We start from the raw sequence: 1,142,162 nt of genomic DNA on the forward strand, positions 1-1,142,162 counted from the left end.
ATACCCTTGAGGAGTTGTACTCAGTTTCAACCTCTTAGTTAGGCAGAGGGTCTTGCTGGGAAAGGAAAAAGGAATTTTGGATCTTGGGGATGGAGGGGTGGGTTCAGACCCTGGTAGGGTCTCTAGAGAGGATATTTATGTAGCCTTGGGTCAGCAAGATGAGGAAAGTTAGGGTGTTAGGAGGTTAGAGAAAAGAGAATCGGAAAGGTCCAATGACAGACTTCAGTGCTTTTGAATTTTTTCCCCAACATGTTACTTTCTCATCCCTCCCCAACACTGGCTTGATTTTCTCCATAGTTACTACGTCTATGTTGAAACTTTGAGACTCCAGGCATCCATGCCATCCTCACTTTACTCCTATTTACCTCTTTAACTGTTAAAGTGTAATATCCTGAAAGGTAAAATGTGACTCAGACAAATATAAACTGCTTGCATGTTAAAGATTTTAGTTAACTTATTAATTAGTGAAAGAACAAGTAAGAGGCTATAACCAGGTCAAATGAGATTGAGACTTACAGGGATTTATATTCTCTACTGGATAAGATTCTTGTGCGTTACTGTGAACAGGACTCATTGGCATTGCTAGAGACAGGAAACGTTTGCCTGACTATCCATTTTCTACAAGTTTACTTCTATCTCTACAGAAGTGTATACTAGTCCAATCAAAGACAGTCAGAGGTGCACACACCCTTATAGGATCTGGTACTCCTTTATGGTCAGGGGAAAACACCCCAGCATTTTATTGGAAGGATACTAATAATCTCTTTTGCCCATTTCCAAATCTTTAACAATTTTCCTAGCATATCTGTTTTGCAATGTGTAAGTGGGTCCATGAAAGTCTCCTTGAGTTTGCACCCAACTTTATGGGTCAAACCCCTGCAGGTCTGGTCCACGCTGTCTTTCCTGGGCTGAGCTAAAGTCATCCTATTAGCCGACCTCCTTCCAAGGCCACTTGAGCCCCCCTTGAACCCCATCCAAATCCCTGGGGACCCACTATTACTTGGTGCCTGAGGAAAAACACAGACTCTCTGCCAACATTCCAGCATTTTCTGCGTCAGCATTTGCCACTTTGTCTTGTTTAATCTACTTGCAAAAACACTGAACGTGGTCCCAGCCTGAGCACCCACAGCTGTCCCTCAGGCTCTGCATCCATTGCCTCGGTTCCTAGTTGGGAAAACCAGTATCTGCTCCTTTAGTAAAATACTTTCTCACTCTTTCTGTGGCATAGGCAGATAACTGCTCACAATGGGGCAGAAAAAGGATTTAGCAAAATAAACATATTTAACAATATTTGAAAATTTATGCAGTTTAAGTGCCTATTATATGTTAGGCTTTATTACAAGAGCTTAGATAGATTTTTTTTTAAAGGATCAACCTTCCCCCAACTAATGGGGTAAATCCAGGAAAGCAGGTAATTGGCACACTAATGATCTGAGACGTGCCACGACTATATATGGCCTTCTGATGTGCCCATCTCGTAAAGGCTTGTCACTTTGCCCAGAGTCCCCATAGCCGTAAGCTCTTCAAGAGAACAGTCTGTGGGTTACCCCAAGTACCTATTTTTTGCACAGGAATGACTTGTTGGGACAAGCAATTGCCACATGGGCAGGGTCTTCCCAGTCTCAGCTTGGATATTTTTGTTCATAGTTGTATCAGTTAACATGCTTTTGGGAAAACCTGGGTTTTTTGTTTGTTTGTTTTTGATTTTAGATAAATTTGGCTGTGCCAGGCCTTAGTTGTGGCGTGTGGGATCTTTAGTTGCAACATGTGGGATCTAGTTCCCTGAGCAGGGATTGAACCCAGGCCCCCTGCATTAGGAGCGCAGAGTCTTAACCACTGGGCTGCCAGGGAAATCCTGGGAAAACTTGGGTTTCATCAGGAAAGAGTAAAGGGTCCTGGGTAGATAATATGGGTTAATTGTGTCCTCCCAGAAAAGACATGTTGAAGTCCTACCCGCCCCCCTCCCCCTTCCCTCTACCTCAGAATGTGACCTTATTTAGAAATAGGGTCCTTGCAGATGGAATTAGTTAAGACGAGGACATACTGGCGTTAGGTGGGCCCTAATCCAGTATGACTGGTGTCTTCATAAGAGGAGGAGAGCGCCATGTGAGGGCAGAGACACACAGGGAGATGCCACGTGATGACTAAGAGCCACTGGGGTGATGATGTCTGCTGCGAGCCAGCGAATGCAGAGGATGGCCAGCAAATCTCGAGAAGATGGGAGAGGTGAGGAAAGACCCTCCCCTACATGTTTCAGAGGGGGTGTGGCCCTATTGACACCTTGATTGGGGCTTTGTTCTGTTTTGTTTTGGCTGTGCTGCACAGCTTGCAGGATCTTAGTTCCCCGACCAGGGATCGAACCTGGGCCCTCCTCAGTGGAAGCACGGAGTCCTAACCACTGGACCGCCAGGGAAGTCCCCCTGTTGTTTTAAGCCACCTGTTTTGTGTTAATTTGCTATGGCAACTCTAGGAAACTAAACGGTAGGCAACCAATAACTTCCCATATTCAGCAAGTAATGAAATGTGCTCTAAAGTGGGGACAGAATTGAAATTAAAATGTCCATCTGAGGGAGCTGTAGAGCCTTTGCTTCCTCGTTCCTATTTTGACCTCTAACCTGGATGATGGACAAATGATAGCTGTTTTCAAGGGGTGACTCTCTTAATCACCTTTCAAAGTGATTTTGCTTATTTTCAGTTTCTGTTCTATTGAAATGTGGATTCAGACCACGAATGCCTTTATCGCACTGAAGGCTTTTGACCTGAGGGTTTGGTTAAAAGTGCAGGATGCTGAGGGTGACAAACGCTGACTGACCCGCTAACCCACTGCGACTGTCCTAGTCAGGGCTGGGCACTGGGACAGTGTGATTGATGACAGCTTTAATGAAGAGGGCTCACCCACGCTGCCTGCAGCTTTTGACAATGGGGTATTCCCAGGGGACAGGAATAGCTTTTTTGGTATTTTTTCAGGGGACAGGAAGCCACCAATCTGCTATTCTCTGGAAATCACTATCTGAACTGACAGCATAGACATTTCCTCAATCTGTCCAGTACTTCCCGCCAAGCCTCTGAGGTATTCGATTTCCTTAGCCATTCACTTCTTCTTGAAACTCTGGTGGCTCTCAGTGTGGTTCCCCAGTCAGCAACAGCAGCATCACTTGAGAACTTGTTAGAACTGCATATTTTCAGGCCTGGACCCAGACCTGCTGGATCAGAAACTGCAGCGGGTGGGGAGGTACCCAGCAAGATGAGGTTGAACAAGCCATTGAGGTGATTCTGATGCTGTCTGAGAACCAGAGCTTGAATCTACTGGCATCTGCTCAGTGCCTTGTCTTAAGGCACTTACCTGCCTTTCTAGCTGCTTCTTTACTGTGTCCCGTCCTGGCTCATTCTTCCTTTATCCCCCTGCTAGTGTGTGTGTGCGTATGCATTCATGCACATGTTCAGCAGACATCCAGGGAAGGGTCTCCTATGGTCAGTTGGCAGATGGATCTAGACAAGCCTGAAGCTCTGTTGGGATGTTGTTAAGCCCCTTCAGGTTGTAAGGAGCGAAGACCCTTTCAGGTTTTTTTCAGGTGGCAGCACTTATTGTAAAGACCATGATCATAAGCATCTCCTACTACAGTCAGGGGGGAAAAAGCTATATAAAGCTATTTCTATGAGAGAGTGACAGAGACAGAATGAATGAGTGAAGTGAAGCAATGGGAAGTAGGAGAGACAGGAAGTCACCTCAGCATCTAGGCTCCCTGGAGTCATGGCACGTTCTTCACGACAAGCAGGAGCCCCCAGCCGCTCCAGCTGCCCAGCACGGGGTGTCCTTTGCTGCTGGCTCTATGGGAACTCCACTCCCGATAACGGGGCTTTGCTACATCTCTGCTGCTTCTGTGACTCTCTCTCCTTCTCTTCAATGCCACTGCCTACCCCTAGGCGTGATTGCCATGAGGGATCTGCAAATTGGCTTTTCTTGTTTTCTTTCAGTTCTGGCTGCGCATACCACGTTCCTGTCTGTCTCACACTAAAAGAGCCCACAGAGAGGGACTACCGGGTCTCCAGGGTCACGGTGTCAGTAGAGAGACCCCCAGCTTTGGGTGGAGGCTTGCTGTGGCCGGTCTCGAGGTATAGCTCTTGCTGGAGTGCCTGTCCCTGGCTGGTCAGCTGTGGCCAGGACACATGGAGGTGCAGGCAAGAAAGTGCTCGGTGTTGGGGGGTTCGCAAGGGGGTTGTAGGTGTGATAAGGTGCTCAGGTGACGTCAGACCCCTCGCTGGGTTAGAAGAGAGGTCTCGGAGGAAGATAGATCTAGAAGGCATGACCGAGTAAGTGGGTGGTAGTTAAGAGTCTCCTGTGTGGTAACATTGCCCAAGGAAGGTGCTGTAGAAGGGAGCCTAAGATCCACTGGGGAGGGGATGGTGGAGGGCCATTAACATACGGGAGCCAGCATTTGTTGAGCGCCTACTATTTGCCAGGCCCTATGCTTTGATGCTTTACATAAATTACCATATTTATTCTTTAAAATAATCTGTGACCTGCGTATCAACATCATTATTCCCCAATTTACAGATGAGAAGGCTGACCAAGGCTCACAAAGATTACGATCACCAGACTTGTAACTGACAGAGCTGAGACTTCAAAGCAGTTTTGTCCAACTCCAACATGGTAGCTCTTGCTACCGTATAGAACCATATTGGCTTCGAAAGGAATGGTCTGAAACATGGTAGGTATCAGGGAGAAGGAATTAAGAGAGAAGAGGTCTGAAAGATGACTTTTGGACAGTTAGGAATTTATCAATGAAGTTTCTGATTGCAATGGATCAAGAAGACAAAGGAGACAGTGAAAGTCAGCTGTGAAGGGTGAGAAGCATGGAAAGGCTTGTGCTGTGCTGTTTCCTGCTTTACTGTGCGAAGGGTCCAGTTGGAAGAGAAACCACACCAGTAATTTGAACGGGGAAAATTTAGCATAGAGATGACTAAATTGCTAAGAGAGAATTAACTGTAAAGAGAACTCTAAAGACACAGGAATCACAGCTATAGGGAGAAAGCACTACCTCTAGAGCAGAGGCAAATTATCCAAGGAAGACATACAGGTTAAGAACTCATTGGGGAGGGTATGATCGAGGCCACTGGATGGGGTAGCATTTTGCTGGGGTGCTTGGATCCCCCTGGCAAAGCAGTTAGGGTGCTGGTGAAATACCCTGGGAGGCCACTGCTGGAGTGACAGTGAAACTTCTCAGACTGTGTATGTCACTGGGTCTCCCGCTGGCCCCACTGGCTTTTACACTGTAGCAACAAGAAAAAAGACACTGAAACTAGGGGGGAAAAAGTCCCTTTCACCTGCAGTGTCCTTCCCGTCCCTGCTACTGATAAAACTTACCATTGGGACAGGAGGCAAAGGAGACATGTTTACAGGGTTCCAGCTCCTGTGTCACAGGGCAGGGCAAAGTAAGGTGGATTTGGAGCCCTGAGAGGCAATAAATCGATAGCTGGCACAAATGGGATATACTGCAATGGAAGAACCAGTGAAGTCACATATTTATCGAATGAAAGTTCATTCATATTAGAGCTCCAGTGGTGACACTCTATGGCGAGCTCTCAAACCATCTCTAGTCCTGTCCCTTCACTCAAGTTCCCCTCCAGTCTGGAAGCTGCCACCACTTTCTCTGATGAAAGTTCACACCCATATGTTTGGAATTCAGGTACCAGAATTTAGCTAATTCCACTAGTATCATCTGTATGTGTAAGACCCTTCTCTTATTTTTTTCTTTATTTCCAAACCTCACTCCCATTCCCACTTTACTCCATCTTCCTGTAATATGTTTGGTGTATGTCCTTGAATATGTCCATATGTACATAATTCTGAAAAATACAGGCATATACTTATATATACATATATATATATATATATACACACATATACACACACACACACACACACATACACACATCCCTACATATATACATACATACAGTATTGGGCTATGGGTCTCATTCTCTTTTCATTTTTCTCTCCTCCACAGCATGACCTACCCATGCAGCTATACATACCTCTTGTTCATTACTAACTGCTGCATAGCCCCCAACAGATTGCACCCAGCACAGATTGTCTGCCCTTCCCTTTGATGTTACTAGGTTGTCGCCAACAGCCTGCTCCCACAAACTGCTGGGATGAGCATCCTTATCTACCTCCTCTTACGGACCTGGGTAAACTTCTGAGTTGCACCCAGGCATGGGATTGCTGGGTCATGGGGTGTACACATAGGAATTTTACTGAGTTCTGCTGAGCTGCTCTCCGGAAGATAGCATAGTCTATGCTCCCATCTGCATTGCATGCTAATTTCCATCTCCCTACACCGTTCTCAGCAATTGCTGTCATCTGACTTTCTAATTTTTCCTGTGTTGTGGGTGTAAAGGGGAATCTCGTTTTACATAATTTGCATTTCTCTAACCGTGAATCCTTTGTCAGTGTCTTGCCTCATCCTGTACCTGCTGCCTCCACACGTGTTCTGGGCTCATCACCTGACAGGCGGATTACTATACTATCTCTCCCCCATCTCATCCATCCTGTACACAGCCACACGTTAAACTCCCTAAAGTATAGGTTCTTAAAAAAATTTTTAATGATTTTTATTTTGGTTAAAGGTGTGTATCAGTTTGTATTAGTACAATGATGCAGCACAGCAGAGCCTTCCAAAACTCAGGGGTGTAACACGATGGGTACTTATTAGTGGCAAGCGTTTATATGTCTGCTGAGGTTCAGCCAGTCTGGACTGGGCTGGGGGCTCTGCTTTCTGCTGGGGCAGGTTTGTTTCTACTGCAGGTCTGTGGGGAAGCTCTGTTCCACGGGTCCTTCCTCCCCCTCCGCCTCTTCCTGGTGGGCTTTGCCAGGGTGTGCTCTTCTCACAATGATGCAGAAAGATGTGAGGCCTCACGAGGCCTAGAGCTGGAACTGATACACTGTCGTCATTGGCCAAGCGCAAAGTCAAGGGACAAGGAGAGATACTGTACCTACTCTGAGCCTATGGAAAGGTGTAAATGTAGAGAGGGGGGAGAACTGGAGTCAACCCAATCCACTGCACAGAGAGTCAAGTCTAGACTCTACTGCCTGGATTTCAAAGTCTTCCACTGTCTGGTCTCACTCCAACCATCCAACCCAAGCCTCTCCCTTTGGGCTATTCATCTGGGACACATGAGTTCATGGACCTTGGGAATCTTATAGAAACCAAACAAGACTGGGCAATTCCAGGCAGCAAACTATATTCCAACTGCAGGCCAAACTTAGCCTGCCCCCTGCTTCTTTCCCACCACACACAAAAAAGGGGGGAATTTTATGGGCCCACTTGCTATTGGTAGGTTTTACAAAATAAACAGATGTTAAACAATTTTTCCTCTAGGAAATAAACTAAGCCAGAGATCTTCTTTATGATTTTTTTTTTTTTTTTAGTTCTTTGGGGAAAAAGAAATCTCAAGGAATTATTTTCTCAATAAACAGTAGCAACAGTTTATTTTTGTTGGATTGACTTAAATCCTCCCCCACTTTCTTTTTTTGGGTTGAGAAATTGACTACAGAAATGAGAAAGAGATCATTTTTTATTCTTTTTGTGTGTGTGGTTTCTCTGGCTGGAAAAGAAAAGCTCTGCATTCTTTCTGTATTCGGTGCACTTCAAAGTTATAAAAATTTAGATAAAGTACATCAAGGTTATGGTTGTTCTAGATTTCAGTCTATTTATAACTTCCTCATATTTCACATTTGTTTGACCTCAGGTTAAAGGAATGCTTTTGAAAAGAATAACGATTTGATCCTAGCAATGGATGTAGCAAAAATACTGGGGTCAATAAGTTAAATTAAAAGGCTTAAAATAAAAAAAGAAGAAGAAAAAGAAGAAGCAAAAACTAGATTTCGCAAACTTTAAGCTTAGGATTGCATGACAATAGGAGAATTTCCTAGCTGTGTTCCTATAAAAATTTTACAGTGTGAAAAATATTTTTCAAAGTTTACCAGAGTAAAACAATTTGAATTAGAAAAAAGTAATTTTCTAATACTCTGAACTCATTTTCACAGCTTACATAGGGTCTCTCTCTGGATTTGTCTTTGGTATTTTTATATATGTATTTTGTTTGATTTTTTTTTCCACAAAAGTATGAGTATCTCCATGTGGGTTGGAGAGTTACCATATTAACTAAACTATATGTTTCAGTGATTTACTGAGAGGAAAAACACAAGTTTTAAAACAATCTATATGTGATGTTATTTTTAAGATATATGTGTATGTGTGTGTGTGTCTATCTATGTAAGTTAATTTTCCATTTCTGGAGAGAGAAAAAGAGAGATACACACATACACGCACACACACAGAGAGAAAAATGCATAAGAACATGTCTATAAGGAAGCCATCAGAATATTAACAATTACCTTTGGGTGTTAACTTCCCTATGTCCCTATTGATTTATTTCCATAAGAAATAAGAACCTATTTCCATAGGTTTCAATTTGTCTATAATGAACATACACTGAATACTAAATGGGATTTTAAAAAGAGAGACAGAGAGACATTTAGCAGTTGGGCATTTTCAACTTCTGGAATCCTAAAACTCCTCTAATTTTGAGAAAACTAATGACAAAACCTTCAGAAGGGGCCTTGTTTGAAGGCTGGAAATCCTATGGCTAGCTGTATTGTTTCATTAAGCAGAAGATTAGAATGAAGAATATTACAGATGGGATCGGATGAGTTTGGATACCAACGATTACGTTCTTCACCAGGCAGGTCCTCATGGATCCCTAGACTAGTATGCAAAGTGCAGAAGTATAGGTGCCTCCCCCTCCAATAAAAAAGTATAGGTGCCCAGAGTTCCCTCGGGGTCTGGGCTAGTGTATCGGTTTCAGGTGCAGCTTACATAGGAGAATAGTCATAAGATCAAGGGTCAGGCAGATCTTGCTAAGTGAGATATTAACTTATGCTTAGAAAATTTTTCTTATGCAACAACACTTTAAAAAAATAACCACATTCATTGAGATGTTATGGATAAGATTAAATACTAACAATATGCATAGGTTTAGAATTTGGCAGATGACATTTTACTTCTTATAAATCAAAAGGAATGACAGAGCTAATTTAAGTTAGTCTCTATTTGGGTTTCCAATTGTAGTTTGCTAAAATTTAGATATCTAAGAACATTTCACTGCAGAAATGATGATAGTTTATGAACAAGCCAATCCCAAAACTGGTTTTGAGAATCTCCAGTGTGTTAGCTACTGTACCTGTTGCAGGGAATACAGAGACAAATGAAGAGTTCAGCTTGTCACACCTACAAGTTCAAGACGTGCTTTGTCCTTTTGTTTTAAATAATTCTCAGAACAACAAATAAAAACGAGGAAGAGTGATTAGTGAATGTCAGCCACAAGAATATGCTCTTTGGTTACATGGACCATTTTGACCTGGATCAAGGCCATTTATGCCATCGTGAGCTGGGGTGCAAAGGTTTAGTAAGTGGGGATTAGGAAACTGTTCAGAGCAGTTACATCACATAAAGTCCCAAATGCCCAGTTTATCAGGATGAATCCAAGTTTGGTTCCTGTTGCCAAAAGAAAAGAAAAAATAAAAAGCAACGCACATGTTACTTACAAGCAAACCTTAAAGCATACCATCTATTATCAGCAATAAACAGATTTGATTCTTTTGTAAACGAGACTGTCAGGGCCCAGGGGATTTGTCAGCGTCTGGATAATCCTCAAATCACCTGCCTGCCCTATCAGGGATATTAGGAGATTGTCAGTAATAAGGCTGGTTAGCAATCTTCTTGTCTGGTGCATTAAAGATTATTCCACCAAAGCCAGAGGGTCTTAACCAACCAGCTTTCATTGTATGTTTCAACGTTAGACATTTTATCAAGTCTCCTGTCCATAGAGGCTGTGAAAACTCTGTCAGCTGTGCAAGTCCCTGGGCCCTCACTCCGGGAAACAGGCTGGGACTTTGGGAGTTTTTAATCCAATATGGGATATGAAACAGACACAGAGCTCAGTGGCCACAAAGATGCTAAAATGCATATGGTATCCCACTGTCCACATACAAACACGGTGCAGGGAGCTCTGCATCAGGTTGAGTTAGGGACCCAGGTCTAGCTGGGTGAGACTGTGGTTTCTCTTTTCTTCTTTTTGCTTTATTGTTCATATGATTTAAATTTAGTGTTTTGAATAAATAATACATATACATGATTCAAAAGTTTTAAAATTGCAAAAGGGATACAGTGAAAACCTTTCCCTTCCCTTTCTCCATTTGCCTTGTTCCTGCCTTCTCCAACAGGTAACCCCTGTCATTAGCAGCATTATTTTATCCTTTCAGAGTTTTAAAATAATTGACTATAAGAAAATATGAAACTTTTTTTTTTTTTTTTTTTTTTTTGCGGTACGCGGGGCCTCTCACTGTTGTGGCCTCTCCCGTTGCAGAGCACAGGCTCCGGACGCGCAGGCTCAGCAGCCATGGCTCATGGGCCCAGCCGCTCCGCGGCACGTGAGATCTTCCTGGACCGGGGCACGAACCCGTGTCCCCTGCATCGGCAGGCGGACTCTCAACCACTGCGCCACCAGGGAAGCCCTATGAAACATATTTTTATTTTACTCTTCTTTTTACACAAAAGATAGAATATAATACAATTGTTCTGTGCCTTGTCTTTTTTCACTAGCAATGTCTTCTATTATACATAACAAAATAGTTTCTATATTAGTACATTATATTAGTAAAAAGAATAAGGAAATAAAATATTAAGGAAATAATTTATTTCCTTATTCTTTATATGGTTGCATACTTTTCTGTTGTTTCATGTACCATACTCTAAAAAATCGGTTCCCTGGTGATGAACATTTAGATTTTTTTCCCCAATATTTTGTGATAACAAACCATGATATAGGGAATAACCTTGCACATTAGTTCTTTCACGTTATTACTATATACTTTTTTTTTTAACATCTTTACTGTTTACTTTTCATAGGGCTACCTGGTAGTGGGCAACACATGGGCCTCTCTCCCTGGCTCCATACGTTAATAACCAAAATTCCTAATAGATTCTTTTTTTTTTTAATTGAAGTATAGTTGGTTTACAATGTTGTGTTAGTTTCAGGTATACAGCAAAGTGATTCAGTTTTATATATATATATATATGTGTGTGTGTGTGTGTGTGTATATATATATATATTCTTTTTCAGATTCTTTTCCCTTATTGGTTATTGCAGAATATTGAGTATAGTTCCCTGTGCTATACAGTAGGTCCTTTTTGGTTATCTATTTTATATATAGTAGTGTGTATATGTTAATTCCAAACTCCTAATTTATCTCCCCACCATTCCCCTTTGGTAACCATACATTTGTTTTCTATGTCTGTGGGTCTGTTTCTGTTTTGTAAACAAGTTCATTTGTATCATTTTTTTAGATTCCACATATAAGCGATATCATGATATTTGGCTTTCTCTGTCTGGCTTACTTCACTTGGTATGATAATCTCTAGGTCCATCCATGCTGTGGCAAATGGCATTATTTCATTCTTTTTATGGCTGAGTAATATTCCATTGTACGTATGTACCACATCTTCTTTATCCATTCCTCCGTCGACGGACATTTAGGTTGCTTCCATGTCTTGGCTGTTGTGAATAGTGCTGCAACAAACATAGGAGTGCATATATCTTTTCGAATTATAGTTTTCTCCGGATATCCCACTCCAGCAGTGGGATTGCTGGACCTAAAAGACTCTTATAGTAGGCAAATATCTCTTTTATTTCCTCAATGCGTAATTTGTGAAGAGACAGGCAAGGGATCATTTTGAAGCCTGGCTGTAACTCCTGTGCCACCTGCATTCTCACTCTTATCTTCATGTGACTCCTTCATTTCCTCCCATCACTCAAAACTAACAACCTGGGACTGCTTGCTTTTTTTTTTTTTTCTTAATCTCATCATTTTCAGCTGCATTTGAATTGCTATCATTTGTTTTTTCTCAGAGGTAGGGCAAAGTGGTGCTGAAGGATTTCTTACATCTTCTTAGCATGTCAACTTCCCAGCCATTCACTCAACAAATATTTATCTAGCATCTACTGTGTCTCAGGCATCATTTTAGGCATTGAAAATACAGTAGCAAACAAAGTAAACTCAGTTCCCACCCTCATGGGGCTTACATTCTAATGGAAAGCAGCACACCATAAATAAATGAATGGCAGACAATAAGCAAATAAGTGTATAATGTGACTTCAGGCAGTGATAAGTGCTTGGTGTCTCTTTAATCAGTTCAGGGGTGGAGAGTCCTTTTCAAATGACATACAGAGAAAGGATTCCAATTCTGGCTTGAAAAATTACTTAAGCTGCTCTCTTTAGAAACTTTCAGTCAAGGAGGTTCTGGCCAGAGCAAAAGTTTGTTGATTCTGTCTGACACTAACAGAGACATTTGTGGTCATTTGAACCAACAGTGTCACTTTGGACTTGGAATTGGCGTTAAAAGCACTCTTTAAGAGCCAGTTTGTCTGTGGAGGTGTGCTTGGGAAGGTTTTCTTTTTACTAGGTGTGTTACCGAAAGTGGGGTCTGGCTGCTCGCCACTCAAAAGCCAATAAAGAGGCAATGTTGGTGGAAAGGAAAGTTTGCTTTATTTCAGAGGCCGGCAACGGGGGCGAGGGGAGGTGTGGACACCTGTCCAAAGGCCAACTCCCCTTCACTGACAGCCAGTGGGCAAGAGCTTTTATAGATGGAGGGAGGAGGCTACATGTAGAAACAGCACAGTCAGCTCTGACGGTCTTCTTGAAATTGGTCATGTGGTGGTCTGACTGGCGTCATCTTGATTGTTTTAAGTACAGTTAGTCTTCCTTTCCGGGGGTCAGTTTTTTCCCATTTCCTTGAGGCCAGTTCTCGGAATTGTGGCAGCTTATGTCATGGCTACAGTCTGGTCGTCATGTAGTTAACTTCTTCCACCTGGTGAGGGTTTTGGTATCTATAAAACAGGTCCTTGACTATGCTAATGACTAAACTATTATTATTCAGTTTTGTTGAACTGTTTTCCTTTGTTTCTGCGTTTCCTCACTTCTCTGATTAAACTTATTTGGCTAAAGTTTTTCCATAGACAAAGGTAGGTGGAGGACGTGAGGGGGAAGGACCACAGGGTCCTGCTCCGTTTCAAGTATATTCATTTCTTGTTGCTGCTGTATTAAATGACCACAACCTTGGTGGCTTAAAACAACACAGCTTTATTATCTTAGGGTTCTGGAGGTCACAAGTCCAAAATAGCTCTCATGGGGTTAAAATCAAGGTGGCGGCAAGGCTGTGTCCCTCCTGGAGGCCGGAGGGGAGAAGCCGTTTCCTCGCCGTCTCCAGCTTCTAGAGGCTGCTTACATTCCTTGCCTTGTGGCCTCTCATCACTCTGACCTTGAGTCCATGTCACATCTTGTTCTGACTCTGATCCTCTTGCTTCCCTGTCCCAAGGACCCTGTGATTACATTGGGCCCACCTACATAATCCAGGATAATCTCCCCATCTCAAGATCCTTATTTCATCAAAACTGCAAAATAACATATTCACAGGTTCTGGAAATTAGCATGCAGACATCTTCTGGGCTATTATTCAGCCCACCATGTAGGCAATTAAGAAACAGCAACTGAAGATAACTTTTAACATATCAAGTAAATTAAAATAACAGGGAAAGTTATGTAAAGCAGCAGCCCCCAACCTTTTTGGCACCAAGGACTGGTTTCGTGGAAGACAATTTTTCCACGGTTGGGGGGATGGTTTGGGGATGATTCAAGCGCATTACATTTATTGTGCACTTTATTTCTATCATTATTATGTTGTACTATATAATGAAATAATTATACAACTCACCAGAATGCTGACAGGAGGCGGAGCTCAGGTGGTAATGCAAGTGATGGGGAGCGGCTATAAATACAGATGAAGCTTCGTTTGCTGGCCCGCTGCTCACCTCCTGCTGTGCAGCCCAGTTCCTAACAGGCCACAGACCGCTGCAGGTCTGTGGCCCAGGGGTTGCAGACTCCCTGATGTAAAGGATAATCTTGGCAGAGGATGCCTCAAGATTCAACACTTTGAGTTGGACAAATTAATTCTAAACATCTGCCCTGTGCCAGGATATGTTCCAGGGGCTTGGGATACACCAATGAACAAAACAGGCAAAAATCCCTGTTCTCATAGGGCTTACATTCAACAAAGACATTACAAATAAGCCTATTATCTAGTAATTTAGAAATGGATAAGTACTTTGTAAAAAAGAAAGTGGATCAGGGGAAGGGTCGGGAGAGTCCCGAGAGAGTGTGTGGGAAGCAGGGGGAAACCTGCCTATGCCACTAGGGGGCACTGCAGCACAGTTTTGGAGGCTGAGATTAGAAAAGGATCTTATACAATCAGCATTTGAGAGCCAGAAGGAATTTTAGAGGTCAGCTAGTCTAACTTTCTCAGTTTATAAAGAGAAAGCTAAGGCTCAGAAGGTCCACAATGTGGTCTCTAGTTATTTTGCATTTGGCCTAAATTTGAGAGACAGTCTCCTGTCTCTCCAAGAAAGCCAGACATAGTCATCACCTTATCAAAGGCAGCGCCTGCCAGGAGGTAAGGCTGGGAGGGTTTTGTATCAGAGCAGCAGGAGGGATGGATGATTTCAGAGTGTAGTTCCATCTATGCCACTGTTGAAAAATTATTCCACAGAACCTCTAATATTCCTCTTTCTAAGCGCAACATTCTGAAGTCTTGAATCAGTGACACTGGCCCTCCAGCCTTTGAGACGCAACTTTGGCGAAAATAACCTACATCAGCCAGACACCAAAAGGAAGGGGAAAATGAATTATGATAAAGAGGCTTTGGTGTTTGTAACAAAAGAATAATGCAGCTTCATTTTCCTAACTTATGGCTTTAAATGGTTATTTAAGCTTGAAATGGTTATAGTAAACCATGGCTTGATCAGATATTTTTATCCACTATCTCCTTGGGTGTGACTGTTTCCCAAAACTGTAGTTGTAGTTGAGCCAGTACAAAACCTCAATATTTCGACGATTAACGGTGAGAGTTATTCGAGTTTCATGACATAACACCACGTGGTAACAATGTAACGTGTTTCCACTCAGGAGACGTGTATATTGTAGGGCGACATTGGTTGAGACTTGGGCATTCCTGTGGTTTACAATCTGGAGCAGTGTTCTCTCTGCTTTCTCTGCTTTTCTCCTAACACTTTCAGGCTCACTTTCCACGTCCTGGGAGCTATCCCGTCTCTGCAGAGCCTGCTGGTTTCCCTGACCCTCTCACATAGAGGGAATTGCAGCATCCTTTCTATTTCCGTATCCCTTTTCTCCATATCACCAGCAGACCTCAGAACCCACCCATTTTTCCCACTTACACCTGTCTACCTCTTTCATGGATAGCTTCTTTTCAAAATGTCCTTTTTAAAAAATTAAAAACAGAACTACATATGATCCAGCAATTCCACTCCTGTTTGCATTTTCTTATGCAAAGAAAATGAAAACCCTAATTAGAAAAGATATATGCAACCCAATGTTCATAGCAGCATTATTCACAATAGCTAAGATATGGACGCAACCTCAGCGTCCATCAACAGGTGAATGGATAAAGATGTGGTATATACATACAATGGAATATTACTCAGCTATAAAAAAAAGAATAAAAAATTGCCTTTTGCAACAACATGGATGGACCTGGAGGGTATTATGCTTAGTGAAGTAAGACAGAGAAAGACAAGTAAATACTGGATGTTTTCGTTTATATGTGGAATCTAAAAAATAAAACATGAATGAATATAAGAAAACGGAAACAGACTCATGGATACAGAGAACAAACTAGTGGTTACCAACGGGGAGAGGGAAGGGGGGAGGGGCAAGATAAAGAAAGGGGATTATGAGGTATAAACTACTAGGTATAAAATAAATAACATACAAGGATGTAATGTATGGCACAGGGAATATAACCAATATTTTATAATAACTTTAAATGGAGTGTAATATATAAAAATATTGAATTACTATGTTATACACCTGAAACTAACATAATATTATAAATCAGCTATACTTCCGTTTGAAGATAAATAAAGATAAAAATAAATAAAATCTTTTTTCTTATTTGGTAAAATATCAACATCATAAAATTCACCATTTTAACCATATTAAGTGTGCAGCTCAGTGGCATTAAGTACATTCACACTATTGTGCAACCATCACCACCATCCATTCCCAGAACTGTTTTCATCTTTCAAAACTGAACTCTGTACCCATTAGACACTAACTCTCTATTTCCCCTCCCTCCAGCCCCTGGCAACCCCCATTCTCCTTTATGTCTCTATGAATTTGACTAGGAAACTCATATAAGTGAAATTGTACAGCATCTGTCCTTTTGTGACTTGCTTATTTCACTTAGCATGATGTCCTCAAGGTCCATCCATGTTGTAGCACGTGACTGAATTTCATTCAGATTAGCTTCTTGAGGTCAGGAATCATGTCGATAAATGTTTGAGTTGAAAAAAATGGGTGGATATCAACGTAATGAGATCTGTAGATAATCTCAAAAGAGAGGAAGTTAACACTGACTGCCCCATGTCAGCAGGGTGAGCACACGTGACCTGCTGCTTCACCTCCACCTTCCAGAGCTCGTGCAAATGTCTCTTGTGAATGACCCCAACCCGGTACCACACAGGCAAGGAAATTATGGGAGAAGTGGTCCTAGCCGAGCTGGGCCGACACTGCGAAAGCCACCACAATGTTATTAGAGTGTATTCCAGACAGGAGAGAGCTTCCATGTTGGCCAGATACAGATAAGAACCAAACTCTCTCTTTACAATTTTACATTTCTGTTAACTGGAAGAATTTTCCACAGATGGTCTCTGGCTCCATGCCTTTCAAACTTTGTTTCTCTTCTACTACTCACACTTCTGGTGCCAGGTGCCCCAGGGGCACATCCTCTGACCTTTGCATCTTTATGCTGGTGAGTCAGCACAGCGGATAGCAGAATTTCTGAAAGCCATTCCTAAACTAGGACTGCTGGTAATAACCAAACATGGAAATGATTGCAAATCACATAAACGTATTCTATTAAATCTAAACCAAATATATCCCAGCTCATCTTCTCCTTGGCCGGACTCCCAAAATACCTGCAGCCACTCCAACGGCACCCAACACAAAGGAAGTCCAAGAGAGGAACAGTTGAAGTAGACGAAGAAAGTGTCTTAACCAATGGTAGTTAAAATATTTTACTTTGGTACAGTTTACAAAAAAAAAAATGCCCTTGTGAACACATTGGTGGGGACTTGGAGGGGACCAGTGCAACTCAGTGGCCCTGAGGCTTAACTGGCTTTGGGTAAATTTGCATCTTGCTCTTTCTATGCAATGTATTATTTGAATTGATTTTTAATTTTTTTTAATAAATGTATTTATTTATTTTTATGCGGTACGCGGGCCTCTCACTGTTGTGGCGTCTCCTGTTGCAGAGCACAGGCTCCAGACGCGCAGGTTCAGTGGCCATGGCTCACGGGCCGAGCCGCTCCGCGGCATGTGGGATCTTCCCGGACCAGGGCACGAACCCGTGTCCCCTGCATCAGCAGGCGGACTCTCAACCACTGCGCCACCAGGGAAGCCCATAAATTTATTTTATTTATTTTACTTTTGGCTGCGTTGGGTTGTTGCTGCGTGCAGGCTTTCTCTAGTTGTGGCGAGCAGGGGCTACTCTTCATTGCGCTGCGCAGGCTTCTCATTGTGGTGGCTTCTCTTGTTGTGGAGCACGGGCTCTAGGCACGCAGGCTTCATTAGTTGTGGCACACGGGCTCAGTAGTTGTGGCTCACAGGCTGTAGAGCGCAGGCTCAGTAGTTGTGGTGCATGGGCTTAGTTGCTCCGTGGCATGTGGGATCTTCCTGGACCAGGGCTTGAACCTGTGTCCTCTGCATTGGCAGGCGGATTCTTTTTTTTTTTTTTTTAAACATCCTTATTGGAGTATAATTGCTTTACAATGGTGTGTTAGTTTCTGCTTTATAACAAAGTGAATCAGTTATACATATACATATATCCCCATATCTCTTCCCTCTTGTGTCTTCCTCCCTCCCACCCTCCCTTTCCCACCCCTCTAGGTGGTCACAAAGCACCGAGCTGATCTCCCTGTGCTATGCGGCTGCTTCTCACTAGCTGTTGGTTTTACATTTGGTAGTGTATATATGTCCATGCCACATTCTCACTTTGTCCCAGCTTACCCTTCCCCCTCCCCATGTCTTCAAGTCCATTCTCTACGTCTGTGTCTTTATTCCTGTCCTGCCCCTAGGTTCTTCATGACCTTTTTTTCTTTTTTTTAGATTCCATATATATGTGTTAGCATATGGTATTTGTTTTTCTCTTTCTGACTTACTTCACTCTGTATGACAGACTCCAGGTCCATCCACCTCACTACAAATAACTCAACTTCATTTCTTTTTATGGCTGAGTAAAATTCCATTGTATATATGTGCCACATCTTTATCCATTCATCTGTCGATGGACACTTAGGTTGCTTCCATGTCCTGGAAGGCGGATTCTTAGCCACTGTGCCACTGCGGAAGCCCAAAAAATAAAAATAAATAAATAAAAGTAAACCTTTAAAAAAACCCCACAAAACCACAGCAGTCCTGGTGAGAATGGGCACAGCTACAATTTCTTCAAGCAGAATCTGAAAGATATTGGATCATTTAGCAAATAAGTCATTGGAGGTTGTATTTTACCTAAAAAGCCATAAGGACCAGGGCATTTTTAGTAAGGATAACAACTCATATGTCAGTTCTCAGAATTATAATGAGGCTAGAGGAACATTTTCATCTTATATTTATTAAGTACCTACAGGTTACAAGTCATTGAGCCAGGTGCTGTGGGCACACAGCAATGACAAGATATACCGGGTCCCTGCTCTCAAAGAGCTCACATTCTATTCCTGTAGATGGCGTTTCTAGACCAGAGCACTAGCAGCCCTTCTATGAGTGGGATTGCCCAAAGGTCCCTAGCTCTGCACCCTAAATGACAATAATGCACTCTGAAAGCCACCTGATTATGGGCAGTAGTTCCTTCCCACCTTGAGAACCACGAGGGGAAAGGCAACAATAAGAAAGTAAATTCCCAAATTGATAAACGTTGTGATGAGGGCTGTGACGGAAATGATCAGGTTGCTGTGCCAGTGAAATAGACCAGGGGGATGCTCTAGTTTGGGTTGTCAGCTCAGGCTCTTTGAGCAGGTGGTAGATGGGGTAAATGTCCAGGAGGATGCGACAGTATAGCCATAAGCGTTCTGGGGATAGGAAACAGCATGTGCAAAGGCCCTGAAGTGGGAGGGGGCTTATCGCACTAAAAAGACAACAAAAACCAAAAAAACCCACAGAAAGAAGATGGGTAGGGCTGAAATAAGGTTGAAGGGACAGGCAGGGGCCAGATAGAGTAAGGACTTCAGGGTCATGGTGAAGAACTGGGGTTTTATTCTAAATGCTTCTGTCAAAAGTTCATAAATAACAGAAGTAAACCCAATGAATCCCCAAAGTAGTAATTGGTAAAAGTTTATTGTGCCCACATCAAAAAGACATTCTGCAAACTGGGAGCACTCAAACAAAAACGTGGAATGAGGCTCAGGGATATATTGTTATAAAGCAGCTTATTTAGTGAGAAAGTAGTGACTGTTTATTCTTCACAGTGATTGGTTACAATACTAGAGTTTTCTTCAATATAGGGAATTTGTCAGTGGTTACCTTGGGAAATAGTTCAAGTTTTTGCTTATGATTTCCAGAGGCATAAACAAGAAATGACCTAGGTCAAGTTGTCTTGCAAAATAAGCTAAATTAGGCTTTGCTTGTATGATGAAACAGATTTTGTCTGCTCAGGGAATTTTCAAGGTTGTTCTTCATTTGTTTTTCATTTTTTTTGTTTGTTTTTGTTTTTCATTTTAACACTTCTCATTGGAAGTCACCAAAGATTTTTAAGAAAGGAATTGGTGTGATGATAATAATAATGAGAAGTAATTAACATTACTGAGCGTGTGTTCTGGGCCAGAAGAGGTTTTAAGCTCTCAGTATATTAACGCAACATATCCTTATAATAACCCTATGAGTACTATTTATATTCCCATCTTACAGGAGGAAACTTCAGCAGAGAGAGCTTAAGTCATTTGTCCAAAGTCACACAGCTGGTAAGCTGTTTTAATACCTTAGCATTCTCCTGACTGTGAAGCCCGAGTTTTGACAGACTGGCAGGAAGGAGTTGGAGCGAAGCGCTGTGTTCGCTGCCCCGTGTCTTCAACAAGCATTTCTCTGGCCCCAGAAAGCTGCCAGCAGCATCTATTCTGACCCTATTACAGTCATATATGTCCCATAATGGATTGACTGTTAACCGAGGCACGCACACGGTGAGACTCACAATCTTTGTTAGGTATAGTATTTAAACAAAAACAACAAAGAAATCCCTAGAAAATCTGGCCACGTCTGGCTGGGAAAATGCAAGGTCTCTCAAAACCCGCCCTAAAAACCCAGAAGCACGGGAAGGGTTGGATTCAGCCACCCCAAAATCCACCCATTCGGACTCTGCTTTGCCTCGCGTTACAGCCTGGAAGTTCTGACAGCCGGAGGGGGCAAGTGCGCTAGAGCAGGGGGGCGTGGCTTGCGGGGACGGGGCGGGGCGTGGAGACACGGGCTCTGGGCAGGACGTGCGCGGGACGCGGCGGCGTGGGGGCGTGGCGACAGGGGCGGGACGAAGCGGAGACGGACATGGCGGGGGCGGGACCCGCGCGCAGACAAAATGGCGCTGCGTCTGCTGAGGAGGGCGGCGCGCGGAGCGGCGGCAGCGGCGCTGCCGAGGCTGTGAGTGCAGGTCCCCAGTCCCCCGCTACCCGGTCAGGCTCACCGTGGGTCGGTACCCGGCTCAGCGCCGCGCAGGCGCGGCCTCCTCGCCCACTGGCGGGAAGTCCCGCCAGCCGGGAGCATCGTTTGCCTCACGCGCGCGCGGGCTCGACCTCTGCCAAGGTCGCCGACCCCCCGCTAGGGTCGCCCCACACTGTCAGTGCCTCCCTGTGGGAGGGCCCTTACTTGGGCCGGGAAAATGGGTACAAGCGTTGGATCTCTGAGACCCAGAAAACAAAACTAGCGTCCCCACACGTGGAAACCGTGAACGTATGCGTGTTTTATAAAAGGGGGCCTGGAGTCAGCCTCTCAGAGGATGCTGAGAGGCGGCTCGCCTCCACTGTTGTTGGGCACAGCGGTTCCCAAACTGTCCGGTCTCAGGATCCCTTTACAGGCTGAGAAATTATTGAGGACCCCGAAGGGCTTTTGCTTGTATCTGTTGATTTTAACGGTATGAGGAATTAAAAATTTTAAATATTCATTTAAAAATAACAAATCCATTCAAATTTAACGCAAATTGCATCTTTAATGAAAATAACTATTAAAAAAAAGTGGCATGGTTTTATATGTTTGAAAATCTCTTCAGTTTAATTAAGGACCATTGGAGTCTCATATCAGCTGCCTTGGAGGAAGTTTACCAAGAAATTTCAGGCTCATGCACAGTCTATTTGGAAAAGGGAAGACCTGGCAGATCCTCTCAAAGGGTCTCAGGGCACCCCGCCCCCGCCTCCAGGTGTCCTCAGATCACACTTTGAGAACCGCTGGTTGAGACTTGCTTGTTTGCCAACTACATGCACATACGGTATCTCATTCTGTTCGCCGATCACCATGTGAAGAAGCTGAATGAGTCATTCATAAAGATGAGGAAACTGAGGCTCGGAGAGGCTATGTGACTCTCAAAGCAGAGAATGGCAGAGTTGGGTTCAGAAACCAAGTCAGTGGCTCCTGGTCTGGAACTTTTTTATATCTGCTTGCTCCGTGCTTCCTGACTCACCGGTGTCCCATACCAGGACCCACCTGGTTTTATGCATCCCACCTTCCCATTTCCTACATCTGGGCCTGGTAATGTCTCTGGACACCGGAGCTCACCCCTGGAGCCAGAGGAGCCCCTGAAGGGGTGTATCCAGACCCTTCCAGAAAGTCCTTTCCTGGCCTGTGAAGGGGCCAGCTTCTGTGGCCTGTTCAATGGGTCAAATGACCACACCCAGTCACCTACTTCTAAGGCTCTTGGGGCTCAGCTCGCAATGCTCATCATCTCCCTTAGCACATTGGCTCATTCTCAGCACACCTACACACCCCACCAAGGCCATGGCAGCAGGCTTTCATGCAGGGCCCTTCCCAGAGCCTACACCCCAAGTTAAATCCTTTGGGTCCTGGCACCTTCAGAACACATGGGGATGGGAAAAGTAAATGTGCCCAAGGTCAACTTAGAAAAGTTTGCCTAGACATGCCTTAATTTCTGTCCCAGTTGTGTTGCACTTCAGCTTCAGGCCAGTGGACTGGCTTCTGTTGGCTTTTTTCTTCTGTTTTTAGAGTATCAGCAACATTGCTTGTTAGGCAGGTGCTGAAACCTCTTCCCGACCCTCCAACATTTGCCTCTCTTGCTGTCCCTGATACTTCCCCGCCTATCCTGTCTCCAGCCTTGCAGCTCTCCATTGTGACTTCTCAGTTTATATAAATACCCTGTCCTCAAGTTGGGGGAACATAACTGCCTACAGGTAGGTGTGCTATTGCTAGGGATGTCTTTTAAATCCTCAAAGAAATATGTGTGAATAGTAACCCATGCATATATACACATCTAGAAATATTTCTGATGTAACCATCTGTATCTATATATATTAAGCTAAACATGAGTTCATACTGTCTCCAATTCTAATCCATTATCACATGAATCGTTCTAGCCTCTTCACCTTGCTTGTTTGTAAATTTTCACTCCCCCAGTGAGAAACCTGGCTCCCACCATGCGCCATACAGTTACTCAGTTATTCAGTTTCAGCATACACATGTAGCAGTATCTGACTTGTTAGACCATACTCCATGGGAAAAAAGCTTTATCAACTAGAGTGCAGTGCTTAGTGTAGTTCCTTTCCCTTTAGTCTTGTAGGTCCCACTCATTTCCACAGTTACTTAGGTTAGCACCTTTTTCTTCCATCCGCCTCAGTGAAGTTGTTTCATATATTCATCATACAGTAAGATTCTCTTTTCCCTTTTCTTGTCTAGTTGCACTATCTAGTGGTTTTAGTAGCATGTTAAATAGGAGTGATGAGAGGGGGCATTCTTGCCTTGTTCCCAATCTTAGGGAAAGCATCCAGTTTCCACTGTTAAGTCTGATGTTAGTTGTAGGTGTTTTGTAGAACATTTTTATTCCCTATTTACTGAGGTTTTTTGTTTGTTTGTTTGTTTTTAACATGAATCAATGTTGAATTTTGTCAGGTTCTTTTTCTGTAATCAATTGATATGATCATATGATTTTTCTTCTTTAGACTGTTGATGTGGCGGATACATTAATTGATTTCTGAATATTGGACCAGCCTCGTATACCTGGCATAAATCCCACTTAGTCATGGCATATAATTCTTTTTATACATTGTTGGATTTGATTTGCAAATATTTTTTGAGGGTTTTACATCTGTATTCATGAGCGACATTGGTCTGCACTTTTCCTTTCTTGTAATGTGTTTATTTGGTATTGGTTTCTATATGTCTCATGTCTTTTTTGTTCCTCTGTTCCTTTTCTACTGCTTTCTTTTGCATTAAGTGAATATTTTCTTATGTAATACTTTTTAGTTCTTTAATGATTTTTTCCACTATTTTTTTTAGTGGTTGCTCTAAGGCTTACCATGTGCATCTTTTAAAAAAAATTGTGGTAAAATATGTATAACATAAACTTTGCCATCTTAACCATTTTGACTGTACAGTTTAGTGGTATTATCATATTCACTATCCCCCTGATTTTTTCGTCGCTCCAAACAGAAACTCTGTACCCATTAAGCAATAACTCCTCCTTCCTAGCACCTGGTATTCTCTACTCTACTTTTGGTGTCTCTGAATTTGCCTATTTTAGGTATTTCATAGAAGTGGAATCATGCAATGTTTGTCCTTTTGTTTCTGGCTTATTTCACTTAGCATAATGTTTTCAAGAGTTTTCCATGGTGTAGCATGTATTAGAACTCCATTCCTTCCTATGGCTGGGTGTTTCATTGTATGTATAACCTGTTACCATATACATCTTAACTTATCAGAATCTACTTTTGATATATACTAAATTCCAGAAGATGGAGAAATGTTATATCTATATAGTTCTATTCCCTTTTCTTCCTTTTTATATTATTGTTATACATATTATATTTATATATGTTACAAATCCAGTGATACTTTGTCGTAGTTATCATTTTTTTAACATTTTTATTGGAGTATAATTGCTTTACATTTTTGTGTTAGTTTCTGCTGTATAACAGAAACAGCTAAAGTGAATCAGCTACATGTATATATATATACCCATATCCCCTCTCTCGTGTCTCCCTCCCAGCCTCCCCCCACCCTTCTAGGTGGTCACAAAGCACCGAGCTGGTCTCCCTGTGCTATGTGGCTGCTTCCCACTAGCTGTCTGTTTTACATTTGGTAGTGTATATATGTTAGTGCTACTCTCTCACTTCAGAACCTTTTTTTTTTTAGATTCCATAGATGTGTTAGCATCTGGTATTTGTTTTTCTCTTTCTGACTTACTTCACTCTGTATGACAGACTCTAGGTCCATCCCCCTCACTACAAGTAACTCAATTTCGTTCCTTTTTATGGCTGAGTAATATTCCGTTGTATATATGTGCCACATCTTCTTTATCCATTTATCTGTCGACAGACACTTAGGTTGCATCCATGTCCTGGCTACTGTAAATAGTGCTGCAATGAACATTGTGGTACATGACTCTTTTTTTTTTTACATCTTTATTGGAGTATAATTGCTTTACAGTGGTGTGTTAATTTCTGCTTTATAGCAAAGTGAATCAGTTATACATATACGTATGTTCCCATATCTCTTGTGTCTCCCTCCCTCCCACCCTCCCTATCCCACCCCTCTAGGTAGTCGCAAAGCACCAAGTTGATCTCCCTGTGCTATGTGGCTGCTTCCCACTAGCTATCTGTTTTACATTTGGTAGTGTATATATGTCCATGACACTCTCTCACTTTGTCACAGCTTAACCTTCCCCCTCCCCATATTCTCAAGTCCATTTTCTAGTAGGTCTGTGTCTTTATTCCTGTCGTACCCCTAGGTTCTTCATGACATTTTTTTCCCTTAGATTCCATATATATGTGTTAGCATACAGTATTTGTCTTTCTCTTTCTGAGTTACTTCACTCTGTATGACAGAATCTAGGTCCATCCACCTCACTACAAATAACTCAATTTTGTTTCTTTATATGGCTAAGTAATATTCCATTGTATATATGTGCCACATCTTCCTTTATCCATTCATCCGATGATGGACACTTAGGTTGTTTCCATCTCCTGGCTATTGTAAATAGAGCTGCAGTGAACATTTTTGGTACACGACTCTTTTTGAATTATGGTTTTCTCAGGGTATATGCCTAGTAGTGGAATTGCTGGGTCATATGGTAGTTCTATTTTTAGTTTTTTAAGGAACCTCCATACTGTTCTCCGTAGTGGCTGTATCAGTTTACATTCCCACCAACAGTGCAAGAGGGTTCCCTTTTCTCTACACCCTCTCCGGCATTTATTGTCAGTAGATTTTTTGATGATGGCCATTCTGACTGGTGTGAGGTGATACCTCATTGTAGTTTTGATTTGCATTTCTCTAATGATTAGTGATGTTGAGCATTCTTTCATGGGTTTGTTGGCAATCTGTATATCTTTGGAGAAATGTCCATTTAGGTCTTCTGCCCATTTTTGGATTGGGTTGTTTGTTTTTTTGTTATTAAGCTGCATGAGCTGCTTGTAAATTTTGGAGATTAATCCTTTGTCAGTTGCTTCATTTGCAAATATTTTCTCGCATTCTGAGGGCTGTCTTTTTGTCTTTTTTACGGTTTCCTTTGCTGTACAAAAGCTTTTAAGTTTCATTAGATCCCATTTGTTTATTTTTGTTTTTATTTCCCTTTCTCTAGGAGGTGGGTCAAGAAGGATCTTGCTGTGATTTATGTCACAGAGTGTTCTGCCTATGTTTTCCTCTAAGAGTTTTATAGTGTCTTACATTTAGGTCTTTAATCCATTTTGAGTTTATTTTTGTGTATGGTGTTAGGGAGTGTTCTAATTTCATTCTTTTACATGTAGCTGTCCAGTTTTCCCAGCACCACTTATTGAAGAGGCTTTTCTCCATTGTATACTCTTGCCTCCTTTATCAAAGATAGGTGACTGTATGTGCATGGGTTTATCTCTGGGCTTTCTGTCCTGTTCCATTGATCTATATTTCTGTTTTTGTGCCAGTACCATACTGTCTTGATTACTGAAGCTTTGTAGTATAGCCTAAAGTCAGGGAGCCTGATTCCTCCAGCTCTGTTTTTCTTTCTCAAGATTGCTTTGGCTTGTAGTTATCACTTATATAATTTTATGTCTTTTAAAGAAACTAGGAGAAGGAGATGCAAATACACACACACACACACACAAACACACACTTACTTTATAGTATTTGTAATAGCAACCATCTTATTTACTGTTCCTGGTTCTTTTCAAATGTTCCTGTGGATTTGAGTTGCCATCTGGTGCCGTTTCTTTAACCCAGTACATCTTTGCTCCTACCCACCTCCTTTGTGCTGTTATTGGCAAATATATTACGTTTCTAAATGTTATAGGCCTAACAATACAATTATATAATTTTTTTATATAGTTGCTTTTAAAATTAGACAAGAGGAGAAAGGCACAGAAGTATGCATTTAAACAGTGTTTTATAATTACACAGTTACCTTTACCATTGCTCTTTGTGTATGAATTTGAATTATTGTTTGGGATTAATTTCAGCCTGAAGAACTTCCATTAGTATTTCTTATAAGGTGCGTCTGCCATCAACTGCCTTACACATGTGCATAGACTTTTAGATTCCCAGGAATATGTTAGAGCTTTTCAAACTCTATGGCTATCTCATTCTCCAGCTTTTCTGTTTAAGCTTCTTTTTCGCCTGTTGTTTACCCCAACTGTTATCTACTATCTCAGGTAGCTGTGATGTTAAATAATTGCTTCTGCTGGTTTTTGAAAAATGACTTCGGGGAAAATGCTGTTACCACTGTTCAACTCTGAGTCAGGTCAGTGGGGTCTTCCAGGGAACCACCAGACAGGTCAAGTAGTGACAGTCTTCTGGGAGTGGAGCTTTGAAAGAGCTCCAGTCCTGCCCTGCCCCCTCCAGTGTCTGCCAGGCTGCTGGTTTTCACTGTAGTTTTAGCTGTTGGTTTTCAAGGCTACCACCAAACTGGGGAAAGGGGTGTTGACCCAAAACAAATAGACTGCCAGATAGTTCTCTAGCAGAAATGGGTTTATTTGGGATCAGCAGAGAATTGCAATTCAGGGTCAGCAACCATGGCAATACATGTTCAACTTCCTGCATGACAAGGGAAGGAGAATGCTTTTATAGAGAAGGAAAGAAAGTTGGGAGGACCGTAGTAAGCAAAGAGTCCATGGCTTTTCATTTATTGAGTCCTTGGCAGGAAAGAAGAGCAGTCTTCTTCTTCCTCTTGGGCTCTGCAGTGGTGCCAGGTCATGAGAGTTCCCCCTTCTAGTTTCCCAACTCTATGTAATCAAGGTTTTTGTTTAATTAATTTTTCATATTTCCACCTTTTGATCAAGATTTTTCTCTGAAAGCATTGCTGATCAAGTCAGGTTTTCTCGTTTCAGCAGCTTTTTGTGCTGCAGTGTCTGGAAGGACCTTTCCTACGTATAGTGTTTCATGTTGTAGGGAAAGTGCACAGATTGGGAACCTATTAAGGTCACATTCCAGTAACAAGGAGGGGCCGGAGGGGGAACTCTCAGGCACTTTTTATCTGAAGTCTATGTGTTAACAAGGTCATAGACATTGGAGATCATCTGAAGTGTTACGTCATCAAAGGTTTGGCAACAAACTTTCAAAAGGCCTGGTACAGATTTCTTGGGAAAGCTGTCTGATCAGTTAGCATCTGCTTCAATTCTGGGAAATCTTTACTTTCAGGTCACCAGGTGACATTCGGTTCCAGTCAGAATTAGGTGCTTTCTTGAGGTGTGTCACATGAATACAGGAGTCTGTTTCTTGGGGTTTGGTGGCACAAGGGTTGGTTAACAGTATTTGATAGGGGTCTTTCCAGTGAGATTGAAGAGAGTTCTTCTGGAGGTGTCTTTTCCAATAGATGAAATTTCCAGGTTGCAATGTGTGATGCTTAAGGTCTTCATTTCCTGAGGGCACACTGTGAAAAGATTGCTCTACCAAAACATGGTTACTTTTTTTTTTTTTTTGTGGTACGCGGGCCTCTCACTGCTGTGGCCTCTCCTGTTGCGGAGCGCAGGCTCCAGACGCACAGCCTCAGGGGCCATGGCTCACGGGCCCAGCCGCTCCGCGACATGTGGGATCTTCCCGGACCGGGGCACGAACCCTTGTCCCCTGCATCGGCAGGCGGACTCTCAACCACTGCGCCACCAGGGAATCCCAAACATGGTTACTTTTAATAGCACCAATTAGCCTTTGCAGTATTGAATTGTCTCTCGTTTTACCAGTTGTGCGTCAAAAGAAGCAGGAGCCAAGTGTATTGGGCATCCTGTGACTATTTCAAAGGGTGAGAGTTTATGAGTTCCAAAAGGGATGGATCTGAGTTTTAGAAGAACCAATGGCAATGCTTTTGGCCAAAGTATTTGGAGGGTCTCTACAAATTTTGCCAATTGAGTCTTAATAATGCTGTTAGTCTGTTTAACTAAACTAGAGGATTGAGGGTCGCAAGTACAGTGAAAGTGTTATAAAACCAGACAAGCAGCACATACTTGTGTAAGTACCTGGCCAGTAAAAATGGATTCCTTAATCACTATGAAGTTTGAGAGGAGTTCCCTGTCTGCAAGGGAAAGCTTCAGTGTGTAAACATATAGGTCATGACTAAAACATAGGTCATGACATATTCCACTAGATGGAATAAATAGTATAAAATTCATTTGCCAGACTTCAGATGGTTCATTAAACAGCTTAAAACGTCTGGGAGCAATACTAACAGCGTCCCTGGATTGTACTTTGGACAATGGGACAAGTGAGGTAGGCACTTTTTGTGGCCTTCTTAATGTTTCCCCACCAATATTGATTCATGAAGGCTGTCGTTTTGTCAGTAGACCAATGGTTTAATGAATGTATGGTGGTGAAGAGTGGGAATTTTAGTGTCTCTGGTAGGACTGGGTTGTTGTTTGGTCCAAACCTGAGCTTTCTCTTTTTATCAAAACAACAATTATGGAATTTCCAATTTTGTTTTTCCTTTTCTGAGGCCAATTGTTGGGCTTCTCTAGCCAGTTTTTCTAAATTATCATCTGGTGAAATATCCCTTTGGATCATGACAGAAGTTTGGATGCTGGTGGTCCTTTTAAAGGCAGCATTCCTTGCAGAATTATCAGCAAAGTGATTTACCCTAGCTTCCAGAGAATCAAGCTTAGAATGTCCCAGAACCTTAATAATAGCTAAAGCATGTGGTAAGAGTATTGTATTCAATAATTCTTGAACATAGGGGCCATTTAAATTTTTACTTCCAATGGAAATAAGCCACGTTGCTTCCACAACATTCCAAAATCACGAGTTACTCCAAAAAGCGTATCTACTATCAATTTAAATATTGGCAGTTTTATCCTTGGCTAAATCACAAGCACGTGTAAGAGAGTATAAGTCAGCCTGTTGGGCCAAAGTAGCCATAAAGATGCTACCTCAACGACATCAAAAGGAGTAGTAATGGCATACCCAGCACAATATTTGCCATCATCACCTTTAAGAAAAAGAACCATCAGTGAACCATGAGAAGTCAGTGTTACCCAATGAAATTTCCTGTAGATCATTGCGAGGAGTCAGGAGGTGGTCCGTCAGAGTTAAGCAGGGGTGAGGAACTCTTTCCGTGGTGGAGGGGAGAAGAGTAGTTGAGTTAAGGTTATTACAGTGTAAAAGAGTTATGTGAGGGGCAGGTAATGAGAGGACTTCAGAGGAGGTGAGATGTCTGACTGAGAAATGTTGAGTATGGTGGGAATTCAGGAGAGCTTCTACTGCATGAGGTACAAAAACGGTTAAAGGGGATCCCATAACAATTTTCTTGGTGGTCTTAAGCAAGAGGGCAGTGGCTGTAATGGCTCTAAGGCAAGGGGAGTATCCCTGTGCCACAGGGTCCAGTTGCTGGCTATTATACTTTGTGTCAGTGGTGGTCCCCATGTTTCTGGGTGAGTGCACCAAGGGTGTTCCCTTCCTTTTCATATACAAACAAAGAAAAGGGGAATCTATAATGGATGTGCCCAAGGGCAGGTGGGTTCATCATACTCTCCTTTAAGGCCTTGAAGTCTGTGTCATTTAGTTCATACCATAAAAATGGGTCAGGGTTGTTATTGTTTAGTAAAACATATAGAGGTTTGGCCATAAGAGAGAAATTTGGAATCCCAATTTCGGCAGTAACTAACTAGCCTGAGAAACCCTCGCAGTTGGCACTTAGTTTTGGGTTTGGGGAAACTTAAGATACCATAAAGTCTATCTGGATCTAGGTTTAACCCTTGTTCTGATATCAGATGCTCTAAACATCGAAACTGGGTTTGGGCAAACTGCAGTTTGACAGTAGTCATCAAAGTGACCTACCAGGTGAATTAAATGACCCTTTGACATCTTGTATTTGTTCCATTTCTGACGGTACTAGAGCAGTTTCTGGAAACACTGATTGTTTGTCCCCATTGAATCAGCTACCACTTCCCTTATGGGCAAAATCTCCAACTGATGTTGGCAAAATTCACAGTGTACCTCCCATCAGAATTCAAATAGACCCCTCAAAATCTCTTCCAGAAAGGTTGGTTAGAGGTCCAGAGTTGCCTAAAGCACTTAAATTTTTAACAGTCTCTTTTTCAGTGTCTTAGCTTTTTACAATAACAGCAGAAAACAGGAGGGTTTTCATTTTCTCTGGGAGCCTTCATTTGCTAGAGCTGAAGATTAAGAATTTTGGTGGTCTTCCTTGGAGGTTACCCATCTAGAGTAGGAAAGATCTGTTTTGCCAGATTAACTAAGTCTGGAATGGACACAGTTTCCCATTCTAACCTGGTCCTTTTTACTTAAAGGGAAAGGTCCCAGTTCAGCCCATTAATAAACATGGAGTTAAAAGCTACCTGGGTGGAATCAACCTCTGAAGGAAGACCAGAATTTTCTTTAAAAACAATCTGAAGTTGATTTTAATAATCATGAACAGGTTCTCAGATTTTTGTGTGCAAGCCTGAATTTTGTTCCAATGAACAGGCTTTGGAAAAGCCCTAGGGATTGCTTGATGAAGTCATCTCGTGATTGCCTGAGCCTGATTGTATAAGAAGTTAGTGGGCTGGTCTCCCAGTTGTAATTCTAGAGACCTTTCAGGACTTTTCCAGTTAGTGGTTTTCATCCAAAGCTGAGCCTGGCCTTTATCAACAAGCATATGAACCAGCCAATATAAGTCAGGAAAAAACAGGTTGATAAGTTTGAATGACTATATTAAATTCTTCAGCAAACCTGTGAGGCTCTTCGGTTACTTTAGGAGAATCTTTGACGATGGCTCGCAGTTCACCTTTAGCCCAGGGAGAATAAGAAATTAAGGATTTATTCTCTGGACCCTCAGAAGACTTAATTTTAAAAGGATAGGTTCTGACAAGTTCAGAGGAAAAGGGAGTGGGGAGAGTTTCAGAGAAAAGGGGAAGTTTGGCAAGAGAATTAGTATGGGAGGATTGAGGGTATAGAGGAGGCGTAGGTGGTGTAGAAGAGAAGGAGGAAGATGGCATCGGAGGTGGAGTCTGAGACAAAGAAGCCCAGGAAGAAGAGCCTGAGACTTCAGCAGCCATTTTATCTTTCTTTAACCTTTGCCTCAATTAGTCTTAAAACCTTATTTTACAGAGAAGCAATTTTAGATTCCTGATATCATTGGAAAGCCTCAAAATACCAATCAAAATAAGCATTCCACTCAGTTCTGGAAAACTTTGAACTATTGTAGTCCAGTTTGGTTTTAAGGAAATTAAGTTTGAAGATTTCAAAACTTCCTCATAATGGCTACTGATATTCTAAATTGCCTTTGATCAGGTTGGTAATGTTTTTTCCATAAATGTTTTTGCCTGGAGTTTTCATTGTGGAAAGAATTTTAAACTACAAATTCAATTTCTTTAATAGATAAAAGGCTACTCAGGTTATCTAATTCTTCTTGAGTGAGCATTGGTAGTTTGTGTCTTTCAAAGAGTTTGTCCAGGGCTTCCCTGGTGACGCAGTGGTTGAGAGTCCGCCTGCCGATGCAGGGAACATGGGTTCGTGCCCCGGTCCGGGAAGATCGCACATGCCGCGGAGCAGCTAGGCCTGTGAACCATGGCTGCTGAGCCTGCGCGTCTGGAGCCTGTGCTCGGCAACAGGAGAGGCCACAACAGTGAGAGGCCCGCGTACCTCAAAAAAACCCCCAAAAAACAAAAAAAGAGTTTGTCCATTTCATCTAAGTGGTCAAATTCATGGGCATAGAGTTGATTGTCCCTTATCCTTTTTCTTAGAGCTTTATAGAGGTATAATTTACACACCATAAAATTCATCCTTTGTGTTAATTAAATAATCATTAGTAAATTTGTAGAGTTGTGCAACCCATCACCACGATCCAGTTTTATATCACCCCCAAATTTCTGCCATCCCCCAAATTCTCTCGAGCCCATTTGCAATTAACCCTCACTCCCACCTCCTGCCCTATCATCCTTTTAATGTTCATATTGTCAGTAGTGACTTGCTCTCTTTCCTTGGTATTTGTAATTCTTTTGTCTCTCCTTTTTACTTGGTCAGTCTGGCTAGAGTTTTATCAGTTTATTGATCTTCTTGAACTATCTTTTGGCTTTATAGATTTTTCCTATTTTTTCTGTTTTCTATTTCATTGATTTCTGTTCTTATCTTTATTATTTCCTATCTTCAGCTTACTTTGGGTTTAATTTGACCTTTTAATGCCATCCAAATGGAGGATGGAAATGGGAGAAGAAGGGTGCAGAGGGGAGAAATTGTAGGGCAGAGAAGAATGAAAGCAGTGAGAGAGAAAGGGAAGAAATCTTTATAGAAAGAATGCTAAAGAGGAGTCGGGTTAAAAAGAACTGAGAAATTTTAGAATGATCATTTTGAAAAGAACTCAGAATAAGAATATGTGTACTTTGTCACTTGAATTGGTATTAAAAGGTCAGTGTGAAGTGTTAGGTATTTTAAAATGTTTGTTGACATCTTTAGAAATAGACTTGAGTTGCGCAAATGCATGGTGAGAAGCTAAATGGGATGCTGTAAACAAAAATGATGTTTTTGGTTATGAGGCAGAAAGTAACTTTAAGTAGTCTGGGGAGGTAGGGGGACCAACTGTCTCAACTTGCCCAGGACTGTCCTGGTTTTAGCACTGAAGGTCCCACATTCCTGGAAGCCCCTCTGTTCCAGGCAAGCCAGGATGGTTGTTTGCCCTAGAGATAGAGAAATGAAGGGCTGAAGAATGGAGTAAAGATGATCTAAGATGGTAGACCAGAAATTCAGGAATTGGAGCTAGAGCCTTCTAGAATGGCTTCCTAAAAGAATGGGATGGGAGAGGGTATTCAGAATGCTTTCACGGAGAAAGAAAGGCCTCTGCTAGGAGCAGGGCTGAAGAGAAGAGAAAGACAGAGGAGACTCTGAGGAAATAGGAAATACCATAAAGCGGTATAGACCAGGAGTAGCCTGGAGGCAGGGGACATGCCTGTGAGCTGGACGGAGGAGTTGGTGGGAAATGAGGTAAAACTAGAGCTAAAACTAGTGGGCAGTAGCCAAGCTGGTGAGCAAGAACTATAAGTGGTAGCTAGGCCTGAACTGGAAGATGCAAATGCATGTGGGTGGTGCCTCCTGGAGAAGATGTAGCTGTGGGGAAATTCGCAGCAAGGGGCTGTGTGCCAGCAAGGCTGTGCCAAGCCTGTGGAACAGCATAAGGTTCGCTTGTGGATCCATACCAGCTGTGGAGGGCTTCTACTCTCATTGTGCCATTGCTCTGTTAGAGAGTTTCGCTATGCACTAGAACCATCTGTGTGGTCACAGGCTGGGAGGAAGGACATTGGGTAGCCCCAGGGAGAGACCGAGGGTGGGGAGGAAAGGCTGGGACCCAAAGATGAACTGAAAAACCTTTACCTCCTGCTCCCCGGGGCCCATGGATCCAGAAGGGAGTTGAGGACAGTTTCATCACATGTGCTTTTCTCTGTTCTACTCTGAATGACTGTAGCCACCGAAGTCTCTGTCCTCTCAGGGAACTCTCCTGAGTGCCCCTGCTCTGCAGAATGTTTGAGTGGCATAAGCACTTCATTCTTCTAGAAATACTCAATAGTGGTGCGTTGAGGATGGAGTATTCTCTGAAATTACATTTGAGGTTAAAAGGTGACACATATGCTTGGTTGTAGTTAAGGCTGGTGGAGGACATCATATGTGGTCAATGAGGTAGCATCCAGAGTGGCTGACACCACTCAGCATTGGCACTTCCCTGAAGCGGTTATTTTCTCCAGTGATGGCTTTGCAACAGCCAAGTTTTGATTGATGTAATTTCTGAAAACAGCCTTTGGTCACAGTTTTCTTAACTAAATGTTACAGTGGCCGCTCTGTAGGAGCTGCCATTTTATGCATGACTCCCTGTGGGGGAGTCTGCAGGTGCATGTGGCTAAGATTTTAGGAAGACAGGGAGAAGAAAGCTGGGCTCCTTGGGGAGTGGTTATTGGTGGGTTTGATGAATATTCGTAAGATTGGAAGAGTTGTTAATTGTAAAAAACAATATGCTTTCTTGCCTCTGAGTGCAACTGGGTTGTGTTCTGTTGTTACATGTTTCTTATTTATTCCCCTATGCATTGCTCATGATCTTGACAGGTTAAGTTTAGAACTTTATTAATCAATAAAGAAAATTTCAAGGAAATACTATTTGTGTTTTCCTATAGGTCACTTGGGTATGAATTTAAAGCAATTATAATTCATAAAGGTTTAATTTATTTCATGTTGTTACTTGAATATACTTTTCAGTTAAATAACTCATTTGAATGATGTAGACAATCAGTGGGCCCCAGAATTGAGATTCCTTCCTTCCTTCTTCTTTCCTTCCTTCCTTCTTCTTTCCTTCCTTCCTTCTTTCCCTCCTTTGTCTCATTTTCTCCTTCCTTCCTCCCTCCCTTCCTTCCTTTTCCAACTATAAGCCAGACCTAAGATGGCTTTTTATTTAGTTGCTTTGATTTTATGTTTTGGTTAAATTTTAGGATGTTAACCTAATCTCTGAGCATTGATGTTCTGATGTTCACTATTGTTCCTCAGCTATCACATATATATTTGTTTGTATATAACCACAGTTGTTTATTGGGTTTATTTCCAAGTTATTTTTTTTTTCCCTTGGGAAATGCAGAGATAACTGTCCCTGTATCCAGATCTCTGTGGCTACCCTTACTTAAGTCCTTGGAGGTAATTTTCTGTATGTGAACTTGCTGGGTCAAAGAGTACGGACATTTTAAGCCTTTTGATACTTGTTGTCAAATTGCCCTCCAGAAATGGTGATAGATACCTGGATGGCAGTATACCTTTTAGAGGCTTACTTATTTTCCTTGGCGTCGGCAGGCCCATGCACAGTAAAATAAGCACAGACTGTCTTATCTTGCTGGTCACACAGCTGGCGGTGCCAGGCCTAGAAAGAACCCCATCTCCTGGCTGTCAGCCACTAGCAGCTTTTCACTCTGTGGCCTCAGCTGTCATACGGACCCAGCCTACAGGTGTTTTCTGTAAACAGCCATGTAATTTTACTTATATAAGTTCTCTTCAAAACTATGCCACATGTAATATCTTCCTCCTAGGCTATGAGATTGACAAAAGTGCCTGATCATAATAAAGGAATCAAAGCCAATTTCCATGAGAAAGTAAGGATTCCATTTTAATAGTATGCTTGGTGTGGGCAAGTCTGTCTGAACTGTTTCCTCATGCTGTATTCTTTCTTTTTTTCAATATTTATTTATTTGGTTGCGTGGGGTCTTAGTTGTGGCAGATGGGCTCCTTATTTGTGGTTCTCGGGCTTCTTAATTGTGGCATGTGAACTCTTAGTTGTGGCGTGCATGTGGGATCTAGTTCCCTGACCAGGGATCAAACCTAGGCCCCTTGCATTGGGAGCGTGGAGTCTTATCCACTGCGCCACCAGGGAAGTCCCCCATGCTGTATTCTGACTGAGAAGGCAGAGTGACCAAAGTGCTATGTAAGTATTTGCAGGACACTTTTCAAATAGTAATACTCAGAACCCCAGAATACTGAAAAAATTTAAAGACAGCACTTTGTACTTTATTGTCCTCCTTGCCACCCCCAGTAAAATTAGGGTTACAATTTAGTGGTAGACTGTGTTTGCCTTTGAGCTGAAAGTTCTACACTGCTAAAAAATTGTATATTGGGACTTCCCTGATGGTGCATGGTTAAGAATCTGCCTGGCAGTGCAGGGGACAGAGATTCAAGCCCTGGTCTGGGAAGATCCCACGTGCCGCGGAGCACCTAAGCCCATGTGCCACAACTACTGAAGCCCGCGCACCTAGAGCCCATGCTCCGCAGCAAGAGAAGCCACCGCAGTGAGAAGCCTGTGCACTGCAACGAAGAGTATCCCCCGCTCGACGCAACTAGAGAAAGCCTGCGCACAGCAACCAAGACCCAACGCAGCCAAAGATAAATGAATAAAATAAATAAATTTTTTTAATTGTATATTTAAAAAATATGAACCTTTTTAAAATTTATATGGTCATTTAAAAACATCGTTGCATGCATATGTATACGTTGTACCACTTTACAAGTAGTGTAGGCTTATTTTAAAGCACTTACACTTGACTTGTCTTCTTACTTAATCTCACAGTATTCTTTGTGAGAAGGATGCTATACCCACTTTACTTTTTGGCTAAATACCAAGATTCAGCGGGGGGAAAGGAATCCGTGCCACATTAAAAGGATCATACACCATGATCAAGTGGGGTTTATCCCAAGAACGCAAGGATTCTTCAATATACGCAAACCAATGTGATACACCATATTAACAAATTGAAGGAGAAAAACCATATGATCATCTCAATATATGCAGAAAAAGATTTCAGCAAAATTCAACACCCATTTATTATAAAAACCGTACAGAAAGTAGGCACAGAGGGAACTTACCTCAACATAATAAAGGCCATATATGACAAACCCACAGCCAACATCATTCTCAATGGTGCAAAACTGGAACCATTTCCACTAAGATCAGGAGCAAGACAAGGTTGCCCACTCTCACCACTGTTATTCAACATAGTTTTGGAAGTTTTAGCCACAGCAGTCAGAGAAGAAAAAGACATAAAAGGAATCCAAATTGGAAAAGAAGTAAAGCTGTCACTGTTTGCAGATGACATGATACTCTACATAGAGAAACCTAAAGATGCCACCAGAAAACTACTAGAGCTAATCAATGAATTTGGTAAAGTAGCAGGATACAGAATTAATGCACAGAAATCTCTTGCATTCCTATACACTAATGATGAAAAATCTGAAAGAGAAATTAAGGAAACACTCCCATTTACCATTGCAACAAAAAGAATAAAATACCTAGGAATAAACCTACCTAGGGAGACAAAAGATCTGTCTGTATGCAGAAAACTATAAGACACTAATGAAAGAAATTAAAGATGATACAAAGAGATGGAGAGATATACCATGTTCTTGGACTGGAAGAATCAACATTGTGAAAATGACTCTACTACCCAAAGCAATCTACAGATTCAGTGCAATCCCTATCAAACTACCAATGGCATTTTTCACAGAACTAGAACAAAAAATTTCACAATTTGTATGGAAACACAAAAGACCCCAAATAGCCAAAGCAATCTTGAGAAAGAAAAACGGAGTTGGAGGAATCAGGCTCCAGACTTCAGACTATACTAACAAAGCTACAGTCATCAAGACAGTATGGTACTGGCAGAAAAACAGAAATATAGATCAATGGAACAGGATATAAAGCCCAGAGATAAACCCACGCATATATGGTCACCTTATTTTTGATAAAGGAGGCAAGAATATACAATGGAGAAAAGACAGCCTTTTCAATAAGTGGTGCTGGGAAAACTGGACAGCTACATGTAAAAGAATGAAATTAGAACACTCCCTAACACCATACACAAAAATAAACTCAAAATGGATTAAAGACCTAAATGTAAGACACTGTAAAACTCTTAGAGGAGGGACATCCCTGGTGGCACAGTGGTTAAGAATCCGCCTGCCAATGCAGGGGATGCGGGTTCGAGCCCTGGTCCGGGAAGATCCCACATGCCACGGAGCAGCTAAGCCCGTGCGCCACAATTGCTGAGCCTATGCTCTAGAGCCCATGAGCCACAACTACTGAGCCCGTGTGCCACAACTACTGAAGCCTGTGTGCCTGGAGCCCATGCTCCGCAACAAGTGAAGCCACCACAGTGAGGAGCCTGCTCACCACAACGAAGAGTAGCCCCCACTCGCCGCAACTAGAGGAAGCCCATGTGCAGCAAAAAAGACCCAACACAGCCAAATAAATAAATAAATAAAATTTTAAAAAACACCCTTAGAGGAAAACATAGGCAGAACACTCTGTGACACATCACAGCAGATCCTTTTTGACCCACCTCCTAGAGAAATGTAAATAAAAACAAAAATAAACAAATGGGACCTAATGAAACTTAAAATCTTTTGCACAGCAAAGGAAACCATAAACAAGACCAAAAGACAACCCTCAGAATGCGAGAAAATATTTGCAAATGAAGCAGCTGACAAAGGATTAATCTCCAAAATTTACAAGCAGCTCATGCAGCTCAATATCAAAAAAACAAACAACCCAATCCAAAAATGGGCAGAAGACCTAAATGGAAATTTCTCCAAAGAAGATATACAGATTGCCAACAAACCCATGAAAGAATGCTCAACATCACTAACCATCAGAGAAATGCAAATCAAAACTACAATGAGGTATCACCTCACACCAGTCAGAACAGCCATCATCAAAAAAGTCTACTGACAGTAAATGCCAGAGAGGGTGTGGAGAAAGGGCAACCCTCTTGCACTGTTGGTGGGAATGTAAACTGATACAGCCACTATGGAGATCAGTATGGAGGTTCCTTAAAAAACTAAAAATAGAACTACCATATGACCCAGCAATCCCACTACTGGGCATATACCCTGAGAAAACCATAATTCAAAAAGAGTCATGTACCACAGTGTTCATTGCAGCACTATTTACAGTAGCCAGGACATGGAAGCTACCTAAGTGTCCATCAACAGATGAATGGATAAAGAAGATGTGGCACATATATACAATGGAATATTACTTAGCCATAAAAAGAAACTAAATTGAGAGGCTTCCCTGGTGGCGCAGTGGTTGAGAGTCCGCCTGCCGATGCAGAGGACGCGGGTTAGTGCCCCGGTCCGGGAAGATCCCACATGCCGCGGAGCGGCTGGGCCCGTGAGCCATGGCCGCTGAGCCTGCGCTTCCAGAGCCTGTGCTCCGCAATGGGAGAGGCCTGCGTACCACAAAAAAAAAAAAAGAAAAAAAGAAAAAAGAAACGAAATTGAGTTATTTGTAGCGAGGTGGTTGGACCTAGAGTCTGTCATACAGAGGGAAGTAAGTCAGAAAGCGAAAAACAAATACCATATTCTAACACATATATATGGAATCTAAAAAAAAAAAAAAGTGGTTCTGAAGAACCTAGGGGCAGGACAGGAATAAAGACACAGACGTAGAGAATGGACTTGAGGACATGAGGAGGGGGAAGGGTAAGCTGGGATGAAGTGATAGGGTGGCATGGACATATATACACTACCAAATGTAAAATAGATAGCTAATGGGAAGCAGCCGCATAGCACAGGGAGATCAGCTCCGTGCTTTGTGACCACCCAGAGGGGTGGGATAAGGAAGGTGGAAGGGAGACGCAAGAGGGAGGGATTATGGGGATATATGTATACATATAGCTGATTCACTTTGTTATAAAGCAGAAACTAACACACCACTGTAAAGCAGTAATACTCCAATAAAGATGTTTAAAAAAAAAAAAAAAATCCGTGCCAGATACTGTTTTCATACAGAAACACTGGAGGGCGCTCTAGCAATGGAAGATGTAAATTATCTCCTTAGAGGCATGCATCTTAGTAAAAGGAGAATTGGTTTTCCTGTTTGTTTTAACACAAATGAAAGACAGGTGTGAGGGCATATTTCTATACTGACCTATAAATGTTCGCTTGGACAGTTTATGAGACATTTAAGAAGTAGCTCTGTGCTCTGGGCCTCATTATTACCCTTCCCTCCTCTAGCCCTTTCCAGGTATACCGGCCTCGTACTCACTGTTGTGTTCTCAGCCTGCAGCACTCTGTCCCTTTACGTCTGTGCTCAAATGTCACCCATCGGAGAGGTCTTTCCTGACCACCCTGTACAACAAAGCACACACACCCTTAACACACTACCCTCGCTCCACCTCACTTTGCCTAATGTTTTTTTCCATTGCACTCATTTCCACCTGCCGTATTGTATGTTTATCTATTTATTGGTTGTCTGCACCCCATCCCCAGCCCCCATATTCATGAGAACACAGACTTGGTTTCTTTATCCCATTTCTGTATACCTTGGCCATGAAGCAGTGCCTGGCAAGCAATAAGTGTCCAATATAGATTTGCTGAATGAAAGATACTGTATCTGGAGATTAGTGCCTTTTTTATTATCATAAAGTATACATAAATTTACCATTTTAACCACTTTTAAGTATACAGTTCAGTGGCATTAAGTACATTTACCTTTTTTCACAACTGTCACCACCATCCATCTCCAGAACCTTTTCCTCATCCCAGACTGAAACCCTGTACCCATTACACAGTAATTCCCCATTCCCCTACCTCCAGTCCCCAGTAACCACTATTCTCCTTTCTGTCTTTATGAATGGCTATTCTGTATTTTCATAGAAGTGGAATCAGGCAATATTTGTCTTTTGTCTGGCTTATTTCACTTAGCATAATGTCCTCAAGTTTCACCCATATTGTAGGAAATCAGAATTTCCTTCCTTTTTTAAGGCTGGATAATATTATATGTGTATACCACATTTTGTTTACTCATCAATCAGTGGATCTTTGGGTTGTTGCCACCCTTTGGCTATTGTAGTGCATGTTTTATATAGAGCACAGAAACATGATGTTAAGGTTTTGAGTCTAAGGTGGATTTCTTTGAAACAATGATAACATCTTTAAATTATACTAGTGAGTCACAGTTCACCCTTGGGTGATTTCTGCCTTCATGAAATACTTTTAGTTCAGATTAAAGTAGAAACTTATTCAAGCTCCTAAAAATCAGAGTTGGTTTAATGTCCCTTATTGGTGCTATTCAGGTTTTATTCTACAAATGTCAAAAAAGAAAAAACAGTTCCCAAGATCAAATTACTAACTCTCTTCTCTGAGCAGGAAGATCCTGGATAGATACTCTGGGGTTCCAGTCCAGTGCTGACGCTGCAGTTAGCCCTTGACCTTGTTCAAGGCCCTTGTCTAAACTGAGCCTTTTTCTCACAATTAAAACAAGGAGGGTGGACTAGATGCCTCCTGCCCACTGACATTCCATAATCTAGGAAGGAATTATTGACCTAAAGCAAGAGGACTTTGGAGAATTCAGAAATATAAAATATATGGCTTTTTGAGCTTTGGGTTATTTTGGTCCATTTCAGCTCAATTTGACTTCAGAGATTGAAGATAATAAAAGCTTTGCTTCCCCCAAATTTATGGACACAGCCTGCATCCAATTGATTTATACTCCTCCCTCCTGCCATCTTGGGAGGTTTTTGTTCATGTGGTATTCATCCTCATCCTTTAGATCCTCAGGTCAGGAAGTGTCTTCACCGTTTCTCTCTCTGTCTCTGCAGTAGGGACCTCTACCAGGTGCTCTGTTCAGGCCCTCAGTCAAGTGGCTGCTGACTGCTGCAGTACAGAGGGGCTGTGATTCTGGAGTAATTGGGGTATAGTGGGAATACAGAACCTAGAAGAACTCAGGAGTAAGAAGAGGTGCATGTCCTAAGTTAGTGTTATCTGCAAGAATGACTCGTAAAAGTAGAGGCGTGATTTTTGCTTGTATGCTATCCGCTTCCAGTTTCCTCCTGCCCTCCTGGAACCCTCAGGCTGCCCCACAAACGCCCCAGTGCTTGAAGCACAGTGTTCTTAGGTCCCATGGTCAGCCGTTCACCTAGTGATGCCCAGAGACTGAGAAAACCAGGATGTGCAAATGTCATGTGTGTAGCCCCACCCAAATGTTGTATGTTTGAACGAATGTCTTCTGCAAATGCCTCACCTGTAAAGGATTTGGCCCGTAAAGAGAATTTCTCCTCTACCAGGGAAGCGAATGTGGACATCAGAGAGGCTTGTGGTGCCCCTCCCACTCCCCATCCTCTAGTCGAAGGTCCAGGCTGTGAGTTTGGGTTGTCAGTCTCTCCCTGTGCTACACAGTCCGGGATTTACCAGGGGTCTGGTGACATGCCTGAGACTGGGGAGAAGCCTTGCCCTTAGGAACCCCTGATCTCACACTCACACTCATGCACCCCCTTCTTACTTAGCTTCCTAAAGCTGGCCTCCAATCCTGTTACCCACCCCCATACGCAGCATAAATTCCCTGATATCTTCCAACTGTCTGCTGCGTGAAGTCTGGACCCCTTAGTGTGGCAGCACAGGCCACCTCATCCATCACCCACTTTTCCAGTGTTTCTCCCAGCACTACTCACCTTGTGGCATTTAGCCAGAATGCTCATCCTTCTTCACACCCCTCCATCCCTCTCTCCTCTCTGATTTGCTCACACCCTTCCTCACGCCTCTCACCTCAGGGCCTGTTACAAATGCCACTTCCTCCTAGAAGTCATCCTTCCCCAGACCTCTCAGACAACAGCCATCTGCCCCTTCCCTCTGAAGCCCAACCCCTTCTGATGGCTCTTTCCACCTTTTCCCTTCATTAAGTTTATCTAGGATCAAACTCCTAGTCGTATTTGATGCTCTCATCTCCCTTTCCTACCCATAGCACATCTGTTGCCAGGTCTGTTGATTCTCTCCTTCAGTTGTCAACTCTTCCCCACCCTATTAGTTTCCTATTGCTGCCGTAACAGATTACTACAAACCTAGTGGCTTAAAATAACACAGATTTATTATTTCACACTTCTGGAAGTCAGAAGTCTGAAATGGGTCTCAGTGGGCTGAAACCAAGGTGTCAGCAGAGCTGCATTCCTTTCTGGAGGCATGAGGGGAGAATCCGTTTCCTTTTCCGGCTTCTAAAAGTTGCCATATTCTTTGCCTCATGGCCCCTTCCTCCATCTTCAGAGCCAGCAACAATGGGTCAAATTCTTCTCATGCTGCCCTCTCTCTGGTTTTCTCACTTCTGCCTCCCTCTCTCACTTACAAGGATGCTTGTGTTCATATTGAGCCTACCTGGATGATCCAGGCTAATCTTAATCTCAAGGTCAGCTGATTGGCAACCTTAATTCCACCTTGCCATGTAACCTACCATATTCCCAAGTTCCCGGGGATAGGCCATGGATGTCTTTGGGGGCATTATTCTGCTTACCACACCCACTCTCCTAGCTTCAGGTTTGAGCTCTCAGAGTAGCTGTCTGATTAGCTGCCTGCCTCACCTCCCATGTTACATGCCACCTGCATAGATATTAGGATGTATATTCTGTTATCAAGACTTGTTGGGTCTGCCTCCAAAAATATTTCATGGTTCTGTCCCTTTCTCTTTGTCTCCAGTGCCACCATCCTAGTGGTCATCTCTCATCTGGACCACTGTGAGGGGGTTTTTTACATCCACTTACACCCCTCCAACCCATTTTTAAAAATTGAGGTAAAACTTACATAATATAAAGTTAACCATTGTAAAGTGTACAATTTAGTACATTTACAATGTTGTACAGCTATAATCTCTGTTTAGTTTTCATCACCCCGAGGAAAACCCTATACCTGTTAGTAGTCACTCCCTGTTCCCACTCCTCCCAGCCCCTGGCAACCACTAGTCTGTTTTCTACGTATTCTGGATATTTCATATAAATGGAGTTATGCAGTATATGGCCTTTTGTGACTGGCTTCTTTCACCTAGCACAATGTTTTCAAGATTCATCCATGTTGTAACATGTACCTGTATTCCGTTCCCCTTTATGACTGGATAGTATTCCATTGTAGGTATGTACTTTATTCTATTTATCCGTTCATCAGTAGATGGACATTTGGGTTGTTTTTACCTTTTGACAACTGTGAGTGGTGCTGTTGTGAACATTCATGCAGGAGTATTTGAGTACTTGTTTTCAATTCTTTTGGGGATGGAGTATACCTAAGAATATAATTGCTGGGTCATATGGTAAATCTATGTTTAACTTTTTGAGCAACCACCAAACTTTTCCACAGTGCCTGCACCAATTCCACTGGCAGTGCACAAGGGTTCCAATTTCTTTGCATCCTTGTCAACACTTGTTATTTTCCATTGTTTTTATTGTCACCATCCTAGTGGGTGTGAAGTGGTGTCTCATAGTTTCCTCCAAACTATTTTCTTTTGAAAACTGTACAATTTTCCCAATTTTTTAAAAAAATTTTGTTTATTTATTTAATTTTATTTTTTGGCTCTGTCGGGTCTTAGTTGAGGCACATGGGATCTTCGTTGCGGCGCATGGGCTTCTCTCTAGTTGTGGCATGCGGGTTTTCTCTCTAGTCGTGGTGCGCGGGTTCCAGAGCACGTGGGCTCTGTAGTTCGCAGCTCGCAGGCTCTCTAGTTGAGGCACGCGGGCTCCGTAGTTGTGGTGTGTGGGCTTAGTTACCCCATGGCATGTGGGATCTTAGTTGCCTGACCAGGGATCGAACCTGCATTCCCTGTATTGGAAGGCGAATTCTTAACCACTGTATCACCAGGGAAGTCCCCAAACTATTTTTAAATACACTAATTGGTTCATCTCACTTCGCTGCTTAGCATCCTTAAAGCTCCCTCCCGTGGCCCTCCGGGGCGTGTCTGGTCTCACCCCTTCTATGTCTTGCATCTCACTTCCACCCTTCTCACACACTCTACTCACCCCAGCATCATAGGCCTTCTCTTGCTTCCTTAAACAAGGAGGGCAAAGACGATGGGCTTTGAGGATCAGTGGGGTTCAGACACTTTCCCAAGATCACACAGAGCTGAGCCAGGGCCCTGGCCCTGCCACTTACTAGCCAGCTCCTTCCAGGTCCCTCATCTGTAAAAGGGGCTCGTGATACCACAGAGTGGTTAGAATTAAATGAAATGAGTGCTGGCTCATAACACTGATAAACAGTGGATGTAAAAAAAAAAAAGAAAGAAGATAGATACATAAAGCCCCTCTTCGTCCACCTCAGCTCCACCGTCTAAGACATATCCTCCCACCCCCATTTCCTCCCTCAGGGCATCTTGTTCCTCATCATACAGTTTAGTCACGAGATGTGAATGGGTGCATTTCCCTCTTATGTTTGGTCTCTTCCACAAGATGGGAATCTCCACGTCCACCCCTTTGAGCCTGTGCCCAGCACAGTGTCTGACACATAGTAGGTACTTATTAAAAAATACCTGGCTGAGAAAAATCATCATATGGTCACAGTAAACAGAATTTGTGACTAATTATCCACTTGACATGAGAGGGTGGAAAGGCAAACTTTTTTGCTGTGAGTGTGGGTGTATGTATGTTTTCCTCAATTATAGATTTGTCTAAACATTCCTGCTAATTTAAGATGTCAAATCTGAAGTTTCTTTTTTGGCTTGAGTTTTTGAACACAGTCCAGGGCTGTTTTCAGATTCCTCAATATTCTTTTTGGGAAAGAGTTTTCAAAAGCATAAAGTGGGTGTCTTCTGTACATGCTTGTCTACATTATTCATTTACCAGCATGAGTGTGGGGAGGGGAAGATGAGATTTTAATGGCAGTACGTGGCTGTACCCCAACATGGAGGTGTCACTGGTCAGTCCAAGTCTATGTGGTCAAAAGCACCTCCCCAGCCAGTGTTTCTGCCCCAGGTACATTCTGTTTATTTTAGAATTTCTCACCTGTGGAACACACTTCTTTTCCTCAACTCAGCATCTGGAAGGTGTATTAAATAAAGTCATGGTCTTTCAGCTCAATGGAGGAAGCTTAGCAGGATCCGAAACAATATTTCTTTCATTCAGAAATCTTTTCTGCTTTTGCTTCTTCCCTACCCCTCATCATTCCACTACCTCTACCCCAGACACTCTGGGGTTTCATACTAGAGTGAGGTGTCGTAGAGAACATGGACCCCCTTTTCGCCAACATTGGAATTACTGAGCTGCTATTGGAGAAGTCTCATGTCTTCTCCATCAGGAATTAAGGAACCCACAGGTTGATTTGGGGCAGAATCCCCCATTCGGGAACTCTTCTGCTCATCTGAGGCCCATCAAGCTGTACACTCCTGGAGGAAAAGTTACCACCTTTCCTAATTCCTGTCTCTGTGCAGGGCCTGGGTGGACTACTAACTAGCAAGTTTCTGAAAGCAGCTGGATGGCTCCACACATTCTGTTGTGTGTGAGAACCGCTAAGCATTAGCAACTAGCCAGTGACCAGCAGTGATGAGCAGTTTTTAGGCTCTGCAAATGTTTTATGTGCTAAGTGAGGACCCCAGGTATCAGCTGAAGAAACAACTTTTAAAAATGGAAATAGGACTGTTGACACAGGTACCTTTTACTAATTAGTGTACTGTTTTTGAGGAATTAGTAAAAATGTTAGTATTTTCAGGATTGTTGTTAATGAGGGAGGAGAAGCTTGTCTTTTTATCTTCACAACCATATGGTTTACTGCTTGATGTGGTTTTCTCTAGCTCTTGATGTTTTTAAATTTGATTTTTATTTTAGTGAGGACAAAAGCACTTTCTTGCAGGACTCACTGATTTTGTTATACAGGTAAATGGGGAAAGTATTTTCCTTCATAGAACAGTTTTTTTCAACAGGAAGTTCTAGAACATACCAATGGTCTTCTTTTTAAGTAAAAGTCCCTATAACACATCTATTTTTATTATTCAGTCATTCATTTATACATTCTCCTGAAAAGAATGAGAATTATGCCCCTACTAAGTCCTAGGCCGCAGCTAAGAAGGGGGAATGGGAGAAAATTTCCGGAAGGTCTTTTCCGTGGCAGGCACCTGGAGGTCCTTTATTTGGAGCATTTCATGTGAGATGTGGACTGTGGGGCTTCCCTGGTGGTGCAGTGGTTGAGAGTCCGCCTGCCGATGCAGGGGACACGGGTTCGTGCCCCGGTCTGGGAAGATCCCACATGCCGCGGAGCGACTGGGCCCGTGAGCCATGGCCGCTGAGCCTGCGCATCCGGAGCCTGTGCTCCGCAACGGGAGAGGGCACAACAGTGAGAGGCCCGCGTACCGCAAAAAAAAAAAAAAAAAAAAAAAAAGATGTGGACTGTGTTCTAAGAAGTGTAGAGTTTACGTGGGAATACAGAGGGGTGAGTGACTTTCATAGGGCGTGGGGTCTATTCACAGGGAAATGGACCTCTGAGCAGATCTGAAAAGATGACAGGAGAAGGGCATTCCTGGCCGAGGGAACTGCATGTGCAGAGCAGAGCAGGGGACTTAGGAGTGGGTCACTGTGGAGTGTGGGGTGCCTTGTGGCAGAGGGGCTGGACATGAAGCTGAGCAGGTCAGTTAGGGTCAGGCTGTGAAGGGCTTCTAAGGTCCTACCAGGATTTCAGGTGTACATTGTGTTGGTAACCGGGAGGCAGTGGAGATGTTTAATCTCTGTCAGCCTCCATCAAGTTAGTTCTGTACTCTGGTCTAAGTGGTAGTCCCATGTCATTTCAACCTCTTGCCTCTCTCTTTTCTTTTAATTACATTCAAAATGTGCTGGGAAACCTAATTGGAAGAGAGAAAAAGTGATGAAACTCCGCAGCCTATGGGGCAGGCCAGTCCATCCTTTCCTTCCAATGCATTTACTATATTTAAGTACTTCTGGTTGTTTGGAGACTTCAGGTGACTTCATTTCTCTGAGTATTATACACTTAGTTTCCAACATCTGTAGTTAATTTCTTAAGAGACCTTAATGAGAAACTTCAAACAGTTTAAATGTCAGTTACCAAAAAAGTGAGGTTTTCAAGTTCCAGTTATCTTCCTATATTGATTGTTAGAACAAAATCCCAGGTGGATGTAATTTAAGACAGATGCCATTCCAGAGCTTCAGTTACAAAGAACTTATATATTTTCAGGACTAACAAACCGGCCCTGTTGTCACTACACTTGCAGGGCTGTCTACAGTTCTGGCTTACCTGGCATGGGCTCGGTTCACTGCTTTCACTCTGGCTCTGTGTTTAGCCTGGTGCTTTTGAATCTAGAAAGATCCAAAAGCTACTATGTATATAAAAATATGTTGAGAATATCGTAGATGTTGTAATAATTACAGTTTTTAATCCTACACTTTTGAGAGGAAAAAAATAGTCATGATGTACTTTATCATAGATTTATTCTTTTTTTAACATTTTTAAGTACTTGGTTCAACTTTATGCATTATTATTACTATTATTTTTAAATAAATTTATTTATTTATTTTTGGCTGTGTTGAGTCTTCGTTTCTGTGCGAGGGCTTTCTCCAGTTGCGGCGAGCGGGGGCCACTCTTCATCACGGTGTGCAGGCCTCTCACTGTCGCGGCCTCTCCCATTGCGAAGCACAGGCTCCAGACGCACAGGCTCAGTAGTTGTGGCACACGGGCTTAGTTGCTCCGCGGCATGTGGGATCGTCCCAGACCAGGGCTCGAACCCATGTCCCCTGCATTGGCAGGCAGACTCCCAACCACTGCGCCACCAGGGAAGCCCCCATAGATTTATTCTTAATGAAAGGGTTCATCTTAAATTTCTGACTGAGAAATCCCGATCTGTTTGCTTCTTGCCACTCCCACTTTTTTCCCCTGTGTTCCTTCGCCTCTATTTTTGATTAGGATAAAATGCATGAAGAAAGAGTTGAATATGGTGATGAGTATTATTTTAACAGAAAGTAAAATGGAAAGCATGCAGAATAAATTAACCTTCTATTTTCTCTGCAGGTCACTTAGTGGGTGTTAGTTACATCCTTAGTTGTGCTACAGAGTAAATAATTTTTGGCAGCTGGTTTGGTTTTCACCACTTCTAAGCCTATGACAAATGATCTTAGAAGAATTTTGGTCTTAAAAAGGAAGGCTTTTTGTGTGTGAATTTTAAGTTCAGCTGTTTTTTGAAGGCTTTTTTATATAAGCCATTTGGTGGAATTTTGTTTTATTTGAAATTTTTAAGAAGTTTTAAAAGTAGTTAGAGCCTGCCATACTGAACTGTTTTCACATTTAGACATTTAAAAGTTAATTTGCCTTTTCTATTTTTAAAAGATACTGAGAAACATCCCCTGACCCCACCACTAGGTATTCATTATTTATTGGTCAACTGCTTTTGAAAACGGAGTAATTATTTTTAATTGTATGGTTTTTAGTTTTTTTGATTCCTCTAGGAGAAATAATGTAAATATTCTTAGATCTACCATCTATCCATTTATCTGTTTAGTCTGTTGTAAGTCACTTTCAAAGGTAAGAAATAGTCATACAAAGTTAGATATATCTGAACATGTGAATTTCATGTATTTTCTGTTTTAAAGGTTTCTTTCAAAAGCAGCTCATCAGTGCTGTATTTGGCATGTTGTGTGTTGTTAAAACTTCATATGAATGCAGAGGTACTGAATCGTGCAGTTTACAGAACCCATCAGGACTTTTTCACTTGTATGCTAACATGATCACTTTTCTAAGTATAGTAATCTTTGTGTTGTGAGATACTGTATCATATATGATGTATACTGAACCGATGTCTGGCTTATCTGATTGAAATGTGAAATTTAACATTTTCCAGTAGTTACTTCTTAACATGCAAATTGACTGATACCCACTCAATGTATATCTAAGTCAAAATATAAAGGATCAGTTGCTTTATCAGCTTTACAGGTGTAAGGTAGGATACGAATTCGTATTCCCTGTCTCCCCAGAGGGACTTGATGACTTACTCCTGCTTTCTGTAAGTAACATAGTAGAGCCTCTTTGGCTTAGTCAGCAGCCTTGGGAGTTAAAGAAATCATTTGAAACATCGAGTGGAAAAGTTGGAAAAGTCAGGAGGCCAGGAGTGAGAGACATATCCTCATCTTTTCCCTGGTGGCCCCTCACCTGTGAGTTCACACCAGGATGGTAATAAAATTGTAGGAGCGCATTTTATGTGAAACCATTAGCAGCCTGAGAATTTGGGGCTAGCTACCTCTCATACTTTAAGACACTGGAAGGTGCCATTCATAAGCATGGAGGGTCTGCAGGAAGGCAGAACAGGCTTGTAAACCTTAGCTTTAGGCTCTGCATGGTAATCAGTCTGTAATACAGTTTAAAGTCTTGGGTTATCAGAATCACAAATGTGCCTTTAAGTGTCGCGGGCAAATCCCATGAAACATCTAACTGTAAAAGGCCAAGACAATGGCCAGTTATTTCCTACTTGTTACTGTGATACTGTATTTTCTTATTCTGCCTTTGTGAATGAGGGTGGGGAGGAAGCGGGCCCTGCTACAAGTGGAACAAGTGAAACCGAATACTTTTGTTAGTTTGAAAATAAATGTTGGCTCTGATGACGGTTGTGTCACAGCTAATATGGGGGTTTTACCTTGAAACAGCTACTCCTGCACGGTTCCTGCACCTTTGTGTGACTGACTCTGAATTCCCAGGCTGGGGCAGGTTTTTGACAGGCAGAGCCCTTGGCTCTGGGAGAATGGGGAAGCATTTCCAGCTTCCATTGACTCGTAAGGTGGAGAGTTGCAACATGGAGACAGGATTCAGGTTCTTGGCTGCCTGTGGGACTGACAAATGGCCCTCACAGCGGGCCAGCCCAGCTTCAGAATCTCTGCTGATTATCCTCAGAGTAGTTCTTTAACTGAAACGATGAAGAAAAGCAGATTAGGTGAGAATTCAACAATCTGTAGATCAAGAAAGGTCTACAGAATCCACCTGGGCGTAATGTGTGTGACCAAGGGTGCTCCAGGCTTTGCCTCTTAACCAGTACAAATGTGACTGTTTAAATCTCAGTGTTCCAAGTCCCTGCGCCTACCCTCCTCCAAGAGTAAGATATGTTACCTGAATTGCCCCCAGTCTGGTCAGAGCTGTCCCTGACGCTCAGTGATGCCTTCCTGCTCTCAGGTCTTGTTGCGGTGAGAGCCTCAGGTCCTTCTGCAGCCCTCTTGCTGTCCCTTTCTCTGATTTCCATGGGTGACCCAGAGGGACTATCACAGTGGAAATGGTAGGCTTTCAGTAATATTTCCATCCTTCATATCAAGGTCCAGTTCTTTCCAGAGGACACAGATGGGATTGGGCTGCAGCAAGGTGGCTCCACGCCAAGAGATCAGTATTACCCTGAGAAACCACTGCTCCCGCTGGGCCCCAAGTTCCTGCTGCCTAGAGTTCCTGTTTTAAGCCCGGTTTCTTTTGAAGACTTCTTCCTTTCCCAAGGAGATTTTATGCTGATCCTCTTTTGAGGATCTCAGAATGTTCTGGTATGTGCCTTTCTGCTTGGAGCTGGTGTTTATTCATTTGAAGGCAACCTCTGCTAATGTACCTGTTACAAGTCAGCAGGTGGTCTTCTCCAGTGATGTGGCAGAAAGGCTCTGCTCACCCGCACTGGCCCTGAGAGTTGCCTGGAGTTATTTGGATGTGGCTTCTCTACTTAGGTAGCCTTGCTTGCTGCCCCTGTGGTCCACATCACTGTGAGGTGGGGCCCAAGCTGGAAGTGGGTTATTCCCATCAAGCAGAAACATGCTTGGATGCTGGCTACACATTGCCATCCTCTCCTGCAGAAGCAGCTTGGAGCATTCCTTGTTTAACTATCCTGTGGGCTATTTAAGCAACGCTTTTCCGAGAGGGAAAATGGGGGATATTGTCCTGATAAATCATGCAGTGCCTCTTTCAAAGCCATCTGCTGCTTTTATGCCTCCTCCCTTTTCTATACTCTTGGAGCCACTTGTAGTACAAGCATTAGTGTATTTGTGAGGATGGTCTTCCTGGGGTTGGGAGAGGCTTTAGGAAGGCTCATGGTTAGTACAGTCTCTGAAAAGAATTCCTAGGAATAATTCATGCATCAGGTTGGTAGGAGCCCAGAAAGTTCAGAGAAATTCTAAAGTGGAAGGGTTGTAGGCAGGGCCTTCTGCAAGTGTTGACCAAAGAGTTTCGAAAAAGATAATGTTTTATGGAATCTTACCTTGAACAAAGACATATTATTTTTGGCCTCCCTTTTTTCTTCTCTTCTCTTTTCTTTCACCTTCCTCTACGACCGACCATCCCAGCTGAGCTCTCTTGTCCCCAGTGGACTGTAGTCTTTATCTTGACCCCATCTCTGCCTTCTTCTGGATCCAGTTCTTATTCTTGGGGAGGACTACACTCTACTGAGCTCTTTCTATATGCAAGGATTATGCTTTTATACATTAATATTATCATGAGGAAAGTATGATATTTAGCTAAATATCTTTTAGCTGTTTTACAGATGAAGAAAGTGAGATTCAGGGAAGTTAGGCAAGTTACCCAAATTTACAGACCTACTAAAGGATGGAGCAGGAGCCAGACTCCTGTTTCTGAAGCCTGTTTGCTGAACCACTGCATTTCAGCCAGCTAGTCTGGACACCTTTGGAAAGAAGAATTCTTTTACTGTTACCGAAACAGATGCTAATATATTAATAAAATGCCCATAAATTGGGGATTTGTTAAATAAATTACGATATAGTCATACCATAGTAATGATGTAGCTATTAAAAAGAATAAGATAGGGCTTCCCTGGTGGCGCACTGGTTAAGAATCCGCCTGCCAATGCAGGGGACACGGGTTCGAGCCCTGGTCCAGGAAGATCCCACATGCTGCAGAGCAACTAAGCCCACTGTGCACCACAACTACTGAGCTTGCACTCTAGAGCCTGCGAGCCACAACTAGTGAAGCCTGAGTGCCGCAATTACTGAAGCAAGTATGCCTAGAGCCTGTGCTCCGCAGCGAGAAGCGACTGTAATGAGAAGCCCGCTCACCTCAACGAAGAGTAGCCGCCGCTCACTGCAACTAGAGAAAGCCCATGCACAGCAACAAAGACCCAACGCAGCCAAAAATAAATAAATAAAATCAATAAATTAAAAAAAAAGAATAAGATAGTTTCCATGAATGGTGGAGTAGCTTGATTGCTCTGATCCCCTCTGTAGATAACATTTATAATATTCACAAAGTATTTTTTTAAAACTAACTCATTTTAAGGCACTAGAGAGCAAGCAAAATCAGGCAGAAACTGGAACAGAATCTATCCTTGAAAGACAAACTACAGTGGGTAAAGTTTGCAAGTTTGTGGCTTTTTACCTACAGGCACTCCCAAATCCACCTAACTTAAGTGGCAAGAAGCCACAGCCTTACTATATTGAGGTGTTAGAAGGCAGAGATGGAGACTGGCAGAGCAGCCAGAAAATTAGGAGGGAAATCCCAGAGGGGAGGGAGCTACAAAGGGGGTAAACCCCACAATCTCTATACAAAATGGCACAAATCCTTGGCTAGCCACTAAACTGTATGTGTGGAGGGAAGATCCCAAGGGGACTGGTGAAAAAGCAGAAGCTGGAAGATGAAAGAACTGAGCAGAGATCTTAGCTACTGCCCATTGTAGGGGAGACAGAGTTTGATGTTTGTGTTCAGCAAAGTTAACTGTCTGCTAGAATAAAAAAATCACTCTTCAGAGAAATATACAGAATCCAGAGTCTCTACAACATATTAATCATATTGCCCAATGCCCTTTCAAAAATCACTATATAACATATATCAAATCATTCTGTTGTACACCTTAAACTAATATGTCAGTTATATCCATAAAACTGGGAACAGTCACTACATAGATGAAGAAACAGGGGGAGCAGTTAATTGAAGCCAAAGTCAAGATCACCCACATGTTGCAATTATCAGACAAGGACTATCTATATCATAAGTGTGTTCAAGAACTTAATGGAAAATATAGGCACAATGAATGAACAGATTAGAGAAAGAGATTGGGGGCTTAGAGTATGAAAAGGGAGACTAAAGTTTTGTTTGGAATGTTTTTTTAATGTGTATGTATCACTTTTATTTTTTAAAAATAAGTTTTACAATGTCTTGAAATAGTTGGAAAAAAATAGAGATACTTGGTATGAGGTGGGAAAATAATATCTGTCTCTACCTTATAAGGAGTTTGACAGAAATGAAGAAAATATAGACTGGGAGTCAGGATTCTGGATTTCTTTCTTGCTCTGTCAACAGGACACTGTCATTTCACTAAGGCTGTGATGGGGTTCTCAGATAGTGTTCTCAGGCCTTTGACATTGTTTTCCATTTCTGGCATCTTCTTCTTCATCCCTAGACTTCCCCTCTCAGGGGACAACTCCAGAGAAGCACTTCTTGCTCAAAAATTCTTTCTTTAACACTGCCATCCCCACACACAATCTGGCTTAATGCTTTCTCAGATGTGAGTGGCTGATATTAGGGCCCCAGGGCTCCCTTCTGCTCCTGGGTTCTGCATCTCAGGTGGTAATGGTACCATCACTTGTGCTGTCACCCAAGCCAGAAGCCTGTGACTTCTCCTTGACTCACCTTTTTAACAACCCCAGATACATGTAGTTACCAGGCTCTGCCAGTTGACCTAAACACTTCTCAAATTTGTCTCTTCTCTCTGTCATTATTTCCATGATCTACCCTGCCTCCCCAAGGGCTGAATGGACACTTTCCCATTGTTTACAGGATGAAGTCCATGTTCCTTAACACAAGGCTTTCCTAGTTCAGCCCCTACCTCATGTCCAGCCTTATCTCCCACACTTTAGGTTCCAGCCATACTGTTTCCAGTTCCTTACCATACTTTCACTCCTGGCCTTCTCCTGTTATTCCTTATTCTTGTTTTCCCTTCTTGTCTTCACACAGAAAATTATTCTCACCTCAGAAATACCTTGTCTAGGGACTTCCCTGGTGGACCAGTGGTTGAAGACTCTATGCTTCCACTGCATGGGGGCACAGGTTCGATCCCTGGTCGGGGAACTAAGATCCCACATGCTGTGGCACAGTCAAAAAAATAAAATAAGTAAAACCAGTTTTGTGGGGGAAAAAAAAAAGAAATATCTTGTCTAGAAGCCTTACTTATTCCCTACCAAGCTGGACCAAGTGGTCCTCTCTACTCCCATAACTCCTGTTAATGCTTCTGTCCTACTCTTGGAGAGGTCATGCAGGTTGGCAGGATAATGACAGGGTTTGGTGTTGGACAGATTTGGTTTCAATTCTTGTCCTTCAATCTCTTGGCTATCTGAGCTCAGGCAAGTTATTTAATATCCCCCAGCCTCAGTTTCCTCATCTGTATGGTGGCAGTACTATTATTTATTTTTCTGAAACAGAAGGAATAAAGATAATATAAGTAAAGAGCTTAGCATGGTACCTGTTATAGCTGTTATTCTTCCAGTACTTTGGACTTGTATTGAATATACCTGATGTCTCCCTCTTATTAGACTGTATTCCTTGAGACAGCAGTGTTGTTGAATTGAACTCTTGACAATAAATTAGAACTTTAAGAGTATAGGTTTGCTAAGTTAAAGGAGTGATTAACTCTGTGGAATTTCATGTAATGTGAAATTTGGAGCTTTATGCATATTTTCAGCAGAAACTCCTCAAATTGTATCTTTGAAGAAGCAATTTAACCTCCCCAAGCAAAACACTAACCCCAGCTTTGACAAATGCTTTACTATAGGTGTAGCTTAACCATTCTCCATTGCTCACCCTTGCTGCAGGTCATTAAATGTATGGCTAAATAGGACTATTAAATTTTACCAAGGTCTTAAAGTCCTGTTAAGAAAATACTGATTGGGCTTCCCTGGTGGCGCAGTGGTTGGGAGTCCGCCTGCGGATGCAGGGGACGCGGGTTCGTGCCCCGGTCCGGGAGGATCCCGCATGCCGCGGAGCGACTGGGCCCGTGAGCCATGGCTGCTGGGCCTGCGCGTCCGGAGCCTGTGCTCCGTGGCAAGAAAATACTGATTGAGTGATCTAAAGAAAAGATTACCTGTTAGCTTATGACGCTTGAAAACAGAGACAGTATCTGCTGGGACTGGCTGAGCTTCAGCTGATGGCAGTGTCAGCAAATGTCTGGGCCAGAAAGGGCCGCAAACACGCTCTGAACATGGTGTGTCAACCAGGTCTGCCTGGCTAGTGTGAGCTGTCCCCATGGGCCTGGACACCCTGTGGTCTGCACCTACTCCTGAGCCCATTCCTCTCACTAGAGTTGTTTGGGCGTTGCTGCCTTCCCACACTCTTGAGAAGGATGTCTGATTCTAAGGGGCAAAGTTTAAAAGAGGACATTTATGGTTAACTTTGTTGTGTACAGTGTGCCTTAGATCTTATTTTCTTGGCTAGTGTACAGATAAAATGATAGTTCTGCTGGCGAATAGGAAAAAATGAATGATTCTGGATTCTCTCCATGTCCTGACTCACTCCATTATGGTCACAGTGGCAGTATGGAGCATTAAGCCTCTAAATATGCAGAAATTACTATGCTTTAATCATACATTGTTTCATGAATATTGGTAACCATAACAATAAATACTTGACCAAATCCAGTTCTAGAACATGTTTTTAGAATCATTCTTAAAGGAGTGACCCAATGGTATAGCAGTTGTTTAAATGCATTTATATATAGCAAATGAAAGCAAAAAAGGAAAAAAACAAACCATAAAACCTATCCTTTTAGCCTACACAAGGTGACTGTATTTTTAGAACCACAAATTGGTATACACAGTTTGAACACGTGATTTGAGTGTATTTATAGAAGTGGCTAATTGAACAAAATATTTAAAAATGAAATTATCTGGGAAAATTCCAGGCATGTGATTGATGTATACTTAGTTGAAAATTTATATTTTCTATGTACTGTAGTATTTAATTAAACAGAATGATGTGATTTTAAGCTAGCTTTTGATAATATAAAAGTAAAATTTGAATTTGTTCATTTATTTTTGGTGTTCTTTTAATCATGAAAATAATGCTTAAAGCACCTATCAACTTAAAACAACTATTTTATTTTTTCAAGCAAGGCAATTTAATAGACTGGACAGTTGCATACCAAACTATTTAATACTTTGCTCATCTCATATGGCTTTTAAAAATCACTTAGCTTGGAGCCATATATATTTCACTATGGTTTGTGTATGTGAATTGACATAAAATGTCATCTTTAATGTTTCACTAGCTTCACCGTGTTAGGCTGAAGGTATTTTTGGTTGTATCAAATACCCTTTTATGTTTTAATTTAAATCCATATTTACTTGCTTTAAATAGCTTGAATTATTGCTAAGGCTAGTGGAAAATATTTTAAGCATAAAAATGTGTTTTTTCCCCACAGTGTTCTTTTGAGTTGTTGATAGATGTGAAAAACATTTAGCAGGTTTCCTCCCTTTCCACCCTTTATTAAGCTGTACTTCTGAAGAAATATTCCTAGCAGACATGCTGCAATATTCAGAAACACTGCTGTATTACAGATGCAACATCATCTAAAAGGAAAAATTGAGTGTGGGTTTGAAGTTGACAAGTGATGAAAGTGGCCCTGAAGTTGTCAATTAGGAAGCGAAGGCCTGGAACCGATACCTTAATGGGCAGTGCCCCCTGCTATTTTGTCTTCAGGGCTGTACGATTGTTACTGCTCTGGAAATAGGTATGCACGTACCCAGACATATATATACATAAATACACACATGTATGTATATGAATATATGGTGGGCAGTGCAGACCCAATCCTGCTGGGGAGTCTTTTCTCAGATCACCAGTGTAAGCCTACAATCATACATTGTTTGCAGTTGATACAACCCCAATTGACACACTATGCTTTTTGCTGATTTTAAAATATGGGTAATTAGTCATTTATAACTTACAGGTTAAAATGAGCTGTTAATGGATAAAGTTAGGAACCCAGATGAACCAAAGCTATTTAGATTGTGGTGTTGACACTATATGCATCTTTCTATTACTTATTATACAACCCCCCCAAATCACTTTATGTATTTAAAAAGTCCCGTAACAGAAGAAGGAAAGAGTGCACAGAAATAAAAGGTCCAAGATAAACTCAATGGAGTGAGATGTTACTGAGATTGGTGCATTTCCCTTTTTGAAACATTAAGTCAAATTAAACTGTTTAAAATTAAATCTTGAAATAATGCTCCCCAATCTTTTGAATGGAATTTTAAAATAAAATGTTACAGAATGCAGGGGACTTCCCTGGTGGCGCAGTGGTTGAGAGTCCACCTGCCAATGCAGGGGACACGGGTTCGAGCCCTGGTCCGGGAAGATCCCACGTGCCACGGAGCAACTAAGCCCGTGTGCCACTGAGCCTGTGCTCTGGAGCCCGCGAGCCACAACTCCTGAGCCTGTGCTCCACAACTGGTGAGGCCCGCACGCTTAGAGCCCGTGCTCTGCAGCAGGGGAGGCCACTGCGATGAGGAGCCCGTGCGCCGCAACGGGGAGTGGCCCCTGCTCGCTGCAACTAGAGGAAGCCCACACACAGCAACGAAGACCCAATGCAGCCAAAAAAACATGAATAAAATAAATAAATTTATTAAAAAAAAAATGTTACAGAATGCAAAAGATACATACCTATGATGATGAAAACCCATATGACACATCTCATGGAGGACCCCTCCTCGCAGAGGAATGCCTGTAAGTGTCCCAGGTTCTCAGACACAGTGCGAGGTGGTTCTGAGAGATTGTTGGGAAAAATCCTCAGGTTTGGTTGGAAAGCCCACACTCGAGCGTTGATGGGAGCCTCACGCTCTAACCCTTTAGCACCACAGCTTTGGCTAATGTGTACCTCTTGTGAATGTGGTTCTGGTCACTGGGAATATCCAGTCACTGTCAGCTGAAGCCAGACATGGGAGAGGGCTGGCATTGGTCATAGGGCAGGAGGCGGGGCAGGGGGTTGGAGGGGGTTGCTTGAATCCACCACTAGGGTGAAAACCAGAGTATTGGCTCCTTTCTAATCTACTGAACTCAAGTGCTCACTGGGCCTTCATGAGGACTTTGCCCCTGGGCTCATGGGGTTCCTCTCAGGTACTGATTTGACCCTGGAGTCCCCAGGGTCATTCCTCCACCCAGAATTTTTGAACTTTTCTCTGGAGAGAAAATGTGGTACGTCTGTACCAAAGGGCTAGAAGGCTTGGGATACTGTGCTTCTCTCTGCTCCTAGTGGGTGGTAATGACTGGTTCCCACTACCAGCCACAGTTTGTGCATTGCTCTGGTGACAAAAGCCCAACCATTGATTAAGTGGTATCTAAGTATTCTGAATAACGAGGTTTTTTTCTTTTAAAGTTTACAGATTTTCAGGCTTTTCATCAGCATGATTTACAGTCTCTGTCTTTGTTACCTAGTATCTATAATTATCTGCATCCTCAGGTTTTCTGCTAACACCCAACATCTTCAACAAGGTAGAAAAGGAGGTGGGAACTGCTTGAAGAGGTGGGAGCCTGAACTAAGGGACACATGCATTTCTGACACATTTGCAGGAAATTGTCTCATTTTTATCTTTTTATTCACAGTCATGTTAAAAGTTAGCCATGCAGTATAAGAAGCTGAGGGAATGCACCTCAGCAACCACCACTTTGTAAGCCTTTGCTCCTCAGTTTGGGTCGTTCAGGGCAGTGGTGTTTTAGACTGGGGGTCCCAACCCATAGTGAGCTGTAAATATATTTATTGGGTCAGGACGAGCATTTGAAAAAATGAACTATAATAAAATAGAAACTGTTGTAGTCAAAGTATGTTACAGGTGAAGTTTTGTTTTATAAAACTTTTGTTTCTTTTAATATGTGGTGGATGTGTGTGTTTATGGGCTTTCCACATAAAACGTTTTTTCCTGTGGGTTGCAGTAAAAAATTTTTGTTGAAAAATGCTGCCTTAGTGGAATTTCTGATCCAGGGAGATGGCTTTGTTTAAGGGAGTATGGGGCATTCATAGTCTGCGAGCCGTGTCCTGGAATCTTTGTTCCCGCAGCTGTGGAGTTCCCTAGTTGAAACTCATCATTCTTGTCCCATAAGCACACTGTTGCAGAGTGGTTGGGTGTAGTTAAACCAGCACTCTAGAACACTGTGGGGTTAAATGGGCTTTTATGAGCTCTCCTGAGTGCCTGACCATCCTTTGTAACATCTTTTCCATCGGGAAGAATTCATTTGCAGTTCCAAAGAAGCAACTTCTTGGTGAGTTTTATTTTAAGGATTTGATGAGTCTTTTTGAGCATAGCCCTGTCATAAATTAGGCTCTGCTTTTATATACTTTCTGCTTTATTTAATAGTAAAATCTGTTTGTACCTTAAGTGTTCTATCGTGCTTCCTTACTCCTTTCTCACTTCTGATGAAGAGTGAGGTGTTACAGGAACTCAAGGGGCGCCTGGGGTGCATAGCATTGCTGACAGTCAGCCGAGGAGGGAGGCTGGCAAGTTTCAAAGTCAGAACGTCTGTGTGTCTGCACCCGCTAACGAGTCTTGGTAGAAGGGCATCTTCTAACACTTGAAGGGTTTACCATCCACTTCATCAGTTACCTTTTACTATTGAAGCCAAAGTGGCCTTATAGTGTCTTAGTATAAGGTGGTCTTTACATAGATGTGCTCACATGGCATCCGCCCACTCTTCTTTCCGTAGCGTTTATTGAGCACCCTCTCCATGAGAGGCACTCTGCTAGGCCCTGGGCTCTGGTGGTGAGCAAGGCGGGCACCAGCCTGCTTTTGGGCCATCTCACACTCTGGCGTTTTGTCCACTGGGCTTGTTGGGACCATGCTCTGCAATAGATTTAAGTTTCCAAAGTTCAGCTAGGCCTGAGGACCACTCTGGCCTCACCTAAGTGGAGCCAGGTGTCCAGCATGTGAAAGGCTTGTAAGAGAGAGGGGATTTCCTTTTTGGGAAATGCTATGGATTCTTTTTTTTTTTTTTTTTTTTCGGTACGCGGGCCTCTCACTGTTGTGGCCTCTCCCGTTGCGGAGCACAGGCTCCGGACGCACAGGCTCAGCGGCCATGGCTCATGGGCCCAGCCACTCCGCGGCATGTGGGATCCTCCCGGACCGGGGCACAAACCCGTGTCGCCTGCATCGGCAGGCAGACTCTCAACTACTGCACCACCAGGGAAGCCCACTATGGATTCTTTAAAGACAAAAATCTTAGATTTTAGGGCCCCAGCTCAACAAAACAATAGTTGGGACACAGGCTTGTCTATAGACAACAGTCAGAGAGGACATTGTGCATCACATCGAGATTTATTGTTCTGGTCTCTGAAAAACCTTCTTAGGGAAGCACCCTACCCCCCCACCCCTTCTATAGCCTCCCAATTCCATAGTATCTAAACCCTTGTGAAATGTATCCATGCCACACTGCCACCCCCACAAGCACAACTCCATACTAGGAAGAACTCATTTCACTGCCCATTTTTTCTGAGGTTTATTTAAAAAAAAAAAAAGTGTGAAGGGAATGTATGCTGATTCTCTTGGGACTAATTAAACATTCAGGGAAAGAAAGCAGAGAAGATTTAGGATAGTTAAGATGTAAAAAATGTAATTTTGGGGAAAACAGCCTTCAATTTTTCCACTCGAGTGTTTTTCCGAAGGGCAAAGAGCAAGAAGCATCTTACGTCCTCTCAAAGCTGAGACACATTTCAACATGGAGATATTAGAAGCAAATTTGGTGCCCAAGACAGGTGCCAGATTTTAATTACAGTTGGCATTTCTGAGCATGCTTTTGGCAGAGGTGGCCATCTTGTTGGAAAAGCCATAGATTTTGACACTAGCAGTATGGGTGCCCAGTTGAAAACGGTTGAAAATAATTTCCCTCCTATTTTCATCATGTTGATTGTAAGCGAAAACTTCAGTGGTTAATATTTAAACAAGATACTCTCTGTTCAGAGAAAACAGTTATTCATTGGAATTGTCTTGGTGATTTGGTGTGTTAGCTCTGGGGTGATAATTTCTATCTTAGAGTCTTTGAAAAAACCCAGTTAAAACAATAAAATAGGATGTTTCATTAGAAGAAATGAAGTTGGCATACACCAGGTTTTCCATTAAGTTCCAGGTCACAGACAAATAAAGAAAGTATGTTAGGGAGAAAAAATCCTTTTTAAAAATAATTAGGGAGCTGCCTGTTTTGTTCACCAGATGGAAAATCCGCAGTTGTGGGTGGTCCGTGTTGGAGAGGGCATCTCACAATTGGCAGGACCGTGCCTTTAACTTTTCAAGTCCTAGGACAAAAATCTGAACGCCATTGACTGTTCAGAAGACTCCAAATATGTATTAGCCCTCTAGGTTCTGCTTCCTGAATTTTACCAGTTTTCTAAAAGAGTGTGTAGGTAAAATGATTATGGAGTGCCAAAATAAGTAGTCCATTGTTCTTTGAATTCTGAAACAGTATTCTGTCAGTCCTTGTTTTCTGTGACTTCTCTCACTGTCAGTACCTTACGATGATAATCTGATTAGTGGAACTGCCTGTGTTACTATTTAGAAGCGCCTTTTTATTACATTAATGTATTCCAGAGCAGATAGGACGGCCAAGTGTGCCTAAGGCTTAAGAAATCAGCCTTGGGAAAAAAAATCAAAAAAAAAAGAAATCAGCCTTGGGTAGTTATTTATTGAGGAAGGATATTGTACTGTCATCGATGTGTAGAGTCTTTTATAAACTTGCTTTGATATTCTGATAAAAGTAATTCAGTAAGAAGATATGCTTTTCTTACGGCTTTCTTGGACTGATAGTAGAAAGTTAGCCATCTAGCTTCACTAATAGTTTTCTAAAAACTAGTCATTTTAAAAAAGTTATTTATTATTTAATTTTGGCTGCATTGGGTCCTTGTTGCTGCACGCAGGCTTTCTCTAGTTGCTGTGAGTGGGGGCTACTCTTTGTTGTGGTGAGTGGGCTTCTCATTGCAGTGGCTACTCTTGTTGTGGAGCGCGGGCTTCAGTAGTTGTGGCTTGTGGGCTTCAGTAGTTGTGGCTCACGGGCTTCAGTAGTTGTGACGCATAGGCTTAGTTGCTCCGTGTCATGTGGGATCTTCCCGGACCAGGGCTCGAACCCGTGTCTCCTGCATTGGCAGGCGGATTCTTAACCACAGCACCACCAGGGAAGTCCCAAAACTAGTCATTTTTTTACATGCATCAAAGCATAATTTTTTTCCAGCCCAATCTTATGTGTTATATGGCTTTACGTCTGCAAATCAGACTTTGAAATGGATATTTTACGTTTGAACATAAGGATGTATATATGTTTATAGTAATATTTCATTCATAAATGTAACCCCTCTCAAATTAAAAAAAACTGTTAATGATTACAGGAGAGTTAAATTAATAAAATCATTTTGGATGCCTAAATGCGCATAAACTTTCAAATCAAGTGAAAGAAAAGCCCTGGAACGTAAATCATTTTTCTCGGACAGCAAATGTTTGCCTTTGGATGTACTATGATACTCTGCCTATGTGTAGTAAAAACGGCAATGATTTATTAGCTCCATATCCCCCCAGCACAGATGCTGCACAGTCTGTCCCTTTTCTGGGCACTAAACAGTAGGTTTTAAAAAACAAAATTTCACTGAAGTTTTCTGCTTGCTTTCTGTGTTCTACTATTAATAGCAACCCTTTGTTGTTCATGCCAGCTCACTTCTAGCATAAGACAATGATGTGCGGGAACTGGTTTTAGCCAAAATACTTCTAATTGGCACCCATTTTTCATATGATAGTCCAGGTATAGTTCCATGAAGAATATAAACACCTTAAAAATTGTGTCAAAAAAAAAACTGTGTCAAAAAGCCAAACAAACGTAACAATTAGTCAGACTTCAGTGAGATGTACCTTTACAATGTCACGGTTTCTTTGGCAAATCTTAATTTATTTGCTGTTAAAGGACATGAAGGGTGGGGAAAATTTGAAACAGTGATGAAGGACTTATGTGTTAAATGTTCTATGAGTCTTCATGAAAAAAAATTTGTGAAGAGGGGAATAGAAAACACTGTTAGGAACATCAGGTGTTCCTGCACTTTTACCACTTCTGTCTGCCTAGGAGACAGAAACTTCATCACTAAATGCTCATTCAGGGGTGAGATTGAATCTTGATTTGGCCAAAGGTAAATGTGCTCTTCTGAGGAGTAAGGTAAGCAGGGAGGTCTCTGTGTTAGGTGTGTTACCGTGGTCATTGCACCACTCAAGGCCATGGCTCTGAAGTCACATTTCCATGTTTTGTGGCTGAAATCTTTGGAGTTATCCTTGACTCCATCCAAGCCCTTTGATTCTTCATATCTTTGCCATGGCTCCCGCCATCCCCTCCTCGCTTCCGTCCTGGCCCCTTGTTGTCTCCCTCTTGCTGGTCCCTTCTCCATCCCCTCCATCTTCCAGAAGGAGCTTTCTAAATACAAAGCTCATTGCTCTACTCTCTAAAAGTTCCAATAGCTCCCAACACTGAAGACCTTACATGGCCATACTGTGTCCTTTACACCCTGACCCAAAATCACCTTTCCAGAATTATCTCCTTCCCACCCTTGTACCTGATTCCATAGTTGCATTAAAATTCTTACTGTAAAAAAAAAAAAAAAAAAAATTCTTACTGTAATGAGACACCCCGCTCTTTTCCATCTTCTTGACATTGCTCATGCTGTTCCTTCTGCCTGCAGGGTCCCTCTCCCCATTTTCCCCCTGGTGAAATTTTGCAGATCAGATATCACCTTGCTCTTATGAAGTCTTACCAATCACCCACACCTACCTTGGCTAACAGACACCCTTCCTCTGCATCCCTATGGCTTTGCTCATGTGTAATTGTTGTTCTTTGCACCCTATCCTGTCCCCCATATCAAATTAAACCTCCTGGAGGGTAGAGAGAGTCCTGTATCTGCTTTCAAACAGACACCTGTCTTGGTGCTGAGTGCATGGCAAGAACTGAATCAATATTTTTTTGAATGAAATGGAATTCTGGGTTGTGACTTTCAATCAATTAAGATTCTTGGTTAAAAACTTATGGTTACCAAGGGGGAAAGGGAGGGGAGGAATAAATTGGGAGATTGGGATTGACATATACACACTACTATATATAAAATAATTAACTAATAAGGACCTACTGTATAGCACAGGGAACTCTACTCAATACGCTGTAATGACCTATATGGGAAAGGAATCTAAAAAAGAGTGGATATATATATATGTATAACTGATTCACTTTGCTGTACAACAGAAACTAACACAACATTGTAAATCAGCTATACACCAATAAAGACTAATTAAAAAAGAAAGATTCTTGGTTAATCAACAGATTGAATCTGGCTCTTTTAGGCAACAAAAATTCTTAAGGAACAAATAATGAAATACAAATACTCTTTTAGGCAAAAGGGGGATTTATTGGAAGGGTATGGGGACACACAAAATCGGTGGGAAGGCAGCTTAGGCATCTTGGCATCAGCGTCACTCTTCCATCTTGTCCTAGCTCAGCCACCAGAATGGATGTGTTACCAGCACAAAATGCAAACTCCAGGAAGGGAGTGTCTGCTTGGTCTGTGTCCACTATTTGGCTCTGACAGAGCTGGGCGCCTTGATGATAATTCCAGCAGACTGTAAGCTATAGGCAGGATGAGGCAAATTCTCAAGAGGTGGAGTGGATCTTGGGGCAGTCAGTAACCAATAAGCGTCTGCGTGGGACTGACTTCCATTTCTAGCATTTGAGCACCACACTGGCCTTGCTGGTGTGACTTGCTAGGGATTCTGAGCAAGCCTTTCTTCCCCAAAGAGGGAAGTTCTATTAAAATGCATATACCCCTGGGAAGGGATGATAACGCAGCCCCTGCTAGCCAGCATCAATCTGCCGAAAGTGGAAACTGTGGGTGCAGGGTGGAGGAAACAGCGTGGGTGAGGTGAGAAAAGGCAGTGTGGGGGTACCCCACAGTACCCCTCACACTGCTCAGTGGGGTCACGTCCTCTGTCATCCCCACACTCGAGGGTGAAGCTTCTCAGATGCCTCTGTGTGGGGACAGTCGGTTCTTGGTTGGGCCCTGGAGGCTAAGATGCCCCTGAAGCGTGTTTCTCCTTGTAAATCAGTCAACTGAAACAGTGGATACCGCTCTTCGTTAGGAAGTGGGAAGGACTGTGCCGGCCACCTTGGGTGGCTGATAGAAAGGTGGGAGGAGTTGCAGTCTGGAGCTGGAGGGGAGACACAACCTAAAAGATGACCAGCAAGTGGCGACAAAATAATATTTCCAGGATGAGTAGGCTTTGAACACACATGGTAGAAGGGGGATAACACTGGGGAGGTGGAATTATGTCAGCACAATCACGAAGGCAGGAAGGTGTGCCTTGTGCTGGGAAAAGATAAGCCAGTTGAAGGCAGAGGTGTGTTTAGGGAGTGGTGGGAAGTGAGATCAGAAAGTCACGTTTGGGTCAAGTTTGGAGAGCCTGGACCTCTAGGCTAAGGATTTTAGATGTTGCTTTGTAGGCAACTAGGAACACCTGTAGATGTTTCAGAATGCAAGTATCGTGATAGATGTGCTGTTTTAAAAGAGCAGGATTAAGTGACGGGACACTGAGGAGTCTGTCATAAGGCTGATAATCTAGGGACAAAAATGGATGAAAGAAATAAAATCATCTATGGGAGGGAGCACTTAGGAAGCTTGGAATCTGGACTTAAAGTTACTCACTGGTAACTCCTGGGCAAGTGTCTGTGCCTCAGATTACTCACCTGAAGGTAATGGTGTTCATTCGTCAATATTTAATGATCAAATGAAATAATGTTTCATTTTAAAATACCTCCTCAGTTACCTACATCTATTTGAAAATTTTAAAACACCACACGTGAACCTGCTAGGATTATTTTCTCCTTTTCTTGGCTTTCCATTTGTTTTCCAGGTATTTTATCCCACAGTGGTCCAATGTCCGAGTGGATCAACAGGATAGCTTTGGTTTACTTGTTCCTTCTCCTGCTCAAAATTAGATTGAGTCAAGTGATAATATGCTAGACACAATGGGCTAGGTGCCAATTTCATTCAGACGCATCCAGTAATTAGTATACAAGTCAGGATACAGATTTGGGTGTTGTGACCAAAAAGGCCCGAAAATACGATGCCTTTATCAAAGATAGTTTCGTCTCTCACTTAAACTGTGGGTAGGTGGTAGAGGGCTCATATGGTGGCTCATTGAGAACCCAGGTTCCTTTTATCCTGTGGCTCTTGAATCTTCAGCACACGGCATACATCTTACCTAAGAAGGCTACTCAGACCTGGCCCATCACATGGGAAATAGGAGGATACACTCCTTCCTTTTAGGGGATTCCATAGTTCTGCTCACTCTGACCACACCTCATCAACCAGAACATCCTCCCGGGAATACACCCAGACATTGGAGAGACTGGGAAATGTCCTCGTTAGCTGGGCATCAATAGGTGGTCCATTCTAGGGAACAGACAGTGTCGGTAGCAGCATTTGAACCCCAGACGTGAGGGGTAGTTGAAGGGTGGGGCGAGGCTGGAGAGTGAGCCGTGGAGCTTGGACGTACACACTGGCGTGTCCCCACACATGCAGGACTGAGCCAGGGACGCGAAGAGGAGGGGCTGGCTGGGCCATGTCCCCTTACCCCAAACCCTGTATGTGGCGATGTGGGTCTGTCCAACCTGAATCTTCTGGCCCAGAGTCTTCTCTTTCCCATTTACAATATGTTGCTTCCATGTCACCATAGTCTTGCTAACTATCAAAGTCCCCAAAGCAGTCACAGAGCAGTGGGTACACGTGGACAGAGCACAGAGCCTCTAGCCTCAAAGCCAGTGGTGAGCCACACTGAGACAAGGCACAGTTTTTAAATTAAGTATACTTTTTTTTTGGCCGCACTGCGAAGCTTGCAGGATCTTAGTTCCCCGACCAGGGATTGCACCCGTGCCCCCTGTCGTGGAAGCTCAGAGTCCTAACCACTGGACCACCAGGGAAGTCCCGTAAATTAAGTAAATAGTATTTTAATAAAGGTAAAATGTCTAAGGTCCTCACTGCTAGTGCCCAATAGGCAAAACTGAAATGCAGGAAGCTGGTCTTATTAATAATGAGAAATAACAGTGCTGATTTTAATCCTACTGGGTGAAACCCAATGGTTAATATCTCAAACCTCACCCTGCCACACGTGTTCCAGACCTGTACTCGGTGCTTTACCTACTTTTATGCCTCAGAACAGTCCTATAACCTTGGTTCTGTTATCAGCCCCACTTTACAGATTAGAAAACATGTTTACAGAGGTCTAGAAACTTGCCCAAGGTTACTGAGATAACAGGTACAGAAGCTCAATCCGTATGCCTGGGTCTGCCCGGTTTCAGAACCTTAATGTGTTCTTAAGCATTCAGCTGTGCTCAGCTGGCCCGTTTAGCATGGGCAGGGGCAGTGTGGACAGTGCTTTGAGCCCTTTCGGTATGTAACTCCCATGGCGATGCACACCACCATCATCCCTTGGCGATCCCCTCCCTCCTTTCTGTCAATCACTGACTATGCACTGAGTCCCACTCCTAGGTTGGCTCTGAGCTTCATGAATACATCATCTCATTTAAGTCTGATTCCAGCCCTTCAGGATAGGTGTTGTCATCCCCGTTTCATACTGGATGAGCACGAGCCCAGAGAGTTAAGTGTCTTGCTAGGATCACACACGGATGCTTGGCGGAACCAGATACTGGCCCAGACCCACTCCAAAGCCCATTCTTTCTGTGTAATGTCTGATCTGTCTCGAGTCTGATCTGTCTCGAGAACCCTCTTCCTTGCCAGGCCTAAGTAGATCTTAAGTGTTCTTACCACGCACACAAAAATAGTAATTATGTGAAGTGATGGATGTGTTAGCTAACCTTACTGTGGTAATCATTCTGCAGTATTTGTGTATATCAAACCATTACATTGTACACCTTAAACGTACACAGTATTATACGACAATTATATCTCAGGAAAGCTGGAAGGGGAAAAGAACCCATGGGAGTATGGCGAGTGCTGCAGTGTTGCATCTTGTTACTGTCAGGATAGTATGTGCTCTTCTGGGTGTGTGACTCACAGAATGAAGCCATGACAGCGGCTTGTTGTGACTGGGACAGGAGAGTCGGCTCTGGGCATCCCCCCTTCTCCTGGGCCTCCAGGAACATGTGTAGGTCCTGCAGGATGAGGCCTCTGGTGGCACAGGGGGTGAGGAGCACTGCAAGGAAGCATGCTTGAGCGAGTAACCAGTGCGTTTGTCCAGTAGGATCAATATCAGCACTGTTGCTTCTCATTATCGTTCATAAGAAAAGCTTCCTAATTCCAGGTTTGCCCTTTGGGCCGTGGCATAACTGGGTGGCGTCCTCTCTCATCCCAGTAAATGACACACAGGGGGTGGGGGAGGTGTCTGTCCTCCATAGAACTTTAAATCAAAATAAGTATGTGAAGCGTGGAAGTTGTCGGCCTTGCTTCTGTGGTCAGTTTGTGGCACAGCCCTCCCTGTTTGTACGTCAGGTAGCAGGGATGGTCTCACATGATGAAGGTGATAACACTTCCGTTCTGCTGGACTAGACTCTTCACAGAGCTCGTCCACACACGATCTCATCGCATTTCCAGCAACTCCTCTGAGGCGGACAGGCAGATAGCACATCCCCATTTTATCGATGGACAAACTCATGCTCTGATACCACATGGCTCGCCCAAGGTCACACAGCTGGAGAGCACTTACTACCCAGCAGCCCTCACCCTGCATATCTGAGAGCCGATCCTGTTAGTCCCTAAGCAGCCTCTTTAACCAATGAAAGCTTTAAGTGTCCATGTTTTCGTTCAGAGGGAAAAGGTGCACCTGTGAAGGCAGCACAGCCTAGAGCCAGACCACCACCCTTGATCCAGTGCTGCCACATGCTGGTGGTGATCTGGCAACACTTCCCTCTAGTCCAGTTTCCTCATCTGTGACATGGGGAGGATTTCAGAGAGTTTTTGTGAGGATTTGGTGAGATAAGATTGAAAGAGCTTAATACCACGTGTGGGCTGTGAGCACAGTGTGTGCGACGTAACCTTGAGCTGGAAAGTGATAGTTGGCATAGGGACTTTTTAGCTGTAACAGACTACCTCTCTTTCTCTGCCTCTCAGTACCTGCGGAGGAATATTGATGTCCAGTCGTACAGCTGTTTCCCCCCAGAAAGATTGATATGCTGACACCAGAGAGTGCGCCTGTGCAGACAACAGGGCTCCCTTTTTATTTGGTCTGGTCCTTCAGGTGTGGTCACAACAATTCCTTATGTGGAAACAGCCCCTTTAAGCTTCCCCACGTGGCTTGGAAGTAGCCCTGGGGGAACACCTGTGACAACACAGTTTGCTTTTGGTAGACCCCCTTCAGCCTTCGGGATCATCCCTCTTATTGTTTGTTTTCTTCTTGTTTATTGGTTTACATTAGGGCAGAAAAGCTACAGTTATTGGGCAGGAGGGTTGGGAGTGCTGGAATGAGCCAAAGTGGAGCAGGGAAACAGGTAGGGAGCCACAGACAGGACGGAGTGTTTCTACGTGTAGGTAGACTAGGGTGCAGTTCTAGGCAGACCACTAGATGGCACTCACACATTAGTGTTAGGACTGGTCCATGCCATTTTCCACTTTGGGCGTTTATAAAATCTCTCTAGGGACTAGCCGAAGCTTTGTATGTGCCATCTCCATCCATGCCTCCCTCTAGCCTCTCTTGATCTTCTGCAGATAGGTAGATAAGTCTCTCCGTCTGTCTAAAAACCTGCCAAAAATACCTTAAAAGGCTCCCACCTTTTTAGCTGCAGTGCTGTACTTCTACTGTTTTCCTAAGCACATGTTTACGTGGCAGTAAATCCATTTTTGGAGTACTTAACAGAGGGAAACTTGTTTCTCTTCAGTCATTCTGAGGGTGTGTTCAATAAAAGGAATGGAAATTGAGGGGAAAAGAGTTATTTGGAAGGAGTTATTTCAATTTCTCAAGGAGAAATTGAGGGGAAAGAAAAGATAATAGGTGAAAGAAATGTTTAAAACATTTCCATTAAAAATTATGGGTTAGTAACTTGTACTGAAATAAAAAATCACTTAAGATTAGCAAGTTATTTTATGAAATTATTTTCTCTTCTTGGAGAATTTTCCCATAAGCTGAGATTCAAATGCAAAATATCTGGGGATAGGAGGGAGAAGGGATAAGCAGGAAATCAGTTGATATTGTTATCTTTATAAAGGTGCATGTTGTATAAAAGCTAAACCCCATCTTAAAATTGTATAATCTGCTCTGATATTTAAAGAAATAAGAAAATTAATTTCTGTCTGTCAATTATTATGGATTCTGCTACTGCCTGGTTCAGTTCTGTCTCAGCTGCGTGGACATCTTGGGGAGCATTCAGAGCGTCCATGCAGACATGATTCATCTGTGCACTTCTTAGCTGAGATAACAGTGCTCTGAGCCCCACTGTTAAGGTTAACCTGTACACCGCAGAAGGACAACAGATGGAAATTCTGGTTTGCAGCCACTGCAGAAAAATAAAAACATGTTCCAAAGGGAAAAGGATCTTGTATTTCTGCGTTTGAACCTTTGATCTGCATTCACATCTGAAGGGAAGGCTAGACCTTTTGGTGGAGACACATGGCTTTGCATCTGTGAAAACACAGCTGTATATAGCCAAACAAAACTAGTGGAAAATACAATGGTTTTGCTGTGTCAGGCTAGCTGCTAATGCTCAAAATCTATACAAATATTGTCTTTTGATAGCTCTTTCAAAAATCTTTCTTGACTTTCTATATAATTGTTCAGGAATGTTTTATTCCTTTCAGTCCAGATTTTGAGCTTTTTAGGATTAAGGCACGTGGGTCTCTTTTCCTTATATTTGCTTGTAAAGGGCAGTAAAATAATGGCTTGTAGTTAAATTGTAGTAACATTATCTAAATTTTGACTTAATTGCGAGAGGGGAGCAGAGATAGAAAAAAAATTAAACCCTTAAAAAAAGGTAAAGTTCTAACTGGTTCCTTGATCCAGAAAATCTTTTTTTTTTTAAGATAATATTGCACGGGCTTTGTGCCGCAAGTTACAGCTGAAAGGCCTCTTAAGCGCTCTTGAAACTCAGCTGCTTTGTTTTGAGCAATTAAGATCTGTTATTGAGTGCTTTAAGCAGCTCTGCTTTCCTTCATCTTTAAATAGTCGTCTTCAGCTAGTTTCTTTATCAGCGTTTCCCAGTAACTAAGCCAAGTCTGTTTCATCAGGAGGCACTTGCCTTGAACCTCCATGTTTCCTCTCAGTCCCAGACGGGGAGCCCAAGTCTGTGCGCCCGCCTCATCCTGCCCCATACGGTTGGTTTCCTACTATTGAATTGGCAATCTTTTTCCGTCCCTCCCCTTTCCGTTTAAGCTCTGGCCCCTGTCGGCCCTCCCTACTCCCTACCACAGGAATGGGGTGCAGAGAGGTGGTGGACAAAAGATGAGGATTGATGTGCGAGCAGCAGGCCGCCTGGGTGCCCCTGCTCTACAGAGGTGTTCCTTACATTTTTCTGAAGGGGACCGAGCGAGGGCCTGGCTATTGTGCTGTCACCCTCCCTACCCTCTCTGACACCAACAGCTTCATCAGCAAGCGACTCAGGAGATGAAAGGTGGTTTTCTTTAAGAGAGAGAATTTTTGTCAAAAACAATAACAACCTCTAGTGTTAATCACGCTGGTGGGAAGAGCCAGAGCTAGCTAACGCGTCCTTCCACGCAAGCACCGAGAAAGTTTCCCCTTTGAAGTGCTGGTTCCCGCCTCACCCTTCCAGGAGGGAAGAGGGGGAAAGAAAACAAGTGTGAAGATCTGAAGCCACTGAGGAATGCTGAATTGATGTCTTTCCTCAGCATCCCTGCCCCTCTCGCGGTCCTCCCCTCCTTTCAACTCCCTGCCCTTTGAAACTGCGGGGTTAGGGTGGCCGGCCCCCCAGCCAGGCCCTCTTGTAGCTCATGCCTTCTCTCCGACGGGCATTGGGGCACTGGCTGTGTAGGGAAAGAGGGAGAGGGAAGTCGGTGGAAGCGGGGAGAGCCCCGGGCAGATTCTCCATGGGGTTGTGGCGGAAGCTTTTACCGTTGGGAGGAAAGAAAAACAAACCAGAACCCCCGAACAAACAAAAAAGCCCTCCCCCAGCCCCAGACCCTCCATCACAGCTGCATTTTGTTCCCGGGACTGTTGGTGTCACTAGAGCCTCTTTTTTTGCAACTCGAGAAGCTATTGTAGAAGACTTGTCAAGCCTATTAATTTTTCAGGCAGAACAGATCAAGCCTGCCTTTGATGCTGCTGTTTCCTAATTTAGTATTCAAAGGTAAAGAATCCTACCTTCTCTTCGCTCTTTACATAATTAAAAGAGGTTTTTTTCCCCCAGTGGCAAAGAACTAGTCATGTATAGTATTTTTTGAAGTAAAAGGTCTAACTTTTTATATGACATCTGTTCTTATACTCTTCCCTAAATATAACCAATATTTACTTTTTTCTGGTACTTAGTTGCATACCATACGCCCTGCATCTTAATTTTCGACAGATGGGGTTATAAAGAGTGTTTTCCCCCTCCAACTCATTCCTCTAAGTTTAAATTTATGTATTTCTGTTCTAACAAACTGAGAGTGCAATTAAAAATAAAACTCTAGAAAGAAATAAAATAAAAAAAATAAAACTCTAGAATCGTCAGATTGCCCTAACTTGTCTGTTACTCCCATTTTTATTTTACACTTGAGTATCCTTAAGTGGACTTTCACATGTTTCCATCTGCTGTGTTTAATAGCAAATTGTGACCCTCAAAACCACTTCAGGGCCTTTTGTGTTCTTATCTGTGCATTTCAATACCTTCTGGGGAAGTGCCTTCGGTTTCCCTACATATGCAAAAACCCCAGCCGAATTTTTTGACACCCCCTCTCTGTTTGTTGGTGGAGTCTTGTTTTCCATTGTTTGGTTGTTGACGTTGGCAAAAGTCATTTATTTAACGGTGCCAGGGATATTATGCCTTATTCTTTATTGGAACAAAATCCGAAAATATCCCAGAGTGTTTAAAAAATTAATGCATGACATTGGAACTGTTATAGCATAGTTTCATTTTCCCATCATAAGGTAGATAATATTTTAAAGGTACTAGGTAGTAGTAGTCGTCACCAGAAGCCAATTAAAATTGCTAAAGATTCTATCAGAAACCTGTCTGGTGGCATAAATAATTGATATCTGGAAATAAAGCGGCCGCTCTATGCGTAGGGCCCTGCTGTACACCACTGGGTAGCGACTGCAGTCCCAGTACTTCATGAACGAGAGGATGATTTCTGGGCATTATGTCGCCTGGGTTTTAAAAACTTGATAATAAGGCCACACACAAGCAGATTTTTTTTTTTTAAATCTCCTTTGCCTATGGAGAGAGAGGAATAGTGACATTATTTTCAGGTGTTTGAGCTTCTTAGAGAAAAGGAACAAATACAGAGACTCCTCAGGAGCCAGGTGTGAATGGAATAAATTGAGGCACTGTCCTGACCCATCCAGCTTTTTGTAAATGATGTGATTAAAAGGGACATCTGAAAACAAATTTATGAAGTTGTTATGGCAACTGAAACACTTGGATTGAAATATGTGTGTCTGAAACATGAGAGAAGCCGGAGAAATAAGCACGGCATTGTATTTGGGAAGGGCGATTGAACAGTGGCGGCCAAATATTATTCCTCCGTCGGTCATCATTCAGGGTTACTGCCTCAATTTCCACTTTTCAAAATGTGTGGTGATTGATGCTTTCCCAGACTGTGTCACTCGAAGTCGCCACGCCTTGTACACAGCAGCCTCTGTGCATTGGTTCTTTGACCTGTTGAGAGCACACTGTCATACGTACAAGTGTTCAGCACGAAGATGCATTTAGAGTTACCTCATCGTTTGCCCAGAGTTTACACGTTTGTATTCTCGTATTAATGTCCTTGTTTGTGATTATTCTCTACCGTCTTTTCATTCACTGTCTCCCCCCACCCAAGCCCACCAACAAACAGCAGCACTCAGAAGAGTCAAAATACTTAAATATTGCTGAGGATTCTCTGCTCTCTTCTAAAAGCTGTATATCCCTTCTCCATAATTTAATACTATTATAATTTTTCATGCTTTTTTATTTTTCTCTCCCATACTGGCAAGAGTATGCAATAATTGTTCTTTTAAATCACAGGCAAGGGTATTTAAAATCAACACCTACATATTTTGTATTACAATGTGGTGGAAAATCAGTACTTTAAGCCACATCCAGAATCCTTTAAATTTTTTCTGTCATTAGATTCCAGATATATACAGTGTCTAAAAATTGTTTTTAAAATTACTACAAATTATTTGCTATATATTTGGGGCTGTTTTGCTTTGAATGAAAAAATAGTTAAATGTCAATTATAATAATTTTAGTAGACTATCCCATAAGAAATATGCTATTTTAATTGAAAGTTTGACACTGAAAAATGAATTTACACCAAAAAATTCAAATGAAAATTTCTTCTTAACAAATATTTATTTTTGAATATAGATTACTGCTTATTTGGTCTCCTTGATTTTAAGCATAATACTTTTCATTTTGAATAGTCTTAATTCCTAAAATTAAGCTAAGTGAAGAAAAAGAGGAAAAAATAAAATAATTTTTTGAAAATTTTATTTTCCTTAAGTCATGAATTGGAGCTTTTCACTCTTACTGAAATTGCTCAACAGTTTTTTAGTTGGACATGAAGGTATACAAAAACTGACCTTACAGATATAATGGAGTGTTTTCCTAATTCTTTAAAGACTGAGATCAAAACATTTTTCTATTCTATTGCAAAATTAACTGCTGTTAATCTGAAAGACTAATTATTCATTTAAAATATTTAGTTAAGCCTGTGTTTTTAATCCCTTTTTGCATATGCACAAGGAAGTGATTGTGTTTTGATGTAACTTCCTTATTTGGAAAATCCATAGATCGAAGATGATGTCAAAATAAAAAAGAATGTTTCAAGAGTATTAAACATAAAAATTTGGGGTCCTTGCACAGATTTTACAGTAATAAATTTCCTTTTTCCTTTCCTTAGTCTTTTCATCTTAAGGATTTTTTTTTAAAGTATGATTTTGATACTTCCAAAGTGGATACTATTTTATTTCAGGTGGGTCGTTTAATAGTTTGTTGATGTTTTCAAGGTCTCTAAACAAAGTCTGATGTGTTAACAGTCTTATTAACGATGTTAAAATAGAATTAACAGCTTGTGGATGCCTCCAGAGCACAATAGCCTGTCAACCTCGCCTGCCCCCTTATAAACTGTACCCCTGCTGTCTTCCCTTTGTTTCATGCCCAATCAGCAAACTAAACTTTTGTGGAGAGAGAAGGCAGTTCAAGTGTTTCTGCTGCCGCTGATGGGAGGAGCTAATGTGGAATTTACGGGGAGACCAGTCAGTGCTGGAGGGAAGAATGACCCCAAACGGGGAAGAAGAACTTTGTTGACCTGCTTGGCTCCCTGACCTTTCCTTGTTATTTTGTCACTTTAAAGAGGTTTACTGTGGTTGTCGCGTACTTTATGATGCTTTTACCAAAGACACAGGAGTTTGGGAAGTTTGGGATTATTTAAGATACATCTCAGCACAGATTTAATTGTGTTGTGTGATTTTTAATTATTTGACTAGATGTTAGCACTCAAAATCATTCTTAAAAGTCTGATGCAGCTACTAACAGTTTTTCTTAAAACAAAGGGGAATAGAATTTCGTCAATTATCTTGAGCCAAAGTAGATTCTAAATCTCTTCTAGTGTCTCTTCCCCATAGCTACTTTTGACCAGAGAGAATCATTAGCCACTGATGATAGGCCATTCGTCCTGTTTTGTTGAAATTATTCTTTGAAAAATAGATTTATATTTTCTAAGTGTTTAAAACATTGTTTTTGTCAGGCAATGGTCATAATGAGTAGAAAATATATTTTTTTAGGAGAAGGCTTATTTTTTCATTCGTATTGCTAATTTGACAGATTGTCCCATTTAAAAGTACAGATTTATGGGATTACCTGACAAATGGGTCATACCATTTTACCTTTTGCCACCATCTGACTTAATAACGTATAAAGTACAGCACATTTATAAAGTATTTCCCAATCTCACTGCACGTTACACTAGTTTTGGTAAGGGATAATGAGACATTATTGAGAATTAAGTATTTTTTAGGTCACACAAGCACTTATTTATTGCTGTTGTTCTTTCTTGTAATGTGTTTTTTTGGTTTACATTACTTTTAAAGAGGCCACTGTTCAGTGGCTCAAAATACAGTGCTGAGATCCGAGACGATCACTGTTGGTACAAAGAAAAAACATCTCAGGTTGGATGCAAGGCACAGCATTTTCTTTCAACCAAGGTTAAATAAAATTACTCAGATACATCCAGATATGGGGAATGAGATACATTTAAATGACTTATGGTTTCAAAAAACGATTATTTTGTCAAAGAGCATGCTAGAAGAAAACCAGGCAGCACAAGCTTACCACTTCTCTTAGCTCACATTGCACTACTCAGGTGAACCCCAAGGGGAATATTTTCTTATACTTTATAAGCCCTAGAAATGGCGTCCTTTGATTGAACTGGAGCAAGCAAATTGTATGTCTGTATGAAACTGGAGCAAACAGGGCTTTGTTTGATACTAGCCACATGAGTGGGTATAAAATATCAATAATAACATTTTCTGGTTGGCATCTTTGAATGCGCGCTGCCTCATTAAGGTCATTGTACCTGGCCAAGGAAGAATGTCACTGTGGTAGTTCTTCCACGACTGGAACTGCTTGTCGTTTCTACCTGAAGCAGCCACTGCTGCCCACCCCCCATCCCACGGCCTAGTGTGTCCTCATACTCCGCTGCTGGGTAGCAGAACAGGCTCACAGCCAAGCGTAACTGAGCTCTTTTTGGGTATGCCCGCTGAGTGAGTACTCCAGGCCCTGGAGTTGGGGATACGCCTAGGGATGTGAGCACCACACGGTCATGGGGACCAGACCTCAGTACTGTGGCCACCTGATAGAAGTGTCCACTGCGTGTCCGCATGACTTGGGGATGCTGAGAAAGCCAAAGGGATTAACAACAAACAAAGCTCAACAACTTTGTGCAGAAGCCAGCTGGCATCTCACAGGGACAACCTGAGCTGCTCCAGTGTCACGAAAGCTGGGTTTAGATGGATCCCATTCGCTACTGCTATTCCAGGAGCGTGGCCAGCCTTGGTCCCCATAGGGGAAGGGGAAGAGTACACTGGGTCCGTTGCTGGGATCCATTTCTTTTGTTTCAGGTGGTGCAGGGAGGGATGAGACTGCAAATTTACTGAAATTTTAGTAATCAGAATTTTTCTCCTTAAAGACTTTGTAAATAGCATTTATCCTCCAAAAAATTCTCTCCTTCTCTGTGATTTTATAAACTTGAAGGAAAAGGAGAAAACATCTGTGGTCCCAGCATTTGCCTTCATCAGTTACCTAAATGGATTTTAACTCTTGACCACTGACGTTTAGCGAGATAAATCCTGATTCAGCTCTGGGAGCAGTCCCCTCGGACAAAAGTTTTCATGTGCTTTTTAGAATTCTGAATTCGCCACAGTAACTTTTAGGAAAGTAAAGGATACAAATAAAGTTTATGACAATTTGACTGTTTGCTTCTGCATTTTAAAACGTGTCAATTGTAGGAAATTTTTTCTCTGACTCTTTGTAATACCCTGAAGTGGGTACTTTAAAGCCAGTTGTAAAATGCTGCTTTAGAAACAATTCATATAAATGTGCTTCTTTATTTAATCATAAGGGAGATTTAGAGAAAGGATGTTTCATTTTTCAGTATTTTTTGTTCCATAAGGATATGGAATTATTATGATTAGTAATGATACCTTACATTTGCACAGCACTTTAGAATTTTTAATGTACTTTTACAAACATGATTACGTATAATCCTTGAAAGAGTTCTACAGGAAGATATTATTATCCTGGTTTTATAGATGAGGAAACAGTAAATGCACATACTTGTAACATACCACATAGTCCCAGCTTTATATTTCCAGAGGATTCTGTGTTTTAGGAAATATATTGGTATGTAAAATGACTAAAAACCATAAACCTAGGACTGAAGAATTTATTTTACTTCCACATAATAGCTGTAAAAGATGATAAAAAGCAGGAATAAAATCATGTGATAATGTGCAATCCCCCTTTTAATGCACAACTATGTGAATTTTTGTTGTATGATTGCTTTGTTTTCATGTGTTTCACATGTGACATATCATAGTACTCTATGTTATAGCATAATAATGAAATAGAAAAATAGGAAAATTATCCCCATATATTTAAAGATAGAAGTTATAATCACAATATCATAGCAGAAGAGTATTTTCCGATTAAAGTATAGTTTGATTTGTAGTTGACAATATGATTTTTTTCTTATGAGATCTCAAAACAGGCAAAATATATTTACTCTTAATAATAATATTTTCCCCCTGCTTGTTAAAGACTAAGTAGCCAGAGTATTCGTTTTGGGACAATTTACTGCTGCGGTTCAGAAACAGAACTATATTATTGGGGACAGGAAAATCTGATTAGTGTTTCTAAGAATTATTATAGCACAGCAAGACAGGGAAGCAGTCCAAAGTGCTTAAGGTTAAAAGCAATTTATAAAAACTAGGAAAAGACTTTGTTTAAAAAATAAATAAATACATGTTTATTAAGAATAAGTAAAATTGTCTAAGTGATATTCTTGATTACTTTTCATTATAATACTTTCATGTTATTTTCATTAAAAATATTTTCGTTGAGGGGAGCAGAGAAGGAAAAATTAAAATGAGAAACGAGACCCCAAAATTTGCTATTCTACAAGATCCAAAATCTTATCAGTATAGTTTTCAGTGAAAAAAAATTATTAAAGTAAACTTTCATATGATAACCCTAAGAAAATTCTCTACATATGGTCCCAAAGGTTTAAAAAAAGTAAAACTGGGAAAATAATCATTTTATGAAAAAAAAATCTATTTAGAATTTCACTAGGGCTGCTCTTAGAATCAAATCAATCTTCATTTCTTTAATTGTGATAATCAAGCATGTAATTTGCATTCTAGAAGTTTAAAGGAGGAAAAAACTATTGGTATTATATGTCTGGGGTTTTCTTTAAACAACTCTAACATCAAAATGGCCAAACTGTTGGACTGATTCATGTTAAATAAAACAGATGGGATTCCCAGATCGTGCACCGTTCAGCCGTTTGATGGAATTCGCGCCGCCCTGACCAGCGAGCCCAGATGGCGCTTAAATCTGTCACTCTTTAACGACCCTACTGTTTTTTAAAAATATTTTTATATTTGAGCCCATTTGGTTAATCTGAGAGATTAATCATTTCCAGGATATGTCTGGGGAGGGATTTACTGTGGGCTTCATTTGGAGAAGCTGAGGATGAGAAGAAAGAAGAGACCTCCCAATTCAGGGCTACCTACTCCAGGGAACTCCGGGCAGGAGGCCTGAGGGACCTTGGACTCTGGAACATTTTCTAGGCAGCAGGCTGAGAAGGCCACATAGAGAATAGTAGCAATGGGGATTAACGGAAGAGGGGATGGAGATGTAGGAAGGTATGGGGGAGTGGAGATAAATAGATTGTCACCCAGAGAACTCTTGCATTGGCAAGCCGAGACCCCCCAGGGGCCGAGTGCTGACTGTGACCACACTAGGGTGGCTGTGAGCAGTCGACCCTCACTGAATCGGAGGGTCTCTGGTAGTGCGACTTGGAGCAGACCCCAGAGGTCGGGTCCAACATGATGAGCTGCCCTGAGATGGTTCTAGAAAGAACCTGTTCTGCACCAGAACTTTCACAAATCTCACAGGGTTTTTCTTCTTTCTTAATTATTATTTTGAATCAGTTAGTCTACTGAAATGCTTCAGTGATTTGGGACATGAGATGCTGGCAGGCTCCTCCCTCCAAAATCTTTAACCTTGGATATATTGCAGAGTGGCTTGGAATTGCTTTCTATTCCTGCTGGGACAGGAAACAGAAAAATGAATGGCTTTTCATTATGCAGACTCAGGTGGTTTTTTTTTGTTTTTGCATTTGAATCAGATGTAGCAGGTGTCAAAATACGGTGCAAAATTCACACCATTAATGTGAAAATTTCCATTGCCACCAGAAGCCACCAGACCCACCTATATTAACAAAATTTAAAATGACCTGCCGACTTGAAGGATGTTCTTGATGATCTTCAGGCTGCTCCGTGGTGGTTTTCCTGTTTGTCACACGATGCTGCCTATACTTGGGGGTCTCGTGGAGGGCCAGTGCGTCTCACCCTTGAGTGTAGCAGAGCGCATGGGGGTGGTGTCCCAATGTCCTGTGCCCCAGCTGAGTGTCTGCACACTGAAGACATGTCAGAATTCTGCTTGGAGGGTTTCCAACCTAAATTAAATGACCTTCATGTAGACCTCAAAACAAACAGAGAAGGAAGTTGTGTTGGGAGGTTTTGTTTTGGAAGCTTTAGGATTCAGGATTTGTCAGAAGTCATTGCTCTGCCAGGATATACTAGAGCTGACACTTGTAACTAACGCCCCCCCTCATGTAATCATCCCATGGCTGTGAAGCTAGGTAAGTTCTGAACAGAATGGAAGGAGGAACATGGAGCGCATAATCCATTGTTTTCATCTTAAATCTACTGTAATCTTGCCACTGTCACTGTTTCTTCCACCCTGTCTGGGTGGCCCTGTCTCCCTCCCTCCCTCCCTCCCTCCCTCTCTCTCTCTCTCTCTCTCTCTCTCTCTCTCTCTCTCTCTCTCTCACACACACACACACACACACACACACACACACAGAGAGAGCCAGATTATGGAATGGATTGCAGTATAGTCCTGCTTAAAGGATACTGCTTTTTATAGACGGTAAACTGCCTCTGGAAGCCTGGAGAGGCCGCCCTGTATCTTATTTTGTAACAGGTTTAGGATTCAATAGTGATCAGTAAGACACAATTTTGTGTGTATGTGTGTTGTGTGTCAGCCTCAATTTCCTAGGTAGTCTTTGGATGTTTACAGAATAAAATTGAACATTTTGGTGGAAGCAGTTAACACCCACATTAAAAATTATTTTTGTGGGGCTTCCCTGGTGGCGCACTGGTTGAGAGTCCGCCTGCCGATGCAGGGGACATGGGTTCATGCCCCGGTCCGGGAAGATCCCACATGCCGTGGAGCAGCTGGGCCCGTGAGCCATGGCCGCTGAGCCTGCGCGTCTGGAGCCTGTGCTCTGCGTCTGGAGCCTGTGCTCTGCAACGGGAGAGGCCACAGCAGTGAGAGGCCCGCATACCGCAAAAAAAAAAAAAAAAAAATTATTTTTGTGAAGTTATATAATGTATTTGGTATTATCTAAAAAGCTAATTTTTTACCTTTTTGACTAGAGTAGATATTCCTAATAGTCACACATTTTCTTGTAAATTTTACCAATCAACTCATTCCACGTTCACCTGTTTCCTCTAAAGACTAAAGTCTCCCTAATACTCCAATTGGCAAATGGTCTGTTTCAGAACAAAAGGGCATGTATATAATGTGTGTGTATATATAATTTGAAGAATTCTGTGGCCATCTGAGAAATAAAGCTGTTGCCCATTATTTTTCAATAATGCTTGCCAAATAAGTATGAAAAAATGAGGAGCAAAAATAAACTTTCACTGTTAATGAACTGTTGGCCATTTGGAGTAGACAGATGTGTTTGGTAGGTAGAAGGAGGAGGAAACCTATCGCTCTCCATTGCCTGTGACTGAACTTCCTCAAGGTGTGGATGTGAGGCTGGCACAGCAACCCCAGCCGGGCTTCCTTCCAGAGGGGTGGGCTGAGGGTGGCCTGGCCAGGTTCAAGGTACCGGAGCCAATCCGTGAAATAGGGTTAAGGGATAAAACCAAACTCAAAGGCCACGGTACAGCCAAATCAAGGTGTTAATCTAGGTGAAGAACTGGAGGGACAGGAGCTGGGTTCAAAGCACCAGGGAGCTGGACAATGCTGGTTCAGGGCAGAAGGCAGGAGGTAGAGCCCCCAGAGGTGCCCTCAGCTAGCAGGCAGAACCCCTGGTGCTTTCATAGGGCCTCAGCTTTGAAGAGGGAGTGACACATTACGGGCCCCAGATACTGTGAAGAGCATGGAAGTTGTCCTTCCTTCCTTCCTTCCAGAGCCTTCTCTAGCCATTTGCAAAAAATCCACAGGCTCTTTTTACAGTATCCTTTAAGAATGGGGGTGTGGGGGAGTCATAAGCCTTAAAAAAGTTGGGTATCCCCAGCAACCCCAGTTTGCCAAATAGGAAATGTAAAGTTGGGTGATGTTTTAAAATTATAGTTTTGTTTTCTTTGCTTCTGAAAGATTTCCTAGTTCACTGAGAACCAGCCTTCAACTGCATGGATTTTATGAAGTTTCTTTTTCATTTCACATAGAAGTCCCTATTTTTAGCTTTTAAAAGCTGTTACAGCTGAGATATAAACAGTATTCCTCACCCCACACAGTACACATTTTAGGATTAGAGTCAGAGTTCCTGGAACTGCAAGACAGGTTTGGTCTTAGTCAATCTGTTAGGTTTCCTTATAGGCATGTTTTCTCATTCTATTATTTGATTTTAGTGAAAGATCTGTTAGAAATTACCCTGGGTATTAATGATACTTTAAAAGTCCTCACTATCCAAAGCATTGTATGTGGAGTTTCCCATGGCAGTTTATTACTTCCTGAACTATAACTTGTTCACAGTTTCTAGACACATGCTCTAAAAACAGGCGTCCCTCAGCCCCACCCTTAATGAAGGATGGGAGACTTAATGAAGGACTTTGGACTACCAAGACCAAGGAGTTAGGTCTGAGCTGGGAGGAGCCTCTAAAAATTTTCAAACTAGGGACAGGTATGATTGCATTTTAGGAAGATTAATCCATGGCAGTGGGCAAGGTAAATTCAAGGGCTTGGTGGAGGCAAGGGAAAGACTGGAAGCAGAAAACCTAAGTTAGGAAATTATTGTGGAAGTCCTATCAGTAGGTGACAGGGACCCAATCTGGTAGGTGGAAGCCATGTATGACAGACTCCTCTTCTGCCTGGACTCATTTCCGGAATCATGCCACCCACCCACCACAAGCACACACTCCCCACCTCACATCCTCTCCTTCACCTTCGGTTCTCAGCTCATGCCCTTTGGGAGACTCCCACACAGGCCTGCAGCCTCCAGGCCAAGGATCCTGTCATACTGTATTCTTCCAGTGTCTAGTAGAATAGCTGGCACATAATAAGTGCTCAACAAATACTACTAAACAAATAAATCAAGCCTGAGCAACTTAGTATGCAAACTTCTAGTAATTTATATTGTGACCTTGTCGTGGTTAATGCACATTCCTGCACTTCCTGGTGTTAATTTGATGGCAGGAGAGCTTAATGGTTAAGAGCATAGGCCCTGGAGGTTAGTATCCTGTCACCATATTTGTTGTTCTGTGACCCCAAGGAAGTTATTTGGTTTTTCTGAGTCTCAGTTCTCTCCTTTGAAATATGAGGATACCATTATCGTGGTCAAATGAGACTGTGTATCTTAACTTCTAAGATCATTGTCTGGCATATGATTAGAACTCAAGTCATATAACTATTAATCATAATTTATTATAATTAGTATTGGGAGTAATCATAATGAAAGCAATTTAGTACATTTAGATTTGGGGGACTTCCCTGGTGGTCCAGTGGTTAAGACTCCGCACTCCTACTGCAGGGGGCGCAGGTTTGATCCCTGGTTGGGGAACTAAGGTCCCACATGCCACACAGCGCAGCAAAAGAAAATACATTTGAGATTCAAAATTTACTGATCAGAACAGATACATTGGGGTTTAAGATGATAAGCATTATTGTTTTATTCAATCCTTCACATTCTGTGGGGCTCCTCATCTTTTTAAACGATATTTGTATACAAAAATGAAACTTCTGGGCAACATTAAAGTTTGCCCGGAAGTGTATTCTAAAGAATCATATGAATAAATGAAAACTTTATAATGAGCTAGTGCAAAACTCAAAGATGTTCATGTGTGGGCCGGTGTTACCCAGCACAGACCACAGGGGTTCCTGAGTAGCCTAGGTGAATTCCTGCTCTCCTTTTGACCTAGTATTGGGAAATGATATGGACTTTTTGTAATTAAAAAAGAAAAAATATGAAAAAAAGAAAAAAATATGCTTAGAAAAAAAATGCAAGCTGTGCTGAATGGTCTGTTTCAGAACAAAAGGGCATGTATGTAGTCCAGAAGTATAAATGTCCAGAAGTATAAATCGTATAAATGTATAGTCCAGAAGTATAAATGTCCAGAAGTATAAATCGTAATCAGTTACTACTGTTTTTATTTTTTAATTTTAACTCCAAGTTCCACTGTGCCAGCTGCAGTTGTGAGCACAGGGATGATGAGATGCTGCTTGTTGGAGTTGTCACCTCTGAGCAGGTACTGCAGGCCTCCTGGGTGATGCTTGAGCGTTGAATCTGTCTCATGTCTTTTAGAAGATGAGATAGCTCTTTAATATAGAGCTGTATTATTATTAGCTGTTAGCTATTCTTATTAATATGAATATTATTGTTAGTAATAACTATGTTATTACTAGCCCCTGTTAAAGCCCTTCTCAAGAAAAAGCAAATACACCATTAGTGACTACTTTGGATCTTTTGCTTTGGGAGTTTTTTTAGTCTTAATCAGAAAATGCCATAACAATAAGTTTTTGAATATATAAATTATGACTTAGGATATGGCAGTGGTTCCACAGTCTCACTGGAAAATTTCATATAACATTTCTAAAATTGCAAACTGTAACATCAATGTGTTCTTTTTTCTAAACTCAGCAACGCGTTTTGCTTACAAGACCAGGGTTAACAAACAAAATAGGTCACTTTAACTTTTCTCCTGTCACAGCATGGGCTATTTTCAGACCCTCTCTCTATTTCAGGACCATCTTACATATCACTGCAGGGAGAAGCACCACCGTACCACTCTGAACAGGGAATTCCCTGGTGGTGCACTGGTCAGGACTTGGTGCTGTCACTGCCAGGGGCCCGGGTTCGATGTGGCTGGGGAACTAAGATCCCGCAAGCTGCATGGTGCGGCCAAACAAGAAAACAACCCACACACAAAAAAACCTTTGCACACCTCAAAGACCAAGTCAGATGGACATCTCTGTAATCTGCCCCTTCCTCTCTGCTCCAAGTGCTGGTACTTAAGCTCTCATGAGACCTATACCACATTCTCCTCCTTTACCTGGGAATTTTCATTTGCTACACGAGTGTAAATATCTCAACATCCACAACTTCATTGAAGACTTATGGAGTTGAGAGAGTCTCCTCTGTGTTACCTAGCATGTTTTAGGGCTATAATAAATATTAAACAGCAGCAATAACTCTTTACCTCAGTTTTCTCCACTGTTGTTTTGTTTAACATTCTGTGTAACAAAATTTTGTGCCCTTAACTCATAAAGTCACCATTAAACAAATGTTGGCAGGTGATGGGTCCAGTAGGATTTTCAGCAGTCATTCATTCGTCCAACAAATATGTACTGAGGAACTACCATGTTCAGGTACTTGAGATCCAACAGTGGACAGAACAAAGGTCCACCCTCCCAGAACTTGTGTTTTAGCAGCCTGACAACAAACAACAGAAATAGTAAATAGGTAGATCATGGAGAATTTTAGAAGATGGTGAAAGAAAAGTTGCAGCAGAGCAAAGGAAATGGGTAGGGGTGGGGTTGGGAGTCAGGTTGCCATTTAAAATAGGTTGGTAAGAATTCCCTGGCAGTCCAATGGTTAGGACTCCGTGCTTTCACTGTGGAAGGGCTAGGGTTCAATCCCTGGTTGGGGAACTAAGATCCTGCAAGCCACGAGGCATGGGCATAATAATAATAATAATAATAATAATAATAAAAAATAGGGGATAAGGATAAGCCCTATTGAGAAGGTGAAATGCTAGCAAAGGTTTGAAGGAGTGAGGGACTTATGTATCATATATATGCATATATCTGGGAGGAGAGTGCTCTAGGCAAAGGAAACAGCCCTGTGTGTCCAAGGATAGCAAGGTTGCCTGGAGGCTGGTGGAGTGAGAGGGGTAAAAAGCAGTAGGAGATGAGATGAGAGAGGTAATGGGGGCCAGATCATTGTAAGGATTTTCACCTTTACTCACGGTGAGGAGGAAACCAACACAGGTTGTTGAGCAAAGGAGAGACATGGTAGGACTCATATTTTAAACTGATGCCTCTGGAACCTGTGTTGAGAATAGACTGTAGGGGACAAGGGTAGAAGCAGGGAGACCAGTCAGAAGATGGTTGCCTTGAGCCAGATGAGAGCTGATGATGGCTCAAACCAGAGTGGGAAGTGGTGAGTTGTAGTTTGGATATACTCTGAAACAGAACCAGTAAGATTTCCTAGTGGATTGAATGTTTCTCAGTTGGAAATGAAAGAGGAGACAAGGATGACTGTCAGATTTTTGGCTTGAGTGATTGGAAGGAAAGAGTTGCCCTCAAGTGAGATGGGAGAAGCTATAGATGGAGCATGGTTTTCTTGGGTTTGGGGGCAGGGAGGGGGGGAGAGATCAGGAGTTCAGCTTTGGACATGTTGAATCTGAGATTATGTATTAGAAATCCAGGTGGAGATGCCAAGTCAGCAGTTGAATATAGGAGTCTAGCATTTGGAATGAGGCCTGGACTGGAGATCTACATGTGCAAGTTGCTAGCATAGAGGTGGTATTTAAAGCAGTAAGACTGGGTGGGGTCACTTCGGGAGTGAGCACAAGGCTGCAGACCTGGTGAGACACTCACTAAGGGGCAGGATGGGGGGGAGGTGAGAGGGAGTATCCAGCAAAGGAGATGGAGAAATAACAAGCAGTGAGATAGGATGATAACCAAGGAGTGTGTGTCCTGGAAATCAAATGAAAACAATATATCAAGATGGGGTGAGGGACTTCCCTGGTGGTCCAGTGGCTAAGACTCCCCACTCCCAATGCAGGGGACCCGTTTTCGATCCCTGGTCAGGGAACTAGATCCCAAGTGCTGCAACTAAGAGTTTGCATGCCACAACTAAAGATCCCATGTGCCGCAACTAAGACCTGGCAGAGCCAAATAAATTAAAAATAAATAAATAAAGTATTAAAAAAAAGATGGGGTGAGGGTGGTGATTGTGCCAGATGTTGCTGGTGAGTCAAGTAATTTGGGAACTGAAAATTGGCCTCTGAATTTAGCAGCGTTGGTGGGGAGGTCATTGGTGGCCTCAATAAGAGCAAATTTGGAGGAAGTATGGGTTTTTCCTAGTTTTCTTCCTCTTCAGGGGAGGACAAAGTTTAAATAAAAGTGTATTTGGAGCACTCATCAATCTTTATGGTTGACCCTGAAGCTTCTACTGGAACATGCGTTAAAGGGACCCAAACGCAGTGATCTCTACTTTTAAAAATATATGTATAATAGCTTTATTGAAATATAACTTAGATATCATACAGTTTACCCACTTAAAGTGCACAGTTCAGTGGTTTTTACTCTCTTCACAGAGTTGTACAACCATCACCACAGTCAATTTTAAAATATTTTCATCAGCCCAAAAAGAAACCTCATACCTATTTGTAGACATTGCCTCTGCAACCTCTCAGTCCTAGGCATCCACAAATTTACTTTCTGTTTCTATAGATTTGCCTCTTCTGGATTTCATATAAGTGGAGTCATGTTATATGGTCTTTTGTGAGTGGCTTCTTTCTCTTAGCATAATGTTTTCAATGTTCATCTGTGTTCTAGCATGTATCAATATCAGTACTTTTTTAAAAAATTAATTAATTAATTTTTGGCTGCGTTGGGTCCTTGTTGCTGCATGCGGGCTTTCTCTAGTTTCAGCAAGCAGGGGCTACTCTTCGTTGTGGTGTGCGGGCTTCTCACTGCGGTGGCTTCTCTCGTTGCAGAGCATGGGCTCTAGGCACACGGGCTTCAGTAGTTGTGGCTCACGGGCTCTAGAGCGCAGGCTCAGTAGTTGTGGTGCGTGGGCTTAGTTGCTCCGAGGCATGTGGGATCTTCCCGGACCAGGGCTCGAACCCATGTCCCCTGCATTGGCAGGCAGATTCTTAACCACTGCACCACCAGGGAAGCCCCAGTACTTCTCTTTATGGCTGAAAAATATTCTGTTGTATGGATAGGCCACTTTGTAAATACCATTGGTCAGTTAATGGACATTCAGGTTGTTTCTGCTTTTTAGCCATTGTGAGTAATACTGCTGAATGTTTGAATACAAGTTTTTGTGTGGATATGTGTTTCTGGGGTATATTCTTAGGAGTGGAATTAGATTTCTACTTTCTTGCTAATATTAATAATTAGGTTATATCAGTACTGCCAACATTTCAGGGCAAGAGGTCAAGAAATGAGACAGGGTTAAAAAGGAGGATCTAGAATGCATGCTGTTCTCTTTCTTTTCCTGGTCCCTAAGTTCCTAGAGCTGTTCCAGCCATAGTTACTTTGAGTTACTACAGTGCTCAATGAATGGATATTTTTCTTTGTTCTGTTTTGGAACATAATACTGTATTAAGCCTCATCAAAAGGGGCAGAGAGTGAGGGAGAGAATCTACCTGCATTGGCTTATTGAAAAAATAAGGTTATTTCAGAATCCAGGTCATTGTTTACTTTTAGCTGCATAAAAATCTTCGAGTAGATCTTCTTACAGCATCACCAAAATAAAGATGCCAGGAAAGGCAGCCAAATACATTGACTTTGAGGAGAGGAAAAAAGACTTGTAATTGCCTATCAGTCCTTGGATTTACTTCAGGGGAGCGCCAATTAAAAATCTCAAACGTGGCTTTTTCAGTGGAATTATATTAATATGAAAGAGTTTTATCAAATATGATTGCATGTATGTGCGTGTGCACATGCATGTGTATGTGTGTGTGTGTGGTTTTAAACATTTCCGTAATGAGTTCCCAAGTGCTTTTTTGGCAGTGGTTATTAAAGCTTGTGTGTTTGCGATTTATTTGGCAAAATGCCTTTAGTGAAGAAAGGATATAGTGTTCTCTTGGTTCTTTGCCCAAAGTAATTTTGGAGAAGTCTGTGACTGTGTTCAGTTCATGTCATTCACTGGAGACAAGTCATTGTAATTACATTTGATCACAATCAGTTTACAGTTGTTTTATCATGTTTTCATGCTGAATATCTACTTGGACATCATAGCAAAACTTAATGGCTACTGTTTTATTTGTACATAAAATGTTTTATAGCCTTTTTTTGCAGTACTCATCAGGTTTCAATCATCACTGCTGCATAATGAGAGGAAAGTGATGGATAAAAAACTATCAGAAATCCTTAACTACATAAAATTTTATTTCCGGTCACCTTGTCATAAAAGATATTGAATGTATTTTGTGGCTTTCCCCCTGACATGTTAACCATAGCAGAAGGGTTGCAATATTTGGAGGAAGCCATAGGAAATGTGGAACTTAATTCACCTAAGATGGTGTACATTTGTGTTTGTTTTCCATTGGAAATTGTTCTACCAGTATTAGGAATGGCTCCTAGGTAATAGGGTAAAAGGCAGCATATTGTTATCCTTGGCATTTAAAAGCAGATTATCTTCTTCACTGTAAGGCTAAACATTTTGTCACTGTTGTTTTGCTGTAACATCTGCATTGTGTGGCAGAGTTACGTTACAGGATGTTATTTACAGCCACCAAATGCTGGAGGCTCTCATCAGACAGACCATGATTTGCTAATTGTGGAAGCCTTGCTTCACCAGTGAATTTGGGTGAATTCACTGGTTATCTCCAAAGTGTCAATTCTCACCATTCCTTATTTTCCCCAAAAGGCTGGTCCCTAGGCCTTCTGAAAACCGCTGTTGTTCTATATGTTTGAGTCTTCGTGGTTTAAGAAGCTCCAGTTACAAAAGTGTAATTAATGGGAAACTTTGACATCCAGCTGAGAAAATTAGTTTGCATCAAAAAAGGCAAGATAGAGGATTAAAGAAATTTTAGTCCTAATCTAATTAACACCAATTAAAAGATGCAGATAAATTTGCACCAACAAATTGTTAATTATGTACCAATTTGCCTTTTCTACAACCAAACCAAAATTAGGAAAGTATTATTATCCTTTTTGTTGTAGGAGACTCCCAGAGCAGCTTTGTTAGAATCATCTGTTGTATAATTAACGAAAAGGTAGGCAGTAAGAGTTAGTGTGAAATATTTCACTCTCTTGATATTTTTATGTAGGTTAACTCTTTAAAAATGGAAAGTACAGGATAATTCTCCCAGCATTACCACACATCTAATGAGGACCTACTAAGTGATGATCCTTGTTCCATGCAGTGAAAAACCAAGCATGTATGTATGCAGTGATTGGTTTTTCTCATTCATAATATTTAAACTGCTTATATTGCTGATGCACTGCTCCTTTAGAAAAAAAAGGGCTTTGTGACCTAAATTGTAGAGCTAATTAAACTCTGCCTTGGATACATGTTATAAAGGGGGAACTGCACTTGTTTTAGGCCTGAAGAAATGCTCTTTAATGTCCCCAAACTCCTCTCTAACAATGTGGTCTTTTGGGGTATTCAGCTTACATCTTCCTCACTAGGTGTTTCTGTGTACCAGAGTGTTATTCAGATGTCCACTGTGCTGGGACTTTCTTTTTACCTTTTGAATCACTCTTAGAGCTCCTCAGATGGAGATATGAGTAATTATGTTGGGGGATAGTGAAGCACAGACCTGTTATATCTACAAAGGACACATCTGTCCAAGTGTCATGTAATGAGTAACCACAATCCACTTTATATGAACCGTAATTCTACTGTTTACAACGTGAGAAGAAGAGGGAGAAGGAAATGTCTATTAGAAATGGGAAGAAATGTTTTTAACTATGGATTCCTCTAGCCATTAATTATATACAAAATTCAGCAGCTGCCCTCAGATTTCCAGGAGCCTGTTGTTAAACTTCATTCAAAGAAAATATTTGGCCCACTAAGTCCTGGTGTGAGAAACAGCATTCTAAAGAGCAGTGTATATTACTCTCTAGCACGCATACTTAGAATTTAAATAACACATCTAAATGACCATGTTTTATTCTTGGGGCAATATTTAATATAAAAATTTAGGATGCCCAGTTTGCATTTTTCAATATTTGTTCTGGAAACTTTTGTATTCAAGACTTTGGCTGAAAGCAAACTGGTATAGAGTAGCTTTCACTGGCTGGTGTTTTTATGGGTAATGGCAGCTTGAAGTTGGTCTACTAATGGGAGAATTTCAATATGGCAATGCCTGTAGCAACAAATGGGAGGCATTCTTTAAGAGCATTGTCTTCCTCTGCACATGTACAAGAGAATATCTGATACCAACTTTGACTTCTAGGGCACGCATTGTATTGATACTTATCTGCACTCATGCCTGCAGGTCTGAGGATGCAGTGCACCCTTGCATGAAAACATATTCCCATTTCATAGATTCCATGTGAAATATTTTGTGAATAAAGTTAGAAGCTGCATAACCTAGCCTCATGAAGTGGTCATTAGTAGGGATGGTATATCAGTTGCCTGACAGATACTCCTGTCCTATTAAAATAAAAGAATGATACCTAAGTTGACCTAGTCTTATAAAAGGCAGTTTTGCATGAGGCCTTCAAAAATAATTGACAGGAGCTGGCGAGTAACAGACGAAATCTCTTACCCCGAAATCCCAAACCTAGAGTTTGTCACGATTAGTAGAAAAACTCGTTTGTTTTATACCTAAGTAAGGTCTTGAGTTACCCAATGTGCTTCCATCACTGAATGATGATGATTCCATCAGGGTAGAATAGGAATTTGGAGTGTATTCTCTGGTGCTACTACTGTGTACCTGTGGAATACCTGTGCTCCATATCTAGCCTTCTCTCTGAGCAGCAGCACAGGCGTGGGAGGCTGCCGAGCTCGAGGGTCTAGACTACTTGTATTTCTCTCACTAGCCTGAAACTTTAGTCATATTGGTATCAGGCTAGAACCAAATAAACAGCTTAGTTGTGAAAATGTATCACATTTTTCATGATGTCTTACGGTGGCCAATCCTACATGCTCTTTCTTATCCCATTAAAGGAAGATAAAAATTACACATTTTTCTATAAATTTTAATTTTTCCCTTGTGACTATTTTGGACCAGAGCCATAACATGAAGGGATTATGAGAGGAGTCATTTGTCTGTGAACAAAGTCTTTAAGAAGGTTGTAGTATTGCAGTTTACTGAGTCTAAAGTGGCATGAAAACTAAATGCAATGAGTGATTTGGGATTGGATCATGGACCAGAAAAAAATGGACATATATTACATTATTGGGACAATTTATGAGATTTAAATAAGGTCTGTAGAATAGATAACAGCACTGTACCGGTGTTGTATTTCTTGATTTTGAACATTGTAGTGCAGTTGTGTAGGAGAGTGTCTTTGGTTTGGGGGAGTATTTAGGGGTAAGAGGGCACAATGAATACAACTCACGAATGATTCAGAAGAAAAACTAAACATATGCATAATATATGAACATCAGTCAATCAACCAGTAGAGAGGGGCAGTCATGATAAAGCAGTTGTGGCAAAATGTTAACAATTGGTGAATCTGGGTAAGGGGTATTCAGGAATTTTTCGTGCTATCCTTGCAGCTTTTCTGTTAGTTTGATATTATTTTAAAATATTTAAAAATTAAAGTAGAAATGTTGGATTCTTCCCCCCAAATTAATAAAACTTCTTGTGCATGATTCTGGAAAGAAGTCAGAAGTTCTACTTATGACAAGGATCCTCAGACAAAGGCTGCCACTGTATCACATGCAGAGGGTCAGTCGTACTGACTCAGCCAGTCAAAACCGATTATTAGGATGAACGTTCACCAGGGCAGCAGACTGGTTTTGTTCAACAGTTTAATGTATTTCCTGAAAGTCTATCAGCCTGATGGAATAGCAAACTAAATGATCCCCTCTGCGTCTATAAATAAGAAGATAAAATGTTCCCAAGTCCATTTATTTCTCACACACACCTCCCCTGTAAGATTGAGCCATGGGTTTAAGTGAACACCAGATCTGCAGTTCACTGTATTGTATGTTCCCTTTCAGGCAGGACTTCACAAAGACCCTCTTTTATAAAGAAAACAACCAGCCAATAAAACAGTATTAGAGTACATTATATATGTGACCAGTCATTTATAAAATCTGATGTAAGCCTTCAGGCAAATTGGAGTTCTTAGCAAAATACTTTGGTTTTTAATATTTCTATGACCCTCTAAGGGGGACTTTGCAATTACTCTTAAATTTTCAAAGTGGTACATGGAGTTTTAGCTGCGTGACTTCCATTAAAGCCGATAGGAGTCTTGTTGCTAAAACATCAGACAACTCATGAAAATGTGCTCCTTCTTGTGAAATTGTTAGAAGTAATGGGTGTGGAAGTGTAGCCTGGTATTTCTGGCACATTTACAGGCTTTCTGCACTTGTTTCAAATTTTATACTTTTTTAAAGACTCAACAGTTCTATAGGAATTGGGGGGGGGGAAGCCTATTATGTGTATTCCAAAAGTGAAGGGTAGGAAAATATAGTAGAACTGATAAAGTTCTAAAATAATACTTCAAGAAAATCCTAATGTTTAAAAATATTTATCATCTTTACTTCAAAATTCATATATGAGCTCCCAGATTTTTAAAGCATGCCTTAAAGTAATAGTTGGTTTGATGACCAACTTTCAGTAGAGTAATCACATACAAGTTGTTGGGTTTTCAATCACCTCTTCTGTTGAAACCTACAGAACTTAAGCATCATCTCAGCAAAAACTTCAGTCCTTCAGATGGGGGTGGCAGTCTTCACAGAGGAGTAGCTTTAAAGTTTGCTGAGTCCCCTTTCTGTCAGGAACCCTCCACATAATGCTGGCTCAGTGACCTGACACAGACTCAGCTTGTGGCCTTGCTGGTGATCTGGCCAAGCACTTTCCAGGTGCACCCCAGTCCCTCTTAAGGCAGAAACAGACCTGAAGTTCTGTTTCCTCAGCTCCTGGGGGGGACACTGGAGACCAGGAAGTGGCTTCAGAACTAGATATATTTGTTTTAAGCCATTCATAGAAAGAGAGAGAGAGAGAGAGAAAGAGAGAGAGAGAGAGAGAGAGAGGGAGGGAGGGAGGGAGGGAGAGAGGGAGAGAGAGAGAGGGAGAGGGAGAGGGAGAGAGGGAGAGAGGGAGGGAGGGAGGGTGGAAGGGTAAGAGAGGAAATGGGGAACTCAGTGATTACTTCTTGAGTTAATTATTGTTGGCTCAGTTTCAGTGGTGCTATGTTTTGCTGTAGATTCTTTTTACTAAGCAATATTGAATTATTTTTATTCATTATTGGATCTCAGGAAGATCCTATAGGTATAATTTTCTCCTGAAATCTCTACTAATGTATGGAGAGTAGATTTTAGGATAGGTTTTAAAAATGGACAACTTGACATAGGACCAATTTTTCAGCATAGCATTGAATGAATAGCGTCGGTTAAGGGTGAGGTATGCCACCAATTTGAAGTGTCCCAGCTGGGGTCAGAATCAGGGACTGTCTAAATAAGGGAATTACAGAAAGGCAGAGGAGAAAATCAAGGTACAAATGAGAGGAAATAAGCCATTGTTCTTTTAAAAAGCGTAGTAACCTCGATAATGAGAGGCTGTGAAATAGTTCTTTTTATAACAGTAACTTCTTAACTTCACAGCCCTAAGAGCTCCTAGGGTCACTTTCGGAGAGCCCCAGGGCTACACCTGCCTTGCGTAGATTAGGGCCTGCTGCAGCTGTCTTCATTTGCAAGACTAAGGTGTAGCCCGGCGAGGCTGTGGGTCTCAGCAGGGAGTGCTTCTTCTCGATCTCAATAGGCTGGCATTTCGGATTAAGATGGCCATTGCAAGCCAGGCTTAGCAATTGCAAGATGAGGCAGTAACTATTTCCTGGGTTTTATGTATCTGACCTTAAGAGGTATGAAGCGGGGAACCCTCATGTGTGGCTGCCTTGAATTAGCCACGCCGTTTCCAATCAGCCCTGCTGTAGGGCAGCTGCCTAACCATCTAGCATATCCAGGGGCCAAGCTTGCCTTTGGCACACAAACATGTTTGTAAAGAGCCTGTGAACGTATAGGATGATCTATTGATTAGGACAAAAAGGAATGTCTATGGAACCTATACCCATCAGTGTCAGTCTGTGGGTTGGATATGCTTTCTCAGAAATGTGCATTTGTTTCACAGAAAATACAATTAGGATAATTCTTGTGTGTTCTCTACAGGAAGGAAGTAGTATACTGCTTGTGAATGGTAGGCTAAATGAGGGAATCATTAAAAGGGTTTTTAATAGACTTTTGAACCAAAAGACATAGGGACTATAGTTATGTTGCCTTAATTGAGAAATATTTTGCAGTATGAGGAGACTTAATCAAATTTTATTACACACCTGGTCAGGGACTAGCTGAATGTTTCTTTAAGCAATTTGATAAAATACACATGGAAGACTTGTTAGTTATGTGAGAATAGGTATGAAGTGCTTATCATCTCTCCTGTGGGTGCCTGAGTATCAAATACTTGGTTTACTGTGTTGGGTTGACTGCTTCTGTTCTAATTTCTAATGAACTTTACCACCAGACTACTTGATCATGCCTAAACCCAGGAACAATGCAAATGGAATTGCCCCCTGATGGGGAGGAATGGGCCCAGATGGCCCTTAAAAGGTGATAATTAGGAAATATAGCATATCTGAGTAGCTAGAAAGAGAGAAACTTGTTAAAGACAGTCAATCTGTTTGAAGCAATAGTCTTTCCCTTAATTATATGCATTTTCATTTAGAGTTGCTTTAAAGTAAAATTCTCCCAGGAAAATTCTTTATTAGTAGCTGAAACCTAGAAACCACACATTTTTTTGCTACTCTGTTTCAGATTATTTAAGACATTCTTTCCTTCATGCATTTTTTTGTTTTCTAGATCTGTGTAACAGACTTGCTGTGTTGTTTTAGGGGGCCGTTTTAGGTTATTTTAGCTCTTATGCTAAAACAGTGGGGGAGTGATTAAAAGTGAGAAAAATATTGGTATATATTTGTAAACTGAGCTTTTAAAATTCAAATAGTTGCAGGATATTACAGTCTGTGATTTCATATACTTTGTAATAAGATTGCCTTGAATGTGTTGCCTTCTTGGCAGCATATCTCCAGATTCTTCTTGAATATGTCATTACAATAATTTTACATATGACAGGTTGGACTTTTAAAGCATTATCTTTTTATGCGAATTAGCATATTTGCATTTGCTAATGATATCATTCCTGAAGCTTTTCTTTATTCAAAAAAATTTTTAAGTGTACAAGCTTGGCATTACTAGAAGAATGACAAGTGAACTGAGAATGAGGAAGTGGTGACATAAAGAGAGAAGAAATATGCTCAATATATCTCTTCCAGCTTCTATATGGAATGGAGTATGGTGAAAATAGCTGTTCCTGGGAATTAAAGCACAGAGCAAAGGCTATAATGGCCAGAGGCAACTTTTTCATTATTTGTAAATTCAGGAAGTAAAATTACATTGAAGTGCTAAATCACATCATTCCAAATATCTTGGCAGTCATATTTTGGCAGATGAGTTGCTTTCCTGAAATGACTCAATACCATCATTCATCCTGACAAAAGCCAGTGGTACAGATGTACCTTTGGGACTGTGGCCAAGGTAAGACCTGCATTTTCCAGGTCTGCCCACTAAGGTTTTGAAGGACTCTCCATAAAATAAGCCTCACACCCCAAGCATTGCCCCTCCCATCCTTAGCAAGTACACTCTGGCTAAAATGTAGGGGGTCTTAGGATCTAGTCCTTGGGCCTTAATACAGATTCACAAAGTGTCTTCTTCTACTCAACATCCTCTTATCAAGTCTTTGAATTTTTAAGCCTAGGTATTGAAAAGTGGTCATAGTTCATTCTCAATTTCAGGATTCAGAAGCACATATACCAAGACAGAATGAAGAAGCATCGTGCTTTCCTTCAGCAAGCTTCAGGGGGAAACAGAATCAAGCATGAGCCATGAGTGCATTATTTGCAGGACGTTTTGAATTGTATCCTTGCAATCATTGACAGGTTGTCCCAAAAGAATAATCAGGCTCAAACTTCTCTTGTTATCACTGAAAAACAAAAATTATCTAGCAGAGGCGTCCTTTAGGGAAGAAAAAGTCAAGAGGAAAACTGCAGATAAAAATCATTTCTATTTTTAATTCCATAATTCACACAGCAAGGAAGGAGTATAGTTTACATCCCATTGCCCAACTGTATCTATAAGTGAGAGTATGCTTTTTGAAGATCGTACTCAATTATTTCAACTTCAGTAACTGCAAAAAAGATCTAGCACTGTTTATGAACAGTTACATTTATTTACTGTTACTTTCTAGATGTGATGTGACTTGAAACTTTTATAGTTGTTGAAAATTTTATCCATCACAGAACAAGTTCAGAGAAAAGCAGCTTCAACTTATCAGATGTTTTTCAAAGAGGCTTAAATTTGACCAAAACCTACCTAGCCTTTTCATAAGATATCTAAAACATGATTTGCTATAATAATATTTGGAATTTTGTTTAACAGCAAATTTAAAGAACCAAGTTGAAATAGCCCAGGAGATGGATGGCACTTAACTCTGCATTCTTTTTTGAAGGTTTTATTAATTAGCTCTCTAACTCAAATAGATTACATCCTCTGAGCAGTAAATTGCATTCCATTTGCAAAGCTCTGCGGATGAAATTTGCATGTGGCCTAAATGCTGTCCACATTGTTGTGTTAAGTAGAATTTATCTCTCTGGACCTTCCCCTCACCCCCAGTGGAAAGTGTTAACCACTTTTCTTGCTGGAAGGGAAGTTCACATGTAGTTTGGTCATTCGGCACCGTCCTCTTTTTTACTGTTAAATGCACTAAAGCCAGTCATGCCTGGCAGTACCAAGCAAGCTCTTCCCTGTGTTCTGGTCTGCTAAGCATTTGGAGTTCTTTGCTGTTTATTTACATGGAATGTTTTCAGCTTCTGTCTTTGCTTTAAGAGCTGATTAAAAGGAATCTTAAAAAAACAAAAAGGTAGTTTTTATTGTAGGTTTTTCCTTTCTGGAATCTTCCCTTGTCTCCAGCCCCCTCCCTCCCATCACCACCTTCCCCCCCCACACACACACACACACGCCGCCACCTCCCACGGCATGTACTTTTTTAAAAAATAATTTTGACGGTATTTTAGGAAGCACATTAATACCACACAGCTTGGAGAAGAGAGAACTAGGTGACTCCCCCGTCACGAATTGATCAAATATCATCAGTGTTCCAGTTCTGTTTGTCATTATGATCTGAGAATGTTCCTGAGCAGCTGCCCTTCAGAGGATGTTGATGCTTAGACAGACCGTCCTGTCATTTACCTGACTTGCAAGCACAACTCTTTTGAAGGAATTAATGTCAAACTTACATATGAGAATTTACCATTTAATAGGGTGGATTCCTTTTCAATACATACTTTTCAGTTCAACGGGGAGGGGGATCCAATCTATTTTAAAAAACCATTAATTACATACTTCTGACATTTTCCTTTTGAATTTCCACAGGGGGAAAAGTTATTTGAATAACAAACAAATAAACAAAAACCCCTCCTCACAAATAGCTGTCAACCTCCTACTTCAACAAAAGCTTTCTGTCATACTGAGACGTACAGTGTCCTATTTGGTTAGAGGTAGCAGGGCGGTATAGACACTACAGAAAGGCTTGGGTTAATAGCACTTTCTGGATTTAGTCTCTCTCTTGATTAACCCTTGGATTACTGCTTTGAGTTTCTAACCCACTATCACTGCCCCATGCAGAATTTCCAACGTGGTTGCCTCTTCTGTAGATGCCCCTCCTTAGATGCCCTGTTGGTAGATAGGATGAAAATTTGTAAGCACTACGGTTTTCAAATGAACTGAAAGCAAAAAGCTGAAGCATTACTCCTTGCTTCCTTGACCTGAGAGTCATTTTCTTAGTGAATAACTAAGTTGATCTAGACTTGTAAATAAGCTGTAGGAACTAATTTTTAGACACATGTCTTTAGATCTTTAGTTCAAACCAACCCTTATATAGAAACTCTGATTTATTTTTTTTGGAGGAGATAGTCGGGGATCAGAGACCCTCCCCCTTGCCTGTCAGTTGGTGTTCCTTAAGGAGCTTTCAGAGCCCCAAGTTTAAAACACATTTCATGTAATGAAATAGGACCAAAATGATGGTTTCTTGTGACTATGTATTAGATTGACCCATAAGAAATTGCCACTGTTTGACCACTTCTGATGTCTAAAAATAGCATTAGAATACCAAAAAAATTTTAGTGCAATAACACCTCCTGATTAGAAAATGGAGAAATAAGAAAGCTTGAAGAGGACTTCCCTGGTGGCACAGTGGTTAAGAATCCACCTGCCAGTGCAGGGGACACGGGTTCAAGCCGTGGTCTGGGAAGATCCCACATGCTGCGGAGCAAATAAGCCTATGCGCCACAACTACTGAGCCTGCACTCTAGAGCCAGTGAGCCACAACTACTGAGCCCGCATGCCACGAGCCCATGCTCTGCAACAAGAGAAGACACCGCAATGAGAAGCATGTGCACTGCAATGAAGAGTAGCCCCCCCTTGCCGCAACTAGAGAAAGCCCGCATGCAGCAACGAAGACCCAACACAGCCAAAAATAAATAAATAAACAAATAAATAAATAAAAAGAAAGCTCGAAGAATTAGACTATAAGCTCATCAAATAGTGACTCCTTCCCTGCCTCCCTGCCTCCCTGCCTCCCTTCCTTCCACAATCACCTGTTGAGTCCCTTCTACATACTGCTGGCTAGGGATAAAAGGTATAGTTACTGCCCTCAGATCACTTAAAAGACAAATAAATACCAGCTGTTCCACATGATGGTGAAAACAGAGCCCATGGGGTGGTGGGAACACAGAACAGGAGTTTCTAGAATCCTCAAAACCTGAAACTCATTGCACAGAGAGCTCCAAATCCCTATGTTTTTAGAATGTTATTTCTATGGACTGTATCACAGTAATAATAATTCAGAAAGTAGAAACTCAGTGTCCATTCTTCATAGCCAGGAGGTATCCAAGTAAGCAATGGATCCAGTTACTTATTTTCTTCCTTCATTCTTTCATGTTAACAAAGTGCTTAGAATCCATACTGTGTTCTTAATACAAGCAGAGGTGGCATATATAACAGCCCTGTTCCCTTAGTCACATTACTCCCAATCCTAACCTCCCATAGCATTTTTTAAACATCTTTATTGGAGTATAATTGCTTTACAATGGTCCATAGTATTTTATTTTATTTATTTATTTATTTTTGCGGTACGTGGGCCTCTCACTGTTGTGGCCTCTCCCGTTGCGGAGCACAGGCTCCGGACGCGCAGGCTCAGCGGCCATGGCTCACGGGCCCAGATGTGGGATCTTCCCGGACCGGAGCACGAACCCATGTCCCCTGTATCGGCAGGCGGACTCTCAACCACTGCGCCACCAGGGAAGCCCCCATAGCATTTTAAAATAAGTTTTGGGAATGCCCTGGCAGTACAATGGTTAGGACTCCGCGTTTTCACTGACGAGGGCCGGGGTTCAATTCCTGGTTGGGGAACAAAGATCCCGCAAGCCGTGAGGTTATGGCCAAAAAAGAAAAAAAGTACTATTTATAATACTATAAAATTCACCCTCTTAAAATGTATGATTGAAAATTTTTTAGTCTATTCACGAAGTTATGCAATGATCACTACTACCTACCTAATCCCAGAATATTTTCCTCTCCCCAAAAAGAAACCCACATCTATTAGCAGTCACGTTCCCCTCTTTCCTTCCCTTGGAAACCCCTGATCTGCTTTCCCAATCTTTAGATTTGCCTATTCTGGACATTTCATATAATTGTAATTGTATAGCTGTGCCCTTTTGTGTCTGGCTTCTTTCACTGTAGCGTCATGTTTTTCAGGTTTATCCCTGTTGTAGCATGGATCAACATTTCATTCCTTTTTATGATGTCCCATTGTAGGAATATACTACATTGTATTTATCCATTCATCTGTCATGGACATGTGGGTTATTTCCACTTTTTGGCTATTACGAATAATGCTGCTATGAACATCAGTGTGGACTGAACATCGTGGACATACATTTCCATTTCTCGGGTATACGTAGGAGTAGAATTGCTGAGTCATATGGTAACTCTGTGTTTAACATGTTGAAGAACTGGAATGCATAGCATTTTGTGACTGTGCTATGAAACTCATTATGAAGCAACTTATAGTCAGTTATCATTAGGCCTATCTCCTCCACTAGGTTTTAAGTTTCTTGAGACAAGGGTTGTTCTTGTTCATCTTTGAATGCCACCCTCCCAGTCCAGCACCCATCAAGGGACATAGTAGGTTCTTAGAAAGTTCTTGAGAATGAAACTGACCAGTGAAATTCCCAACACCCCTGAGACATATACACACTCTCTCTCTTCCCTGTAACAAATGACAGCTTGTCAGGAATATAAGGAGCTCCGTATTGTCCATCAAGCTTTCCAGCTGGTTGCTGACCCTTCTTATCTGCTGCGGGGCCTCACCAGGCTCTTGGGATTTCTCCAGGCTTCCTCAGCCCCACAGCAGTAGTTAGGACCTACTCCAGTTTATGCAGATACTTTGAGAGAGATTATTTTAAGCAACACTGAAACCCAAGCAGAGGCAGGACTGGAAACCTTGACATTCAGGGGCACGCCCCTGTTTGACATGGTTCACACATCTAGTTTAGGGGGATTTGGACAAGGAGGCCGTCAAATGCCTACCCAGGCTTTGACTTGGGAGCTTGTGCAGGGGGTTTAAGAAAGCTTATTTTAAGACTTTCTCAGAAGGCCAGAGTAGCATCTTTATGATTTATCCTGCTACCTTTCACTCAGAGCCTGCTCTTTCTAATAACATCTATTTCAGGTTGGATTTAAGAGACAGAGCCAGCCTCTGCTGAATGGGCCACCTTTGATGTTACACTGCCTACCGAGGAGGGGAGGGACAGATGGAACAAAAGTTGTAATTGCCCAAATTTACAATAGCTTCCCAACAGCAGCCAGCACAAAAGAAATGTTAATGCAATAAACTGTAAATGGAAGGAAGCTGAGCAAGATTTATGGTTGGCGCAAACCTGCACCAAATCTCTGGAACCTCCTTCCTTCATCTGTGAGGCATTTCAATAGAGTAGAATTGAGCTCTTTGGAAAGTCAGTGACCACTCTGTACCCTCCCTCCCTTATATGTCTCCCATCCCCCAAACAAACAGATTCCTGCAAAAACCTGGGAAACCTGATCAAACAGTTGGGGGGAAATATCAGTCATTGAAGGCTCAAACCTGAAATCGTGGCCATGCCAAGAGCCCATGTCAGCAGGAAGCATGTGCATTCCAGCTGCAAATGAAGCGTGTGTTTCTCTTCTCCTCTGAGTTGGGGATCTCTGCAGATACAGCAGATGGCCGGAGCGTTCCCGTGTCTCAGCCACGAAGTGAGAGGGCAGTATGTCATTCGCCAGTCAGGCACGTACCCATCCGTCAGGGCTACTGCTATAAATGGCTGTTTTTCACATTTGGGTTCCTGCAGCTCTCATTTCCATTTAGGCTCACACATACCTTTACCTATGTTGTAACGTGCGGAGTGTGCATTGTCTCCTTGTCCAGATTGCTGGCCCGTTTGGTTTTTTAATTAGCTGAGGAGCACAGTCTAAATGGAAAATTGCTTTCTGAGATCCCTGTGCTCCGGTTCCATGCTGTGAGGGGCTCCCTGTAATTAAACACATTTTAAGAGTTGTTCTCTTGTGTATGTTCTATGGCCTTTCCCACTAGCTGGAGAGGTCTGTTTCAGGCCTGAGACTTAAATATTAACACTAGGTATAATTAAAAGGAAACTTGTATATCAATTGATTAAGTATGGAGGATTTTTTCCCTCTTTGATAGTTGGGGAAAGAACTCCTCGGTGGGAAAGTAATTTTTATGCCTTTTAGGGCTAGGAAAATGGTTATGCACTGAGAGGAAATTGGACAGACGTCAGGAGATCAGGATCACAGATGTCAGCAAATTCTCGAAGCCCTCCGTCTCAGGTTCCTGGTCCCCACAGTGAGAACAGAGTGGCTTGGGTATGCTACAGCCCTCTCACAGATCTAGAATTCATTCCAGAATTCTGCCTTTCAAAATAACGTGTCCATAATTAAAAGTTCCTGCTACTGTTTCAAATGCTACACAAGCAGCTCATTAGAGCTCAGACAGAGAGGGACACATTGGGGACATGTCATGTGAAGGATCAGTTCATCGGTAATTAACAAAGGATGAAGGAAACCTTTATGAAGTTTTTGCTTAAAGGCTCAAAATATACATTTAGAGTAATGGTCCCCAGGTCTGCATAGCCATTAGAGAAAGTCTGACATGCGATGTAGAATGGCAAGCTCTCCTCTGGAAATCTTTTCTGAAAAAGAATTTGCAATTTTTTCTAAGAAACATGTAGACAAAGTTGTGGGGCATATAGAAGTTTGGCCTCAAAATCACGAATATTGGGACTTCCCTGGTGGTGCAGTGGTTAAGAATCCGCCTGCCAATGCAGGGGACGTGGGTTCAAGCCCTGGTCTGGAAAGATCCCACATCCCACATGCTGCAGAGCAACTAAGCCCGTGCGCCACAACTACTGAGCCCGCGCTCTAGAGCCCACGAGCCACAACTACTGAAGCCTGCGTGCCTAGAGCCCGTGCTCCGCAGCAAGAGAAGCCACCGCAATGAGAAGCCCACACACCGCAACGAAGAGTAGCCCCTGCTCGCCGCAACTAGAGAAAGCCTGCGCGCAGCAATGAAGACCCAACGCAGGCAAAAATAAATAAATAAAAAATTTTAAAAATCACGTAATATTGATCATTCATTAGGAATCACTGGAATTAAAATCCACTACTCAGGTCCTAATCTGCATAAAAGACACATGGCACATGGTAAAAATCAATTTGATCACTTCCTAGGAGGGCCAGACTTGGGAAAGAAGGAAAAAGAAAAGAATGAAAACAAAGATCAGAAAAGAAGAAAATATCTGTAGACAAAGAGCTATACATACTCAACCCTCTATTTTTTTCCACAAACGTGCATGCCTATATATCATGACCTACATCTTCCTCTGACCCTGTCTTCTCTATGCTTTGCAGCAGAGCTCATATTTTTCCATATATTTCTGCGACCAGTACTTTTCCAAAGCATGGGCCATGTACTTTAGTGCCTGAACCCATTTGGCCAAGCTCTTTGAGCTACTTTCTTATTTTTGAGTCTTAGCTGTAGTTTAGGGTGTGTGACAATAGAAAGCACCTGGGATTTGGATGTGGCTTTGGTGAATCCCTGAGTTAGAGTTGCAGCACTCGGATTTCCTTATCTGTCAAATGGGTACAATCAGAGTCCTGGAAGGCTGGTTGAAAGAAGTGTGTGGGCAGTGGGGTGGTTTGCAACTACCTTCCCATTTCATTTCACCTGCAGGTGTCACAAGCTTGTGATGTACTAAGGAGAGTAACATCAGCCCTCTTGTGTGCTGATATTGCCTTTGCTTTAACCCACAGGCTTTTAAATCTCAGGGTTAGCAGGGCACTGGGTGAGCAGGTGTATTAGGAAAAATGTTTTGGTTTAATGTATAATAGAAAAGAGATTAATTAAGGATGTTAATGTAATCTAGCACTAAATCCCACAAAGCCTCACAGGACACACAAACAGCAATCCATACAATATGTATATATTCACATGCTTCTGAACATCTTGAAGACAATTTGCCTGGCTGTATTTTTTATATTGTTGGTATTAGATGGGCTTGGGATTGTCATGCCCTAATGGAGTTTCTAGTAGAGGGATTAGTGTCATTTCTGGGCCCCCACCAGAATCCATTCAGGCTATAAGTAGTCATACAAAGTTGTAGGTTAAATGATTTGGGAATAAAATGTCATTTGACGTGACAGAAATGAACCCTCGGTGGCCCACACTTCCTCTGGGACTCGCTCTCACTTATGGTTCTCATGTTAAGTAATTTTATTAACTGAGGCAAGGAGGGGCATGAGGTGACAAGGGAAATATTTTTTGCTAACATTTTAATCTTAATCACAAAATTTATTGTGTGTGGTTTTATACGCATTTGTAGCTATGAAGCCCTGGAAGACAATGAAAGTAAAAATTAGAATGCGTTGTTTTTCTTCCCAGGTGTCATTTAAAGCATTGTATGAATTGTCAAAAAGATTAATTGTTGCTTGCAGCTAAACAGATGATAAATTTTAAAATTATATTATTACTGTGTGTCAGCATAAAAGCTCTGTGTCCCAAGTGTGTCACCTTTTTCTGTTGCTGTTGACAAGGTTCACATTTTATAGCACACCACCAGAAGGTGTTGACATATATTCAGATCACTGATTAAATGTTTTTAAAACGTGCCACTCACAAACTAACCCTGATGTTCTATGAAAGAGTCATTTTAAGGAGTAAGATTTTTTTCTTCATCGACACAGAGGAGATTTTAAACATTGCCATTAAAAAAAAAAAAACGCTAATGTGATTACATTTTCCTATTTTAAATTTTGGCACAGAAGAGAAAATGTATTTTCCTCACTTCTCTTCTCCACAGGAAAGGCAAGAACACGGTGTAAAAATATTGCGAGGAAGGTGCTAAATAGCTACTTGTAAACACCCCTTGTTGGGCACGGGACCCATGATGTAGGAAAGTGAGGACAGTCCTGCGGTCGGTCGGTCGTATTGGTGTTGTAAAGTCTGGAGTTGTGACTCCTTTGCTGTTCAATGCTGTGACAGCCCTTGTGCTACAAAGTATCACAACAGACAACTTTTACCCAGTAGCTGAGGGTGCAGAGGGCTCTATATTCTTTTTCACACTGTGATGCTTGAAGACATGGCCGGTCATGGCTTTTTGCATTTTATGGATGGCCTTTAGACCAAGGCTTCAGTGAATCCAAATGTATATTTGCCACAGTGATAAAGGTAATGCCTCAAGAATCAACATTTTAATGCTTTTCTTTTTGGTGTTAAGGTATTTGTGGGACCCTGTCCATCTATTCTCTTGTCTCTGAGCACAGCACGAATGAACTTTAAAACAAGTGATTTACTGTTCATTATGGGAAAGTTGGATTCCCCCCACCCCCTGCCCCGATTGTCAAGATTCCTTTGTTGGTGTAAGTTTTGGAGTGTGAATTTTCCCTTCTGGGTACAGAGGAAGTTGACATTGCTTCAGTGATGTTGCAGAGGATGATGTAAGACTGCCATAAGCCCATGTCGATTGTCACTTCACCCCAGCATGGCACAAGCTTAGAGGTGTTTCGGTGACAGCCTTGGGTGTCCTTGGGGGGGGGGACCAAATCTCCAAATGATCTCTGACCAAAAGTAGTTAGAGGTCATGAGTAGCTTATGGCAGCAATAAGGATAGCAACCTTTTATGGAACACTTAATGCATGTCGGGAATCCTCACCACTTCACATATATTGTCTCATCTAATTCCCAAAACATAAGAGCAGCTATGTGTGTTTATCCCCATTTTATCAAAGGAGTGAAGCAGGACTCAGTCTCACCCCCAGTAAGTGGCAGCCAACATTTGAACCCAGGTATGTTAGATTTTAGAGCCACTTTCACATTCATTCAACAACTACTTATTGATTTTCCATTCTATGTTAGGCACTGTCTTCATCACATCTGTCTTTTTAATCTGCTTTTTAACTTAATTATTTGGGGCTTTTAAAAAAATAGACTCACCATTGGAAAACAAAGCCTCATGCAGAATTCCCTGGGAGTTCAGAAGAAAACAATATTCTGAGAGCCTTGAGGTTTCCTGCCTTAAAGAAGGGGAGAGGGGGAAAAGATTAAAATGCTCCCTAGAAAATACCCACTTGTGGCTCCATCTCATGTACTTTGGGCATCTGGAGCTGCCTCTAGGGCTTCTGAATGTATATATAAACACTTTGCTCCGGTTACACAGGATGCTGGTAACGTTGATTGGCTTCACGGAGGTGAACTGGGGAAAGAGGGAAGGGTGGGTGAGAGGAAGATTTTCACTATGAACTCTTTGGTACCCTCCTGGAACCATGTGAATATAATACCTTTTCAAAAGAAAAGGACACTTTCTCTTAAAAGGCCACCTCAGGTAATCTAGTTGAAATGAAAATTTCACTGGATTCAGACTATCATGCAAACACCAGTAGTTCTAAACTCTGTTATTTCGTGGGTTGCCGTACCACCCAGTTTGTGTTTCCATTTCATCCTTTATTTCCTGGGCCACCCTCTCCATAGTGCATCCTCTGTTTAATTGACCATAGCCTCTTAGTATGAAGTCAGGTGATTTTTTTTTCCTTCCTACCTCTCAACTCTTGTTTTTAATGTATGGATCTCTTTGGATTGCATTTGTTTCATATATATGTTCTTTCTCCACATAGGAGATATATTCAGAAAGATCTCTGCCTCTGTGTGTGTGTTTGTATTTTTTCCCTTTTAGATAAAGCATTTGTTCTTTTCCTTGAAAACCCATCTTCAGGGTTTAGGGTAGAATGGAGAATTTGGCCTTAGTCTTCTTCCATCCACTAGTTGGGAACTTTCCTGCTTTTATAGGCATAAAAATCTTGTGCATATATCATAATGTATAGCATGCATAAAGATATGTAGAATGCTTATACATTCTGTAACTTCTGTATTTACAACACAAAACCAAAGCTTGTGTATGTAGAAATGCTCCTGTGTTTACACTGGTCAATGACATCTAGAGAAAGCAGTTGCTGTAAAGGAGAAAAGCATCTGTGGATGTTATTTATGTCAGTACCCACGCCTTCATTAAGCAAGTTAGTCTTCTTTATGCTGTTAATGGCATTCAGATCTTTCCTCTCCTTCTCTGTGAGTGTGCCATCCATTCCCTCCAAGCCTTCAGATGTCATTTTCCTTTATCTCAGGGGTCCCCAACCTCCGGGCTGCAGACCAGTACTGGTCCGCAGCCTGTTAGAAACCGGGCCGCACAGCAGGAGGTGAGCGGCGGCCAAGCGAGCAAAGCTTCATCTGCCGCTCCCCATCGCCCCCCATCACTCGCATCACCACCTGAACCATCCCCCACCCCCCACCCCCGAGTCTGTGAAAAAATTGTCTTCCATGAAACCGGTCCCTGGTGCCAAAAAGGTTGGGGACCACTGCTTTATCTGATACATTTCAGGGAAGAATAGGGAAAGATTTATTCATATTACTGTGATGGTTTCATTTTCTTTTTGGAAGTCCAATGACTCAGTTATAGAAATGTCCTCGGAACATTTAAAGTCCAGTTCTGAATTTTAAAATAGCTCAATTGGCATAGGTTGACTTCCTATAAATCTAAATCATGATTGTAAACTAATTTGGATATAAGTAGGACTTAAATAGTCATCATATCCATTTACTAATTTGTTTGTCTAATGCAGTGCATTTCTTTCTTTGATATTTTATGTGTTCACATTATGACACATGAACAGGGAAACCAACCAACATGTTGAGTACCCCCTGTGCCCTGGGTGTTCAGCAATGTGCAGACAATCCCAGAAGGGAGAGGTCCACACCCCAGGTTTGGGGACTGTATGACAGTCAGCACTCAATAAATATCTGTTATTTAGATTACTGAAATGAATGTAAAAGGAAGTAGCAGACTACAGTAGACTATTTCATTTTCCTAGATTATTAAGTGCTCAGTTGTCAACAGACAGACTTTTTTCATCTGCACAGATTATCCTGTGTAGGGGTCCTAGGTTTAGTCTTTTATCTCCTTTAGCATTTTATACACAGCCAAACTCAAAGAACTCAGAAGTGACTGTCAGTTATCTAGGGCATTTAGAAACCTCAGCACACACTGCACCCAGCACGCACTGCAAGGATGCATCTGTTTACAACATTTACCATGTTTACAACATTATATGTAAGAAAAATACAGTGAAGCCATTAAACATAGAATTCCATATGATCCAGCAACTCCTCTTCTGGGTGTATACCCTAATATACCCAAAAGAATTGGAAGTGGGGACTGGAACAGATATTTACACACCCAGGTTCATAGCGGCATTATTCACAATAGTCAAAAGGTGGAAGCAACCCACATGTCCATTGATGGATGAATGGATAAAGAAAATATAGTATATCCATACAATGGAATATTATTTAGCCTAAAAAAGGAAGGAAGTACTGACACATGCTACAACATGGATGAACCTTAAAACATTATGCTAAGGGAAATAGGCCAGATGGAAAGGACAAATGCTATCTGATTCTATTTACTTACATGAGGTACCAAAAGTAGTGAAACTCATAGAAACAGTACACAGAATAACGGCTACCAGGGGCTGGAGGAAGTGGAGAACGGGAAGTTAGTGTTTAACAGGTACAGAGTTTCAGTTTGGGATGATGATAAAAGTTCTGAAGATGAATGGTGGTGACATTTACACAACAGTGAGAATGTACTTAATGCCACAGAACCATTTCTACAAATAGAAATGGTTAAAATAGTAAATTTTATGTTATATGTACTTTACCACAATTAAAAGAACAAAAACACAATGAAGCCAAAGCCACTGGGAAAGATACAATGTGCTCCTGAGCCAAATACACACAGAAGAGCAAAATATAAAACCATTTCGAAACTTTGTCTACCACCCTCCAGGTCTCTTGCCTGGTCTGCATCCTGAGAGGTTCCTCACTGAATGGCTCCAGTTATTATGAGGCTCTTGTGGGTGAGACACGGGGGCTGCATATGGCAGAGATGGCTTTTGGTTTCTTAGTAGTTTTGGATTACTGTGTCCTGTATTTCTGAGATAAAAGCTTATCAATAGAGTATCATTGTGTGGAAGGTGATATAGAGTAATTGCACCTTTCTTGGGTATTTGGCATGAAAACAGTTGGAAAACGGATAGTCATGTACAGTCAAGTTCAAATCTCTTGTGCTGTTATGTTAGATAACATGTCATTAAATTGGTCACAGATTTATTTTCCAGCACTGGAGCAGATCTCCATTCCTTCAGCAAAGTGCCAGAAGGGGAAGGTGGCTACATTTAGAGGCAGATTCTTGGGAAAATGCATATTTTGAAATTTGATTTTAAACACAGACATCACAGTTAGCCCCCAAGACAGGATGAGAGGCTCAGAGGATCTGGGAGACTTTCATAGGCTGATTTACATCTTTGTTCTTAGTGAGTTAAGTGGCTGGTGGAGCCAGGCATATATTATACTAGTTAAAGTATTTCTCTTTCAACTGTTTTTTTCTATATGATCTATAATAAAACAGATTTAAAAGTTTGAAACACTAGTTGCTAAAGAAAGTTCTCTTTGTAATGGCAGTTAATCTTGTTGCTGCTAAAATGGCAGTTGACCTTGTATTAGGGAGTTAATAAAGCCTGGTGATTTGTGTAGTTGCCCAGATTGTGTTTTTCCCAGATTAGCTCCTCAAATCTCATCATTTCCCTTACGTTCAAAAATCATTTCAGAATTATTTCATTAGAATTGGACACACACAAATCACTAATGCATGTGTCTCCTGCCACTAAACACGTTCTGTCGGACTCCACAGCCTCTGTGCTCCTTGCCACGTGCCACTTAGCATCCACCCTGGACCTAAGGTTACTGCTGGAGACCTGATGGGTGCTTTGGGCAATGGCCCTACTTTACTGTGTAGAAATTCTCAGCCACCCATCAACATGTTCATTCCCCATTCATGTACTTCATTCATTCTCTTGGGCATTTATTTATTGATTCTATCACAAAAATTTCTGAATGGGTGAAACACTGTCTTATTAAATACAGAGTAAAGGGTAGCGCTTAGCACGTTGGCCTCCCTTGGACCAGGTTCTGAAATCTTAACTTTGTTAATTACCAGCTGTTTGATCTTGGGTAAATTACTTAATTTCTCTGTGCCCAATCTTCCTTATTTATAACATGGGGATAATAGTTTCAATGAATTACATGAAATGTGCATTGCACAGTGCCTGGCACCCAGTAAGAACCCAATAAATACTACCTGTTGTTATGAGTTGAATTATGTCCCTCCTCAAAATGCATGTATTGAGGTCCCAATACTCAGAATGTGACCTTATTTGAAAGTATGGTTGTTGTAGATGAAATTAGTTAAGATGATGTTATCTTAACTAATCTTAATTTAAGATTAGGGGGACACTGATCCAATATGCTGGTGTCCTTAAATAAAGGGGAAATTTGGACACAAAAATAGATGTGCATAGAGGGAAGACAATGTGAAGAGAGATGGGAAGAAGATGGCCATCTGTAATCCAAGGAGAGAGGCCTAGAACAAGTCCTTCCCTCCTTGGATTTCAGACTTCTGAACCAACACTGCCTTGATTTCAGACTTCCAGCCTCTGGAACTGTGTAAGCCACTTAGCTTGTAGAACTTCGTTATGGCAGCTGTAGCTAATGAATACAGCTGATGTTGTCATCCTCTGCCCACCATGTTTCTCATTGATCTGAGAACCAGCCTCTAGTTTCTGGCCCATGGGAAATACATTTGCCCCTTTTCAGCTTGTATTTTTTCCTTTTCTTTCTTTCTCTTGAAAGAGCATGCAAAAAAAATTCCTAGCAAGAACAAGTGTTTAAGAAAATTTCCCTGCCCTTCATTCCTGTGTCTGTTTCTAAAAAGCTGTAGTTGAAAAGTTTCTTTTCTCTCTTACCACATTTCTCACCTTCTCGCCTTGATTTTTCTTTCTTTGAAAGATCACAATCCCTTATAAATTGCTAACTCCTGGAGATTGCCCCGATCCCAAACTCTTGATGAGAGGTAAGAGTTTATTTGTAGGCTTTTATGTGTGTGTTCTTTCAATAAAAAGGAAATGCAGATGAGCAGCTCTATGAAATGAAGCAAGATGAAAGATCTAGTGGAGGAGAGAGCCCTCTTTTTTGTTGTTGTTGTTTTTGTTTTGTTTTTTTTTGGAGAGAGCCCTCTTACTGCATTTTTGTAGCTGACTTCACTCTTAACCTATCTCTAAATTCGTGGCTTGGGTTTTTCTTTGTTTGTTTGTTTTTAAGAAACTTGAGATCGGACAGTGTTCTCCTTTCCCTCCAGAGGCCCAGAGCAATGTGGCGGGTTGCATTCTGGACTGGGCAGCACTAACATTTGTTCTTCCCGGGGACCGTCTGCTGCTTTTCTCTGCCCCAGTGGAGCTAGGGCAGTAATAAACCTCTTATTATTTACACTGCACAGCATTTTTGTCAGTGGTCTTTGTCATTGAGACTTACGAAGTCAACATAGGACATGAGGGAATTTGTGAATTTTTACCCAGGCAGGAGAAAGAGGTGAAGGAGGGAGTTATCTTTCCAGAGATGTTGCTTTTCTAAACTCCAGTTTTCCCAGTCCCTTTCTTTGCCCTTTGCCTACACTCTTCTTTCACGTGCTGTACAGTGACCTGTGAACTCGCCACCTTCAGCCCTGTCTCCTCACCACCCTTTTGATCTGCCTCTTCTCATCTGTACTGTCACATAGCTCCCAACCAGTTTTCCTGCTACCACAGAATATATAAAATCTGTCTCCTTGATTGTTCACTTTCTCCATGGTTCATCTCTTAATTTCCCTGTCATTTAAATATCCTTTTTTTAAAAAAGAATAATCAGGGATTGCTCAAGGACTTCCCTGGTGGTCCAGTGGTTAGGATTTCACGCCCCAGGGCGAGGGTTCAATCCCTAGTCGGGGAACTAAGATCCTGCAAGCTGTGCAGCCAAAAAAAAAAAAAGAGTAATCATTGGTCTCCAAAAGTGCACCCCTTGACTCAAGCAGCTCACCTCTCTCCATCTCCTACCCCTCCACTTGGAAAGGAACCTTCTTCCTGCCTCCTTAAGTTTCTCAAATGAGAAGGAGTCATCCTTCCTCTCCTGCGTCGGCTGGCCCCTCCTCATTTCTTCCATCTCCTTGGAGAATCTTGGTACACCAATTCAGTCCCTCTTTCTCCTCATCTTTTCCTCCTTGTCCCTTTGTGCAGTCCTTCCCCACAGCTTGCAAAGATATTCTGCACACATCTTTATCAAAAATGAAGTACAGGGCTTCCCTGGTGTCGCAGTGGTTGAGAGTCCGCCTGCCGATGCAGGGGACACGGTTCATGCCCCGGTCCGGGAAGATCCCACATGCCGCGGAGCGGCTGGGCCCGTGAGCCATGGCCGCTGAGCCTGCGCGTCCGGAGCCTGTGCTCCGCAACGGGAGAGTCCGCAACAGTGAGAGGCCCGCGTACCGCAATAAATAAATAAATAAATAAATAAAATAAAAATGAAGTACAGTCATTTTTGGTTCCAGCAACCCCAAGGAGGCCAAAAATCCGTGGATGCTCAAGTCCCTTATATAAAATGGTATAGTATTTGCATATAACCTATGCACATCCTCCCTATATTATACTTTAAATCATCTCTAGATTACTTATAATACCCAATACAATGTAAATGCTATGTAAATAGTTGTCAGCTTGTGGCAGATTCAGGTTTTGATTTTTGGAACTTTCTGGAATTTTTTTTCCAAATATTTTTGTTCTGAAGTTGGTTGAATCCTTGGATGCAGAATCCACAGGTAGGAGAGCTGAGTATAAAACATAAACTCTCCTTTGTGTCCACATCTTCAAGCTGTTGATGTGTCTCCCAACTTCTCTTGATGCCTAACTTCTTGAAGAGGTCTGTGTCCGCCTTCCTCAGTTCCCACTAAGTCACACTGAATTCTCAGCTTGTTAGGAGCATATTCATCCCTCTGGCTCTGAAACTGTCCCCTTAGGTCTCAAATGCCTTCAGAATGGCCAATTCCAAGGCCCCGGTTTTTTTTTTTTCTGGCCGCCCTGCACAGCATGTGGGATCCTAGTTCCCCGACCAGGGATCGAACCCGCGTCCCCTGCATTGGAAGTGCTGAGTCTCAACCACTGGGCCACCAGTGAAGTCCCTCCAAGGCCCTGTTTTTTAATTCGCATACTAATTGACTCTCTCCGGCTCTTGGTGCTGTAACATGCTCCACTTCCCAGAACTCTCTCCTCTCCCTCCCTGCATCAAGGATACTCACCTCTCTGGAATTTCTTCTGACTGAACATTCCGTCTTGGTTTTCCAAAAGGGTTTTTACATCCTTCTTTGAGCACTAAAGTCACGATCCTGCCCAGGGTGTCCTCTCTCTAAGTTATTCCCCTCGATGATGACATCCTTTTCATTTATGATGGTCTTAGAATCTTCCTTCAACTTGGGATGTTTGCACAGCTACTCAAATTTTGTATATACTAAACTGACTTCATTAGGTTTCTCGAAAACATTTTCCTGATTTTGGGGTCTAAATAATGGCTTGTTTTTAGCACTTACAATGTTGTGTTGTGATTTATCTCTTTGCATGTCTGTCAATCCAACTAAAATTTGAATGCCATGAAGACAGGACTTGTGTTGCTTTTAAACAAAATCTGTGCTTGATTGTTGCTGGTATATGGGAATGCTGCTTGATTTTTATTTTACTGTAAATTTAAATTTTTATGAAATAATACAAGATTTAGAGTTTTTCTGTACTCAGAGTTTTCTTGAGTGCTCTGCTTGGTTGTTTGTTTTAGTCTTTATCTTTCATGTTAATGACTTTCATCAAATGTCTGGTGATCTGTGGCTATCAGTCCATATTTAAGAATGAGGAACTTAGAAATCGCTGGAGAGTTCATTATGCATGCTAATTGATGGACCTCACTGCAGGGTTATCAGATAGGGATCTTACACCTTCACCAGGGGATTGCCAGATATCAGTGTCTGTAGGCCCTCTGTTTCTTAGAGAGGAATCCTCCAGCTTCCGGTCTCCGGTCTCCGGGGATGAAACCTGGCTGCCAGCATTTTGGAAGCCAAAGGGACAAGGCCTGGGGAATCCTCACCATTCCATGTGCTGACTTTCGCTTAGTCCCAATTTTCAGCTCCTTGATTAAGTCCTCCCCATTGCTGTGTTTTGCATCCACAAGTTGGAAGCTGTTCTGGTTCATTTTCTCCAGAGAGAGTTACTTCCTTTGACTATTGGAATGAGGATGTTAGTAGGGGGAGGGTCTTATTGCTCTTTATATACTATAAACAATCCTTTGTTCAGACCCACAACCTTGCCTTCAGAGGTACCAGGAACCTCAGTTCCTAAGCTTTTGCAGAGTTCTATTGTGGAAAGAAGCTTCATTCTTTTTGACCTGCCACACTTCTTTGGCCCCAGTGCTGTGCGCAGTTAGCAGTTAGCTTTTCCACCTGTTGATTCACTTTCCATTTTCCAAATTTGTTGACATCTCTCTTCCATTACATCTGTTTCTGTGGCTTCATACTCCTCCCCACTTTAATGTGGGTTTTTAAAAGGAAGTGGAGATAAACACATGTTCATCTGCCATGTTTCTGCTTTTGAGTATTTTCATCTAGTATCCAGCTGACTTTATGAACTTTTATTAGTTTTTTAAAAAAACAATGAATGATTATTGACCTTTTTCCCTAATTTTGTTTTATTATGGTAAAATATAAAATTTACCATTTTAACCATTTTTTAAAAGTAAGTTTATTTAATATTTATTTTTGACTGCATTGGGTCTTCGTTACTGTGCATGGGCTTTCTCTAGTTGCAGTGAGCGGGGGCTACTTTTTGTTGCCGTGCGTGGGCTTCTCATTGTGGTGGCTTCTCTTGTTGCGGAGCACGGGCTCTAGGTGCACGGGCTTCAGTAGTTGTGGCTCGCGGGCTCAGTAGTTGTGGCCCGTGGGCTCTACTGGCACAGGCTCAGTAGTTGTGGCACACGGGCTTAGTTGCTCCGTGGCATGTGGGGTCTTCCCGGACCAGGGCTTGAACCCGTGTCCCCTGCATTGGCAGGCAGATTCTTAACCACTGCACCATCAGGGAGGTCCCCATTTTAACCATTTTTAAGTGTACAATTTAGTGGTATTAAATACATTCATAATTTTGTGAATTATGACCATCACCACCATCCATCCCCATAGCTCTTTTCAGCTTGTAAAAGTGAAACTCTGTACCCATTAAACAACTCCCCATTCCCCCTTCTGTGGCTCCTAGCCGCCACCAGTCCACTTTTTATCTCTACCATTTTGACTACTCTAAATATGCCATATAAGTGAAATCATAGTGTATTTGTCTTGTTGTGACTGGTTTATTTCATTTAGCATAATGTCCTCAAGTTTCATCCATGTTGTAGCATATGTAAGAATTTCTGTCCTTTTAAAATCTGAATAATATTCCATTGTATGTATATACCACGTTTTGCTTATCCATTCATCCATAATATACATGAGGGTTGCTTCCACATTTTAGCTATTGTGAATAATGCTGTTATAAACAAAGGAGTATAAATATCTCTTCAAGACTCTGCTTTCAATGCTTTTTGGTGTATACCCAGAAATGGAATTGCTCCATCATATGGTAATTCTATTTTTAATTTTTGAGGAATCACCATACTGTTTTCTATAGTGGCTTTACATTTTTACTAGCAGTGAACAAGGGTTCTAATTTCTCCACATCCTCGCCAACATTTGTTATTTTCTGTTTTTTTGATAGTAGCCATTCTAATGGGTATGAGGTGGTATCCCATTGTATTGTATCAATAGTTGGATTTGCATTTCCCTAATGGTCAGTGATGTTGACCATCTTTTCATGTGCTACTGGCCATGTGTATATCTTCTTTGAAGAAATGTCTATTTAAGTCCTTTGACCATTTTTGAATCATGTTGTTTGTTTTTTGTTATTGAGTTTTTGGAGTTCTCTGTATATTTTGGATGTTAATCCCTTATCAGACATATGATTTGCAAATATTTTCTCCAATTCTGTAGGTTATCTTTTTGCTCTGTTGATATAGTCTTTTGATGCACAAAAATTATTAGATTATTGAATTTTGTCAAATGCTTTTCCTACATTTTTTGAGATGTTCAAAAGACTTTTCTCTAACTGTTAATGTAATGAACTATACTAATATATTTTCTAATGTTAAATCATCCTTGCATTACTGATATAAAACAATTTTTTTCCATTTTCTGGATTTTGTTTGTTAAAATTCAGGAATTTTGCATTTATGTTATAAGTGAGACAGGCCTATAATTTTCTTTTCTTGTTTTTGCCTTCTTTGGTTTTTATACTCTCTTCAAAATAAATTGGGAATAATTATTTGAGGAACTTTCCCTCATATTCTGTTCTCTAGGGCAATTTGTATAGTTATGAATTATCTGTTTCTTAAAGGCTTTTCAAAACTTATTAGAAATTATCTGTACTGTGTGTGTGTGTGTGTGTGTGTGTGTGTGTGTATCTTGACTACTGATTCAATATGTTTAGTAGCATATGATCTCTTCAGATTTCTTAGTTCTTATTAAATCACTTTTGGTTACTTATATTTATTTAGAAAATTATTCACATTATCTGTTTCCAAATTTCTTGCCACAATGTTGTTCCTAGCATTCTCTTCTTATTTTTAATCTCTTCTGCATCTATAGTTTTAGTTTCTTTTTATTCCTAATATTTTCTTGATTTTGCCAGAGGTTGCCTATTTTATTTATCTTTTCAAAGAATCTTTTTTGATTTTGATGACCTTCCTTGTACTTTGTTAACTAGTTCATTAATTTTCACTCTTATTTTTATTATTCTTTTTACTTTCCTAGGATTGTCTTTTGCTCTTTAAAAAAATTTTTTTCCTGAGTAGAAAAACGAATTCATTAATATTTTACTCTTTCTTTTCTAGTATATACATTTAAGCTTATAAATTGCCCCCTAAGAAATACCTTAGTTCTTAGTGTGTCTCATGGATTTAGATATGTAATGTTTCATTTTCACATATTTTAAATATTTTCTCTTAATTATATATTTTTTGATCCATGAATTATTTAAAAATATGTGTCTAAGTTTTCAGAAGTATTGACTTCTGACTTTACTGCACTGTGGTCGGAGAATTCCATTTGTACAAAATTGACTAGTATTTCCTGAGACTTCCTTTATGGCCTTGTAAGTGGTCATGTTTTGTATATGTTCCATGTGTATTTTCTAATAATTCAATGAGGAATTCTTTGTAAGTCCATTAGCTAGTGATTATTAACATGATGTTCAAATCTTGTATATTCTTAATAAATTTTCGTCTTTTAGACCTATCAATTTCTGCCTCTGGTTGTGAATTTGTCAATTACTTCTGTAATTCTGGTAATTTTTGCATTTATTTCAGATGTCTACAGTTTGAGGAATATTATTTCTTTTTGATAAAATGTTCTTTTCATCATTAGATAATGATATTCTTTATTCCTAGGTGGGGTTTTGGGGGGTTTTTTTGCCTTAATTTCTATCTTGTTTAATATTAACATCCTTAATCCACATTGATTTGGAAGTTATATGTTCAATTTTTTTCCTTTGGTGATTATTTTATAATTTTAATATGCATATTTGATTTAACAAAGCCTGAAGTTAACTGATAATATCTCTATTCTCCTTCTGAACAAAGTGTTCTAGAATATTTTAGCTCTGATACCCACCTTAAATCTTTCATGTTCTCTGTCTAGTATGTTATCAGAGTCTAGTACTTTATTTGTTGTTGATTTTTTTTTTAGTACTTTGTTTAAATGAGACATTATTATTGCTTCTGGATTCAGTTTCTTTTATTATGAAATATACCTTTGGTCGCTTCTCTCAGTAAAGATAACTTCTTTCAGCCTTTGTTTGTCTGGAAAATGTATGTATTTTGGCCCTATCTTGAATGACAACTTAGTTGAATTAAAGGCTGAAGGTTATTTTCCTTCAGTACTTTGAAAATATTGTTCCATTATTTTAGGGTTTATTTTGCTGCCTAGGAACATTATATTGTGCAGCAAAATTGTTCTCTCTTCATGAGTAGTCAGTCTTTTCTTTTTTCTTATTTAGCTTGTGACTCTGTTTCTTTCATCTGAGAACTTAAATATTCCTTTCAGTTCTGAAAACTTCTCAGTTGTGAATCCTCATTCTTTCCATTCTCTCTTAGACATTTATTGTAATGTCTCATTCTGCCCATCTTGTTTCCTAACTTCATGACTTCCATCACCTACCTCTCTGTGCCATGTGGTGGCACAGAAACCACTCTGTGTAGTTTCTTTTCATTCATCTTATAGTTCACTGATTCTTTTTTCAGCCATGTCTAATCTACTGTTTTACTTATTAATTTTGTGACTATATATTTTCCTTTTAAAAATGCAATTTGAGGGCTTCCCTGGTGGCGCAGTGGTTGAGAGTCCGCCTGCCGATGCAGGGGACACGGGTTCGTGACCCGGTCCGGGAAGATCCCACATGCCGTGGAGCAGCTGGGCCCGTGAGCCATGGCCGCTGAGCCTGCGCGTCTGGAGCCTGTGCTCCACAACGGGAGAGGCCACAACAGTGAGAGGCCTGCGTACCGCAAAAAAAAAATAAAATAAAAATGCAATTTGATTCTTTCAAATTAATTTTTATTTCCAATACTGTCCTAACCTTTCCACGGTTACTATTCCTTCCTGTGTCACTTTAATAACTTCAAACTTATATATTTCATATTCCTTCTGAAGTTTTCACTTATTTCTAGTTCCCAGGTACCTATTCACCCTTACGTTGTGCTTAATGACCCTCCCACCTGGTGGTTTGTTTCCTGACATGGTTGGGATGGTATTGTGAGCTCATCTTCAGCAGGGGTTGTTTTTGCCTCTGGGAGTCCATGTGCCCTGGACTGTGGATACATTCTTGCAGCACTGCTTTGCATTTTTCTTCTGCAAACCAAGACTCAGTTGTTTTAGAGTTTTGAACTCAAGTTTTTAATTTTAACTTCTCTATCTGTGACTTCAAACCCATCTAGGTGGTATAAACTTGACACCTGCACTTGCTCTTAACACAGGCTTATGGTTTTGATGATTCATACAAAAGGTTTATTTATTTTCACAGAGCCCAAACCAGACCTCAGGCTGCCTTGCTGTTTCTTGTGGGCATAATTCTTCTAGTTCCCTATTCGTGGATTAGATAGCTTTTAAAGGGGCCCAGTTTTGTTCAGTTCCTTCACCTTGCACAAGCCCAAGTTGGTGTCTTCTGTCCCACGTGGGTATTGACACTCCGGCCCCTAGTCTTTGTTCCAGGGCTGATACCCCTCTGTAGACACAGCATCAGCTTCAGGAACTCTGGCCCTGGAGTTCTTGCTTTGTCTCAGTACTTGAAGATTTCCTTTTCCTTTTTTTTTCAAGCTCAGCTATATGTTAAACCTTTCTTTTTTTAACTTTTGCTTTAGATTTTCCAATATTTCTGTGTGTTTTTAAGTAGGAGTGGGGTCTGCATCCACTCAGCTTACCATAAACCTATTCATCTCTGTACTCCCCAGCTCAGAGGAATAACTGGTCTGTACCAGGTGCTAGATGACTGACTGACTGACTGACTGACTGACTGAATGAATGAATGAATTTATTTTTTATGTCCAGAAGCAGATGGAAGCAACATTCTCTCTCTCCAGGGGCACCGGAGCAAGCAGAGTTTATTTTTCTATGAGGTCATAAGTGAGGAGAGTTCCAAGCAAACAAAATGAAGAGAGAATAGGACTTTTTACCTGCTTTTTCTTTAAGTCTTGGAACAATGGAAACGTTTAACTGCTTCATACTGCTTGATATCCGAAGGTGGACTGAAAGTGAACGAACAGTGAGTTCCCATACCATTCGCTGGTGGCTCCACACAGCATCCTTACCAAGAGGAAAGATTAAAGAATCACAGGGAGCAGGACATTAGGCCTGTTTATTTCCCTTTCTCTCCCCTGTTTTTAAGAAAAGCGTGCCTTTGATGAGATATAGCCACAGGCTCTTGTTTCACATTTTACGTCAACCACGTTTGTTGGAAGCTGGTTATTGATGCTGTGCCCTGTTTTAATTCACACTTCTTTGCTAATCAATTATAGCATTTATCCATTCATCAGGCATTCTGACAGGGTCAATAACTGCTTTTTGGGTTTCGTGAGGGGTTGCATGTTATCAAGCAAGGAATAATGCTCAAGAGCTCACTTAAAAACAGTGTGACTTTCCCAGGCTGGTGGACTTCTGGAGCAATAAGCATCTCATGCAGATTTCATATGGTGGTTTTTTAATGTATTTGGTTGATGGGATTTTCTCACTGAACACTTCATTAGCAGGGCTCAACATTAGTGAAGTGTGGACAGGTGTGCCTCTGTTTAAGAAAAACAGAAACATCAAAAAGTAATTATTCCCATTCCTTACAAATGACTGTATTTACCTAAAAGTGGCATTAAATCATGAGCTTCTTTCATTCATATTAAGTGTTTACAAACAATATCTTCTTGGTAGTGGGGTTTGAGAGCAAAGAAACTTAATGCCAAAATATTTGGAGCTGCTACTAGGTGAAAACCAATCCAAAATTTAGAGCAAATATCTCTATAATTATAGTGTGAGTCAAGAGGAAAATATTTTATAAACAAAAGCTGAGTTAATATACCAATTTCCTAAAGCCCATCTTTTACCTAGAGTGTTTTAAACCTCTATGTACACATACATGAGTACATACACATTCTCAGTACCCCTCAGCCTTTATAATTTGTTTCAACATATTCAGATGTTGTAAAGCATCATAGAAGTTAAAACTTTTCATTTTAGCAAGGGTGAGAAACAGAGGTGGCAATGTTTAATTGGAGAGTTACAGTTTGGGCAATTGAGTTTACCGTACATAATGATGGTAACAGGTTTCAGTGATGTTTTTTATGACAGATGTACCAACATTTAATTGTTTTTCATCACGGGTGGAGAGAAATGACACTTCTGTAGATTTTTCAATTCTCCTACGTGTCACTTAGCTGTCCCACCATTGTCTGAGTTCCTTTCTCTCATCCCTTTTGCTGCAACGAGTTGTGTCATTCCCTCATGATCAGCACTTTTGTTGTCTTTGTTTTTTGCTGTACCTCAGAAGTCCATCTTTTCTTTCATCTCCGTCCCATTCATGCATGAGGGAACAGTTGTGCCCTGTTGTGGGGATGTTCCGCTGGGTTTCATGCAGTAGGGTTTCTTTTTATTCTCTTCTAAGTAGTACAATGGGGCTGAATGTCTGTTGCAAAATGCACACACTAATATGCCAGGTTATTTGGTTTCCAAGAAGTCAATAAAAATACTACATTTAGGCTCAGCCCTTGGCTGGCTTTTTCCCTGTTCGCCTCCTTTCAAGTCTTTGGTTATAAATCTGTTTGTTTGTTTCTGATCGTAAAATATAATCTTCCATATTAAAGTGAAGCGTGGAGTCAGCAAACACTCAGAAAAATGTTGCTGGCGGTGGACTATTTTCACACTAGCAGATTTGGCAGCCTGCACCCTCCCTTGGTAAGAGCCTCAAAACAGCCGCCAGAGCTAATTAATGGCAGCTACAACTCGGAGGAGATGAAAAAAGAGTGGATCCCAAGTTGGTCTTGGCAGAACTTTCCAGTGTAAGAAACTAGCACATCTCTGCATCTAGAGGTGTGCAGCTCTAACTCTTTTCATCCAGATCACCTCGCTTGATTCTTGTTTTGGTGGGGGGAGATGAGTGTGAGCGTAACTGTACCTAGTTATAAACACAGACCCAAAGGCCCTGTCAGCAGTAAAAGGCTAAAGACATAAAAAGCTAGAGGTGTCTTAAGACACTTTGTTCTCATATTCAGGAACAATCTTCAAAATCCTTCTTAATGAGGTCATAAAAGAAAAAAATAGAACAAGTGTTCCTTGTGTATCTCACTAGGGCCTGCCATTAGGGTCACTTGCCACCAGTATCCTGTTTGAAAAGGGATTGGAGTAGTTCAGTCAAGCATTGCATTAAGAGAGAGACTTTGATTAATTCCTTCTCTTTTCTTTTGTGCCACAGATAATTTCAGTAAATTTGTGATACTTTCTGCTTAGCCATTGCTGAGGCTTAAAGTTCTTGACGCATCATGCTGAGTATTAGCATTTATCGGGCCTACTTGGCTATGGTGAAGAGAAGTGAATGCTGCAGACTGCTCTCTAATCTTTGATGAGCAGGGTCGGTCTTGAAGCATGACCGGTATCTGAGATCTTGGCTCAGGGAAGAGCCTGCTCTCAGGTTGGTGGCAGAAAGAAATCTTGATGTAAGAGAAGGAAAGAACTAACAGTAAGTATGATGGTGATTTACCATGGTGAACTTTTTTAAAGGTACTGGATCTGCCTCTTTCTCAGAAAATCACAGCTTGGGGAAGTTTCAGGCATGGCTCTCAAAGGAAACAAAAGCAAGAAAGGGACAAGTGAGGGCCACCAGTATGTGCTTTCACTGAGGCTGCTGTGGGAGAGTTGAAGATTAGCCCTGGGCTGGTCAGGTCAGGTAGGAAACTGGATTCTCTTGTCATTTGCTTTCTTTTATTTACCAACTTTGTTGAGAGGCCATCAGGGATACGAGGGAACGTTTGAGTCCTGTGCTGTAGAAACCCAGTGGCTGTTGCCATCTAGAAACAGGTTAGGATGCATTTAAAGCACTTAGTTAAAAACTTAATCACATAGTTATTGTATTTTATAAGCTAATTTTGGAAAGGTATACAATTTACTTTATTGCAAATGCAAAGTCTGTTAGGCATCCATGCATTTAGGTGCCACTGAAAAGTTAGATTTGGGTTCTGATGGACTGGAACGGCTCCCAGGGGAACATTGTTGTGATTGTGTAAATCCCCTCTCCTTTGTGGTTTACTCACTAGATACGTTGGGTTGGTTCTTAGGGCTGCTGCTTTCTGTCCTTAGCAGGACAGAATTCAGCCGCTGCACATGCGTGTGAAGGCAGTAGGTTAACAGTCCTTAAGTGACTTAAGAAGATAGTTTTGGGTATGGGTACATAGAATTGCTTCTTTTCCAGTTGAAGCACTGGGTTTTTTGTTCTTTGTTTTTTCATTTGATAGAGGGGTAGTTGGGTTTATTTTAATGAATTTATATGTGAGACATGTTTATGTAAACAAGCTAAGGCAAGATTTCAGAACTAATTTTAGAGTATGTTTCATGATAATTACTGCTTTCCTGCTAACGGTTTAATAGCCAATCATAAGAGTTTTAAAAATTATTTTGAAATGAATAAGATGTTAGACTTCTCGTTGATTCTTTTTCGGTACTGTTCCAGATTAAGAACCCAAAGACATACCTGTTCATTCATCAAATATTATTTATTAAACTACTACTGTATGCCAGGCTCATAGTGTTGTATCACCATTATTATAATTGTCAATGTAATTGTTTTTTTATTTATATTTACAGTGATTATTATAAATATTGGAAACCCCTAAGTATCCTAGTTTTGATAATCAGCTTTAACTCTTTGTGAGGGTGAAGCCTGTCTATGAATAGATCACTCAGGCCTGACCTGAGTAGTTCTTGGAATGCTAACTGGAGTTGCGTGATTGATAGATTTTTCAAGATTTGAAACTAGAGAGAGCCAGGGAGGCAGAATGGTGTCATGGAAAGGACACAAGCTGTCACTTACTTTTCCTTGCCTGAAAGGCAAGAGCTCAGGGCTCGGTGTGTGAATTAAGTTCTCTGAATGTGGTAAAGCAGCCAGCACCTGGCTTGTCCCACGTGGAATCCTCTGGGAATCCCACTCCCTTATTCCTAAGAAACAGGTATCCCCAGGGCCTCAGCATTTACATTCTCATTCCCATCATGCACACTCAGGGGCCGGGAAATTATCTGATTGTTACCTCTCTGTGCCACCAAAAAGAGAGCAAGGATGTATACTTAGAACCTCATTCTTGTGAAAAATACCTCAAAGATTTTTTAGATCCAGGGAATACCTGCCTCATTTGTTTATTTGAAGCTTAATTGCAGATATTTTAAATATTTCCCTACAGTGGAAATCTTCCAAATGTTACTTTTTTCACAAAATCAACATGGTAATTGCTGAGAAGAAAGAGGCCACAGCCTTAATCTCCTCAACAAAATCAAGCCTGCTGCCACGTTTCTTCCTGGGCTGAAGGTTCTTTTTCAGATAAACGTCTCAGCAGGGAGGCAGGGTGGAAGGTCTCTAATAAAATCGGAGGATTGTGGTCGTCTGGGCACCTTGTCTTCTGATACCAAGTGAAAAAAGGATGAACGGAAGCACATTTCAGCCTCTGCCAAACCACCCTCAGGTCAGATCTAGGATCCAGCAAGTAGCAAGAGTAGGCCACCTAGCAAATGAACCATTTCCTTTGAAACAGGCAAGTAACAAATCTGGGCTTTAAAAATCCCTAGTTTTCTCTCCCACGGCCGACTATACAAACTGCTAGCTGAAGAAAATTGTCCTTTTACCTTATAATAGATCTCACAGAAAATGATACCTTTTGGTCTTTATTTACAGATAATGTTAGAAGTAATCTTACAGATTCCATTATACCGCTTTTACTGTGTTTGGTGAAACCAAAACTTTTACTGTGTTTCCTGAAAACCCATTCAGTATAATTTGGGTCTTTTTAATACTTGATTAAAACAGCAGTTTTTTGAAATGTCCAAGACAGCTGTTGCTTCTGCTTTGTATTGCTGAAAACTTTCTGCATAATTATGTTCTGGAAGTTCTACGGGGCCTTGCTGTTTTAGAGCTTGAGAAAGCATAATGTCAAGGACCATCCAATTGTCCTCTTCCTGTAGATTAGGATGAAGGTCTGCATTAAAAGTTCTCTCTCATCATAAGCTCAAAACAGGTAGCGCTGAAAAGAATGCTTCTGCCTGATGTCTCTTGTCTTTCCAGCGTGTGAGCCCTAAGTGGGAGAGGGTGTGCCTGTGTGGTGCAGTGTGCCTTATACACTGTCGGTGACTAGCAAATGTACTCAGCCGTTTCTGTGGAGATAGTATATATGGGATCTTAGCCGAAAGGGCCTCTACTTACCAGTCAGTTCCTAAACCTGTCTTCTACAACCTTTTAGATTGGACTCCTTTATCAGTCATCTGCTTGAGTATCAATTAGGCATAAGGAAAGGACACGGGAAGTGGTGGTTGGTGGTGCTTGCCATCTGTGTCTCTGAGGCATAGTTTCAGCTGGTAAGGTGTGTACTTTTGGACACCTAGGTCTTTTGGGGGCTGAATATCTTCAGAGTTTGATGGGCTTTGGAAATGTACATAAATGGGAAGAGGGGAAGGAGGGACCAGAAGGTACTTCATCACTCCTTCCCTTCTCCAGTGGGGACCAGAGGCAGTACAGGTGGCCATTGGCCCATTGGCGAGGTATTGAAGAGATTGAAAGATTGAAAGATTCTCTTTCTTTTTCTTTCTCTGTCGATTAGCAAAATGAGATTTTCTTGTGTGGATAAAGTTTAGGAAGAGAGAAAGAGGAGCACCACATCCTGGGCCACTTTCAACCTGTACTTAAGTGTTTCAACGGTGTGACTGTCCCGACTCCCCATCCCCAGTCAGTGCTGTGTTACTATTGTTAGTGCCGTTACGAGACCGACCACTGGCTGGAGGGTAACAGGTGCTTTAGGGCCCCATCTTGCCAAGGACTTGTCACTGTAGCTTTGGATCTCAAGGTGCACCTGCAGATGCTCAGGAAACCAGCCTCTCAGTTGGGCGGCTGAGGCCTTACATTCCCGTGTTAACGGACTTCATTCGACATCTGAGTTTGCCTTTTAAAATTTGACTAGCAGATGTGGTAGAAATGATCACCACCACAGCCTACAAGTGCAGGGACGGCATGGCAGGCCCAGTGGCAGGCAGGAGGCACAGAAAATGGACCTTAGTGGGGGCAGCCCCAGCACTGGCCAAGTCTGGGCAGAAAGCATTTGGCTGCCTCGCTGACCTCTTTGCTAGTGAGAACTGGGACTGCCACCTCAAGTACTTGCCCTTCGTCTTTCCTCAGGACAGGCCAAGCTAGGCCCAAGAGGAGGGGCAAGGTGGGTCCATCTCCAGGTGGAGACACAGTGAGACTCAGGCCCAGGGCCATCTCTGAGCAGTGGTGTACAGGGGGCCTGGCCGGACAAGGGCCCCAGAGGCCTTGGAGAGGGCAGCAAAGCAACCCAAGATGATTCCGCGGGACGCCTGGTGCGGACACCACAGTGGCGAGGACCATGGAAACCGTGGCTGGGAGGGAAGCGCCCCAGCCCCAGTCTGTGAGAGGAGGCCTCAGGAGCCCTAGACAGAGCTTCATTAGTAGGGCTTCAGGGAGGGGCACTGAGGGTTTTATACTCTGTACTTTGTCAATATAGGCAGGTTGCACTCTATAAAGAAATGTAAACATGGGCGGAAAAGTTATAAGGATTGGTATGGTCAAAATAGGGCTAGCAAACCTTGCTTCTAAGCTGAAGGTGACTTTAATTTCTTTACTTAAATAAAAAGCCTAACAGCAGAATAAATGACTCTCTAGCTTGTTTTTTTTTGTGTTTTTTTTTAGCTTGCTTTTAAAAAAGAAAGAATGCCTCAAAGCATCAAACCACTGATGATTCCACTATAAGAACAGAAATATTGCAATTTGCAATGTTGTGGGTGATGGAGAAGGCCATGTACTGGTTTCAGAAGTGGGAGAAGGTGCAGGTTGCGGGGTGGGGGAAGGTTAGCAGGAGAGTTCTAATGGACACATTTAATGTATAGAGTGTGGAAAAACATGGACAGTGGCCATACTGCATGATGGCGAGGGGGAAACCTAGGAGTGTTCTGATATTCAGAAGGCCTGTGCTGTCACTTCCGACTACTTTGTTTTCTAGCTAAGAAGGAAACGGAATAACATACTTCACAACAAAATGGTTTCACATTGCTTTAGCATTTCAGGAATCTGTATTCAATTCTTTAGTAAAACTGTCACTTCTGCATTGGAGGCTAAGGGGTTGACACATTTTCAAACACCGGAAGTATAGGTATACTTACTTGCATGAATAGTATCAGAAGCTTTGGACTTTTGCAGTATATTCTGCGGAGGCTTTGCTTTTGTTGGTAGTATATATTCGTTTTCTTTTTTCTTTCTTTTTCCTGTTTTCTGGATGCGGTATATTGTGTAAAGACGCCTACATCTTTCAGACCAAATTGTTTTCAGGATTTGGGCATTATATAGCAGCGTCTCAAAGAGGTCTTTTCTTTCTTCACTTTTCAGAGAGAAATCGGTTTCCTGTGTATTTTAATCTATGTCCACAGGAGGATTATGATAATGAATCACTGTTTTGTAATTTTGCTATTTTAAGTAAGTTTTAAATAAAACCTGTACCCCCTTTCTTGATCTCTGAGAACATAGCCATTAAATAAGTGCTATAAATATCTTGAGAGCTTAAAAATAGAGCTAAAATATAAAAACACAGTGTGTAGTAAAAGAGGCATCCTTTACCTGCACCCCACCTTCAGTTTCTACAGGACAACTTTATACTTCACTCAAAGATATTTAAAAATATTAATACATCGACTTCCTTGGCAATTTCCTGACTGTATCACTGTTTTCATTTTCATGGTTAACGCAGTATACTGGTTGGTAAGTAAGCAGTGTGATTCTACTTGCTCTTCTAATTTCTAAAATTCTTTACAAATAATTATCACTACTACATGATTAAGGAACAGATATTTATATAAAGCTAGTTTAAGATTTTTGGCCTTTGCATTCTTTTTTTACTCATTTATATGTTTAATTAGCATGCATTATGTACAAGGTATAGTGCCAGGGTCAGCAAAAAGAGTGCTTCCTACAATCACGACTCCCTAAAATCATGATTCTTAAAGTCCGTTCTCTGTCTGTTTCCCCCTCGCAAATATTACCTCCTGTTCTTCCTTCTCATTGTGACCAGTTATTTAGATTAATTTTTTAAGATCTTGGAGTCCCAGTGATGTACTGTGCAGTAGGGATGGTTAAAGAAGAGGAGATCTTGAAGAAATTTTAATCACTGGGGAGTTGGCGCTAACAGGCAAATCAACAGCCTTATCTGTGTAGACAAGGAGGGCTGCTCAAGCTGAGTTGAAGGACCCTGTTGTAATTTGAACCCTTGAAACCCTTTCCACTTTTTTGTCAAAATTACTGCCTTCACTTCCTCCCTCTCCTCATTTGTCTATTTCCCTTGCGTTTTATCTTGTGCACTCCCGGTGTACAGCACGGTGGTGGTGAACTGCTTCCTGGAAGGCATGATTAGTCATCAGGAGCACGTGTTCCTTATAGCTGGAGATAAACGGGCACTCAGCCTGTCAACCACAAGTTGGACTAATTTGGAAAATATGGTTCCTCTCCTCAAAAGAAACGGCTCATGCTCCTTTGGACACTTGTATAAAACAGCTATGTGCACTTCCCTGTTTGTTCTGAACAGCTGGAATCAGAGTGTCCGGCTTGATGCTAGAACTGGAATTTAACTCACAATGGCAAGGAAGCTTTACCTAGAATGTCTGTCACTGTGAAAGGCAGGGAAGAGCTGTACCAGTTCCGGATCCCTTTGAGTTTTGGGTTTGCTTCCCACTTTTCTTTCCCATGATCGTTTACTGTGTGGAGTGTAATCCCAAATCTCTCACCAGTTGTCTCATCATCTTAAAGGGAAGAAGAAAATTATAATGGATGTTTTGAATGTGCCTGGCCTTTATTTTGTTCATACCCAAACTGAATGAGGCAAAGAGGTTGAAATGTTTTCTTGTTCCATCTGAGTAAGCATGAAAACCTGCAATCCTTAATCTTTTAAAAGAAAATAATAACCTCCTCTGTTTGTGGGATTTCTGATTCATTTCTTCCACCCTGCTCTCTATTTTTTTAGTCAAATACTTTCTGGACTTTTGTGAGCCAGTATCTTCCTTCCTCACCCTTTTCCCCTCTCCTCCCCTACCCCTACCCTGTGGTCGCACAAAGAACAGGGAGCCCACAGAAGACTAAGTTTCTGGGTTTTGTATTTAAAAGGAGGGTGAAATGCTGGATATACTTAGGAACACAAAACTGATCTGTTAAAACTTCGCCAAAAAAGAAATTTATTGGTGTCAGGATAAGGGGAATAAGAGAAACTGAGATATTTTTTTTTAAATGCCACAAATAGAGGAGAATATACAGTTGCTTTTCGTGATTTACACCAAACTGACTTTTCTTTAGTTCAGCACAAACTAGTAGGTGTGGCAGCGACTTCAAACCTCCCAAGTTAACAAGTGATATAAAAAAATGAGAATCACATGGGAAGGGAGCCAGGAGCCCTGGAAGCTTTCTACTTGTTGATGTCTCTGAATAATAATCAGGACCAGTACACTGGCCTGTAATTCAAAGATGGGTACTTCTCTGTGACTTGGGCCCTGTGCCTGTGAAACTCTGGGTCTCCAGGGTAAATGAAGTTGTCTGTGGCTCAAGCCTTAGAGAAATATTCTAAACCAGGGTCCCAGGGCCAAATTCTGCCTGCCACCTATTTTTGTGCAGCTCTCGAACTAAGAATGGTTTTTCCAGATGAATGAATTGAGAATAGGGAACATTACCTTTGAACTCCAATTAAGCAAGATGCTATCCCCAAAAGGAGTGCTATTCTTCTCGTGAGTAGAACTGTATTACAAAAAAATTGTACGCAATTTAATTTTGAATTTTGTCATTACCAAGTATGTGGAAATTTGTGTTCCCTCTTGTTACACAAGTCCCTGTATAATATCCTTGACTTTGTCTCTCAGCTCACAAGTCTGAAATAATTTACTATCTGGCCCTTTCAGGTAAAGTTTGCTGAATCCTGTTCTAAACTGTCACATAAAGAAAATTTCGAAGAGAAAAAAAGGCATCTTTACTGTCATTATTTGCCTAAACCTCTATTTCAATTTTCTTTTTTAAGCATGAAGCCAGTATGGATGGAGTTCATATTCTTTGGCTTGTGCAGTGCCCTGAAAAAACTGGTTGGTATCAGTTGTGAAATGTGGCATAATAGTATCAGCAGCTGCCTGTTTGAAAATTTAAGGTCATAGAATAAAATAAACCTGTGTTGCCCGATGTAAAATAGATGGCAATAATAGTACTTATTTTGTAGGATTTTGGGAAGGATTAAGTGAAATAATGCAAGTAAAGGACTCAATAGATGTTAAAAAGCAAAAAAAAGAACAAAGACTACCATTGAGAACTTAAGTTTGTTTGCCTTAGTGTGTATGAGTCCTGGTGCCTTTCATTTTAACATTTTGTATCTGTGGACAGACATACTGTCCCTTGTATACTGGAAGTCCCTAAATAATGCTCTCATAAGCTTCAGATAATGCAAAATATAATCTGGTTTTATCTCCTTTCAACATGATTCTGATTTTAAAGGAACACCCTATCTACTTAAGAAGAATTATTACTTAAGTCCTATATATTTCAAAGATGATTTTAAAAGCATAAATAAATGTTACTGAAGAGTAAAAAAGGGAGTTTTTCATATAAATTTATTTTTTAAATTTATTTATTTTTGGCTGCGTTGGGTCTTCGTTGCGGCGCTCAGGCTTTCTCTAGTTGCGGCGAGCAGGGGCTACTCTTCGTTGCGGTGCGCGGGCTTCTCATTTCAGTGGCTTCTCTTGTTGCGGAGCACAGGCTCTAGGCGCGTGGGCTTCAGTAGTTGTGGCACACGGGCTCAGTAGTTGTGGCTCGCAGGCTCTAGAGTGCAGGCTCAGTAGTTGTGGCGCATGGGCTTAGTTGCTCCGCGGCATGTGGGATCTTCCCGGACCAGGGATAGAACCCGTGTCCCCTGCATTGGCAGGTGGATTCTTAACCACTGCACCACCAGGGAAGTCTGGCAGTTTCTTTTAGGTCAGAAAATTTTAGGATATTGAGTGTCACTGTTTTGGTCACCATCTGTGACAGAATACAGCATTGGAAAAAGGACATTGTCTTGGTATTTCAAATAGCTGGTGTTTATACCTGGAAATCCCCCATATGCAGGAGGGCAACAGATAAGAATTAGAGGTAGGCATGGCATTTGCAAAGAAAGAAAATCACTGGTGATACTTGAGGAGATGGTCTCAAATCTTTCTCATTATACTGCATCCACAATGCACTTTTTGCCTCTGGAGTTTGTCCTCCTCCTTCCAAGGCCCCATCTGTTGTCACCACCTCTGAGAAGCCTTCTCAGAATCGCCCCTCCCACTGTTTTCCAACTAGAGTTAGAGTTTGCCCTCTTGCCTTAGAGACCCCAGTCTCCCCAGCTAGACCTCGACTTCCCCCAAGGCTGATTCTCTCCTCCCCATTTGGATATCCCTGCCTGGCTTACATGTCCAATATCTATTTGTTGAATCAGTGAAATACTGAATAAAAATTTGTCTAACGTTAAAATAAAATGAATGGCAAAACCCTTTTGATTCTTCTCTTCAGACGTAGATTAATGTACACAGATAATCATGAAACACTCTTGTAGAGCTGATGACAAATTCACAGATAGGTGGAAATGTGTAGGTCACTTATCCAGCTATTAAGTTGTGAAGACTTAGGGGGCATCAGAGAGGAGACACAAATCTGACTTCTTTATTTTCTGTGGTGCCAACCCTTAGCATGGAAGCGGGCTCCCCAGCCCCCTTGGTAGGTGTGTTTCCCGGGTGTGACAGAGTGCCTCCCACCATCTGTCTATGTGGGTGTGTGAATCCTAGGCGACCCTCTGTTCCAGACCCACCTGGCTAGCTCACAGAGGTCAGGGAAGAGGAAGAGGTGTGTCCTATCCTTAATAGTAGGAGCTATTATTGATTGGACTTCCTGTGTGCAAGGCACTTTATCAGGTGTGTCACGTGCATCATTTCATTAGACTTCTCACAACAATCCTATTATTACATCCAACTCAGAATCTGAATCTGAGACTGAGAGGTTAAGTGACACGCTTAAGGTGTCACCAGATCCAGGTCTGCTCTGAGTTCAAGAAGAGCTGAACTCTTCAGAGTTAGGAATTGTGTCCTGGTCACCACATGCCCTTGTTCCTCCCATAACTTGGAGCGGAGTCGTCACATATACATGGACGTGGCTAGGCTGCAAGCTGAAGGAGATGAGTGAGCAAACTGCAAAACAAGTAAGACTTCCACCTTTTAGAAGAGGCTAGTTCCTGTGTACCTCAATTCCTTCTAACCTTTTTAGGTGTCTTATGTGGAATCACATGCAAGTTAAAGCCATGAGTACCACGTGCTGGAAGTTCCAGGCAATGAGAAATGAGCTTCATGGTAATTGAGAATGAAGTTAAGGAAGAAAATTTTATTGTTAATCAAGGGCTTAATTGCCTCTGGGACATTTTAAATAAATGCCATGCCATACTTAAGCAGCAATGTTCTGTAAGTGAAATGCAAAAATTCTTTAATTAAACCATCGCGGGTATTCCCTGATTGAAATATCTGCCTTTATCTTCATAGTTAATCCTTCCTGATTCATGTAACAACTCAATCAGGGATTGAGTAAATTAAGGGCTCCTTGAAAGAACAAATCAATTGTATAAAATTGAAATTATTTCTGGAGCAGTCTTCCTTGTACTTATTTGTATTGATCACAGCCTATTTTTGGTGCATTTTCTATTTAGTGGGCTTGTAGAGTAAGCTATTTTTCAGCTTGCAGGGGACAGATTATGCCTGTGGTATGGTGTAGGGCAGATGGTTTTTAGAAGAATTTGTCTGAGAAAAGGAACAAATGTAAGGATTTCTTGGCCATTGAGAAACCCAGTGATGATGACTTGGATGGTCCCTACAATTAACCAGGAAGGAAGATGGTAAACAAGGTGGTCCACACCCATGAGTGTGGCCCCACTCCAGGCCTTGCTGGATGCTAATCAACTTGTATTAGTGTCCACAGCCAAAGGGCCGAGTTTTTTTTTATTTGTTATTGAAGTATAGTTGACTTACAGTGTAGTGTTAGTTTCTGTTGTACTGCAAACTGATTCAGTTGTGTGTGTGTGTGTATTCTTTTTCAGATTCTTTTCCATTTTAGTTTATTATAAGATACTGAATATAGTTCCATGTGCTATACAATAAATCCTTGTTGTTTATTTTATGTATAGTGATGTATATCTATTAATCCCATACTCCTCATTTATCCCTCCCCTCCTGCCTTCCCCTTTGGTAATCATAAATTTGTTTTCTGTGTCCGTGAGTCAGTTTCTGTTTTGTCAATAAGTTCATTTGTATCATTTTTTTTTTAGATTCCACATATAAGTGATATCATATGATATTTGTCTCTGACTTACTTTACTTAGCATGGTAATCTCTAGGTCCATCGATGTTGCTGCAAATGGCATTATGTCGTTCTTTTTTATGGCTAATATTCCATTGTATATACGTACCACATCTTCTTTATCCGTTCATCTGTTGATGGACATTTAGGTTGCTTCCATGTCTTGGCTATTCTAAATAGTGCGGCAATGAAAATTGGGGTGCGTGTATCTTTTTGAATTAGAGTTTTCTCCAGATATATACCCAGGAGTGAGATTGTTGGATCATATGGTAACTCTATTTTTAGTTTTTTAAGGAATCTCCATGCTGTTTTCCATAGTGGTTGCACCAATTTACATTCCCACCAACAGTGTAGGAGGGTTCCCTTTCTCCATACCCTCTCCAGCATTTATTATCTGTAGACTTTTTGATGATGGCCATTCTGACCTGTGTGAGGTGATACCTCATTGTAGTTTTGATTTGCATTTCTCTAATAATTAGGGATGTTGAGCATCTTTTCATGTGCCTGTTGGCCATCTATATTTCTTCTTTGGAGAAATGTCTATTTAGGTCTTCTGTCCACTTTTCAGTTGGGTTGCTTGGTTTTTTTGATACTGAGCTGTATGAGCTGTTGTATATTTTGGAAATTAAGCAAAGGGCCAAGTTCTTATTGCCAACTAAACAGACCCAGAGATTCAGACCCATAGACCCAGATTCAGAAACAGACTAAGGAGATTTGCTGGCTCTCTTGTTGTACGCAGAAAGAACAAAAAAATGAAAAGGTATCCAAAAGTTTTGACTTACAGGATTGTTCACTTTGAGTGGCAGGAGCGCCTGACATGGAGCTCAGTACGTTTTTTTAAATACAGGAATTGTTTGCTTTGGTAAGCTAACATTGTGATTTCATTTAATTCTTAAAAAGAGAAAAATTACCATTTAAAGTTACCAAAATTTTGAAACATACCATCACTTCTATTTTTTTTTAAGACACCAATTGTACTTGAACATTTGTTACTTTTTTTTTTTTTTAAATTTATTTTTGGCTGTGTTGGGTCTTTGTTTCTGTGTGAGGGCTTTCTCTAGTTGTGGCAAGCGGGGGCCACTCTTCATCGCGGTGCACGGGCTTCTCACTGTCGCGGCCTCTCGTTGCAGAGCACAGTCTCCAGACGCGCAGACTCAGTAGTTGTGGCTCACGGGCCTAGTTGCTCCGCGGCATGTGGGATCTTCCCAGACCAGGGCTCGAACCCCTGTCCCCTGCATTAGCAGGCAGATTCTCAACCACTGCGCCACCAGGGAAGCCCCTTCTATTTTTAAAATTGTGTTTAGATTGAGTAATCAGCAAATAATTTAAATAAGTCATCAAATAATGGTATTCTGTAGAATGGGTTCATACTGAAATTTTTATCTTCTATTTTCAGGGTTCTTGTTGTAAAACAACTGAGCCCTTTAAAAGCGGTTTCGTTTTCAAATAAACACACATAACAGACGCACCTTGTGAACTAAGTACTTGAAAGAAGGAAATGAGGGGAGGAAAGAAAAATATTTGAAGTCGTATTTTCATAAAGGCCCTGTGGTGTTTGACGTGTGTTGGCCAATTCAGGCCAGGCTCAAAATGACAGTTCAGGTTTTGCCTACTGTCTTGGGACTCCACTTAGGGCCAAAGTGTCCCCTGAAAAGCCTCTCTTCCTCAGAATCCTTGCTTTGGGCACATATCAGAAAGCCTGTGTGGTGCCTGCCAGCTGCAGAAGGGCCCCCGTGATGGGTTAGAGGCGAAATCACACTCAACTCTTTGGCAGCATCTGGAAACCTAGCATTGTGATGTCACTGTGAGAATAGAAATCCCTTCAGAATTCTGCATGATGATTCAGAGCAATTAATTCTGTTCTACTTTTCATGCCCTTCGAAGAACTCTATTTATATAAACTTGGTCAGGGACAAGCATATCTGCACATAGTCTGTGAAGAAAGGAAAACGAGCCATGTACTCCAGAGCAAAACTAGCTGCCTTGCTCCCCAGCCTATTTCCAAATGATTCAAATTTATGTAAAGAAACGCTGGTGAGCCCAGGAAAGTAAACTGCTATCTTAGCATTCTCTCCCATCAACGTTTTTTGGATTCTTTATGTGATATAAATATATTCATGAAATCACTTTCTCTGACTCTAGTACATCTGCCTTTGGGAGCTCAGTGGTAAATACACAACTGGCATGGATCCTGAGAAGTTCAGGGTTCTCACGACAAGCTGGCTCTGGCTCTTTGCGGACCGAGGACGCCTGTGAGCATGTTCCCTTAAGCCCCTACTCACTCCTTCATTGAGTTCAAAGGGTCTCAAGTCATCTCAAGAAAATCGCCATCTGAGCATCATGTTGCAGGGCTGGTGTTTGCAATTTTTGTGACTACGTGGGTTCTGTTTGATCCTTTCCCCTCTGCATCTGTCTTGTACATTCCACGTTCTGCGCTTGCCTTAGTCATATGCTTCGGGAGAAGGTATCATGAATGACTTGATGCCCATATTATAACTTAACGAGCTGCAAAGTCGTCAGGTATAGATTCTACATCTCTCAAACTGAGATTTTGGATTCAGAGACAGGTCACATGTAGACAACTTCCCAGAGGCTCTGGCTGCTTGAGACACAGACTGTAATCAGAGTAATTAGCACTGAATTTTCAAGTCCTGTTCTCCAGCTTGACCTGGCAGCATTTAGCCAGCATGCACACAGCTGGATCAATGGCAAGAATTGAAGGGGCCGGTTGTAGGGCTGCTCCTGGCAGTTTGTGGTGGGCACCATCCACAGGGAATTCCAGGGGAGCATCAGGGACAGAGGAGCAGTGAGGAGACTTGGGGCGTGGGAGGAAAGAAATATGATATTGATAAGCACCTGTCTGGGAACTGTTACAGGAGACAGATCGCAGTACAGACTTTTGCCTGCAATTCATTATCATTGATCTGTTTTTCTCCTTCTTACTTAGTGCAGTTTGGGGTATTCCTAAAATGTCCCTTGTTAAAAGTTTACACTTCCTGGGCTTCCCTGGTGGCGCAGTGGTTGAGAGTCCGCCTGCCGATGGAGGGGACACGGGTTCGTGCCCTGGTCTGGGAGGATCCCACGTGCCGCGGAGCGGCTGGGCCCGTGAGCCATGGCCACTGAGCCTGCGCGTCCGGAGCCTGTGCTCCGCAACGGGAGAGGCCACAGCAGTGAGAGGCCCGCGTACCGCAAAAAAAAAAAAAAAAAAAAAAAAGTTTACACTTCCTTTCCCTAAGAATAAGTACCTGCCTATCTAAATCCAAAGGCTAGTGAAATAAAAACTGTAGGACATGAACAGATACTTTGGTGGATCCAAAATAGAGGGTTTTTTTCAGCTTGGTGCCTGGCCTTCAGGTAGGGCAGCACAGTCGTGGCAAAGAAGCACCGGTACTGATTATGAAGTAAATTATCTGGGCACTTTGGTGGTGGTGGTGGAGAGACAGGGAATCAAGCTCAAGTAATCCCAGGGCGCTTCTGTCACCCACTTGCTCTTCTTAGTCCCACGGAGTGTGACGCCTCACAAGGGCAGCTAGAAGGTAAGGGTGATAAGAATACTGCAGTGGGGGGATGTCAGACCCCACTCCCCACCCATTGAGGGTAATGATTTTGAACGGGTGCTTGAAGACTGGACACTGAATAATAATAAATAGGTTTAAGTTTATAGGAAGTACTTAAACACAAAACTGCTTGAGCATATATAGTATCCCTAACACTATGATCAATATAATGGAAGAAGCACGGTAAGCAGATTTTTTTTTTTTTTTTTTTGCGGTACGCAGGCCTCTCACTGTTGTGGCCTCTCCCGTTGCGGAGCACAGGCTCTGGACGCGCAGGCTCAGCGGCCATGGCTCACGGGCCAGTCGCTCTGCGGCATCTGGGATCTTCCTGGACCGGGGCTCGAACCCCTGTCCCCTGCATCGGCAGGCGGACTCCCAACCACTGCGCCACCAGGGAAGCCCAAGGTTAAACTTTGAGGGAGTACTTTCGCATTTTTCAGCTGTAGGCTTTTGCACTCAAATTACTAGAATATTTGTGTGGAAAATGAGGTCAATTCTGTGTTTAAGTGAACTGTTGTTGGCTATCTCACCTGACAGTCATTTTGTGATTTGAATGTTAAATCTTATGACCCTCACATGCTCACACATAATACTTTCCAGGCCACAATTAACATTTGCCACTAAGCAGTATTTTAGAAAGTATTTGTAGAGGCTGCTGCAAAGTGCTGTATTCTAGTGATATGGAGTATTTTCTCTAGTCATCTGCTTCTAGAATGCACCTTATCCTGGCAGTAAACTGGTGTCTTTCATAAAAAGTTCCTTAATATCCAATAGCTCACTCTGGCACACGCTTAGCATTTTTCCCTGAAATCCTTTCGTAAATCAACAGGAAGCCTTCTTTCCCATTTTTATTATAAAAGGGGAATTGATGATAAAACTTAAACACTCATTGTTATTTTAACATCTAGTCTGTTGAGGAGTTGTGTTTTTACTTAAAAATATTTTAGCCAAGAATCAAAACCAGAGAATTATGCATTTTCCCAGCCTCCTGTCAATGATGGCTCTTTGTTAAAAGCACACAACAGAATATACTGTGCTAAACTCTTGTTGGCTTAAAAAGCCATATATGAAGCCTTAAAAGCCAAAGCATTTAATTTTTAAAAATGATTTAAGTAAATCACTTAAAAAAAATCTGTGCCAAACTTTTAAAAAGTACTTTTCACATCTTGCCTTTATAAGTAACTGTAGCATTAAACATACCATAAATTTATTTTCTTAATAAGTTTGGATTTTCACACAGCCTCTATTTTTTATAATATAGGTTGTACAAGGCTGTTTCATTTCAGGTTGAAGAGACCCAGCCAACATTTTGACACTCTTTTTTCTTAAGTGCGGAAGTTGGATTGGGACAGGGACTGTTGAATTTGGAAAACATCAATTGTTTTCTTTTTCTCCTTCCTTTTTTTCTACGTTTATTTCACTTTGTAGTTGCGAGTCATGGGTTTTTTCACTTCAGGCTTTTGCTCTCCCTGGTCTTTTGCTTAACAATTCGCACTAGGAGAGGCTAGTGGGCTTTTTTTTGGTTGTTTGAGGTCTTCTGGGGTTTTTTTTTTTTTTTTTTGCATATTCTTTCCTTTCCTCCAGATATTATTACTGACCACATTTAAAACACTACAGTGTTTAGGATCCCTGCAGGGCCATTTTAAGTATTTGGACCCATAAAGGGCCCCAAGCAATAACTACCTGAATTGCTTTTAATTACCCAATATAGCTGCATCATTTTACTTCAGATTCTTTTTGATTGATGCTGCAAGGCAATTGTAACCACGGATGATGGGATTAAGTGCCTCTTGAAGTGACTTTAGCTTCTTGTGGGAACAAAGGGAAAGAGAACACTTAGTCCCTTTTTGCCTGAGCTGCCTTTTTCTTAGCTTGCATATAAAGAAATACAATTAACAAACATTATCCCCAGAGGTAAATTGAAATGTACATGCAGACCAGAACCTCTCTTGACTGCCATTAGACATATATGATCTGAGGTATTCTGACCATTCATTAGTGCTAATTGTTTGAGAAACAAGCCCAGAACAAATGATTAAAATCTAGGCACCATAACTGGGATTATTAGCATGTGTGATAAAATGTGCGCTCTGCAGCTGTACCAATAAAATGCTCTGGAAGGTGGCTCTGATTAGACAAATGCTTGGTTTGGCTCTGTGGTGAGCTCTTGGTGTTTGCTCAAGACCTGGTGATGTTTATAACAAACAACTTATATCTTTCTTTCTTAATTAGTGGGAATTACTATGTAAATGTTGGTATTTTGTAATTTAATATCCTATGGTTTTTTCCCGCCTTTGGGCTGTTATTGCAGTCTACTGATCTTGCTGGGAATGAGATAAACTGAGTTCTTAGGTTTTGCTCCTTTGCTCTGTTTTCTTTAAAATGCTGGATGCCATGGAGAACTACTACAAAGTTTGCTCTGTTATTTGGTTTTTGAACCAAAATAGATGCTCTTGTATTCAGCACTTGTACTATAGTCACAGAGACCTGGCAAGGGTAACTTAGTCAAACATAAACTAACTGGGAGCTGGTTGGCCAATATGGACAGTCAGCATTCTGCTAAGCCCTCCAGCCTAACCTTAGCTAAGAGAGCAGAACCAGGAGGAAGACAGAAGTGACTGCCAGGGTAAGGACCAATTTAGAGTGATGGATGGCCGTTGAATTCCCCCTGGAAGTGCATCTAGGAGTTCGGGGTTAGCAAAGAAATGTGAGCTCAGCTAAATGTGAAGTCAGTGAGAGATTTGGGAGGCGCAAATGGGAATGGAAAGAAAGGACCTGTGAGACGGAAGCATGGAACCAGGGTGCCAGGGAAATGTGCCAGGCAGGCAGAAGCTGAAATCCAACGTCAGACTATCTACGGATGGATGTTTCAGGCCTCCTAACTTGTAGCTCAGAGTTCCTCTGTCCCCTGTTTGCATTTCTGAAACCAGCGTCAGAGGAAGGACCATTTGGAGATTGTCCATATGGTACCATGATAACCTACAGCAACTTTTCAGTCTCAAGTGGTCTGTCCTTTTCACCCAACAGACTTCTGAGCCACCTATTTCTTAGCATATCAGTTGCACATACCAAAGGAAGACAAATATCGGTGTTACTCCAGATAGAAATAAGATTAAATTAGCTTTTAAAATTAGTTAATACATTACAAAGACACATGCAAAAAATTGTCTGGTTATCGTGTTCTCTGGATAACCTATTCCATCTCTCTTTCCATTATCATAGAAAACCCTGAATCAAGTCAAAAATAAACCATAACGTAGATTGTCATGGACATACAGCTTGTGGAAAGGATTCCTCTCTTAATTTTTCATTTTATTCCCTGTGTATTTACAATAAAAGTGTTACTCTCTGAGTCTGACCAGTTCATTCCACAGAAAACTAAGTAACAATACATATTCAGTAAGAGTGGTTCTTTTAGAACTAAATATAAAGGAAAAAGAGGCTGTTTTGCACTTTGGCTGGTGCATTGCTAAGTGTGGCATTGAATAAGAAAAAAATCTTAAGCTCCCCTAAAATTAGAAGTTCTAGGAAGTCTTGCCTTAAATATTTAAAGGAGTTAGTGCCTGTAGCACATTAAACATACTTTAAAAAAAAACTGTGTTAGAGAAAGCCTTCATGATCACATCCATATGTTTAGTTTTAATTTTCATCACACTTAGCTCTGAATAATTAAGAAGGAAAAAAACAATCTTAATCTTATTGTTGGTCCCACACAGTCAAAGCCACATACACGTGATTCGTGATCACAGCTTGTATTCACAGCTTTCGTGTGTGTGGTATGGGTCTGGCAATTAGACTGTGTTTTTTCTAAAACTTATTCAGCACTAGAGAGAGATCAGTATTAAAATTTCCCCAAATCTACATATCAGGGTAATCAAAGGACTATAGCTAACAAAATATCAAAATTCTAAGCTGTGTAACATTTTGGCCTCATTTCATTGCGATTGACACTTGAAAGGAATTTTTGAGAGAATCTAGGGAGAAAAAGATTCCGTTAACCTAGATGATTTTCATGACAGCTACCAAAAAAATAAAATAAATAAGATGTGGAGAGAACTGTTTTCTCAAAATTGCAGATCCATTTTTCTGGAGGAAAAAAACATTCTCCCATGATTACTTTCATATCAAAGAACCCGGTCATGGGGGAGATGCATAATTTGACACATTTAGCAGCCTTTGAGCTTTTGAAGGATTCTGTAAAAGAATCCATGGTTACATCTGTCAGGTTGACAGTCTTCTTTCGTGACCTTTAAAAAAAAGTTGAGAAATTGATCTTTGTAGTTCACATTTGCTCAATTACCTCTAAAGTTCTGCCCAAGCCAGGAATTGGCCATCTCAGCTTTAAATTTATTATTTTTTGAGCTAAGATAACCGAGTACTAATGGAATCTCTAAATGGAGAACTTTTGTGAATGGTCTTTTTTTGTGTGAAATTTTCTGGTGGGCCTATGGTGATAATATTTCCTATATTCTCCATTGGCTGTTTTAATACATTAACTACTAAATATTGTCTTTTATGCAACTCATTTTAGAATCAGATCTTCTTAGGCAGGAATGCCAGCAGTGAACAATCCAAACATAAGGCTCTGCTCTGGGTGCTCAGTTATGGCCAGGAGTGGAACAAGTAAGCTGTTGGTTCCTTGCACTCAGAATTTCACCATCCAAAACCCCAAATCGTCTCTACAGAGGCTAAGTCGACTGGCATGTCCTTTAGGTTTTAATTACAATTTACCAAAAGCTCCCACGTTCTGCACTTGACAGGTGCGTCCTCTCATCATTCCCAACACTGGGAAATGCATCTATCAAATTGCTATGGGGACTTCCCTGGTGGCACAGTGATTAAGACACTGCTTGCCAGTGCCGGGGACACAGGTTTGATCCCTGGTCTGGGAAGATCCCACATGCCGCAGAGCAGCTAAGTCCGTGCGCAACTACTGAGCCTGCACTCTAGAGCCCGTGAGCCAGAACTACTGAGCCCACGCGCCTAGAGCCCGTGCTCTGCAACAAGAGAGGCCACCACAATGAGAAGCCAGCATATCGCAACAAGGGGTGGCCCCTGCTTGCACAACTAAAGAAAGCCTGCACCCAGCGGCAAAGACCCAACACAGCCAAAAATAAAATAAAGAAATATAAAATAAAGAATCCGCCTGGCAACGCAGGGGACATAGGTTTGAGCCCTGGTGCGGGAAAATCCCACATGCTGTGGAGCAACTAAGCCCGTGCGCCACAACTCGTGAGCATGCACTGTAGAGCCCGCGAGTCACAACTGCTGAGCTCGTGTGCCACAACTACAGAAGCCAGCACGCCTAGAGAGCCTGTGCTCTGCAACAAGAGAAGCCACCGCAATGGGAAGCCCGCGCACTGCAACAAAGAGTAGCCCCCGCTCGCCGCAACTAGAGAAAGCCCATGCCCAGCAACGAAGAACCAACGCAGCCAAAAATTAATTAATTAATTAAAAAAAAATCACTATGGGTAGAGGGTCCTGAGCATCATTCCTGCAGTTCTCAGTGACATTAACTCAGTTAACTATTGATAAACAACATCCTTAGACTTCTTTGTGTTTCCAGGAGCCCCAGGTTGAAGCAGCCCAGAAACAGAAGAGATGCTAATCACATTGTGTTCTTAAATGTGTTCAGTGAAGGAGTGCAGGTTTCCCTCTTGACCTCAGTGTCACTCCGGGGGTGGGGCGGGGGGAATAAAATCCCTCCAGTTTTCCATTCAGATAAAACCTCTGCTCCTCCTCTTCTCACCAAAAGTAGAGCAAGGAAGTGGGATTATGGTGAATGCCCACTAGCAGGCACATGCTCTATTGTCATCCCCTCTTCAACCGGAATCAAGGAGCTTTGCAGCAAAACAAAGCTCCTCTCCTCTCATCCCATCCCCCACTCTCCCTCTTGGCCCTCACCTCCGCCTTCCTTCCCTCCCGCCCACTTTCTTATCCGCCTACTTTCCTTCAGGACCCATCCTTTCTCCTCCCTCCCTTTCTTTCCTCATTCTCTTCCTCTCCCTCACCTCCTCTCAAACACCCTCACCCCTGCCCTTGTCTTCCTCCTTATCGTCTGCTGGGCTGGCTTGCATCAAACTCCTCTTCATTTGCCTTTCTGAAAAATGGCAGCGTTGCCCTTAGAAGTGCTACCGAGCACCCAAGTGCCACGGGGCAGAGTGGTGCTGTGGCCACATTAATTTATGAGGACTAATCCATTCGAGATATAAACGTGGATCTCTGTTTTCATGGAAAACTTGCTCTCTTCTTCGGGACCCATTAATGGTCACCCAGTTGTACAGGGTTTTCCCTGTTCTTGGGGCTTACCCCACCCATGCACCTATCTGGAGAACTACAGTTCTGTGGCCAAAGAAGTGGATTCAGTGACCAGCGAGGGTCTGCTGGACACATGGCTTCTTGTCCATGTTTGCTCAACCCTTGGCCTAAGGGCCAGCTCGTGGTGGACTCGGTATTTATTGAATGCATGATCCGTACTGAATTTCATCAGTACATTTGTGTTTATGAAACAATAGCATGGATATAACAAGGGAAAGAGATTTGTTAACTTTAAATTTTTTTTCACTGTGGTAAAATATACATAACATACAATCTACTATTTTAACTATTTAAAGCTTATTGTTCAATGGCATTAAGTACATTCTCACTGTTGTGCAATCATCACCACCATCCATTTCCAGAACTTTTTCATCTTCCCGAACTGAAACTCTGTACCCACTAAACGGTAATTCCCCTCCCCCTTCCCCCTCACCATTCTATAATACTTCCTGTCTCTACGAATTGACTACTCTACGTACCTCACAGAAGTGGAATCGTACAGTATTAGTCCTTGTGTGTCTGGCTTATTTCACTTCGGATAATGAGTAATTTTTGATATGGATGTTTGTTTGATTTCTCATTCTGTATGAAAAAAAGAGTTCCATTACTGGGTCACTTGTTTTTGCCCTTTGGTATTCTGATGGCCTGAGGAGGAAGAGATCTGCACTGAAACAGCATTACACAAATTTTACCAAAGTGAGCAAAAATAAGGGTTCTGCTTTTTTCTTTATTTCTGATAAATCTGTCCCTTATTTGACACTCACCTCTTTTCCTGGGGTTTCCATGGCAAGTGTAGGCCAGGAGGGAAGTCCCTCACCAGCATCCCTCCTTCTCGATGGCACCACGATGGCCGAAAGGCCGGCCCACAGCCCATGGGTCTTCCCCATCCTGTGCCCTCCTGACTCCTTCCTTTGAAGTGAATCCACAGCGGACCACAAACTGCTATCCTGTGTGTGTCTGCTTTGGACACAAAAGAGTATCTCTTCCTTTCATTACAAAATGGAGCACTTGATTAAGGTGTGATATAATTTCTTTGTGAGAGAGTTTGCCCTGAAAATGTCTTGGCTTTTCTGAAGCGGGCTGCATGCTTGTTTGTGTTTGCACCACATGCTAATCTCACGAATGGCCCTGTTCTGCCAGTGAGAGGACAAATAGCTGTTCTTTTGCTCTTGTGCCCATGGAAAGCTCCCCACTTCTCCTTGCCCTGTTGCCATAGTAACTGAAACACAGTTCTTCAAAATAGGGAAGGAATCTCTCTGGGCAGTTGGGAACTTAGCAAACTGAGAACATACGTAGGCCTCAATTATTACAGATGCTGGTGTAAATACCTAGTTATCAATAGTCGTAAGCGTGGCTGGAATTTGTAGGTGAATTTTACTGTCACTTGGGGGGTGTATAGGAAAGGATCGATGAATGGGTTCTTTATTCTAGTCCCACAGATTCTTCTATGAGCATCAGAATTGTCATACAAGGTCAGACCATGGGCCTTACAACAGAGAACTCAATTTTTCCCAATATTTCTGTTCCCAGCATAGAGAGTAGGCAGTGACAGAGTGCAGTTACACTCCTCCAACTCCCTCAGAGGATTGAAGATACAGCCCCAACTAGAGGAGTCCTTTAAGAATCAAGATTTGTGCATAATCTTCTGTGAGAAATTTTTATTTTCAACCTTTATCAGCTCTTAGAGTCAAAATTGCTTTAAAAGAACTTTTAAGGGGCCATATCGCTCATTGGTGGGGCTGTGGGATGAGAGCTGCACCGTGTGGGACGACTTGCCGGCGGCGCCCGACGGAGCAGAAGGGGAGAGAGCACGGAGCCGGAGAGGGTTGTCAGTGCAGCCGTCCTTACCTTTGTTCAGACGCACCTCCCAGAGGCTGACCTCAGCGGCTTGGATGAGATCATCTTCTATGTGCTCGGGGTCCTTGAGGACCTGGGCCCCTCAGGCCCATTGGAGGAGAATTTCGACATGGAGACCTTCACTGAGATGATGGAGGCCTGTGTGCCTGGCTTCGCCCACATCCCAAGGGGTACAATAGGGGAAATGATGCAGAAGCTCTCAGGGCAGTTGAGTGGTGCCAGGAACAAAGAGAACCTGCAACCACAGAACTCTGAGGTCCAAGGTCAGGTATCTATCTCCCCAGAGCCTCTGCAGCAGTTCAAAGAAGAGACTATGTCTTCTCCGACTGCTGCTAGGGACACCCAAGATGAGGCATCCGGCGCTGAGGAGGAGCTGCTGCCAGGGGTGGACGTACTTCTGGAGGTGTTCCTTACCTATTCGGTGGAGCAGGCCCAGTGGGTGTTGGCCAGAGCTCGAGGGGACTCGGAAGAAGCTGTGCAGATGCTGGTAGAGGGGAAGGAGGAGAGGCCTCCAGCCTGGGATGGCCCCAACCAGGACCTGCCCAGGCGCCTCAGAGGCCCCCAAAAGGATGAGCTGAAGTCCTTCATCCTGCAGAAGTACATGATGGTGGATAGCGCAGAGGATCAGAAGATTCACCGGCCTATGGCTCCTAAGGAGGCTCCCAAGAAGCTGATCCAGTACATCAACAACCAGGTATTGAGCACCAAAGTGGAGCGATTCAAAGATGTGCGAGACCCTGAGGCTGGGGAAATGAAGGCCACACACGTCAACCTCAAGCCAGCCAGAAAGTGCCGCTTCCACTGAGGCACTCGCCACACTCTGCCTGAGCCGTCTAGACTCAGATCCCAGAGGGACACAGGAGCCCTACATCCGCACACAGGGCCCGCCCTAACTCCTGTCCCCCATCTTTCCCTACTTCCTTGCTCCACAGTGCTAACCTCTTCTTGGAGCTGCCATGGGCACAGTAGAGGTAGCCCCAGGAAAAACAAACAAACAAAAGGGCCATATCATTTCTGTGTGGCGTCCTAAATAGCAATTTATTGATGTATTATTTCAGAATGATTTGTTTTCTTATTATTTATGTTTATAAACAATTGGGAATTTAGCAAAATTTATTAGAATTTGTGGAGGCAGTTTCTAAAGGGCAAGGGTGCATAAAAGATGATTTTTTTTTTTTTTTTTTGGTTCAAAAACACCCCTTTAGTGGTAACTGGACTTGAATGCAGCAGAAAATATTTTAAAATAATGTTTGAGTGGAAATGTAAAGTGATACAGACATTATAGAAAGAAGTATCGTTTTCCCTCAAAAAACCATATGATTAGCAGTTCCACTTCTGGGATGTACCCAAAAGAATTGAAAGCAGGGTTTTGAAGAGATATTTTTTCATAGCAGCATCATTCACAATAGTCAAAAGGTGGAAATAATCCGTATCCATCAGTGGATGAATGGGTAAACAAAATGTGGTACGTACATGTAATGGAGTATTATTCAACCTTTAAAAAGGAAGGAGAATCTCACATATGCTACAAGATGGATGAACCTTGTGGACATTATGCTACGTGAAATAAGCCAGTCACAAAAGGACAAATACCGTAAGATCTCACTTACATGAGGCACCCAGGGCATTCAAATTCATAGGGACAGAAAATACAATAGAATAGTGGTTTCCAGGGGCTGGGCGGAGAGGGAATGGGCAGGTTGATGAAAAGTTCTGCAGATGGATGGTGGTGATGGTTACACAACAGTGGGGATGTATTTAATGCCACTGAATCGTATGCTTAACAATGGTTAAAATGGTAAATTTTATGTTACGTGTATTTTACCACAGTAAAAAAAAATATTTGATCAGCAGAGGTGTAAAATGATAGAATACAGATCAGCTCAAGGTGGGAAATACTGATCTTGAAGGTTTAACACGATCCATAGATTGTTTCATCATTGCTCAAATAAGGCCGTTATAAACCTTCACCCAGCGTTTCGGATCTCCAGCCCCTTTCCATGGCCACCTTCACTCACTATATCATGCCTCTTTTCCTGGAATGTCCAAAACCCTGGTGTAAAGAGTACAAAGGGCTGTGCATAAGCACATGGCCAGCTAGGCACCTTCATGCCCCGCTGGTGGCAAAATAAGTTAGTACAACCCTTTGTGAAGACAGTCTGGGGAAGTCTGTGAAGAGCGTAACCATGATCACGCCCACTCTCCCTTTTAGCCCTCTGAGGACACAGGCTAATGGACACATGTGGCCCTCTCTCCTTAAACGCTTGCCAGCCCACCGCCCATCCAGCCCTGAGTCCATCCTTTCCTTCATTCCTCTCTCGGGTCCAGTCCCTGTATGTGCTGGGCAGCGTGGTGCTGAGAGCTACACATACACCCGTGTTGGGTCAGGATGGGGAGATGCAGTGCGGAGGTGTGTGGAGAGCACGCATCTAGGCACTGATATGTGTTAACTATCTAGTAAGTGATGTATAGGCATTGTCTTCATCAAGGTTCTCCAGAGAAACAGAACCAATAAGGTATGTCTGCGTGTGTGTGTGTGTGCGTGTGTGTGAGATATATATAAGAGATGTAGTATAAGGACAATAAGACCCACATGATATGGAGGCCGACAAGTCCCGAGAGCTGCACTCAGGAAGCTGGGGACCCAGGAGAGACATTGGTGTAAGTTCCAGTCCAAAGGCTGGCAAGCTTGAGAACCAGGAAAAACCAATGTTTCAGTTCAAGTCTCAAGGCAGGAAAATCTGGAAGGCTATCAGGCAGGAGGAGTTCCTTTTTTACTCAGGGGAGTATTGGCCTACTTGGTATCTTCCACTGATTGGATGAGGCCCACCCACATTAGGGAAGGCAGTCTCCTTTACTCAGTCTGCTGATTCATATGTTAATCTCATCCAGATATATCTTCACAGACACACCTAGAATAATGTTTTCCCAAATATCTGGGCACCTTGTGGCCTGGTTAAGTTGGCACGTAAAATTAATCATCATGGTATTATGTACTAAAATGATTTAGAATTAATTGTGCTGCCTAAATCATTATTGTAGTTAACAATTGCTTTTCAAATCAGTTTTGAATTTAAGAGTGACATTATGAAAAGTCCTGAATCAAATTCTTTTTTTTTTTTTTTTTGCGGTACGTGGGCCTCTCACTGTTGTGGTCTCTCCTGTTGCGGAGCACAGGCTCCGGATGCGCAGGCTCAGTGGCCCTGGCTCACAGGCCCAGTGGCCCTGGCTCACAGGCCCAGCCGCTCCGCGGCATGTGGGATCTTCCCGGACCGGGGCATGAACCCGTGTCCCCCGCATCGGCAGGCGGACTCTCAACCACTGCGCCACCAGGGAAGCCCCTGAATCAAGTTCTTTTCTGCACTTGGTTAAGTCTGGACTGCCATTTAGATAATTCAAAAAAAGTATTAGGCCCAGTACATTTTTGTTCATGGAGTGATAGCATGAATGTGACAAGTGGAACAACTTGGAAGTTCCTTGGCCTTCCCTGTTTCCATTTGAGCCCTCCAGCATATGGTGCTGGCTGAGGGTCATCCATGGGTGAGGCAAGAGCATCTCAGAGCCAAGTATCAGCGTCAAGGCTAAGATGTGGAGTCCTCAGTTAGGGTCCCTGGACTTTGTACAGCATATACCACCTGGCCTTGGCTTCAGAGAGCTCTGCTGCTTGTGAGGAGAGATCAGCTGAGGCCTCCACCCTCAGTCCCACCTGCCTTCCCAAGCCCTGGATTTGGATGTTTGCCTGGGCTCTGGCAAGCTGCTTTTCTATCTGCATTGGCTGTAACTTGGGTGGAACCCTGCACTGGGGCCCTCTGGAGCCTCAGCTGCCTGGGCCAGAGGAGAGGAGTAGAATCTGGACAGGTAGCTTGAGGGCAGGGGAACCAGCCCAGCTGAGCATCTGCCCCCACAGGGCATGGACAGCATTGAATCACCGGGGGTGTGTGGCAAACTCAGACTTGTATGTTGGCTACTTGGGGTTTATGGCTGAGGAGCAGAAGTTTTTAAGCAGTGGGAGTGCTCCCAGGTGCTGTAGCAGCCAGTGTGATACTGACCACCACAAGAGCCAGGCCAGGCAGCAGGATCCTGATAAGCAAACCCAGGCATCCTCCCACGGGGGGATCCACAGGGGCCTGGGAGGGAGCTGGAGCGTGCTGCATTGGCCATGCAGGTGCCCAGCCCTCGCCCCTGCGAACCTGACCTCAGGCTTAGGAGAGCAGGTCTAACTCCAGCCCCTGCTGGTGCCTGTTGGCTGCCTCACCAGAGGTGGTGCAGGTCCTCAGTGCCTGGTGCTGTGAGGCCCTGGGAAAGGGTACCGCTTACTTAAGATGGGAGGAGAGGGGCTTCCCTGGTGGCGCAGTTGTTGGGAGTCCGCCTGCCGATGCAGGGGACACGGGTTCGTGCCCCGCTCTGGGAAGATCCCACATGCCGCGGAGCGGCTGGTCCCGTGAGCCATGGCCGCTGAGCCTGCGCGTCTGGAGCCTGTGCTCCGCAACGGGAGAGGCCACAACAGTGAGAGGCCCGTGTACCAAACCAAAAAAAAAAAAGATGGGAGGAGAGGGAGACCAGGAGGAGAATCCACTTCAGCCCCCTGAGAACAGGGCTAAGTCCCCTCTCACTGAATATGACAGAAGTTCTCCTAATGCCAAGTTCCTGTAGCCCTTGCTTCCTAGGGAGGCGGCTGTGTGACCCCACATGGTGGTTCCCAGGACACGGGAAGCACTTGGTCTTCAGTGGCCGATCCATAGCCCAAGCCCCCTGTGCTCCCCACTCCATGTGGTCACGTTCTACCCATCTCTGCACGGACTCTGGCCCCTCAGTGCCTCAGCCACCTGACAAGGGCTGAGTGGTCACCGCCTGAGAATTGCAGGGACTTCGTTTATCTTTGTGCTTTTCCCAAGGATCTGACCCCCTAGTGATCACTTGTTACCTAGTGAAAACTAGAATCAGATCTGGGGTTGAAAGCAGCATCTAGCCAACACGCCCTGGTTCCTGACCTGTGTGTGCTGACATAAAATCCTCCCTTCCCCAACTTACCAATGTATATATTTTTTAAATTTTATTTATTTTTGGCTGCATTGGATCTTTGTTGCTGTGCACGGGCTTTCTCTAGTTGCAGCGAGCGGGGGCTACTCTTCGTCGCGGTGCGCGGGCTTCTCACTGCGGTGGCTTCTCTTGTTGTGGAGCACGGGCTCTAGGCGTGTGGGCTTCAATAGTTGTGGCACGTGGGCTCAGTAGTTGTGGCTCGCGGGCTCTAGAGCTCAGGCTCAGTAGTTGTCGCGCACGGGCTTAGTTGCTCCACGGCATGTGGAGTCTTCCCGGACCAGGGATCGAACCCGTGTCCCCTGCATTGGCAGGTGGATTCTTAACCACTGTGCCACCATGGAAGTCCCTCACCAATGTATTTTGAAAAGCCTGTCAGATTTTCTAACAAGAACTAAATATGAGTTAACGTTAAAACCCAATTGCTGGGCTTCCCTGGTGGCGTAGTGGTTGAGAGTCCACCTGCCGATGCAGGGGACACGGGTTCGTGCCCCAGTCCGGGAAGATCCCACATGCCGCGGAGCGGCTGGGCCTGTGAGCCAGGGCCGCTGAGCCTGCGCGTCCGGAGCCTGTGCTCCGCAACGGGAGAGACCACAGCAGTGAGAGGCCCGCATACCGCAAAAAAACAAACGACAACAACAAAAAACCCAATTGCTATTTTTAAAACTCCAATTACTATATAAACACATTTCACCTAAACAAAAGTAGATTTGTTAAGTAAGCCAACCATGAGTTGGGTCAGCATTTGTAAAAGTGTCTGATATACAGGGCTTTTCCTGGAATATGAATTCATTAGAACTTCAAAAGCAAAACAGCATGAGGTTGGACACTTTACTGGAGCACTGGAGAGTTCTCAGCCAACGAGAGGCTAGATGGATTGATATTTGTTAAATTGGGATTCTGTTTGTACTGCCTTCAATTTAGTCCTGTCTCAGGATTTGGTGGTTCCCCTTCAAATCTAGTTTGTTGACTGTTTTAATCATAAAAGATTTTGTCAAATGCTTTTTTCTACATCTACTGAGATGATCATGTGGTTTTTGTGAAAGCTGTAAATTTAAGTTACACTGGCTCCACCTAAGGGGAAATGTGACTTTTTGGAAAATACATAAATGGGTAAGATTCAGCAGTGTAATACCCGAATCTGAGGCACCAGTACTGGCTTCAGCAAAACTCCTCTGATGCAACTATTTTGTTACTTCAGGGCTCACTGGTCATGAGAAACTAAGTTGGGGAAGGGTAGAGCATTTTCTAGCCCTGGAGCTATTGGGTTGGCCAAAAAGTTTGTTTGGGTTTCTCCGTAACATCTTACGAAAAACCTGAACTAACTTTTTGGCTAACCCAATATATCCCTCACTGCAGAAGACAAATAGAAAGTTCCTAAAGAGTGGGAGCCAGGCAGAATATTCCCCAGTTTCATCACTCATGCTTTCCCCCCACAAGCTTCTCTCAGCATCTGACGAGCTTAGTCCCTGCTACTGGCAGGGACTTCCTTTATTTCACATGCCCTGTCCTTGCTCACTCTGCCTCCTGGGAGCTTGAGGTTTGGACCCTCAAGCTGTTGGAAATTAGCAGACTTCCTTCTATTCACTATGGACTTGATCTAAGAATCTAGTTTGAACTACAGGCTCAGCAAGGACTTCTTGGTGATCACCCTCTCCCCGGCCCCCCACTTCCAAACCCTAACATGATGGCTACTGATTCAGTGGGTGGGCATGTACAGCATCATGGTTTCCAAGCAAGGAAAACTGCCATTCCTCTCAAAGTTATCGTTCCCAGTCACTTCATTAGTGGGAAGTTGCATAATTGGTACCCAGCTCCCCTGCCTAAATATGGTAGGATTACGTGCTGGCAACTTTTAAAGTCCAGCAATCCCAGATCCTTTCTAGGACCAGTAAGACACTTTGGTGGTACTTTGAAACCATGGTGCCGAGGTTCTCATCCTTGGCTGCACCTTGGAGTCTCCCTTGAAGCTTTAAAGAAACACTGTTGCCTGCGACTCACCACAAGGCTCTGATTTAATTGGGCTGGAGTGTGGCCTGAGGTTTTTTTCTTTTTCTAAGTTCTCCAGGTGATTGTAATGTGCAGCCAAAGTAGAGACCTCTGTACTAGCTATCAGCTAAGTAAAGAAACCACTAGCTTGGATGAGAAGTCACATATCAAATGGCAGATCCTCAAATGGACATTAGCTTAATTATTGCTGCTATTTCAAATATTGTTAGCAGTTTGTCATTTTTTTATCAGAAAGACTTTTCCTCAAACATGGATTTTTCCCCCAAGTTTGCTGCATTTTTAGTTACGACTTTATTATTACTTTCGTAGCATCTACTTGTATATAATAGTAACATATGACTCACTTAAGAGAAGTTTTCGTTGGAGCAAAATTTCCTGCGTTAGGGCAATGGCTACACATTGGGATCATCTAGTACAGTGGTCCTTCAACTTGGCTATACATCTGAATCACCTAGGGGGCTTTTAAGTTCCAGAGCTTCAGCCTTGCTCCAGGCCAATGACTTCAGGATTTCTGTGACTGAGCTTTAGCGTCAGCATATTTGAAAGCTCCCCAGGTGATTCCACTATGCCCCGGAGTTTGAGTCAGCCTAGAACAGCATTCTCAAACTCATGAGATAAGCGTCCCCTGGAGATTTGTTAATATGCAGCTTCTGATTCAGTGGGAGCCTTAGACTCTGCATTTCTAACAACTTCCCACATGGTGATGGTAGTTGCTCCCATGAGACATGGGAGGGTCTCACATGAGAACAGATAAGAGACCAGCATAGCTGGTCTCTAGCAACACCTCACTTAAGTGGCAAGAACCTAGAGAGCTAAAAAAAAGAAAAAAAATTATATACTGAGCCTGGGCCCTATTACCAGTGAATTTAATTTGATTGCACTGGGTGGGGTCCAGAATTGACAAGTTTTTAAAGCTCCCCAGGTGGTGGTGATATTGATCCCAGGTGGAGAACCCCAGCAGTATTAGGGACTAGCTCTGTCTCTTGTGGTATAAATGGTTAATAAATGGTATCAGGTGGAGGAGGAAAGGGAGAAGACCCAAACAAGGCCAGTAGGGACCCCCCTCCAGCCAGAAGAACCCCTAGACCTGCCAAGGGATGTCTTATCTAGAAAAATTCCCTCTGTAGAGAGAACTCACCATAAGGCTACCAGATTTTTTTCAACTCATCTTATGCCCCTGTTTTGCATATTGTTTGAATATATTTACATGTTGACTGTCAAGAGGCCCTAACTCCAAATATGTAAGATAAAATAAAATAAGTTAGATCTTGCACCTACTGCAATTGTATTCATACGCAGTAGTCAGTGCTGAACACAACTCAAGTAGGGAACAGATTTTGAAACAGCCGGAGATGGGGGAAGGAGAGGACACGCCAGCAGTACGGGAGGAGGGAGGTTTGGGGAAGCCACGACGGGCTCCTGCCATCTGCCCAGTGACAGCCCCCTCTGGGACCTCAGAGTCTGCAACAGGACCTGAAGCCCAAACCCCCTCTACACCTTTCTCCTCCTTATTATTCCAAACAGTCTTGCTGCCTTTGATCTTTCTCCCTGAAGCTTCATTCTGTACAGACCTTTAGCCTTCCTGAGCTGCTTGCAGGCCATCCTCTGGGTGTTCCTCCCTGGACCTTCTGGACTTGACCTGTATCTTTTGGGCCGCCTCCCTGCAGTGCTCAGCACAGTGCCGGTCAGGGCAATCTCGTGCGGTTGGTTGTGCCCTGATCAGGGTGCCTACAGAAGCCACGCGTGGGGCTGAGCTTCAGCTCTCCTCTACGCATCAAAGTTGCCGCCTCAGGAGCAGGCGGCACCTCTTTGCCCTTCCACCTGCTGGCAGGCTCGAGGGGACACCTTTTTCTAATTTGCACAAAGGGACCTTCCAGGTGTGCTAGTGGAGACCCTGCGCAGGTCACCCAGTGCATGCTTCCTCAGTACTCACTGAATGTATGGACAAGAGAACAAAGTGGAGGCAATGAGGATAAATAAGAGGTTTCCACAGTCATCTCGGTAAAGGTGAACGAGGCCCCAAACTAGGACGTCATCTGTATTTACAGGAAGGAGGAGATAAACAAAGGAGAAGCAACAGGCCATGGGTTGGGTTAAAGCTTCCAGGATGGCAAAGGAGAGAGGGAATAAAAATGACCTCCTACCTGTAATCACCACTAAAACTTGACTCTTGCCCAAGAAGTATAAGGATAGTGTGGTTGCAGATCAGTCTTACATACCCACTTCTGGACAGCTGGCGTTGGTTGGGTAACGAGGTAACAGGAATTCTGTGCTCTTGTCTGCAAGACCCTGTGGTAAGCAACGTGGGGGAGACGTAAGACTTCCCCTCCCTCGGTTGCTTGTGATCTAGTTGAGGGCACTTGGGTCCAACAAGATTCCTGATGCTGGTCTACACGGACCAGCATCACATGTGGGTGACAGGTGTCAGATGATCGTAGTAGCTATGGACGTACATACTGCTTTACTGCCTGTGGTGAGCTCTCCCCTGTATGAGACAGCTATTATGTTGCTTCTCACCTAAGAGGAAGTTGACATTTCTTGCTTGCTTCTCACCCCATCTTCTGACTGCCAGTCACAATATTGGCATGAACCACATAAAATTAGCATTTTTGTAGGCCAAAATGGTTAGATATCAGCAATTTCATATAGGTGGTTCTTATTCTCTCCACCATATTATGCTGCCACTTGAGACCTGTCAAGTGATTTTATTGGTTTGTTTTAAGCCTATTATAAAAGGATTTTTTAAAAAAGAGTGATGCTTCTTCTGGTAAATGTGCAAAATAGGAAAAAACTGTGCAGAAGCAGAAAAATCTTTTATTTGTTTATTTATTTTTGGCTGCGTTGGGTCTTTGTTGCTGTGCACGGGCTTCTCAATGCGGTAGCTTCTCTTGTTGCAGAGCACAGGCTCTAGGCACATGGGCTTTAGTAGTTGTGGCTTGTGGGCTCTAGAGCGCAGTCTCAGTAGTTGTGGCGCATGGGCTTAGTTGCTCCGCAGCATGTGGGATCTTCCCAGACCAGGGCTCGAGCCTGTGTCCCCTGCGTTGGCAGGCAGATTCTTAACCACTGCTGCACCAGGGAAGTCCCTGGAAGCAGAAAAGTCTTAATCCCAAATTCTAAAATTCAGAGGCATCCCTAATCACATTTTGATGTATTTCCTTCCAGATATTTTTCTTTGTATTTTTTATAAAGTTGAGATGTTATTGCATATGTAATGTTATATCCTCTGTTTAAAAATAACAATCTTCACATTAAATATTTTTATAAACACAATTTTTAATGATGGCATAATATTCCATTGAATGTAGGTACTGTAATTTATCCTACTGTTGGACCTAAAGGTTGTTTTCAGTTCTTAATATTATATATATGTAGTTTTATTCCTGTTCATTTTCTTAAGATAGATTCCTGTCTTAATCCATTTGGGCTGCTGCTGTAACAGAATAGCATAGACTGGGTGGCTTATAAACAACAGAAATTTATTTCTCACAGTTCTGGAGGCTGGGGAGTCCAAGATCAATGCTCTGGAAGATTCAGTGTCTGATAATAATGTACTTCTTGGTTCATAAATGTCAGCCTTTTCACAGTCCTCCCATGACAGAAGGGGCTAGGGAGCTCTCTAGTATCTCTTTTTTTTATTTTTTTTGCGGTACGCGGGCCTCTCACTGTTGCGGCCTCTCCCGTTGCGGAGCGCAGGCTCAGCGGCCATGGCTCACGGGCCCAGCCACTCCGCAGCATGTGGGATCTTCCCGGACTGGGACACGAACCCGCGTCCCCTGCATTGGCAGGAGGACTCCCAACCACTGCTCCACCAGGGAAGCCCTCTGGTGTCTCTTTTATAAGGGCATTATTCTCCTAGGTTCTGCCCTCGTGACTTAGTCACCTCCCAGATGCCCCACCTCCAAATACCATCATACTGGGGATTATGTTTCAACATACGAATTTTGGGGAGGACACATTTAATCTATAGCAATTCCCAAAAGGAATGGGGTCAAATTACTTGAAATTACTGGGTCAAAAAGCAGGAAACTTTTTTAAGTGTCTTGATTTGTAGCATCCATTGGCTTTCCAGAAGGCATGTGCCCCTCGATTAACTTTAGCCATGATGGCAGAGCCAGTCCTTTGCTGGTTCTGGTTTGGTTACCAGTGATAAATGCTGTTTTTAAAGATGAGAAAGTCTAAAGATGAATGGTCAAAAAAGACTCCGCAGTTAGGTGGACATTGAACTAAGCTAGAAAGATCTGTAAGTTTCAAATAAACCTTAAAGCTAGAAAGATCTGTAAGTTTCAAATAAACCTAGGGGAAATACTTTTCGAGCAGAAGCAAAGGTACAATGGAAACAATACAGCATATGTGGACAGTCATAATCTAATTTTCCGAGGGTAGATAGTTGCAACGTGGGAATAAATTGAGAAAAGGGCTCTCAGCTGAGACTACATTACCTACATTCAATGTAGGTAGATATCTACCTATCCTGTAGATAATGGGGAGCTGTTGACAATTTTTGAGCAGGGGATTATAAGAGGAAAATAATGTTTCAATGATTATAGGAGACTTTATCTGGGAAGCCAGAAACATCTTTACGAGTGGCAGAAGATTTTTTAAATGATCATCTGTTTTAGAAAATTACACATCATATATAAACATCCTAGGAATGATTTGCTCTAGTGCTTAGCATGTGACAGTGGTATGACCTGTCAGCCATGTCTGAGTGTCTCAGGCTTTGAGATTCAGGTGGTGTGGCTTGGAGATCACAGTGGCTGGATCCAAATTGGCAGTCAGAAGCTATTTCGCATGGAGGAAATCTCAGTTTTCATGAAATGAAGGTGTCTTTGGCTTTTACATGTGCAGTTACAGCAAATCCTCATGAGGAGTGATTTTGCCTTAAGCATTTCTTGGTAAATAAAAATTTCATCTCTTTTAATTGCATTTTTACGATTTTAAAGGAAATGCATATGTTGCAAATTCTGGTTTCCAGTACGAATAAGTAAAATGTGGTTGTTGCTATTACATCATTATATTTTCTCTTTTTTAAGATAAATCAGATATTTTTAATCAGTATAAAACGATGACAGATACTTTGGGAATTCTTCAATTATCTGTCCATACTATATTTAATATCAATATTAGATAAATGTCTTGTAATATATGTACACTTTTAAAACCCATCTATATGTCACCATATGTCACATAGCACAATGCTTATGTTATGGAAAAATAAGACTTCGACTCACGTTTTAGATTTAATTAAGGTTAGCTTCAAGAAAGAATGAGGGGGCCCTTAACAAAATTGATAGGCCACCAAAAAGACGCTGATTTTTTCTTGAGATACATTGTCACAAGACACACTAATCATGGCAAAATGTTAACAACTGTGTAAAATATTTGATGGCATTAACGTAGGATAACTACTAAATGTCAAGAGCTTTCATGAAGAATACAGCTGGCATATTTTTGAAAGGATGGTGCTGTTTACCCCGGGGGAGTAGAACAGTAGGGTGTTATCCAGTTTGCTGGGGCTTTCACCTTTCTTTAACTGGGATTTTCATGACCTACAGCTCCATCTGTTATGGACAGGGCTGGTTTCATGGATGTGTGACCTGCACAGTCACGGATGGCCCTATGCTTAGAAGGGTCTGGTGCTTTGTGTGATGTTTTTCTGTTGCCATCTTGAAATTCCCAATAAATTTTGAACAAGGGCTCTGCACTTTTATTTTGCACAGGTGATTCAAATTATGTAACTGGTGTTGATTGTGAAAGCTGATTTCACCTTCCTTTGCCATGTGTTATGGGCTAAAACATGGTTTTCACGGGACCAAACTATGGACCAGGTTAGAGGAGAGGGCTGCGGTGGGCCAAGGGAGCTTCTGGCCAACTCCTCTTATTTCCACAGGAGGCTAAACTTAGTACAATAGGAGAAGCGGGGAGAGAGCAGAGTTTACGAGCAGGCAGGGCTACTGACAGCTAGAGTTTCTCCATTAAGAACAGCAGCAGTGGCTGCCATTTCCGCTACACCCACCTACCACATCAAGCTGATAACCCCCAGGCTCCGGCTGAGCGCTTCATGTGCATTATTTCCTTTAACTTAATTTTCTCAGCAACCTGCAACATGAGTATTATTTTTACAGATGAAGAATCTGAAGTTTCCAGCAATCAAGTTGCCCATAATTACAGAGCTAATAATGGTCTTTGCTGACTTAAGAAGTAGCCAGCCATCCTTGTCTGTTGTTAAAATTGAACTTGAATCACTTATTTGTCTACTTAAAAAGATTCATTGTCAGGGAGAGAGCCATAGACTTTGTTTACATAGATTGTTCATTTTCTACTTTTTACTTTCATGTAATTGTAGATAGTATTGTTCTTTAGGACCTTTTAGATGTAAATTTCTTTACTTTTTTCTCCATGGATGCTATCTGGACAGCATACTAATGCTGGAAGTGTTTTTCCAAGAAGAGATAGCTACACCTTCCTTCTTTTCTCAGAAGATTGTGTCAGTAAACAGTATTATATATTTTTTAAACCTCAGCCAAAATGACATTCTGTTGCTTGATTATTTCTGTTATTATTGTTTTCCTAGTTGTTATGTGTGATTATGTTCTGCCAGAAGTTAAAAAAATTATCCATGTTTTCTATTTTAATTTTGTATTAAAATAAGGTTTTTCAAAAATTTGTAAGTGAATTCTATTCTTGACTAATTCTAATTATGTCTTCTGCAGGAAAGCATCTCTGGCAGCTGATGTGTCCAGGCTTGGGTACAGTTCCTCACCCAATCACAAATACATTCCGCGAAGGGCCGTGCTCTATGTTCCTGGAAATGATGAAAAGAAAATTAAGAAGATTCCCTCTCTGAATGTGGATTGTGCAGTACTCGACTGTGAGGATGGTGTGGCTGTGAACAAAAAGGTAATGGCATGATTTTTCCTTATGATGGAAAAAAGAAATGAATTGAAATTTGGTACTCTCCTGGTAGCACTGCTCACTATTTGGAAAGAGTCTACTGTACTCACCTTTTTCTGATTATCGATGTGTTCTTGACCAGCCCTTGTGTGGGTTCTGAATGTGTATGTTCTTTTCTCCAAGAGACAGGAAGAATCCAGCCAAGATATATTTAAAATCATGGCCTTCAGTATATGTGACTATGTGTGTGTATAAAGAGATACACACTTAAAAAAAGAGAGCGAGAGATAGACACTCAATCCATTTTGGCTGTGATATTTGCTGGTTTGAGTAAATGACTTAATCCTAGAATTGTGGTGTAAATTTTTCAGACCAGTAAGATGGAATTAGGAATTTATCTCTTTTTTTTACTGCCAGATATATTGTGTAGTGGCCTTATCTCTTCTGGGACAAGTGCCAATAAAAGAAAAGATAGATGTCAATGGATGAGTCACCATTTTCCCTCCTTAATTAAAGAGAAACTACACGCAGAACCTTAAGGTTACAGCTTTTGGCTGATTTTCTCATGGCCTGATCAGAGAAATGAGTTGTAGAAAATACCCAATTTGTAAATAGGTACAAAAGGTTCTTACTGGCTGGTAGCATAGTGGGTGCTTTTTGTTTCATTTTGATTTGCCTAACTTCTTTTTCTAGGTTTTTATAATGAACAAAGATTTGTTCAGTAATTGGGTGAAATACATAAATTATTTTAACAATAACTGAAGTTTGCATGGAACTTTTAAAATTAAACACATGCTTTCCCTCAGCCTTCATGTATCCAGTCCCTAGACAATGAGGTTGGCCTGGGAATGGATTGTGGGGCTGGTGGCACAGAAGGAGCTGGCCATCTGGATTTATATCTATTTGGATAGTTTCTTTTCCTAGGTGACCTGAAATAGCGTGGTTGTCCTATACAACTTTCTTGATTAATTGCTTTCCTTAGAGATTCTAGCAAACAAATATTTGCCTTATTTTTTTAAGTTAATTTACAGCATCTTTCTAATGGTCAAAGCAAGGCTTTACAAGTGTTTGGGAAAGGATTAGAATAAACATGTGGAATTTAAAGCGTCTACTCAATATCTTTGGCATGCACCAAGGAAAATGCAATTAATCTTCTTTCTTGCAGAGATTAAGGTAAATAGGGCTTTTCTTGAAGGACATAATATGATTCCAGTATGCTCCCTTCCAAAACTCATGTAGTGCACTCTAAGATTAGATACTAAGTTGTAATTCTAGTTCTGTGTGACCCAGGGCAATTCACTTTACTTCTTTGCCTCAATTTTTTATCTGTACTGTGGGATGACAAAATCTTCTTTTGTCAGGGATAGGGATTATTACAAGGAATAAGCTTGATAAAATGCCTGGGAGTAGCTTGATTTCCTATAGGAAATAGATTAGATAAGTCCTGTGGTAATCATGATTAGAGGGGAATTTACTTTAGCTTGTAGCACAGTGAGCCATTAGGTGCCCTGATAAACTTCTAACTGTATTTCTTCACAAACCTTGAGGCTATCTTCCTATTCCCACCTGAGGATGTTTCCTGCTACCCAGATGAGTTCGAAGTATGGTTCATTCCTACCTCATATTTCCTGTTTATCTGTGTTCTGAAGCCCATCCTTATACCCGGAGCCACTACTGAGGAGGAACCTAAGGAGGAGCAGGGGAGAGAAAAGTTTATGATGGGCAAGTTGTGCCCGCCATCTTGGCATCTATGTCCAGACAGTCAAAGCGCTGCAGTTCTCTCTCTCTTTTTTTAAATTAATTTCTTTATTTATTTTTATTTATTTATTTATTTGGCTGCGTCAGGTCGTAGTTGTGGCACACGAGATCTTTCATTGCAATGCGTGGGCTCCTCTCTAGTTATGGTGCGCGAGCTCTGTAGTTTGTGGCACGCGAGCTCAATAGTTGTGGCACGTGGGCTTAGTTGCCCCATGGCATGTGGGATCTTAGTTCCCCGACCAGGGGTCGAACCGGCGTCCCCTGCATTGCAAGATGGATTCTTAACCACTGCGTTAATTGCCAGACACACTGTTTTATATATGCTGAACTTGGAGTCAACCAAATTTCCCTTTCTTGTCCACAGAGAGTTCTGGCAAGCCAGGCTAGTACTTATAAAACACTTTTTTCCCTAATTTTTTCTCATATATTTCATTTCATAGCCCTAGCCTGTCAATGTCTTTTTGGATTTTGATTTCATCATCCAACATTTATACCATCTGAGAATTTGACCAGCACACTAGAAAAATTTAACAAGTTTCTGATAGAAGTGTTGAAGAGGTTGGAGCCAAGTGCTTTGCAAGCATGCCACTAGAAACTTCTGTTCGAGTTCATTTAACAAACATTTATATAATGGTGACTAAATGCCAGGCACTGTTCTAAGGGCTTTAATTTGTATAACAACCAAGTAAGTAGTACTCCTACAGATAAGGAAACAAGCATGGAGAGGTCAAGTTCATGAAGCAGTTCTGTGAATATGGTTATTCAGTCACCTAGCTCTCCTAAAATCCAGTCTTTTCATAAGAATAGTATAAGAGATTTTATTTAATTCCATTTCAAAATGAAGACACCTTCCTGATTTACATGGCCTAGCAATACCTTCTCTCTCCACATACTCCACCTTGCCAGAAAAATGAGGTTAGTTAGATGAGACTTGATCTTGAAGAACCCTAGTCAGTACTACCTAGTTGTTACCACCTTTGCTTTGAAGTGCTAGAGAGACGAAAATGGTAATAGCTACCATCTACCGAGAGTTTTCTGTGTAAGAGGTGCTATAATAAATGCTTTAACTATTTCATTTACTCCTTATAGCAAAGTTTTGTCCAGGGTCCAGGGTCATTAAATGGCAGATTTGAACCTCCTAGAATTTTTGCCAGGAATCAGCCTCAAGTTTACCTGCTGGCATATTCCATACATAACTCACCTTTTCCTCCTTTCTCAGAAAGTTAGTGCCTTGGCTTCTCTTTATCTTTTGGCACCTTTATATACTCCGTAGTTTCTCAAAGATTACGGACAGGAGTGCCGGATTCACATTTGCAGATTCTTTCAGTGTCTTGGGATTTTAATGCATTTAAACCTAGGGACTTCAATTCATTTGAAATGTCCAGATAAGTCTGAAACTTCTCACATAGCTCATATTATTTTTCCTTTCTTGAAATCACCTCTTAATCATATTTTTGTTTGAATATTATTCCTCTTGATGGAGGAGATAGAATAGAGACCATTTTCAGTGAGTTTATTTCTTACCTTGTTAAAACTGTCATTTCAAATGATCTAGTTATGGTTTTGCTAAACTGAACTATTATTGCCTAATTCAACTTTCTTGGCATTATTAAAACTTAGTCACTTCATTTTAGATATTTCATTTCTTTTTTAGTAATTGACTAATTCCATATTTCATTTGACTGACTCTGTGGAGTATGGGCTTGTAATGAAAACAAGAGGAGCTTCCACAGAGCAGTTTATAAGTGTATAACACCTTCCAGCAGGCTCTAATCCTGTTTTGTTAATCCAATTTGTGTTTAAGCAGCTCCTTCATGTCAAGGATGGCGCTACCAGCTCACCTTTCCAAACATGGATGATGAAAAAACCATCTCCATTACCCTCCTATCATCTCCTTTTCATTGTTAAATGCATGAGGAGATACAGGGCTGTCTAAGCCACTGCTTGCTGGGACACAGTGAAAATAAGCCAAGTAATGCACAGATTTCTGGTGAAATCTCCATGACATGGGATGAGGCCAAGAAGGTAGGAGTAAAATAGATAGAGGCAGGGTTCCAGAGCTGCTATTTTAGTTGAGTATTTAAATTTATTTAATATTTAAGTTTAAATATGTAAATTTTAAAATACTCAATATTTAACTAAATATTGAGTACCTACTCAACCAGGCACCATGGCAAGCAGGAGGAGAACAAAGATGGCTGCATGGTCCCCAACAGAGGAGCCAAAGGGTAGTGGAGAGACAGGCAAAAAAAATAAATTGTGATCTAACAGGATAGGTCTATAAGAATGCATACTTTTTATTATCATTTGGTTCTACGGTTTTTTTTGTTTTTTTTTTTTTGCTGTACGCGGGCCTCTCACTGTTGTGGCCTCTCCCGTTGCGGAGCACAGGCTCCGGACGCGCAAGGTCAGTGGCCATGGCTCACGGGCCAAGCCGCTCTGCGGCATGTGGGATCTTCCCGGACCGGGGCACGAACCCATGTCCCCTGCATCGGCAGGCGGACTCCCAACCACTGCGCCACCAGGGAAGCCCTCTAAGTGTATATGAGGTTTTTAATTTATTCTTTTGTTGCTGACCTCAAGCTTGGTTGCATGATGGTTAGGGAATGTGATCTGAATGATGCTGATTTTGGGAAACTTATTGAGTTCTGCTTTATGGCCTATTACATGAGCCATTTTTGTAAATGTTTCATGTATACTTAATAAGAATGTATATTGTCTGTTTACTAGATGCAGAGTTCTATGTATTTTCCGTTAGACCAAGTCTGTTAATTATATTGTTCCAATATCTAAATCTTTAATGATTTTCATCTGCTTGATATATTAATAATTAAGAGCCTAGTTGAAAGTTACCCTCCAATGGAGAATTTGCCAGTTTCTCCCTGTAGTTCTGTCAATTTTTGCTGCTGATAGTTTGAGCCTATGTTATTATACAAATTTAAAATTATTATATCCTCCTCGTATATTGAATTATTTATTATTATGCACTGACCCTCTTCATCCCCTGTAATGCTTTTTTCTTTATTTTTTAATTATTTTTAACAACACTGCTTTGTTTTGATTATATTTCAGTCTTTTTTTAAATAAATTTATTTATTTTTAGCTGCATTGGGTCTTCGTTGCTGCGCGCGGGCTTTCTCTAGTTGTGGAGAGCGAGGGCTACTCCTCGTTGCAGTGTGTGGGCTTCTCATTGTAGTGGCTTCTCTTGTTGTGGAGCACAGACTCTAGGCATGCGGGCTTCAGTAGTTGTGACACATGGGCTCCGTAGTTGTGGCACAGGGGCTTAGTTGCTCCATGGCATGTGGGATCTTCCTGGACCAGAGCTCGAACCCGTGTCCCCTGCATTGGCGGGCGGATTCTTTACCACTGCGCCACCAGGGAAGCCCGCTTTTTTCTTTAAAGTTTATGTGATCTGATAAGAACACACCAGGTTTCTTTCTTTTTTTTTGGCTGCGTTGGGTCTTTGTTGCTGCGCATGGGCTTTCTCTAGTTGCGGCGAGCGGGGGCTACTCTTGGTTGCGGTGTGTGGGCTTCTCATTGTGGTGGCTTCTCTTGTTGCAGAGCGCGGGCTCTAGACACGTGGCCTTCAGTAGTTGTGGCACGTGGGGTCAGTCATTGTGTCTCACAGGCTCTAGAGCGCAGGCTTAGTAGTTGTGGCACATGGGCTTAGTTGCTCCGCAGCATGTGGGATCTTCCCGTACCAGTGATCGAACCCGTGTCCCCAGCATTGGCAGGCAGATTTATTAATCACTGCTCCACCAGGGAAGTCCCCACCAGCTTTCTTTTGATCAGTATTTGCCCAGTATATTGTTTTCAGCCTTTTGTTTCAACTTTTCCATATCTTTATGACTTAAGTATGTCTCCTGTTGTTTTAAAAGTTTTACATTCATGTAGACAATCTGTGTCTTTTAACTGGAACATTAAGCCACTTCTAATATAGTTACTAATAAATTTAGATTTAAATATGCCATTATATTTGACCCGTTTTTCTCACCTGTTCTATGTTTCTCTTCTTTTTTGGGGGGACCACACCACGCAGCTTATGTGATCTTAGTTGCACGACCAGGGATTGAACCCAGGCCCATGGCAGTGAAAGTGCAGAGTCCTAACCACTGGACTGCCAGGGAATTCCCTCTTTTTCTAACTTTTCTTGCCTTTTAAAGATTATTTGACTTTTTTGATTTATTTCCTTAGTCCATTTTTTCCTCTCTTAGTTTAGAAGTTATGGCTATGTTTCTAATTTTTATCGGTTACTCCTGAAATTTTACCAAATGTACTTAACAGAGCCTAAAATTAACCTGTATCTTCTTCCTGGACAAAACAAGAATTTTAGAAAGCTTTAAATTCAATCATCTTCCTCACCAATTTATATTATTTTTAACGAACATTTCAGTTATCTCTTTTTAATCCCATGAATTTTACATTGTTACTATATCATTATTTTATATGTACAGTTGTTAATTTAGATTAAGCTACATATTTTACCACTTTCTCTGATCATTATTCCTTCTTGTATCTCAGACCTTCTTTCTGGGGTTATCTTTCTTTCTCCTGATGTTCACCCTTCAGAATTTCTCTATAGCGAAGGTTTGTTGATAGTAAACTCTCATAGTTTTTGTTTATTTGAAATGTCTTCATTGTTTGCCTGGGTAGACAAATTTAGATCAACAGATATTTGCTCTCAGAACTTTGAAGATATTATTCCATTGCCTTCTGGTTACTATTAGTGCTATTGAGAACTCCATTGTCAAATTTAAAAACTAGGTTATTTGTCTTTTCTTCTTTGGCTGTGCTGAAGATCTTTTGCCTTTCGTGTACTGAAGTTTTGCTAAAATATTGAGTAGTTATTGATGTATGTCTCCTTACCTCCTTTTCCCCCTTCTTTCCTTTTGCTTGGTGTAAGTGGTTTTTTTGTGTATTTGTGTACTCATGTCTTTTATCAGTTCTATAAAATTTCTACTATTAGCACTTCAGATATCACTTCTAGTCCATCATTTCTGTTCTTTCCTTCAGAGATGCCAAGTAGACATATTAGGAAATGTTTGTTTTATCCTCCTTGTCTCTTACTATCTTTTCATGTTTTCTATCTCCTTTTCTCTCTCTGCCACATTCTGGGTGAGTTCTTCATATCTAATCAACATTTTTCTAATTGTCCCATCAGTTTTGTCCAGTTTATTTAACCTATCCTCTGAGTTTTCAATTTTAATGATTGTATTTTTCATATCTAGAACTTCCATTTGATTCTTTTTCATATCTGTTTGGTACATTGTGAATCTGATAATTTCAGTATTTTTGCATCTAAATTGCTTTTTGTTGTTCAGTGACTCATACTCATGGTATGAACCCATATTGATTGGAATTATTTCTTGGGAATCCCAAGGGCCTAGAGTAGGAAGATTTTCCTCTAAAGAGAGTTTGTATTTGCTTCTGTTGGGAGTCAGGGATATTATTAATCTGGAGTCTTTGTTTATTCTCCTCAACTTTGCAGTGATCTCAGGCTAGTATCCTGATAACAGTTCTGATATAGGTATTTGGTTCCTAGCTTTCTTATTTTTCTGACTCCTCATAAATCAGAATTCATTTTTTGTTGTTGTTGTTTTACATTGGTCCTTATGTTCTTATGAGCCCAGCAATGCATTTAAAAGTACTTTTGTTGAAATGTATCCATTTTATAGCTGTCGGCCCTTCAGAGAATGTAGTCTGCCATATTGCCAAAAGTAAAGTACCCATCCTTTAAAATTTTTAAATTATAAACTTAAAAAAATTAGTGTAAAATTTATTTTTACATATAAAGAGTCAAATCGTTGTGAAATAAAGCAGCCCCTAATCATTATTCCATTCCCTTCTCCAGAGATAATCCCTTTTATCTCTTCTAGCTTATTCTTGTGGCATTTATTCCCATATCTCTAAATAATACACTTTTTGAATTATTTTCTCAACTTCAGGCATGATACTGACTCCCTGCTATGGGAGTTATCTTTCCCTCCTGCTACCACCCTATCCCCATCACATGTGAACCTTTCCCATCCTTCACTTGTCCCAATACAATTATATGTAACTTTGATGAGATTGGTATTCAGTGTAAAAAGTATTAGAGTTGAGTCACATAGTAATAAACTGATCACCTTTCCTTTTTTTTTTTTTTTTTGGCCGTGCAGTGCGGCATGTGGGGTCTTAGTTGCCCAACCAGGGATCAAACCTGTGCCCCCTGCTTTGGAAGCTCAGAGTGTTAACCACTGGACCGCCAGGGAAGTCCCCACCTTTCCTTTTCTGCCAACCTGTTGTTTTCCCTGGAGTTCATAATTATCTGTTTTTTCCCCTGGCTTATTTTTCTATTCAGTTGTCGCTAATTCAACACCCACATCTTCACTAATTGTCTAAATCTCCTCTTAATGTGTTTAGAAGCATCTGATATTTTATTAGTTTCATCTTCTTGGAGAAATCTCTCCTTGACTCTTCTGATCCCCTCAAGTCTGAACTACTTGTCCTTCAGGCCTGCAGCACAATTGGAATCCTGAACTCTCCCTTCCCACCACCCTGGGAATTCCCTTTGCCTCTCTGTTGGGTTGGATATCCTGTTTTCTGGATTCTGTGACTCTTTATATCTGTGTATATTTCCCTGTTTGGGTGAGGACACCCTCTAATAGTTCCTGAGAGAAGGTTCCCCTCTGAAGGACAGAAGCAACTTATACATAGTCTGATTTTTTCCTAATTTGATTTGTAAAGAGCAGGAGTATATTCGGAATTTAAGATCGTGAGTGTCTTACATTGATTCTTCCGGAAGCCAAAGGAAGAACTCTGAGTTGTGATTCGAGGAAGGCTTTTCTAAGGGAACTTAACCTAGCAAAATCTGGGATGTCACTCACGGGCAACTTGACTTGAGACCAGCAACCTGGTTCAGTGGAAAGGGTAGAGTGCTTGACAACAGATGGCTCATTTAAATTTCCCAATTTTAACACTCTCTACCCAGGGAACTTGAGTCCTGTAATCTTATGAGCCTCTGTTTCTTTATCTGTCCCATGAGATTGATGATAATGAAACCTACACTACCCACCACCAGGCCAGCTGTGAGGCTCAAATAGAAAAGCATTTTGTAAACTTGCAAGTGCTATAGAAATAATTGCTTTAAAAAAAGAAAAAAAGCAGGTGTCATTTAAAAAAAAATAAAGCTTAGAAAATTTAGGAGAATGGTTATTTAGCATGTTCCTTGAGATGTCTCTTTCAAGTAGAGGAACATAACTTGATGGTCAAGAGCATAGACTGTGGAGCCAGACTGTCGGATTCTGGTGTCTGGATTCTGGCATCATCTTGTCCTAACCCCGTGACCTTGGACAAATTACCCCACCTCTCTGTGCCTCAGTTTCGTCTTCTGTAAAATAAAGGTAATAATGGTAACAATAATATCTACCACAACAGAATTATATTAAATGGGTATTTATAAAGTGATTAGAGCAGTGCCTGGCACATAACAAGTGTTGTATGAATATTTCATAAATACCTAAATAGCAATTGTCTTAGCTGTACCCCTGGCCAAGAGTCTGATGCATCAGTTCAAGTCACTGATGATTGCTTAGAATGCCAGGGTTTACTGGTATTGATTCGTACTTTAGATTCCTGACTCTCAGGGTAATATTCTGGCACAGATAGGTTTTTGCTCTAAATGTCATGGAGTTTGCAAGTTTTGCTATTTTTTTAACCTTCTCCCTCAACTTTGGTAGACAAAGAAAAGACTCTAGAGACAGCAAAATACCACTTTTTCTTTCAAGCTCCCTCAAAGGTTTCTTAACACTAGGGGGCTAGAAACAGCTGTCTTAGAAAGATCTTACTTATTTTTTTCCTCAGGAAAACAAAGAGAAAATAATCTTTCTTAAGCAGCTAAGCAATAGGTTTTTACTTTGTATTTCCGTGCTGGGTACTTGACAGAAAGGGAGTAAGAAAAGGATGGAGGAAGGTGGCCAACACTGTGAAGGCATTCCCCTGCAACAGCTCAGAGCAAAGAAGCACTGGGCTGGGGTCTGGGTCCTGAGCAACCCCATGTACAATGCTGTTCTCATTTATGGTGTACAGAGGGAGAAGGATGGCCCGGGGCTGGGGCTGTGGTGTCTGAGGAGAGGTGCCCTCAGCAGTTGAGGGGAGCCCCTGGTCAGTGGGGGGTTGGAGCAGCAGCTACCTTCCCTACAACCTGCTCTGCATGCAGAGGACCTAGGGCTGCCAGGACCTAGGCCATCTTGTTGAAGCTGCCCTCTATCATGAAAAGCAAGGCAAAGCTATTTGCCTTCTAAGCAGCAGTCGGTGCTTCAGAAACCCCACAGGATCACCCCCACTGGGCCATGTTCTTTGATTGCTCCAGCTCCCTCCACCCATCCTGGATACCAGGACATACGTAAGGACCAAAGGGTTGTGGTTGTGGAGAGACAGTTGGAAGCAACACCGCAGAGATGAGGGGAGTACGGCTTTGTACCCCACAATAAGCCCCTTTCTAAGTACTCTTCACAAACAGTAATTCATACCAGGAACTCCTACAGTTACCTGTCAGACTCTGCAGAACCCGGGAGTCATCCATTTGCAAGTGTGAGTTGCTCTTTAAGAAACACGGAATATCAGTCAAGGTTGTTGGCTTATCATTAATCTTCAGTTAATGTAAATAGATTTCCTGACACTCATCATTTTAAACCAGTTAACTTTTTTTTTTTAAACCAGTTAACTCTTGAGTTCCTCTGTAATGCCTTTTGTTTTGTTTTGTTTCTTTTTTTAGAGGTCACCAATTATCTTTTTTTTTTTTTAATTAATTTATTTATTTTTGGCTGTGTTGGGTCTTCGTTTCCGTGCGAGGGCTTTCTCTAGTTGTGGCAAGCGGGGTCCACCCTTCATCATGGTGCGCGGGCCTCTCACTATTGCGGCCTCTCTTGCTGCGGAGCACAGGCTCCAGACACGCAGGTTCAGCAGTTGTGGCTCACGGGCCCAGTTGCTCCGCGGCATGTGGGATCCTCCCAGACCAGGGCTCGAACCCATGTCCCCTGCATCGGCAGGCAGATTCTCAACCACTGCGCCACCAGGGAAGCCCCTGTAATGCCTTTAATTGCCACACAGATGTAAACCTTTTTTCTACCCTGAGCTTACGTATTCTCTCTAATTTGTGCTCTCTCATTTGGCTTCCTTTTGTGCACATGTGTGCGCACACACACACACACAAGTATGTAGATGCTAAACCACCACTTACACTTACGATATACACACACAAATCCACTTGGTTAAATTTTTTTTATCTTTTTTTTAAATTAATTAATTTATTTATTGGCTGCATTGGATCTTCATTGCTGCGCGTGGGCTTTCTCTAGTTGTGGTGCACGGGCTTCTCTTGTTGCCCAGTGTGGGCTCTAGGAGCGCAGGCTTCAGTAGTTGCAGCACGCTGGCCCAGTAGTTGTGGCGCACGGGCTTAGTTGTTCCATGGCATGTGGGATCTTCCCGGAGCAGGGCTCGAACCCGTGTCCCTTGCACTGGCAGGCGGATTCTTAACCACTGCACCACCAGGGAAGTTCCCACTTGGTTAACTTTTAAATACTCCTGTGCTGTCACTTTAGTTGAAATAAATTAGTAGAGTAGCGAGGAGGTGTATTCTCCCAACAGGCAGAAAGCTAACTGATGTGCAGTGAATGATTAAATGTATACAGGGCGTGGGAAGCTAACTCCTCTTCAGTAGGGGAGTGAAATTAGGATGGGAAGGCTCCTCTCCCAGGGACCTTGCTTTTATTAAAAAAGACTTGAGAGCTTGGGAGTTTCCTTCACTAGGAACTGGGGTGTCTTTGAGTCTTGTGGGAACAGTATGGAGAGCTGAACTGTGCTTAGGAACTCTGTAAATTCTTTTTGATCCTTAAAGCTTCTGATATAAAAACCTATCCAAGTTTTCATACAAGCAGTAAAATGTTTTCAGTCTTTTATTAATCTCTTCATACCCTTAAATAGTCTTTCCCTTTTGTGGAGTAATTGGTAAAAATCAACAACAAAAAACCCACCTCTTTCCCCCTCGTTTTATTCTTCATACGGGCATCTTCTTAGTGCAAGGATTCAAATATCTCTATTAACTGCCAGCAATTTCCATTTAATAAGCTCAGCAAAATATCTTTACAAAGAGGTGCAGGCTTCAAGTTGCCAGTAATATCTTTTCCAGCAATTTCTAGGAATCTAATTAAGACTGAGTATAATCTATAACATGATATACCTGACTATGGAAAGGCCAGGCCTAGGCAATGAAACAGATGGTTGAGGTCCAGCTCAAAATTAAGGGTGAAAGAAAGGAAATCAGCTTAAATGAACGGAAACTTTATAAAAGTGGAAACTGTAGCCATTTCCTCTGAAATAAACTAAGAAATAGCTTGGAGACTATAGTGAAAACCAGTAAACTTGCTTATTCCAACTTTGGTTACCAATTAAAATCTGTTCTTTTTAAACAGGGGACCAGTGGTGATTTTCACAAAATAAGCCCAAGAGGTTTCAGTTTGCTAAATCTCTGTGACTAAAGAACCAAGTACACATAGCCACTGCCAAAATAAAGGGGCTGCAGCGTGAAATCTTGCAGTGCAACATGCTTGATATCAAAGAATGGTGTTTTTTTCAAGTTTTCTTATTTAAGTGGCCACAGTTCATATCAAAGTATTAAATACACCATGTTTTCAATAATAAATTAGTGGATATATATATATATATTTTTTAAACACCTTTATTGGAGTATAATTGCTTTACAATGTTGTGTTAGTTTCTGCTGTATAATAAAGTGAATGCCCCTAGTGGGTATATTTTAAGGCAGAATTTAAAATTCTGATTTAGAGAGACAATTAGGAAATAATATCCCCACACATCTATGGATAATTAATCTTCAACAAAGGAGATAAGCATATACAATGGCGAAAAGATAGTCTCTTCAGCAAGTGGTATTGGAAAAGTTGGACAACCACATGTAAATCAATGAAGTTAGAACATACCCTCACACCATACACAAAAATAAGCTAAAAATGGCTTAAAGACTTAAATGTAAGACATGACACCATAAAACTCTTGGAAGAGAATATAGGCAAAACATTCTCTGACGTAAATTGTACCAATGTTTTCTTAGGTCAGTATCCCAAGGCAATAGAAATAAAATAAAAAATAAACAAATGGGGCTTCCCTGGTGGCGCGGTGGTTAAGAGTCCGCCTGCCGATGCAGGGGACGCGGGTTCGTGCCTTGGTCCGGGAAGATCCCACATGCCACGGAGCGGCTGGGCCCGTGAGCCATGGCCGCTGAGCCTGCGCGTCCGGAGCCTGTGCTCCGCAACGGGAGAGGCCACAACAGTGAGAGACCCACGTACCGCAAAAAAATAAATAAATAAAAATAAATTTTAAAATGGGACCTAATCAAACTTACAAGGTTCTGTACAGCCAAAGAAACCATAAACAAAACAGAAAGACAACCTATGGACCTGGAGAAAATATTTGCAAGTGATGCGACCAACAAGGGCTTAATTTCCGAAATACACAAGCAGCTCATACAACTCAATAACAAAAAAAAACAAACAACCCGATCAAAAAGTGGGCAGAAGATCTAAACAGACATTTCTTCAAAGAAGACATACAGATGGCCAATGGGCATATGGAAAGGTGCTCATCATCACTAATTATTAGAGAAATGCAAATCAAAACTACAGTGAGGTACCACCTCACACCTGTCAGAATGTCCATCATTAAAAAGTCTACAAATAATAAATGTTGGAGAGGGTGTGGAGAAAAGGAAACCCTCTTACACTGTTGATAGGAATGTAAATTTGTGCAGCCAATATGGAAAAGAGTATAGAGGTTCCTCAAAAAACTAAAAATAGAGTTGCCATATGATCCAGCAATTCCACTCCTGGGCATATACCCAGACAAAACTCTTAATTCAAAAAGATACATGCGCCACTATGTTCATAGCAGCACTACTTAACAATAGCCAAGACATGGAAACACCAGAATGTCCATTGACAGATGAATGGATAAAGAATTGTGGTATATATATACAATGGAATATTACTCAGCCATAAAAAAGAGTGAAATAATGCCATTTGCAGCAACATGGATGGACCTAGAGATTATCATACTAAGCAAAGTAAGTCAGAAAGAGAGACAAATACTATATATCACTTATATGTAGAATCTAAAATACAACACAAATGAATATATCTGCCAAACAGAAACAGACTCACAGACATAGAGAGCAGACTTGTGGTTGCCAAGGGGGAGGGAGGGGGAGGGTGGGAAGAATTGAGAGCTTGGGATTAGCAGATCCAAACTGGTATATATAGGATGGATAAACAACAAGGTCCTACTGTATAGCACAGGGAGCTATATTCAATATCCTGTGATAAACCAGAATGGAAAAGAATATGAAAACGAATATATATATGTATAACCGAGTCACTTTGCTGTGCAGCAGAAATTAACACAACATTGTAAATCAACTATATACTTCAATAAAAAAATTTTTTAAAGAAATAATGTTCTACTTTTGCCATATATTTTCAAGTACATCAGAGCTTCTCAGGGTGGTGATAGTTTAATTCACATTCAATACTTGCTCTGTAGGTTAGGAAAGATGGTGTTTTAAAGGGAAAAGAAAATGAAACTGTGGATTAGTCAGGGGCAAGTGCCAAGTCATGAATTAACCCAAGACATAGCCTGCCTTCTACTAAAGGTATGGTGTCTGTTTCAGAAATGTTTTTGCAATTTTTTCCCGTTTGATGCAACTGCACTAGCCATTCACTGATCAAAAATTAACCTCCAGGGCTTCCCTGGTGGCTCAGTGGTTGAGAGTCCACCTGCCGATGCAGGGGACACGGGTTCGTGCCCCGGTCCGGGAAGATCCCACATGCTGTGGAGCGGCTGGGCCCGTGAGCCATGGCCACTGAGCCTACGCTCCACAACGGGAAAGGCCACAACAGTGAGGGGCCCGCGTACTGCAAAAAAAAAAATTAACCTCCAAAAGTTAACACTTGTGCTCTGAATTCCCAGCCAGATCTAGTCTAAGCAGCAGCATATTCTTGGGCAAAGTATTGATTAGCTCCAGATAATAAGACCAAAAAGACCTTCCTAGACACCGGTCAGAAGAGCAAAAACCAAGAGAAAGATGAGCCAAGGGGCTGGCCTCAGATAAACATGAGCTTCTGAAAGACTCAAGTTTTTCCAATACAGCATAGGAGAGTAAACCTAGGGTTGAGCACCAATAGGCTGTTCCACTAAGCCTTTTATCCACACCATCTAATCCCCCTTCCCTACTAGAAGGGGAAGGCTGATGGTCTGGCCCAACTGGTGCAGGTCTTCACAGCACAGGGGATTTCAAGAGCTTCTCTCCCCTAGAGCTGTGGATGGATAGATGCATGGGAGAGGGCAGAGTAGACAGGGCCTATAAATGAAAAAACTATTCCAAGTAGTCTGTGAGAGCAAAGTGAGTTTGAAATGGGTATGAAGTGCCCAAGTTTGCAGTCATAAGAAGGTTAGGGAGAACCAGATCAAGAACTCCCAGTGGTTAGGGCAGTCATGGCTCTTTGGACTAAAAGCCATGACTGGGGTTTTCCCGTATTTCCCCAGGAGACATACTGCATATATACATCTTCAACTTTGAGGGTCAGATGGGGGACAGGCATTATCACACCTCCTCCTGAGTGGTCTGGATGACAACAGCCTCCTTGAATTTTGGCCCATTCCTGGGCGGAAGGCAGTTTCCCACAATCATTCTTTCCAGCTCTGCCCTTCCAAAGAGGACCAGGCCTCTTGGAGCTGACCGTGGTGCTGAAGATGGTCCAAGACCAATACTGGAGAACATTTAGTGAGTACATAGTACTTTCTGTGTATCAGCACTATTTCTAACTGCTTTGCCTGGAGTAACTTATTTCATGCTCTCAGAAACTCTATGAAAGAGGTACTATTATTATCCCCATTGGCTTACAAGGAAAATGGAATACAGAGAGGTTAACAAACTTGCCCAAGGGCACACAGCTAACAAGTAGGGAAGCCAGGCAGTTCATACCCTATGATGCACTTTTGGCCACTACACTTGCTAATGAGACTTATTAACAGAGCCATACAGAACCTGCCAGATTTTCACTTGTCTATGTATTGCCTGAGCAGAATTGAGCCACAGTCCCCTACCTCGAGTTGCCAGGGTAGGTAGCTGTGGGTTGGTACCTTGGAGAGTCAGACACAGCAGTAAGGATGGCTTGGGTGCTCACCTACCCTGTTATAACAGTCATCACACCTTAATGTAATGACTTGTCCTGTGTCTGCTTCCCTGCTAGACTGTCAGCGTTGTGAAGAGGGTGCCATTTTATACCCTGCAGCTTACCATAGTGCCTGGTATATAGTAGGTGCTCAGCAAACATTTGATGAATAAGTGAGTTACATGTGGTCAGTATAATGATAAACTATTATTCGCCCATGTATTATTTCAACATTAGTAGAAGCATTGTGTTGTGGAAATTATAGTCCCTTTGTATTTTGTATTTGTTATGCCCTGTTTGGAAGCTATATGAAGCTTGGAGTGTATCTTAATTTCTTATAGTGCATCTATACAGACAAAATGAAACAAAGAACTAAGGTCATGATTTGGGCAATTCGAATGCCTAAACACATGCATGATTAAATTTTTATTGCATGTGAGATTGGGGATCTTGCACTATATTTTAGATTTGGTATCTTGTAGTATCTTAGGAAGGGAGCTCCACTGACATGAAAATAACTCTGAACATCTCTTTTAAAGGGTGTACAAGTATTCTGTGGTAACAGAGCTTGTAGTGGCAATTATAGCATTTTCCAATCAAATTTCCCATTTCAGAGTCTGTGTGTTGTTTGATTTTAGTCAAGCCATGTTTTTGCTGTGTTGTATTAACATGTAGAAGACTTCCATATCTGCCATGTTAACTCCAGCCTGTGTGTTTCTAAACAACACTCCACAGCTGAGCCCTTGGAGGACCAGCCTATTTTGACAGCTCCCCTTAGTCTGTGTATCACCAAGCTCATTCTCTGCCAATATGTTTCACATGATTCTGGGGACATGTGTAGCACGCCTGTGCAACTTGCAAACACCCATACATTATTACAATAATAATTGGGTTTTGATGCAACTGGAACTCAGTACTACCAAGCTGCCAGCATTTCCTTTTGGCTACCAGTACTAGGCAGGAAAATTATAGTCTAACTGTCTTCCTGTTTATTGATAAACAAAGTGGCCAGCCCAGCAATGGAGCCTGATTAGCAGTTTGCACCCTTTGTGAAAGGATAAACAGAACCCTACTGTTTTCTGTGTTTGACTGCCATTTGCATCTTTAAAGAGGTTAGGCTGCCCTGAGATTCATGTTCAACTTCCCAGTGCCTGGATAGTCTTTGATATGTTACATATCAGCCTCCTTGTTTTCCTCTCCTTCATCTTGAAACAATATTTGCCCGCGCGTCTCTTTTCCCACCTGGCCTACCATAAGCTTCCCGATAGTCACCTGTCTGAAGAAGGAGGGGGTGGGTAGGGGCGGGAGAAGAAATATGTCTCTGTTTCACTGCACTTGAATTTTACATTCCCAGAAGGCCCTTTAATGCCAGCTCTATTCCATTTGTGAAGAGAGGATGATACAGGATGAACAGCCAAAGACAAAAGGGAATCTGCTTACTATTCTATCTGGCCCACAGGATCATTTTGGGGCCCCCTCCCTTTCCCTTATCTTCACCCATCCTCCAGAAAATGCCTTCCCCCCTTGTTAAGTGAAATACAATATTAGCCTTCTACCTCGAGTTTGGTGTGGTGCTCTATTCTGAATTTATTCTAACCTAATTAGGTTCTTAAACTAAATGGTAAGAGACCAAGTAGTTGACTCCCCCCTATAATTATTTTCAAATGAAAGAAATGAAGATCATTTTAACTTGAATTTGCATGATGGAGAAGGAGGCATTAATACATGTAAACATCGATTAATCTGTTTAAATAAACTTTCCCCATAATCCTTACCGTATGTAAACAACATTTGTTCTGCCTTAGAGATATTGCATGATTGGACCCACGAGACTCTGGTTATCTGGCTGAACAGTTTCCTTTTATAACTTCAAAAGCAATGTTACATATTTATTGGAGGTTGTAGGGTGTTAAGTGTAGTTAGACATAAATTGTACCTCAGCTATTTCGTTAATGCCAGTAGGGATTAAATTAGATTTTATAGTTGTTGTAGAAGTCTATTTGGTAGCTAACAAGTGGGATTTTTAAATCCTGGAAAACATAATCCTATTATAAAACAGGCAGCTGAATTAACATTACCCAGGAAGGTCCTCTTCATGGATTAGCATTTTTTGACAATAACAAAGAAAATCATCAAATGCTATGGGGATATTACATGCTTTTCTCAAAAGTCAGAACAGCGAATTGGGAAAAGGGAACAAGATAAATGACCAAACATGCTATTACTTAGACTGTTTCTTTTTAAGAAGAGCAGTGGAGGCTGGGAAGTAAAGCTGAGTGTGGCCTTGTCTATAATACTGGCACGCGCCCTGGAATTGGAAATGTGGCCTTGCTGATTTCCATGTCGGTGCCCCAGCTTCAGCTGTAGATAATTATTTGCATCAGTAATTCCCTACTCCTGGTTTCCTTATATGGTCACCAAAGGGCAAAAAAGTCACTAGAAACCAAAGTCCATGAATTAAAACACAAATTGGTGGTGGAAGAAATATCTTGCTACTTTGTGAAATCAATAACATTTTTTCAGTTATCGTTAGACCCTGGAATCTGACAGTTTTAGACCTGGGAAGGACCTTGACATTTATTTTATTTTTATAGTCCTATTACAAGTTTTACTTTAAACACCACAAAAAGATGGATCCCTCTCTCTCTCTCTCTCTCTCTCTCTCTCTCTCTCACACACACACACACACACACACACACACACCAGTGTATGGCTGGCTTTTTTATTTTTAAAGAAGAAACTTCCTTAAGGCTTAGCCATTGGTTTTGGCTTGCTGGTGAGGGTTATTATTAGAGTTGGCAGGTCTTGCCAATTTTCATTTGCACGGGTATCAGCTTAGCAGATAATCACATGGGTATCAATCAATGGCATATCATTGTGTTAGATAATTGCACGGGCATCAATCACGTGTGTATCTGAAGCAAGTCATGTGGGCATCAATTCCATCTATATGGAGGAAGGTAATTGCATTAGAAGCAGGGAAGGGCGTGTCTTCATGGCAGATAATCACATGGGTATCAATCACTTTAGGTATCGAGGTAGATAATCTGTGCATATCCATCTCATGTACTAATGGGGATAATTACATGGATGTCAACACGCTGGTTTTCTGGTAGAGGTTTACACGCGAAGCAGTCGTGTCATATGTTTGTTTATGCTGGAAAAGAGACCTGGTGTCCCTGGGCACACACCAGGGCAGGTGGCTTGGCAGGGTGAAGAAGCAGCGCCACCCACAAGGCCTTCTCCAGTAGAGCACTGGAAACTCCATGATTAAAGAGCCTTTTGAGGCCAGAGTGGAAATACTCCTGGGAAGAATGTGAACAGGTGTAGATGACATTTGTAGTTTACCACTGAACATCTATTTTTCCTTCTTCAGAGGTCAGCTACTGATTTCTATTCCAGCCCAGGTCATCTAGGTGTGGTTTCAGGCCCCAGGGAGTCTGGGGTTCAAGATTAACCAGTCAGTGACACTACGCTGGCCATGGTGATTGACTCAGGCCAGGACACGTGACATTAGCCAATCCAGTCAGGGTGAATCTCGAAACTTCCATGGGAGAAAGGGGCTGAGGTTCTTTCTCTCTGGACCTTGCTTGAGCAGAGATGGGAACGGTGCTGCTGCAGCCATCCTACCTGGGAAGCTCAGAGTGCCCAGAGTTTACGACATGGAGCAGAAAATCAAGTCCTGAGAAGTCAGGGCTGAGAGGCAGGGAGGAAGCCGGCCCTGAGGGTGTTCCTTGAGCCTAATTCCAGCGGGCTCTGAGCAAAATCTCTGACCCGAAAGCACTCACCTGAGCCATTAAAATCCCCTTTGGCAGAAGCCAGTAGTGGAGGCAGTTCTCTGCCCCTTGCTTCAGAGAGTCTTAACTGATAGAATAAGTTTATCAGCTCCTATCCTGAGAAAAAGGTTTCATCAGACCAGGCCCTGTAGAAGGAGCGGCTAGCTCTGAGGAAGGAAGTGAGGGCAGAGGGTAGGCTGGGCTTGGTTAAAGACTAATCACCATCGCCCTCAGCCTAGGCCTGGAGCTGCACTTGGCCCTGCTGGAGTGCCCTGGTCTCCTGGCCTCTAGGCATCTGAGCTCATGCTGTGAGGAAGGTTGATTAAAGACCTTTAAATGTGACCTGTGTGTTTTCCCTTTTCACCCTGCCTTTTCTTATTATTTTGTTATTTATCAAATACTCACAATGTGTGAGTTATACATCATTGTCCAAGTGAAGTTTCTACCACCAGAATAAATGAAAAAATATAGAAATATCCTCATGGCAAGAACCGTACTGTTCTCAAGCCTTCTTTATTGACAGTGCAGTAGGCAGTGGGATTTTTTTTTATCAGACTGAATGCTCCATCCTGATGGTTATTGATTGATTTGGAAAGAGCCAAAAGTTTTGGAAAAGAAAGTAATAGAAAGAAATAATTCTCCTTGAAGTAAAAGTTACTGCTATCCTGAATAGAATGTTTCTTAGAAAAGCTAAATGGAATTTATATGCTTTGTTTCCCAAATTCTGGTGTCAAGCAACTTATGCCTTTTCTCCTTCAGTTTGTGTTCCTACTGGTACTATCACTTTGTGTACATGCTGAGATTGAAATCAGAAGCTAATGGGCCTATTCATAAACACCTAGTAAGAGAACATCAATCACTGAAATTTACTTACAATCTTAAAACCACATTTTAACTTAATGATTCCAAATTTTTCCTCCCTTCCTTCCTGCTTTCCTTTCTTTTTCTCTATCTTTCTTTCTTTCCTCCTCTGCCTCCTCCCCTTCTCCTTCTCCCCAAACATTAGAGATAGCAAAATGTACTACCTGTGGTTTGAAATTCACCTTTTTGGGGGGCAGACTGTAGGGGAAGTTCAAATAAACAGTAGATGGCTAATGAGAATGGGGGGGAAGTGTAAGGCTTGGCTCATTCACAGACTAATCATCTCTTAGGTAAGTCCTTTTTGCCAGTGATGTACATATGTTCTCACCTGCTGCAGGTAGATACTCGTGAAATGAATGCATGCATGAATGAGTGACTGAACAAATGATTGGTCTCTGGCTGGGAGGTGTGTCATGGACTTAAGGTCTAGTGTTAGCATTGTGCAGTTTATTCTCCACTCCAGTCTTCACCTGTGCTCTTCCTTCTGCCCAGCATCCTCTGAGTCTCACTGGGAGCATTGTTCCTCAGAGGCCTTCCAGGACCACTGAGACTCAGTGATTTCCCCGACTCTGTGTTCTACCTGTGCTATATGTACTTCCTCTTCTGTAACATTCATCGCCCCTGTAATACCTGTACAGTGCTTATCTTTTGCTATAGACTGGAAGCCCCATGAGGGCAGGAATTAAGTCTGGATCCCTAGCGGCCAGCACTGTGCCCACACGTGCTACTTTGTTGCTCTCAGTGGAGGTGGGAGTGGTACAATTGTGGTGGACTTCCCTTCTCTGACATTGAGCATCAGGAAGTGGGTTCGGGGAACCCATCCTGACTCAAGGACTAAGTCTGACTAGGCCAGTGAAGGGTAGTTAATTCCCCTTGCCAGTGACTGCTGCTCTTCGCCAATGAGATATGTGGAATGGCTTGCTGAAGGTTTCTAGTAAAGTTTTCCTTCCTCTTAAAAGAGAATCAGTCTTTCTTTCTTGCTAATGATGACAAAGGAGCATTTCACAGCAGTTACTACTAAGGACAGTCTGCCTTAGAACAAAGACAACATTGTGGGCGGCAAAGGGGGTACAGAAGAAACAGGCGTCCTTGACATTGTTGAGCTGTTGGCTTTGCCAACCCAGAAGCTCCCCCACCTTTGACTGTTGTCACATAACTGTCCTTAGTGTTTACTTGAGCCAATCTGAATTGGGTTTTCTATGCTCTGCAGCCTAATGTACCCTAACTGAAATGGAACCATTGTGGAAAGGCTATGGGCTTTGGCATCCGATACATTGGGTTTGATTCTTTTTTTTTTTTTAACAACTTTATTGGAGTATAATTGCTTTACAATGTTGTGTTAGTTTCTGCTGTATAACAAAGTGAATCAGCTATACGTATACATGTATCCCCATATCCCTTCCCTCTTGCATTTCCCGCCCACCCTCCCTATCCCACCCCGGGTTTGATTCTTATTGGTGTGAACTTCAGACTGACTACTTTAATAAATGTGGTGGAGAAAGTAATACTTCTAACGTGGAGTTAATGTGTGGATTAAATGAAATTATGTATGTAAAACATCTACCAGAGTGCCTAAGACAGGTTAAGTACTCAACAAGTGTTATTTATTTTCCATTTAGGAGATGTTTCATGTGTTGATCTTGGGGGTCCAATGGGTTGAACTAACAGTGAAATAAATAATCTCCCAGGTCCTTTGCACATGAACTGTCAAGTAGTTTACAATCTAGCACGGGAGTCAGACATTCATAGTCATAATTATAGTGGGTTCTAGAGCAGCCCTAATTGGATAACATGTCCTACTGAAGGAAGGTAAAAGTACTGGTCAGACCACACACAAAAGCTGGAGTTCAGCTCTTGAAGCCATAGTCTAGAGGACAAGGAACAGTCAAAGACACAGAGGACGTTATTAATTCTGAAAAAGAGAAGACTTGAAACCAGGAAAGACTTCAAAGAGAAGAGGGAATGGAATTGTTCTTCACTGCTTCAGGGGGCAGAACGAGGACAGACCCCATCAGCGAATGACTTGAATACAGATTTTCATTCAGTGGGAGAAAGAACCATGGAAGAATGAACAATGAGTAAATGGGGGAAAGCGAGTGCCCATCAACAAAGCAGAGGCCTGCCTGAGCACCCGTTCATCAGGACCCCCAGGCAGGAGCTGGGCCACCTGGCCCCCAAGGGCTCTTGCAAAGATCTGGATTTGACGTTGAACTGTTTGATGAGACTCTTGTTTGAGCTCTAGCAGGTGGATTCAGGTTTTGCTGTTCCTGTGGTTTTTCTGATTCCTCCTCTGCTGGCCCCATGACCACCACCTCCAGCTCATCCTTCACACTCACCTCTCACCTCCAATGTTTATTTCCCATGCTCCACTGACAGCCAGAGGGATCCTGCACACACAGACAGGGTAATGAGATTTGGGCTCTGCAGTGCAGTTTTTAGGGAACTTAAAGGCCTACCTGCTCTATAGTCTTTCTGTCTCGCATGCCACAATATCTGAAATTTGCCCATTTTCCTCATCTTTCACCTAAGGCATTGCCTCCACAATGTACTTGGTAAGATCTCAATACGTATAGTGCTTGCTAAGTTGTTAATACATTATCTAGGAGGGATATTAATACCATATACCTTTTTAGAATTTTGGTAAAGTATGCATAACGTAAAATTTACCATTTTAATCATTTTTAAGTGCACATTCAGTGGCATTAAGTACATTCACAATGTTGTGCAGCTGTCACCACCATCCATCTCCAGAACTTTTTTTATCATCCCAAACTGAAACGCTGTGCCTATTAAACAATAATTCCCTATTCTCCTTTCCCCCAAGCCCTTGCTATCCACAGTTCTACTTTGTGTTTCTGAATTCGTCTATTCTAGGCACCTCATATGAGTGTATTCATACAGTATTTGTCCTTTGGTGACTGGCTTATTTCACTTAGCGTGATGTCTTCAAGGTTTGTCTATGTTTAGCATGTATCAGAATTTACTTCCTTTTTAAGGCTGGAATAATATCCCATTGTATGTATATACCACATTCTGTTTATCCACTCATCCGTCATTGGACATGGGTTGTTCCAGCTTTTGGCTATTGTGAATAATGCTGCTATGAACATGGGTGTACAAATATCTGTTCAAGTCCCTGCTTTCACTTCTTTTGGATATATACCCAGAAGTGGAAATCCTGGATCATATGGTAACTCTATGTTTAATTTTGGGGAGAACTGCCAGACTGTTAATACTATATGCTTAAAAAACAAACAAAAACCATATATTAACCAAGGAGAAAAGAACAAGTTTATTTTGATGAGAGAATTAGAAAGTGGTAAGTGTCTAGATCCTATTGAGCTCTGGAAGTCATAGATAAAAGCAATAAAAAAGCAAAAGAAGCACTCATACTGAGAGGGAGAGAGTACAGAGGTACTGTGAGACCAGTGTTGATCCTGCAACCTCAGGATACTAGAGTGGGAAGGAAGGAGGGGTGAGGCAGAGAGGGCTGGGAGGGAGACCCTGTTGAGTGCCTGCAGGGACTATTTCTAGGAGCTTTTACAACCATTAACTTATTTAATCATCAAAACAACCCAGCAGGTACCCTTATTTTTATGGACAATTCTTGTCAGCTACTTCAAATCTTTAATTTTTATTACTTTTAACAGCCATAAAGAGTATTTTTAAAAGGGAAGAAATCATTTTGATCCACCAGTCTCACACAAAATTCCATCCAATACTTCCCTGTTCTTTTTCAGGCTTTGCCCATTTGAAACCATAATTTTTACATGATTGAATAGTTATAATTTTATATTCTGCCTTTTTATTGCTACAAAAGTCTTTGTATTTATTATTTTAATAGATGTATATATGCATCAAGTGGTTACATTTCAATTAAGTTAACCATTCCCCTGCTACTGAAGACTTAGATTGTCTCCAGTTTTTCACTGTAGTTTATAATATAGTTATTATATAATTTTATTGTATAATTATTATATAACTTAAAATTTTATAATTTTAGCAATAAAGCATTTCATCTATACAACTTTATCCTTTTTAGACTTTTTTTTTTAAGACATTTCTTTATAATATCTTTCTAGGACTAGGATTACCAGATCAATGGGTAGAAACATTTTTTTTTTTGTGGTACGCGGGCCTCTCACTGTTGGGGCCTCTCCCGCTGCGGAGCACAGGCTCCGGACGCGCAGGCCCAGCGGCCATGGCTCACGGGCCCAGCCGCTCCGCGGCATGTGGGATCCTCCCGGACCGGGGCACAAACCCGCATCCCCTGCATCGGCAGGCGGACTCCCAACCACAGCACCACCAGGGAAGCCCAGAAACATTTTTATGGCTTTTGTTATATATTGTCAAATTATTTTATAGGGAGATGTATAAAAAATTACTTTTCAAAGATTAATAATGCATTTTAAAAAGCAGTATTGGAGTGTACCAATGTCTCCACATTAAGTATTACTTTTAACTTTGTTTTACTATTTTTAGTACCTGTAAAATTATGCTTTATTGTAGCTTTTTTTAAAATTACTTGCATGGTTTTCATGTGTTTAGTAAGTGTATTTCCACATGTATTTTGTTTCTTTTCTTTTCTTTTTTTATTTTTTGGCCATGCCTAGCAGCTTGTGGGATCTTGGTTCCCCAACCAGGGATTGAACTTGGATCACGGCAGTGAAAGCGAGGAGTCTTAACCACTGGACCGCCAGGAAATTTCCTGTATTTTGTTTCTTTACACCCTTTGCCCAGTTATCTATTGGGTGACTTTAGCAGTTTTGCATTAAAATGAAGACATTAGGTGCCAGAAGCAAAGATGGATTCAGTTCTCACCTGTGTTCCTTCTTAATCTTGAGCAAGTTATATTTAATTGCATTAAGCCTCAGATTTTTCATTTTTAAAAACAGAAACAATAATAGTACCTACCTCAGTGGATTATTGCAAAGATTAAATGAGGTAATGTATATGAATCAGTTTAGTACAGTGTTTGGCACATAGAACATGCTCAATTAATATTAAACATCTTTCTTCTTATTACTTCAAGTCATCCCCCTACCTAATTTCCTTCTCTTCTTTATCATCTTCTATTTCTTTTTTTTTTTTCCCATTACCTCTCACCCTTGGGTGATTGAGCTGCTGGGAGTCAGAGGTAAGGTGGTGGAGTTGTGCAGGGCCAGCCCTGCCATCGTGTTCACACACGGGTGTGATCTGATCTGGCTAAACAGCGTTTTCACTCCAAATGTCTGTGTCTGCATTCTTATGTTAAGTGGGTGGATGGTAAACAGTGGAAATGCAGAGCTGGAAGGATGTACAGAGACCCCATTTTCGCTGCCCTGTTCTTCTAATGAATGCTTCCCATTAGAGCTGGCATTCGCCCAGGATTGTTGAGGTAGAGTTACCCTACTTGCAAGGATGTTCGAGGGAAAAAGGAGCCTCCTCACCCCCAGCCAGTTCCGGCTCCACTGTTGCAGCTGCAAACTACATCTGGCTGTTTCTCCTCAGAGAGAGCAAGGAGGGGCAGAAGGTCCAGTCCATGTCTCTTTAGCACCTAGTACTCGACAGGCACTTTATATAAGCTGTCTTACTGAGACTTGAAAGAAGTTTGACAACTTGCCCCAAGACCACCAAGTGATTCCAAGGCCTATACTATCCACTACATAACTCATCTGCATGTTAGTCATTATTCATGTATTTGAAGATATATTGCAGTGTATATTTTTATAGTAGAAAGAAATTCCTTTTCTTGCATCCTTATTTCTCATTCTTTCTTTTTGTCTCCTTTGTTTTTGTTTTTAATTTTCTATATTTTCACCTTAAGACCAGACTTTTTTTTTTTTTTTTTTTTTGCAGTACGCGGGCCTCTCACTGTTGTGGCCTCTCCCGTTGCGGAGCACAGGCTCCGGACGCGCAGGCTCAGCGGCCATGGCTCACGGGCCAAGCCGCTCCGCGGCATGTGGGATCTTCCCGGACTGGGGCACGAACCCATGTCCCCTGCATTGGCAGGCGGACTCTGAACCACTGCGCCCCAGTGGGAAGTCTGGGAAGCCCCAGACCCATTATTTTCATAAAGATTCTGACTCTTAGTAGCTATAGGATTCCACTCTGATTTAGGTGCTTCTCCTCTGGGCTCCCAAGAATTAGGCTCATGCCCCAGCATGAGTATGACTAAGCCACAAAGGTCTGATTTGATGCAAAATACAGTTGGGTAGCATTAAAGTATCTATAAGAACTAGAACCCAGCACACCCATGTTCATAGCAGCGTGATTCGTAATAGCCAAACTTTAGCAATAACCCAAGTGTCCATGACAGGTAAATAAACAAAATGTGGTATAGCCTTACAATGGAATAGTATTCAGCCTTTAAAAAGGAAGGAAATTCTGACACTTGCTCAGCATGTATGAATTTTAAAGATATTACACTAAGTGAAATGGGCCAGTCACAAAGGACAAATGACTGTATGATTCTACTTATGTGAGGCACCTAGAGTAGTCAAAGTCATAGAGACAGGAAGTGGAATGGTGGTTTCCAGGGGCTAGGGGGAGGATGAAATAGAGAATTATTATTTAATGGGTACAGAGTTTCAGTTTGGGAAGATGAGAAAAGTTCTGGAGATGGATGGTGGTGATGGTTGCACAGCCATGAGAACTTACTTAATACCAGTAAAATATTAAAAAGGGTTAAAATGATAAATTTTATGTTAGGTATATTTTACCACAATAAAATATTTTTTTAAAGAAAAAAAAATTGGGGCTTCCCTGGTGGCGCAGTGGTTGGGGGTCCGCCTGCCGATGCAGGGGACATGGGTTCGTGCCCCGGTCTGGGAGGATCCCACGTGCCATGGAGCGGTTGGGCCCGTGAGCCGTGGCCGCTGGGCCTGTGCGTCCGGAGCCTGTGCTCCGCGACGGGAGAGGCCACAGCAGTGAGAGGCCCGCGTACCGCAAAAAAAAAAGAAAAAAAAATTGGGACTCAACCAAGAATATGAAGAACATGAAAAGAGGTTAGTTGAAAAAAGTTACAGCAACTTGGGGGAGAAGGTTACAACTCAAAGGAGAGGAAAGAATTAGGTTAGATTGTAATTTAGATTTAAGAAAACCAACTCTATCTAAAGGATAGGAACTGGAAATTCCCCATTGTCGTAGCAACCATAAGAGGGCTCAGGATCCTCTTGGCAAAGAAAGAATCACCTGGGCTTATGTGTGCCTGGAGGTCATCTTTGGTCTATAGGAAACATCAGTCCCCACAGACATTATCAGTAATTTAAGATTTACAAGCACTGTTGAAGTATTTGGGAAGGTTTTGCTTGTTAGGTCAAGCATTTGAAGCACTTAAAAAGAAAATAAAATTATTAAATTCATAAATACAGGTTTTAAAGTTTAAGGGAATTTAATAAAGCTGTAAATGGCATCAGTTGAGACTTGAACTTATTTAAATCTCTTCAACTTGAATTAATCCATTTTCTTTATAAACAGAATAATAAGACTGTAGGCCGAACACAAAGGCCTAAGGAAGATAGATGTTTTAAACTGGTAATTTTTAAAACCAAAGTAACCTACATGGTCTTTTCTGTGCACAAAAGCTGCCCTCAGACATTTAAAAAATTTATGACTGCTGCAATTCTAGAACTCTACTCCACAGCATAGTTGCTGATTTATCTGTGAGTTTTTTCTACTAGTACACAAACTCCTTGAGGCCACAACCATGTTTGTGTCCTAAACACTTCGTACGGCTCCAGGCACGAAAAAGGCACTCAACAGATGGTTGAAGGAGGTGGCTTATGGGGAAAAGATATGCTTGAATTTATCCAGGTGCTATGCTTGTTAATTTTGTACACACATAACTCTCAGGTACCTGCAACAACTTCTGTTTTGATATCTATGCAGATGTTTGCTGGATGTAGCCACCCACTTAATTTAATGGATTGCCATAAATACATTATATAACAAAGATAATTGAGCAAAGAAATTATGAGGACCATTGTTATTTTTATTTTCCCCCTAAGGACCCTATGCAATAGTGTCTACACAATGGGTACCCAATCCGCATTTGCCCACGTGCTCTCCCGAGAAAGAAAAATGTTACTTCTGTGAGACTCCCTTCCTTGAATGGCCAGTGTCACACAGAAGACTGTACTCTGCCATGCTGAGCTTGTGATCACATCTTTGGAGTCCAGAGGCACCGCATTTGGATAAAAGCATCAAGGATTCAAGCTTGGTAACAAAAGAGAGGGCTCCCAAAGCATCTTGTGAAAGTTGAGAGGAGTCCTTTCTCTGAGTCAGGAGCTGTGTCATCATGCGTGGTTTCCTCTTCTGGCACCTTTCCCCTCGTGGTGGGACAGATCATGAAGTGAAGAAAGGGGCGGCTATAGTCCCTTGGCTGACACACTGTTAGTGATTAGTTGTTTTCAGCAATTATGCCCTTCCATCCAGGGTGTGATGGCTGGCACCTCTGGTAATGAGATGATTTCCAGGGCTTGCATGTTTAAGGCTCTGCCGGCTTCCTCTTGGCCTTCGCTTGCTGTGCTCCTTGGCAGCTTCAGAGTTTACTGACGTTATTAACCAACGTGACATGTTCCTCTTGGCCGACACGGAAATTCAGGGAAGACACGCCAGTCTGCCATGAGACAGGGCCCTTGGAGCTTCAGGAGAGAAACATGGAGCTGGGTGTAGCCCCACAGCAGACTTGCCCCCAGGGAGTAAGAGACACAGGCTCGTCATCCGGACTCTCAGGAATAACCCTCACCCAAATTTGCTGGCAATTGGAAATTTCCACTGTGTGCTGGAGTAACATGGGAGCTTTTCTCTTAGATAGGTGTAGCATAGTTGGTGAAGGTAGGCATACCAGCTAGAAAAATGATTCACTTGGTAACTCATCAAGTAATTATTGAGAAACCACTATCTGGCAAGAGATTGCTAGTGCTGGAGGTGAGCAAAGAAAATGCAGTCCCTCCGCTCACAGAGCTTATGTGCTGGAGAGAGGGACAGACATCAGTCTGGTGGCCACCGCAGCTAATGTGTAGTTGTGATAAATGTGATAGATGATGGGAAGACAAAGTACAACTGCTATGAGGGTATAAAACAGGACTCCAGCCTGGAGAGAAGGAGTCCTCATGGAAATGACATTTGAACTAGGATCCAAAGGCGATAACTAGACTAAGGGTGGGATACAGGGGGAAATGGAGTGGAAAGCCTTGTGGGCAAGAGGAGAGGCACATGCAAAGGCCCAGGAGCAGCAAGAAGCCTGTGAAAAGGTCGTGTGGCTGGAGTGCCCAGAGCCCAGGAGTCATGCAGGATGAGGCCAGACAGGTGGCATGAGCTGGGTGATGCAGGGCCAGGTGCCACAGCCAGGACTACACATGTATTCTAAGGACAGTGGAAGGCCACTGAGGGTTTTAAGCAGCAGAGATGGGTGTCTTACAGAATATTATTCTGAATGCAGTGGAATGGACTGGAGCCAGGCCAGGGTGGATGGGGAGGCCATCCGCAAGCCATCACAATGGTCAGTGGGAAGAAATGAGGTGATGAGGGATACAGAGGACATTGGAGACAGGATTCTCCTCCCTCCCCTCCCTTCTCCTCCCCCTCCCTCCCTCCTTCTTTCCTTCCTTCCTTCCTTCCCTCCCTCCTTCCCTCCTTCCCCTCCAAACCTATCTGCTCTCTCTGCTCCAAAAGGCAGAAATGCGTTCTTTTTCTTAGAAGATCTTTACAGTTTTCTAAGTAAAATTCCATCCTCCTGTCTCTGTGGGGGAAATTCCTCAAAGAAACAGTGGCCTACAATTCTATGCCAGATGACAGAATTTAGGAAAGCCATGTTCAGTTCTGAAGAAGCAAAGGGCTTTCTCACAAACGCAGTAGACCTCCTTTGCCACTCCAAAAGCCCTCCTTCCAGGCCCATTAGAACCCCCAAAGTGATCTGATTTCCATCAATCCCAAAGCCAGCCAAGCAAGGTCACATTTACAGGACTCCCTCCCGGCACCAGTCCAGAAAACAATAAAAACAGATGCAAGCCCTGCTGTGGTACAGAAGCCCACTTTGGAAACCAGGGGGTCAAGTGCCCATTATCCAGGTAAGCAGGCTCTCCGTGGGAGACCAGAAGTGCACGTCGACATGCCAAGTGGAGAGGAGCTGGAAATCACAGGCGCCACCTGGGAAAGGAGGCCTCAGCCAGGCAGTACTAATAAAACCGGACAATGCCACAGAGCTGGCGTGGCTAAGCCAGGAGCGAGGGAAGGATAGACTGGGGGAGGAAGGGCCTCCCTTCCTCCAAAATCAATATCCCTGTTAACTTGGGCAGAAGAAAATCTGACAGCTCTGGAAACCTGCCCATCTGATGAGAAGGAGGAAGCTGAGAAGCGGCTGGAGCCCGAGAAAGCCCAGAGATGCAGGCGCGATCAGCTGCCCGTTGGGGACCTGGTGGCAAGTCCACTCTGCACTGCTTTTACCGAAGCCCAAGAAGACAGGTGCTGCTGCCAGTCCCCACACGACTTCCCCAGCTGCCTCATAACGTGCCTGCCCCTCCGGTGATCCCAGCTGGATCTGTGTTATAAAAGATCCAAGAAACAAACAGGGCAGTCAGCTTCTGAACCCAAGTTCCCTGAGGTCTGGCCATTGTCGGGCCATTCCATTTTCTATCTGGGCTATAACTGAGAGGCAACTGGCATAACCGAAATCTACAGAGAAACCGAAGTCTGGCCAAGAAAATTCTAGTGACCAACCACCCTTTTATTGATAAAGTGATACTATCTGACTGGCCCATGATACTTACTTAAGGCCACTTGTGTGAGGAGGAGAGTATGAATCCACAATCCTTCATCCACATTTCCAAAATCCAAAGAGCTCTGAATGCCAAAAATTTTATTGTAAGTTTTCAGCTGACCCACTTGACAGCAAAACCTGCCCTAAACTGACATAGGGTGATTTGTCGACTCCATCCCCTAAGGGGATGTGACTAGTCCTACATTTTGCTCCAGGTTTCCGGCTGGGGTGATGTAAGATAAACTTCCTGAGTAACCTTTTGACTTTCCAAAAACTTCTTCATTCTAAAATTCTTCATTCATACCTTTGAGAAAGTCTGTTGTGTTTCCATTTCCTTGAAAACTAACACAAGAATGGACACCTATTAGTTGCCAGATAAATGTTATCTGTTGAATAAAATGCTTATCACAAATCTTAAAAAAAAAAAATACCTTTGTCTCCCAGGTTTTCTAGTGAGGGATTGTAAACTTGTATTGTTATGGGTTTGAGGACTTGTGGTCTAGTAGATAATCAGGAAATCCAAGAGCAGACTAAATAGAGCCCTTTGCACTATAAATATTTAATAGCCATATAGATGTTTGGGGTTGATGGAATTGCAGAAATTCACTCTTACATAGTCTGAGTCCAAATTTCAATGGAGACAGCATGTGGTGAAAAAAGCATTGGTTTGGGAGTCAGAAGGTGCCTGGGCCATTATTAATGACCCTTGTGGCCTTGGGCAAGACTTTTCTCCTCCCTGGATCTCATCCATAAAATGAAAGACTTGGACAAGATGATCCCTAAGAACTCTTTGTGTTTTTATATTCCATAATTCCATGAACTACCCGCAGGAGGGATAAGGAGCTGGGTAGCAAGAAGCTCAGATAAGGCCTCAAAGAGGGAAAAGCAAGAACACGGTTGCATGTTCCGATCCATTACTAGGGATGGAAATAACACAGCCAGTCAACTGGGGTTGGGCAAATCATGCCACCATTTATGGGACTGTTCACAGACTCTTGGTGCTGGGTGATCAATACACCCAGGACACTGGATGATAACAGGCCTGGCAATGAGTGAGGCTGGGGAGGATCCCTGTCATGCCGAGGCTGTGACATTGCATTCTGCTGAAATCAATTTGGCTCCGTTTCATGCATACCTAGCAGATTTACCAGATTGTGAAAATGAATGTTTTCTATGCGCGTGGCTGATTTTTGCATGCATCTGTTCACTCATCTAAACCTTAGTTACATGCTGCTTGGAGAATGAAAGGCTATAATTTCTTCTTTTTGAAGCAGGAGTGGTAGAGGCACCATGATTTCTGCTTTATGGATCTGCGCCAGAATGGTGCACCACTTTTCTTCTTATCGTCTCAGAAAAAAATGAAGTGATGTGTCTGTATTTTCTACTGGATTTGCAAATGATCCTGACTTTAATTGGAGTCCAGTGCCTGAGAAGATGGTCTTCAGAATGTAAATATCCAGTGGAATGCAAACATGAGTATTTATATCATTTTCATGTGACATTAATAAGCCCTTGATGGCTTGTCATGTTTCCATTTTAGATGACAGTGCTTCCTTCAGATGTCAGTGGTCAGGCTCAAGGACAGTGATACTAGTATTTATTTAGTGCTTTGCATTTCTGGGATGCTTTTATCACCCTTAATTAGTAAACCACAAATAATTTCTGCTCCATAGCTTAGTGCTATAGTCTTCAGTGTTCATGAGGACAGTATGCTCTAATGACTAATAAGTAGGATGGATTTTGGAATCAGTCAGACTCAGATTTGGACTCTGACTTACTGGGTGTCTGTCCCTCATCAAGCCTCCACGTCCTCCTCTGTAAAATGGAGACAGCGGCAGGCTTATCACAGAGTGGGTTTGAAGATTAAATCAGAATGTGCATGTCAACTGCATAACCTAGTGCCTGGCCCACAGTAAGTGCTCGATGTATCTTACCTGACACTAGATGACGGCCACTTTGCTGTCCCCAAGTCCTCCAGTGCCTGGGAATCATATTATAGCACAATACTTCCTAAAACGGAAAAATCCATAGGCCATAGTAGGGACCAAAGTCCCACCACCTTTCCTACTCCCTCCCCCCTTCCTTTTCAAACTGCTAGAACCTGTCTATTCTTCTTACTTTATTTTGCAGAGAAATTTGGTTTTTGTTGTCTCACTCCTGGTCTGTCTCAGCCTTGCCCTGAGGGCTCTTTCCACTAGCAAATAGCCCAACCAGTTTTTGTTTATTTGTTTTTAAACAAACAGGAGTAGTTCTTTTTACCCTTAGCCTTTCTATACTAATTTTATTAAAGGCAATTATTAAAATAAAAATTTTTTGTAAGACAGTTTTCTCCCTGAAGAATTCTGACACCAGCTCTTAAGTTACCCTTTCCTCCCTCCTCACCATGTAGATATTATGGGTTACTGCAAGTTCTGGTTCAAGGGCTGGCAAACCCATTGGAAAAGTAAGGAACTTACCCAGGTCTTAGAGTCAGAAACAGAGACTGAACTCAGAGCGTGGGAATTGAGCCTCCTAGACGTTCCTTTTTCCCAAAAGCAAGGTTTCTTCTTTCAAACATTGCAATAAAAAGTTGGGAAAGAGTGAGCCAGGGTGGGGCTCCTGAAGCCCAGGTTTCTCTAGTGGCCCCTGGGCAGCATACCCGGCCTGGGTCATCTTACTCTGCCTCTTGGGGTGGCACTTCAGACCCAACTGCTCACCAGGACACTTAGGATCACCCCATGGAACGGTCAGGAGCAGCATTCCCAAGAATAAAGGTTAGAAGTTACAATCCCAAAAGGGACCTGAAACCCTGCAAGCAGCAAGGTACAATTTGTGCGCGTGGATGGGTGTGTAGAGGCATGTGTGTGTGTTGCGTCTCTGGGGGGGTGATGTGTTTGTGTGTGTAGATGGTGTGTATGGATGGGTGTGTGTGTGGGGGGGTGTATGGCGTGGATGAGGGAATGGGTGAACCTTACGAAGTTCAGAGCAGGCCTATAAGCAGAGTAGCCTGGCAGCATTTACTATAGGTACGATTATCCATTCTTACTTCAGTAGTTTCTAAACTATAGCCAACCAGCATAACATAATAATGATGTTTATAATGATTAGCTCAGTATTTACCAAGTGCCTAAATGTTCAAAGCATTGTGCTAGTTAGTCTTGGCAGGGGACAAAGAAATATAAAATAGCAATTTTATTTTTCTCATTGTCCGATTTAAGCTCTGGCTATAACTTAGATGTTTGACACAAACAACACTCACCAAGCCCCACCAAGTTCCAATTAGATCTTGTAATTTGTCCTGGTTTGAAATGATTTTTCACCAAATGAAAACATTAACATCAAAAATGCCAAATTTGGGACAGATACCTGTTTTTCAGGATGTAACCCCAAAATAGTATTTTAATGTGCTGTGTAAGGTGTTTTTGCTTGAAAATAGCTCCCAATGTCTGTGTCCTTCCTTTTGTTGGTCACAACCACAGTGGAAGAGATCTGAAAAGTGGGGCAAGAGCCGAGTAAAAACAGGCCGCAAAGAAGATGAATATGCCAATGCTTTTCTGGTGCCTTCTGGCTGGGATTTCATGGGAAGTGATGGGAGTCTCTTAATGTATGCAACAGGTTGGATTTGCTTTTCTTTCTACCCATCGACAATGGGATAATGCTTAAGCAGAGATGTGAGTGACACTGGAAATATAAGGGCCATGTAATTCTGTAGGCATTTGTTTATTCTTTCTCAGCCAAGTCAGCTCTTAGCCAAATTCTCTTGCTCAAGAACCTGGATTTATACCTGGTATTTCCTTCCCAGGGATGATTTTCATTGAGAATGTAATGTGTTTCCTAAAAAGAATTCGATTGTATATTGGTTGTACTTAAATGTAGAACAGCTGTCTTCTGTTTAGATTTCCACACATAAATCTTTATCTTTAGTGCATGTGTGTGTTTGTGTGTGTGTGAGAGAGAGAGAGAGAGAGAATATGAATGAGAGATGGAAATGTAGGTACTGACCTAAGCTAGAAAGACCTGGGTTTCCAGTTCTTGCCCTACCTCTTGTTAGATGTGGGTATTTGTGTGGTAGAGATCAGCCAGCTGTTCACCAAAACCTGCTTCTGCTTCCTCCTGGCACACAGATGATATTTTTGAGCCTCCTTTGCAGTTACATATTGCCATGTGATTAAACTTTGACCCACAGAATGTGCATGGAAGTGATGTGTACTTCCATCCCTCACCCACAGAAACTTTTCTCTATCCTCCATGTTCTTTCTCCTTGTTGACTGTTAATAGCCAGAGAAAGACTTTGGACGTTGTGGGTTAAGATGAGAGCCACTGACAGGCTGGGTCCCTGAAGACACAGCCTCGCAACTCCACCCCACCACAGACTAGTTTTGACATGAATAAGAAAGGAACTACCAGTGTGTTAAGCCCCTGTGACTGTGGGTGTCTGTTATAGCAGCTCACACCGCTAAAACATGAGGTCTACCCTCTTCAGTTTCTATAGCTGAAAGGTAGAATTTGCTTTTTGAAAAGCTCCACTTAATCCCCTTGAGATCAAAATGTGATGTGTGTAAAAATACTTTCTTTATTCTGTGTTCTTCCCCATGCATTTTTACTCAGTTGCAGTAACGGTTTAAATATAATTTTATATTTAGCTCTTTTTCACTTAACACACCACAAGCATTTTTCCACATCGCCACAGTCTTCCTAATTATAAATGTTAATGACTGCTTAATATTCCATCGAGCTGATGTCCCATAATTGTCTAAAACGAGTGTGAGATGCTGCTGTTATACCCTGCTTTGAGAAAATCCAACTTATCAAAACCGTTAAATCAGGGGGGTAGCTACTAAAGTGAAAGAAATTTTTACTCATCAAAAGAATTCTCTGCAAGGGACTTTAAAATACCGAGTTCCCCTTGTGTTTCTTTAAGTATAATTTAAATTACAAAAATGTAATACACCCTCAGCCACCTACTATGCAAAGCAAGATACTTGTATTTAATATATACAAATTTTGACATGTGCATTCAGTAGCTGCTGGTTGCAGAGAATCCCAGCTTCCCTAAAGCAGACCTGATCCAGGTGACCTTTCCTGAGTGTTGGACCTCCTCCACTTGCCATGGTCTAACCAGGCTCTGAAGACCATGGTGGGGGTGGGGTGAGAGGTTGCATTCATGGGCGCTCACACTTATATTGCATCCATTGTTTTTGCACATGCCCACATTTTAAAAATCGTGTCTTAACTGCAAAAACAATATAACAGCAATAATAGAATAAGAGAAATGGAAAAAATCACTCAGAATTTTTTCACAGTGACAGTAGATGTGCTGCTTCAATATACTTTGTTTACCTTGCCCATATGCACACATAATATGCCTAGCTGTTTTCATCTGTGTTCAGTTTGTTTCCTCCTTCCATCATGTAACCCTATACATTGTCACATTTTTTCATAGTCTCAATATTAGTACAAAACTCCTGTACTAGCTCAACTCTCACCATTGGAGTAGTCACTATAACAACTTGCAGAAACTTTTAACACAGCATTCGCCATCTTGATCAAAATTGCAACATGGGTTTTTATGTGTGTACTGGCAAAAATTTAGGTTTTGTATGGATTCAGATCAGAGGATCAGAGCATGTTCAACTGTATCCCGGCTGAGATCACACTGCATGTCATTTAAACGGGTGTGTTATCACTAATGTCCAATCCATCTCATGTTATTGTCTTCCAAGAGAGGTCCCTTAGCATGTAGTTACATTGTTTATGTACATTACCATACATGTTTAATATGGCATAGAAGGAAAACATAAGTTGTATCCACTACTATACAGTCTCATGTACTGTAACAAATACACCCATGAGTGCTCATTCATTGTTAAATAATTATAATCAGTGTTTTAAATCTTTTACATTATGTACAAAATACTTGGTGGGTTGTTATATGGGCAGTTAAACTGGGTGGGGTTTTTTTTGGCCGCCCCACACGGCATGTGGGATCTTAGTGCCCGGACCAGGGGTCGAACTCTCGCCCCCTGCAGTGGAAGCTCGGAGTCTTAACCACTGGACCACCAGGGAAGTCCCGGCAATTAAACTGTTAAAAATGTTTTCTGAAGGTTTTTGGGTGGGCTGAGAACATCATACTTTTGGTTCCATTCATAATGATGGAATATAAGCTCTTGCCATCCAAAAACTTGCTACCTGGACATTTTCAAGGGATGGGTTAGATTTTGGGTGTTGAAGGGTATCTATGTTTATCCGTATCCCTTACTAGGCTCTGAGCATCTTAAAGACAGGAACTATAATGTATTCATCTTTGGGTGCCCAGCATCTAACACTGTACCTGGCACTTAATTGGTTTAATTCACATTTTTCTGTAAATAAATGAATGAACAGATACCATTTATCCAAAATTGCTCCTGTTTTTGGATGAGCATATCAATAATTTTCATTTTCTTTGGAAAATCAGGGTTGTTGTGCTCCCTAAAGGGCATAGCCAAGGAATTTTTGTGTGTGTTACAAGACAGCACCAAGGCACTGCATGTGTGTAGATCCTTCTTCTCCCCCTGCTCTCCTAGGTATGGCCTAGCCCAGTGGCATTGACCTCAGGCTCACAACAACCTGGTTCCCCTCATAGAAAGCACACTGCCAGACTTCCCTGGTAGTGCAGTGGTTAGGAATCCGCCTGCCAATGCAAGGGACACGGGTTCAAGCCCTGGTCCGGGAAGATCCCACATGCCGCGGAGCAACTAAGCCCTTGTGCCACAACTACTGAGCCTGCGCTCTAGAGCCTGTGTGCCACAACTGCTGAGCCTGCGCTCTAGAGCCCACGAGCCACAACTGCTGAGCCCACATGCCACAACTACTGAAGCCCGTGTGCCTAGAGCCCGTGCTCCACAACAAGAGAAGCCACTGCAATGAGAAGCCTGCACACCGCAACGAAGAGTAGACCCCGCTCGCCACAACTAGAGAAAGCCCGTGCACAGCAACAAAGACCCAATGCAGCCAAAAATAAATGAAATAAAATAATTTAAAAAACAAAAAATAGAAAAGAAAGCACACTGCCTTTGTATTCTACTATGGATGGGTTGTGAAGGAGTGAAAAATAAATCCCTAGTGAGCTTACAGTCTTCTTAGACAGAAAAAATGGCACATCCATTTCCTGGAAATATTCCTTTTGAGACCTGCAGGCTGGAGATCAAGGAGGAAGCCAGAGCATAAGTGGGGAAAGTGTCTGTGTTAGACCTCAGTGATTCAAACCTCCCATATATACACCATTGCCTAGTTCCCTCCTGCATTGATTCTGATTTGGGCCATGTGGCTTGCCTTGGTCAGGGGAACATATTGGGGCTTGCCCTTCTGGAACTCTGCCACCTCACGATGGATCCCTGGCTCCCTGCTTGAGACGTATGGCCCTAATGATAGCCTGCACTAATACTAATAATCAGACAGGTGAGTGGGGCCGTCTTAGATCATCCAGCCCCAGTCAAGCCACCAGATAACTGGATGCACATAAACAAACCCCAGTGGGACCAGCAGAAGAACCACCTGGTGGGCCAGGGCAAATTCTGACCCACAGAATCTTGAGCAAATAAAATGGTTGTGGTTGTAAGCCACTAGGTTTTGAGGTGGTTTATTACACAAATATGGTACCCACACCATCAAGTCCAAATGAGTAGGTAAGACTGTAAACAGGAGAGCAAAACAGCAGGACTGGCGGCTGGCAGACTTAAAACTAGGACAGGATCAGAGTCAAGAAAATGATTCAGAAGTAAGGCTGAGACTAACTCATGAAAGTTGAATGTCTTAGTCTGTGTTGGTGCCTCTTAAAAGAGCCAGTCTCAACAAGATCAAGTGCAGCATGCTGACAAATCAGACCAATGGGCCTTAGTAAGTGGTGATCATGGATTTGTGCTGATCTGTCCACATGCTGTAGCCCAGTTTCCATTCAGACAAGGTACATGTCTGCAGTGAGCAGAGGAGTAAGGTATGGTCCATGTGCTCAGAGAGAGGTCACAGCTCTGACCTGATTAATATGGTGCCCTACCCACTACATAATTGTGCCTCAGAGTGCTGAGGGGTCAGGGAAACATAGCTGATTTATGGGTTTCCTTTTTGTTGCCATAAAGCTCTTAGAGAAAATCAGACCTTCCTGCCCCTCCCCAAGTCTTGCTCCCTAGAATGAACTACTTTCAACTTTTTTCACTTTCTTGCTGTTTCTAAATAGCATGTTTATACTATTCTTGATTTTTCAATTTTATATATTATCTGGTGACCTCTTTTTATGTAAGATAAGGATTGAGCTCTCTCACTCCTCTCCCTTATCCGCATTTTTCCACTATAAATATAAAATGTTTTAGGATCATATCAATATTCAATGTTTACTTAATGTGTCTAAGTAGGTATTTTCACAACTGAGTCACATGGCTTACTGTGATTATATTTGCTTTCTTGTTTTTCCTGAAATTAATAATTGCTTTGGTTTTATTTATTTAATCTTTAAAATTTATTAACTAAAGTCCATAGATTTTTTTTTCAGAGTATTTTTTTAAATTTATTTTTGGCTGTGTTGGGTCTTCATTGCTGCGTGTGGGCTTTCTCTAGTTGTGGCGAGCAGGGGCTACTTTTCGTTGTGGGCATGGGCTTCTCGTTGCATTGGCTTCTCTTTGCAGAGCATGGGCTCTAGGCACATGGGCTTCAGTAGTTGTGGCACATTGGCTCAGTAGTTGTGGCTCGCAGGCTCTAGAGCGCAGGCTCAGTAGTTGTGGCGTGGGCTTAGTTGCTCCGTGGCATGTGGGATCTTCCCAGAGCGGGGCTCGAACCCGTGTCCCCTGCATTGGCAGATGGATTCTTAACCACTGCGCCACCAGTGAAGCCCCTAAAGTCCATAGTTTACATTAGGATTCACTCTTTGTGTTGTACAGTTTATGGGTTTTGACAACTGCATAATATCATTTACCTACAATTACAGTATCATGCAGAATAGTTTTATTACCCCAAAAATCCCTTCTGGTCTGTTCATCCTGCTCCCAGTGAACCCCTGGGAGCCACTGATCGTTTTACTGTCTCCATAGTTTCGCGTTCTCCAGAATGTCATATAGTTGGAATCAGACTGGCTCCTTTCACTTAGCAACGTGCATTTAAGTTTACTTCAGGTCTTTTTGTGGTTTGATAGCTTTTCTTTTTATTGCTGAATAGTATTCCATTGTATGAGTGTACCACAGTTTGTTTATCCTTTCACCTATTGAATTTGCTTTATTTTCTACATCTCTCTCACTAAATCAGTCCCAAACTCTCCAACAGAGTTGCTGTCTACCACCCCAGTCTTGTGCTGGTTACTCACTAAATTGTTATCTGGGAGCTTCCCTTCCTATCTGGGAAGTCCTTTGATTTAATTCCTGAGTTGGATATTCTGTTTACAGGATCTCATGTCTTTTTCTTTCTTGGTTTGTTCCCTCATTTTAATGGAGTATATCCATTATTAAATGCCTCAGAAAGGATACATGGGAGATAATTTTTTTAAAAGATTTGGCATGTCTGCAGGTCTTTATTCTATCCTCATAGATCAGACTTTTCTAGACCTAAATCCTAAGAGGAAAACTAGTTGACTTGCTGGTGACTTAGTATAAGCATGTTATTAAGAGATTCCTAAATGGTTAACATTCTATTATTTCTTATATCTTTGGTCTAGTTTTTCTTTTCTACTATTTTGAAGCCTTCAGACTAATAACCCCCCCACTTAATCTTTTTTTGTAAAATAGTTTGAATTGGACACACTTTATTAATTGAGCATTCGAAATGTTAACCTCTGTGCAGAGGTATATATTACAGTATGAGAATGGCTATGTTTACTTATTAATATTTCTTTCTCCACTTTTGGATTGATACAAGCACAGAATAATTAGAGTCTTTTTCTGGCAAATAAAACAGTTAATAGTTGGAAAGGTATGTTTTAGTGAAGATTGTTTATAAACACACCTCTTGCTGCCAAGATCTTAAAGTCTAATTAATTAGCATCATCCCAGCTTCGCCTTTCCTCTTCTGTCACTTGCTTTCATCTTCATTTATACATACACACTCACACAAGCACACACTTCTTATTCTCTTGCTTTCACTTTTCCTCTTTATCTCTGTCTGCACAAGTTTGCACACAGAATTGGCTTCCCTTCTAGCTGTTTTGTCCCTGAACTCCATCAAAAAATATTTTCTGCATCTCTGATTTCATCAAGATATGCCTGACTGGACTTCCCTGGTGGCTCAGTGGTTAAGAATCCGCCTGCCAATGCAGGGGACACGGGTTCGAGCACTGCTCTGGGAAGATCCCACATGCCGCAGAGCAACTAAGCCTGTGCGCCACAACTACTGAGCCTGAGCTCTGGCGCCCACATGCCACAACTACTGAAGCCCGCGTGCCTAGAGCCTGTGCTCCACAACAGGAGAAGCCACTGCAATGAGAAGCCCACACACCACAACGAAGAGTAGCCCCTGCTCACCACAACTAGAGAAAGCCCGTGCACAGCAACGAAGACCCAATGCAGCCAAAAAATAAATAAAATAAATAAATAAATTTATAGGAAAAAAGAAAAAGATATGCCTGACTGAGAATGTCAAAACCACTGAGCAGAAGTGTTTAATCCAAAGTTGGCTCTGCCGGTGATGATCAGCTGAGGAAATGACCTCAGATTTTTTCTTAATATTTGTTAGAGTGTAAGTTTCCACTGTATGAAATAGATTCACATCCAACTTCTCATTCGCTGCTCTTCATTGTGCAGGCCTCCCACTGGTTTCCAATAGAGCTCTCTGCACCCGAGTAAGACACGGGGAGGGGAAAGGTACCTGGCCATATGTGGGAACACTGCCTCCAGCAAAGGTTTTCCATAGTAGATAGCCATTTCATGATTTAATGGGCAGTCAGATTCTGGCCACATTTATGTAACTTCATAAACTAAGGTTTGAGAGTTAAGCTGGTCACCAGCAACAAGCCCCAAAGTAGTCTAGGCAGCCAAGTGTGGAGCTAGGATCAGAAGATTGCAGCTCCTGTCCCTGCTTAGCAGCCTGATGGCTATATGACATCAGGAAAGTCTGTTAACCTCTCTGAGCCTTGGCGCCATCATCTGTAGAATGGTGATAATACCATCTACCTCCCAAGGTTGCTGCAAGGATAAAAATAAAATAAGTGTATGTGAAAGCACTTTATAAATGATAAAGTGCCGTGTAAATGTTACTTATCATTATCTGACCTCAGAGATCAAAAGGATGCATTCTTGGGCTTCCCTGGTGGCGCAGTGGTTAAGAGTCCGCCTGCCGATGCAGGGGACACAGATTTGTGCCCCGGTCCGGGAAGATCCCACATGCCGCGGAGCGGCTAGGCCCGTGAGCCATGGCTGCTGAGCCTGCGCGTCTGGAGCCTGTGCTCCGCAACGGGAGAGGCCACAACAGTGAGAGGCCCGCGTACAGCAAAAAAAAAAAAAGGATGCATTCTTATTCCAAGTTTTTTTTTCTCTTTTGATTTAGTCCTCTTAGATGAAAGATATTTTGTGTTTAAAGTGTTTTATAAATATAAAAATTATGACAGGAAAGATGTAGAGTATAATTAGCAGGGAAGAAAACTTATGGTTCTCTGGGATGAGAACACCCATGACTTATTGACCCAGTACAATATGTTCATAATCTCACATGTTAAGAGCACATCATGGTCAAAGGGCATACTGAGTGACTATTTGAGAACGATGGTGATGGAGAGCATGTACCAGGAACCGGTCAGTGGGCAGACAACCATTTGTGTATTGGCTGTAGTTGGAAGAACTGCTTCAGAGACACTAGTAGAACACTAGTAGAACTAGTAGAATGGAAACCATAAAATAGATGGATCTTCCTCCCCTCCATTTCGGCTTGTTTGCCAGTCCCCTGTCTGCACACCATCTGTACAAGGCTCAGGACCTGCAGCCCTCTTCCAATGGGTATCTGATGAGGAATACAGTAGAGCTATAGATCACTAGAGTATCATGCCTCAAGTGATGGATTGTGGCTTGGACCCTTCCAAAAGTGAGAAAGAAGGCTGAATCTTCATGGACTGAAGACAGCTATTATTTTTTCACAGTTTGGAAGAAAGCTACTGTGATGATCTGCTTTATGTGTCAACTTGGCTAAGCTATAGTACCCAGTTATTTAATCAAACACTAATCTAGATGTTGCTAGGAATATGTTTTGTAGATATGGTTAACATCTACAATCATAAATTAGATAAATTACATAAGTTAGACTTTACATAAATTAGATTACCCTGTATAATATAGGTGAGCTTTACATAAATTACATTACCTTTACAGAAATTAGATTACCCTGGGTAATATAGGTGGGCCTCATCCAATCAGTTGCAGACCTTAGAAGCAACAATTAAGGTTTCCTGGAAAAGAAGTTCTGCCTTAGGACTACCACATCAACTTCTGCCCAAGTTTCCAGCCCCTCAGCTTGCCTTATGGATTTGCACTTGTCATCTTTTGAGCTATTGCTTTAAAATAAATCTATCTGTCTATTGGTCTATCTATCTATCTTCTTTTGGTTCTGTGTCTCTGGAGAGCCCTGACTGATACAGCTTCTCTCTATCCAGAGTTTGCCGGGGTTTTTTGTCTCTATTATAAACCCAGCTCTCAGCGGTCCAGGGTACAAAGTGTTTTCTTTACACTAGGAAAATCAACTGCATTACTAAAACAACAAACCATGTAAATTAATCCTAAACTATAAGCCAACTCTGATCTTAAAACCTACTAATCTTTGGTATAACTGAAGTGCATTTTTAAAATCCTTATTGATCTTACCTTATCAAAAGTTGTAAGTTCAAAATATCTGCATTTGAATCCCATATCTGCCTTAGTTCTTACAACTTTATAGTCTCTAACTATTCACCTAGTTGGTCTCCCCACTTGAACACATACCCATCAGTAAGGAACCTCAGTATGCCAATGAGGTGGCAGTTGTCTCTGGGTGCTAAGACAGTGGGACTGAAGTTGTAAGCTTTATATTACAGTGAAGTAGTCTTTCCTTTGACACTAAACTTGAAAGGTGATAATCTCATATTTTAAGGTTTCAGGATCACTCAGGAGTGAAAAATTCTTCCCTGTTTAAATAGTTATTTTTATTTTCAGGACCAGTCCTGGAATCCTTTACATACATTCCAGTCATTTGAACTCTGAGAATCACAGACGTTAGGAACCTCACCTCTCGCCATTCCCAGGCATACTAGTCAGGGTCTGGGTTCTGTGAGTCATTTATCACAGGCTTCGGTTTGAAGCCATTCCCAATGGGGTTACGTGTAAGCCTTTTCAACTGTCCATGACTGTGTTCCGTATACACATATCGATTGCCCTTTCTAATTCCCAGACCTGGTGCCCTGCCCTTTCTCTCTGGCTTGGGTGAAGCCACATGGAGGCACCATGCTGGCCCTTGAGGGGTGGGGAAAGAACCTGGCCCTGCTGAGCAGACGCCTCTTGATGGTAATCCTCCAGCGAGCCAAGGGCTTCCAAAGAGACTGTGAGTGTGGCCTTGTTGATGAGGAATGTAGTCACAGTCATACAAAAAAGTACCCAGTCTCTGCCTCACGACCCTATGCATGGCCCATCATCCCTGCCGCAGAAAGAAACTGGATAGGACCTCACCATAGGAGCCTGTCAGCCCTTGTCACTACTTAGCCCAGGGGCTACTCAGAATGACTGGAGGCACTCACGTCCACCCCCCACCAACTGCACGGCCCTCTCTCAGCCCTTGCCACCTGGGGAGCGCCATACCAGGCCAGGGCAATCAAGCTTGGCTTCTGCATGGTTGTGCAAAGCTCGCCATCAGCCAAGCTCCTGAAATATTTATATTTATACAGGCAGGGCTCAGATTCATTTTTAACCAACAGAAGCCATAGAAGGTTAGGTCTGGGTGTGGTTTGAGAGGGTCCGTTCATCCCATGTAAGCAAACCTATCAACGATAGCTCACCTGGCTGAGAGAGCAGGGATCTCATTTACCAAAAGAGTCAAAAAGTTGGCCATTGTCACAATCTAAGCATTGGAAGAAACACACATCAGAAAATCACATCGTTTTCCCCTCCCTTTTATTCAGAGATTTGATTTCATTTATGCACAGGGAAAAGTCAAAATGCCCCTGCTGATGGGCACTCTTCTGAGTGCCAGCACTCAGGGCCAGCACATTGCAAGGTGAGAAAGCACAATACATGTATTTATTTTCTTTTCTTTTCTTTTTCTTTTCTTTTTTCGGTACGCGGGCCTCTCACTGTTGTGGCCTCTCCCGTGTGGAGCACAGGCTCCGGACGCGCAGGCTCAGCGGCCATGGCTCACAGGCCCAGCCGCTCCGCGGCATGTGGGATCTTCCCAGACCGGGGCACGAACCCGTGTCCCCTGCATCGGCAGGCGGACTCTCAACCACTGCACCACCAGGGAAGCCCACATGTATATATTTTCAAAGATAGCATGACGTGACACCATAGAGCTTTTGTGGCTACCTAGTCTCTTTTGAAGAACTGTTAGAAAAACTAGATGATTGGCAAGAAAATCTATAGAAGGGAAGGAGGCAGGAAGATCCACATTTTCAGCAAAGATGGATGGGTGCACTCGAGCCTCAATTAGCCCTTGTTCCCAAATATTTCAGCACACCTTAGACATGGGTTTTCTGAGAGAAAACAACTATCAAAGCCAGAGGGTTAGGTGAATGTTCCCATGGTTGTGACAGCTGTCCCCAAAGAAGCAGTTGAATTTATCTCAAAACTGAAGGTTTCACTAGCTTGTGCCTCTCATCAAATTGGTTTTGCTTGCAAATTATTTTTAAGTACTCTAAAATGGTATCATTTCCTAGTTGCAAATTATTTGGGTGTATTTTGAAACTAATTAAAAGGGAAATGTCCTATTTTGTAAAGAGCAGCATTTCTACATTTTAAACATCAGATGTTCTCTGTGGGGAGCAGGGTTTTATCTTTGTCAGTGTTGGCTGTTGCTAAGTGCATCCCAGATTGAAAATCTAAATGAAATAACTGCAAGGAAAGGCATGGGGGAAGTTTATGTTGGAAAAGCAGGAGAGAGACACATATACATATATAATACATAGACAATTTATCTGTGAATTTAAAAAGCCTTTTCATGGCATATATTTTTCTATCTTGCTACTTATTTCACTGTAAGCACTGCAAACATGGTGGGCTGCAGAGGTGCCAGGCTCCATCATGGTGTCCAAAAATTGGCTTTGTACATATGCTAAATTAGAGATTGGATGGCAGAAGCAGTTCACGGATCCTGAATTGGCAGGGATTCCTCATGAAAGAAGACAGGGCTGAAAGCCTGCGGGACTCACTCTCCAGCCAGCAGTAATGCAACATGCTCTATCCAAGCAGCCAAAACCCATTTTAAAATAAATTCTGAACCTTCATCAGTCATTAGGTCCAGCTGAGGTAACATAACCACCTCCCCAAAAGTCTAATCCCCTTTCTTGTTTCATGAGGAAGGGATTATATTCAATCTTGCATGGGACAGAGCTTTGAAATTTTTCACCAAAGGATCCAGGTCATTTCAGTTGCCCCCTGCAGTGAACAGGCCACCCCAGTGTCGAAGGAGGAAGGCAAGAATCCTACAGACAAAAATCTTTCCATTTTTGTCTTCCTTGTAAATAAGCAAACTGCCATGACGGTTCTGATGCAAGAATTAACACAGCGAAGAAATGTATTAGACAGCCGGAGCAGATAAGTCTATGCCAAAAGGATCCACCATCTGGGTCTTTTTTGCTCACTGTGTCAACCAGAAAATGCCTCTCTCATTTACAAGTAGCTAGTTGACTGTTTTACTGTTCCCCAGAGATACACTTGATTTTTATGGACAATGATGAGTTTTAATAAAAACAACAACAAAAAAAACCACAGCTTGGGTTGTTGACCTTGGAATGCTGCTTCATCTTAGAGTTGAGCGCTAGAGAGGAATTGAGGAGACTTATTTTCTAGGCCAATAGGTACTTTTGACTCAAATGATGACATCTGACAAGTTAAGAAATACTTCTAAGTGGGGACATTAACTCCAGGTACTTTACCTTTCTCCTAAGGGTATAGTGAAGAATCAAGAGTTGAACTAGGTGACCTTTGTCCCAAACAACACCCTAACGTGAAACCTGGATCAAAGCCTCGAGGCCTTTCAGATACTGTCAATCTTTCACTCACCTGAGTATGCAAGCTCTGCCCACAACACACACTCAGTAAATATTGTTGAATATATTCATTGGGTTGTAACTTAATCGGTTCAAGCTGATATAACGAATATCGTAGACTGGGTTATTTAAACAACAAACATTTATTTTGTCACAGTCTGGAAGCTGGGGAGTCCAAGATCAAGGTGCAGGACTATTTGGTTCCTGATGAGAGCCCTCTTCCTGGTTCATAGGTGGCTGCCTTCTTGCTGTGCCTACACATGGGGGAAAGCGCCTCTCTTGTGTCTCTTCTTATGAGGGCACTAATCTCATTCAAGAGCTCTACCCTAATGACCTAATTACCCCCCAAACCCCCATCCTTCAAATACCATCACATTTGGGGGTTAGGGCTTCAATATATGAATTTTAGGGAAACAAACATTCAGTCCATAGAAGGTTGATTCTCTCATTGGGTGGCACCAGTGCGGTCAACATCTTGAGTAATCCGTGGAGGAGAGAGCTTTGTGTCACATTCTGTATTGTGTGTGACAGAGTGAAAAAGTGCCTAAATAGGCATCAGGAGACTTCAGTTATAGTCTTGGCTCTACCCCCATCACATTGATGACTTTCAGTGATTTATTGATCTCCCTGGGACTTGCCTCTCCTTGTTTCTAAAATGACTAGATAGTTGCTGAACTTTCTTCAGCCCTAAAATTGTATGTTTTTCTGATTCCAAATCTTAGCCAATCATTTAAAATGCATTCTTTGAATGATATCTACTAGGCCTAAATTTAAAAGTCGGCGTTCTTGGTGGAAAGAATTAAACCAAGCACACATCCTAAAGACAGTGATTCAGAAATACTGTCTTCCTCTTCCCCTTAACAGGTGCTCTTTCAGTGGAGGTGAAGAGCAAAAAGGACAAGAACAGGCACTGATGCACAGAATGAATGGAAAGGCTGAATATGGCTCCAGACAGCACTATGATCTTTAATGTAGAATTTAAGAGGGAAGGAAGGAAAAGGGAGAACTCATCTTCATTAACACACTATTTTGTAGTAGCTCTTTTGAAGAACCTTTTATTCCACTGTTCATGGACTATGCTGCCCGTAGTGGATTGATTGGTGGCTTTTCAAAAGATGTGTCCACATCTTAATTCCCAGAACCTATAAATGCAACCTTATGTGGAAAAGGGTCCTTCTAGATGTAGTTAGGATGTCAAGATGAGGTCATCCTAGATCACCCAGGTGGGCCTTAAGTCCAAGGACAAGTATTCTTAAAAGAGACACAGAGAAGAGATTAGAGCGATGCAGCCACAGGGGATGCCGACAGCCCACAGAAGCTGGGACAAGCAAGGAAGGATTCTCTAGGGAGGGAGCACAGCCCTGTTGACCACTTGATTTCAAATTTTTCTGGTCTTCAGAGCTGTGAGAGAATAAATCTCCATTGTTTTAAGCAGCCAAGTTTGTGATAATTGCTTGTGGCAGCCTTAAGAAACTAATACACTTCAGAGGACATTTCAAAGGATGGACATCATTAATTGGGAACTCCAATATCTCTTTTTCTAGTAACATCATGGTCAGTCTTGCTAATAATAAAAATCAAAGAATGCTGACTTAAAACATATTAATAATATTATTAAATCTGAATATTGGATCTCTTTTGAAATAAACATTTTTTGCTCATGTAATGGCTGTCCAGAAATATCATCTTCTGAAAGAACCACCGTTTTTTAAAAATTTTTGGTAGAAGGAATCACCCCATTATCAGAGAAAAGGGCTTCATTCCTCCATCCCCGGCTTTGTTTTGGGATGTTCATTTCTGTACCAGATCCACCCTCTTCATTAGCCTTTCTGTTTTAGGGTATTTCAGCTTCACAGAGTAATAGTATCAATAAAATTCTGCTGTTTTTTAATACATTTATCAAACAGTCGACTAGCTGGTCTTTTGGCCCGAATTTGTTGGCCTGTTCTCAGAGTTCTGTCTCAGTACATCTTTTAAAAACTGTTTTCCAATATAGTTTTCATTTCAAATTTAGAATATGATGTTAATCAACTTGCTAGCTAACAATTGAGGGTGAACAGCTTACAGTGTTTGTGACAATATTGGATTTATTTATTTCCAAGCAAGTGATTTTTTTTTTTTTTTTTTTTTTTGCGATAACGTGGGCCTCTCACTGCTGTGGCCTCTCCCGTTGCGGAGCACAGGCTCCAGCGCGCAGGCCCAGCGGCCATGGCCCACGGGCCCAGCCGCTCCGCGGCACGTGGGATCCTCCCGGACCGGGGCACGAACCCGTGCCCCTTGCCTCGGCAGGCGGACTCCCAGCCACTGTGCCACCAGGGAAGCCCCCAGATAAGTGATTTTTAAATAACAGCACATTGTATGCTTGTTTGTTTTTTATAATCCAGTTTTGCAACTTAGCTTTGATGGTTGACTTCCAGTAGGAAAACTATGAAAGCACTTAACCTTTTACTGGTCTTAGATCTTCCTGACATTTCTCTATTCCCATGGTGCCAACCACTAGTTCATACCACTGGTTTCTCCTTCCATACCTTAAGATGATCTCTTGAAAGAACCCACCTTAGACCCCACTGTTACCTTACTTCTACTTCTTTTTTAATTATTCAGTTCAATAAACATTTATTAAGTAGGTACAACATGCTCGCCAGGTAGAAGAAACCAACATGTAGACAGGTCATTTCAGTAGATGGTGGCAAAAACTGACAGGGGTAACTGTACAGAGATGGATGTGAGCCGGTATGTTCAGACTTACATATCAAAACTGAGAAATACCCTGGAAAGGAAGTTTATTGTCAGACAGACTTCTCTAGTCCTAAAGTTATTTTCCAGGGGAGCTCAAGAACCCATCCCCTAAGTGGACTGGGCAAGCCAGCCATTTACCACTGGTCACAATCAGAATTAGGAGTGTGGGTTTCACAATAACTTCGGGTTTTTCTAGCTAGAGAGTGGGAGCAGAATGTCAATAATGGCTCCATTTGACCACCAATGGAGGCCAACGGCCAGCTGCAAGTGGGGTATGTCATTAAATCTGTTAAAGCCAAAAAAAAGAGAGAGAGAGAGAGAGAAGAAAAGAAAAAAGGAAGGAAGGATGGGAGGGAGGAAGGATGGGAAATTTAAAAATGAAAGAATGCATTATATAACCATTATATGTTAATGGAAAAGTTTATATATTTAATTAAATAATTTATATTTCTTTATTATACCAGTTCTTATCATTTAAAGGGATAGGATGATTAAGTAAACCCTAAATGTTATGTTATATCAGAATCTTTGAGCTACTGCCATAACTGCATAATGGCCAATCCAAATCCAGGGTTCAGTATTAGAAAGCCAGCACAACTCTTTCACTAAACTGTGTCCCTAACCCAGCTCTTATCAGAAATAAAGGAGATGTTTTAAATCTCCCCCTGCTGACTCTTTTACCTTATTGTTCTGTTGGTTCAGAACCTTGATGGTCAAGAGGTATTATTCATTGAGGCGCTAAACAAACACATCTAAAATCCAACTTATCATCTACACACACACCCCAAAATTTCACCTGTGGTTCCTCCTGGGTCTCCTCCCTCCATTGTTAGAAGACACCCCCAGTTCCTAATACACACACAAAGAAGTGAGAAATGGAATTATCCTGGACCAGCAAAAGGACTGCTGATCAGTGCCCAGGGCTCAGAGGCTAGAAAGCGGGACTTGGTAGCAGAGCCTGTCTTTATATTGTCTTCCCAGACAGTCTTCCTGCCCCTACTGCATACTCCACTCTCACCATCATCCCTATCCTCCATGTGCAGTTGACCTCCTTTTTTGTTAGTGTACAGGCTCAGCTACTACAGCAGAAAGACCCAAAGCTAGAGTGGCTCAAACTGAATGAAGTTTATTTCTCTCTCACCTAACAGTTCAGAGGCAGGTGGGTAGTCCAGGCAGGTAAGCAGCCCTCCTCCTTGAGGTCATCCAGAGACCCATGTTGCTTCTACCTGTTAGTCTGATGCCCTAATTTGCGTGGCTGAGACTCTCTTCATACCATGTTTGAGTTTCAGCCTGTGAGATGGGAGAAGAGAGAGTGGAGGGCAAGTGGCTTTCTTCTAAGAGGTTCAACGTTTCACACACCACTTCAGTTCTGTTCACATCCTAGCTGCCATGGCCACTGGGCCTGCGCATCAGAGCCTGTGCTCCACAACGGGAGAGGCCACAACAGTGAGAGGCCTGAGTACCGCCAAAAAAAAAAAAAAAGAAAAGAAAAGAATACTCGAATATTAGATATTTTGCATTTTTGTACCATTAAAATATTAGGCCAGCAGTACATTATTATTTCTATCCAAAAGGAAGTAATAAGGGTACATACTTCTGCTATTGGAAGGAGGGGGTTCTCTTGGACAATTGACCAGAGTAGGGCTATACAGAGAATGGTGAATGTTGAAGCCAGAAAGAAACTCAGAAACCAATTTTTCAGGCCCCAAACACATCGAATTTTTATCTCAGGAATGCTACCATTTGTGGCATATTTTCCATAGCAGTTAAATGTGAGTTGCCAAGAAAATAATTCTGAATATGCATGTTGTTTGGCTTTGGAAGAAGTCAAAGCCTGACTTTTATGAAATATGGTAATCTTCCATGTTACTGTGTTATTAAACATTAAACGTTCTTAACACCCTTTTGAAAAACTGAAAAATTGTTATTAAGCATGGCTGGATTTAAGAAGACAACAATGGAAGCCATGTTGTTAAGCACATTGAGTGGATGAAGAGTTAGTCTAACATCGTAATCAACCAAAACTTCTTACCAGTCTTCTTATGAGTCAGCTGTGTGGCTAGCCACCTTAATCACAGCCACCTCCATTCAAAAGGTGACATATGCATACAGCCTGAAAAAAGATAGAAACCTTCGTGTTCTTTACTACCTTCTTAGTCAAACAGCACCAAATAGTGCTTATTGCCAAACCATATTTGATGTGGCTTGAGAAATAAGCTAACACACAGTCCAAATTTGAATCTTTAAAATCATTATCACTCCTAGACCACAACAGCAACAGATGGACAAAGGAAGAAATGGAATGTGGTCACATTTTGTACCAACAGCATAGACCTTTTCAGGTGGCAGTGAGTCATTTGCCATCTGCAACCTGTGGCCTTCCATTCCTGCCAAGGCACCAATTCAAGATTCCAGGTTTGGGTTTCTATGTTGAAACGAAAACATTCAGCAGGTTGCTATCTGTGCCTTTTTATCAAGCAGTGGTGAGCACACTAGACTTACCTGCCCTCCTGAAGAATCCAGCAAACAGAAGGCCATGGTCCCTGTAGGAAAGTAGACTTTGGATATTTAAGATCTGATTTCATATAAAATGAAAGGTGTAAGATTTAATAGGCAGGCTATCCCACTATCTGTGAGTATATCGACTTCTTTGGGGACTTTCCTCAGTGTCAGGAGACCAGCCCCCTGTGTTTTCCTTTGGTTTGGGCACTAGGGACATGAGAGCCACAAGCTACCATCCCTGTCCTCGTGTGGTTACAGTCCTGGTGTGTGGACGCTGAGTTCTTGAAAACAGGTCAAGCTAGTATGAGCTCAGAACCAACCCCAAGTGGGTGGGCACCAGGAAATGGGAGTTTAAATTCGTACACCCCAGGACTTCCCTGATCATCCAGTGGCCAAGGCTCCACGCTCCCAAATGCAGGGGGCCCATGTTCAATCCCTGGTCGGGGAACTAGATCTCACATGCATGCCGCAACTAAGAGTCCACATGCTACAACTAAAAGATCCCACATGCCGAAATGAAGATCCCACGTGCTGCGACTAAGACCCCGTGCAGCCTAAGTAAATAAATATTAAAAATAATAATAAATAAATTTGTACATCCCTTTTTTAAAAATTAGTTTTAGTATACATGTTTAAATGAGTATGTATTTTTTTTAATCTAACATTGTTAACCACTTATGTTACACCATTTTCTTTTCTTTTCTTTTTTTTTTTTTTTTTTGCGGTACGCGGGCCTCTCTCCGTTGTGGCCTCTCCCGTTGTGGAGCACAGGCTCCGGACACACAGGCTCAGCAGCCATGGCTCACAGGCCCAGCCGCTCCGTGGCATGTGGGATCTTCCCGGACCGGGGCACGAACCTGTGTCCCCTGCATCGGCAGGTGGACTCTCAACCACTGCGCCACCAGGGAAGCCCTGTTGGGTTTTTTTTTTAATTTAATTTTTAATTTATTTTTGGCTGCGTTGGGTCTTCATTGCTGCATGCAGACTTTTCTCTAGTTGCGGCGAGCAGGGGCTACTCTTCGTTGCGGTGCACGGGCTTCTGATTGCAGTGGCTTCTCTTTGTTGCAGAGCATGGGCTTAGGCGCGTGGGCTTCAGTAATTGTGGCACGTGGGCTCCGTAGTTGTGGCTCACGGGTTCTAGAGCACAGGTTCTGTAGTTGTGGCGCACGGGCTTAGTTGCTCCGCGGCATGTGGGATCCTCCTGGACCAGGGATTGAACCCGTGTCCCCTGCATTGGCAGGTGTATTCTTATCTACTGCGCCACCAGGGAGGTCCCTCATAGCCATTCTTTTGGCGCCTAAATGAGCATGTAATTTGACTTTGCATTTGTACTTCTAGGATTTAGCCTAAGGGAATATTCAGACAAGTGCTCTAAGATGAATGTTCTCAGATATTCATTACAGCTTTGTGTATATAATCTTTTAGGTATCAGGGCGAATGTCATATCCTCAAAGAAGCTGTTTTGCTACCCTATCTCAAGCACCTCTCCCCCATCACTCTCCCATTATTAAATTCTGTTCTCTTACTAGATTGTTTCATAGTCTGCATTTGTTTATTGGTTTACTTGTTTATTAGTTGTTTTCTGACTGGAATGTAAGTTCTGTGTAGGCAGGGAGCTGTTATCTCCATTACTTAAAATAGTACCTGGCACGTGAAGAGTATTTAGTAAATATCTGTTGAATAAAATGAATGAATTAATAGCAAAAGAATTGGAAAAATTTAAATCTTAATCATTAGGGGATTGATTAAATAAATTATGGCATATCCATGCAATAGAATATTCTGCAGTCATTACAAATGATTATATAGATTATCCCCTACATAAAGGTATTTCCTACCTGTTGTGTGAAAAAGACATGGCATATTGCATGTGTATATGATCCCCATATCGGCCAGGGCTCCTGGTAGCCAACCACAGAATCTGCTGAGTTTAAGCAGAAAACAAATAGTTTATTATAGGCTATTGGGTAAATCAGAGACTCTGTAAGATATGCAAAGAGGGGCTCTGCAGACAGAGCACAAGATTGGGAGCCTTACACATGAGTTCTTCCTCATCTCGACTGCTGTCTGGCTGTGGGATCTCTGGATAGGTTCTCTGGGTAAGTCTTATAACCCTCACGTTCTTCAGGCAAACATGGATAATAATACCTGGCCCTGTGTACACCGCAGGACTGCTGTGATGGCAAATGAGAGACAAGCCCTTTGAACTGTGTATGCACATACATCATCGTTTTCAGGTGATTTTGAATGTCTGAGCACATAGACTTCATTCTAAAACCATATTGCTTGGCATTGGGACGCATTGGTCCTCTCTATTAACTAACTGTACGTCGCTGCACGTTAAATTGCCCCGTGACAGTGGTCTGGACAAAAAGGCTGGTAATTCCAGCAGTTGTGTTTGCTAAGCTTGTCCTAAAATCATCTTCTGTGTGACTTCAGCCACTCTCCCTGTGGGGCAACCTTTGCCTCTGCTTTGAGCCTGTCCTTTTCTCGAGGGTCACTAAGCTTGCCATCTGCAGGGAACTTGCTTTTCTCATCCCTGGGACCTACACTGTGCTGGCCACCAAGCTTGGCTTCTTCCCTGAGAGTCTTCCTCAGTCACCTTCATTATTTATGAGGGCTGACACCTAGAGCATCAGCATTCAAAGTCAATGTCAACTGACTAGGTATAAATCAAAGGCCAGATTCAGTGAGTTTTTTAATTTCCTTATTTGTTTTTTGCATATTCTCTTTATATAAGAAAAAAATCTTTGGTTCTCTCTTCCTGCCTGTCATTAGAGGAAAATGGCATTGTGATGTGACTGGGGATTTTAACAGGTACTGATGTCATGAAGAAGAACTTCATGTTCCTGAAACCAGGTGTTTGTTGCAAGATGGGGTGATTTTCCATTTCTTCTGTGTCCAGAAGCCTTTCCTGACAGAACTTCTAGCCCATGAGACTTTTCATCTTCACCTTGCATGAAGAGCAAAGAGCGACTTGGTTCTGACGCCTGGGTTAGAGGAGCCACTGAGCATCCACACAGTCCATTATGCTAAATCACACCTGGTGTCCGCGCAGAGAAGGCGCTGGTAAGCATCCTCGCCACTGGGACGAAAACCTCTGACCCTGACTCTAGAACACGGCAGTGTTGCAGGAAGCCTTCCGAGAGCCTGGCTCACCGGCACAGCAAATTAACCTGCTTGTTCTCAAGTTAAATGCTTTATGAAAATTTACTGGGCGCAAAAAGAGGGAGGAAAACCCAAGTGGTTCCGCAGTGAACCTGCCTGGCACCAGTGAAAGAATGAAGCCGAGGAGAAAGTCAACATGAAGAGCTGGCAAGAGGAAAAGGTGTCAAATGCAATGAAAACCAAGTGTGGTGCCAGCCATTGCATTGTTTTATTAGTATTTTCTCGAGGAAAACATTTAATTATAGAAGATCTGGTGCCCGTGAGCTAGTAAAGGTGACGCTGGGCTCTGCCACGGTACCCATTTTCAGAGGAATTATGGTGTAAGATGTGGAAGTCGGCAGAGAGAAACGTCCACGTGGCCTGGTCCTTGAGAAGCACTCTTTGCTGTAACCAAAGCTTAGTTGTCAAAGGGCAGAATCCGCCTTTTTTAAAATAGAATGTTCTGATGGCTATCATCATCCTCCATTCTTCCATTTTACATGATATATTTTTCTTTCCCTTTCCTCGTTGATTTTCTTTGGCCGCGCCACGTGGCTTTCGGGATCTTAGTTCCCTGATCAGGGATCAAACCCGGGCCCCATCAGTGAAAGCACCGAGTCCTAACCATTGGACCTCCAGGGAATTCCCCTCCTCGTTGATTTTTAGAATAAAATAATATGTATAAGGAATAAGGTGGAAAAGTTCTACCCTTTAAAATACTTATACATTTGCCACCTAAAAGAAACAAAGTCTTTTTTAATTCACTTTCTTTGGGAAATAGCTAGGAAGCAAGACAAACAATAATGACAAACCATGAAAAGTAAATGATCAGCTACTATAAAATGAGGTTTTGAGTGTATATTTGAGCAACAGAAATCAAAATACACGAAGGTAGAACCAACAGGTAATATTGTGTGGGGAATTTCAAAATTCCTTTTAGCTGTAAAGCCTCACCTACCTTAAAAGCAGTTTGTAAGAATAATGATCCAGTTTAATGTGCTGCAAGAAATACTTCTTTACATTGTTTCTGCCATCACAGGGCTTATTCAGTTACCTGATTTCTTCATTCATGGTTGCCAGGAAGACTGATTAATACTAAGGAATGGAAAGAATCCTGTTTGGGATGCTCTTCTGTCGCAGGGTAAAGCTTCCTGCCCAGAACAGAAGTCAAGGCCTTGAGCCTGCAGCTAGCTCAAATTCCTGTTAACTTGGTTCGTTTAATTGCAAGGTTGTTTGGGCCTTATCATTAGACATTTATACTTCTGTCTGTAAGCTTTTATAACCTCCTACTTAAGGAGACAAGATTCTTTGTGTCAGCACCTTAGCGAAGTGTTGTTGAAGCACTTGGCGCACAGACAGGAATTTCCCGGCGGCAACAAACGTGGGTGCAGCCGGGCTCCTTCATAACCTACCTTAGCGCAGCCTCAGAGAGAAAAAGCCAACTTGCCTCCAAAATTTGGTGATGGGAAGGGAAACAAATGTTTTCCACCAAAGAAGTGAAGCAGCTTTGGCTTCAAAGAAAAAACTGGTTCTTTATGTTTACATTAAGACCATTTGGATCCATTTCTAGCAATGTGTCTCACTGTTAGCTTGAGAGGGAAAGGAAGTCATCAGCCAAAATACGTTGCAGGCATCACAGTAAAACTTCTCAGGTCAGGATACAGGTGACACGGCTGTTACCTGATACGTATCTGGAACCACGGCAAGGCTGCCTCATTAAATTATGAACCGATCACTCTTGATTTGTTGTTAAAGAAGAATGAAAGGCCCGCGGCCCCGCCCTGTGTGGGTACCCCGTGCCACCTGTGGCACATGGCAAGGTTCTCACCCTACAATGAAGAAGGGCAGGTGCAGAGTCCTTTGATGACACAGTTCCCTTTCGCTTGTTTACTTTTATTCTCCCACGCAGACTGAAACCCGGCAGGAGGGCTTTTAAACCAAAACAGTTCATTACCTCCTCTAGCCCAGAGAAGTCGCCAAACACAAATAGAGCAGGTTGAGAGGGAGAGGGCAGATTTGCTTGCGGCTGTGCTTTGCGCCAGGTGGGAAGGGAGCCGTCTTCTCCGCTGTCGGAGGGCCAGGACGGAGGGAGACCAATTAGAAGGCGCGAGTAGGGGGGTGGGCTATCCTTCCCACTCCACGTGTTCTTTCCATTTTCGCTTTCAAGGGCTTTCAAGGTATGGTACTGTGAACCCCCAGATCCGAGACCCGCGTACAACACCCATTCCAAAGACAAAAAGATTAGCTTTCACAGCAGCGAGAAGCCCGCGCACCGCAACGAAGACTAGCTCCCACTCACCGCAACTAGAGAGCCGGCGTGCAGCAACGAAGACCCAACGCAGCCAAAAAATTAAATAAATAAATAAATTTGTTGGGGGAAAAAAAAAAAGCTTTGAGACTAGAGGCCCTCTCTGGATAAAAGCGCTCTCGGGGGTTGGGGAAGTTGCCCACGGGCAGGGCTGACTCAAACAGGGACCTTCTCCACTTAGTGCTCTAAGGGCTGCGGGGTGGACCTTCCCACAGTCCGGGCCGGGCACCAGGAAGCTTCCGATGTGGAAGCTGCTTCCTCAAGTGAACTGTGATTCTTGTCCCACTTCCCCCATCACCCTTTCCTCCCCCAGCGGAACAGGGCCTCCTAAAACATGGGCTCTCCCCTGCCCGCTTGGGAATCTCCTTTCTGTCCGTCTCCTGGCACCAGCACCTTCCCTCCCTAACCTCATAGATACTGACCATCTGCCTTTTGATTCACTCATTATTCCTACCTGTGCCCTTTGCCTTTACCAGCCCTCTGCTGGGTGTTCCTCCCTCCTCTGCACCTCTTGAGATCCTCAACTTCCTGCCTCCCAGCTCAGCCTGCCATGCTCCCTCCTGCCTCTAAGTCCCCTCAAGTCTGTCCCACTGACTTGAACTGTTACTTCAATTCTCATCCTATGGGCGTTGCGTCGCCCCAGCTAGATGATACATTCCTCTGTTGGTTTATATGTCAATATAAAGGATTTATATATCGTTCCCTCTCCTCCACACCTGTCCCTAACACCGGGCATGGTGGATAACATTTGATTGAGCCCTCCCCTACTTGTTAAAAAATTTTAATTGCACCAAACCAGGCACATCAGGCAGAATATGAGAATAGTATTCAGATAATTTTCTTTTCATAATCACAAACACTCTTTTTTTAAAAAGGACAAATCCTATCAGTTATCTAAATGTTTTCAAGTATCTGGACATTTGGTCTTAAGTACATAAAACACCTCATGAGTGATGACATTGTTCAGTTTTCCTCTGGATCCTTCCCATCATGGAGCCATGGCTCCTGCCCACTCCCTACCCCCCAGGAGAGAGCAGTCATAGCACCCCTTCCTCACTCAGATCATCCCACTTGGAACAGATCTCGTGTGCCCTAGTAGAACACAGAAATAACATTGCTCCTCTGAGGCTGAGAACAAGCAATGAGTGAGAACAAAGAAAATAATGAGTGGAGAGAGCCATGAACTTGCAGACTCCGGAGCTCCAGTCAAATCTGAGCGTGGTGGTCATTACTGGCTTTGGGAAGGGCGATGCAAGCCTTTAGTAAGTAAATACTTTGTCTTTGCGAAGAGCCGTGTGCAAAGTGTACCTCAGAGCCTCACTGTTAAATCATAAAGTTAACAAGAAATGTAAAAAACACGGGCAGCTATGCCCATGCAGGACATCTTCTCAGGAGTAGCTCCACAGTTCCCTATAGGTTTGGGTTTGAGGTCCCTCAGAGGCTCATGGGGTAGCCTGGCAAGGTCCTCAGAAAAAAAAACACAACAACACAAGACCTTTCATATATAGTTGAGGAAAATCCATTAGGAGCAGATGGGGAAAGGGCAAAGTGAAAGAGGAGCATGGCGGGGAGGTGGTGGATAAGGCCTTGGCAACAGGAAAGCTAAACACCAGCCAGTCACCAGTCAGGGGTGAGGGCAGAGCTGAGTGAAGAGGCTGATGGAAGTAAGCCCTTTCTTTCCACTTGAGTTTCCTCTTCCCAGGGAATTTTCATTGTATTTTGTTGAGAGATGAAGACTGAAACCACAAAATAAAAATATCACAAACCTCCCTATTGTATACAAATGAGTAGACCAGAAATATATCAAGAGCCTAAATGTTGTTAGAATTAAAACTATAAAACTAGTAGAAGACGACATGTGTAAGTCTTCATAATGTTGGATTAGGCAATGATCTCAAAATGATAACAAAAGCACAAGCTACCAAAGAAAAAATAGATAAATTGGACTTCAGCAAAATTATAAATTTTGTGCATCATAGGACACTATCAAGAAAGTGAAATAAGGGCTTCCCTGGTGGTGCAGTGGTTGAGAGTCCGCCTGCCGATGCAGGGGACACAGGTTCATGCCCCGATACGGGAAGATGCCACATGCCGCGGAGCGGCTGGGCCCATGAGCCATGGCCGCTGAACCTGCGCGTCCGGAGCCTGTGCTCCGCAACGGGGAAGGCCACAACAGTGAGAGGCCCGCGTACGGCAAAAAAAAAAAAAAAAAAAAAGAGGAAGTGAAGTGAATGACGTCATTTCCGCGTGACTCTTACTTTTGCCTTTATAATTTCCGGTGCTGCTCTGAGCTATGCCTAAAGTAGTTTCCCGGTCCGTAGTCTGCTCCGATACCCGGGATCGCGAGGAGTATGACGACGGCGAGAAGCCCCTTCACGTCTACTACTGTTTATGCGGCCAGATGGTCCTGGTGCTGGACTGTCAGTTGGAGAAATTGCCCGTGAGGCGCCGGGATCGGTCCCGTGTGATTGATGCTGCCAAACATGCCCACAAGTTTTGTAACACAGAAGACGAGGAGACTATGTATATTCGGAGGCCTGAAGGCATTGAACGACATTACAGGAAGAAATGTGCAAAGTGCGGGCTGCCACTCTTCTACCAGTCCCAACCGAAGAATGCTCCTGTGACCTTCATTGTGGATGGAGCAGTAGTCAAGTTTGGCCAGGGTTTTGGGAAGACGAACATATATACTCAGAAACAAGAGCCTCCTAAGAAAGTGATGATGACGAAACGGACTAAAGACATGGGCAAGTTCAGCTCTGTCACTGTGTCTACTATTGATGAAGAGGAAGAGGAGATTGAGGCTAGAGAAGTTGCTGACTCGTATGCGCAGAATGCCAAGGTGATTGAGAAGCAGCTGGAGCGCAAAGGCATGAGTAAGAGGCGGCTGCAGGAGCTGGCTGAACCGGAAGCCAAGAAAGCGAAAATGAAGGGAACCTTGATTGACAACCAGTTCAAATAATCAGGACCTTTCCGTGAACCCAGACTGGAGGCAAGCATTTAGATAAGGAGGAAAAAGAGTGTTTTCTTGACTACATGGACTGGTTCCTACCTTTATGCCCCAGCAGAAGGCTTTACGTGACTTCCTAGTGATTCTCCTACATTCAGTGAGGTATTTTTTGCGGTGCGCGGGCCTCTCGCTGTTGTGGCCTCTCCCGCTGCGGGGCACAGGCTCCGGACGCGCAGGCTCAGCGGACATGGCTCACGGGCCCAGCCGCTCTGTGGCATGTGGGATCCTCCCAGAGCGGGGCACGAACCCGTGTCCCCTGCATCGGCAGGCGGACTCCCAACCACTGCGCCACCAGGGAAGCCCTCAGTGAGGTCTTTGAGTTCATCTGACCTGCTTTCTAGAGATGGATTTTTCTCAATCTTTCTGTGTATAGGTCTTCTGTACTATTTTTTGTCCATTTGATATAAACTTCTTCATCTGTGTAGAAGCTCTGTGAATAGATCAGTGCTTCAGTGTGTCTAGTTTCTAAAGGAGCTATTCTTATTCCTTCTTCAAAGTTAATAAAATGTTTAAAGATTTTTGAAATCTTGGCACAGGGATATCAGCTCGGTGCTTTGTGACCGCCTGGAGGGGTGGGATAGGGAGGGTGGGAGGGAGGGAGACGCAAGAGGGAAGAGATATGGGAACATATGTATATGTATAACTGATTCACTTTGTTATAAAGCAGAAACTAACACACCATTGTAAAGCAATTATACTCCAATGACGATGTTAAAAAAAAAAAAAGAAATGACACCGAGATAAAAGTTATCTGTTGACTGTCTTTTATTTCACATTTGCTATTTGTGGAGGAGTGTCATATACATAAATATTTAATGTCACACTGCTTCAGTGACATTAGTATGTAGTGTTTGTACCCATGTTTTTATCTGTTCACCTGTATTGCAAGGTGTTGGGACAGGAGGAGTGTTTTAGCCTCTTCGTATTATTTACATGGCTTGGGTGCTTAGTAGGCACCCAAGGCATGTATGTGAGGTGCTGCTGGGAAACAGTAGGGCATTTTTCTTTGCTTTTTTTCCCCCGATTTCTGAATTTGGAAGGAAAAGTAGGTTAGAGTGGGGTTAGATGTGAGCTAGCAAGAACTGGGAGAAGGAGGGGTGGGGGGGTCCTGGGAAAGCCTGGGGTGGGGCTGTGTGACCAGCTTCCCAGTTACTCTCCTGCATCCAATGGGGGCTTTGCAACTGAGTCTTCCTCTCCACCTCATTTCCTGGTCCTCATGTTGAGAGATAATTAGGCATCGTGTGGATAAGCAACCATAACCTCCTCACAATTCCTTGACCACGACTCCAAACAATGACCTTTACCTTCACCCCCCTTTAGCCACAAACTCCTTGGATATCATCTACACCACCTGTGAGAGCCAATACTCTGCTCTGACCACAGCCGCCTACCATTGCTGCTCTTTCATACTTACTTCCACTAAACCTGTTTTGTTTTGTTTTTAGATTTGAAGAGAGATTATTATTTTTTTCATTGAGGTATAGCTGATTTACAATATTGTGTTAGTTTCAGGTGTACGACAAAGTGATTTGGTTATACATACATATGTATATATCTATATTTTTTCTATTCTTTTCCATTATAATTTCTTATAAGGTATTGAATATAGTTCCCTGTGCTATGCAGTAGGACCTTGTTGTTTATCTGTTTTATATATAGTAGTGTGCATCTGTTAACCCCATACTCCCAATTTATGCACCCACCCGCCCCCCTTTGGTACCCATAAGTTTGTTTTCTGTGTTTCTGAGTCTGCTTCTGTTTGTAAACAAGTTCATTTGTACTATTTTTTAGATTCCACATATAAGTGATATAACATTTGTCTTTCTCTGCCTGGCTTCACTTAGTATGATAATCTCTAGGTCCATCCATGTTGCTGCAAATGGCATTATTTCATGCTTTTTTATGGATGAGTAATATTCCATTGTATATATGTACCACATCTTTGTTATCCATTCATGTGTCCATGGACATTTCGGTTGCTTCCATGTCTTGGCTATTGTTAACAGCGCTACAGTGAACATTGGGGTGCATGTATCTTTTCAAATCATGATTTTCTCTAGATATATGCCCAGGAGTGGGATTGCTGGATCATATGGTAACTCTATTTTTAGTTTTTAAAGGAACCTCCATACTGTTTTCCACAGTGGCTGTAACTAATTTACATTCCTACACCCTCTCCAGCATTTATTATTTGTAGACTTTCTGATGATAGCCATTCTGATGGGTGTGGGGTGATACATCATTGTAATTTTGGTTTGCATTCCTGTAATAATTTTTGAGCATATTTTCATGTGCTTTTTGGCCATCTGTATGTCTTTTTTAAAGAAATGTCTATGTAGATCTTCTGCCCATTTTTTTGATTGGGTTTGGATTTTTATTATTGAGTTGTATGAGCTGTTTATATATTTTGGAAATAAAGCCCTTGTTGGTCACATCATTTGCACATAAAAAAAAAAAAAGAAAGTGAAATGATAGGGAATTCCCCAGTGGTTCAGTGGTTAAGACTCTGTGCTTTCATTGTCGAGGATGCAGGTTCAATCCCTGGTTGGGGAACTAAGATGCCACGAGCTGCATGGTGTGGCCAAAAAAAAAAAAAGTGAAATGACAACCTACAGAAGGGGAGAAAATATTTGTGAATCATATATATCTGATACGGATTAAATATCTAGAATATATAAAGAACACTCATAACCCAACAACCAAAAGACAAACAACCCATTTTTTTTTAAATTTAGGACTAGAATAGACATTTCTCCAAAGAAGGTACAGATGGTCCCTGACTTACAATGGTTCAGCTTTATGATGGTGCGAAAGCAGTACGCATTCAGTAGAAACCATACTTTGAGTACTGAATTTTGGTCTTTTCTTGGTCTAGTGATATGTGGTCCGATCCTGTCTCGTGATGCTGGGCAGCAGCAGTGAACCACAGCTCCCATCAGCAATGTGATCACGAGGGTCAACAATCGATGCACTGGCAATCAGTCTCTACCCAGACAACCATTCAGTTTTTCACATTTAGGACAGTAGTCAATAAATTACGTGAGATATTCATGTTTAGATGACTTTGCGCAATTGTAAGCTAATATGTGTTCAGAGCACATTTAAGGTAGGCTAGGCTGAGCTATAATGTTCAGTAGGTTAGGTGTATAAATGCATTTTCAGCTTATTATATTTTCAGCTTACAGTGTGTTTATCGGGACATGACTCCATCATAAGTCAAGGAAGATCTGTATACTGATGGCCAGTAAGCACATAAAAAGATGCTCAGCATCATTAATCATTAGAGAAATGCAAATCAAAACCACAACGAGATACCATATCACATCTACTGGGATGGCTATTATCAAAAACAAATAAAATGAAAAATAACAAGTGTTGGCAAGAGTGTGGAAAAATTTGGAACTCTGATAACAGTGTTGGTGGGAAATGTAAAATGTGGTACAACCACTTTGGAAAACAGTTTGGCAGTTCTTCAAAAAGCTAAACATAGAATTACTAAATGGCCCAGCAATTCTACTCCTAGGTATATACCCAAAAGAACTGAAAACAGAGACTCAAAGAGCTACTTGTACTTGTATGCCAGTGTATCCACCCATACACATCCTGAGCCTTCTTAGTCCTTTGAATGAAAGCTGATTTGGCATTTTAATAAACCTGTGTTTTAAAGGATCTTTCATAATCAGCATATCAGAAACTTTGCTGTACCAAAATCTACAGTTTCAGAGTAAACAGAATGCCTAGAGTGTAATAACTTACGGGATGAAATCAATAAATGAACATTTTCCTCAATTTTATTGTGATAAAATATAAAGTTTACCATCTTAGCCATTTTTAAGTGTACCATTAAGTGGTTATTAAATATATTCACATTGTTGTCCTTTTGTAACTGGCTTATTTCACTTAGCATAATGTCTTCACTTAGCACAGCAGGTTTATCCATGTTGTAGCATGTGTCAGAATTTCCTTCCTTTTTAAACCTGAACAATATTCCATTGCACATATTTAACACATTTTGCTTATCCATTCTTCTGTCAGTGGACACTTGGTTTACTTCCACATTTTAGCTATTGTGAATAATGCTGCTATAAAAATGGGTGTACAAATAATTTCTTCGAGACCTGCTTTCAGCGCTTTTGGGTATATACCCAGAAGTGGAATTGCTGCAGCATATGTTAATTCTATTTTTAATTTTTTTAATAAATTTATTTTACTTATTTATTTATTTTGGCTGCGTTGGGTCTTCGTTGCTGCTCAGGCTTTCTCTAGTTGCGGCGAGCAGGGCTACTCTTCGTTGTGGTACGCGGGCTTCTCATTGAGGTGCCTTCCCTTGTTATGGAGCACGGGCTCTAGGCACGTGGACTTCAGTAGTTGTGGCACGCGGGCTCTAGAGCGCAGGCTCAGTAGTTGTGGCTCGCGGGCTCTAGAGCGCAGGCTCAGTAGTTGTAGCGCACGGGCTTAGTTGCTCCGCGGCATGTGGGATCTTCCCTGACCAGGTCTCGAACCCATGTCCCCTGCACAGGCAGGCAGATTCTTAACCACTGCGCCACCAGAGAAGTCCTATTTTTAATTTTTTGAGGAACTGCCATGCTATTTTCTATAGCGGCTGCACCATTTTACATTCCCACCAACAGTGCACAAGGGTTCCAATTTCTCCACATCCTCTCCAACCCTTGTTTTTTTCTGTTTTTCTGACAGTAGCCATCCTAATGGGTGTTAAGTGGTGTCTCGTAGTTTTGACTTGCATTTCCCTAATGATTAATGATACTGAACATCTTTTCATGTGCTCATTGTCCATTTTTATATCTTCTTAGGAGAAATGTCTGTTCAAGTCCTCTGCCCATTTTTGAATTGTGGTGTTTGTTTTTTTGGTGCTGAGTTTTAGAAGTTCTATATATGTTCTGAATATATATTCCTTTATCAGACATATGATTTGCAAATATTTTCTCCCATTCTGTGGATTGCCTTTTCACTCTGTTGAAAGTATCTTTTGATGCACAACATTTTAAATTTTTCATGAAGTTCAATTTATTTTTTCTTTTGTTACCAGTGCTTTTGGTGTTATTGATGAATGAAATTTTAACCAGTTAACTCATGGTATGTTCAATATTGCTGTAGATTTTCTTTTTTCAAAAACAGGCAAACCAAGGGGCTTCCCTGGTGGTCCAGTGGTTAAAACTCTGTGCTTCCATTGCAGGGGGGCGTGGGTTCAATCCCTGGTCTGAGAACTAAGATCCCGCATGCCACACATGGTGCAGCCAAAAAAAAAAAAAAAAAAAAAAAGGTTAAAAAAAAAACAGGCAAACCAAGATTTTTGGGGGTTAGAAAACTCAACACTACCATCTTACCTAAAGAAACACTACCAGGTTGTAATAATCAGTGAGAATTTGGCTTTTTTTCTAATGCAGTAACTACAGCAGTCTCTGTGATTATAATACATTTTATACATTTGTAAGAAAAATACAGTAATTTTCTAATGATGACTTTGTCACAAACACTTCTGTTTTTTAATATTAGTGTATAAAAAGAACTTATATGAAAAGGGAGATCCTTAAATGGAACAATACATCAGAACTTTTTATTTTAAACCAAACAATCTCAAAATTTTCAAAAAAATAATTTTATATAGATGACAATATCAGGGCCTTTTGCCCATTCCAATCCATGCTTATGACATCATTTTATGAGTCAGATGAAATCAAAGTGAGGTGAGATGGACAAATTCAGAAAAGACAGAATTCACTAGTGTTTTTGAGTATTGGCATGGCAATTTGCCTTTTGTAGGATGGAAATAGTCATTGCTCATTTTTAAAAATCACAGAGGTTATGCATCTCCCCAGAGCCTAGAAAATATTCCGTACTTCTTAACTCCCAAGTCTTGTTTCGGCCGCACAGCTTTCTCACTGCTCCTGTTGCATTCAGGGTCGTCTTGGCGACTTCATCTGAAAACATTATATGTTATTAACATACAGGGTTTCGGGGTGGAGGTGGAAGAAGAGGAAGGTGTTAATTCAGATGTTATGAAACTGTAATAATGCTATTATTTAAGACACTTATTTGGGTATGTTTATACTTTGTAGTTTTATAAATAAGCCCAAGGGGCTCCTCCTGGTTGTCACAATCCTCCTTGAATCTCGTATCCTGTCTGTCTCTTCCTATCCGACAGTAGAATTGATGTCGCTCTAATCCCTGGAAGTTTGGAACTAATGAACTGACTGCTGAGCTGCTGCCACGGAGCTTGGTCCCAAACTATACTGTACTTCACACTCGATTTATTCTCCAGATGGCGAGACTGTGCCGCCCCGCCGCGAGGGACCACCTCTTCCACTGGAGTGTAAAAGTGGACGGATGTTGTTTTCTTTGCAGATTTGATCATTCTGAGCTAGAAACTTGCAAGGCTGATTAGTTATTAGCTTTAATGGGTGCCAATTGAACCAACGGCACGCATATTTTCTCCTTTAATTTCAGAGTCTGCAGGTCTCGGTGATGGTTGATTTATCCGCTTTCTTACGTCAGCAGAGCATGTCTCTTCCCCAGGTGATAAGAATCCGGTCTCTGAAATCATAGCACGCCTTGGTTCCTGGCCCAGAGTCACATAATACGGTGGCTTATGTATAAGGACAAGTTTATTAGCCACCGGTCCACTGCACTGAGCAGCCCATGGCACGAAGTATCAGTTGAATGTGGGAACTTTGGTAATACCACCTTTTAGGACCAGGGCCTGTGAAGAGTCTGACCTGTGCCAACTTTCTTTGTGGCCTTTGCAGAGCCCACCTCTGGAATCAAACATGCTACAAACACACAAAGGTAATTAGTCTCTGCAAAAGTCTCATGTAACTGTTGAGGAAGGCCTTGCACTCATTACTCCCTCTTTTCAGGTTGTCAGATTTTAGGAGGACAGGTTCGCCCTACACTGAGAAATGCTTACCAGGCTGCCCTGCAGTGCCAGCACATTCAGAGTGCAGTTCCTTCTCAACTCCATTTTGAACAACCTGTTTTGCTTCCAGAATGTAAGACCACCCCACCCCCCAAAAACAGTTGTTTTTGAGTGGCCTCTTTTTGCCTTCATTTCCTTTTCCTTCTTTCTCCAGGGAGCATTTACCTCCCAATAATCTCAGCAGATCACCTGGATAGCCCTTCTGAGAAGGTGGTGTCTGCCAGGCCGAGTCTTACTAATCCCCCTAATGAGATGGCACTTGGAAGGATGGTCAGGGCCAAACAAGAGCCAAAGAAAAAGAGAATGAAAGTGTGAAGGGAGCGAGGTGATGGAGATGAGAGAGATGTAAGAGACACGGTAGCAAGACGTAAGGCCTGTGATAGAGAGAGAACAGCATGAACAGAATTTCTTTCTTTTCACAACTGGTGGACTGTGGCTTTCTCTAGCTGAAGACCCAGAACTAAATTTAATTGTTCTTAGAAACTGCCTTCCTCTCACCCAACAGATGGCATGGGTGTGTTTGCTAGCATAGTAACATATTTCACCATTAAAATACCAAAAAGAAAAAAAAATCAACATGCTTGTTGGTTGGTGTAAATTCAGTGAAGTTGTTGGATATTTTGGGATACACAGCAGAGGGATGCACACTTCACTTATGTAAATTGTCACAAGCAACAGCCCGTTAATAAGGGTGTTGTATGGCAATATAACTCCAAAGCCATCATCTTTTTTTGGAAAGGTACAGAATGATGAAGTGGAAAGAGCTTGGTTTTAATTCTGAGCCAGAAAGAGGAAAAAAAGTCTAATAAAATGCTGAGTATTCACTGCTCATTATTACAGCATGAAAAGTACTAATCAGATTATGCCTAAAATTGGAATGGGGTACTTCATTTGCAGCCAATTTCACAAGGGCTGAATTTTACTAAGTAAACCGGAATGTGCTGAAACCATGGCAATCTGACTTTAGATAAAAATCACAAACAGGTTTAGAACATGAGCTTTGAACAAACAGTCCCCTTCGAATCCAAGTGACACAACTAAACAGCTTAGAGGTCAGATTTTGTTTGACACCAACATGAACAATTTAGGAAGCTGATGTTGCCAGGGATCCTGCGTCCTTGAGCGCACATGCAGATTAAACTAGAGGATGGAGGTGATGATTCAAATAACTCAAGTTTTTGGGGGTTTTTTTAATAAATTTATTTACTTATTTAATTATTCTTGGCTGTGTTGGGTCTTCGTTGCTGTGCGCGGGCTTTCTCTAGTTCCGGCGAGCAGGGCCTACTCTTTGTTGCAGTGCGCAGGCTTCTCATTGCGGTGACTTCTCTTGCTGTGGAGCTTGGGCTCTAGGCACGCGGGCTCAGTAGTTGTGGTTCGCAGACTTAGTTGCTCCACGGCATGTGGGATCTTCCCGGACCAGGGCTCGACCCCGTGTCCGCTGCATTGACAGGAGGATTCTTAACCACTGCGCCACCAGGAAAGTCCCTCAAATAACTCAAGTTTTAAAATGCACTTCAGCCCAAATGATCTAGTTAGTTCCCTTCCATTTCCCGTACACTTTGTCCCAGCAGACCCTTTACAAGCCCGACCTGCCCTTGAAAGGAAACCTGGAAGTTGAAACTTTTCTGAGCTGAAGCCATCCCGGGTTTGTAGCTGTGCCAGGCTGCATGGAGCATAGCACATCTTGGGTTCTTTGAGGCTATGGATCTAGATACACACAGGAAGCATTTCTCTCGACAGCTGTTGATGGCCTTGGAACCATACTACTGAGTTGATGAGTTGACTTCTGACCTTCACCTTCAGGATCTTCCTATCCTGTGGCTGCAGCGAGAGGGCATGACAGAGCAAGTGGATGCATTTTATTGCTGTGGGACAGCCCACAGCAAGGTGTGGAACCAAGCCACTGTTGGCTGCATCCTTCCTCACTTTAGCTGGCATGAGCTCTCTCTTGCTTTTGTCTAAGCTTGGCATAATTATTGGCAGTCAGAGCTCAGTAAATCAGGACTCCACAGAGCTGTCTCAGACTGCTCCTATGTACTCTGCGTCCATCCGACTTGACAACTCTAAGCTGGTTTCCTCACACTGCTTAACTCAGACCACATTTGGAGGCCTTCCCTGCTTCTACCCGGTCATAGACCTACATCCGCCTGGTTTAAATCTACTGTCTTGGCTTGTCTCCTTGATTGGACTTCAACTCAATATTGGCTCAAATAATTATTTTTTCTCTCTGCTTTGGTTTATTATTTTCCTAGATAACAACTGCTATCCAAATGGCCATATATTGTTAAGACCTTTTTTTTCAAACTACATTCATCAACAGTGAGAAGCTTTAAAGTTTTATTAGTATCATAAAAACCCTTCCCAAATGAAACTACTTTTGATAAGTGTTCATTCTGACCATGAGAATTTGTTGAGGGCTGTTGGCAAGTTGGAGGAATTTGGTTTTGAAACTGAAATTGGCAGGAAGTAATGACCTCAAGGGCTTTCTTTCCCTTGATTCCTGCCCCCACGCCCCAAGTGCACTCCCCTCTCCCCAACCCCTGTCCCCGCTTCATCACCCCAACGCAAAGCCAATAAATAACATGTTTGGTTTTATATAGTTTTTCTGGGGACAATTCAAATACTGAATCAGACTTTCAACCTTTCAGCTTTTCTTAACTGTGGAGCAAAGCCTGCCAAATCAAAGAAAAAAATGTATTTGTCCACCACTTCATGAAGGGATTTCTTGGTGATATTATTGCCTTCCATCTGAATAAGCTAGAGCTTTTTTGTAGTGTGAAGTGTCATTTTCCTGTGAGTGCCTTCTTAATTAAATGTTAAGATTCAACTCAGTTGCAAAAAAATTTTTAAGTGAATAAAAAAAGCATGACGCATGTGGAAAGAGAAAAACAAATCCTTATTTTTTTCCCTAATGTGAATATGCTGGCAGTCAAGACTACCATTAATCTATAAATTATCTAGTTTCTTGTATTTATTCAATGAGAAAATGCAGGTAGAGCACTTAGCACCATGCCTGGTGCTTAGTAAATGCTCAATAAATGTTACCTATTAGTTATTTTACCTTTCCAATGGGAAAGTAATGCTAATGCGCAAAATGAGAACACTATTTATTTATTTATAAATTTATTAATTTATTTTTGGCTGCGTTAGGTCTTCGTGGCTGCACACAGGCTTTCTCTAGTTGTGGCGAGCGGGGGCTACTCTTCGTTGCAGTGCACAGGCTTCTCTTGTTGCAGAGCACAGGCTCTAGGCGCACAGGCTTCAGTAGTTGTGGCTCACAGGCTCTAGAGTGCAGGCTCAGTAGTTGTGGCACACGGGCTTAGTGGCTCCGCGGCATGTGGGATCTTCCCGGACCAGGGATCAAACCCATGTCCCCTGCAGTGGCAGGTGGATTCTTAACCAGTGTGTTACCAGGGAAGTCCTGAGACCACTATTTAGAGTTTCACCAACGTGCATTACAATGGCTTTCATCTCTGCTATAGTCATCTCGAGTGAAGTCTGGAAATCAGTCACTTGCCCATCGGACTGGACAATTCATTTCAAATACCAGTTATTTGGTGGACATAGTAGACATCGTAATGGTGCTCAGACTCTCCATCCACATAAGAGTTTCACAGACAGTTTGATTGTGTTTCTTCTCAATGATAAATAAACTTAGGAGTTACATTTTATCTACACTCATAGGATGAAGCTCGATTGAGAATAGTAAAAACTCTTGAAGACTTTGATCTGGGCCCAACTGAAAAGTGTGTAAGAATCAACTCAGTGTCCAGTGGTCTGGCCGAAGAAGACCTGCAGGCCCTCCTGCGGTCCCGGGTCCTTCCTTCCAGCCTGATGCTCCCGAAGGTAGAAGATCCTGAAGAAATCCAGTGGGTGAGTAGCTCATGCTTTGCTTTAATTAAAGACTCAGGAGAGGCTAACAAGGAGTAGCAGAAAGGAAGGATTTGGGTGCTGCAGGTTTTGAAAATGCATACACAGAGCCGAGAGAAAGGGAACTGAGAAAAAGGAGCAGGTCCCAAAGACCATTTCCTGCACACAAGGAGAACCTGGCTTTGCCTAAGTGTTCACTGGAACAGCTCTGCACTTGAAATGATGCTTCTGCTGCCTTAACAGATCTGTGGTTTAGACAGAACAGCCTCCTCCAGAGCAGCCCCTGGAAACCAGCTTACCTGAGACTGCACCCGGCCAGGCCCTAACCCTCCACCTGGAAGAGCAGTGATTTGCATACCTCTTAGGCAGATTCATTTGAAGTCATCAGAGACAGTGAAAGCACATTAGCTGCAAAGGAAAAAATGAACCTAGAGGAGGAGAGGAAAAGGTCACTCCTTGGGGCAACTATAGGAAAAGACAGGAAGCTTTTAACTAGTGGTTTTAATTAGCACAGATATTATTTCCTGAACAGTTTTCTAGTTCATCCTTTTTAAATTGCTGACAGGTGTGTTTGTTTCATGACAGACTTTTCAGCCAATAAACCCTTGGCATGTCAAATTACTTAAGAAAACTTTGAAATGGGCCTAATTATACTATGATTGTTTTAATTGTTAAAGTGGGGTGGAGGTTGGAGGGTGAGGCTAGATTTTATTTAGGGGCTGCAGTGATTCTGCAGATCTCTGCCAAATACAGTACGGTTCCACTGTGCCACTCCTGAGAGGAGGGCCCGTGGCACCCAGGTGCTGGAAGCATGGTAAGGGCGTGTGGACAGTGGTGATTTTGATGCCACATCTAGGGTGATCCCTAAGTCTATGGCTACAACTGTAGCAATACGCCGAATTCTACTTGTGGCACCCAAATACATTGCTCACCTTTTCCGTGTATGTAGCTATGTTGGCTCTGTGCTTTCCAGTGCCATGGCTGCCTGCCACATGTGGCTAGGGAGCACTTGAAATGTGGCCAGTCCAAATTGAGATGCGCTGTAAGATACACGGGACTTTGAAGACTTCATAGCACCCTCCCCCGAAAAAAGAATGTAAATTATCTCAATAATTTTTATGTTGGTTACATGTTGAAATGATAATATTTCAGATATATTGGGTTGAATAAACCTCTTATTAAAATTAAATTCACCATCTGTTTCATCTTACTCTTTTAATGTAGCTACTAGAAAGTTTAGAATTACACATGTAGCTACCATTATTTTTCTGTCCATCAGCTCTGCATTGGTGTCTTCCTGAAGACCTTCATTCAAGGTCCCATATTTACTTTCAAAACCGGAGCTCTTCTCAGCAAGGTCACCCCTCAGGAGCTGGGAGATCCTAGTGATAGCAGGTTAATGTTCTCAAGAGTTCCTACCCCATTCGAATGTGTCTTAAGTTGATTGAAATGGAATCTGAAGTCACTGTTCCCTTTTGGTTTCATAGTTAGTGCCTATTTATCACCGTTATTACCCCTCATTTGAGAGGGGAGTGCTCACCCCGGCCTTCAGCTAAGGCCTCTGTTCGCTGTTTTAAATCCTTGGATGTGAGGAACATACCGAAATCTAAATAGGATTTCTAGTTAACAGAAGTCTTTTGGGCTGTTTATTTTTTCCTCTCCGTTTGTATTTATGTGAAGCATAAAACCCAGAGCCTGATGCACAACTGAAAGATGGGCTTCCTTGTTTTCTTTTGTGTGAGAATCTCTTGCTGGCCTTTTGTCGCTAGTGTGGGTTCTTGTTTGACTGGCACGGCTTATTGGACTATAACAAGCGTGACTCGGCCTCCTTTGTCGTGGGACAATTCTCCCACAAATCCCGAACAGGGTGCATTCTTCCAACACACTATTGGGTGTGCACTGGAATTGAAAGAATTGCTGAGCCCTGCTACTTCATCTCCTCCCCAATCTCTTTGTGATTTTCCCCCTTCTTTTCCTCCCCCCACGCCCCCAGTCCCCTCCACCTCCCTGAAATGAACACTTTACCAGGCCGGAAACATTTAATCGTCTCCTTTTGAAAAAATTAATTGAAACTTCTCCACTAGTTACCTTTTGTGTTAGTACTTAATGCAATTTTTTAAGAAAGAAGGGGAGGAGGAGGAGGAGGATGGGCTAGAATGTTTAATTTTTAAATATGCCCCTATTGCCTTAAAAACAAAAGGCGTTAGAGATTTTTCACACTAGGAACAGGGATATTCCCTGTTGTAAAGGATATTGTAAAGGATTTACCTAGTTTTCAGCTCTACAGTTTTTGGGGTTATAACCATTATCACAAAGAATGGGGCAAGTAACATTGCAAGTTTTCCTTTTTTTAACAAGAAAAACAAAATTCCTCCAGTGCACAGGTAACACCAAAATCACTAATATTTTACCACCCGTTTTCTAGCTTAAATGTGCCATAAGTTAGGTTTTATTTTCATTTTCGTGGAATACTATACATTTTGTCCCCTGAAACTGTAGCCTTCTCTTCCTTCTTGCTATTTTGGTTGAGTTATTCCTTCCCTTGTAAAGTTGCTAAGGAGGCGATGATCATGGTGTCAAGGAAGGGAGGGGCAGCGGGAGCAACTGGGAATAATTCTTCATTACTGAAAGCTGTGATTTATTTTAGCCTAATTGTAAAGTTACTGCAAATCGCTCAAAAGCTTTTTAAAGATCCCAGTGATTAGATTTTTTTTGGTTGGGGAGGGAGGTGCTGCACGGGCAGTGGGGGGGGCAGCTAAAAGGGGAAATAACACCTCTAATCCTGCTTCTGGTAAATAGGCTGCCAGCCTTTAAAATGAGTTTCCTTTCTATTAGTCAGAATATTATGCTAAGCCTTAAGCATTAGTTTTTTTATGTTGCCATAGCAGCCCTATTCCTGCAGGGTGGTGACCTGCGATGATTACAGTACAAAGCTTATAGGGTCTTGAAACCCCCTTTGAAGATGAAAAGTCTTTGATGGTTTATATTTATGCAAATCTCTTAGATATGATTTACCCAACTGAGACTGAATGGAGAGATGATTAAAATTCCCTTTTCCTTTGATATCCATTAATGGCTGAATATTCCTTAAATTTAAAATGGATATATATGTTTTTATCTTTATTTACAAAAATAGTTTTTTCGTACCTGTGTGTTTTTTTTAATCTCCCCACATCTTATTAGATCTAGATAGACATAATAGATTTACAATTTAGAGTGTGGTGGGTTTTTTTTTTTTCTCCTTTGAAAGGGGTGGGGGGGAGATCTGTGCAAGAGCTTTTGTATGTTTCCAGATGATAGATTTTGGAATTTGGGCTACCCCACTGGCAGCACAGAGCTAGCTGTGAACTGGTCTCATGGAAAAAATTGGCGAGCTTTGGTCTTCAAAGAATTAAACTTCCTTTTTAAGGTCTTCCTAGGTAAGCTAAAAAATTATGAAGAAAAACCTCCGAACAAAGGATAGTGTTGCTATAATGAATAATATGGATTCCACGTAGAAGGCTTCTGAACAGTTACACCGATGTCTGTGCAGGGTCCGAAACAAAACCAGAATGGCAGGTAGAGCAAGCCTTCATTGTTTTAGGGGCCTGCCACATGCACTGAACGAAGGGAAGGCGAGAGGCCTTAAGTAAAAACCTTTTCAAGGAAAGCATTTAAACTTGAGAATCTCTCCTTCCACCTCTTAACTCCTAGGCCTCAAATTGCGCCTTCAGAAAAAAAAACAATTTTTAATGCTTGAGGTTTTACTATTTAGTTTGCTGGGAACTTTGTTACCTTTTCTCTTTGGTCTTTCCTCTGTTTTTTCCGTTTTTTTTTTTTTTTTTTTTTATTCTTTGTGTGGATGAAAGAGGCTGGGATATTACTTCCTCAGGTCAAAGACTTAAATACTACTTCTATTCTACAGTTCAATGATTGTACATTTTTTTTCCCCCACTAGTCACCTATGACACTTTTTATTCTAGTTTTCAGACAAATTTTCATTCTACTTACAAGGCCGAAAACTTGAACAACCTATGAATTTAATCCCTTTTGTGGAAACTGCAATGGGTTTGCTCAATTTTAAGGTAAGGAAACCATAATGTGGCTAGTAAGTTAGTATTTTATTTATTACCTAAAGAGAACTTTTGTTTTCAATTTTAACATCTACTTAAAATATTTTTCTAGAAAGATTTATAAGCAAAGTAAACCTTGAGCACCATTTATTATCTGTAATAACCAAAACCAGGCTGTGAGCATCTTAGAAAACAAAGAAATAGACGCAGTAGCAAGGAAAAACTTCCTCGTCCTAAATATTTAAATGAAATATTTATATATTCCTGGCATTAATTTTAATTAAATAATCACTATATAAATTTTTGCTGTGAATTATTACATTTATCAAATAAACGTACATGAACATTTGTCACCCTTACGAATTAACTTTCAATTATTCTTTTGTAACAATTGCCTTTTATTGGGAAATTATCAGGCCTCTTTGTAGCAACATAATCTATAATGTCTAATACATAAGATTACTATTTTTGAGTTAGTATACACACTAATTTGTACTATATTATTTCAGTTTGCCACATTAGAACATAAAATATTTCCTAATATACATTCAGGAAGATTAGCTGAGCCAAGCATTGTCACCATTGTATGGCTGCATTAAACTATTTGCCTTAACGAATTCATAGCTAGCTTGTTTCTTCCTCTTTATCAGTGGCCATTTAAATTGTTTTCCAAAATATGCCTCATGTTCCACCTGACCTGTGAACATCATCACTGTAGTACCCCATGACCAAGGGCAGGAGAGAAGAAATACCTAAAAACAAAAACAGATAGTTGAACTGTACTGGAGAGATAATATGTGAGCAAAGGCTCCGAGAGGAAACTTTGAGAGACCTACTGGCCTATGCAGGAGGGGCAGAGTGCAAATGTTTGGGGAGCTGCTTCAGGCCTCGTGATCAGCATGTTTACACCACTAAGCACAAATCCTTCCAGCCTGCCCTAGAATTCTGAGAATATAGTCAACGCATATTTCTTAGATGCAACTAGATTCATACAGTGATTTCATTTTAAGCGCTGATTTGCCATTTTATTCATAATACACTTAGAAGCACTCACAGCCCCTGAAATTAATCAACAGTGTCCTCACCGGTTCCTCATGTCCTCCCCACCCACATATGTTAGCATGCTTTCTCTCCACCTTTGCAGCATCACAGTCCTGTCTAAGATGACTGTTATTCATCTTTAATTTCACAGAGAAATGTCCAAGTTGCTTATTCATACATCTTGGATGACTTATTGCATTTTTATTTTCCCCTCTGGAGTTGTAGATTTTTGTATTGTTTGTCTTTAATCCTGAGACCATTTACTAAGAAATCTTGATCCCAATGCAAATAATCCAATTAGTTTGATTTTTAAATTCTTTCCTTTTCTCCTGTGGTTTTATGTTTATTGTTGGAGGGTCTCTTAAAGCAAAAACAAATTTTGGAAGAACAGAAATAACTTACAGTCCAATCAAAATGAGTTAACTTGAAAGTTTCTCTAAAGATTGGATGAACTAAAACTTGAACATTATAAATGTATTAATATATGCTACTAACTATATTAATATAATCCATTAAGCAAAGCAAATATATGCAACATACTTACTTTGGACAATATTAAATACCTTTTGAAAGGGGTGAATTGGGGCTGCATTTTCAGGACTGCTTTCAGCTAGACTGTGTTAAGAGGTGGACCTTTCTGTTACTGAAATATACCATGCTGCTTCTCTCTAATGGGTGCATTTCTGTGAGCTCTGGTTCTGTTCTGCTCTTTTACAGGCAGTGTGTGAAGAAGCACTAAAGAACGGGCCTCAAGTGGGTCTTTTTCTAGATGCAGTCGTTTTTGGAGGAGAAGACTTTCGCGCCAGCATAGGTGTCAAAGACATGTTTCTCTTCTCATTCTCTCTGTGCATATGTGTATATATTTTTTCTTTGCCCCTTCAAGAATGGGCATTTACATGACAATATATATTTGCCGACCATGACAATGGTTTTTCAGCTGAATGGGCAATACTTCCTGATAATTTAGGGCACCTCATAGCTGTCCTTCTTCCAGAACACTACATCATCACTTCCGTTCATTTATAAAATAACTAATAAAAAGCCTGTCGTAGCCTCAGACATGTTCAGGCATATATGACGTCTACTGTGTTCATAATAACTACATTATGTGAACAGCCTCTCTGTTGCTTAAATGTGTTGTTTTCCCATCAGCCAGATGGCTATCTAGGCTTCTAACACAAATTTAAGGCAGTTTCACATTGCTTTGATGAATCATTTTCTACATTAAATGAAGTATGTAAAAATTTTAAATAGATCTTAAATTCCCCCTAAAATATATTTCAGAACCCCTTTATTATGAAATATTTATTGAGATAGTATGCTTGTTTTCACCGATCTTCCCCATCCCTTGGGCACTATGTCTTTGGTCTGGGTGCATGTATAACTAACTAGAGGCTGTGAGTGCATCTAGAAAAGAGGCCAAGGCCACAAAGTGTTTTCAGAGCACCACTCCCAGGGACCTGAATGCAAGAGCTTTCCCTGAGCAGTGATATGGTCCAAATATAAACAGTGACAGTTACCCCACTCCTGGGGGAAAAAGAGGAACCAGTCTTTCCAGGAGACTTTTGTGTATCCAGCAGCTCAGTGGACACTTTCTGCCTCCCTCAAAATCAGCGTCCTTGCGTTCCCCCAAGTTCCCCTTCCACACCCTGAAGCTGCAGTATTTGGCTCAGAACCTGTTATGACATGGCATTACAACCACAGCACACGAATTCTGTGCTCAGTGACGGAAGTTAACTATTTCCACACACAGCTGTTTGGCTACCTTTTATGGTGCTATCTTTGGACTGACACTTTCTGAGCAATGGCAAGAAGGAAAAAATACACCAGGAGTCCTTTGTGACCTATCAAGTCATTTGTGTCTAGCTCCTGAGATAGGGAAGGGGGGCTTTTCTTAATGCACGTGCAAGTAACTACACGAAAAGATGCCTTGCAAGATAAAGAGACACATGTGAGATTTAACTCTGCCTCCACATAGCCCTCTCTTCATTTATATTTGAATCATCATTTCGCTAGGGAGAAATCCCCACGAAAACAGAGATGTCTTTACAAACGGCGTTTTTATAATAGATATCTAGGTCCAGTTTCCAAAGTTAACGTCTCCTTTCTCGGTCAACGTTCTGTTTTCAGGTGCAACAAGTAGTAAGGAAACCCAAGATATTCTCTACGCCCGACAAAAGATTATTGTTGTAGCAAAGGCCTTTGGTCTGCAGGCCATAGACCTGGTGTACATCGACTTCCAGGATGGAGAGGGGCTTCTCAAGCAGTCGAGAGAAGGAGCTGCAATGGGATTTACTGGTATGATTCTTGATAATATCTTAGAAAGCAGTATCTGGATTAAGCAAACATTCCAGAAAAACAGAAATTTAACCAGGAACTGGTGTTTCTAATGTAGCCAGGTGTCTCATATACTTATTCCATTATTTGAAACATGAAAAAGTTATCCAGGACCAGAACCTGCCAAACAAATTATCATGTTTGTCTTTGGCTCCACAAGTCAAAAAATAAAGCACTCGTTTTAGTTTCTTCTAATATTACTTACCAGTTTTTTCTGTCCTCTTAAGTATTTTGTTGCAGTTTTTGCTGACACGAGGGGAGGGATGAGGCCATTTTAGAAGTGTTTTTGAGGGAACTGCCATAGAATTTGAGTTGATGGGGAGAAAAAAATTTCCTCAGATATTCAAAATATTAATTTATTTCTGAAAAAAATTTAGTGGTATCTTCTTTGTTGTTTTTTTTTAAACTCATAACTAGCTTTTTATTCTTCTGGCACTTCAAGCCCCTCCTTACTCTCTCATCCCCCAGTAAGTGTCTGTGCACCTGGGGACACCTATGGGCATTGACTGGCACTAAGATCAGCGGGTCCTCGAAATCCTGTCCTGGAGAACAGGCAGATATCTGTTGATTGGTGTGCCCAGTCACTCAGATACCCAGGAGCCCAGGGAGCAACCGAAAATTGTATTTTTGCAACAGAAATCTATTTTTTGAAAAACCACAATACGATTCTGTACACAAACACATGTCAGCAGTTGCACACACACACACACACACACACACACACACACACGCGTACACAACCATGGGTAAAAAACACCATAAGCTCTTTTATTCTTATTTGTTCTCCTGCTGCAAGTTCTAAGGATATCCTGATCAGAGATGCACCCAAAAAATAAGGAAAAGAGACAAGCATCCATGCTATTCCTTTTGTAAATATTTTTGCAATGTGTTCATTTAGAGGTTAATGAAAGAAACATTTCATAAAGTGACCTTCAGTGTAAAAGATACCTTCGTGGATGTTAATTTAACCCAAAGTAAAATTGAAAAACCATTTTAGTGTTATAGTAGAATTAAATAATGCTCTGACCTTTGTGTTTGTGTCTTTAACATAAAGAGTTAAAATGTGATTCCCCCAATTTGTTAAATAAATAAATAAATGTCTATTATAGAGAAATATTTCTCAATCATCTGAACTATTAATAAATGAATCCTCCCTACATTTAATAGTGACTGAGAAAGAAAGAGTCCCTCCACTGAATCCCTGGCGTTGTCCTTGTCTCTGTGCCTGTGACACCTGCCTCCTTCCAATGACCTGTTAGGATGTGGCCCAAATGGAAAAGTTGGAGAAAAACTCCATGAAATCTATCTAACAGACCCCGATGTTGTTGGTCTAAAATATGTGGCTTTGGCTGCCAAGCAGCCAGATGTTGCTCTGAAATGGGCACTAATACAATAAAAAATAGAAAACACTAAATTGATGGGGGCCTCTCTCACCATCACTCAGGATAACCTGGGTGTCCTCTGCTTCCTCTGGGGTAAATGTTTGCTCCAGAACTTATAAGGGAGTTTGAGAGTTTCTCCAAGAGACGGGACTGAATTAAATTGGTCCCTAATTCAATCGTAGAAGACAAGTTATTGCAAATCAGATTTAAATTTCTAGACTGTGCCCAACTCAGCATGAGGAGCTTACGGACTTGGCACTATTGTTTCTCAACAACAGGGAGTATTAAATCAGAAACAAAATGGAAGTGGGAGGGAGAGGGGAGAGGATGAGGAGGCACGGAGGGTACAGTGCCCGTTATATATTCAAGTGAACTAGTCAGTAAAGGAGGAAGCTAAACTTCAGAGCCATTTTGCAATTTTTAGAAAGGTCTTTATTGTCCCAATTATATTTCTATACACCAAGAAAAGGTAATTAGTCTGATAATAAGATAGATTATTTGTAGTATTTTTAAACAATAAATGCTTTAATGAGTATTTTAGACCACTCACGATCTGCTTGTCCTAATTATTTGTCATTTAATTGCCATACTTGGGGCTTTGCGCAAGAAGGGAGAAAAGGAAGGAAAGAAGGAAGGAAAGAAAGGGGAAGGAAGGAAGGAGGGGAAGAAAGAAGGAGAGCTACACACCCTATCTGAAGCAAGTGGTTGAAAGTTTTAAAATTCAATAAAGTATTATGTTATCCATAACACTGATAAGGATCTGTGCTAATAAGGATTTTCTCGACTTTTAAAAATTAGATATTTTTTAATGAGTTGTAGGTTTTTTGAAACTTAGCCATGTAACAAACAGCTGGTTACAGTTTCTTTTCTGTATTCATTGTTTCATGAGGCCACAATCCATGTAAATTGATTTTAAATCAATGCATTGGCTGTATAAATGACTATTAACTTTAGGAATTATTTTTATAAAAAGAAACCAAAAATAAATCTTAGAATAAAGCTTTAACAGCCTACTTAGTCATCACAGTTATTCTAGTACTACATGCTGAGAAGAAAGATTATAAATATGAAGCACTATAGGTTTTCTTCTTTTTTGCAGTCTTTTGTAGAAGACAAAAATGACACCATCATACAGTTACCTAAAAGATTTGACAGGTATTGATTTAAAGCACGATATATCAAGTGGTACTGTAAAAAGGATTTCATGGTCATAAATTTTAATGTCTTCCAATTTTGCACCCTCTCAGTAACTTGTCAATAACAGCTCTTCTGTATAAAATATTTGCTTTGCTCCCACATGGCATTAAAGTCTGATGTTCAGTTGTTGGGATATATAAGATTTGACGAAAGATAACTTCACATATGGAGGTTCATAAATTTCTAAAACCTAACACATATCTTAAAATTAGCCTCAGTACCAAAATATGGCTACTTAAAAGCCATCATTAGTTTCACAGCATTGTAAATAGTTTATGTTTGCTTCTCAATTTATAGTGTCTGTACCAAGAAGTTCCCATGAAATCTGGCTTTTTACACATTAGTGTAAATTATGTACATAAATTATAAAATTCAGGACTAACGATTAGTACAAAATGACTACCAGAACTGACATCCTTTATTAATAATATTGTAACAACTGTTAGATTGCTTAAATATAATTTCAATATCTACTATTGAAAAAAGTCTCATTTGTCATCATTGATGTTATTTGTTCCCAGAAATTATTCCTCAAATAATTTAAAGCATCTTTATTTATATAAGATTTTAATGTTTTATTAGTATGCTGACAGATAATGAAATAGCAACATGAGGATGTTTTAATTATGCTACTGTAAAGAAAAGATATTGTTATATTTATTTACTTAAACTCTTTTTCATGAAATAGTAAAAAAATTTTTTTAGAAACATTGTTCTTTTTTCTATTTGACAGAATATAATGACAGTAACAGGAATGCACCTTTAATAAAACATCAAGGATATAATTTGTACTGGCTATATGTTAAAGCAGCTATTTCAAAAGCAAAGCAAATTGATATGCCAACAAATATACTTAGCAGAGTAAATTATCATTAAGTGTACTTTCATTTTTAAAGAACCAAATATGTCTGTAATTTTATCATATAATAAAATATAATCTCATCATTATTATAACATTAAAGTATGTTGCATTTTATCAATGACCTGATTAGATTCCACTCTTCCCTGATTGTTAAATTGTTTTTTTAATGACTACATGATTTCATAGAATCCTGTGACTCTTATCTTTGTATAATGTTTTAATTTAAGATTCCTTTTTAAAGCTTTTTTAAAACCGTTACTACAGAAATAAGATTTCTTCTGGGGTGTCTAAGCGTCTGTATAAAGGAGAAATATCCAATCTTCATTCCATAAGCAAAAAGGGAAAATCTGAGGGGGGTTTTTTTGGTTAGGGAAACTTTATGTAATTTTTTATTTAAACATTTTTAAATGGAGTAATCTAGAGATCACAGTGTTCAAATCTGCCTTCTGTTTTACTATACTGAATAAAATTTTTTCATTGAAATCCAATTTTCTATTAGTGGTTAGAAGGGATACACTAAGTTCATCTGCAAGAAAGAAAATTGAATGTATTATTGTAAGACACTATTGATATTAATATAGTTGTAATGTCTGCTTCTGTAAGCTTTATGAAAACCAACAGATCACTTTTAAAAGAAATCATGGAAGATGGGGTAATGGTACAGAATAAGCAAAAGACAACTTGCAGAATTGGAAAGAATTAACATGTAATTTTTTTCTACTTTAACTCAAAATAATCACTTTAATTTGCAGACATTATCCTTTTAAAGTTCCAGCCAAGCAGTTATTCAACGAGCTGCCTGGTCAATCCACCTGTAACTAAAAATGAGAGATTATCTGCTCTGAGATGGCATTTCTATAGGATCGGAAACACAATTACTCCCATTGTTGTATTTGTTCTTATGGGGTATTCTGGAAAAGCCTGCCTGATTGTGTTATTTTCTTTTTAAAAAGTTCTAAAAATAATTAGTTATTTTACATACAGACTGTAAGGCATTCAGGAGACTGGCGTGGTTGAGACATTTTGTTTGAACATGTGTTTGTTGTTTTGTGTTTCCGGTGTTATTAATCTTTCTGTAGGTAAGCAGGTGATACACCCTAACCAAATTGCAGTGGTCCAGGAGCAGTTTTCTCCTTCCCCTGAAAAACTTAAGTGGGCTGAAGAACTGATTGCTGCCTTTAAAGAACATCAACAGTTAGGAAAGGTAAATGTTTTGTTAATGCCTTGAAACATTGGTGAATCTGGCGTTTAAGATACTGTGGGGAAGAATGAAAAAATAGATACTGTTTGAGTGGTTTTTAAAAACTTGTATTTTGAGGAGGAGGATATGTGTGGGCTTAGGGGGGACAACATTTATCACTGAGAAATTCACTTAAGGTAAATTTGCCCTTCCACGTTCCTAAATATTTCACTCACTGGATCTCAAGTTTCTCATTTTATTCTTTTCATAAACTATATTGGCAGCCTTTGAGAAAACAGAAGTCTGTTTAGTTTTACTCTACAGACCCGATGCAGCATTCATATGAAAATAATTTTAGATCAGAATGAGAGCAAGTTGTAATGAAATAAACACAGTTTGATCAAATGGCTCTTTTGGAGAGAAGAAATAAATTTCAAGTTATTTTAATTTGGGGAGAAAAAAGTACAAAAATCTCCGGTTTAGTCATTTAAGAGTGGGAGGTTGTATATGTGTTAGTACCAATTTCTGGACCTGAGATTTGGATAGAATAGAAAGCAAATTAACACTGGAGTATGGTTGTTCCTAATTTAGTGCATCATTGAGCCTCGCGTTTCCTGCTCTGTGGGTTTCTGCTATGTAAATATTGCAGTGGTGATGCACAATCTGTCTCCACTTTGTGCCAGTAACACTTAAATTAGGTGTCGCCTGAAGGAAGATTTTATGCTAGTTGCAGCATTGTCAGTTAATTATCTTAAAGGTTATTTGCAATAATACCGTTTGCCTCTTTTTAAGAGGATGGGGGGAAAGTTGCATTTATAAATCCATCCTGGAGGTTATATCTAAACCTGGCCTTGTTACTTACATAAGGAGTGAAGTTTTGATGCCTGTAATGCAAAAGTACTTAGGGGAGAAAGAATGTTGAAACATTATGAAGGTTCTAAATGTTAAACAGTACCCCCTACAAAAAAAAAAGAACAAAATTGGTTTTCAGTGGTGAACCGGTGACATCAGTGTGAGAAGTGTGGCTTACACTTTTCACTGGCAGTAAAAGCACCTAAAAATCCCAGGACTTTCGAAAGTAGGTAACAATATTAAGTGGGTCACTCCCTCCCTCTCATTACCTGCCTTCAGCTCCAACCATGCTCGCATGCTCACCCTCACACACATTCAGGCTCATCTTTGCACAAACTTGCACTTAAAATCAAAAGACGGAATGTATGACACTGGAGACATCCCATTTGGACTATACCAGTTTCAGGATAAACAGCAACCTTTCGTTTCAAATCAGTAGTGACCATCAAAAAAAACATATTGCAGTGCATAAAAAGATTTTTTCAGTTGACATTATGTTTTATGTCCATTTCTATATCTTGATCCCAAAATCCAGATCCTCCATCAATAAATATAGGTATTTATCTAGAGAGAAGAGCCATATACTTTTACATTTAGACATGCAAATAACTCCATCCACTCCCCTCTCCTGCATGCTTGCCTGTGCAGACACTCACTAAATGTTCTGTACCTCCGTGTGTGCCTTATGCCAGCTAAGGATATGTACCTGATAATACTTCCTACTGAAGTAAACTGAGGCAGGATGGGGACCATCAAAACGGCAGACCAAGTAGAGTTCCAGTCTGGGCTAAAACTGCCTTCTTGAACTATCTACACTGGGTTTCACATTGGATAAAATCAAAGGGCGCCACTGGCATTATAAGCAGCTAGAGGTATGGAAGAAGTTACCTAAGTTTCAGTAGCCAGCAAAGAAAATTCAAACTAGAAACACACTCTTTTACCAGCATTTAAGTTCTTGAATGAGGGAAAAACAGCACTTTTCCATTATATCTTGAAAGTGCTATTCCCAGGGAAAATTGCCCTAAAGTGTCCTTGCCTTTTGATGATGGCAACTTAGATGTTAAATTCTGAACTTTTTTTTTTTTTTTAAATAAGAAATGCCCTCTTGTTGGGACATATGCTTTCACAACAGTGTGGTAGAATAGCTTTTCTTAACACAGAACCATAGAAATTAGAGCAGAAGGGAGACTAACTATTAGGTCATTTCTTCCCTGCCCCATTCGTGTAGGTTTGTTTCCTACAGCAAATTCTCCTGGTGCTTTGTCCAGCAAGGTTTAAATGATTCAAGTAATGGGGCTTCCAGTGGGGACATATGGTTATTTTATCCAGTCCGCATGTTTCTTTCACCTTGCCTATAAATTGGCTGGTCACAAAAATTGGGTCTGCAGGTAGGTGACTCTGGGTCTTGAGGGGTCTTGGGGTTTAAATAATGTAGGTTCTGTTTTTAAAGATTTAGTATAAATAGGTCGCTCAGTTGTATAAAATATTGCTTCCAACAAACATCTAATCTGTTTTATTTCAAATGTGACTCACTGATGAAAACATAAACCCTCGGATACTTTGTCCAGAGCACAGGTGACTCTCTCGACAATGGGAAACTGATGGTTTGTGTCCTAGTGAGATACTTATAAATTTCTAAAAGACCTTTTTTCGCCCTCTGATGAAAATTTCATTCAAGTAATGCTTTCAAGCAGAAATGACCCAAGAAGGCAAAATTATGTATCATTGTTTTTCTCTACTTCCTGCTCCCATCTTAAATTATATTCTGCCCTAAGATGAAAGGTATAGCTGAAGTTCACAGTTAGTGCTGGGTCATTAGTATTTTCTATAGTGATAATAATATTATTATTCAAAAATTAAAGTTCTACCTTTTTTTTCCTGTCCCCTCCAAATAACAAACTTCATGAGAATACTTAGATCACAAGTAGATAAATTATTGGGGTTTAGTCTTTAGTATCACGGGAATTTTTTTTGTTCTATATTAATTAAAAGTTCTAAGGAAATAAAGTTTGATGCCCTTAGTCTAATGTTGGCTAAAAAATACTTTACATTAAAAAATAATAAAAAATAACTATCTGCTCATATAATCAGTCTCTGTTTGGCAGGTAATGATACTTGTGACTGCTTTGTTTCAGGAAACTAAAGATATTTATTTTCAGGCTAAAAAATTTTGTCTGGCATGACAGTCCCCATCATAAGAATTAGGGCTATAGATTGATATTAGGGACTCATTAAAATCTGTTGGAAAAAGTTTAAACATTCCACATGCTCTGTGCTCCTATTTTAATTCCCATAAGCTAAAATATTTCTACTTTAGCTGACACCAGTTGTGAGGTATATATCCACACTATTAATCACACTTGATTTTTTCTTTCATCCTTCCAGAAAAATATAATTTGAGATACAACCTGTATGTCATTAACTATTTTAGTCTCAAATTATTTGGTGAAATATTTTAGCCAGGATAAATCACTCCCATGTGATTTGTTTTAAATTTGTAAAGTATTTTCTTAAAAGTTAATTTCATTTTTGATGTCATTTTTTCGTAATAACAATGATTCCAATATTTGAAAATTCTCCATTCAGAACTGAATTTAGCATTGTTCATTTTAAAATATGATTTTAACACTTGTTATCAACTAAGAACTGTATCTAGTATGAAATTGGATAATTGAAATCATCCCAAGCAAATAATTAGTTAATATTAGATGATATCAATAGAAACTGTAATTTGTATATAAGTAAATACATATACATATTTATACTATATATATATTCATATATGTATGCTACTGAGTATTTTTTCACATCTATATTATAAACTCAGTGCTAAATTCATCACTTCTTAGGCAAAAATGACAGCTAAAGGAAATAGTCGGTTGCTTTTTTAAAATGATTGACAATCCAAGGAAATCCTACATTAAGAATTTACCATTTCTTTTCAAATGGTGGCTCAAACAGAAAAATATGAAAAAATAGCAAAAGGTATTAAGAATAGCAACATGTATTACATGAGATCGATCTTTAAAGGTACTTTGCTAAAATATTCATATTTCTGCAGTGTCTGACTACCAATATGAAGCTTTGCTTCATTTTCAGTATTCTAAGCACTCTATTCATAGTAAATCTGTAAATGCTTTATTTGGTTTTGGAAGGATTTTGTTTAAATTTTTCAATATTTTTTGTTCATTATAGATTCGCAAGCTGGGTAAAAACCAAGGAAGGGAAAGTGTCCACCTTTAAAATGTAGGTTCCACTAGTAATTATAAGGTCAAAAGTAAGGTCACTAGCTGACATAACAACTATAAACAACACACATAACTGATACATCCTAACTTCACTCAAGAGAGAGCAATAATGCAGATTAACATGTTTACATTAATAACCAAATCCTCTATAGGAATATAAATTGGGAACTTATATCTTAATAAAGAAAGAAAAAAGAAAGAGGTTTTTTCCCTCATGTAAGTCTTTTCGTCTAGAAAATTACAAAGAATAATTCCCCCTCCCCAATATTGAAAGCAAATTATTTTCATAGGTATCTGACTACGGCTCAGACACCTTTCGTTTGTGTTTCCAAATGCAGGGCTTTACAAAAGAAATACTGTTTGGTCCAGATGGCCTTCTAGAAGGCTCCCTGAGAGAACTCAGAAGTCTCTCTAGCCAAAAATATTGTTTCCGCTTATTCAAGTGCCAGAAATCCCACTGCCACTCTTTCACGCAGATCAAATAAACCATCCAAAGATTTGGTTGTTGTCTTTGTCAAAGGAAGGGGTTGATTCCACTAATAGACAACAGTGTGCCCTCCCACACTCATGCATCCCACTGCCCACAGCCTTGCCCCCTTTATTTGTAAGCAGAAATGCTAAAATCAGAACTGAGTGATTGCCAGTGAAAATGAAAGAGGAAGGGACATCACTCTATTTTTAAGATGCTTAGTTATTGCATTTCTCCATTTATTTCCTTGTTCATTGAAAATCTTTAGAACTATATCGCATAATTTTGACTTTAAAAAGTCAAGTTCTTAGAAAATTTGAGAGTCTGCCAATGGTGACTTTAAGGTTGATTTGATTAACAACAAATTGCAGATTTCTAAACGTTTAAAGCAAGGCAGTACAGTTTTACTGCTGATCATATCCTATTTCACATAGGCTTAGTGGCAAGTGGCTGATTTAGTGTTAGGATAAGAGATTTTGTATGTAGGTTAAGTCTGATAATTTTTAAAGTTGTTTGTTTCATCCTTAATTTATAACACATTCTGAAGAATATTTTAATCAAAATACTTCTGGTTTATATGGTTCAGAATTTTTTTCTTGCTCAATTAAAATTTTAAAAAATGTAATTCTGTTAGATGAAATCTCAGAAATATTCTAGTTAAATCCCTTCAGTTTACAACTTATAAAATACACTGAGACCCAACTTGGGTTTGGAAGTTACCCAAGGTCACTCACAGCCAAGGTGGTTATAGAGACCTGACCAGAATTTGGGGCTCACTTTGTAAATAAAGATAAGAACATAGCTTAAATCTGGTTTCAATTCGGTCACAATGAATCTGCACACTAATGACCAAAACTAGATAGAGCTTTAAAAGTATTGTCACAAACAAAATGTGAATTTCATTAGTTCAGATTAGAATCTTTTTCTTAGTCATGCACTTTTTTTTTTTTTGCATGAGCAGAAACTGATGAGGAAGGAAAGAACAGAGAGTATCCCTGTACCTTCCCAAACTTCCTAGCTATTATTCCCCACATCGCTCCCTCCTTCTCAATTCTGAACCCTGCGCTTGTCCACTGCCCTGCCCCAGAAAGACTTCTTGGCTCTGATCACTGCAAACCTCATTCTGTTTTATTAGTCATTCAGTCTCCTAAGGTATGTTGGAAACTCTCAGAGCAAGACCGGGAGCCTTTGGCAAAGAGGCCATATCTGGCCCCAAGCTCAGTTTCATCTCACTCAAAGGACAAGTTCCCAAAGTCCTGCTTTCAGTTACACCTGTGGTTGCAAAAACACACCATGCCTTTCAGTGCCTTTAATAGCAAGAGCCAAATAAGGGCCATGAAAGGACAGTTTTACTCCTTGGACATCTTTCTCTCTTTTCCTCTTACGGTATTTATCCCTCTTAGGATGTGTGGGTCTGCATGTGTGTTTCTGTATATGTCCTTCCTGTTCCTTCCCCGTTCCTCTTTCCATGGATTCTTTTTTGTTTCCTCTTTTTCTTTATATCTCTCTTCCTTTCTCACCACATCACCTCCACACCCTGCCACTACCCCATGCCTTCTCTCCTTCAGCTGATTATAATAGAGAAGTTCAGAACATTCTTTTAATATTTTGTGGTACTTATTAAAGAATTTTGTAATTCTTTTTACATTAAAAGCAGCCAAATGGAGCTTTTACTTTACTAAGAAATATAAATCAAGAGTTTCTAGAATTCTCTTTTTTTTTCATTTTAGGTTAGTGGACCTCAATGAAAAAAAAAGTGGGGGAATTTTCCACCACTACCCCAGAGAGTAAAGAATTCTTTCTATCACAGATCTCCCTGCAGCATCTTGGATGGAAATAGGTACACAATATACATTTAGTAAATACTGTTTAGCTAACTGGTTTCTAAATTTCTGACAGTGCTAAAAAGAAATTATTCATTTTACTTTTTAACAATATATATGGTACTGACCTTTTTTCCCTTCTAGAAAAGTTGAAAGAAAATTTTTCACCAATTATTTCATCAGTTATTGTTCATCAGTTGTATTTTAGTAAATGTTTAAAGTTTAAAGTGCCTTCTAGTTAATGTTAGTTCATTTAGATATATTTTCCAAAGAATAATGCTACAGCATTTAAAATAGAAGTTTAATATTATTGGTCTTAGCTGCAAGCTGCTATAAAAAGGCCCTCATTTTCTACTTTTCTTATAGGCAATATCAGCTTAAATTTGACATAAAATATTCTGAATTAAATGCAAGTATTTACACATTTATCTCAGGATTAAAAATAAAATATTTTCCAAGATTTCTAGTTTCAGAAAAAATCTGAGAGGTGATAGTTGCAGAACTCTATGTAATTAGTAAAAGTCAATAAATTATACACTTAACAATGGGTGAAGTTTATGGTATGCAAATTATACCTCAATAAAGCTATTAAAAAACAGAAAATTAAGCACAACGTCAAATGTGCTAGCATATGTGGAAACCCCTTTAGATTGCAATATGCTTATAAATCCAATTGTTTCACCTCGGTAGGTAGCTTTCCATGTGGCATACTTGGCCTGATTTTTCCAGATTTCCTTCTCAAAAGATATTTAAAATAAAGACTTGTCTATTCCTGTCTCATCATTTTGCCTGAATATTTTAAAAGATAAATCCTGTTGCCTGCATTTAGTGGGTTCTGAGAAGAATTTTAAAAACAGAAGGCACCTTTGGTCTCCCTATCCGTTTGTGAAGTAAGGATGCTCTGGTCCACTGAGACCCTCCATCTGGGCAAGTAGACAACTCAGGACTGGTCACATATTAAGATAATTGACCTAAACATTCACCTCAGCTCTCCTCCCTACTGTTCAGCCACCTCCATCTTCCCTGCCAAATTCATCTTCCAAATCTTCTATTTATTCTTCTTTACTCCTCCAGCTTCGTAAAACTATTGGTAAAGTCCCAAATTAATCTTACCAGTGTCCAACACATGAGTGTTTCTATTTCCTGTGTAGGGCTAAAGCTAAATAATTTCGTGCTTCCTTTTTAAAAAGCAAGATGTTAATGATGTCCCTTCATTTTACATCCACTCAGGTCCCACGTTCCAAAGAATTTCCTCTTTTTATAAACGTGTCAGGCCATTTGTCTTCACTAGTAGTCTTCCTTTTCCTTCTCACCGTCTGCTGAAAACTGTCCTGTTTCACCACTGCCTCCGGCATAGCTGTGCTCCCAACTGCTGGTCACCTGCATCTGATTCGTATCTCCTCCGGCTGATAAGTTTTTAAATTCTTTTAAATGGATTTAAGAGAATTAAATACAGAGGGGCCGCTTGGACAGGTGATTCCCCACATCCTCTCAGGCAGCACTGACCTGGCAGCTGGAACTGCACTGGGGGGCATACAGGACCCTCCATCCCATTCTCCATGGAGGGTTCTGTGCTCTTTTTTCAAGCCAGAGAGCCACAGGGGAAAGACAGGGGGAGGGATAAGGAGGGAGCTTCTCCAGACTTTTCCACCTTTCAGAACTTGGAAAATAAATCCAACAGGCTGCCCAGGATGCAGGATACCCAGCACCCGACACCCCCTCAGAGGCTGTGCTCTGAGGCAGGGGCTGAAGGGATCCTGTTGAAGCAGTTCAGTAGGCCTGAACTGTCACTATATTCCCCAGTCAGGCACAAAACAAACCCCCTTCAAATATTTCAGCTGTTACATTCTTATGAATCATTTAAAGGGTCTCCCCATCTAAGGCCATGGAATATCACCTGTGAGAATTTCAGTGCTAGTAGTAAGGACAGATTAGCCAAATGTGAATTGCCCATGTTGAAAGACTTCAGTTGAGCTTTTAGAAATTTCAAGTAGAGATATATTAAGATCTGTAAATTCTCTGGTCATAGAGTGAATGATTATTGAATTTTAATTCAAAATATTAAAATACCTATCAAATTATCACTACAATTTAAAGTGTTAAAAAAAGAAAAACATGTTCTCTATTCCCTAAGTCCTCAATAGTATTCTTTTACTCTCGATGGCAGTTTTAAAAGATGATTTATCCATAAAACAAAGGGTTACTGATATTCAGAAGCACATACAAAGATCAAACGTCACCTCCTTTAATCCTTCTTAAAAATGCTTTGGGTTTTTTGAGGACTTAAAATGTCATTCACATTTTTATTAGTGAATTTTTTCTCACTGAAAATATCCTTTGGTATTTCTGCCATCATAATAATTATAGTAAAAGCTTCCAAGTGGAAACTCAGGATGGAAGCACGTTGCATTTCAGTTATTCCCAAGTCAGTTATTAAAATTGCATTTTCACATACTTGCTTATCTGGGCCTTACCTATATGTCATTAATTTTTTCAGCCTCATTCTAAGTAATAATATCTCTGGGGGCTTCCCTGGTGGCACAGTGGTTGAGAGTCCGCCTGCCGATGCAGGGGACGCGGGTTCGTGCCCCGGTCCGGGAAGATCCCACATGCCACGGAGCGGCTGGGCCCGTGAGCCATGGCCGCTGAGCCTGCGCGTCCGTCCGGAGCCTGTGCTCCGCAACGGGAGAGGCCACAACAGTGAGAGGCCTGCGTACCGCAAAAAAAAAAACCTCTGAAATAACAGTTTAGATATGCTAGTTATTTTTTATAAATCACATCAAAATAAATTTTTAAATATAGTATATGTAAAATAATGTATATTAAAATTTTTTGATATTAATTTTTTCTATAATCATCTTATGTACCATGGTTACCAGACATGCTTTGAGGTATACTGATTAGTGGGAAGAGTTTGAGATTTGGGGTGAAAAACCGAAGATTCTAGTCCTATCCTACTCATAAGTTGCTTTAAAAAGATGAACTAATAACTGAACTACAATTTTTCTATCTGTAAATCAGATTGTTGGATCCCCAGACTACTCTAGAACAGAGAAAAAATTACCCAGAATAAAGGAAAGGAAACAAGTGGTTCAATTTCCTCCCCTCAGGGTCCAGGGCCCCCTTGGGTCCCCCAGGGCAGGGAGCAAGAACAGAGGGAGCCCTGTGGGTCCCAGTCTGGCTGCATCAAGCAGGGACTGAGTCCTGTGTGCTTTGTCGTGAGGAAAGTCTGTTGTCCCTCTTCCAGATTGCTCTCATTGAGGCTAGATTAGTCTCCCTTTCCTCAGGCCCTAGAGAAACCCCTTCATCAACAGACAGATCCAGTAACTCGTACTGTGATCCTTCATTTTGCTTATCTGTTGAGTCACTGATGACCAGAAGTACAGGGGGCTCTTGTCGAACACAGAAGGCCAACCCCACTTGCACATATGGATACACTGCTCTTTTTCCCCTGCCCCTCTCTTGACCTTCATTTGGCATCTCTAACCTTCTAAAGCTGACTTTAAAAGTACCCGTTCCCTTGGGAATTCCCTGGTGGTCCAGTGGTTAGGACTCCACACTTTCACTCCTGAGGGCCCAGGTTCAGTGTCTGGTTGGGGAACGAAGATCACGCATGCTATGCGGCACAGCTAAATAAATAAATAAAGTACTGTTCCCCAAAGCCCCTCCGAGGCCAAACCACCCCGTTTTGATGGCTCTTTCTCTCTGCAGCTTCTAATTCCTTAAGCCCCACTTACAGATAGACTCGCTTGCACTTTAACCGTTAAGTCATTTGCATGAGTTAACCTGACCCCAGCCCAACATCACATTTGTTTAGGTCAGTCCCTGTGTCCTACTGGAGGCTCAGCAAGTGTTGGCCAACTGACCAGGGAGTATTACCAGACCAGGGAAAGATCAAGTGGCACAGAAAGACACTTTCAGATAAAGGAGAGCAGAAAGGTAAGAGTGATTCTATCTTCCCAAGTCATTGTCCCCTCAGTCACCCAGCTCAGGCCCCACAAAAGACACAAGCTTCAGAACCATGTTTTGGGTGCTGGATTCTGGGGATTCAAAGATATATGAGCCCCTGTCCTCAAGGGCTTCCCAAAACAGTGAGAAAGACAGCGACGTAAACAGATAATTACAGTAGAATGTGACAAGTGTTGTTACAGGAGGATGTATAAGGGAAGGAAGGAGAGAAATGAGCCCAACCAGGGAAGTCTAAAACTGATTCACGGACATGACATCTTCTGACGTCTTGAAGCATAAGGAGCAGTTTGCTGGACAGACAGGGAAAGGACTATCAGAGCAGAGAGCAGAGCCTGTGGGAGAGGTGTAGAGGGGGGTGTGTGTGTGTGTGTGTAGACTGGCAGGAGACTAAGCTGAGAGCAGAGACAGGGCCTGGTCTCACCGTGGGGAGCCCTGGGCCCCCAGCTAAGGAGACTGCACTTGATTTTGTAAGTCCAAAGGGAACCAGAGCAAGGTTTAAGCAAATGGATGATCTTATCTGATATTTTAGAAAAATAACATCACGGTCCCAATTAGGAAGGTATCCCAGCACTCTCTCAGCAAGACCTCTACTAGCCAGCTTGGGAGCCAGGCAGACTCCACACTGAGCTTTGGGTGCCTGGTTACCAAACTTAAATCCTTACCCCTTAACCAAATTGTGAGGGGACCAAGGCCATACTAGGGCCTGTCCAAGGACTCCAAGTGTGATTGATAGGTTGAAAAACAGGAAAGAAAGAATGAAACAGTGCCCATCTGTGTCTCTGTGAGAGCATCATATTCCCCATTTTGAGGGGTATCAAGGAGCAGTTAACTTTGGGAGTAAGGAAGAGCTATGTGATGGGAAGTCAGGGCTGGGCCTGAGAGATTTTAGCAAGAAGAGGGTATAACCAAGGTCCTAAAGACAAATTCCATAGTGACCAACATTGACTAAAAGTTTTAGGAATTCACTGGGAACTGTAATGAGGTAAATAATTTATTGGGCATAAGACTTAGCATCATAGAGGAAGAAATAAAGTGTCACTCTGAAAAAGAAGGCATATAGCAGCTGTGCTAAAATGTTATCATTAATTCTGACACAGCAACATCAGCATGGGAATGTGCCAAAGAGAACTCCCTGAATGCCCAAAGAAGTTATTTGAAAATACAATGAGTAGGGAAAGAATTAGATCAATTTATGGATGCTAGAAAAGTACTCTTTTAGTACTCTACAGAAAAAAATTCTCAAGTGCTAAGTGCCAGAAATGTGAAATATATGAATATTTCCCATAAATGTTATTACTCTTGTCATCACCACCATCATGATCACCAGTCCTTTTGCCATCAAATTGTAAGTCAGATTCTCCCCCATTGAAGAACTTCAAGGTCTGATAAAGTTCATGTTATTTCAGTGCCTATCTTACCACCAGGCAATGACCCAGATGTTAGAAAAAGTACAGCCCAATAAGTAATTGTTTTCCTTCCTATACAGACAACACCTATGCAAAGGTGATACTGCTCTTCATTTCCAGGAGGCTGAAGCCATAGACATGTGTATAGTAAGATGTGCCAAAGTGGCTGACTAGTGATTTATTACAACAAATAACTCAATAGGTAATTGCTGAATAAAAGCCCGTTGTGCACAGAGGTGGAGCCCCATGACAGCTCTAGCGGGAAACGCATGACATGCACTAGGTATACAATATCATGTCTAAGTCAACAGTGTGAAATGGCAAACATGGTCCTGATTGGTAAGAAGGGCAGCCTTTTCAGGCCTCTGATCTCCCTATTCATAACACTGGCTTTTTCTCTAATTCTTGTTGTGTTTTATGGCACCTGCTTCCATGCTCTTCCTGCAAATTTTAGGTCCTTGAGAGCAGGGATGGAGTGTTGTACCCATTTAAAAGCCAGCCTAACCATTTCTACCCAGGAGAGCTAAAACACAGAGCTTCTCAAACTTCAATGTGCATTAGAATCATCAGAGGGTTCCTGGCCAACGCTCGGACCTTCTGCATGAAACCTGATAGGATGGAGCCCAAGAATCTGCATTTTAACAAGCCACCTCCCGATTAGATGATTCTGATTCAGGCGGCCAGGCAACCCACTCGGAGAACAATCCACAAGCCCAGGGCGTAAGCCTGGAGCACACGCTTTGGATCAAATAGAGCTAGGTTTTATACCAGTTGTATACTTAGTGAGCTACAGGGCAGACTCATACAAGTTTCTTCATGCCTCGGTTTCCTCAGTTATAATATGGGGATGGATATATACTCATAGAAACAAATGAATACATGCTCATTGCCAGGGGATGGAGATGGGGGAATGGAGAGTAGTTGTCTATAATGGTACTGAGTTTCACTTTTGCAAGATGAACAAGTTCTGGAGATCTGTTGTGCAATAGTGTGAATCTACTTAACACTACAGACTCATACACTTAAAAATGGTTAAGATGGTGAATTTGTGTTATGTGTTTTTACTACAATTGAAAAGAAAAAAAAAATTTGTTAATGGGGATGGGTCATAGTATCTACCTCACAGTGTTTTTACGAGCATTACCTGAAATAAAACATGTCAAGGACCAGGCACAGTCCTGGGGCTAGCAACTGCTCAAGAAATTATAGCTATTATTATTGTTGTAGTCATGGTTGTTAAGGCTTTCAACCATGAATGAGTTACTACTTAGAGGCATTTTAAACCAAATTATATTCTGAATCTTCAAGCTGATGGAAGTTCCTTCTTCTTTTCAAAATGGTACACCAGTTTCTCAGAAACGCACTGAGCTGTGAAACCGAAACTTATCTATGATCACACATTAAGGAATGTTTCAAACCCTCCCCACAAATCCAGGTAGCTTTTGACAAGCTGCATTCTTCCAAATCCTGACCAACAGACTGTTCACATTTCACATGTAGATCCATATGTTAAAAAACCAACCATATTCTAGGTCATTGTGAAAGCAGGAGGATATTCGTATTAGGAAGTCTTGATTCTTAACACTAAAATCCTCAATTTGCAGAGATGAAGGAAACAAAGAACAAAAATGTTAACTTTTGTTTTCCAGCTTAAGCTTAACAAAGGAAGTCAAGCAAAATCTGCCACATAAAAGAAAGAAATGATTTCCCTGTCTTGAAAAACTACATGAAATATTTTGCATCTTTGACGTGCATGTGGAATCCAAAGCGGAGTCAGGGAACATGGCATAGACCCAAAGCCAAGTCATCTTGATTCTCCGTGCATCATTTTGATTTCATGTGCATCTAGGCTAATTTCATCTCTGTTATTATTAGCCTATTATTTAAGCTTTAGCAGGACACACGTGCTGTTTTACAGGGCCAGAATCCACGTGGTGGATGGATAACCAGGAGGCCTTTGGTCTTCATCATATACTCCAATAAGAAAACTAGACTCTCGCCTTGTAAAACAGCACGAGTCCCATGCCCTGATTTCACATGTCATGCGAACCCACAGAATATCCTTAGAACTTCTAACCAAATTCATAAAATTCATCATGGTCACAGAGACAACTAAAATTAGCTCTAGGTTGAATGAAATTAGGCACAGACCAATCTGGGAGTATAAATAGTAAAACGGGCAGATTGGAAAATGACCTAATGGTATAGGATTTTAGGCAACACAGGTGTTCATATGAATCCGATTTCTCATTCTCGGGCTGAGAAGGCTAAGCACTGGTGAGAATTCTAATCCTAATGACTTTTAAATCTCTCTTGATTAAAAAACAAATTTCAAAGTCACTGCTAAGGATTCCCTGCCAATTTTTTTTAACCTCCATTCTGTGTATAACTCTATGTTATTATAAGAGATGAGGGTTTCCAGCGAGCCCAGGAGACCATCCCAGAAGTCCTGAATAATGACAACATTGACTGTTGAGAGGTGGTACTTGTAAAATCCAGAAATGGATGGCAGTATATACAAATGGACCATCACCAAGCATTATAATTGCTCCAACCCACCTTCAGGTCTCAAAAGACCACCTGCTCCCCACTCACACCAGCATCCTTACCAACAGGTAGAAAGAAGGGGAATTAAGAAGAGCTGTAATTGAAAACAGCAAAAAGAAATGATTAAAAGAACATGAATAACCAGACATTAATTTCAGATTCATACTGCTTCTGTCCATTTAATTCTTTTTCTGAGGCACTAAAGAAACTACCTTATCATCATAATGTGGGAGTCTCTAATGAAGGCTTGAGGTTCTGAGACCCAAGTACTAGCCCCAGCTCTATCTTTTCCTAGTCAAGTGACCTTGGAGAATCACTTAACTACTCTGGGCATCAGAGTCCTCATCTAGAACAGCACTGAGATCACATGACACATTCAATGAGTATTTGCAGAAGTTTTTAAAAAGTGAATCTGTAAAATGGGTATAAATCAGGAGATCGCAGGTTCTTTCCAGGCTAACCATTCAACAGACCTATGATTTTTTGTTACAGACTCATGTCCCCTGTCATTGTAATCCTTTTCTGCAAAAGTGTGTACCAACAGAAGAATCTCTTTTTACTCAGTATAATCCTACCTTACATTTTCTCATCACATGATAGTGTTACCCCTCAATTACGTTACAACAAGAAGGAAGCATTCTTCCTTTAACCTGATCATACAATTATTTATTCAAACAATAATCAGTTGCCAGAGCATATTACTGTTTTCACAGTTCTATGCAGTATTTCAAAAAGTATATAAGGAAGTATTTACATTTTCCTTCCACCCTTGTTTTCTGCTTGATTTCAAGAGTTAAATGAGCAGTTTCCAATACCTTGTGCCTGATGTTTTTCCTCTCCATTAAAATGCTGAAGTGGTTTTTTTTTTTTTTTTCCTTTTTAGGAGGAAAAAAGAAATCTTTCCCCTGTAATTTACTTTGGCTTTCTCAAAAGTTGGGTAGGAAAGTCAGTATAATTCAGGTGGAATCTAAAATGTTCTTGTTGTACAAGTGTGTGCAGAAAGGAAGCCTGTAATTTCCGAGCATTCTTTCAGGAAGTTTGTATTCTCTGTCTTCCAGGGAGCCTTTACTTTCCGAGGGAGTGTGATCGACATGCCATTACTGAAGCAGGCCCAGAACATTGTTAGGCTTGCCATCTCCATCAAGGAAAAATGATCTGCTAAATGAAGCTCTCATCAGGTGGGCTGAACATATACAGTGGGTTCCTTAAAGACAAGCCATAATACTCAAGGCAACTTGTTAGTATGCCAAATGGGAGCCTTTCTTCATTTACAGTTCATGTTAATCACATTTTTTTTTTTTTTTTTTGGTTATCTCACTGGCCAGTTATTCCTCTAAAAATGAACTTTCTTCTTTTTGATTCCAATTTTATGATTTTATTGTTCACGAATGTGTTACAAGTACAGACTTATGATTTCGCAGGGAGATAAAATAGTGGAGAGAGATGGGCTGTTCCAGGAGAAGTTTGGTCTTTAATGAAACAGATCTTTCCCAAATACGTATACTCCCTTCACCCTGCTCATGTTAGATGTTTCCCACGTTGTGCATTGTTCACTCGACACCAGAAATAGTTTTAAGAAAGGCCAACCTTTTAAAAAATAATAACTCAATGAAGCGTTGGTGTTTATTTCACTAGTAATCTGATAAAACAACAGAGATGGCATAGAAAAGTTGATTAAGTACCATACTGGTTTATATAGATATCTTCTAAAAATAAATCTTCAAAACTGATTACTTTAACCTCCACCACCCCACCACCCCCAAAAATGAAATATCCCTATCCTTGAACTGCTAGGTGATCACTGTGAAAGCCCTCATCCTGGGTGAATGCTTTGGGTCAACAGTTACCAGCAATTAAAAAATAAATGTGCAGAAGCACAAGACCATCCATTCTCTCCCTTTATTTCCCTGTTTAACTGTTTGCCATTGAGGCCATTTCCCCCCTGTAAATGTATGGCTGGGACAGGGCCCCCTCAGCAATAAACTTGTAGCCTCTAAGAAGACACAATGCCACAGAGCTGGTGCATATGGTCCCCTGTGAGATTTGCATCACATTAGAGATGCTGCTACAGGTCATATGGGTGGTGTGGTTAACGGGCTTAGTAAAGCTGTTTTGAAGAGGTTAACCCAGCTTGTAGTAAGGGTAAATAAACATAACAACCAGCCATTCTTCCCTATTCAGCATGTGCTCTTATATTGAAGGCTAAAGGGTATTGAAGCTGCGAAGGATCAACTTGTGTTTGCCAGAGGACGCCAATGAAATTTGAAACACCAACAATCAGAGATTTTGTTTCTGCTCCTCATTAAATCATGAGCTTTTGTGTGGAGACTCTGGACGACTGTTCTTTAAGAAATTAACAGAATGGGAAGTTCTAAACTCTACACCAACCTTTTCATGACCTACACAGCAGCAAAGCTGCTACCCTTAGACAAACACCGCGGGGAAGGCTGTTCTGTTTATTTAAATTCGTAAATAGAAAACAGTTGTTTTTTATTTTCATTTTTTACCTCCTACGCCCTTTTAGTTTATTTCCTATGTGGCCCCTACCATGTGCCCCACCCAGGGGTCTACTTTCCCCTACCCCTTCCAGTTCCTCCAGGAAGCCCAAGAGGGGAGGAGGGCTGAAGGTTATATACAAGGAAAGGCATCATGGAACCAAAGCAAAGTGGGAGAGGCCCACGTATGGTCATACAACATCCACCTCCAGTGCAGGGCAGTTCCGACAGGCATGCAGAGGAACCTGATCCAGGCTGGGCAGTTCTGGGAAACACATGCTCTGAGACACTAACATTCTCAAACACGGGGCCCGACAAGGCGGCTCTTAACTGAGATGGGATGTGCTGCGCTGGAGCCCTGCCTCCCCAGGGCATCGCACCCCCCAACCCCTCGAGAGCATGGGTCGTAGCTGGAAAGAAAGGTGGGAGCCTGTCTCGTCCTCACTCGGAGGAGCTGGAAGGAGGAAGACAGTGTCTCAGCCAACTTGGGAGATGACTGGCCTCCAGCCAAACTGGGCTTCAGGGCTGCGGACAGTGACAGTGGGCAGCAGTTACAGGAGAAGCCATCCCTGCAACCCACGGCGCAGCTGTGCCCGCCTAGGGTGGTAGTCGGTGTGCACAGGGTAGACCAGGACCATAGGTGCCCACGCAGCTGGACCCCACTGCTCAGCACACAAACACAGGAGGACCGCTCAGAAGGCAGAGGGAAGCCTCCTCTCATTTTGACACCCTCAGGGTGTTGGAAGCATAGGCAGGACCTGTCTTAAACAAAAGACGATAATAAAAGCCTTTCTTCATACTTCCCTACAGGCAGCCTCCACTTCAACTCCACTGTCCTGCCCATCCTCATGTGTTGGTCCAGATAACCCCACCTCAGGCTTTGACAGGAAGAAAGGGCGACGCTCTAGTCTCCACCCCTGTTACACAGGCAACCCCCAAACCCTATAGATGGACCTCCTCGAGCCTGGGGCTCACTGAGAGCCAAACCCTCCAATCTAAGGGACCCCAGATGCCAGGGTGAAGGCATGCAGACCTCGGGAAGAGCAATCCTCTCAGCAAGGTCTCCAGGGGGCCCTGAGGGCCTGGACCTGACTAGGTGTTCCCCACCCCCATCACCAACGGGCCCACAGGTTCCTAGATTTCCAACCATGTTGGACTGGTCACCACGCCCTTTATCTCAAACCACACTTTGTTCCAACAAAAGCACCTTGTTGTTTAAGTCTCCCTGAGTGTCAGATTTATCATCTTCCTCATAACCCCAGGGTCCCAATTATGATAGGATCATGACACTGGGACACACTAGAGCCAAAAATCTGGACCAAGGTCCCACTCTCTGAGCACAGACCCTACAAGAGGGACCCAGAAGAGGGTTTAGTCAGAGTCAGAGATCCATCATGCTTCATTCCTTGAGGAACAAAGGCAAGGAGATGTTGGGAGACAAGAGGTATCCCCACTGTTTTCCCACCCACATCTCTCTGGTGCCTCGGGTGGGTGAAGGTAATACAGGGAGGGTGGGAGGGAGGGCTGGGTGAGCTCACCCCACTCGCTATGTGACAGTGCCCAACCTGGGGAATTCCTCCCAGCTAGGAATGGACTGACTGCAAGAAGAGAACCTTGCAGTAATCTGATTAATTAAAAACCGTACCTGTTTATATTTTGTGTAGCTCATCACAAGCTGCTTCACCATATTACCCCCCTGTTATTAATTCTTGGGGGCTAAATTATGGGTAACACTATTAAAACATTATCAGAACTGATGAGAAACAATTACTTAGAAAATGAGCCAGGACAAGATTGAGTTGAGAACATCAGTGGTGATCACTGCAGATTAGTTTAATAAATCATCAGGTGTAAGGCAAGACTGACTGTATGTATGCAAAGCCCCGTCACGGGAAAATGAAATTGAGATTTTTTTGGCATAATTTTTTCATTAATCTCAATAGGACCCGAGTGGTGTAGATTGTTTTATTCCCTAATACCTTGCCTGAGGGGGGGTTCCCAGTAATGTCTTCATTGTTTTACTGAGGTCTTAATGACAATCTGTGACAACCTCATTTTAATGTATAGAGGATTATATCAGTACCATCATGTTTTATTGAAATGGCGAGAGGAACTCCAGCAGAGTCCGGAGTCAGGCACTGTCCCTGAGCGCAAGTTGGGAAGTTCCCCAGCATCTGGGTGCGGTTCCCTTCAGATTTACAAGTATTGAACCGCTAACTGCCCTGACATCCTCTCCTCCAGGGACTGACTGGGAAAAGTGTCTTCAACAACGAAGACTTGCCGCCTCCAATTTGAATTTGAAAGTAACTCATTGCCTGGCATATTTTGCTGCGTAAATGGAATAGACCGTGTAGGGTTTTTTTTTTTCTTTTTTTTTCTCTTCTAAAATATTATGATGAACATTCCAGCCCCTAATAGTTCTTCGGCAGTTCGGGAAACTGACCTTCAGTAGGGACGATGAATTTTCTAATGATGTCTTAAGAGGAGAAGAGTTAATACGTGCTTTTTCATTTGAAGGGCATTCTGCTTCTATGGTTTCTGGTTAGCTTGGAAAGCTAAATGACTTCCGTTCTGATTTTGATTTTTACCTCTAGTATAATACTTGGGAGGCAGTTGATGGTACAAAACAGGTTCTGAGATTAACAGCAGGATCTTGTGCATATTGATGCTGCGGAGGGTCACCGAACCGGTTTGTAACCGCAAAGCTTGTGCCCCAGGCTGGGGGACACTGTCCTCCCAGCCCTGAGACCCTCCCCCCCACCCCGGCAGGTTTTCACATTGCAACTTAGGGGGAAAGTAATCAGCCGACCTCAACACTTAAATGTTAAAACCTTGGTCTTTCTTTCCGCGCTTTATTTTAAATCGGGGTGGGATAGGGGGTTAAGAGAGCAAACAAATGGAGAATAAATTACTTTCAAATACCTTAGTACCAGAAAGCTTGCGCGGTGGGACCGGGCAGCTTTTTAGTGTTCTGTGACGGGTGGTGGTGGTGAGTTTGTTTAAATTCCAGCGATTATTTGGCAACGTATTTCCTTATGGATCTATAAGAATTGCCAACGACGAAAAGAAAGTGATTTGTAGGAAGGAACCGAAATCATCTTTAGCGCCTTTAGATGGTTTGCTGCCGATCGAGCCCAGTTTCAGCTAAACGGGCTGAAGCCTACAGATTTTTTTTACTTTTTAAAATGTTTTACAAAATCTTTTGGGATTCGTTTGTCGCTCACGCCTGCCCTTTTTTAATTTCTGTGTTCTTCGGCTGTAAGCGACCCGCTCGGTTTTACTGTTTGCTTCTTGCGACGGGGAGGGCCGGCGATCTCGGGGACCGCGCGCCCCGTCGGAAGGACGTGCGCCCGCCGGGCCGGGACACGCCGAGTCCGCCGGTGTCGGGGACGCCCCGACGCGGAGACCGGCGGAGCCCGGCCAGTGCGCCCCGTGGCCCCGGTCGTGCGCGGCGGCCGCTCCCGGAGCTGCGACCGGGCGGGCGAGCGGGCGGGGCCGGGGCGCGCAGTGGGCCTGGGCCGGGGCCGGGGCGCGCAGTGGGCCGGGACCGCGGGCCGCCCGGAGCCTGCGAGCTTGTCGCGCAGCCCCGCTGTAATGGTGGCAGATCAAAGGCTGCCCCGTGTCCCCGCGGAGCCCGGGACAATCCCGCGCCTTTGTGCGCTGTTGCTAGGAGCCCGAGAAACTAAGAGAAAGTGTCAGGAGCATGTTAATCAGACTCGTTACAGTGTAACAATAACGTCTCTCTCGGGTCTCCCAGGCCCCGCGCACCCCGCGCACAGGCCCGACACCTGCGCGGGGCCCTCGCGCCCGCCCTGGGGACCGGCCGGCCCCTGTGTCTTCCTCCGAAGTCGGCGCCGCGGCCAGGCGCCGGGACGAGGCCCTGGGGGACCTGCCAGCTCCAGGCGCATCTCGCGGGTCCTGGTTTCCCTGACCGGAGCCCGGCGCCCTTAGCCTGTCCTGCTCGGAGCCGATCCCTGGCCGGGGGACCAGCGGAGGATCTGGGTCCCCTTGCTTTTCAGTCATTGAGTGGAATTGCCCTCGTTATTCAAGCACGGTTTTAGAATCAAGAGAAAAAGGAACATTCCATTTCAGATAGCTTTTTGGTGGAGTTTCTTCAAAAGATTCTAACTTTGCCTATTTTCCTATCAAATCCACAGAGGATATTTTAAGTGATAATCCCGAGTTTACAGAAGACAAACCCAAACTTTGCTAAAAGTAAAGATTTCTCGGAACTTTTTAGAGAATCACTTCATTCATTCGTTTATTCATTCAACAAACATCTGTTGAGCCTGACTGGATGCCAGACAGCTAGTCGGAAAGCCGTAGGACTGGTTCCGGATGCACTTTTCTTTTAAAATTAAAATGCCCTTGTGTGAAGTGAAAGGAGGAGCAAAGGCGTAAAATAATGTCAAATGTCAAAACAAAAAGAAGTGCCATTGGCTACTACAGGGACAGTAACAGGAGAGGAGCGAATTAAGAATTTAAAGCGTTTGAAAAACTCGCCATATGCTTTGAAAACCAGCCACTTTTTTCAACTATTTTATCTCCTCCCCAATTCTTTTGGTCCCTATGAGTTCCTTCAGGCTGCAGTCCTGAAACCAGAGTCCTGCCTGAGGTCTGAGGAACGAAGTCAGCCCTTCTGCATGTTTGTAAACAGCCTGTCAGATTTGCTAAAGGATCAAACACACTGGGTCCTGGCCCCATTCTGCCCTCAGCCAGACACAGGGAATTGGAAAGCTGTGCTCAGTCTTAGGGCAGAATTTGGCCAATTCGAGGTAGTTTTCTCCAGCGTGAGCTCTCATTCAGGAATCAGGATGGGCATTCCGGAAGGGCAGAGGGGCCACACTTCTTGGTGGAATATAACTGCCAAAGCTGAGTCAAAGACAAAGCTTCCTGTCACCAGGAAGAATAGAAAGCAACCCACTCTCAAATCACCTGTGCCTACCTAGTGACCGAGGGGGAATCCTGCAACAATGTCATACTTCTCAGTCAGTCAAAATCAGTTTCTCTCTCACACTGTGTGCAGCATGTAGACGTATAGAAAACTGGAGATGGTCCCAGAGATTAGTCTAAGCCCTAGAAGGAACTTTCCAGATTCCCTTCATTACATAAATAAGAGAGTTGATATACTGAAAACTCCATCTTATGAAAACAAAGGAGACCAAACACTGACTATATCGTGATGTTAAAATACCTAGCTAAAGGGGAGAAATTCAGGGAAAAGAAACTGTTTTGCGGGGGCGGTCAGGGGGAGGGAGGATTGTTTGTTTTTTGTCTACATAATGCCACATAGCTGGTTTTGCTGGGTTTTGTTTTGTTTTTAAACAATGAATCAAATTACCTTAGTTATTCAGACACAGTAAAGGAATCAAGAGAGAAACGAGCATTCCATTTCAGATAGCTTTGTGGTGGAGAGTTCCTTCAGAAGGCTATCCACTCTAGGCATCTGGCTTAATTTTTTTTTTTTTTTTAATGGGCTCTTGAGTTCCATGGAAGGAAGAACATAAAACCAACATGAACTTCTGGCTTAGAATCTCTGGGAAAACTGTGTTAATAACCCAAACTCCCAGACGAGAAGAAGAGCACATCTGTTTCCTCCATGGGATTTCCAGGGACTGGAATTCATGCAGCAGCTTCCAGGGGAGCTCTGTGATACCTTTCCCAGTGTGGTGTGAGGGAGCTCCGGCCACCAGGAGCCTCACTGGCATTTCCACACCAGCCCAGCGACACGTCGCCTCCCCCACGGGGCCCTGGCCACTGGGCAGGTGGACGGTGCCTGGCTGCAGGGCCTGACACTCCTGTGCAAAGGCCCTACACAAGCTGTAATCCCTCCCTCTCCATCATACCCAATAAACTCCTAACCATTTTTCAAGACACAACCTGAAGACCACTTCTGTGAAGTCTTCCCAACTACCCAGAGACAGCTTGCTGGCCCTCTCCCAGTCCTTCCATTGCATTGGATCAGATTTCTATTGTAGTACTGTGTGTGTGTGTGTGTGTGTGTGTCCCACAGCAGTGTGGAGGCCCTGAACAGTGGACATTGCCATGTACCCCAGATCCCTCTCCTGCTCACCTCTCACTCCCCACCCCATCCCACCCCACCCACCCACCCCCCCGCAAGAACTCGCTAAAGGTGTGTTCAGTACAATTAGGCCCTGAGACATCTGTTCCTCCATCAGACGTCTTGCCTCCCGGATTTGTGCAAATATTGGCCCTTTTAGTGCACTTGCTCAAGGTCACACAGCTGGCAAAACCAAGACTTCAACTAAAGTCTGGAAATGAAACCACTAAACCACACAGTTGCACACCCGAGAACTCCCCAGATTTATAGCTTCACATTAAGTTCCCGATGAAGGAAGCTTTAGATTAGTTTTTTGAAGCAACAAGAAAATAGCTGAAGCCTCTTTTTCAACAGCTGCCTGCCTCAGAGACACTGCCTGACCCTGGCACGGGTATGTGAACTCATCACAATTCAAACAGCCAATCATCCAGTGTAACCAGGAAGCTGGGCAACCAGGCAAGTCCCTCCTTGAGGTAGGCCTTCATGCCCCCCCTCTCTGCCCCTCCCAGACTACACAAACAGTCCCTCGCACATTTTGCAGGATGGCGCGCTGCGGGGGGAGTGGCTGAGTGGCCATGGAGAATGTCGTAGGTGGCATAAGGAAAGGCGTTCCAGTGGAGGGATAAAGGAGCAGGACACAGGCTCAAGGACAGAGCCGGGTTCACTCCCCACGCCTCCTCTTGTACCCTCCCTACTCCTGCGGCCCTCCCCTCATGGCCCCCATCATTCTGTGCATCACCTCTCATTCCATATAGTCCCTCCTCCGGCTACTGTCCTGCTTCCATTTCCCATTTCCTTTTTCTTACAATTTTACCTTCCTTCCTCTCATCGCAATTCCCAAAGCAAAAAAAAAAAAAAAAGAACAAATGTAGGAAAGAAAACAAAAGTGGGTAAAAATGTACATTTTTAATGATTTCTAATGTTTTTTCCGTGTTTTGGAAGTAAATCTAGTGTCTTAAGCTGTGAGCTGCTGGCAGGATGCTGTGTAGTCCTTCATTTACTGTGAACTTGGCACAGGAAGTTTACTGGCCCATTTTACTGCAGAGCGCCTGAGTGCAGAGGACAGCTAATGCTGTACTTTGGGAATCAACGGAGAAATGTCAGTGAGGCTGCTAATTATTCAGTAAATTAAATATTGCTGCCACAGCTGCTATTTCTAATGTCCTACATTTGATCATGCTGTCTTAATGCAGAGCCAACATTCAGATTCTATTTAAGCGATAAAGAAGATGAGGACCTGGCAAACTGGTTATTGGTTCTTTATGTTTTAGAAGTCATTTGAGTGTGCAGCCTGAAACTCACGTGGGAACCCAGAATGGTGCTTACACATGACAAAGTTTATGGATATAAAATTTCATTTCTATCCTTTTCTTAACTTTATTTCGGGGGAGGACGTTACCAGAAAGGTAACAATAAATGATTATTTATAAAAACAGGTATTTTCAAATTATGATAAACATTCCATTTAAGATTACTGAGGATGTGACCCCCCCCCAAATCATTTATTTCAACTTTGCTTCATAAAGACCTTTTTAAAAAACAATCAGTCTTTGTATCACCTAAGGAATTTTAAACTGTGACATATATTTATGAGAATATTTAAGGTGACTATTTTCAAAATAAGTAGCAAATGAATGGGTCGTGAATTTGCGTGCACTGCCTCTGAAAATGAGCACATTTGAAAACAGTTTGTTCAAAAGGCGCCATTGGCCTTTTCCCTTCCTTCTCAAAGAGCATATGTGTTGCATTAGTACTCAGAAAAGAGCGTGTTTTCATAGCCTCCAGTGCTGCGTTTATAAAAATCATGATGATTTTAGGACTGCACCTTCATTTTTTGAATTTTCAAAACTTGTCCCTTTTTGCTCTTTTATTTTCTTTCAACAAAACAAAGACTGGAGAACCCCTTTAAGAAATTTTATACATTCCCACAGAGTCCCAGTTTGTTGACCTTCAGGCCACAGAGTAAAACCTTTCTTTTAAGTCAAGCATTCCCCATTGGGAAGCACTCCAGCTTTTTCTTTTTATGAGGAATTTTAACTGCTGGACTTAATTTAATTATTGTATTTTGTACATACTCCCAGGAGCCCCAGGGCATGAGCTTTACTTTTTTCAAAACTTTCAAATGAATATCTTTAGAAATGCACATTTCTGATGGTAACCTTACTTCTTCCACTTGTATTTCTAATCTAAATACCAAACTTGGATCATTCTGTTTCCTGACTTATTCCTGGAGAGGCTTCAACCTCACATCTCTTTGCCACAGATACTGTTCTTGAGTAGACTTTGAGTCCAGAATGTGGGAGCCCGGGTTTCATAACAAGAAAATAAAAACCATCTCCAGTTGAACTACATTTTAAAACTTGATGGTTCTGGGGACATAGTCTTCAATAAGAAGGGTTCCTAGGTTGAAATCAGTAGCATGCTGGTCCCATGGCTGCAGCCTGCCACCATCTGTCCCTATAGTTTCTATGAGATATTCCCACAACATCAGCTGCGCCTCCCGGATCCCAGCAGAGACTCATGTGCGAACACACACACACACACACACACACACACAGGGAGTTGTCATCCCAAGCTAATGGCAAAGATTCAATATCTTTATTTCTCACCTCTCTTTATCCATAAACATTTTCATTCAAGCCTTCTGATTTCCACCTGGAAATCAAAAACTTCGACCACATCTTGACTCTCAAAGGTGAAAAATAATTTTGGGGGTATTGACTTAAAACTCATATAGGAATATTGAAATGTGGAACAAACATAAACTTTCCAAATTCATAAGCTCTGCCCAAAATATTTCATGAGGGTTGGGCCACTTATGAAGTAAGTTTCATTGTAGGACTTCTGAGACCTCTGAATTTAGGAAGATGTTTTTAACTAGAATTATCTGCTAGTTGAATCTGATTTTCTTATTTATTTTGATTTAAAATTATAGATACCACAGCATTTTGGTACCAAAGAAGGACTTCTGAGATCATCTAGGCCAATGATCTAGACCCTGGCTGCATATTAGAAGTACCTGGCGAACATTTAGTAAATACTCTAGTCTCACCCACCATTTTGCAGATTAAAAAGAGAAACAACCAAACAAAACTCTGAAAGATGCAACATGGCTTTTACATTAGAACTGTCTAAGGTACAACACTGTAACATGATTTGGGAACTCCTGGCCATGCTAAACTTTAAAGCAAACTTAATTAAGTTTCCATAATTATGTTTTGGGCCACATGAATTGTAAGATAGTTGACTGATTCTTCCCACATGATACACTTTCTAATTTTATACACATTCACATCCCTGACTGATCATAGAATAGGTTGGAATAATCACGGCCTTGAAACGTCTCACATTTAATTTTTAAAATAAGGTATACTTGTGTAGATGGCTGCCCTTCCTGAAAATTCATTTAAGTTTGCCCTCTGCAGTGGCAGTGTCATGCTTCTTGACTAATATTCTGCAATTTATTTTTCTTACATATATTTAAAATATATAGGCAAAAAGCAGTATTTCTCCTAGTGTCATCTGATGATCACAAAACATATGAACCATAGAGCTTTACATTGTACCATTTTTATAAAAACAGAAGCAAAGAAACATCAAATAACAACTCATCCGAGTGAGAACCACAGCCCCATGAAGGCAGAAGTGAGCTTAGCTATCACTTCTGATGGCCTCAGGAGAGCAAAGGGGGGCCGCGCTGAGAGCAAGGGCTCCTTCTGGTAAGAAGCCTCAGCTGGGGGCTCCGCGGGCCTTTGAGACAGCTTGGTAATCGCTTACCCTCACCCCCTCCCCCCAAAACAGCACCTCCCTCACCTTTCCCACTCCTCCTCAGCTGCCTCCTTCTCCCCCTTCCCCATCCGGGATGGCGGATGGCGGGATGGTGTGCTTGCAGATCACGAAGGGAAAAGGAGAGCTCCAGTCACTTTGACTGGAGGGCCAAGGACCTCCCGGGAGAGATCCAGGAAGCTTTGATCTCAATTATTTGCCTTGGGCTGAAAGACCTCTGTTTGGCCGATCCTCTAGGATCCTAATAAGGCCAGGACCTGGGATCACAGATGCAAACCTTTTTTCTTTTTCTTTTTTTTAACGAAAGGAATGCTGAGATGCAATGATTAAAGCTGTAGAGTTACTAGGAGATGGTACGTTAGTATAGGTCATACCTGCATAAGAATACGTTCATTAATTCACTCCTCCAGCAGATACTAATTGAGCTTCTGTTGTGTGCCTGCGGTGAGTGACGTCACTGTGGTAGTGATGGGCTGTGAGGGTAACCTGAGGGTGGCCCTAAGGCCCCTGTGTCCAGTAGCTCCGTCAGAAGGGAAAGCAGGTGGGTGGCTAAAGCCTTTCTTATTCTGGTTCTCCCGCCCCACCCCCGCCCTGCATCCTGTTCTAATTACTCTTTCTTATCCTTTACAACAGACATGAAAATTAACCAAGATCATAGCTCCAGGCCTGAGACCAAAAAAAAAAAACCGAATAAAGTATCTTAGAGGTAGTTTCCCATAAAAAGAAAAAGTTTATAAAAAGATTAAAAAATTTTAATGGCAAGAACTGCTGAAAAGTTTGCCCCTGCTTAGTTATTTCACTTTCTGCTCCTTTACTCTTTTCTGTACATTCCCAATTGGCTACAGTGAACCCATATCACTGTGATAGCCAAGAAATAAGATGCACGATAAAATAAATAAATGTAACGATGGGATTTTGGATTATCCGTATTTTCTAAAATGGACACTTATAATCAGAAAAATGTGTGTTACCATTTAATTTTGTTGTTGTTTTAAGTAAGGATGACTAGAAGTGAGGAAAATAAGTCTAGGCAAAAATCAGAATTTGGATGAGAGCGAAAGTTCATTATTACAAGAGTAGTCAGAAATTGGACCAGAGAAAATTTAAAGCAATAAGCTTTTTGACTATCAAACTAAATCATTTTTTGAGTGATAACCTCCAAGGCCCAGCACTCACAAGGCTGATGGCAGTGAGGCTAGGTAGTCCTCCTGGAAAATATTTGGCAATGAGTGTCCACAGACTTATTGTCACTTGTGCCTTTTACATCTGGATCTGGGAAATTCTGTGATCCTAAATACAGAAAAAGCCTCATTCACAAACACAACTCACAGTTGCGTCGTTTAAATTACAGAGGCATGGAAACCATGATGGAATATTAGGCAGCCACTTAAAGCTTGTGTTTCTGAAGAAAATAAGAAAAAGCTTTGTTCAAAAACAGATACCGGACTTCCCTGGTGGCGCAGTGGTTAAGGATCCGCCTGCCAATGCAGGGGACACGGGTTCAATCCCTGGTCTGGGAAGAACCCACCTGCCACGGAGCAACTAAGCCCGTGCGCCACAACTACTGAGCCTGCACTCTAGAGACCGCAAGCCACAACTGCTGAGCCCATGTGCCACAACTACTGAAGCCCACGCACCTAGAGCCCTTGCTCTGAAGCAAGAGAAGCCACCACAATGAGAAGCCTGTGCACCCCAACGAAGAGTAGCCCCCGCTCGCCACAACTAGAGAAAGCCCGCGCGCAGCAACAAAGACCCAATGCAGCCAAACAAGAAATAAGTAAAAAAAAAATTAATTTTTTAAAAATCAAAGAGAAAAAAAATTCAGAAAAAATCCCCCAGATACCAAGCTGTACATGTAGAGTCTAGAGCTGGACTGTCTGGCCTTTACTGCTTACTTTTGAGTAATCTTGGGCAAGGAACTAGCCTTTCTGTGCCTCAGTTTTATTATCTGTGAAATGGAGGTAATAGTGGCACCTATCTCATAGAATTGTTATGAGACTTAATTGAGTTAACACATATAAAGTTGAGTACCTGACACATCAGGGCCCTCAACAAATGTTAGCTGCTATTACTATTATAATGTGATTACAACCATGTTAAAAAGAAATCACAGGGCTTCCCTGGTGGCTCGGTGGTTGAGAGTCCGCCTGCTGATGCAGGGGACGCGGGTTCGTGCCCCGGTCTGGGAAGATCCCACATGCCGCGGCTGGGCCTGTGAGCCATGGCCGCTGAGCCTGCCCGTCTGGAGCCTGTGCACGGGAGAGGCTACAGCAGTAAGAGGCCCGCGTACCGCAAAAAAAAAAAAAAAAAGAAATCACAACAGAAGAAAATACACCAAAATGTTAGCAATTACTGTGTTTGGATGTCGAGACTACTGGTGATTTTCATTTTGTCTTCTTTGTACAGTTTTGTGTTTCCAAATTTTTCATTAAATATATATCAAAAATTAAAAAACTAATTTAGAGCTAATTATAAACAAAATCTATGTTTGAAACACTGCTTTTGATCGTTCTTCAGTTAAACCTAATAGGCCCTGAGTAGAGAGGCCCCGGCAGGAAGTTTTCATATGATCTGAAACCTCCTGCTGCCAGGACTCAGGCACCGGCTTCCAAGGACTCCTTCTGGCTTGGGCACCATGGTCACTTCTTGTCACAGGAAGGACAAGCTTGGCTGTGTCGGGTCGTGGGCTGCGCCCAGGATTGGCATGAAAGTAATCTGATTTCCAGTCCCCCCTCTGCCACTTACTACCTGTGTGTTCTGGGGAAAAGCCTGCTCCTTCTCCATAAGGAGAGATCTTGATGCAGTTAGCAGCCTCAGAGAATTAGAAAAGTGGTTGAGGGAATTTTTGAGATACTGCCTCGGTTGGAGGGAAGAGAGATCCTGAACTCTGTGATTCTCCACTCCAGCTGTCCAGCCTCGGAATTCCCTCTCCCAGAGTGGAGGGCCCATCTGCTCTGTTTACACACCTGGACCTGGTGCGAAGGGCGGTTAGGGTGGCTCCCTGACCATTTGTGGAATCACCCCTGCTTCCAAGCAGCATGCTACAGGCAAGCCTTCAAAGAAGTACCAGAAGCCAAGTGCACTCTCTGTCATCACTTAATAGTGCTTGAAGCTTTTCATATAACAAAAGGGGATGAAACAGCCCTACCTCACGTTGTGGGAACCCAGTAATTCTTCCACTGGCTCTACGCCAAAAGGGTTTTCTCTTACCTTTAAATATTAGATCTGACTAATGTGGGCCACCAATGCTCCTGGTAAATAAAATAGGAATAAAATAACTGTTTGCAGCTCGACTTCATCACACACTATGGAAAGGAGGGAATTGATAAGTTACGATGACAAATAATCTAGTATTATTTTTGGCAAAAATAGACAAATGTGTCCAATTTAAAGAATGTCAGCATCATTTTTCTCTATCCTTGTGAGGTTGGAATCAAACCACAGAGACAGAAATTTTATCTACTTTCTTCATTCCTAGCACTGAGCATGGTACTTGTTCTTAATAAATTTTTGTTGAATGAATCAGTTAATGAATTGATGAACAAATGAGACAGGGTCTCTTCTCTATTGTGTTAGATAGTGGGGATATAGAAATAAATACCTCAGAGTCCCACTCCTAGAAGCTCACTCTAGTAGTGGAGCCAGACACACAAATAGAAAATGACTCAAATACAACGTGATTGATTCCTAAAATCATACCACTAATGTTTCATATAGTCATGTTTCAGTGTAGTCATGTTTCAGCTCCTCCTATGTGTCAGGTACTTATACACAGTAAAATGTAATCCCTTCCTTCAAAGTTCACAGTCTAATCTGGAAAACAAACATGAAGCACAAGGCACAATACCACCAGGAAAGCAAAACAGAAATAGGAACTTGATAGAGAGGCAGCACGGTATGATTTAATCATGTGGACTCTGGCATCAGACTGCTTGAGTTCACAAAGCTGTGTGACTTTGGACAGGTTGCTTAGCCTCTCTGGCCTTTAACTGTCCCATTTGTAAAATGAGGTTAATACTGGGACCTATCGTATAGGGTTGTTGTGAGGAGTAAATGAGTTAATATCTGTAAAACTCAGGATAGTGCCAAGCTTGTACTAAATACCAAATACAAATAAATCTTTCCTATGTTCTCTGAATTTTAAACTCTCATTAAGAACTCTGTTTGGCTTTCTCTTTGTGCATGCCTGATGATTCTCCCCAGAAAGGACTTGTGACCAAACAACTCCAAAACTGTGGACTCGGGTTAATCAGGGAAGGAAAGGTAAGATTCCTGTCTGTTTGTGGAAAATAATAACCATTTAGCCAAAAGAAAAAAATTCTCAAAGCCAAGAGACACCTAGATGAGGACTGCAAATTCATTCTAAATAACCACTACTCCCTTATCCCTGGTCCAGGGCAGACATGGCTAATCAACCTCAGAATCCTTTCCAACTGAGTCTAGAATCAGGCTCAGAATTGTTTCCAAACAGGGCCCCAGGCAGTGCCAGTCTCTGTGTCTCCATGTCTCTGGCCTAAACCTTACCTTAGGGTCAGCTTCAGGGTCATTTTTCTCACTGGACACACTGGGCAGCTTTCCTGTCACCCTGCTGCCAGAGGCACGGTTGTGACAGCCCTTCTCCCAGGGCTGAAGGCCAGCTCCCACCGTGGCCTGCCAGCCCTCACTCCTGAGAGATCACCAGTCGAGCTGGTTCTACTCTGCCCTCCTTTGTGGGTCCGTGACCACTGGCTAACTCTGTGACCTCAGCTAAGCAAGTAACTTAATCCCTCTCTGAGCCACCGATTCCTTCTTGGTATATAGAACCTCCCTCAAGATTCTCGTGAGGATTGAATGTGATCGTGTATGTGAGCGGCCCCAGCTGGAGTGGGCTCTCGGTGAAGGGTAGGTGCCGTCTTCCCACCAGCCAGGCACAGCACCTTTGTGACTTCACCCCCAGGGTCCTGCATAACATGAAACAGGGTTGGGGTGCTCCTGAATAACGCACCGGGGCCCCCACTCAACACAACTGCCAATGAACTCAAGGTCATATGGGCTCAGACAGCCGGGAATAGGTGAAGGCCAGCGGGGTAGGAGGGGTGAGGAATGGGGAGTGAGGGGTGCCTGAGGTGTGCACAGGGACTCTGTCACAGACCTTCTTAGGAAACGATGGGAGGGGGCACTGGAGGGTTTATATTACTCCCATAAGCCGAGAGGGGGCCTTGCACACAGCCCAGGGTGAGACCACAGGGACAGTCCCTCCTGTCTGCCTTCTCCACCTCCTAACTCAGGGCTAAGACCCCCTATTTCTGGAGCCGCTCTCATTACCTCCTCCCAGCTGGACCTCGGTATGGACGACTCACTTATGAGTTCCTGTCTCCTCTTCAACTGAGAGGGTTGTTCCCTGAGAAGCCTTGGCTGTCTCCCTCTGCCTTGTCTTACCGAGTATGTGTGTGATATCCCTCGCCATCACCCAGAGGAACAGGTCCTGCTCCCATCCCACCCCCGACCCCGAAAAAGCAGCTTGCACCCTTTGGACCCAACCCATGTTCAAGTCCAGCAAGTGAGTCCAGGGCTGGCGTCTCTTGGTCATTCACGGGACAGCCTGTGACCCTCCTCTCCTCCCTGTACCCACCGCTCTTCCTGGGCCCAGCCTGAGAGGCAACTCCTCCAGGGCCCTTCTCTTAAAGGCTCTGTCAACATTTTCAATTCAGGCTTCTCCTTCGAGAGTTTACAAGTCAACTGGCAAACAGAGTGAGCCCAGGTGGAAAGGTGCCTTACAAGGGAGCACATCCAGGCAGAGAGCCCAATGCAGCCACTCGGCACTGAAATCTTGGCTAATTTAATATCTACAGTAAACATGGATTTGTGTGGAATGCAGCCGCTTCTTTTAATTGCTCCAAATAAATATCCTGGGTAATTTTAAGAGAGAGTCTGCAGCAGCAGCGCGAGCCTTATATTACCAGGAAGTGCTTCGGGGTATTGTGTGCTGAGAAAGGCGTTACATAAATTGAAACTCCTTTTGCTCAGAGCCGAGTCCTGAAAGTTCATGCCGTGAGAAACATTTCTCACCATGCACAAACTGAATTGTATATAAAATTAAATTTTCTGATTAAAATCTTCATTGTCGGACCTCCTGCTGGCTGCCACCATTTTGCCGAAATAAGATACTATTTGCGGTAATGGCAACAGGGGAAACCTGTTGGTTGTAAACTGGCTTCACTCTTACAGTTTAAAAATCTAGAGAGCTTTATTGTGAAAACATTGCATTTTCCATACAGATATTACAGAGCCAGGCTTCACCACTGATTCATCAGCCAGGGTGCAAGCGGGTTTACAAGTCCGACCCTGACAGCCCTAAATCTCCTGCACACCCAGCCCAGCCCTGGGAGGTGGAAGGCGCCAGCAGGAGGATGAGACGGGCATATATAACTGTCTGCTGTTTTCTAATTTAAAAAATATTTTTCTTCACAAGCGCATTATTATTTGAGTGAGGAAAGAATATAGAGGAAAAGATGGGGCCTAGGAAGAGTTCAAATTTAAGACACCACCCTCCCCCAACCCCTGGCCCTGGAAACTGACAGGATTACTGCCTTTTAAGGATTTACCCATCCCACCCCCCCAGCCCCCAGCCCCTCTCTCTCCACTGCCACCTCCAAGCCCCAGTTCTGAGAATCCCTCATAGAGATCAACTACAGCTCTACACAGCATCACCAACAGAGACGTCCAGGCTAATAATTTTGTTTGACAAATACAGAATCTGGAACCAAAAAATGAAGGTGGTTTTTTCCTAAGAAGGTGTGCGCTCGAAATCAGAACCCCGAGGGCTGATTTTCATCTTTCGCTTCCCTAGCTTTCAGTTCATAAGTGAACTCTCTCCAGAAGTCCGCATCGGCCAGGCACACATAAATATTTTTTACTGCCTTCCATCTGTTAGAATAGATTGTCCCTCTCTTTCATTTTGTAAATCATTCTGTTGCTTGGGTAATCCAAAACAGCTTTGACTTAAAAAGGAGGAAAGGGTGGGGTGCGGGAGGATTTAGCAAAACGATTGATCCAATTCGGTGTAGCTCGTATTTTGACAAAATAAAGCCAAAACAAACTGATTTCTTAAGGAATGACCTAGTCTGAATACGATGAGTCTCACCAAATCTTTTTCTAGAAAAGAGCATGCAGGTTACTGGTACAACCAGTGCTAGAGTAGCATAAACTAAGCCACCTTCTCTGAGGAAGCAAATGCAAGGGAAGTGGGTTGAGGTGAATGGGAGCTCTAAGAGCCCAAGTTCAAAGGCACAGCTCACCTGGAAGGCACTGAGGTAAAACGGGTGGGATCTCACACACACCCCACGTAGGGCTCAGAGTGTCCTTTTGCAGCTTCTTTGCCCTAAAAGCCAACCCTAGGTATTCATATGCATTCATCTAAGCTGTCCCACCTGTGGGGAAAATAGCTGGGGGTAGAAGCAGGAAGTGCCCAGTAGGGTTCCTGACCCAATCCCCTGCCACCACGCATTACCTTTCTATAGATAAGAGCTTGGGGAAACTACTATTATTATGCCTACTTCTGTTTCAGTTGCATAATGATTTAATAAATTAAAATAATTTGCAAATCTATGAATTAGCTATTTTTGAAAATTATTCCATTGGCTTTCTTTTTTCCCTCTAAACCTCCCTTGTGTTTTCTAGTCTTTCATAGTTTCCATGACTCTAATTAGCACCAACCTGAATTTCTTACATGGTCATAGAGTGGGAAAAAAATATAATCTGTTTCCCTTCTTCTCTTCTTAACTAACCATCCATATATGCCCTCTGTTTGAAAACCAATAATAAAGTGAGTTATAATATTTCATCCACTCATTCAATAATGTCTTGAATTAATGGGGTGCTAAGAGCCAAACTATTATGCCTCTCTCACTCAAGAGTTCTGTCAGCCTGAGGAATACATTAGAAGTCCCAGCTTTACTGTCTTTTAAACAAGGATTTAAAGATCCCAAGAGAGAGACTTCCCTGGTGGTCCAGTGATTAAGACTTGCGCTTCCACTGCAGCGGGCTTGGGTTTGATCCCTGGTCGGGGAACTAAGATCCTGCATGCCGTGCGGTGCAGCCAAGAAATTCTAAAAAATGAAGGAAGGAAGGGAGGGAGGGAGGAAGGAAGGAAGGGAGCAAGGAAGGAAGGAAGGAAGTCTACAAAAAGAACTTACATGTGATGGTGCCCCCTTCTCCCAACTTCACTTCCTTCTTTTGCCTTACTTCCTGCCTCTTTGCAAGTAACCAAGAATCCCTAGTCCTTTCCTTGTTCCCTATAGGGCTCTGCTCCCCAAAGGATCCCTTTCCACGGCTCCATTATCTCCTCTAGTCTTGAGCAAAGATGGAATGCTTGACCTCCCCATACCTCTGCCCAAACTTTGCCTACATTTTTGTTCCAGGCTTCCATTGATTTCTTTGAATAGTCATCAGTTGTTTCTATAAGCAAAAGTCATCAACAATATTCTACCGACTTTCCAGTTTGAGCAAGAAGACATAATGCCTGTCCCTGTATAGAGCATCAAAAGTCAAGAACAGGGCTTCCCTGGTGGCGCAGTGGTTGAGAGTGTGCCTGCCAATGCAGGGGACGGGGGTTCATGTCCCGGTCCGGGAAGATCCCACATGCCGCGGAGCGGCTGGGCCCATGAGCCATGGCCGCTGAGCCTGCGCGTCCGGAGCCTGTGCTCCGCAACGGGAGAGACCACAACAGTGAGAGGCCCGCGTACCGCAAAAAATATATAATAATAATAAATTTTTAAAAAGGCAAGAACAGGACAGATGCATCCAAAAATGATTCAAGATTTAATAGAGCCAACCAGACCCTGCTCATGTGCCCTGGCAAGCACAGCTATCGAGTGGGCAAGCCCTGACAATGGGGCAAGAGGGCACAGCAGGGGTAAGGAGGAACCCCAAGGACCAGTGGTACTGCCACCATCCCACCGCCGAAACCAAGGCCCTCGTGCCCAGGCATATACTGGAGGGCTAGACAGTGAGGCCCTGCCCCCCTTTAGGGGTATTGGTGGAGATTCCTAAAAGGGATGGAAATCTCAGTCTCCATCTCAACAGATGGGTCCTCAGATAGGCATCTGCAATTCTGATGGCTAGCCATCACCCAGTTTTCTTCCCCATTGGTTCTCCAAAGGGAAAAGCCAAGCCCCCTCCCTCCATGAACCTACTCTTCCATCACAGATTAGAAAGGCTCCAGGTTGATCAGGCCAATAGCCCTGGCAATCACTCTCTTCCTCAGCCAGAATGGTGAGTTGAAAACCTGTCATTCACCAGCAAGAAGAGGATCCATGTCAGGCTCATCTCCCTTCTTCTCTCTCCCTTCCCTTACCTACCCATCCCTCCATCTTTCTCATGGTATGGAGTGTCTTGTTTCTATCTTACTTCTACTTCTTGTCCCCTTCTTGAGTTCTAGCCCTTTCTTTTAGGTTGGCAGACACCAGAGGGCAACATAATCTCACCTACTAGTCAGTTCTTTCATTTCACCAGTAGAGGGAAGAGTTTGAGAGAACCTACAAGAACTAGGAGGTGTGTGGAAAATGATTTTGAAATATGGAATTAGCTAGCGCGATAGAACTGCTCTCTTAAAGGCATCTCGTGCCAAGGCATTCTGTTCCCGTTGGTAAATAATCTGTTATAAAACGGTTGCAATGCATATTAACTCACCAGAGCATGACACTGGCAAAATTTCCCTCCAGGCTATATTTTGCAAAGAGACAACTTTTCATGTGATGTGAGACCTGAGATTAAACTAACAGAAGTCCTACATTATTCAAGGTAACGCTGACACTCCATCCCTCCCTCACTGCTTAGTCTTTTGAGATCTGGTTTTTATTTTGTTTCTGAAATAATTGGTAAGGCATTTAGCCCTGAATGGCTTGTTTTGAGTACCTGTCATCATAGGACTCTAGGCGCTTTGAGGGTGCTTGGAGCTTAGTTGGGCAAGTGAAGCTGAGTCAATCAGAAGAATTGATTACGAACCAAGCAGCAGAGCTCTCGGGGCAATAAGTGCCCAAGTAGCGCCTGCTAAACTTGCAAGAGCCTGCTTCACCAGGGCCTGCCCATTCCACCATGCATACTGAGGGAGTTAGAGCAGGTTCCTTTTGAAAATGGTTTGGAAGGAAGGATTCAGAAGTTAAACTTGTGCCACTGAACTGACCATTTACCAAATAATTACCCTGACCAAGTTAGCACTAATACCTTTAAAAAGTAGACAACATGGAACTAAGCAATCTGCTCAACCATTGCAATTTGCTCAATTGTTTGGATCTAATTACCTGGCCTGTGTATTTTCTGCTTGGTGTCCCCAGCCTTTGAACCATTTCCAAAGCCAGAGCTTTATAGAAAGGATCTTTGAGAACCCCTTTAGATAGAGTCTGTGATTCTATCCTTCTTTAGATGGATTTTTTTATCCGAGTTGCTGAATTTATCCATATAACTTTGCCTCCATTTCTTCATCAACATCCTTTCTTTGATTAATTACCTAAAGCAAGGGTTCTTATCCTGAGGTCCAGAAGTAGACTTGAGCACTTCCATGAATCCCTTGAAACTGTGAGTAAAATTCTATGTGTATGTACATAATGGTCCTTCAGGTGAGGGGTGAGGGCCCATAAATGTCATCAGATTCTCAAAGGGCTCCATGACCTCCATCTTGCAACGATGCAATCATGATGTTCACCAGACCAGAATTTCCCCAGTCAATGTGCACGAATTTGTTCCAGGTGTGTGCCTGAGCCTCTGATTGCCTCAGCCCTTGAGCGACCGGACAGGGCCAGGCATGGCTGGAGCTTCCAAGCTGCCCAGGCACTATAAAAATATTATTTTCTCTGTGTGCCACAGTGGATAAAATGTTGGATGCACTACAGTAAATTTTCACTTTTATCCCATCCACCATCTTTGTACTGTGCATCTCTTGCTTCATCTCCATGGCCTTAATTTTCCAGAGGGAAGCTTGGCACTGATTTGGCCACCTGTGGTATAATCTGCACTTCATATCTTTTACCAGGAAAGAAAGTGGTGTGGTCGTCTCCTCTTCCTGAGAATGCTCCCTGGCACACACAGCTTGGAATTTGCTTTGCCGGCCACGTGGTGGTAAGTGAGACCAGCTCATTTCCCCATTTCCTGGGCTATTCCTTTTGCTAATCCCACGCATCTGACCCTTTCCTGTAGTAGCTCGTATACCAGTTCCCTAAATGGCTCCCAGCTTCATTACCAGTATTCCTCAAAAGCGCTCTCATGCAAAGATTCTTTCCAACCAAGAAAGACATTAAAATCTTACACAGAACCCATATATAGCCAAATTCAAACTCAAACGTAACCAACAGGGCAGGCAAATTCCCATGACTCCTGGCTGACACAGAGCATCCCAAACTAGCGTGACTGTCCAAGCCTTCCCCTGCCTAGTCCAAAACACACAAAAGTCCTCATGTTCCAGACCGGACTAGCCATCCACGGTCAGTCCAGTCTCATTACCTAACGCTCAGATCACATTGTTTTACTATCACTAATTTCATAATTTCGGTAAACTAAGAAGTATGCCATTCACTTAGAATTAGTTTAGGATTCTGACTTTCATATGAATGACTTCAACAAAGTCTTGCAACTGTCTGCTGTACTTCACCTGACAATTTCAACATTTTGATCACCTAATTCTTAAATATTCTTCCAGCCCACCTCACATTCCTACTAGAGAATGAAACTATCACCTTCTTTTTACCAGTTAGCCAAGTTGACAGCCCAAAATGTCAACAACGGTTTCTAACATCTTCAAAACTTTCTTCCTCCCTTCTTACCTGAACTACCTGATCTAGCTAGACACATCCCTCACCTATAACTTTCTTGTCAATACATAATTTCAAAAATACCTTACTTCTGAGAGTAAAGAAATTGCTGCTAATCCATAAGGAACTGTAAGTGCATGTTTCTTAAATATGTAAGTGTAAATGTTACTGACGGGGAGGTTACGTAGGATAAAGTAAGGAATGTGAGATGGAGGGTTCAGGGAGGGATGGGAAGAGTCCACACACTGTCACCATCACAGAGCCCCAGGTGTGCAGATTTCACTTTGCTACCCAAGGAAAGTCTCAAGCCCACAAAGAAGTCTTTTCTTAAAACCTACCACGTCTAATTCTAAAATAAATTAATTATTCTTAGAATATTTCCAACTATAGTTAGAAGGCTTCTCCCACCCGGTGCTCCTGGCCAGACTGTCACAGAGCGTTGTTCAAGAATGTTTATACCAAGATGAGCTACTTCCTTCTTAATCAAACTGACAACCAGACTGAATTCAGGATCCCTTTACCTGAAGGCTATAATCCCTGGTAAATCCTTTAAGAAAGTAGTTGTATCGCTTTTCTATGTATGTTATTTTAGAAACAGAGGGAAATACTTGAATAAATACCTGAAAATCACCAGCAGTCATTCAAAAACCTATTTTTTTAGACAATATCAGGAGTTACAAAAAACTCTGTGATGGATCCTGAAATAAAAGATATAGAAAATATCGCTTTTTCAAGAATAAAATAACGTGTAGCTGTACAAAATGCAAAAAAATTTAATCTTGTTTTTAACATATTTGCTGAGTTTAAGAAAATGAAATGCTCTGCTCCCATCTGCAGCCATTATAACAGTAGATTTACTAGTTATTATTCACTAACCTTAAGTGTGCACTAACTTTCGAAGGGAGAGATGAATACACTTGGGGGTAAAACATACAGTATTTTTTGTTTACTCATGAGTTTAAAGTATAACATTTTAACATCTTTTCATTTTATTTTTGATCAATCTAAGAGCTGAAGCTGCTTTCACATATACTTCTGTTGTTCGACCACCTCTAAGTAAATAAGTGCTTTCTACTTGATACTAACTTAATATGGTTTTTCAATGCAAGCCTTTTAAAGCTTCAAGAGCATCAATTTGCAAATCCCCCAACAGTCCCGGGAAGGAGAAGCTGTAGGGAAACATGTAACCCAACGGCTCTCACCTAAGATCCAGCATAACGAAGGGACCCCAGCTGGTGGCCTTTCATTTTCTGATATATTTCTCTCTTAAAACATAAACGCACAATAGGAAAATTAAGTAGAGAAACAATTCCATATATAGAATAGCACGGTGGGTTCTGGACTTTGACGCCTTTCAAACCCCAGTTATTTTGTGCTGTAGCCAAGTTGAGTGAGCTGGGTGTCACCTCCGCTTTGAAGCCTTCCCTGAGCCACCCCCCAACTGCCCCTGCCTGCCCCCACCCCGACCGTGGACGATCTGCATTGTAGCACTGGCACATTTAAACTGTCCATATCCATTGGCTTCTACGCCACACAACAGACTCCTAGAGAGTGGGGGCAGTGAGTGCCTCCATCACCTGTGTCCCCATCAACTGCCACAGCCACATGACAGAGAATATGCTCATAAATGTGGAGAGGACAAATACTTACATTCTCCAAAATCCTCGTTGTATTTTCTAAATCCCACTTGGCACGTTTAGACTGAAGCTACTTGCCATCTAGAACAAGGATGAATCAAGCCTTTTAGATTTTCTAGTAAAGCTTCAGGTGGTGAGAAACGCAGGTACTAAGACTCAAAGTGGAGGGAAGCTGGGAAGTACAGACAGGTATGAGGGGTGCATTCAGGACAGGACAGAAAGAAGGTGAACGGGAGATTCCGAGACTGGGGCTGCTGCCTCATCCCCCCAGTGTCTGCGCCTGTGCTTCTACGAACTGACCTCCGGTGGCTTGGCCTTCTGCCTTTCTATGGTGCTCAAATACTGGCCCCCACCAAAACCCAAGAGTAAACCTTACACTCCCCCAAGAGGGATAAGGGAACAAAAAGAAACATCAAAACTCAATTTCCATCTTCATCTTTAGACAACACCCTAGTAATATAGTAAGTGCTGATTACGTGTCAGGTACTATGCTAAACGTTTTATAAATCATGTCCTTTTTTTGGCATGCGGCTTGCAGGATCTTCGTTCCCCCACCAGGGATCGAACCCAGGCTCAAGGCAGTGAAAGCGCCGGGACCTATCCACTGGACCACCAGGGAATTCCCAATCATGTCATTTTACTTATTTATTTATTTATTTATCTATTTATTTATTTTTTGGGGGGGTCTTCGTTGCTGCGCGTGGGCTTTCTCTAGTTGCAGCAAGCCAGGGCTACTCTTCAGTGCGGTGCGCGGGCTTCTTATTGCGGTGGCTTCTCTTGTTGCGGAGCATGGGCTCTAGGTGCGCGGGCTTCAGTAGTTGTGGCTCGTGGGCTCTAGAGTGCAGGCTCAGTAGTTGTGGTACACGGGCTTAGTTGCTCTGTGGTGTGTGGGATCTTCCCGGACCAGGGCTCGAACCCCTGTCCCCTGCATCGGCAGGCGGATTCTTAACCACTGCGCCACCAGGGAAGCCCAATCATGTCATTTTAATTCACACAACAATCTAACAAGTTAGTTCTTCTTGTTAACGCTTATCCCCATTTTATAGAAGAAAAAGCTGAGGCTTGAGGTTGCTAAGTAATTTGTCCAAGGTCCCAAAGCAGGAGAGATGCAGGTTCAGGATATGAAACTGTAGTGATTCACAGCCCGTGTCCATGAGAATTCTTTCCTGAACCTCAATCCTGGATGACACCATCTCGATTCTCTCCCTCACAGATGTTAAAGTTAATATTTAGGGGAAAGGAGAAAATGTTTGCTATAATCTGACCGCTGCTCACCTCTGAAAAAGAAGTGACAAAAGGCCAGATGTCAGCTCCAGGCCCCAATGTGTGTTAAAACGGTAAGAAAATCCCCACGTGACTGGATCACAATAGCCCATTCTAGAAAATTCTGAAACCTGAGGTTCAAAGCAGACTATTTCTGTTTTTAAACAACAGCTCCATTGGCCTGCTAGCTTCAAACCCTAGCATCTAATTTGTGATCCTGCGAAAGCCTGTTAGGAGGATTTCCATATAAAAGCATCCAGCACAATCAACTTCTGGCCTTTCCCACACACAGATCCGCAGGACCAGGCTGCCTCTCCAGCATGCCAGGGGCACTAGGTGTTTAATTTGGAATCTGATAGCTGCCTAAATTTTGAGGTATCCCGTAGGTGCCGCACACAAAGAATCCTCAATGGCCACTGGCAGAAATTCTTAGAAAAACAATCCTCCTGGTTGTCGGAATCACAACTACCACTTTCACTCCCCGCCTCCCTGTCATGGAAGAGGCTGTTGTGACTTGAATTACAGGGGCCCATGTGGACTACCTGCCGTCCAAATGCGCATGTGACAATGGACACTCCTTTGCTGGCCGGCGGTGTTATTTCAGACACTGTTGGACAGATGGGCTCCGTTCCGAGCGGGGGAAGAGCCACACCTCGGAGATGACATGTTTTATAGGGCTGTCTCCTCGCCGCACACAGAGTATCCTCATCATTTTGCCAGGGTTGGGGCAGATATCCGAACATCAGAAGGACAGCTTCTCCCCAGCATCCTGTCTCCAGCCTCAGGGCCTGCATGCAGTTTCGGGGATCCTGGTTGTCGGCTGGCCCCCCGCCCGCTCCTGTGGCTGCCATGTGTGGGGCATGTGCCTGGGCCTCGGCAGCTGTTGGAGCACAGTAAATCCATTCATACTGACATATCCCAATGACTAACATGGGCTTAGTGAGGAAACAGAAGCGTTTGACAAGCAGAAACAACTGAATTACTTTTAGAGGGGTGAGGAAATGACACCCCCAAAGGGCTTGATCTTGCCATTTGGCTTGGATGGGGGGACTCACCATGGGAGGCCACCCGGATGTCACCCCAGCCACCTACCATCATTAATTCTGAGCAGAAGAGGAGCCCGGCCAGTGTTTCGGCAACAGGAATGAGAGGTCTAAAGGGATGGTTATTGGAGACCACGCTGGACATGAAGAAAATAAATCACTCAAACCCAAAGACTTAAAGTGAGAGGCAGTCTCGCTTTGTAGTTTGGAATGTGGGCTTTGGAATCAGACAGAACTGGGGTTCAAATCCTGGTTCTGCCACTTATCTCATGATGAGCCGTGAAACCGCTAAGGCTCTGTTTCCTCGCTTGTAAAATGGGGTATGATAATGGCATTCCTAGCTAATGGAGCTCTTTCAGGAATGAGTGAGACCATCGGATAAAGCATTCAGTACGGTATGTGTGTGTATAAAGCCTGATGTACAATAAGCACTTAATTAACCGTAGGTAGTAATCATAATAGTACATTTCAATGAGAGGACAATGAACTTTGTGTTTGTCCACACATGCAGACAGGTAACAGGATTCACCTGCGCTAACTGATGTAGCTCCTGAAGCAGCATGGAATCCAAAGGAAGCTCGACGCTTACTGCTTCAACACACACTTCCTCATCAGGACCCCACACCGCCACCTTCTGCAGAACCTGGATCATGAGGTGAGTTGGAGAACCATCTAGGGCGCCACCAGGCTTGGTGTTCTGAATCAGACCTCAGCAAACGCTCTCCTGCCTAATGTGGATCATTGTTAAGAACATGTCCCCACGTCACTGCCATAAACTATAGGGCAGCGATATGCATGGATCTTCACCCATGGCTTTGGGGATGTCTCAGCCCACGGAACCTACTGGACTGGATGTTATTAACAGGCACCATACAAATAGAGTACTCCAGGCTCCCTCCATGCTACATCAAGTGCACAGGATTTTACTCCCCTGCAACAGCAGTTACCATAATCTCCACTCGTGGAGTGCGCCTACTGATGATATTCCTTTTGGACATCGTAAGTCCACCAGTCAGAACCCACCAGAGCCCCCATCTCGAGCCAGCAGAACAGGGGAGTATGTCTTGTTCACCCCAGCTGTCTACCCCAGGAAGCCGGCCAGGGAGGTCACGGACAGGGCACTTTATAACCAACTCTGATGCAATGAAAACGGGAATTACCCATGATTAACATCTAGAAATAGGCTGGAGAGAATATGACAGGAAGAGAAACATAAATCTGATTATGCAAAAGGATGAAAGTGGAAAGCTCTGGAAGGATTCCGCTTGCTTCCAGGAGGGCCTTCTCCCATGACCTCCTCCTGCGGCCACGCCAGGGCGGGCTGTGTCCACAGCTTCCCCCAGCTCCCTAACCGCCAGCTCTAGCTGACTCTGCTCATCCTTTCCTGGTCCTGCCTCGGGCCTGTGGTCGGGGCATCAGAGTTGCTTTGGTTCCTCCTTCAAAGTTCATCACTGAAGAGGCATCTTGCTTTCCCTGCCATATTTTAGTTGAAGCTCATATATTTTCTTAATGACAAAAGGATGAAAACTGATGTGGTTCAATGGTCCTCTCTCTCCCGTCGTGACCCAGCAGACACCCAGTGCTTGCTCCCTTGTGGGCCTCCTTGTCTCCTCCTCCTTCTCCACCACTGACACTCCTTATTTGCTCTGGCAGCTGTGTACCTGGGGAGCACTCGAGTCTTGCGCCGAACCAGCACAGAATCTAGTGAACTGAACCTAGCGGCTCCAGGTTTCATTTTAGCCTTCCCCCTTCCATAGTTCTAACCCCCTTGACTGTTTACAGCCACTAATCAACGCCAACTGTTTGAAGATGCAGGACAGAAGAAATTCTGAAGGCTGCCGCTTCCTTATACCTCCCTGAGAGCCGTCTTTGAGGATTTAAGGCAAGAGAATTATTGAAATACATTTCATTGATTTATTATTAATTGTCCCTTGGGTAAGCACAGAAAGTACCAAGCAGAGGAAGGCTGCATGACTTGTGGTCACTGAAACACTTTCAAGTGTCTGCCCAGATCCTGAATTTCTGCCATGAACAGGGGAACCAAAATGAGGAAACACAAGTTATAGAGATTAGACTCCAGGTGAAGAGGAAGGGGGTGTAGGAAGGAGGTGTGGGGTACAGCTTGCTGAGTAGTGGGAGCAGAGACCAGGCAACTGAGGCAGCTGGCAGAGGAGGGAGGTGGAGGCTTGCTTTGGGAGCGAAGCCAAAGTCTACTGTCAGGGTGTGGGATCCAGAAAAATCCCACCGGTTAACATGAATAAATGCCCACCAGCAGAAAGACAAATACTGCTTCTGGTCCAAGAAACAGAGGCCTGAATGGCCAAGGAAAGTAGATTCTTATCTTCGGGCAAGGGCCCAGCGACACACCAGCTCAGAAACATGTCCCAAAGGAAGGGAGCATCGTTACTGCCAGCTGAGCATCTCCGAACCCCCATCCATGGAGGAAACAAGACGTGGGATGAGAAATAGGTGCACGTGTGCACAAACGCACACACAAGAAAATAAAAGTGTTAGCCTGCTGCCTGATCACACCCAAATAAGGCAGACGTGCCCCAACCAGATGTACCAGGCCTCTTCCAGAGAACTCATTTGTTGTGGGCTGATTTCTACTTCCTGGTGCAATTTACTTGGGAAAAGGGGCCTTTCATTGTTGATATTCTGTGAACTGGCCGGAACCAGATAGACAATAATGACTTTACAAATCTGATTTTGCAGAATCTGAAAAACACCCCTTGACTGTCGGTCCTCAGTACTTCCTTTCTGCTCACCCAGAGTCTTCTATCTTTTATTGATTAGCACAGGCATCGCATGAGCCCCTTCTTAGGGCAAGGGACTAAATCCAACAAGAGGTACCATGTTGTTTTCATTCCGCAAGGATTTCACAGGTAAGTTCCACACTGTGCTGGGGGGTGAGGGGGGATTGTTTTTCTCAAAGGCAGAAAACAGTCCACGTGCTTGTGGTTTTCTACTAGCTCAACCTTTACTCACACTTTGCCTGATCTATAACTCAAACTCAGTAAACAGGCCTTTTAGGGAACTTGTAAAACCTAGGATACTTTCAGACAATTGGATGAATGTGGAATAAATCAACTATGAGGGAATAAAAACTATTTGGTTGTTATGTGAGATATATGTGTCTTCAAGTAGTATCACTGATCCTCAATCTCCTCTGAATACTAATTAAAAAAAAGACCCAGGGCTTCCCTGGTGGCGCAGTGGTTGAGAGTCCGCCTGCCGATGCAGGGGACACAGGTTCGTGCCCCGGTCCGGGAAGATCCCACATGTCGCGGAGCAGCTGGGCCCGTGAGCCATGGCCGCTGAGCCTGCACGTCCGGAGCCTGTGCTCCGCAATGGGAGAGGCCACAACAGTGAGAGGCCCGCGTACCGCAAATAAATAAATAAATAAATAAAGGGATCAAGATGGTAGATTTCATGTTATATGTTTTTTAATCACAATAAAATAAATGCAGATATTTAAACAATTATCAAGATGACCACAGCAAGTGTGGAAAAAGTGGAAACAAGAGTGGGACAGTTTTCTCATTTGTTTTCATGGACAGTTTTGACAGCTATAAACTTCTACCAACAAAACTCAGGAGTACTTTCACAAGAAAGGAGTTCTGAAGGGTGATGTCACCAGCAAAGTCCCCATCAATCATGACAAGTGGTTTTGCTGATAGATGGCTACTGCCTGGCTCTCCCCAAACCACTGCCCTCCAGCATGGCTTCACTGTAGTTCCCAGTCAGAAATATCGGGGTTGGAGGGAGGAGAGGAAGGAGAGAAGGGGGCTGGCATTTACAGAAGACTGGTGCCAGCTGCTTTACAGAAGCTACTGCATTTAATACAAGTCAGTGAAGTGCCTATTTACTATAGCCTTTTCATCAAGAGAAACTGAGGCTCAGAGAGAGCAAATACCTTGTCCAGGGTCATGTAATAAAGACCTGATTTGTCTGTTTCCAGAGCCCAGGCTTTTTCCACAACCATTTTGCCCTTGATCTCTACAACTACAAAACCAAGAGCCAACCATCTAGAACCCTGAAGCAAAGTGTTTTTTTTTTTTTTTCTGTGCCCCATTTGAGAGCTTAATTATAATATAACTAGAATCGGGCTGGAAAAGTGACCTCATGTGTACTCCCTAGATCTGAGATCCACCTGCTGCGCAGGGGTACTGCGGAAATGGGTCACTGGTGTGCCACGACCCTGGGCATGTCCTCAGCCGTCGTCAGGTCAGTCAGGATGCAGCCTGGGACACAGGAGTGCACTTCAGATGGTGAGCAGCTTTGTCATTTACCCGCTTGTGTCATAAAACATCACTTCCTGTGAATGCCGTAAGTGACAAAACGTGGGAAGCATTCTGCCTTGGATTTAGAAGCAAACTGCCTGGATTAAAATCCCAATTCCACCGCTTCATAGCCGCACAAGCTTACCTGTGTGTGCCTCAGGCTCCCATCTGTAAACTGGGAATGGAAATAGCACTTTCCTCATGGTGTAGTGAGAATCAAATAAGATAAAATATACAGAGCTGTCAGCGTACCATCTAGAAGTAATCACTCAGCAACAATTCGCTGAGCCGATGGGTACAGCCACACGCGCTCTGTGTGCCCCAACTCCAGGGCACCATTCACTCAGGCCGTAGTGTGAATAGCACCCCCTGGAGTTGTGCAACTTTGCATCCCTGACCGTTAGCTTTGCATTTTAATGACCGTCTTCCACAGTCAAGCTCCAGCTTACCCTGCTTCATTATCTGCCACTAGCTCCCCAACCCCCATCCCATGGACCATCTTACCCTCAAACACAACGGTCCCATTTACAACCCCTTGGATTTTCATCTGTGCTCCTTCTTCCTGGAATGTTCCCCTGCTCTCCCCTGTTTCCATTCTTATTCAACCTTTAAGACCCAGACTAAAAGAAGTCCCCTCCTCTCTGAAGCATCCTCTGATGCCCAGGCAGGGTTGCCCCACCGTCAGTATTCCCAGAGCACTTTGAAAATACTCTAGTAGAAAGATCAGCATGTTTTCATGTGGTTCACACAGTTCATCCGCATACAGGTCTCCCTTGCTGAGCTGTGAGCTCCCAGCGCTCAGATGGAATCTTCCTCTTCTTGGCATGGACTTGAGCAACCCGCCCTGCTCCTGTCCTGCAGTCACATCTACATCACACGTTCAGAAGACAAGGCTGAGAGGGACTCCGTATTGTCAAGGCAAGTGTGGGGTGTAGCACGCAGACCAACTTCGGAATCCAGGAAATACCCTTGACCATGTCCAAGTGAGGCTCATGTCCCCTGAGGATGGCACTAAACGCAACAGAGGTAACGGGGCCTCCGAAGGAAGGACTTGTGGCCTTAAAGTACCCGGTCCCCTGGTACAGGAGGTGCCAGGCTGCCAGCAGTTACTTAGGATAGGCTTCGCTTGATATATGAGAGTGAAAACCAGGAAATGCGGCCCAGTTTCTCTTTTGAAATCCCTCCCTTGGTTAGATTTGAATCTCATGTCTGTATGCTTTGTTTCAAACTAAATATCAAAAGTCTCTCGCTTCTGTTATCTCCCTGACAGTTCTTCAATATACTGTATTAAAAACTCTCCGGGGACCAAAAAAATGCACTTTCAAGTGGTGTTTAGAAACTTGCCACCCCTTGGCTTCATTTCTGAATCTCTTGGATGCTTCATAAACAAAGGAGAAAAGTGCTGCTTCTGTGATAAATACGTACACAGGATTCCTCTGTCTTACAGAGAAAACAGTACAGACCCAGCTGTTTCCCAATAGTCATAGGACTCATACCTAATGCCGACAGACTACCAAGCGTATCTGCACAAACTCTATCACACACAGCACATGGAATCTCCAGGTGTGGCCGTGAAAGAAAACAGCATGTTCTCCTTGTCAAAATGCCCTCTCCTTGCCAGCCCCCTGCACCAAACTGAACAACCACAGGACCTGAATTTAACAGGTGATGTTTCCCTTTGTTCTTCTGGATGTTATGTATACTCAGGAGTAGCTCTCTCTGGGTTGTTCAAACACTTCATTTATTTATTTAGTATTTACTGAGTATCTACTGTGTACCCCACATAGTCATGGATTAAAGAGATTCTTGCTTAGCTTCTGTATTAGGATTTCTCAACCTTGGTACTGTTGCCATTTTGAGCCAGATAATTCTTTGTCATGAGGCTGTTCCATGCCTGGTAGGATGTTTAGCAGCATCCCTGGCCTCTACACACAAGATACCGGCAGCACCTCCACCCCTAGTCGTGACAACCAAAAATATCTCCAGAAGTCAGTGAAAAGATTTAGGGGAGGAGAGAGGGACGAAAAGGTAGAGCACAGAGGATTTCTGGAGCAGTGAAACTATCCTGAATGATACCATAATGGTGGATACGTGTCATTATACAATTGTCAAAATCCATAGAATGTACAACACCAAGAGTGAGCCCTAAAGTAAGTCTCCTGCCCTGGGGACTTGGGGTGATAATGATGTGCCAGTGTTGGTTCGTTAGTTATAACAAATACGCCAGCCAGTCCCGTGTAGGCTGTTGACAGTGGGGGCGGGCAGAGGGTAATAGGAGAACCCTCAGTACTTTCCCCTCAACTGTGCTGTGAGCCTAAAACTTCTCTGAAAAATAAAGTCTATTAAATTTTTTCTATTTTAGGTGAAAAAATGTTTTCAAGCATTGCCAATTGTCCCTGGAGGACAAATTATTTTTCATCCTGTTATAGACATTATCCTGCTCACAACAATACATTTTTTTAAATTGTGGTAAAATATACACATTATAAATTTTACCATTTTAACCATTTTTAAGAGTCTGTTTCAGTGGCATTAAGTACATTCACAGTCTTCTGTGCCATCACCACCATCCATTTCCAGAACCTTTTCATCATCCCAAACTGAAACTCTGTGCCCATTAAACACTAACTCCCCATCCCACTCTCCCCCCAGCCCTGATAACCTCTCTTCTACTTCCTGTCCCTATGAATTTGACTACCCTAGGTACTTCATTTCAGTGGAATCCACAATATTTGTCCTTTTGTGTCTGGCTTATTTCACCGAGCATAATGTCTTCAAGGTTTATCCATGTTGTAACATATGTCAGAATTTCCTTCCTTTTTAAGGCTGAATAATAGCCCATTGTATGGATACATCTCATTTTGTTTATCCAGTTTTCTGTTGATGGACACTTAGGTTGCTTCCATATCTTGGCAATTGTAAATAATGCTACTATGAATATTGCGGTGTATATATCTTTTCAAATTAGTGTTTTAGGGGTTTATTTGATATATACCCAGGAGTGGAATTGCTGGGTTGCTGGGTCATGTGACAGTCCTATTTTTAGTTTTTTGAGAAACCTCCATACTGTTTTCCACAGTGTCTGTACCAATTTACATTCCCACCAACAGTGTACGAGGGTTCCCATTTCTCCACATCCTCACCAACATTCGTTATTTGTGTTGTTTTTGATGATAGCTGTTCTGACATGTGTGAGGTGATACCTCATTGTGGTTTCTTTTTTTTTTTTTTGCGGTACGCGGGCCTCTCACTGTTGTGGCCTCTCCTGTTGCGGAGCACAGGCTCTGGATGCGCAGGCTCAGCGGCCATGGCTCACGGGCCCAGCCGCTCCGCGGCATGTGGGATCTTCCCGGACCGGGATACGAACCCGTGTCCCCTGCATCGGCAGGTGGACTCTCAACCACTGCGCCACCAGGGAAGCCCCCTCATTGTGGTTTTGATTTGCATTTCCATGATGATTAGTGATGTTGAGCATCTTTTCGTGTGCCTGTTGGCCATCTACCTTTCCTCTTTGGATAAATGTCTATTCAGTTCTTCTGCCCATTTTTAAATTGGGTTGTTTGATTTTTCAATGTTGAGTTGTATGAGCTGTTTACATATGTTGGATATTAATCTCTTATTGGTCATATCATTTGCAAATATTTTCTCCCATTCAGTAGGTTGTCTTTTCATTTTGTCAGTGGTTTCCTTTGTTGTGCAAAACCTTTTAAATTTAATTAGGTCCCATTTATTTACTTTTGCTTTTATTTCCTTTACTTTAGGAGATGGATCCAAAAAAATATCACTGCGATTTATGTCAGAGAGTGTTCTGCCTATATTTTACTCTAGGGGTTTTATAGTAGCTGGTCTTACGTTTAGGTCTTTAATCCATTTTGAGTTTATTTTTGTAAATTATGTTAGAGAATGTTCTAATTTCATTCTTTTACATGTAGCTGTCCAGTTTTCCCAGCACCACTTACTGAAGAGACTGCCTTTTCTCCATTGTATATTCTTGCCTCCTTTGTCATAGATTAATTGACCATAAGTGTGTGGGTTTATTTCTGGGCTTTCTATCCTGTTCCATTGATCTATGTGTCTGTTTTTGTGCCAGTACCAAACTGTTTCAATTACTGTAGTTTTGTAGTATAGTCTGAAGTCAGGGAGTGTGATTCCCCTCTCTCTGTTCTTCTTTCTCAAGATTGCTTTGGCTAATCAGGGTCTTCTGTGTTTCCACACAAATTTAAAAATTTTTTGTTCTAGTTCTGGGAAAAATGCCATTGGTATTTTGATAGGGATTGCACTGAATCTATAGATTGCCTTAGGTAGTGTGGTCATTTTAACAATATTGATTCTCCAATCCAAGAACATGGTATCTCTTTTCTTCTAAGTTGTCCATTGTATTGGTATATAGTTGTTCGTAATAGTCTCTTGGTAGTAGTCTCTTCAATAAGTGGTGCTGGGAAAGCTGGACAGCTATATGTAAAATAACAAAACCTGAACATTCTCACCCTACCTGGCTTGAAAGTAAGAAATGAGGCAAGAACGTCCATGTGGAGCCACCAGTACAGCTGCACGTGGTGGCGGTCCAGTCAGTGCTGGCCCTCCTCAGACCTGAAGCAGTCACAGTCACAGATGTTTCCAGTCTGGGCAATATCCTCTGGCACATGAAGTAGCTAGGGCCAACCCTGCAGGGTTGCTGCCCAAGGTCTAGTCCCCTCCCCTTCTTCCTCTCTTACCAAACCCTGATTGGGTTTGGATGGTCACCTGCCTAGTAAAATATTCACTTCCCACATGCCCTGGCGGCTGGGTTTGGCCATGTGACCCAATTCTAGTCAAGGAAATGAAAGAGAAAATGTCCAGGTGAGGCTTCTTTTCTTAAATGGTTTTTTATTTTAGTTTTGGGATATGAAGACCTGTTTACATGATTTGAAAGTCAAGAGTATGAAATAAGGTACATTCACAGTGGTCTCACCTTCATCTTTGTCTCCCATACCTGTTCCTTCCTCCCCCTTTAGATGTAGATGTGTTTGTTTGTTTCCCTTGCAAATATAAGCAAATGTCTGTATATTTCTTTCCTTATTTTTTACATAATAGGATATATATCAATATATCTATATCTATGTTGTTCCCCTTGTTCTTTTTTTTAATTTCATATTCTTGAATCTTGGAGATCACTCCATAGCTGTATGTGTAGTGCTTCCTCATTTCTTTTTTACTGCATAGTGTTTGACTGTGTGGCTATATTATGAATTATCCAAGCAGTGACTTGTTGGTGGACGTTTGGGTTTTTTCCAGTTTTTTTAATCATCAGTAATGCCACAGTGAATAATCTTATGCATGAGTCATTTTCTATTTATGCCTGATCCCATTTGGGGTAGATTCCTAGACATGGGATTGTTGGGTTGAAGGGTAATAACATATATAATTGTGCTCTATCTTGCCAACTTCTCTGCCATGGGAGTTGTACCATTTTGACTTTGCAGACCTTTTTGTTTGCCCTTTGCTCTTTACCCATCTCCATTTCCAGTCCTCCACTGCCTACCACTGCCCTTCCTGTATGGGAGAAACATAAACCCTTCACCTGTGTAGCCCTGGTTATTCAGGTTCCTATAACTCACAGCCAAAGACAATCATAATCATTTGGATACTGAGTAAATCTAATTAAAATTATGTTATATTAATTGAAAAGCTTGTAACTGATTAGTAAGTTGGTATGTACTACAGGCTCCACTGTCCAACATGGTAGTATTACTGGAAACATAACTCTACATGAGATTAAGCTTATCTAGCAAACAGTTAACCCAGTGTCACCACATAAGATGTGACCTGCCTCGGCTTTTTCTGTTATGGAAAAACCCACCCCCTGTGGCTTTCTGCCTTCTCCTCAGGATGTCTGTACTGTGGGAGGGGTAGCCTTTAGATGTAGCCTTATACACAGTGCAAGTGTCTCTTTCAGGAATAGAATTTATACCCCCCCCAAAAAAATGTATGGACAAAATCAGAAAACACAATCACCAGAAGGATGATCAACGTGCTATGAAGAAGAGACGATTTCATCGACAATGCAGAAAATAGCCCAGCCCCAAAGATGAAGAGCACGAAAGAGGCAAGCTCAGAGGAAATTTCTGAGTAGACAGCCCACAGGCTTTGAGAAAGGGCCTTTCCACCTCTACTTCAGTTTTGAAGGGAAGAGCAAGGGCTGAGATGCAGAACGCAAGGAGGACGTTTGCAAGTTCCTGAAGCTTTGGGGGTTTTCACACGGTGTGGATGCCCATATTGTGTGATCGGATAAAGTGGGATCATCTGTCAGCCTGTCTGTTCACATAGCTATGCTATTCATAGAAAATGTACCTTTTCCCCCAAATAAATACCATATGCCTCTTCTCTTACCTAATTGGGTGTGTGTATCCTAGGGACCTGTGGCATGTAAGGGGAGGGGATCATGCCAGGTGACTCAAGTGGCCATTTTGGGCTCTCTTGTAGAACATGCTTCAGGATGAGAAGAGCAACAGGGAACCATATTTGTTAATAAATTTGAAATGAGGTTTGACTCCTGCCATCTGCAGCATCATGAGGAAGGAAGAGAAAGAAGATAGCACCATCTTTGGGGCTCCAAAGACACCATCGGTCACTCTTCATGACCCCCTCCATCCCACTGGCTCCTGGAGCCTGAGTTACATGGTCCCCCACTGTAACCCCTACCTCACAAGCACCACTAACACCCTTGCTCCCCTCTCCCTCACCAAGCCTGTGTCCACCCCTCCATGTCTACACCCAAACATTGCTGGGGAGAAAGACTCCCCATGTGGTTCCCAGGGCCTGGGAGGAGGGGACATCAGGAGTTACCAGTTCATGGTTGCAGAGTTTCAATTTGGAACAATGAACAAGTTCTGGAGAAGGATGGTGGTGACGGCTGCACAACAATTTGAATGGACTTAATGCCACCGAACTGTGCACTTGAAAATGGTTAAACCAGTAAGTTTTGTGTCATGTACATTTTACCACAATAAAGAGTTAAAAACACACTCAATGTTGTTGCCTGGTGTCACTTCAATTTCAAGTACACAAATAGAAAGAGGACATCTGACACGGGCCATCAATCCTAATATACTGGGTTGGCCAAAAAGTTTCTTTGGGTTTTAACTAAAAGTAAAAGACACACTTTTCATTTTCACCAAGAACTTTATTGAACAACATATTCATTATTTTGTTCCACTACCTTCTGCAACTTCACAATTCCATCTTCCCAAAACTTTTTATCTTTTTGAGCAAAGAACTGTTCCAGGTGCCTTTTACAGTCTTCCAGGGAATTGAAATTTTTTCCATTAAGAGAATTTTGTAAAGACCGAAATAAATGGAAATCCAGAGGTGCAATGTCTGGTGAGTACGGTGGATGGATCAGAACTTCCCAGCCGAGCTGTAACAGTTTTTGCCTGGTCATCAAAGAAACATGCGGTCTTGGGTTATCCTGATGGAAGATCATGCGTTTTCTGTTGACTAATTCTGTACACTTTTCATCCAGTGCTGCTTTTAGTTGGTCTAATTGGGAGCAGTACTTGTTTGGAATTAATCGTTTGGTTTTCTGGAATGAGTTCATAATAGAGGCCTCCCTTCCAATCCCACCGTATACACAACATCACCTTCTTTGGATGAAGACCGGCCTTTGGTGTGGTTGATGGTGGTTCGTTTCGCTTGCCCCACGATCTCTTCCATTCCACATTGTTGTACAGTATCCACTTTCCATCGCCCGTTACAATTTGTTTTAAAAACGGAACGTTTTCGTTCTGTTTCAGTAGAGAATCACATGTGGAAATATGGTCAAGAAGGTTTTTTTCGCTTAATTTATGTGGAACCCAAACATCAAAGCGATTCACATAACCAAGATGGTGCAAATGATTTTCAACGCTTGATTTGGATATGTTGAGTATGTTGGCTATCTCCCGCGTGGTATAACGTTGATTTTTCTCAATTAATGTCTCGATTTGATAGCTATCAACTTCAACTGGTCTACCCGACCATGGAGCATCGTCCAGCGAGAAATCTCCAGCATGAAACTTTGTAAACCACTTTTGACACCTTCAATCAGTCACAGCACCTTCTCCGCACACTGCACAAATCTTTTTTTGCATTTCAGTTGCGTTTTTACCTTTCTTGAAATAATAAAGCATAATATGTTGAAAATGTTGCTTTTTTTCTTCCACCTTCAATATTAAAATGGCTACACAAAAATTCACCAATTTTGATAAGTTCTTTTTTTAAATGCACACTGATATGACAGCTGTCACAATACAATCTAATACAGTTGTTTCAAAAGAAATTAAGGACAACTAAGCACTATTAGAGTCATCTTACGGAAAAAAACCAAATGAACCTTTTGGCCAACCCAATACTTCCCTGGCTTTTTCACTTGCCCACTCTCCAAATGACTGTTTCACACTTGCTTCTGTCTCCTCCTACACTCTTATGCCTTTCCTCACCCTCAAGCTTCAATGAGAAAATGCAAGCCATCTGATAGAAACCTCTTATCTTCCCATCAGCACCCCTACCACTAGCCACATTCTGCACCTTCTCTCCTGTTATTGGGGACGAAATGTCCTGCTCTTATCAAAAACTCCTCTCTGGGGTGAAAGGACTAGGGAATTATTGCTTAATGGTTAGAGTTTGGGTTTGGGGTGACGAAAACGTTTGGAAATAGTACAATCTAGTTGTACAATGTTGTGAATATAATTAATACCACTGAAGTGTACACTTAAAATAGCTAAAATGACAAATATCATAACTATTTTACCACAGTAAAATTTTTTTCATTTTACTTGGGCTCGGATCCCACTCAAGGACTTTCTTCCTGCAAGATTCTCTCTTGCTCCCAAGCTGTCAGCCTTTTTCAGCCTTTCTCTATCTCCCCCTAACCAACGCCCCCCCCCTCCCCCCCGCAGACCACTGGTACCAGCACACAAACATGTCCAGCCATCTCTTATCTTGAGAAAATGCCTGTGACCCTGGTCCCTCACCTGCTACTGCCTATACTCTGCTCCCTTCACAGCCATCCCCTTGAAAGTTTCTAGGTCTCTCTCTCCTCACCTCACCCACCCAATCAGCCATCCATCCTTCCCTATCCACAGGGACTGTCCATAGAGAAGACACAGATGAGCTCTATGTCATCCAAACGACCACTCAGCCTTCTTGATACACTCCTGACTTCCATGGCACTGTCCTTTCCTACCTCACAGAGAGTTCCATCTGGATCTTTCTCTGGTTCCTCCTCTGCCTGCTAAAATGTCTCCAGGACTCTGTTCTGGCCGTCCTTCTCTTGTCCACTCATACAGTACCCCTAGGTGATCTCATTCAGTCATGTGGTTTAAATACCTATTTATGCCAACATGCCCCAAATTCCCATACCCACATCTCCAACCCCTCCCTGGGTCTCCAGATTTTTACACCCTCCTGCCTAGCAGGCACCTCCACATGAATGACTTTCTGTCCCAAACCTTCTGTCCCAAGGCCCAGCTAAGGCCTTTCAAATGGCACCATTACCCACCCTGTCACTGGACTCAAATCATTAGTCATTTCCTTGATCCTTCTCTCCCTCACCTCTCACTGTTGATTTAGCAAGTGCTGTCAACTGTTCATCTGAAACATACCCCGAATCTGTCCACTTTTCTCCATCTCCATTCCCCCATCACCTGGACCACTGCGATAGCTTGATCCCAGGATCTTCGGCTTCCTTCTTGCCTCCCCCTCTTCCCCCCAAAATAAATTACATCATTCCATGCTCCAGCTTAAACCCCTCCAACGGCTTTCACTGAACCTCCAATAACATCTAAACTCCTTACATGATCTGAGTCCAGGCTGCATCTCACCAGCCTCACGAACCATATTCCATCTCATTCACTGTGTTCTAGCTACTCTAGCCATCCTTCTGGTCCTCTAACTCAGTGGTTCTCAACCAGGGGTGATTTTGCCTCAGGGGACACTTGGCAATGTCTGGAGACATTTTGATTGCCACATTTTAGAGAGAAGGAGGTTACTACTGGCATCTAACGTGTACAGGCTGGGGGGTACCGGGATGCTCCTAAACGTCCCACAAGACACAGGAAAGCCCCCAAAGAATTATCTGGCCCAAAATGTCAATAGTGCTGCTATGGATTGAATATTTGTGTGCCCCCAAATTCATACATTGAAGCCCTAATCCCCAGTGTGATGATATTTGGGGGTAGGGCCTTTGAGATTTAATTAGGTTTAAATGAGGTCATGAAGGTGGGGCCCCATGATGAAATTAGTTCCCATAAAGAAGAGGAGGAGACTCTCTCTGCCATGTGAAGACACAGGGAGAAGGCTGCAGTCTACAATCAAGAAGAGGCCTTCCACAGATACCAAATCTGCCAGCACCTCGATCTTGGACTTCTCAGCCTTCAAATTGTGAGAAGTAACTATTTGTTGTTTAAGCCACCATAAATATTTGTTATTTTGCTATACTAGCCCAAGCTGACTAAGACAAGTGCTGAGGTTGAGAAATCCTGCAAGTTGTCAAAGAAAGTAGGCACTAATCTCCTTCTTGCCTCAGGGCGTTTGCACAAGCTATTCCCTTCACCCGGAATGCCCTTCCTCTGCTCTCTGCATGCTCACTCCTTGGCATTCATAGCCCACCTCAGATCTTATTTTCCCAGAGATCTTTCTGATCCCCCATCCTGAAGTAGTACCTCTACTCCTGTCACTCTCTATCAGAGCCCATTTTAATTTTCTAAATGTACTACTTGATAGTTTTCTTATTTTATCTGTTTGTTTATCATCTGTTTCCCCCACTAAAATTAAGTTTCTTAAGAGGAAGAATCTTCTCTGACTTGCTCACCAGGGCCTGATAGGCCTTCTTGCATAGTTGGTACTCGGTGAATACTTGGAGAACAAACCATTTTCCAGTTGATTAAGCTTGTTTCCAAAAATATGTGTGAGTATCAAGTATGTACACTGTATAAGCAATAGGTGCTACTGGACATTTAAAACTGATGAGCACAGTCATCCCACTCAAGCAGCTTACAGTGGTATAAGAAGGAGAAAAATGTGCTTTTACACACCTCAGGCAGAATAGGACACACGCTACAGGGAGATGGTACGGCATCATGTGTGAAGTGCACGCATTGCCTTGTGAGATAACGCGTGCACGACGCCTAACAGTATAATGGCTGAAAGGCGGCATCATATAAGAGTCAGGAAGGACTGGAGCCCAGACTAGAGAGGTGTGAATCCCAGCTCAGCTGTTTCCAGCCATGTCACTTTCAACTCACTTCTTAATCTCTCTGTGCTTCAGTTTCCTCATCTGTTACATGCAGATAATGAAAGCGTCTGCTTCATAGCCTTGCTGTGGATTTAAATGAGTTATATTAAGTAAAGCACATGGCCACAGAGGTCACTAGGTCTGGCTACTAGTATTCAAAGAAAGGAGTGATCATACACGACTAGAGACAGGGATGATGGAAGGGCTGACTTTTGAGATAATGTGAATTTCAATGGAAAAGATGATGAGAGCCTTCTCAGTGGAAAGATCATATTGTACATCAAAGGAGATGCACCATGGCTGGAGTGTTGCTTAGGAATAAGGTCGGGCAAACATCCATTTTTTTCTGTTCACCCATCTGTGTAAAGAAGGATGCCTTTTTGAAGGAGAGCAATGGATGGAACCATGCTCATCCACTGACCCTATTATATCAGAAACTGTGAGAGATCTGGTCACCAAATCACCATATCACTTTCTATTTTTTTATTTCTGTCCCTTATGCTTTGGTTAAAAAAAAAAATGGACTTGAACTCATTTTGGCTCTATACTTACTACTGTGTGAGCTTAACCTTCTGAGTCAATTTACTCACCCCCGAAATGAGAATAACAAAGCCTCCCCACTCTACTTTAGAGAAGTAGTAAGTGAATCAAATCAATTAAAACATGTGCAAGGCTTAAAGAGTGTTAGGTAGATATAACACTGATGTAAAATATTTTTATTACTATGATCCTTTTTCTAAAAACACCACCCAAGGTTTTACTCAGAAATAGTATATGCAATGCATTTTAATGTAGAAGAAAAGAATTATAGAACTTTAAAAAATCTCTTTGTACCTACATGTTTCAGGAAAGAAAAGAGAAGGTAGGACGAAGGCAGCTAAGAGGGCTGCATTTCCAGACCCCAGCAAAGGCGGACACACAAAAGTTCCTGCAGCAGATCAGGGAGGACCAGACACTGCTTCTATCCATATTACACTCCACCTTGGTGGGATCTGAGTTTACCCTTTGAAAAGGCAAAGCCAGACACAGGATCCATCCCCAAAGGGAAATGCCAACAAAATAGCCCCTCCTTACTTCTTGAAAGGAAAAAATGATTTCCTTTTTTTTTGTTTTGTTTTGTTTTTTGCGGTACGCGGGCCTCTCACCGTTGTGGCCTCTCCTGTTGCGGAGCACAGGCTCCGGACGCGCAGGCTCAGTGGCCATGGCTCACGGGCCCAGCCGCTCCGCGGCATGTGGGATCTTCCCGGACCAGGGCACGAACCCGTGCCCCCTGCATCGGCAGGCGTACTCTCAACCACTGCGCCACCAGGGAAGCCCCAAAATGACTTCCTTTTACTGTTTAGTCTAATAAGCAGGAATCTGGGCACCTCTGGCTCTGTCCTATGCATTGTGATGTTGGGGAAAACGTAAACTACCAAAATCCTAAAATAATCCCAGAGAGGCAAACTTGGGGTGAGGTGTGACTAAGAATTTCTTTAACTTGTAGACATTTCAAGACACATCGATCCATATTTTCTTAAGCCTCCCCATAGCTGTCTTTTCTTTCTCCTGAATCATAGGACTAAACAGTAAGACACTCTCCTCGAAGAATAACTACCCGGAGAGCAGAGAAACCGAGCAGCCACGATGGGAAGAACTCCTTCCTGGCCAGTGGGTGCTCCCTGCGTTTGCCTCCTCCCGGAACTCCCGTGGGAGCAAAACGGAGGCCGAAGGCAGGTTTCCTGGCTGAGCTAAGGCAGCTCCTTCCAGATCCCTGCGGCTGAACACCCCTTAAGCTCACTGAGTTTGATTCGGGGCAGGTGCGTCAGGAGAGTCCTTAAGCATTGGCAGCAGGCAGCGGAGAGCAAAGGTCAGAGCCAGGCTTCCGGTGGGATCAGGGGCCCACAGCCAGTGGGCTGAGCTGTGGAACCGCGCGGAAGGAGAGCAAAGCTTCCGTTATCTAATCAAGAACCAGATAAGAGCCAGGAGAAAAAGGCAGAAGGTACCACTCTCGAAGCTCCGGGAGGTTGAGGGAAACAGAAGATGGGAGCGGGCTCCCCGAAAAGATGGGGAAGCTAGAGAAAGAGTTGCAAAACAAAACAAAACAATGAGACAGAGTCGGGAGGGGACAAAAGAGGGAAACTGGGACGGAATTGGGTCAGGCCTGAGAGCCCTGGGGGAGGGAACCGGCTCTGGGCTGGGCGCTGCCCCCAGAAACTTTAACTCCAAGGCGTCGTCTGTCTCCTCCTCCCCCAGGGCTGTGGAAGAGGAGGGCAGGGGGAAGCCAGGCAAAAGAGGAAGGAGCTTGTCGTTTTAAGGGGCTACCTACCTCCTGGGCCGGGTCCCCAATTTTCTGGGTTTTGTTCCTGGTTGAAAAGGAGAAGTTAAACGTCACCCATGAGCGTCTGCATTTCTGTGGGATTCAAATACTCCTTAATTAGGTGTTGTCTCTTTACAGGAAAAGACGCCTTTTATTTCATCGTACTTTGCCATTTTAATTTTCTCCCTTCCGCGTTTAATGACTAGGTAGGGAGATGTTAAACAGCTGCTGTAAAATCTTACAAACCCCGCTCCCTGGGAGCGCGGGGAAGGAACTTCCTGGTGCTCCCTCCTGTCCCAGAGGGGGGCCGCCGCGAGGGGACCCCCCAGGTCCCAGCTTGGGGGCGGGGGCGGAGGGAGGGTGGGTGTGCCCTCTCCCTGCGCGGCCCTGCTGCCCCTCCCCCGCTCTACCTCACCCCCACCCCCTCCTCGACCACACACCGCCGTCTCCTTTGGTTGCCCTTGGGGGTGGGCTGCAGGTGGTGGAGGTTTGAGTGGGGAGCTGAGAAACACACATCCGTCTCCTCCAAGGGGCCTGCTTGCCCCCCTCCTTGGTCACCCCCGTTCTAAGCGGGGCTGAGACTACTTCCCCAGAACTAGAGAACTTGCCTTGGGAAACTCTGGCAAATCAGGAGGGAAAACAACCGCGACAGAAAAGCAGAAGCGGCCAGGAAGATGTTTGGCCTTGGTCTGCTGGATACTGGCTTGCTTCTTGTGCTCTAGGTGTGAGGAAAACGACAGAAAGGAAAAGGAGCCATAGTTTTTCTACAGCTAAAAATGTACGGGGCGGGGGGCCCACACTCGCTATCTGGTTCTGGGCTGACCCTTCAGCAAAGGGTCAGTGTTTGTCTGCAAACTGCAGAAGCTTCCCAAGGGATCTGGAGCACAAATTTGCAGGGCAGCACAGGGCAGCGGTTTCCGTCTACTGAGCTGCGTATGATGCTTATACGCTCATTTTGCTGGCAAAAGAGCCTGTCATAAAATGTAATACTGACTATAAAACAAATCAGCGCTTTGAAACGACTGGCTTCAGATGTTTTCATAAATCCCTAATGGCTCAGGCACTGCCTGCTATTGATAATATTAATGTGTTAATAGTTCCTCTGAAGCAGCAGCACTGGGTAGGGCCGGACACACACACACACACATGTGCAAATACAGATGGGAATACCACGGAACTGGAAAACAATGCTTTGGCTCTCCCTTGAAATCCACCTGCACTTCGTTGGCCTCAGAGAGCCAGATCCAAGTGAGAAATCGGATATTCTAAATTTTTGGCTGAAGCTCCCCCTTTAAAGTGTTTTACATCGGTTCACAAAAAAATATATAGGTACATGGGTACATATAAAAGCATGTGTGGGCACCCGCGCTCCTAGCAGCAGTATTCACAGTAACTGAAAGGTGGAAACACACCAAAGGTCCACTGACAGATAACCAAAATGTTATATATAGCCATGCACTGGAATATTATTCAGCCATAAAAAGGAATGGTGTTCTAATGCATGCTACAACATGGTTGAACCCTGAGGACATTATGCTCAGTGAAATAAGCCAGACACAGACAGACACTGTATGATTACTTATATGAGGTACCTAGAGTAGTCAAATTCATAGAGACAGAGTAAAATAGAGGTTAGCCGTGGCTGGAGGCGGGATGGGGAGTTAGTGTTTAATGGGTACAGGGTCTGTTCGGGAAGATGAAAAAGTTCTGGAAATGGATGGTGGTGACAGCCGCACAAAAATGTGAATGTACTTAATGCCACAAAACTGTATACTTAAAAGTGGTTCAGGGACTTCCCTGGCGGTCCAGTGGTTGAGACTCGTCTCTTCCACTGCAAGGGGCATGGATTCGATTCCTGATCGGGGAACTAAGATCCCGCAGCACGGCCACAAAAAATTACCAGAATTTTTTATGGTCTTTTTTTTTTTTTTTTGGCTGCGTGGCTTGTGTGATCTTAGTTCCCCCACCAGGGATCGAACCCATACCACCCGCAGTGGAAATGTGGAGTCTTAACCCCTGGCACGCCAGGGAAGTCCTCAGAATTTTTTAAATAGAGAAAAGCATGTGAATAATGGACATCAGAGTTCTCTACGACTCCCTCCCCCAACCTCCTACTCATGTCCCCTGCACAGGGCCCAGGGCAGCCTCCCCAGGGCCTCAGAGGGAGGTTGCCCCTGGCTCCCCCAGGACACGAGCTGGGCTTCCTTTGCTCTTAAAGAAATGGGAAGTTTTGTGTCTACAATTCTCCAGACAGGCATGCAGCCCAGGGAAACCTTCCCATTAAAGGAATGTAAGAACCAAGAAGGAGATTTTTCATGATATCATTTCTCTGCTCCTTCCTACCAGGCATTATTCAGATCGGAGGAATCTAAACCAACACTCCAATCTCCTTGCCAGTGGCCAAGGACACAGTGCTTTCAAGGCACTTTTCTGCCTCCGGACCACCCCAGCCCTCTGATTTATGGGATGACCAGAAAGGTCTAGAAAGTCGAAGTTAGGGGGAGAAGGTGGGGAGGGCTGGCACTGGCCGGACTGCAGCGTCTGCCTGCGCTTGCCTCTCTTGTCTTCTGGCGTTGCTCCCTCCTGAGAGGCACTTGCCTGGAATCGCTTCATGATTTTGCCCCTCATGGATACAAGCAGGGAACCACCCAGATACAAGCAGGGAACCACCGGTGTGGTTGGGTCCGAAAGCAGAAAGGAGTGCCCGTGCCCACCTAGAAGTTTCTCTCAGTAACACAGCAGACGCTCGACCTAGGTCACCGGTTTTCTAACGCTTGCACTTTGGGGTCAGTTTATTTAAGGAAAGCCAGAGTGGTCAAACCTTTGCCCTCGCCCCTAAAAGGAGACAAACGTTGGCATAATTCCTCCCATTCCAAGTCTCCCCTGGCTCTCCCTTAAATTTCCCTTATATGTCATTATCCCAGACCATCACACAGGCTTTGGTCAGCTTTGTGTCTACAGTCTGTCATGCCCGGCCTGCTTCTCCCTGCAGGTCCGGAAGAGGAAACCTGCAGCTGGTGAGGGAGAAGCCTGTTCAGAACCCTCCACGGAGACAGGACAGAAATGTGAGCAGATGCCTGTTCGTTTTCAGGCTGATGGGCCCAGTGGCAAGGACCCCAGACAAGTAAGGGGAGTGGGCTAGAAGGGTCCCACACCTCCTGCCGGGGAAGCCCCACTGGAAGGAGGTGGGGAGCAGAGCACAGGGCTCCCACTGTGGAGGGAGGGCCTTGGGCAGGGCAGGGTGCCGGGGACATGCGGCCCAGCAAAGGCAGAAGCAGAATAGAGTCTGAGATGGCAGCCAGCTAATGGGTTCAAAGCTGTTAGGACTCAGAGCAGGGAGATGCCGAACCTGCTTATCTGTAAGAAAATTTTGCAGCCAACATCTAGATTTTCTAAATCAGCCGTTTCACGAAACTCCCTGCCAGTTCATAAAATGCTTGCCTGACTTGCCTGTTTTCTCCCTATGATGCTATTTTATTAAACGTTGTTGAAGCTGTGGGAGGGGGCGGGTCGCCGCGAGGTTGAGGGGGAGAAGTGGAGAGAGAAGTCAGGGGTGAATTCCATTTTACTGTTATTTTAAAGGGAGTCTTCCTCAGTTCTGCTTCCTTCAAGGCTGCCCTAAATTTGGCTAGGTCCAGGATGGGTAGGCCTCCCCGATCATTTGCAAGGTTGGATTTAAATATGCTGTAACTGTGTGTGTATGTACAGTCTTGGCCGATCAAACATACATGTGACACGCATAGGTATTCATTATGTCAAAGCAGAAGCATGTACAACAGACTCTAAGGCGTGCCGGTGTTTACAGTGTTTGGAGAGAGATTTGAGGAAATTGTGTTTCGCTTTGTGCAGACATACTTGCTTTTGCTGGTAATTCTTCTGGAAGCCTGACCATTTTAACTACTTTAGCATGTATCACTTTGGGGGTGGGGAGAAGTATGCAAAGTTGCAAAGTGCTTTTATATTTTTAAAGGTGCTTCTCCCAGATGGTTGCCCTGCCAGTAGATGGTCCTTCTCTGGATCCACTTCCTGTTTTTCAGGCTGACCCAAGTTCTCAGACAATCCAGGGTAGGTCAGCAGCAGCTGGGGGGTCTCAGTGGGGTCTCTGAAACTCAAGGCAATGTCATGGGTACAGGCTCACCCAACAGGAGGCCGCAGGAGAGCCCACCTCAGGGTCCCAGGCAAACAAAGCTGCCACTTCCAGGAGCACAACTACAGCCAGGCCCTGGGCCACGCCTCAACCCTCCCTCCCCACTCCCACCCCGGGACAGATCCTGTCACCATGCTGCCACCCACTGATGCGTCAAGCTCTCTCTGGGCCCATTAGAGTACGAACACTCCAAACACTGAATCAAGAAGGTAACCTTCACACATTCATAGCCTCCAAGTATCATCCTGAATCAAACAGGCCTGGCCACAAAAACCAGTGGAGAAATTCAAGACCCTCTCCTCAAAGGTTCACAGATACGAGGTCCACCTAGGAGACTAGCCTCAAGGACCCTCTGGGATCACTGTTTCTTCTGGAAGCCCACTCCTGGGGTGGGGGGGAGAGGGGGTCCCATGGGCCTGTTTCTAAGCTCACAGCTGTGCACACTCGCCGGCTCCTGAGAACCGGAGCCGGATCATCAGTGACCCCTCGCCTCCTCCGCCCCCCATTTCCTGCGCTGGGATCTCGCGCAGAAGTTGAGCGTTTCCTGTGCCGCAGGGACTTCTCCCACTGGGAGCGGAAATCCCTGCGCTGGGGCAAGGACTTGCCGTCCACGTTTCCAGCCCCGGGAGCCGAGACTCCTACGACCCACCGGGTTCTTGGCCGGCGCTGCGGCGTGTAGGGAAAGATGATTACACTCGAAAGGAATCACGACTCCTCGCGGGGCCATTACTCGCGTCGCTCCGCACGCGCAGGTTCTGGCCTGGCTTTCAGCAACTCCCCCAGGTCGCTAACCACTCGCTCGTAATTTGTGGGCCGCGATGGAGCTGCGCCCGCGGCTGCAGTCCCCAAATGAAAGCACTTTTGCAGCCCGGACACCCATCGAGCTGCCTCCGCGCACGCCAGGCCGCACCTCCTGTTCGCGCTCCCCTCTCTCCGCCCAGCTCCTGGCAGCTGAAATGGATGTGATTTCACGCACATCCTGCGTACGCACACACGCGCTTCCCCTCCGACGCCGCCGGCACACGCGCACGAGCCTGGACGTTTTCTTTTTGTGCGCGCTTTGCGAGACATGCTTTCCTGCTCCGGGTTCGCTCTTTTTGCTCCTTCACTTCCTCTTCCTTCGCCACTTTCCTCCTGAGTCCCCTGGCCTGGTTCATTCCCCTTCAGCGCCGCTGCCCTCGTGGTGCCCCTCGCCCTCTCTGCCCGGAGGAGAGGGGGCCGCGGAGACGCGCCCTGCGCGCCGAGCGAGGGCCGTGCTGCGCGCGCGGCTGGGAGCGCAGGGCTGGCCTCTGGCCTGCGCCCTGTTTGTTTTCCCTTCGCTCCCTGAATGCTAGATTAAGACGTAAAGATTACCGGGGCCGAATAATGCCGGGAGTCAACACTCGAGCAAACAAAAGTGCTTGCACAACTCCGCCAACCCCGCTGGGACCCGGGCCGCGGGCTTGGGGGAGAGAACGCGCTCCTCGCTGCTAATTACAAATAAATGATGATGTGCTCACTAAGTAATTGATTTAATGAAGTTCCTATGAAACTATTAAACCCGGGTGGAGGTCAGGCTGGAGGCGCCCCAGAGCGCCCATTGTGGGCTGTTTAACTCCACCAGGCTCCTCGGAAAGACATCGGGGCTAATAGGTGAAGTCACAGCTGCTCGCGCTGACTTCTTGGAGCGCCCGGCCGGCCGCGGGCACCCTCGCGCCCTCCTCCTGTCGCGCCCTCTTGCCCCGCCGCCCGCGCCCCGCGCCGGCCAGCTTACCCACGCCACTCCCAGCCCCGCCGCCAGCTCCCGAGGGCCTCTCCAAAGGGATCCCGGGTCTCGTTAAGAGCGGGAAGTTGAGCACTGAACTTGTGCGCCCCGCCAGCAGTCGGCGGCGTCCACCGCCGCCCACCCCCCTCCTCACCCCACCCCCGCCACTTCGTGCAGGAACTTCAGCCAGTGTGCCACGCAGGGTGCTCGCGCGCTCTTGGCAAGGTGCCTGGAGCCCGGGCGTGTGCCCAGTGCACGGGCTGGGGCGGGGGCGCGCGGGGGGGGGTGAGTTGTACGTGAGTGTGTCTGTGTGTGTGTGCGCGCGCGCGCTGGACAGTGTGTTCCGGGCCAAAACGCCATGTTTTTGCATCCCTTACCCTGACCTGGGGCCTGATCGTGCAAAGAAATAGTAGAGGCAGGGAGAAGGGGACCGAAGAAAGAGAGGCAAGAAAGATCACCCAGGTCAGCGGCTGAGCATGTGAGCCCCAGTCTTAGGTTTTGCAGACCTGCTGCGGGAGGGGGCGGGGGTCGTTCTGGCACAGCCCTCTCTTCTCCCCACCGCCCACTTCGGCCAGCGTCCAGACCCCGCCAGGCGGTTCCCCACCCTAGAGCGACACCTCCAGCTCCCAATGGGGCGGAGGGTGGAGGCATCAGGCCCGAGTCTCTAGGCAGACAGATTCGAGCTACCCACCCCCAACCCCTGTCTTAACAGAGCCCCGCCCGGCCGGAACTGCTTCTGCAGGATGGCTCTCGGTGGGAAATGTGACCTCTCCTTATCCAGGAGGCCCAGGGAGCCTTGAGGGGACACATCCCCAGAAGGAGAATCAGACATTCAAATGAATCTAGAGTTAAGGGTGCTAAACCCCTGTAGGGGCAGCAAGGGTCCAGATCAATCTGTCTCTCTCTCTCTCTCTCTCTCTCTTTCTCTCCCTCTGTCTCTCTCTCTCTCTCTCTCACACACACACACACACACACACAGAGGAAACAGCATATGACTGCGTTTCTCCCCACCTCCAAGGGACCTTGTGATAAGAGAAGGCCCATGTCCATCTGGAACTCCACACCAGGAGACAGGGGCTCCCATGGGGGATTCTGGCTGCAGAAATCAATCAGCCAGCGTATTCTGCACCCTTCTATCCAGCCAAGTCTTGTCTCTCCTCATCAAGAATTGATAGTTAGCAGAGAGTTTCTTAAAGCATGCATTGCATTTATGCCACAGTTAGTTGGCAGTAAGCTTCATTCCTTTTTTTTTTTTTTTTAATGTTAGGAATTTCCAGCTGCTGAAACCAACTTCCATTTGATTTTGAATCAAATGCTTGGAATTGGGGAGAAGGGGATCTTTTGGCGTGGTTGTTGGCACCCTTAAACAGAGCTCCACCCCTGTCTGGGTCTTCAGTCTCAGTGAAGGTCTCAACTTCCCACTCTTCGCCGGGAAACTGACAAAAATCTCTGAGTCTTGCCTGAGGTCTCAGTTTCACCGTCTGTAAAATTGGATCGGAGGTTCTTGGCTGAGGCCATTTGGGCTTTATTTGTGATCTGTGAAGGGACATGAGGGGGTTGGAGGAAGCCAGGAAAGAAGCCGGTTTGCGCCAAGCCTTTGTCTTTCTTTGTAGAAGCTACTCCCTTTGTAAAATAACGCCCCGCCAGACTACCTAATAGATTTTTGCAGGGCTGGGGTTTAAATCATCCCCACGCAGGAGCAGACGAGACAGAGTGGGTGTTCCAGCCCAGCGAGTCCCGCGTGGCCCTTGTTTGCTAAACAATACTATCCAAAATGTGCCAAAAGCAGTGCACGCCGGCGGGCTCTCCTCCCCGGCCCAGGGCAGATGTTCCCATTTTGTTCCCGCCTCCCCTCCCCTCACCCCAGCCCCTGGTATTTCTTTAACGCCTGCTGCTGCCTGCATCCCTGCTGCCCTTAATGTAGGATGGGCCCTTCTCTTCAGCCTCCAAATGAGAAGTGACATTTGCACTCGGCTCAGCCAACGCGTGAGCAGAGAGCGGGGACACAGGCCCATTGACCGAGCGCGGCCGAGGGGCCGGCGGGCTCGGCGGCATCCGAAGCTGCCTTAATTAATACCATCTTAACTAGTCCAGCAGCCACCGAAGACAAAGTTGAAGAAAGACTTTAAGGCTGAGTGCCCCTCGACAAGCTCTTTTTCCCCGTGTCATTCAATATTTAATGCACCCGCTACTACTGGTGTTCCTTTCTCAGCAAGGACATTATTTTTTCACGGTGCCCATAGCCAGGGAAAGCCCTTTAGGCAAAGAAAATCAAAATGTTTGTTGTTTTGGATGACTTATAACTCTTGTTTAACACAAGCACTTTCAGGCAAGTATAACAGGCGCAGCCCCCAAAGCAAACAACACAGTTCTTGTGACAGAGTCGGACACAAAAAGCACATTGTCTTGCGGACTACCTCTTTTCTCTGGTGCTAGATGGGGGCCTGTCTCCGAGTGAACACCACGATGCCATTTCACTTTTGAACTATTGTTTTTGAGTTATGCCATGTGGTCAAAAGGAGCGAGAAGGGAGTTGTTTCCAGGCTCATAAGACAAACGAGTTGCCTTTTCATGGAAATCCCCCCGCGATCCTTGAAAACGGAGTTTAAATGTCACCTCCGCCTTTCTAATGGGCACAGGGCTGGAGGCGACCCTTCAAAGCGCCTGGGTGATAAACGACCCTTATTAAATATGGCCGGGGCTGCTGGGAACGTCCCGCGGCCGGCCAGCGCACGGAAGAGCGCCTCTCACTGGAGAGACCGGAGTCTCCCCTGCCTCCGAGAGAAGCCGGGCGGCCGAGGCCCCGGCCCAGGCTCGCGGGTCGGCGTGCGGGTGGGGAGCCCCGGTGAGGGGCGGGGGTCCAGTTGTAAGACAACTTCTTATCTGCCGTCCCCAACACGCCCGTGCTCCCCCATCCCCGGAGACTCGGCGTGAAAGCTTGGTGCGTTTCCCCCTGACTTCTTTTTGTCCGTTGCCTAGTGGCGTCTGCAAGTCTGAGCTGCAAAGTTACTGATTTGCAGGCTGCATGTTAAGGCAGCCCATGTAAGTAATTTCTCCGGGCACCCCAGCAAAGGAGAACAAATCGCTGACAAAGGCGAGCGCGTTCGATTCAGCGGCGTCGTTAAGGCAACCCCGAAGTATTCCTCCTATAATCAGTTCCACTTCAAAGGGTTTCTCATTCAGCGGTGACTGCTTCGCACTTTTATTAAGTCCGGGCTTTTTCACTCGGAGGAATCATCTGTTTGGTTATTTTTCATCGTGTTTATTTTTCACCATTCACACAGTACTTGTATTAAATAAACAAAGAACAATCGCTCTGCAAATAAAAGTACTTAGGTGGGGAGAGAAGGAAGAGGAACTGGGGCTGGGGCGCTCCTGCCCCTCTCCCCCCTCTTCTGACATCACTGACCCCCATCCCCACTCGCCTTTCTCTCCTCCTCTCGTCATTCTTTCTCCTTTCTCTCAAGCTGGGAGGTTCTGAGGGGGAATCTTAACAAAAAGTGGATGGAAGGACATACACATGTATTTCACGTAATACATATACTATTACATCTATGTAATGTGATATGTAATATATATTTCTGATCAGGTGAAAATCGACTGAGCTAACTTGGCGTGAAAGGAAAGGTCACTGCAACTGTATCTTAATAGAGTGTCTCGAATCACTGCGGACCCTCTGCCAGAGACTCCCCTGGCCCTGCCCATTGCCATAGCAATGCCTACGCTCCGTGTGGATGTACCATAAAAGCAGTACTTTGAATTTCAAAGAACATGCCTTTGAACTTCTCCGTGCCTGATTAGGCACTCGCGGTGTGTGTGAATGTGTGCTCCTGAGTGTTTGTGCGTGGGCGTAGGAGTGGGGATGACAGAGTATGAGTTGCTGTGAGTTTTTGTTCACGGGAGGGCAAGTGTGCTGGCAACCCCATGGCCGTCTCACCGTGGGCCTCCTTCTCCAACCCTACAGCCCTGGAAGGGTGGGTTTCCTGGACATGAGTCTATTTTGGTAGACTACGGGTGGGTGTTTGGGCCAGCGGGCAGTGTGATGTGACAGGCTGAAAGTATTACGATGTGTCTGGATTGTTTTGTTTCCCGTGTTCAGCTTTCCTTTCCTCTGACTTAAAGTGGTCACTTGAGAAATCAGATTGTCTCCGCAGCCCCCTCCCCACTTGTACTTCCTAGCCAAACTGGAATAACAAATACTTCAGGTGAACATCTCTTGTCCCCTTTCACAGAGGAAGAGATAGGCAGATACACTGATAGATAGATAATAGACAGACAGACAGATACAGAGAGATACACAGATAGAGAGACAGAACCACTGTGGTTTCCAAAAGCTTCCACAAAATACAAGATATAAATGGCAAAATTGCAATGTCACAGATAATTGGGCCTTAGCTTTCAAGGAGTTTGGGCCTCCTCTTTTCCTGTCTCCAGGGCTATCCCTCTTGTGTGGCCATCTCCAACTCCTTAAAAGAATATAATTCCCACCCTCAAGTTCTTTCTCAATACTTTAGATTTTAGGAGCATTAGTTTTACCAAAGAACATCCTGAATGGGGGAAAATATACATAAACTACAAATAATCATGTGTTTGAAGATCCTCCTAGCCTGGAAAACAAAGGTAGATGATTTAAACAGTGTTTGCAAGGACCCCAAGGGCCACGTTTTGCCTAGGAAGATGAAGTCTTTGATGATAGCCAACTTAGTGTCAATAAGTGGCTTTCTTTGAGACATATTCAGATGGGAACGTCTTGCTTGCCAATTGCCATAGAAATCTTAACACACCATGAAGATTGTCCAAGCGCCAAGCCTTCCGTTCTGGACTAAATTACTTTGAAGTGGCGCAGGACGAGCAGTGGTCAATTTTAACTCTATAGACTCTGGACAGAGAACGCTGGGAGTGGGAGATTGTGCGTTTTAAAGCAGAAAATAAGAAGGGGAAACTTGTTTTATACACGCTATACAAGGTTCTGCTCATTGTCAGATATCTTTTATCTTTTATATTTCCCATGAATGATTCATGTCTTGGTGGCTTTGTGTCACCCTTCTTTTCACGAGAATCTTCATTAGAGAGCTGCAAGTCTTCCCATTGATTGGGGCCTTCATTTACGAGTGTTTTTCTCCTTCGTGTGCTGGTTACTGTCACCTGGCTTCAAACAACCCTTTGCAACCTGTTTCACCTTTACTACATTTAACAAACCTGACTTTAAAAAACCGCTGTAACCCTTTGGAGAGCTGTTTATTGACATCACTACCAGTTGTTTTTAACTACTTGCGTTTTATCAGCTTTGTATCAGCCAACCTAAAAACAAGCAAGTGTTCAGCCTTGTTTATGTGGATAGCCAATCGCATTACTTTAAGCCACTTGGGCATTTTGTTGCCATGAAGCTCATTTCTCCTTAACACCTGCCCCAAAATGCTAAGTTACTTATCTCCACTCAACTTCCAAATAAACCACAGTAAAATTGGGTTCTGATCCTATCACCTGATACACGAGGTGTTTGATGCCCACTACGCAACTTCACTCAGGATGTGTTTAACTCCATACCCATCTTAGCTCTGGATTCTGCTTTCATCTTCTTTGTGTCTGGAAACGTCTCACTGTCCCTTTCTCTATCTTTTCCTCGTTCTTTTTTACCCTTTTTCTTTAGAGGCTGGGCAGCAAAGAAATACTAAAATTTGTTTTTCAGCTCTCCACTGATTAGGATCACTAAGGACATTACTAATCTTAACAAATGAATGCAGTAACCCCTAAGATTTATGCTACCATTCTGTGCAACCTGCAGGGCTTAGTCTTCATAAATATACTGTACTTTCTAGATTAGACTGTAAATTAGACCAAGCTGTTAAAGTATTTCATTGCTTGGGGAGGGTGAAGAAATAAAGAGATCAAGGGAAGAGAACCTTCTGATTACTACATGAGCAACCTGTTCTGTCTGGAAGAGAATGGCATTATGTGCCATCACGTAAAACATAAGCAATACATATGAAGAATACCTTTATTAAATTTTTTACTTCATAATTATTCTTGCTTTCTATTGGAGGTACACATTTTATGTTTTTATTTTAGGTGTATCAGGAACCAATAAATCTGTGGCAGAGAGTTAACCAATGCATGGCAAAATACATAAAATACATATTCCTTTGTTTCATAATAAATAAACCTGTAGCATAATAAAGAATAGTGCAAACTACCATTGAAAAAGTTGTATAAATAAAACAAATTATAAATCAGGAATATTTTGTTCGAATAAGTTTACGATACATAAATTATCCCCCCGAAGTTCATACCTCATCTTATTTTGTCTATTTGAAAGAGCTTTGAAAGTGAATATGAAAATCAAATAAACTTTAAAAATGTAGAATTATTTTATATTCAAGTTTTATGGTCTTTTTCTTTATAAAGGAGGGTCTGCATGTTTCATATTCACCGTAACAATCTGAAGACAACATTGAAAGGCTTTCAAAGTGACAGCACCATGCACTGTACTAGTAATAGAATATATCTATAAACTATATATAATCTCATCAACACAATGCAAAAGAGACATGCAGGAAGAGTCCTGGTTTTCACATTACGTTGTTCATTCAAGTAAGCTTAAAAATATATTTTCCCACTTTCTTTCTTTTTTTTAAAATAAATCGTAGATCATAAATGACAATCTTTCACCAAAATGTATAATATAATTCTTTGGTGTGCTTTGAACTCTTCCAGGAAAAAAAAAGGATGATGTCTGAAAATAAATTAATTCAACTGTACAAATAGTGTTCACATACACGTTATTGACAACAAGAGTACATCAACCACTCACAGCACACAAAACAAATTTCTACAAACCCTGGGAAGGGGGTGTCTTCAGGGTCTCTGAGGATAAATTAGTGCTCTTTAGTATATCTGTATCATGTTTATGATGGACTACGTTTTGCACACGAGATTTGTTGTACCAACCGAAAATAAACGAAGAGTTACTGTCCTAGGTCCTTGACCTTTTTTGTCCTAGCTTGACAGCTCTGGCAAAGGTCACACATTCATCAGTGTTTGGTGGTAACTATAAACGTTTTAAAATTTTTAATATGTATAGCAACTCCCTCTCCTCTTTTAATGTAGGTCATACATTGTCATTTGCAAGTGGGAGAGTTCCGAGTGCTCAGGTGGAAGAAAATGCATTAAAATGCAACTTCCAGCACTGAAAAGTAAAGATGTTTTAAAAGGTCGATACAACAGTATAAAAGAGGGATTGCCCCGTTTGTAAAACAACAGCCTTCCCCCCAAAATAGGCATGTTGCCAACATCACACCTCCTTACACTTGCCTGTTAATTTTGGCATCCCAAAGAACTTATGATCTAAAACATAATCTCTTTATTACACAAGAAGTTTGGACAGAGTAAAGAAGCAGGCTCTGAGATTCCAGATGAAAAAAAAAAAGAGGAAAAAGAAAGCACTTGAATTTCTTCTATTTTATAAAATATCACAGTTTCACAGTTGTCTACCGCAGCAGCTTTTTCTTCTCTCCACTGTTGCTGGAACAATCACGGTGGCACAATATATGGAGATGTACTAGGTTGCTGCATCTTTTTTTTAAAAAAAAACATACAAGCAGGGTACTGAAGAAGTAATCCTGTATAAAAATATTGTGTTAGGTGAGATCAGTAATAAAAGAGTGGAAATTAAAAATTACAAGTATTAGAACTTAAAGGGTTTTTACAAATATTTTTGGACACAGGTACAGTCCAAGATCTGTTGGCAATGCAGCACGTGTGTGGTTTACAATCAAGAGGCCTTTGCAGAATTAGGGCCCAAGCAGGAGGCAGAGAGGCTCCAGAGAAGCCCATGATGGTGTCAAAGGCGTTCGTGAGGCACTCCAGGAAATGCAAAGGGCCTTGGTGCTGTGTTGAGTTCTGACTTAATGCTCTTTCTCTCACCCTTGTAAAAACTATATATATGGCATTGGCAGTGTGTGTCTCGATTCACTAATCTCTCCATTCATTTTCCATGTGGTACAACCTGCTCTCAGTCCTGTGCCCCTGCAACACACAAGTCCAGCTTGGTTGGGTTTTTTTGTTTGTTTGTTTTCTAAGGGGAAAAAAAACCCAAATATCTTAATTAAATTAATTAAATGTACAAACACCATAGGGTTTCATACTGAATAAATAGGGCTAATTAGACCCGGTGGCAAGTCTGAGTCACGAGTTTGTCTCAGCCTCGGCATTGTCTCAGGTTAGGATACGGTCCAAGGGCTCCCACTCATTGTTGTACTTATTATTATTATTACTAATAAAATCTAATGTATGGTCCGCACGCCTTCAGAGTTCCGGTACATCTCCTCGTCGTCAGACTCAGAAGTGGTTCCACTGCTGGAAGGGGTGTGGAGGTGACTGGGGACCCCACTGGGCTGGCAAACGTACCACTCATTGAGGTTGGTCACCTGAGGGGACAGAGTGCTCGAGCGACTCCTGGTTGGGTCCAGCACAGGGGACAAGGGGGCACCCACTGGAGTCCCCACCGATGAGTAGCCCAGGGGTCCTGGAGAGGGTGGTGGGGACTTGCAGTGAATCTTCATGTGCTTCCTCAGCGAGCTCGGGTGGGTGTAGGATTTGTCACAGCCTCGGATCTTGCAGTAGTAGGGCTTGTCGCTGGTGTGGACGTGGGAATGTTTCTTTCGGTCACTGCTGTTGGCAAACTTCCTGTCACAGCCATCAAATTCACATTTGAAAGGCTTTTCTCCTGTAATAAAACATAGGAAAGGTTAACAAGTGCTTTTCAGAGACCTCTCACCTGAGAGAGAAATCTTAGAGCAGACATGAGGATGCATCTTCCCATCCTCCTGAAGACCAACTCCCAGTCTAACTCCTAATTCCCATGTTCCAGGATGCAACAGGGAAGGGATGCCGCGGGGATGGGCCTGGTGTCCCCTGGCCTGGAGGCTCTCCTTGGACCTGGGCTTGCGAGAGGCTGGATGTCAACCCCGAAGTACCATAGGGGTCGAGGTGAGAATGGCTAGAGCATGGTCCAGGCTCTAACACTGAAATCCAGCTAGGACCCAGATTCCCGCATCCTTGTTCCCCTCAGGGTCTATACACACAAAAATTCAAGCCCATCCCCTGTCAAGATAAATGCTGATAAAATACTTCCAAAGCCACAGCTTGGGTGAAGACCGTAAGAAAAAGAGAAAAAAGACAAACACATATTCTCAATTAAAAGTAAACTGGGGGTGATGCAGTAAAATTATAATAATGGCATTTTGTTTCAGAGTGTTCCCCAGGATTTCCCTGATGGGAAAGGAAAGGAAATACACCAAAATCCTGTTCTCTCCAGAAATAAAGACGTCTGTGAAAAACATGATCCCACCACTAGATTTTTTTATAAGCCTAGCTGGGCAGAGAATAGGCTGTTGCCCTCTTCGTTCTACCAGCTTTCCTCACAACTTGCTGGGCAGTTGAGACCCTAGAGGAACAGAACCTTAACAAACGTTAATAAAGACTACAAGCCTTAGCCAGAACCTGGCATCCCCTGATGGCATAAGCAGACTTCTTATTCTAACACTGTTTAACAACCAAAAAAGATCGACTGTTTACCAGAGTCTCTGGGCCCATCGCCCCTTTAAGCTGCCCTACCCACCCCAGGAGCACAGGGCCTTTCAACACAAGGCCCAAGGTCCAGGTGGTGGAAATGCTCAGTAAGACGAGCAGATATGCAGCCACACTACACTTTGGTATTAAAAAGCAGAAACAGGAAGACAGCAGGTAACTATGAATTTTCCCCCTCCCCTTAGTATCCATGAACTTGATGTATTTGAGTCCATAACTGAACATGTTATCTCATACATATTGTGGTATAATAAATATATTCCTTATATTTAAATGATTTAAAAAATAGAGTTGAATTTCTCTACATTTCAGCAGCTACTCTGGTGACACACAAGATATGGTCTTTTCCTTGGTTTCTGACAATTTATTTTTTAAAAAGCCAAACAACTATTAAGACAGCTTAGTGTACATAAATTTCTGTGGTGGACTTTCCTGTACAAATATTTCAGTGTAATTTTCTCTTTTTTAATTTCATCAATGCTAATTGCTTCAATGCCAGAGTACGTTAGCACATCTGAAAAGTATTCAGATGCCTGGAATATAACATATACTACCTGGAAATACTGCTTTAAAGCAAAATTAAATATTATCATTTAATATTTATAATATATTTATATTATTTAATATACCTCCTGCCTTGGGCCATGAAGAGAGGGAAAAACACAACATAATGCAATGATAATCGTAACCTTTAAAAATTCTCTGTAGAGGGGCTGCAACAAAAACAGTTAACCGAGTTTTATCAAAACACTGGTTATTTGTCCCGATTTCTACATTCCACTTTAAGTTGGCTAATACTAATTTAATATAGCATTCTTCCAAAAATAATTATAATCAGCTTTTCTTCATCATGGAGGTTTAAGTAATTTTATTCACCCTATGCAAATGTGCAATGTTGCTTTTTAGAATTCTTATGTTTCTGCACAAGCCAAGTATCTTGGATTGTGCAGAATAAACGGCTTGGACATTGCTGGCTCCACCACTGCACATGTTGAAAGAGAAGCATTAAGAATCAGACCCAGGGGCTTCCTGGGTGGCACAGTGGTTGAGAGTCCACCTGCCGATGCAGGGGACACGGGTTCGTGCCCCGGTCCGGGAAGATCCCACATGCCGCGGAGCAGCTGGGCCCGTGAGCCATGGCCGCTGAGCCTGCACGTCCGGAGCCTGTGCTCGGCAACAGGAGAGGCCACAACAGTGAGAGGCCCGCGTACCGGGGCGGGGCGGGGTGGGGGGGAGAATCAGACCCAGAAAAGGCAGATACGGAGTGGAAAGAAAGGTAGAAAAGCAGGGATAAAGGAGAGATGGAAGAAAGTAGAAAAAAGAGAAAGGGTGATAGAATTGCCTATTTTTATTCAGGGGGGCCTACGTACGGGGAGGGGGGCAGTTAGCAAATTCTCCCTGCCTAGAAAGGGTGAGAGACCCTAATGTTTACATTTCAGATTCTGACAGAGGGGTCACGTCAGAATTTAACTACTTACAGAGTTTTAGAGAGTGAGGGAAGCTACGTGTGAGAACTCGAGTCCAGCCCAGAGGAAGGTTATAAATGGAATTGGGGACACGTGGGTCAGGAAATGGGCCTTCAGGAGTGGCCGGGGATTATTCCCTTTGATCAAGCCGTTCCGGGATCCCGGGTAACCCCCAAAAAGGGAGAGCCTTGTGATGGGGCAGGGAGCCCGGCCTGGCCTTTCTCTGGACACAGTGCTCAGTGGCTTAGCGGCCCAGGGACGGCCCAAAACACCCGGCGCGGCTCTGAGCATCAACGCGAGGGCGCTCCCATCCCTGCCCGAGGGACCCGGCGAGGCCCACGCAGCCGCCGCGAGCCAGGCGAGAATGCAACCTTGCGCACAAGGAACCCGAAAACAAAACGGCCCCGGGTTCCCTCGGCGCCCGGGTCTCCGCCCCCGGCAGCACGCGCGCACGCCCCCTTGGGGCCCGCCCTCGAGGGGGGCGGGAGGCTGCCTGTCCCCGGGGGCCGGAGAGCCGACACCCGGTCAGCTGCCGCGCAGTCAATTTCCAGTTCCTTGCCTGACCCGGGCGGAAACGGCCCTCACCTCCGGGCAGGCCCCTGCCCGCCAAGGGATGATCTACTCCCCTCCGAGGCCTGGAAAGGCGGGAAGGGCCCGAGGTCGCGGGCTCCGCTTTTAGGGGTTCCCTTTGGGGGCGGCTTCACTTCGCTCGCCCCGCGCGTCCCGCTCACAGACCCAGGCCCCTGTCCCGTCGGCAAGTGCTGGGCACGGGGGCCAGCAGCTGGCTTAGCGGGCCAGGGAGTTTTTACGAGAGCCTTGCGGGACGCTTCCTTTTGGCAAAATCATTAAGTCGGACTGATCCCGATTAGAGAAGAAAGGGGCTGGCAAACGGAACTCGGGGGAAAACGCGCTCCCAGCCGGTCAGCGAGCCAGTCCGCAGGAGGCCTGTCAGGTACCGGCGACAGAAGCAAGGCCCGGGGCTCCAGCCTCGGGCCCCTGGACCCGGCTTCTCACGCAGATGCCCCTCACCCCTCCTCCAGTGGCCTCGGCCCCGGCCGCTGGCCAGGCGTTGCGGCCCAAGCCCGGCGCTGCCTCCTCGTCGTCGCCGCGCCGATAAATCAGCCAAGTAATTACTGAATGTAAACTCTACTTGTGTCCTCCGAGGGATAATATTGTCTGTCCCTATAAATCCCGACTGCACTCGCGCTCATCAGCGCTTCTGCCCAGCGCGCTCGTCTGTTCCAAGGGCCACACGGCCCACTGGCGACATCCCACGCCCCAGGCCGCGGCCGTGGCACCCCCTACGGCAGGGCTCGGGGTGGGGACGGGGGGGGGTTCCCCCAGTGCTGGGGGCTCCTTCCAAGTCCCACGGGGGGGGGTAGGCCCCAACGACCGCTGGAGACTCTGCAGCTCGCCCTGTCCTCCTCCAAGGAGAACCTTCCTTTAAATGGACAGAACCCAATTTCTCCAGCACCCTCTAGGGCATGTGTGATAAACTGTGTGACGGCGCGTGTGCGTATAGGTGTAGATGAAGGTGTGTAAATGAGTGTGATTGTGTCATCAGGGCACAAGGACGTTCCAGAAATGAGGGAGGGGTGTATGAGGGCATATGGGTGTGTGAAGTTGTTCGTGTGATGTGTGTGTGCACATGAACGTGTACTGTGGGGTGTGTAACGGTGGGCGAGTGTGTGTGCGTAGGGGGAAGGTCCCCGGAAGCCCGAGGGCGCATTACCTTCGCATTTTGCACCCCTCCCCGGAGGGACAGGGTCCCCTCTCCCCTCCAGGAGGGGCCACACCGAGCTGGGCCTCGCGGCCCCAATACCGCAGCAAATCCCACGCGCCCCTCGCACGCCCGCTCTTTGGAGCACGGCGACCGCGCGGGACCTGACATCCGATGGGGAGGGAAGAGCCGCCGGGGCGGCTCCGGCCCTCCTTCCCCATCGCCCTCCCCAAGTTCCCGGGGCCGGGCGGAAGGGGGCTGCCGACCGTCCTGGGCGCCTTCCTGCTCCGGCGGTGGCTGCTTCTGCTCCGGGGTGGCGGCGGCGGCGGCTGGAGCGCGTTGCCGGTCCCGGCGGAGGGGCTGCGGGAGCGCTGGAGACTCCACCGTGTGGGAACCCAGCGCGGGGCCTGTGTGTGCTATCGAATTACTTATTCATAGAAAAAAAGGGGGGAGAGAAAAAAAAGAAGTCACATGTCCGGGTTATACGTATGCGAAGAGAAGCAGCAGAAGGAGGGAAAAATTAAGGCGAGCAGGAGGAGGAGGAAGAGAAGCAGCGGCAGAAGCGGCGGCGGCGCGGGAGGCGGCGGCGGCGGCGCGGCCGGGGACAGACACCCACCTGTATGAGTGCGCTTGTGGATCTTGAGGTTCTCGGAGCGCGCGAAGACCTTGCCGCAGCCCGGGAAGGGGCAGGGAAAGGGCTTCTCGCCGGTGTGCACGCGGATGTGGTTGATGAGCTTGTATTTGGCCTTGAAGGGCTTGCCCTCGCGCGGACAGTCCTCCCAGAAGCAGACGTGGCTGCTTTGCTCGGGGCCGCCCACGTGCTCCACCGTGACGTGGTTCACCAGCTCGTGCATGGTGCCGAAAGTTTTGGAGCAGGGCTTGGCGCCGCCGGCCGGGGGCGGGGGCGGCGGCGGCCCGGCCAGCTCCTCGGGGTCGATCCACTTGCAGATGAGCTCCTGCTTGATTGGCTGCCGCATGTAGCGCAGGAAGGCCCCGGCCGCCCCTGGGAGGTGGGGGTGGTGCTGGTGCGGGTGCGGCGCGGGCGCGGGCGGCGGTGGCGGCGCCGGGGGCGGCGCGTGGTGTTGCAGGTGGGGCCCGGGTCCGGCCGCCGCGGCAGCAGCCGCCGCCGCCAGGTTCAGGTTTAAGTTCACGGCTCCGTAGCCATGCAGGGCGGCGGCTGCAGCGGCCGCCACCGCACCGTAGTGCGCATCCCCCGAGCGCGGCGCGAAGGGCGGCTCCCCGCGGCCGTACAGTTCAGCCGCCGCGGCTGCCGCCGCTGCCGCCAGCCCCAGGCGCATCTGGCCGTTGAGCGGGTGCGGGTGGCCGCCGGGGCCTCCCGGCGTGTCGTGCAGCGAGGGAAAGAGCGCCGGGCCCCCGCCGCCGCTGCCGTCCGGGCCAGCGTAGGTGCCGCTGGCCGAGATGAACATGCCGGCCGAGTGGGGAGGCGGGGCCGAGTGCTGGGGGGAGCCGGTGCCGGACCGCTGCTCCCCTCCGAGCGGGGCCCCGTGCATGGCCGCCGCGGGGGCCGTGGCGGAAAGGTCCCTCCGGAGGACGAAGTCCCTGCTGTGGCCTTTGCCGCTGCTGCCGCCGCCGCCACTGTTGGTGGTGGTGTAGCCCGAGAGGCCAAGAGGAGGGGGAGGGGGTGAAAGGGAGGGAGGAAGAGGAGGGGCTGGGGGCGGGGGCGCGGGCGCGGAGGACTGCACGCTACCGCTGCCCCCGCCGCCAGGGTAGGTGCCGGCGCCCGGGTGCGAGACCGAGGCTGCAGCGCGGGAGGCGGCCGCTGGGGCCTCGGGCTGTGCCGGGAGCGCCTGGGAGGGAGGGCTGAGGCCGAACGCGCTCGCCTGGGCCATGTGCTCGGGTCCGAGCGGAGTGATGGCCACGCCGGGGTCAGCGCCCAGGTCCCGAGGGCGGAGGTGCGCGGCTGCGGCGCGGAGTTGGGAGTGGGCGGCCGCGCTGGCCAGCGCCGGGAAGCCTGTCATATTCTGAAGTGGCCTGGCCTGAGCTGTTGCCAAATCCGCTAATCTCAGCGCTGGCGGGTTCCTCTTGCTCAAAGGGGTCTCCATCAGAACTACACAGACTCACAGGCCCTCACTGGGGGGACTTTTTTCCCTCTGCCCGCCTTCAAAAACATGTATATGTTAGGCGCTCTTTAACTTCTTTGTCCTAGCCTCCGAACTCTGCTTATTCCCGTTCCCACTCTGTCCTCCAGCGACTGGCAGAGCAAACACCACATTTGAGCTGCGCAGTGGGACCGAGATTTTGGAAATAGCAAGGGTGGGATTGGAGGGAGCCGCGTGATTGGCAGCAGCCGCGGCTGACCGATTGGCTCCCTTTCAGGCTCAGCGGGCATCCGCCCCTCTGCTCCTGGCCGCCTTCGCTTTCGCTTCGCGCCCCTTCCTCTCCCCGAGCCCTGCGTCCCCGCCTCCCCAGGGATTCCCAAGTTGCACTTGCAGAAAGTTTGCTCCGGGCCTGCGCGCGCAGCGTCCCGCGTTCCCATGACGCGCCTTGCGGGGAACGTGCGCCGGCACGCGGCCGAAGGGCGCCTGGAGGCTCTGAGCTGGGGACCCCCCGGGGAGCAAAAGGCGGGGGGAGCCCCCAAATTCAAAAGCCTTCGCTCACTGCATGCAGCATCCCTTCCTTTGGAAGAGCTCCGGGCTGCTGACTGGGGGAGGAGGGTGAACAGATGTATGACCGTCATCCTACTCGTAGAGGTGATACTAGAAACTTCTTATTTGGGAAGGACACTCAATCTACCGAGCGCTCACAGAGGGCGCACAGACAGTAGATGGAATAAGGAAGGATATTAAAATCCTATTGGTTGCAAAACACCAGGTGAAGTCAAAAAAAATCTTTCCCCAAAGGAACCGTTTTACCTCGACTTTTTAGCTCATGGGAGCCTTTTCAACATGGTTCAAAGGAGTTGGCTCGAAGTGTAATCTCACTGCTCATCGGTTCTAGATCTGCCACTTCCAATTAGATCTACCGGGGGGCAAAAAACATCGGGCAGCGATTCTAACTTTTGCTTCTCGGAGATAACAGTGGCAGGGCAGGCCAAACAGCATCTCTCCAGAGGGAAGCGGCTAAATAAACGATATCCTTTAAGCAGAAGTTCTCCTTCCGGTCCAGAACGCACTCCACATGGGTGCCTCAGTTTCTTTGAAAGGACCACAAGTTAGAATTGATCCAATAAAATAATCATTTTATTGGATCAGTATCTTTGCGGTTTATATGCTGATAGAATGACCTTTTATCCTGTTATTTTCTAATAAGCTCATCTAGCAGGAGAGATGTTTTACTTGAAAACCATAAAAACTGACTCTAAAAAAAAAGTGAGCCCCATCCCTTTCAAGCGAGTTGCTATCAAATCTTTTTAAAAAGTGAAATAGGTCCTTGCATCACTTTGGGGGGGGGGGGCGGAGAAATGTGACATCCCTCACACTTTAGGGTCCTTACTGCCCCAGAGTGTCACTTCAGTTTTAACAAGAAAACACCTTAAAATTTTGCCATGTTCCATGATGCTCAAAAATTAAGCTCAGGGTTTTTAATTTTTATTTTCCTGCCCTAAATAAAATTATTTGAAAAAAAAGAGGATAATGACTAAAAAGTGTTTTTTTTTTTCTTTTGGGATACAGTCAAACATGTTACCAGCTTAATTCGTTTACTGTCCAAGTTTTTTTTTTTTTTATTTTTAAAGACTACATAAAGCCATCATCTGCGAGATCGTCCTGAGAAGTGGTAAGAATTATTTTCAAAAGAGCTGATTCGGTAGCCCATTTATATTGGTGCTAACAATGTTTAACAGGGAATTTCCCTGTGAGCCTTGGGAATGTCATTTCTCTTATAAAACTGACAAGCAAACAAAGAAAATAGTACAATCAAATTTCAAATGGGCATTTTCTTTAAGTTTCATGAAGCTCAAATACGGGGAAATAAGAGAGGCATGAGTGCAAATACAACGAAAAGTTTTTAATAAACAGCAGTGACAAAATCCACATCTGTATTTGGAGAGGAAGAGTCCTTCCACAATTTTCAAAGACTTAAAGGGTCTCCAGCCACCTAGGCAAGGTGGAGGGAGGACAGTGTCATTTCTATGAATGCTTTATGGAGAAAGAATCATATGTGGAATTGTCACCACTATCTTCATTTCCTCTCAGAACATTTCAAATATTTCCTTTATTTGAATTTTTTAGCAATACTCGTCAATACTTCCATAATGGCAGCTTTGCGTTCAATCCTGCAGGTTATAAGTTCAAAACAAAACAAAACAGAAAGAATGAATAAAGAAAGAAGAAAATAAACCCAACTTAGCCTTTAATATAGACTGTTGAGCATTTTTATTGTGCAATAAAATGGGTACCTCCACCTCCTTCAAAATAGCTTTTCCTCAAAATTATAACTGCTTTGTTTTATTGAATTGCTGAAATTTAATGGTTTAATGGGTGAAGGCATGAAGGAAAGGCTGTAAAAATGTGAATAATGGTGCAGCAGAGCCGTGCGGAATCTGGAACCCGCCTCCTTGTACAACTCTTGTTAAACACAGCGTGATATGTATCTGTCATCTATTTAATATGTCTTAATTCAAGTATAGCTTCCTGATCAATTTCTTTTTATGGAAGCTTTAAAACAGAAAGACTTTTTAAGGAAATGTTAGAGATTTGAGTAGCGATTAGAAAGAGATATTTACAAAGTGTGTTTAATGAATATTTGCAAATTTATGACCAAACTCAGACCCTAAAAAGATAATTGACTCAGGTAATCGACTTGAGATGCTAATTCTTCAAAGAAAGAACTGGGAGCAAAATTTCAATCAACACCAATAAGGCGCCAATAAACCGCCTGCCAATTAAACCTGAGAATAGGCCTAGCTAGATGGTCATCAGGAAGGCTCGCAGTGGATTTCCGGGATTGCCTTTCTTTATAAAAGAGCTTTTTATTTTGTAGACGCGCTTTTTGTTATTGTGATGACCCGCCTGACCCCAGGTGCGCTGGTTCTTTTTCAAGCCATTTGGGAGCCAAATTAAAACCCCTTAACATCCCGAGTTTCTAAGGACCCAATAACTGTGTCACACTTCCTAAGTAAATACCAACAGTTTCTAGGACGTTGAAGAAAATAATAAACAGCAATGTGGGTTTTTTTTTTTTTTTTTTAAGCAGGGGGCTGTAGAAGTCGTTATGCCAGTTCTGTGGATTTAGCCCCGTATTTCCGCGGTGGTGCTGGTCGTCAGGGTGGATCCTCAAAACCCATGCCCTTGTCTGCACTTCTGCAGCGGACGTGCTTATGTGGGGCAGCAACGTGACGATCCGTGGAAACGCCCTTTGTGGGGTCGACAGGTGCTCCTGGGGGAACATCGATTTCCAGCCTTCTCTGCTGCACCCCGAACCCCAACCGGCTCCCGGCCCCAAACAAAGGCGGGAAGAGGGTGGAGAGGGACAGTAAACGCCGAGCCGGCCCGAACCCGGCGGCCACGCCGCGCTCCGCTGCCAGGAGGCGGCAGAGCCCGGTCTCTGGGGATGCCCGGGCGGGCGCTCACGGCTTCCCGCTGCGCCAAGGGGGGTCTGTGGCTCCCCGGTGCCCTCCGTTCGTCCCTGAACATAGCCAAGTTTCCTTGCGATGGGTGTGGGCAATTAATAAACTCTAAGGGAAGTGAATTGGACATTTCCTGGCTTTTGAGCCTTTGTTTGATTGTTTCGGCAGGCGAGGGGAGGGGGTACGCTGGGGACAGTGAGGTGGACAAAAAGGAGCTGGGGGACCCACCGAGTTGCCTTTTATTGCCTTTGCAATTGCTTTACGGCTCGCCCGTCCCGCGTGGTTTCCGCAAGGGCGGCCTCCTTGCAGAGGGTGCCCGGCGGGTTTGGAGAGCCTTGTGCCATCTGGGCTGCTCCAGAGGCAGGTTCAAGGGCGGAGAGGGTGCCCCGAGTCATTTGAGGGCTCAGAGGACTTTTGTAGCCCAGCCCGAGGGCTCCAGTGGGTGCTCAACTGGGAGGAGGAGGGTTATCAGCTGACAATGAAAGAGGGAGTGAGGAGTCCTCTCTAAAGCCGGGGCTAGGTGAGCAAAGGGGCCCACAAAAACTGCATTTTAGTTGAACTTTGACATGGCCGGAAGTGATCAGGACTTTGGGTTCAAGGGCTTTTTCCCAAGTCAAGCTCGCCAGGTGGCGACTAGGCAATGAGGTACCCGGCCACCTGCCCGGCTTGCACTCGGCAGGGACCAGATCCCCACCATCTAGCCCTCACCACTGGTGACCTGACCTCGTGGGACCTGCGACCCAGCCCTGGGGCCTTGGGTGCCGGGAAGCACCGCTCAATTCTCAGCTGTCTGAGAGCTTCTCGGAGGGTTGCCTCTGTTTCCCGCCCTTCTGAGCCCGAGCTGAATCCTCAGACTCCACGGCTATGTGTGAGGCTAAGAGTAACCAAAAATGTGCTTCTTGATAAAGTTTTTGATCCCTGTCCCATGAACATGGACTTAATGAGGATTAAAAACAAAGCCAAACATAAAACCCCAGAAGCTTGGGTTATGTGACCATAATTGAAACGTTGGGGTTTGTTTGTTCGTTTGTTTTGGACACTCAAGAATTGGACTCATCCCATTTCCACCTGACCTTAGTGCTTAAAAGCCCTTGAAAAATTACGGCTCTCTTCACTTCCCCACTATGAAAATATAAGTTGAGTAAAATTGACCTGTCATTAAATATTATCATTTGGTTATCAATCATTTTTACCCTCAGGGATGGGGGTTGTTGGAGAATGGCCTCTGACGCACGTTCGACAATTAAGATTGGTAATTTCTTGGGAAATGTCTAACTGTTGTCTTTTTTAAAATGCTTAGAAGGTCCACACAGGAAGCAGAAACCCCCTTACGTGTTCACAGTTCGTATAAACGCCCAATATTTCTTTATGTTGGCTCCAAGATGTGCTTCTCCTCCCCTTCATGCTTTATCCTTTAGAATGTTTTTGGATGGGGGATAAAGGAGGAGGAGAGGTTGTGCTTTTATTTTTAATCTCAAATTTTGTGGGTAGTTTCTCCCCATTCTATACCCCTTCCAATATCTATACTTCAATATTTGAAGAAGCTGTTGAGATAAATCAAATAGTGACACGTTGACGGATTTACTTGTGTAAGCAATATGGTTGACATATGGCATTGTTATTTATGAATGACAGCATAAATTGTATTACAAAGTCTATTGCAATAATACTGCAGTTTATTGGAAAGCTGCTCGCCTGTCACCGGTATTCAGCCTCCCTGGATGTAGTTTTCCTGGGAGCCCAAAGGGTAACGGCCCTCAAAATAATTAAACACATTGAAGTAAGCTAATGCCTTCTGTTTTGGGGGTTGTTTTTGTTTTTGCTTTGTTTTACAGCAGTAGAAACTCTCCCATCAGGAAAGGAGACAAAGTAAGAACAATTAGTCCTCTTACTTTTGCAAAAGCACAACCAACCACTGTCACCTAGAAATGTTGGCTTCTATTTTTTTCTGAGTCCCTAATGACAAATACACAAACATTTGCATCCCTAACACTAAACTGCTGGTGAGGATTTATTTTATATAGACACTTTTTATAGGCCCAGTTACAGAACAGTAAATTTTAACTGTAGAAAGAAGTTCTTTTAGCAGACTAGAGAGGGCCTTATCCTATGATTCTCCCCACCTCCACTAAATCTCCCCCTTCTTAAAAATGGTATTTAAAAGTTACAACATTGGCTGAGATTTTCACGATTTCCCTTTCTTTTACATTACAGATTTCCCCTTCTTTTACATTACACTTCTTTAAACCTCGGACAAAGATCTTTTGTTCTAGGTGAGTTTTACGGGGGAGGGGGGTCCCCCACCACACATGTGGTCCTTCATGGGTCAGGGGTCGCCCAGCCCAGGAGTGGCTGAGAGGCTGAATCAAAGGTGACCTGCAACTTAATATCCTGTTGATGATCTTGTTGAATTTATGAGTCTGTGATACAGAGGATAGTGCTGAAATCCTGTGAAATTCTTTTTTTTTTTTTTGTCCAGTGTATATAGACAGCTGATTCCACATTTTTTTCCCTCCCATCTCTTCCCCCATCTCCATCCCTTTCCTTAAGACGAAAATTAAAAGTTTGAGTGGTATGGTCACCGAGTGTTTCTGCTTTCCAATTCAAAGATCGCTTTTGTTTGCTTGTTTGTTTTTGGTTTCTCCTGGCCAACGAGATACACCTGTGTGTGTGTGAGTATGTTGTGTGTGCATTTGCATTGTTTTTATGTATATGTACACAAAATTCTCATCATAGTCAACCCTTTACAGAAGCCCACAAACCGCAACAAGGTGTTCAGTGAATGAGTATTTGATGGGATTTTCTGTTTTTTTGAAGACAACCCGAATTATCTATTACACTGTCATTCTCTCCACTTGCCGGGAAAGGGACGCCAGCCCTGGCACCCAGGGGCCCGCCATACAGGGCCATCCACATGCAGCAAAGCCTGGAGTCTCGCTGGCCTAGCCCGGCGCAGGCTCCGTGAGATCTCCAAAGAACAATTTTGGAAAACTTACAAAGAGGGTACATGTTTGCCCGATGGGGACAGTTGTGGGTCCCGAGGGTCTGACCCCGACACGGCGGGCCGTTCTAGAAACCTGTTGAAAAACTGAATTCACTCACAGGGCGCGGAACTCAGCTTCGCCGCTTTTTTTCCTTCGGCCAAGGAGCGCAAATGTACTTTTGAGGCAATGACTCTGAAAGCCTTTGCAGGTTTTTTTTTTTCTCTCTCTCTCTCTCTCTTGCTTTCTTTCTCTCTCTCCCCTTTCCTTCCTTTAAAAAAAAACAGAACAAAACAAAACTGTGTCTTGAGGCAAAGGGGTTTTGCAGTTTGTAGAGAAATAAAGCGCTTCTAAGAGGGGACGGCGACGTGACTTTGAACTTGGCTCAGCTCCTCCGTGTCGTGCAGAGGGAGGAGAACTGGAGCCCGGAAAGAATAGCCAGGAGGGCCCAGCCCGCAGGGTCTCCGGCGGGAATTAGCTTTCCACCCCACCACCCGGCCGCGCGGCCCCCGGACCCAGGGCCAGCGAGCGCCCAGCGGCGCCGGCCCGAAATGGGCGCTGCAAAGAGGAATGGAAGCGAAAGGAGAGAATGGGGCGGAGAGGAGAGGGGCAGAGGCGCGCAGCGGGGGCGAGAAAGTGCGGAGGCAGGAGGACTTGAAGAAGTCTGATGGCTTGGGAGAAGGAAGGGAAGTGAGGTTTGGAGATGTGCAGGATCGCTATTCTCACGACCAGTCTCTAAGAGAATATTTTCTTTTGGAAACACTTTTGGAGTAAGCTTTTCCAATTCCCCCGCCGTACATATTGATGAATAAAATAAGCAAGTGTGAAAGGCTGTGCACCGGGCAATTTTATAGATTCACTGTAGCAGGGCAGCCTTCCTGCCTGGAGTCCGTCTCCGTCTCTGTCTCTCAGGTCCCTCTCCGCTTAGGAGGGCAGTTTGGCATTTGCCTCCCCCTCCCCCCGACATAGAGAGAGGTGTGTGGAGAAGAGGAACATTTCCTCCCTTCAGAGAAGTCGAGAATCCCCAGCTTTCAGGCAAACTCCCTGGCTTTCAGACAAAATGCCCCGGCCTCCTTCCTTCTCTCCCACCCCCCTCCAGGCAGGGAAGGGGGACAGCGGGAGGGCATAGGGCCCCTTATGCGAGGGGCTGCGGCCGGTCCGACCTTCAGAGAGAGACCCGCTCCGGCCGGGAGAGGCTGCCTGTGCCGGCGCGGGAGAGCCCAGTTCAGCCAGCGATCGCCGGCTAGAGTTGTCTTCCCGCGTTTTTGTTGATTGCATTTCAACATGAAATTTTGAAATGCGTGTGGATTATTTTCTCTTACTTGAATTTTATTTCAACTCCCAGAGATTTGTTTAAAGGAAAAAATAAATAAAAAAGCAGTTCCCCACTCTAGCTAGGCGAAGGCGCTGGCCTCAGGCCTTCCATTTACACCTCCGCAGCCTCCGGGCCCGCCGGTCCCTCTCCGGTTACCTCCGGGGCGCCAGCTTTCAGCGGCAGGACAGGAAATGTCCGCAGCGGCCAACCGGGGGCCTGGGGGATGACCGGAGCCCCGGGGCCGCGAGGCAGTCCCCGCGCAGCACGGGGAGCAGCCTCGGGCCCGCCACCGCCTCGAGGGGGTGGTCCCCGCTCCTGGAGAAGGCTTGATACATGTCTTCTAGAAGGTTTAAGCCCTACCGGTCTGGAGATTTCTTCTGTGGAGGCTCTGAGCCTGACCCTCGGCCAAACTGCAGCCTGAGCCTTGCCTGGCTGCGCGCCTAGGGCGTCCCCACACCTCCCACCCTACCGTGGCAGAGGCCCGGGCTTCTGGGCATCCACCCCGAGGGTGACACCATCTTTAAACCACTTCCAAACAACCACCTCCCTCGCGGGGGCCGCTGCCCAGTGTTTACAGCCGTAATCACAGGAGGACGCGAGCGGCGGGGGGAGCGGAGCGCGCTGAGCTCCGGCTGGGGGCCGCGGCCGGGGAGAGGGCGGCGTCTGGGTGAGTGTCCGGAGGGTGGGAGGAAGGGGCACGCCTGGCTTTCTCTAGGCCTTCCATCCCGCACCTGTGTTTTCAACACCACAGAACAAGTTGACAAAGTGTGTGTTGGGGGGATGGGCGCGGACAAGGAGCGTGCCAACCGGGCAGGAGACCGGCCCCCGGGCCGCTCCCCGCGGCGCCCTCCAGGGGCGGTGGAAGGGGGAGGCCCGGGTCTGCAGCGTCCCGGCACGCAGAACCTCCCGCCCCGCGGCCTGGTTGCTAGCCAGGTTCTCGGGCAACCAGGGGTGCCCGCTTTAGGTGCCCGCCAGGAGCGGTTCGGGTCCCCGGGGAATCGGTGGCCTCTACAGAAGGGCGCGAGAGCAGGGTGGCGTCCCTTTCGGGCCCAGCCAAGGGCGCTGTGACCCCGCTGCCCAGCCCCGCGCGATGCGGGCCGCCCGGCTCCCGGGAGCGCCGCGGCCGGCCGGACGAGGAGCCGCAGCGCCAGGAGCGCGGGCGAAGAGCGGTAGGCTGGCAGACCCGGCGGGCTGCCACCAACAGCAGCAGTCGGGGAGGCGGGGAGCTGGAGGGGCGCTGGGGAGGAGGGGCGGACCGGTCGCGGGGCGGGGGCGCCGGATTGACGGGGCCTCAGCGGCCAATGGCGGCGCCGGGAGGGCGGGCGGGGCGGGAGCCGCCGTTAAAGGGGCGGTGTGAGCGCGAGGCCCGGCCTGAAGCCCGAGAGAAGGAGGGAGACCTGGGTGGGAGGCGCGGGGCCGAGGGGGGAGGGGAGAGGAAAAGGAGGGGACAAAAAATAAAAAATAAAAGGCTGCGGCTTTGGCGCCCACTGAAATAAACAGAGGCAGAGGCGGAGGCGGTGGCGAACGGAGTCCACCGCAGCCGAAAGCGGGAAACCTACTTCGGCCTCTTCGCGTTTGCTCGGGCTGCGCACTCCGCTGGGTTCTCGCGGGTGCGGCCGCCCGCTCCGGATCCAGTGTCCCGGGCCGACCGGCGAGAGGGAGGGAGCGAGCGAGCTAGAAAACACTTTTTTATTGTTGTTATTGTTTTCCAGCCCAGCCTCCCCTCCTCCCGCCCCCCCCCGCTTGCCTTCTCCCCTCCCACAGCCCCCTCCCCCTCCTCCCCCGCCTCCTCCTCCTCCCGCACAACTTAAAGAAAGAGGGAGCGGCGCGGCAGCTTCCTTCATCTGGGGGAATTCGTAGCCGCTGCCAGTTTACTACACGAGGCGCAGCCAATGCCAAGCACGGAGGACGAGGAGGGCTAAATACCGCGGCCGCGAAGCCGAACAATACCGCCGCGCGCAGGGCGGCGCGGCTAGGGCCGCGGGGGAGGGAGCAGCCGACAGAGCGCGCCGCGGAGAGGGCGCCCGGCCTCCGTCCGCCGCCCCAGCTCCCCCGCCGCGGTCAGGTGGAGCCGCGGGCGCGCCGGGCCGGGGCGCCGAGCGCGGAGGTCGCCTCGGACCTCGCCTCGCCAGCGTGCTTAGTCCGTGCACGGCCGCCGCGGTCCGGCACCTTGGCCCCGCGGCTGCTGTGATTTCATTCTGCAGGCGCGGCTTGGCGCTGCCGGGCCCCGGGGCCGCCGGGCGTGCGAGCGAGTGCGTGCGCGCGCGAGTGCGCGCAGGGGTGGGGGCCGCTGCGCTCGCCCCCCGTCGACCCCCCTCTCCGCTCAGTTCCCCACACCTCCTCCCGCTCCCTCCTCCCGCCCGCCTCCCCTGCCCTGCCCGCCCCCGCCGCAGCTCCTTTAATACACTTTGGTTCTCCGCCTGGCTTTGGACTCTTCTCCACCACCTCCTCCTCCTCCTCCCGCGCCTCCTCCGCCGCCGCCTCCTCCTCTTCCTCTCCGCGCTTTCGCTCCGCGCCTGGCCGCCCGAGGCAGATCCAGGCGGCGGCGGAGGCGGCGGGCGCAGGAGCGCGGCTCCCGGGCCTGAAGCCGCCACCACCTCCGCCGCCTGCGCTCGGAGCCGGGCGGCCGCTGAACGTACCGCGCGCGGGGCGGGAGTTGGAGCCGAGGAGGCGCGGGGCTCGCCGGGGTCGGCGGGGAGGGCAGACGCACTGGCCATGCTCCTGGACGCGGGGCCGCAGTTCCCGGCCATCGGGGTGGGCAGCTTCGCGCGCCACCATCACCACTCGGCCGCCGCGGCGGCGGCGGCGGCCGCGGAGATGCAGGACCGCGAACTGAGCCTGGCGGCGGCGCAGAACGGCTTCGTGGACTCGGCGGCCGCGCACATGGGCGCCTTCAAGCTCAACCCGGGCGCGCACGAGTTGTCCCCCGGCCAGAGCTCGGCGTTCACGTCGCAGGGCCCCGGCGCCTACCCCGGCTCCGCCGCGGCCGCCGCGGCCGCCGCCGCGCTCGGGCCCCATGCCGCGCATGTCGGCTCCTACTCTGGGCCGCCCTTCAACTCCACCCGGGACTTCCTGTTTCGCAGCCGCGGCTTCGGCGACTCGGCGCCGGGCGGCGGGCAGCATGGGCTGTTCGGGCCGGGAGCTGGTGGCCTGCACCACGCACACTCGGACGCACAGGGCCACCTCCTCTTTCCTGGCCTCCCGGAGCAGCACGGGCCGCACGGCTCGCAGAATGTGCTCAACGGGCAGATGCGCCTCGGGCTGCCCGGCGAGGTGTTCGGGCGCTCGGATCAGTACCGCCAGGTGGCCAGCCCGCGGACCGACCCCTACTCGGCGGCGCAGCTCCACAACCAATACGGCCCCATGAATATGAACATGGGTATGAACATGGCAGCGGCCGCCGCCCACCATCATCACCACCACCACCACCCTGGTGCCTTTTTCCGCTACATGCGGCAGCAGTGCATCAAGCAGGAGCTCATCTGCAAGTGGATCGACCCGGAGCAGATGAGCAACCCCAAGAAGAGCTGCAACAAAACTTTCAGCACCATGCACGAGCTGGTGACCCACGTCTCCGTGGAGCACGTCGGCGGCCCGGAGCAGAGCAACCACGTCTGCTTCTGGGAAGAGTGTCCGCGCGAGGGCAAGCCCTTCAAGGCCAAATACAAACTGGTCAACCACATCCGCGTACACACCGGCGAGAAGCCCTTCCCCTGCCCCTTCCCGGGCTGCGGCAAGGTCTTCGCGCGCTCCGAGAACCTCAAGATCCACAAAAGGACCCACACAGGTAACCGCGGGTCGGGACAGGGACGGGGCGTAGAGGGGAAGAGAAGCCGTGGTTGGTTGGCTGGGAGAAACGCGCCGACCGCCAGCCCCTGCCCTGGGATGGGAGATGTTTTTGTGTGTGCGAGAGAGCCAGCAGCTTGCTTTTGTTGGAGCATGAAAGAATATTATTGGGTTGGGTTTTTCCATGTGCGGAAATTGAGTTTTAAATGATCACGGTAACGTCAAAGGTATGCTTTGGGTGATGGCAGTTGCTTGGTCTGCTCAGCCCCGGTTAATAATTTCCGTACTAAATAGAACGCACAAAATAAAACTGCTCTCCAACTTGGTGCCCGGGAATCGAGCCTAGAGAGGATTCTGCCAGCTTGTCTGAATGTGCTTTTCTGCTCCGGATGTGTGCCTTTGAGTGGCTTGTGTGTTTTCCCACTTCTTTTACTCGGGGTCCAAACGTCCTTACCCGGACTGTTTCCCATTAAAAATGAGTCTGGTGTGAGCCGAAGCTGTAAAGCGTTTCTCGTTTTTAAAGCCCGTCTCGAGGTGGGTCGCGGGGCTTTACGGTGGGTTCGCAGCAGTTTGTGAAATTCTCTAATGGGCACCAGAGGGTTTGCGATTCCAAACTTGGACCGACAACCGGGTCAGCAAGAGCCCGGGGCAGCGAGGCCCCGCGGGGCAATCGCGTGAGAAGAGAGAGCCGAGAAAGAACGCGCCTCTCGCCTCATAGATTATTCATCTATGACCAGGTCCCAGCCGAAATCGTGCCAGACGATTTCCTAAAAGAAAGCCAAATGTTTTAGCAACTTCCCCCGTCAATATTTACTCCGAAGTGGGGATGCGCCAGCGGCCTATTGTTCTCTTCCGGGAAGGGAGGGAGCCGAGGTGCGAGACAAGCTTTTAACAAGGTTTAAAATTTGAGAAATCTATTTGCATGAAATGCTCGCTTTCGAGTCCTGCGTCTGAGCGGATGTCTTTAAAAAACAATTTAGGTGCTAATGGAATTTAACGTTAAATGGTCCCCTTTCCAAGTGGAACAATGTTTGAGTTCTCACACCTCTAAATGACTCCAAGCATTTGGAATTCTGGCAACAGGATGCAGGGACCGCCAGAAAATTAAACAGGGAGATTCTGAAAGCCTTTGCTGATCCCCCCACACCCACTGCCCAGCCTGTGCCTCTCTGCAATCGCCAGGTGCTGCCTTACCTCTGATATTTATCTCTTTCCCAACTTCTCTTTGAAAAGACTGGAAGTGAGCCTAGGATTATCAATTTGCAGAATTTTGGACGAAAAATACTGGCTAAGTCACTATCCACAGCACAGTCCCCAAACAACACGCAACAACTCCAAACGTAATTGCCTACTGGCCCCAGAGAGAAACCGACCGCAGCCCAGCAGCCTGTGTGATTCTGATAATGCCCCAAATATTTTGTCATAATAACAGCTTCTCCAGGGTGAGACCAACTCGTTAGAAGCTGCGAATCCAAGAAGCACTATAGAAAGGCAGGCAGGAGTGGGGTGCTACCCCACATTCGTCATAAATTTGAGGAAATGCGGGTCAGCCTGGAAGAAAAGTAAAATACGAAATTAATGAGCACGACTGTCAGGTGGCAAGGCAGTTAATTTCGTCTTGGTTCTGCCACAGAAGGGATCCGCCTTGTTTAAGGAAGCCAGGCCCTTATCGCCCCTCTTTCCTCCTCCCGGAGGCCTGGCCCCCTCCGGGGTGGGTGCGGGTCCCGGGGGGCTCTGGGCGTCGGCAGCAAGCGCCCATGTTCGTGTCCACAGGGGAGAAGCCTTTCCAGTGTGAGTTCGAGGGCTGCGACCGGCGCTTCGCCAACAGCAGCGACAGGAAGAAGCACATGCACGTCCACACCTCCGATAAGCCCTATCTGTGCAAGATGTGCGACAAGTCCTACACGCACCCCAGCTCGCTGCGGAAACACATGAAGGTACCACCGGGGAGGCCGGGAGGAGGGCGAGGTGGCCGGCCCGGGAAGGCGAGGGTTCCCTGGGGCCTCGAGGGGGCATTTCTGGGGGTGCTCCTCCCGGGGGCCCGGCCCCACAGCAGCTGCACTCACACCCAGTCCCCTTTGGTCTCCCCTCCCGGCTTTTGTCTTGAAGGTCCATGAGTCCTCCCCGCAGGGCTCTGAGTCCTCCCCTGCCGCCAGCTCCGGCTACGAGTCGTCCACGCCCCCGGGGCTGGTGTCCCCCAGCGCCGAGCCCCAGAGCAGCTCCAACCTCTCCCCGGCGGCGGCGGCGGCGGCGGCAGCGGCGGCGGCGGCGGCGGCGGCGGCGGTGTCCGCGGTGCATCGGGGCGGAGGCTCGGGCGGCGGCGGCGCGGGCGGAGGCTCCGGTGGAGGCGGCGGCGGCGGCGGGGGAGGCGGCGGGGCGGGCGGGGGCGGCGGCGGCGGCGGCTCTGGCGGGGGCAGCGGGACGGCCGGAGGCCACAGCGGCCTCTCCTCCAACTTCAATGAATGGTACGTGTGAGAGGCCGGGGCCTCTCTCTCTCTCCCGGTCCCCACCCTGGCGCGGCAGCCCTCCGGTGGCGATCGCCCAGGGCACCCTGTGACCGTGTTGTTAAAATTACGAATCTGATTTTTATGATGATGGAAACGATTTTACCAGCAGAAGGATTTTTTAAAGTTTTTTTTTTTTTTTTCTAAATCTAATCTAGGCATGAAAAGCAAAAAGATCCCTTCCGGAGTCTCTGAAGCTAAAAATATAAAATAAGAAATAAAAAAACCCATAAAAAAATTGAACCAAACCCTCCATGCCTTCCCCCATGCGCGCTTTCCTTCCCGCCCCTTTCCCAGGCTTCTGACAAACTGTACATAGCGGACTCCTCCTTCCTTCTCCGACGTGGTTTTAATGGCTTCTTGGTGTATAGAAGTTTGTCCATTTGTAATTCTCTGGATTGCGTTCCTCCTGCCTTTCTTCCCTTCCCTTCCCCAAGTGATGGGCTTTTTCTTTTCTCTTTTTAGTTTCCCCGGTTTCTTTTTAAGTAATGTGGAAGAAAATGGTTTATTTTGTATTGTGGTATTGAATATTGTGTTCCTTTTTATGAGGCAACTTGATTGTAAACTTCATGCAACTATAGACTGGAAAAAACAAGCCGTGCCAAAGTCTCCCTTCTGTTTCTTCAACATGCTGATCCACAGCACTCACACATCACCACCACCAACGCTTGTGAATGTATTTTTCTGTTAGCTGGGTTTACATGTGATGTTTTAGTGCGTTTGCAAGTTCAATTTGTTAGTTCCTGTATGAAAGATTTTGGTGGGGGGGGGAATAAACGTCGTGCCGTTAGTTTTTTCCGTAATAACACCCTTCCTTCTGTAAATACCCGTTACCATATTTATCCATTTGTAATTAAATTATGGTATTAACTTGCTACAGAGGAAACAATATTTATAAAGAATGTTTCTTAACTATAAATATGTACAATTGTGGGCATAAACTGTTTCAGATTTTTTATTTGAAGGTTTTAAGTGGTTTGATCATTTCTTGTGATATGTTTTGAGAGTAATGCATACAGAAATATAATAAAATGTGTTGAAACTGCATGAACATACTATTTTTTTCTAGCAAACTTATTCAAGGAAATGGGGGGGAGGCAGCTGAGGGCTGACATGGGTCTGGATCAGCTGCCTGATTGAATGGGAGGCACCACCTCGCATTCTGGGGAGGAAGGTGTATGCTAGAAACTGGGCCAAACTACCCCTTTGGCAGAAAGTCTCAAAATTATTTTCTCTGTCCTTTGTGTGGTAGCTGAGAGTGAATTAAATTTTTGGAAATCCCCTGTAAGGAATGGCGGCAGGAACCTTCAGGGTTTCTAATGGCTCCATTATCTGAGGGAATGCCTTTCTTTCAGCTATTTGGACTGGATTTAAGAGCACTAAACATTTCCTTATTCTTTGTTTTCCCTCTTCCCTGCCCCCTTTCCTTTCCCTCCCTCTGAAAAGCTGAGGTACAGTTATTTTTAATTGCATGTTTAAAACTGAGCTGAGTACTTTGTTTTTGAACTTGGCTCAATGATTATAGTTTAAGGGCCCCTTTCTACTAAAAGTTTTTTTCTTGAAATTTTAAACAGAGAGCTTGCTCAAGAAATCCTGCTTATCTGCCCAGCCGCTGCTCACCCATAAGCACGATGTTCAAGGGAGGAAGGTGACAAATAGACTACATTTTGATTTAGGAAAGCAACAAACCATCGGCCCCAAATGAAAAGAGAACCTCTTCAAGAATTCTGTGAAATCAAATAGAATAAGCTACAAAGATGAAAATGGCCAGGTGGAAGTGAGTGAGGCAAAGGACGGACCACCAGCTTTCTCCAAGGTTTGCAGCCTCACTCGCCTACCCTGCAAGAGTTTAACAGAGTTTTCAAACAAGATGATCTAAGGAAGAAGGGAAAAATAATTTTAATAATCAAAGGGTAGGAATGAGGGTATTTGTTTTTAAAGCCCTGAGCCATCAAGACATTTCTAGAACTTCCTGAGTACCAGTGTTGCTCAGAGAGGCCCTGGCAGTCCCGGAGTCACCCCCCAGCGGTGAAAAGGTTTGGACGTCAGTGGCGACACCCCCATAGGACTGCCTAGCGGCGCTCAGGGCTCTCCTGGCGGAGGCTGATGGCGCGGCTGGCTGCAGCGGCCGGCGCTTCTCTCCTTCCCCTCTGGTCCTGGACTGAGCCGCAGGGACCAGCAGGGTAGGCTGGAGGGCTGCTTGGGGAGAAGGGCAACCCTGACCTTCCGGAGGCCACGCTACCCATTCAATGGGGAGGGAAAGACTGTAGCTTGGGGGCTGTGTGTGTGTCCCAGAGGGTGACAGTCGCCTCAGGGCCAGCCCTCCCCAACGGTCCAGCGAAATGCCTAAGTGCCAGCTCCTGAAGCAATCAATCCCTTATTAAAATCAAATTTATAACCCCTAATAATATTAAGGAAAATTATTCAAATAAGTGGCATATGTTACTTGATCCTTGGGAGATTTCATTGAACACATTATAAGCTGTGAGGAAAACGTGTACAGTTTTCCAACGTCCCCCGCCCCCTGGGGAGAGGGCGCAGGAATCTGATTAAATGTTTGTCATAACCTGTGCAAGAATGAGATGGTCTATTCTAAATGTTTTAAACTTTTTTTTTTTTTTTTGGTGGAAATTATTGGCTTTGAGACAACCTCCCGAGCCCAAGGAGAAGATCAGAAAGGGAGGGGGGGTGATTTTAGTATCAACTGAAGGCCTGGGGGCTTTTCTTCTCATTTGGGGGAAGAAGGAAGGCTGCAAGAAGAGGACACTGTCACAGCCTTGCGTCGGCGGGATCGCTTTCCAGATCTGAACGTCGGAGAGCTGCCGGGGGCCTTTTAGGTCCGGGGGCGCTGATCCTGGTTGTGAGCAGGAAATAAAACTGGGAAGGGGCCTGGCGTGAGGAGGACGACAGCCCGGGAGCGGCCTCTTAAGTCCACCCTAGGGTGTGAGGGGGCGGGTGGGAGCAGCTTTGCAGCGAAATCTCTCTCCGTTCTGCAGCCCTTGCGTCCCGCCGCTTTGTCCAAACAAGTCACAGACCTGACGGTGTGGCCCGGTCTCCCCCTTTCACTTCGGCCCTACGCGTTCCCGGAGACAGGATGGGGGAGAGGGAGATGGCGAAGATGTGAGAGCATCAGAGATGTCAGGACGCCTCAACTTAGACGCGCGCGCGGGGGGCAGGCGGCCCAAGGTCCCGCGCGGCCTCGAGGTACCTGGGCCTGGGAGTGGGCGGTGCAGGCGTCTCCCCTCCCCCGCCTATAGGGACCCGAATCTAACCTGCCCCTGCCTTGCCTCCAGAACCACCAAACTGAGGCCAGTTTCCGCCTCCCTCAGGGGATCCAGAGCTGCGCTGTGGTTCGCTGCCCGCAGGGAGGCCGACTGCCGGGCCGGGGCACTGTTCCTGCAGGTCAACGCTGTCAACTTGAACTTCAGAACTCGCAAGCTCGCTCCTTTTCCGCTCCGCTCTATCCACCACCGAGTAACTCCCTGAACGCGAGAATCGCTTTATCTGGAGGCAGCTGGAGCCCCCTCGGGAGGCCCATCATTATTATTATTATTAATTATCGTGATCCTCACTGCATTATTAATGACCACAATGATAACTGGCATCGGTATCAGTATCTCCCGGTTCAGTGATGTCCCCTGAAGCCCCGGGCGGGCGGGGGAGAAGGTCACTCTGGGAGCAGAGGCTCGGTTCTGCTCTGGGCGCGAGCAAGGGAGGCTGCTAGGGCAGAGGCCCGTCGGGACGCGCAGAAAGGAAACAGGTCACAGGCCCAGCACTCCCCGTCCCACGCTGTCCAGCCCCTTTCCTTTCTGCTGGCACCTTCTCTCTTCCTCCTCCTCCCCACCCCCTGGTCCCTTTGTCTCTTTTTCAGACGGATGTTTTCAGTCTCGAGTGGTGTATTTTCCGCACAAAACTCTGAGATCAAGGGCAGATCATAGGCTGGACCGGAGGTTCGGGTTTCCCTGTGCTCCCCACTGATCTTTTGCAACCTGGGGTTGGCTAGGAAGGCCTGGGCTTTCCAGGTGACCGGTTACCCACCCAGGTCGGCAGGAGTGGGGTGGGCAGGGGATTCTGGTAGGTCCCTGGTGAGCGCACCGGTGGCATGGCGGGACTCGAGGGGACCCACCGAGTACTCACTAGGGACTCGGGTCCTACCTTCCCCCACATCATGTCACCGAAATAACCCAGAGGGAGCGCTAGGCCTGCGACCAAGAGCTAAGAAATAAAAGCCTCAATAACATCCCACCAAGACTGGGCTGAACCACTGGATGCGTTTTCACTTAAACGGACACGGAAAGCGACCCTCGGGATCCAAAGTAGGCGTTCAATAAAGAAAGACTTGTGGGTTGATTGATTACAGTCTGATATCGCTCTTGTTCCACAGAAACTTGCAGCGCCTCGGTCCACTGCTACCCCCAGTAGAATGCAATGAATGGGTTCTATTTTTAACTGGCAGCTCAGAACAGGGCCTGAGAAATGTCGCCCTCTTCTCTACCCCCAACCCCACCGCGGGCCTCCAACAGATTGCTGCTAGGTTTTTATTTTAGGGAAGAATCTAGATCCTTCCAGACCGAATCGGGTGATCTAGCATAAACCCTCAGGCCCGACCAGCTGGGCGCCTGAGAACGAAAAGGCAGCGCTGGCAATCTGAACGGGGTGTTACCAATGAGAGCTCCTGTAAACCATAACCAGGGCAGCCCGAGGATTCGAGTTCACGGTCAAGGCTGTGGGGCGACTGGGGCCGCAGCGTCCACGCCCCGCCCCGCCCCTGCGCGGCCACAACCCAGATCTCGGGCGGGGTACGTGGGGCTCGGGTCCTCCCACTCCCGCCCCACCCCCACCCCCGCCCCCGGGCCCTGTCGGGGAAAGGTCCGTGCTGGGGCTCCCTCTTCGCCCTCCCAAGTTTCCCTTTTGTTCCCAGGGGCCGACGAGCTTTTGAAGAGGTGACACTTCGCTTCGTCTGCAGCCCTGCGTCCCGCCCTCGCCCCGCATCTGGCATCTCTCCTGTCCCTTATTCAGGATGAGGTTCAGCGCAGCCGCCAGGCGGGAGCTGGGGGCGCCTCTTCCCTCGCGTGCGTGCACACACACAGACCGAGTCACACACACATGCACTCACACATGCTCACCTCCTCCGGCATCCCCCAGCCACGGGCTCTCGTGGGTGGGGTGGCCCTGAGCCGCACAGATTTGGGGCAGGTGGCCACCAGCGTGAAACGAAGTTGGGTGGGAGCTACCCACAGTCGGGGGTCCCTCAGGCCCACTTCCCTGGGAACGTGATGGGCCAGACCATCCGGCCTGCCCGCGCACCTTCTGACCCCCGGGTGTGGGTGGGTGGAGGTCGCGCCGCATCTCTCAGTTAAACCAGGAGGAGCTGACTGTCCCCCGACACGCACACACCGCACCTCTCCAACCCCTGCCTCAGCCTCTTCCTTGCCTAACCTCCGAAGCCAGTTTTATTTTCTGTCCCTGAGGCCAAGCCGGTGGTCCTGCGGAACGGAACGGAGCGCAGCGCCCCTAGAGAAGGTGGGGGTTAGAAATAATAATAATAATTTCAAAGATAGCAGTTGTAGTTAAGGCTCTGACACTGGGTGGCTTCTCAGACGTCTGCGGAAGCCTGGGGAGGCTCCAGACCACGTTGGGCTGGGAAGGGCATGGGGTTCTCTTTGGGGGGGCATGAAGGTGGCTCTTATATGTTGCCTCCCCCTAACAAAATCTGGGGTCTGGAACCAGGCCGAGCCAGCAAGGGCCTGGCCAGAAGCCGCGCTGGGACTCTTGCTGCAGACGCGGCTCATCCTTTTTCTTTTCTTACTCCTGGCCCACTGGGCCCACGGTGGTTGGTGCGGCCGCGTGCGGTTTCTCGAAACTCTTTGGAGTCAGTTGGGTCTGTTTGCCCATTCCCCCCACCCCTCCACCGCCCCGGGCCTGTTCCCCCTCCCTCTCCCCGCTGGCAGATGAATGGTGGCTTTAATGAGCATGGGCGCGGGCGTTGGCCGGGCGGTTCTGAAGATGCTCTGACCTGTAGGGAGGGCGCGAAAGGTCGGGCGCACGCGGGGCTCGGCTTGGGCTCCTCCCAGGCCCACGCTGCTTCGATATTGATCCTGGGAGAAAGATAAACAGAAAAGCTGGACATAAGGTCATGAATACTAATGAGCCGGGGTAGGAGTTTTAATTGCTATGGACTTCCTTTTTTCCAGTTAATCTTTATTGCAGACTTCGGAGCCAGTATTTTCGAGCTTCGTTTTGTTTCCTTCTCTCTCCGCCCTCCTCCTTATATTTTCATTTGAAATGCCCAGGCGAAAGAGACCCGTGTCAGCTTGACTTTCTCCCTGTCGCAGGGCCGGTGTGCACGCTAGAGCTCACAGCTCACGTTCCCAGTGCGACGCTTCTCTGCTCACTAATTCTGGAAATGTAGGGGAGACTATAAAATAGTTTCAATGTGGTTTTGGTGAGTCTGCTTCTTGACTTCCTCACCCTCATTGTTTTAAAGACTTCGTCTGTCCTTGGCCTTTAAACTTCCTCTTGACAATTGCATCTTTTCTCCAGGCACTGAGCTCCTTTTTACTCCAAACGGGTGCATTCCATCCCAAAGTTTCCCGTTTCTCAAGTCTCCAGAATTTGACGCTGGCTTTCCCAACCACAGTGCCTAAGTGTTTCAATTTGCAGTGAATTCCTAGGCAAGTGAATTGACCAGATTACATAAAAGTGATATTTTCTTTGCTACCTATAAGCAACAGTGAAATCTGAGACAGGAACCTAAGGTAATTTCCAGAAAGATTTCTGCCTCCATTCTTGATATGTATTTGATAACTTAGTAATACTATTTTTCTGAAAATAAAGCCATTCTTGAATTGAGTTTACCCTTGAAGCTGTATAAATTGACTGGAAATCCCATGAAGCAGCTTCGGCTGCGTGATCAGGAGAGGAGAAAAAGTGCAACCCATTTCTGTAACAGACTATGTAAAAATGTGTTGAAACCCAAGGCAAAAAGAAAAAAAATCAGCTCTACTAGAATAATTTCCAGTATTGTTCTGATTCTTAAAGTTTTGGACAAAATAAACCCATATTTCACATCATTGCCAGTAGGTCCCAGCATTGAAGTCTCCTGAGGATTCTGTTTCACTTACACTTTTCAGTCCAAACTTTTTTTTCTTCACACAATGATTTATTATGTAGGTAATTTTAGGGGATACAGTTTACAGCTTGAATTATTAGACTGAACACCTCTGGCTGACACCATGACGCCTTTTTTTTCTGCCTGCAGCTGTGAGTCACAACCCCATTTTCATACCCAACCGCTGCACATTCCTTCACAATGTATATTTCCTTCTTGCAGAGATCAAACATGCTTTGGTCAAAGTGTTTATTTTAAAATACAGGAAAATTAAAACTAAACACAGCACTACTGAAAAATCCCCAAATGTATCATATTTTCCTCCTCCTGTGCCCACACACACACACACACAAAAGTAACAAATTGCACCACGTTCTGGAATAAAATTTCAAATTGAAGGAGAACACGTAGGTACACACAGACACAATTTTCATTTTACTATTGAAACACATAAGGAAACCTTCCACTTCTCTTGATATTTGGACTCCTGTTTGGATGTCTTTAGTTTTTCACTGTAAAAATGTCACATGCAAAAACAATGAGGACAACATATTCTTAAGAAGATGCTGACAGACATCTATTTTATTCACCAACCTATGCACTCCTCACTTCTCTTTCAGTTTTCCATCTTGTTATTTTTCTTTTAATTGTATCTCCCAGAATATATCTTCAGGGGGAGAAGAATATTTTGAAGTATTTGCCAAAAGGAAGCCAAAAAAAAAAAAAAAAAAGCTCAGAAACAGGTTAACATTTCCCCAGCACCTCAGTAGGTCTTTGGTATGTGCATGTGTTTCCTTTCTCCCTTCAAATTAAGGTGAAACATTACAAGGTAGAATCACTCTTTGTCAGCACCTAAATTGTGTAAAGTCGATTTCAACTTCGGATCTGGGAGGACAAGTTGTCCTTCTGCAGCCCACTATCTACTGCTTTTTTTTTTTTTTTTTTTGAGCTTCTCTCAATAACCATCTGAAAGGGATCTAGACCTCAGCCACCTCTGCTCCTAGGCAGTTTACTCAGCTTCTCAAGCCTCACAGTTCTTTAGCGGGGCAGAGACTGTTAGGCTGTTTTTAATCAAGTTTGGAAGCTGAATCTTTTCCCTCTGACGACTGTGCCCAGGGGTGGATCCGGCTGAATGTCTGGCGCTGCAGGCAGCGGGCTCGGCCACCCGTTTTTCAGACACAACACCAGAGAATGGCATTGAAATAATTCCGTGTGGCAGAAATGTTTTAAAAATATTAACCTCTCTTACTTCCCATACTTCTGAGCTAAAGGGCAAGAGAAACTAAAAGGAAATCTGAAATGATATTCATTTACCTACCTAAGGCAGACCGAGAAACTGAAAAGAGAAGATCCTTTGAAACTTATACTTTACAGAATCTTTCAAATTAGATGCTGCTTAGGATGAATGGCAGTAAAGATTTTTTAAAAAGATTTGACTGGTTAAAACTTTTCTAGATATGAGTGACAATAAATTAATAGTCTAAAGGTCTCTTTCGAGGGAGATTTTGGGGGGGGCATATAAAAAATAATCTACATATGGTCTTCCTATTCTTCAAGGGAAGGCAAATTATAGTACATACTATTTGGATTTTTTTTTTACTTAGATAAAGAAATAAAATATTTAGCATTCATATATTACTGAAAATTCTTTGCAAGAGTGGAAAATCAAGGATTTTCAAGACCAACAATAAAACAAGGAATCAAATTACAGTCTTCCTCTAAAATACATTTCTTCCTCTGCTGGGTTTTCAAGTGATCTCTTTGGTGATTCTTTGTTTGTTTGAACAATCTCTTCAAATTAAAATCATTGAATATTTCCCCTAGATAGCTTAACTTCTGTCACACAAACATTTCTAAAAGTTATAAATGAAAAATTAAAGACTTTTTAGAAAGACTTAGTAACAATATATCATATCATGGCCAAACCAATTTATTGTGAACTTCTTTCATCTTTGGTAGATTATTTGATACATCAAAAAATCTCACCTTGAATGTGTCAACTCTTCTGTCAATCTTATGAGAAACTAATTTCATAACATGCAATTTGGGGTTTATGACTTTATTTCCATTTTTTAAATTCAAGGGAATTAATTCAAAAATTGATTTGGTCTAGAGAGGAGACATTATCAGTGAAAAGTCGTAAAGTATAAATCAAACACATCTCAGCTACCTCCCAGCACATGCATACACACACCCTTCTTGAGGAAAAAATTATCTTAACTGTGGAGAGCAGTCATATCAGTTATTTGAATTCAAATGCCTTCTAGAAAAGTCTAATATAGCTATTTCACAATATGGCAAAACTGTCATCTAAAGTTCCAGCGTGACATTTTTCTAAATCTTCACCTGATAATTAACTAATTCAGAAATGTAAAACAATTGACTTCATTGGGCAGAATATTGCTTCATCTACTTGTTAACATAGACATCTCTCAAAGCGTGCTATTGTAATCTATGTAAGTTCTCTTTTATGGACAATTGAGTTCAATTGTAGACAGTATACTATTCTCTCGTGCCCCCAACATTTTTGCCCTTGAAAGTGAATGTTGGGCACTCTGAGGTTGGAAACTAAATCGATTGCCTTTTGTGGGAGCAAAAGACGTCTCCCTCTGACAGATGCTACTTTGGGTGTATTTTCCTCTAAGCGGATGTCAGAGCTAAATTAGCTTCATCATTTGCGGCTCTGTTTCCGAAGATTTGTGGTCCAAGTGTCAGCCCTCCCTGAAACATACCATAGTTAGTTTCTGTCTCACAGTGGCAAAGCTGCCTGTTTCTTTGCTTCAAGTTTCGTTCTGTGTTTAAAACACAATAAAATAAGTTAAAAATCATTTTAAAGAGAGCACTTTCGAGAAGCACCTCCTTTCTTACTGCCAGACAGCGTTGCTCCCCAACCTCTTGGCTGAAACCCTTGCTTTCGATTTGTTTGTTTCACGCATTTCCCTAAAGAACCCAGCTCTTTGCGCTATTTAATTCTGCTTTTAAAATGCATCGCTTCTGCCCTGAATCCTTCTCTGAAACAAATTACTATCGAAAGTGTATCAGATTCGTTCCAAATATGGGATCTGAATCAATATTCCCACGCTGGAAATATTTTTTAAATTGTTTTTGTCATAGGAGTCCATGCTTTTGCAAGATATTTTCAATTGAAGTAGGGGTGCCTGCATTTCTCATGATAAACAAACAAAAAGTGGCAATTACCGTCTGTTTAGACCTTCCTTTATTATTATTTTTAGCCCGTGTATCATTACCTAACTGGTATGTGTTCTTCCATCCAGCTCTTGGTGATCTAGTTGAATTCTAGATATTGTGCCAAGAAGTGTATTTGAAGCAGATAAGTGCATATAATACAAATGCGTTTTGTTAGACCTGATGGATGCTATTTTTCTTTTAATAGGTTTGTAGCAAACTAACACAATAACACAATGTATTCCTTTTCAAGGTACATTGTTGAAACAGGTCTATTAAGAGCGCGTTGAGCTATTTCTCGCTTCTATTGAACAGTCTGTTGCTCAAACACAACAGCCAACAAACGCCAGCTGCCTCAACAAAAGTAGAAACCTAACCCTTTTATGTAATGTTTTAACAGAAAGCGTAGCTGTTTAATTAAAAACATTGATGATTCAGTGAAACAATGGAAACTCAAGTTCAAGTGGTGCTCTATTGATTTAAGATGATTTTTACTAGCAGTGGGTATAATTTTTTTTTTTTTTCCCAGCTCTCTCTTGGGTAAAGGGGTTCCTTCTTGGGGCATTATTTGGGTGAATAAGAAAAGACAGAGATGGCTATTGCCTTAGAAACCTGATTAAAGCACGTTGCTTTCAGAGTAAGGTGTTTAATTTATAAGTGCACCCCATATTTTTTGTCAGTTTATTCGCGGTGGGGAAGCTTTGAAAGTAGCTCCTCTCAGCACGTTAAAAAGTGAAGTCTGCGTCCTGGTATTTAAATGTCTTTGTTATTGTGTCAAGCAAGTTGTTGAAAACCGCATGCCCGGAATACTAAGGTTGGGCAGCTAGATGAGGCAAGTTGTGTATATGTGTGTGTGCGTGTGTGTGTGTGTGTGTGTGTGTGTGCGCGCGCGCGCGCCCCTGGCCGCAGGGTTGTGTGCGAGGACAATTATTTTCATCAGCTGCTTGCGCGCCCGACTGCTCCTCTTTGCAGAACCGACGGCCTCCGGCCTTTCAACTCTGGAAGCAAAGCAGGAGGAATTCCTGCATTGAGACTCCCTCCTTGGGAGCGTCGAACTCTCTCAGCCCTGGGGAGCGGGGCTCGATCAAGGGTACTCGGGTCGCCCCCAGGGAGGGGAGCACTCGAGGGCCGCGAGGTTCCGGGTACCGGCCCCCGGCGACCTCCGCGAGGATGGCTCTGCAGCGGCGGCGGCCTCGGGGCCCAGGTGGGCGGAGGCAGGTGCGTCCCTTCGCCCCCGCAGCCCCGCAGCCGGCGCAGTCCCGGCCGCACTCGGTGGCCGTGTTTCGCACTCCTTGCTCCCGGCTGGGCCCTCAGTCCCCGCTACCCAATTCCCGCCCCGCTCCCCCCCTCCCCCCCCCCACGAGAGTGCGCGGGACTTGAGAGAACGCAGCTCGCGTTCACCTTCCCCTCGCACCACAGCGGCCACTAAGGCCAGAGGTCAGCCGAGCCGGCCGACGGGAGCCCCCAGGGCCTCCGCGTGGACCCTTTCTTCGTAGGGCGCCGTTTCCCGCCCGCCAAGGGAGAAGGGTCTGGGGGCCCGAGGCTGTGGCCTCCCGGATCCTCCACAGCTGTCGGACAAGTCCCCGGGGTAGGGCCGGCGACAGAACACCTCGGGCACCGTTTGACTCCCCCAGCCGCCCACCAGGCCCGCCCGGCAGTCTCAGAGACGCTGCCTCCAGGCTGCGAAGGGCCACGACGGGCTTGGGGCCCATTTCTGCCTGTTCCCGGCGTCCTGCGCGTCCGAGGTCAAAGGGCGCTGGCCCTCCTTCCGGGGTCCGACCTCCCCGGGGCGCTCCGACCCAACGTGGGCCCCTAACACAGTGGACGGTGGCGAGGAGGCCTCGGGGCCCCACGTGGCTGCACGGGCCGCCCGTCAGGCCCACCGTCTGGGCCGAAATCCGGGGAGCACGTGGCCGGACAGGGAACCGAGAGGGAAGCCTCCACATCATGGGCGCCGCAGGCCTAGAGTGAATTATTTAAGGTGCTCCTGGTGTTTAAAGAGGTTTTTCAGTTTTTAAAGAATGTTGTAAAAAAATAGCAGCCCTTGTTAACTCCCTCATTATATGCTTCTTTTTCCCCCTCAGCTGAACAAGCCATATTTCCTGAAACGGAGGAGCTATGTAAGTGTTTAAACATGTGTCAAGTGTCTAATAAGTAATACAAATTCATAAAGAAGAGGAGGAAATTTAACTGATACTTGAAGTACTTGGTGTAGCTCCCTTTCACTGTTGGGTTATTTTTGGCCGCGGAGTTGTAGAAAGGAAACTGCTCTGAGATTATTGGGCACCTCCTGGAGCCCTTTCCCTTTCTTAGCTTACTCACTTTGAGTCTGCACTTAGCCCTGTCTAGAAATGCCTTTGTCCAGCCCACGAAAGAAGTTCAGCTGGTCTACAGAGTGTGTATAATGCAGGGTTAATACTCAACTCAGTATTTGGGAGTCACCTTTCTGTCGTTTCTTCTCAGCCTCCTCATATTCAAAGTTTCTGCTGCTGCTGTGACATTGGTATGACATCTCCCACCCTCTTTGTTGGAAAGAGGGTTAGTACTGCTTCTGGCAAAAAAGACAGTAGGAGAGATGAGGTCTGGGCTTTAACTTGCGATCTGGGCTAGTAAATCATTTAAGTTTTTGTATTCATTGTCTTACCTAGAAAAGCTGGGAAAAGATGTTGCCCTAACACGATCTGAGAACCTCTGAGGAAGGTGAGTCCAAAGACTATTTGATAGTAAAATGACATATATTGTTTTGAAATTGGATTACCCTCTATTTATTTATTTTTTTGGATTACACTTTAGAGTTACCCCCCCACCCCCATACTTTAGTTCCTTGGGTGACATTTTTCATCTTGGTTGTCGTTCTGTGAAAGATTTCTGTGAACATTCTATTTCTAGCTGTGAGCAAGTGTAAACTGGAACTTCCCTGGTGGTCCAGTGGTTAAGACTCCCTGCTTCCACTGCAGGGGGCACGGGTTCCATCCCTGGTGGGGGAACTAAGACAATGCATGCTGTGCGGCACAACCAAAAAAAAAAAAAAAAAATGTGTAAACTATAGGAAAAAGTAGGAATTTTCAGTTATTAAAATACTCAAATGTTTTCATAAAGTCAGAAGTATCTTAATTTTAAAATATCATATCATAGGGAGTGTGATTAACAAAAATCAACTGCATTGCAGATTTGAGGAATAGGTTACAAATTTACCTTCCCAAATAGTAGTCCCCCGACATTCTCAATTTGAGGCTGCATGCCTCTCTCTCATACCTTGACTGTATTGTTAAAATAACCCTGCTCCTTGCGCTGTATGCATCTGGTAAAATTCCATCCAAATTTTTCTAAGGTGCTCAAGAGATATTGTAGGTATTTTCAGTAACAAGTCTGGTAAGCTGCCAGATTTAGTACTTAATAGTATTTTATGTTTTTAATCCATTCTCCAAAGATTTACCTTCTTCTGTGGGTTTTTTCATGCCTTTTGGTTGCTAGTTTTGCTGGGTGTTGTCCGTCTTGTCAGGCATCCCTTCTGTGTGCATTGTAGCTGCTGCTTTTGGATACATCTGGTGATGAATGTACTGGTAATATGGAGATGCCAAAGCTCTGCAATTGTTGATTATCTGTGATATACTCTGTAAGAGAGTTCCAAAATGGTCTACAATGTATTCTGTCAGTGGTTTTAATAGAAAAAGGTATTTTCATTTTTATTTATAGCCCTCTGCTTCCTTAGAACCTAGATTTGAACCCACAGTGGTCTGAACTAGGGATAATGCCTAATCTCAGGAACTATGGTACGTTCACAATTAATGTCTCCTCTAGGCACCAAGACTTTGTTTCAAGATCAAGCTACCTAATCTTCTCTTTGCTTAAGGTAATAAGTTTACTCCCAGGAGGCTTCGCAGTCTTTCATGTAAATAGATTTCAGGTGGTTGTTTTCCTGTGTTTTCAAAATTGCTCAGATATGTTTGAACCCCAGTGATGGAAACAGCTTAGCTTGTATATTTAGAAATAGTTGGGACTATTGCCCTTCACAATAAATTCACTCAGAGTCAGATCTATGTACACACTATAAATTACTGTATTGGCAGACGAAATCTTTGCTGAGCTTAATGAATACATTTTTGATGTTTAAACAATTTTTAATAAGAATGCTAACCATCTGTTGAAAGCCAAACAATAAATTGTGCACAGAATAGTCAGTGCATAGGTAATTTACTCATTTGCTGTTTGTACTTAAACATTAGCCAATTGTCAACAGATTGATATCTTTGTTGACAAGCCTTTGTTGCTAAACTCAGATAGGGCATTTTGATCTTTTTTTTTTTAATGTGCCACTCCCCATTCTATAAGAGAGCATGGTGCTTCTTTTTTTTTAATATATATTTTTAAATTAATTAATTTATTTATTTTTGGCTGCGTTGGGTCTTGGTTGCTGTCCACGGGCTTTCCCTAGTTGCGGTGAGCGGGGCTACTCTTCGTTGTGGTGTGCGGGCTTCTCACTGTGGTGGCGTCTCTTGTTGCAGAGCACGGGCTCTAGGCGCGCGGGCTTCAGTAGTTGTGGCTCGTGGGCTTCAGTAGTTGTGGCTCGTGGGTTTTAGAGTGCAGGCTCAGTAGTTGTGGCACGTGGGCTTAGTTGCTCCGCGGCATGTGGGATCTTCCCGGACCAGGGCTCAAACCTGTGTCCCCTGCATTGGCAGGTGGATTCTTAACCACTGTACCACCAGGGAAGTCCCATGGTGCTTCTTTATAGGAAGAGACGTATAGCATTTTTTACAGCATCAGGTAGCTTGTTCTATAATGGGGAAGTTAAGGCAATTATATAAAATGACTAAATAATATGAGGTAAGTAATACTAAAGTATGCGATTGACTAAATAATATAAAGTATAGCATGTACCTTAGAAGAAATGCCAATAAATTGTTTTAGGGTGTTCAAAGATGAACGAGGTAACATCAGAAACTGTAAAAGATTATATACAAGGAAACAACATTTAAGCTAGTAGCATACTTCTCAACATTAACAAGAGATATCTGAAGATAAAGGAATAATATTTTGAAAGGGCTGAGAGAAAATAACTATAACTCAGAATGGCATACCCAGCTAAGCTATTATTTAAAAGTGAGGACTAAATAAAAACATTTTCAGACAAAAAAGTGTGAGAATTTACCACTCATCTTTGATAATCATAATAAAAGTTATAGGAGGTACAGGAGGAAGAAGTCTGTTAAACCTAGAAGAGTAGACAGCAAGAAGAAACGGTACATAGAGAAGAGGATCATCAATATGTGGGAATATTGAAACAAGTATTGTATACATAAAATAATGATGGGGCTTCCCTGGTGGCGCAGTGGTTGGGAGTCCGCCTGCCGATGCAGGGGACACAGGTTTGTGCCCTGGTCCGGGAGGATCCCACATGCCGCAGAGCAGCTGGGCCCGTCAGCCATGGCTGCTGAGCCTGCGCGTCCGGAGCCTGTGCTCCGCAACGGGAGAGGCCACAACAGTGAGAGGCCCGCGTACCGCAAAAAAAACCCAAAAAACAAGAAAACAAAAAAATAATGATGATAATGACTAATTTAGGGCGTTTAAAAATATCATGGGAACACAACTGAGAGAATATCGTATAGAAAATAAATATGAGTAGTTCATGATAAAAACTCTCAGTAAACGTAGAAGTCATCTTTCTCAACTAGATAAAAAACATGTACAAAAAAACCACAGCTAACACAATACTCAAAGGAAAAGACTGAATATTTTCCCTGTGAGACTGGAAACAAGATAAGGATGCCAGCTCTTACCAGTTCTGTTCAGTATTGTACTGGAGGCTAATGTAGTCTTTATCTGATTCATTGCTTTAAGAAGAAATAGAAGACCTAAATGAACATACAACCATTAAACAAATGTAGTTATTTATTTAAAAAATTTCCATAGTAAAACACACCAGGCTGATAATGCTTTTAAACCTTTAAGGCTCATAATGATTTTTAACCTTCAAGGAACAGATAACTCCTATTTTATACCCACAGTTTAATAAAATTTTAAAAAAGAAGGCAAGTTTCCCAACTCATTTGATGAGGGTGGTAAAATTTAACAGGGATAGTAAGAGAAAGAAAAATTGTGATCTAGTTTCACTCTATGTTTATAATGCAGAAATCCTAGATGAAACATGAGCAGATCAGATGTGTCATGTATAAAACCACAGTCTTAGTTAAGGAGGATTTATCTCAGGAATTCAAGGATGGTCTTACAAGTAAAAAATTTAATAATATAATCTGGGGCTTCCCTGGTGGTGCAGTGGTTAGGGATCCGCCTGCCAATGCAGGGGACATGGGTTCGACCCCTGGTCCAGGAAGATCCCACATGCCATGGAACAACTAAGCCTGTGCACCACAACTGCTGAACCTGAGCTCTAGAGCCCGCGAGCCACAACTACTGAGCCCATATGCCTAGAGCCCATGCTCCACAAGAGAAGCCACTACAATGAGAAGCCCATGCACCGAAGTAAGAGTAGATTCTGCTCGCCACAATTAGAGAAAGCCTGCGCACAGCAACAAAGACCCAACGCAGCCAAAAAAAATAAATAAATAAATAAATGAAAGCTTTGGGGTATTATTATAAAAAATGATATAATCTACCACATTTACAAATTAGAGGAAGAAAATGATATGATCATCTCAAAAGATTCAGAAAAAAGTTTGTTTTTTTTTTTTTTTTTTTGTGGTACGTGGGCCTCTAACTGTTGTGGCCTTTCCTGTTGCGGAGCACAGGCTCCGGACACGCAGGCTCAGCGGCCATGGCTCACAGGCCCAGCCGCTCCGCGGCATGTGGGACCTTCCCGGACCGGAGCATGAACCCGTGTCCCCTGCATCGGCAGGTGGACTCTCAACCACTGCGCCACCAGGGAAGCCCAGAAAAAAGTTTTGATAAAATTTAAAACATACTTATAAGTTTATCCAAGTAGGAATAATAAAGGAATTCTATTAACATGATAAAGAGTATACCGTAAAACTCAGAGTAAGCATTAGAAGCGTTCCCCTTTAAGTCAGGAACAAGACAAAGATGGTAATCTCACAACTTCTGTTCTACATTTTACTGAATGTTCTATCCAGGGCAATAAAGAAAGAAAAGGAATGAAAAACATGAAGACGAAAAAAGAAAATTAAAGTTGTTATTATTCGCCATGACTGCCTGTATAGAAAATCTAATACAACCAAAACATTAAAATTAATGAGAATTCAGAAAAATTATAGGTTATAGGGTAAATATAAAAAAGACTGACAGCATTCCCATATGCCAACAACAAATTGAAAATGCAATTTAAAAAATACCATATGAAATGACCAAAAACCTAAGGGGCCTTGGAATATATCTAACAAAAGATGTTGAGGATCTTTATGGAGAAAATTATAAAAGTATATGTATTACATAGATATAACATGCTCATGAATGGGAGACTCAATTTTGTAAAGATGTAATTTCTTCCTGTGTCAGTTCATGCATTCAGTGCAGTTCTATTATAAATCCTAATAGTTGTATATGTGTATGTGTGTGTGTAATTTGATAGGTGAATGTTAAAACTCAAATGCAAGAGTAAAATGTCAAGAATTGCCAAGATAATTTTGAAAAATAGTGAGAGATTTATCCAGCCAAATATCAAGATTCAGTATAAAGTTTTAGTAATCATAGTAGTGTGACATTGGCACAAGATTATAAGCATAGACCAGTGGAACGGAAGACAGTCATGTGTCTGTGATAATTTGTTATATAACAGAAGTGATTATATATCAGTGGGATGGAATATTCAATAAACAGTGCTGAAACAACTGGCCAATCTCATATAAAAATATAAATCTTTATCTCACCTATACGCAAACCACATTTCAGTATTAAAGCCTGTATTTGAAAAGCAAAACTTAAAAATATTCTCCTGTATTTTTTTCCAAAAATTTTTATGATCTTAAGAGGGACTTTTTATACTAGACACAAAGAAAAATCAGCATAAAATAATTACTGTTTGTTTGTCATCTAAGAAATCCTTCTTAAACATATTTGGCATATTTGGCCAAGTGTCTGAAAAAAAAAAATACCCCAATGCAGCAGCTAATAAGACAGAAATTAATTTCTCTTTGATGTAATAGTTCAGAGTACGTAGATAGGCTTTGCTCCATGAAACCCTCACAGAGACCCAGACTAGTTGGGGAGCTTTGTCATCCTCAACATATAGCTTGCAAGGTTGCTCTGGATTTTTAAAATAAATAAATAAATAAATAAATTTATGGCTGCGTTGGGTCTTCGCCGCTGCGTGCGGGCTTTCTCTAGTTGGGGCAAGTGGGGGCTACTCTTCGTTGTGGTGCACGGGCTTCTCATCGCGGTGCCTTCTCTTGTTGCGGAGCATGGGCTCTAGGCGCACGGGCTTCAGTAGTTGTGGCTCGCGGGCTCCAGAGCGCAGGCTCAGTAGTTGTGGTGCACGGGCTTAGTTGCTCCGCAGCATGTGGGATCTTCCAGAACCAGGGTTTGAACCCGTGTCCCCTGCATTGGCAGGCGGATTCTGAAGTTGCTCTGGATTTTAACTTTAACATGACAGTGTGAAGGAAGGTGAAGAGACAGTGATCAAACACACGTCCATTATTTTAAGGCTTATACCCAGAAGCAGCACACATTACTTACACGTACATTCCAGTGTTGGCAACTTAATCACCAAGCTGCAAGGGAGGCTGGGAAATATAGCTTAGCTGAGTAGACATATCTAGGTCCCACCATTATTGTGGGAGAGAGAGAATGGAATCTGGTAGACAGCTAGCAATCTCTGCAATAGCTACATTAAAATTAGCAATTTCTCAGGGACTTCCCTGGTGGTGCAGGAAAAGAATAGGAAAGAACAGGAAAAGAATAGGAAACTAGAATGGTTAATGATGTTTATGCTTGGTAGTAATCAGGGAAATGCAAATTAAAACAACAAGGAGATACTAATATTTCATGTTCATCAGATTGGTAAATTAATATATTTGATAGCAAGTTATTGGAGAACATATGGGGAAATTGGACCTCTTACTCATTGTTGATGGGAATATGAATTGGAATAACCTCTGAAGTTTTCAAAGACATTTGGAAATACTTAAAATAGCAGCAGCTGCTGGTTGCTAGTTGCTTACCACAATGCCATTATCTGTTTTTCCCTTCTTCTTAGAAATAGAAACCCTAATTTTTAGTTGGGTCCATGGACTGCATTTCTCATCCTCTCTTGCAGGTAGGTGTGGCCATGTGACTAAGTTCTAGCTAAATTCTGGTACAAAAATGTCTGCTCTAAAGAAATTTTTACATATCTATGCAAGGAGACATATTCAAGGATTTCAGTGCATCACTATTTATATCAATAATAGCAAATACAGGAAATAATCTGTCACTCAACAGGAAAATGAGGATATAAATTGTGGTTTATTCATACAGTGGGCCACTATATAGCATTTAAAATGAATGAACTGCATCTATATGATCTACATGGATCTCAGACATATATATGAAAAAAGTAGGTTTCAGAATGATACATGCAGTGTATTTTTTATATAAATTTCTAAAACATAAAACAGTAGTGAACATGTAAAAGCAAAAAACAAGCATGAGAAGAATACACACTAACTTTAAGATAGTGGTTATCAAACTTATGGTTACCGGGGGGATTGGGATTGACATATATACACTATTATATATAAAATATGTAACTAATAAGGACCTACTGTATAGCACAGGGGACTCTTCTCAATATTCTGAAATGACCTATATGGGGAAAGAATTTTAAAAAGAGTGGATATATGTATATGTATAACTGATTCTCTTTGCGGTACAGCAGAAACTAGCACATCTTAAATCAACTATACTCCAAAAAAAAAAAAAAAAGATAGTGGTTATCTCTGTGGAGGTAAAGAGGGCACAGGTAAGGTAAGACTTCAGTTGTGGAGACTTCCCTGGTGGTCCAGTGGTTAAGACTCTGTGCTTCCAATGCAGGGGGCATGGGTTCGATCCCTGGTCGGGGATCCTGCATGCGATGTGACCAAAAAATCTGTAACATTCTTTCCTTTTTTAAAAAAAGTTGATATGAATCAAATATGGCAAAATAGTAATATCTTTAGGTATCATTTAATTTTCTGATATTTTCTATATGTTTGAAATAACTTACAATTAAAAGATTTTAAAATATTAGAGAAATACAATAATTGTAAACTGTTATGATCTTGAAATGTATTTCATAGGAAGATTGAAAAATCACAAACATAGAAAACAAACTTATGGTTACCAATGGGGAAAGGGAGGGGGGAGGAATAAATTAGGAATTTGGGATTAACAGATACACGACTATATATAAAATAGATAAACAAGGACATACCGTATAGCACAGGGGACTATATTCAATATTTTGTAATAACCTATAAGGTTATAAATAATATATATAATCTCTGAATCACTTTGCTATACAGCTGAAACTAACGCAGCATTGTAAATCAACTATACTTCAATTAAAAAAAGAGTGCTTAACAGCTAACTTAGAGTGAAAAAGTAGAAGAGTGCAAGATAAAATTGATGAGACAAAAGATGAAAGAATGATCACTAATTGAAATAGAATTCAGAAGGAGCTGTGGGTTTTGGAGGAGAAGATGAAGCATTCAGCTTAGGGCTATTAAAATTCATGTTTTAGTTCTTTGGGAATATCCTAGTGGAGATATCAAGAAGGCAACTGGAAGTACACATCTGCTAAGGAGGCAGGTCACAGACTTCAAAGTCACTTTATGGCCATTGACATCACAGGAGTGGATGAGATGCTTGCTGCAGCTTGTTGTGTTAGGGATCATGCCCTCCTTTTCTGGTCTCAGTGCCTGGTGGCCAACATTCAGTAGACTCTAAGTAGTAAAAATAGGCCCAAATGCAAAGGCTAACATAGGCTCACTCCCAAGAACAACAAAAAGTTTTTTTTTTTTAATTTATACATAGGTATATAACTTTATCATCAAAACAATTTTTAAAATCCCACAACTATATAAACATTCTTTGGAAAACTTAAACTTGAAAGCAACATAGTATAAAAAGTAAACACAATATTTTCCTGTCTCCAACAATGTTTAAATTGTAAACAAACTTTAAAGTTTTTTTTTTTTTTTTTTTGCGGTATGCGGGCCTCTCATTGCTGTGGCCTCTCCCGCTGCGGAGCGCAGGCCCCGGATGCGCAGGCCCCGGACGCGCAGGCTCAGTGGCCATGGCTCATGGGCCCAGCCGCTCCGTGGCGTATGGGATCCTCCTGGACCGGGGCTCGAACCCGTGTCCCCTGCATTGGCAGGCGGACTCTCAACCACTGCACCACCAGGGAAGCCTGCAGCTTCCATTTTTTAAGATGCTTACATTTCCATCCTAATAAGTAGTAACTCAGTTACATGTTGTTGCCTCATTGTGACCCAGAAATGGTTCTTAATTCATTTTCATTAAGAGAAAGGATGTCTTAAACAACAAGGTCCTAATGTATAGCACAGGGAACTATATTCAATATCCTGTGATAAACGTAATGGAAAATAATGTAAAGAAAAGAATGTAAAATAATTTAGAAAATAAAAAGAAGTCTCAAAAATTAAAAAGAAGAGAAAAAATGTCTTGCTATAAATACAGGGATAGATTTCTCAAAAATAAAATTCAAAAGAATACACTTGGGATAAAAAACGTACTCATGTGATACTTCGTAATTCTCTCAGCAAATGTATGGATTTTTAAATTCTTTTATTTTAACGAATTTAAGTAAAGCAGTAAAGCATTGCTAAAAATTGTGTTAGATTACTTGAAATTTTCTTTTGCCATCTTCTGTGTATTTCTCACACTGGAATTTTCTTCCGTTTGAAGTATCTATGCAGAAATAAGAAAGGTAAACAAGTCAACCACTACACTTGGCCCTTGAGATTAGGAGACAGTCTTATTGGATTATTGATATACTAAAACAGGCCACGCTGAAATCTTTTGAATATGGAAACATATATGAGGAAAACTTTAAACATTAAGTAAAAATAAATTCAAATAATAAAGACTTAAGCAGGACAATAAATACCATAAGCAATGTAAAAAGGCAAAAGATCAAGTGGGAAAAATATTTGTAATTCATATTACAAAGAAGTAAGATCCATAAAATATAAAGAGTTTTTAGGAAAAAAATCTAAAAACAAAGTAACAACCCAGGAGAAAAATGTAGAAAATATTTTATTATTTTCATTAAAAAAAATTTTATCGAAGTATAGTTGATTTACAATGTTGTTTTAATTTCTGCTGTACAGCAAAGTGACTCAGTTACACATATATATTCATTTTTATATTCTTTTCCATTATGGTTCATCCCAGGACATTGGATGTAGTTCCCTGTGCTATACAGTAGGACCTTGTCCATCCATTCTATATGTAATAGTTTGTAACTACTAACCCCAAACTCCCAGTCCATCCCTCCTTTCCGCCCCTTGGCAACCACAGGTCTGTTCTCTATGTCTGTGAGTCTGTTTCTGCTTCGTTGATAGGTAGAAAATATTTTAACAGATAGTTTCAGCAAAAGAAATTTTTTAAATCAGCCTCACTGGAGAATTAAAACTCTACTGAGATAAATCATTTCTCACCTATTATATGGGCAAAAATTTGATATAATATTTTGTTGGAGAGATAGTGGAAAAATAGGCACATTGCTGGTAGAAGTACAAAAATGTATGAACTTTATGGAGAGGATTTGGTAATATATAGAAAATTTACATTGTATCTACCTTTTGTATTAGTTTCTGATTGCTACTGTAACAGAATACAATATCTTGTGTAACAAAATATCACAAACTTAGTGGCTTAAAATAACCCAGATGTATTATTTTACAATTCTGGAGGTCATAAATGTAAAATGGGTCTGTAGGGCTACGTTCTTCCTGGAGACTCTAGGGGAGTATTTGTTTCCCTGTCCTTTTCTAGTCTCTGGAGGCCATCTACATTTCTGGGTTCATGGTCCCTTCCTCCATCTTCAAAGGCAGTAGTGTAGCAGCTTCTCTCCTCTCTGACCTGGCTCCCTCTTATGAGGACCCCTGTGATTACATCCACTCACCCATAATTTGGGGTGAAAGTAAGGAGGTCCTTAACTTAGTCATATTTATAGAGTTCCTTTTGAATGTAAGGTAGTAGTTTCCTGGGGTTAGGATGTCCACATCTTTGGGGGGCCCCTGTTCTGTCTACCACACCCTTTGACCTAGCATTTCCACTTCTAGGAATCTATCCTACAGATAACATCTGCGTGTATTAGGATATCATTGCTCATAATAAATAGCCAAAGATTGGAAACAATGCAAGTGTCTGGTAATAGGGGACTGGTTTAATAAACAGTGGGGTATCTACAAAATACAATACAGTGAAGCTGTAAAAGAGAATGAGGAAGATCTCATTGTATTGGTATGTATAGAGACCTCTAGGATATATTGAAAAGCAAAAAAAGAAAGGAACTGAAAAGTTTATATATTATTCTACCTTTTTTATAAGGGAGAAAATACGTTTTGCTTATGTCATAAATAAATGCTGGATTGAAGCATAGAAAATGAGTATGAGGGGGACTGGAGAAGTAGCTGAGACATCTCAGTGAATTTTTTTGTTTTTTGAATCAGGAGAATATGTAGTAAAAATAAGAACTCATGAACTAGACAGCTTTATTTTCTAGACAAATGTTTATAAGGCTTAACTTTAAGGAGGCTGTGAGCCACTGGCCTGTCACCAAAGTGCCTGAAGTTTCTAATTTGAGTCCTTGACCTCAACTAAGGGGTTATGTTCAGTGGTTCCTAGTTAAAATGTAAATGTGTAACCTGCTAATGCAGATAATTATCCATTTATAATTCAATATACTTGAGAATCTAAAGTTTTGTTCATTAGTTTCATGGAATACTCAGGAAAGTTCTGTTGGAAGCTGGGGGGTTGGGCAATGTCACAGTCATGGGCCACAATATGTTCTAGGAGTGGGTCCTTGGGCAAATAAGGAGCTACATGAAAGCACTTGACTGCTTGGGGCTTGGTAATAGGGTGAAAGATCTCAAATGCAAGCTTTATCTAAGAGATACTTTTACCTATGCGTTAGTTTTTGGTTTAGCCCTGTCTGGAAAACCATGCTTTTATCTTTTGTTTTCCCCTAATCTTTAAAAATTTTTTTTATTTTATTGAAGTGTAGTTGATTTACAATGTTGTGTTAATTTCTGTTGTACAGCAAAGTGATTCAGTTATACATATATATATATATTCTTTTTCATATTCCTTTCCATTGTGGTTTATTACAGGGTATTGAATATAGATCCCTATGCTATACAGTAGGACCTTGTTTATCCATTCTATATATGATAGTTTACATCTGCTAATCCCAAACTCCCAATACATCCCTCCTCCACCCTCCCTCCCCCTTGGCAACCACAAGTCTGTTTTCTATGTCGGTGAGTCTGTTTCGTAGATAAGTTCATTTGTGTTGTATCTTAGATTCCACATATAAGTGATATCATATGGTATTTGTCTTTCTCTTTCTGATTTACTTCATTTAGTATGATAATCTCTGGGTCCATCCATGTTGATGCAAATGGCATTATTTCATTCTTTTTTATGGCTGAGTAGTATTCCATTGTTTATATGTACCAAATCTTTTTTTTAATATCTTTATTGGAGTATAATTGCTTTACAATGGTGTGTTAGTTTCTGCTTTATAACAAAGTGAATCAGGTATACATATACATATATCTCCATATCTCCTCCCTCTTGTGTCTCCCTCCCACCCTCCCTGTCCCACCCCTCTAGGTGGTCACAAAGCACTGAGCTGACCTCCCTGTGCCATGCGGCTGCTTCCCACTAGCTATCTATTTTACATTTGGTAGTATATATAAGTCCATGCCACTCTCTCACTTCGTCCCAGCTTACCCTTTCCCCTTCCCGTGTCCTCAAGTCCATTCTCTATGTCTGCGTCTTTATTCCTGTCTTGCCCCTAGGCTCTTCATAACCTTTTTTTTTTTTTAAAATTCCATATATATGTGTTAACATACCGTATTTTCTCTCTTTCTGACTTATCTCACTCTGTATGACAGACTCTAGGTCCATCCACCTCACTACAAATAACTCAATTTCGTTTCTTTTTATGGCTGAGTAATATTCCATTGTATATATGTGCCACATCTTCTTTCTCCATTCATCTGTTGATTGACACTTAGGTTGCTTCCATGTCCTGGCTATTGTAAATAGAGCTGCAATGAACATTGTGGTACGTGTGTACCACATCTTCTTTATCCATTCATCTGTCGATGATTGTTTCCTTGTCTTGGCTACTGTGAATAGTGCTGCTATGAACATAGGGGTGTGTGTATCTTTTTCCTTTTTTTTTTTTGCAGTACGCGGGCCTCTCACTGTTGTGGCCTCTCCCGTTGCGGAGCACAGGCTCCGGACGCACAGGCTCAGCGGCCATGGTTCACGGGCCCAGCCGCTCTGCGGCATGTGGTATCTTCCTGGACCGGGGCACGAACCCGTGTCCCCTGCATTGGCAGGCGGACTCTCAACCACTGCGCCACCAGGGAAGCCCTGTGTATCTTTTTGAATTATAGTTTTGTCTGGATATATGCCCAGGAGTGGGATTACTGAATCATATGGTAATTCTATTTTTAGTTTTCTGGGGAACCTTTATACTGTTTTCCATAGTGGCTGCACTAATTTACATTCCCACCAACAGTGTAGGACGATTCCCTTTTCTCCACACCCTCTCCAGCATTTGTTATTTGTAGACTGTTTAGTGATGGCCATTCTGACCGGTGTGAGGTGGTACCTCATTGTAGTTTTGATTTGCATTTCTCTGATAATTAGCAACACTGAGCATCTTTGTATGTGCCTATTGGCCATCTGTATGTCTTCTTTGGAGAAGTACCTATTTAAGTCTTCTGCCCATTTTTTGATTGGGTTGTTTGTTTTCCCCCAATCTTTTATATTGAAAAATTTCAAACATATTTGGCTGTACTGTGTAACATCATGAAATTTCACTCCTAAAGTGTCAGCATGAACCTGCTAAGAATGAGGATATTCTCCAGTATAAATATATTACCGTTATTACAACTTAGGTACCATCTGATATTCAGTTAATATTCAGATTTCTCTAATTGTTTCAACAAATGTCTTTTATAGCTTTAAAAAAAGGTATAGTGAAAGATCCCGCATTGTTATGTCTCTTTAGTTATTATTTTTTGAATCTAGAGTAGTCCCTCACTTTTAATTTTCTTTTTATTACATTAAGTTTTTAAACAGTCCAGGCTACTTTTCTTATAGTATGTCCCACATTCTGTGTTTATCTGCTTGTTTCCTCATGGTGTCACTTAACCTGTTCTATCGCTTTTCTTTTCTATAAACTTGATGTAAGTCTAGAGGCTTGATTAGATTTAGGTTAAATATATAATGTCTGCTTGTCCCATTATTAGTGATGCGACATTTGGTCACTTGGTTAAGGTGGTGATTGCCAGTTCTCTCTATCATTTTCTCCGTTGTTGTTACAAGTAATCTGTGGAGTGATGCTTCAGCACTGTGCAAATATTCCTTCACCCATTGAGTAAGCATACATTTAACTGCCTTATCTGGCTTGCCCTGATGTGGAGTTGATTCATATTCATAGGCTCAGGACCAGAAGACACCTCCGTCTAGATCAGTGGTTCTCAACTGATCTAGAGTTGATTTTGCCCTCAGGGGATGTTTGTCAGTGTCTGGAGATATTTTTGGTTGTCATAATTGGAAGGGGTACGTGCTACTGGCATCAAGTGGGTAGAGGCCAAGGATGCTGCTGTGCACCCTTCAATACACAGGAAAGCCCCCACAAAGAATTTCTGGTCCAGAATGTGAATAATTTCACTGTTAAGAAACTTTGATTTAGATGTATAATTAAGCTTCTCTCTCATACACAGTTCATTGACCTTTTTGGAGAAGCTAATAAAGTTTTAGAGCCTATCTTCAGCAATGGTAGAAACCAAGCAGATGTTAGATTCCATCAGATTTTTCCCGTGTTTCAAACCAGGCAGATTTTTCTACCCACCTGTTCTGTCTTTCCATTTCTGTTTAGGTGTCTTCTCTAGAAGGATTTAAATTGTTTTCCTCTACTCTCAAGAAATTAATAAAATAAGGATGAAAAAACCCCTAGAATTAATACATTGAAGCATTTTTGTCTGCTTTTATGTTTCCTAGAAGATTTTGGAATGTCATCGTAAAAGCCCCAGGGCCAGGGAAGAGAAAATGGAGAAAGAGAAATATCAAGTTAAGAATTCACTGTTACAGAAATGGCCCAGAGAGAGTAGCCAGAGTTCAAGAAGGGGCAGGGGAGTGCAGAGGGCATTTCCACTCTCACACCTGTAAGTTATTAATGACCTTTGAAGTGATTGTTGATGGAAGCACTTGTACATTTGAGCTGCTTCATGTGTATACTTAGTGTATTCAGAGAACTGCCTGGCTTCTGGAGCCCTGAAATATCTTCAAGGTACATCAGAGATCAAACGGCAAAATCCATGACTTGGGAATATCATGTAGCCATGTGACATGTGGAAGGATCCAGAGTATGAGAACTGATGCCTAAATAACTACACTGTATATTTTTAACTCAGAGATTTAATATTGCTTTTATAACTTTTAAAATAGCAATCTCAGAAAATAATGTTCCACAGTTTCAAGATAAGGTAATAAGAGGTAAAGTTTTTACACATTTATTTTAGGTTCCTATTCTTAAAAGATTAGAACATAATTACCTTATTTTCATACAAATTGTCATTTGGTAGTTTATACAGCATTTGGTTTAGGTTTTGAATTCCTGGGCCAAGGACATTGCCCTTCCCTGTTGAGAACTGAATCAACAGTTTTGTTTGTATTTAACAAATACGGAATTACTTCAAGTTCAACTTTCCTCTCCTGTACCGTGGAGCTAGTACATGAATGCTTTCAGCAACTGTAGTTACATTTTTGGAGGAAGCAGCAAAATACATAGGTCTTTGCTTTTATTTTTTTCCTATCAGTATTTCTTAAAATTATTTTTCATGTTTATTCATTAACATATCTTTCTAAGTGAAATAACATAGCAGCTGTTGGCATGACACGGTATTAAGAAACAATTATAAAGAATTCAATGGAGGACTTCCCTGGTGGTGCAGTGGTTAAGAATCCGCCTGCCAATGCAGGGGACATGGGTTTGATCCCTGGTCCGGGAAGATCCCACATGCCGCGGAACAGCTTATCCCATGCGCCACAACTACTGAGCCTACGCTCTAGAGCCCTTGAGCCACAACTACCGAAGCCCATGCACCTAGAGCCTGTGCTCTGCAACAAGAGAAGCCACCACAATGAGAAGCCCGTGCACCACAACAAAGGGAACCCCCCCCCACCGCAACTAGAGAAAGCCTGTGTGCAACAACGAAGACCCAATGCAGCCAAAAATAAATATATTTATTTATTTTAAAACAAATTCAGTGGAAAATTATAAAACATGATTTATTTCCAAAGTATAATTTTTACTCCTTATTAGTAAGCAAACTGTTTTAGGTAGATAGCTTGATTAGAAATTAGGAATTGTAACTTAAGTATTTAATTCTATCAATCATTATTTACATTTTTCCTGTACTTGCTCAATTTCTACAAAATGTGAAAACTTGAAGAAAAAGATGTGACAATATATATCATTATTCTTTTACTTATAAATGAGAAGAGGGTATAAGAAAGGGGGGTAGGAAGATGGTGAGAGTAATTAAAAAAATATTTTTTGGGGATGAGCCCTTTACTTTTTTTTAACATCTTTATTGGAGTATAATTGCTTTACAGTGGTGTGTTAGTTTCTGCTTTATAACAAAGTGAATCAGTTATACATATACATATGTTCCCACATCTCTTCCCTCTTGCGTCTCCCTCCCTCCCACCCTCCCTATCCCACCCCTCCAGGCGGTCACAAAGCACAGAGCTGATCTCCCTGTGCTATGCAGCTGCTTCCTACTAGCTATCTACCTTACGTTTGGTAGTGTATATATGTCCATGCCTCTCTCGTGCTTTGTCACAGCTTACCCTTCCCCCCCCCATATCCTCAAGTCCATTCTCTAGTAGGTCTATGTCTTTATTCCCATCTTACCCCTAGGTTCTTCATGACATTGTTTTTCTTAAATTCCATATATATATGTGTTAGCATACGGTATTTGTCTTTCTCTTTCTGACTTACTTCATTCTGTATGACAGACTCTAGGTCTATCCACCTCATTACAAATAGCTCAGTTTCGTTTCTTTTTATGGCTGAGTAATATTCCATTGTATATATGTGCCACATCTTCTTTATCCATTCATCCGATGATGGACACTTAGATTGTTTCCATCTCCGGGCTATTGTAAATAGTGCTGCAATGAACATTTTGGTACATGACTCTTTTTGAATTATGGTTTTCTCAGGGTATATGCCCAGTAGTGGAATTGCTGGGTCATATGGTAGTTCTATTTGTAGTTTTTTAAGGAACCTCCATACTGTTCTCCATAGTGGCTGAACCAATTCACATTCCCACCAGCAGTGCAAGAGTGTTCCCTTTTCTCCACACCCTCTCCAGCATTTATTGTTTCTAGATTTTTTGATGATGGCCATTCTGACTGGTGTGAGATGATATCTCATCGTAGTTTTGATTTGCATTTCTCTAATGATTAATGATGTTGAGCATTCTTTCATGTGTTTGTTGGCAGTCTGTATATTTTCTTTGGAGAAATGTCTATTTAGGTCTTCTGCCCATTTTTGGATTGGGTTATTTGTTTTCTTGGGATTGAGCTGCATGAGCTGCTTATAAATTTTGGAGATTAATCCTTTGTCAGTTGCTTCATTTGCAAATATTTTCTCTCATTCTGAGGGTTGTCTTTTGGTCTTGTTTATGGTTTCCTTTGCTGTGCAAAAGCTTTGAAGTTTCATTAGGTCCCATTTGTTTAATTTTGTTTTTATTTCCGTTTGTCTAGGTGGTGGGTCAAAAAGGATCTTGCTGTGATTTATGTCATAGAGTGTTCTGCCTGTGTTTTCCTCTAAGAGTTTGATAGTTTCTGGCCTTACATTTAGGTCTTTAATCCATTTTGAGCTTATTTTTGTGTATGGTGTTACGGAGTGATCTAATCTCATACTTTTATATGTACCTGTCCAGTTTTCCCAGCACCACTTATTGAAGAGGCTGTCCTTTCTCCACTGTACATTGCTGCCTCCTTTATCAAAGATAAGGTGACCATATGTGCGTGGGTTTATCTTTGGGCTTTCTATCCTGTTCCATTGATCTATCTTTCTGTTTTTGTGCCAGTACCATACTGTCTTGATTACTATCGCTTTGTAGTATAGTCTGAAGTCAGGGAGCCTGATTCCTCCAGCTCCGTTTTTCGTTCTCAAGATTGCTTTGGCTATTCGGGGTCTTTTGTGTTTCCATACAAATTGTGAAAATTTTTGTTCTAGTTCTGTGAAAAATGCCAGTGGTAGTTTGATAGGGATTGCATTGAATCTGTAGATTCCTTTGGGTAGTAGAGTCATTTTCACAATGATGATTCTTCCAATCCAAGAACATGGTATATCTCTCCATCTATTTGTATCATCTTTAATTTCTTTCATCAGTGTCTTATAATTTTCTGCATACAGGTCTTTTGTCTCTTTAGGTAGGTTTATTCCTAGATATTTTATTCTTTTTGTTGCAATGGTAAATGGGAGTGTTTTCTTGATTTCATGTTCAGATTTTTCATCATTAGTGTATAGAAATGCAAGCAATTTCTGTGCATTAATTTTTTATCCTGCTACTTTACCAAATTCATTGATTAGCTCTAGTAGTTTTCTGGTAGCATCTTTAGGATTCTCTATGTATAATATCATGTCATCTGCAAACAGTGAGAGCTTTACTTCTTCTTTTCCAATTTGGATTCCTTTTATTTCCTTTTCTTCTCTGATTGCTGTGGCTAAAACTTTCAAAACTGTGTTGAATAAGAGTGGTGAGAGTGGGCAACCTTGTCTTGTTCCTGATCTTAGTGGAAATGGTTTCAGTTTTTCACCATTGAGAATGATGTTGGCTGTGGGTTTGTCATATATGGCCTTTATTATGTTGAGGAAAGTTCCCTCTATGCCTACTTTCTGGAGGGTTTTTAGTCATAAATGGGTGTTAAATTTTGTCAAAAGCTTTCTCTCCATCTATTGAGATGACCATATGGTTTTTCTCCTTCAGTTTGTTAATGCGGTGTATCACATTGATTGATTTGCGTATATTGAAGAATCCTTGCATTCCTCGTATAAACCCCACTTGATCATGGTGTATGATCCGTTTAATGTGCTGTTGGATTCTGTTTGCCAGTATTTTGTTGAGGATTTTTGCATCTATGTTCATCAGTGATATTGACCTGTAGTTTTCTTTCTTTGTGACATCCTTGTCTGGTTTTGGTATCAGGGTGATGGTGGCCTCATAGAATGAGTTTGGGAGTGTTCCTCCCTATGCTATATTTTGGAAGAGTTTGAGAAGGATTGGTGTTAGCTCTTCTCTAAATGTTTGATAGAATTCACCTGTGAAGCCATCTGGTCCTGGGCTTTTGTTTGTGGGAAGAGTTTTAATCAGAGTTTCAATTTCAGTGCTTGTGACTGGTCTGTTCATATTTTCTATTTCTTCCTGATTCAGTCTTGGCAAGTTGTGCATTTCTAAGAATTTGTCCATTTCTTCCAGGTTGTCCATTTTATTGGCATATAGTTGCTTGTAGTAATCTCTCATGATCTTTTGTATTTCTGCAGTGTCAGTTGTTACTTCTCCTTTTTCATTTCTAATTCTATTGATTTGAGTCTTCTCTCTGTTTTTCTTGATGAGTCTGGCTAATGGTTTATCAATTTTGCTTATCTTCTCAAAGAACCAGCTTTTAGTTTTATTGATCTTTGCTATCGTTTCCTTCATTTCTTTTTCATTTATTTCTGATCTGATCTTTATGATTTCTTTCCTACTGTTAACTTTGGGGTTTTTTTGTTCTTCTTTCTCTAACTGCTTTAGGTGCAAGATTAGGTTGTTTATTCGAGATGTTTCCTGTTTCTTAAGGTAGGATTTTATTGCTATAAACTTTCCTCTTAGAACTGCTTTTGCTGCATCCCATAGGTTTTGGGTCGTCATGTCTCCATTGTCATTTGTTTCTAGTTTTTTTTTAAATTTCCTCTTTGATTTCTTCAGTGATCACTTCGTTATTAAGTAGTGTATTGTTTATCCTCCATGTGTTTGTATTTCTTACAGATCTTTTCCTGTAATTGATATCTAGTCTCATAGCGTTGTGGTCAGAAAAGATACTTGATACAATTTCAATTTTCTTAAATTTACCAAGGCTTGATTTGTGACCCAAGATATGATCTATCCTGGAGAATGTTCCATGAGCAGTTGAGAAAAATGTGTATTCTGTTGTTTTTGGATGGAATGTCCTATAAATATCAATTAAGTCCATCTTGTTTAATGTATCATTTAAAACTTGTGTTTCCTTATTTATTTTCATTTTGGATGATCTGTCCATTGGTGAAAGAGGGGTGTTAAAGTCCCCTACTACGCACGTGTTACTGTCGATTTCCCCTTTTATGGCTGTTAGTATTTGCCTTATGTATTGAGGTGCTCCTACGTTGGGTGCATAAATATTTACAATTGTTATATCTTCTTCTTGGATTGATCCCTTGATCATTATGTAGTGTCCTTCTTTGTTTCTTCTAATAGTCTTTATTTTAAAGTCTATTTTGTCTGATATGAGAATTGCTAGTCCAGCTTTCTTTTGGTTTCCATTTGCATGGAATATCTTTTTCCATCCCCTTACTTTCAGTCTGTATATGTCTCTAGGTCTGAAGTGGGTCTCTTGTAGACAGCATATATAGGGGTCTTGTTTTTGTATCCATTGAGCCAGTCTGTGTCTTTTGGTGGGAGCATTTAGTCCATTTACATTTAAGGTAATTATTGATACGTATGTTCCTATTCCCATTTTCTTAATTGTTTTGGGTTTGTTATTGTAGGTCTTTTCCTTCTCTTGTGTTTCTTGCCTAGAGAAGATCCTTTAGCATTTGTTTTAAAGCTGGTTTGGTGGTGCTAAACTCTCTCAGCTTTTGCTTGTCTGTAAAGGTTTTAATTTCTCCATCAAATCTGAATGAGATCCTTGCTGGGTAGAGTAATCTTGGTTGTAGGTTTTTCTTCTTCATCACTTTAAATATGTCCTGCCAGTTCCTTCTGGCTTGCAGAGTTTCTGCTGCAAGATCAGCTGTTAACCTTATGGGGATTTCCTTGTGTGTTATTTGTTGTTTTTCCCTTGCTGCTTTTAATATGTTTTCTTTGTGTTTAATTTTTGACAGTTTGATTAATATGTGTCTTGGCGTATTTCTCCTTGGATTTATCCTGTATGGGATTCTCTGCGCTTCCTGGACTTGATTAACTATTTCCTTTCCCATATTAGGGAAATTTTCAACTATAATCTCTTCAAATATTTTCTCAGTCCCTTTCTTTTTCTCTTTTTCTTCTGGAACCCCTATAATTCGAATGTTGGTGCATTTAATGTTGTCCCAGAGGTCTCTGAGACTGTCCTCAGTTCTTCTCATTCTTTTTTCTTTATTCTGCTCTGCAGTAGCTATTTCCACTATTTTATCTTCCAGGTCACTTATCCGTTCTTCTGCCTCAGTTATTCTGCTATTGATCCCTTCTAGAGTATTTTTAATTTCATTTATTGTGTTGTTCATAGTTGCTTGTTTCATCTTTAGTTCTTCTAGGTCCTTGTTAAATGTTTCTTGCATTTTCTCTATTCTATTTCCAAGATTTTTGATCATCTGTACTATCATTATTCTGAATTCATTTTCAGGTAGACTGCCTATTTCCTCTTCATTTGTTAGGTCTGGTGGGTTTTTATCTTTCTCCTTCATCTGCTGTGTGTTTTTCTGTCTTCTCGTTTTGCTTATCTTACTGTGTTTGGCGTCTCCTTTTTGCAGGCTGCAGGTTCGTAGTTCCCGTTGTTTTTGGTGTCTGTCCCCAGTGGCTAAAGTTGGTTCAGTGGGTTGTGTAGGCTTCCTGGTGGAGGGGATAGTGCCTGTGTTCTGGTGGATGAGGCTGGATCTTGTCTTTCTGGTGGGCAGGTCCACATCTGGTGGTGTGTTTTGGGGTGTCTGTGGACTTATTATGATTTTAGGCAGCCTCTCTGCTAATGGGTGAGGTTGTGTTCCTGTCTTGCTAGTTGTTTGGCATAGGGTGTCTAGCACTGTAGCTTGCTGGTCATTGAGTGAAGCTGGGTGCTGGTGTTGAGATGGAGATCTCTGGGAGATTCTCGCCATTTGATATTACATGGAGCTGGTAGGTCTCTTGTGGACCAGTGTCCTGAAGTTGGCTCTCCCACCTCAGAGGCACAGCAGTGACTTCTGGCTGCAGTACCAGGAGCTTTTCATCCACATGGCTCAGAATAAAAGGGAGAAAAAGTAGAAAGAAAGAGTATAAAATAAAATAAAATAAAGTAAGGGAAAATAAAATAAATTTATTAAAATAAAAAATAATTATGAAGAAAAAAATTTTTTTAAAGTAAAAAAAAAAAACCAACAACGGACGGATAGAACCCTAGGACAAATGGTGAAAGCAAAGCTATACAGACAAAATCTCACACAGAAGCATACACATACACACTCACAAAAAGAAGAAAAGGGGAAAAAATAATAAATCTTGCTCTCAAAGTCCACCTCCTCAATTTGGGATGATTCGTTGTCTATTCATGTATTCCACAGATGCAGGTACATCAAGTTGATTGTGGAGATTTAATCCGCTGCTCCTGAGGCTGCTGGGAGGGATTTCCCTTTCTCTTCTTTGTTCGCACAGCTGCCGGGTTTCACCTTTGGATTTGGCCCCGCCTCTGCCTGTAGGTCGCCAGAGTGCGTCTGTTCTTCGCTCAGACAGGAGAGGGTTAAAGGAGCCTCTGATTCGGGGGCTCTGGCTCACTCAGGCCAGGGCGGAGGGAGGGGCACGGAGTGCGGGGCGAGCCTGTGGCGGCAGAGGACGGCGTGACGTTGCACCAGCCTGAGGCGCGCCGTGCGTTCTCCCGGGGAAGTTGTCCCTGGATCCCGCGACCCTGGCAGTGGCGGGCTGCACAGGCTCCTCGGAAGGAAGGTGTGGATAGTGACCTGTGTTTGCACACAGGCTTCTTGGCAGCGGCAGCAGCAGCCTTAGCGTCTCCTGCCCGTCTCTGGGATGCGCGGTTTTAGCCACGGCTTGCGCCCGTCTCTGGCGCTCCTTTAAGCAGCGCTCTTAATCCCCTCTCCTCGCGCACCAGGAAACAAAGAGGGAAGAAAAAGTTTCTTGCCTCTTCGGCAGGTCCAGACTCTTTCCCCGGACTTCCTCCCGGCTAGACGTGGTGCACTAGCCCCTTCAGGCTGTGTTCTTGCCGCCAACACCAGTCCTCTCCCTGCGCTTGACCGAAGCCCGATCCTCACCTCCCAGCCCCGCCCGCCCCGGTGGGTGAGCAGACAAGCCTCTCCGGCTGGTGAGTGCTGGTCGGCACCGATCCCTTGTGCGGGAATCTCTGCGCTTTGCCTTCCGCACCCCTGTGGCTGTGCTCTACTCCGCGGCTCCGAAGCTTTCCCCCTCCGCCACCCGCAATCTCTGCCCGCGAAGGGGCTTCCTAGTGTGTGGAAACCTTTCCTCCTTCACGGCTTCCTCCCACTGGTGCAGGTACCGTCCCTATTCTTTTGTCTCTGTTTATTCTTTTTTCTTTTGCCCTACCCAGGTACGTGGGGGGTTTCTTGCCTTTTGGGAGGTCTGAGGTCTTCTGCCAGCGTTCCGTAGGTGTTCTGTAGATGTATTTCTGATGTATCTGCGGGGAGGAAGGGGATCTCCGCGTCTTACTCTTCCGCCATCTTCCCCCCTCTCACTTTTTCCTTCTTTATCTTATTTTTGAACTTGAGGAAAAAAAAAACTTACAAAGGTAGGAAAAGGCTGATTATTCTGAAGCTGTAACGGGGGTGGAGTCTGCGCACAGCCTGACCTTTAGCACGGCGGTTAGAAGTCCTGCTCCGCCAACAGGCAGCTCCACCAACCTCCAAGGGCATTGCTCCGAGGGGCCCCATCTTGCATTCTGCACAGCCATATTGTCCAGTAAAGCTTACTAAAGACAGGGTTTCAATGAGTTCTATATAATAGCATAGCCAGCAAGGTACACATATGCAAACCCTCAGTGGAGTTAGTGGAATTAAAATCAGGGAGAGTAGGACATAGAAGGTGTTTGCTCTTCTGTTTCCCTTTCTATCAGCCCATTGCCTCACCTCAGAGAGAAGAGTTGCTGATATGATTAGTCATACTCAACTGACCTAGTCACATAGAGAACGGGATCACTGTGCTTTTAAAAGATGATGCACAAAGCCTATATGAGGAAGATTTTGAATCAGTCCTGAAAAATCACAAAAGTAGGATTAAACAAAAATAGAAACATTCCTTATTCTTGGATAGGACCATTCAACATCATAAATAAGTCAGACCTCCTCAGGTTAATATATAAATTTAATGTAATTCCCCAAAAAGATATCAGCAAAACTTTTCCTGGCACTGGATCCTAAACTTCAAATGGAAAAATAAATAAGCAGGAATACCTATGGAAGTCTTCAAAAGGAAGATCAATGAGAGGGGGCTGGCCTTACCACATATTAAAAAAATATTATAGACCCTATAATTAAAACATTGTGTTGTTGATGCCTGACTAGATAGACAAACCAATGGAAATAGTTCCAAGTACACATGGAAATTTAGCATATGACAAAGGTAGCATCTTAAATCATTGAGGGAAAGGTTTAAATTAAAGTAGAAAATGGTGTTAACATTACTGGAGAGCCATTTGGAAAAAGTATGTATTTGGATTTATGTTGCCCTTAATTAACATTAAAATGTACTCCAAATAGATGAGTTATTTCGATGTACAAAAATGAAAATACAAGTTTAAGAAAAAAACATATGTCCATCTCTTTATAACCTGGACATGAGAAAAGCCTTTATATTATAATTTAAATTCCAGAAGGTCGATACATTTAAGTACTCAGAGTGAGGGCAGCTTGTGCCTAGAAATGGACAACTGGGATCACTCCACATGTGTGGGAATGTTAGTTTTCTAATGACAGAAATTAAACACACAGGCTGGTGCCGAGTTGCCCAGGCTTGTGCTGACAAGCCGTGCGGCCCACCTTTCCCAGACAAGATTGAGAAATGTTCTGCATCTTCCCATCTTCCTCTAATAAGAAACATCCTGCTTTAGAGCCAAACAAGGTGTGAGAGGAACTGACAGCTAGTTTTCAGCCCAAAATTTTCATGGGAAGTAAGTGTTCACCGCCTTGAGTGATGGTGTCACTCATCAAGATTGTTCCAGCACCAGTGACTAAATTTATAGTAGAGAAATCATGAGCTAGATCTAAAGCAAAAGAGCTCAGGGTTGAGCTTAAGTGGTGTGCCAATCTCATAAGGTGTGTAAAGGTGAGATAACCTTTGAATATACACCATCTGTTTCTTACTTCTTTTTAAAACCCTGTTACCATGAAAATTTAGTTGCTAAGACTAGCACCCATGAAAGGTCCACGGATGGAGATAGGAATCTCCCTTTCTAGTACAATGTGATAAGAGTTTCAGATTTCTTTTTTTTTTTTTTTTCTTTTTTTCTGGCTGCACCTTGGCATGTGAGATCTTAGTTCCCCAACCAGGGATTGAACCCTTGCCATCTGCAATGGAAGTGCAGGGTCTTAACCAGTGAACCGCTAGGGAAGTCCTGAGTTTCAGATTTCTTGTTGTCTGGCCTGCTGAGATGTTTGCCATCTAAAAAGTCACTTAGTGGTTAAGTCCAATTACCTAGGGAACCAACTGATACCTAGAAACTGATACCAAGTGAAGCTGGGTGGTCCCCAAAGGAAAGTGAATACAAACTCAACAGTTGGTTTAATTGTATATTTTAGCCATGTCATAATCAGATTGTAGCCAGTATTGGACATATGCCTAGCAGTGACTAAGGATCCAAGGGGCAACATCAAGATAGGTGCCTTTTAGGCAGTGGTGTGTTGATAAATGTTTAACAGCAGATTCTCTGGGAGAGCGGGAGTGAGTGGGGCCATGATTTGTAGTGTTTTCTGGTTTCCATTGTGTAAATATTTCCACAGGCTGATTTCAAACTACTAGGAATTTAACAACTGTCTGGCAAGATTCCTGACAATTTAACAATTGATACTCCTAAGCTGGTTCTATCTGGCTCCAGCAAACTGTTGCTTACAGATACCATAGTTAAGACGTAATCAACAATTCAGAATCTTAAAGCAGCAAAGGTGAAGGAAAATATCTAGGAAAATTAAGAAATCTTGCATACAGATTGAAGTGTAACAGTGTATAGCACCAGCTCCTTGACTTTCCATGTCTTGGGCTGTCTCCTTCACACAATCATTACTTTGTTGATAGTCTTGAGTGAAGGCTGTTTTCTGCTTCTGGAGGATTCCTAAGAATTCTCAGGATGAGGTCTCTGGCAGGAACAGTCTTCCTGATTCAAGAGAGATTTATTTCTCCTTCATTAACAAACAAGGGTACAAGGATCAAAGCCACAGACTTTAACTGTTGTGTTAGTTGTTAATAGTGCCTGTAAGGTCCTTTCCACTGCTGTCAAGGGCAGTCTTTTTCTGATGTCTCTTTCAGAGGATGAAGCTTCTGAGTTTTAAAGAGTGAATAGGGTTGTTCTGAAGGACATTTTGGAAAAGCTACTCACATCTGTTGATACAATTGTATATTGATTCCACTCACATTAGATACCTAGAATAGTCAAATTCATAGAGACAGAGTAGAATGGTGGTTGCCAGGGGCTGGTGGGGGAGGGGAAAATGGGGAATTAGTTTTTGTTATTAATTAAAAAAAATTTTATCTATTTTTGGCTGCGTTGGGTCTTTGTTGCTGCGCATGGGCTTTCTCTAGTTGCGGCGAGCGGGGGCTACTCTTCGTTGCGGTGCGTGGGCTTCTCATTGTGATGGCTTCTCTTGTTGCAGAGCATGGGCTCTAGGCACGTGGGCTTCAGTAGTTGTGGCACACGGGCTCAGTAGTTGTGTCTCATGGGCTCTAGAGCACAGGTTCAGTAGTTGTGGCATATGGGCTTAGTTACTGCGCGGCATGTGGGATCTTCCCTGACCAAGGCTCGAACCTGTGTCCCCTGCATTGGCAGGCGGATTCTTAACCACTGCGCCACCAGGGAAGCCCTCTATTCTCTTTTCTATCTTTACAGTTTGGCCAGGATTTTGTTGCAGGCAGGTAGGATACGCTCTAGAAATATCCTTGACTATGCTTTAAAGTGTTTCCACCCCCATTGTAGGATTAAGATGGTTGCCAGACTATCTGGGCTATGGTAATAAGACTGGAGAGCTTACCTGCTGTGTTAATCAGCACTTCAGGAATGGAAGAGGGTGGGATCCTCTCTGGAAATATGACATACAATTAACTTAGAAGGGTATATCAATGATTACCTTGGGAGAGAACATGTTCTGGACAGTAAGGACATCGACAAATCTCCAGGGACTTTTTTAAGTCATAAAGTGTACTATGATTGTCCTTGATTGATAATGGTATTGAAACCTAGAAACAAAATAATTTGTTGACAATTATTGAACCAGTTTCAGTGCTTAGCAATTGGGTTATCTCAGTAATCTTTATTCATGAGATGGGAGCAATGAAGCAGAGCTGAGGAGGTCATTGGTAAGTGTGCATAACTTAACATAGCAAACCTGAAGTGACTATCTTTAGAAGGGCCTGTTGCAGGGTTGGCCTTGGCTGGATTTTTGGAGTGTTCCCCCTATTCCCCACTGATAAGGGTGGCCCACTATACTCAGACTGTGCAAACAATGTACAATGTTCAATAATTTATGTGGAATGCCTGCTTTCTTTCTGGGAATCTGGAGTTTTGGTATGTGCTAGGCAGAGAGTACCTCCATGACTAGCCCTCCCAATAAAAACATTGATCACTGAGTCTTTAGTAGTCTTCCCTGGGCAGAAACATTGCACATATGCATCTTCATTGCTGGGGGAAGAGTATGCTCTGTGTGACCCCTCATGGGAAAGTGTTATGGGCTTCTCCCAAATTCATATGTTGAAGCCCTAATCCCTCAGTGTGATTGTATTTGGAAACAGGACCTTTATGGAAGTAATTAAAGGTTAGATGAAGTCATAAGGGTGGGACCCTGAACTGATAGGATTAGTGATCTTATAAGAAGAGACACCAGAGAGCTCTCTGTCTTCTTCCTTGCGCATACATTCATGGAGGAAAGGCCATGTGAAAACACAATGAGAAGGCAGCTGTCTACAAGCCAGGAAGAGACCTCTCTCCCCAAACTGAATCGGCCAACACCTTCATCTTGGACTTCTAGCCTCCAGAACTGTGAGGAAAAAAAGCTCTGTTGTTTAAGCTACCAGTCTATGGTATTTTGTTGTGACAGCCCTAGGAAATGAATACAGCCTCCCTCAAGAAGGGCAACCTGTCTCTCAAATTCATAGACCAGCATTCCCATACATTATTTCATCCTTTATTATTTATTATGTGGTCTTCAATAATATGAGATTGTTTCACATGTCTTAAAGCCTTTATAAAAATGGTATCAAACTGTATGTATTCTTCTGCAGCTTGTTTTCCTTTTATTTATTTTTTGTTTTGTTTTTTCCTTCATCTTATATCTGTGAGATTTATTCATGTGGATATTTTTCTCTAGTTCTAGAATGATGCACAATACCTTCTAAAATGCAAATACAGTATCACTTCCTGGATTAAGATGCTTCAGGTTTCTTACCTCAAAGAACATCGATAAAAAACACAGTTATGTATAAAATAGATAATAAGGACCTACTGTGTAGCACAGGGAACTCTACTCAATACTCTGTAATGGCCTATATGGGAAAAGGATCTAAAAAAAAAAAGAAGGACTTCCCTGATGGCGCAGTGGTTGAGAGTCCACCTGTCGATGCAGGGGACACAGGTTTGTGCCCTGGTCCGGGAAGACCCCACATGCCGCGGAGCGGCTGGGCCCGTGAGCCATGGCCACTGAGCCTGCGCGTCCGGAGCCTGTGCTCTGCAACGGGAGAGGCCACAAGAGTGAGAGGCCCGCGTACTGCAAAAAAAAAAAAAAAAGAGTGAATATATGTATATGTATAACTGATTCACTTTGCTGTATACCGGAAACTAACACAACATTATCAATCAGCTGTACCCCAATAAAAATTTAAAAACAAACAAACAAACAAAAAACCCCCCAAACACAAGCAGCTTATGAGGATGAGTAAAGGACCTGGTGGGCAAAGGGAGATGCCTTTGAGTGTATCTGGGGAATCCCTGCATTGTTAAATCTTTTGATCTCTCAAGAGAAGTAGAAAATTTGGAATTTTATGTGAAAGCTGCCATATTTTGAATATAGTTAACTAACTTAATTGTTTTTTTTTGTTTTTTAACTAACTCAATTTAACACACACACACACCCAGGGCTAAAACCAAACTTAGCCTTGTGCCATATGTGGCCCATTGTTGTGCCACAGTGTGATTTCTGGCCTCGAAGATGAAAACCCCCAACTCTGCAGTAATAATATTTACTCTCTTCAGGTCTGGCCCTTTCCTATTCCTTCAGTTTTGTCTGTAAATGCTTCCTTTGCTGAAGTCATACCATTTGTGATACAAAAGCATGCTGATGGACCCACAGCTCACTATCATACACATGCTATTCACTCTGCTTGTAAGTTTTTTACCTAGAATATCCACTTATCTACCTTTCTTTTTTTTTTTCTTAATACTTCAAAGTATGTATTTTTAGGAACAAGGACATTCTCTTACATTACCCCAGTACAAGGACCAAAAGCAGGAAATTTAGCATAGAAAAACCCAATTGTCTAATCCAGTCACATGTAAATTTAGTTAATTGTCCCCAGTAATGCCCTTTATACATATTTTCTTAAAAAATTTTTTATTGGAGTATAGTTGATTTACAATGTTATGTTAGTTTCAGGGGTACAGCAAAGTGAATCAGTTATACATATACCTACTCTATTTTTTTAGACTCTTTTTCCATATAGGCCATTACAGAATATTGAGTAGAGTTCCCTGTGTTATACAGCAGGTTCTTATTAGTTTTCTATTTTATATATAGTAGTGTGTATGTGTCAGTCCCAATCTTCCAATTTATTCCTCCCCATCTTATCCCCTGGTAACCATAAGTTTGTTTTCTACATCCGTGATTCTACTTCTGTTTTGTAAATAAGTTCATTTGTACCTTCTTTTTTTAGATTCCATATATGTGATATCATACTTATCTTTCTTTGTCTGACTTAACTTCACTCAGTATGACAGTCTCTAGGTCCGTCCATGTTGCTGCAAATGGCATTATTTTGTTCTTTTTGAACAAATATCTTTTGGCTGAGTAATACTCCATTGTATATATGTATCACATCTTCTTTATCCATTTCTCTGTTGATGGACATTTAGATTGCTTCCTTGTCCTGGCTATTATAAATAATGCTGCAATGAACATTGGGGTGCATGTATCTTTTTGAATTATGGTTTTCTGTGGGTATATGCCTAGGAGTGGGATTGCTGGGTCATATGGTAGTTCTATTTTTAGTTTTTTTAAGGAACCTCCATACTGTTCTCCATAGTGGCTGTTTCAATTTACATTCCCACCAACAGTGCAGGAGGGTTCCCTTCTCTCCACACCCTCTCCACCCTCTTTATTGTTTGTAGACTTTTTGATAATGGTCATTCTGACTGGTGTGAGGTGATACCTCATTGCATTTTTTTTTTTAATATATAAACTTATTTATTTTATTTATTTTATTTTCAGCTGCATTGGGTCTTCGTTGCTGCATGCGGGCTTTCTCTAGCTGTGGTGAGTGGGGGCTACCCTTCATTGAGATGAGTGGGCTTCTCATTGTGGTGCCTTCTCTTGTGGAGCATGGGCTCTAGGCACTCAGGCTTCAGTAGTTATGGCATGCATGCTCAGTAGTTGTGGCTTGTGGGCTGTAGAGCGCAGGCTCAGTAGTTGTGGTGCACTGACTTAGTTGCTTCGTGGCATGTGGGATCTTCCTGGACCAGGGATCGAACCCGTGTCCCCTGCATTGGCAGGTGGATTCTTAACCACTGCACCACCAGGGAAGCCCTCACTGTAGTTTTGATTTGCATTTCTCTAATAATTAGTGATGTCGAGCATCTTTTCATGTGCTTTTTGGCCATCTGTATGTCTTCTTTGGAGAAGTGTCTGTTTAGGTCTTCTGCCCAATTTTTGATTGGGTTGTTTGTTTTTTTGATATTGAGCTGCATGAGCTGTTTGTATATTTTGGAGATTAATCCCTTGTCAGTTGCTTCGTTTGCAGATATTTTCTCCCTATTTATCTACCTTTCAATTATCCTTTTTTTATGGTGATAAATTTTTTATTTTTGAATAATTTTAGATTTATAGGAAAGTGGTAAAGACAAAATACAGAGTTCCCATACACTCCTCACATAATTTCCCCTAATGTTAATGTCTTATGTTACCATGGTACGTTTGTTAAAACTAAGGAAACAACATTGGTACATTATTATTAACTAAACTCTAGACTCTATTTGAATTTCAGTAGTTTTTACAGTTTTTAGTTTTTGTATCCAGTCCAGGATATTGCACTGCATCATATGTCCTTAGCCATCTCTGGTCTGTGATAGTTTCTGTCTTTCCTTGTTTTTCATGACCTTGACAGTTTTGAGGAGTATTTAAAAATTTATTTATTTATTTATCTATTTATAAATTTCAGCTTTATTGAGGTATAATTGACATACAAAGTTGAAAGATGTTTAAAGTCTACATTGTGGTGATTTGATATATGTATACATTATGAAAGGATTTCCACCCATCTAGGTAATTAACACATCCATCACCTCATATATATAACTTTTTTTTATGGTGAGAACAATTAAGTTCTACTCTCTTAGCAAATTTCAGTTATATAATATGGTGTTATCAGTTATAGCCACCATGTTTTACATTAGATCCTCAGAACTTATTCATCTTATTGCTGAAAGTTTGCACTCTGTTACCAATCTCTCCCTATTTCCTCCCCTGCCCCAGCCCCTGGAAAGCACTTTCCTACTCTGTGTCTATGAGTTTGACATTTTTTCTTATTTTTTAGATTCTGCATATAAGTGACATTATGTGGTATTTGTCCTTCTCCCTGTGGGTTATTTCACTTTATATACCATATCTTTATTCAGTCATTTGTTGATGGACACTTAGGTTGTTTCTATGTTTTGGCTGTTGTGAATAATGCTTCAACATGGGTGTACAGATATCTCTTCAATTTTCTGTTTTCATTTCCTTTGAATATATACCCCAAAGTGGGGTTGCTGGATCACATAGTAGCTCTATTTTTAGTTTTTTAAGGAACCTCCATACTGTTTTCCATAGTGGCTGCACCAATTTACATTCCCACCAACACTGTAGGAGGGTCCCCTTTTCTCGACACCCTCTTCAGCATTTATTATTTGTAAACTTTTTGACAATAGCCATTCTTACTGGTATGATGTGATAACTCATCATAGTTTTATTTGCATTTATTTCTCTGATAAGTATCAATGACGAGCATCTTTTCATGTGCCTATTGGCCATCTGTATGTCTTCTCTGGAGAAATGTCTATTTAGGTCTTCTGTTTATATTTTGCTTGTTTTTGTTGTTGTTGTTGTTATTGAGTACAATCTGTAACTTTAAGTGGAGAGGGCAAAGGCATAGAGTTGTGTTCTATTAGTTAGGGTACACATTCGGCTACTGTTAACAAAGGCAAAACAAAACACAACACAGTAACTTAAATAAGATACAGTGTTTTTCTCTTTTGCATAAAAATCTGAGCAAAACCTTCCAGGGCTGATATAGCAGCTCCATAGTGTCACCTTCGAGCTCCTTGGATATTGTTTTGTCTTCCTCAACGCCTGACTTCCTTCTTATCATCTAAGATGACAACTTTGCTCCCAACATTATGCCCACATTCTGGCAAGCTGGGAAGAGGAGAAGGGAAAGTAGAAGGCATGCCCCTTCCCTTTAGGGGCACAACCCAGAAGTTACCCATGTCACTTTTACTTACATCCCATTGGCCAAAACTTAGTAACCTAGCCACTCTTGCTGTGATGGAAGTTGGCAAATGTAGTTATTCCCTGAGGGCCATGTACCCAGCTAATTGTGAGAGTTCTTTTACTAAAGAAGCAAGAGGAAGGTGGGTATTAGGGGACAACTAGCAGTCTCTGCCACAGTCCACGCCTTCATCACTTAAAGAGTTCTGCACGACTACTCTTCTCACTAGTGTAACAGTCAGGATTCAGCCAAGGAAGCACACCTCCATAAGACTCTACTTTTACGGGGGGAATACAATAGCATTTTGGCTCTCCAGGAATTAGCATCAGTTCAGAGCTAGAGTCCAGTAATCCCTGAAAATTTTGGTTATTTTCCCTTCCCGCAGTACATACTCACATTCATCAGTGGCTACAGGCTACTGGCAGAGAAAGAGTGATTACAAGAGTCTGCTTGAAGCATTGGTAGACAAGTGGGACAAGCTGGATAAGGGGGATAGCAGAGAAGCTAAGCATGTCTGGCTGCCAGATAGGAATGTGAGGAAGGCTCTCAGAAAGGGGTCATGAGAAGCAATTGCTTCTGGACAGCTACCACCTCTGGGGGTCTGCAGCCAAGTGTCTGGTGGTGGGCCTGGGGTTGCTGGTGGTCAGCAGGGCTAGCAGTTGGGAAAAACAAGCTGGATGCAGAGTGGAGGCTGAGGACATGCGGTCTTCCAGGAAACTGTGTTCCTTACCTTTCAGTAATAATCTGGGAGTATTGGCTGCCACTTCACTCCTGCTTTCTTTTTTTTAAATTAAATTTATTTATTTATTATTTTTGGCTGCGTTGGGTCTTCGTCACTGTGCGCGGGCTCTCTCCAGTTGAGGTGAGCGAGGCCCACTCCTTGCTGCGGCGCACGGGCCTCCCACTGCAGTGGCTCCCCCCGTTGTGGAGCACGGGCTCCAGGCGTTCGGGCTTAGCCGCTCTGTGGCACGTGGGATCTTCTTGGACCAGGGCTCGAACCCGCACCCTGCATGGCAGGAGGACTAACCACTGCGCCACCAGGGAAGCCCCCACTCCTGCTTTCTAAATATCTTACAAGGTCCTCTTTTGGTTAACTCTAACCAGGAACCATATAGGGCAGAGGATTTGGGGAAACATAATTTCCACTCTGGTTTACCTAGTCTGTTAGTGCTCCAAACTCAGGGAGAGCCAAATATATGTATGTAGCGCAAAGTTCAGGGTCTCTAGGTGGAGTGCAGTCTTGCTACTTATTGCTCATGTGGCTGCTTATGATTCCCTGATTTACACCCCAGCTTCCCTCGGCTCCATGCACACCATGCAACAGTAGGGCAGTATCTTGTAACAGGATACGGGGGATCACAGGGGAGATTGGCATCTGACTTCTCAAGAGCAACTCTGGAAGCTAGAAGATGATGTAAAATGTTTTCAGAATTCTGAGAGGAGATTTATTATTTCTAGCAAAGGCAGAGTAACTGGTTCCAGACTGGTTCTAGATGGAGAAGCTGGTTCCCTCCCACTATAGATAAATAGAAAATTGGACAAAATATATGAAACAACTATTTTCAGACATCGGTAACAGGAAGTGGGTTTTGGAGATGATAAACATCCCAAAATGTGTGGCGTAGCTTGGAGAAGGTAGAACTGTTCAGCTCAAAACTGGCAATTATATTCCCTTGAAAACACGGTATTAGAATTACAGGCTATATCAAAGAAAGCAAAAACAATATTGTCCCAGGCTTTGAAAGCAGCCATTTTACTAAAGAGGTACCGTGGCATAACAGGGGTCATCAGCTTTCAGATTCTGGTTTGCTGTATTGGGGTGGTCACCATTAAGTTATCACCACATATATCAGGTTTCATTTTGTCAGTACCTCACTTGTGAATTGATTAGGATACAGTTCTGGCTGCTATAGTAAAGACAGAAATAACAATGATTTAAACAAGATAAAAATTTATTTCTCTGTCACATAACAGTCCATGCATTAAGCAATAGAAGACTGATAAGATGATTCCACAGAGTAGGGGACCTTGGCTCCTCCTATCTTATTGCTCTGCTATTTTCAACATGGGGCTTCTATCTCACGAGTTAAGATGGTTGCTCCAGCACGCACCAGTATGTCTTCTTTCAGGAAGGAGGGAAGAGGAAATGGAAGGCATGCCTCTACTCTTTAAGGGCACAATTCTTACATTCCATAAAGCACACCTTAGTCACATGTCCACACCTTGTTGTTAGGGAGGGTGGATAGTGCAGCCTTTAGCTGGGTGGCCATGTGCTCAGCTAAAGCTCAGGAGCTCTTTTACTAAAGAAAGGAGTGGAGAATAGATATTATGGAACAAGTAGTTTCTGCCACAACTGCCGTACAAGAAAATAACTTCTATAAGACAAAACAGATAGGATCTAAGGAGAATCACTCCAAAGGGTAAAAATGGGAGGAAGGAAAAGAAAAAAAGAGAAAAGCAGGTTTCCTGGGTAGGAAATGAGCCCATCCTTAGATACCTAAGTGAGAAATCCTGTGAAACTGATATAAATTTTTATATTGTGTGTCATGCAAGTGCCTGCTTACATTTTAAAATTCCATTGCGTCACCTCTCAGCTATCCTTAAACAGTTTGTATCTCTTTTGGCATTTGCCATGTTGTAAGACATTCTGTGTCATTCCTAGCTTTGTTAACTGTCTCAAGGTGACTCTGTATGAGAAGCAAAATAGTTAAGAGAGCGCCCCTGATGCTATCGTATATATAGGTGAGAGGACCTGATGTCTGAGATTTGCTTCAGAATACTCCAGCAAAAAATAAGCAGGGGGAATAGATGAAACGAGATTGACAAAATGTTGATTTGTTGAAGATGTGTGATGGGTGCCTGGGTGATCATAAGACTATTTTCTCTCTTTTGTGTCTGTTAAAAACTGTCCATAATAAAACAAAAGTCCAGTCCCTGAAGACAGCCAGACCTGGGTTCAAACCCTAGTTTCACTACTTACTAGCTGAGTGGCTTTTCCTCTCTATAAATTCAGTTTCTTAAAATGGGAAATGTATAGGCCAATAGGGTTCTTACAAAGATTAAAAGAGACAAAATTTGAGGCATCTAACAAGGGCTAGCCCTTAGTAGTTGTGTTAATAAACGTGCCGACTTGCAAGCAACAGAAACTGACTTTGGTTATGGCTAATTCCTCTGACACGCAGATGTTAGTATATGCAGAAGAGGTAGGGCTTGAGCTGGGATCTCTGATTTCTAGACCTAGAGCGTTTTCTATGTTACCACATTTGTCCAAAACCTTACCTTGGTTTGGCGCTTTGCAACTTACGCCTTCAAACTTACAGGATCTTAGTTTGGGTACCTGCCTGGAACTTAGGTCACTCGAGACTGTAGGGTGGCCCTGGGCTGAGGGGTGGTCAAGGGGCGGAGTTACCTCACTGACGTTCGCTGGCCGCACTGCGTGTAAGTTGCTAAGTGGAAGCTGGCGCAATACGGGGTTTACCCCAAGCAGGCGCGGATCAACCGCCGCCAGAACACACGTGTGTCCTCCCTGTCTCGCTCATTGCCGGGATAGTGTCGGGCCGGCAGCCCCAAGCTGGCTCCTGGCTGGCCGCTCGGCCAGCCTCCCCCGCGGCCCAGCACGCGCTTGCCCAGCATCCAGGCTCCCGGCTCCCGCGGTTGGGCGAGTCCCGCTCCCGGTCCCTCCTTTCCCCGCAGTAGGGGGCGGGGCCACGGATCCCAGGCTCGTGATTGGCCGAATTGTAGGCGCTCCCTTTCTCCGACTCCTTCCGCGGGGTGAGAGGTCAGCGGAGCTCCGGTCTGCAGGGGCAACAATGGCGGGTCTCTGTGTCGGGGAGGCAGCGCTGGTCACAGCAGGACGGCGTGGACGGCGGTGGCCGCAGCCACTGTTGCGGAGCGCGGCGCTATGGACCCTGAAGGTGAGGAGCGCCGGGACTCCCCGTGGGCCTGGGTCTCACTGGGCTCCCAGCCCCGCACCGCCAGGCGGTGGCTAGTGCTGCGTAGAGCGCTCCGTAGGTGTCCGGGCGACACTCGGCGCCGGGTTCCGCGTCGGACCGCGCCCCTAACTCCCTCTCCCTCCGGAGTTCGCCCTGGAGCGGGGCAGAGCCGGCGTCCTTCGCCCCAGCTGTTACTCGGAGTATCATGGAGGGCCGAGCGGCCCAAGGAGCCTGTAGGCGTGAGTTTTCTGCTTTCTCGGGAGCGGCTGACAGCCACCTGGCTGTAATGTACGTGCATTTCCCGTGCTCCCGCTCTTCGGCCATGAGGTTTTGGCTTGTCTTGAGCTTTCCAGGTGTATTTTTAAGGGTCCTTATCGTTTCCATTTTCTTTTGCCTCCTTCCTGCTTTGAAGGGACACTAAATTGCTGTTCAAGTAGAGTTAGGGTTTTGAGTTTGTCTCACCTTTTAAAGTATCATAAGATGTCAGGATTGCTACTACCTTTGCTTGAGTTGAGAGCCTATTTTAATTGTATTATATCATTATATACTGTATATGCATCTTGTGAGTATTTCTCTTCTCTGTAGTGGTTAGCCTGATGTTTGTGCTCTTCTAAACACATCTCTGCACTGTATGTTCTAGGGTTTTCATGGTGGTAGCCTTGACTTATACGTTGGAGTGTTTGTGTGTGGCTCTTAACACTTTTTGTCTTCAACATGGAGTCTCTTGTAAGTTCTAAACGAAGACTACCTAACTTACTTTATTAACAGTTTAAGTCACTTGAACAAATTATTTAAAATAAAGGTTTCTCTGAAAACCACCTGTTATCTTCCTTTTAAAAAAACAGGCACGTAACTTGATTTATTGTCATTTAACTTTTAGAATTGGAAGACACGTTAGAGATGATTTGGTGCATCCTACTCTTTTAAAGAGGAGGGAGCTTAGTCCCAGGTGAGAAATGTTCAGCTACAGCTGAACATGGAAGTGAAAGTAAGTCTGCAGGTGCATTAGCTTAGTGTCAGATTTAGAATGCCCACTCTCAAAAAACCCAAAGTTTGTGTGGGCACACAATTTATTGTTTCTTAATCTTCAGTGTTCTTTCATCTTTTAATCTTTTTTGGCCACATCACTTGCAATTGCAAAACTCTGAATGCATTTATTGATGTGTAGGAGGCAGCATGGTGTGGTGGGAAGGCATGGGCTTTGGAGTCACACAGATGAAGTTTGGTATATTAAATAAGTCATCTCTTTGGGCCTCCGCTTCTTCCTTTCAGCTGTTTTTTTTTTTTTTTCAGCAAGTCTTTCTCTACTTCCTGTGTTCCATCTCTATGAAATGAATATAATTTCTCTTTTAGAAATTTTAGTCTGTTAAGGAGACAGACAAGTGTGAAATGCTATTAGGGGAGAGGTCCTAGTGCTGTATAGAAGAAAATAAAATGGAGGGATTTGACCAAGTCTAGATTTTGAGCTTTGTGTCCTAGATACTGTTCTGGTGCTCTACTTGAATTAATTTATCCAATCCTCACAACAGCCATATAATCCCCATTTACAGATGGAGAAATTGAGGCACAGTTTTATGTGACTTGCTCAAACCATGCCTAAGGTAAGGGAGTTTTCCTTTGGAAGTGAAAGTTGAAACAAGTTTTGAAGGACAAAGTGACTTTTTTCTAGGCAAAGAGAGAAGAAAGAGGTGAACGTTATATGTGAGAGAGCAGCACGTACAAAAGTCCTGGGCCAGAGGGCATGACAAGGTAGGAGAACTGAGAAAAGGCTACTGAGGCTCTGGTATTGAGATTAGATGGTGCTGGGGAGGTAGGTAGGAGTCAGACCATGCTGGGCCTTGCTGTAGGCCGTGCTTGGTTTTATGGGAAACCATTCATGTTGGAGCTGGGAGGAATTATTACACTGACATATTTTAGTGTGGAGAGGTTGAGAGAGAAGGAAGTTGTTACTCTGTTTACTGCTGTACACTTATTGTACAACATATAAACTGATTTTTCTTACCCAGTTTCTTCCTTTTAATGTGTTGGCAGAGCCTGCATCTTGTCTACTTCTGTTTTCTTTCTTTTTAAAAAAATATTTATTTATTTATTTGGCTGCACCGAGTCTTAGTTTTTCTCTTTTGTTACTGTTTTACAAAAGATGCAGTGATAGTTTACATCTCATTGGTTGCTATTAATCTGGCACTTTGTGAAAGTTATAGTGTGTAAGAACAGTTCTATGGCAGTGGGATGGTTAGGTTTCCTAGAAGCAGAGCCTGAAGAGAGATTTTGTGCAGGTGGTAGTAGTTGAGAAGAATGAAGAAAACAAGCTAGAGCAGGGGAAAAAAATCTAAGCAAGGAAGGGGATCCAGATGGAAACTAGATTCAGTTTCATCCCACAGGGGAGCCCTGGAGCAGTGGTTCTCAAAGCAGGGGACTCCAGCCAGCGGCGACAGCGGCAACAGCAGCATTACCTGGGTACTTGCTAGGAATGCACATCTTCTAGCTCTACCCTAGATCTGCCAAGTTTGAAAATCTGGCGTTAGAGCCCAGCCATCTGTTTTAACAAGCCCTTCTCCAGGTGATACTGATGCACAGTTAAGTTTGAGAAGCACTGTTCTAGTTCAGCCCTGTGCAATAAACATAAAATGTGAGCTGCAAATGTAATTTAATGTTTTCTAGCACTCACATTGAAAATTGTTTTAAAAGGTTAAATATTAATGTACTTTATTTAACCCAGTATATTTAAAATATTTCAATATGTTAATGTAAAAAATTAACAAGGTTTTTTTTGTTGTTTGTTTGTTTTTGGTATTAAGTCTTCAAATCTGGTGTGTATTATACACTTGGAGCACATTGGAATTTGGACTGGCATATTTCAAGTGCTCAGAAGCTGCCTGTGGCTAGTGGCTGCCATATTGGACAGCCAGCCCTAAAGCACAGATTGCAATACTAAATTGGACCCACCTTGAGATGAGGGGCGGGGGCAGCCTTTTGAACCCTGTGTGAGTCAGTCATTGGCTGTGGGCTGGGAGGGATGTAGCTCCCAGGCTTGATGGAGAACTCCTGTCTAGTTGAGGCAAATGGGGCAAACTAGGGAGCAGGTGTGAGCCATGAGTAGGATACATGTACAGAGTACACCCAGAGTACACCAACTGGGGGCCTTCACCACCTGGTGAACAGGTTCTGGATGTACACCAACATCTGCTACAGGTGGGGTGGGAGGAATGGCCTGGTTGGGGAGCTGTAGTGGAATGAGGAAGTTTTAAAGTTGATGTATATAGTTCTCTGGTGTTCCAGCTTTTACTATGGAGGCAGAGCTGGAGAATCTTGAGTTTTATTCCCCCAGTTTTATTGAGAAGTAATTGACATGAATCTTGAGATTTGATCATCTCTCTCAAATGTTACGTATTCAGCTTAGCTTGTAACAGAAGGTCTTGGCAGACAGTTGAAGATTGGGATGGCAAGTGAGGTCCTGAAGGCTAAATAGTCAGTGTCTGTGAAGGAAAAGCTGTGCTTAAGTGAAAAAGCCTGACTTCCGGCAGTGTTTTTAAAGGGTTTTTTTTCTGGTCACTGTGGTTCTGTTAAAATGCTGGAAGAAATATTTGGCTGGTGCGTCCCAGCTCTGTGTCGTGAAATGTGAAAGAGCGGACCTTCGCCTGGAAGTTTTGAAGATGAAGCACTATCAAATATTTACTTTTACTTGGTAAGAGCATGTTATGACTCCATTAATCCACAATTTTGAGGATGGTTTCTTTGAAGCATTGGTTGGCCAATAAGTTTGTTCGGGGTTTTCCATAACATCTTATAGTAAAACCCGAATGAACTTTTTGGCCAACCCCAATAGCATGCATCCTGATAATGAATTAACCTGTCAACAGAATTGTTTTAGTATTATACACCTGAATGCCGCTGTGGTTATGTTAAGAGGAATACTTTTGGTTTGGCAGGATTAGTGTTTAAGTTCTTCTTTAAACATGAGTCTAGTGGATTTACCAGTTTGGGCTGCCACCTGAGGCCACATCTAGAAAGTAGGTGGTCTCCTAGTTAGAAAAGGGCAGTCCTTGTTGGCAATGGCCGGAAGGCATGTGAACAGTTTGTGTACAAGCTGTACCCCTTTTTTTGGTTAACAGTTATTGTATGCTTACTTCAACATATGCAAAACTGTGCTAGGCATTTTACACATTCTCATTTAATCCTCATGGCAGCCTTATGTCCTAGATAAGTAGTTTTTATGCCCAGTTTATATGTGAGGAAAATTATGTTTAAGAAATGTCAGAGCCAGCATTTGAACCGGGGTCTGAATCTGAGTCTAGATCACAGCTCTTATATTATTACTTTTATGGGAACTCCGAAATGGCCTGGTTTTATTTATTCATTTATTTGTTTGTTTGTTTTTTTATGGCTGCGTTGGGTCTTCATTGCTCCCTGCGGGCTTTCTGTAGTTGCGGCGGGTCTTCATTGCTGCCCGTAGGCTTTCTCTAGTTGCGGTGAGCGGGGGCTACTCTTCGTTGCAGTGTGTGGGCTTCACATTGGCTCTAGGCGCGTGGGCTTCAGTAGTTGTGGCTCGCGGGCTCTAGAGCACAGGCTCAGTAGTTGTGGTGCACGGGCTTAGTTGCTTCACGGCATGTGGGATCCTCCTGGACCAGGGCTCGAACCCGTGTCCCCTGCATTGGCAGGCGGATTCTTAACTGCTGTGCCACCAGGGAATCCCTGGCCTGGTATAATTTTAAGAAAGAAAGCTACAGCTGCATAATTGGATTTAGTTTTTGTGTAATAGCTTCCATTTTCTTGGTGCTTTACCATTTATAAAGGCTTGATTTTTTTTTTTTTCAACAGCCCTGTAGGAAAGCAAAGGAGGTGTCATCTAGTACATTTTATAGATGGAAGCTGGAGTCCAGAGAAATTATTTGCTCAATGTTTCATACCTATGAAGCAGTGGAGCTAAGAGTTGATCCAGGTCTTGTGGCTCTGAAGGTCGTGCTACTTCCCACGTGCCACATTGTTAGCTGGTATTTCTTTTCTAAGTGTGGAAAATATTGGAAATCTTTATTCTTGCAGAAGAGAACCAATGCAGTACATTATTGGGAAGTCATTTTGCATACACTGACCTTTCTCCTTTTGGCTGTCATAGGCTAAATAGTCTTTATAAATAGAGTTGATTAAAGTTTCTCCTTTGAACACACTTGTTCTAGGAAGTATCTTAAAAGAATTTTGGACTGAGCTTGTAGCCATTTTTTTATATGCTTAAGAAAAATAACATTAAAAATGCTATGTAGAGGTCCAAATTAGCAGAGTTCTACTAACTTGTCCCTTGTATTAAAAAAAAAAATTATGTTGTAGCTCTACAAAATTATCTGATTTTTGACTTGTGTTCTTTATAACTTTGAACTTCCATGAAGGTCTGCCAGGAGTAAACAGAAACACAAGAGAGCCGTTGTGGGGCTGACTGCAAACCAGTTTGGACTTGCTGTGGGAATGGCCCAAACTCTTGTTTTTCCTCAGTAGTTTGTTCTGATTGCTTGTACCGTTTCTACTTCTAGTTTCTTGGCTCACTAGGGGCATCTATGTTTTTTTAATTTTGGGGCCACATTATCACAAATTCACATGTGTACAGCTGTATGCTTTCTTTTTTTGGTAATGGTGGTAAAATATAATCTGTTAGATCTTCAGAACCAACTATTTAAAAATAGTAATAAAAAGATTTTAAAAACCCCAATTTGATCAGTTAGGTAGTGCTAGTTCTTCTCCTACATTTTGGTCAGGTGTAATTTGTAAGAGTTGATTTAGTTTTAAGAACTGTGTGGTATAGACATTTTTGAGTTTTGTGTTATTGGTAGTTTCCTGAAAGTAAATGTGTGTTACATTGAGTCAGCTGACCCAAACATTTCTCAGAGCTTGAATTGTTCTAGGTTAGAAACTGTTCTGTTGGGACCAAGTTTAGCTTAGTCCATTTTTCATGAGACCATCTGATGAGATAGAGTCCTGAGGTTTTTATTCCCAAAGGTATTCTAGAAACTTAATTCATATTTATTCAGATCTCTGAAATTAGCTCTCTTTCCACCGAATAGCTCAGCGTTTGTTGCTCTCGGAGCAGTTCAGCAGTGAGATCCGTGTCACCATCCTCTTGGCCCACATGTTCAGTTTGGATTAACTGCATATTCTTCATAATTGTCCGATGCTTGCACATGTTAGAATCCCTGTACTAAGCTCTTGATTTTTGAATATTAGGGGTGTAGGTTAGTAGGGACCTTAGAGAAAACTCATCTGAGCTTTCATTTCTCAGTAGAGGGTAGAGGAGTTAAAGTGGTTTGCTCAAGTCCTAGAAATAGTGTCAGCTGAGCTAGGGTTAGAACTCAGGTTCCTTGGTTTCTTCTCCCAGAGTTCTTTCCCAGGCGGTATTCTGGGACGTGTTCCCTTCCCCAGACATAAACATCGCTGTTTATTCTCTCTCTCCAAAGCTAATTAGAATACCTAAAATGTCTACCCCAGATTGTGTTTTGTCTCTGGAAGACTCACATTTGGTTTTTGCCATCAGGAATCAGTTACGCCCTTTATTTGTTAGTGACTAAAGACACATGTATGATTTTGCCTTTTGTAAAAGGATATGTTGACGTGTTCCTACAACAGAACATTGTGTGCCTTATGATACTAGGAAAAATTTGTAAAACTGTAAACTGTTTTGTTTCATTTTATAAAATTGATAGGAAGCTGGCATGCTATTTACTTTCTTGTGTAAATAGCCTAGCGCTACCTTGCAGCGGAATAAATGTGAGAAATTCCCAGGTAGGTTTTGCTTTTCTTTATATTTAGAGTTTGCTTTCTGCATTGGCTGAGGCTGTAAACACAAGATACGATTTTTAGGGGAGGGAGTATTATCTTTATCCTATTAAGTTTGATATAAGAGTAAAGTTCACAGATTATAGCTATTCTGCTGAGGGCAGTGGAAGACTGAATTTTTATTTGAACACATAGGAGTGGTGAGACCCCCTTGGTAGATTGTTTTTTACCCCAAATCATATCTTTGCACAGATGTTATTGTTAATGTGGGAAGTGCCACTATTTGTATTATCTCAAGATAAAAAACTTCAGAATGCTTTTAATAGATCTGTGCTTAAATCTTGTTACTCTTGCAGCCTAGCCCTTGTGACTTGAAAATTTAAAATTCTTGAGACTCAGTTTTCTCATTTTAAAAATTGGGACTAATACTCTTGAACTCACAGGGATGCTTGCATGACTATGAGAGTGAGTTTTGTTGCTGTGAAAGAGACACAGTAATAAAGTCAATTTTCTTCCCATTCTCAGTTCATTGTTCATCATCAGTTCTTTTTACTTGGTAATGTAGGTTTTGTTTTGTAAAGTGTATCTTTCTTATCTACTACATTCACTTTTGCATAAAGATTACATTTTGTAATTTGGGGCTATATATTTCTAAAAAAATAACTATACATCTTTTTCATTTTAAAATGTAATAAAAATTTTTTGCTTCGTATTTGAGTTATGATATTAGAAAATTCTCCGACGTAGTACCTGTTGCCTTTTGCCCCTGTCCACCCCCCCCCTTTTTTTTGGCTGCGCTGGATCTTGGTTGCTGCTCGCGGGGTCTTTAGTTGCAGCGAGCAGGGGCTACTCTTCCTTGAGATGTGTGGGCTTCTCATTGCGGTGGCTTCTCTTTGTGCGGAGCATGGGCTCTAGGCGTGCGGTTTCAGTAGTCGCAGCACATGGGCTCAGTAGTTGCGGCTCACGGGCTCTAGAGCACAGGCTCAGTAGTTGTGGCGCACGGGCTTAGTTGCCCCTCAGCACTTGGGATCTTCCTGGACCAGGGATCGAACCTGTGTCCCCTGCATTGACAGGTAGATTCTTAACCACTGGACCACCAAGGAAGTCCCCCACCACCTTTTTTTTTCTTGGTCTACCTTCATCAGTGACTACTGGCTAAATTATTTTCTTAAACTTTGGCTATAACCTTTATTACTGATTATTCTTAATGTTTTAAAGGCTTAAGATATACTTTTTTTTTTTTTTTTTTTTTTTTTTTGCGGTACGCGGGCCTCTCACTGTTGTGGCCTCTCCCGTTGTGGAGCACAGGCTCTGGACGCACAGGCTCCGGACACACAGGGTCAGCGGCAATGGCTCACGGGCCCAGCCGCTCCACGGCATGTGGGATCTTCCCGGACTGGGGCACGAACCCATGTCTCCTGCGTTGGCAGGCGGACTCTCAACCACTGCGCCACCAGGGAAGCCCCCAAGACATACTTTTTCCACAAACATTTATGGTAATGAATTAGAAGTGAACTTGATTATTAGTAATACCTTTTCATTTTTATTTGCCAAACCACGTTTATACCGGAATAAGTAAAATAAGAAATCATGTTTAAGACATTAGCAAATAAAAAATAATATTTTGTTATTTTTCTGGCCGCTGTTAAAATTGAAGCTCTTTGAATGCCAAGTCACTTGTTTTATGTTGTATAAAGTTCTGCATGGTATGTGACATTCTGATCCTGCCATATCAGTCTGCATGATCAGAAAGACCTTTCTTCTAATTTTACTTGACCCATTGGCTCTTATTCTACTTTTCTGGAGATTGTTTTGATGCCTTTGGTTTCCTCATGTGTGCCAAGGGGATGTGTCTAGTTATGATTTACCTTCTATAGTTATGGTATGTTGCTTAGAACTACATATATTGATTGATGAAACACTGTAGCTAGAAGCATACTGGAAGAATTACCCTGAAAAATATTTACTTGAAAATAAACTTGAAAATGAATGAACTTGAAAAATAAAGTTCATTCAAGTATCTGTAGTTTATTTCACTTTCTTTTTTTTCTTTTGATAGCATGTTCCACATTATTCAAGACAGCATTTAGTGGTGTCTCGTAGTCTCTGTTCAGCGGCATATGATTCTAATGAAAAAGTAAGTATTTAAAAAATACTTTTAACGGTTAAGTTATAATGGTTTTACTTTGTTGTCTCCACGTTATGTTCACTGGGCAGATTAAATTTTATTGATGCTGTGTAATTATTTATTGCTCTACATCATAGGTTTTATAAGTGCTCAATCTTTGTTCCTTTTTTCATTGTGGGCCACAACCTGAGTCTTTAAATTTTGTATTTTTACCTATACCACAAATCGAATAAATTTACAATGTGTTTCCCTTGTTTTCAGCAGGATCACTAATACAACATTCTTTCTTAGACTAGGCAGTTGAGAGATTTTGATTAAACTATTGGGTTTTTTTTTTCATTTACTTAATATTTGTAAGATTCATTTTGAATGATGGCAATTATGGGTATTGTAAATTTTGGGACAGGGAAATTCCAGTTAAAATCTTGATACATGATAATGTTTGAGGCTTGTAAGAGGAGAGATAAAGGAACTAGAAGTGGTGATTGGAGGTAAAACATGATTTGGTGACAATAAAGGCATCAAAGAAGGCAGAAGAAGAGTTTTGGTTAAGATGAGATGGTTCAAGTTAAATGTCATTAAAGTAGAACTAATATGAATGATCATCTGAGAATGAAATAGTCTTCTAACTTGTCGGTTGACATATGCAAAACTACTCAAAAGAATCTGGAGGCTCGGGGAAAAAAAGGGTGTATATCACTGCAGTTCAAAAGAAATATATTGTGGACACAATTGTAGGGCATATGTAATTTTATGTTTTCTAATAGCCACATTAAAAAGAAACAGGTGAGGGCTTCTCTGGTGGCGCAGTGGTTGAGAGTGTGCCTGCCGATGCAGGGGACACGGGTTCGTGCCCCGGTCTGGGAAGATCCCACATGCTGCGGAGCAGCTGGGCCCGTGAGCCATGGCCGCTGAGCCTGCACATCCGGAGCCTGTGCTCCGCAACGGGAGAGGCCGCAACAGTGAGAGGCCCGTGTACCGCAAAAAAAAAAAAAACAAAAAAACAAAACAGGTGAAATTAACTTTAATGTATTTTATTTTATTTTATTATTTTTTATGTTTTGGCCATGCCACAAGGCATGAGGGATCTTAGTTCCCCTACCAGGGATCGAACCTGTGCCCCCTGCATTGGAAGCACGGAGTCTTAACCACTGGATCCCAGGGAAGTCCTGGCATTGATAATACAGTGTTTAAAACTTGCACCATTATACTCTGGTTATGTCATATCATGGTGTGTTTTGACACAAATACCGAGGTGTGAACTCTGGCTTTACTGCTAGTTAACTTTGCCGGTGACTTAGGCAAGTGATTATGCTTCATCAGACCTCAATTTTCTCATTTTAAAATTGGGATTTTATCAAAACTGACCTCATAGGACTCTTACGCGGATTAAATGAGGTAGTACGCAGAAGGGATTTTCCACAGTACCTGGCATATAGGTAATGTCAGCTGCTTAATATTATCCTTAACTGTTTTGTTCATTCAGTTTTGTACATTTGGAAACGGAAGCTTAAAACCCACAATAGTAAGTGTAAGCTGGGTGTAAACGCAAGACTGTCTTTCTCCTGAGCTGGTGGGTTTACCCACTGTGCTGTACTCCTTCTCGGAAGTGCTTGGTGAGTGACTCGGGATCTAGAGTTCTGCCGCCATTCCTCCAAATACCCAGTGGAACAGGCCAGCTCAGCCTTTCTCTTGGTCCCTGAATGGAGAGAAGTGTCCTTGCTGGTTTTAGATGCCAGCTATGATCTAAACATAGGGAAGGGAAAAAAGGAAGGAGGGGTAGAGAGAGAACGGATTAAAAGAAAATAACTTAAAAAAATTCTCATGAAACTTCCAGTGTGTTTTTTACCCCATGACAGCAATAGCAAAGGTATAAAACAGTTGCTACACACCCCAGTGTTCATAGCAGCATTATTTACAGTTGTCAAGACATGGAAATAACCTAAGTGTCCATCACCAGATGAATGGATAAAGAAGATGTGGTATATGTACACAATGGAATACTACTCAGCCATAAAAAGGAATGAAAATTGACCATTTGCAGCAACATGGATGGACTTGGAGGGCATTTTGCTGAGTGAAATGTCAGACAGAGAAAGACAAATACTATATGATATCACTTATATGTGGAATCTAAAAGATACAACAAACTAGTGAATGTAACGTAAAAGAAGCAGACTCACAGATACAGAGAACAAAGTAGTGGTACCTGTGCTGGGGGCAACATAGGGGTGCAGCAGTGGGAGGTACAGACCATTGGGTACCTCAGTACCCAGTAGTTTACCTCAGTACCCAACAGGCTTAAGGATGTATTGTACAACACAGGGAATATAGCCAATATTTTGTAACAACTGTAAATGGAAAGTAACCTTTAAAAATTGTGTAAAAATAAAAAATTAAAAAAGCAAACAGTTTCTGCAAAAGTTCTTTATCTCCCATGGTACCTGAAAGCCCCCTGGCTTCAAGGATTCAGGCTCCTGGCTTAAAGTTGTTGTTTTTGATTTTCCTCTTAGAGTATCTCCGGAGTGTCTTGTATACGGCTCTCCAGATACAGGATAAAGTCCCAGGTCTTTAAATGATATGAATGAGATGAAATGAAATGAAAGAAGGTCCTTTCTTAATCCAGCCTTTTTACCCCAGCTTTATTTGCCACAGTGCCCACATACTTGTTTTGTGCTTGAGCTGTCGTAAAAATTACTTGTAGTTTTTCAGTGCTACCGTCTGCTTTCAATGTCACTGCCTTAACGCATGCTGTTCACTCTCTCCCTTCGCTGCACTTAACACAGCTGTGTTGTAGCGCTTAACACATTTTGTTGTGATTGTGCCATATTGTAGTTATCCAATGCACTTGATCGAATGCACTTGATGTTCACCTGTAATTGTTGATGTAGAGGGAGAGATTGGTTTAGGGAATTCCCTGGCGGTCCAGTGGTTAAAACTCTGTGCTCTTATTGCCAGCGGCCCAGGTTCAGTCCCTGGTCTGGGAACTAAGATCTCACAAGCCACATGGTGCGGCTCTCCCCCGCAAAAAGTTGGTTTAAATTTACTTGTATGGGGACTTCCCTGGTGGTCCAGTGGTTAAGACTCCACGCTTCCACTGCAGGAGGTGCGGGTTTGATCCCTGGTTCTGGGAACTAAGATCCCGCATGAAACATGGCGCAGCCAAAAAAATAAAAAAAAAAAAGGCTAATTAAAAAAATTATTTGTATATACATTCTTTTATATGCATAGCCTACCTGGAAGAATATTCAGGAAACTAGTAGTAGTTGCCTTTGGGGCAAGGGCCTAGGTGTCCCTACAGTGTGTCCCCTTGTGTACCTTCTAAATTCTGAACCATATTCATCTGTTATTTAGTTAAAAGAAAATTTTAGGTATGGAAGATTAATTGATATTAGCTTTATTGAGCTTGTGTACTAATTGGTAATCCATTAATAGTCCTATATTAGTCAGGGTTCTTCAGAGAAACAGAACCAGTAGGAGACATAGGGAGATTTTTTTTACTGGCTCACATAATTATGGAGGCTGAGAAGTCCCACCACAATCTGCTGTGGCAAGCTGGAGACCCAGGAAAGCTGGTACTGAAATTCTAGTCCAGGTTCAAAGGTCTGGGAACCAGGGGGGCTGATGGTATATGTCCCAGTCCAAGGCTAGGAGAAGACCAGTGTTCCAGCTCAATCCGGCAGGCAGAACTAATCGTCCCTTCCTCCACTTTTTAGTCTGTCAGGCCCTCAGTAGAGTGGATGATGCCCACCCACACTGGGGAGGGCTGTCTGCTTTACTGAGTCCACTGATTCAATGTTAGTTTCATCTAGAAACACGCCCACAGACACCGCAGAAAAAACGTTTAATCTGAACACCCTGTGGACGAATCAAGTTGCACATAAAACTAACTATCACAAGCCCTGAACAGAGATGAATAGAAATGTGTGAGGTGCAGTGATCATTTTGGTACAGATTTATCCCTGTTGGAATCACACTCCTGGGTTTGTAATCTGGTTTGTGGCCCAAAGGAGTGAATAACAATACTCTAGCTAACACCTACTGAGTATATATTATGTGCTAGGCACTACTCTAAACACTTTAAGGGTGTTAATATTCCCGCAGCCTCTTGTGGCAGGTGCTATTCTTACTCTCATTTTACATACCAGGAAATGAGGGTTCAGGAGTAGGACTTGTCCACAGAAGAACATGTGGTAGTGTTGGGATTCCAACCTGGACAGTTTGGCTCCAGACTGGCTCTTAACCATTATTCTGCTTCTTGGATAGGGATTAGGGTGGAATTTGTACTCCGTGTAATATTATGATGTCAATAATTTGTTATATTTGCTGCACCAGTTGCTTAATGTGTAACTTCCAGTGTTTGTGCTGCTTTTATCAGATGTAGTCTGTTTAATACTTAATAAAAATTCACATTTTAAAATGCAGTTCAAGGAAGTATGAACATTTTTTTTCTTAGAATATGCTTATTGTTTAACAGGAATTTACCATGAGCAGATGAGAATAGAAAGGCAGATGATTTTATAGCCTCACGCCTGAGGTGAGATTAGGATATTTTAAGGGCCCATCTGCTCAGGGCTCTGAATGACTTAGGATTCTATCAAATTAGGAATTTACCAGTTTTAAGGTCGAGGCTTGTCTCAGTTTGGTGGAATAAGCCATGTATGATATAAAGGTTAAATCAAGACTTTAAAGGCCTATTCCAGTTCTGAGATTCTGTGATTACCTGTTGGGTTAAAATATAGCTTTAAGTTATATGAGTACTTTTTTTTTTTTGCGGTACGCGGGCCTCTCACTGTTGTGGCCTCTCCCGTTGCAGAGCACAGGCTCCGGTCGCGCAGGCTCAGCGGCCATGGCTCACAGGGCCCAGTGGCTCTGCGGCATGTGGGATCTTCCCAGACCGGGGCACGAACCCGTGTCCCCTGCATCGGCAGGCGGACTCTCAACCACTGCGCCACCAGGGAAGCCCAATATATGAGTACTATTAAGATTATATATAACTTTTCTTTTAGAAATATAACTAAAACTTAAAAAAATAGTTCCATTTAACGTGTAACAATTCACTAACCTAGCAGTCGTTGTGTACTAAAATGTGTTGCATCCAAATTACTTATAATTGTTTGTGTGCATTTCTTTAAAAGGATTAGCCTGTACACTTTTAGAGTAGGGAGAGAACCTTGTTAAATAGTTTCCCATTAGAATGTTATCAATTTATATATGTGGAAGTCAAGAGATTTCAATTTACAGAGATTGATTTACTTAGAGTCAAATAGATCATTAATGGCAAAGCTGGGCTTAGAAATTAGGTCTCTAGCCCCACACAGAATGGAACTTCTTTTTCTATTATATGGCCTCAGCTGTTTAAAAATTTGGTGGTTATTCAAACTTAACATTGTACTCAAATAGCATAACCTGCTTTGTCTGGGAATCTTTGGAAATAAGCATAAATAGTATCTGTTCTCATTTATCAAAAGTATCATTTAATGCTGTGGCCCAATCCCAAAGAGATAGAATATAAATTATATCAGACTTCCCTTTGATAAACATAATACTTAGAATTTCCCTGAATTTAGAAAATAAACAAGTAAATTCTCAAGCAATTTCTTCTAAAGTTTCTTAGTATTCTGAAATATCATTTGAAGATTATCTTTTGGCAAGAGAATTTAGTCCCCTTATGAATTATCTAACCTAGTCAATTGATGCTTTAAGAGGATAATTGTAACGCCAGATACTACCAGGTGAGTTTAGTAGCAGCCTGGTTGTAAATGAGCATATGTATAGTATTTAATACTACTGTAGGAAGTAATGTTTATTAGGATCATGCCCAATGGTAATTGTGGAAAAGCTTGGTGTTTTCTGGTCCCAAAGCAAGAGTAACAATTTCTTACGTGTTTTTTCTCTTTTTAGACTTTTGATAAAATTCTTGTTGCTAATAGAGGAGAAATTGCATGTAGGGTGAGTGGAATTTTAATCTTATTTTCCATTTTACTCTGTGAATTTTATTATTATTAAATCCCTTTAAATATGAATTACTATTAATAGATAACATTAATGTACTTTACTATAGGTTATTAAAACTTGCAAGAAGATGGGCATTAAGACGGTTGCCATCCACAGTGATGTTGATGCTAGTTCTGTAAGTATATTTGCTTTGTTTGAATCGGGACCTTATTTTGGATCAAATAGAAAAAAAGTGAAAGATGTAGGTTTTTTTTGTTGGCCTGAAAAGGTACACAATTAAAAAAAATACCTGTTTTATTACTCTTGTATTAAGCAAAATGGGAGCATCATAATGTCTCCAGTATGTGTCTTAACTCTTATTTTCAAGGCTTTAAAAGCCTAGAATAGAATAAAAATTTGGTAAACTGATTCTGGTCACCAAGTACATTTAAGCAAAGCATGAGATAGTTAGATTCAAAGATTAATGAAATGTGTTTTTTTTTTAAAATTTATTTTCTTTTATTTATTTTTGGCTGATTTGTGTCTTTGTTACTGAGTGCGGGCTTTCTCTAGTTGGAGCGAGCGGGGGCTACTCTGTTGCGGTGCGCGGGCTTCTCATTGCGGTGGCTTCTCTTGTTGAGGAGCATGGGCTCTAAGTGTGCAGGCTTCATTAGTTGTGGCTCGTGGGCTCTAGAGCGCAGGCTGAGTAGTTGTGGCGCACGGGCTTAGTTGCTCCGTGGCATGTGGGATCTTCCCTGACCAGGGCTCGAACCCGGTCCCCTGCATCGGCAGGTGGATTCTTAACCACTGTGCCACCAAGGAAGCCCTAATGAAATGTTTATACAGTGCTGCCTTATGGGAGCACATTTCTGCACAGGATAACTCCACTGTCACTCGGGATGCTGCAATTGTTTAACCTTCCTAAATGCTTTACCATGTGCAGCTGAAAGTTTGATAAATCAAAGATAGGCTAATGCTAATTGGACATGAACAAAAGAAGGTATAGCATATATAATTTTATTGGGGATTTTTATCAAAACAGGCATTTTTAGCAGTAATAAACTATGAATGAGTAGAAAAAAATCCCATGGGAAAAGTGTATGAATTATTGGAACTGTATGACATGAAATGTAAGTAGTTGTACTTTGATATAAGTTACTGTTTTTCATTCTTTCACACAACTTCTGATAACAGGACCTATTGGTAATGTCAGCTTTTATCGTATAGTAATTTAATGCAAAGAATTTTCAGTCTTTGTGATTTTAAAATTTTATCTAGAAGTATGTTGTTCCTGTTGTCTTATTGTGACTCTCTTCCTTTTTTAAAAAGCAAAATGGAAATGATTGCAAGCTACTCTAATTTCCCCAGAATAAAGGTTAAGTATATTATCTAGTTTATTTGGCTGGTACATTTAAAATATTTATCCTTTACTTTAAAAGTAATTAAGCAGTTAAAAGAACTTGTTTTGCGTATATACTGTTTGATTTTTTTTGAATATTGGTTTCTGGCTTCTTTACTAATAATCTGTTTTAACTGTGATAGTTTCAGTAGTTTATATTCCTCACAAAATATTCATGAAATAATGAGAAAACTGTTGCTTTAATGTCATTCTTGATTGGTAAACTAAGGCATTTACCAATAGTAAAGCTACTTCAGAAAAAAGTTTGTGTTACTGTCAAGCCAGTAGTAGATTTAAAATTCACTCTTCTCATCTTGTGTTTATTTTTCAGTGTATTAGCTCAGGCTGTGTTTTCATTCATGGGTAAATTGAGAGAAAAATGTTTGAATTGTGGACAATCACTGTTTTTATTTCAAGCCTAACAACAAACTTTCACTTGTAATTTTTTTTTCATATCACAGTATATAGTTAATTCTCTATGCTGTGTTCTCATAGAGGTGACTGTCGGCATATAGCCAAGATTATTTATATTTCAGCTTTTTCCTATTTGTTTATATTTCAATGTGGTATTACAGAATAATCTACTTCTGTAAGCTGTTGCTCCAAAGAGCATGACTAACTTTTCTCACTGTTACATTTCTAGCTTTGTGGACAGTCACTTTCCAGACTTTGGCAAAACTGGTTTCAAAAGAGTTGGTTTGAGTTTTAAGTCTTTGTCATTTATCCTTCCTGAAGCAGAGGTGGTAGTTTTTATATTTTAAATATTTTTAGCCACTTTTTTTTTTTTTTTAACCAGAGATTATGATATATAGTTTAAAATAAGATTTGCCAGGCCCCACGGTGGGAAGCAAGCAGTGCATGCTCGGTCAAAACTTCCTCTTCATATGACCTCCTGTAAGTCGGTTTCTAGAAAGATACTATAAGTAAAAGCAGGATAATAATGATGGTTAGAATGTTCAAAGTTTGATTTAAGCCTTAGAAATAGGGCCAGATTTGCTATTTGGTTTCTGCTTCAGCCTCAAGAAAGACAAAAAGGTGAATTCCTCTAACAGCATATTTTGCTTCTTTAACATGTGATCACAAAGGTTACCATCATATCTAATGAACTGTATAATATCGGTATTATGAACAAGGCATGCTATTCAGATGTATTATAAATGTTTCAATATTGATTTTCAAGAGGTGAGCATTTTCACTGTTACTTGGAGTAAAAAAATCTTACATGCTTCATGTGTTAATTTCATAAATTGAAATGTAAATACTATTATAGTAGGAAAATACTGCAACAGTTGATTGTGAAAACTATTAATTTTATGTTAAAAACAACTAATTTTTAAGCAGTTAATCAGGGGAAGAAGACTAACAGTTATTACAACTATTAAGTGGTAAGTCACACAAAGAAGGAAAGCCAAGTAACTTGCAAACAGTGAATGTTGAATGGGAAAAAGTTGGCTTTTAAAGACCATTATGCAGTTTTCTTCCATGGGTCCCTTCCATTAAAATGGTGCATTCCCCCTCTTTTAAAATTAATTTTGGGGGGGTGAATCGTTGAATCCACGTGCAGGTTTTGTCCCACAACAACCTCTCATGTTACTAACATTTTTGCATTCACCAGTGAAAATTGCCTGACACTGTGATTACTTTGGTTGCTTTTGTCATCTTTGCTGTCTTTTGAGGAATCTGTTGGGTCTAACTGCTCCTTTTTGAATCTGCCTGGTTTTTTTTTTAAAGCACAGTTAATTTTATTTTTGGCTGCGCCATGTGGCTTGCGGGATCTTAGTTCCCGGACCAGGGATTGAGCCCGTGCCCTTGGCAGTGAAAGTGCGGAGTACTAACCCCTGGACTGCCAGGAAATTCCCTGCCTGATTTTTGTTTTGTCTTTTTTCTTAAGTATTTGAGTCCTTTCCTGTCTTATTTATAGCATACTTTTTTTTTTATAGCATACTTATTTTAAAAGTTCTATCATTTTGTTATTTTACTTCAAGATCTTATGTATCTATTTATATTTCTGACTCTTCCTCACAATGGATTGTTTCCTCACATGTGTAGATTTTGTCTTGTGACCTCATATTTGGTATCTTTATCGTTGAACTCCACATGGTTTGGGTTGTCCGGGGTATCACTGACTAATTTTTATATTAATTTCTTGGCGCGAAGGTTGCTGAATTCTGAGGATGGGGCAAAACCAGATGAAACCACACACACACACACACACACACACACACACACACACACACACACACACACACACACACACACACACACACACACACACACACACACACACACACTCCCTCCCTCCCTCCCTCCCTCCCTCCCTCCCTCCCTCCCTCCCTCCCTCTGTTAAATAGGCCCATGGTTTCTAATTTCCTGAGGAGACTTTTTCCTTTACTTTGAAGCACAGCTGATAATAAGTATGTCTTCTCCCTACTTAGTAGATTATTGAAACCCCACCCCCCTTCACTGAGGATGTAGTCTTTGTTGTGCCATGTGGGATCTAGCTCCCCAACCAGGGGTCGAACCCGGGCCCCCTGCACTGGAGCGTGGAGTCTTAGCCACTGGAGCACCAGGGAAGTCCTGAGGATGTAACCTTTGAGCAACATGGCCTTATGTAGGAGTTTTCCTTCACATCTTCAGCTCACAATTGGTTCCTTTCTCTGAGAGTTAAAACTCAGTTCTCTAGGTTATTCAGATCCCCACTTATACTCTCCAAGATTAGTGGTATCGACTCTAGTGGATACTGTCTGGCTTTTAGCTGCTGCTTCGTTTTTTTTTTTCTCTTTTTTTTTTCCTCTTCTTCATTTTTGATCCCTAGGGATTGCTTGTGGTTCTTGTAAGCCAAACTGTTCATTTAAAGAAGTTTGTTATATTTAATCTGGGATTTTTAGGTGCTTCTAGGGAGGGTTTGCAGTTATCAGTCTAGTTCGCTTATTGTTGGATTGTCTTAAAATAGGATGATATCCTATTCTCTGTTGAGGAAGTTTTCTTGCTTTCTTTGAGAAGACTGACCCAGAGCAGTCTCAGAGTCAGGCTTTACCCAGGAAAACAGTTCATACGTATTGATGAGATTAGTGCAACTGCATCCAGAGGATGAGGCCAGAGTCAACAAGCAATGTAAAGTACTCCAGTGGGAAATGGTCAGGGCCAGAGAGAGCAAAATAGGGGTTAAGCCTCTTATCAAGTCATGAATTGTCTTTTATGTATCATTCTTCAGGCCCTTATTATTCTTTGAAAAGATTTGTGGAGAATGGTTTATGAGGGGAAAATGGTCCTAGTGGAAAACTGTATCCTGCTGGGATTGTGATAGGCATTGTGTTTTATCTGTAGATCAGTTTGAGAAATATCTTTATCTCAACTTTTTTTTTTTTTTTTTTTTTGGCGGTACGCGGGCCTCTCACTGTTGTGGCCTCTCCCATTGCAGAGCACAGGATCCGGACGCGCAGGCTCAGCGGCCATGGCTCACGAGCCCAGCCGCTCCGCGGCATGTGGGATCCTCCCAGACTGGGGCACGAACCCGTGTCCTCCGCATCAGCAGGTGGACTCTCAACCACTGCGCCACCAGGGAAGCCCTATCTCAACATTTTTAAGTCCTCCTATACATGAGCATGGATATTCCATTTGATGATGTTCCACTTATCTACGTTGCTTTAATTTCTTTCAACAATGTTTTGTAGTTTTCAGAGTATAAGTTTTGCACTTACTTTGCTGTATTTATTCCTAAGTATTTTAATATTATTTCTGAGGCTGTTAGAATTGCAATTTCATCCTCATTTTTTTTTTTTTGGCCTCACCATGCAGCTTGCAGGATCTTCATTCCCTAACCAGGGATTGAACCCGTGCCCCCTGCAGTGGAAGAGTGGCGTCCTAACCACTGGACTGCCAGGGAATTCCCTAGAATTGCAATTTTTTAATTTCAGTTTTTATTGTTGATTGCAGATGTACAGGAATACAATTGATTTTTTTTTTTTTTTGCGGTACATGGGCCTCTCACTACTGTGGCCTCTCCCATGGCGGAGCACAGGCTCTGGATGCGCAGGTTCAGCAGCCATGGCCCATGGGCCCAGCCGCTCCGCGGCATGCGGGATCCTCCCAGACCGGGGCGCGAACCCGCGTCCCCTACATCGGCAGGCGGACCCTCAGCCACTGCGCCACCAGGGAAGCCCCAGTTGATTTTTTAATAGTGATTTTGTGTCCTGCAACCTTGCTGAACTTGTTTATTAGTTCTAATAGTTTTTAAAAATATAATAGATTCCTTGGGATTCTCTCTAGAAGATCATGTCATGTGTAAAGAGAGATAGGTTTACTTCTTTCTTTTCTAACTGGATGCTTTTTATTTCATAGTCTTGCCTGATTTCCCTTGCTTTAATTTCCAGAATGATACTGAAAAGGAGTGGTGAGAGCAGACATCCTGTTTTGTTCCTCATCTTCGGGGGAAAACATTCAGTATTCCACACCTAAGTTTGATTTAGGCTCTGAGATTTTCATGAATTCCCATTATTAGGTTGAGGAAGTGCCCTGCTATTCCTAGTTTGTTGAGAGTTTTTGTCATGACTGGGTGTTGGATTTTTACAAATGCTTTTGCTGTGTCTACTGAGATGATAATGTGGTTTTTATCCTTTATTCCATTGATATGGTATATTAATTAATTTTTGGATGTTAAACTAGCCTTGCATTCCTGGGATAAATCACACTTGGTCATGATGTATAGTCCTTTGTGTATATTGCTGGATTCAGTTTGCTGGTGTTTTGTAGAGAATTTTTCATCCATGTTTATAAGAGATATTGGTCTATAGATTTCTTTTCATTTGATGTTTTTGTTTTTGGTATCAGAGTGATACTGGCCTCATAGTATAAGATGGGAAGTGTTCTCTCATCTTCTGTTGTTTTGGAAGAGTTTGTGAAGAATTGGTATTAATTATTCCTGAAATGTTTGGTGGAATTCACCAGTGAAGCCATCTGGGTCTGAGCTTTTCTCTGTGGGTAGTTGTTTGATTACTAATTCAGTCTCTTGTAGATTTATTGAGATTTTCTATTTCTTCCTGAGTTAGTGTCTATAGTTTGTCTTTCTAGGAATTTGTCCATTTCATCTTAAGTTATTGTTTATTATGTGATTGTTTATAGTATTTTTTAATCATTTTTATTTCTGTAAGGCTGGCAGTAATGTCTCTTTCATTCCTGGTTTTAGTTATTTGAGTTTTTTCATGTTTTCTTTGTCATTTTAGCTAACGGTTTTCAGTTTCATTGATCTTTTCAAAGAACTGACTTTTGGTCATTGATTTCTCTCTTTTTAAATTCTCTATGTCATTTCTATTTACACTAGTTTTTGTTTCCTTCATTCTGCTCGCTTTGGGTTTAGTTTGCTCTTTTAAAAAATAGTTTCTTAAAGTAGAAAAACTAGGTTGTTTTGAGGTCTTTTTAATATAGGTGTTTAACCGTTCATTTTTCTCTATTGTTTTAGCTGCATCCCATGTTTTGACATATTGTATCTTCATTTTCATTTCCGAAAGTAATTTCTAGTTGCCCTTTTGATTTCTTTGACCCACTTGTTATTTAGGAGTTTGTTGTTTAATTCCACATATTTATGAGTTTCCCAAGTTTATTTCTATTACTGATTTCTAATTTCCTTCTTTTTTGGTCAGAGAATGTGTTTTCTACTGTTTCTATCCTTTAAAATTTTTTGATGTTTGTTTTATGGACTAGCATATGATCTGTCCTGGAGAATGTTCCATGTGAACTTAAGAATGTGTATTCTGCTGCTGCTGGGTGGAGTGTTCTATAGATGTCTTTTAGGACTGGTTGGTTCATAGGGATATTTAAGTCATCTGTTTCCTGGCTGATCTTCTGGTTGTTCTATTCATTATTGAAAGTGGGGTTTAACCTGGTTTTAAAAGCCTTTAAAAAATGTTAGGTAGTTATTTTGTTTTGCTTAGTTTACAAAACTGGTGACAAATAATTGTGTATAGGCCTGCAACTCTGTGCATGAAAGCACCTGAATAAGGTAGGAAATAATTGACTAAAGGACTCTTGAGTGTCCAGGCCTAGAGAGTCTTGCAAGGATTCTTTGAAATTTTCAGGAAGCAAGAAATTTTTTTAAGAAATTTTGACACTATTTAAATTGCTCTAGACTTAGAGAAAGAAAAATAGATTTCCATTGCTTTTTATGAAACCAGCATAGTAATTCAGAAATCAAAATCTGGGCAAAGATAGTAAGCAAAAAATAAAATTACAATGACTGTAATTATATATTGATAGAAGAATCCTAAGTAATAGAAAATAGAGTAAAATTTATTTAAGTAATGTGCTGCAGTCATGCAGAGTGTATTCATGACATTTCAGTATGGTTTAATATTAGACACTATTAATTTAATTAAATATACTAATAAGTTAGTGGAGGAAAACTATATGATCATCTTGATGGAAGCCTAGATGTCATGTAAAAGAAATTCACTGTCTTCTTGTAAAATCCTTAGTAAAACAGGATTAAATAAATACTGCCCTCCCAGAATGAAGAGGTCATACCTCATAGGAAGCATTCTCATGGAAGTCAGGATGAAGACCCATACATTTACTGTCACCACTAGTATTTAATAGCATCCTAGAAGTGCTCGGCAATGCAGTTAGGCAAGAGTTATAAAATGGTGGACAGGAAAGGCAGAAATAATAAAATTGTATCGAGTTTTTAGTTATACCGGCAACTGAACAACTCTTTAGAAACAGTAAGAAGAGTCTCTGTGGTAGTTAAAAAATAAATACAAAGAAATCTGTAGCTTTCCTAAGTATCAACAAGGTAGAAAATACAACTTAAAAAAATTTAACCTCCTGGAAGTAGTGGCAAAGATAAAACACTTTATGATATGAATTTAAAATGAATTCGTACGACTTATATGAGAACAACTTATTTTTATATAAGGAAACAATATTGTAAATGCTAGTTATTTCTAGATCTATGTTTTTGTAGTAAATCCTAATAAATGTAATAATGTAACAGTGGTGGTGGTGGGGATTGACAAAGGAGTAAATATGCAAGAATGGCCTAGACAATTTTGAGGAAAATTGAAGAGGGAACTGTACTAACAGATGTTAAAAAAATATTGGGGACTTCCCTGGTGACCCAGTGGTTAAGACTCCACGCTTTTACTGCACGGAGCATGGGTTCGATCCCTGGTCACGGAACTAAGATCGTGCGTGCCACACAGGGCCAAAAAAAAAAAAAATTGTAATACCTTATAAAGTGAAAATTATTAGGACCACTACATAAAATTTTGGAGCAAGATGAGACACATTTATGAAATAAATTGATTAGATTTTAGGTAGAGGGCTGATGTGGGAGATTTTATTTAAGAGGACCTTATTAATACTATATTGACTTAGAAGGCAGGACAGGTGGATTGTAGGGTTTTATGCCACTAATGTACTGTGATTTTAGGTAGTCCCAGAGAAGTTAAGAAATGATAAGGAATGAGAAATGTTTGATGGTTTTGGTGACTGGGACTTTTTATATGGGTAGGTAGGTCTTCATTAGTTTGGTGAATAGTGGGAACAAATAATTATGAGAATTTAGAGATTGTTGTGTTTGTACTTCTCAAAATGCTTGTTAGATAACTTTATTTACTTTTATGATCACTTACTTTATGTATGTATGTGTGTTTTCAAGTAAAAGGACTAGTAAACCTTTCCATAAGAAGTAGCAAAATATTGTTATATTTGTTTTAAACCTCTGAAGTTAGGGTTTTGATTTTTTTCTTTTTAAATGAGATTAAATGATTCTGTACTTCAACCTTTGACTATATTTCCTACCTGGACTCCTAAATTGAACTTATCAATATTTCGTTGCTTTGTCTGTGTATAGTAACATTGTATTGAAATGAGAAATACTTGGTATATATTGCATTAACACCAAAACCTAAAATCAGGGAAGTAGTCATTGTGACTCACATCTTGGCCAGGCAGCCTGCTGTTTGAAGTATGATTCCTGGTGAGTATTGTAGTCTTACCCTTAGGATTCAGTAATGAGGTTGAGTGGGGTTTCCTCTGAGCACTCTGGGATGATTGACAGTAAGGTGGGGGGAATCATCACTTAGCATGCCTACCCTTGATATGATTTCCCTGCTGTCTGGGGAGGTACTGAGGACAAATAGGACTTCGTGACGTCTGTGTAATTAGTGTATGTTGGTTCCAGCTGAACAAACTGGAGGGTAATGATCAGGTAAATGGAGATGGAATACATTAATGTAGGCGAAGGTATAAAAGACCTTAGGGAAAACCTTATAAAAATTTTATGGGGTTGTTAGAATGTCTTTATTTTATATCTTTTCATATATGTATATATTTTAATAAATTTATCTGTTTATATTTTTGTTAGAATATCTTCACTTTTATCCTAGGTGTATATAGAGTTGAAAGAAATTTAAGTGTCAAAACCATTTACCTTTTCTCATTTACATGATTTATATTTTTCAACCTTTGTTTTAATTTGAAAAGGAGTTAAAGTTCTTAATTTTTAAAAAATTATTTCACAAAATCTGTTAATGGACTTATTTTCAGCTAATGTAATTATTAATCCTCAAATAGGAATAAATGACCAGAGTGAAGTTTGTAAAACTTTTTGGGGGTGGTAACTGAAAAATCAGGTGACCTTTTGTTATATGTGTGTGTAGTTGAGATGGTATATTTAACTAACATTTTCTTATTTTTAGTATATGTGCTGCCGAAGCGAGCATAACTAACATTTTCTTAAATTTCTTTTGCTAGTACAGAATATTGTAAGGTGGTGGCCATCATAGTCCATGTTTCCCAGTTAGTCTTAATTAGATCAGAAGCCTTCCCAGTCTTTTAGATTGCAATAGAAAATCTATAAGATTCTTAATTCATTCTTGCAAAAAATACTTATAGTTGTCATTGTTCAAGATGAAGTTTTCTTATCAGCAACATAAAATTCCATGGCAAAGCCTCTGATAGTGACTGTAATACTGCATTTAATGGGAAGGAAGGAATTGGTTTCATTAATGTGATTATGGACCTTGGAGTTCTGGTAATTAGATAATTGAAGGGTTTTTAAATGGCATATTTGCTTTAAAACTTGCTACTGCTCATTTTTCTCATAAAACTTAGCTTTCGGTAACCTTTTTGGATTAAGAATGCAATGTATCTACCTATGCTTATTTAAAACACTAGACTTTTCAGTGAAGAACAAATTAATCAGGAGAAGAAAGCATTTAACATGTTTAGACATTACTTTTTCCACGCTTTTTCTTTTATTGACTTTGGATAAACATGTTTTGCCGAGGCATTATAATACTATATCAGTTTAAAATGTTTTGATTATCTTCAGCTTGGCTAAATTACTTTCTCTACATTTTTGGGGAAAATGGAATAAGATAGGATTCCTGGTAGGAATTTGTTCACATTAATATGGCTCATCAGGGACATTATATTTAATTGGAGATCCTGCAAAATAGTAGCAGGAGGCTGAAGAGAATTATTTAGCATTAGCAATGGCTCGTCTGGGAGTTGTGCACTAATCAAGGAGCTTGAGTGTTAGCAGTGGGGATGATGGGAATTATGACGATTATGACATGTAAGCATGTCTGTGTGCAAAGTGGACAGGCAATGAGTTAATCAAGAAGTATATTAAATGGCTCCCATGCTGATTCATTATTGTCTACCATAGTGCCTGTCAGGTTGTGTATTTAAAAAATACAATTATTGCTGAATTCAATGTGTATAAATTCAGCCACCATTTTTTTGCTTTTCTCTAAAATAACCTCAAATTACCTAATACTACATATAAAAATAGAAAAATGTATCAACCTTGCTGACTATGCGATTTGTGTATTAAAATACAGTATCTCATTTTAACACTTTAGAGTGAACCTTTAATTTCAGATTCATTTAAACATTTGTTTGCTTTGCCTTTTCATAATATTTGTTGTAAAAAGACTCTTTGGCTTGTTTTCTACTGCATAAAGTGTTTAGGTTCAAAAACAAATTTTATATATCTTTATTTTTCAAAATGAAAAAATAATTTCATTCTGTCCGGAAGACATTAATATTTAACACATGAAGCTAATCATTAGACACAAGACAAATCAAAGCATTAATCTTTTCTACCATCACAATGCTCCAAAATCAGGGGGTGGGCATGGTAGTGGTAGGAATCTTTTTTGCTCTAGTGGGTGGCCTCTTTGTGCCAGGTAGACCCATTCTGTGCCCAGCATGGTTAGAGAAACTACTGGTTAGAAATGCTAGGAATGTACTTATTTTGGGAAATGGAACTAATAAACTGAATTCCTTTTAGAAAATAAATTGAAATGCAGTATAAATCTATGAGCAAACTGGATTATATCTATAGGCAAATTTATAGAGTTACTGTATAGATGAACACATACAGTTCCTTTTTCTTTTTTATTATTATTGTAAGCACTGCCAAATGTAATAAAACTTTCTACCAAACTGTGACCTTCATGTATTAACTTAATTAAAGCAATATTATGCGTACTACTTGAAGTGTTAACCTGTGGGTGGTGGTTATTGAAATCCATTATCTGTGGAGTCGGTATTAGTGGTCAGCTGTATTAGAAATAAAACTTGCAACGAAGACTCTCCCTTGGGTGCTGTGAGCTCAGCAGGTTAAATCGTCAAAACCTGTCAAAGCTTCTTAAAAGACTGATAGTTTAAGCTCTGTGGAGTTAAAGATAAACGAATCATTCCAGTAAGGAAGGACTGTGACTATTTAGCAGCAAGGCAAAAATTACATTTGGGCAGGGGAAAAAAAAAGGATTTATATCAGTATATTTATGTATGAGTTATTTTATTCGTATATATGTTTGTATACTTCCTGTTTAATAAAAACACTCCAATTTTTAATCTGTAGAAAGTGACTTGTGAAAATTTCCATTTGTAAAATGAAAAGGGTGTCCCTAAGTCCTTAATTTTTGTTAGTAAGACCTTTATCCTTTTACTGATACTAAAAGTTTAAAAACAAAACACAGTGAAATATTGTGTTTACCTTTTGTTTTTGTGTTTTTGAAAGTTCCTGGTGACCTTAAACAGCATGGTTTGAAAAAGAACATTTGTTTCCATGTAGTTAGTACCCGATGGTATGAAAAAATACCTAATCATGGATTTAGTTTTCTCTAAACATCTACTGAAGCAGGTTTAGAAGTTCTGTAGTCTTACTGAAAAAGCATACGTTAAAAAAAAAGGTTTGAAAATACAGCTTACCTTTATAAATATAGTATTTTTGATATTGCCGTGTTTATAAGACTTTGACTTGACTCGTTTCTGTTAGTGTCACTCATTTAAGACCTCTTAGTGGATGGAAAGATGATCATTTTAAGAAGTACTAATAGCTGTCACTTATTGCATATCTACAGTATACTAGAGAATCAGTGATTATGTAAGGGAAGTATTACTGTCATCGTTTCGAGAAAATTGGGGCTTCAAGATATAAAATAGGTTGTCAGAGATCATTTAGCTAGGTAAGCAGTGGAGCTGAGGTTCTAATTATGTGTGGTTCCCAAATTGTACTCTTTCCATTGTAGCATATTGCTTCCCATGCTAAGTATATGAAAAAGTCCCTTTCCTCCCCCAAAGAAAGTCAGGTTTATTACCTTGAAGGCCACTGTTTATTAGTGCCTGTTGTGGGCCAGATGCTATGCTAGTCGTTGAAATTAGAATAGTGACCAGGAGAAACATGATTTTTGCTCTCATGGCACTTAGAGTCTAGTGGTAGAGACAGATATAAAATAAGAAAACATGCAAACAGATAATTACAAATTGTGGTAAGTGTTATGAAGGAAACAGACTAGTTGCTGAGAGAGAATAATGGTGGTCAGGGAAGTTCTTTGAAGGAGGTAAAATGTAAGATGAGACCTGAGAGATGAGAGTCAGCTATTAGCTAGGCAGTCAGCTAGACAAATGGTGCAGTGTGTGCAAAGGTTCTGAGCCAATCCAATAGACTGGTTCCTAACCTGTGTATCAGCACTCCTCAGCTTGTGTAGGTATTCATTTGCCAACTATCTCTAGCAACAGCCAGTGCATTGACCCTACTTGGGACAGCTTCTTTTGGTACTTGCTGCTCCTCTTTTCTCGGTTGTCACAATGCAACTGCCAATTTGGAGTAGCAAAAGGAGGAGTCCAGGAGGCACCTTCAGGAGGATATAAGGTTGTCTGAATGGCAGTAGTAGATTTATATCTGATATATCAGTTTATTTGAGCCAAAGCCTATCCTAAGGAAGAGAGGCTCCAATTCAGATAAATTCTATTATTGCCACCTTCAGTCATGCATCCATTCAATATGTTTATTGCAAAGCACTGTCTAGATACTGGGAGTGAGGTGTGGTCTGTCAGTGGAAGCTTGTAGGCGTGGGACAAAGGGCAGGAACCATGTCTTTCTATGTGGGAGACAGCACAGGTAAAACTGATACAGATAGTATTTTTAAATGTCTTATTTTGTAAACAACTGTTTAGTGCCTTCCAAGTCTTCCTGTGAATTAATCATATATTAGTTTAGTTTCCAGATCTATAATGTATTCCCTAAATGGTTGCTGGATATTTTAGTAAAAGGGAATTTATAATTATAGCAAAGTAACTTCAGCGAGCTATTTCAATTAAGTATTACAGATCCCTAGGCTACACTGATGAAACTCAACAGGGATGGTCTTTGTAGGGGAGAACAGTTTCAAAACTACACAAATCTATTTGTGAAGGGTTTCATGTAATTTTTCCTCTTGATAAGAAATGCTTTCACATATACTTTTTTCTAAATACTTTTTTTTAAAGAGCAGTTTTAGGTTCATAGCAAAATTGAGAGGAAAGTATAGAGATTTCCAATACACCCCCTGTCTCCACACATGCATGGCCTCTCCATTATCAACATCTACCATCAGAGTGGTGCATATATTGCAAGTGAATGAGCTTACATTGACATATCATAATTACCCAAAGTCCGTAGTTTACATTAGGGTTCACTGTTGGTGTTGTACATTCTGTAGGTTTAGGCAAATGTATAATGACATGTATCCATCATTACAGTATGATACAGAGTATTTTCACTGCTCTAAAAATCCTCTGTGCTCTGCCTGTTCATCCCTTGCCATCCCCCCAAACCCTGACAACCACCGGCCTTTTTACTGTCTCCATAGTTTTGCCTTTTCCAGAATGTCATATAATTGGAATCGTACAGTATGTAGCTTTTTCAGATTGGCTTCTTTCACTTAGTAGTATGAAGTTAAGGTTTCTCTATGTCTTTTCATAGCTTGATAGCTCATTTCTTTTTAGTGCTGAATAATAATTCTGTTGTTTAGATTACTACAATTTATTCATTCATTCACCTACCGAAGGACATCTTGTTTGCTTTTGGCAATTATGAATAAAGCTGTTATAAACATCTGTGTGTAGGTTTCTGTGTGGACATGGGAGTGTGATTGCCAGATCATATGGTAAGATCATGTTTAATTTTGTAACAAATCACCAAACTGTCTTCTGAAGTAGCTGTACCATTTTGCATTCCCAGCGGCAGTGAATGAGAGTTCCTGTTGTTCCACATCCTCATCAGCATTCGATGTTGTCAGTGTTCTGGATTTTGGTCATTCTAATAGGTGTGTGGTGTATCCTGTTTTAATTAGTGTTTTCCTGATATGGGATGTGGAGCATCTTTCCAAGTGCTTATTTGCCATCTGTGTATCTTCTTTGGTGAGGTGTCTGTTAAGGTCTTGGGCTCATTTTTTAATTGAGTTGTTTGTTTTCCTATTGGTGAGTTTAAGAGTTCTTTGTATATTTTGGATAATAGTCCTTTAACAGATGTGTCTTTTGCATATATTTTCTTTCATTCTGTGGCTTGTCTTCTAATTCTCTTGACATTGTCTTTGCAGAGAAGTTTTAAATTTTAATAAAGTCTAGCTTATTCTTTCTTTCATGGACTGTGCCTTTGGTGTTGTTTATCCAAAAAGTTATTGCCATACCCAAGGTCATCTAGGATTTCTCCTTTCTTATCTTCTAGGAGTTTTATAGTTTTATGTTTCACGTTTAGGTCTGTGGACCATTTTGAGCTAATATTTGTAAAGGGTGTAAGGTCTGTGTCTAGATTATAATTTTTTTTTGCATGTGGATGTTCAGTTATGCCAGCACCATTTGTTGAAAAGGCTATCTTTGCTCCATTGTATTGCTTTTTCTCTTTTGTCAAAGATCAGTTGTCTCTGTTTATGGGGGTATATTTATGGGTCCTCAATTCTATTCCATTGATCTATTTGTTCTTTTGCTGATTATCACACTGTCTTGCTTACTGTAGCTTTACAGTAAGTTATTTTTTTTTTAATTTTTAAATTTTTTTTCATTTTTGCGGTACGCGGTCCTCTCACTGTTGTGGCCTCTCCCATTGTGGAGCACAGGCTCTGGATGCGCAGGCTCAGCAGCCATGGCTCACGGGCCCAGCCGCTCCGCGGCATGTGGGATCTTCCCGGACCAGGGCACGAACCCGTGTCCCCTGCATCAGCAGGCGGACCCTCAACCACTGCGCCACCAGGGAAGCCCTACAGTAAGTTTTGATGTTGAGTGTTAATATTCCAACTTTGTTCTTCAGTATTGTGTTGGCTGTTGTGGTCTTTAGCCTCTCATATAAACTTTAGAATAGGTTTGTTGATATTCACAAAATAACTTGGTGGGGTTTTGACTGCACTGAATTTATAGATCAAATTGGGAAGAACTGACATCTTGACAATATTGAGTCTATCCATGGAGATAGAATCTCTCTCCATTTATTTAGTTTTTCTTTGATTTCATCAGAGTGTTGTAATATTCCTCATATAGATCTTGTACATATTTTATTAGACCTATCCCTAAGTATTTCATTTTTTGGGTGCTAATGTAAATGGTATTGTGCTTCAAATTTCAAATTGCACTTGTTCATTGTTGGTATATAGGAAAACAAATTCACTTTTCTATATTAATCTTGTATCCTGCATTCTTGCTATTAGATGATCATGTCATCTGTGAACAAAGATAGTTTTATATGTTCCTTCCCAATCTGTATACTTATTTTCTTGTCTTATTGCATTGGCTGAGACTTCCAGTATGATGCTGAAAAGCAGTGGTAAGGGAACATCCTTGCCTTGTTCCTGATCTTAATGGGAATGTTTAGAGTTTCTCATCAGTAAATATGATGTTAGCTATAGGTTTTTCGTAGTCTATCAACGTGAGAAAGTCCCCTTTATTTCTAGTTTACTGAGAGTTCTTTATTATGAACAGGTGTTGGATTTTGTCAAATGCTTTTCCTGCTTTTATTGATATGATCATGTGATTTTTCTTTTTTTAGCTTGTTGATATGATGGTTTACATTAATTGATTTTCGAATGTTCAACCAGTCTTGCATGTCTAGGATAAATCCCACTTGGTTGTGGTGTATAATTTTTTTTAATACATTGTTGGATTCAATTTGCTAGTATGTTGTTGAGGATTTTTGCATCTATGTTCATGTTGTTTTGTTTGCATATAGATGTTGAGTTGTTCCAACCATTTGTTGAAAGGACTAAAGGACTATCATTTCCCTATTGTATTGCTTTTGTACCTGTGTGGAAAATCAAATAGTGACTTGTATGATTCTATTTCTGGACTCTATTTTCTAGTCCCCTGATCTGTATCTGTCTGTCCATTTGGTAATACTACATTGTCTTGATTACTATAGTTTTATCATCAGTGTTAAAATTGGATTCCTCCAGCTTTACTCTTTTTTATCCAGAATTGTTTTAGCTAGTCTAGTTTCTATGCTTTCCCAAATAAATTTTAGAATTTTGTCTATATTTACTAAAAATCCTTCTGGAATTTTGATTGTAATTGTATCAGTTTGGGGAGAATTGACTTCTTTACTATGATGAGGCTTTCTATCCATGAACATGGGAGGTCTCTTATTTAGGTCTCCTCTGATTTCTTTCATCAGCATTTGTAATTTTCAGCCTGCAGATCTTGTACATATTTTGTTAGATTGTATACCTAAGTGTTTCATTTTTTTGTGAGGTTCTTAAAATGTTTTTTTTTTTAAATTTAGGTTTCCAGTGTACATTGCTAATAGTAGATGTGTGATTAATGTTTACATGTTGATCTTGTATCTTGTGATTTTGCTAAACTCACTAGTTCTAGGAGGTTTTTGGTAGATCCCTTTGGATTTTTTATGAAGACGATTATGCTGTGTGTGAACAGTAACAGTTTTATTTCTTCTTTTATGATCTGTATGCTTCATTTCTTTTTCTTTCCCGATTGCACTGGCTGGCAACTCTACATTATGATTTGGTATAAGAGTGGTGATAGTGCATATTTTCCAATCTAGTGGAAAAGCATTCAGTCGGTCAGTATTAAGTTTGGTGTTAGTTGTAGATTTTTGTAGATGCTCTTTATCAGGGTGAGGAAGATCCTGTCTACTTCTGGTTTTCCAAGAGTTTTTTTTTTTTTTCCCATCATGAATGCTTTTTCTGAATCAATTGACATGATTATGTGTATTTTTTATTTTGATTGTAATATGATACTTTACATTGAGTGGCTGTTTTTTAAATATTGAACCAATCTTGTGTTTTGGGCATAAACCCTGCTTGATTGTGGTGTATTATTCTTAGAAAAAGAATAAAAAACTGATAATCAGAACCAGCTACTTCAGATTACTTTAAACCCATTAAAATCACCCTCGAACTATCCTTAGGGAAATCTTTTTCTGATTGTACCAAACAATTATTTCCAACTTGACAGCCAGTGATCCTCAAGTCTTACCTTTAGATTAGATTTCTTAATATTTTATTACTAGTTTTTTCATCACTGGTATGAGGGATCTTGGTCTGCAGTTTTCTGTTTGTGTATTCTCTTTGGTATCAGGATAATGCTGCCTTTATAAAATGAACTGGGAAATGTTCCTTCTCATTTTTTTTTCTGGATGAGCGTGTATAGAATTGGTTTCATTTCTTTAAATATTTGGTAGAATTTTCCAGTGAAATCAGCTGAGCCTGGAGATTTCTTATTCAGAAGATTTTAAACTATGAATTCGATTTCTTCAATAGTTACAGGATTATTCAGGTATCTATTTCATGTTGAGTGTGTTTTCTTAGTGTGTTGTTTTCAAGGAATTGGTTTATTTCACCTGAGTTGTCCAGTTTATATGCATGGAGTTGTTCTTGGGATTTCTTTATTATCCTTTTGATGTCTGTGTAGTTTGTAGTGATAATCCGTCTTTCATTTCTGATATTGATAATGACTTTTACCTTCTCTTTTCTTTTTGTTAGTCTTGCTTGAGGTTTATCAATTTTACTGATACTTTTGAAGAACTAGCTTTATGTTTGATTTTTTCCTATTGTGTTTCTCCTTTCAATTTCATTGATACCTGTTCTTTATTATTTTCTTCAGCTTTTTTTCCCCTCTTTTTCTGATTTGTTAAGGTGGGAGCTTAGATGACTGATTTGAGGTATATTTTAGTATATAACATTTAATGCTGTAATTTCCTCTGTAAGCACTGCTTTAGGTACATCTAATAATTTTTGATATATTTTCACTTTTGTTCAAAATATTTTCTAGTTTTCCTGTTTTATTCATGAGTTATTTACAGTTGTTTAATTTCCAAGTGTTTGGAGATTTTTCTGTTATTAGTTACTGATTTCCAGTTTAATTCCTTTATAGCCAGAGAACACATTTGTTTGTTTTGTTTCTTTTCAGTGCGTTAAGGTTTGTTTCATGATGTAGGTATGGTTTATCTTGGTGACTGTTTCATGTGTACTTGAAAAGATTGTTTCATCTTCTGTTGTTGGATGCAGTAGTGTATAAATGTCAGTTGGATACAGATGATTGATAGTATTGTCCAGTTTCTCTCTATTCTTGCTAATTTTCTACTACTAGTTATTGAGAGAAGCGTGTTGGAATCTCCAACAACAATTGGGTGTTTGTTTCTCCAGCACTGTTTTTAGGTACCTACATATTAAGAATTATTATATCTTTTTGTCAGATTCACCCTCGTTATCATGTAATAGTCTTCTTTATCGCTTGTAACTTTCTTTGCTCTGAAATCCGCTTTGTCTGATACTAATACCAGCATTCCAGCCTTCTTTCGTTGAATGGTGCATGTTATTTTTTCCCCACTATCTTGCTTTTAAACTACCTATATCGTTATATTTAAAGTGAATTTCTTGCAGGCAGCATATAGTTTGGTCATATTAAAGAAACCATTTGACTGTATCTTTTTTTTTTTTTTGAGGTACGCGGGCCTCTCACTGTTGTGGCCTCTCCTGTTGCGGAGCACAGGCTCCGGACGCACAGGCTCAGCGGCCATGGCTCACGGGCCCAGCTGCTACATGGCATGTGGGATCCTCCCGGACCAGGGCACGAACCCGTGTCCCCTGCATCGTCAGGCGGACTCTCAACCACGGCACTACTAGGGAAGCCCCTGACTGTATCTTTTAATTTGTGTATTTAGACCCTTATGATTAATTATTGATATGTTTGGGTCTCAGGCTGCCATTTTATTATTTCCTGTTTTTCCATCTAGTTTTTGTTCCTTTTACCCATTTTGTGTCATCTTTTTGGGTTATTTGAACCTTTTTTAGCATTCCTTTTTAGTTCATCTGTTGTGTTTCTGACTATATCTTGTTTAGTTTTTTTTTTAATGGTTACTCTGTGGATTACAATATACATTCTTTTTTTCCTATTTATTTATTTGGCTGCTTTGGGTCTTCATTGCTGTGCATGGGATTTCTCTAGTTATGGCAAGTGGGGGCTGCTCTTTGTTGTGGTGCGTGGGCTTCTCATTGCGGTGGCTTCTTGTTGCAGAGCACGGGCTCTAGGCATGTGGGCTTCAGTAGTTGCAGCATGTGGGCTCAGTAGTTGTGGCTCGCAGGCTCTAGAGCGCAGGCTCAGTAGTTGTGGCACACGGGCTTAGTTGCTCCATGGCATGTGGGATCTTCCCGGGCCAGGGATCGAACCCGGGTCCCCTGCATTGGCAGGCGGATTCTTAACCACTGCGCCACCAGGGAAGCCCTTGGCAGATGGATTCTTAACCACTGCACCAGCAGGGTTTTCATAATCTATTTAGAATCCATATTTTCCCACCTCAATTGGAATGTAGAAATCTTTCTACCATATAGGTGTCTTTATTCTTTCCCTTTAATGTTATGGTTTTCTTACGTATTTTATCTACATACATTGAAAACTGCGTCAGACATTGTTAAGATTTTTACTTTCAATAGTAAAACATATTTTAAAGAACTAAGAGGGGGAAAATTGTTTATTATATTCACCCAGATATTTACCATTTCTGTTGCTAATCCTTCACTCCTGCTGTTCCAAGTTTCTAATGTCATTTCCTTTCTGTTTGAAGAACTTCCTTTAGCACTTCTTGTAGAGCTGATTTGCTGGCAGTTAATTCTCTTAGCTTTCCTTCGTCTGAGAATGTCTTTATTTCACCTTCATTCTGATATTGTTTTGCATATAGAATTTTAGGTTGACACTTCCTTCTTTCTAGCAGTTTAAGAATATTGAATACTTTTTTCTGGTCTCTCTAGCTTCTGAGTTCCCCTATAGTTAATGTGTTGTTTTTCTTTGCTTTCAGAATTTTTTCGTTGTCTTTAGTTTTCAGTGGTTTGATTATATTTGTTTGGTCATCAATTTCTGTTGTTATCCTGCTTGGGATTCTTTGAGGTTCCTGAATCTATAGGTTTATGTCTTTAACAAAGTTAGGGAATTTTCAGCCATTATTTCTTAAAGATATTTTCTCAGCACCATGGTAGTTTTTTCTTCTTTTTCTCTGGTAACATGTATATTAGACCTTTTGTGGTTGTTCCATAGTTCCTTGAAGCTTTGTTAATTTTTTCCAATCTCTGTTCTCTCTGACTCAGATTGGATAATTTCTTTTAATTTACCTTCAAGTCTGTTGATTCTTTACTCTGCTATTGAGCCCATCCATTAAGTTTTTTTAAAAAAAATTGGTTATATATTTCAGTTCTAAATTTTTTCATGGATTTCTTTTTAGAAATTCTGTTTTCTGATACTTTATAGTGTTTCATTTCTTCTAAGTGTTCACAGTTGCTTGCTGGGATATTTTTATAATAGCTTCCTTAAACTCTTTGTCAGATAATTGTGACTGTTTTGTCATCTTGGCCTTGGTGTCTGTTGATTTTTTCCTATAAGAGTTAAGATTTACCTGGTTCTTGGTGTGCAAAGTAATTTTGGATTATATTTTGAATATTACGAGACTGTGAATGTTGCTGAAATCCTTTGGAGAATGTTGATAGTTTTGTTTTAGCAGCAGTTGACATGGTTGGCTTCAGAGTGCATGTTCTTATCCTTTTTCTGTGTGCTGTGGGGTTTTGTAATGCTATTCATACTGTCTCACATGTATATAACCCACTGGTCAGTCTGAGATATGTGGTCTCTTTGTTCAGTTTTTAAATTCTTCGGTCTGCTTACTAGGATCATATCTATACATGCCCAACCTAAGAATGAGCCCAGGAGTTCATAAACAACTTTATTGAGTCACTTTTCCATGCTAGCTTCTCCTATTATCTCTTCTTATTCCTTTGGCTTTCCCGTTTCTTTCCTCTTGTCTAAAAGGCTGGGAACCTTGCACTGCTGCACATACTGTGTCCATGGCCAGGTATGGAGAATACGGAGGGACCTAAAGAAAACTGTTTGTTTACTCACAATGCTGCTGACACCAAATGTGTAGGAATTTTTCTCATACTAACAACCAGTTTTCCAACTCTTTGGACACCAGCTGGATGTCCTACAATTTAATTCAATTCTTACACTAACTACCTGCGGTTAGCTCAGATTCCATGAGTTAAAGGGTCAGATCCACAGACTGCCCTCATTTCAGATGCTGGTCTCAAGTGCTAGATTGTCATCTGTACTTTTCACCAACCAGTTATAAATCGGGTTTCTGTAACCCCCTCCTCAGTTTATAATGACCCACAGAACTCAGGCAAACACTTAATATTTACAGGTTTACTATAAATGATATTATAAAAGGTACAAATGAACAGCTAATTGAAGAGGTATATAGGGCAAGGTCTGGAAGGGTCCTGAGCACAGGAACTTCTGTCCCATGGAGTTGGGGTGTGCCACCTTTCTGGCATGTGAAAGTGCTCAGCAACCCAGAGCTCTCCAAACCCTGTTGGGTAGAGCTTTCATGGAGTCTCCATTATGTAGGCATGATTGGTTAAGTCTTTGATCATCAGTGATTAACTCAACCTCTATCCCCTCCCCTCTCCCCTGAGTTCAGGGGATAGAACTGAAAGTTCCAACCCTCTAATGGAGTCTTGGTTGTTCTGGTGACCAGCCCCCATCCTGCCGCTATCTAGGGGCTTCCAGCCACCAGTCATCTCATTAGCATACAAAAAGACACTCTTAGCACTCCGGAGATTCCAGAGGTCTTAGAAGCTCTTGTCAGGAACTGGGGTCAAAGACCAAATATTAGAACAAAAGATGCTCCTAGCACCCCTATCATCAGGAAATGACAAGCGTTTTAGGAGCTTGTGTCAGGAACTGGTGGCAGAGACCAAATGCATATGTGTTCTTACGTGACAAAGAAAGCAAGCAGGGGAAATTTACCCATCCTCTTGGGACCACAGTTTCATTGATTAGAGAAGATTGTTTCTTCTATGACTGTTTTGGCTCCTGTAGGCCCCCATTTTTTTTTTTTTTTTTTTTGGCGGTACGTGGGCCTCTCACCGCTGCGGCCTCTCCCGTTGCGGAGCACAGGCTCCGGTTGCGCAGGTCCAGTGGCCATGGCTCACGGGCCCAGCTGCTCCATGGCACGCGGGATCCTCCCGGACCGGGGCACGAACCCACGTCCCTTGCATCGGCAGGTGGACTCTCAATGACTGCGCCACCAGGAAAGCCCTAGGCCCCCATTTTTACCATCGCTACTGCAGCCATGGAATTACTTGGGAGCTGGGACACAAAAGAATGGAGCTAAAAAAACCAAAAAAACCCTGAGAGATTTCTGTAGTGTTCTAAGTCTTAGGAGCTCCCTTTTCTGCTTCTGGAGTCAGAAATACAGGGCTTCCCTGTCAGCACCCCATTGCCTAGTGGGTATCAGTTTGTTGATCAGGCAGAGGGATCATGGAGGAGATGAAAATGCCAAACTCACCACTGGTTCATGGTAACTTGGACTCTGTTCTTCCTCCATCTGCGTGCCGCTACGTACTTTTCCGAGTTCACAAATAGTTCATTAATGTATTCTGTTCAGATTTCATAGCTGCATTCAGTGGGACAAACAGAATGGAATATGCTTACTCCATTTTACCTGAAATTAGAATGACCAGTGGTGTTTTTTAAAAATTAAAGTGTGAGAAGGATTTTGATATATCTGAATGGGTTTTTGAATCCTATATATTATGTTGTATATCCTATATTATGGGAAAAGTTTGGTTATGTAACATCAGAGGAAAAGAAAGGTTTTCATTTTCAACAGCACTCCTTGTTAAGCATCGTGTGAGTCTTGGGAGAGAAGAGAGATGTTTGCAGCTAGTTGCTTGGAGTGGCCCAACTGCAGCAATGTATGTTAAGCTGCTGTTTATGATGGAATGTAGCATTCCTCACATGATCCATTATCTTCTTTTCATGGGAGGTAAACATTGAGAACTACTGACTTCCTGGTTAAAGCCCAAACTCTACTGTGTCATTCAAGATTCCCTTCAAGCTGGTTTTCCTTATAGTTGATCATTCTCTTCCGCCATCTTCTCCTGTTAGCGCCTCCTTATCCACCTTGGTTTCAGGCCATTTCACTGATTTCTAAATAGGCTGGGGCCTTTTACATTCTATGATTTCTCTGTTGGTAGTTCCCTTCTCACTTTTTTCCATTGATTAGAAATCCAGTTTTATACTTTTATAACTGATTCTTCATGGGTTACTTTCTGCATTAGCAGTTTATACGTACTCTTGTTTATTTTCATTGCAGTTGGTATAGAAGTCTGTCTTTTTCACAAGACTGAACTCCTAGAGGGGAGGGGACTGTAATTTATCATCTCTTTATACCCTGCTGTAGCAGAGCACCTGTGATTAATGTTGGAATGAGTCAGGGAAGTGTTCAGGGTTTACTTAATGGTAAAGGGATATGGTGGGTGGAACATAGAATAGCTGAATTAGAAAAGAGATTGGAAAGCGGGGACCAGTACTGTATAAATGGAATTAGGAGCTAATGTTGTGGGGAAAATGTTTTATTACTTTGAGTTTTGGCAGTAATACTCAGAAACTCATTTTCCTGGTCTTTTAATTATATACAGTTTTTCTTTTGGTGGGACAGCTTTTCCCGTAGTTCTTTCTGTCCAGAGAGCCAGCTGCCACAAGGTTTTTCTACCTTGTGTTCTCCAAATGTTCCTTTTAATTTGAATACATTTATTTACTCTTTCATACAAGAGGGGCATGCTGACAGCTGCACCAAGTGTTCTTTCCTAAGCCAGCCAGACATTTGGATTTGGAGAAAAGTTATATTTTGAAATAAAAGCCAAGTAACTTGCAGCCTTATTAAATCATTAATTTTTTTTCCTTGCCCATTGCTTCTGCCAGGTTGGGTACCTTTTCACCTGTGTTTACAGCATCCTGTCACATATCTTTTCCAAAAGTAAAGACCTAATTCATCCTAAAATCTCTGTGAGATGAAATGAGCCTTTCTACAAGCTAGCGTCTATACCCTAGTACTGTTACTGAAAACGTAAGTCTGTGTGCCCGAGGCACAGTGAGGCCAAACAATACCAAAACATCGGAGTTTGGAACAGAGAAATGTATGTTGCAGGGTCGTGCAAGGAGATGGGTGGCTCGTGCCTTAAAAACCCCAAACTCCCCGAAAGTTTTCAGCAAAGCCCTTTTATAGGAAAGGTGAGGGACGGGTGTGGTTAGTTGTTGCAGACTTCTTGGTGTCGGATCCTTTTTTCTTGAGGTCAGGCCATGGTCAGGTAACGACGTTCCTGTAAATCTCCACCAAACAAATGTTACTCTCTGTTCTGACAAGAAATGGGCAAGGTCCCAAGGCACAACTTTCACCCTCCGAGGTCCAGGTCCTGGCTAAGAGGAGGGGATCCCTGCAGGGGCCCGTTACCCTGCCCCAGAGCGTTCATCCAGCACCCAGGCTGGGTCCTCCCGCCAGTGCCCAGGCCTGGCTGAAGAGGCAGATCTCAGCTGGCGGCTCCCTCAGGGCCTGGTCCCCAGAGCCTGCCCAGCTGTCATCACCGAGGGAGCCAGGCGCCCAGGACCCAACTGGCCCTCAGGCTCCTCAGGCGGCCCAAACGGTGGGGGCCAGGTCCTGCAGACTGTGTCCCATGCAGGTGGCTGCTGCCATTAGGTCGCAGAGGTCAGGTGAACTGGAGGGCCCCAGGGAGGAGGCCGGGATCCGTCTCTTACCTCACTCTCCACCTGACGATCACTGCTCTGCCGACTCTTGGCTGAATAGCCCACTAATGGCAGCTCATCGGTTCCGACTAATGGCTGAGCAGGACCTCTAACCGCTCCTCTATCCATAACCGTTGCCTGGTAATGGGTTGCTAAGGGCGCCCAGCAACGTCCACCCTTGATAAGTGCGCAGCAAGGGCTGTGCACTGCCCCACTCTGTTACAGTACTTCTATGCAGCTGGTAAGCTCACTGAAGTTACATGCTTGGACTTCTATCTGATGATGTTCACCTGTGGCCTAACAGAGTGTGCCAGGCTCCCTGTAAGGGGCAGAACCTCAGGAGATGGGTCATGCTTCAACTTAGCAGGTAACTTCATCTCCCTTGACACATTTATGTGCTTCCCCCCCTGCTTTTTTTTTTTTTTGCGGTACGCGGGCCTCTCACTGTTGTGGCCTCTCCCGTTGCGGAGCACAGGCTTGGGACGCGCAGGCCCAGCGGCCATGGCTCACGGGCCTAGCCGCTCCGCGGCATGTGGAATCTTCCCGGACCCGGGCACGAACCCATGTCCCCTGCATCGGCAGGCGGACTCCCAACCACTGCGCCACCAGGGAAGCCCCTCCCCCCTTTTTGATTCTTATTCTCCACCTTACATGGTGTTTCAATTCCAAGGAAGGTAGAAGATGAGAGACCCATCTTTGCTTCATTCCTGATACCTTTGCTCTGTTTATCTGAGTTTGTTTCTCATAGTCTGTAGACTGAGTCCCCAGAGGAGCACTTCTCAGCTTTTGTTCTGTTCCTGGTAGCTGGGCCCAGTCATGGATTTGCAGGTGAATTCAATAAATAGCAAAATCACTTTGGATCTGTAACTATCAAGGTTAATTATTAGGCTTGGAATAAGGAGAAATCAAAATTGTTTTTGGAGCTCCTTCAAAGTACTCATCCAGTCGTCTGGTAAAGAAGAGTGTTCTTTTTTGGGAGTTGGTGAGAAGGAAGAGTATTTATTTTTAGAGAGAAAATAAAAACATTTCCCAGATTTTTTGATGGCTTCATGAGAATGACTGTGCTAGTAAAAACTTTTTTAAGGTCCTTAACTGCTTTTGGTGATTGCTGCTTCATGTAAAGGAGCTAACTGTAGAGTACCAGGAATTTTCAGAAAGAAGAGCATTGGGATGGTTGATTTTGCTGTTTTAATATTCATCTGAAGCTCTTTGGTGAGAAACCAACCAAAATCATACACCGTAAATCAAGAGTTTTCATGTCCTTTGTGAACCCAGCAGCAATATTGGATAATTTGGGAAATGGAATCTGAGGTTAGAAAGCCAGAGTTTCGAGTTCCTAGGAATGCCCAGATATCTGGTAGAATGGATGCTAGGAAAAAGATACCCAACATTAAGATGCATGAATAGAGGAATGGTAACGTGTGTTACCCGTAGCCAGGTTGCATTTGTGGCTGTAGTAGTTTAGGAACTGTATGATCATGTTCACGTACCTATTTTTATTCCAAATTAGATTCTCTGTAAGGATTTGTTGATATTTTTTCATGACAGTCTTAAAAATACTTTCAACTGTTTCATTTTGGAAAACTATATTGATCGTAATTTTTAAATTAAAATATACATGCTGTATTTTCTGTGGTAAAAAATTACAAAATTTTAAAGTTCCTGACTTCTAATTCAGGCTGGTGGGATGAGTCAGACTTCATCTTCCTGTTCCAAATTCCCAGGGAAGAGAAATGGTTAAAAAGAAAAATCCAAAAGAAAAATAAAAAACCAGAATTTTGGTGTAAAACAGAGTGGGGAGTATAGTGCGGGAAATGATGAGGAATTTCTAAAAGATAGCAGATGGGATCATTCAATAGAAAACCTCAGTCTGTAACATAGACAGGAGAGGATGTCTGTAAAAGAAGGGAGCAGTTCCAGAAGAGAAAGATCCAGAGCAGGAAGGGGGACCTGGGGCAATTGACAGGATGTCTGGTTAGGAAACATCATTATGAGCATCCAGCTGGGTGATTCCTCCATGCTAAGTGTCCATCAGCAGGGAAGTGGTTGGCAAACCAGTAGGGCCATATCTTGGAATTCTTTAGTAATTAAAAAATAATGAGGTATATCTCTACATATTGACAGAACATCTCTAAGACATATTAAAGATCTAAAAAGAACTTGTAGAATGACATATATGAAAATACTATTAATGTTTAAAAAAAACCCACACTAAAAATATTTTATATTTTTATAGTTACATACATCATACAAAAGCACAGACCAGGGGTTCTCAACTGTGACACTATTGGCGGTTTTTTTTTTGTTTTTTTGTGTTTTTTTTGCGGTACGCGGGCCTCTCACTGTTGTGGCCTCTCCCATTGTGGAACACAGGCTCGGGACGCGCAGGCTCAGCGGCCATGGCTCACGGGCCCAGCTGCTCCGTGGCATGCAGGATCCTCCCGGACCGGGGCACGAACCCGTGTCCCCTGCATCGGCAGGCGGACTCTCAACCACTGCACCACCAGGGAAGCCCACTATTGGCGTTTTGGATTAAGTAATTCTTTTTTATAGGTGGGTCTCTTGCTCATTGTAGAATGTTTCGAAGTATTTCTGTCCTCTACCCATTAGACCCCAGTAGCATCCCTCCATCCCAAAGTTGTGACAAGCAAAACTGTCTCTCCATACATTGCCAACTGGGTGCTGCAGAACAAAGTTGCTCCCTATTGAGAGCCCCTGGTATAGACAAAGGTCTAAGAATGCGTACTCACTTGAGAAGTGATCACTGGAGAGAGAAAATGTAATGGGGATAGAGGGATGGTCAGTAGAGTTGTTAGCTTTATTTTGAACAGTAACAATGTTTTGGTATTATGTGTAATTAAAAAAAAAGGAAGAAACCAAAAGATACCTTTGCTTCTTTATAAGATCTCTCCTGTGTCAAATTTAAAAATGGTCAGTGGTCAAAAGAAGAAATACAAATAGCTCACAAACATGAAAATATGCCCAAAGGCACTAATTATTAGAGAAATACAAATTAAAAAACTAGTAAGGAATCATTTTTCATTAGATATAAAATTAGACATGTTCAGTGATGGTATGATGTGGGGAAATTCATCTCTGCTAGACGTGTTAATAGACATAAGCTTTTAAGCATGTAGTTTATATAGCCTTTATACATCCAGGTATTTTTCTCACAGAAATATATACATGCATACAGATTGACATGTTCAGGGAATCTTATTGCAGCTTGTAACATCTGCAAATTAGAAGCAGTATCAATTATTGGAGTAAAGGTTAAATATGTTATGGTTTACCCAGGTTACCAGGAATGTTATGTAGCAGTTAAGCAAGTTTCAAGAATAATATGTAGTGTGATACAGTTTATGGGAAGAAAATCTTAAGCACGATACAAAACCATACACTGTTTTATTTATTTTTATTTATTTATTTTATTATTTATCTATTTTGTTTTTTAATTATTATTATTTTTTTTTGCGGTATGCGAGCCTCTCACTGTTGTGGCCTCTCCCATTGGGGAGCATAGGCTCCGGATGCGCAGGCTCAGCAGCCATGCCTCACGGGCCTAGCCGCTCTGCGGCATGTGGGATCTTCCTGGACCGGGGCACGAACCTGTGTCCCCTGCATCGGCAGGCAGACTCTCAACCATTGCGCCACCAGGGAAGCCCTGTTTTATTATTTTTTAGATAAATTTATTTATTTGGCTGCATTGGGTCTTCTTTGCTGTGCGAGGGCTTTCTCTAGTTGCGGCGAGCGGGGGCTACTCTTCCTTGTGGTGTGTTGGCTTCTCATTGCGGTGGCTTCTCTTGTTGCAGAGCATGGGCTCTAGGCACACAGGCTTCAGTAATCGTGGCACGTGGGCTCAGCAGTTGTGGCTTGCGGGCTCTAGAGCACAGGCTCAGTAGTTGTGGCTCATGAGCTAAGTTGCTCCGCGGCATGTGGGATCTTCCCGGACCAGGGCTCCAACCTGTGTCCCCTGCATTGGCAGGCAGATTCTTAACCACTGTGCCACCAGGGAAGTCCCTAAAACCGTACACTTTTATGTCTACTAGGCATATGAAAATATTTAGGTAAGTCTGAAAGGATGCATACAAAACTGTTGATAATTTCTTTTAGGGTAGGAGGTGGGACTGGGAGGCCTTTAAGGGGGTGAGAAGTAGTGGTTATCTGTATTGCTTAAACTTAAATTTTCTATCAAACTAGTTATATTCTTACATTACTTGGGTAATTAAAATAAAATAAAAAACAACATCTAGATGACTCACTTTTATGTGTAGCATTATCAATTAGTGGCACATAATGAGCAGTGGTAGTGCTGGCCAGGCTCTAGTAGTTTTCAGTATCTCATGACATTGGTGGCTATTTGTATTTAAATTATTAGAACTGACATTTAACTATTCATATGGTTTGGAAACACTGTTTTAAAAAAATACACTTATTACAGTGGAAATATTTCTTAATCCTATTCTAGAATCTCACTGTGCCATTGTTTCAGAAATCTGTATTCAGAAATACGTAACTATATTTAAGCCTTCATGACTAGAGCCTTGAGTGAATATGTGATAACTTTTCTTTAGTAAGTGGAAAATGATTACAAGCTAGAGCTGTGCCCATACTCTCATTATTAGTATTCATTTTGTGTTCTTTTTTTCTTCCCTTGTTACAATTTTTCTTAAGTGCTTAAGTGGTACCATATATATATATACACACACACACACACACACACACACAACTATAACTATATAGCTAATTTCTGAAACTGTTTCATAACAACTGCTTGTCAGTGATAGTCTGGAAATTGTGATGAATCTATATAGTTTTTTTAAAATTGTAAAATTACATAACATGGAATTTACCACTTTATTAATTTTTAATTGTACAGTTCAGTGGCATTAAGTACATTTACAGTGTTGTGCAGCCATCACCACCATCCATCTCCAGAACTTTTTCCATTGGATCTCTGTAAATTTTATAGGATCTCTTTCTAGGTTGTCTTTTGTTTTCATGGCCATGCGTTTGCCTGCTGACAGTGGTTTTGTTTTCATCCTCGGGACTTCTAGTCAGGTTTGTGAGCCTAGGCATACACACTCACGTCTGTTAGGTATTTCTCTGAGGGTATCTCTCTGAAAAGTTATATCAGTCTGCAATCAGAAAGTTTTATTGAATACCTTGTGTGTGTACTGTGCTTTACCAACAGTTGTAGAGAAAATAAAGTAAAATATTCTTGCATTCCCCATTTCCTAGCATTATGATTAAACCACGTGAAAGACTAGTCTGCGGTTTTTCTTTCTTTTCTTGCTTCGAATTTGCTGTTCAACCCAGGGAATTCTGGCTTCTATTTCTGTTATTCTACTAAGTTGGTCCCCAGAGTTGCCAGAGATCTGGTTCATTAGATCCAGTAGCTAAATCCCCACCTTCTGTGGTCTATAGCAAAGTGCTTTCTGTGCTTTCTGTCTATAGCACACAGCACTGGTGACTGTCTCTTCTGTTTTGATGCTTATTACTTCCTTACCATTTTCTAGTCCCTTTCGGGCCTCTATGCATTTGATACACTGTGTGTACTGCTAGAGTGCCCTTCTCAGTTGGCTTCTATCTTAGGAATCTTCTTTGTCAGGTGAATCCTAACTTTCTCTTTATTGGTTAGAGTCATTAATCAAACATTAATAGCATATAACACTGTGCTGTGTGCCAGGAGTGTCTCATATAGACCTCACAGCACAGTGGATTTAAAATTTTTATATGAAACTTCCTGATTTTTATTTAACAGTTTTATTGAGTTATAGTTTGCATATTGAGTTATAGTGTATTTTTAGAGTTGTGTGATGTTCACCACTGTTCACTTTTAGAACATAGCCATTACCCAGAAGGATGTCTTTTGTCCTTCTGCAGTCACTCTTGTTCCCACCTTCACCTAGGTAGCCACTGATCTGCTTTCTGTCTATAGTTTTGCATTTTCTAAAAATTCAAATACATGGAATTATATAATATTTGGTCTTTTATGTCTGGCTTCTTTCACTTAGAATAATGTTTTTGAGATTGATTTATGTTGTTGCATGTATCAGTTTGTTGCCTTTTTTGGCTGTGTAATATTCTGTTGTATGAATAGAACACATTTTGTTTGTCCGTTTACCAGCTGCTGGGTGTTTGGGTTTCCAGTTTTTGATTACTATGAATAAGGCTGTTATGAACAATTGTGTATATGTCTTTGTATGGACATATATTATCATTTCTCTTGGGTATATACTTAGGATTGGAATTGCCTCGTCATTTGATAACTACTGAACTTTTTTAGTACTAACAGGCTGTTTCCCAAAGCAGTTGTACCATTTTACATTCCCACTAGCAGCGTATGAGGGTTCAGATTTCTCCTCCTTCTCACCAATGCTTGTCAGATATATCTGTCTTTTTGATTACAGACATCCTAGCAGATGGAAAGTGGTATCACATTGTGATTAACAGTGTCTTTGAAGAACAAAAGTTTTAAATTTTAATTAACTCTAATTTATCAAATTTTTTCTTTTATGGATCAGTCTTCAGGAGACTGACATCTATGGATTATATCTCTTGAGCTTCCTTGACCTCTGCCTTGGGTTGGCTATTTGAAGACGTGAGCAGCAGGTCAGGCTGTTTATCCCAGCTCCACTTCCGTGCCTTGCTGCAGTTCTCGCGGTGGCCACAACCTTCTAGGGTGGTAGTAACTGTTGGGTCACCCGTGCTCCCCAGCTCTCTGTGTTCTTCCCACTCTGAGCCCCTTCAGGACCACAGTGGCCATGGCTTTGCACTGTTGTTAGTCCCTGGAAACCTTGCCATCCTCTGTTGGTGCTTTAATTCTGCTCATCTCTTTGTTATTTTCAGTCAAACATGTTTGAATGTGCCACTTTATCCCTGGTGAATTCTGACTGACATACTAATTTGGACTGAAAAGCATTTCTAAGGTAGGGGTTGGAAAACCATGGCCCATGGGCTAAATCTGGCCCAGTGCATGTTTCTGTAAATAAAGCTTTATTGAAACACAGCCGTGGCCATTTGGTCTTGTCTATGGCTGTTTTTGTGCTACAAAGGCAGAGTTGAGTGGTTTTGATAGAGACTGTGTTCTACAAAACTGAAAATATTTACAGTGTGGCCCTTTAAAGAGAAAGTTTTCTGATCCTAGTTCTAATGCATATAAGGTAGCTCTCAGAATCTCCAGAAGGGCCAAAAGATATGGATAACCCAGGGAGGCAAAATGAGTCTGTTACAGACAAACCCCACTTCCACTACTGACCATTGTGGCAATTGTGATGTTCTGGGATCGACCCAGAAGTTCTTCTAGAGCTGTCCTAGAAGAACTGACACCTTTAGTTCCATGTTTGTCAATGAGATGTTATCTGCCTTCAGGGGTCCTGCCTCACATTGCTCTCACTTCTTTGAGTATGCCTGACTGGTGGAACTGAGGTCACATATATGTGCCCTGAGTGCCAAGAAGTCTGGGAAATGTTCTTTTTTGCTTTCTGCCCTTGATAGTGGAGGGAAGCAAGATAGAAAGGAGTGTTGGAATATGATTTAGTGAGTTCACCTGCAGCATTTGCCATGACAAATACCAACCAGTATCAGTTATTTTTCTTTTTAACTTTCCAAATTATGACATTTATTCTTATTTTCTTCTCCTCACCACCCACAAACCAAACAAATAAACAACAACAAAAAACCCTAAAAGAGTTATGTGTCAGGGAAGTACCCCATGTCATAGAAGATGGCAAGGGTTAAATCTGTCACAACTCCATCGATGCCAAGAGGACAGCAGGACTTCACTGATCAAAGGAAGACAGTTTACTGCTCTCAACAAAGCTAATAGTAGGAGCATCAGCACAGTAGCGTCTTGAGTCCCACAAGGGGGATGTGATTGGTCTATTTAGCCCCAACAAATACAGTGTGTGTGTCACAGTTAAGGAACACAGGGCTGTCAAGAACTGTGAAGGGTCTGAAACTTGTAAGCTAACAAGTTAGCCTCTCACTGTTTCATGGGTGCTGGTAGAAGATATAAGACTGCTGGGTCAGCGATGAAGGACAGTTTATTACTCACAGCCGTAGCAAGATCAGAGTATCAGCATTAAAAAAAAATTTTATTGGAACATAGTTGATTTACAGTGTTGTGTTAGGTTCAGGTGTACAGCAAAGTGAATCAGTTATATGTATACATATATCCACTCTTTTTTTTAGATTCTTTTCCCATATAGGCCATTACAGAGTATTGAGTAGAGTTCCCTGTGATATACAGTAGGTTCTTAATTAGTTATCTGTTCTATATATAGTAGTGTGTATATGTCAATCCCAATCTTCCAATTTATCTATCCCCCCAGAGTATCAGTAATTTTACCTTGATTTCCCAAGTCCCAGTTCCCATAGGTGACATGGAGAGGGTCAGGTGATACCTGCACATGCAGTGGTTTGCATCATGGGACAAGAACCCTGAGCTTTAGGGTTCTTCTTACATAATGAATCTTTTCTAACGGGCTCTTAGCACCCCTGCCTCTTGCTCCAGAGTGAGACACTACCCTGCTCTTCTAGGGCTGTTGGCTATACGGACACTTTTGCAAATAGAGTTTGAAAAAAAGGCAGTTTGTGCCTTGCTCACATGATGTGAGCACAAAATTTTTGCTAGCTAGGGCCAAGGATTCAGCACCTTTTTTAGCAAAGTAGCAAACAAACTAGTGCCCCTCCCTCAGGAAGCAAGTATATAATAGTCACACTATGGTTGCTTTTCTGTCTTAGTTGCCAACGTGACTAGTTACAGAAACAAACTCAGGATCAAGGGATGGTTTAGACTTTGCTGTTTGGAGCACTCAGCAAGGATGTTCGGGGTGCTCGGGCCCTGTGGTGAACTCTCTGCCCAAAGTGTAAAACTACCAATTATTTCCCTCTCTGATTCTCATAAACTCTCAGATTGACATGCCGTGTTCTAGTGCAGTTACTACTTGCATTTCACTAATCTGCTTCGTCTCATTAATAAGAATTGAGTCAGTTTTTGTGATAGTGATTATATTAGCATGTTATTACAAGTAATAGATATTGATGTTACGCAATACAGTGGTTCAAATAGGGTGACTTTCAAATGTTCTCTTACATAACATCTGGCCATTTTAGGTTAGGGAGGCCAGTCTATTTCAAAGGACATCCAGGGACTCTGGATGTTTGTTGCTCTGCCATCGCCTAGGGTAGCGGTCCCTAACCTTTTTGGCACCAGGGACCGGTTTCATGGAAGATAGTTTTTCCATGGACTGGGGTGGGGTGGGGGGATGGTTTTTGGATGATTCAAGCGCATTACATTTATTGTGCACTTTATTATTATTACATTGTACTATATAATGAAATAATTATACAACTCACCAGAATGCTGGCAGGAAGTGGAGCTCAGGTGGTAATGCAAGTGATGGAGAGCGGCTGTAAATACAGATGAAGCTTCGCTAGCTCGCCGCTGCTCACCTCCTGCTGTGCGGCCTGAGGGTTGGGACCCTCGCCCTAGGACATGGGTGGTCCAACTTTTCCTCTAAAGGCCCAATAGTAAATTAAGTTTTGTGGACTGTACTATTCAACTCTACCATTGTAGCACAAAAGAAGCCATGGGCAATAAGTAAATGAATAAGTATGGCTGTGTTCCAATAAAATTTCATGTACAAAAACAGACACTGGGCTGGATTTGGCCTTCACTATAGTTTGCTGTCCCCTGCCCTAGGGATTACCTTAGTTTGCATAGTTAAATTTGGTTGCTGCAATATTTATGTTCCAGGTAGGGAAAGAACACGGTCAAAATTTAGAGAAATATGCTTGTGTTTAAGTTGTAGATGATTTGGAAGTTGTACATTTCACTTTCTGATCCCAATAACATGAACTTATAACACAAGAGTGTCTGATAAATTTGATCCTACCCCTGCTGCTTTCTCTGCAGTTGTGGCTCGAGAATTTCTGTAGAGAAGAGCTTCAGGCGGCACAGGGCATGGGGAGTGGGGGCTTTGGGAGCTTGTCTTGGAGTACATAAGAGGCTTGCTTGCTTTCCTTCCGTCTCTTTTTTTCTATCTTTCCTGTCTTTGCCTCCCTCCCTCCCTTCCCCTTTCCTTCTTTTCTTTCTCTTCCCCCCGCTCCTTTTTAAATACTAGTTTGTATTTATTGTGTGTGTGTTGGGGAGAGATGGGCTCTATCCCTCCCCCCCATCTGTTGCCTCCCAGTACCTCTTAGCTCTGCCACTGCTCGCTTGTCAGAAATACTGGAGATGATTTCATCTCTCGGGTGTTTTTAGCTCCTTAGTTTCCGTAGATTCCTTCCCAAAGGCATTTGTTCAAGTTTTTGTTAAGCTAAAACCACACTCCAAACCCCTTCTCAGCTATCACTCTGCCTCTCCTAAACTCTACAACCCATCGTACCAACACCCTTGCCCCTGACCTTCCAAACGTACCTCAGTTTCTTCCCAGCTGTAGCCCACAATCCATTTCACTGTGGTCTCAGCTCATCAACATTGCTTTTGCTAAGGTTTTCCTCTCATACTTGGCATCTCATTCCCCCTCCTCCATCCCTTCTGATTCTCCCTGGATGATTCTACCAGGGTCAGTGGTAGGAGAATATGGTTCTAGTCATGCTGCTCTGCCTTCTTTTGTTACTTGCCATATCCTCAGAAGCTCATTCCTGCCAAACAAAGACTAAAAAAACTTGGTTTTGGTTACAGGATTGATTCAGGGTCAGTTCCCTTTTGTGATGTGAAAACAAGATTGTAGAAAATGGGTTGGGAGTTTTACATCCGGCAAAAACCTTCTCTCTTTTTCCCTGTAATTTTTAATTTTTGGTTTTACCACTTGAAAAATTATGTAAATTATAACAGCAGAAAAAATAGTAAAGTTACTAATCCCTCCATCTAAAAATAATCGTGAATAAATTTATCATGATGCTACACATGTAGTTATACAAAATGGAATCAAAGCAAATGTAATATTTACTGACTTAAAAAAAATTATTTATTTTCTAAGGATCAAAATGCCTTTCTAGAAAGGATGTGCCAGAATACTAGTCTGTTGGCATTTGTATAAGTCTCTTTAGACTTCAGACACTTTGCATTAAATAGAAGAATTCTTTTTTTCTTTAGAAATAGGGTTTTGTCTTGTTTGAAAAACATTTTTTTTCCCAGTTCTTCAAATTAAGATTGATGCAGCTGGCATTCCTTTCTTTCACTTTTCAGTCTTTAAGGGTACTTTTTGTTTGTTGGTGATGTTCGGGAATTTGGTTAGATTTGGTAGATGCTAAAGTCTGACCAGATTGTGTGAGGTATTGCTATTCTCAGGCAAGGAGGGTGTCTAGTATGTATTATGTCCTATAGGTAGTCAACCCACTGTTTTGTTTGCATTGAAGGATGTCACAAAGAAAACTCAAGTATCCATGGACATGTTAAATAGTGCCCATGTGACTGCAGATCTTATTGACTGATAGGTTTCAAAAAAAAAATCTCCTAGCATGAAAAAACATCTTTAAAGCTGCTTGTCTTCCCTATTTTTCTCAGTTTCTATTTGTTTAGAAGGTATTTAAAAACTTTCCCTCTCAGATCTGGCCTAGTGTACTTTTTAACTAAGGTGCAACCTATTTGATAAGGTTAGGAACCAAGCAGAGTTATCTTTTTATCATATCTTAGGCATCTAATGGACTAATATGAAATTTTCCATTAACTCAAAAGTTTTAAAATTGAGGCACAATTTTTAACCTATTTATGTTTAAGCATTTAAATTCATTAAACAGAAAGTCAATAAGGAAGGTGATTTTTTTTCAGTCCTGTAAATTGAAAAGCACATCCTTTGTTCTGCTAGATCATTATTTGGAAAATAAAAGGCTGATACAAGTAATTTTCCTCTATTTAAAGAATAAAAAATTTTCCAAATATAAAACTAAATGCTTGAGGAGGAAACTAATAATCTTTAAAACCCCTATTGGAAACTTTTCTATTGGAAAAGTTTGTGAAGACTAACTCCTTTACTTAGTATTGCTACTTAAAATCTTCTGTTTTTCTGTTTGAAACTTGTAGTCAGCAATACTGTGGTTAATTGATTAATTCAGGTTAAGCTTTCCATGATTGTTATATTTTCCTTTTACTATTGAAATATATAGAAAAGGAATCAATATTTTTCAAGATACTGAAATTTTTGAGACAGATACATCTAGTCAGTGTAGGTGAAGATAAGTCATTCTTGGGGCTTCCCTGGTGGCGCAGTGGTTGAGAATCTGCCTGCCAATGCAGGGGTTCGAGCCCTGGTCTGGGAAGATCCCACATGCCATGGAGCAACTAGCCCCGTGAGCCACAACTACTGAGGCTGCGCGTCTGGAGCTTGTGCTCCGCAACAAGAGAGGCCGCAACAGTGAGAGGCCTGCGCACCGTGATGAAGAGTGGTCCCCGCTTGCCGCAACTAGAGAAGGCCCTCGCACAGAAATGACGACCCAGCAGCCAAAAATAAATAAATAAATATTTTAAAAAAGATAAGTCATTCTTCAGAAGAGCCTCTGCACTGCTTGAATGCAGTTTGTTTTGTATTATTAAAGAAATAATAATCACCTTAGTCATTTAGAACAACAATAACAACAAAATTGAAATTGAGTTTCAGAAGTTTTTTTAAACTATCCTTTCGTGGTTGACTCAGAAGTATCTCCTTGGGAACTAAGGCAGCAGAGGGTTCTAGTTCTTTTCTTTCAAATGGCTTTGCCAAGCATTTTTGCTGGTACTGACCCTGTCTTAGACTGTGGGCTTGAGATGTTAATATAGGCCTCTACCCTAAAGTAAGGTTTGTTTCTGAGAAATAGAAGAAAAGAAACCAACCAACCCCTTTAGAAACAGCATGTTTTGCCTTTCTTTGTAAAGTCCCTAAGCAGTTTTTTTTTTTTTTTTTTTTTTTTTTTGCGGTACGTGGGCCTCTCACTGCTGTGGCCTCTCCCGTTGTGGAGCACAGGCTCCGGACGCGCAGGCTCAGCGGCCATGGCTCACGGGCCTAGCCGCTCCGCGGCATATGGGATCTTCCCGGACCGGGATACGAACCCGTGTCCCCTGCATCGGCAGGCGGACTCTCAACCACTGCGCCACCAGGGAAGCCCCCCTAAGCAGTTTTGACCTGCTTTTGATGTATTTATTTGAATGGTTATTCAAACAGTATTAATGATCTGCTAAAATGTTAGGCTCTGAGCTAGATTCTCAGTATGTTTACAAAGAGTTTGTGATAACATAGGAAAAATGCCTATTATGATGATAGTTAAAAAACAAAAGGATGCAAAATTATATATGCAGTTTGGTTACAAAAGTATATTTAGAGAAAAGACTGGAAGTAAATAAGTCAAAATATTATTAGGATTCCCCTCCTTTTTAACTTTTTTTTTTTTTGGTGGTACGCGGGCCTCTCACTGTTGTGGCCTCTCACTGTTGTGGCCTCTCCCGTTGCGGAGCACAGGCTCCAGATGCGCAGGCCCAGCGGCCATGGCTCATGGGCCCAGCCGCTCTGCGGCATGTGGGATCTTCCCGGACCGGGGCACGAACCCGTGTCCCCTGCATCGGCAGGCGGACTCTCAACCACTGCGCCACCAGGGAAGCCCCTTTTTTAACTTTTTGATGCCTATTTATTATAGAAAATTTGGAGACAGGGATGCATGTGTACATATTTTAATCCCCCTCCCCACCACGTACAACTCTCAGTTGCCATATGTATTGCTAAGATTGGAGATTTAATTTAGTGTAGCTTTTTACCTCAAAGACAGTGGCTTAACAATGAAAATTATTAAACTGTCATCCAAGTGTATCTATGAATTTAAAAGCTTGTAGCAATAAAACTGTGCTGGGAGAGATTTTTCACGAAAAGGAATTTAAGACACAACTTCTGCCTTGCAGGATCTTATGATCTGGAAAAGGAGAGTGTATAAATTGTAACAGACATAATCTGTAAAGGAGTCAAAATGACATTACTGGGCAGGATGCGATTAAATGCCAAAATTTGCACCTTGTACTACTGGAGTTCAGATTAAAGGAGATTCATCTGAAGACCCAGTGGTAGAAGTGGAACTTTAAATGCATCTTTAATAATAGGTAGTACCTGGCAGGAAATAAAATATACAGAGTAAGTGTAGATTTAACTTTAAATACTTTATCCCCACCTGACTAATGCACTTTTTTTTTTTCTTTTTTTTTTTTTTTTGCGCTACGCGGACCTCTCACTGTTGTGGCCTCTCCCGCTGCGGAGCACAGGCTCCGGACGCGCAGGCTCAGCGGCCATGGCTCACGGGCCCAGCCGCTCTGCGGCATGTGGGATCTTCCCGGACCGGGGCACGAACCCGTGTCCCCTGTGCCACCAGGGAAGCCCCTGACTAATGCATTTTTTTCAAAAGATTGTTCAGTATTCAATTTCTTTCTTATAGAAAAAACCCACAACTACAATTACAAAAACAAAATTGCTGTTGTAAAAAATTGCTGAATTGGGCAGAGGGCAGTAGAAGAGGGGGCATTCTGGTCTGAGGGGAGAAGAGCAACTTGAAGTTGGGAATAAGCAAGATATAAAGGAGAGCCTTGCTTTGAACATGGGAATATTTAGGATCCTTTTGCGAGCGTGGCTGCCTTTCCTTGGGTGTTATTAAAGAAATTAAACTGCATAGATTTCAGTCTTTTATATTAAGATATTGATCTATTAATCCCTTGGGTAGCAGGTATCTTTAACCTTTCAATACACAATATAATTTTTTACTTAGTTTGAAAATATTTATTGAATAGATAAAGAGAACTCTGAGCTTTCTAAAAGATGACTTGATTTTTTTTTTTGATAGACCTCATTTAAAACAAAATGCTTCTTTAAAAACTACTTTACATCTGAAGAATATAACTTAGCAATACTCAAGAATATTTTCCACCTTAGACTTTTTGGAGGAGGTTCATACATGTCCAGGTATATGAATGTGTTCCAGTTTTTAATGTCTGCCTTGTAAAATAAATTTAAACGGAGTTTAAATTTATTTAAACTTACACTGGAAAACTTAGGAAAAGCCGTTTCAAAAATACATGAATCCCTTTCATCATTTTAAAAGAATAGATTTCTTTTAGAAGTAAGCAATTTATTTTGTATTGAATGCCTAGGCTTTCTTAAGCAAAAATAGATTTGAAACAGTGTGTAGTAAGTAGTCTTAAAAATGGAGCATATATTCCTGAATTTGGAGTAGGTTTAGAACTGAATGCACATATCAGTTCTTTTATGAATAAAGGTTAAAATGGGTGAGGATCAAATGTGAGAGTATTTAAACGATTCTCAAGATTTTCTGGCTCATGTGTAGTGATACTGAACTCTTTAGTCCTGGGCTTTAATTTGTGCCTGGTGCTGACCTGATGCTGTGCAGGGACACTCACTGCATCCCTTCATTCAGTTTCTCTAATTATCCCCACTTCCTGGGGAGCTTGCTTAGAACTGGGCATGAATGCTTGTTATGAAAATATTGGGCTACCCTGGCTACATGTAACAGAGTAGTTTCTGATATAAGGTTTACGTATAGATGAACTGAATAGGAGGCTAAAGTTGTTTGCTGTGATTTTACTTAATCAAATTTGTATGAATATTATGGAAATTATCTGGTTAGTGGATTAGGCTTGTAATTAATGAAATCAAGGTTAATATAGCTCCTGAGCTTATTACATTGTAATTTCTTAATGCATATTCAGAGAGAGATCTGACTACATAAATGATACGGGAAACACTCAGATTTGCAATTTGTGTATACTTGCAGATGAAGATAGTTCTTTTTGCTGGGAGGATCTGTTAATGCAGAGATTTGTCTCTTCAGGTTCACGTGAAAATGGCGGATGAGGCGGTCTGTGTTGGCCCAGCTCCCACCAGTAAAAGCTACCTCAACATGGATGCCATCATGGAAGCCATTAAGAAAACCGGGGCCCAAGCTGTGAGTCTGAATGAATCTGTCTACTGCAGCTGTTTCATATGTAGTGAGCAGAACACTAGAGTTTGTATTTAAAAAAAAAAATAAGAAAGAATGATTGAAAATGCTGTTGCAGTTCATGTCACATGAGTTAAATGTGGCCGAATTCGCTACTGGAAATCAGAGGCTTTGTAGCATCTGACAGTGTTGGTTACTGATCCTGCAGGTGGCTGCTGGATTCAGCTTTCACACCAGGGAGCAGTTTCAGTTCATTTCCAGATTTGCTAGGGGGAAAAAAAAAAAAAGAAATCCCAATTAATTTTGAGAATTAACCCTTTCAGTGTTATAAGAGTATTAAAAAATATGTATTACAAACAGGATCCAAAAGACCCTGTTTTAATCATTTAAAAATTATGTATGCCTTGTTATACTTCCAGAAATAAAAATGATGCAATTGGTAATTATTTTAGTTTGATAGTGTCAATGGAATATACATAATTTACATGGAGAAATCAGTAATTCTCCCCACCCCCAATTCTGTTTGGAGTAGAATCCAATGAAAAAACTGGGTTCTGACATCAGGAATAGTGTTCTGTTATAGTTGTTGTTGTTGTTATTGTTGTCGTTGTGTGTGTGTGTGTATGTGTATGTTTTTATCAGAGAACTAATTACATGTAATGTTAAAAAAAACTACGTAGAGTTATCTCTAAAATTGGATGGAAGCAGCCAACACCAGCAGTTAGCCTGGAGTGCTTCAGTTAGTGTTCACATTTCTTTTGAAAGAAATGTTTTAGTAAGATGCATGTTTAAATAAAAAACTGAATTCATGAACGCATATTATAGATGTTACAGTTTACTAGCAGAGTTAATGAAGGTAAAACTCTTTTAACTATAGATTATCAGAATACAATCTTTAGTTGAATGTTTATATGAAATGAAACTGTTGGAGTGAAACTCTTTTCCTGTGATGTAGTAGTGTAAATTATTCTGTACCATGTTCATAAAGCTTAGTCTAGCATTTAAAAAAATCTTAAATGTGTAGATACTTCTAGATTAGATTATGATACTGACTCATTTAGAAATTTGACTTATAGCAGAATTATTTTCCTAGAAATATATTCAATACTGACTGATAATAGGGTGGCTAAATTTATGTTTGGTCAAAAGTTACTTGGTTAGAACAGGATGGTAGAATTTAAATTGTTGCAACGTGGCTTGTGAGAGAGGAGAGCGTGAAGTGGTTGTGACTGGCTGAGTGGGATGAGGAGGGAAAGAAGAGTAGATATTAGAAGAAAAATAAATTCAGAGAATGATGAAAAGGTAAAACCAAACTTCGATTTTAGTTAGGTTTGACAAAAACTGTTCATTGGGTAGTGGCTGAATATATTAATATTGTCAGGAATAAAATATGTTCATTGGCTTAGTAGCCAGGATTTGGGAAAGTAGCAGTTCCTGGTTCTGTAAAGAAAGGGGAAATAAGAGTTTTTCATCCATCTTGTGAAAGGTTTCCTTTAACATAATTCTTTGACCCACTAGCTGTTAGAAAATTCTCCAGACTTGTGGCCAAAGTTAGTCTCAGAAAAAGTGGGGAAAGTTTGGGTTGGGTTGAATTGCATAGCCAAGTGCAGGTGGACAGGCAGGTGTGATGGGAGACGGCCCCGACTGTGGTTAAGACAGGTAGTGTGCTACAAGTGAGTATAAAGTAGGCGATTTCTTGGCGTTTGGGTCCGAACTCGGGAGAACTGAGTTAGAGCAGATCAGTATGTTAGAGTCAGTAACTTTACTCCAGGGCCCTTGAACAATAAACATGTTAATGCTCTTTCTGTTGTGCTTACTGTAAAGGTTTTGCAAATTGGTAAAACTGAAAGTGCTTTTTGTTTTCATTTCTAAGGTACATCCAGGTTATGGATTTCTTTCAGAAAATAAAGAATTTGCCAAATGTTTGGTAAGTTTGTAAGGAACAAGAAACTGTTAACTTATATTTCAGAAAGCAGCGTAACGGTGTTGCTTTTGTAAATATGGGTAGTGATGAGTTATAGACTTTTCATTGACCCAACGATTCTTTGAAAATAGTTTGGGAAAAGTGAAGACTTTTATTCTGTAACCTAAGTCTTGATTTGAAGCGTGAAAATGGAAAAGTTGTAAAATCACCATTACACCTAATGAATGATACCTAGTTTATAACATGTGTGGACTTTGACTTTTAAAATTAAACATTTCAGACTTTTAGGTAAATACATCAGGGAGTCCAGTGATTCATTAATTATTTACCATGAGCATAGAATGTGAAGCCAGAAGTAAGATTCTGTTTTTTCCCTTTTATTGCATATTATGGCATTTAATATCAAATCTTACTACTGCCTCTATTTTGGGAAATTTTTTTCTTTTTTTTATGACAGGAGTATCCTCCTGATATCACCATCCTGACTAGGTGCATGACCCTATATTTGCTATTAAACTGATTTTCCAGGTGTATTTATAACTACATTCAAGATGGCACTGAAACCTTAGTTTTCAGGTACTAAAATATGATATTGATAATGTTTTGAAAAGCTCATTAGATCAATTATCTCAGGTATTAAGTTAACTTAATATTTTAATATATTATACTTTGTTTCTGTCATATGCTTATATTTTGTTCTTCTATGTATTCAGAATTATTTATGAATGCAATTACCATTTTCAAGATGAAATTTTCACTTAAAATTCATAAATTTAATTTGGACAATTCTTAAGATCATAGAATTCTAGCCCAGAATGATCTGTTTTAACCAATTTACTTTATAGATTAAAAACTAAGGCCTGTAGATTAAACTGAGGCCTAAAGAAGTTGTGACGTAAAGTCACGCAGGTGGATAATAGTAACACATGTCTGGAGAGGTGTATTAGGTGTAAGTATCCAAAGGTCCAGGTTTACCAGGTTTTGTGCAGTATATCCACATTTTCCTGTTTATACCCCTTTTTATTATCGTCTAGTTTGAAATTTTGGCTGAGGTTCTGTCATTATGTAAGAAAATGATTTGAATATAATACATTTTAAATGTATTTGTACAATATAATATATTTAAGTTTGTATAGGTGAGGAGTCTCTAAACTGTGGTCCATGGGCCACATGCAGCTGCTGCCTGTTTTTGTGAATTAAGTTTTATTGGCACACAGCCCTGCTTGTTCACTTACCTCTTGTCTGTGGCTGCTTTTGCTCTAGAACAGCAGAGTTGCGTAGCTATAGCAGAGACCGAGGGTCTCCAGGGTTCCAACTCATGTTCCCTGCATTGGCAGGTGGGTTCTTAACCACTGTGCCACCAGGGAAGTCTGGAAAAGAAATTTTTAAACTTTAATACTGTGGAGTTCCTTTTACTGTAACTTATGTATGCTGTAACTTATGTTTGAAATGTAATCAAATGTGGAGGTTCCCTGCCCCTCATTAATTTCTGGTTCTGTTTTTTGTTTCTTTTTCTTTAAATTGCTGTTCAAAGATCAGCATAATATTTACTTTGTTTATAGAAAAACTATTTGTGCCTTATCATCTGGTATATTGTTTTTAGTTAACAGCTTTGAATAAGATGATTTCTTGAATTTTTTTTCTGAGTTTGTGCTATTTATTTGCTTTAGAAAGTACCATAAGCCAATTGTTAAAAGCATTCTAAACTTTGTATGTTTTCTTTACAAGACTAATTATTCTTTTTTTTTTGCGGTACACGGGCCTCTCCCGCTGTGGAGCACAGGCTCCGGACGCGCAGGCTCAGCGGCCATGGCCCACGGGCCCAGCCACTCCACGGCATGTGGGATCTTCCCCGACCAGGGCACGAACCCATGTTCCCTGAATCGGCAGGCGGACTCTCAACCACTGCACCACCAGGGAAGCCCAAGACGAATTATTCTTTATGCTTAATTTACACGAAATGGGATCAGATTATATAGAATCCCTACTGTACATGATTTAAACAAAATCATGTCTTTGCTTAAACAATTAATGGAAAATTCAAAGCTACAAATAATCCTTATAAAGAATAGTAATTTTCAGTAGTTTTAATATGCAGAGCACACATTTTATTTCCAAAATGTTTTTTATTCTGTATTTCCCCTCTGGGCTCCTTGTATTCTGAGCAGTAAAGGAACAGTAGTGGAAGGCTGTGAGGACTGTTAGAGTTAAGAAAAGGAATTCTTTTGGAGTTTACGAAAGGGGGTTGAAAAGTTAAACTATCTGCCCCTGGAAAAAGTGGTTTAAAGATTAAATGAGATTTAAAGAGATTTCATAGTGTTTTTAGTTATCTTTCTGGTTTTTATGTGTATGTTTTTTCATGTTATCATATCATATTTTAATGCAGCACAGCATTATAAGTTACAGTAGTTATCTTTATGAGAAATTTATGTTAGATTCAATAATTTGTGTTTCATGTATGGGTCTTATCCATGTATTTAGAAGATATGTGTATATATGCATACAGATAGTGTGTTCTATCCAGAATGCTCAGCATTGAGGGTGGAGAAGGGAACTGTGGGAAGCAGTTGAGGTTTGATGATTATATTTTTTTATCATCTTTTGTTGGAGACTTTTTAGCAAGGTAAGGAATGTAACTACTTCAAAAACAATAATGAGATTTTTTTTATCCATTGGATTAACCATACTTTTAAAAAATAGCTGTAACATCCAGGGTAGACAAGTGTACAGGAAGTGTCTTGTTCTTGGGAGTATAAATTATTTCAGCCCCCTTTTATCTTTTTTTTTTGTTCCAGAAATTTGCTGGTATTACCAACATTTAAAACGTATATATTCTTTGACTCAACATTTCCACTCTTAAGAATTTCACCTACAAAGATGTACTTTAAAAATGTTCATTGTAAGGTTCATAATAGCGAAATTGGGAAATAGCTCAAGTTTTTTCATCTTTAAAATGAAGAGAATGACACCTACCCTGTAGGGTTGTTGTGAAAGTTAGAAACAACATGTATAAAGAACTTAGCACAGAATCTGGCATTGATAAGATAAGGCAAATCACCTTATCATTACAGGTGTTAGTTAATAATTATTACTTCAGTAGATGGGGAGAGCTACTGAAGAGTTGTTTTTTTTATTCTTTTTTTGAGAATGAGATAGTTAAAATTAGCATTTTGGGGAAATTAATCTGATAGTTTTAATGTGTATTTTGTGCGTGTAGATTTTTTTTCTTGTTGAGATTAATAATCTGATATATTATTCCTATACACACACGCATGATAATGTAGTTTAAAAATACTTTGACATATATGATTTCATTTAATTCATGCAACCATTTAACAAAAAGAAAACTGAGACTCAGGTGCAGTGACTTGCCAACAGTCACACTATATTGGTAAGTAATAGAATCAGGACTTGACCTAGGCTGGCTGACCATAAGTACAGAGCACTTAAAAAAAAAAACTGTACCCTGGTTTGCTTAGTTGGAAAGAGTGAGAAACCAAACAGTGAAAACCAGATAACTGTAGGGAACTTAGCCAAAGCCCATAGAAATCTGTTCCCGCACTTTATAATAACAGAGGCAGCACATGATCAGGTTGTGTAGATAGAAATTTGAAGAAAGCCTTTTGCTAGGTCATCGGTCTTCTGTCGTGAGGTTGTAATCCATGGTGTGTTAGAGTTGTGAAATGTGCTTTAAGTACTTGGCAACTGATACTAAAATTATGAAGTTATCAAGTTTTCTAATGATGTTATTTAACAATATTTTTGTTCTTAAAATAGTTTAGAGTGAATTTAAAACGATCAATATGATACCCTATTCACTCATATTTGAAAAAAACTTTTTCTTGAGTAGGAAAAAAAAAGAGAGCCGTAGACCTTGCAAGCCCAAATTTGTTTATAACTCCTATTTTATCTATATAGGTTGTGATCTGGGTAGCTCCTGGAAGTATGTTTTGTGTGTGACATACGTCGTGGCTTAAGAAAGGTTAATACTACACTGTATTTTTTAGACATCTAGTTTTAACTACATAGATATTCTTACCATTAACATTATTAGAATTTCCATTTTGGACACAGGTCTTTGATTTTATTATGTTAAAGTGAAAAAAATTTGAGAATGTAAAATCTTCAGAAACTTAAGTCACATGTATACATTGAAAAATAAGGTTTCTTCCATCTGTGAACCTCTGACCCCAGCCCCCAGTTTAAATTCCTAGAGACTGCCACTGCTACCAAATTTGTATTCTTCTGGAGCGCACGCATGCGTGTGTGTTTGCCTGCTAGAATTTGCTGTAGATTTGTTATACAGGGTACTCTTATTTGCTGAAGTAGGATTTTGTTTGTTCATAAGAAAAGAAGTGGCACAGAACTTTTCTTCCCTTCTCCAGGCTCTTAAAAATAGATGTGGAACACCTACCTGCAGATATACTTGCAACATTCTTATTTAATCTTTATGACAATCTGTGGTGTATTATGATTTATAGAAGAGAGAACAATCTCAGAATGAATGACTTGCCCAATGTCACATAGCTAGAAAGTGAGAGTATAGTTTCTTACAAAAGTCTTTGACTGTAAATCCCATGCTCAGTAAATGTTCCAAACTACTTCTAAGATGAATTGGAACTAGACTGGATTGTTAGTGTTTTGTTTTTAATTGATAGCTTTGGCTGGCACCTTTTTTTTTTTTTTTTTTTAAACTATTGGTGGAAGTTGTTCTCTTTCTGCTCCCTTTTTCCCCCTCATTGGTGTACCATTGTTAAGGTCTAAAAACAGAGTATTTCTTTTGTTTTTTTTGGTCTTGTGATCTTGGATGCCGGTGAAAGTAACTGTCTTCACTTGGTTTTGCTGACTTTATAGGTAAAGTATAATACTTGAGTGAGCTGGTAGAGCTACAGAAGAGTCACTGATGCCTTTTTCCTCTCTGGGATACTTATGTTGAATTAATAATGTCTCCCTGAATTTAGAGGAGAGATTTGGTGACTCTTATCCTTTTGACAGCAATTTTGTAATATGTTTTAAATTGTGACTTTAAATATGTCATGTTCAAAAGGCTTAATGAATACCTATGAAACAAGCTTCATAAAACCCTTATCATAACAGAATGTCCTTTGAGATGTTTGAGAACATGTTGGATTAGAGTTCAGCTTCTAGACTGTTTGTTGAAGAATTTGAAGATGATGCTGAGTAGAAATGTTCTAAAGTGGATACCTGAAAAAGAAAAATCTTCTATTTTTAGTGAGTCTTTAAGGATGTAGATAAGGCAAATACATTTAGAGTTGTGGGGTTTGGCGGGTGATTTCAATAGGAAGGTTAAGAATCTGGGATTTGATGAGGCTGGGATTTTCTGCCCTTTGCTTGAGGTTAAAATAGTTTGAATTTTATACTCGAGCTTTACTTCTCCCTCTTCTTTCCCTCCCCTGCAGTATTAGCACAGTCTGGAGTCAGAGTTAAAATTCTTGCTCCGCCACTTCATATCCCTGTGATCTTGGACAAGTTGCTTAATGTTTGACTCTGAAGACTCTCAAGTGTCTTATGCTTACTGTTGGCAGGATTTGTTTTTCTCCATCTGACTCTTATATTGAAAACATGTCTCCTGTAGCCCTCATGTAGTTGGGTCATGCTTTTTTTTTTTTTTTTTAATATATCTTGGATTATAATTGCTTTACAGTGGTGTGTTAGTTTCTGCTTTATATCAAAGTGAATCAGCTATACATATACATATATCCCCATATCTCCTCCCTCTTGCGTCTCCCTCCCACCCTCCCTATCCTACCCCTCTAGGTGGCATAAAGCACCGAGCTGATCTCCCTGTGCTATGCCACTGCTTCCCACTAGCTATCGATTTTACATTTGGTAGTGTATATGTGTCCATGCCACTCACTTCGTCCCAGCTTACCCTTCCCCCTCCCCGTTGTCCTCAAGTCCGTTCTCTATGTCTGTGTCTTTATTCCTGTCCTGCTCCTGTGTTCTTCAGAACCTTTTTTTTGTTTTTCTAGATTCCATACATATGTGTTAGCATATGGTACTTGTTTTTCTTTTTCTGACTTCACTCTGTATGACAGACTCTAGGTCCATCCACCTCACTGCAGATAACTCAATTTTGTTTCTTTTTATGGCTGAGTAATATTCCATTGTGTATATGTGCCACATCTTCTTTATCCATTCATCTGTTGATGGACACTTAACGTTGCTTCCATGTCCTGGCTATTGTAAATAGAGCTGCAGTGAACATTGTGGTACATGACTCTTTTTGAATTATGGTTTTCTCAGGGTATATGCCCAGTAGTGAGATTGCTGGGTCATATAGTAGTTCTATTTGTAGTTTTTTAAGGAACCTCCATACTGTTCTCCATAGTGGCTGTATGAATTTACATTCCCACCAACAGTGCAAGAGGGTTCCCTTTTCTCCACACCCTCTCCAGCATTTACTGTTAGTAGATTTTTTGATGATGGCCATTCTGACTGGTGTGAGGTGATACCTCATTGTAGTTTTGATTTGCATTTCTCTAATGGTTAGTGATGTTGAGCATCCTTTCATGTGTTTGTTGGCAATCTGTATATCTTCTTTGGAGAAATGTCTATTTAGGTCTTCTGCCCATTTTTGGAGGGCCATGCTTTTCTAATCATTCTGATAATCTGTATTGTTTAATTGTGGTGTTTGGTCTTTTAAGCTTTTGGGTTGCCTTAATTTATTTTCTTTAATAACAGCTTTTTCTGAGATACAATTTACATCATAACATTCACCCTTTTATAATGTAAAAATCTGATTTTTTTGTTTATTCACCAAGTTATGTAACTATCACCACTGTGCAATTTCAGTAGAATCTATTACCATTTAATAAATTACTGATGTGGGCTTCCCTGGTGGCGCATTGGTTGAGAGTCCACCTGCCGATGCAGGGGACACAGGTTCGTGCCCTGGTCTGGAAGATCCTACATGCCATGGAGTGGCTGGGCCTGTGAGCCGTGGCCGCTGAGCCTGCGCGTCCGGAGCCTGTGCTCCGCAATGGGAGAGGCCACACAGTGAGAGGCCTGCGTACCGCAAAAAAAAAAAAAAAAATAATAAATTACTGACGTGACTGGACTTATGTCTACCCTTTTTTTATTTGTTTTCAGGTTGTCTCCTCTTTTTTTCCTTCTGCTTTCCTTTCCTATCTTCTTTGGATTATTTTAATTGTTGGAATTCCATTTAAATTTATCTACTGGATCTATCTTTTACATTTTTTAGTGGTTTTCCTAAGGGTTACAATATACATCCTTAACTTTGTATGGTCTACTTGAACTTAGTATTTTACCATTTTATGTGCAATGTAGAAATTTTGCAGTCATGTAGCCCACTTTCCCTCTCTCTCCATCTCCATCCTCTATGTTGCGTTGTCATATGTATTTCATCTGCGTATATTATAAATTCCATGGAAAAAGTCATAAATTCTCCTTTAAACATGTTTGAAATGAGTTAAGATATTTCCTTCATTAATGACCCAAATATCATTCAGTTGAAATTAATATTGATTTTTATTTTGGTCCATTTTTAGGTTATGTAGAAGAATTTTTTTTAAAGTTTATTTTTATGTTTAAATGTGGTAAATCATACATAACATAAAATTTACCCTTTTATCCATTTTCAAGTGTACAGTTTAGTGGCATTAAGTACGTTTATTGATACATTGTATAACTGTCACTAGTATTCATCTCCAGAATTCTTTCATCATCCAGAACTGAAACTCTGTGCCCATTAAATAGTAACATTATGTTTCCCCTGGTAATGTCTGTTATACTTTGTCTCTGAATTTAACTACTCTGGGTAACTCATAAGTGGATTGATACAATATTTGTCCTTTTGTGACTGGCTTATTTCACTTAGCACAATGTCCTCAAACTCCATCCATGTTGTAGCATATGTCAGAATTTCCTTCCTTTTTAAGGCTGAATAATAGTCTGCTGTATGGATATACCACATCTTGTTTATCTGTTGATTGTCACCCAATTTGTACACGAGTAGAAGGTGGAAATTATACTTTGAAATTCTTCTGTATCACTCAGCAGCCTTTCAGTATGTGCTAGTTAACTCTTCATTAGATGAGAGAAGTTGCTTAATTAAAATTTGGAATTCTGGAAATAAATGTAGGAGGGGCACTTTGAGTAGCCTCTCTGTGTTTTAATGTTGTAATGCTATTTTTAACTTATAGTAACTTTGTAATCTCTTAAAATTTATTTTTACCCATTTATTTATTTTTATCCATTTATGCTTCGAATTTAGTAGGAAAGATTTTTGTTGTTATTCTAATAAAGGTAATAGATTGAGGATTTTGTTGGATTAAATGAAGTGATATTAATTATCACGGTTACATATATTTAATGATTCCTACTGCCCCAGATACATTCTAAAATTATGCTTTTAAATGCACGCTATCTAAAATGGGCAAAGAGGCAGAAATAATGAGATCATTTCTGGGGCTTTGTTTTTGGACTGGACCTTATTTAAAGATATTGTTACAAAGATTCTGAGGTACCATATTGAATACAACGTGTGATATGCTAATTTGCATTAGCAGCGAGTATTCCTTTCTTGTATGTGTGTACTTCCCACGTACTTAGGGCGTATTTGCTGATGTGTGCATTTTCTTAGCTTTTTATTCAGTCTTTCACATGGTAGTTTGTTGTGGAATACAGTTGTTGAGAGAAATAACATATCATTAGATAGAAATTATGGTACATTTCTTAACCGTTATACTTTATTTGTAAGGAAATGTTTTGATGATAAATGATAGATGCTGCTGTTGATTAGAACGCCACAATTTATATAAAATATATTGAGTGTATAGACAGAATGAGTTATATATTTATATGTTATATATAAAATGTCAGTATATTTCACTAGGGTATCACGTATTAGCTCAGTGTTTGATATTATTAATTGTACAATGGCATGGTATTTAGAAGGCTAACTTGGTTACAATATTGCTGAAATACAAATTTTTTTTTTTGAAATACAAATTTAATATCAGTTTTACAATAATTGAATCTGAGTGATGAATAACTGGGAATTTATTATACCATCTGTCTACTTTTGCTTATGTTTGAAGCTTTTCATGAAAAGAAATCCATGAAAGGAAATACGTTAAGCTCAGAAGAAATAGTTTTTTTTTTTTTAATCTTATATTGTTCCGAGAGGCTGGAATATCATACAGTATATAATGGGTTCAGTGTTAACTCGAGTGTCTTGGAGAACATATTAAACACGGGAGACATTAAATCTCTTCTTCACATCCATCCAGTATAAGGGGATTTCAGCCTTTGTCTTTGGAATGTTCCTTTGTTACCAAAATGTCTGCTTTTAGTCTTCTTCATTAATTATACTTGATATTTTCATGAGCAGAAGAAATAGAACAATGTTTTGTCTTTATCTTTTAAGATTAATAGAGTAGACACCAAATTAAAGTCAAAGTATGGTATCTAAAAACATTAAGTTTTTCCAGCTCGTTTTGGTTTATCTCATGTTGGCGCAAGCATAGCCATCACAAAGAGTCATGAGAAGAATCCTTCTCATGTGTATAAACTGGTTATTAGACTAGAGGGTAGATACATAAGAAACTCCCTCCTGTGTAATACTGGATACAAAAAAGAAAAATCCACTTGTTAAAAGGGCTTAATCTAGAGCAATAAAAAGTAACTTTTAGGGGCTTCCCTGGTGGCGCAGTGGTTGAGAGTCTGCCTGCCGATGCAGGGGACGCGGGTTTGTGCCCCGGTCCGGGAAGATCCCACATGCCGCGGAGCGGCTGGGCCCGTGAGCCATGGCTGCTGAACCTGCACGTCCGGAGCCTGTGCTGTGCAACGGGAGAGGCCACAACAGTGAGAGGCCCGCGTACTGCAAAAAAAAACCAAAAAAAACCACATAACTTTTATTATTCTAGGTATCACATTAAAGTATTTATGCTTTATGTCTTACGATGATAGGCTACTTCTGCGAAGACTATTACATAGAACTGCATTTTTCAAAGAGCTCTTACCATGCTCTATTCTTATGATGTGTGTTTGGATTAAAGTAGACAAAGAAAATTATCTCCAAGACAGATTAACTGCCCAAAGAAATAATCACATTTTGATTCATTGCGTTTTGTTTACAATAGAAGAAAAATTTGAGAAGTCCTTACTTTGTCATGTTACTTCATTAGACCGTTAATTCCCTGCCCTCACGGAATATCCGTTAACACTTGGCAGTTTGGAAAAAGGATGTAGTACGGTAGGATGAGCCACTTCAACTGATGGCATATATGATTTCTAATTGCAAGGAACCAAACAGGTGAACTCAAGTGAGTTTACCTAGCAAGCTTAAGAATCTATGTGGATTATTTTTGGATGGATTACAAAAATAGAAGAGAGACCGTTTCATTTACATAGGAGGTTTACCTCATACTTTCTGGCATGAGTGCCAAGGTACTGATCACTGTTCTAGATACTACATATATTCAGGGTGAACACGACAAAAATCTGAGTTTTTTTTTTTTTTTTAAATCTGAGTTTTCATGGGGTTATTTTCTAGTACAGGGAGGCATATAATAAATGAATCAGACTCAGATCATGATGAGTGCTATAAAGAAAACACAAGTGGATGATGCAATAGAGTATTGGCATGTGGGGATCCCTGAGACTCTTTTACAGACTCTGCCAAGTAAAAACTGTTTTCAAAATAGTTTCCCCCTCATTCTCTCACGATTGTGCAGTAGAGTTTTTCAGCGGCTACATGATGTATGTTATCACAACAGATTGAATGCAGAACCAGATAGGAGAATCCAGCTGTGTTCTATTAAGCCGGATGGTAGAGATTTGCAAAAAATATAAAACATTTCCACTCATACTCATTTATTTGTTAATTCTAATTGTTAAATTTAAATGGGTTTATTCTTTTAAAAATAATAAATACTTAAACATTTTCTTCATTTTAATATGGTAAATATTGATAGATATAACACACATAAGCAAAAGCTTTCTGAGATCATCAGTTTTTTTAAAACTGTAAAGAGATTCTGGTCCCAAAAAGTTTGAGAAACACTGTGCCAGAAGGTGAACAGGTGGCCTCTTTGGATAAAGTGGTGCCAAAAAAACCTCTCTGAGAAGGTGACCTGTAAACTGGGACTTCATGGGAGAAGAGCATTCTAGGAAGAAAGAGCAAGACTTGTCTGACTGCCCTTCCCAACCCACTACCACATCCTTTTCTGGCTTTATAATTAGTTAGATGTCAGTCAAGGACCTTTACTTAACTCATTTCTCAATTCCTGTTATTTACCATTTTACCAATCGTTAATAATTCTTCAGTTTTTGTTGTTTTGTTTTTTCAATTAACCACTTTATTTTATTTTTGGCTGCATTGGGTCTTCATTGCTGCATGCAGGCTTTCTCTAGTTGCGGTGAACGGGGGCTACTCTTTGTTGCGGTGCACGGTCTTCTCATTGCGGTGGCTTCTCTTGTTGCGGAGCATGGGCTCTAGGCGCACAGGCTTCAATAGTTGCAGCACATGGGCCCTAGAGCACGCGGGCTTCAGTAGTTGTGGTGCATGGGCGCAGTAGTTGTGGCACATGGGCTGTAGAGTACGCAGTCTTCAGTAGTTGTGTGTGCGGGCTCAGTAGTTGCGGCTCATGGGCTCTAGAGCACAGGCTCAGTAGTTGTGGCGCATGGGCTTAGTTGCTGTGCGGTATGTGGGATCTTCCCGGACCAGGGATTGAACCCGTGTCCCCTGAATGGGCAGGCGGATTCTTAACCACTGTGCCACCAGGGAAGTCCCAGTTCTTCAGTTTTAATGGAATCGCTTACATACATTTCCAAACAAATGAGACAGACTTTTAGAAATAGGTTTAACGTCTTTGCTGTTCACACCAAGCTAATTTGAAATATATTTTTATTGCTTAAAAAAATTAACAAGTATTTGTTAGGATCTATTATTTCCTGTTAATTCCTTTTGCATGAAAGAAAATCATATATTGGATTTCTGTATATGACTTTTAGTATAATGTGGCTGTGTCTTGATTGATTGATTGTGCTGTGTGGCATGCGAGATCTTGGTTCCCCAACCAGGGATCAAACCCACATCTCCTGCAGTGGAGGCGTGGAGTTTTAACCACTGGATCGCCAGGGAAGTCTGATGTCTTCCTTATATATATAATGGTAAATTTGTTTTGCCGCCTTTATGCTTTGGAGTTTTAATTTGTGCCTGTACTTATTAGTATAGTGTATAAAGACTCTGTGATTTTTATCATCATTCCTGCTGTTATTATTCTTTATCACACCATTTAAAAGCAAAAGGAATTTAAAAAGTGAATAGTAGAGAAAGACAAACAGGAAATGTGAGTTTAGATAAGAGTACAAGCAGCAAGGTTGATTGTGACCATGATATAAATTGATTAGATTTCTACCTTCAGCAAATTAACTTTTTTGAGTATTTACTGTGTGCCAGGCACTGTTCCAAGCACTGTACATGTACTAACTCATTTGCTTTTCATAATAGCCCTACAAGTGGATAGTACTGTCTTTATAGGTAAAAGAAGCAAAAGGAAGTTGGGTTTAAGCAAGTTGCTCACACAGCTCTTAGTGCCTGGGCAAGGATTTGAACCCAAGCATCGGCTGTACTCCTATTTTCTGGCTGTACTACCTCTGAAGAAGAGATTGTACAACTCGTTGTAGAGCAAAACAAAATAAAACCTTAAGAAGTTTTCACCTTTTTGTTTTTTTTCTCACCCATCATTATTTTTTCCTGGCAGACTATAACTATATAATTTTATAATTATAATTTGTTAGACCTCTTGATACAGGGACTGTATAAAGAGTTGTCTGCAAAAGTTAAGCTTTTCCCCTTAAAAGCTGGAAGTGAGGAAAAGAAGCAGTTGAAATAAGAAGAAAAGCACATAGGAAAAAAAAAAAAGAGAACAGTGGAAAGCAGCGGTGGTAGTTTGCAGTGGAGTCTGAGGTGTGGCTGTCCTGGGTGAGTCAGCATGTGGCAGCTGCTTCAGCCACCAGGGACACGTGTTGGAGGCCTCCCTTTTCTGAGGCCTTGACCAGTACAGTTCTAGTGAGTGGCGTGTATGGGCCTTAGTAGCAATAACAGAAGTTGGTAGAGGTTAAAAACAGCAGTGGGGATGAGGAACTACAGATACTAAAAGATATCGAATAAGGAATAAGAAGTGATAGAAGATAAAATAATCCTTCTGAGGTGTCAAAAAGTAACCAGTAATGCCGAAGTATATCTCCTGTAGAAGGTAGACACATACTTATATCCTCTGAGGGAATCACCTGGACAAGTGTACCTTTTCTTCAAGGAGAAAGAAAGTCAAAGCTCCTGGATTCCTGATGGATAGGCAAGTATATTTCTGAATAAGAGAGAAGACTTTGTTAAATGGGTTTCTGATAGGAGAGGAATGAGGTCTTGGGTTCCTAGTGAACTAATGAATCTCTTGTTGAGGGGATTGTCAAATAGTATAAAAAGTGGTTTCACATGTGCTCCCCCCACCTGTGTATATTCTGCAGTATCATTATCTCTAAATTTTAGATGAAGAAACTGAATCAGAAATAAAATGATTTTCCTAATCACATACTAGTAGGTTGTCAGTTCTTTTGAGTAAAGCCTGTTGTGTCTTCAAGCCCTGAGGGATCTAAAAAGCTGGAGTTTAACTGCACAGCATTATATAGAAAACTTAAATTTAGCCAGAAACCACAAAGAGAAAATAACCAGATTTTTAACATTGTTGTACAGTATTTGTTGTTATTAATTTTTTAGGGCATTTAAGAATCGGCTATGCTTTTTAGGTCATCAAAGAAAGATTAAATTATATTCAAACATGTTAATACTACGAGTGCTGACTTGTATTATAGTATTCTTTGGAAAAATATTTCTCACACAATAACTTAATAGTGAATTAACTCATGATACCTTTATTCATTCATTCTTTTGCCACATTTACTTTGAAATTTTGATTAAAAATTTATTTTAACTGTGAAAATTATATTTTAAAAGTTAATAATAGCTACTAGATGTCTGTTCACATTTTATTTCAGAATTTTCCATTTTAAATTGCAGATTAGATTATGATAAATAATAGTCTTTGCCTCTCTATATATGAGCCCCTGCTCATATAAACCAAGTATTTTGCTTATTTTGAGATCTAAATCATTAGTTTATGGTTTATAAATTTTTTCTTGACAAGCTTTATATAATTTTAGTCTTGCCAAGTCTTTGGTGAGTTTTAGATCACTAAGTCTAGAATTTGTTGACTGCATTAATGAATAAAGCAATAGATTAATACCTTGTTGATTTTCTTTTAAACCACCAGATATCTTATTTTCTTCACTCTTAAGAAACTGTTTGAAATAGTGATTCACAAATCTTAACCGCAGTGGACCACATTTACGATAATGTTTTGCACAACATTTTTAGTCGATGAAGTGTAAAAATTTCATGTTTGTCTTAGCTTTTTGGTCTCTGAGGTATTAAAAGTGGTGACAGGGCTGCTCTGTTACTGTTTTGCAGCTAGCTCTTTTAATTGATGTTGAATTGTGGCTTTCCATGCACACTGGGTTCAGTAAAAAGGTTGCAGTCATCTAGTAAGCATTTTTCCTTTAATGTGCTCATTAGTGGTGGCAAGTCCAGGTTTCAGCACATGTCAGTAATTTACATTTCATTGCTGAGTGGCTGCCCTTGTTCAAGAGTTGTTTCTAAGCCTGATGAATATATATTGGGAATAAACAGAGTAGAAGAATGGAAAGCCAAATACCCTGCCAGGCCTTTCAGTTGGTTCTGAAGCTTCCAGTGGATCTCTGATTAGCAATGCATGAAGCAGGATGGAAATGCAAAGATTAGGTCTACAAAAGTTGTCACAGGTAGGCCACTCCCTTAAATCCCCTTTTTGTGACCACCTTTCCATTTCATCTTCCTCAAATTCTTCTTTCATGACAGACTTTCTGTTAAAGTGCAAATACTCCGTTAGACCTAGGAAGTGAACAATAGAGGATCAACCTGGTTCCTTTACCCCTTCTGACTGCTAAGCCAAGTCTGATTGTTATGTAAAGAGTAGACGCAAGCAAAGCCTTGCTAGGCCTTTACAGCTCCTAGGGACCCTGTTATTATGACTGGGATCTCTGTGGTGATTCCTTCTGGGATTCATTTTCCCTCTTTGCCTGATTGGTAGCAGCTTGTTCTGGCTTTTGAAAGCTCGCTTAGATCATTCAGGGGTAATCTGTGGAGGCTGTGGTCAGTGTTGCTGGACATTGGGCCGGGACTCTATTTATTATAGTGTCTTTGAAATCGGGATGTTTGGGAAAATCCAGAAGTTTTCTTCTTGTAGAAAAACCTATTGTATTATAATGAAGCATTTTTAGATCTCAGGATTTTATTCTAAGTTACTTTATGCATAGAAACAGTAGCATTAGGAAACACTAGCCTAGCTATCTTTAGAAGGTTAATAATGTTGTAATTGTTTATACATTTTAAGTTTATTTACATATATATATGGAAATTTGGGTTTATTGCAGGAAAGTAGATATTAATGTTGTCAGTTGGGTGTTAGTATGGTCATCAGTCTGTCTACTTATTTATTTTTGTGGTGTTTTTCAAAACATTGAATCTAAGAAGTTTTGTTCAGAACTCAGTAGAAGCAAAATTGAGTGAACTTATGACTAGCAATACAGTATTGAAAGACATTGAAAAATATCAGTACTCAAATCAGATTGTTATTATGTTATGGTAAGTTCAGTTGGATATGATTTACCCCTTGGATCTTTTTTTTTTTTTTTTTTCTTCAGTACGCAGCCCTCTCACTGTTGTGGCCTCTCCCTTTGCGGAGCACAGACTCCGGACGCACAGGCTCAGCGGCCATGGCTCACGGGCCCAGCCGCTCCGTGGCATGTGGGATCTTCCCGGACCGGGGCACGAACCCGTGTCCCCTGCATCGGCAGGCGTACTCTCAACCACTGTGCCACCAGGGAAGCCCAGCCCTTGGATCGTTTAAACATGAATGTATGTTAAGCACAGTTTATTAAATCTTTATACTAGTTTTTTGTGTTTTTTTTAAGCTAGATTTTAATAGAGGAGCAACATGGAGCAATGTGGTTTTTGGAAAATTTTTTATGTTTATGAAGATAAAGCTGGGAATCTTGAGGATATTAGCTTAGTAATGTTCTGATCAGTATTTGTAGCCTTTGCAAAAATGTAACAATAAATTTACCTTCTAGATGTCTACTTGAAACTATTCCTTTTGGATGTTTGCCAGATAAAAAAGCCCCATGGGATTAAGTTCTGGAAAATCACTTGCAAATTTGTGGGGGGATATCAGTGACTTTAAATATTTAACTGTCCAAACTGTCATCTACAGGCGTTCTGTCTCTGCACTGGGTAAAAAAATTAGAACTTTGTCAGCCAGTTAGAATTAAAGGTGACATCTGCTTTTAATTGGTGTTTTATTTTCTTCCAAGTCAGTAAAAATTCAGTAAGACATGAATTATCAAATTTTGCAATGCTAAGCAACTTGTCAAGTGACAGTAAGCACTACCTTGAGCTTACAGATGGGAAGTGTTAAAATGTTGATTAATCGTCTTGAGTTCTGATTCTGGTTTTAGAAGGCAAAAGCCTCTATAACCATTGCCAGCTTTCTTGTGTCAGATAGTATTCACTTGTTAATTTCGTAGGCGTTTTTCAATTACTGGCAAATTGCCTCTTGTATAATTAGCATTTAACTAGTTTTAGTGATGCTTGGGCTAGTAGACTTGGGGTCGGATAAGGCATTATAGAATTCTTCTGTTTCTCAAGTCTGTTATTTATTTAGTAAACTTCTTTGTTAAATTCTTTATAGTAAAACAATTGAAAAAAATCTAAAAATGAGCTTTAAGATGGTATTCTCTTATATACTCTTGACAAAGGTAGCCTTGCATGGACCCCTCTGTTGAAAAAGAAAATTGATTATTTCTGTTTTTACCATTTCTCAAACATTTTAAGATACAAAACTTAAGGGTAGAGAAATCAGTTCCTTCAAGAAGAGCATGTAAAAATAACTCAAGACTTAAAATATTCTCAGACCTGAAAGAGACCAAAGAAAATATTCCCATCATACTGACTACATTTAAATTTTCTAGTTACTGAAAATTTCAGCATGGTACTAAGTAGTCTCTTTATAGAAAGCGTCTTTAAAAATTCAACTACGAAGACGATTTTTTTTTTTTTTTTGCCTAATAGTTAATATGAAAGTGGATTTTTTCCTTTTCCTATTTGAATAGATCTGTATATTGGAGGTAGAATTCTGTTTTGAAAGTGGTTAGGACTTGTAGCAACATTTCTGAGATTAGTTCCTTAATATTACTAGACTTCAGTTTAATTCAGGTTTCTTTTTATTGTCCACTTAAGAATACCTGATAAATGTTTTATGTAGTAATGTATTTTTGCTACCAGAAAATCATTGCATTGTTTAATTTGATTCAGAAAAATCTGTCCTGTTCAGTTACTTGGATGTCATATAGATTTTATTTCAACTTAAAAACTAGAAAAGATGCTTGGGTAAATTAACAGTTGATAAGTAGTGTTTTAAGCCCGAGGGCCAAGTTCAACAGTTCTTATACATTTTTAGAAAAGAGATGAAAAATAGAAAATTTGGATCTTCTTGGTAAACTATACAAAACACTTTTATAGTCATTTCGATGCCTGATAACTTCAGGGTTCATTGCCCTTGTACATTTTTCAAATTATTTGCTTCTCAGTACATAAGGCTTTAATTTACCTCCTACCGACAAACCCCAAATGGGTTTTTTAAGAATTTTGAAAGTGGATTGCTATAGTTGGGTTACAGCACTGGCTTTGATTGCTGACACAGGATTTCTTAAGACTCCCCAAATTTAGAAGGATGGATGGGAGGTTCAGGCAGTGTCTTCTGGGCAAATGCTAAGGTGTTTTTCTTTTCAGATACAGAATTACTGTTTTCTATGATATCTTTCTTTCTTTGAAACCTGTTTTAATGCCTGTTTCTTTTAAAAAAATAATTTAGACACAACGTTTAACCATATTTTTTTCACTGTTAAATTTTGGTTTGTATGATCTTTTTTATCTTGAATTTTAATAATTTAATAATTTTAATAGTAAAGATAAATATTTGTACCTTGAAGTATCCTAAAGCAATTATTGCTTCTGTAAATAACTGATATTATTAGTAAATGCGATTTATATACTGATGAATAATATTACCTCAGGTGTGCATTCTCTAGAGGTGCTCAAAGTGACTTCTGTGTCATCCTTTCGTGCTTGTGCTCTTGTTAAGGAATGAGGGAAATAGTTGATACGTGTATTTTATTGGAAAGAAGACTAAAGCCTATGGCTAGTATTTGAATTGGGGTAATAATTTACTTTTTTGCCCCTAAATACTCTCACGATCTTTTAGGAAACTGAGATCATGGTAGGCCTGACTTGTTAATCATTTCTGTGTTTTCAGCTCAGTTTGGTCACTAATACTTGACTTGTTCCTTACATTCTTGCTTCTCTTCGCCTCATTGCTTGTAGTTGCTGTTTAAATTACCAAGCTTTCTTTATCACGTGAGCCTGTCACTCTGTTGACAACTGATTGGATTGGGGATTAGTGTCTGACCCAGAGGCGGTCATCTGTAGAAGGGCCATGGCCCAGGATGTGCGGGTGCGGATGGGGGTGTGTGTGGCGGGGTTGTGGGTGGTGCTCAGGTGCGGGGAGGGTGTGACATTTGCACTGAAGTAACTGAAGGATGAGAAGGAGCAGCGGCCAGCACGTGAGGATCTGAGATAAACCCTCCCCAGGCTGAGGGAATGAGCAGGTGTAAATGTTCTGAGGCAGGAGGATTAGCTTGTCGATAGAGAGAAGGAAGCTGGCGTGGCAGGAGAATGATGAATGAGGAGGTGTGTGGTACAGGATGCGGTTGGAAAGATAGGCTCAGGGCACACCAGCAAGGGCCATTGTAAGAATCTGGGATTTTAATTTCAGCAGCCTTGGGGAACCACTGGGGGGAATTTTAAGCATGTAGTGACGTAATGTGATGTATTTCTATATTAACTATAACAAGAATGCACATCAGACTGAAGAATTATGTAATTAAAAGCTGTTATAACAGGAGTAGAAAAATGCAAGCTACATGTAATAAGAAACAATGCCTTAGAAGAAGTTAAAAGTCTCATGCTGGCCTTCCTATAGAAGTCTTCACCCCTTAGTTTTGTCCTGCGGTTGTTAGGACGCAAAGCTATCTTCTGATTTGTACTTTGCAAATCATCTGCTTTTCAGTAAACCCTGCCCTTACTTAGAGATTAATCTGATACCAAGAATCATTCCTCTTCTCACAGTGGTTTATTTCCCTAAGTCTCGATTATTCAGTCTTGAAAAACACTCTAGTAAGACTGTACATGGTAATATTTCACCCTTCAAGTCTTGAGAACAGTTAGGGGAAAGGTGTGGATACAAAGGGAACAATATATGGTATCACAGTTTAAGGTGGCCACTCGAAATTCTGTCTCCTTTGATATCTTTCTGCCAAGTGTTAATTACTGGTAAGCTTCTTTATCTTTTTGTCTGGCTAGCAGGTGATGGTTATACCAAGCAAATAGGCTTCAGTGAATGCTTGTATCTGGTAGGCATGCACGTGTGCACACGTATACTCACGTTCCAGTGGACAGTTTGCCTCTCTAACATTCTTTCCACCACTGGTGATTTGTTTAAGCCAGTTATAATCATGTTATCTCTTCTGACAATTATTATTCAAGGATGACTCAGTGAAGGCTTAAGCCAGTTTGGACCGCTGAAACAGAATGTGAGGCTTTTCTTGGGATTCCTGGGAGAGAAACTTTCTCATTCATTAGAGAGACTTTGGTGCTCAAGCTCCACATCGGCCCCCCACGCCCACCCTTTTGTGAGTGAGAGGGGTTGGTGCTGCTGGCAGCCATTTTGTGACTGTGAGGACAGCTAGCCAAGGGCAGAGCTGACTTGCAGAGTGGGACAGGTCTGAGAGAATGGCAGAGAAACCCAAAACTGGGAGATGTATCAGTGCTTTCAGAAGAATTTCTGTGGGTGTTGGAGGAAGTGTGTGCTGGGGGCGGAGAGAGTTGGGATGTTTAGTGGGTTGACAGTCTTTTGTTCTTTATCAGACATTTATTGAAAATGTCTAGACACTGAGAAACTTAGTTAAAAAAATAAAGTAGGGCACAAAACTTGCTTTTCCAAGAAACTTATTTATGGGTATTAGATTTTGATTCCTTCTGTGATTGTCCCTTGTATTGGTCTTGGGGACTGAAAGAACACTCAGTTGTTACTATTAAGTTAAAATTTTTAGAACCAGAGCTTAAAGCCTTAACTCTTATGTTAGTAAGGAAAACAATGTCAAGGCTATGAGTTGCTTTAACGATGTTGCTGGGCAGCTAGAACTTTGTGCATATTACACATGGGTGTTTTGAGGAATCCAAGAGTGAAAAGATAGGGAGGCTTGAGGAAACTATTGGAAACAGAGACTAGCCAGCTGTCAGGTCTTTTTGCTCTGTGTTTCTGCTTCATTCTTTGAAATCTTTCGGCAAGCCTGTCCACTTGCATCCTCTGCTTCTCTGCTTTAGTGGTCCCATGGAACATGCTGACTCCATAGCCCCTGAGCTTATGCGTTTTAGGTCTGGCCTCCTGAAAAGAGGAAAGCCTCTTTTTTCTCTTGGTCCCCATTCCTGGGAAAGGGACTGCGATAGATCGAGTTTGGGTTAGCTGCTTTTTGCTACAGTCATCTGTGTTCAGGAAGCCAGATCACATCCTGCAAAAGGGCTGCAGGGACTTCCCTGGGGTCCAGTGGTTAATTCCACTAGAGGGGGCGCGGGTTCGATCCCTGGTCCGGGAACTAAGATCCCACATGCCGTGCGGTGCGGCCAAAACAAACAAGCAAACAAACAAAACCCCCAAAGGGTTGCAGTTGAGGGGACTTTTACTGTGGTTGGGAAAAGTGCAGCTCAGAGAGTTGCGGGCTGGCTAACTTTTCCACAAAATGTCTATTATACCACATAATTGTAGGGCAGTGTGGTCATCGCTGCAATCAAAGTATGTCTCGTGTAGGTGCTGCATGAAGGTAATGGTTAATTCTGGTAGCTTAGGGGTTGGGTATAGCTGGAGAGACAGTTGTCTAATTTCTAATAGGAGAGGTGTGGGTGTGTATGAAAGGATTAGTGAAGAAGAGTGTTTTGTATTTGTCTAGCTATTGGTTTCCTCCCTAGGAATTTACTCCTGTCATAAAAACTCTGTGCCCCTATAAAGCTGAGTTTCATAATTGTGGCATCATTGGAGTTATAAAGTACACAGAGAGAAGAAAATCACGGGCTTTTTGAGCCAAGAGGAAACTTAGAACTTATCTAATTTGATTGTTTGGCATATATCTCTTGATGTGGCAGATACCAGTGAATACAAAGATGAAGCAGATTCACTACCCTGAAGAAGTTTATAGAGAGGAGATACAACAGGGAGGAGACCTAGGGAGGAGTTTAACTCATGAGAGTCAGAGATGGCCTTGTGGGGAGGTCAGAGAATGAAGTGCTTACTTTTGATGGGGGAGGAGTGTCTAGAAAAGTCTCATGAAGAAGGTGGCATTTGAAGTGGATCTTGAAAATAGGAGTGTGTTTACATAGAGAAGGTGATGGGGGAGAAGAATGGAGATTAAAAAAAGGGGGAAGACCTTCTCAGGAAGGGGATTAATTTTCTTGGCTCTACCTTCAAAATTAATTTAGAATCTGATCACTTCTCACTACTGTCAGTGCTACCATTTATTCCAGCTGCCAGCATCTCTCATCTGCATCATCAAATTAGTTTCCTACTTGATCTCCAAGCTTCCATGTTTATGTCCCTCCAGAGTATTCTCAGAACCCAGTCAGAGTGATCCGTGGACAAGTAATATCCAAATATTTGATATGTCAAATATCAGCTTCTCTGCTAAAAACCAAGCAACAAAGTACATTTAATAGCTTCTTATTTCATTCAGAGTAAGAACCAGTCCTTTAAGTCCCCATCCCCCTTTCTGATCTAAGTATTTTGCTCTCTTGCTTTACTGTATTGTACCTCTTCCTTGAGGTAAGGTATGCTTACAACCTCAGGGCCTTTTCACCTGCTAGTTTCTTTGCCTAGAACATAGAATCTCCAGATGTGCCTTCTTTAGGCCATTCAAAGTCATTTTCTCAAAGATGCCTACCCTGACTATCCTAACTAAAATGGCTAGTTATTATTCTCCTATCACCTCACACTCTCAATTCCCATTTTCTAATTTATTTTTCTCTATTTACTTCAGCCTGATACATACTTTATTTTGTCTGTCTTTCTCTCCCACTGGAATGTAACCTACACAACCACAGGAGTTCCCCTCCCCCCTTGTGATCATTACTGTTTCCTCAGTGCTTCGAACAATATCTGGCTCGTATATATTTGCTTAATAAGCAAATAAATGGGTAAGAGGTGGATTGCCTAGCTCTATTTTTGGGCCATTCATGGGATAGATTTGATACCCTAAATTCAAGGTAGGCAGATGTTTATAAATACAGAAATCACTTCTGTTATCTTTGCAAGATGGCTATTCAGCTGTTGCTCATGCGTATGATCACTAGAAATTTAAACCGTTTTATCATATAGCCCAGTGTTTGGCAAACTCTTTCTGTAAAAGGCCAGGTAATAAATATTTTAGACTTTGCAGGCCATACCATCAGAACTATTCAACTCAGTTATTAACTATATAACTCTGCAGTTGTAGCATGAAAACAGCCCACAAGTATAGGTAAGTGAACATAATGGGTATGGCTGTATTTCAATAAAACTTTATTTATGAACACTAAAACTAGAATTTTATGTGATTTTTAACATGTCATGAAATATGTTTTTTTTCAACTATTTACAAATGTTCCTTTTTATTGTACTTGGACGGAGATAGACTACTCTATAGTCAAAGTATGGTGTTTGAAACAGCTACACATCTGTATGAATATATTTAGTTTAATACACATTTCACTATCTTGTTCATAAGCACACATGTGGTTAGAGCCACTAGAAAGAGACTCTGTGACATTGTGAATAAAATAGCATATGGTACAGTTATTTCTGCTAATACATGGGGGCAGGGTGTAGTAACACGGAAAATAAAAGATAGATAGGGATGACATACAAGTAATCTGAGAATGTGTCATATAGTTTAAATGTATAGGGGCTACTGATTATATTTACTTGATCTTAACCTAAAGGCCAAGAAGTGATTAGTAATTATATTCAATAACATTAGATTTACATTCCCTTTAGTGCATATCAGTTGAGAATATGGGCAGTTAATTCAGAAATGCTGTGGAGGATTTGCTTTCCGAATTAAAAAATTTTTGTGGATAAGTGAGAATCATACTGATAAAATATTTGTAAAATATAGTAACATATGTAAACATTAGTGTTGGATTAGATTTATAAACTTTCTGGATTTCCCCCCAAATTTGAATTATGCTGTAGAAGAGGCAAGAGATTCACTTCCCCAACCCCCAATATAGTGGTGCAGGATTTGGCAACCTAGCAGAAGGAAAATTGAAACACACAGAGATTTAAAAATACCCCGTTCTGTGGGTATATAATAAATTAATACCTGTTGATTGTTAATGTTTAAATTTATGGATTAGGTATTATCTTCTGTGATGAAAACTTAGACAAAGAGGGTAAACATGTAAGAATGAATAAGAATTATGTCTTTTCATGTTGAGAGTAACATGGGAAGAAGGAATTCTTGCAAATACAAGTCAAATCTGTGAAATAAATGGTATTTTTAGACAGAGGTTTTTAGACAGGTACAGGGATTGTTGCTATTTTTAGTGTGTTCATTTTCATGAAGCTGACCACAAGGTGGGGATAATATATTGTATGTAGTCTCTGGATGACCTGTGACATCATCCCGAGTTGTTGAAAATAGAGTTAAATTATTTTAAATAACTTTTTCTATTTTATTTAGAAATTTGTCAGTGAATGAGTTTAAAACAATTATTTTGCATATATCTTGACCATTTAGTAGTACCAACAAGGATTATAATTTTTTGTTTTCCAGTACTGTACGGTTTTAATTTTAAACCCATAAAATTATGCCTTTTTCAGCCTAAGATCATTTCTATGCTGTCCTCTTATCCAAAAAACCCTGAAATCAGTTTCCATTGTTGTTAATTTGAAAATTCTTTACTAGACTGGACAACCATATGGGAAAAGGACTGAATCTCTTTAGGGCTTTATTATAGGTAACCTAAAGAAGATAGAAGACTTACTTCAAATTACTTTTATTTCTTGGTAGGTCTTAACTAGAGTCTAGCCTCCTCTTAGGATAGTTGGAAATGGCCTATGGCGGATAAATATTACAGCATCAGAGCGCTGTTTTCTGACTGGTATGGTGGGTGGGCCTTAGTGTTCTGTGAAAATGCCTTGGCACGTCATCCCAGATCATGGAGTTCATCTTTGATGGCTCGTTTATGTGTTCTGCTGACTTCCAGTGTTCTCTTTATGCGATTTCTAGTGTGGATATTGAAGCCAAAAAATTCAAAAAGACTTTTGAAGTTTGTTATTAAATAGCATTATTAAATCAGAGTTGAAGTCTTTGGTCAAGTAGAGTAACTGCTGTGTCAAAACTGAGCTTTTGAAACTGAAAAGCATTCTAAACCACAGAGCATGAACAGTAGTACTCCAAAAACCCTTTTTGATTCGGAAGTGAAGTGTTTCAGGTAGTAATAACATGAGTAAAATATTTAAAATCTCTCAGAAGTACTTCACAGCTCATGACTTTAGTGATTATACAGGTAAATGTGATATCATAACTTTTTAAGGTTTCGAGTGCAGCAGGGTAGTTTATCCCAAGAAATTGTATTTGGATGTTGTCTGTTTTTTACTGAAGACATTTCCAGATCCATGTGAGAGTGTCTCCCATGGAAGTCTCCTCCGGTTGTCCTGCTAACAGGTCACTTATGTGCAAAGTGGAACTTATCCTTGTAACAGAACCTGCTTTTCGGTTTCCTGTTTGAATTGTTTTCTGGCCTGCAAATCTTATGGTCAACTTTGACCATTCCCCTCCCTTGCACTTCCTAATTCAGTCATTCTCCCTAAATCCATTGCCAGGTGTACTATTAATTAGTATTACTGCAGCTTTTCTCACTGCTTTTCTCTCTACTGAATTCCCACTGCTGTCATATTACTTCCTCACTCATGTCTTTCTCCTGGACCACTGATCACTTCCTCTCAATCTTTCCTCCTTGGAGCCTGGTCAATACTGGAGCCAGACTGATCTTCCTGAAGTACTTCAGAATCCTTCAGTGGCTTACTGTTGTCTGTAGAGCCTGTATTCCTCAAGCTGGCATGCACAATAGTTTCATTTCTGCCTGCCTTCCAGCACTATCTGTGCTTGACCCGCTGTAATTTCTGTTACCAGAGGCTGGCTGGCTGGCTGCTGTGATTGTGCGGGCATTTAAAATTTTGTCTGGGCGACATCTTTTCTCCTTTGAGAGCTGTGGCTTGCTTGCTTGCCTCAGCTTTAGCCATGTGATGGAAGGATGAGCAAGTCTACATGCAAGCAGGGTTTTAGGGTGAGAGGAAGGAGCCGGTTGAGAGGAGGAGATGAAGGGTGTGGGGGAGAAGTAGGTTTAGCCTCTTCAGGAAGGGTTGCCTTCTCAGGAACAAGGCTCCTGGAATGCATTAAACACCTGCACACGGGAAGGTGGGCAGGGAGTCCTCACCAGTCAGTTACAGCCAGCTGTGCCTTCTGAAGCCCTTCACAGCTAGACAGCAGCTCATTAGGGTCCCCTCTGTCCCAGGTGCTTTGCATATATTAATTCATTTAATCCTCACAGATACAGAAACTGAGGCACAGAGTAGTTAAGAAACTTGTCCAAGGCCACCCAGGTAGTTTATGGTAGAATTGGAGTTTAGGCAGCCTCCTGCTCTTAACCATTACACTCTGCTGCTTCTAATTCCTGCCTTTTTATAATACAAGAATATAATTTAAAACCCTGCTTGACAGTTGTTTTATACGATTCAAGAGCCATGGGAGGTGAGGAGTTTATAGGTGGTGTCAGTCATAACTTGAAAACTTCAAAAGGCTACGTAAGGTGGTGATAGCGTACATTTCAAGGGAGTCGCACAGGCTGGTAAAACATTTTAAGAAGATAATTTTGCTGCAATTAATGTTTATGCTTATTGGTAGTTGATATAAAATAATGCTTCATCTATTATATATGATGTCCATTTTCGCCCTCATCAGTTACAAGGCTTGAATTGAAGGGAGAAGATTGCATTCTCAAGTCTTATTTATCTAGCAGGTTAGAAAGGCCCTGGTTGGACTTTCTGAGAAAGACGTATCAGATGATTTGAGCATGTTAAAATTGTAGCAAAATTTAATGTGAACAGAAGGGAAAAATTCCCTGATGCAAAGGGGAGGGAATCTCTGTCTGGAAAGACTCCCCTTGTCTTTTATTGTTTATACAGTTATGATTGAAATATTGCCACTTCATATGTAGAGGTATCATTGCAATAAACTTACGTTGATTTGGCTGACAGTTTCCATCCATGTATGCTTTATTCTAATTACCATTAGTTTCCCAGAGTATACTACTGTACTTCTCTGTCACAGCACCCATGCTTCCTTGTGATTTTAATTGCTTGTTGTGTCCTGTCTTCCCAGTTGGTTTGTCAACTAAAAGAGGGCAGTGGTACATCTTCGTCTTGTGCATCATTGTTTCCCTAGACTTAACACAGTGCCTGACACAGAGTGGGTGCTTAGCATGTATTTGTAGAGTGAATGCATGGCTTTACCTGTATACTGAAGAAGTATGCAGTTGAGGTCTGGTTGTTGTAAGGCTTAAGAGAAGGCGGGGGAGACCCTTTAGGATGAACACGGGTTGCGTGTAGCTTCATCAAGATTCTCTGAAGATCATAGAACCTTTTACAGACCAGTGGGAGGACTGTTTTCCTGAATATTTAAATGCTTGTTTTTCCTTGCTGCCTTTTCAAATCCTAGTTTCTTTTTTCCTTCAAATGCTACCCTTTTTGTGACGCCTTCTTTGATTCCTCTGTTGGACTCTGTTCACAGTGCCTGATTTTTTATTTTTAACCTCTTTTAGTGCATTTAGTACTCTCTACCATTTATTGTTTTTATTGTTTGGTATGTGTTGTTTGTTCTACTAGACTGTAAACTCTTTGCATTCAGAAACCAGGTCTGTCCAAACAAGCATGCTTTGGAGAGTGAAAAGAGGCACTAGTCAGATGGGTGCTGAGGTAATAGGTGTGTCCTGGGACTGTGTCAGACAGACTTATGTATGACACTTCCCAGTGGTCAGCACATGGCCACCTGAACCTGGGACATGAGAAGGCAGCAGAGCTGCAGGTAAAACCACTGGTTTGGGTCTTATCTTATTTCTATCACTTTACCTGTTTAGGTGTGGTGGGCATTTGATTTCATCTCTCAGATCCTAATTTTACTGACATGTTAAGTAGAAATGACTATTTATGTCCTGCTGGTTTCGTAGCCCCATTTTTTTTTTCGAGGAAAAATGATTAAAAAACACTAATTGGAAAAGATAATACACCCCAGTGTTCATAGCAGCATTATTTACGGTAGCCAAGAAATGGAAGCAACCTAAGTGTCCATCAACAGATGAATGGATATGGAAGATGTGGTGTAGATACTCAATAGAATACCACTCAGCCATTAAAAAAAAAGAATGCAGTTTTGTCATTTGCAGCAACATGGATGGACCTGGAGGATATGATGCTTAGTGAAGTAAGTCAGAGAAAGACAAATACTGTATATTATCCCTTCTATGTGGAATCTAAAAAACTAGTGAATATAACAAAAAAGAAAGAGACTCACAGATATAGAGAACAAACTAGTGATTACCAGTGGGGAGAGGAAACGGGAGAGGGGCAAAATAGGGGTACAGACTACTATGTATAAAATAAGTAAGCTAGCTGAAAGGATATATTTTACAGCATAGGAAATATAGCCAATATTTTATAATAACTATAAATGGAGTATAATCTGTAAAAATTTTGAATCACTGTGTTGTACACCTGAAAGTAATACAATGTAAATCAACTGTACCTCAATTAAAAAAATTTAAAAAAACTTTAAACTGTGGAATGTTAGTTAAGATATTTTACTGTGTAATTCTAGAATAAATTGAAGACTTTCTAACTTTGTAAACCAACTAGAACCCAATGACTGAAATGTTTATCTATGTATAAAATGGTTTTTAGGGTAAAGTGAGCCTTACTACAGTGCCTTTTAGATGGTGCTAAATAAGTAAGTAAAGTACATATTGTTGTTCTTGTTAATATTAATGCATTCCTTGTTCTTATATTCCCTTCAAACTTTAAAAAAAATGTTTCCTACCTAGAGATAAATTAATCTCTACTTGGGTCATTCCACTACATCTTATTGTCACTTTCATTTCATTGCATCCTTGTTAATAACCAAAATAAAGGGTGAAAGTAGCAGGTTGGCCTGTTGGACTGAGTAGTGTGAGGAATTAGCTGCTCGAGGCAATTAACTGGAAATCATGATCTCTGCTTTTTTAGCATTCCATTCGTTATTTGAAATAAGCTTTATAACGTAGGCTGTACTAGAGCACAGCAATTAAATGTGCTAACAAAAAAGAATATCCCAACTGTAGGTAGAGCATGCTTTATTCAAACCACATGACTCTGATTTCCATCCAGCAGTGGTATCGAGAACTTGATGTGTTCCAGAAAGCAGTAAATTAAGCACAGAGTGTGGAAGGACTTCTACTTGTAGCAAGTTTTAAAAAAATTCATACTATCAAAGGAAATAGAAAGAGTACATAATTCAGATAATATCCTAGACCAATTTTAAACATTTAAAAATTAAAGTTAGTATCCAGTGTTTGGACTAAACACAAGATCTCTAGCCTTTCACCAGTTTACCAGCTTACTACTAGCAGTAAATATTAATGGACTCTGAGGAATGAACAGGAAGGTGAGTCAGGAGGCATCTACATTAACATTCCCTCATGCTAATTGAAGCATTATTAAATTGTTTTTAAGACTTAAACTGTAAAATTGCTCATCTAATTCCATAGTTGTTATAAGGTATATTCCAAAATTGAACTGGAAAAATTAGTTTTCAATCCGAAAGTACCAATTAATTTTAGTATTCATGAAACAATAAAAATAATTGGATCAAGGAGAAATGAAAACAACTCATTTTTAATATCCAAATTGTTGAGATATAAAATTAAAAGTATTTTATGGGAAGTACAAAAGAAGGAAATTACAACTTCATAACTAAATAATTCCTATGACCAGTTTATATAAGGAGAAGCTTAGCAATACACAACCATATTTAAATATGAAGTTTCTTACCTTATCCTCTTAAAAAATACATCTAGAAGAAATACTTTAACATTTGTGCCTACATCTTTTAAAAAAAATTTTGTTTTACAGTAACATTTATTAGAATTACTGGAACACAAACTCATTCCCACAGGTAGCCCCGTTCAATATGCATTAAACCTTATATAATTATTGTATTTGAAATAAAAATTCCTTGTGGGTTTTAGATAATTGGGACCTCGAATCATGAATGTCATACTTTGTTCAATCCAATTGAAATTATTAAAAGAGTTCAAGGTTTTACATAAATAATTTTATATAAACAAATTAAAATTTTATATATTCAAGTTTTATTTATTTTTTAAAAAACATTTCAAGATAAAATCCTGTTTCAAACATCAAGAAGATCAATCTATATGAAAATGCAACAAGAAGTTCACAGCTGTACTTGCATCTTTAATTAAAGCGTTATTACTATTGTATTACAAAGCAAAAATAAGCTTAACTTCCTGAAAATGCCAGGTAGCTGAGTGATAAACTTAAGTTTCATCCAAGAAAATTTAGTGTCATTGACTTGATCATCAATATTTTGCTAATATATTTTTTAAAAATGTTCTAATATTAAAACTAGAATTTCTTTAAAGGAGGAAGGCTAAAATTTATCCAAAAGGCTGACTTTTTAGTTAACTCTAATTTTCTCAGTGTTATTGCTAAAGAAGTTATTGAATTCATTTTCTCTGGGTATCTTCTGTATTGCTTTTCTTTGATTCTTGCCAGTGCAACCAGTCTAAGATTTTACATGATAAAGGAAATCTGTGGAACTAATTCTAGAAACCTCTTTCTGTTTTCTCACAGAACACCTCCAGGCACAGAAAAGACAGAATACTTCATTTGCATTCTTAAACATTAGGAACTTAGAATCTGAGTCTTTCAGCTGGAAATGTTATTGCATCTACATTTCCCGAAGAAAAAAAAAGGTTAACAGCCCACTCAGGTTTCTGTTAACTCGTGTCTTTTTAGTGTCCTGATCTGCGCAAAGAGTGTAGAATGTGGAAGCTGAACGCCCAGCCTCTTACTTCTTAGCAGTCAAGGAGACGCGGGAAATAGGTATCAGTGCTGATTACAGGGAAATAAAAAGAAATCAGATATGCACACAAAAATGGCAAACACTAACAAACTTCAATCTTAGTCTTTTAAAAGGGAAAGAACATTTACAAAATTAACATAGACTACAGTAACTAGAAGTTTTAAAAGTAAACTATTTTCCACATGAGCTTGAAAAGCTTACCCCAAAAGTACAAAGATATTTAGAGATTTATAGTTTGTTTATTTAAATGGTTTCTGTGAAATTAATAAGTACCAAAAACCTCTTCTTTACCCTAAGTACCTTTGTTAGAAACCCAGAACATTTAATAAAAAAAATTTAACAACTTTTTGGACTTAATAATAGCTGAAAAATAGAAATGAAAATCATTCTGCTGTCAAATATTAGAAATGGAAGGTGTCGTATTGCTGTATTGTTCACTTCCTATGCATGAAAAACAAGGTTTTATATTTAATGATATTCCTTAACTAGAAAACCTGACTTCTGCCAATTGTTAGAGTGTGGAAACTGTTTCTCTAACTAAATATTGTGCGTGGCTATCATCTGGAAGTAATAATATTACTTGAGTGCATTGTGCCAAGTGGACACTTAATACAGAATATACATTAGACTGAATGAAATCCAGATACTAGTAATACTGACAGAGAAAGACACAGATTCCTTTGGTTAAACTAACTCACAACATGTACAGTGTACCATAAGTTAAATGCAGTTTGTAAGTATGTCATTAGATTTCAATCGATCTTGCAATTAGCATCCCAAACAAATTGAAAAGCTGTGCTGGTTTATAAATTTATGTTTAGAATTTTAAAGAGTCTTTGTCTCCCTTCCACTGCCCTTCCTCCACAACAGTCAAGTTCCTTAAGGTTCTGTTCCCAGTGAGTCGCATAAATTGGGTTCTTAATTTGCAAGGAGCAGACTAGCACTTAAAGAAAATGACGCCTATATATGTAGGGGGTTGGAGGCTGGTGGCACCTTCTGCTAGGGTTGTTCTATACCTCCCTTTATGGATGCCCCACAGTCAGTGTTGAGGAAAATGAATTAGGATTCATATTCTGGTCTTCTCTAATCATTCCCACTGCACAGCCTGGGGCTTCCAGTAAGTGCTCATCCGTACCTTGTACCCAGTCTTGGGGTAAAGACCCAGCCGACTGGTATTTACTGATGACCATGGAAACTACACTAGGAATGTTTCTCCCATCTGTGTGTTCAAATGTTGTCCTTATCTTTTATTTCTAATCATTATTTTGAAAAGTACACTGAGTTCAGGTTAAAAGCTAACAACCAAAACAGTTCAACCCTGATGAAGCCAAGAGGAGGAGCCTTCCCTCTTTTACACAGTAACTTGTTAGAGCCCAAGTGCCAACTTGGCTGAAATTCCTTCTTGGGACTGAACTGAGGTTTTTGTTTTTAAGTTAAAAAAAAAAAAAAAAGAAAAGAAAGAAAAAAGGGCTGAGTAATATTGTATCAGATAGCAGAAGTGGTCTCATTGGAAGCAAAAACTATTTACATTAAATAAGAAATCAGTTTGCAGGTTGCACCTGTCACATTTACAGTATAGTGTAATATACTGTGACCAAAAGCGTAATGAAATACAGCTTCAGGCACTCAGTCCACAGTGAGCGCAGTGTGCCACAGGTGAGTTAAGGGGAGGTAGTGAAAGGGAGAGGAGGAAAGCAGGAGGAAGATGAGTTCTCCCTGAGGGGATCTGGTTTCATCACGGATTGGACAGCAATCCAGTCCTCCTCCACTGCCACAGGTGGCCTGATGGACCAGCTTCTGTTGCTCAGAGAATTCAGTCCAAGCTCATCTGTGATTTCAGCAGTGCTCATGGCAACAGGAAGATCTTTTTTCTTTGCAAACAGACACTAGTCAGACGGAATCCCAGATCAACCCTTCTGTCACCATCCTCATGAGCTCTTCTTGGAGCTCATACAAAGAGCAAAATCTGAGTGTTTTGGAAGTAGTGATGCTGCAGAGGTTGGATGCTGTCCGGTTAAGCCAGCAAAGATGATGTTTTGTACTTCATAGTTTTCACATTTAACCTATAGTGGCAGTGGTTGTTACCACTTCATCACGCTTCACTTTGTGCAAAATAACCATCTACTGAAGCATCCCAGCCAAACATGAGAATGCACTTTCTTTTTTTTTCTCGCTCTCTTTTTTTTTTTTTTTTAAAGAAAGCCAAAAAGGTCCCCTGAAGAGGTTAGCAAACCGGCCTGAGAAACGCCTCGCTGGCTGTGGCTGCTGCTGCTGTGGCTGCTCCTGGTCTAGGTGTTGGGTTTACTCCTATAAGCTGGCGGCTACTCTGAGAATGTTTTCAGAGTTTTTATTGTAGAATAAAAGACAGATACAGAAAAAACTATGCAGAACCAGTGTGGGCTTGCGTAAGGAGAGGAATCTTGTAGCCATTTACGTAGGTTCAGTCATGAGACATTTGCCCTGAATCCCAGAAGGCCTGTCCATGTGACCCATTTGAGTCCTAACCTCTGGTCTCTCCCCAGATGTATCCACTACTTTGACTTATATAGTAATCATTTTCATGAATTTTAAAATAATTTTATGGTCCAAACTTGCATCCCTAGACACTGTGATTTGTCTTGCCCATTTATTTTCACCTCTGATAGGTCTTCTAAATATCTCTCAATCCATAGGTTTTCCTCACATACATTTCTCTTCCCTGCAGTTTATCTGTTGACGAACCTTGGGCTGTTTGACCTGTAGAGTGTCTCTCAGTCTTGACTTAGCTGATTGCATAATCATGGTGCAGTTCTGCATTTCCCTCCATTCTTGGCATTTCCTACAGATTGGCAAACTGGCTTCAGAGATGGGGATCAGACTTAGGTTTCAATTCCTTTGACCAAGACTGTAGGAGGCACATGTCTTATTACTGCTTTTTAAGATCTAAGCAGCCTTTGAAGCTTACTGTCTATAGCTATTGCTTCATTAGATTGCAAAATGGTGATATTTTAATTCTAACATCTTTTTCATTAATTAATTGGAATATATTTATAAAGAGACTCTTCCTCTCATTTGTTGTTTGGTTTCCTAAGGGTGTAATTCATATAGAAAGAGCAAGATGAGTGTATAATTCTTTACCTTTATTTACTAGTTTTTGAGGTAATAAATTGGTTAACCAGTTCTTTTTTTTTTTTTTTTTTTTTGCGGTACGCGGGCCTCTCACTGTTGTTGCCTTTCCCGTTGCGGAGCAACAGGCTCCAGACGCGCAGGCTCAGCAGCCATGGCTCATGGGCGCAGCCGCTCCGCAGCATGTGGGATCCTCCCGGACCGGGGCACGAACTCGTGTCCCCTGCATCGGCAGGCGGACTCTCAACCACTGCGCCACCAGGGAAGCCCCCAGTTCTTTTTAAAAGTATCATTATGAAGTCATAGATTTAAACGTATTTTGTAGGTTTAAATCTGTTGGAGTTACTAGTGAATCTCAAGTTGTCCCTCTTTGGCCAGGGGGACCTAAGTTGGCTCATGGTCGTTTGGACTTGACCCTCATAATCTTTTATAGCTTCCTTGCTCTCTGATGTGACAAGATATTCTAGGCTCATGTTTTACATTTCTTGCTTCAGGCCTTTAATCAGCCACCTTTCTAAGATGCATTGGTTTCTTTGTTTGTTTGTTTGTTTTATTTATTTCATTTATTTATTTCTGGCTGCGTTGGATCTTTGTTCCTGCACGTGGGCTTTCTCTAGTTGTGGCGAGCGGGGGCTACTCTTCATTGCGGTGCGCAGGCTTCTCATTGCAGTGGCTTCTCTTGTTGCCGAGCACGGGCTCTAGGCACGCGGGCTTCAGTAGTTGTGGCACGCAGGCTCAGTAGTTGTGGCTCATGGGCTCTAGAGCTCAGGCTCAGTAGTTGTGGCGCACGGGCTTAGTTGCTCCGCAGCATGTGGGATCTTCCCGGACCAGGGCTCGAACCCATGTCCCTTGCATTGGCAGGCGGATTCTTAACCACTGCGCCACCAGGGAAGCCCCAGTCTGGTGAGAATTTAAACTTTTCTTTTGTACAAGTCACATATTCTTGTTTTTTTCCTTTAGTAGTATTGCTGGAATGTATCATGGTACTGTTCATTCTGGGTTGAATTTTTCAGGTATGCTGTAGTATGTTTAATATGTATTTTCAGTTTTAAGAAAGTTTTCTTGAGTTACGGTTTTTAGTATTTTTTCGTTGTTTTAGTCTCCGTGCCCCCCCCCGCCCCCCCGCCAGCCCCGGGCCAAAGACTACTCTTATCCATATGTTGGATGTTCTTTATCTTTAGTATTTGCTATTTTCTCTTGCATTTTAGAAAAAATTTCTTTTTTTTACATTTAAATTTTTAAAAAGTTTCTTCCTTTGACTTTCTGTCTCTTGTAAGTCATTATTTGTTTTCTTTATTCACTCTTATTTTCCCTCTAGTTTAGTCTTCACTTCCAAAATTATTTTCTTTTGCATTTCTAATTCTATCCTTAGGTCTATCACCTCATTTCAGAGCATTTCTAATTCTGATACCTTATTTCATGTTTTCTTATTTTAAAATGTCTTTCAGCTTGTTTTGAAATAATAGGTGACAGTTTGATCTGCTGTGTTAGCATGTCTTTCTCGTGCTTTTTTCCCTCCATGGATGTTTTTCTAGTTCTTATTTTTTTCTTATAAAAACAGTGTATAGGATTTTACCTTGACACTTTTATTTTGCTTAGTTTTATGTGTGAAATTAGTTTTCCTCTATGTTGCTTTTTAAAGAGCTATATATTTTTTAAAATCAGTGATACATGTCTGAGAAGTTCAAATACTTGAACAGAGGTAGCAGGAAAAGGTTTATTCGTGGTCTTGAAAAGATGAATTAACCTTGTAATTTCTTTTATTCTTTTTGATACTCATATTGTTATCAACACATTCAGTGGGTAGTACTAATATGTGCTTTTGAGATAACTATATTAATTTTTGAAAGCTTTCTCACTGACTCAGTTTTTTATCTCATGTGCTAACTTCTCTGCACCAGTCCTGAAACTGGCCTTTTCTACTAGAAATTCTTTTTTCTTTTATCATGGAAAAAAATTAAAGTCCAGAGTCTAGGTCCTTCAGGCAGTTCAGCAGTTTTTCCATGGCTGTGGCTCATGTCTGTCTGACCTTGGTTTTACAGTTATCCAAGTAGTAATTCCTTATGAACCTAAAATATATACGTTAAAAAAAAAAAAACTGGATTCATAGCTTAGCAGTTTACTAACTGTCATGGTATTTCTAAGAATGAATTATGTATCATACATTTTAATTTTTACAGATGATTATTTCTGCATTTGCAACATAAAGCCTGTTGTAAATTAAATCTCTGTTTCCCTAGCACATTGCTCAAACCCAACTCTTTTCCCCATTCTTTTATCAAAATATGACCAGAACCATAAAATCACAGAATTTAGAAAATGAAAACAGTATTTTTTTTTTCTTCAGTCTTAGAGCAGTGATTTCAGCTTTTTGTAATTTCTCTCTTAGGTATCACTACGAAAGTGTTCCCAGTGATGATGAAAAAATTCCTACTTTTTTCATGACCATTATACATTTACTTGTATTTAGGTATTATATTTATCATTCATGGTAAATTTACAAGTTCCTTGAAAAGCATAGTTTGAGAAGTAAATTTTTTTGCTATGGCATGCCGAAGAGACTTACTGGTGATTAGGGAAAATGGGTAGCAAAAGATAATAATTTTTTAATTAATAGTATTATTACTATTATACTAGTATATTACTATTATATTACTTTATATTTTATTGTATTTTATTTTTATTTTATTTATTTATTTTTATTATATTACTTTATATATAATTACTAGTATATTACTATTATATTACTAGTATATTATATTATATTACTAATATATTACTATTATATATATATACTATTATATATTAATAGTATTATTACTATTATACTAGTATATTACTATTATACTAATATAATAATAGTATTATTACTATTATAGTAGTATATATAATACTATTATAATACTATTATTAACAGGGTTAATAATAGTAGAGTATTGAAAGGTTATTAGTGCATAAATTTTGGCCTTAAGTTCTAAGTCACACAAATCACTCTGGACAAAAACTCAGGACTTTTGAAACATGCTTCATCACTTTGCAATTACCATACTGTCTTATCCTTGCTTTTTTGGTCAAAGAATTACGGGAGTCAGAGCTATGATACTGCTTCCTTAATTTGCCTTAATTACATTTAAAGGCTAACCCAGGGAGTACTACCAAAACATAAAAAGATAAAGATAGAAAGGAAGTTAGTTTATTGAAACATCTGTTTGAGTAGTTACTCAGTGTACTACTGGCTATTTTTCTTTGTGTTGGATGGGAGAAAGAATAGTCACTAAATACTTGATGTGAGCTTTCTTTCTTGGTAATTTCACATTTTGGGGTGAGTAATTTTCCTCAAATTAGAATGCATGAAAAAAGTCTGGTTAATCAGTGGTTCCTGGTCGTTGGGCTCTTGTTAATCAGAAGTTTTACTGTGTAATCATAATGTATTTTGGATGTTCTCATTTATGTATTTCTTCAACTCTTTGTGTAGGTATTCTGATTCCTTGATTACATCTGCCTGGCATAGTGGTATTTAAAACAGCATTTATGATAAAAATTCCTCCATCTTAGCAAGTAAAATGAGAATATGGAAAGACAATTGGTAGTTGAAACATGATTGTTTCCTCTTAGTGTTTATTGGGTTGTAGGTTTGGGATAAAGAGAAGTGGGTATGATCATTGCTCTGGTCCAAAATGACTAGTTTATCCAGCTAGAGACACAGAGTATGTGGAGGTGTAGTCTTACTACCACTTTCCCCTCTTACAGAGCAGTTCCATTTTTTTATGTGCTTTACATTTTGGGGGTTTCACATAAATTTTTTTGGGGGGGCTTCCCTGGTGGCGCGGTGGTTGGGGGTCTGCCTGCCGGTGCAGGGGACACGGGTTCGTGCCCCGGTCCGGGAGGATCCCACATGCAACGGAGTGGCTGGGCCCGTGAGCCATGGCCGCTGAGCCTGTGCGTCCGGAGCCTGTGCTCCGCAATGGGAGAGGCCACAACAGTGAGAGGCCCGCGTATGGCCAAAAAAAAAATTTTTTTTTTTTTTTTTTTTAAAGAAAATGAGGTTCTGTTAAAACTACATACAAACATTTGATGGAGAGGTACTTAATGAGCATCTGTTATGGATGAAGAGGTTTCTTATCTAGCATTCTGTTATTGTAACGCAGGTAAGTGTTGGTATTTTGGCTCCTGTAATGTATTTTGGGGTCCTATGGACCTAGCTGTCTTATTATTCTAGTGTTCTCTTTTTATCAGGACTTCTGGGTAGGGGACAAGAACTAACAGTTGTGGCACTCAGCTTGGTGTTTTATATTATTATTTATTCAGTCCTTCAGTCAAATTGCATGGTGGTTATTACCCCCTTGTCACACAAAGAAAAGAGGCTTTAAACTCAAAATCTAAAAATTCCCCTTCTGTCTTGCTTTTGGGCAGGAGGGAAAGTATACATCCTGAGTTTAAAGGCATTGGCTTTTCTGTACATTTTATCTGAATGATTTCATCTACAATTTTTAATTCCATCCTTTATTTGATGCCTTTAAAAATCCGTATCTCAGCCTGGACCTATCTTCTAACCTCTGGACCTCTCTGTCTCCTGAACATGGGCACTTGACTATCCCACAGGCATCTCACCTCAGCACGTGTAAAGTTGAAACTGTCATATCATCTCCCAGATATTTATCTCTTCATATATTCCTTTTGTTGTGTCCCTGCTCTACTTCCTCCTCCTGTTCTGGGTGGGTTTAATCCTCTTTGCTCACAATGGCTGAGAGCAGTCCAAACACCACACTGCAGTAGGTACTCTGGATGATATTCTCATAAGGAGAATGAAGCTCCTTTCTAAAGCCGAGAGTCTTTTCAGGCAGCAGTGCCAGTAGATAGAATATGAGATGTAAATTATATGATTTATTCGTTATACTGACCCTGACCAAAGGTCATGGGAGAATCAGCAGTTAGGTAACTTACTATGATGATGCCCTGCATACAATCTGATTTTTCCTTTTTCATAGTTAACTTCCGTTCTTTACCTAATGACTTCATTCTTTACCTCAGCAAACCCCCTTTTCACTTCTCTGGACCATGCCCTACATTGGCACTAACTCCATCGGTATTTTTTTCTGTCCCTAATTAGTATTCATTAGCATTTTGTTTACTTTAATATCATATACACAGAGAGGTGGACCCATTGCTGGGGAACTAATCGTGATTTATATAGAGTAGTTTTGATTGAAATCATAACTCTGCCTGGTAAATTCCTACTGTATTCTTTACTCATTTCTTATAGTCACAAGGATGTAAACATTGCATACTTTATTTTGTCTGTTTCTCTGAGGTACTGGTGATCTGTTTCATGTTCCCTTGAATTAGTTGATATTCTGTGTTTTCATCCATGTTATCCCCTACACTTAGCTCAAAGCCTGGCACAAAGTTGGCCTGTTAAACTAGGCACTGTGCTGCAGGGTATTGAGAATACAAAGATTTATAAGGCATTTTAAAGGTGAACTTACTGTTTAGTTTGGGTGGCAGAATACTAGATATAACTACAACACCATTCAAGTTGCTTTTTCAAAGAATACTGTTGATATCAAGTAGGAGTTCTTCATTACTTTTAGTTATTTTTCTTTGACCTGACTTTCATATACCTTTGTGCACATATACTATATGCAACACAGTATTATATATTGTAATATATTGGCTCAAATGCTTGCTTTTAAGTTGTTCTTGGTCTGTGAGTAACTAATAAATATACATACGGGTTTTTCTTTTTATAAAATTGTGACTCCATATCAAGCACTGAAATGTTTTTGTTATAAATTTATACTGGCATTTCTTCACAGGCAGCAGAAGATGTCATTTTCATTGGACCTGATACACATGCTATTCAAGCCATGGGTGACAAGATTGAAAGCAAATTATTAGCTAAGAACGCAAAGGTTAACACAATCCCTGGCTTTGATGGAGTGGTCAAGGTGAGAAACTGTTTTACTCTAATCTTTATAGTACATGTCCTGAAGTCAAACATTTTGTCAAAAGTGCAAGATAAAATGCAAGTTTTGCTTTTTAAAGTATTCATGTATAGATTAAACAAATCAATGTTGTTTACACTTGGATTATTTTGAATAGCGTAAATTAAAAAGAGCAAGAAGCCCCGAAGCATTGTATTTAATGATCAGTGTTGACTTTTACTTTCATAGGAGAAAACTTGGTGATATAAAAATGTGCTGTTAGATGTGTGGATTTCATTTGTTGGTGGTATATATTTAATGTTTGAAACATTATGATGTTCTCTCGTATCTTTACGGTGAGCTTCTGTCCATATGCATAAAATGTGAATTGTAAACTTGTTTGGTATAGCTGTGTGTCACCGTAGATCCCAAGCACAACTCCTCAACCAGCAAGCCGCTTTTGCAGCTGAAGTCTTCTAAGGAAGACATGCAGACGTTGGAGTATGTGTCTCCCCTTCCTCTCTGTGCTCCTCCCCACTGCCGAGGAAAAATGATTCATTTTTTTTCTCATGAGAAAAGAGTCCCTTTGTAGACTTGAATTAGCCTGCAGGAACTCTTCATCTCGGTGTTTCTTATTGTACCTTCTGGGCTGGGCAGTTCTTCATTGTGCTGGATTATTTCATGAATTACAGGACAGTTAGCAAGCATGGCCCCTGGTTAGTAAATATCCTCAGCTTCTTGCCCATATTTACCTATATTTACTCAATATGTATTCATCCATTTTTTCCCCTTCTCTCATCTTACAAAGAATAGATGTTCCCTATCCTCTGTAAAGCCAATTCTTCCTCTTATGCTCCAGATGTACCCTTTATAGACTTCATGGGCTACAGTCTTCAGTCATTGTCTTTCCTCTTTTCTGTGTCTTAAAATTCTTCTTGTCTTTTAACACCTTTCCATTATTATTGCTATTAAAAATGCTCAGTCAAAAACGTACTCATCCCTTAGCTAAGTGGGAAGCACCTGATGATAAAAGAAACCCGTGGTCCCTCACACCATGGTGCTTCCAGTTTAGTGGAAAGAAATATGTGTTCCTCCTCTTCAGAGAGCACAGTAGCCTCTTGTCACTCCACAGCTGGAAGAATTGTCCTCACTTGCTTTCATTTCCACACTTTCCCCCTCATCTTTAGTCTACATCTGCCTTCTTTCCTCATTCCCACCGAAATTTCTCTTGAAAAGGCTACCAGCAACCTCTCCCTCTCATGAAATCCAGTGTGTAATTTTTTTTTAACATCTTCATTGGAATATAATTGCTTTACAGTGGTGTGTTAGTTTCTGCTTTATAACAAAGTGAATCAGTTATACATATACATATGTTCCCATATCTCTTCCCTCTCAGTGTGTAATTTTTAATCCTGGTCTTCTCAGTCTCTTCAAAGCATTTCAGTCTCTTGGTTACTCTTTCCTTCTCGAAATACTCGCTTCTGGCGCATTACTCCATTCCAGTTTTGTTTTTGTATTTTTGGCTTGTTTAAATGCTTCTTCTTAGTTTTCATGCTGATTATTCTTCCTACCTTTGTCCCTTAAATGTTGGTTTTATTATGGGTTTTCTCTTACTGGACAAACTCATTCTAAGCAATATAACTTATTTTTATGGCTTCACATCTCACACCTGTATATCTGTTCTAGATATTGCCTTAGAACTGCATATCCAGTTGCTTCTTAAACAGGTCTGCCTGATGCCTTTGAGGCACCATAAAAGTAACAAGTTGAAGCTGATCTCATCGTTTTCTCTCTAGCCAGGGATTGGCATTCTGTGTGGCTCCAGGCACTCCTGTTTTTGTAAATAAAATTTTATTGGAACACAGCCATGCTCTTTCCTTTATATGTTGTCCATGGCTGCTTTTCCATGATAATGGCTGAGTTGAGTAATTGTGTCAGAGACCCACAAAGTCTAGAATATTTACTACCTGGCCTATTCAGAAAAAGTTTGCTGACTCCTGCTGTAAACTTCTCATTTTTTCCTTTCCTGCCTGAGAAGATGCTGGCATTTACACCATTTCACAAGCTAGAAACTTGGAGTTCCTAATAAATACCGCTACAGAGAATTCACTTAAATATCTTTCTGATCTATTACTTTTATTTTTTTCCTCACACTAATTCCAAGTTCCAACTAACATCATATAGTCTGGATTACTTCATCAGCCTTCTAATTGCTCTCCCTGTAGCCAGTCTTTTTTATTTTTATTTTTTAAATATTTATTTATTTGGCTGCGCCGAGTCCTAGTCAGGGCATGGGGGATCTTTAGTGCGACATGCGAACTCTTAGTTGCGGCATGTGGGATCTAGTTCCCTGACCAGGGATCGAACCTGGGCCCCTTGCACTGGGAGCGCAGAGTCCTAGCCTCTGGACCACCAGGGAAGTCCCCTTGTAGCCAGTCTTGGTCTTGGTCCCGTCCAGTTAAATTTCAACACTAAAGCTTGAGTGATGTTTCAGAAATCCAGATTTGATCACATGCCTGTGTTTAAAAACTCTTGAATGACTACTCATTTAAATCCTTTGAATAGCTGGCCTTTGTTTCTCTCTTCAAACTGATACTATGCCAGCTTACCCTTGGCACTGGATGTACCAACCATGTATGACATCTTTTAGATTTTTGAAACTTCTGTTCATAATTCTGACACATATGTGTTGATTCTACTTCGGTCTTCACTCCTGTCTTCTACACATAGTTTAGGTCTTGGCTTAAACATACATTTCTCACAGAGGCATTCCTTGACTGTATGTATTAGATTAGGCCCTCTACTGAATTTTCCCTTAATACCCTGTACTTCATTTACCACATTTAAAATTATTTGTTTACTCATCTATTCAGTAAATATTTAACAAGTGCACACTGTTTGTCTAACATTGTTTGAAGTGCTATGGATATAGTAGGGATCAAAGGAGACCAAAACAAAAAAAATATTCCTGCCCTCATTGAGCTTTTGCTATAGAAAAAGGAGACAAATAATAAATAATAAAATAAGAAACATAAGACAGGGAACGGGGAGAGGGGATGTTGGAGGGTAGGATACCTGTTGTTTGAATACCTCTTTTAAGTTCTTTTGGGTATATACTCAGGAGTAGAATTGCTGGGTCATATGATAAGTCTATGCTTAACTTTTTGAGGAACTTCCAGGCATCCAAGCCTTTGTGTAATCCACTCCTCTTCAGTTTGGGTACACCCTGTGATTCGCTTCTCTAACTAAGAGACTATGGCAAAGGGTGATGGCACGTCACTCCCTTAATTAAGTTACATTATATGGCAAAGGTGATGGAATATCACTGCGTTCACTTACGTTAATAGGGCAGAGTAATTGAGTGTCACTCCTGTGATTATGTTTTATTATAAAAGACTCCATTTTAGGAGACTAGAGAGCAGATTCTAGGTGCTGGCTTGATGAAGGGAACAGCCATATTGAGGAAACCCACATGGCAGTGAACTGCAGACAGCTTCTGAGGATCTAAGTAAAGATGATCTCTATTCAAGAGCCAGCAAAACGGTGGGGCCCTCAGTCATACAGCCTCAAGGAAATAAATTCTGCCAGTCACCTGAATGAACTTGGATTTGTCCCCAGTTGAGCCTCCAAATGCAAATGCAGTCTGGCCCACACCTTGATTGCAGCCTTGAAAGGCCCTGAGCAGAGTATTTGTCCCCAGTTGAGCCTCCAAATGCAAATGCAGTCTGGCCCGCACCTTGATTGCAGCCTTGAAAGGCCCTGAGCAGAGTATGGCAAGTTTTTTCTTTATTAGGCTGTCAACTATTGGGTTTTAGTCCTTCTTTACATTCTCGTTTTAGAGAGTTTGGGTAGTGGTTTTATGAACCTTGGTCTATTCAGCCCTAATACTTCTGCCGGTATAATTGTATTTTTTTTTTTTTTCCTGAGCAAGAAATCTGGCCTTCTTGAGATCGTCAGTTTGGGCTTGATTTAGTCACAAGGGTAGTGATGAGTCAGAGTCCAGATTAATTCTGTCTTGATGATTAGTAGCAGAGTCCTCAGGAGTTCAAGGACAAGGTCATTAGGAGAGCATTTGATCTGGAAATTCTATTTGCGTTGTAGATTCTTTCTTATGAAGTCAGTGTGTATAGTGTCTCATAGGAGGAAGGAATGTTCCTTGAATAAAGGTTCAAAGGTGACAGTTGGGGGCTGGGACATGGGAAATGTGAGGAATATTAGAGATAACCATTATCTGAGTAATTCGTTGACGCTAAGAGAGAGCTTCTGTAATGATTGAGGGATTTAAGTTTGATAGTGTACCACCAGTATCAATAAGTAATAATTAGTGAAATTTCTCCTTTTGAGTTGATGACTGAAATGGGTACTTGATTCGCTTTTGGAACATAGCCTGTTATATTTTTTTCCCTCATTTTCTTGGCTAATACAGAACAACTGTTTACTCATTGTTACTTCTGGTTGTAAAATCTGCAGATGTCTTTATCAAAAGACTGATATTAATTTCTGGAGCGGGAGCATCTAATTTTATCTGTAAGGCCATTAGTTTATTCTGCACCTAGTAATGCAGAACACTAGGTGTTTGAGAGTTTGCTTCCCTGTTTTTCCCTAAGGTGCGCCTCTCAGATGAATCATTCATACCAAAAGCTTATGAAAGAGTCTGTTATAATTCTAAACTATCCGTGGTGAAATTATGCCATCTAGAAAGATAAGAACATGAATTTGAGTTACAGATTTAATACATTTGAGGAGTAGTCTGACTTACAGCACAGGCAGCCTGAGACAAACCTGTTTACGAAAGTCTTGCAGTGGCTTACCAAATAATGGTTGGCCATCTCTAACTGCAGACCTGACAGTGTGCAGTGCCTTGGTGGTTTAGGATTTGGAGGGGAGATCTCTTCCAGGCCCAGACTCCCATGGACAAAAAAAATGAGTCAAGACAGGGGAAAGTTTTCAAGGTTTTGATATGGGTTTCAAGGCAAATTTTGTCCTATTTGGATACCCTTGAAACCTTCTGAAGTCACTGGCTCCTGGACACATGAACATGAACTTATAGGTCCTATGCTTGTCTTCTTCCATGTGAACTTTGTCTTATGGACTCAGAACAAAAAATGTTGAGGGGGCTTCCCTGGTGGCGCAGTGGTTGAGAGTCCACCTGCCGATGCAGGGGACGTGGGCTCATGCCCTGGTCCGAGAAGATCCCACATACCGCGGAGCGGCTAGGCCCATGAGCCATAGCCGCTGAGCCTGCGCATCCGGAGCCTGTGCTCTGCAACCGGAGAGGCCACAGCAGTGAGAGGCCCGCGTACTGCCAAAAAAAAACAAAAACAAAAAAACAAAAAACAAAAAAAAATGTTGAGGATTTTTTGAAGCTCTCCCCAATGTGAGATTTTTCTCACCATTGTGGTTGGGGAGACCCCTGAGCGCGGGGGGCTCAGTGGGCATCAGAGGAGCACTGCAGTTTTTGAAGCTAGGATCTTGAACTGTGGCTTTTAGTAGGTCTTGAACTGATTCCAGTGGAACCTCCAAGATTGCTTCAAGGTGATGGTATCCTTTACTGTAGTAGGTAGTAAACTTGGTTTTGCTTGATCAACAGGTTTTTTTGGTTGTCTTTTCAGGGAGGCTGCATTTGACAATCTGCATTTGAATTTCCAACCTCGGTTAATTTGGAAAATAGGGAAAAGTAGAAAGTTGAAGAAAATAAATCCACTCTCTTGTCAGTGTTGTCTCCTTGTATGCCTTAGGTGATTTTTTAAGATCCTGTTACACTCTCAAATGATGATAGACTCTCATTACCGTGTTAACTTAAGTATGGTATACAGTTCCTAACACCTCTTGTCTGAATTAATTTGTTAAACCACAACTGAACCTGCAGGATATAGTTTTCAGATAAGCATTTAAAAATGATTGTAAGGAATGCCCCTTTGTTTTTCAGACAAATGTTAATACTAGTTTTATTTCTAGTTTGCTTTTAATTATTTCTGATATAAGAGACTGTACATTTTTTTTTCTGTTAAATTTGGTTACTTTAGAATCCTTGTGTAGTAATTCCACATTCATTTGGAACTTCACTACTTTTCACATTTTGTAGTTTAGATTTGTTAGGTAAAAGATTGCTTTTGGTGGTATCTATGCAGATAGAGGTTTGCTGATGCAGATAAAAGTGTAAATTTTTGGAATACCTTGTCGTTTTAGCAACTGCATTAAGCAATACTTTTGCATTGGAAGACTCATATGTGCTAATTATAGATAATTCCATCTTTTAAAAATCCATACTTTTTTTTTTCTCCCATTGATCTGTGGTATTTTTCAAGCAATTCTTTTTCTTGGCAACTATAGTCTACTTTTTTTCCTCCAAGTACTTGAGTAAATTAATGTGGTTTCAGTTATATTTCTCCTTAAAACATTTGTTCCTTTTCCATTTGATTATTTTGAATGTTATTTGGACGTTATATGGAGATGGTTTCCCACATTCTTTTAAAACATTGTGTGTAGTACTTAAGGAGTCTTCTGGAACGGTTTCCTTTTGTCTTGTTCTTGAGTCACTCTTTTCATTAGAGAGAAACTAATGTTGTTTTAAAGTGTCATTTAAAGTAGTCAAGTATTCAAGTAGTCATCTGGTATGAGTATTTGCCTTTCATTTTCTTCAGTATCTTATTAACTTGATCTCAGGAACTTGAGAGCAGAATGAATGAAAAGTGTTCATCTGAAGCTGTTGGAAGACAGGGTTGGAATCCCAGCCCACTTGTTTAGCGAAAAATAACAAGCCGCAGACGCTGATTTCAAAGAGCTTCAAGTCCCCTTAGGGAGACCTACAGATAGACAGGCAATTTAATACATTTTAATAATGTGAAGCTCAGAGTATGTTGGGCCCATGTAGGAGGGGCACCTAACCTAGTTTAAGGGCGTCGTGGCAGAACTTCCAATGGAAGGATATTTAAGTGATAACCTGAAGTCTGAGTAGTAGTGAGTTAGCTAAAAAGTGAGGGGAATTGATGGAGATGCAGCATTATGGTCAGTGAAAATATCTTGTGAAAGCTTGGAGCTGGGAGACCATGAGAACTTTAGCAAACTGCAGGTATGCAAGTGTGAGGGGTTGTAGTTAGACAGGGCTGGAGAGAGAATTAGGATCCAGATATGTATGACTTTGAATGCTATGCACCTGGACGTGGAGGTTATTTTTGTGCCTTTGGGAGCTTCTGAATGGTTTCATGCAGAAGAGTTATTTAACATGATAAAAATTGTGGAATTAGAAAACTTATTTTGATTGTGATGTGGAAAATGGATTGGAGCAGTGCAAAACTTGAGGTTGGTAGACAAATTAGAATGCTCTTCCTTTAACCCAGACAAGAAATGTTAGGGGGCCTAAAATAAGGTATTAGGATGGAGCAAAGTAGATGGTATAGGGAGACACTGGAAGTTGAATCTGTAAGATTTTGTGATGTTAGATGTCAGGTGTGAAGCAGAGGGAGGAATCAACAAAGATTAAATTGCTGCATTTGGTTCTAATACCTACCAGTTTACCAGGAAATTTATTAGACTTCTCTGAGTTTCTCGTGTTCTGTTTATAAACTATAAATTACGCAGTGTAGGTTTATAAATTTTATAAATTATACAGTGTGGGTTTAAAGTAGTAATTGTTTTTATCACCTAATTAGCCAGATTTTAAACACTGCACTTTTGCTTTAGCAGAAAGAGCCAAATAATAACAACAAAAAACTAGTGTGAAGGGAATCATTTAAAAAACCAAAAAATCGGAAAGCTGTGTCCTAGTAATTAAAAAGTACAATATTAGACATCAGTATCCTTTTCCCCTGCTAAGCTGAGAATAACTTTCCTGATGATGCTTCAAAGGCTTTATATTTTTGAAAAAGGGTTCAGTTATGTTTATTATGCTGTTTTACAATAAGAGAAACGTGTACTAAATTTTAGATTTGAAAATATCAATAAATTAAAAGAGTCTTCTGTTTGACCTGGAATTATCTGGAAAATAGAATCAGCTGGAACCTATCTCCTGAACCCAGGATTGTTGAAAGTTTTGCTTTACTTTGTATATGAATGCAGAATAGTTTGAGGATGCTTTTTGTGTACAGATAGAGCTTTTACCCATAGTGTCTTTTTTTTTGTTTTGATGTGGGCCATTTTTAAAGCCTTTATTGAATTTGTTACAGTATTGCTTCTGTTTTATGTTTTGGTTTTTTGGCCACTGAGGCATGCATGTGGGATCTTAGCTTCCAACCAGGGATTGAGCCTGCACCCCCTGCACTGGAAGGCAAAGTCTTAACCACTGGACCGCCAGGGAAGCCCCATGCCCATTGTGTCTTGAAGCAATGATTTTTTTGTTTTCTTCAGAAACAGTCACTGATTTGTTCAGAACCAGCTGAGGAAAGTAAACTAAGTAGCTTCCCATACTGATGAGTAGCAGGACTCTCATCCAGTGAGTACAGAATTCAGGGTTGGTAAGTAGGCTGTATGTAGCAAGTGAGAAGGGAGAGGTGTGGCCTGAATTGTGGGTGGTGGAGCCAGTATTGGACACTACTGTCACTGTAGAAATAAATTGGGTGTTTAACATCAGGGAGGACTACTTGAATTTGCCCGTCTTTGTTATAGATTTTACTTCCCTTCCCTGCTCAAGAAGAACCCTGCTTACCAGCTGTAAAGAGTACTCGGATCATCTGATCCAGTGAAGGGCACTGGAGGTACAGGTGCACATTTTTGCAGTATTGCAGTGCCAGTATTAGTTCTGTATCATACAGGTTCAGAGAATGAGTGATGACCACAGGATAGGACAACCAAGGGCAGGCAGGAAAGGAACAAACTTGATAGTTGGGGGTGCGGGCTGCCCATTTTATCACATATTGCCAACCTTAACTGAGTGCTTACTATTTGCCAGACTCTGTTTTAGTGTGTTTCAGCTGTTACTAATTTCATCTTCTTAATTACCCTATGAGATATTATGTCCATCTTACAGATGAGGAAACCTAATTCCATAGAGGCATACTGGTAGGTAATGCGTTCACTGTCACTGAGCCAGCATTGGAGCCCATGCCTTTGGGCTCCAGTATCTATGCTCTTAGCTGCTGGACTTTGCTGTCTCACAGGTGGGTGCTATAGACCATTAACAGATAAATTGGGCCTGCAGAAAAAGCATCCAAGTTTTTTAGCTCCTTTTTACATTGTTGTGATCTACTTATTTGGTTATAGCAGCATCACCTATCTCTCCCATCATACTCTCTATAAAACAGAATTTTTTACTGTTTTATTCTTCAGTTGGATGATAGAGCTCACTTAATGTAAGCTGTGCTGAAATAGAGGAGTAGAAGAAATGGTTACTGGTTCTGTTGGCTTCTTTCCTCTTTCTCCATTTCTTGAACTGCTGCTGTTTTAGAATTATATAGCTTAATACTGTCCCGCAACCCTTTCCTCGTCAGATGATTGTTGGTCTTTTTCTTGTTGGTTCAATTTTTTTTTTTTTACTATAAAAATTTTTTCTACCTATAGCCCTACAGGGAAGTTACACTGTGGGATGTGTCAGTGCCGTTGAATTTGAAGCTATTGGGCTGGCCAAAAAGTTCGTTTGGGTTTTTCTGTACCATCGCGCGGCAAAACCCGAACGAACTTTTTGGCCAACCCCAACACATAGGACCTTTTTATCTCTTTAAAAGTAGTTTTGTATATGTGCTGAAAGAACATATTGGAGCTAGGTGTACTTAATAGTTTATTGTTGAAACTGATAATAGAGATTTTTAATGTCTAGTACATAATATATGCTCAATTAAATATTTTGGGATGAATGAATGATAAGTGAAAAATTAATTTTAAAGACAGTTTGATTTTACTTGGAAGGTCATTTAGTAGAATTTGCTTTTCATAGTAAGAAAACTTAAGCATACTGATTAGTTAAAACACAAGATTGTTTTGTGGCAGTTTATCGAAGTGTTGGATTTGTAGCAGCTAAAGAATTTTTAGAAGTTTTGCTTTGTGTAAACATGTATCTCTCTGTACACAGTCCATCCATAATATGTATATATAAATACGTATTACAATATTACTAATGAACTAACATTGCCTGTTAGTTTTTTCAAGGTAATGAACCTTTTAGATAGCAGTGTTTTTTCTCTCTGAATATCTTTTGCAAATATACTATTACACGTTTGAAAGAAAAGACATGTTAAAAGTTTCCTTCTAGTCTTCTTATAATCCAGTCTCCATGAGCCAGCACTCTTCCTGTATTTTGTTCGCGAGGCACTAATTGTCCGCATTTGGCAGGTTTAACACTTCCTGACAGAGAGGCTATTAAGGGGAAGTATTCTCCAATAACTGTCACTGGCTTGAACAAAGAACCTTCAAACTCAATGTGTGGAAACCACTAACATTATTAAATGACCCTTTTCATGGATTTTTATCCCTTTAAGCTAAAATTTGGAGAATGTAAGGTCAGTGAAAACAGCAAGGTGTAATAAAGCAGTAAACCTTGATTTTTTGTGGGGGTAGAATGGAAAGTATAGATTTATCTCTGACTTGAAAACAATTGTTATTTGGAAAATCTCATTAGCAGATGTGACTGCTTGGAGTTAAAAAAAAAAAAGACTTAAAACTGATGTTGCTTTCAGGACTGCTTTGAACTTAACAAGCACCTATTTGTGGAGCAGACTGGCTAATGAAAGGAAATTAAATTTTTCTGACAACTTCCCCTGCCAACCTCCTTATTCAGGGGATGTTATTAGGTACTGAAGACTTTTAAGGAAGATTTTTTTTTTTTTTATTAGACATGAATGAAGCAGTTATAAACATCTCCCGCCCTCCCATTTTGGGGGAGGATGCTGACATGGTTACTCTACATTTTTAAAGTATTAGCTTAAAAGCTTAAAAAATACCAACCTTTACTTTGATATTTTAAAGTTATTTTCTAAAAATTCAGGCATTCTTACCAGCTGATGGTTTCAAAACATTACTGTCATTCCCTGTAATAGTTTAGTGTATGTCACTGAATTATTTAAAAAGTTAAATTTACTAGGATTTACTTGGACTTAAAATCTTTTCAGCTTTCTCTTTACTGTTATCTGGGGGAAATGTCCTGTGTTGGACGTGTTAGGTGAGAATTAATGATCAATGAAATGGTTTAGATTCAAGGGAAGTTTTGGTCCATTCAGTAGCATTGGTTGATATTTAGCAGTAAGTAATCCTTACATTCATAAACTTTTACCTTGTGCTGTTTTATTTATTTTTATTTTTAAAATTTTTATTGAAGTAGAGTTGATTTACAGTGTTACCTTGTACTGTTTTAGAATGCCTTTTCTTTCCTTGGCTTTTTGGAAGTTTTCCCCCCACTAGATGGTTCATTGAATTTCAGGTTTTAATTTACGTTAACAAGATGTAACTGGTAAAGATAAAATATGTACCCCCCCAAAAAAATGAAATAAAAAAGAAAAAGTAATGGAGATTACTAAAGGAATTTTTTGAGGGGAACAATTGGCAATTCCTATAGATACTAGAAATTTACTTTTTTGTTTCTGGAAAATCTGTTGATCTCCTCCCAAACAATAGAGAATCAACTCCCCCTGCTGACAGAATCAAGGAAAACATGACATATAAATATCAGAGACAGAAACAAGCTGGCTGTGGACAAGCTTTAATGATCTGATTTATGGTTCAGTATTGATTGTAAACATCTAAATTCTGCCGTTAAATTCCAGCAACTGCACCAAATCACTTGGCAATTCTGGTAGTGCTTCCTGCCAGCTCATTTCAAACTGCTTTGAGTTTCTTAATATAATAAGGATGAGGTAGAATTTACATTCCACTTATGGTATTAATTTTACATTTCTCTGAATAAAAAGAGTTAGAAGGTTGTAAAATTGAACATTAAATGAATCGGAGGAGGCAGTAGTGCAATATATGACTGCCCTAAAGACATTGTGCAATGGTTGATGGGATTAATGTTGGGTCTCATTTCCTGCTTTTACAGGATGCAGATGAAGCTGTCAGAATTGCAAGGGAAATTGGTAAGTTCTTAAATTAACTTTGGTAGGATATCTATGTCTTTTAGCAGATATGGTTGAGTAAACATGTAATACGTAATCCCCAAAGAGCAAATAATAGTTTAATAGTTTCAGGTTTCTGATTACTTGTTCCTCTGGAAGAATTTATCAGCGGAATTACCATATTCTATTATTAAAAGGAACTTTAAAGAGTAATTTGACCTTAATTATAGTTCCTTTGTAAGAGAAAATCACTGGCTAATTAAGGAATTGTCTTAATAGTTCTTGAGATTGGATGTAATGTAAATTTATATATATGTAGTTGAATGCAATTTACTAAAGGACATACGTGATTAACATGAAGATTCCGTATTTGACAAGGCTCTTCAAGTTTTTACCTTTTCCTAAGAATTTAAATATCAACTTAAAAATCTTGTTAGGAAAGAGAAAATAGGATGTGAGAACAGAATATTCTAAATTGGAGGAAAAGGTAAACTGAAGGACGTTTTAATGACTGTTTTACTTGCCTTTTGTATGTATAATTATACTGGGGCAGTGCTCCCTGACTTTTTATTTTCAAAAATATTCCTGGCACTCTTGACATTGTATTTTCAATACCTGTTAATTAAGAAAATGCATGGGCATACTGTTATCATAGATTAGTAATGCTATTAAGTAATTTTACAGTTTTATTAATCAGCTCATATTTGTTTACATTTGACAAAAATTTGTGGGTAGATGAGAGAAATTAGACAATGCTTGGTAGTTAGGAAATCACAGCATCTTAGCATTCCTGCACTGATGGGGCCAAGCTTTTCAGCATCCCACATTAACATTTCTTTAGTCCTGTTTTCTCTGATTATTTAGAATTATTTTATTCATTTGGAGAGCATTTACTTTGGCTGATTTGACTGATATAGGTCCTGGACTTAAGACCAAGCCCTAGAAAATCTTATTTTATTTGACTATAACATCTCTTCATTAATCATTTCTTCAGGCTTCAAAAAGCATCAAAAAGCATCTCAGTACTTCTCAGGAAGATTTGCTAGATTCTGAATATAGGTTGGACTACATGGAACTGATTTGTGGTTTATGTCTTTAAGAAAATCAAAAGCTTCTCTCTCTGGTTTGAAATCACTGCATTCCTCATAGCCTAAGAGGCTATAACATGTCTGCTGGCTTTTGAGGAGACTTTCCTAAAATAATTTTATTCTGTTGTGTACTTGTAAATGTCAAAAGTCATCTTTCTAGTTCTAGTTTAGATATTATTATCATCTGTATAACAGGACATAATAATGCTGTTATCACAATAGTATCTACATAAAAAGAACAGAATATTTGGAGGAATTTAGAGAACTAAAAAGGGGTTAGGAGAAAATCTTGAATTCTGTTGGTGTGTCACAATTTTAATTATGAATCTTCAGCTCTTGAGAATTCCCTTTGTATAAGTGGCAGGTTGCTTTGCTTGCTCTTTTTTTGTTTTCCACTTTAAGGAAAAAAAAAATTGTGACCTTTAAAATAACCAGTGAATCATGGTGGGACTCTGACCAGTTCTCATCACCTGGCTTTTTCCTCCCTTACTATTTTAGTGCTGTACTTAACCACCCTCAACCCCCTTCAGTTTTTTACTTACTGAGTTTACCTAATTCAATTGAAGGCTCTTTTCTTTACATTTGGGCACATCCGTTATGGTCCTTCTTCTTTCCTGTCTTTCCTCTAGTTCTTCCCCAGTTGCTCCTTCTCATTCGTGAAATGAATGATCGCAATCATGGCTATTAAGTATAAGAGTGCTAGTGTTTTGCTTATGCTGAAAGAAAGGGAAGCCATAAAATTTGAGGCGAAGTAAAACATAATAAAGAACCAGGGTCATCAGCCTTATAAAGCTTTTGAAATTTCCCTGAAACCCCCTCTGAATCACTACCGAAACCTCCCATAAAACCTTTTCCCTCAAGTACCAGCTTCTAAAATAAGTTAAATTACATATTATTAAAGTTTCTTGGTTTTCTGTATTGTTTGGTTGATTCATCAGTTTTCTACTAATTTTATTGAGATATATCACATTTTAACTACATTATGATTTTGATGACTTCTTGTGAGTTTGTCTGAGAGTTGAATTGAACATTGATTCCCTGGGAAAATATGTTCCCAGTTCTAAACAACTGAATTATAATCAACCTTTGAACCTATCCATTTGTAGGTTGCGGATGGTCCATTTGTCATGCCTATTCACAGATTTCTCTGTTTTACTTCTTTCTGTGTTACATGGTGAAAATGAAATTGATTGTCTTTTCTGTGGTTCCCTTCTCTCTCTCATCTGTACTTCTTTTCTGGAAACAGGGATCTGGGCTACCTAAGGAGGAAACTACCGGGTTGAGCATTGATGAATTAGGTGCCTTTTGCATAATAGTAGCTCTTGTTTATGGAGCATTTTTTCCATGTAGCAGGCACTTTGTGAATGTTATTTCTAATGCTAATTCTTGGGTTAATTATTTTCATTTACATTTAAGAAACTAAGGATTAGAAATGGTAAGTAATTTGCTCAAGGTCACAGAGCTACTGACTGGTGGGCTCCTTTAAATTTAGGGTCATTTAGCTCCAAAGAGCATGGGTTTTTCAATATACTTTGGAAAACTAATGGTATTAGAGGTTGAGAGCTGAAATTTGAGTTACCACTTTGTGTAAAATAGTATAAGATACTTAATCATGTTATATGTGGAATTTAAGAATCAGACAGCCCCTTATCATTGACAGGGTGAGAGACAGTTAAGACTTAATATGTTACTTCTATGTACTTGTTTTTTGGGCTTCCTTGTCTCCCTCATTCTCACTCCTGATTTTTTCCTTTTGACCTCTCTTAAGTTTAAAGATACAGGGCTATTGATCCCCAGTTTATCTTTAACCCCAGAGATAGGCAACAGCAATCAGTAAGCTTGATTTGCATTAAAGTTTGATCTTTTTACTGGATCAAAGGTCCTTAATACAATCAAGCCAAAATTGATTCTTAAAAGGAAAAGAATTTGTAAATCTAAACCCTGTTCTTTAACAACTTCCAGATTACTGATTGTTTTCTTTTCTTCTGCCTGTCTTCCTTACAGTCACAAATCGTACCCAATTTAAGAAAAATTTTTTTGATCCTCAGATCCACCATACTCCAAACCTGCTTCTCCCACGGTTTCTACATCTCGGTAGATGTCACTCCATTCACTCAGTGGCTAAAGCTAAAATCCAAGATCTATCCTGGTTCCTTTTCCCCTGTCATCCTATTGTCAGTCTATCAATAGATACTGTCAAGTCTTCATTCAAAATATCTCCCATATTCACTACTCACTATCTTGACTACCAATACTCTCCTCCAAACTACCATTGTTCTTGCAGGGACTATAATAGTTTTCCTACTTCTTTTCTTAAACACTTCAAAGCCATTCTTCACATAGCAGTCAGTGTGATATTTTAAAACTAAATAATACGGACACACCCCATCTCATCTCACCCAGTTGATCCCAGCTTTAAACCCGTTAATGACTTTCCATTGCACTTAGATAAAATTAAAATTCCTTACTGTGACTACAAGCCCCAAATGATTTGACACCTGCCTTTCTCTCCAATCTCATTTTATACTACTCCCTTCCTTGCCTACCATACTTCAGTCACACTGGCTTTGTTTTTTAAAATTTATTTATTTTTGGCTGCTTTGGGTCTTTGTTGCTGCGCATGGACTTTCTCTAGTTGTGGCGAGCGGGGGCTACTCTTCGTGGCTTCTCTTGTTGCGAAGCACAGGCTCTAGGCGCACGAGCTTCAGTAGTTGTGGCTCGCGGGCTCTAGAGCGCAGGCTCAGTAGTTGTGGCGCACGGGCTTACTTGCTCCGCGGCATGTGGGATCTTCCGGCACCAGGGCTCGAACCCGTGTCCCCTGCATTGGTAGGCGGATTCTTAACCACTGCGTCACCAGGGAAGTCCCTAAACTGGCTCTCTTGATTACATCAAACTTCAGGGCCTTAGAATAAGATTTTTTGGGGTGGGGTGGGAAGCCTGGAATACTCTTGCTGATATCTTCACATAGATGGCTCCTTGTAGCCTTTCATATCTTGGCTTAAATGTCATGTCTTCAAGAGAAGACACTCTAACATTACCACTCAGTAATTCTGTTTTATAACTATATTCCAAATCTCTGCAAAGTACTCATGCCTTTTGGATATTTTTCTTGTTTTTTAACTTTTTCCTCAATGTGTTATTTTGAAAATTTTAAATCATACAACATTTTGAAAGACTTTTACAATGTATACCTATATACCCAACACCAACACTCCACTATTAATCTTCTGCTAGGTTTGCTTTATCACTTATCTATCCATTGGTTAATCCATTTTAATTTTGGTGCATTTCAAAGTACATTGCAAATATCAGGATGCATCCCACTATATACTTCAACATAGATATCTTTAACTTAATTCAGTATTTGTATACAATTTGATTATCTTGAGGCAAAATTTATATACAGTAACATGAACAGGTCTGAAGTGTGTATTTGCTGATTTTGATATATGCATACCCACCCTGTGTAACCCAAAACCCCACTAAGACGTTGGACATTACTGTCACCCCAGAAAGTTCCCTCATACTCCTTCCATGTCAGTATCACCCCCTCAGATTTAGAGACAACCTGTTCTAAATTTTTATACTAATTATTTGATTTTAAAAAATTGAGATAAAATTTAAATAGTATAAAATTTGGTCTCTCAAAGTGTACAATTCAGTGTTTTTTAGTATATGCACAGGATTAATGAACCATCACCACAGGCTAATTCCAGAACATTTTCATTACCCCTAAAAGAATCTATCCATTAATATTCACTCCTTATTTCCTGGCCCCTGACAATCACCAATTTACTTTCTGTTTCTATGGATTTACCTATTGTGGATATTTCATATAAATGGAATCATAAAACATGTGACCTTTTGTATCTTTTATGTTTTCAAAGTTCATCCATGTTTTACTATATATCAATACTTCATTCCTTTTATGACCAAATAATATTCCATAGTGTGTTTATACCTCATTTTGTTTATGCATTCACCTGTGGATGGACATTGGGTTGTTTCCAGCTATTGACTATTGTAGATAGTGCTGCTGTGAATATGCATATACATGTATATGTTTGCATACCTGTTTTCAATTATTTTGGTATGTACCTAGTTGTGGAATTGCTGGTTTCCATGGTAAATCTATGTTTAACTTTTTGAGGAACCTCCGAACTGTTTTCCACAGTGGCTGAATCATTTTACATTCCTACTAGCAATGTATGAGGTTTCCAATTTCTTCACATCCTTGCCAATACTTGTTACTTTCTTTTTTCTTTCTTTTTTTTTAAAAAAAATATCATGGCCATCCTAGTATGTGTGAAATGGTATCTCACTGTGCCAGACATTGGCAGAATGGATAAAAAACATGATCCAACTCTTTGCTGTCTATGAGAAACTCACTTTAGATCCAGAGACAGAAATACATTAAAAGCGAAAGGATGGAAAAAGATATCCCATGCAAATCTGAGTCAAAGGAGAGCTGGGGTGGCTATACTAATATCAGACAAAACAGACTTAAACTAAAGCCTAAAACTGTCATAAGAGACAAAGACATTATACATTGATTATTTTAAACATATTGACTATTATAAACATCTATGCACCAAACTGCAGAGATGCAAAATATATGAGGTTAAACATTGACAGAATTGAAAGGAGAAATAGATTGTTCTACAGTAATAGTTGGGGACTTCAGTAGTACAATTTAAATACTGGGTAGGATATCTACAGAGAAGATCAGTAAGGAAGTAGAGATCTTAACACTTTAAACCAATGAGACCTTACTGATATATATATATAGAACACTCTACCCAACAATAGAATACATATTTTTCTCAAGTAATTCTCTATTAAAAGGAAGAGTGAATGATTGAGTTATGACGGATATTTAAAGGAAAGGAGAAAATAGTATCAAACTAGAACAGTATCTCATAAAGTATGTTCCTTGTCCAGCAATATTCCTGGGACTTAGTTTGATGTGGAAGTATCCGCCTGCCCCTTTTATTGAATTATCTTGATGGGTTGCTCTTGTCTTAAAATAGTGTGGGGCTCCCTCCATTAAGTAAATTCTGTCTTTGCAAATGTTTGCTTTATGTTCATCTGGTTACTGTTTTATAGTAAAATTGACCATGGGTTAGTTTCCTTTGTATTTCTTGTACTTAAGACAATGATCATTGCATAGTATATATTCAGCAAATGGTTATTCAGTGAATGAACCAAAATAGAAACTTATATATAAGTATGGAAATGAAGTAAGTGGTCATACATTTTAAAGGTTTTTTTTTTCATAGTGTTCATAGATCATGATTTGACAATAATTTTCTCACTGTTTTTCCTTAATCTCCAGTTTTGTAATGGAGATGCCTGGGAAATAGGAATATTAAGTAAACCATGATAAACTCTCAGCAAATAGATAACTAAAAAAAAAAAATCTAGGGCTTCCCTGGTGGTGCAGTGGTTGAGAGTCCGCCTGCCGGTGCAGGGGACGGACATGGGTTTGTGCCCTGGTCCGGGAAGATCCCACGTGCCGCGGAGCGGCTGGGCCCGTGAGCTGTGGCCACTGAACCTGTGCGTCCGGAGCCTGTGCTCCTCAACGGGAGAGGCCACAACAGTGAGAGGCCTGCGTACTGAAAAAAAAAAAAAAACTACAATTATTTAAGTAAATTTAGTATGTGGTTGTTAATGACTATAGCTCATCAATTCATATAGGCTGTCCTTGGATTCACTAGGCAGGACTAAAGGAAGTTTTTAGGGATCTAAGATTTAAATGTATGAGAGTCTTTTCCTGAACCTTATTGCCTTCACACTAAGTGTAGACGTGATATCTTCACATTCTTTGCAAGTTATGCTCTCCCATATGCCTTGGCCTCTGACTCTGATAAGTGTATAGGAATTGCTTTGTCTCTTCTTCTCTGCCCTGGCTATTTTTTTCCTTGTCCTTTGCCTCTTCTTCTCATGTTCCTTTTGGCATGGTATAACGTTAAAAAAAGGTTGCTCTTTTTTTTTTTTTTGGTATAAAAGAACAAATTTTTCATGCTAAAGATGGATAGAAATACTTAGCTAAGCCCTGAAATCTTTTATTTCTTTTATTTATTTCATGCTGCTTAGAAAACTTTTCACATGTAGTGTATGACTTTGTGGTTAAAGATATATTGAGGAAGCCTTTGAAAAGATATTACAATTTATACCTTTTTCATAATCTTATGTAACATTAATTCATTTTCCAATTTGGTCCTCAGTAGAAGACACATTTACTATCCATCTATCTATTTATTTATGAGATTTATTAAGAAATGCCTAAGGTTGAAGAAAATGGTGTTAAAGTATTCTTTGTAAAATTCATTAAAGAATGAGGTTTTTATTTTGCAGTTTTCCTGTTATTGAAGTAATGCATGCAGTCATTTAAGGTTAGAATGATAGTCCCTGGGAGTTGGGAACATGTATTCCACGTCCCTTCTTTCTTTCCCATTGTCACTTGGGTACTTACATTTTCTTTTATTACTCCAGTATATGCATTTTGGGTTTAAGCATGATTTCACAAGTTCTCTCTCTGTATTTTACCATGTCATATTTGTTTCCACTGCCTCCCTCTCTTTGTTTTATTGTAGTTCATTCTTGCATGACTTTTCTTTTTTCTGTTACTCTATTGCAAAAGGCTCTGCGTAGTGTTCGGACACTAATGTGAAGACATTAAGACTGGTTTTTGTTTGGAAACTTTCTGTCTGTGAACCCACTCTGCTCTAATCTATACACTGACGTGTGCTTAATTTCTGATCCCTGGATCAGAGTTAGGGATCTAGTATTTTTTATTTGCCCGAATAGAGGGAAATAGGTAGACCAGATCAGTTTTTCCCAGAAAAATGTAATTGCCTTTCTTTGCCATATTAAAACAAAATACTGTTATGTATTGGTTTACTTTCTTATAACACAGCTTGATTATACTTTATGTGTATAATGTTAGTTCATTCTTATTTAAACTCAGTGTATTTATATAGTTATTTATGTATTTATGTGTGCATGGCTATCTTAGGAAAGGCAAAATATCCTGTGTCCACTTCACCCTTTTTCATTTTCCAGTGGTAAAAACTCAGTGATAATAAATATCACCTACACATACCTTTGTTAGAGGTTGTGTATATCTGTGGTAGTAGTAGATACGAATAATTCATAGTTGGACTGCAACACATATATGTTTACATTCTAGCTACGGGATAATTATGGACCGCAGATAAATACAAATATGCATCACCTCAGTCTGAAGTGTGCTAAACCAAAGTTATACCAAAACTAAATTGATAATGATAAAACTAAACGAACTATATAACTAATTTGTAATTAAAAGACAACAGTAAAAAGTGGAAAATTATGACCAAATAAACACAACATGGGAAATGCATTGATGATGGAATTTATTTTCCCAAATTGCTTGGAACTATCTCTTTGTATTCACAATAGGAACTTTTCAGCGTAGCCAAGTGTTGCATGACAGCCAAATTGCCCAGTAGATTGTGAATTACATTTCCTCGGAAAACTTAGTAATGTGCTAATTTTTATTTGAGTCTATGCAATTGTCATTAGTTTATCAGAGTTCCAGTATTTCATATTTTTATTGCCCTTCGCATGTGACCTTAAACAACAAAAATTTACATTTTCTTTATCCTACATGTTTACTTCCCATTGGTAAGATTGTGGGGTGGGGAGGAGTTCTGTGCCATCTGAAACGGCCTGGATCACAGAGGCAGGAAGTAGAGGGGTCTCGATTTTGATCAGCAGTGAGGCTTTCTCTGTGGCTCAGCATTCACTATTATATTGCGTTATGTGGTTTTTCCATTTGCATATCACTGTCAGCATTTCCTAAATCTTGAATTCATCAGCTTTTCTCCATTTATCCTACTGTTGTCTTTGTTTAAGCTAGTGTCATCTCTTGCCTAGATCACTGTAACAGCCTTCCAAATGTGCTCCTCTGCCACAGATTGGATACCTGTCTTAGAAGCAGACTCTGGAATTTTATTGGGGAGTATTTTTGGGACCAACACATGTGAGGGAGTGAAAGAAACTGGATTGAAGGAGAAGTTGAATTGAGTTGAGATGCAGACTCAACAAAGGCCTTAGCTAATCCTAGAGAGAATTCTGCATACTGGTTGGTCTTTTATAGTTGTCTCGTTGGGCATATCTTGGTTGTTTCTAGGTTTTGGCAATTATGAATAGAGGTGCTATAAACATTTGTGCACAAGTTTTTGTGTGGACATAAATTTTCAACTCAGTTGGGTAAGTATCTAGGACTACAACTGCTGGGTCACGTGGTAAGACTATATTTAGCTTTAGGTAGGATCACTTTTCATTCCCACCATCTGAGAGTAAGTTTCCTGTTGCTCTGCATCTTTGATAGCATTCGGTGTTGTCAGTATTTTGGATATTAGCCATTCTAATAGGTGTGTAGTAGTATCTCATTGTTGTTTCAATTTGGATTTCCCTGATGACATAGGATGTTGAAGATCTTTTCATATGCTTATTTGAGTTTTAAGAGCTCTGTATATTTTAGATACAAATTCTCTATCAGATATGTTTTACAGATATTTTCTCTTAGGCTGTGACTTGGGTCTGCATTCTCTTAAGAGTGTTTTTGCAGAGCAGAAGTGTTTAATTTTAATAAAGTCCAATTTATCAATGTTTTTCTTTCATGGATTGTACTTTTGGTGTTGTTTGTAAAAACTTATCGCCAAACCAAAGGTCACCTAGATTTTTCTCTTATTTATTTTCTAGACATTTTATTGTTTAGCATTGTATAGTTGGGTCTACAGTCCGCTTTGAGTTAACTTTTGTGAAATGTATAAGGACTGTGTCTAGATTCATTTTTCTGCCTATGGATGTCCAGTTGTTCTAGTACCATTTGTTGAAGAGACTGTCCTTTCTCCATTGAGCTGCTTTTGCTTTCTTGTCAAGGATCAGTTGACTGTATTTGTGTGGGTTTATTTCCAGGCTTTTTATGCTATTCCACTGATTGATTTGTCTGTTCTTTTACCAATATCATGGTGATTTTATTACTTAGCTTTATAGTAAGTCTTGAAGTTGGGTAATGTCAGTCTTTCATGTTTGTTACCCTCTTTTAATATTGTGTTGGCCATTATGGGTCTCTTGCTTTTCTATATAAATGTTAAAGTCTTTTTGTTGATATACACAAAATAACGTGCTGGGATTTTGGTTGGGATTGCATTGAATCTATAGATCAGTTTGGGGAGAATTGGTATCTCAACAGTATTGAGTCTTCCTATCCATGCACGTGGAATCTTTCTCCATTTATTTAGGTCTTCCTTAATTTCATTTATCAGCGTTTTGTAGTTTTCCACATATAGATACTGTACATATTTTGTTAGATTTATGCCTAAGTATTTTATTTTGAAGGGGGCTAATGTAAACGGTATGGTGTTTTTATTTTTATTTTGTATTATTTTTTTTTTTGCGGTATGAGGGCCTCTCACTATTGTGGCCTCTCCCGCTGCGGAGCACAGGCTCCGGACGCACAGGCCCAGCGGCCACGGCTCACGGGCCCAGCCGCTCCGTGGCACGCAGGATCCTCCTGGACCGGGGCATGAACCCGCGTCCCCTGTATCAGTAGGCGGACTCCCAACCACTGTGCCACCAGGGAAGCCCGGTATGGTGTTTTTAACTTCAAGTTTTAATTGCTGGTATTTGGGAATGCAGTCAACTTTTGTACGTTAACCTTGTGTCCTGCAACTTGGCTATAATCACAATAGTTTTAGAAGATTTGTTTTGGTGGTGGTCGTTGTTGATTCTTTGAGATTTTCTTCATAGACAGTTTTATTTCCTGCTAATGAAGTTGTATTTCTTTCTTCCCAATTTGTTTACCTTTTTCTTGTCTTATTGCATAAGGTAGGTCCTGTAGTAAGATACTGAATAGGAGTGGTAAGAAAGGACATCCTTACCTTGTTCCTGATCTTAGGGAGAAAGCATCTAGATTCTCACCATTAAGTATGAGGTTAGCTGTAGACATTTTGTAGATGTTCTTTATGAAGTCTAAGAAGTTTCCTTCTATTCCTAGCTTGCTGAACTCAATACTCTTGGATTTTGTGAAATGCCTTTTCTGCATCTGCTGATATGGTCATATAGTTTTTCTTCTTTAACCTATTGATGAGGTAGATTAACTGGTTTTTGAACGTGGAACTAGCCTTGCATACCTGGCATAAATCCCATTTGGTCATGGTATAATTCTTTCTGTACACTGTTGCATTTTTCTTTTCAGTCATTTTATTTTTAAACCTGGAAATTCCATTTTTAATTTCTAAATATTTTCTGTTTCTCTCCTCATCATGATCTTTTTCCTTTAACTCCGTTCCCATGCTTACAGTGTTTGTAATGACTGTAATTTGTAATAGGATTGTAATAGCTGTTTTAAGGTTCTTCATTTCTGGGTTTGTTTCTGTTGACTATTTTCCTTCTGTGTGGATCACATTTTGCCTCCAAACATGTCTCTTAATTTTTTATTGGATTGTAGACATTGTGAATGTTAAATATTGTATTTGGATTTTCTTATTTCTATTTAAAAGATGTTCAAGTTTATTTTGTTTGATAGATAAGTTAATTGATGTTCAGATTGATACCTTTTAGACTTTTTTTTAAAGCTTTCTTAGGGCAAGTCTAACATACCTTTTTTGTGGTATTCTGACTCAACAAGTATATGTTAGGCTATCTCTCTTTACCTTCTACACTTCCTATCTGTGAGTTCATAATTTCTATTTCATTATACATCTGTGGTTCTTACATGTATGGCTTATTCATCCATGTAAACCCTTAGCGTTTTAGGCAGGAGAGAGAGGTTTTCCTATATTTATTTATTTTATTTATATATATATATATATTTTATTTATTTATTAAAGAAATTTTGCTGACCTCTTTGTAGTTTGATGGGACCAATTGTACTGGTAGGGGGCTCTGTTAGGAGGCTACTACAGGAGTCCTATGAAGAGATTTGGTAGTTTGTATTAAGTACAGTGATAATGGAGATAAAATTGGAGAAATTGGACTTGTTAAAAATAAAGACTTCATAAGAGTTGCATACCATCCAGCGGTTGTACTCCTAGACATATGCTCCAGGAACCTCTTGCCCAGTATTCCAAGCAATGCCTACAAAAAAATTCATGGGAGCATTGTGTGTATAGATCTGAATGTTCACTCACAGTAGAATGATTAATGCTTCAGTATGCTTATACCGTGAAATATTTCACATCAGTAAAAATAAATGATTTGCAACTACTGAAATTAATTAGTACATTTACTTGGTGATTATTATTTTTCATGTTATTCTTCAGGCACTCTTTTAGCTACTGGAGAAGCAATACTGAGGAAGGCAAAAAAACTGTATCTTCATTTTTTAAACTCATTTTACTTCAAACAATGTAGAAATTAGTTAAAGCAAGAATCATTAATGTTTATTATTACTATTGGTTGAAATATTGAGTATAGGATAGTCACAGTTTCCAAGTTTCCAGTCTACAGATCATTTGTTAATTGCAAATGGAAAATGTTATTTCATGAGGAAATTTAATGGACACCATCTTATCAAGTAATCAAACCTAATTTTATGAGGAAAAGGACAAATGGACTTTTTTTTTTTCCTTTGCTTTCTTGTGTAATTTAAGACTGAGGGTATAGCATCAGCTGTAGAGTATTAAATTTTTTAAAAAATTCTGACTCTAGGGCTTCCCTGGTGGCGCAGTGGTTGAGAGTCTGCCTGCTAATGCAGGGGACACGGGTTCGTGCCCCGGTCCGGGAAGATCCCACATGCCGCGGAGCGGCTGGGCCCATGAGCCATGGCCGCTGAGCCTGCGCGTCCGGAGCCTGTGCTCTGCAACGGGAGAGGCCACAACAGTGAGAGGCCCGCATACTGCAAAAAAAAAAAAAAAAAAAAAAAAAATTCTGACTCTAATAATGAGAAAACAATCAGGTAAATTCAAATTGTGGACCACTCTATACAAAAACCACCTTGGATTTTTCAAAAATTCCCCTCCCCCAACCCGAAAAGGTAAGTGAACTGTTTTACATTAAAGGAGAGTAAAGGAATATAACAAATATTAATATAATGCATAATACTTGTATTTATAATTTTCATCTGGGGATTTCCTTCCTGTCTGTCTTAGGCTTTTTCCCCCCTGATTTTTTGGTTTTCTCTTCTGACGTTCCATTATCAGAGCCTGTTCTGCCCATCTAGAGGACTGTTTTACTCTCTGAAACAACTTTCATTTCCTTTTACTTTGAACCTTTTCTTTAGGGAAATAAAGACCTTGTATAAGTGTTTCCTAATTTTTTTTTAAATTAATTAATTTATTTTTGGCTGCGCTGGGTCTTTGTTGCTGTGCGCGGGCTTTTCTCCAGTTGCGGCGAGTGGGGGCTACTCTTCATTGCGCTGCGCGGGCTTCTCATTGCGGTGGCTTCTCTTGTTGTGGAGCACAGGCTCTAGGCGCGCGGGCTTCAGTAGGTGTGGCATTCAGGCTCAGTAGTTATGGCTCGCAGGCTCTAGAGTGCAGGCTCAGTAGTTGTGGCGCACGGGCTTAGTTGCTCTGCGGCATGTAGGATCCTCCCGGACCGGGTCTCAAACCTGTGTCCCCTGCACTGGCAGGTGGATTCTTAACCACTGTGCCACCAGGGAAGTCCCCTAATTGTTTTTAAAAGAAGACAAAAAAAAAAAAAAATCACAACTTCTGTTTGACCCTTGAGAGATTTCTGGTTAGTGCCACCAAATTAGGAATTAGGACATTTCCCAAGAAATATTTCACTTTTTCCTTCTTTTTACTTTTCCTTCTCCATCAGTCATTATAGTCTATGAAATTTTTATTCAAGAAACTGTAGGTGAAAAAACTACCTAAGATTATTATATGACTCATGATTTTTATATCATTAAGATGTCATTTCATCAGCCTTTAAGTTATCAGTTTATGCCACCCTGTATAGGAGCAGGTTTTGCTTGAAGGGGGTTGGGTGGGGGGGGATTATGTAGTGTGTGTCTTGTATAGCTCAACATGGTGCTATTAGTTGGTCAAGAAAAATTGTTTCTTTAGGCTTGGAATCCATAACTGTCACTAAATGGGAAAGCACCTAAGCTCCTAGAGGCTTCCTTTATTCCCCTGTCATCCATATCCTAACTATCAATACGTCATGCTGACTCTGCCTCTGAAACAACCTTCAAGTCTCTGTCTTTCTCTTTCTCTGTATCTACAGCCAAGTTCAGTTTACAGCTCGCTCTCTGCTGGACCACCACAAAGCTTCCTAATCAGTCTCCTTTCTCCCATCTTCGCCCTTTTTCTTTCTTTCTTTCTTTCTTTTTTTTTTTGCAGTACGCGGGCCTCTCACCACTGTGGCCTCTCCCGCTGCGGAGCACAGGCTCCGGACGCGCAGGCCCAGCGGCCATGGCCCACGGGCCCAGCCGCTCCGCGGCATGCGGGATCCTCCCAGACCAGGGCACAAACCCGCGTCCCCTGCATAGGCAGGCGGACTCTCAACCACTGCGCCACCAGGGAAACCCTATTCGCCCTTTTTCAATTCATACCTTGCAGAGCAGCCAAAGTGATCTTAAAAAATTAGGACTACATTAGGTCAGTGTCCTCTCCTATATAACCTTTCCAACTTGTTCCTTCTGTCAGGAATATTCTGCCGTCATTGATTTTTCAGAGGACTTGCTCTAGCTTGTCAATTTAAGTCTCAGTTTAAATATCAGTTTTCTCAGAGAAGCCGTTTCTGGGAAAAGTAACATTAATCATTCTGAATCACATCCCTCTGTTGTTTTTATTGTAGCAACTATCACCACTTAATGTGTTTCACACACACACAAACACTTAGGTGCATGTATATTTACATATAGTTCTCTACTAGATACCAAATATAGTAAGTGCCAGAAGAGCAGATAATTTTCTGAATTGTTCATCTTTGTATCCCCTGGAGCCAAGTCTGTGTTTGGCACAAAGTATTTATTCAGTGAATATTTTTGAGTTGATGAATGAGAATTTGATGGTAGAGTTAGAAAGAGGATTGCTGCTTATGATAGAAAGTAAGACATACTGATTGCTGGGAGGAAAGGAAACCAGAGAAGTTATCTTGTCCTGCAGTTAAACCTGCCCTTCCTTGAAGGTTGAGTACAGAAAAGTAGGAATAGAAACCTTTTAGTACTTTGGTACTAAGTTTCTGTTTTTTTTTTTTTTTTTTGCGGTACGCGGGCCTCTCACTGCTGTGGCCTCTCCCGTTGCGGAGCACAGGGTCCGGATGTGCAGGCCCAGCGGCCATGGCTCATGGGCCCAGCCGCTCCGCGGCATGCGGGATCCTCCCGGACCAGAGCATGAACCTGTGTCCCCTGCATCAGCAGGCGGACTCCCAACCACTGCACTACCAGGGAAGCCCTAAGTTTCTGTTAAAAAAAAAAAAAAAAAAATTTAACATTTTTCTCACATAGTACTTAGTAGATATCTTTTTGGAAGCATCATGCAGAATGGAAATAAGGAATGTAGACTTTGTGCATGTTGGAGTTGGGGTGTTAGAAAGAGTGGGGCATGTATCTCTGGGTCTGGGAGGGGAGGTCAGGTAGTGGGGAGTAGGCGTTCAATGAGAGGATGGAAAAGGTGAGGAAATATCTGTGAACAGCACTAGGACCTGAGGGTTTTTTTTGTTTTTTAAGCCATCTTATCATACCAGGAGATTCGTCTCCTTTTAAAAACCTTGGAGAATTTGTTTTGTTATGATAAGGAAGGTTGTTCTGTTTCAAACATATGTCAACTGAAGAATATAAAATTAAAGAAATGTGTTCTAGACAAAAGTTGAACAGAGGAGTAAGTACTCCAGTGGATTAAAAAAAAAATGTGAGAGAACATTAGTGGATATTTCATACCCAGGCTGGGAAAAGAGAGGAAGCAATAGCCATCAACTTGATCATTTCTGATTTTTTCCGGGATTGTCAACTTTTGACTGAATCTTTTTTTTTCCCTTTTTTGTCCAGTTCCTAGCACCCCATGGCTTACCCTAATTAGAGCCACAGGCACAATAAGAAAGAAGGGATGATGGACTGGGCTTTTTGATATTATTTAATATCATCTGTGTGGAATATTCTTTTCCCTGCTTTCCAAATAGCTAGATCTCATTTCTCCATGGCATGGTGACAGCATAAAAATATGTACTGTCTGAAATTTAATGACTTACTTGGCGTAAGAAATTGAGTAGAATACCTTACCATTATATTATTTTCAATTATAGCTCAAAAATTATATTAAGTTTGTGACTGTAATGTCCCTAACTTCTACCAGTTTCTCCCTCTCTCCCAGTTGTTTAATATTTGGCTTGTTAAATTTTTGTCAGGGAGTCTTCTCTTCTGGGTTATATGTATTCACAGGTCTAACACTGCATTGCCTCCTTTGGAGAGACCATATTGCAATTGTCTTATTATATATTGGCCTGTTGCCTGACAATTTCTCACCTTTTCTGAACATACAATAGTTTCTTGTTGACAAATTATTTTATGTGTTTTGTTTTGCCATCTAGTTCCTTGTTACCAAGGACAATTTCCCAATCTTATTTTGAACCTTACAAATCCCTATATAGTCCAGGGTCCATAGATGAATAAATGACTAAGATGAGATTAATACTGGAATCAGAATAACTGCAAATTTCCTAATCCTCAGCGGGAACTGAAAATAGTAGAGATATGGGATGTGGATATCATACCTCTAGTGGTTTCCTGTTCACATGGATAAATAGTTTTTGATGGTGAATTGATGACATGTTTTTTGGGGATAAAAAAGACCTTAAGTTTTTAAAAGGATTTCTCAGGCATGCTGGTTTCTAATTTTTGGATATTGTTTCTTCACTGCTCAAAAACAAGCTAATTCTTCTTTACTGATCTCAGTCTAATTCCTTTATGTGGTACTCATTGTGAGGCTGCAGCACTGAACAAGACAGACACCGTTCTTATTACTCTCAAGCAGGATCTGTAGCATGCAAGAGTGTGTAGCGTAATGTGCTCCCAGTTTATGTTTTGAGTTCTCTTTTCCTCTGCCATCCTACAGATGCTCTGTGTGCTTCAAATTGTTTCAGTCCTTTCTTAAACCTGTCCTGTGCTTACCCCGCCTCCATTTCTGCTGTTCCTGCCTAACACGTTCATGTCCTGTCGTCCTTCATAGCCTCATATAAATGGCCCTATCTATAATATGCTTTTCTTAATCCCTTTTCTCTTACCTTCCTGTGATTCTTCTCTGAATTCCCATTGAGAGAATTATTTGGGTACTTCCCCTCTTTCTTCCTAGATTATAAGGCTCCCAGTGTGAAAGTACTATGTTCATCTTTCTTGTTCTTACTGCACTTAGTATTTATTGCTTTTAAAATGCTGTCCCACATAAGTCTATCTCACATAAACGTAACCAACATCAGAATTTTAAAAATTTAATTACTTATGAATCACTTAGGAAGCAAGTGCCATTTTAGCTAAGTTGAAGTTAAGTGATGTTTTGTGGTTTAGGGGGTCAAAGGTCTGTGACACTTGGCCCTGTCTTCCCTTTTCGTGAAGATCCTATAGCTAGAGTGTAGTGCTATTAGAGCATCACAGGTCAGGAAGAGTCTTTTAAGGGCTCACTGACCTCTTCTTTCTTCAGAAAAGATCATAAACAAGTGGTCTCAGACATGAGTATTTCCACCTTATTGTCGGAGAACCTCTAAACAAAGAGACTTCACAGCTTTTCTTGATAAATCATTGTAGATGACTCATGCTGTCAGAAATTTTACTTTATAATAACTACTCTAAATACGCAATCCTCTTTACCAACAACAATTTTATTAATTTTCTCTTATAAAACGTTGGCTGGAAATGTCCTTTGTTTTGGGCCTGACTTTGTATTTTCATAATATTCCCGAAGTCTAGATATTCATTGCCTGTTGACTGAGTGGAGTAGTGCCGTAGCTTCTCTACTGATATCAGCGAGCTCTGCATCTTCTGCTCCAGGCATAATATACCAGCCATGGCTTGATTTTTCCCAAAGCCATCATGTCAGTTCTTGCAGATAAAAGCTGCAGGGGTTCCCTGTGATTTTTCAGATGAAAATACCTCAAATACCTGTAAACCATTACTTTTGAAAAAAAGGGAATTTAATTTGTTATGTATGCAAACAGCAGTTTTGGGGAATCAAAAGAATGCGTGTGTGCGTGCGCGCACACACGTGTGCGTGTGTGTTTCCTTAATGCTCTAAAAGTTGTTTCTTATATCCTTGGTTAATACTGTATTTATTTCCATTTTTGGAATCCACTTTCAAATTATGTTTTCTTAGCTTTTTATTTCATTATTGGGGAAAATGTTATATTTATTGATACAAATAGTCTTTTTCTTTTAAAACGATCACACTCATTTAAAAAATATATGTAAGATCATTACACTGATATTATTTTCCTGACTCTAAAGAAAGGAACTTTTAAATAAATTAGTTATTGTCTTCTGTGTTATCGAACATGTGGTCAGTTGTCATGTTCATGCATCCAAATGATCAAAGTCTGAACTTCTGTCTAATTCTTCCCTGCTGTTAGGCTACCCTGTTATGATCAAGGCCTCAGCAGGTGGTGGTGGGAAAGGCATGCGAATCGCTTGGGATGATGAAGAGACCAGGTGAGATTCTGTCCAAAATATACTTTTGATGAAAATTGCAGTTACTAGAGTTTTATTAAACTGACAAGTAAACAGATACCAAAAGCATAATGGAATAGTTATAATAATCATCTAATTTTTACTCTTCTAGATAGGAAAAATTGAAATTATGCAGAAAAGTTTCTTATTTATATTTTGATGATGATTATCCTATTATAGAAAGGTTTTTACTTTCTTAAACATTAATACAGGATTATCTTTTTTTACAGTGTATTTTTAAAAATTATTGTCATGATTTTGTCTTCTAGGCAAAAATTACTAACATTTGGCTGTGTAATTCTGAATGTGATCAAAGATTTGAACCATATATATTTGAAAGCAGTCATAATTTTATCTGTTTATTAGTATGCATTTGCTTCCCTTTGTCTATAAAAACAGTGAACTACTATTATAACTTTATAGTGTGAAATATATTTCCTTTTGAATTTGAAATTATTGTATGTCCTTTATATGCAGTGCACTCTTATGAATTTAGAACACTTTCTTAGTAGTAGTTTCAGAAATCAAAAGAAACTTTTAAAACAAAAATTTAAAAACCTAATGTATTGATAACATCATGGGGATTAGAAAATAATTTTTTTGAACAACTGCCTAGTACAAGCAGGTTTCAAGGGACTCTATTCAGATTTGTATTACATACTTCAAGGTTTGGCAGCAAGAGAGATTTATGTCATTTTTTGAAGGAGGGGAATTTAAAAAATCACTGAATTATTATCGTTAATGTTGCCTTTCCTGCCCTTTCTCTACCCAAAAGTAATTTGATCTTCCAAATGGTTAGTTCTGTTTTCTCCCTTTCTTTTCCCTTTCTTCCTATTCCCTGAAATCTCTGAAAGAGAGAAATCTGGAGTAGTTGATGTGAAAGTCATCCAATACAAATCTAATTCAGAAATTAGGTTCTAAAGTGAACATACAAGGTAAAAATCTCCTAGAGGCAATATATTACCCTTTAAAATCTGAGGGGAAGACACCGCACTGCAGACTTGTACAGATAGTTTTAACTCTAGAAGACAGTTCTCTCAGGACATCATTGTTTCTTTGGTTGTGTGTTAGAGGTGGGGTGATAATAAGTGCCCAATACAGACCTTTCAGCCCCAGTCTCACGTTCAGTGTGGCACTGATACCAGATACTGACTGAGGTAACGTCAGATTCTCCTCTCCCATCTTACACTTACCCAGCATAAATAAACTCATTGCATGGATTGGTGATATTTGTTATTGAGATATTTGATACGGAGAGCCTCCTGTGTGACAGGCAGTGTTTTAGTAAGGTTCCAGGAATACAGCAATGACCAGAAACAGACAAAATAAGCCACTCCTCTATGCAGTTCTCTTTCTCTATTCCTCTATATCCAGTAGATAACTGAATCAGGAGTTCTTAACCTTTGAATTCACAGACCCGTAAAGTTCAGGGACGTTTGTGCGCCTGGATAAGGAAAAAAAGTACATATTTCTTTCATTAGCCTCTAACTGGAATTTAGTGTTTGCTCCAGTATAGACAAGCTACAATAGTAGTAGTATCTGTGGGACTTTTCACCGTTTAAGAGATCCCTTATATTATCACATTACATTGTTGCAGGTATCTGTAAGTTACAGTGATTGTGAGACTTGTTGTTGGAGCTTATTAACGAATAAAGAACCAAGTACATGATATCCCAAATTTTTTAAAAAATAGTTTGATACCTATATTTCAGTATAATTTGTTTCTTATGCAATCCTATGCATATTCTTTTCTACATTTTAAATCACTTATTTCGACAAGAGGGTCCTATACTGCATGATACTGCCAAAGGCATCCATGACATAAACAAGGTTCAGAAACCCATTCTGGTAGGAAGAGACAAACAATGAACAAGATCAAAGTAAATCATATCCTGTTGTGGAAGGTGATAAGCAATATAAGAAAAGTAAAGGAAGAAAGGAAGAGACATGAGGAGTGTTGGAGGGAATTCCCATTCTAAGCAGGATTGTCAGGGCTGTCCTCGCTGAGAAGGCACATTTGAGCGAGGAGGAAGAGTGTGGGGATTAGGATCCAGGCAAGGGAAGAGCAAGTGTGGAGGCTGTGACGCAGTAGCGTGTCTGGAGAGATCCAGCGCTGGCCAGCTGGTGGGGGCAGGGGGAGGAGTAGAAGGAAATGGGGAGCCGATTGTGTAGGACCTCATAGGCCATTCTTAGTGAGATGGGGGGCTACTGGAGGGTTTGCGTAGAGAAGTCACAATCATGGAACTTCAACAAACTCCTAACATTATTTACATGTTTTGAATTATAAAAATTTTCAAACGTGCAAAGATGTAGAAGAATACAATGAACTTCTGTATACGTATCATCCAGATTTACCAGTTGTCAAGATTTTGCGACTTGAGTTTTAAAAGGATCACTGGTTGCTCTCTTGGCAATAGACTTAACAGGGGGCAGAATCATGAACTCTGGAATCAGGGAAACCCGTTGGGTTGAAATAATCCACGCAAAATAATGGTGATGGTGGCTTTCACCAGTGTAATGGTGGAAGTGGTAAGAAAGAGTTTAATTCTGAAAGTAGAGGCAACAGGATTTTCTGAGTGATTGGATATAGAGTTTGAGTACTTGAGGATGACTTGCAGGCCCTGTTTAAGTTACCTTATTTTTTTGCTCTTATTCTCTCTTTGGCCTTAGTGTAGATTTATAAGAATTAAATGGATATGCTGCAACACTAATTTACTTGAAAATTTCTTAGGAAATGCCAAAGAAGTTAAGGTCAGAGTGAGGGCGTTTATCTTCAGAACTGAGATGCTTAATTGAAGAATGGTCTGCTTCTTAGCCTCTCTCTGGAACTCTTTGCCTGGCGTGGTTCCTTTTGATAGTGGAGACTTGCAGAGCATTGGTTAACTATGTGAAATGTTTGAAGTTGGGCTGGCTAGTTGTTGTGTGTGGGTTGAAGCAGGCATAAGGGTAGGAGGCATACTTAGCCCCATTTTTACCACATAATTCATCTTATTTGACTTTTGAAGTTCAGGTGTTGAAGCTATCTCTTGTGCTTTATTTGTAACCCCTGTGAGTTAGTGGACATCTCCATGGTTTGGTTGGGCTTCCTCACGGGATGGTGACTTTAGACTTCTTACACAGTGACCCAGGGGTCCAAGAGTATTTGTTTCAAATGCAAGTGGAAGCTGTATCACTTTTTATGATCCAGTCTAATAAGTCGCACAGCTTGCCTTCACCATATTTTGTTGATTACAAGTGAGCACAAATTCTACCTGAATTCAAGGGGAGGGGCATTAGACTTCACTTCCTTGTGAAGGAGTGGCAAGTTTCTTAGAAGAGCATATGGAATGGGAGATGCTGTTGTGGCCATGTTTGGAAAAGACAATCTGCTACAGTCTGTTGGTAGTAAAGAATGAGGTAATAAAGATGTTAAACACAACTTAATGGTTTTATAAGAGATGTGTATTTTGTGAACTCTTAATGTTTTTTTAACAGTGTTTTCCCCTTTTATATGGCACTTATATAGCCATTCCACTGAAAGCCTTAGCACTTATTTTTCATTATTGTTCTTAGGATCTCATATTTCTTATCAGTCATTTCTCCAGGGCTACTCTTAGTAACATATTCTTTTATGGTAGGATTACTGTTCAGTTTCTTGGCAATGAGATTTGCTATGCTGCTTTTAACCAATGGATTTTAATTTAGAATTCAGTGATTTTGGAAATCGCTGTATCTATTCATATATTGGGCATCTTTGGTAAATAAGTTAACCCTGTCTTGGTCAGTAAATGTCACATTGTTTCAAAATATTTTCATATAATTAGTAAAAATACATACATAAACAATTTTCTACCTAAAATTACTCTTTTCAACTTGATAAATAAGCCATCTCTAAAACTTTGTTGAAGTTAACAAAGGTATAACATTATTTGATATAATGATACAAGACCCTCATTTTAAAAATTTGCTCCTCTGTTAATTTGGAAAAATCAAAACTTTGGAAAAATTGAGAGAACAGTCCAGAAAACACCCATATATTTGTCTTCTGGTGTCACCAACTGTTAATATTGTGCTGCACTGCATTTACTCCTTCCTCCCTCGAGGAAGACATTTTTGTGCATAATCCACAAAAATTTTAACATTCTTCAGATGGAAAACTTAGTAGCCATTAATTGCTTTATTCCTTTTTTTTTTTTAACGTTGTTATTGGAGTATAATTGCTTTACAATGGTGTGTTAGTTTCTGCTTTATAATTTTGCTTTATTCTTTTATCTTAAGGAGTGTGTCCCTCTTGTAACATCTTCAGGGAAGTAACATCTATACTTATCTTAGAATCTTTAGAACATCTGAAAGATTTTAAAAAGTACAGTGTTTGTTGTATAATAAATTAGGGTAAGAGTCATGGAGGTTGTTGAAAGTAGACTCAGATATTTTCATAATAATCTCTGGCTTTCTTTTCCTTATCCCTATTTATTTAACATCTTTTTTGGAGTATAATTGCTTTACAATGGTTTGTTAGTTTCTGCTGTATAACAAAGTGAATCAGCTATACATATACATATATCCCCATATCTCCTCCCTCTTGGGTGTCCCTCCCACCCTCCCTATCCCACCCCCCCATCCCACCCCTCTAGGTGGACACAAAGCACCGAGCTGATCTCCCTGTGCCATGCGGCTGCTTCCCACTAGCTATTGATTTTACATTTGGTAGTGTATATATGTCCATGCCACTCTCTCATTTCATCCCAGTTTACCCTTCCCCCTCCCCGTGTCCTCAGGTCCATTCTCTACGTCTGCATCTTTATTCCTGTCCTACCCCTAGGTTCTTCAGAACCATTTTTTTTTTTTAGATTCCATGTATATGTGTTAGCATACGGTATTTGTTTTTTTCGTTTCTTTTTATGGCTGAGTAATATTCCATTGTATATATATGTGCCACGTCTTCTTTATCCATTCATCTGTCAGTGGACACTTAGGTTGCTTCCATGTCCTGGCTGTTGTAAATAGAGCTGCAGTGAACATTGTGGTACATGACTCTTTTTGAATTATGGTTTTCTCAGGGTATATGCCAGTAGTGGGATTGCTGCCTTATGCCAATTTAAGTGAAATGTTATGGCATACATGGAAAATTGATCATGTCTGCATTTTGGAGTAACCTCACTAGACTTCAGGTGTTGTGAGGGCAGTTTCTGTTTTAATTTTGTATTTCCATCACATATATATATGCCAGGCATATAGTTTCATGAGTAGTAAGTATTTATTGAATGAATGTATTACTGAGTGCTACAAATGATCTAAATGCAGTTTTCCATGAGCTCTAAACATGTTGGTAATGCTTTCAAATCTGATAATTTATTTGGGTGACTTTGATTTTTTAAATTTTTGGTATTTTTGATTTAAATGCAAAATGAAAACTTTAAAATCATTAGAGCAGAGACAAACTGTAAAGTACTATGTTTTTTCCTTGTGAATCATTGTATCCCACCTAATAAAAAGTTAGTTATATGGTATTGAAAACAATGATTCATTGTGCTTTCATTTCTTCGAGGTTTGTAGTCTCCTGAGATCTAAACACCATTCCCTAAAGTCAAGAGAGTAATGGAGGACTAAGAAAACGTGATACCTTTTTTCTGAGAATGCTGAGAAATAGAAATTTTTGCAATATGTTTTCAAATTTATCCTTCTAGTCTGTGTTTACTTGCAATGTTGTATTTTCCAAGCACACAAACAAATGAGATAGTTATTTCTAATATTGCCAGATGGAGTGTTTGCAAATGAAAGGATTAAAAGAATTTTAATGTTGAACATTAAATACAGGTATTTGATTTGAAGATTAAGAAACTGTTAATTACATATAAAAGGAATTAAATTTTATACTCGAGTATATCCATGAATGGAATATAACATACTCTAGTTAGTGTTAGGTAAGCAAGTTTGAGTTTTTAATAGACTGAGTGAAATTTCAACGTGTATGACTTTAGTAAGCATATTTTAATAATGATAATGTTTAAGTTATAGTTTGGAAATAAAATATACAAAGCAATAATTAAATTCATATTTTTATTTTAAAAAATCGAACTTTTCTCTTTTAATTATTATTTTTGAACAATTTTAAAGAAGATAAAATTGTAATCTGTATGGATGTGTGGGAGGTCATTGCTTTTAAAGTTGTGTATTTAAAATATTAGGGAGTCTTCTTGAGGACCCTCCTTTTGTATTCTTACTGAGTGTATTTGCTGTGGCTTTGCCCCAGTTGTGCAGTCGTCTAGGTCCTTTACATTTTTGTGTGCATCTTCTGACTTTTGAGTCAAATGTGTATGCATTTTTATATATTTTTATTAGTGGAATTAAGGTATAGTAACGTCAGAGAAATGAAGTTTTATATGATTTGTATGGTTTATTAAAAATACCTCATTTTTAACAGTTGGTGAAATAAGTATTGGTATTCTTGTTTCTATAAAAATCTAGGATCAGGGAAATTAAAGCATTCACCCAGAGTCACAGAGCTAGTGAGTAGAAGAGTTGTTCAACCAAAATTAATTGAGTTATTTGTGTATTATAAGTGACTTTTTCTCTGCTTTGTTCAGAAGTAAGCACAAATAAACCTTTAATTAGTTTTCTTTTATATTGAGGGCTGTATTTGTTTTGTGTTCATTTGACTGTTTTGTTTTTCTTTACAGGGATGGTTTTAGATTTTCATCTCAAGAAGCTGCTTCTAGTTTTGGTGATGATAGGCTACTAATAGAAAAATTTATTGATAACCCTCGTCATATAGAAGTCCAGGTTGGTACATTTTAAGATATCTTTTGAATTATTATAACTTTAAAATAATATTACTTACTCCTATTAGAAACACATCCTTTCTTACATTTAGAATGATTGTGAAAGTTCCGGTATGTTCGAATAAGTATGAAATAGAGAATGTACATAAGTTGATCGCCTCCCTTTGGAGTCTGGTATCCTTTTTTCAAAGTACCAGAATGTTGATTGGATGGGGAATGATACAGAAGCCCAGCTCCAGAATGCGATAGTCACAAGATGTCCGTCCAGGCCGAATATATTCTACCTAGAGGCACACTCAGTCCCCTTCTGATACTGGGCCACTTTGGGGCATTTTTAAAAGAAAAGTGCCTGACCTGGACGCTTATGTCATTTCAGTTCACAGATGTCTGTGTGGCTTATTGTGGCAGGCGTTCTGCTGTTGGATAGAGATGAAAAAATCATTTCTTCTACTCAGATTAAGATTGTAATCCATCTTTTAAAGTGGTTGTGGAGGTGTGGCTTTCAGCAAAATAAAATGTTTTTTTCTGAAATAAAACAGACGAAGAAGGAAAGTCTGCCGAAATTTTTGTTTTTCTGTCAGAAATGCCTTGTGCTAATTTTACACATTGTGGCTATGAATTGATATGTAACAATTGAAATTGATAAAATATAAATATCAGATTAGAAATCATATTGAAATGAAAGTATTATTATTTTTTTCTTAATTTTGTGTGGATAGAGTTCCAGAAAATTAAATAAAAGGTTATTTGCTGCCCTTGTAACTTTCTGACGGGGCATAATAAAACAAAGTCTTAGATTTTGTCATTGTGTTTTCTAAGTTTAATCATCACTTTACATAGATATTATTTCTAGTTAGGAAATCTTCATGTAGATCCTCAAATCTTTCAGAGTGGAAAAAACAAATTGCAAACATATAATCCATTTATATTTTTAAAACATTGAACGTAATGTATTTCTTTCTGAGGCTAGCAGATATTGTTTTGTTTGTTAGTTTTTGTTTTTATATATTCTAAATTGAAATATCACATATACAGTGAAGTCCACCTAAGTGTGCAATTTAGTAAAAATTTATTTATATACATATATAACTGTGTAACAACCATCCAGATCTGTATATGGATCATTTCCGTTATATCAAAAGATTCTTTCATACCACTTCCAGTCAGTCCTTCTCCTTAGCCACCAAAATTAACTGCTGTTCTGACATCTAATACCATAGATTGTTTTTGTTTGTTCTTAAACTGCATATAAATGGAATCATATGATACATACTTGCTTGTGCTGGCTTCTTTCACACAACATCATATCTGAGGTTCATGAGGCTGTGCATTGTCATTCACTCAAAAATTGCTCTGTGGTGTTCCATTATTTGAATAACCTGCAATGTATCCGTTTTTCTGATGGTGAACCTTTAGGTTGTTTCCATTTTTTGATGTTATGAATAAACTGCTATGTCTTTTTCTGAACATATATACTTTCGCATATACTGAGGAGAGGGATTGTTGAATTACATGGTCAGGTTATGTTTAGTTCTAATAGATACTGTGGTTGTTCTATCAATAATATATACTCCTGCCCATGATATATGAATGTTTCCAGTTCAGCCATCTTTTCCAACATTTGGTGTTCTCAGTTTTTTAATGTTTAGCCATTTTGTTGGACATGTAATAGTATCTCTTTTAATTTGCATTTCCCTGATGAATATTGATGCTGAGCATGTTTTTATACGTTGATTGACCAAAACTGGATATCTTATCTTGTGAAGCGACTGCTCAAGTCTCACCCTTGCCCCCCTTTTTCAAATTAGATTTTTTGGAATTATTGAGTGTTCAGGGTTCTATATCTATTTTGATTATGAGTCCTTCACCATACACACACCCCCCCCCCATATATTCCCCCCATCTGTGACTTACCTATTCACTTTATTAATAATGTCTTTCAAGGAATAGAAGTTCTCAATTTTGTTGAAGTCCAGTTTAAGTCCAATTTGCGTACCCAAGTTAGGAGCTTTATTGTTTTAGGTTTGGTATTTAGGCCTGTTACTCTCTTTGAATTTTTTGTTTGTTTGATGTGAGATGGAGTCAAAGTAAATTTTCTTACATTCTCATACCCAATTTTTCCAGCATCATTTATTGTGGTGTACATTTGCTGTAAATTAAGTGACATTTGGTCACTGTCTTAATTATTTTGCTTTTGTAGTAAGTGTAAAAATCTGGTACTGTAAGTGCTCTAAATTTATTGTTTTTCTTCAGATAATGTTGGCTTTTTTTTATATTCTTTGAGTTTCCCTGTAACCTTTAGACTTCGTCTTGTCAATCTGTCTCTACCTTCTACCTACATTCCCACCCTCTCCCCACATCAGATGGGATTTGGATTATATTGAATCTAGAGATTATTCTGGGGAGAATTAACATCTTAACAATATTGAGTTTTATAAGCCATGAACTAGAATATCTCTTCATGTATTTATATCTTTAATTTCTCTCAGCATTTTTTTGTAGTTTGGAGTGTAGAGGTTTTATCTATCTTTCATAAGATTTATTCCTGGATGTCTGATAAGTTTTGACACTATTATAAATGTTATTTTCTAAATTTCATTTACCTATTGATTGTTGCTTATATGTAGCAACAATTGAATTTTATGTATTAATCTTGTATCCAGTGTCCTTTTTAAATCCACTTGTTTATTTTTTGTGTTTTGGTTATCTATTGCTGAGTGATTAACCATCCCAAAATACAGTGATTTGAAACATTTAAGGTTGTACAACAATGTGAATGTACTTATTTAATGCCACTGAGTTGTACACTTAAAAATGGTTACAATGGGGCTTCCCTGGTGGCGCAGTGGTTGAGAGTCCACCTGCCGATGCAGGGGACGCAGGTTCATGCCCCGGTCTGGGAAGATCCCACATGCCGCGGAGTGGCTGGGCCCATGAGCCATCGCCGCTGATCCTGCGCGTCCGGAGCCTGTGCTCCGCAACGGGAGAGGCCACAGCAGTGAGAGGCCCGCGTACCGCAAAAAAAAAAAAAAGTTTACAATGGTAAATTTTACCTATATTTTGCCACAATGAAAAAAAACTACACAACATTTAACTATTTCTTATAATTCTGTGGGTTGATTTGGTTTGGCTGGGCACATCTTTTGCCTCACTAGGTGTCTGTCCACTGGGGCAGTAGTCATGTTGGGGCTTGACTGGTTTGGAACATCCATTGTTAGTGCCTTGGAGGATTGACTTGAAGGTGAGGTCAGCCAAGACATGGGACAGCTGGGCCTCTCTCTTTCTCTCTTTATTCATTCTTGGGGCATTTCCACATGGCTTCTCCATGTGGAATTTCTATCAGGATATCCAGACTTCTTATATTGAGTATCAGAGCTATGTGAAGTAGCCATTCTGTCTTTTAAAGTTTAGGTGGCACAGGAGCACTTTTGTTGCATTTTGCAAGTCATTTGGCCAGCCTAGAATCATTGCCATAAGTGCTTATGCAAGGGTGCGCATACCAGGGTTTGTTATATTCAGGGCTATTTTTGGATACTAGTTATCACAACCCTTTCTACGGCCCCCAATGCTCATGTCCTTCCATAGGCAGAATATACCTACCTTCCTTCCAAGACCAGAATCTCATATTCAGACTTGGTTCAGGTATAGACGAGACTTCTTGTGTATGGTTTCTCAAGAGCAGTTTTTGTGATGTGAAGATCTCTGTATTTAAAGACAGTGTGACACTCAGTTATCAAAAATACAATGATGAGTAAAGGATATGACACTGCAATGAATACCCCCTATTCAACAAGGTAGAAAAAGGGAGGCACACAGTATTCAATGGTTCTTAGCAATCAAAACCCAGAAATTTAAGCTGAGAGATCCCTTTGGAGGGTTTTGTAATAATTCTTGTGGGAGAGGGTAGCACCTTGGGCCAGCGTGTGGTGGAGGTGGTGAGATGTGATTGAATTCTGGATATTTTGTGAAGGTAGACCAGATTTTCTAAAGATCAGATGTGATGTATAAGAAAAAAATAAGGCATCAAAGATAGTTTCAGGCTTTTGGCCTGACGAATTATAGGAATGGGACTGTCTTACTGAGAAGGGAAAGACTGTGAGAGGTTAATGTTTTTGGGGAGGAAATCAGGGTATGAAGATGGACCAATGAAGGTTGAGATGCCCATTAGATATCAAAATGTAGGTGTTGAGTAGACTGTTGGATATTTAAGTCTGTAATTTAGGGGAGATATTTGGGCTACCCTTCCTGTAAGATCCTAGAGGTAAAATTAATTTTCTCCCCTTTTCTATATTCCCCATCTAGCACTTATTTGTGCTATTCGAAGACCACTTACACCATTTTATCTTTAGCTATCAGACTTTCCTCATAGACGAAGAAGTCCTTGAGGACAGAGGCTGGATCTTATCTCATTTGTTTTCCCTAGCAACCAGGCAGTGTCCTTCACATTACTAATACTCAGTAAATGTTTGTTCAGTTGTTTTAAATAATTATATTTCTACATAAGCTTTTAGTTTATTTTAATTAACCATGGCGTATATCCTAGCCGATATTTTTAAACTTAGGTGAAAATATCTCCCAGTAACTTAAATAGGCAACACAGATATTTCCCATATCTGATCTACACTTGGAAGGTTTTTTACTTGTTTTCTTCAGTTTTAATTAATTAATGTTAGATAATTTGTGCATATGATAAAGGGTATTCAATGAAAAGTAAGCCTTCTTTCACCCTTGTCTCCAAGTCCCCTGGTTTCTATCCCTAGAAGCAGGCACTGTTACTGTTTTTTGAATATCCTGCCATAGTCTGTGAAGTATATACATGTATATCAACTATTGTTTTTCACACGAGCTATCACATACTCCCTTCTTTCTCATGCTGAAACTGTGTACTGGCAATAGGAATGGCACAGCTCTGTGTGGTTTAAACCAGGGCACTGATGGCATTTTATGGGCTGGATCCATGGATGTTAAAGGGCTTGCCATTATGTGGAGCAGTCTATTATGATAAAGCTTTTTCAGTAAGCAGTATATCTGGGAGATCTTTCCATATTCAGTACGTGCATATCTGTAAAGGGCTATATTAAAAATTTAAAAAACTCATGATGTGTTTAAGTATTAACTTCCCTTACAAGCACTTTTTATTTATGATGTTTTCTGGTTACTTTGTCTCTTCATTTGATTAATGGAATTCCCTGGTTGTCCAGTGGTTAGGACTTGGCACTTTCACTGCCCTGGCCTGGGAACTAAGATCCCACAAGCTGCGCGGCACAGTTACACAGACTTCAGGGAAAAACAAACTTGATTCTGGGTATATTTGAATCTGATATTTTACAGTTGAAAATGTTTCTAAGAATTCTTGGTTATTGTGGCTTTATTTCTTGGAGACTAAGTCTACTTTCACTTCCACGTCAATTAGAATAAAAAAGGAGGTAGAATAAATTTAACGTTTAAAAATAGTTCTAGATGTACTTCATGCAGTCACCTTTGAGTCTTAGAAATAAAATTCCAGCTTACTGGCATTTCATTACTGTAATGTTTTCCTTTGTTTGGAAGCATTCTTGAGGTTTGGTAGGTTTTATTTCCTAAAAATTAACCTTGTAGTCATTTATTAACTGTTCATTTTATAGTTTATTATACTTGTTAAACCATGATCTCTTTTGATTTGATGTTTTCAGCAGCCATATAAAATATTAAGATGACATTATCTACTGTTTATAATGCATGGGAAAACAGTGACTTGCCCAGAGAGGTGGCATAGCTGTTTGGAGCTTAAGTTAGTGCCTTGATTTTGGCTTCTAGAAGAGCTTTTACCCCCGTGAACTTAAATATATGCATTCAATAGTATGCATCTACTCCTTAATCATGAAAATAGATTAATCTATTTCTGATCAAGTATTCTATGCAAAAACATTAATAAAGCGCATGTTTTAGTGTTTCCAGATTTAGCTAATAAGATATATGTTAAATTTGAATTTCAGATAAACAGTGATTTTTTTTTAAAAGTAAAAGTATGTCCCATTCAGTATTTGGGATATATTTTTATTAAAATTTTTATTAAAATTAAACACTCCAGTTTATTTCCTATTATTACAAATGGGAAAAAGCATAATGTTATATATTAACCCCAGACCTTTTACCAGTTTCTTATAACAAAAATAAAGCACAGTAAAAATATCCATATATAAGTAACAGACCACATACTGGTTGTAAGTGAAATAGCATTTCCTGATCAACAGACGTGATAATATTAACAACAAACAGATGTTTGTAATAATCCTTGCGGCTCTCCTACGTGCCCTTGAAATCTAGAATATATATTCCCTTTATTGATACTCATTGTCCCTCACAAAATTGGTACAATTGATTCTCATATTTTACCCAGTGTATTGGAAATGTAAGATGAGAATTTTTTCCTCAAGTCTTTAATAAAAGTGTTCAGTTGAGTTTTGGAGTGGTAAATATAAAATTTTCCTCCACTAATGTCAACCAAAAGAAGACTGTATTTGAGAGGTATATATGTTTTATGAGGTTGGAGTATTAAAATCCAAGGGGTGTTGCATGGAGAAAATGTTAATTGGGCACATATGCTATGGAGATGGCTCTGTAATTTTTCAAGTGGTATTATTGCTCTTTCAGGTTTTAGGTGATAAACATGGGAATGCTTTGTGGCTCAATGAAAGAGAGTGCTCAATTCAGCGAAGAAATCAGAAGGTGGTAGAGGAAGCACCAAGGTAAGAGCTTCTCCCAGGGAAACTTTGTAGTAGTCTGATTTTTATATATTTCACATATTTCTTTCCCATTTTATTAGCTAAAATTGCTTTAATAGTAATAGTAGAATGTATTAGTGTGTATATATTAAAAATTCTCCTCATTGAGGTATAATTGACACATAATTATCTCTTGAACAGCACAATTGTTAAGGATGCTGACCCTCCATGCAATTGGAAATCCACATATAACGTTTAAAGTAAGCCCTCTGTATATGTGGTTCCTCTGTATCTGCAGTCAACTGACCTTGGAGCTTGTAGTACTGTAATATTTAGTATTGAAAAGTGTAAGTGGATCCTTGCAGTTCAAACCTGTGTTGTTCAGGGGTCAACTATATTATATTAGTTTAAGGTTTACAATATAACGATTCGATATTTGTATATACTGTGAAATCACCATAGGAAGTCTAGTTAACATCCGTCACCATATATAGTTAACAGAATTTTTTTTTTTGTAATGAGAACTTTTAAGAGCTACTCTCTTAGCAACTGTCAAATAAGCAATACAGTATTATCTGTAGTCACCATGCTGTACATTGCATCTCAACGACTTATTTATAGCTGGAAGTTTGTACTGTTTATGTCCCCCTCCCCCTCAACCGTCAATCTGATTTCTGCATCTATGAGCTTGTGGTTGTTTTTTTTTTTAAGATTCCATGTACAACTGAGATCATACAGTGTTTGTCTTTCTCTGTCTGACTTATTTCAGTTAGCATAATGCCCTCAAAGTCCATCCATGTTGTCACAAATGGCGAGATTTCATTCCTTTTTTGTTTTGGGGTTTTTTTTTTGGCTATGCAGCTTGTAGGATCTTAGTTCCCTGACCAAGGATTGAACCTGCACCTTTGGCAGTGAAAGCACGGAGTCCTAACCACTGGACTGCCAGGGAATTGCCAAGATTTCATTCTTTTTTATGGTTGAATAATATTCCACTGCATATGTGTATGTGGTGTGTGTATATATATACATATATATAATATACATACATATATATATACCACATTTCTTCATCCATACATCAGTGGACACTTAGGTTGTTTCCATGTCTTGGCTATTATAAATAATGCTGCAGTGAACATGGGGGTGCATGTTTCTTTACAAGTTTGTGTTTTTGTTTTCTTTGGATATATACCCAGAAGTGGAATTACTGGATCATATGGTAGTTCTGTTTTTAACTTTTAAAGTAACTTCCATACTCTCTTCCATAATGGCTGCACCAATTTACATTCCTACCAACAGTGCACAAGGGTTCCCTTTTCTTCACATCCTTGCCAACACTTGTTATTTCTTGTCTTTCTGATAATAGCCATCCTAGCAGGTGTGAGGTGATATCTCATTGTGGTTTTGATGTACATTTCCCTGATGATCAGTGATGTTGAGCACATTTACATGTGTGCGTTGGCGATCTGTGTGTTTTCTTTGGAAAAGTGTCTATTTAGATCTTTTGCCCATTTTAAAATCAGATTTTTTTCCTGTTATTGGGTTGTATGAATTCTTTATGTATATTGAGTACTAACCCCTTATCACACATACGATTTGCAAATATTTTCTTCTATTCAGTAGGTTACCTTTTCATTTTGTTGATAGTTTCCTTGGCTGTGTAGAAGCTTTTTAGTTTGAAGTGGTCTTAATGTATATTTTTATAATTAAGAATTTGCCACTTGATCTTTCTCAGTACTTCAGTGCATGCAAGTGAGAGAATACTTGAACAAGAAGTTGGGGTTTCATTAGAGGAAAAAGTGGGGTGATAACCCACTCTGACTCCCATAGTCTTCTAGGTAGCCTAGACCCTATTGGTGTGTCTGAGCATGTGGAATTTCTGGGATACCTACCTTCTAGGCTCTCCAGTTGGCAAAAGTTTCATAAAGTTGATCCTGAATTTCCCGAGTTTATCCTACCATGAAAAGGCTTTTGGGACATGGTTCTTAGAGATTCCTTGATTCATCAGAACTAGTTTGGGCACTTCTCCAAGCCACCTGTCATGTGTTTGGTGTAGCAATTTCATGGAGCTTCGTTTCTACTTTGATGCTAGTTTGGTATTTATATATATTCTGGTTTCCTCTTAGTTCTTAAAAATCCCCAGTTGAGTGTTCATTGGTATATTTAGTAACTAGACATTAAGGAATATAACCAATTGTAGCTTAAGCAGCATAGCCAGTGTGCCTTGAAAAAATGTGCGTGTGTGATTTCTGAAAAGATTAGGTCTGAATATGAGTGGATTTTTAAAATCACAGAGTATTGTTAAAAATCAAATCCTATATCCCCCCCCAAATTATAGATTTAAATATCCAACAGTCTACTCAACACCTACATTTTGATATCTAATGGGCATCTCAGCCTTCATTTGTCCATCTTCATACCCTGATTTCCTCCCCCAAAACATGCACCTTTCAGAGTCCTTCCCATCTTCACCATGCTGTGAAGAACAGCCCTTTGTGGCCTACATGGGGTGTAGCCCTTTATCTCTTGGCCCATGTAAGACGAATGGAAGAAGAGAACCAAAAGGAATGTTCTATGTCTTTAGGAAGAGTCCTAGAACCTGCCAGCGTTGTTCACTTGGCAGTGATCCGAAGTTAGGTACTTTCCTAGGGCGTCTGGGATATGTCTGTTTTCCCGAAGTCACCATGTGCCCAGATAGTTGAATGGAAAAAGGGGACAGGGGATGATGGTAGAACAGTAATAGTCTCTGACACACCACTTTTGCAGTCTTATGTTTTCTTATCTTCTTGTCTTAACACTTCCAATATAATTAACTTTCTCTTTTTATTGGAAATCCACTCAAGTCTTACCTGGGATAGAAATCTTTCACAGACTGGGAACCTTGATTTTTATTTGTTTCCTTTCTTTCTCTAGAAATGTAAGTTTTTCATATGAACATCTCATCTATTAATTGAGAGAAAAATCCAAGGAAAACTTAAAGCAGTAGGAAAAAAAACTAGAACCGATTGTTAATAGTGACTTGATACGTATTTGTGTATTGTGAAATATTAAAATAAATGGAATATGCAGTTTTCAATTCCTGGAGTAAGAATCTCCCTCTGTGCTTTGAGTGCAGTGGTGAGCTTGCTTGCAGCTCTGAGTATCACTAGCAGAGTTTATGACAAGGGAAAGAATAAGACCAGACAGGACAAAAATAGTTCTACTCACCTGTGCTTGAGATTATCCAAATGTTACGATGTTAATCTTTAGTTGCATTTCCTTTTTTTTCTTTTTGATTGCATTAATTTTGTCAGCCATTATTGTTGAAATGTCATCTATGCCTGTATCTGTTAGGTTAATGCAGAGCTGTTATTTATAATAGGTAGATAAGATTCATAACATCTGAATCCAATGATGAATCCTAATGTCATCAACGGGGAGACAGTATGAAGTACACTTCCCACCTGTGATGTATCCTTGCCTCCCCTTCAACCAGTCAAACCTGAATCTATTCAAGGCTCTAGATCTAATCAGCAGTTTACAAGAAATAGAAATGTAATGTTAAAAGACCTTGTGAACATTGCATGTAGAGGAATGAGACAGGAAAATGACCAGATCCTTGGCTTAAAAAAAAAAGAAGAGGGCATTACAAGTTAAAAGAATCATAAAGATTTAAAAACCAGTCAAATGCAGTGGCTAGATCTTATTTGGATCCTGATTCAAAGTTATTAGCTCTAAAAAGATATTTACAAGATAATCCAGGAAATTTGAATACTAACTGGATATTAAAGCTATTAAGGAGTTCTTGTTAATTTTAAAAGTGTGATTATGTTATAAAAGAGTACTTATAGAAACAGATACGGAAGTTTTTTTTATGGAAGAAGTAATACCTAATTTGGGATTTGCTTTAAAAAAGAAAAAAAAATGGAGTTCCCTGATGGCCTAGTGGTTAGGATTCCGGACTTTCACTGCCGTGGCCTGGGTTCAGTCCCGTCGGGGAACTGAGATCCCATAAGCTGTGTGGCACAGCCAAAAAAAAGGCGGGGGGACTGGTAGAAAAGTGGACATGCAGCATAGACAAAACAAGAATAGCTATGTAGTAATAATTGTTACATATGGGAAACAGGTATGTGCAAGTTCATTATATTCTTCCATAATAAAAAGTTCATAAAATGTCATCTAAATCTTACACATTTGAGAATAATTTTAATCCACAAATAGAAAAGTAGTCAGTGTTTTATTTCTCAGAACCTTTTTTGCATAGAAGCAAAATATGTGAAAATGCAGAAATGATTTGATAATATTCTTTTCAGGGTTCATTGAAACCCTTTTACTTGCCTGCTGGAAGGTGCTTTTTTATTGTGAAACAAAAGTTTTGAGGATTTATTAGATGTACAGTGGATTCTTGTTATTTGTGGTAGTTATGTTTTTTTAAAATAATTAATTAATTTTTGGCTGTGTTGGGTCTTCGTTGCTGTGTGCAGGCTTTCTCTAGTTGGCAGCGAGCAGGGGCCACTCTTTGCTGCAGTGCATGGGCTTCTCATTGCGGTGGCTTCTCTTGTTGCAGAGCACAGGCTCTAGGCACGAGGACTTCAGTAGTTGTGGCACGTGGGCTCAGTAGTTGCGGCACATGGGCTTAGTTGCTCTGTGGCACGTGGGATCTTCCCGGACCAGGGCTTGAACCCATGTCCCCTGCACTGGCAGGCGGATTCTTAACCACTGCGCCACCAGGGAAGTCCTGTGGTAGTTATATTTTATAAAGTCACTGTGAACACTGAATTAATAAATACTGAAGTATTGCTCCTAGGGGAAATACAGAATTAAGTTTCTGTGAGCCTCTGGTCAGAACATTTTCATCAACCGATTAATACATAACCTTGTTTTGTATGTGTTTCTGTTGAAAGACACCTTATTTTAATACATACTATTGATTCATTAACCTTGAACTCACCGTCTTGGCCCGCAGCGCTATAATGCTTGCCTGAAGGAAGCTCACCTAACACACGTTTTCTCTATAGGGCACGACTTCCAATCTTACTTGGAGAAATTATGAATATATATGTTAAATTTTACTCATAGGAAACAACTACTTGTGCTAAAGTAACTGTATATTTTATAGATTGATTGAAGTTGCAGTGTAGTGTGGAAAGTTCAGATGTTTTATAAAAATCTTAAGTTGATTTATTTAAACATGTTATGCTTAATAACACAATAAGCATACATTATAAGCATATATAAAGCATATAATATGAAATCTTAAGTTGATACAGATGATCATATCTGAGTAAACTTTAAGAAAATTTTTATGTAATGCACACAAAAGATTACTTAATTTTTGTTCAAAATGTAGGAAATTACTCTTTCTTATTTGCAGCCTTTTTCTGGATTCTGAGACTCGAAGAGCAATGGGAGAACAAGCTGTAGCCCTTGCCAAAGCAGTAAATTATTCTTCTGCTGGAACCGTAGAATTCCTTGTGGACTCAAAAAAGAATTTTTATTTCTTGGAAATGAATACGAGGCTCCAGGTAACAGAAACTCTGGTTTTCATTCCTCTCCACGCCTCTGTACTTTTCCCTTCTTCACCACCCCTTCTTGTGTTATAAAAGCTAAAAATCAACTCCTTAAAGTGTTAAATATTTAGTTTTTATGCTTGTGCTAAGAAATCTGTTGGAAATGACAGATAAGTATCAGGTTAATGGTCAGTGTCTAGCCCTTCTGCTTTGTTACTGTTAATACTTCATATTGGAAATTCCTTTTTTTTTTCTTGAACTTTCTTGATGAAGTGCATTAGTTAGGGTTCATGTGCTGATAAGAGAAACTACTCTAGATATGATAAATAGAAAGGGATTAAGGGCTTACCAGTCATTGGAAGGGATGGAGGAAGGAAGGGTATCTAGAGTGAACTTGCAGGAATGACCGTCAGAACTGGCTTCTAGAGGAACTGACACCTCTGCCACAGTTATGAGGTTGAGAAATCAAGCGGCTGCCCTGGAATTTGACTTTAGGGACATGCTTCCTCAGTTTCAGTCAAGGTCTTTGGAAGCCACTGGTGCTGTAACTAGTGGCTTTATTTCCTTCCTTCTTCCCCCTTTTCTTGGATTTAAATTGTAAACTAACATACACATACAGAACATTACATAGAATACAAATGTGTAGTTGAAAAAATTATTAAAAGCAAGAGTTCACGTAAGCCTCAGTAGGATCGGGAAGTACCGAAATGCCCAGCGCTTCTTACCCCCGCCCCTCAACTTCTTCCCCTTCTCAGTGATTCCACTTCCATCTTCTTATTTACTATTCTGACTGAATTCTAAATATCTCCTTATATTTCTGGATAGCTCTTCCTTTTATTTATGCACACCTAGGAAATAGAATTAATTTTGCCTGTTTCTTTTTTAAACTTTAAATCAGTGGGATTATATTGTATGATTTTTATATTTGGTTTCTTTTCTCAACATTGTGCTTATGAGATTATACCATGAGACTGATTTTCATTTACTGTGGAAGAATTTATGTATCTAGATGCATTTTGAGACCAATGGTAATACATATTTATAGTTTGTATAGTTATTAACCTCAGTAATTTTTGCTCAAAACTTACAATACTCCTGCTTGAAATAACTTTTTTAGCTTGTATTCTATTCTTGTGAACATCTTTAGAAGTGGCAGAATTTTGCCTTTTAAAGATTAATTTGATTTTGATTAAAAATATGTCTTTATAATGAAAATGTCTAATTAGATAATTAGCTGGGAAATCATGTTTTTGATTAAAATGGAGACTGTTATGTCATGATGAGGCTAATAGCTTGTAATACGATTCTGAATGCAATTTGAAGTGACTACAGTATATTTTTATTTTATTCAAGGCACAATGAATACTGGATGGTTTAGTTGGGGTATTTAACAGAATTTGCAAAATTAATAACCAATGTTTGTTTAGGGCACTTTGTTACTACGTTCTGATTTTTTTTTCAATCTATTTTTTTTTTTTATTTGTTTCTGGCTCATTTATCTCAGCCTGTAAGTTTTTTTAAGTTTGGCCCATGGTTGTTTTTGTTATAAGACTTCCAAAAGTTGATATTTATTATCAAATAATTCTGTGTAGGGAGTCTAAATCATTTAGGTACCTACGTTTATAGTTTGTTTCATGGATAGCTTGCCAGGAAATTATGGTCAGTACCCTCAAAAAAGATTATAAATGAATTTCAGGAAAAAATGAAATTCATAAAGAATGTTATCATATTAGATCTCATAGTACCTAATTTTATGCTGTTTAATAGCACTTTTATAATTTGTCTCCCATTTAATGTGTAACAGTATCTCTTTTCTCTCTTGCATTTGCTTCCAGTGGCAGTAATCTTGTCAGTTACCAGACAAATTAATTTTGATTTTTTTAAGAAGCATCTGTGTGATGGAGGGATATTTGCTGGTGGAGGGTGAAACTGAATGGGAGCATGAAAAAGGATCTTGGATTAGTATTCAGAAAGACATTCTTAGATATTTCAATGACATCTTTCCGATATTGTTTAAACAATTCAAATGTCATTTTAATAGTAGATTTTCTGTTTCAAATTTCTTTGCTAACCTTAAATTATAATACTTAAGGCACATTCACCACATTGTTTATCTTCTAAGATATAGGTTATCTCTAATTAGTGTTTCAGTTTGAGTCTGGAGAGCTATAATTTTCTTTGTGTTTTTTTTTTTTCCTTGAAATTTCCTGATTGAACTGTCACTTTTTCCAGCTTTAGTATTTGTACATTTTTTCCTGGTAATAGAAATGTGAGTAGCATCTTCACTTTGCTGGATTTTCTTAAGAGCGATATTTGAAATAAATACTGTTTCTCCTTAAAGAGAAACACTGAGAAAGTCACCACGTTTGGTGCGTAAATACTGGTTTTGTTCTCAGTCTGGTCAGAATTTATGTATCAGGATTATCTGTGCTATCCCCATATATGTTTGTTTTTAAAGTCATTGTTTGCCTTTGCTGAAAGATAAAATTCAAATGCTTCTGCATTACAAGTCCCTTTTCTCTGTGGCCTTAATCTCTCCTTTCTTTTCCCTGAGTTCAGTTTGACCTCTGTGTGCCTTTATCATGTTACCCCTTTGCTTGGAATGGTCTCTGTTCATTTCTCCTAGTAGGAGTGCACATATGTATCCACCCATGCTCACCTGTTTCCTTCTGTCTTCATTTGAAAGATGGATAGATATGGATACTTTACCAAAAAATACAGTTTTATTAAAATGTTATTTTAATGAAATAAATGATATGTAATTTTGCTTGAATAACTTTATAGTTTCCTACTTCATTGAATTGAAATACTAAGAATTGGTAATACTTGGTTAAAAGAAAATCTAAATTGTTCAGAAGAGTATACATTGGAAAAACAACTTCCCATACCACATTTTTGTTACCACAACCATGTATTTTTCCTGCAGAGACAACCTTTGTTTTACTTAAAAATATATCTTTTGTAGTATTCCATACCTAATTTAAAGCATTATCTTCTTCATTTTTGTGATTTTTAATATTCAGTTGTATGGATGTACAGTCATATAATTTCATTGGTTTCCTAGTGATAATTTTTGCAGTATTCTGCTCTAGCAAATAGTGCAATTATTGAAAGACCCTATACGTCATCATTTTGCACATGTGGAAGTAGAATTGCCTGGAAAGTGATATGTCCTTTTATAATTTAGTGAAGTATTATCAAGTTGCCTTTTATAGAAGAACTTGCCTGGCCAAAAGGCAAGTTTTGCCTTTGGATCTTTGTATGGTAGTGAAAAATGTGTCACATTTTCATTTTTCTTATTATGAGTGAGGATGAATTTTTCTTCATAGATTCCTTTACATTTCCTTTGCCCTTTGGGTTTTCTTATTGACTTATAGATGTTTTTATTTTTTTGGGAAATTAGCCATTTGTGATATCATCAGGAAGCACTGCTCCATGAATATTTTCACATTTTTAAAGAGTGAGGGCTTTCTAACCAAAGACCTCTGGCACCTGATTAAATGATAACAGCTTTAAAGATAGAGTGCTAGAGAGAAAGCCTTATCTTTCCCCAGAGCCATTTGTTGACATTCCAGATTGGTAAATAGAGGCCTTCCTCCTCTCTCCCCAGAAGGATTTGTTTACTTCCCAGAGCCAAGTTTGCTCTCTCTCCAGAGATGAAGAAGGGCAGACGTGCCAGGAACTCTTTTTTTAACAAATACATTTATTTATTTATTTATTTATTTATGGCTGTGTTGGGTCTTCGTTGCTGTGCATGGGCTTTCTCTCGTTGTGGCGAGTGGGGGCTACTCTTCCTTGCGGTGCACGGGCTTCTCATTGCGGTGGCTTCTCTTTGTTGTGGAACATGAGCTCTAGGTGCACAGGCTCAGTAGTTGTGGCACATGGGCTTAGTAGTTGTGGCTCGTGGGCTCTAGAGTGCAGGCTCAGTAGTTGTGGCACACAGGCTTAGTTGCTCTGTGGCATGTGGGATCTTCCCGGACCAGGGCTCGAACCCGTGTCTCCTACATTGACAGGTGGATTCTTACCCACTGCGTAACCAGGGAAGTCCCCAGCAACCCTTATATAAGCTCTGAGATAAATATTTTTATTTTTATATATATATATTTATTATATTTATGTTATATTTATTATTATATAATATATTTATTATTTATATTTATATATAAATATTTTATGCCCCTGTGATAGGTGGACATATATTTATTTATTTATTTATTTATTTATTTATATTTATTTATATTTATATATAAATATTTTATGCCCCTGTGATAGGTGGACAACCCTCTGCACGCACAGGGACGTTAGACCCATGGGGAATTGGGGTGTGAGAAATGGTGTGAAGATGCTCTGTGAGTAAACAGTTGCTTCCTTCTCCAGTCCAGGAACTGTGTTTGTTTCATGGCAGGATTAACAAATGAATGTAGATATAAAATATACAGATATGATTTGTGGCTACTTTTCTTTCACCTGTTGCCTATCTTTTGGACTTTGTATATATTTTTTCTTCCTAGGGAGAAAATTTTTGTTTTTAAATTTTGCAGTTGAATTTCTAAATCTCTTTGTCATTTCTGATGTTGTAATATACTTAGACTTTTCCTACTCAATTATAATTGAAACATTTTTCTTCCATGTTTTCTTTTAGTACTAATTTCATCTTCCTTGGTGAAATTTTCAGTTCATCTGGAATTTATTTTATTTTTTTCAAATGGTTACCTGTTTGTCACAGCCATTATTGAATAATCATTCTTTTCAACATTAATTAGAAGTCATTTTCATTATGTACTAAATTCTCATATGTATGCAGATGTTTACTGTTTTCTTTTTTTAACCTTTCTGTTTATTCATGTGCTAGTACCACACTATTTTAGCTGTTATATCTTTTTATTATAATACAGTATCCAGTAGGAATATTCTTTCTGATTACTCTTTTCCATGTGAAGTTTTTGGGTTTTTTTTTTTTTTTAACATCTTTATTGGAGTATAACTGCTTTACAGTGGTGTGCTACTTTCTGCTTTATATCAAAGTGAATCAGCTATACATATACATATCTCCCCATATCTCCTCCCTCTTGCGTCTCCCTCCCACCCTCCCTATCCTACCACTCTAGGTGGTCACAAAGCACCGAGCTGATCTCCCTGTGCTGTGTGGCTGCTTCCCACTAGCTAGCTATTTTACATTTGGTAGTGTATATGTCCATGCCACTCTCTAACTTTGTCCCAGCTTACCCTTCCCCCTCTCCATATCGTCAACTCCATTCTCTAGTAGGTCTGCGTCTTTTTTCCCATCTTGCCCCTAGGTTCTTCATGACCATTTTTTTTTTCTTAGATTCTATATATATGTGTTAGCATACGATATTTGTTTTTCTCTTTCTGACTTACTTCACTCTGTAGGACAGACTCTAGGTCCATCCACCTCACTACAAATAACTCAGTTTCGTTTCCTTTTATGGCTGAGTGATATTCCATTGTATATATGTGCCACATCTTCTTTATCCATTCATCTGTCGATGGACACTTAGATTGCTTCCATGTCCTGGCTATTGTAGATAGACCTGCAATGAACATTGTGGTACATGACTTTTTTGAATTATGGTTTTCTCAGGGTATATGCCCAGTAGTGGGATTGCTGGGTCGTATGGTAGTTCCAGTTTTAGTTTCTTAAGGAACCTCCATACTGTTCTCCATAGTGGCTGTATCAATTTACATTCCCACCAACAGTGCAAGAGGATTCCCTTTTCTCCACACCCTCACCAGCATTTATTGTTTCTAGATTTTTTGATGATGGCCATTCTGACTGGTGTGAGATGATATCTCATTGTAGTTTTGATTTGCATTTCCTTAATGATTAATGATGTTAAGCGTTCTTTCATGTGTTTGTTGGCAATCAGTGTATCTTCTTTGGAGAAATGTCTATTGAGGTCTTCTGTCCATTTTTGGATTGGGTTGTTTGTTTTTTTGATATAGAGCTGCATGAGCTGCTTGTAAATTTTGGAGGTTAATCCTTTGTCAGTTGCTTCATTTGCAAATATTTTCTCTCATTCTGAGGGTTGTCCTTTCGTCTTGTTTATGGTTTCCTTTGCTGTGCAAAAGCTTTTAAGTTTCATTAAGTCCCATTTGTTTATTTTTGTTTTTATTTCCATTTCTCTAGGAGGTGGGTCAAAAAGGACCTTGCTGTGATTTATGTCATGGAGTCTTCTGCCTTTGTTTTCCTCCAACGGTTTTATAGTGTCTGGACTTACATTTAGGTCTTTAATCCATTTTAAGTTAATTTTTGTGTATGGTGTTAGGGAGTGTTCTAATATCATTCTTTTACATGTAGCTGTCCAGTTTTCCCATCACCACTTACGGAAGAGGCTGTCTTTTCTTCAGTGTATATTCTTGCCTCCTTTATCAAATATAAGGTGACCACAGGTGCATGGGTTTACCTCTGGGCTTTCTATCCTGTTCCATTGATCTACATTTTTGTTTTTGTGCCAGTACCATACTGTCTTGCTTACTATAGCTTTGTAGTATAGTCTGAAATCAGGGAGCCTTATTCCTCCAGCTCCATTTTTCTTTCTCAAGGTTGCTTTGGCTATTCAGAGTCTTTTGTGTTTCCATACAAATTGTGAGGTTTTTTGTTCTAGTTCTGTGAAAAATGCCATTGGTAGTTTGATAGGGATTGCATTGAATCTGTAGATTCCTTTTGGTAGTAGAGTCATTTTCACACTGTTGATTCTTCCAATCCAAGAACACGATATATCTCTCCATCTATTTGTATCATCTTTAATTTCTTTCATCAGTGTCTTACAGTTTTCTGCATACAGGTCTTTTGTCTCCTTAGGTAGGTTTATTCCTAGATATTTTATTCTTTTTGTTGCAGTGGTAAATGGGAGTGTTTTTTAAATTTCACTTTCAGATTTTTCATCATTAGTGTATAGGAATGCTAGAGAGTTCTGTGCATTAATTTTGTATCCTGCTACTTTACCAAATTCATTGATTAGGTCTAGTAGTTTTCTGGTAGCATCTTTAGGATTCTCTATGTATAGTATCATGTCATCTGCAAACAGTGACAGCTTTACCTCTTTTTTTCCTATTTGGATTCCTTTTATTTCTTTTTCTTCTCTGATTGCTGTGGCTAAAAATTCCAAAACTATGTTGAATAATAGTGGTGAGAGTGGGCAACCTTGTCATTTTCCTGATCTTAGTGGAAATGGTTTCAGTTTTTCACCATTGAGGACGATGTTGGCTGTGGGTTTGTCATATATGGCCTTTATTATGTTGAGGTAAGTTCCCTCTATGCCTACTTTCTGGAGGGTTTTTATCATAAATAGGTGTTGAATTTTGTCGAAAGCTTACTCTGCATCTGTTGAGATGATCATATGGTTTTTCTCCTTCAATTTGTTAATATGGTGTATCACACTGATTGATTTGCGTATATTGAAGAATCCTTGCATTCCTGGGGTAAACCCCACTTGATCATGGTGTATGATCCTTTTAATGTGCTGTTGGATTCTGTTTGCCAGTATTTTGTTGAGGATTGTTGCATCTATGTTTATCAGTGATATTGGCCTGTAGTTTTCTTTCTTTGTGACATCTTTCTGTGGTTTTGGTATTATGGTGATGGTGGCCTCATAGAATGAGTTTGGGAGTGTTCCTCCCTCTGCTATATTTTGGAAGAGTTTGAGAAGGATAGGTGTTAAATCTTCTCTAAATGTGTGATAGAATTCACCTCTGAAGCCATCTGGTCCTGGGCTTTTGTTTGTTGGAAGATTTTAAATCACAGTCTCAGTTTCAGTGCTTGTGATTGGTCTGTTCATATTTTCTATTTCTTCCTGGTTCAGTCTCAGAAGGTTGTGCATTGCTAAGAATTTGTCCATTTCTTCCAGGTTGTCCATTTTATTGGCATATAGTTGCTTGTAGTAATCTCTCATGATCCTTTGTACTTCTGCAGTGTCAGTTGTTACTTCTCCTTTTTCATTTCTAATTCTATTGATTTGAGTCTTCTCCCTGTTTTTCTTGATGAGTCTGGCTAATGGTTTATCAATTTTGTTTATCTTCTCAAAGAACCAGCTTTTAGTTTTATTGATCTTTGCTATCGTTTCCTTCATTTCTTTTTCATTTATTTCTGATCTGATCTTTATGATTTCTTTCCTTCTGCTAACTTTGGGTTTTTTTGGTTGTTCTTTTTCTAATTGCTTTAGGTGCAAGGTTAGGTTGTTTATTCGAGATGTTTCCTGTTTCTTAAGGTAGGATTGTATTGCTATAAATTTCCCTTTTAGAACTGCTTTTGCTGCATCCCATAGGTTTTGGGTCGTCATGTCTCCATTGTCATTTGTTTCTAGGTATTTTTTTAAATTTCCTCTTTGATTTCTTGAGTGATCACTTCGTTATTAAGTAGTGTATTGGTTAGCCTCCATGTGTTTGTATTTTTTGCAAATTTTTTTCCTGGAATTGATACCTAGTCTCATATCATTGTGGTCCGAAAAGATACTTGATATGATTTCAGTTTAATTAAATTTACCAAGGCTTGATTTGTGACCCAAGATATGATCTATCCTGGAGAACGTTCCATGAGCACCTGAGAAGAAAGTGTATTCTGTTGTTTCTGCATGGAATGTCCTGTTCCAGTTGTGTTATCAATTAAGTCCATCTTGTTTAATGTATTATTTAAAGCTTGTGTTTCCTTATTTATTTTCATTTTGGTTGATCTGTCCATTGGTGAAAGTGGGGTGTTAAAGTCTCCTACTATGATTGTGTTACTGTTGATTTCCCCTTTTATGGCTGTTAGTATTTGTCTTATGTATTGATGTGCTCCTTGTTGCGTGCATAAATATTTACAGTTGTTATATTTTCTTCTTGGATTGATCCCTTGATCATTATGTAGTGTCCTTCTTTGTCTCTTGTAATAGTCTTTGTTTTATAGTCTACTTTGTCTGATATGAGAATTGCTACTCCAGCTTTCTTTTGGTTTCCATTTGCATGGAATATCTTTTTCCATTCCCTCACTTTCAGTCTGTATGTGTCCCTAGGTCTGAAGTGGGGTCTCTTGTAGACAGCATATATAGGGGTCTTGTTTTTGTAATCATTCAGCCTGTCTATGTCTTTTGGTTGGAGCATTTAATCCATTTACATTTAAGGTAATTATCAATATGTATGTTCCTATTACCATTTTCTTTATTGTTTTGGGTTTGTTATTGTAGGTCGTTTCCTTCTCTTGTGTTCTCTGCCTAGAGAAGTTCCTTTAGCATTTGTTGTAAAGCTGGTTTGGTGGTGCTGAATTCTCTTAGCTTTTGCTTGTCTGTAAAGGTTTTAATTTCTCTGTCAAATCTGAATATGATCCTTGCTGGGTAGAGTAATCTTGGTTGTAAGTTTTTCTCCTTCATCACTTTAAATATGTCCTGCCACTCCCTTCTGGCTTGCAGAGTTTCAGCTGAAAGATCAGCTGTGAACCTTATGGGGATTCCATTGTATGTTATTTGTTGCTTTTCCCTTGCTGCTTTTAATATTTTTTCTTTGTACTTAATTTTTGATAGTTTGATTAATATGTGTCTTGGCGTGTTTCTCTTTGGATTTATCCTGTATGGGACTCTCTGTGCTTCCTGGACTTGATTAACTATTTCCTTTCCCATTTTAGGGAAGTTTTCAACTATAATCTCTTCAAATATTTTCTCAGTCCCTTTCTTTTTCTCTTCTTCTTCTGGAACCCTTGTAATTTGGATGTTGGTGTGTTTAATGTTGTTCCAGAGGTCTCTGAGACTGTTCTCAATTCTTTTTTTTTTTCTTTATTCTACTCTGAAGTAGTTATTTCCACTATTTTATCTTCCAGATCACTTATCCGTTCTTCTGCCTCAGTTATTCTGTTATTGATTCCTTCTAGAGAATTTTTTATTTCATTTATTGTGTTGTTCGTCACTGTTTGTTTGCTCTTCAGTTCTTCTAGGTCCTTGTTGAACATTACTTGTTTTTTCTCCATTCTGTTTCCAAGATTTTGGATCATCTTTACTATCATTACTCTGAATTCTTTTTCAGGTAGACTGCCTGTTTCCTCTTCATTTGTTTGGTCTGGAGCGTTTTTACCTTGCTCCTTCACCTGCTGTGTATTTCTCTGTCTTCTCATTTTGCTTAACTTACTGTGTTTGGGCGTCTGCTTTTCACAGGCTGCAGGTTTGTAGTTCCCGTTGTTTTTGGTGTCTGCCCCCAGTGGGTAAGGTTGGTTCAGTGGGTTGCGTAGGCTTCCCGGTGGAGGGGACTGGTGCCTGCGTTCTGGTGGATGAGGGTGGATCTTGTTTTTCTGGTGGGCAGGACCATATCTGGTGTTGTGTTTTGGGGTGTCTCTGACTTTATTATGATTTTAGGCAGCCTCTCTGCTAATGGGTGGGGTTGTATTCCTGTCTTGCTAGTTGTTTGTCATGGGGTGTCCAACGCTGGAGCTTACTGGTCATTGCGTGGCTCTGGCTCTTAGCGTTGAGATGGAGATCTCTGGGAGAGCTTTCACTGGTTGATATTATGTGGGGCCGGGAGGTCTCTGGTGGACAAATGTCCTGAACTCGGCTCTCCCACCTAAGAGGCTTAGGCCTGACACCTGGCAGGAGCACCAAGACTCTGTCAGACACGTGGCCATGTACGTGTGGAGTTTCTGGCCTTTTGGGAAGTCTGAGGTCTTCTGTCAGCGTTCAGTAGATGGTCTGTAGAAATTGTTTCACATGTAGTTGTATTTTTGATGTATTTGTGGGGAGGAATGTGATCTCCAGATCTTACTCTTTTGCCATCTTGAAGGTTCCCCCGTTTTTATTTTCTTAATGGTGTCATTTGAAGCACAAAAATTTTTAATTTTGATGAAGCCCAATTTACCAAGTTTTTAACTTATGGATTGTGCTTTTGATGTGGTTCCTGAGAAATCTTTGCCTGACCTAAGGTCACAATTTTTTCCAAAGTTTGCTTTTAGAATTTTGCATATTAAATTCTGGATTGGAAATAATTTTTCATTGACTTTTTGAAGGCCTTTTATTGCTTTCTTTTAATTTCTACTGTTGATATTGAGATGCATCTGATTATCATTTAAAATTTTTCTCTCCTTCTAAAGGCTTGTAAGATCTCCTCTTTGTCCCTAGTTGTGGTCAAAATTCCTAATTATCTACCAGTTACTACTGATAAGGCAAGAAGTGGCCCTTTTATCTTTTAATTTATTAACCTTATGGACTCTTCTGATACATTTCCTTTATATTCCTGGAATACATTTTAATTAGACATAGTGATTTTCCTTTTGGTATTTTGCTGGATTTTGTGAATATAAATATTTTTATTTCTTTTTAAAATACTGTCTTTACCAGGTTTTAGTAATAAAGTTATATGTATTTTTTTCGAAGCAAACTGTGGGAGTATTCTTTTTCTGGGGTCTAGTTAATAATAGGCATTATCTTTTCTTTAAAAATTCAGACTTAGATGTGAATCCATTTGTTGCTGGTATCATTCTCAATGGTAGGCCTTTAAAGATCTTTCTAGACCCTTCTGTTATAGACCTTCAGTATTTTATGAGGTAATATCTATTAAAAAGTCAGTTATTAACTTGCCCAAGTTCACCAAAAAAAGCAAAAGAAAACCCAATGTTATTGAAGGTTATTGTTTTATTCACTTCCTCTATATCTTTTCTCTCTCTTTTTTTAAATTGGATCTGTTTTATTTAGAAAGAAATGCAAGGATGTCTTAGATATATAAAGTTTTTCATAATTTATTAAAAAATAAGATTTTATTTTTTAGAGCAGTTTTAACTTGGCCAGTATTGTTTCCTGTATGTATGCCTCCTTTTCCTTGCTTTTACGCCTTATAGCTGGAGTATTTTAACACAAATGTCAGACATTAAATAATTTCATCCATAACTGCTTCAGTATACATCTCTCAGCTTTGCTTGCACTTGTAATAATGTTTACATATATATCTACAAAATAATACGTACAGTATAGGTTTATTGCTGTTTGCCTGTGTGTGTGTTTTTTTTGTTTGTTTGTTTGCTGATATTTTCCATTTATTACTGCAGTACACAGTTGCTCTGAAAGTGCAACACTGACTCACTCTTGTCACAGCTTCTGCACCTCCACTGGCAAATACTTGGAAATTCATTCTTGGAGCATCATGGACCACAAGCTTCTCTCTGGGTGGGAAATTACTGTCACTGCCAGTGTCACAGGGAAAATACACACACACGCATATGAATAGAGGGATGAGAAGAGCCCTGGAGAGGAGTGGGGACCAGTTTCTGAGGGGTCCTGGAAACAGCGTGCCTGAGCAAAGGGAACAGAGACACCCCACCTCCCAGCAGCAACCTAACCCGTCTGCTAGGTGGGCCCTGGTGCACCTTTTCCCCTTCGTCTCTGGAACTGGTGACACCGTAAGCATAACTGTGTCCTATCTCAGTGTAGCAGAGGCGCATGGAGTCAAAAAGAATTGAAAAGGCCTCGCAAGCTAACGTGGAAAACGGGTGGTTTGGAAAAACTGACTCTTCAATCTCCGATTTAAAACTGTTAGGCAGAAGAGCTGGAGAGCTCTGGGGGTAAGATGCTGCCTAGCAGAAATAACTCTTGTTCTAGCCAGCATATATTTGATGGGAAGAAAATAACTTTTGAGTGCTGCAAAGACAAAGGTGGAGGTGGGGCATGAGCAGCTCTAGGAAACACAAGAGATTAAAAAATCTGAACAAATGAGATCAAAAAAAAAAGTAAACACAAATACGGACAATACACCTACACACTCGGCTTGACGAAACCCTCACTCATGAGCACGTTATACACTCACACACTAATCATGGTCAGGCAGATGCCCAAAGGAGGGCAAATCCAAACATCTGCTCTCTTTGGAATTTTCATGGCAAACTGAGTTTAGGCAAAAGTGAAGACCTCCTGGGTCTAAACTCAGAAGGCAGCCTTTGCTCCGCATTGTAGCCAGTGTTGCTCCTATATTTGTCTGAGCCCTTCCCAACTATCTGGGCACTAGAATTTATTCTTCATATTCCTGGAGTTTAAATCACTGCTAGATATTATCCGATCTAACTTCACCCGTAATGGAAGCACCTCCCTTTTGGCTCTATATTCCCCTGTTCTTTTAGGAAAAAACATCCCTAGACAGTGATAGTTAGAGGGTGTTTAGGAGTTGGAAAGTAGGAAGAGAGTAATATAAATACAGTAAGGAAATACCTTACTGTTTGCCTTTTATCATGACAGAATATCTTTATCTTGTTTAAGTTGTTTAATCTTAAATTCCACCTTGACTCATATCATGTTGCATCTCCTACTTTTTTTTATTAAAAATTTTTTTTTGAATTTTATTTTATTTTATTTTTTTTTTTTTATTTTTTTGTGGTACACGTGCCTCTCACTGCTGTGGCCTCTCCCGTTGCGGAGCACAGGCTCCAGATGCACGGGCTCAGTGGCCATGGCTCACGGGCCCAGCCATCTCCGCGGCATGTGAGATCTTCCCCGACTGGGGCACGAACCCGTGTCCCCTGCATCAGCAGGTGGACTCTCAACCACTCTCAGCCACCAGGGAAGCCCTATTTTATTTTTTTATACAGCAGGTTCTTATTAGTTATCTATTTTATACATATTAGTATATATATGTGAATCCCAGTTAAAATTTTTTTTGACTTTATTTTTTATTAAAAATTTTTTAAAAACTTTAAGTGTAGCTGATTTACCATGTCATGTTAGTTTCAGATGTACAGCACAGTGATTCAGTTTTTTATTTATATATGTGTATATACATATACATGTTCTTTTTCAGATTCTTTTCCTTATAGATTATTACAAAATATTGAGTATAGTTCTCTGTGCTGTACAGTAGGTCCTTGTAGTTTACCTGTTTTATATATAGTAGTGTATATATGTTAATTCCATTCTCCTGATTTATCCCTCCTCGCCTTCCCCTTTGGTAACCATAAGTTTGTTTTCTATGTCTGTGTCCTGCTTCTTTTTGTTTTATTTGCCTGTTCTGTATCACTTGCTTTAATTGTTCCATAAGTTTTTTTTGAAAAACCCAGTCTGACACTCTTTCTTTTAGTATGAAATTTTAGTCCTTCTGACTTTAAATACTTGATTTTATCATCTTTACTTGTGTTTTATAAATAATATTCCAGTTTTTTTCTTTTTTCTATTTGTTGCTTGCATTAAATTGCTAATTATTCCTGTTGCTTCCTATTGATAAGTTGGAGATATTCTGTCCTTTAAAATTGTATTTATGTTCATCCTCCTTTTCAGTTAGACCTTTTCTCCATTAGTATTTGTAAAGATGATATAACTGGTTCTCTCGACTTTCCAGCAGTAAAGAGTCTCTGAGATAACTTCATGGTTCTAGGCTATGTGTTACTTTCCCTTGTAGTTTTATCTATTCTGTTTCCAGAGTCCCTTTAGCTTCTAGGTACACACCCCTAGGCATGTCTCATTTACTGTAGCTTCTCTGTCTTTCTCCTTTTTTAAGATTTCTGCCCTAGTTCATTTGTTTGTTTAGAAAGTTTTTTCATATAATTTCCTCAGCTGGAGTATGTGAATGATATGCTCTGAAATACCCCATCCTCAAGTATATTTCTTTAGCTGTGAAAGAGGAATGATATTTTGATTGAGTATAGGATTTTTGAGTTTCTGTTCTAGTCTTTTGTAGTTTTTACATTCTCCTGTGTTCTAGCTTCTAGTGTTAAGTCTGATGTCATTCTGATTTGTCTTCCATTATAGGTAACGTATTCTTGTTTGAAAGGTGACCCAACTTTTTCTTAAATATTGGAATTCAGGAATTTTTTTCTTCTTCTTCACATGACTAGGTATATGTTTATATCCATCAACTCTGCCTTTTGCTCCATGTGCCCTTTTCAGTTGTACAGATTCAAGTGTCTCTTCATTTCAGGGGAAATTTCTTCTGGTGACTATTTCCTCTCCTCATTTGTTAGTTTTCTCCTTTGGTGACTCCTGTTATTTGCAGGTTAGGTATTCTGGACAAGCCCTCTAGGGCTCATATCTTTTCCCTCATGATTACTCTCAGTTTGTATTTGTGCTCTGTTTCTTTCTTTCTTTTTTTTTTTTTTTTTTGCGGTACGTGGGCCTCTCACTGTTGTGGCCTCTCCTGTTGCGGAGCACAGGCTCCAGACACGCAGGCTCAGCGGCCATGGCTCACGGGCCCAGCCACTCCGCGGCATGTGGGATCCTCCCGGACTGGGGCCCAAACCCGTGTCCCTTGCATCGGCAGGCGGACTCTCAACCACTGCGCCACCAGGGAAGCCCTGTGCTCTGTTTCTTGATATCATTTCTTTATGTTCTCCTTCCAGGCTACTAATTCAGGTTCAAACAGTGATCATCTTCTAAGTAATTGACTGAATTGCATAATTGGGAAATTGTTATTTTATCCCAGAAAGTCTGATTGCGTATAGGGGTGTGTGTGTGCTTATATTGCTACTTTCGAAGTTTCTAAGTGCCCTTACTGTTTTTTGGATAAATTTTTTTTTCTGTCCCTCAGCCGCTCTATTTCACTTGACATATGTGATCGTTATTCCAAATGTTTATCCTTTCTCAGTTGGGTACACCCTCTACTGTGGTTGTCTTGGGTGCTCAGTACTGACTTCTCTTTGATGTAACGTTCTAGGGGTAGTGTTCTTCAAGTGGTTGCAGACAGAACCATATCTACTCCTGAGGACAGCAAGAGCATATGTCTCCTAGCATTCCCCTTGTCTCAAGGACAGAATCCAGCTATCGTTTATTGACTCAGACTCTTTGGTGAAGAGACCAGGGACTCTTCTGGAGCCTTTATTGAGTTTCTCTCCAGGGTCCGTGGATGTCTGCAGGCCAAGCTGTCTCCATGACCAGTGCCTTTCTCATTCTTCCCTAGCGGTCTCTGAAGCTAGTCTCTCAGTGTTGCCCAGCCCACGAGAGAGAAGAGCCTATTACCTGTTGTTGGCTGTCACTTTGCCCCAAATCTTTGCACTTCACGTATCCTCAGCAGCTCCCTAAGTCTGGGGAAATAGAGACTGTGGGGAGGGAGTGAGCCATGTTGGAATTGCCATCTTCCCAAAGCAGAAGCTTCTAACCTGGGTTATCTGGACTCTTTAATGAGTTGTAGGGGAGTCTGTGGACCCTCTGAAATTGGATCCACACTTTTCTAGGGAGAGATTTGGTGAGGTTCTAGACCCTAGAATGGTTCAGAACAATTGTAGTAGACTAATGGGGAACTCATTTAATCATTTTTTCCATAAATTGCAAACATCCACTATTTTCACTTAGTACAAGTAAATCCTAACTCTGCTCCTTCCTAGCTGTGTGTCTGTAAGCAAGTTCCTTAGCTTCTCTGTACTTTATTTCCCTCATCTGTAAAGTGACAGTAATATAGCACTGGCTTTATAGCATTGTGAGCATTAAGTGAATTAATACATTTAAATACTCAGAATAGTGCCTGGTTTATACCAAGCACTCATTCTTCTTCCTCACTGTAAGAATCTTACCAGTAATATCCTGCATGCTATGTTTGTTAAACATTGGTTAACACGTTTATTATTATTTATTTATTTATGTATGTATGTATGTATGTATGTATGTATGTTTGGCTGTGTTGGGTCTTCGTTGCTGCATGCGGGCTTTCTGGAGTTGCACCGAGCAGGGGCTACTCTTCTTTGCACTGCGTGGGCTTCTCTTGCTGCGGAGCATGGGCTCTAGGTGCACAGGCTTCAGCAGTTGTGGCACGCGGGGTCAGTAGTTGTGGCTTGTGGGCTCTAGAGCTCAGGCTCAGTAGTTGTGGCGCAGGGGCTTAGTTGCTCTGCAGCATGTGGGATCTTCCCAGACCGGGGCTCGAACCCATGTCCCCTGCATTGGGAGGTGGATTCTTAACCACTGTGCCACCAGGGAAGTCCCAACACGTTTACTATTACTGTTGTCATTATAATTAATAAACCCTGTCAGTAGTCATTGTTTTTCAGATGGCAAACTGAGCCACAAATTAATAATAACTTTCTCTTATTAATCTTGTGTCAGTTGACTGAAAAGTTATTGTTACAAATGAACAAACATAGTGGAAATACTGCTTTGAAAGAAGCCTTTTCATTGTAAAGGTGTTTGTGTAAGAGTCTAGGAGAAAAATGGATGTGGAACTCTTTCTTCTAAAAATGAACTGATAAAAGTGTTACATTGATAAACTATTTCTGCTTAGGCCTTTGTGCTAAGATTAATATTAGGACCTTGAATATACCGTTCCAAATTGTGTGTGTGTATAATTGTTAATTTCCAAATCTAGGCAATTTTTAGATGTTATCTTTTTGGAAAAGCAGTCTTTTTATAGTCTACAAAGATTGAAAAACCTAGAAAACTCCCAAATAGAAAGGAGTAAGGTCTTAAAGTCATTAAATGCCCAAATGTGGTCTGCTGGCTATTCCACCATTTTGAGAACAGAGAGCTAAATTGTACCCCTTTTGTTAGACCTTAGTCAGTGGCTTATACTGATTGCTACAGTGGAGGAGGAATCTACCTGTGCTGTGGAAGAAAAGTACAACAGAACTGTTGAAATTCTGCGGAGGCTGCATATCCCCACATCCAACCAGAGCTTCCGTTGGAGAGTTCTGTATCGTATGGAACCTTACATTCCAGGAGGGCTTTAGAAACACTTTTTTAGCATCTTGATTCTTATCCTTTGCTGTTTCTTTTATTAAAAGAATAAAAATTATTGCAACATAAATTCTGATTTCTGAGAATGGACTGTAACTGAACAAATATCATATTCTAATTTCAGAGCAGTTTTAAATTTAAAAACTACTAAAAGAGTTTGGTCTTTTATGAATTGGGCTGTTTGACTGAAAGAATAATTGGTGGAAATAAGAGAAATTATAGGGAAATGGATTTGTAATTAATTTGTAAAATTCCATTCTTGCCAGAAGTGATATTTTAGATCTGGACAGAAGTTGACATTTTTTTTTTTTTTTTTGCGGTACGTGGGCCTCTCACTGTTGTGGCCTCTCCCGTTGTGGAGCCTCCGGACGTGCCGGCTCAGCAGCCATGGCTCACGGGCCTAGCCGCTCCACGGCATGTGGGATCTTCCTGGACCGGGGCACGAACCCGTGTCCCCTGCATCGGCAGGCGTACTCTTAACCACTGCGCCACCAGGGAAGCCCAGAAGTTGACATTTTGATTATATTTAAAGTCACAGAGGCCAGGATTATCAGACTGGCTAGAGTTAGCCAGAACTGGGATGTTCTGGGATACTTGAAGTTACTCTCCTAGGAAACTGAGAATATAACGAAGGGCATGTTATACTTTCACTTAATGTTTATTGAGTCTTTTTAGAAAGTTGAAGGAAAGACGTTTTTGTTATATGGATATAAATAGTTAAACTTAGGCATTTTTCATTAGTTTTTTGTTTTAAAGCATTTTATAAACTATTTTGGTGTCTTTGAGTTCTGGATTCTTACCTAGATTTTAACTTTTCAAATTTGTTCCTGTATTAGTTTTCTAGGGCTATCATGACAAGTTACCACAGAGGCTTAAGCAACATTTATTTTCTTACACTTCTGGAGGCAGAAGTCTAAAATCGAGGTGTTGGCAGGATGAGTTTCTTCTGGAGGCCTTTCTCTTCGGCCTGCAGATGGACGTCGTCTTCTTGTGTCTTCACGTGGTCTTTTTTTCTGTACTGTGTGTTGTCTGTGTCCTAATCTCTTCTTATAAGGGCATCAGTCATGTTGGGTTAGGGCCCACCCTCATGACCTTATTTTAACTTAATTGCCTCTTTAAAGACCGTATCTCCAAACACAGTCATATTCTGAGGTACTAAGGGTTAGGACTTAAAGATATGAATTGGGCAGAGGAGATGCAGTTCAGCGCCTAAACAGTTCTCTTATCCTTTCTTCATCTGACTATTTGTGTTGGGGTCAACAGGAAAGCTCTGTAATAGAAACTGTTCAGTTTTCACTGCCACCCTTGAATATAGGCATTATTTTCAAGGTGAGTTTACAGGGATGGTGTGTTGGGGCCTATTTCCCAACATGCTTTTTATCTTTAAGCCCTGTGGATCAAAATCTAATAACTTTAGATCTTTATTTTGAAACCCTGTATTCTCAGGAGGTAGAGTTTCAGAATTTTAATAGGTATATGTTAGATTCTGTTCTGGACAAAGACTCTCTCTGAACTGAAAGAGCAAAACCAAAAATAATGACATCAGTTGTCCTTTCAGGCCAGAATAACAACAAACGAAAAAGACCTATTATGCCAAATACCATTATGAAGCCCGATTTTATATAACAGGACAGTTTCCTCACATTTCAACAGGTAATCATACCTGTACTGCTTTGCTGAGTTGAATTTAAAAAGTTCTGCTTACAAAAAATGGCTTTCACAAACTAAGTCTTTGTAATATCTTGTTTAGACATATTTAATAAAGAAGTTACTTTAAATTATGTTAATTTAAAATAACATTATTTGAATATTAGAAAATTCTTAATATTTACTTACCTTATACCCCTTGTGAGTATCTCTTGTACCTTGTCCGTAAAATGACAGTGGAATAGGGAACAAGTTTGTGCATTTGGAGGGATTTGGTAAATTTCACTGCCACAGAGATGTTAGTTATGGTATGTACATGGGTCTTCTGCTTTTAGGGACAGCTTCTGCTTTGACTAAGCATTTGGGCCTCCACGTACCACCTGAAAAACAATTACCCTCCATTCAAGGAACTTTGAATACTTTTTATCACCCTCCTTCTCTGTAGTGGCCAAGGTAACACATAATTTCATTGATCTGACTTCTCTCCACACTTTTTGGAACTTTCTCCTCTTTTAAACTTGCCTCATTGTTAATTTTCATTTGAAGTTAACTTTAGTGTGTAATTAAAATTTGCCTGAATCATCTTCTCCTCGAGGAATACTTGCCTGTTATCTAGTTACCCATTCTTAAAATCTTTAGAATTATTAGGTCATCAACACAATAAAGTATTTAGAAGTTTAAGTTAGAGAAAACATTATTGAACAAATTATCTGTTGTTGATTATTTTTATTTAGCACAATGAGAAGGTTCTGATTGAAGAGAAAATAATGTTGATCAAGTCAGGTATCTTTATTTTAATAATGTTTTGTAATATAAAAACAAAAATTCTAGTGACATTGCTTTAATTTTTATTAATTTTTATTTTGGAGTTATTTCAGATGTCCAGAAAAACTGCAAAACATTACAAAGAATTTCTGAACACCCTTTACTAACATTTACATTTGCTTTATCCTTGTATCTATATCTGCATCTTTGTTTCTCTGTATCTATCTTCTTTACCTGAAACATTTCAGAGTAAATTGCAGGCCTGGTGCCTCTTTACCCCTAAATATGTATTTCCTAAAAACAAGAAAATTCTTTTATATTACCACAGTGCCATTATCAACATCAGAATATTAACATTGACATATTACTATCATCCAGTCTACAGATCATATTTACATTTCACCACTTGTTCACTATTGTCTTTTATAGTAAAATACAGCATTTTTCTGGTTCAGGATCCTATGTTACATTTACTTGCCATGCTTCTTTAGTCTCTCTCCATCTGGAACAGTTCCTTAGTCTTTCTTTTGTTTTTTTGGTCAAGTATGGTCTTTACATTTTTTTATGAGCACAGGCCATTTATTTTCTAGAGTGTCCTGCATTTTGCATGTCTTTTTTCTCTTGATTATATTCAGGCTTTGCATTTTTGGCAAGAATACTACAGAAATGCTGTTGTTCTTTCCCGAGCACCATATAGGAGGCATGCGATGTCTGTTTATCCCATTACTGGTAATGTTGGCTTCGTTAACGTGGCATCTCTTACGAACTTATGGTTACCAAGCGGGGAAGGGGTGGGTGGGATGAATTGGGAGACTGAGATTGACATGTATACACTATTATGTGTAAAATAGATAACTAATGAGAACCTACCGTGTAGCACAGTGAACTCTACTCAGTGCTCTGTGGTGACCTAAATGGGAAGGAAATCTAAAAAAGAGTAGATAATATGTATACGTATAACTGATTCACTTTCCTGCACAGCAGAAAAAATAACCCAACATTGTAAGGCAACTAAACTCCAATTAAAAAAAAAAAGGTGGCATCTCTTGCATTTCCTCACCGTAGTGTTAGTGTTTCTCTCCTTGTCATTAATGAAGGTGTCTTATAGGGAGATACTTTGAGACTCTGGACATATCTCATTCTCTCCTTCATTAGTTTTAGATACTTCCTAGTTTGTATTTAAGGAGGAATAAGGCTAAAGACTACAGTGGCAGTGGCAGGATTTACGATTATAACTTTTAGAATCAGAAGGTAGATAATGACAACACAATGCCAGAAAGATTTAGCTTTTCTAAATTTATAACTATTGAAATTTGATACGTCAAGAACTCAGGTGAAGCAAAACCTAGTTTACCTCACCATCGCATTTGATAAGCTCAGTTATTTATTTTTTTGAGAAATACATTTGAAGCAACAAATTAGTAAGAGTGGCAAGAGGTCTACATAAACACTGACAATAGTGACAGTTTGATGGTGACTAAGAAGACTAAATTAAAATAGCAAATAGATCTATAAAAAGCTGGCTGACTGTGACCATCTAATGTAGGTGGGTGTATAGAACTATACATACTCATTCTAGATCTTGAGTGTGATTATGTATCATAATAAGGCATTTGATGATTGTAGTTGTTTGTATCTGTTTGAACAAAAGATTCATGGCGAGATAGGGGCATTGCCAGTACAAACTGATTTATAAGTTACTAATAGAACCTGCAGAGTAGCACTGACTTGATGAATATATCCCATTCAATAATTTGCCTTTGAGGATTCAGAAATTCTAACTTGGATGGGCTTACTCTTTTTTGGGCTTGTATGTGTATGTATTTTCTCTCTCTCTCTCTCTCTCTCTCTCTCTCTCTCTATGGCTAGGTATTACTTTTGCTGACTAAATCACAAGATTTATATACTAGAATGTCAGTATATTCATCTCTAATGCACAATCATACTATCTGGTTCCCTCATTCATATGTTTCTTGGAACTAGCACACATTTCTGTTGAATAGGGAAATCATGTATGAAGACCAAAAATTTGTTTGGTGAGCACAGAGTCACATAAGGGAATTGAGTTTTGTATTTTGAATGTTTGTGTTTTGAACCTTTAGAAAAGGCATTGTTTCTAAGCGTGTGTTCTATGGAAGTCTCAGTCCATAAAGATAGTCTGCAAAAGAAGGTGTGTGGTGACATAAGTGCTGTACAGTCTCCTCCTAGAGTCCTGAGGCATATTCACAGATTAGTGGGTCTGAGGAGTCTTTTCTTAAATAAGCCTGTTTAACTTCAGGTAACTCAGTGTTTCCCAGAGAGAAGTCACTCAGAAACCTTGTCCCCCACCCCTCCCCCCACATACTAGCCCTCAGAATAGATCTTTATTAGCATCATACTTTCAGAGGTCGTTTTTTCTTCTAGGTTCGACAAGGTAAACTTGTTGGCTTACCAGAGGCCAATCTTTTTTTTCTTTTTATAACCTATTGTTCTAGTTATCCACCTTTACTTTCCATTGATCTTACCTCCCTCCCTTCCTTTCTCCTTTCCTTTTCTTTCTTTCTTTTTTTCATAGTTCACTAGTTTTATTTTCTGTGGATAAACAAGGGAAACATTTGGAATATCTGAGGATAAATAAGGGACAACAGGCTGTGTGCTCAGAGAGTTCATAGTCATTTTTTTATATCTCTGCATTTCAGAAACTTCCAGGCCTTTCATTCTTCTTCCTGGGTTGACTTTTGGGCCTCAAAGTCCTGCAGGGGTAGGTTCTCCAGGCAAGAACAGGGTATCCCTGGCCTTTTGTCTTTAAACACTAGATTTTTATTCAAGGGCTAGAGGATAGTATTTTAATGATATTTAAAAATCATTCATTGATTTATATTTTGGCCTGTGAGCCATTTTGTCTCTTTGTAACCTCTGCTCTTATCTCTTAAGTGTTGAGTTTAACTTGCACAGGGAAATTATGCCTAAATTCTCAGGGATGGGGGATAGACACGGTTATTTAGTCAGTGTTACATTTACAAGATTCCTGATGATAATAATAATACAGGGTCTAAAGGAAATGTTTCACACATCCTGTTAAATAACTTCAGAGTTCTATTAAAATGTATTTAGAAAGATTTCTTTCAAAAATGTTTAAAATTGTTTTACTTTAAAAAGACATATTACTGTTACCTGAAAAATTCAGGTACGTCAGACTATTTTGTATACTTTAACAATACTTGAACCTAAGTGGATATTTTTTAAAAAATTCTTTAATGATTTTGCCTTTAGCAGCTAGTTATTATTTTAGTTATCTACTTACTTTATTTTGAAATACTTGAAGCTCACTAATTAAGACTGTAAAATGTTGTTACTTTTATGTAACTCTAAGTTGGATTAAAGTGAGTCCATTTTTAGATTCTATTCAATACAGGTCTAATAAACTTTTCTTTCCTACATATTATAGGGAGGTCTTCTAGGGTGAAACAGAGCCTTACAATGAATTTTTGACTGACCAAATCTTTAGACTTTGTAATAATGTATTTTGTAAAAGACAGCAGCTCATAATTATATAGCTGTTTATGTTAACTACGTTCTTTCATATACATTTTTCCACGAGGAAGAACAGGAAGGTCATATCGCCTCTGGAGTGACATAAATTCCAACCCTGCCTCTACCACTTACTATAGGTGTGACTCTGGATTTGCTGCTCCTTCATTCAATGTATATTTATCTGTCTACTATATAGTGTGTACTTTTCTGGGCACTAGATGCAGAAGAATGAAACTAAATCATTCTCTGAGCTTTTTTTTTTTTTTTTTTTTTTTTTTTTTGCGTTATGTGGGCCTCTCACTGTCGTGGCCTCTCTCGTTGCGGAGCACAGGCTCCGGACATGCTGGCTCAGCTGCCATGGCTTATGGGCCTAGCCGCTCTGCGGCATGTGGGATCTTCCTGGACCAGGGCACGAACCCGTGTCCCCTGCATCGGCAGGTGGACTCTCAACCACTGCGCCACCAGGGAAGCCCCATTCTCTGAGCTTTTAAAAATGTTTTCTCACTTAACAAAGATATGTGGATAGTACTGATATAGAGCCCTTGGGCACATAGTAGGTTCAGCTCTTGAATAGTTATGGTGGTAAGATGCTTTCTTACATGAAATTTGTTTCTAGCACTAATAGAGGGGCTTTACAATCGTTCCTTTCTTATTATATTTATCATATAGAATCTTGTTTCTTGGGACTTCCCTGGTGGCGCAGTGGTTAAGAATCTGCCTGCCAATGCAGGGGACACGGGTTCGAGCCCTGGTCTGGGAAGATCCCACATGCCGCTGAGCAGCTAAGCCCGTGCACCACAGCTACGGAGCCTGTGCTCTAGAGCCTGCGAGCCACAACTACTGAGCCCGCGTGCCACAACTACTGTAGCCTGTGCACCTAGAGCCCGTGCTCCACAACAAGAGAAGCCACTGCGATGAGAAGCCCGCACACCGCAACGAAGAGTAGCCCCTGCTCGCTGCAATGCAGCGAAAAAATAAATTAAATAAATAAATTAAAAAATCTTGTTTCTCTCAAAATCATAGTTTGCTTCCAAAAATATATTGATATATTCTCAACTATCTAATAAGATCTTTACTTAGTGTCACATTTATTTTACAAAGGGTCGATGCTTATTTTAGTGATGATTTGTCATTAAAATTATGTCAAAATGTCTTAAAATGTTGAAACTGTAAACAGACTCATAACACACACAGAGCTAATTATGGATCCCATCTGTTTATTTTTACAAAGCTTTTTTTTTTTAAAGACCATGGCATTGTCTGCTTATGATAAGCTTCAAGATTATTATAATGACTAAGTCCTGTCCTTCAATTAGTGTAGTTGAAGATGGGAAGACAGTTCGTTTGTTCATTGACCTTTTCCCGTGTCAGAGTGTATGAAATATGACATGTCATGATAAAGACACTATTGTGAAGTGCATTTAGAACATGCGTAATTTTTATGAGAAAAGAAATTGGTATCAAAGCAGCAGATGTGGCCAAAGTTTAATATAAATTTTCAAAACGTATTCAAGGTTTTACATGACAGACAGATTATCTACTCTTTACCAGTGCCAAAGTGGCTTTATTTTAGCTCAGTTAAGTTTAGGATCTTGTAAGCAGTCGATCAGATTTATAAGGATGTGTATGTCTGTTAGTATTCCTGTATGTCTCTGCATGTTTTTGTATATGTGTATCCCGTGTGGTAGTGTGGAAGGCCAGGGATCTCCATGACAGCATCATCCAAAGTAGTTATCAGCAGTTTGCTGAGAGAGCAGTGATTTCACTGGCTCAGTTTTTTACTGTGCATGCTAAGCACTCCCCACATAGGTCTAGAGGGAAAACAACCTGCAGGACCCATCTGCTCGTTTCTGCTATGGTGCCTTGATATAAGAGTACGCTAGTCTGGTTGCTTGTCAGGACAGGTTAGTGAAAGCATGCAAGTGGGTGAAACTCAGGAGAGATTAGTGCTTTGGAAAATCATAAGCTGCCTCTATAGATGCCATGCTAAGTGTAGCAGAATAGGTTGATTATCAGCCACATTGAGGATTGTATCTAAATATGTAATTTTCAGGTAAGAATTAGTTTCAAAATTAAAAGTGTTAAACGTTGTTGGACCACATCTAAATAAAAACTGGGAAAAGTAGTACAGATAGTTTACAAATAATTTTGGGGTGTCATTTTTCTTACCCAGCTTTGTACTATATGGTGTTGATTCTTTAATTTTATTCTCTTAGATCGTTTTAAAGTCAAATATGGGGACTTCCTTGGTGGTCCAGTGGGTAAGACCACCAATCCAGTGCGTTCCCAGTGTACGGGGCCCGGATTTGATCCCTGGTCTGGGAACTAGATCCTGCATGTGTGCCACAACTAAGAAGTATGCGTGCCCCAACTGAAGGTCCCGCGTGCCACAACTAAGACCCAGTGCAGCCGAAAAATAAAATAAAATAAAATATTTTTAAATAGTCAAATATGATTGAATATTAAATATAATTAACCTCATTTTACCCAGAAATTATTGACATTGTTCTTGCTTATTTCTGTTTATTTACCTTTTCCTACAACTGTTGACTGGCACATCTTGGCCTTGCAGGTTGAGCATCCTGTCACAGAATGCATTACTGGCCTGGACCTAGTCCAAGAAATGATCCGTGTTGCCAAGGGTTACCCTCTCAGGCACAAACAAGCTGATATTCCCATCAACGGCTGGGCAGTTGAATGTCGGGTTTATGCCGAGGTAAAATGAATGATGTTGGGAGGAAGGATGGTGGTTGTGTCCTGAGTTATGGGACCACATATAGCTAAACAACAAGGTAAACTTAGGATTTTATACCTTGTGTCAAGGATTTGATTATGTAATCCAGAAATGAACCAGAAAAACAGGTTAGATCATTTTAACGTAACTCAAAATAGTTTTAAAGGATTGCGTTTAATTAATTTTCATGTGTTTTTTTCTGGTTGGAGGAATAGCTACTAATCAGTTTAAGGAGAAAGAAAGCATTAGTTAAATATTGTGCTTGAATGGACCATGGTTTTTGTTTTTGCTTATTTTCAAGCCACATTCGAAATGAAAAGGGGCATTTGTTTCTGTGTGTGTTTGTGTGTGTGTGTTTGTGTTTTAAAGAGCTACCTTAGTTACACATCAGTTGTTAATTCAGTGTTTAAATTTTTTCCAACAGTTTTTTCCCTAATAATTTTATCTCTTATGATTATGTAAAAATAACAACTAAAATTTAAATTGCAAAGCTTCAATTCATAGTTTTAATTATGGATTTAACTCAAAAACACTCAGTTTAATACTTTAATATTATAATTAATCAGATAAAGCAGTCAGCATCTGAAAATGCTTTTTTTTCAAATGGTTAAAACAAAAATGCAAGGAAACATTTATACCATCTTTTACTTTTAGACATCGAAGCCTATCTGTAAAATAAAAAACAAATTAGTAGTATCTGTGTTTAAAAATTCTGGAATTTTTTTTGAAATTTTTTTAAGGATCTTGAGAAATATCTATGGCTTGGTTATATTATATTTTAAGTGGTATTCTTTTCTTTCCTGTTGATATAACACTGAACTTACTATTTATTCTGATCTAAGATATTTACAAATGGAGCATATATCTAGTCGCACATGCAAAGTTACTTTTCAGGTCTTTGTTTGAAGAACTAAAATGCTCAAATTTTACCATATGTGAGCTGTTTTGAGAGTAAGAAAAACAAATATCTTTAGTGCACTAAATTTGTTGTTCTGAACTTGAGTATGTTTTGATGTAGCTCCTAGGTTATTTTATTTTTGCCCAAGGCATTCTAAGAAGATTTATAGAAAGCTGGAATTTTACCAATTTCAATAAAGTATGATCAAGGTCAGGCTAAATTCTGGTTACAGTTCTCTTTGATTTTTAAATACATTTCTAAGTTGTCTAGCGTGAGGATAAGACAGTAATATTCTGAAATCTATGATTTGGTAAATAGGCCTATAAATGCTTCTTCATTGTATAAATATTTAACCTTACTTGTGCTGATTTATATTTCAAAGACTGTGCTTCCTGTCCTTTGAACTTTCAGGACCCCTACAAGTCTTTTGGTTTACCGTCTATTGGGAGATTGTCTCAGTACCAAGAACCACTGCATCTACCTGGTGTAAGTCATTAAGCTGTAATATCAAGTGAGGGGTTAAAAATCTTGATTTATGTCACACTTTTATGTTAAAGCATGTCAACACCAAAGGGTGTAAATTGGATGACAAGTGAAATTCATGGGGAATCACAGTTCTTTGTTTTTTCATATTTTGTACTGTATGATGTTCAGGAAAGTCAGAATTCACCTAACAGGGGAAGTCTGGAGACATCTGACTTCTAAATAAATGATAGTTTACAGTGTTCCCAATTCTTCTGAAAATCGTAATGAAGAAGATTCGTAGAATCCTAAGAATGGGAAATGACATTTCTGTGTTACAATTTAATCTTTTCAGTAAATCTAATCCTGCTTCCCTGTATAGTCAGATGTCAAGAAATCAAGCACAAAATCAGCTCGTTAATCTAAATGGATTAAGGAAAACAAAATGTACCTGTTTCTATTAAGTGTCAAAGACTTTAAGAAGTGCGTATTATGTACACCAGTTAAAGAAAAGTGAGCACTGTCCACTGTATTTGTACTTCTTCTGTGTTTAATAGCTGTTCTTTAAATAGTTTGTGTTGCATAAAAAGAACAAGGACATACCCTTCATCTTAATCAAGGTAATAAGTGCATATATATATGACATTATGTTAGCTAGTGGATGACAAGGCTGTACCATCTGTGAATATGATCATTCAGTTTGATTACTGGCATGAAGATGGTGAAAGATTACAGGAAGAATTCTAAATTTGAAGATGTTATTGGATATATGATTTATTTCACTTTTTAAATTGTTTTTGCCCATGTGCTTTCTAAAGGGACTTGACCCTTTCTAAGCTCAGAGACTCCATGCTGTGTTCAAAGCCTGAAGGCAGAAGAAAAATTGTAAAGATTTAACAGGCATTATGTGACGTTAAATAGCAGATGAGAAAACAAGTATCATAGGGACATATCTAAACATTTTTTTAATCAAACAAAAAAGTATTAAATAAGAATTCATAATGATTACTCTAGTTGTTAGAAGTTTTCACCATGTTGTAATAGCTAACAGGATGTCAAACATTTTGCCCTCGCAAGTTTTTGCAATTTGCAATTTTCAAACGTGAGACCTGTTGAAAGTACAAGTGATAATGGACAAACTGTACCCCCTACAGTCTTTGTCCCACCAAATCTTTCTTCAATTAATGCTGCAGCAGGAGCTTTATGTAATAACATTTGCAGTTGTGAGCCATCCATAGAAAGAAAAAACAATTAAAATGCCTTAAATGTTCTGCTTACTGCTGTTATTTGCTTGTGTGAATGTTGCATGTCAGCTAAATGGACCAAGGAATAGATAAAGTGATTGGGTGCGGGAGAGTGCACACTAAGCTTTGTCTATCATTATTGCTGGGAGCAATCAAATTGATGTCAGCAGGACAGTAGATGCGCTGACAGCTGTAATTATGTATCTCCATGGTGATCACTTTTGGCCTGTCATGGAGGCCCATGAGTCCCCTCCCTTGGAAGCATTTAATCAGATTGGGCTGTCACTTGTCAGGTAGACATGGCGGGCTGGGAGTTGTGCTGAGGGGGAGAGGTGAATCAAGAATGAAGGGTGGGAGCTGGCTGATAGTTTCACAGGGTCCACTGTGTGAAGAAAGACATTTAAATTATGCCCGAGGTTTCCGAGCAGTGGTTTGAGACTCATACACAGGTGCTTGGGTGGTGGTGGTGGTAGTTTCTCTTCCTTGCCTTCTTAAACAAGATTAGTTTTAACTCAGGAGATCCTTTGCAGCTCTTAACCGTTTTTGATCACAGGAATACATACTTCAGAGTTAACTTCTGGTTTGTGTTTTTCACATTCTTCTCTAAGCCTCCTATTAGCTTATGTGGCAAAGATGAAGATTTTCTTATCTTTGATCACTGTATTTTGTAAATTTGTTATTTTCAGACTGCAATTTTTTTTCTGCTTAGAAATTTGGTTACAATTCCACTTGACTTTATTCTTAAAGCTTTTAGTGCAAAAGCTAAAATATATTTTTTGGTATAGGCTTTGTTTCAGTGGAGGAATGGAGACTTAATTTTAATTCATTTGTTAGACATTTTTTTGAATTCTGATTATCATTTGGAAAAAGCTGCATAGACAGTAAATTGTAAGTCAGTTTTTCATGCTTTGTTAGTTTTAAATTGGAAATGTTGCTTTGCTTATACAAAGGTATGTGTTGATTATATTTAATACATCTTTATTTTACCGTATATATTTTTAAATTAAAATGACATACCTTCTGTGATGATAATTTTATTAAATAACAAAGACATAGTTATATCTAAGAGCCCTTAACTTTTAGGGTGGTGTTATTCAAGGTAACTAAAGTTTTAAGTTACTATAGGAGAATGTAAAAAAATATTCTTTATTGTCTGTTATTTTACTAGTGGGTTGAACATCAAAGTTCCACACTAGCTTTGTAGCAGTTTATGTAGCAAATAGTAGCATATGTTTTAAGTCAGAAGTTTTAGAACTTGTACCAATCTCAGTTTTAAAAACAGCTTTAGCAAGCATGCTATGGTTTTAAATAATACATGGTGGTAAAATTAGCTCTTTAACTTTTTGCTACTACAATTAAAAAAATGCAAGTTCAGAGATGTCTTTTCTGTTATGTAACTTGATCACCAGTTGTCATTTTGGGGCAATTTAAATGTATCTAGGAGGTAGATTATGATATTGCTTTCACAGCTGCCCCATTAATTCTTTTCTAGATTTTATAAACACTGTGAATTTCATAGAACTTCAGTTGATGTCCTGAAGTGTGTTTTCAGAAAATAGAAAGCCAAATATGTGTTTTAAGTACACCGAATGATTTTCATTTAGAATGAAGATTTTCATATATGAATATGAATGCAAATATAAATATCCATATTTTTTCATGAGTTATTTGCAAATACAGAAATAAAAGCATTCTGGGTATGTGACAATGTTATCTTCTAAAACCTTACAAAGAGAATAACAGTAGTATGATTTTTTTTTTAAGAGAATGAAACTGTGGCTAATCTTTTGATGTCATCGTATAATAAAGCCATCATCGAACCCTCATGTGGATATCCTAGACAAGAGGTTCTACATGTGGTCCCTTGATAATTGCCTAAATTAAAATATTAAAGGCCTAACAGCCGCTGTGTTGACCTTTTTCTGCCTTGCTGCAGACAGATGAGCTGCTGTTTATTAGGAAGGCTTCTTCCCACAGGTGAAGAGCTATGTGAGCTTTGCTCTTCTCTTCCCACCCCTTTACCATGTTGGGCATCAAAGTCCTGCTGTTCTAGCAGCTTCCATTAAATTCTTCTATCCTCAAACCCCCTAGGACATGCTGGACTATCTTAACTATTTTGATTAGCTTTTAAATACTTTAGATTCCAAAACTTAAGCACAATAATTTAACAAATATTTCATCCTCAGCAACTGCTCATTTTAAAGTTTTACATGGCTAACCTCTGTGCCTTACTGCTGGTATCAAACAGGGAGATGAAAACAAGAATCAGTGATGTACTAACTAACTTGTTGGCTGGTTAACAGCAATCACGTTCTTCAAAAGAATATTTTGAACTTGTGCTATTTTTTTTTTCCCCCGTGAAAATCACAAAATCAGAACTCTAATTGGGGCTGTGTCCTTACAAAGGAAAGCCATGAGAAAAGCTGTATAAACATTAAAGTCTCGGGGGACTAACAGTAACAGAAAAAAACCCACATTTTACAGTTGAGAGGGTGAGGCAAAAAAGGAAAGTGTTACAGACATGAAAGCCACAGGACCAGTGTTCCTATGGAGCTGATGAGCAGAGCTCCGGAGTCCTGCTGCATGGCTTGACTGGGGTCCGCACTGGAACTCTCGGAAGAGTAGAGTGGGGAGTGTGATTAGAAAGGGCATCGTTCATGCTCTCCTTCAGTTGGAAGGCACCATCAAATAGCTACAAACACATCCCACGAAAGTGATGTATAAAGTTTTGTTTGTTTGTTTGTTTGGGGTTTTTTTTGCTCTTTCTTAGTTCCTTTGTTTAGTGGGAGAACAAAAAAATATGTGTTGTACTGTATAATAATAGATCAAGATAGTTTGGTCTCTCTATATTTTTAGATTGTTATTCTACTTACTGGGAGCTGAAATGTTATTTGAGATTGAAATTATCCATCTGCTTCATGGAAATTAAATTTGTTGTTAGAAAGATAGCTTCACAATATGAACTTTCTTTTCTTTTCTTTCTTCCTCCCAGGTCCGGGTTGATAGTGGCATCCAACCAGGAAGTGATATTAGCATTTATTATGATCCAATGATTTCAAAAGTTAGTTCGACTTCTTAATGATTTCTTTCAGTTTTCTTCTGAAGAGACAATGGACATATATAATTTAAAAGTCTGGGAAAAGAAAAAGTCTGGAATGGGTACTTTATCTGAATCATGTGCTATAATTAAACAAATAATGATGGCCACTGATGGAAAAGTGAAAACTGAGCAGCTTTTCTTTCTCTTAAGAGAAATTTCGACATTATGTTAGTTGGCAACACTCCCTCCTCCCCAGTGAAATCACCCCATCACCCCATCACCCCAGTCGCCACAGTAACAAGCTTAGCTAACCAGTGGCACCAACCCAGTCCACTGCAGGGAAGAGTTACGTTGCTTTCTGGCCAGTGAACATTGTCCAAGATGAAAGTATGAATGCAGGTGATGTCAAGGAGTTGAGGTGATAGGCTGTGTTTGTTAAAGGACTTTTCACCTTTTCTCTTCAGTTTTTATGAATTACTAATTACTTATGTAGATTTAAGATAATTAAATTTTGTGTAAGACTATAAGATGTCTTTTTGCTCCCTTTTTGAAATTTGACTTTCCAGAATATATTAACCAGTTCTACTTAAAATTTTAGATCTTTTGACATTTTCAAATCTTATGATCTTATAAAGTGTAAAATTCTTACTATAGTGGTTGAAACTGGATTTTATTTAGAATATCCTATTTTTTCTAAAGTGATAGACCTGTATTGAAGGATGACTTCTTTACTAAAACCCCTATTTCTTTTTCCTTTTCTTTCTTTTCTTTTTTTTTTTTTTGACCATGACGAGTGGCTTGCGGGATCTTAGGTTTCCTGACTAGGGACTGAACCCGGGCCCCAGCAGTGAAAGCTCGGAGTCCTAACCACTGGACCACCAGGGAATTCCCAACTCCTATGTCTTAAGATTTTTCTTTCTTCCAAGTGTACTTTTTTATGTAGTTGTAGTAAACAACCCACTTCTTCATTTTTCTTTTTTCACTTAAGTTTTTATACTAATATTGTTAAAGTGAACTTTAGGTATTTTGTTTGTTAGAGAAATACTATTTAATTAAAAAATAAAAAATACAATAAAATATTATAGATATAGGGTTCCATTTTTAGATGAATACATTTCTGTTCAGAAAAATGGTCTGCAAATTAATTTTCAACCTGGCTTGTTATTGAACAGCTAATTAAATGTACCAAAAAATTGGAAACTATAGATTGACTAACATAGTAACCAGAAAAATATTTTACGAATAGTTCTTATTGCTAATTTATAAAAGGTCTAACACATATAAATAGGCACAAAATCATATAGAACAGTAAGATCTTTCTGTTTTTCCAATATAAGAACCCTTTGCTTCTGGGCTATATTATGTGTAAAATTAGCTATTCAGGGCGTCATACTTGAAGGGAGAGAAAAAACAAATCTTGCCTAATCCTCCACTATCCCAGATGTTTATATCCCATCCTAAATGTTCACAATTTTGATATCTTTCGTCTTAAATTTTTATATGCTTGTTTTTGTTACATTTTGGTTTACCTCAAATAGCTCTTTTCTGTGACAGTGAAATCTTGGAGAAAAGTCTGAAATAGCTTGATTCTAATATTTGTTTACTTAAAAAATCTTAATTGACGTAGTTTGTACTAAAAACTGAACCACTGTGAAATTTCAAAATATTTTCTGGAAATCTGTTATGAAATATTTTAATTTTTACTAGGATGAAATGTTTGACTTACAGATAGATAGATCTATATCTATATAAACTGCTTTGTTTGTTTGCTTGCTTTTAGTTAATCACATATGGTTCTGATAGAAGGGAAGCACTGAAAAGAATGGAAGATGCACTGGATAATTATGTTATTCGAGGTAAAAACAAACATTTGAGGTTATGTTATTATACCTTGAGTCCAGGTCTAGAAAACAGCTTGAAGATTTATTAGAGAATTCGATAGAACATTTGCTTACTATGCGTTTAAATAGAAATAAAAGCTTGAATTAAACTGACATACTAATTAAGAATAGGTATTTAATTTTCTGTAGCAATCATATACTTTCCATATACATCTGAAATTAAGTTATTTAATTAAACTTATGATTGATGACTTTTCCTGGATGCGCATTTAGTATTTATAGACTCTTCATTCTGGAGTCTTTTATTGTCTAGTGCAGCTTGACAGCCAATTTGCTATATTATTGTCTTTGTGTTTTTGTATAGTTTTGAAGTTTGAAACTTAAAAATGTATGGAGATTTAAACCATAGTGACCCACATTTGACTACTTTGAGAGTAGAGGGAATGGCTCTTTGCTTCTTTGAATTAGAGCAAACTATAAAATATTTTCTAGCAAATGCAATTCTCTTACCTCACGTACATACAGGATAATTCTAATGTGTAACAAAGTGTGATCCTACAAGCCTTTAGGGTGTGTAGTGATATTGGTATTAGGAGGAGCCATTAAATTTAAATAATTAAAGTTATACTTATTTCCCTTAAGGAGTGAATTACAGTATAAATTTTATTAGCAACTTTCATTAGTAATGAAAAGATCATTTTACTTTAGCCCAACATAAATTAACATCAGCTTCAGAATAATGGAGTTTAATATCAAATTTAAAGTGTGAAATATAAGTTCACTTTGAATTGTGAATGAATACTGTGGGTCTAAGAACATCCGTAAGAAAGACTGGCTGTATAGTTTGGCTCTTTTCTGGCTCACTAAATATAGCAGTGAGGCTGAGAGGCTATATTTTGGAGGCTGAAAGGTGGGACGGTGGTGGGGTATGACTACCCAGCCTGTTTCAAGCCCACGTGGAGCTATTCTGCAATTTCAAAAAGCCTCCTTTTGAGTCGATACAGCCCATAGGTTGAAAGTCTTGACAAGTGACTGCAACTTCGTGTGAATTAGAAAAAGTGCTCTGTTCTCTGGATGTCTCCAGCCCTGAGACAGGGAGCCCAGCTTAGCAATGGAGCATGTCAAACCCTTACTTTGCCCCTTTGACCAACTTCCTTTGTGCAGTGAACAGTTTGGACAATAGCGGCCCAGGACAATTTAGTGACTCTATTTTTACACATCTACCTTGCCCTGCTAATTTTCATCTGTTGGTAGATAAGTCATGCAATCCTCACTTGTCGTCATGTTTTCTCTTCCAGCTTTTCTTTTGTTAGGTCAGGAGAACTTTCTTCCCTCCCTTCCCTTTTACTGTCACCCTCTTTTCTTCCCATCTGTTAATTAGTGATGGTGATTGTATCTAATCTCATGTGCTAGTGATTCACCTCCATCCACGAAAGGAAAGCTTTCAAGTGAACCTAGGTGTAATTTTAAGAAGTACCATTAACATCCAGAGCCTCTTAGAATTTGAAAATTTCCCTTCACATTCTTTCTGGCTATTTCTCTAGCTCCTTTTTAGCCTTAACGGTAGAGTATTTTCTGGTTTTATAACTCTGCTGTGTTCTACCATAAGCAGCAGATGCATATTTTAGCTGTACATTGGTTAAGTAGGCCTTGAGAGGTTTATTGCCCTACGGAAATAATATTGCCACAAAATTATTCTTGTGCATGTTTGGAACACACATTTAATTCGTGTGTGTGTGTGTGTGTGTGTGTGCGCGCGCGCGCGCGCGCGTACGTGCTTAACTATACATAGTACATAGACATAAACAAGGCACTTGGCAAGATTATTCCCAGAGACTTTTAAAGTATTTGTAAGAGTTTTCTATATGTTCCCCCTGCTGCCCCCACCCTATCATTGAATTTTTTATTGTGGTTGTTGAATTATTAGTTGGTGGTTAATTTAGGTTTCATTCTAATGAGCTTGAGTGGTAAATTCATGAATCTGAGATAGTCAATCTGAGTAAGAATATTTTGTCGTGTCGTATCTCTATTAAACTTTGATTTGGTATAACATAGTGGCATGGCATATGGGCAGTTTGTCAAAATATTAAATTAGCATTGGTCCCACCTAAAGGTTTTTCTTCTACTGTGTCTGGCTTCTGAAAGGAATATTCCTTTATATTTACAGAATACACCTTTTTTTTTTTTTTTTTTTTGCAATACGCGGGCCTCTCACTGTTGTGGCCTCTCCCGTTGCAGAGCACAGGCTCCAGACTTGAAGGCTCAGTGGCCATGGCTCACGGGCCTAGCTGCTCCACAGCATGTGGGATCTTCCCGGACTGGGGCACGAACCCATGTCCCCTGCATCGGCAGGCAGACTCTCAACTACTGCGCCACCAGGGAAGCCCCATATATATATATTTTTAAATGAACATGTTTTCCACTAATTTACTTATTATACTTTATGTATAAGTACACAAGTTACTATATTTTTTAATTCAGTGACTTAAATACAAAGTAGGCTTGCTATTATTCTCCTAACTTTAAATATATCACGTGTAAAGCAAGATATATTTTACTGTGCAGATAGATTTTTCCAGGCTTGGTATGAAATTTCTACCTTTGATTTACGGTGATAGAATAGAAAGAAATCAGACAGGCCTGGATTCATATCCTGTCCTGGATGCCATTTAGTAACTATGTGTCTCTGAATCTCACAGTCCACATTTAAGAGATAGAGTGCGAGTCTCTGCCTTATAAATTAGTGGTGAGGATTAAATGAGGTTCGGTATGTAGAAGGGCTTGGCAACAGTACTGCCTTGTAGAGTTCAGTAACCTTAGTTCCCATCTTCTTTTCTCCCTCTCTCATTACAGTTGCAAAACCACAGGTTTAAAAACTGTATGTCATAAATCATTATCAGTCAGTTGGTGTTATGTGAAATTTATTAAACCGTGGATAATAAGCCATATTGAAAGCCCATTTTAGGCCATTCCCAGTACTGTGTGCTGAGTTATATGCTTTCATTGCCCCCCATTCTACTGCCTTATTCAAAGCATTTACCATAACTGTAATTAAAGCATTAGTTGTTTAATTAATTGCTAAATGTTGTATTATCCCATAAGAGTATTAGGTACATGAGGGCAGTGATGGTGTTTATCTTGTTTATTTGTGTATTACTGGTGCTTAGCAGTTCCTGATACATGGTAGGTGATTAATATTTGTTGAATGAGTGAATGAATAAGTGAGAGATACTATCTTTATTTCAAAGAGTTTCTAGTATACTTGGTATGGAAAATACATAAGATAAGTGTAATATAAATTCCTAGGTGCCATAATAGTGGAGTGAAAAAGTAGAGTGGGAATTCAGAGGTGGAGAGGGTATCTTTCTTTTCACACCTCTCCCTTTTTGTCCTTTGAAAGTAATGTGAGTACTGCTTTAGGACTCATAGGTGACTCTTTTGAGAATATTTTACTTGTGCTTCCTTAAAACGACTCCTCAGAGGAGCAGTATTTTTAAAAAGACTGGTAACTTACCATGTTGGTGAAGTAAAGGTGATGGGCACACTCAGGCATCTCTGAAGTATGACCTACTGCTGTCTTCTGGGAAAATAAACTGGCACTAAGTGTTAAAAGTACATGTCCTTTCACCTAGCTGTTCAGTTTTTGGGAATCTACCCTATAGTGTTAAAAGACTGAATTGTGAGATGCTGTTTACAAGGACATTTACAGCAGCCTTGTTTGTAGTAGCCAAAATTCTGACCAGCCGCAGTGTCCACCAAATGGACATATCTTCATTATAAAATACTGTGCAGCTGTGACTTGAAGTCATGTCTGTATGTATTATTAAAGTAGAAAAGCAGTTTGGAGAGTAATGCAAGCTTTTAGTTAAAACCTTCTTGTCCTAAAATATTTTTAGTTATGTTTGGATGAGCACAGAGAAAGACGTGGATATATACACATTATATTGAAATATATATGATTTTTTTTAGCTCAAAAGAGGGAGGTGGTTCTTGATACATAGCCCCCAGACTTTTAAATTTTAGGCATTTTCAAACCTAGAGAAAAGATGAATGGATAGTACTTTGCACATTGGTACACGCTTCATCTAGATGAATTGTTAAACTTTTCTACATTTGCTTTTTTACTCCATCTCTTCCTTTCTTTGTCTTCTCCCTCCCCTTCACCCTTCTCTCCTGTTTTTTCCCCTGAACTATTTGACAGAAAGTTTCAGACGTTACGACATATCACTCCTAAATACTTCAGAATGCATCTTAAGGGAAGATTATGTTCCTCCAAAACCACAATACCATTATCTCACCAAAGGAAATTAGCAGCAATCTCATCTAATGTACTGTCCATATTGGAATTTCCTCAATTGTTCCCCACAGTGTGTTTTTTACCTGCTTTTTAGCCCCAGCATGGTCCAATCAAAGTTTATATTGGTTATGTCTCTTTATTTTCTTGCCCGCTTTGTATGTCTTAACATTAACTCTTCAGAAGAGTCAGGGGCAGTTGACATGTAGAATGTCTTACATTCTAGATTGGAAGTTTCAGTATTGGCCCAGAGAAGGCACTTGGGAAATAAGCTGGAAAGATGGGGATTGCCGTTGGAAAGTGATGTATTTTGAATTGGTGATTTTGAAAGTAGTGCAGTTACTGAACACTAGGTGATTTCAGGGTGTGATTATGGGACCAGGTGGCTAAAGTGGAAGAACAGATTATTTGACATGAGATCCTAAGAACGGAGCCGAGATAATGTCGTGTGGATCATCCACATGGGTGGTATGAGTTAGGAGCAGAGGGAAGGTCATGAGTTGGGTAACATAAATTCTTTAGAGAGTATTGCACTGTGGCAAGGATGTTGATAGATGACAGAGAATTGGAGAAGGTTTTCCTGACCAGAGAAAATAAACCTCAAGGAAACGGAAGTTTTTCCAAGGATTAGAAGAGGTAATGTTTTGTAAGTGGCAGTGAGGGTTGCTGGAGAAGTGAGGTCCTTGAGGACGTTGAGTATTTCAGTTGAGGGAAGAAGGTGAGTGGAATGTCCCATGAAGATGCCGGCTCTGTGGTAGACCCAACTGATCATGGAGCGCGCTCTCAGAAGGTATTGTGGAAAGGCCTGGAAAAGAGGGAGCAGGTGTTTGGGGAGGGAGGAGGTAGTTGAGTTATCTGAGGTTCCGAGGATGGGCAGGGAAGCTTGTACTTCCTGTAATGAATGCAGAGTCCCTGAAGTAACGGCAGTGAGCACTTGGGCTCAGAAAATGGTCTCAAAGGCATTCTGAGGGGGCTGGGTCTGTACACTTCATCTAGTTAACTTTTGAGTCTGTTTATTTTCCTCTGGCCCTGTAGTCCCAAGCCAACACTATCTATATCATGGATGAGTGCAGTAGCTTCCTGATTGGGTTCTCTACAAGTACTCTTTACCACATCAATCCATTCTTCAGTATGCACAGAATAATCTTTCTAAAGTACAAAGCCAGTGATCACTTCCCTGCTTTAGTGTCCTCCCATTGCCTCTGCATGGACTCTGCAGTCTGATTTATACCACTTTCTCTCAGGCCCCCTTTTTTCCTGCTTGACTGTTGTCTTCATTTACTGGTATGCACTGTCTTCTTTCCACCTGAAGACCTTTCATGGTTAAGCTAGTCTAAGCAGTTGTGACGGTGAGAATCAAAAATACAGTGACCTAAGAAAGACACAGTTTAATTTCTCTTCGATGTAACAGTTGAGAAAGGGGTTGTCAGCGGCCAGTAGGGAGACTCACACATTCACAGCAGATGGTTTTCATTTTGGGGCCCAAAGTGGCTGCTTTCATGCCCATCATCCAGCCTCAGCAGGAAGAGAGCAGGGACAGGGGAGTTCACGTTCACTGTTTTTCAGGGCATAACCTAGAAAGCACCCTTTATTTCTGCTCTTGTCCTATTGGTAGTTAGTCTAGGTGGTCATACCTAGATGCTCGGAAAATGGGAGATGTAGTTGATACCAGGTGGCCATATCCTCAGGTAGAGTGTAGCATTTCTCTTATTAAAGGAAGGAAAGGAAAATAGATATTGGCAGACAACTAGGAGAAATAAGAATATATACATGTATCTGCTCAGTTTTGGAAGCACACACATGTACACAAGACCAGAACTAATAAGGTGACATACCTGTAGGAGGTGGAGGGACGATCTGGTGGAAGTGATTGGGGGATGGGAAGCAGTACATGGACTGAAAGGGAAAGACTTCTTTGATTATACATTTTTGTATATTTCTGACTTTTAGATCCATTTTAATATTTTAAAATAAATAAAATCATTAATGTTCTGGTGGAAAAAACTCAAAATGGAATACAAACAGATGGACGGGACTGTATGAATAATACAATCATGCTGAAGGAGGGGGACAAAAAAAGCTAATCTAAATAACTTTTAATAGTATTTTTACTGGATACCCTCAAGGCAGAGATAAAATATGTATAAACAAATATTAAACTCTAGTTAGTAGGTTTGTTTTTCCTAGTTCATCGGTTAGCAGTTCTGAAACCAGTTTATGTATATTCTGGGACTGAGGAAATAAACACATGTATGGTGGATAAGAAGAGCCAAGTTTCTCACTGTCAGAGAAAGGAGTTACAGGTATGGGAATGGAAAAGTGTGGAATGAACCCCATGGTGTTGAATTGGAAGTTCAGTGTGAATTCATACTTCTTAACCTAGATTGAAAGATAAATATATAACTATATGTTACCGCATTTGTAATTTTGTGTGTGTACATACATACACATGCCCTCTAGCTGAGGATTTCTCAGCTGCAGCACCACTGATGTCTGGGGTAGACACACCTTTGCTGCAGGGGGCGCTGTCCTGTCCTGTACATTGTAGGGTGTTTAGCAATACCCTTGGCCTCTACCCAGTAAATGACAGCAGCATCGCCTCAGTTGTGACAACCACATACTTCCAGACATTGCCGTATGTCCCCTGAGGGGACAGTCATGCCAAATGATTGAGAACTGCTGTCCTGCTGGGTGTCATAGCAGCACTGACACCCAGAGCAAGGAGCACACCAAGCACCCAGGTCTTGTTTTCTGAATACCATCCCCCCATAAATGGAACCTGCACTCCTTGACAAAATGGCTCCTTTCAGGAAGAGTATAAGATGAGCCTGAAAGATATTATATAAGGATATAATCAAGTGTTCAGAAAATAGTGATGTGTCAAAAAGACACAGGAACCAGCTTTCAGGGGCTTCTGCTGGCCAATCTGGGAAAGACCTCAGCAACAAAATGAATAATGCTAGCAATAGATTAAAAGCCATGAAATAAAATATAAGTCCATGAGTTTATACTGATACAGATAGGTAAGAAAGATAGATGAGGGTGGAGCTCACAGGTCTTCCTTACAGTAGATTTTAAACTAACAAGTGTAGAAAAATCAGTACTTGGCAAACACCAAATTGTTTGGGTAAGAATCATCAATGATTGATGCTAAAATTAGTGGATGAAAGTATGATGAGAGACAGGTATTTGCTTAGTTTCATAATATCACCTCAGGTGATAACTAACTAATTACAATGGGACAAATAGTACCTTTAAAAGGGAGAAACCTAGCAACCTACCCAAATGATTAAAATTAATGTCACTGGTAATGGGACAAATCAATATCATGCACCTCTTGATATGATGCACTGAAAAGTACACATTCTTTCTGTGATATTCTTGCCAAAAAATATGTAACATGGATATAATCACGAGGAAACAGACAAACCAAACTGAAAAAAAGTGTACAATATAAATGGGTTGTACTCTTGAAAAGGTCAAAAAACAAAAAAAAGGATCAATTTATCTACATCAAAGGAAACTAAGGACACATGACAACTAAATGCAACGTGTGATCCTGGATTAGTTCCTGGACCAGAAAAAAAGTTTTCCTTTTGTAGTAAAGGTCATAAATAGGACAACTGGTGAAATTTGAATAAGGTCTGTAGACTAGATAATGATACTACTATCAGTGTTAATTTTTTGATCTGGTCATTGTACTGTGATTACAGAAGAGACTCTACTTGGTTTTAGGATATGTACACTGAAGTATTTAGAGGTAAAGTACATCTTACCTGCAATTTACCTTCAAATGTTTAAGAAAAAAATTGTGTGTGTGTATACATAAAAAGAGAGAGAAAGAGACAATGAATGACAAAGCAAGTAAATGTGGTCAAATAATAACATTTGGAGAATCTGGGTAAAGGACATACAGTAACTCTTTGTACTATTTTTGTGAATTTTCTATAATTCTGAAAATACTCCAAAATGAAAAGTTTTAAAAAAATAAGTGAAGAGGAGCGCGTGCTCCCCTCCTCCCAAAGCTAACATTCAAGGAATAAAAACAGAGAAGCATTTGTGATTTGTAGTTAAATATCATTCATCTGACTAATTCTAAAGGATAGAGGGGTTAAAAAATTGTTTTATGAAGAACAGAAAGTGGACAGTTTACTGTTTAGTTTGATAACTGTTTAGTTGTTCAAATGATTTTTTCTTTTTTCCCGAGCTGATTGTGAGCTTTTGTTAAGATAAAGATTCTTTAGAGCAAAAATGTAATTTGGTTAAAGTTAATTTCTGAGTCCCCATGAAATACGCAGTGGCTTTTGGCCTCTGTTTGATCCTGGCAGTGTGTGCAGCTAATGTCTGGCCAGTGTTTTGGAACCAGCAGGCAGTCAGGAGAAAGCTGCTCCTAGGGGTCCTCTCTTCTGTGGCCTGGTCGTGATTTCCCATACAGATGGGACCTCATGAACTTTGGCAGAGGTCATCCTCAATTCCCAGTCCAAATCTCAGAGTCATAATTTTTATGAGTATGTGATTAATAATATCGTAAAAGTTATAAACTAAGCCTGAGAGTACCTCTACTATCTGCTTATTGTTTGAACAAGATCAGTTTATATAATAGCATTGTCTTAACTGAAACATGGAAAGTAAACTAAATACAAAATGGTAACTTTCAGATATGTAGGATATCTTAGTTCAATGCTTTTTATCATTTATCTGATGTTTTGAGCTTTTAGATATAAAATAATTTTTGATTATTCCCTTATTTGGCTTTAGAATTAATTAATATTCAGTAGTTTTTGGAGCAGTCAGTTGAGGGATCTAGATTTTGGTTGTCTACCATTAGCTATTGTTTTACCTTACGATCCTTAGGAAAGAATAATAGATAATGACTAGTAATATATAATATTGCATAGTAATATGTAATATTTTACTCAGAGAACGTTAAAGGGAAAATGCTCTTATGTATTAATTTTATTCCTGAAACACTATTTAGCAAGGTAAAAGCCTATATTTTCATGCTGTATTTACTATTCAAGTAGAAAGATTTTTAAAAGTCCATGCTTCGTTTGTGTGCTTGAGCAGCTCTGTTCTTTGATGTCCAAAATGTAAATTAATATTTGCTTATGATTCTTTTGAGTTACATTTTCTAAAATCACCTCTTTTTCAACTTTGAATATGGAATTAAAGTGGAACATCATTTATCCTGTAAAACTGCATGCATTTAAATTTTTTGGATGTCATGGTCATGAATTGATCACTGGCATCAGAAAATAATCTTATTTTTGTTCAAATTATCATTAACTATTTCTGAAAGTTATGTTGTATTTTACTGAAGACAGAGTCTGATGCCAACTATTCTGGCATTGGCCACACAGAGAGCAAGGCAATTTATACCAGCATTAGGCTGTAACAGGAAAGCCAGTAGAGTTTAAATACAGACTATGGTGCACGTAAAGAGAACAGTATTATTTTTATTTAACTGGAGGAAGAAAGGACAGAAATTCTGAGGGTTAGAGTGCCTTTCTAAGTTATTTACTGTTTATGCAAAAAAGCTTATAAATTGAAACATTCTGAATCGTTAATTTGTACATAAGAACATTGTATTTTGGAAATAAAGTTGTAGCCACACCTTGATCTTCTAACATTCATCCTGTCCAGTCTCTCCTTTAGGATCTTATTTTTTTCCAAAACTTCAGTTATTATATACAGATAATTCACACATTGCTGGATTTGTCTTGCATTTCTGTGTTTCACATTCTGTTCTGGATTTCTTCATGTGAATGTCCACCTCCATGACCCCTATATTCTGATGTATACACATTCTAATCTGCATGCTAGTCTGAACTCTAATCATTTAGACATTATCAGTCTCATCTCACTGGCATCTCTAATTTAACTTGCAAAAGATGCATCAGGTTTTTTCCTTTCAACCTTTTCCTTTTCTGTAAATACTATTTCAGTGTTGTTGCAGAGCCAGAAGTTCGGGTGTTGACACTTGACTCATCTCCCCCATCCTTATGTCCACTGAATCACCAAGCCCTGTTTGCCTCCCAAATATCTTTCAACTCTGGCTGCTTTTCTCCTTCTGTATTGTCCACTCCCTAGCTGTGGTCTGAGGCCTGACCATTTTCAGCTTGTCTCCTGCAGTTGTCAGCTTGCTTCTTTCCATCTTCGGTCTTGACTCTTCCCAATCCCTTTTGCAGTAGCAGCCAGAGATTCCTGGAATGCACAAATCTAGTCATGTCTACCCGGTTTCAACCACTCTGGGTGCTCTCAAGGTAAAGTGAAATATTTGCATGGCTGTCAGACCCTGAATGCCCCTGTTTGACTTTTCCGGTGCACCGTTCTCTTTGCTCATACGCTTTGGCCATGGTGTCCTTCTTTCAGTCCTCTTCATAGAAATACCTGGTGGTATCCACTTACTTTTTACCACAATGAAAGGTCTTGGATACTTTAAGTTGCTCCCTAATATTACCCATCTTTGTGTCCTTCTGCATCTTTCTCTATTTTCTTTCCCAGCCAGGAAAGTTTGTGTAAGTCACAAATACTTTCCTCTTCCTGGAACAACACATCTGTCATTTACTGTGCATATAAATCTCTCTGGCAAGTTGTAACTCTTTTCTTCTAAAGTGGTTTAGTTTTGTCTGTTTGTAAAACATATGACAGAGGGATTCATTTCCCTTTTATAGCCTGAACTCTTTTCAAGGAATATTCTATTTAAATTCTTGTCTACCTAGTTTGTCTTTCTAAGCATCCTAACACTTGGCTTTTAATTAATTGCTCTTCATTTTTGTCTATCAAAATATCACCTATAATACAGGCAAATGTCAAATTTTTGCAATGATTTGTTAGATATATTGATGCAGTCAGAAGTTTTTATACCTTTCAGTAATTCCTCATAGAAATGTACATAATTACAAAAGTCCTTCAAAGTGTTAGTCATTGAATATGGGCCAAGTCATTATCCACAAAGCAAGGTTGGGATAACTGTGCATTTCTCCTGGGCATGTGCTGTGAAAGATATTTATTAGATCATTGTCTAGGATAACTTCTCCCGTGGAATATTTGTGTAGCTAAAGGAATAGCATTAAAATTTGAATTTTGGAACTTTCTCTAAATGTTTTGAAGTAGTTTGAATAGATTGAAAATTGGCTTTTATAAAACTTTAGACATGTAATATCTTCTGAGTCAGGAAGAGAGTTGCTCAGAATTTTTCATATGGTTGCTAGTATGGTCTAGTACAAAGGGATGCATAGAAAAATACCTGGAAGGCTGTATTAACTTGTTAACATTTGTTGGCTCAGAGATAGGAAGTCATATCAAAAAGTATGACCTTCTCCCCCATATGTACACATTAGGGTACAGGGTAACTGCTGTAACAAAGATTCTTAAATCCAGTGGTATAAATAAGATAGAAATTTATTCACTTCTCCCTGGTCCGTGCTGATGGGGTGAGTTAGTTTCCTGTGCTCATTTCAGGAGATACACACACATCTGTCTCTTCCCCCTCTGCTCATCCCCACACTTACCCTGTTGCTCCTCTTCATCTGCATTGCCAAAGCTGAGTTCCTGCTGTATCAGGAAGCCCTTAGGAAAAGGAAAGGAAAGGAAGTTCTGGCAGTTCTTTTTTTCATGTAAATGGGGCTGGAGTTGGATACATCATTTTAACTGTAGTCTCTTGTCTAGGAATTGGTTTGCCATGTCTAGCTATAAGATAGATGGGGAAATGGAGTCTGTGTCTGGATGGTCTTTTGTTCAGCTAAAATTCTATTGTGGAAAAAATAAAAAGCAAATTTTAGAGGAAACCTGCAGTCTGTCACAATATACTTCTGTATTTAAAATTTTTTGTTTTACCTATATTACTGTTGTAACTTATATTGTACTAAACGTTAGATGAATGATTCAGTCTCTCTGGATCACAATTCTCTTATTTTTGTCTCCTTTTGCCTTGTAATATTCTTATTCTATAACTGGTTACTGAAAATTCCCCCAAAGCATGTACCATACTGTTTGCTTTTGTGTACCTTCCTGTGATATATAATTCCTGCATGAGTAGTAGGTGTGGAGAAAATGTTGAGAGAGAGAGAGAGAGAGATTAATCTGCTCAGAACATCAGCATTGTTAAAACTTCGCAGCAGATGTGGCAGACTTTTGGTAAAGGGCCAGAGAATAAATACCTTAGACTTTGTGGGTCACATGGTCTCTGTTGCAACTACTGGGCTCTACTGTTTAGCATGAAGACAACCGTATATAAACACTGCTGGGTTTCAATAAAACCTTATTTACGATTTGACCTGCAAGCCATAGTTCGCTGATCCTTTCTTGCCTTATAGGATGGGTACACCCTCCAGATAGAAGTAGCGATAAGCTTAAATTTGTGGAGCTGCATTCTTACAGAATGTTAACTAGAAGTTAGGTAGGTAGGTCAGTGCTGAGGCTTAGGATGCTGTACAGCTTCTGTCGTTTGTTTATTACATGTTGTCTTCTGCTCTGTATTCTCATATAAAAGGATAATAATGAGCACAATAATAATTTACCTTTTTGAGTGCCTGGCATTGTGTTAAACATTATTTCATTTGTACCTCATGACAGTCATACTAACTAGACTGGTGATAATAAATCACCATTTCACAAATGAGGAAACTAAAACTTCGAGAGTTTAAATAGCCTTACTCAAGGTGAGAGGTAGATCAGGTACTTGAACCTGAGTGATTCTTTGCTTACTTTGTAATTATTCTTGTATAAGTGAGGATTCTATAAGACTTGAATCAGATCAAGAACAAGCAAGAACAGAATCAGGCTTTCTAGGTTTGTTACGAAGTATAGTGGTACAAATTAGAACTATGCAAGAGTGGGTTAAAGAATTGGAAGGAATTAGCAAACCTCTCTGTTTACTTCAACTTCAGCTCTCTTATGCTCCAGTCACCCTTCTAGTGGACACCTACTCTAATTCCTGCTTTCCATGGTTTTGAGATGGCTTTTTGCTTTACTTTTTACTCCTATTTAATATCTTTGTAATCTACTCCCTTCATAAAGTCTTTCTATATCACAGAATCCTCCTCATACCATTCATATCCCTCTTGTGGTAGTTACCTATTTAAACTTTACTTTGGAATAGTCATTGTGTACTAGGCTCAGTTTTTCCTACTTGATCACAGGCTTTTTTCTTCTTCTCGTCCTCTTTGTCGTCTCCCTTTCCCTCCTCCCCCCCCCCGCATCCCACCGCCCCTGCCCCCTGCCCCAGCCCCCCTTCTCCTTTTCTACTTATTTTGAAGTACACTTGACATATAATAAACTCATATTTAAAGTATTCAATTTGATGAGCTTTGACATATGCATGTATACACCTGTGAGACCATCACCACAATCAAAATACTGAACATTTTTGTCATCTCCCAAAGTTTCCTCATGGCCTTTGCCTCTCCACCCTCTCTCCGACCCTGTCCTAATGCAGCCACATGATCCACTTTCTGTAGGTTGCATTCAGTATGCATTGTTTTTGGTCTTGCTTCTTTAATTCAGCATAATATTTTGAGATTCATCCTTGTTATGTGTATTGGGGGACTCACTTCCTTTTATTGCTGAGTAGATTTCCATTATATGGACAAACCACATTTTGTTAATCCATTCACTGTTGATGGACATTTAGATTGTTTCCAGTTTTTGACTTTGCAAATAAAGCTGCTAACCTCTGTGTGTGTTTGTATAGGCATATGCTTTTATTTTAACATGGGTAAATACTTAGGAGTGAATTGTCTGAATCATATGGTGAGTATATGTTTAACTTTTAAAGAAACTGCCAGACAGTCCAAAGTGGAAGTAAACTGTAAAATCTACCAATTTATTCCCTGTCACCCACACAGGTGGTGACAGTTCCACTTGTTCCACATTCTTGCCGACACTTAGTATTATCTGTCTTTTAACCTTTAACCACTTAAATTGGTGTTTGGGTATATCCCATTGTATTTCTTTGACGGTGATGTTGAATGTCTTTTCCTGTGCTTACTGGCCATTTGTATATATTTTGTGAAATGTCTCCTTAGATCTTTTGCCTATCTTTTCTCACCTGGTTTGCTTGTCATCTTATTTTTATATTGTTAGCATTCTTTATATATACCAGATACAAGTTCTTTATTTGAGATATGTGTTGTGAATATTTTCTCTGTGGCTTGCAATTTCATTTTCTTAATTACATCCTTTGAAGAGCAGACTTTTAAATTTTGATGGAGTATAATTTGTTGATATTCTTTTTATGGTTCATGGGTTTTGTGTACTATCTAAGAATCTGTTTCCTACCTCAGGGTAACAGATTTTTCTCCTGATTTCCTTCTATAAGTCTTATAGTTTTAGTTTTGTGACCCAATTTGAGTCAATTTTTATGTATGCTATGAATTAGGGTTGAGGTTCACTTTCTGTTTTTCCCAAATGTGTATCTAGTAGTTCTAACATTTATTGAAAATACATTGATTTTCCCACTGAATTTCTTAAATTTGCATTCAGAGTTTTATTGCTGCCTCAAGTTCAGACATTTTTTGTTGTCAATTGAAATCAAGGAGGTGAGTAATCTTGCATGGTTTTTTGCTAGGCCATAGGACACTGATGATAAATTTCTCCAGATAATAGGAGTTAGATTTTTAACAGACTCATTGTTTTTAATTCAGCCTGTTACCATTTTATTTTTAGGTGTTACACATAATATTGCATTACTTCGAGAGGTGATAATCAACTCACGCTTTGTAAAAGGAGACATCAACACTAAATTTCTTTCTGATGTGTATCCTGATGGCTTTAAAGGTTTGTATATATTGAAGTATTTTAGTGTGTTAAAGTTATTATTTTTTATACTTTATTACAGTGTATACTTTATTCTGAAATTAGGGCCTTGGGCCTATATTGTACTTGATTTATGGATACACTTAGAGTATCCTAGACTATAGACATTCATGATTTTGAGTATTCATGAGTGACTCATGAATGTGTAATAATCTGTAATTTTGTTGAGTGAGAAATTCAACTAGTATGTGGAATGTTGTGTTTCTGAAAGTCAATACGTGTTTGTATTCCTCACTGATAGGAGTATATACAGGAACTCTTCTTTAATATTAAAAGTGTATCTTTTTGAAAATTAGCACGGAAAATTTCAGACTACTAGGTGCTATTCCTATTAATGAAAATGGGGATGTCTAAGAAGATGATGGCTTTATTCTGAAAAATGAGTTTTGAGTAAAGTAATGAGTGGACTGTGAAACTTAGCACTGCAAAGTTATCAGTGAGTGTTTCCAGGTAGTAGAAAAATTGCTCATTAAGTGAGAGAGAAAACCCTTGAGTGCGCATTGAAAATGTGGTTAGCATGGTGTTAAAGACACTGACAGGACTTAACGTGAGACTTACCAGAAATGTTACGCGCAGGCTCAGCGGCCACGGCCCACGGGCCCAGCCGCTCCGCGGCATGCGGGATCTTCCCGGACCAGGACACGAACCTGTGTCCCCTGCATCGTCAGGCAGACTCTCAACCACTGCACCACCAGGGAAGCCCTCTACGTATATTTCTAATGAGCTTGGGGACATATGAAGATTAGGTCTTCTCTCACAAATTTTAAGTGTTCTTTATATCCATTTAAAGTGTTTTAGTATATAAAATGACTCCTTCATTTTAGGAGCTGTATATAGATTCAGGTCAGCTTCACTGAATACATTTACAAAGCAACTTATTACATCAGAATTTATAATACAGAGTTTTCATAAGAATAACTGGAGATTACTGATTTGATTGTTCTTTCACAACTTCAGTGTTACAGGGCTTTATCATTAGTACCAAGAAAAATAAAGAATGTGTTTTATTTCAGAACTTAAAACAGAGACTAATGAATCATCAGGTTCTTTTTCCTGAATTTTTGAATTTTTAAAAATATAAATGACAACCTTAACATGATTGCACTTTTGTTCTTGTGTGATTATTTCATTAATATCTGTTGGTTGCATGAAGCCAGGAACCACTTAATGTTATTGCTTTTTATTGTTTCACTAGCAACTAAAACAGACATTAAATAAATATTTGTTGAATTAAGGAAAAGAATCTTTTTTATTTTTTTTTTGATTTAGATGATTCTTTTTATTTTTATCATGGCTTTACTGAGATATGTTTCACATACCATACAATTAAAAGTGTACAATTCAATGGTTTTCAGTAAGGGAAAAGAATCTTGTTCATAGTATGGGTGAGAAGGTATTACCTTGACTATTTTTACTTAACTGTACATGTGTCCAGATTACAAATTGGTTTTATTTTGATCCTAACATTTTGGCTTCTTGTCCTTTCCAAAGTTTTAATTAAAAGTTATTGTCGGTTGTGAAATGGACTCAGATTTCCATGTGCTTTTGTGTCTGCCTGGCTTACGTGAAACAGTAGGCAGAAGGAGAGAACAGGTCAAAACTTAAGGGAGGGCTTCCCTGGTGGCGCAGTGGTTGAGAGTCCGCCTGCCGATGCAGGGGACACGGGTTCGTGCCCCGGTCCGGGAAGATTCCACATGCCGCGGAGTGGCTGGGCCCGTGAGCCATGGCAGCTGAGCCTGCGTGTCCGGAGCCTGTGCTCTGCAATGGGAGAGGCCACAACAGTGAGAGGCCCGCGTACCGCAAAACAAAACAAAAAACTTAAGGGAACCTTTAGAACACACATATTGTATGTGTGCATGGGTATTTATATATACATACACACATTTATACATGTGTTTATGCATATTTGGTATTATATCCCATTACCATGGAAAAGAAAATGGAGCATTTAAAATTTCTAATTGGAGTTGGGTACTATGTGCTATACATTTAGCAGCAATTGAAAATGTTCCAAATTCTCAAGAGAACTCAGAAATTTTCTTAAAACCGAATATTGCAGTTTGCTGTAATAAACTTAAATATTACATTTCTTTTTTTGGCAGGCAGTTATCAGCACAGACACCATAATTCTGTTTCTTATGCATAACAATTTTTAAATTGTTATAAGTTGTTAGAAGGCCTTTAACAATTTTTAGTCTCACCCTTCATTTTACATGTGAGGAAACCAAAGCCCAGAAAGACTGATAAGGCTAAGTGACCAGTAATATAATAAAGCCAGAAATTAAACTTAGTGTTTAACTTAGTGGTTTCAACTTCTGTTTCAGTACTCATTCAGTTGTGCTAGGATTCAAATTCATAAACCACAGAAGTTTTCAGAGTATGCTGTATGTGTCATATCGTCTGTACAATATGTACAATATGACAATTTAAAAGTACACACCTATATTTGCCATTCTTAATGTCTACTGCTTATTTTATTCCTTCATATTATTTTCATGTCAGTTCTTTCTTCTCTGAATGGCTACTACCTCTTGTTCTTCTTCTTCAGATTACTGTATTTCTCCTTCCCGATTTTTCCCCAGAGCATGTCTTAGATATATTAAACTGTATCATCTTTGATTGTTTGATATATGTGCCTGAAAGAGACAGCAGGAAGTGGCAACTGAAGTTAATCCAGGATCTTATCCATATGTTTGAGGCGGAGTCATTTTGCCCCTTTGGGATTACCCATCTGCTTCCCATCTGTCCAGCTATCCTAGACACTATTCATAGGCAAGTGCCTGTTTTTATGACTGCATTAAATTTTTTTATTATATATGTATATTATCCCAAGTTTATTTGTAGACTAGGGCAGTGTTACTAAAGTCTCTTAGACTGAACCTTGAAATGATTGTGTCTAAACTTTAAAAATAGAATACACAAGAATTTGTTCTTCACGTCAACTTATTAGATGCTGATGTTGAAAAGCTATTTTCCTTTGATTCTGAAAAATAAATGGAAAATGGAGAAGTAGATATTTTGATTTTGAAATAAAGGGAAAATTGAAGAAGAAGATATTTTAAGAAGTATAATTTCAGATAGCCTAGAATGGACATTTTGGACTTACTTCTTTGCTGCCTTGCTACACTTGAACCACCAGCCCCATCAAAAGAAATCATTAGAATTATCTTTCTCTTCGTTGTGGAATGTTTAGACAACTTTGATTTAGCACAAGAAGTCTACTGTTAATTACACTTCTCTTTATTTTTCCCTTTGAATTTAGTCAAGTATTTCTGTACCTTTAAAAGTGGTAAATATGTGACTGAAGTGTTGCCTTTAAAAATTCAGTCTTTAAAATCATTCAACAAATAATTGGTATAGACTCTAGAAGAAAATCAAAGAGAAATAATATATTTTCCCTGTCCTTAAAGTGGTTATATCATTAGGGAAATAAACAGGTAAAGAACTAACTACACTACAGGACAGAATAAAAGAAGTGCTAAGGTGAAGATACAAGCAAAGTGTCTTGAAGCAGAGAAAAAAGAAACTAATTGCAATTTGGGGAATCAAGGATGGCTTCAAGGACGAGGTGGTGTAGACTATTGAAACACCTCTCCAAGGACTCTCTTCCGTAGGTGCAGGGGCTGTCATACTGCCTCAGGAGAGCCACTGTGTGTATCTCTTCCTAATCCATTTTTGATGTGATGTTGGTGGTTTGAAATCAGCCTTGGAGAAAGTACTTATAGTAAGGAAATTGGCAAATGCTGCACACTACCGCACTTCTTCCTTCACATCCCAGTTGGTTATTAAACATTTACCAGCAAACCCCCGCCTATACTTTGACCTGACTATTGGGAGCAAACAGAGTCATTTGCATACAAAGGAAGAAGATTACCTATCTAGGGAGGGAGACCTAGAAGAATCCCTGAAGACAGCAAGTATTCAGTTTTAGACCTGCAGGTATGGGAGGGAGATGACTGCTGCTGACTGAAAAATTGTGAGAACACTTAAAGGTATTAAAAGAGTACAAAAAACTGTGTTTTAGAAATGAAACATTTCAGCAAAGTGAAAGGACTGCTAAGAACAAAATTACAGTGACCCAAAAAAATACATGGAAGAAGTATCTCAAAATATGTAGCAGGAAGGTAGAGAGAATGAAATGTGCGAAATGATGAGAGATGTAGAGAGAAGTGCCAAGAGATTGTATGTGTAAATAGTAAGGGTCTCATGAAATAAAATCGACAAGGAAAGGTTCATTTTAAAAGAAATAATAAGGGAGATTTTTTTTTTCACTGTTCTTAAGAAAGACTTGAGATGTTGTTGGAAAGACTCACTGAGTTTCAGACAGGATTAATGAAAAAGAGTAACTATTCTAGGCTTATCAAGAACAAAAAACTTTTTAAAGCTTCTAGAAAGAAAAAAGTTGTATGCAAAGAATGTAGAATGAAATCATCTTCAGACTCTATAAACTGGAGATTAGAAAACCTTAAACTGAGTATCTGTTCCATAGGAAGGAACTTGTTCCAAGAGTACTATACCCAACTAAGATATCCCTCATGTGTCAATGTGAAAAGAGAGATTTCCTCGAAAAGGGAAATTACTGAAGAAAATACTTTTTGAGGAAATTACTGAAGAATTATATAATTCCAGTTAGGTTCACAAGGGGCTCTTGGGGACTCCCAGTAATCCCCAGGCCATACTTTGAGAACAGCTCTTGTGTAGATGGTATGTTTTTGAGAAGACCGAGACCAAATTTCTGTAATCCTCATGTAGGGTAGTTTATTATGGAAGCATATGGAATGTTTCCATCACTGCTTCAGTGTTGGGGATGATTAGGAACTTTTCAAAGCCTGTAGGAATGTGGTTTATTAGGCCACTGAGGGTTCTGTTACTGAATTCCCAGACCAACGAGACGTCCCACATTGGTGTTATAGTTTATGGTGCTCCTAGGTTTGTCTCGAAGAATGGGTCACTGGGGCTTTCCTAACCCTTCAGTGTCATGAAACACTGCACCTTTCATTTTCATGGAACACCTCTCCGTAGAAAAATGTGCTGCCGATCTGGAAAGTCTTTATATTCTAGTTGTGAATATTTTTAGTCTTATTTCTGTTTTGAATAATTTTTAAGACATAGTGTTGAAATTACTTCATTTCTTTCCGATAAACTTAAATAACTACCTGATGGTTTTTTCTTCTTTGAATTGTACAAGTAGCATCTTAGTGCTGATGATCCAGCACTCAAATTGCCTATACTGTACCATCTAATAAACTCTATTATCTGTATATAGCATGGTAGTAAATAAATAGTGTTAGAAGTTGTGGTGAGATTACAGAGCACTCAAGGGGATGTGTTAGCTGGCAGACCCTGGAGTATCCAGTTCTGCCTTGATTCACACACTTCTTGAGGAATTATTATGCACATAGAGCAGATTTCCCCGCTGCACCACACTCAGCCAGACCAGGGAGTCTTCCCCAGGTTTGTCAGGCTAGACCACTGCCCCCAGGTGCAGCTGTATTATGGTAAGAAGAGTGAATTAAAGAGAGAGAGAGAGAGAAATCGATTGGTTGTTTGGTTGATTGACTGGGATTCAAACCCTGACTGTAAGTATAGAGGCAAGAGGATCACGTATTTATTTTCTTTTAGTCCTTCACATTAGAAAACATGGCCCAGCCACTGTCCTTGACCGGCAACACTCCTTTTCCTCATTTTATCCTCTCTCTCCTTAGAAGTAAAATTTGGGGTGGGGAGTGATAAGGAGAAGCAGATATGAGGAGCCCTAAGTTTTTCCCAGAGATCTCTGGGAGTAGTTTTCTTATTTGCAATTGTTTTGTTCTGTGCATCTGTTTAATGTCTTCTTTCCCAAATTGGACTATAAACTTCCAGTGAGCAGGGGTATTTGAACCATCTTGCTCCCTCCTTTCCCTCTGGCACAGCCCAGTGTCTGGTACAACACTAGCTCCATAAGAGATGCTTGATAAAATACTTGTTTGAATGACTAATAACTCTGTAATATAGAAGCATAGATGTTAGCATTATGTGTGTGATTGATTGACTGATTGATTGATTTCCCTCAGGACACCAGTTAACAGAGAATGAGAGAAACCAGTTATTGGCAATAGCTTCATCCTTGTTTGTGGCATCCCAATTAAGAGCACATCATTTTCAAGAAGATGAAAATTCAAGGTATGTGAGATTATTTAAAACAATAAATAAAGCAGAAAAATTTGGACATTATTGGACAAAGTACTCTGAAACCTTATAGGAAATCTGTTCAAGTAATTTGTATTTATTACTTTTGTTTTCTTACTGGAAAAATGTTTTGAGAAGTGTTATAGTACTAAACTTTAGGAAATGACCTGAACAGTTAAAAATATGTATATAAGAAACTTGTTTATAAGCTATAAGAAAGAATTAACAACAGATTGAGTTAGTTATGTGTGAGCCCTAAGTGTACCTTTTAGCTTCCTAATAACCTAAGCAAAAGGGAAAACATGCTTTATACCCGGGCAAGTAAAAAAAATCATTGTGACATTCATGCTTCTGAGTGACAGGATTATTTATTATGAATGTCTGCACTTGCTAGAGTAATCCTACTTAGCAAGTATAGTCCATTACTTGCTAGAGAGGCAGTTGATAAAATTGTGTTACATCAAGTCCTTTTCCTTCCTTTTTACTTTTCCTCAAGAGGAAGAATAAAGATTAGAAAAAAGATGGCAGGTGACTGAGCAGCTCTGAAGAGCACAGATCAGAAACTCAGGTTACTCCCGAAGAATTAGGTAGAAGGAAAACTAAATTGGTCTCAGGATATATATTCGTGGCTAATGTGGTTTTACTCAGAAAATCTGAGTAACCGGAACTTCTCTTTTTTAAAATTTTTATTGGAGTATAGTTGATGTACAATGTTGTGATAATTTCTGCGGTACCGCAAAGTGATTTAGTTATACATATATATATATACATTCTTTTTTTAAATGTTCTTCTCCATCATAGGATATTGAATACAGTTCCCTGTGCTATAGAGTAGGACCTTGTTGTTTATCCATCCTGTATATAAAAGCTTACGCCTGCTCACCCCAACCTTCCACTCCATCCCTCTCCAGCCCCCTCCCCCTTGGCAACCACGTCTGTTCTTTATGAGTCTGCTTCTGTTTCATAAGTAGGTTCATTTGTGTCATATTTTAAATTCCACATATAAGTGATATCATATGGTATTTGTCTTTCTTTTTCTGATTTACTTCACTTAGTATGATAATCTCTAGTTGCATCCAAGTTGCTGCAAATCTGCATCTATCCATTCATCTGTCAGTGGACATTGAGCTTGTTTCCATGTCTCGGCTATTGTGAATAGTGCTGCTATGAATATAGGGGAGGGAGCATGTATCTTTTTGAATAAGAGTTTTGTCTGGATATATGCCCAGGAGTGAGATTGCTGGATCATATGGTAATTCAGTTGTTAGTTTCCTGTGGAACCTTCATACTGTTTTCCATAACCGCTGCACCAACTTACATTCCCACCAACAGTGTAGAAGGGTTCCCTTTTCTCCACACCCTCTCCATTATTCGTTATTTGTAGACTTTTTAATGATGGCCGTTCTGACTGGTGTGAGGTGGTACCTCATTGTAGTTTTGATTTGCATTTCTCTAATAATTAGTGACATTGAACATCTTTTTCTGTGCTTATTGGCCGTCTGTGTTTCTTCTTTGGAGAAATGTCTATTTAGGTCTTCTGCTCATTTTTCGATTGGGCTGTTTTTGTTGTTGTTGTTGGGCTGTATGAGCTGTTTGTATATTTTGGAAATTAAGCCCTTGTCAGTCGCATAGTTTGCAAACATCTTCTCCCATTCTGTAGGTTGTCTTTTCATTTTGTTTATGGTTTCCCTTGCTGTGCAAAAGCTTGTAAGTTTGATTAGGTCCCATTTTTTATTTCTGTTTTTATTTCTATTGCCTTAGGAGACTGACCTAAGAAAACATTGCTATGATTTATGTCAGAGAATGTTTGGCCTGTGATCTCTTCTAGGAGTTTTGTGGTGTCATGTCTTATGTTTAAGTCCTTAAGCCATTTTGAGTTTATTTTTGTGTATGGTGTGAGGGTGTGTTCTAACTTCATTGATTGACATGCGGCTGTCCAACTTTCCCGACACCACTGGCTGAAGGATCTTCTTTTTTCCATTGTATATTCTTGCCTTCTCTGTCAAAGATTAATTGGCTGTAGGTGTGTGGGTTTATTTCTGGGCTCTCTGTTCTGTTCTCTTGATCCATATGTCTGTTTTTGTGCCAATACCACACCATTTTGATTACTGTAGCTTTTGTAGTAGTGTCTGAAGTCTGGGAGGGTTATGCCTCCTGCTTTGTTCTTTTTCTTCAGGATTGCTTTGGCAATTCTCTGGGTCTTTTATGGTTCCATATAAATTTTAGGATTATTTGTTCTAGTTCTGTGAAAAATATCATGGGTAATTTGATAGGGATCCCATTAAATCTGTAGATTGCTTTGGGTAGTATGGCCATTTTAATGATATTAATTCTTCCAATTCAAGGTCCTGGGATATCTTTCCATTTCTTTGATTCATCTTCAGTTTACTTTATTAATGTTCTATAGTTCTCAGTGTATAAGTCTTTCACCTCCTTGGTCAGGTTTATTCCTAAGCATTTTATTTTGGGGAGTGTGATTTTTAAAAGATACTGTTGTTTTTACATTCCCTTTCTGATAGTTCACTGTTAGTGTAAAGAAATGCAACCAATTTCTGTATGTTAATCTTGTATCCTGCTTCCTTGCTGAATTCGTTTATCAGTTCTAGTAGTTTTTGTGTGGAGTCTTTAGGGTTTTCTCTATATATAATAGTATCATGTCATCTGCATATAATGACAGTTTTACCTCTTTCCTTCCAATTTGGATACGTTCTGTTTCTTTTTCTTGTCTGATTGCTGTGGCTAGGACTTCCGATTCTATGTTGAATAGAAGAGGCGAGAGTGGGCATCCTTGTCTTATTCCAGATTTTAGTGGGAAGGCCTTAAGCTTTTCACCGTTGAGTAGTATATTGGCTGTGGGTTTGTCATAAATAGCTTTTATTATGTTGAGATATGTTCCATCTGTACCCATTTTGGTAAGTTTTTATCATGAATGGATGTTGAATTTTGTCAAATGCTTTTTCTGTATCTATTGAGATGATTACGTGTTTTTTGTCTTTATTTTATGTGGTGTATCACAGTGATTGATTTGCATATGTTGAACCATTCTTGTGAACTTGGGACGAATCCCAAGTAACCAGTACTTTTCATTTGTTCTTATCCTCAAGGGAAAGTACAAAAAGCTTAATGTATGATCTTTTATTGAAGTTAATTTGGTGACTGTCTAGGGAGAGATGAGAGGATATTGAATTTCTGCAAATTACTGAATGAGTGGAAGGAGGAGGAAAATGGTCAGTAGAGCCAGGAATCTGGTTGGTTTGTTTGTTTTCCCCCTAAAGTCGTGCTCCCCAGTGTGGAAGCCACTAGCCATGTGTGCCTATTTGAATTAAAATTAAATTAAAAACTCAGTTTCTCAGTCACATTTCAATGTCAGTGTCAGTATAGTCACTACCCACACTTGCAGTGCTCCATAGCCACTACTGTACCGTGGTCAGTGGCTACTGTATCAGGTAACAGAAAGAACCTTTCCATCATCACTGTAGTATTTCTGTCAAGCTTTGTTGGACTGTGCTGTTTTGGAGTGATGTGTGTGTAGGAGAGATCTAAGCTTTTGCTTTAAAGCCAGAATCATACCTTGTATGAATAATATTTTTATTATTTTTTTGGTAAATACAATATTCATATCTTTATTCCTTTACCTTCAGGTGTTACTTGGATCTTGACTATTTCAGAAGTCCTGAGTATAGCTAATGATGAACTGGTTTGATCTTTAAGCAGTGTATTCTAGTTATTTTCAGAGAGTGCTGACTTAACATTGGTAAGAATCTGAAGAAGTTTTAAAAAATAAAAGAAGAAAAAATAAATAAAAGACTAAAAATTTCCTGTAATCCTGCAATAACCACTTTTAATATTTTAATATATTCCTTTCCAAGTATATATGTGTGTATGTTTATACATATCCATACTTGTAGTGTATATACCCTACATAATTAGAGTCATACTGGAAATGTCGTTTGAATTTTACTTTTTAAAATTTCATATTATGTTGTGACTGTTTCTTCTCTTTATTCACTACTCTTTGAAAGCACATTTAAAATTTCTATTATAGTGAATTTAAAATATATGCAAAATAACTGCTCTTAAAAACACCATCAAGAATATTATAAAACAGTATAACAAATGGCAGAATGTATTCAGAGATACATGTCCAATAAAGGACTTGAATCTATAATGTATAAATAATTCTTAGAATTAAAAAATGAGCCAAACAACCGAATTAAAAAAAAATAGAAGATTTGGCATAGACTCTTTTACAAAGAAGTTATATGAATGGCAAATAAGTCCATGAAAAGATGTTTAACATCATTAATCATTGGAAAAATACAAACTAAAATCACAGTGGTACACCACCACACACCGGGGAGAATAATGTACATCAAATGGTGAGTAGAAAAATAAATGTGGTATATCCATACAACGGAATACTGTTTAGCAATAAAAAGAAATGCAGTACTGGTAAGTGCATCTACATGCATAAACCTAAAAAGAAAATCATGCTAAGAGGAAGAAACCAGTTAGAGAAGACTATATAATGTAGTTTCATTTATTTGTAATTTCTAGGCAGGATGGAAGTATAAAAGACAGAAAAAAGATCAGCGATTGCCTGGGTGCAGGTGTTGACATTACAGAATTACACCTTTATACAGTCTATGTCCAAAACTATAAACCAATAATTATTTTAAATGCATTAGTCTCTTAAATTATGTAGAAAACAAAACAAAGTTAAGATGACACTAGCTTTCACTTTAATAATTTTTAAAATGCATTAGACCCTTAAATCATATAGAGAACAAAAAGTGGAGTTACAAGCTATTGTTACAATAATACTAGCTTTTATGATTGTCCATGTATTTGTCTTTACTGAGATACTTACTTCTTCGTGTGGTTTCTTAGTACTGTCTAGTGTCCTTTCGTTCCACCCTGCTGGACTTCCTTTAGCAATTTTTGTAGGGCAGGTCTAGTTGTCACAGACTCCTTCAGCTTTTGTTTATCTGGGAAGGTGTTAACTTCTGCCTCACTTTTGAAGGACGTTTTTGCTGGATTTAGGATTCTTGATTGATGGGTTTTTTTCTTTTAGCACTTTGAATATATCAGCCCACTGCCTCTGGCCTGCAGAGTTTCTGATGAGAAATCTGCTGATAATCTTATTTGTACTTGAAAATTCGTTCCTCTCTTCCAAGATTCTGTCTTCAGCTTTTGAAGGTTTGACTATGTGTCTTGGTGTGTGTCTTGGAGTTCATCTTATCTGGAGTTTGTTGAGCTTTTTGAATGTTTATCTTCATGTCTGTCATCAAATTTGGAAAGTTTTTGGTTGTTATTTCTTCAGATATTCTCTTTGCCCCTTTCTCTTTCTCCTTCTGGGACTTTCACGATGTATACGTTGGTCTACTTGATGGTATCCCCACAGGACCCTTAGGCTCTGTTCACTTTACTTTGATCTTTTTTCTTTCTGTTCTTCAGACTTGATAATTCTGTTGTCCTGTCTTCATGTTGACTGATTTTTTCCTTCTGTCTGGTCAGATCTGCCTTTGAATTACTCTAGTGAGTTTTTCATTTCAATTATTGTGCTTTTCAGCTCCAGAATTTCATTTCTTTTTAGGTTTTCTGTCTTTTTATTGATATTTTTATTTTGTTTACACATTGTTTTCTTGACTTTCTCCACATCTTCCTTTAGTTCTTTTAGCATCTTTAAGATAGTTGTTTTAAAGTCTTTGTCTGATATATCTACCATTAGGTCTTTTTCAGGGATATGTTCTGTTGATTTTTTTTTTCCCTTTGAGTAGGCCATACTTTCTTGTTTATTTGTATGACTTCCGATTTTTTGGTTGAACACTGGACATTTCAATCCAATGATGTGGTAACTTTGGAAATCAGATTCTCCTCCTTCCTCAGGGTTTAGTGGTTTATGTTATTGTCTTTGTTTATCATTTTTGTTTTTCTGATTATTGTAGGCTGCCTCTGTGCCAATGATCAGCCTGAGGTGTAAACTTAAGGTGTTCTCTGGTCTTTTCCTAGACTTTCCCTGGGCATGTGCAGTCACTTTCCAATTTTCCTTGTATATGTAGTTGTTTTTGGATGTCTTAACCTTTAAGGCCTAGCTCTTGAAAGGGGGCGGGGGAAATGAAGGTGGGGGGCGGTTAGGGAAGCACTAGACCCTTAAATCTCCTGGAAGTCACTCCAGTCAGAGGGGGAGGTGCTTGCAACAATGAGGGAGGTGCAGTAGCTGGCTGCCTGCCTTTCTGTCTGCACCTCTGTGATCAGAAGCAGCAGTTAGCAGTCGGAGCACAGATCCTTAGTATTTGGAGGACAGGTTCTGTTCTGCCCACCCTGGCTTCCACAAGCTGTGTGCAGGCTGCTCCAGTGAACACACCCACAGTTGCACCCAGGAGGCTGGGAGTGGGGGATGGGGAGCTGCTGCTGTGCTAAAGCTGAAGTTGACCACAGGTTAACACAGTTACCCCCAAGCCTTCTTCTGAAGGTTCCACAAGAGTTATATCAGACAGATTCTGCCAGTGTGACTGTTGTCTAGGTGGGGAGAGAGATTCTTGGTGCTTCCTATTCTGTCATCTTCCTAGAATCTTCCTCCTCTTATATTACTGTTGAATTCATTACCCTTTAGAACTTGGAAAGAAGTTAGATTCATAAAATATGTGGGCCAAAAGTTCAGTTATGTAGATAATTGTGCACATATTACCTATATAACAAACAACTATTTTATTTTTGGTACATTTATTTTCTATTGAACTTATCGTTTATCTAGTAGGCCAGTTTACCGTAAAGTTGCTACCACCAGAGACCTATAACGTTTAACAAAATATACTGGTCTTTTTGGACAAAGCGTAATCTTGTTTAGGCAAAAGTGAACCGAAGCTATTTCTGCTTATTTGCTGAAGAGGTCCCTGACACCAGAGCTGGTGTAAAGTGGTTGGCTCTTCACATTTTGGCTTCACAGTCGTGTTTTCACTATTGCCTGGGGAATGGAGTCCAAAGTCGGCCTCCGGGTGTGGCTGCGTGTTGCTGTGTCATGGGTGTGCTCACGTACTCTTCTGCCTCCAAACCCAGGAGCCGGCAGCACTTCCTTTGTGCTGCTTGCTTTGGCTGCTGGTCTTATTTTCCCAATTTCTCCATGGGTTTTACGCTTTCATCATTTATGACTTGGAAAAAACTTTAATAATATGTACCCATAGTATTTGGATAGTAAAAAGATAGTGTATTTTAGAAAAAGAGAACAGTTAATGTCAGAAACAATAACAATTTTTCTTTGACTGTAAATGAAGTGAATTAAGTTTTTACATAAATACATACTGTCTTAGCATGGAGTTATTTTTCTTTGTAATCATTCTTTTCCTAAACACTTATTGACAGAAATGAATCATTAAAAGTTGTGTTAAACAATTGCTTCATGTTATTTGAAGCTAAAATTATTTTGTTGGCATTGTGGTTTGGTATAATAATTTGTTTCACTAACTGCTAATGATTGGAGGAAAATCTAGTAAAGAAAAAAATTTAGTTTCAGTAATCTTTCATTTAGTTTTGGTCAAAATGCCTGTTTTCCTTAGATCCAAATGTTGTTCACTGGTCAGGATTCACCTTTCTGATCTTCGACCCTCCTCTTACTTTACTCTGGTTCAGGTCCACCTCTGCCATTGTAGTAACTTTTTACTTGATTTCAAAAAAGGTTTTATGGCAATCATAAAACCTCCTCAATCACTTGGGGTGCTTTTGGGTACAAGTAACAGAAACCCTTACTCAAACCGACACATCTTTGTTGAACAGGAGGCTCAGAGAACGGAAAGGACAAGACTCAGGAAGTGCATCTGCTAATGTCGCTTCTCTGTAGTTCCTTAGCCTTGCTTTCTTCTGTGCTTTGTCAGAAGGCTGTGATAGCAGGATAGCTGTAGACGTTTTAGGAGTCAAATCCAGATTGTGTCTGTCCCTAAGAAGTGAGGAAATCTCTCCCAAGTGTTACCCAACCACCTACTTCTCAGTTCTCATTGACCAGAAAGAACTCATCCCGTTCCTAAAGTCACTGCAAAGGGAATTGGATTGTCGTGTTTGTCTGGGACTAATTTTCTGGTGTGAAATAGATGTTGAGGAATCAACTAAAGTGACCACTACATTTTCTAATAATAACTCCCTGTCTTCCTTTGTATGGGATGTAATATTGGGTTGGCGAAAAAGTTTGTTCGGGTTTTTCCATAAGAGCTTATGGAAAAACCTGAGCGAACTTTTTGGTCAGCCCAGTGTTTATTTTTCTTGTTGTGTTCTACTGGCTAGGACTACCAGTATAGTTTCATGTTTAAGGGCACAGCCTTTTGTTCCAGAGACTTGGATTTCTCCCTGGTTTTGCTGATCCCTAGCTACTATTTTAGGATAAATTATTTTGCCTCTCTTGGACTTAGTTTCCTCACCTGTAATGTGGAGATAATAGCAGTTCTTAAAGAAAGAGTGTTTGTCAATGTCAAATGAGATAATAAATACTTAGCATGATGCTCATTAACTTTTAGTTGTCCCTCCCTAATTTTCTTTTTCTAAAATCTCTGATGACAAAGATTCTATTTCGAGGGTAGTGGCAATGATATATACTCGTTTTATTCCTGAGTAACTCGAATGCCTTGAGTGTTTCAACATCAACGGGTACATTAGCTATTGGTTTGAAATCTTTCTTCTTACATTAAAGATGTAGCCTTCCATTCCTTACTGAATAAGAAAGTCAGATACAGATATTAAATATAATCACATCTTTTAAAATTACCTATTGATCATTATAAGAATTGAGTTAGAAAATTTAGAATATTAAGCAGGGAACAAAATGATTAAAAAAAAATCCTGCCTCCATAGAGCTTACATTTAAGTAGAAGGTAGACAGACAAAACAGATGTAGCAATACATCAAATGATGATAAATACTTCGGTGAAAAATAAAACAGGGAAGGGATATAGAACATCCTGGGGTGGATGGTGGCCTAGTTGTAGTTTTTAAATTTGGATTGCAGCGAAGTGGATGGCAGGTTGGATTAGCAGGATGGGAAGATTCACATTAGAGCAAAGACCTGAAGGAGGAAAGGAGTGAGTCATGTGAATATCTGGAGGAAGGACCTTCTAATCAGAGGAGACAGCTAATGTAAAAAGCACCTGAGGTCAAGTATGTCGGCCTGTTTGAGAAATGGCAAGGAGGCAAATGCAATTTGAGAGGAGGGAGGAAGCCATAGGGTAGTAGAGATGGAGTTGTGATAGGTGGTCTTCTAGGAATGGGGAGCCCTTGCAGGGTCTTCAGCAAAGCAGAGCTTGATGTGACATATGTAATAACAAGATCATTGTGCCTGCATTGATGTACATGCCTCAAAAGGGGTAACAGTGGAAGCTGGGAGACCAGTTGGGAGCAGAGGTCCTGGGCCTGCCCTGGGATACCCCACATTAACAAGTCAGGAAGATCAGGCAGATCCAGCAAAGGAGACTGAGAAGGAACGGCAGAGGAGATAGATAGAAAAGTAGTCGGAGGTGGAGTTCAGAGAACAAAGAGAAGAAAAGAGTGTTCAACTGAAATATGTCACATACGAGAATGACTATTGACCATTGAATTTCTCAATGTGGGGGTCATAGGAGACCTTGACAAGCAGTTTTCAGGGATGTTGAGTGGGACGTGGTCGTTAAAGTTGAACTGATGAGGGTTCAAGAAAACATGGGAAGAGAGAAATTGGAGACTGCAAGTACTGGCAACTCTTAGGGTTTCTATATTTATGTACATATAGTTAATGTATTATTTAGATTTTACAGAAAATGAACCATTCTCTTTGAAAGAGTGTCTTTTTTTTCTTTTTACATACTATTATGTTGTCCACATTGCTCTGTATTGGTTTTTGAATAAGTGGTTTTCCAGGACTGCAACATTAGTACTTAAAAAAAATTAACATACAATGGAAAATCTTGCTCATATAGGATTGATAAATCTGCGAATTAATTTGCATTAGGCTATGTGGTATTGGTGGTCCCTGGCAGTGCAGAGTGCGATGGTGCACCCCACGTCTATTCAACACTGTAGATGTGTACACAGAATTCTGTGTAGCTTCTTTTATTTATGGCAGTCCTTCTATTCAGTCATTCAGGCTAGGAAAATTGTATTGTCTTTGGTTCTTTTGGCTCCTTCATCTGGCACTGAAATGTCACAGTATTTGGTGTGGTGCAGTGGAACCAGCACCGAGTAAAGTGTCAGGAGTCAGGATTTTGGTCCCAGCACCACTACTAAGTATCAAGGTGGTAAAGTCTTTGTGCAAAATGCTTCAACTTTTGACTTCAGTTTCCTCCTCTGAGAAATGGCAGTGTTGGATTGGATGAGTCCTCCTGAAATCTTTTTCAGCTCTGATCCTAATTGGATTGCATGAGGCTGACCCTTTTACTTTCTGGTTTCTACGTAAACCCTCTATTTTCTCTCTTGATATTTGAGCAGAAGTTAAAGACTTAGGAAATGGAACACCTTCACTATGGCCTGTGATAATACTGATGAAAGACTTCAGTCTGAAAGGTTTTTTTTGTTTTTTTTTTTGGCGGTACGTGGGCTTCTCACTGTTGTGGCCTCTCCCGTTGTGGAGCACAGGCTCCAGATGCGCAGGCTCAGTGGCCATGGCTCACAGGCCCAGCCGCTCCGTGGAATGTGGAGTCCTCCCGGACTGGGGCACGAACCCGTGTCCCCTGCATCGGCAGGCGGATGCCCAGCCACTGCGCCACCAGGGAAGCCCTGAAAGGTTTTTTGTTTTTGTTTTTTTTGCCCTGAAAGGTTTTTAAAAATGTAGCGTTCACTTTTGTGGAGGATTACTTTGGGTGTATGGAGTCAGTGTACAACCACCACTTTGAGCTCCTACTGAGTAGAACATATATATTATCTAGTATCTTGACTGGCTACATAGCCTGCCATCAGTTTAACTCTTTTAGTCACAGTAGCATAATGGGAAAGTGCAGTCACTTGAATTACAGTCATTGTGTCTACATTTGTATGGTATTTTCTTTCCTCGTCTGGCTTCCTGATAAAATGGAGAATCAATTTTTTACTGATTTTTACCTGACAGATGCAATTATCTGTGTGTGTGTGTGTTTTCCCTGCTGTTAAAAAAGAATGTTTCCTGGTTTTAGATTTATAATTCATTCACCCATTATTAAGTTTTCAGTTAGATGATAAAAGTTTAAGGTTTTGAAATATGATCATAATCAATGAAATATAACTGGGGAAAGAAACAGAAAAAAAAAATAGCCATGTGAAAGTAATTCCCAAGGAAGAGCAAGTACTGTGGACAGTGCATATTGATTCTTTTACTTAAGTATTTCTGAATTTAAAAGGACATATCAAATTATTAACACATTTGTACCGTCTGTGACAACAAATGACAACTTTTATATCATACTTGTTTCATTTATGTTCTCAGATAATCTACTTCATTATGACAATGAAATTGATGTTCTGATAACTAAGTATATAATTAACAACAGTACTTTTGGTGTATGCTCATGAACATACATAGCTATAATATGCTTCTGGAAATATCTACTTTCATTTAAGCAAGTAAGTCCCCTAAAAGCGCCAAGAGGAAAGAAAATGTCAATTCCGTCATCATCCTTTACGCTAGCCTTACTTTTTAATATCTCTGTTGTGATATTTTCAGTTACTTAATATGACTGTGTCTTGGACTATTTAGAAACCTGAGAGTAAGCGCAAAATATTAAGTGGATGTCATATTTATACACTTTTTGCTAAATATTACGTTTTAAAATATTTTTCTTTCTTTCTTTCTTTCTTTTTTTTAATTCTGTAAGAGCTGAATGGAAGACTGAATAGCCTCATTATTGAAGGAGAATTACTCTGTTCCCTGCAATGATTCCAAAAGCTCTTGCACACTTCATCAGTATTATTGTAATTCTTTGGCTGCAGGATATTTGGCAGCTGTTGCACCCCACTGGCAAATCCTATTCATACTTCTTTCCCATTCACCCATTGCCATTGGAGAATTGATTTCTCTCTCCTCTACTCTAACCTTTCCCAATTCATTTTGGATTGTTCAATGTGAAACATTTTAATTTCATATCATAGAGCTATTCAGCTCACAATCCCTTTTTTAACGTGTCACCAGGGTAACAGCATAGCATGCTTTCTTTAGGCCATCAAGTTTTTATTTCACATGCTTAATATTGCATTAAATGTTTGCATTTTGTTTAACCCCCCTTAAATACTTTGAACTCTGGATATGTTTTATAGGATAATGAAATCCTTGATTTTGGAATTGAAATGAAATCAACACTATCACTGCATTCATAGTAAAATGTCAAATGATTAATTTACATAATTCAAAAATTATTATTAAAAATCCAAGTGACCTGATCTGTGTAAGGCAGTTTGCTATATAGGTAATGGAGGAATATTTGTATTTATGTTCAGCCTTGTTTCAAAAAAAGCTTTAAAGGTGGTTTAGAGAGATTTTGAGTTGGGTAAAAATGCAAGAGTAATGGAATTGGTACAAATGGAGAAATATATCTTTTGAAGACATTACATGATTTTTCAGTAAAATGTTTTTTTCTGCGTGTGTATTATATATTAGTGAGCGTTGAAAATGCATTGTGTTTACATCTTGATTCTTTGATTTGAATAGATTTGAATTTCTACTTACAGAGCTACCTTTTCAACTTTATCCCAAATAATAGTTTCAGTAAAATTTGTTCTGTGAATAAATTTTATGAAATTTGGAATATTCTGAGAAATATAAAGAAATGTGTAAGAAAAGGAAAGGCAGAGACTAGTAACCCATGTTGTTTGAAAACACTGTTATTTTTAAAAAATGTTAGCATAGTAGCTATTTAAGTATCCTTATTTTCCATTATTACAATCACTGAAGTTTTCACATTAATCTGTAGGATAAACTCTGAATTAAGCTGCCTTTTTTTTCTTTTAAACCACTTTTTTTAGTTTACTTTTTAAAAAAGTTGTTTATGATTTAGTGCTCATTGGGATTTCTATTTTCTCACAGTGTGTCAGACTAATTTCATACCTTGAATGTTCATATGTAACAGCCCCGAATCTAGATAACATTGGTTTAAATGACCAATATCCTGATCATCTACTTTACAAAGGTCACTTTCTGTCATTAGAGTAATTTCCTGAATATGTATTATAATGATAACTTTCTACCTTTATAATTAGAGTTATTAAATTGTTCCAAAGATAACAAATAGTACTCCTTGTGATAAGATGCTTGGGCTTAGAGTAATAATAAAACAGTTTCTGCCCTTTAGGAAGCTTAAAATAGAGTGAGATATGTAGACATTAAACAGATAATTATCAACTCTGAAGATGGCTAGAGGAAAAGTCCAGATTGTCCTAGTGAGGGGATGAGAATATCATTTGCAGGTGTGCCACATTATCTAAATGACCCATTTTTCAATAAAAAAAATTACAAGACATGTAAAGAAACATGCAGGGCTTCCCTGGTGGCGCAGTGTTTGAGAGTCTGCCTACCGATGCAGGGGACGCGTGTTCATGCCCCGGTCCGGGTGGATCCCAAGTGCCACGGAGCGGCTGGGCCCGTGAGCCATGGCCGCTGAGCCTGCGCATCCGGAGCCTGTGCTCCGCGACGGGAGAGGCCGCAGCAGTGAGAGGCCCACGTACCGCAAAAAAAAAAAAAAAAAAAGAAACATGCAAGTATGGCCCATTCACAGGATAAAAGTCAATAGAAACTGCCTAAGAGGGGCCCAAATGTTGTACTTATTATACAGTGATCTTTAATAACCTGTTAAAAATATGTTGAAAGGGGCTTCCCTGGTGGCGCAGTGGTTGAGAGTCCGCCTGCCGATACAGGGGACATGGGTTCGTGCCCCGGTCCGGGAAGATCCCACATGCCACGGAGCAGCTAGGCCCGTGAGCCATGGCCGCTGAGCCTGCGCATCCGGAGCCTGTGCTCCACAACGAGAGAGGCCACGACAGTTAGAGGCCCGCATACCGCAAAAAAAAAAAAAAAAAATTGTTGAAAGGACTGAAGGAAACCCGATATGAAGAATTAAGGGAAAGTAGGGCAATCATATCTCATTAAATAGAAAATATCAGTAAAAGATAGAAATGATTTTTTTTAAAAAGCAAATAAAAATTCTAGAGATGAAATTACAGTTCCCACAGTGAAAAAATGCACTGAGGAACTCAACAGTAGATTTGAGCAGCAGAAGAAGCAATCAGCAAATTTGAAGACATATCAATTGAGATTATCCAGTGTGAGGAACAGAAAGAAAACTGAAGAAAAATGAGCAGAGCCTCAGAGATCCTTAGGATACCATCAGATATACCAACATACATGCTGAGAGTCCCAGAAGCAGAAGAGAAGAAAGATAAAGGAGCAGAAAGAATATTTAAGGAAAGCGTGACTACAGGCTTCCCTGGTGGTGCAGTGGTTGAGAGTCTGCCAGGCGGTTCAGGGGACATGGGTTACTGGTCTGGGAAGATCCCACATGCCGCGGAGCAACTAGGCCCGTGAGCCACAACTGCTGAGCTGGCGCGTCTGGAGCCTGTGCTCCGCAACAAGAGAGGCCGTGACAGTGAGAGGCCCGCGCACAGCGATTAAGAGTAGCCCCCGCTCGCCGCACCTAGAGAAAGCCCTTGCACAGAAACGAAGACCCAACACAGCCAATCAATCAATCAGTCAATAAATAGAAATGCCGTAGAATTATTAAAAAAAAAAGTGACTGAAAACATACCAAATTTGTTGAAAAACATTAATCTGCACATTCAAGAAGCTTAGGGCTTCCCTGGTGGCGCAGTGGTTGAGAGTCTGTCTGCCGATGCAGGGGACACGGGTTCGTGCCCTGGTCCGGGAAGATCCCACATGCCACGGAGCGGCTGGGTCCATGAGCCATGGCTGCTGAGCCTGCGTGTCCGGAGCCTGTGCTCCACAACTGGAGAGGCCACAACAGTGAGAGGCCTGCGTACCGCCAAAAAAAAAAAAAAAAAAAAAACCCACGAAGCTTAATAAGCTCAAAGATATCTACACCTACACACAGCATAGTCAAACTGTCAAAACCCAAAAAGAATGTTAAAAGCAGCATGAGAAAAATGGCTCATCATGTAAATGGGATCCTCAATAAGATTAAGAGCTCACATTCTCTTCTGGACATCACCAGGTTGTCCAGAAGAGAATGGGATGGTATATATAAAGTGCTGAAGAATTAAAAAAAAAAAGGAATGTCAATAAAGAACGCCATATCCAGCAAAACTGTCTTGTAAACATGAAGGAGACATCAAGACATTCTGAACAAAGCCCAAGAGAATCCAATGCTAGCAGACCTATCCAACAAGAAATATGAAAGGAAGTTCTTCAGGGTGAAATAGAAGGACATTAAACAGAAACTGTTAAATACATGTGAATTAAAAAGAGCACTGGTTACCAAGTGACAAAAAGCAATGTTAGTCATTAAAAACAAAAATGAAAACCCTCCAAAAAAAACAAAAAGAGCACTGGTTAAAGATTACTACATCAGTAAATATAAAAGACAATATAAATGTATTTTTACTTTGTAATCTTTTTGTTTTCTGTCTGATTTAAAAGACAACTGCATAATGCAGTAATTATAGTTCTAAGTTGATAGGCGCACAATATGTACAGATATAATTTGTATGACAACAGGAAGACAAACGGTAGGGAAAACAAAGCTATATCAGAGCAAATTTTCTATATCCTTTTGCAATTAGGTTAGCATTAATCCAAACTATGGTGGCTAAATATAAGGTGCTAATTGTAATCCCTAAGGTAACCACTAAGAAAATAGCTTTTGAAAATAGTATATGAAACATCAAGGGAATTAAATTGGTACGCTAGGAAATATCTATTTAAACAAAAGAAGACAGTGATGTAGGAATAGAAGAACAAAAAAGATACGAGATAGAAAGCAAAAAGTAAATGTAAAAGCAAAAAATAAATCCTGCTTAATGAGGAAGTATATTTAACATATCAATAAATAGAATAAGCACCCCAGTCAAGGGCAGATATTGGTATAGGGGATAAAAAACAAGATCAATAGCTGATTCACTTTGTTATAAAGCAGAAACTAACATACCATTGTAAAGCAATTATACTCCAATAAGGTCGTTAAAAAAAAAAAAGATCAAATTATATGCTTTCATCAATAGATATACTTTGACTCAAAGACACACTAGGCTGAAGGTAAAAGGAGAGAGTTATCAGACATACTATGTTTGTAATACTAGTATAATTATTATTAATAATACTAATATCAGTCAACATAATTTTAAGACAAAAATTGTTACTGGAGACAGAGGGATATTTTATAATGATAAAACAATCAATCCTTGAGAAAGCTATAATGAGTTTGAATGTATATGTTACCCAATAACGCAATCCCCAAATATATGAAGCAAAACTGAGACAACTGAAAGGAGAAATTAACGATTCAACAATAATAGTTGGAGATTTTAATACCCCACTTTCAGTAATGGATAGAACAACTAGATACGATCAACAAGGAAGTAGAAGACTTGTACAACACTGTAAACCAAATAGATCTAATAGTTATCCATTTAGAACAGGACATTCAACTGGAGAACATGCAACTTCTCAAGTGCATGGGTAACATTTTCCAAGATAAACCATGTCATATGCTAGGCCATAGAACAAGCCTTGATAAATTCAATGAGATTGAAATCTTACAGATGTTCTCCAACCACAGTTGAATGAAATTAGAAATCAACAAAAAAGAAAATTTTGGAAATTCACAAATTTGTGGAAATTAAATAATTCACTCCTAAATAACTAATAGGATGAAGAAGAAATCACAAAGAAATTATAAAATACTTTGAAATGAATTAAAACAAGATCAGAACATTCAAAAACTTATGGGAGGGGCTTCCCTGGTGGCACAGTGGTTGAGAGCCCGCCTGCCGATGCAGGGGACACGGGTTCGTGCCCCGGTCCGGGAAGATCCCACATGCCGCGGAGTGGCTGGGCCCGTGAGCCATGGCCACTGAGCCTGCGCGTCCGGAGCCTGTGCTCCGCAATGGGAGAGGCCACAACAGTGAGAGGCCCGCGTACCACCAAAAAAAAAAAAAAAAACTTATGGGATGCACCTAAAGCAGTGGTTAGAGGGAAATTTAGAGCTGTAAACACATATTAAAAAAGATCTAATATCAGTCACCTCATCTTCCACTTTAGGAAAATAGGAAAAGAAGAGCAAACTAAACCCAAAGCAAGCAGAGGGAAGAAAATACTAAAGATCAGAGAGGAAATAAATGAAATAGAAATAGAACAACAATAGAAGAGATCAGTAAAAGCAGAATTTGGTCCTTGGAAAGATCAGCAGAAATGACAAACTTTTAGGTAGACTGGCCAAGAGAGAAAGAGACTCAAATAGCTAAAATCAGTAATGAAATAGGGATTATACATACAGACCTTACAGAAATTAAAAGGATTATAAGGAAATAATGAGAACAATTGCATGCCAACTTCGATAAAATGGAGAAATTTGGAGAAAGATGCAAGCTACTGACACTAACTCAAGAGGAAATAGAAAATCTGAATAGACCTGAAAGAGATTGAATTAGTCATCACAAAATTTCCTAGAAAGAAGAAACCCAGGATTAGATGACTTCACTGGTGAATTCAGTGAAGTATTTAGAAAGAAATTAATACTAATCTTTCACAAACTCTTCCAAAAATAGAAATGAAGGATAAAATTTGCAACTCATTCTCCATGGCCAGTATTACCATGATACCAAATCCAGATAAAGATGTTAAAAAAAAAACTGAAGACCAATATCCCTCATATATATTAATGCAAAAAATCCTCAACAAAATTCTAGCGAACTAAATTCATGAATATATAAAATGATTATATACCATAACCAAGAGAGTTTTATCCTACGTATACACAGTTGGTTTAACATCCAAAAAACAATCAATGTGACAAATCATGTTAATAGAGTAAAGGGGAAAAATCACAGAATTATCTCAATAAATGCAGGAAAAACGTTTGGCAAAATCCAGCAGCCTTTCATGATAAAAAAATTCAACCAGGGACTTCCCTGGTGGTGCAGTGGTTAAGAATCCTCCTGCCAATGCAGGGGACACGGGTTCGAGCCCTGGTCCAGGAAGACCTCACCTGCCGCGGAGCAATGAAGCCCGTGCGTCACAACTACTGAGCCTGCACTCTAGAGCGCGCAAGCCACAACTACTGAGCCCGCGTTCCACAACTACTGAAGCCCGTGTGCCTAGAGCCCATGCTCCACAGCAAGAGAAGCTACTGCAGTGAGAAGCCCGTGCACTGCAACGAAGAGTAGCCCCCGCTCGCCACAACTAGAGAGAAAGCCTGTATGCAACAACGAAGACCCAATGCAGACAAAATAAATAAATAAATCTAGTAAAAAAGAAAAAACCAAAACACTCAAAACCAATTAGGAATAGAAAGGAACTTCCTCAACCTAATGAAGGCCATCTACGAAAAATCCATAGCTAACATCATATTTAGTGGTATACAACTGAATGTTTTTTCTGCTAAGGTCAGGAATAAGACAAGGAAATTTGCTGTTACTTTTTTCAACATTGTACTAGAGTTCCTAGCTTGGGCAGTTTGGCAAGAAGAATTAAAGGTATCAAGATGGGGAAGAAGTAAAACTATCTCTGTTTGCAGGTGACATGATCTTGTATGTAGAAAATCTTAAGGAATTCACAAAAAAACCTATTAGAACTAATAAATGACTTTTGCAAGGTTGTAGAATATAAGAATGATATATAAATATCCATTTTATTTTTATGCAATAGCGGTGTTACAACCAAAAATAAAATTAACAAAACAATTTTATTTTACAGAAGCACTAAATACAATACTTAAGCACAAAATTTTTTTAAAAAGAAGTGTAAGACTGGTGTACCGAAAACTACAAAACATTGGTTGAAATAAAGACAATTTAAATAAATGGGTTAGCATCCCACATTCACAGATCAGAGGACCTAATATTACTGACATACAGATTTGATGCAATCCCTATTAAACCCCAGCTGTGTTTTTCTGCAGAAATAATCATATTCCAAAATTTGTACGAAAATGCAAGAGATTCAGCATAACCAAACCAATCTCAAAAAAGAAGAACAAAACTGGGGGACTCATACTTCCCAATTTCAAAACTTAGTACAAAGTTACAGTAATCAAGACAGTGTGGTACTGGCATAGGAATAGTAGATGTGTTGATCAATGGAATAGAACTAAGAGTCCAGAAATAAATTGTTACAGTATGATCAGCTGATTTCAACAGGTATTATGAAGACAATCCAATGGGTAAAGAATAATTGTTTTCAATAAATGCTGCTGGGGTAGCTGGATATCTCCATGTCAGAAATTGAAGTTGGATCCCTCCCTACACTGTGCACAAAAATGAACTTTTAAAAAAAGCATGAAACTAAGAGCGAAGCTACAAAACTCTTAGAAGGAAACATAGGAGTTAATCTTTGTTACTTTTGGTTAGTCAGTGATTTCTTATGTAAGAGCCAAGTGCATAAGCAACAAAAGAAAAAAAATAGATAAATTGTATTGCATCAAAATTAAGAGTTTTTGTGTTTTAAAGGACAGCATCAAGTAAGTGAAAAGACAGCCTACAGAATGGAGGAAAATACTTGCAAATCATATATTTGATAAGAGATTTTTGTCTAGAATATATAAAGAATTCTTATAACTCAATAATAAAAAAGACAACCCAATTAGAAAATGGGCAAAGGAATGAATATAAATTTTTCCAGCGGAGATATACATACAAATGGTCAACAAGCCCATGAAAAGATGCTCAGCATCACTAGTTATTAGGGAAATGCAAATCAAAATCAAAATGAGATACCACTTTACATACACTAGGCTGACTATAATCAAAAAGACAATAACAAGGTGTTGCTGATGATGTGGAGAAATTGGGACACTTATACATTCCAGGTGGAAATTTATGAGTAAAATGATGCAAACCTGGAAATAATTTGGCAGTTTCTCAAAATGTAAGACAGCATCACATGACCCAGCTATTCCACTCTCAGCTATATATACCCATGGGAGATTAACCCATATGTCCACATGAATGTTGTATACAAATGTTCATAGTGGGCATTTTTCATAATAAGCAGGCAGTGGAAACGTCCATGAAGTGATTAATAGATATATAATGTTAAATAAAATGCGGTGTATTTATAGAATGGAATATTATTCAGTAATAAAAATAAATGAGATACTTCATACAACATGAGTGAAATTTGAAAACACTATGCTAAATGAAATAAGGCAGGCACAAAAGACTACAAATTTTATGATTCATTATATATGAAATGTCTAGAATAAGCAAAGTGTAGAAATAGAGTGTGCATTAGTAGCTGCATAGGCCAGAGGGGGAAATGTGAAATGACCGCTAATGGGTCCAAAGTTTCCTTTTGGGTTTATGAAAATGTTTTAAAATTGGTTGTGGTGATGGATACACAACTCTGTGAATATACTAAAAACCAATGCATTGTACACTTCAGGTGAGTTCAGTTTATGATGTGTGAATTTTATGTCACTAAAGCTGTTTATAATTTTTAAAAATTATTATATATGTTATATTTAAGAATTTATTTTCCTGATGGTGTAAAAGAAGTTCAAATTTTAGGAATTAAAATGAGACATCATTGTATCTTCTAGCATGATGGCGTTTTCTTTAAGAATATTTCTTCTGTAATTACAAAAGACATGGAGGAACCTTAAATGCATAATGCTAAACGAAAAGAAGCCAATCTGAAAAGGCTACGTTCCGTATGATTCTAGCTGTACAACATTCTGGAAAAGGCAAAACTGTGGAGACAGTAAAGATCAGTGGTTGTCAGGGATTCGGTGGGGGTAAGGATGGGAGGTTGAATAGGTAGAGCACGGGATTCTTTAGAGCAGTGCAACTATTCTGTATGATACCTTAATGGTAGATACATGTCCTAATACATTTGTTCAGACCCTAGAATGTACAACACAAACAGTGATCCCTGTGGACATTAGTTAATAATAATAATGCATCAGCTTTGGTTCATCAGTTGTCACAGATGTACTGCACTAATGCAGGATGTTAATTAACAGGGATACTGTGTCGGGTGGGGTGAGTGAGGGTATGTTTAGGAAAATCTTTGTGCTTCCTGCTGAAGTTTTCTGAAAACCTTAAACTGCTGTAAAAGATTAAAAATTAATTTTTTAATTAAAAATTCTCCTGAAGGTAAGATTTTTTAAGAAAATTAATAAGCCAGCCACAGGGGGGAGAACATATTAATAATACATAAATCTGACAAAGGCTTTCTATCTGAAGTAAAGAACTCCTGCAAATCGGTAATGCCAACATCCTAATACAAAATGGGCAAAAACTTGAATACAAGTGGCCAATAAGCACTAATGTGTAGGTGTTCAACATTATTAGTCCTAAGGGAAATGCATATGAAGAGTTGTGGTTTCTCAGCCTCCAGTCTGGCTAGAGTAGGACTAACACAGGCAAATGGTGGCAAGGCTGTGGAGCAAACTCCATTGCTGATGGGAGTATAGGTATGTTTTAATACTTTGGAAAACAGTTTGGCAGTTTTTGTAAAATTAAACATACGTTCACTGTAGAATTTCCACTCTTAGATTTTTTACACACAAGAAATGAAAACGTAAGTCCTCAAAAAAGACTTGTACAAAGAATGTTTATAGCGGCTTTGTTCCATAAGAGTCCCAAACTGGAAACAACCCAAATGCCCATCAGCAAAAGGGTGAACACATTTTAGTATGCTTGTATTATACAGTAGAGTACTACTCTGCAATCGAAAAAGAATAAATGATTCAACTTGAATGAACCTCAGAAGAATTATAGTGGGCAAAAACCACACATGAGAGTGCATATTTTTGAAGTTTGTTTATGTGACACTATTGTTGAACTGTTGTGGGGAAGCTAAATGATGGAACTTAAGGTTTTTGAATTTCACTGTATGTAAATTGTATATTAATATTGAATAACAGGTTGTTGAAATAATAGAGGTGGACTTCAGATATTATTGCACCAAATTATGATAATGATGATAGTGTCTCTTACTTAGCCTTTATGTGCCAAGCACCAGTCTAACCATTTTATACCTTTTACTTCATTTAATCAACACGTGAATTAAGTATTCTTATTGTCTTTGTCTTACTGACAAGGAAACTGAGGCACAAGGAGTATAGTAACTTGTAAAGGTCATGTAGCTTTTGTGGTCAGTGATCAATCAGTCAGACTCTAGGGCCTGCGGGGGTGATGGTTAATCACCACCATCATTGTCTTTCTTCACTAGTTGTGCCCAAAGTTCAAATTGAGAACTATAAACCCTTACTGGTGGAAGAAGAAAATAGGGTTTGCATAATATTAAAATCTGTTTAAGATTATAAGTCATACTATCCATTTGTAGATTCAGATATCATTTGTGTAATGCTAAGACTCCAGACTTGGTAATGTTCCTTAACTCTTTCTAGCACTATTTTGTGATACACATTCTTCTACACAGTGTCCTACATTCTAATGTACACATTTTAAACTGCATACAGTCTGAAGTCTATTCCTCCACTATGACAAGTTCTAGCTTTGAAGAGGTTCTCTGAAAATGCTGCTTTTATCTTTCTTCTGCAGTGATGAACTTTAATGTTGGAGTGTTGTAAGTTCTCACATAATAAGGCTTAGATTTTTGTTTGGTTTGGCAGTAGACTTCTGTTTAAAATTCTTTTAATCTGTTCATTCCATGCTTTGTGTATTCATTTTGATAGCTGATGGCTCTGTGAAGAATTTTATGTGAATTTATCACACTAATAAAACTCTTCCTCCATCCCAACTTGCTAAAAGTGGGGTTTTCAGCAAATTGTTGAATTTTTGTCTTCTTTGGGTTTTTTTTTTTTTTTTTCCTGGAGGAAATAAGACACAATTCATACGCTAGATCTAAAGTTTCATTAAAATTGCTTATGCCCTGTCTCAGGCATTTTAAGTGGGCCATCTGTCTAAACATCTCTCTCCTTTTTTTTCTGATCATTTCCTCGACTTATTCATGAGCCATGGGAGGGCTCCTTTGTAGTCTCCATGTAGCTGGTTCTGTCTACCCCCACTGAATACATCTATGTGCTTGCATAACATATCTTTTCACCATGCTGGAAATTCTCTGAACTTGGTGCAGATGAATGGCCCACTTTTCTGAAGGCCTTTTTCTTCCTGCAAAGATTTGTATGCAGAAGCTGACCTCTGCAGCCGTGGAATGCAGCATATTATTCTTGATCATTTTACAGACCACCCACTGTGAAAGTTATGATGAAGGATTGCTTAATGATTCTTTGACCACTAACATTGTTTTAACTCAGTATTTCACTCCTAAATAGGTAATGGCACAATTGTAAACCAGCATTTCTGAGTGTCTGACACTATGGTTTTGAGATGCTTATAATCCTTGATAACTAAAGATGCTGTTAGTTATGTTTACACAAAATCTGCTTTAACAAATGACATGCAATAGCAACATACTTGAGTTAGTATTCCTTGCACCTTTTTGAGTAAAATATTCCAATAAGTTTAAATGTATTAGCATTAACATTTGTGACAGTCAGCTGACAGCTTTTTACCATAAAACGTAGAAAAATTTAGTTTAATTGAGCATATTCATTTTGGCTGACTGATGATAATCAAAGTGGACAGGTCTGGGTAAGAGCTGTTATTTGATTTGCTTTGTGAGTAGCTGTTTATGTGAATTCCTTTTTACTGGTTTGTTTGTTTGTTTTTGAAGTAGTAGCTTAAATGATATCAGCTTTCCAGTTAACTAATAAGTCACATAGATGAAATTTTTGATCAGATGGCAGCCTGTTTCACTAGACAGACACTTCAGTAGAGGGGGCTGTTTTCTGTATATCATTACTACAGTGAGTTGAGTAAAGCTCCAAGACTCCCACCCCTACCCCCCCTTTCAGCGAGTTGTTCATAAAATCTTCTTTGAGACTATTTTGGATTTAGTGAAGAAATATAATTCTTTTTTAAAATTTAAAATATAACTTTAGGTAATTATTATCATTATAGACATGTTTGTGCTGGTGGACTTAATTTCATTGTTTTGAAATAATTCTTGTTAATCTGGTTTCAGTAATTTTGCAGAAATAGAGCACATATACTTTCAGGTTGATATGTATTATTATCTTTATTTATAGTTATAGTTTATTTCTATTGTAGAGCTTATTGATATTTATATTGGGCATATATGCCCAACCCCATCCATTTTATTCAAAAACAAAACAAAACAAACTACTTTCAAACTTATGTAAAGCCAGAAGGAATCATAGCAAACTTTGTTTGTAGAAGAGTGAACTCATATAAAGAGATTCCACAGTTTGTCTGTCTTTTCTTAGTGTCTCAAGGTCTTGCTTTCACAGAGAAGCCTCTTTCTATATGGTTAGAAAAGTGCTGCTTCAGGAGTCGTATGCTCAGAAGCAGCAGCCGCTTTCCCCTGTTATCTCACCAACTCTGCTCTGATCCTTATTTTACAGGTGTGGAAATTTTGGTTCAAAAGGATTGAATGAGCTCCTGGTACAATGCTAGTAAGAGAACGGGCTGAGATCAGACCTCAGCATTTCAACTCAGAAGAGCCTATGCTCTCTCTACAGGTCCTCTTGGGGCAGGTTCTAACACATATGAAACAGATGTGGATCAAAATAAAACAGTGGAAAAATAAATAGTAGTTAGGTTCCAAAGAGTGGCGACTACATCTCGCCACCATCTGTAAGATTGCTTTCTGTGGGAAAATGTGTTCTGCTTTTGAACAGGATGTCAGGATCAACAACTTCCCAAGAAGCCTCTTGGGAAATTGGGCTCCACATTTACTTGAAAGACTTATTGGGCCACTGAATTGTGAAAAGTATTAAGCGTATACTAGAGGTTAAATAGAAGGGAGTTCACTGAAGTTTGTACTATAATTAGGTGAGGAAGATAAATATTCTTTTTGAAAAATCTGTTAGTTTGAGAAGCAGAGAGAAGGAATCTAAAGTTTCCTTAATGAGATTTCAGTTATGGGGGAGAACAAGAGTATAGGAGTATATCATCGTAATAAAAATGAACACTTATATGCATTATTTAATTTTATCCTCAATACATCACTATGATACAGACGCTATTACATCTTAATTTTATACGTAAGGAAACAGACTTTTGCTCAAGGTCAGAGCTGATTAATGACAGAGCTGGGTTTTCTGCCAACTTCGGCAAGTCATTGGCGCCTGAGCTTGTAGCCACTGTGCTTGGTTACCCCACTCATGACAGCTTGGCTCAGTTCGGTTTGTGAAGGAATTTCAGGCCTTGGCCCAGCCGGATGTACAAGTCAGAGAATAATTAGAAATAAAATGAAATGCAAAGAGTGGGGACTTATTTTGTAAGAAACTTGAATGATAGGTTGATTAATTAAGGTTTAACCTGGTGTAAAATAGAAAACCACGGAACAGTCTTGAACAGGAGAGTGATCTAATTATCGAGGATAGCAGAGTCCAGAAAGCCAGGCTGCACAGAAATCTAGCCATGAGGTTGTTTCTGTCATCGCAGTACTCCTGAGAGGATGGGGTGTTAACCTCATTTGAAGTTGTACCAGGTGAGCATAGTGAGGTCATCCACACAGTCCCAGGCAGCCTGGGAGCTCAAGGCTCGCTCTCCTTCAGTGGCTCACAATGTGTCCCTGGGGAGACATGGTGTCTCCTGTGAGGGGCTTGGCACCTAGTGAATGCTCCACTGCTTCTTTCCCACTTTCCCGTCAGCCCTTTCTCCCCAGCCTGTGCTGAGGTTTGGGGATATAAAATAAGGCATGATCTTGGGCTTTTAGGAGCTCACAGGCCAATGGGGGAGACAAACATGAACAAACAAATGCCCTGTGGACAAGATGCCAACAGAGGCCAACCTGGATCGCAGAGTCACCCTCCTCCTTTCCCTCCTCTCTGCCCCATATGCCTTCTCCCTCTCTCTCTCCCCCCACTTCCTGTCCTTCTTCTCTCCTCCCTTGTTATTCTTTCAAGCTCTCATGCATGAAGTTCTGTCCTCTGAAACAATCCTCTTCAAATTGCCAAAAAAGAATCTTCCAGACCTACAGTGTGCATTAGTCTTGATTTGTTTATGCATTTTTTTAAACTTTAATTTTTATCTGTGTAGTATTAAAAACATTTTCTTCATCTTCAGAAAATAATTCAGTAAGTAGTGTGCTGAATACAAATATTCACCTAAACTTATTAATCATCCTCCATTAGACATCGTGACTAGAGGTGATTTGATTCTAATCATAATTTTTTTGACTATGACTTCTTTTTATTGACTACACAGAGACTCGTTTGAAATTCAGGGGGGTGTTATATTAAAACGTAGCTTGCAACATTTTTTTAGAACTAAGAATTAAGCCAGAGTCTTGATACTGCATGTTTAGTGCTTAGTCAGTATTACTTCACAACTATAAATAATGTAAATATGCCATACTTAAATTAGGTTAATTCAGAAATCATTAAAATTTTGTTACTTTAAAAATTGGGGAGAAACATTTGTATTCCAAAAATGTTTTTTGTTGGCTGCTTGTCCCAATTTTTCTGGAGCACGTAATATTGATCATTCACAGGAAAAGACCTGTGTGTTAAGACTAGCATCACTGATGTTGTTTTCTCACCCAGACAAACAAACAAACAAGAAACTGAAACAAAACAATTGGACACAAGGAAACTTTTGGAGGTGATGGATATGTTTATTACCTTGATTGTGGTGATGGTAACATGAGTGAATAAATATGTCCACATGCATCAAATTGTATACATGTGCAGTTTTTTGCATACGAATTATAACTCAACCTGAAAAAAAGAAAAGATTAGCATTGTAAAGTTTTAAAAACAGTCTTGAACAATGACCAAATATTGAAAAGAAATTAACATTGCTTAAAGGAGGTTAATTTTTGAAGGACTGTCAGAATTAAGCAGCTCAAATTCATAGACGAGGTGATGGTACCACAATTATTTCAGAATGACTGCTGTTGTCTTTGGAGTGTCTGTGTGTGTGTGTGTGTGTGTGTGTGTGTGTGTGTGTGCTTTTTTGGTTTTAATCTCTCTAGTTTCCATATTAAAGCTTTTTTTCCAAGAATAGAATGTTCTGAAATGCAGTGTTTGGCGGTTTTACTCCGCACACTTAATGTCAAAGGAAAATCAGTTTACTGAGAGAGGATAATATAAAATTACTAACTCTTTTTCTTTTCTTTTCTTTCTACTTCAGAGTGCCTATTGTAAAACCACAAGTGGCCAACTGGGAGCTCTCAGTAAAATTGCATGATGAAGTTTATACTGTCGTAGCATCCAACAGTGGGCCAACATTCTCTGTGAGTTTTATTTTTGATAATCTTGAAATTACCTGTGAATATTTAAAACAATTTTTAACATATTCCATGAGTCTCATCTTTTGAATCTACGACATAGCTATGTATCTGTTTCATCTTCTTTAGGAAGCTGAATGTAAATGGAAATTTTTGTCTCTTATGTTAAAGAGGAAATGTATTCCCAGACTCAGCCACATTCTAAACCCACTTCCTGACACCTGATTCATTTTTCTTTTGTTATTGAAAAGTAATACTTTTGCCTTTGTTATAGAGAAGAGCATCTTTAATGATAATTCCAAATGTATGATAGCTGTGTTTCTTTTTCTTTTTTTTTTTTTGGTACGGGAGCCTCTCACTGTTGTGGCCTCTCCCGTTGCGGAGCACAGGCTCTGGACGCTCAGGCTCCGCGGCCATGGCTCACGGGCCCAGCCACTCTGTGGCATGTGGGATCTTCCCAGACCGGGGCACAAACCCGTGTCCCCTGCATCGGCAGGCGGACTCTCAACCACTGTGCCACCAGGGAAGCCCTGTGTTTCTTTTAAAACAAGTAATCTGAAGCCTCATATAACATTTTCTAGAGATTTCATGTTGTGAGACATTCTTTAGGCTAAATTTACCTGACAGTGACATTCCTTTTGTCTAGAAGAACTTAAAGGCCTTGGATAGTATCCATGACAGAACTGCTTTAGTTTAAGATTGATCTTCTGTGGTATGAATGACATGTTTAAATTCTGTGGTTTAAGATTGCCAGAAAAATACCATGAGGAGTTACTGTTTTATTTTTATTTATTTATTTATTTATTTATTTGGACCACACGGCTTGTGGGATATTAGTTCCCCGCAGGGATTGAACCTGGGCCCCAGCAGTGAAAGTGCCAAGTCCTAACCACTGGACCACCAGGAAATTCCCAAGAGTTACTATTATAACTTGGGTCCTTTTATACTTTCAGCATGAACTCACAGAAGCTGCTATATAGTTATATAGTTAGTATAATGAATATTATATGTTCATTATATATAGTACATAAGTTAGTATAATGAATATTAATCTACATTTCTCCTCTCATGGCTAAGTTGCATTGAAATGTCATATTATTGGGGGAAAATGACTTTTCATCAAAAGGTTTAAGCAGGATATGAAAATCAAAATAATATAATTTCATTGAAACAACACCCAGAGAGGCTCGAAGTATATGGCAGATTCTTGATCCCAAGTAGAAAACACTGCATCAAGAATTAATGAGAATTCATTTATTCAGCAAATACTTATTACATGCCTACCGTGTGCTAGGTTAAGTATGAGGCTGTTACACTGGAGAAGGTGACATTCTATGTGATCATCAGAGTCACAAGTAAATGAGATTAATTCCTGAATTAAGGGTGGTCTCCTTGGTTGTCTTTAAATTTTGTGATTCATTCTGTATGCCAAAATTGCTAAAGTATTTGTTACTTAAAAGATATTTCACTCAACTGTCTTAAAATGAAAACTATGATAGAGTTCAACAGTGGTCTTACGATACATTTTGTGTGAATTTATGTGATTCTTTATGTTCCTCCTTTCTATCTGATTATTTTAAAAAATAGCTTTGTAAGTGGACACTTAACTACATCCGGTTGAGTAACAAATTATATGTATTGAATAGTAAAAAATATTATAGTGTAGCATTTTCCTCAGGGAAGGTTAACTCTACAAAAATGTAGACTTTAGCATAATTTTCAGTTCTGTACTGAGTCACCACTGAAGTGTTATTCTTAATCTGATACTCTGATACAATGTTTCTCTAAGCAGTGCCTTGCCTTAATGAGAAAACTGCCCAGATTACTTCTTAGAGCTGTTATTTCTTTGGGCTTGTTTCAGATTCCGTGTTGGAAAGCTAGAGACCATTGGCTTGACAGCTCAAGTGGTGTCTTTTGAATTTTTCCTGTAGAATTACCCCCTGTTTTACTTTTTAGCTCATGAAGAAAGTAGGTTTATTTAAAAAACACATCAAAATTAATGCATTAAAAATTTCCCTGGAAAATATCCACCTTGATATATAGTATCAAAAACTACTTCCTGTATGTATTGGCTTAGCTACTATCAGAAGCATCAAACCTAATAAAAATGGAGTATTACTGATAGTATAGCCCTTTTTCCTAACTGTATTTGGACTGAGCTTCATTTGACATCAGTACTATGAAAGGATACAAGCTGAATAGTGTCACCCTCTGCCACATCAACAGAAAATTAATCAGTCTAGAGGTGACAGTCCAGGTTAATGACCCAAGAGGTAGTACACATTTGTTTACCTCACAGTAATGTGGTCATGTTTTCTAAAGTTCTTTTATTAAAAACTTTTTAAAAATTACAAGGTATTTCAAATGAGGAAAATATAGCAAATGTACAAATCTGCTCTGTAGGTCTCCTATTACAACAGAAAAACACCCCTAGATACAGCTAAATCTCTTCTTTACATCATCCCATCTGCCTCTTCCTCCCTAGCGGTGACAGCTGTCCTGAAGGTATCATGTGTCTTTCTTGTACATGTTGTTACACTTCAGTGTGCCATAATAATAGTGAAACATTTCACGTACCGTAATCATAGTCAAAAAGAAAATTGTGAAAAATATATATACTTAATGATACCATTTATGTAAGATTTAAAAATACACAAAGCAAAAATAGTTCAATTTACAATAGCACCAAAAAGAATAAGATTACTTAGGAATAAACTTAAGACGTAGAGGACAAAGACTTGTACACTGGAAACAACAAAATGTTGCTGAAAGAAATTAAAGAGGACACAAATAAATGGAAAGCCATCTCATGTTCATGTATTGGAAGACTTAATGTTGCTATAAATGTTAATATTATCCAAAGCGATCTACAGATTCAGTGTCATCCCTATTAAAATCCCAGCTGAGTTTTTGCAGAAATGAAGAAAAATCCAGAAATTCACATGGAATCTCAAGGGACCCCAAATAGTTAAAACAATTTTGAAAAAGAAGAACAAAGTTGGAGAGCTCACACTTCCTGATTTCAAAATTTATTACAAAACTGTAGTAATCAAAACTGTGGTATACTAGTAAGACAGACACATAGACCAACAGAATAGAATTGAGAGCCAGAAATAAACCCTTGGATATATAATCAAGTGATTTTTAAAAAATAAATTTATTTATTTACTTACTTATTATTTTTGGCTGCATTGGGTTTTTGTTGCTGTGTGCGGGCTTTTCTCTAGTTGCGGCGAGCGGGGGCTGCTCTTTGTTGCAGTGCGAGGGCTTCTCATTGTGGTGCCTTCTTTTGTTGTGGAGCACCAGCTCTAGAGTGCAGGCTCAGTAGTTGTGGCTCACAGGCTTAGTTGCTCTGCGGCATGTGGGATCTTCCCAGACCAGGGCTCGAACCCTTGTCCCCTGCATTGGCAGGCAGATTCTTAACCACTGTGCCACCAGGGAAGTCCCTATAATCAAGTGATTTTTGACAGGAGTGCCAAGACCATTCCATAAGGAAAGGACAGTCTTTTAAACAAATAGTAGTGGGAAAAGTGGATATCCACATGCAAAAGAATGAAGTTGGACTCTTACCTTACACCTCATGCAAAATTTACTCAAAATCTATTGAAGACCTAAATGTAAAAGCTAGAGCTGTAAAACTCTTAGAAGAAAATAGGAGAAAATCCTCATGATGTTGGATTTGATGATAATTTCTTGGGTATGACATCAAAAGCATAGGCAGCAAAAGAAAAATACTTAAGTTAGACTACATCAAAATTTAAAACTTTTGTGCATCAAAGGCAACGAGTGAAAAGGCAATCCATGGAATGGGAGAAAATATTTGCATATATTTGATATATTTCCATATTATTCAGAATATATAAAGAACTCAACAGCCGAAGAAACAACCTGATTTAAAAATGGGCAACGGACTTGAATAGACATTTCTCCAAAGAAGATATACAGATGACCAACAAGCACATGAAAAGATGCTCGACATTGCTGATCATTAAGGAAACACAAATAAAAACTATAATTGAAGATAACTCACAGCAGTTAGGATGGCCACCATTAAAAAAAGAAGGAAAAAACCCCCACAAAAACTCCAGAAAATAATAAGTGCTGGTGAGGAGGAGAGAAACTGGAACCCTTGTGCACTCTTGGTGCAGCTGCTGTGGAAGACAGTATTGTGGTTCTTCAAAAAAATTAAAAGTAGAGCTATCATATGATCCAGCAATTCCACTGCTAGGTGTTTATCCAAAAAATTGAAAGCGGGGTCTTGAAGAGATATTTGCGCACTCATGTTTAGCAGCCTTATTCACAATAGCCAAGAGGTGGAAGCAAGCCAAGGGTCCAGTGACAAGTGAATGGGTAAATAAAATATGTTATGTACATGAAATGAAATATTATTTAGTCTTTAAAAGGAAGAAAATTCTGACACCTTTTGTCACAATTCATTACAAATTTGATACAAACCAATGCAAATTAGTATTTTAGTGAAAAAAGTTTTAAAGTAGGGAGGATGAAAATTTGGGGAAATAAAGCAATGAAGAAGCAGTAGAAGATAAAGTATTTTATGCGTTTTAGGTTTTTATTCTAACTGAATACAAGTGTCAGAATGAATAGCAGAATTAAGAAGTATATGACCTGGTAAATACAAAGTTGAAATATTATGTAGCTTATTAAAATGATAAACTCATAAATGTAAAAAATAAATTGATTTTTTTATCTATAATATTTTCATGATTTCCTTCTGGATTCCCAAGATGTTTTCCACTTCTCTTTTATTCTGCATAACACAAAACTGCTCAAAATAGTTCAGGATAAAAGAAAAGAATAATGTGTTTATCTTAAAGATGATGGACTAAATTCATATTGAAGACAATTCACTTTGAAGAAAAATGTCAGAGTACTCTTGATGTGAAGAAAATTAGCTTAGGAATTTGGCCTTCCCAAGGATGAAAAAATGAGCACTGTACATGCACTGAAAAAAATTTTTTGTCCAATATTTCATGTTAACTACTAATAAACTAGAAAAAAGTTATATATGATCCTCGATATTGAATTAGATATTCTTTGGTACAGTGATCCACTGATAGACATTTTTCTTTTTTTGCGGTACGCGGGCCTCTCACAGGCTCCGGACGCGCAGGCTCAGCGGCCATGGCTCACGGGCCCAGCTGCTCCGCGGCATGTGGGATCTTCCCGGACCGGGGCACAAACCCGTGTCCCCTGCATCGGCAGGCGGACTCTCAACCACTGCGCCACCAGGGAAGCCCTGATAGACATTTTTCTACGGACCTTGTAAACTGCTTCTTAAGAAAAATCAGAATCTTTAGACTATTGAATTTTGGCATATCAATGTAATTTTTGTGCTAATGGTTATGAAGAAAAATCTAAATGATCTAAAATAACATTTAGTATTAAGGTCAAGGAAAATAATACTTTGGTTTTTAAAAAACTCAGTTTATTTTCCTAAATATTTTTTTTTCTTTTTTTTTTTTTTTTTGCTTCTTATAGAAAGGTCAAAAGGTAACTTTTTGGTAGGCATAAAACTTTGCTACCATTTTAAATTACAGTCACAATCCTTTCATTCTTTCAACTTCAAGTAAGTTTTGTATTGGTAAAATTTATATTAGAAGTTAAATGGCGGGACTTCCCTGGTGGTGCAGTGGTTAAGAATCTGCCTGCCAGTGCAGGGGACATGGGTTCAATCCCTGGCCCTGGAAGATCCCACATGCCGTGGAGCAGCTAAGTCCGTGCGCCACAACTGATGAGCCTGTACTCTAGAGCCCGCGAGCCACAACTTGTGAGCCTGTGCGCCACAACTACTGAAGCCCGCATGCCTAGAGCCCATGCACCACAACAAGAGAAGCCACCGCAATGAGAAGCCCACGCACCGCAACGAAGAGTAACCCCTGCTCTCAGCAGCTAGAGAGAAAGCCTGTGTGCAGCAACAAAGACCCAGGGCAGCCAAAAATAAATTAAAAAAAAAAAAGTTAAAGGGCAAAGATTCACTTCTGGAACAGCAGCAAACCAACTATAATTGCTGAATATTATTAAAAAATCTATGCAGAGTATATGTTGTTGTATGTCGAAAATTCTATGAAACCCATTAAGAAACTACTACAAATAGTAAACAGATTTAGCAAGGGTACAGGATACAAATTAAATATATAAAAATCAAGTGTATTTCTATGCACTTTCAGTGAACCATCCAAAAATAAAATTACGGAAACCATTTCATTAACAAGAGCATCAAAAGAATAAAATACTTAGGAGTAAATTTAACAAAAGAAATGCAAAACCTATACTGTGAAAACTACAAACTATTGAAAAATCAGATCCAAATAAATAGAGAACATTTCATATTCATGAATTAAATGACTAAATATTAAGATGGCAGTACTTCCCAAATTGGTCTACAGATTCAGTGTAATTCCTATCAGAATCCAAGCTTTATTTTTGTCAGAAATTGGCAAGGTGATACTCTTAACATTCAAATAGAAATGTAAGAAGTCCAGAATAGCCAAAATAATCTTGAAAAAAAGAACAAAGTTGGAGAACTTAGTTCCCCCTTTCAAAACTTATTACAAAATAGTCTTGAAATCAAGACAGTGTAGTATTTGCGTAAAGAAACATACAGATCAATAGAATAAAAATGAGAATCCAGAAGCAAATCTATACATGTATGGTCAAGTGATTTTTGACGAAGGTGCCAAAATAATTCAGTGGGGAAAGTATATAATCTTTTCAACAAATGGTGCTGGAACAATTGGGTATCCATATGTAGAAAAATGAAGTTGGGTCCCTACCCGTAGTGAGTTAATATAAAAAAATTAACCCAAGGGACTTCCCTGGTGGTCCAGTGGTAAAGAATCCGCCTTCCAATGCGGGGGATGCGGGTTCAATCCCTGGTTGGGGGACTAAGATCCCACATGCCACGGGGCAGCTGAACCTGCGCTCCACAACTACTGAGCTCGCGCACCTCAACGAGAGAGCCCGCGTGCCGCAAACTAAAGAGCCCGCGTGCCACAAACTAAAGAGCCCACGTGCTCTGGAGCCTGCACTCCACAACTAGAGAAGAGAAAACCCACATGCCACAACTAGGGAGAAGCCTGCATGCCGCAACAAAAGATCCCGCATGCTTCAGTGAATATTCTGCGTGGTGCAACTAAGACCCAACACAGCGCCCCCCCCCCAAAAAAAACATTAACCCCAAATGGATAAATGATGTAAATAGAGCAACAAAACTTAGAAGAAAACATAGGGGTACATCTTCATGACCTTGCATGTGGCATTCGTTTCTTAGATTTGACACCAAAAGCATAAGCAATAAAAGAAAAAAAATAGATAAATTGATCTTTGTCAAAATTTAAAACTTTGCTTCAAAGGATACTAACAAGAAATTGAAAAGACAAACCACAGAATGGGAAAAAATATTTGCAAATCATATATCCAGTGAAGCACTTGTATTTAAAGTACTTAAAGAACACTTAAAACTTAATAATAAAGACAGCCCAATATAAAAATGGGCAAAGAACCTAAACAGACATTTCTGAAAGAAAATATCCAGTTGCCAATAAGCAAATGCACAGGTGCTCAAAATCATTAGTCGTCAGGGAAATGCAAGTCAAAACCACAATGAGATATCACCTCACACCCACTAGAATGGCTATAAGAAGAAAGTCAGATAATAACAAATACTGATGAAGATGTAGAGAAATTGGAGCCCTCATACACCGTTGGTGGGAGTGTAAAATGGTACAACCACTTTGGAAAACAATCTCACATTTCCTCAAAAGGTTAAACATCTGGGTTATCCAGAACCTTGACTCAGTTCTCTCATGAGTATTTTATCATGAATATTTAACTAAGTATTTTTAGACTTATTTATATCCTTGTTACTGTGGTGGATATATTTTACCTTTTAAATAATATTTCAAATAATAATCTTTCCAAATAATAGTTATCGGGCTAGATGTCAGCAACTAAAAGACAAATTAAATAGTATATGTTTGTTTACCCTTTCTGAAAATAATTTGATAACATTGATATTCTCCAGTCTAGTAATTCTACATCTAGATATCCATCCCAAGGAAGCAGTGAAAATTTGCTAATATGAACATGGTATTGCGTTGGGGGGGGGGGGAAAGATGAATTAATGGCAGTTTACCTTAGAAATATCCACGTAAACAGTCTCTGCTTATGATGGTAAAGGAGACTTGAAAGTGATTAAAATACAGAGATAAATGCTTTAATGGAGGTGCCTTCAACTAATTAATAATTAAATCCGTGAGAAAGAGAGAACTAAGGACTCAGCTGCCTGGGGGAAAGAAAAGATGTAGGAGGAGATGAAGAAGTTCTAGATGGCAGAGATGACTAATGAATAACCATTTAGAACATGATTTATACATAAGCCAGAACTTGCCTCTAAGTCAGAGTATAAGAAGGTGAGGAAAAACATTGGGACATGGTGGCATGGGAGAGCAAAGCTTGTTGAAAAATCAGACATCTTTTATAGATAATTTTAGTTTTTTATTATGGGAGTATTTTTCTTTATTGTTATTTTCCAGAAATAGTAGAGTGAGAAAAGGATTTCCCTGTCTTATTGTAGTTGTAGTATTGGTTTTGATACTTACTTTAGCCTATTCAAAGGTATTTTCATGAGGCAACTGATTACTGTGGTCTGTTCTATTGAGTATGTTCCTTGTCTCAAGCACTGTGGTAAACACTTTACATATGTTGTTCTAAATGGGATAGTGGTAAGCCACAAGGTAGACGTTATTAGCCTTAGTTTACAGAAGAGTTGGAAACGGAGGTTCAGAAATACTAAGTAAGGTAGCTGAAGTCACACAGCTTGGGAGTGTAGAATCTAAGATTAAACGCAGGTCAGTATGATTCCAAGGCCTGTGAACTGGTACCTCTCTGTATCTAACTTTACAAAGTAGTTTTGCTAGAGAAAATTCTGAGAAATAGTAGCACTGACATGGAAAATTAGCTCTGTCAGACGTGGATAAATCTTTGTTAATATAAGGAATAATACACTTCTAGCCAGAACAGTTTTGTCACATGATGAGAGGAATTTTCTTTGTGATTGTTGAACATTGAGGCTCAAGTCATACCATTTAAAGGAAGCATGGAAGGCATTGCAAGGACATGAATGAATCACACAGTATTACACACACAATGTACAGTTTTACAAAATATACAATTAGAGATACTGGTTAAGAGTAACTGTCAGAAAGCATTTTTAGTATCTTATTACCTCTTGTAGATGTTAACGTATTTTTCAAATTATGTTAAAATTCAAAATATTGATTTTTAGTGGTGATTTTACAGTCTTGTCCAAGTAAGTAATAATTTTTTAGAGCCATACAAGGTTTGAAATAGGTAAGATTTTTTGCATCTAAAAGGTTTTGTTTGTGCTTTCATTTTGTTTCAATAACGTTCATTTTGGTTGATGTAAAGTTGTCTCAACTTTAGATGCTTGTGGTGGAGGGAGGGAAATGTTTTGTAGTAGTCATATCATTGAAATTACCAACGTATATTTTTCTTCTCAAAGAAAGGATATGGTGATGAACATAAGAATAAAAAATAATAATTACATATGGATGCATAATAAGAAATAATTATATACGCATTGTTTGAGGTTTTTCTTTCTCTAATATAGCCAACCCTTTCCCATTTGTTCTACCACCATGCATTTTGTTCTAGATTTCTTGACTAAGAAAACATTCCACCAGAGTTTGTTTTGATATTCAGAGAACATTTTGAAATTGTGGTTTTAAGTAGAGCTATTTAAGTATTTTTGTGTAACATTTTCATAAAGATGAAGAATTAAATGAACTTAGCGTATACCAATAAATAATCTTGTGCACAAATTAACATTTTCTTTATGTTTTCAAATATTAATGAAAAGAACCTTAAATGTATCTTCAGTAGAGTTTATACCTGCATTGTACGTCATAATCTGTTTCTTTTATCCCATTTGTAGAGAGTAATGCTAAATCATGCAGTTACTGGAATTTGTATAGGGACATGGTAAGAATCATGGTTGTTCTTCTAAAGAAATAATTTTCAAATACCCTTCTTAGGGAAAAAACATTATTATATCTGTCCCTTTGCCTCTATGGTCAATTTTTAGAATAGACTCTTATTCTTGAACATAAAAAGGACAATAGCAAACAAAGTCAGATAACTATTACATTTATATCTATGGTAGACTTTTTAATAAAAATTTATCTATGGCTTAAGTGTATAGTAGGCAAACAGAAAAAGAAAAGAACATTTTTGTAGTAGCATTTTAAAATGAATGCCAGAGTGGGGAATTCCCCGACGGTCCAGTGGTTAGGACTCCGCACTTCTACTGCAGGAGGCAAGGGTTCAATCCTTGGTTGGGAAGCTAATATCCCACATGCCACACGGAGCGGCAAAAATAATAATAATAAAATGAATACCATAGTACTGTTAGAGGCTTATAATAAAAGACTATAATCCTATTTATAGTGCATGATAAATGATAGAAAATTGAAGCAAGTTTTCAAAGTTATGCAATATTTTATATTTAAAATATTTATTTCATTTTTTTTTCTTGTGACAGTAATTCAGTGTTATGATCATGTTATCTACTTCTCTTATTAGGTAATTTTTTCACTTGGACCTTTTTCCCTCCTGTTTTTAAAGCTGTCCTAGACAAAACAACAAAAAATATTATCCTATTTGAGGAAAATATTTTCTGTTAATGGATTTTTTTAATGGAAACATATAATGTATAAAAATGGAATTCTTTCACTTTGGCAAAAACATTTGTTTTCCTGATAAAATTACTTGTCCATTTGAGAAAAAAATTACTGAGAAGATAAGTCAAGGTAATGCTAAAAAAAAAAGTTAAATTTTTCTGCTAAAACTATAAAACCATCATAAGTAAAGCCAATACAGAAGTCAGCAGACCAGAGGGAAAGTTTGTAGCTTATTTTAGTGACAAAAGGGGAGTGTTCTTAGTGTATAAAGAACACTTACAAATCAATATGAAAAAGACGAACCACCCAGGCAAAAAATGTTCAAAGATGGTTTGTAGCAAAGGAAATACAAATGGCTCCTGCGCAATGACAAAATGTGCTAAACTATACAGAGAAATTCAAGTTAAAATACTGTTTTTCACCTACATTTTGACAAACATGAAAATTTTGATAATTTCTAATTTTATTAGGTTGTAGGAAAATAGGCCCACATATATTATTGGTAGGTGTATAAATTGATAAAAGCCTCCATGGAGAACAATTTGGCAGTGAATTTATACTACAGGATATATTCACATGTGGGAGATACACAAGTATGTTCATAGCAGTATATTGTGTGTAACAGCAGGAGACTGGAGACAACTGAAATGCCCATCAAAATGGGATAATTAAATAAGTATAGTACATACTTACAGTGTGTGTAAGTACATCCATATTCTTGAACTACTGTATAGCCATTAAAAAGGATTTGAATGTTCCGTATGTGCTGATATATTAAGTGACAGAAGCAGTATACTTTTATTTGTGTAAAAAATAATGTATATGTTTATGCTTGTTATGTGTATAAAATATCTTTGGAAGGAACCACAAGAAACTAATAATTGTGGTTGCCTTTGAATTGGGAGCTGGATGGCTGACCCCATGACAGAAGTAAGAAGGATACATACCATATACTATTAATAGATGTCTTGTTAGTACTTTTTGAATTTTGAACCCTGTATATGTATTACCGAATACCCCCTCCCCCCCAAAAAAGGGGGTTTCAAAACTTTGCAGTGGAAGGGTCTGGAAGATATGAGACTGTTGAAATAATGGAATTTTAGTCACCTACCACGAAACTTCTGCAATGCTTGGGCCATCCAGGGAAGTAGATGAGCAGCTGGCTCATTGAATAAAGAACCCTGTTGTTACACATATAAGTACCTCAAGTGCAATTACTGGAACTCCTTTAGCTAGCACACTGAACTTGGAGGTAGTTGCTGGAGATCACATAATAGGCTGTGTTAAGAGGTTGATCTAATCTGAATTAAGAAACTGGAAAAAGCAAAGAATGGACTGTACCATGGGTGGGAGAAAAGAAGTTGAGTCAGAGTAGATTTGAACACCCCTCTAGTAGCCTCTCATTTTTCCTTCTTTAGGTCTATAAACTAGCCAGAGAGATGACTACGTAGAAGAGTTAGAGACGTGTATGTTTTGCTAAATAGCAAAAGGTAGTGAGAGCTCATTCCAGAAGTTTTGCTCAGTGTCCCAGAATTCGTAGTAACTTCATTGGTCCTGAAACATCACTGGTAGAATGGAATTATTCTCCCTTCCTCTTGGTTTCAGGAAGAAGGTCCAAAACTAACTTGCTTTTCAATGTGACTTCTTTACTTCAGGCTAAAGAATATCCTTTCTTTTTTGGCGGGGGAGAGGGGCGGTGTGGGCTGCTCTGCGTGGCTTGCGGGATCTCAGTTCCCCAACCAGGGATTGAACCCCAGGCCACAGCGGTGAAAGCGCCAAGTCCCAACCACTAGACCACCAGGGAACTCCCAAGAATATCCTTTCAAAGCGAACTCATCCAGATCAGCTTGATGTCTGATAGGAAGGGTTCAGATAAACGAGGTTGTAGAAGAATCAAGTCTGAAGAGTAACCTTGCACAGCTTGATCTGTTTACTTTTTAAATGCCACCTTGTTCAGTGGGTCTGGTAATGCTCTTTTGAACCATAGGACTGCATTTCATAAAGAGGTGAGGCTCCTGCTCATGTAATCTGGAAAATTGCTTGTCTGATTGGGTACACAGTTGCCCTGTACCCTCTTGAATGACTCAGTCATGGTGTGCTCAAGAGTCAAGTAACTTCTTGTGTGACTGAATGAAGAAAAAAAAGTTATAAAAGCCAGCTACTTTGGAAATGAAAATCACTAAATGGTATCAATTGTTATCATATTAGGGTTGGCAAATACTATAATTAAGACTTCAAGTGATTTTTAGTATTATCGCCTGGTTTCAGCCACTTTCTGAAGAATTTTATTTGGAATAGAACTTTGAATGTTGACATCAGATATTCAGGTTGAGTTCAGTTCAATTTTATAAGCCTTTATAAATAATCCATAGTAGTCTAGTAGTCTGTTATGGGTAAAATTTCTACCACAAAAATTTATTGGAAGTTATTTTATTCATTTTGGCCTAATATTTTTGGCCCCTCAAACTTATTTATGAATACAATGAATGGTGAAGCAAACAGTTGAAGTGCCTTTGCTGAGTGACTCGACCATTAGATGAATTTCAATGTATTTGTAGCCACTATATGTTTATCATTTAGTTGTAACATAGTTTAATAGCTGTTTATTAAGTACCTCAAATGACACAGGTCCTGGAGAATCAGTAATAATCAGGAGAGATGATGTCTGACTCCTTGTAGAATTTGTCACCTGTGGAGGGTGGCAAGGACAAAGGCTGTGTCAGGTAGAACAATGAGTGAGTGATGACAGGGGGAGGCGGGCACTGCAGAGAACAGCTGGGGGAGCTCTAACCTGGAAGTGGAGGTGGCTGTGTGAAGCCTTAGGGCGGAAATAAAGGCCAAGCTGAGTCCTACAGAAGGCGGGTGGAGGGTGGGCTAGGCGGGGGTCAGAGTTTGAAAACGGATGTACAAAGTATAAAAAGGGCTAAAAGATTGTGTGAGATGTCTGAGGAACTGGAAGCATTGATATGCGGCTGGGATGTGGAAAGCTTGAAGGTAGGGGACCTGGTGGCAGGGAGGGAGGGTGGTGAGAGGAGATATGTGAAGGAAAAGGCCGTAATGAAGCAAGCAGAGACCTGACGATGTGGAAATCTGTGAGCCGTGTTCAATGGTCTGGATTTATCTGGAGGGCAGGGAGAACCAGAGGAGGCCTTCCCTCAGGAAACTGATCAGAGTTGCCTGCGAGAAAGATCAATCTGCCTGCATTATGCAGAATAGCTTGGAGGAGGGCAGAGTGAAGGAGACCTGTTAGCATCTACTCAGGCAGAATGCAAGTAGGAGGTACTAGTAACCTCAACTATGGTTATTATGGCAGTGGGAGAAAAATGGATGGATAGTAGAGAGATTTAAAATGTAGAGTCAGCTACACAGCATTTATTGTGTGGTACTAATGTTCTGAGTTGTTTGTTATTCTAGCCATCTCTTATCAGAGCAGTTTACAAGTATGGTCTAGAGAATACTGTTGATTGACAGATTTTTAGAAAGCCTGAATTGTGCTTAAATTGATATCTTGTGAGAATGAATAGACTCTGTACCTTGATCACTTTATGAATGAATAAATTTGTGTCATATTTTTAGTAAACTCATGTTTGAAATCAGATTCTCTTACTGTTTCTGGGGAAGTTGAGAGGTTTTTTGGTTATGGTTACTGTTTTGTTTTGTCTTCATTGTTGTTTTTACCTGAGGAGCAGGAACAGATCTTAGGTCTCTAAAGTGACCCCTTAGTTACTTGCTATCATATGATAGTGTTTAATTCCTTCACTGCATTTATCATAAACTTTGTATTTTCTTTATTTCTTTGCCCACTTGATTAATTTCCATCTCTTCACACTAAAATATAAGCTTTATAAGGATGGGGACCTTGTCTTGTTGTTTATGCCTTGTACTTCTCAGGAAGTATTTGTTGAGTGAGGGGGGGTGGGAGGAGGGGAAGAAGAAAGGGAGGGAGGGGGGAGAAGGGAGGAACGCCTTCTACGGTGGGACGGTGGGACTGTGGGACGTATGGGAGAATGAGCTGAGTGGTGACAGCTTGCTTGCAGTGAATGTGGTGTCCTCCACACTCTAGAACTTGAACACAGTGCAGAAAGTTGGGTTTGACCTTAAAAAATAATCAGTTTTATTCTTTTTGTAAATACAGTACTCATCTGTGCAGTAAATAGGCTGAAAAATCTTTTTGGTTAATTAAATGTTATTAGCAGTAAAAGTCAATTTTTGATTTGCAAACTGAGTTTTAATTGTCAAGCTTTAGTCTGCCACTAGAGCTAGGAATGAGCAGATCAGATGTTTTGTAAAAGATCACTTTCTAAAGGATCAATTTAACGTTACTGACATTAGGTACAGATTCAAATGAATCTTAATATACCATTAGTTTTTTTTTTTTTTCCTCGCATAGGACTTTGGTGGAAAGAAGAAAAACCCACATTACTGATGTAACGTGACTCAAAACACAGCTTCATTTATCATTCGGAGTTGGGTAGGATATCCTGCAAGTAACAATCACCCTAATATTGCAGGGGCTTAAAACACCAAAAGTTTGTTTCTTACACATGTTAGATGTCCTTTGTGTGTCTGCTGGGGTGCATCCTTACTAGGAGGCTCAGGCTGCCTTGTTGCTAGTCGCCCTGACAAAGGAAAAGAATGAGCATAGGGAGTCATGACTGGTTCTTAGAGCTTCAGCCAGCATCCTTCTGCTCGCATTCCAGTGGTGAAAGCAGGTCATGTGACTGCGCCCCTCCTTTAGTGGATGGGAGATGGCAGTCTTATTGTGCACCCCCTTGCAAGAGACCAGTTGGTTTGAAAAACATTAATTTTTGTTAAAAAGAAAGTTGCTTAGTATACCAGTAGTGTGCTTTTGAAGAAACAAAACACTTTTATGAGTAGGTTAAATGCAGGATAAATATCCACTGCATATTTTGGTTGAAAGTTTTGAAAATCTTTACACTCAAACATATTTCTTTGAATTTTATATTTCATTAAATTTTCAATGAAGTTATTAGTAAAGTTCACTTGAACTTAAGAGGTTAACTTGTTCTGATAAGAGTTATATTCTAACTTTATCAGTGTGAAATACATTTTTAGAGAATGTTACCTAATCATTTTTGAGGAAAAACCAAAAACTGAAATACATGTAGATTTGTAAAACTGCTAAACATTTGTTAGGATACAAGAAGGTGTTGAATGATACATTCTTACAGTACTTCAGATTTCCTCACTCTTAGAAAAAGACAAAGTAAAATGCTAATATGAATAATAGGTTACAGAATTTAAGTAGGCAGGTAACATATTTGAATGGACCAGTTGCCCCAGTTGCCATATTAACACTATTTCCTTTTTCTCACAGGAAGTCATTACACCTGTAGTTTCCACTGTTGATTAATCTCTTGGTATCATTCAAGGTGCTGATTTTTACCTATGACCAAGTATAATATTGAGTTTGCTTTAATGGTTAACTTTTTCTGAGAGCACAATTGAAACTAATCAGATTGGCTATGCTCCTTAAATTTACCCTCTAAGAGGTTGAAATCATGTTCTTCTTGGTAGAGAGAAAATGACTTTAAAATTTTTTTGTTGCTACCTAAAAAAAAAAAAAACCCACTTAATATTACCAGTATTTAGAGAAAAAAAATGTATTTCTTTTTAAACTGTTTTTTTTCCTCTGTCAGTAATGTAGCAGTGTGTATTTGTTTCCAGGAATTTTTTCTCTGCTATGAAATTTCCTCTGAACTGACATCTTTGAGTTGGAGTTAATTTTCTAAATTGCTATGGTATGCCCAGAATTTTCTTGGGACAAAGAAGGTAGCAGAGAACTGGGGGGTTAGTATGTTTCTGTGATGTGAATAACTGTACATAGGTTTCCGAACAGAATCTATTTAGTATTTTCATAAGTGCATGTTTGAAGAAAAAAGAAAAATTACAGAATTTTAGGAGTGATTAGAATTTGGCACCCCTAGGCCAACCCCTTGTGGAAAAGCAGAGAACACACTAGGCCTGGGGGTTGAGTGCCTCATCCAGGGTTGCTCAGTGATCAAAGAGAGCAAAGCCAGAAGCCCTGGGCTTCCTGATGGCTAGTCCCATCTCTTTATATTGAGCTCTCTGCAATGGGAAGAAACTCTTAAGTTTAGCAATTAGGCAGATGGTGTTAGTTTTATCTCTATAATATATTGAAAAAAATTGGAAGTATTGACTTTGTCCTATTTAGGGAGCTTGTTGCCTACTGTCACATCTAATAGTGTTCCTTAAGAAAAAAGAATATATATATGTATTTATGATACAACTTAAAAAAATGTGATTCCTCAATATGATTATATGAGCTCCCCAAAACCAATTATAGAAGGTTTGAAAGGCTTGGTAAGATAGACATAGACACTAAGACTGTTTCATTCTGTTGGGATAATATTCCAAATTCTGAGTGTAACTTTTTTTCTACCACTTCATAGGCCAAATACTGGTTACTAAATGGAATATTTTGTCAAACCAATGAGTTTTTTAAGTTTTGCGCTCCTTCTGCTGGCTTTTATTCACTACTCAAGATCTGAACAGAACATCAAAATCCTGGTTTTATGTATCAGAAAGAAAAAGGTAACTGTGCAACTGTGGTTAATTGTGTATTAATTTTTTTAACCACTTCTGCTCAACAAGCATATGAAGCACTTTAAATACTGATGCATCTCCTGTTTTATTTTTGAGGTCTTGGAGAAGATCCACAAATCTAGAGTTGGAAGCCGGAGAGAAATTTCAGATAGTGATAAGTAAACATGTTCTGCCCTAACTCTGATTTTTCAGTAATGAAATAGTGTAAACTCTTAACATTCCTTTTATGGAGCTTTGTAGTCCATAAAAACAGCATTGTTGTAGAGCCTCGATGTGCGTCATTTGTGGCTGAAGGTTTTGATGGCTTTGCAAAAGGCAGACTGGTGCATACTTTGAAACATGTGAGACAGTTTTAGATGCAGCTTCTCAGATGGATTTAATTAGTCCTTCATAGGACTGGATGTCCGTTTGTTGCAGCTGAATTCTCATTTCATTCACCCATAACTAGAAACACCTCGCTTCAAACGGGTTTCTTCAAAGAAAGAGGGGTTTAGGGTTCTATGTTTTACTGCTTTTTGATGTTGGTTTCCCTTTAACTGAGAAGACCTTATGTTTATACAACTGTTATTATTAAGAAAACATAGCTTTCTTCACGAGGGTCCTTTTGTATCATTGCTGGTTATTGGTGGAAGTCAGAGATCTGTGGAGTAGATCTTGCTCTGTCAGACTATTAGAGCAGCTGTGTGTTTGCATATTTTGCTTAGGGGAGGTGTGAACTGAAAATGTGGCATAAACTTGTGAAATAAATTCTCTAAACCCGAAGTCTGAATGCAGTGTAAGGTGAAAACCCGTACTGAATATGTTAATAGGGCAGTTGTTTGATTTAGAAGCTTATAATATTAACCACAAAAGCAGAGCTAATCAACTAGAGTTGCCGTAATTCATAGTAATTGTAATTTTGATTTACTCTGCCTGCAGTGTAAGCTCATGGTATGCTTTCAGTAAATATGTTGAAAGAATGAAAACATATTCTCTACAGTAAAATTATATATTTAAAAAAATGTATCCTACTACTACTATTTTCTAAAAAATTATCCATAAACCTTCACATTTTATTAGAAGAGCTACTTGAATTTACCCTGAAAATAATGCACTTTCTTCTGTTTTTCAGTTAGTGTGTCCTCTGAGGGTCTGGCATGCTTCATCATCAAGGCAGCTTTTATCGCCCATGCCCACAATTCTAACTACATTTCAGGGGGTTGTAATCTCTCCCAGAATCCTGGTCATTCATTGTATTTAGGATGAAGTGCTTCAGGGGGTTTGGGGGCTGTTCGCTCATGGGCACAGGTTTTGTATCTCTAAAAGCTTCTCTTGCTCCAACATCCTGATTTGTATAAAAATCCTAAAAGATACTCTTTAACTTCGTATTCCTCTTTCCCTTTAATGGAAAGACCAAGTTAAATTAGACTGTTGAAGCTTAAAATTGTCCCAGAGCCATACATCACACTGAAAAATACATATCCCACAAATGCTTTTGGTGTCTTGTTTCAGTATTCCATCCAAGAATCTGTAGAGTCTCAGGCTTATGTTTCTGCCTTGTGAAAGACATAAGTGATCTTTCCCATCTTATTCACCAGACTCAGTTCTATATAACTGTTCCAGTTTCTAAAACTCAAAGGTCAGGCATGTTCCACCATTGAAGATATGTGAAAAAGATAGACAAAGGCTTAAAACCAGTTCTTAAAAAAAATATTTTGATCCGTGCTCACAATAAGTCAGAAAGAGATTTCACTGAAATTCGGGCCAACATACTGTTGGGAATTGATCTGTGTTCTTGATTATATATGTTTTGTGACTTGTGACTGTATTGTGGAAATCCTCGTGTTGGGAGAATTAATGGAAATGTGGCTCAGGAATATCTTGTTACATTTATGTAAATATTATAATTTTAAACAATTTTATGGATGTGATTTACTCCAGGAGTTCTTTTAATAGTTCCGTCTTTAGTACAGTGTTATGTGGTTTCGCAGTGTTTTATTTCTTACAAATCTTGGTGGAAATAGAAAATCTCAAATACAAAGGACAGAACATTTGTGAATTATTTTTTATATAAATTTGCAAGACCATTTGTTAGGGAACCCTACTTCTAGTATTTGAAGATAATAAGTAACATGTTACAGTTATACCATTTTCTATTCTTCAGACTGGGCTGTCTTATAAAAAAGAAACATCCATCACACTGGATACAGGGACATAGGCAATCATATTCTTCCTCCATTATCTTCGGTTTTAAAAATGATGTAAAAATTAACTGTCTGCATTTACTAACAGGATTTTGTTTGGGGCTAGGTAAGGGGGTGGTAGAGAAACAATAATGTAACATTGTATTGAAAACAACAGTTTTTGAAGACATACAGTCCTTAACCTTTGGAAAAGTTACTTAACCTCTCTGAGCCACTGCAGTAATAGTATTTTATATAAATGCATACAGAGGAAAGCATAAAGGCCTTGAGTCAAACGGACTTGAGTGTAAATACCAGCCCTGAGACTGCTGACTGTCAAAGCAGTAGCAGTTAGTTATCTTTTCTGAGACTTCATTTTCCTCATCTATAACATAGGGATAATAGTCTCCAGGGTTTTGTTAAAATCAAATAAGATAATGTATGTAAAGTCTCTAGTACAGTGGCTGGCATGTAGTAGGTACTCAAGAAACCATCTCCCTTCCCCCTTAAATATAAACATTTTGCTTTTCAAAAGAATCTAAAGTAGCTTTTACTTTGCAAGCAGTGCTTTCTATTCTGTGAAAAATTTGTGGAAAGTTTAAAAAATAAGACTAAAAACGTACACACATTGGCGAGGCTTGTGGGTATCGATTAATATTCTAAGATTCTCATATTCTTTGCTTAGAATTATATTCTTCATTTATTTTATGAAGCCCTTTTTGAGGCCACCGCAGAATACCTGGAGAGTAGTTACAGAGGTAATCTTCGCCTCTTGCCTTTCACTTTGGGAAATTTTCTTCAGTGAGCCAATCACTGCGGTTGCCTTCCCCTCCCTCTTGCTGCCCTTGGGACCGCCTGTGGTTTGCAATCCCACGGGGTCTGCAGTTCCTCCTTCCCCCACTATCAGGCACATCTTCACTGTTAGAGGTGCAGGGCTGGCGGGATCAGGCTCTATGGGGGATCTGTCCCTTCTTTCAAAGCCTTTCTCTTATCCATGGATACTCTACCCGTTGTTAAAAACTCCAGACATCATGGAATTACCACACCAATTATTACAGTGACCATGCTTTGCAATAAAATATTGACCTTTGTTACTGTATTTTCCCTCCAAATGAATTTACCAACAAATATCTAAACTGGCTCAGTTGAGGTAATCAGATCGACCTAGGGTTGGATATGCTCCTTTGCTAACCGTGGAACTTTGAGCAGTTATTTTAACTTCCCTGAACTTCAGATTTGGCATCTATAAAATATGATTAATAACATCCCCATTGTAGGATTACTCTGAGTATTCAGTGAGTTTAATGTTTATTAAAATATCTGCTAGATGTTAGCCACTCAGTGCATGTTTCCTTTCTTTGATTTTGACTCATTTTTCTGAACAAGTGACAAAAACTTGGCTGCAAAGAACACCAAGGGGCATTCATAATCTGGATATTACCATTAGGAGTTTCTAGTCTGTTTCAGTGTTGCTTTCTCTTCCTTCCTCCCCTCCCCTCCCCTCCCCTCCCCTGCCCCCCTCCCCTCCCCTCCCCTGCCCCCCTCCCCTCCCCTCCCCTGCCCCCCTCCCCTCCCCTCCCCTCCCCTCCCCTGCCCCCCTCCCCTCCCCTCCCCCTCCCCTCCCCCCCTCTCTTTCTTTCTTTTTCACATCTTTATTGGAGTGTAAATGCTTTACAATGTTGTGTTACTTTCTGCTGTACAACAAAGTGAATCAGCTATATGTATACCTATATCCCCATATCCCCTCCTTCTTGAGCCTCCCTCCCACCCTCCCTATCCCATCCCTCTAGGTCATCACAAAGCATCGAGTTGATCTTTTTGTGCTATGCAGCAGCTTCCCACTAGCCATCCATTTTACATTTGGTAGCGTATAAATGTCAATGCTACTCTCACTTCATCCCAGCCTCCCCTCCCTGCCTGTGCCCTCAAGTCTGTTCTCTACGTCTGCATCTTTATTCCTGCCCTGCCACTAGGTTCATCAGTACCGCTTTTTAAAGTCCCATGTATATGTGTTAGCGTACAGTATTTGCTTTTCTCTTTTCTGACTTACTTCACTCTGTATGACAGACTCTAGGTCCATCCACCTCACTACAGATAACTCAATTTCGTTCCTTTTTATGGCTGAGTAATATTCCATTGTATATATGTGCCACATCTTTTGTATCCATTCATCTGTTGATGGACATTTAGGTTACTTCCATGTCCTGGCTATTGTAAATAGTGCTGCAGTGAACACTGGGGTGCATGTGTCTGTTTGAATTATGGTTTTCTCAGGGTATATGCCCAGTAGTGGGATTGCTGGGTCATATGGCAGTTCTATTTTTAGTTTTTTGAGGAACCTCCATACTGTTCTCCGTAGTGGCTCTATCAATTTATATTCTCACCAGCAGTGCAGGAGGGTTTCCCTTTTCTCCACACTCTCTCCAGCATTTGTTGTTTCTAGATTTTTTGACAATGGCCATTCTGAATGGTGTGAGGTGATACCTCATTGTGGTTTTGATTTGCATTTCTCTAATGATTAGTGATATTGAGCATCTTTTCATGTATTTGTTGGCCATCTGTATGTCTTCTTTGGAGAAATGTCTGTTTAGGTCTTCTGCCCATTTTTGAATTGGGTTTTTTTGATATTGAGCTGCATGAGCTGCTTGTCTATTTGCGAGATTAATCCTTTGTCAGTTGCAGAATATTGGTTTGCAAGTAATTTCTCCCATTCTAAGGGTTGTCTTTTCATTTTGTTTATGGTTTCCTTTGCTGTGCAAAAGCTTTTAAGTTTCATTAGGTCCCATTTGTTTATTTTTGTTTTTATTTCCCTTACTCTAGGAGGTGGGTCAGAAAGGATCTTGATGTGATTTATGTCATAGAGTGTTCTCCCTACGTTTTCCTCTAAGAGTTTTATAGTGTCTGGCCTTACATTTAGGTCTTTAAGGAGTTTATTATTGTGTATGTTATTTAGAAGTGTATTTTTGTGTATGCTGTTAGGGTGTGTTCTGATTTCATTCTTTTACATGTATCTATCCATTTTTCCCAGCACCACTCATTGAAGAGGCTGTCTTTTCTCCATTGTATATTCTTGCCTCCTTTGTCAAAGATAAGGTGCGTGGGTTTATCTCTGGGCTTTCTATCCTTTTTCATTGATCTATATTTCTGTTTTTGTGCCAGTACCATACCGTTCTGATTACTGTAGCTCGTAGTAGAGTCTGAAGTCAGGGAGCCTGATTCCTCCAACTCCGTTTTTCTTAAGATTGCTTTGGCTCTTCAGAGTCTTTTGTGTTTCCATACAAATTGTAAAATTTCTTGTTCTAGTTCTGTGAAAAATGCCTTTGGTAATTTGATAGGGATTGCATTGAACCTGTAGATTGCTTTGGGTAGTATAGTCATTTTTACAATATTGATTTGTCCAATCTGGGAGCATGGTATATCTCTCCATCTGTTTATGTTATCTTTGATTTCTTTCATCAGTGTTTTATAGTTTTCTGAGTACTGGTCTTTTGCCTCCTTAGGTAGGTTTATTCCTATGTATTTTATTCTTTTTGTTGCAATGGTGAATGGGATTATTTCCTTAATTTCTCTTTCTGATCTTTCATTGTTAGTGTATAGGAATGCAAGAGATTTCTCTGCATACATTTTGTATCCTGCAACTTTACCAAATTCATTGATTAGTTCTGGTAGTTTTCTGGTGGCATCTTTAGGATTTTCTATGTATTGTTTTATTTTTTAAAGGCAGTTTATTTCTAAGGTAGAATTACAAAATAAATCATGCCTCTTGTTTCTAACTCAGTGTTTAAATCTCACAAAGGTAGATATTGCTTGAAATTTTAAGATTTAGTGCAAATGACTTTGGGTACATTTTGTGTGGATGGATTTGCTCTTAGCCTATTGCCATGCCAGCATGATGATGGGTTTATATTGTGCTTGCGTAATTTTGTTACTTGCCTTTTTATAAAACATGCGAGTATGTTTAGATGTGCAATGTATGGTTTCTTATGGAACAAGAGTAAGGAAACCATCTGGAGATTAAACATAGCACAATCCTCTGTTGTAAATAGCCATGGACAAACTTGTGAGTGGCTAGCAAATTCACCCAATTAGACAAAAAGTACTTATGTTCAGCTTTTAAAATCTAATGACGGCTACTTGAGAACTAACTTAAATATATCTGTAATCATACAGGTCCAGCTTGATTAATAGAGGAATTGTTGTTGCTTATTGTTTTTATGATCAGATTTGAAAGCAAGTTTAGAAGAATTTATGATTTTGTTTATAGCCAGCTACCAGAAACACCAGTGAAGTGTGAGAGCAGTGGTGACTGGCAAGGTTGCTGGTGGTGGGTGTTGTTTTCCATTAGTTTAACTTATCAAAGATTGAAGAAAGATCTGTTTCATTTCATTCCACATACTGCTTTAGGTACACTGATGGATGTTGCAACCTAAAGTTGGATCTAAATCAAGTCTTTTAGGTTTCATCTATTCCGTTGGGTTTTAAATTACATATCCACACCACGCCACACCATACATTAAGAACTTTACCTCAGTGGAGAGGTGTTTCTTTTTTGTTGAGTTTAGCATACCAGCTTGGAGTTAAGCTGCAATACAAGAAATATACTAATTTACCAGGAGGATATTCTTGCTAGCACTCTGTATGTATCATTTGCTTATTCAAGCAGTAAAACTTCAACAAGAGGAGGTAATTTTGCTTAGATTTCTTGATTTGAATTGTTCTACTACTTGGCACTGGGTGGAAAAAGGAAAAACATCATATTGAAAGCATTGTTCTGTTAATGAAGTTGCTTGTCCTTTTTTGTGCCAAATTTGGCAGGTAAAGTGACCATTTATCCTGCTTGCTGGAGCTGGAGAATAGATTGGTGAGGAAAAGCAGCAGTTTAAGTAATGACACTAGATAGAATGTGGTACGTTGTATACATCTCCCATACTTTTAGATATTGACATGCAAGTTTTATTTCTCTTTAGTAATGCACTTTGCCTTTAACCACTATATTACTTCCAGTAGCTTTCATCAGCTACATGCAATTTGCTTCAGTTGTGAAATTGAAAAAAAATACTGTGTTGTTATTAATTATAATAAACCAAAGTGAAGCATTTTGATGTGAGGATAAATTAACGACTGTATTTTGTTTCAGATATTTCAAAAGTATTTCATGTTTTTAAATTAGGGACAGTTATTTAAAATTTAAAAAGTAAGGATGAAATATACACATTAATTAGTAGAAAGACATTAAGATCAAATTCCAGATGTTCATGATTTCTTCCATGTTAAATATAGTTTGCTCTTTTATATGTGCTTTAATTTTTGACTTACAAATTCTAAAAGAGAAATTTTCACCAAAAATCTTGTTGTAAAATGAGAAACATCTCATTCAAAATATGAATAGGTGATTTTTAAAAAGTTAATCATGTGTTCAAATGAAATCCGTGAATTTAGCATTAGTGAAACTTTGAAGTAAATGTATAATTCACTAAGTTTCTTATAAATTACATTGTCCCTACTTATAAAACTTTAGGATTTTAAAAATTATTATTACTGTTATAGTTCATAATGTAGTGGCTAAACATGCCCTCTCCCTGTAAAAGAAGAAATCCTCTATTGAAACTAATATGCAAAAATTTTTTTTTTTTTAAAAAGTGGATTGGTGAATTTGTAGACTTGCAAATGTTAACACAAAAACAGTTAGGGTTTGGTATTGCTGAAACTTGTAACCATCAGTCCTTTCTGCCCACTAAACCAACTGGTAGGCAGGTGCAAATATTACAAAATCTAACATCGCAATTGACACTAATTGGCATAGTTGTTGGCAGTCTTATCAGAAAGCAAAGGGCTGAATGGTTAAATGGATTTAGAGAACTTGAATGATAATAAGCATTTTTATATGCATCTTGAATTACTTTTGTGACCCACACTAACAGGAACACTTCATTCTGACCTCATCCTTCAGTGAACAGAAATTATAGAAAGCATAATATGCAGTGTGTGTGTGTGTGATTACTGATTGTTTTTCAGGTAACCTTTTACAGCTCTCTGCTCCATTACCCACTTCCCACCTCTCCCCACCCGCCTTCCAGGGCTCAAAGAAACCAAAGTATATGTGTGGAATAAAAAGGAGATAACCATTATGACTGAATATTAAAGCAATTTTTTGATTGATTTTTTTTTTTTTTTGCCAAAAGCTTGATGAGTGTCAGTACTTTAGGCTAAACTTAATAAAACATATTCGTTGAGTTTATGGATGAAACAAGAAGTCTGGGATTTGCTTCTAAATGGTCTTGGAGCAGGTGGGTAAATCAGTGGGGCTATAGATGAAACAAGATTGGCTTTAAGTGGGTAAGTTTTGAACTTGGGTGATGGAACCATAGAGGTTTATTAAGCTATTCTAGCTGTTTCTGCATATGTTTGAAATTTTCCGCTACAGAAGGGTGCTTGTTTGTTGGTTGGTTTCATATGCTTACTGACCTTACCCCCTACTATTATAAGGTCTTCCATATTTGGCCAGTTCCATCCCGGTACCTGTTTTAAAATTTTTTCCTGATTCCTTCTATCAAAAGTGACTCATCTAAAGAGAGAGCTATATAACCTAATAAACTAATCTGTGTGCTCATGCACAAATGAGTTAATTTCTAGGTAGTGTGATTATAACAGGAGCTTTCTAAAGACACTTCCTTAATGGAAAGGAATGACTCCCAGATGGAATTTTTAATCACTGGGGTGGGTCTTTGTGCCTGTTCTGTCTGTATGAGGACCACCCCTCACAGAGTATTAACAATTGTAGGGTTGTGTAATGCTTGATCTTAGCATTTTTGTCCTAGAGATAATGATGTATTTTCCTTCAGTAGAAATACTTTCCATAAGGAAAGTGTTTTTCTTTATGTGAGTTAGGAGATGGTGTGACTCTTGTTTGCCTTATGTTTGCTCCTGTAGGTATTTCTATGTGTTTTTTGTCCCCTCTCCACCTCCAAATGATTTAGAATTACCTGTGTTAAAAAGTAGAGTTGAGTCTTGTTTCATTCACTCAGAGGTCCCTTTTGCAAAGAAGTGTCTAGGGAGAGAAGCTTGCTAGAGGCTTCAGCTTGAAAGTTAAGGGCTGAAAACAGTCACTGTCACCCTCCCTTCTGTCTACTGGTTATTACATAGATGAGTAGTTTATATAAATTTTGTACTCTGCTTTTAATCAAAGTTCCCTTGAGATTTATTACAGTCAAGTAAACATAAACTTTTTAGAAGGTGTTTAAGATGTTAATTCTCAACTGGTAAGAAGTGGAGAAGCCAAGATAAATTTTTAGGCTATTGCTTCTTTTTCCATGCTTTTGGGCTGTACAGAGGATTGATTTGGGTTGATCCTTATTTCAAAGTAGCATTGCTTGAAATATTTTAGATTTTTAATAGCTTTCTAAGGAACTGAAATGTAAAAACAATTTCAGTGTTTCTTTTTTAGTTTGTGGCTCTGGAGGAATGAATGTTGTTTGCTCATTAATCTCCTGTACTATTCTTGATTGTTCTCCATTTATCCCTTTTCTTGTTAGCTTTTAGTATGGCCATGATAGGTGTATTATGTCTAGTAACTGCTATCAGAACTGATGTATTATATTGGCCCTGGCCTTTTTTCAAGGCTCCTGGAGAAGTGCAAGGCTTATTCTCCTTTCTGTTTGGGAGCGTAGTTTTACAAATAATAAAATGGTCTTACTTTGTAATCATCAGAATTAAAAGGATTTATCTAACAATTTGAATGGATGATTTTATTTGTGTGGACATGAAAGTGAATGGGATAGAATTTTAAATAGCATTTAAAATTTGTTTTGAAACTCTGCCTGCCTCTAAATGACCTCTGTTAAATGTGCTTGGATGTGTACCTGCAAGTAAGGTTTGGGGTGTTCACCTCTGAAATACTACATCCTTTGTAGATTTTGTTTCATCAGAGGGCCGATGGAGTCCTTTATGTTGTTGGATAACTGTAATCTGCTAGTTTAAGCACATATGGATTTTTTAAATACAGGTATTATCAACACTTTATAGGACATTGTGACTAAACATATTTTTACTTAGAAGTTACTTTATTGGTCTTACCAAAAGCTGTCTTGGGTGTTTTGAATCAGAACTATATTGTCAGTGGTCAACAGTCTAAAATAAAAGCCACTTATCTGTATGACATGTAGTAAGAGTATGAAAGCAAGTTATTATGCTTTTATCTGCTTTATGTTGTGCTATTTAAGTTAAAAACATAGCTTTGGGAGCTTTCCAGTAATTCTGTAATCATGAAAATAAAAGATTTTCTATCTCCCGAAATTAGATAATTTTTAATACAACAGGTACTCATCTAGGACACACCGATCTTCACCATCAAAGCACTGTGCTAGGCTCTTCATGAGGTACATGAAGGAACAAGACATCAGCCAGCCTTCATGAGGTTGGTTGGGAGGTGTTGGGATCAGTGCACTAATGATTGTGACATAAGGCATAATTTGATAAGTGCATAGAGATACAAAATGTTATAGAAATTCAAAAAAAAAAAGGGAAGATACTGTCCAGTCTAGCGGAGGACTACAGATGATGTAACTGTCTTCAGGGGGGATGGAACAGAAAGTCAAGAGCAAACGGACACAATAAAGAACTTAATATCATGGGTAATGAACAGACGGTAGACATCTGTTAGGCTGAGCTGACTGTTCCAAGTTTAGGGAATAGTGGGAATAAAGATCAGGGAATAGGTTCTGTGCACGTTTGTTGAATGTAAGAGAAAGAGGGGAGAAAAATTGGAACGATAGCTCGCTAGATGGAGACCATTAGTACTACAAGACCTTGAGGGCCACATTGAGAAGTTAAAATTGTATTTATTAAGCAACCAGAAGCCAAGAAAGATTTTGAGCTGAGAAAACTCATAAGACACAATAAAGCCACATTATTGGCTGGTAAGTGGAAATAAATAGAATTGTAGAAGACGGGTGATAGGGCTTTGGGAAGGTTTTCTGTTTGGATGGGTTGAGAGCAGGAAAAGAAAGAAAGGAAGAGAGTTTGTATTTAGCCTAGTAGTTGATAACAGAATTTGGGGAGGGGTAGACTAGTGAGATGTCAGCAATAGTGGGAGGAGAAAGGGCCAAGCAAGTCAAATTTAGTGGATGGAGTATTTTTCAGGATGAGTCAGCTTTTGTCAGCCCCACTTGTGACATGACTCAGTCTGTAAACCGTCTCTCCCTATGGCCACGTTGGCTTGATTGATTGACAGTGTGGACTGGAATTCTTTGGTACCAAAGAACTGTCCAAATAGTTGGCCTTACCCGAAGATCTATTTTCTTTAACTTTTTATGGAAAATTAAAAGTATACACAAAATTGAGAGAATAGTACAGTGAGTACCATGCACCAGTTTTGTTTTACCTAGCCTTGCTCACCTTTTAAAAATTTACCTGGAGTATTTCAAGGCAGATACCGCATATTCTACAAATCGATGCTTTTTTTTTTTTTTTTTTGGTGCGGGCGGTGGGGGGGCCGGTTGTTGTGTTGCAGAAGATCTTCCAGTGTCCTAAATTTGCAAACCTGTATCGGGCATCTAGTACACTGTTCCTTTTTTATCCAAAGAGAAACCTATTTCTTTTTAAATTTCACATCAGTATCAAATCAGTTGACCTTTTAAAAGTTGAAGCACCTGAAATATATTTAGGGAAGAAGATACATGTGTATGTTGGACAAACTGAGAAAGACAAAAGTAGCAAACTTATTGTTAGGTGGATAATAGAAAGCTGGTTTTCACTGTCAGAGAAGAGAGATACAAATGTAGAATTGGGGAGACCAGGATTGGATCAGAGAGATCAGTGTGAACTCAGACTTTTTATAGGTAGATATAGAAACAGACCTAGATGCATTTACTAACTGCTAAATGTTACAGTGGACAAACTTGGCAGGAACCTTCTCAATCAATGACAAAGTCACCTCATTGGTAATGGGACAGGTTGACATCATGTGTCTCCTGGTATGATGCTAAATAAAATACAACATCACTTCTGTAGTGGTCCTGGTAAAAATTAATTAACATGAGGAAGCATTCTCCCAAATTGAGAGATGCTCTGCAAAGTAACTGGTCCCTGTTCTTCAAAAAGTTCAAGCTCACGAAAGACAAAACAAATTCAAGGAAATGTTCCAGATGAACAGAGACCAAAGAGACTTGACAAAAATGAATGTTATTTTAAAAACCTGCCAAAAAAAAAAAGGCTGGTGGGGAGTGGCGGGGAGAGAGAGAGAGGCTTGACAACTAAATGCAGGAACCTAAATTAGAAACTGGACATACCATAAAGGTCATTATTGGGGCAATTGGCAATATTTGAATAGGGTTTGTGGATTCAGTAGTAATATTGGATCCATATTAACTTCCTGATTTTGCTGGTTGTACTGTGCTTGTGTACAGAGAGCATCCTCCTACTTAGGAGTATTAAAGGGCAATGAAACATCATAACACTTATTCTTTACTGACAAAAAAATTAACAATTGGGAAATCTAAGCTTGATATACTATTGCTATAATTATTATGTATATTTGAACTTATTTCACAGAAAAGGAACAACATAAAAAATACTTTCCCAGGCCATTCATTAGAATGGTAGAACTTGATTGCACCTTTTTCCTATTTCCTGTTAGGACCAATGAAGGAATATTGGTAACTCTGTTAACCTTACTTACCAGTAGGGTTATGCCAATGGTTTATAGAGCTGATAAGCTGCCTTATTGACTCTTTGCAAGTGCATTGTTTATTACAATCAATTTAATAGACAGACTTTTACCAGGGTCTTCCTTGAGATGTAACGGATACTTGCAGAGTAAAAGGCTGATTGTTAGATTATTCACTGAATGGGTTTGATGTGTAGGTCTTGGGTGTCAGTTCATGAATCTGACCTTTACCTATCAAAGAAACTGGTATAAACCATGATAGAAAAAAAGGAGAGAAGTTATTTTATTGTTCATCCTTATAAAACATTCTGTTATTAGATTTGTACCTCATGAAAAGTTTTAAGGACATAAAATGTATACTAATTTTGGGGGAGTAAATTTGCTACTATAATTTTAAGATACAGACATAAAACTGTCAAATATATGTTACTGGTATTACACTGTAAATAAAGAGATAAAAAAATACCTTAGTATATCTATTAGGAGTAATGTCACTGAAGGCCGCAGAGGCTGAGAAGAGAGGACAGAACTACTGAATAATCTTTGGTAGATAGGAACATGGAAAACAGAATATCAAATATATTTGTTTTGGGCCAGAAGAAATAGTATATTAGGACAAACTGTGTGTCTAAGGATAGTACTAGAATGTTAAACAGACACAGATAGATATTATATAATGTAGGTAAGATTAAGAAATAGCACGTCACAATTGCAGTGTTAGGAATTTAGGAGTGGGAAGACTTAGACATTGTCGTAAAGTCCCATAGCCTGCTTAGTTCATGCGCAGGTTCTGTGGTGGTGAACCACCAGCTTAGATAATGGGATTTTATCGGGGGACGTCTGTGGTAGCAAAATACATATGAAATGCAAAATAAATGCTGATAGAAATCAGATGAAATTAAAAGGCTAAATAATGGAGGAGGTATTAATGGAAGAACAAGCAAAAGCAGGTATGCTTGGAAAAGGAGAAAAATAGATTGAGAATAATCATTATTGTGGGAAGAGCACATGGTACCAGTAAATTGAACTACTAACAACAAATAGAATTTATTTAGGACTTATTGTGTGCCAGATACTGTTCTAAGTGCTTGACTTCTTTCCTCAGCCACTCTGAGAATAGATTTTACATATGAAGAAACAGACATGAATAATTGGGTAACTTGTGTGGAGCTGAGGTTCAGATGCAAGCATTCTATCGACAATACTACGTAGAAAACACAGGATTCCACCATGATTTGGTAGATTTGGTAGGTGAAGTAAAGGCAGCTTCAGTTGCTCCTTATGTTAAGCTCATCCACCTAGAGTTACTCATTCAGCTGATATAATTTACAGTATTATCTGCAGAGAATGACCTTTTCACACCAATCCAAAAGAAAGTACTACTATAATTAAACTGTGGGCAAAATAATGTAGAATTTTAAAAAAACCATCCAACTGAAATCCAAGTTGTTACTGATCAATTAATGAGGCGATAATTAAACAGAAACTAGTCAACATGGTTGATTGTAGATCAGTACCTAAAATTTGTCTTTACATTTCACATCCTTTGAGATATATTTAATTACATTTATAACACATGCATACTTAATATAATCTTTTGTGACAGATTAACAGACCTTCACCATCCTTAATGTCTAATTCCTCTTGATGTTTTTGTCATTATTACATATATATTTGAGAGAGAAATAAAAGACTGTTTCCCAGGTGATAGTGATAAAGAAGAAACGTATGAAAAATGGTTGTCTCCTTTTGTTTTCAGAAAACAAGTTTTCTCATTTCTCTCTAGAAGGGCACGAGAGGTATCCTAACTATATTCTGGAATAATAAAGTATTTTAGTAAATAGAAGAACAGGATAAAGAAAACCTACTCTCTTTGTGTTATATTAAGATATAAGACTGTGTTATAGTTCATATTAAAATATTAAGAATTATTCATTATTAGAATAAAATATTCGAGTTATTTTTCTTATAGTTTACCTGAGAAGTAAATGTTGAGGCACATAGCAAAGTTATTAGATATAAATAATAGGAAAATTATGTGCTTCTTATTGTCAATATCTTAACTTTTAGAATTTTTTTAAAAAAGTATATTTGTATTCTACATATCCAACAGCAGTTTATGTAGAAGTCAGTGAACTATGGTAATGTTGGGTGGTGGTAATATCCCACTTTAATTAACTGCATGACATAGAGATTCCTTTGTTACTGGGGAGTGTGAATATACCTCATCTGTTTGATATACATCTAATAATCATATTTTTGTTAGCAATAGTTAAAGAGATAAGAACCAAAAGAACCAGTAAATATCTTTATCTCTAAAACAGTCTTCTTTTCTTTCAAGGTAAAATACGCACTGACTGACTACTATGTACAAGCACTGTATCTTAGTATTTAGATTTACGTCTGTTACTTTTGCTTTTGACATGTGGATTTAAGTGATATACTCTGAGGAGAATTGCAAGATAATTGCTTCTATAACTTACATAATTTATATGGCTCTATAATTTCCTTATATATGAAATAGAAGGAAGAGAGGGTTGGGCTGGAGTATATTATTTCCAGGACCCTTACCAGCTTTATAGTCAAATCAGAAAACTGCAGATCTTTTTCCATATTTTATGCAGATTAATTATTTTTAAGGTAATCTCTGAAAGCCTATTAAAGGTGCAGGAACTAATTATTCCTTTCTGAAAATTAGTTATGGCTTGATTAACAAGCAAGTCTTTTTCATCCTTGGTATTGTTTTCAGAAATAGAAGCAAGATATTTGATCAGAGTCTTTAAACTAGTGGAATACCTTGATTTTTATCTTAGATTTCTTCACAATGCTAATCATCTTAACATTTGATGATTAAAAAAAAGAATTTCGAATTTGTGTATAACAAAAAAGAAGACTCGTATGGTGAATCAAAAACACTTCTTACAGCCTGCATTGTCCCCAATTTTTATTATTTTTGGAAATACTTTTTGGCAAATATTTTGTTTTGTAAGTTTTTACATTCCTAATGTTGAAAAAAATTGTTTAGCAGGTGCCTGCTCCAATAGAAGCTGTAACTGTGTCATGAGGTATCTCTGAGGAAGTGCCTTTTTTGTTTTTTAATGGTAAAGGATGTAAGTAATCTCTCTCAAATGTCAGATTAATTTAGGGTGTGCACTTTCTTTTTCCCTTATGATTACGTAGGTAGGAAAATTGAATGTTCCAAACAACTCATGGAAAATATTCCACATCAACATTGTTTGTACCACAAATGCAGTTAAATTCTTTTAATGGAATACAGAGTTACAGGTAGATTGTTAAATATGAGAAAATGCTTTCTTGAAATAGGAAGGAAATTGTGTTTTTGAACAGTTGTTTCAAACATCATAAATATTCTTATTATGAATGATTTTTATCTACACTGATCTCTTTGATTAAGCCAGGGGAAAGTTATCAGAAAATAGAGCATGTTGAGATGAATTTCATGAATTCCACCCACCACAGCCTTGCTCTGATTAATTCAAATTTATAATGTCAATATTTTAAATAGAATTTAATCTTGAAATGATTACAGAATGGTGTGAAATGTGGTGTCCTTATACTAAAGATTACAGTAGTACATGTCTTTTTAGAGTTTACACTTTTTGAAAGCTGGCAGGACCTCCATTTGGATGTTCTCACATTGTCTTTATTTCCCCTTTATCTCTGATGTTGTAAATGATTAGTTTTATGATTATTCTGCTTATGGTTAGGGGAACCAGTTGTAGATACGGAAGAATATATGTGGGAAGATGTGTCTTTCTCAGTAGCCCAGGTGCGAGATGGGTGGCGGGTTTGGATAAGGCGGTAGTGGTGCAGATGCAGAGAACCTGGGCAGTTTGAAAGCCTTTTGAGTCAGCTGTTACTCCTAAACCTATTTCCTATGCTCTTCGGCATAATCTCTCTACTTGCTCTCAACCTTTTTCCACTGTGCCTTCTGTATCTCTTGCTTTGTCATCAGCCATGTCCCCTGGATTCTCAGCCTTTTCTCTGAATGTTCTGCCTCTTAACTTGCCTTAACAGAAAGAAACCTGGGGGGAGATTTGCTCTCATACTGCATGCACCTCAGAGATGGGAGTTGGGAATGTTTTTCTCCTGGTGTCACTCTAGATAACTTTTCCCCTCCCTCTTATAAAACCCTTGTTCTTTGAAGCTCACTTTCATTGGTCTACATCACCACCTCCCCTTCCTCTTGTCAACCTTCACGTTCCCTCCCCTGCATCCCTCCCCCTGCAACTGAAGACTAGCAGCCAGTTCATGGTCTGTCTCTCTGCCTCAACACAACTGTTAGTCCTTATGTTTTCCCTCCATTCCTAAATCCACTCCCATTTTTCTATCATTTATCCAGCTTAGATTCCCTGGCCTATAATTGTAGTCATTCACTTAACAAATACCCTTAACTTCTTCAACCCCTTCATTCTTCCATCAATACCAAACTCAAATGAACTCAACCTCTTGTTTTCTTTATGCCCATCTCAAACAAGGTACCTGAGCATTGCTGGAGGATGGTCCATACCATTACCTGGCCACAGTGTCTCACTGCAGCTGCGCTTTGAACCCTGTGTGGCAGTTTTGCTGTTTTTCCAAAAGGTCACTCTTCTCCCTTTTCCTCAGTGACTGTTTCATATCTTGACCTCTGTGTTCCCAGTTCCCAGTTTCCTCCCCCAGTTTATATTACTCCTGAATATACTACTACTCTCCACTACCAGTAGTCTAGACCTGGTCCCCATAATTTTTATTTTTGTTTCATCTAATGCATTCTCCAAGCTGTAGCCAGAACGATCTTTTAAAAATACAAAGCTAATGATGTCACTCTCCAGTTGGAATCCTTTAGTGTTTCCCACTGTTCCATCCTCTCTCTGGGTGCCATGTTCTCCTTGGTTTCCTGTCTTCTGCACACTGGTTTCAAATAAGCTAAGCTCTTTCTTGCCTCAGGGATTTTTTTTCTACATGATATTCTCTCTGGATATTCCCACCTACCACTACCACATTAACTCCCACTCACTCTTCAGATCTTAGCTTAAAAATCACCTCCTTAGAGAGGTCTTCCTTCCTGCTGAGAAGTAAAGAGTAATGAGGATAAGAAGAGAGTATAAAAATTGCTGAAGAAGATTTGTGATCTTTCAGAATACAGTTTTAGCAGCCAGATTGTGGAAGGTTAAGGGGAAAGGTATGTGGTAAGAAAGTAGGTACAGAGCAACTTATTCTAGAACCTGTCAGAGAGAAGAGGAGAATAAATAGTTTGGTGGTTGGAGGGCATAGCGGGCCAAGTGCACGTGCTTTGAAAATATGGGAATCCTGTGTGTGCTTGAAAACAGAGGGGAAGCGGCCAGTGTGTGAATGTCAGTAGAGGAAAGAAGATGGTTGATGATGCATGAAAATAAGAGGACTTATGTCTCATGGACTTATGACTTATGGCTTCAGTTTTGGCAAAGAGAAGAGGAGGTCATCTGCCAAGAGTGTGGGTCAGTATTAGATGATAATTAGTGTAAAGTTGTACACTTGAGTCCTATGCCTGTTTAAAGACTAACTTTATGTTTGAGTTAGTGTTTCTAAATAGAGATGTTGAGTCTTTGGATTGTTTTTTAAATACAGAGTTTTAAAATAATTTAAAATACTATGGTGTTTTCATGGTGCTAGAACAGTTCCACAATATCGTCTGCCTTGAAAGGTGTGAAATTTTATTTGAGCCCCAGAGTTTTATGTCATTTGTCACTTCACTCTTGGTCTCTCTTATCCCCACACTGAATTTTACTTAATTTGTTAACTTTTATTGCCTATTAAAGGAGAAATCTTAAAAACTTCCAACCTCAAACAGAGGTCTTTGAGCAAAACAAAAATCCCTTTCCTGTATTAGAATTTGCCATATCAGAAATTAACTCTCTAAATATATCTTAAATAAAAGGGCTTTGCAACCATCAAACTGTAGAATTTGAGACCTAGAGGAGTTCTTCACCATTGCTGTTTTAACTCCCTCATTTTCAGATGAGAATGAGAGTTGAGAAAGAGAGATTGTCTGAAATGTGTTGTCAGCTTGGGTGTTGTAGATGAAATCAGTAAATCTACAACCAGAGAAATTGAAAAGAGTATTGCTCTGTTAACCAAAATGAAGTTTTAAAACAACAGCTACTATTTATTGTGTGCTGTTAGTGAAAGATCTAAAGTAGGTATTGATTGTATGCTATAATGAAAGAGGAATTAGGCACTTACACTTCTCCTCACTTAAAAAATTTTTATAAAATACGTATACATATACAATTTTATACATATATAAAATTCAAAAAGTGTGAGTGGGTTGGCAGTGAAAAGCAAGCTTCCCTTCCATCTCTGTCCCTCAGCCACTCTGCTCCTCTTATACATTTGTCCAGCCATATTCTATGCATTTAAAACACACACTTAAAAGGTTTTTCCTTAATAAATGATAGCATATTTTATATAGTATTCTGTATTTTCTTGGAGATGGTTTCATATCAGTATGTATAGAGATGCCTCATTTTTAAAGAAGGGGCACTAGGTTCTTATATGCTGCAGGTTATGTTTATATGATACACTTTAAGGACAGCTTGGCTGGGTATAAAAAGAGAATGTTGGGGGGCAACATTTTCTTTTTTTCGTACTTATACCACATTGCTCTGTGGTCTTCTGTATCAGTGTTGCTCTTGAGAAGTTAGGCTGACCTGAGTTTTTTTCCTTGCTTGTGCATGATTTCATATTTTTGCCTAAATAGCCACATAATTCTTTCTTTATTCTTAATGTTCCATAATCATCATTGATCTACAAATTCAAGGTTTTATTTATTTTGCAAAGCTTTACCCTAAATGAATCTACATTTACTCTTCTTTCTTTCCTTTTTTTTTTGGGCCGTGCCACGCAGCCTGTGGGATCTTAGTTCTCCCAACCAGGGATTGAACCCAGGCCCTCAGCAGTGAAAGCGCTGAGTCCTAACCGCTGAACTGCCAGGGAATTCCCTGTTCTTTCTTTATAGCATTTTCGAAGGAGAATTTGTATATACTTTGGATCCCATTTCTCCCTCCTCCATATCTATTGTCTTCTCTATAAATTGTTTTTATATTGTTGGTCTTTTCCACTTTGTTTTATATGATTTCTGTATGTCCTTTTCTTTCTTTTTAGTCACACTTATTCTATTTTTAGTGCTTCTTAATGTGGCTTTTATCTCTATAATGTTATTTTTCTCTTCATTTGTTTCTGAGTTCTGCCAGCTTGATTTTCATTTCCTTCTGTTGTTGTTCAATCTCTTCTTTGAACCTTTGTTTTTCTTCTTTGAGCTCATTTTTTTTTAAAGAAGGGTCACGTTTCCTATGGTTGTCTTTGAGACTTTGGAGAATTATTTATCTGAACTCTTCCTGTGTTTCTTTGAGGAGTTCTTGTGTTACATGCTCTTTATTTACCTTTTTCTTTTTACAAATTTTTTTTTGAGAATTGTATGCAAAGATTCAGTATTGATTGTTTTCTGATTATTATTTATGTTGCAATAAGGTAAGTGGTTGGTTATAAGCATGGGCAGCCTACAGCGTTTCCTTGTCAGGCTTGTTACCCTAATACCCTCTCACCATATCTGTTATTTCCTTTGCCCTAGATTTCATTTCTCATTAGTTTTGGCATTGAAAAGATAGGGTGGTTCTTTATGTCAGGTTCTCAGTGTCGTAATAGTGAAATGCTACTTACACTCTGCCTCTGCTGCTTCAGTCCCCTTGGCTGAAGAGTTAGGTGTAAACAATATGTATGGCATAGTAACAAGAATTCTTCAGTGGTCTGCCTCCACCTTTTTATGGTATTAAACTGTGGTTTAAAGAGACATTCCCTACCTCTCCTACGGTTTATACTTAGATCTAGCTTCCACTCATCTAATGATAGCATCAGTAGAATCATTGCATCTACTGTTCAGAACTATGGGAGTTTTGTTTTGTTGTTTGTTTTTGTTGTTTAGAAATCTGTTTATTGCTTGAGGCCTGACAAGGCATGTGATGGCTTTCAGCATGTTCTCTTCCGTCATTTAAAATTTGCAGATACGTTTCATAGCTTAGGATTTGGAGCTTATCCCTTCAGTTATATAGTGAAGTTGCAAATTTAGACTCATTACTTACCAGGTGTATAAGGAAATGTAGTTTTTTTTTTTTTTATCACATATGATCTTTAGTAGGGGGCGAGGGGGAAGAAAAACTTGCTAATAAGCAGGATCTTGGTCTCTTTTGGTTTAACTCGTTTCTTTCAGGTACTACAGTACTTCAGGTTTCTTCCTCTCCCTCCCACTTCCACTAACATGTGGATTCTGGGTGAATGTGAGAGGGGCCTCTGGGGATGCGGTCACATTGGTCTCATAACCATGGAGGTGGGACAGAGAACTCAAACCCACAGTGTCCTTGCAAGGCTTTGCTGCAAAAGGACCTGGACCGGTGACTGTTGATCCTGTTTGTCATCAAAGAGGCTTCTAAAAAGAAACGAAATTGAGCTATTTGTAATGAGGTGGATAGACCTAGAGTCTGTCATACAGAGTGAAGTAAGTCAGAAAGAGAGAGACAGATACCGTATGCTAACACATATATATGGAATTTAAGAAAAAAAAGATGTCGTGAAGAACCTAGGGGTAAGACAGGAATAAAGACACAGACCTACTAGAGAATGGACTTGAGGATATGGGAAGGGGGAAGGGTAAGCTGTGACAAAGCAAGAGAGAGGCATGGACATATATACACTACCAAACAAGGTAGATAGCTAGTGGGAAGCAGCTGCATAGCACAGGGAGATCAGCTTGTTGCTTTGTGACCGCCTGGAGGGGTGGGATAGGGAGGGTGGGAGGAAGGGAGACACAAGAGGGAAGAGATATGGGAACATATGTATATATATAACTGATTCATTTTGTTGTAAAGCAGAAACTAACACACCATTGTAAAGCAATTATACTCCAATAAAGATGTTAAAAAAAAAAAGAGGCTTCTGCTACCCGTGGTCCTGGTTACTATTTGCCTTCAGTCATGGAGTCCCCAGTTCTATGTGGTCTTTATCCTGACCCAGACTCTTTCTAGTCATCTCAGTAGGAGAGGTAGAAACTTTTAGATTCCTACTACTATGATGTACTGGGATCATCTTTCCAGCCTGTTTCTCCATCAGTGCTATATTGTTATTCCCGCTATGTTCCAGAAGTAGACCTGTAGCCCAGATATTTTTAGGGTACTTGCTACCAGTCAGAATACCATCTCTCTCTACTGCCACCCCCATACCTGTTTCCAAGGATCCATGAAAGAGAGGAAATGGGGCTACTGCGATCTCTCCATCTTCTGTCTTTCTTTCATATAATTTAATTTTCATGTTTCTGTCTGGAAGGAACTTGCGTTCTGTCCTTCTTGCCAAGGTAACATTCACATCCACTCATCCAGTAGCAGAGGATACAGGGAGAGAAATCGATTTATCAGGAAGGGAAGATAAATCAAAGGTAGTTCAAAAATACTGTTTTCAGTTTTTGAAGAGGTATGTTTTTTCCTTATGTTTTCATTTTTTAAGAGTCAGATTTATTGAGGTACAATCTGTATAAAATTTACTCTTTTTAATTGTGTGGTTTGGTTGAGTTTTGACAAAATATATAGTTGTGTAATCAGCACCAATATCAAGATTTAGGACATTTCCATCACCCCCCCAATTTCCCTCATTCCCCTTCCTAGTCAGTCACCCTCCTACCCTTGCCTCCTACCAACCGCTGGTCTGATTCCTGCCATATAATGTCAAATACATGGAATCACACAGTGTGTATTCTTTTGTTTCAGCCTCCTTTCACTTAGCATAATGTTTTTGAAATGCTTATTGCTAGTTAGATCATTGTGTGGATATACCGTATTTGTTTATCCATTATTCAGTTCATTTGGACTTTTGGGGTTTTTCCAGTTTGAGGCTGATGTAAACATTCTGCTATATATATTCTGCTATCATAAACAAGCTTCTCAGAGCTTTCATGTATAGGTCTTTGTGTGTACATGGCCTTTCAATTCTCTGGGGTTTTCTAAAGTGGGTCTACTATTTTGCATTCCTGCCAGCAATGTATGAAAGTTTCAGTTGCTCCACTGTTTACCAGCTCCTAGTATTACCACTCTGTTTAATTTTAGCGGATGTGGAACACTGTTTCATTATAACTTTAATTTGGCTTTCCCTAATGACCATTTCATTATTTTGAGCATCTTTTCGTGTGCTTGTCATCCGTCTCCTTTGATGCAGTGTCTATTCAAATCTTTCGTCCATTAAAAAGAAAATGAGTTGGTTTTGTTTTTGCGTTATAAGTTTTTTATATATTTTGGATACAAGTCCATTATTTTGCATATATTTTTTCACAACCTGTGGCTTGACTTTCCTTTTCTTAAAAGTGTCTTTCAAACAGAAGTTTTAAATTTTGATGAAGTTAAATTCGTCTGTTTTTTCTCATAAGATTTGCATTTTTTGTATCCTAAGAAATCTTTGCCTGGCCCTAAGTCATAAAGATTTTCTCTCATGTTTTCCAAAAGTTTTATAGTTTTAGGCTTTGCATTTAGTTAGTTAGTTGTTTTTTTTTTTTGCGGTACGCGGGCCTCTCACTGTTGTGGCCTCTCCCGTTGCGGAGCACAGGCTGTGGACGCGCAGGCTCAACGGCCCTGGCTCACAGGCCCAGCCGCTCCGCGGCATGTGGGATCTTCCCGGACCAGGGCATGAACCTGTGTCCCCTGCATCGGCAGGTGGACTCTCAACCACTGCGCCACCAGGGAAGCCCTGCATTTAGTTTTAATTGTTTTGAATTGATTTTTCTTTTTAATGGTATGGGGTAAGGACCAGGGTTTATTTTTTTAAATATAGATGTTCAGTTGTTGTTGATAAACTATACTTTATTTAATATCTTGGCACCTTTTTTGAAAGTCAACTAGGCATTTATATGTGGGTCTCTGAACTCTCAATTTTGTTCTATTAATCAATATGTCTGTTCTTACACCAGTGTCTTGATTACTGTGGCTTTATGGGAAGTCTTAAAATCAAGTGACATGAGTTCTCCACATTTGCTTATTTTTCAAAATTGTCTTCATTATCCTATATCCTTTGCTTTTCTGTATATATTTTAGAATCAGCTTATCAATTCTATCCAAAAAAAAGCCTACTGTGATTTCGATTGGAATTACATTGAATATATGGGTCAATTCGGGAGAGAAATTATATCTTAATAACACTAAAACTCTTCTAATTCATGAACATGATATATGTCTCCATTTTTTTTTTTTTTTTTTTGCGGTACGCGGGCCTCTCACTGTTGTGGCCTCTCCCGTTGCGGCGCACAGGCTCCGGACGCGCAGGCTGTGTGGCTGTGGCTCACGGGCCCAGCCGCTCCGCGGTATGTGGGATCTTTCCGGACCGGGGCACGAACCTGTGTCCCCTGCAGCGGCACGTGGACTCTCAACCACTGTGCCACCAGGGAAGCCCTATGTCTCCGTTTTTTAGATCTTCTTTAATTTCTCATAAAGTAATGCTTCTGGTTTTTGAAAAAATAAAGTCCACCCTCCATGTTTTCATTTGTTACTTATTTTTTAACAGCTTTATTGAGATATAATTCACATGCCGTGTAAATTACCTGTTTGAGTATAATTCAGTAGAGTGTAGTATATTCACAGAGTTGTGCCACCATCACCACAGTCAATTTTAGAACAGTTTCATCATGTCCAACAAGAAAGCCTATTACGCATAGCCACCACCCCTCAACCTCCCCGCCCCAGTCCATTCCCCTCACGACTCCTGCTTAACACAGCTGCTAGTTTGCTTCCTGTCTCTTCCAGATTTTTCTATTCTGGATTTCCTATAAGTGGAACTATATAATTTGTGGTCCTCTGTGACTGTCTTCTTGCAGTTACCATGTTTTCAAGGTTCATCTATGTTGTAGCATGTGTTAGTATTTCATCCTTTTTAAATTGCCAAATAATATTCCACCATATGGATATATCACAGTTTGTTTTGACATTCATAAAAATGGTTTATTTCAGGGTGTAACAACTTGGTTCTTCCTCTAACATGATTTGAGTAGATTAGATTCTTTCCTCAGTTCCCCTTCATGTGCCCCAATGATAGCAATTACGGTTTCATTGTCAGCCCTGTTGACTGGAAATTAATATCAGATAACAAATTTTAAATGATTATCATTCAAAACCTTTCTTTACAACCTCTAACTTTTTTTTAACAAATAAAACTTTTATAATTGATTACTGAACTTTTTTTAACTTTTAAATTTAGAAACATTTTAAAGCAATATTTCAGTTTTAGAATATCTTTTTAGCATTTAATATTTGTAAAACCTACCTGCTAAGAGCTTCTTTTGGAAATCTTTCATTGCATAAGGAGATACTTAATTTGGGGGGCAAGGGCTAAATAGGATCATTTAAAATGGATCAGTGCTGCTTTAATCAAAACTGTAGCCTTTTCTGCTTCTCAGACCTTTATCATGTAGTATTTTAATAGTAAGTAATCTGTGAGATAGTACGATTATCTGACCTTATTTTTAAAACTAGTTTAAAGGTAAGACAGTAAAATTACTAGAGACAGGGGAAGAGAGGAAATATTTAGGACCTACCATGACAAGCATATTGGTAGAGACTTTCATATGTTAACTTATTTAATCTTTAGAGCACCCCCCTCTCAGATAGCTATTTTTACTGTGTTATAGTTTGGGAACTGAAGCTCAGAGAGGTTAAATACTCCAACTTAGTAAACAGCTTGCACTTGATAAAGCAGCAGTGTCAAGTGAGACCCAAGTCAGTGTGATTCCAAAGCCATTGTTTTTTCTTCCATGTAACTGGATTGTACTGTGGGTACAGAGAGGCCACTAAACCCAGAAACGCAAGCCAGTGTGTGATACATGTCCTACTGATACTTCAGTACATAGCCAATAACATATCTTTGCGGAAATATATATACATAAATACCTATCCAAACATATACATCTAAATATATAGGTACACACGTATTCTTCTAAACAGTGTTAAGTCTGTGTGCCTTTGATTATAGTGAGTGAGTATCTTTTAAGAGAATCGATAGTGAAAGAATTGTTAGGGATCAATGTATCTTGGCTGTGCCACAGGTTTATTTTGAAACTTCAGGAAACTTAAATCTCTCTTTGTTAGGTTGTTTACTGTAGACTTAAAGTAGTGTTATTTTCGCTTACTTCTCACATTGAAGAGTTAGCAAATGAGTGAATGAAAAGGAAGAAGTAAGGAATGGTACTTTTAAGTTAGCTTTGAGGGTTTTTTTCCTTTCAATTACTTTTATTTATTTGAATAATAAAATTTTTCTATTAAGAATATCTGTTTTAAAAGGTAATGGGCTTTTGGAGGTAACTTCTTGAATGACGACTGGATGAAATCATTTATGATGGACAGAAATAGGACAGAAGTTTGCAAAGTTCAAATAGACTTTTGATATTCAACGCCAAAAACTTTTGCCTAATTAAAGCTTCTGTTTAATTAAGATAACAATGCGTAGTCCTTCATTAAAATTAACACAGAAAAAGTTCTTTGTCGGTCCTTGGAGAGGATATTATGTGCAAGCCCTGTTGTGTGGGTCGCAAAATGTCACTGGCATTTATATGCATTACTCGTCTAATTGCAGTAAATGTAGCACGCAGGATAGGGTTAGACTTAGAAGGCTGCTTGTTACTTACTGGAAATCACTTGAAACCTCAGTACCCAGAGGCAGCTGTGCCCAGGTCCTCACCTCTCCCCAGAGATGGCTGAGAAGACTCTCATTGGACCCTGTCTTTCATGGTGAGAGCAGTAAACATGACAGGTTGTTTGGGGAGCCATCTGTTTAAAATGGCTGCTGCTTTGTATGCAGCAGTGAACTTGAGATCAGTTTTCTGTCTTTCTTCATGGTAACAGTCTTACTTGGTGTCACAACAGGTGGAAGTTGATGAGTCGAAACTAAATGTGACCGGCGCGTGGAACCTGGCTTCACCCTTATTGTCTGTCAACGTTGATGGCACGCAGAGGATGATACAGGTAAATGTTCTGGTGAGGTGCTTAGAGGGCTCCATCAAGTCCAGAATCCTTACCAATACCTGTGTGGTTAATACTTACAGACAGAGTATGGAAAACCTACATTTTATCCATCTCATACATTTTATAGTTGAAAACACTTTTTCTTATTTTAGAGGATCTTGAGTTAAGTCCTATTCTGAGGAATCAGTGTGTTCCTTTTTCAGGCAGTCTGGGAAGGTTATATATTATACTTTGTTATAAAGCATCCTGCGTGCCTTTCTAAAAACATCGGAAGATTAGCAGTTTTCTTTGCCGTTGTGGGTTTTTAGTTGTAAAATATGACTGACGTTGTTACCTTTCTTTCCTCTGTAATTGGAATTGTGTGGTATTAAATCAGCAGAAGCAGAGCTGTTCAGGTTGACTTGCCATAGCACATCGATGCCTTTTAAAATTAATTAATTTATTTATTTAGTTTTGGGCTGTGTTGGATCTTCGTTGCTGCGCGCGGGCTTTCTCTAATTGTGGCGCGTGGGCTTCTCATTGTGGTGGCTTCTCTTGTTCTGGAGCACAGGCTCTAGGCATGCAGGTTGCAGTAGTTGTGGCACACGGGCTCAGCAGTTGTGGCTCGTGGGCTCTAGAACACAGGCTCAGTAGTTGTGGCGCACGGGCTTCCTTGCTTCGCGGCATGTGGGATCTTCCTGGACCAGGGCTCAAACCCGTGTCCCCTGCATTAGCAGGCGGATTCTTAACCACTGCGCCACCAGGGAAGTCCCTCAATGCCTTTTAAAAATTAAGTAATCTTAATTTGTTAACCTTTCTTTTCCCCCCAATATAAAATCTGTTGTATTGAGGAGGTGCCTTGAAATCCAGAGTTGATTGAATGTTCTTTGTAAGCAGTGTCCTTCATTTGAAAGTAGAAAATCATGAAAAGAGGTGCTGCCAAAATTCCTTTACCTCACCACATAGTTGAGGTCCAGGAAAAGCAAATCAAAACAGCACAGAACATGTGGCTATCACATGCAGATAAAAATCCTAAACTCTCCATAGCATTAAATGCTCATTCTTTTTTCTTTTCTATGAAAATCTTCACATTCCCTTAAGTTGATTTTACACAGGAAACTGATTTTTTAAGCCTAGAGAAATCAAGAAAATCACATTTAAAGATTACTGTACACCAGGTTCATATATACTTCTGTTAGAAACCGTGGGACAGAGGATTCCAGAATCTCAATACATATTAATGACAAAACTGATTTTCAGGGTTCAATTAGTATATTACCTTTATGGTCACAAGAAGCATTGAACTCTCAGTAATGAGCCCTTATTTTGACTTTGGTTTTGTGACTTGCTCCAGTATATTTTCTCTCTCTCATATTTTCTTTCATGTTCTAAGTATGAGGTTAAACACTTGGAGACCCTTGGAAAAATTTCACTGCATAATTTCATATCACTGAGATCCAGTTATTATGTCTTCAGAAAACATGGTTTTGTTACACTTGTTTATGTTAATAGAATATACTCTGCACTGGATGTACTGTGGCTGACATTCATGTGTTTTGGTCTGGGGGACATAGTAGGACCTCTTGCTAGTGAGGAGAGAGAAATACAAAGTTCTACTTTCCAAATCTTTGTATCATGTTACTTTCAGTGTTCTTAATGACTGTGCAGATGGGTGTCTTAATAGCACTTTTACATGTAGAGTTTCTAGGTAAATTAACACTGGGTATGTATTTGGAATTATCCCCAGAAGTATTTTCACTAGCATAGGGATAATGCTCAGTAAATCCCTTTTCATTCTTATAAGTGCTTTGCTTAAAAAAGAAGTATTATTATGAAACAAATGGCACTCAAGGCAGACCCCGTGCCTCTTTGGAGGAGGTCATTCCTTCCAGTTAAGTGCTCCTTCATTGGAAAAAAGTAAACTCAGAGGGATGAATGGTATACTGGGGAAAAAAAAAAAAAAGAAAAAGTCACTTCCGTAATAGAAGATGAGGAAAATTTTTCCTCATCAGAACAGGTGAGTTTTACTTATTCTCTGTAGGCATTAGCACTCAGTGTTGACTCTCTGTCTCCAAAATATAATGTGGTCCCTGTGAAATTAATAATAATTATAATAATAATAAACAGTGCTTAATGTGTATCAGGTACAGTTCTAAGCATAGTACGTATATTAACTCATTTCATCGTCACAACAACTATATGAAGCAGGTGCTATTATTTATACTTTTGTAAATGAGGTAGCTGAGGCTCAGAGATAGTAGGTGACTTGCTGGGGGTCACATAGCTAATGGGGGATAGAGCCAAGATTGAAATCCAAGCAGCCTTGCTGTAGGATCTGTCAGCCACTACACTGTGCTACGGCAGGCTAAGTAATTTCCCTGTGATTACAGTACCAGGGAGAAGCTGAGCAGAAATTTGAACCCTGGCACTGTGACCCCAGGCTGTGTGCTTCTAACCACTATGCTGTACAGTACTTTTCAATTTTCCCACAGAGTTCTTCGGGTACTAATTTACCTCTCATTTGTGCTGTAAACCAGTGCTGCTCAGACTTTATTTAGTGTGCTTCAGAATCAAGTGGAAGATTGTTAAAACTCAGATTGTTGGACCCACCTGCAGAGTTTACTCTGATTTAGTAGGTCTGGGCTAGGCATGCATTTCTAAGTTCCTAGGTAGTGCTGATGCTGTAGGCGCCACAGTTTGAGAACCACTGCTTTAACCTTTTGTAATCAGAAGATAAGCTGGAAGTGATGAGCAAAGTGACTTAAGTAGGAGCCAAGTCGTTCGAAGACTTGTCAGTTACATAGTATAGATTCTGCTTTATTCTTAGGCCAGCGGGACCCATGGAAGAGTTATAACTAAGGAAGTGATGGTATGAACAGAATTGGAGTTTAGAAAGTTTTTTTCGGTTCCATTGTGGAAAATGGATTGAAGAAGAGTGAGATTGGAGGCAAAGAGAGGAATTAGGAGGTATCAGAAAAATGGGAAATCATTCTTCCTGGAAAATATTAGCAACAGTCGGGGTGAAGAGCACTGTATGAGGAAGGGGTCTGAAAGAACCACAGGACAGAAAGAACTGGTGGCCTCACAGTGATCTTTGTTGATTTCTCTTGCACCTGCCCTGAACCGTGGATAGATGGTCAATGTTTATTCCTAACTCCTTTTGTCTCTATGCTGACTTCCTGGGCTGCATTGCCCAAGAGTTTCAGCTCATTACCTCCAAGCAAATAGCTATGAAAATGTGTTTGTATTTCTCTTGCCCTTGTTTATGGTAAATTCAGAGAAGAACTATGGGATGGATATTACCACAGGTGTTTTTCAAAAGCGATTTTACAGTAGTAACTGCTGTTCTTTTTTCCTTGGATTTTTGTATATACATTTAAACTTTTTATTATTGAAACAGTTTATATACGCAAAGTAACATGTATTAGTCTTATAAGAGGTAAAGAATAACTTAATGAGGCTGTTTACCCACCATCCAGATTAAATAAGGAAACCTTACCAATGCTATTGACTTTCTTCTGTGCATCCCCTGAGTAAATCCTCCTTCCTCCCGCCCCTAGAGGTAACCACCATACCGATTTTTAAACTTAGCACTTCCTTTTCCTTATGGATATTTACATATAGAGTAAAACTGTAAACAATGTATTATTTAGTTACTCGTGTTCTTGAACTTGATATAAATGGGACCATACTCTCTATGCTTCTCTAAGTTGCTTTTTCCTCCAGTGTTATGTTTGTGAGTTTGGTCTATGTTTATGAATGTAGTTTAGTTTATTTCCATGCTATATGTTATTAAATCATGTTAATTACCACAATTTGTTTATTCTTTTTCCCCTAGGTAGACATTTGTATTATTTATTTTGTTATCACAAACAATGGTTCTGTGAACATTTTTCTACTACGTGTTTCCTCTTGAAATAAGTGTTTCTTCAAGGAATATGCCAGTAGAATGGCTGGGTTTAGGGAATATGCACCCTTAACCCTACACGGTGTTGCCGAATGGTTTTCCCTACGCGGTTGTACCAATTTACATGCTACCAGTAGTTATGAAGACGGTGACATTAGCAGTATGAACAACAAGCTGACTTTATTGTATTCTTGCTATGCCGGGCACTGACTCTTCTAAGCACTTCTTTGCATTAATTTATTTAATCCTCACAGCAAGTCAATAAAATATGTGCTAGTATTATTTCTCATTTTGTAGTTGGAGAAACTGAGGCTTACAGAGGCTAAATTGCTTGCCCAAGGCATCCTGCTAGTAAATGGAAGAGCCAGAATTTGAAGCCAGGAATCTGTGCCCTTAACAGTTTTTCTTCATGTCCTATGAACGCTTGGTATCCAAATGACTTAAGTTTTTCCTGACTGGTGGGTTTAAATAATCTCTCTCAGTGGTTTTAATGTATACTATATTTCCCTGATTAGTAATGACAATGAGCATTTAAAATATATTTATTGACAGTCCTGTTTTCTGTTCTGCAAAATACCTGTTTATGGCTTTTGCCCAATTTTTTATTGGATTGTTTGTCTTTTTCTTACTGGTTCATGAATGTTCTTCATATTATGTGTCCTGACCCTCTGTCAGTTATATGTGTTACAAACAACTTCTCCCAGTTTGTAGCTTGTATTTTTCCCTTTTTAAGTTATACGAGTGAAGTTTTAAATCTGAGATTTCGTATGAGAATTTTCAGTCTTTTCCTTTATGGTTTGTGTATTTTGTATTTGTTTAAACAATCCTCTTCTGCTCTCCAGCTCATAAAGATACTTGGCTCTATTTTCTTTTAAACCTTTTATGTTGTGCTTTTTCACATTATAACCCTTAATCCTTCTGGGATTGAATATTGCACATGGTGTGAGTTAAGAAAGAACCAGGTTTAGTTTTTAAAATATGGATAACCAGTTGCTCCAGCACTACCTACACACCTGCTTTTCTTTCCCTAACTAGTTTGCCACCTTCTCACCTTTCCAACCCCAGAATTCTTTAAAAGGCTTATTGTTTCTGTAAAATATTTCTCAATTAATTGTGAACAAAAAGGTGACTTTTTCCTTAATATGAAGTTCTGGTCACTATATTTGCTTTCATGAGCTCTGTGTCGATTACTTTCATTTGTCATTTATCTCTGGGGAATCCCTAGCCACTTAAAGAGGGTGTGTGTGTGGGTGTGGGTGTGGGTGTGGGTGTTTTGCAGGATCCAGGGTCTCAGATGATATTTGAGATACACCTTAGAAAAGCATGTTCATGAAATGGGAGGTAGATTGGGAATCATTCAAATAGGGAAGTAATGTGAGCTAAGCATGGAAAACAAATTGGAGGAGCCAAGTTATGAATGGGAGGCTAAGGAGCCTGTGCTTTTCAGTCACCAGTGGAGATGTTATTGAAACGTTTTGTAGAGGGAAGTAATGTCCATCAAAACGCTGTTGAGCCAAGAAAAAAAAATGCTGTTGTGGGAGGTTAGAGTGTCTTTATAATAAAAGAGGGGTTAAGGAATTGAAGGGGGAAGTGGGAAAGGAGTTCATTTAGAAGATATTTCCTATTACTTCACTCATGAGGTAATGGACCCTAAACTGGGGTGTTGGCAGTGCACAGAAATGAGGGGGTTGGGTTTGGGAGTAGTTGCTGATTAAACTTGACACAATTTGTTGAATTCTCTATGCGTACAGCGGGGTACCATAGTGACCTCAAAATTCTGTCTCCAATGAACACTGGTCCTCTGCTTTGACCATTAAAAATTTTTTTTCTAATAGGTTTTTATGGCCTTCCCTATCGTCGTTAGGTGGTTATCCTCTCAAAAGCAAGGTTTTGAAAGGGAACCCTGCATTCTGTGCTTTTACATACCAAGCCACCCATCATCTACCAATTTCTAAAAGCAGGAAAAAAGGATAGAAATTCAGAGTTCTGTGCCAATCTGGGATTAAATCTGCTGCACTTTAATTAGATTTTTCTTCCTTCAACACTATTTTGAAACCTTAACAGGATTTTTTAAATTGTGGTAAAATATACATAAATTAAAAAATACGAAATTTACCATTTTAACCAATTTTAGGTGTATAGTTCAGTGACATTAAGTACATTCACACTGTTGTGCAACCATCACCCCTGTCCATCTCTAGAACTTTTTTGTCATCCCAAACTGGAACTCGGTTCCCATTTAACACTAACTCCCTATTCCCCCCTCCCTGCACTGCTTGGCAACTGTCCCTATGAATTTGACTACTCTAGGTACCTCATGTAAGTGGATTCATATAGTATTTATATGTTTGCGACTGGTTTATTTCACTTAGCGTAATATCTTTAAGGTTTATCTGTGTTGTGGCATGTGTCAGAATTTCTTTCCTTTTATTTATCCATTCATCTGTTGATGGACATTTGGGTTGTTTCTACCTTTTGGCTGTTGTGACTAATGTTGCTATGAACATGGGTGTGCAAATACCTCTTCTAGTCCCTGCTTTTAGTACTTTGGGGTGTATACACACAAGTGGAATTGCCGGATCATATAGTAATTCTGGTTTAATTTTTTGAAAACCTCCATTTTGTTTTTTAACGGCAGCTGCAACATTTTACATTCCTACCAGCAACACACAAGGATTCTAATTTCTCCACGTTTTCACCAACACTTGATATTTTCTGGTTACTGCTCTCGTTTTTGTAATAGCTAACCTAATGGATATCAAGTGGTATCTCATTGTGGAACAGGATTTTTTGGGATAGTTATTGAGAAAGCATTCAGGGTACTTCCCAATACTTGCCATTTCTTTATCAGTTTTACTGTGTAAAACTGATAAATGGAGCTTTTTTAGTGCCAATAGAAGCAACTTTCTTACAACTGTTCTTTCAAACTCATTCTCTCAACTTATTCTTTTTTTTTGCCGGGGGGGGGTGGGGAGAGTATAATTGCTTTACAGTTCTTTCCTCCCCTGCATAAACTCATGTACAGTTCTCAGTCTGTAAACTTGCTACCAGGTAGTAAGCAAGTCATAGTCTATTTGGCAGAGAGTGTGTTTAAAAGTCTAGTTCATTGTAATGTCAAGACTGGTAAAACCTCTCCTGGTAAAAACTGGTAAAATTTCTCAGACTGAGAAATGTTTATAGGGAAGATGAGAGTGTTGCTTTCTTCTTTCTTGCTTTATATCCTCTTCCACTTCCCACCTGCTATCTGGGGTCTCTCCAGAGTTGCAGTATGGTGTAAGAATGAGTGGCACACGGCTGGAGGAGCTAGGTTGACCAGGGCAGATATAATCTGGTATGCATTTTTTTGGGGAATGACAGACGTCCAAAGCTGGCTGGTGTCTTCTAGGAGGACATTGTTGTGGGTTTGGGAGAATTCCTCACCTGTAGAACCCTTAATGCCTGCTCTGTCTTTTCCTGATTCCTATTCCTCTTGATAGGCAGGGTTTCCCATAATGACCCAGCGTGGGTCTCTTTTCCATGATCCACATCCGGGCCACAAGAAATAGTTATAAATCCTTGCCTCACCAAAATCTTCTTTCTCTGTCACGAAAAGCATTGCTTATCTTCCCTAGGTGTCCCTCACAATCCAGGAGATATAGAAAATCAAATCATTCTCATGAATTCCTTTCACTTGGCATAAAGTGTTCAACCTTGATTTCTTAGCTTAAGAATTCCACCTCCTCTAATTAGTTTTTAATGTCTTTCATATTCTCTTGCTCGTTTCATAGTTTCTTAGCATGTCCTAGTAGGTGGCTTGGTCTAGCACCTTAAGGATATGTGGGTATTTAGTTCCTATTTAGTTTTATTGCTGAATCCCTGTGACTACACGGAAAGTAGCACTTAAAACCTTTTTCTGATTAGACAAAATTACTTGGGGAGGAAGCATTACCTTTGTTTTAGTAATTAGCTCCCTGTTTATCCAATCAGATTACATTTGACTGTTCACTTTCCCGGTTTTCATTGGTAAACTTCATGAGCTTAATATTATCCATTAATTTCTTTAAAAATAAATTGTATTTTGGCATGTACATTATGTGGATAATGCATTTTATAAATTACTGAATTCTTTTAATTGATCTATATTACCTGTTTCAGTTTTTATTTGACCTTGAATTTCCACTGTCTTGCTGAGTTCCTGGCCCATGTGGAAGCTCAGTAACTGGATGAATGGATGAGTGGGTGGATGAATGGATAGTCATCTTGCATTTTTGTAATCTCAGAAATAAATCTGCCTTATCTATACTTTCATTTTAAGATTTATATTTTGTTTCTTCTAAGCCGTTGTCAAATTAAGCTATGTTCATCAGATAGCCTTCCTAGCCGTTTTATCAATTCTCTTTAATTCCTGATTTTCCAACATTCGCAAAATCCATGCTCTATTAGGTAACATGACTGGTTGATCTCTGCAGATACAGAATCACTGCAGCTCCTTTGAGAGCAAAGAGAGACAAGAGGGCTCCCAAGGACCTGCCCACAGAAGTCCCTTCCTTATGTAGCACGACTCTTTCCAGTCAAGCACGTGGCTTTCCTGTTTGCCTTCATTTGCTGTGGGAGCACCTGAGCTGCTGAAGGCTAACAGTACCACGTATTGATAGGTATTGGTAGGTATTGAAAAGGGTCCACCTCAGGCTGTTCCTCATTTCCGCCTTTGCAAGGTGTGTGCACACCTTGTTTGCACTCTCTTTCCCCCAGTGGCACTGATTATTCACGGCTCAGTTGAGTCTACTTCACACCATCTCTTACTCCAGTATATGTGTGAGCTGCTTTACGTCTTTTTCTCTTCAAGAAAATCATGCTCTTGGACACAAATTCTAGTCATTATTAATAACTTTAAGTATAGAGCTAGTGGTGTATTTATCTGACTGGGGGAAGAGGTCATATATTTTGAAATGAAATAATTTATAATAAAGAACTGGGGATATAAATCTTGAAAACTCTTGAAGATACTAAAAGGCCTTCTTTAGAATTTTTTAAAGTTTTTAATCTATTTCTTCATCTAATAGTGAAACCATTTTCCCTCAAATATTATCATTCAAGGAAAATAAAATGATAGTATGTTATATTTATTTATTTATTTATTGTTGGTTGTGTACCAGCACATTCCTACTGTTTTCATTGCATATGTAGAGTCCCTCAGTAATGGCACTTATTAAATATGTCTTAATGGTATAATCTGAGAAACTAACAGTCTTTTCTCATTCTTTTGTGGAAAGATATATTCTGATTTCCAAATTACCAATTTAAAAAGTTGTGGAATGAAACAGATTGTCCAATAGAAATCTAATATGAGCCATATTTGCAGTTTAAGTTTCTTAGTAGCCACGTTAAGAAAGTAAGCACAAGTGAAGTTCATTTTTCTAATCCAGTTTATTTAACCCACTATATCCAAAATGTTAGCATTTCTACATGAAACACAAATTATTAGTGGAATACCGGAAATGAAACATACTCCTGATGCGTATATGACAGCAATAACATAAGTAATGGAACGATTAAAGTGGAATGTACTAAAGCAGTGAAGTTGTGTTTAAAAGGGAAAATATATCATACTACTTCTGTATTTAAAATTAAATAAAATTATAAATTTAGTTTCTCAGTTGCACTAGTCACATTTCGAGTTCTTAATGGCCATGTGTGGCTAGTTAGATGGCTTACAAACAGAACCTTTTGTAAGTCAGACAGTGTTTACAGAAGAAAAAACACATTTTTGTAAAGGGCTCCCCCCATGTGTCAACCACAGTTTTGGTTTTTATTATTTAAAATTAGAAATAGAGGAATTAAATTCATTTTAAAACAGAAGGTGAATTTCTCATCTAGGTGACAACCTTCTAAAATTTTAATTTAGAAGCTTAACAAAAATTAGAACTATTTTTAAAAAGTGGAATGATTTCCTCTCTGGAGCATGTAACTAAAGTGTTGAAACAAAACAAAAGGTTTTGCTGTTCTATATGTGTTAAGCTCACTGCTTTCTTAACACTGCTTTCTTCACACATCCAAGCACCTTCTGACTATGGAACGTGCTGGATGAATAGAACTTTTTTATTATTCCTACGACTGTATTCCTGTGAAGTAAATTTTTTTTAACCTTGAAGAGACTCTTTAATTTTACTCTGAACAACTCAAATAGTTTTCGGTTTCTTACAGTGTAATTTGTCTGCTGGGATTTAATATACTGTTTCTCGTTAGTGTTTTACATGCTGGATTTTCATTTTGCATAGTCACGTTGTTTGAACATTTGCAAGCAGAGCCGACTAACTGCTATTGGCCTGTTTCTTTGTGTGGCACGATTTCTTCTCTCCACCTGCTCACAGCAGGTTGTCCACAGGCCTGAAGAGTAGCTAAATACTTTTGAAAATATCTTGAGATCTTGAGAAGTCTTAACAATTTCCGCATTTGTGTGATGTGAAGCTATTCGTCGTGTACCTTTGAAGGCTTTTTTCTTTTTATTTCTCATATTCTTAAATATTTTCAAGAGAAGATAAATTTATTATAAATAACAGTACAAAGCTGATTGCAGCACTATCGCATTCTGCATTGAATAGGTCATTGATATTCAACTAAGTGGAACTAATTTTCTGTGTTAAAGCAGACAAATTTGGAATAGTGTCACATGAATCTCATGTTATTTACTACAGAATACCAGATTAAATGGATTACTTGTGAATTGATTGCAGTGTTAAATAGATTATATAACATGATAACTTAAAATGCTCAAGTGAGCCTTTGTAAAATAGAATATTACACAAGCACATGAATGTAATAGAAGAGATGTTATTATGTTTGTGGAATGTGTATCTGTGATATATTTGCAAATTCTTGTCCACACGGAATTTGAATAGATTTAAAAAATTTAACCTTGATTTTCTGTTTTTGAAGAAAATGAATGGATTTTCTCACCACTTCAGGAGAGAAGTTTAAATTTAAATGTTATTTTATTTTTTCTCTTTTTCAGATTAAAATAACTCCCACAACTTCCGAGAACAAACTTTAGTTTTAATCCTGATAAATGTATGTGTATAGATGCTAAAATAAATATGTTAATAATATTTTAATTAGAAAATTAAATGAAACGACTTGCATTTTTGCTTATACTTTGCCAGTACAAAAAAAAAGTGGATTTGGAAGTAATCATCTTAGTTTTCAGTCCCCAAATAAATGTATCCCATGTTTTTTCGATGTTTCTCCTCACCCCTCCACCCCCTTAGCAGTAACTAGCTGTTTTGTCCTATATTCATGTGATTACTCTAGACTCATCAAATGTGATAGGAAACCATCTATTTAGGATGTATAGGATATATAAATATATAACTTAGAGATGAAGTAGAGGATGGTGTTTTTTTCTAATGAAGTAGGAAATGAAAGAGTAATTATTAACCATCTCCTTTTCACATTCCTGAACACATCAATTACAGTTACACATCTTAGAAACAAGCCCACCAGTAGAACAGAAATAACTCCTTTCACTATGCTTCAAAAAATTTAATCACTGTTTAACAGCTGGGGTGTATTTACAACTATAATTTAAAATATTAATTTTGATGCAAGTCTACCTGCTTTTGTAGTGTAGTCTAGAAGCTTAGCCATTTTCTTGTCTCTAGTGGCATGTGCTTTATGATTTGGAGTTGCTTTTAAACATTTAATATAATGGGAAAATGTCTTTCTGTATCCCCTCCCCACACACACATACTTTTTCTCCTCTACTCTCTGTTAACTAGAAAATTATGTTTCAGTAGCTGCCAGAAGAAGATGATTTTGAATAGTATAAACACTGATTATGGAAAACATGGAAAATAATACAAGCAGCTGCACTGCAGTCCGATAAGACAAATCCCGTAGTAATGGCCTTTAAAACATATTATCAAGTTGGAAATCAGTGAGGGAAAAAAGAAAACTGTTACTGTTTCTTCCCCATACTGTTCAGTGAGATTACTTTTAAAGGTGAAATTGCCTTTGATTTTATTATCTTAGGAAGATATTTTTGGAACATTTTTAAATTTTGTGAATGTTTTTGCTTTTTTTGAGTGAGCAATCTTGCTAATTTTGTATGAATTTGATTCTAACAAATGTTGAAATTATTTTGTTAACAAAGTCTTCCTAAGTACTTTTTTCCTTAAAGAAAGAAAAAAAGGAGTGTGTTTTGTAAATGTTGGAGCAGACTATCAGAATAAGAAAAGAAGGACGTTTTAATTTAGCTGTGAAGTGCCATTTAGAATAGGGGGTAAAATATTTTAGGACAGAATATGTTTCATGAAGATGAAAGTTTTAATTTTTATTTTATTTTACTTTTTTCTATTAGCTTATCAAGGGGCCCGTTCGTATTTGGTTTTGGCATACCTCAGATTCATTGTAGGCATTGAGTACTTTGTTCTTCGTGGATTCTAAAACTGAATTGTCTTAATCCTAGACTGTGGGAAAAGTGTGTATTCCTGTTTCCTGTGTAGAAGTAAATTCCAGTTTTGAATGACATCTTATTTCCCTGTTTTCTACTACATCAATCCTTATTGCTGAGATATGTCAGGTTTGGGTTCTTTCTTTCTTTCAGTGCACATATACAAACTGTGGTAGCTGTGGTGGGGGAATATCTGATACTCATTATGTACGTAATTTTAACCTGCTTTAAACTGAATGCAAAGTTAAGGGTAACTTATTGGTACTTATATCTATGGTTTCCGTATTCATTGTTACACTTTAATTGTATCTTTAATGTGAAAAAAAAGTTTCTAAACCTGTTTCCATTTTACATATTGCAAAATTACTTCTATTTGCCTGGGAATCAGTCCAACCCACGTAGGGTAAGGAAAAGGAACTGTTACATTTTTTTAACGTCTCTTACATAGAAGGCAATTCTGATACGACCTAGGCAGTGTTCTAGACTCTGGAGATACAGCAGTGACCAAGACTTACACTGCAGCAGGGGGATGTAGATACCAAACACGTGACCACGTTAAAAAGGTAATTTAACAGGATAATTCATAGAAGGCAATTAGGAGGAAGTAGCTTTAGGTAGGGTTAGGAAGTCCTCTCTGAATACTTAACATTGAGTTGCAACCTGTGAGGAGTAGGAGGAAGCCATGCAATAATCTGGGGGAGGAAAGTCCCAAGTAGAAGGAATGGCACGTGCAAAGGCCCTGAGACAGGAACACGTTTGGTTTGTGTGGAAGCCAGGAGGAAGGCCAGTGTCTCCTTGAGTGGACAAAGATAGGCCGGGACCAGGTCATGTGGGGTCTTCGTAGGCCAGGGAATTTGGTTTTTATTCGATTCCTATTGCGAAGCTTTTGAAGGGTTAGAGTAGAAGAATGGTATGATGTGATTTAAAATTACTGCTGTGAGGAGGGATGGACCACAGGGGACTAGTGGTGGAGACAGGGAAGTCACTTGTATGATCATTGCAGTCATCCACACGAGAGGTGCTGATGATGGTTTAGACGAGGAGCTGGACAGACCCAGCCCACTGCCAGTCTTTGTACTGCTCACAAGTTGACTGGTTTTTTAAAGTTTGCAAGCATTACATTTTAAATGGTTGGAAAAAATTAAAAGAAGAAGAATGTTTCATGACACATGAAAAGTATATGAGATTCAAATTTCAGGTCCGTAAATGGAGTTTTACCAGAACACAGTTGCATTTATTCATTTTCATCTGTCCGTGGCTGCTTTTGGAGTTGTTATTGTACATAGAAGCTTAATGCCCTGATTTGCCCCTGTCACACAGCAGTTCAGTAGCTTAGGAGTTTGTTGAGGTTTTTTTGACGCAGGACCAAGATTGAAATTTTTCTGAACAAAAAAGAACTGTCCTCAACCACTATTAATGGAACGTCAAACATTGAATGGCTTTGAAAATTAGTTTATGTCGCAAACTTGATAATGTTTCTTAATGAAGTCAACCGGAAATTGCAAGGCAAAACAGCATTTACATGCAAGATGAATACTGTGGTAAAGTCATTTTGACAAATAATGTTTGAGTCACAACTAATGGCAAGCTGCTTTTTATACTTCCTAGGCTGTCAAAAGATTAAAGCAAGAAGTAGACTACAGTTCCAGCAGCATTTTTACAAAAGCAAAAGAAATTTCCATATTTCAAAATCTGTATAACTGTGCAATTGAGGATCTTCCACTCAACCTTCAACTGGAAATGATTAAACTACAATATGTTATGCTAAAGGCAAATATCAAGAGCAGAATCTAGCAAAATCTGGCCCTTTGGGGAAAAAAAATTGCCAACCCTTGGCTTAGACTAAGATGGTAGCAATGGAGATGGCTTGAAGTGAACTAATTTTGTTGTAGGAAGGGGACCCCTTCCAGGGCCCGAGAGTGGGCTCTGGTCTAACACTCGGAAATGAATTATCCGAGGAGACACACGTGCTGACAAAGCAAGAGACTTTATGGGGAAGGGGCGCCTGGGGGAGGAGAGCAGCAGCGTGAGGGAACCCAGGAGAACTGCTCTGCCACGTGGCTCACGTTCTCGGGTTTTATGGACATGGGGTTAGTTTCTGGGTTCTCTCTGGCCAAACATTCGGACTCAGGGTCCTTTCTGGTGGTGCGCATCGCTCAGCCAAGATGGATTCCAGCGAGGAGGATTCTGGGAGCTTGGTAGAACATAGGGACTGGTGTCTCCTCTCTCCTTTTGACCTTTCCTGAATTCTTCTGGTTGGTGGTAGCTTGTCAGTTCCATGTTTCTTACCAGGACCTTCTGTTGTAAGATAACTCATGCAAGTGGTTACTATCTTGCCTGGCCAGGGCAGGGGGTTTTGGTCAGTGGTTCCCCTAACAACTTGACATATATTTTTGAGGGAAGGCAGAAAAGATTGGCAGGTAGATTATACTGGGTATGAAGGAAGTTAAAGAATTAAAGGTGAGTGAATGATGGTAGTATTTACGGAGTTGGGAAGGCTAGGGGAGAAGCGGATTTGGGGAGGCAGATCAAGAATTCTGTTTGGACTTGGTAGGTTTAATATGTGCATTAGATATCCAGGTGTTGATGTCCAGTTAACAGTTGACTATATGATTCTTGAACTCAGAAGACAAATGGGAGTTGAAAACATAAATTTGATAGTCATATTCATGTAGATTTTCTCTTTAAGCATGGGTCTGCCACATACAAAAGGTTAAAGTTGGACCCTTATCTTAAACTAGATACAAAAATTAACTCAAAGTGGATTAAAGACCTAAACATAACACCTAAAACTATAAAACTTCTAAAAGAAAATGTAAGCAAAAAGCTTCATGACTTTGGACTTGACAGTGATTTCTTGGATATAACACCAAAATCATAGGCACAAAAGCAAACATAGACAAATTGGACTACATCAAACTTAAAAACTTTGTGTATCAAAAGACACAACAGAGTGAAGAGGCATCCTGTGAAAAGGGAGAAGTATTTGGAAGTCATACATCTAATAAGGGGTTAATATCCAGAATATATAAAGAACTCTTGTACCTTAACAACAAAAAATTAAATAACCTGATTAAAAAGTGGACAAAGGCCTTGAATAGACATTTCTCCAATGATGATATACAAATGAGCAGCAGGCATATGAAAAGATGCTTGACATCAGTAATCGAAAGAGAAGTGCAAGTCAAAACCACAGTGAGATATCACCTCATACCCGTTAGGATGGATACTATAAAAAAAAAAAACAGAAAATAACAAGTGTTGGTGAGAATGTGGAAAAACTGGAACCTGTGTGCCCTTTTGGTAGAATTACAAAATGGTGCACCTGCTATGGAAAACAGTATGGAGGGTCCTCAAAAAATCAAGAATAGGGCTTCCATGGTGGCTCAGTGGTTAACAATCCGCCTGCCAATGCAGGGAACTCGGGTTCGAGCCCTGGTCGGGCAACTAAGATCCCACATGCTGCAACTAAGACCCGACGCAGCCAAATAAATAAATAAAATTAAAAAACAAAAATAAAAAAATGTAACATGTATTAAAAAAAAATGCGGGACTTCACATATCAATGCCGGGGACATGGGTTCGAGCCCTGGTCCATCCGGGAAGATCCCACATGCCGTGGAGCAACTAAGCCCATGCGCCACAACTACTGAGCCTGCGCTCTAGAGCCCGTGAGGCACAGCTACTGAGCCCGTGTGCCACAACTACTGAAGCCCACGCACCTAGAGCCCAGGATCCACAACAAGAGAAGTCACCGCAATGGGAATCCCGCGCACCACAATGAAGAGTAGCCCCCGCTCGCTGCAACTAGAGAAAGCCGCGCGCAGCAATGAAGACCCAACCAGCCAAAAGTAAAAAAAAAAAAGCATCCGTGGAATCCACTACCTTTTCTAACCGTTCTGAACTTGGCATTGGCAGTCTCTCCCACCCGGCCTCCTGCTCTAGAGTTAGGAACATGTTCCTTTTTTTAGTAGGACACACCAGAGTTTATGTCCACCTTCATTACTTCCATTCCTTAATTGCCAACAGGCCCATGAAGCTCCAACTTTCGATTTTTATTCCCCCTAACTCTTTGGGTCATCAGAAAATTCTTCTAGTCCTTTCTTTGACAAAGTGATATAAAGTAATCTATACTGGTGAAAAGATGTGATATATGGTATATTCTTAGGCAGCAGACTAAGATAATACCTGTAGCCTGTGCTAGCTGGGGCCTGAGGAGTTATTGACAACCTGGAAGTCTTCCAGGTTGCTGAGAGTTTTCCTGCTAAGAAGAGCCAAACTGCAGCAGTCTACTTCCTGTCCCTGTGGATTTGCCTCTTCTGGACATTTCATGTTAAATGGAATCATATAATATGTGCTCCTTTGTGACTGACTTCTGTTGTAGCATGTATCAGTACTTCATTCCTTTTTATGGCCAAATAATATTCCATTGTATGAATATGCCATATTTTGTTTATCCATTTATCAGTTGATGGACATTTGGGTTATTCAGCTATTAGGAATAATGCTGCTATGAACATTCATGTACATGTTTTTGTATGGATGACAATTCATTTTATACCTCTCTTTTTTTTCCCCCAGTGTCTTTCTCGAGAAGCAGGTGGCAACATGAGCATTCAGTTTCTTGGTACCGTGGTAAGTATGAAAGAATTATTATTTTTTATATTCTCTTAATTTACAGAGAGAAAAAGTGATTGACTAGTAGTTATAGCCCATGGGTTTGAACTTGGCTTCATCATGGGTTTGTTTTGCTGTTAAGTGAGATGTCTTTGTATAAGAAAAGGGTTCTTTAATGTGTGGGAAAAGATTCCATGATAGAGTAATTTTAGCTATTTCTTATGAGAGACAAAATGGTTTTTTAAATTATCTGTAGTTTGTTGAGTCTTTTAAGTCCTTTTTTCACTGGGGACTTTCTCCCCATTTTTAATAAAAATAAGAACATATTTTAAAAAGATGCTTTTGAAAATAGTGACCTTGGGAATTCCCTGGTGGTCCAATGGTTAAGACTCTGTGCTCTCACTGCCGAGGGCCGGGGTGCCATCCCTGTTCAGGGAACTAAGATCCCACAAGATGCGCGGCATGGCCAAAAAACAAAGAAAATCGTGACCTTCCTGTTCTGTTCTGTATATGTTTTGTTTTGTTTTTGCTCAGTTTTCCTTCTAGCTTTTTTTGTTAGGTGCTTTGGAGTCCACATTTCTAATGAAATTGAATCATAATTTCAAAATTATTTAACTCTACCTAGTGAAAATAAATTTAATTTATAGTTATTATTTTTACTTATAGGTTTATAATGATCATATTAGTAGTAGTATAATTTTCAAAATAATTTGTTGAAAAAGGTACCTTATTGTTTTAATTAGCATTTCTCTGCTTATTGATATTATATTTGAATATTTCTCCATGTATTCACTTGCTAGGTATCATTTATAATCTGTAAAATGTCTGTTCATGTCCTTTGGGTGCCTTGTTCAGGTTATAAATTCACACTGGGTATTTCTGTTAGGTCCGTGTGTTGAGAATATCAGAGGACAGACCTGTGGCTTAGAGCAAAAGAAGAGTGATTTTGCAGCTATTGAGATAGGAAGGATATTAGTACTAAGGTGCATTTACTGTGTGCTTTGTATATGTATAGAGGTGTAGTAAAGTTTACATATTAAAGTATTTGTATAGGCACCTGCCTGACGTGATGTAAACTTTTAAGTATTGCTCCTTGTGGTTATTCTTGTTTTTCTGATTAATAAGTAATACACATGCTTATTTTTTTAATTAGAAAAGTTAAATATTATTTAAATGCATTTTATAAGAAATTGTATTAGGTTTCTCCAAAGAAACAGAACCAACACGATGTGTGTGTGTATTATATTTTTATATATTACAGAGAGAGAGATTGATTGAGTGAGTGATTGATTTTAAGCAATTGGTTCACATGATTGTGGATGCAAGTCCCAAACCTGCAGGGTAGACCAGGGAAGAGTTGCAGTTCATGTGCAAAGTCAGTGTGCTTGAAGGATTCCCTCTTGCTTGGGAGGTCAATCCTTTTTCTTCAACTGAGTGAATGAGCCCACCGATATTATTAGAGGGTCATCTGCTTTACTCAAAGTCTACTGATTTAAGTGTTAATCTCATCTAAAAAAATACCTTGGTAGAAGCATCTAGAATAGTGTTTGGCCAAATATTTGAATACTGTTGCCTAGCCAAGTTGACACATAAAATTAACCATCACGGAAGTATTCATTTTATTCCCTAGAGGTATTTAAGTTTTTAACAGTAGACATATGCTTCCAGAAATAGATTTATACATCTTTTCATGCAAGAATAAATTGTGGATATCTTTCTAAGTCATTACATAAAGATCCATGTCATTCTTTCTCACAACTACCTGGAATTATATTACATGAAGGTTTTTCTGTACCTCTGTGCTCATGCTAGAAAGGGCACTTATGCTGTCTCTGCTGCTTGATATCTCTCCTTGGATTCCAATAGATTTCTCAGGGCTCAGATACTGAAAACTGAGTTCTTGATAGCCACAACCTGCAAAGAAACCAAACCAACATAAAGTTTCTCCAGGCAGTTTTTCCTGTCTCAGAAAATGGCAACTTAAGCTAAAACCTTGTCTTTTCCTTGATTCCCCTCTTTCATCCACCACTCCCACTGCGCCCCCATCCTGACCAGAGTCTTTGTCGTCTCCTGTCCAGATTCTTGCAGCAGCCAGTCTTCCCACCTCCACCCCTGCTCCCTGCTTTATCATTAATATAGCAGTTAAAGTGATCCTTCTAAAATACACATCAACTCAGCCGACCTTGTTACTCTTCTTCAAACGTGTTGGGCACAGGCGTCAGGGCCTCGTCATTTGCCTCTCTCCTGCCAGGCCTCACTCATGGCCTCATCCAAGCCTAATTACCTCCCAAAGGTGGCACCTCCAGATACCGTCATATTGGGGATTGTAGTTCAATGTATGAATTTGGGGGGGGCACAAACATTTAGTTCACAGTATACACTTAGTTGGTAGAGCTACATACCCCAGAACTTTTCCAGGATATCTGTGCCTATTTCAAATAGTAAATTGTCTGGGTTTGTTTTGTTTGCATGTTTTTTGGTGAAGCTGTGAGTTTGTGTATGTCAGATAGTATAAGCTCACAGAGAAGTAGAAAAGGTCCAGTATTTTATGTAACCCTACTTCCTTACTTGAACTGTGCTTCACAATAAGGAAGAATATTTTGTTACGACTTGAAGAATGCAGAAGTTACTGTTTTATTCCAAATCTTGTATTGCAATCATTGTTTATATTTAATTTTTTAAAGTTCCATTATCTTTAAAACGCCGTAATATTAAGACAAACATATATCTCAGTAAGGCGGAATTTTTTTTTCATGTGAAATCAATACATATTGCCCGAAAGAGAGAATAAGCTTCGACTACATTGAGCAGCTTCTTCATAGCTGTGCTTTTGGCATTTACCCAAGGACTCTTGAGGAACTATCAAATTATACGTCTTTGAAGCTTAGCCAGAGATCTTAATGAAACCAAATCATGCTAAAGTTCTTAAAGCTAGTTTAAATCTCAAATTGTACATTTTAAATTAAGTTTTTATTGATAATAAATATACTTTATTTCTCATTAGCCTTGAAAGCTTGAGTAACAATATCTGTAGAATAAACATGTTTTACAAAGATTTACCATGAAGAATGGTATTAATATGACCCTTGTTACACTAGCACAATAAGATTTCAAAGTAAGCATTCACGAAGTAACAGCGATTAATGACAACCATCGAAAACAATTTTGAACTCCATCAGTTTAACTCAGGAGGGTAAACTTAATATGATAATTCATCTAGTTGAATTGTATCAGCTTAGCAGGAAAGTATGTAAATACGTGACCCTTACCTAGTTTCTAAATGGATGCTGTGCTGATAGATTTATCAGTTCCATTAAAGAACTTTGGGGAGCTTCGGAATTTCAGCAATTGTTCCCTTGGAGGCTGAAAACCCAACCTGATCTCATACTGGGACCATTCTGGTCTGCATATTTCCATAATTTGCCTTTGCTACTAATATGACAGCAAGACACAAATAACTGTTTCTAATAATATCAGATGGAGTTGTGGAGGACAGCATTTTAATGTAGTAAAAGACCTCCCCCTGGGGTTGTTATTGCTACTATAGAACAACAGCTACACAGTTGCAACTGCAGTCTCTTAATTGATTTGTTTAATTAGCAAGAGCTGAAGCTTGGGCTGAATCTTGTCATCTGATATCATAGGACCCAAAATCTGCATCATTCATATTTATAGATATAGGAACACCATCAAAAAGTTCTACTTTTTCTGAAAACTCACTTGTGGATATGGAATTTTAATAGAGTAAACTCCCATTTGTTAAAATTCCAAATAATTGGAAAATGAACTAGGTTTGTTATTGCTTTTCTTTACCAGTACTCTTTTGAGAAGTAAATTATGTCATGCGTTTTCGCTTATCATTGTCTTCGAAAAATAAGCATCCAGAGAACTTCTTTGGTCTTCTGTACCTTATAAATCCTTCTCTTTACGTGTCTGACTCATCTCTCGTCTTCATTTGCCTTTTTCTCCCTTCTCTGTTCCATCCCTTTCTCTGTATCACTGGGGTTTCAGAAGGGGCACGATGGCTTATTGGGATTTCTTGCATGGTGGCCCCATGTCCTAGCCTTTGCAGCTACCTGGAGGCCTATTTCCCTGTGTGCTTACCCCTTGGCAGGACATCTGACTGAATTAACCCTGGGACTTGCCTCACTTAACCCAAGTTAAGTGCAGTTAAGTTAAGACCAAGCTGCACTGGTCCTAATTTCCTTGGATGGGGAAAAGAGAGGGGACTGGGAAGTGTCTAGCATAGAACCCCAGGGCCTTCATCAGACAGCCACTTCCACCCTATACACACAGGGCTCCATGCCCACTGCGTCAAGCTGTCCTTATTCCTGACCCTCTTCCCCTCCAGCCATAGAAAGCAGGTGGTGGCCACAGGCTAGACGTTTTGTGGAGGGTTGATGAAGTCTCTCTGTTTTTTTTTTTTTTGCGGTACGCAGGCCTCTCACTGTTGTGGCCTCTCCCATTGCGGAGCACAGGCTCCAGACGCGCAGGCTCAGCGGCCATGGCTCACGGGCCCAGCCACTCTGCGGCATGTGGGATCTTCCCGGACCAGGGCACGAACCTGTGTCCCCTGCATCGGCAGGCGGACTCTCAACCACTGTGCCACCAGGGAAGCCCAGTCATTACATTTTTTAATGAGCATACATAAAGCCTGGCATTTATTGGTAGTCATGGTAGTCGGTCATCTCACGTTGATTGAGCATCTATTATGTGATGACATTGAGTTCTGGCAATCCACAGGAAAAAGACATCTCTGCCAGCAGTGGCCCACTGTCAACTGAGGATATAGAAATATGAGTGTGATGAGAGTGATAATAGACGTTTGTATGAAGGAGAGGTATTCTGGGGCTTGGAAAAAGGAAATGGGGGAATTGCGAAAAGCTCCCCAGTGAATATGTCCAGCTCATGCTTAGACTCTAAGGATGAATAGAATTTGCAGTCAGGGAAGAGCATTTCAGATAGAAGGGAACAGCATCTGCAAAGTCCCTGAGACAGCATGTTCAGAAACTGCTCTGTGATGATGGTGGAGAAAGCACAGGGAATAAACGAAGGTTGAGAAGCATGAGGTTGCCCACGGGTTTAAGGAAGAGCAGGTTGGCTAGTGAGGGTGGCAGGCAGGTGGCAAAGGTCTGTGTGGGAGATGAAACTAGAATGGCAGGAGCTGGGTGTTGCAGGACCATGCTAAGGAGATTGGACTACTCTTTAGACTTTGAAAGAAGAGAATCTCAGTATCACCTGAGGTGTATTTTGTTTTGTCTTGATTTTAAAGAGATCTTGAGAGAGTGAGCAAATAAAGAAGAGGTCCATTTGAGAGTCTCCTCTTAAGGATCCAGAGTCTAGTTTTATGTATTAGGCAGAATTGAAGATGATGCTGAGGTTTCTAGATGTGGTGGATGCTGCAGTTAACTGTGGGAGCAAAAGAGGAGGAAGGGAAGGAAGGATTACACAAGAGGAAAGGTGGAATAGATAATGAATTGGGTTTTTGACCATTTTAAGTTTGAAATGCCAGAGGGGCCTCTATGATGTAAGGGAAAGACAGGGAAAATGATGAAGGGTGAGCATGTCAGTGGGTACTTTGTGGGCATGAAGAGGTGATATCTGAAGTCTGCAGTAGGTGAGGTTGCCTGAGGGGATGGTGAAGGGACAGGCCCAGAATGGACCCCTGGGCAATGCCCACATCCGGGGGAGGCATCTAGCATCTCTAATATAATCATTTTAAAATGACATTATCTGTTGTCCAAATCATTTCTATTATGTGTGGCTATTGAAGCCAATTTAGTGCAACCTCGATCATGATTTCACCTCAATCATGATTTCACAGTATCCTAGGGTGTCTCTAATTATTTCATAGTATCTCAAAATCCTGCTGCCGTCTGCCAAAGATCCTCAAACTAAAACTGATTTTAATGAATAACAGAATGCCTTACGTTTGTGCGATGCTTTAGGATTTTAGAATGCTTGATTCCATTCAGTTTCCAAGATAGGCCATATAGCATCGTAGAGTTAGTTGTAAAACTTACACACACAACACTCTTTGAAATGTTGTCAATTTAAAATATTTGCAGTTAGTTATATGTTCACAAGAAATTTCTGTAAACTACCAGGATGTTAGTGAATTTTGAGGTGAGGGGTTTGGGGGAGGTATACTAAATAAAGCTTGATTTCTTATGTTTGAATCTTATATCTCCCACTTACCAGCTTTGTGAGTTTGAACAAGTCACTTAACCTTTCTGGTCCTCAATTTTCTCATCAGCAAAATATCTACTTTCATGGAATTGGTAATGGTTGAATAAGAAAATGTTGGTAAAATGTTTGAAAATAGTAGGAACTTAGCATATAGTGGCTCAACTATTTTTATAGCCCCTGAAAATATGGAATACACTCTCCCTTTGCAGTCATTTTACCTCGCTTTTTTCCCTCCTTTTTCTTGCTTGCTTTGGAGACATGCTGTCATCTGAAATTGTAATCTCAACTGAGATCACACTTGGTAGGCAATCTATCAAAATATTCAGAAGGAAAATACTTCTGTTTTATTTGGAAAGTCTAATTTTTGTTCATCCTATGATTTCTGACCGCCTCACACAGTTAGCATACCATTTGTCATTGGATGCTAAATATGAAGCACGTATTTAAACCTGCACCTGTGGCAGCAAGATGCTTAAGAACATCTGCTTCCTTGAAGCATAATGAAGTTCACCAAGAACAGCCTTGGCTTTGGTGTCTTGCGTTTGAAAGGCAACATACTTTTGATATAGGCCCTGTTACGATGGTGCTTATGGGACTTCATAAACCAGCCTCACTTCGAAAGGATTTTAGTTTAGGAAAACCATTTAAGGCCATTGTGGTGTAGTACTACGTATTGCTGATCTTTCATACACAAATAAAATTAATTGATTGTTGTTATTTACCTTACGGTGAGAATGATGTGGAAATGACAGCTCTTTCTCATGGAAGCCAAGTCAGACAGTGGTTCTCAAACTTGAGCATGTGTAAGAATCACCTGGCAAACTTGCTGAAAATGCAAATCCCCAGGTTCCCGTGAAGCTGATTCCCTAGGTTTGAGTAGGGCCTAAGGATCTGCATTTGTAAAAATCGGTTTAAAGTAGCCCAGGACTAGGATTTGGAGTATATTTTCACACTTAATGTAGAATTAGTGTCTAGTTTAGGAAATTGATACCCAAAACTACATTGTATTACTGGTCTTATGAGTGGAGCATAGGAACAATGTTCTGGTTGTTTCTTATTATACTAAGAGGATAGGACAAGCATTTGATTATTTGAAATAATTGATTATATATTCATAATACATATTTTTTAATCAGGTAGGGACATGATAGGACCTAAAGTATGATTAAATCCATAGTATCATCAACTGTATCTTTTAAGTTTACTTATCAACTGCAGTCTTTTAGGTTTAGTCTGAATTATTCCAAGACTTAGTTAGACCCACAAGACAGTGACAATTTTTATTTTTGGCCTAGATCAGGGTTTTTCAATCTTGTCAATAATGACATTCTGAAATGGATAATTTTTTGTTGTGGGAAACTGCTTTGTGCACTATGGGATGTTTAGCAGCCTCCCTGGCTTCTACCAATTAGAGGCCAGAACACCTCCCCAGATATAACAACCAAAATTGTCTCCAGACATTGCCAAATGGCCCTGGGAATAGGGAGGGGGCAAAATCATCCCTAGGTGAGAACCACTGGCCTAGACTATATGTAGTAGTTGGGATTTCAGAGTTTCCTTTTCTCATTTCACTAATAAATATAATGTTCTAGAGATGAGCTCTCTAGAACAAATGTGATACTTCTCAGTGGCCTGAAGCTTACAAGGTCTTATATACACATGCTTATACATCCCGACCTACTCAAATGCCTTATGCAAAGAAGATAACAGTGAACTGTAGCTAGCCTGATGCTTGATTTGACTTAGGAACATGCTTGACTACTGGCTGTGTGGGTTACTTGTTCTTAGTCTTCCTCATATTTTATCTTAAACCAGATCTGTCCTGGACAGCCATTCCTGAAAGGTAGGCCAAGTTCTAGTTTGTGTAATTGCATTCTGTTTATTCGGATCCTTTTAACCGTTGGAATAGCCATACTGTTATTGTTCACATGAGACCCTCGCATCCTGAGTCCACAGCGAGAGTGTACAGTTACTACCTGATCGTAGAAGCCACTGCTCTTCCATGGGCTCCACTTTGCCTGTCATCGTCCTGGTGAGATGCATCAAGTAGAGTATGTTACATGCATCACCTCACAGTGGCATCGGTGAAGAAGTACTTTTCTGTTCTTTTTCAGCTAGCATTTAGTTGCCTAGCTCTGTAGTATTCTGTGGCACTTGCCCTGTGTGTGGAAGGTATATGGCAGGATGCCTGGCAAGGCATGGGAAAGTCCAGTAGTCATTAGTAGCTCAGGTATGTATTCTGAGAGGTAGCTTTCCCAGGCTGGCATATGTTTTGTATGGTGTAAATTCTCAAGATTGTGGGGGACAGCTGATGTAATGACTAGGTAATGACTAATCAGTGTTAATTACCTAGGTAATTACAAAGCATCAGGGGACACGTGAAACTGCCCAGTGACCTTGTGTGAAGTGGAATCCCTGCCCAATTTAAGGGTGGGGAGATAATTCATGTGTACGTTCTAACAGTCACCCTTGGAGTCCACTGTGTCCTAGAGCTCAGAACACCCCTTTCCTGTCTCAGCTGCTCGGCAGAGTGGCCTTTTAAAACTGGGGTGGGGCTTCCCTGGTGGCCGGGAGACAACGTGCTCAGAACGCCTGCAGTAAGCCTGCTGCTTTCGGCTGGTCACCTCGTTTGCTTCCCACAACCGTTGAGATCATCAGCATGCCTCCCACCTCACGGATGAAGCGATGCCTCTGCTGTGATTTGTCAGAATGGCTCGTATGGTGAGGGCAGCCATAATGTCATACCTGGACCTGGCGACAAACCTTGGCTTCCTCACACCAGCACGTGCGTGGTTGGGATTTAGGTCCTCCCGTGGCCCTTCGCACTTCCGTATGATTCCTGACTACCTGGTGGAGAGCAGCTTGTGCGGAGGTGGGGGGACTAACTCTCCTCTTCTTCTGTGTTTGAACTTAGAGCCCAGCCACTTAACAGCTAGTGTTGAAGGTCTGTGTCCTTCAGCTTCCCCTTGTGAATTAGTTTCATATTGGGGCCGAGGGCGGGGGCTTTCTCTTAGAAAAGGTAATCTTTATCCAAGTAACTATTGTAGATATTAAAAATAGATTAAAATGGTAATTTGATATACATTTGATATAAAGCCTTTCCTCTCAGTGAGAATGTAAGACGACCTCAGCTGACACTGAAGGTGATTGGGGTGTGGAATACATGTTAACATGTGTCGTGAAAGATTAATTGTTCTAGTTTAAGTATTTAACCTCTGTTTCTCTACCCTCTGCTACTTTATTCAACCAAACTTTGAGTCCCCTTGAAGGATTTTAGGAATAACGCAGGTGGGTTTTGAAATACAGATTGCCTGGCGATATTTTGCAGTATTGCAAGTCTAAACCAGTGGTTCTCAACCCGCTGATTCTGCTCCCTGGGGGACCTTTGGCAGTGTCTGGAGACATTTTGGTTGTTACAAGTGGTGGGCTGCTACTGGAATCTAATGGGCAAATGTCGTTAAATTTATTGCGAGCATCACCAACCAAGGAGGCTTGTGAAACATCCTACAATAAATAAGACAGTCCCCTACAAAAGAATTACCTGACTTAAAATGTCAGTAGTGCCAAAGGGTCTGTGTCCAGACAATAATTATGGAAGGGCATATAAATGTCTGTGACCATCTCCTCAGCCCTTCACAAAGCTCTCTAACACTCTGCAGACTTACTCTTTTAACATGCCCCTGGATGAGCAGTCCACAGCTATTCCACCCTGTTCATTCTGTGTTATCTCATGAAGCCTTACTTTGTAAATTGAAAGAACTGCTGGCGTCTTGATTATACTAGAGGAAGAACTGGGCCCCATGTACATGTATGTCATATATATTGTTTTACTATTTTTTCCTAATATTGATGACTCTTTTGTGTGCATTTGTGTCTTCACAAAATTTTGACCAATATATCAATTTTATAAATGAAGTTTTCTCTTAATCAGTGTCTGCAGTTATGATCCAAAGGCCTTTGATATTGGTTTTTTATATTCTTGATTGTACCTACATTTCTTTTCAAAAAGAACAAAGTTTTTTATAGTTCACGCTCGCCCATCAGAGTTTCCTTGTTGGATCATCTTTGTTAATGCCACGGCTACTTAGAGTAAACGATCAATTAGATATTGTTGTATCAATTTATCAATTTGTTGAAAATAAACCTATATAAGTACATGCTGTGTGATCCACATGTACACACAGCATGTCTGAGCTTTTGACAAAGCCTGTATCTTCCAACTGGCAGCTCTTGTGGTTTGAAGGCCAGCTTGTGAGGAGGTGAGAGTGGTGGCCTCACCCCTCATTGATAACTTCCCCCCACCTCCACTCCGTGCAGTCTGCATCCTGGCCCTCAGTGGGTCTGCTGGCCTGGTCTTCACTTGGCAGGGGGTTCTGAAATGTACCTGCAGGATTTTAATTTATAAAGGTGACTTAGTGCCGGCACAGAGAAGTTAATGCTACTGAAAGAATTTATTACTTACGTCTCCTAAGAGAAGGGGGTCCCCCATGCCACACAGGGCCACTGGGAAAGCACCAGCCGGGTCAGGAAACAAAAAAGGAATGCGGGGAAAGCATGGGTGGGAGCCTTTACTGGGGTTTCCGCAGGAAAGGCCAAGTAGGGCAGGGTAAACCGTTTAGGATTGGCTAGTTTGAATAATGTCAGTAGGCTTTGGGCTCTAGGGGTGGTCTCTAGTTGTCTGGTCCCTGGCCTTAGGGTGATTTGGGGCAGGAAACCATGGCTTGGTGTGTGAGTTAGATAAAGCGGGTGGCTGGTTGCATATGAGCGTCACTGTCTTTAGGAGTTAGCTGGCCCTGGGGGGGCAGGCGCTCTCAGGCCTGTAAGGCCCCCAAGACATACAGAAAATTTAAAAAAACCATGATTAATACACAGAGAACCTGGTAACAGAATCGGGGGAACTGATGTCCAGTAACTAAACTCACGAAGACTGATGTCTAAACCAGAATGCGTTTATATTAATTTGAGGTGAGGGAGATTTCTTCCAGTGACCAGATCTTTAAACCTGCCCTCCAGAATGTTGACTGAATGGTGGCACTAGAATAATAAGGAAGCTAGTTAGTTAGAATAACTTTAGAGCTGGTCTGGGTTACATGCTAACAAGAGCGAAGGGAGACTGAGTGTACCTGTGCTGTGCTGAAACCTGCAAATCACTTCTAACGTTCACCCAGCACACCCTCTGGGGCCCACCTCCTTGCCTTCTCCTTTTTCTGTGCGTTAGCGCTACTGTCATCTTCCTGAAGAAAGGACCCGCACAGTCAGTCAGGCTGCAGCTACCCAAACCTTCATCACGGACCTATACTGTATAGAATGTAGTTCTCCTTCCCTCGGGCTGATGTGCACATCACTTGGATTTAAATTTTGAGTGTCCCAAAACGCTATGGTCGTGCACTTTCATAGGTGGTTAGTATAGCACTTCTGTGTGGAGTTTTACCAGCATGGCTCTCAGAAGTTCCTAAGAATCTTCCATTTCTTTGGTAACACCCTCTGTAGTATATATACTCAGAAAATTTCTTTTCTTTTTTTTTTTTTTTTTTTAACAGAAAGAGCCCTGAAAGATCTCATTTCTAGCCCCAGTAATGCTTTTAAACTGGTTGTGTGACCTTCCTAAACCTGTTTTCTTTGTTGTAAAATGAAAGGTCGAGGTCGGTGACCTCCAAGGTCTTTCCTGGCACCGTTCCTGCTCTGAGAATGATTACATTTGTCACAATGTGCAGTTGGCTTTGCAACAGTAGCAGAACATCACATGTGCAACTTATTATCATTGTCTATCTTTTGATTTTGATTTTTTAAAAATTTCCTTGGGTCTCATGCGGGCAGACATCACTGGCTTATCACATACTGGTATTGTGTCCTGTCACTTGATTTCTGGGGACAGCACATTGTGCTGCTACAGGCTCAGTGCTAATAATCAAGATTATATGTTCTGCTTACTGGGACTTTTTTGTGTGGTTTCTGGGGGGAAAATGCAAATGCTTTTCAATTATTCTAAGGGAATTTTGATTAACCCCCTGGGTAGTGTTCTCTGTACCCCCTGCCATGGAGAAGCGAGTTTTATTGAACAGAAGGTGTAGAACTGAATTGCTCATATGTGTTTGCTTTCTGGTGCCTATAGTATTTCAAGCTAAAGCATTTTAATAAATAGTTAATAAATGTCTGTCTAAAATAGGTCAAAACTGTTAGAAACTAAGCCTTTTGTTCTTCAATTTCAAATGCAGATAAGTTCATTTGACTTCTAAGTGGAATTTCCAAGGTACAGACTCACATTGTTCTTTTATATGTGTAAAAAGTAGTTATTTTTGACTGGAATTGTCAACATCCTGCTTACTACATAATTCTAAGTATTTGCCCTTAGGAGCAGATACTTACATTTATTCCAACATTGCTATTTTTGTTGTTGCTTTTGTAGATATTTTGCATGTTTACTGTTTTCTTCGCCTGTGTGTCCAATTGTACCTTTTGCATCTGGCTGGAATATAGGTGCTTGATTTATAGAGAATTTCCAAATTTCTGCCTCTGAAGCCTTTAAAACACACACACACACACACACACACACACACACACACACACACAAACGGTTTTATTGAGATACAATTCCCATTCCACACAATTTACCCATTGTTCCAAGAATACAATTCAGTATGTTTTAGTCTATTCACAGAGCTGTGCACCCATCACCACAATCAGTTTTAGAGCCCTTTCATCACCCCAAAAAGAAGCCCCAGACCCATTAGCAGGCATTCCCCATTTCCTTCAACCCTGTCAACCCCTGGCAGCCACTAATTTACTCTCTGTCTCTATATATTTACCTGTTCTGGACATTTCATATAAACAAAATCATGCAATATGTGGTCTTTTGTGACTGGCTTCTTTCACTTAGCATGTTTTCAAAGATTCATACATGTTGTAGCATCAGTACTTCATTCTTTTTTTTGCCAAATAATATTCCATTTTATGGATATACCACAATTTTTCCTTCAGAATGGACATCTGCATTGTTTGTCTTAAAAGCTATTATATATCGCGTTGGCCAAAAAGTTCGTGATGTCGAAAAACCTGAACGAAATTTTTGGCCAACCCATTATGCTGCTATGAACATTCCTTTATATATGTTTTTGTGTGGATGTATGTTTTCATTTCTCTTGAGTGTATACCTACGAGTGGGATTTCTGAGTCATGTGGCAATGCTGTGTTTCACTTTTTGAGGAACTGCTAGACTTTTCCAAAGCAGCTACACCCATACATTGCTGAGGGGAATTTTACATTCCCCTCAGGAATGTATGAGTTATTTAATTTCTCCACATCCTTGCCAACATGTGTTACTGTCTTTTTGTGTTTTTTGGAATATAATTGATATATAATATTATACTAGTTTCAGGTGTACAACATAATGATTCAGTTTTGGTATGTATTGTTAAATGATCACCACTGGAAGTCTAGTTGACATCTAATGTCTTTTTGATTCTAGTCACCTAGTAGGTATGAGATCAGGACTCATTTTAAAATGTTTTCTATGCAGGATTCCTCCTTTTCCCTAGAACTCATGATAAATGCAAGAGTATCCAAAAGTGTGTATTAGTTGTTTTGTTTATTAAAACAAACTTAACCCCTAACAAAACATATAATTTTAATTATTATATGTTTTCTGTTACATTGCTGACTGTACCTCAAATAAAATGTTTTTTATATTAAGCAAGCAGTTCCTTTTATTTCCCTAGGCTTTGTTTTTTTTTAATGGTAGCACATACTGTGCAGGAAGGTCATTACATAAAGAGAGGAAAAAAGAATATCCAGCATCAAAGAGAAAGTTAATGCTGTTCATATAATTTTATTTATTTGTTTGTTTGTTTGTTTTGGGGTTTTTTTGCGGTACGCGGGCCTCTCACCGCTGTGGCCTCTCCCGTTGTGGAGCACAGGCTCCGGACGCGCAGGCTCAGCGGCCATGGCTCATGGGCCTAGCTGCTCCGCGGCATGTGGAATCTTCCCGGACCGGGGCATGAACCTGTGTCCCCTGCATTGGCAGGCGGACTCTCAACCACTGCGCCACCAGGGAAGCCCTCGTATAATTTTTTAATAGGCATCTTATAACGTTTTGAGATTTAAAGCAACTAATAATATTTTTTGCACATTCCTGAGCATTCCTCTCTTGTTGCCTGTGAACTGATGTTTTGCTTTGGAAACTCAGATAGTGAAAATATTTGTCAACGCTTCGAATACCAGTGCTTTACTTCTTTAGTCATTTAGGTATTAATCTTGTTCTGTAGACCACCTACATGTGTTTGTAAGGGCTGTAATAACTGACACTGTATTTAATTAGCACTAATATTGTGTAGAAGGAAAAAACATATTAAGTATCTTTCCAAGTCACTAGTTCGAAATTAGCAGAAGCTTGGAGGAAAAAGTCCTTGTCTATGTTGCACTGTTCTTTTGCACAGCTGTGGAAATTTGTGATCCATTTTCTTGTTCATTCATTCTTTCATTCATTCATTCACTCAACAAGTTTTTGTTGGGTGCTATTTGTTGGGTGCCAAACCATGTTCTAGGTACTAGGGAAGTGGACCAATTTCAATAGGACAGAAGTGTGAATCACAAATAGGTATCCAATGGCAACCAGCTGGTGTACACAGTGTAGTAAGTGAATATTGGCATGTCCACAAAAATCACCTTTCGTAGCTCCTCGTAGCAAAACTGGAGGACACTGAGGTCAGTTCTCAGAGTACCCTGTTAGGGGTGGGGCAGGGAAGTCCCTAAATAGGGGGAATGAAGCCTTTGGATTCTGATGTTTGTCACTTTATTCTCCCTTTTTAAAGTTAAGGGCCATTTTTTCATTCTGTTGTCTTAAGTCTCTTTCCACAAATGTAAAGATCTTGCTTCCTTTCTTAAATTTCATGTTGGCTTCTATATCTGTTACTTCAATTATATATACCCCTTCTGTTTGTGCACAAAAAGTAATTTACATGTTGATAAGGAGGGAGGTTATACATGTGTGGGGCAAGGGGTATATAGGAAATTGTATCTTTTGCTTAATTTTGCTTAAACCTAAAAAACTGTTCTAAAAGTCTGTTTTTTAAAATGTAATTTACCGGGTGCTGATTGAGGGCACCTACGTTTTAAAGTCAGGCAGACACTTATTGATTGGCTCTTTGATCTTAGCTTTATTTACTCTCTTCAAGACCAGTTTCCTGGTCTGTAAAATAAGAGTAATAATAACAGCATCTTTTTCATTGGCTGTTGTGAGAATTAAATGAGAGAATGCAGGCGAGGCACTTAGTGTAGTTCCTGGCACAAAGTAATCACTCAGTAAATTTAACTAGTATTGTGGAAATATATTTCATACCCAGGAATAAAGTTTTATTCGCCTTTATGAAGCATGATCCTGGGAACTTTCTAGTTGCCACAGCTGTTTCCCAAGGGCAACTAATTTAGACCTACAGCCTATAACTCACTCAGTGTGACTTGTTTTCTGTTTCTTCATTCTAATATGAACATTTCTGTAACACAGTCTTTTTCCCTGAATATCTAGTGTGTGGATGCCTCAGCTAGGTCGTCAGCTGGGTAGAGTGGCAGGGTGACAGCGCCCTGCAGCAGACTTGGCGAGAGTGGAGGGTACTGGTGACGACTAGGGCAGGCCTGCCGCAGGGAAGCGGGGGCCGGAAGGGACGAGGGGTCAGGGGAGACTCAAGCTTGTTGTCAGGCTGAGGAGAAGGAGCTGATTGGAAGGAAGAAAGAGTACAGCTGATAAAGCAGGTCCCGGTGAGCCGGGAGGGACAGGCCAGGAGTCCTGCGTGCCCAAGGCGAACAGGAGGAGTGCTTGCTCCCTGGCTGGCAGTGGGCGCAGATGTAGGGAAGTTTGTAGGGCGGCAGGCTGTGTAGGGAGCCCAGCGAGCTCTGTTCTCCTTGGTGAAAGTGCTAATCCATTTAGTAATAGTTACTCTATTGCTATAACAAGCTTTTCTATTTTAAAAGACCAGTGTAAGCACAGTGTATTTTACTTTACACTAATTTAGAGTGAAGATTCATACTATTTTTAAAGCTAAATATACCATAGGTGCTATTTTTTATTTATTACCTAATGTGTCTAATAATAGAATTAGCAAAAAGGTGACTAAATTATCCAAATTTGACTTTGTACTAACATCATGCTTGGCTTACTCAACATCCCTGAAGGTCAGCAAGAGATAAATTTGGCCCAGACTGGTCTTTTTCTGCATTTCATCACTTAAAAAGGGGAAAAAAAGAAAGAACAGAGGAGAACAAGCTATCTTTTACTTTTATAATTTTTAATCCATCATTAAAAGTACAACTTGCTTTATGATCCAAAGAAATACCATCTAAGTCTTTATATTAGGAACAAAAGTGAGCCTTTCAGGAAAAAAAGGAGCAGAGCTTAATCTGCATTAGCCCTTTGATGTATTTCTAGATTTTACAAAGCTTCCCGTTGTTCCCGCCACGTTGAGACAGACCCAGTCACGTGTCCAGCAATGCCGATGTCCTTTTCTCCTTAGCACGTGCTGAGCTAGAGAGGGCTGGACCATTGCATCCGGGATGTATTTCCACAGGTGTTGGCCCAATGGGAGTTTCACTTCCCAGTACTCCTTCTCCAGGCAAAGATTCTTTTTTTCAAAAATTTCATTTTATATTGGAGTATAGTTGATTAAGGGCAAAGATTCTTAAGTTAATGATTGGTTTGGAAAAATAAACTATATTGCCCTTTTGCTCTTCTTTTGAATATTTCTTTAAGATGCAACTGATATTGGTATATTGGCTTTACTGAGAAGTAGAAAAATGCTAGTTGAAAAAAGTCATATTCATCTATAGTTTTGAAATATGAAATGCAGTAGATAAGTTTTGCTTTTAAATTTAAAAAAATCCTATTGTTTGAATTCTTGCCATTTTTATCCCTTTTATTTCATCATTTCTTGTAACCTAGTTTTATGTTAGGGTGCTGAACTTTATGTAGCAACTTCTTTTGTTTTCTTCTGTGATTTTCTTCCTCATATTTAATCTTCTGAAAAAATTTTTGATTGGAGTACAGTTGACTTCCAATGTTGTGTTAGTTTCAGGTGTATAGCAAAGTGAATCAGTTATACATATATACACTCTTATTTTAGATTCTTCTCCCATATAGTCATTACAGAGTATTACTAGTTACCTATTTTATATTTATATAACAACTTCTTGATGAGCACATCTTCTTCCATTGTGATGGTGAGAGGTGTATGTTTTTAATGCCCTTTCTATAGATTGACATCATTGCCAGAAGTGGTGCTTGGTGCCAGCTAGTTTCATAGATGGAAGAAAACAATCCAGGTTTCAGTTTCACAAATGGAAAAACAAAATCTAAAAGGAAAAGGAAGCAATTCGTTAGCAGTGGGCCACTGTGCAGAGTAGGATAACCTGCCTTCAAAGATTTTTGTCTTGAGCACTGTAATGTAATGTTTAATAAATAGTTTACTTCAAAGGACTTCACTACAAGAAAATAGGCAGCTTTCCTGCTATTCTTGTTTCTGGTTCAGTTTTACTATAAGTAGCTCATATCCGGTCCTCTGTGGTCTCAGGTGGTCATTTGTGTTTATGATCCTAACACTGAAACTGTAAGAACTGTGGCCCTATTTTAAGTCAATAGCAAGTACACAGTGGTCTGCAGGAACTGATCGAGGCTCTCCCGAAGCCCTTGACACTTTGACGCATCTTAAGGAAAGTGCTCAGACGCTGTAAGCAGTATGCACGTGATTATGTCCTCCAAAAATAGAAAACTAAATTTACTAAGGAAGGACTAGAAAAACTCATCAAAATGTACGTAAAGTTTTTGATGTATTGTGATCACTCCTGTACTCCCATTCTAAACTTCTAAACACCATGTTCAGTATCCTTGAGATAAAAGCCTGAGGTTACAAAGATCATTGGAGATGTTTGAATTTTTCTTTTTCTTCCTGTAGATATATTTGGCATATGTAGAATTTGAGAGTCCACTATTAATATCAGTTTCTTCCAGATATTACCAGATACCAGATAGACAGATGGAACTCAAAATAAACTACTGGAACTCAGAAAACACTATTGTTTCTTTTCCCTATAAATTTTAACCCAGCAGTATTTTGGGTCTGGGTGGAACCTGGCTGAATCCATTTTGAAGAGGCTCCCCCAGTGATTCTGGTGAATATCTCTGTAAAATCACTACTGTAAATTCTTGCTGGGTATGATCTTGTTTTGTTTATTTTTTATCGCTCAGTATTGACTCAGTGATAGGACCTAGGGCCATTCTAAGATATATAGACTTGAGACAGTTTCACACTGGCTTACTCCCTCTTCCATTCCTATTCTTTCCTCTTACTGGAGCGCGCTCTCTCTCTCTCTCTCTCTGCTCAGAACTGAGGAGAATGCATTGCTCTAAGATCTAGCCCTGTAAGCAGAGGGGCTAAGGGGTGAATGGGGGTGGGGGGGAGGAGGGAGGGAGTGGGTGTGTGGGAGGGAGAAACTGCCCCACCCTATTGCGCTCACACGGCAGTGGAAGGGGCTTATGGATTGGGCCTGTGTTTCTGCATTAGCCACGTTGTTCTTTAAAGCCCTGGCTAGTGGAGCCACCTCTTCCCCCCCCACCCTTTGTATCCTTGAGTCTTTACCCAGAACCAGCTCTCTGTGGCACCTCTGGTGGGGAGGTGGGGTGCTCTGTCAGTTTCTAGTTGTGGCTACTGAGCCCCATATTGAACTTGAACACAGATAACCATACGGTATCTGTGGTATGTTACAGTAAATGACTGTAACAACAGTCATTTACAAATCTTCAAGTCCTGGGTTCAAGCATTTCTCGTCAGTAATCCGTGGGTCAGCCCTTCAGAGGGGCAGCCCACACCGATGTCCAGCATGAGGGTAAGTTGTAATAGGAGTTTATCCAAGTTTATACTCCTCTTCAACCTGACAATCCCAACTCTAGGAATTTATCTTCAGGAATTGTTTTAGTTAGGTTCTTTGGCTTTCAGGAGATTCATTCAAGTTTCCTAAACTTACTAACCAGGGTATGTGTACAGAGACCTTTGGAAAAGGCCAGTCGTCCAGGCCCAAGGGAATGCATTCACTCGTGGTTTTCTCAGATCAAATAATAATACTGTAATCATGAGCACTGACATATATTGAGCACACCATATATGTGAGGCGTTTTGGATTGCCTCCTCATTTAATCTTCTCGTGAGGTAAATACTGTTACTATTTGCTTTTGAAATGAAGGACTTGAAACGTACAGATGTTAAGTAGTCTTCCAGGGTTGCATAGCCTGTACCGGAAACAGGACTTGGCCTGAGGGCTCTCCGATGGCAAAGCTGGGATCCAGAAGCTCATCAGGAGCAGCTCCTGGAATAAGGACGCAGAGTAGAGAGTGGACTCGAGTAGTAGTAGTGTACATAGTAGGAGCACTCCAGAAAAAGGTACTCTATTTCAGATAAATGTGGGAAAGGCTAGCTCAGTTGAACAATGTTTTTTACTTCAGGACTTGTCAGTACTAAACTGATAATCAGTTTGAGTCTCCAGAAGGGAATCTGGAATGCAGTATTTCTCAAACATTTCAGCCACTGAACCCTTTTATTCATTGGGTGTGTATTAGCCCTTTCCTAAAACTAGTTTTGTAGAAAGCATAGGAGATGCTGCCTTGGGACCTTTTAAATTAGGAATTGAAGGAATCAGGATGGCAGAAAGGACTGAGAACAGAAATTATAGCTGAAACTCCAATGACTTGGAAAAAGAGACCTCTCTCCCCACCAAAAAGCCCCCCACAAAACTACAGTATAATCTTATAGGAAGTACAGTAGCAGGATTTATGGGAACTTGTCTCAATTAGAATAAACTGTGTTCTCTATATTATATTGATACTTCTCTAAGTAGAAATTATACATTGCAGAAAGGTGACCCCACCCAAATGTTTCAAATATGTAAGTACTTTTAAAATATGATTAGTATTTGAAAAAATACATATGTATATGTATTGGCTTACTAATGATTCTATAGATTTTTAAAAATACTCTTAAGAAATAATAACTCTGATTTAAGGTTTGGAAAATTTTTGCGAGGGATCTTTCTGGGGATTCACAGTGCACATTAGCATTTTTAAGTCGTTGAAAAGTGCTGTAGTAAAGAAACCTGCTTCCCAGATTTTCCCAAATCTGTTTTGCCATGCGTGACTTCCTTATCCCCATCTTTACTTTTTTTCATATTACCTATTACCAAGCCCTAGAAGTAGTATTCCTTGGAATACCTTTGGGAGGCACTGCTCTAGATGGGAGCAAACTACAGCCCACCACTTGCTTTTGTAAATAAAGTTTTACTGGAACATCGTCACAGCCATTCGTTTATGATTTCTCTGTGGCTGCTTTCACACTGTGGCAGAGCTGAGTATTTTAGACAGACACAGTATGACATGCAAAGCCTAAAATATTTACTATCTGTCTGGCCCTTTATAGAAAAAGTGTGTCCGTCTCTGCCCTAGATGATTAGTTGTAGGTAGTTGTATGTGCAGATTAATTTTACTCTCCATTTTGTACTCTAGCGTTAATACATTGCAATTAAAAAACTAATATAGGTATATGTATGTGTGTGCATATTGTATATATTTTAAAATATTGTAAAACATCAAGTGTCAAATAACATTGTTAACCAACAGACAGACTTGTTCATTATATTTATCGTGTCAAAACAAAATGCACCAGACAATCAAGAGGATAATTTTATTCAGGCAATTGCAAGAGGGAGAATAGTTATTAATGAGGAATGTCTCAAAGGAAAGGAAGGGCTTGTGTGGTACAGAGGCAGGTACGCATGGGGCGTTGCAAGCCTTGTGGGATTCATGAGGAAGAGTGAACCGTGGGTCTTGTGTGACTTCGTTTGGGGAGAGTGGCTGTCTGCCCGCAGCCGTTTGTCAGACGCAGAGGAGTGGAGGGTTCTGTAACTTCTTCTCTTGCAGGAGCACAGGGCTCGGGGAAAATTCAGCATTGTCAGTTGTTAACAAAATCAATAAATACTATTAAATACCCGCTTATATATAGTTTTGGCACTAAAATATGGTTGTTTTCTAAGGTCTTATCCAAGGCCACTTCTGTCTCTTTCTGTATTTTGTCTTCCATCACTTCTCTTGCCTGTATCATAGTCAATACAGTTTATAAGTCATTGTTTATTGAAATAGAGATAGCAATTATGAATTAGAGCAAATATATACTTCCAATTTTTTTAAAAGGAAAGTGATATCTGTGGAGGAATATAGTGGGATTGGTTACATATCAGTTTGCCATTGATATATTTCTGTGATATTACTATCATTTTATCCATCTGTAAAATCTTCATAATAAGCATGATTGCCATAGGCCTAATTCACTTTTTGAATCAGTCACAGGCAACAGCACAGATCCCTTACAAGACATTAAGGCAGAGTAAGACCCTCACACTTTGAAGGGAGATTAGTGCCTTTTAGAACATGTATAATTTTTTTGAATTTTATTTATTTTTTTATACAGCAGGTTATTATTAGTTATCCATTTTATACATATTAGTGTATATATGTCAATCCCAATCTCCTAATCCCCCCCCCCCCCCCGCTCCTCCCTTGGTGTAGAACATGTATATGATAAGTCTGTTTGAATAGCTTAAATGATAAGAGCTGTCATCCGATTACTAGGAACTAGGTACTCTTCTAAACATTTTAGTTTTTTCGAAGTACACTTTACAGACAATAACATTTACCCTTGTAAGTTACAAGCTATTGATTTTTAGTAAATTTATAGAGTTGTGCAGCTGTCACCACAATCTAGTTTTAGAAGATTTCCATCACCCCCAAAGTTCCTTTCAGCCTGTTTGCAGCCAATCTCTGCTCCCACCGCCAGCCCCAGGCAATCACTATAAACATTTTATATTTATTAACTACTTTACTCCTCGTGGCAATCCTGTAAGATAGGTTACTATCATCATCTCAGTTTTACTGGTGAAGAAAGTGAGGCAGAGAGAGCCCAGGCTGTCAGGAGGAGCCCGAGCCCTCTGAGCCACTCCAGACCTGAGCACACGCACATGAGAATCACCTGAGGGCTTGTTAGGACACAGCCGGGCCCACCCTCAGAATTCCTCGTTCCTTCTGACTGGGGTGAGGCCCCCAAATCTGCACTTCCAACAAGTTCTCGCTGATGCTGCTGGTCAGGGGACCCTGCTTTGAGAACCACTTGTTTATACAACCTCAAACATCGAGAGAAATAATCACTCTTGCGATGGGTCTGTTTTGTATGCTTGGCCCAGACTGTACCAAAGTATTCTTGGCAAGCAAATATCCCTAGTTCTAGGGGAAGGAAATGTATGCTATGAGAGTAAATTCTAATCATAACCACCAACTACCGTCCGAAAAGTGAGGTTTGCAGTCACCTCTGCAGCGGCATCGCGGCCTGTTTTGTGTGCGTGCACCTTATTTGTCGATCATTTTGTAACTTTTAGTTCGAATGAATTAACATCACGTGACTCTGCTATTTCCATTTCTGCCTTTTAAAAAGTAGACAGCTATCACAACAGCAAGAAGCAGACCCAAACTTTGTTCTTTTGCCTCTAGTCACAGGCAAAAATGGAAAGGGTAATTTACCCAAATAGAAGAAAAAAGACTGAAAAAGAAAGTACTGACTCACCGCAGGCTGCTTCAAAATGTTGCCCTTGGGATAGAGGTTAACTCAGTTGTGAAATAATGGCCAATGCTCACCCTCCTCATAACTTTCCTTAGCCCTGGAGAAGGCTCCTCCCTCTGACGTGAGATGCCTGCAGTTCAGCAGCTGGCTCTGCCGGAGGCCCGGATTGAAAGCTCTCCGTTTGTACAGACTCACTTGCATTTGTAACGCTTTCATTTTAAATCTCCTCTAATCTAAATGTAAATATTTTGGTGTCTTTTTCTCTGTTTTTTAAAATCAAAATACTTTAGTGAATATGAGCCTACATAAAGGTGAGTCGGTGGCTTCTCATCCCTCCTAAAAGACGAAGCAGAAGCAGTAGATGACACCAAAGAGGGATGCAGAATTAGAACCCATCAAGAACCTGGGCAAAGGTCAATTGGAGGTCCCACTGCAGAAGTTTTTTGGAATGCAGGGGAAGAATTACTTAGAAAAGGTTCACTTGCTTGGAGAGGAGGTGGTCCGGTATGTTCTTACAAGAAGCCAGCGGCTTCCTGCTCCTCAGTAACTGCTCAGACAGACCGTCATTTTTCTAAACAGCCCAAAACGGTGGAGTCAGCAGAAGGGTGTCTCCTGTCTCACACAGTGGACTACACAACTGAAGTGGCCCTGGGGCCGGCCCCCTTGAACTTCTGACTGTGGGTGGGGACTCTCCTGGCATTCTCGGACCTCCAGAGGCCTCTTGGATGGACACAGGGTGCCTTGGAGGCCTGCCCTGCTGCGCCGCCAGCCAGCGCCTGCCCAGAGGTGGTAGACTAGAAATATCCCTTTTAGAGCCTTCAAGATTCCACCAGCCCCTCTGAACAGAGCCTTTCCAGAGCCCTTCTCGGTACATGTGAGCCACAGACCAAGGAGAGAACTAACCCACTCAAAGGTAACGTGGTTCTTAAGGCTAACGCTCGCCTTGATCAGACCCTGCCACCCCTACAGATGCTGTTACTGAACCAGGTGTGTTTGCCCGACGCACAGCAAGCCAAATGCTGAGACGCCCGGCTTTGCAGCCCAGAAAGAGTTTAGTCACAAGGCAGCCAAGCGAGGAGACAGGAGAACAAGTCTCAGATCCGCCTCCCTGAAGGCGAGGAGGTTGGGACGTTTATGGGGTAAGCAGGGTGGTCGTAGGCCTGGAGAAAGGTGAGTGGAGGCGGGGAAAGGTGAGCTGACTCCCAGTTCCTATAAAACATGTGGGCTCCCTGAAGCTGAGAAGGTATGCGACGAAAGAGAGGGGAAAAAAGAAAGAAAAAGTAACTAAAGTGTATTTCATCAGTGAAGGCAGTTTACAAGCAGGTGGGTTTCAAGAAGCCGTTCCCCTGTCTGTTGCTGTGCAAGACAAGCTCGAGTCCCCGTTAGCCTCCAGCTTCTGTTCACGCTGTGGGGCGTGGTTTCAGTACCACAACCCCAGCTGTCTCACACTCCCAGTGTAACTTGAGAAAACTCTCTTGTGGTCCGGGTTTGGATATTTAGAACCAATCAGAATAAAAGCTGAAGGTATTGGTCATCCACACATGTGCAAACCCCAACCTTCTGGGCGTGAGTGTTGCTTGAATATTGCAGGATGTTAACCGCTTTACCGTCTTTGAGGAAACATGATGCCCTTCAGTCCCATGCCTGGAGAGTGCTATTCTCCTCCTCCCCCAGCCCCCCACTTGCTTGCTTTCAGCTTCTCTTCAAAGGAGACTTTAAAATGAGAGTCAGTTCCCCATCATTCAGAGAGCAGTAGCAGGTGAGAAAGCAAACGTTAAACAGGAGTAGATGAGATGGTGAGTTCCCTGACTCTCCAGAACCCCATCCTTCTCTTGGAACACTGCCTCTTCCAGGACTGCGTTCAACATTGACTTTCCTATGACGTGGATGGGTCAAGGTGCCAACCTAAGCAACCTTGACTTTAGATTGGAAATTCCTTCAACGCATCACAACATTACAGATACTTCTAGCCTTATCTACTGTTGAACTTTTCTACTTGGCCAGCTGGCTGCTTAATGATCCCATGACAGTCTGTCCTCTCCTACCTCCTGCACACCTGAGTCATACCATCCCTGTCTAAGAAAGCTCACTGTTACCTCTGCCCTGCTTTGGAATTCTTTTATTCCAAGGCTTATTGCAAATCCGATCTTCTCCACGAGTCTTCCTCTGACTACCTTAGGCCCTTCCCTCTGAAATTCTGTAGTATTTCATTTTCTTAACACACAGGCGCAGAGAAGTTTGCTGTTAGGAGTGCCTCAGTTGGGGGCAGTTTTACTCCCGGGACACGTGGCAATGTCTGGAGATAGTTTTGGCGGTCAAACCTGGAGGTGGGAGCTATGACATCTGGTGGGTAGGCCAGGGATGCCGATGCCGCCATTGAGAAACCCGACCTTCAGCGTTTCTAGATTGGGCCTAGATGACGTAAGAATCTATATCCTTGTAGTACCTGAAGAGGAAATCTTGGGTATACTTGAATATTGTCAGTGGTGAAAAGGCTCGCTGCTTCACAAGGCCACCCATTCAGTTGTTGGAGAACTCTGTTAGAAATTGTTTCCCTATGTTGGGTTGGAATCTGTTTTCTGTGTCTGGTCTGGGCCAATAAATCGATTTCTTTCCCTTCTTTGGGGTGTTTATAGAGAGCTCCCTTGTGATTCCTGGCAGTTCCCACATCCCTCCCTAGTCTCTACGTTATGCCTGGTTCCACAGCTTACCTCTACTTGTGCCTCTTCCCCAAATGTCAGGGCAAACTTCCTGATGGCAGATACAAAGTCTTACTCTTCATGGAAGTCTTACTCTTCCATGTTTCACAGCCCTGTAGCTAGTACAGTTCATCTTGTGGTAGAAAATGCTAACTCTCTGAAATGACCAGCCCCCTAGAGATGGTACCACTGCTGGCAGAGAGCATCCACAGACATTGTATTACATTACATTACACCAGTTGTAATCCTGGTACAACGTGTTGTCCCTTATATTTTGTGTAGGGTGTTTGTAGGATGGTTGCCTTTAAGGCAGAGATGGGTTTTTTAGTTTGTTAAGTCTCTGAGAAAAATATTTATTTGTAAAGCAGGTAGATTGTTCAGCATTATTCACAGTGTTCTTGCTTCTCATTTATGACTGCACAGTGAAGATAGTATCTTTTACTGTTCTGCTGTCCAGTTTGTTGGGTTAATTTGGGAGATAGTGCCAGTGACCTGGAATTGTGCCAACTTCCAATTAGCACCCTGTGTAACCACTGCTTTCACTTTAAAAGTAATTACTGCAGATTTTCTTATCTACCCTGAACATAACATGTACTTTTCTAATCCCGTAGTTTATTCTTCTAGGGCTTCCCACCGTAGTTTATTCTTCTCATATAAAAGGAAAATTTTCTTTAGATTTTTATGCTTTAAAAAAATTTAAACTTACCTTGATATAACTCAAGACTTCTGGAAAAAGTTGCGAAAATATTCCAAAGAATGTCCATATAATTTCATCAATTTCTCAAATGTTAACATGTTACCGTGGTTGCTTTATCGTGTTCTCTCACTCTCTCTGTATGATTGTTTTTCTCTGAACCATTTCAGTAAGTTGCTAACAACACTTAAGTGGATATATTCTAATGAAAAGACAACTATTCCCTTATATAATCACAGAGCAGGAAATTAACATTGCTACAGTACCATTGTCTAACCAATAAGCCTTTCAAATTTTTCTGGTTTTCCTACTGATGTCTTTTATAGCAAGAGAAAAAAAAATTTTTTTTTCCTGGTCCAGGATCTAATTCAGAATCATATTGCATTTAGTTTTCATGTCCTTTTAGTCTCCTTTAGTCTGGAACAGTCCTTCAGTCTTTCTTTGTCTTTGATGATCTTTACATTTTTAAAGACAGGCCAGTTATTCTGTCACATGTCCCTCAATTTAGATTTGTCTGGTGTTCCCTCATCATCACATTAAGTTACACATTTTTGGCAGGGATAGCATGGAAGAGATGCTGTGTCCTTCTCAGCATATCACATCAGGAGGAGGAGCATGTTTCTGTTTTCCCCGTTACTCTGATTACTTGGTTATAAGGTGGTGTTTGGTTTCTCCACTGTAAAGTTACTGCTTTTCCTTTTTCTGTTTGTCTGGTAAAGGAGATAGACACCTAAACTGGTAGTTTCAACATAATATGGTAGATAAGACCAACGGTTAGCCAGGGTGACATAGGAGCCAATAAGAGGAATTTGGGGAAGGCTCCTGACTTGATGACACCTTGACTGAGACTTAAGGAATGATTATGAGTCAGGCAAGCAAAGGAAAATGGGGAGGATATGATACCACAAACACGGCCATGGAGCCATGAAACTGCATAGTGTGTTCAGGAAGCTATGAGGGTTGGCAACTTGAGTTCTAGGATTGAATTCTCAGACCATGGAATTCCCAGGATGGAAATCTGAGAGCACAAGGTCTCATGGGAAGCTGGAAGCAGAGGCGGTGCTCTTTGTTTCTCAGGATTTGTGGGGTCCCTTTTTTGTCTCTGAATTTCATAGTCCTCTCTCCCCTAAATTACACAGAGCCAAAAACAGCAGAAAGATGGGGCCTTGGGGGCAGGGGGAGAAATCACAGTATTTGATAGTCACAGAAGTTATATCATTCAGATGTACATTTTATTTTATTGCCCTGGAAATCAATTTTCTTTTCATAGAAGATAAACATTATCTTTGCCAAGAATTGTCACTTTTTTCTCTCATTTTTTGAGTGTAAAAATTAATGAAAATAAAAATATGAAAAATTGTGCAAATGAAACAAAAAATTAACCTGATTTTGGCTTTGAAGTATATATCTGAGAAGCCGGCTATCCTTTAGCTTGAATAAGAAGTTAAAATTGTGAAATGGTAAAGCAGTGTAGCCTCTCTCTCTTCTCTGACACTCAGTCTATTAAAATTTTTTTTTTTTTAAACTTTAGTGGCAACACATGCTGACTTACCCAGGCAAGGGGCAGCAGATACAGTGAAAGCAGCCAGGACTTTTCCAGGCTCCTGTCAACAAACTGACTCTCTAAGAGTCTTCAAATTAAATTCATACCAAGACGTTTCCTTTGTTCTCCTATCAGTGAGGTCATCTTTGCAAGGTGAACATTAGTGATACTGTCGGCAAGAAAAAGAGTATGAACCTCTGTCTAAATTTCAGTGATGTCTAGGCAGAAATAAATTTTCAAAAGAATTCCTTGAGGTTTCCAAGACCCCATAAATTTCTCTGTAGGGAAATTGTCAGGTCTGAGGCTCATGGCATTTGATTCTTCAGCATTGGGACTTCTCACAGCGGCCACTTTTTGCCTCCTCTGGCCCGCGTGGACTCGTGTGTAGCTTGGCCCAAAGATGATAGATTCTCTTCCTTTTTCATCTACAAAATTGAGTGTCTTCTATGTACCAGACACTGTGATCTCTACCTTCTGGAGGTTATTACTGTCTGTTGGAGAAGACACTAAAAAAGAGAGGAAGGCCAGCCACAAATCAGCAGCATCCATGCTCATAACTAAAGAGCCTTAAAAGGAAAGTGTTACAGTGTTCATGTGGCCAAATGTATTGTTTTAAAAATTGAGTTCAAATTCACGTAACATAAAATTAACCATTAACCATTTAAAAATGTACTGTTCTGTGGCATTTAACACACGAACAGTGTTATCATCTCTATCTATTCCCAATGCATTTTTATCCCAAAGTACTCCCAAAGGGTACTCTGTACCCTCTAAGCAGTCAGTCCTCATTTCCCTCTCTCCCCAGACTCTGGTGACCACTAGTCTGCCTTCTCTCTCTGGATCACCCTACTCTAGATGTTTCATGTAAAGGGAATCATATAATATGTGACTTTTTGTGCTGGGTTTCCTTCCCTTGGCATAATCTTTTTTGCGGTTCGCGTGTTGTGCCATATAGCAGCGCTCCGTTCCTGTTTATGGCTGAGTAATGTTCCATCGCCAGCTGTATTCTTTAAGTATGTTTGAAAATTAACTCCTCCCTGTTGAACTGTTTCACAGTGGTGTTTCTGGGGTGGGAGCAGTTTGAAGACCCAGCTCCGTGATGTCGCACACTTCTTTGCGGTAGAGAAAAATGTCTTTTGCCCCACACCTTGCTGAAACCTTTCAACAAGGCACTGACTCACTTCTCTGCTTCCGAGAACTCGGCAGCGACAGCCAGCAAGGCTTCCACCGGCATTGTGGGCTAAGTGATTGCTGTCACTTCATGACACGTGGAAAACCTCGAGCTGGGATGACGGGGAGGCCTCCACTTGTCACAGGTAGAAATTAGAGGTGCAAGGTCTGTGCATAGAACACTGAGTTTGCTTCCATTGCTCAGCTTGGAACTGCTTCACCGGTTCTAAAATATCAGCAGCCTTTGCTCTTCCCAAAAGAGGCTTAGAAAATAAGTTGTTTTCCTTTGTCAGCATCAGTGTTCACGTACTGGAGACACTAGAGCTTATCGCCCTGGGAGATGGTCGTCGTCCTGTTGGGATGTTGGGCTGAAATAAATGGCTTATCTATCCATTCCTTGGGATATAAGATATTAGTAAAATAGTTGTAATTCTGATAATGATGACTTCCAATGTTTGACAGAGAAACTGTTCCTTTTTTTTTTTTTTTTTTTTTCCTGGCCCAGGCATCACTATTTCTAGGCCACTCAGCTTTATCCTCAGCTCTCTTGTACTAGGTGACCTCTTTTATTTGGCAGGATGATAGACAAGGCATCCAGGATGCCTCAAGACAGACTTTCATGTTGGGACAAGTAACATTTTAGTAGAGTTGGCTCCAGCCTTTTGTGCTGTGCTTTCTCCCAGGAGAGCGCAGTGGCCAGTGTTCCCGAGGGGGCTGACGCTCTGGCTTCCACACTTCCACTGCCAAGCACTTTGCCACAGAGTAGCACATTGGCCCATCATGTTGACAAGGGTAAGACCAGAGCTCATGTGAACTTTGTCATACTTCCTGATGTAAACAAATTTTAAATATATTTGACGTTTTCAACAAGTTTTTTCTTTCACAGATGATGATTTTCAAAACAACACAGAAGAAGCCAGGAAAAAATATTTTGTGTGTTTCTGAGTCACAGGTGGCCTGAGAGTTTACTGGAGGTGCTAGTATTTTATTGTCTCCCCAAGAGTTTTGAAGGAATATTCATTTAAATCATGTTTCTGTCATTCAGAGGGAATGAATAACAGATTCATTTTTAAAAAATAAGATAGACAATATTTGAAACCCATTTTCAAATCACTCTAGGTCTCAAATCACCTCTGAAGTTAACTGAAGTAAGAAATTTGGCAAGAATGGAGTCCTGTCCAGGAGAGGATCTAAACAATTCTGGTTCAGTCCGTTTTCTCCTGGGGACTTTTTCAGATTGAGGTGATTAGTTTTAAAACAAATGGAGTTACTGGACTCTCCATATTCTAGTAAGGTTGTAGAAAGGTTGAAAGTTAAAAGTCAAACTTGTTCAGTGTATAATTTTCTCTTGCAGATGCCAGACCAAAGGCAACAGTGATCTAGCACTACATTTGTTGTCGTTTGTTGAGACTAGATAGAATTCTCCTTTAGGTATATTATAATTTTTTAATATTAAAGTTTCTTTTCAAGGGTTTTGTACTTAATAAGTTTGTTCAATAACATATGTATTCCATTTGAAGTTACCTTGCCAACTTTTCTAGGACTTTTTAGCTTCCCCATAGTTTTTAATAAACCAAGAGATCAAATGAATACTGCCCCAGTTGCCCAGATATTGGGCAGTTATGCCTGGTTTCAGTCCATCTAAAATGTGTACTCATTTAAAGAGAACCCCTCTCCAGGAGATACTTTGAGCCCAGTGCTGGTCTCCAACCTCAGAAGGTTACTTATGGAACCAGAGAGTCCTTCCACCTATATTAATGTGTTTCTTTTCCTCATCTCACCCTTCTAATAATGTATACGGTCTAACTCAGGGACAGCAACACTGAGGTCAAAGAAAAATTAACGAGAGAGAGAAACTGTAGACACCAAAACTTTGAAACATCAAATAGGCAAGACTGAATACATGCAAAAGGTACATTAAAGATGTTCCTTCCGTGAACAGGGTTATTAGTCTGCTCAGACTGCAATAACCAAGGACCACAGACTGGGTGGCTTAAATAGCAGAAATTTATTTTCTCACAGTTCTGGAGACTGGAAGTCCAAGATCAGGGTGTCAGCAGGTTTGTTTTTGTTACCGAACTGAACTTGGGTCCACTCCCCCACCACACAGCAAAGCCAGTCTATTGACACCAGGTTGTGGTGAAGGAAGGTACAGCGTTTATTGCACCATGCCGAGCAAGGAGAATGGGCAGCTAATGCTCAAAAAACCTGAACTCCTTGATGGCTTTCAGGGGAGGGTTTTTAAAGGCAACACTTGGAGTGAGAGTTGAAGCTTGTGGACTTTTTTTTGATTGGTTGGTGGTGAGGTAACAGGGTGATGTTTCAGGAATCTTAATAATCAACCTTCTGGTTTCCACCAGTCTGGATCAGCAGGTAGTCACCATCCTCCACCTGGGTTGGGGGGTGGGTATTAGTTTTTGCAGAACAGCTCAAAGATATGCATCAGATTGTTGTGTGTATCCCTTGAGGAGGAACTAGGACTCTATTTTATTGCTGAACTATTGTGTAAGCTGTCATTACTTTTTTTGCTTTACTGCTTTTCCTTTGTTTCTGCATTCCCTCGCTTCCCTTATTAGTAACAGAGTCTGTTCTTTGGAACTCAAGGAAGTCGTAAGAGACTAAAGCCTTTTCCTTTTTTTTTTTTTTTAATTTTCTTGGCCACTGCACAGCATGTGGGATCTTAGTTCCCCCACCAGGGATCAAACCCACTCCCCTTGCATTGGAAGCATGGAGTCTTAACCACTGGACTGCCAGGGAAGTCCCTAAAGCCTTTTTCTACAGACAAGAAACAGGGAACACAGAGGGGCTTTTGTACTCCGGAGGGCCCTGCAGGGTCCTGCTGGGTTTCAGTTTCTTCTGAGGCCTCTCTCCTTGGCTTGCAGATGGCTGTCGTTTTCCCTGTGTCCTCACATGGTCTTTCTTCTGTGTGGGTGCACTCCTTGTGTTTCTTCCTTCTCTTATAAGGGCACCAGTCCTATTGCATTGAGCCCTACCCTTATGACCTCATTTAACCTTAATTACCTCCTTAATGGCCCTGTCTCTGCATATAATCACATTGGGGGTTAGGGACTTCAACATGTAGAATTTGGGGAGACAGTTCACTTCATGACAAGAGTCATGGCAGTATTTACCATTCACAGGGCACTTTGTGTGCTGGAAATTGTGCCAGACAATTCACATACGTTATCTCATTCAAATCTTAAAATAGACCTATAAGTTTTCTTACACAATTAAAAAAAAATTCTATAAGACAAGCAATATTCTCCCCCTTCTGTTGGTTGAGGAAATGAGACTAGAAAGTGAGGTGACAATCATAGGCCACACAAAGTCAGAAACTGAACCCCGGTTTTATGAAGAAAGAATATGTTAGAAGATTTTTCTAGCTAGAACAAGAGTCAAAGAAGCAGTGTAGTTCTCCCTAGTTCAGCTGAGTCTAGGGAGAGAAATGCTTCTCAGTGGACATGAGCTAAGGTCCTTGCTATAAACAGAATGATTGCTTCCCCAACCCAAGTTTATATGTTGAAACCTAACTTCCAATGTGATGGTATTTGGAAGTGGAGCATTTTGGAGTTGACTAGGACATGAATGGGATTAGTGCTTTATAAAAGGGACCCCAGAGGGATCCCTTGCCCCTTCTACCATTATGAGGACACAGCAAAAAGATGGCCATCTGTGAACCAGGAAGTGAGTCTCACCAGACCCCAGATCTGCCAGTGCCTTGATCTTGGATTCCCAACCCCCAGGACAGTGAGAAACCAGTGTCTATCATTTATGCGCCATGAGTCTATAGTATTCTGTTACAGCAGCCCAAATGGTCTAAGGTAGTCCCATTAGAAAGGCTGTTCCAGTAGTGGAGAAGGGTGTCTTGCGTCCATGCTTCTCCAAGTGTGGCTCCTGGGAACCTGTTAGAAATGCAAGCTCCAACCCAGCCCTGAATCGGAAACTCTGGAGGTGGGGCCCAGCACTCTGGGTTTTAATGAGCCCTCCAGGCGAGTTTTGATGCTTCTGATTTGAAAACCGCTGCTCAAGCTAACTTAGTGGAAAGCATTGCCTTTGGTCAGCTGATGCCCCTTCTGCTCATTCCATATTTATCAAACAACCACTGACCATAATTTATGTACCACACTACAGTTAGGGGGTGTGCTAGTTCCCTTTATAAATATATTTCTGATTGTAGATTCGTAAGATGGTTTACACATCAGTTTCTTGTGAGCTTGACAGTGAAGCCGTCTAGCTGAGAATGATCCATTCTAAGCTTATTGGAGGAAGTGTGGTTTCTAAACCTGTGTAATGGAGGCCCAGAACCTGATTCAGGATGGCTTCACTAAGGTAGATGCCATGGAGTGAGGCTGCTCGATGGCAGCCACCCCATCCCATCTTCCTGGGACTCTCTCTTTCCAGTATTTGCAACCCAGAGCAAAGAACTGCAGGTCAGCAAAGAATATCTGAGATTCAGTACTCCTGGTCTCCAGATTATACAAGTGGAATATTTCTAGCGTTATTTCACAGCTACTGTGTAGCATTATTTAACAGTAATGGTAAAAGTTAGGTAGACCTTTTTCAACTTGATTAGACAGCTATCACTTACAAATTAGTCCACAGGGAAAAAGATCTTCACTTCTTTGACTAAAGGTCTCGGTGATTGCTTTTGGCATTTCTGGGCTTTCAGACTCTAAATCACTGAGTGGTGACAATTTGTAAATTTAAGAGAACTTTATGATGATTGGTATGAACATTAGTATTTGAGACAGTATGCACTTTTATGCGGGTGAAGGACAGAGACTTCCAAGAAATTATCATGGAGTCATTGCAACCAGGCAGAGTTATCTGTTACATACAGATAACAGGTCACGCTGTTGGGGATCATTAGAAAAAGAGGAAACAAATTTGAGAAAAGGAGAGGGAGGTAGAACAGATGGCAGAATGCGTGATTTGTCCATGCAGCGTTGGGAAGGGTTGGAGAAGCTGAGCCGGGAGCATCCCCAGGGCCTTCAGGTCATATTTACAACTGGGCTTATAATTCTTGGGGACAAGGGAGCTGAGCCCTGGGTAAGAGGGCCTGACGGGGCCAGCTGGGGCTCTTCGGAGACATTCTGGAGTTGTCCAGGGCTGAGTTTGTGTGTTACAGAGAGGGTTGGGGATTTTCCCTCTGCTTCAGATGAGCTAAGCCTGTGAAAAGAAAAAGAAGTGACCTAAAGTTCTTTCTGTCTTAAACATCCTTGTGTTTAAAAGTTTACAGAGTGAGTCAAGGATGGCAAATGGCAAAACATCATGGATTTCCCCCTTTTCAGATAGGCTGACATCATTGTTGTATTTTACGCAGTGTAAAAGCATTTATAAACATGGATGTGAATGTTTATGTTTTTATAGATTTATGTGAGTAGATTTCTCAATACAGATTATTACTATGACTTCTGGGGAGTGAGACTGGAGGAGAGAGGGGATTGTTAGCTTGTTCTGCACACCTCTTATATTGTAGGACTTGTACAGCCAGCCTGTAACTGTTAAGTCCATAAAATACATCTTAAATTTTATAAGAGCTTTCAAGGTTCACTGAGTCCCCAGTTCTCTTTTCCTAGTAAATCTCAAGTTCCTCAAATATGACTTCTCCTGCCATGCGGAATTGGAAACACAGACCCAAAGTCTGGGGAAAGATTTTGGTAGTCGGATCAGCATAGGTAGGGTAAAGTTTCTGGTCAGGAGAGAACTCAGGAGGATTGAATAGAAGGCCAAATTATTAGGCTGACAATTTTATCAGAGGAAATTCCAAGTGAATTTCCGTGAGGATTAATAAGCTATGTATTTGTGAGATATGTGCTCTTTGAGAGAGATTTAGGTCCTTGTGTTTTCGTTAATTCTAGACCTCCCCAGAGCAGCCTCCAATGTCTTCCCAGGGAACACACCCAAGAATTCTGGCGTCTGAATTCTGACTTTTGAGATATTGTGATATAAATAAGAAGTATGTGTTTGGTCTTTGTCCCATTCCTGGCACAGAGCTCCTAAAACCCTTGGAATTTCCTAAGTGAAATGAGTGATGAAGGTAAAAGGAGTGTCTTTTGTGATTTATAAGGAGCCCCTCTCAACCACACGGGAGCTTAGGTTAATGCCCCGAGGTGGAGGGCTGGTAGGCAGGGAACCAACCGGGGATTGAAGAGTTGGAGCTCTGAGCCTCACCCCCAGCCTCGGGGAGGGGAGAGAGGCTGGAAGTTGACTTTATCACTAATGTCCAGTGATTCACTCCACCCGTGTCTGTGTAATGAAGCCTCCGTTTAAAAACTCTCTTAACCGAAGGGGTTTGGAGAGCTTCTGGATTGGTGAACATGTGGAGGTGCCGGGAGGGGACACACCTGCAGAGGCATGGACGTGCTGTACCTCTTCCCCCTGCTTTGCCCTAGGCATCTCATATCTGGCTGTTCCTTTGTATCCTTTTTATAATAAACCAGTAATCCAGGAAGTAAACTGATTTTGAGTCCGGTGGGCCATTCTGACAAATTATGGAAACAAAGGAGAGGGTTGTAGGAACCTCCAGTTATAGCCAGTCTGTCAGAAGCACAGGTGACAACCTGGACTTGCAGTTGGCGTCTGAAGTAGGGGGCAGGCTCGTGAGACTGAGCCCTTAACCTGCGGAATCATAGCATCAGAATTGAATTGAATTGTAGGGACACCCAGTTGACATTCAAAGAGAGCTGGGGAGTTGCTTTGCCGGGGGGTGGGGGGGGGTGGGGGTGGGGGGAATGCCCACACATTTGGTGGCCAGAAATATTCTGAGCAGAGTAGAGTATGAAAAAGAAGTGGGTTCTTTTCCCTTTTACTTAATTTCCCCTCTATCTGTAGACATGTATTAATAATAAAAACAACAAAAACAGTAGTAATAATGGCCATTAAATACCAATGTGGCATTTCCTGTGTTTTGAGCATTCCTCATAAAAGAATTCACTTAATCCTCATAACAGCCTTTTGGAATAGTTTGAAAAGGATAGGTGTTAACGCTGCTCTAAATGTTTGGTAGAATTCTCCTGTGAAGCCATCTGGTCTTGAACTTTTGCTTGTTGAGAGTTTTAAAGTTACCGATTCAGTTTCATTCCTTGTGCTTGGTATGCTCGTATTTTCTGTTTCTTCCTGGTTCAGTCTTGTCCCTTTCTAAGAATATGTCCATTTCTTCTAGGTTGTCCATTTTATTGGCATATATTGATAGTTATTCATCATATCCTCTTACGATCCTTTGCATTTCTGTGGTGTTGGTTGTAACTTCTCCTTCATTTATGATTTTATTGATTTTGGGGCCCTCTCCCTTTTTTCTTGGTGGGTCTGGCTAACGGTTTATCCATTTTGTTTATCTTTTCAAAGAACCAGCTTTTAGGTTTATTAATCTTTTCTGTTATTTTTTAGTTTCATTTATTTTTGCTCTGATCTCTATGATTTCTTTCCTCCTACTAACTTTGGGTTTGTTTGCTCTTCTTACTCTAGTCCTTTGGGTGTAAGGTTAGGTTGTTTGCGATTCTTCTTGTTTCCTGAGGTAAGCTTGTATTGCTATAAACTTCCCTCTTAGAACTGCTTTTTGCTGTGTCCCATAGGTTTTAGATCATTGTGTTTTAATTTTCATGTGTCTCTAGGTACTTTTTGGTTTCCTGTTTGATTTCTTCAGTGATCCGTTGGTTGTTTCTCACAACCTTTTGTCGTAGGCACTATTATGATCCGCAGTTTATAAACAAGGAATTCAAGATGTAGAAAGTTTAAGTTCTGTTCCCAGGCTCCTAGGTGGGGGAGTTAGAAGTCTTAAGTGTCTGACTCCAGATCCTAAAAGTTAAATCATTGTTCTTCCCTGAATCCCAACCTGGGAGGGTTTCTTTAAGAGCGGGGCTAAAATCAAAAAGCCTACCTCATATTGATCACATCCTTTGTAAGACTCATTTATATTTATATTTGTATTTATATTTATATTGTGTCATTCATGAATGTCTTTTCTCTCTGGCCAGATTATGGTGTTTGAGGTCAGGAGCCACTTTTCCCCCCGTTTATTGTGTATACTCATGTTGCCCAGGTATGCTTGATAAATGTTTTTGAGTGGATGAACCAAACTGTTTCTCTAGTTCACCACGCACCTCTTTAAGTCTCTAAGGCAAGGATAACCACAGAGTCCTGCACTGCCTGATCTAGAAGCTCTCTTAATACCAAAACCAACTTACTTTCTTTGATCTTAGAGTCAGATGTGGTGTTTGCAAAATTGAATGTTTGTTCCCAAATGTGGAACCACAGAGCTAGAACTAGAACAGTTAGAAGTTACTGATCCACGATGACAATCTGAGATGTTTGAGAAGGAGACGGGAAATAATATTTGGTGAATAGTTACTGTCAGGCATTTCCTAGTTACTTGGCAAATCTTTGTTGATTTAATCATTTAATTATTATCTTGATTTTATAAATGAAGAAATTTGTTCTGAGGAGTTAGGTCAGTAGGCCAAAAGGGGATGTCAGACTCAGGTCATTTGGCTTCAAAGACTTGTGTTTTTCACTTTTGCCATTTCCAGTGCGACAGCCGTACCTCCTGTTCCCTCGACTGGCACATGGCTTTTCAGGTCTCACCTACCTTCAGTGTTGTATGTTCTTTGTAGTGCACAGTGTGTAGCATGTCAGAAGTCCATTTAGTAGCCCTGGTTATATCAGAATTCTAAGCTGTAAAATTGCGAAGCAGTAGAGACCCTCTGACAGAGATCATTCCCAGTAGTTTGGACCAGTGGTTGCTGGGCTGTGTAGGGAAGGAAAACTTCCTCTTCTGTCTTCTTTCATTCAGTGCCTAGAGCCTTGTAAATTAAACTAACAAGGCAGATTAACAAGAGGGGGAAAGTAGATTATATTACGTATACATGGGAGTTCATAAAGAAATGTCGCTTGAGGCAGTGAGAATTTGGGTCTGTATACCATCTCAACAAAGGGCAATACAGTGTGGAGAAGAGGTTAGACAAAGGGGTTTGGGGCTTCTGGGGTAGCGTAAGTTGTGAGAAGATAACTAGGAAATGTGTGATTTTAAAAAGGCTGTTTAGTCAGGTTTATTATGCAGAGAAGAGTCCTCTCAGGTGATAAGAGTTGTCTTTGGAGTGGTGGCTCTCCTGGTGTGGGCGAGGGAGACACCTTTACAAAGGACATTTATGTCCAACTTTTAGACAGGAAGGGGAGGATAGAGAGCTAATTGCTTTCAGCTCAGAAGGGGCCTGTTGGGGGAGGCATGTGCTGTGATTCTCTGTAGTTGTTTTCTGCTCTGATCTTCTCGGTCAGCAGTTTACTACATGGTCGCACTGTCATCTGGAGCGTTGTTTGCTTTATCTTTACATGTTTTACTTTCTGCATTTCTGACCCATATAAGCCAGCATTTTGGTGTATTAGATTCTGAGTTTCTTCAGTGAACGCGTAATAGCAAAAATATTTTGTCATTTAAAAAATCCTTGTAAAGTCAGAGCATTGTTGAAGAGCGCCTGGCATTGGCCCACTTCCCAGGCCTCTGGTGCTCAGACTCAGCACTGAAGAACTTGCAGGGGAAGGCCAAGCTCCCCAAAGTCTTTTCCCCAAAGTTTGCTTATTCTGCACCCTGTAGACAGCATTACTTTAACTTGAGATGAACAAAGAATAATTCACAGAGAAGAGGGGTGGGGACATAGCAAAATGGTACACTTCCCTACCTGTGTGCTTATTTACATAGTTGTGGGTTTTTTTGTGGGTTTTTTTTGGCTGCGTTGGGTCTTCGTTGATGCACACAGGATTTCTCTAGTTGCGGTAAGAGGGGGCTACTCTTCATTGCGGTGCATGGCCTTCTCATTGCAGTGGCTTCTCTTTGTTGTGGAGTATGGGCTCTAGGCACATGTGCTTCAGTAGTTGTGGCACACGGGCTCTAGAGCACAGGCTCAGTAGTTTCGGCGCACGGGCTAGGTTGCTCCGCGGCATGTGGGATCTTCCCCAGCCGGAGCTCGAACCCACGTCACCTGCATTGGCAGGCAGATTCTTAACCACTGCGCCACCAGGGAAGTCCCCATAGTTGTGTTTTTATAACATTTCCTGTAAGCTGATGCTGCCCTAATTATAGATTTTCAAGAGAATGTTTCGTTGTACCCCAAATTATACAGTGCTTTAAAAAGGCACCTTCTTTAACTGGTTTACCAAATACCTTATAAACTCGTAATTACATAAAGCAATTCAGGGTGCAGAATAGAAACAGCCTGTAATGTTAACAGATGTTAGCTGGTACTATTTGGGTACAAGGCTTTCAAAGATCTATAGTATTTTTCTTGTGTAGAATAGAAAGAAATGACTCATTATAGTCCTAACGTGTCACGGAGGCTCCTGATCAAACAGAACGCACATGTTCTATTTTGTGAGTTCTGTACAGTGTACTGTCAATGGACTTGCCTTTGTGGATGGGAAAGTGCCACTTATCCCAGCAAATTACCTTTGTGGCATATGTTAGACAGCTTGTGGGCACCTGGGCGAAGCATAGGCTGGGCGCCTTTATCAGGGCACACGTGCACACAGTGTCCCACGGCGCCCAGCTCCAGGGAAGTTGTCCCATTAACAGACTCCTTCAGGAACCCGCTGATGACTTGCTTTCCAAGCTCCCCTTCCCTGCAGACCGGGAGTGGGGCTGGCTCCCCGTACAGTAGCTTTTCTTCTTTTCCATCATTTTTGGGTTTGTATTAAGACACAAGTGTTTCAAATTACAAGGAAAGTAACCTCAGTGGAGCCCAACTGAGGAAATCAATCCTATTAAGTGCTGGATTTAATGTTTAATTAATTTCAATTTAATTTTCAGCACTATTGTTAAAAAAGGAAAGTTGCTTATCTTAGGATATTAGAATTGGAAGGACCCTTGTGATTAAAACACACAATAAGAAAAATTAGGTTAGATTTTTGCATTGTTGACCAACATCCCCTCTCCAGAGGATGTTGTGTTTTAGGAACTAGCTGGAGATGTACACAAACTTACTAACTCATTTCATCGAAGTTTTGATATTAGCCTTAAGTTTTTTTCTGGAAACCTTTCCCTTTTTAGCCAGCATTTTGAAAGGTGAGTTGCTGAAATGGACTTCATGCATTTTTGTTGTTTTATTTTGTTAGAATGTACCTCCCATCTCTATTTTTGTGATTCTTCCCTCAAACACTGCCCTTAATGAGATTGTTGCTTACTGCCGTCGAGGCTCCTTGTGGCGCATTGAAGTTCAAGAACCAACTTAGCAGTTAAAAAAATGAAACCTTGAGGCTAGATTGATTCATAAATGTAGCTGGACGTGTTGAAAGTGACACATTATGTCACTGCAGCATATTGACAGTGTCAATTGCATGTCCTTAAACAGCTAACCTAACTGAATGATTTACTTTGTGTTTAACTGCCTTTTTCGATTAAAGGGAGCAAATGCTGAGGAACTGGGACGCAATATCAGAAGCCATATATTTTCTCCTGTTAACACCAGCGTCGCTGACCCACAAGTGAGGGGCGTGTTGGAGTTTTGCTGTAGGCTGGGCTACTCTAGTTTAAGTGGTCTAAACAAGTGATTAATGATCAGGAGTGGGCCCTTACCCTGCTTCCAGAGCTTTCCTTCAGTGTGTTTCCATTTCTGTCACCTTGCTGCACGCTTGGGAGGCCTTATGTCAGAGTAGCTCACACTCTTTGCTGGCATTTGTTTCCATTTCAAGGGCCCTTGATGTTCCTTCAGAGTTGCTTTTTTTTTTTTTTAAGTATTATTTAGCATTATGACCCAGACCTTAAACTGTGGACTTTGCAGTTGTAATACAGGTGTTCTGTTGCTCCCAACCAAGGAGCTGCCGGACTTTTCCCCCCCAAGTTGCAGAGGTGATAACTTGAACGAGACGTTCTAGTTTCTTGGGACCTTGTTTTGTTGTCTTGCACGTTAATGTGGTGTTTGTATTTCACAAGGCTAAACCGTATATAGTATTTCTTAAATGTGCATTTGCAATAGATGGATATATTAACTGTTACTATCAAGTTGAGAATTTGAACTATTAACTTTACTATAATAAAGTTTTGTTATAACGGTGCTAATTACTAAGCAGCTGAATTTGTGAAAAAGTGCACAGCAGTAATTTGCACCTTATTGTTGCTTTGCTATTAAAAAAAAATTGTGAACACTTGAGCTTCCGAAGAGCACGTTTATCTATGGATCTTTAACAGCTGGACTTCTTGAGTATAGCATTTGGTGTCTGTATTTGTGCTTCTGAGATGCTCATTTTACACTGATAAGAGCTGTTGCGTGCTGAATGGGACATTTTAACAAGGAAGGAACAGCATTTTAAATCACTATGTGCTTTTGTTTATTATTTTTTTCTAGTTTTAGGGAAAAAAAACAAGAATAAAGATCTCCTTTCTCGTTCCTCCCTATCTATGTGAAATCACGAACTGCAGTAGTCGGATCTGAGTGTTTTGGTGATGGCATTGCCATTGTTTCAATGGCAGATAAAAATGGTTCTCTTCTGTTGGCTTCACATCCTCAGTAAATGCTTCTACATCATTAAAATCTTATTGAAATGGGAGGGAAGGGGGCAGGGTACAACCTTTAAAAGAGTGAGACATAGACATAGGACAAGACAAAAACTGGTTAGAACCAACTAGGTCCAAGATGGCAGAAGATTGGACTTCCAGTAAATCCTTAAACCTCATTATATGCTCATCGTAATACATTAGCATGCTAAACCACACGCCCACCAGCACCATGGCAGTTTCAAGGCCCACCATCAAAGATCAAAAAGTGGGTGGTGGCCCACCTCCTGGAAATCTCCGCCCCTTCCCTGAATAATCCTCCCACTCATTAGCCTATGAGATTACCCAGCCCATAAAAACTAACCACCCCATATTTCGGGGCCTTTCTCCTTCTGAGATGGCCCACACTCTGTGGAGTGTGTTTCTCCCAAGGCCATTCTTGCCTTTTGAGACAGACTGCATTCTGTCTGTGGAATGTGTATCTCTCTAAATAAATCCATCTCTCTTTTTTTTCTTTAACATCTTTATTGGAGTATAGTTGCTTTATAATGTAATAAATCCACTTCTTACCTATCACTCTGTCTCTCACTGAATTCTTTCTGCGATGAGACTTAAAGAACCTGAGCTTCATTAAGTCCTGAGACGAGATGTGTGATCTCAATTAAAAGACCGTGGTTTCAAGTCCCATCTGAGTTGTGCGGTTTAATTTTCACAGCCCTAAACCAGCACAGGTTTGTTTTGTATTTTGCTTTGGTCTATAAGAACAACCTCAAGTCTTGGGAAAAACTTGTTTTTGCCCTGTGGATGTGTCAGAAACCTCTGCTTCAGGTAGTTTCCAAGTGTTACTTAGGAACCTATGATCCAAAAACCCTGTTAAGGTGCTCCAACTATTTGAAAACTACACGTTCCATATTTTTATAGGCGTATATTCAGATTAATTCCACCTGCCTCTTATTTGGATTTCTGGCAGCTAGGAACTTTTTAAAGGAATTTGTGTTTTTAAAAAGAAATGCGAAAAATTAAATTTTCTTTCCTGATTCAAGAGTTCTTCTGTACTTTTAAGAGATCCTGTTCATGGGCAGAAAGGAGAGGTTTCAAAGGAACCTCATCTCCATATGGTTTTACTCGATAATCCTTTATCCAGCATCTTCGGCCCTCATTCCTTTGCTTTCTTGCCTGTGGCTACATTTCTATCTCTGCATCAATTAGCACAGTGATTTATACAACAAGCAAGCAGTTTAGAGGTAATGGTACACAATTAACATCTCATTCCACCATAAAGGGTATGCTAAATACCCCAGTCATTGCTTTCTCTGCCTGGAATTGAAATAAGTGTTTGTCCTAATTCATATGCTATCTGATGTGAAGTGGGCCTGCTTTGTACTGCACTACACCATTAATCTAATTATAGATAGCTGCAAATGAAGTGCTGTCTGAGCCGGGAGATTGAAGAAAATAGCCTTTTGTCATTTAGCATGACTCTGTGAAGCAGGATCACACTTTACAGGGCAGTACTGCAAAATGGAGATCTCAATAATATTGCTGCCTGTTGCATCTTTTCTAATTACAACAGCATTGTAAACACAACTGGGTGCTGATATAAATAGAGCTGTAGATATGCTGTCATGTGGGTTGTCGGAGAAAGTCCTCCGAGTGCTGCTGGATTAAATGATGCATCCTTGATTGACAGCTACCTTGAGACCGTACCGATGGAGCTGTCACAGCGTTATGCTAACAGGCCGGCCCGGTGACTGTGGCGGTGCCAGGCGCTCTAACTGCTGTCTCTTCATTCCCCCTTCTTCGCCTGGGTGCACCTCCAGCAGGACAGCGCCAGCTTCAATTCTGTGTGCTTTCAGTATTGTTTCATGAACATTTTTGTTGGTTTGGTTTTGTAGGGCCTGATGCTGAATGAAGTAGAGGGGGAATGTATTTTGCCTGGCTTGGAACCCTCGCTTTGTTCTTCTGCCAGTGTTAATTATGTATCCCACGAAGACTGTAGGAAAGGAAAACAAGGTTGAATTACAGTTCTAATCCCACCTAAATGCTTTATATCTTGTGGGGCTGGTTTTTTTTTTTTTCCTATTTTTCTGAAACACCGATGTTTTCAAAGATGCATGCTCATTTTTGCATCTAGTCATTTCTGTCACTTTAAAAACATTGACAGTTTACCTCTGGCTCAGAGTTAGGAAAGTAGACTTTTAGAGGAGCATCTGAGTGTTAGCTCACTGCCATGCGGTGGAAATGAAGACACAGCTTAAGGGTTGGAGACCCTTGGGGCAGAAGGTGTAAAACTTTGAATGAGAAGAGATCCTTGTATTTGAAGAAAGGTTTTTGCCACCTTACTTAGTGAAGGTCGATGTACAGTCTAAGGCCAGTGCTTCAGGATGTTAAGGTAATTGATGAAAAGTAATTGACAGTGCAGCTTCATCATTTATCCTTGAGTCCGTGTCGGCTGAGCGGACCCACAGGCGATGTGAAAAAGCATGAGCAGTGCATCAGCTGTGTGCTCCTCATCGTGGGGAGAATGACGTAGGGAAGAAAACTGGAGCTGAGCCTACTTTGCGAGGAAAGACAGGAGAGGCTCTGAAATCACGACTGAAAAAATGCATAAACAAACTGGACGCACTCCTCTGGGAGGGGCACCCAGACCCCTGAGTCTCACAAGCACGTGAGCACGTGGGATGTGTTACACCGCTGGTAGATCTGGAGGCCTTGGGGAGAAGTAGGGATTTAAGCCCCATGAGGAGATGCATGTGCTAAACTAACACGGACACCAGCAGGACGGTGTGTCGTGTGACCATCTGAGGGCAGCGTGTCCACCATGAGGGCTCTTTGCTGCCCCGGGGCGCCGAGTGGGGTGTGTGCAGGGCACGGCTGGGCATGCCCACTGGCAGGATGTTTTCGTTAACCAAGTCTGGTTAAAAAGCCATCTCTCCCCCCAAAACCAGGACTGGCCCTCTCCTCCGCCAGCAGCCGCCCGGCTCTGCCCCCCACCTTTTCCCTGTGGTCAGGTTCCCTGTTAAGAGCTGTATGTTCATTTTTGTAACAGTTCCATTGTGTTCCTTTTAATTGTTCATCTCTTATAGTTTTCTTCCTGATCCTTTTTACGTCTGGTATGATTTTTCTCTCTTTCTTTTGAACTTTTTGGGAGAAATTTTCTTGTTAGACATGGTTTTACATTGCAGACACCACAAAATTAATTTGCTTAGAAGCCGGGCCTGGGGTTATTTGACCATAGCTAGGTTATTAGGTAAGGCCTCTCTCCCGCCTGTTGGTGCCCTGTGGGTCGGGGAGCTGGAGCCCGGGAGCACCTGCTTACATTGCGAGGTGTGTTTTCAAGAATTTAATCATTTGACTGTGGTTTGGAGAGCACCTCCCTACACCCCTAGGGTGAGGTTCCATCCTCATGAGCCCGGGAGCAGCTCAGCTTCCGGCCCCACCAGCAAGCAGGCTCGAACCCTGATTGCTGACATCTCTCCAGACCTTGCAGAGGGAGTACCTCTGGCTTCTGCCAGGATTGTGCTTCTCTGTCCCGTCAACGAGCCTTTAACATCTTGGCCTCCCACCCCCAAAACATCGAGTTGGTGGTCTCTCTGCTTGAAAACAATAACAACAACAACTGAAAATCAAAACTCTCCAGGAAAGTTCTAAGGAGCCCATGAGGAATATTCAAATACTTAACATAAAATCAAAGCCTGCACAGGTCACGGGGCATTTTCCTGAAATCTCTCACCCCGTTGGCTACTCTGCCCGTGCCCCCTAAGAATTCAGATAAATAGCAGTTTTGATCATAAGCTCTGAAAGCCCTAGTGTACATTCTTAAATGACTTCTTTTCTGAGGCATCGAAAAGCTTTTACGGTTCTCACCAGGCAGTTCATTCTGATGGGCCCATATGCTGCTCTCCGCTCAGCTCCCATCCTGGCCTGCGCCCCGTGCCCCGCTGCACCGCCAGCCAAGGGGTTGTTTCCAGAAGCCGTGTTTGTGTGGGCACGCTGAAGGTCAGGGCAACATCAAAGGTAGTCTTAAAAAGAGAACCTTCTCTCTGCCGCCGCTTTTTATATTCAGAAAGGTCATGTCTCAGCCAACTATGTGCAACAGGGCCTCTCCTGAGGCACTTACGCCGTTGTTATTTTTTACTTGTGATTACAATAAGTCGCTTATCCCCCAAACAGATTTAAGAACAATAAACAAATACAAAAGGAAAAGGAACATCTCATCAATAACAAAGGCTGCATCTGAAGGCATTGAGTTTTGTGACTCTTTTACATCTCTTTCCAAGCAAAGCAGGAGTCCTACAGAGAAAGGAATCCAAAGATATGAAAATTATAAAAATAGTAAAAGGATCCAGTTTGAGTCAGGATCTTGTCATTTCTGGGGAGACATGGAGCTTGGGACAGTCTTAGCATTTTATTTCTATTAAGGCTCGTTTGTGATATAGCTAAAATTAGTTTTTAAGGGTATATATCCACGGTGGTGAAATGTGATAAGTCATATTGTCCTCAGTGTAGAAAGATACTTTCCCTGAGTTCACATTTTGAAGTCAAATTGTGCGAAAAACAAGAAGAAAAAAGATCTGTACGCTCCGGGGAAAACCAGCCAACTGGGCCCAATGCTGAGCAGTCACGAGGAGGAGCTGCACAGGGTGGTGCCAGCCAGGAAAGTAACTTTTTTTTGTTGACCTCGATGCTTCTAGTGATGTTGGATTTTCTTCTCCAAGGCAGACAGAGCACAGATACTGAAACTGTGCAATTTGGTACGATTATATTCTCCCCTCTCCCTGTAGCCCCCCTCCCATAGATTTAATGAAGGACTCTGCGGTACAATTCGTCGTTGATAAATAGCCCCTCTGCCTAGAATGTTTATTAGACTGACAGCAGAATGCACTCTCCTTGCTTTTTTCCCTCACCACTTATGACTCAGATGAATCTTAATAGGAGCAAAAAGCTTTTATTTGCACTGTAATTTCACTTAAGGATCATATCCTTCCGAAACTGGCAGACACTTACTTGTACGTCTTGATTGCAAAACACACTCAGGAGTAAAGAAACATGCAAAAGATGTTATTATTCAACCTGTCACAGTGTCGCAAACCTGCTTGGAACTGAGGCCATCGAAGCTCTTCTGTGGACCCTCCCGCCACGCCTTTTGAAACCAGGCCCCGTAGAGAGCACACTTAAGAGATTTCATCGCCCCTGGACAGAGTTAAGGGTGATTCCATTTTGCTTGTGCCTCCCTGCCATCACGATGCCCACAGGAGGCTTTGAGTTACAGCAGCTTTTTCCGAACAAAATGGAGCTGCCTGGATACTGCATCTGTCTTCCCCCAGGGAAATGCACTTTGGTAGAAATTTGAAAATCTTCAGGTGGTGGTTCCAACTTCACCAAGTAACACTTCCTCCAGCCATGTTATTTTATTTCTGTTTGAACAGAGCAAACTGTGGCTCATGTGTTTATTCACAGAGATCTAGGATTTTTCCCGCCAGGCAGAAATTCCCTTTATTAGAAATGTTCTGTTTGACTGAACTGCCTTTAATGTACCCCTCATTATTTGAGAGCCACCTACAAAATGTGCCATTAAAGTACTGGGCTGTGCAGATCTTTTTTTTTTTTCTTTAATTTATTTGTATTTTTTAAATTAATTTATTTTTGCCTGCGTTGGGTCTTTGCTGTGTGTGGGCTTTCTCTAGTCGCGGCGAGCGGGGGCTTCCCATTGCGGTGGCTTCTCTTTGTTGCGGAGCAGGGGCTCTAGTCGTGCGGGCTTCAGTAGTTGTGGTGCGTGGGCTCAGTAGTTGTGGCTCGCGGGCTCTAGAGCGCAGGCTCAGTAGTTGTGGCGCATGGGCCTAGTTGCTCCGCGGCATGTGGGATCTTCCCAGACCAGGGCTCGAACCCGTGTCCCCTGCGTTGGTAGGCGGATTCTTAACCACTGTGCCACCAGGGAAGCCCTGCAGATCGTGTTTCTGTCAGTGGTTTTAAAATCTAGAATTATTGCCTCTTAGTGCAGAGGATATTCACATTATATTTCATCTCTATCAACTATAACCATCTTGTTACATTGGAAAGAGCACGTAGTGTTGTGCCTAAAAAGAAAAGCTAACTTTTTCGATCGTGAACATAACATTTTATGCCCCTGGAAAAAATGTGTGTTTTTAAATATTATTTTGCCCAAAATGAACACCAAAAACCCTTTGTCTTAACTTACTGATACATAAGTCCAGCCACTGTCTTGGGGGGAGCTGGCAGTTTGACACGGCTGTCTGCTGCCACCTACTGGTGTTTTATGGCAGCACCCCTTTCTCCTGTGGGCTGGCCCAGCTGTGGAATTTGTGTCGATTGGGATAAGTTTGTAAGTGGTGAAGGGAATACAAAGAAATTCTCACTGTTTTCTTTATAACGTTTTGAGGTGTTTTTTTTAAAAAGATACAGGGTGATTACTATTTATCATTAATTAATTACCAGAGTAGTTCTACTTCCAAGAAATTTCTTAAACAACCGGCTCACAACATATGGCAGGAGCAAACTAATATATTTTGCTTTTGTGTACAATTATGAAAAACCACTTGACTTGAGAGATGGTGTAATTTAAAAGCTAAAAACTGATTTTGAATGAATGCTACATTTGAGGAAAAGTTCATCATTTAATCTCACTTTCTTTTCCCTTTAAGTACAAGGTGCATATCCTAACCAAACTTGCCGCAGAATTGAACAAATTTATGCTGGAAAAAGCGGCTGAGGACACAAGCAGTATTCTGCGCTCCCCAATGCCTGGCATGGTGGTGGCCGTCTCTGTCAAGCCTGGGGACCTGGTAAGGACCGTACTTCTGTGTGTGTCTGTGTGTGTGTCTCGGGGCTGTTGCAGGCTGAAGCAGGATCTCGTTCTTGAGTCATACGACCCCACAAAACAGCAGAGGAGCTTTTGTGCATTCTTTGTCCAACAGTTTCACATCTGAATTAGGTTAGTAACAATATCTCTGAGTGCCTCTCCTCCCAAATGACCGGGGACTGGAACAGAAATAAGGCCAGATTCATTGTTTTTTTGGCAAATTTAGTGTTTCAGGAAGCGTTTCATTTAAAATTTCTGTTTACTCTTTAGCTCTCTGTGGTTTAAGCATCCTTAGAGAAGTCATGCCAAGAAATGATCCCCCGATGGGGGAATTTTTTGCACATATTCTGGAATAAATAGGAAGGGTACTAAGGAAAGTTAATTCCGTAATCTGTATAGTACCAGAGCACTTCCGAAATAAAATTTAGGATCACAGTTTGAATTTTTTCATCTTGACCTTGTGACATCAACGCACAAATCAAAGCTATGTTAATATTTCCTCACATGTTCAGTCTCAAGGTAGCATGCTATGGACAAAAGGATACATTCACTGTAGCAGCACATAGATAGAAATCTATTGATCAGCAGCAAAAGTAAATAGAAGACAAAGATGCAACCAGAAGGTTTCTAGGGAGCGCTTAAGTCCCCACATTTTTGTTTATGTGCCGGAAGATAACATCCAAACATGACGGTCTTTAATGGATGATACGGTGATTCCATTTTGTATTTCAATTATGTCACAGGAGTTTATATATTTTCCTGTAAAGATTACATTAAAACTGCCTCTGTATTTCTTTATTAACGTAAGTAAAATAACGTTGAGGAAAACTCATGTAGTTGGTTGGCATTAGCTTCTAGAAAAGTACTTACAGTAGATGAACATTAAGAAAAAATGATCAGTTTCAGCTGTTTAAATGATTAGCCCTGAAACTGATATGTAAAGTTGGAAAACTGACTCAACAGTTGCTTTACCTGATGATATAGAGATGGAACAACTACCAGCTTTTCTAGAAGAGCATAAAAGAGGTTCAGGAGCTGTGAATTGTTAGGCTTACTTTGAAAGCATTGACATTGCTGGAAGAAAACACTCATTAACACGCTAGTGTTAAGGATTTGGGAGAGGCGATGCTTAATGAAGATTCTGTGTTGAGTGTCGGGGAGGGGTTTGTCTTGTATCTGTTGGTTCTGAAGGATTACGGCCCTGAGAAGACAGCCCCTTGGCCTTGACGTCAAGAGTGTCTACACTCACTACATTACCAGAGCAGTCAGGACAGTCTCCTGGTGACTAGAAGTGTAGGTTGGTAAACAGCGGGAGGGGTTCTTGTTGTTGTTTCCATTTTCCTCCTTAAGCTTATTCTGGAAGCCACAGAGGCTGTGTGCAGCCATCCTGAGCTTGTCAGGCCTAACTGTGTGGCTTTAATTATAAAATCACATTTGTGCTTGGAAAAAGAAAAATACACATTTCACTGAAATCCTCACTTTTCTAACACCTGAGTCAGACAGAACCTGAGAGGAGGGAGGAGGAGAGGGTGGCAGCCCCTGCTGGGACCCTGCTGGGGGGGCAGTTCAGGCTGTCAGCTCCCCTCCCCAGAGAGCAGGGGGCCTGCAGCCTCCTTGTTGCCAGCAGCTGGTCCAGATACCAGAAGGGCTTAGCTTTCCTACTTTCCATTTCCTGCTTAAGAAGTTAACGTGGGAAAGGCAGGGCTTTTGGTGGAATGGAGCAGTGTGGTGTTAGTCTCGGTTCGTGGGGGGAGCTCAGATACTGGAAACCACCACTGATAATTAAACGTGGGTATTCAAGACTGGTTTGGTTTGAGAAGGAACTGGGGCCTCTATTTTATGTATTTCTCTAAAGTCAGAGCACACCGTGGGGGGTTGGGGGGTGGGTTGCTGAACCGCCTCCTGGTCTCCGGGTCCCCTTACTTGTAAATAAATGCTCTGCACACGCATGTGCCTGGGCTGGTCACGGAAGGCCTGCTTTCATTCCTCTCTCTAGCTTCCAGTGCCACTTTTGGTCCTGGCAGAACTTCCTTCCATATTCTGTACCATTGTGTTTTGATAAGACAGTATTTTCCCTTGAGTTATTATTTGTGAAAAGTGTCCCAAACTGCTAATAGCTAAACCAAAAGCAGGGGGTGGGATGTTTGATCGTCGGCTCTTATAACAACTTCTAGAGTTAAATCTGCCTTGTGTAATTAAAACAGTCGAAAATTTCCTTGGACCTAAGGCACGGCACATACTTGAGGCCTTTATAAGAAAATAACACTTGTAGCTTTTAAGTTTTGCGGTTGAAGATTATTTTAACACTGTAGGGCGTGTTGTCTTGTCCTTAGCAATAACACTAGCTGAGCCAGGTTCCACTCTTATCAGTAGGAAGATAACGGAATCAGTCATCTCTGTGTATTTTCAAGGAAAACAAGGACCAAAAACACAGCTAAGGGCTTACAAGTATTCTATTTTTCTTTGTAATGTTATTTTTTATAGCTTAAATCCCAGTTGTCTGTAATTTTTATATTTAGCATAAGTAAAGCTTGACAAATCTTACAATGGTGAGCCTGGCAATAACCTGCTCCACAAAAGTGTCATAGACAATAAAGGACAGATCTGCTCTGCGAAGTAAACGGCGTTAACAGAGCTTAAGCAGCTCAGGACGAAATCATCCGAGGTGGCCATTTGGAAGCGGTCAGTGTGCTCAGAGAGCTTTGTGGGGAGAGGTCCCCCTCCCTCTCAGCTCAGAAGCTGGGTTTTACTCTAAGTGCTTGTTTCAAGTTCACCCAGCAAACGTCGCTAGTACTTTTTCAGTGTCCGTTGCCTGCTATTTAACATTAAATATGGTAGGAAAATCATTTCTGAAATGATTGTATAATAACCTTTTTGAGTATGTCGGGAGGGCATGCCAGTTCATAAGCAGTAAAATGCATACAAGCACGCAAACCAGAAAGAAATGACGTTGGAGTGGATTGAGAACATCTAGAATCACACATGTAATTGAGGAAACAGTTGCCAAGAATGGCTTTTATATGCCTTTCCTACGTGCCTTTTTTGTCTGCCTTCTGAAAATATGTTTACAATAACTGATTTTCATTTCAGTTTGAAAAATACCTATTTTTCTGTACATTTAATAATATAAACCAGGGGCACTTCTATAATCAAAGTTAGCATTTAAAAAATAACTTGTATTAAGTTTTTAAACTTCTATCTTTATGATTCCTTGAACAAAAATATTAAAAATATATATTCTTTCAGAATAATGCTGAATACATTTTTTCCCCAGCATTAGACTTACAGCTGCCGAGTTTGTGGCACAATTTTCGTTTTGACTTTGATATCAGAAACAAAACAAAAAATAAAAATGAGGCAACCCGTGGGGATATTTTAATATTACTTTTAATTAAGATGGTTTCTAGTTACGTTTAGATTCTGCAGTCATCTCAGCTTTGCATCAGAAATATTCATCTTATTTAATAACATCACAGATTAAGTGAGACATGAACCAGAAGCAGGCTGAATACCCGCTTACATTTCCTTCTTTCTTAATTATTATATTGTGAGTTATTAGTTTGTAGGACCAGGTAAAATAACAGATGGATATTAAGTACCTGTTGCTGCTTTTCCTTACCTCTTAGTCTGTTTGATATTAGTAAGACAGAATTTGGAGTATTTGTGCGGGGCTAAGATGAGGAAGATCCGCTTGATGACGGAATTGACCTTTAGCAGCAGAAGGGTAATTAATTAGCTGTTTGAGATTGCTGTTCTCATGAACAATGTCTTAGGCAAAAGTGGTATATACTATAAAAGTGCACCAAGGAGAACAGAAACTGTGTAATGATTTCTGGGAGAACCACCCAGATTGCGCCCTGATTGATATTCCTCCGTGCATGTGCTCCTTTGGGGAGAGGCCTCCAGGCAGGGGGACACCACCGCTTTGGAGACACAGGTGCCCTGTTTCAGAGAACGATATTCACACCTGCCCTTTGTCCCTAAACCATCTGTAACTGAGCTTACAGCTGATGTAGGGGAAATTGAGAATAAACTTGGCATGAGACCTTCCTTTTCATTTCTGGAAGAAGCAGGATTTGAAGCCTCCCTTGGCCTTACGTCTTCCCCATGGGAAGGGCCGGGTGGGGGCTTCCTGACGTGCTTGTCTGGCAGTGACCCGTGGGCTTCACGCAGCCCAGTATCGGTAGCTGCATCTTTCCCTGGCAGAGGTCCTGGCTCGGCTGTTTGATAGATTTTCCAGTTTCTGGATGCCTTGATTTACACTCGTGAAGTAATTGCAGTGATTAAATTTCCATATTTTATAGCAGTGGTTATTCAAATGGTTTACTTGACAAGTTGCCAGTTTTTCACCTATATACCTCAGATTGTATTCGAAAGCAGGTATATAGCTTCATGCATTCATTATGTAACATTTTTAAACTTTAAGTTATGAAAATTACAAACATACAGAAAGTTGTAGAGAATAATACAAGTACTCATATGCTCTCTGCTCACGTTTACCATATTTGCTTCAGATTTTATTTCACAATAAAACATTGCTTATACGGTGAACTTGCCCCGTGGCCTCTCCCCAGGAGAAATCCTGTCCTGCTCTCTTCAGAGGTAATGGCTATCCTGAATTTGGCCTTTTTATCTTTTCCAGATGACATTTATTTTTGAATGTTATGATTAATTTTTGTTGGTGGTAACAGTTTGGGAATTTTTACAGTTTAACTTAATGATAATTATCAATATAAGATAAAATATTTTTGTAGATCAATCAGTAAATATTGTAGACAAGTCTTCTACAAGTTTGGCATTTGATTTTGTTTTTCAAGGGAGGATCTACTTGGAATTAGAGGGTATGTTATCTTTGTTTTAAACACTGTTGAAGATGATAGTCCCCAACCTTAACAAGATTCAAAATATCTCCTCTCACCTTTTTGCTAAAAAAAAAAAAAAAAATTAACAAATTAAAAAAAAATCATTATTTCACTGAGTCCTTTAAAGCAGCCTACTTCACAGAGGTGGAGGATCCAGACTGATTTGTTAAAAGTACTATAAATGACAACTTGAACTGGTTCTCTTTGTACCTTAGAGGTTCTGGCTCCAGTTTTGAGCTAACTTAGAGGGTGGTAGGGAGTAGTAATTTTCTTCATTTTAAGGAATTTTCGGGAAAACTGGGCTCGTTGTATACTGGCCGCCTCTCTGTGTTCTGTCCCCAGCCTCTGGGCTCCTGCTCTGACGCCCAGGCACATCCAGGGAGGAAGCCCCAGCAGCACCCTCCCAAGTGAGTCGCTGGTGATCAGACCCGTTCAGGGAGGCCTTACACCGCAGATAAGGGGCTTGGCAGCGTTTCTGTCACCTGCCCTCTCTTTTCTTTGTAATTCAATGATGGTTCCTTCCAACACTGCTTACATACTGCCCTGTTCCCCGGGGTCTCTTCTCCCACCCTCTTTACGCGAAGATCTTGGGATGGGAACGTATGTTTCTTCTTCAGGAAATATCAGGGGATATTAACCAGCCTATCTTACCGGCTCAGAAAGAGGAAGTTATTATACTCAGATCTTCACAGTGCCTGTTTTTTTTTTTTTTTTTTTTTGCTGTACGCGGGCCTCTCACTGTTGTGGCCTCTCCCGTTGCAGAGCACAGGCTCCGGACGTGCAGGCTCAGCGGCCATGGCTCACGGGCCCAGCCGCTCCGCGGCATGTGGGATCTTCCCGGACCGGGGCACGAACCCGTGTCCCCTGCATCGGCAGGCGGACTCTCAACCACTGTGCCACCAGGGAAGCCCCTCGCAGTGCCTTTTAACCAAATCTGAGATGCCTTTTCCTTGTGGCTGTTAACTGCGTCTTTCTTCAGATCTAAGGGCCTTAAAATGCATTGCATTCAGGCACCTGTATTCTAAGTAGCACAGCCTTAAAAAACGTAATTGAAGGATTTTCACTTTTGTGGAGTCGGCAGCAGGGTTGATATTGATCCCTGCTTTCGGGTGGCGGGTGCAGCAGAAGGGGAGACTGCGGCGGGCCGCTGCGCCCTCCAAGCCTTCTGTCTAATCTGGCAGAAAACACAGAATATAGGACAACAAAAGGAGGCTCCTTTTTCCATAAAAATTCTTCCTCCCACCCACCCCTCTTCCCCAAAAAAGGGGACTTAATTTTTCAGCTGCACACAGTGATTTGGTGCTCACTCTTGCATTGAAACAGTTGCTGTCTGAACAGGCAGGAAACAGTTCTCTTTTAATTGCTGAAATCATTCGGAAGTGCTTCATGCCCGGCTTCTATACAGCAGATGCTGTGCATTAATTGGCCTGTGTAGAAGTGACCCAGGGTTCCTTGCAGTGGGCCCAATTTTAGGCAGAGGGTTTAAATAGCTTATTTATTATTTTGTATAATCTGGCGTACATTATGTGCTCCTGCACGTGTCGTATTTCATGGTCTGCAGTTTCTAATGTCATGTGGGTTTCAAAACCTGTGTTTCTCTGGTAATGTACTAGCAGCAGGTAAGCTCAAAATACCATCCATCAGGAGCTAATTTTTTATCCAGATACTCCAATGACTGATGAACCTGTCTTTTGTATGAATGTTTAGCACAGTAGAAAGCCATATGCCACTGGCACAGTTTCCTATGCATCCTTTACAGTTGCTAGAGAGTAGGCTTACAGGGGAAAAACCCTCCACGCCGTTTATGGCCTCTTTCCTATATCTAAAGGATAATACCTTTAAAACAGCCCTGGTTGTGGACGACAAAAGAGGGTTAGGGACTGTCTTGGAGGAAATCTGACTCCCATAATCATTTTCTTTATCAGAAATATGACTGCACACTCTTAATAGGGAACCTTGTTTTGTTCCTCCCCGTCTGTTCAAAACAGACCTTAGCCCATTAGAAGGGCCTCCCTTGTGTGGGAAGACCACAGCTGTTACTGTAAATCTCATCCCGTCACTGTATCACCCCCATTTTGTGGCTCTGAAGGATGAAATTGAGAAATGGAATACTGTGCAGTCATCCTTTACATCTCCAATTTTAGGCCTTTGCCATCATTTTCATGCTTTTATTCCAAATCAAATAACATTAGTGAGCTACACTACCTTCTGATGAATATCTGGTCCTGAGCACAGCTTTCAAGTCTGTACTTTGGGGGCTTCCTTTTATGTTTGGTGGAGATCTTTCTCCCCCCTCTCTTCTCTTTCTCTTCGTGCACCTTCTTGGGGCTTTCTTCATGCATTTGCAGTTTGAACTATACAAGTTGCCAAATGTGTCCCAGCCTTAGCATGTTGTCTCAGAGGGACATGTGCTGGAGAAGGTTCTGTGTCTTTTAATCTCTGGGGAAGGAGTAAAGCAAACTTGGTAGAGGATATTGGGGGCTTTAATCAGAAATAAGAAGCGGTTTAAATCATTAGCACAACAAAGCAGACTATAAGCTTGAAGATAAAAGTCTCTGGGGAAAGAGTCCTCTGAAAATAAATGGAACTTGATAGATTTCCATATCATTTATAACTTCCCTTAATTACACTTGGAAGACTTGCCAGTAAAACTGGAAAATTGGCAGCCTGTATCCATCAGAGCCATTTTGCCGACCGTGGCAAGCAGCTGGCTTTACTGGATTTTATTTCCCATCACTCACAATTAATCATCAGCTGGAGATGTCTGAAACTCTGCAGCACAGAGCTGTGCCGGGTGACATTCAGGCCTCCCAAGCATGCTAAAATCTGCTGAGTAAATGGGCTGAGGTTTCTCCCCAGCTTACTCATTTTGGGGCAAGGCAGGCTCCCGCTTAATGAGTGCGCTCTGATAATCAGATGCGAATGTGAACCTTGACCCCATGTCAAAGGAGAGGACGCAATAAGCCGGATGAAAGATACAGGATTCAGACCTCCAAACTTTACACCAATTAGACAGGGAGCGGAGAAGTACATCAGGCTGAGTAGGTTTATCAAAGAGACTTGCGAGGCTTGTGACCATTCTGTAAGCCCGATGTTGGAGACATCCTGTCACAATCATTAAGTCGTTATGCAGTGATTCACCAGAGTGTTGGGGAAGTGTGCACCCACAAACCCTGCAGTGGCTGCATCCCGCGTGCGTGCTGTCCGAGGGAGACTTGGCCGTGGAGGCGCCCTCTCTGCTCACCCAGTTAATGTCCCCACTTTCTGAGCACACGGGGGAATCCAGGCGGTGTTTCCAGTGCCTTCCGGAGCTCGGGGAGGGCAGGGGAGGGTGCAGGCACCTCTGGACAAGGAGGCTTCCAGATTGTTGAGGTGAGAGGCCTGTGTCATTTTGTCTGGGTTATTGTTGGAACTGCGGCCCAGCAGGTTGGTGGAGCAGCCCCCAGTTACAGCCCCGTCTGTGTTCTTTGACGTACAGTTTGTACTGTATTTGCTTCCCTGACTTGGGTTTTTGAGGGATGAAATAGCTTGAATTTAGGTCAAGTTCACGTGTGTATATGTGTTTGCGTGCGTGCACGTATAACATGTTTCTGCTGACGGAAATGTGTCTCACTATTTGGTGGAACATCAAGGATCAACTTCCAAGAGTTCTTTCTCTTTTAGGAACGAATGAGCAAAAACAAACCACAAAGCAGATTGCTGTGAGTGAACGGAGAAAGAGAAAAATGAATTACTTAAATTTCCACCAAATAATATGAGACCAGCAGAAACAGGGAAAGAAACTAGGGAGAGGAAACAGGAAAGAAAAGGACGACAGAGCCGTGAGGATGGTTCCAGATTCAGGGCAGCTGGCGCTGCCCGTCTGGCAGCAGATTGGCACTTCCAATCCGCAGGCACCTTCTCTGAAGCCCTTTTAATCACATTGCCAGAGTGACACCATCTGAGAGAAGGGAGTGTTTTACCTGGGAGACTTGCCCACGTCTCCTGGATTGTCTCCGGCTAAATCAGAGGTTTTGTTTTTCTGATGGATGATTGGGGACCGACCACTCGCAGTTGCCTGCAAGTCACCTCTTTGCAGATCACCCTCGCCACAAGCACGCAGAGCTGCCAGGAAAGGCGGTCAGTGGACAGCGACAGTGGAGCCCCAGAAACTTCACGTCCATCTCCCACTGCTCCCAGGCTCTCGGGCCCTGCTCTCACTCACCTCCAGCCTGGCCAGCTCGAGCCTGGAGTGGGGCTGTGGCCCGGGGCCCGGCCATCCTTCTGCGAGTTTCTTATGGACATCATTGTCAGTTTGGTCTCCACCCCCTTAGTGACCACTGGAAATCTCCCAGCTTCATTTGTTTCTTTTTCATAGTCGCGTTAACTGCGAATTCACTTAATCCCACAGAGCATTCTAGCCAGCGGCGCTGAGCAGTGGGCCGAGCAGCTGCAGGAGAGCAAGCTCACGCCCGCCCGAGAGAAGCCCGTGGGGCTGGGGCTGGTCCTGGTCAGACGGGCCCTGGGCGCTCAGACACCAGCACAGGAAGCCCGGCTGGGGGAGGGGGCGAGGCGAATGCACGCAGCCGCCCACTGCAGGCACTGGTCCATCGGGGAGGAAGGAGTTCCCAGAGCCGATCACTGATTGTTGGATGGAATTTCCGTGGCTGAATATCAGATCCATTTCCCAGAAAGCCACGGGCCCTGATGCCGGGATGCCCCGTCTCTGAGTGGGGATGCTGCTGCGTGAGGCCAGCTCTGGACCCTCAGCCTCTGCCTGAGAGCCGTGTCCCGGGCCCGCCAGCATTTTGTGTGTGGAGTTACTCAGCAGGCGCTACTTCTGGGGACGTGCCCTCCTCCCATCTTGTCTGGTCCCTGCCTGCCTGCCTTTGAAAAAGGGAGAAAAAGGCTCGGAAATGACGCCTTGAGGGCTGGCTGTTCTGACACCCCAACTGGGACCCGCGTTGCCCTGGAGCCTCCCTCACTGCTCTCCCTCTGCGTGTTGAAGAGCAACCCTAGCAAGTTAGTTCTCCGCTCTCTGGAATGCAGGTGCCAGGTGACGGTGAGTCACAAAGGGCCGCGAGCACGGCGTGTGTGCCCAGCTCTCCAGCGCAGTGTCGCCTCCGTGCCAGCACCAAAGCTTTGGCATCCCCTCTCTTCCTATATTTCTGTGCCAGGAAAAAGCAGCCCACCACCTGATCAGCAGAGGAGAGGAACGCATAGGGCTCAGGCGGTCCCGATGCCAGCGAGACAGCTTGTGCCCCACGGGGGGCCGGGAGGGGGGCTTGGAGATCGTCTGGGGATTTCAGGAAAGAACATTCTCCAGGCACTTCTGCAACGCTGGATGAGCACAAGGGTCCAGGAGCCCCATGCCAGGATGCCTACCAGCACCCCACACAGCCGGTGCCCCAGGAAATTCAGCTCGCCCATTTCAAAGACTTCAAGGCCCTTTTCACAAAGATGGGAGAAAAATGCAAGCCCAGTTCCTTGGTGCTTACCCATCAAGGGCAGAGAAAGGAGAATAGATACAAGGGCCTTTAGTCACAGCTGACTCCTGGGTGGGAGTCCCAGGTTTAACCCCAGGGGATTTATACCCAGCTGTGCCTGGATTTCCCTCACCCAAGAAGGCAAACAGCTGAGCACGAAGCTTGAGCCAGTGCCCCTGGGAGCTACCGGCCTCCTTGCAAGGAATGGGTGGAGCTCCAGAAATCACTCCCTGAAGGCGCTTTCTGGGAGCCACCCGGTTGTCAGTCCTTGGCATGCCATGCAAAGGCTGGGAGAGCGGTCCCCATGGCCCGGGTGCTTGGATGTTGTTCCCGGCCCCCCAGGGCTACGGACAGAAACTCCATTTTTTGCTAACAGCTTTACTGAGATAAAACTTCACAATACAATACAATCACCCCTTTAACGCGTGCACTTCAGTGGTTTTTGTCTGTTCACAGAATTGTGCAACCATTGCCACAGTCAATCTTAGAGCACTTCATCACCCCCGCAGAACCTCTGCACCCACCCGCAAGCACTCCCCCTTCCCCTCCGCCCCTGGAAGCCACAGATCTTTCTGTCCGTAGAGACGTGCTAATCCTGGACATTTCACGTAAGTGGAAGGCATTCCATTTCTGCCACAGCTCTGTGGCAGAGGCAGATTCAGAGATTCCCAGGAGAGGCCCCACAAGCAGCACCCAGAGCCTCCAATATCAGGGATGTTTTTCTAACAAGGACTTGATGATAGAAGGAATGGCCTTTCTCTGCGGTCCCCGAAGATGTACTTGGAATACGAAGTATTAGAGGCTATTGCTGCTGTTTGGATTATATTTCAGAGCATTTGACAAAAAGATTCTCTTAATGGCCTCACTCTTGAACATTCTTGCAAAATTCAAATGCTCTTAAAACTTCTGTCCACTTTTTGTTCATTTTCCAGGTAGCAGAAGGTCAGGAAATTTGTGTGATTGAAGCCATGAAGATGCAGAACAGTATGACAGCTGGGAAAACTGGCAAGGTATGTCCCCGAGGTCCCCCCAGCCCAGGCCGCTGTGACAGGAAGCAGAACCTCCACCTTGGAATCTTGGATGGTTGGGGCCTGAGGGGGACGGCGGACGGGGTCTCTCCCAGCCTCTCCCTCTTGCGGACGAGGGCGCTGCAATCGGGGCTCTCTGTGTTCTGCATTCACGTGACCTGCAGGCCTTCTAGGAGAGTCTGTGTGACATCCAGGGAGTCAAAGAACAACTGTTCTTCACCTTAATGTCTTTCGAATTAAGGGGTCTTTAATTTTTAATGTTTACATCTGTCTTAGAGGCAGTTAGTTATCTGAGACTTAGGTGACACAGCAGGAAATGGTTTTAGAGATTGCAAAAATTAATGCAACTCAGGGCTTCCCTGGTGGCGCAGTGGTTGAGAAGTCGCCTGCCGATGCAGGGGACACGGGTTCGTGCCCCGGTCCGGGAAGATCCCACATGCCGTGGAGCGGCTGGGCCCGTGAGCCATGGCCGCTGAGCCTGCGCGTCCGGAGCCTGTGCTCCGCAACGGGAGAGGCCACAACAGGGAGAGGGCCGTGTACCGCAAAAAAAAAAAAAGTTAATGCAACTTTTCAAGATAATTTCTCCACAAAGAGAACAATTCACTTTTAGATCAAGATGAGCTGAAAGGGGGACTTCCCTCGTGGTCCAGTGGGTAAGACTCTGTGTTCCCAGTGCAGGAGGCCCGGGTTCGATCCCCGGTTGGGGAACTAGATCCTGCTTGCATGCCGCAACTAAGAGTCCGCATGCTGCAACTAAAGATCCCGCATACCACAACGAAGAACCGGCACAGCCAAAAATAAGTAAATGGGTAATAAATTTTTTTTTTTTTTTTTTTTTTTGCGGTACGCGGGCCTCTCACTGCTGTGGCCTCTCCCGTTGCGGAGCACAGGCTCCGGACGCGCAGGCTCAGCGGCCATAGCTCACGGGACCAGCCGCTCCGCGGCATGTGGGATCTTCCCGGACCGGGGCACGAACCCATGTCCCCTGCATCAGCAGGCGGACTCTCAACCACTGCGCCACCAGGGAATCCCTGGGTAATAAATTAAAAAAAAAAAAAGCTGAAAGACCCACATCCACGCGTGGGACCTAACGATTTAGGGAGGGAAAAAAAGATGTATTAGTACTGACATCTGTTAAGAGTAAAACTTCTTAAATGAATTTTCTCATTGAAGAAAATAGAAAAGTCTTTTTAAGCAATAACTTCATTATTCTTCCTGCGACTAGAAAGGCACCACTTGTAGCAGAACGATCCTTTTCTGAAGGATGGTTTGGTTTGAAAATACCACACAGTGGAGCGAGGAGAGACAGGGCAGGTCAGGTGGGGTGGGGACAGCAGTGTAGGTTGGCTGTGTCCTGCACTGTGGCCATGCCTGGAAGGCGCGATTGAGCCTTGGGGACAGTGGGTGTCCTGGCAGAAGGTACTGTCAGCTGCCAGTGAAGTCTGCATCAGAGAGACACAGCCTCCAGTTGCCTGCCCCAAAGGAAATGAAACCGATGTTCAGAGAACAGGCCGAGGGGGACGCCCCAGTCCAGCCCCAGCCAGGAGGGCAGAGGCCCAGCGTGTGACCAGGATGGAGGGGCATCAGACGGCTGCACCCAGTCTCCTCGGGGTTTGGGAGAGGAGATTGGCATGCTCTGCAGCTTCGGGGGAATCCTGCTTTTCATACCTGATGACCCTTTAAGAAATGAACAAGTGTTGGTTTCTGCTCTTGTAAAAATTGTTCTGTTTGTCCCTTGGGGTTAGTCAGCATTTACGCTGCATTACTGTCATGAGCTTTCCCCTCTGTGACGAGCACTTGGCCTCGTTTGGGGGCCCAGAATATACGTCAGATGCACCAGCGGCCCGTGTGCTGGACTGAGGCACTGACGCCAAAGTGAACATGGCCTTAGCTCCCTCCCCGTCTGCGTGGTCTATGTCCTCGGGGCCTGGGTCTCCTGGGGAGGCCCTGGTGCTGTCAGGGTGGTGATGGGCTCTGGGTGAACTTGCACGTTGGCCCTGCCCCACAGGGCAGGGAGGACCGGGCCCCTGAGCCTGGGGCTGGCAGTTTTTGCTTTGAGAGGCCAGTTCTCCTCCCGGGGGCCTGTTCACAGTGGAAGCAGGTCCTCCACTCTGGAATCGCAGCATCATGACAAATACATCCTGTAAAAACACCGGCGGCTTCAGATCATAAAAAGCGGCCACTTCAGTGCAAATAGCTCCTGTGGAACGAGGCCTTTCAAGTGTCACTGCACAGCTTCTCTTGGTCCCGAGAGACCCCGGGCTGGAACTCGAGGGGAGAAGGCCCTTCTCGCTGCTGCTGGCTCATGGCAGAGACGCGGGGACACAGGCCAGGGCACCCAACCCCACGTCTCTCCACTTTTCCTGTTTGCCACTTGCCCAGACGGCCAGTTAACTTCCAACCCATCATCATTCATCTTCATGCCCCAGCAAGAACTTCCAAGTCAAATGACTGTCTCTAGTTTTAAAAGTGAACACAAATTTGGGAAAGCAAAAGTTGACTAAAATCGGGAGAAATCAGTGGAGTGAAAGGGCACGGAGGCAGCGTTACGGGAGCCCAGTGCCTGCCCCACGTCGCGCCGCCAAGAGCAGCGCTCGTTCTCTGAGGAATTTAATTTCCCTTCAGAAGGAGGCTTCTGGTCAGGCTAGGGAATTTCTCCTGTTAATTAGTACCTGTTTTGACTCCTGTATAATTGCGAATGGGTTTGTCTGTTTAACACTAAGTACACCATTAACTCTCCCGGGTGTGGAGACTCATCCAGCATAATCACTGCCAGCTGAGACCCCCGAGGGCACCCTGTGCAAAGGACAGCACAGATGCCCTGCGACCAGCAGCTTTTAGGACCGACAAAGATAAGGAGGGGAAGGTGGCGACTCACAGCCCACGGCGGCAGCGAGGACGTCCCTGTGCTCGAGGTCCCCTATGATGGACGCCCTACCTCCGAATGTTCTGTCTGCTCCAAAGCCCGCCAGGCTCTCCCTTCATGTCCAGAAATGGATGACGAGATTGCTTCCTCCTGGTCTAGTTAATAATTCTTACCCTCCTCCCCCCCTTTTTTTTTAATTCAAGGTGAAATCGGTGCATTGTAAAGCTGGAGACACAGTTGGAGAAGGAGATCTGCTAGTGGAACTGGAATGAAGTATTTATAGCCTTTCAGTCATCACCCGATTTAATTAGCCATTCGTATTATTGTTATTTCACACTCAATTTATTCAAGCGTTTTGCAGGAACACCCCTGTGTAGCAGATTTTACATGGTCATATTTATTCCACATATAGTCAAGACCAACATTCTGCCAAAAAATCACCAATGGAAATTTTTACTGATATATAAATACTTGTACATAAGATTTGTACTTCTGGGCTTCCCTGGCAGCGCAGTGGTTGAGAGTCTGCCTGCCGATGCAGGGGACGCAGGTTCGTGCCCCAGTCTGGGAAGGTCCCACATGCCGCGGAGCGTCTGGGCCCGTGAGCCATGGCCACTGAGCCTGCGCGTCCGGAGCCTGTGCTCCGCAGCGGGAGAGGCCACAACAGTGAGAGGCCCGCATACCGCAAAAAAAACCAAAAAAAAAAAGATTTGTACTTCTGCTGTGAGATTTCCTAGTGTCAAAATTAAATCAATAAAACTGAACATTTGTCTAAATATTAGTTTGCCCTTTTTTTGAATGAAGACAATATACATAAGAGGCTATGGGCTGTGCCAGTAGACTTTAAATACTAGTGTTTCATCAGGATCCTTTTTAAAAATTTATATAAATCCCAGTTCTTGGCCCTCAGTTTCGTTGTTAGCATTTGCCACTTTGTAACCTGATTACCTGCTTCATCCTGCTTGAGGACCTAACTCCTGCTTCTGGTCGTTCATAACCTCCCGAAGCCCAGACAGCGCAGATGATGGTCCTGGAAATCCCTCCTGTGTGGCTCTAACGGTGAGTGTGGACCCCCAGTCCCCAGGGGCGACCCCCTTCCCCGTCCCAGGGCACCGGTGCGGGTACCACTCGGGGCTCCCCTGGCCCAGTGGTGGTGGGCGGGGCTGCCACAACTCATCAGCTGACACCCATACTCGCCTTTCTGTGTTTTTGTGAAGCAAGTTTCCAATTAAGAAAAAAGGGCTAAAAATCACGGTCATGCTTTTGTGGCAGATGCAGTTACAGATCACAGTCTACCGTTAAGTTGAAGAGCGAGTGAGCTCTCCCAGTGGAGAACGAGCTTAACTCGGAACCAGCCGCTGCGTTTTCACCTGGCTCTGAAATTCGCAGAATACATTTCGTACTTTGCTGGTAAGGAAGTAGAGGCAGAGTCCTACGCTGATTTGACTCTAACCCTGACAGATTATCAGATGGAGGTGGGTAGTAATTGGTACTTCGTGCCTTGCTAAAATTATTTTAGGTGCTGTTTGTATTTGGAAGCGAAGCTTTCTGTCAGGCCTGAAAAACAAATTACTAATGTGTTGGTTCTTCTCCAAAAGGCCCGCCCCCAAACGCTGCTCACTTGTGGGGGCAGGGACCGCGCCTTGCCCTGCGCTCCCGTGAGCTTCCGTCTGAAACTGGGCTGTTCAGCTGCTCTGCCAGCAAGTGGGCGCTTGCTATTTTGCTAGATGAGAATGAAAAGAACCTTCTACCAAATAAGGAGACTTAAAAAGAGGGCCAACAATAGCACCAATGCTTTTATATTTGATTTCCCAAAACATCTAGTTTAACCTTAAATGATCTTTAATAATCTCTGTAATAAGCCTGATCTGAAAATTATGAAGAATGATGTTATATATATTCAGAAGTACTCTAAAATACAGCGTGTTTTTCTTGAGGTTCTTTTATTACATTGAGACGTCTAAAATCAACTTTAAAAAAATTTCTCAGTGCTACAGGTCAGACAGAACTGATAGAGCAGGGCTGTTAAAATCTAGCTGCCACACAAAGTCTTTATATTCATTTTAAATGTTATCTTCAAACTAAAGCAAAGCAAAGGAAAAAACAAAAAACACCAACATAATAAAAGCATAACATGAGTTTTCAAAATGTCATTTAGGGGAATTAAAATTCTGAGTTTTTCTCATCCAGTACGTTCAAGCCCATGATGCTCTTTAAGCAGCAAGCAATAAAGCAGCATCAGCAAGACAGATTTCAGGAAACAATCTTGTTATTAGTCATGTCAAAATTATTTGGGAAATCGGCTGCCCCACCCCCCCACCCCCCATAGAGATTTATAAATGTTTGTTTCAAAGGGTGTTCTCGGGCTTTTGCATTCAGTGAGTGCGGACCAGTGAGGCCATCTTCCAACCACCAGGCTCTCGGTCCTCGGGCGGCCGTTCCCCTCGCACTTCTCATCTGCTTTCCCGCGGACTATAGCGAAGCCCGTGCTCCCCCTGTGAGTCGTAATCGTCGTGGTACGGGAGGTGGACCCACTCGGGCGGGTAGGTGGCCGTGCTGTACACGAAGCACTGTAGGGTCCCGCCCGCCCCCTCAACAGCGACTGTCACCCGGGTGCGCTGGTACATGTCCGGGCAGCCTTCGAACTCGTCCAGAAAGCGCAGCATCTGCTCGTCCACGGCGTAGACCTCCCCAGCCACTCGGCGCCCCTGGCCCGGCAGGTTCAGCAGCCACGGGATGTTGCGCTGCCCCGCGATCACCAGCGGGTACGGCTCGACCGTGCGACCCCAGCCCCGGAAGGCCGCGCGACCGTGGGCGCTCTCCAGCAGGACCCGGTGGTTGGGCTGGCCCGTCTTCAGGGTCCCGTACACGAACACGTGGGCCATGCAGCCGGGAGCTGCGAGCGAGCGAGGACGGACGCACAGGTCCCACGCGGCGGGGAAACGGGTGGCCTCGCCCCGGGCCTCCACTCCCGACCAGACGACACCCTTCCCAGGCAGGGTTCCAGGAAGAGCGACTCGTGTCAGATGAGGCAGCCCGTCGTGGCGGCAAGCCCTGCAGAAGTGCGGTTTTGTAGAGCAGTTAGTTTTCAGTCTCTTTAAGAGGACTTTAAACAGTAAATATTACAGAAAAGTAAAAATAACGATAAGCAAATAGAAACATATATATACACACACACACACGTGTATGTTTATATACATGAATAATCACCTGCCATCGGCTACCAAAGAGAATTCCGGTTTCAGCAGTAAATTTACATTCTGGCCCTGGCAAGACGCAGCAAAACGTTAGCTGCACCTTTCTGTGTTCCTTCCTTCTTCAAGGTTCTAGAGGGTGACACCGCCTCCCTGTGACTCAGCCCAGCGACCGACCATGTCTCCAGTGAGAGAGAAGGTAAATATTTACCCCCCTTCCTGGGTCTGGGCCACAGATTATTACATAACCGACCAAAGTGATTTGTGTAAAAGTGACTCAAACAAAAATGGAAACGAAAAGTTAAATGTATGGGCCCCTCTTCCAAGCCTGGGCCCCTCTTCCAAGCCTGGCATCTAGCTGCCCCGCTTGCCCCCAGCCCTTCAGACACCGAGGGACATGGCCCCGGTGTGCCAAGCGGGCTCTGCCGCCAGTCACATGGCCAAGTGGCCCTTGGAGAAGTCACACTTAACTCACAGGACTCGACTTTCTTCCCAGCAAACACGGGCTGGTCTGGGGGTCTGGGCCTCGCCCCACCTCCTCAGGGCGTCCAGGGAGGATGGGTGGTGCCCACAGGCCATCACAGCTGCCCACTCGGGCCGACCCTTCCTCTCTGCCGCCTCGGTCTCAGCCGCCAGCCTTCAGCAGGACAGAGACGGGATGGGAGCTCTCGTAGTGACTGACAGCAGAGGAAGGGCAGATCGGAGTGGTGAGGCTTAAGCAGCGGCTGCCCAGGTATGCAAGTCAAGCTGTGAATGAGGAGAGCCTGGACTCGGAGGTGCAGGGGCCGAGGAGGCGGCAGGCCCACTGCTGCTGCGGGAGGGCGTGCCTGGGAGGATGGAGAGATGGAGCGGGGGGCCTAGGGCGGGCGGGAGCCCAGCCAGCCCCGCCTTCCCTCTCCCACACTTGCATCCGCCTTCCAGCATGTTCTGGCAGTAACAACTCCAGGTCAAAGTGGGATGCACGGCTCCCACCCTCGCCGGGACCGTCCCCCAAAACCCTGGTGGGCCCGCTGCCTGGTCCCTCCGGCCTGTCCCCGTGCAGCCCCCAGGGGCCTGGCCGCACACTCTCCAGGGCTCAGCCTGTTGGGGCCTGTGGCCGTGAGCCCTTGCCTCCCTTTCCAGGTGACACCCTCCCTGAGCGGCACCCACCACAGCTCTCCGTCACCCTGGTTGGCTCTCTTCGTGGCGCATGTTCTCTAAACCACTGCTTGCCTTGTTCGCTACCAGAACGTGAAGAGTTGAGAGCTCAGCGAAACAGCCCAGTCCCTCAAGGCCGAGTCTCGGGTTGGTGAGGACTGAGGCCACACAGCTGGGCCGGGGCCAGACCAGTTGACACTGGAGGTATCACATTGCTCGTCACTCCTGATCGCTGGTGCTCTCGTGTCCCCGCCCTTTGATTAGATTTTAAAGCAACACGTGTCCGTAAGATAAAGTCAAATAACTTCACAAGGAAACTAAAATCCCTACCCATTCCCACTCTCTTGAAGAGACCTGTTTAAGCCCCTGAACTGTTGTTGCATTTGGTATTTGTCTCCACGTTGTTGGTTATACCGCTGCTTCCCGATGTTTTAAATTGTCTGCCTTCCTACCCAAAGCAGATGAGCACAGTGGTTTAAAGCACAGACTTTAGAACCAACTTCCCTGGGTTGAAATCCTGGCTCTGCCACTTATTAGCTGTGTGACTTTAGGCAAACAACTTAACCTCTCTGTGCCCCGGCTTCCTGGACTGTCAGAGGAGGCAGACAGCCACCTGCCTGGAGGACTGCTGTGGTGGTGCAGGAGTTGACACCCGGGGCTGGTCCCGCCCACTCGGTAAGGCTGCGTCAGACGTTCCTGCTATAGAGCCTGGCGCCTGCCTCTCGCCCCACATTCCTCCAATAGGCTCACATCACAATTTTTGGTCAAATCCATATTCAGTTCAGCATTAAGACTATGTAGACACTGTTCTCAGATAAGGCACATAGTGTACTATGATTAATTTCCTTTCTTGGACTTCTGGTTTTTTTTGGAATTGAAAATTACTTCGGCCTTTTTTCCTTTTTTGCGCTTTGCTCCAGTTCCTCTGACAGCCTCCGGCCTCATGTTTTCTGAAGGCACCTGAGGAACCCTTTCGGCCCTGACCCCCCGCGGCTTCCATTCCTCCCGGGAGCTGTGGCTCCCGGCGGCCTCCCTGCTCCAGCCTGGTCTGCAGTGCATCCCACGCTTCTCCCAGAGCCCTGTCCCTGCGTCCCACGGCCCCTTCTTGGTTGACTCCCTCATTTTACTGAAGCTTGTTCTTTCCCAACCTCACTTAACAGTGTAACTAGGTGAGATTTTCTCACTGCTTTCTTCCAGAATTTTGAAGTCGTTTCTTCCTTGTCTTCTGATGCTCCCGTTCATGCTGAGACATCCAGGGCCATTGGGACCCACAACCACTTGTACGGGACTCAGGTTCTTCTCTGGAGGCTCCTAGGGGCTTCTTTTCGCCCTTGGATTGTGAGGTTCTATAATAAGGAGTCTCCATGTGGGATTTTTTCATTCATTGTGCCAGAAACTTCCATCTGAAGACTCATTATCTTGGGTCCTAGGAATTTTCTTCCCTCTCCTTCCTTCCTGTTCTCTTTCTGGGTCTCCAGAACTCAGATGTTGCATATCCTGGATTAATCTCCCATTTTTCTTTTTGTAGTCTATTATCTTCCAGCACTTCTATTATTTTGAAAAATATTTTTGCCACCATATTTATTTCCAAGATCTTTTTCCTGTTCCCTCATTTCGTCAGCATCCAGTTCTTTCTCAGCATAATCCCATCTCTCCTCATCATGAATTTGGAGGGGTTTTAAGTTTATCTTTCCCAGTATTGCCTCTACTTCTCCTAAATTCCTCTCTTCTCCTTGTTTTATGTTTAAGAGGTTTTCTTCAAGCATCTCAGTATCCTTGGCTGGCCTTTCACGTGGAAAGTGGGACACCATGCAGGAAGCTGTGTGTGAGGGGGAGCCTGTCGACTGGCCGGCCTGGCGTGAGGGCTGGATAATGGAATCCACAGGAATGTGGACTCCTCTCCCTCCCCGTCTTTCTTTAGGGTGCCCCTCGCCTGCACCCTTGGCTGGGCCTGGTCCTCCCGACACCAGACTTCCCGCTAAGCTTCTCCCGACAGTAACCCACCCTTGCCCTGCTGGGCAGAGGGACGGTCGGGGTCTCTGCTTCCCGCTCAAACGGCCCCCTCCTCCTTTTCCACCCCTCACCCCGCCCTCACACGACTACAGGGCAGCAGTGGGAGCTTCCCTGGCGTCCGGGGCGCTGCTGGCGGGCTTCCCAGCAGGGATTTAGGTTTCCGGTGTCTCGAGGCTGCTGAGTCAGCCAGCACTCATCTCTCTATCTATCTTCCAGAATCTCGTTGCCCTCTCCCATCTGTTGTCTTCATGGGTCACGGGGAGTGGCCTTTAGGGACAGAGCGGGGATAAAGGAGCCTGTTCCTCGCACCACTGCACCACCGGGCCTTCCCTCACGGGGCCCCGGCTCGGCCACTGTGTTCTTCTGGAGGCTCGACGTGGGACAGGAAGCAGCAGTGCCTCAGGAGCTGCTTGCTTAGACGGGTGGTGAGAAGAGTTCACTAGGGTACCGGAGACGGGAGTGTGTCGCCAAGAGAAAGCCAGTAATGTAGCAACTCTGGGGACCAGAGAGGCTGGTGACGGCCAGTTTACACTCCCACCTACAGTGCACAAGGGTTCCAATTTCTCCACATCCCCACTGGTACTTATTTCCTCCCTTCCTCCCTTCTCTCTCTCTTTTTTTATAGTGGCCATCCTAAAGGGTGTGGGGTGGTATTTCACTGTGGGTTTTTTTTAATTTTTTTATTGGAGTATAGTTGATTTACAATGTTGTGTTAGTTTCAGGTGTACAGCAAAGTGATTCAGTTATACATATTCATATATTCATTCTTTTTCAGATTCTTTACCCATATTGGTTATTACAGAATATTGAGGAGTTCCCTGTGCTATACAGTAGGTCCTTGTTGGTTATCTATTTTATATATAGTATTGTGTGTATGTTAATCCCAAACTCCTAATTTATCCCCCCCCCCCCGTTTCCCCTTTGGTAACCATAATGTTTTTGAAATCTGTGAGTGTTTTTCTGTTTTGTAAATAAGTTCATTTGTATCATTTTTTTAAATGAGAGTCCACATGAGTGATATTATATATGTCTTTCTCTTTCTGATTTACTTCACTTAGTATGATCATCTCTTGGTCCATCCATGTTGCTGCAAATGGCATTATTTCGTTCTTTTCTATGGCTGAGTAATATTCCACTGTATATACATACTACATCTTTTTTATCCATTCATCTGTCGATGGACATTTAGGTTGCTTTCATGTCTTGGCTATTGTAAATAGTGCTGCAGTGAACACTGGGGTGCATGTATCTTTTCGAATTATGGTTTTCTTTGGATATATGCCCAGGAGTGGGATTGCTGGATCATATAGTAGTTCTATTTTTAGCTTTTAAGGAACCTCCATACTGTTCTCCATAGTGGTTCTACCAATTTACATTCCTGCCAGCAGTGTAAGGGGGGTTCCCTTTTCTCTACACCCTCTCCAGCATTTATTATTTGCAGACTTTTTGATGATGGCCATTCTGACCTGTGTGAGGTGATACCTCATAATAGTTTTGATTTGCATTTCTGTGATTACCGACGTTGAGCATCGTTTCATGTGCTTTTTGGCCACGTGTATGTCTCCTTTTGAGTGTCTATTTAGGTCTTCTGCCCATTTTTTGATCGGGTTGTTTGTTTTTTTGATATTGAGCTGCATGAGCTGTTGTATTTTGTTGTTGTTGTTTTGTTTTTTTGCGGTACGCGGGCCTCTCACTGCCGTGGCCTCTCCTGCTGCGGAGCAACAGGCTCCAGACGCGCAGGCCCAGCGGCCATGGCCCACGGGCACAGCTGCTCCATGGCATGTGGGATCCTCCCGGACCGGGGCACGAACCCGTGTCCCCTGCATCGGCAGGCGGACCCTCAACCACTGCGCCACCAGGGAAGCCCGAGCTGTTGTATATTTTGGAGATTAATTCCCTTGTTGGTCACTTCGTTTGCAAATATTTTCTCCCATGCTGTGGGCTGTCTTTTTATTTTGTTTCATCGTGAGTCTTAATTTGCATTTCTGTAATGATTAGTGATGTTGAACATCTTTTCATGTGGGCCATTGCATATCTTCTTTGGAGAAATGTCTCTTCAAGTCCTTTGCCTGTTTTTTCTTTTGTTGTTGTTTTGTTTTGTTTTATTTATTTTGGTTGCGCTGGGTCTTAGTTGCAGCAGGCAGGGCTCCTTAGTTGTGGCTCGCCGGCTCCTTCAGTTGCAGCCCACTGGCTCCTTAGCTGTGGCATGCAAACTCTTAGTTGTGGCATGCATGTGGGATCTAGTTCCCTGACCAGGGCTAGAACCCATGTCCCCTGCATTGGGAGGAGGATTCTTAACCACTGTACCACCAGGGAAGCCCTGGTGCCTGTTTTTTAATCAGACTTTTTTTCTTTGTTGAGTTACTGGAGTTCTCTGTATCTTCTGGATATTAACCTCTTATTAGATATATGATTTGCAAATATTTTCTCCCATTTCATAGGTTGAGGTCACCTTTTTACTCTGTTGATTGTGTTTTTTGCTGCACAGAAGTTTTAAATTTTGATGTCACCCAATTCTTGCTTTTATTGCCTGTCATTCTGGTGTCATATCCAAGAAACCCTTGCCAAGCCCAGTGTCATGAAGCTTTTGCCCTGTGTCTTCTCCTAAGAGTTTTATAGTTTAGCTCTTACGTTGAGCACTTTTATCCATGTTGAGTTAATCTTTGTATACAGTGTAAAGTAAGGACCCAACTTCATGCTTTTGCATATAAATATCTAGTTTTCCAATTGTTGAAAAGACCATCTGTTCCCTGTTGGTCTTTCCACCTTTGTCAAAAATCATTTGACCATATATCTAAGGATTTATTTCTGGGTTATTTCTGCATTCTCTATTGTGTTCAATTGATCTACATATCTGTCTTAATGTCAGTATCATGCTGTTTTGATTGCTGTAGCTTTGCAGTATGTTTTGAAATCAGGACATATGAGACCTCCAACTTTATTGTTTTTTCCTCAAGATTGCTCTGCTCACTTGGGGTCCCTTGAAATTCCGTATGAATTTCAGGATGGGTTTTTTTGGGGTTTTTTTTTTCCTGAAAGAAACACTATTGGGAATTTTGACAAGAATAGCATTAAATCTGTTTAGGTGGTACTGACATCTTAACAATATTAAGTCTTCCAATCCATGAAGAGGTCTTCCTATTTAATTTCTTTCAACAATGTTTTGTAGTTTTCAGTGTACAAGTCTTTCATCTCCTTGGTTAAGTTTCCTAAGTATTTTATTCTTTTTGATGTTATTGTAAGTGGAATTGTTTAAAAAACTTTTTTTGGATTGTTCATCATTAATGTATTGAAATGCAACTGACTTTTGTACACTGATTTTGTACCCTGCAACTTTGCTGAATTCATTTACTAGTTTTAATAGTTTTCTTGTAGAAATGTTAGGATTTTCTACATAAGATCATGTGGACAGACAGAATCCTTCTTCTTCCTTTCCAATTTGGATGTCTTTTATTACTTTTTCTTGCCTGATTGTCCACGTATAACTTTTATCACTATATTGAATAAAAGTGGTAAAAGCAAACATCCCTATCTATAAAGCTTTTTCACCATTAAGTGTGATGTTAGCTATGGGCTTGTCATATACAGCCTTTATTAGGCTGAGGTAATTTCCTTCTATTCCTAGTTTAAGTGTTTTACCATGAAGTGGTGTTGAATCTTGTCAAATGATTTTCTGTACCAATTGAGAGGATAGTTTTTTTTTCCTTCATTCTGTTACAGTAGTGTACTATAGGGCTTCCCTGGTGGCGCAGTGGTTGAGAGTCCGCCCGCCGATGCAGGGGACACAGGTTCATGCCCCGGTCCGGGAGGATCCCACATGCTGCGGAGTGGCTGGGCCCGTGAGCCATGGCTGCTGAGCCTATGCATCTGGAGCCTGTGCTCCACAGCAGGAGGCCACAGCAGTGAGAGGCCCATGTACTGCAAAAAAAAAAGGTAGTAGTGTACTATATTGACTGATTTTCATATGTTGAACCATCCTTGCATTCCAATAAATCCCCCTTGGTCATGGTATATAATCCTTTTGTGTTATTGAATTCTCTTTGCTAGTATTTTGTTTAGAATTTTTGCATCAATCTTTGTCAGAGATATTAGTCTGTACTTTTCTTCTGCCTTTGGTTATCAGAGTTGTGCTGGCCTCATTGAATGAGTTTGGAAGTGTTTCCCTCCTTTTAAATTTTTGGGAAGAGTTTGAGGAGAACTCATGCTGATTCTCTTTACATGTTTGGTAGACTTCACCAGTGAAGCCAACTGGTTCTGGAATTTTCATTGTGGAGAGACTTTTGATTACTGAGTCAATCTTCTTACTAGTTATAGGTCTGTTCAGATTTTCGATTTCATCATGATTCAGTCTTAGTAAGGTATGTGTTTCTAGGAATTTATCCATTTCATTTAGGTTACCAATTTGTTGCCATACAATTGTTCACAGTATTCTCTTACAATCCTTTATATTTTTGTAAAATGGGTTTTAACGTTCTTTCATTTTTTAGTTATTTGCATCTTCTCTTTTTTCTTAGTTAATCTAGTTAAAAAGTTTGTTGCTCTTTTAAGAAAATCAACTCTTGGTTTCATTGATTTTTCTCTATTCACCTCTGTTCTCATCTGTATTATTTCCTTCCTCTGCTAGCTTTGGGTTTAGTTTTTCTTTTTCGCGTTCCTTATCGCCCTATACTCCTGTTCCTTGTACGTCGTGTTCAGCTGATTTCCAAGGGCTGCTGTGAAGGTCACAGCCATCAGAATATGTGAAAAGACTATTTCATTGGCCAGATCCGCTCAGACCACAGCCAGGGCTAACTCAAAATATGCCTGTGATTCACTCAGGCCAGAAACAAACACACTGGGCCCCTCCTGACACACACCTCTGGGCCAGGCTACGAGAGGGCAGCACTGCCGCTGCAGAAGGGAATGCTACCTTCTGAGGCTCATACATTACAGTCTGTCTTCCACCCCATTCTCCTCCTGCCATGTAGTAGTTCCTTCCACGGCAATGGGTTATGGTTGGCATCTTGAATAAAATGCAAGTACTTGATTCAATAAATAACGGATAGAAACAGCTGTAGGTGAGCCATTTGGGCTTTTCCAGAGCAACTTGAAGAGTGCCCATCAGGAGCGGTTGCATCTCTGCTTTAATGTGAAGTAGATGCTCCCAGGTAGGCCTGTTCTAGGACACTGATGGTCAGGTCAGGCCAGCCCCTGCAGGGAACATCATTGGGCTGGATGGCCATTAAAGGGCACAGTGCACACACGTAAGTGTAAAGAAGGACACTGTGGTACAATGACAGGGCTGAATCAAATTCCCACCTCCACCACCTAACAAACAACGGTGGGTCTCTGGGAACGTTATTTAAACTCTCTGAACTTCTATGCCTGTTCTTTAAAACTGCATTCATCCTGCCTCCCTAAGAGCTAATCACTACTGACTGCCAACTGTGGGTCAGGCCTCAGGACCCGATGAAGGTTAATTAATTCCCTTTTCCCCTTGACCCTGTTCCCGCCTAAGTTCTCCATCCCAACTCCTTCCTTTATAAAGATCTTATATATCTACTAGCTTATATTCTTCTCAAGGAAGCCCCTTATAAATAAAACAAAAAAGAACATTCTACATAATAAATGGGAGAGGGAATCAAGCCGTATCAAGCATTAGTTGTGGCCTTCATTTTTCAGAGCCAAAGCAAATACCTGGGAAGGTGATTGATATTACATAGAAATGATCATGGTTAAGCCACAGGGTGTTGATTCCAACTCTGTAGAAAATCAGTTCAGTAACTTTCTTCCACAGAAGATGATAGCTTATTTCCATTAAAAAAAAAAACAAAACCTGGCAATAAAAATTTAAACTTTTCTAGGAAATAATGTAGCCTCATAGAATGATCAAATTATAGTTTTCTACATTTTATCTACTGAATTTTATCCTTTATAATAATAGTTTGAGAATACTACTTATGTAATAGAAAACTAATATTCTGCATTTCTGGCTCCTTTCACAAGAAAAACATCATTACCTTTCTGATTATGTTTTGAACAACAAACACAGATCCTTCAGGAAGAGCCTCATCCCTGTGGGGATTGAGAAAGGATCAGAGTTAAGCACTGAAACAAGCAATTAAGTCCCATTAGAGGATTAAGGCACTCATGTTCACTTTGAGTCAGAAAAATGAATTGTGAATAAAATCATGTACAACCAAGAGGTTACTTGTCAAAGTTAATAAATTAGATAACTGGAGGGCAAAGTGGAAAGCACAGAAGTTGAGTGGCCACATGAGCACCGGCGAGGAAACTGGTTTTTGTATTCAAAACTGGGTTTTGAATTCACCGGACAAGATCCACCATCTCAAGATGCCGTAGCAACGTGGGACGGGGTGGGGGGTGCCACATGGTGCTTGTCTTTAATAGGTGCATTCCATGAAGAGAAAGCCTAAAGGCGTTTCCACCCTATTATGTCACCACCCCCCATGCATAGATTTCCCTATAATATCTTATTAATAAAAGACTCTGTGGAAGAGACATACAAGATATATTAACATTCAACTTGATGCATTTTACTTTTGGGTTTTAGAACTGATTCTAAATGAACTCAAGCGATGCCTTTGCAAGCAACTTTCCTGATTGGGAGGCCCTGCTGTGATCAGGACTTAGTCACCCTCCCCTTGGGAGTCTTAAAGCCCAAAAGCTGAACCCTTGTCTCAAACCCAACTAGTTAGGAATAATGTGGACATCCAGGGGTCAGCCCAGAGGTGGAAGAGGCTCAGAGAGAGTCTCAAAAAGTTTTATTTCAGCAAAATTTGGTTAGTTTAACATTGTCAATATTTAAGAAAACAAAAACACTCATGGAAATGTCCATCTGGCCTGGCACTGCTTGAAATGCCTCTGTCACTTATTCAGCAGTTTTCTTACTGAAACACAGTCCATCTAGAGTTTCATATTTCATCGCTGAAGCAGAAATTGAAAGTCATTATGAGTCCTTCGCATAATTATTGGGGTTTTCCTGCTTAATATTTTTTCTTAGCCACCTGGTGGCAAGAGTGTAAAAGGCAGGACTTAATTTTAGAGTTTAATCTGCTAGTTTACAAATTAACTATTGCACACACTGGGACCATATTTAGAAACACACACACATACCAGCTGCCAAAGGATTTAAATGGACACCAGCTTCTAACGTGAAAACAACCTTTAAAAATGAAAAAAGGTGTCTCCACAAAAATATTCGTCCTGTATTAATATTTAATGACAGGAGGAAATGCTAGACAGCTGGAAATGATGACATACAGATTTTACTGTTTTCTCTAAGTGATAAATCCTTAAGCCGTGAACACTGCCTGCCTGCTGTAGAGGTCAGACTGTGCTAGAAAAGACAGGTGAAACGACCGGCTTCGGTCGCACCAAGTTACGGCTCTGCCGCTCGCCCCTGTCTGGACGCCCAGCAGCCCCGCATCTCTGCCTCCCCGCCTGCCTGCTGTATAAGTAGCTTTTCTCGTTCAACATCGTGTGTCAAAGTTGACTCCCACCGAACCCGTGATGGCCCCTGTCACAGCGAGGACCAGCTTCAGCGAAGCCATGCGCTGCCCCGGAAGCCATGCGCTACCTCGTGTGGCCACGGGCCCGGGCATGGCCTCAGCCGACGTTACTCAGGGCCGCCGAACGTCGGTAAAAGGCACGTGTGATGTGTGCTCGTTTCTCCTTGTATAGGAACCGCTGTCCCTTCCTACTGTAACGTTCCTGTCCCTGGAGAGACGCCTGAGTGTCTGCTATAGTTACACAGTCATTCTTCAGAGGTTTCTAGGGCTGTAGGAAACAGGTGAAAAAACAAGCCGCCTCGACCTCTGCCCTGGAGCTCGGTCAGCCTCTCCCAGGCCGGGCGCTTCCAGGGAGGCCGTGCGTCCTGTGGCCACTTTGATGCTCCCCCCTCGCACTGCCTTCTTTGCAACAGCCGCCAGGGCTTCCTGCCCACCGCCCCGCTGGAGACCCCAGAAACGTGTATGGCAGGACACCCTTCTGACGTGAGCCCAGCAGCCCAGGCGACGCAGTGCCTCTGAAATCCAGAGGCTGGGTCCACACTCGCAGTCTCCCCAGACTCCGAGCCTTCGCGGGTCCGCGAGGACAAGCGGCGCGTCCCGGTCCTGATGCCCCACGGGGCCTCCGAGTGCTGCCTGGCAACCGTCCCGCGGGCTTTTACGCTTTGCCCACGCCAGAAATTCTTAGAAGAAAAAGAAAACTTTTAATGCCACACCATTTTAAAGGCCACTGTGTTGCCATCTTTTAAACATACAGTGACCACTAGGGAGATGTGATGGTCGGCCACCGCCAGGCGCACTCTGAGGTCCGTCAGGAGCAGCTGGACAGGCCTGGCGCCGTCGGGAAAGGGCCGTAGGGGACGGTGGGATGCGGAGCGGGCGGCTGCAGCGGAGGCGCTGCCCGCGGCGGGCTCCCAGGCACCGGGAGGCGCGGCCGGGGGAGCACCGCTCGTGTCCTGGCGAGTCGGACCCCCGGAACAGTCCTCATCACCAAGAGCCCACCTGCCCGGTGGGCGCGGCTTCAGGCTCAGAGAGGAAAATATGAATAATGCCACCCCCAGGACTGAGAGCATTTTTACCGTGTTAGATGCTAGATGCTTCGCTTACGCTAACACTCAAAGCGAGATCGCCTCACTCCCCACCGCTGTCCAGTTTACAGAGGGGGAAACTAGGAGATGAAACGCGATGTACACAGATGGCCAGGCTGAAGACCTGCTTTCACGCCCCTCCCTGCCCTGCAGGGGCTCCGCCAGCTCCAGGAGGAGGTGTCCTCTCCTGCCTCCTGCGCAGACGCAGAACAGGAACAACTCCCAGCCCCCGAAGGGCCCCCGGCAGCCATGGCCCGGGAACACCCCCCACCAGGTTCCATTTCCATCCTCGTCCCTAAGGTGCCCGCAGGTGTTCCGCAGGCGCGGAGCACACACCAGGGTCGCCTGCCCGGGGAATGCGCACCCAGAAGCGGTCCCTATCCCAGGACAGTTAGCAATCGTATCTGGACGTGTGTTGCGTAAGTGATGAGGGCACGAGCGCCTACTAGCCAGGAGAGGAGGTCCGTGCAGCCCCAGCGGCTCACCGTGTTCCCCACGACCCAGAAGCACAGGATCCCGGCGGACCCACGACCGGTGGGATCAGCGAGACTCAGCAAGGCCGAGGCGCGAGCTACATCGACACCTGGCGCAGCCGGGAGAGGCCACCTTTCCATTCCAAGCAGAACCGGCTCTGAACGCAGGAAGGACGCAACAACGGCGTTCATAGAAACACCAGCAGGCCAGAAACTCTACCCTCTCCTTCCTTCCTTGGGTGCCTCTCCCAACAGGCCAGCCACACACACGAGACACACATGGGGGGCAAGGGCGACCCCCAGAGCCCCCGGGTTCCCGTCCGCAGTCTCCGCTCCAGCACCAGGCGCCGAAGGCGGACAGTGTTGGTAGAGTTGGCATATGTCAAGAAGGGAAATCAATATAGTTGAGGCAGTTTTGAGCAGAGCTTCCAGTTCTGGTAAGAATAAAGTACATAGGTGTGCACAAGTTACAAAATACTGTCATACATATGAGTTAAGTGTTCCTATGTTTGCATTTAAACTTAAAATTGAAGTTGCGCAACAAAGATAAATGAAAAACTCAAGGCTGAGAATGCAGTATAACAATAAATAATAAAATAATATATAATTAAATAAAATATAAATAATAAAATAGCAACTGAAAAACACCATGACAAGTCAAGAGAGACTGAAGAAAGGAAAAGGCTGCCTATTTTAGGAACTTTAACAGTACCTTCTTCCTGCCTTCTGAACAAGGGACCCCGCATTTTCATTTTGCACTTTGTCTTGCCTGGAATCATTCTTTCTAAACTGTTTCTTGGAACCACAAAGCTCCTCAAGGGTGGGGGGCCTAAACTTCATTTCACATCTTCCACGTCAGCCAGCACAGTTCAGTGCATGCAGTAGCCACTTAATAAATACTTGCTGCAGTAAGCCAAGGGATTTCCCTCTCGGTCCAGATTCCCAAAGAGGTCCCGCAGGCCTTCAGCCTGTTTGGAATCTCTCAATTTCTCTATCCCAAAAACCACAGGTTCAGATACTGCTCAGGGTGCAAAATCGATGGACGTCACATTCAGTCCTATGGCTCCACCAGCACTTCCTTCAGATGCCCAGACACGGATGCAAGGGCCAGGGAGGGTGAAGTGCTCTGGACTCAGACTGTGACTCAGGGCCAGGCACTGCCTCCCAGCCTTCCCGGGAGCAGCAGTAAACATCCATGCCCGACACAAGCTTCATCCAGAAGCTGCAAAACCAACCTCTAGGGACAGTACTCGGACCAGCCAGTATGGGGTCAGGGGATTTCTTCTCTCTATTAGGACAGTAGTTCCACGGGCATATACATTTGTCAGAATCATCCATCTGTACTTAATGTGAGTTTTCTTGTGTGTAAATCACACATCAAGGAAAGTTGAGCTAAAAAAAAAGATTGAATGGAATCATGGAAAGAAGGCAATCCGTAGGCTACTCACTCCGTAATTATTACCAGTTTACATTTTTATCTGAGTTCAACACACTTCACAATCCCTAATCAGCAGCAAAAACTTAACATCTTTCATTTCGATTTCCACCATCATCTGAGTATTTCCAAAGTATTTCTAAAACAGCTTTGTAGTGGCCTCCCTTAAACTCAATTATTTTCTGGAACCCAACATACAATGAAACAAGACAGACTTCTCTGTGACTGTTACCTGGGTTCCTGGAAGGAGGGCAGTGGAAAGGTAGAGAAGTCCTAGGTGTGGCCCAGGACGCAGGAGCCTCCGAGGGGCGGGGAATGGGATTAAGATGGGGCCTCGCCAGCTGTCTTTAGCCACCCAGGGCCCGTCTGCACTGGCTGCTGACCAAGCAGAGACTTCCCACAGTTGCCCCCTAGGAAACGCAGCAAATGCTTTGCCTTTTAGAATGTTTTTTGCAGGCCTGCTAGAGGAGCAGCTTTTAACTTGCTTGCTGGCAGTTGCTCAAAGCATGTTTACTCTGCCTGGAGCAAGTCAACGGGGAAGAGCCAGGAATCTAGGTCTGCCCCCAGCCGCACCCCCTCTGCAGGGCACCGGAAGGGCCAGCAGGTCTGGGTGAAGGCAGGTAACTCCCACCCTACGTTGTATGACCCCAAAGATCTTTTTTTTCCTCTTGAAGACAACTCGGGCAGGAAGCAGTGGAGGGAACGGGAATGACAACCCATTAGTGGACAATTTAAAAGGTTTCGTCCTTCAGAAACATTTTAAGGCTGAAATGTGTAACTTAAAATGATTTTTATTTGACTCTTTTGCTTTCCTAGGTGAGAAATGGGAGTTTGGGAACGCAACTTTAAGTTAAAAGCAGCACAGAAGAACAATTAGAAAATATCACACAAAGCCATTCATTCCCTCCTAGGTCCTTGGCTAACAAAATGTCCTAAAAAGAAGAGAAATACACCCATTTCAACAACTCCTAGATAACCATTTTAGAAGTCAGGCCTACCTGAAAGTGAATAAAATAGTTACAAATGCAGGTAAGGCCCTGGCTAGGCTAGGCCCCCTGTATTTAATGTAATATTTCATAGCTTTGGAGGAACAAGAGGGATCAAAGGTCAAAGCCAGGCCACTGCCAACCTCACCCAGGCCAAGGGGGCAAGGCCACAGCAGGTGGTGGGAGATGTGGGCAACAGGAGCTCGGCTACCATCGAGAGCCGGCCAGTAGCCAACGCTGTGGGACAGAATGAATTAGTTGGGAAGGCTCTGGCAGATGACCGCCAAAAACGACTGCAAGACGTCAAACGTCAAACCCCAAACCCCAAACCCTGGGAGACAGCACCTCCACTACAAAGGGAACCCCGAGCACTGCTCAGAAACCACCAGCACAGGGGCCCCAGCTGGTCGGCACTGCCGGCCCCAGCAAATCAGGAACAACACAAACTCCGTTTCCAGGGGCTCTGGAATCCAGGACTCGATGCTTGCGGTAGCGATAACAGATTCACCTTCAGAATTACCTTTTGCTAAGATTATTATTAAAAACCAGCTTAAGTTCTCTAACAAGATGTTGGCTACCTAGAGGCAGTCAGGTGGCCAAGAGGAGTGCGAACTAGAAAAGCCAACGCCTTCCTCAGAGTGCCTGAAGGAGGAACCACTCCCCACACACACAATAACTCCAGTTTTAAAGACTTTTTTAAAAAGAAGCCTTTTAAAAAATGAAAACACAGAACTCAAAATTAAGCCTGATGGGTTTTTTGATTAATTAAGTGTTCCCAAAGCATTCAAATCCTTTCAGTGCTTTTCTAACCCAAGTAAAATTCAACTAAAACAGCTGAGAGAGAAGTTAAAACTCTGAATTACAAGTAAAAAGGGAGTAAGGGAGGAACTTAAGGGCATGTTGCTGAACATGCTTTTATTTTTTATTTATTTATTTTTCTAACACCTTTATTGGAGTATAATTGCTTTACAGTGGTGTGTTAGTTTCTGCTGTAGAACACAGTGAATCAGCCATACGTATACATATGTTCCCATATCTCCTTCCTCTTGCGTCTCCCTCCCACCCTCCCTATCCCACCCCTCTAGGTGGTCACATAGCACCGAGCTGATCTCCCTGTGCTATGCAGCTGCTTCCCACTAGCTATCTGTTTTACATTTGGTAGTGTGTATATGTCCATGCCACCCTCTCACTTCATCCCAGCTTACCCTTCCCCCTCCCTGTGTCCTCAAGTCCATTCTCTACGTCTGCATCTTTATTCCTGTCCTGCCCCTAGGTTCTTCAGAACCATTTTTTTTCTAGATTCCATATATATGTGTTAGCATACGATATTTGTTTTTCTCTTTCTGACTTACTTCACTCTGTATGACAGACTCTAGGTCCATCCACCTCACTACAAATAACTCAATTTCATTTCTTTTTATGGCTGAGTAATATTCCGTTTGAACATGCTTTTAAATACTTTACATAAAGTGGATCCATTTACTCACATTCCCGTGAGTCCTGAACATGCAGCTGGTCACTGCTCGCTGACGGAAGTCAATACTTTGAGTCCAGAATTCCCAGAAAAATATATTTTGTTGGAGTGACTGGGGCTTTGAAGGAACTGAATGCACTAAACCAAGTAAATCCAACCCTCCTAGAAACTATATCCCCACCCAAACAAGCAAAGCAAAAACCTACCTTAAAAGCTACTGGGACCGGCTGGAGGCCGACACCAGCCTTCCCCGGTTTCACACACCTTGGCCTCTGGTGTTTTGGGGCGGATCCCAGGACCCGAAATATTACGAGAAAGCCCAATTTGGTCTATACTTGGCTTCTGAAAAGCACTTAAAAGACAACACGCGGTCCACTCCTAGGAGAGCAAAATCCAGTTAAAATGTAAAAATCCCTTGTTAGCGCTCTGTGGTCATCAGAGAAGAGACGCTGCTACATTCAGTTTAATCACTTTTTCAAACTTGTTTCAAAAACAACAGAACTGTTTTTCATCATGGGGATTTTCCTTTTTTTAAATTAAGTTTACATGATCTTTCGATCATAATAAAGAGAAGGACTCAGGGAACCTCCACTGGGCTTATCCAGCCATTTTCCTAATCAAATAGCCTGAGCATTTTAGTTACCAAACAACTTTCTTATATAAAAACAAAGCAGGCTTCCCTGGTGGTGCAGTGGTTAAGAATCTACCTGCCAATGCAGGGGACACAGGTTCGAGCCCTGGTCTGGGAAGATCCCACATGCCACAGAGCAAGTAAGCCCGTGTGCCACAACTGCTGAGCCCACACACCACAACCACTGAAACCCGCGCACCTAGAGCCTGTGCTCCACAACAAGAGAAGCCACTGCAATGAGAAGCCCATGCACCACAATGAAGAGTAGCCCCTGCTCGTCACAACTAGAGAAAGCCCGCGTGCAGCAACAAAGACCCAATGCAGCCAAAAATAAGTAAATAAAAATAGTTTCCTAAAAAAAGAAAAAAAAACCCAAACAAAGCAATGTCAGCCAAGGGCAAGAAAATCAGTCGTCTCATCTGTCGTGGGTCCAGCCCGTGGTCAGTGGGATGAGCTGTACCTTCTTCTCTCCTGTGCTGGTATTACTAGATTTCCCTGGTATCTCAGGAATTCCTCCCAAAAGAGGAAAAAAGCAATCTCCTCCAGAGGGCCATGCTTCACAAAACTGTCTAAGGGTTACCAAAGTCCTAGTTGAAGCCCCTAAAAACAATGCACACTCTGCCGGTCCTCTGAATGGGCCCCTAAGAACCAGGACCAGGGCTCTGCTGTCCAGTGTGGACCTGGTGCAGAGGCAGCAGGGAGCTAATCCTTCAAAATCCACGTAAACTGTTTCAATACAATAATGATTTCAATTATTTTTGAGTCAAGGAATTTCTCTCTCCCCTCTTGCTCACCCATCTTGGACTAAAGACAATTCTCCAGAGCACTGGTCCCTAACTCACAGGGGCCACACTGCCCAGGGGGCTACATCTCCTCCCCAGGTGCTAGCACCCAAGAGGAAAGGAGATGCTTCCCGGCCCGGTGTCCCCCTGGGGGCCTGAGACCCAGCTCTGCACCCGCCTGGCCCCCGCCCCCCGCAGCTGAGGGGCCCTGTCCTCCTATCCGCTCTCTCCCCAGGCTGCAGGCTGAGCCCTCCTCTCCTCCACGAAAAAGGAGAGGTGCCAGTGCAATCCAGCTCCGCCCAGATCTTCGGGGAAGACACAGCCCAGCAGAAACTGGCTGAAGTGCAGTTTGTTATTTTCACCTATTGCCCTGGGAGAAGGGAAGAAACTTTGTCGTTATGGGGACTGTCGACGGATCTCCGAGAACTCGCCAATCCTCCAGCAGCCCCACAAGGTACATATTATTGTCCCATTTCACACGTAGAAACTGAAGCTCAGAAGAGTTATTTAACCAGAACAGCACAGCTATTAAATGGAAGGGCCTGGATTTAAAGTCAAGGCTTAATCCAAAATCTCTACAACTCCTCCCAATACATGCTGCGGTCAACTAGGAGAAACACACATTGCTGCCATTTCTTAGTGGCAGAAACACTGAAGCTCTCATTGGTGTTCATAGCAAATGACGGCTGTGAAATGTGAAAGATGATAAACTGCCTGCGACTCCCCACCTGTCACTCCTGGGGGAGGGGCTGTGCTTTAAGCCCTGCTCTTTTCAGCTTACAGACCAAAGCCCGGTTTAAAGTTTTTGTAAGGCAAGGAGTGATCCACCAGCCACCAAGTTTCTGTTACTGTCACCTGCCCAGCGTTCAGTACCTCCAGGCTAGTTGAAGGTTTTCATTCACCCACTCATTCAGTAGTTTCTGAGCAACTACTTGGGCCAGGCATTGTGCTAAGCGCCAGGAACACGATGATGGCCTGAGGAGGCAGATACACTAAAAGATGATTATAAGACAAACTGTGGGCAGGGGGTGGGGGAGGAGGGAGGAGGCATGTACGGGGAAGCAGGGCATCACATGTCCTAAAGGAGAGCACTGCCTGAAGAGCAGAGGCTTCCAGGAGATGCAGGCAACAGGCAGGCACGGGTCGGGGTGGTCTGAGTCGCGGGGACAGCTGGGCACCCCTGGGCGCCAGGAGCACTGGAGAAGGGGCCAAGGAGGGAGGCTGGGGCTCTGGATTTCAACTCCATGTGATGGGGGTAATGAAGGGCAGCAGGTAAGCCTGCGAAGTGACAGGGCAAGATTCTGGGTTTTAAAAAATGATCTAGTGCAACCGCAGTGGAAGACCATTTGGCGGCATCTATAAAAGCTAAGCCTCTGCGGACCCAGCCACCCGGCAGCTCCACTCCAGGCAGAGGTGCTGCAGAAAGGCGGATGCAGGTTCACCAAAAAGACAGTTACGAGAATATTCCGATCAGCACCATTTAGAATGGCCCAAAACTAGAGGCTACCTAAATGTCCCTCAACAGTAAAGTGGGCTAATGAACAGCGGTAAACTGAGAAAAACACTACAGCAATGAGAACGGACAAGGTTGTTCTGTGTAACACGCATAAACCTCAAAGCAGTGCTGAGTGAGAGACAAAAACAGCATATACTGAGTGATTATATATTTACTTTTTTAAAAAAATGAATGAGTTAATTAATTTTTTTGGCTGCGCCGTGAGGCTTGCGGGATCTTAGTTCCCTGACCAGGGATTGAACCCAGGCCCGTGGCAGTGAAACCGCCAAGTCCTAACCACTGGACTGCCAGGAAATTCCCATGATTGTATTTACACGGAGGTAAATCACAGCCCGACTAATCTCTGCTGCTGGATGTCAGGACAGAGGTTACTGCTGGGAGGAAAGCGATGCCTGGAAGGTCATGAGGACAACCTGATCTAGGGGCTGGGTGCATAGGTGTGCTCCAATTATGAAAATCCATCAAGCTATCTGATTTCTACACTTCTCTGATGTGTTATGCTTTCATAAAATATTACATTACATTTAAAGAACACATACAGTAACAGAGTAAAGATTTGTGAGGACAAGACTTAAAACACACAGGAAACCACAGCGTACAAGACAAAGATACATAATGAAGTGCTACACGTAAGTTAGTGGAGGTCAGAGGTGAGAGAGACCCAGGCTTCACAGAAGTGGCCTGGCCTGAGATGGATGGAGAAGCAGATGTTCCCCAGGCCGTGAAATGGGAGGTGCCCCTACTCCACACCCCTCCAGGGCATAAGAGCTAAGGAAGGATCCCCAGCGGGACAGAGGCTCCAAGGCATATCACAGTTACTCTCAGCTTGAAGAAACTCCTATCATGGAATGATACCAACTGGAAGCAAACAGATAAACCCAGAATGTGAAACATTCTGTGGAAGAAATTTTTTTTAAAGTAAGGGTGGGACTTCCCTGGTGGCACAGTGGTTAAGAATTCGCCTGCCAATGCAGGGGACACGGGTTCCATCCCTGGTCCGGGAAGATCCCACATGCCGTGGAGCAACTAAGTCCGTGCGCCACAACTACTGAAGCACGCGCTCCATGGCTGCAAGCCACAACTACTGAGCCCGCGTGCCGCAACTACTGACGCCCGCGTGTCTAGAGCCCGTGCTCCACAACAAGAGAAGCCACTGCAACGAGAAGCCCGCACACCACGATGAAGAGTAGACCCTGCTCGCCGCAACTAGAGAAAGCCTGTGCACAGCAATGAAGACCCAACGCAGCCAAAATAAATAAATTAATAAAAATAAATTTTAAAAAATATAAAAATAAAAGTAAGGGTGGTTTGCCCTGGATTAAGAGACCTAAGATACATAACAGCCCTGGGTAAGGTGTGGACCTTGTCTGGATTCTGATTTGAACATATCAACTATAAAATGACATTTCTGAGACAATCAGGAAAATCCTACAGGCATATGCCTAGGTAAAAGATGACACCAAGGAATCACAGTTAATATTTTTAGGAATGGATAATGGCATATGGTTCTATTTAAAAAAAAAAAAAAAGCTTACTTTTAAGAGATGCATATGGAAGTATCTGGGGGTTGTGAAATATCATAATGTGTAGTACTTTAAAACACTTCAAGTAGGGACTTGCCTGGTGGTGCAGGGGTTAAGAATCCACCTGCCAACAGAGTGGGCACGGATTGGATCCCTGGTCCAGGAGGATCCCACTTGCCACAGAGCAACTAAGCCCATACGCCACAACTACTGAGCCTGCGCTCTAGAGTCCGCACGCCGCAACTACTGAGCCCATGCGCCACAACTAATGAAGCCCGTGCGCTCTAGGGCCTGCGTGCCGCAACTACTGAGCCCACATGCTGCAACTACTGAAGCCCATGTGCCTAGAGCCCATGCTCCACAACAAGGGAAGCCACTGCAATGAAAAGCCCACGCACCACGACAAAGACCCAATGCAGCCAAAAAAACAAAAACAAATGAAAAAACTAAAGCATCTTTTAAAAATAAATAAATAAAATATTCAAGTAAAAAAAAAAAAAGGATTAATGAAGCATATGTGGCAAAATGTTGATCATTATTGACTCCGGGTGATAGATATATGAGAATCATTGTACTAGTTGCTCTACTTTTATGCCCCTTGCCAAAAAAGAGAGAAACTATGAATTGCCAACATAAAAAATCAAAGACAGGACACCGACAAACATTAAAGGGTAATAAGGGAATACAGTGAACAACTTTATACCAGTAAGTTTAACAACTTAAAGTGGAAAAATTCCTTTAAAGGCACAAACTACCAAAGCTCACTAAAAAAGTAACTATAACTTTTCTATAACTTACTCAGAGAGGTAGATGGCTTCACTGGTGAATTCTACCAAACATTTAAGGAATAAATAATGCTAGTATTAAATAAACTTTTCCAGAGAACAGAAGAGGAAGGAATACTTCACAACTCCTTTTATGAGGTCAATATTACCCTGATAACAAAACCAAATAAAGACATTCATAGAAAAGAAAACTACAGGCCAGATACCTCTTACGAACATAAATGCAAAAAAGTCCTGAACAAATAAATATTAGCAAATCAAATCTAGCAATATATAAAAAGGATGATACATCAGTACCAAGGACTGTTTCATCTGAGGAATGTAAGTCTAATATTTCAAAACTAATCAATGAATCACCATATTAACAGATTCAAACAGAAAGACCTTACAATGATCTCAATAGATGCAGGACAAGTTATTTGACAAAATTCAACAATTCATGATAAAAATTATCAGCAAACTAGGAATAGAAGAGAACTTCCTCAATCTGATAAACAGCATCTATGAAAAACCTACAGCAAACACCCTTTTTAATGGTGTTAATGGTGCATAATCAAACACTTCCCCCTTCAGATTGGAAACAAGGCAGTGTGATTCCACTCTCCCTACTTCTATTCAACGTGGGACAGTGCAGCCTAGCCAGGGTAATAAAGAAGAAAAGAATAAAAGGCATACACTTGAGGAAGAAATAAAACTATCTTTGTTTGCAATTGACATGATTGTATAGAAAGTCCTAAAAAACGGACAAAAAAGCTACTTGAACTAATAAGTGAATTTAGCAGAGTCTTAGGCTACAAGATCCATATGTGAAAATCAACTGTATTTCTGTATACTACCAGAGAACTAGTATATTTTAAAATATAAAATATATTAAAAAGTGGGAACTTGAAATTTAAAAATCCAGTATCATTGGCAATAGCACCAAAAAATCTGAAATACTTATGGACGTTAACAAAATCTGTGCATGACCTGTAGCTAAAAATTTAAAACACTGTTGAGAGAAATTAAATATATAACAAGTGGAGAGATATACCATGTTTTCATGGATCAGAACTCAATATTGTAAAAATGATAATTCTCCCCAAATTTAATTATAGATTCAACATAATCTTAATGAAAGTCACAATAGGTTCTGGGTTTTTTGTTGGGTTTTTTTTGGTAGAAATTGATGAGCTGATTCGAAAATGTATATAAAAGCTCAAAGTAGCAAACAGAATAGCGAAAATATTGAAAAAGCTGAACAAAGCTTGTATTTCAATATTTACTATAGAGCTGTACATAGAACACTGTGGAATTAGAGAAATTATAGACATCAAGGTCAACGTTGTACTGAGTCACAAGATGTCCCTCGATGTTGTCCCCCCGGCCAACAACAAAAATGAGCATCCATCCACAAACACAAGCACCGCCGTGGGAGCTGTGGGATCCAGCGCCATTTGCCAAGGGACTCAGGTGGAGTCTTGCCCACCTGCACATCAGGTAACAGGGGCTGTGGAACCAGCAGGAACCTGTGAGTGGCTCCAGCCCCTCTGAGCCGCCATCTCGGAGCACCTGGAGAACACTGACCTGGGCAGTCACCCACGGATGAGAGAGCCCTGGTGTAATCCAGGTTTCCAGAGGAGAGGTTCCAGCACTCCACCAGAGCAGGAAAAAAATGTGTTTGGACACACTGGTCAGGTAAGAGGAACAGCTCGACTATGCCAGCATCACCCCTCCCTCAAGGTGGAACACTTATGGCTAAACAAGACCTTCTCGGCCCATGATTTCTCCCCTGGGGAAAAGGGAGAGGGTGAGTGAGCACCCAGCTTCCCCAGCTGTAGGGACACTGCCAAAGAGCCTCATTTCTCTCTCACAGAATCCACAGTATTAAATCAGGGGCTCCATGACTGGAGGCAGGGAGCAGATGGGAAGAAGAGCTGATTAGATTTTCGGAGGTCATTAATTGCTGTCTACATCATGGACTCCATCAGGAAGCCTGTCCACAAGCCCTGGGGAAGCCTCACTCAAGGATCCTCCCAACTGGCCTGCGGGCACCCCCAGCACCCCGCGTGCCTCACCCACACCTCCTCCCACTCCCAGGCTAGCTCCCTTTACATGCTCCTGAGAGCGAGATGTGGTAGAAGGCTAGGAAGAAAACACAAACTTGAGCTGCAGCACCTATTTTGTGAAAACGAGAGGCTATCAACAGCCAGCCTAGTGTGTTGTAAGATCAGGAGAAGACACACAAGCCTAAGAATTCTGCCATAAAGGAAAACGGGAGGTGTGGAGCAGGTGTATTCACACAAGGTGTAAGGAAGCTTCAGAATCTCTCCTAAAGGCAGTTAGGAAAGACTGGAGGAGGTGACTGCTACCCCAAATATGAAAACAGGGACACAAACTCTAAGGAACATGAAAAATCAAGGAAATGTGACATCACCAAAGGATCACAATAATTTCCCAGTAACCAAATCCAAATACATGGAGATCTACAATTTACTCAATAAAGAATGAAAAATAATTGTTCTGAGGAAACGTGAGCTACAAGAAAACCCAGAAAGGCAATTCAAAAAACTGAAATCAGAAAAACAATATGCAAACAAGATGAGAAAATTAACAGAGAGACGGAAATTATAAAAAAAGAACCAAAGAAAAATTCTGGAGCTGAAGAACTCGAAGAAAGAAATGAAAACTGCAACAGAGAGTACCAACAGCAGAATAGACCACACAGAAGAAAGAATCTGTGAGTTAGACAGGAACTTTGAAATAACCCAGTGAGAGGAGAATAAAGAGGAAAGAATGAAAAACAGAGAAGAGAGCCTAGGTGAATCATGAGACACCATCAAAAGAACTGATATATGAATTACTGGAGTTCCAGAAAGATAAGAGAGGGAGAAGGGGGTAGAAAACTTATTTAAAGAAATAATGGCTGAGAACTTCCCAAACCTGGGGAAAAAATCTGGACATCCACATTCATAAAGATATAGATCACCCCATTATTTCAATCCAAAATGATCTTCTCTAAGACACACTATATGAAACTGTCAAAAATCAAAGACAAAGTGAAAATTCTAAAAGCAGCAAGAGCAAAGGAGATTGTAATCTATAAAGGAATACCCAATTAAGCTATCATGTATTTTTCATTAGAAACCTTACAAGCCAGGAGAGCGTGGAATAATATATTCAAAGTGCTGAAAGGAAAAAAAAAAAAAAAAACCTGCCAATGAAGAATACCCTATCTGGCAAAGTTATCCTTCAGAACTGAAGAGAGGACTTCCCTGGTGGCGCAGTGGTTAAGAATCTGCCTGCCAATGCAGGGGACATGGGTTTGAGCCCTGGTCCAGGAAGATCCCACGTGCCACGGAGCAGCTAAGCTCGTGTGCCACAACTACTGAGTCTGTGCTCTAGAGCCCGCGAGCCACAACTACTGAGCCCGTGTACCACAACTACTGAAGCCTGCGCGCCTAGAGCCCGTGCTCCACAACAAGAGAAGCCACCACAATGAGAAGCACGCGCACCGCAACGAAGAGTAGCCCTCGCTCACTGCAACTAGAGAAAGCCTGCACGCAGCAGCAAAGACCCAACGCAGCCTAAAATAAATAAATAAATAAATTCTTAAAAAAAAAAAAAGAAATGAAGGGAAAATAAGGAATTATCCAAACAGCCAAAAGCTGAGAGAATTCATCACTAGACCTGCCGTATTAGAAATGCTTTAGTTCTTCAAGCTGAAACGAACAGACTCTAATCAGTAGCATGAAAACACATGAAAATATACAATACATTAGTAAAAGTAAATACATAGCCCAATTTAGAACACTCTAATACTGTAATATGGTGTGTTAACCACTTAACTGTGGTACAAAGGTTAAATGGCAGAGTACTAATAGACTGTTACATCTATAAGATGTTTTATGTAAGTCCCATGGTAACCACAAGCAAAAACCTACAGTAAATTCACAAAATATAAAGAGAAAGGAATTGGAGCATACCACCACAGAAAGGCAGCAAGAAAGGAAGAAAGAAACAAGGGAACTATAAAACAGCCAGAAAACAATAAGATGGCATTAGTTAGTGCTTACCTACCAACAATTACCTAAAATGTAGATTGCATTTTCCAATCAAAAGACATGAAGTGCCTGGATGGGATTAAAAAAAACGAGACCCAACTATATGCCGCCTACAAGAAATTCACTTCAGCTTTAAGGACACACATAGCTCAAAGTGAAGGGATGGAAAAAGATATTATGCACCCAACATGGGAGCACTTAAATGTTAAGCAAATAGGAACAGATCTGAATGGTGAAATAGACAAAACCACAATAATAGTAGGTGACTTCAATACCTCACTTTCATCAATGGATAGATCATGCAGACAGAAAATCAACAAGGAAGCATTGGACTTGAACCACAGATTCGACCAAATGGACCTAACATATACAGAACATTCCATCCAACAGTGGCAGAATATACGATCTTCTCAAGCACACATGGAACTTTCTTTAGGATAGATTATATGTTAGGTCACAAAACAAGTCTTAGCAAATTTAAGAAGATTGAAATCATAGCAAGTATCTTTTCTGACCACAGTGGTATGAAACTAGAAAGCAACAACAGGAGGAAACCTGGAAAAATTTATAAATATGTGGAAATTAAGTAATACACTCTAGAACAACCAGTTAGTCAAAGAAGAAATCAAAAGAAAAAAATTTTAAATCTTCAAGCAAATAAATGAAAATGGAAACACAATATACCAAAATCTATGGGATACTGCAAAAGCAGTTTTAAGTTTACAGTGATAAATGCCTATAGTAAGAAAAAAGAAAGATCTCAAACAACTAACTCTACACCTCAAGGAATGAGGAAAAGAAAAACAAATTAAGCCCAAAGTTGGAAGAAAAAAGGAATAACAAAGATCAGAGCAAAAATACATAAAATAGAGACCAGAAAAATAATAGAACAACAAAAGTTAAAACCTGTTTTTCTGAAAGATAAAATTGACAAACCTTTAGCTGGACTAAGAAAAAAAGAAGACTCTAGTAAATAAAATGAAAGACATTATAACTGATTCCACAGAAATACACAGGATCACAAGAGTCCACTGTTCCCAAAGCTATGTGTAGATTCAATGGAATCCCTATCAAAATCCCAATGGCATTTTTCACAGAAATAGAAAAAAAAAATCCTAAAACCTGTATGGAACCACAAAAGACCCCAAGTAGTCAAAGCAGTCCTGGGAAAGAAGAACAAAACTGGAGGCATCATACTGCCTGATTTCAAGCTATACTACAAAGCTACAGTAATTAAAACAGTATGGTAGTGGCATAAAAATAAGCACAAAGACGAATGGAACACAGTTGAGAGCCCAGAAATAAATCGCAGCATATATGGTCAAGTAATATTGACACAACTGGGAAAGGACAGTCTCTTCAATAAACGGTGTTAGGAAAACTGGATAATCACAAGCAGAAAAATAATATTGGACCCTTATCTTACACTACTCACAAAAAGCAACTTGAAGTGGATTAAAGACTTAAACGTAAGACCTAAAACTGTAAAACTCCTACAAGAAAACACAGGGAAAAAACTCCTTGACACTGGTCTTGGAAACAATTTTTTAGATATGACACCAAAAGCACAAGCAACAAAAGCAAAAATCAGTTAAGTGAAACTATATCAAACTAAAAAGCTTCTGTACAGCAAAAGAAACAGTCAATAGAATGAAAAGGCAACCTACGGAAGGGGAGAAAATATTTGCAAACTATATATCTGATAAGGGGTTAATATCCAAAATATATAAAGAATTTATACAACTCAACAACAACAACAAAAAAATCCAATTTTTAAATGGGCAGAGGAACTGAACAGACATTTTTCCAAAGGCATACAGATGGCCAACAGGTACATGAAAAGGTGCTCAACATCACTAATCATCAGGGAAATGCAAATCAAAACCACAATGAGATATCACCTCACACCTGTTAGAATGGCTATCATCAAGAAGAGACAAAAAGTGAGGATGTGGAGAGAAGGGAACCCTTGTACACTGTTGGTAGGAATGTACATTGGTTCAGCCACTATGGAAAACAATATGGAGCCTCCTCAAAAAGTCAAAAATAGAACTACCGTATGATCCAGTAATTCCACTTCTGGGTAAATATGCAAAGGAAGTGAAGACAGGATAGCGAAGAAATACCTGCACTCCCATGTTCACTGCAGCATTTTTCACAACAGCCAAGATATGGAAACAACCTAAGTGTCTGTCAACAGGTGAACAGATAAAGAAGGTTTTTGTGTGTGTGTGTGTGTGTGTAATATTATTTAGCTATGAGAAAGAAGGAAATCCTGCCATTTGCAACAACATGCATGGACCTTAAGGACCTTACGCTAAGTGAAATAAGTCAGACAGAGAAAAGACAAATACTGTATGATATCACTTATATGTGGAATTTTCAAAAGCCAACCTTGTAGAAACAGTGAGTAGAATGGTGGTTACCAGGGGCTGGGGGGTTGGGGGAAATGGGGAGATGTTGGTCAAAGGATATAAATATCCAGTTAGAAGACAAATAAGTTCTGGAGATGTAACACACAGCATTGTGAATATAGTTAACAATACTGTATTATATACTTGAAAATTGTTGAGAGAGTAGATCTTAAATGTTGTCACCACAAAAAAGAAATGTAATTAAGTGACACGATAAACGTGTTAGCTGATACTAAGATGGTAGTCATATTGCAATATATAAGTGTATCAGATCAACACATTATACCTTAAACTTATAAAATGTTACATGTCAGTTATATCTCAACAAAGCTGGAAAAAAATCAATGAAATATTCTTTAGGGGGTGATGAAAATGTAAAATTAGACAGTGCTGGTGGTTGCACAAACTTGTGAACATACTAAAAACCAATGAATTGTACACTTTGATATGGTGAATTTTATGGTATGTGATTTATATCTCAATAAAAATAACTGGTAAAAATAAATCAGTGGAACAGAATAGAGTCCAGAGGTAGACCCACACTTGTATGGCCAATTGTTTCTGATAAAAGTGCCAAGGTAATTCAAGGTGAATGGACAGTCTTTGAAACAAATGGTGCTGAAAAATAGGATACCCATATACAAAAAAAAAAAAAAAAAAGAACTACAACTCTTATCTCACACCACATAAATATACTTAAATAAACTCAAAATGTATCCAATTGTAAGAGCTAAAATTCTAGAAGAAAAACCTTTTATTAGGAAACAAAAAGTAAATAAAAAGAAAACATGGATAAGCTGGACTTCATCAAAATCAGAAACGTTTGCTCTCAAAAGGTACCCATGATTACATGAAAAGGCAAACACAGACTGGGAGAAACTATCTGCAAAACAAATACTATATATCTGATAAATGACTTGTATCCAGAATATACAAAGAACTCCTAAAACTCAGGAAGAAGCAAAACAACCCAATTAAAAATGGGCAAAAGATTTAAACAGACACGTTACGAACGATACATGAATCTCAAGTAAGCACCCGAAAAGACGCTCAACATCATCATTAGGGAAATGAAAATAAAAACCACAAAGTATACCATCATGCACCTACTAGAATGGGCAAAATTGAAAATACTGCTCATATCAAGTATTGGTGGCAAGGATGTAGGGTAACTGAAACTCTTATAACATGGCTTCTGGGAATGCAAAATGGTGCAGCCACTTTAGAAAACGATCTTAAAAGTTTGGGCTTCCCTGGTGGCGCAGTGGTTGAGAGTCCGCCTGCCGATGCAGGGGACACAGGTTCGTGCCCCGGTCCGGGAGGATCCCACATGCTGCGGAGCGGCTGGGCCCATGAGCCATGGCCGCTGAGCCTATGCGTCCGGAGCCTGTGCTCCGCAACGGGAGAGGCCACAACAGTGAGAGGCCCAAGTACCGCAAAAAAAAAAAAAAAAAAAAGTTAAACATATATTTACCGTATAACCTAGCAATCTCACTCCTGGGAATACACCTGCCATAAATGATTTCATATATTCACATAAAGACCTATACCTAAATGTTTATAGCAGTTCTATTCATAATAGGCAATAGTTAGAAACAACCCAAATGTCCACAAACGAGAATCCATAGATAAATTGAGGGATGTAGACATAATAATATGCATAAATCTCAAACGCATATGCTGAGTGAAAGAAGCCAGACACATAAGACCACGTGCCATATGATTCCAATGACGTTCTGGGAAAAGCAAATCACAGCGACAGAAAACAGAGCTGCGACTGCTGGAGGCTGGGCACAGGGGAGAGAAAACTGACGCAAAGGGGCATGAGGTACTTTCTGGGTGGATGGAAATGTTCCGTATCTGATTATGGTGGTGATTCCATGAGTACATACATTTATAAACATTCATTGAAATTTTTAAAAATTCATTAAACTTGAAATATTAAATGGGTATATTTTATCACATGCAAATCAATAAAGCCTATTTATTCTCTTTAAAGGCCTATCAAACATCAGCATTTGAACAAAGTCCTTTTATCCACCATGATTTTACTTGCTTCTTGTAAAACGTTCATACTCCATAAACTTTAGGCCTTTTCTTTGCCAAAGTGACCCACCCATTCCTTTCTGCTCCAATTTGAATGAAGATGGCTGAGAAGCCTTTTCTCTTTTAGCTTCTACCCAGGGGAGCTTCACAGAAGTCCATTTCCAGAGACAACGTGAATCACCCTGGAGTCAAGTTCCAGCCTGTGTGGCACTGCACTTCCCGGCTGGGTGAAAACCCCTTCCTCAGCCAGGCCCTCAGGAAGAAAACGTCCCCAGGACATCAAGCAAGAACCTGCAAGGCCTGCTGACCATGCCTGTCTCTACTGTTCTCCCCAAATGACCCTCCCAGTTAAAGACTCACAACCACTTCACCTGCCAGCATCACTTGACCCCATTAGATCCCTTTGGCTTGCCTGCATCTTTGGTTCTGTTTGTTATAGGCATTTCCATTTCACATAATAGATCTTTGTTTTGCTAGACTCCTGTCCAAGTTTTCTGTTTATGTTTTAGTGTGGTCCTGGGACAGAGTGTCCTAAAGTACAACGAAGTTATTTTCTAAAGAACCAGGAAATGTGATCTAGCAAGACTGATGTGTATGTGGAGAAATCTTTGATATCCAGAATATCTCCACGGCCCAGACTGCACCCCTTCCCCATCTCCTCCAGGGCTCGGCATCGTGGGGGTCATTTCATCCCAAGCACACACCCCCAGACCCCATCAGTCACGCACGGTCTCATCTACCCAGTCCCAAGAAACAGTCCTCTCTTTCCTCCCTGACTTTCGACTCCACACTCATTGGTGAGCCCTTGGCTATACTCACCTATGTCTCATTAAATGTTAATATTCCTGGGACACTTTTATCTCTCAGTTTCAGTATTTCAAGTTATATTTCTCTTATTAACTCGCCATTGCTTATCTAAACCTCCCTGAACTCACCATCAATTATCTAAACTTCCTTGAGCTCTGTTTTACTGGTTTTCATTTTCTCATACACGCAAAAGTTCCCTATTAGTTACAAACTGCCCCAGTGAGCTGCTTATTCCTGATTGTTATTAAGAGGTAAGACCCACCTCTTGCCTCATTGCTCCCATTTCTGACCCAGTTTGGAGCCTGTCTTGCCACTGAGGGCTCTTCTGAGACATGAGGCCTCTCTTTCCTGGTGATACGAACACCCGAACAATGTGATTTTGAAACGTGCACAGTGCAGGCCAAACATTCTCCACGTGGGCCTCTTTTGCTATTGTCAAAAGAAAAGCAAATCCGTGTGTCAACGTCCCCTTACTTAGAAGAACGCAGCCACGGTGCTGTCTGGGGATGCTCTTCACACCTCCACCTGGGGCCCCAGGTGGCAGAAGCGGTGCCAGGGGGGTCTGGCTTCGGGATCAGACAGGCCTGGGCAGCGACGCTGGCAGATGACAGAACCTCTGGGCCTCTGTCATCTCCTTCTCTGCCCAATCACTCAGCCGTACTTCACAGAGAAGGGTGGCACCCCGAGACAGCACAGGAAAGCACCCAGCATGGAGCTTTCCACGTGCAGGTACCCAACAAGTGGAGTTTGTCTTAGTCTGCTCGGGCTGCTATAACAAAATTACCATGAATGAAATGACTTATAAACCACAAACATTTATTTCTCACAGTTCTGGAGGCTGAGAAGTCTGAGATTAAGGCACCAGCAGATTCAGTGTTTAGTGAGGGCCCACCTTCTGGTTCACAGAGGGCATCTTCTCACTGTGTCCTCACCTGGCAGAAGGGGCCAGGGAGCTCTCTGGGGTCCCTTTATAAGGGCACTAATCCCATACATAAGGGCTCCAACCTCATGACACAATCACCTCCCTAAGGCCCAAGATCCAAATAACCATCACACTCACTGGAGGTTAGGATTTCAACATATGAACCTTGGGGGGACACAAACATTCAGGCCACAGGTAGTAGAGTTATCTTGAATGACATACACAACAAATAAAAAATTATTAGTTCTGCTCAAAAGATCACCCTCCAGAGTCTCCCCACCCTGAGAAGACAGCGGAAACGGAGCCTTACTGCCTGGGGCGTCTTCCAGGCCGTCTGCAGCAGTGGGCTTCAAAGGGACTGGGTCCAGGGAAGCCCCTGGGTGACCTCACTCAGCCTCACTGGGAGCAAACTCCCATCTTGCCTGCCTCACAGGCTCCGCCACAAGGTCAAATTAGCAGAAGTACGCAGAAGCGTTGCTACGTGGAGAGGAGCTGAGGTCTCCCAAGACAGACGGAAAGGACCCAAGGCCTGCTGGCTGTTACGTGAGCGAGCTCAGATACCCCCAAGTCAGCCCCCAGAGACCCCAGCCCCACCAGCAGGGCCAGAGCCACCCAGTGAGGCAGCTCTCAGAGTCTCAGCCCCCAACCGTGGAAGGGTGTCTGTTGTTTGCAGCCACTGATGCTGGGGTAATTTGTCCCACGGCTAGAGGGAACACATCCAAAGTGTCAAGGCCAAGGCTCTTCGTGCTGGCTCACCGTCCAGACCCGTCTCTCCTCACCTCATCCAGACCGGGCCTCACACTGCCCTGGGGGTACGACCTGTGCCCCCCTATGCTCACGAGGCTGCCACTGCCTCAGGCCACTCCTCAGGCCTCAATGTGCAAAATCCCACTCAGCCTGCAAGGTTGCCAGGTCACCTCAAACACCCTCCCTTGGGGGCAGAACTGACCCCAGAACAGGCAGCTTCATCGCAGGTCCACCCAGGTCTGTCTCCCCATCTGCTAGGAGGCCCAGACACTCAGCGTTCAGCCCTCAGACAAGGGATGGGGCGGGCATCCAGGAGACGTTTGCTCAGAGAGCTGCCAACCTGACGCCCCTCCCGCCACGTGTTCATGTCCGTTTCCCACCAGGACCCCCTCATACAACCACGCCACAGCCCTCAACAGCAGGACATCAGCACAGGCGCTTGACCACCTTCTCTCAGACCCCTTTCAAGTTCTGTCACTTGTCCAATGATGTTCTTTATAGTGAAGGACCCCGTGCAGAATCCCAAATGCATTCCTCGTCTTGTCCTTCAGTTTCCTCCAACCTGAAACAATCCCTCAGTCTTTCTTTGACTTTGATTTTCATGCTCTTTCAATGATTTCAGGCCATCTATTTCTGTTTCTGTTCCTCAACTTGTTTTTTTCCAGCTTTGCCTCATGGTTAGATTCAGGTCACCCATCTTCAGCAGGAATCTTCTGGAAATGATGCTGTGTTCTTCTCACTGCCTATTGGATGGCACATGACTCCAATCTGTCCCATCACTGATGACGTTCACTCCGGTCACCCAGTGAAAGTGTTGACTGCCAGGCTGCTCCCAGCTTCACGGTGAAGTTATTCTCCCCCAAGCCCCGCCTGACACAAGTTGATGAAAATTTCATAAGGAGATACTTTGAAACTATGTAAAAATCTCATTTACCATCAAACTTGCCAGTTGTTCACTTATCCATCTGTATCTGTATTCCCCTACGTGAGGAAATGTTGCACTGGGCCTCTCCAAGAGCTTGCTGAGTCCCCAAGAAAACCACCATCTACAAGGACAGTCGAGGACCCCCTCCCTGTGTGAAAACACTATGCAGGGAGCAGAGCAAAGCTCCGGCCCCAAACACCACGGCATTCAAGAGAGGTGGCAACTCACAGCAGCGAAAACGGTCCTGGCTCGCCACCAATCCAAAGGGAGAAAGCGAAAAATAACCTCAGGAATGGGGGGACCGGACATGAGAACCACTCTTTTGGAAGTCCTAGGCAGACTGCAAAATCAGCCGGGAGGCCAGGCTTGTTGCGTTTCAGATTCAGATTCATCTGAATCTCTGCAAGGAAAACCCAAAGGGCTGTTTATTTAATGGGAAGACACTACAGAAGTTTCTCTACTTATAAATTAGGACAGCAGTGTAATTTCTCGATACTGTTCCCACATCCTTCGGATCACAGGTGTAGGTGTTACTCCGGGCAGCGGGGGAGCAGGGTGTAGGCTGAAGGACACACGCTTTTGAACTGGACGTGTTTCATTTCCAAGTCAGGTGAAACCCTGCTGCCTTTAGTGGTGTAACCTCGTTCAAGGTGTTTCATCCCTCTGAACTTCAGTTAACGTCACCTAAAAAATGGGGATAGGGCTTCCCTGGTGGTGCAGTGGGTAAGACTCTGTGCTCCCAATGCAGGGGGCCCGTGTTCAATCCCTGGTCAGGGAACTAGATCCCACATGCATGCTGCAACTAAGAGCTTGCATGCCACAATTAAGGAGCCCACAAGCCGCAACTAAGGAGCTGGCCTGCCGCAACTAAGGAGCCCTGGAGCCACAACTAAGGAGCCCACCTGCTGGAACTAAGACCCGGTGCAACCAAATAAATAAATATTTTTTTAAAAAGGGGATAATAATGCCCACCTCAAGGACTGATGTATGAGGATTATATGAGGTAATGTATATCAAAACTCTGGCATGTGGTGATTTTAATAAGTATTGGTTCCCTTCTGAGAGAGGGTAAATTACAGAATTATTATAAGGACTAAACAACAGAAATGTATCACAGATATATAAGTGCCTGGCACAGAGCTTGTGTCCAACAGATGTTAGTTCCTTTTTAACTTATCCATACAAAAAGCCATATCCTAGTTATCTAGCACGGTTGAATGGTGTTCTTTATAATGAAGTTTGACCTGTTACATGCAGAAAAGAAATTGTATAAATAAACCCTCTCTGCATTAGTAATTATATAATTATAAAAATAATTATAATAGCTAAGAGGTGGAAGCCACCCAAGTGTCCATCAACAGATGAACAAATAAACAAAATGTGGTCTCTACGTATGATATTCAACCTTAAAAAGGAAAGGACTGGGCTTCCCTGGTGGCGCAGTGGTTGAGAGTCCGCCTGCCGATGCAGGGGACACGGGTTCGTGCCCCGGTCCGGGAAGATCCCACATGCCGCGGAGCGGCTGGGCCCGTGAGCCATGGCCGCTGAGCCTGCGCGTCCGGAGCCTGTGCTCCACAACAGGAGAGGCCACAACAGTGAGAGGCCCGCGTACAGCAAAAAAAAAAAAAAAAAAAAAAAGGAAAGGACTCCTGGCACATGCTATAACATGGATGAACCTTGAGGACATTATACTAAGTGAAGTAAGTGAGTCACAAAAAGACAAATACTGTGTGATTCCACTTTATACCAGGTACCCAGAGTCATCAAATACATAGAGACAAAGAAGAATGATGGTTGCTGAGGGCTGCAGAAAGAAAGGAGTGGGGAGTTGTCATTTAGTGGGTACAGAGTTGCAGTTTTGCAGGATGAAATAGTTCTGGAGATCTGTTGTACAACAATGTGACTATACTTAACACTACTGAACTGTACACTAAAAATGATGGTAAATTTTATGTTTTTTTCAACCACTATTAAATATAAGAAAATTAATTTTTAAATGATGCACCATGTAGGCGCTCATAATAACACAGGGTCATCATGCTGATTCATTATGGACTGTGCTGCAGATAGATCTATGCAGCCTGCAGTCCAGAGCCAAACCCGTATTCAGGAGTTGCTCTGGAGTCCTCTTTCTTGAAGAAATATCTCCGATTTTTAAAAATTCATCTGGTAAAGCAAAAAGTGGAACTTGATATCTTTCACTAAATATTATTTGCCATTACCATTGGAGAATTTTAAGATGTTAAAATAGGAAGAAACTTTAGAAATTACTTTTTAAAGTAGAATAAAGTGAAATCTAGACTTAACCGTACTAAATTATTTGCCTAAGATCATAACTACAGGTAGAAATTATAAGAGCTGGAAAGAGAAACCATCTCCTGGCTCACTCTACCATCCACTTCTATCAATACAATGGACTTTAGCTCTCCAGAATTCCTCACCTCTGAACTGCACTATTTAATACGCTGCCACCAGGGGGCAGCAGGTGTACTAGCCTGGTGTTACAAACCCAGGACTTAAAGCCCCAATACATTTCCATTATGCCTTCCTCCAACCCTCCTCCAAGAAAAATATACCTAAGACTTAATGAATGTCAACAAGCATCAAATTTAAAGAACAGCCATAACAACTCTTAAAACAAGGACTTGGGTCCAATGGAGGCAACATCCTTACTAATCCTTCAGTATGTTTGACTTACTCCAATCCTAATTGATGTAAGGGTCAATTCACATTAGTTTTTTTTTTCTTTTTTTGGGCTACGTTGGGTCTTCGTTGCTGCGCGCGGGCTCTCTCTAGTTGTAGTGAGAGGGGGCTACTCTTTGTCGTGGTGCGCGGGCTTCTCACTGCGGTGGCTTCTCTTGTTGCGGAGCACGGGCTCTAGTTGCACGGGCTTCAGTAGTTGCGGTGCGCAGGAGTCCGTAGTTGTGGCGCACGGGCTTAGTTGCTCCGCGACATATGGCATCTTCCCGGACCAGGGATCAAACTCGTGTCCCCTGCATTGGCAGGAGGATTCTTAACCACTGTGCCACCAGGGAAGTCCCCATATGTTAGTTTTAAACCAAAAATGACTTAACCACAGAAACCCATGCCTTTTGTTTACATTTTGAACCTAATTTTCCTAGTATTTGGCCTCCAAGGCTTTAGACCACAGCAACCTCAAGCCCATCTGGCCACCTGTCCTCAATCTCCCTTCCCCTGTCAGGCTCGGCTTTTCTTTCTGATGCCCTATGTCACAAGGGAAGGTCTGTCAATAGGTCTAACCCTCCAGCAACGTTTCAGAAGCAAAAGCAGAGAGGTTCTAGTCACAAAACAAAACCTATATGGATACCATTCTTCCAATCAGATGACAGTAATGTCCACTCTTGTTTAAACGATAATACTACTCACTGGAAGCTCAAACCACAGCAGCTAATGGGCGAGACCTGAATTTAAAAGACAGGCCCTCCCTCAGCAATGGCCTTGTCCACGCTGAGACTTCACAGTTTCACCTAATGCTAGCGGTGAGGTGACGACAACAGCAGGAACATACTGGAAATCAGTCCAGGAGTCAACTCCACACTTTCAAGCAACAGTGACCAGTGACCATGGTCCCTAAATCATCCAAGGGGAGATGTATGAGCTTTATTTCACAAATTTCAAATGGTTTTCTTCCTTGAGCTCGACATGCTTTAATAAGGAAAAAGGGATTGAAACGCAAGCTTTTTCTACTGCCTCAGACATATGGAAGCAGTCCATTTTTAAACTACAACAGTGTTCACCACAGCTAAAAGGCATTCAAAGAAATGACTCTCTGCTTATGTCCATTTGCTCTCGTGTCATTAACTATGCACCCATCAATGTAATCCAGCATAAAACTGACGGGAAGAGCAATCACGGCACTAACGGTAAAACAGGAAGGAGACACGCACAAGATACACATGTACGCGGTGATACACTGGATCACTGCAAAATGGATCATGCACCCAGACACTATTCTGTAATCCTCTGCCAACTATGATGTGGCAGCTGGTGAGATTCAAGAAAGACCTTATCTATACAAAATAATCTGGTTTTAATTTACTTATTTTCCAATATAGAATATTTAACATATTTAAATGTAGAACATCACCAGAAAACCAAAAATATTTATAAGATATATAAATTTAATTCAGTAACATTCAATTTACTTAAAATATTTGAGCCTTAATTACCCCTTCCTGCCACTGTCATCCGCACTTAGGAGGATACAGCAGATAAATTAATGAAAATTATTAATATTTCTACATCTCATGATGGTCTTAATAATTTACGAGCATTAAATGAGTTTTGAAAAGCATTCTTTAAGCCCTTATTTTTGAGAAGAATCACAATTGCTTTGAATTACTCTTTCTCCCTTGATTTGGTTTTCTGCAAAGTTAGATGCAGATTATAAAAGCCTAATAAAAGCTGTGAGGGGAAATTAGTACATCTTCGAAATGAATAAAGAACAGTTAGATGGCATTCTTCAGAGCATTTATGAAGAATAAGTCACTGTTTTTTTTTTTTTCTTGTCATTTTGTTATAAACATTTCCAGCCCTTTTCAAAAGCAGAGCACAGTAAGCCCTCGTGTACTCACACAGCATCAGGATCCATGCACCATCCTGGGTTTGCCGTACCTGTTCCATTTGCCCTCCTTTCTTAGTTTTTTGAGTTTTTGTTCGTTTGCTTGCTTCTGGAGAATTCTGAAGCAAATACCTGAAACTATGTCATTTCACTCCTAAATATTTTGGTACTGAATTTTACTTAAAAGTTTAGTTTTTATTTTTTTAAATAAATTTATTTATTTATTTATTTTTGGCCGAGTTGGGTCTTCGTTGCTGCACGTGGGCTTTCTCTAGTTGCGGCGAGCGGGGGCTACTCTTCGTTGTGGTGTGCAGGCTTCTCATTGCGGTGGCTTCTCTTGTTGCAGAGCACGGGCTCTAGGTGCGTGGGCTTCAGTAGTTGTGGCACGTGGGCTCAGTAGTTGTGGCTCGCGGGCTCTAGAGTGCAGGCTCTGTAGTTGTGGCGCATGGGCTTAGTTGTTCTGTGGCATGTGGGATCTTCCCGGACCAGGGCTTGAACCTGTGTCCCCTGCATTGGCAGGTGGATTCTTAACCACTGAGCCACCAGGGAAGCCCAAAAGTTTAGGTTTTTAAATAACTACAATCTTACCTAACAATGAACAAAAAATCATTAATATGCTGTATTCATATTTCCCCAGTTGTCTAAAATAGCCTGTGTGGCTGATTTTTTCAAAGCAAGATCAAAACAAAGCTCTTTCATTGTCTTTGCTTTGTATCTTGCTGAAGTCTCTTTTAATAATAATAGTGGATGTGTGCCATCTTAGCTTAATTCAGAATGCTCTTATTCTTATGTCTACCTTCTATTTTTAACTCAGTGTTTTACAATAGTTGCATGCTCTCATGCTTTCATTCTTTATTATTAGAATTTATATAAAGTAAAATGACCTTTTTTGTTGTATAGTTCTATGAGTTTTAAAGTTGACTGATTCCTGTAACCATATAGAGCAGTTCCATCACCAGAACTACCCAGCCGCTTTCCTGGCTGGGTGCAGGGAACCGTGAGCGGGCGGGGGCCAGGGCGGGGGGGTGGGGTGGGGGTGTCTGAGGGACGCAGCGCTGCTCCCTCTCAAGTGGGAGATGCAGAGTCGAGAAAACACATTCTCCTCTAGAGCCTCCAGGAGGGGACACAGCCCCTGATTTCAGCCCAGTGACACCCAGCTGGACTCCTGGCCTGAAGAACAGGACAGTCAATCGGGGTGGTTTCAGGCCATGGAATTGGCGGCACTTGCTCTGGCAGCACCAGGAAACTAAGACAAAGTCAAACCTGCTTCCTCTAGTCGCCCAGCCCTCGCCTGGGCCCTTTCTCTGCTGTCACCTTGCCCTCCTCATTTCGCCACAAAGGAGGGCACTTTTGATTAAAAGATGTGTTTTCCATGTCTCACATCTCCACTCAAAAGTCTGCTCCTCTGAAAAGTTCTCCCAACCGTACTCAAGCAGCCCAGGCGAGGTCATGACCCCGCTCCATACCTCTCTCAGCACCTGCTCCTCTCCCGTGGTCCTGGCTCGACTGAAGTTACTGTATTCTCTTCCTCAGAGTCTACACCTGAGCATTTACGAAATGCTAAGTACCACGCAAAGGAATTTTCGTGCGTTTTCCCATTCAAGCCGCCCCAAAACCCTATCAGGTAGACACGATTATTATCCCGCATGTTTTAAATTAAAAAGTTCAAAATCACCCAGCCAGTATGTGGCAGAGCCAGGTTTTGAAGCCAGGCAGTCTTAACACAGGAGGTGGTGTCCTCAACCATGACATGAACATCTGCCTCTTATGTGAGAAATATACGTTCCGAGATCTTGTGCCTTTATTGACAAAACACTCCCAGTATTCAGCACACAGTAGATAATAGTTGCTGAATACGAATGGGACAAAATGGCTTTTCCGCCTATTGTTCTTTTTTTTCAGAAAACTTTTTTATCTTGGGAAGTCAAATATATACAGAAATAATGATATAATGATTCCCCCAAATACCCATCTCCCAACTTCAAGACTTATCAATGTAGGGCCCATTTTAAAGCCAAAATATTATAGTCTTTGGTAGAAAGAGCCCCCTTCAGTATTCTTTTTCAGAATCACATGTTCCTAGTTTTCATCATTTATCTGTGTTAACACAGACGTTTAAAAAAAGATCTTGAAATGGGCAGGTCTTTCTAAGCAAAACACAAAACAAGGAAACTGTAAAGAGGAGATTGACATTTTTTCCCTATGTTAAAATTAAATGTTTCTGCAGAGCGTAAGTACTGTAAACAAAGTAAAAAAAAAACAAAATGGGGAAGTAGTTGTAACATATATGACAAAAGATTAGCACCCTCAATGCATAAAGAATTCTTACAAATCAGTAAGAAAAAGACCAAAGGCACATTATCTGGAAAAATGTGTTCAGGGAAGAACAGACAGTTTCCCTACTATTCCTAAAAGACAGAAAGACAGGACTTCCAACTGACACTCTTATCAACATACTTCCTCTGGTGCTCTACAGTTTAAGAACAGCAAACATTCCAGAACAGAGGAAAAAAACAACTCTCACCTGTAAGCTTGTTTCTTCAAAACCGCGTTGCTCTGGAATCCCACATCGTAGTGAGTCTGAGTCTGAAAAGCGTTTGACCTCAGAATCCTTCTGAACAGGACACCAGAAGCCGTCCCGCCTCACAGCATGACCAGAAGCCCATGGACAAGTATCCAGTTCTCAGTCCTGCCAGGGGTGAGATGAAGAGAAAGGGGAGTGAAGAAAGCTGAGAGTTTAAGAGATGAGGGGCTTAAAAGACAAAAGCACTTCACCCAGCCCCTCGGATGGCATCTCAGAACTTGGGGGTGGGCCATGGAAGGAACTGCCGTTCAGTGCAAAAACGTGATCCACCAGCCCGAGGGGCCGCAGGATGCCTAGAAGAGCAGTAAGCTCGCACTGGCCTAGCAGAGGGGTTCAAAGTTCTGGACTTTCTTGAGAAATAGCAGCTACGTCCTCTCCTTCAAGTAAGGAAAATGAGAATGGAAAATAAGTGTATCTTCAGCCATCAGGCAAAGCTTATTTTAGGAACATGGAGCTTCCTGAATGGGGGTTTCCGAGTTTTTTGAAGCCATAAGTTTATTAAAAAAAAAAAAATTCGAACCACCAAACCACATCTGAAGTATACTTGCCATGAATGGTGACTCTGACTCTAATTAAGCCTTTAGATCCACCTTCCAGTTTACAGGAGATACAGGGGACAGAGGAACAAGCTAAACCACACTATACAGAAAGCTGAATAAATCCAGAATGAGAGCCACCCACAGCCAACCGAGCAATACCAGTAAATCACGGGCATTAAAGAAGCCCACAGGACTGCTCTAGACCAGGATCGGCAAACTTTGGCCCTCAGATACCTGCTGCCTGCTGGTGGAGTTTAAAACAAAAAACTTTGAAAACAAAATTTTATTGGAACACAGCCATGCTCATTCACGTTCATATCATCCATGGCTGCTTCTGTAGGACAACACAGCTGAGTAGCTGCAATGGAGCCCACATGGCCTGAAAAGCCTGAAGAGTGAGTAACTGGCCCTTTTCATTAAGTTTGCCAACCCCCTGTCCTGGATTAAGAGGCAACAGAGACTCAACAAAACACCACGTGTGTCCCATTCTGATTCACACAAACCGAAAGTAAAAGTGCATTTCTGAGGCAATCAAGGAAATCTGTGGACTGGGTTTTAGAAAACATTAAGGAATTATTGTCAATTTGATTAGGAGGTGACAATGGTATTATGCTTATACAAGAAAATGCCCTTTTCTGGAGGTGCACACCACACTGCTTAGGGGTGAATATTGTTATCCGCAATTTAAACTGCTTCAACAAGAAGATAAAGCAGATATGGCCAAAAAGAGAAATCATTTTAACCAACTGTTAAATCTATTTGATGGATATATGGAAGTTCATTATACTATTCCCTTTACTTTTATATTTGCTTTAATAAAAAGGAGGGGAAAATCAGAGCTTTGATCAAAAAGTAGAATTTATCTCCAGACAGCCCTTCTCTCTAGGCAGGCCTCCCACCCTCCTTGCAGAGTTTCGCCCATCTCTCTCACAATGGCTACCTTTTAAACTTCTTACCTTGCTCCAGGCATCCACCTCCAGGAATGCCCGCCCCCATTCCACTCCTCTGCCTATAAAACTTCTACTCTGGGCCCAAGGTAAAGCCCAAACGTGACCTCGCCAAGTCCTCCGGAGGGAATTCATCTCCCTGGGCTCCGACTGCTGTTGGGCATTTATTATGCTTCATCCTCCTTAACATTTTAGCTATTGACCATGTCTATTACCTCATGATGCCATACAAACCCTGAGACTTCCAGTAACTTGGTCTTCTCTGTAAACCCATTGTGTGTGGGGTGGGGGGGGGGGGGAGGGAAGGTAATAACACCTTTCACAGAGTAAGCTCTGCCTACACAGCTCTCAGATCTAATCAAGGCAAGGCTGACTTGCCCTGAGCAGTTTCACTGACCCAGAGACCTTCAATTAAAGACCAAATTCCTGTTAAACAAGATGCTGGCCCTGTTTTAACCAACACTCTCTTAATAAAATCTCTAATCTAAGGGTTACCTCTGGATGGAGGAGGTTCTAGAAAAGACTGCTAAGATCACTTGAATTTTGTCCTCCTGTTATCACCTTCCTTGGGACCAATCCGTCTGCAAACACTGCAGCACTCACCTCCACGCCGGCCTGCAGGGGTTGCCCTACCCCCTCGGAAAGGCCCGGCTGACTGTGGGTGCAAAGCCCTTCAATGACTCCACTTGGAAGAGCTGACCCAGATTGGAACGTTCAAGAGAGCTTACTACATAAAATAAGAGGGAAATGTACAGGTAATTAAAAAACTTAAACAGTATCGGCTTCTATCCCTGCTCTATTCTATATACTTCCTACTGCGGCTACCTAAGGCCAGCGTGAATAACCACCTTCTCTAAGACTAGTGCTAGTCGTCAGCACCCTTGTTTTCGAGGTCAGCTAGTCCAAAACCCTTCTGTACAAAGGTCCACCAATTAGAAATTAATTTACCTTTGCAAACTCAGCGTTTGAAATACAAATGCTCTCTACCCGGGCAGCCTGCTTATTCAGGGACTTCTGGCTACTCCTGGGAGTCAGTTCAGGAAAACAAGGCATTTGGGGAAAATGAGGGCAACCTGCGGGGGCTCTCCACATTAGCATTTCAATTAATTGAGAGAGACCAGGGAGAATGTCTTCAATTACAGGAAAAAGTACATAAAAACGTGTGTGTAAGACCTACTCTTGGGCTTCCCTGGTGGCGCAGTGGCTAAGAATGCACCTGCCAATGCAGGGGACATGGGCTCGAGCCCTGGTCCGGGAAGATCCCACATGCCGCGGAGCCAACTAAGCCCGTGCGCCACAACTACTGAGCCTGCGCTCTAGAGCCCGCAAGCCACAACTACTGAGTCCACGTGCACAGCTACTGAAGCCCGCGTGCCTAGAGCCCGTGCTCCGCAACAAGAGAAGCCACCGCAATGAGAAGCCCACACACCACAACGAAGAGTAGCCCCCGCTTGCCACAACCAAAGAAAGCCCGCGTGCAGCAACGAAGACCCAACTCAGCCGAATATGAATAAATAAATAACTTTATATATAAAAAAAAGACCTACTCTTTATATTGGTCAATCCAACTGACTTAGAGACCTTTCAGTTTTTGAGGGTTTTTTTTAACATCTTTATTGGCATATAATTACTTTACAATGGTGTCTTAGTTTCTGCTTTGTAACAAATGAATCAGCTATACATATACATATATCCCCATGTCTCCTCCCTCTTGCGACTCCCTCCGACCCTCCCTATCCTACCCCTCTAGGTGGTCACAAAGCACTGAGCTGATCTCCCTGTGCTATGCGGCTGCTTCCCACTAGCTATCTATTTTACATTTGGTAGTGTATATATGTCCATGCCACTCTCTCACTTCGTCCCAGCTTACCCTTCCCCCTCCCCGTGTCCTCAAGTCCGTTCTCTACGTCTGTCTCTTTATTACTGTCCTGCCCCTAGGTTCTTCAGAACCATTTTTTTTTTTAGATTCCATATATATGTGTTAGCATATGGTATTTGTTTTTCTCTTTCTGACTTACTTCATTCACTCTGTATGACAGACCCTAGGTCCATCCACCTCACTACAAATAACTCAATTTCGTTTCTTTTTATGGCTGAGTACTATTCCATTGTATATATGTGCCATGCTTTCTTTATCCATTCATCTGTCAATGGACACTTAGGTTGCTTCCATGTCCTGGCTATTGTAAATAGCGCTGCAATGAACATTTTGGTACATGACTTTTTGAATTGTGGTTTTCTCAGGGTATATGCCCAGTAGTGGGATTCCTGGGTCGCATGGTAGTTCTATTTTTAGTTTTTTAAGGAACCTCCATACTGTTCTCCATAGTGGCTGTACCAATTTACATTCCCACCAACAGTGCAAGAGGGTTCCCTTTTCTCCACACCCTTAGAGAGACACTTTAGTTTTTAATACAGGATTTCTCCCTGGGACATTGAGCAAAATTAATAACCTGCTTTGAGAAGACGTGGCCACAAGTCTCATTTTCTTATCAGTTCAATATTAACAGTCAGCCTGGAGTCAGAAAGGTGTGTTCAAAAAACCGTGCACCTATTTAGGGTTTCCAGTGCAGGTGCGGTGCTCTTTGGCCAACAGAGTGAAAGCTCAATAACCATATTTCGTAATCAGGCAGTAAGAGAAATTTCTCCAAAAACTCAGCTGTGTCACTAACAGCTCCAAAGAAACCTGAGCTCAGAAACTGACAAACGCCAGAAGTTTTGTTTTTTTTCTTTTGCAGCTTCTGGTCTCCTCGCAAACAAGAATCTCCAGTTAAAAACAGAATTTCTCTAAAGCGTCAGCCTCATTATACTGCAAGATCCTTTTAAAACTACCTTCCTTACTGGGAAGGGGCAGCGTGCACACCTGCAGGCAGTTCCCAACTCTCCCTGCCCCCCGTCGTTCTGGCGGTGGTGGCGTCCGCCTCGCGCCGCGCGGAGCAACGTGTGGACGCGCGTAGCGGCCCCGTGTCCCCTCCCTTCCAGCTGGTCCCACAGGCGCCCGCGTCCCTTCACGGCCCAGGCTCTGCCCCAGCCCCTCGGCGCCCCCCTCCGCCGCCCCTCCCCGACTCTCCCTCCCCGACTCACGCGGGCCCCGGACTCCGCCCTGGCGCGACGCGCCGGCAGCAACACCCCGAGTCCCCGGGGCCTCTAGGGCACCCTCGCGGCGGGGACGGGGGCGGGCACAGGGACCCCGGCTCGGCCCGAGCCCAGCTCCTCACCTGCCTCGGAGCGCGGCGCCGTCTGGGAAACCGGGCCAGGGGGGCGGAGCGGAAATCCTGGCCGAGGCTGGCGCGGCCGCCCCGGGAGGCCGCCCCCGGCGGCGCCCCCTGGAGGAGGGACAGTGTACCTGCCTGCGCGGGCCGCGTGCACACCTGGGCGCGGGCCGGGAGCCAGACGGGCGCACACGCTCTAACGCGTCCCACCGGGGCGTCCAGGGTCAGCCTTTTGAGTCCATGTTGGACCCCGATACACCTGGGGACACACCGCGTCAGATATACACACACACACTCACACGCTTAGAAATGAGCCAACACCTGGGGATGCATCCTGTCGGGCAGATGCACAAGGTGATGACCAAGGCCTCACACTCCAGCATCCACTCTCAGCGCCGATACCATACTGGATACAGATAATCATATAGTCTTGATACTGCCACTTATTTACCAATTCTCCATTTTCAGTTAAAACTGTGGTTGTAGGGGACAATGGAAGTAATGACTTACCGTCTGTTCCTGGATCCTAGGACTGAATTTGAGCCCCAGAAATTAGAGGAGTGAAGACCAAAAGCGGAAGGAGAATTTTTTCTGGAGACTGTGTTCATTCTGGGCTTAAGCAATGCTACTTTGGGGACCCAGATGGCAAGAACGGCATAGCGAGAGAGAAGGGGCCCCTTCTGCCCCTCCCCTCACAAGTACTAGTCGTTGGAGTAGCAATAATCCCCCTAACTCACTGTCCACCTTTCCACTTTCTCATGTATGTGGGCTGGATCCACGTGGTTTTTACAATCTGATTTCTATTCAAACATTTCCAGTAATGCTGGTGTGGTTGTGTTTTGAACAGATTTTCCTAAAGAAATCTAAAAGATCAGATTCATAAGCTATAATTTTCAGAGTTCTTTCTTGTTTGGGGAAGCTCATGATTAAATTTATTAAAATTCTTGTCTGGTATATATATATATATATATATTTTTTTTTTCGGTATGCGGGCCTCTCACTGCTGTGGCCTCTCCAGTTGCGGAGTACAGGCTCCGGACGCGCAGGCTCAGCGGCCATGGCTCACGGGCCCAGCCGCTCCGTGGCACGTGGGATCTTCCCGGACCGGGGCACGAACCCCTGTCCCCTGCATCAGCAGGCGGACTCTCAACCACTGTGCCACCAGAGAAGCCCTGGTGTATATTTTTAACATACTATTTTTAAAGAGTAGCAGTAGCATCTTAATTTTTTTCAAAAGGCAGAATGGTTCCATTTTATTTATTTATTCTTTTTCTTTGAGGGAGGAAGATCATGTCAGCAAAGGAAAGTGTAAGGAAAATACATGAATAAATAATTCTTCCAATAAAGGAAAATTAAAGATGGTAACAAGGTGAGTGTTAAAGTGCATTTAGTGCCAGATAAGGCTGGGAGAATCTGATCCAACATAGATTAGGGTCTGTGGGATGAGATCTTCAGTTTAACTGTCAAAAAAATAACCCATAGACAAATAGAGTAGTAATTCTCAAAATGTGGTCCCAGATGGGCTGCATTAGCAGCACCTGGAAATTTAGAAATGCGAACTCACAGGCCACACCCCAGACCTTCTGAATAAGCAACTCTGGGGAGTGGGTCCAGTGAAAGAAATACACTTTAACAAGTACTTCTTTTTTTTTTAGATGGTAATTTATTTTTTTCCAGTTTTATTAAGATATAATGGACTTAGAGCGCTGTATAAGTTTAAGGTGTACAGCATAATGATTTGACATATATATCATGAAATGATTATCACAATAAGGTTAGTAACATCCATCATCTTATATAGATACAATTAAATAGAAAAAAATGTTTTGTGTGATGAGAACTCTTAGGATTTACTTTCTTAACAACTTTCATATACAGCATACAGCAGTGTTAATTATATTTATCATGTTGTCCATTACATCCCTAGTACTTATCTTACAACCTGAAGCTTACAGTACCTTTTAACTACTTTCATCCAATCACCCCACCTTCCACCCTCGGTAACTACAAATCTGATCCATGTTTCACTGTTTGTTTGTATTTTCTTTTTTTTGTTTTTGAAGTGTAATTGACCTACAACACTGTGTTAGGAAAAAAGTCACAGTTTCTCAAGGAAACTGATTGGTCAGTGTAGACAAGTCTTGGCTTCAGTTTAGGTTTGGTGGGTTACACAGGAGCCCTTAGCAAGCCAACTACTCTGGTGGGTTTTAGGAACTGAGTTGACTCATGGAGGCCGTCAGTTGCATGCAAATTGTATAGGTGAGTCCCTCACCGAAAACGTTTTAGCCCACCATCAGCTGTTTTTCTGGTCTGTTGCTCTGCGGTCCACAATCTCCCATACCCTCCAGACTCAAGGTCAAGCAGCTGGCAAAAAGCTATGCCCGGGTTCAAAGCTCGGGCACAAACATTTCCTTTATCAACTCAAAGGATTTAGACTAACAAATTGTCTTTCAGTGGAATTATCCAGTTTGGCCATTTTTGTTTTCTAAATACCAGCAGGTAATTGCCAAGCTCTGTTTTCTAGACTTTGGTGTTAGATGTCTAATTTATATTTGACTGAATGCACTGCTACTTAGTATTATGCAAAAGAAGTCAACTTCATCTCCTTGTTACCCCTCCCACATGTCTCCAGAATTGCAAGGACCACACAATAGATGGGAAAATGTCTTCTGCATCTCTTGAAAAGATGCTTATAATGTGAAATAAGCAACAGAACCAGGGTGCTACATACAGAGCTTCAAGTCTAACTGGATAACACTATAAAATCTACTGAAATATTATCAAATTATTCTAGTAAATTATTACAAATAATCATCTTTGGCCCTAAATAACCTGCAAACTAAATCCAGCCCACCATTTGTTTTTGTAAGCTAACAATGAGTTTTACATTTTTAAGTGCTTGAAAAAAATCCAGAGAAGAAATAAAACTTCATGACACATGAAAATTATGAGATTCAAATTTCAGTGTCTATAAAGTTTTACTGAAAATACAGTCATGCTGACTCATTTATGGGTTGTCTATGGCTTTTTTTTAATAAATGACCTTTTCTTTTTTTAAAAAAATTTATTTATTTATTTACTTATTTTTGGTTGTGTTGGGTCTTCGTTGCTGCATGCAAGCTTTCTCTAGTTGCGGTGAGCGGGGGCTACTCTTCGTCACGGTGCGTGGGCTTCTCACTGTGGTGGATTCTCTTGTTGTGAGGCATGGGCTCTAGGCACGCGGGCTCAGCAGTTGTGGCTCGCCGGCTCTAGAGTGCAGGCTCAGTAGTTGTGGCACGTGGGCTTCAGTAGTTGTGGCGCATGGGCTTAGCTGCTCCGCAGCATGTGGGATCTTCCTGGACCAGGGCCCGAACCCGTGTCCCCTGTGTTGGCAGGCAGATTCTTAACCACTGCGCCACCAGGGAAGTCCCTCTATGGCTGCTTTTTTGTGATAGCAGCAGAGCTGAGTAGCCGCCACTGAGACAAGGTGGCCTGACAAGCTGGCCTGCAAAGCCTAAAATATTTTGTCTGCCCTTTTACAGAAAAAGTTTGTCTACGCTGCTCCATAGTCTTTTGCTCCAGTCACCATTAAAATCCCTGCCTCTTCGTTCTGTGATAGTTGATTTATAACTGTCTCCCTCCTGGACTGAGTTCCATGAGGTCAGACCTGTCTCCTTTGGATGTTTCCAGCACTTCCCACCATGGTACCCAGAGTAGGTATTCAGTAATATTTATTTCATTGAACTTTATTTTTTGATCATTTCCCCTAGGTAAATCAATATGAACTTGACAAAAAAATCAACATAGGATCCATTAATCAGGATAATTTAGAAAATTTGTATGTCACAAAATAGAATAAAAAAATTCTGCAAATAATGGGATTCCTTGCTTCCATTTTCTAAACCAGGTTCTAAAAATTTGCTGTTAAATTTGAAAGTGGCAGAGTTGTTTTTTCCTTGTCATTCTGTTGAGTTATTTCACTTAGTACAACAGGTCTCATTGCTAAACAATTTCCACGGCAAAGAAATTAATGAGAGGAGAAAACCAACCTCATGAAGCTAGGTTCATGCACGTTAAATGCAATCCTGGTATTTCTGGAATTATTGTTTTAAAGATGATGTGCGCTGCTGTCAGATATTTAAAAATAAGGCACTGACCTTTTCTCCACAAAAGATAGGCAATATCTTGTCTAAAAAGGCGACAGAATTTTCCAAGCAATTGCGGTTCAGATGGTTTATGCTCTTCTTGCCTACCTTCTGTAATTTTTGGAATAACAAGCAAAGACCAGAGTAAAGCACTATAGGAGATATATAACTGGAGGATAACTGAAAGAACTCCCAGAAGAAAGTAATCTGACCGACCAGATATGCCATCCACCATGGAGGAAGCTAATCACATTGCAAAGAGGCCACAAACCAATCTCTAACCCTGTAACATTGCTGCCATTGCTCTGCTTAAAGCCAGAATCAAGTTATTTGGTCCTGCTCTCCAAACAGCAACTTTTTAAAGGAGATAATGGTGGACATTACAAGGGGAAATGTGGCTTGATTCCCTTGAGCCGTCGATGCAGGAAATGAACACATATTGAGTGCTCCTATGTGCCTGGTACAGTATGACTCTTTCCTCACATTACCCTTTGAACCATAGTATGAAGCAGATATGATCATTCCTGGTCTACATATGAATTGGCTCCATGAGGTTCAATAACCCATTCAAAGACATGCTGCCAGGAAATAAAAGTGTCCATATCCAGCTGAACCTGAAACTCATGCTCTTTAACTTAAGGGCTAAAACAAGGTAGCTGGGTCATATGTGCTGAAATGTGTGTCATCTGCACTAATAATTCTATTTTGGAACCTCTTTGTTCAAAGTGCTAGTTCCAATGGATAACGCTGTACATATGGTTCTACCCATGAAGAGCTTTCACATACATGATCCCATTTGATCCATACCCCTGCATTGCACAATAAAGGCCAGGTAGAGAATTTCCTCCACTTTACAGATGAGGTAAAGAGGTTGGATGGCCTGACCAGGGTCATAACGATTAACTGTGCCCTGTCTTAGCCCAATCAAATATCTCCAGTACAAAACCATCATTGGACAAAGTCAGATTTATTGGCTCATTGCCATGGGGGAGACCACACACCCATGGAGCCCTGAGATGCCTCACCAAACAAAGATGCAGTTAGGAGGTTTGGGGGGGAGGGGGGAGGAATTTAAAGGTAATAGTGTTTTTACAGGCTGAAGGCAAAAGAGGGATGCGTGCCAATGGTCAGTATCAGGTCTGGACAGCAGAACAGACCCAGGGGCTTATGTACTTAGAGACTAAAAGTTTTGATAGACGTGAATGGGTGTATCCAGAAATGCTTTAAATGAAGTTCTGCACGTGGGTTGGAAACTGGGGCTGCTTGTCATGTCAAAGTGCCTTGGACCCTCCAGGTGGAGCGGGATGTTTCATTCTTCCTGATGATTTCAAACAGCAACATTTCTGACAGTGCCCTTCCAGAAGGTTTCTCCAAGAGTCATAAAGCAGCAGTCGCCCTTAGAAGTGCGTTCCTTGACACATGACAACTTCAGTGTGTCTATGGGAGAAATGTGGTTTCCTGCTCACTTCCCAGCTGCCTTAATCTGTGCTATGTCAGCCTGATGAATGGCAGAGCAGAATTGGACTTTTGTCAGTCTGAGGGACTTTTTACCTTACCAGAATATATCAGGACTAGAAAGCTTCACAATATTTTATTTCCACAAGAGTGCTGGAATTTCAAACATTCTTACATTACACAACAGATTTTTTTAATGAGGGTTTATATAAGCACCCGAAGAAGGTCACTTTGCAAATTTTTATAGTGGACTTCTGTACAAGATTTAGTGTTTTTTGTTTTTTGTGTTTTGTTTTTAAAAAGGTTAAGCATCTAAGGATATTTGAAGAACACTGGTTTTGTCCAACTCTCTCATTTCATGGAGGAGAAATTAACAGCAAAAGCAACCACCACCACCATTATTTTCATTAGAAGCAACTGAGGCATGCAGTAATTAGGTGACTCATTCCAGGGTCCTGGTAACTAATGACAGGATTGGAAGTGTTTGTATCTAATTGAATTGTTGAAGCTTAAAAAAATGACTTATGGCAGTGAAGCTGGCCCTAGGGTAGATCTCACACTCCTGGTCTCTGTTCTTTCCACCTTATCACCTTGCTTGCTGATGTCTGCAGATTCCTAGACCAAGTACTGTAAAAGCTGTCATCCATATACATTATCAGAAAGTTCTAGAAATGAGCAGTTTTGAAAATTTTCAAGACACATCTCAAGTCTATTCAGCAAAAGTAATGCTATTGAAACGTAACTGCTGAAACAGAACTGTTTTTAAATGATGGATAAAACTGCAATTTAAATCTACAGGGAAAATGTTTTCTGAAACACAAGTAGGAAGCAGAAAGCTTTATTGGCCCTGGAAAAATACCACATATTTAAAAGCAAAATGATTAGAAATGCAGGACACTCAAGGCAGTTTTGATAAACAGTGTAGCAGGTTTAAAGTACTTGTATTGATAGAACTAATCAGACTTAGAACACAAGTGATAAAAATATAAACCTGAGATTGTTTATGGGTCATTTAATTACAGGATTAAAAACCTCAAGAAAAGTGAGGGTTATTCCTCCTTCAATTATTTATTGAATAGTATTATGTGCCAAGCATGGGTCTAGGGCTTTATAAACCTTTTCTCATTTAAACTTTCCAATAAGTCTGTGAAAAAGGTAGCATTATCCCCCATTTTACAGATGAGGTTCTGAGCCGCTAAAAGACTAAGTTACTTTACTGGATTCCTAGGGGGGCCAGGCATGGCCACAAACTGGGTGGCTTTAATAACAGAAATGTTCTGGAGGCCAGAGGTCTGAAGTCAGGGTGTTGGCAGGGCCACCCTCCTTCGAAGGCTCTAGGGGAGGATCCTTCCTTGCCTCTTCCAGCTTCTGGTGGCTCCTGGCCTTCCTTGGCTTCTGGCAGGATCACTCCAATCTCTGTCTCCACCTTCTCATGGCCTTCTTTTCTCTGTGTGCCTCTGTGTATCCTCTCCTCTTTTTAGAAAACACCCATCATTGGTTTCGGGCCCACCCTAAATCCAGGATGGTTTCCTCTCAAGATCCTTAACTAATCAGATCTGTAAGACCTGATTTCCAAATACAGTCACATTCTGAAGTTCTGGGTGGACACGAATTTTGTGGGGTACACTATCCAACCCACTACACTTGCCTAAGGTCTGGTACATGGAGGAAAAGCGAGGTTCCAACCTGGGTGTAATGCAGATTTTCCTTTCACATTCAAGCTTTATGCCCCCCAAATGCCAGTTATTTCCAGACGACCACCAAGAGAGTCACACAGCATACAGAGTTTCGTGAGGAGTTAAAGGCATGCTTCAGGAAAGAGTCTGCCTTGCACCCTTGTAGTTCAGCCAACAATCTGAGCAATGACGCCTCCCGAGTTCTGTTCACTCAGCATGACTCTGGAGACACAGGCTCCCCAGCGTCTCCCCCACCTGCTGGGCAAAGCCATTTAGTGACTACATTTGGTTACCTGAGTTTCCCACACGGTGTCTCCTTTCCACCAACGCGCCTTATCACAGCTTTATTACGAACCCATCCATGGCTCTCTTGAAGAAAGATTTCTCTGTGATGTCGCACATGCTCCTTGCTTTAGAAAAAAACAAATTATTTCAAATAATGCAGCGATTTACAAAGTAGAAGGTGAAGAGTCTCTCTCCTCCTTACTTCTCGCTCAGAAACAGCTCATGTTAATATCAATATAAACTGCAATTCCTGTACATTTAAAGAAAAGAGATTGGAATATGAGAGAAGAACAAGGGAAAAACCTTAATATTTGACAGCGTTCTCTTGGCTCCTGTCTCCTCCATTGTATTTTCTTGTCTCCTTCATCCCAACCAAACTGTCCCACACGGGGCCTTTGTTTCTCTTCCTTTGAACTAGAAACCAGCTTCTGATTTTCATTTTATGAGGAACATTATTTGAAAAGAGCCCACAGACAAATGAATATCTTCTTGGTAGAATTTTAAAGGCACAAGAGATTTAGACAAGACTCTGTGTGATTTTAAAATAAGGCTGTAGTATTCTATAACTATATTTGGTATTTGTTAATGAATATTTCAAGCAACATGAAATGTCTCACTCTACTGAAAATCAGGGTTACTCAACACTTAGGATGCTTCTATTTGGGTCAACATGGCAAGAAATCCCAGATTCCCCTTGTCTTTATTCAATACAGCTGACTCTTCAATGGAGTTTATGTCTCAATATAACTTATTTCCCCCGGATGCCTGGTGAAGTTTTTACCATAAACATGAGGCCCAAAGGAGAAGGTAGAGGCAATTGAACCAATATCTGTTCCTATGAAATAGAAAAGTCAACTTGATTTGATGTTTCACTGCCTCCAGGAAAAACGAGATTCACCAACTAATGGAGAACTTTGAACACAGGAGAAGGAAAGAAATGTCCTGACAACCTGTGACCCTGGAACAGCTGCAAATATAAAGATGTGAATGAGTCACGGGGGTCCTGCTGACTCCCCAGGAGTCCCCTGGAAATGGGGGCTGGTAACAATGCTCAGTCCCCGAGTCTACACCAGCGTGCCCAACCTGGGCACACAACGAGGGTGAGGTAACATGGATGGCAAGCTCCACGGGGCAGGAATCATCTGTTTTCATTTTTCATCATATCCCCAGCAGCTAGCACACTGCCATTGCACAGTCTGTGCCCAACGAGATATTTTGAAAAAGGTAATAGCATAAAAGTAGTACAAGGGATCCTGGGGATGGGACTGTTCCGTATCTTGACTGTGGTGATCTCACAAATCTACATGTGACAAAATGGCACAGATTCTGTCCCTTCCACTAAAAAGCTCTTCACTGATCTTTCATCTAATAATTTTATTCACTGCTGATCTTTGCCTGAATCAATTAATTCACTGGAGACAAAAAAAAAAAGTGATGATTTTCTAATTGCCATTCTTTCAACATTTATTGGCTTTAATTAGCCTATAGAGAAGACTATTTTCCCTCATCAGCTATGGCTATTTCATAACCATGTAATTGTGATAGGCATACTGTATCCAGTCTTCAGAAGGGCATCTGACTTGTCCACTCAGGAAAGCCTTAGGGACAAAGATGAGAAGTAAAGACCAATATGTCCACATCTGTCCCCGTCTAGATCTTGTAACATACAGGGGCTTTATTTTCTCTTTGCTAGGGTCAAATTCCACTTGATTTTGGGTCCCATCCCTTCCTTTCTTCTCAAGGACCTTATTCCCTCTCTAGTTTATAGCCAGCCTCTCCCTCTCAATGGCACTGATCTGGATGATGAAACGATGGGTCTCATCCCCTTACCGACCCACCTCCTATCCATCACCAATTGATTCCTATGTATTTCTCAGGTCCGTCCACATTTCATCAACTTGACGGCCTCTTCTCTACACCAAGCCACCTTCATCTCTACCCTGGATACGTGCAATGGTCTCTTTACTGATCTGCTCATGTCTTCTTTGCCTCCCTCCAATTCCTTCCCCACCAACAGTCAAAGTGATCTTTTCAAAACATAGATCTGATAATTTCCTTCGTTTTGAATCCTCCCATGGTTTAAGATAAAGACCGTGTGGTCTGCAAACCCTGGCATAGTCTGGACCTCGTCACCTTTACCAACTCCATCAAGCACCCCTCCCCCTCTCCCTTGGACTTCGTTCACCAAGTACTTTACCTTTCTCACCACAGGCCCTTTGCGTATGCCGTTTCTTCTTTGTGTGCAGTCCAGGTTTTCTCAACATCAGCACTACTGGCATTTGGAGCCAGACCATTCTTTTTTGTAGGGGGTTGTCCTGTGCTTTGTAAGGTGTACAGTAGCATCTTCCCACCCCCATCAGTTGTGTCAGCCAAAAACATCTCCAGGCATTGCCAACTGTCCCCTGAGGGTCAAAATCTCCCCTGTTGAGAACCACTGGCCTAGTGATCTTCCTCTCTGCTTATCAAATCTCAGTTCAGAAGTCACCTTCTCAGGGAACCCTTTCCTGACTCTTCAGGCTAGACCCAGTCTCCCGCTTCAGTTATTAATTATATGACTGACAATTACTGTTTCTCACTGCACTGTCTGCTGCATGAGGGCCAGGGGCCATGTCCACTTCCCTCATCACTTCCCTCCCAGTGCCTGGGAGAGTATCTGCCACTTAATATTTGTTGAATGAGGGAATGAATGCATTTAAGGTCAAATCTGTCTGATGCAAAATCTACACCTTCCTCCAAAAGTCTAGTCTATCATTTATTGAGGCAAGTACTGAGCCAAGTACCTCATTACTGAGAGGGCGGTCTTATGTCTTATCCTGTCCATTTTACAGATGGGAAACTGGAACTTATGCAATACTAAATGACCTGCCAATGACATCAAAACACTAGAGCCAAGACCCAAATCTATGTTTTCTCACCCCAAAGTCCAAGCTGATAGGTGTGAATGTGAACACAGACGTCCAATGCTTTGCTGTGGGGCTTGGTCTTCTATTCTGTATGATATTTAAACTCAGTAATTTGAAATAAAATGTAAAGACCATGCTTAAGAAATGTGATAGAATCAGAACCCCAAAGAGCCCTGTGAAGGCATAGTAGGCTACATCTATAGGGTGGAATTTTTAAGAAATGTAAGAGTGCATCTAAACAGGGAAGAAATGTAGCAGATAAACAAACAAAAAATAACCTCAAACCACATTCCAGGGTTTCGTGATGTTCGCTATCAGGGAGGTGAAGGATGATTCTGACTCTCAGATTTCCCAAAATGGCAACAATCCCTATGTTTGTTCTGACACCCCACCCCAAACCCAATCCCCTACTGTGATTAGCAACAAAAACAAAGTTTAGAAAAAAATACCAGATAAGAGGGGAACTGGGAGACAGATTTCCACTTCAGTCTTGTTAGAAAGGAAACCCAAGAAATAAATTACAGGGTGGCTGCCTTAAGATGGAAAAAAGAAGGAAAAGAGGAACATCGTGGCGTACTTCCAAAATCGGCCGAGATAAAAGACTCCCTGAAATATCAGTCAAATGAATGACTGTTTTCTCTGGACAGAAGGCAGCTGTGATGGAAATCCTGAGATGGAGCAGTGAAAGCTAAGGGGATTCGTTCTGTAGGCAGGGGTCCCAGATTTGCATGTCTTGATTTGACACTCAACTTTTAGTATCAGCACAAAAAGAAAAAAAAAAAATCCTGAAGGAGCTTTTACCAGAAATATTTTTTTCTTCATTCTCAAAAGATAAGCACTGTTTCAAGAGAGAAATTTGCTTAAATAAAAAAAAGTCAACAAGCCTACAGTACCTCTATTATCTGCCAAACTAAGTGCTACAGGGACGTAAATAAGAACAAGGCAGCTCCTGCCCCTAAGAGCTCTATAAATTGTTACTGTTGTTCGGGGACCCTTTCTGAAATGTTTGAAACACAGCACTTTCTTTTCTGAAGTATCTCAACCACTGCAGGTTACAATTACTGATTTACAACTCTACGCAGGTCTGCCCCCGGCCCCCCACAAAGTGAGTGTAGAGAATCAAATTCATCTCCATGTGGGATCTACTCAGCCCATATTTTAGAACCTGGAGGACTCCACAGTGCGATTCTATTAAATGGTCCCTAAAACCAAATAGAAGCCACATTCTAGAAAGGATGAATCAGTCACTTTGATTTCATTTTAACGCAAAGAGGACAGAGTCAAATAATTTGAAAATCATCTTAATAGATGATTAATAGGAGGCACTATGACACTTGTATACCGGTTTCTGTAATAATTTTACTGCATAAGGAATGACAGAGATTGCATAAATCATTAGGTCAACAGCATATGTAGGAGGATAAAACAAAACGAACATGATTATTCTAACCCAATAAAACAGGACAGTCCAATTCTTAAAAATATCACAAACTCCCCAAATGTGGTTCCTTTTGGGAGAAAATTTACCTCTTGCATTTTTTGGATATAGTAATGATTATGGTTCCATGAAACTAAATAGAAAACTGCTTTCCAGTCAAAAAACACAAAAAAACAACTTACATAGAAGTGTGTAGCCCTCTTAATACTGGATATAACAAAAATAAAGACATCAGGCTGCCTGCTTTTGCCTAAAGCATGGCTTTAATTTTCTATTAATAGTGACAGTTTATGCAGGATACTACATAATTTCCTATGTTATGAAACAGCACAAGTTGAAGAATCCAAAAAATATTGCAGGAGTGAATTTCTTCCTACGGGAAAAGTGTAGATACACTAGATGTTAAAATTTCCATTCTCTATTCAATTATTTGCCCCATTCAAAAAAAAATACAAATAAATATTTCCTTACAAATGATGTTCATAGCACATTGTTTGGGGAAAAAAAAGATTAAAAAAATCTTAATTTACTCTTTCTTGTCATTAAATAAAAATTCTAATATACAGACACATTAGATATTTATATAAATTGTAGGAGTCAGTTTGTCATTTCTTGTTCACAATCCATGTTTAATAATGAGTCTTTACAACAACACGACTCACATCCCAAATGCAGGTTTAATTCTGCTGCAAGTCGCTCAAGATAATTTTTTTCTGTTTTTCTTTTTAATTAAAAAAGACTTCATCCTTGGAATTTTAGAATTTATGTTTGAGTTGTCTGAAAAAATACAATTTCAATGCAAAAACCACATCAAGCATTCGAGAGTATATTGCTGGTGCTGTAATCTTTTTGCATGTCTGTTTTCATAGAAAAAAAATGATAACATGTAAGACTTTTAAATGGTTAAACGTAAGCACATGATATTAATGATCTGCCTCATGCACACACACACACAAACTCAAAAAATGAAGGAAAAAGGCTCAGACGTTTTTCTTTTGCATTTGTTCCAGCTTTCTTCTTAGAAGACCATAATTCTCCTTAGTTCCTGATGCCATTGGGTCAAGCCGCAGAGAGATCTCATAGTGTTTTTTGGCCAAGTCTAGATGTCCCCAACGATGATAAAGCACAGCTGAAATAGCAAGAGATCAATTTCATTGGAAATGCTTCTGAATAACTTGTGGTATTCCCAACCACTTGTACAAAGAAATATTACAGAACCTCTGCAAGCAGTGTTCAAAAATCATTGTTTAAAACAATATTGTTTGTACTGCCAACTTTATTTATTGTAATCACACTCCCTGGTGAATGTCTGTTTAACCACCCCCAGTTACTCCCAGGGTTCTTCATATCATTAGGCGTGATCCATCTCCCTACAGCAACATTGTTACATAAAGAAGCAAAAGGAAGAGTACACTAAGTTTCTTGATGTTGCCAGGAAATTTCCCGAAAGCCAGGCTGCACAGGGCTGGGCTCCAGCACTGCTTAGCGCTCTGACCATGTAGAAGACCAGCCATTTACTTTAACAAAGAGTCTCCTATACCTTTTGGCAAAATAATAGCTTGTTTGTTGCCAGCTGGAATTCAGGGCTCTAACATCAAGATCTGACCATAAAATGATAGTTAAAGAAATCTACTTTTTTTTTTTTTTTTTGGCTGCGTCGGGTCTTAGTTGCGGCACGCGGGATCTTCATTGAGGCACGTGGGATCTTTCGTTGCGGCGTGTGGGCTTCTCTCTAGTTGTGGCGTGCGGGTTCTCTCTTCTCTAGTTGTGGCGTGCAGGCTCCAGGACGCGTGGGCTTTGTAGTTGTGGCGCACGGGTTCCAGAGCACGTGGGCTCTAGTTGAAGCGCGCGAGCTCGGTAGTTGTGGGGGGCAGGCCTAGTTGCCCCGCGGCATGTGGGATCCTAGTTCCCTGACCAGGGATCGAACCAGAGTCCCCTGCATTGTAAGGCAGATTCTTTACCACTGGACCACATGGGAAGTCCCAAGAAATCTACTCATTAGAATGGTAAGCCTCTGACTATTACAATGATTCTCTAAGTAAAACTATCTTTCTATGTGGGCAGTACAGCAACCACTGATGCTTCATCACTTTTCCAAGGGGAAGCTACAGAGTCTATAGGGAAGAGATCTGGTGAAAAAATACTCACGTGACTGAGCCTTCCAAACATCAACATGCTATGTTCTAAAACTCTAAATTATTGAGATGCAAAAATGAAAGAAAGGAATTCTAGGGAATAAGTCATTGTGAATGCATTCTTAGCCAAGACACAGAACAGAAGAACGCAGGGAAAACCAGGCTAGATAAGGAAGGTCCACTACAGAAGAAGCAAAAGGACACATGTCAGACTGCAAACTTCCAAAGTACTTCTCAGTTTAACTATCCAGGGCTCTTCACTCAAAGAAACAAAATCTGAGTTTTAATATCAGAAGGCGATTAGCTAGTGGGGGATTTTAGGAGTTGTTCTGATCATGCAATTAAGATTTGTAAATATGACTGTTACTTAGCTACCTTATTAATGTGATAATTTCCTTAAAATGCCATATTTTAGAACCAGATTATAAAGGCCAATACAGGTTAGATTTGAATAACAACTCTCCCAACAGTGATTTTACAGAAATGCACCTGTTTCATTAAAATTACACAGAATTTCGATATGATTCAAATTGAAAAATCTCCTTACCCAAATTGCCATGGTAACTTGCAGTATTTGGATGAGCTTTAATTGCTTTGAGGAATAAAGCTTCAGATTCCTAAAAAACGAAATACATAAAAAATAAGGTACTCCACATGATGCAAAAGTTTTATGCAGTTTTATCGCCTATGGGTTTCAAACTTTGAACGTGCTTGTTTTGCTCCACCAAATCCTCCTTCTGGAAACATCTGGGAGCCCAGCAGAGCCACACCCTGTTGAGAAGAGGCTCGGAAGGGTGATCCCTTGGGGCAGTGTGTGACTGGTCAAAGGTGACAGGGCAGAAGTCAGGGGATGGTGGCCGCAGAGAGGATGAATATGCTAATGACTCTGCCACCTGCCTCCCTGAAGTGGTGCGAATTCTGCAACTTTAAGCAAGTAGCTCAGTTCAGGGTCCAGGGCAGGATGAGCAAAGGTCAATCAGGGAAGTGCCGGGCTGCTGAGGACACCCACACAAATGTCATTTCTGGTCAGCATCGATGAGCTCATTTCTAAGATTCTCAAGGTAGGAGGTGGAGTCTGTTTAACCTCCCCTAAGAACGCACACCCCCTCAACGACCCAGAAGCAGCCCATTCAGCTGGAGGAAATGAGCAGAGAGAATGAGGGAGAAACAGCCACCTGTCACCTCAGCCACTGCAGGACTGTACGCGAGTGTGACCAGATGCCCCTGAAGTGCGGAACCGATTCTCGGAGAGACTTGCATTTCCCCCATACAGTATTCACTTCCAACCCAGCCAGAGAAACACGGCCAAGTGTTTTCTCGCCTGCTCATCGTGGGACCATGGCCGACTGCATGGCCCCTTTTTACCATAATGTTGAAAAATAAAGATGCCTCATTGCTCTCAGCGACAGCTGCCGGGGGTGACTATCACACCATCTACATTCGTGTCCCTAAAGGGCCACTCATGCTTTAATCAGGGTCACAGGCTCAGCTTCAACAACCAAGGCTGGGGGTTTGGGGACAGGTTTTTACCTTCTATCTGTGCCCTACATGAGCTTCTCCCAGGGGGCCTCCCATATCCAGGATCACATGTTTTATAAAGTGCAGGGAGACCAGTTTCCTTTGCCTTGTGCTGGCTGGGCAAACATCTCTGACACCACCTTTTAGACAGAGCTGGCAGAGAAAAATCTGTATTTTAGAAATGTGATCTGTGAGGGAATGAATGAAGATGTCAGGATTACACGCAGGATGTCAGCAAACATCACTCTCAGAACTCGGCTCAAAGTCAGGGTCTACATTCCGAGTTGCGGGAGAGAAAACTCCTTCAAGGAAGTCTAAGTTTTCCTGCTATGTTAGGTGTGCTGGAAACAAAAATGAAAACAATGCAAACAAACGAAAAATCAAATGGATTGTGCAGATCTGTAGCTGTGCTCTTTCTGATGATTTTCAAATGTTTCCATTTAAAACCTCAAGTATAAGAAATGGAAAGGCTGGGGAACCTCAACCTACTTTAAAATGCTCCTCCACATGCAAAGGAAGCAGTGTTATCTGGAGACAACAGATGTAGAGATAAAAGGCAAGTTAGGAGTTCTCTAGGGGATGCTAGATTCATTTTTTGATTCATGTAACTCATTTCTCAAGCGCCCACAAGTGCGGACATCGTTCAGGATGACGTGCAGTCAGAGTCAGGTTTGGAGGATGTAGTGGGGTTTAGGAGAGTGGGCAATGGCGCAGGGGTGAGGGCTTACAGCCTGTCTAGGGGCTGTAGGTCTTGGCAAGGCAAGGCTGGTGGGAAGGAGTGGGTATGAGGATCAGGGAGGTAATAGGGGAAGAAAAAAAGGACTCAAAGTTTCCAAGCCTGGGGACTTCCCTGGCGGTCCAGTGGTTAAGACTCCGTGCTTCCAATGCTGGAGGCACGGGTTCGATCCCTGATCGGGGAACTAAGATCCCATATGCCTCAAAGCGTGGCCAAAAAAAAAAAAAAAGTTTCCAAGCCTGGAAGACTGAAAAACAATGGCACATTGAAAAAAGAAGGGGCATCAGGAGGAAGAGTGGGTTTGTGGGGCGCTGTGAGTGTGGGTTAGACATGCTCCATTTTGGGTAACATTGGGACTGGAGGCCTCGTTACAACACGAATGCCCGCAGGTATTCAACGCCCATGAAATGCTCATCTATTAAATCAGGCTTTTTAATGGCCCTGTTCTGGGAAGCGATGAACTATTCATAAACTGATCTTCTGTGGAGGTTCAAGGATGCTTCAAGACCCAAGTAATGAGCTGACTTATGCCAAGGAACAAATAAATAAACTCATGCTTAAAATCAGGGATTGTTTTTCCTCAACAGACACAGGTAAAATAACATATTACTTTCTAAAGTGTGTTAGACAAAATGTGTATGACCAAGGTTTAGGGTAACACCAGGGACAGAGCAAGGCCTTGCAAAGGAGCAAGTGAGGGTCTTTCTGTCTAGGCGGCAAGGACTGGGCAGTCGGAGGTCAGTTCAGCCACGCCGGCCGCCAGGGTTGCAGCATCATCTCAGCAGCATCCTTAAACCCGCGTCTATTCTCCCAAACGGGCTTTCACAAGGAACACCCTGCAGAACACTCTGGCTGGAAAGGGAATGTGGGTGGTCCAACGTGAAGTTGAAACCACCAGTCACATAGCAAGAATAGCTCCCTCTTCAATTCACCTTCCTTTCTTCCAGTTCAGTTGAGACAAAGTCTCCGTTTGGTGGTGGTTTGGGGTCACCCCCCAATACCTTCCAATCTCCCTTTGAGGCTAACTGAGGGTTCACCCTCAGGCTCAGAGCCTGAGCCAGTAGTAGTACCTACCTGAGATTTAGTAAAATTATTCTATTTTCATTTACCTTATATTTCTAGTAAAGATAGCATGTTTCCACTTTAATTACCATTTGTGTTTAAAATCTATTTAAAGAAATATATCAAGTGAATAATAAGTAGTATCTAGATGTGGCCAAAAAAAAAAATTCATAAGGGTATGACATAAATGTCTGGAGTTGGGGAAACTGCTCTCTAGACGTAATCTGCTCTTAAACTACAGGGCCCGTGGAACAGGTGATGCAGAGAGAGAATCGGCACGAGAGGCGATGTTCACCACTGAAAAACATCACTTTTGGAAATTAAACGGCAATAGGCATCATAAATGCTAATGGATTTTCATGATCCTTCGAGTTTCATTCAATAATCACTAGACTAAAATTACTGCCGTGTATGTATACATGTATACAATGTTTCATAGTTATAAATTACCTTCTTGTGCATTTCTTTCTTAGCACCATCTCCATTTTACAGAAGAATAAACTGAGGAGTGGTTAAGTGATGGCTTTTGGGTAAAAGGGCTGCTCGGATTAAAAAGGTGCCCCATTATCACCTGGATGTAATGAGAATGCTCACATCGAAGTCTCAAAATAGATTCCGGAAGCCTGAACATTTCAGAACCGAACGTGGGATGTGTTCCATCATTTCACAGTGGTTCACTGGGCACTTACAAAATGCCCAGTGGTTGGGGAGGGGTGGAGCAGCAATGGAGACACGAAAATGGGACTTAAGACTCCGGCCTCAAGGAGCCTCCAGGCTCACTAAGGACATTGACCAGGAGTTAGTGATAATCTACAACAGCAAATGCCTAGGTGGAAAGGGAGGTGCACAGACCACAGACACCTGTCCTGATGGGGACGGTGGCTCAGCTGCAAGGTCTGCTTGCCCCACCCCTGCAAGTCACCACCACGTCACCTCTTCGTCCAAGCGTCCCCACCCAGTGCCCAAAGTTCAGTTCCTTATTTCAGATTTCCTCCTCTGTTTTCCTATCTTAGGCTCAGCACCCTGGCCTAGACAGTTAGGATGCAAAATGTGTAGAGAAACAGGAAACCCATTTCTCCACTCTGCTTTATGGAGTATTTTCTACTTTATCTGGAAAAAAAAACCATACAAAACACCACTGTGAACTGGAACCCAAATCAACCCCAGGTCCTGTCACCTTACTAGGAATTCCAGTTTATAAGCTGTGGGATGATAGAAAAATCAGCACATGATCACATAAGCTGCATCTCAAAGATGGTCACTGGACACTCCCACCCCGTCCCAGGCTGACAGATGGCTGGAAAGTCATTAGAAAGGAACCCACACACCTCACCTCCCTCTCCTCTACACAAGTAGGTCTGTAAAAAATAAAACGAAACCCCTCAAAAGGTTATCTGGGGGCAAAATCTAGAAATTCAAAAATGTATTCTGATGCTATTAAACTCCCTGATTATTCAATTCAAAAAGGATAGAAATGCATGAGACATCTTACTACTGTATTGTTACAGAAAATTATACCGATAATGATATCTAATGAGCCGAACAGGAGAAGTATGAATTAATCACTACTATTAGGCCAAGTGTGATCAAAATCAGATATGGCCGCTGATTCAAAAAGGAAATATTTCTCTCATGAAAGGACGAAGACACAGCTTCTAAAAGTGTGTTTTCTGTAACATCTGTGCTAGGAAGCCGGGATGCTGGTTAGAATGCATACTCCCTGACCTTACCCAACGGAGCCATGGGGAGAAATACGGGCATCCGTATTCTCACGGGCTCCCTCGGTGGTTCTGATACACAAAACTAAAATCTGAGATCAGTGCTATTAGGAACAGAGTCCCCTTCAATATCCAGGGAGTTACGTGCCTTCTGATTCAAGGTCTACTCCTGGCCCACCCTGGGACCCCAGTTAGTTAGAGGCCTGATGCAATATCTTGTGGTTTTCGTTGGTCAGAAACTTCTAGGGCTTTGCAGATGACCTGTAACTTCCTGTAGGTGAGGAAAAACCTGGAAGCAGCGAGAACCCATCCTATATTCTCCACGGGCTGGTACTCTTTTTGTGCAGAAGAGGACGAGCCCTAGCACCAGGGACAGAATCATAGCTCCATGCCAGGAGCTGGGGCATCTGCTAGGATTTTTTTGGCTTCTCCTCCCCTCCCACGTTTGAGCAATGCTGGTGAATTCTGACCAGAAAGCATGTGGAGTCTGAGTCCACAAATTCACCTCTTGCGCAGCTTCTCAAAGCAAACTGACTGAGCCACACTGGTACGCAGCTACCACTAGTTGGGCCGAATTCTGAATTTAACTGGGCAGACGTTACATCGATGGTTCCTGTCAGATGCTGGCATTCACTGCAAGAAATCACGGCCTGCAGTTCACACACCTTGTATTTCTGGGACTTTCCCAGCACGTTTGCCAAGGAGAACATCAGAGAGTGGTCATTAGGTATTAATTCCAGTGCCTCTCTTCCCACAGCTTCGGCTTGGGCTAAATTACCTGTGAATGAACAATGGAAAACTTAAAAAACATGTTCGCGTTGTACTAGTATTTTAGTCTCTCTAATTAACAGGGCTTATGTGCATTACGTACAATGATTATGAATAAACTACTTAAGAATATCAATGTAGAACATGTAATACACACACACATACACAACACTCAACACACACACACGACCTATCAGTTGCAAAGCCACTGCAGTCCAGCACAATTCTGACATACCAACAGCTTTTGATTGAATTCTGTCAAAGCATGTAAAATCTAATTTCAATTTCCCCCAGATACCAGTTATACCCAAATCGGAGAAAACAAGTCTGCAGAATAAGAATATCACAGCAACAGTTTAATAACTGAATGTTTATAGTATTGAAGCTCACATGCTACACTTTCATTAGGAACAAGATGTGTATCTCCCTCCACACTGAGTAGATGGCTTACTAGCTTTAAATTCTGCCAAATGAAAACTATCATTTCCTATGGGATGGCTGGATTTTTAAAAGTAGGGGAACGGAGAAACTTCTAATTGATTGAGTCTCGCACGGGCTAAGAAACCAGGTCACCAAATTTATTACCATTATATCGAAAATAAGAATCTCTGAGTGTAGGTTTGAGAGCACCTCCTTTGAGTACCATCCATGAACTTTAGAGCATGGACCTAGCACCATCCGTTTCATAAGCCCAGAAATGGATGGTACCTGCTCCAGGTACCTCCAGCATCCTAGATGATGGCCATTGCCAGATGACAGGCTTCAGGAGAAATGAGATGTTAGTGCACACCTGCCCCCATTACTCAACACCAACTCTAAGCGAAGGGTCATCTTCCCAAACATTCATATTGCAATATGTCAAAGGAAACTCCATATTCTAGAAGTACACACATATTTGTCATGTAAAATATTGAACCCCATATTAATTAAAAACAAACAAACAAAACTCTAACACACACTAGGGAAAAAAAAAAAGCACAAGCATCTGTTTCCTAATTATCCAACGGCACTATACTATGGACTGACTGAATCGCTTCTCCACACCTGTGTTATCAAGGAGGATGATCATGTTGTTCCAGGCCAGGCTGTGCTCTGGCTTCAGCACAGTAGCATTCCTCCACGCGTTCAGCGCATCAACGTGACGATTTAGATCTGCGTACTGAACAGAAAGCAGGGACACCCCCAATCAATATTCCAGTTCTTTTTTGTGCTTTCTTTCTACAAGATATAACCATACCAAACCCGAAACCAAACCGAACCGAACTTGTATTTATCGAGCTTCTAATTTTTCATATTAACTCATTTAGCCTCCAAACAATCTCAGTGAAGGAGAGAACTATCCCCGTTTTACAGATGAAGTAAATAACTGAGGCACAGAGAAAGGAAGTAACGTGCCCACAGTGCCATATCTAGAAATGGGAGAGCAGGGACTGAGACCAGGTGGTCTAGCTCCTGAGCCTACAACCTTTTTTTTTTTTTTTGCGGTATGCGGGCCTCACACTGTTGTGGCCTCTCCTGTTGCGGAGCACAGGCTCCGGACGCGCAGGCTCAGCGGCCATGGCTCACAGACCCAGCCGCTCCGCGGCATGTGGGATCTCCCCGGACAGGGACACGAACCCGTGTCCCCTGCATCGGCAGGCGGACTCTCAACCACTGCGCCACCAGGGGAGCCCAAGCCTACAACCTTTTAACTACAACCCATAATTTAGTGATTCCAGGTGTCAAAGCATGTTTCAGACTACTTCAGAGAGGTTAAGGAAAAAACCTAATCCTTAGTATTTTTCCAGAAAGACTTCACATAGTCTATCTTTGATAAGGTATTATTTAAAATGGTCAACAAAATATTTAATGTGATTAAAAGCTCTATGTGCCAAATTCACCTTGTGAAGAATGGTCTTCCTGCCTACATCTAAGCTTCCTATAAAACTGTGAGTACATCAGACATACTTTATGAACTGGTTGGAAAAGTCTTAAGCAGTAAATGTAAACGTCTTTGCCAGTTTGGAGCCTGTTTGCCTCCTTCAGGAAGGAGAGAATGATCTGTTGCTTTCTTTTGAGAGGGAATGTTAACATCGACAACAGAATATGAAATGGCTGGCTGTCAATCCGCATAGTTAATAAAAGCATGCAGAGGGGGAAAGTGATGGATTGTTTAACAGGTGACCCTCTTGCCCTCTTTAACTCTGTTCAAATGCACATCTCATCTGAATGAACACAGTTCCCTTAACTCTGCAAAAAAGTACACAAGATTACAATTTATCAGAGTTTAAGGCTATTTCCTTATTTACTGTCAAGTCTGTCTTTTCATTAGACAACAGAAACATTGTGACTTGCCCCATGACCCCACACACAGCAAACAGGTGGCACAGTACGCAAGAAAAAGAAAGGTTTAAGGAATTACAGAAACATTTGTGAATATCCATTTGCTAAAGATGTCGGAATTTCCCAAGAGACTCAGAGACTCCAGTTGCAATACTTTAGCCCTTAAATGAGGAAACATGTAAAGTTCAAAGACTTAAAATAATTTAGGATGCCCAATTATACCAACATTTAATTCTCTTTATACTTGATGTTCCATTGATTTCTCAGCCAGTTCTCTCCAGCAAGTGACAGGCAATTGAGTCACGTGGAGACGATCTGCGGTGACATGCTTTCAAAGGCACCCAGGAAAACCAACATAACTTCGTTTACACACAAAAACATTCTTTACATATTTTATTATTTTTCATTACTATTTATTGAAGAACAACCCCAGCCTGAACCAGGTAACACTCCTATTCTGCCTTGAACTTTACCTTTTATACCATCTATACAAAGTGAACAAGCACTTTAAGGGAAACAGAGAAAAATGGTGATTTAGAAAGAATTACCCATTCTGAAAGTGGACGGGTAATAAGCATGTTATTTACCTATTAGTCCTATGCTCAACCTTCTGTGCTCTGCAAACTACATTTCCCATGGTGCTTTGCTACTTGGCCCCCGGTCAAGTCTCTCTGCCAATAGAAGTCACAGGTGATGATCAGATAGTTGGAAGACGGAGTAGCGCTTTCCCTCCATTCTCGCTCTCTCCTTCCTTGTCCTTGGCAGTGTCTCTACAGTGGCCATGTCCCCTCCCTCCACAGTCCCTGGGCTGGACTTTGGGCCTTCTGTCACAATCTCAGCCTTCAGGTGATGGTAGCTCCTGAGATGTGGTGCCTTCTATGAGCTCTTAAATTCTGGTGGCATCACTTCATTCCATGTGCTCCCCTAACCCTACAGGGTTTCCTTTTACTCTCTGAGTTAATGTCACCTTTCCATGTGTGTTCTTCCAACAACTGTCTAACCCATTCATTGTATTGAATCTTCTCTATTTAAAATACTTAGCATGGGGACTTCCCTGGTGGTCCAGTGGGTAAGACCCTGTGCTCCCAATTCAGGGGGCTGGGGTTCGATCACTGGTTGGGGAACTAGATCCCGCATGCATGCATGCTGCAACTAAGAGTCTGCATGCCGCAACTAAAGATCCTGCATGCCACAACTAAGACCCAGTGCAACCAAAATAAATAAAGAAATATTTTTTTAAAAAGAGAGAGATTATTTAAAAAAAAATACTTAGCATGGTTTTGGTTTTCCTGAATGGATCCTGCCTGATGCAATTAGTCCTTGCAAAATGAACTGTCTCCAGTCACTATTACCGTAATTTTCTAATGTTAGTAATGTGTCCCAAATAATCCAGCTCTTCCCAATTTCCTACGGCACAAGAGAAGTTCATTATAGTCCCTTCTTTCCTGTATCCAGAAATCAAAACACATTTCTGTCTCCCACTACTGAAGAGTGACTAAGGAAGGTTTTTTCAAAAAGGAAACCCTTCAGTTATTAAGTTCCTATTATTTGTCGATATAAAAATATACTGGTTGAGCTGTTGAAGATTAAGCTCTTAATGCTTTTAAGCTGTCAAGCAGGCAAAGGCTGGATAATTAAACAACAAAGGAGAGCAAAATCTTTAAATAACCAAGAACAGTTGGCAGGAGGGAACACAGAAAGATTACTTTACGGTAGCATAATTAGTAAACAGTACACAGAGAACAGTACATGGTCTCAATATAGTCAGTACTACAGATGATCTTCTAAGTGAGAGTGCGGATGAGTTCCAGGGCCTGGAGCACGTGTTAAAATCTTCTATTTTGCATTCTATCTTCCTTTCTTTGGACGTAACTTGGCTCATTTAGCATTAATTCTCAATTTTCCAAACCCCAAGGAATTGCAGTGACAGGCAGCTACTGGGGGAAGGAAGAAGACCGCTAAGTATTAGAGCTTTAAAGTATAACTGAGGGCTCCAGGCAGATACACTCACTTCACAAACAATACCCTGAAAAAAGAGCTGCCTCCAAAAAAGAAAAAGAAAAAAGAATGAAAGAAGATTTCGTGTGGATCTCAAGTATAATATGTCACGCAAGTCCTAGTGTAGACAGTAAATAGAAACAGTAATCCCTGCAATAACCACCGATGCAAGTATTTGGATAATACCCAGTTTGTTCCCAGATCCCATTCTCACTTCATTAACTTTGCAAGGACCCACCCTGCTCTGTGTGTGACTGGATTTTCTGGTCTCTACTGGTATGATTACAGTGGAGTTTTACTGTCTCTCCCCTACTCCAAGAAAACAAGATAGAGGACCCCAAAATGCCACCCCAAATATACCATTTTGGCATAAAGATTATTGCACTGAAGGCATTTGAGAGTCAACAGATGCAGAAAGCAGCTTTGCTGGAGCTTCCTGATCTGACTAAAAGCAGAAACTTCTGAGAAAGGAGGAGGGCCTCCCCTCCTGGGGAAGTTTTATGGCTATGGAGAAGACGAACCTACACAAACACACCTCACTTCATTATATATGTGAGGTTTCCCCCATATATTTAACTTCCCACAGTTCGTCAGCTTGGAAGCCTGAAACCTCTTTCTTTGTCTTGTCATTTCTCCACAAATGTATAGTTCTCTGCTAAGATGCTACATAAGCCCAAGTTCTAACCATCCCTTTGAGTTACCCCATTTGTCTGCCCACTGCACACGGTAATAAACTCTGTTTTTCTCGTTATCACCTCCATCACCTCACAGAACTACCATTTTGTGGGTGTGCGCTTATTTTCTTTATTAAGGAAAGCAAGAGTTTTAATAATTAAGCTGTGCGTCCTCATGGAGGCCATTCAGAAATGATGACAAAATCTATTTCACTATCATTAGCAATATATGCTTTCAGTTTTTTTTAAATTAATTAATTAATTTTATTTTTGGCTGCGTTGGGTCTCTGTTGCTGCCCATGGGCTTTCTCTAGTTGAGGCGTGCAGGGCTGCTCTTCGTTGCGGTGCGCGGGCTTCTCACTGCGGTGGTTTCTCTTGTTGCGGAGCATGGGCTCAGTAGTTGTGGCGCACGGGCTTAGCTGCTCTGCAGCATGTTGGATCTTCCCGGACCAGGGCTCGAACCCGTGTCCCCTGCACTGGCAGGCGGATTCTTAACCACTGTGACACCAGGGAAGCCCCACGCTTTCAGATTTTAAGATTATTGAACTTACTGTATGAGCTACTGCTGTATTATTTATTTGAAGAAAGAAACTATATTTTTTAAAAAAAAGTCAAGAGCAATAACAGCTTTATAAATATCCTGTTAGTAACCAAAAAGAGCAAGTCTCTACAGAACACATTATGTTCTATTTCCATTGAATAATCTCAAAGCCCTTTTGTGGGCTCCTGAGCTTTCTTTTATGGGGGGATAGTTACCTGTAAAAATGCAGGAACAGTCCCTTGAGGCAGCAGAAGAGGAAAACTCAGAAGTCACATTATGGGTTTGCTTTTTTTAAATTTGTTTTTATTCAATTGGTGTTTTAAAAACAGAGAGACCAATGTTTATCAGGAAGTAACCCCTTGGAATACTGTTTAACAGGGCACAAAGGGACTTTTAAAAATTGTAATTTATTCCTTAGTTTAACCTGTTGCCTTTATGATCTCTTAAACTTGGCTAACTCAAGTTGGCTTGCTCTCTAATTAGAGCTAAAAAAAAACTACATGTGAGGAAATCAAATAGCTACCTTCAACTGAGATAAAAGTATGTGAAAGAGCTTCATAAGATGTAGAGGGTTAGAATGGGTGTCGCTCTTCTCACTTTATTATAAAGAAGGAAACAAAACCAAGCTTTTCTGCCGCAGCCACAGGGCACCATGTGCTTACCAAACGCCCGAGGTTGTAGTAACAATCTGGGTACTTCCTCCTGTGCTTGATCGCCGTTCGGTAACTTTGCTCGGCCGCCTGGAACCGTTTCAGGCTGTTTTGCACGATGCCTAAATTCATCCACGCGGCAGCGAAGTCTGGCCTGGAAGATAAACAAGGAAAAGAAAGGCTTAGCTCCCAGAACGCTGGAGCGCATTTCCATGCCGTGAGCATGATTATAAAACAACGCTTACTGTATCTGTACAGCCAAAGACAGCAGCTCCTCTGCTTCCTGGAGCTCATTCCTTTCTTTTAAGATATTTCCCAGATTATTCATGGCATGAACATACTTCGGATTTAATCTGGAAGTGGAGAGAGAAACCAAGCCTGTAGTCTTCACTAAACTCAGGAATTGGCAAATTTATCTTAAAGTTGGGGTCCTTGTGGGGACAGGTTTTTAACGCTAGAAAGTTAAAATAAGACATGTGTACTGTAAAGACAGCATTTCTTCTGTGAGACAGGATGCTTGCAGTACCTCACAGCTTCCCGGTAATATCTAATGGCAGCTGTCTGATTGCCTTTATCAGCCAGGTTTTTGCCCACATTGTAGTGAACCTGAAAAGACAGAGAAAAATTGGCCATCAGCTGCCAGACTTCTTTGTTCAGAGCTGAGATGCCTACCATACCTTCTAAACGAAAGCAAAAGATAATGGTATTAAAAAACAAGCCCCTACCAGAACTTCAGCTAAACCCCTACAGAGGCTGGGCCGAGCTTGCTGGTGCTTTAGTGCCCTGCCCTGTAAGAAAAGATTCAAGGAAAGGGAGGTGACAAGCAGATGGTAACACTAAAGTGTGACAGCGGAATACTGGCTAAAGAACTCAACAGAGAAAACTGGGAAGTTAGGAAGCTGGGCTGGTTTTACTGTGAAACCCTGACGCCCCCTCCTTCTCACACACCTGCACCCACTAGGGCTGAGCTGCAAAGTCCAACCACACATGCATGGGAGGAAACAGTGACGATTCTGTACTTTAAACAAATACAGCACTTTCTTGTATGACACCTTTCTTCTGTAGCAATACTAGCATTCCACTTTACACTAATCAAATCCTCCCTCCCTTATTCCTTTAGGTAATGAGTGCACCCCAGGCACCATGTCGGCAGCTACAGATACAATGGTGGGCAAACCATTCAGACCCCTGCCTCCTGAGCCCTGGATGGGAGTCAAATGCCCTCATTAGTAAATGTGTCACTCGAAGGGGCCGGGGCGCTGGAGGAAGGTGAGTCTGAGGACGGCACCTGGTTGAGTGTCAGGAAGGCTGTCCTATAAAAGGCCTTCCAGCAGAGACCTGAACAGGGGTCATCCGGTAAAGGGGCTGCAGTGGAGCAAGTGTCCCAGGTGGAGCAGCAAGGGGCAGGGTCCCTGGCCTAGAGGAAGCCTGGTACATTTGGCTGAGCAGCTACAGGCAGCCTGGCGTCGCTGAGTACAGACAGCAGGGGTGACCAGGCTACACAGGGAACCCCGAGAGGTGTTGGGTACCATTTAGTCTTTGCCCCAAGAGAAGTGGGAGGCCAGGGCGGGGTCTGTTAAGTGCCTGAGTTTCCTAGGGCTGCGGTAACAAAGGACCACAAGCTGGGGGCTTAGAGACAACAGAAATGTATTCCCCCGTAGTTCTGGAGGCCAAAATTAGCAGCAGCAAGGCTGGTTCCCACTGGAGGCTCTGAGGAAAACGTCCACGCGTCTCTCATCTTCCGACCGTGGCCGGCCAGTCCTGGTGTACCTTGCTCTGTGGCTGCAGCGCTCGAATCTCTGCCTCTGTCTTCACGTGGCCCTCTCCCCGCCGTGTGTCCATGTCTCTGCTCTCTCTTATAAGGACACCAGTCATAGTGGATTAAGGGTCCACCCTATGGACCTCAGTATAACCTCATCTTAACTTACATCTGAATGACATCTGCAAGGACCCCCCTTCCTAAATAAACAGGGCTTAGGATTTGAACACATCTTGGGGGCGGGGGGGGGCAATTCAACCCATAACAAAAGCCAGGGGTAGGAGGGTGGCAGAGGGTCAGAATCAGATTTAGGTTTATGTAAAATAAGTCACACTGGGAAACTCACGTGAGTCAGGAGAAAGCCAATGCTGGGGGTCCAGGGAGAGCCTGTAGCTGCAGCCCCAAGAACGAGGATGGCGGACGGAGCTGGGTGGTGGTGAACAAGTGGGGGCACCTGAGGAACACTGAAGAAGCAAAGAGCCCAGGGCAGCAGAACTAAATGGACCCATGAGGACTATTACCAGAAGTATTTACCGATCATCAAACGCTCCTCTTGGAGGCTTACAACGTAAAGGCCAACAGCAATCTCAGAGGAGATGATGCTACAGAAAAGTCATTCAACTGGGAGTGTGCAGCGTGACTAATAATAACTAACAGCAGTGGCTGGCACGTACTGAGGGACTGCTTTGGCACCATTAAGTGTCTTGCCCTAGGTTGTGGTACTAGATTTGAACCCAGGCTCCAAAGCCTGTGTTTCTTCTCACTATATCACACCCATTTATTACGGTGCTGGGGGAAAATGGGGCCGGGCTGCTCAAGACAATTTCTAGACCCACTCATTTACCCCATGTATTATTTTTTAAGGTAAAATAATGTTACTTTTGGGTGTTAAGGGTTGCACTGTGACCCCAAAATTCATATGTTGAAGTCCTAGACCCCAGCACCCCAGAATGTGACTGTATTGAAAGATGGGGGTCTTTAAAGAGGTCATTAAGTTGAAATGAGGCTCTTTGAGGCCTTAATCCAATATGACTGATGGCCTTATAAGAGAAGGAAATTTGGACACACAGAGAACACCAGAGATGCCTGCACACAGATGAAAGGCCGTGTGAGGACACAGCAAGAAGGTGGCCATCTGCAAGCCAAGGAGAGAGGCCTCAGGAGAAACCAGCTCTTCTGATGCCTTGATCCTGGACTTCCGGCCTCCAGAACTGGGAGAAAATAAAATTCTGTTGTTTAAGCCACCCAGTCCATTGTATTTTCTTATGGCAGCCCTAGCAGACTGATACATGGTGAATTACAATAATGGTTTGAGCACAATCAAGTAGCATTATATCTGAACATTCAAAACCCCTTTTAAAAGAATAATCACATCCTGCCTTATCAATCTTAACCTACAGTGATAGCACGTCTTCAAAAATACTGATATTTCTGGAAGGGTATAGAGCACTGTGACATTCTTTAAGCACATACGTAACAGAGATTTTTTTTTTTTAATAAGTTTATTTATTTATTTTTGGCTGTGTTGGGTCCTTGTTGCTGCACCCGGGCTTTCTCTAGTTGCAGTGAGCAGGGGCTACTCTTCGTTGCAGTGAGGTGGCTTCTCTTATTGCAGAGCACGGGCTCTAGATGCACCGGCTTCAGTAGTTGTGGCACGTGGGTTCAGCAGTTGTGGCTCACAGGCTCTAGAGCGCAGGCTCAGTAGTTGTGGCTCGCAGGCTCTAGAGCACAGGCTCAGGAGTTGTGGCACACGGGCTTAGCTGCTCCGCGGCATGTGGGATCTTCCCAGACCAGGGCTCAAACCCGTGTCCCCTGCATTGGCAGGCGGATTCTTATCCACTGCGCCACCAGGGAAGCCCGAGATTTGTTTTTTAACTGCCAATTTTAAACTCTATACATCTATTTTTACCTCATCGGACAAAAGGAATCACAAACGGGGAAATCACAGGTGACAGAAATGTATAATATTGCGCAGCACACCCCGTATAATTTAAACTTCCTAAACCAAATTATTGTCCATCTGTAGGTGTTACCATCTTTATGTTATAGCTTGCAGGAGACTAGTTAATGCTATGGCTTGATGGTGGGTTTTGAAAAGTGGGCTCGAAGTGGATTGATTTTGTGCCTCCCCCAGCCCCAGTCTGGAAGTGTTTACCCACTCCCTCACGCCCCACACACAAAGGGACCAAATCTGGAGACTCCAACCTGTGAGTGAGGACGTATGTGCCTGCAGTCCCCAGAATACAAACACAGCTTCTATGCAGACTTCAACACAGCTCCTGCCTCTTCCGCCCCTGAGCTCCTGCTGCTTTCCTTTGTTACGGGGAAATTCTGTTTTCTCAATAAAAAGCTCAGACAAAGAGCTGAACTGCCCTCTGCAGTAGAGCCGCTGTTCTGTTAGACCCGACGCCACGGACCAGGAGATCAGGGGAGGGCGGAGGGTTGCTTTGCAAAATCAGACTGCAGTGAATTCAATGGAACTAGTTAAAAACTGGACAGCCCCCTAGAAGACAAGCTGTCCATAATTAAGACTGGTAAACAGGCCAGCCTTATCCTATGCGTGACATGGAGGGAAGTATTTGAATAGAAAACAGCTGCCTAGATAACCCATTGTGAAAAACCAAAGCAAACCTCTACGAGAAACAGTTTACCTGAACTAGAGTTTAAAGAATGAGTGATTTTTGTTCCCCCGGAAATGTAAAGGATTGAAAAAGCCTATTTATCCTTGAACTTTCCCTCCTGCCTTTGTGATTCATACGCTGAGGCAACGAACCAGCACAGAAGCCACAGAGAAAACCCACCGTTGCAACCCAAGGATATGTAAATGCAAACGAGGTGAAAGCATCCATAGGGAAGGAGGTACATTCAACAGCAATGCTAAAACCAGTTTCTTTCAAATTTCCTGTTAAAACTTCATGTTAAACTTAAAAATGTTTTAAACACATAAAAATCCTATAACCCATCCTGGCTCATCCTTAAGGAAATACCTCATTGTGGTATATGATCCCTTTCGTTGTTAAAAGAATTTAGAATTGTATCCCAGGTTTGACACAAAGTGTCACACACTTTCAAGCCTTGAAAACTAAGAATGGCTGCAAATACAATCAGATACTTGGTGTCTCATCCATAGTAGGAATTTAATTTCTATTGTCTCAATTCAGTCACTAATACCGAGTTCCTACCATATGCAAGGGACTGTGGGTAATTCAAATGCAGACCAGGCACAGCACTGAGTCTCATTTGTAAATCTGGGCCTAATTGACAGCCAGGTGCCAATTGCTTACTTAATAGTCAGTGAATGTAAGGTGGAAATGAGTGCAGAAAAATGTATCTCCTGCAATAGAGTTGAATGAAACCAGTGTCTTTCTAAATGAGATCTCTTCCCTGAAATCAACCTAGCTCCCCCACTCCCAAAAAGGGAAGTAAAGAGAACTTTATTATACTTCAGTTTATAGTGGGAAGTAAAAAGAAAAAAAAAGAAACCTATCTTGCTCATACTGAATGGCATCACTGAAAAATGTTCTTGGAAAGGCTTATCACTACTGGGTCCATTCTGAAGATGAGGTCTTGTATGTATGTCGTAAATTTAAAAGAGAAAACCACACACACAGACATATGATTATGTGCATGACCATCTGCACACCCCCTGTGTTTTCTAGCCTGTAACATATGAAATCATAAGGCAGACGTATAGGCTCAAACATCACATATGTCCCATACTCCCTCATTTACTAGGGTAACCTGGGCACAGCACTATACCAGGCCTCTATCTACCACCTAAGTTACTAACTTAGATAAAGTCAGCTCCATCTTTCCATGCCTCAGTTTCTTTCATTTGGAAAATTAAAGAAAATAACCTCTCTGACAACCTTCGAGGGAGAATAATGGAGATTAATGATAGAGCCTCTACAAAGAAATCTGAGTTCCTTCTGCAGAAGAACTATATAAATAGAAGGGGTAATTACTGCCATTCAAACAGAAAAGTAAAAATAAAGCAAATCTATTAACATTATGAAATTAAATCACAGGCAATTTATTTTTAATAGCATAAAATAAATGGCTAGGTCAGCAAATCAAATTAACAATAAAAGCTTGAAATAATTCACTCTTATCTCAGCCTCTAACTATAAAACACAAACAAGGTTTTTTTTAATCCAAGGAAAAGACAAACAAGGAGTCAGCACCTTTTATAGTATCCCTCACTCCACGGTCACAATAAGACATCAACTATTCATTAGAATTCTTCATATAATTTTGCCTGAAATCACCGTTAGCTCTTAAATATAGAATGTGGAAATGAGACAGAGCTCCATGGAGTTTTTATCCTCCCCCCACTCCCCCATCACAATTAAGCATCCTAGGAAGCTCCAACTCTGATGACACCAAAGGAGAACGGGACCGTTATTTAATAATAATAATGATCTATACTAACAGAGAATTCTTCTAACCTAACTCCTTGGCCTCCCTTTTTTTTTTTTTTTTTTTTTTTTTTGCGGTACGTGGGCCTCTCACTGTTGTGGCCTCTCTCGTTGCGGAGCACAGGCTCCGGACATGCAGGCTCAGCGGCCATGGCTCACGGGCCCAGCCGCTCCACAGCATGTGGGATCTTCCCGGACCGGGCCACGAACCCGTGTCCCCTGCATCGGCAGGCGGACTCCCAACCACTGCGCCACCAGGGAAGCCCTTGGCCTCCCATTTTGAGCAAGTATCATTCCCTTCTTTTCATTTAATGGGACAACCAAAACTAAAAGGAGCCTATGAAAGCAAACATTTCTGGATCACCCACTATGTTCTAAGTACCATGTCAGGGCACTTCAGAGGCCACATTTCATTAAAGCCTCACAACAAACCCAGGAGATAGGCACTGTTGTCCCGTGTCCCTCCCCCACCAATACCCCCCCGCCCCTTTGCCCAAAGAGGCACAGCTGGGTAAGTGAAGAAATTCATCAAGGATACAAGTGAAACATACTCGTACCAGACTGTGTCAACAAAAACACTGCCAATTTTAAAGTCTGTACATTTATTTTTACCTAATCTGGCAAAAAGAATCCCAAGTAGAGAAGCCACAGGTTTGATAGAACTGTGTGCTGCTGAACACCCCACAGGGTCCTTTAAACTTCCTGAACTGAACTGCTGTCCACTCACAGGTATTATCATCTTCCAGTTACAGATTTCAGAAGGCCGGAGCACGTGTTTTGAAAAGTGTGCTCTACATGGTTCGACTGTGGGCCTCCCCAGACCCCAGACTAGATATGTGGAGTTACCTTCCCTGCCACCACTTTAATCCATGATTTGGACCAACTGGAAGATGAGTAAAAACTTGTTTAGGTAATCTGCTGTTTCACTGACATTGTCTGGTTTTAATAATTTCTTTTGTATTATTTTGGCTAAGTGCCATTTTAATAAATTTTGTCAAAATCATTTAAAAGAAAAAAAAAGAAAAACCCCAAGTATATGATCAAGGTCATATGCCGGATTCCATGTGAAGGTAAACATTCTCCTTACTCAGCTGTCAAACTTAAAACATGGCAGCCAACATACCTTGGCGTTGAGAGGACACACAGACAGGGCGCTTCTGAAAAGCTGTTCCTCGTTCCGCCACTCGCCGCTGCGAATCACGCATCTCAGCGTGTTTATGAATAAAATTCCCAGGACGAAAGCAGCAATCAGTTTCTTAAGAAGAGAGGGACATGGGAAATGTCATTAGTAAAATCCACCCGTTGTCTTGGTCAGGAACGGCACCACCGCTCTGGGCCAATACCTTTTTCTTAGTATGTTTACTGAGAACTCCAAATCCGAAAGTCAGCAGCATGCAGTACCCAGCGCTGGGGAGGTACAGGACCCTCTCTGCCACCACGAAGCCCACCCGGAAGAACAGGTTACTCGCAGGAAGAAATGGAATGATGAGAAGTCCCAGGCCCAGCGTGAGGATCCTGGAAGATGAGAATTAAAATGGTTACTTTTAGACTGTTCCAGAAACATGTCCTCCTTAACATTAAATTCACGATAAAGGCCCGCCCCCCCTTTTTTTCATGCCAGCAACTGAGAAATGGCATCAGTAGAGAGGGTCTAACCAGGCAGCATTAGGATAAGATATAAAAATCTTACTAAGACACTTAGCGTCAAGCATAAGGATAAAACTTACATGTCACAAAATTCACATGAATAAAGTTAGAATGATTACTTTGCGAGGCCTATGAATGCACCTGCCCCTGACTATACCTTAAACTGTGTAGGCGCTGAATAGCTCAATGGATATTGGTCCCAATTAGACCAATTTAGTCCCCCCTCCCTGCCAGACTTAACAGAAGTAATGCTACTTAACTGGTTTAAACTTCATGAAATCTGAAATAAACTAGTATCATTTTCCAGGTGCTATGGCATCAATTTCAGTCAAGTAAAAAGACAGCCAAGAGCAGTGGAACACTTCTGGAAGTAGGCAATCATTCCCAATCTCCCACAGATGTTAAGAGGATGAATTAAGAAGCAAGGTCAAACAACAAGGTCCTACTGTACAGCACAGGGAACGATATTCCATATCCTGTGATAAACCACAATGGCAAAGAATATGAAAAAGAATATAGATGTATAACTGAATCACTTTGCTGTACAGCAGGAATTAACATAACATTGTAACTCAACTATACTTCAGTAAAATTAAAAAACAAACAAAAAAAAGAAGCCAGGTCAGATGCGGTGGCTCCTTCCCAGACCCTGTGCCTGTAGTACTAGAAAAATCCTATTGCACGTGTATAGTGGATTGGGACTATGCTTTGTCGCCCTTTAGAATTACGTACCAATGTAAGCCATGGGTAAACTTAAAACTGAATTTATTTTGAGAAATTACTAATCTAATTCCATCAACACTTATGCTTAAAGGAAATCTTCTTAAATAGCTTTCTTTCTCATAAAACACATTTGTTTTTCCCCCAATTATTTTCTCAATAACCTTTTTTTCCCTTTTCTGGGGTGTGAGAAAGAACAGGCTCTTTGGGGTGGCAATTTATTTTGTACCAAATAACAAGAGAAGGGATCACTGTAGCAGCCACTAGGGTTTTCTGAAGCAGAATTGTGAAATAATGGGCACAACACACATCAATTACACTCTCAGTTCTGACCATAAATTACTCTTTACCACCTACAGCGAAAAGGATCTCAAAATGCTGCTTCACGGGGAAAGAGGGAGGGAGAGATAAAGCAGTCATCTGCAACCCCCCCCCCTCCAAGTTCACTCCCCACTAGTTGAAGCCAGCCATGGATTCCAAATGGATAGAACTCATCCTGGCCATAAACATGTATTTGAAATAAAGGTCCTTAGATATTACTTCCACAAAATCGTTAAAATGATCAGTGCTGGATTTAGCAAAATGCTCTGACTCCACCCCGTGTGGAAGTTAAAATTCAGCTTGGCCTCTTACCGTCTCTTGTGGCTGTCTTCAGAGCACAGGGCTTGGCATATCAGGCCAATTAGGCAGAACCAGAGTGCTGCTAGAGCAATTACCCTCCAGTCCCCGACTGACTTAATGAGGGGGATGCAGCCCATTGACCAATCAAAACACAGCCACCAGGGGCACAGCAGCAACCAGGCATTCAAGGAATAGTAGTAATTATAGTTTATGGCCTGTCAGTCAAAAGAAAAACAAACATTTATTTGATACTGAACTTGGAAAAAAAATATATCCTAGCTTCACTTTGGAGGCATCCATATGTTTCTGCTCAAGGAGAGCAGTTGTATAAAATAAGATGTTGCCACGTTCTACTTGGGCACGGGCTATAGTTTGCAGTTTACTAAATGCATTGAGATTTTTAATAGATAAAAATACAGCAAAGCCACCAGACTCTGTTATACATTTGTTATATTTCTGGTGACACTATGTCCTGATTACTCACTGATGCCCAAAGTCTGTGACCCAGGAAATCTGAGGCCCAGGGGTCACCCATGTGCCGGACAACCTAAGTATAGGGTCCTACGGTCCTTGATTTCTGTCTCTGAAGGCACAGCTAAGATACCCTTGCCTTCAGAAAAAGCAAACCTTTACAAGAAAGTCTGGACACCATAGACTTTTAAAGAGACCACAGAGGGTGGTCAGGACTACATGATTCCATTGCAGGGGGCACGGGTTTGATCCCTGGTCCAGGAACTAAGATCCCACATGCTGCGAGGTGTGGCCAAAAAAAAAAGATACTGCCAATCTGGTTATATTTTATCTTAACCCCGCCATGTCAGTTTCCTTTATAACCAAAGTGATGGGGTTAGGGGACAATTTAAGGAGGCTGGCAAGAAACCTGACATTTTCTAAACCACTCCTCTTTAATTTTGTTTAGAAAGGAAATACAAAGGGTTTATACCTTCTCAATGCCCTAATAAAAACCTGGTTTCATCCTAGAACATCCTTGGTGAGAGGAAACACACGTGGAGGTGTTCTGCTTATGGGAGCTTCTGTGGGTGCGGGGGAGGGAGGGAGGGGAGAGCTGGGAATCTGGTGGGCAAAGAAGAGGACCCATCGGAGGGCAGACTCAGGACTCACCCTGACCAGCATGCTACTGGCGAAGGAGGCAGGGTTGTCGACTTCGGTGAAGGTCGGAGGGCCGGTGCCCATGATCTTCCAGCGCACGTAGAGCACCCCTGTTCCCCCCAAGGCCAGGAGACTCATTCTGAAGAGGAGGCCCTCAGTCCTGAGCACGCCAGTGTTCTGAAAGGACACCGCAAGGCCCCTGATGTCTCAGAGTTTTCAGATAAAAGTGTGGCCATGCCAGGTACAAAGGTGCAGCAGTTCTGGCTGAACCGCACTGACACCGTGCTTTAAAGGGCTGGCTATTTTAGAATTCAAAGTCGCAAGAAATACTTTGAAAATGGCATTTTAAATCCGCTGGTACTTGACATTTTCTGCATCTGGGCTGGAGACAAAAGCAGATACTCACCTCTAATGATCGGTCCTTATGTAGTACCTTCCGGACCAGTTCCAGAACATTTAATTTGCCTATCGCCAAGATGTCAAAGACGGCATTCAGACCCTAAGAGAGCAAAGCAAGGAATCAGCGATGGGGCAGCCTAACTCTGATTAGATAACAATTATCCGTCACAATTTTATTGCTGAATCTAGACAAGAAATGTCCTGGATTAGATCATCACAGATGACCTCTTTAGCTCTAAAAACAAAACCGAAAAATCCTACTGTTCCTATGAAATGAGCTCATGTATTATATCAAATTTATTATCTAGTAAATCCCTGTTAGTCTGCATATAAGAGCTATAAGATGCAGGAGAGCTAGACCTTTGGGGTTCCCAGGAGAAGCTCTGCAGAGGCCCCCTCTTCCATTTTTTTCTTTACTATTCAAGTCCCTTAGTTGTAAGAGCCAACACCTGTGCAGTGGTCACGCCTAAGAAGATAAAGGCAGTCATCAACCTTGAAAATCCAGCCAAGTAAGTAATTACACTTCAGGAACCCCAGGTGCTGCCTGATTTGGGCAAATGCCACGGAAGAGAGGGAGCAGAACGTAGAGTCTCCGGTGGGGCTCCGGAGACCTCTCAGGTTCACACTCCTGGCTGTCCGCTAGATCTCCCTTCCTGCCGGGCACACAGCCAGCCCTGCAGGAAAGCATGGTCATGTGACTGAGTTCCAGCCTATGGGATGTGGGCAGAAGTGATAACGTGCCATCTTGGAGGTTTGGACACAGACTGGGGCGCCCCGCCCCTCTCGGTTTCCTGTCCAGCTGTGGCAGAGATGATGGAGATATTCAGAGTGACACTGGAGACCACACCCTGAAGACGGCAGAGCCTCGGCCAGCCTGACCCGCCTGTGTGGAGGACAGCCACCGCTGCCCACAACTTTTAGGGGGGTGACAAATAACTCCAATTATGTGGAGCCACTGGCCCTTGGGAGTGTGATACTGCAGCTCCATTGCTGCTAACAGCTTCCAGTAGCATCACGATAGTTCCTTTCTAGCAGGTGATGGCTGCTCTTCAAGCTATGACACCTATGGTCACAGGCTGAAGGCTCATCTGGCCTTGGACTCTACTCTCTACCCTGCAGTGGACTTCCTACAAACGGGGCCACTGCAAGCCACGTCATGTGGCCGAACTCCCTGCCGGAAGCAGGTAAAGTGGTCAGAACAGACACTGCGTAGACAGTTCAAGCTGCCCCTCAATGACGGGGCTCTTTTTAGTAGGGGGCTTCGTGGCAAAGAAGATCCTAAATCATCAGAAGCCAGTGGTAATTTGTGGTTTTCAGAGCAAGGGTGGCCTCCCTACTTAACCCCCTCTCATAAATGCTGGGAGCCATTAATTATCCAATACATAGGCCAGTGCTGGGTTAATCACTTCACAGAATCCTGATTTTATGCACCCATTAGATGAATGATTTTAGTGGGTCACAGAGGGCCATTTCTGCCTGGGTCTGAACCATTTTCTAGAAGGCAGAAGCTCCCTGTTGAGCTGTGCTGTCTTCTTATACCATTTGTTTTTCTGCCTGGGAGCTATAGGACAGTCACCCAGGGATGACGGGGTCATGTCGTCACGAGGACTGAGCCGAACACGAGTTTGCCACTCCCTCCTCCTTCCCGTGGAAATTCATCACTGAAGTGTCCACATTCTAGTCAGATTTTTTTGAAACCTGCTCAATTTCACCGTATCTTTATTCATGTAAATTCAACCTAATTTTGTAGTGCTTCTCAAACACTGATGGACGTAGGAGTCACCTGGGGGTCTTGCTTTTTTTTTTTTGCGGTACGCGGGGCCTCTCACTGCTGTGGTCTCTCCCATTGCGGAGCACAAGCTCCGGACGCGCAGGCCCAGCGGCCATGGCTCACGGGCCTAGCCGCTCCGCGGCATGTGGGATCTTCCCGGACCGGGGCACGAACCCGTGTCTCCTGCACTGGCAGGCGGACTCTCAACCACTGCACCACCAGGGAAGCCCTGGGGGCCTTGTTAAGGGGAGATTCTGACTCAGCAGGCCTGGGGTGGGGTCTGAGATCATAAGTTTCTAACACCCTCCCAGATGGTGCAGTTGCTACTGGTCCTCAAAACCCACACTTTGAGACAAGCATGGGTTTACAGCGGTGTTTCTCGCAGGTTGATTTTGTCCTCCCCCTCCCGCCAGGGGGTGTCTGGCAATGTCTGGAGACATTTTAGGTTGTCACAACTGAGGGTGGGTGTCCTTCTGGCATCTAGTGGGTAGAGACCAGGAACATATCCTATGATACACGGGACACACCCCAAAGAAAGAGTGATTCATCCCCAAATACCAGTGCTGCCATGGTTGAGAAACACTGGTTTAGAGCAAACTTTTAAAAAATAACTCATGAAGTTCAAGTATCTTTGCACAGTAATTCTATGCCATTTCCTAGCTGGCTAACCTTAATCCTACAGACCAAGCCCAATAAAACCACTGATCTTTGCCTTGGCTGGTGTCAAACCCCAAAGAGCTCGGACCGCTCTTTCTTTCCCACAGCTTCCGATACGAGCCACACACACCCCCCCCACATCTGTTTTCCATTTCTCTATGTCCGCGCACATCCCTAATGTCTCAGCTTCCCTGTAATAATGTAAGGTGGGAAAACTGGCTAGAATGGAGAAAAAGGAGAGTGCATTTCAATGCCTCTCTCTTTTTGGGGCTTCAACTTAGATCGGACATAGGAGGTGCATGCCTGGACTCTTCAGAGCCCTCTCCTCTCCTCTCTGATGTTTCCGGTGAAGCTGGGTATAACCTAACGCACATCAATGCATGTTTGGAGCAGAGGTGGGGTCAGAACACTGCTGTATTTAGAACACTGCTGTATTTAGGACTGCCGACATGAGAGCACCCCAGAAAAGCCACAGCAGTCTTGTTTCTCTTTTCCCTAGGACCTCTCCAAGAGGGCTAATCACCGCTCTTCAGGAACTGTCCCCAGCCTGTGTCCACCAGTTCTGATGAGAGGCAACTGAGACAGTCAATTCCCACGCAAACCACCAGGGGCATGACAGCACAGGTAATTAATTGGTCCAGAACAGTGTAGGACTGAAGGCTGGTAACGGGGTGCAGTAGAGGAGGTCACAGGGGCAGGGCAGCCCAAAATGTCCTTACGGGAGGGAAAGGGGGTATAGGGAGACAGGCCCCGATGGTACCTCGGGTCTTACCAGCACAGTGATCCCTTGCTCTTTGCACAGCATGGCCACTGCTCCCAGAAGGATACTTAGCAACACCCAGAACGTGGACTGCGTCCCCTCCTTGTTAGCTGCCAATCAGGAGAAATGACAAATACAGAAGTCATGCGACATAGCTCAGTCTTGTTAACACCTGGAACTAAAATTCTAAGCATGCACCTTCAATAGCCACAATTTAAAAACAGTTTGGTCTTCAGACAGCATTTCTCTGTGGGTGAGTGTGTTAGACCCACACTTCTGGTTAGATAGCACCCTCTACATGGCACACACATCTCCTTCTCAAGGGGACCCCAGCAGGTGCCCAGAGCCTTTGGGAGGCACTGTAATGCAGCCCTGGCCACAAAGACATCTCAAGGCAGAGTCCCCAGGGGGCAAGTTCCTTCTTCCCACCTGGCCAGTCACCTAACAGGCCATTCTGACAGGGCGTGCCAAGAACTCTCACTGGGGGTGTATGCACTGCATCTGGTTGCACAGGACCCAGCAGTCGCTGCTGCTGTTACAACAGGGGGCGAGGAGAATCCCCAATCTGCTCTAAGAATCTCGACAACTCCCAGGGTTGGAGTCCAGCACTGCTCTGAGAGCGGCTACCCCTTCCGGGTGGAGTCTGGGCTCTCTAAACACCTGGTGGCTTAGGAACGTCTGCTCTGCTACCATCGTGGAATAGCTCTGAAGGATGCAGGATGCAGGACCAGTGAGGCCACATGCATGGACACTCAAGCAACAACAGGAAGTCAAAGCATCACCAGAAATGTGACCGCTGTAGTAAGCAGCTTGGGTGGGGCTGAGCTCCAGTCATAACTGATGGTCCCTAAATGGCCTTCTGAGGAGGGAGGGTCTGCTATCCACTGGCGGGTGGCTGGTGGATGCAAGTTGGGGGCCAGAGCTGAACTGCTCAGGAGGAGAAGAAAGGGCACATGTGATGTTCCTCTCTGTTCCTTTGTGACACCCTCACCTCCTCATTGAGGTAGATGGTGAACAAACATTTTAAAAAGACCTAAGTTTAGCACCCCTATGTTCACAGCAGCACTATTCACAACAGCCAAGACATAGAAACAAGCTAAATGTCCATTGACAGATGAATGGATAAAGAAGATGTGGTATATATACACAATGTGTATACACAATATATACAGTATATTGAGCAATATACACAATATTACTCAGCCATAAAAAAGAAGGAAATAATGCCATTTGCAGCAACATGGATGGACCTAGACATTATCATACTAAGTGAAGTAAGTCAGAAAGAGAAAGACATGGGACTTCCCTGGTGGCGCAGTGGTTAAGAATCTGCCTGCCAGTGCAGGGGACACGTGTTCGAGCCCTGGTCTGGGAAGATCCCACATGCCGTGGAGCAACGAAGCCCGTGTGCCACAACTACTGAGCCTGTGCTCTAGAGCCCTGAGCCACAACTACTGAGCCCACGTGCCACAACTACTGAAGCCCACGTGCCTAGAGCCCGTGCTCCACAACAAGAGAAGCCGCTGCAGTGAGAAGCTCGAACACCGCAATGAAGAGTAGCCCCCACTCGCCGCAACTAGAGAAAAACCCGCGTGCAGCAACGAAGACCCAACGTAGCCAGAAATAAATAAATAAATTTACAAAAAAAAAAGAAAGAGAAAGACAAACACCATATGTTATCACCTATATACGGAATTTAAAATATGACACAAATGAACCTATCTATGAAACAGAAACAGAATCATGGACATAGAGAACAGACTGGTGGTTGCCAAGGGAGAGGAGGTTGGGGGAGGGATGGAGGGGGAGGTTGGGGTGAGCAGATGTAAGCTTTTATATACAGGATGGATAAACAACAAGGTCCTACTCTATAGCACAGGGAACTATATTCAATGTCCTGTGATAAACCATAATGGAAAATATTAAAAAAAGAATGTACATATATGTATAACTGAATCACTTTGCTGTACAGCAGAAATCAACACAACAATGTAAATCAACTATACTTCAATTTAAAAAATTAATTTAAAAAATAAGATAAAAATTTAAAACACACCTAAGTTTGAGGTAGGGCAAAGTGAACCTGCTTGGAGGAGGTGCCCATCAATCTTGGGTCACCTCTGCTTAAAACCGGAACTCCTGGTCTAAATTCCAGCTCTGCCGTTTACCAAGTAGCCTTGAGCGAGTTACTTTTACTAACCGTCTCAGTGACTTCATCAATAAAATGGGGGCAACATTACCTATGTATCCCCTACTTGAGAGAGAAAAAAATATATAGAAGTACCTGGCCACTTGTGTTAAAAGTTACATAACTATGCTTGTAAATGCAAAACATATCTCTGGGGAACACACGTGAAACTAACTACAGTAGTTTCTGAACAGTTTTAAGAAGAAAAATTCAGGTAGGAGAGGAAGTCTTACTTTCACCGGGTAATGTTTCATACTGTCTAAATTTTCTTAACTATGTGCATGTATTAAAAACCATACTAAAAACTACACATTAAAAAAAATCACTTGGTATAGGGCCGGGACCCCAGAAAGCATTCAGTGTTTGTTGCACATTAATCAGCAAAACCACCCCAGGTTTGAGGGAGAAGGTCTTTCAATGGGGCTTTGATGCAAGGGGGTGGCTGATCTGTCACCTTGTCACCAAAATGTGCCAAGCTTGTTATTCAGTGAAAAGATGCACCTTGGTTCTCATTAAACTGCTTGAGCAAGAAACCAACAATTAAGGTATGTGTGTGTGTGTGTGTGTGTGTGTGTGTGTGTGTGTGTGTGTGTGTGTGTGTGTGTGTGTGTGTGTGTGTGTGTGTGTGTGTGTGTGTGTGTGTGTGTGTGTGTGTGTGTGTGTGTGTGTGTGTGTGTGTGTGTGTGTGTGTGTGTCTGTGAGTGATGCAGATCCTGAGTGAAGTGAATATGTAAGAATCATCAGCAAAATCCCTGTCCTGAAACAGCTGTGGGGTCTGGGTTGGGAAGTGCTGCTAGCCTTGAACTTTCTACGTGTGGGTGGAGACTCCTCTCAACATATCGAGGGTCTGCATCCAGCCGAGCCCCCTGGACTCTCAACAAACTGTGAACAGGACTGAACCCCATGCTGCTAAGGGCCCAGTAGGCTGGCGGGGAAAGTGTCCTAGTCACAAACAGGCTATGATGGCTGGAGAGATTCGGAAGTCTAGCAAAAGGACACAAAGGCCAACATTTTCTAACCCTTTCAGCTTTTCTTGGGACCCTCCGTATGTCAAATTTCCAAATTTAATATACAAACAGGCAGAATTAATAGAATACAGAAAAGTCTTATTTAAATGGCTGTATAGTTGAGGCACCAGAAGGCTTTTCACCAGGCCAAATGATCAACAAACAAGAAAGCCTCACTGATTTGGAATCCACTGTCCCATAAAACACAACGAACACTCTTGCTGTAAGCCTTTCCAATCCTTCCTGCCACTGACATGATAAAGGGGTCCCAATGCTGAGAATGGCATTTAAGGCCTTGCTGCTGGGCGACACAGCCTCTCTCCAGGTTCCCTCGGTCTCTATTCCAGGCACACGGGCCAACCTGCTCACTGGGCTTTGCACATTCCACTCTCTTAGGCTAGAACGTTCCCGGCAGAATCCTGCCATCTTATTCAGCTGCCAAAGGTCACTTAGGCTGTGCGACCCACTCCCACTCTCTTGGGCAGCCTCCCTTCCCAATTCACTGGGCTTTATTCACAGTTAGAACAACAGCAAGTGGTCCTACTGTGGGCACGCCTGACTGCCCAAGAGCAGGGTCTGTCTCACACACGCCGGTGCCCCTAACTGACCCCCTAGATTAAGTTAGGCCCAGCATAGCACCTAAACTGCCCTCAGCACAATCAGTCACTACATTCTTCTCACACTTTATTGCAAATGCTTGATTTTTCTGTATTTTCCCCAGATGGGGTTTCTCACCCTTGGCACTGCTGACATTTGGGTGGGTCAATTCTCTGCATCGTAGGATGTTTAGAGCCTCCCTTGTTTCTACCCATGAGATGCCAGTAGCACTTCCAGCCCTCAGTGGTGACGAGCAAACATGTCAGACTTTGCCAGATGTCCTGGGGGTGGGAGGGGATCACGCCCAGTTGAGACCATTGCACTAAACCTGTGCCACTCACAGCGTGTGGTCCATGGACCTACCCTGAGATCTTGTAAGAAAGGCAGACTCTCAGGCCCCACCCAGAACCTCGGACTCAGAAACTCCAGGGTGGAGCCCAGCTGTAAGCCTTTGAACCAGCCCCCCAGGTGATTCTGATGCTAAAGGTCAAGAAGCTTCACCCTAGATGGGAAGCTTGCTCACCGGTGCATCCCGGGCACCAGGCCTGGCTCTTTGGAGCAACTCCTCCACCAGAATCCGCAGCACCTGATTATCTACCGGAAGGGGCAAGGAACTGACGAATCACAGAACCACAGTGTAGGAACAGCTGGAGCGCTCTGGGAGGTTGTGCCCATCATCTCCCTTGCAGTGACAGGAAGGCCGGAATCCCTTCCAAGACGTTTTCAGCCGGGGGCCACTGGGCCTTGACTTCAGGAACGTCAGTGATGGGTGTCACTTTCCGTGACAGTTTCCATGACAGCCCATTTCGGTTTTAACGTTGGGTCGTGTAACACGCTTTCTTAAAGCGAGCCCACGCCAGCCTCCCCCCACCTCCTGCTGCCCTAGAGCAGTGCCTCTCCAATAGCCCAGGTGGCACAGTGCCTGGGAGCCAAGTTCTCTTTATCGCAAACCACTGTATATCGGAATATTTAGTTCCATCAAGCAAACTATGGATAATTTCACTTGTAGAAATTAATTACGTTTTATATGTAATACCAAGAGATCACAGTTACGAGCCACAACAACAGAGCCTTGTTACATTAGACATGACTGCGCTGGGGTGTTTACATATTTATTGGAATTTATTATTATTTTTGGCCCTGCCGCTTGGCATGTGGGATCTTAGCTCCCCGACCAGGGATCGAACCCGCACTCCCTGCAATGGAAGCGTGGAGTTTTAACCCCTGGACTGCCAGGGAAGTCCCAGGAATTTATTATTTTCTTTGGGCATTTGTAGCAATCATTAGCAGACAAGTGCTCACAGACACCAAGGCTTTAAAAACAAACAAAAAAGGCCAAAATAACCCTAAAGCTATTAGTTAATTCCTTTTAGGATATGATTTAAAGAAAGGCCTCACATGTTTTAGCAGGTGAGCACAAGGGTCCAGCTGGCAAAGCAAAGGTGATGACACTCACGATACACCACACCAGAGCACGGGTACGCCCATGCCTTCTGACATACGACAGTGATGGACGGAGGGTGACAGCGTAAGGCTTGTCCTCTCCATCCTGGCATACGTGTGTTCACTTAGCCCCTCCTCTGGTAACACGTCACCCTGAGTCTGCGTCTAACCACTTCCAGGATTTTCTCGTTATCAGCAGTTTATATGCAAATAGAACCCTTAAACGAACCCATTAATTACCACGGAGTCTCCTCTACAGGGTAAAAGACACCCCAACCCTAGCTCCTATGCCCCTACCGGCTCCACACCACCCTGCATGGGAGATGGTGTTGTAGGCTGACCTCAGCCATTTGTTTTCATGCCCACCAAGCATTAGGTTCAGCAGTTCACTAGAAACCAAATGGAGGGACTTCCCTGGTGGTCCAGTGGTTGGGACTCTGCGCTTCCACTGCAGGGGGTATGGGTTCGATCCCTGGTCGGGGAACTAAGATCCTGCAAGCTGCGCAGTATGCCCAAAAAAAAAAAAGCCAAATGGGCTTCTCCCTTCCTTGCCCCTTTACCTGGATTTGATTTTTTAAGCTTCTACTCCCACAATCTGTGTTTATACCTCTTAAGGAAACAAAATATGATTTCCCAATGTAATGTTCCCTGTTCTTAACATTAAAAGCAAGGCCCTTGATTATTTTCTATTTCCTCCTAGAAAAACTGAATTAGCTTGTGTTTTACTTGACTGTAACAGGGATTAATTTCCCCCCCACGGACCAGTGCTTTTGGATAGGAAAAGAATTCCCAGTTCCTCCATTAAAACACCCAAAGGACCGCTCTTGAAAGCACTGCATTAATGCAAAGTTAAATTACTACAGGGCTGTGGAAGTGATGGGCTCACGTTCCACTTGTCTGGAATTTAAAATGGATTTTTCCTCAGTTGGCTAAATCAGAGATTTCACGGAATACAGAAAAATAACATAAAAAAACCCACAAGCTTCAGGTTCATTGATAGCCTTCTCCCTAATCTCACCCCGTAATTTCACCACACTTCTCAAATCCCAAATTTCTGTAAGGGACTCAGACTCCCTCCAACTCTCAAATCTTTATCACAGCTCTTCTGGGACAGCCCTAATCTTTACTTTTCTCTTATACTTCTGATTTTGTTCAAACATGTCCAGCGTGGAAACGTGCGAAAGATGAAGATGAGTCTTTGCTGAAGAAGTTTCTTCAGTTTCAGTGTTTATTAAATATGAGTGTCACTTCTCAACAGTGGCAATTTCAGGAACCAGTTGTAAACCCAGTGATGGCTTCACATTCAGAAAACCAAATTCTAGACCACCACTGTCCAAGAGGAGGCATGGCAGTTACTGAGCACCTGAAATGTACCTCTTACCTATTGAGATGTGTTGGAAGGGTCAAACACACACCTGATTTTGAAGACTCCATATGAAAAAAAGAATGTTAAACATTTCATCATTTGTACACTGATTACATGCTGAAATTATAATATTTTTGATATATCAGGCTAAAAATGTATAGTTAAAATTCATCTAACCTGTTTCTTTTTATAATGTGGCCAGTAGAAATTTTGTTATGACCTGAATGGCTCACACTGTATTTCCTATTGCACAGCACTATTTACACCATGTGCTGAGACCCAGCTCATATAAGAAATGATCTGCAGAGCTGTGTTTGTGTTCCAAGTCTGCCTTTGAAAAACTCGGAAAATACGAAATTCGTTGCCTATTTAAATCCAATTATTTCTCCCCCAATCCCTACCAGACTAGCAGTTGATATGTTATCAGGAGTCATAAGACTAAGCATGCATATACACTTCAGTTTTCCCACCATCCAAACTAGAAAGCTGGGTAAAACTAATACAGTTGACTTGAACTGGAGATTCAGGGCCTGACACCTCGGTATAACTTCACAGACAGCGCCCCACGTTCCTCGGTATCTGAGGTTCCACATCCGCGGATTCAACCAACTTCCAGTCCTGTAGTACTGAAGTGCGTATTGAAAAAAATCCGCCTACAAGTGCACCCGTGCAGTTCACACCCATGTTGCTCAAGAGCTAACTGTAGTTTTAAACTATTTCATATAAATCAAAGGGGTCCTCTTTACAAATGTGTTGTATATAGGTGCATGATAAACCAAGGCCAACCTACACAGCATTGATAAAGTGTTTCTAGTACTGGGGGCAATCAAGAAAGGCCTCATAAAAATTAATCAACTGGGAAAGTGGTCCTGAGTTTGGGGACAGCCCAGCCTAGCGGCCTTCTGGTAATAAAACCTCCTCTAGCACAGCTTTACCCATGTAATTCCCCAATTTAAGATTTTCTTTGAGTATTAATTTGTCAAGGTGACTAACGCTAATAATTGCCAATATATACAGCTAATCTAGATAAATTTGGACTTGTGTTTTTGTATGTTTTTACTTAATAACTAATGCAAGCTACTCTTTTATTTCCAACTTTGAGCATTTTAATATGGCAACTGAAACAGATAACAGAAGGCTACCTTGCATACAGTTGGCACTCAGTAAATATTTGTTGAGTCAATGGTTTCATTTATTTCCATGTCTATTAGAAGCCTTACTATATTTTGAAGGCAATTATGAGATGGTATTTAATACCAAAAAGTTATTAATTTGTTAATGTGAACAAATACAGCCAGAAGTCAAGTCTTTTCACTTTTAATTTAGTCTTTGAACCCCCTCACAAGGGAAGAATCTTCATCATGTAAGAGACTCTTTTTCAAAATAAATTATTATTTTTAAAATTTATTTATTTTACTTTAATTTTTTTGGCCACACCGTGCAGCTTGTGGGAACTTAGTTCCCTTCAGGGATTGAACCCGAGACCTCGGCAGTGAGTGTGTGGAGTCCTAACCACTGGACCGCCAGGGCATTCCCTAAAATAAATTATTTTTTAAAAATTACATAAGTAATATTAAAAATGCATAAGAGAAACTGATTATTTTAGTTTTAAATTTAGAATTAACTGTTAAAAACAGTAAAAATAAATATCCTGAGGCAGATATCGCCTCCAGTGCAGTTGCATTTATGAATTACTTTTATTCAAAAAAGTCTTTCCCAAACAGGGAATTCTAACTGGTGCATAGCTCTGTGTAAGCATCTCAGGTTCTGACAGAGTTCTCCATCTCATCTCCATCCAGTCTGCTAAATTTTAAGCACCAATGACCCAGGAGAGGAAATTTTTTTAAAAACCCTAAAAAGCTATTCTTACACCATGCAACATCTCTCATCACTTAAGAACACAACTAGGATAATTGTGCAGCATTCGCAAACATCAACACTTTATAATCCAGAACTTAATAAAGACTGGTTTAGAAAGTGTTTTCTTTGTTTCGGTATATGTCTCTGTTACCTGAGATAATCCAATCACTTAGGGAAAGGGAGGCAAAGGCTAATAGGCAGTGGGGATGGGGGTGGGGGAAGGAGCGGGGGGGGGGCGGGAATAAAACACCCACATGCACTAACAGAAAGACACTTGTCAGTGCCAACACCCACAAGTGCCAACAGATGTGATCAATTTAATGAAGCACTGCGCCTCGGATTTGGCACTGCTTTCAAGTGGGAGGCTCTTCTTTCAGAAAAAAGCATCACATTGTAGGAGCTACCCTCTTCACCACTCGATGCCTGGCATCTCTGCTGCCTTAAAACTGGCACGGCGTGGTGTGTGTGTGTGGGAATCACTCCACCCTGACAGGTGGCCCCAACTCCCTCTGCCAGAGCGACACAATGAGCATCAGATTCTCGTTCCAAAAGTGGGAGCCAACCAAGCAGTGCTTCCACCCGCAGAATGAGAGAAGTCAGACACTGCAGTCCTAAAATACAAGACCGTTTTGGGAGAATCGAGCAATGTACGAACCACGAAACATGAAAGAGAGAAAAGAGAACACACATGAATACTGATGTCACAATTCAGATGGCAACGACCCCAAATCTAAAAACAAGTGTCCTAGACTATGTGAGTTACACGATTGCCCAAATTTCTTTTAAGCTGTGTAATTCTAAGTCAAAGAAAAACATGTCTTGAATCACAGTGGAAAACAGGAGGAAATGAGACCCCAAGAATCAAGAGTTATCCTGTTTTAGCTGCCTGAACTATGGTAAGGAGAGCAACACAACAAAGTTTAAGAACTTAGAACAGAGATTTGAGACCTTGTGTTTCATAATAGTTTAGAATTTAAAATGGTTATTCTAGGTTTGTAGCAAATTCCTTCCCCTCTTGAAAAGATTCTCTCCGTCCCACTATAAATGAGACTAATGAAACTTCTCTTCTTCGTCCGAACTCCCATGAAACAATATTTTAAGGTATTAGTTTATAAAAGAAATTGTTTCTGGCTATTCTATCAAGTTTATCGCGCAAAGAGATTACCTGTTTCCAATCCAAAATACGTACTAGGCTTTAACAGAGAGAGAAATGTTGATAGGATGTCTTATCATTAGAATAATACTTTTTGTTTCGGGCATTCAGAAAAAATAACCAGTGCACCATCAACTTCATCTGACTTAGTGTTTTTCTTTCTTTATTTTTTTAAAGAATAATTATCCTTTCTTTATAAGGATATTTTCTTATTTAAAAAAAGATTCTGTTCTAAAAGATCTTGCTTGGAGATATTCTATGTAAGCACCAAAAAAAAGAAAAAAGAAAAGAGGCCGACAGGAATGTTACATGAGATTTTTTTTTCCACTCTCTAAAAATGCTAGGATTCCAGAGGTTAGCACAGAATTGCTTGTTAATAAACTCAGGCAGTTAAAAATTGTCCAGAGCTTTATAATAAAGACACTGCATCTATAAAGAAAGCTAATGAGGTTATCAAAAAGAAATGTATCCTCTGAAAGAGTTTTCTAACTAGTTAAATCATTAATTTCAGAGCACTCAATTTTTTTGTTCCCTTATAAAACATATTAAATCTGTTCTTCTGTAAAAACCGTTTTCTTAAACTTCAATTTTATGAGCAATGAATGCTAGACCTTTCTTTGAATTTATGTTCAGATCCAAAAAGAACAAAGACCAGGTCACTTTAAACATAAGTTTAAACAATAAACAGTGTTTATTATTATTTGTATCCAATAAGTACCAGACTGAACTTCTACCACAAAAAAGTTTTGATTCTCAGCTGCACACTTACAAACATGTAGGCGACCCGAGTAGCTGGGGCGAGGACTCACTGCTACCATGACACGTGTTTGCCCTTGGCTTTTTGTACATCCACACTGACGAGACAGCAGAAAATAAAGATGTATTTCTTAGGGTATCTCAAAGTCCAAATGAAAATATATACACCTGAATGTTCATTAGTATCAAGGGTCCTGCTTTACTGCACTGAAGAAAATTTAATAGAGAGTAGATAAGACACATTAGCATTTTAATACGGAACTACCTTATGATCCAGCAATTCCACTTCTGGGTATTTACCCTAAGGAAATGAAATCACTACTTCGAAAAGATATCTGGGGCTTCCCTGGTGGAGCAGTGGTTAAGAATCTGCCTACCAATGCAGGGGACACGGGTTTGAGCCCTGGTCTGGGAAGATGCCACATGCCGCGGAGCAACGAAGCCCGTGCGCCACAACTACTGAGCCTGTGCTCTAGAGCCCACGAGCCCCAACTACTGAGCTCACATGCCACAACTACTGAAGCCCGTGCACCTAGAGCCCGTGCTCCACAACAAGAGAAGCCACCGCAATGAGAAGCCCGTGCACCGCAATAAAGAGTAGCCCCCGCTCGCCACAACTAGAGAAAGCCCGCGTGCAGCAACGAAGACCCAACGTAGCCAAAAACAAAAAATTAAATAAATTTTTTAAAAAAAGATATCTGGACCCCCATGTTCGTTGCAGCATTATTTACAACAGGCAAGACACAAAAACAATGTGTCTATAGACAGATGAATAAAGAAAATATGTACACACACACACACACACACACACACACACAATGGAATAGTACTCAGCCATAAAAAGAAGGAAACCTTGCCATTTGCGACAACATGGGTAGACCCTGAGGGCATTATGCTAAGTGAGATAAGTTAAACAGAGAAAGACAAATACTGTATGATCTAACATATATGTGGAATCTTAAAAAAAAAAAAAAAGGGCTTCCCTGGTGGTGCAGTGGTTGAGAGTCCACCTGCCGATGCAGGGGACGTGGGTTCGTGCCCCGGTCCGGGAAGATCCCACATGCCGCAGAGCGGGGGCCATGGCCACTGAGCCCGCGCGACCGGAGCCTGTGCTCCGCAACGGGAGAGGCCACAGCAGTGAGAGGCCCGCGTACCGGGGAAAAAAAAAAAAAAAAAACCCACAAAACTGAACTCATAGATACAGAGAACAGATGGGGGAGCAGTGTGAAATGGGTGAAAACGGTCAAAAGGTACAAACTTCCAGTAACACGATAAATAATGAGTCCTGGGGATGTAATGTACAGCATGGTGACTATATAGTTAATAACACTGTATTGTGCATATGAAAGATGCTAAGAGGGTAGATCTTAAAAGTTCTCATCAGAAGACAAAAAATTCTGTAACTATGGGTGGTGATGGATGTCAGCTAGACTTACTGTGGTGATCATTTCACAATATGTACATATATCAAATCATTATGTTTTACACCTAAAACTAATACAATATTATATGTCAATTATATCTTCATAAAAAAGAAAAAATAATAAAATGTACATTCCATGGCAAACAAACAAAAAAAGAAATCGGCAGTCCCAAGGTTACAGTCATCAAATCTGCATAAATGCACTAAGAAAAGAAGGGGATACTTATTGAGTGCTTGCTCTGAGGTGGTCACAGGGAGGAAAAGAGAACAGGGAAGAAAGGAGAACCAGCGCACTCTTCTCCTTTAGCACTCTGAATAACGGACACTTCCTTTCAATCAAAATACACTGAGCTCTAAGTCCTTCTAGGGCAAAAACTATGTCTCTGACACACGGCCTGGTACAGGATGCCCTTGAAGTTTGATTAATCATTGGTAAATGAATGAATGACCCAAACTGATAAGCCTCTATGTGATTCTAGAACAGAATCAGAAACAGTGTCTTATCATGAATGGGTAGGGATATTACTGCTTCTTCTCTGTAAAGGTATTATTAGTTTTGAAGCCCTTGCTCAGCTTAAAAAAGGACTCTCAGCCCCCATATTTATGAAGTTGAACATTAACATGATGTTTAAGAATTATTCCAGAGAGTTGTTCTCTACAAAACAAGTAGTCTCTGTTCTAAGCCTGTTGAAAGAGGACGGAAAATCCCAAACACAGAAGAGTTGCTGAAAACACAGTGACTATCCACAGAGACCAGGAAAGGTGCTACCGGACTTTAGCAGGTTCCAGGGTATTGAGACAAAGGGGAATTTCGGAGTTAGGGAGCAGAGGGAGGAGGCTGGCAGAGTGGAGGGGCTGTTCGGTGCTGCCCGGCTGAGCGGAACAAGGCGGACAGGGCTGGGCATCAGGTCCCAGTGTCCTGCCCTGCTCTGCTGTCCTGAGGTTACAGCAGGTGGGGCTCAGGGCACAGGACCTTGTCGGGAGGGGTCAGAGAAGTGCTTGAGGTGTGGGACATAGGGTTTCCCCAAAACTGGCTAGTAACTGAATGTAAGTCTCTCTCTCTCAAGAATCAGGCATATGACCCAGCAATCCCACTCCTGGGCATATATCCAGAGAAAACCGTAATTCGAAAAGATACATGCACCCCAATGTTCACTGCAGCACTATTTACAATAGGCAGGACATGGAAGCAACTTAAATGTCCATTAATAGAGGAATGGATAAAGAAGATGTGGTACATATATGCAATGGAATATTACTCAGCCATGAAAAAGAAGGAACTAATGCCATTTGCAGCAACATGGATGGACCTGGAGATTGTCATACTGAGTGAAGTAAGTCAGACAGAGAAAGACAAATACCATATGATATCACTTATATGTGGAGTCTAAAAAAAGGGTGCAGATGAACTTATCTACAAAACAGAAATAAAGTTACAGATGTAGAAAATAAACTTATGATTACCAGGGGGTAAGGGGGGAGGGATAAATTGGAAGAACTGGGATCAACATATAAACACTACTATATATAAAATAGATAACTAATAAGGACCTACTGTGTAGCACAGGAAACTCTACTCAGTACTCTGTAATGGCCTATGTGGGAAAAGAATCAAAAGAAGAGTGGATAGATGTATATGCATAACTGATTCACTTTGCTGTATGCCTGAAACTAATACAACACTGTAAATCGACTATACCCTAATTAAAAAAAAAAAAAAAAAAGAATCAGGTCACTCTGTGCCTCAAGACCAGCAACAAACTTGGGAGATAGAAATCAACCGTTCCCTTGATAGTCTGTGATGTGGAAACTGAGTGGGCACTGGAAATAACAGTGAAAACCAACTCAAACGCTAGAGAGTGCAGTTGAGGGATGGCTGTTCTCCTCCATCAACTTTAAACTCCCAAGAAAGAATGATTATGATCTGCAACTCAAAGCCTGCGTGGGCAGGTGGACACAGTCAGAGGACAGAGAAGACACAAAAGTCCACCGCCAATAATAACTTTCTGGGGCAAGACACTGAGGTCTGGCTGTGTGCAGACAGGTAACCTCCTGTAGCTTTGCATTTTCCAAAGACTAAACAAGCTGCGGGTGACAGCAAAGGGCGGTACCAGTCTGGAGGTGGGTCCCTTGGTCCCACTTTAATTGACTCTTTCCTTTTCCTAAAGGGGGTTCAAGTGCATGGGAAGGTGGGACAGCCTGTAAACAAGAGGTCAACGGAGAGGCTTCTTCAAAGCCTTCCTAATCGATCTATTCATCTTCTTACTGTTCCAAGTAACTCAACCAAGTGAAAATCTGTTCATATTCTTAAAGGCTTTCCACAGAAGCCATGCCTACCATGGCCACAGGTGTGCAAACATTAAGTATTTCCAGGTGAGCTTTCTCGAAAACATTTACGTACTTAACATTAAAGGCCTATAACAATCTCTTTACAAAATCTCTTTCCAATTTAAAAGTAAGCATGCTCTAAATGGTAAAAGAATGCTACCAGACCAAAAAAGAAAGGTTATATTACTACTAAGAGGCAATATACTAGAGTTCCATTAGTACTAAAATATACTTCACCAATTTCTCATGAATCAAAGTATTAACTGAAAAAACATCATATATTAAGCACTTTTTCCTTTGGTATCAGTTTCCAAAGGCCTTATTTTAAAAATCTATCTTTTGTGTGGATGGCTCTTGGAAATAATTTTATAATTTACAAACGAATGAAAAAGAGACACATAGTTCAGAATATGTACATTTGTGTATTGGAACACAGAAAAGGTTAGCAAAAGGATCCAGGGAAAGAATATAACATGTCTGTAGTTTTTCGCCATCCTGTGAGGACGCTCCATTAAAGGAGGCTAATAAATGCATCAGTTCACTTGCTAGAAGAATTTTTAGTCTTCTGATAACTTTCCCATAATTTCAATAAGAGCAACCTTTAGAAGTAGTGAGAAATTTTATTACATCTCCTAAATGATGTGTGTTTGAACGTTGAATCTATCAACATTTAGTACATTCTTCAGAAAGCTCTTTTGATTTCTTTGAAATCCATTCAGAATAAGGGAGTAGTTACTTTAAGGGAAGATATGTTAAAATTAATAAAATGAGGGCTTCCCTGGTGGCACAGTGGTTAAGAGTCCGCCTGCCGATGCAGGGGACACAGGTTCGTGCCCCGGTCCGGGAAGATCCCACATACCACGGAGTGGCTGGGCCCGTGAGCCATGGCCGCTGGGCCTGCGCGTCCGGAGCCTGTGCTCCGCAACGGGAGAGGCCACAACAGTGAGAGGCCCACATACCGCAAAAAAAAATAAATAAATAAAAATAAATAAATAAATAAAATGATACTGCACCAAACTTTTGAGATGTCTACGAGAAAAGCCAACAGACTTAATTTTTAATTTTCTTCAAGAAAAATACTACTGATAAGTTGTTACCTACCTAACTGCAAATTCAGATTTAACTGCCATCTTAAGAACGCAATATAACAATACAAATACATAAAATGCAAAAAAAAACCCATAACAATGCAAACAATACCACTGTTTGTAATGAATACGATGGTGAGAAGTAAATGAAGCTGCCCCCTCTCCCATTACCTATGGAAACGGCTGGGGCTGGTGTCATTCCCCATCTCCCACCCCCAGATCCCTGGGGGCTGTGTGGCTCTTGGGAGTTTTACAATCATCACAGGTAGGGAGATCCCAAGCCCAGAAGAGCTGGACATGCCTTATTGCTAAGTTAACGTTCAGTCTCGGGAAGGAAAGTTACCCCCACTGTTTTCTGTTCTTGAAGCTGTTCTATTTAGCTGTCCCCAAACTCTGCCATATCAGAAAAATGATGAGTCACAGGAAAAAGTGGTGGTATGATCAAATAATAATAATAAGAGAGGATGGGGAGTGGGTGGGTATGACCCAGTCCTGAGTGAGCATGGAGGTGTGGGCCCATTGGAGCCACCCTGGCACTGTGTCTTAGTAGAGTCGCAGGTTTGAGGGAACGGGTACTTTGAGATATACAACCTGAGCCCTGTGTTCAGCTGTCCAGGACAGGATGGAGGCGGGGCCCTTCCCAATCTACCCTTGGACACTATGGATAGTTTTATACAGATGTTCTAGGTATATAACTATGAATACCTAGAACATCAAAACAGGATAGCCTGTCCTAGAAGAGTTTGCAGTCCTGCCTAAGTCTTTTTGTAGAAAAAACATAAAGGGTTAAAAGTTATCTACTGCTCTTTTTAAAAAACACCTTTTGTAAAGAACGAAAAACATATATAAGTAGAGATGCTGATATAGGAACTCATGTCTCCATCACTCGGCTTCAACATTGACTCCTGAGCAGTCTGGCTTCAACTAAATGCCAACATGCTTCCTGCTTCCTCTCAGATTATTTTGAGACAAATCCCAGACTTTATATACCATTTCATCCATAAATATTTCAGCATGTGTCTCTACAAGAAAGGGATTGTTTTTAACACATACGTTCGAGGCACTATTACATCTAACATTTTAACAATTCGTTAACAGAATTGAATGGACCTCCTGTTTATTTTTAATGATTGTTTTGACAGGCTTGCCTCACTGGTCCCTTGAGTACAGGGAAGCAGAAGAACACAATGTAGTTGACGCTGGCTTTGAAGTGAGTTAAGACTCAAAGTTGAACCCAGTTCTGCCATAAATAGCTGTGTGATACTGGGTAAGTTACATAAACTCTGAGTCTTACATCTGAAAAACAGGGAAAGTAAGTCAACCTATCTTAAAGACTGTAACATAATTAAATGAGAAAAATACACACACACGCACACACGCACACATGCACACATGTGCCAGTAGATAGTCAATAAATGGCAACTATTATATTAACAGCAAACATCTGCCTTCCTAAGTAAAAATACTTCCTGCTGGGAACTCCCTATTACTCTTTACTAAAAAACCTTTTGGAACCACTAGGATGGTGACAGTTACCTGTCTGTCATGTCCCAGGGGTTGGCAAACTTTGCAAAGGATAGGGCAGTAAGTACTTTAGGCTCTACAGGCCAGGAGGTCTCTGCTGAAACTCCTAACTCTGCAAAAACAAATGGATGTGCCTATGTTCCAATAAAACTTCATATATAGACACTGAAATGTGAATTTCATGTACCTTTTAATATGTCACCAAACACTATGCTTGTGGGATTTTTACCCCCAATCATTTAAAACCGGAAAAAGTCATTGTCAGCTTGGGGGCTGGATTTGGCTCATGGGCCGCTGTTTACCAACCCTGAGTGACCCCACTTCACCAGCCCCAGCAGACACAAAATCCTGAAGTAGTGGTCTGCCCTTCCTTATGAATAAGACATCAATTTACCGGAGGAATCCAAGTACAAGCATTAGTACATGAACAATAACATTAAGGCCTGGCAGGGGACTGAACCTAAGCTTTGAGAAATACTGTGGAAGAGACTCAAGGAAACCCAGGTACATCAGTGTCAGCTGAAACGGCCCTGCTTGAGCATTCCATAGGGATCACCCCTCTCACTTTCCCTTTTCTTCCCCTCTTCCCCCCAAATATAAATTGACTGTGATATATAAAGAGAGTTCTACAGTCAGGAACTGACTTTATAACAGAAGTTGAATGCATGACACCGTTGCTGGGGCCAGCATGTATAAATGCTATGTAAGCTGAATGTACTGTATCCAATTTCCATTACAAAGCAATCTGCAAGGTATGATCTGACTTGGAGGGAATCAGAACCCAGATGAGTAGAGCTATACAGGGATTCTCCTAGAACTCTATCAGTGCACGGTTGCACTGCTACTAATAACCAGGCAATTCCCCCTCTCCCCTCCACACACACACAACTGGTCATTTCAACTCTGTTGTTTCCAACAACGACTTTCTCTGTAAGTATCAATGACGCAACAATGATAAAATAAGAACCTCACAATCCAGGTGCATATTCATGGCTACACATTTTACCAGTTTTCAAGGTTTTTCGCCAACAGGTTTAAAAAAAAAAAATCATAAGTTTTTCCCCCTCCCCCTTCAATTTTGCTGGAAATAAAAACCACAAAAATCAATCACAACCACTTCAGCACCAAGAGCAGAAGCTCTGGGTTACAGTACCCAACAAGGTGCTCCCTGAATACTGTGAACATCGAAGCACAAGCCTTTGTATTATTAAAAAAGCAATGGAGTTACAGACATCACTAAAAAGAGCTGACATCTTTGACCCACATTCCTTCAAAGCGATAAACTTATATAAACCGACATTTTCCCATCTGTTAGAACACTGCTCAGCAGGACAGAAACACGAAGATGCAAAATTAAGAAGGCAAAATGTCATGCTTACTTTCTCTAAGTGCTTTACAGTAGCCAAGGAAAGATAACAGAAAAAACAGGGCAGCCAGGAGGTCTGCACAGCCGACAACAGCAGCAACCTTAAAAGAAGGGGCAGAAGAAAAGATGTATGTAAAAAACATTTCAACAAAGCTTTGGAAATACAAAAACAATTCCTTAGAAATAGAAAACGAAAACCTTATCAGACTTGGCCATCTATTAAAACAATCCCTGCAACTGTGACGCTTCCCTGTGGTCTGATCTGACAACTGATTTTCTTTTCATTTTTGGTCTAGGACTTGGGTCAGCCGCTTCCACAGGAAGGCTGGGTTGGCTCGAACCCAGGGAGGGTTCTTTTGTGGGCCACACGCAGCCAGCGATGCCCACGGGCAGTGAAAGCCCGTCACTCAGCACGCTGCGCCCACAGCTCCAGAGGCCTCTGCTCTAATCAGGTCCCCACGGCGAATTTTCAACTGGAAAATGGTATCAGCTCAAAGGGCATGATATTTAAAAAAGAAACCTTGATTGGAAACATGAAGGAAAGGTGGGAAGTCCATATTACAAGTCATCAGGCAAAGAGAATAAGACACAGGGATAACGTTCAAAGCTGCCTCTGCCATCTTTTCCTCCCTTCAGACCAAAACCAATGAAGTGGGTTAACCTGGAAAGCAGAACGCTTCAAAAGTGGTTGATGAGTAAGATGAAAAAAGGAATGCAATTTCTACCATTTCTTCCCCACCCCCCATTTTCTACATCTGACGACTGCCCTTCCCTTCTCCACCTTAGTGACAATGAAGCAATATAAAATCTGTGCTTCATTTCTTTGAAGCTGATTATTCCAATAATTGCTTTCCAGATTTTCATGGCAACGAAAGACCCAGAATTCCACTCATGAGTATTGGTCTAGTTTACATGGCATTCTTGACTAACTAGCACCTGGATGGGACATACGTCAAACCTTTCACTGTGATTCTCTAGGTATCGCTTTAATGGCTGGGAAGTTCATCTTTTCTTAAAGTGAGATATATGATAAGTCAGACACAGAGTAAAGACTATCCTACAAATGGAGATGGGAGAGTATACAATGAATATGAAAATTACTATATTTACATATGATTCCCAGGTGCGTCTACAAGCAATAGCTAAAAGGAATGCCTTTTAGGAGCAGTTTCCTGCTACGCTGGTTAGATATGACGGTCTGAGGCAATCATCCATTCCGATGGTGAACTGCTGACGGAGGGGCACGTGGCAGCCCAGGGTGTCACGCAATCACTAAGAAGATTGACAGCTGAGTCCAACCTGTGAATGCCACGCACATGAAACAACCTCCCGGGAAGGAAGCTAAGGACAAACAAAGGTTCAACAGATCTGGGCCAAGTATGCCAGCATGCCAGAGGGTTAAATGGTACAATTACTTCATGAAGGCAGTGAATATGTAATAAGACTTCTGGAATCCTCTGGCCTATAACTCACTCACTCAGAGACACAGTGAAATCGGGGATGCAGCGAGACCCAACACAGAGCCGGGCACACAGTGGGTGCTGGGTCACTGTCCGTTGCTGCGTGAATCCCAAAGATGCTTCTGTAAACACTGGGAGGTGCGGGGGCGGGGGGCGGAGGGGGGGCAGAAAGCAGCAGACAGAGGACACAGCAGCTCAGGGTGAAGCAGGTACGCGCTCTGCAGCTCCAGGGTGAGTGATGGAGGGGGCGCCTGGTGCTCTGGGCCTCCCATCAGGACCAGAGATGGGTGGGAGCTGTGGCTCTCTACAGGGCCTGAGGATGGCGGGGAATCCCAAAGCCTTTCAGAGGATAAAGTGAGCAAAGCCAACCCAGAGAAGTGTATCCAAAAAGGTCCTTAGAGCAAGGGGGTCGAGGAAGCAGGGGCTGGGGGATATGGAGGGTCAGGGAACAAGGTTTCTTGAACTGAGAGAGGGGGAGGGAAGTGGTTTGGATAAACACCAGGAATAGGGGCCCAAAAGGCCAGCCTAAACCACTTGTTATCTGAGTGGCTGAGGTACATTAAAGACTCTCACTAACTTATATAATATTGTAAATCAACTAAACCTCAAAAAAAAAAAAAGACTCCCACTAAAATGAACTTTGAACATCATAAACTCATTTTAAAGCAAACAGTCTGCCTTTGGTTCACTGAAGATACTCCCAAGTCTTAAGCGATGTACGTTACATCGTCTGACATGAAGAAAAACAAGTTTTAAAAAGTATGGCAAGTGTTTCAGAGTAAAGAGTATTTAGTCCTTCAGTGAATTTTTGGCATAGTAATTAAAGAGAGATTTCATAGAAAAAAAATTTTAAAGGCTACCCAAGGAGGCACTGAGTTTAACTGTTTGGGGAATGGGCATGGGTACGGAGAGATTTTATTTTTCTTTTCGGATATTTGCGTATGTCTTTTCAGGCAAAGTTATTTACAAAGGCTATTTTTTTTTCTTACAAATAACCTGAAGCACTCACATCAGAGTTTTCTAGAGAAGTCACTGCAACTCCCCCAATCCATACAGCAGGAGGTGGTAGCGTTTCCCCACAGGGAACAATTTGCACTGGGGCCATGGAAGGAATGAGGGGAAGGGGAAAGGGGGAATGTTTCACCATCCAATTCCTTCAGTGTTAAACTCTGGGTTTATTGGATGGGCAGGGTTATTAAGAAGACCCAAGCTTCCCTCTTTGATACCCGAATTCAAGCAATTTGAAATTTTCACCAATGCTTGGTGGAAAAGGAAAACCTACAATAACACTGGTGTCCTCAGGGAACTCCCTGGGTCCTCCATCCTGGTCTCTAAAGACAAGAGGCAAGGAAACCCCCTCTCTTAGCTCTTCTCCGTCCCTTGGTGATCCAACCCACAGCCCAGAGCACAGGGTGCTTCCTCCGTACTGGTCCAGAAAGCTCTGAGGAACTCTCCTTCCAGGGTTTCCTTGGGTGGGCCTGGTTTTTGCTCACTGTTAAAGTGGGTTAAATGTAGAGTGGGAAATAACAGCGGGGTACAGAGAGGATGAAAACAGAATACCAACTATTTGCCAAAACGAGGAAAGGTGAACATACAAATGATCTGTTTTAGAAATGCTATTTTTCCATGACCCATAACTTTTTCTTACAATTTGAGTTTGAATGGCTTTCATGGAAAGGAGGGAGAGGAGAGATGAAGACATTTTTCAAATATTCTCTTCTCTCCTATAGCTGGACCTCCCTTGGGTTAACATGTTCCCACACTGCATTTAGCTGGTGTGTGTGTGTGTGTGTGTGTGTGTGTGTGTGTGTTTGTACACATCCAGTTATACTTGTCGGCATTTCAAATTTTTCTATAAACTAACTTCTCATATTTAAAAGCAGAATTTTAGAAACATTTCTTTGGTTAACAATTCAAGTATTTCATTTTGCTTTCTAAGATTACACAAAATTAGACAAGGACCAAAACAGTAAATCAGTATTTTTGCCAGAAATTCCCTTATTTCTGATAAATGTGCACAACACTATTATTTAGACCATAAAGAGAACTTGCATGGAAACAAATTCTAATTTGATCACAAATCTATCTACCTATCTATCTATCTATCTATTGGTATTTATCATACCATAGTTCCCAATCCCTTAAGTCCTCTGAATTTGCCGAAGTAAAAAAATTATGAGACTTTTAAAAAAGCTTTCAAGTAGTAAGATATTAGAAGGAGGTTGTGAGAACAATCCTGTAATCCTTTTAATACCAAAGAACAGATAGTTTAATAATATTAACAAAATCAGATGCTAAAGGCAGGAATTCCTCCCAATATTTTGAAACTGACTTCAAGATGCTCAATGCAACTGGTCAAAACGCAGGTATTTAAATACATACCGGATGCAGAAATCTATTGTGGAGAAGCAAGAAGGTCCATGTGGTATTTTATACTAGGTACTTCACACTTACAGAACGAATAACTAAAATCAAACATGCTGACTTACATTTTCAAAGGGTTCCATGGCAGTGGGGTAGGGTGGTTCCTGAAAACCTCACAAGTGTTTGGTTAAATCCCAACAGAGTTTGCACTGAACACATTCAGCAGCGGCTCAACGGATTAAAAGCAGGAGCTGCCTGACTACATGGGCTGAGAAGCCAGGTGGGGAGAATTCAGGAGCAAGTCCCAGCAGGATGTGGGTACCCACCTTCCAGGTCAACTCAAAGCACGCTGGCCTCTCCTGGGCTCGGGCTCGGATGACCAGATCTTAAGTTCTATCCCTGCATCCACCAGCTACGTGACTGACCTGGGTAAGTCCTTAATTTGTCCTCCCAGGCTGCCTCCTCTTCTGTAAAGTGGAAATTGGTATGCCGCCCCAGCTGATCCCGCGGAGTTTTGGTGACAATCAGATTAAGTATAAGAAAGTATTTAGGAAGTTATAAAGCTCTCAGCTAACATTGGAAAATTGCATCAGACCCAACCTGGAAGAAAAGTAATCTCAGACTCTGGTTTTTAGACCCCAAAGCTGGGCAAGACTCAACATTCATACCTTCACAACATGGTCATATAAGGAAACAGAAAGTATCACCAGAGATCATACCACACGGTCATTATACAGTCTTCGCCCATAGGGGACCCTGTGTTTGCCCTAAGAGGGACCTGTTAGCCCTACAAATCATCGTTCCAAATGTCTGAAAGCTTGGGCTTTCTACAGCCATACGAGTATCCGAGGGAAGCCTGTTTTAGGGAATGAGCCGATACACGGACTGCCTGTCCTCCTTACACCAGTGCAGAGGCGGTGGGCGGATGATACTTACACACTCGGTGTGCACCGGGTGCACAGCAAACAGCAGGGCAGCCAGCAGGGACGACCTGGGGGCCAGGTTTAGCCTCCGGCCCCTACTCGTGTACTGCAGGCCCCCAAACAGCACCGAGAAGACGTCCACCAAGAGGATGGAGATGCCACTGTGCAGGAGGATGTTGACCACGTGGAAACTCAAGGGGTGGAAACCTCCCGAAAAATAGCAGTTCATCCTGCAGTGAAAGAAGGGTGTTCACACCAGAGGTCCAGAAGCACGCGAAACAAAATGAGAACCAGCTGGAGGAAAACCCTGGTGCATGAAAATACCAAAGGGAGAAGAGAAAGTGTGCAAGTTTGATAAAAGTAGCGTCAAGATAAATAATGCCTGTCAAGCTAAGAAGGCTGAAGAAGAGGTAAGAACATAATTAACTGCAGAGCGGAAAATGTAGGATAAGGGCATCTCAGAGGAGTGGGACAGAAAATACTTGGAGAGGAAACGCGAAAGGAAAGCTAGACAGTTTTTTAGACGCAATAAAGGCAAGACTGTCTCCCAGGAAGATGTAACAGACCACACATTACTCAGGCTACCCCATAGAGACCTGGATTTAAGATAGTCGTGTGACTTGCTGATTCCCCCACCCCACCCGGTCCCCACCCCCCGCAAATACTCCTGGACAGTTTGTCCACTAGCCCTCCAGACAATGGACCTACTTCCTTATAGTCAGGGATTCTTATTTCTGTTGCTTTTCAATCACCAGGGGTTCCAATTCATCATTTCCATGCTTCTTTGAGAGATCTACACACAGGTATCTAACGCATCCAAGAAACAGCTACACATGGGAACTTTTGTGAGACGAACAAATCTGTTTAATGCAAATAGCTCCTTGATTAATGGGGGGTGGGGAGACTGTCTTAAGCTTCATTTTGGTTTTGCATATTGATGTGGTCACAGGAGGAGGATTTATACCTTAGCTTTTTATAATGAAAAAAAAAATCACAATTTCATTAGATGCTACATGTTGCCTTGACATATTGTTTCCTCAGTATTAACTCACAAAGGGTCCCACCTCCAAGAACTGTGCAAAAACACGGACCACTTCACCAAGTTATCCTTGCCCAGACCCAGGCTAATCTTCTCAGTGTGGTTCCACTGTCAGTGTCTGCATCGCCAAAGCAGCATCACTCTAAAGCGATGCTTCCAACCTAACTCCTAATGGCTGGAATTAGTATGTATTTCTTGGAGACCCACATAGTGAGTGGCTTATACGTCCCTCCGGACCACTGACCCAGGAACCTTGTCACATACCACCTGGTACAACGTCAGGCACAAGCCTTGGGTGCCCCTCCCATACAGCCATCCTGTCGCATCTCACCTGAAAACCAGCACCGTGAGGGGTCGGTAGGACTTGTGACTTGTGTTGCTGCTCAGCTGATTGCCCCAGAAGTCATGATGCCACAGGTCCCCGAGGGGCGTTTCTGCTCGGAGGTCCTGCGGGAACACACCAGAAGAGGGATCAGGGCTCCTCCCTCACCCTGGGCGGAAGTCCTCTCTTCTCCATCTCTCCCACCAGTCCTGGGTCAAGCCACCATCATCCTCACCCAGCACCCAGATGGGCCTCCTCGTGGGTGCGCTGCGCCCTCTGCCTGTTCTCCAGTAATCCCTCCAAGATGCAAATCGTGTCACCCCACCCACCCTCCCCTTCCAGGACAAAGCCAACTTCCTGACACGGACGCCAGTGTGCGGTGCCCTGGCTCCTGCTGAATTCTGCAGGCTCATCTCGCAGACTCTGTGCTCTGCTCCTGGCCTTCGTCTGGTCCCCACACGACTCCTGCTGCCACCCACCTCAAGGCTGTGCGCACACAGGTCTCTGCCCAGACCGCCACCCCTCAGCTCCCCACAGCTCAGCTGCTTCCGCTCTTCGTATCTCGGCCACTGGGCTGCGACCTTCTTGAGCTGATGCGATTCCCTTCCCTTTGGGGCATCTCGCGCCTGTCCTCACAGCACCTGCTGCAGGGCAGTTTATAATCATGTGACCCCTATCTGTCTGCCCCACTGGACTAGGGCTCCTCGAGGCCTGGGCTTCCCTGCGTTTGGTGGGAGTATACAGAAGGTGCTCAATCTATGCGGAATGCATGAATGGACCATATAGCTAAGTGAGATCACTATTACTCTCTCTCATATCCAATACATAAGGTAATTTACCAAAAATATCCCAGTTCAAACATAAGAGTAAGCATATAGATTTTAAAGTTCCCCATTTTTGATCATGAGCTAAGCAGATAGTAAAATTACAGAAAAAACAATTTCCATCTAATTTTTAAGGATAAAAATTACTAAATATGTTAAAATGATACCTACCGTATAGGGTAGTTTAACTTGGTACTGAACTACAGATACTTTAAAATGAATCTTTTGTTCTTTTTACATTTAAATATGAAACTAGATTACTTAAACTGTGTTTAACAAGAAGAAAGGCACTTGCAGTAGGTATCAAAACTGACTGTTAATTTTTTCTTCACAGCACAATTAAACAGGAACGTTTTAGGATCTAGAAATTATGATGTAATAAGCACTGCATGGTGTAGCAGTCAAGATTCTTCACTGCAGTAACCAAAACAACTCTGATTAACTTAAGTGAAAAAAGGAACGCCTTAAAAAAGATCACAAGGCCCAACGACTCCCAGGTGGGCTGGAAAACCTAGTTTGGGGCTGTGCAGCCCGAAGGGCACCAACAAATGAGACCGCCGCACATCTTGCTGAGGCTGCCTGGCTGCCCGCAGACCCCTCTTCTCTGTGTGACTAGCCCCTGGCTCCAACGGGTGGGTGTATCTGATAGGAGCGCCTTTGCCTGGGTCTGCATCCAAACTGGACAGTCTTTGCAGCTCACAAGTATTTGAAGATGGAGAAGGCCCCAAATGGAAGAAGTGTGTCACATCATGGGCAGCCCAAGAGAGCAACCAGTGTCCAACACACACTGGCATTCAGTGAGTATTTGTTACTTAGGAGCTTAATGACTCAAAGGGAAAAGCTTGGGGACAGGCAGCAGAGGTGAGCTGGTCACCTGACACCCACTTTGAGGGTGAATTTCACTTCCATTGGGTATCAGCTTCAGAGGCCTTGAGTGTCTGGACCTCCCTCTAAGAGCTGATCTGATATTTCATGAAGGTCGTGGGATCCACCCACTAACTTAGGTTACTCCATTACCATGCTGGAAGTCCATGTACTTTTGCATTGTCCCAGAAGTACCTGCTCAGTTGTGAAGGAATTGAGCAGAAGATCTTTCCCTCCATTTGAGCAGAAAATGAACACCAGCAAAGCTCTAAATATTTGATTAGGTGTAGCCTACACATAGCAGGGCGCGCCACAGGAAGAAAGGTTAATTTTTCCTCCTAATGATTTATGGAAAAGATGTGTCATGTCTGAAATTCTTGCTAACTCCACGGTCTCAAAGAAAATCATCATCTCAATGAAAAAAGGCAACTCAACACTACAAGGAAGCATCTGGAAAACAGTCTTCAACACCAATAAATTCCAGTAACAGCCTGTTTCACATTACTGTAGGCATGGTGCCAATGAACAGAGGAGGGCCTTTCATTAAACAGGAAAGGCAAAAAAGGGGGCTAGCAAGTTAACAAAGGGGCACAGTGTGATGCTCTAGAAAACACTGCCAAGACAATGTGCGGTAGGGCCACAAAATGGCTTCATCTGCCTTTCCTCACAGGAAGGAAAGAGAATTACAACCTCATACCTGGGCATCTGATGTACGACATAGCTCCTGTCTCCCCTGCCTCGCTCACCAAAGTTCTTCAACATGGGTCCTGAGTTAACACTTTATATATCCTCTACTTTATTAGAGTGGAAGAGTCAAGAAACTCTCAACAAATGGAATTTTAAAAATAAAGGCATAGCCTCATATGCCTGTTAGAAAAGCAATTCTAATAGCTATTAAGCCACCCATGTGACATAGTTGCTTACAGCTACACACTTCTTTTTGTTTTAAGCACTGTTTCAAAAAGAACTGAAACAGAAACATCTGCAGTAAACTGCTGGGTGAATTTGAGGGAAATTACAAGTGAAGAACTTGGATTCAAAATAAACATCAACAAGGCTGGAGTTTGCTGTCGAAATCCAGAAAATCAGAAAATCATTTAGAGTACGTTACAAATAAAATATCTGCAAAACAGTCATCTCCTTACCCCTCACCCTCTCTTCCCCGGCCCACAGAATACCTGTTTGTTACATAGAGAATTTTTCTCAATACTTTCAATATGAAAACGACTCTTTCCGAATTCGGGAAATCCACGACTTCAAACTTTTAGGAGCCTTTAAGGGCAGTGTTACAAAGAGATGCTACAATTTCACCTACTAGAGAAAGAGATTAGTAAACTCCTTCAAGTTCTCTTCTCCCATTAAGGCGCACACAGAGTATGTGCTGAGCGGTGAGACTGTCACAGAGGCTCTAACCTGTGCTGTTTCCACGTACTTTCTCCTCTGGGCTCTCCCTGCCTCCAAGTTTCTTGCTCTGATTTTCTTTTAGCTTGCTGAAACCTTTTTTCTTCCCTGCGCACAAACCTATTTCTTCTTCCCTACCTCTAGTCAGCGAGTGAAGGAGAATATCATTTTCCCCGTGCCTACTGGTGAGCAAAACTGGCTGGGATTTTGCAAACTCAGCAAACCTGGGTCTCCGAACATGAAATGAGCAGGAACTGCAGCTTCTGCGGGCAGCAAAATCCTGGTCCTCCGCAGCTGTCAGCAGGCTGTCCTGATGCTCTCGGCGAAGGACAAAGAAGCCAGCTCCCTACCTGCTGCTGAGGATGCACCATCGTTCGGCAGGGGAAAAACGCATGATTTGTGTGTGTGTGTGTGTGTGTGTGTGTGAGGGGAAACTGTTCTGGCCTAGAGTTCTGGAAATCTGTCACAAAACCTGAAATAGTCTGCAATGCCCCGCAAAACCCTGGCCTTGTCATCTTAGAGTAATGGTCTCTCTGATACGTGCGTGGACTGGGGCCTCATGTAGGGCACACAGCCAGGGTAAAGCTTGAGGTTAGGCAGGGCTTGGAGACCCTGCTGCCAGTGATAAAAGGGGCCCTAAATCAAGGAGATGCTCTCTAAAAGAAATGGGAAATCCAGAGCACGATGGGGGCCCAGGCAAAGGCTCAGCCGAAGTTCAGTAGAGACTAATTCAACACCGACGCAGAGCATCACTGGGACGTAGGCAAGTGGTTAATGTCAGTTTACCGAAGAGACATTAAGATACGGACCTTATTGTTAACAATTGCTTCAGAGTCGTCAAAGACAAAGTCTCCATCGTAGCTACGTGCGAAACACACGAGGGAAACAAATCCCACAAGTAACTTAGCCCAGAGAGGAGGAAGAATGGAAGACGGAATGATGTGATCCAAATCGGCATCCCACTCGGCCATCCTGAAAACTGCGGGCCGCCGGCCTCTTGCTCCAGCATTATGCTGGCTAGAAACCTGCAAGAAAAGCGACACGACATAAATATTGATCATTGCCTTGTTAGGAATGTTTATACAGTAGACATGTTTACCTCAAGTGAAAAAGAGCTAGACACTCTTATTCATTTATGCTGTGAGTTTATAGGATGTGATCACTAACAGCTTTATATCGTGGTTTCAAAACTCGAGTGGACAGAAAAATCACGTGGGACACATGTAGATTCTCCTGGGCCCAAATACAACCTACCAAGTCGGAAGTCCTTGGGCTTCTGATGCTGGATTATCCTTGAGAAACATTGATTTAAGGGAATCCTATGTTTATCAGCCCCATAAGGCAAATCATTTTTATAGTCCTTGAACCAGTTTACAAAGTTGAAAAAAAAACCAGTTACCATCTTGCTTCTTCCAACCAAGAAAAATCAATAAATATTCATTGTTGGGTCTTAGCACATTGTGTGTGTTCGTGTGTGTGCGTGAAGCATGGTCCTGATTCTGAAAGAGCTTACAGTCTATCTGCAGAACACAGACACTCCTGCCAGTTAAATGAAAATCTGGGAAAGAGTTTAATAGAGGTGAGGTCGCAGGGCACATGACCGTGGTTCCCACACAGGGGACAGACAGAGGAAGGAGGGCACACTGCAGACTGACAGGCTGGGGACAGCATCATTCCAGAAGGAGGAACTGTACCCTAAAGGAGAACACTGGGAGCTATTCCAGGTGAGGACACGACCTCCAATATTGGTGAAGGAGTCAAGTTAAAAACAGACACGTCTTTTAACTTTTCTTTCAAAGGGGCAAACGTTAAAGCCAGACATTTCATTTCTCAGTCTTGCCATTTCTTAGTTCTGTGGCCCTGTGTGTGCCACCTATCCTTAGGAGTCCACTTCTTGTGTACTTTGCAAACCAAAAGAACTTTCCAGCAGTGAGAGTTGCCTCAGAGCTTCCTGACTTGGAATTTGCCCAAACAAATATCAAACTCCCCCTCCTCTCCAATCACACTGCATCTGTCCCCATTCCCCACACCCTCAATAGGCACTTCCTTTGGTTCTACCAGGATCACGTCTGGGTCAAACTGCTTAGAGGTTCCAATCCTGTGTAACTTTGGCCAAGTTACTTCACCTCTCTGGGCCTCAGTTTCCTCACCTCTAAAATGGGGATGATAACTGGGCCCACCTTACATGGTCGTCATGAAGGTTAAGCAACACACCCACCTAAAGTGCTTAGAAACACGGCCTGGGTTTAATGAACGCCGAGGGAAGGTTGCCTGTTATTACTAGTACTTTCTTCAAAGAGGGAGAAAACACAGGCACAGAATTATTCTCTTTTGAGAATCCCCTGGAGGATTTGGTGTACTAGTACTGAGGCTCTCGTCTTCCCCAGTAAGGGAGCAGGGCCCCACTCCTTCATGCTGAGTTGGAAGAAAACCCCAGGCCCCTTGATTGGAGAGGCAGTTTAGATGTACAGCGGACCCTTGAACAACTCAGGCGTTAGGGGCACTGACCCTCCTCGCAGTTGAAAATCTATGTATAACTTATTATAAGTTCGTATCTGTGGTGCCTCCCCATCCGGGGACTCAATTAACCACAGATCTTGTAGTAATGTAGTCTTTTTTTATTTTTTAGCCTCGCTAAAAAATGGGGCATGCAGGATCTTAGTTCCCAGACCAGGGATCGAACCCATGCCTCCTGCAGTTCTGTTTTGTTTTAGTACTGTAGTCTTTGCTACGGAAAATAATCTGCATATAAGTGCACCTGCGCAGTTCAACACCGTGTGGTTCAAGGGTCAACTGTATTTGTTTCCAGGTCTCCAAGGAAATACCCCAGATTATGGAATCAATAAGAAGTCAGCCCAAGAGGCCATCCAAGGTCACAGGTGCTGGAAAGCGGTTCAAGTTGACAATCTGGAAATGAAAGGCTCTGCAACTCTCTCAGCACTGGGCCCTAGAGCTTCTCCACCTGATGTAACTCATGCTCTCAGCAAGTGCAGGGGGTGGGGGAGGGAATATTCCAGCCACTATCTGCTGCTTTTTTTTTTCTTTTTCTTTTTCACTGAAAGGATAAACCACTGGTCAAATCCAAATCACAGTTGCAAACACCACAGAGGTCACCATGCAGGCCCCAACCACTGTGTGTACATTTCAGCTAAAGAAATTACCCCTGCTACTAAAAATGAAATAAATAAGTGTAAAGGACTGAATAGCTAGGAAGTTACCCTGACTTAACATGGAGGGAATAAAAGGGTTCTTTGATTTACAAAGTGAATGTGAAGGAAAGCAAATACTCTTTATCAATTTTAAATGCAAAATAGAGCTGTGAGCTGACAAGCGGTCCCATAATTGGTCTTGATGTTATCTGCTTCAGGCCCAAATATTTGAAGTGTTTCACAAGCGGTTCTGTGAGGTTCAAATGGCCCTCCAGGAAGAATACTGGGTCAGGAAATAATCTGTGCTCCTAAATTAGTTGCTGAGCTTCCCTTTTCATCTCAGATTGTTCGTAACACATACCAATCGCTTTGGTACTCGGACGGAAGGCAGACTACAGACCCGAACATCTGGGGTGCCCAGGGGGCCAGGCCTGGACTCCTGGGGGAGTCAACAGGATGGGTGAGGCAATCTCAGAATGAGCTCCCCCTCTTCTCTGGCAGGGACATCGGGAAGCCTAGCATCGGTCCCGTCCCCGTCCTGGCTGGCTCTTCCCTCCTCATTGCTGAGTCCCTCCCCTGGTCGCCAAGATTCTCACATCTCTGCTGCCCCAGAGAACACTCACAAATGCCCTTTCCACTTCAGGCGTGATTGTTAATGGGTATCAGAGGATAGTTCCGAAAATATTGTGGATTAGCAAATGCGATACAGGTACAGTGTGTTAGGAACCTCGGTCCGGCCCAGTGGTTAAGAGCACAGGCTCTGGAGGCACACAGATTTGGACTGGCTACCGGCATGACCCTGAGCTACCTAGTCCTTCTGAGGATCCATTCCTCAACAGCACAATAGGGTATCACTACTGACTCCAGCAGGTTGTGCTAAGGATTAAATAAGACCATATATGGAAACAATTAGCTCCCATGACTGTAATCATTTTGGAGAGATTAGTACCAAGTGACCAGCCCCTGACCTCCTGTCTTGGGATCACCAGTGTTGCCATTCCTGAAGATGCGCTAACCAACCAAGGCCAGCAGTAGCCCATCAGGTGACCTGATGCAATTGAGAAAAGGGCACCCTTCTTTTGGGCAGACCCGGTGCACTGCTTCCCTGGCCAGGCATCTGTATGTCCTGCATAAAGTGCACGGCTGTACACCCTGATCCTCTTCCTCCAACAGTAGATGGACTTTTTTCTGCAATGTTCCCAGCCAGGCTTGGTGCTCAGATAAAAGAAGCCCTGCCGGCATGAGGTGGTACATGGAGGGAGACGGGTCCCCGCCACCTTTTTTGTATCCAGGCCATGAACCAGGAAGGCACACAGTTCTGTTTCTCTCTTGATGGGCCCTGGGAGGCATGGCCCCTTTCCTCTTCTCCAGGGGATGTCCTGCCTGGGAGCCCGGGCTCCTGGGCCATGGCTGGATAGTAAGTTTGCCTTACGGACTGAGAATAATGGAGCAACACAGTGGCCTCAGGCTCAGCCCAAGCAGAGCTCCAGCCAGTTTTACCAGTGACAATGCTAGTGTTCCGATTCCTATCTGACTCCTGTGCCGATCTCCCGCTGTGTTGAGAATTGACTGGCGCCTATGAGTAGTTGGATTTGGAACGAAGCAGAAGTCTCTTTATTCTCAATTTCTCCAACTCCTTATATCAAGCCTCTATTTTCAGGGGGTTAAAACAAATTAACCTATCATCAATGAAAAGGTCAAAAAGACCTCGAACAGGGATCCCACACCACCCCTCAAAAGCAAACATCAGTCACTGAGCTGCAAACCCTGGGGACCTGCTGACAGCTGACACAGCAGCCTGGACTGGCAGATCAAACCTAAGTGATCCACGGAAAACTCAGCAGCAACCACCTACTAAAGAATATTCTTCCCCCTACACGGAAGGGCCTTCTCGCATCAGGCTAGCCTTTCTACCTCATCAGTAACAATCCATCCACATGCCAGCTGCCCTCTGCCAGGCTGAGATGAGACAGTGCCTCTGGAAATCAGAATAAAGAACACAGTCGTTTCTGACCCAGAATGTGGAGACCTGAGTTGACTGCTCCTTTCTTGGGGCCCCCAAGGCACGGGAGACAATCATCTCTACCGCTCTCCACCACGCAGCGCTGAACACAATGCTACTCGAGGTATCTTCCTCTTGTGCTTGCCTTCCCAGTTTCTTAATTCAGTAACACATGAGGGCCATGCCTGCCAATAGCCAAGAATGACTGCGGAGGTTCGACATTCACAGTTCCACTGTCCCACAAAGTTTCCAGCTTGCTAGCTTGTAGCCATTTTCCCATCTAAGTCGGCCGGTGTCACTTTACCCCACCTCCATCTGGGGCGCGCCAGGCACGGTCGGGACTGCGGGAAGAGGGGACAGGGAGGGGATCCAGTCAGTCCTCACTGTTAATTGTTTCTCAAGAAATTCTCCCCATCCATCTCTCTCTGAGAGAAAGCAGTGTGGGACGATTCACAGTGCTCTGGCTAGATCTTTCCTCTAACTCCTCCTTTCTTTTGTGTGTGGTTAAAAAAAGAAGAAAACACACACACAGCCTACAGTCACAACATCAACAAGACCAGAAGCCCCGCGGAGCTCGCTGGAGGTGAGACGGCGGTTGCGCCACCTGCTCTGCTTCCCCAAACTCCAAGCCCGGGCAGAGAAGTGGCAGCTCGGTGGTCCCGGGCGTCCCGACCCAGAGCACGCCGCTCTGCCCGGCAGCCAGCGCCGAGTGGCTGGCACTCGCGGCGCTGCAGGGGAGCCGCCTTTAACCCAGAGCAGGAGGCCGAGCGGCCCGCCTGCGCCCAGCCACCGCCCGCACTGCGGCCAGCTGGCGGCCAGGCGCGGGGTGGCGCGGGGCCCCGCGGCCGCTCCGGGGACACGCCAAAGGCGCCCGTGCACCCGGAGTCGACGGAGCGCCACGCTGCTGGAGCGAACAGGGGCGGAGATGAGAGCGCAGGGGCGCGGGCAGGCGGAGCATACACCCTCCACGCCGCGCCCTTTGTCCCGCGTGCTGCTCACACCGGGCGCATGGCGACGGGGCCCGCAACCCCGGTGACCCCGGCCCCGGCCACAGCCCGGGTCCCGGAGCCAACTCCTCCAGCAGCGCCGCCGCCCGGCCCGGGCCGGACCGCGGGGCTCGGGGCGCGGCGGCAGTGAGGAAGGACCCCGCGTCCGCTCCGCACCCAACTCCGCTCGCCCCGCGGCGCTCGGCAGCGCTCGGCCCTGCAGGGGCCGCCCCGCCCGTTACCTGCAAGGAGCCCGAGCGGCGGCCACATATCCCTCCTGGGCGCTGAAAGTCCGGTGGCTCTCGGTACCAGCCCGCAGCCGGGCAGGGGGAGGGGCCTCCCGCGCCGCTCCCCCGCTCTCCGCCCCCCGCCCCTCCCCCGGCGCCCCGCGCCTCCCGCACAGTCCTCAACTCCCTACGCGTACTGGCGATCACTCTCACACTCCCGCCTCGGCCCTCCCCCTCCTCGCGGCCATTGGCTGATCCTGCCGTCACTTTCACGCTGCCGCCGGTCCCTCTTCAGCTCATTGGTGGGCGCGCCTGTGACGTCATGCCAGAGGGCCCTAGTCGCGGTGGAGGAGTCGCAGGGATAGACTGACTCGGTGGCCGAGGAGGAAGCGGAGTTCTGGGCGCGGAACCTGGGCGGGGTCGGGGCGGGAAGGGGCGGCCCCAGCCTGGACCCGGGAGGCTGGCTGCGGGAGCTGTCCTGAGCGGGACGCCGCGGGCATATCTCTCTCCCTCCTGCTGTCCGCCGCGCAGGAGCCTATTCCTGACCTGTCTCGCGGTCCTCGCGCTGTCGGTGGCGCTCGGCGGAGGTACTGGAGGGTCCCTGCAGGAAAAGGAGCTGGGTCGGAGCGACCAGAACTCTAGACTTCTTCCTGTCTGGGAGGGGTTGTTTCAAGTGTGTGTCTCCACTTTCTGCCTCAGGAAAGAACTGAAACTGCGTTCTTCCATGCAGGGTCCTGCTGCCCGGGCTTTTGTTTTTAGCAGATCCTGTTCCACGGCCCTGGTCTTTATTCTCCTGCTGACCCACAAACCCTGCTCTGGCCCTTCACCTGGCCAGATCCGCCATCCATCCATCGACCATTCACCAAGTCATTGTGACCTAAACTTCCACTCCCAACTGCAATGCCACTCTGCGCATTTCATAACCCCCATTCTTAGTATATTACTGTCTCCTGCTTTAAGAAAAAGAGAAACTTTCCCCACTTTCCACCGCCAAACCTGCAAAGCTACTCCTAAAATCACGGATTCTGAACCCTCCCCCCATCCCGCCTTTTCCCCCAGTATCACAGAATCCGATCTAAGCTCAGTATCTCCCTTTCGACTTAGATCTGCATCATCAGCATTTATCAGCCCCAAGCCTTCCTCTCTCCTCCACGTACCCTTCCAGCTGCCTCCCTGCCTTGCTTCTATTCTCCATAGCTGAAGTTGTTGAAAGGTTGCCCACACTTTTCTAGCTTCCCAACTCTCATTCACTTGCTTTCCACATTCCACTGAAACTGCCTTGGCTATAGTCTCCAATAACACCCCCAATCACTAAATACAAAGGACACTCTCCTACTTCATTTTACCTGATCTCTTAGCAAAGTTCATTCTTCCTCCTTGGAACACTTTTGGTGACAGCGGTACTCTGCATCCTGTTTTTCCCCAGTCTCCTTGGCTTGCTTATCTGCTTCTTGATAACCTCCAAATGACATATTTTAAAGGTCTTGGCCCTTTCCTCACAAGCCACAGCTTTTCCCTGCATGATTTAACACACCACCGACATTTCAATGAATATATTCCAAATTTGCAATTCGTATCCTGACTTCTCTGAGCTCCAAACCCAACCCAAGTATCTAGCTTCCTATTCAGCTTCTCCGCTTGGTTGTCACAAGAATCTTGCATGCAGCACATGCAAAATGGGAGTGTGCTCTCACTGCTTGCTCCTCTTCAGGTCTCCCTGTCATAGTGATGGGTCCAGTAGTTCCCCAATTCTGCATTCACCGTTGGCATGTTAACAAGTCACCAAGATTCTACTTGCTACATGTCTGTCAAACACGAACACTTCTTTCCATTTCCACTGCTACATTCAGTGCTGTGCTACTGTGTGTGTCTTCGTAACCCACATTCAGTGATGTCACATTGGTAGATTGCAGTTGGCCACTGTGGGAGTATTTACACCGTGGAAATTGGCAATGCAAATCGGAGCTTGATTTGGTGTTTTGCTGACTGTCTTTTTTGCTAGACTAAAGAAAGTGATGGAGGAAATAATAATGCAGATTAAATTTAAACTTAATTTACTAACACACTACTGCGCTTAGTGCTGACATGAAAAGATTTTAATTTAATGGGTTTAAGATTTTAGTTTAATGGGTTTAATTTGTAATCAAGTTTAATGAGGGTCTGACAGAAGTATGCTTAAGGAGTTGTGAGGCCCCGTGGGTAGGGTTGGAGAAAGGAAGAAAACAGGCCATGTGTTAGAGCAGTGTCACTCAGAAACACAGTTCCTGGGCCCATCACGATCCATGAACTGTTTGTCACTGGTCAGCAGTCAGTTGTGAGATAAGCATAGACATCGTGAGTCATCAGAAACTTTGTAATAATTTGAGAATGCCTGCAGGATTTATTAATAACAAATTTGGGCTTGTATTTTCTGTGTCTTTGCTTAACTTTTATTTTCTTGTTATTTATTTTTACCGTATTTTTAAAAAGTATTGGTTCATGATGGACTGGAAATAAAAACCTAAGTCTCCACCACAGATACTTTGAGAAACTCTAAGTTAAGGGATATTTCTCAAAGGAGCTGATACCTATGCTGGTTCTTGAAAGATTAATAGTTATCAATGAGTCAGATAAATTCCAAGGGCATCCTAAACAAATGTTTAGACTAAAACAAATTACAGAGATATGAAAATGTGTGATACATGTGTAGAACTATAAGTGTCTGTTTGCCCTGGTGTACAGGGCTTACCTGAGGAATTGGTAATAAGTGAGTATGAACAGGTAATGTAGTAGCGATCAATACAAATTGCCAAATAGCTTCAGCTCTCTGCTTCCCAGACACTTAGTAGGATTGCTTGTCTCTGTCCTCTTTGCAGGTAGTTATAGCCCATGTGACTTGTTTTGGCCAATGAAATGTAGGCAGAAGAAATATGTGTTACACAGAGGAGACATGTGTTGCTTCTGCGTGGAGGATGTAAGATCAATGTGAGTTTGCCACAAGTCATTCTTACTGTTGAGGTGATCACAGAAACATATGTCAACGTAAAGTCTCCATTAGTCTGGGTCCCTGAGAAATAAAACATGCAAGGTTCTCTTTCAACCTGTGATGGACTGGTAGCATGGAGAGATGCACACACTGTCATCTGTTGAGCCACTGAGATTTTGGGATTGTTTGTTCCTGCAGCATAACCTTGTTTATTCTGACCAATATAAGTAGGGGGAAGCCAAATAAGAAGAGCCTTGAGTGCCTTGTAAGGAGTTTGTATTTCACCCTAAAGGTAGTGAAACACAATGGAAAGGTTAATAAACAGGAAATGACATGACATTTATGTTTTTAGAAAGACCACTCTGACAGCAGTGTTAAAAAAATGGATTATAATGGAGTAAAACTAGAGGCAGGAAGAGATCTAAGCAGTTAATTGTGATAATCCATGGGAAAAGTGATACTTAAGAAAATAAATTTTTGGAGATAAAGAGAAGGAGATTGGGAAATAGTTAGTAATTACAACCAACAGCGCTTAGTGATTGATTAGGTATAGGAAGCAAAGTAGAAAGGGAAGTCTAGGATGATTGCCACGTAGATTTTTTTTTAATTAAAAAATTTATTTTATTTTATTTACTTATTGTTTGGCTGTGTTGGGTCTTCATTGCTGCACGCAGGCTTTCTCTAGTTGCGGCAAGCAGGGGCTACTCTTCGATGCGGTGCGCAGGCTTCTCATTGCGGTGGCTTCTCTTGTTGCAGAGCACAGGCCCTAGGTGCACGGGCTTCAGTAGTTGTTGCGTGTGGGCTTCAGTAATTGTGGCTCGTGGGCTCTAGAGCGCAGGCTCAGTAGCTGTGGCGCATGGGCTTAGTTGCTCCACGGCATGTGGGATCTTCCTGGACTAGGGATTGAACCCGTGTCCCTGTATTGGCAGGCAGATTCGTATCCACTGCACCACCAGGGAAGCCCTCCACATAGATTTTTAACTGACAGTTGGGTAGACGGTGGGGCTGTTCATCAAGCCAATACAGACGGAGGCAGTTTGGGGATGTGGGCAAGTGGCTGGTTGGCATAAGGCGAATTTGAGAGTCCTATGAGCCATCAGGGAGATGTATAGGAGGTGGCTGGGCCACCACTGTAGATTTAAGAGCATTTGAAGCTGCCCCCATGTATGCACTTACCCAGAGAGGGCATGAACAGTAGAAGGAACTAAGCACAGGCCCGTGGGAGGTGTGCTTGGGGGCCTCCAAGAACACCCTCAGCTTCAGTGAATCAGTAGACAGACTCACAGAAGTAAGCAAACTGTTATTGTCACAGTTACAGTTTATCATGGCAAAGGTTACAGATGGAAGCCAGCAACGGAACTAGGTGCCTGTGACAGGGTCCAGGAGACACAGGCACACACTCCCAGTTGTCCTCTCCCTGCAGAGTCATGTGGATGACACTTAGTTCTCCCAGCAACGATGTGTGACAACACACCTGAAGAACTGTCAACCAGAGAAGCTCACTCAAGCCTTGGTGTTCAAAGTTTTTATTGGAGGTTTGTCAGTAGACATGGCTGTCCACCAGCATGGCTGATGTGAATTTCCAGTCTCTCCAGACATCAAGCGGATTCTACGTGGTCCCAAATCATATTGTTAGCATAGACTACATGGCATGCCAATGTCCTTGGTAAACAAAGACATTCTTATCAGACAGGATATTCCAAAGTCTTAGAGGTTACCTCTCAGGAACAGGGTAAGGGCCAAACCTTTCTTCCCATGTACAAGGTTAATCCTTTACTGCCCAGGAGGCCAGCATTTGAGGGTCAGATGAGGAAAGACTCCACAATAGAGAATAGGATTCATTGACTGAATACTGGGCCTAAACTATGAACAAGTCTAGCCATGGAATCCAAGAGCAGAGAACTTCAAGAAGGAGGGTAATAATAGTGCCAAATTGGTCAGTGAGGTGGGAGCTAAGAACTGTCCTTCAAATGTGGCCAAGAGGACATTGCAGACTGTGCAACAGGCCCTTTAGGATCAGGAAACAAGCAGATTGCATGGAGTGAAGAATACAGGACTCTAGAGGAAATGGAGATAGTGATTACATTACTACTTCTGAGAAGTTTACCTAAAAGGGGAAGGAAAGGTGTATATCAAATAAGATATCTTCATGAACAAACAACTGAAAATCTCAACTAAATTGGCATAACAATAAAGGAATTTACTGTGTTCCTAACAAGAAGAACAGAGGTGGTTTGTTCCAGGCTGGCTCATTCATCAGGGACCCGGTTTCTTTCCATGTCGTTGCTCTGCATCCTGTTGTGATGACTGTCTAGTTCCCTTCATGGAATTAAATGTCTCTCTCAGTGCTGGCATCTTATTTGGAGTGACTACATCTCGAAGCAGGAAGGAACCTTCTCCTAGGATGACTCATTTTTAGGAGGGAGGAAATTTTTTCTAGAAACTGCCTAGCAGAGATCCTGGCCACATACCCACGCCTAAGCCATTCACTGGTAAAAGGAAGAGGACCAATGTGGACCAACGAGGGCTTAGCTGAAATGCAGTCTTCTTTCTCTAAACAATGGGGGATGGGGGAAGGTGGATGGCTGGCAATTTAGGGGTTCTATTGGGGGAATAGATATTGGTTGGATACCATCAGTGTGTTTTACCAGATGGCCCTTGGAAGGGCATAGAGTATCAAGGGAGATTTGTTTTTGGCCATGTGGCAGGGCATGTGGGACCTTAGTTCCCCAGCCAGGGATGAAACCCATGCCCCCTGCAGTGGAAGCACAGAGTGTTAACCACTGGACCGCCAGGGAGGTCCCGAGAATTTTATTTTTAACATGTAAAAGATTTTAATTTGCTTGTATGCTGAGAAGTAAGAACCAGAAGAGAGGGAAAGGCTGAAGTTAAAGGAGAAAAAATAAATAATATGTGATATAGATCATGGTCTCTGGAAAGCTAAGAAAAAATTTAATCCAGAGACAGGTTGGAATAGATACTTTTTTCCCCTTGAGCTAAAAAATATTTAATGTTGCTAAATAACATAAACTTCCCATTCGTGTATTGTCTGATTTTTTGGAAACATCTTATATTTTGACCTGTTCTCCCAAGTTAACAAGTTAGCTATCTATCTGCTCTCTCCTTAAATTAACTGCCACCTTTCTTTATTTCTCCTTAGTGTTCCTCTTTTCAAGAGACCCATGATCATTTCTATTTTTAGAATTCCCTGATTTTTGTAAGAGGTGGTGAGAACTTTTGTAGGTCAATCAATATTTGCCTAGTGCAGATATTTTTTGGTATTTTTATATTTATAAAAATGCTTTGGGAGGAATGACAAATGGTTTCATCTGCTTGATCTTAAAGCATATTTTTTAAAAAGCTTCATATTTCACATGGTATTTCCATAAATTTTCATTTTTAATGTACGTTTTCAACACTAGGTATGTAATCAAAAGTTAAGCAACTGAGCTTGTGTAGCCTATGTGGTTATATTTGAATCTAAACTTTGTCTTGAAATAATTGGAGAAAGCAGTGTGATAACAGAAGAGGAAATAAACAGTAACACATACAGCTTGCTCTGTGCTAGTACTGTCCTATGCATGTTGTATATATTAATTCATTTGGCCCATACAACACTTTATAAGGTAGACCTACTATTACTACCCCCTTTATATAGATGTGGGCATTGAGGCACTGAGAGTGTAAGTAACAGCTGGATGTGGCAGAGCTGGGATTTGAGGTCAGGCAGCCTGGCCAGGAACAGGTCAAGATTTATCAGCTCACTCTCTTGCCCCTACACGGCCTGGGGTGTAGATCAACCAAGAATTATAAAAACTCCTCAAAACCTGCATCTTTATGTCCTCAGCCTTTTCTTCTTTGCCCTCTTCCAGCATCTTATTCTCTTCTCTTAATCTCAGCTGTCTCACCTTAAATCTCTATTTAAAATAAATATTATAATAAAGTAATAATTAATAATAATAACAGTTAATCCTCACTGACAGCGTAGTATGTGTCAGGACCATGATACATGCTTTCATGGATTCTTTTATATGAACTTAATATTCCCCTGGAGTGTTCTATTATTACCGATTTTCTGGATGGGGAAGTTGAATCTTAGAGATGTTAAGTAGTTTGCTCAAAGTCACGTGGAAATTAAGGAGCAGAGCTGGGATTTGCACTGGACAGCGTGACACCAGATCCCGTGTTTTGAATCATTACACACGACGGCCTTCCATTTGATTACTGTTTCTTCATATTTTGCTTTTCCCCTCCAAAATACTAGAATCTTCCCAATCTGCTCCCCTTTCTTTGGGTTGTCAAATTCTTGCTCTTTAGCTCAAGTTTCATGGTCCTTGTGCAGACCACCACCCTCCTGCCTACATTTTTAGTAATGGGCTACATTTCTGTGATTATTGTTTATTTTTTATGAATTACATTTATATTTTTGTAGCTCTCATGGAATTTGGAGGGCACTCTAATACCTTGTGATTATTTGAAGATTTTCTCCTGGCTTTTCTGTTCATACTACTTGCTACCTTCGTCTGGGATGTCCATCATATCTTGACCTCCTGGAGACTACCCACGTAACCTTCAGGACCTAGTTCAAGCCGTACTTTCTTTGTGAAGACTGCCTTTCTCAAACCCCCAGGAAGAATGAATCATGTCCTCCTTTGGGTCCTCCACAAAGTTGTGAGAATCTTTCCAACCTATTAATTGTTCTTACAAATTCTTTATTTGTTCTTCATAAATGTAGTGTTTTCTCTATGAGTTGGATGGTATCTGATTCCCTTTCTATGTTCTCAGGGCCTAACACAGTAGAAACTCAGAAATGTTTGTTGAACTTAACTTCCAAATTCAGTAGAATTACCTGTGAGGAATACTCTAGTGCACATAGGGATCTAAGTATGTTTAGCCTGGGGAAGAAAATACAAAGGAGGGTAGGAGCTTAAATATCCCAAGGCCTGTCAGATTCTGTGCTCAGTTAAGCACAATGTAAACCAGTGGGTAAAAGTTGGAAGGACATTTTGTCTCAGTTTAAGAATTAACTTTCTAATAGTGAATATCTAATAATAGAACAGGTTACCTTAAAAACAATCACGATTTCCTCATCAAGTAGAGTCTTCAAGCATAGGCTGAACAAGTCTGTGACAAATGTACTGAGGAAGGAATTCTTTCCTGCATTCAGAAGGATATTGAATCAGATGACCTCAGAAGGGTGTTTTGATCTTAACAGTTCTGGTGCTGTTAAAGAATAATTTCCCAAAAGTTGATAACATGACTCCCATACATGTAAAGAATGAAGAAGTGTTAAAGAGTTTATTCAACCCTTTGATGAGGCAACTAGAGGCATGGTAAAACCAGTTCAATAAGAATTAGAGGAATAGGAATGATCTCCACCAGATATAACACATATATATATAAAACATTCTGATATAACTTTGCTGAGTTTGAGACAAAACTAGTTAATGTCCTTCAAGGCAATAAAATTGTAACCTTTAGGGTTATCGTTTTTACCAGACAGAAATGATTTGCATCTCCACTGGACAAGGTCTACAGGTTAACATGTAACTTCACAGAGATGAGAGCCCTTACCTAATAGTAAGTAGAAGAAGCAAATATAGTGACAGTCCTCTAAAAAAGTTAATATGTGGACAAGGCTGTTAAACAATGCCCCAGTGTATTAGCTTCTTAGAGCTGCTGTAACAAATTACCACAAACTGGGTGGCTTAAAACCACATAAAATTTATTCTCTCACAGTTCAAGAGAATAGAAGTCTGAAATCAAAGTGTCACCAGCATTGGTTCTTTCTGGAGGCTGTGAGGGAGAATCCACACTTCTCCTCTAGCTGCTGGTGATGGCTGGCAATCCTTGATGTTGCTTGGCTTGTAGGCACATCACCTCTCTGCCTCTGTCATAATGCGGTGTTCTTCCCTGTGTGTCTTCCCTGGTGTCCTCTCTTATTAGGACTCCAGTCATATTGGATTTAGGGCCCACCCTACTCCAGCATGACCTCATCTTAACTAATTCCATCTGCAAAGACCCTATTTCCAAACAAGGTCATTCTGAGGTTCTGGAAAGTGCATGACTTTGGGAGGGATAGAGGGGACACTATTCAACCTACTACACCCATAAGGACAGTAAAAGGACATGCCACCTACTTTTGAACCTTATTTCCAAGTTTTAAAGACTTCTCAACTGTGGCAGTCCCTTACTTTCCTAGTCTCTCCACTGATGTCTTGTGTGTTTCAATGTTAGTCACCACCTGCAACTATCTCTATATTTATTGATAAAATACAAAGGAAAGATACTAAGTATGTGTCTAACAGAGGAATAAGGTAGAGATAAAATAAGAATACTTGAATGTAATGATGCAAAGGCTTCATGTCCAGTGCAGGTCTCAGGTCACTCAGTGACCTTACTATCTGGGGAGAAATCATTTTCATGAGCTGTTTTGGTGTGTAACATGTCCCTGGAATTATTTAGTCAGATTCAAGAGAGTCAGTCTTGGCACACATTAAAAACAGAGGAGGGGATTTTACATTATACACGCAGCTTCCCTGCCCTCCTTTTTTTGTTTAAATGAAAGCTTAAATAGGATGTCCAGTTAGGCAGAATTAAGGATTTTATAGCAGAGGACTTACTAGCATTCATCTAGGTTAGCCTATGTAGCAAGTCTCTTTAGAGCAGATTTTTTTTGGTGGGTGGGGAAGGGAGTCACTTCAAAGTCCCCTCTTAGTGATACAAATGTTAGATGAATAGGGATCATTTATCCTGGGGGAAGATTCCGGCATAATTTAACAGGAGCTTCTTTAAACTTCGTTCCAAAAACAAACAACATCTCTGGTTGGCAGAGATGGTTACTGAATTACAAGGTGGGTAGATTTGAGTGGAAAGGGATTGAGACTCATTTCCTATACTTTCACTATTGAGATTCCATGTTCTTGAGGCTTTTTCTGATGAATCAAAATGGCCCCAACCCAGCTGAAGTCAGTTGATGGGAAAGGCCACCTAGGACTCAGATGGGAACTCATTTATTTATCCATTCATCATTCTATCTATCTATCTATCTATCTATCTATCTATCTATCTATCTATCTATCTATATTGATCTACTGGGGAGGGACGGTATCTGGGCTGGTAAACTAGGCTCACCACAGACTTAAATATTTGCAGGCTTCTCAAATCTAACTGTTCCAGCCAAGAGTCATGCCAGAGAAATGGCTGAGCATGTGGTTGAATTAAATGTGGTATCACCTAAGGTCCAGGTGTGGGTGCGGGGTACAACTGTGTCCAAGACCAAGAAGCCATAACTGCCAACTGGGCATCTATCAGGCATGGTGGCCCCAGAGAGATGGTGCTGGGCTTAACCTGCGAAACTCAGGTTTTCCTCTGCCTGGTCCTTGGGGGCTGAGCAATTCAACTTTGAATTCTTTGCACTGCCATGGCAGGTATGCAGAACCTTTCCAGAAGGAGATAATGACATTTCTGAGAAATAGGGCAGGTAATGGCACAAGCAAGAAATTAGAAGAATAAAAGGGATAATGACCTTGGTTTTCTCCAGGTTGATAAAATAGCTCAACCAGTTACAAGGCATTCAGTGACTTGCCTAATTTTCATCTTGCTACAAGTCACCCCTAGGTAAGTGAATCTTTCTTTTTTCCCTTCTTGTTATGAAAACTCTGGCTTTCCACCTACAATTGTGTTACTCTTATTTGTGGAAAAACATTCAAGAGAACTGGGTAGAATGGTCTCATTCAGAATGAACGATGGCACACATGCTGTTAGTTTTCTTTTGTCATTTGCCAAAGTGCACTTTGTGTTTTTCTTTATGGCATTTGTTTTATAAAAGGCAGAGATGCTGTCATCTTTCCTGCGTAGCTGATATACAAAAGGTTTAGGTACAATCTGAGTTGTTGTAAATGCTGTTATTGTTGCTGTTTTGTTAGCTCTTTTCAAAATTAGCTTTATGTTTAAAAATGCTACTTTATATTTACAATATTTAATATAAAGCAGAAAAATAAAGAGAGAAAACACTAGAAATTCTACCTCACAACGGTGACCACATTGGTGCATATAGACCCTTGCAAGTATATGTAGACAGTTTTACATAAATGTATACTATACATATTCTGCAACTGACGTCATTGCTCAATAATTTGTCGTAGACATCTTTGCATTTCTGTAGATCTAGATCTAGAAATCACTTACGGCGGTTGGAGATTATCAGGTTATCTGTACCATAATTTACTTAATTAGTTCCCTATTCCGATTTTCATCCGTATAAACAATGCTAAATATCTTTGTGCCTACATTTTCCACATTTTTGAAATTATTATATTAAGGTAAATTCCTTGAAGTGGGATTGCTAGTAAAAATATGCAAACATTTTGCAAAAACATTTCTAGAAAAGTTATATCCATTTGTTTCCTGCAATAGTCCTTAAAAGTCTATTTCTCCAACTCTTGCCCAAACTGGTTTTGTCAATATATTTAATCTTTGCTAGTTTGATAGGCAGGAAAAGTTTAATTTTGTTTCAAAAATATTACAAATTAAATATTTAAGAGTTTTGAATTCATATGTCTTCGGTCTCATCTTGAGATCCAGTTCTACTCCCTAAGATCCCTTATTTCAAGTATTTCTATTTTTATTATTCATAATGACTATTTCTGTGACTTAAGATAATACTGTTATATCTATATTTATTTATTAAGTGGTAGAGAACATATTAACTTCCATTGAATTATCAGGGACATATGTTCTTATGGTCCTTTCTGCCTCTGTTTTTCTGCATTAACTCTGGCTGTATCTATTTTATCCCACATTAATATAGAGGTAGAAGTCAATATATGTTTAGATTTTTAAAAAATCCACTCACACAGTTTTTTATAAACAATGTACATTCCTGAAGAAGACTGGAGATAAATTCATATTGAAGCAAAGCAAACAAGTTTAATGGGCATAGAATACGTTCCTGTTTTTAAAAGCCTCATCAGCTGCCTGCAGTTAAAATTAAAGGGGGCAACAAATTCTTTGTCATTTCCCATCCTGTTAGAAGATGGGGTTTATTTCTCCTCCCCTTGAATCTGGGCTGGCCTGGTGATGGTTTAACCAAGAGAATGCAGTAGAAATTAAGCAGTGTCGGTTTCTCTGAGTACTGGCAGCTTCTGCTTCCTCTCTCTTAGAAAGCTTGTCCTTGGGATGCCCCCTCTTGAAACCCAGCCACCATGATGTGAGAAGCTCCAGACAACATGTGCCCATTTGAACCCCCAGTCAGACGGCCAGCATCCACTGCCAGCCATGTGAGTGCGCCATCTTGGACATTCCAGTCTAGTTGAGGACCCACATGTTTGCAGCCCCAGCTGCCTGTGATGATGTGAAAATGGAAAACAGTATCTAATGAACTTATGAATTTGGCTAAGACGTCAGTTGAACTCCTAGATGCCTTCAGACCCAGATCACATCATGTGGGGCAAAAGAAACACCCAGGTGAGTCCAGACCTGGGGGGATTGTTACAGAGCAGTACATACTGGAAGCAGCCGTCCAATCCCTGAGTTTATCCCTCATCCCTCATGGCCCTCACCCATCCTCTCCCATCTCTTTCCTCCTCTCCACCACCACCATCACTTCACTTCCTTTCAAGAGGCAAACTGGCAAAATTCCTCCCCTGGTCTCGTTTAAAATATCTTTCCCTGTTCTGAAAACTTTATGCCTGCTGAGCCAGGTTCTCAGTCGGCAGGAACTTACTGAGGCATTCTTCCAAATAAAGTCAGTTCTCTCTTAAAGGAAGATTGTGGTGAGTGAAATTTTCTCTACCAATGAACCATGCGTAAGCTACGCTCACCACTTCTCTGACATTCAAGGCTGAAACAACTTCTTCTCTTCCTTCTCCTTTTCCATCCTCTCCCGTCTCTTTCCTCCTCTTCTTCTTCCTCTTTTCCTGACTCCTGGTTCTCCTTTCCTTCATCCCTTTGTACAGCTTGAGGAGATAAAATTATCAATGATGAGATGTCCAGTCATTTTTTTCAGATCAATCGCTGTTCTAATTCCAAAAAACAAATTACCTCACTGCAGAACTGTGCACACAGAGTCCATGAATAAGCGTTAGATGATGATGGAAAAGAATTCATCAGTTGATTAACACATTTGTTAAACACCTATTTTCTGCAAGCACTGCAGGGGTGCTTGGGGTGATGCAGGGGACACGGGTTCGTGCCCCGGTCCGGGAAGATCCCACATGCCGCGGAGCGGCTGGGCCCGTGAGCCGTGGCCGCTGAGCCTTTGCGTCCGGAGCCTGTGCTCTGCAGCGGGAGAGGCCACAACAGTGAGAGGCCCGTGCACTGCAAAAAAAAAAAAAAAAAGATATATGAAATTGGTTCCCACTTTATTTCCTCTCCCATTTTTGTTCTCAACACCTTGTGTACAATCCCAGTAACTCTCGTTCTACTTGTTAATTCAAACACATTTACTGAGCCTTCCCAATGTATCAGGCACTACAGAAGTATGCGCCTTTAGGAAACTCCTTTATTTACACTCTTTCCTTGTATCTGTTTCCTAGGGCCATGGTAACAAAGTGCCACAAACTGGGGGCTAAAAACAATAGAAATTTATTCTCTTGTAGTTTTGGAGCCAGAAGTCCAAAATCAAGGTACTGGCAGATCGTGCTCCTTCTGAAGCCTCTAGGGGAGAATCCATCCTTGCCTCTTCCACCTTCTGGTGGCTCCAGGCTTTCCTCGGCTTGTGGCAGCATCACTCCAGTCTCTGCCTCCACCTTCTCATGGCTGTCTTCTCTCTGTGTCTATCTGTATCCAAATGTTCCTCTTCTTTTTTTTTTTTTTTTTTGTGGTACATGGGCCTCTCACTGTTGTGGCCTCTCCCGTTGCAGAGCACAGGCTCCGGACGCACAGGCTCAGTGGCCACGGCTCACGGGCCCAGCTGCTCCACGGCATGTGGAATCCTCCCGGACCGGGGCACGAACCCGTGTCCCCTGCATCGGCAGGCAGACTCTCAACCACTGTGTCACCAGGGAAGCCCCAAATGTTCCTCTTCTTATAAGGACACCAGTCATGTTGGATTAGGACCCACCCTACTCCAGTATAACCTCATCTTTACTTGATGACATCAGCAAAGACCCTATTTCCAAATAAGGTCACCTTCACAGGAACGGGGGTTAGGACTTCAACATGGGTTTTTTGGGGGTTGTCACAGTTCAACCCACAACTCTTCTTTCTCCTGCCCTCTGATTAAGCTTCTCCTCCCCATTCTATAACTTTCCCCTTTTGTCCACACATCTGTATCCTCCATCCTCAGGCACCTCTACCCCAGACTGGCCTCCCCTTCATTTCCAGCTGCAAATCAAACCCTATGTCTCTCCCAGAGGTGATGCTGGCTTCCTTGGAGGTGGGTCCCAGGGGCCAGAGGTGTACAGAGGAAGGGAAGGAGCTTAGGCAAATGTCTTTAGAGTGAAGAGTGTCTCAGTAATTGTTTCCCTCTCCCACTCTCCCAGTGTCCTGTAACCTCGAACATACCACCCACTGGTAAACACTCTGGAAGGAAAGAGCTGAGAAGAAAGAAGGGAGATAAGGATGAAGACATTCTCCAGATAATTATAGCAGGCAATTAATCTAATGAAGCAAACATTATTCAATCACTTTCATAAGACCTGCCAGAATGTTATCAGATTTCCATAACATGCAGCAGTATATTTCCAAATAAGTAGAAAAGGATTGTAGCTCTTAACTTTGGCAACAAAACTCGTATAAAATGTGTCAACTCTCTCTCACCCATTTTATATTTCCTCCAGTGGGTCCTGCCTTTATTGACGGTGGGGTTTGCAACTGACAGTACATCACTGGTGCCTAATACTTGTGTGATTCCAATTAGATCAACCATCAGAGCTGATGCATTTAAGTGCTGACGTATATACTTTATCAAGGTGAGCCAGCTTCTCATCTGGAAGAGCCAATGCCTCTGGTATCGGCTGTCTTCCCTCAATCACACAAGAGCGGGGGCTTAGGCTCAGATCTCAATGGACACCAGTGTATTATCTCTGTGGTTGACGGATGGTCTGTTCTCCTGTGTGCCTCTCCCACATAAAGGGATATTAGTGGACTTTACCACCCTGATTTCTGGCATCCTAGGTGGGAAAATGAAGACAGTCATATTGTGGGCACACATTTCAAACCAACTCTTGCAGGCTGTGAACCAACTCTGAGGCGGGTAAGAAAGGCTGGTCCGTTAGTTTGCTGGCACTGCCATAGCAAAATACAACAGGCTGGGTGGCTTAAACAACAGACATTTATTTTCTCACAGTTCTGGAAGTCTGAGATTACCGTGTCGCCTGTTTGGTTTTTCTGAGACCACTCTCTGTGGCTTGCAGGTGGCTGCAGATTGCTGTGTCCTCCTGTGATCTTTGTGCACAACTCTGGTGTCTCTCTCTCGGTTTTTTTTTTTTCTTTAATAGATCTTTATTGGAGTATAATTGCTTTACATTGTTGTGTTAGTTGCTGCTGTATAACAAAGTGCATCAGCTATATGTATACATATATCCCCATATCTCCTCCCTCTTGCATCTCCCTCCCACCCTCCCTATCCCACCCCTCTAGGTGGTCACAAAGCACCGAGCTGACCTCCCTGTGCTATGCAGCTGCTTCCCACTAGCTATCTATTTTACAGTTGGTAGTGTATATGTGTCAATGCCACTCTCTCACTTCGTCCCAGCTTCCCCATCCACCCCGTGTCCTCAAATCCATTCTCTACATCCGTGACTTTATTTCTGCCCTGTGGTGTCTCTTTTTGTGTCCAAGTTTCCTTTTCTTATAAGGACACCTTCTGGGCTGCCCGCTCCGCCTTATGTCTCAGACGCCCACCATCTCTGGGCTGGGACTGGGAATGCTCTGTGCCTTGTTTACTTGGCTGACGCACCAGGGTTGGCTGGGCCCACCTCCTTCTTTTTGTGTGTGTGTGTGTGTGTGTGTGTGTGTGTGTGTGTGTGTGTGTGTGTGTGTGTGTGTGTTAGCTGGGGAAGGCTTGTTGATGTTTTTGAGCTGGGCTGTGAAACTGGCCAGGATTGGGGCAAGTGGAGTTGAGAAGGTCTTTCCTGGTGACCTGAGTGAGACTCCAGGCAGGGAAGTGGGTGAGGCAGACTGTCACCATTCATCCAAATCCTCTCGGTCCCTTTACCTTTCCTCTACTTCCACCCTGCTCCCACCCTCTGTACAAACTTTGGTGTGCTTTGCTTCCAGCAGCTCTGCCCCTGTGACCCTGAGAGGGCTGCCCTCAGACTGCTGGAGCCAGAGTTGCTTCCTCACACAGAGTTCCCCGAGCGCCGGGGGGGCGGGGGGGGTCAGCACTCATCTTCCCTCCCCACCCACCCAGCCCTTCGTCAGCAGCTGGCTACCGCGAGAGCAGGGGCCTCCAGCAAACTTAGCCTTTGAGGCTTAGTTTAAAGTCCAGACTTCCCTGCCCAGGTCAGGCCTGGGCTCCCTCTTCTCTCCTGTTTTAGAAATCACCCCCCTTCTTGACTTTGTCCCCTCCCCTGTCTAGTTTCCTCAGTAAGTCGCCTGCACATGAATTCTCATCTCAGGGGCCCTGGGGGACCCCACCTAAGATGGTAGGAATGTGTGTGGGGAAGAGAAATAGCTCGCTTTAACTTCAGAGAAGAAAGGTAAGTCAGGGCAGAGGGCCTTGAACGCCAGGCAAGGCAGGAGTGGTTTATCCCGCAGGAGATAGGAGGTCATTAGCAGTTTCTCAACTCTGAATCAGCCTGTGTATGAAGGGGATTAATAAAGAAGTCAGAGTGGAGGGAATTTGGGGGCAATAAGCCAGCTCGAAGGCTATTTTAATAATCCTGAGTTACCGAAGGCTTCAAATAGGTTTGTAGGATGTGGCAGCAGGAGGTGAGGGATAGAGACCCACGGGAGGGATGTGGGAGGCTGTATTGGCATGATATGGAAACTGACTCTGAGGACAAGAGAGGCGAAGGCATCAAAATTGATGCCAAGTCCCGAGTCTCGGTGTGTGGGGAGACGGGTGCCAGGTACAGCAATGGGAAACACAGAAAGAAGGGCTGACTTAGAAAGAAATGGTGAATTTGCTCTCTGATTATGGTCTGCCACACTGAAGTCACACGTTTTAATCTGGAATTAAGATTTCTTTCCCTTGCATGCTTCTTGATTTATCTTTCAGGAGCAGACAGTCCTTTCCAAGTCATCATTTTGCCTAATTCTTAGATCGCTGTGGTTTAATTGGTGTTTGATCATTTTTAGCCTCTGCTCTTCAACATCAAGGGCGAGTTTACAGGGGGGAAAAAAAGAGATCTCATTGCAATGACAGCAAGTTACACAGAGCCGTGTGTTGACTTCTTTTCTAGGTTCTTGAGTGGCAAGCACAGGATTCAGATAACGCCTAATGCCAACCCAGCAGTCAGCTGTGAGAATTGAGCTGTTAAATGGTTACAGTTAACAGTAGGGTTGAGTTTCCTGCATATTTAAAAAGTTGACTGTGGCCTCCTTCACGCTCCTATGGTACACTCGTCATTCTGCAGAAGCAGGATGGGTGAATTTGCAGACCCAGAAATTCTGAGCAATAAAGACACGATATAACCAGTGAAATCATTTTTCTTACAGACACAATACTGCACTTTAGTGTCAGTGTTATCTGAGGCTGTATTTTGCTTAAGATAATGAGTTCTGGTACTAAGAAATGGGAAATTCTCAAAGGCGTTCACTTTTAATTTAAACCCAAGTTAAAGGTACAGAGTGGAGACATCACCATCATTGTCAGGGCATCCGGGGTTTATTTCTATCCAGATTTACTTGTTCCTCCTGTTGGATGATGGTGCTGTGCCCTAGCAGCAGCTCTCTGTGGGAAACCTGAGGAACAATCTTGTGTTAGAAAACGAGGACAAAACCTCGGAAGGAATGATGTCTTAATTAGTTTAATTATTCATGAACTGATTTAGACTCATCAACCCTTATATGCTAGACATAGTGCTAAACACCAAACACTCGGGTTACACAGATGATGACGTGTGGCCCCTGCCCGAGAGGGACTTGTAGGCTGGTCGAGGTTACAGCGTGAAATGGGTACCCGGAGGTCTCACCCGGCTGCAGAGAGGAGGGAGCGCTCGGCGGTTACTGGAAAGCCCATTCCAGGTCTCCCTCCTTCCCTGCATGTTTCAACTGGATTGGGCACTCCTTTTGAAAGAGAGAAGATTCCTCAAAAAGTATAGAATAAGCCTGTGACCCAGCAATTCCACGCCTAGGTATACACCCAAGAGAAATGAAAACATGTCCACACAGAAACTTGTTGCAGCGTTATTCATAGAAGCCAGGAGGTGGAAACAACGCAAATGCCCATCACCAGATGAATGGATACACTGATGTGATCTAACCGCGCAGTGACTAGTACTCAGCCATACAAAGGAATGAAGCACTAACACAGGCTGCAATGTGGATGAACCTTGAAAACTTGATGCTAAGGGAAAGAAGCCAGACACAAAAGATCACATATTGACATATTGTATGATTGCATTGATATGAAATGTCCAGAATAGATAAATCCAAAGAGATAGAAAGCAGATTGGTGGTTGCCTGGGACTGGGGAGAGGGGAATGGAGAGTGACTGCTTAGTAGGGATGGAGTTGCCTTTTGGGGTGATGAAAATGTTCCGGAACTGGATAGAAGTGATGGTGCACACAAGCGTATGTACTAAATGCTACTGAGCTGTACTCTTCAAAATGGTGAACTTTATGTATGTGAATTTTACCTCAAATAGAGAGAGCGAGAGAGATGGGGAGAGAACCTAGTTATTTGAGTGATCATACCAAGCTGAGGGAGCACCAATCAGGCATTCTTAATTCTCTCACCTGGGAAATTTCATTACTACCAGCAAGAAGGATTTCTTCAAAGTTACCTGTGGTTCTTGGTACATTTTATGACAAAATATACTCACTTAAAAAAAATAATTAATTAATTAATTATTTAACATCTTTATCAGAGTATAATTGCTTTACATTGTTGTGTTAGTTGCTGCTGTATAACAAAGTGAATCAGCTTTATGAATACATATATCCCCATATCCCCTCCTTCTTGCGTCTCCCTCCCACCCTCTCTATCCCACCCCTGTAAGTGGACACAAAGCACCGAGCTGATCTCCCTGTGCTATGCGGCTGCTTCCCACTAGCTATCGATTTTACATTTGGTAGTTATATTCACTTTTTGAAATATAAACAAAGGTGGTCTGATTCTTACCGTTCCTTTTGCAGGGAGAGAAATGTGTAACAGACTGACCTCTTGTTCTCGATGAATCTCCTGGTTCATAAGATTTCAGGGCACGCTTTCCAGAGAAGAAAGCTTCTGTCTGAACTGAGCCTTGAAGGATGAACTGGAGCCACGTAGATGAAGAATTTGGGAAGGAGGAGGGGGGAGAAGGAATGGCAGTCAGAGGAAACAGCATGAACAAAATAATGTAGTGTGAAAAAGCATGGTGGATTGGAGGAGCCACAAGCAGGTCATTGTGACTGAATGGGAAGGTGAGGCAGATGGGGCTGTAGAGATAGGAACGGAAGGCCTTTTATGTGATGCTAAGTTATCCTGAAGGCAGTGGTGTTCAAGAAAGAGCTCACCTGTGCACAAGCTGATCGTACATATCTCCCAACTCTGAGTTCGGTGATGTCACATTGGTCACTTGAAATTGGCCATAGCAGGGGCTTCGTGGACGTACAGCCTGTGTATTTGCACAGAGCCCTGTGCTTGGTTTAATGCTCTCTTGCCGCTGTCTTGAAATTCTGAATCATTTTTAAACAAGTAACCCTACATTTTAATTTTGTACCGGGCCCTAGAAATTATGTAGCTGGTCCTGGGTGAGAGAATTTACCCTATAGTAATTGGAAAATGCTACAAATCAGGGCAGGTCTTTCGAGGACAGGCATAATTTTCGAGGTGTGATTGGATGGGGATCGGAAAGTTAGGGGAGTCAGAGGAAAGATGTCTAATGAGTTCCTGCTTTAGGTGATAAGATGATAGTGAATTATGGATTCATTTATTATTTATATATCAAAGAAATACGTATAGTGACTGCCTCTTCTGCCTTAGGGACTTCGCAAAGCACTAGGAACTAAAAAACACATAGAACTCAGTCTCGGGGAAAGGGGGGTCAGGAAGACTAGTCATTAATCTGAATTATGAAGTAGAATAGAAGTGATGTACAAAGGCAAGTGAGCAAGAGAATCTGTGTCTTTTCAGAGAACGGCACTCAGTCCCGTGTGGCTGAAGTTGGGTGCTTCTGGGGATGTGAAGAGACCAAAGAAGGGTCAGTGGGTGCCAATCACCAAGACCGTGGCCAAAATTTTGGTTTATTTGGCAGGTGGTGGGGAACCACTATAGGCTATAGGCAGAGTAGTGATGTGCCTAGATTTTCATTGTAGAAAAATCCTCTTTGCCAGTGTGGCAAGTAGATTGGAGTCAGGGGGCCAGCCGGGATGCATTTACAGCCGTCTAGGATGAGGCTAAGGGCTGCCTGCCATGCTAAGGCAGTGGCAGTGGGAAGAAAGAGAAGGGAACTGTTTGAAATATTTAGGTAAAAATGGCAGAATTTGATGCCTGGATGTGGGTAATGAGGGAGGGGAGAGAGACTAGGATGCCTCCCAGGTTTCTGGCGTGGATATCTATGTGGAAAAATAAAGAGAAAAAATGTTAAAAATCTCTGAAACACCTCTTCTGTCCCTGAAACCATCCTATCTTATTTTGCTCAGAGAGGGTACGTAAGTCCCACATAGGCAATCAAAACTGAAACATGAAAATGTGTAGCTTAATGAAAATATGTTCCAGAAAAAAATTATACCTGGAAAGTGTTGGTTCAATACAAATGCATCTTGTTTTTAAGCCAATGTGGGAAAGGTAGACACACTTCAATTTCCTAACAACAATAAAATGCTGATGGACACACCCAACATCTCATGGCCTGTTGCCTTAATTTAGACAGAATCCAGGCCAGGGAAGACATAGGAAGATGATGAAAGGATAGAGATGTAATTGAGGGCAGATTGGTCATAAGTGGAGTTTGGAGACTTAGCCTGTGGGGGGATCCTTGCTTTAAATGGAAACTAGTGCAATACTGTCTATTTAGAATTTCATGCTAAAGGGAAAAATAAACCCAATGACTGTACTTGGGAGAATGAAATGTATTCAGTTTACTTCCACAAAGAGGTATGGATTCATTTTATTTTCAAAATATGTGTGTCATAGACCCTGTGCATTGAAATACAAAGAGTTCATCTCTATCCTCAAGGAGCTTGTCATCATGAATAGAAATAGCCAGCTCTAATAGATGAGACACAATATACAAATGGACAATGGCCAGACCTATGGTGTAAAATTTATAAAGATAACATTCTGACCCCAAATCTGCAGCAATCAGCCCAGGAAACCAGTCCAGGAAGCAAAACAGTAATCCTTATAGTGATCAGCCCCAAATGGCCAGGGCTTGATTAATATCTGACAGTTTCCCTAATTATTTTTTGTCTCTGCGTCCACCTTCCCACCAATCAGAGAAAGCCAAATAATCACCTAACCAATCACATAGAGGCCCTGTTCCTAGTTGTCCCGCCCCCAGCTTCCTCAGGTCAATAGCCTCCAATCAGGGCCCAGGTGGAGCCATCCCTTTTCTCCTCTATGAAGCTCTCCCCCTGCCCTGCCTGCCCTTGAGTCTCTGCCAAAGACAAGTGATGGTGGCTGACTCCCTGCTACAGCAAGTGCTGAATAAACAGTCTTTGCCTGTTCCCATTTGGGTGGTCTTCATTTATTTCCACAGAGAGAAGGCAGAATAAAGTAAATGCCAAAAATACCTACAAATTTCACACTGTGTGAGAATAAAGGAAAGAGTAATTCATCCTGGTGGAGAAAGTTGGGAAAGCAAAGTTGCAGCACCAGCTGAAAAACACCCATACACTCCTAAATAATTTCTCTTTTAAATTCTTGGACATTAATGCTAAAGTAACTTGTAGACTTTTCACGAAGGGAAGAGATGCTGTTTGACCTCCAAAGGGAAAGAGTAATCCTGCCGGCTACGGCTTTGATCCACCCTCCTAGCTCAGGACTCGATGGCAAACTTGAATCACCGCAACTGGCGGGGGCTCAACTAGACTTCAGGAACTCTCTGTTGGAGGTGAGCACACGCTGTGGTTTGGGTGAAAAGGACAGTGTTTTCATTACTATTGGCTAAACGGCATTTTGAGATAATTATGGTTTTCCAGACCAATTTTTTCCCTTTATCCCCCTTATTCAAACAGACAGTAGATGCTGAAGTTCCCTGTCCAGAGCAGGCTTGTGACTGATTGATTTGTTTCCAAAACATAAACTCATTGAGGAGATAAGGCTGTCCATCCCTGGGGGGAACTTCCAATAAGAGGGTTCTGCTCGGATATCTGATGCTACAGTGATTCAGGAGGGAGAGGTGTGGTGGAGGGTCCCCCGGTCCATCTGAGACACTTCACACCATGGATTAGAAAGAGTTTGGTCAGACGAGCGGAGAGCCTGGGGGGCTTTGAGGAGGGGGTCCTGGGTATAGCTTCCCTGGAAGTACCTGGAGGCACTGGAGGACCCAAGGGGGAAGTGACGGTGGCTACACAGCTCACATGGGCAGGTGGAATCCCACATGTGGACGGCAGCAGTGGAGCCCCATGGACCTGCCCAGCATTGCAGGGAGAAGAGGATGTCTCAGCCATAGCCTGTGTAAACCACCCGAAGCTTGTGCAGAGGGCTGGTCACGGAACCATGACAAACCTCTATAACATTTTGATAGCTCCAGGGAACCGTCAGGAAACTCTGAAAGTTGTTGATGTTACATTTTCTACCAGCCTTGCATTGTTGGCATTGGAATCAGAAATCAGGCTGATTTATATCAGGATGGGGTGTTTCTTGCACCTGAGTTTGTGGACTGTGATTCATGTATGAACATGATACTTACATGAAGTAAACAAAAACAAAACGACCATAGAATCAATACTTACACATCATCTCACATTGTGTGTGTGTACAAGTACAGGGTGGACTGTGTGTATGGAAACACTCACGTCTTGGGCAAATGGAGACCAAGTAGGGGAGATAGTTCTATTATCTAGCCACGAGGTGCTAAGTGGTGTCAAGAAGCACATCAGTTTCCCGTTGTGGGCAGATTTCTTTGCTCTTTCTCTCCCTTTTTCTTATGACAGATTTTGCACCTGTTCTTCGTGTCAAGATGCTGTTTGTGAATTGGGTAAGAAGTTACCAATAAGAAGTAAGAAGTTTCCTCAGGGAAATGCATTGAGTAGCAGTAGGAAGCAATGTAGAAATGATGAAGGTCATTGGGTAGCAAACTTTGAGACCTTATATCTGTAATTAAATCTTTATTACAGGAATTCTTGGTGTGTTTATGTTACCTGGGCTTAGAGAAAAGAGAGCTAGAACGTATTTCTTTTGGGAGACAAATGTTGCAAAACAGGCAAGATTTAGGGGAACATATCACCTACATCTACAAATTACGAAATATGATTTCATGAAAAATATTGGACTGGGGGCTTCTCTGGTGGCGCAGTGGTTGAGAGTCCGCCTGCCGATGCAGGGGTTCATGCCCCGGTCCGGGAAGATCCCACATGCCGCGGAGCGGCTGGGCCCGTGAGCCATGGCCGCTGAGCCTGCGCGTCTGGAGCCTGTGCTCCTCAACGGCAGAGGTCACAACAGTGAGAGGCCCGTGTACCGCAAAAAACAAACAAACAAACAAAATATTGGACTGGATTTCCAACAGAAAAACTAACTGGTCCTGATTTATGCCTTACGTAGGTGACCCGAAACTTTGTTACCCATAATTGTTCCTGTTCTTCTGCCACCAGCTGTGGCTGTAGTTGGGAGGGAATGGAGGCTGAGGTATGATTCTGGCAATTGTTGGTACCGGATCCTGGGTGCAGGGCATGGCAGAGGCCGATTGACCAGGATGGAAGATTTTAGGGGGTGGCAGTCAGTTCCTGGAGTGCTGTTCAGCTGTAGCACAACACTAGCCTATAGGCAAACCCCTTGGGAGGAGGGAGAAGAACCAGCTTCTCAGATGGGTGTTCACGTTGTAAGGAGGAGACATGAGCCCTTGGTTTAAGCCACTAAATTTGTGGAAATTTGTTACAGCAGCAATAGGAAGCGAATCTGATAGTTGAATATAATCTATGGCTAAAAGGAGATAGGGTGTGGCATCATTTTTATTTCTTTTAATAGGAACTAGAGAATTTTAAAGAAAACTTTAAATATAAACTAGTATGAGGAGTGACTGTAGTTGGAATTAAAATTTCATAGTGTGATTTCATGAAATTTTGTAACTGCCTCGATCTGCAAGAAATCACGTAAAACTTCATTTGTGAATTTTGCCAGAAACGTGTTGAAAAATGTAGTATTTCCAGAAAAAATCCAGTTATATTAAAAAAAAAAATCACAGCACTTGCAACTTTCACTATTTGGATGTTTTTCTTTCTAGCTGCTAAAATATCCTAGGCACGCGTATTGAGAGCAGCTGCAAGGAATTGCTTACATTTAAAAATAAGGAAAAAAGCCATTTTTTGCATCCAGTATTTCTCACAAAGCTCTCTGCTTTGCTCTCCTGAGAACTCTCCTTCGAGCCCAATACATCTTTTGACAATGGTCTGGGATATTAGAGGCAACATAGATAGGAAATGTTTTATTCTCACCGTGACTTTCCACTCCATATCTAAATTCAGAATGCCCCAACAAGGCTCAAAATTCTTACTTTCTTACAAGAGAACAGTTAACAGAAATGTGTACAATGCAGGAAAGCCAGGGGGCCCTATGGTGTGTGTGTGTGTGTGTGTGTGTGTGTGTGTGTGTGTGTGTGTGTGTGTGTGTGTGTGGTGTACGTATGCATGTATGTGTGGCATCTGATCTTTGGAGAAGTCTCTTTTGTTTGACACCTGGAGGGTTTTTTGGTTGGATAACCACCCAAGTGAGGCAGCTGCCATCAGCAGCTCCCCAGGGAAGGGAGGCAGCCTGAGGACCAACACCCACAGCAGTGGGGTGGATGCACCAGCTGAAAAGGGGCATGGGTGAGATCCCCTTGGAGTTTGCAGCATTTCTATTGTAAACTAAATATAGTTGATTATATGCTTGTCTGAATGTGTTTTAACACAAAACTGAATGTTCCTTGTAATATACCCTGACTCCTCCCCCACTTCTTATGGTTTCCATCAGCAAATCCTCTCATCTTTCTCTTTAACCACGGTTGCCCCCATTCTATCACTTGCTGTTGCTTCTACAAATACCACCCTAATTGAGCCCCCATCACATATTGCCTGGACTTATGCAGTAGCCTCCAAGGTGACCAACTTAAATCACTCTTCAGCCCTTTACTGTGATTTATTTCCTTTTTAAAATAGCACTTATATCTGAGATTATATTACATACATATTGGTTTACCGTCTGTTTCTTTAGTGGAACATAAGCTTCGTGAGAGCTGTTATTTGTCTATCTAGTGTCTATAATAATACCAGCCACAAATTATAATAAATAGGAAGTTGAACTAAAAGCACCAGTATAATCAATATTTACTGATTTCACTGATATGTTTGGGTTTATTCCTGCTGTCTGAACTTGTGTTTCTCTTACTATGCTATCTAGTTGCCTTTAACTGAGCTAATCAGCATTTTCTTTTTCATTTTTCCTTTTGGAAATGTATACATCTTACATCCAATCTTCTAATACTTATCCATAAGTATTTAACATTGTGTAGAATGAATAATTATCTAGAAATAATCAAGAATTAATAAACTTTGGAATTATATTTATCCTCGGCCCTCCTCCCTCCCACCAAAAAGATAAGAACTTTTTTGTCCTTTTTAGTTCCCCTATTTGCAATGTCCCCTGCCTCCATGGAATTTCACGCTGTATGGGACATTTTATTTAAAACCTAATTATTTAATACTTTTTTTTTTTGGCCGTGCTGCACAGCATGCGGGTTCTTAGTTCCCTGACCAGGGATCGAACCCATGCCCCCTGCAGTGGAAGCTCAGAGTCCTAACAACTGGACCGCCAAGGAATTCCCATTTTTTTAATACTTTTAAAAATGTAACAATAAATTGTACTTCTGTGTTTGTGACTTGTTCCTTTATAAATCTCACCTCTTCCTCTCTTCTCCCCACCCCCATAATTTTCATAGTGATTCTTCCAAGGAAGGTCATTGGGTAGCAAACTTTGAGACCTTATATCTGTAAATGTCTTTATGTTAAAGAATTTGTCCGGAACTTTTTTTAATGGTCCAAATAAGTATTTTAGGTTTGCAGGTCATAAGGCCTGTGACAACTCTGCCATTTAGTGCAAAAGCAGCCCTAGACTATATATATATAAAGACAACACATAAATGAATAGGTATGGCCATGTTCCAGTAAAAGTTTATTTATAAAAACAGGTGTCTGGTCCACTGGCCATAGTTTGCTGACCTCAGTTTTAAAGGATATAGAATCTGGATACAGAATTTTAGGTTCCAAGTTATTTTCCTTTAGAAATTGAAGAGAATTCTTCCAGTGTCTCCCTGTATCCACTGTTGTTGCCAGAAAAACCAGATTCTTTTTCCTTACAGAAAACTAGTTTATTCCTCTCTAGAAGGTTTTTAGGGTTCTCTTTTATTTTAATGAAGTTTCTCCATGGATTTTCAACTGCCAACTCCCACAAATTGTCTATTGAAAGTAACTTTTTGATAAAGCAAAGATGGTTATTAAACCTACTGCAGTAAGAGACCATCACCTTGAGAGGATCTGAGCAATGTCTTGGAAGGAGACAGTCAGGGGGAGTTTATTTACAGCATTTGGGGGGTCAGAGTTCATGTGATTTAGGGATTTAGGGCAGGACTTTCAAGGCGGGAACGGGGCAAAGCTCCTAACTATTAGTTTAGGTTTGGTGGACACAGTGAAGCTCAAAGCAAGAATTGATATGTAAACCGCTTGATAAATGAGCTGTTTGCTCAGGTGTAGACACATATTATCCAGAGAGGAAAAACTGTCTGCCCAGATGTACAAGCCATTTGCCCAGACAATTTGGTTTTCAGGAACTTCCTGAGGTAAACAGCAATTATTTGTTCATTTACAGCCTTATCTTTCTGGGCAAGGATTTCCTGGAACAAATAAGTCATGCTGGAACAGGTGGTCTTAGTTCTTGGTCCCAAGAGTTAAGCTATGTGAATACAATGAACTGTTCTCTATTCTCAGTTGTGTCTAATTAATTAAAAATTTATCCTGCTGGGTAATGAGCTTTGTTCAGAGGCCTCATGTCTTGCTTCAGTTCTGTAAATTTCTAATCAATTATTTCTTTAAATTTTATTTTCTCTAGGCTCTTGTAATTCCTATTATATGGATGCTGGAGCTAGATTTATTCAACAACCCTCTGAATCTTGTCTTTTGAGCAAATTCTGTGGCTCCATTTTCCGATTGATTTGCTCCTCAGCTGTTGGCCGTTCTGTTTTTTTTTACCCATCATGTTAAGTTTTCAACTCCTATAACTATAATTTTAATGCCTAGTAGCTTTTATTGGTTCTTTCTGTATTCTTTCACCTGCACTATTTCCTTCAACCTTGATATAATTGTCTAAAACAAACAAACAAACAAACTTCTGTGATGGCACTATTCAGTCTGCTTCTTTAGTTTTCCTTTTTCTATTCATTTTCCCCGCCTCTATCCTGTGATGTTGGTTCTCCCCAAATATTTGATTCTTGATTATGTGCCTTAATGTTAAGATTCCCTGTTACAAAATCTGTAACAATTTATGCAGATTGGCTGAAGGGGTGTGGGGACTGCCACTGGGCTTGTATGCACTGTTTTTAGTGAGCGGGGCAGAGGCTTCTGTGATACATCAGGATAAGATGGTCTTTAAGACACACCGGACACTACACATCTCTCGCTCCCAGAGTTCCTGTGCCCACTGCCTTGTGGGGTGAGGACCCCACCACTGCTGCCTGCTGCCCCACCCAGGGAAGAGGTACGATGCTCAGGGCTGACCTGCCTGCTCTGCAAATCTTGGTGGCTCTGAGCTGCTTCTTCCTTCTGCTGGATTCCACACCCTCTCGGTCTGGGGGACCCTTCAGGCTTTTAGCAGAACTCTTCCACCTTCATCCTGGGCTGTACTTTTTCCTCTTTAGTCTATCCTTGCCTACTTTTCTTCGCAGTTTCTGGTTGATCTGGAATTTCCTTTCTTTTCCACCATGACTATGTATTGTTTACTTTTTAATGTCTAATTTCTGTGAATTTCATATAGGAGGGATTGACAGTCTGTCATAAAACATTTTCTTTATATCAAATTGAACTTCAAGCCACCATCTTATCTGGTAGGCAAAAAACTCATTCAGTCATTTTGGGGTAACTTCATTACATAGCAAAGTCCTGGGGGTGTCGTATGCAGAGATAGTTATTCTGGGAGCTGATCTTCGGCCTGCCCTGGCTACGCCTGAGAAGCCCACTGCACCTTCTGCTACTTCTGTACCGCCGTGGACAGAGGTCTCGCCAATGCTGTGCCCTGTGCCTGGGGCCCGGTCTCTCCGTGCACGACATCAGACTTCCCCCCGAGGTCTGGCCACCTTCCGTGGTCATTATGGGGGACTTGGTGGTGCTGGGCTGTAAGCTCCAGGCTTTGTCCCTGCTCTAGTTTTCTAGTTTAAGGGACTCACCCTTATTTTTTTTTCATTCCTTCTACGAAACTGCCCCTCCCCCCCGCTCCAGACACTCATTTTCCTTCCTTTCCATACTCAGGATCTAATCTGCAGAAGAGTGATAGGGTTCCAGAAAAGTCTACTTGTATGGAAAGGGAACACAAAGGCTTCCCTGGAGTGGACAAGGAAAAATCCAGAGAATAAAATACATAGTTTTCAACCTTATTTGTTCCAGTTACTATGGCCTTGTAACAAACTACAAAACTCAGTGGTGTAAAATAACCATTCTATAGTGTTCAAACACTCTGTGGATCAGGAATTTGGACAGGAAAAACAGGGATGGCTTGTCTTTGCCCCATGATGCCTAGATGCTCAGCTGGGAAGGTTGGAGGCTATCGATAAGGTAATCCAAGGCCAGGGGCTAGGGTCATGTGGCAGCATCTTCAGTAATATGTTTGGTTGTCGGTGCTGGCCGTCAGCTAGGATCTCAGCTAAGTTATTAGGACAGACACCTATACTTGTCCTTTTCATAGCATCTCTCCGCATGGGCTAGTTTGGGCTTCCTCACAGCATGGTGCCTGGGTTCCAAGCACCAGCCTCTCAAGGCAGGAATGTACGGCGTTGTCAAGCCTTGGAAGTCACAAGGTGCACTTACTATATTGGTAAAGGTGGTCAAAGGGGAGGGGACTGACCCACCCACCATGGGAGGAAACATTGTACGAAGAACGCATGGGATAGGACACTTTGTGGTGGCAATGTTTGGAAAACACCATCTGGCAAAGGCTGCCCTTTGGCCACAACAATTCATCTTCCTTCCACATGTAAATATATTCCCTCTCTTCCCCAGGAACCCCCACATTAGCTCTTCGACAGCATTGTCAAGAGGAGGCTTGAGTAGGGGAGTTTTGCTGACCACATACGTCGTAATCTTCCTCCTGAGACCTACCCAAAATAAACATGCCATCTAAGTAAAAACAGCATCCCTGCAGATGCTAGAAGTATTAGAAATGTCTTCAGAGTAGTAGAAAAAAGACAGAGCTATCAGCTGCCCCAGAAAGGCCCCCAAATAAGCATACAATCTGATTAAAACCAGCGTGCTTGGTGCAAGCATGGCATCGAGGTTCATTCCTAGCCCTCCTTTAGCCACGTGGCCCCTCCTGGGGAGAGGCTCTGGAGCCGCCACTGCACAGCCCTGGAAACAAACTCAACCTAAAACCTCAAGTACCTTGCCGTACACTAGACACTAGAGACAAAAATGTTAACCTAGATATCTGTGGGGAATGAGATTATTGGTTGTTGGTTTTTTTTCATTTTTTATAACGGCCTGAACATTCCAATCTTTCAATTTTCTACAATAAAAAAATCGCCTGTGATGCCCTGTGTGTCAGACACCATGGATTTTCTACCCAATACCCATCCTCCCTTCTTTTACCCTTTTTCTTCCTTATTCTTCTCTGCTCCCCTCCTGGCCCTGAGGACTGACCCTACCTATTCAGTCCTCCTGCCATCTGGCTTCTGCTTGGGTTTAGCCAGTGGAGGAACTGGCTGGAGATGATGGGCTGGAGGAGAGAGTGGGTGGGGTATTTCTCTCCCTGTCTGTCGGTGCCGTGACTCTGGAGGTGACCGCCGTACCTCATGATGGTAAGTCTCCCTGGGCTCAGTTACATCATTTCCTCCCTCTTCCTCTGTGGGTGAGGGGTGGGAACTGCTTCTCACTGTTCCTCCTGGGTGTTTTCCTATTCATTGCTGGTCCCTCAAGGATGCCCATAACTCTGTAAGTAATTCCTACATTAAAATCTCTCCATAATTTCATCTCAGTGCTCCATGTTTCTGGCAGAGCCTCTGGCTGACTCACTATCAAAGAGCTGTGTCCTACTGCATAATGCCTTTGCCTCTTGGGTTTCCATTTCTTCATCTGCAAAATGATGGCTTTGGATGAGACAGATGTTTCCCAACTTTGTTCCATGTTAAGAGTTCTTTGAAAAAGGGGTTCCACCCTTGAGCATTGCTGATGGAAAGGCAAATGGTGAAGCTGCTATGGAAAACAGTAGGACAACTCCTTAGAAAATTAAAAATAGAACTTCGACATCCAGAATTTCCACTTCTGGATATATATCCAAAAGAATTTAAAGCAGGTTCTTGGGTATTTGCACACCTTGGTTCTTAGTAGCATGATTCATAATAGGCAAGAGGTGGCAACAAACCAGATGTCCATCAATGGATGAATGGATAAACAAAATGTGGTATATGCCTACAATAGAATATTATTCAGGCTTAAAAAGGAAGGAAATTCTGACACATGCTACAACATGGATGAACCTTGAGGACATTATGTTAAGTGAAGTAAGCCAGACACAAAAGGACACGTACTGTATTATTTCACTCACATGAGGTACCAAGAAAAGTCAAATTCATAGAAACAAAGCAGAATGATGGTTACCAGGTGTTGAGGGAAAGCAGGGAGTTGCTGTTTAATGGATATAAAGTTTCAGTTTTGCGAAATGGAAAAGTTCTGGAAGTCGGTTGCATAAAATGTGAATAGGGCTTCCCTGGTGGTGCAGTGGTTAAGAGTCCGCCTGCTGATGCAGGGGACACAGGTTCGTGCCCCGGTTCGGGAGGATCCCACATGCCGCGGAGTGGCTGGGCCCGTGAGCCATGGCCACTGAGCCTGCACGTCCGGAGCCTGTGCTCCGCAATGGGAGAGGCCACAACAGTGAGAGGCCCGCGTACCGCAAAAAAAAAAAAAAAAAAAAAAAGTGAATATACTGAACTGTACCCTTGAAATGGTTAAAACGGTAAATGTTATGTTATATATATTTTACCATAATTAAATTTAAAAACATGCTCATTTTGAAACAAAAGGAGATTGTTCCATGTTTACATCATGTTTGGAAAATCTAGGTATTACGGTTGTTTTGTTTTGAGATTTACAGCACACAAGTCCCCGGAAAAGTCTCAATTAAAAAACCCCACATTTCTTCTGTATAAAACCATTTCCCAGAATGAACTGACCATGGAGAACACAGTTTTAGATGTAAGCGAAAAACATACTCTCTAGAGTCTGCTGCAGTTCTAAGTCCTGTGATTCTTTTCTGAGTGTGAAAAGAGTCCACCCCAGACACTATTATTTCTGACATTTAATTTGCTGCCTTTCCCTGAACTCAGGGACTCTCTCTGCCACAGATGTGTCTGGACAGTGACAGATGGGAAAGAATCTTCTTCGGTGACCAGAATCTGTCCCGACAGCCTTGGGAGCCCCAAGTCAGCTGCTTCTGTTTCCTTGGACTCTGAACATTAGGTGGAAGGAGGCTCCTCAAAATATTTGAGGGTTGCTTGAATACAAACATTTTGTGTGTGAATGGTTTTCAGTTGTTCTCTTTGTTAATAATACTAATGTGGATCAAAACCCAGGGAAATATGCTCCAAAGAACTGTCTGAATTCCCTGTGGAATTTTATTGTATTGTATTTTGTATTTTGTTGGAATGTTCTACGGACTAGTGAATTTTCACAAGGGAGTTTTTTTTTTTCTTTGTAGTTGTGTTTATGATACCAGGAATCTGACTCGCAATAATCTGATACAGACCTTGTTTAGTCAAATTGTACATAAAACATAGTCTTCCTAAATGTCCTTCAAAAGGAAGAATCATCATAGATTTTACTTTAAAATAATACTTCAAGGAATTCAATTAAAACAGAAAGTTCCAGGGCTTCCCTGGTGGCGCAGTGGTTGAGAATCCGCCTGCCGATGCAGGGGACACGGGTTTGTGCCCCGATCCGGGAGGATCCCACGTGCCGCGGAGCGGCTGGGCCCGTGAGCCATGGCCATTGAGCCTGCGAGTCCGGAGCCTGTGCTCCTCAACGGCAGAGGCCACGACAGTGAGAGGCCCGCGAACCGCAAAAAAACCCCAAAAAACAAAAAAAACCCAGAAAGTTCCAGAGCAATGATTATACCTTATTCACCAGACACCTGAACCAAAGTAAATATTTGTACTACTTGATTCCTTGCATTGAATTGGTCTGGCAGGAAACCAAGGAAATTATTTGGCTGTCATAAGGATACCTGACCTTAATTTTCTTTATCCACCTCCCATCACAGAGCCTAAAAAGAGGGTTGCTGGCATTCCCAGCCTCCTTGCTGCAGATCGTGTTCTACCTACTTGAGAAAACAGGAAAGCACTGGAGGAGATGTCTGTCATGGCCTGGTTGGGGCTGCTTCCTTCCTTCAACATTGTGCTGTGAGGGTCTGATGGGCTGTAGCAGCCACCTTGCCAACCATAAGGAAAAGACCAGAACCTCACAGAGTGGTTGACCCAGTGCCCTGGATGGATCAGCTCTGGAACCACCTGTATCTAGACTTCTCACTATGTGTGATAACTAAATGCTTCTGTTATTTCAATAAATTTAACTCAGTAATGTTTATTGAGCATCTATAATATGCTCAGCACTTTAAAAAGACATCAGTGAACCAAGATCCTTACCCTCATGGAGCTACATGCTAGCCACACTTAGCCAGATACTGTTTCCTGTAGTTTAAAGCATTCTCAATGTTGGTATTATAACCTAATCTTTTGAGGGCTGGGTGCAGTGGTGTGAAGGATCTGGCTGCTACCAGCTTGCAGGAGCTGATTGTTAAATTCAGAAATTTTGAGAACCATTTTTTCTTTTTTCGACTGGGCTGTGTGGCATGTGGGATCTTATTTCCCCAACCAGGGATTGAACCCGTGCCCCTGCAGTGGGAGTGCGAAGCCCTAACTACGGCACCACCAAGGAATTCTCAAGAATCAGTTGTTAAACAGAGCCATTATTAAAAATTAAATTATATATATTTATAATAAAATCAATTGTATTAAGAAAACCTCATCACTTCCAACTTATTTTACTACCTAACGTTTGAGGTTATTGACATCTATTGTGTTTATGTGATACAAATAGCATATGATCGTGTGATACTGTGCTTCTCTTCCCAAATCCACGTTCAATGTCACTTTCATAGCTTGAAATCTGCCATGGAAGTTGACAACTGCTACAAGGTAGGGCTTGATTTGTTGGTTTAATGACTGTCTAGACTTAGGATGAGATGGGGAAAATACTAATAATGCAGAGTAAACTTTAAGATTGTCACATCCGGGACCGTTACATTGTGAATAGCTCAAAAATTTGAGGAACTATTATTCTTCCAGCATTAGAAAATTATCTGATTCAGCAAAGAAGTTGATCGCGTTGTTGACGATCAGGTGAACCTTCGACATCTTCATTGTTTCACCTTACTCGTTAATGTAAACAAAAATATCAACCAACATTCTTGTCAAAATTACATCATTTATCAGCTGCAAGCGTGGGTTGACTAGAGATAAGAGAGTTTGGAAAAAGATCAAGGAAAGCGTTCTGAGAATCAGTCGGCTAAATGGAATTTACAATGAAGAATACTGTATACTTTATCATTTGAACATTGTGTGTTACACATCTTTTAAAACAGATACGTTTTTAAAAGGCAGTAGATTTTTGTACATATATCTGCATGTGTTTTTGAGAGCTGTTGAACATTTATCAGCACACCACTGGTTGAGTGGGATCAAGGGGGAAACTAGGGTAAGAAAATAAGAACCACGGGGACTGCTTGACTGCCCAGCCCAAACCAGTTTTTAGGATTGCTCTAGAATCCCTGTTCTTAGAAGCCCACACATGAAGCCAGCCTTTGAATCTAGCACTGTGAGCAATTGTCCAACTCGATCAGAGAAGTTAATCTTACCCTGCTGGTTACTGAACCCACCCAAATTGTCCCTCACCAGAAGAACTATAGAAAACTAAGAACCAGATGATTTTGATAGAGCATGTGTGATTTGGTCTATAAAACTGTATATGACCAGAGTATATGACCCCAATCAATCAGAGCTGGCTACATGCTACCAAGAGACCTTTCTGGCACTGAGAGTGTAATGTGTCTTCCTGACATTCCCCACTGTGTGCTATAGTGGATTATGCCTCATGGAGCAGCTAGCATGTTGGCAACGTAAAGTAAAGCAAAGCACAAAATAAAAACACATTTAGACATAAAAAGATGTTCTGGGATTTCCTTGGTCAGATTCTTCTTTATGAACCAAGGACTTCATTGACATGTTCTATACACGCGATTATTTTTTTCCCCTTAAAGAAAGAAAAGATGGAATGAACAAACTCTATTAAACAAGTGACCACAAGGTTCTGTATGCCCTTCCTCAAAAGATAACTATCTCAGAAAGGGAAGAACATGTAACATTGGCAAAATTCCTTAGATGGATTTCTCCTTTGTCTAACAATTTTGGTGACTGATGGTTAATGGAGCCATTGGAGAAGGACTGCCCATTAGACCTCATCAGATGAGGTGAGAGTGTTGATTGGATTCACCATGGCTCAGGTTACCACCACGGGGGACATAAAGAGGTCAGACACTTCCCTGTGTGAAGCAGCTCCACAGCACCCAGGGAGAGGGCTGTGACTTGTCTGCAAAAGCTTCTTATTCCATTACCAAGAAAAGCCCAGGCCTACTTGGGTGTTTGCAAAAACAGAAATTCATCTCACCAGCAGAGGGCTGAAACCAGTGTGGATAATTTGCGAATGTTATCATTGTCTTAGATTGAGACTTCTTAAAAAGTACAATAATCGTTGACTATTTTCAATTTCTTGGTGTATTAAAACTTTCATCTCATAACCTTTTGCCCTCCATCCTATCATTTTTGATTTAAAAAAATCCTGTCTTTATTACAATTACCATGAATAAAGCATATTTTGAAATTGAGTTCTTGTTTATTAATATAATATTTATTTAATTCATATGTACATAAGAAATTAAAACATACTCCTTTATGATTGACATTAGAAAACTTTAGTTCAAAAAATAATTTTGGCTTATGGTATCAATACTAAGAGGATTCTTGTCAGTGAATGTATGAAATTGAAGCAACATGGAGAAATTGGCCTGATTAGACAGCTGTTTTTTTCTACCACCGAAAACAGGAGACTGTTTTTTAACACACTGCACAACTGTTTAGGACCCATTATTTTGTTAAGCCCCTTTGGTAGGCAAATCTAACCCAGAGATGTGATTCTCCTTGATTTTAGCAAGGCCTAAAATAAAAATTTAGGAAGTAAGGAAAGGAAGAAAAACCTGTGTGAAGACAGACAATGATACCTTCTAAAAGGCAAACATTTACCTTTTGGAGATGGGCTCAGCTCAGTCAGAAATCTCATTGGAATAAATGCTTCTCACTTACAGTTCACTTATATTTTACTTCCACCTTTATGGAGAAAGGAATCATAGTGGAGTGGAAAGAAGAGTTGGCTAGATCCAGGCACACATTTTCCTTCTGCTGCTTACTGTGTGTCCTTTGACAAGCCACTTGACTTCTCTGAGCCCCTATTTCATCATCTGTGGAATGGGGATAATAATACCTACCACATGGGTTATTGTGTTTATTACATGAAAAAAATGTTGTTATGGCCTGGGACTATGACTTACTCAACAAACATGCAGCCAGAATCAAAGTTAAGTACAAAATAATGCTTGCCTTCAAGTAATTTACAGTCTAGCAGGCATTTGAAAACTGATTTACTATATGACTGAGGCATAATATAGTGATTTTTTGCTTACCGCTGATGGATAGTATTGTATTATTTTAGTGCTAGTATGGTTGAAGCTCTATGGAGAGAAAGAGACGTATGTCCTTTGGGACAGTGTGAGTGTGCTTAGATCTGATCAAATGAAAAAAATTTTGAGATTAAAACCTAGTAATCACTATAGGTTTTCTCTCTCTTTTCCTAACCTGAACTTCACCTCTCTAAGATAAAAATTAAACCACACATTCAACATCGAAACTCAGTGGTTACAACCCAATTTTAAAAAATGGGCAAAGGATTTAAGTAGACATTTGTTACCTGCTATGGGCTGAGTTGTGTCCCCCCTTCTCCCGCATTAATATGTTGGCATAACTCCCAGTTCCTCATAATGTGACAGTACTTGGGGATAGGGGTCTATAAAGAGGGAATTAAGGTTAAATGAGGTCATCGGGGTGAGCCCTAATGCAATAGGACTGGTGTCCTTACAAGAGGATTAGGCCACAGACAGGCACATAAGAAAGTCCATATGAAGACACAGGGAGAAGGTGGCCGTCTAAAAGCCTTAGTGAGAGGCCTCGGAAAAACCAAACCTGCTGACACCCTGATCTTGAACTTCCAGACACCAGAACTGTGAGAGAATAAATTTCTGTTGTTTAAGCCACCCTGTCTTTGGCATTTGGTTATGGCTGTCCTAGCAAACTAATACCACATTTCTCCAAAGAAAGCTATACAAATGGCCAATAAGTACATGAAAAGACGGTCAATATCACCAGTCATCAGAAAAATGAAAATCAAAACCACAAGAAACCACTTTACAACTACTAGGATGGCTATAATTAAAAAAAAACAAACGGAGAATAAGAAGTCTATTGGAACTCACATATATTGCTGGTGGGAATGTAAAATGGTACAGGTGCTGTGGATGAAAACAGATTGGTGGTTCCTCAAAAAGCTAAATTAACATATAATCCGGCAATTCCACTTTTAGGTACATACCCAAAATAATTGATAAGGGACTCACACAGATTCTTTTTTTTTTTTTTTAATGTTGAACCTTCTTTTAATGTATCAATTTTTATTTCTGGCTGTGTTGGGTCTTCGTTTCTGTGCGAGGGCTTTCTCTAGTTGCGGTGAGCGGGGGCCACTCTTCATCATGGTTCGCGGGCCTCTCACTGCCGTGGCCTCTCGTTGCGGAGCACAGGCTCCAGACGCTCAGGCTCACTAGTTGTGGCTCACGGGCCCAGTTGCCCCGCAGCATGTGGGATCTTGCCAGACCAGGGCTCGAACCCGTGTCCCCTGCATTAGCAGGTAGACTCTCAACCACTACGCCACCAGGGAAGCCTCTCACACAGATTCTTGCAGGCCAGTGTTCATAGCACCAATATTCACAGCAGGTAAAAGGTGGAAATAACTGAAGTATCCACCAACAAATAAATGGATAAACAAAATGTGGTACATACATATTATGGAGTGTTATTCAGCTGTAAAGAGGAATGAATTTTAAAAAATTGAAGTATAGTTGATTTACAATGTTGTGTTAGTGTACAGCAAAGTGCTTCAGATACACACACACATGCATATATACATACATATATTCTTTTTCAGAATCTTTTCCTTTATAGGTTATTACAAGATATTGAATATAGCTCCCTGTGCTACAGAGTAGGTCTTTGTTGTTTATCTATTTTATATATAGTAGTGTGTACCTGTTAATTCCACATTCCTAATTTATCCCTCCCCCTTTCCCCTTTGGTAACCATAAGTTTGTTTTCTATGTCTGTGAGTCTGTCTCTGTTTTGTAAATAAGTTCATTTGCATCATTTTTTTAGATTCCACATATAAGTGATGTCATATGATATTTGTGTTTGATTTACTTCACTTAGTATGATAATCTCTAGGTCTATCCATGTGCTGCAAATGGCATTATTAGGAATGAAATTTTAATTCATGCTACAACATGGCTGAACCTTGAAGATATTATGCTATATCAAATAAGCCAGACACGAAAAGACAAATATTGCATGATTCCACTCACATGAAATATCTAGAATAGCCAAGTTCATAGAGACAGAAAATAGATTCAAGGTTACCAGGGGCTGGGGGGAAGGGGGGAGAATGCGGAGTTATTGTTTAATGAGTAGAGAGTTTATGTCTGGGGTGATGAAAAGTTCTGGAGATGGATGGTGGTGATGGTTAAAAGATTTGAATTGTACTTAATGGCAGAGAACTGTATGCCTGAAAATGGTTAAAATAGCAAATTTCATGTATATTTTACCACAATAAAAATTATTCTTCCCCAAATGATTAAAATGACAGATTTTGTTATATATAAATTTTACCACAAGTTAAAAAATGAATAATATACCAAAACACATTCAATTATACACTTTAAATGTGTGAGTTGTATGGGATGTGATTTATATCCCAATAAAGCTGTTGGGGAAAAAAAAACCCAAACCCATAGCGGTTGAGAAAAGGAGGGCAATAAACAACAGGCTACACTGAGGGGCCCGCTGGGATTTTCCTCACTTTTCCTCGGAGATGCTCTAACCCACAGAGGCTCTAGGACCAGGAGGTGAGCTGACACCATGAAACAGGGTTTCCTCAGGTCTGGCTCGTCTTTTCCGAGTCGGAACAATTTCGGCTTTCCTGGGCTGAGCAGCTCTCTGCCAGAGGATGGCTCGTCCATGCGTCCGAATCAGCCTCACAGCTGGTCAGGTGGCACCTGCTTTATGTTGCTGCCACCGCAATCCTAGACTCTATAAATATGGACTGAACATCAATGAAGAGCCCAGCTTTGGGGCCTCTGAGCGGGATGGGTATTTACTGTTGTGTATTACGGTTCCACACCACCCAGTACCACCCCAGGGCTGTAGGATAGTATATGCTTCGGGATCCTGGTTGAAAGATAGTTCTTCATGATCATAAAAACACATTGAAATAATCTCCTGCGATGCAGCCTGCTGCTACAGCTGCACTCTGTGCTTTTACATTATGCATGATTCTTGACTACTCCTGCGACAGGAAAAAGATGCACAATTCCATCAGCACTTCCTGGAGTTAGGTGAAGCATTTCCAGGCTCTCGCTGCTAATTAATGCTAATATCGAACTGCTTACATATTTATGTCCTGGTACATGAGAGTGGCACAGTGGTCTTCTTGTTGGGGACTGATGGAGCCAATGTGGAGCTGATTGGAAAGCTGCAAGCTGTGCAACGAACAGCTTTGGCGATGCAGCTTCACATTCTGAAATAGGAGAGGACCCAGGCTGGTGACTTTCTCTGCCAGGGTTGCTGCCTCACACACACGTGTCTAGGCTGTTTTGTGATCTTCCTCTTCCCCGCCCCTCCTGCCACATTTACAGCGTTGGATAACCAGTGTGCGTCTGGTACCTGCATTCATTTGTCCCATGATCTGGGTTACAGGCTCCACCCTGAATCTCGCACGTAACTACAGCAAATGATGATGTCTCTCGTCCTTTGCCTTTCTAGCCTCCCTCCCTTTTTGCTTCCGCTCTGCTTTTCTTTCTGCTTAAGATGTGCTCTCTTCTCTCTGTCTAAACCTACTCATTTTCCAAACTCAAAGAGTAGAAGTGAGGGGCCAGGGAGAGTGAAAGAGGAGGAGAAGTCATTGGAAGGGAAGATTACTGGGCTGGTCGCTGCTGTGGGCAACTGGACGCAGTCCTACTGGCCCTTCCAAGGACCTGGAGCAAACTGTCCACCCGAGGATGGTCTTGGAGAAGTATCTCTCTGCGGCTCCCATCCTGGGCTGCCCCGGAGGCGGAGAACTTTCCCCAGAACTGTCATATGCTCTGCATGGAGGTGGACAAAGTGGGCCCCTTTCCAGGTCTCAGAGAGGTGTGGGGTGAGACTGAAGACTCTGGGAAAACAGTAAATGGAGTGGAAGTGACTCAGAACTGCTGTCCGCAGCTGCAGCAGGAATCCGAGGTGACGCGGGCCCAAGAGGCACCTGCTTAATCTGTCCAATAAACTCTTCTGTTAGAAGCTCCAGCTTGGCCATGCCGTTGAGCCCTCACCAGCCCAGGACGTCTGGGTGCTGCATGTTGGTGGGTGTCCGCTCTCTGCATGGCAGCGCCTCTTCTCATTTCCTCCGGAGACCTCCACTGAGGCGTCCCCCTTAAGTGCTAACCGCTAGTTCGCTCATAAGTCTCCATTCCTTCACGGGAGCGTTTGTGGAGTGCTTCCAATGGACCAGGCTCTTTGCAGGTGTTGGGGATAAAAAGAAAAAAAAGGGAAGGGACTATGCCTGTCTTAGGAAGGAGACATGAAATCACAGTCCCTGAAACAGACTGAAACAGGAGGCGGGTCCATCAGCTAAAAATGGCTCATCCACTTATCTCACAAATATTTATTGTGCACTCGCTCTGGGCCAGGCAATCTGTAGCACACCAGGGATTCAGTGCTGTGCGAAACCCACATGGTCTTAGCTTCTCTGGGCTTCGAAGACGGGATGGATCAGGGATCGTAAATGCCACAATCATTTATAGAAGGGGAAGATCGTGTAGACAGGAGTGGTTCAGAGAAGGCTTTCCTGGATGGGGCGATGCTTAAGCTGGACAGAGGCGGCAAAAGCAGAGACTAGCTCCTCTCCCTGCTCAGCCCCTCTTGGCATTCTGACATGGGCACTGTATGTCTTAGGTATCGCTTATCCACGCTGTTAAAATGCTTAAATATCCTTCTCCATGTTCCCTGTCCATCACAGTAGGCTGTGGGGTGTTGTGGAGAAGCACCGTGCTTTGTTTAGGGCAGCAAATCCATGAGCCCTGGGAAGCCAGAGAAACGTAAGACCTGAACCCACTGCAGAGGAGGATTTTTGACTCTGGGTAAGGACAGCTGACATGTAGCACTTCAAAACAAGGGGAGAACTCCTGTTTTGAGGTTTCCCTGATACCTAGATTTTACAAGGTGGTAATATGCCAGAGGCTCTTTTGTTTTTTGATGGGGTGGATTTTGCACGGGAGATAGAATATTCTTAGTTGCCATGGGGTGAGGGATCCTGAGTGCTTTTTAATATTCTCTGCTAACCCCTGAATTGGGCCTAATGGAAGCCTCTGGAACATTAGTCTCAGGGATCAGAGTTTTATAGCACATAGGGATCTTGCAGAGATCATCTGTGCAACTGCCTCACTATTCAGATGAGGAAACTGAGGCCACGAGAAGGAAGTGACCTTCCCGGGCTCACATGGCTGGTGAGCAGGAGAGTGGTGGCAGAGCCTGGAGCCATACTGTGTGCTCTGACGAAATGCAGCGGACTGAGCAAGATGGGTTATGAGGCACAGCAAGCAGCCCACAAGGGCCTGCGGCGCTCACGGTGGGGATGAAGGTGCGGAATTCCAGAATTCCCCAACCCAGAGCCACCAGGTGCCAATCTCAGAGGAACAACAGAATTGCCCGGGAAAGTTCCTAATACAAGATGACAGGTTCCCAGACTCCATGTGCTACTGACTGAAGTGTATCCCTCCTACCCCCAAATTCATATGTTGAAGCTCTAACGCCTACGATGTGACTGTATTTGAAGATAGAGTAAGCAGATAGGTCAGGGGGTCCCCAGAGAAAGAGAACCAGGAATGGCTTTCTTTGACGTAAGAGAAGCCATTTTGTCCTAAGCCATTTTGTGATCTAAGCCTGGCCACAATGCTTGGCCTTGAACAGGTCTCAGTAATCAACGAACCTGAGGGAACGAAGGAATGCAGGAATGGAGAGAAGGCAGTCAAACAACAGTGCAATGATAAAGCAGAGCCTAGTGCCTCCTCAAAGGATACACATACTAATATATCTTTGAGCTCTGCAGGAACTCAGGCCCCCAGTGGAGGATGGAATGATGATGTTGACCCTCCTGACTTCAATCAACCAAGACCTGGACTCTGTCAACCTTTGCCCCAATGCTATGCTGAATTTTCCTCTGCTCAAGCTCTTTCATGAATATGCATGGACGCTTAGCTTAAAACTTCCCCAATTTCGCTGTTCAGGGAGACTCTGCTTTGGGAAAGATCCCTGGTGTTCTCCTTACTTGCTGCAAGGAATAAAACCTTCTCCCGATCTTTGGCTTGGTTGTGTCTTTCGTCTTGACACTCACCAAGAGGGGAACCCAGTTCTTGGGTAACAATAGGGCCTATAAGGAGATAAGGTTAAATGAGGACATAAGGGTGGAGCCCTAATCTGATAGGTCTGGTGCCCTTATAAGAAGAGGAGGGGCTCCAGAACTCTCTCTCTGCCAAGTGAGGACACAGCGAGAAGGTGGCCGTCTACAAGCCGGAGGAGGGCTCTCACCAGGATCCTTGATCTTGGACTTCTCGGCCTCAGAACTATGAGAAGTAAATGTCTGTTGTTTAAGCCCCTGCATCTGTGATAGTTTGTTATAGCAGCTGGAGTTGAGCAAGACACCACTATTCTCTTGCTGATCAGCATGAAGGGGTGGGCCCCAGGGATCTGAAGGGCTGAAGTTCCCCAGGTGACTCCAATGCAGGTAAGTCTGAACCTGCCTTGTAAATACAGATAGCTGGACCCTCTCATTTGACAGCTGAGGAAATTGATGCCATTTACTCAAAACTCCTGGCACCATGACCACCTCCTTGTGGTCCTACCCCCAATCCATTTCCCATGCACTGGTCAGACAGATGTTTAAAAACCTAAACATTCCCTTGAGATCTAAAAGTTAAAAAAAATTTTTTTAATTAAATATTTCTTTCAATTTATTTTTTGACTTTTCACTTTGAAATAATTTCAGACTTAAAGAATACTTGCAAAAATAGTACAAATAATTCCTATAGGCTCTTCTCCCAGCTTCCCCCAATCTTTAAAAATATTAATTAATTAATTAATTAATTATTTTTGGCTGTGTTGGGTCTTCGTTGCTGCACGCGGGCTTTTCTCTAGTTGTGGCGAGCAGGAGCTACTCTTTGCTGCAGTGTGCGGGCCTCTCAGTGTGATGGCTTCTCTTCTTGCAGAGCACGGGCTCCAGGTGCACAGGCTTCAGTGGCTGTGGCATGTGGGCTCAGTAGTTGTGGCCTGTGGGCTCTAGAGCCCAGGCTCAGTAATTGTGGTGCACAGGCTTAGTTGCTCCATGGCATGTGGGATCTTCCTGGACCAGGGCTCGAACCCATGTTCCCTGCATTGGCAGGTGGACTCTTAACCACTGCACCACCAGGGAAGTCCCCTCTCCAAATGTTAACATCTTACAAAACCACAGTCCAGCTGTCAAAATCAGAAAATTAACATCACTGCAATAGTGTTCTCGAATATGTAGACCTTAGTCAATTGTCACCAATTGTCCCAACAACCTCGTTTTTGGGGTCTACGATCACACATTTAGTGCTCTTGTCTCCTTTCATCTGGAAGAGTTCCTCAATCTTTGTCTTTCATGACCTTGACATTTTTGAAAATTATGGGCCACTTATCTTGTAGAATGCTCTTCATTTTGAGTTTGCCTGATGTTTCTTCATAATTAATGCAGATTATGCAGGCTTTGGCTAGAATATCAGTGAAATGACGTTGTGCCCTTCTCAGCACATCCTACCAGGAGGCGTAGAATGACTCTATATGCCACTGCTGGTGTTAACTTTTATTATTTGGTCAACATGGTGTCTGTCAGGTTTTTTTCACTGTGAAGCTACTATTTTCAAAATACAAAAATGGTACCGTGACTAAAGGGCCCTATGTGATCTGGCCTCTCCTTTCCTCTACGTCTCTATCTCCTTCTACTCTTCCTTTCTTACAGTTCCTCAAATTCTCCAATCTCCTTCCTACCTCAGGGCCTTTGCTCATGCTGTGCCCTCTGCCAGGACCACCCTTCCCACCCCCTTTGCCTGGCTGGCTTTTTATTATTTAGGCCTCAGCCTTTGTGGGCCTCACAACCTAAACAAAGTTCTCATACAAATCTTTCTCAAAGTGTCCTGCACTTTTTCTTCATCACATTTATCCACATTAAAAAAATTTTTTTAATTACATTTTAAAATTTTATTTTATTGATGTATAGTTGAAATACAATGTTGTGTTAGTTTCTGGTGTACAGCACAGTGATTCAGTTATATATATTTATATTCTTGTTCAGATTCTTTTCCCTTATACACTATTACAAAATATTGAGTCTAGTTCCCTGTGCTATACAGTTGGGTCCTTGTTGTTTATCTGTTTTAAATATAGTAGTGTGTATCTCTTAATCCCGACCTCCTAATTTATCCTTCCCCCCACCCTTTCCCCTTTGGTAGCCATAAGTTTGTTTTCTGTGTCTGTGGGTCTGTTTCTGTTTTGTAAATAAGTTCATTTATATCCTTTTTTTTTTTTTAGATTCCACATATATGCAATATCATATGGTATTTATCTTTCTCTGTTTGGCTATCCACATTTTAAATTCCATATTCATTTGTATAAAGTCTTTCTCCCCAGCTAGACCACAGGCTGCATGAGGGGAAGCAACTTGTCACTCGTGTTTACTATTATATATCTAGAACCCAGCATGGTGCAGAGTACAATTTTTAGACCCATTTCTAAACTTCAGTGAATAGACTCTATGTGAGCACCAGGATTTTGGGTCAATCACACAAGTTTTGCAGTGCTTATGAACTGGCCTGTGTACCTTCTCAGGTCTATGCTTGTTTTTCTTAACACAGTGCTGCCAGGGACTGGGTGGCCTGGGGCGAGAGCGGAGGGGAGCAGTAGCCCTCATAGGTCATGTCAGTGAATCTCGCTCAGATTTACAGGATCTGGGTAGCAAGGTGCTGGCATTTCATGTTATGAAAGCAAGAAGTTCACCCACATGTGAAACAAAGATTCCCTCTTACCCCTGCAAAGGATATCTGAAAATTATCTTATCCAACACAAATAACATCCTGTCCCTACTTACCTCCAGGCTACACACACACAGACTCACACACACACACACAAATATACACACACTCACACACAGCTGCCCAAAGATAGCCATTATGGTGGTTTGATTTCAGATCAATGTGTTTCTCATTCCCTGCCTCAGGCTCTTTGCTTTGAACAGTGATTTAGAAAACCTCTTTTTGTTGTTGTTGTTAAAAAAAAAAAAAGGCAAATCCTTTCTTCCGCTACCTTTTCAACTGTAAATCAAACCATCCCTACTGGGTTTTGATGCTCCTAGGCTGCTACCCAGCTGGAACTTGGGCAAAAATAAATGACACAGTGCTTCCCTGGTGGCGCAGTGGTTGAGAGTCCGCCTGCCGATACAGGGGACACGGGTTCGTGCCCCAGTCCGGGAGGATCCCACATGCCGCGGAGCGGCTGGTCCCTTGAGCCATGGCCGCTGAGCCTGCGCGTCCGGAGCCTGTGCTCCGCAACGGGAGAGGCCACAACAGTGAGAGGCCCGTGTACCACCAAAAAAAAAAAAAAAAAAAAAGACACATAGCCTATTTTCTTATTCTCCTTTGGCTTCCATCATCCTGCACATCACGTGCTCCCCTCTCCTCATCTACAGCCTGCCTGGAGGTCTAAAAAGGTACAGCGCTGCCTCTTCTCAGCCTACACACCACTCTGTTAGGGGAACCACTGACTAAAACCGCCCACCCTGGCCAGGCACCATAGTAACCACTTGCATGAGTTATCTTAAACAGGAGGTCCTGGTAAGGGATGTGGAACTAACAAGCTACCACCAACCAGAAGAATTCGGGAAAGGTCAAAAGGAGAGAGGAGACTCCAGTCCATATGTCTTACCAACGTCCCAGAATCCTCCTCGCTGGAATCCATCTTGGCTGAGGGATGCTCGGGCCACAAGGAAGAACCCTGAGTCAGAGTGATTGGCCAGAGACAACCGGAAGCTAACCCATGACCGTAAAACCCGAGACTGCGAGCCACGTGGCAGAGCGGTTCTCCTGGGTTCCCTCACGCTGCTGCTCTCCGCCCCCAGGTGCCCCTTCCCCATAAAGTCTGTTACTTTGTCAGCACGTGTGTCTCCTCGGACAACGCATTTCCGAGTGTTAGACAAGAGCCCACTCTCGGGCCGTGGAAGGGGTCCCCTTCCTGCAACATCTCCATTCTCCCCCTCACTCACTCCCTGGCCCCTGCATCCCTCACCCTGGAACCTGCTGGCAGCCCCACCGCTCCTTCCGGGGGCCTGGGACAGCAAGGAGAGACCTTGATGAACTTCTGAGCACACAGAGCACATTTGGCCTCTGCCAGAGCTTCCTCTGAAGGCTACAAGCTTGGAACGCCTCCAAGACAACGGACAGAGGGTTGGGCTGAGGTCAGCGAAACATCGTTTTTCATTTTCCTCAGCGGTACTTCATGTCAGCGCTGCGCCCTTTGCTTGCTCACTGGGCGTCCATCTCTTGGCTGCGTTTGCTGATGGTCTCAAGCTGTAGGGGGTCGCAAAACCTTTCACCTAGCGGCATGGGGGCCGTGACCCCCTACATCCACCGTGCGGGGGTTGCCAGGCAGTCAGGCTGTTTCTGCTGCTGGACAGCAGCTGTTCACAAGGCCGGGTGGAGCCGTTGAAGGTGACGGTACATGTGTCCCTCTGTGCTGGAGATCCAGGGAACCCCAAAGGGGGTTGGGCTTCTTCATTTAGCAGGATGACATGTCCTGAAGTGAAAGATGAGTATCTGCAGCACCTCATCCTCCAAAACCCTGCCGAGAGGACGGCGCTAGCGAAGACCCCTCCACAGACAGACCTGTCACCGTGCCAGCTGGTGCTGGGACGAATGGCACGTCCCCGAAGTTAAGGGTCTGTGGAACAGGCATTGACGGAGGACCACGAGCTGTTGTGGCATCTGTGACAGCTGCTGGCTGCTTTCCAGTACTGCAGGCTCCCCGCAGCAGCAACGAGCCATTCATGGTCATTCGGAGCTGATTTGTGTGGGGAGAAGACGACCTTTGCACTGTAATGGACTTGAAGCTTTAGTGAGATCACAGGTTGCGGATTGGATGGCATGGAAATGGGCAAAATGGAATAGAGTTAAGGAAATTACCCACATTATTCAACTCACAGAAAACGCTTTTGCCCAATCAGCAGGATATTTCCTTCTAGTGAAAGTAATTGGGAACCTTGAATTATATGGTTCATCTCCTCAGTTTATTTGGCATTTGGAGAGAGGGCCCATATTTCCGGAACAAAACTGTTCCCAGAAGCATTTCCCCTAGAAGATATGCTTTTAGCTTATCACCAACTCCCTCCAGTTCTTTTACACTCTGAGTTTCCAATATATTGTGTGTTAGAAGTACGTGTGCATGCAAGGCATTTGTGTTCTACCAAAAATTAAGTCGTGTTTCACATTTGATTGTCTTTGGTGAGAGTTGTGAAGGTGTATTTGTAAAGCCTCACTGGCCTTTGATGTCTGGGTGGAGGCATGGTCTTTAGTGGGTGCCTTTGTCCGTTGGGGCTGCTCCAACAGAATCCCATAGACTGGTGGCCTATAAACAAACAAACAACAAGAACAACAAAAACCCAGTATTTCTTACAGTTCTGGAGGCTCAGAAGTCTGAGATCAAGGCGCCAGCCTATTTGGTGTCAAGCAAGAGAGCCTGCTTCCTAGATGGCAGTCTTTTGCTATAACCTCACCTGGCGGAAGTTTTGAGAGTGCTCTGTGGGAACCTCTTTTATAGGACTAATCCCATCATGCAGATTCCACCCTCACGATCTAATCACTCCCCGAAGGTCCCACCTCCTAATACCGTTGCCCTGAAGATTAAGATTTCACCATACAAAATTTTGGGGGGAAACAAAATTCAGTCCATCACTGGGGAAGAAGTATACCTAAATAGACCTTGTGATTGTGACGGCCAGGACTTGTACCCACATCTCTAAAAATGGTAGAAAGGGGGCAGTTAACCAGATTTTCTCTCTTTGCAGATTCATGGGGATGGATTTTTGCAGAACTGGAAACAGACATATTCTGTTTGATGGCAACCCTCCTCCGTAAGGCCCATTTAGATCTTGTGGAACCAACCTCCCATTAGTTTTGGGTCTCAGTGACATGGTTTGGAAATTTGCAAGTTAATGGTACCATGTAGGAAACTTTAGAAAGCCTATGTGCCTTTTGAAACATGCAGAATATGAATTTCAGGATATAGCTGACATTTAGAGGTGTGAACCTGGGTGACACAGACATTCACTTCTTACTGCTATGATGAGCACATTAGGAGGAAAAGGGAATTCTAGCTCTGATAGCCAGAGTTTCTTTACTACCATATATGGATCAGGCTTCTAAATGCATTATGTTAATTGATCACTATAAGCCCTTCATGAAGACAGAGGTTACACAAATGAGTGAGGTCACACAAGGAGTAGATGGCAGAGCTGGGACCCAAATTTGGGTTTGGCTGACTTCAAAGCCCATTTTAACTTCCACCCCTCCCAATTTTCATCCTCTTGAAATAAACAACTCTAGCAACCTGGTTTGTCACTGTTCACAATGCTTTTTATGCCTGAACAAAATATATACCCATGAGTAATGTTTACATTTTTGTTCACTTTTATGAAAATGGAACAAACATACTGTTTGCATAGTTCTCTGAAACTTATATTAAGTTTATCTTCTATCTTTTTCAAAGACCTAGAAAAGACTAAGAAATAAAAATTTACTTTTGGAAGTTCCTTGGCAGTCCAGTGGTTAGGACTCGGTGCTTTCACTGCCGTGGTCCAGGTTCAGTCCCTGGTCGAGGAACTAACATACTGCAAGATGCACAGCGTGGCCAAAAAAGAAAAAATTTACTTTTATTCAAAAGTTTGAGAGCAGCAAGAAAACGAAATGGACCAAGTGCCTTTCTAAATAGGAGTACTTTAATAATCTAATGTCATCTCTCATTATTGGTCTGTTTAGGTGTTCTCTTTATCCTTGATTGACTTTTGTTATACTAATTTGCTTTCAGATATTCAAATTTATTACTAAAGGGCAGCTAATATTTTCTGATATTTTAATTTACTCCACACCTCTAGTAAAATTGACTTATTCATTTCTAAGAATTATATATTAGCTTTCTCTTTTTTGGTAATTATGCTTTCTAGCGATTTTCTATTTTAGAAATCTATTTAAATAACAAGTTTTAGTTTTTATCTTTTTTCCATAATATTTATTTAATTAATGTCAGCTTTTATCTTTTTTAAATTGTTGAAATGTCCTTATTTTTATTATTTTTTAATTGAAGTATAGTTGACTTATTTCAGCTTTTACCTTTTTTTTTTTTTTTTTTTTTTGCGGTACGCGGGCCTCTCACTGTTGTGGCCTCTCCCTTTGCGGAGCACAGGCTCCGGATGCGCAGGCTCAGCGGCCATGGCTCACGGGCCTAGCCGCTCTGCGCGACATGTGGAATCTTCCCGGACCGGGGCACGAACCTGTGTCCTCTGCATCGGCAGGCGGACTCTCAACCACTGCGCCACCAGGGAAGCCCCAGCTTTTATTTTTTTAAATCAATCCTTTTAGCTCTGTTTTTGAACAATTTTAATCTATTTTCTTAATTTGAAAAACTTAGAAGAGACAATCTAATGCAGTGATTAAGTACATGGACTGAACACTAGCTGCTTTTGTTCAAAGCCTGGTTTTGTCATTTCTAAGCTGTGTGACCTTGGGCAAGTTACTTAAACTCTCTGTACCTTATTTTTCTGCTCTGTATAATGGGTTGTGAAGATTAAATGAGTTAATATATGTAAACTCTTAGGAAAATGCCTGGCACATAGTACCTAATTGATAAAAATATTTGGAAAGAAAACAAATGAACCCCTTTAAATAATAAATAAGGGGATCACATTATTTAGAAAAAACATTTTAAGCTATGGTTTTGGTATAAAACCTTCCTTTCAGTACTTTCTAGTTGATTGTTTATTTTAGTTTTTTATACATTTCTTCCAATATTTTATTACAGAATGGCTCAAACATACAGAGAAGTTGAAAGAATCATATAGTGAACATCATGACCAAATTCTACAATGAACATTTTGCTTTATTTATTGGATCACATATGCACCCAACTACGCATTCCTCTGTCCATCCATCAGTCTTGCTTACTTTTTGGATGCATTTTCAGGTAAGTTGCAAACAAATTTTGATATGCTTTTGATAAAAGATTGATTAAGGGAGTGTTCCTTAATTCTAATAATGTAAGTTTTGGGATCATCTTCTTATTGCTTATTTCTCATTTTGTTAGAGTAGGAACCAAGAATATGGCTTGTGAGATTTCTGCTTTGGGGAGGTTTTCTTTGTGGTTAAGCACATGACTAATTTTTATAACATGGATACAAGAGAAAAGTTGTATTCTCTGGAAAGCACAGTTCTCTATACTTATTAAATTGTTCTTGTTGATTATATCATTCAAGTCCTCTCTATTATTATTGATTTTTCTCTGCTTGATTTGTCAAATTCTGAAAGATGTATGTTACGCTCTCCTGTTACAATATTTTAAAAGTTGTCCTTTTATTTCCATTAAGCATATCCCTTCTATGTGAAGTTTTCTCCTATGCCATTCATAGTATAAATTCCCTGACACACTAGCACTATCCATTTAGTGTAGCTATCAATTGAAAGAATCATTGCTCACTACCATTTCCTCTCCCCTCATCTTTTCCTCTCTTGGGGTGTCTGATCTCAGTCAATTGGCATTTGGGTAAGTACTTCCTATTTTCCTTGGCTAGGGAACATTGATCATATATATCCTTGCAGGTGTGAAAATATGCATTTGCCCTGAAATCTGAGTGATATCAAGGACTGATTGCTCCTCTGAACCTCTTGTGTTTTCCCTTGGGATTTTCATCTCATTGTGTTTTTGCTTTGGGTTATGAGTTCTTGATCTTGTGGACCATTAATTTGGATCTCAACCATGATCATCTTCTTTTCCAATTCATATATTGAATTTTAAAATAAAGATGTCAAGTGTCTTAATTAGCTCAGGCTACCACAACAAAATACCTTAGGCTGGGTGGGTGGTGGGGGGTGCTGTTAAACAACAGAAGTTTATTTTCTCACACACTGGGAGGCTGGAAGTCCAAGATCAAGGGCCTGCATGGTTGGGTTCTGGTGAGAGCTGTCTTCCTGGCTTATAGAAGACTGCCTTCTCTCTGTGTCCTCACATGGGGGTGGGGGAGGAGAGAGGGAGAGAGGGAGAGCGGGAGAGAGGGAGCTCAGCTCTCTGGTATCTCTTCTTCTAAGGGCACTACTCCCATCATGAGGGCCCCACCCTCATAAGCTCATCTAAACTTAATTAGCTCCCAAAGACCCCATCTCCAAATACTGTCACATTGTGGGTGAGGGTTTCAACATAAATTTTTTTTTGAGGGTAGTGGTGGAGAGGTACAATTCAGTCCATAGCATCAAGTTTTCTTTTTTCTCTCTTAAACTTCCAGAATGTATTTCAGGTATTCTACTTAAATCTCCTTGGGTTTCTTATTAGTCATCTGTTCAAAGTTATCCTCTGGGTCTTCCCTAGTTCTCCTCCAGTGGGAGCCACTATCCAGATATTCCATGACCTGGCCTTCTTCCCTGCCTTTCTCTCTCCCTTTCCTAGGTTACTGAGTCCTTTTACATACAAATTTATATATTTTTAACTTGCTCACTTTGGTTGTTCCTTCAGCGCTCACACTGGTCAGGATGTCGAGGCCTCCTGAGCAGTGTCAAGCTGGTGATCCCTCTATGAACAAAACTAGAATGTTGCAATGTCTCTCTGAGAGTGATTCAAGTGACAGCCTTCCCCAGCAAAGGACTTAGCAAATCACCTCAGCTTTCATGGTCAACAGGAATGTGCACATTCTTCCAGAACCTATGCTACAAATGGGCAGATAAAGAACTTCCCTGAAAACAATCCAGGCTCTGGTGCCTAGGGAATACCCCACTTCGAGTTGCTAAACTCCCCTTTTATTCAGCTACAGACTCCTTGGGTCTCCCCAGACACCGAGAAGATACATCTCTCTTTCAGAGATGTTGGGGGAACCCATGGCCTCCAGTGCACCCTCCAGACTCTTCCAGCTTGACTGGTGTTGTGTTGCTCTGGAGTTGAGATGGAGAGGGATCTGAGACACACACTCAAACCACCATCTTCCTCCAGGTTTCTCAAGCCCATGCTCTTAGCATAATGACCATTCAGTCTCCATAGGCTAATTCCTGTGGGGTTTTGTTTTGTATCACACTTCTCGGGTGTGGAGATGGGGTGCTCTACCTTCCATCAATAGAGTTAGAAGAAGTATAGGTTTGGGGTGAGGCAGGCATCCTGTGAGCTATGTATAGAATCAAGAGCACTTGCACTGTTAAACTGAGACAGGAAGGGAGCAGGGCCCAACCTTTAAAAGAATGACATAGCCTAAGGACACAACATAAACTGGTTAGAACCAACTAGGTCCAAGATGGCAGATGATTGACTTCCACTAGAACTTGAGCCTCAATATATTCTCATTGTAACACATCAGCAAGCTAAATGACACACCCCCAGGCACCATGACAGTTCCAAGGCAGACCATAAAAGGCCAAAAAGTGGGCAGTGGCCCAATTCCTGGAAATCCCCACCCCTTCCCCAAAATAGCTGGAATACTCCTCCCACTCATTAGCCTACGAAATTACCCACCCCTATTAAAACTGACCACCCCGTACCCTGGTGCTCTCTCTCCTTCTGAGATGGCCCACACTCTGTTTCTCCCTGAATAAACCTTCTTTCTCTTTACTATGGCTCACTCTTGAATCCTTTCCTGTGCGAAGCCAAGAACACACACTTGGCAGCCATCCCAGGGACTTGCCCGAGACCTGGGTTATGACCATCCTCTCGCGCCCCATTCTCTTTCCTGCAACAAAACCTCAAGGCATTTTGGGGTATGGAGGGTCTCTCAAAAAGGAGGAGGAATCCACTGAGAACACTTGTAAGGATCAACCAAGATGCCTTTCAGAAAACACCTGGGAAGCCAGGGACAGTTTTAGACCAAGGAGGAAGGGGGTGTGGCAGCCACAAGAAGTCAGGGATTGGGTAGAGCAGTCAAGGTAGCATTAGTCCCCAGAGATACAGGATATGCAGGAAATGGCTTCTGCTGGGGCAGATGGGGTCAGATCTGGACTAGTGGGAAGGAACCATCATCCCTCTGCGGTGTGCCGATAGCACGTGGTCAAAGTAGCTTGGTGGAGGGGGAAGGTGGGCGCTAAAATCCTGAGAAAGGAGCGGCTTTTGTAATTTATTCATTCAGAGGGTGCCATTTTGTAGTTCTCACAGATGTGACTTAGTGCTAGCAGTGACTCACGGCTGCAACCTTGGAGAGAACTAGGTCACTGAACTAAACTTTATTTTGTAGCATCAGTGGCGGTATGTAGGTAGAGTTACAGGATGAGATTTATTACCTGTTGTGAGGTCATGGACAAAGAGAATGGTGATAAACTTTGAGAAGGTAGCCCCTTGCCTTTGGCCAAGTGTATAAGGCTTAACTGACACACCCAGTCCTACTCTACAGGTGAGAGTTATACTAGGTGCTCAGGCAATGTTTATCAAATGAACACATGCACAAAGACATAAACGAGTGCCCCAAACACACCGAGCTCTTTCTCTTTGGATTTTTCAGCGTGCTGATGCCTCTGTTCACCCTGCTCACCTCATCTCAATGCCAAAATGAAGTTACAGTGTGACTTTTCCCCATGCAGGAGACGAGTTCCTGTGGTAGGTGTCCAGGTAATCCAAAAAGCAAAAGCTGTGTTTAACAAGAGGGCTGTGTTACGGCAATGGGCCGTGTGGTTTTCAATACTGCAGGCATTTTATAGATGGGAATGGAAAATGTAAAATTCCCACTTTTGGTTAGGGATACATATCCTGAATTTTATGTGAATAAATAAATTAAATTTTTAAAAAAGATAAATTGTGATTCAAGCGATGCCTTGCATCTGCCTGCAGTTTCCAAATGTGATGTAATTGAATTGGAGGAATTACTGAGAACAGATGCTAACCCATACACTATGCATACCCTACAGTGAGAAAAATGACAGACTTCACTCTAATTGCCCCAAAACCATTTAAATTTTAAATTGCCTTAATTATTGCATATTTTTTATGCAGTATAATGGGAGTTTACAGAAAGATCCGATGGAAAACAGTAGGTTTTGTAAAAGGCTTCAGGGCTTCGGTGTGGGGTAAACAGTAGCCACACCTACTGCAGGTGACTAATCAAAGGGAATGTGCTTTGCATCGTATTTCTTTTAACAGAAAAATGTTATCACCTACATATCTCACCATTATTTACATTCTAATCACCCTCCGGTGATGAGTTCAGAATGGAAGCATTTTTTCATTAGGCGGTTTGCCATGGCAACTTGAGCTGGGTAAGGTCCTCTGCTGGTTCCATCACTGGGCCTGGGAGCTGAACTCTTTTTTTCCTTCGTTATCACTGACCTCCCGCTAGGATGTTCATCTTCTGATGAGCACTTGGTGGCAAATGGGACTAGAAAACCCCTACAAATTCTCATTTGGAAAGAAGAAAAGATGGTTTGTCTCCAGCCATTGGAAGTACAATTAAATGTTGATAGACAAATACAAGGCTGGAAAAGCAGGTGATATAAAAAGCTGTAAAATCTTGTTTCATCCAACCTGAGAAAGCTAAGTGGAATCCGTCACTATTGACCCTGGCTGAGTTTGCATTAGCACCGCAATTCTTTTTTTTTTTTTTTTTTTTGCGGTGCGTGGACCTCTCACTGTTGCGGCCTCTCCCGTTGTGGAGCACAGGGTCTGGACGTGCAGGCTCAGCGGCCATGGCTCACGGGCCCATCTGCTCCGCGGCATGTGGCATCCTCCCGGACCGGGGCACGAACCTGTGTCCCCTGCATTGGCAGGCAGACTCTCAACCACTGTGCCACCAGGGAAGCCCAGCACAGTAATTCTTAAATCGCCACATCTGTTGATTGTTTGAAAAGGGTCCTGGGTTTTTGACCAGTCGTCAGGAGTGACTGAAATTGTTGGTAAGAAAATCTGGCTTTGGTAAATTTGTTGGCAGCTGTAAACAAAGAGAAGGAGGTTTTCAAGAATTACTGGGGCTTATATAATTTAATACATGTTATATATATTTTGGAGAAAATACACAACTGCTGATGAAAAAAATGAATATTAAAGCAGGTTTTACATAGGTCCAAGGGCTGGTGTGATTCCTTCATTACTATACATACTCACTCCTCATTTAGTTGTTCAACAGTGTCTACCATGAACTGGGCTCTAAGGAGTATTAAAAGAGGCATTCATGTCTCTTGATTGTAGACAATCTCGTCTATTATCTGATATAAAATTTACATTAATCTTAAGGAGATTTTTAATATAAGGGAGGAGAGAGGACAATAACTGAAAGAAAAAAAAGAAAGAAGGAAAAATATACGCATAACTATATACATTTAAACAGTGGCAAAAATATCCAGCTGTTAAAAACATTACAGAAAAGATGAGCGTGAATAGTGCTAAAAAAGAGTAATCAGAAGAGGTTGTCTTAGAAAAATTGATCTTTATTTTAAAGATGACAGTTGTATAAATATATATGAAGTTTAAATATCATGAACGAAAGTGAAAGCTTCCCATGTTACCACGCCTTCCCATTGTGTTATACAAAAGCCCTGCAACTTTTTTTTTTTTTTGTGGGGGTACGCGGGCCTTTCACTGTTGTGGCCTCTCCCATTGCGGAGCACAGGCTCCGGACACACAGGCTCAGCGGCCATGGCTCACGGGCCCAGCTGCTCCGCGGCATGTGGGATCTTCCCGGACCGGAGCACGAACCCGTGTCCCCTGCATCGGCAGGCGGACTCTCAACCACTGCGCCACCAGGGAAGCCCCAGCCCTACAACTTTTTAACACATACTTGATTATCTATTGAAAAAAATTATTATGAAACTGAGATCATAGTACACACAGCGTTCTGCCGTTTGCTATTCACTAAAAAAAATAGTATTTTGAGGTCCTGTGGGAGATGATTTGCGTCCCTTGGGAGGTAGAGATAGGATCGAATGGGTACAGGGGACTGAGGGTGAAGAAAGGACCTATTGATAGGCTGGGGCTTGTTCTGCCAGAACCAGAAGAAAGGCAGCAGCCAGAGAGCTGGCTGGAGCTGGGGATGCACCGTTCATTGGGCAGCCTCCATGGTTATTAATATTATGCTACTTATAAATAGGAGATTTGAGTTGATTTTGTACCAAAAAATTAATCATTTGATCTAAGAAAGAAATAGAACATTTTATTCTAGCCAAATTGAGGATTATAACCCCGGGAAGAGGCTCTCAGAAAGCTCTGAGAGCTGTTGCACCTGTTAGACGTCAAAGCACAGTTATATAAGGTTTTGAGACAGTAGGCTGTACGTTCAGTGATGTATTATTGACAGTTTACACAGTCCGGGTCTCTTTGTACAAAGCGAGTAGTGGGTCATGGGTCATTGTGGTCCCTTACGAGATTAAGCAGGAAGGATACCTCCTAAGGAGTTGTCTTGTTGATGCTAGGAGAATGTTGTTCTTTATGGCTGAGCAGGTATATCTGCCAATGGGGAGGTCTGGTCGATGCAAAATGCAAATACCCAATGCACAGCAGAGGGGAGAGAGGAGGCCAAAGGGCAGAGAAACATTTTTATATTCAAATTATCCTTGACTTGCCTTAGAAAATGTATTTTTATTTCATGAATTTACAATTCAATTTGGTTAAAAAAAAGACAAATGGCATTGCAGGAGAATGGGACATGAGAGAGAATGGGGTCTAGTAGGTTCTAACCAGTTTTTGTTGTATCCTCAACAGTTGTGTCATTCTTTTGATGGTTGCACCCTGTCCCCTTCCCTCCTGTCTCAGTGGGAAGAACTATAGTGTTTGAGGAGTATGGTCCTATTTACAAACTGAATAAAGAATTAGAAACAAGAAGACAGGGAAGCTCCAAGATGGGCCCCTTACGTTCCATTCCAGTGAGCAGTGAACAAAGGAAGGAACACCTTGTCTGAGCAAATTAAAATCCGGTGAAATTCTTCTTCTTCTTTTTTATACTATTTGGTTTTGGCTGATTCTTTTTCTTAGATTGCTGTGTCCTGGACTTCCCTGGTGGCACAGCGGTTAAGAATCTGCCTGCCAATGCAGGTGACAGGGGTTCGAGCCCTGGTCCGGGATGATCCCACATGCCGCAGAGCAAGTAAGCCCATGCGCCACAACTACTGAGCCTGCACTCTAGAGCCCACGGGCCACAACTACTGAGCCCACATACCGCAACTACTGAAGCCTGCACGCCTAGAGCCCGTGCTCCACAATAAGAGAAGCCACCGCACTGAGAGGCCCGCACACTGCAAGGAAGAGTAGCCCCCGCTCGCGGCAACTAGAGAAAGGCCGTGCGCAGAAACCAAGACCCAACACAGACAAAAATAAATAATTGAATAAATAGATTAAAAAAATACTATATATATAAAAAAAATTGCTGTGTCCTCCTGAATTTAGCTAAGATGACCCCTGACAGAGAAATGGTCCATCTCCCTCTGGCATTTCCTGTTTCCCCTTCACTCTCCTTCACTCACAAGCTTTGGGAGATGCCAAGCTCTCTTGGAGTTTGTAGACAAAATAACAGTGCAGGTGCGTGCCTCCTCTGAAACTGATTCTTGATTTTCCTTTGAATGTTTTCTGTTGGATTTGTGGACATGGCTTCATCAGACCACCCGTGCAGTCATCCACAGCAGCTCAAATAGCTTCCTGTTTTGTTCTTAGAGGCTGATTCCTGATTGAGTTTTCTGTTTATCTTGATTGCAATTAATTAAAAACTACAGCCTACAAATATCAGAGGATCCTGCTACACAGTTCTTAGGAAAACAACAAGTCCAAGTTGCTTTTGATTTCATTTACATGGGCTCTGTAATTGAGTTAGCGAGAGAAACATTTATTGAGCGTGTCTAAAATAAAACAGGCATTTATAGTAGCATGAGGAGAGCAATGTAAAATACCATTTGTACCAATTATGGTTAGGACAAGTGACTTGAGTGTTCGCTGTGGCAGATACTCTGTTTATCATATTTCATGCAAGATTAACTTAACTTTCTTATGTTTTCAAAGCAAAAACTACACAATACAAAATACATGTACAAGATTTCCATTACATAAGCACAAGCATGAGAGAGTGTTACCCCCAAAACTGGGTTTGCCTCTTGCTAGGTGTCAAAAGACACAACCAAACCAAAGAGCAGGAGAAGGAAGGATTTATTACTTACAGCAAGTAAGGAGAAAGCTGAGGATCTTTCCCAAAGCAGTCTCTCCTCAAACAGCAAATCTGAAGTTTTGGGCTTCCGTGGTGGCGCAGTGGTTGAGAGTCCGCCTGCTGATGCAGGGGTTCGTGCCCTGCTCTGGGAAGATCCCATGTGCCGCTGAGCGGCTGGGCCCGTGAGCCATGGCAGCTGAGCCTGCGCGTCCGGAGCCTGTGCTCTGCAATGGGAGAGGCCACAACAGTGAGAGGCCTGCTTACCGCAAACAAAACAAAACAAAACAAAACAAAAGCTGAAGTTTTAAGCTAAGGGTCCATGCATATTCATGAAGGGGCTTGAGCAGAGAAGAATTCAGCAGAGGGCAGAGGTTGACAGAGTCCAAGTGTTAAGTTGACTGAAAGTCCCAAGGTTCAGAAAGCGTCAACGTTATCATTCCTCAGGTTCCAGTGGACCTGGTGGTTGAGAGCTTCAGGCAAATCTTTATCATTGAAACAGAACTGGGAGTCTTTACATTGACATATATTATCTTTGCTCTTGTTACTTCTCTTCCCTGATAACAGTTGTTTGTTTCTGCATTCTTTTGTTCACACAGTTTAGCTTTGTATCAAGCTGTGCAGAATAGGTAACTTGATAGGGCTATGATGAAGGTCAAGTATCAAAGGCTATAGTGTGTCTTTCTTTTATGATCGGAACACATAGGAGTAAAACAGTGTAATGATTATTTCAGCTTCCCCAAGTTGGGGATTTGGAGCATGGGAAATGGAGACAGAATAGGAAAGTGGAACCAGAGAAAGAACTAGGGCACTTTTCTTTCCAGGGAAGAGATGAGCCTTAAAACAAATAATAACCTCACAATAGCAATAAGAGTAGCAACAAGGGGCATTAGACAACAACTGTTTAGGAAGGGGTATATACGCAGGACGTGAACTGGGTGGTTTCTGAGCTACTTTCCAGAGCATGATTCTGTGACAAATCTGTTTTGTTCACAACATGTCAATATTTTTCTCTCAACAATTCCCTGCTCAATAAAGTGCCATCATTGCGTTACATTCTCAGTTCTTATTTATTTATTTATTTATAATTGTAAGGGGTTTGTGTCTATGCGACTTATTTCATTCGTCATTTTGGAGAAAAGAGGACCTCATTCTCCTGCTGACTTAGATACATAATCCCTGTCTAATGAAGGTTATGGGCAGTGCTGTTGGCCCTTAGAGGGTAAAGCCCTGTGACATGTGCAGAGGGCACAGCCATTTATGGGCTGGGGCTCCCCGCAGGCTGGGCTCAAAACTAGGGATATCGAGACATCTGCACTGAGGGAGGGGGGTCATGTGACAAAGGGCTGGACTTGTATCTTGAAAGTTGGACAGCGTTTCTCTAAGTTTCACTGGAAGATCCACGAACGTCTCCACGCCGTCCCAGCTGCTTTTAACTAAACTGTTTTTCCTCAAACACTAGCAGTCGAGGTAATTCAAGAATGGTTTCCATTTCCATTTTATTGTTTATTTATTTTTTTGTTTGATGACTGAAATCATATAAGCTTTTATTTTTTAAAATTCTAAATATATGTACAAGGTATCTAGAGAAGTAATAATTGAAACACCTTGGAGAAGGAACCTGGGAGCTCGCCAGGGTGGTGGTCCATTCTTCTGTTGACGAGAAATCCATCCCTCCTAAGAAAGCCCATTTCTCGGCCAAACGACTCCAAAGCTAGAAGACGCATCTGTTGCCATGTACCTTCCATGTACTGGTTTACATTAAATTCCTGTGAGGAATTTCAAATGACTGACTCTCAAAATTTGAGAACCCAATCTGTTTACGTTTGAGACGTCCTACAAGTTGAAGATGCCTTCTGCTATGGTTTCAAGCCTGTATGCTGGAAATCAGAAATTATTGTAATTAAACAGAAATACCTCTCACCTCAGCATTTAACAGAGAGAAATCTACTTTCGCTTTGAATAAAGACTGTCCTCAGTCTGTGATCTCAGCAAGGCTGAGCTGCCAAAGAAGGCAAAGTGTGTGTTTGTCAGCGCCCTGGCAAGTGACTTGGAACCGAGGAAAACACACACACACACACACACACACACACACACACACACACACACACACAACTGCTCCTACTCCCAAGGCTACAACAAGCAACTCCTTTGATCTGGGAACAACCCCAGATCTGACTTCTTACACCAGCTGGTGCAGGATGAATGTAGAGAAGAGACGTTTTCCTTCCAGAAAGTACAGGGTGAGACACGAGCCGCCCTTGAGTGGCTCTGGCTGTCTGCCAGCTGGCGGCCTCTGTTCCTTGGCTCCCAGGCCGTGGCCACGTGGTCTGTTCAGGGAGGAGAACGTGGACACGATAATTTCGCCTGTTACACGTGAAGCGTAGGGCCCCAGGAGAAAACCATGATAGCATGAAGGGAGAAAAATCTAGGGCACTCTCCCAGTGCTGAGGTGCCTGGTGAAGGAAATCACTCTCCAGGGAGTCTCTTACTGAATCAGTACATGTCGAGGTGGAGAATTCTGTTGGTTGCTTGAGGCTTTCTTCTTCCACTTTATTACAGAGCTACCTTCCTTGTGTCCATCAGGCAGTGTTTTCCTTCTGGGACTGTGCAGCATAAATGCTGACAAATTCTAAGCCCCAGCACTCCTTTTTTTATGGTAACATTTCTTATGCGTTAGAGAAACCTGCCTTTTCAGGGTCCCTAGCTTCCTGTGTGTCATGGTTATGATGACAGCTTAATTTACTTTAGTTACATTTTATAATGGTTACTTCTGGACACCCCAAGACATCAGTAAGTTTTCTCCCCATCACACCATAGGAAGGCTTGTTTCTGGGAATGTTCTGGGAGATGCCTAATTCTAGTCATCATTTGCTGCTTCCAGCAATTTCTCCCTCCATTCCGGAATAACAATTTAGCTTCCCAGCTTGTAGCATCTAACAATGGCTAACAGACCTTCTTTTATGACTTGTGTGTGGGGTGTGTTTGCGTATGTGTTGTTCAGAGGAGAAGAAACATGGCCAGATGCTTATTTGTAAGACATTTATTATTTTTATTTCTCTGCACTGATTCTAAAGATTGAAAATACTTTTAATGTCACTATTAATTCTTTGCACATGGTATTTATGTATTCAATATAAAATGTGTTTATTTATTATCATATGCAAGTGGCTTAAATATTGAGCCTTTCAAAATTAGGAATTTCTTCCATTTTTAACATTTGAGAAAAACGTGCTCTGTCTGGGAAATGATTTCTACAATAAATATGGTTCATTTTAATTTTTGTAATACACCATGCCTACAGTACAGATCTCTGAGAGTAACAATAACAGCACATTTATTTTTAGCTGTTATTTGCAGAGAAGTGTCGTTTACAGATCATATGGGGTCTTAACTGATATTCACAAAAACCTAACGAAGCAGCGTTGCTTCATTCCTCTATTCTTTTACTCACTCAACAAATGCACATTAATCGTTAGCAGGTTCAGGGCACATTGTGTGGTGCTATCGATACAATGGTGAACCAGGTGGATCTGGTCCCAACCTCATGGAATTTATAGCCACTTATGAGCAGGTATTATTAACATTCCTGGGGCTTCCCTGGTGGCACAGTGGCTGAGAGTCCGCCTGCCGATGCAGGGGACACGGGTTCGTGCCCGGGTCCGGGAAGATCCCACATGCCGCGGAGCGGCTAGCCCCGTGAGCCATGGCCGCTGAGCCTGTGCGTCCGGAGCCTGTGCTCCGCAACGGGAGAGGCCACAACAGTGAGAGGCCCACGTACCGAAAAAAAAAAAAAAATTCCTGTTGTTTTGGTCAAGCCAGAGTTCAGGTAGATTTGCATCCGTTTGCAACCCAGAGTCTCTGAGTCTCATTCGTATACAACTGCCTGATCTTGTGGACATGAGGTGGCTGGGGAGGGACCATAACTCAAGGAGCCTCATGGGGCATTTGTGGAAGGAGGAGCTCGGAAAGTGCTAGAAGTTGTGTGCAGCCTGTTGGGAAACACTCCCTTCTGGATGTGGGATTCTTTTTGAAAGGAGCTAGTGGATAAGACTCCATAATTCTGATTTAGTCCCTTAAGGGTGTTGTCCCTCTCTGGGTGCCAGACTTTCAGGAACCAAAACTGAGGTTTTGTGTATGTGTAGACCCCAAAGAAATCGAATTTCTTCATGGCCAACCCTGCGCAGAGGTTTGTACTTATTTCACGCAGCTGAGGGGAGGTGCGCTCAGTTTCAGCGTCATGAATCATGGAGGTCTTGAGACAGCTGAGAGACTGCTGGGGTCTCATGGGGGAGAGGCCAGCCTCCCCCAGGGCAGGGAAGGATGGAGGTGCCAGTCTGAGGAGCTCCACGCAGTGTTGGCAGTGACATGGGTGGCCTGGCCCCAAGACAGGCACATCTGGATTTTTAAGTGCACATTAAGAGTGTCAAAGTCACTGCGGCTGAAGCTACGTGGTCAGGGCATCCACTGTCCTGGTGCATAATACTTAGGAGGGTGGACCTGGCAGAGAACAACTCCTTATCCCTCTCCCCCCTCCCTGGGAAAGCTCATGAGAAAGGCGTATCGACGTGGTCAATTCCCTTGGCTCCATCTTCCCGTGATGGTTCTGGGGTGTCCCGGGGCAGCTTAGTAGGCAACTCGGGGAGAACAACTCAGTCAAAGCTCAGTTAGTTTCAGATTTAGGAGAGCAAAAGCATAGGATGTACGACACCAGTTATGAAAAGACTCATGGGATTAAGTGAGGGTGGATTGGTAGAATTGTAGCCCCTCCCCCTCGTCATTCACTCTATTCGCCCCCAAACATGTGTTGAACATTACAGAGGAAGTGAAATGAAAGAAAAGGTCCAATTCCTCCATATTACCCTCCAAATATCCTATTTATATTACTCCCTTTGGGTAACAAGAGTTACATGGACTTTATTAGCTGTGTGACTCTGGGAAAATTGCTTGAACTTTCAGAATCCGTTTCCCTCTGCAAAATGGGAAAAAGAAGAGTAGCGCCTTCTTCGTGGGAATTTTAGCCCAGTGCTAACCCCTTAGTAAGCTCCCAGTTGCCCCTTTCTTACCCTCTGCTTTGTCTTCGCCAAATTTTTGTCAGCCCCCCCTCTTTCCTACGGGCCCCTGAACTCTGCTGACCCTCTAGCGGGAGCGGTGGACTGTTTCCCCTTATCAGTGTTTCCTGGGAATCAGCTGAGCACAGCCAGACCCTTTCTGGTCAGACCCCGCTGGCCACTTCCCCTTGCTTGCTTAGATTCCTCTCCAAAGATTCTGCTCCTCTCTCCCACACCCTACAAAGAAACCTCTTTTTTCTGCTTGACTTTGAGATGCTTACGGGCTTGTGGTCACAGCTATACCCATCCCCCTTTTCCCATAGTACCTTTTCCTTCCTTGCAATAATCCTTTTGAACAAGCCTCTCTATACTAAGTCCTGGTCAGTTTTTCCCATGGCAGCACTCGATAAACATGAGTTAGTAACAATCAATCGTCTTTTTGATCAGTTTGCCGGTTTTAACCCATGTCAAGATGCAACGAGAGGAAGTCAGGTAGCCCGGGGCCAATCACCTTCTATTTGAAAGTATCCCTTGGACTCTGAAATGGCTAATGGTTAAGTCTTGAGGCCTGAGTACCTTTTTAAAACACCTGGCCTTCAGCGGCTGCATTCTGTTTTCCAAGAAAAGAGATGGTATACGGTGCTTCACTTCTTCGTGTCTGAGCATTCAGCTCTCTGCTTGTCTCAGGAAAAAAGTGAGTTTCTCTTGAGTACTGACTTAGGGGCGTGTGCTGGGTCCATCCGTGGTTTCTGCAGGGTACTGCCGGTGAGTCGCTGCAGAGTGGAGGCCAGCACTTCGAGGAGCTGGTTGGGGACATGCTGCCTAGCGTGTCCACCCCTTGCTAGGCTCAGGCAGCACTACTGGTTAACACGCTGGCCAGCTGGCCTTCAAGGTCAAAATTGGGTCAGACAGAGGAGGCAGGAAGCCCATCTGTGATTTGGCCTCCTGGGGTGTCCCTTCTCCCTGGAATTGCTTTGCTGAATTAGAAGGGGAATTCTGCCCTGCAGAAGGTTGTATTTGGAGTTTCAGGGTCCCTTGGATGAGCTTTAATAGCAGAGAAGGTGTGTGACCTGGTGGCTACCGACAGACTCCTGTCACTCCTCGTGACTTCTCGAATCCCTACACCAGTTCCTCCAGCTTGGCCCTCCCAGCCCCCTCCCCATTTCCTTTCCTTCTCTCCTGGCCATGGCTCCCTCTCCAGGAAGCATCAACTTCCCTTGACTGAGCCCACCTGTCCCCACCACGGAACCAAAGCCAGGCACCGACAGTTACAGGCTTCTCTGTGACCATTCACGGTCAAGGCAGCAGAAATTCCCAAGTTGGGGAGGTTTTGTCGTCAGGGTAACTCGTGTCTAGACTATATAAACCTTGAGGACAATCGCCAGGACAGCTCCTCGGCAACTGACAAAGACTCTATCCTTGACCAAACTCTAGACAGTCCCCTCTTAGCCCTTTTTTGACTCAGTCCTACCTTTGGGACTTGTGTTGCAGAGGCCAGTTGTAGCAAGCACCTTGCTAAGTCAGTCTAGCAAGAATCTCCCACCCTTCGTACCTGATCACCCTGGGTATCTGGCCGAATTTCCTCATCCTCCACCATGCCGCAGGGGGTGTCTGATCACCCCGTCTGCCTTTAGCAAGAGTCCTGTTAGGTCTTTTTGACCAGAATCCCCTTCTGTCCCTGGTGTTTTCTCTCAGTAATTTCCCATCTACTGACCTTCTACCCTGCTCCTTTGCTGTAAATCCCCACTTATCTCTGCTTTATTTGGAATCGAGCAAGTTCTATACTGAGGTCTCTTTCCCCCATTGCGATATTTCCTGAGTAAAATCTGTTTTTACTCCTTTACCGTCCAACTTTGATTTTCTTTACCCATTATAATAAAGGCTCTACGAACCATGTTTTAGCTGTTGTGGATGATGGCTGGGCAGTTACCTTTAATTGGTTTTAGTCCTCCCACCCATTAAAAAAAATTATTTATTTTCTAAAGAAATCTATCCACCCTGTCTCTAATAAAAAACTCCACTCAGACAATTTTTTCACCACTGTAGTCAAGCTTTCAGAGCAACTGGACTCCCAGAATAAAGAGAGAAGGCTGTATTTATAGTTCAAATTATTATGTAGCAGTTGACAGTTCTGTTTTGATTGAAAGTCTTGTCTCTGACAATAGGAAACAGATCAGAGTTTATCTCTGCAAGGCTTTAGAATGGCCCTGTAACTCAAGACTTATCTCAGCGAATGCAGGGCTTTTAAAAATGTAAATCTTTCCTGAGCTGTGGTAGTTGCAATCTTCTTGTATCAGACAGAGATAAGCTAAGGAAAAGAATGTCAGTTTCATTTTTTCAAGTCCCCTTATGAGCAAATTCTACCCTGACGGTATAAATTTGACCAAATATGTCTGTTCTAGATTTTCTGATAGAAGGTCATTAACTTGATGTTTTGTTCTATTTGGATGGTTTAATCGACATACGAACAAAAAAGAAGAGACGATAATTAAGACCTGATTGTATTAAGCTTGGATGTTATGGTTTGTGAAATAAAATTCATATTTTATGGCAAGACAAGAAAAATTTAGACATAAAAATTCTTCTCTGCCTTTTGGCCTCCTTTCTCCCCACACTGTGCATCATGTATCTGCACTGTGCATCGACCAAACCTCCTCCATCAGCAGGAATACCTGCTTAACCGTAAACAGCAACATTTTCCCAGCATCAGCAAGACAGCTCCTTAAAAATAACATTCCTGGGCTTCCCTGGTGGCGCAGTGGTTGAGAGTCCGCCTGCCGATGCAGGGGACACGGGTTCATGCCCCGGTCCGGGAAGATCCCACGTGCCACAGAGCGGCTGGGTCCGTGAGCCATGGCCGCTGAGCCTTTGCATCTGAAGCCTGTGCTCTGCAGAGGGAGAGGCCACAACAGTGAGCCACCCCCCCCACCCCCCCCACCCCCCGCTACCGCAAAACAAACAAACAAACAAACTAAAACCATTCCTTCTTGATCTTGTAAGAGGTCTCATGACCTACCAGGATGATGCTTAGATTTGGATTATGTAAACTGTCAATAATACGTCATTTGAGGTATAGTCCTTTGTTTCAAAAAACTTATATAACTGTTCCTTCATTTCTAACTGGTGGAACAGTTCTCAGAGTTTTCTGAGATGCTCTTCCCGGGCTATAATCCTCAAATTTAGCTCAAATAAAATTTTCCAATTCCTAGATATACTAACTTTTTGTCAACAGGTTAAAGAATGAATTTGTGTCCTTTACAAAGCCCTTGGAGTCATATTTTTGATCACTTTCATTACGCCAGAAGTACTCTGTATTACTTTATTTTCATCTATTTTCAGTCTAGGAACTAAGAATGCTAACTGGGTTTCTCCTGCAGCACCTGTAACTGTAAAGTTTATCTTCTTTCTCTGAGATCCCATGTGTCTTAGACTGTTCAGGCTGCTATATTGACTACCACGAACAGTGTGGCTTATAAACAACAGGAATTTCTCACAGTTCTGGGGTCTGGGAAATCCAAGATCAAAGTGCCTGCACATCGGGTGTCTGGTTAGGGCCTGCTTTCTGGTTCATACTACAGTCTTCTCACTGTGTCCTCACGTGGGGGAAGGGATGAGGGAGCTCTCTGAGGTCGCTTTAATAAAGGCACTAATCCCATTCATGAGGGCTCCACCTTCATGGCCTAATCACCTCCCAAAGACCCCCACCTCCTAATAACATCACATTGAAGATTAGGATTTCAACATATGAATTTGAGGACACAAACATTCAGTCCATAACAGCATGTTTGCCTGTCCTAGCCTGCCAGGAAGGGCAAGTCTTGAATTCCTTTAAGGCTGGGACCCCATAAATCAGAGAGGAGGCCTTAGGCAGTTTCCCTCATGGTTTTTGTAGGTATCACTTCCACATGTGAAGTACAGTCCTTGTTTTTTTTTTTTTAATAATGGGCTGGTCATACCCAATTAAATGTGATTTAAGTAAGACATTTCTGGAATGGTTAAATTTGGTTTATCCAATTATATCATTACAAAGGTAGATTTTTATTGCAACTGTGTAAATAACTACATTGCCATGAGAAATAAAGGGACTCAGTGCAGGGACTACAGACTCATCATCCTTAAGTTCTCTTGTTAGTTTATTAGCCTGTAACTTATATTAAGATTTCTCATACAGTATTTCCTCTGAATTCTGAAGAGAGATTTGGAGCAACATACTTTTCAATGAGTGTTTTCTTGCAGTTTGCACAAGATTAGCCTGCTAAATACTAGAAAGAAAAGATAGAGCAAGGTGAAAGAAAGGTGTTTTTTCCTGTGGCTATGTAAAAAATTAATAAACAGACATCTGTTTATTAAAAAATTAATTAAACAGATTAGATAGAGTTGGGAGACCAGAAGGGGGAGCTCTGACATCCTGCAAAGATAAGGCCCAACCCCTGTAAGTAGAATGAAGACTCCTTTTCCCTGGCAGGGCTTCAGCCAATGAAAAGCCATGGACTCTTTGTTTACTAGAGCCCTCCCAACTGCCTTTTCCCCTCTATAAAAGAGTTCTCCTTCCCTTGCTGTGCGGGGGACTTGAACACAGCTCACAGTGGTTGCAGACCCTGAATTGCAATTCTCTGCTGATCCCAAATAAACTCAACTTTGCCGGAGAAATATCTGTCAGTCTATTTGTTTCTGGTCAACAGCTGTGAGAAAAATGACACTAACCACAATTAAATTATGCTTTTCAGTTCCAGTTAGTCCTACACAGTTGATTCATGTTCTGCTGGATCTTGGGTCAGCAGTTGGCTGTCACAAAGTTGCCTGCTGCTGGGCTATAGGAGTGCTGGGAATCCTATCTTGGTCCCAGGGACAGTCTGGTAGGTGGAGACATCACCTTACAGTGATGTCATGGCCTCATGAATATCTGGAACAGTGCTCTCCTGAGGCTATCATTCTTCTGATATTTCTGCCAGAAGGTTCCATTCTTGATCTGTCGCTTATAGCAGGGGCATAAGGGAAAAAGGGAGCCACATTTTGGTGATGAGACTGAATGATTCTGGTTAATTTATTCCAGCAATGTCAAAGAAAACCAGCCCTGGATGCTCAATGCTAGTGGCAAGACAGCTTTTTATTTTTTTGACTGCACAGCATGTGAGATCTTAGTTCCCCCACCAGGGATTGAACCTGTGCCTCCTGCATTGGAATTGCGGAGTCTTAACCACTGGACTGCCAGGGAAGTCCCAGCAAGGTAGCTTTTATTCAGATGACGGCAGTAGGGAAGAGAGACGGCAGTGTCAACTGAGCTCAACTCCAATTAAGACAAGGTGACTGAAGTTTTTAAAGAGAGAAGGGGAAGTGGGGTCTGTGGGGAAGTGAAAAGGAGGGAACAAAAAGGGACTAGGAGGGAGATGGGGAAATGGAAAATTGCAGAGGGAGAGTAAGTGGAGAATTACTAGTAATGATTTAGCAACGTGGGTTGGGACAATGTACATTTTTCAATTTAGCAGCATTGTGTTTTCTTGAATGAAAACGCAGCGTGGAGGGCTGGGGTCACCTTTAGGGATATAGTATAGTACAGGTAGAAGCCAGGCTAAAGGTTAGTCAGGTCCCTTAGCACAGTGTTCTGACGAGTTCTTTGTGCCATGTGGGAGTTCTCAGTAACCAGCATGGGAACATAGCATCTGACTATTTCGGAATGATTGATTATCCTGAAGGCAAAAACCTTTATGTCATCAAGGACACTGACAATTCTCCAGGATTTTCTTACCTAACCAGTAAGGAATATTTTAAACACAAGGGAATTTTAAATTGAGGGGAAAAAAAAAATCTTAAAAATTAATAGGGAGGGTGGGAGGGAGGGAGACGCAAGAGGGAAGAGATATGGGAACATATGTATATGTATAACTGATTCACTTTGTTATAAAGCAGAAACTAACACACCATTGTAAAGCAATTACACCCCAATAAAGATGTTAAAAAAATTAATTTTAGTAGTTAATAGGCCAACCTTTACGTATCAATATGTGATTGCTCTGAACCATCCTGATAGGTCTATAATGATGAAAACATTCATATTAATAATCTAGGTTTAATTGTACCTGATGATATGGGGAATTGAGTTACTCTTTTTGACCCGATACTTCTCAGATTGTTGACTTGGTAAACAGATCGCCTCTCACGTTACTGCTGAGTTATTTAAAAATTGGAGGATGCCAACCCTGATTGTTTGGGCATCCTTACTTATTCCCAAGTGTGCTGGGATTGGTGCTGGTCTCCCGCAAGATTCCCTGCCCTGCCCTGCACACCTGTCCTCGTCCACACATTCTGGCTCTTACTGCTCCCCAGAGCGTTCTCAGGATAGGGCTGAAGTATCTAGTTTTCAAAGATTCAAGACCCTTCCCCCTTTCCTGACTCTCTTCATCCCCTCTCCCTATCCCTCAGGGTCCTATTCTTCCATTTTCAGGTCCGCTGACCAAACAGTTCATTCCTGAGGGCCCACCAGCAAGGGCTTAGATGTTTTGTTACAGATCCTCCCAAGTCACTCCCCAATAAGGGTTCTCTTGCCTGGTGTCATTCAAGCCAACAGAATGAGTCCAAATTTGGGTCAGAAGCAAAGGGAAGCTTCCTTCTCTGATCAGAGAACGGAGAAGCGCGAGCTCGCGCTCTAGAGAACAGGTCCTCGCCAGAAGGCAGTGGATGGGGCCGCTTTACAGAGATCTCAGCTGCAGGGAGGGGGCGGGGTTCTCGCAGGGCAAGCGCAGGCCTAGCGCAGGCCTAGGCGCAGGCGCAGGCCCAGGCCCAGGCGCAGGCGCAGGCGCAGGCGCTGGGCGCCCAGCACGGCCTCTCTGCACACGGCCCGCCCAGCTGAGGTGCCGGAGCAGCCATTTTTGCACCGGCAACTCTGGCCTGAAGGGCCCGGTTCGAGGCCTCAGCGCGCGGCCCCCTGTGAGCAACGAAATTAAACACGAAGGAAAAGAAAAAGGTTAGACTTTATTTTATTACCCAGATTCCACTTTTATTTCCCGAGAATTGGTAATAGGCTTTGCCTGCGACAGTTTGTGTTAATCCTGCTTTTTTATTTTCTGTAATTTGCTAAATTGACATCTTGGGGCCTTGCTGGCCCTGGAGGGATTAGCCCCTTCCTAGAGAGAGCTAATGACACGTGTCAGTGTACCTTTCACATGCAAAGCAATCACTCCAGAGCCCATGCCCCTGGCCATGTCCTCTGTTTAGCTCCTTCAGTCGGGGCCACTGTCGATTTGCCTGTCATCCCAGGGCCGGGTACCGGACAACAGGAGACAGCCCTGCACCCCAAAGCCTGCAGAAACTCTTCAAACCCGCCAACCTGAAACCCACTTACCTTGCCTTGCATGTTCCTTCCCACAGAAACCACATTTTTCTCCACAGAGCCTATGTAATTACAGCTGATATATTTCTACTTACCAGGTTTCAACAATATGTAATATAATTTGTCTTTATCTGTGATAATACCATCTAAAAGTATACAAGAGTAAGATGGCTCTCTCTGAAAGTTACAAGGAAGGAGATTTAAAATACTACATGCATTAGAATGGTGACCATAACAGGGTTCGGCGTGCACGTCATTTTATTATCAGAATTATCGGAAGTATTTGCAGTTTACACTAACCGAAGAGAATTGTTTGGATTTTATTTTATGTAGTAAGCTTATCCTTCATTTATTCCTAAAGCAACGTGATTGCTATACATACCGACTTCGTTATGCCCTGCCCGCATTTTCTCTTGGCCTCCTGGCCAACCCTAGTTCTTCCCCGAATGGCCTCACACCATAGGGTGTTCACCGCCCCCCCCCCCCCCGCCCAACACCTTGGGTTCTGTAAGTATAACAAACTATCTCTTCAATGATAATCATCTCCTGATCTGTTGGCCTCATCATATCTGAATAATAATAAAACCTACATTTTAAACAATGTTAGAAACACAAGGTGTTACTACCTTCCCTGAAAATATGGTGAGAATCACCCCCCACCCCATCCCAAAGGAAGAAAAATACTCTCACATTTTACTCTTGAGTTATTCCATCCCTACCCCTCCTGTGATCAGGAAAGTGAGGAAGTTCTAGAAGTTTCACCCCACCAGGTAAGATTTGGTGGTTTACCGTGGTGTACTTCTGTCTGTAAAGTCTCTTCCTGTTTTTGTTTTCATTGCATATATTTAAGGCGTATAGCCCGATGATTTGATATATCTATATATTGTGAAATAATCACTTCAGAGAAGTTAGTGAGCTAGTGAGCATCCATCACCTCACATAGTTACCATTTTTTTTTTTGTGGTGCAAACACTTAGAATCTACCCTCTGAGCATATTTCAAGTATACCTGTAGTCACCATGCTACATATTAGATATCCAGAACTTATTCTTTTTGCATAATTAGAACTTTGTATATGTAGACCAACATCTTCCCATTTACCTCTCCCCTGCAGCTCCTAGTAGCTATCCTCCTACTCTGCTTCTGTGAGTTTGACTATTTTAGATTCCACATATAAGTGAGATCATACAGTATTTGTCTTTTTGTGTCTGGCTTATTTCACTTAGCATGATGTCCTCCGGGTCCATTCATGTTGTTACAAATGGCAGAATTTCCTTTTTAAAGACTGAATAATATTACATTGCATGTATATACCACATTTTCTTAATCTGTTCATTCATTAATGGACATTTAGGTTGTTCCCATATCTTGGCTACTATGAATAATGCTGCAATAAACATAGAAGTGCAGGTATCTGTTTGAGATCCTGATTTCAATTTCTTTGGATTAAATACCCAGAAGGGAGATGGCTGGGTCATATGGTAGTTCTGTTTTTATTCTTTTGAGGACCCTCCATACTGTTTTCCATAATGGCTGTACCAATTTACATTCCCACCAATAGTGGGAATTCCCACCACACTATTTCTCCACATCCTTTCCAGTACTTGTTATCTTTCTTTTTTTTTAATAATAGCCATTTAACAGGTGTGAGGTGATATCTAATTTTGGTTTTGATTTGCATTTCCCTGATGATTGGCGATGCTGAGCACCTTTTCATGTACTTGTTGGCCATTTGTATGTCTTCTTTGGAAAAATGTATATTTGGTTCCTTTGCCCAATTTTATACGAAATTATTGTTATTATTATTACTATTATTATTAGCTGTTGAGTTATATGAGTTCCTTATATATTTTAGATGTCAACCCCTTATCAGATATATGATTTGTGAGTATTTTCTCCCATGCCTTTTCATTTTGTTGATGGTTTGCTGTGCAAAAGCTTTGTAGTTTGGTGTAGTCCCACTTGTTGATTTTTGCTTTTGTTGCCTGTGCTTTCAGTGTCATATGCAAAAAAATTATTGCTGAGACGATTGTCAAGGAGGTTTTCTTCTCTGTTTTCTTCTAGGAGTTTTATGGCTTTAGGTCTTATATTTAAGTCTTAAATTCATTTTGAGTTGATTTTTGTGTAAGATATGGTGTAAGATAAAGGTCCAGTTTCATTCTCTTGCGCGTGGCTGTCCAGTTTTCCCGACAGCAAAGAGACACAAAGAGATTATCTTTTCCCCATTGTGTATTCTTGGCACCCTTGCTGACTAGTTGACTCCATATGCATAGGTTTATTTCTAGGTTGTCTATTCTGATCCATTGGTCTGTGTTTCTGTTTTTATGCCAGTACCATACAACAACTTTGTAATATAATTTGAAATCAGGAAGTGTGATGTCTCCATCTTTGTTCTTTCTCAAGGTTGCTTTGGCTATCAGGGTCTTTTGTGGCTCCTTATGAATTTTAGGATCGTTTATTCTATTTCTGTGAATTTTTCGCTTATACAGGGCTTTGGAACCTCTCCACTGGACTCCCAGGTTCTCACAGAAGTATGTCTCTGGATGGTTGTCAAAATTGATGTTTCTGTGGAGGTATGAGGGCTGGAATCTCCTGTTTTGCCATCTTGCTGATGTCAGGCTTCTCAGGTCCCCTCTTCATGCTTGTTAAGAATCAGCATTGAACTTGGGGTTGGAGGCCACTTGGCTCTGTGTCCATCTAGGTCTGTAAACTTTATGAGACCCAACTCCTCAGGATCTTATTTTCTTCCCCCATTTATAAGAATTTTGGATTATATTATCTAATTCCTCCAATTCTATTTAGGTTTTAAATTTTATCAAATTCTCATGCTTTGTCTAATTTGTGAGCAGAAATCAAATAAATGCACTATGTCGTTATCTTTGCTGGTAGACAGCAATTGAGGTGACTCTCCAGTTTGACTTCCAGGGCATTCTTTTTTTATTTTTTTTTATTTTTGCGGTACGCGGGCCTCCCACCACTGCAGCATCTCCCGCTGCGGAGCACAGGCTCCGGATGTGCAGGCCCAGCCGCCATGGCCCACGGGCCCAGCCACTCTGCGGCATGTGGGATCCTCCCGGACCCGGGCACAAACCTGTGTCCCCATGCCACGGAGATCCCACATGCCACGGAGCGGCTGGAGCCTGTGCGTCCGGAGCCTGTGCTCCGCAATGGGAGAGGCCACAGCAGTGAGAGGCCTGCGTACCACAAAAAAAAACAAAAACAAAAAAACAACAAATGTTTATTCTGTCACAGTTCTGGAGGCATAGTTCTGGAGTCTGAAATCAAGGTGTCAGAGGGCCATACTCTCTCTGAAACCTGTAGGGGAGGATGCTTCCTTGCCTCTTCTAGCTTCTGGTAGCCCTGTGAATTCCTCAGCTGGTGGCAGCATCACTCCAACATCTGCCTCTGTCTTCCCATGACTATCTTCTCTCTGTGTGTCTCTGTCCTCACATGGCACTCTCCTCCTCTTAAAAGGATGCTAGTTATATTAGATTCAAGGCCCACTTACTCGTTATGACTTAATTTTAACTAATTGCATCAGAAAGGACACTATGTCCAAGTAAGATCACATTCTTAGGTGTGGGGTATTAGGACATGTCTTTTGGGGGTGGGTACAGTTCGATTTTATAACACCCAGCTTACTGTAAGCACATTAATCTTTCTGTAGTTGTGTTGTTTCTCCCATGTCACTGTTACAAAGGACAAAAGGAAACGACCTTAAGGTATTTTGAGCAAGAAGTTGCAAAAAGAGGGGGAAATAGTGTCTTCTGATAGCTAAACTATACACAATGAGTTACTGCAGAGGTGGACTGTCAACCCAAAGAAATAAAGCTGATCCTAATCCAAGACCCAACTGCAACCTTATCAACACTGTGTTATTCTGTGTGTGTGTGTTATGCTGGGTTAGTCAGCTATGGAAGCTGAGACAAGGGAGTGTAGGGAAACCAGTGAAGAAGTGCATCTCCTATACATCCATGAGGTTCAAGACCTGGGCCTGCTGTCCTGGGAAGCTGGGTAGCAGAGTGATTAAGATACAGATGGTCCTGAGTCTATGTCCTTACTCCCTTTCTTCATAGGTGAGTGACTTCGGACAATTTACTTAACCTCTTTAAACCTCAGATAGCCCGTCTGTAGAACAGGAACGGTCAGTCCTCCCTTTGGTTGGTTGTGTACCAAGAGCACTTTGAGTGCCTGGCATATAGAAAGCGCTAGGTAGTAGTTAGTACAGTAAATAATCACGCAGCAGGTATGTGTTAAAGACTCTTGCGTGCAAACAGAACCAGCTTAGTCAAAAAATGGAACTGGTGACTACCATAAAGGGCAGGGGTTGAGCTAGAATCAGGGTCCTGAAAGTCGTCAGAACTTTGTGCCTCTGTGGATTATTTGGGATCTTTTTATAAAATTTTGTTGCCTGGGTGAGTGAAACTAGGTATTTCCCAAATCTTTTTCCTGATCTTGGGCTGCGTCAAAGAGCTTTTATCTTCCTCTCTGCATCCAACTGCCTACCCCACTAAGGAAAAAGGGTGAGGAGAAAGTGAATATCGCCCTGTTCACAAAAATGTTTACAGTAAAGAGAACTTTAATTATTGAGAAGTTTAACTTGAAATGAAGCTCCACACAGCAAAAAACTTTTAATTTATGTATATGATTCTCATTCACCATCTGCCTGTTTTTTGCTCTCGGTAACAAATTTTTTACTATGTTCTGAAGTGTTGTCATACCTCTTTTGTCATTCCCGTGGGCCCTGAAAATGGAATCCAGTGGCTTTTTTCTTTGTTTATTTTACCACACAGGGCTTTGTTTTGGATTATTAAAATGGTGTATGTGGTATAACATTTCTACTGGAAAGATGAGAAAAGATAAATGTCACCAGAACTTATCTTTTTAAAATTTTGCCTTTGCTCAATATCATTTCTTGCCTTTGGTGAAAAATGGAATTCACAAGAAATACAGACTCATGGGAAAATGGTATCATGTTATTAAGCCCAAACCAGTGGACACAGCCAACTTCCAGCTTACTATATGGAAAGCATTCTTAGCTTTGGTTTCCATTTCGTTTTGGTTTCACTTTTGGCTATTTCTGGAGGAGATGAAATACTCCATTCTAATTAGTAGACTGAGGAAATTATGTGCCCTAATATGATTATTATTTTTCCTGAGAATATTTCTATATATATTTGTGGAATGTAAAAATAAAAGAAACATAATTTATAGACATATCTATGAATGCAGACACAAGTGCAAGTTTCATAACTAACACTTTAATTAGTAGGCCTAAGACCATAAAGAAATGATAGCTTTTGTAACCATCAGTGTCCCTACACCTGCTTTGGAGCTTTGCCATATTAATATACCAAGTCCCACTGTGCCTACTTTCCTTCCAACTGTTCAGGATTCATTCTTACCCTGATGGGAGCTGTGGAATGGCAGACACACTCACTCCTTTCTAATTCTTTGTTCAGACTAGACTCAGGCCGTTGTGAGTGGAGACTGGTGTAGAAGGTTGGCTGCTGTGTTTGCAGGTCAACAAAAATAATGAGCTTTTAACTCTCATAGTACCTAAGAAAATCCCATTGTCTGTAGTAATTTCCAGTAGCCTCGGTTCATTCTGAGGTTTAGTACTCATAATTCACGTGGAATAGAATGAGACTTCTTTGCATGCAGCTGAGGCACTTAGACACCACTGGCTATTGAGGTCAAATAAAACACAAGTCTGTACTTAGTAGGGAGAGACTTTATTCCAAAGGAGTGCAGGAGTGGGGGGCAGGGGGAATGCTATAAGCATAAGGTCTGTAAGTGTCTCAAGAGTTAGGCAAAAAGGTTTTTTCTCTTACAGAGAGGAGTAATCAAGTCTAGAAGGATCAGGTGTCGGGGAAGTGAGGGGATGATGGATCAGAGAATATCTGACCCAGAGGCCAGCCAGTTCTCCAGAGGGGCCATCTGCTGCTCAAGCCAAGGATGGGCCAACATTCAGGGCCTGGAGGAAGGAGTGAAGCTTAACCAAAGTTTGGTTAAAAAGCATTTTTATCATTGGGCACAAGCAGTTCAGCTAGTCTTATATGAGGTCAACTGTTGGAATTGAAGGGTCTGTGTCTGGCCTTGTCCTAGGAAAACAAGGGAGGCATTCATGAGTCTTATCTAAGTCGTGAGGAAGGAGAGTGCTTCGCAGTAAGCCAAAGACTGTGGGGATTTCTTAACCTTCACTGTTTTCCAGGATCACTGAGCTCATGTTAAATCCAACATTGTCAGTGGTTGTGCTTCTAAGTGAGCTGGTATATTTATAGATGTCAGGTTGCCAAGCTGTGCTCTAACTTACCTGGGAGAAGGTGGCTTCCTATAAGCTGGGGCAAAATGATGACATTATCATAAGGAAAGTCAACCACAGGAGTGATTACACTCAGGAAAGCCTTTGTTTAAGGAGAAAGATTTCTTTGGAAAGAGAAAAACTCTCCTGAAACCCAAGGAAGGAGCCAGCTAGGACCTGTTGTTCTTTGCGAAAGAGAAGCAAAGTCATGCTTAATAAGGCAATTTTAACAGAGAATCATGAGTGGGGCTTAGTGGGGAATGGGCAGTGATTCCAACGCTGAGAATGGATATCATGGAAGACGGGTTTTATTTGCATTTTCATTTGGTCTGTGTTTGGCATTGCTTATTTGTGATGTCCATTTCTGGTCTGTATTTGCTTGGATACTTGTAAATAAATACACGTATTTCATATATACAGTAAATGGCGTGGTCCTGTGTGTATTCTTTGTTGTTAAAACACTCTCTGGGACTTTCCTGGTGGTCCAGTGGTTAGGACTCGGCACTTCCACTGCTGGGGGGGGGGCCTAGGTTCAATCCCTGGTCAGGGAACTAAGATTCTGCAAGCTGCGCGGCACAGCTAAAATCCTGCTCTGCCCTGGGTTTGATATATCACAGAAACCGGCAAGAATTCATCTCACAGCTAATAAAATCAGAGGCCAGCCCTGAAGAAGACAAAATCCCATTTTGGTTTGCCCCATCTCTAACCAGTGACAGGACTAGCAAGCCAAGTGTCTGGCAGCTTCTATCATTTATCTTGGGATCTGTGCCTCTGACATTGTAAGCTTCAAGCGATACATACAAATTATAAAGACGACCTGACGCAGTCCTTCAAATATATGTGCATGGCCTAAATTCTATGTTTTATGCAATTAAATACAATAATGATTTTATAAGGAAGTCTTTTTAAAACTCCGGTGTATATGTTGATTACTAAGCTTTGACTGTGTGTACTTGAAAACAAACAGTAAAATTGTAACCCATCTTTTATATTTAGATGCATCATAGAGTGATTTTTTTTTTATAGAGTGATTTTAATATGCAAGATTTCTGTAAAATTGGATGGGACCTTTACTCTGGAGTCTCCTTCCATATGGCTATCAAAGACATTTTCTCCTCTTTTCCTTTTTTTTTTTTTCCGCCTGAAACGTTTAATCTTTCATATCCCTTAGCTTCAGCATACATGAATTGATGATTGAATAAATTAAGGATAGGCATACTGTTCTGTTCTTCTAAAACCTGTATTTATTGCTGTGATTTATCTGACAATTTACATAAAGTGCTAGTTAGTACAGCTGAAATTATTAAGTCTTCAGAGAATGAGATGTTCAACTGTTTCCACAGCTCCAGGCAATTTTTCCACATTGATATGCAGGAATTACACAGACCACAACTTGTCTTTTGAATGAAAAATGCATCATTGATGCTAATTTTAAGGAAGTCTCTATATTGTATTCCTATTTAACCAAACATCACATTTCCTCATTAAAATATCAGCATCCATAATGAAGTACTTTGCTTTATAATTTAAAATGTCCCACTATGTTGAATGCACACTTGAACATTTAAATGTAATTCTGCTAATGTACTGATTAATTTATGTTATTCTCTTCCACTCACGTGGCAGATTTTAATTGCAATTAGTTAGCCACTGTTGGGTCTCAGCATGCCGAAGGCTAGGGGCAAGTCTGATGGCCCAGGCACAGTTCCCAGGGCTTTTGAGCAGGGCTGGTATTAGAGCGGGCAAGAGGAACCATCAGAGTTGTGAATCTTAATCCTGGTAATAGCTGTGCTGGGGGCCAGCGTTCGCTCAGAGGAGAAAGCCAAATAAATGGGATTATCCGAGCACTGTAATACAGTTAAGCTGTCACAACAACTTTGGGGACTGATCTTGTGCACTCTTTCCACCGTCTGTCCCGGCTGCTTGGGGCTTGATGTCGCAGGGAACGTGCTCTCACGAGCGTCCTGGGCTTTTGATGTGTGTGATGTACAGCTGTAACAAGGCATGGGGTACAACACCCGCCTTTCACTCAATGTTGTTGAGCTACAAATTCACATAATTAATTTTAAAAAGCCATTACTTTGATCTTCATAAATATGCCCAGGATTCAAATGGAAAACCTTGAGGGGAATTTTCTCAGAAGGATGATGACAGGGCCAAAATGCAATTTCATTAGAGTCTACTACTTACTGCTAAATGAGCTCCCTTTACGCCCCACCTCATCCTTTATCTTAGCGCCTGCTCTTGCCAGCTGCACTGCTGTATTGTGCGGAAAATCTGCTTGCTTACCCTGCAAACAAACTGCCTTGGTTCAATGAGCTATTTGTAATGCTGTGCTAAGCTTTGCAAGATATTGCTATAATTTGGATTAAAGTACTTTTAGTTCTTACTGCTGGCTATATTGTCTTAACTATAGGGCACTGCTGTTTAGAAATGGGATGAAAACATAGTCTCTGCAGTGCTCCTAATGAGTGAGGCACAGAGAGGGAAGCCCTTGGCCCCTTGAACTTGGGCTCTAGTCCTGCTTCTGTCACCTCCTGGTCCCTCTGGACCTCAGTGCTCTCAGCTCTTGGTTGGGGGTAATAAGGCATGATTCCTAGCTCAGCTTGTTTAGTGGGGCACATGACAAACACAGGTAAAAGAGTTTTGTAACCGTTAGATTGCAATGTAGGTTTAAGCCTTGATGTTAGGGTAGCGTTTTACCTCTACTTTTTGTTGTTGGAGTGATTTAAAAATCTGACAAAAATGCTATCAGAAAGTATTGAAACCAAAAACCGCTATTCTCATTCTTAAGTATGTTATTTGTAGTAACTCTAATAAACAGGAGAATTAAACTACTATTTAAGAGGAAGAGTTTTAACTGTGGTTAAATACTAGAGTTTTCAAGAGGAATTACAGAAGCTAAATCTACTCCGTGTTCAGTAAAATGCAGCAAGATTGCAAGCAATCCCCAAATCCCAGTGGTTTAACCAACAGAAGTTTATTTCTAGCTCATGCTAACAGTCCAGGGAGCTTTGCTGATTGCAGTCATACAGGGACCTACCTTGTTTTTTTTTAATTTAATTGTGGCAAAATACACATAAGATGAAATTTATCATCTTAACCATTTATAAATGTACAGTTCAGTGGCATTAAGTCCATTCACACTGTTGGGCTACCCGGAGACCCTGTCCATCTCAACATGTATTTCCAAGGCCACCACAGTGGGAAAAGGGGGTGTAGGGACATGTGCACGGGCCCTTTAACCCTTCCTCCTGGAAATGATGCAGGAAACCTCTGCTCCGATTTCATTGTCCCCATCCAGTCATGTGGTCATACCTGACCTTTTTTTTTTTTTTGCCTGACTTCTACGGGAGCTGGGAAGTGTGGTGCTCCAGGCCCCCTGGAAGAGTGGAGAATTAGAAATATTTGGTGAGCAGCACGAAGGCAACTACACTCTTCCTCAGTTGAACTTTAAAAAAAATATGTCATCAGCCCTTGGGAAGCTGGCTAGCTCTTGATAGCCTGGGAAGGGGCACAGTGAGAAGCTAAAGAGAGATAATAAACAGGGGTCCTGGAGCCAGAATTATTGAACTTCTATATAAACCATAGAAATGTATTGTCTCCTGGCTCCAGAAGTCTGGGATCAAGGTGTCGTTTCTCTTAAGGCTGTATGGGAGAATCTGTTCAGGCCTCTCTTCCTGGCTTGTAGGTGGCTGGTTTCGTGTTCACAGCATTCTCCCTGTGTGAGGGTCTGTCTCCAAATCTCTTTCATAGGGATGCCAGTCACGTGGGATCAGGACCTGCTCTAATGAACTCATTGTAACCTGGTTACTTCTGTAAAGACCCTAACTCTGAATAAGGGCACATTCTGAGGTACTGGGGGTAAGAACTTCAACGTACGAATTTTGGAGGACACGGTTCCACCCATGACAGCACGTGCTATTTGTGTGTAGGTTGGAGGATGGGTTTACTGAGCAGTAACCTCTTCTGGGGCCCTCCCAGCCTAGAACAGAAGGAAAGGGGCTGGGCCAGCTTGGCCTCCTACAGGTAAACTAGGCCCTGCTTTTTCCAAAGGCCTTTACTGCCTCTCAGCCACTTACAGAGTGGAGATCTCTCCTGTGCTCCCCACCAGTCCCGTTTCTTGATTTCCAGTCACATTTTATGAAAGGTACGAGAACAGGAGGCAATACCAGTGTCTCCTGACTACTCAGTGGGCGACTGAAACACCTCACAGTCTGGCTTTCAGCTGCCCCCTCCTGGCCACTCTTCACCACTTCCACAGCTTCCCAACATCGGGGCTGAGCCCTCAAGCCTCCGGGGCCAGGCAAGTGTACAGGTGGGTAGTGGGCGATAGTCTCTATAAAAGGGAGCCTCTGCTCTCCAGCTCACTCTTGTTTCATGGAATGTGAGCCTGTGTTGACAGCCTGCCTGGAGTTTTACATGAAATCTTCCAATTTTTAACTTCGGCAGCTAATTAAAAATAAAAAACGCTTCGTCTGCTGCCTGTCCAAGAAGGGTTCCCTCAATGGTGAGCAAAAGCCTCAATGCAGAAGCGCTCCATTATCTCCAAGGATACCTACAGGCGGCTAGTGGGACGCTGCTTTGAACTGTATTTTTTGAATTGGCTTAGTCCAGGATGGTTTCTGAGTACATAATGGAGACGTCTGAGCACAGCTGTGTTAAAACAAAGCAAGTGTTCGGTTTTGAACTCGTCTATTAAATGTTGCTTTAAGCTGAACCTTGAGGAAATAAGGTGGTTTGTGTGATCATAAATATAAGTGGGTGACTTTTTCAGTTTGCAGCTACAAAGACAAGTTTTACTAGCTTAGTGTATGACATTGATTTGAGCATTCGCACAGTTTTGATAATTCTAAAATTTTGACAGACACTTAACTGTGGAGACATTTTTTCTGTTACTAAATCCTTTTGTTTTGAGGCAAAAAAAAAAAAAAAGTGCTTCGCTGTGTGGGCTGAACTAAACAGAACCTGCGGCCTGTGGGCTGGCAGTTTCAATGATAGATGCTGTCTTCCTAGCTGGAGGGATGTCCTCACACCACGTACCTGTGCTGTTTGCTTACCTCAGTTTCTCCTGCATCCTCGGCTACTCACCTTGAGCCTGACCTGATGGCCTGTCCAAACCTCTGTGAGGAAGGGTCCCTGGCAACTCACTCAGTGATCGTTCACTCTCTCCCTCAACTCTATGCCTTACTTCTTAGTCCCTCTTCTACTTTTAAGGACTCTCGTGATTACACTGGGCTCACCTGGATAATCTAGGATCATCCAGGTCCATCCCAAGGTCCTTAATTTGCCACATCTGCAAAGTCCCTTTTACCATGTAACCCAACACAGCCACAGGTTCTGGGGATTAGGACTGTGGTCTTTGGAGGCCATTATTCCACCTCCCATGAGCACCAGTGGATTGGCACACTTACTCTGGACCAGAGGCTGCACCACGGTCTTCGTGTGCGTGCCCAGCACTCTGAGGCATGAGAGGCAGACAGTGAGGCAGGCACTGCAGACAAGGAAATCAAGGCTGACACAGTGACTAGTAGAAGCTTAGCAAGGCATGATTTGAACCTGCCTTTCACAGTGGAAAGAACATGGGCTTGGAACAGGACAGGCGAGGGTGTGAGTTCAGGTTCATACCCTGCTTAGCTGTGTGACACTTGGCCCCTCTGAGCTTCAGTTTCCTTACACATATACCTTGTTTGCCATGTGGCATATGGCCCTCATTAGGAGAACAGTGCTGGTTAAACAAAACTGAGACCATCCCCAATTAAAAAAAAAAAACTACAAAAACAAGAACAAAAACCAAAACCAAACTGAATCCCCCCAGTGCACTGGATGGTGGAAAGAACACAGGATTGGGAGCAAGACTGACTTGGGTCCTGGCTCTTACCAGGCAGCAGGCTCACTGTTGCTGCACTGATATGTTTCCATTAAATATGAAGTTCCCTTTTCTTCTGTTTGTCTATTAAACATGTATTCAGCAGCAAGCTGGGCCCTGGCAGATATAAATATGGGCATGGCTTTTGTCCTCATCATTCAGAGGAGTGGGCTCCTGTATTTCCTGCCAAGTCTGCACCCCATCACATTTTTTAAGGTTGGTGCTATGGACCAGAAAATGCTGCGTCAATCATTTCCTTCCACTCTCTTCAGGAGCTTTTCCTGCTGCTTCCCACGCATGCTCCCTTGATCCTAGTTTGCAAGATCATTACTCTCCCCTGCGCTCCTGGCATCTGGCCCATTTCGTTATGCCCTGTGGAGTCTACCTCCTAAGTGTGTCTTCTTCTTCCTCTCCATGCTCACTGTCTTAGGTCATCATCATTTCTTAACTGGATGTGGATCTTCCTAATGGAGTTTCCTGACTCCAGGCTTGTCCCTTGTTGTCCATAGCTCCTACTTTGAAGACCTCTGAGCTTTCTTAATAAAGTGACACTCCAGTCCACCTAGTGAATGGTGGAAGAGGTTCTTGGGGGGAGAGGGGAGTGTTATCTGGACTTCATATGCCCCCTCTCCTGGGGGATGCCATCAATCATGGCTGCTACCTCTGCTATGTTCACAGCTCACTTTCCCTCTGCCACTTCAGGACATGGACCCTTTGTTTAATTTTCCATCTCACAGTTGAGACTGGGACTGACATGTCAGCACTTAAAAAACCTTTTCTCTTTATGAGAAAAACAGGGGATGACAATACAAGGAGCCATTTTGTACTGGTTACTGGAGATGCTCAGTGACCTGGTGAGACCTGTGGTGCTCCCTGCTGGCTTCTGTGCTCCTGAACCGGGGCAGAGACCTCTTTCCTCTTGAGGCAGCGAGTTCTTCAAGCATGTCTAGGGATCTCCTTTTCCTCTGACCTCACAATAAACTCCTAAGTCCTTAATTCCTGGCCTAGAATCTCAGTCTTCTCAAGAGGAGTGAGACTGGGACTTCACTCCCTTCTGAGTAACGGCGCCCCTCACCTAGAAGGGTGTGGCCTGGCCCTGCAGTCTCAGCATAAAACTACATTCAAAAATGAGAGTTTGGGGCTTCCCTGGTGGCGCAGTGGTTGAGAGTCCGCCTGCCGATGCAGGGGACACGGGTTCGTGCCCCGGTCCGGGAGGATTGCACATGCCGCAGAGCGGCTGGGCCCGTGAGCCATGGCCGCTGAGCCTGCACGTCCGGAGCCTGTGCTCCGCAACGGGAGAGGCCACAACAGTGAGAGGCCCGCGTACCGCAAAAAAAAAAAAAAAAAAAAAAAAAATGAGAGTTTGGTCTCATGACGAGAGCAACATGGACAGTAGCAGGGGTGTCATCTCCTTACCTCTTCCTAAAATGCACATGCAAGCAAGTCCCTTACTGTTTTTGATCCATCAATATTTCTCCATTGCCTTCTGAATAAAGTCTGAGCTTTTTGATCATGACTTTCATATCTTTCTAAGAGGCTTTCCAATATATACCACATTCTCTACCCATAGTGGAATGCTTGATGCTTCCTGAGGCATTCTGCTCTTTCATGCCTCTGTACTTTGCTGTGCCCTCTGCCTGGAATTCTTTCCACTTGGCAAACTTCTATTTTATCTTCAAGAGACAGCACGGGCCTCTCCTCCCTCCCCTGTGAATCTGGCTCTGACCTTTCTCCCCTCATCCTTTCATAGAAATAATCACTTCTTTTTCTCTGCTCCTAATACATATACACAGCTCTGTAGGGGAGGAAAAATATTTCTTCTACTTTCTCATGTTCAGTGATTGAGGGCCTGAAAATTAAATCAACAAAGGGCATATTAACAAGAGAAAAGACATATTTTTAAAAATTGTTGTTAATATTTTTACTTGCATTGGGGCTTTACAAGAAAAAAGTAAAAACCCAAAAAAGTGGTTAGACTCAGAAGCTTATATACCATCTTAACAAAGGGCAATAAATTGTGGAGAAGTGACTGCACAAAGGGAAGGGGGATTTGGGCTTCTAGGGATGGTAAATTATGGGAAGGTAAATACATGGGGAAACTAATGGAAGATAAGGGTTATTTTAGTAAGGGTTGTTTGTGCAGACTTATCTTGCAGCTGACTTTCCATCTTCTTCCTGGTGGTAAAACTCCAGGGAAAGGAGATTTATGGCAGTCCTCACTTCTCAGAAATTTCTGCTTTTATTCAGATAAGGGACGTTCTGAGAAGGCTTCTTTCTGCACCTGTTTATTTTCAAATGACTTCAACTCTAAATAATCCATATGGCAAAGTGACATATTTTGGGATGGCATTTTCTGATCTCCTTCAGCTCTCTTATATGGGCTAGGTCACGTTATTTTGCTAGCCTGCTTATCTGTGTCCTCCTCTGGTGGAGGAGTTCATCTAGGACCAGCACTGTGAATTATTTATCTTTGCATCCAAATGCTGATGCGTGGGTCCCACACTCATAGATCATGATGCAATTGATCAGGGGTGCTGCCTGGGCGCTGGGATATTTAAAAGCTCCCCCCATGGGGACATCCCTGGTGATCCGGGAGTTAAGACTTCACCGTCCAATGCAGGGGGTGTGGGTTTGATCCCTGGTCGGGGAGCTAAGATCCCACATGCCTCACGGCCAAAACACCAAAACATAAAACAGAAACAATATTGTAACGAATTCCATAAAGACTTATAAATGGTCCACGTCAAAAAAATCTTAAAAGAAAAAGAGCTCCCCCATGGTTCTAACCTGCAGGCAGGGTTGAGAACAACAGCTTCCAACAATATTTTAGATCCCAGCAGTCTCACCAGCACCTGAGAAACTTTGAGAAATGGATGTCAGAGATGGAGGGGAGGGTGCTGAAGCCAACCTCTGGCTTTGGTTTTGCTGTAAAGTCAGAGTGTATGTGGGGGACAAGGTGGGTATGCCAAGTAGAGACCGAAGATCTGATGGGTGTCATATTGGGACCACCGCTGCATTTCAGGCTTCACAACTAGAATGAATTTTAAGGTGTTCCCTAGACTTCTGTTCTACCAGTATGAGGCTGAGATACTCTGGGGGGATCTTCCTACTGAAAAACGATTCTAAATAAGACCTACTTTTTGAAGAATTGCTTAGCTCAGAGGATGGAGGGGATTTTCTCTCCCTGCTTTCCCCAAAGGAGCAAACTGTGAGTGACTCTGAGTAGTAAGTTAGCAGGAGGAAAAGGATTATCAGGGGAGCAAATGCCAACAGCAGCATTTTGACCTATGAGTGGGTACCAAACTGAGGGCCAGCAGCTGGAGGGCAGCTGACCTGAAGACTTGGCATTGTCTCATTGCAGCAGTGTTTATTGGGTAAAATGCATAGATTAAGGGTAGCACAGAGCCAGACATCACAAGAAGGACCCTGACCTTGCGCTGAGGGGCTTTAAGCTGCATGCTTTGGGAAGGGATACAATAGCAATATGATGTGGCAGAACTTTGGCTCCAGAGCTGGACTGTCAACTTAGTGTTCATGGATGAGGAAGTGTAGCCCATCCCCTGGCATGGTCAGAGGGCTACAGGCCAAACTTTGAGGCTGACTAGGATTGATTACCTTAAGCAATGAGCTGGTGGCTGGTTTCCACGGAACTTTTCAGGCAGCCAAGTCCTCTTCTAGGAGGCCAGCTTTCAGGGAATCTGCTTTGGACACATTAACCCTTACCACTCAGAGGAAGCAATAGGAGACATCAGGAATGATCAAGGAGATTCAGGGAAAAACAAAATAGAACTTCTAAAAATGAAGACTATAATTGTTGGGAGAAAAAAGAAAAACTTCAGTGGGATAAAGGAACAGTGAGCTTGACACACATAAAGAGAATATTACTGGTAGATACGTTTGAAGAAATCACTCACACACTCTCTCTGTATACACACAGAGAAAGGAGATGGAAAATATGGCAGGAAATTTAAGAGGGAGAATAGAATGAGAAGTAATACGACAAGTCTAAGAGATGCTAGAAAGAAAGGGAAGAGTGGATAAAAAGCAATATTTGAAGAGATAATTGCTGAGAATTTTCCAGAATGTTGAAAGAGATGAAAATATAGATTCCATTTCCAGACACAGATTAATGAAACTTCAGATACTAATGCCAAAGAGAAGATTTTAAAGTTGGCAGAGAAAAATATAGATCATTAATAAAGACAGAGAATAGATGTCCCAAAGGCCATGATAGAATACAGAAGATAGTAGAATAACATCTTCACGAAAGAAAATAAATGTCATCTTAGAATTCTGTACCTAGCAAAATAATCTTTTAAAAGTGAGAGAGAAGTAAAGAGATTTTCAGATAAAAATGCATAGGATTTACCACCACTAAGTTAGCATTAAACAACCCTCTGAAAAGTATGTTTCAGGAAGAAGAAAAATGATTGCAGAAGGATTGCGAGGTAAAAAGGAATGGTGAGCCAGGAAATTGGTAAATTTAAGTGTTTCAAAGTGTTTCTAGATAAGTGAATAATGATTAATTTTTGTCCTTAAAAATGACCCATGGGGCTTCCCTGGTGGCACAGTGGTTGAGAGTCCGCCTGCCGATGCAGGGGACACGGGTTCGTGCCCCGGTCCGGGAAGATCCCACATGCCGTGGAGCGGCTGGGCCCGTGAGCCATGGCCGCTGAGCCTGCGCGTCTGGAGCCTGTGCTCCACAACGGGAGAGGCCACAACAGTGAGAGGCCCGCGTACCGCAAAAAAAAAAAAAGAAAAAAAAATGACCCAGAATGAAAGCACTTGTCAATGAAAAGGTTGTTAATGATATTAGGGAAAGGATAGTAAATCTGCCCTGAAGTCCTTGTATTTTTGGCAAAGAGGTTAAGGTATAATCTATTATTAGACTTTAAGTTAAATATACATAGTACAATTTCAAAGGAGTCACTAAAAGAACAGGTTTAGGGTGCTTTAATTTCCAAGCTCGTAAAGGTGATAAATGGAAAAGTGATATGAAGACAAACAAATATCCTCTGTCAATTCAAAATGAAGACCAAAAAAGAAGAAAAAAGAGGCATTGAAAGGTACAGAAGCAGAATAAATGATGCATAGAAAGGGAGAGACAAAAATTAAAAAGATGGCAGAAACAAGTTCACATATTTCATTAATCTCAAAAACAAGAAATAAACTGGACTTACAATTTAAAAGATTGTCAGAAAAACAGTCAGATGGGAAAAAAAAACAAATCTAGCACTATGATGTTTTCACAAAACACATTTATAAGAACAGAAAGGTTGAAAGAGGGTGAAAAAATATATTCCTGTCAAATACAATTAGGAAGACTGCTGGACAGCCAGATTATTATCAAACAAAATAGACTTTGAGGTAAAAGGCATTATTAGTGAATTATTAGTGTCATTACTTCTTAATGACAAATATTTAATTCACTAGGAAGATTTAATATTTTAAATGTATACACATAATAAAATATCTTTCAAATATATAAAGCAAAATTGATAGGACTAAATTGGAGAACTGATAAAGGCATCACCACAGTGGGAGATTTCAACACATCTCTCTCAATTATTGTTATACCAAGCAGACTAAAAAATGGCGAAGAAGGTTTGCATAACACAATTACCATTCTTGATTTGTTGAACATATGTAAGATTCAGTCCCAAGGTGCATTCTTTTTTTTTTTTTTAATAAATTTATTTATTTATTTTTGGCTGTGTTGGGTCGTCGTTTCTGTGCAAGGGCTTTCTCTAGTTGCGGCGAGCGGGGGCCACTCTTCATCGCGGTGCGTGGGCCTTTCACTGTCTCGGCCTCTCTTGTTGCGGAGCACAGGCTCCAGACGCGCAGGCTCAGTAGTTGTGGCTCACGGGCCCAGTTGCTCCGCGGCATGTGTGATCTTCCCAGACCAGGGCTCGAACCCGTGTTCCCTGCATTGGCAGGCAGGTTCTCAACCACTGCGCCACCAGGGAAGCCCCAAGATGCATTCTTTGCAAGCACACGTGGAACATTTACAAAAATAGACCATATAGTAGGCCTTCCGCAAGTATCAGCGACTTTCAAAGAACTGGAATTATTCAGACCACATTCTCTTTCCTCAATGTAATTAAGTTAGACATCAGTAGTAAGAAGATTAAATTGAAAAATCCCCATACATTTAGAAATTGAACCACCCATCTAAATAGCTCAATGTATCAAAGAAGAAATCATAATGCAAATGAAAAAGATGATCTACAGCTGGGAATCATCCAATCCAGTCTTATATGCCCTTGATCCAGGGAACCAGGTGGGACGGATGACCGTGAGGGCCTGACAGTGGCTCTGGGAAGCTTCAGAGAAGGACTGACACTGAAGCAGTTACGGCAAAAAGCAACCAAATACCTGACCTGTGGAGATTTCAGTTCTATTTATTGATAGGGCAAATGGTTTAAATTCCCTAGCTCGGGTTGCTTCTTCTCTGTTTAAGGATAAAAACATTTCTGGATCCTGCATGTCGCAACTAAAGATCCCGCATGCCGCAACTAAAACCCGGCACAGCCAAACAAACAAACAAATATATATTTTTAAAAAGGATAAAAACATTTCTGTGTTGCATTGCATAGTGCTGGGAAAAGAGCACACTGAGCAGAACTTGTAGCTGTTGGAAGGACGCCCCAACCTGGCTTTGGGCATGCCTGCTGGGGTGTAAGCCCTAAGTAGGCATCCGTGGTTTGTTGTATGGCTACTAACATGCAGGCAGGGCTTTCTAGGCACCACAGGAAAGGGCATTTGATGCCTGAAGGCAGCTGGCTGCAATTTAGTTATCAAAACGATCATCCTCCACTCAAGTGGTCAGACTCACAGGTGAAATGCCTTTGAACTGGTGAGCTAAGTGACTGTACCCTGGGCTTCTCTTTCCTTCCAAAATCCACTTTCATTCTTCCACTTTCTCCTAGTTTCCCTGGAGGAGGGCAGGGTGGGAGAAGCCTGCATTTGTTTTCCTGCCTTAACAGATTGCAAAGATTGAGGGGCATGTCTGTGCCAAGCACTGTGCAAACCTGCAAGTCCATGAGCCCCTGTCATTTCAACCCTAATCTTCTAGTATGTCGACCTAGAGTCTATGCTGCTTTCTGCATCCATGTCCCTTCGTGCCAGGGTAGGACCCACCAATCCAAATTCTTCTTCAACTTATTAAAATTAGAACACAAGTCTGTAGATGCTAGAGAATCTTTCCTCTATTCCTAATTCACCAAATCGAACTCCTTCATATCATTAATTGAAATAATTAATCCTAAATGATTAATAAAATTATAATGGAACAGAGTCAAACCTCCCACTTCCCAAATGCAAATGAGTAAGTGCACAAATTCCTGCATGAGCCCAAATGCTGATTATTTCAATCTTTTGTGGAAGGTACATAAATATGAACTTTTTAAACCAGTTTTTTGTGCAGGTGGGATTGGACCTGTTAAAGGTGTTAAAACTAGAAAGCCCTGTTTGGCTTTCTTATCTGAATTTTGAAGTATAGCTAAATTTCCTAGAAATTTAAACTGTGTTGTGTGCCTCTTTCAGGTGTTGGTAACTGATGTTTACTTCTGAAAATAGAATTAATTCACAAACAAATTACATTTCTAACCAAATCCTGCAACCAAGTTATTGTAAATATTCTGTTGCTCTTCATTTTATATACAATTCAAAATAGGTAGAAAAAAGAAGCATCTCTCTCTCTCTCTTGAAAAGGCAATTTTCGGGCTTCCCTGGTGGCGCAGTGGTTGGGAGTCCGCCTGCCGATGCAGGGGACACGGGTTCGTGCCCAGTCTGGGAAGATCCCACATGCTGCGGAGTGGCTAGGCCTGTGAGCCATGGCCGCTGGGCCTGCGCGTCCGGAGCCTGTGCTCCGCAATGGGGGAGGCCACAACAGCAAGAGGCCCGCGTACCACAAAAAAAAAAAAAAAAAGAAAGGCAATTCTCAAAAATGAATTGAGCTGAATAATAACGTGTCTGAATAATATCAGTGAAAAGAATAGTACAGCACATCCTACAAGAAAATGGAGGCATAAGATTAATGTGTCTTATTTAAGAAATATCTGGGTTTGGGGCTTCCCTGGTGGCGCAGTGGTTAAGAATCCGCCTGCCAATGCAGGGGACATGGGTTCGAGCCCTGGTCCGGAAAGATCCTACATGCCGCAGAGCAACTAAGCCCGTGCGCCACAACTACTGAGCCTGTGTTCTAGAGCCCGCGAGCCACAACTACTGAGCCCATGTGCCACAACTACTGAAGCCCGCGCGCCTAGAGCTCGTGCTCTGCAACAAGAGAAGCCACCGCAATGAGAAGCCTGCGCACCATAAGGAAGAGTAGCCCCCGCTCACTGCAACTAGAGAAAGCCCGCGTGCAGCAACGAAGACCCGATGCAGACCAAAAAAAAAAAAAAATCTGGGTTCTAGAATAAGAAGGTGGGAAAACACAGATGCATTACTTGAGGCAAGAAAATGATCCAAATGGAGACTATTCTTTTGTACTCCAGACAAAATTGATATTATTTGCCGGTCTATTTTCCCACTTGCTCCTGGCCAATACTATAATTAAAAGGCCTCCCTCCAGGGAACTCCAAGTGCTTTGGAGACACGGTCTAATTAATCCTCCTCGGTTGCCTGTAATGTCCACAAGCTCCAGGCCCTCATCTGCTGGAAGATGAGGCAGCCCCGTCTAGGTACATGTGGCAGATCTTTGGGTGCGGCTTATGGGAAGCGACAGCGGCTATTGAAACCAGCCTCTATTTCCCAGAGGCTGTGAATGCAGTCTCTCTTCAGTGCCAGGGTCAGCGTGTACCAGCCAAAGGGCCAAACCCCGCCAGTCGGCAACTTATATGCATAATCTGCAGATTCGTTCTTCCGTATAATTCTGTGTTTTCTCTTATCGTGGCTGGAGCCAGGCCTATCGGTAGGTAGGGGTGTGTGTCAGAGACTTCCAGCCAGTTCGTCTTCCTGAATGAATCTTTTTCCTCCTTGGATGTTGCTCTGTTTCTTTTATCACTTACTTGCCCTTTTCTGCTTTTTTCCCAATTTTATCTCCTATGAGGCGGGAGACATCATTACTAGGTTGGCTGCATTGATGATGATTGTGGGTTCTGTTTTCTGTGCAGGTCTGGTCCTGATCATGTTAAACATCCTTTGGGCCATTTCAACTCCAGCAGCTGTGTCCACTGCAACTCTAGATTTGCTTCAATACTGGGTAATTGGAGTCCATCTTAGAACCCCCAGAATGTCGTCTGTTTCGTTAACTTACTCCTGTATACTTTTTATTTTCCCATCTGTCATTTTTTTCCTCACCCATATCATTGTTTGAGGTCTATGAAGAGGATAAAACATTGAGACAGGCTTCTAATGAAGGGTTGCAGAGCCAGTGCTTCCTAAAATCCTAAAGAATATATATACATATGTGTGTGTGTGTATATATATATATATATATATTTAAGTTTTATTCCTTCATCCACAACATAATTGTACTTCCTTCTCCTTTTTTTTCCCCTGGCCATGTGGTATGTGAGATCTTAGTTCCCCTACCAGGAATATGAACCCACGCCCCCTGTGTTGGAAGCACAGAGTCTTAACCACTGGACTGCTAGGGAAGTCCCAAGAATATTTTTTATTTTATTATTTGTTGTACATCTGATAGTCATATAGCATATTGATACACTCAATATGATCTTTAATACTGTGAAGAAGATATGATGGTAAGGACTAGCTAGCCTCATGTCACATAATGAAATGAAGCTCAGAGAGGTTAAGTTTTGTGTTCAGAATCACAGAGGTCAAATTTGGATTTGCTTCTTATAATACCGATTTTCTTCCCACTCTCTTCTGTTAATATCCATTCTCTTTCCATTACCGCCTGTCATTTATTCAGTGATTATATGGTTATTTACTTTATGTCTTGTTTTGGTGCCAGACACTGTGCTAGGGCCTAGATATACAAAAATGGATAAAGACTCTGTTTTACTGTAAAAAAGGGAAAGGAGATATTTTTTATGGGAAAGGGCCATGTAAAGCGCTGATGCAATACTGTGTGATTGAGGCTGAGATTGGATGGTATGTACAAGGTGGAAATAGAATGACAGGCAGAGAAGGGAAGAGTATACGCAAAGACAGAAATATGAACAGAAATATGAACCAAGGCTACTGAGGAACTCTAGTTCAATCTGCCAGGGGTGCGTTGGGAAGCAACAGCGGTGGGGGGGGACGGAGTGGGGAAGGTGGAGAGACCATTAGAAGGCCTTGTGTGCCATTCTTTTTTTTCCCCCCATTGGAGTATAATTGCTTTACATTGTTGTGTTAGTTTCTGCTGTACAATGAAGTGAATCAGCTAGATGTATATCTATATCCTCTCCCTCTTGGACCTCCCTCCTACCCCCCATGCCACCCATCTAGGTCGTCACAGAGCACAGAGCTGAGCTTCCTGTGCTTTAAAGCCTGTTCCCGCTAGCTAGCTATTTTACACATGGTAGTGTATATATGTCAATCCTAATCTCCCAAATCGTCCCACCCTCCCCTTCTCCACTGTGTCCACAAGTCTGTTCTCTATGTCTATGTCTCTGTTCCTGCCCTGCAAGTAGGTTCATCTGTACCATTTTTCTAGATTCCACATATATGTATTCATATACGATATTTGTTTTTCTCTTTCTGGCTTACTTCACTCTGTGCCATTCTAAGGAGTTGTTTGGACTTAGGTCCTCAAGGTCATGGGGAGTTACTGAAATCTTATATGCAGGAAAGTTGCGTGATCAGATCTGCTGATTTTATCAAGCTCTCTCTTCGTCTTCTTTGGGTCTATCCCCCTGGCAAAGATGGAGGAAGATGAATATGCTTCATGTTGGTAAGAGGGCATTGAAGTGGAAATTCTTTCAGAATGTTAGCAAAAGTGTAAAGGGATATATGCTTGCTGGAAGGAACTTTGGCAATATGTTTTCAGAGCCTTAAAAATGCTTATTGTATTTGACTCAGTAGTTCTGCTCCTGCAAATATATTTTAGGAAAATTTTCTCAAAATGAATATTCCAGGGCAAAGTGGCTGTTTGGGTGACTGTTTTTGAATAGCAAGGCACTAGAAATAACCTAATATATCCAACAGTGGGGTAGTAGTTAAGAATACAACATACTCTCGGTACTTCCCTGGTGGCAGTGGTTAAGAATCTGCCTGCCAGCGCAGGGGACACGGGTTCGAGCCCTGGTCCGGGAAGATCCTACATGCCACGGAGCAACTAAGCCTGTGCGCCACAACTACTGAGCTTGCGCTCTAGAGCCTGCGAGCCACAACTGCTGAGCCTGTGCACCACAACTAGAGAAGCCACCGCAATGAGAAGCCCACGCACTGCGACGACGAGTAGAGTCTGCTCGCTGCAACTAGAGAAAGCCTGCGTGCAGCAGCGAAGACCCAACGCAGCCAAAAATAAATAAATAAATAAATTTATTAAAAAAAACAAAAGAACATAACATACTCTCATCCCTTTACAACAAAACTGATGAAAACATTCAAATATAATGATATAGTGGACAATTGCACAACGCTTTGGCTGCCTGACATCCATTTATGCTTACTTTAATAAAAGAGCCTTGCTTTCTGTCTTGCTCTGGAGGTGGAACAGAGGACATAGTTTAAACCAATCAGAGACTGGTTTGGTCCCAGACACTGGTTCAGAGGAGATCATGAGACCTAAGCCAGTCTAATCATAGTGAATCTCAAGAATTATTCCTGAAATGTTCGGACAAAGATGCACTTATTTCCTGCTGGATGTGGACAAGTTTGTGGTAATTTGTTAACAACAGAAACCTAATACAAATCTAATACAGATGCTAGGAGTGGCAACATTTTATTATAGAGTTAACCATAGAACATTTTGGAGGATGTGATGGAACTTGAGCTGTCTCTTTAAGGTTTTTTTTGCCTTGTGAAGAAATGTCAACTCAGCGCTTCATTTATGAATTCAATGAGTAAATAGAAGATGATTTATTTTGAGAAATTCTCTCCTTACCTTAAAATGTAGCTCTCCTATGTAATATACAACATTGAGATGCTAGAACAAAATATTGAAGTCCCCAAAGATTCAAAGTTAATCCCATCATCGCACTCCGGAGTAATCTTTGTTAATTGAAATGAAAAAATCATTTTCCCCCAAGATTGGTTGAGTTTCAGTGACTGAAGCTCCAGAATTGTGGAATGTGAAATTTAGACAGCAAAATGCAACCTCAGAGTGTGAGTTTGCTGATTCGACTTATGTGACCTCAAGCAAAGTCTCTTAAAGTTACTTCTCCGAAAAGCATGGGCTGATTTCCAAATCTTAATCATTCTAGGCTTACTGTATGATGAAGATCTGACACATCTGACACAATATGAAGTGAATATTTTAGGAAAAAATTTTTTTTCTGGGTATAGATTTTAGCCTCTGTTTGTCTGGGGAATGTTTCCAGACACACTTGGCTGTTTGGGGATTTTAAGATTGGAGGTGACTGGCACACCCCAAGGTCAATGCTGTTCCTTGCAAAACATAATAAAAGCTTGTGGGAGGCCGAGGGCCATGTGAGAAAATTAAATATTGATTGAGGAGGGGAGATGATGTCTTGCAATGTAGTTATTAGGCTCAATTCAGTGCTGTTAATTTGAGGGCTCACACTTTCTCAGAAGATTATGCCAGTTAACAATACGTTATTGAAGTCTGGGCAGCTTTTGTACTCTGATCACTGTATCCTCTTTTCTCAGCCGTAGAAGACTGCTTTGCCCAATCGATTTGGTTTTATTGAACATGCTTCATAGAAGCACTCAGCTCAGATATCATCACTTTCAGGAGTTTGTGATACTTGGCAAAGTCAACTTTCCTTCCAAATACCCTCTTGCTATCAAGAAATCGGGAATCCTAAAACTAATCATCCCCATTTCCAACTCCCACAAATTTTAATGGGACCTCAGAAATGGAGAAGAAAGGAAATTCATTCTTTTGCTTTCAGTGGTCCCCTTTCTGCCCAGAAACTATTTAGGGCAGTGTTATTTCCAAGAAAGTTGGAATTGACAAGACCCATGAACATGGGAAGAGATTGGAAGTATCTGTAACACAGAACAGACGATAGAAAAAATCCTCCATAAAATTGTAGAACTTTCTGGAAAGGGCCTTAGAAACCACCTAGTGTAGTTACTTCATTTTACAGATGAGTAAATTCATATCCAAAATGTCTGTGACATGCTCAAACTTCATAGCTAGTTAGTAGCAGGGCTGGGAAAGTAATTTGAGTGTCTTGACTGATTTTCTTCCAGTACAGTTGCCTTGACTGTGGATAGGGAGAGTATCAGAGCCATCAATGCCTTTATGAACATTTACATTTATAAAAATCCAAATTTTCATTAGATAACTTTCCTCCAACCTTTAAGTTTTTATTTTATTTTTTACAATTTTTAAAGGTTACACTCCATTTACAGTTATTACAAAATATTGGCTATATTCCCCGTGTTGTGTAATACATCCCTGTAGCCTATCTTACACTCAATAATTTGTACTTCCCACTCTGCCACCCCTAAATTCCCCCCCTCCCACTGGTAATCACTAGTTTGTTATCTATATCTGTGAGTCTGCTTCTTTTTTGTTATATTCACTAGTTTGTTGTATTTTTTAGATTCCACATATAAATGATATCATACAGTATTTATCTTTCTCTCTCTGACTTATTTCACTTAGCATAATGCTCTCCAAGTCCATCCATGTTGCTGTGAATGGCAAAATTTCATTCATTTTAATGGCTGAGTAGTGTTCCATTGTAAATATATACCACATCTTCTGTATCCATTCATCTGTTGTTGATGGACACTTAGGTTGCTTTCATATCTTGGCTATTGTAAAATAGTGCTGCTATGAACATTGGGGTACTTTCCTCCCACCTTTAAATGTCATATGCAGGTAATATACAGACTTCTGAAAAACTTGGACATGGTTTTACAGCATTTCCTAACAACTCTGCTTCATAGAGAGGGAAGTTTTTAATTGTCCTCATTTCACTGAAGACAGAATTGAGAGCCAGAAAATCTAAGTGGCTGGTCTCGAAGGGCATAGCCATTTATGATAGGCAGAGAGATGCTCAAGCCTTGGTCTTCACAGTCTTATTTCAGTGCTCCTTCTACTGCTCTACGCAGCCTCCATGGCTTACTCTGAAATCTGTCTTCCTATGAGACTGCGGGCATTTACTTCTCTCATTGTTTTTCCTTCTTCCCCCAATCCATATGCCCTGGAAGAGGCTAATGTGTGCTTAATCTTTTAGCATAAACTGTGATTTAATGCTCATGTTTAAAATTGAGGAGAGAACTATGATACTATTTCTGGCTTCTCTGGGCATGACAAATATTGTGCTGACGACTTTACTCAGTGTTTGCAATCTGTTTCATTATGGCTAATATGAACATGACATACAATATATGAGTCATTTATAAATCCCTCTAAATTTACATTTGGTGATGTTCCTTGAAGCCTGCTCAGTGAATACATTCAGCCTTACCTATGATAGGAACCATGGTACCTTAGAAACATTTCCTTCCCCAGCCATCCTCTGTGACCAGCTTTCTTTCCCAATGAAAATCACTCTGGTTGACAAGGGCTTCCAATGTGGAGCTTCCTTCTGAAGTGATTGCAATTTATGTTTCCAATCAAAATGGTAACAATTTGTGCTGTCTTATGGCTCCAGAGCTGCTGTAAATTCGGGTAATAGATTTCTCAGTGCCTAGTAAGATAATTGCACTGGGGAGAAGATTAAAGTGAATGCTGGGAGCTGTGAATGCAGTGCCCCTCCATCCTCCTGTTCCATGTGGCTTCCAGGGCGACCTAGAAAATAAGGCTGGAGGAAGACAGCTTTAAATTCCTCATGCTAAATTAGTTCTGAGATGCTTCTGGGCAAAGACTGCCAACTGAACTCTGTTTTCACAGTGGAAGTATTTATAATGAAACATAATGAAGTAAAATTTAAGTCCTAAATTGCCCCAACACGGAAGCACTAAAATTGCAATTCTGGTTATAGTGACACCTCCAGTTATATGGAGGTGAAGTAATTCTCTTTGGAAATTGACTTCACTTTGAAGAAATGAATACTGGCTAAGGGTTACGACACACACACCAGGAGCTTCAAATCCGTTCTCCTGTGTTACTGCTGACCTCAGACAAGCACGTTAGACTCACCATGTCAGTTTCTCCCTCTACAGGCAACGATGCTTAGCAACAAGCGCTGTTCTGGGGCTTATGCATTGGCTGTGAAACACAGTCAAACATTTCTAGAAAGGAAAGTGCTGAGTACAGTTTGGCAGTTTTTGCATCAGTGGTGGCAGTTAATAGGATGTAATTTAAAAAACCCTGTGCGATCACCCTCATGTAGGTGACACTCATTGCCGTTGTTTCAGAACTAATTCCCAAAAGCAAAGAAAATTTCTGACACAAGCTATTGACTGCTTTGATCTTTAGTGAATGAACTAATTTGTTTCTTCCTTTATTCAAACAGTATTTACTACATACTTACTGTATACTGGGTATGTGAATATGACCGACGTGGTCATTGCCCATCCGGAAATTAACACAGTATAGAGTCATTTCTCTGTATTCAGGGCAGTTTTGTTCTGTGGTCACTGAAAACACTGAGTTAGTGAGTACTTCACCTCTGTGCCCAGGGGAAATACAGGGCTAAGTTTCTATGAGCCTCTGGTCACAATGCTTTTGTCAACTGGTCAACACATAACCTTGTTTTATGTGTGTTTCTGTTTAAAGACTATAACTCACACCTGAAAAAACCTTACCGAACACATTTTCTCTGTAAGCAGTACTTCAGTGCTGCATTTGGGGGCCATTTAAAATGGTGAAACAACCAAGAAAAAACAGAAAAGATGTGAAAAAAGTGGCTTTGAATATACAGTGAAAAGGACACCTGTTTATAGCCTGACATGAAATAAGAAGGCAGAGCATCACCTTGTTCCACCTCAACTGAGAATGTGCACACCAGGCGACTTGAATTTTTGCTGCCCTGAGCATGTCCACAAATGATCGTGAAAGTGCCTTGAGTGTTGATTTGGGGGATATAAACACATTTCAGTGAGTAGGTGAATTTGCAAGTACAGAATCTCTGAATAATGAGAATGGACCTTAGCTGCTTCAATCTCAGCTTAACTCTGGCCTTGAAATTAGGGCCACCCAACCTTCAGCTGGAAGTTCCCCATCCCCACCCCAGACATATCCGGCCCAAATAACAGGGTGAGAGGAGTTCCTGGCATGAGGATCTACTGTTGTAGTTGGGAAAATGAGTTCCAAGAGACTTGAGTTACCTCGTGAAAAGGGTGTTTATTATAAGAACACATTTGGAATTGAAGGCAGCTTGAAGGACCCGCTGTCTTACCGGTTCTCACGACCGTGTAGTTCTTTCTCTAGGCATTTCTGCTCTACCGCCCGCCAGCTTCATCCTCCTTTCCACCAAGCCTGACCATCTCGGCTTAGTTACTACTTGTGCTTTCTCTTGACTCCAGCTTGAATTGTGCCCACCATGGCTGCCCTGCCCCCCCTCATCCCCTTGTGGCTTTAGCACCCTCTGAATTGGCCCCAATTCTCCACGTTTCCTAAATGTCAAAGAGGGGGATTTCGAGGGTCTCAGCTCATTATTTCACTCTAGACTGTGTCATTTGTTCCTGTCCAGTCTCTGGTCATATTCCCACCTCTGAGAGTGGACATGGCTGGGGCAAGAGGTGGGATCACGTGACACAAAACACAGAGACCCAGGCATCACTAGTACAGTCTTGTCCTTGCTCGAGTGTGACTACCCCCTGCCTCATATTTCAGATGCTGAAGTCTGAAACCACAGTGTGAGCAGGGCCACGCTCCCCCCGTCAGAGTCTCGCGGGGAGAATCCTTTCTGACTCTGACGGCTTTTGGTGGCAGCTGGCGTTCCTGGGCTTCAGTCTGTATCACTCCAATCCTGCCCCTCTCCTCTTCTGAGTGAGTTAAGTCTCCCTGTGCCTCACTCTTATAAAGACACGTGTGATTGGATAGGACAATCCCCGATAATTGCCCCATACCAAGATCCTTAATTTACTCACATCTACAAAGACCCCTTTTCCTTATAAGGTACCATTTATGGGTTCCAGGGATTAGGACTGATGCCTTTGGGTGGCCGTTACTTAACCTACTACATTACCTCCTAAGACTGTTGTGAGAATTAAATCTGTTTACTCTTGTAAAGTTTTTAGAACAATTTTAGACTTGATGAGCTCTCAACAAATGTTACCAAAGAAGAAGAGTGTATGATGATCTTAGACAACCAGAAGGCTGACACAGTGGACACTTGTCACTTTTGCTTGGCGGTCTAGCATCTGGATCCCATTTCTGTGTTAGAGGAGTGCCCTACCGTATAAATCTTGGTGAAAAAAGTGGCTAAGGGTTATGCCAAGTTGTCTTCCACTATGGAAGCTTTAAATGCCAGATACTTGCTTTCTTTCCTCTGTGGGAGGAAGGAAGTGGGCCCTTAACCCAGGCTTAACCAACATGATGCCTCCATCCTGTACAAAGATACTGAGATCACAGTGGTTCCAATGTGGCAGATTGTCCCAGTAGAAGCAGCATTGGTTTCTAGAAGTTACAGTGGCTGTATTCCATGTCCTGGGCTGCATTGTCTTGTGGGGGAAATGAGTCCTCACTGCATTAGTTTTTAGGGAGGGATTTAGCTGTGGTGGCTACTGCCTACCCACATTGGTTCCTGGTTTTGCAGCAGGACTGTCCAATATGATATACGCAAGTCACACATAGCTATATAAATTAATTTAAATTAACTACAGTTAATTTTTGTTTAATGTGCACCAGCCACATTTAAAGTGCTCTACAGCTACATGTGTATTGGACAGTAAGAATATGGAACATGTCCTGTCACTGTAGGAAATTCTATTGGACAGTGCCATTCTATAGCCTTCCAGTAATTTTGTGATTTCTCAATATTCTTTCAGTCATGCTGTTCCTACTTAAATCAGAGATCATTTCTGCAACAAATATTTGCCTTCAACAAATAATCTTGATGATGCTGACATTATGGGCATTAGCAGCAGCAGCGTATTACTGTGATTTACTGCTGGGGTAGAAAATCTTTTTAGGGTACATGGCAAGTGTACTTTCAGAATTGCTATCAGCGTGTGATGCTCATCCCTGAGAAATGGTCACATAATTTTCAGGTTGTTAATTTGGGGATGTAACTCCAGGGACCTGAACATATACATATCTTATGTGGGAAACAAAAATGCTCTCTGGGAAACTCAGATTAAGGTATATATCCATTGATTAGTAAGATGCTGCTTCTTCCAGGCCATTTAGCATTTCAGTAAAATGTTTTGAATTAATTACTTGGAAAATAAAAGCTATGATGCTTTGTAAAGCATTTTATAATCAGTTTTATTAATCACTTTATATCCTTGTCTTTGACTTTTAATAAAATCAACCGTAACAGGACAGTATTTTCAACACATGTTACAAACAAGAAAACAATGTTAGGCAAGTTGGTAAAATGAAAACTATAGGAGGAATGCACAATACTGTCGATTCCTGATTCCCGAAAAGGGCAGATAGCGTTACCTAGGAGAACCTGCTTTTATCTCCAGTAATCTTCTCTTTGTTTTTAAATCACTGAAGCCAAGGTCAGTCTTGTCTAGCTACCAAAAGTCCTAGGTTCCTTGACCTTGCTTTGCAAGAATTCAGTATTAATAGAATTTGTATTTCTTTATGTGGTATTTAAAGCAGTCTTTTGTTATACTTCTTATTCTTAGTAACATGCTCAAAGGTATTTTTAAAGGAATGTATCCTAATTCTGCCTTACCATTTGCAAATATCGCCTTCACATGTATAGACAACTGAGCCTGGTGTTTTGATGCTGAGTAGCATAAGCCCATATCTTGCATATGATGTGCAAAGGAATACAGTAAAAGGGGAATACTCTTGTACAGGCAGTCCCTTTATTATGGCTCAAGATATTTTCAAAATCTAACTCAAACTGGCATTAAGTAACAATATGGAGTTTTTCTTTTCATATCTAGTTTTCACAAGGAAAGCTACACTTTCATGTTTATTGTTCTACATGTTGTTTGCCAATGAAATCTAAGATGGAACAATTTAGAAATATCTAGATCACAAGTACTGCTATGTTATGTATAATTTTTTTGGAAAAACCCTGATCAGTGATAACAAGAAGTTGGGAGAGGGGTCACTATGTAGATTACTGGGGACTGACTGAACACTAGTGGCTGAGTTAGGTGTGAAGGGAGTCCACGTCCTAGGGAAAACAGCCGAGCTATGACCTCTGATAGATTTCTTTGAGGGACATGACTAACTCCCTGAGACTCTTGTAACATTTCAAGAAAGCTCCTTCTTCCTACCCCTCGCAAAAATGAGACTCAATTTCCGTCCCACTGTAGCAGCTTGTAGCTGAGTCATATGCTATCTAGTTTCCTAAATGAAAGATACTCTTTCCTATGCTTTGAATGTTATAAAGCAAAATCATACTGGCCTCCTAGTGAATTAAGCAGCCAGCCTGCTTTTATTTATATATTCAGGTGATTTTTTTTTTTTGCAATTATAAAATGTATCTGCTATAGCACTTGCTCCTTTTTTGGCAAAGAAATAATCAGACTTCAGTTTTTTATAAGCCTTCTGGTTACCTTAAGAGGAAATTTTCAGTTTGGTGAGAGTTTTATTGTAGCAAAATATAGGTAGCATAAGATTGATCATTTTAACCATTTAAAAAATATTTATTTATTTAGGCTGCACTGGGTCTTAGTTGCAGCAAGTGGGATCTTCGTTGTGGCATGCGGACTCTTAGTTGTGGCATGCGGACTCTTAGTTGTGGCATGCATGTGGGATCTAGTTCCCTGACCAGGGATCTAACCTGGGCTCCCTGCATTGGGAGTGCAGACTCTTACCCACTGGACCACTAGGGAAGTCCCCATTTTAACCATTTTTAAGAGTACAATTCATTGGCATTAAGTACATTCACAATGTTGTGAAATCCTTACCACTATCCATTTCCAGAACTTTTTTTAGCATTCCCAAATGAAACTCCATACCCACTAGACAATAACTCCCCACTTCCCCTTCACACCTTCTACTTTCTGTCTCTATGAATTTGACTATTCTAATTACATTACATAAGTGGAATAATACAGTATTTGTCCTTTTGTGTCTGGTTTATTTCACTTAGCATAATGTTTTCAGGGTTCATCCATGTTGTAGCATATAAAAGAATTTCATTGTTTTTGAGGCCAAATACATATTTCATTGTATGTATGTACCACTTTTTAAAAGCTGTTCATATTACATTGTATTTCGTTATTCTAATTCTTCTCCAGACTATGAGTCCTTGGAGGGCAGAGATAATGTGTAGTGTATCTTGTTCTCCTAACACCTGCGGAGTTGGAGAAAAGAAGAGATAAATGGTTTTTATTGATAATTCAACGATAGGCAAGGAGTTATAGCTCGTTCATCACTTGGAGGCACTTGAACTTGTTAGTAGACCTGGATCTATAGTCCTGAAAGATGAAGCTGTTGTTTTCAGCTGTGCCCTAATAGGGCAGCCCTCTGGAGACCAAAAGCTCACCCCATCCCTGTGTCTTGGGGGGAGACCAGAGCATACAGTAGCTGTTCTTAGCCTGAGATTATGGAGAGTCGAGCAGGGAGGGCTGGGGGTGTGTGGGGCAGAGCCAGACAGAATTCAGGTGAGGGAGTCTCTGACTCGCTGCTTCACAGTTTAGACAGAATGTTAAGCGTGGAAATAGATTCTGAAGGGAGAGTTAATTTTTGCCTTGCTTTGCATTTTGCAATACCCTCCTTTAGTCCAGATAATCAAAGGTAGGCTTTGGAGCACATCCAATATTGAATGGGATTAAATAAAAGTTGGTCCTGTCAACTTAGTCAAAGATATAGCCTAGTTAACGATATGCCTCAGACTTTAAAAACAGAAATACAGAAAAAGCTACCAATGCAGGAATAGCTAAGCTACTGTGCTATGTGACAGCAGAAGGTATTCGCTTCGGTCCTGTAGTTCAGTTGCGCTTTTCATCTTTTCCTGTCTGGGACCCACGTGTACATTTATCTCAAGTTTGACAACAGTCAAATATGGCTTTATTAGTGCCAGAGAAAGAAAGCTCTGGTGAAGAGAATTAAAATGTGTGGATGACAAAACCAAGGAAACATGTGACGGAGCAGAAGCTGTGGCTCCCGGGGCGAGATGGCATTAGTGTCTGGAAGCCGGAGGACCCAGGTTTGAACTCTCAGCCTGCATTTTAGTAGCTGGGTAACAAAAGGTAAGATACTCTCCAAGACTGAATTTCCTCCTTACAGGACTGATTGGAGGGTTATAACACATCTGTGTGGAAACAATGCAGGAAAAATGGTTGCCATGCAGTAGCTTTAAAATTTTCTGGTAACAATTATTATCATATTTTTGGATCTGTATGACGTAGTTCTCTACTGGACTAGGGAACAGTGAACCCTGGAACTATATCTAGCCTTTGGCGAGAGGGAATATGGAGGTAAGATACTATCGTTTGAAGAGGTTCAGATAGATGGGCTTGCTAGATTTAGCTAATGAAAATGCAAGGCACCCAGTTAAATGTCAATTTCAGATAAGCAACAAATAATTTTTTTTAGTTTAAGTAATTCCATCAAGTATTTGAAATGTACTTATACTAAAAAATTATTTGTTGTTAACCTGAGGTTCAAATTTAACTGGGCATTTTATATTGTAACCCAATAGGTATGGTACCTTACGTAAAAGATCTCCTTTCATTTCATTCCTGTGGTTCTTATAGGGGTTTTTTAGTTTTCTAGGGCTTTTCTTTATTAACATATTGGTTTAAGCTTCAATAATATACAGGCAAATAATGGCTTTGATGACGCCTAGCTGAGAGCAAGGCATTGTGGGAATGAGGCCCTAGCAAAGTGCTGGACTGTTTGGGGTGTGATGGGAAAGGAGACTGAGGAGTGTGGCACCTGCGACTGAGCCAGGTAATCCTTGGGTCACTTTTAGTTTCCATCCTTAAAGCATGGCAGGTCTTTCATATTCTCCCATCAAAGGGTGGCAGTGAACTTCAGGGACAGGTGTGGAGGTAGGTGGCAGCTTACCTCAGACGTCCAGGTAGTACATCGCTGGCAGCTGCCACTTACACAGCTACTACTGTGTCTGAAGTAGTACTCTGAAGCATAAAGGGTCCTGGGGTAGGCAGAGTAACAGCCTCAGAGATGTCTTCTTCCCTATCCTTGGAACCGTTCTGTGGCAAAGAGGAATTAAGGTTGCAGGTGCAATTAAGTTTGCTCATCAGCTGACCTTAAACTAGGGAGGTTACTCTGGATTATCCAAGTAGGCTCAATGTAATCACACATGCCTTTAGAAAGGGAAGGGGAAGGCGGAAGAGAACCAGAGAGGTGGCCATGGCTTTTGCAGGCTTGGATGATGGAGCCAGAAGGCACGTGGGCAGCTTTTAGAATCCTCCCCTAGAGCTGCCAGAAAGGGAGGCATCTCCGTCAACACCTTGATCTCAGCCCAGTGAAACCCATTTCAACTTCTGAACTACAGAACTGTGAGGTAATAAACGTGCGTTGTTTTGTTTTTGTTGTTTTGTTTTTTGCGGTATGCGGGCCTCTCAATGCTGTGGCCTCTCCCGCCGTGGAGCACAGGCTCCGGACGCGCAGGCCCAGTGGCCATGGCCCACGGGCCCAGCCGCTCCGCGGCATGTGGGATCCTCCCGGACTGGGGCACGAACCCGTATCCCCTGCATCGGCAGGCGGACTCTCAACCACTGCGCCACCAGGGAAGCCCACGTGCGTTGTTTTAAGGCACAGAGTTTGTGTTAATTTCTTACGGCAGCATTAGGAATCTAATACGGGGCCCAAAGTTAAAAAGGAAGAAATGGCCAATGAAATGGCTCAAAGAGTAAATGGAGTTGGGAGTGGAGGTGTACCTGGGTGTCTTAGGAATCAGAGTTGAGAGAATTGTCTAGACTCAGAAGGATAATTGATTGAACACATACTGCCCACACAGAGCCATGAAATAGAGAACAGAGAGTGTTAGAGCTGGAGGGAATCCTAGGAGTCATCTAGTCCAGTGTCTTCATTTCTCAGACGATGCACCCAAAGGCTCAAAAAGATATAATTGCTAGAGTTCAGAGAACAAAGTAGGGAATGAGCTAGGATGTGAATTCTGTTCTTCCGATCCTTGGGCCAGCATTCCTTGCCCCACGTCATGCTCACAAAATAATTATTTTACAGATGGAGAGATTATCTATTTAAACTTCAAAATCTTTAGGAATATTTTGAACTCTCCAATGCTGATTAGTAAATTGACTCAGAGCAAGATAGGAGTTCTACCCCCTGGACTCCCATGGCTGTGTGTCTGCCATGGGATCTTCTCTCCACCCTTTCATTTGGACCCACAGCTGCATGTCCTCAGGACTCTGTTTACCCAGTGTCACCTGCTCAAGGAGGTAGAGCATGACGTTAAGAGAGCATGTGTAGGCATTGGGTCCATACAGACCTGAGTTCTCGTATTTGTTTTGTCCCTGACATGATATTCTGTATCGCTTAGAGTACTGTGGGTAATCTCTCGGAGGCTCAGCATCCTTATCTGTAAAATGGGGATAATAATTGAATTTAAAAGATAAAGATAAATTTAATAAGATAATTGAATTCAACAGGATAATTCACGTAAAGTATTTAACACTGAGTCTGGGATGTAGTGTTCTTATTGAATGGTATCACACAGGGCTGTAATATGTAATTTACTTGAATGTCTTCCTGCTCTAGACTGTAAGCAACATACAGTCAATAATTGTGACTTATGTTTGTATTTCCCAGCACCATGTATAGTACCTGACTCAAAATTTGAGCCAAAAAAAAAAAAAAAAAAAAGAATAGCTAACATTTATTGAGTACTTACCACATGCCACTCTTCTATGAACCCCACATGTAATAATTCATTTTATCTTCATGGTACATCTAAAACATAAATACTGACATTCCCATTTTACAGATGAAGAAACTGAGAGCTTATGTTTTCCAGCCTTTTCTTTGATTTCCTCCTTCGTTTTTCAAGCATTTGACAAGTTGTCTCTTTCAGATACATCATACTTCTGCTGCAGAGTTTCTAGAGAGAAAGTGGGGAGGTGGCTGCTGAAGCAGGAGGGGTCAATTGCACATGTCCCAGGGGGCTTGCATGCAGGCATACAGAGGCTTTTATTCTTGTTACTTAAAAATAAATGTTGAATGGATTAATGAATGAACAACATATATACTGAATAAAAACAAAGCAAACCAATCAGCCAAACAAACCAAACACAAATAACCTGGTGCAGCTTTCTTTAATACTCTGAAAATAGCTCAGTCTTTAATGTGGCGTCATTTGAAATTAAAGCAGCAGTGTGAAATCTCCCAGTGTTTCTCATCTAAATTCTGGTTGGTCTTTCAAGCACAGCAGACAGGTAATGACTACTAATTAGTTAGCTATTGATTTTTCAGGTTTAGCTTTCCCGGTGTGTGTCAGTGAAATTCTCAGTGAGGATGGGAAGGGGTGATACTTACTTTGATTTCTATAAGCTCTCTTCCAAGATCTTTCAGGATTCACCATTTTTATATTATAGGTGGGTTTAATTAGAAATTTGTTTTCTTGCAACTACTTATATTCTATGCAGTATTAGATACTTAGTGAGGAGATATTCCTATGAATTCATGACACTTGAGGGGTGTAACTGACAGTTCCTAATAGAATTTGGAGATTGTTATTGCTACTGAATTCTATCAGACACGTACCATAGTCATCCAAATAGGCTAGATAATAACATGTTGAAGTTTGATGTGGAAATTTGTTTTCAAATGAACTCTGAGATTAGGAGAATGTACTAATTTTTCAATAGCTAGAGAGAGTGAGATTTTTATAGTTTTGGGCATTGAAGAAAATTCTGAACAGAAGCACCCTCATGTCCAAGGATAAAAATTAGCTGATACTGACTAAATTCTCTTGAGTTTTCTTTTGGGTAAAAGTTCTAAGGCTGATATATGAGGGGAATTTCATTGCATCCTCACAGTGGGGAGAGTGGGCTGTTCGGGTTGTTGGACTTGGTTTCAGATGGAAAATACAGTGAAATAACCTCATTTCACCCTCACTACGTGTTTCTGTGCCTCCAGTCCCAAGAACTTCCTGCGAGAGTTTACCATCAGCCAGGAGTAATTAACGGAAGCCATTTAAAAACATCTGTCTACAAACATGTGGGTGGAGAGAGAGTAGCTGGAAATGGCTCAGAAGAGAATCACAAAATGCTTAAAATCTTGGAAAAGAGGGTATATTAATAAGGATCTCTAATTATTCACAAGACAAGAGCAAGGAGATGAAACAATTCTCTGGAAGCCTACTGGTTTTGCATACCACATGCGTAAATGCGGAAAAGACAAGCTGATTTTTCTCAAAAGAACTAACGGTTATTCTACCTTATTAAGAGTCAACATCACGCGTAATAGAAGATGAAAATTAAGAGAAAATGTGGAATCATTGTTTACATACCATATTGTCAAAGGTTGAAAGATCTGTTCCCCCCTGGTAGGCTAGAGTGAAGGGAAGGGAGGTTCTTTCACCCCCATAGGGTTGCAGAAGTGGATGAGAGTCTGTTTTAGTCTTCTTGGCTGCCATAACAAAATACCATAGACTGGGGGCTTAAACAGCTGAAATGTATTTTTTCACTGTTCTGGAGGCTGGGAAGACCAAGATCAAGGTGCCAGCCAATTCGGTTCTGGGTGAGAGCTCTCTTTTGGGCTTGTAAATGGCCACCTTCCTGCCACGTCTTCACATGGCAGAGATTTTCTCTTGCTCTCTCTTCTTATAAGGGCATTAATCCCATCAGACCAGGGCCCCACTTTCATGACCTAATGCCCTCCCAAAGGCTCCACCTTCTAATACCATCACACTGAGAGTTGGGGCTTCAACATGTGAACTCTGGGGGGAAACAAACATTCAGTCCATAACCGAACAAATAGGTCAACTTTTTGGAGGATAGTTAGGCAATGTGTATCATAACTTTAACAACGAAGCTACTTTGCTTCCCCAGTTCCACTAGTAGGATTTTATCCTAGGGAAGAACTTGGACCTGCATTCAAAAGTATACCTACGGGTTGTTCACTACAGTGGTGTTTACTGTAGAGAGATGCTGGAAATGCCAAACACATCCATCAGTCTGGGATGGACTAAGTGAATTATGATACACCTGTACCAGGGTCAGCACTTTTTCTTAAAGGGCTAGATAAAAATATTTTAGACTTTGGGGTCAGAAGGCAAAGTTGAGGATATTATATAGGCATTAATATGATAATTCAAAATGTAACCATTTAAAAATCTAAAAATCATCTTTGGCTTGTGGGCCATATGAAAACAGGCAGTGGGCCAAATTTGACCCACTTTGCCCATCTTTTGTACAGAAACAAAAGTCTGCCAATCTTTGTTCTATACAGTGGAATACTATAAAGCTATTGAAAATAGTGGCATAGATCTATATTTACTGACATGGAAAGATATCCACAGTAAATTATTAAGGGAAAAAATCATGTATAATATAACTATATATGTAGCATGTATGTACACATACAAAGCAGCATGTATAATATGACTCATAAAAATCAATTTTTGTGTATGAATATATAGAGTCTAAAAGACTACAAACCCACATATTAACTGTGGTTAATTCTGGATTGTGGATTGGGGTGATTGTTATTCTTTAAAAATTTCTGTATTTTCTGATTTTGGGAAGGCAATGAGCATATATCATTTCTATAAATCTAAAATAACATAAAACTATTAAAAATCCATAAATACCTCCAAGAAAAAAACATAAATAAATAAGAAAACAAAGTGTTATTATACAGAAGATTTCTAATTGCTAAGTATTATGCCTGAATTTGAGGATAGCAAATAAAAAGATCTCTATTTTTCAGGTGATAGACTTAGGATAACATTCTGACACAAAGGGTTAATAGGATTTTTTTCCTCCTTTATTTCCTAGAATGTTAAAAGTGAAAATCTAAAGGCATAAATGGTCTGATTAAACCCTCACTACCTATTCCCAATGTATAATCATTGCTATAGCTTATGTTACATGCAAGTTTTAGAACCCACCCTGTGGTAAAAATCTTGTAAGACAACCTTGGTGGGGATGGAAGATATGTCGATATTTTCTGCCATAAAGAAAATGGAAAAATTTAAGTTTAATTACAGCTTTCAGTTTTAACATGGGAACATGGTGAAGCCAGTGAAAATACTGTCATATAGCCAGAATGAGAATGTGACCAGGGAACAAAAACTTCAGAAACACGTCACTAAGCTATTTAGCTAAAATCAGTAAATAACTTATTTTTCATCTCAAATGAATTAGTTACCCAGTGCTTGCAAAATATTCATCTTGGATGCATTCTTTCAAATTAGTTATTTAAGTTTTTATCACCATCAGTGGGGGAAATTCCTTCTATGAATGGATTCTCTGAATCGTCAATTATCCCTAGTGATAGTGGCTCATTTCCTATGGAAAATACAGGTATGTATGTATGTCCAGTAACAATGTGCTGAATGAGGGACTTCCCTGGTGGTCCAGTGGTTAGGACTCCGCGCTCTCGCTGCCGGGCCAGGATTCGATCCCTGGCCCAGGAACTAAGATCCCGCAAGCTGCACAGCGTGGCAAAAAAAAAAAAAAAAAGTCCTCAGTTAAAAAATAAAAAAGAATGTGCTGAATGAGTATTGGTCTCTAACTTTGAGGAGTTTAAAATATATATATATATATATATATTTATTTATTGATTTATTTTTGGTTGTGTTGGGTCTTTGTTTCTGTGCGAGGGCTTTCTCCAGTTGTGGCGAGCAGGGACCACTCTTCATCGCGGTGCGCGGGCCTCTCACTATCGCGGCCTCTCGTTGCGGAGCACAGGCTCCAGATGCGCAGGCTCAGTACCTGTGGCTCACGGGCCCAGTTGCTCCGCGGCATGTGGGATCCTCCCAGACCAGGGCTCGAACCCGTGTCCCCTGCATCGGCAGGCAGACTCTCAACCACTGCGCCACCAGGGAAGCCCTTTGAGGAGTTTTAAGTGAAATAGATGTTTAATGTTTTGAGCTAAATAGTTCTGTTCTGTAGCAAAGCCAAATAATAAAGACAGTGATCCTAAGACAGGTTTGATTTATTAAGTACTTGTCAAGCCAGGCACACTACCAGATAACACAGGTATTACTATACCATTTAAAGTTGTGTAATCAAAGTTCAGAGAGGCAAAATAACGCTTGAAGTCACACAGCTGGTAAGTGGTAGAGATACAATTCAAACACAGACCTATTTTAATTCTGTGCACTTTTTACTATGCCAAACTGCCCACCGTATAGTATAAACATAAGCTATGATTGTCTTATCTATTAGTCTGTTCTCATCAGTCGTTAGCACATAATGTCTTTGTCAGTTTGGGCTACTATACTGAATATCATAGACAGGTGTTAATGGGCTTAAACCACAGCAACATTTATTTCTTACAGTCTGAAGGCTGGAAGGCTGAGTTCAGGGTCCCAGCATGGTCAGGTGCCTGGTGAGGGCCTCTTCCTGATTATGTCCCCACATGGCCTCTTCTTGGTGTACCCTCTTTTTATAAGGGCATTAATTCCATCGAATTATGGATAATATAATTCACTCTCATGGCTTCATCTGAACCTAATTTCCTCCCAAAGGCATCACCTCCAAATGCCATCATCTTAGGGGTTAGGGTTTCAACACAGGAATTTAGGGGAGGGACACAGGTGTTCTGTCCATAGAGTGTAATAATAAGTTGATTATTGCTTCAAAACCATATCTGAGAGGAATGTTATGAATTGTATGAAACCATTATGAAACTGTTGAACTCAGAGGAACTCAGTCTTGGTTATTATAAGAGAGTAGCCATATGAGAGAAACAGGTGAGGGAGATTAAGAGGTATAAACTTCCACTTACGAAATAAATGAGTCACCGGTATGAAAAAAAATGACAGCAGCCACGTGCACTGCCTCAGTGAACATTTGCTGTCATCATTCTTTTCCCTTCTCACTGAAGTGTGCTGTCAGCATCCTGCAGTCCTTGGTGATGGATAGCTGCTCTCAGTATCTGGTCCTCAGCTCTTAGGGACGTCGCATGCTTGCTGCCTCTGCAGCAGGCCCTGTTGCTGCCTGATAAATGGCTAACTTGCTTCTTAGATAATCTTTTGTTCCAGAGATACAGCACTTAAAAGGACTAAACAGTAACAAAAAGTGAACATGCAGTTTCATGGACAGAGTGGGGAAGAAACCCCCCAAACAAATAAACAAACAATAGCCCTCTCTGTTTTTTGCACATTGACTTTAAAACACATGCCAGTTTTTGCCCTTAAATTTTCAAAACTGGGAGTACCTTTCATCTCTCATATTTCCTTGATGGTTGTTTTCGGTTTATCCAGGGGCAGCATCCATTCATTTATTTGTACACTCCCTTGTTCCTCACCTGTCCATTCACTCCACCATCATTTGTGAAGTGCCTGTTCTGTGCTAGGCATTGTCCTGGATATAAGGCACTAAGCCAAATGGAAGATGGTCCCTGCCCTCCAGGAACTTTGGTTTTGTGTTATACAGTCATAACATTTATACTGTGACTGCAAGACACCATACTGTGGATGAAAATTGGAAATCTGTATAATGGTTAGCTATGACCACAGTGATACTGGTAACACACCACTTCCAAACTCAATGACTCCAAACAATAATCACTTACTCTCACTCAGGTGTCTATGAGTTGGGTGGTGTGTATTTGTTTGCTAGGGCTGCCATAACAAATAAGCACAGACTGAATGGCTTAAACAGAAATTTATGTTCTCAGGGTTCTGGAGGCTGGAAGTCCAGGATCAGTGTGTCAACAGCTTTAGTTTCTTCTGAGGTCTCTCTCCTTGGCTTGCTGGTGGCTGCCTTCCCGCTGTGTCTTCACATGGTCTTTCCTCTGTGTGTGCACATGGGTGTGTCCTAATCTCCCTTGATTAAAAGGACACCAGTCATATTGGATTAGGGCCAACTCCTAAAGCCTCGTTTGACTTTAATGACCTCTTTTTAAAGACCCTATATCTCCAGATACAGTCACATTGTGAGGTACTAGGGATTAGGACTTCAGCATAGGAAATGTGAAGAGACACAATCCAGCCCCGAACAGATGGGGTTTATTTGATCTAAGCTGGGCACAGGTGGGCTTGGCAGGTCTCCTGTCTCTCGATTTTCTGGAGAAGCAGGGTAGCTGGGGCATATTTGTCTCATGGTAGAAGTTGGAAGTGTCTACAAAGGGGAGCAGAAACATGAAATTCCCCTTAAGGCCTTAGCTCAGGACTTGCACTCTCACTTCCACCCACATTCCATTGGCTGGAACAAATCCCATAGCCAAACCTAACTTTGGCGGGACAAGGAATAAACTTTGCCTCCAGTAGAAAAAACTGCAGTCACAAGACAAAATTCAAGGACCCAGGGAAGGATGAAGACTCGGGAACAAGGATGCAGTCGTTTCAAATGCAAAGTGGGAGACATTCAGTGAGTCTGAAGCTTTCTCTACCTGAAGTCAACCGAATATTTATTTTGAGTATTTGGCATTGAGTAGTTTTGTTCAGGTTCTAAAATGTGTGACAGTATGCTTGCACTACTTGGGTGTTTTCAAAATTCTTTTCTGAAACAGCTATATTAGCAGTGATATTAATTGAGTAAAAATGATCGCCACCTAGTCTGCAGCTGTTTTGTTCGGGAGATAGAGCACACCTGTGTGGATGGAGTGGGACGAGGCTGATGTCCCAGGCCTGATGCCCATGTAGCTGCTGCGTTACAGCCATGGATTCTCTCACAAGGTGCTCCAGACAGGGTGAGGAGAGATCAGCAGATGTTCATTGTCACGCCTGTGAAAGTCTCTGGACAAGGGGTCGGTGTATTTAGAACCACATGATCAGGTAATGATGTGGTGTAAGTCATTCGAATGCCCTGTAAGCAACTGTAGTGGAAGGAACGCGGTGAAAAATGTATCATCAGCGCATCTGCTGAGAGACAAAATTGGAATGATGCTCACTGTAGTCACTAGTAGGCAGCTCTTGGCTTATTACATTCCTCAGCTCATCCAGGAGGGTGTGGGCTCCACCAGCCATAAGGAAGGAAGGATTTCCAGGTGGGAGATTAATATCTGTGAGATTTTCCATTAGGCAAGAGAGAGGGAAGTAAAACGTATTGGGCCACCTTAAGGAAGGAAAGGAAATTTATGGGAACAAAATAATTACAGCAACTGGAGGAGAGGAAAAAAGAAGGTAGAGAAATGAGAAAAGTCTAGATTAAAAATTTTCCAAAATGGCTTTTCTGGCCCCTGGGACTTATAGTTACATTCTCCAGGGTCCATGAGTTTTATGAAATGTTCCCTTCTTTATATTCTCACTTCTATTTATTTGATGGCAAGCTGGGTGACCTGCATGACTATCTTTTAATTGGGTACTGCCTAGAAATTTCAGGCCTTGTTTGTTTTTCTACTTGCGATCATATTTGTACTAAGCATAAGCCAAAAAATGTGCTAAGGACACTGGATGAAAAAGGGACTTGTAGGAGTTCAAATATTAAAAAGTGAAGGTTGAATTAACACGTGGCATGTAGCTGCTCGATATGAAAGAACCAACACGAAGTACTGATTGATGTTGCTGTGATCCTGAATGTGTACATACTTCTTTTCAATAATTTATTAGCAACAATTATAGTATTAAATGTGAAATTATGAATTTTTTCCTTTAAATAACATGGTAGAAGTTTCCAGTATTTTGTTTTCAAATGTACTATGACATTGTCAGACCCATCAATAAAATGGATCAGGGTTATATTTCAGTTTAGTGCGGAAAGGAAAAATAACAGAGGTAACAGTGAAATCTTCAATGATGGTCCATCTTGCTTAAAGTCAAGAGGTTCCAGAATAAGTGAAACCCAAAGGCATGTGTACATCTTTCTTCTCTTAACCTCAAAGTTGATGATTTGCTCTTAGTAAACATCATCCATCACATTAATGATTTTTGAAAAATTGTATTGGTGTTGTAGTTTTATTTGTAATTACTTTGTAAATTTATTTTGGTTGTAGAGTTGTCTTAGAGCTATAAGCACAAGGAGTTTATACTTAATTCAATATTTATCGTGTTTTAAAACCATTACAATAAAAATTATTATAATATTTAAATTAATACCAGTGGTATTAGAATTTCTTTTCCCTATAGATGTAATTTGTTCATAAGGTTGACAAAAGAAGATGACAGGACATAGGTAATGAAGTAAAGATTTTCTGGAAGAAGGATAATAGTCAGTGAGGATTATTAATTTCCCATTGTTATTGTGACAAATTACTACAAACTTAGTGTTATAAAGCAATACAGATGTATTCTCTTAACAGTTCTGGAGGCCAGAAGTCCAAAATCAGTCTCACTGGGCTACAGTCGGGTGTCAACAATTCTGGTCCCTTTTGGAGGCTCCAGGGGAGAATCTGTTTCTGTGCCATCTCCAGCTTCTGGAGGCCACCTGTATTCTTTGATGCATGACCCCTTCCTCATACTGATCCTCATGTTCTGTTGTCACGTCCTTCTGTGACCCTCTTACCTCCCTCTTAAATGGACCCTTGTGATTACATTTAGAGCCCACCAGGATAATCCAGGAGAATCCTCCATCTCAAGATCCTTAACTTAAACACATCTGCAGAGTCCCTTTTGCCTTATAAGCTTCTATACAAACGTTCTAGGGAGTAGGATGTAGACATCTTTGGGGACCATTATTCAGCTTACCACATAGGAACACTTTATATTAAGACCTAGGTTTGAAGAAAGAATGTGAAATCGGGTTGGGCAGGGGAGGTGGATCCTTCATGGAATAATGTATCCAGTATTTACCTTGATTATTTGATGGAGGAAGCAATACTTGTAGGTAGTTTCTTCAGAAAGAAATATTGAACAGAAGGAAAGATTTGGGAAATGAAAGTTTGGTAGAAGAAAATACAAGGATATAGTAAAAATTTTTTTTGATTGTGGGAAGAGATATGAATTTGGTAACCAGCCATTCCTCAACAACATCTACTTGGATATTTAGCAGTCCCACCTGTTGTTCTGAAGGGTAGCAGAATATGCCACCCCCAAATATAACTCTCTGGCATAAGGATTATCTCGAGCTGCTGCTGCTGCTGCTGCTGCTGCTGCTGCTGCTGCTGCTGCTGCTGATTATTATTATTATTATTTGCGGTACGCGGGCCTCTCACTGCCGTGGCGTCTCCCGCTGCGGAGCACAGGCTCCGGACGCGCACGCCCAGCGGCCACAGCCCACGGGCCCAGCCGCCCCGCGGCACGCGGGATCCTCCTGGACCGGGGCACAAACCCGCGTCCCCTGCACCGGCAGGCGGACTCCCAACCGCTGCGCCACCAGGGAAGCCCGAGCTGATTATTTTCGAAAAGCAGCAGACATAGGAGGAGTTCTGAAGATAGAATAGAAGTTACCTTTGTAAAGGAAAGTTTCATTTCTGAGAGTATAGCTCTCTGTACCAGGAAGAGAAGAATGGCTCTAAATCTAAGATACTCTTATAAATGGAGAAAAGTTTAGATTTAAATATGCTTTTCCTGATCACCTCCCCTTACTAGCCTCTCCTCTTCCCTTCTTTTCTTTGTCTTTAGCTGAAGATGGTGTTTAAGGTGGTGGCTTGAACCATCTTGGGGAGTTACTGAGTTTTTCTGGGTCTCTGTCGTGTGTATATGAGGTATACATGTTAATAAGCTTCAACCTATTTTTCTCTTGTTAATCTTTTACTATAGGGGGTCTCAGCCAAGAACTCAGAAGGGTAGAAGGAAGATGATTTTTCTTCCCCTATAGTTCACGTAAACCACAGCAATACTGCTTTAGATTCTAGAGACAGGAGGAAAGCCTCACTGTTTTTTTTGTTTTTGTTTTTGTTTTTTTGTTTTTTTGCGGTACGCGGGCCTCTCACTGTTGTGGCCTCTCCTGCTGCGGAGCACAGGCTCCGGACGCACAGGCTCAGCGGCCATGGCCCACGGGCCCAGCCGCTCCGCGGCATGCGGGATCTTCCCAGACTGGGGCACGATCCCGTGTCCCCTGCATCGGCAGGCGGACTCTCAACCACTGTGCCACCAGGAAAGCCCAAGCCTCACTGTTTTTGTTGTTGTTGTTGAATAGAATTATTAGCTACTGATATAGATTGATAACAGATATTCTGGAATCTTCTGGAAAAAATTTAAGGCAAAGATGGAACGCTATACCATGGAAGGTAGCAGGGGACTGTTAGGAGAGGTACATGTGGTATGAATTTAATGCCCTCTAAAAAATGAGCTTGCTCTCAAAGCTTTCTCGTTGTTCAGTTGACTTGGAGGAACTTTCTGGCCAGCAGTGACTGGTTATGTGTTCCAGGGAGCAAAGTTACAGAACTCTGTTAACAGACGCTTGAAGCTTGGATAGTCATGTCCATGTTTACAATAACAGCCACCATGTCCTAAGTTATTACATCTGGACTTTAGGCAATATTTCCCTTTTTCCTTCACAGCAATGCAGCAAAGTCCATGTTATCACTCCCATTTTACAGAACAGGAAACTGAGCCTTGGCTGCAGGAAAACTTGTTACAGAGCTGGTTTACAGCAGAACCAAAATCAGCCAGAAATCTGTCCAAAGCTCATGCTTCACGCAAGTTAACTGTCTTCTCTGTCACTTTCCTGGCAGGCATTGTATTTTAGGAGGAATGATTGCCTTCTTGGCTGTTTTCATAAGGGAACTCTGTTTACTTTTGGAGATCTCCAACGGCAACGAAGTTTTCACGCATTCTGAAACATAGAAAACCTTCACACACAGGGGTACTTTCCCCAGCATCTTTTAAATATATAAAACATTTTGAAACGATCTCAATAGCCAACAGTTAGTGGTGGTACATCTACAAATTGGACTGTTATATAAATTGCATTTATGAAGATTTTAGAGATTTAGAAAATAATTTTTTATAATGTAAATAAGCTATGATAGAAAATTGTTTATTTAGACCATGTGAAAAGTGCATAGAGAAAAGAATTGAAGGAACTATACTAAGATATTAAGAGAGATTATCTCAGGACTCAGGGTAATTTTTTATTCCTTCTTTGTGCTTTTCTGTGCTTCCCAAATTTTCTACAATCAATGTAAATTCTATTTATAATTTTAAAAGCTGGATAGAAAATGTTATTTATCTAATAAAGATTGAGTACATACTATGTGCTAGTCACTGTTCTTGGCATTGGCAGTGAGAAAGACCAAGCCCTTGCCCTCATTTAGCTTATTTTCTATAATTCTTATTTAATGAAATCTGTTACCATTATTTATTCATCCATGTCAAGCTAACAGGCACTCTTGGATTCACTGGAAGCCAAAACTCTTTTTTTTTCAGATGAACTGAGTCATTCTTGTTCTTTAAAAGTGAATTTTTTCATTGAATAGGCTCAGTCTCCTGAGATGTTTTTACTTCAGGAGTTTTAATTCTGACAAAGAGTATATTAGTTGTCCCTTCTAGTATTGAGACACTTATACATCATTCAAGCATATTTTCTCTGACTTTTGTAGGGGAGGAAAAAAATCTCTTCCTCTACCTATCTTAGGTTCTCCAGCTGGGGCCCTTTAAATGAGACTTTCAGATTAACAGAAGAAAAATGAACAGAGGTTTCTTAACATGTGCACTGCCCATGTAACACATGGAGTGACCAGAGATGAGTAAATCAAAGGTTTGTTTAGAACTTGAGTTTATATAGCATCTTAGTATAGGAACAATAAGTTTTAGAGAAGCACCAAGAAAAAGGAAAAGGACCTTGTGTCCCCAGGGAAGTCAGAAGCAGGGAAAACTAATGGTAGATCAAGGCTAGTTGGTAAAGTTTGTTATGCAGATTCCTCTGGTGCCATCTCCAGGCTGATGAAGGTCTAGATTAGATTAGCTTTTGTCCTTCCTGAGAGAGGGGAGGAGGGACCCCTTTGTAAACTTGTGTCCTGCTTTTAGCAAATAGGGGAAGGTCAGGAAACTTTTTCCGTGATTGCAGCTTCTTAATTGCCTTAAGCTCAAAATAATTCTTATGTCAAAGAGGCATATCGTGGGGTGACATATTCTGGTTTCCTTCACTTTATTCAGGCCAACAGTAGAGATACTGATGAAACGGTACCAAGCCTAGAATCAGAGCTCACCTGTAAGTCCCACCTTTGAGTCTCTGGTAGCCCAAGAAAAACAGATGGGACTGTTCACACAGCTGGTTCGTCTTCTGTATATGTCTACTAGGAAGTCACGAAAGATTTTCCTGAAAGCCTTATTCACAGTGAGGTATACTTATGGAATGTTGCAGCTAAGCCATTTTAGTAACTCTCTCAAAGAGGGAAATGAGGTCAGTTGGGCACATCGTGTTCTGAGAGCCCACACCATTTCTAAGGGTCTGCTGCCTGTGTGCAAAGTATTTTCTAAATACCTACAGACCATCTGTTAAGTAATTCGTTATAGGATTTCCCGGTGAATAATATTAAATTCATCTGTCTATGGTTTGGGAATTTGCTTTTTTGTACATCAGAACAATATTTTCCCATAACAAAGTCCTTGAAGGGATGAATGAGAACCACAAATACCTTGATAGGTGGTCCCTGAGATGGAAAATAGTCTCTCACCCTGATTAGTCAGAAGGCCATGCCTGTCTCAGTCTCTCTGTGGTCCTGAAGGCCTTCAGAGAGAGGTGTGCTCTGTTAATTCAACACTCATCTAAAGCAAAGCTCGCCGGCATAGGGAGATTTCAGAAGAACCATAAATGTGAATTTTACTTTGCATTTAAAAAGCCACGCTTTATGCAACTGACATGTCGGAGGAGAAAAGACTGACAGGGGAACTTCTTAAGAACACGAGAGGGGCTGGTAATTTGCATATTAATTTATGTACCCAAAATGAATGCAGACAGCCATAAAATGCACTTGTAATAATTATACTACCATTGAACTGTGAGCTTTTAATTAAATGGAATGTTTTTATCTTGTGTTTTTCACGTTAGCCACGTTGCTATGGGTGTCAAGCTGTTCTTGAAAATCAAAGCATTGGAGATGCCTGATGCTGGTCTTTCATCGCTCTGCGGCCCGCGGTGGCCTGCATTCCAGGACTGTGGCAGCTGGGTCTGGTGCTCTGGGCCTGCCCTGGGCACCTCTGCTTTATGCATGCTTTAAAGAAGGGCACTGGAGACCCAGCTCAGTCACACTGGCACAGGACAGGCATGACAAACCCTTTGGAAATGAGAAAGAAAGGATGCTTGCAACCCATGAGCCTTTTAAATAAATCTGAAAACGAAACCCTGGGTGTTCTTCTTGAGACACTTTTGCATTATTTGTTTGCCGGCCGCTATTTTGATCTCCATTTACATTGTGGGCATCTCAGTGTTCAAGGCAGAAGCTGTGTTATACAAATGATCATTTTCACACTTTTCAATGCAGCAACAAGAATGCTCTTTTCTCCTTTTTTTTCTTCAAAAAGGCTGTTAAGTGGAGCCACTTGTGACTGATGTAAACGACTGCCATTGTGTTTTGATGTTCTGGGCTGGACACTGCTGAGCCTCGTGTTTTTATCTGAGTTGCACTGTCCCCATCCATTATCTTAATGGAGACAGGAGTGACTGGGCACATCCCAGCCAACAGCTACTAGCCGTATTTTCCAGGAGGGGCTGGAGGCACTCGGGTTGGGGCTGGAGAATATTGATATAAAGTGAGAGGCGTACAGGCACTGTTCAGGTATCCAAGGGAATTCACAGGGAGAGTGACATCACACACAATCGAGGCATCACTGTTCATGATGACTTTTGCTACAACTTACATGCCCAGGGACTTTTTACAGCAGCTCTGCACTGTATTGGTTTCTGGGTTTCAAGTAACAAAACAACTTACATAAAAAAAGAGGAATTTATCATAAGAGCACAGTGTTAAATTAATTAAACAAGGAGGCCATTAGGCTGAGATGGCTCTAATGCTGTGTGTGGTGGCCTAGTAAGCAAACCAGAATCAGCGAAGCCTGTAAATGCCTCAAGGTTACAAAATCGAAACCTAAGGGCAACCAATCACAAACAGCCAACGAGGCTTTAAGCTCCAGCCAATCAATCATTTCCTTGCTTTGCTTTGCCCCAGTTCCTGGTGGTGGAGCCCTCCTAGCCAGGTTGGCGCTGCCTGAAATGATTTTTGCTCATATAATCTCTTAAACTTTTTAGTATGCCTCAGTTTATCTTTTAGCAACAGGCAGGTATGGGTCTTAGAACTTAAGGTCAGGGATGGGCTGGGATTCAGAAACGATCATTACAGGAACCAGGAATTCCGCTAAAATTCCAGGGGATATTCCTGCTCACCTCTTGGTCTCTTTCCCTGTGGTTTGTTCTTCATTCTTTTCTCTGGGCCGACTGGCTCTCTGTGCTGCTCTCTGGAGCAGGCAAAGCCGGAGGCCACTGACATCTCCCAAGTACAGATCTAGCCTCAAAGCCCGTCTGTGTCTGTCTGTTGCTCCTTGGACCCCTCAATTCCAAATTCTGAGAGGGGACCACGGCCTGGCCTGTATCCACTGCCTACCCCTAGTCTAACCAGCTGTGGCCCCGGGGTGCGGGGCTGTGAGCGCGCAAGAGTGTGGGTGCATATCTGCACGTGGGAGCAGGCCAGGCTGACAGATACGACTGTGGGCTGGTGGGGACAGTTGATGACACCCACGCCAGGTGCCCTTGTCTCTCTGCCTCTTTTTAGGTGTGACACCCTCATTGACTCCGTTAGGAAGTTCCCTAATAAGGCAGAGGGCTGTGAGAAGCAGGACCATAATGGTGAGGTCTTGGTGACATATCTTTTTAAAGCCAAGGGAACTCAAAATACATGACATCCTTTTCACTTAGGAGGGCGTTAGTGTAACCAGTCTGGTACCCAGAGTTGACAAGCTACAAGGGAGCAGAAAAAAGTCGAGATCTCTCAGGCTGAGTCCAAGATGCTTCTGAGAGGTAGATCAACCCCACACACCACTTCCCTCTCTACAGAACAGAAAGATTTGGTCAGAGGGCCCTCTGGAATTAGACCCATCATACACTGAGGGGTCCACATAAAGACAGTCCTTATTACAGCAATAATGAAAATTTTGAAGGCAGGGCCACCAGTTTTATCTGTGACTCCCTGCAGTCTCCTAAATTTCAGCTTCTTCTTCGACCTATTATTTCAAACTCTCTTCTCCCTCTTTTTCACCCAATTTGTTGCAATGAAGTTGCATGCTCTTTGGCTTTTGCACCGTATTTTCCTATAATTCTCGAAAGCTGCAAACATTTTTTATAAGCTGTGAGATTAAAAGCTGAGGAAGGGAAAAGCTGAAACTGTGAAGTTTTAATTATTGCTATTATGACATGAATTATCAAGGAATAATCAAAACAAATTCTGTTGAATCCAAGAAGCAAGATAATATAAGAAGCCACAGTGGTGCCAGGATTCATCAGGGAACACAGAGTTATCCTGGCACCTTCATTGTTACAAGAGTGACATTGTCACAGAAGACATATAGGCGTTGCCAAAGAAGCATACACCAAAAGGGGGCTGGCTGATCATGTGATTTGTTTTCTGTGTAAATTTCATGCCTGGCTTTCTCTCTGTCAGTCCTATAGCACTTTCTGTCTCTTCAGTGCCACGGTGTGTTATGTATTAAAGCCACGTGTACTCATGTCTTATTTTCCCTAATAGATTGTAAGGTCCTTGAAGGCAAGGCACGTGCCAAATTACACAATTAGTGACTGTATAATTAGCTGTTGGCTTACTTTTTTTTCCCTTCTATTTCCTCTATTCAGATGCTGTTGGTATCTTTGAGGGAATCTATTATACAACCCCATCTTCATCTAAGTTTTGGATTCGCTGGAAAATAAGATACAAAGCATTATGAAGGGAAAACTGAAGTATCACCATTGTCACCGACGGAGGCTGGGATGTAGGACTGGAAGGTGTAGGTTAATGTCTGTGCCCAGATGGGTGTGCACCTTCCTTTCCCTCAGTTGAGCCCTTGGGCAGCCCTCTTGGGAGAAAGAGTCTTTCGAGCGTCTACACTCAACTAGAGGGCTGTTTCTGCTGATCCAGGTGGAGAAGGAAGAGGGCAGATCCCACTGTCCTCCGCCTGCAGGGAATCTTTGAATTATCTCCACACAACGGAGGCTTGAGCCAAACCCACCGGGTAAGTCCTTCCGCCTGTTTGGGAAGGGATTAGTAGCGGATCAGGAGGCCAGGAGTGTTTGCGGTATGGTTTCCTCATGGAAACCGGAGGTGGGAAGGCACATTTCCCATCGCCCCCCGAGAATGGGAGCCCCACAAGTGCAGTAGCCAAGCCTTTGATTCCCCAAATCCAGTATAGATCAAGGTGCCTGGCACTGAGTGCTCAACACACACTGTTGTTAGAATAAGTGGAGAGACTTTCCAATTCCATTACCTGAAAAAGAGCAGGCACCCCACAAATACTGTTGAAAGAATAAGTGCTTAAGTGCTTTAAGCGACAAGTTGACCCTGAAGAGAATTATAAATGATAATGATAATAATAATAATAATAATTTCATATGATCATTGTCTGTATCCTGTGACACCTGTTAAGAATGGCAACCCACAGAACCTTGCACTCAGGACCAGGAACACAGATTTTGGTCTCCAGCGTTATACGTGACAAGATCTTTGTGGCTGTGACCGGCAGTCTGTGGGTTCTGAGGTCTGTGTGTGGGACTCCTGAGGATGGCCTGCCAGCATCAGAGGGACCCAGTGCTGCTGAAATGGGGCAGTTTGTGAATCAGCCCCATTCAAAGATTGGGTGGGCCCACTTGACTTTTTCTCAGTCCCTAAGTCCTAATTAACTGCAGGTAGACTTGTCCTCCAAAGGCTGATGCCACAGCTGCTGACCTTTGGGGGTAATTAACCTTGGCTCCAAGTACCCAAAGTGGATTTTGTAGTTGCTTGAAGCCTTTTGTTGTTGCTCGAAGCCTTCTGAGCAACACTGCATCAGGGCTGGAAGTGTAGGTTGAGGTGCCGTCCAGACTTTAGCCAATGTTGGCACATTGCTCTCAACACTGAAGGTGCAGTTCATGGAAAAAGTGTGTTGGGTGGGACCTGCGGGGCGTACCAGTGCGGCTGGCACATGTGTCTGTGGGTTGGAGAGAGGAAGGGGGTGGGGAAAAGGAAAGCCTCCCTCAGCTGGGAGTTCCCTTCCCTTCCTGTTTCCTCTGGGAAGCCTCAGGTCCCAAGGACCACACATCACTTTGGCAGCTTTACTTTACTCCAAGCCCTCACCAGAGTTCAGAATTCAGGTGTTTTCCTTAATAAGGAAATTTGGTTTTCAGCTTGTGAAAGTACAATCAAGTTGCATGGCCCTTTGACCTGGGGCTTAGAGCAGCTTCTTATCGGTTTATACGAACTCAATGGTGATATGATCTAAGCTGTACCTGGAATTCCCACGGAGAGTTTTTCTTTGCTGCTCTGAGAAGCAATCATTTTCACACCCATTATTTCCAGCTTAATTTAAAATGTTTGTTGTGGAGGGAAATGCCCTTTGCTTATTATGCTGAGAGGTCTTTTGTTGCGATCTGAGGCTTCTGTGTTTACAGAACAAATATTCTAGCTCAGACGGACAGTTATTTTTATCCTCTTCCTATATTGAAAACTAAATGGGAAATAGACTCATGATAACTAATAGAGAACTGCACCACCTATGGCAACTCATTTCAGCATATAAATTTGTTTTCTTTTACCTTCGACATAAAAATCCTTTGTCTCCCTTGGTAGTATCCAAAATTGCACGTCTGATCTTTTATGTGCCAATCACTCCTGAAAATATCCCTGCAATTTCAATGCTATCTGGAGCAGTTACTGTCCATAGTCTATGTAAAGGTCTGATGGAGGAAGAGGAATAAATATTATGACAATTATGACTATGAGCTTTCATTTTAAGCAAAAAGCCCAAGATTTCTATGGAGACACAAGTATATCAAATGGTATTTTTTATGGTCACATCTAAACTGGGCAATAATAGCATATCAATAAACTTCAATTACACTCAGGAAAATACTAAAAGTGAACCTATAGTGATACTCAATAAAGTCTACAGGCTCATTAGAGATATACAGAGCAGTGTCATCCATCTGGTATTTTTCGGTGACTTCTAGTCAGTTACTACATTTCATCACATGTAATCCTCTTTTATCTCCAGTTCCTGCTGGTGTGGCAATTCTCACTCTGCTACATCTGTGGCTTTACTGTGAATTTTTATCACCTATGAGTCAGTGCATCCCTTTCTGCCCCTGGATGTTGTTGAACTGTATCTGTTAAAGATTTAATAGCAAGGTGATATAAAATATGTTTTTAGAGACACATAGGAAATATGTAAAACGATTAAAAAAGTGGGCATGGCTTGAAATAAAAGATTGCATTTCAGGCAAACTATGGATTTCATCAGTGCATTGGACATGGAGTTTGCAATGTTGTTTTTAGAGGGCAAAAAGTAAACAAAAGAAAATAAAAACAAAGAAGCAAAAACAACTGCGCAATGGTGATCTTTTGGAAAGGCGACTTTGTACACGTTTTATATATGTATGTGAAATGTTTTATGTGTGTAAGAATGTACAAATATGAAATGTATATGTCCATTTGTATAAATGTTATGAAACGTATAGCTCATATTTTGGAAAGTTGGTTGCATTTTTTTTTTTTTTTTTTTTGCGGTACGCGGGCCTCTAACTGTTGCGGCCTCTCCCGTTGCAGAGCACAGGCTCTGGATGCACAGGCCCAGCGGCCATGGCTCACGGGCCCAGCCGCTCCGCGGTATGTGGGATCTTCCCGGACCGGGGCACGAACCTGTGTCCCCTGCATCGGCAGGTGGACTCTCAACCACTGCACCACCAGGGAAGCCCTGATTGCATTTTTAATCGACTTTATTTTTTAGAGCAGTTTTAGGTTTACAGAGAAATTGAGAGGAAGATACAGAGAGTTCCCAAATACACCCTGTCCTCACACATGCATAGCCTTCCCCGCTACCAAACCTCCCACCACAGTGGTATGTTTGTTACTGTTGGGGGGAAGAAATTTTCGTCTACCCTTCTAGGTTTTTCTGGCTGGACTAAGCATTAAATTGACATGAGACAGATTACCAGGAGAAAATAGAACAAAAGTTTAATAACGTGTATACATGGGAGAGACCCAGAAGAACTGAGTAACTCACCAAAATGGCCAAAACCCTCACCTTAAATACCATCTTCAGCTAAACACAAAAGAGGCTGTTGGGGGTAGTGGTTTGGGACTTCAAGAGGAGGAAGGCAATTCACTTGGAGATGGAAAAGCAAATGTTTGCCTGGGCCCTGCAGAGACAATGGGAGGAATTCTAACAAAGAGACTTAGCTAGGTTCCTCTCGGTCTACCTTACCTAGTTCACATTATAGTTGTCTGCGGTGACAGTTCCCTTCCTGGGATAGGTCCTCTATCTACATTCTCTTAGACAGTTAGAGGGAAGGTCAAAGTTTCTTCCTGAGTCTTTTGGGCCTTGATTGTTTTCAGTGCAGAATAATCCACATGCCAAAGAGACATTTTGGGGTGGCAAATTTTTAAAGTCAAAGAACTTACTTGCCACTTCGTTGTCACTCAAGTCCATAATTTATATTAAAGTTCACTCTTTATGTTGTATCTTCCATGTGTTTTGACAAATGTATGATGACCTGTATCCACCATCAGAATACCTTACAGAGTATTTGCAGTATTCTAAAAATCCTCTGTGCCCTATCTGTCCATCACTCACTTTCCACTTGCCCAGTCTGATTTGCCTCATCTTATGATAGTTGCTCTATCATAATGCATATCCACCCCTCTTCCTTCTCTCTCTTTTTCTCCATCACCCTCTTCCTCCCTTCTTCCTCCTTTCTTTCCAAAACTATTTATTGTGCATCAGCTGTGTGCTAGGTATTGCGATAATGCAGTGGGGAGCAAAACAGACACAGTATCTGTCCTCATGGAAGACAGATCTTAACCAGTGTTCCCCAGATAAAAATATAGTGGCATAATTGCTGGGAATAATGAGAAAAGGATTGTATGAGCAGTAACAAAGAAGAGACCCAGTTCAGGGTGTAGGAATAGCTTAAGCTGAGAGCTACAGGAAGAATTAAGAGTTTACCAGGGGTGTAGTGTTCTAAGCAGAAGAAATATGTCGCCTTCTAGATAGGAAAACTTCTCAAGATTTCTTTTTGTTTGTTTGCTTTTAAGTAGACTTTTAACTTCAGAATAATTTTAGGTTTATAGATATCACAGAGATAGGCTTTCAAAGATAGTAGAGAGATAGATTTTCAGAGACAGTACAGAGAATTCCTATGTACCCCTCACCCGGTTTCAGTAAGATATTGTTATTATCTTACATTATCATGATACAGTTGCCACAAATAAGGAATCAAACTTGGTAGGTATTATTAATGAAACTCCAGCCTCTATTCATATTTCACCAGGCTTCCCTTAACGTCCATGGTCTGTTCTGGGTTCCAGTCGAGGACACCACATTGCGTTCAGTCATCATGTCTCCTGAGCCTCCTCTGGTCTGTGACAGTTTCTGACTTTCTTGTTTTTCAGGTCCTTGGCAGTTTGAGGAGTACTAGTTAGGTATTCTGTAGACTGTCCCTCAGGTTGGCTTTGTCTGATGTTATTTTCTCATAGTTAAACTGTTTTTTTGTTTGTTTGTTTGGTGTTTTGTTTTGGGGAGGAGGACAGCAGAGGTATGGTGTCATTCTCATCACATTAGATCAAGGGGAAATGTCACATGCTATCAACATGACTTATCACAGATGATATCAACCTTCATCACCTGTCTCAGGTAGTATTTGCCAGTATTCTCCACTGTACTTTTCCCCACTTGCTTTTCTTTACTTGTTGGAAGCAAGTCACTAAGTGCAGCCCACACTCAACCTCCTTGATGGGGGAGTATCTACATAAATTATTTGGGATTTTTCTCTATGGGAGATATCTCTCTTCTCCATTTATTTATTTAGTCAGTCATTTATATTAGTATGGATTCATGCATATTTATTTTATACATTGAGTTATAATCCAGTACTAAATTATTTTGTTGCTCAAATTCTTCTAGCTGTGGCCATAGGGAGCTCTTTCAGGTTGGTTCCTGTGTCCCTTTTACATAATCCCATCTTTTTTTTTTTTTTTTTTTTGAGCACTTCCTGACTTTCTGGCACTACAAGATGCTCCAGGCTTATCCTATGTAATCCCCGTCCCAGCCCTGGAATCAGCCAGTTCTTCAAGGAGCCCTGGTTCCTTTTATTGGACAGTGGTATTAGAAGCTAATAGGTGGCCCTAGGAGTGCTCATTGCTACTGGGGTGTCACTGCTTCCAGCCCTTCCCAGCTGAGAGAGCAAGAAGATATATGCATGTAGACTAACTCATGTGTATACGTATATCTATAAATATTTCTATATGTATCCTTCTGTATCTAAATTAAGCTAAACATGAAGTCATACTGATGTTCTTGAACTCAAATCCATTACTACCTGGATCACTCTAGTCTTCTTTTGCTTGTCTGTAATTTCCCACTCTAGTGGTGAAAAATCTGGCTCCCACCATCTGCCATCCATTTACTTAATTGTTCAATTCCAAAATCTGTCTATCTATCTATCTATGATGGCTTCAGAATTGTTAACCTCTTCCCCCATGGGAAAACATTATCAATTCGAGTACTGTGCTTATGTAAACTTCCTTTTACCTAATTTAGTCCTGCAACCTCTACTCATTTCCAAAGTTACTTAGGCCGGCACCTTTTTCCTACCACCTCTGTACTGAAGTTATTTCATACATTTGTAGTAAAGTTAGGTTCTTTTGTCTCTATTCCATCCTGGGATAGCCTGACCTCCTAAGTCTTTTTTTTTTTTCTACTTTCTTGCACTAAGATTCACTCTTTGTACTGTAAAGTTTATGGGTCTGGCAAATGCATGTCATCATGTGTCTACCACTACTGTACCATACAGGTTAGTTAGATGACTCTAAAAAGTGCTCTGTGCTTCCAACTAGGCAAACACTGCCCCCCTGCCCCCTCTTCAAAACCCTGCAATCGCCGATCTGTTTTCTGTCCTTAGAGATTTTCCTCTTCTACGATGTCAAGTATATCTATATAACCTTTCAGGCTAGTTTTTCTTTTTATTTTGCAAAATACATTTAAGATTCATGTCGTGTATGTAATAACTTGTTCCTTTTTATCACTTAATAATCCATTTTATGCACATATCACAGTTTATCCATTTACATACTCAAGGACATCTTGGTTACTTCTAGTTTTGTGCATTTTTTAATGAATAAAGCTGCTACAAACAGTTGCATGTATCTTAGTTCAGGCCACTCTAACAGAGCATCATAGGTGGGGTCTATAGACAATGGAAATTTATTTCTCACGGTCTGGGGGCTGGAAGTCTGAGATCAGAGAGCCAGCACAGTCGAGTTCTGGTGAGGGCCCTCCTCCAGGTTTGCTGACTTCTCAGTATCCTCACGTGATGGAGAACAGAGAAGGGAAGCAAGCTCTCTTGTGACTCTTATAAGGGAACTAATCTTCTTCATGAGATTACCGACGTGACCTCATCCAATCCTAATCACCTCCCAAAGCCCCCGGCTCCTAATACTAACCACATTGGTGGGGTAGGGTTTCAACATATGAATTGTGAAGGGACACAAAAGAAACTGCCAAACTGTCTTCCAAAGGGACTGTACCATTTTGAATTTCTACTGGGAATGACTGAGAGTTTCTGTTGCTGTGCATCCTCATCAGCATTTGGTGGTATTAGGTTTTTTGGGATGTTAGCCATTGTACTAGATGTATAAAATAGTATCCAAAAAGGTTCTAATCATTTTTGTAGCCTCAGTGGCTAGCATTGGTATGCCAGTATTGGAATGAATCAATGAATAATTAAATAGAACAAGAAAATGTGATTTTAAAATTTATCTTAGAGGTTCCTCTGTTATTGAAGGGGGTGCATTTGGGTAGGGATTACATTTGGAAAGAGATTGTAAGCTCAAATGCCTATAAAGTGAAATAGACTGAGTGTAAGGACAATAGGGAGTGGTGAGGACTGTGGCAACATGGAAACACCAAGAGAATCAGTGAACCTAGTATTGCCAGATTTTCCAAATTTTTAAGTTGGACCATAAAATCATTAGAAATCCTCCAATTTGTAAATTTTAGTAATCAACTAAAAATTTTAAAACACTTTGTGGCATAGATAATACATGTTTGTAGGACAGATTTGAACAGCGAACCACCAGTTTTTAAACTATGTGCTCTGTCTCTGGGGGTGTGGCATCATGGCAGTATGTCCTTAAATGGCCTAAGATTTTAGTCATTATTTGATTATTATTTCTCATTTGAGGTTATTTTGATTATTTGAGATAATCAAAACGAGTTTAGAATGTAGGAGATACAACAGAAGAGGAGAAGAAAATCAATGTGAAGATTTCAGTATCAGAAGGGAAGCTGGAAAATGTGACTTGATGCCTAGTTTAGAAGCTTACGTTAGGGAACAGTATATTCAATGGTCAATTATTTGAACTTTTGTTAGTGTGAGAACTCCGAGTTAGGAAGTCACTTGGATTGATCAGTTTCATCGTGGAATGTGGAGCTTTCATTTAAGCTACTGCCTTCCAGAGCTTTGAGAATCTTTCTCTCTCCATAGTGGGGTTTTGTCAGGGAAAAGAATCAGACAGCCCACCAGAGTGGAGCTGGCCATTTCACTGACCTATTTTGTCTATTGTTTTCCTACACTTTTCTCCCCCCAATGACGTAAAAATCTGAACACATTTTATAATTTATGGGGACAGAAAAAGTTATATGTCACAGGCAACAATCTAGTAAATATTTATGAACTTTCTGCTTCTTAATATGAGGGTGTGAAAATACCTTAGCTCCTGATGGCACATAAGTCATTACTGTAAGTCTGGAGAAGCCGAGAAACCCATAGTCCTGAGTAAGGTCTCTGTTTCTGTACGGAAATGTTCCTGTGGAACTCTCTCTCCTTTTTGACATGCTGAGACCCTTCTGTTTCATTACTGTTCTAAGAAACCCCAAAGCTGTGTTTCGACAGAATCTGTGCATTGTCTAATCAGAGACAACATGATACATGGTAAAATGGTTTCTACGTCCTGCCTGGAATGGACAACAAGCAAGAAAAACACCCCCTCTCTAACTTTAATTAGAATTAGAAGGTTCCCCAGGCCTTGCTCAGTTAGTGAGAGTGCCCTGAAGGGGCCACGTTCGGACCTGGTTAATTTTGCTTAGTTCAGTAGCCACAGCTTGTTCCTCTGGTTCTGCACTGTCATCTGGAGAACATGTCCCCTTAATCATTAAGGAAACGGAATGTCTGAGCCAGATGCATCGCCACTTCTGCAAAACGACTTAAAGTGCAGGATGCCCTATTGATGTTTGCGGTCAGTACCATTTTCTCGACAGCCAAAGAAGAGAACATGATATGGAAAAATCCCATTTATTAGCTGTGTGATAATGGCCTTTGACCTTTCAGAGCCTCAGCTTTGCTATCAGGAAGTTGGCAGTTAGGATTTAATGATATCATGTCTGTGAAAACTCTCAAAATGCAAAGAGGGATACAAATCCAAAACAGGATGGTTACTTATGATTCTTCTCTATGGAAAATAATCTCTAGTCACGGCAATAGCTTTAAATGGAAACTCTGCATTCTGTTTATTTCAAGCAATAATATTTTGATCTCATTCCAGCTCAATGCCATAAACAAGTGGAGATGTTCAAAATCTCACTTTGAACAGAAATCCATGCTTATCTACTGATTCTCCACCCCAGAGTAGTTCATACCCAAGGCCTCACAGCAACTGCAGTGCAGCCCTTGGTTCTGGTGTGGCCCGAGGGGTCGCACGTGAGAGGGCATATCTGGGCTCTCCTAGCCTGCCGCACCTCAACATGAAAGCTGTGCCTTCCTACAGTTTATCGACTGTGAATATCGCTCACATCGTATTTTTATTTTAAAGAGAGAGTTTTGCTATTTAAAGAGTTATGCTTAGAAACCACCATTTTAAACTATACATGGAAATGCAACAACCAACATCCAGACTGTGGGAAACTTTATGGAATAAATGGTCTGGTGTTTTCGACAAATATATTCCAAGGGCATATGTCCATATAGTCTACCTTCTCTCCATTATTTCTTTTCTCTCTCTTCTTGCAAGCATGGGTTATTTCCTCTCAATCAGATCTTTGCCATCAACATACAGACATGTTACTATTTTCCCCATCTTAAAAAATATTTTTCCTGGCCTGACAGTGGCCACCAATGGCCTCCCTTCTTTGCAGCCAAAGTATGGCTTGGAAAGTATGTCTATAATTGCCTCCAATCTCTCTCCTCTCATTCTCTCTAGAAAACAATCCAAACAGGTTTTTGTCTCCACTGAAACTGATCTTTTGAATGTCTTCACAGATCTTGGTGACATTCCTAAATCCAATGGTCCATCTCTGGTCTCGTCGTACTTCACCTTTTCATAGATAGGTCACTGTTTTTACCTGGCTTCCAGGACATGCGCTCACCGGATTTCCCCCCTGTTATTCTGACTGTTATCTTATGCTTTTAAGTTTTCCCCTGGCTTCTCTTGCTAACCTCTGAATGTACACTTTCCCAAAGCTCAGTTCTTAGAACCTTCTCGTTTCTCTCCACACTGCTTGCCTCATGGATGCCTCCACGTTTGTGTCAGCAAAAGCCACCCCTGCGCTGAACACTCTTGAATGCTTCTCTCTAGCCCTGCTGCGTCCAATAGCCTGCAGTCCCTTCTCTATAACTGCACACTTTCCATCTCACTTGGATGTGTAAGAGATTTCTCAGACTTAACATGTTCTGAACTTACCTCCCAATATTTCCCAACCTGCCCTTCTATAACCAGTTCTTCTTCCCATTAGTGGCAATGCCAGGCCTTCAGTCTTGGGATGAAACATTCTAGTGTTATTCTGGTTAGAGAAAACATTATTCAGGCCCTTGCTAAAGTTGATAAGACAGACCTTATTTTGGGGGGGGGGACTATTGTAATGGGATTTGCAGTAGAGGAGAGAGAGATTGTGCTCAACTCTGAATACAACAAGGAAAAGTAGGAATTTATAGCCAAAGGGCAGAGTGGAGGTGGAGGTGGGGGGTGGGGTGGGGGTCAGTGGATGGAAAGTTCTAAGAGGAAACATCAAGGCTAGGGGGATTCATGCTAGATCAACTCAACAGTATTCTTGCTGAAGGTAGCTGAGGGTGATAAGTCTTGGTTCAGGCTGCTATCACAAAGCACCATAGATTGGGTGGCTGATAAACAACAGAAATATATTTCCCACAGTTCTGGAGGCTGGAGGTCCAAGATGAGGGTGCTGGCATGGTTGAGCTCTGGTGAGAGCTCTCTTTTGGATTGAAGACTGCCAACTTCTCCTTGTATCCTCACATGATGGAGGGAGCCGAGAGAGAGGAAGCAAGCTCTCTCTCGACTCTTTTAAGGGCGCTAATCCCATTCATGAGGGTTCTATCCTCATGTCTTAATTATGTACCACCACATTAGGGATTAGATTTCAACATGTGCATTTTGGGGGAGGGAGAGTCATTCAGTCCATACAGATATCAAAGGTGGGAGATTTTCACTAAACCAGCCTAGCAGAATTCTTGCTAAAACTGGGCTAAATGGGCCAAGGACAGAGACTGAGAGTGGGGTCTGAAGGCTCAGGGGACCCTGACTAGTTAGGTCACAGAAAGTCTTTGTCTTCCTCTCTTTTGCTCCCACTACAATCTGGTTTCCCAGCAAACTTTATTTTTGGCCCTTAGCTCTAAAATATAGCCAGAATTCGACTACTTTTCACCACCTTGGCCACTCCTCTGGTCCAAGCCACCATTATATTTCACCTGATTTTTTCAATAGCTTCCTGTTTCTCGCTTTGCTTCCCTTAATTAGATTTTCAACACTGCAGCCAGAGTGACCTTGCTTAAGCCCAAGTCAGAGGGTTTCTCTCCTCTGATCAGGACCCTCCGATGGCTCCAAACTCACTTAATGCAAAAGCCAAGGTCCTCACTCTGACCCACGTGGCCATTTGTGACCTGGCCCCCATCACCTTCCTGACCTCACCTCCCACTGCCCTGTTTCTTTTTCACTGGTCTCCTTGCTGGACTGTAAATACCCACAGGCCATCTTTATTATCTTTCTACTCCCACTCAAATGTAAATTCCATGAGATTATTGTCCATGTCATGCTTTGCAGAATCCCTGCTCCCGGGACAGTGCCTCATACAGAGTAAGCAGGCATTGAATATATCTTAAAAAAATAAATAAATTTTTTGGAAAGCATTGGAAAATATGCTTAAAGGTGCATGTTAAAAATTTTAAGGTAACTATTTAAAGAGTAAGTAATAGATTTAATTTCCAAGTAATTAGAGGAGAAAAATAGAATATGGAAATTTTTACCGGTAAGAGACAGGGGAAAGAAAAAAGTTAAAAAGGTACACATTAAACAGAAAACCAAAACAGGATAACAGAAAGTAAAAGCATGTCAGGAATAACAGTCTATGTGAACAACACAGACTCTCAGAATTGAATTTAAAAATTCCATTATGAGCTGTTTAAAAGAGGCAAATATAAAACCAAATGGTGCAGGAAGATTGAAAGTAAAGGGAAGGAAAATTATGTGCCAGGCAAATGTTAATAAAAAGAAAACAGGAGTAACAATGTTAAAATGACAAAATATAACTCAAAAGTAAAAGCATTGAGAAGGAAAAAGAAAAGATGAATTATATTAATAAAACACCTACCAAGAAAATAGAAGAATCATAAAGCAATTTATAATTTTCATCATAGTTTTGAAATATAAATAAAGCAAAGGAATAAACTGAAAATCTACATTCATAGTGAGAGATTTTAACACACCTTTCTCAGAACCTGGCAGATCAAGTAGACACAAATTGAGGGCACAAGAGTATTTAAATACCCCATTATAGGTTGGGTAGTTGGTAAAAATTGTGCTCCAAATATATATCTAGAGAGTCATAAGGACTTAAAACAAGGAGACACACATAAAAATAATCATATGTTTTATATATACTGTCTAAACACAAAGATTCAATTGGGAATCCCAGTCCATTTTCTAATCTTTCAATGCATCTGCATCTTGACAGAACAGGGATCCTCAAAGTAAGAGCCTTGGATCAGCAGGGTCAGCATCAAGTAGGAATTTGTGAGAAATGCAGATCCCTGGGCCCAGCCTCAGACCTTCCGAGTCAGCAACTCTGAAGATGGGCCCAAACTTAACACACCCTCTGGGGGCTTCTGATGCCAACTCAAGTGTGAGACCCACTGGCGCACATCTAACCTCAGAAGCCTACCTTCCTTGGTTTGGATGTCCTCAAGGCAATAGAAAAATAAATGCTTACACATTGTTCACATTTCTATTCCATTATCTCGATGACGGTCTGTTTCACAATAAAGCTCTAGTCTAAGACTCCAGGTCTTAGATCATTCTCACACAGTTTCCTGGGTAATTATGGCCTTAATCTTTATAATGGAATTTTATTTAAGTAAAAAGCAAAAATAAGTAGCTCTCATGCTGTGAATATTAAAAGTGTAAAAATTTTTAAAGGAAGAACTAGTGGCATAAAATCCATCTGTTATGACAGTTTGTCATGCCTGAATTTTATGTGTGGATTATGGGCAAAATTTTCACCTGTATCCGCTTCTGGCTTTCCAGTGCTGTGTCCAGGAGGGATGACACCCAGGATCAGGCAAAACTGCCAATAGAGGGAAATTAATTCCCTTGGCCCCCTTCTCTTCATTCCTGAGGCAACCTTTCTCTGCTTTCATTTACGCATATTCTGCCCAAGTAAAATGGCTAAAACTGCTCCCTGGGCAGCAGTAAGCAGGGCATGTTCTTTGGGGGATATTTGTTTTAAAAAAAGAGAACAGTATAATTTATGCAAATTTTAATTTGCATATGGCTATGGACCAATTGTGTCCCCCAATCCAACTCTTATTTTGAAGTCCTAACCCCACATGTGTTGGCATTTGGAGGTGGGACCTTTGGGAGGTCATTAGGTTTAGATGAGGTCATGAGGCTGGGGCCCTTATGATGGGATTATTGCCCTTATAAAGAGAGACACCAGAGAGCTTTCTCTCTCTCTGCCATATGAGGACGTGGCAAGAAGATGGCCATCTGTAAGAAAGTAAGAGAGCTCTCATCAGAAACCAACCATACTGGCACCTTGATCTTGGACTTCCAGCCTCTAGAACTGTGAGAAAATAAATTTCTGTTGTTTAAGCCACTGTATGGCAGCCTGAGCGGACGGAGACAGATTCATCTATAGAATTATTCAAAGATGCATATCAAACACATCACATTGGAAGCCTGTCGGGGGAGAAAAATAGGAATGAGGGTTGGGGATCAAACAGGAGAAAACAAAACAAAAGAAAATGAGAGAGGATTCCTACATGAAATAACTATTATAATATGCCCTGAACACAGAGGTATGATTAATTAAAATCTATGTACTGAAGATCCTAAAGGAAAAAAAAAGTTAGTTAATGGATGAACTTGAGTGAGTCCCTCCTCCTCTGCTTTTCTGGTCCTTCAGAGACCCCACCTGAGGCTTAGAATCCTGATTTCACTGATGGGCTATTACGCTTCCTGCCTGGAGGAAGCTGACCTAGTCCCCCTACGAGCCTCAATTGTCCCTATTTCTCTGTGCTTGTGTTCACCGGTGCCGAATAGAAATGCCAAGACAGAGTTTTTGGTGAAGTAGAAAAGAATAGCTTTATTGTTTTGCCAGGCAAAGGGGGCCACAGCAGGCTAATGCCCTCAAAACTGTGTGTCCTGCCATGGAGGGGGTAGTGACAAGTCTTATACTGTTCAAGGAGCAGGGCGTGATCAGCTCATGGACATTCTTCTGATTGGTTGGTGGTGAGGTAATTGGGAGTCAGCATCATCAACCTTCTGGTTCCAACTGGTCTGTGGTCTACGTGCTTGTGGGCAGCATACAGTTAACTTGTTCTACCTGTTGGGGGTTTCAGTATCTTCAAAACAGCTCAAAGGCCATGGCTCAGAATATTATCTATAGTCCTTGAGGAAGGACTAAAAGTCCCTGATTTTGTTTAATGGCTAAAGTGTCATTATTATGTCTTGCTTGACAGTTTTCCTTTCTTTCTGCATTTTCTCATTTCTCTGATTAAATTTATTCTTTGATTAAAGTTTTTCTACAGACAAAAGGCAGGTGGTGGGGGGTCTATTCTGGGAAGGCCTCATAGCATTCTGCTCGGTTACCTTTCTACTGGAGAATGTTTTAAAGGGCCAGGTAGGAGATAACTTTTCATCTGTGGATAGACTTTCATCAGAATGATCTATTTAAGCTCTCAGATGATACAAGCTAATGCATATTCACCATTGTTATTACCAGACACTGTCTCTTGGAAATCAAATGCTTTTCTTGAATGCTTTTCTCATTGAGAGACTTGTATTTTCAGACATGCAATGCTTCCTGTTCTCTTGTTCTTTTACACCCACCTATCATGATTGAGTGGACTCTAGAAATTGATTTATTCATCAGTTTTGCTGGTGGTTCTTGGTGAGTTTAAAGTTCTTATTGCCCATTACAAAAAGGTATTTAAGCACTCAAGTGTGTAGGGAACTCTCATGGGCTGGAGAGTTTGAAAGATGAAATTGGGTTACTTGTTATTAAAAGCCTAGGTCCAACAGCTGATAAAGTGTGGGACAGGAAGTTTCTTTTAGAAATAACTGTAGCTTTTGAGAATGGAACATATACAGGCATACCTCATTTTATTAAACTTTATTTTATTGCACTTTGAAGATACTATGTTTTCTACAAATTGAAGGTTTTTGGCAACCCTGTGTCAAGCAAGTCTATTGGCACCATTTTTCCAACAGCATTTGCTCACTTTGTGTTACTATGTCACATTCTGGTAATTTCCTGCAATTTTTCAAACGTTTTCATTATTATTATATTTGTTTTGGTGATCTGTGATCAGTGATTTTTGATGTTACTACTATGATTCACTGAAGGCTCAGATTATGACTAACATTTTTTAGCAATAAAGTATTTTTTAGTTAAGGTATGTACATTTTTTTTTTTTTTTTTTTTGCAGTACGCGGGCCTCTCACTGTTGTGGCCTCTCCCGTTGTGGACCACAGGCTCCGGATGCGCAGGCTCAGCGGCCATGGCTCACGGGCCTAGCCGCTCCGCGGCATGTGGGATCTTCCCGGACCAAGGCACGAACCCGTGTCCCCTGCATCGGCAGGCGGACTCTCAACCACTGCGCCACCAGGGAAGCCCCAAGGTATGTACATTTTTTAAGACATAATGCTATTGTGCATTTAATAGACTACAGTATAGTGTAAACATAACTTTTATATGCACTGGGAAACCAAACTATTTGTGTAATTTGCTTTATTGCACTATTTAGTTTATTGCAGTTGTCTGGAACCAAACCTGCAGTATCTCTGAGGTAGGCCTGTATAAATTTGGAGGCTAATTATAGGTTGACTTAAGCTGTGGGCCTGATATGATTTTAGGCTTGAAAACAAAAATATAGCTCAGGGTTTGGGGAAGGCGGCCATGAATTTGAATCTTAGCTAAGCTGCTTACTAGCTGTTTTACCACAGACTTGGCACTTAGTCATTTTCAAATTCACTTTTCTCATCTAAAAAACAGGGATAATTCTATCCATTTTACAGATTTGTTGCAAGAATTAAATGGAATACCCATATATAAAGAAACTAGCAGTGTGTTAGGTACAGAGTAGGTGTTAGTGCAAGTCGGTTTCTTTCCTCTTTAGTGGAGCGAAATGAGACTTTTACTAGACAGTGAGCATGGGATCCACACCACCTTACCTGCTTTTTCACAATGTGATAGTATTGCTTACAAGGAAAAGTGTGGTAGAAATGATACAATCTTTGAGGGTTGATTAATTTTATGGGAACCTAGCTAGCCTGAGAACTATTTTCAATGGTTCTTAAAGTTGTGGACCAGGCTCTTTATCTAACTCATTTATGCAGATGGGTGAGGAATAAGATGCTCTCCCCTTCTCCTCTCCCTTCTCGGCCCCCCTCCACTCCCCTCTGTCACAGCACACACTCGTCCTGCTGTGCAGCACTTGGGATCTGTGCTATTGTGTCTGTTAAAAGGAAGCCAGACTCAGCATCTCTCATTACTCTGTGGTAAGACTCTGGGTGAGTCCCTTAACATCCTTTAAAAATGAAGAGTTTGGGTATTCCTTGGTTGTCCAGTGGTTAAGACTCCATGCTTCTATTGCAGGGGGCAGAGGTTCAATCCTTGGTCGGGAAACTAAGATCCTGCAAGCCACAAGGCATGGCCAAAAAAACCCACAAGGGTTTATCTTAGATAACTCTTAGGTCCCATCTCACTCTAGCATTTTCCAGTTCTGCATTTAAAGAGTAATACCCTCTATTAATCCCACACCTAAAGATCATTCTTTGATCGTGGAAAATTAATGTGCTACTTAGCTTTGCTGCCCAGGTGTCCTCAGTGGACCAGCTGTATCACCATCACCTAGGAGATAGTTAGAAATACCAAACCTCAGGCCTCACCCAAGCTTCCAGAATCAGAATTTTAGCAGGGTTCCCAGGTGATGTGCATCCCTTTAAAGTTTGAGAAGCACAGCTTTAGAGAACCACAACTCACTTTTTTTTGTTCATGTGAAATTCACTGCCTTCATCTTCAAAGTATGTCTCCAGAAACCACATCAAATCCCAGAAAATTCCCACGAGGACACTCACACTTTGGCCATGTTTATAAAGGGAAAATGAGTCAGAGAAAAAAGAGGGCTTGAGGAAGGACTGGGGTTGATGACTGTCATAGGGAATGCGACCGTAATCATGCAGAGATAGCGGTCGGCATTTCCCGGCTTGTTGTATGTGGTGGTGGGATTCCCAGCGGAGTCAGAACAGCCTTTTGATACCCAAGCTAGTTAAACAGTTAGGATACAGGATGTCATTTGCACAAGATGATGCCCTTTGGAAGCTGTCAGAGTTTCTTTGAAAGGGAAGAGACTGATTTGTACACTGGTATTTTTAAGCCTTGATTAATGTCATTCTATTTATTTTGGCCACCCCGGTCTTTAATTATAAAATTATGCAGTTTGGAAGGAGACTATTGCCCCCCACCCTACCTGTGCCAGGGTTAACTGAACACATTTCTCACTGGCTTCTTGGCATGGTATACCTTGCTCCCCACAATTGATCCTCCCTTCTGTAGTTGGCAGTCATGCTTTTTCTGAGCACAAATGCTGATTGCTGCTGCTGTGGCCGCCTGCCTATGTACCCCTTTTCACATGGGCTGCTGAGGAGACTAACTTCATTTGGCTGCTAGGGGAGTGGATGAACTTGAGCTGCTCTCAAGCCATTGGTTCTGAATTTCTGTTTTTCTTGGAATGTGAATTCTCTCTCTATAAAGGGAATTACAGGTGGGCAATAAGAAGTACGTCCACCTAACCCACCAAGAAATGCATGGGAAAAACGGCAGCTTATGCACAGGAAATGCTATGATGCTATTTTCTCTTAAAGTCCTTCCCCTTATTCTTCGTGTCCTGTGTAGCTTTGCAAGCTTCCTTGTCATCAACTGGAGCCTCTTATGACTCACAATTTTAGAAAGGAGTTGTCCCTTTTCCATCTTGCTTCCACCCTTGATTCCTAAGGAAACCAGAACAAGCTCTTGGGTAGAAGTCCTGGGAAGTAAAACTTGGACAGAGTCCCTTTCAAATGCTTCTGGAACCAGATGGTAGTTTTAAATGAAACATTTCCTAGACATGATTATGTCAGATTTTTGGTTTTTTAAAAAATTACTGTATTTCAGACTTCAGTTTCCTTAAAAGGCCAACTCTATAATCTTTATTGTATAGATAGCTTTGTTTTCCGTCCTTAAATTTTGTAAATAAAATTCCAACATGCTTTTTAACACCTTGTCTCTGGTGAAAATTAAAATGTTGCTTAAAATCATACCATGGCAATTCTGTGCAGAATATGAAGCTTTCATATGACTTGACGCTATTCTAAATCATTCATATTGAGAAAGTGTCAAAAATGACTAGGATTTAGTATCGTAGGGAATAAAATGCTTTTTTTTCACTCTTATTGAAAGAATTCTAATGTAGTTTGAATATCTTGGGAGATGAGTTTATTCTGTGATGATGGACGTGTTCTATATTTGTGCTGTCCAGTATGGCAGCCACTGGCTGCATGTGGTCATTGGGCACTTGAAATGTGGCATGTGCAACCGGGGAAAGGAGTTTTAAATTTTACTAATTTAAATGTAAATAGCCACATGTGGTTAGTGGCTACAATATTGGTTTAGACCAGGGGTTGATAAATTATAGCCCCTGGGCCAAATCCAGCCTACTGCCTGTTTTTGTAAAGAAAGCTTTTTTGGAATATAACTACACCCATTTGTAAAATTTCAGAAAGAAAGTGAAAAGTAAAGAGTGAAAGTATTTTTCCATGCATCAGTAAGCTCCATTACAGAGCAAATAATATCATTCCGTATGTGGTGTCCTACAGATTTCATGTTATCTCCTTTAAACACTTTATCTTAACATTTAAAGACCTCAAACATTAATCTGTCCCATGGCCAATGTAAAATATCACTTCAGTGATCATTTCCTCTTTTAATTTTCATACTCTTTAAGTTTGTAATATTTGTGTACAAGTGTAGTAATGGAAATTTCAAGCATTTAGCTATGTTTGAAATCTCAAGTAAAGCTTTATATACGTATATATGTCTACTCCAAATTTCAAGCATAAGACTTTTGATAGGGCTTCCCTGGTGGCGCAGCGGTTGAGAGTCCGCCTGCCGATGCAGGGTACATGGGTTCGTGCCCTGGTCTGGGAGGATCCCACATGCCGCAGAGCGGCTGGGCCCGTGAGCCATGGCCACTGAGCCTTCGCGTCTGGAGCCTGTGCTCCGCAACGGGAGAGGCCACAGCAGGGAGAGGCCCGTGTACCGCAAAAAAAAAAAAAAGACTTTTGATAATATTTCTTATTAGTAAGCGTTAAATGTGAGAGAAAATTTATTTATTTTTTAATTAGAAAAAGAAGTTTTTAATTATCTGGCCCTATGTTCATCACAGCATTACTTACAATAGCCAAGATATGGAAACAACCTAAGTGCTCATCAAGGGGTAAATGGATAAATAAGATGTGATATATATATATATATATATATATATATAAAATGGAATACTACTCAGCCATAAAAAAGATGAAATCTTGCCTTTTTTTTTTTTTTTTTTTGCGGTGTGTGGACCTCTCACTGTTGTGGCCTCTCCCGTTACGGGGCAGGCTCAGCAGCCACGGCTCACGGGCCCAGCTGCTCTGAGGCATGTGGGATCTTCCTGGACCGGGGCACGAACCTGTGTCCCCTGCATCAGCAGGCGGACTCTCAACCACTACGCCACCAGAGAAGCCTGAAATCTTGCCATTCGTGACAACATGGATGGACCTTTAGGGTATTATGCTAGGTGACATGAATCAGTTGGAGAAAGAGAAAATTTAAACTTATTATTTACGCCTGCAGATCTAAGAACAAGCAAAGAAAGAAAACAGGAATGTGTGAGAACCTTAGAAAAATCACACAGGGTTATTTTCCAAATACTGGGAACTGGGTGTACTATATAATAAAGACATTGATTCAACCAAATTCTTTGGGCACTGACTCAGTGATGGCTAATAGGGCTATAATATAAAGGGAAGATATGGTAGTAACTTGGTTTATGGTCTCTCTGGATAAAATGCAAGACAATGTGTAATTAGAACTCAGTCAATGTCAAGGGACATCTATCTTGTTGCTCATTTTAACCTGTGCTCTGGCACATAAACCTCAACTAGGCACTTTGATGTGAAGCTCAGGAACAGTAAATGAGTCCCGCCTCCCTGGAGTCAACATCCATTTGGTACATGGGAAAGATGAACTACCTGGTGATCACAGTGGAGGATAATGTGCAAGGGAAAGGAAGCAGTGTGAAAGGCTGAAAGGTAGAAACGCAGGGAGGAGGGTTAAGTGACAGTTACAAAGTAAACATATACAGACCATACATTGTTGGGAATACTGCAGATTTCCATTTTCCCCCATAGTCATCCTTTGCCAAGAATGCACCATATTGACTTAAACTATATTGGAAGAAGAAACCCCTGAGGTCGTATGAAATGCGACCCATTTGGGGAGAGGCTAAGCAACCCGATTATGTCCAGTGAAGAGAGATGGGAAAAGTTGGAGGAGGCAATTAGCAGCCTATATATGCTTAATGAGCTGTTTTAAAGGGTACAGGTGACAATTAACCTGGTACTTATCTTGTGCCAGAAGGAAGGCATTTCAGCTAACACCACAGTTGGTTTGTGCAGACTGCTATAAATAACACCTTCCTTTGGCTGGAAATGACTCAGCAATGTTCTTCCCCAACCCCACTGTGTCATTAAGAGGTTGTGAAGGAAACTTATTCCACGCTCCCTGGGGACAAGGTGAGCAGTTAATGAGGGAAGAGAATGCCTTTCCTGGGGAGCAGGAGGGCCCCATGAGCAAGGTGGGGGCTGGCAATGTGAAGACAGCCGTGTCCCATGTTTCTGCCTTGGATGGCTCTGTGTGTTTTCAGGAAAGAACCAGAGAACCTTGTTGGAAGGCCTAGGCCCTGGTCATGTGACCTTGAGGAAGCTATGCAACCTCTTTATGGATCAGTTTCCTCTCATTTCTCTGCCCCACACACTTCACATTCAATAAGAGAAACGATAATAAAGAATGCTTCAGGAGTGTAATTTATAAAAATACTGAATCGCTATGTTGTATACCTGAAACTAACATAATATTGTCAATTGGCTATATTACAATAAAAAAATTAAAAAAGGAATGCTTTGAAAAAAGTAAAAACAACCACCACCACGACAAAAACAACAACAAACCTATACATAGTTAAGAAATAACTATTACCCTAAAAGAGTGAAGTCCAAAGGTGAAGGTCAGATTGATAAGGCCTCAGGGGAAGGGGGGAAGGAGGTGGCACCTAGGACATTCATTTCACATCTGATTTAGATCCTTACTCTGGGAATCACTTTGGGATTAGTATCTGTTCCATGGATCCAGCTGTTGTATTGACCCACACACTGGTAGAGTGTTTAGAAAGTTCTTTGGGAAAAGTCTGGGCTAACTTGAAAAAGTATCATCTTCTTCTTCGTGTATCAGTGTGAAAGTGTGACGTATTTGGCTCTTAGTGATATTCTTTGTTTTTGAAACTATGAAGGGCAAGCTTGGGTTGATAGTTGTGGAAATAAATCAAGACCAAGCCAATGAGAATAGCAAAGGCTATTCAGAGCTTGTTACAGCAAGAGAGTCAGCCACCGTCACTTGTGTTTGGCAGAGATTCAAAGGCAGGCAGGGGAGTAGGAGAGCTTCACAGAAGAGAGAAGGGAAGGCTCCAGGTGTGCCCTGATTGGAGGCTGTTGGCCTGGGAAGCTGGAGGTGGGCTAAGGAGCGGGGCTCCTATGTGATTGGTTAGGTTGCATATTTGGCTTTCTCTGGTTGGCACTAAGTTGGAAGTGAGGTCGACAATCAGGAAAGCTGTCAGTTATTAACTCCTGGCCATTTGGGGCAGATTGTTGCAGAAGTTATTGTTGAGCTTCCTGGATTGTCACTAGGGATGGCAACCTGGCTCCTGCAAGTCTGACTGACAGCAGGCTGGCTTCCTGGGCTGTTTATTGTAGGTAGGGGGTTGGCTTCCTCACAGGCTGCTGCAGGTTGTGGGTCAGAGTTCATCTGTATAAACGGTCTGCTTGTCCATTTTATATTCAGTCTCTCATAGTTGAGACCAAACACTGACATATTTCTTTAAGTTCTTGTTTCGCTACAACTTGTGTGACCTTGAGCAAGTCACTCAATTTCTCAGGTATAAGTAGGATCGTATTACCTGCTCTGTCATAGCTCACAGGGTTGCCAGGGGTCAGATGAGATAAACACAGTATGGTGTTTTGCCAAAAGATTTATGTTCTACTGAAAGACTTTTGGTTTCAGGTTCAGAGGATTCACTGGCAAAATAACCACTCCACACTTCAATAAGCAAGAAATAAGGAAATTTATTATCTTAGTAGTAGATTACAGTATGACAAGCAATAGATATATATGTACATATGTCATCAGTTTGGGAGCATTTACATTGCCAAGTATGTTACTAGTTTGAGAGAACATTTATCACCAAATTGAGAGAACGAGGAACATCATTAACCAGGGAGAATTTGCATCACCAGGTTGGGAGAACGAGCAATATGTATAGAGATAGAAGCGCATACATCAGCAATTTGGGAGAACTTCATCCAGATTGAAGCAATGTTGGGAGATCCCTGGAACAGCAGTCTGGAGTCCCAACTGGGAAGGTTCCGGGCAGTGCGTCTACCCAACGGGTGAGACTTCAAAGTGTCTTCCCAAGGAATCCTGCTTTTATCGCCAAGCCGCAAGCTGATAATCACCAGCTTACGTGCAAATGTGCAGCTCTGGCGATTATGTTAAATGTTTGTATTTATAATCGTAAGTCTCAGAATGTTTGCTGATCCCCGGGAACTGGCCAGATTCCCAGGGCCCCGGAAGCTTTGAGACTTATTCCCTTTGCTGGTTCTCAAGACTTGCTGGACTTACTCCCTTCCTTATCTGTTGGTTCTCAAGACCTAATTTTGTGGCTTCTGCTGGTCAGCACTTTGGCACGTAACTCTTTTCAGGGTCTCTGTTCAGTCAAAGGCCTATTATTGCCTCTGCAGCCTGAAGACTACTTTTATTAACTTCCCTAACATATGGTAGCCTGTTCTCTAGGATGTTGAATAAATTCTAATGATGACAATGATAGAGACCAGTATGAAGTAATAGCTATCTTCACTTTTCCCTTCCCTGCTCTAAGATATATGAAACCATATTGTTATTGGTTGTAAAAGGTTAATTAACATTAAATTAGCACCTCTGGCACTCATTAAATTTTGAACCACTTTCTTCATGAAGTCTCCCCATTACTAAGTAAACAAGAGAAAATGCACTGTCTCTTATTATTCAACACTTTGGATAACAGACCCGTTTGGGGAATTTGATGAAAGTTACGTATGGATCCTCTTCCAGAAAAGTACACATATGCACATATACCCAATTTTACACAAAATTTCAGGGGGTTCATGCATGAGGAGTCCATTTATGTAGACTTTCTGAGGCAGAGGTTCTCAACCTGGGTTGCATGTTAAAAATGTGTGGGTAGTTTTAAAAAATCATGTGAATTTTTAAGCAGGTTGACTCCAAGCCCATTAAATCAGAATCACTGGGGGTGAGACCCAGACCTCAGTCTTTTGAAAGCTCCTCAGATTTAAACTGTTGCTCTAAGGCAGTAGTTCTCAAGCTCTAATGAACAGTGTAATAACCTGGAGAGCTTGTTAAACCCGGATTGCCTGGCCCCATCCCCAGAGTTTCTGATGTGGTGGGTCGGGTGGGAAGTGGACATTTGCAGATTGAAAAATTCCTCAGGTGATTATGATGCTAATCTCTAAGATTCACAGACCTGGAGGAGGGAAACCAGGGTCCAACCTGAGACCTGGTATTTGAGTGGAGGTCAAACAAATGCAGCAACACACCATTCTTATCATCTTGGGTACAGGGAAGCATGTGGCTGCAGACTCTGAGTAAGTAATCACCAAATGCTTGTGTTTCTCTAGGGTTCACCAGCCCAGAGGAGAAATCAGAAGATAGAAAACATCTCCAGAGCTCAGTCCTAACAGTGGATTTGCTAGTCCTATACCCTCCCTGGAATCCTTCCATCTTACATGGCCTGTTGTCTTTCAGGCTGCAGAGAGGGTGCCGAGAACTGAACTCTATGGGGGAAATAGAATTAAGAACAGAATCTTCCTCCAGCCCAGAAATTGTCTCCACAAAGGTAGTAGAGAAAGAAACCCGTTTTATTATTGAATAAGCATTAAACCAGCAAGCGATGCACATCACAGGCAACCCGCTTAGAGATTGCAAAGCAGAAAATAATCTCACCTTTTATATAGCCAAGCAGATACAACTCATTAAAGACACGTTCTCAAGATAAACAATAACTAGTTCTCAGGTAAGAGGACTTGACAGCACCATTTGTCACTAACTTTATCCAGTAATTGGGGTGACTATCTGTGTTAGATAATTGGCTTTATATAGAGGGAAAACAAACTTCTCATCTCTTTAGGAGATCCCTCCTACAGCTTGGAACCAGGTGCTCACAGGAAATGGGAGGTCTGGGTGCTATCTGTCTTGACATTTACATTTTAAAGAGATGGGTCCCAGTCTTTGATAAAGGCATTTCTGTGTTGTAAAGCTGACAAAAGACCTACCTAGTTCTCAAAAGGATTTATCTACGTTTCAAAGAGAGAAGAAATTACAGCTTTAGGGATTCTAAAGTAAATGAAAATAGAAGGGAGGGGAATCTTTCCCCATACTTTATACAGGGAGAATTATACCTCTTATTTTAAATAAAATCCTTACGCTCTGTCTTAGGCTGCTTGGGCTACCTTAACAAAATTCCATAGACTGAATGGCTTAAACAGCAAACATTTATTTCTCACAGTCTTGGAAACTAGGAAGTCGAAGATCAAGGTGCTGGCAGATTTGGTGTCTGGTGAGGGCTCACTTTCCGGTTTGCAGATGGCCTTCTCTCAGTGTCTTCACATGGCAGGGAGAGGGAGGGAAAGAGCATGAGCTCCTGGTGTTTCTTATAAGGACACTAATCCTATGGATCAGGACCCCACCCTTATGACCTCATTGTACATTAATTACCTGCATGTAGGCCCTATCTCAGTACAGTCACACTGGGGGATAGGGCTTCAACATATGAACTTTGGGGGACACAGTTCAGGCCATAGAACTCACAGTCTGAGAGCTGTGTTCAGCACAACTCCCTGTACCACCCCACTGCTAGAAGCTTTTCAACTTAGTCTCTCTGTGGCATCAGCACCACTGTGGGGCTGCCAGGCAAGCAGCCGCCAGGCCAGATCAACCCGTTGGAATGGTTCTCTCTTGCCTATCACATCCCTACCTCCATCTTCTTAGAGAGTAACAGTCTTTGTATCCTTTCTTCTCATCATCATCCAAGGATTGAAAAGGCCTTGAGGGGACTTCAGTCAGACTTTATATAATAACATCCCATGTGAGTTCTGAGAGTTCTTTTTGCTACAGTCTTCCTCCCCAGTTAAAGTTCATTTATTGTGCATTGTGCCATGGATTTACTTCCATTAAGCCTGCTCTTTGACGTGGGACCCAATCTCCTTGGATTAAGAGAGAAGACAGATAGGCAGCATATTGGGTTCTAAAGCCTCACGGGAAAGGTGATAAGATTTAGAAATTGTTCCTTATGAGAACTTCTCCCAGGGAATTTGATACTCTTCTGGAGGTAAGATTGAGACCCTGAAAGGGCATACTTTAGTCACAAAAGTAGGCTATAAACTTGCTTTTTTTAAAAAATTTTTAAAATTTTTATTGGAATATAGTTGCTTTACAATGTTGTGTTGGTTTCTGCTGTAGAGCAAAGTGAATCATCCATATGTATACATGTGTCCCCTCCCTTCTGTATTTCCTCCTCATTTAGGGCACCATGGAACACCGAGTAGAGTTTGCTGTGCTATACAGTAGGTTCTCACTAGTTATCTATTTTATACATAGTGGTGTATATATGTCAATCCCAATCTCCCAATTGATCCCTCCCCCCTTTCCCCCCTTGGTGTCCATACATTTGTTTTCTACGTCTGTGTTTCTATTTCTGCTTTGCAAATAGTTTAATCTGTACCATTCTTCTAGATTCCACATATATGTGTTAATACGTGATATTTGTTTTTCTCTTTCTGACTTACTTAACTTTGTATGACAGTCTCTAGTTCCATCCACGTCTCTGCAAATGACACAATTTCATTCCTTCTTATGGCTGAGTTATATTCCATTGTATATATGTACCACATCTTTTTTATCCATTCCTCTCTTGTGGACATTTAGGTTGCTTCCATGTCCTGGCTATTGTAAATAGTGCTGCAGTGAACACTGGGGTGCATGTATCTTTTCGAATTATGGTTTTCTCTGGGTATATGCCCAGGGGTGGGATTGCTGGTCATATGGCAGTTCTATTTTTAGTTTTTTAAGGAAACTCCATACTGTTCTTCATAGTGGCTGTATCAATATAATCTTTCTTTAAAAGAGGTGGCTTAGGTTAGCTGTAAGGGTAACTGTTTTGCTAACTGGAGAGCCACCTACCACAGCCCCTATTCTCCTGCTCTCCCAGTGTTGGTGCCCATTCTGTCCTCCAGGTAAGTGGTGAACAAATATTTAAAGTATGCTGGCTTGGAAGCTTCCAAATTATATTTATTCCAGCTTACCCATGTGTCTCCATCTGACCCTTATCTTTAATTACAGCCCCACCCCCATGCCAACACATACACTCCCTCCTCCAAGCAGTTGTCTTCTTGGTTGACTGAAATCCTGTGTTTTTCATTCAGACTTTACTAGGCTTATAACAGTATTATCTTTAAGACTACCAAAATTCAAAGCGATTGATTAAAATATGACATATGGCAATGTTCCCCATATTACTCTTTGTATTCCTTTAGCCAGAATCTCTCTTTCTACACTTTTGTCAACTTCTTGGTCTTGTGGCTTTGTCCAAATTCCCATCCCAGTGGGGCAGACTGAGGCTTGCCCCATGTGTTCTTAGCTCTATGCCTCTTCCATACATTTAAAAGTGGGTAGGATAGTTTTCTTGCTACTTGACAGGAGTAAGGGCAGAACCACTAGAACAGTATAAAATGGGGAAAAGGAGAAGAGGGTTTTAGTATTTTGTTTTGTCCAGGGGTAAGAATTGCAACAGGAAAAAATGACTCAGAATTATGAATGCTCACTAGGAGCCCATCATGGTGTTTCATATGCATGAACTCATTTAGTCCTACTGCAGGCCTTTGAAGGGAAAACAGTTAGGATCCAGGTTTTACAGATGAGAAAGCAGAGGATTAGAAGGGTTAAGTACCACTCAAGGCCTGGGGTTTGCAGAGCACCCTGAAAGCAGAGGCAGTGCTATGTTTAAATTTCTCCATCCCCAGAGCTTGGAGTAGAGTCTAGAACAGGCTGTGTAATAGAAATATAATGAGATCCACATCTGTAATTTAAATTTTTCTAGTGCCACATTAAAAAAGTAAAAATAAACATGAGAAATACATTTTAATAATATAGTATATTTAATCCAATATATAAAAATACTACCATTTTAGCATATAATCAATATAAAATTATAAATGAGATGCTTTGTATCTTTTATCATACTAAGTCTTTGAAATCTAGTCTGTATTTTATACTTAGAGCACATCTCAATTTGAATCAGCCATAGTACAAAGTACCCAGTGGCCATACGTGCCTAGTGGCTACCATATTAGATAGCATACTGGATACCATATTACAATGCAGGTCTAGAATCTAGTAGGAGACTGTAGCAGAGACAATAACGCTCACCAAATATCCACGTGCTCCACTACGTTTCCCAGCTCTTCTTGCAGTTGGGAGAGCACATACTTAGTTCTAACCAATGGGCTGCAAGCAGTAGTTACATGTGCCATTTTGGGGTCAAAGCATTGAACTGTCAGTGCAAGCCAGCCCCTGATAGGTTTTTCCTTTGCCATGGCAACTGAGGAAGCCTTGTGTTACGTTGGTAGAGGCAACCTGGATGTCTCAGTTGCCGTGTGGTGGGCAGTTGCCCTAGACATATACTTTGACTTTGCAAGGGGGAGAAATAAACTTCAGTCGTGTTAAGACACAAAGATTTTGGAGTTGTTTCTTTTGACAGCAGATCCTAGCCCTCCCTGACTAAAGAAGTAATCACAGATTTTGGTGAATGAATGAGAGAGTGAAGGGACAAAAAGAGAGAAGAAGAACCATCTTCCTCCAGGGACCAGAAGAATGGGGGGGTTTGCACCAACCAGCTAATACAACCTTAACCCAGAAATACTGGGGTGATTTCAGACTGTACTAGGCCTGGTCCTGTCCTCTTGCTAGAAGTAATGGAGCAATCCAAGATAAGGGGCTGAACACTAGGACACTGGCCTATTTACCATGGATGATTTCACTTGAAGAAAGTTTGTGTCTTGACATTTCCTTTTCCTTTAACAACATTTACTCCATGTCTTTTGATTATCTTGTTTGCTGGACTGCACTGGGTAAAGTGTAAAAAGAAGGCAGCATCAGAAAATCCGTAAGGTAAAGAAAAAGTTGTGGGCAAGAACTTATCCTCTAATGGGCAAGAGAATTCTCTATTTTTTGATAGAGGAAGCTAAAGAGAAATCGTATTTCATCCAGTAAACTGTAAACCACAATCCAATAAGGCACAATGGCTGGATTAGGTGCTAGGGCTTTAGGACCTAAATAGTTTTGCAATTAAAGGCTGACTATCTCTCAGTTTTCAGCGTCTCTTGGAAAAGTTGTAAAACTTTATTGAATCCATTGCATGAATTTATTCCTGAAAGTATTATTTAACTTATGAAGCTGTCAGCAGAACTATTCATAATTCATCCAAGACACCTTCAATTCATGGTGACTCGTGTTCCCTTGATGTTGAACTGCTTATAAACTACAAAGACTGACATCTCCAGCATCCAGAGAGATTATTTTCTTAATGTCATTGCTGTGTATATTCATGGTCTGTCAAGGTCAAAGACTCGTGCAGCCATCAATGCTGAGTCACTGTTATTGAGCACTTAGCACATGCTCAGCATTTTGTGTGCATCATCGTCTCTAATCCTCACAACAGCTCAATGAGCTAGGCATTATTATCCTCATTTCAAAGACGAAGGAACTTGTCTCAAAAAGTGAAGCACCTTGCCCCGGTTCACAAAGTGAGGCAGTGGTGGTGGTGTAACTCCAACCAAGCTTTATCTGATTCCCAAGACATGTTTCTACCCAGGGAACCATGCTGATTCCTAATATGGAAATGGATATTGTGTTTGTTTGCTAGGGCTGCCATTACAAAGTACCACAGACTGGGTGCTTTAAACAAATTTATTCTCTCACAGTTTTGGAGGCCAGAAGTCTGAAATCAAGGTGTCGCCAGGGTTGGTTTCTTCTGAGGGCTGTGAGGAAAGGCTCTGTTCCTGGCCTCTCTCCTTGGCTTGTAGGTGTGCCTTCTACCTGTGTCTTTATATCATCTTCTCTCTGTACAATGCCTGTGTCCAAATTTCCTCTTCTCATAAGGACACCAGTCATATTGATTAGGGCCCACCCTAATGACCTGTACAAAGACCCTATCTCCAAACATAGTCACATGCTGAGGCTTGAGGTTTAGGACTTTTTTTGTTTGTTTGTTTGTTTTTTTGCGGTACGGGCCTCTCACTGTTGTGGCCTCTCCCATTGCGGAGCACAGGCTCCAGACGCACAGGCTCAGCGGCCATGGCTCACGGGCCCAGCCGCTCCACGGCATGTGGGATCCTCCCGGACCGGGGCACGAACCCGTGTCCCCTGCATCGGCAGGCGGACTCTCAACCACTGCGCCACCAGGGAAGCCCGGGGTTTAGGACTTTGATGTATGAATTCTAGAAGGGATAAAACCCAGCCCATAAAGATATGCAGCCAATTTGTTTTTCTAAAAGGTTGCAGTACTGTTTATTTTGGGGATGTGGCCTTTGAATCCTTCTAACTGGAATTTCAGGAGCTGAGTCAGAGTTTGAGTTGTGCCTGATTTGTATTCATCCTCTTTAAGGCTGAACTTGGAAGTGTCAACTGATAGCAATAGCGGGCTCATAGAGCCACGGCTGCCTTTGGCTTCAGTGTGCAAAGGGCTACATGAAAAAGATAGATTTAAGGTATTTGGTTTATCTGAGTCACTGCTCCTTCCTGTCTCAAAAGACTATTTAGAGATTAATTGGATAAAAATTGCAACATAATTGGGTGGTTGGGAATTGGAAGTAGTGACTCAGATTCTTCACAGTCCCTGGTATAAATGATAAGTGAGGGCTGGTACACTGAAGCTTTTGTGTCATTAGCTATGTGGAGGGCACGTTTTATATTGACTGGGTTTGAATGGAAAGGAAAAAGGATTTGGGACAGGCTTTGGGGTCCTTGTATGTATGGTGTGGGGTGGGGGATGTGTTTGAGCCAGGCAAGTCAAGGACACAGAGGTAAGGAATGACCTACAAGGAACAGCAGTCCTCAGTCAGGGGGAAGAGAGCCCATTAAAGGAAGGCCAGAGGCCATCTGTGTTAGCCCTGCTGACCTTTGCAGACACAGAGTTCTAAACCTAAATCTCTGAGACCAGTGATGCGCTCTCAGAGGATGGAGGTCCCAAGTTGGCTTCTTTTCTCATTTTCCTAAGGATGGAACTTTGAAACATTCTGAGGCTCAGATTCTGTCTGCCACTGCCTCTTTCCAGTCTCAGATCTTGCAAAACACTGTGATGAGGGGCTCATCTTATCTATTTTGGAAATGGACGCACATCCTAATGGTGCTGTCTCAGCTTTGCCCTGCCCACTGGACATGAATTCTGGAAGAAGTCAAGCTGAGTGTTATGCAGCTGACCAGGTCACCCTTTCTGTTCTCAAAAAGCACATTGTGTCTGATAAAGATCACATGATGACTGCAGTTTTTTTGTTGAGGACAGAGCTTCCTTAGTTATCCCAAGGGGATACAGTGCAAAGGGAGGGGAATTCTGCTTTATACCACTTTTGAGTTTTCCTTCTTTTTTTGGTGGCTCACAGTGGCTCTGTGTCTGGGCCTTGCATGAGATATGCAACCTGCCAGAGTATTTAGAATTGCTTATGACTGTTAGGTAAAAGACATTCATTTCCCCAAAGGAAATCTTATTCTGCCTCTGTGTAATTCTGCTCTTACCTGAGAGTATAAAAGCTGTACTCCTTGCTCTCTCCTGAAGAGAAATCTTTGTTTTCTGATCTTTAACAAGTAGGATGAGTTCAAGGTGAGATGAGATTTCAGCTTTTCCCTCGGTCATAGTCAGTCTTTTCAGAATGAAGCGTTAATGGATGCAGAAGCACTTTTACATGCTTGGAGAATTGTTCTCATAGGAGGACAAGATGTAATGTTCCTTGTAGAAGTCAGTCTAGTCTTTCGTGTAAAACCCACCAACACTAAAATTTTGCACACCTACACCTTCTAGCTGTGCTCTTTTGGAGATTCTGTCTCTTTGCTGTTCACTGTTTTCTCCTTGTTATATATGCCTTTGGGCTTATTTACTTATTTTTTAAAAAGAACATTAACTCCTGAATGGAAACAATGGCATCTTTCTAACATGCTTGGTTTTGTATTTACCATAGTACCATAGAAATATACAAATGTCTCGACTGTTTATTCACCTTCATGAAAAAGGATTAAAAACCTGCTGGGAATTGAATTTGAAACTCTGTGAACTGATCTTGCAAGATAATTAGCCATCAGTCTGCCTTTGGAATGCTAAAAAGAACATAGAAGATGAGCTTAACATCTGATTTTTTATAAAAGTAAAACAGGAAAGAGAAGGACCCTAAGAGATGGTTCAGGCATTTGCTACATGGTTCCAGTAGCCCTGGAGGCTGGACTGAGCCCAGAGACTGGTACCAGAATCTTGGGTCTGCAAGAAACAGGGAAAGGCTATGGTCACTAGTCTGCTGTGCAATGGAAGTTTCCTTGGTCATCTCCAGTCTTTTTGAAGGACAGAGTAGAACTGGAGCTGCCTGTTTACTAGCCTCTGCTAAGAGTGAGAATAAGGTCAGTGCTGGCATAGTGAGAAGCCTAGGTCTTTGGTATAGGATGAGACAGGTCAAGTGTATTAGTTATCTGTTGCTAGGTAAAAAGTTATCCCCAAACTTAATGTCTTAAAACAACGAACATTCTCATAATTTCTGTGGGTCAGGAATCTGTGCAGCTTAGCTAGGTGTCTCTGCCTCTAGGTCTCTCCAAAATCTGCAGTCTAAGTGTCAGCTAGATTCTCATGGACTCTTGCACTGAGTAAGGGCTTAGGTTCTTGCTGGCTGTTGGCCAAAGACCTCCCTAAATTTTTTGCCTCATGAGCCTCTCCATAGAGCAGCTGGTTTCCTCAGAATGAGCAAATGAGAGCAAGAGAGGGTGCCCAAGATGGAAGCGGTCTTTTTGCAACCTAATCTCACAGGTGATATCCAGTAACTTCTGCCACATTCTTCTTTTTTATTTTTAAGACTTTTTAAAGAAAATTTTATTTATTTTTGGCTGCATTGGGTCTTCGTTGCTGCATGTGGGCTTTCTCTAGTTGCAGCGAGCGGGGACTACTCTTTGTTGCGGTGTGTGGGCTTCTCATTGCAGTGGCTTCTCTTGTTGTGGAGCACGGGCTGTAGATACGCGGGCTCAGTAGTTGTGGCTCACGGGCTCTAGAGCGCAGGCTCAGTAGTTGTGACACACGGGCTTAGTTGTTCCGTGGCATGTGGGATCTTCCTGGACCAGGGCTCCAGCCTGTGTCCCCCGCATTGGCAGGCGGATTTTTAATCACTGCGCCACCAGCGAAGCCCATCTCTTTAGAATTGAGCTGATAAGTCTACCAGGACTCAAGGGGAGAGGATTACACAATGATTTGTCTACCATGAGACAGAATCACTAGGGTCCCTCTTACAGGACTCCCACTATATCAAGGAAGAACAAGATAAGAATAGCAGAGATCAGGTCACATGAGCAGAAATATGGAGAATCCAAACTCTAATAATAAAAAACAAACTCACAGGAGTTTGGGCTTTGGAACCCAGGAAGGACAGACATGAGACAATGAGACCTTACAAGCTAGGATAAATTTTGCTTAACTCATAAAAAGGGCAAGGACCATAGTCTTACACATCTTCATATTCACTATAAGGCTAAGTAAGTACTATGTCTTATACATATTTGTTGAATGCATGAAGCAGAGCATTTCATATTTTTTCTAGTTATAGTGATCGGTTTTTCTGCTTTCTTATAACAGTTTAAAGAATTTGAATCTCTTATAGAGTAAACCCAGATAGAATTAGGGTTTCTGTCACGACTAGGGTGGCTATATACTATATTGTCCAAATATTTTGCCAGTATTCACTTTTGAAAATGAGAGGGAGTACAATTAATGACTATTGCAAGTTCAACAGACGTACACTGAGATCTTCCACGAAACTGGGGTATATAGTCATCCTAGCTGTTACCCTGGGACCCTTGCAATAACTTCAGAATCCTCTAGTTCGGGGAAGACCTCGGAGTTCTCCCGGCTAAAGAAGCTGCCGGGAGGACACTCTTCCTCCAGTCTGGGCCACAGCTTCCTTATTTGTGGAGTCAGGAGGGAGTAAGACAATGTCCCATTTTGCACCTAGCAATTGACCCTGTTATGTTTCCACCACTCTGGAGATTGATGTAATTTTGAGGATCTCCTGGGTACAGTGAGTAATGAGAGTATCAGTCGACAAATGATTGTGTGGTTAAGCAACTGTTCCTAATACAAGCTCAACTTCTGACTTTGGAAATCACTTCACCTTGCTGACTCTCCTTTTTCCTTTCCCTGTGAAATTTAAGGGAAATCTCCTTTTCCTGGAAATGAAAGTAAACAGCTCATGTCCTGTGGTGATGGGAACAAAGGTTCTAATTGGTTTCAAATACTTTGTAAATAAAAGATATGGCAGAAAGGACAACTTACCTTCAGCATTATCACAATATTTACAAAGAGTCTTAGAGTCTCATATCAAAATCAGTAGCTTTTGATCATTGAGCACTGTGAGCTTTCTCTTCAGGCTCAGGGCCATATCTGTGCCAGAACTGCCCCGATAAGGTAAAAGCATCATGTGAGTAAATCTTCATAACTAACTGAGATGTAGGTAGTCATAATATTAAGTGTAGCATTGAGGAGAAACCATTCTCAGATGACATAAAGGCTGGTGCCCTGAACCATTTGATTTTCATTTGCTAATGGCTTCTAGAATTTCCTGGAAACATCTGAGGTTGAATCTGAGTGTATATCTTGTAAATCAATGATCTTTTCCCCTCATCCTCAGCCAACCTGCCTTAACTAGATGGAAAACACCCTCATGTCTCCATTCTAGCTTTTTTCCTTGGCCAAATGTATGCAATTATGAATTGTGCTACTGATCTAACTCCATTGATACTCTGGGAAAAGTCCATCTTATCTATAAAGTCAGAAGGAAAGATGGAAACCATGGAGAAAGACAATAGATTTTTATAGTATGGTCATGGAAAAACGACAGATTTCACAGTTTATCTCATATAATGGAAAGGGACTCTTGAATAGAGAGAGTCTTAGATAGAGTAATTTATTTTACCTCAAATTATGCACAGATAGTTAAATGGTGCTTCTTTAACGAATATGAGTAAAAGTAACCATTTAACCCATAATGTTATGTTCCTTGCAGTTGATACAGAGGTGAAAACAGTGGGCTGAAAAATGCAAAGCTTCCTTGGAAGAAGTTCTGCTGGATTTGACCAGTTTCTTTTGACATGCATCAGGGGTCGTATTTCCATGGCAGGCTCAGAATTTCACAGCTTTTGCGACATGTGACATTCTGAGTTATTTGGAGATTAAAAAGGAATGACATACCAGACTAGAAAAGCGTGATCACAGAGTGAATGTGCCACAATTGAAATCAAGGATGCTCCTTTCTTTCTGAGGCTCCAAAATCCCTATGGCTCACACATCATATTTATGTCTTAACTACATCATAGGGCTTCATCACTGTTTTCCTGATGGACCCCCTCTGAAAAAAGTCCATCTTGGACCAAGTAGGCTTGCACTGGGTACAGAACCTGGCCTCTGTTTCTTCTTGAAGGGCGGAGGTAGTGCAATGTGGTGGAGAGAAGCAAGGCATAAACTATAGAGTGAGTCAGAGAACTGGGATTTAGACCCAGCCTTGATCTTTCTGGTTGTGTGACCTTGGGCAAGTCAATCAAAATCTCTGGATATGGGTTTCCTTATCTGTAAATGTGAAACAGTAATTAAACCACTCTAGAGATGTGATGGGTAAATGAAAGAGTGTTCCTAAAATGTGGTTATTAAATGGAAGAACACGTAAAAGCACAAGCATGATGCAGTTATCAATAATTGTTATTATCCAAGCATTCAGGGGGCATCCTCCGGATGGTCTTTGGGTTGGCCTTTTGAAGTGTTAATATTTACAACACAATAATAGTTGTACCTTTGTTTCCAGACTTAAAACTTATATCACATTAAAATGAGAAAGTATTTTCATTAATACTTCTGAATTTTTGCGGGGGGTGTGGCAGGTGGAGATGGGCGAAATTGAGGGACTCAGTGGAGACTTTCACTGTTATGGGCATTTCTGTGTATTAAAAATAATTTGGAGAGGGACTTCCCTGGTGGTGCAGTGGTTGAGAATCTTCCTGCTAATGCAGGGGACACGGGTTCGAGCCCTGGTCTGGGAAAATCCCACATGCCGCGGAGCAACTGGGCCCGTGTGCCACAACTACTGAGCCTGTGCGTCTGGAGCCTGTGCTCCGCAACAAGAGAGGCCGCGATAGTGAGAGGCCCGCGCATCGCGATGAAGAGTGGCCCCCGCTTGCCACAATTAGAGAAAGCCCTCCCACAGAAACGAAGACCCAACATAGCAAAAATAAATATTAAAAAAAATTAATTTGGAGAGCTATTGCTTACTTTGGAATTGATGAAATGTTCTCTCAATCTGTGGGAGGAGGTTCAAGCCACCTTCACTGACTTCTAAAATGTTTTATTGATGTACTGTTTCAAAAACCTTCCTCCTCTAGGATGTTAAACAATAAAACAGTCACCCCATCCATCCCTGCAAAGGCCGATTCCTGGTCTTCCTCCACCCTCCCAGCTCAATTCTCAGGTGTCTGTCATCTGTGACATTAGTCCTGCCTGCTTTCTAAGCCAGTTCTGACCAGCAGAAGTGAGCAGAAGCGTCAGTTCACCAGTTGGAGCCAGGTACCCACTGAGAGCTTCTTGTTGGCTGGATCCTTTCACCACACCAGGGTCCTTTACTTTCCCTGCTAGTTCTCCAGTTAATTGTTGGCACTCCTGGGGGCTGGCCTCAGCCTTCCATGGCCCCCAGCTGCAGTCCTGGAAACCCAATGCCACCTTCTGACTTAAAGCATTGCGTGGTACAAGCCTTGTGATGCTAACTACACATAGTGGCCCTTTGGGATTTCACTTGATCTCTGCCGGTTCCAACTTGAGCTTGGACTTTCTTTCATCGTGTGTGTCTGACACTGAGCACTGGACAGAAGTTAGTCTTTCTTGCACCAGGGCAGCTTGCTCACCTCCGTCCAGCATGGTCCTGGTTTCCTCTCCGTTCTCTCTGACTCATACTTCGGAAGTCCTAGCATGCCTCATGCTTGAGAGTGTCATAACGACTGGCAAAAATGAAAAATAAAAATGGAGTCCTGTTTCTTCATAGCGAGACAAAGGTCTGGCTATCAGCTAATTAGCTGGAGCATCAATACTGGAGCCTGAGTTTAGTGGAAGATATGTAGACTTTGGGGCAGACACACTTGGGTCCATATCCTGACTCAGCTTTGTGCCCTTGAGCAGGTCACCCAGTCTCTTTCAGCCAACATTTCCTCACCCTCAGAAGTCGATAAGGATACTACATTTTCAGGATTGTCGTAAGGATAAAATGAGACCATGCCGGTATGTAAATTAGCTGGCACATAGTAAACACACAGCAAAAGTTAGAGATTATTGTTATTACCATGCTACTGCTGAAAAGAACTTAGATATGTGACACCACTTTCTAAATAGTATTTCTAAATAGGATTTCTAAAGAATCCTAGCCAGGGTACAGGGACCCATGGAAGGTTTTCATAAAGAGTCAAAATGTTAAAACACATAGTAAAATTTATTAATTCTTTCTTGAAAGAGAATAGCTTTTTATTTCATGGGAGAAAAAAAAACCCTTGGAATTCTCTAGTTGAGATGTTTCAATAAGTTCTAATGAAAACATGAAGAAAGATGACAAACTACACTATGTCATTCAATGATGAATTCTCACTAAAAGTCAACAGATGTTCAGCAAATCAGTGATTCATTGAAAAGATTGCCCTACTGTGTTGTCACTATCATTCACAGTGATTCAATAAACTAGTCACATAAAAAAAATCTAATGTGCATAATTTATCTCTGAGACACATCTGTGTCTAACAAGTATAGAATGTCTGGGCCCCTAGACAGGTTGGTATAATGACTACTAAAGGAATATGAGACATAAAGAGGGATGGGCACCCTATCAATCTGACAGAACGTCTGGCAAGGATATGATGGAATAGTAATGCAGTGGTGGGGGCCAATTTTCCAGAGCCTATCACTGGCTCTAGGAGGAGGGAACACACTCATCTGAGGATGTTGGCTTCCTTGCAGCTGAACTGAATGGTTTGATTCGTCCGCTCACGGTTGGACTGCATCAGCAAAGGAAGAGGCATCACTCTTTGGGAAAGTCAGACATTCCATGAATTGAGAACAAAATATAAATTATTAGAAGTTTTTGATATGTCAAGGTCTATTTGAGGATCTACCTCAGAGACATAATTTTGCTAATCTTGACTTCTCTTAGTAAATGAAGATAACATAATAAGATAAGATAACATAATTTATTTAACAGGTAAACCTCAATGTGAGTTTTATATATATATATAAAATAAATATATATACATATACACACAATACAATGGAATATTACTCAGCCATAAAAAAGAAAGAAATAATGCTATTTGCAGCAACGTGAATGGACATAGAGATTGTCATACTGAGTGAAGTAAGTCAGAAAGAGAAAGACAAATATCATATGATATCACTTATATGTGGAATCTAAAAAAACGGTACAAAAGAACTTATTTACAAAACAGAAGTAGAGTCACAGATGTAGAAAACAAACTTATGGTTACCAAGGGGGAAGCGGGGGGAGGGATAAACTGGGAGACTGGGATTGACATATACACAATGATATATATAAAATAGAGAACTAATGAGAACCGACTGTGTAGCGCAGGGAACTCTACTCAATACTCTGTAATGACCTATATGGGAATAGAATCTAAAAAAGAGTGGATATATGTATATGTATAACTGATTCACTTTGCTGTACAGCAAAAGCTAACACAACATTGTAAATCAACTATACTCCAATAAAAATTAATTTAAAAAACCCTCAATGTGAGTGCCACAAAATATATATGTACAAATTAAAAAATAATAAATGAATAGCTGTGTACCAGTACCTTAGAAGCTTCCCTGTGAGACCTATAGTCTGACAGAATCAGGTTCATTGACCCACTGCCATGAGGGAACCATACACCAAGAATCATTAGGTGTCAAAACAGACAAAGGAAAAGATGGAGATAGTATAGGATGGGAGAAGGGTAGCATTGTCAAAGCATTGTCAGATCTTCACTGCAAAGTGAACCCAAGGACCTGTTTCTTTGGACTCTACAAAGTTAAGTTAGACAGAGAATACTGAGTCCAGAAGCCTCTTATCTGAAGCTCTGCATTGATTGTGAATCAAGAATACTTCTCTGTGTCAAAGTGATTTAGATTCTTAGGCAAGAGTGGAATGTTTCATTCTTATTGATATAATGTCACATAGTGAAGTTCCTGATAGTCTATGACTTTAAACTACAAAGTTTCTCTAAATTATGTGTCAAGTTCATTGGTGATGGAGAAAAACTAACCAGGGAAGAGGGATAGCAAATAGTGGTGAGAAGATTTTGCTTTAAATAGGGTGGTCAGGAAAGACTTCATGTTCGAGTAGAGATGTGGAAGCAGCAAAGGAATGAGCCACACAGAAGTCATGGGGAAGAGCCTTGCAGGTAGACATTCGTCACAAGGAGCCAATATGGATACGTTATTATCAACTAAAGTTCATACTTTATTCAGATTTCCATAGTATATCCTTAGTGACCTTTCTCTGTTCCAGGATCCCATCCTGGATACCACATGACATCTCTTATGCTCCTCTTGGCTGACAGTTTCTTATAGTTTCCCTCTTTTTTTTTAATGACCTTGATGGTTTCCAAGAATTTGGATCAAATGTTTTGTTGAATATCCTTCAACCGGAATTTGTCTGATGTTTTTCTAATGATTAGACTGGGGCTCTGGGGTTCTGGGAGGAAGACCACAGAGGTGAAATGCTGTCCTCATCACATCATATCAGGGGATGTATTATCAACCTGTGTTACCATTGTTGATGTTAACTTTGATCACCTGGCTCAGGTAGTATTTGTAAGGTTTCTCCACTGTAAGTTAATCTTTTTCTCTTCCTTTCCATACCATATTCTTTGGAAGGAAATCACTATGTGCAGCTCACACTTAAGGAATGGGGAGTTATGCTCCACTTCCCATTTATTTATTTATTCATTCATTAATATAAATCTGGACCCATGGGTATTTATTTCATACATTGGGTTTATAATCCAATACTACCTTACTTACATTGTTGCTCAAATTGTTCCAACCTTGGCTACTGGGAATTCTTTCAGGTTGGTTCCTGTGTCCCTCTGATATGACCCTATCATTTGGGGAGTTTTAGCACTTCCTTACCTTCTGGGACTAAAAGGTGATCTGGGCCCATCCTGAGTAACCCCCGCCCCGGCCCTAGAATCAGCCATTTTTCCAAGGAGGCTTGCTTTCTTCAGAGTGGATTTCAATTTATTTCTTGCAAGTATTGACAACCTGGAGCCATCAACCTTGGAAATAAGCTAGGACTTCTTTTTGTACTCTCAATTATTATGTATTAGATCATAGACTTACTAAGGGGTATTTTTTGGTTACGAATTCTCAAGGAAATTTTTACCCTCTTCTCTCAAGCACCAATGTCAAGACATGCATATTTCCTTGATGTCTTCTTCTGATCGGCCCGTTTATGTCTTCTCACCTTTACCATCAAGGTGTAGTTCTTTGGTGCCTTAGTTTAGGTGGCGAGCCTCCTCTTGGCCTCCCCCACTTTTTGGTGAGTCCTAGGTTTCCTCTCCTCTTGAATCTTCTAACACCTGAAATCATCAGAGTGTAAACTCAGTAAATCAGGGTTCAGCAGAAACTGTTCGAATGAAAGAGCTAGCTTGAGGCTTTGTTGTCTGCCGCAGTTCTCGCTTTTACTTTATTTTTGGCCATTGTGGATTCTTTCACTAGGGCCAACTCATTTAGAAAGATATTTCTCAAATTTTATCCTTTTTTAAAGTGGTTTCACTTGGGAGAGTCGTTCAGTTTATCTGCTTGGCCATTCCACCAGAAATAAAAGTCTAGGTTCATATCTTGACCTTGTTACTGGTTAGAGAAGGATCCCCACCGTTGGTTTCCTGGAAGTCAACAGCTTACATGGGCCGGGAGCACCAGCACAGTAGTAAAATTCTCCTCTCTTTGTGGTTCCCCAGTGTGTTATTACTTCAGGCTGAGGGGACAGTGAAGAAGACTGGAAGGTACATGTTTAATAACCCCGGACAAATAGGCTTTTGCGGAACTCTGGTGATGCGAATGTTGTTGAGTTTCGGCGGCGGGGGGGGGGGGGGTCATACAATTAAGATTTTTCAGCTGAAAGCTGGGTAGACTCCTTTTTCTATGTGAAGAAAGGCTGAAATAAGCACTCTGACATGTTCTACTCAAACCATGGTCTCTCTATGCGTGGACTGTACACACCAAGACAGTAGAGCATGGGGATGGGCAGCGGGTAAAGAAGAGACTTTTTCTTCCAGTAACTGTCCTGTCACTCCATTGCCCTTGTCATCTATTCTTTTTGGATGATCAGTCTCTATTTGGTAGTTTCCTCTCCTAATTCATCACTCATTAAATTTTCAACCCAATTCCACCTGACTTCTATTCTACCACTCCACTAAAACAGCTTTTACCTAGTTCATCAGTGATCTCTTAGTCTATTCAAAATTTATCTCCTTTCTCACGACTGTTGTTGAACAACTTCTCCTCCTTGAAACTCTCACATACCTTGGCTTCCTGATTTTCCTATCTCTATGGCTACTTCATCTCATGGAAATCATTCTTTCCTCTCTGATGGCCTATCTCTATTCTCCACCCATTCTTCTATCTTCATCTTCTTAACAAATATTAATTGAGCTCTATGTCTGAGATAGCACAGACAAGTGAATAAGACAGACATGGTCCTTGCTTTGCATAGTTTGCTATCTAGTAGAGTACAAACTATTATTAAAGTGAGCTATGGGATTACATATCAGGAGACCTCAAAGCTCATACCTCAAAGCTCAGATAATAGCTGTTTGGCCACAGTGAGTAGCTAGGCGTGGAAATCAGCATGTTGGAAGGTCCAAAGACAAGAGACTGTGTTATATTTAAGTAGTTGAGGATAGCCTGGAATGGCTTCCCCAGCATGGGGAAGAGCAGTGAGAGACGAGACTGGAAAGGTAGGCAGGGGTCATGCTGTGTGGAATCTTGTGAGCAGAGTGTGGGAAATGAAACACATTGGCTGGAAGGGAAGTGGCCAGAGCAGTTTGAAGTCCAATGTAGTATGTCAGGAGAGAGAGAATGATGACTTGGCCAAGGGTGACGCATTGTGCCAAATAAAACAAATTAAGGAAGGAGAGACTTTATTGGAAATTATTATTGCAACAAGGAGAAATGGGAGCTATTGCAATAAAGAGAACTCTGACTCTGAGATCTTAAAGCATCTCCATGGTCGGGCAGGAAAGGTTTCTCTTACAGAGAGGAGTGAACAAGGCTGGAAAGAACCAGCTGTGGGCAAGTGGGATGAACAAGGGGGGTGGCATGATATAGGACAGTAGATCAGTTTTACCCTGAGTTCAGCCTATTTTGGGATTAACCTTTAAGGAGGGGGCTGTATGCTGACTCAGGCCGAGGGTGAATCCAAGTTCAGGGCTCTAAAGGAAGGAGAGAAGCTGGACTAAAGTTTGATCAAGTCATGTTAATGGGCATTTTATTCTGGTTGATCAGTGGGGACAAGCAATCTTTTATGAAGCAAAGAATGGGAATTTGGAGGGTTTGTGTGTAGCCTTGTCATAGGTAAACAAGGGGACATCCATGAGTCTTGCCTGTGTCATCTGGGGAAGGGGTGGGGGTTCTTTGCAATAGGCTGTTGCCTGGAAAACAACAGGGTAGGGCGACTTATTAACCATCCATGATTTACATGAACATGGGTCTCAAGTAAAATTCAGCATTGTCAAGTGGGTTGTAAGAAGTAAACATATTTAAGAAATAATTAGCTGTTGATTCCACAGGATTTGCTGATTGAATGTCAGGATAAAGAGAAGAGAAGAATTAAGAATGTCTCTCCAGGGCTTGCCTGGTGGCACAGTGGTTGAGAGTCCGCCTGCCGATGCAGGGGGCACGGGTTCTTGCCCCTGTCCGGGAAGATCCCACATGCCGCGGAGCGGCTGGGCCCGTGAGCCATGGCCGCTGAGCCTGCGTGTCCGGAGCCTGTGCTTCGCAGTGGGAGAGGCCACAGCAGTGAGAGGCCCGCGTACCGCAAAAAAAAAAAAAGACTGTCTCTCCAGTTTCTGGCTTGGGGACTGGGTGAGGGATAGTGTGCAAATGAAGATAGCGACATAGAGGAAAGAGCAATTTGGTGTGATGGGGAGATGGAGGAGATGCCCATGAGATATTTTCTATTTCTCTTCCATCCATTCCCCCTTGGTCATCAATTTATTTCCATTTTATGTCTTAAAGATATGTTAAAGCCACCACCTCTACTACTGCCCTAGACTTCCATCATATATTGCCTATATTATTTTTTTTTGTTTTTTTGTTTTTTTTGCAGTATGCGGGCCTCTCACTGCTGTGGCCTCTCCCGTTGTGGAGCACAGGCTCGGGACACGCAGGCTCAGTGGCCATGGCTCAGCGGCCATGGCTCACGGGCCCAGCCGCTCCGCGGCACACGGGATCCTCCCGGACCGGGGCACGAACCCATGTCCCCTGCATCGGCAGGCGGACTCTCAACCACTGCGCCACCAGGGAAGCCCTTGCCTATATTATTAAATCAGCTTTCTAACCAAGCTCCTTAAACCCAAGTTTGCTTTCATACCCCCAAATACGTGTTCCACATTCCACTGGCGTAATGTATCTAAATAAACTATAGCATGCCACTCATGCTTTCAAATGTTTCCCAGTTACACGTGTCTTGGGTCCTGGAATAAACTTTCTTTCTTAGTTGGTGGTCGAACTTTCATTTATTATTCAAAGTTCTCCTTAAACATTACCCCTTTGTGAAGCCGTATCTCACCCTACCAACTTCCCAAATGAGTTAGCGTCTTCCTCTCTAAAAATACATCTTCACATTCTTTTCCCTTCAACTATTTGCTTTTTTTCTTTCATTGGATTTTTGAGTTCATTTAAGGAAGGGACCAGTGTCCTTAATCTCTGTCTCCCCAGTGCTGAAAAAGTGCTCTGCATATAGTAGGTGCTCAATAAATGTTTATGAAACTATTGATTAAACTATAAGTGCATGGAAATCTGCTTGAATGGAGTCTCCTCGAGGCTGTTTCATACCAGCTTCTTAAACTCTACTTTAGTAATTGAAGGAGGTCTCTCCTCTAAGCTGTGACTTGAGGGGACTTGTGGTTGTGAATTTCCTTACCCCCTATGTTTTCAGTTTTTCTTTAGATGCTTTATTTGCTTGTTTTCAAGTTTGTCCTCTTCTGGTCTCTCTAGATTTGTCATGAATGGGGTGAGCCGTGATTCCCCCATACTTTCGTATAAGCAAGTTCATCTGGTATCTTTTCTCTTCAGCAGGAGAGAGTATTTTGTGTTTGAGAGTAGGCAAGAGGGCAGAAGGAAGAGTGAAGAATGCTAAGGCCAACTTGATTTGAGGCATGATCTCTCTTGGATAGGCCCACTGAGAAGCATTATTTCTTGCTAGTAATTTACTATGCCCATTAGTATTATGGGCATTAGTGTTGAAGGACGGATTTCAAAATGTGTCCTGTGGAGACTTAGTGTTCTGTAGAGGTGCTTCTGAGACTTCCACTTTTTGTTGAGTAGGGATGGGCAGATGACCAGTGAACAAGGTCTCAGGCCTCTTACCCCCACCCCATTCAACCAGGATTCAAAACTGGATTCACACCTGCCCCATCTAAGTCAGTAATCCACCTGTATATATTTTATTTTTATTATTTTTTTTAATGTTCATCTCCTGCCTGGGAGAGATGGGCTCTACTTTTCCCTTCAGCTATTTTAGCACACAGAGTTCACAGTTGATTTCAGCTAAATGGGAAATTTTCAGTCTTAATTCTCTTGCCTAGTCTTCCCTACTAGGCTCCTGACTCTGACGTTTGACAGGAAAGGTCTGATTCTATTCCCCAAGATGTATAAGGAGTCAAAAGAGGCTCAAGAAGTCTCAGAAACAGACTAGAGAAATACTTTGCAAACCAGGCTCTTTTGAGATCTAGGGTATCATGAAGGCACTTAGGGCCTCCCTGGGGGACTGTGAGAATTGTCTGCATCTGTGTTTTAGCCCAGCGGCACTGCTTTCCTCTCTTGTAGTTACTGGGGCTTTGCAGAATATTTCACTTGAAAACAGGGTTCTGCTGCTAAAGGGAGTTTGGACACCACTGGATTAGAAGATTATTAAACCTGTTTCAGCTAAAACGCGTCCATGTTCTTATGAGACAATGACAAAGGGGCAGTTATATTTTTTTCATTGTATGGAACATAAACTATGGCTCACGAAGCACAGAGGGTTCAGCTCTGATGGCTTTGCCTCGGAACAGCAAAGTCTCTCCTATATGAAGGAGGAAAAAGAACTCAGTTGCTGGGAGTGCATGGTGCATATTAATGCCAGTGTCAGGGCAAACGTCCTCCAGCTGTCTAAACATTTACCGAACCAAATAATAGCATGCAAGACATGTGGGTTTCAGATATATGCCATCTTAAAACAGCACTTAGTCATTAACTTAATCACAGCTGCTATATGCCATCCAGTGTATTCTGTTTGTAAACAATGCATCTGCTCCAGGCAGCCGTCGGGAGCTTGGCTGTGTAGTGTATAGCAGGCTGGTCATGCAGAGATGAGTGTCCTAAGCATTTGAAACAAACACGCCATCTCATACTGAGCCTGTTGACTCTAGTGGGGAAACAAAAACTTGGGGTTTAGTCCATCCCAGGTGGTGCTGTTATGGTTTTTCTGTCCAGACGTTCGGTCTGGAGAAATGTCCTGATGTCCATGATCATGTGTTCATTTGAAATGGGACATATCCCCTAAATAGTTAATTGTTCACCCTTTGTTATGGACTGAATGTTTGTGTCCCCTGCCCACATTCATTTGTTGGAGCCCTAACGTCCAATATGACTATAATATTTAGAGATGGGACCTGTGAGGAGGTGATAAAGGTTAAATGAGGTCATAAGGGTGGGGCCCTAATCCGATAGGACTGGTACCCTTACAAGAAGAGGAGGAGACACCAGAGTTCTCTCTCTGCCAGGTGAGGATACAGCAAGAAGGCAGCTATCTGCATGCCAGGAAGAGAGTCCTCGCCAAGAACCATACTGGCTGGTACCTTGATCTTAGACTTCCAGCCTCCAGAACTGTGAGAAATAAATTTCTGTTGTTGCAGCTGCCCAGTATGTGGCATTTTCTTATGGTAGCCCCAGCTGACTAATACACCCTTGTTTTTCCTTCTTTAAATTCCTTAATCTAACTTGTTTCTTAATGTCAACACATAGCACTGGGACTTCCCACATCTTGGTCCTTGCTTCTCATTACTCAGCAGCTACAGTATTTCAAAATATCCTGTTTGGGGATGCCACTGTTTCTTCCTTTGTATTGAATGAATTTCTTGGTGTCTGCCTGAGAGGAAGTGCCCTGACTCCTAGAGGGTGCCTCCAATGTGGCTCAGGCCATTCCATCTCCTTATTGTTTCTTCCTAGTCCCAGTCCCAAGGGACTTAGATTGATTTGTGTCGACTTTGAAGTTGTATGGCTGACACTGCTAGTTGTTGGTGGGAGATCCATTCCTCCTGTCTGTCTTGCTGAAAGAACTCTGATTTTGCTCTGGGTGATAATATGCCCTACCTCTAAGAAGAGAAATCAAAATTGGTGCAAATCAAAATGGGTAATTCTTCTTTCTGGCTTTCATAGGGGTTGCTGTGTGATGTAGTTCTGGCAAAACATATGAAAGCCATAAAAGAGAATTGTTAAGTGAAAGTCTGATAAGAAGTAGACAGATGGAGCTGGTGCTGCCCTTCCCTTCTTCCTCTCCCCTTTGACATGAACGTGATGTCCAGAGCTGTGGCAGCTCTCTTATGATCATGAGAATGAAAGTCAGGATGGTAAGGGTGGTGCAGAAATAGAGAAAGAGCCTGGGTCCCTGAGGCATCACTGAACTATTGAGCAATATCATTAACTGCCTCCTCTGGACTTCTCAGCATACTGTTTCTGGGATTCATCCATATTGTGCAAGGGTTTGTTCTTATTGCGTATATTCTATTGTGTAGATATATCTGCACTATCCATTCCCCTGTTGATGGAAGTTTGAGTTTTTTTCTAGTTTTTCGTTATTATTAATAAAGTTGCCACAGATGTGTGTGTATATCTTTTTCTGGACATACGTTTTCAGTTTTTTAGGGGTAAATGACCAGGAGTAGAATAGCTGGGTTGCAAGGTACGTGTGTATTTAATTTTATAAGAAACAGCCAAACTGTTTTCCAAACTGGTTTTTCCATTTTCTGTTCCCGTTAGCAATACATGAGGATTCCGGTTGCTCCACAACATTTGTCAATCCTTGGTATTGTCAGTCTTACTCATTTTAGCCATTCTGTGGGTGCCAAGTGGCATTTCATTTTTCTTTTAATTTGCATTTCCCTCATGACTAATGATGTTGATCACTTTTTCATGGGACCATTGACCATTTGTAGATACATTTGTCATTTGATGTACCTGTTCAAGTCTTTTGCCCATCAAAACAAACTGATTGTTTATCTTTTTAGTATTGAGTTGTAGGAGTTCATTGTGTATTTCAGATATAAGTCTTTTGTCTGATATATGTGTTACCAGTCTGTGGGTTGCTTATTCCTTCCATGTCCCAACGTCTGTAGACATTTTATCGCCCCTCTCCAACATCTCTTGTTCCCATCAAATTGGTTTCCTCGTCAGCTTCCCAGAGTGCCATGCTCAGCTCTGAGTCCATGGCTCAACTCTGCCACTGGTTGGATGCCTGGCCACTGCCCCTTCCCCATCAGGGTCTCTCTCCCCAGTGAGTAGCTGCTGTATATGGTGTTCACCACACTCATCTTTGCATGCCACCAGACATCTTGTTTACATTAGTGCTCTAAATCTGGATGTTTTGTCTCACCACCTGGATGGCAGCTCCTTGAGGACAGGGAATGTGTCTTATTTTTTCCTTACTGCATCTATAAGAGCACTATATGTGCAAATAGTTCAGAGTAGAAATCCTCTAAACAGGAGGCTTTGGAGAAGATCCTCTTTCAGCTTCTTAGCTGAACACATTAGGCTGTTTGCAACTGCTTCCTGTTTTAGATGAGCTATTGAGTCAGTTTTGTACATTCGCACAATTTCTCTACCATTCATAATGTCTTTTATTTTATAGTTTCAAATAGTTCATTAAGTATGTGGAGATTTGGAAGTACCAGTTACCTTTTTTGAGACATTATACCATTATTTTCTGGCTTTAGGGAACTGAACAAATTTCACAGTCTCAAAATCAGAGTTTCCAGAATGTCACTAAAATAAATTTGGGGGAAATAATGAGAAGAAAAAAACAACTGCTTATTCATCTTTTGGTTATTAATTTAAGGTGTCTAAGGGTCCTAGGTCAGGTTCTTAGAGGCCATTTGACATCTAAATCAGTTAACCAGATAGGAACACTTTGAGGAGGATGTTACTACTTTTTTTGAGAATGGGAAATCTAGGAGTAATTCAAAACTATCCCTTTCTTGGGAAATTTATAATTTACTTACTAGTCCATAATTTCCTTTCTCTCATCCACAGTAATTATAATAATAACAAAAGTATCTTATAAAGTAATATGTTTCTGTGGTTCCTTGGGTTTCTCCTCCTACGTGGCCATGCTGGAAATTCTGGGGCATCAGGGATGATCCACTGGAAGAAAGAGTGAAAAGAATATCAGGAATTTTTTAACTATCCATTAATTTATTCAACAAAAATTGTTTGAATACATACCGTGACTAGAAGACAAAAGCTGAAGAAAGAGCCTATTCATGCTGTGGATGATTGGGAGAATGGCCCTAAATTTTGGAGATAAGTTCATGGAGAGAAACTATAGTATTCTACAAAAGGTCTAAATGTCTCTTGATGCCCTCTCAGAAACAGCTTGCCGCGATCAATAGAGAAGCGAAACAAGCACAGCATTTCCAATGTTTTTTTAAAATGATAAGGTATAAGGGCTTCCCTGGTGGCACCGTGTTTGGGAGTCCGCCTGCCGATGCAGGGGACACGGGTTCGTGCCCCGGTCTGGGAGGATCCCACGTGCCGCAGAGCAGCTGGGCCCGTGAGCCATGGCCGCTGAGCCTGCGCTTCCGGAGCCTGTGCTCTGCAACGGGCGAGGCCACGGCATTGGGAGGCCCATGTACCGCAAAAAAAAAAAAAGATAAGATATAAATTGGGTTTGTACGTGCTCAGGAATGCAGAAAGAAGATGCACCAATTTGCTTTTAATTTCCATGATTACAGGTTTCAAATATCCATAGGGAACTTTATCTATTTTAGGAGATACAGTGAATACACTAATGCATATTTTCCACCTGTTTCTCCAGATCTTTTCTCTGCTAGCACATGCTCCCTATCTGGACAGCTGACCTATAGGAACAATGTCCAGGGCTTCCTTGTCCTCTGGCTTCCACTTGGGGTTGACCAACAAAGATGTCGGTAGGACACTGGAGGGAGCAGAAGAATAAGGTCATTTTTAAAAGGCTTGGCTTCCTCCCTGTGAAGTCATGTCAGGCTGGCTGTGTCCCTGAATCAAAGGTCATTGCTCGTATCAAGGTGACTTCCCTTCCAGTTGCATGTACCTGCTTTCTTCACTCATCCTTTTGGCTTAGGTGTGTTAATAGCTCTGGTTATTAACCCCAGGTTACTGTGCTATTCCTGTGGTTCCCTTCCTCATGGCCCAGGCCTTTGTAAACAGACCTTTTCCAAGTAAACCTCCTCAAATTATCTTTTTTAAAAAATTAAATTTTTTTATACAGCATGTTCTTATTAATTATCTGTTTTATACATATTAGTGTATATATGTCAACCTCAATCTCCCAATTCGTCCCACCACCACCACCGCCACCCCGCGGCTTTCCCCCGTTGGTGTCCATGCGGTTGTTCTCTACATCTGTGTCTCTATTTCTGCCTTGCAAACCAGTTCATCTGTACCATTTTTCTAGATTCCACATTTATGCATTAATGTATGATATTTGTTTTTGTCTTTCTGACTTCACTCTGTATGACAGTCTCTAGGTCCATCTGCATCTCTACAAATGACCCAATTTCATTCCTTTTTATGGCTGAGTAATATTCCATTGTATATATGTACCACATCTTCTTTATCCATTCATCTGTTGATGGGCATTTAGGTTGCTTCCATGACCTGGCTATTGTAAAGAGTGCTGCAGTGAACATTGGGGTGCATGTGTCTTTTTGAATTATGGTTTACTCTGGGTATATGCCCAGTAGTGGGATTGCTGGGTCATATGGTAATTCTATTTTTAGTTTTTTAAGGAACCTCCATACTGTTCCCCATAGTGGCTGTATGAATTTACATTCCCACCAACAGTGCAAGAGGGTTCCCTTTTTCCACACCCTCTCCAGCATTTACTGTTTGTAGATTTTTTGATGATGGTCATTCTGACTGGTGTGAGGTGATACCTCACTGTAGTTTTGATTTGCATTTCTCTAATGATTAGTGATGTTGAGCAGCTTTTCATGTGCCTCTTGGCCATCTGTATGTCTTCTTTGGAGAAATGTCTGTTTATGTCTTCTGCCCATTTTTTGATTAGGTTGTTTGTTTTTTTAATATTGAGCTGTATGAGCTGTTTATATATTTTGGAGATTAATCCTTTGTCCGTTGATTCGTTTGCAAATATTTTCTCCCATTCTGAGGTTTGTCTTTTGTCTTGTTTATGGTTTCCTTTGCTGTGCAAAAGCTTTTAAGTTTCATTAGGTCCCATTTGTTTATTTTTGTTTTTATTTCCATTATTCTAGGAGGTGGGTCAAAAAGAATCTTGCTGTGATTTATGTCAAAGAGTGTTCTGCCTATATTTTCCTCTAAGAGTTTTATAGTGTCTGGTCTTACATTTAGGACTTTAATCCATTTTGAGCTTATTTTTGTGTATGGTGTTAGGAAGTGTTCTAACTTCATTCTTTTACATGTAGCTGTCCAGTTTTCCCAGCACCACTTACTGAAGAGACTGTCTTTTCTCCATTGTATATCCTTGCCTCCTTTGTCATAGATTAATTGACCACAGTTGTGTGGGTTTATCTCTGGACTTTCTATCCTGTTCCATTGATCTATATTTCTGTTCTTGTGGCAATACCATATTGTCTTGATTACTGTAGCTTTGTAGTATAGTCTGAAGTCTGGGAATTCTGATTCCTCCAGCTCCGTTTTTCTTTCTCAAGATTGCTCTGGCTATTCAGGGTCTTTTGTGTCTCCACACAAATTTTAAGATTTTTTGTTCTAGTTCTGTAAAAAATGCCATTGGTAATTTGATAGGGATTGCATTGAATCTGTAGATTGCTTTGGGTAGTATAGTCATTTTCACAATATTGATTCTTCCTATCCAAGAACATGGTATATCTCTCCATCTGTTTGTGACATCTTTGATTTCTTTCATCAGTGTCTTATAGTTTTCTGAGAACAGGTCTTTTACCTCCTTAGGTAGGTTTATTCCTAGGTATATTATTCTTTTTGTTGCAATGGTGAATGTGATTGTTTCCTTAATTTCTCTTTCTGATCTTTCATTGTTGGTGTATAGGAATGCAAGAGATTTCTGTGCATTAATTTTGTATCCTGCAACTTTACCAGATTCATTGATTGGCTCTAGTAGTTTTCTGGTGGCATCTTTAGGATTCTCTGTGTATAGTATCATGTCATCTGCAAACAGTGACAGTTCTACTACTTCTCTTCCAATTTGTATTCCTTTTATTTCTTTTTCTTCTCTGCTTGCCATAGCTTGGACTTCAAAAACTGTGTTGAATAATAGTGGCAAAATTGGACATCCTTGGCTTGTTCCTGATCTTAGAGGAAATGCTTTCAGTTTTTCACCATTGAGAATATGTTTGCTGTGGTTTTGTCGTATATGGCCTTTATTATGTTGAGGTAGGTTCCCTCTATACCCACTTTCTGGAGAGTTTTTATCATAAATGGGTGTTGAATTTTGTCAAAAGCTCTTTCTGCATCTATTGAGATGATCATATGGTTTTTCTTCACTTTGTTAATATGGTGTATCACATTGATTGATTTGCATATATTGAAGAATCCTTGCATTCCTGGGATAAATCCCACTTGATTATGGTGTATGATCCTTTTAATGTGTTGTTGGATTCTGTTTGCTATTATTTTGTTGAGGGCTTTTGCATCTATATTCATCAGTGATACTGATCTGTAATTTTCTGTTTTTGTAGTATCTTTGTCTGGTTTTGGTATCAGGGTGATGGTGGCCTTGTAGAATGAGTTTGGGAGTGTTCCTTCCTCTGCGATTTTTTGGAAGAGTTTGAGAAGGATGGGTGTTAGCTCTTCTCTAAATGTTTGATAAAATTCACCTGTAAAGCCATCTGGTCCTGAACTTTTGTTTGTTGGAAGATTTTTTTAATCACAGTTCAATTCATTACTTGTGATTGGTCTGTTCATATTTTCTATTTCTTCCTGGTTCAGTCATGGAAGGTTATACCTTTCTAAGAATTTGTCCATTTCTTCCAGGTTGTCCATTTTATTTGCATAGAGTTGCTTGTAGTAGTCTCTTATGATGCTTTGTATCTCTGTGGTGTCCATTGTAACTTCTCCTTTTTCATTTCTAATTTTATTGATTTGAGTCCTCTCCCTCTTTTTTATCGATATGTATGTTCCTATTACCATTTTCTTAATTGTTTTGGGTTTGTTTTTGTAGGTCCTTTTCTTCTCTTGTGTTTCCCACTTAGAGAAGTTCCTTTAGCATTTGTTGTAGAGCTGGTTTAGTAGTGCTGAATTCTCTTAGCTTTTACTTGTCTGTAAAGCTTTTGATTTCTCCGTTGAATCTAAATGAGATCCTTACCGGGTAGAGTAATCTTGGTTGTAGGTTCTTCCCTTTCATCACTTTAAATATATTGTGCCACTCCCTTCTGGCTTTTAGAGTTTCTGCTGAGAAATCAGCTGTTAACCTTATGGGAGTTCCCTTGTATGTTATTTGTCGTTTTTCCCTTGTTGCTTTTAATAATTTTTTTTGTCTTTAATTTTTGTCAATTTGATTACTTTGTGTCTTGGCATGTTTCTCCTTGGGTTTATCGTGCCTGGGACTCTATTTATAAATTTGTGGGGTGTTTGTATAGATACAAATAAACTCATTGCAGTTAACTTCTGGCATCATTCATTTCTTTTGACCCAAGACACATAGTAATCAAATCAATTACAGGGGAAAAAAATGTAAAAAACAGAAACACGTGGAGGATAAACAATACATTACTAAATAACGAAGAGATCACTCACTACCCTAAAATGGAAAGGTTGGAGGAGAGACATGATGGTGGAGAATATTCCACATTGAGTTCTCAGATTTAAGGAATACCCAAGTCCTAAAAGAGTAATGAAATAAATCAGCCCAGATGCATCAAAATTAACATGTAAAGAATCAAAGACAAAAAGAACATCATATGCTCTACCTGAGAGGGAAGACTGATGACTTAGAGAGACGTGGCACATGGATTGACAGCTACTTCCCCGCAGCAACAAGAGGTGCCTGAAGACTGTCTTCAAGAGGTCGGGGGGAGAACATGAATCATCCTGACCATCTGAGAGTTAAGGCAAATTGAGACATACTCAGATCTACAAAGGAAGAGAAACTACTGCCTCCAGGCCTCTACTGAAGGAAATAAAAAGGAAGGACTCAGCAACAGGGACGTTACAAAGTATTTTAAAATACGACCTGTCAGTGCTTGTGGGTGAGCTGAAGCAATTTACCTAGGGAGAAATTTGTAGCCTTAAATGCACAAATTAGAAAACAAGAAAAACTGGAAAAAATGTGTCCAAATCAAGAAAATGGACAAAGAAAAACAGAGTAAACCAAAGTAGAAGGGAAAATGTAATAACGATAGAATCAGAAATTAATGAACTAGAAAACAAAGAAATAACAGGGATGTTTAGCAAAGTTATCTGAAGTTTATACAGCAGTCAAATGATTATTATGCAGAATATCTCTCTATATAATCTAGGTATCTCTATGTTTGAGTGTATGTATCTATCTCCTCCAGAAATCAATAAAGAAGTAAAAAATAATCTAAAAGAGCACACAGGTTATGAGCAGATATTTCAAATGAAAGGAAACATATGAAATAGTTAATAAACATGAAAAGATGTTCAGCTTCACTACTAATTAGGAAAATGACAATTTAAAAAATGATATGCCATTTCACATCCATAATGCTGTCAAAAATTAAATGAAAATCTGTCAGTGCAAGGAAGGACTTGGGGAAGCAGGACCTCGGATCCACTGAGGTAGGATTGTAAGTCAGTTCAATGACAATACAGGGCAACCTGGCAGCTCTCTGGTAATGCTGAAGTTGCACCCACCTGTGTTTCCACTTCCAGTGAATCATTCCTGTTCACTGCAACTTTGCTTTTGTCACAGCAAAAAAATTTGAAACTTAAATGTCCATCTATAGAGTTACGGATAAGTTATTGTCTCTAATATAGTGGAGTACTATACAATATTTAAGATAAATGACCTTGATCAGTATGAATTAATATGTGTTGACCTCAAAAACATATTGTTGAGATGCTAAGTGAAATAAGCCAGAACTAAAGGACAAATATCATATGATTCCACTTATATAAACTACCTAGAGCAGGTAAATTCATGGAGATAGAAAGTAGAATGGTGGTGACCAGGGTCTGGGGGAGGGAGAAATGGGGAATTATTATTTAGTTGGTACAGAATTTCTCTCTGGGATGACAAAAATGTTTTGGAAACAGATATTGGTGATGGTCACACAACATTGTGAATGTGGCTAATGTCACTGAATTGTACACTTAAAATTGTTAAAATGGTAAACCGCATGTATATTTACAACAAAGAATCTAAAAATCCGTAATGTTGAATGAAGAAATTTGTAGACAGATAGGTACATATATTATTTGAAGACTTATAAAATTGTTTATGATACATGCATATGTGTTAAAAGTATAACAACATGAACAGACAACTTTAAGACAATGCTTTCCCCTGGAGAGGGAGGGTACAAAAGGAGGGACCTCAATGGTATCTGTGATGATTCTTAAAAATGTATAAGTTCTGAAGGGAACATAACAAAATGTTCACCCTTAATTCTTAGTGGTGATACATGTTCATTTGAAATATTTACATTTTAAAAATGCCCCAAATCAGAGTTTTGGGGGAATGCTCTGATCATTTAGTTGATTATTTCCAAAATTTACAAAACAGGATGGTGATGGGGAGGGAAAATGTCAGAGTCCAGGTACTACACGTCTCTCAAACACCTGCTTACATCTTTTTTACTCCAAAGAATTTAATTGCTAGACATTTGCATGTATTGTAGTGGACCAGGTGCGACAAGAATGGTCCCTATGTTTCAATAAATAAAGGTGAGCCAGTCTTTTGTGGAAGTTCTTCCACACAAGGTCCTCGAGTGAGGAAAATCATTTGGCGCCTTCTGGCTGGCTGAATTGTACATGGATTGGAGCTAACTGTAAATAACCATGAACAAAGAATATCTCAGTAGCCAATATTTTTCTCTGCTGGTATCAAATGAACTTCATTTGGTATCAGCTGGAGTTTTTATAGTGCTAATGGAAGTTATTTTCAGTTATCACGTCAGTCCATAAGTATACAAAGGCAGCAATTGCACTGGTAATCTGGAGATCAGTCTGTATGCAGGGGGTATGCTTTAGACTGTTTCTGCAGTGTAAGCTTCTACCTTAAGAAATGTGGGGGATCATAAATAGGGAATGATGAAACAGAACATCCAACAAGGGCTAACGTTGGGCTTGGCAACATTTCCTGGCGTGAACATCTGAACTCCAAGAGGTGGTGATGTCCAGGAAGTGCTGGGCACGATGGGGAGCTTGTGCATCTGAGAACTCATTCCGCCAAATTTAGCTTCCCTACTCATTCCAATGACAGCACTTTAAATACTGACAGCTCTGGCTTCTGTGCAGCCGCTGTTTGATCTCATTCCATGGGACAGAGGAACGGAGCTGGAACCATCAATTTTTGTTTTTTAATAAACTCATGTAATTTTGTCACACTCCCGCCAGGTACAAGAATGACAATGTAGCCCTGTAAACAAAAATCTTCTCCCTGAAGGATTTTAATTATTTATATTCTTTCAGCAAACAGAAACCCCATCCGTTGTGATGATAGCGCGTGTGGAGATTAGAGGATCAGAATGCAGTGCCGATGTTGTTAGCCCAGTGAAGGGCAATTTAATTTTTCCCCTCTGCACATGGACACGCTGAATGCCTGAGATACTTGTACCAAAAAATCATAACTGGTAGCATGGCAGAAAACTCATTTTGCAGTAAGAATTCCAGAGCCTAAGGGATTTTTTCCCCCAAAGCTCAAAAGGCAGGGTCATCTGACTCCAGTTATTAGCATGGTAAGTGTCCAGCTCTTGGTAGAAGAGAGCACTGCTTTTCGAAGGAGTAAGCAAGAATCGTACACCTAAAAATGGCTAAAGTGGTAAGTTTTATGCTATATATATTTTACCACAATAAAAAATATGTAGGAAAAAATGAGTAAGCATGTAAACAAAGGTTGATAAATGTTGGTTAGGCATGAACACTGTGCCAGGTAGGGGGATGGTAAAGATTCCTTGAGACAGGGATGCTGCCCTGATTCCTTCTTACACCTGCTTTCCCTTCTAATCTTTTTCCTAGCTCTGAGCAGAGTGCCTGGCTGTTCGTGGGCAGACAAATGTTTATTGAATGAAATAAAAGATACACTCATGTTCTCAAAGAACAGGACAGAAAGGGCACTATTTTACAAAAAAAAAGATCAAAGAGGAATTATTTATCTACATGTATATATCCTGTGTTTGAGTGCATCCGGAAGGCACGGGCTGGGTCTTATGTTTGCATCCTCAGCCCTTAGCCCAGGGCGTGGGTGTGCAATGGGCGCCATTGGGACCCCACCTAGACCCCTTTACCAAGCCGGTATCCCCATCTTCCACCTCCTGGGAGCCTTGGACCTCACAGCTCACGCTGCCCTTGGCCAAATGAAAGCCACCCCCTAACCCCTTCAGATGGCTGCATTCTTGCTAGCTTTATTCTTCTATCCCACTATTCTCATTCTCCTGTGATTTATCGCCCAATGGTGGAGCTTCTTGGTAGAAGCTCAAGGCGTTTATAGAAGTGGTTTCAACTGGAATATGTTTTTCAAGGGGTATATGACCATGGAAAATTTTCAGGGAATCAGTGTTTAGATCCTTAAATTCCATAGGTCCTTTCTTCTCTAACTCATTCCTGGAGAACTTGCCTGAGTTCACGGTAGTCCTTCTTCCAGTTGATAAGCCAGAATCAGGCCCCTAACCCTTCCCAAATTTTATCCAAGGATTGAAAATGTGCAAACCTCTTGGGCTTCCAACAAAGGGAGGGAGGCCCTCTTTAAATATTAATGAATGTCAATAAACCTGTAAGGATTCCTGTATTTCTCTATCACTAGGCTATTGAGGGTAAAATTTGGTGTTTTAGGCCAGGGTGGGATGTTCTGGTTCAGATATAGGAATAGTGAGACTTATGACAATTTTTGTTTAATGACTTCATTTCCTACATTCCTTTCCTTCTGCCAAAGAATGTAAGATTCTGTGAGAGCAAAAGCAAAGTGCACTTTAAGACATAATGAATGCTAAAAATGACCTTTTTCATGTATTTTACTGGAAGCAACTCTTTAGCTATTCTTAGGACTCATCCTTAGTCTGTTTTATTAGCTGGAAAGAAGAGAACTTTGAACAGCCTGACAGTAGGTTAGTTCTCCAGAACCTTTTAAATGTAAGTGGAATGCTTCTAGAACTACCGAAAATTTTAGAATACATTATATAAAACCCTTGGGCAAAACTTTTATGCCATTTCTTTTAGATTCAGGATGTGTTTCTCAATTAGATGATTAAAAATTATTTTATCATATCATATTATAAAATATTTATTCTAGGTATAGTCAGTCTTAACTTACTTCATGCTATAAAATGTTTAATATTTTCAACTTCTTATTAACATAAAAATATATATGGTAGCTTCTGAATGGATTGATTTTAGCAGTATTGCATTAATAGATGATTAATTTACAATAGAAGTTTTCTTTTAATGATTATTTATTCAAATTTACATTTTTGATCTGTTTACTAATAGTAATTTTAATGATTACGTTATATGGAAGAATTTTTAAAACTTAGGACATAATAATCATAGGAAATGAAACAAATTTTAAAAACATAATTTCTATGACATACTTCTGTTGAATAAAGTGTGATGATGTGATCAATAAAAGACTTCCAAGCATTAAACTTTTTTACATTAGGGTTCAAATCTAAAGGAAAAGTAATGGAAATATGAATAAAAGAAAGGAAATATAAACATTTCTGAAAGTTTAGAAAGCTCATTTATATTCTGTTAAATTGATAATAGTAGTGTCAAGAGCTGTGAAGAGTCTGAGATATTACTTTCCCTGCAAGCTAACAAGTTAGCCTGCCACAGTTTCATTCATGGATGCTGGTAGGAGACAAAAGATTCCCGGGTCAGAGACAAAAGATTTCATTATTCCAGGTACAGCGGGCAGCATGTGCTTCATGTCTGGGCTGGCTCCTGGTGCCCGGCAAGGGCTATGGTGTGATGACTTTGGAATGTGTCTACTTGCCTATGCTGAACTATGTCTCTCAGGATTCTCTTTCCTGTATGTTTCTAGTTAGGATGGGAAGCGACAGCTATTTTGTATTTCATGCACATTGTTCCTGATCTATTAATTCATCTTGTTGGTGTGAGGCAGCACCTGGGTCTGCAGGTATTCCACCTCCCCCTAGATCCTCTTTTAGCTTCTCTGACTCTTGGGCCAGGTTTGTTTGTTCACTTCTGTGATGAAGGGCCCTGCCTTCTGTAGGGTACCTTTGTCACCAGGGTCAGAAGCAACAAGAAGAAGCAACTGCTTCCTGACAGGTGGCTTTCAAACCATTATGCAACTTAGATTTCATTGCATATATTTAAAAGGATGCTATAGCTTTAATTTTTAAATTTTAGCATTTACAATCTGCTAGAAGTCACACTCTTTACAACTGTTTAAGCTTATGAAGAAAGAAGTATAAACGTCAATTTGAAAGTGTGCAAAGGGGTACATTATTTTTCCGAATAATTTTATGGGGTATGTGAACAATCAAGTTTGAGTCTCTTGGTTTATAGGATGGTCTATAGGACAGTCAAATACAATCATGTAGGTCTCTTATGTTTCTGATACCCCAGGTGACATCTGGAATCACGGTAGGGCTAGGGCCATCCATAATCCCAATTCCTCTCTTCAGAAACAGTTCTGTGAGATAATCCCTAGAATTTTACTTTGAGAAGAAAACAATTTAATATAAAACTTTCTCATTTGAGCAAGGAAAGACGCTGTTTGTTGATGATGGTGATGATGAAAACATTTCCCTGCAAAGGACAGTATCAGAAGTAGTGTTACAGAACTTGTTACAGAGTAGTGAAAATGTGGAAATTTGGGGAGACTGGCATGCCTGGAGAGGGCATGGAAGCTCTGCTCCCTTTCCCACATCCCTTGCCCTAAGCATCTCTTCCATCTGGCTGTTCTTGAGTTACATCTTTTTATAATAAACCAGTGACCTAGTAAGTAAAAAAAAAAAAGTGATGTCACAGTAACAGGACCACGTAACAATTTTAAGAAGATCAGGTAAGCCTGTGCCTAGAGAGTCTGCTACAGGCAACTGAATCAGATTGGACACTTTATCAACTTGGGCAATGAGAATCTCTCTCTTGGGAATTTGTATCGGGAGATGTGGGTTGGAACACCTGATGTGAGTTACACTTTTTGTGTGCCATGGTCAAGTCATTTAATTTTTTTGACTACCTACATCTCTAAAATAGTGGAATTAACAGAGCTGTTATGAGAAGTAAACCAGGAAATATATGTAAAAATGCTCTGTAAAATAAAAAACGCTATAGAATTTAATCTGTGATTCCTACTACCTTCTCCCCAAGGCCTCTGTTTATGTGCATCCTATTTAGGATTGTGTTGGAATGTGGATTTGTGCATTCAGCCCCTCTGTGTATCCACAGAAAAACATCTATGAACATTTATTGGAATGTAAGAGGTGCTGATGCCCAGCTGAGCGATCGGCATGTTGATCTGTGTGTAGTAAGTTCAAGGTGTGTGGTTCTTTTGGGTTTGTGTTTCCAAATCACTTTCTTAGTCTAAAATGTTTCTGCATCAGTGTCTGTGAGCAGGTACTCATTTTAAAGATTTTCTTTTCTTTGTTCTCTTTACCAGTTCACAAGAGAGTTTCCCTCAGACTTGACGTGTGAGCCTGAAAGGCAGCCAGACACTTAGGTTCATTACTCTGTCGAGTGACTCTACCTTATGGCCTCCGGTGTGAGGGAGAGTGACACCAGCTACGCTGCCTCAAACGCCAGGTCTCGGCTCCTGGGGTTCAAACCTAGAGACCTTTCAGGCAGGTACCATGAGTGATTTTAATACTGGAGGATAAACTGTGCAGGGAGAACATTTTCCTCTTGCCTGTTTCCTGGAGAACTAAGGAAAGAAAGGTGGCTTCTAAGGTTTCCAGAACCCAAGACTCTTTCTTGAATTTATAAGAAAGCAAAATGTTGGTTAATGCAGCTTGTAAGATGTGGATACAAGTTGAAATTCTGGTAAGACAAGCTTCCAAGTTGTGTAGATATCTGTATTAGTTTCCTAGGGCTGTCCTAACAAAGTACCACAAACTGGGTGGCTTAAAACAACAGAAATCTATTCTCTCACAGTTCTGGAGGCCAGATGTCTGAAATCAAGGTGGCGACAGCCTTGGTTTCTAGTGGCGGCTCTGAGGGAGAATCTGTCTTGTGCTTCTCTCCTAGCTCTGGTGGTGGCTGGCAATCCCTGGCATTCCTCGGCTTACAGATTCCTCATTGAAAGCTCTCCTCCGTCTTCACATGGCCTTCTCCCTGGACATCTCTTTGTCCAAATTTCCTTCTTCTTATAAAGACACCAGTCATATTGGATTAAGAGCCCACATTACTCCAGTACGACGTTATCTTAATTTAACTAATTACACTTTAATGATCCTATTTCCAAATAAGGCCACATTCTGAGATTCCAGAGGTTAGGATTCCTACATTCTATATCATTTTGGGGGGACACAGTTCAATCCACAAGAATATCTGAGTGCTGAATGTTTGCCCAGGTGATCTCCCACCTGAAAATCCCCCCAAACAGCCTAAGGTCCAAAGTAAAGTGTTACTATTTCCAACACAAAACCTTTATATTTTGAAGTGCTTTCATTTTTGTGATTCTTTTATTGGAAAAAGTTAGGAAAGGATTTCTCAGTAAAGGTTTAATAATAGGCATTCAATTTGGTCATGGTTTTTACATTCAGCACTGATCTTGTAATACAAGAATTTTTTTTTAATGGAAAGATTTGGGGATTTAAAGCTCAAAGATTATAGCCTGAGGAGATATGATTGTCTCCTGTTAATTCCTTTAAGTTAGTGAGAAATCTCCTATAAGACCTTAATTAGACCTTCTATGATTCATTTTATTTTTTTCCTCTATAGATTATCTCTTAAAAGCAGTTTGGGTTATGCTTTTGCAAGCACCAGGACTTTTGGATCTCACACTTAAAGCTGTGACTGTTGATCTCAAAGATATTTTATTTTCAAGACACATGGTCATTGAGCTTTTATATCTGGAGATTGAATTTCTGGTAGAAACAGTTTAAAGAAATGTTCTTAGTGGGTTTTTGTTGGTTTTTAGCATGGAATAGATGAACATTAACATAACCATTTGGCTATAATTATAGATACATCAGATGTGATGCAGTTTTAATTATACAAGGCCAACTGAAAATGTAAAACATGAATACGCGATTTTAATTAAGATACATGCATAATTACAGGGGTACTTCTCACAGGGAAAAGCATAGGAAAGTTCATCTTCGCTCCTCTTTCCCTCTCTTCCTTTAAATGCTATTCTTGTTCATTAAATCCCCTAATATCCTCGGAAATGTTCTGCTCTAGTTTTCCTTTATTGCTGATAGACATTAGGAGTTAAAACCCAAATCCAACTAAAAGCCGCTGTGAGAGCCTGGCTGCAAGCTTCATTGTGTTTTTAGGAGAATGGCAAAATGGTCCACACTGTTTCATTTGTATCATCAGCAAGCAAAATCTCAACAAAAGCAGATTTCTGACCCATCAACTGCTTATTGAAGGTATTTAATAAACATATAAGTAGAAGGAACTATATTACACTGTAAATTTGAAAGAGCTTTATACTTGGTTTAAAGATTGAAGGCTGCCCTTAACATTTATCTCCATACTTGTTTACATGACTCTTCATATTTGCATCCTCAAATAAATGCATAAACTTTGCAGATAGATAGTGAAGAAAACTAAGACCATAAATACTCATATACTGATAATACTTCAGTTAGAGTCACCTTTATTCCCTTTGAATTCAGTATGATTATATATCTGTTTACTTTGTTTTTATTTATTTTTTTAATAAATTTATTTATTCTTGGCTGTGTTGGGTCTTCGTTGCTGTGCGCGGGCTTTCTCTAGTTGTGGCAAGCAGGGATACTCTGTTGTGGTGCGTGGGCTTCTCATTGTGGTGGCTTCTCTTGTTGCAGAGCATGGGCTCTAGGCATGCGGGCTTCAGTAGTTGCAGCACGCGGGCTCAGTAGTTGTGGCACACGGCCCCAGAGCATGGGCTTCAGTAGCTGTGGCACATGGGCTCAGTAGTTGTGGTGCACGTTCTTAGCTGCTCCGTGGCATGTGGGATCTTCTTGGACCAGGGATTGAACCCATGTCCCCTGCATTGGCAGGTGGATTCTTAACCACTACGCCACCAGGGAAGTCCCTACTTTGTTTTTAAATAACATGAAAGGTGTAAGTTTCTCATTATCAGATGTAACTACCAAATTACCTGATTAACCTTTAACAAATATATTAAAACCTACAAACCAGTGGAACGATGCCTCCTTCAGCGTTCTCCTTGGAAACAAAGGCCAATAGTGATGCCACTTCTCAAATCAGGGAGACCCATGATTTGGTCCATGAGTCTAGTAGGTCTTTCTGGAGCAGTTCAGAGCTTCTTTCTATTCTTTCTTCTCCCAGGCTGATCCCAGAGCTCCTTTTTACCTGCAGTGTTAACATAATGCCAAGTGCAATCATTGCCTAGGCTTTATCTTATTTACATCTGATTTCCATGCATTACAGCAATAATTATGCAGATCATTAAATATTAGTCAGTGTTGGGGTAAGATTTATTTATTGCTACACAAAATTCTATTCCCATATGATCAGTTCATATATTTTGTTGCTCAAGCAAAAACTGTGTTCTACTGAAAAAAACAAATTAAGGGGGCGCACTTTCATCAGTCTGGTTAAAACCCGGTTTGGGATTATTCATGGAATTGCCTAGCAACAAACTGCTTTCATTTTATGATACTGGGTGCAATTTGACTACTCAATGCACAATGAGAAGAAAATTTTCATTTGTCTGCTTAAAGATTTTCCATTGTTGCTGCAAATGTTTATGTGTATTTCTCAGAAACACGTTGGAATTAAAAACAACAGCCTCCTTTGAATTAGTGCCTTTTTATCTTTTGAAGCCTTTTAGCTAGTGGGGAGGCCTTGTTATTCAACACCATTTTAGCCAATAACACAATGATCATTGTGAAGATTATTTACCAAAACATTTATTAAAAGCTTTTTCCTGGATTGCAGAACTCTGTTGCTGTGGCAAGGAACTGGTTCATTACAGAGTGCCTTAACAATACAAATTTTTGTTGCAACCTTCCTTGTTGCTTTCCCAAGAGTTTTGGGAGTCATTCCGATGAGCAATCAGCAGGAATTGAGGCAAGTGAAAAGTGGTTTGTAGTTTAAGTACTGCCAAACTTGATTTCCAGCATTACCACTCTACTTGTACAAGCCACTAAGTTGATTATCCTTTGTCAGTTTGCCATACAGAAGTTCCCAGCTGTCTGATTGTGGGTGTGCATTGGCTCAGAGAAGGTGAAAGGCGGAACTACGGCAGCACCCACAGAGTGGACCGGCTTCTTAGTTGTATGAGAAACCTGGTTTGCCACTGAATGCTTCGGCTCAGAGATGTCCCTATACACTTGCTCTGAGAGCTGATGTGAGATCCTGAGAGATACAACTTTTTAACCCACTTGTAACCTGTGCTTGTTTGAGTGGTACAGATGGGGAATGAGAGCTCTGTTTAATCAACTTCTTTTGTTTACCGAATATTACTGAAATGCGAATCTTGTCTTACTACTTCTCAATCACCAATTTTCAAACAACTAGAAAAATACACTTCATATTAAAACAAAGTGAACATAATAAGGATCTGATCTCAAATATCACCTCTGGAAAAAGCCTTTCCTGACTTTCCTATGTAAAGTCATGTCCCACCCCGATTATAATCATGCTCTGTTCCCAGACCAGGCCAATAATATGGTGAAGTGTATGTGGGGAAAAAAGGTGGAATTGTGAGCCTTGGATGTTGTTGAATCCTAACCTTACCACTTTGTTCACTTCTTTAGCTTTATAATTTCCTGAGAACAGCTCAGGACCACGTGACAAGGCACGAAGACACGAAAAGTCAGAGCAACAGTTCTGTTGTCACTTTGTGATTTCTGTGAACTTCATGCATCAGAGGCTTATCCATTCAATAATAAGATGATTTTTTCTTTTTTCTATGACAGCCTCTTCTATTTTGCCTTTCAATCACAAATGCTTTCTATTTAAGAACCACTTTTTGATCTTGAGCATACATTTTTCTCCTGGAATTTTGATAAGTTTTTAAAATATAATCTTTTGACTTCTTATGGGATTTTTGTTATTGTTGTTTACTTTTCTCAACTATGTGCTTGACATTACTTCCTTAACCAATGCTATTTTTTTATATTAGTGCCTTTTCACAAAATTGAATAATAATTGGTTTTTCTCCCGATGGTCATGCCCCTCCAGATATCATGTTAAATTTGATCCTATTCTGAGAAAATATTACAGATTTATCTCAGATATTCTCTGTGTCATTTTTTATTGCTCAGGACCTAGTCTAATTTATTTCTTTTGCTCTGGTATACTAAAATGACTTATTCTGTGAAATGGTAACTTATCAAAAAACGCCAAACTTTTGTATTTGGTCCTGGTGAATTTTTTTTCACTATGTAGAAATCTAAAATGGTCCTTACCAGTAAATAGTCTAATTCTGCCTCTTCTTCAGTTTAAGTAAACATTTCCTTCTAGTCTCATTGCTGGTTAGGTGATCTGTGTCTGAGGTTCCTGATTTGTGGACCATGAATTCCATTGGGTCAGTGATTTACTTACTGAGTCCACATACCCACTAAACATTGTCTGTAAGCTGAATAAAAAATGTCTTGGGTATGTATGGATGAGTATTTTTCAGATGAAAGTAGACACTTAAAATTAATAAAATTCAATCTTTTGAAAACATTGACAAATTTATAGAGGTTTTTTTTAAAAAAATGTACTTCCTCAATAAAAAGGTTATAAAAATATAAATACTATCTTACCTAAGAAATGTTTTGCTGTTAAAAGGGTTCTCATTTTCAACCTAAGAAACTCCATGTTACTTCCCTCTTCTAGTAAGATTTTTGCCCTATTATAATATATGTTGTTGTCCCTACATATAATGCTACATACAATACTGATCCTACACTTTCTCCTGTTCCTGTCTTGCCTTTAGAATTTGTGCTCAGCAGTGTACCAAATGGCTTTAACAAGTGTGGTACCCATTTACTTTGATAATATTTACTCGTCTATTTTTCATACATTGAAAGTATGTATAGAGCTCACACTGAGTGGTTCTCATCCCTGACTGTGTAAAGAATCACCTGCAGGGCTTGAAAGACTACAGACCAGTTCCTCCCACCCCCCATCCACTGGATGAGCATCTCCTGGGAGGAGAGGGTTGTTGGGCACCTCTGTTTTTAAAGAGTTCCCTAGGAGACTCCAAGGCATAGCAAGTGGGAGAAACAAGAGCCAGCTGTAGGCCAGGCATCGTGCTCGGCACCCAGCCTCACAGGAGGGAAAAAATTAGACTTGGGAATCATTGCCTCTACTACTAATCTGGTCTCAGGGGACTCTCATGCCAACTTCTCTGTGAGACCACTCAGCTTGTCACCAGTTGCATTGTATTTTGAGACCCTGCACGCATTACATAGAAATGGTTTACTTAATTAGAAAATGCCAGACATAAGTGTTTGATTCTTGGCCTTCAAAGCTCAGATACCAGACTGTCTGGCTCTAAACTGCATGCCTGGCAAAGTGAGTGCACAGTGCCTGGCACGTGGACACTAATCGATAAATGCTTGTGTTGAATTAACCAGCAAGGAAAAGAGCAGTACTTGTAAAGGAATTGTTTGCCAACTTCAGAGTTTAGTTATGAGTAGTGGAGAAAAAGTGCCCAGAGGCAAAATTCCTGTTTCACAGAAAACAGTCACTTCCAAGCAAGGCTGTTCCTAATTACATCTCCCAAGTCTATTAAACGTCAAACATATTATAGTCCTTACTGCCAAATATTACAAATCATTCTTAATTCTGAGAAGAATAAATTAAGCTTGGGCTTCTTCCTGTGGAAGCACTTAGCAGTTCTTTCTATTTTTGTGGAGGGGGGCATTGTTGTTATTGGTTCTACTTCTGGTTTTTTCTTTCTTTTCTTTTGGCAAGGCGAAGACAACTTTAATTCGGCTGCTCACTTGCGAGATGACTTTGGGAGTTTTGGAAAAGTTTTGTACCCCGTAGTTGCTCGTCTGTAAGATAGAAATAACAACATCCACCACATCCTGTTTTAGGACAATGAATGACATATAAAAACACATTTAATATGATACGAAGGGACTCCTAAATAAGTGTAGATTGTGTCTAAGTATCCTCCAACATTCTCATTGTAAAGATGAGGAAAATGAGACACAGGTTGTCTCACCAACATGCTCAAGGTCTTCAGTTACCTAAGAATGGACACATAGTTGGAACGTGGTGGCCGAGACAGAGTCTGTGGGGAGGGGTGTACCTTGATTATAGAAAACATCTCTATTGATAGGAAGGTAGCACGGGTGGGACTCTGTATCAAGCATGCATAAATCTATAACAAAATTACTAAGGATAGAAGTGAGGGTCCTGATGAAAATAAATTATAAAGAGAGCGTAAGAGGTAAGAGGCACATCGAGACTCTGGCTGCGAGGAAGGCAAGTGAGACCCGGAGGAATGGTGTACCGGTTGTTCTGGAACTGTGCTGCACAACAAACCACTCCCAGACTCCAGGCTTAACATAGTTAGAATTTGCTGCTCGTGCGTCTGGGATGGTTGCCCAGCTGTCAGCTGATCTGGAATTTCAGCTGGGATGACTGGGCTGGCTCCAGTCTGCTCCTACATCTCTTACCTGCCATCAGACTGGCCCAGGCCTCTTCTCATGAGGATGGCAGAGGGCAAGGGTGAGCAAGCACCAAAGCGTGAGTGCTTTTCAGGACCTCACTTGCAATATACCTGCTAATACCCATTGGCCAAAGCAAGTCGCAAGGCCAGATGTGCCTCGGGAATGGGGAGTGTTCCTTGATTAGACCTAGATTCTGCTTTCTATGGGTGGTTCCCCAATGCATTGTTCTCTACTCTGCTTGTCTCTGGCCTCTGAGATGTCCTTAGTTTTACTCCTTGATCACTGCTGGAGAGGGAGTGGAAGATGTACCTTTTTTTTTTTTTTTTTTTTTTTTTTTTTTGCGGTACACGGGCCTCTCAATGCTGTGGCCTCTCCCGTTGTGGAGCACAGGCTCCGGACGCGCAGGCTCAGCGGCCATGGCTCACGGGCCCAGCCGCTCCGCGGCATGTGGGATCTTCCCGGACAGGGGCACGAACCCGTGTCCCCTGCATCGGCAGGCGGACTCTCAACCACTGCGCCATCAGGGAAGCCCGATGTACCCTTTTTTAAAAAAAATAATTATTTATTTATTTGGCTGTGTGGGGTCTTAGTTGCAGCATGTGGGATCTTTAGGTGTGGCATGCGAACTCTTAGTTGCTGCATGTGGGATCTAGTTCCCTGACCAGGGATTGAACCCGGGCCCCCTGCATTGGGAGCATGGAGTCTTAGCCACTGGACCACCAGGGAAGTCCCTGGAAGAGGTACCCTTTGAACAATGTTCTCAGCCTGCTTCTTGTAGAAAGTTGGGTATGCAGAAGCCTTTTTAATTTTTTTTATTTTTCATTTTAAACACTTTTGGTTCCTTTTAGTTCAGGTACTCCATGTGTCAAAAACCAAAGCCCACAATCTTTAGAAACATGCTTCCCTGTCTTTATTTAATCCCTGATGTTTTCTGCTCTTTATTTTGCTGTGGGATAATGTCCTTAAGAATCTTGAAAGCCCTTTTGTTGAACTTAGTGGGTCTACAAGGCATCTCCTTAATGCTCCAAGAAGTCTTAACAAAAGGTCTCATGGGTACACCCATAATTTGGTCTGTACCCATGGCCATGTCTTAACCTGAGAATATTTTATTGGCTTAAAAGGCTGGAGATGAAAAACAGTTTTAGTTTCCAAATTAGCAGAGAATGGCATCTCTATATTCTGAATTCAACTTGCAAGTTGTCTGGTTATTTTCTGAGTTCATCTTTTTCTTGTAATACTTTGTTATACCCAGCTAGCTAGAGCCAACTGACACTTTCAATATTCTGCCTTGAAATTTCATTGCCAAAGTCCAGAGTTTCATCAGGAACATTTTCTATCTTCCATTTTATAGTTTGGCACTATGATAGCATGAGTCACCAATTTTCCATCCTTTTATAAAGTTTTCTTGCCATTTTTTCCAGGTTCCTACAAGAGTTTCATTTCCATTTTTCTAGGCTAAACCTACCACCTGGTCACAAAGCCAATGCCATATACTTTAGGTTTTTTTGCAACACCTTACTCTGTGTACCAACTTCTGAATCAGTTATTTATTGCCACAGTAGTGCTACCTATCCAGCAGCTCCAAACTTTATGGCTTAAAATAAAGTGTTTATTACCTATGCTACTGTTTTTGGGTGAGCTTGTGTATTTGGAGGTTGATTGGCTGTTAGTTGTTCTAGGACAGCCTTGGCTGATCACTGGAGCAACTTAGCCCTGATCCATATGCCTCTCGCCCTCCAGTAGGCTAGCCTGGTTGTGTTCGCACGGTCATGGCTATGTCCAAGAGCAAGCAAACACCAATGTGCAAGTGCTTTTCAGGATTCTGTGTTACACTGGCTAACAACCATTGGCCAAAGTAAGTTACATGGCCAGTCCAGGGGTAAGGAATTATATACCCTGTCCACTAAAAGGTGAGGATAGTGGGACAGGTAAAGAACAAGGCCATTAGAGTAATTGATGCATGGATGGAAAGTGAGAAAGGACATTACCTCTAATGCTGGCCCATGAAGGACAGTTGGGTGCTCCAAGACGCAGTGCTCAACTGGGAGTCAAGTACAACTTTCCAAATCAGAAGCAGTTATCAACTTTTGATATCAGAAGAGATGGTGGGGTTCCAGTTCAGCAGCAGGGCACCCAACCATAAAGGAGATAGGCCAGACAGCAAAATGAAAGGTGGGTGTGTGATATTATGATTTTGGATAATTTGTCATCTCATAGAAAAGAGCTCATCCAGTAGGTAGGGGATATTGGGAGCAGAATCCAGTCCTCTAGAGAAAGACTGAAGGAAAACTAGTAGGGTTAGACCCTAGTCATACTAGTTGAGATTGAAGGTTAGGTTCTATCCTACAGTGGGAAAAAACTAGAGTACAAGGCAGGGAAATAAATGGACTCTTGAAATGGGGATGCAAAAGGGCAGGGTCTGTCAGAGCTGAGAGGCTCACCTTTGGTATGCAGGCCCCGGGTATACCATGATAATCAGGTAGAGACTTCCAGTTTATTGCTTAACTAAATCAAGATCTTTTTCAGTAACTGGCGCGAGCTGGGCCCTAGAGCCCTTCACATTTATGAACCATGGGCACAGACTCAATTTCCTTTGATGCTCCCACCCTGTAAGGTGGGCAGAGCAAGTAGCATTCTCTCATATTTTCATGTGAGGAAACTGGGGCTCAGAAATGAGTTGCTCAAGGTTCCTGAGCTGACAGGTGATGAAGCTGGATTCAGAATCTGCATTGATGCAGAACACTTAGTGAGGAGTGATGTTACTGAAGAAGAGTCTTCTGGAAGAAGGACGCAGAATTCTTTCCTCGTGTGGATTGTAGAAATGACACGGAGGAGGAAGAGTATAACTGATGGAGTCTTCCATTTCCCAGTCACCTCTGAGGGTTCATTCTAGTAGAAGCAGAGAATCTGGCACATTCTTGTTTTGCCTTGCTTAGGAAATAGAGGAATCAGGGAAGGGGGGATTGCTCTGCTGGTTTGTCTCATTATCAAAGAATGGGTTCAGGATGTGGACATGATGGGGATCTGTGTAAACAGTGTTAGGTGTGAAACTGAGATGCGTGTGAGATTTCCCCCCTCTTTACAACTTAATAGGTTAGTCTGAAACAATTATGTATATTCTTACAGGAAGCAAACATGAGGTCTCTGGATCAGACTGTTTATGACTCATGAAGGACTGTAGACAGATTCCCAACCCCAATCCCTACAGAGCTGCACGGTAAGTATCTAAGATGTAGTTAAACCATTACGGGCCAGAGAAAAGTACTCTTCTTTCTGAGCGTGGCCAAGGTGATGCCACTCGTAGGAGGGTAGGTGGGATTAGGGGCCGGGAGGGAGACGGTTGGGAAGTGGGGAAAGAAGGATCAGCTGGGAGCCACGGGTCGTGGCTGGGATCTGTGGCCTCTGACAGCCTTCTAAGCCCCTACTTTGGTGGTGGCGGTGTCTGCCAGGAGCAGCAGTGACCTAGAAACTCTCCTGGCCTCAGAACCACAGAAGTTGAAGGAGCGGGTTTAGCAGGAGCTAGAGTTGCTTCAGGCCAACAAGGTAAGCAGGCAGGTCAACAGCCATGTCAGGGGCTGCGACAGAGCTTCCTTCCGGGCCTGCTCTGACCTTCAAATCCTGAACAGTAGCATGACTGCTACTTCACTTCCATCTTCCTAATCTCCAGCAAAATATCTCTTTCCCTCCCCCAAGGGTCTGAAACATACATGCGCGCGCGCGCGCACACACACACACACACACACACACACACAGTAGCAAATGAATTCTGGGAGATGTAGTTTCAGCTTAGTTAAATTGACAGTCCTAACCCCTACACCCAAATCTTCAACAGACTTGGGAGATACCTCTGATTACTCCCTTCATGAAGGTCTTTCATATGGGCTTTCAAACTGTTCCTAAATCTTTTAGCCTTCTCTTCTCTGTAATAAGCCACCCTAAGACCTCTATCTTTTCCTTCTATTTTTGCTAGTCTTGAATCATACTCTTTCCCTTATTTGTATTCCCTGAGAATCCCCATCACTCTGTAGCAGATGTGGTTGACTGCCAGGCAGTACCCTGGCAAAGGTCCAGTCGTTCTCGGCTTTTGGGAATGAAAACCTCATGGTTCCCACACTTCATCCTACTGCCCTATAATTTTTTTTTTTTTTTTTTTTTTTTTTGCGGTACGCGGGCCTCTAACCGTTGCGGCCTCTCCCATTGCGGAGCACAGGCTCCGGACGTGCAGGCTCAGCGGCCATGGCTCACGGGCCCAGCCCCTCCACGGCATGTGGGATCCTCCCAGACCGGGGCACGAACCCGTGTCCCCTGCATCGGCAGGCGGACTCTCAATCACTGCGCCACCAGGGAAGCCCTGCCCTATAATTTTTTAAGCTGTATTTATGCCGAGCTAGGTGCGTGTTGTGTTTCTGCAGTCAATTGCTCCTCATGAGGAAGCCTGTCTTGCATATATATTTACTAAACCAGGTGACTGCGTCCCCTGATTTCGAGTAGGTCGAAGTATTTTTCCTAACAAAGAAGAGCAGTATGCTTTGGCACAGCTGCTTGGTACTTTTCCTAGAATGCTAGAAGGAAGCAGACATTCACTTGGTTTTTGCCCGTCTCTCTTTGTCTAAGTTGTCCTATTTGGCTTGGCCTGTTGGCTTTAGTCTATTAGAATGGCGATGTAGGAGACTGTGCCTCTTGGGTTATGAGCTTGAACCCAAGTTCATCAACGTGTGCCTTAGCAGGACAGAAATTCACGTAAGTATTTCTGGGCCATCAGATCTCTGTGAAGAGCATTTACATGTTCCAGATGTAGGGTATGCATGTGCAAATCTCACGTAGAGATCACAGCTCACTAACTTGTGGATGGCCCCCCAGAGAAAAGAAGTGGTTCAGTATAATGGCTCTGTAGACTATAGAAGAGAGACCCAGAAATCACTATTCTGTTGGTGCTGTTTAAAATTTGGGCAAGGAGCCACATTTTCGAGGCAAGAAGAACAGCATTTTCCTTTTCATAATAATAATAAAAAAATATTTCACATTTTGGAATAAGCAATAGTCATCTCTCAATTAGTATTAACAGCTAATCAGGGTGCAACAGGGTAGTGGAGCTCTCATCAAACAGCAGGTGGCTGGTTTTATTTTTTCAACGCCGCTTAAAGATTATTTGAAAAATCTCCTTCAGAGACCAGTGTGTGGGGAGCCACGTACTCCCAGTCAGAATTTAAAGTGACCCAAAATACAATATTAATGATTGATGCAGAAGCTCACAGTCTGGCGTTGGGGTTTAATTAGATAAGCATTGCAGCTGTTTTCGTGTGGAGGCAACTTGATGGGATGCAAAGCTGTTATGTGACTTCCCATTTACAGGGTATCTATTGAAGCGGAAACAGAAGCAAGCTACTAGGAATTATGATGATGACATTTTTTTTTTCAGCCCTGAAATGAGTAGAAGTCTGATTGTCGGGAGGGAGAAGCACTTTGTAATTAAAAAGGTGGGCTTGGATCTTGCATTTCATTTATTAATGAACTCAACACTCATAAAAACCAACTAGGGCAGCCCAGCCAGGATCTGGCAAGTCAAGTATGAAGAGCTTGCACGTGAGTCTCCTTTGGTCTATACCCCTTTGCGCATACAAAATCCTCTTGTCTCAAACCCATCCTTCACCTTCCAAGCATCACAGTAGTGTCAGGCTGTGTAATATCTTACCCATACAGATAAACTCCTACAGTAGCTGCTTTGGAATCACTCTCTCTCCCTGAAAACTTGAGGATTTAAACCGGGGTCAATAGCTTTTCAGTTCACTGGGTCCAAGAGATTGTCCACATTTAGTCAGAGTTTGGAATCTTCTGTGTCGAATGATGGAAAGGACTAGAATGCACGGTATAGTGTCTGTCTACAGCTAAGCTTCAGCGTGTGTGCCGACCTCCGTCACGTGAGACGGCTAAGGAGAACAATTTATGGAAGCTCACTGTAAATTAAATGTGCAAGATTTTAAGAACGCGTTCCACCAGAATAAGGCTCGGAGCACTGCACATTTAAAGTGGTGTTGTTAGACTGATCTTTAAAACATCTCTATCCAATAAAAAGGAAGCCTGTCTAGGTGTTTCGTGTTGTGAAATAATTATAATAGCCATCTATTATAATACATTAATACATACAATCTATTATAATACATTCTTAGTTGCTTATTGTCAATATCTACAGAGTATGAAGTTATACCTGAACGCTAACTAAGTATTATTATTTTTGTTGTGTAAAGAAAGTTTAATGAGCCTTCTTCTGATTGTTATAAAACAATTTGTGAGGATTTTGAATAAACCTGCCTCTTCAGTATAAGTAGGAGAGAAATGAATCTTTTTGGAGGTACGTTAACTTTCTCTGGCTATTAAATTGTCATGCCTTGCCCTGAGAAGGGATTTACGCACTGCTTTATTCCTTTTTGTTAAAGAAGGGTGTGCAACTAGGAATTCGAAAATTTGAAAGATTAAGTCCTAGTTTGGCCATGTTCTTACTGTGTGCTTTTGGTCAGTTGGCTAAACCTTGAGCCTCCCTTTTTCTCATTTGCAAGATGGGAAAAATAGGCCCTTCCCTCCTTATCTCCCAGGGCAATTCTGAGCATCTAATTTGGTGGAAAGCATCTTCAAGTTTAGACCTGAAACTAGGTGTGTCTAATATTCTGCAAATATACTCGTAATGAATTGATTGTTGTTTGATGAGGCAGTTTCCTGCAGTCCCCTCCATAAAGCTGCTGAGAACAGATGATTCTTAAATTTTCCAGTGAGCAAGCGTAATGCCTGTGTTTGGGTTTCCAAAGCTTTTCCTAATAGTAATACTCTCACCACCTGCCTTTTGGGGGAAGGTGAGGAAGAGGTATAGGATTATTCATACAGATACAGAGATGAGGAAAGTGAGATTTTGTGCATGATTGAATGAATTACAAGTCAAAGCTTGGACCTGGGCCTTCTGGTCCCAAAGTGAGTGTTATCACCTTTATACTGGATTGTCACTGCAGACAGTCTGCAAATAAATGGAAATAGAATGGTTATCAAGGAAACATGTGGTTAACTTTGAAGAGTACAGATGTCAACAAAGCAGGTAATTCATTAGAGCAGATCAATAAGCTTAACAGCAGGATTGCCATGAGATACATTGTAGATAACTGCGTTGTTTATATATGAGAGTTGGCTATATTGTGGATTTTTAATAAGTAGAACATACCCTTTTTAGTTTCATGCAGTAATGATTGTTGATCATTTGAAAGTAATGTTACTATACTTGTTCCCTTGATAAAATAATTGATAAACATATGGCTCCTTTGTGTCTTTTCTGATTGATGCTGATGGAAAAGCTGACAACAATAAGTAGTAGGATTATTGCAATACTCCATCAGAATCTCTGAGGATAGAGATCGATTTCAGTCCTTTAAACATCACCATACATCCTAAAGGCAGTCAATAAAAATGACTGATGATGGATTGAATTGATGAACCAAAGCGTGGTGGTATGCTGAATGGAAGGTAGGCATGAATATTTTGGACAAAGGCAATTGGTGGAATTTAGGACATGCTAATAAAAAGTTAATGCATAGGTAATGAATACAGGTCTTGAAATGTATGGACAAGCACTTAACTTATAGAATAATGGTAATTGTGACACATGATAACGGCACTTACTTTTATTTGTTAGTGCTTATTCATCTTCCAACCCAATGAATAGTTTTTCCCAGAGTTCCAGCTGGGATTCTCTTTTCTGCCTCTACATAAACTTTCCTTGGGCTTTGTTATCCACCCAAGGTTACACTTATCATTTGGGTAGCAATGACCCAGGTCAAGCAACCTTGGTTATGCTTTTTGAGTAGCAGTGACCCAAGCAAGTCAAGCAACCTTGGTTGTGCCTTAGTCATGCACACCTCTGAACACTCCTATAGCATTTTTAACTTGTCTCCATTATATTAGGCAGTTGAAATCATGCATCTGAACAAAGTGGCCTGGAGAGAATAGATAAAGTAAGAAAGGAAGAGGGGCTACATTCAAGGATTAAGGAACCCCAACATTTTAAAGGCTAAGTAAATGAGGGTTTTAGAGACAGAGCAAATGAGTGGTCAGAGGAGTAGGAGTGCAATCACGAGAGGGCGGTGTCACTGTGGAAATCCAAAGGAAGAAGGTGTTTCACAAAGAAGGGTGTGGTCAGTAGGACTGAGATGTCAGGAAGGATGAAGACTGCAAAATGCCCACTGGATCAAGCAACATGGAGGCCACTAGTGAACTTGGCCAGAGCTGTTTTGGTGAAATGAAATGGGTGAAAATCAGATTTCTGTGGATTGAGAAGTGAGTGGGAGTTGAGTCAAGGGAAACAGAAAGTACAATCATCTCACCTAGAGTTATTTTAAAATCCATGACGCCATTTACCACGCATTCCCTTGGAATCACAGTTAAGACAAGCTGTGAAGGATTCCATCCAGAAAGACCTGCCATCCATCTGAAGCTATAGCTATTTCCAGCACTCAGTGAGGCTCCTGGGAACCAAACAATGCTGTTGCCAGCCCACCTGGTCTAGGATTTCCAGGAGCAGCTGGCTTGTTCCAGAGAAGTCCAAGTCCTTCAATCCATCAGAGACCTCAATCTGTCTGAGACTTCCAGGTCCAGTTCTTTGGTAATTTCTAGGCCGGTTATCTTCCGCATGACTCATCCACATTTTTCATCCAGGCTGAAAAATGCTCCTTCAGTTCCCCACCTCTCCAGAGTCCCAGCCTCCTGTACCTTTGTGCCTCCTTCTCCCTGGACCAGATGTCATTGTTTCCCTCCTAACCTTTCCCACTGTTCTCTTCGGAACCTCTACCTAATGCAAACAACTTCCCACACACCCTTAACCTAGTCACAGATGCGGCATCCATTTCCCGGCTCTCACTGAAACCTTTCCTCTCAAGTAGACACTCTCATTTGGGTTGGGGTCTTCCTGGCTCTCAAAGTCACTTGCAGATCTTTCCTCCTCCACAGTACCTCCTGGTCATTGTCAGGGAGCCCCTGGGCTCACTGTCAAGCTTTTCATCTCAGGTATGTAGAATCCACCCTTCATCCTAGGCTCTTAACGCCTTTTCTTCCTTAACAGACCAGGAACCTGGTAGGACCTGCTATCCAAATATATCCCAAAGCTGACTACTTTCCACCTCTACTGCTTCCACCTAGTCCAGGCTACCACTGTCTTTTACCTGAGGTGCTACAGCCTCATAAGTTGGCTTCCTGTTTCTCCTCTTGCCCCTATAGTCAGTTTCCCACTCAGTCACCAGAGGAGTCTCCCCACGATGTATCCTGCCATGTCATGTTCCTCCTCAGAACCCGCTAGGGGCTTCCATCACACTAGACTGAAATCCAAAGCCCTCTGGGGTAGGCATGCACACATTTCCCTGCCTCATCCCCCACCATGTCCCCCTTGCTGGGCTGCTCCTGTCATACTGGAATCCTCCAACCCTGCGAAGCTCATCTCTCCTCACAGCCTCTGCCTGGAGAACTCCCCGGAGGACATCCCCATGCTCGCTCCTCACTGTGTTCTGCTCCCTGCTTGAGTGTCCTCACCCCAGAGAACCACTGATCGTTGTACAGAATAGTCCCTTCCTCTCCCTGTCCCCAACATCACTCTCGACCTGAAGCCGTGCACACTTTGCAACCCCAGTTATAATGTCCATGTGTGTAGGAAGGCATTCGCCCGTCTTGTTCACCTCTCTCTCCTTGGCACCGAGAGCTGAGTTCAGCACATCATATGTGCTAAATAAATGTGTGTTAATGAATGAATAAACAAGCCCTTCCTCGGTCACATTGTCTTAAGTCCAGAAAGCAAGTCTCAACTCAGGGTATGGACATAAAATGCAAGTTCTTCTCCCCAAAGTGTTATTACTGAAGAGCAGACTTCCTCAGCATGACCCTCGTAAATGTGTGCTCACTCCCTGCTCTTAGAGTAGGCTTATTCCAGTCCTGTCCTTTCTAATCTTTGTCTATGGTTTAAAGGCCTCCTTCTTACCTAGTGCAGGCCAGCCTGTGACTCTAATCCCAGTGTCTTAGTCCATCAGGCTGTCCTAACAAAGTACCATAGGTTGGGCTTATAAACAGCAGAAATTTATTTCTCACAGTCTGGAGGCTGGAAGTCTGAGACCAGGGAGTTAGCTGGTCAGGTTCTGGTGAGAACCCTCTTCCGGTTTCCAATTGCAGACATCTTGTTGTATCCTTACATGGTGGAGAGCAGAGGGGAAGCAAACTCTCTCGTGACTCTTATAAGGGCACCAATCCCCTTTATGAGGGCTCCACCCTCATGACCTCATCTAATCCTAATTTTCTCCCAAGTCCCCGTCTCCTAATGCCGTCACAATGGGGGTAGGGTTTCAACATGTGTGTCTTGTGGGAGACGCAAGCATTCAGTCTATAGCACCTGTGTCTTCTCTGCCCTCTACTGGGCAGGGACAAGTGGGGCTTTGGTGTGAGGGTGAAAAGAAGACAGACCTTTCCTACTTGACTGCTGGCTCGTGTCCAGGCTGTCAGCCTCTCTGTGCTTTGTTTCTTCTCTTTGCAGGGATACCTCCCAGCAAGCCTGAAGGGGAGGTAGCTGCCCAATAACTGGAAGTTTCTCTGAACTTAAAAATGTGGGGCTCTTAGTACTTTTGTAGTCAACTTTGGCCCTAAATTGCAATTCTGAGAAGAGTAGAAAAATCTTACTGAGCCCCGATGTCAGCCTTTTAAGCTGTTGGTTAGGAACTGCTCAGTCTCTGAAACCATGTAATACATACCCTGCTCCGACCTCAGCTTTCTGGTCTTCCAGCAGTCCCATCCTCTTTGACCCCTTCAAGACTTTCAGTCTCCTTATCCTCCAGCCTCTGGAGTCTTCCCTTGGTCCCCACCCTGCCTAGACCTCACGGGTCGTCACTTCAACCTCCTTGGAGGTTGAAGCCCTTTCTGGACAACCCACCAGTATGCAGGTGCCTCCTCAGCATGGCATTTCATTCGAGCTCCTTCCACCAACAGCAGTTATGGTTTTCTTGTTTGCCTATTTGTTTCTTGTTTGTCTCCACAGCATAATACCACCAACAACCCTTGTCTGTTTGGTTTGCCACTGTGTCTCTAATGCCTAGAATAATGCTTAGCACCTATTGGTCACTCAGTAAATATCTGTTGAATGAATGAATACATTTCAACAATTCTTTTGCCAATACTCTCAACACCTTTGCTGTCTAACTTCTGCCCCATCCACCCACCAAAAGGCCAAGCTTGGTTTATCTGTCCATTTAGTTTCCCCGCTCCTGCCCCAGCCTGCTTAGTATTGTTGCAGAAAATTGTGCAATGCTTGGATTGCAGCTACTACCCATCCTTGATCATGATCCTAACCTGAGCTGAGGGCAACAGCCCTTTGATGGTCCTCAGTTACTTTTCTCCCGGTTTTCACAGTATTTGCCTCAAGGCTTCCTCAGTTTCCCCATGCTCCTGCCGGCACCTGGGGAAACAAAAGATAGATGGAAATTATCTCAACAGTCCCCTCTTTCTAACACTTGCCTTCATTCATCCTAACACCTTTCATTCATTTCAATATGAATTGGACTTCCCTTCCCTTCTCCTAGGTGAGCACATGCCCTCCACTGGGCTCCCCCCCCACCCCAGGGACATCACTCTCTCAATTAGCCTTGCTCCTGTAGCTTCAGCATCTTCTTTCTTGTTGCTTTTGCCATCAGTATTGAAACACGATCACATCTCTCCAGTGTTGAAAAAAATAAACCCCCCAAGCCTACCCTCTCCCTCATGTTTTTTTTTAGATCCTGTCTTATCTCATTCCAGTCAGTTTTCTATATATATTTCATCTAATCCTGTTCTTCCTGTTCACACCATAACTCTACACAATCTTATTCCATTCCTGCCACACCAAAAAACCCCTCTTTTCCAGATCACCATTGTATTATGCTGATGGATAATTTAGGCTACAGTAAGTGCGGACCATTGCCCCGATCCATTCTTTGGGAGGTGGGACAGACAAATGGTCTCTTCCATGTACCTGCACACTATGTTTCTCCTAAGGACTAAGTGGTACAAATAATGATGTAGAATTCGCACAGAAACCAGCAAAGTAACTCCTGTTCTTATCTCTTGGGTGGATTTTACAAGTCATCTGGGCTCCATGTATGTCTCATGCAAAGTCACAAAGGTTGCAGTGTCCCATGCTGCTATTCCAGGAGTCTGGAAGTAACTGCTGTAGCTGGTTAGAGATAAATGTTGTGAGTAGCTTGGAGACAAAAATGCTGTGCAAGCTCAACTGAATTTTTTTGGGAAGACATGATTTTCAAACATTCATTATGTCCACTTGGGATAGGGAGAAAGGACAAGAGGTGAACATTTTGGAAAGAGGAAGGAGGAAACTAGTAGTGTTAAATCTAGAGTGAAGGAGGTATGGAGGATGGACATGCTTTGCCTGGTTGCTGTGTAGAAAATGCCATAGCTGCCACATTGTGCCTTTGCTGGCAGGGTAATTTTGCTCATCCACCCTCCATGTTCCCCGTGTCTCACTCCATCCCTCCAGGTTCCCTTCACTCCAAAGCCACACCACACCAACTGCTAGCTCACAACCTCACACCCCTTCAGTTTCCTTAGTCTGACATTTTCTTCCCCATGAATTCCCTATTGAACTCATACTCCTTCGAGTCTCAGATCAAATGCCACCTCTTCCCTCTCTGATACCTACAGCAGCAACCCCACTGGAATGAGCTTCTTGCTTAGTCACCCCAGCATCTTACTACTTTTATTGAGAAGAAACATGGCTCAGTTAAGAGAAAAAACATGGGCTATGTGGAGTCAGACAGACCTGGGCTTACGGAGAATCAATGATTTACTCTGTGGGAACTTGGGCAAGTCACTTAATCTCGCAGGACCTCGATTTCCCTAATTTGGGAAGGTGATAATATCCACATCTGAGGGCGGTGGCGGGGACTAAGCGAAGTAAGACTGTTAAGCTCTCTGCATATGCTCCGTTCTCTGTAAGTGCATCCCCACCCCTTGTATCCTGCTAGGCATTATAGTTAATTATCTCTCTCATTAGATGGAAAGGTCTGCGAGGGCAAGGATGACACCCTTATCCTCCTAGGAGGCCTCGAACAACATTTAGTAAGTGCTCAATAAACGTCTAACAGATTAAGCCTTATTTTCTTAGCATATTACCTCCCAAAATTGTTCATCTCTTGGTACTCACAGAAAGTGATATTTGTATGGAACACTAGGGTCACCTGAAGGAGATTTGGGGGTATCAACCTCAGTTGGCGAAATTGAGTACATTCCCTTTATCCTATTAACTATCCTATTAACTATCCTATTAACTATAAACTATCCTATTAACTACTAACTATATCCTATTAACCTATTAACTATTTCCTTTATAATAAGGAAAATTAAATGCTGAGAAATATATTAAAAATTTTACTTGTATAAAACTTTAAAATGCTATAGTCTTTCAATTACTGGACTCAGGAAGTTTACAGAGGATGTTATCAAAATAGAATTCAAAAATAAGTTTGAGTGATTTTGAAAACGTTCTGTTTTACATTTTTAAAAAATCACTATAAAATGTTTACAAATGTTAATAACTGCCAGGACACTGGTGGTCTGTTTTGGGGAACACCCATCAGGAAGATCAGCTTTAGTCCATGTTTATCCAAAGTTCCAGACTCTTTTCTAAATGAGGAAACTGACCGACCACAGGTGGTACCCTAGTGGTGGGTGGGTAGGAGCCAGCACAGAAGCAGGATTTAGGACAGCAGGGCCCGTCTGCACCCAGGCATCCGGCTGGCAACCAGCAAATAACATTGCCTGCGTATCTCTTGACTTTCATCTGAGCCCAACTGCTTTAAAAAAAAGGGGCATTGATAACCGATGTGCTTTGTTAAAATGCAGGAATGTCCTGACAAGGTCACTGACATGTTTGGGTTATGACTCATGCTTTTAACTCTGGGTTTCTGATTCTTGGTAGCATGTGGGTTGGCTTCGATTGCATACCATCCTGGAATGACTTTGAACGATACTGTTGATTCCAAGGGACCCACTGCCTGCCAAAACCATGTTCCAGGAAAAGAGACGGAAAGAAAGCAGAGAGGTACAACCTCAGGGATAAGAAAATTAGACAGATGTAGCCATCTGTTACTGCTCCCGCCTAGCTCATGGGCGGCTGTTATTACAGGGTTATTTTTACAGGTGCACATTTGTGGTGTGTTTGCCCTCCACTTGTCTTTCTGGGTTCATGTTGAAGCACTTGAGGCAATGCAGGAGCCCTTTGGCTCTGTAGAATAGCAGGATGTCTCAGAGCCCTGTCTGGTAGGACATCTGTCCTGACATTCTGGTGCACTTTCACATCCAAGGATGGGAAGAGTGTTTGGTGGCAGAGGTGGGAGAAAGGGCTCAGTGAGGACACCAGTTTGGCCAGATGAAAGATACTGAGCAGACATCTTGGGTTACCTGCAAGATAACTTCAATTCTCCCGTATGTGCCAACTGAAATACTTAGGGGTCATGCTGAGCCCAGTCAGAATAAAACAAACCACATATACCTGGGAGAGTAAGTATTTCCACCTTTATAATCTGACCCTGCAAGTGGTTGCACACAACGGGCCAAGTCACCTGGGCCTCAGTGAAACTTCTCTCCAGGATATGGCTCCATTTTGCTCTTGGAAGTTTCCATTCAGAGGGATGCTTAGGTTGTAACATCTGGAGAGTTCCAAGCTTTCTCTCTGTTTGGCACAGATTTTTATCATGTGTTTATGTTCTTCTTATATTAAATACAATATAATTATTAAACATCTACCACAGTACTGGGGACTCAGGACTGGATAAAATGGCCCAGAGCAGGGAAACAGACATCTAAGTCCACAGTTCACCCAGTGTGACGTGTGCTGTAATGGAGTAGGATGTACCATGGAGAGAGAGAAGAGGGTTCTAAAATCAGCCTGGGCTGCCAGAAGAGCCTCAGGTAGGAGGAAATGCCTGTGCCTCGATTCCTGCCTCCAGGAATAAGTAACTATTATTGGATGAAGGACATGTAGAGAATAGAATGGGGATCTGAGATATTCAGCAGCACATGCGAAGGCCCTGAGCTGTGAAACAGCCTGGCCTGTTTTAGGGACAAGGAACAGCAGGTAGTTTGATAAGGTGGAGAACAAGTTGTTTAGAAGGGACAATGGTAGGTGAGCCAGGGGATGCAGGTAATAAGTACTCGACCACAAAGGGTCTCATGTGACAAGCCAAGGACTTGCTTATGAAAGCAGCGGGGAGCTGGTAGAATAGTGTGAGTAGGTGATAGCATGGTCGTGTTTGAGTTTGAGAGCAATCAGCTTGGTGGATAAACTGAGGCCCATTAAATTTGAGGCGAGATGACCAAGAGATAATAAGGGTCTGAATTATAGAGGTGGTAGCAGGATGTCGAGGGGAAGAGGATTTTCAGAAATTAATTTAGAGAAGACAGTATAGGTAGACTTAGTGTCTGTATAGATGTTGAGTTCGGGGACAAGGAGAGGTTAAGGATGACTCCCAAGTGTCTTTGTAGGGTAACTGGTGGGTGGTGGTGTTATTAAGGGAGATATGAATTAAGCAGAAGACGGTATGGAAGGGTGGGGCAATAATTTCATTGTTGGAATGGTCCAATGAGTATTCCTCAAATTCTGCTTTCTGCCTGATCATGCTCATCTCAAAAAAGAACCCACCGTCTATAGAGTGAGCCTGGCATTTTGTATCTTTGAGACCTGCCCTGCTCTTCTGTTCTCTCTCCCGCAACTCCTCTGCACGAACCCTCTAGTCTTCCTGTGACCCTCTCCATTCCTCTCATCTATGAGTTCTTTCCTTTGAAGCTCACCATCCTTATATGACTCGCCTTGATAATCCACCTAATGGTAATGTCCCCTGAGCAGCACTGTGTGACATCATATGTCATTCTGTGTGTCTGTGTTCTACTGTCTCTGATGGAGGTGAGGGCATCTGACATGATGGGGGTGGTCATGTGTAGCTGAGGGACATGAACGTGGTTGGCTGAAGGAAAATGGTCCACATCCAGTCCATAGGCCCCGCAGGCTGCTGAATCTCTGTTTGCAACATGAGATCAAACTAGCGATGTGCGCTGGCCTTTGGGGTGGAAACACTCATTCTTCACGTTGATCCTGTTGTTCTGGCCACAGCACCCTCAGTGCTCTGGATCTTAGCTTTTGTGAGGAATCCCTATGGATTTGGGATATGGCTTGTGTCTGCAAAGGGAGAACCAGCAGATGTCCTTCCTCCCTGGGTCAGCTGGCTATCCCAGTCTCACCTGATGACACACCTCTACACTGTGTTCTTCCTCCCCTTCCCCACTTTCTGAGGTACTGTGGCTGAACTGTCTGGGGGGCACAGCTCTGACTCTGGAGGTCTAAGACCCCTTGGTCACCGAGTCCTCCTTTCAGAAGGGGGCAGTGCTGCACTCTCATAGGCTGACCAGCACCTTGGCTGGGGTGCTGCTCTGGGTGCTTACCAGGGTTCTCCCATCCTCCATCACCTGCGATCTTCAGGCACTTGACCTTTGTGATATCAATATATGAGGCTCTGCAGATTTAATAAAGGACTATATCAGGTTGCATTTGCTTTGAAGGACAGGGACCTGGCCATATCCCTTTAGTACCTAGCATTTGACATGTAATAAATGCTCAATAAATTTAAAGGCATGTGACTTGGTACATTTCCTGAAACGATCATTAGCAATAATATTTTATGTATATATAAATAATACAATCCTAGTTTCATGATACTGTTATTTTTTTCAGTACCTATTATGTGTCAGGCATTATTACAGGCACCCTACATACATTTTTTCTAATCCTCTCAACACTTTCATTGTGTGTTCATCTTGTTTTAGACACATATTTATTGAGGCGTCATGAGGCTACCTGTCTAAGGCACAAAGAAGTGTCCCAAACTGGGGTTTAAAAGTAGGTTTACTTTCAGCCACATTCATGACCTCATTCTTTTTTTTTTTTTAATTTTTATTTTATATTGGAGGACAGTTGATTAACAATGTTGTGTTACTTTCAGGTGTATATGTATAACTGAATCATGACCTCATTCTTCCCAGCAAATGTCTTTGACAATAAAGTCTATATGTAAATCAGCACCGTCACATTGTCCTTGGGTCCATTTGGCTCTGTCCTGTGTTTCCCACCATGTGCACCCACCAGCTGTGTGTGCTGCATACATGCACACAGATGTATGCGTGCACACACTCACCCCTTCCTCTGCCTCTAACTCACTCATACCCTACGCTCCACTGGGAATGGGACCCTTCCTGTTCCATAAAATGTTCAGTGCTTTCTTTCTTCTGTGCTTTTTTGTGTGCATGCTATTCTCTCTCATTAGAGTGTTAGGAGGAAATGCTCATCAAGGTATGAGATGTTAATAAATTACCTTTTTTTTTTTTTTTGCGGTACGCGGGCCTCTCACCGTTGTGGCCTCTCCTGTTGCAGAGCACAGGCTCTGGACGTGCAGGCTCAGCGGCCATGGCTCATGGGCCCAGCGGCTCCACGGCATGTGGGATCTTCCCGGATCGGGGCACGAACCTGTGTCCCCTGCATCGGCAGGCAGACTCTCAACCACTGCGCCACCAGGGAAGCCCTTACCTTTTTTTTTAGTGTTCAATCGTTCAGTTATTTTTGAAGAAAGAATGCTAGCTCTCTAAAAGTACAAATCACTTGGCTTTGCAATTTCTTTCCCTGACATGTTAGTCTTTATATTTCTCCTTCATTTTTTATTTCTCTTTTGAGTCTCCCTTTCTTCAGTGTTTCCCTTTTGCATCTGTTGGGACTTGAATACTGGAGTTTCCTTGGAGAGTTCTTACTGTAAAATACTGAGCCATTTTATTGTAGGGCTGCATAAATACTGTGACTTATTGTGGTAAGATCAGTTTAATGGCAAGGAAATGCTTATGTTCCAAGACCAGTAATTACAACCCATTCCCCACCGGCTTCCCTGTTTCTAGCCTTGGCCCCCAGCAGTCAATCCTTCACGCAGCTGCCAAGTGCATTTTTCTCACCTGCTACTCTGACAGTGTCACCTCTCTCCCCAGCCCCCATGGTGGCTCACTATTTACCCGTCATGTCCAGTCGTACCCAAAGTCGTCCCCTTGGTTTCAAGACCCTCACTCTCTAGGGTCTCTTACCTTCTAGACCTATTCGGCATTTGGATACAAATGCACTCACATTGGTCCTAGCGCCATTCCTCACTATGTCAGGAATCTGTGGGGAGCGTGCAGTGGACTCCAAATGGATTTCTCAGTGCTGCTGCCTTTGCCTCTAAATCCCTTCCCCAAACTTCCAGCCCTCAATCCCACTCCCATCAAGGATTACCTGCTGAAATTTCACTTCTCCCTCAAAGCTCTTTCATCTAATAGAGTAATACATTGTACTCTGGGGGAATTCCCTGGTGGTCCAGTGGTCAGCACTCCATGCTTTCACTGCCGAGGGCCTGGGTTCGATCCCTGGTTGGGGAACTAAGATCCCACAAGCCACACGGCGTGGCCATAAACAAATAAATAAAAATACTCTGTACATGTTATTTATTTTTTATTGTGGTAAAATACACATAAAAATTATTATCTTAACCATTTTTCAGTGTACAGTTCATTAATGTTAAGTAGATCCACACTGTTGGGCAGTGGATCTCCAGAACTCTTTTCATCTTGCAAAACTGAAACTCCATACCCATTAAACAGTAACCCTCCATTCTCCCACCCCACCAGCAGCCCCTGGCAACCACCATTCTACTTTCTGTCTCTGTGAATGTGACTACTCTAGGTGCCTCATGTAAGTGGAATCCTACAGTATTTGTCTTTTTGTGACTGACTTTTCACTTAGTACAATGTCCTCAAGGTTCATCCAGGTTGTAGGATGTGTCAGTTTTTCCTTCCTTTTTAAGGCTGAATAATATTCCATTATATGGATATAGCACATTTGTTTATCCAGTCATCTGCTGATGGACATTTGGTTTGCTTCTGCCTTTTGGGTATTGTGACTAGTGCTGCTATGAACACGGGTACCCAAATATATCTTTTGAGACCCTGCTTTCAATTATTTTGGGCATATACCCATCTGTACATCTTTTAAACTCAAACAGTAGTTTTCAATATTTGTTTAAAGAGAAAAAAAACAAAAGCAAACATGTAGTGCTTTCAACTGATTCATAGTAAGAAATGTGCTGATATTCAGATAGGTTGTATCTGCTCCAGCATCCAATGGTAATAAATGGATATTTCACAGTGAACTATGGATGGCATTTATTTGTTGAATGGGTCAAGGCCCATAAGCACTGGGAGAGATGCTAACCTGAGAAATTATGGAGTGTAGTTAGCCAAGTAAATAACCTAAAGTAACTATACTTTAGATTTTACGTGTTTTAGCTCTTAGTCTTCATTTTTATGGCACCTGTTGTAGTTTTGTGATGTCAAAATAATATGTTCGTGGTAGAAAACATGGGAAGCACAGAAATGTGTATGTGTAGCCAGTTTACTAGGTGAAAAGTACACCCTGCCCTTCTTACGAAGAGGGATCCCCCAGCGATTCTGAATGCGTCTCCCACACTGCTCGTGCGCTGTTCCAGGTTGGAGTACATGAGGCTGTAATGGTTACTTTAGTCTAACTGGCTTGGGATCTCTGCTAAATGTGACGCCTTTCCTCTCAGTTCACACCTGGTCTTACCTTTGACTCTTAGTCCTCTTAGGACCAAAGAGACGGGAAAAGAGGACCCCAAGGAAAAGAGCATCGAGAGCAAAGATTGTCCTCTAAAACACACAGCAGAGATGGCTGAAGCCCCCTTTGCCTCTTCCAGACCGGAGGCTGATTTAGGATATGCTTCAGAGGCAGACGCTTTTCCATGCAGAGACCAGGGTTTGAACATCTTGTCTGGTCACAGTTTAAGCTGCAGTACTAGCACCATAGTTCTTTGTCCTTGACCTTGACCCTACTGCATGATGCCTCTCCCAGGTGTGCCTGCACGTGGCCCTGAGCTCTCATCTACTCTCAGCTTCTGCCACTGCAAGTCCGCCTGTCCCACATGATTTGTCCTACCTTCCCCAGTGAGGTTTGCCTTATGTAGCTCAGATTTTAAAACATGAAAGCACTTCATTGTCAGCAAGTATGTTGCAGTTCTGCACTTCAGTTTTCTTTCTTCAATTCCCCAAATACAGATGCTAATATAAGCCTAGTTCTTGGGATGATTTTGTTATGCTAGAGAAGACTAGTGCAAAACAAAACATTTGAAGAAAAGTCATTCAATTACTCACCCTACCCTCTGACTTGTTATTTTTTATATCCTCATCTGGCTCTGATGGCAAATTCAATTGAAAGGGAGCTGATCTATCCACTTTTACTTCTAACAGCATCATGGAATTTCTCACATTAAAGCCAATCTGAAAACCCAATCCATACTTCTTTAAAGAACAAATTAGAGGGGCTTCCCTGGTGGCGCAGTGGTTGAGAGTCCGCCTGCCGATGCAGGGGACACGGGTTCGTGCCCTGGTCCGTGAAGATCCCACATGCCGTGGAGCGGCTAGGCCCGTGAGCCATGGCCGCTGAGCCTGCGCATCCGGAGCCTGTGCTCCGCAACGGGAGAGGTCACAACAGTGAGAGGCCCGTGTACCGCAAAAAAAAAAAAAAAAAAAAAGAACAAATTAGAGGCACCATTCTTATTTGAAAGTTAAGGTCCCCATGGGATCAAATAGAAAAGCCAAGCTTCCCTCATTTTTGGCCCACCTCCTTTCTCTCTCTCCAGGGTTTTTATTCTTGTTGCCATCTTAACTTCCACTTAATCCCCAACCTCCATATGCCATCCATTCTTTGGGACTTTTTATTTGGAATTCAGGATTTGGAATTGGCCCTCATCCTTACTGTTATTCACAGCAGGTGGAAGAAAATGAAAGTAATAAATGGATTCAAATTCCTTACAAGTCAGCAGTTTACAGAACAGACCCCTTGTTTCTCCTTAATATGGGGGCAAGATGTATACTGATAGAAAACTGTTGAAGGATTATTTAACAGGTTATTGATGTCTTCCACTCCCCAAATTATCAAGGTACATTTTCACTACTATATCTTATTTTCTAACACAGTTTCTTTTGGTGAGTTTTAACCCACAAGGCCACAGCTTTTGATATAAACTCATTAAAATGAATGAGGAGACCACAGGAAAGGTTCCCAATGTGGCTGATGTCATGTAGTGGACAGAAGAGAAGGGACCTATGTTTATCTTTTCAAGTCTCTAAGTTTTTGAATCAGTAAGGCCCTGCATGGTGCCTTAGCAGAAATGACCTGTGGGTTTTTGGAGTTTTTTTGGTTGTCTGTACCACCATGGTGTGTACGTTACTGAATACCTTCCACATCACATTGAAGCCTCCTTAATACATCATTTGTAAGAGAGTGAAACTAGAACTAAACCAGGGTGTGTGTGTGTGTGTGTGTGTGTGTGTGTGTACACAAGTAAACTCTAGTTCAATTCTCACAACTACCTAGAAAGTATCTATTGTTATCCTCTTTTTACACATGTAAAAACTGGAGGTCAAAGACATGACATAATTTGGTATCTCACTAAAGTAGTGACAAAGCTGAGATTTGCACTACTCTTCACTTGCAAAGCCAATGTTCTTTCCATCTATATTGTGCTGTTCCTTTGGTTGTAAAAAGCAATGATTATCAGTCAGTCACTTACCCCATCAGTTTCTCCCAAATAATGTCTAGCTTATAATCGTTGTCCAACATTTGTTAACTCCATTCCTTCTTGTTCCTCCCTCTCCTTTCTGGCCAGTTTTCTTTGCTGAAAGCATTCACAGACTATCAAAATTCCCCAAACAGTTCAAACCAGTTCTGTGTATGAGCAAAATATAGAATCTGTCATATTGTTGGCCACTCTGAAATTATGTTTTTATACACTGTGCTTTTCAAATTGGGGCCAATCAACTTGTCATTCACTGAAATGTTATCAGCAGAGATTATGCTGACACATGGGGATGCATATGTTACTTTTATAGGAAAAGATTTAAAATATGATCATTCCACTGGCATCAATTCGTTGTTAACCAAAGACAAGGTTATTTAGATGCATCGAGCGTGGCTTTTTTGGATCTCTCAGCTACTTGTGATTTTCCCCGGGCTGGAGCCTATTTCCTGAACCCAGGGTTGCTGAAAGTTTTGCTTTACTTTGTGTATGAATGCAGAATAGTTTGAGGATGCTTTTTGTGTACAGATAGAGCTTTTACCCATAGTGTATTTTTTTTGATGTGGACCATTTTTAAAGTCTTTATTGAACTTGTTACAATATTGCTTCTGTTTTATGTTTTGGTTTTTTGGCCCCAAGGCATGTGGGATCCTAGCTCCCCGACCAGGGATCGAACCCACACCCTCTGCATTAGAAGGCGAAGTCTTAACCACTAGACCGCCAGGGAAGTCCCTGTATTTTTCTACTAGAATGTAAACTTTATGAAAGCAGACATCATTATCTTTAAAACAACTGATATATACTTAGAACAATGCTTGGAAATAGCAGGTATTCATTGCATATTAGTTTAATGAGTGAATAAGCTGAAAAGTCCTAGTTCTAGACTCGGATGTGAAGTTGTGGGACATTGGACAAGACACTTCAATCTCCTGAAGTCTGTTATTTTCTCATATGGAGAGACTAGGGTCTGTAACTCCTACTTCATGACTTCGGGGTGACTCTCAGATTTTCATGAAAACATTCCAAAAAATCGACCTCACTGTGCAAATGTCATGTGGTTAAGGGGCAGCTGCTGCAGATGTGTGGAAGCCCAGTGGCCTCATGCCCATCTCTGGAGCTGCCTGGCTGTCAGCCCTCACACTTAGTATTGTTCCTCTGAAAAATTATTGTTGCAATAATCAAATTCTTGTTAAATTCTAGCTTAGGGCTAATGTGTAGCTGCAGTCTGACTGAACCAAGAAAAATTTGGACCATGGAAGAACTAGGCAGCAGTAATGTTTACATATTCTTGGTGAAAAGCCATTGCTATGGAAACTTCCCACTTTGCTTTACATGTGTAGCATTCTGAGAGTGACTGGCCAGAATGATATAGCTAGATCCTTGGAATATTGAAAATCACACATCAAATTATTAATGACGTTGAGAGTCTGCCTGCCAATGCAGGGGACACGGGTTTGTGCCCCGGTCCGGGAGGATCCCAGATGCCGCGGAGCGGCTGGGCCCGTGAGCCATGGCCGCTGAGCCTGCGCGTCTGGAGCCTGTGCTCCGCAACGGGAGGGGCCCACAATAGTGAGAGGCCCGTGTACCGCAAAAAAAATAAAATAAAATAATATTAATGTCTTTGTGCCTCAGCCTTGTTTTAATGATGTGACTGTGCTCTGAAATTTAAAAATATATTGTTACCTGGGGTAACAAAATTTTTAAAAATAAGTTCTTTATTAAAGCACTTGCATCAGAATCCCTTATCATGGCCTCAAACTGATACTTTGTAATTAGAGCAGATTCATTGGTAGATAGAATTTTAAGAATTTTATTTTAAAGGATTTTTCTTCATTTTTTAACATTTCCTACCTTTACGCATTGTGTGACATGCCTTCATTTGTCCTTTAAGAAATTAAGATTTCTGAGCAGCTTAAAACTAAAATTTTAAATGTTTACTTGCAAAAATAGTAGACATTCAGCCATAAATATAAGGCTTTTTCTAGAGAGGATAGAAATAATTTTTAATCATTCATTTATTCATTCAACAACTATCTATATTCTAAACCCTGTGTTAAGGGATGAAGAAACAATAGCCTGAAAATCCCTCTAGTTCCTATCCTTATTCATGGAGTGTACAGTCTAGTGGGAGAGAGAGAAGTCAAGTAAATAATTAAACACAATTTAGCCATAATTCTCCTAAATGTTACCAAGAAAAAGCAAGAGACTGGACAGCAGAAGACCTAAGCTGGTGAAGGGAGAGGTAGCAGAACCCTCCCATAGTAGGTGTTCTTTCACCTGAGACCTGAAGGAATCAGCCAGGTAAGGACACGGCGGGGGCTTGTGGGAAGAATGCACGTTCAGACACGTGGGAGAGTGTGTGTGAAGATCCTGGGGTGAACAGGAATGAAAAGAAGACCAACACACCCAGAACCTCACAGCAGGAAGGAAAAGGGCAACACTTCGCAGGGGGCCAGACCATGCAGAGCCTTGTAAGCCGTGGGAAGAATTGTGGATGATTTCTGGAATAAGAGGGATCTATTGAAAGGAGTCAAGCAGGAGAGTGATGTGAATGGATTTTACTCATTTTAAAAGATCATTTTGGGGACCTCCCTGGTGGCCCAGTGGTTAAGAATCTGCCTGCCAGTGCAGGGGACACAGGTTTGATCCCTGGTCTGGGAAGATCCTACATGCCACGGAGCAACTAAGCCCATGGGCCACAACTACTGAGCCTGCGAGCCACAACTACTGAGCCTGCGCTCTAGAGCCTGTGAGCCACAACTACTGAGCCTGTGCTCTAGAGCCTGCGAGCCACAACTACTGAGCCTGCGTACCACAATTACTGTAGCCTGCATGCCTAGAGCCCATGCTCCACAACAAGAGAATCCACCACAATGAGAAGCCTGCGCACCACAACGAAGAGTAGCCCCTGCTCGCCGCAACCAGAGAAAGCCCGCGCACAGCAACGAAGACCCAACAAAGCAATAAATAAATAAATTTATTTAAAAAAAATCATTTTGGTATATGTCAATCCTCTGTAATGGCCTATATGGGAAAAGAATCAAAAAAAGAATGGATATATGTATATGTATAACAGATTCACTTTGCTGTGTGACTGAAACTAACACAACATTATAAATCAACTATACTCCAGTAAAAATTAAAAAAAAAAAAGATCGTTCTGGGTGGTGAGTGGAGACGGAGCTGGAGGTGGAGTGGGGATGGGTGGCAGCACTTAACATGCTTCTGCATTAGTCCAGACATGTTTTTGGTGGCAGCAGTGGTGGTGGTGATGGTTGTTGGCAGTGAAGATGGCAAAAAGAAAATCCACTGGACACACTTTGGAAGTAGAACTGACACTTGTCTGCAGGTGGATGAGATGTGTGGTTTATGCTTTCTCAAGAGGGTGTTGAGATATTTCTGGAGCAGGTTCATAGACACTAGATGAGGACATCTGACAGAACGTTAGTAATGGATCCAGACTCAGACCAAGGATGATGGATTCAGCACCTGGAGATGGGTGGTGACAGAGACCTCAGAGAGCTGATTCCATCAACTCCTCGATGTTCAGTTCACAGCGTAATATTTATGTAGCCCTGCTTCCAACTTCCAACCTCAGATTTTATGTCTGTGTTGGTTTCTGGAGCATGCTTCTTCTCCTATGCGTGTCAATAAGGGCTCATTCTCCTCTGTTCCCTAAGACCAGATCCCTAGATCTGTTAAGATTGTCTATTTCTTCTTGAGCCAGTTTTGGTAATTTGTATGTTTCTAGGAAATTTTTTATAGATTATCTTAATTTGTTGGCATATAATTGTTCATAGTATATTCTCTTAAAATCCTTTAAATTTCTGTAAGGATTCTGTAATAATGTTCCCACTTTCATTAATGATTTTAGTTATTTTCATCTTCTCTCTTTTTTTCTCAGACTAGCTAAAGGTGTGTCAATTTTGTTGATCTTTTAAAAAAACCAACATTTTATTTTCTTGATTCTCCCTGTTGTTTCTCTATGTTCTATTTTGTTTATCCCTAATCTTTATTATTTCCTTCTTTCTTATGGCTTTAGGTTTATTTTGTTTTTCTTTTCCTGAGTTACTTAAGATGTAAAGTTAGATTGTTGATTTGAGATCTTTCTTCTTGTTTAACGTAGGCATTTACAGCTATAAATATTCTCTGAGCACTCTTTCACTGCATCCCATAAGTTTTAGAAGGTTGTGTTTTTATTTTCATTTGTCTCAAGGTATTTTCTATTTTTCCTAGTGATTTCTTTTTTAACCTATTGGTTGTTTAAGAGTGTGTTGTTTAATTCCCATACATTTGTGCTTTTCCAGTTTTCCTCCTGTTATTTATTTCTAGCTTTATTCCATGTGGTTAGCGAGGGTACTTTGATGATTTCAAGCTTTTTAATTCATCGTTTTAAGATGTAACATGTGGTATATCTTGGGGAATGTTCCATGTGCACTTGAGAAGATTGTTCTGCTGCTGTTGATTGGAATGTTCTATATATGTCTGCTGAGTCTAGTTGGTTTATAGTGTTGTTCAAGTCCTCTAATTCCTTATTGATCTTCTGTCTGTATGTTCTATACATTATTTAAAGTGGAAAATATTGAAGTCTCCATGTATTATTTAGAACTATTTCTTCCTTCAATTCAGTCAATATTTGCTTCATATTTGGGGCTCTTTTGTTTGGTGCATAGATGTGTATAATTGTTGTATATTTTTGTTTAATTGACACTTTTATCAATATATAATGTCCTTTGCCTTTAACTTAAAACCTATTTTATCTGATATTCATATAGCCACCCAGCTCTCTTTAGGTTACTATTTGCATGAAATATCTTTTCTATTCTTTCTTTTTTTTTTTTTCACTTTTTTTTTTTTTTATCTTTGGGTCTGAAGTAAGTCTGTTGTAAGCAGCATATAGTTGGATTGATTTTTAAAAATCTATCTTGCCATCTCTGATTTTTAATTGGTGAGTTTAATTTATTTATATTTAAAGTGACTACTGATGATGCAGGACTTACATCTGCATTTTGCTATACATTTTTAAAAATAGATCTCGTGGGCTTCCCTGGTGGCGCAGTGGTTGAGAGTCCACCTGCCGATGCAGGGGACACGGGTTCGTGCCCTGATCCGGGAGGATCCCACATGCCACGGAGCGGCTGGGCCCGTGAGCCGTGGCCACTGAGCCTGCGTGTCTGGAGCCTGTGCTCCACAACGGAAGAGGCCACAACAGTGAGAGGCCCGCGTACCGCAAAAAAAAAAAAAAAAAAAAAAATAGATCTCGTATCTTTTTTGCTCCTCATTTCCTCCAATACTGCCTTCTTTTTTATTTTTTTTTTGCTTATGAACAATTTTGATGCTTTTTTCATTTTATTTTCTGTATTTTTAAAAATCTATTTTCGTAGTGATTATTGTGGGAATTACAGCTAATATCATAAGTTAATACCAATCTAGTTTGAACTGATACCAATTTAGCTTCATACTTTACTCCTATCCAGCTCTGTACCTCCCTTTATGTTGTCACAAATTTCATATTTGTATATTGTGGGCCCCTCAGCATCCATTTATAAATATGGTTTTATGCATTTGTGTTTTAAGTCATAATGGAAACAAAAGGGGAATTGCAAACTAAAAATATAATAGTACTAGCTTTTATATTCACCAGTGTCATTTTTCTTTTGGTTAATTTTTTTTTTTTTTTTTGATCTGCCATGTTCACGTTTGCCTTAAAATGTTGGCCGCATTTGGGTCATGTCAGCTGTCAGGTTTCGGTTCATGTCGAGCAGACATGGAGTCAGCCAGTAGGTTGGGGCAACATTCATACATTAATACAGGATGTGGAGGGGTTTGATTTCAGGATCCTACTCCCAAAATTTGCCCCAGCTTTACCCAGATTCAATTTTTTAAAAGGAGAAATCTGTGTTTTTCTCTTTTCTTTCTTTCCATATCCTTCCCTTTTTCTTTCTTTCCCCCCTTCTTTCTTTCTCCATGGAAACCAGACACCTAGTTCTGCACTTGTGAGTGAAGTAGTTACCTGTGTCTTTCAATTGATTCTCCTGTTTTGAGTTCCATGTCTCCTCCCCCTATTTTGCTGTCTTTAGCATCTCTGAGTGTGGGGAATCTCTAGAGATTTACTGGTTAGTCTGCCAGTCCTCCACTTGTATTCTGAGCTATGGCTTCCTTCACCTTGGTTCATCAATTACTGAGCCTGCCTCTGCTTCCACAGGCCAGGAGTTATTGAACTGTCTTGTCCCATAATCATTTTGTGCCGTGAGTTCTGTTAATCAGTTCTTGCTCTGATAATGCGTAACAAACAACCATAGTATTTCTCAGTGACTTTAAAGCAACAAACGTTTTTCCCCTCATTCATGGATCTACTGATCAGTAGTGGAAGTCCTAAAGCTATGTTACAATTATTTTATTCTTTTAATATATTCTAATGTTATGTTAATGTTCTCTTTCAAATGTTTTTTTTCCCCTTTTTTCCTGCAATCATATTTTTCAGGAAATCCATTTAATACTTATTTTAAACATTTTACTCAAGTCTATTCATGTTGCCATTTAGTGATCTTGTTTTTGAGCCAGGTGTAGCAGAGTAGTTGGATGCAATAACTTCTGTGGCCACCATTGCAGAATTGCCCTTTCTAGTCAATCTTCAAAACTTCTAACAAAATATCGTGAAAGAAAAAAGGAAAATCAACTCTTTCCATCCTACCTGCATCTAAGGTTATTGGCAGCATTTTTCTGTGTAAATAAGAACACTTAACCCTCTGTCAGCTTATTTTCCTGGAAAACTTGAAGGCTGCAGAATGTTAGCTCAATCTTATGCCTACTCTAGGCAAAATTGAGAAGTAGTTCTTCCCTATCTGTAGTTATGTGCATTACACAGTTTTGTGTTGTTTTTCTCCCTCTGTTCTGAGGGAGGGAATTTTTTCACCACAGCGTTCTCAGTGATGGATGGAACTTTGTTAGCCCTCCCAGGACTATTTGCATTTTGACGGGAATCAAGGTCTTAAGCTGAAGAAATGAAGTAGCATCGTTTTTGGTATCAGCCAGGGTAGGAGGACAGTTAAAGCGTATGGCCTTTCCAAATACTATCATATTCAGGGCACAGACTCAGATACATTGTTAGTCTTTCTACACTTTGTGTATTGATTTCACTTCTCACGTTTTACCTTTTCTATCATCTTATTCCTAGATGTCTGATAGGAGCCTTACATGCTGCTTGGGCTAGAAACATAGGTTCTATATTGTTTTCTATAAATAACACAGCTTGTGGTGGTGAACATTAAGTTGGGAATAATATCTATGTGTTTTATTTTCAAACTGGTAGTTTTATTGTCCAGGTCTAGTTCATTGGTTGCCTAGTTTGCTTCTTTTTTTTCTAGCTTTGATTTGTGGGCTTCTGTTGATTTGTCTGTTTTGGGAATATTTATTTATAATTGACACCACTCCCACTTCCCAAAAGAATTTGAGCAGCACACAGTAAAAGATGCAATGATAATAACACTTTAAAAATAGTAGTCAGAAATTAGAAGCTGTATAGTAGAGGCATGATTTTAGGAGGAAAAAAAGAAAGCAGATTGCTGTTCATTTATCCTTGTATTCTCACTCTTTGTGTGTGTGACTGGTGGCTTGATTCCCTCCTGCAATTGTGGCTTTTTTGGTGCTTGTTATTTTTATTTCCCTTCTTTCTGGGAAGAGATGAATTTCTAGTTTATTTCCCTTTTGACACTCTCTCCCTCATAAATCTATCAACATTACAAATGACAGGGGTGTCTTTGAAATAAGACACCCCTAGGAAAATTAACCCCCTCAGACCCAGTCCCTTATATATAAACTGGAAATAATAATCGTACCTACACCTTGGGGTTATTGTGACAAAGTATTTAGCTTGATGCTATCACATTAGCACAACTTAAATTTTTTAAAAAAGCTATTGTTACTGTGTTTAGAAGAGCAAATAAATGTACCCAAATCTCAGGCATCTCTAGTTCCATTGATTTTACTTTTTAACTTAGAGTTTCCTGGAAGGCCAGGGAAAAATATGGATACATTAAATTAGATAATTCCTGATGTGTTATGAAATGTGGCTTTTGCTGGCCAATTGCCAGAGTACAACCCCAAGAATTTATGATGTTCAAAAAAGGCATGGAATTCCCAAATAGCATTCTTATTAAGGGCAAGTAGAAGCTGGGTAGGGGTAATGACTAAAATTTAATGAGTGTCTAGTTTGTACTGAGATCCGATGTAGGAAATGAGCATATTTGATTTCATTTAATACTCTCAATGATTCTATCAAATAGATATTATTTATTTCCTGTTTATGGATGAATAAATTAAGTTTAAGGAAATTTAACTAAATTTGCAGAGTCATTTAAACATTTAGGTCTAGAATTTGAATCCAGGTCTGTTTGATGCCAAAGCTTGTGGTCTTTCTATGCCAATATTCACACACCTTGCCTAACCCCAGGCATTAAGTGAACATGGATCGGAGAGTCTACAAAATGTCTAGTTATGCCTAAATCATTATTTTTAAAAATGTTTTTGTCTTTGCTGACATTGGCTGCAGGCATGGGGAGATTTCCTGGGTTGGTTTCTCACTGATCACTGGTTTTGTGTCATTCATCTTCCCTGAAGTCTTCTTCTTGCACATTTTCTCTGACTTTTTCAGGATTCAGAGGAAGAATGATAGTCAGCTGTGCATTCTATTATCTAGAATATACCGAAATCCACCAGTAGGACATGCATGATTTTAGTAGGAAATAAAGAAAGCAGATTGCTGTTCATTTATCCTTGTATTCGCACTCTTTTTGTGTATGTGTGTGTGTGACTGGTGGCTTGATTCCCACCCACAACTGTGGCTTTTTTGGTGCTTGTTATTTTTATTTCCTTTCTTTCTGGGAAGAGATGAATTTCTAGTTTATTTCCCTTTTGACACTCTCTCCCTCATAAATCTATCAACATATCTTCACCTTTCACCCATCACTGTTACCTCTTCACAGTGTTCCCCCACGGTGACAACAGCTGAGTCAAAACCATCTGCTAGAGCTTTCATGTCTACCCACACATTCAACAGCATAATATTATGCCCATTATTTGATAAAAGGAGATATTATGAATGGAAAATGTTCTTTCCAATAGCACTTCTACTGAAGCTTCAGAAAATAGTCTCCATAATGTTCATCCATAAAAACATGAAAGATGCTGTTTAAACCTGGAGCCACCTGGAGCTCCTTCCAAGTTTGGTAACACTTCCCAGGCTTACTTTGCATTCTTCCAGTGATTACTGTGAGTATCCACCTAGTTGAATGACTTAAGAAAAAAAGGGCAAAGATTTATTGAGCCCACTGGTGATGGTCAAGTTACAGTCTGGGAGAAAATATTTGCAACACATATATCAAACAAAAGGCTTTTATCTAGAATATATAAAAACAAACAAACAAAACCCTGTATAACTATAAAATATAACAGCCCAACAACAAATAAAATAGGTAAGAGATTTGAACAGATACTTGACAAAAGAAGATGTAGGAATGACCAATAAGCACTTAAAAAGATATTCAACATTGTTAACCATCAGTGAAATCCATATTAAAACCACACGGGATACCCCTGTATACCCAAGAAAAGGGCTGTAATTAAAAAGAGTGACAGCACCCAGTGTTGGTGAGGATAAGGAGCAACTGGAATGCTCCTGCACTGTTGGCAGGAACATAAGATGGCACAGACAAATTGGAAACAGTTTGACAATTTCTTAAAAAGTTAAATACACACTAACATATAACTCAGTCCCATAGTATGTAGTATTTACCCAAGAGAAGTGAAAACTATGTCTATACAAAGACTTTTACATGAATGCTCATAGCAGCTTTATACGTAATAGTTCCAAACTGGAAACAACCTATATGCCCATCGACAAGTGAATGGGTAAACAAAATGTGGTCTGTGTACACAAGGGGATACAACTCAGTGATAAAAACGATCAAACAACCAATACATGCAACAACATGGGTAAATCTTAAAATCATTATCTGAGAACCTAATGAGTATGAGTAAGGTGCTGGATCATCTTTCATGTGAGAGACAGGAAGCAGAAGAGGACATCTTATACACACAAAATTGGTAGACCCAGGGGCAGTAGCTTCTATAGCAATTGAAGACATCACCCTAATAGCCAGATTAAAAGAGGAGGAAAATGGTTGCCGTGGGTACTTGTGAGTGCAACTAAAGTGAGTCTTGGGGACTCCTAGAAGTATTTGGGGATATAGTTTTAGGGTGGCTGGAATTTCTGCAATTATGGGTGGAAATGGACACAAAATATTCTGTTCAAATTGCCTCTCTAACTTCTTCCAGAATGTTATACTTGGGAAACACATATTATAAACACGAACAATAATAACCTTAAAAAGCAGTCAGTCAATGATCATGAACACAGTAATAAAGTGTATTACGAATAAGGAGACTACATCATGTCATAGGTTAAAAACAATTATCATGCCGATATTTTATAGAGTGAGTAATAGTCTTAGTTTCATCAAATTAAGAAGTTTTGTGGTATCAATAGACAGCTCTGTTCATTCCTACCTAAAATTTTTCTGTATGATGAGAATGCTATTAGTAACCTTTCTTCTCTCCTTATGAGCTTAAAAAAATCCTTTTTAAAAATTGTGTACATCATATAAAATTTACCATCTTAACCATTTTAAATGCATAATTCAGCGGCATTAAATACATTCAAAATATTGTGGAATCATCACCTATATCCATGTCCACAGCTTTTTCATCATCCCAAACTGACAGTCTGTACCCATTGAACAATTTCCTGTACTCCCCTCCCTTCAACCCCTGGCAACCACTATCCTACTTTACATCTCTATGAATTTGCCTATTCTAACTATCTCATATAAGTGGAATCATATAGTATTTGTCCTTTTGTGTCTGGCTTATTTCACTTAGCATAATGTTTTTAAGATTCATCCAAGTAGTAGTGTGCATCAGAATTGTATTCCTTTTAAAGGCTGAATAATATTCTATTGTATGGATGGACCACATTTTATTAACTATTCATCTGTTGATGGACACTTGAGTTGCTTCTACTTTTTGGCTCTTGTGACTAATGCTGCTATGAACATTGGTGTACAAAGACCTGTTTGAGTCCCTGCTTTCCATTCTTTTGGGTGTATTTACCCAAATATACCTAGAGGTGGAATTGCTAGAACATATGGACATTCTATGTTTAATTTTTTTAAGGAAATTCCATACTCTCACTAGATTTTAAATAAAATTTCATTATTGCTTGCTCACCTTCTCCTCACTCTCTAGGGAGCACTTGACCTCTGCTCTCTCAGGCTGCTTATGAAGTAGATGCAGGAGAATGGGTAGAGAGAAGAATGAAATTGTGGGAAGAAAATGGAACGGGTTCCAACTGGCCTGGTTAAACCCTAGGGGTCCTTTTGTGGAGGAGAGTTGCAGGGGGGTGAGCGAAGACAAGCAGAAATAAAGCCAAGAACTAAGACAATCTCCATAAGAAAGAGGTAGGGCAGGAGAGAGGAGGTGAATGTTGGCATCTTGGCAAGGGAGAGGCACTGGAGCAGGTGTGGGATGCAAGAAGCTGTGGGGGAGGAAGCTTTTGAGAAATGTTACTGCTATGGGGTGTGACTTGGAACCGCTAATTGCTCTCACATCAGCCTAGAGCTTGGAATTCCTCTTAAATTTTCTCTTGATTATTGGACTGAGTTCTAGCATTTGATTCCTTGCAGAGACTGAGTCATAAGAAGCTCCTGGATACACGGGAATTACACCTGAATTGGCCAACGTAGCTAAAGTTTCTGCTCTCCTAGTCGCGAAATCCCTAATACTTCAGTAAATGGAAAAAGGGGAAAACCTCCCACTCAGTTAGAGACAAGGTTATAATAAAACATTAATTCTTTTTTCTTAGGACTTCAGACTGTAACCTGTTAATAAAATAAATGTAACTGTGGGAGGATTATTTTCGTTGCCTGTAGCCCAGGCTTGCTCAGCCTTGGCTTTAATTGGAGTTGTGACTTGAATATTCATAAGTATGAATTGCAAACTTACAAATTAGGATTATTTTCTGTACAGGATACCAACCAGAAACAATGTCACCATTTATTTGGAAAAAACAATATGGTGTGTGGGATGGAACCAAGGTTATGGTAACAAAATTTTCCTAACCCTAAATTGGGCTGTGTTCTGACAAACGGGCTGATAAGGCAAAATATTTTAAATCAGTAGAGTCTTGTAAAACCCAGGACATATGGCTGCCTTAGTTTTGGTGCTAAAATAGGATTCCTTATGTCGGGGATGGGAGAAATCTCTCCTTCTATCCTTCTTGAGTTCTTGTGGCTGGACTAATAATAAAATTGACACACCAGACAGATTAATAGGAGAAAAACCAATTTAATTTCGAGTCCATGGGAGATCATAAAATAATGCTCAGTGAGTGACCAAAAGCAGGCAACTTTAATATCTTCTTATACAAAGAAAAAATAAATCAGTGAGGATTTGACAGGACAAAGAAACTTAGGTTTGGGTGCTGTAGTTAGTAAGGAATTTAAGCAATGTTTGGGCTTGAGTAGTAAATTAGTATAGAAGTAGCAAGGTTTTTGTTCATAGACTTCTTGGCACTGAATTCCCTTTCTCTGGTGATAAGGATATCTTTCTACCTCCTGTATAGGGAGGGCACCTTTCATATGGGAGATTAATTTCCTCCTTGCAAGGAGACAGAGAAGAGGGTCAAAGTGTTCCTCTTGCACCAGCTGTTTCTTAAATAACTTTGATTGAATTAATATGCCATTGAGGCATAGTTTGGGATGGACTGCCCTGGGCCCCAACACCTAGTCGTGATCTTTTCAGTAAATTAAACAGCATTACCCCAAAATATTCATGGATTCCTTGATTTATTGATTCATTCACTTCCTAACAAGGTATGGAACCTCTTCAATATGTGTTTCCAGTCTCATCTTTTGAGTCTACCCTCTGTCACCACCTACCCTGAGCCCATTCCGAACTCCTTAGTTTCACTGTATGTGCCGTGCTCTCCATACTTTTGCAGGTGTAGCTTCCTCTCTATGGAATACCCTTCCCTGCCCTCAGATAACTCTGCTAATTTCTCTAGACTGTGGTTAGGCATCCTCTTCCAGGGGAAGACCTCTTCTGTCACTTCTTACCCTTATCCTTTTGTCCTGGTGCGTTCTCTGTACCTCCATGTTATCCCCGTACACTTCCATCACAGTGTATTTCACATAGTGCTGTAAATGTTGACTTTCTTCTTGTCTCCCCAGGATAGTAAGCTGTTTGAGGGTGTATTAGTTTGCTAGGGCTGCCATAACAAAATACCACAGACTGGTTGGCTTAAACAACAAATTGATTTTCTCACAGTTCTGGAGGCTGGAAGTCCAAGATCCAGGTGCCAGCGGGGTTGATTTCCTCTGCGGCTTCTCTTTTCTTACTTGTAGGTGGCTGCCTTCTTGCACCGTGCCCTCACATGACCTTTCCTTTATGCACGGAAGCATCCCTGGTGTCTCTTCCTTTTCTTATAAGGACACCAGTCATGTTGGATCAGGATCCACCCTTATGACTTCATTTAACCTTAATTACCTCTTTATAGGTTCTATCTCCAGATACTGTCACATTAGGGGTTATGGCTCTAACATATTAATTTTGAGGGAGACACAGTTCAGTTCGTAACAGAGGGCAAGGACTATTTCTTATTAGAATTCCCAACTCTACCTCCTATCAAAGTGCTTGATACACAAAGAGCAATTAACAAATAATTATTAAAGGATCAAATAATGAACAGGTGAATAAATGAATAAAATGATAGAAAACTGCTCAAATTGTCAAGGTCTAGAGGGTATCAGGACTTAAGATATTCAGAGTTGGCAAATGAAACTGTAGTAAAGAGTATGATCAGAGAGAGAGAGGTAGTCTATAGAGAAAAAAAAAAGAAAAATGCTGCAAACTGGGAGAGATAACAGAGGGACAAGACATGGCAGGAAAGACCATGAAGATCAGCATAAAGTGAACCTGAAAGAAGTGAGTTCATGATATAAGGAAGGGCATCGACAGTGTTAACTATTGAAGGAGGATGAGACTGCTGGATTAAATACATTAAAATCATTGATGCACACCCACCAGAATTGCAAAGTGAAAAAGATTTTTTTTTTTTTTTTTTTTTTTGCGGTACGTGGGCCTCTCACTGTTGTGGCCTCTCCCGTTGCGGAGCACAGGCTCCGGACGTGCAGGCTCAATGGCCATGACTCACGGGCCCAGCCGCTCTGCGGCATGTGGGATCTTCCCGGACCGGGGCACGAACCCGTGTCCCTTGCATCGGCAGGCGGACTCTCAACCACTGCGCCACCAGGGAAGCCCTGAAAAAGATTTTTAAAAATATCAAATGTTGGGGCTTCCCTGGTGGTGCAGTGGTTGAGAGTCCGCCTGCCAATGCAGGGCACACGGGTTCGTGCCCTGGTCCGGGAGGATCCCACATGCCTCGGAGTGGCTGGGCCCGTGAGCCATGGCCGCTGAGCCTGCGCGTCCGGAGCCTGTGCTCCGCAACGGGAGAGGCCACAGCAGTGAGAGGCCCATGTACCGCAAAAAAAAAAAAAAAAAAAAAATCAAATGTTGCTGAGGATAAGGAAAAACAAGGACGCTCATGTACTGCTAGTAGGGGTGTAAATAGTAGTGGTGTGAATTGGTACAACCACTCTGTAAGTGGTTTGGCAATATTTATAACATTAAAACTAAAGGTGTGAATACTCAGTGGCCCCCCAGATGCCATCTTTAGATGTATATTCAACAGAAATTTGTACATATGTTCACTGAAAGATGTCCACAGCAGCCCTATTCATAAAATCTCCTAGGCTTGAAACAACTCAAATGCCCTCAGAAGTGGAATAGATAACACATTGTAGCACATTTGCACAATGGAAATTTACAGGATTGAGGATGGATGAACTACAGCTACACACAAGGGCATGGATAAACATATGACCACAAGGTTTGGTGAAAGAAGACACACTCAAAAGACTACATACTGTATATTTCCATTTATAGAAACCTTGCAAACCAGCAAAACCAATGTGAGGTTTTAGAAGTCAGAAGAGCAGTTAACTTTTGCGGGGAGGGGGCAGTAGGTGATAGAGCACATGGGTAGGAAGTCCAGAGTTTTGGGAATAGTTCTGTTTCTTGGTCTGGGTGCTGGTACATAGTGGCTGTGTGTGCAGTCTGTACACATTCAGTATTCACTGAGCTTTTCAGTTATGACTTATCCATTTTCCTGTATGTATATTCTTCAATAGGCATTTTAAAAGGCAATAAAATTTAGTAGGTAATGAAGTGATACAACATTCTGATGGTGTGACCTAAGAACATTTTAAAAAACTATATATTGGTGTTTGAGAAAGCAATTTTGTAGAGAAGAGAGCTATGAGTTTCTGTTGGTGGAAAGAGGGAGGAGATATGAAGTTTTTTGTCTAGCTCAAGATGTTTGGCAGTAGACAGAATAAAAAAGAGCAACTTCAGCATAACTGGGTCAGAGAAAGATTTTTATTTCATTCACTTTTTTCCTTTTGGTTAAAGGTAAGGAATAACTCAAGAGTAGAAATATATTATACAGGAAGAAAAAAGCAGTTTTCCTCCTATCCTTCTAAGTTCTCATTGGGGGACCCTGTAATGATAGATTAACAAGAGAAAAACAGAAGATTTTAAACATGTTTATCTCATATATACATGGGAGATACTCAGGGAAATGAGTATGGCTCAAAGGGATGGCTTAGAATTCAGGCTTAACCATCTTCAGCCAAATCAAAGGAAGAAGATCCTGGCGGTTGGTCGCTGGTTAAGGGGAGGTGACAGTAAACAGGGTAAGGTTAGTTATGTAGATTTAAGTGAAATTCTTCTCTGTTGATAAGATTTTCTTGTGATTTAGAATCATCCTTTTCTTCCTGGTACAAACAGGGAGACACTTTGCAAATGGAGATATCCTTTATAAATGTAAATTTCTCTTACAAAAGGTACTTATGCTGTTTTCAGAGCTTCTCCTGTGTCTTGTTTCTCAAAATAATCTTTGTGCCAAAGAGGCATATTTGAGGTGGCACATGGTGGTCTACCTACTGTATCAAGGAGGGAGAAATCTGAAGTACAGATGAGGATGGAACCAAGTCCCAGAGACAGTGTGAGGATGGGATCAGGGGCAAAGGTAGAAAGTGTGGGTCTTAACAAGAGAATCAAGTTCTCTTCCTTAGAAATAGGAGGGGCAGGGAAATAGGATATTGAGGCTCTAGGAGGTACCTAAGTTCAGTCTAGAAGATAAAGTGTGGGAGGTGGGTGTGGACATGGGTCTTGTAAGAGTGAAAAATTAGCAGTAACATCAGCAGGGAATGAATATACTTGTGAGACAAGAGAGGGATAAAAGTTCTGCATCAACTTGTAGGGGACCCCATTGGCATGCTACCGTGGTCTTATGGTGCAGTGCTTTGGAGTTCAGGGTGAATGGAGAGAAAGTGGTCAAAGACCTGCCCAGACAATGTTGGACATAAGTCAAGATCTAAAAGGTGAGCAATTACAGAGGGTTGTGAATGTCCATTACAAAATAGCTCTGCACGTTCTCCAGAGCTATTTGGCAGGAATTAGTTGAAGTAGCACGGGGCAATGTAAAATTGGAGACTAGAGAGGGTCCAGGGGGCTAGGGGTTGGGGTTAACAGGTGGTGAGTTTGTGGTCCATGCACAGAATGGGGGAGACACAAAACCAAGTTTTCTGTGGCCCCAGCACAGATTTCAGGTCCTTCCTAATTTTCAACTCTCTCATTCTCCTGCTCCAGAGCATTTTATTGTGACTGTAATTACTCTACATAAAGCTCCTTAAGAAATGAAAGCTTCAGTGGTTAAGTGGTTAAGAATGCGCCTGTGGTTAAGTGGTTAAGAATCCGCCTGTCAACTCAGGGCACACGGATTCGAGCCCTGGTGCGGGAAGATCCCACATGCCACAGAGCAACCAAGCCTGTGCGCCACAACTACTGAGCCTGTGCTCTAGAACCTGTGAGCCACAACTACTGAGCCTGCATGCCACAACTACGGAAGCCCACACGTCTAGAGCCTGTGCTCTGCAACAAGAGAAGCCATCCTGATGAGAAGCCCTCGCACCACAGTGAAGAGTAGCCCCCACTCACTGCAGCTAGAGAAAGCTCGCACACGGCAACGAAGACCCAACGCAGACAAAAATAAATAAATAAATAAATAAATAAAGCTATTAAAAAAAAAACATGAAAGCTTGGGGGTAAACTTTTTTTTTTTTTTTTTTAAAGAAGAGACGAGTCCCTCATGAGGCCGCCATATAGCAGTGGTCCTTATGGTTACATAAATATGGCTTCACATCTAGAGATGCCATCAAGCCCCAGAAGCCCATGACATTTGGTCCAACAATCTAATGCAAAAAAAAAAAGGGGGGGGGTCTTAAAAAGATTGATGAATCCAGGTGAAAGATCCCTGTGCCCCTGGAGAGCTACAGCCAGAATGGTTTTCTTTACCCAGAAGCCAGGTCCCTCATTTCTAAATATACTGTCAGATATGTTCTTTTCATTTTTTAAAAGTAAACTTGGAAACATCATTTTACTAATGGAACTGTAGAATCAAGGCTCATTTTAGCTCTTAGGTTATTAGCCCTGACCAACATTTCCACAGAGCTAGGTTTTTATCTACACATAACCCTTCTGTCACCATCATCATCATCTGTTGCTTCTACCCCAATTTCTCATATTACACACTTTCAGCATCATTACCACAAAGTGAAGAATTTCAGGCAGAATCATCTGTGAAAATATCAGAGGTAAAAATAAGCCATTATAGGCTGTTGATGTCACCCTGAGGCCTTGTTTGCTACTTTTATGCTCATTTTACTGCACTTAACCCACTAGAAAAGGAACTGGACTGTAATCAACAGCAATTTCTCAGCGCTAAGGGAGGGGAGAAGAGGCACTAGTAATACAGGTGGTGAATAATAAGAGAGAAACAGAGGAAAGAGACAACATAGGCCTACTTGCTTTTTAGGTATTATAAATATTATAAACATCTGCTGTAATAACTTTGCAGTTCAACTGGAGTGGTCTGTGGTCTGGGACCGGGGAGGTAGGGAAGCGAGATTGCCTAGGGACAGTGTGCATTGTGATCACTGGCAGAGGCAGTGGGAGCTGTACAACAAGCAGAAAGTTGATGGCTGATTCGCAGCCAGCGACAATGGGAAACAGGTGGCTGTTTGTGAGCCAGGTTCATACGTCACGTCCCATTTTTTCATTTAAAAAAATTGCCAGACTACTTTTATTCTATAACTGATTTTTCAATGAATCACCTCAAAGTAGACCTTACTTTTTGGTCAACTCCAGGGGAAATTCGAATGCAGTATGGCTCCCAACTTTTACTCCTGTAGAAATGGACATGAAGCTTGGCATGTACCAGTCTGATGAAGGAACCCCATCTTGACTGTCCTTGAAGGTTGCCCATGCGACAGGCTGGGAGACAGGCTGTGGCTGTCTGTGGACAGCACACAGCATTCTTTGCATCTTGACGTCGCATTTCCGTAGGAAGTCATAGATCATTTTGCTAGACTCAGCAGATAAGTCTAATAAATCAAGATCTGCTTTAGAACCAAAATCTCAATTACTTTTTTCATCAGATGTGCTCAGGATGTACATATATAAATGGGAAAAAAGGCAGACACAGAATGTCAAGCCAAAAAAAAAAAAAACAAACCTGTTTTTTTGTATTTTAACAGTAGCTCAAAAAAATCAGCTTTATAGGACCTTCTGGTTTTAATGACTCTGAATGTGAGGCAAATCTAAGCATTGCCACAGTTTTCCCCTTTCTAAAATGTCATTTTCTCCCTCGCCTTTAACTGTCATGTGTGGTGTCATGTTGACCCATGACACACCCTTCACCCATGAAAGCTCATACTCCAGAGTCACAGTTTCTTAATATTTGTTTGGTTAAGTGCCACCTTCCAAGACCCAGTTATTACGGCAGCCAATTAACTAGTTCACTGGCTCATGAAAGCTGTACTGCTTCTAGAAGCAATACAATTAAAGCACATTTTTTAAAAGGCAGAGAGAATTGGCAGGACTTTCTGTTGTTGCTGTCATCATTGCTAGCTGTCCTTCATGTTTGAGAAGCCTGAGCTGCTGAGTTGACTGTATCCTTTGATGTATGAAGAATCCAGTTGAGAGCTTAACCTGTGCACATTTTCCAGAAACTAAGCCAGGTGTTTGGATAGGGGAGTGGTATTTGCAAGGAGGTCTTCACAGAAGTGATGTTTTGCGCTAATAAATGAGGCAGAAACTGGGTAGCTCTTAACCAAACCCACTTCTCTTCCTCCTGAGCGCAGTGTTAGATCACATTTTCCAGCCTTCCTTGCGGTGAGATGTGTCCACATGATTGAGATCAAGCTGATAGAATGTGCTGGAAATCACATTCAGACCTCTATGCCTGGCTCCACAGTCTTTCTCTTCTGGCTTGATGCAGACAGATGTGGTAACACTGAGAACCTGGTGTTGAAAATGATGGAGCCCTAAGGTCCCTCAATCACCTCTTGGTGGGGAAATGCCCACTGGTTGGGAGTAGGCTTTATTGATAAAAATAAACATGTGTTCTCTGAAGCCGTGAGACTTAGGGTTTTATCTGTTACATCCTTAGTTAGTTCTTCCTTAACTAAAACGCTAAACCAGCATATACCTAAGTTTAATGCGTACTGACATCTTGGCTCACCACGGCAAGCAATTATAGATTCACCTTTGTTAAAACAAATAAAGGACTATGCATTTGCAGTAGTTATCTATTCCCAATCCTTGTAAAGACAAGAGTTTCTTTTTTTTTTTTTTTTTTGTGGTACGTGGGCCTCTCACTGTCGTGGCCTCTCCCGTTGCAGAACACAGGCTTCGGACGCGCAGGCTCAGCGGCCATGGCTCACGGGCCCAGCCGCTCCGCGGCATGTGGGATCCTCCCGGACCGGGGCACGAACCCGCGTCCCCTGCATTGGCAGGCGGATTCTCAACCACTGCGCCACCAGGGAAGCCCAAGACAAGAGTTTCTTAAAGGTCAGTTAGTATTAGTGATCAGAAGGCCTCCATGGGCAAAGCATTCTTGAAGGCGTTGTGTAGAGACGATGGTCGTAGACTAAATACGATACTAAAGGAATACAGGAAAACAAGGATAAATGAATAAAGTACGTAGACTGTGGAGGTTAATGTTCAGAACTCAAACAGTTGTTACAAGACGGGGTGGGGAATTTTGAGACTTGCCAAAGACACACTGAGAGCCAGGAGCTAAATTGAGATGAGGAACCAGTACTTGAACTCATGGAGCTGAATTGATTTAGGTTTCCTTCTGAGGCTGCCTCAGGCCCGGGGGACACAGAGACGTGGGTTGTGGTTACAGGCAAAGTGACAGTGCTTTTCACCAAATCCAGGAGGTCCTCTGAGCTCTTGCTAGAGATCTTTTTATTAGGCTTCCTAAATAGGCCTTAGTCCTTTCAGGCTATTTTTGTGGAAATAAAAAAAGACCAGCCACATGAGAAAAACAGGCTATTTATTCAGAGCTTGTTATAGCAGGGAGGCAGCCACCATCACTTGCATTTGCAGAGACTTGGCAGGCAGGGGAATGGGAGAGCTTCATAGCGGAGAAAAGGGAAGGCTCCACGTGTGCGCTGATTGTAGGCTGTTGGCTTGGGAAGCTGGAGGTGGGCTAAGTAGGAGGCAGTGCCCCTATGTGATTGGTTAGGGTGCCTATTTCGTTTTCTCTGATTGGTGGGAAGGTGGAAGCACGGGTGAACATTAGGAAAACTATGATTTATTAATCAAGACCTGGCCATTTGGGGCAGATTGTTGCAGAAGTTATTGTTGAGCTTCCTGGATTGTCACTAGGAATGGCAACCTGGCTTTTGCGAGTCTGACTGACAGCAGGCTGGCTTCCTGGGCTGTTTATTGTAGATAGGGGGTTGGCTTCCTCACAGGCTGCTGCAGGCTGTGGGTCAGAGTTCATTTGTATAAACGGTCTGCTTATTGTCCATTTTATATTCAGTCTCTCATTTGTTTATTTTTATGATTACTTTTTCTAAACAGACTACTTCCTTGAGGTGGTCGTCCTTCCTTCTACCATCATATTTAAAAGCCTCCCTCCCGGGGCTTCCCTGGTGGCGCAGTGGTTGAGAGTCCGCCTGCTAATGCAGGGGACACGGGTTCGAGCCCTGGTCTGGGAAGATCCCACAGGCCGCGGAGCAACTAAACCCGTGAGCCACAACTACTGAGCCTGCACGTCTGGAGCCTGTGCTCCGCAACAAGAGAGGCCGCGATAGTGAGAGGCCCGTGCACCGCGAAGAAGAGTGGCCCCTGCTTGCCACAACTAGAGAAAGCCCTCACACAGAAACGAAGACCCAACACAGCCAAAAATAAAATAAATAAATAAATAAAAAGCCAAGCATTAAAAAAAAAAAAGCCTCCCTCCCTCCTGACCATAATTCTGTCCCTGAGAATGGGTACCCTCCCTCAACGTCCTCCCTACCTGGAAGCTAAGACCCTCTGTCCTCCTGGGGCACCTCTCCCATTGAGACTTGGGGGTAAAATTTATCTCTACAGTTTGGTTCCCTCGAAAGTCTTAATATCATCAGTCCTCAAAATCTTTTTCCTGTTTCTGTTTCTCTGGGGGCCATGGCCTCCTCAGGCAAGCTGGTCCATTGGTGGCTGCCCCCCGTGACCTGCTCCTGGGTGGCCAGGAAGGATAGTTCTCTCATACTGTTGCATTTAAAAAAAAAGATGAAGTAAGATAAAAAGCCCTGCCAACAGTTGAGAATAACTATTGGGTATGTATACATTTGTGCATATTTTTCTTTTTGAGCCTATTGGTTTATCCTGCTTTTAAATCAGACATGAATCTGGCCAAAAGAAGAAAATGAAATACTTTACATTTCCTCCTTGTGCTCCTCTTTCAGCTGTTCAAGGCTAATGACAGAAACCACCCCCTGCCAACCTCAGTATTCTGTGCGTTTAAAAGACCCTCAAGTATTAGCTCTTTGGAAGCCCAGTGTTTTAAACTTGTAAAATAGGCAGGCAGGGCATAATGCCATGATTCCAACTCCCTGGGACTCATTTCAGGAGTTTGATTAACTCTGGTTTGGCTCAGCAAAGGGAAGCCGAAGTGTCTCCTTAAGTGAAGAGGTAAGGGGCATTCAAATGAGGGCTGTTGTCTGCCAAGATCAGAGCAGCGTTGCACATTTTAAAGAGTCTAATCGCAAGACCTCAGACGGTCGTAGCACCAACCTGAAGCCTGTTTGGTCAGAAGTGGCCACTTGAGCAGTCTTAGGGCTCGGCGAGGGATTCTTTGTTTCAGAAAGTGCTTCCCACAGGGAGGAGGGAATGTGAAGTGAGGGAGCCCTCTCTTGGAGGAGGAAAGCTAAGGAGGAAAGTTTGGAGCCTGGGAAAGACCGAGACTGGGGAAGAAGGGGTAAGCTAAGGACTCTCAGGTCACCTTTATTGGCAGGTAGGTACTCAGGAGAACGCCAGTCTGCATTTCTGAATTCAGCTCATGGGAAAACCAACAACTGTTCTTAAGACAAAAGGTAAAGGGTATACTACCTGCAAGGAAAACTTTCCCCAGAGTATCTGGATTATAGGTGACAGGGTTAGAAATGTTCTCTGCTCATTTGTTTGGCTGAGATAAGAATTCTAAAGGTGGGAGCGGAGTGGGTGGAGGGGGTTATATAGGGTGCTGGGAGCAGGCACGACCTTCTGCTCAGGGATATAGGGAGCACCATTTGAGTGTATTCCATTACGGTCCCGAGTCCATTTTCTTGGCTTTTCACAACAAGACTGACAGCAGAGATGATCCAAGTGAAGATAATCCGTGAATGTTTTGAATACTAATTTTGATGGGTGTGGTAAGCAGTTTGTGACAGGGCTTCCAATGGGCCCCTCTCATACAGGAAATATGAGTAATAAATGTTGTTTCTGCAGCAAGAGATAACACACTGAAGTATTATTATTCCACTGCACCAACCTCCTTCTCCTCGACTGTATACATCCACTTGGCTGCCAAGTTCTGTAGGGATTTATCTTTCTTTAAAGTTTTCACCTCTACCCTCCTCTCTAGTCTTCCAGCCACTGCCTATTCCAAGGAAAGAGTTAAAGTTCTTGGAAAATTTTAGGAAAATAGAGCCCTGACATCTGCAGAATATCCACCAGCCAGGTGGTGGTTCTTCCAGTATATCAAGTCTCCTTTAGCTGTGTGCCAGTTAGATAGCCTTTGCCTGCAAATGACATAAAAATATGAAAAAATAGTGAATTACATAAGTAAAGGGTTTAGTTTTCTTATACAACAAAAAGTCTGGAGTTAGGTGTCCAGGATGTTATCCAAGCAGGGATTGGCAAACTTTGTAAAAGACCAGAGCGTAAGTATTTTAGGCTTTGTGGGTCATACAGACTGTCGCAACCACTCAACTCTGCCCTTGTAATGCAAAAGCAGCCAGAGACAATATACAAATATAGACAAGTGAATAGCAGCCACAGACAATTGTAAACAAATGAGCATGGCAGTTTACCAATAACACTTTATTTATGGACAATGAAATTTTAATTTCATATAATTTTATGTGCTATGACATATTATGCGTCTTTTGATTTCCTCCCAACCATTTAAAAATTATAAAAATAAAAAATGGTAAAAACCATTCTTGTAGGCTGAATAAAAACAGGCAGCAAGTTGGCTTTGCTGACCTTCATATTAGCCTCCTTCTACCTTCCTACAATCACATTGTAGTGTATGGTTTGGTCTTCATGGATGCATCATGACTGCTGCTGTTCCAGTCATTGTGTCTGCATTCCAGGGAAAAAGAAAAAGGAAGAGGAAGGAAGAAGGAGTAGCTTCTAGATCAGGTCATCAAAAATCTTCCACAGCTCCCCCAGCTTATGTCTCAATGGGCAGAACTGTGTCATCTTTTTTAGCTGCAAACACTGCAAAGTTGATAAAATTTGGGGTTCTGTTAGTAAGAAAGAAGAGAAAGAAAGGGTATTAGAATGGAAAATAGTGTCACAGAGCCGAGTTCCTGCTTTACCCTCTTGTATGTGATCAAGAGGCAATATCCAAATGCATATTGTCTACAATAGCGTAGATCTCCTGAAACCTGATTATGCAAAATATTACATAATTTTCCAGTGGTAATTCATGTTATATTGGTGATGTCCAGAAATTCTGGTGAGCAAGCATTTCAGAAATTTGACTAGTGATTTTTATTATTGCCGAGTAAGTTTTCAATGTATGGATCTATCACCAGGATCCAGTTTATGTGGGAAACTTTAGAGTACAAAAGCAGCACTAGCTAGTATGTGCAGAGTGATTCTTACCCTGGACAGCTTGTTTTGGCTAATTTTACCTAGGTAGCAACTAAATTGCTGGCTGCAATAGTTTGTAGTTTCCTATTTTGAGTCCTGAAGTTTAACAGGTTCTGTTGAAGTGAATTGCAAATTGGGAATTGAGATAATTCTTTTTTGTTGTTCATTTTTGTGCAGGTTCCACAGAAGTACCTGCTTTGGAGGTACTGACTTGGGAGATACCGACTAACACCACAGGAGAGGGGGCAGTTAGCCTTGCCCTTGCACTAGAGAGAAATCACAGGGTCTCTCTGCCCATCAACATTGTCCGTATATGAACAGACCACCACATTCTATGGCCCTACAACCATGACACTTTCTAGAATGGAGAGACCTTAGGTAGCATATTGAAAGAGATGGCCCTGGCACATTTATTAGGATACGGACATTTAAAACCAAAATCTATGAATAAAATAGCATGACAAACGTGGTCAATCACTGCAATGCAATTGTTAAGTTCTGGGCCTCTGACTAGCTGTGGTACTTCAAACAAGTCACTAATTTCTCTCCATCTCAGTTTCCGCTTCTCAAAACCCAGTCTCATCTTGCTTTAAAATGATATAAAAGCATGTGTAAGACCATAGGCTTTGGCATTGGACAGACTTGGGTTTAAGTTTTGGCACTGCTGCTTTTGATCTGGGTGAGGTTGGACAAGTGACTTGATCCCCAGGAGCCTGAAATCCTCCTACTGTAAAATAGGGCTGAAATAATCTATTTCCACCTTGTTTTCAGGATAAAATGAAGAAATATATGTAACGCGCTTAGCATAGTACTTGACATCTAGTAAGCACTCAAAATTTATTTATTATGATTCTTTTTGTAGAGTCATATGATTGTTTTACTTACTATGTGTTAAGTTCCTTTGCATAATATACTCTGTACATAAAACTGTATCTAGGGCTTCCCTGGTGGCGCGGTGGTTGAGAGTCCGCCTGCCGATGCAGGGGACACGGGTTTGTGCCCCGGTCTGGGAAGATCCCACATGCTGCGGAGCGGCTGGGCCCGTGAGCCATGGCCGCTGAGCCTGCGCGTCCGCAGCCTGTGCTCCGCAACAAGAGAGGCCACAACAGTGAGAGGCCCACGTACCGCAAAAAAAAACAAAACAAAAAACTGTATCTAAGTCTCCACTCTTAAGTGAGAGCTCACTTCTTCATGAGACAAGCCCAGTCAGCCTGGTGTTATATTTTGGAATTATCTTTCCAAAGAATAGCTGACACTCATTGAGTGCTTACAATGAACCAGGTGCTGATTTAAGAACTTTGTATGTATTATTTCATTAAATCCTCACAATAATCACACAAAGAAAGGAGTATTATTGTTCCAATGTTAGGAATAAGGAACAGAGGCACAGTGAGTTCATCCTGTCTGAAGTCATTTAACAGGTAAGTGGTGGAATGGGAATTGGAAACTTTTAGGCCAGCAGTTCTCAAGTGGGGGGATGATCCCTAACCCCACCCTCCCCAGGGAACATTGGGTCACATTTTCAGTTGTCACACTGGGGGAGGATGCTACTGGTACCTAGTGGGTGGAGGCCAGGTGTGCTGCTAACAAGGATTTATCCAGCACAAATGTCAATAGTGCCAAGGTTGAGAAACCTTTCCTAAGCTCATGTTCTCAACTATTTCTTTTTCCAGTTTCCAGATATTTTCTACAGTTAAGACAAATATAATTTAAGATAACATGATAACTCTACGGGTTTCCCTCAGGTCTTGCATGCCATTCTGAAAAACTTTAGGAATAATTAAGTAATGTGAGAATTGATTGCTATTTAGTTTTTCAAAGAAGTTAATTGTGCAATGAACGTTTTAAAAAATCTAGACGTAAGATAGTACCAGAAAAAAAAAAGTTTCCTCCTTTGATTCAGAAATAGCAAGTTTCTGGGAGTGCATGGTGAACCTGAAAGGGAATGCTTAAGTGATGCTTCAGTGAAAAGTGCAAAACACTTGTGGAGGTGGCCTCTGCAGGTGATGCCAGTGCCACGAAAGAGCAAAGACACGAAGCAGGTGCTTGCCTGCTTTCTCCCAAAGCCCAAAGAACTAGGCGACATAAAACAGAATTAGCAACAGCCCTGGAAAACAAAACAAAACACCTCTGAGGCAGAGGTAAGACCAGAAGAGCATCCTTAAATTTCCTTGGCTGGGAAGTATGCTTATTCATCCATCCACCATCCATTTGTTTACTTTTCTGGGATCTGGGAGACAGCCATGAAGGAGAGAAATGAGGTCCTGACCTCATGGGACTTATGCTTTTGGATGAGACAGAAAATAAGCAAATGAACAAAAAATATGTAATTTGATATCTGATGGTGGCAGTCCTAGGAAGAGAAATAGAGCAGGGGCAGGTGTCACAGAATGCAAGGCTGCTATGGTTCAGGTAGGGTCTTTGGGAAGACCTTTCTGCGAAGATGACATTGGAGTAGAAACCCAAATAAAGTGAGGGGATGAGCCACACAAAGGCACAGGGGCAGCTGTTCCAGAAAGCGATGTGGTCTGCAGACGGGAAAGGCTGGCTTTTTTTCCCCTCCCGGCAGAGCAAGAAGCCCGGTGTGGCAAAGCGGGGTGAGTACTGAGGTTGAAGAGGAGGCGACACGAGAGGGGCCTGCAGGCTGTGGGGAGAGCTGTTCCCCCTGCCCCACGTAGAAAGGGATGGAGGGCAGTGAACAGGGAAGCAATGTGGATGAACGTGTAATGCTCTAAGGGGTCTCGTTGGCTGCCCCGTGGAGAGCTCGCTGGAGGGGCAGTAGTGGAAGCACCATAAGGGGCCTGTTCAGTTAGAGTTATTATGGTGGATTCTTCTCCTTTTGTCATTAGAGGGAAAAAGCATGAAGAAGATGGATTTCAGAGCCCCTCAACCTTGGGTCTGAATCATGGCTTTGTCATTTGCTGGTTGTGCCACCTTTCTGCCATCTCTGAGATGTATTTCCTTCACAAAATGAGGACACAAATAGTTGTCTCACATGACTATTCCACGCATTAACTGAGAAATATATGTCGAGCACCTACCACGGTTCCTAGCATTAAATGTCATAGGCATTAATCAATGTTCATTCCATGCCTGCAAAGGACTGAATGTTTGTGTCCCCTCAAAATTCCTGTGTTGATGGAAGCAACCTAAATGTCCATCGACAGAGGAATGGATAAAGATGATAATGGTACATGTATACAATGGGATATTACTCAGCCATAAAAGAGAATGAAATAATGACATTTGCAGCAACATGGATGGACCTAGAGATTGTCATACTGAGTGAAGTAAGTCAGAGAAAGTCAAACATCATATGATATTGCTTATATGTGGAATCTAAAAAAATGGTACAGGGACTTCCCTGGTGGTGCAGTGGTTAAGAATCCACCTGCCAATGCAGGGGACACGGGTTCAATCCCTGGTCCAGGAAGATCTCACGTGCCGTGGAGCAACTAAGTGTATGCCTCACAACTACTGAGCCTGCGCTCTGGAGCCCGTGAGCTACAGCTACTGAGCCTGTGTGTTGCAACTACGGAAGCCCATGTGCCTAGACCCCGTGCTCCACAATAAGAGAAGGCACCTCAATGAGAAACCCGTGCACTGCAATGAAGAGTAGCCCCTGCTCGCCACAACTCGAGAGAGCCCACTCGCAGCAACGAAGACCCAATGCAGCCAAACAAACAAACAAAAAAAAAACCTGGTACAAATGAACTTATTTACAAAACAGAAATAGACTCACAGATGTAGAAAACAAACTTATGGTTACTGGGGGGAAAACGGGGCGCGGGGAGTTACGGATAAACTGGGAGATCTGGATTGACATATATGCACTACTATATATAAAATAGATTACTAATAAGGACCTACTGTATAGCACAGGGAACTCTTCTCAATACTCTGTAATGGCCTAGATGGGAAAAGAATCTTAAAAAAGAGTGGATATATGTATATGTATAACTGATTCACCTGAAACTAACACAACATTGTAAATCAACTAAACTCCAATCAAAATTTTTAAAAAATTTCTATGTTGAAATCCTAACTCCCAAGATGATGGTGTTCGGAGGTACGGCCTCTGAGGGGTGACAATGTCATGACGGTGCGGCCCTCAGGATTGGGATTAGTGTCTTGCAAGAGAGCTCTCTTGTCTCCCTTCTGCCATGTGAGGGCAGAGGGGGAAAACATCTGTCTCTGAACCAGGAAGCAGTTCCTCACCAGACACCGAATCTGCCTTGATCTTGGACTTCCCAGTCTCCAGGAATTGTGGGAAATAAATGTTTGCTGTTTAAGCCACCCACGCTATGGTCTTTTTGTTATAGCAGCCCAAATGGATGAAGGCAGTCATTTTAATCAGAGAGGACATTTCCAACCACCGTGTCCAAAATGGTAATATCCCCCCAACACCAGGCGCCCCAAAGCTCCTCACTCTTTTTCTCACTCAGCCCCATCAGGAATGGGGGCGCTATGAAGGCAATGACGTGGTTTCTTGGTCACTGCTAATCCTACCCCCTAGAGTGGTGTTTGACTTAAATACTTACATCTCAACTGGTATCTGATGAACAAACAATTTTGAAGATGAATGCCTTTGTTTGAGGGTTTATTAAAATTAGGGCCTTACATTTGAATGCTTGGCAGTACCAAATGTTGGCCACAAGGAAAGCTTCAACTACCATCCAGTTAGTGGTCAGGGTTGACTTGGCTTCTATGCGTGATTCAGCAAGCGGCTTTCTTACTTATTCATTACCCTAATGATATCCTTCCCAAAACTGGATGGTCCAGCGGGGTGGATTTTCTTGCCTGTAGATGATTCTTCAAACTAGAACAGACAAGAAGATTTGCTCTCTTTTTAGAATCTCTGAAAATGTTTTGGAAAGATATTTGTGGATGAGAAAAAAAATCCCTCCATACTTCACTGTCTGCTATATGAACTTGGGCTCAGAAATTGATAATCAGAAGCAATTCCTGCTAATCATCCTGACAAGAGGAAGTTTAGGAACAGACATATAGGAATATAATGGAAGTGAGATTCTTATAGGACTTTATAATTTAAAGTCTCCCAGGATTCCCCAATTCTCTGATAGTGATAGAAAGTAATATTTTTTGGAGTGAATTGACAAATAAAATGACATTGGCCCGAGTAAAAATAGTATATTAATGACCCTGAAGGACTGAGGTTATTACATGGTTAATGATGCTCTTTTTTCCTCTTATTTTTTTTGATAGGTCAGCTTTGCCATTAGCAACTGGAACAAGAGTTAAAATGCATGTGGCATTTCTAAAATGCCATTTCTTGCTGAAAGGTTAGCACCATAATGAAGTTTCAGGGAAAATACGAGGCCATCTTTTCTGTTTTCTTGTAAGTATGTATAGTCCATAGGCTGTTGTCAGCCAGGCTGAAGATTATTTGATTGCAAGCTAGTGAAAGCTTGGTTTCTCAACATTCAGTGACCTGATACCATGAATGGTTAGGGTGTTGGAAGGATGAATTATGCATTCTGACTGTAGGGGGCCTCAGACATAAAATATATGTAGAGATGTTTCGTGGTAACTGAAATAATTCCCTTTAAATTTCAAATAATATGTCAAAATATCATGTTATAAAGTCCAACATCCTAGTTATATGATTAAAAGTAAAGTCATTTGCATGAGAATATTTTTTCATGGAATAAGGCAAAATCCTTTAAAATGTTTCTTTTGACTATGAAGAATTCATTATAGAAACTATGTTTACCTAAAACTGGAAGAGGATGAAATTGGATTTGAAGCATCACAAAGTGATTGATGGGCCCAGCCACCTGTCCTACCTGGATCAAAGTTCAAGGTAATTTCTATTTTACTTTAATAGCACGCCTTCACCAAAGGTTATTATAAAGGATCAAAGAAGAGTAAGATGTATAGAATTTATGAAGCACTGTGCAATGCAGTCATGACGGGTGGCATATGAAACATTAACTATATAAGCGTAAATGTTTAGCACTTTTTCTTTGACAAAGTGTTTCACATCTATTAGCATATTGAATGCTCAAATCTGACGTTTATTTCCTGCCTGTTTTACAGGTGCTCAGGGAGATTTAGGGAGGTATTCCAAAACACATTGCTCTTAAGTGGCAGAGCCTGGAATCCCTGTGTTTTCTTCCTCCCATGTCATGCTGCTGATTTAAGTCTGGCAAGGTCCTTGCTTTGCACCATAACATCAGCTGTTTAATACTAGGAATTGCAGATGTGTAAATGAAGAGGACAGAAAACACTCACATTACTGCAAAGAGGTTGTAAAATCAATGTTTTAAAATCACCTGGAAAGCCACTCTAGAGAATGAGTCCTGCCCCAAATGCTGAAAAAGAGCAATTTGGATATAATCATGTGACATTTACCTGAACTACTTTCTAGAATGAAGTGGGCATATTTGACCTACATTTAAAAAATCCGTTATTTATAAAGGCAGCTGAAAAACAGGAGAGTACAAAAGGGCCTGCAGGGAAAAGCGGTGGTCCCTGCTCACAGTTTTCTCTGCATTCTCCTCCCTCCTTCACATACTGACGTCGTGGGCACTGCATTTACTTTGATATTACCATGTTGCTGATATTTACAATCGGGTTAAGTCTCTGGTGCTTTGGGTATAGATGATTAAAAACAATAAACTGTCATAGCTTCCTTACTGGTCTCTGCTTCCACTTTGCCCCTTTTAGTCTGTTACTGATGTTGCAGCCTGAACGATCTTGTTAAAATCATGTCACTCCTCTGGCCCCATTCCCTGCAGTGGCCCCCATTCCCTCAGGGTAAAAGCCAAAGTCCTTCTAAGGGCTTATAAAGCTCGACACACGGGCCTACCTCCCCCCCTCAGCTCCCTCAACTCTCCTCTTGCACTTAAACCATGAAAATGTAGCTCTAGATGGGAAGATGCTTTGTTCGTTTTGTTTCCTATCTTGTTTACTGATCTAGCCCAGGTGCCTTGACAATGCCTGGCACATAGCAGATACTCAACAAACATATGTTGAATGAATAAGTACAACTTCCATTATTGTGATTATATAAACACTACTTATTGAGAACTGAGAATCAAGTAGCTTCTGATCACATTGCTTCCCTATGTTTCCAGTGTCATGACTCCCATGACACTTAAGAAAAAAGTGTACAAACTGATCCTTTGAACATTTCTTTTCTAGTCTCTTCCAAAGCAAACAAATTAAATAGAAGTAGCCCTGGTCCAAATATGAAGCAACTAAAAAGTGGTATGATTTTTAAGCAATTGTCCTTTTTTTCATAATATCTCCCTTCTTCTTATTTGGATGTAATATATTCTCATATTAATTTTCATATTAATATCAATTTTCATATGCATCAGAAATTTGTGTAAGCTCACCTCCTTTTCCTCTGGGATTATTATTATTTTTTTAATTATGTGATTTTTTTTAACATCTTTATTGGGGTATAATTGCTTTACAATGGTGTGTTAGTTTCTGCTTTATAACAAAGTGAATCAGTTATACATATACATATGTTCCCATATCTCTTCCCTCTTGCATCTCCCTCCCTCCCACCCTCCCTATCCCACCCCTCCAGGCGGTCACAAAGCACCGAGCCGATATCCCTGTGCCATGCGGCTGCTTCCCACTAGCTATCTACCTTATGTTTGTTAGTGTGTATATGTCCATGACTCTCTCTCGCCCTGTCACAGCTCACCCTTCCCCATTTGTCATGGTGGTTTTCTGTCATGCTGCAGGCTTCCTTTAGCTTTCTGGTCATTCTTGCATTCTCAGTCGTATTCATATTGACCTTGTGGAAACACTGACTAGCGCCCTGTTTTCCTGGTGGGGTTTGTCAATTGGCAGGGATGTTTTTTATGGTGGAGACCTAGTGATGAAATGAAGGGTTACCCTAACGCTGGAATGTGGTGGGCTTCGCTCCAGGATGACAAAACCCACATTAACTGTTTTGATTATCCCTTGATAGTTTTCTATTTCTTTAGGTGAAAACACTTGCTATTTTCTTTATGAGTGAATATCTGACTGCCAGACATTCTACATGGGATTGGGGTTTTTGACCATTACAGATACAGAACTTTAATTAATACCCCTGCCCCTTGCTGCTGTCCATCACAGCTGCCACCTGACTAGGGAGCTGCTCTCAGGGCCCCCAGAAAGGTTGGCTCCCTCCTCAGCTGCAGCCTCCTCTGTGCATATTTCTGTTTACTTTCTTCGAGAAATTTGTTCAGTCTCCTATTTTATGCTATCTACCTCTCCCATTGTTATTTATCTTGTGGGCTTATACTTTTAAAAATGGAACAATTGTTTTCTTAACATTTTAATAGAGCCTTGGGAGAAAGAGGACAGATGTCTACACTCAGAATGCCATTTTGAACGGAAGCATATTTAACCATGGAGTGGCTTTAAATCCTGCAGGTTGAGCCTGTTGTAATCAAGTATGGATTATGGCTATTTGATTAAAGAAAATGAAGGTTGATGCCATGGAAGCTTGCTTCTCTTTACTCTATTCCCGTCACATTCCACTTGGTTTGCATGAAGTACGTTCCTCCTGTGTCTAGGTTTCCTACACACCCAGAAAGCCTGCATCTGTCCCCACTTCCTTGTTAGTGTCTGGAGGATGGAGACTATATTTTATTCATTTTTAAGTCCTTATGCTTACCCCAGCTGCAAAGATTTCCAGGAAATAATTGTTGAATGAAACAGAGCAAAGTCTAAGTGACAGTCCAATATTTTTTTTCTTTTTATTCTTAACTTTTACTAATTACTGCTTCCCTAGACTTACTCAGAAGGCCCCATCCCAGATGTTTCAAGTTTTCATGTACATACTTCATGTACAAGTCATAAGCATCACCATTATCTAGCCACACTTACTAGCTTTGTCCTTCCATTGGTTTCCCTGGTAACCTCTCATTGCCTTTGCTGTCTTGTAGACCTCGTCTAAATACAGCTGAGTCAGCCCACCGGAATTGCCCCAAACACACTCCACTCACATTGTGCTTCCTACGTAGAGTTCATCTCTTAAGCACCGGGTGATATATTGTACGTATTCCTGCTCATCCTGCATCCATGGCCTTGTCTTGCTTAATGAATATTTTCCACCTTTTAACGCTGAACAATAAACCATGTGTGGAGGAGGGGATTTGTGATGGCCTGGATGAAATTTTATAATTTAATAAATCTACTAAAAACTTGAATTTTATACTCCTTGCTGATGTGTCAGATTTCCTTCCTGACGGTTTCACATTGCAAAAGGCATCAGATGTTTCATTTGACACCTGCATCCTCACTATCAGAGAAGAACTAGCAAGAAAAACAAGTCACAGAGCAGTGTCTCTATGTTGACACACAATTTTCCACAATCCTGACAGTTTGTGGGTAAATCTCCTTCTGAAATTCTTTCCTGTCTCTACCAGCATTTTCCTCATTGACAAACCCTCCACACTTTTCTTGAGAGTCATTGTTCTTGCACTAATGTCTTATTTTTCAAACAATGCCTTTCTTTAATTATGATATCATGTCTGTATTATAAGATGTCTTTAATTCAAACTATTTTCTTTTCTTTTTTAAAAATTTATTTATTTTTGGCTGCGTTGGGTCTTCACTGCTCTGCGTGGGCTTTCTTTAGTTGCCACAAACGGGGGCTACTCTTCGTTGTGGAGCATGGGCTCTAGGCATGCAGGCTTCAGTAGTTGCAACATGCGAGCTCAGTAGTTGTGGTGCGCAGGCTCTAGGGCACACGGACTTCAGTAGCTGTGGCTCACGGGCTCAGTAGCTGTGGCTCGAAGGCTCTAGAGAGCAGGCTCAGTAGTTTCGGCACACGGGCTTAGTTGCTCCACGACATGTGGGACCTTCCCGGACCAGGGATCAAACCTGTGTCCCCTGCATTGGCGTGTGGATTCTTAACCACTGCGCCACCAGGGAAGTCCCTCAAGCTGTTTTCTGACACAGTTTGTATAGGTTCCTATAGACCGTTCCATTTTGAACAGTATTGTGAAAGCTGTTGTGACAATCTTGTGGCATTATCTAGATGATCAGAGTAATAGCTACCTGCTTTTGGTACCTACAGTGTGCAAGACTCTTTATACACATCAGCCAGGTGTTCTGACCCCTTCCATCTACCATGTGGCAGTCAAATGTGAGCTCCTGTCCCACGGGATTGGGAAGTCACCCTCCCTGTGCTCCTCTGAGGATCCACAGTACTAGTTCCCCTTCTGCTAGCTATCAATGTCCAACTAGTGGAGCTCCTGTCAAACGGTCGTTCCTGGCTGTCTCTAATCACCAGCAGCTTTCTCACGGCTGCATCCCCAGTGGAGGCTTGAGGATAGCGTAAGGAAATTAGAAGTGGAAAAGGAAAAAATCTCTCAGCATCTGAAGTCCATACACTCTATTTCTACGTGCACTTTCTTCCATTAGCTTTATTTTCTGCCCTTTTGCTGGGGCCGCTCCTATTAAACAGACCCTTTTTCCTCAGGCTCCTCTCCCAGGAATACCTGAACACCCCAGACATGATCCTCACTGTCTTCTGTGAAGTGCCTATTTAAGACTTTTGCCTAAGTTTTTTATTAGTTCTCTGTCTTTTTCTTAGAAAGAGAGGGGTGAGTTACGGGGTTCCCTTATCTCCAGTCTAAGACAATCAATCTTTATCCTGCAACTAATAAAAGAAATGTAGAGAAAATACGCCAAATATTCAGTCTCTGACTTCAGTTTGCAATGAACAGACTTGATGGGCATGAAGTAGCCTGTACCTTCGCTTTCTCCATTCTATACACACCTCAGGAGGCCTAGGTTACTCCTAATGTCAACTTTTGGGGAGTTAAGATATTATAGGAGTTTAGAGTTAATTGTACTGTGTTGTATAAAGTAAACTAATTTAGTTGTTTTTCTTAAAACTGGTTTTTGGTTTCATAATACTGTTCAGGATCGACCTGTCTACAGGAACATATAAAAGGTCTACCAGAAAATAGGTTTGATTAAAGGTGTCTTATAGAAGTGATTTCCACTTCTATTTACTAACCCCCCCATGAAATCAACATGAATATCATTAGTCTGTAGTTGCCACTATCCACCTCCTTCATTTTAAGTATGGAAAGAAAGTTGTCATGCATTCTTTTTTTAAAAAATAGCTTTTTATTGAGGTATAGCATACATTAAGAAAAGTGTCCATGCTATACGGGCACAGCGTGATGAATTTTCATAAAGTGAACACATCTATATATTTACAGCTTATATGAAGAGGTAGAAGATTAGCACCCAGCAGCCCTCCTCGTGCTCTCTTTTACTTATTATTTTCCCAAAAGTAACCACTATCCTGACTTCTAACACCAAAGACAGTTTTGCCCGTTTTTGCATATGATATAAATGGAATCATACAATATGTAATTTTGTGTGCACGTCTATGTCTGCTTTTGTTTTTGAGATCATGAGTGTAGTTAAATGCAGCATGTTTTCATTGCTGTTTATATTGTATGAATAAACCACAATTTAAAAATTAATTCTAGGGAGATTGAGATTGACATATACATACTACTATATATAAAATAGGTAACTAATAAGAACCTACTGTATAGCACAGGGAACTCTATTCACTACTCTGTAATGAACTCTATGAGAATGAAAATCTGAAGAAGAATGAATACATGTATATGTATAACTGAATCACTTTGCTGTACACCTGAAACTAACACAACATTATAAATCAACTATACTCCAATAAAAAATTAATTAAAAAATAAAAATTCTATTATGTACACTCTCTTAACCTAAGAGTTTTCATAGACCCCACCAGCACGCAGTGTTAGTTCCAATCACTCTATATTCTTCCCAATATTTGCTACTCTTAGTCTTTTAAGATTTTACTCATTCTAACAAGTGTGTAGTGGTACCTTATTGTAGCCTTAATTTTCATTTTCCTGATGACTAGCGAGGTTGAGCGCCTTTTCTTCTTTTTTTTTTTGGCTGCACCACATGGCTTGCAGGATCTTAGTTCCCCCACCAGTGATTGAACCTGGGCCCCCTGGCAGTGGAAGCACGGAGTCCTAACCACTGGACCACTACGGAATTCCCATAGCACCTTTTCTCCTTTTTTTTTTTTTTAACATCTTTATTGGAGTATAATTGCTTTACAATGGTGTGTTAGTTTCTGCTTTACAACAAAATGAATCAGTTATATATACACATATGTTCCCATATCTCTTCCCTCTTGCGTCTCCCTCCCTCCCACCCTCCCTATCCCACCCCTCCAGGCGGTCACAAAGCACGGAGCTGATCTCCCTGTGCTATGCGGCTGCTTCCCACTAGCTATCTACCTTACGTTTGGTAGTGTATATATGTCCATGCCTCTCTCTCGCTTTGTCACACCTTACCCTTCCCCGTCCCCATATCCTCAAGTCCATTCTCTAGTAGGTCTGTGTCTTTATTCCTGTCTTACCCCTAGGTTCTTCATGACATTTTTTTCCCCTTAAATTCCATATATATATGTTAGCATACGGTATTTGTCTTTCTCTTTCTGACTTACTTCACCCTGTATGAGACTCTAGGTCTATCCACCTCATTACAAATAGCTCAATTTCATTTCTTTTTATGGCTGAGTGATATTCCATTGTATATATGTGCCACATCTTCTTTATCCATTCATCCGAAGATGGGCACTTAGGTTGTTTCCATCTCCGGGCTATTGTAAATAGAGCTGCAATGAACATTTTGGTACATGACTCTTTTTGAATTATGGTTTTCTCAGGGTATATGCCCAGTAGTGGGATTGCTGGGTCATATGGTAGTTCTATTTGTAGCTTTTTAAGGAACCTCCATACTATTCTCCACAGTGGCTGTATCAATTTACATTCCCACCAACAGTGTAAGAGGGTTCCCTTTTCTCCACACCCTCTCCAGCATTTATTGTTTCTAGATTTTTTGATGATGGCCATTCTGACTGGTGTGAGATGATATCTCATTGTGGTTTTGATTTGCATTTCTCTAATGATTAATGATGTTGAGCATTCTTTCATGTGTTTGTTGGCAGTCTGTATATCTTCTTTGGAGAAATGTCTATTTAGGTCTTCTGACCATTTTTGGATTGGGTTGTTTGTTTTTTTGTTATTGAGCTGCACGAGCTGCTTGTAAATTTTGGAAATTAATCCTTTGTCAGTTGCTTCATTTGCAAATATTTTCTCCCATTCTGAGGGTTGTCTTTTTGTCTTGTTTATGGTTTCCTTTGCTATGCAAAAGCTTTTAAGTTTCATTAGGTCCCATTTGTTTATTTTTGTTTTTATTTCCATTTCTCTAGGAGGTGGGTCAAAAAGGATCTTGCTGTGATTTATGTCATAGAGTGTCCTGCCTATGTTTTCCTCTAAGAGTTTGATAGTTTCTGGCCTTACATTTAGGTGTTTAATCCATTTTGAGCTTATTTTTGTGTATAGTGTTAGGGAGTGATTTAATCTCATACTTTTACATGTACCTGTCCAGTTTTCCCAACACCACTTATTGAAGAGGCTGTCCTTTCTCCACTGTACATTCCTGCCTCCTTTATCAAAGATAAGGTGACCATATGTGCATGGGTTTATCTCTGGGCTTTCTATCCTGTTCCATTGATCTATCTTTCTGTTTTTGTGCCAGTACCATACTGTCTTGATGACTGTAGCTTTATAGTATAGTCTGAAGTCAGGGAGCCTGATTCCTCCAGCTCCGTTTTTCGTTCTCAAGATTGCTTTGGCTATTCGGGATCTTTAGTGTTTCCATACAAATTGTGAAATTTTTTGTTCTAGTTCTGTGAAAAATGCCAGTGGTAGTTTGATAGAGATTGCATTGAATCTGTAGATTGCTTTGGGTAGTAGAGTCATTTTCACGAGTAGAGTCACTTCCAATCCAAGAACATGGTATATTTCTCCATCTATTTGTATCATCTTTAATTTCTTTCATCAGTGTCTTATAATTTTTGTCATACAGGTCTTTTGTCTTCTTAGGTAGGTTTATTCCTAGATATTTTATTCTTTTTGTTGCAGTGGTAAATGGGAGTGTTTTCTTGATTTCACTTTCAGATTTTTCATCATTAGTGTATAGGAATGCAAGAGATTTCTGTGCATTAATTTTGTATCCTGCAACTTTACTCAATTCATTGATTAGCTCTAGTAGTTTTCTGGTAGCATCTTTAGGATTCTCTATGTATAGTATCATGTCATCTGCAAGCAGTGACAGCTTTACTTCTTCTTTTCTGATTTGGATTCCTTTTATTTCCTTTGCTTCTCTGATTGCTGTGGCTAAAACTTCCAAAACTATGTTGAAAATAGTGGTGAGAGTGGGCAATCTTGTCTTGTTCCTGATCTTAGTGGAAATGCTTTCAGTTTTTCACCACTGAGGACGATGTTGGCTGTGGGTTTGTCATATATGGCCTTTATTATGTTGAGGAAAGTTCCCTCTATGCCTACTTTCTGCAGGGTTTTTATCATAAATGGGTGTTGAATTTTGTCGAAAGCTTTCTCTGCATCTGTTGAGATGATCATATGGTTTTTCTCCTTCAGTTCGTTAATATGTTGTATCACGTTGATTGATTTGCATATATTGAAGAATCCTTGCATTCCTGGAATAAACCCCACTTGATCATGCTGTATGATCCGTTTAATGTACTGTTGGATTCTGTTTGCTAGTATTTTGTGGAGGATTTTTGCATCTATGTCCATCAGTGATATTGGCCTGTAGTTTTCTTTCTTTGTGACATCCTTATTTGGTTTTGGTATCAAGGTGATGGTGGCCTCAAAGAATGAGTTTGGGAGTGTTCCTCCCTCTGCTATATTTTGGAAGAGTTTGAGAAGGATAGGTGTTAGCTCTTCTGTAAATGTTTGACAGAATTCGCCTGTGAAGCCATCTGGTCCTGGGCTTTTGTTTGTTGGAAGATTTTTAATCACAGTTTCAATTTCAGTGCTTGTGATTGGTCTGTTCATATTTTCTATTTCTTCCTGATTCAGTCTTGGCAGGTTGTGCATTTCTAAGAATTTGTCCATTTCTTCCAGGTTGTCCATTTTATTGGCATAGAGTTGCTTGTAGTAATCTCTCATGATCTTTTGTATTTCTGCAGTGTCAGTTGTTACTTCTCCTTTTTCATTTCTAATTCTATTGATTTGAGTCTTCTCCCTTTTTTTCTTGATGAGTCTGGCTAATGGTTTATCAATTTTGTTTATCCTTTCAAGGAACCAGCTTTTAGTTTTATTGATCTTTGCTATCATTTCTTTCATTTCTTTTTCATTTATTTCTGATCTGATTTTTATGATTTCTTTCCTTCTGCTAACTTTGGGGTTTTTTTGTTCTTCTTTCTCTAATTGCTTTAGGTGCAAGTTTAGGTTGTTTATTCGAGATGTTTCCTGTTTCTTAAGGTAGGATTGTATTGCTGTAAACTTCCCTCTTAGAACTGCTTTTGCTGCATCCCATAGATTTTGGGTCGTTGTGTCTCCATTGTCATTTGTTTCTAGGTATTTTTTGATTTCCTCTTTGATTTCTTCAGTGATCACTTCGTTATTAAGTAGTGTATTGTTTAGCCTCCATGTGTTTGTATTTTTTACAGATCTTTTCCTGTAATTGATATCTAGTCTCATAGCGTTGTGGTCAGAAAAGATACTTGATACAATTTCAATTTTCTTAAATTTACCAAGGCTTGACTTGTGACCCAAGATATGATCTATCCTGGAGAATGTTCCATGAGCATTTGAGAAAAATGTGTATTCTGTTGTTTTTGGATGGAATGTCCTATAAATATCAATTAAGTCCATCTTGTTTAATGTATCATTTAAAGCTTGTGTTTCCTTATTTATTTTCATTTTGGATGTGTCCATTGGTGAAAATGGGGTGTTAAAGTCTCCTACTATGAATGCGTTACTGTCAGTTTCCCCTTTTATGGCTGTTAGTATTTGCCTTATGTATTGAGGTGCTCCTATGTTGGGTGCATAAATATTTACAATTGTTCTATCTTCTTCTTGGATTGATCCCTTGATCATTATGTAGTGTCCTTCTTTGTCTCTTCTAATAGTCTTTATTTTAAAATCTATTTTGTCTGATATGAGAATTGCTAGTCCAGCTTTCTTTTGGTTTCCATTTGCATGAAATATCTTTTTCCATCCCCTCACTTTCAGTCTGTATGTGTCTCTAGGTCTGAAGTGGGTCTCTTGTAGACAGCAAATATATGGGTCTTGTTTTTGTATCCATTCAGCCAATCTGTGTCTTTTGGTGGGAGCATTTAATCCATTTACATTTAAGGTAATTATCGATATGTATGTTCCTATTCCCGTTTTCTAAATTGTTTTGGGTTCGTTATTATAGGTGTTTTCCTTCTCTTGTGTTTCTTGCCTAGAGAAGTTCCTTTAGCCGTTGTTGTAGAGCTGGTTTGGTGGTGCTGAACTCTCAGCTTTTCCTTGTCTGTAAAGGTTTTAATTTCTCCATCAAATCTGAATGAGATCCTTGCTGGGTAGAGTAATCTTGGTTGCAGGTTTTTCTCCTTCATCACTTTCAATATGTCCTGCCACTCCCTTCTGGCTTGCAGAGTTTCTGCTGAAAGATCAGCTGTTAACCTTATGGGGATTCCCTTGTGTGTTATTTGTTGTTTTTCCCTTGCTGCTTTTAACATGTTTTCTTTGTATTTAATTTTTGACAGTTTGATTAATATGTGTCTTGGCATATTTCTCCTTGGATTTATCCTGTATGGGACTCTCTGTGCTTCCTGGACTTGATTAACTATTTCCTTTCCCATATTAGGGAAGTTTTCAACTATCATCTCTTCAAATATTTTCTCAGTCCCTTTCTTTTTCTCTTCTTCTTCTGGAACCCCTATAATTCGAATGTTAGTGCATTTAAGGTTGTCCCAGAGGTCTCTGAGACTGTCCTAAGTTCTTTTCATTCTTTTTTTCTTTATTCTGCTCTGCAGTAGTTATTTCCACTATTTTATCTTCCAGGTCACTTATCCATTCTTCTGCCTCAGTTATTCTGCTATTGATTCCATAGAGTATTTTTCATTTCATTTATTGTGTTGTTCACCATTGCTTGTTTCATCTTTAGTTCTTCTAGGTCCTTGTTAAATGTTTCTTGCATTTTCTCTATTCTATTTCCAAGATTTTGGATCATCTTTACTACCATTATTCTGAAATCTTTTTCAGGTAGACTGCCTATTTCCTCTTCATTTGTTAGGTCTGGTGGGTGTTTATCTTGCTCCTTCATCTGCTGTGTGTTTTTCTGTCTTCTCATTTTGCTTATCTTACTGTGTTTGGGGTCTCCTTTTTGCAGGCTGCAGGTTTGTAGTTCCCGTTGTTTTTGGTGTCTGTCCCCAGTGGCTAAGGTTGGTTCAGTGGGTTGTGTAGGCTTCCTGGTGGAGGGGACTAGTGCCTGTGTTCTGATGGATGAGGCTGGATCTTGTCTTTCTGGTGGGCAGGTCCACGTCTGGTGGTGTGTTTTGGGGTGTCTGTGGACTTATTATGATCTTAGGCAGCCTCCCTGCTAATGGGTGGGGTTGTGTTCCTGTCTTGCTAGTTGTTTGGCATAAGATGTCCAGCACTGTAGCTTGCTGATCGTTGAGTGAAGCTGGGTGCTGGTGTTGAGATGGAGATCTCTGGGAGATTTTTGCCGTTTGATATTATGTGGAGCTGGGATGTCTCTTGTGGACCAGTGTCCTGAAGTTGGCTCTCCCACGTCAGAGGCACAGCACTGACTCCTGGCTGGAGCACCAAGAGCCTTTCATCCACACGGCTCAGAATAAAAGGCAGATAAAGTAGAAAGAATTAGTAGAAGTAGAAAGAAAGAAAGAAAGGAGGGAGGGAGGGAGGGGGGTAGAAAGGAAGGAAAGAAGGAGGGAAGGAAGAAAAAAAAGAAAGAAGATAAAGTAAAATATAATAAAGTAAGATAAAATATAATAACGTTATTAAAATAAAAAAATTATTAAGAGAAAAAAAAACAAAAAACGTACGGATAGAACCCTAGGACAAATGGTGGAAGCAAAGCTATACAGACAAAATCTCACACAGAAGCATACACATACACACTCACAAAAAGAGGAAAAGGGGAAAAAATCATAAATCTTGCTCTCAAAGTCCACCTCCTTAATTTGGGGTGATTCGTTGTCTGTTCAGGTATTCCACAGATGCAGGTACATCAAGTTGATTGTGGAGCTTTAATCCGCTGCTTCTGAGGCTGCTGGGAGAGATTTCCCTTTCTCTTCTTTGTTCGCACAGCTCCCGGGGCTCAGCTTTGGATTTGGCCCCGCCTCTGCGTGTAGGTCGCTGGAGGGCGTCTGTTCTTCGCTCAGACAGGAAAGGGTTAAAGGAGCAGCTGCTTCGGGGACTCTGCCTCACTCAGGCCGCGGGGGAGGGAGGGGCACGGAGTGCGGGGGCGGGCCTGCAGCGTCAGAGGCCGGCGCCACGTCGCGCTGGCGTGACGTTGCACCAGCCTGAGGAGCGATGTGCGTTCTCCCGGGGAAGTTTTCCCTTTATCCCGGGACACTGCCAGTGGAGGGCTGCACAGGCTCCCCGGAAGGGAGGTGTGGAGAGTGACCTGTGCTCGCACACAGGCTTCTTGGTGGCGGCAGCAGCAGCTTTCGCGTCTCATGCCTGTCTCTGGGGTCCGCGCTTTTAGCCGCAGCTCGCGCCCGTCTCGAGCTCCATTAAGCAGCGTTCTTAATCACCTCCAGGTATGTGGGGGGTTTCTTGCCTTTTGGGAGGTCTGAGGTTTTCTGACAGTGTTCAGTGGGTGTTCTGTAGGAGTTGTTCCACGTGTAGATGTATTTCTGGTGTATCTGTGGGGAGGAAGGTGATCTCCGCGTCTTACTTTTCCGCCATTTTCCCGGAAGCCCACGTTTTCTTTATTGCCAATTTGGATACCATCTTTTGTGAAGCACCTATTTAAGTCTTTTGCGAAGCACCTATTTAAGTCTTCTGCGCAATTTTCTGTTATTTATATTTCTTTGTAAGAATAAACAGTCAGGATTTAAATCTTATTTATTTATTTATTTTTAATTTATAATTTTTGGCTGTGTTGAGTCTTTGTTGCTGCGCGCTGGCTTTGTCTAGTTGCGGCGAGCGGGGGCTACTCTTCGTTGCAGTGCGAGGGCTTCTCATTGTGGTGGCTTCTCTTGTTGTGGAGCAAGGGCTCTAGGCGTGCAGACTTAAGTAGTTGTGGCTCTCGGGCTCTAGAGCCCAGGCTCAGTAGTTGTGGCATGTATGCTTAGTTGCTCAATGTCATGTGAGATCTTCCCGGACCAGGGCTTGAACCTGTGTCACCTGCATTGGCAGGTGCATTCTTAACCACTGTGCCACCAGGGGAGTTCGGATTTAAATCTTTTGACAATTATGTTTTGCAGATATAGTCTCCCACTTGTATTTTGGCATTTTATTTACTTAATGTCAATTTTTGATATACAGAATTTCCTAATTTTAATAGTCAAAATTTATAAATATTCTTCTTTAGGGTTAGTGGTTTAAGCACCTATTCAAGAAATCCTGGCTATCCCACAAGAGAATAAATATGTTCTCCTATGATAGCTTTTAGAACTTTGAAATTTTACTTTTCACATTTGGATCTATAATCTAATAGGAATTGATTTTTGCTTATGGTGTGATGTAGGGATCAAGATTAATGTTTTCTTCCATGTGGATATCCAGTTGATCCTATACTTAACCTACTTTGCTTGCTAATAGCAGTGGATTGATAACAGTGGTGATAATGAGAATTTTCAGGATAATACTCAGGAAACCATATCACAATAAAATAAAACTAAAATAAAATCTAGCAAACAGTAAAGACTGGGTGGTTGGCTATGAATGGAGGACATTTGGGGACATATATTAACATACCTTCAAAATTATTCCCCATGTGGCTGGGAAAGGACATAGGACCTCTTTATGAAGAATAACCTGACTTTAATTCATCATACTTGGTATCCCTGTGAGCATAACATTACACAGGTATTCAGAATTTATAACCGTACATAGTCTCATTCCTTCCCTGCAATTTGCTCTTTTACACTATAGGATATCCTTTACTTCAGTCTAAGGTTAATACTCTATTTCCAAGCTTTATGCAGAATCAAACAATTTATCATTCTTTGTACCCTATTGTGAGAGATGAAGGAAAAAAACTCTTCTACAAAAATGCACAAAGAAAAGAATTTTAAATTCTATTTTGCTTATTAGTTCAAGAGAGTGTATCTACTATTCTTTTTTATTGAATTTGGAATTGCTATGGTGTAATACATTAAAATTCCCCAGTGTATTATTAGAACAGTCTATTAAATTATGTTTCTAAGAGATGTATCCATGTCTATTCATATGAATATTATGTAAAACTATGGTTACATATTTAATTTGCTCACTATAGTGTGACTTGCAGGGGTACAGTTTGTCTCTGAGCATTTAAAAACTAATTACAGGCTAGTGGATCAGATCAGAGAACAAAAGAGTTGAGAGTTGATAAATTGTTGCTTTTTATTGAGGATAATAAATGTGAATGCATGTTTTGAATATCTTCATGACTCTTGCATATCAAGGGGCTAGAGGAAGCTTACATAGAATTTATTTATTTTTGGCTGTGTTGGGTCTTCGTTGCTGCGTGCGGACTTTCTCTAGTTGCAGCGAGCGGGGGCTACTCTTCGTTGCGGTGTGTGGGCCTCTCACTGCGGTGGCTTCTCTTGTTGTGGAGCATGGGCTCAGTAGTTGTGGCGCATAGGCTTAGTTGCTCCGTGGCATGTGGGATCTTCCCGGACCAGGGCTTGAACCCGTGTCCCCTGCGTTGGCAGGCAGATTCTTAACCACTGTGCCACAGGGAAGCCCAGCTTACATAGAACTTAAAGTGAGAACTTTTGACTGTCCATGGTAGGGGATCCCTTCCTGAAGGGGGGATCCTTCAGGAAGGAGTTGACCTGTGGGTGTGTGGTGCTTTGTCACAGAGTGAGAGGGGTTGGGAAGCCCCAGTGCAGGGGCATGGAATTTTAGCCCTACTTTAAGTTAAGTTGAGCTACATGTGATAAGAAAAAGTGATCTGTAGCTTTTCCCATCAAAAAGAATCTTTGGTGACTTTAAGAAATCTACTCACCTGGTCAGAATTCGGGCATTAATTCCCAGAAAGACTAAAAAGGAGCTTGCAAAGGAAGTGGGAGAATTAAAAAGGAGGGAGGTTCTTCTTTCTCAAGAGGTCTGAGGAGCCATGTCTCTGTTGAATGGCATGTGTTGAATTTGATTCAGTGTTTTTGCTGTCTTTCCTGGAGCAGACATCAACATGGAGTGTAAAATTAGGGATAACATTGATCTTGGACTTGGTTCATGTATGTATCAACCACAAACTCCATGCCCCACCACATCTCCCAAATGAAAAATCAAAAATTAACTCTGTTCAGCAAGTCTTCTCTAAAATCTGTGATCTGTAATTTTATCTGGGCAATGAAAAATTCAACTGTTTGCTTCTTTTAAAGTCATATTCTATTAGAGCTTTCTTTTACCTTCCAAAATTCTTACCTTGATCACATTTCTTCTCATATCTGTGGCTCTTTCCCCAGCTGACTTTCCAATTCATTAAAAACAAAAGCCCCAAGAGTCCTATATATCTCCCAAATGTGCCTTTGTGCCCCCTCCCCCTTTATTTGCTTAATTTAAATTTATCTTACTTTTCAACATGGCATACAACTGTAGGTACATCTGTTTTCATACAGAATTGTGATCTGACAGATATTTACCATAGGATTAAGTTTTGCAATTGTTCTTTCGACTGTGTCTTTGCTTCATTGTACCTTGACATGCAGCCTTGAATTCTTCTGCTAGCATTTCACATGTAATTATTTTAGTTGTCTCTGAAATATTATGCCTGGAGTGAACATACCTTAGCCTCGTGGAATAATATACAAATATGTTTTTTGAGGTCCATGCCTAATAAAACTGCAGCTGTCTATTTATTGGGGGAAGAAAGGAGCTACAGCTCTTGAATAAGAACAAAGTGATAGAATTATTATTATTTAGGGATGAAATGAGCTACAGGTGCAGAATATACTAAAATAATTTTTGTTACCTGCATTCAAAATGCAGTTCTGCTGACAGAGTCTTTAGACAATGTTTGCAGGGCAGCGAACTTCTGTTCTCTCCGAGAATCGGAGAGAAAAAAATCAGGAACCTTGGACCTTTCTACTGCTGTCTCCCTAAATGAGTCCTCTGTATACATAAAGACATTTTACAAGGACACTGAGTGTGAGTTTCACTGGAGAACCACCGAATCAATTACCAATGGAATATATTTAGTTGTAGTCATATGTCTAAGAAGGAGCAGTCATGTAATTGAGTAATAATAGCAATATCTTTCCCAGGGAATATTCAAATCAAACAATAAACAGAGCTTCTGTAGGTTTCTCTATGCTTTTCTTCTGGCTGTTAGATTTAGGAAGTTTTTGCTGTGTGCGGACATAGGGCTGATGCACGTTTCAAAGCTTCCAAAGGATTAAAAAACGTAATTCCCAAGCAGTTATGAGGAAGCCTGTTGTCTCCACTGCTCAACTTTGAAGGACAAAAGTTACTTCTTAGAGAGAGACGGGGACACCCACCTGCTCAGCGTCCTTTTGCCTCAGAGCACAGCTCATGAAGATGTGCTTTGGGGCCTGTCCCGCTGGGGTCTGTCCTGCTGGGTAATCTAGACTCACTGGGTGGTATCTGGGGGCACCATATTAGAGGTTTGACTGACCACAGGAGCTGGAACTGTTCTCTCAGCCAAGCTTGCCAGTGAGCACAAATATCTGTTTCTGGAAGGAACACCAGGGAGAATTGCTTGCTTGATTTGAAGGTACCACTTCCCAGTGAACAATTGAGCATTTCTCTGAAATTTTTTGCTCACTTCTTAGCTTTTGCTTCCCCTTTACCTCATTTGCCACCTCTTAAAATAGGCTAGATGAAAATTTTAACTTCTCTGTAAAGATATTTTCTCCAAGCCCTTCAGCTAGAAATATTTTCTCTTATTTCTAAACTCATATAACATTAAAAAAATACTTTTCCTAGTGGCCCTTATGATGTTCTGTCTACTTGAGGACTCCTGGGTATCCTTCAAAACCCATATCAAATATCCCCTCACAATTAGGCCTTTACTTACCCTCCTGTGTTTCCATTTCATTTCCATATGCCCTGTTGTAGATCTTAAGATGCTAAACAGTGAAATGTATTTCCTTTTGTATTCCAGGCCCCAGCTCATTGCCCAGAGAGCAAACATTTTTGAGGTCATCGTCGTCTCTTCCCCTTATTAGAAAATAAACCCCTTAAACTTAAGCTTGTGGAATGAACTTCCATTTGGTTATTAGCAAAACTGACCATTTATACTACGTGTGCTCAGATCCATTCTACTCTGCCTCTACTTTGGTCTTCATCCTCTCACAGATGGAAGATCCTGCAGGGTGTGTTTCCCAAGCTCCCACATAAACTGGCTTCCATTTGGTTTGGCCAATGGGAGATACTGATGGGAGGTATAAGGTGGGAGAGAAGGAGAAATCAAGGGAATTTCCCCTCCACTCTCTACCTTGGGGGACCTCTTCACCAGAAACTGTGTCTTGTCTGTGGCTCTAGCTCCTGGTGGAGTCCAGCTTCTGCTATGAGACTGAAAGGTCCTCGTAGACCCAGCATCTACCAGATGAGCCCAGTTCCTGGGATACAGTAGCACTGCTTCTGTTCCAGAAGCTGAAGAATAGCAGAGGATTCCTGCTGTAGATAATTTCTGGGTTCCCTCACTATCCCCTTTTGGCTTCTTATTTTCTCCTTTACCTGTGGGACCAGTTCTCCATTTTAGAATTACCTAGAGTGGTTATTCTTTTTCTGACTATACCCTGGCTAAATCACCAATCCTTGTTTTTCTCAGGCTTATCTTGGCCTTCGACTAAAATTTATTGGGTTTTTTTGTTTGTTTCTTTTCTTTTTTTTTTTTTAATTTTGGCCATGCCACGTCGCTTGTGGAATCTCAGTTCCCCAGCCAGGGATTGAACCCAGGCCACGGCAGTGAAAGTGCTGAATCCTAACCACTAGACCACCAGGGAACTCCTTTTTTAAAAATATATATTGTTTATCTGCTCTCTTTTGAGCATTGTGATAGGAGGCGGAAAGATAAATAAGCATCTTCAAGGGACAGATATTTCAATGAGGGAAACATATTTTTTTTGGTGTGTGTATTAAGAAAAAATCTGAAAGCAATGAATTCTGAATAGTGGAATCTGCTAAGACTTCATAGAGATGAGCCTTGAAAGATGAGTAGAATTTTGACAAGTTAAGACCCAAGGAGGGGAGGAAATGGTAACGGTGGCTCTTTGTAGAAGAACTGTACAGGTAAAGGAAGAGCTACATGGAGGTGCCTGGTGTGTTTGGGGGCAATGTGAGTGGTCTGGTGTAGCTGGAGGGTAGGGTATTAGGAAGTTATATTAGGAGACAAGGATAATGGGTGTGGCTATACACAGATGACTCTTCAAGTTACATCTGCAGCTCACATCTTCGCCTTAAGTTCCAGATCCACATCTCCGCCTGCATACTGGACATTTCCATCTCACACTCAACATGTCCAATACTGAAATCATCTGCCCACATGATCATCCCACATGCCCTCCAGTCTTGTCCTCTTCCAGTCCCTGCATCACTCTGAAGCAGCACGATCCTTCCAGAATGCAGGTCTGACCATGTCCCTTCTGTGGCCCGTCAGTGGTTCCCACTGCTCTCAGGTGAGCCCAGATCCCTTAGCATGAGTCACAAGACCCTTCAGGAATTGGCTCCTGCTTGCCTTTCCAGTTTTAGGTCTTACCACCCTTTCCCTTGAAATCTCCCATACAACCTTAGTAAATCCTTTGCAGTTATCAAAAATGATAATGCTCTTGACCTTTGTTCAAAACTGTGCGCTCTGTCTTGAATTCTCAACTGCCTTCCCTCTGGTCAAGTGATCAGCTTTTCTGATGCATTGGGAACAAGCTCAGGTGTCATCAGTGAGTTGATCTGGATGCTCCTCCTATGTGTTTCGGAGCACACGGCTTATGCCACTCATAGCACTTCTCACACTGTATTATAATTTCCTGTCTCTGTTAGCATGTAAGAAACTCAAAGACAGAGGCTACATCTCATTCATGATTGGATTTCCAGTGCCTAGCCCAGGACATGTCACTCAGTAGAGTTGAATACGTATTTGTAGAATAAACGAATGAATTGAATGAAAGGTGGGCTGGGCTCAGGTTGTGGATAATCCTGAAAAAATCAATCAGCATATTTTCACTTTCCTTGGTGTACAACAGGGAACTATTTATTGTTTTTTTGTTTGTTTTTGTTTTTTTGAGGAGGGAGGTAATTCCATCAGAACCATTCTTTGGCAGATTAGCTCTAGAATGAGTGCCAAGATTGGATGGGGTGGAAGAGGGTAAAGTCAGAAGAACTAGGTATAAGCCATTGTATGGTACAGGTGAGAGATAGTGCACTGAAGTTCAGCAGGGCTGATGGGAACATTGAGAAATACAATCAGTGAGAAAGGGTCACAAATGATATAAAGAAGTGGGAAGAATCAAGGTGATGTGGAGATTTCTAGGCTGCTTGAGTGCGTAAATGATGGTGCTTCTTTCCCACGACAGAGGAAGACAGAGTATGAGGAAGCTCTAGCTGCTCAGCTGTAAGGATCAAGCAGGCTGATGCTCAGCTGGGATGGCTCTAGGGTTATGGATACATTGAAATACTGAAATATTTCTATGGCAAATAGCTTCCATCACAAGTCCCATGCCATTGAAACCCCCCAACCATCATCACCTCCTCTGGGTCCCTTGATCCACTCATAATTTATTAATAGGTGGAAGTGGTGGCTCCGTTGCTGTAGCAGGAATCAGTTCTGGTTGGGAAGTGCCCATGCTATAACAGTTTTTAAATATTTTGAATATCACCCTTGCAACCATGATTGAAGTAAGAGAAGAAAAAAAAGAAAACATAGAAATATATGTCTTAGAAGGATACTGAGGTGTCTTAGTCAGCTTGGTCTGCCATAAAAAGGCCCACGGACTGGGTGGCTTAAGCAACAGAATTTTACTTTCTCACTATTCTGGAGGCCAGAAGTCCAAGCTCAAGATATTGGCAGGGTTGGTTTCTTCTGAGGCCTCTCTCATTGACTTGTAGATGGTCACCTTCTCCCTGTATCCTCACATGGTTGTCCCTCTGTGTGTGTCTGTGTCCTAATCTCCTCTTCTCTTAAGGACATGTCATGATGGATTAGGGCCCACCTCAGTGACCTCATTTAATCTTAATTAACTCTGTAAACACCTCATTTCCAAATAAAGTCACATTCTGAGTTACTGGGGGGTTAGGAGTTCAACATATAGTTTTGGGGAGGGGCACAATTTAGCCCATAACAGGATGCAAAAGGCTAGAACATAAATTCAAACCACATGGGCAAAAACAGGTTCAAAAACAAAATGCAGCATCAGAAAAGTTGAGAAGATGGGTATGAGGAAGGTGGCCAGGAGGAGTTTAGGACCTAGAGTGCCACGTGGAGGGGTTTGATAGACCCCCAATGTTTTCCTTGACTGTAGGGGGTCAAGAACTATTTGAATACAGAGCAATGGAGATGCTGGTCTAGTGGCTCTGGATTCTACCAAGAGGAAGGTGCCTTCAGGACTTGCACTTAATTTCCAGGAAGCTGTTGGGGGTCAGGGTTTGAGCTGAGAAGGGAGATCTTCTCTCGAGCACAGAGGTACAAGTTAGCCACATTCAGATGCTGCTGGATCCTGCCTCCACCCCCAACAGTCTGGGGGTCCGTCTTGGGAAATTGGACCACTTCTGGCTTGCTCCAGGGGCTCTCATCAGCTGCCATAAACATTATGCTTAGTGGGGACCTACTGTCTGTCAATTAATGTCATCCTGAAATAACAAGCTAGGGCTTCCTGTGAGTCAGCCATCTCCCTCCACTTAGAGATGCTGCCTGAAGGGTCTAAATTCAGAACCGTTATTCCTTCCTGGTGTCCGGGGCACGAGAAACTCAAGCCCTCCCATTTCCCCTCATTGTTGCTGGCAGGGTAATGCCATGAAGATTTCCCTTTTAACTTAGCAATGTCTTATTTGACAAGCATCTAGATCACCCTCACTCACCCTTGTTTTCTTGAGCAGAAGAGAGAAAACAGATCAAGCATTGATGCTTCAGCCCTGTGGAAAAGTGGCAAAGATTTCACTATGTTATATTTAGATCCACAATTTGCCTGAGGAAGATAATTGGGAAATTACATTGCCTGGTTGGACAGTCAGCAGTCCTTCTGTTTCTGTCTGGTCATGCAGTCTCGTAAATGTTCAGGGCTTCTATACCTTCAGGCACTTATGATTAATTTAAAAAATTGGAAGATTCTGTGCATAAACTGCCTGAAATTTTGAGATAAGTCAAAAGGGGAAGGGAAATTTCTTGAAGTAACTGGTTGTTACGTTTTCCACATTGCCTTTCTGTTCTTTTTAAAACATCTTTATTGGAGTATGATTGCTTTACAATGGTGTGTTAGTTTCTGCTGTATAACAAAGTGAATCAGCTATACGTATACATATATCCCCATATCCCCTCCCTCCTGCATCTCCCACATTGCCTTTCTAACCTACTCTGTTGAAAGAGTTAAGTTTTCGGATCGTAGAAGTCCACGGCTATGAACGTTATTTCAGATAAAGAGACATGATAAGTCTCCATTGCACCCAGGGGGATTCGTGGGAGGTCAGCAGCCTCCATCCCGCCCCACTGTGGCTGCGGGGGAAGCGGGCAGAGAAGACAGGACTTGCCCACAGCACACCTGAAGTTGTACAGGGAAGTGTTAGTTGGAATTTTTCAGTATTAGATTTTCTGGGGACTCCATTCAGCCAACCCTTTGAAAAAGGGAATAAATCCTTTCTGTATAGGAGCAAACTGGAAAAGAAATGTCTTCTCAAGTAAGGTCATTTCTGAAATTGAGGAACATGAATATAAAGTGTTATATTAGTCTGCTCAGGCTGCCATAACAAGGTACGACAGATTAGGTGGCTTAACCCACAGAAATTCATTTCCTTGTGATTCTGGAGGTTGGAAGTGTAAGATCAAGGTGTCCGTAGGGTTGATTTCTTCGGAGTCTTCTCTTCTTGGCATGAGGATGGCCGTCTTCTCCCTGTGTCTTCACATGGTCCCGCCTCTGCACTTGTCTGGGTCCTAATCTCTTCTTGTGTTTTTTTTTTTTTTTTGTGGTACGCGGGCCTCTCACTGCTGTGGCCTCTCCCGTTGCGGACCACAGGCTCCGGACGCGCAGGCTTAGCAGCCATGGCTCACGGGCCCAGCCGTTCCGCGGCATGTGGGATCTTCCCGGACTGGGGCACGAACCCGCATCCCCTGCATCGGCAGACGGACTCTCAACCACTGCGCCACTAGGGAAGCCCCCTAATCTCTTCTTATAAGGATGCCAGTCCTGTTGGGTTAGGGCCCACCTTCATGACCTCATTTGACCCTAATTACCTCTTTAAAGACCCTGTCTCCAAATTCAGTCACATTCTGAAGTCCTTGGGGTTAGGCCTTTAACATGTGAATTTTGGGGACACAATTCAGCCCATAAGAGATGTGTATCTTATTTTCCAAAATAAAATTACAGATGCTTTTACTCTTATTCCTTCTTCCTTTTTCACATCTCTGAATTTCCTGTGTCAGCTTAGATGATAGTAATTCAAATTGTCAGCTCTCTCTGTCTCTCTCTCTCTCTCACACACACACATACACATTCTTTCCTTCTTCCAAACCATTTTCTTGTTAAGAAGCAAAGATGCATTCTTCTTTCGTATACAACTTCCTACCCATTTCTCAATGGGTGCTGGCACCAAAGGCAGCCATCTATTCGCTCAAGGCTGTCTAAAGCTAAATCTCAATAAGTTCCATGAAAGATCTCTTTTACTATCTCCCTTAAGACATCTCACAGCAGACCCAGGGGGAAGCTGTGGCCCGCCATCAGAGATAGAGACGGCCAGGTTACAGGTTGCTGAAAGAGCCAAGGGTCTGTTCCGTACAAGATGCTTCTGTTCCTCCTTCCTCTGGAGCTGTATTAATTAGAGGAAAACATTTACTGGCTGTTCAGGTTTTCTTGCTGTCATTTCATGCCTATTCTTGCAGATACATAGAGTCATGCCTTCACTCTGCTGCTGACGTGGAAGCTGAGCTGATGATCAGGGACCTAGTGCTCCATTTGACAAATGGTGACATATATTTTAGAGTTGTCTGTCCATAGGTGGTAGTTGAAGCATGAACATCTATATAAGGTCCCCCCAGGAGAACATTTGGAAAGAGAACCTAGGAAAGATACCTGGGGAACATCCACATTTCAGATTCAGAGAAGGAGCCTACAAAGAGAGAGGAAAGCATAAGTCAGAGAGGTGAGAGGAAAACCAGGAGTGAGAGGCACCACGGAATCCCGGGTAAGGACAAGTTTCAAGCAGCAGTGGCCGGGGCTGCTGAGAAGTCTATGATTCTTGAGTAGCTAGGACCAGGTGCGGACTTCTGGAGTGCTCTGTCTAACTTCCTCTGGATTCATTGCCAAGGGCTTTCCTGGGGGTCCCACCTGGGGGCGGAGCTTTCCCTCTCTGCTTTCATCCAGTGGTTGGCTTGGAGGAAGGGTAGAGTTTGCAGGCATGCTGGTCATCTCTTGAGCACCATTCCAACTCCTCTAGGTCTCATCTTTTATTGTGGTGACTGTGGGGCAAGCTGTTGTGCACAGTTCCAGCCACCTTCCAGCAGGCCACCTTACCATGCGACTAAGCAACCTGACTCTCGCTTTGCACCTTGGACTTCGCCATTGTCCTGGCACGTGGTGGGGCCACTAGGACCTGCTCCGTGTGCGCTGAGTTAACTCAGTGCAGCGGGGGGATGTCTGGGTGCAGTAGCCGTTGTGTGAGCGGTGGGGTGGGGGGAAGAGCAGCCGATGGATAAACACATCCTCTTTTGTTCCCCTGGGACAAGGGTTGTGCAGAATGGAACAGCTCGTTGCCTACAGTGGCAGCCGACTCCAACTCTATAAAGACGTCTCCCTGTGGACTCGGCCCTTCTCCGCTTTGCTTGGTCTCCTCTGACTGCTTGGATCACTTCCCCAGTACAGTCCTTGCGCTCAGCTCTGGGGGAAACTGAGGCTAAGAGAGTCAGCCTGGGAAGAGCCGGGTGACTCAAGTCAGGCAGCCGTAAAGATAAGAGGTGGGGTGATAAGAGGGGTGCTGATAATCCTTGGTACCCAATGGCTTCCTGCTACTACCGTTCTCACCTGTGTTGAGTGAGGAGTGCTGCTGGTGGAAGATGACTTAGGTGAGGGGTCGGCAAACTATGACCTGTGGCCTGTTTTTGTATGTAAGAATGGATTTCTTTCACACTTTTAAAGGGTAATGAAAAATAAAGAATATGCTACAGAGAGTGTATGTGGCCCATGAAACCTAAAATATTTACTATCTTGCCTTTACAGCCAGAGCTTGCTGATCTCTGGCTTAGGTGACTGAGAGCCACTTGAACAATGAGAAAGTGAGAAATGGCCACGAAAGCTAAGATGCTGTGATGTTACCAATGAACATGAACAGCACTCACAGGGTATAAACAATAATGAGACAAGGCCACTCCATGGCTGTAGTAGAACAAGACAGAGAGAAGACCATTCTAGAGTGGTACGGGGACAAGATGGAGACAAGGACACTAGCAATTCTCCCCAAATAACTAAACATTCCACTCTTCCAACTAACATGAAAGACTATCACTTCTTACTGACTTACTCTATCCCACCTTCAAACCTCCTGCCTCCTGGTTAAAATTACCAAGGTGACCAGTACCCATTCTGATGGGTGAATTGTGTACCCATCCTGATTTACTTTGCCCGTTTAGTCTTGAACTGCCCTTGCTTCTTTAAACTCTCTGTAGAATCACCCAGCACAGGGGCAAATACTGTAAGAAGCCGCTCTCATTTCCCTATGACTAAGATATCCCACGGGTCTGCGGAAATAAGCAAGACCATCCAATTGAGAACAAGAAAAGACTGTCTACCCAGAACTTGCTCTGGGAAGGGAGTCAGCCACCATCTCTGGTGTTTGGCAGACCCAGTGGGAAGTAGGGAACAGGAGGCTTTATTGAGAATAACAAGAGAAAGCTTCGAGAATGCCCGGACGGGCGCCTGGGGAAGCTGTAGGCAGGATAGCTAGAAGTGGGCATGCATGTGATTGGTTAGGGGAGCATATTTGGCTTTCTCTGCTTGGTCCTGACTTGGAAGTGTGGGCAAAAGTTAAGGAAGCTGCTAGCTATTAATCAAGTCCTTGTCGTTCCGCCTCAGGGGCTGCGGTTTGTCTTCCTGGGCTGGTTGCCGGAGGGTGTGGGTCAGTTCTACTGCAGTATGTGGTCTGGCCGTCATCTGTCCATGTATTCAGCTCAGTTCTCTGCTGTGCGTCCCCCTTGCTGCCATGAGCTAAATGAACTTGGAAGTGGGTTTTCCCTGGAGCCTCCAGATGGGACTCCAGCGCTGCCAGCACCTTGGTTTGGACCTGTGAGACCCAGCAGAGAACCCGGTTGAGACCACCCAGACTTGTGACCCACAGAGCTAGAAGATGATCAGTGGGTGATGTTTTAAGCTGCTAAGTTTCAGCTAATTCATTGACTGCAGGTGATCCCTGGTGGTTATTGGTGACCGGGCTTTGACAGCTGTATGAGGGCAATGACAGCTGTAAGAATCACAGAGTCAGCTGGGTTTAACTTCACTGAAGCCTTAATAAAAGAAAATGATACCCTTGGATCAGCCAGCTGTCAACTCCAGGCTTGCTGTGAAAGCCGGAGGGCTTAAGGAACCCATGATCTCCCACAGCCAAGGGCAGACTGGAGATCTGTGAAGACCTGGCCTGAGGCCAGTGCTCCTCAGGATGATGCCCGTTCTCCTGGGGGCCTGCCCTGCCACCCCTGATCATCTCCACACCAGTGACCAGCATCAGAACCCAGAGCCCTGCCTGCCCTGCAGACACAGGGATGGAGCAGATCCCGGTCACCGTTCATCCGGGAGTTCTGTTCCTTTTAGGTCTGCATCAGCTACTGTTGCAAAACAGCTGAATTCTGCCTTTTCTTTCACTAACTTCACTAACCTATGTATTATTAGAGCAGGGATCTGCAAGTTTTTTTCTGTAAAGGGCCAGATAGTAAATATTTTCATCTTGGTGGCCTCGCCTCAACTCTGCCACTGCAGCAGCCCCAGGCAACACGTACATGAATGGGCGTGGCTGTGTTCCAATAAAACTGTATTTACAAAAGCAGACAGTGGCCAGATTTGGCCCACTGGCTGTCGTGTGCCAACCTCTGTCTTAGATAATCATTCAGTCTCTCTGGATTTCATTTCCACACCTATAGCATGAGAGTATTGATCTGAGGCAATGTTTTTTTTAAAATTTTATTTATTTATGGCTATGTTGGGTCTTCATTTCTGTGCAAGGGCTTTCTCTAGTTGCGGCAAGTGGGGGCCACTCTTCATCGTGGTGCGTGGGCCTCTCACTATCGCGGTCTCTCTTGTTGCGGAGCACAGGCTCCAGACGCGCAGGCTCTGTAATTGTGGCTCACGGTCCCAGTTGCTCCGTGGCATGTGGGATCTTCCCAGACCAGGGCTCGAACCCGTGTCCCCTGCATTGGCAGGCAGATTCTCAACCACTGTGCCACCAGGGAAGCCCTGAGGCAATGTGTTTTACACTTAAGCAAGCGTTAGAACCGTCTGGAAAGCTAGTGAAAGTACAGATTCCTGTGCTTACACGTAGAGATTCTGACTTATTGAGTCTGGAGGGACCTGGGGATTTGCATCTCTAACATGCTGCCACAAGAAGCTGCTGCTGGTCCAGGAACCATGCCTTCGAGAGCACGGGTCTGAGGCAATACTTCTCATCTGTGGCTGCACAGAGGAGATTCGTTGTAAGAACTGAGGCCTCTGTTCCAACTGAGACCAGTTAAATTAAAAGTGGACTCCAGCTTCTGGGCATTTTAGGAGTCTCCCAGGAGATTCTACTGTGTAATCAGGGTTGAGATCCACTGGCTGAAGTGAGCTCCAAAGCTTTGCACTCCACGTGTGGGCTGCAGAGCTGTGACATCCACATCACCTGGGAGCTTGTTAGAAATGTAGAATCTCAGGCCCCACCTTGAGCTACTGAATCCGAATCTGCGTTTTAACAAGATCCCCAGGAAATAGAGGCATAAATTAAAATGTGAGAAATGCGGCTCTAAAGGAAGGAATGAGTTTCATATTTACAGGTTGTTCTTTTGTACTATACACCAGGCAGGCTGCTTAACTCACTTTATCTTCAACTTGCCTGTGTTAGTTTTCTACCACTGCCCTAGCAAATTAACATGAACTTAGTAGCTTGAAACAACACCCCCTATTATCTCACAGTCTCTGGACAGACTCAATTGGGTTCTCTGCTTAGGGTGTCACAGGGCCAAATCAAGGTGTTGGTGTGGCTGGGCTCTTTCCTGGAGGCCCTGGGGAAGGAGCCACTTCTCAGCTGATTCCAGCTGTTGGCAGAATCTGTTCCTTGTGGTTGTAGGACTGAAGTCCCCATTTCATTGTGGGTTGTTGGCTAGGGGTTGCTCTCAACTTTTAGAGACCACTCTAAGTTTCTCCCTCTTCCATGATAGCAACTGTGCATCAAATTCTTCTCTTGTTTCTAATTTCTCTGATTTCCCCTTCTGCTATCAGTTAGAGAAAACTCCCCGCTTTTACAGAGCTTACATGGGGCTCTCCTGGTGGTACAGTGGTTGAGAATCCACCTGCCAATGCAGGGGACACGGTTTGAGCCCTGGTCCAAGAAGATCCCACATGCCATGGAGCAGCTAAGCCCGTGCACCACAACTACTGAGCCTGTGCTCTAGAGACCGCGAGCCACAACTACTGAGCCCATGTGCCACAACTACTGAAGCCCATGTGCCTAGAGCCCGTGCTCCGCAGTGAGAGAAGCCACCGCAATGAGAAGCCCGCACACCGCAACAAAGAGTAGCCTCCGCTTGCTGCCACTAGAGAAAGCCTGCGAGCAGCAACGAAGACCCGATGCAGCCAAAAATAAATAAATAAATAAATTTATTTAAAAAAAAATAAAGAGGGCTTCCCTGGTGGTGCAGTGGTTGAGAGTCCACCTGCCGATGCAGGGGACACGGGTTCGTGCCCCAGTTCAGAAGGATCCCACATGACGCGGAGCGGCTGGGCCCGTGAGCCATGGCCGCTGAGCCTGCGCGTCCGGAGCCTGTGCTCCGCAATGGGAGAGGCCACAACAGTGAGAGGCCTGTGTACCACAAAAAAAATAAAAAATAAAAAAAATAAAGAGCTTACACGATTAGATCAAGCTCACCTGTGTAATCTCCATTTTTACTAACTCAAAGCCAACTGATTAGTAACCTTAATAACATCTCCCAAATCCCTTTTGCCATGGGTGTAATATCTTATCACAGTCATAGTCCTGGTGATTAGGGCTGACGATCTGGGGCCATGTAAGACTTCCGCCTATCACGTGGCCCAGATCACATAGTTTAAACAGTAAGGCTTAGAGTGAGATTTTGAATCCAGGTTTGTCTGAGCCCAAAGCTCATAGTAACTGTTTTATTAACTTGTCTCTCAGTGGTAAAAATAAATGTGTTATAAAGAACTTTATAGTTATTCATGAGCTTTCACATGTGTTGTGTTGTTTGGCCTCATTAGAATCTCATTATGAGGTACCACTATTCCCTTTAATGGATGAGACTGGGGATTGCGAATGTTTAATTATTTGTTCAAGATGTTCTAGATAGAAAATAGCAAATTAAGAACTGAAGAATAGCTCTCCTGAGTTCAAATCCCATGCTTTTCCCTTTACATCATCATAATTCCCTAATTTCTTGTTTACATCATTCTTGTTATCTATTTGGGAAACAAATTTACTGGGATAGAATAAAGAAACTAGCAGAGTAATTGCAGATTGGATGCAAATGTTTGAGTACTACAGTGGGCATGTGCAGAAAAATGGGCCCACCTGTTATGCTAATTGAGAGATGAATTCTGCCCAAATGCAGAGAAATACTCTATTTGAGTTTTAAAAATTAATGTCCATACAGCAGATAGTCAGTGAATTTTAAAATGTAATCTAGAAAACAACAAATTTGTGAAGTGACACTTTTTGTAGAAATTGCAAGTCAGTCACGTAATTATTTTTGAGAGATGACAGGATTTTGGCAAACGGTGGATTCGTCTCAGCCTTGTGATTAGGGAGTTAGCCCCTCTGCAGAGAAAGCGTAAGGAGAGGTCATAGAAACACCCTCCCACCAGTGACTATCTTTTCATTCATTTCCTTGTTTCTAATGCAAAAAACCTCCAAACCCAAAAACAATGTGGCCTGAAAGAATGTACCTACAAGTAAAAAGTTTTATGATTCTTTCAGAAGTCAGAATGATGGCTACTGGTTAGGGTTTTCCTGGTCTGACCAACTAGGATGCTGGCATATGGAACATCTCTCACCTGATTCCCCAAATAAATTAATGATTTTTCCCTCTCCTCTTGGGGCAAAAGTTGTATCTAGTGAGACACTATCCTTACATCGGCAGTTCAGAAGTTATGTTTAAAGAATGGCCAATCATTCAAATTAAAAAGGCTAGAAATTCAATAGTACCTTGGGCCTGTTTCCTTGTCATCATTTATAGATGCAAGGAAATCTGTTACAATCTGAGATGCAGGCTAGGATTTAACCAAATTATAAAAAGAATTAGGCCTTCGTCAGGTCAATTTTACTAAAAGCCTTTAGATCTTAGAGGATCAATGAAGGCAAGAGAAAGGTTAATCCCAAGGGCTTCTGTTCGTTGAGCAAACATATCAAAGAGAAATTACATTATTCCCTTGGCCAACTTCTGACACTGATATATTCAGATGATTTGAAGAGATGTGGAATGATAAACACACACTGGTTATAAACAAGGAACTCTTTCATTACCTCTGTTTAGTCGGGGGCGGGGGGTTATCCCTTTGTTTTTCATGAGGTGGGGTTATTTTAATAGTAAATGCTGGTAACAACAGTCAACATGCAATCTTTCATTTTCAGTACAGTCTTTCCTAAGACAATGTTTCTAGCATAGTTGACAGAAAGCACTATCTGTCTATCATTTCCGTGGTCCAGTGTGGTCTCAGAAGCAGAAAAACAAGGAGAATGTAAGGAAGAGCTGGAGGAATAAGTCAGTCATTTTGTGCTCTTTATATTTGTTTGAGAGGATCTGGTTTTTTCCAGCCATATATTTGAGGGAGAATCAGTTGTAAGAAGAATGCAAATGTTGACGGAGAAACAGAAGGTGGGCCAGAGTGGTCAGTAGCCCGTGTGACGAATGATGCTGATGTCATTATCTGAAAGTGCATGTATCCATGCCTGGTAATTAAGACATGCAAAGATAATTACAACATGGTCCCCTCTGTCAATAATATAATAATGATGGATGAATATTTTAGATGTAATATTCTAGATTTGATCATTTAGGGAAGGTATATCATGCCTCCAGCACAATCATTTAAACAAGTGCATAAAATGGATATTCGCTCTAGAATATTTCTGATGAAACTGCTTCTGAAGCTTACAAGTAGGTGCTCAAAAACCTGTTGAAAAACAGTTTGGGGTGATCAGTCATGAAATCAAATGCAAACACTGTCATATTTGGGCTTTCTTCATAGCAGGGAGAAGAACTAATAAACCGACGTAGCAGTCGTTTCAGCTCTGAACTTGATGTCCCATTTTTGGGAGATTCAGCTCTAATAAATCAGAAAAAAACAGAAGCAAACAAAAAGCAGGCCCGGATAGCAGCAGGGGCCTGTGAGTCCGTGGCCAGTCGATACGAGAACCAGCTCCTTCCCTTCTTCAGTCTTGACCTTCCCAACCAGAGGTTGTTAGGTTTCACTCTCTATTGAGTCAGTTGCCTGAGGGGGAAAAATCTTCACATTGCATTACATATCACTCATTTCTCTTTCCTATAGATTGCCGCCCGCCCCCCTTTCTGGGACATTGATTTTCTTCCTTGGGTTTTGGAGAAAGCTTTGCTCCCTGGGCATCTCTGTCTGGCTTGCTGTCCGAAGCATTAGTCACACTTTGCCAGCAGCCGTGCAGATTGTGACACCTGCTGCTTGGCTAGGCTCCTACCTCTGGAGGACAGTGGTGGGGATTTCTGATGGGAGCTGCCGAAAACCTTTGAAGGAAACCTTTGAAGGAGAACTCTGATCTCCAAGGATAGCTCACAAGCGCTTGCTTTACCTATCGCTGCGTGGTAGACAGTGCCTTCTGTGAGATTAGACAGTTTACAGACTGGGAATGGGCTCAGAGGGAAAACCATGCCCGTCTTGAGGTTTACTGAAGGGCTCGGGATGTCCCAGCCCTGCTTCCCACACGGCCGTCTTGTCACCTCTGGCTTGAAGAACGGAGATTTTGTGAAAAATGGAGATTTAATGACAGCGAGGGTGATCTCTGAAACCCGTTGTGAACACAGAGCTGATAATCGCCCGCGTTATTCACATGTGCCTTTTTACGGGCTATAGAAGATGCTCACCAACACCTTATGTGACCCTCACAGTCTTAGTGAGAGGCGGGTAAAGCAGGTATCATTCGAATCTCATTTTACAGCAGAGAAAGGAGAAGGCCTGCGAGGTGAGGTGACTTGTGGGAAACCTGCCCGGTGCTCCAGGGAAACAGTGGTGCTCAAGACATCCTCTATCCCGCCCCTGTGCTCTGAAAAACTGTTTACTACAAAGAACCACCCTTCACCACAACTTAGATAGGACTCTCTGCTGTCCCTTATTTCCCTGTGACAAGGCCAGACACAGATCCTCCAGTTCCCATTCTTTGCCTCATAAGTGATTAGCTCACTATTTGACTGGTTAAGACAAACTATCTGCTAACTTGACCAGGTCAAACTTTCGCCAGACTTCTCTCCTTCCCCCAGACCCCTGAACTTTGACCCACCCTAAGCCTGAGCCAAACGGGAATGTGGAGACCGCTCCTTGAGGCTGACCTCAGGGAAAGACTTTCCTGCTCCAATCTCTAATCACGCCCTCCATTCACCCCCCACCCCCCAGCTATACCTGGTTCTTCCTAGCTTTGCTTACCCCTCCCTGTTGCCTGACTTTTGAGAAGATTAGAGCGTTCTTCCTATTGCAATAGTCTTTTTGAATACAGTCCCTCCCTACCTAAGTCAGGATTTGGTTTTTATCTGATGGGTCACAGGCTAAGGATCAAAGGTGGCCTCCTGTCACCTAGCCTTCGTCAACCATGTGATGTGACTTTTGCACCTGCCAGGGGTGGGTGGTTGAATCGTGGCCCCGACCCCAGGCCCTGCTTATTCCAGGCTTGGTTCCCATGGGTCACTCTGTGTTCCTGCAACACTGTGCCCTGTAGGATTCTCTGGAATAAAGCTTTTACAAGAAAGGAAGACTCATCTCATACATCTGGGGCTCCAAGGGCAGATTTGTATTGCTTTGTCTCCACTGGTGTTTTACCTTAGTCTGAGAACAAGCTGTCTCTGTCCCACAAAGGAGTGAGTTAAAGAGAGGAATGGAACAAGAATTCAGGATGAAAAAAATGAGAAATCTTCCCAGTGGTTGATGTTTTGGGATAAATGCCAGGGATATCAGACATTCTTATTTGGAGGTGAGTTTAAAAAAAAACCCCAAAGCAATTCCATTCTGTTAAGCTTTAGAGAGCAGAGCCGAGAACGACACATGTGCCTACATGCTCTTTAGAGATGCCTGAGCTGCAGAGTTGGACAGGTCAGCCAGCCTTGCCCACAAAGGCTTTTTGGTTTCATGGAGGATTCAGATACATGATCAGGATTGGAGAAGCCAGTTCAAGGTTACCTGCAAAGTGGTCAATGGGCTCATTAGTACTTGGGTAGTGGTCTCAGTAGCTGTGTAGCTTGTTGGCCCACTTCATAGATTTTTCTTTTCTGCAATACCAAGAACATAGCAAAAGGATTTCATGTAGAAATTCTGAATTTCATTATTATATTGCTTTGTAATAATGATAATCTATGAACTTTGCAGTCAGTATTTCTGTAGCTTGCTGGTCACCACACACTGTATACGCTCAAGTTTGCTCTGGAGAAACCTTCTCAATGAGCCACCTGCAGCATTATCAGCTTTTGTGACTGGATTCCTTCAAATCCAATATATTCTGAAGGGTGTGATCAATAAGCAGATGGCTCAGACCTGTATACACGCCAAGAAACGAGGCACCTAATTAACAGTTCGCCCAGGGTGTGAGGCAATTGCAGAAGGGAGTGGAGACCCTGCCTGGGCTGGGGCACCCCTGCATAAGACGATCAGGGCTGGGGGTGTGACGTGTCGGCACGAGGTGGCTGTCGGAAGTGAGGACACAGCCAGGACCTTCAGGCTGTGCTCATTAGGGCTTTGCAGAATTCCCAATTATCTCTTGACCTGGCCCTGAGCAAGGCTCCTTTTCATTGCCCTGAAAAAGGAGTCAGTGGATCAAAAAGAACACCCGATTCGAAGTTCTCCGTGGGTTTGGCTCTGAAGTTCAGTTGGTAGAACACAGAAATGTGGTGTTTGCTGGGATGAGAGCTTGGGGGAGGCAAAAGCAGGCTTCTGGAGTGGGGCAGTTTGGGGCCCTGCACAGAGGTCAGGAAGAGGTTATGTGAGAAGAGCCTGATGAACCCCTGAGGGGTGTTTCAGTGAGTCTGTGAGTCCCACCAAAGGTCCAGAGAGCTTGGACTCCTTCCTGCCCTCTTGACTCTTGGCTCAAACAGGACTAGAAGGAGGCCTTTCTCTGCTTTGGACCTGGGCGAGCCAGCTTTTGAGTGTCCCCAGCACCAGAGGAGAGAGCTGAGTTCACTGTGACAGCTCTCCCTGGGGCCTATGGAATACACGCTCAACCTGTCGCCAGCCTGATGTTCCCTAGCTGACTGTTTTGTTGTGCTTTCAGTGTTTCCCTGGGTAGGGCCCTACATGCTGTTTCCAATGTGAAATGCAGACTCTGAAAGAGAAGACAGTGCCTGGGGTCTGACATATCCCAAGACAACTGTCCTAATGCTCCTGGGACCGATTAAGACAGAGGAGGTCAAGCGTGTACCTGTGGGGAATGACGTGTGTCTCAAGTCCTTTGACGTAGCCTTGTGAATCAGGATGAGCACGCTGACAACAAATAAACTCATTAATTCAGTGGGTGGTGATGCCAGCCCTCTAAACGTTCAAATGGGACTTGAATATTTACTGGGCATACTACAGGAAGATTTTAATTTTGAATGAGTGACATACAGCATTGGGGAAGATAATAAACTATCAATATTAAATTTAAACAGGGTATACTGGTCAAATACAGAAAGCAAGGGGATGTGGAAGCGTAATTTAAGTGTGGCTTTGGAATTGTTTTGCTATTTTAATTTGGCCCCTAGCTTTTCGGATCAGATGACAGAGTATATTAAAAATGAAAAAAATTAATTTTGATAAAATGCATGTAATATAAAATTTACTATGTTAAAGTGTACAGTTCAGTAGGGTTAAATACATTCACATTGTTGTGCAACCAATCTCCAGAACCCTTTCATCTTGCAAAACTGAAACTCTATACCCATTGAGTGACAAGTTCCCCCCTCTCCCAGACCCTGGCAACCACCATTCTACTTTCTGTCTCTGTGAATATGACTTCTAGGTGCCTCATATAAGTGGGATCATACAGTATTTGTCTTTTTGTGGCTGGCTTATTTCACTAAGCATAATGTCTTCAAGGTTCATCCATATTGTTACATGGATCAAAATTTCCTTACTTTTTAAGACAGTAATATTTGATCGTATGCATGGACATTCTGTTTATCTGTCCATCCATCAATGGACATTTGGGTTGCTTCCACCTTTGGCTATTGTGAACAATGCTGCTATAAACAGGGCTGTACAAAAATACCTCTTTGAGACCCTGCTTTTGATTCTTTTGGATACATACTCAGAAATGGTAATGCTGGAATCATACGGTAATTCGAGTTTTAGTTTTCGGAGGAACTATTATACTGGTCTCCACAGCGGCTGCACCACTTTGCACTCCACCAGCAGTGCGCCAGGGTTCCAGTTTCTCCATATCCTCATCGACATTCGTTATTTTCAGTTTAAAAAAAATGTTGATAGCAGCCAACTTAATGAGTGTGAGGTCTAGATGTAATTTTTGAAGGTAGTAGTGTGGCAATGATACTACATGAAAGTAAGTTGCTGAACTGAGCTGACTGGGGAAGAAAGTCTTTAGCCGTGAGTTTCCAGGCTGCACGCAGGGATTTAAGGTATCAGTGTTTGGTGGCTGTCTCTTTCCACATACTGATTCAGAAAAGTGGACCTCTCTATTAATTCTGGAAACATGGATTTTTGTGTTTTTAGGCTTCTGGGAAGCAAGAAAACTCAGAGTTGAGTGTACTGGTTAGGGTTCAGGCAGGCTTGGGGCTCACCCTTTTGTCCCCTGACAGGCTATTCTAATGTGCACCACTGACAGGGAGACAGACCCTGTTATGGGCTGGATCGCGTCCCCCTAAAATTCATATGTTGACGTCTTAACACCCAGTACCCCAGAATGTGACTGTATTTCATATCTCCTCACCCTTAGATATTAGAAACGTTCAGTGGTCCCTGTAGGTAGCAAACACAGTTTCAATTCGGAAACTGGAATGGTTCAACTTGAACTTGATTTAATATCTGATCTTTTCCCTTCCACTGACTCAGGCCTGCTTTAAGCTGGAAACCTGCTATGGTGGATAGAAAAGTGGCCCAATTGACAACTGGTCAACGGGGGATTTTGGTTGGGAGGTTAGATAGCTAGTGCAATGGTTTGGGGTATGTTGCACATCAGCTCAGACTAAGCCCATCTGGCAGATTTTGTGAGGCACTCAGGTAAACGGAGTGAGTGAATTCACCTGTCCTGCCTTTCTTAAAGCAAGAAGCTGAATTTTGTCTCAGGTATAACACTCAACCCAGGTTACACCAGGAGTAACTATAATAAATCCAGGACTTGAAAAATCTGTGGAACTCCAAAGCTCATGATCTTTGAGTTATACAAGTATTTTTCAAACTAGTTTCCTTGGAACACTAGGATGGTTCACGCCGTCTTTGGGGGATGGACTGGGCTTGTGAGTTGTTATAACAAAATACTACAAATTTTGTAGCA

At 41.5% G+C, this 1,142,162-nt stretch overlaps 6 protein-coding genes and 2 pseudogenes across 20 annotated transcripts; 5 read left to right on the forward strand and 3 right to left on the reverse strand.

The window, feature by feature from the left end:
• Positions 1-20,718: 20,718 nt before the first annotated feature.
• On the forward strand, positions 20,719-289,850 carry CLYBL (citramalyl-CoA lyase). 4 transcript variants are annotated; one of them, XR_009559759.2, is made up of 12 exons: positions 20,719-20,815; positions 160,366-160,552; positions 232,385-232,573; positions 236,533-236,634; positions 238,381-238,474; positions 239,794-239,961; positions 244,521-244,645; positions 259,994-260,113; positions 275,481-275,540; positions 282,286-282,371; positions 287,515-287,658; positions 289,800-289,850. XR_009559759.2 is itself a non-coding variant. In XM_060287910.1 (9 exons), exons 1-8 carry the CDS (start codon positions 20,754-20,756, stop codon positions 260,087-260,089), a joined length of 1,023 nt encoding a protein of 340 aa, XP_060143893.1. In that variant the 5' UTR covers positions 20,719-20,753; the 3' UTR covers positions 260,090-260,113; positions 267,846-267,964. The 4 variants fall into 4 exon arrangements, 3 of the variants coding, with proteins under 3 accessions (XP_060143893.1, XP_030712680.1, XP_030712678.1); XM_060287910.1 differs by lacking the exons at positions 275,481-275,540; positions 282,286-282,371; positions 287,515-287,658; positions 289,800-289,850 and adding an exon at positions 267,846-267,964; XM_030856820.3 differs by lacking the exons at positions 275,481-275,540; positions 282,286-282,371; positions 287,515-287,658; positions 289,800-289,850 and adding an exon at positions 261,117-261,368.
• Positions 144,822-147,410, forward strand: LOC115853475 (CUE domain-containing protein 2 pseudogene; annotated as a pseudogene).
• LOC115853408 (STING ER exit protein pseudogene) lies at positions 221,036-221,837 on the forward strand (annotated as a pseudogene).
• A 26,923-nt stretch (positions 289,851-316,773) lies between the features above and the next one.
• ZIC5 (Zic family member 5) lies at positions 316,774-325,723 on the reverse strand. 2 transcript variants are annotated; one of them, XM_030856817.2, is made up of 2 exons: positions 324,118-325,721; positions 316,774-319,452 (listed from the first exon to the last, which is right to left on the reverse strand). In XM_030856817.2, exons 1-2 carry the CDS (start codon positions 325,562-325,564, stop codon positions 319,010-319,012), a joined length of 1,890 nt encoding a protein of 629 aa, XP_030712677.2. In that variant the 5' UTR covers positions 325,565-325,721; the 3' UTR covers positions 316,774-319,009. The 2 variants fall into 2 exon arrangements, with proteins under 2 accessions (XP_030712677.2, XP_060143827.1); XM_060287844.1 differs by lacking the exon at positions 316,774-319,452 and adding an exon at positions 323,791-323,928 and having other exon boundaries at positions 324,118-325,723.
• A 9,908-nt stretch (positions 325,724-335,631) lies between these two features.
• ZIC2 (Zic family member 2) lies at positions 335,632-340,661 on the forward strand. Its single transcript, XM_030856816.2, has 3 exons — positions 335,632-337,111; positions 338,884-339,047; positions 339,220-340,661. Exons 1-3 carry the CDS (start codon positions 336,040-336,042, stop codon positions 339,583-339,585), a joined length of 1,602 nt encoding a protein of 533 aa, XP_030712676.1. The 5' UTR covers positions 335,632-336,039; the 3' UTR covers positions 339,586-340,661.
• Positions 340,662-345,030: 4,369 nt separating this feature from the next.
• On the forward strand, positions 345,031-776,292 carry PCCA (propionyl-CoA carboxylase subunit alpha). 7 transcript variants are annotated; one of them, XM_060288229.2, is made up of 30 exons: positions 388,771-388,906; positions 397,743-397,820; positions 403,716-403,763; positions 403,876-403,944; positions 445,306-445,419; positions 447,287-447,340; positions 486,685-486,816; positions 498,755-498,791; positions 517,412-517,490; positions 524,168-524,270; positions 530,903-530,997; positions 536,327-536,477; positions 562,566-562,709; positions 564,037-564,111; positions 568,324-568,392; positions 570,152-570,227; positions 585,175-585,285; positions 591,378-591,486; positions 618,769-618,871; positions 662,925-663,023; positions 679,919-679,972; positions 728,030-728,170; positions 739,447-739,524; positions 742,612-743,467; positions 743,681-743,818; positions 745,732-745,801; positions 746,232-749,331; positions 749,528-749,582; positions 763,365-763,583; positions 775,584-776,292. In XM_060288229.2, exons 1-24 carry the CDS (start codon positions 388,802-388,804, stop codon positions 742,678-742,680), a joined length of 2,193 nt encoding a protein of 730 aa, XP_060144212.1. In that variant the 5' UTR covers positions 388,771-388,801; the 3' UTR covers positions 742,681-743,467; positions 743,681-743,818; positions 745,732-745,801; positions 746,232-749,331; positions 749,528-749,582; positions 763,365-763,583; positions 775,584-776,292. The 7 variants fall into 7 exon arrangements, with proteins under 7 accessions (XP_060144215.1, XP_060144212.1, XP_060144213.1 ...); XM_060288232.2 differs by lacking the exons at positions 388,771-388,906; positions 763,365-763,583; positions 775,584-776,292 and adding exons at positions 345,031-345,137; positions 351,996-352,031; positions 352,560-352,611 and having other exon boundaries at positions 746,232-749,582; XM_060288230.2 differs by lacking the exons at positions 763,365-763,583; positions 775,584-776,292 and having other exon boundaries at positions 746,232-746,943; positions 747,291-749,582.
• Positions 744,335-790,827, reverse strand: GGACT (gamma-glutamylamine cyclotransferase). Of its 2 annotated transcripts, none has more exons than XM_060288235.2 (3): positions 790,728-790,827; positions 785,964-786,128; positions 744,335-745,462 (listed from the first exon to the last, which is right to left on the reverse strand). In XM_060288235.2, the coding sequence occupies exon 3, from the start codon at positions 745,291-745,293 to the stop codon at positions 744,862-744,864; it is 432 nt and encodes a 143-aa protein (XP_060144218.1). In that variant the 5' UTR covers positions 745,294-745,462; positions 785,964-786,128; positions 790,728-790,827; the 3' UTR covers positions 744,335-744,861. The 2 variants fall into 2 exon arrangements, with proteins under 2 accessions (XP_060144218.1, XP_030712671.1); XM_030856811.3 differs by lacking the exon at positions 790,728-790,827 and adding an exon at positions 790,594-790,719.
• Positions 790,828-802,509: 11,682 nt separating this feature from the next.
• Positions 802,510-864,419, reverse strand: TMTC4 (transmembrane O-mannosyltransferase targeting cadherins 4). Of its 4 annotated transcripts, XR_009559778.1 has the most exons (20): positions 864,262-864,374; positions 863,046-863,374; positions 858,692-858,907; positions 854,803-854,918; positions 853,446-853,662; positions 848,699-848,786; positions 830,599-830,696; positions 827,406-827,498; positions 827,012-827,176; positions 825,902-826,104; positions 824,245-824,416; positions 824,025-824,156; positions 817,251-817,330; positions 816,970-817,077; positions 816,737-816,878; positions 811,584-811,698; positions 810,437-810,549; positions 806,268-806,408; positions 805,285-805,354; positions 803,665-803,731 (listed from the first exon to the last, which is right to left on the reverse strand). XR_009559778.1 is itself a non-coding variant. In XM_030856806.2 (19 exons), exons 2-19 carry the CDS (start codon positions 863,109-863,111, stop codon positions 803,583-803,585), a joined length of 2,343 nt encoding a protein of 780 aa, XP_030712666.2. In that variant the 5' UTR covers positions 863,112-863,374; positions 864,262-864,374; the 3' UTR covers positions 802,510-803,582. The 4 variants fall into 4 exon arrangements, 2 of the variants coding, with proteins under 2 accessions (XP_030712666.2, XP_030712670.2); XM_030856806.2 differs by lacking the exon at positions 806,268-806,408 and having other exon boundaries at positions 802,510-803,731; XM_030856810.2 differs by lacking the exons at positions 806,268-806,408; positions 863,046-863,374 and having other exon boundaries at positions 802,510-803,731; positions 864,262-864,419.
• Between the last annotated feature and the right edge of the window lie 277,743 nt (positions 864,420-1,142,162).

This window comes from Globicephala melas, chromosome 18 (assembly GCF_963455315.2).
Source record: "Globicephala melas chromosome 18, mGloMel1.2, whole genome shotgun sequence".
Lineage (NCBI taxonomy): Eukaryota > Metazoa > Chordata > Mammalia > Artiodactyla > Delphinidae > Globicephala > Globicephala melas.

Coding starts and splice junctions, on each gene's coding strand:
- CLYBL (XM_060287910.1), top strand. CDS start 20,754: ATGGCGCTGCGTCTGCTGAGGAGGGCGGCGCGCGGAGCGGCGGCAGCG. Junction 239,962..244,520: donor AGCTGCAATGGGATTTACTG/GTATGATTCTTG, acceptor ATCTTTCTGTAG/GTAAGCAGGTGATACACCCT. Junction 244,646..259,993: donor AACATCAACAGTTAGGAAAG/GTAAATGTTTTG, acceptor TCTGTCTTCCAG/GGAGCCTTTACTTTCCGAGG.
- ZIC5 (XM_030856817.2), bottom strand. CDS start 325,564: ATGGAGACCCCTTTGAGCAAGAGGAACCCGCCAGCGCTGAGATTAGCG. Junction 319,453..324,117: donor CCACAAGCGCACTCATACAG/GTGGGTGTCTGT, acceptor GTTTTATTACAG/GAGAAAAGCCTTTCAAATGT.
- ZIC2 (XM_030856816.2), top strand. CDS start 336,040: ATGCTCCTGGACGCGGGGCCGCAGTTCCCGGCCATCGGGGTGGGCAGC. Junction 337,112..338,883: donor CCACAAAAGGACCCACACAG/GTAACCGCGGGT, acceptor TCGTGTCCACAG/GGGAGAAGCCTTTCCAGTGT. Junction 339,048..339,219: donor CGCTGCGGAAACACATGAAG/GTACCACCGGGG, acceptor TTTGTCTTGAAG/GTCCATGAGTCCTCCCCGCA.
- PCCA (XM_060288229.2), top strand. CDS start 388,802: ATGGCGGGTCTCTGTGTCGGGGAGGCAGCGCTGGTCACAGCAGGACGG. Junction 524,271..530,902: donor CTCGTCATATAGAAGTCCAG/GTTGGTACATTT, acceptor TTGCTCTTTCAG/GTTTTAGGTGATAAACATGG. Junction 564,112..568,323: donor AACCACTGCATCTACCTGGT/GTAAGTCATTAA, acceptor TCTTCCTCCCAG/GTCCGGGTTGATAGTGGCAT.
- GGACT (XM_060288235.2), bottom strand. CDS start 745,293: ATGGCCCACGTGTTCGTGTACGGGACCCTGAAGACGGGCCAGCCCAAC.
- TMTC4 (XM_030856806.2), bottom strand. CDS start 863,111: ATGATTGTCTCCCGTGCCTTGGGGGCCCCAAGAAAGGAGCAGTCAACT. Junction 827,177..827,405: donor ATAAGGACCGATCATTAGAG/GTGAGTATCTGC, acceptor GTGTCCTTTCAG/AACACTGGCGTGCTCAGGAC. Junction 816,879..816,969: donor TCTTTGGCTGTACAGATACA/GTAAGCGTTGTT, acceptor TTTATCTTCCAG/GCCAGACTTCGCTGCCGCGT.